Below are 938,333 nucleotides of genomic sequence, written 5' to 3'. Positions count from 1 at the left end.
ACGACTACCCTGTCGACAAGCACCCCATCAACAGTCTAGAACAAGTCTTTCTTCAGCGGCAACAAGTTCGTCAACGACCGTCAATTTTACCTCGTTATTGGTCACCACACCCAGGGTCTCTCTGCCACTTAGACCACTGCTAACGGTCCCAACAATGATCCCTTTGATGACTGCTCCTATTCTGGATCCGCAGGCTCCTGTCGTAGCCTCTTTTCCAAAGGGCTCTGACCTGGTGAGAGATATGGCTCTGGCTCTGGATTAACTGGACAGGCCCAGAAGCCCCAAACCCTCCACACCATTTCGGAGGAGGATCAGCCAGAAGATATTTATTCAGATGAGGAAGAGGAACATGAGGAACTTGACCCCATTCTGCCTATGCCTCACCGGATGCCACTGACCCATAGGCTTTCCCGGCTGTTTAGCCCTCCAAGGGGCTCAAGCCCGGTTCCTACTCCTCCTGCACCGGTTACACCAGCTCCTGCACCTAGCAACATGTCACTGGACATCCTAACCACTCTGCACACATTGGTGGCAGAGATACAGCAGCGGCTGACCGCTCCCCCTGTGCCAAACTCATCCACCTGGTGCCAGAAGAGGCGAAGAAGGGGGGAATCCTGTTTCAGCACTGAGAATCCACTAAGAAGACCATTCTATCAGTTCCTTTGTTGGGCGACATATGGGAGCATGGCTTGCCAGTTATGAAGGCTCCAAATACCATACCTGCCAAGCGTGAGCAGCTGGAGAAGAAATACTGGGTTCCAGACTTGGCTCCCAGGTGCCTTAGGTCTCAGCCTTCACCGGACTCTGTGGTGTCAGCTGCCGCCAGGAACAGGTCATCCAACCCCTCTTCATCATCCATGGTGCCTCCAGGCCAGGAAGATAAGAAGTTGATGCTGCTAGCAAGCGCATCACTACCACAGCATCATCCACCATCAAGGCCGCCCTCGCCATCCTGTCAAGGTACGACAGGGAGCTGTGGTACAAGCTGGGGCCCATCCTTGACCTCCTCCCTCATGACAAAAAGTTGGAAGCCTTGGCCCTATTCCAGGAAGGAGAAGTAGCTTCAGACCACGCCATCACTGTCGCGGTTGACATAGCGGACTCAGGCTTCTGCCAAATGGGGAATGGTGTGGCCCTCTGATGCCAAGACTGGCTAAAGGCCACTAATTTCCATGCAGACATACAGACAAACAAGCTCATCAACATGCCATTCAATGGGGACAACCTGTTTGGGAAGGCGGTAGATGGCACCCTCTAGGCCGGCACGGTGACTGCACTCTCTCTGGGGACCCTGTAGCAAAGAAGATCATCCTTTCATTCCCCAAAGGAGAGAGTCTCCAGATCGTACAAGAGGTACACCACCCCTTATCGTCCACCCTCCTGCTTCACCACCCAGGAGGCTTACAGGGGTAGCTCCCAGGCCTACGGCAGTGGCACCCAGCATCGTCACCACCCCCCCCCATCCAGGATGCAGAGACCAAAGCAAGCCTGAACCGGCCTGGGAGCCACGCCCCCACTTTCGCACCCCAATGGGAGGCTGACTATCGAACAGTGGCGGAAGATCTCCACAGACAAATGGGTGCCGGATGTTCTTCAGCAAGGGCACACTCTAGAATTTCAAGACGTGTGCCACCCACATTTCTCCTGTCACAACAAGAACTACATATGGCCCAGCTGCTGCAAGAGGCTCAGGCCAGGCTACGCAAAGGGGCAATGAACCTGTCCCCTTACACCTTTGGGGCCCCAAAGTATACTCCAAATACTTTCTGGTGAGAAGAAAGTCAGGAGGGTGGCGACCAATCCTAGACTTGCGACGCCTCAACAAGTTCCTAAAATCCAAAAAGTTCAGGATGGTCACGTTGCAGCACGTGCTCGACCAGCTGGAGGAAGGGGATTTTCTGGCAACTCTCGACCTGGAGGACGCATTCTTCCACATCCCGATTCATCACAAACACTGCGTTTTTGTCGTCCAGGGCCAGCATGACCAATTCAAGGCCCTTCCGTAGAGCCTGAAATTGGCTCTGTCGGTATTCACCAAATGCGTGGTCCCGTTAGTAGCGCATCTACACCGCAAGGGAATCTACATCTATCCTTACCTGGATGATTGGCTCATCCGGGCCCACTCCCATGCACTGGCTACCCAGCGCACAGCAGAGACCATCCAAGTTCTGACTTGGCTAGGATTCTAGATCAATAATCCAAAGTCCTGCATTTTCCATCTCAGAACGCCCTGGAGCCCGGCTCAACACTATTGTGTCTGGTGACTCCCTCAGAAGAGAGGGTGAAGGCCATCCTGGGAAAGGTCCGGTGGCTGTCCACAGCGTCCGTTGCAATAGTCCGGTCCATCAAATCCCTGCTGGGGATGATGTCTTTCTGCATCCATCTGGTTCCCTTTTTCCAAATGCAACTCCTCCAAGAATTTCTGGATGCCAGCTGGCACAGATCATTGGCACATGTACAGACAAGATCGCCCTCAATCGTGCATTCCGTCAAGCTCTCCAATGGTGGTCAGTTTGATCACACCTCCCTTCCAGATCACTGCGTGCCAGGCTACAGTCATGACCGACGCCTCTCTGGAGGGTTAGGGAGCCCACACAGGACATTCTCAAGCCAGAGGACTCTGGCTCCTGCAGGAAAAGGTGTTAAACAGAACACCCTCGAACTGTGGGCAGTCCTCTGGGCCCTGAGGTCGTTCCAGCTTCATCTGCAGGGAAAGGTGGTGCAGATCTTCATGGGCAACACTAACACCATGTTTTACACCAGGAAACAGGGCGGGGTCGCGCTCCCCCACTCTCTTCCTGGAAGCTCAGTCTCTATGCACTGGGCTATTCCTCCAACGCATGTTTCTCATTCCATTTCACCTGGTAGGCCTCAACAACACCATTGCAGACTCTCTCAGCAGGGAGTTAATGTCCTGCCACGAATGGGCGCTTCAGCAAGCACAAGTTTCATGCATCGTCATTCCTCAGATCGACCTCTTCTGACGGCTGCCAACTCCAAGTGTCAGAAGTCTGCCAGCAGATATCCTCAACTGAGAAGTCTGGGGGGGTGCCTTCTTGTTCCCCTGGGAGGATCTCTTCTTGCATACCTTCTCGCCACTTCTGCTACGTGTGATCAACACACTCAGACATTGCCACTGCAGGATGATCCGCATTGTGCCATCATGGCCAAGGCACATCTTGTATTTGGACCTTCTCCCTCTGTTGGTAGTCCGTCCATCCAACTGCCTCCACTTCCTGACCTCATCTCCAGAGAAGGATGATCAATCCTACACCACAACACAGTGTCACTGAGCCTCAAAGCCTGGCTTCCTGCAGCCATAGAATGTGCACACTATTCTCTGCCCTTGGAATACAAGAAGATTCTGGCCAGGGCCCCTTCTACATTGACTTGCTACAGCCACAAGGGGAAGCGCTTAACAGTGTAGTGCCGGGTGCAGAAAATTGCACTGCTGCATGTCACTGTTCTGCAGCTCCTTCCGTACCTGCTCTCGCTGGCCAAGGCTGGTTCTGCCATGCATCTATAAGGTCCACCACCACCATATCCTGGCACAAACAAGCTCCGGGCAAACTCTCCATGTGGTTGCACAGGCTTGTTAAGGAGTTAATCAGGGGTCTCTTCAGGACTTTCCCACCAGTGAAAGCTCCCGCCCCAACTTGGGAACTGAATGTAGTCCTGTCTAAGCTCAGGGGACCCCCGTTTGAACCAATACATTGTACCCCTTTAAAGTTTCTGTCATGGAAGACCGCCTTCCTGGTGGCTATCACTTCATTCAGGTGGGTCGGAGAGATAGAAGCCCTCTCCTGTAAGCAGCCGCAGTTGTCGTTCCACGCCACTAAAGTGGTTCTGCGAACTCATCCTACCTTCATGCCGAAGGTTACGTCAGACTTTCATCTCAAGGAGCCTTTGGTTCTACCAGTTTTCTTCACAACCCATCTTCACCTGCAGAAAGAGTGCTGCATTTGCTGGATGTTGCTCATGCCCTGAAGTTGTATGTGGCACATACGAAAGACTTTCAGAAGACATCTCAGCTTTTCATCAATTGTGGACCTGTGGGACACAGGAAGGCACTAAGTATTCCATCTCCAGGTGGCTTTCTGGCTGTATCATGCATTTCCATCGTCTGACCAACAGACCGCTTCCAGGCCGGACGAGAGCCCACTCCACTAGAGCTATCGCAGGAAAGATAGTGCTTCTATCTGGTGTTCTCATGATCGACATCTGCAGGGCTGCTATGTGGAGGTCAACCCACACCTTTACGAAATTCTATTGTGTCGACTGGAATTCGAGGGAGGGGTCCCGAGTTGGCCAAGTGGAGATATGCAACTAGTTCCTTTGAGGTGAGTCTGTTCCAGGGGTAAGTGTATTTCTTCTGTGAGTCTTACCACTTCCTGTGGTTGTGTATATGTGCTGCTGTGTAATCGTATTCATGTGCATGTGGATCAATGCAAGACACCATGAGGGAGAATGTACAAGTTACTTAGCTGTAATTCTTGTTTTCCAGCATGCGTCTTGCATGGGTTCACAAAAAAAACGCCCCTCCTTCCCCTCTTTGGCTCTTCTTGGTTCATACTGCCACTTTACGTGCGCTACCAAATGTGAAGATGGCCACCTGGGGTGGAGCTTAAGAGGACGAGTGTCATTGGCTGGGGGCAGTATGACCCAAAGGTTGGCTCTTCTTGGTTCATACTGCCACTTTACATGCGCTACCAAATCTAAAGATTGCCACCAGGGGTGGAGTTTAGGAGGACGAGTGTCATTGGCTCGGGGCAGTATGACACAAAGGACACTGGTGGGCTTTAGAGGAGAAGAGCAGTTTAATGTTTAAAGCTAAACTGCTTTCTTTTTACTGAGGATTCCCAGCCTGACGACGGGGACTATTCATGAGCATGTGAATCCATGCCAGACCCATGCTGGAGTGGAGAACAAAAACTACAGTTAAGTAACTTGTACCATATGCACAACTGGACTCCTTGCATTATGCAGCTTTGACCCGAACGTGACATCACTGTTTTTCACTAATTCATTTATATTATTACATTCTTCAGTTTGTGCTGGAATTGCAAAACCACTTGATTCTCAACGAGGTCCTTTTTAAATACATGTTAGTTGATCTCTACTAGTTTTGGAGTGAAAACCTGGAATCTATTGCCCATGCATGTACTTGTGATCCAGATCGTGTATGTTTTCAGAAGTTCTAAAAACATGGCTGATTGACTCAGCCTATTATCAGCTCAGACTTGCCCCACCTGACTAGCATCCCAGTGGCTGAATATGCTTCCTGAAGCTTTTGCATAATTATACATTTGCCTCAATGTATTTTCATTGGCTTTGTTCATTTTAAATGAAACGAGCAAAACAGATGTAAACAATGGTAAATGGGGCAGTAAAATAAAAGGGGAAGGAGGGTATGGCGGTTGCCCCCCATTAAAAAAAGTTAGGGCAGATATGCATCTGTTTGCTTAATTTTCAGGAAGCAAGCAAAACGGATGTAAAAAGAAAAGTTGTACGGGGTATAGTGAAGAAAAAGGTGTGAGGGATTAGTGTGTACTAAAGGTGGAATTGAGGGGGCTTTCCCCTGACTAACAAAGAATGCACGAATGCTAGTGCTTGATGCAAAAGCTTTGAAGTAAAGACACGGAAGCGGGTTCATGTAGGGTCAATGCATATTGAGAAAAGACTAGACACCTGTCAACAGTTTGAAGCCAACTATTAGTGCAGGTGCTGAGCAGCCCTACAATTCATGTCATGTGCAGTAACTATTAAGTTTAGCACCACCTATAAGCCGAATCTATTGCATTCGAGTACAGCTAGGGAGAAATGGCAAATGAGGAGGGATACCAAAGGTGTAGATGTTGTTGGTTATTTGCCCACCCAATGACTGCCCATAGCCATGCTAATCCCTATAGCCAATCCCACCAGTGCCTGCACCCTCCCAACCCAAAATGCCTCCTCATGGGAACTCTTTGAGCTTGTTTTATCAAGCCTTACCATCAAACTTTGAGCGGTGCCTGCAGAGGTTTTAAAGCAGTCTTCTGAGAGTTATTGACTTAATTGGAGCTGCAAAGGTGCTACTGGCATAATAAAAAAATGTCTTAACCAGGTCTGCCTTTTATGAGCACTATGCATGTCCTTCACTGAAGTCCTGTTAAAAACAATCATTGGCAAAGCCAACAGTTTTGGCTTGTGTATAAGTATTAGGCATTTGCCAGGCACATCTAGTATATTTCCATGCAAAATCAGAAGAAAAATCTCCCTAAAGTTCACACTGATCCTGTTTCACACCCGGGAGCTAGAAAACAGAGGAAAGGCGAAGTGATAAGTACTAGATGCCGGTTCTGCCACAAAGAAGAGGAGACGTTAAAGCACTTAGTGATTTTCTGCCCTAGGTTCAGAGAGTTAAGAACAAAAATGATGGGAGAAGAGCTGAAAAAGTATGCAGTGCTGAGTGGGGACGAGTGGTGGAAAAAGATGTTCGAAGGCGAAGTGAAGGAGTTGACCTTTGCTTTGACACTCTTTTTAGAAGAACTGAGCCCCCTATTGAGTGAGAACATGGACTGAAGGCACAAGAATGATAAACTTGCTAAAGCCCCACCGATTTCAGTGTTCACTGTCTCCTCTATGATTGATTTAGGAGACAGTTGTATGTGACAGTGTGGAATGTAAACCCTAAAAGCTTCTTTTTTGTTTTTTTAAAGTTTGTAACAAACTGAATTTAAAAAAAGGACCCTGCAGCACTGGTTCCCCATCACAGTAAGGGAACAGGCATTGCAGGGACACAAGCTAAGTAGGGAGTTGCGGGTGTGGTGAGAGTGACCCCTGCTAAGCACATGTCAGGAACCAGGAAGCAAAGCCTGAAGCAAAGAAGTCAGAGGCCTACGGAGCAGCTGAGGAGGCGACATCCTCTCTAATATGGAGGGAAACCGATAAGGTAAAAAAAATGTTTAGGCCAAAATGACCGATAAAAAATGTCTGAATGCGTGATTTGGCTGTTTTTTGGCTGTTCGAAAATTCCGAATGGCTGAAAAGTTCGACCAGATCACGCATTCGGTGCTAGGGACTGTGGGGTGTCCCGCACACCCTTGCTCACTATTGTGAGCTGAGGTTGCGGGGGTGTCCCCTGCACCCATCCCCCCAAAAAAAAAGGGCTGCAGGGGTGATCCCAGCACCCTCGCTCACAATATTGTGAGCAGGGGTTGCGGGGTGTCCCCACAACCGTCCTGAAGAAAAGGACCCTGCAGCGCCGGTTCCCGGTCACAATAGTGAAAGGGACCAGGCGTCGCAGGGACACAAAGTAAGTAGGAGTTTGGGGGTGTGGGTGTGAGAGGGGTGCGAGCGGGGGCCAAGTTCTAATTGTTCAGGGGAGAAAAGACCGAAGATTATTTCAGAAAAATAATCTTCAGTCTTTTCTCCCTCGAACATTTGGATCGCGGGCCTTCAACCCCGATCCAAAAAAAAGGATTTGTATGTGTGTGTGCGCAAGGATTTTATGTATGAATGTGTGCATGCTTGCATGCAAGAGTGTGTGTAACGGGGGTGTAAGCATGTGCATTTATGTATGTGAGGGGTGTCTAATTGCACATATGAATGCAGTGTGATTGGTGTACATGGGTGCGAGTGAACGTGTGAATGAGAATACAGTGTGAATGTCCTGGGTATTCGTGTGAATGACAGAAGCTGTATGCGTGCATGACTGGTGGATGAATGTATATGAATGTGTGTGTGTATCTTTCGTCTGTATATTTGTTTCTCTGGGTGTGTGTCTTTGTGTGTGTGTGTGTGTTTCTGTGTATGTAAGGTTGTGGCTCGGGGAGGGACATTGGAGCATGAACATTTTTTGACTGGGGCATGGCATCTTTTACTGGCATTTCTAGGCAAATCAACGCCAACTTGAATGCTATTATGTGACGGAGGGGTAAGGGTGGAGGGGTGTACTACGAGACTGGGCAGGTTCTACTGTGGCATGGAATTTTGTACTTGCATTAAGGACAAAGCCAACATGATGAGTGTTCGTACATGGGGGAGGGGAAGGCACGTTTCCTTACTGTGGAACGTCATTTTTTGTATTTGTGTTAAGGTCAAAGGGAACACCTGTTCTTACATTGGGAGGCATTTGTGCAGCCTGCAAGGAAATGTTTTCTTACTGTGGCATGGCTTTCTTACTGGAAGAGCCAGTTTAGGCATGTTTTGTTATAGTTTTATTACTGCCATTATGGGCAAAGCAAACATGAGTTTTCTTTCGTGGGAATACTGGCATATGTAGGTGCAACAAAACGAACACGTTCGGGCACAATCAGTATGAAAATGTATTTTACACTAGCAATGGCTATAGTGGGCAAAGGCATTATGAAAATGCTTTGGAAAATGCTCCTGTGGATTGTTGGTGACTTGTCATCTAATGGATTGTTATCATGTCCTACCCTACAAAGCCGACTGTAAACTGTGTGGCTGTTTACCTAATTTATCATAGACAGAAAGTGTCCTGTATATTGCACCATTTTAAGCCATTATTTAAAAGGAATTATCAGGGGAGTGCCTCCACCAGCCTCCCTGTATTGGTTTATGCGCCCTTGCTTCGCTGGATCGCTCTTGCAAATTCGGCCAGGGGGAGATCAAACCCCCTTCCCTCTGTGGGCTCCCCTTAGGGTGGGCCCTGCTAGATTAGCTCCAGGCCCCACTTGTTACACAATCCTGGCTACTCCTCTGTATGTTAGTGGCTTGTATAAAGCATATGCTGCCCTAAGGCTGCTTTGAAGCACTCACGAAAAACAGGAGGGAGAAGGGGAGAAGGTGTGCCGGGCTATCTGCTAAAGGCCACATGGGTCATCAGTGTGAGAGTCTGTTGATGGGTTACTGTAGTGAAGTGAGGGTCTGTTTGGGCTTCGTGGCTGTGTGTTGAGAGCAACGTGAGGATTGTTGTAGGCTCTAATGTGTTAGTTACTTCTTGCATACACACTATCATGTCCCCTCAAGCGCTGGGTCACAGTAGCAGGCAGCAAATACAGTTCTCTCGGGCCCTCTCTGCAATGGGGTCATAGCAGTGGGCAGAAAGCAGCAGAATCCTTTAAAGGAAGCCAAACAAGCCAACTCAAGAGAGCGCCACTTTCTAGGAGGCAAAGGCGATAACCTTGTTAGTACCCAGGGAGCCCACCTTTCCAACGGGCAGTGATCTGATAGTCCTGGTGGCTATTAAGGAGGGTTCTTTAAAGTATTTTTGGTGGGCGATTATGATATGCATGCTGCTGCTGTTGAGTTCCGTGTTTCACTTATTTTAAATCTCTAAGGCGGGTTTTGATGTTTGGGTTTGTCTTGATTTTAGGGCTCTGTCTTCATGTTGTGTTGCCTGTCTGGAAGGAGCAACTCCAGCTATGTTTGTTTTCTGCTGCATACAAATAAAAAAATGTCACATGTTCCTATGTGGATGAGCCTGTCCTGATTTGTGGGGACCTGTTCCCTTTCCTGTACCAGTTGGGAGCTCCAATATTTATCTCAACAGTACAGTTAGGAAGGTTAGGCCTTGTGAAAGCCACAGGAATATAGCCTCGGTGGGAGCTCGGCTGCAGACCCACCAACAAAGTAATGAAAACCTTGTCTGCCTTCCCCTCCCTCATCTGTGCACCCAGCCTGTAGACACTCTACTCTGTCCATGTCCTTCCAAGTGTACTATTAAAAGGCAGTTCCAATAAACATGATGATCCTTGTACAGTTTCACAGCTAGGTTTGAGCTATGGACAAACCCAGCACATACTCCTCAGAACCAGGGCAGATAACGACAGAAGGGAGTGGTGTGTGCGGATTATTGTATGCAAATATTGCAGTACTGAACAGTGCCACCCATCTATCCTGGTAACGATTCACAAAACAATGTCATTATTTCTCCAATGTGTATTGTACCCCTTTGGTCTGCCAATCAGTCTAAGATGGATGGTTGATGGAATAGGCATATGGCACAATTGGCAGAGGGCTTCTCAGAACATGGAATTGAACCATGTGCCCATCTATAATTATCCTTATAAGCATGCAAAGTAGAAACAAGGAGACTAATTAAACAGTTTTGGCCAGTTACAGCCAAAGGATGAAGAGGATATGTTTGGGAAGTTGATCAATAACTAGAGGATGTCCAACTTTCCCTCTGAGTGGGGTACTCTGTACTTTGTAATTATTATAATTATAATTGGTTATTTATAACGCAGTTAATGCCCAGAGATTTCTAAGATCGAACCTGTGTTGCTCCGTGTCGTCTTGCTTCCGTGGCGAGCACGTTGTCCCTGATCTATCCGCCCGAGACTTGGATTCATTGTTATGTTGAGCCAAGATTGTGTCAGTGTGGTTATTTAGAGGGCTTAAAAAATCATCTTTTCTTTTTGTATTCGTCTTTCATCTGATCACAAATTGCTCATTCCTGATTTGTCAGCTCCGAATTCCATTTGGGTATGGAGGGTCTTCACTTGCTGGGCTAGTTGTGCATTTTCCTTATTTACTGTTAGTAACAGTACTCCAGAGCCTATAATTTCTTCTTTGTCAGGGTGTTTATGTATTATAGAGCACACATCTGCCAGATTTCCTCCTGAGCTGGATCCCTTCAGCAGGCAGCCGTCCTTCAGCAGTAGCCAACCAAGCTAGAAGAGAGTTTGTAGGGGGGTGGGCAGGCGGGGTCCGGGTGTATCGTTGTTCTGGGGCAGGGGTCATGAGTTGCGACCAGATGCGGGATAAAGGGGGGGGTCATGAAATTGGGCGCTAGAGCGCATGGTATGTGCCAGGAGGGGTGAGCTATGGGGGGAGGGTATGGTGCATGGATGCGGGAATGAGGAGGGGTCGGAGAGGAGGTCTTTGTTGATGTGGGATCTCCATCCCGTGGAGAGGTTTAGGGGCAGCACCTAGAAATTGTTGTACCTGTGACAGTAGATGCAGTGACCTTAGATGTAAAACCAGTCTCTAGCTTCTGGACAGTAGAAGCGGGCCACACAGGGGGCAGTAGTTAAATGCAATGCAATAGCAGCGCCTAGATTAGGGACACCTGGACAGAGGGTGAAAGGCCTAGCACGGGGACACCAGCGAATGCAGCAACAGAGAATGCAATAACCCTAGATGAAACAGCAGCGTCCAGTCACGGGACACTTGGATAGAGGGAGAAAGGCCTTACACAGGGGGCAGCAGTAAAAGTAACAGTAAATGTAAAACTAGCTGTAATAGCAGCGCCCAGAATATGGACACCTGGACAGAGGGAGCAACGTCCCAACACAGGGGGAAACTCTATAGATGTGACTATTAAGGTAGGGGTGGATAGGGTGGGGGTAGAGCAATCACTCTACCATGGGAGCCCTACCAATTTCCTAACTATCCAAACGCTGTAAATGTTAGCCTATGTCACACCTTAGGGAACTGTTCAGACTGACTTCTATCAAATCCTCTTTCGCTTCATTGATTCATATCAGGAAAGTGCCTACTATGGTAGTACTATAAGTTATTTGCCTATGCCGCTCACTTAGAAACTGTTTTTCAACACTTTCACCGCTGGAAAGTACACACTGTGATATTACTGTGAGTTACTTTAAGTGATTTCCCTGCCTAGCCTACTCACAGAGAATTTGTTCCCGCTACATCAATTCTCGTGTAGAAAGAGCGCCCACGATGATAGTACAAAATTCTGCCCGTGTCACACACTAAGACCTCTGTCCTTCTTTGATTGACTTGCTCCTTGAAAGTTACTCTGATTCACATCTAAATAGTGCCCTCTGACAAAGTACTCTGATTTACTCCCTTAGAATTGCTCCTGTTAGCTTAACCCGCAGCTAGAAAATCCCCCAAGACATTACTGTGTTTTATTCTGCCTGTCCCACACACTTAGAAATTGATCCCATTAGCCTGATTCGCATCTAGAAAGTGTCCCCAAGATATTACTGTGTTATATTCTGCCTGTCCCACACACTTAGAAATTTGCTCTTGCTCCATTGTTCCTCATCTAGAAAGTGCCCTCTGTGACTTAGAATTGTCCATGTTAGCCTGATTCACATGTAAAAAGTGCCCCCCGAGTTATTACTGTTTTATTCTGCCTGTCCCACACACTTAGAATTGCTCCTGTTAGCCTGATTTCACATCTGAAGTGCTCTCCGAGATATTACTCTCATTTATTTGTTCCACACACAGAGATTTACTCTTGCTGCATTGATTCTCATCTAGAAGGTGCCATCTAGGTCTTAGAATTATCCCTGTTGGCCTGATTCGCATCTAGAAAGTTCCCTCCGAGGTATTACTGTATTTTATTCTGCCTGTCCCACTCACTAAGAAATTGTTCCCGTTAACCTGATTCGCATATAAAAGTGCTTCTTGAGATATGACTGTTTTATTCTGCCTGTCCCACACACTTAGAATTGTTCCTTTAAGCTTGATTCACATCTAAAGTGCCCTCCAAGACATTACTGTGATTTATTTGTTCCACACACTTAGACATTTGCTCTTGCTGCATTGATCCGCATCTAGAAAGTAGCTCTGTGACTTAGAAATTGTTCCTGGTAGCTTGACTCACATCTTGAATAATACTGTGATCTATTTACCTGCAGTGCTCACTTAGAATTGCTCCGGTTAGCTTAATCCGCACCTAGAAAGTTCCCACTGCGATTGATGCACTTTCAGAAAGTGCACACTGTGATATTTCTGTGATTTAGTTGCCTCTGCCGCTCACTTACAACTCCCTACTGCTACCCTCTTTGGCCCTCTACCACTGCCCCGGTGACCAGAATCTAGACGCAGATTCTACATATTGGGCCTATAGATCTTCTGTTACTAGTTCATCAACCTCTAGGTGCTGCATGGACCTCTCCCAGGATGGAGATCCCAACTCTTGATATACCCACTCTCCGACCCGTCCCGATCCCTAGCCTCCCGGCACCATACCCTCCCCCCCCTTCCCCCCTTGCAGCACATCGGCCAGCGCACTAGCACCCAACTTCACGATCCCCCCCTCTATTCCCCACCTGATCGCAAACCATGTCCACTCCACCCGTACATCAATACACCCAGACGCCAGACGCCCTCTGTCCTACCATCATCCCTCGCCCAACTCTAAAATCAGAGGAGCACTCTGGCGCGCCAAACAACTGCCCCCTCAAGCGCTTAACCCCCTTTTCCATCCCAGCCTAGCACATCGACTCCCACTCTCCCTCTGATATCTATTGAGAAGACCCTAATACCCCTCGCCCATATACCTCACCCTCAAACTCGCCATCAAACTCCCAAGCCAGGGGAGCCTCTGGCGCTCCAAATAGCGCAAACACACCTCCACTTCCACTCCATCCTTATGCACTCTGAGGAACTCCCCTCCCTCTCTACCAACCTCCCATGCCGCCCACTCCCTCCCCCTTAGCCCACTCAGGAACACACCACCCCCTCCAACCCCCATAACCCCTACTCGACCCCGCCAACAAACCACCCCCTTTATCTCCCTTCCCGTCTCTGAAAGTAGCGTGTCTCACCCTTGCTAGAATGATAGCCTCATCTCCCCCCCACCCCTCTGACCACCGCCCACCCTCTCTCACACCCCTATGGTACCTAACCCCCTGAAATCCAGAAACACGACTGGTCCTCTCCCTGGACCCTCTTCTCCTCACTACTTCTGCCTCAGCCCTACCCCCTGCACTCCCCTCTCCCCCAGTTTCCACCCCCTTTCAATTGACTTCTCACCCCTTTGCCCCAGACGCATTCCAAAATCTACCCACCTAAACCCCCCCCCTCACACCATCCGACCCATCCACTACCCACCCCAACCCCCCTTGACCCACCCATCATCTCTCACATTCCTACATTTGGCCGCATACTCTTCCCGCCCCCCATCGACATAACCCTCTAAGCACTCGGGCACAACAGGCACCCAGCCCCTCCCGCATCCCTCCTCAAACTGTCTCAACACTCCTGATTGTTGCTACCGCTCCCACCACCCCACCAGACAGCCATGTTCCTCAAGCTCTCACTCCGATGAGCACCACAAAACCCACATCCCCTCACAAAGTCACTTGCATCCTCTTTAACGCCCACTCGATAGCAAGAAGCAGACACAGCATTTTTGACCTCCTATCCTCTGACAAGTAAGACCTCATTTTTATCACTGAAACCTGGTTCTCTGAAAACTTTGCCCCTGTAGCACACAAAGCCTCCCCCAACCCCCTGGCTACTCGCTCATCGCCCACAATAGACCCTCCAAAGGTGGCAGAGTGGCAGTCCCCTTCAATCATCATTTCTCCATCTCACTCGTGGAATCCCAGACATCCACTGCCTCCTGTGAATCCCTTCTAGTAAAACTATCTCTACCACCGACCTTCACCCACAGCTTCCTCCTCATCTACAGAGCCCCTGGATACGACAGACATATTGCCAACAACCTCTGTGATTCAATAGCTACCATTCAAGTAAATCACCCATCTCTTACACTCCTAGGAGACTCTGGTTCAATATCCCATCTAACCCCATGACTCATCCGCTGGTTGATAGTCTTGCTTCGCTCAACCTCTCCCATCATTCGACTGGTCCAACCCACCCATGTGGGCACACCTTTGATGCAATTTTCAGCTCCCATGACCTGGTTTACTTATCCCATCCCAAACCACTCATCTGGACAGACCATTATGCCATCCAGTGGCGTAACACAAAATGTGGGGGCCCCCTGTGAGCCATAGTGATTTGTTGCCCCCCCAACTCGGCAACAAATCACTGGTCGTGCCTCACTCTGGGCCGGCATAGATTATCATGCTTGCGCAATACGCGCAAGCGTGCTGCTGCAGGGATATGCTGCACACTGCACTAGGAGAAAGATATAAATGTGTTTTACTGCGATATGCTGCACACTTTCTGAGAAAAATTGGCTAAAAAGCCAGAGTGTTTGCAATTGTTTTGTAGGGTAACACCAATCCAATAGATGCAAGTCACCAACAGTGCACAGGAACATTAATGCTTTGCTATTAAAAATGCCATGCCACAATGAAAACATGTCCAACTGGCTGCACAATGTAGTCCAGTGTAGACATGTAATAACGTTACAGTAAAGCATGCCAGGCCACATTTAGACATACCTAGACTGGTTGCACCAAAATGCCAATCGAAGCAATTACACTCATCAAGAAGGGAACACACATTCAAGCCCATGGCCTCTAACAGCACGGCCAAACTCTTTAAACTCTGCAAGGAACTGGTCAATCCTGTTGCAGTTTTCACCTCTCCTGTTCCCTCCCAGGCCCTCTGTATGGCTCTGTCATCTCACTTCTCCGCTTAAACTCAGGACATCCTGTCCTCCATCTCCTCTTCCTCTCCCTCTCTCGGACCCCCTTAGGCCATCTCTACCTCTCTTCCTCCTTTCTCCTCTGACAACACCTAACAAGGTTTCTAGACAAGTCTGATCTATGAAAGTGTCATTCAAACAGGTGCTCCACTGCTCCTCCAGAACCATCAAGGACCATATTGACACCCTCGCTCCAGCCTTGGCCGATTTCTGTAATCACTCTTTCGCCACTGAAATGTTCCCCTCTCCCCTTAAGCACTCCCTTATGCACCCACTCCTCAAGAAGCCGTCTGCTGATCCTGCCTGCCCGGCAAACTATCGCCCAATCTCCATCACCCCTTTCCTGGGCAAACTGTTGGAAAAGCTGGCCATCTCCCAGCTTACTCTCCACACGGAATCTGTTGGTTGTCTCCATGACCTTCAGTCTGGCTTTAGAGCTGACAGAGTCATGGAAACTGCTCTGCTGAACACCTGTGAAGATTTGCTCTCTAACCTTGATTCCAGCATTCCTTCTGTCCTCATCCTCCTTGATCTTTCCTCTGCTTTCGATACAGTCAACCACGCCATCCTGATCCATCCTGATCAATCGACTCCATGAGAACCTGGGCATCACGGATCAGTCCCTTGAGTGGCTGACCTCCTTCCCCTTGGACAGCCCCTCCCAGGTCCAATTTGATCCCTTTCTCTCCGCTCCATCCTCTCACCCTGGTTTTTCAACCTCTACTTGGCCCCCTTGTCCCACCTGATCTCTACCTTCTCCTCTAACTTTCAGTTTTATGCGGATGACACTCCTCTTTCCTTCAGGCTCCACTCAGACTCCTCTCCTCTCTCGCTCATTGTTGTGCCTCCAACGATCTCTGCCTTAATGTCAGTAAGATGGAGATCCTTCTCATTTGGACTCCCGCACCTGCTTTCCCTCTCTCACTCTAGCCACCAGCTTTGGGCCCTCTTCCTTCGCCTTCCTGTGAGGCAAACAACCTTGGTGTCATCTTTGACTCCACTCTCTCTTTCTCTCCTCACATCTCTGACATCGCCAAGAAGTCCCACTAGCAGCTGCACCTCCTCAAAGGGACTCTTCCCTTTCTCACTTTCCCCCAGAAGCTCAATGTCGCCAGAGCCCTGGTTCTCTCTAGGCTGGACTACAGCAACAGCCACTTCAATCTGCCTTCCTCTACTGTCCATCCTCTGCAACTAATCCAGAACAGGACTGCGAGACTTATCCTTGGCCTCAAGCCCAGGGATCGTATCTCTCCAGCCCTGAAATCTCTCCACTGGCTCCCACTTGCTGCAAGGATCAAGTTCAAGACCCTTTGCATTGTCCACAAGGCTTCCTGGGCCTGGGGCCCGCACTACATCCAACACTCTTTTCCAAAATATCTTTCTTCTCGAGCCCTTCGCTCAGCTACCTACAACTCTCTAAGGTTTAGATGCTTCTCCAGGCAGAGGGTGGGGCTAGATCTCTCTCCTCTGCAGGTGCCTCCCTCTGAAATAGCCTCCCTGCCCTTCTCAAACTTGAGCCGGACCACCTGATGGTCTGGAAGCAGCTCAAAACTTTCCTCTTCTCTGCTTTCTCTCTCTCCCTCCCGTGCTGGCCTACCTGTCTGCTGTACCGACTGGTTGCTTGGCTACCCTCAGAGTCTCACTGAGTCCAGACTCTTTCTTGATCAGTCACCCTTGCACTGCCCTCTGGGCCTACCACACACTTAGGGACTGTAACTATAACCCTACAGTCCCTTGTTCTCCTTGAACTACCCAGAGCCCCGCTGCCCTGGCTGCACTTACTCAGAGCATTGCTGCCCTGTTTTTCCCTCCCCTCTCCCTTGCACTTCCCCCCTCCCTTTCCCCCTGCACTTCTCGTTCTCGCACTTGCACAATCTGAATGACACAAGGCCTAGTAAGATCGTTTGTCTTGTCCTCCCTCTATCTTACCACACTTGTCTTATCACGCCTAGAAACACCTGTGTACAGGTGCGTTATTAATGACATATCATATAATTTGTTCACAGATGCCCAGAAAAATATACAATGCTGTAGTAAGAAATGGCTAGACTGGCAGCACACAAATGGCAGTCTAACCAGGTAATTCACTTAACAGGACTGCTTTATCAGAAATGCCCAGTTAAAAAAAAGTCATACCAAACTGAGGAATGACTAGACTGTATGCACCGAAATGCCTCTCAAACCACTAGTACCAAATATCATGCCTGCTTAGTCTGGACATGGACAGCCATTATGATTTGTTGCACAATCCTGCCCCCCACACATCCCCTCTCCTTCCCAGCCATACCCCATCCTCCAAAATCCACTCCTGGGCCTAGAATTACCTTCACAACCCTTTTCCTTGTCCCAGAGCTTACGTATGAGGCTCTTTGCCTCACAGGTAAGTACTGGGATGAGGAAGAGTGGGACTAGGGGTAAAGAAGATTACAGGCAGCTAAGTCAGGCATTACCTCCATGTACCTCTACCTCACCCAAGTACTTGTGTATGAGGCAGCATGCCTTATACACAATACACACTTGGACGAGGAAGAATAGGGCTAGGAGTAATGAGTTATCAAGGCATTAAACACACGTATTGGTGCAACACCATTGAGTTGACTGGGATTCAGCACTCCTCCCTCCCCCCTGAAATTTTGGGCTATGTTGACTCGACCTGACTGACCTTCAGAGCAGTTGCCAGACAGAACAGGACACAGATGTTAAATGGCACCTGGGTTTCGCTGTTAACAAGAGCCCAGCAATTCCTAACATAAAGCATCTCACTATTAGTACCTGCATTGAAATGTCACATTTTTTAGGCAATTGAAATCGTGATGTGGGTTTAATACTTGCATGCCAGGGAAGTGATTGGAAGGGTAGAGGGGGAACAGGAGACCACTCATTTTCACAGCAGTCCATAAGTGGGTGCTTTGAACCTTAAAGGAGAGAGTTAACTGCTTGTAACATTGAAGCTGCACAAGAATAGTCTCATTAAAATGCATAAAGAAATGAGATGCCCCCAAACAAATAAGTTTGTCCCTCCTCCACCGCAAATGACGTTAGCTCCTCTCCCAACATTTGAAGGGTTAGCCCCTGAAATGTAGTTTTGTTGCACCCCTGAACGCAAGCACACACACCATTCACCATATACACACACACACGCAGACCCAGCCATCCATACATTTAAGTGTGCATTCTTTCACCATACAGGCACACCTAGGCAGCCATCCATACATTTAAGTGTGCACCCTTTCACCATACAGGCACACCCAGGTAGCCACCCGTACATTTAAGTGTGCACCCTTTCACCATACAGGCACACACACCCAGGGCACCCACCCATACCTTTAAGTGTGCACCCTTTCACCATGCACTCACACAGTCAGCCACCTATACATTTAAGTGTGCACCATTTCCCCATACAGGCTCGCTCAGGCAGCCACCCGTACATTAAAGTGTGCACCCTTTCACCACACACTCACACATGCACATGTCATGGGGTTGAGGGAAGCCCTAATACTTCAAAAAGAAATTGGGCCTCATTACAACTATGCCGGTCTGGAAACAACGGTGCCGGTAAGTTTACCAAAACCGTTGTTTCCGGACCAGCATATTTCAGCTCTGCGGGCGGTTGCTGTCGCGCCCGGTAGGTCAGACCTGCCGGGCAGAAAGGCACCCACCCACAGAGTTTTCACAGAAGCATCAGCACCATTATTAACGTGCCGGTGCTTCTGTGGTCCCCATTCCCATAGAGTCCGTTGGAAATGGGGACTTACCATTTGCCGGCGTCTGACTTCCCGGATGCTGGGGTTGTAATCACCCGGTGTTACCGGGATGTCGGGCACCAGTAAATTATTACGGGTCCGGCGGCAACCTGCGAGTAGCACCGGCACGGTTACCGCCAAACCCGTAATGAGGCCCATTGTTTCTTTTTGAAGTCACTCTGACTTCATAAAGAAATTATTTCCGTTAAGGAGCGAACCATAACGGAAATAATTTCTTTGTGAAGGCAGAGTGACTTCAAAAATAAACTATTCTTTTTGAAGTCATAGGGCTCCCCTCACCCCATGACATGGAGACCTCCAGCCTAGGGACTTCCATGCCATGGGGATGGGTTGTGCCCTCAGGCTTCAAAAAGAACGTTTCTTTTTGTAGTCTCTTTGCCTTCATAAAGAAGTGATTTCTGTTACCGAAATCATTTATTTGTGAATGCAGAGTAAATTCAAAAAGAAATAAAACATTTTTTGAAAAAAAAAAATATTGTTTTTTTCCTCCAGTGGGGCCTCCTCCCAGGACATGTGCGGGCGGGGCCCACCGCACCGCGGGGGCTGCTGGGGCCCCTGTTATGCCAGTGATGCCATCCCTTTTTCTATCCACACCCCTACCCCTCCTCCTCCTCCTCCTACACCCTCCTCCCCCTGGGATCTCAAATGCTGGAACAAAGTCAAGATCCTTCCCGACCTAGCCGAAGTCCTGCTTCTTCACCCCTCTGCAAAGCCCCCCCCCCCCCGCCCCCGATAGAGCCTTAACCATCGACTCCTTCGACTCCTGGCTTAATGACTCACTAATACCTCTCACCCCTTTGCTCCCTGCGTCCTCACGCAATGGACCATCCCCTAAATGGTTCACGCCCCTCCTGAGGAATGCCAAAAAACAAAATAACTCTTGAACGGAAATGGCAAGCATCCAAAACCGATCTCAGCAGATACATGTTCGCCCTGCACCATCATAACTACCAAAGCTGAAATCCGAAAGGCCAAAAAATCCTATTACAATAAATGAATTCTCAACAGTGGCAACCGCATCAAACAACTGCACATGAGCATATCAGAATTTGTCAAACCCACTTGCTCCTCTACCCAATCCACCCCCAACACAATCACTCTGCAACTCCCTCTCCCTACACTTCTACAACACCGCTCTTGACAGGACGACATTGCTTAACACCAAACTTCCCTCCTCCCCCCACCACCACCACCGTGTCACAACCCACTTCCTGAAAACCCTCCTGACAGACCCATGGGCCAGGAGGGGTCTCAGTTCGGGTCTCCAACAAGCTTAGGCATCCTTTGCCTAGGCCCTCTTGGGGCCAGTCCTGGCGCCTTTGGCGCCAGGCTCATACTTAATGAGGACTTGTGCTTGGGAACTACTTTATTTCAGTACCAGTCAACATGGAGGCATCCACATAGCTTGGCTCCTGGGAACCAAACTATGCGGTATAGTGTTTTGGGTGTGTTAGCCTAGGGACTATTTTACCAGGACTACTTTCTTGATGATATTTAAACCACACCCGACTTGGAGAACACGCTTTGCGTTACTTTGCAATCCTGCAAGGTGATGCTCATCGTGTTCAGCTGCATCTGCGAACCTCGGAGGAACAGCATCTGAAAAAACAAAAGGACATCGTTAATAGCGGCAGCTAACCTGTGATTCCACAGCTAGCTGCCATCCACTCCTGCAATCAGCATCCAAGGAACAGCGAGCCTCCCGGACCGTCGGATCTGTAAAAGGAAAGAAACAGGACATTAGACATTTCACAATTGTGCCGGCACCTTACCTCACGGGTCGCCCATCGACCAGCATCGCCTTGGGACTTCTTGCTCTGGGAGAGCACCTCAATCTACGAGAACAAAAGACAACAGGTTAGCAAAGGCAAGGCATTATAGCGCTGCACATAGCGCCTACTTACCGCATCAAGGCGCTTTCGAAGCACCATCACCTGCCGGTGAGTCCCAATTCAGCCAACGTTCCACAGCGAACTCCCGCACACCTAAGGGAAGAGAAAATACATTATTTAAATCCAAGAAAGGCAAATAGTATAACAGTAATAAGACCTACGTGAAAGACTCTAAAGGGCCTGCATCAGTGAAGTAACTGGATCGCACTCGCCCACAAAGGACAACTCGCCCCTGCCAAGAAGGCAGGACGGAGAGCACGCCAAAACCCATTAGATGAGGAAAGGTCCGGGGAGGGGCTGCGGGCATATGGGGTGTTGGGAGGCTCTTACCCCAGTTGCCCAGTCTTGAACATTGCCCACCTGTTTTCCAGGCAGAACTTCCCCGCTGATTATACCTGTGAGCAGCTGAGAAGGGCGCCAGAGTCCCCACAGCTGGGTGGCATCCCCGTGGATACCAGGTGAGCGTAACACACCGACCCCTCATGATCCCATTGCCCGGATGCCCAATTTCCCTACCTTCGACTCCTTCAAACCCATCTCCAGAGACGAGTTCCTTGACATACTATCAGCCAGCAAACACTCTGGGTCACCCCTCGACCCCTGCCCAGCCTCTGTCCTGAAATAAATATTCTGGTCTACCTGCGCAGGAGAACATGCAAGAGCCATTCTAAATTAATCCCTCACCTCTGGCATCTTCCCTGATGCCTTCAAAATAGCGCATGTCAAGCCTCTTTTAAAAAAGGCATCCCTTGACCCCAAGAATTACAGACCGATCTCCAACACCAGATTTCTTGTCAAACTCATTGACTGGACTGCATACTCCCAGCTCAACTCCTTTGTAGAATCCAACTGCCTCCTCGACCCCGCACAATCAGGCTTCAGACCGCGACTGAAACCACTCTGATATCGATCTGGAATGATCTCAAGGTCACTGCAGACTCTGCCTCACCCAAGTACTTGTGTATGAGGCAGCATGCCTTATACACAATACACACTTGGACGAGGACGAATAGGGCTAGGAGTAATGAGTAATCAAGGCATTAAACACACGTATTGGTGCAACACCATTGAGTTGACTGGGATTCAGCACTCCTCCCCCTCCCCCCTGAAATTTTGGGCTATGTTGACTCGACCGGACTGACCTTCAGAGCAGTTGCCAGACAGAACAGGACACAGATGTTAAATGGCACCTGGGTTTCGCTGTTAACAAGAGCCCAGCAATTCCTAACATAAAGCATCTCACTATTAGTACCTGCATTGAAATGTCACATTTTTTAGGCAATTGAAATCGTGATGTGGGTTTAATACTTGCATGCCAGGGGAGTGATTGGAAGGGTAGAGGGGGAACAGGAGACCACTCATTTTCACAGCAGTCCATAAGTGGGTGCTTTGAACCTTAAAGGAGAGAGTTAACTGCTTGTAACATTGAAGCTGCACAAGAATAGTCTCATTAAAATGCATAAAGAAATGAGATGCCCCCAAACAAATAAGTTTGTCCCTCCTCCACCGCAAATGACGTTAGCTCCTCTCCCAACATTTGAAGGGTTAGCCCCTGAAATGTAGTTTTGTTGCGCCCCTGAACGCAAGCACACACGCCATTCACCATATACACACACACACACACACGCAGACCCAGCCATCCATACATTTAAGTGTGCATTCTTTCACCATACAGGCACACCCAGGCAGCCATCCATACATTTAAGTGTGCACCCTTTCACCATACAGGCACACCCAGGTAGCCACCCGTACATTTAAGTGTGCACCCTTTCACCATACAGGCACACACACCCAGGGCACCCACCCATACCTTTAAGTGTGCACCCTTTCACCATGCACTCACACAGTCAGCCACCTATACATTTAAGTGTGCACCATTTCCCCATACAGGCTCGCTCAGGCAGCCACCCGTACATTAAAGTGTGCACCCTTTCACCACACACTCACACATGCACATGGCATGGGGTTGAGGGAAGCCCTAATACTCTGAAGGCTCTGCAGCTTTGATTCTCCTCGATCTCTCTGCAGCCTTTGACATGGTTAACCACTCAATCCTCCTTGACCGCCTTCACTCCCTAGGAATCTGTGGCACTGCTCTCTACTGGATCGCTTCCTTCCTAAGCAACAGGAAACAAATAACTCTCCTCTCCCCTTAGGTCTCACCTGCTCGCTCAGTGAACACTGGAGTACCCAAGGCGCATGCCTGTCTGCTCTCCTGTTCAACCTCTATATGACCACTCTACCAGGAATCATCCGCATGCACAACATCTCCTGTTAAAACTACGCTGACGATACCCAAATTATCCTAAGAATTCCCAAGTCAGGCACCAACCCCCTTCCTGACCTTGAAGCCTGTCTCCGCGATATTGATCGATGGATGACAATAAACCACCTCCTTTTGAGCCTTGCCAAAACTGAATTCATGGTGTGCGGAAATACTGCCCTGATACTCCCATGACCACATCTCTCGGCCAACCCCCCACACCCACCTCCGATACATTAAAAATCTAGGCTGCTCTATGGACTCGGGCCTGACCCTTTCCCATCAGATCAACAACGTGTCAGAATGCTGTTACTACCACCTCAAACTTCTCAGAGGCATTTTTCCCTACTGTTCATACACGCACAGACTTTCCACAGTTATGTCTATTGTGATGACGAGACTGGACTATGCCAACTCCCTGTACCTAGGAACCCCAGCATACCAACTCAACAAACTTCAAAGAGCCCAAAACGCTGCTGCAAAATTGTCCTTGCCCTGGGTCAAAGAGACCACATCTCACCAGCTCTCCGAACTCTCCACTGGCTCCTAGTCGGACAAAGGGCCACTTTCAAGACCCTATGTATCACTCACAGAGCAGTGCACAAGACAGGCCCATTATACCTACAAGAAATGATAAAGCCATACCTCCCATCCCGCACCCTAAGATCAAGCACTGTCCTCCTCCTAGTGATTCTAACCTCTGTCAGGATCGGAGGATCCACCTTCTCAACCTTGGCCCCAACTCTGTGGAACTCGCTTCCCCCACATATTAGACACAACCAAGACTATAACTTTCCGCAAAGCTCTAAAAATGTGGCTCTTTCCGTAATACCAACCACGACCTTCTGAAGCGATTGAACCCTAGCAACCCGATGAATAATGCTCAATGAGATCCTGAACAATGTCAACACTGAATACGCTTATTAAATCGCTGTTAAGCAACTGCATGCCTGAAATGCTGAATTTGATATCCTTAGATCGTAACTCTATGCAAACACTCTCCTCCCATTACACTATGCTTACTCTCTACTACACCATCACACAATTAGAGTGCAGCTACACCCCTCGATCGATTCGGCATAGCTGCTCACATACAAACATTACCCCATGAACACCTCATCATTCGAATAAAACGCAGCTATATCCCATGAGACACCGGCCTAGCTGCGCACATAAGTGTCCCACAGGCCTAACGCAGCCAGAACCCAGTCTTGGTGACCACCCGACAGACTGCACACATTCAACCGATATCAATACCACCACACCTAATGCTAGGATGCAGCTACCATCAAGCAAATACATCAGCTGCACACATAACTGGTGCAGCGAAGCACCCTTCAACACCCTACTCTCTCAACTGACCTGGACTACGGTCCCAGAGGGCGTTCAACCTACCAGCGCTTTGAGGTCATACCAATGATATATAGAGCGCTATATAAATGCCAAAATAATATAACACCATGCGGTATTAACAATATTCAAGGCATGCGACACAGATCGATATTCACAGTTCACCAAGAGGGTGATGCAGGATAGAATTGGCAGAAATATCTGGAAGTGGTTTTTTTAGGTGGCAATCAGTGTAACATTAACAATTTTCAAAGGGTGTGACGCACGCTAATAATTCACAGTACTATCTTAGTGCGGTACTTTCTAGGTGTGAATCAATGCAATACTAACAATTATTCAAGAGTGCCACACAGGCTAATGATTCACAATACTATTTTAGTGAGCACTTTCTAGGTGAGAATGAATGTAACATTAACAACTTGGGCACTTACTAGATGTGAATCAATGAGACATTTACAATTTTCTAAGTATATGAGACAGGCTATAAATTCACAGTACTATCTCAGTGGGCACTTTCTAGATGAGAATCAATGCAATACTAACAATTATTCAAGAGTGCCATGCAGGCTGATAATTCACAGTACTCTCTCAGTGGACAATTTCTAGGTGTGAATCAATGCAATACTAACAATTATTCAAGGGTGAGACACAGGCCCGTTCAGAGGGTAGGTAGAGTGGCAGGGTTTCCAGAGTACAGTGATTGCTCTACTCCATAAGGAGATGGGGGTGGGAGGCACTACTGAATTAGGCAAATATAAGTTCAATAAGAAGATAATCCTCATAAGTAGGGTAGTGTATTAGTATGTCTCATCAGGTAGGAGTAAGATAAATTTCAGGTGCGGCTGGGAAAATCTCGAGGCCACTCGAGATCAAAATACATAGGTACAAAAAACACACCCTGGACGTTGCCGACCAGGAGCCCAAAGCTGCACTCCTTGCGGGATAATATCCCAGGTCAAATATCTCAACTAGAACAGACGTTAGATGGCTCCAATGAGTCACATATCCATAACAGTTGAGGCTGGATATTTGTAATTTAGATGGCGAGCAGCATACAAATGTGCTCAATAGTTTAACACAATCCGTAATCATTAAAGTGTGTATTTCAATATTTCTGTCCGCCTGCTGGAGTAAGAAAAGGAAAAGGACCAAACTGACTCAAAAACAGGTTAAAACAGAAAGTAAACAGGTTTTATATAAACAAAAGTCTCTGTCTGTTGCACTGTTAGTTTCCACAGTGCACCGTGAAGGGTGTCGTAAAACACAGTAATTCAAAATACAACAATGGTATGGTTTGAGCTATAAAAAATTTGGGTAAACCAAAAAGAAGGTGAATCGAATGAGTATGACAAGTTGTGTCCCAATTACATCATTGTTGATAACATGTACAGTTTCCAACATAAATCCTTTTGAAATTTTCAACATAAAAAAGCACTCCTAGTTGGTATGAGGTGCCAACGCGTTTCGGATTCCATTAATCCATCTTCAGGGCCGGATGTGCTCATATTTCATAATGAATTCAAGTAGAATCTCTTTAGTTGAGTCCTAAGAATAATTCAAATGAAGTCGTCAAGGGGTATAGTGTATTGTGTTTCAAAGTAACTAATAGGCTTAGTCAATACACTAACCTAGTGAGTCGAGGGAACTGGACTCAAAAAGGTGCTGTCGGGTCTGGAGAGAGTCGCCTCCCATCTAGGATGTTGGTAAATGGTCGCGGAATTCAGGTCTCATGCAGGTATCTGCAGGTAAAAGGGAAAAGCCCCCATCAGAGCTGATGGCAGATTCATACTAAAGCAATTTAGAAGTCGCACTGACAGACTGTTCTGCCGCGCGAAAACATCGCCCCCGTGTACTAGTGTGATGAGCTAGTTCGAGCGCGTATAGTAATATGAGTGAGAATCTCTCCGTAGGGAGTATCGTATTGGTTTGAAATTCAATTTTACTTACTGGATCTCTGCCAGGAGGATAACCAGAGCCGCCCGTCGCCAAGACGAGTCGCTCGTAAGTGAACCTAGATAAAGTGGTTGTCACGGACGCCACGCATGCGCGTTGGCGCTTAAGCCGCCATGTTGGTGTGGGCAGTAAGCCGTACAGAGCCATATTGCGAGCGGCGCTGCAATAGTGTCAATCAGGAGAAGAATCAAATTGTACTCGCGCATCTGTATGTGTAAATAAAAACGTCTGCAAGGGCAGAAAATAGGGTCATCATTAATCTGAGTAGTGGAGCGCAGGAGGGGGGGCTGCGCGGAGACGTGAGGACATTTTCGGATTCCAAATAATACATATAAGTGTTGGCGTAAGCTGGAGCCATAGCGGCACCCATGCTGGTCCCTGAAAGTTGGAGGTAAAAATCATCTTGAAATTTGAAGAAATTGTTCATCAGTACTCGTCTCGGAGGTGGGCACGCCATCTTACCCTCTTTGTCAGATACATTGACGATATTTTCGGAATTTGGTCTGGCCCAGAGGATGAACTGAATAATTTCTTCTCAATGATGAACGCCATGCACCCTCGAATTAAGTTTACTACCTGAACGAGTAAATTGAAGATCAATTTCCTTGATGTGGAGGTCTATGTTAAAGATGAGAACCTTGAGACCAGAATTTTCACAAAAGCCACAGACAAACAGTCTACTATTAGCTACAAGCTTTCATCCACATCGAACAATGGACAGTGTTCCACTTAGCCAATTTATGCGTTATCGCAGAAACATCTCTGAAGACACGGAATGCATAAGACAATCTGTCACATTACGACAAAAATTCAAAAACAGGGGATACAATCCGGCCACAATCACTGGCATTGAGGAAAAAGTTTCTATCATGAAGCGGGACACTCCTAACCTCGAAAAACCAACCAAAGGATGAACATTTGGTCTATGTAACAACATATTCAAACCCAAAGCAAGAAAATTAGGGACATTATCCAAAAAAACTGGCCGATGCTCCAGATGGACCCTCAAACTCAGTCTCTGTTTCAACAACTACCTACCTTCGCGTATAGGAATAGCAAAGCACTTAGAAACAGTTTGATCAGAGCTGAAACACCCAAAGATCTACCCATGGCAAAGACATTTAAGGGGGCACAACCTTGCTTTAATTGCCAACATTGCAGCAACATCTTACCTGGCAATACCATCTCACATCCACACACTGGGAAGCCAATCACACTAAAACATTCCTGTACTTGCGACTCCACAAATGTGGTCTATGACTTAAATTGCCCTTGCGGTTTTTACTATGTAGGCATCACTATGAGAAAGGCTAAGCTAAGATGACAGAGCATAAGTCAAATATAAGGACTAAGAGCCTTAAATCCCCAGTATCGGTGCATTTTCTGGAGTCTAGGCACTCGATAGCTCAACTGAAATGTCTAATCCTTGAACAGGTGAAGGCTGGCCCCAGAGGAGGTGATATCCATAAAAAACTGCTACAGAGAGAAATCATATGAATAGATCTGTTAGACTGTCTCACCCCTCGCAGTATGAACTGTGAATTTGATCTTATGTGTTTTCTTTGATGTTACAGATGTGAATTTAGAAGTTGAGGCTGTGTTCCTCCTTTACTGTTATAAATGTGGAATCGGGACTTTACATACATAAGCTTGAATGTACATGGCACACTGAGATGCCATATAAACCGAATGTGCCAATATGTGTATATGCCAATCTGCCAGACATATGTGAATATGTATGCCTCTAGAGAATGTGAACGGCTTAGGGACCGTCAACATGCCAATCTGCCAGATGTATGTGAACATGTATGCCTCTATAGAATGTGAACGGCTTAGGGACCGTCAGCATGACAAACTCTTTAGGGGTATTCCATGCAGAGAAAAGGTCCAAGTACCCATGTAGATTGACCATTGATCACCTCTCTTCAGTTCGACCCATTTTTTGATAGGAGCCGGTATGCTTGCTAGCTCCTCCCTCTGGGTTCCAGCTAACCGGCAGGAGGGAGGGCGCCCCACAGTCCGACTGGAACTGTGACGCCCACCTCCTGTGCCCCACTACTCAGATTAATGATGACCCTATTTTCTGCCCTTGCAGATGTTTTTACTTACGCATACAGATGCGCGAGTACAATTTGATTCTTCTCCTGATTGACACTATTGCAGCGCTGCTCGCAATACGGCTCTGTACGGCTTACTGCCCACAGCAACATGGCGGCTTAAGCGCCAACGCGCATGCGTGGCGTCCGTGACAACCACTTCATCTAGGTCCACTTACGAGCAACTCGCTCGGGTTATCCTCCCTGCAGAGATCCAGTAAGTACAATTGAATTTCAAACCAATACGATACTCCCTACGGAGAGATTCTCACTCCTATTACTATACGCGCTCGAACTAGCTCATCACGCTAGTACACAGGGGCGATGTTTTCACGCGGCAGAACAGTCTGTCAGTGCGACTTCTAAATTGCTTTAGTATGAATCGGCCATCAGCTCTGATGGGGGCTTTTCCCTTTTACCTGCAGATACCGGCATGAGACCTGAATCCCGCCACCATTTACCAACGATCTAGATGGGAGGCGACTCTCTCCAGACCCGACAACACCTTTTTGAGTCCAGTTCCCTCGACTCACTAGGTTAGTGTATTGACTAAGCCTATTAGTTACTTTGAAACACAATACACTATACCCCTTGACGAGTTCATTTGAATTATTCTTAGGACCCAACGAAAGAGATTCTACTTGAATACATTATGAAATATGAGCAAATCCGGCCCTGAAGATGGGTTAATGGAATCCGAAACGCGTTGGCACCTCATACCAACTAGGAGTGCTTTTTCATGTTGAAAATTTCAAAAGGATTTTGAAACTGTACATGTTATCACCAATGATGTAATTGGGACACAACTTGTCATACTCATTCGATTCACCTTCTTTTTGGTTTACCCGAATTTTTTATAGCTCAAACCGTACCATTGTTGTATTTTGAATTACTGTGTTTTACGACACCCTTCACGGTGCACTGTGGAAACTAAGAGTGCAAAAGACAGACTTGTGTTTATACAAAACCTGTTTACTTTCTGTTTTAACCTGGTTTTGAGTCAGTTTGGTCCTTTTCCTTGTCTTACTCCAGCAGGCGGACAGAAATATTGAAATACACACTTTAATGATTACGTATTGTGTTAAACTATTGAGCACATTTGTATGCTGCTCGCCATCTAAATTACAAATTTCCAGCCTCAACTGTTATGGATATGAGACTCATTGGAGCCATCCAACTTCTGTTCTAGTTGAGATATTTGACCTGGGATATTATCCCGCAAGGAGTGCAGCTTTGGGCTCCTGGTCGGCAACGTCCAGGGTGTGCTCTACTCCATACCCAGGCCACACTTACCTTGACAGTCGTCGCTGCTTGACGGCTGGCCACAGACTTCCCCTGCTGACACAACCTGGAGCCGCCTCAGTTGGAGCCGCAGGGACAGCACAGGCAGAGGGCTGCCCTGGGAAGGTGAGTTATGAGCACCGATCTGACCTATCAGGGTAGGGGGGCGGGAGGGATGGAGGGAGTGAGGGAGGGAAAGGGGAAATGGGGCTGGGGGAGGGCCGGGGATCGAGTGTGCAAACCGTGGCTGGGGGCTCAAACAAGATTTAAAATTAGCAAAAACCCAAGGCCCAGGAGGGTCCTCGGGGAGCTACACTGACCTGCAGCACCAGATGGGAAGAGGTGAGCAGGGAGCAGAGCTGGCAACTAGGCCAGGCAAGGTTGGTCCACTATGACCATTAAATCCTTGCCTACTTTGCCAAGAGTGCCAAAATGTGCCAGTCCTGTATTATTAGAAGTATTGCATATTATAATTGTGCTCTGAATTAGTGTTTAGGCTAGAAAGGCACTCTACATACCTTTAGAACCTCAAAAAGCCTCGAATAGGTCCGGATCTATAGACCTTCCCACTCAAGCATGTGTAGATGATCTCTGAGAGGTTGTGACCCTTATTATTTGTAATCAATGTAGACTAGGGGCTGAACCCTGCTGCTCTCCAGATGTTCTTCACTACAACTACCATAATCCTCACCAAGGACTATGCGGGCTTAGGCCAACTGGATTTGTCCAAAACAACTGGAGAGCCAAAGGTTGAGGACCCATTTAGCCTGACCATCTTTTGGTATTTCAATACCTGAAGTGACAAACACGGCTAATTTCCACAATAGACCTTATTTGCAACATGAACCTACCACTCTATCAATTGCTAAAATGCCCATCCAATCGGCTGCACAGATATCAGACACAATCGTTTTGCCACTCAGACTACTGGAAGTCCCAGCGACCTCTCCTGATCCAATGGAGCGACCACCGCTGTATCGCCTTTAACATCCACATCTTTCACAGTGCAAGCCTCCTACTTGCTACTACCATCCATGCACTCACTGGCTTCAGAAAGCATCAATGATACCGTTTAAACTGTTATTCAAAAATCCAGAGGAATGGATACTTTTCAACTCATCCCATTGATTGTCATATCTATTCTCAATCACTGGCTAACCAATGCTTTCAACAAACTGCCCGCATCCACATTACTGCAATCAAGTCAGGAAACAAAAAAGTACGGCAGGTGGTTTAACTAAGAGCACATTCCACTCGGTTTCCAACTGGTTCATGAACAAGATCAAGGCCAAGAATCAGCTGATAAGTACCAACATTATTGCAGACACATCTGCAAAGTCAAGTAAGTGCACTACACCAACCATCTACCTTTGGCACAATACCAAACTAACATTTCTTCAAGCTCTTCTCAAAGGTTAGGAACACAACAGCATGCAGCAAAAATATCTCACCTTAATCTCCCTGGGATACCTTTTGTTTCGCTTCCAGGAGAAAACCTAAGAATGGATGCTGATTTAAGGCAAAACTACTATGTATTCCCACCCACTTATGCTCTCAATCGTCTGATCTGTTGTCGTCCAAACCACCTTCTCGCCCATTATTTTTCAGGACTAACTCATCATAAGTAGTAATTCAAGCTTCCCAGGGTAGTCAAGAAAATCTTTCAACCCACTTTGGCTACATGTCTGGCCCGTAATGTCCTCATTTGTTTGTTTGTTTATTAATTTCTAATGCGCACCAGACCCAGAGGTAACAGGGCGCAGCAATAGGAAAATGCAAAGCTTACAATGTTACATATTATACAAATTACAAAAGGTACAAGGAATCACAAGATAGCAGAGTAAATTACACATAACAGTAAGGATAGTAAGACATAGTTCAGCTATGAGTATGTGAATGGAGGCGTAGTATCATAGCCTAACGGTAGGGAGGACAAAGGGCAAGTGCGGCTAGGGAGATAGGGTGACTAATGGTCATTGGAAATGATATGTTGGATGGGGTTCCTTCTGAAGAGTGATTAGGGTTGGACTGCTCTCAGGTTATTTGGTAGTGAGTTCCGAATTTTGGCAGCCTTCACAGGGAAACTGTTGCCACCAATCGTAGTTAACTTGAATCTCGGTACTTCTAGGCAATTGGCATTAGCAGCTCTGGTTGGTCTAATAGATGTTCGTTTATGTAGTTTATTTGTGAGGTAACTGGGGGTAGCATTATTTAAAGCTTTGTGTGTCAGCGAGATCATTTTTAGCTTTATTTTATTATCTGTGGATAACCATTTGTGTTGGCGTCTGATGGCTGAGATGTGTACTCTTTTGTTTAAGCTAAGCGCTGCTCGCAGGGCGTTGTTTTGTAATGTTTGTAGTCTTTGAATGGTGGTTTTGTTAGCGCCAGTGTAGAGGGCATTGCAGTAGTCGATTCTAGAGAGTATTAATGCTCTGGCCAAGATCATACAACTGTCATTAGAAAGGAATGGCTCGCCAGCTCTTATCAACTTGCAAGTATGAGCAGTGGCAGAGGCCAGAGATTTTACTTGTTTGTCGAATGACAGAGTGGAATCAAGGTGAATGCAGAGAATTCCTGGCCTAGTTTATTGATGTTTGCGTGTGTGCCCAAGATAATGAGCTCTGTCTTATCGTCATTCAAGCATAGGCCATGGGTGGCCATCCATGCTTGAATGATAAGATACACCTTGTTCACCAACTCCAAGTCCTTACAGTGATCCCCAGAAAGTGGGAGAGGAATCTGTGTGTCATCTGCATAGTTAGTGTAGGTGACACCCAGAAGATCCAGATCGTGAACAGGGGTTTGGTGAAGATGTTATATAGGGTTGGCGAGACACAAGAGCCCTGGGGAGCGCCACACAAAATGTGGGTGGGGTCCGCTGCTGCCGATGAGGAGAATACTCTCATAGTTCTCTCACTCAAAAATGATTCTAACCATCTAATGGCCTCGGGAGAAAAGTGAGCAACAGAGTCCAAATGTCTGAAGAGGACCTTGTGGTCGACCAGGTCAAATGCAGCTGAGAGATCAAGTAGGAGCAGGAGTGCTGTCCTCTCTTTGTCTCTCAGCTCATCAATGTGGGTCTTTAAATCGATTAAGGCAGTTTCCGTTCCGTGTAATGGACGGAAGCCAGATTGTCGGGCTCCTAGGAGCTTGTGCAGATCAAGGTGTTTTTGTATCTGAATGTAGGCAGCTTTATCCAGTACTTTGAGGAGGAATGTTACTGTGGTAATAGGGTGGTAATTGGCCGGGATGAGAGGGTCTACTGTCTGCTTTTTAAGGAGTGGGGGCACCCAGGAATGTTTTAAGTTGGCTGGGATGGTGTCTGATGCAAAGGAGGCGTTAATCAGTTTGGTTTGGAAATGAATGGTGATAAGTCTCTAGCAGCGTCTTTTATTAACGGTGCTGGGCAAATATCGCCTTTGCAGTTAGACGGTTTGAGCGAGAGACTGATTTTTTTCTACCTCTAAGGGAGAGGTACTAGGCAGCTGGATATTGGCCATGTGCTGTAGATTCAGCATGTCTTTTGTTTGCTGTATTTTGTTTTGGAGTGTATTTATTTTGTTTGCTAGTGCATGTTTGATGTCTGCACACCAAGGCTTATCCTTGGTAACTAGATCAGGTGTGGCTATTCTTGACTCTAGTTCTTTCAGTATGGAGAAAAGTTCCCTCATGCTGGAGTTAGAGTTGGCGGTGCGTTCATCGTAAGAGTTTCTTTTGGCAAGGCAAACATCATTTTTGTAACGCAAGGAGATGTAAGTTAGTTTTTCTTTGTTTTCGTTAGAGGGGCATAGTCTCCAAGTGTTTTCGCTTTTTCTTTTTAGAAGGAGTAGGTCTCTTAATTGTGGCCTAAATAAATGGTTTATATGAGCTTTGGGTTTACTTGTTCCAAGTTTGAGTGGGGCGATTTTATCCAAGGTATTGAGCATGATATTATTATATTCCTGGACTAGGATGCTAGGGTGTAAGTTGTCCGGTAGTGCATTTAATCTTGGTAGAATGGCAGGGATAACTTTGTCTGTTGTAATACTTTTTTTATTTCTTGTTAAACAAGGTGGCGCTAACAACGAGGCCATGGGAGATGGTCTGGATGTTGATAGGTTGAAAGACACAAGTGAGTGGTCTGTCCATGGTTGAGGAGAGATAGAAGAGATAGTAACTGTACAGTTGCAGTCCGCTATCCAGTCCAATGTTCTCCCCTTTGAGTGGGTCGGTTTATTAACTTTCTGAGACAAACCTGAGGCGTTGATGATACTAGCTATATCTGAGGCTCGTTTATCCGTCGTATCATTAAAGCCTAGGTTGAAATCCCCTAGTAAGAGAAGTTGAGAGGTCGGTTTGATGTTGTTAGTAATTATGCTGTGCTGATCCTCCTCAAAGGTGCCGAGAGGACCTGGGGGTCTCTATATTAAATGGATGGTGAGAGATTGTATGTTGTTTATCTGGAATTTAGCAGAGAGGTTTTCACAGGATTGCAAAATTTGCGTGGGGGCTATTCTGAGAGAGAGGCTCAATTTTGAAATAATGGCAATTCCGCCACCTCGAGAGCCATCTCGATCTTGTCTGGTTATGGTGTAGCCTTCTGGGATAGCTAACATGAGTGATGGGCCTGCTGCATTGTGTAACCAAGACTCGGTTACTGCTAGGAAATCCAGATTATTTTCTGTGATTAAATCAGCTATGTCAAGGGCATGGGCAACAAGTGATCTCGCGTTGAGAAGTGCTCCTTTAATTGGTGATGCCTCCTCTGCGGCTTTGACCTGGCTAAGAGTGGATGAATTTGTATCCGTAGGCTTGACATTATCTCTCTTAGTTTTTGTGGCATTTATATTAGAGGCAGACGGTGGGTGTGGCAAATTGGTATGATTCTGCTTCATATTGTGCAGGTAGTTTGTCTTCAAATTTAGTGGTGGTAGGGCTCTTCTCAGAGGTTCATGTAGTTTAGTGAGTCTTGCGCAGAGTTTACGATTTCTATCAGGTATGGTACATGGGAGGGAGGAATAGACTTCTGTCCCTGGGGCACCATAGTGTTTGGGTTGGGAGGTGGTGGGATTATAGAGAACTATCTTTGGCAGAGCAGGTGAGATAGGGTCTGATTCGGAGAAAGTAGGCTCAGTATGGCATTCTTGACTCGTGGTAGCAGAGTATGTAGTGGCAGCCATTATGCCGTAGTACATCATTAATTCAGCATCTTCCACCTAGTCAGGATATGGACAAGTAGGTGTGTAAGGCCAAGACTATGCTACGAATGGTGAAAATACCATACAATTAGTGCCTAGGTCCAGCCACGGCTAGCAATATTGGCTTATGCCATATAAATAGGTCAGGGCACGATCAGTCACTATGCAGTGTAGTTTGGGCATCTGGACAAGGTTGTGTCTAGAGTAGTAATTCTACAATGCAAATGAAGGCGAGGGGCTCGTGAGGCAGGCACAATCAGTAGCTATACCGTGCAATTTGGGGCATGGGGACTAGGTCAAGACTAACACAATGGCTATACAATGCAATTTGAAGCACGAGGGTGCGTAGGTCAAGGCGCTTCAATGGCTATGCAGTACAATTTAAGACACAGGACCAGATCAGAAGCTAAGAGCGTGGCTGAGCAATACTAGATCAAAAGATAAAACACAATGGATGTGCAATATAGGTGCGTTTGAACATCATACCCAAATGGCTATGCAGTACAGTTTGGTCAAAGCTGGTACAGTGCAATTAAGGCATGAAAGGTGCGTAGGTAAAGCTCAACAATGGCTATGCAGCACAATTAAGACACAGGACCACATCAAAAAGCTAAGAGCAATGGCTGTGCAATACCAGATCAAAAGTTAAAAAAACAATGGCTATGCAGTACAATTTAAAGGCGCAAGGACCAGTTTAAAGCTAAGGACAGTGGATGTGCAGTACAGGTATATCTGGGCATCATACACAGGTAGTCTGTGCCATGTACAAATTATGGATGCAGGGATACTTAGGTAGTGGGCAAATGGTGATCATAAAAGCATAAGGTGCAGATGGTACAGATGTATACAAGTACACGCGGTCATGCAAATTATGGTACAGAAATGTGCACACGAAATATGTAATTGTTAGATAGTTGTTAAATTGCATGTAGGTAGTGGCGTAAGAATACAGAAGTCGCGAGTATTCTAGATCACTGAATCATAATTTCCAGTTAAAAACGACCAGTGTCAAAGAACATCAGCTAGCGTAGGCTTAGAGTACGGATGCTGTGTGAGAGGCACTTGATCTGGATCATCCGGATCGTGCAGGGGTCCTGGCAGACGGCATGAAGGCTAGTGACAGGCTGTGGACAGGTGCTAGCCTTGTCTTCCTAGGCCTTGCTGACGTGGGCTGGCTTCCGCTTGCCGGCTCACGGGATAGGCTCCTTAAATTGGCCTGGAAGCCAATTGGAGCCGTGTAGGGAGGCCTGAGGCTGGGCTTAGGTTGATGACTGCTGTGCAGCCCGGCGGGCGGCCACCATGGAAGGTGCTTCTTCCTTGTGTCGAACAATGGAGTGCTGTGAGCATACACTAGGAATGTGCACCGATACAGGGCTTCTAAGCCTGGGCCAGTGTGACATGGTGAAATAAGGCGCAGTTGGGCAATTATAGTGGCAGAACGTAGCAATTCCGGCGCATGTTGCAGTAAATGCCATTTTAGAAATTGCATCCACATTCTTTGGGGCGCTTACCGCAGCGTTTGGAAGACAACAGCTGGGTCACAGATGCCCACTGCTCCTGCAGTGGAGCGGGGAGCTCCCACTCCATAGAAGGCTGCTACGAGGGAGACGTGGATGACACCACATACCAAACAAACACTCTCCCAGTGGAACACAAAATCTCTCTCATTAAATTACAAACTACTAAAGAAAACCGGTCTCAATCCAGATTACCTTAACAACTACAGGCCTATTGCCAATGGCAAATTCTTAGCCAACCCCATTGGGAAAGGAGCCTACCTACAACTACTGGCAATTTGATGATACTTAAGAGGATTCCCACTCACACCAGGGCAGGAAAGTGACACTTCAACATATGGCACATTATTAGGCGGTCATAGAATAGATTCTCTCATGCTCCTGGACCTCTCAGACCCCTTTGACAAAGTAGACCATTAAACCATTAGCAGTCTGTCACAGAAAAGCATCCAAGATAGGGATTGGAGATTGTTGGTCCTCCTCTAGGACAGAGTTCAAAACATCTCTCTTCCTCCTTGAACACGTCTAAACCCAACACCCTTTGGGGTTCCTCTGGTCTTGTTAGATCTCTACTTAAACCCTTGTCGCCCCTTGTTTCAATCTTTCCGTCTCACCCACTACAAACATGCAGGCAGCCCTCAGCTCACCCTTAAACACCATAACTCAAACTTAGTCCACATTATAAAATGGCGATTGGCCCCTCACTAGCCACGCCCCCTGTTGTCAGCTGAGCTGGGAAGCCGCTCCAAGCCAACCAAATCCTAAATTAACATAGGTGACTTGTTACCCTGGACTCCAACCTCGCGTTAGCACCACCACCAATTCAGTGGTAAAATCCTACTTTCCCTTTCTGAAAGTCTAGAGAAGCATTAAGGGCTTTCTTCACCGAGATTGATGGAGGAGCACAAGGACAATTGAAGATAGACTGAATAAAACAAACAAGAAACAATTACTAACCTGTGAGGGGAGTTCTCCAAAATGGGTGCATGTCTCGGATGCCAATTTTCTCCAGTTTCAAACCATGGAGCGTGCAATAACCAGGACATAAAACTCAAGCCTTTTTTTTACAATCACCTCTAAGTTTTAAGTTAGGTCTGACTCTCCACCAATGACAGTGAGGACAGCAGGGTCTTCTGGGTAAGGAGCCACCAACTGTCAGATGTAATTAGCACACTAGTAAAGAACATAAAACACACTACTAAATCGTCCTCGACACGGGATGACCAGTGTGTTTCATGTGAATTTGTGAAAATACATCAACGATGAATTAGTTCCCAACAATTAAGTATTTCTTCTCAAATATAGAATTATTTCAGAGTCACATGCTTCGAATGTAGCATACGCAGCAGTACCCATCTACCTTGGTGCAGGGTCGAGGTCCACCTTCCTAACGTGAGCAGAAGCTGTAACTCCATCTGGCAAACGCGTGTGGCAGCTCTGGTGTAGCCATCAAATCCCATCTGAAAGCGTGGAAGGATCTCCACCCAGCTGCTCTGCAGGTCCCCTCTAATGGGGTACTTCCTACAGGGCTACCAGCATCGCCATCCTCTAGTACAAAGTAGCAATACTTAATGAGGTTCACCAGTCATCTGGCAATGCCTTGCTTGGAAATGAAAAGATCTTTCTTAGTTGGACCAAATGACCTGCTCCATCTGCTTGAAATCTTTAGTTCTTTATCTATAAAATATAAGTGCTTGTTTAACAACCAATATATACAACGTTTTCTCTGTTGGAGATGATGGATTATTAAAGAACACTAGTAAATTCAAACGTCCATTGACATGAAACAACTATTTTAGGACTAAGCATGGGATCGATTCAGATAATCACTTTGTCTTTATAGAACAGCATATTGTTTGTTCACCAATAAAGCCTGAAGAACACGTATCCATCTAGCAAAAATAATGGCTAATAGGAAAGCCACATTCCACAAGATCAATTTTAACGGGCAACTGGATAGTGGTTCAAAATGTTCTGGCATTACCTTTGTTAAAATAACATTCTGCTCCCAAGTAAGAGCTGGTCTTTGGACAGTAAGGTATCTTATCAATAATACTTTCAGAAATGCTTGAATAATCTTCACTGTGAACAGAGAGCTTTGTTCGGATATGTATTAGTACTTTGAAATGTCCGCCACATGAACTAACTGAAAAGTGTTGAGGACCAAGCTTTGCCATTTGTAATAAATACCAAGGTTCAAGAGAGGGACAATGTAGAAGGTCTAGGTGTTTGCACCTACATCAAATCACAAATCTGGTCTACATTCTCATGTAGGTCAAATTGGTGGATAGGTTCTCTGGCTAAGGCCAACAATCTCCATACACATTTTGTGATAACAGATGACCATACTCTTGTTACGGAGCCATTCAGTGACATACAATGATGCAGAGTCGTGTTGAAGCGTCAACGCTGATCCGAGGTCAACAACCTGGGTTGACATTTATGGAAAAGTCCAGTAAGGTAACTCAGCAAGTTGGGCGCTTGCTGCTGAGATCTGTGTGTAATCTGCCAGTCGTAGGTTCGAATCACAGCAAGGCCATCTCAGCTCGTCATCCTTCTGAGATTGACAAATGAGTACCAACTTTGGTTGGGTGAATATTGTATGTCAATGTTCAATGTACAGTGCTTTGGAGACAAAAGCGCTGTATAAAAACACATAATTATCATGACAAATCATTTACGCAAAATGTGAGGCTGAACAGATAAATGATGCAGGTTTTGGAACCATGGGCTCCTATCGCTTTTGGGGGCTATTCACAGGTCACTCATGTGTGGTCTCAGATCAGAGGAACTGGAGGAACGGTGCACAAAATTCTGCTCTAACATCAGGCTAAAAGTACTTCAACAAAAATCAGAGTCTAGATTTCTGGTCGTATAAGATAGGCATTTGGTGATTCAAAAAGGTCAATCTCCAGAGGATCTCTGATGATTCATCATCTTCTGGTCCAGTTCACATTCATGCAGTCCCATGTGATCCCTTTTAAACGTATCTGCCACCAGGTAAACGTCCTGGCCTATTACCCGTCTCCACAGCTCTCAAACATGTTTCGATTGCTCCCTGAACTTGCTCCTCCCTATTAGCATATGTAGAACACTGTCTTAGTGCTATAGCATAGAGCTTTCAGTACCATAACCCGGAGAAGTGGCAGAAAATACCACCATGCCAGCAGAACATGCTCCATTCAGTTACACTGATGTGGGGGCACTTTTCCTTGGTTGATTAGCTACCCTTTGCTTTTTATTTATTTATTACATTTATATAGCACACCTAGCCCTTGGGCATCTGGGCGCTTGAGCTTAAGAATATGGTTACATCCAGTTACATTTCAGGTATAGTCCATGTCATGGCTAGTGCTTAAGAAAGTCGTTAGATCCAGTTACTTTTCAGGCTTTGTCCAGGTCATATCATTTAACTTAAGCGCTGATACATGCAAATACAGTTACATTGTACTACAGTTACGTTTCAAGCGTAGTCCATATCATTGCAGTTGTACATGTTACAAAATACTTTTCCTAGTTCCCCTGGATGTACCTTGTCGGCAGGGGCTAGTAGGGTGTTTAGTACTCGGGGTGGACTATGGGGGATTCTGGATATCTTGGTTAAAGAGCCAGATTTTTAGTTTTCTACTGGACTTGGCTCCGGAGGCATGGAATTCCAATAGTTAGCTGCGCTAACAGGGAAGCTGGAGCCTTTTGATATTTTAAATGCGGTCCCCACGCTCTACTCTGTCAAAGAAGCCTCTGAAGACTGACACATGAAGATCTGGAGCTGCAACACAATGTAAGATTTGTCCTCGATGATCACCAAAGGTTGACAGATTTGAAATGAATAGTATCAATAGTCCCATTCTCCAGAGAGTTGGTGGCAATGATTAACAGCGTTTTCTGAACGGTCTCCATTAGGAGTCTGCAATGAGGATGTGGCACACACACGACTATGTTCCTAACAGCCTAGTGACTTCTCTTGCTGCAACGGTTGATTTTATGTCAAAATCTTGCGCCAGCAGTGTTAGGTCTTTGACCTTTTCCTCTGTTGGGATGACCAGTTGGGTTTCTATGTTGAATCCATTTCCCAGTAACTGTGCGCTGTCCCTGAATATAATGGAGAGTTTTCTATTTATTTTGAAGACCAATTCCAACATCGGAAAAACACACTTGCAGGTCTTGTACAGCCTTTATCAGCTTCTGCTTTTTTTAAAATTTTTATAAACTAACCAATCATCCAGTGATAGATATGCAATTGGTAAAAAACAAAGAAGAAATCCACTATGGATAGCCACGTCCCCTGCACACTTTCTAGACGGCCAAGATAGGCCTTTTGAAAAAAAATTGTAAATTTTTTTTAAATGCAATATTGATAACTTTCAATCAATTCTGTAGAAAATGTCCATAAATGATTCAGTTGAAACTTTCTGTTTTATAAAAAACAATTTTTGCTTTTTATTTGTCTTTTGGTGAGCCCAACGCGTTTCGAGTATAAAAAACTCTTCATCAGGGGCGGCATTTTTCAACAAATTAAAGTCTACAAAAGAAAATACATATATACTTCAATTAGTTAGAACTTAAAGCAGTTTTTACACAATTTTGAAAAATATATCAAACTTTTAGATCAATTTTAACAGATAAATTGTTTACAAGGCAGTCAGCCTAGTCTATAGGGCAACATCCCATTTTTCAGTACTCATTTTAAATCCATCTCCCACAGGGCTACAAGCTATAGGATTTCGTCAAAAATCAACAATTAAGGTTGATATGTAAATGACCTAAGTCTAGTATGGGCATATAGTTTCTTATTAAATTTAGAATGAGGGGTAATGTGCCTTATGTATCCATAGTTGTGGTACACAGAATTGGAGAACGTGGTATAATATTTTAAGCAACTGTGAGTATACGGAGGAAGTGATGAGAGAAACAGGCTAGGAGAGGTGGGTCAAATAGTAGCATTCGGAATGTAGAAAATGGGCAACCAACTTACCCAGGAACATATAATAGGCTCATGGAGCGGTCCAAGATTAGCAAAGCTGATCCAGGTGTCAAGCGGACACTATGTAGTGCATCTCATGGAAAGAAGACTTTGGTGAAGCCTTGATGGGTATGGATATCTAAATGGGATAATGGTATGACCAAGCGGTTATTAAATTAGCTGAGCGGAATAATAAGTGCAAACGAGAGGGTCCAGCCTCTAACTCAAAAGGAACTTACAAGTTCAGTATTCATCTGCGTCCAGGAGTAGTCCGAGTACGATCGGGAACCGCACCAGAGTGATGTATTCACTCAGCGTCCCTGTTTATATACTGAAAAGAGGCTGTGAGGTCATCGTGCGCAAGGGCGTGCAACGTCACGAAAAGCGTGACGTCACCCGCGCACGCGCGCCAAGACGTAAACAAACCAAGTAAATACGTTTTAGGGGACCGGGTTGGATTTGAGCCATAAAAGAATTATGAGTGCTAGGGATGGTCATGAAGTTGAACAGTATTTGTAAAGACTAGGTGATGTAAATCACGATCAGAGGTATGTAAAAAAAAAAAAAAGTTAGCCACATAACGAACAATTAAAAACAATGTTATTAGTCCCATGGATTATTGGGTGTGCTTTCTGGTGTTCGTCTAAATGGCAAAAAAAATTGTCTGGCAAGGGAATTATCAGAATGCAGACAGTTTAGATAAATCTAGAGAATGTCATTTACATGTCAATTTGAAAACAGAATATGTACACAAATCTCGAGATGCCAACAGTATAGATATCCTAGACAGGCCTATTATGATAGTTATTTTCACATTCTGTATTGTTTCAAGGATTTTTGCTGAATGTAACTGTATTTTTCCTATGTCCCCTCCCTCCTTGAAGCGCTTTGAAACACATTGTGTATAGGCGCTATACAAATAAACTATCATATCATATCTAGGTATACAGACTAGTACCTGTAGGTATAATTTTTGTTTAGAAAATGGGGTAGCATACAATACACAATATCAGTCACAAATTTCACAATATTAGTCCCAAATTACAATTGTTGTGAGTTTACATGACATGAGTAAACTGTACATTTATATTACAAAAACCGGGTACAGGTGATCCCTTGTCTAGACAAACAGGTGCTAAAAGAGAATAAAGTTTTAAGAAGTGTCAGGCCAAATCTTGAAATTTGATATTTGAGCTCCTATCATGGAATGAGATGTTTGGGCTCAAAGTATTACAGGGATAATTTACAAAAACGGTCCTAACTAGTAATCTTCATTGATTCCAAGTGGAGTCATGGAATCAAGTTTGTTTATTCAAAAAAGTTCTCTTTGGGCCAGAAGTTTTGGAAGGTCCCCACCTCTACTTAGGGGTCGTAGGACTTCGAGTACCACAAATCTCATCTGTGATACATTGTGTTTTTCGTCTCGAAAGTGTCTGTACACGGGGGATTTGCAATTTTTCGTCCTCACACAGGATTTGTGCTCTGTCCACCTGTCCTTAACCTTTCTGTTTGTTTTGCCTACGTAGTACATACCACATGGGCAGCGGATTGCATAGATTACATTCTTTGTATCACATGTAGCAAAGTTCCTTAGCATTATTTTTTTGCCATTGAGTGGGTGTCTAATATTGTCATCTTTGATCACGTTGTTACAATGTTGGCAATGTAGACAGACGAAAGTGCCTGTTTTTTGTTTGCTGAGGGTCATCTGAGTTGTCTGTTTGGGTTTCTCTGCTTTTATCAAATGGTCTCTCAAGTTTCTGCCTCTGCAATTGGTGCCAGGCTCTTTGTAAACACTATTGTGGCCGATGGGAGATCAAACATCAGTAATGCCAAATTAGTAATGCTCTTCCATGAGAATGAAACCCAGGAACCGCTTTTCTTTGGATGTGTGGGTAGATGTAGGTATAAATCGTAGAAATTTCAGGTTGTCCATTAATTAACCACATTTTTTACAACAGAGAAATTACCGAATTCTTTTGGTCGAAAAACCAAAATTCCTAGTTGCTTTTTGCACTTTTTTTTAAAAAAAATAATGCGGGGTGAGACACACCCCCCCACCTTAACTAATACCTTAAACCTACCCCACACCTATATTTCAATAGAAATGTCCCAACATTTTGAAATATATCGGCCAAAGTGAATCAGTAATTTCTTCCTCGTTTTCTCGGAATTCGGTCAGGTCTACAGATACGGAAATTTCATGGCACAAAAATTGCTCCTTTTTTTAAAAGAAGAAGGGTACCAAATGTATTTTCTGAGGTTTAGGATAGGGATGCCATCTAACCGTTTACATTTCGGGACCAGAACGTAAGTCAAATATACTCACTAGATTTGCTGCAGGGGAGGGAGGCCCTAACTTTATCTAGGGAAAGTGGGATGTGGAATATGATGTCTCTATCCGAAGATTGGCAGTTGTCTGTGAATAAATCCTTAAGTATAGCTTGACTGAAGGGTATTCAAAGAACATATATCTGATAGAATTTCCTTCCATATGTTTATTGATATTGGCGTTTTGCCAACTACTGTGTACCTGGAATCCTGAATCGAGGGTGGGGAGAACTTCTTGAGTAAAGCCTCTTTATTTCCTTTAGATTTAGGTTGCCCAGCCTGCCTTCTCGATCAGTTTCCTCCCCTTTCAGGGGCCCCTCTGGGGTTTGGGAGACAGAGGTCGGGAATCCAGATAGTGTTGGTATATATACTCTTCCAAAGGATCCTGGTTAGGAAAGAGGATGTCTTCTCTGAGACAATAGGCCCATGGTTCAAGCTGCAGTCATGTTCGTTTTGATGTTTTGCAGCAATTCATCAACAGTCTGATTCACCAAAAGCCCTAGTCAAATCATTTGCCATGACAGCAATCCATAATTCACCAATGAAAGCCTGCTAAGGACAGTACCATTATTCAATGATGAGAAAAACAGGTTTGCAAGATCATTTGTTACTTTCATGGTTCTATTGGAAGCTCCTCTCCCTTGTTCCACAAATTCAAGCATTTCAACCCCTTCGTAGCTCTTGCTCAGTAGTATTGTGTCAGAACTGATGCTGTATTTGCAGCTTTGATCATTGTGGGTGATAATTAAATCCTTCTACCTACCAAATCCAGTGTTATATTCCTGTTATCAAGAGGAATCAAACTAAAGGTCACTAGGTGCACCACTTTTATTGCTGAGGTTGCAAGAAGATTTAGCTGGAGGCTCTACTTCGGGCAAAGATCATTGTTAATGAAGACACTGGATTTCTTCTCCATTCTTGCTAAGATCGTTAGGTTAGACAAGGGCATGTAAACATTTTCTGTACCTCGTTTCCAGATTAGTGGCACAATGGGAAGAGGCCAGGAACACCATTTAGGACCCTTTCAGATTGACTGTGATAATAAAATACTCCACAGACAACTATTTGTATGAAATGGGAGGTCATCTGGAGACCAGGTTCTTGGATTAAATTATTGTATGTCTTTCAGGGTCACATAAATAAGAGGCAGTCAAAGTCTACAGAACAATTTGTGAAAATATGCTAAAGTGGTCACAGAGGAGAAATCTGGTCGAACTGACCAAACATTTACAAATCTCCAGTCGATTTCTAAACTCTGGAGAATATTGAAAGACTGTGCTCATATAACATATGTATTTTCTGCAGATTTGGACTGCCTACACATGATTTTGCTAAATATTAAAATGCATGGACCCATTCTATCGTAGTGACATCATCCCCCCTCTTGTTCCCCTGCTCCATGAAGGACATCATCTATCGTTGTAGGATGGTACCAACATATCCTATTTTTCCTCTTCATAATAAACACTGTTAGGATCATCCACTGGGATTAACCTTGCTTCCAAATGGGACTGCATTGATTTGAGAACGGCAGACATGGTATGTTCCTCATCTGCATATGTTCCCTTAGATAAAGTAAGAGGATGATCTGGTGAAAACGTGAATGCGCCTCCAGACTCATGTTTCAGTGTGGAATCTTCCCAAATTCATTCCACCCATAGAACAGCTGAACATGGACGAGGGCCGGCCTTACAAGAAAGAATAGTGGAAGAATCTCCATACTAATCCAGTACAACCACCAGAATTCAAAGGCGGTACATACAGAAATTGGTCCACGACACATCTGTCACCGCCAAGTTTCCCAGGACACTCACAAGGTTAGTGCCACTCTCTCAGGAAAAAAGAGACAATTTTTAAAGTCTATTTTTAAAAATTGCACCCATTCCCCCTAGTTGGTTCTTCTCCTAGGAATCTGTTTTTAATCATTTCTAAAACACTACGTATATGTGTTCCCCCATCAGAGAGACACAATCCAAGGCCCAGAAGATGGCACACTCACCAAGGGCCGATACACCACTGGACCAAGCACCTATGATGCTGAAGAGTCCACAACAGACATAGGGCGCACCACCCTGGCGTAGACCTAAGGATTGGTCATTTTATTTGTTATTCAACCTAGGTTGGGTTTTAAACAAGGACACATGCGTAGCCCCTGATCCTTTGTGGCAAAGAATTACAAATTAGAGCATGTCAATAGGTAGATGCCTAACCATTCTGTTAATACGTTTTGGTGTACTATGTTTACAAATGTGAATGATGCACAATTTGACCAGCTTCAATTTGAATTGACGGTCCCCACATTCTACACGGTTTTGTCTATTTTGCTGTATTATGTGTGGACTACTGTTTATGTATGTATCTTATGAACAAAGAACACAACTTTTGGTACATTTATTGTACTGCTTATGTGAGAAACAGAAAGAAAAAGTAAAATAACCGCCAATTAAAGAAAGCTGCTTAGATGACAAAGTGTATTTGCATATGTTTGTAGACTGATCCTGCAAACTTAAAAACAGCCTTGAGACTGGGTGCCAAGAGCAGAATACTTCAAGCTACTATACTCTTTATATAGCTTTTAGCATCCATGAATGATGTGATGTTGTAAACGTTAAGTGGCAGGACGCCCTCTCGTTTCATATATTTAGAGCCCTTAGTCCTTGCACTAGCAGGGCAGTCCATCCAGTTACCTCGGTGTGGAGTACAAACAGCAGGGATTTTCTAAATATCATAGGTAGACTTAGATGAACGAAATAAGGCCATAGATACCTTGTGCAGCATTTACGGTTGGACTACTGCCACCTACGCAAACACTTGAGTGATCAGTGTCAAGGTATCTCGTGCCCTATGGGCCTTCAGTGTCAGTTTGCTCATCTTGTTTGATATAAGGCCAGCCGTTGGGAGATTTATGTATGCATGCATGGTATTTATAAAGCATCTCCCTCATGGCCTAATCCAAACTCCCCAAACAACTGATTTTAGGTAAATACACAAAGTGTAAACAAAATAATGTACGAGAAGAGATTGTGAGAGACACACACATAACTTTGATGCATTTGAACTCCAAAAGTACCTTTTGTTCGAAAAGCTACTTCTTTGCCTTCGAAAAGATGAAAAGGCCCTGCCCCCTTTAATCCAGTGAAATCACTGAGGACACTAATGGGAGGGTACAGTAAAGAATGGCTACAATGGGACGTGCTCAAAGTGAGTCTGCATTTAAAGGTCAAGAAGTGTTCAACTGAGTAAAACGATAACGTTAAACAATGATGCTTGTTGCACTCAATATGTAAAAATGCAAAGTATAAGAACAAAAAAGTACAGGAGAAACAGAATCCATGGCCTATGCATATCATATCTCGGGGATCCTTCGTCGGGGCCTCTCCGATTCCTGCATCTGATGGGTGCCACGTATACGCTACATTAGTTGGTTGGATAATTTCCTTGTGTTCCATTATCATATCACTTGTTGGTAGAGGTTTGAGTCTTAATTCTATATTCTTGTTTGCTTAGCAGCGTGTAGTTTTGATTTTAGCTTTTCATTCCATAGTTTGTAGTGCTTCTGCGTTTTACTGTGTTTGCCAAGCTCTGGCCGGTTGTATTTTGTTTCTGTTCGAGCTGCTTGACATTTGGCTTGCAGTGTTGCAATCTGTATCTCAGGGAGCATAATAGCTTGTTGGAATTCCCACTTCCCAACGATCAGGCAGCCACAGGTCATCCAGGCCAGTAAACATGAGAGGTCTCAGGTGAGTAGGTAAACAAGGGCAGGGGGTAGCAAGTGGCTTCTCTCTAGAGGACTGGGTGTCCTGGAGACTAGCAATGGCATAAGTCCAGTATTTCTTTTTCCACAGGGGACTGTGTTGCCGCCACCACGTTTGAATACAATGTATTACATTTTTACTGCAATAACGAGATGGTACAGACAAGAGGACTGGTGCAGTGGTAACTAGGTCTTATCGGACAACTGTGCATGTAATGAGCATGTGGACTGCATGATAGCCATTGATGTATGTGTTCTGCATGTAATGTATAGCAGAGCCCTCAACTGTAGGCAGTTGCCCTAGGGATTGATGGAGCACTCACAATACCCTTGAGCACTCTCGCGCGGCAACCCATAAAATACAGCAGAGTGCCACAAAAAAATGTGTTCCAGCTGTCTGTCACCGACATAGCAGTATTCCTTTTGCCTTGCAATAGGCGCTGCATGATGTAAAATACTTTAACCTAATCATCTTTGCTTACCACCGAATGGCAATTACTGTTCCCACACATTGTACTGCTCTTTTTACATGTTTGCACAGACTACGGTCTTCCGAAGGGCGTTCGTCCACTGCAGAGCTTCAAAGCCATAACAATGACAGTAGGCGCTATACAAATATCAAATAACATAACAAATGAAAAGGAAACAGACGGTGAATTATAATGAACACATTATCAGCGGTGAATTATAATGAGCACATTATTATCAGTGCACAATTTTGTGAGACATATTGAAGACTGTAGAGAAGCAGATGCACCTACAAAGAAATGACGGGAGTAATTCTACCTCAACAAACGCCAACATGCCCAGAACTCTGCGCGCAGATTCCGTCACATCATCTTGGGTAAGATCTCTCCGCCTCTAAATGTGCTTCGCTTGCTACCAGTAGCTTGCTGCATGGGCTTCAAGCATCAGGCACTCCAGAGAATTGGTTGAAAGTCCCCACAGTCCAAACTATGCAGCTACTGACCAAGACGAAGCCTCTGCCTGAAATTCCAACTTTGGGCCAAATGCCAAGATTCCTTACGATGTCATTCTGCCAAATGACCGTCTTATTTTATTAGCAACAGACATTGTAGGGTAAAAAGTGGCCATTATCAATCCCGGGTTGACCTTGTGGAATGTGGTGTCTGGCAGGGTACACGTTTATCCTTCTTATTCTTTAACATCTATTTAAAACCTCTCCATGACATCATGGTCGATTATGACATCACATTTAAAATGTTTGAAGAGGATACCCAGCTCGTGTTTAGGCTTGGCAAAGATCTGCAGGCTAATATAGCTACAATTCAAACTATCTTCCACGAAATCGAACAACGGATGGCAGAAAACTCACAGAAAAGAGCTTTTACTGGTATCATCCAAACTTCCCCCACAATTGAACACCTTAGACTATCAGGGATATCACTACCACTGCAAAGAAAAACATGATATCCCTAGGTGCTCTTTTTGATTATAGTCTTTCAATGATACCGCATATTAATTCAGTAATCGGCTCTGCCCATTACCATTATTGTAGTATTTGCGCCAACTCAGACCATTGCTGGAGGAATCGCATTCTACCACAAATCGTAAGAGCCTTTATTGGGTCAAAATTGGACCATTGCAATGCGCTGTATGCAGGCTCCCCAAATATGCGATTAATACTCTACAGGTACTGGAAAACACAGCTGTAGATATAGTCACCAACACCCCCCACCATCATAACATTTTTCATGTCCGTAGAAGGGTTCATTGGTTGCCAGTCTAGGCTAAGACAGATTTTAAATGACTAACCATAGCCCAAGAAGCTTTTTACGGCATACTCCAGCATTACATCAGGAATCGAATGTTCAAGTACCATCCCTCATGTAACCCAAGACATTGTGCCCTTCCATATGCCACGTTTTAAACGTTGGTACAGGGAGAGCTTAGACTTAAAATGCAATCAAATTATGGAATCTACTGGCCCCACATGTTCAGGGCATTCTTGATCTACTGTCCTTTTGTTAAAAGAGCCTCTCTAAAGACAATACATTCTTATTGGACTAAAAGAGAGTTTGGATAACTACGGGTCGGAGCGCCATTACGACAACAAATTAGAAAATAGTCTCTGGTGCTTTGGATATGCCCTTTATGGGACCACCATACTTACTTGTAATGTCATTGCCCCCGTCCGCCAAACGAAACTTAAAGGTTACCATAGGCCAAACAATGGTAAATGTCAATCACAGATTTCTTTAGCCTAACTAGCCAATGACATTCAAATATTAAAGTGAACACACAAAGTAACTGGTAAGCAAAATTGATCAGCTTCCTAAACACTTTTGCAGAAACATTGGCATGCCTAAGAAGCAGTGATAACAGTGCATCTTACATGTCTCGATTAGGACACGCGCACCTACGGTCAGGCGTAGAAAATTTGTGAACAAGACCACACTAGTGGCAGATGGTACAATATACAATCGACAATTAATAGAACATAAAATAACATTACATACTATGTACCATACCATTGCAAGGTTAAAAGCCCTGCTGACAGTCACTAAGAGTATGGCAGCCCTACTGGAAGCGATGGTAGCTTTTCACACTTCCATTCAATGTGCCTCAAACTTGCTCTCAAGCACAGGAAGGGAGACCAGATCCAATGCTCATTCAGTCACCTCATTGCAGAGAATGCCGAAAAGTGCTAAGACTCTTTATAAACACAATCTCCCAAAAAATGTTCATGCAGGACACACAAAAACATTTAAGCATAAAAGGGATCATACTATGGACTGCGTCGCTGTTTATTTTGTAGCCTTTGCTCCAATCAGGTCTCTGTCATTTTGTTTATGCAATGCACACTATGGTGCTACTGTCTGGATTATGATGCAAGGGATGTACGTGATTATTTAAAATATGAACATTTCGAAGACAAAAAGCTTGCATTCTAAATGTTCGTATTCGAAATAATAACCCCACTACTAATGGCCTTTCTACACCCCACTCCCCCACCCTCTTCCTTAACCTTTAGCAGCACACCTCGCTGTGTGCCACCATGTCCCTGCTGCGCCAGTTCCCTTCACTTCCGTGGATGTGAACCGGCGCTGCAGGGTCCTTTTCTTTTTTACCCCAAAACATTGTTGTGGATGCAGGGGACACCCCCACCACCCACGATTCCATTATAGCGAACAGGGGTGCGGGGGACAACCCCACAACCCTAGCTGCCCTTGTTCGCTATAATGGAACCGAATGGTTGAAATGTTCAGCATTTTCGGCTGTACGTAATTTTGGTACAGCCGAAATCCGAATATTCAACCATTCGATTTTTTATATTTACGATATTTTCGGTCATTACCAATAGAAGGATTCCAAACACTCAATTGCTTACACAAAATTTCCCATAAAACTTTGTGTAACAAAAATAAATCCAATGGGTCCACTTTAAGAAAAAATAATAACTTTTAATACGGTGATAAATTAGCAGCAAAACAAAGCCCAAATTCACGTATTCTTCAGATTGGAAAATGTGGAGGTTGACATGTGACTCCTTTGCACACAAGTCCGAAAGAGACATACCGCTTTATTCTCACAAGAGATACAAAGGTACTCGCATCCGGCTGCTTTGGGATTATGATCCCATACAATGATTCAGAGATTTCCTTCCAGAGCTGAAATGTCATTGGGCTCACAAAATGTTTGTGGGATACATTAAACTCTGCCTAACATTCGAACACAAGCGATTGGACACCAATCCCTCCAGGGAGAGGACATGGCTCAATTAATAGTTAGCACATCATTCTGGATCTCATGGCTCAGCTGTGTCTGCAGGTCACTCAGCTTCTTTTTGAGGCCAGATAATCCAGAGAGGACAATAGTTTCCGGTTTCAGCGATCCACAGGATTCCACGTTATAGAAAAATCTACAGAAACAGAGGCGAAGACTCATTAGTTAAAGGAAATGCACACCGCTGCTTGATTGAATATAGAGAGCCAACTAAGAGAACACCATAAACCCCTCTTCTCAGAATAGCAAAGGTTATTTTGGGCATCGATGGATAGTCTACATCAGAGGATTCACCTGCATAAAAATTTAGCGCCATCGCACTTTACAAAATCTAAACAAGATGCACAAAAACAAGCTGAACTCATTATCCCCAACAGTACACATTATGTTTCCCACTGGTATTTATTGATTGCCAAACCATCCGATGGAGAAACCTAAACTCACTGCAGCATTCCAAGAAAATTCGGATTCCTCCAACAATGCCAACTACAGTTTGAACTAGAGATTTGTATAGGAACATAGCACAAAGATCCGTCAATTAGCTAAAACCATGCAATCTGAAGCAGGGCAGTGATGCCCGTGCCAGAAATCCACTGAAAGTAACTGCAGCATTCAAACAATCAGTTCTACAACTCTCTCTTGTTTCCAACTTGCCCTGCCCGGCAGGGTTCCTGTAGAAATTCAGTGAGTACATTGCAATTAATTTCAAGATGTAAAGCACATACACAAGACCCAGGCTGAATCAGACACCCTGCCTATGACTGCTCGACTATTTAGTCTTGACTGGATAATTGAATCACAGGTCTCTGCTCCTTACCGCTCTGGTTTCCCATTGGGATCATATGGGGCTTCAGCTTCATCTTCTTCTATCTCAGAGTACTCACTCTTTGGCCTAAAAGAAAACAATTGGGTACAGTTAATAAAATGAATGGTCTTACTCTTGCAGGAGTGACAGACTGATAGTACATGGGAACCCTAAATAGCCGAACCAGGACATTCATTCAGCGGATAGAATACTTGCTTGAAAGACAGTAAAAATCCAAAGAATCAAATTAAATGGACTACACAATTCTCCTAGCATTCCCCAGTGAATTAAAAAAATAAATAAATAAATCACCCTCATGTTTCGCTTTAGCCCAACTCTAGTATGTATTACCGTTTGTAACTTTACTTTTCTAATGGTTAGAAACATTAAGAGCTCCTTGTGGGCAGCGTTGCTGGGGACCCTTAGGGTGCTCCTTTAAGATTATTTTTCTGTATCCTTGTGTAACTACAGTTCTTAAGGATACTTACCATCTCTCCCAAAACTCGATAGCCTGAGAGATTGGCACACACCACCTTCAGTGGCGTGCCAAAGGGTAACCTAGTATGCACCCTTCTCTCTGCTCCTGTGACTTTTTAGTCACATAGACAATCACCTAGTTATGGCTGGTGGCAGTGGACATGTTTTCTACCAACTATTGTGTATTTATTTTACTGCAGGCTATGTTCGTAGCCTCAGTAGTGCACAATAGGGGTACTCAAGTACCAACTTGGGGCCTCCCTTCTTTTTTCGCCATTACTAGCGTGGTTGTTCTTAGCCTTTATTCTCGCATTCGGGGAGGGGGAGGCCAGAGTGTGCGTTTTGCCTTTGGCAGGAACCAGTAGGTATCCGTGCCTAGGCTCCAGAGTGTCTGGGCAGGCAGGAAGCAGGGGAGGAGTTTTCCACACCCTATCCTTGGTCTGCCAGAGTGCCTGAATAGGTTCAGCTCCCACAGTGGGTCTGGCTGTCCTGATTGGACGGCCAAACGCCCCTTTCTGTAAAATGTTGAGAGATTGCAGAGGAGTGTGTGCTGGAACTGTATAAAACGTGAGGCTTCTGGAGTGAAAAGCAAGTCGACCATTGGAAACAGAAGTAACCGAAGAAGACGTCCAGAGACACCTGCAGACCCTTTGCAACAGTGAAGCAACCACTGCTGTCCTGGCCCAGTTTTCTGTGTGACAGAGGAGCTCTGAAGAAGACGACTCCTTCTCTTTGGCTGGTGGGAACAACCAGTCCCAAGACAAACTTTAAAACAAGCCATCTCCTGAGGTCCAAGGAGCTTCCAGGGCTGTGGAACCCCAATACCAGGAGACCTGCTGCCCATTCCGAGTACATTGCGGTGGAAAGGCCGAATCTGTCCAAATCTTTGCTGAACCCATAAGGACACTCCAGAGATCTGACCCAACTCGGCCAGACCCCCTCACCAGAGTGTGGGACTGCAGGAAGCGAAGAAGATTGACCGGGTGATCTGTGTCCTTCGTTGGTGCTGCAGAAAAGGCACCAAAACCGCAGAGTGAACCAAGAAGTTGCTGCAAGTCGTGCCAGAGGTCCTCCCACAAGACTGCTGTTGAGAGATCCCATCCATTGTCAGGAGGGTCTAAAACCATGTGTTTGCTCACTGCACCCTCCACAGAGGAGAAATACCCATTTGCAAACCAGTCGGGTCCCACAGACAAGAGCAGTCCAACAGGAAATGCTAGGTCAGGTTGGGCCTCCTCAATGAGGTGAAGCTCAGCCTCTCCAAGAACCAGGGCTGAAGACAGGATCTGGTACTCACTCAAAGCAATAACCCAGCTAGATGAAATGAGGAACAATCGGTGGACCCAAGATGCCAACATCACAGCTAGAAGGAGCAAAGGAAAAGGCACCAGGTTGGTGCAGGAACCTTACCAAGTAGATATGGGCAGCACAAGAGGCATATCAGGGTAGCAGGATAGTTAAGAAATTCCCCAGCGTGGGAACAAAGGGGCATTGCATCACAGTTCTAGTTGCTGGCTCTCACGCATTTGGTCCATGGAGGGCGAAAATAAATAGCCCAAGGACGTACAGCAGCGATATGAATAAACCTGGCCCAGACAAAAGAACCAGGGCCCAGCCAATGTGGCCACTGTGGGTGCTTGAATATCCACTGGCCATCCCGGTAGAAATCCTCCAGCAAATCAGGTAAGAATGGGAAACGGGCAGGAACACATTGACGGCTGGCCTGAAAAACTGAGAAACACTCCAGCAAGTTGACAATTTAATGAGAACAAAGGCTTGCAGGTGTATAACCATAATGTTAGGAGCCACCATGTCAACCAAAAATCTTTAGAAGTTGGATATTAACCTACCAACAGGCACCCATGACACGGTTATTACTTTAAGAAACGGGTGCCTATTATTACAAAGGTCGCCATGGCCTGCTGGAACATTGGGCTCCACAGGGGCTGCATTCAGAAATGTATGCAACCTTTGGCCTGCCCTATTATCTATTTTCTGTAGTAAATGTGAGAACATCTGGAAAGCATGCAACTCGGATGTCTGGATTTAAGGCTGACTGCATTAGCTGCATGTTTGCTGGAGAGTTCCAGGTCAACCAACAACATCTGGACACCAAAATGAGTCAAGTTGGGTTAGTGTGTCCTAAAATTATTATTTATTCTAAAGGGAATAACCTTTAATATAGGAATACATGCTTGCAGTGCAAAGATAGTAAGGACTAACAGTTATGGCAGGGGTCTGCAACCTTTGCTTCTCCAGGTATTATGGACTACAACTTTTAACAACCCTAGCCAGTACAGTTAATGTTTTGGGGTCATGGGAGTCATAGCCTCAAACACCAGAAAAGCCACTGGTTGCAGACCCCGGAGTTACAGGAATGGAACGATTTACAATAGCCAATGCTCACCAGCAGCTGAGACAGTCTCTGGTTTATTGGGAAGAATTCTGTTAGTAAACAAAAAAGAAAATTAGCAAAAAGGTGGACACCCATGCAAGAAACCTTTAACGTTACCAGATACAATACTGGGGCAGAGAAAGGACACAGATGGTGGGGTATGGTGCCGCTGCCAAATATCTGACGGCACAGTTCTAGAAGCCAGGTGGTGTAGGCCATAACCCAATGAAGCAAATCAGGTAGGCCTGTGTTACCTCCAACCGCCAGAAGTCTTTCATTAATGTTTTTGATTGTAAATAATATTTAGTCCTCGTTTTTTAGTGCTCGTGCCTCTTTGTGTCAGGGCAAACCTGACAAGCAGAACGGAACATAGGATACTTAACACAGCTGGTCGAGCCACGTCAAGAGAAGGGAACACTGATTATGGCTCACTCTGATTGTTTGAGAAGACTGGAATGCACAGATGCCTACAGGACTTGATACCAGAGAGTGATCTTGGACAGGTTGCCACAGCAGAGCATCCAACAAGGTCCTCTTTGGTTTCTGGTTGCTTCCGTACAGGTATTGGTTCAGATTCCCCCGTTACAAAACAGTTGGAAGCAGAACGTGCCTCCAATTACAATCTGCTTTCCTTTCAAACATGCGGCAGCCGCATCACTGGGAGGAGCCACATTCCAACTTTTTCGGCATTCTTCCTGGGCAAACACAGTTGATGAGGAGTCCACCTTGAAACCAGGGACCCAAGTCCCATTCTTGTCGGATCTGATGTTGGTTAATCTTGCCCCAGGCATCCTGGCCACAGAGTAGTCAAGGCTACATATGGATACATCTATATCCATTTAGACAAACAGCCGTTCCAACACAGGTACCCACTTCATCAGCTGTAGGTGTAAGACACTACCTATTGCTGCTTTGTTGCAGGAGAGTAGGGTTCCCTGATACAAAGGAAGCAGGTAAGCACTATTCTGAGGAGTCTGCAGGTAAGTAACTCGACTGTGCCTGCTGAGGCAAAGGAAGGGAGCTCTGCTCTAGTTTCTTCTGGTCCTGGAAAGGCTTCTGAAGGGTCCAGGTTTTACTAGTACTTTGCGCCGGATTGCAGAAAGCAGGTGCAGAGCCTTGCTCTTCCTTTGGCAAATCCTTCCCAGCATTTGAAAAAAGACACATTGTAGATACACCTAATCTTACACGCATCAAGGAGGTTGGATGTACATCCAGACGTAGGCCCCGTGCCTGCTGAGCAGAGTGACCCAAGCTACTCTTCACTGATGAGGCCCAACAAGGCCGAAACAAGTCTGGGGATGCTTGTGGACTCGTGCAGAAGGGCTGTGATCTAGCAGTTCGGGCTGGAGTGCCCCTTTTGGTGTGGGACCAAGCCTGATTTGCATATGGTCTTTCCCCTTCTGTAATGGCTTGGCAGGCGAAGAACAATGGTCTGGAGGGTTGCCCAGAGCAATGCCAGAGGTTAAGATTCATTCTAAACCTTCCAGCCATCACTTCTTTGTTTTTGCTTTGTCACCACATTCAAACCTTTCCAGGGTTCCTCCCAGGAAAACAGAAATTATGTGGATTCTGGAGTAAATCCCAGATACTCCTTCATACAGCCAGCCAGTTATGGGCATGGCTACCTCATGCTCCTAACATGAAGTCCATGCCTATTGTCACAAATCTAGTGATACCGTCACTGACTCTCTGGAGGGAAGCTTCTCTTACGTGGCCAGGGAAAGGCAGAAGCTGCCAGACTCTGACCCTGTGGTTGGTAATCTGAGGGAGGGCCATGTAGGCAAAGACCAACTCCAAAAGGGGAGGAAAACATTGTATCAAAATAACCTTGCCAGTACGCCTAGGGAGAATGTATGGGTTATTGGGGCGCATGAAGGCAAAAGCTGTATATCCGTGATAATGCGGGAGAGCCCAATTAAAGACAGTAAAGAAACGGACACGGATGAAAACATTGTTGGAAAAGGGGCGCTGACCTAACACTTAAGAGGATTTGATATACTTAATACATATACGAACAGTGTGAAAGGTTGAGGAGATTTGATATACATACAAATAGTATTGAGAGAGGGTTGGAAACCCAGCGCTTGAAAAGAGGAATTAACACAGTTGCGAACTTTGTCATGAAGGATCAGAGACCCAACGTTGGAAACATACTGTCACATGGATGAAAGAAAAGAGTGAACAAAGAAAAAATAAAATAAAAGCCCTGACAGGTTAGTGTACCAGGCAAGCAGTAGAGCAGGGACTCGCACTGAGGAAAGGAGTGAGAAGAGAAGAGAAGCGAAGCAATATCCTGGTAGCAGAGTAAACCAGGAGTAAGAAGTGAAGTGATATCCTGGCAGGAGAGTAGACCAGTGAACCTGAAATTGTGAATACAGAAGGGAGGATTTATACCCCTTTTAAGGATGAAAAGGAATGTTGAAAATTCTCTGGCAGGAGAGTATACAAGGGGTCAATATATGCCACAGGATATGTCAGGGGAGTTCTGACGTTGAAGTCTTACGGTTACCCAGGAGCACATACAATGATTCATAAAATCGCCAGTGAGGCCCTGTGTAGGAAAACACTGAGTAAAAGATTGGTGAACAGTGAGAGAAACACAACAAAACGGCACAGTGCTCACAGCGAGTTATAGTTTAAGACTTTCACTTTCATCCCAACACTCCTTAACAGCTTTGTGCAATGAAACAGAATGCTGCTCAAAAATGATTATATTGCAAGTCAATGAATAAATCTCCTGCCTTTACCATCACCCGAAATTGATGTATGGCCTGGTTTCTCGGAAAGGGCTTTGAGAGAAACCCGGGAGTATTCTCCCAGGTAGATCTCACAAATCCCACATCCAGGTGCACCAGGTGGCCAAGGAAGGGCTGACACTCTCCTGCCCTAACCCTAGGTGTGGACGAGGGGACGGGATCATCTGGGTTGGGGATCCCGGCGTTATGCTTTGGGGAATACCCCAGATGAGATGCAGCATTACACCACGGAAGAACATGAGGAGGACAAGTCCCTTTTGCTTTTATAGGCTGTTCCCGATCAACCTCCCTTCCACCCAATGAATCTCCCTTGCTAAAAGGAAAATCTAACAACCCCTTGGCATCTGCTAAACCTATTAGGAAGCCAAGCCCAGTTGCATTGGAAAGCTACATCTCCCAGGCTCCCTATGTTCCTGTTGACCACCTGAGTACTCCCAGTCATTCTCCTCCCTGTTCCTCAGATATTTTTCCGAACTCTCAGTCTTCTTTTATAAAACACTATAGTTCCCCATAATTCCCATATTCATTTCATGACAATACCCCTGGTTATTACCGACAGACCTGCAAACTATTATTTTACAGATTTTTCCAATTCATTCTACAAACACTACAATTCCCCAGATTCTCATCCTTCCGAATTTATAAGCCCTCCTAAAATGAGGGTTAATGGACTAGGAGACAGAGTCCCAATTTTGAGGCCAGGCAAGATCAGGCAATGAACTTTGAATACACACACCTGACGAAAGCAGGCGGTACACAAGAAGGAAGACCTCAGAGAATCAAGAACCCCGCTGCGAAATACAGAAAGCTAAGAGGCTGCTCAAATACGAAGTAGGACACAAGAAAGCCAGGCAGAGGAACCATGGTTTCGACCGACTGAACAAATTGGTAACATTCGGACGAAACAGCTGGAGGGATAATTCCTGGCAAGTGTGTAAAGACGACCCATTCCCCTATGCCAGAATAGCAAGAGTGCCGGGGGGAACCACAAGGCTAAAGCTGAAAGCCTTGACGGAGAAAACAAAAGCCGGAGAAAAATGCATGCACACAACCAGCGAGTGATGCAAATGAAAGGGCAGCCGGGTTTGCGAAAGAGATAAAAAGTAGCCAACATAGTTATGCGGATAACGGCTACCGAGTGAAGAGAGATTCGATTGTTCTAAAAGCTGATAAAGAATTACAGAGTGGACCTGCACATAAAATGCATTGTCAAATGTCTTCTGTACTGAATGTTTAAAGTGAAAATCTCCCGGTGGTGAGGAGCAAGAAAAGTAAAGGTAAAACAAATATGAAACATGCCAAGGCAAGTAGGCCTGAATCCCGCAAGGGCTGCAATGGTATGAAAAGGAATACAAGTCTTCAAAAGGCATGTATGAGGCGAGAACTATAAAGATCAGAATGCCACGGTGCTAGAAAGGCGCCAAAGAGGTGAAAGAATCTGTAGAAGTGGTCAGGCATAGTTATAAGTAAAAGATGTGCTATTTCGAAAGTCTTCGACACGAGAAACAAAGTTATGGGGAAAGGAACCCTGAATAGTGAACTAAGGAAGGGGGCTTAATCCCGGAAGAGGGAAATCCGCCGAGAGAACTGCGTTTTGTTGTGGCAAGTGTGAACTGAGCCTGGAAGAGGGGGACTAATTGTTTAAAAGGGGATCTGAGCCCAGAAGAGGGGGATCCGGGGTGAACAGTAAAGCTCAGCCGTGAAGATATTGTTGTGGCAAATGTGAACCCGACTGAGGGATGCATGTAAATTAAAGTTGGGCGGAATCCGACGGAGGGAGGCTAATTGTGAAACAAGGATCCGAGCATGGCCGAGGGGGATCCAGGGCGAAGAGTAAATCGCCATACTTGAATATTTGGAAAGGAACTTTCCTTTGTTGTTTCTGGTACATCAGGCCTTCTGAAGCAAGAGCCTTTGAACGAAAGAGACTTGGGCACAGAAGGCCCTGGTGTTGGTAAAAGGAACTGTGACCTCGTGCCGAAGAAGCCCAAGAGTGTGCTGTGCTCGAGTGACCCACCTTGTCCCGTGCTTAAAAAGTGGGGGTGGGAGGCCAACAGCCTAAACACCCCGACGTATAATTTTGTGAACACTTCTTTCTTTTTGTGAACATTATCCCACACTATTTTTAGCATAGGCCCTTTTTTATTTGACTAGACTTCACTAGGACTGTAGTATTATTATTTGATGGTCGTAGCTTGCTCCCATCTTAGATAGCCATTTTTCACACCCCTGATAATGTTCAATAAACACCATTGAACTGTGATCACTTGTGCCCGTCTTACTTTGATACCATGCCTTCCTTACAGCTTTGACCTAAAGCCCAGTATACGTCTGTGAAACAACCCAAATTAGTTACAAACATCATGGCATGCAAACTGCCACTTGTGATGAATCGAGGATTAACAATCCCTCTGTGAGGCCAGGGAGCCAACCCTGCTCCGCAATACCCTTCCTAGGGGTAGTGGCAAGTGGGACCTCATTGGCAGAGACTCCCCCTTAGGGGACATGGACTCTTTCCTGTTCCAGTGTCGAACTCCATAAACCATGTCACATGATGGCCTACATGGGACTAATATCCAAAGTAGTGTCAAGTCCTAGACTTGGCTGAATAGAAAGCCATTTTATGCCATCACCAGGAAGAAAACGAAAATGTCTCTTTAAATAAAAATCTCATATCAACTGGGGTGAGAAGGTTGAAGAGAAAGTGCAGACCGAACGAAGCTGAAACAGAGGAACACCTTCGCAGACAGGGAAGGCCCCCTGGGAGTGTCAGAGCTGGGGGTGGTGGTGGGGGTGTGGGAGTTGGAGAGAGTTCCGGAGCCCGCCATATTCAGAAATGCTCTGAACATGGGAAACAAGTGCTGGAAGCCCAGCATGTGCAGAAAGCAAGAAGCAGAAGCGAGCGGAGCCAAAGTGGGACGGTGCCGTGACCACGAGGACGTTGTGGTGGGCAGGCTGCCAATCTAACAACGCTGACACTGTACCGATCAGGAATTGAAAAATGCTCTAGTCTCCCGTCGGGATACAGAGATGCCAAGAGTGAGCGAGAGAACCACAAGGAGACGACGCCGGCAGAAGAGAACCAACAGAGAAACCGAGCAAAGTAGAAGGTGCCATGCCCCAGTGACGTTCCCCCACAACCCCCCCTGCCGCCTCCCCCACCACCCCCCGACAGACTAAAGCTAACTGGGAGAACTGGGAGGCCGAGCACGGCTCATTATGAACGCGCAGGAATTGTCTCAGTACAAATGACAGAGTCGTATAACTAAATCTGATGAATTTGTACAGTGTGGCTAAAAGAAGAAAGATCATACAAATCCTGAGAGAGGGATCCATGGAAAGTGGGTTACACTATCCTATGAAGAGGGGAAAACACCCAGTTACTCAAGGAATGTTGAGGGGAACATAAGAGAGAAAAAATACTCTAAAGTGAAAGGCAGAGAAGCTTCACGAATAAATATATAAGACAGACTACGCAAAGAAAGGTTGAAGCCTAATTGTAAACACCACCTAAGAAAAGACACTTTCCACGGTTACACAGAGTAGAGTAGTACAAATTAAAGGATTTGCCAAAGACCAAATAAAGTAATCATTAAAGAGGAAAGGAAAGCCGAAAGTCTGCAAAGAGAACTACAGGAACTGGTTCAGAAAGTAACAAGAGAATATTTGAAATTTGAACATTAACAGGAAACAAGAAAGATTAAAGAGGAGAAGTGTAAGAAGCATCCCTCTGGAGAAGGGAGTCATTCTCCTGGCCTTAGTTTGTTAGAATAGTGGCACGGTCAGTTAGCATTAGTTTTGGACAGCAGCCATATTCCTTTGAACTTTTACAGACAACTGATGAGCACCTTACTTAGTAAAATAGGCAATACCCCCCTAGCGACAGTGAAAGTTAAGCCTAATTCTTTAATAAATACATTTTGAAAATTTCCTCCAGAGTGTCCGCGTCCTCATTCTGACTCACCACACACTGTAGAAACCCTACTCAAGGTTTCCGAACTGATCAAGAGACAAAACACATTTGTCCTCACCGTACATAATGGCGGCATGTGTTATGCTGATGGTTCAGTAATCCATCACACGGACACGTGGTTTCCCACTTTCCCGAGACAGTGGGGAGCATTTGATGAAGTGTGATAGAAAAATGAAAAGTAATAGAAAGAGAAGTGAAGAAAGTTGACTTGTGAAACCATTGGAGAGTGATGGAAAAATATCACAAACAATGTTATAGTGTCATGAGGCCATAGCATAGTTACGTATAAGAGTTACAATGTCAGGGCAATGGTAAATGAATATGTAGTAGGTGCTAAAGGAATAAAGCAGTTGATGATTTCTAGTAAGATGTGAAGTAATACAAGATGCTGAATGTTAATTAGCATCATCCTCGGAGGGGGGTGGAGCAGAGTCCAAGGTGAGCACAACAATCAATATGCTACGTACCTGTATCCCCATGTTATCTGTATCACATGTTACCCTACCCATCCTGTAGCTTTATATACGTATGCCGCTATGTACGCCCCTCTGTCCTGCTCTCGTACCTGGTTGCAGGCGCTTTACTGATAACCACCTTATCACAATACTACGCTTACTCTCTCTTATACACCATCACTCAACTAGAACACAGCTAAACCATGATAAATTCGGGCTAGCTGTTCTCATACTAAGATGACCCCACGAACACCTCATCATCCTAATAAAACACAGCTAGCTGAGCACATTCCGGCTAGCTTAGGCGTCTCCTCAAGCCTAACGCAGCCAGAACTCAGTCTGGGTGTCCACCCTCCAGACTGAACACATCCAACTGATTTCCTCAGCACCACACCTACCGCTAAGAAGCAGCTATCATGCAACAACCACAGCAGCTGCACACATCTGGTGCGCCCACGCTCTATACAACACTCTCTCTCTACGGACTTGAACTACGGTTCCCGAGGGCGTTCAACCTACCAGCGCTTTGAAGTCATACCAATGATATATAAGGTGCTATATAAATGCCAAGTAACATAACAAACATAACATAACAATGCAGGAAAGCAAATCGGACATTGTTGTTTTTCCTCCTTTCTTGAACACTGAAGCTCCTTCTACCATTCCCCCATACACACAGTTTCTTCTAACCGGAAAAAGATACCTGCCAGAGGCTGCAGCTTCATCAGTGTCTTTTAGAAGTAAGAAAACATTGCAGTATTTTCAATGTCCGAAAGGGGGCATCTAAAAAAATATTTGACACCACAGTAGATCCCCACACAGAAGAAGCATACACTTTTCAGAGCTCATCACATTCTGTGCAAGGGTTGTGGTCAAACCTGGAAAGCTTTTCTCTTCTCCTACAACTCTTGCAAGGGGTGTAAGAAAATTGTACATGAAAGGGGCAAAAAAGGAAGCATTCACCAGAGATGAAGGGACATAATTTTGCACACATTTAAATGCCTTTTTATTTCCTCCTGCCATTTGGTTTTCCTGTCCTTCACAGAAAAAAAAACAATCCTACAATGTTCACGAAGCACATACCATTCCTCAGGTTTAGGGTAGACAGTGTGCCGTAGGGCATTATCTGGATCATATTCAAAAGCAACTCCTGCAGTTGGATTCCACTTGGCATGCTCCTTTCCAAACCCCTTCTTGGCGTATGCTCGGAGACGGAGCTCCTGTCCCTTGCGGAGTTTTACCAGCAGAATATCTGTAAAGTGGGTGGCATCAATTTAGAGTAACAATGAGCTTTAGCGAAAAGGGCCTAGCGAGTTCTTACTTTGCCCAACTATTACCTCCTTGCTGCTTAAGCCCTTTCACTGTCTCGCATGCCAAAATAAGCACCACAGAACTTAAAATACCAAGCAATCAATGTCCTCACCTTCCTGTTCTACATAGTCATTGGGGTCACCATCTCGACTCCTTGATGTGACCTGCATGGAAATAATAGGTAAAAAAAATAACAATTGGGTGCGGCACAAACAAAGAAACATACACTTGCTCCAAAGGAACAAAACAGCTCAACGCAGCACACGTAAAACCAACTGCATAACCCTAGGAATACTTGCAAAACCATGGTATCACTGCCTGTGTAAATACTAGAAATTAATCAAAATGACAACAGGGTGGGATTAAAAGATAACACTGACCGGTATAACTCTAGGATTGTTGGAAATGAGGTCACGGGAAGTTACATTGCGTGTCTGGTCATCGGTACACCGCACATCCATTGTAAACTCCACAGAGCACTCTGGACAAAACTCGTCACAAGTGCAGTCCTGCAAAGAAAGTGTAAATACAGCAGCAGATTAGTAAGGGATCATACTGGATCTTTTAAACACAATACTTACACACAAGGTTGTCTGCACCCGATCTAAAGAGTTGCCGTTCCCACTAAGAAAATGGCCAAGTCGTCTAGTGCTCCCCCCTTAAAGATAAAGGCCAACTGACCACAATTCATCCATCATAACATATCTGATCAGCGTCTATCCGGGCTTCCTAGGACCACAGCACGCACTGAACTGCAGAAGAGTAGGGATCAGAATAACAGATTATATGCAAGTCATCTACACATTCCCATCTTCAACCGCCCAGTACCTAAAAAAGATACTTAAAGAAAACACTGCTTTTTTTGTTTCCATCTTTATTTATTTTTTTATTAAATATTTGCATTGGAGAGGTTACAAATCATGATAATCTATAATTAACCGTTTATAACCTGGTACTGTGCGTTTTGCGTTCATCTCTGCATTGTATCTTCTTATGCTATTTAACATGGAATGCGAAGAAAGACACAGTAACTGCAGACAGGCAGATGCATTAGCACTGCATCTGGAAGTCTGGCTACAGCAGTCACTGGGATTACCCTTCATTATGGCAAGATCATCCTTAATCCAATGGGTACGTACCCCATTTTCCCGAAATGCAATCTGTTCTGCCAGTTATCTGCCAAAGAAGCATCAAGTAATGTTTCCTCAGCCAACATGGAACAACCAGATAAACTATATGCTGAGCTTTACTCGGACCTACTGATTAGTAGAACATGAGCAAACACCAACAACACAATCTCTAGCAGCATGAAGGACAAGCACATCAACCACCCACCCACTCAAACCTTGAACTCTTGTGCAATATTTCGGATTGGCAATTCTCTGGAGGCAATGAGATCCAAATAGCTATGAATACCCAATCATTCTGGGTGCCTTGTGAAACACTGCTGTCAGGAAATAATACTCTTGAGATGATCAGTAAACCCCCCAAAATGCACTGCCTTTATTATCAAGAGATTACTTTCGATCAATTTGGGCTTCCATAGCTACCAGAAATTGACATCTGGTTCACTCTGCTTGTTTATTAAGGTCATTGTAACGGGGTTGTATGCTCACTCTAGCACTGGACAATATACATCTCTAAAAACATGCAGGGTACAAAATAGAACAGCAAACTCGTTGCTGTTTCAACACCCGAGGTGCTGGCGCTTGGATAACCTCCACTCTTCCTAGTGGGATGCAGCCTTCAACGGAGTGCTCACTCTGGTCACTACAAGAAGTCCTTTTAAATGTTAATCATGGGAGGTGAACATTATCATGAAAGCAAGAGTGGCTATTTTTAAGGTGATGTGTACTTCAAGGGGAGCCAGCGCATTTCTCTTGGGACTAGGGGATTAGATCCTACTTCTATGTATGGCAGACTATTTTAAGGGGAGTTAGAGTGCGTGTTAAGATGTCTGTCAGATGGAGCAAAGAGGCTCCATGAAAAGGGATGCTGTGCTGTAGGAGACCCGTTTGTGGGCGGGACTCTGATGACATTCTTGGAGTGGTGTGCAAAGTATGAGCTACCCAAGAGATTATTCCTGGCATACGGGCGGTAGTTAAAAGACTAGCAGAGATATGGGAGGGAATACCAAAGGAACCGACTGTCGGTCGGTTAATGCAACCGCTATTAGATCAGGCAGGGGAGGCGAAAAATGTCCCGCATTTAACAGGCACTATAGGAGGAGGCACCCCACAAGGAGTTGAAAGTGAAAGGTAAATGCAAGGCGGACGGAGGGTTTCAGATATAGGAAAAAGAATGCGCCAAAATCTGGGAATAGGTCTGGAAGGTGTCACGGAACGCTAGATTCCAACGGATTCAGTTTAACCTGCTACACAGAGTGTATGTGACCCCACCCCCCCCAACCAGGCTTTGTGCAATTAATGGTACCCTCAGTGATGAATGCCCGAGGTGTGGGATAGGCCTGGCAGGACACTGGCATATGTTCTGGGATTGCAGAATTATAGCTAGGTACTGGGAAGCAGTTATTAAGGAGATCAACTAAGTACTGGGTATGAGGCTGGAGTGCGACCCAAGGGTATGTCTGTGGGGAATACTCTTGGAAGGGAAGAGACAGGTTAGATTCCTATTGATCTTGGCTAAACGTCGAATAGCTAGAAAAATCCACAGGGCCCCGTCAGTGATGTTATGGCAAGTAGTTGTCAGAAGATGGGGTATGGCGGAATTTGAGATATTGCGGACTAATGAGGACTTGATGGACGAGGACGGTGTAACAGCCGACGGTGTCAATTGTTGAACGACCTATGCATTTCAAAAGATTTGAGACCACCATGAGATAGGACGAAGGGGTGCAAGACGTGGAGGGACGAGAAGGGGTGAGAAATGTTAACAGGGAGAGCTCCAGATGGACGCGGATGACCGGTCTATATACTATGTCACGAGGAAGATGTAAATGGGAAAAGGAGGAGGTGCAAGGGGGCGGAGGGGAGAGACACTTGGTCCACCACAATGGGAAATATTAGAAAAGCAGGGACGGGGGTCTGGAAAGGGTAGGGGCTGTTATTGTTTGACATTTTATTTATTGAAATGCCAATAAAGTGTGTTTAAAAAAATAGATGTCTGTCAGATGGGAGTTGATGATATCAAGGGGTTTGTCCTGGCTGTTGGTTCTCAAGTTACTGCTCAGAGAATCGACTAGATTTGCTGGAGGAGTTAAAGCTGATACCAGGAAAGAGTTAACAATTCAACGAATATATTCCACTGAATGAGCAAAAGTCTGTACTCTCTTTGTCAAGAGGTGCTCTAGATGTAGATGCTGGCATTAGGGGTAATACTAGAACGTGGCGAAGGATGTTCTGGAATAACCATTGGACCTCGAGGTACAGGCTTACACTTTTTTTCACGAGGGGATTTAACGACAGTGGTTTGTAGCTGCATATATGCAGAAATCAAATAATGGGAGATATCAATCTGTAAAACTCAAGTGTTTTTTTTTTTCATTGTTAATGCACCATTAGACCATGCTTCTAGCCACCAAACGTTGTACACACTTTCGGTATAGGGCAGACAAATCTTTGGAAAAGTGATCCGTTGCACGGGACAAAGTTCGTAGCAAGTTGCACACAAAAAAAAAATAAACATTTAAAAAATTATCGGTCGAGATCTGCAGTGCAACCTTACGGAGAAGCCCCATTTTTTTTTTTTTTTAAAATGTATAGTCAGGTCGCCAGTACCCACTCAAAGATATTGCAGTACCACAATACGTGGGAACTTACTGTGTAATAGTATTTGTAAGAGCTGGATAGAGAAAAGGTATTCATACAAAAAAAAAAAATCAAAAAAAAAAATCAACCAATTGAACTCCTAGTTAGGCATTTGAAATGTTTTATTTTAAAGTTTTCATTGACAAAAAGATGGTTTTATCAAATCAAATGTCCCCATTTACTCTCCTTCAAGTGGAGACCATTTATCTTTGGTGTGTTCCCATCTAGACTGTGTAAACAATGTCGGCTAGGACCTTCTTTAATGCCAGTTACAGACTACAGAATGTCTCAGTACAACCATTTTTACCTGTGAAAAGTCGAGAACCCACATTCTCAGCCCTGGCCTCCCTCTACTAACTACCCAAGGTAAGAAGGACAGAGTTTAAGGTCCTCTGCATGAACCATAGCCAATCCATAGTCCAGGGCCTGTCTGTACCCCACAGAAAGACTGCAAACCAACATCCCTTGCACAGTTTTATATCCTCAGAGCACTCTCTCTTATGGATCAAGGGATTCAAGAACGAACGAGATATCAGAACTTTCCCCACACAAATCTCTAACCTTGCAGAGTGCACTGCTCTGCACCTCAGGCAAAGAAACGGCCGACTTCGAAGAGACTTGGTAAAACAATGCCCTTCACAAAAAGGGCCTGTAATACACCTCTACCCCATCATTGTCGTCAGAGCAAAGATACTGCTTGCACGCAGAACCAACATATTAACTGTTAAGAAATTGAAGTGGACATTTACTCAAAGGCTTGAACGATTAAAATGTATTCCAGCTAAAACCTCCTGTGATTTAAAGAGAAACAGACTCTAGCACAAAAACGTTAATGCCACACACTTACCCTAGAATACTGCATTTTGTCCACAATGTCATCACTGGTGAGAGGGACTAGGCCTGTAAACAAATGAGAGGAAGAAATAGCTGACATAAACAGCAGGCATAAACTGAATCAGGTAGAAAAGAGGTCAATGGAAATGCCATCGGATAATACAGCATCCATGAAAATCCAAGCTGCTGACAGCACACAGAATTTTTATGAATCCGAAGAAGGGTATAGCACCCTCTTTTCAGGGAAATCCCACAGCCAGCAGGTTTTAGTATGGAGGGGAATGGTTGGAGCCATGTATTAACTAACCATTCAAAAACAGGCCTTCTTGCTTTGTGCATGGTCACGACACCTCCAGCCTGTCCCTACCAACTTCCCCCCGCATTAGAGGTTTTCTGAAAACCCTGGAGGTAAGACTTCGGACACGTCTTCACTCTGTATTGATAGAGATGACATTTCCCACAAAAGTATCTTTCTAAAATGTGAGTTATGGCCATTCACAAACCGGAGCCCTATAGTTTTGCACTCGCATAGAAGATGTTTTTACTCTAGCAAGAGTAATACTGCTTTCCCCAACATATGAATATAAAGCATAGACTCCGACCCCCACAGAGGTAACAACCCTCGAAATGTCTTTGCTGCATCAATAATAGTGCACACAAATAAGTCTCACACAAGCAGTGTTCCCATACATTGCCTACTCCAACCTTCTCTAAGTCCTTACCAACTCTGTGTGCAATGAACTCATCGTGAAGTACTGAAGAGTTAGCATCAATCTGGACCCAATCAATTGCTGCAAAATAAAAGCAAGGGTAAACGTTGAGTGAAAAGCATGTGGGGCACATAGGCTAAGGGAGAGGAAAGAATGTCGGTTCACAACAAAGAGGGTACCATAGTGTGGTGGTTCTGCCCACAACAGAAGCAGCAGAGGGTACATTGGAGACAGCAAGCTAATGCAAGTTGCACAAAGAATGTGTGGAGAAGTGCCTAGAACAACTAGAATAAGGAGATCCTGGGAACTAAAAGAAATAATGAGGGTCAAAAAAGGATATCAGGTACAGCGTGGAGTATTGATACCTCACCATGACATACCTATAGTTGCAACTTCAGCAATGAATACTCTACGAATGGAATTAGCAATCCTACAATAGAAGAAACACATCAGTCAGGGAAAATAATGAATGCAATAACAATACCACCCAGCAGAAGACCTTCACAATTAGAAAATATACACATTATAATACATGTTTTTAGTTTTCAAGATGGTTGTCAATAGGCACAGGCGGAAGCATGTAGGCATGTAACTTAGGCCCCGCATCAGAATAGGAACGTTTCCCTTTCACCTTTCCACTTTCTTTTTGGGTGCAGAAAGGAGTTCTGATACGGGATTAAAAAAGAAAAGTGGGTACAATATGGAAATAAAGTTTTACAAGGAAAGTATGCGGTTGGTGGAAAATTTGAAGATTTTAAGTGATACTGTGGTGGAATCTTGTCTTGCAAACCGTCTAATGAAAAGATGTTAAGAGAAAGAAGAAAAGGAAAAGGTACTGCTTCTCGGCCATCTTGCAAAGCTAAGAGTAGCTAATAAGTGAGATAGTGGGAGACCGTTTCCCTGCACCAGACTTTGCAGTCGCTCTGAGGCATGAAAGTGTTGGGCTGTGCATTACTATATGCAAAAAGGTGAGAGGAAACTACCCTCGCATTTGACACCCTTGCACAAACCTGGGGCAACGACGGCCAAAGAAACTATCTCCCTATGGGGTTGGAAGAGGGACAGTGACCAGTTTTTGCTTGAACAGGGTTTCTGGGTGAAAAACGAAATACCTGTGCACTCTGGCCCAAGGGGACCCATAAATAGACCCTAGACAGGCGCCTGTTGGGAGGGGAGGCGGGTGGGGTGACTGTAGCAGACCTAAAGGAAAATAATGTTGAGGCTTTTGGGACAAACTGAATGTGTGTCATACCCACAATTTGTCAACGGGATTCCTCCTACCCCTAAAGACAAACAGGCTAGGTAACAGCTGCTAGGCTTCTTTGAATCAGTAGAGTACTCGGTCAAAAATCAGTACAAATTAACTAACTACCAGGAAGAGAGTATACACACTTGGCCAATGCAAGTATAGTAAGTAGAAGAGAAAACAGCTTTCTAGAAAAAAACTGTCCATTTAACTTTAAAATGTACATTGGTAGTGTATGGGAGGAAAGGTCGTTTAGGCTCCCTCCACTCCATTCTGACCCTCTTGCACATTATGTTCGTCCAACGGCTACCCATGTGCCTGTGGCCAGAGGTGCTGGATAGCCGTGGGACGACCCATATGGATGCAAAGCTCAACCAGAAGGCCGATTACCGACTCCATTTTGTACATGTTAAAGCAGGTCTCATGGCAAACCATCTTGCATGGCTGCAGCTCTCCCTTTGAGATCGCACACAGTGAACCAGTAATTTCCCTCACCCTCCTCCACACTGTGTCCCTGCAGCAGTCCTGTTATCACGGGACACTAGGCGCGAACAAGCTACAAGACAAACACTATCTTTCGCCTTCCTCCGTCCATCACTGACCTGCGATTGACCGGGCGAGAGCTTGGGTCTGGGAGAAACAATTCATCTCCACAAACATGTCCCATCACTTGCAGACACTACATTCAAGATATATGCTGTGGATAACCTCCCAAGCACAGGTCTACACACAGAGACCAGGATTAAGGTAATCAGGCATCACTAGCTCGATACTCCAAATTCACTACCCTTGTCTAAACTAGGTTTCTGATAAGAGATGACCCCCCCCTTCTCCTTTCTCTACTTTTTGTCCCCTTCTTCCACATCGTATCTCCAGAGGTACTGAGGACTATACTAAAAAGCTCTCTACAGTCTGCACCAGCAGCCGTCTGCCACGGGTCCTTCGCGAGTGCCCCACCCTCCCCGGATTTCCCAGGAGACTTGGGATTTTGATACCGACGACGCCACGAGCACAGCCGGTACCTAGAGCTTTTAAATCACTAAATACAAGCTGCACTATCAGCTCTATAAACCTGAGGTAATCCCACACTTTTCTTCTCCCCCCCCTTGTTTTTCTGATCTTGACACAGGGTCTACCAATTGGACGCCCTGAAGAAGGTGCCGTGTACTTTGCAAGTACTTTAAAGCACTGAAACGTGCACACACTAATCAGCGCATAGATGAAGACCATGGACAGAATATTTACCTTTTCTTCACCCATTAGTGTGTTAAACAAATGTTTTTTGAACACGTTGGCTAAATCTAGAGATATCCCCAAGGTCCAAAGACCTAGACTTTAAAAAGTCAACCTTGAGCACTGAAGTTGAGCGAACTGTTAATAATACTTTGCTCAAATAACCAACCCTCGAGCAAACCGCACCTCAGAACTTATGCGACACTCCATACATGTTCTATAATTGTTCTGTTTGATTGTGTGTCACGAAAAATATGTTGTAGGAAATATTTAGGCTGAATTTATGCTTATTCCTTCTTTGTACATTGATTGTTGGGCACTAAGAATTTAAAGTGCAACACGGTTATATTTTGTTTTGGTTACACAGTGTCTATATGAGTCACTGTAAATTGGTCGCTACACACTTGTACCATATAAATTGTTCTTTTACTATATAAATTGTTTTCTCAATACACTTGGTTGCATACGGTCATTCTTCTTTAGTTTGGCAGCCACAGGGCCCAAATTAATAGAGGCATTTGTACAAACTATAGAAACAGACATAGACCGCGACCAATGCAGAGAAATGTTAAGAGCTCCTCAGTAGTCCCCTTGTCTAACATTCAGTGATGATTCAGACAAAGACAAGGCAGGAACAAGTTTATGCCCCCAATCTAAGGAGGGCCACATAGAATTTATAAACTGGGAAAGGGGACAACTTTTTCTTTGTTGGCATGTGGATAACCCCCCAAACTCACTCCTCTTTTGAAGTGGCAGACATATACCCCATGCCTGTGTGCCACCCTGTTTCACCCACAATGCTAATACCCTCTGTAAAGGCTGTAAATTCCCTTCTGTGGTTGTGCACAAAGGGGCTGACTATGAGATGCAACAAAATGATATTTTATTAACATGTCCAAATCCATTGCAATGAACAAAGTTATGATCTATATGTCCGGGTCCTATATTGATGGTTACACATCGTTCCCTACCAAAGACCTATGCTAATGTATGATATGCTACGTAACTCGTTCGATATGATGTAAAATGCATAATCTTCATGCTCACTGGTTTTTCAATATTATGTACATCCGCAAATGGGTTCAAATGTTATAAGAGGCTAATATAAATAGAGTCATCTTTGCAGCACAATGATCATGGTAAATACGAAGGCATAGCCTATAATGTAATCAGAGCTTGCTTATTATTTGTTGTAAATGATGTGGCAATAACTTGGCTTTAAGTCATCCTAATGATTCAAGTATAATCCCACTAATCGAGCGTGACCGCGCTTAACCAGCATCAGGGCCTTCTCTCCCCTCTCTGGCAGTGCCATGCACTTAGCCCCCATCATTCTCCCCCTCATGCTGGGCTGATGGCTAAAGGCCCTTGTCTTACTGATGCCCTAATGCTACAAATGCATCCTTTCACCCTTCCGCTGAGCCAGCACCAAGTATCCACCCCCGGCCCCCTGACACACGATGTCTCCATAAACCCGCCTCACACCTATAGATTCTATTTAAATGAAATATAGGCAGCAAGCCTCTCGCCACAAAAGTCTTTTGATGTACCAGTTGCATGCCCCTCATCAGTGTTCCACCCCAGATCACCCCGGACCACTAATCCCATGTGTGGCAATATATTCCCCTCACGATAACAAACAATAAACCATTCTTTCATGAGATCTAAGGGAATGTTTGATTAATGCGAAAACATAATATTGTTAATAGGTTAAGCACCTGGACCCACGTAGTCTCATCTTGATCGTCCATGTCAAATGTATAGTAATAATTAAGTGTCCAGTAGTAATTATTTTGTCAAAGTTGGACTATTGTAAGGTGTTGTACCATAGGGGCGAACAAACAACCCATTCAGAAAATCCAAATTTTGCAAATTAACACCCTTAGAGCAGCACTAGGAATTGCCAGGAGAGTACATATCTCCGATACCAGAAAATCTAACAATTGGCTTTCAACATACGATAAAATAAAACTAAAAGTTGCAACACTTACATACAAATATTTGAACAATGCAACACCTTGTTACTTGACAGAAAGACTCATTAAGAAATCCTCGACAAGAACCACTAGACTATCCAACACAAACTACCTTGCTGTCCCTAGATTCAAGCTATCTAGAATCGGGGATTGTAGTTCCCCAGTCAAGGCAGCCCAACTGTGGCATTCCCTACCTTCCACACTAAGAGCAGATCAATCTTTCAAAAACTTCCGCCAGAAAACAATAAAATGGTTCAAAGACTCTGACAATTAGACACAACGAAACAACACTGTCCTTTGTAAATATCTTAGTTATTGGACTTTCTACTGTATTTGTTTTTGCCTTTCATGTTACCTGTCTCTGTGACTGCATGACTTTTCTTTGTACTGTGTTAGATGTTTTGAATAACCTTGTCGTATAACTAAGCTGTGAATTATCTTGATGTGTAACTAAGCTGTGAATTATCTTATGCTATGCACCCTGATACCTACGGGTCCGGTGCGCAATACAAATAATAAAACAAACAATATAACTCTTATATGTCAAAATGTATAACTAATGTTCAAGGTATGTGTGGCCACAAGGGCAAATGTTAAGCAGCTTATATTTTCACGATTTGGACATCACCCGACCCTGCACCCCAGCCAGATGAGCCCAGCTGACCCACGTGCTCCACAAAGCAACCAGTTCTATGCCAGCCAATCCGGGAGCACCACCCCTACAGCATGGATACAGTTCTGCCCCCTTTGTTCAATGACTTCAATTTAATGTATCCCCTATAGCACACGTCATAGATGACATGATTTTGTAATATAAAGTGCATTTTCTGATGTTTGGGCAGAGTGCAGAGTTCTCTACTTGCCCTATTTGGTTTTGGATAAACTTTACTTTTTATCTTCACCCGCACTTGGTCCTGGTCTCATTCCATCCTGGGGTGTGTCCATTACGGACTCTCATTGGGGAGTTATCACTGCATTTTTGGGGGACTCTCACTTTCAGTAGTCATGGCCGAATTTATCTTGAATAAAGGAAATAGACTCAATTAAAAAATGATTTTTTAATTGAAAGCATTTTTCACTTTAAATTTCAATAAACTGCCTAAATGAGGAATATAATTCAACTAGAACACAATATGCGTTTTTGATGGCATAATCACACATGAAACCATCCAATTATATGTCAAGATCGGAGGCTCGGATTATGCTTTCTTTAAACTTTACTTCTCGAGCAACAAAATAACTGAAAAATATACACACACAACAAAGCATTAAACTACAAATCCCAATAAAGTTTTTGGTAGTCCATATGTGATTGGTGTTTCACAAAATAAGTGACTTCGTTAATCAATCCAATGCAGTTCAAGTCCAATAAACACTGTATGATCAGTGTTCTCATCCTCTTTCTTTGCTGCTCGAGCAGCGAGATAAGTACAATTTTATTTCCTATTACTACATGTGATGTGCATTTACTGAGCAGTGCCGCACTCACGTGAGGGGTCTATTTCAGCACAGAGCGTAGCAGAAGTCAGGTGAACGGCAGAACATTTTCGCATCAGATACGGGACGCGACAGGGCTTCTGCTCCGGCGCCCGTGCTTTTAAAGGCCACCTGGCAGGGGACACTTTAGTCACAGAAGAGTGTGTCAGTGTGACGGACCTTGCAGTTCCGGCGATTGACATTCACGCTTCTGTGGCAGTTTACAGCACACGCTTCTCTGGGAAGGATCTGCGCACGCTTCTCTGGGAAGGATCCGCGGACAGCGAATAGTCAATTGATTTATTAGAGTTTGAAAGGATTTTGCGCACAAGACCACTTATTAATTGGGCATCTACTTGTGAGGATTAAAACACTAAGTGCACAGAACACCAGCGAAGTCACAGATCAACTGCCAAAAAGAAGTGCACAACCAGCATACAGCAACACCTGCTGGCAGTAAGTGATATATGTATATATATTATATACTGCTTAATAATTTGATGGGAACCGGTTAAGAATCCTGTAATTAAACACCTTTGTCATCACAGAGTGTGGAAATATGAGCAGCTCTAGTGAAGACGGAAGACCACACAAGCCAGAAAAGGCTTCAGCCCAGTATGTGGCAGGGGCAGACTATCCCAAACCACATCTGCCTGAGGGGATTGTCGAAACACTGGAGATGGAGAAGAGAATGCTCACCTTCATGGACAGGTATTCTAAAGACGTAAAGAAAGGACTTCATAGATCTTGGAGATATGCCAAGATAAAATGATTGATGTAGTAGGGCCAATTAAGAAAATACCCCAGATGGCAGAGAAGGATAAGGAGAAAGGGGAGAGCATAGATCCTGCTGTGCTGACTGGGTGGGCCCAGAGGGCCACATGCCTGTTGGGTAACGCGAACAGTGCAATCACCGCAGAAAGAAGACGGTCCATCCTGGTGAAAATAAAGAATTAAGTGAACTGGCGACATCTGAAACAGCCGCGGCCAAAGGCAAACAGGTGAGAACAGCACAGTGTAGCGCTTGTAACCGACAGGCGAGGCCATACATGCAGTAGGCGAGAGATTAGCACAGTGCATAGAATGCTTGAGAGTGATATCTCGAGACACTTGGGTACTGGATACAGCCCAAGCGTTTCATTAAGATTTCTATCACCAGTCACTTCAAACAAAATTACAGGTGCACAGCGATGGAGACCAGCATTTGCTGGATGTGGTTTGCTGGATGCAGAGATTAGTGAACTAGAGCAAAAAGCAGCCATTGTTCAAGCACCAAACACCGACTACCAGTTCATAAGCAATATGTCACTGGTGCAAGGCAAGGACAAGCTGGGGCCGGTGATCAACCTCAGAGAATTGAACGGCTTCATAGTGTACAGACACTTCAAAATGGACTTCTAACCACCTCCCAAGGGAGATATTGCAGCAAGGGGATTGGCTTGCCAGGCTAGATCTCAGGGACGCCCAGTGGCGTAACACAAAATGTGGGGGCCCCCCCAACTCGGCAACAAATCACTGGTCGTGCCTCACTCTGGGCCGGCATAGATTATCATGCTTGCGCAATACGCGCAAACGTGCTGCTGCAGGGATATGCTGCACACTGCATTAGGAGAAAGATATAAATATGTGTTTTATTGCGATATACAGCACACTTTCTGAGAAAAATGGGCTAAAAAGCCAGAGTGTTTGCAATTTTTTTGTAGGGTAACACCAATCCAATAGATGCAAGTTGCCAACAGTGCACAGGAACATTAATAATTTGCTATTAAAAATGCCATGCCACAATGAAAACATGTCCAACTGGCTGCACAATCTAGACGAGTATAGACATGTAATAACGTTACAGTAAAGCATGCCAGGCCACATTTAGACATCCCTAGACTGGTTGCACCAAAATGCCAATCGAAGCAATTACACTCATCAAGAAGAGAACACACATTCAAGCCCATGGCCTCTAACAGCACGGCCAATCTCTTTAAAATCTGCAAGGAACTGGTCAATCCTGTTGCAGTTTTTACCTCTCCTATTCCCTCCCAGGCCCTCTGTATGGCTCTGTCATCTCACTTCTCCGCTTAAACTTGGGACATCCTGTCCTCCATCTCCTCTTCCTCTCCCTCTCTCGGACCCCCTTAGGCCATCTCTACCTCTCTTCCTCCTCTGACAACACATAACAAGGTTTCTAGACAAGTATGATCTATGAAAGTGTAATTCAAACAGGTGCTCCACTGCTCCTCCAGAACCATATTGACACCCTCGCTCCAGCCTTGGCCGATTTCTGTAATCACTCTTTCGCCACTGAAATGTTCGCCTCTCCCCTTAAGCACTCCCTTATGCACCCACTCCTCAAGAATCCGTCTGCTGATCCTGCCTGCCCGGCAAACTATCGCCCAATCTCCATCACCCCTTTCCTGGGCAAACTGTTGGAAAAGCTGGCCATCTCCCAGCTTACTCTCCACACGGAATCTGTTGGTTGTCTCCATGAACTTCAGTCTGGCTTCAGAGCTGACAAAGTCATGGAAACTGCTCTACTGAACACCTGTGAAGATTTGCTCTCTAACCTTGATTCTAGCATTCCTTCTGTCCTCATCCTCCTTGATCTTTCCTCTGCTTTCGACACGGTCAACCACGCCATCCTGATCCATCCTGATCAATCGACTCCATGAAGTCCCTTGAGTGGCTGACCTCCTTCCCCTTGGACAGCCCCTCCCAGGTCCAATTTGGTCCCTTTCTCTCCGCGCCATCCTCTCACCCTGGTTTTTCAACCTCTACTTGGCCCCTTTGTCCCACCTGATCTCTACCTTATCCTCTAACTTTCAGTGTTATGCGGATGACACTCCTCTTTCCTTCAGGCTCCACTCAGACTCCTCTCTCGCTCATCGTTGTGCCTCAAACAATCTCTGCCTTAATGTCAGTAAGATGGAGATCCTTCTCATTTGGACTCCTGCACCTGCTTTCCCTCCCTCACTCTAGCCACCCGCTTTGGGCCCTCTTCCTACGTCTTCCTGTGAGGCAAACAACCTTGGTGTCATCTTTGACTCCACTCTCCCTTTCTCTCCTCACATCTCCGACGTCGCCAAGAAGTCCCACTAGCAGCTGCACCTCCCCTTTCTCACTTTCCCCCAGAAGCTCAATGTCGCAAGAGCCCTGGTTCTCTCTAGGCTGGACTACAGCAACAGCCAATTCATCAATCTGCCTTCCTCTACTGTCCATCCTCTGCAACTAATCCAGAACAGAACTGTGAGACTTATCCTTGGCCTCAAGCCCAGGGATTGTATCTCTCCAGCCCTGAAATCTCTCCACCGGCTCCCACTTGCTGCAAGGATCAAGTTCAAGACCCTTTGCATTGTCCACAAGGCTTCCTGGGCCTGGGGCCTGCACTACATCCAACACTCTTTTCCAAAATATCTTTCTTCTCAAGCGCTTCGCTCAGCTACCTACAACTCTCTGAGGTTCAGATGCTTCTCCAGGCAGAGGGTGGGGGGTAGAACCCTCTCCTCTGCAGGTGCCTCCCTCTGGAATAGCCTCTGAATGGAAGCGCCCCCAAGTTAGCACGATCCTCCCCGCAATGGGAGACAATAATGGACACTCCCGCAATGGGAATAAGGCCAAGACAGAGTGCGGGTGAGCGTAAGTGGGAGTTGATCAAAAGAATATGGCATGCAAAGAACTCTGCAACCTCCGAGAGCGCTCTGCCTGACAATCGCAAAGGCAGGCGTATTTCTAATACAAAAAGCGTCATCAGAACCTACACACTATAGGGGGCACAAGTTAATTGGGATTGGGTGTCGTCGACTAACTATAGGTGTTGCTGCAGCGTGGTTGGTCCGGGCGGGAGGACGTCACTGGTCAGCCTCGTGGGTTGGGTTGGGCCTGGCAGGCCGGCTTGAGGTCATCCGGGCGGTGTTGGTACGCTGGGGCAGCCTGTGACAAAGATGAATACCTTCCCTGACTTGGGTGCCCTAGATCATGCACATTGCAGTTACTTAAAACCCAATATCTAACTTCTACAGTAAATCTTTCAATCAATGAAATACAACACAGGAGGAATGCACCTTGTGAGGGGTCTGGTGGTCATCTTATTAGATTTACCGGTGTTCTGACGTCTGGTATTTCAGGTCGAGGGGCTGGGCTCTGGGGCTTGGGCCGGGTGATACATGTTTTACTACTACGTTCGAGGTTACTATGAAGGGGGCTCTGTGTCTTGTCCCATTGTCGGGGGTAGTCTTTGTGCGGGGTCAGACATCTTGGGGTGGTCTGGGGGGATTGTGGGATTTACGAGAGGGTGCTGGTAGATCAGTGGATTCAAACGTAAGTTTATCACCGTGCTGTAAATAACACAGGTGGCGGCCGGTGGCCTTGGATGCTGTGTTGGGGCCTCTGACTCTCTGAAGCGGTTCCAGCTTGGTCGGGGGAGGTGGGGGAGCACGGCACAGGCCTTAGCTTTTTTCTATTTGGCAGGCTTCGTAGGGTAGCAGGGAGAATGGCCTTGCATATATTCACAAAAGGTATTTTCCTCGTGTGTTGCCTAATTTTGAATACAAAACTTTTATATCATTTGTCGTATTTTAATCTACTGTACCATACATATATACTTCAAGTTCATTAAACATTTCGTTAATATATTCAGTCTGAGTACTTTTTCGTTACCTAACATTATATTCACTACAGGGTCTGATTATTTTATGTACATTAGACGTTACATGAGGTAGTTCTAGGTTATGGACTACAGAGATTGATACTCGCCGCTACGGGTGACTAAGAAAACATATACGAGCTCAGGTTTCTACATAAAACTGAAAGAACACTTATACTGATAAAGGTTATACGTTTCGTCGACATCTTTCTCTGTGGTTATAGCAGCATCAGTCCAGACATGGGGTGACATCATATAAACGTTACATCTTTATGGTTAATTCACAGTTTACAGAATCTGTTTAAAAAGAGGTAGTTCATTAATACCAATACTTGAATTATTTTCTACTTTCTGCAGATAGTAATGCTACAGTTTCTTCCCCGTCGCCCCGGCCTCGCGGACCAGGTCATGCGGGGTGCAGTATTACATTGTGAACGATGAAATGTTACAGTGTTAGCATCTCGGGTTAGCTCATACCCGGCTTTCTCATGGGAACGCGCTCGCAGCGGATCTACCATGGTGCTACGGCGGCAGGGATGCTTGGAAAACCCTCCAAAGGTGGGGGCCGCGCTACAGTGCGCTGAACTCACGCCATCTTTGCTGGGCAAGATGGCTTCTAGGCCTGTCTAAACTTTAGTGTGTGTGGATGATGGATACGTGGGGGCAATGTCATCGGCGGGCGAGCCCTCCTCCACCTGGGCCCGGGTGGCATGAGGGGACGCTCAGCGAGCCATGGTCCTCACCTGGGGAGAATAATGCAGGAGAGGGGGGCCTTCAAGGCCTGTCCTCCCCTACATTTCCCCCCTTTCGTTACTAAAGTAACGAATTCTTCAGGTCTTCTAACCTTCTGCACTCTTGTTCCTCTATTACCGCGTCATCCCATGCAGGTGTTCCCTTGATGGGCATCCATGCCCTGCACACCCCCCTTAAGCTCTCCCCTCTTCTAGCATATTCGTCTGGTGTGCACGTTAAATATATACAGTCACCACTTTCCTCCAAATCTACCCAGACCTCTGTGTACCATTCTAATTCCACGTCCCGGGGTTCCTGGATAGTGGTATGCCATATTTTGTCTACTATATACTTGTCACGGTACATAGGCACTAACCGGTACTGGGGGGTGTTGTCTGTTCCTGTCTGTACATGTACTTCTTGTGTTGCCCTGATTGTACCACCAGAGTTGCCCATTGTCACCATCATCATTGCGCCGTTAGGGACCGCATTTGCACAACATCGGAGGCCCACCTGGCACAGGCAGAACGCCACGAGGAGGAACACCACAGCTGGTACCAGAAATTTCATCGTCATTCCAAGCCATGAGGGAACCCAGGAGAAGATATTGTCGAACCACGTGCTGGCTTCTGCTCCACCTTCCATCTTCATCTTCTCTCCCAGATTGTGTACTGCTTCGATCACGTGGGATAGGGAACCATTTTCCGCGTCTTCAGAAGGTACGAAAGTGCAGCAGGCACTTCCTATTTTTCGGCAAACACCTCCGTCCATCGCTGTTAGCAGGTCCAGAACATACCTGTTCTGCATGGTCATCAGGCGTAGAGCTCGCAGTTCTACTTTTATTATGTTGAACCCTTCTTCAGTGTCATTGGCTAACTGAATCAGTTCCCACCGTGTTATCTGGAGCCATTTTGCATTTGCCCTTGCTTGGACGCTTGAAATCAGCGAGGCAAAGAATGTTTCTACAGAGCTGAACAGTCGGTACTTGTCTGGGATCTGTGCCAATAAATCGGACGAAGCTTGAGATATGTAATTTGATGCCCGTCTGTTCCGTGATAGCTCTTCTCCCTTCCCTCCGGAGGACAGGACATAGAGGTGTGATTTTGCAGTGGGAGGAACCGCACCCTGGTGCATGTTCCCTGGTGTCCTTTTATTTTCGTCAACGTGGCTCTCTGGAATCACCATTAGGGCCGAGTGCAGAGTGGCCATCGAGCAGCTGCCGCTCCATGCCTGGGGAAGGTGCAAGTAGGCCTGGTTCCCACATACCCAGTATGTGTCCATTAATGCGGCTGTTCCTTTTCTCATGTCTGGGATGGTGAGAGTTTTGTTGCAGTTTTTATTCGTCCCTATTGCCACTTTTCCTTCTCCCTTAAAACATAGTTCGTTCTTGGTCTCACTTTGTAGCTTAAAGGGTTTCTCCATTGCTGTTACCCATGTTAGTTTGGAAATGTGTTCCTTCCATACTGATGTGCACGTTTCTTCTATCCATCGCAGCCTGGCTGGTTGGACACCTCTCAGTGCTTCCGCTTTGCACAGTACTTCTTCATCTTTCCATTTGTTTTCAGAGAATAGTGTCCCTTGTATCGCAAAAAATGGTTCTTTGAGACATACCACTCCAGCTGCTTTTGGGTAGCACGTTTTTTCAGTCTGTATAATCTTGAAAGTGATGTCGTGTGCCTGGAAGGTGTTTTTTATTCGGCATAGCGTGAGATGAAGGAGACACTGGGCATCTACAATGGGCAATTCTCTGGGCAACAACACTTTAGGTGTGCCTGATGCATGGGGGATGAGCGAGCAGACATAACAGCTCTCATTTGTCGTTTGTTTGGCTGTGGCACTCATATCAGCATACCATTTATTTGCTTGATGGGGGTGCCGAGGGTCTTCCATTTTGTCTAAGCCTAACCCATAGTACTCATCATACCCCCTCCTACTTGTCTCTCTTCTCCGCCTACTATCCTTGCTTCTCCTACGTCTGCTGCTTTTGATAGATGAAAAAATGGGCCCCCCTTCCTCCTTCCCACCCCCCCTTGTCAAATTTCTGATATGTTTCCTTATGTTCTGTCATAGTTATAACATTTCCATCTTCCTCAATAAACAACAAATCACTTTCTTCTAATGGGGTGGGGAGGGTATTGGGGCTGCTATATATTTCAGGTATGGACATTGTGTTGTTTTCCATTTCTGTTTGTATACCTCTTGAATCTGACAGGGCGACAGTGGGAGGTTCAGTGTAGTAACCCCATACGAAGTGTGATCCATCCCATACTAAAAAATCACCTTCTTTAATATTTACACTTGTGGTTGCATTGTTCCCAGGGGCTCGGGTGATGTTACTCCCCCCCCCCCCTCGGTCATCTCGATAGAGATGAACGCTATAAACCAATATGTCACCAGGCAAAATATTGATAGGAAGAACACAATAACACACATTGACAATCCGCATTCGTATGAATATGTAAGTCTATCTATCAAGATCTCTTTAATTCTAACCAATCTATTAGTTGCAGGCTGCCCATTAGATGCCATGGTAATTCCTGTTTGAGATACAAAAGTGCATTAAGTACAGGCATGTAAACATTTCCAACGTTGTTAACTTTTTTTTTTTTTTTTTTTGTTCACAAAGCATGGAAGTGGGTAGGGGAAGGGTTTGTTTCCACAGACAAGGGTATTTACAATCAGTACTTTTAGACCATTGCACAATATATAAAAAAGAACCTTCTTCCAAAGAAAGAAAAAAGTTTTAAAACAAATGAGAGAACAAAACATTCACAAAAAAAATTTTTTTTTTCTTTTTTCGTACGAATGCCATGTCATCAGTTGCATTCAATGTCAAACGCTGCACATACACAAAATCACCTTCACTCATTCTGCACAAGTCCACTGTCCGCTGTTGCCTGTGCCTCGTCCTGCACCTCACCTTCCACGGCGCTATAAGCTCTGCGTACGTCTGTCAAATGCACCCAGTATCTCAGGCCCTTCACCTTTACTGCCGTGGGCGTGCAAAACACTACCTCATAAGGGCCATGGAAACGGGGCGCATTCCACCTTCGCACAAAACTTCTGACATAGATAAAATCACCTGGCATTAGCTGTAATTGTTTGTCAGGCAGTGTTACTGTTTCTGTTGTATTCCCCCTTCTCTCTTGTAGAGGGGGGGCAAGTTGTTTCGCTATCATGCGCGCTGCGCGTGTCAGTTTTTTCAAGTACTCTGTGAACTCCTCTCCCAATACCGCTGCGCTTCTGTGTGCATCAGAACGTTCACGGAGAGGTGAATGTGCTGTGTGCATTCTCCTTCCCGTGACGATCTCATGCGGGGACAAATGGTGGTCTTTACTTGGCTGATTGCGTAATTCGAACAGGGCCAGAGGTAGGCAGTACATCCAGGTCTTTTTAAGGGAAAAACATAATTTTGACAATCTGCTCTTTAACAGGCCGTTCATCTTCTCCACTACGCCATTACTTTGAGGATGATAAATCGAGCATAACTTGTGTTTTATTCCCAATAACGTAGTCACTTCTTTGAATAGTTCATTAACAAAGTGTGTACCGTTGTCTGAGCGAATGACCTCGCAAATTCCCCAGCGCGGGAATACTTCCCTTACTAGGAACTTTGCGGCGCTCTTCGCATCAGGACGCGCACAGGGACCTGCCTCCACCCACCTCGAAAAGGGACATACAACCACAATCATGTAGCGAGCCCCATTGCATCTTTCTCCCATGTCTACATAATCTATGTGGAGCTCTCTGAATGGGCCATTTGGTTTTGGTATCGTACCCCTTAATGTGCGCAATGTCATACCTGAGTTGTAAATTTGACATGTCGTGCATTCCAATGTCAGCCTTGTGATGTGTTCCTGGAGGCAAGGTGCAAACCAATCTTCTTGTATCTCCGCCGTTATGTGTTGTTTTGCATTATGTGCAGGGAAGTGTAGTTGTTGAAATGCTATTTCTACCAATGTAACTGGCATCACGGCTTTTCCTGGACTTTCTTGTCGCCACAATAAATCTGTCGGCGATTTGCTGCATCCCCTCTTAGTCCACAGCAATTTTTCTTCTGCACTAGCTCCCTCTTGCAGCTCTATTATTTCTTGTGTAGGCATCATCTTGTATCCTGTGGGGACCTCTTGGCTTGTTTTGTGGTGCAACATGTATTCTCCTACCTCACCTTTCTGAAAATACGAAGCTTCTTTGGCGGCGGCGTCTGCTGCCGCGTTTCCCAAAGATATAAGATCTGTGTTTGTAGTGTGGGCTTGGCATTTTACGATGGCCACTGCCGTGGGGTCCTGCAGGGCCTCAATCAGTTCTTTCAATAATTCTGCATGCTGAACCGGTGTTCCATCTGCTCGTCGAAACCCTCTCCGCCCCCACCGTGCCAGCCCTCCGTGTACTGTTGTTGTCATGTATGCTGAATCTGTATATATTGTTACTGCGCACCCCTTAGCTGCATGCAATGCTTCTATTAGTGCTATTAGTTCTGCTGCTTGGGCTGAATAGTGTGATGGGAGGCGGTATTGCACTAGTGTCTCGTATTCACCTTCCTCTAATCGTACCACTGCCATACCCACATGTTTCTCTCCTGTCTCCATGTCTATTGAGGCTGACCCGTCCACGAAATACACCTCTCCCTCGTTCAGGGCATTCTCAAAAACCACCTGATCCTGACCTTCGTCACCTGTGTACGTTGCACAGTTGTGGTTCTGCATGTCTTCTATGGTGCACGCCTCTGTGATGAATGTGGCTGGGTTCACTGTTTTACATCTTACTATATGGATGTTTGCACTGGACAATATTATTTCATATGCTGTGGCGCGTTGTGTTGTCAATGTGCTCTTTGATCGCTCTAATATTGCAAAGAGTGAATGTTCCACAAACAGTGTCACTGGACAGCCCATTACTATCGTGGCACTTTTTTCAATAGCGAACGCGGCTGCAGCTAGTGATTGCTCGCACGCGAAGTGTCCTTGCATTACTGCGTCCAAAGTGCCACTATAGTAAGCCAGTGGCTTGTGCCCTAACGATGTCTTTTGTGTCAGTACTGCTGTCATCAGTGTTCCTTTGCAGTGTGAAAATAAGAAGAATTTGCGCCCGTAATCTGGATTTGCCAGTACTGGAGCGCTTGATATCAGCTCTTTCAGTGAGTTAAATGATGTGTTCATTTCTTCTGTCCATTCTATGTGTTTGTTTTCCTGCTGGGCTTCTTTTAGTGCCTGTAATAGGGGCCTTGTGTATGCTGCATAGTCTAATATCCATGCTCGGCAGTAGTTGCACATACCCAGGAATTTCTGCATTTCTTTTACTGTTTTGGGCTCCCCAACTGCTCTAATTGCCTCTGCCCTGTCTGGTATGATCCGCTTGCCATCCTTTGATATCAGCTGTCCCAAGTATAGGACCTCTGTTAGGCAGTATTGTAACTTACCCTTGTCCACCTTGTACCCTTTATTGGCCAATAATGTCAGGAGTGTTATTGAATCCTTTCTACACTCTTCCTCAGTTTGTGCACAAACCAATAAATCGTCAACGTACTGAATCACCGTACTTTCTACAGACAAGTTCCCCAGATCTTCATGTAGTATCCTGTTGAATATGCTTGGGCTTTCGCAATATCCTTGTGGTAACCTGCAATGTTCGAACCTCCTCCCCCCTAGTGTAAACGCTGTTAAGTACCTGCTCTCTTCTGCTAAGGGAATTGAGAAAAATGCATTTTTCAAGTCAATAACTGTGAAGTGCGATGCCGTTTTTGGAATGTTGCATAGTATTGTCGCCGGGTTCGGCACTAGAGGGAACTCCTTCTGAATCACATCATTGAGTGGGCGTAAATCTTGTATCATCCTCCAGGAACCTCCCTTCGCTTTTTTAATCGGGTAAATGCATGTGTTGCATGGGGAGTTTGAAGGCACTATTATCCCTTGCACTAGCAGTGCATCTATTGTCTCTCTGATACCTTCTTCTGCTTCGCGTGACAATGGATATTGTTTTACCCGTGGTAGAATTGCTCCCTGTTTCAGTTTTATTACCACAGGCTGAACCCCATGTAGTAACCCCACATCGTGGGGGCCATTTGTCCATATGTTAGTTGGTACTACCCTCATGTCGTCATCAAGAAATGTATGTGGTGCTCCTACTACTGCCATTAATTCAACTTGAGTTTCTCTGGCTGTAACTACAATGTCGCACGGCATTGCTAGTTCCATCACTATTTCGCCATCTGTCTCAGTGTCGGAAAATAGCTCCTCGTCCGATAGCTCCCGCAGTGGGATATTTGCATTTGTACACAGTACTGTCCGCCACTCACATCCTTCCATGTCAATGCCAATCACACATATTCTGTTTGCTGATACGTGTACTGCGTGTAAATCCAACGATAGCACTGTCCCGGGAGCTGTGTCGGGGCTCACTATGGGGCGGAAGAGGAATTCGGCTGGGATCCTCCAATCCATCCTTTTTAGTTCTGGTACTATGAGAGCCAATGTTCTCATGCCCTCAATAAACATCTCCTCGTTTCTTGGTAACCCTCTAATCTCTTGCATGATTGTGTGGCCCTGTATCACTGCCATTATGCGGAGAGGACATATGCCAGGTGTTGAGCATACTATACCACTTTCTGTGAATGATATTGTCATATTTAGTTTGCTTAAGAGATCCCTCCCCAGCAAATTAATGGGAGAGCGTTCATAGTACAGTAAGGGTGCTTTCACTGTTTTACCCCCCACTGTTACATCTAATGCTTCTGTGTAAGGAACTTCAATTACAGCCCCAGAGAACCCCTGCGTCTCTAACGTTTTATTAGATAACGGGAACCGGCCCTCTTTAATACATGATTTTTCCGCTCCCGAATCCACCATGAATATGAATTGCTTGTCTCCTATCTGCGCTCCTATCAATGGTTCCTCTGATGCATTGTGGGTTGTAGATAGTACTGGACACGCAAGTGTTCTCTGTGGGCTGTCCTATGCGGGGTGTCTCATTGCCCCCCCTTGATCAAAAATATTCCCCGAAACTACCGACACGCCGCTATAGGGTGCGGGGGCAGGCGCTCCATTAGCTACTGTGGCGAAAGTGTTACCTGGCGTGTATTGTATATTGTCATTATTCTGTGGGTGGTTCTGTGTTCTGTACTGATGTCCGTGTAGTTGTGTGTTACCTCTTTGCCCTGCATTTTCTGGTTGTTGGTGCTGTCCCATGGGGAGGCCGTATGGGCTCCCTGGGTGGGGGTGACCGTACTGCTCTGTCTCCTGAAACCCGTTGTTTTGTCTGTTTCTGCACTCCCTTGAGTAATGTCCCCACCTCCCACAATTCCAGCAGCTCCCCTGTGGACCTCTGGGACCCTGCCACCCATTACCTCCCATTCCTCCATACCCTTGTCCGCCTCTTCGGCCCCTGTACCCACCTCTTCCCCCTCGTGGGGCCCACTCTTGCCACATTGGACCTCCGTTCTGCTCTTGTTCATTCCACTGTCGCTGTCCTTGTCCTGCCCAATTAGCTGCTATTCTCCCTTGTATTGCTATTTGCCCCTCCTCCCCTTCGTCTCCCTCCCTCATGAGTGGGAGCCCGGCTACCGCTGCTGCAACCTTCACTAGCTTTGATTGTACCAACTTCGCTTCGTCTGCCAACCTTTTCTGTGCTACTTCCCTCTCTCTTTCTTTTATTCTTTTGCAATGGTGCACTATTATGCTTTGGATCTCTGGCCACCCCTTCGCCTCAACACCTGCTATTTTGTCGAGTGCCTTCTGCACCTCTTTTGGGAGCCCTCTCTTGATGATAAAATAAAACTGAGACGTTGACTGATGCCAGGGCGTGCCCGTTTCCGCTCTCCACATCTCCTGCACCCGGAGAATGTAATCCATAGCATCCTCCCCGTCATTCATTGTACATTGCATTACCGACTGTAAATCTGGAGTGTCGGGGAACGTCTCCCGCAGTGCGTCCCACACCCTTGCTCGCACTGTATTAAAGGAAGCCCCATCATGGCGGTCACAATCTAACGTCACGCCCGGGAAACCAGCCTTAGCCCATACTCGGTCTGCTTGGTCTCCTACTGCTGATACTAGCAGGCTTTTCACATCGCCCACTGCCAACGGTATGCCGGCGGTATGTTTCTCAAATGCATATATCCACTTGCTCGCCCCTCCTGACAACGGGGGCAATAACTTAATTAAATTAGCCTTGTCCATCTGGGCCCAGGGTATATAGTTTGGTCTCCCTCCCCCTCTGTGCATCAGCGGAAGTTGTAGCTTCCCTTTTGGAGTTGCACCCTCTCCCACTTTAGTCGTTGCTGACTCCAATGACGCCATCTTCCCCACTCTATTTCTTAGTCGTCCCATCCATTCATCATCTATAGTCCCTAGCGAGCATGCACCGTCCACCTCCTCGCTTTCCCCTCCTACTGCCATACTCAACCTATCACTCTCATCCATCTCTCCTCTAACATCACATAGCAAGTCCTCTCTGATCCCTCTCTGCCGCGATACGTCACCAATGCTCCCCTCGGCTGCTCCCACCTCGATTATTCGTGTCGGCTCTTCCTCAATTCTGAACAGTATTTCCCCCTTTTTCCATCCTTCCTCAATTTCTCTACTTTCGCTTGACGCTCTAGACGTGCGTCCTGATCGTGTAGGAGCGCATGCTGTGCGGTCACATATGTCCTTTATTCTCGAAAGTTCATCCCTGGCTACAGAAAGCCTCGATTCTAAGTCACTCGTTAGCTTTTCTATATCCACTCTCTGTGTGCTTGTCTGGGCACGCTCTCTAGTGCTTTCATATGGTGGGGGGGCTGTTGGTCTTTGGGGTGTAATAGTTGTGGGGGGAGGCACATAAGCAGGATCACTATACCCTGCTGCGGGGGCTGGTTTGTTCAATATTGGGTACAAACTAATCACCTCCGTAGGTTGTTCTGTATTTAACTGTTCCTTTTCCTCTCTTGGAATCATGAGTGGGTTGTCTGTTGTGGACGGTAGATAGACATTTGGTGCCGGGTCTTTGGGTGGGGGTACTTCCTCAAACAGCCTCCAGAGATCTAATATCTCTTTCCTGTTTTGCCACTGTTTTCCCTTATACTTGATGCTAATGCATGTTCGTACCATATCTAGAACGCTTTTGTCAAAAGACCCTCCCTCGGGCCAAATCTGGGGCAATCCCTCCCCTTTTAATTCTGTTACCCATTGATCGTGATATTTATTGATTCGTTCAGCGTACCCCGGTAGGCTCTTACAAATATGTGACAAGGGAGTTTCTGCCCCCATATTCTAGATCACTAGCAACGACCGTGTCCAACTCCTTTACTTTTAGTTAGGTGTAGATATATGTATGTATACCTTTATGGCACAGACAAGAGCGGACGTCTCAGCGATATCACCCAAATTTATCCACTACACAAATTCTTTCTTACTCACCACAACTCATCTCCTTCCCATTCCCATACAATCTCATGTGATTTCACTCACAATCAATTAACTACTAGTTATGGCCAACACTCTCTGGCACCCCCTCGCGGTCAACCGTTCATCTCCAATACTCACACGATGTGCACACCCCTCGCAATGCTTTCCCACTCACACCTCGCTTTTTTCCTCCCTGGCCAGCTGTCCCTGTTTTTCTGCTAAAGTTACTGTGTTCACGTCTGTACGTGCCACTACTTAATCCCCACTCCTACAAATGTGCTCCCTATTTTATAGTTCTTCTACAAGTATATTTATCTTATACCCCTTTCGCTTTCGACCCTTGCCCCGTGAAATGAAAAAAAGAAATAGAAAGAGTAGCAATCACTAAAAATATTTTCCGTGTCTCCCTTTGCCAGACACCAATAACTTATTTTTTACTTCTTCATATATTCCCAGTACTAGTTTAGATAGCACTATGCGGCGCCGCCTTCCACCCCCTTTCGGAGCTAGGTTCCCGTCACTTCTACTTCTTCATTTACTTCTTACTCCTAATGGCCATATGCAAGGAAAAGATAAAGAAAGTTTTAAGACCTGTCTTTAGTAGACCCCCGTAATTCCCTCCTCTATCTGTCCACGTTCTCCTGTTCACAAGTTCCCCTCCCTCTCCCTTTATGATCGCTCGCACTCGGTACTCACGTGCCCGTCTTGAACCGATAGTCTCCGAAACTGGGTCCGTCCAGGCGGTGTTGCCTTTCTGCTCAACAGTCAGCCCCGGCTCCGGCGAGCGGTACTCAAAGGGGATTTTGCAACCGGGATCCCGTACCCCTTCTAGTTTGAGTGCGCACTTCTAAGCGTACCGGTCGCCGTTGGCGGGTGGCTTCCCGGAGCCGGCTCACCGTGCGTTTCCCTTTTTGACCGGAGATTCTCGTGCCAAAAGGGGGTCGTTAAAAGGAGTTTAGGAAAAATAATTTGGAAAAATCACGCTATCGGGGTCACCACTGAATGGAAGCGCCCCCAAGTTAGCACGATCCTCCCCGCAATGGGAGACAATAATGGACACTCCCGCAATGGGAATAAGGCCAAGACAGAGTGCGGGTGAGCGTAAGTGGGAGTTTATCAAAAGAATATGGCATGCAAAGAACTCTGCAACCTCCGAGAGCGCTCTGCCTGACAATCGCAAAGGCAGGCGTATTTCTAATACAAAAAGCGTCATCAGAACCTACACACTATAGGGGGCACAAGTTAATTGGGATTGGGTGTCGTCGACTAACTATAGGTGTTGCTGCAGCGTGGTTGGTCCGGGCGGGAGGACGTCACTGGTCAGCCTCGTGGGTTGGGTTGGGCCTGGCAGGCCGGCTTGAGGTCATCCGGGCGGTGTTGGTACGCTGGGGCAGCCTGTGACAAAGATGAATACCTTCCCTGACTTGGGTGCCCTAGATCATGCACATTGCAGTTACTTAAAACCCAATATCTAACTTCTACAGTAAATCTTTCAATCAATGAAATACAACACAGGAGGAATGCACCTTGTGAGGGGTCTGGTGGTCATCTTATTAGATTTACCGGTGTTCTGACGTCTGGTATTTCAGGTCGAGGGGCTGGGCTCTGGGGCTTGGGCCGGGTGATACATGTTTTACTACTACGTTCGAGGTTACTATGAAGGGGGCTCTGTGTCTTGTCCCATTGTCGGGGGTAGTCTTTGTGCGGGGTCAGACATCTTGGGGTGGTCTGGGGGGATTGTGGGATTTACGAGAGGGTGCTGGTAGATCAGTGGATTCAAACGTAAGTTTATCACCGTGCTGTAAATAACACAGGTGGCGGCCGGTGGCCTTGGATGCTGTGTTGGGGCCTCTGACTCTCTGAAGCGGTTCCAGCTTGGTCGGGGGAGGTGGGGGAGCACGGCACAGGCCTTAGCTTTTTTCTATTTGGCAGGCTTCGTAGGGTAGGAGGGAGAATGGCCTTGCATATATTCACAAAAGGTATTTTCCTCGTGTGTTGCCTAATTTTGAATACAAAACTTTTATATCATTTGTCGTATTTTAATCTACTGTACCATACATATATACTTCAAGTTCATTAAACATTTCGTTAATATATTCAGTCTGAGTACTTTTTCGTTACCTAACATTATATTCACTACAGGGTCTGATTATTTTATGTACATTAGACGTTACATGAGGTAGTTCTAGGTTATGGACTACAGAGATTGATACTCGCCGCTACGGGTGACTAAGAAAACACATACGAGCTCAGGTTTCTACATAAAACTGAAAGAACACTTATACAGATAAAGGTTATACGTTTCGTCGACATCTTTCTCTGTGGTTATAGCAGCATCAGTCCAGACATGGGGTGACATCATATAAACGTTACATCTTTATGGTTAATTCACAGTTTACAGAATCTGTTTAAAAAGAAGAGGTAGTTCATTAATACCAATACTTGAATTATTTTCTACTTTCTGCAGATAGTGATGCTACAGTTTCTTCCCCGTCGCCCCGGCCTCGCGGACCAGGTCATGCGGGGTGCAGTATTACATTGTGAACGATGAAATGTTACAGTGTTAGCATCTCGGGTTAGCTCATACCCGGCTTTCTCATGGGAACGCGCTCGCAGCGGATCTACCATGGTGCTACGGCGGCAGGGATGCTTGGAAAACCCTCCAAAAGGTGGGGGCCGCGCTACAGTGCGCTGAACTCACGCCATCTTTGCTGGGCAAGATGGCTTCTAGGCCTGTCTAAACTTTAGTGTGTGTGGATGATGGATACGTGGGGGCAATGTCATCGGCGGGCGAGCCCTCCTCCACCTGGGCCCGGGTGGCATGAGGGGACGCTCAGCGAGCCATGGTCCTCACCTGGGGAGAATAATGCAGGAGAGGGGGGCCTTCAAGGCCTGTCCTCCCCTACACCTCCCTGCCCCTCTCAAACTTGAGCCGGACCACCTGATGGTCTGGAAGCAGCTCAAAACTTTACTCTTCTCTGCTTTCTCTCTCTCCCTCCCGTGCTGGCCTACCTGTCTGCTGTAGCGACTGGTTGCTTGGCTACCCTCAGAGTCTCACTGAGTCCAGACTCTTTCTTGATCAGTCACCCTTGCACTGCCTTTGGGCCTACCACACAATTGGAGGCTGTAACTGTAACCCTACAGTCCCTTGTTCTCCTTGAACTACCCAGAGCCCTGCTGCCCTGGCTGCGGAGCATTGCTGCCCTGTTTTTCCCTCCCCTCTCCCTTGCACTCCCTCTCCCTTTCCCCCTGCACTTCTCATTCTCGCACTTGCACAATCTGAATGACACTAGGCCTGGTAGCATCGTTTGTCTTGTCCTCCCTCTATCTTCCCATACTTGTCTTATCACGCCTAGAAACACCTGTGTACAGGTGCGTTATTAATGACTTATATCATATAATTAGATCACAGATGCCCAGAAAAATATACAATGCTGCAGTAAGAAATGGCTAAACTGGCAGCACACACATGGCAGTCTAGCCAGGTAATTCACTTAGCAGGACTGCTTTATCAGAAATGCCCAGTTAAAAAAAAGTCATACCAAACTGAGGAATGACTAGACTGTATGCACCGAAATGCCTCTCAAACCACTAATACCAAATATGCTGCCTGCTTAGTCTGGACATGGACAGCCATTATGATTTGTTGCACAATCCTGCCCCCGACAAATCCCCTCTCCTTCCCAACCATACCCCATCCTCCAAAATCTGCTCCTGAGCCTAGAATTACCTTCACGAACCTCTTCCTTGTCCCAGAGCTTACATATGAGGCTCTTTGCCTCATAGGTAAGTACTGGTATGAGGAAGAGTGGGACTAGGAGTAAAGAAGATTACAGGCAGCTAAGTCAGGCATTACCTCAATGTACCTCTACCTCACCCAAGTACTTGTGTATGAGGCAAGTACTGTCTCATACACACTGGGACGAGGAAGAATAGGGCTAGGAGTAATGAGTAATCAAGGCATTGATACACACATATTGGTGCAACACCATTGAGTTGACTGGGAATTTTGGGCTATGTTGACTCGACCTGGCTGACCTTCAGAGCAGTTGCCAGACAGAACAGGACACAGATGTTAAATGGCACCTCGGTTTCGCTGTTAACAAGAGCCCAGCAATTCCTAACATAAAGCATTTCACTATTAGTACCTTCATTGAAATGTCACATTTTTTAGACAATTGAAATCGTGATGTGGGTTTAATACTTGCATGCCAGGGGAGTGATTGGAAGGGTAGAGGGGGAACAGGAGACCACTCATTTTCACAGCAGTCCATAAGTGAGTGCTTTCAACCTTAAAGGACAGAGTTAACTGCTTGTAACATTGAAGCTGCACAAGAATAGTCTCATTAAAATGCATAAAGAAATGAGATGCCCCCAAACAAATAAGTTTGTCCCTCCCCCACCGCAAATGACGTTAGCGCCTCTCCCAACATTTGAAGGGTTAGCCCCTGAAATGTAGTTTTGTTGCACCCCTGAACGCAAGCACACACACGCACACCCAGCCATCCATACATTTAAGTGTGCATTCTTTCACCATACAGGCACACCCAGGCAGCCATCCATACATTTAAGTGTGCACCCTTTCAACATACAGGCACACCCAGATAGCCACCCGTGCATTTAAGTGTGCACCCTTTCACCCTACAAGCGCACACACCCAGGCACCCACCCATATCTTTCACCATACACTCACACAGTCAGCCGCCTATACATTTAAGTGTGCACCCTTTCCCCATACAGGCTCACTCAGGCAGCCACTCGTACATTAAAGTGTGCACCCTTTCACCACACCCACCACCCACCCCCACCCACCCACCCACACGTACATGGCATGGGGTTGAGGGATGCCCTAATACTTCAAAAAGAAATTGGGCCTCATTACAACTATGCCAGTCCGGAAACAACGGTGCCGGTAAGTTTACCGGCACCGTTGTTTCCGGACCGGCATAATTCAGCTATGCGGGCGGTTGCAGTCCCGCCCGGTAGGTCAGACCTGCCGGGCAGAACGGCACCCATCCACATAGTTTTCACAGAAGCACCAGCACCATTATTAACGTGCCGGTGCTTCTGTGGTCCCCATTCCCATAGAGTCCGTTGGGGTGTTACCGGGATGTCAGGCACCAGTAAATTATTTCGAGTCCGGCGGCAACCTGCCAGTAGCACCGGCACGGTTACCGCCAAACCCGTAATGAGGCCCATTGTTTCTTTTTGAAGTCACTCTGACTTCATAAAGAAATTATTTCTGTTAAGGAGCGAACCATAACGGAAATAATTTCTTTGTGAAGGCAGAGTGAATTCAAAAAGAAACTTTCTTTTTGAAGTCATACGGCTCCCTTCACCCCATGACATGGAGACCTCCAGCCTAGGGTCTTCCATGCCATGGGGAGGGCTGTGCCCTCAGGCTTCAAAAAGAACGTTTCTTTTTGTAGTCTCTTTGCTTTCAGAAAGCAGTGATTTCTGTTACAGAAATCATTTCTTAATGAATGCAGAGTAAATTCAAAAAGAAAAAAAAATTATATTTTTTTCCTCCAGTGGGGCCCCCTCCCAAGACATGTGCTGGCGGGGCCCCCCGCACCGCGGGGGCCCCTGTTACACCAGTGGGGACGCCCATCTAATGGTATCCATTGCAGCGGATCAACGAAGTTCCTGCGGTTTCTCTGGTGAGGTCAGACATGGGAGTTCAAGTGTCTGCCATTTGGTCTGGCGTTGGCGCCCTGGTTCTTCACCAAGCTGATGAAGCCTGTAGTAAGCCGACTAAGAGCGCAGGGCATCTGTTATGTACCTGGACGGCATATGTATCATGTGCCAGGACAAGGAGCTTCTTCGAGATCAGGTGACAATTTACGGTCAACATGCTGCAGCAACTCGGATTCCTAGTGAATGGGGAGAAATGTCAGCTGCAGCCGGAACAAGTCATGGAGTTTCTGGGTTTTGTGGTAGGCACGAAGCAAGGGACTCTCAGTTTACCATTGGGCAAGGTGAACACTATCAAAAAATAAAAAAAAGAGATAAAACCACACTGGTGAAAGAAATGATAGCCCTACGCAAATTAGTCAGACTGGCGGGGCAACTGGCGTCATCTATTTGGGCTATTTTCCCAGGGCCACTCCATTACAGAGCTCTGTAGAGGCTGAAGTTTCAGCATCTCCGAAAGGGCCCGTCATATGACAAAAGGTTCCGATATCGCAGGAAGCAAGAGTGAAATTGGAGTGGTTGTTTCAGCATGTGGCGGCCTGGAACGGGAGAGCTAGATTTGGCTCATCCCCGGACCTATTAATAGAGTCCGATGCCAGCCGATGGGGCTGGGGAGCCTGTTGCGGAGCTATGACGACGGGAGGCAGATGGTCGGGCACTCTATCTACACATCAACTGCCTAGAGTTGCTAGCAGGGTCATTTGCAGTGAGATGTTGGACCCAAGAGAGAGTACAATGTTGCATACTGCTGAAAATGGACGTTCCGCAGTCAGATATATCAACTGGCCGAGTGGAAGGAGATCCAAAATGCTGGCAGAATTAAGGAAGGACTTTTGGCATTTATGCCTACAGAAAAACTTTTCTGTGACAGCATTATATCTACTGGGACTGCAGAACCAAGTTGCAGACTGGAACTCCAGATACCTCAGGGATGCCAGCGACTGGAAGCTGGATGTGTAGGTATTTCTGGAAACTAATGGCACAATGGAACAGATCGGTTTGCTTTGAGGTTAAATAACCAGTTGCCTTAATTCTTCAGTTGGAGACTGGATCCGGAAGCAGCGACGACAGATGCATTTCTCCAGTCCTGGGGTCCGGACAGGGAGTATGCTTTCCCACCATTCTCAATGATATCAAGAACGTTGGCACAAGCAAAGAGATAGAAGGCCTCGCTGGTGTTAGTGATACGAGATTGGAAGGGGCAAACGTGGTTCCCCAGTCTGTTAGAGATGGCTTGCGGCAATCCAATAATTCAAGACAATTGTGCGAAGACCCATGGGGAGCAGTCACCCATTGGTCCAGGTGGGCAGCCTCAACCTGATTGCGAAGCGCAATTTCTGGGGATCCTGGGCTAGGCCGGGACTATCGGGAGAGGCTGAACGCATCATCGAGGAGTCATGGGCTCCCGGGATGAGGGAGGCATATAGATCAGCATGGACACAGTGGCATAGCTGGTGTATGGAGAGGAAGATGCATTCCACTAGAACAGATGTGGTGCACGTAGACACCTTCCTAGCGCAATTGGCTGTGCAAGAGAAGGCATATAGGACAATCAATACAGCGCGTTCAATACCCGCGTGTCGAAGGGATAGCTATAGGGGAACACCCATTGATATGTAGATTACTGAAGGGCATAAAACTGTTAAAGCCTCCTATGGCAAAGTACTATCAGCTATGGGATGTCAATAGGATGTTGAGGTTGTTTAGAATGGCTGGACAACACCAAACTATCCAGATAGGCACTTGAAGGCAAAATGTCAACTCTCCTATGCTTCATATCGTGCAAGAAAGCATCTGATGTGAGAGCATTGGAGATTACCAGGAAGACGGCATCAACAATGGGGGTGATGTTCACTATCATGAAAAGAACAAAGACGGGCATGAGGACAGGGTCTTATGAAACGTTTCCCAGATCAGCCTAAGCGTTGTCCATTCCAATGTCTGACGGACTATGAGAACATGACAAGAAACCTACGGCCCACAGGAGTGACAGTTGCTCGCAGCGTTGCGTAACCCTGGCGAGATGGGTGATGCAACAGGCTGGTATTGACGTGGAGGGGGGCAAAGGCCTCGAAAGTGCACAACCCAGGGGCACAGCTGGAGGATATTATGAAAGCAGCGGATTGGTTGATTGAATCAACCTTCAAGAATTTTTACTTCATACTAATTGAGAGGATTGCAACGTTGGTGGCAGGTAAGCTTTGAACAAGCATAATCCAAGCCTCTGGTCTTAACATAGAATTCAGATTTTCAATACTAACGTTATAGAAAGTCATAATTCTATTAATGACATGCAGGCAAAGGATTATCCCAGCCTAGCAATCGTGGATGTGCATAATTCTGTATGTAATGATGATTTATGATATTGTATGTAATGATGTATCACAATTACCCACCCCAAGTGAATAAAGGCTTTGAGACATGTTTTGTAGGTTCCAATGCAGATAGCAAGACGGTAAAGGCCCTGAAGTGGTGGTCAGAAGATGATCTTCAGTTGGCGTCAACCAGTTGGGGTGCAAAAGTTAAGTTATGACCAGCGAAAGAAAGAGGATGCGATCAAGGAGCATACAGTGTTTATTGGACTTGAAGTGTATGGAATTGGTTAATTAAGTCACGTGTTTTGTGAAGCACCAATAATACGTGGACTACCAAAGAATCAAACTTTATTGGGATTTGTAATTTAATGCGGATATAAAATTTGTTGTTATTTTGCTGCTCGAGAAGTAAAGTTTAGACAAAGCACATAATCCTTCGCCTCCGTGTCTTTAATAGAATTCGGACTTTCTATAACGTTAGTTTTGAAAATCTGAACTCTATCTTCACTGTCCTTACATCTTAGATATTATCAATGCCCCCTGACAGACACTTGCTGCCTCACTTTTTATTTTTGGACAAACTGACCCTTCACCCCGACAGCCAGCCTATCTTTCTCTTCGGAGTACAAAAGGCAGCGACCCCTCTCTGGACATGCTGTTTCTTGTTAAATCTAGGGCAGGCAGTTCAGTGTATATGGAGTCTGTAAGGTGAAGATTTTGATGAAAGCTCACTAGCTGTGTGCACTGCATTGCCTTTCTTTCTACATATTTTGATAGAAAACAGTCCACTGCATCCATGTTTTGGATAGAACTCATTTTGTTAGCTGCATATGTGAAGTGCAGACTGTTGGACGTGTGGCCCCGCCTTACTAGCCCACACTGTCACCATATGAAATCCCTCCTTCCACAACACCACTGTACCCTATGCTGCCCACGTCCCTCAACGCCTTTGCATTTTACCCCCCGTTATTCCCCAGGCTGTGAGCAGAAAGCAGCATGTGTACAAAAACAAATATATACCAAACAATTACCGCCACTGCACCAAGCATAAATCATGCCATGCAGGAAGCAAATACGGCTGACACTAGTAACCCTAAAAGATGTCTTACTTGCGTCAGATATTGGCCGTGTTTTTTTTCCAATAGATTATTCTCTCAAGGAGAATAGAGCTACAGAAATGGTCCCTTCAAGTTAAAAGGGGAATTTACCGACTCTGCTGACCTTGTTTAGGGGGAAAAGAGTGTGTGGCAAGAACTGATTTCTAGGAGTGACAGTTTGTATCCTCAATGGAGTACTGCATCTCTGGTGAAAGTGATGACTCCTCATTTAGTAGCAATGACCAGCTCGATGGACTCAATCAAAGAGCTCTTTAATATCATAGGAAGGAAATGTAATAAGAGTCCTGGCAAGTCCACTCCTCTTCTGGAATTTCCTAACAATTGGGAGATGTGGCGATCCCGAACCTGCTTTGGTGAAAGTTAGCAGGTTTAAGGAGAAGCTTGTCCAATGAGAATTATTTTCTTTGCTTAAATGACAACAATAATTGGAATAAACCTGCATGCTTGAATCTTGTGGGATTCGGGGTTATATTTGTTTGAAAAGCTACCTCTTACTGGGAAAACCAGCAGGAATGTTAATGACCTAGAATAAACCGACAGATCTTTGGGCATGCTGAACAAATTCTCTTTAATACTGAAAATATGTTAGCTAGTGGGACCCCAGGCTTCCATAAATTAAAACAAACATTTTGGTCAGATTATAATGTTTTGCTCTTTACACCAAGATGAAACGGATTGCCTTGTAGCCAAGGGATCTACGTGATCACAAAAACAACTTAATTATCCACACATTATGATAATGGTTCTAGGCGGTGCTCCAGATAACATTTGGAAGTAGCAGTAGTTTACTCCTTACTTTTTAAAGTTGACAGTAAAATAGTAATTGCCATTGCAAATGCAGAAATTTGCTTACAGGGTTCGAAATTGAGGGGAACCGGGAGCTATTTAGTCTAGAAGAGCCCGGTCAGCTTGTCACCCAACAGCTACCAGGAGTTACTTTTGCTCCCCAGCCAAAGTGATGCAGAACAAACACACCTATGTGAATTTAACTCTGCGTATCGGACAACCTATACATAAACATTAAGGCACATCTATATATTTCATAAATAATAGACAAAAAGATGTGTTTGTACCTTATGTTGAAGTTTGATTTTGGGAACTTTGTGTGCTACGGCCTTGTTCCTGCGTGTTAGCTTATAGTCGCAGGATAATGACGGATACCCAGGAGCTGGTTTTAGCTCCTGCTTGTCCAATTATTTATTTTTTAAAATAAAAGATTAAATATTTTATTTAGTTAGTTGTTTGGTATTGGGTTAGAAGGTAGGTGGGGGAGCAGGTTAACATCATCCTTCTTACTGTGGCTCCCATCCTGAATCTCAAGTGACATTAATGGAACCCTGAGGGAGCCCAGGGTTCCACCACCACTATAGATTCCATAGCATTGCATTGCTATAGGCCCCCTTCCTTATAAGGTCACAGGAAGGGTTCAACACCAATCAACCTTCCCAGGAGGAATCTCATGCACACAAACTCACAGCCAAACTCTTCATCGCCATCATTGCAACCAAAACGTAAACAACAAATCGCGTAACTAATAAACACAACCGTCAAAGGGAAATATACAACCATATGTCCAGGAATGCCACTCCCCGAAACTCAAAGCTGCCACCTCCGAGCACCAACTACTCTTAACTGCAACCAAAACCCTCACAGCATATTCTCCTCTCTCCCAAGCCTGCCGGTTATGCTTGATTCATGCTTGATTCAAAATGGCACAATGCATTCTGGGAGCGCTCTGAGCCCTGTTGGATATTTACTTCACACCGCAGTGAAAGGCTGCACACAGTGTTAGATTCACAGTGCTGAGACAAACATGCTTTTCCAAACCTGGTATGCGGTCAAGGCCATTTCTGCTGGGAAAGCTAACATTGTTATGGCTTGCTACTGTTCTCCGTTGAGCGTGTTTTTAGAGCAGGGAGGCCCTGCGTTCCTTGAGGGGCGCTCTCGATTGACCCAGTTGGCAACCGACAGCTGTTCCTCAACTGCGCAGGTGCAATTTCCAGAAGGTTCGAGAATTAACTCCCCATTGTGGAGTGTGTATATATGCGGAAACCCGGAGGGGGTCAGGTGAGTCTTCAGCCAGAGCAGGACGCTCCGTCTGGCCTTCCTGTGAGCTGTGGTACTCTCTGCCTGGCTGTCCCCGGGGTTTTCCAGCCGCTTCTGGACGAGATGAGGAATTCTATTACGCTCACGGTGATGTATTTCTTTTTGACTTCTTTGCTGTTTCTGTGATCTATGTCCTTATTATTTTTATGAGTTATTTCTATGTACTTGTAATCTTTGAATAAATAGCCGTAAAGAGCTGATTATCTTCTAAAGAGTGCGTGGCTGTGAGTTATTGCGTCTGTCTGTTTATTTGCTCTAGAATTGCATTGGTGATTTATGGTTGTTCCGTGCACTTTTCGGGGGAGAGCAGTACATTTTTGGCGTCACGAACAGGATTACTCGTGATGAATTGTTCCGAGTGTCCAAGAATCTGTTGAAACGTAGATAGGATTTGGTTGTTGTGTAAGTGAAGTTTTTGAATAGTGAAGTTTTTTTTCCTCCTTGTTTAAGTGTTTGAGTGCCTGTGGGAGTGATTGTAGTGTGGAGAAGAAAATATATAGGTTCAACAAGGTTTTGTTTTGTTTGCGATAATGAATAGTTTGTTCAAGAAGAAAAACGTTACCGCTGGCGATTACTGTTCTGATGTTGTTATCCCAGGTTGGACTAAGAGTCCATATGATAAATTGGCTCAGGCATGGGCATGTGGTGCCACTTTAAGTGAGACTTGGGATCAGGGATTGGGAGATGCCGATCCGACTGATGTAATTGCATGCTTGCAACAAGTTCCAGTAGAACGTGGTAAAGAATGTGCGGCATTAGGTAGGCGAGGTTGGGTTCTTTTGCATGCTTATAGGAAAATACATCAGATGAAAGTGGACATAAAAAATGAGGTTTTGCGATTAGGGAGAGAGCTAGCTGCAGAACGGCAGACTGCGTTAATGCAGCAGATTCAAATGAAATTGTTTAAAGATAAGGCCGACACATATCAGGCGGTGGCGGAGAGGGCAGCAGTCAGAGTCGCTCGATATAAGTATAGGAAAAGACGGGGAGGGATCAACAAAAGAAAGGTGGCGACTGTAATCGCTACCCCTGGTGTAGACTGGGATGGTGATATTTTTGATTCAACCAGTCTAGAAAGTAGTTCTGCAGAAGAGTCTGACCCCAAACCAGAGGCGAAACAGAAAACAGTGGCGGCGAGCCGGACCACACCCGCAGAATCCTGGTGGTGGTATGGTGGATTTAAGCACTTTTGAAGATTACACACAACAGGAGGTTGGGGAAATTATTACCCGTTTGAGGCAAAAATCAGGGGAAGCTTTATTGACATGGATGGTGCGATTGCTAGACGGGGGTGCTGCAGGGTTGTTGGTAGATTCTACTGATTCACCGCGTTTTTTACCCGTCAATTGACACCAATGTACAGGAGTTCTTAAGAGCAGGACCACCCCCTGACGCAAATGGTCAAGATACGCAGGTGTCTTTGTTGCACCCGATAGCCCAAGCATGTAACCGTAAATACCCTATTACCACAGACTGGCCCAGTGAAGAAACGAAGTGGTATACGTTGAGAGAAGCAATTCAAAAAGTCAGAGAGCATGCTATGAAAGAGGCGATTCACATAGATGCTCCTGATCACATGGGAGCCGTGCCGCTCTCAGTTTCAACTCGAAACATGGTGATTAGAAATGAGCCACCCGCATACAAAAGTGTCATTATGAATTTGCTCGTAGGCATGACGGGCAAGGCTACTGATGAGGTAGCAGATGCCATTCGGCAACTTGCAGATTTGGGAGAGTGGGATAAGAGCGATAACAAGCCACGGGAGAGAGAGGGACGTAGTGAGAGAAGAACTGAAGGCAGGCGGCAAGATAGCAGAGACTCCCGAGTGTCCCGAAAATACATGTTTTTGGCTTTGTTAAAAGATGGTGTGCCACATGAAGAAATTGATGGCATCGAAACCAGAGTAATGTATGAATTATACAAAAAACGAGGACTTGCAGCAAAAGAGCGCTATAAACAGGTTAAGAAGCAAGTAGTCACCACGCCACAGGGGGACGCCTCACCTTCTGCTCCCCCTGCGGAACAAGACGAAGGGTCTATGGGGACACCTTCCCTGTCCCAGCTGACATACGCTGATTTGAGAAAGGTGGCGAGTGCGATGCTAGAGGCGGAGTCGAGTCACACTCATTCGAAGTTTGACTAGGGCTTCGGCCAAGCTCCGGCAGAGTCTGCCCGCATAAAAGTGGATAGGCGGCCTCATGTTGATGTTAAGATTTTTTGGGGGCCAGAAAATACACAAGGGGTGCGAGCATTGATAGACACCGGGGCGGAGGCCTCTTTGATTCATGGTAATCCGACACGATTTAAAGGCAAACAGTTTATGATTACAGGTTTAGGGGGAAAGGAGACCCCCGCAGTGCAAACGTGAGTGGAGATGAAAATAGGCAATTTAAAGAGGCAGAAATACCAAGTGTTGATTGTCCCGATACCCGAGTATATAATTGGCTTTGACATTTTGGAAGGGCTAACCTTGGGACTTGGCGGTAAAACGTACCAGTTTGGGGTGAGTGCATTGATTTGCACCCTCTTACGGTAGGCAAATTGAAGATGCCCCCAAGTGCCAGTGGCAACCAAGCGGGTAGCTATGAAACAATACCGCATTCCTGGGGGGCACAAGGAAATCTCAGACACTATTAAAGAGTACGTGGAGGTGGGCGTATTACGCCCTATTACCTCCTCATGGAACAATCTGCTCTGGCCTATTAAAAAGGGAGATGGGTCGTGGAGGATGACGGTGGATTACAGGGAATTGAATAAACATACTCCTCCCTTAGTGCGCGCAGTCCCAGATGCTATTACTTTGATTAAAAATGTCCAAAAGTTTGAGGGGACTTGGTATGCAGTGATCGATTTAGCTAATGCATTTTTCTCTGTGCCAATTGCTGATGAGTGTCAAGAACACTTTGCATTTACGTGGGTGGATGTCAGTACACTTTCACGAGACTACCCATGGAGTACATGCACAGTTCGACTATCTGTCACCGGCTGGTGGCAGAGCACTTAGACAAGATACCGTGCCAACCTGACATACAAATCTCTCATTACATTGTTCATCCTTGCCTTGGATCAAAATATCATCACGGTGTGCAAAGTCAGCTAGATGTCCTTATGGAAGGATTAAAAAAGGAAGGGTGGGAGATTAATCCGAGTAAAATTCAAGGTCCAGCTGAAACAGTAATATTTCTAGGGATTCAGTGGCATCATGGGCATCGAGAAATGGTGCCAAAAGCTCGACGGAAAATACTTGAATTCACTACTCCAACTAAAAAAAAGCAAGCGCAGCAGTTTACAGGACTGTTTGGGTTTTGGAGACAGCACATTCCACATTTAGGGCAGATATTGGCCCCCCTCTACAAGGTGACATGAAAGAAATATGAGTTTCAGTGGGGGGGGGGGGGGAGAGCAGCAGAGAGTCTTTGAGATGTCAAAAGACACCGTGCAGCAGGTGCTTGATTTATGGCCCTTGAAGGAAGGTGAAGTGGAATTAAATGTGTCTGTGCAAGACAATTATGTTAACCGGAGTGTGTGGCAGAAACAAGACAGGAAATGTGTGCCATTAGGGTTTTGGAGTCGTAAATTGCCCGATGCTGGTAACGCATATACTCAGTTTGAGAAGCAATTGCTGGCATGTTATTGGGCTCTTGTTGATACCGAGCAGATGACGGTGGGTCATGATGTATTTATGCAACCTGAAATACCAATCATGCAGTGGGTACTGAGCTTTCCTAAAACGCATCGTATAGGACATGCTCAAGAAGCCAGCATAATTAAGTGGAAATGGTATATTCAAGACAGAGCCAAATCAGGAAAGGGTGGAGTGGCAAAATTACATGAGCAAGTAGCCAACATACCGCCCTCAGATTATATACCACCGGAGGTGCCTGAAAAACGTGAGTCTCCCGTGAAATGGGGAGTCCCTTACAGTGATTTGACCATGGAGCAAACAGAGCATGCTTGGTTCACGGATGGTTTAGCTCGACACGTGGGAACCGAGCGGTACTGGAAAGCAGTGTCGTACAATCCCAAAACAAAAAAGATGTTGACAACGACAGGGAAAGGGAAGAGCAGTCAGTTCGCAGAACTTTACGCAGTTTACCAACCATTGAAACAAGAGACCCCTGGTCAATGTCATGTGTACACAGATTCATGGTCAGTGGCGAATGGATTGGCAGTGTGGTTGCCGACTTGGAAAAAGAATGGATGGAAGATTCATTCAAAAGAGTTGTGGGGAAAAGAACTGTGGCAAGATATTGCAGAAATGTTGTTACAAAGTGAAGTCACTGTATATCAAGTGGACGCGCATTGTGCCACAGATTCATTAGAACGTTGGTTTAATTCTGTTGCAGACGAACACACCATGATTGCGACAATGGATGCAGAGGCTCGGAAAGACGATATGAAGGGTTTGGCCAAATGGGCCCATCAGAAAAGTGGGCACTTTGGAGAAAAGGCTACTATCAGGTGGGCACAAGCTCGAGGCATCAGTCTTCCGTTAGAACTAGTGAAAACCATTATTTTGCAATGTCCCGTGTGCCAACACCAATTGCATAGACCTATACCTCAAACTGTTCGAGGCACATTGAGAAGAGGAAAATTACCAGGTCAAATTTGGCAGATTGATTATATCGGTCCTATGCCAAATAGCACAGGTTGTCAGTATGCATGCACTATTGTGGATACCTACTCGGGATATTTGATGGTTTTGCCATGCAAACGTGCAACCCAATTGAACACCATCAGGTTGTTAGATCAGATCATATTAGATTATGGAGTTCCTTTGCAGATTCAATGTGACAATGGGTCACATTTCAAAGGCAAATTAATACAGGAGTATTGTCAGGAAAAGAGCATTGAGTGGATTTACCATGTTCCCTACCATTCAGCTGCGGCAGGGCTAATTGAACTAATGAATGGGTAACGGAAAGAACAGTTGCGCAAATCTGGAGACGGCAGTTTGGCAGGCTGGCGTGATCGTGTTTTGATACGGTGTAAGTGTTAAACAATAGGCCTGTGTATGAACATGAAACTCCTTTGATGCGATTAATGACTCCTACTTTACAGGTTCACCCCAATTCAGTCAGAGAAACAGTGTTATACTGGGAAGTTACGCCAGGTTCTTTAGCTCTCTATCTAGCAACTCCAGAGTCAGCAGGGGTAGACTTGCATTCCAATGAAGAAATCAGATTAGATCCAAGAGGAATAGTTGTCATTGAAACCGGAATTGGAGTACAGATTCCCCCAGAGCATATGGGATGGATTGCCCCTAGATCTAGCCTAGCACTGAAGGGAGTTCAAGTACTGGGAGGGGTAATTGATGCTGATTACCAAGGCGAGATTAAAGTCATCCTAATGAATAGTGGGGATCAATTGTTATCAATCCACAAGGGTGATCGAGTGGCCCAATTGATAGTCATTCCCATTAAATGGTCCATGATTAAGAAAGTGGAGCCTCCTACAGTGTAAACTACCCGTGGGGATCGCGGTTTTGGCTCTTCAGACAGTATGGTACCGGGTGCAAAGGTGTGGGTGGAAAAGCAAAGTGGCCCACCAGTGCCAGCAGATGTCATTGCATCAGGCAAAGATCAAGTGGTTTTAGAAATGGAGCCTGGTAGAAAAATGGCAATATGTACCCGCAGACAAATGTTACTTGAGAGAGTGATGGGCAACACTGATCTCTCTTTTCTGGGTTTGCTTTGTAGATCCTGGGTCCGGTTGGTGTAACTGTGGCACTAAATGGACTCCATTTGGGCGAATTAAGCAATCTACTGTTACCATCGACAAATGTCACATCTGTGCCAGTGATCAAGGGGATACTGATAGTGATGAATAATGTTGTCCCCAAACAGCCCTATGCCAGTGCCGAAAAGCCCGCCAGACTGAAGACATGGATCCGTGAAATGCGACAAACACATCAGGAGCAAGTGAAAACAACCTTGATGCCAGCCGTGCAGGAGACCTTTGTAGGAAGGAGGAAGCACTCTCCTATGATCACCCAAGAAGAGAATATGTGGATATATCTGGCACAGCAAGTACTTAACATATCACACTTTTGTCTTACTGATGTGCCCAATGCTGAAGCTTTATTGACTACGTGTTTAGTAGCGGTGCCGACGCCTGTTCCGGTTTTAAAGCATATCTTCGGCGTCACACATAATGATTCTTTAGTTCAAGACTCAGACGTTAGACAATCTTTTTCAGTTTATGAATATTGTCGGTTCTGCCAAGAGACTGACAGAAAATGGAGAAATTTGACACGTGTGATTATGTACAATATAACCCAAGGTGATGTGTGTTACCTCATGACGTGCAAGGCACAAGAAATTGGTAAATGCAGACAAATGGAGTTGACCAATCAGTATAATCACACTACGTTCGAGAGGAGACTATGTTCACGAATGTCACGCAAATGCACCAGTGTAAAAAACACTATGTCTTGCAATCATACAGTGATAACTGCTAGTCATTTGAATCATGTGATACTTCCAACAGGATGGCTCTTTTCATGTGGTAACATTACATATACTTATATTCCAGCTAACATTTCTGGAGGTCCATGTGCTTTGACTCGATTAGGACTAATGATGTTTCCTTTACACTCAGCGATAACTCGAGGTAAAAGGTCAACCTTTGAATCTGTAGGGCTATCTCCTGACTGTGATTCACATGTACATTTGCTATCAGAAGCTGAGGTTCTAGCATTAACTCTTTAATTCGTGGGTGTTTGGGGTTTAGCTGCTGGAGGTTACAAATCTGATGACATTAGCGTGTTTAGTAGTTAAAAGTCTTAATCATGCTTCACAGGCTTTAGAAGAATTACTCCTTGATAGTCAAGTTATTAGAAAAGCAACTTTGCAGAACAGAACTGCTGTTGATTATATATTGCTGAAACATAATTTAGGGTGTAATGCCTTTGAAGGTATGTGTGGTTTCAATTTAAGTGACCACTCACGATCCATTGAAAGTCATATTCGAGGTTTGAGGGATCTCATTTCTCAAGTGTCTCAAGATCGTAACAGAAACTGGTGTGATTGGTTATTTTCATGAATACCTGATATAGGGGGTACACTACATTACATTTTTGCTTGCATTTATATTATAGTGTCTATTATAATTGCTTGTTGTTGTTGCATTCAATGTATTCCCAATTTGGTTTTAACATTTCGTAGGTTTCAGAGACCAGTTCCAGTGCCACCTGGCAACGGAAGATAAATATCCAAAGGGTGGAATTGTTATGCTTGATTCAAAATGGCGCGGGTGCGCAATGCATTCTGGGAGCGCTCTGAGCCATGTTGGATATTTACTTCACACTGCAGTGAAAGGCTGCACACATTTTGCTGAAGTGTTAGATTCACAGTGCTGAGACAAACATGCTTTTCCAAACCTGGTATGCGGTCAAGGCCATTTCTGCTGGGAAAGCTAACGTTGTTATGGCTTGCTACTGTTCTCCGTGGAGCGTGTTTTTAGAGCAGGGAGGCCCTGCGTTCCTTGAGGGGAGCTCTCGGTTGACCCAGCTGGCAACCGACGGCTGTTCCTCAACTGCACAGGTGAAATTTCCAGAATGTTCGAGAATTAACTCCCCATTCTGGAGTGTGCATATATGCGGAAACCCGGAGGGGGTCAGGTGAGACTTCCGCCAGAGAAGGACGCTCTGTCTGGCCTTCCTGTGAGCTGGGGTACTCTCGGCCTGGCTGTCCCCAGGGTCTTCCAGCCGCTTCTGGACGAGATGAGGAATTCTATTACGCTCACTGTGATGTATTTCTTTTTGACTTCTTTGCTGTTTCTGTGATCTATGTCCTTATTATTTTTATGAGTTATTTCTATGCACTTGTAATCTTTGAATAAATAGCCGTAAAGAGCTGATTATCTTCTAAAGAGTGCGTGGCTGTGAGTTATTGCATCTGTCTGTTTATGGGTTGAAGTATTTGCTCTATAATTGCATTGGTGATTTATGGTTGTTCCGTGCACTTTTCGGAGGAGAGCAGTACACTGCCATACCCAGGTCACTGCCTGCCATGCCTGAGCACACTCGCAACCACCTAATAAGAACCATCACTACACTCAAATCCAACATGAATGCCAAAACCTTACACACCACAACACTCTCACACTAGAATCCCGTCACATGCAAGAGACCACCACCTCCAAAATAGAGCCAACAACAGACCAATATCTCCAAAATAGAGCCAGCGATTCAGCACCTTCCGCCAACACACTGCAAATGAAAAACTGAGGGCGCAACACCACATCTCCCACAAAAACATAGAAAAGAAAGAAAAGCGACAGAACACTAAGAACACATGAAAACAAACGTGACTGCTAACAAAGCAGTACGCTATGGCATATACACAGACATGGGTCAATCACTCCTATACATATGTGTTAGAAAAAAAATTGCATGCATGCGATGGAAAACTTCTTTACATGCACAAATATTTGTAGGCCCAATTCGATTTTCCTGCACCTTTGTGCTAAAATACATTGAATACTTTGAATAGATAATTTCACAGACCACTCACGCCTGCTCATGGCAGACAAATGGCATTAGATGGCTCACAGACTAAAAATCTGCCAACAAACAGCTAAATACAGTGAATAGGTAAATGGCTCATCCAATCTTCGATACCTGTGCCAAGTCTGTAAAACACACATCTTTTTGAAATATCCATGCTTCATAGCACCTAGTAATTCATGCAAATTAAAAGATACAGTTTTACCTTAAAGTTCCTCTTAGGATCTGGCAAAAAAATAATAGTAGAGGTCCTTCCTGTGCCCCCACTGAGCTGGTACCACTGCTCTGAATTAGCACAGTGCAGTGCAGATAGAATGTTGCATGTAATGCATTTATTAAAAATCAGGGTTTTGTTTTGTACAACTGAAGGTTGATGGCTGGAAGGAGGTGAATTAATCATAGCCTCTGTCAATGCTCTGGGCAACCGTCCAGACCATTATTTGAAAGCCTCCCATACCAGTAAAGAAGAGGAAAGACAACATGCAAATCGGGCTTGGCCCCACCCTAGCAGAGGCAGCTCATCCTGAACTGCTAGGTGATATCCCTTCTGCAAGAGACCACAAGCAACTCTAGACATGTCACAACCTCATTGGACATCATCGGTTAGGTGTAGCGGGGTCTCTAGGCAAAGCAAGTCCATCCCACTTGGGTATGCCTCAGCCAAGTAAGATAATACATAGGGCCTAGGAATGAGAATAGGCAGAGAATGGCTAAACCAGACGTGCCTGGATATAACTGATGGCCATGCCCATCAAGAAAAATGTATGAGGAGAGATATATATTGGCAGTGGCAATGTGAACAAGTGGAAAGAGACGTACCTGCCATATGCCAGTGGTGGGAGTGCAGGGTTGCAGGTTGTTTCCTTGGATGACCACCCCCCCTTCCACGGACTAACTGCCTCCTCTATAAGATCTCCTACCACCATACACGACACACAAATACCCAGTCCCCCCACGACAACAGTTGGCTGCCACAAGCCTAGCCACTAGCACATCAAAACTCAGCAAACCATGACCAAGCTCTCCTCTTTAGCCCTATCCAACTGTCCCACATCAGCGGTTGACCTGACTCAAAGTGATGTCGTTATCAGATCTTGGGATCTTCCATATATACTCACAAAGTTCTCTGCCAAATCCATAGAAAACCGATTGGTACCAGAAACTGGGTACTTGTAACCTGCAACCACCAACTTTCCCCCCACCTTTTCTTACAGAGCCAAGCGCAGCAAGGCCACCAATAGTGGCAGAGGTGCCCTGTACAAGACCACTTACATTTAACCATGTGTGATTCTCTTCTCTATTACTGTAAAGATGTTAACTTACATTGGTGCTTGAGGCTGCTTGGATGTCAGTGCTAGTGTCAAATCACCAACATACTCTCAAACCTTTAAAGTCAGAATGGGCGGTCATCCTCTGTCATTCAAATGCTGGTCCAACCTGAACCTTTTGGGCGACTATTTTAGAGATTCACAGCAGATTAACCTATGTAGGAGAGAGAAGCGGTGGTCTTGAGGCATGGGGCGGCCCTGGGTACGTAGAACCAATTAACAGCTCGGGATCCTCCCCCTGCCATGTCAGCAAGCTCTGGGTAGTGATTAATTAGTGACAGTCCGAAAGTGGAAGTAGAGGCCAGGTATAGCACTTGTCTGCACAATGTTACAACAGATAACTTTTGTACGTGCAGGGTATATGCAGCAAGGGTTTTTTACATGCAGTGAGGAGTGTGTGGAGAGCTGTGTGTTCTGGCTGGGTGCAGCACATACGAGGATTTTATATTGAGCACTTTGTACCGGTTGTGGGGATTAAGTTTGAAGATCGTTGTGAGATATGCACGCAGAGCAGCAAAGTCTGCATTTAGAGCTGTGTGAGATAACGAACAATGTAAATGCACTGCAGAGACATCGTAACATGCCTGCTCAAATGTTCCAATCCTGAATGGACCGATTTTGCATTTCATAATCCAAGGACTAATAAAATGAGGAGCCTTTGGTGACATTTTAACAGCTACTATTAACTGCTTCAAGAGAATTCAAATTGATGCACTATGAACATTATGTCTAATTCTTCTTCAGTATGTGTACATAGCACTGCAAATAATGGAGGTAAAAAGAAGGCTCCTAATACTACCAAAAGATGGAGGGCTATGCATGCTGTAAGAAAAGGGCCTTATATAAGAGTGGTAATAACTTGGTGAGTTGTGCGTTTGATGCAGCGATACCTGCACATCATAGAGTTCAATGACAATAAGATAGCTCAGCCGGTTATAGAACTGTTGCAGAGATCGGTTTGTAGTCAGTAGGTCATATGTTCAATGACCATGAAATAACCTTGTTTATGGGCACCGGTTGCAGGGGTGTATGTATAACACGCCCAGGTTTACAGCTCACAAAGTAAAAGTACTGGCCTCTAACAAAGTGCCAGCCTGCACTTTACAGATTTGATTTCCACTAAAAGACCGAACCAGTCCTTCATCCTTCCGAAGTTGGTACAATGAACACTATAAATTGGGTAATAACAACATGGAAGATTTACAGAACTACGAAACTGCAGGAATGTGGTGGCTTATGCTATATAAAACCCAAATATTATACTACTTGTAGTTTGCAGAATCCAGTATGATTGATGATAGGTTATTTATAACGCCCTTAATACCCAGAGGTTTCTAACCGCGGACACGGGTATCGAACCTGTGATGCTCTGTGTCTTCTTCATTCCAAGTCCAGCACATTGCGTTGAGCTATCAGGGAGATGGTTAAGGGTTCTGCATGTGACAAGAATGTCAGAGGTTCCAATCCAAATGAGATAACATCTGTCGGGTGCAGTTATAATTTGCGTAGCAAGGGCCCCCCCTGGTGCGGGGGCCTAAAAGAGACCATAATAATAAACTGCTTGGCTCTACTAACTTTTACGTTCCCAAACTGCTCATTGATTTTATTCTAAGTAAATATTGTGCCATTTATCCCCCATAACCTAAATGATTTACAGAATGAGGGGGAATTACTCACTAATTTAATCATTTATAATCTATTTATATACAATGATTTATTTACAAACTGAGCCAGAGAAGCGTAATTACAATACCCAGACTTGATGCAAACAAGACCACCAGAGATCATGCTGAGTGACCCAAACTACATGTTTGCAGCGCGTCATGATTTTTTTCTTATTATTAGGGTTTTTATTGAGCATTAACCTAGCTTCAGGAAGCAACAGAGCGCGTTAAGAGTCATAGGGGGAAGAATGCAGTGACGGGATCAATACAAGGAAGCTGGGAGCCAACAGGGGGTGCAGAGGGTGGGTAATTTGGTACTCTGGGATCTACAAGTAACCAAGGGAAGAAACGGGATAAGGCACAGAACATCCCCCAGTCTCAAATTCGGTGGAAAATGGGTGGCATGTGGACCTAGCCAATAATGGGAAGCCATTTGTTGAAGATGAGGGTCTTGAGCTTCGTCCTGAAAGGGAAAAGGAAGGGGTTGTGTCTGGTGTTGATTGGGAGGAGTTCCAGAGTTTGCAGGTGTAAGACAGAGAAGGTCAGTCTTCTGGCCCTTTCCTTCCTGGACTAGCAGAGTTAAAGTCTGCATGTGTCCTTGCTTCTTTATTGCACAAGTAATGTTTGTGTGTGGGCGATGGGGCCAATGCATCCATGTGTTTGTTGGCAGGGGGCGTATCATGATAGTAATAATGCTTGCTTATAGTGTTTGTGAAACATCATCCAATTTACTATATTGAGGATTTCAGAATAGATTGTGGCTCCACCTTCATCAACATGATTTACAAGGATCATACAAGTCAGGGGTTGAGAGGGGGTGAGTGCGTAGAGGGGGTGAGTGCGTAGAGGGGGTGAGTGCGTAGAGGATAGAACGGACAAGTGGATAGAACGGATGAGAGAATGAGTGAATAGGGCAGATGAATGGATAGGGCGGATGAGTGAATAGAGTGGAGAGAATAGAACAGACATATGGATAGAACGGATGAGAGAATGAGTGGATAGGGCAGATGAGTGGATAAGTGTACAGAGTGGTTGAATGGATAAAGCGGATGAGTAGATAGAGTGTACAGAAAAATATGCTGTAAAATTCACTATTTCAACAGATTATTCAAAAACATTTCTCAGGAGAAGTGCAGTTTCCCCCACAGTACTTAGTGCCCTCTTGCTATGCTTGTTCACGTTAATTTGTGGAAAATGTTAACGGCCCTGCACTAAAGATATTGAAAGTGCCACCACCAACCTGGAACAGTTTGCAATGCTAGTACCCACTCAGGGGCCGCCTGATCCCATGGCACCAAAGTTGCCTCCGCTGATATGCAAACAATTATACTGGCCACGCAGTGTCAGCAGAACCTTTGGGTGTCAGACGCCAACAGCCATGGCTTCTATCTTAGGCGTAAGATTTAATTCAAAACCCTACATCTTTCACCTACAGGCTACAGTAGTTTGCATCAAGCCACTGCAGCAGCATGATCGTGAATTGGGGGGCTCTGCAAGGCACCCTCATTTTGTGTTACGACACTGGTAGGACTCCTTATGTATCCAGCAGAAAATGGGTTCCATTCATAGCAAAATATATTAGAGGGTAATATAACAGTGCTTCAGCAAGAGATACAGAATTGGGCCATCCAACAAACACAAATCTTCCCCTGCGGATGGCTGACTAATTATTCTAATCGCATATAACTCGGGGAATGTTTTAGATGGGAAAACGAAAAGCTGGGAACCATACAGAAGCCAGGGTGTGTCACAAAAAGAACACAGGAAGACACTCACGCAAGGTCCGTGTTCTCCACAATGAATTTGACGTTCTCGTCGTTCAGCTCAGTGATCCGCACAGTGGGCTGGTTGGCGTAAGGCATGGCTAATACTCAGAGCACAGGCAAAAAACAAAAACAACTATCACACAAACTAGGGCGCTCTACTAACTCCGTACTCAATGCGCGCCGGAAGACTAGACCACTGTAGGATGTGACGAGTGTACACAACATCCGTTCTACCAGCGCAATGCTATAGAAAGAGGACTGAGAAATTGTATGTTTAATATATAAAGTCCGAATGTAGTACTTTGCTGGGACAACCAGCCAAAATTAAAGGCCATTTATATTGGGTAATATACGAACATGCATCACCCCTCACATTCCTGATATGCCCCTGTATACACATTATTTGAAAATGTAGTGTCCCCAGAAGGGTATGTGAAGGAGCCGGGAACAAAAACAACATAGAAGCCCATCGTATGGTTTTCTTAGCTGGCCCTATGCAATCCCTCAAAAAGCAGCCATCATAAGACCAGCGAATGTCACTTATTTAGGGATACCGTCCGCCCGTTCAAATGATCATAGAGAAAGCAATGACATTTTGCCTGACCAGGAGATGGTGGTCGCAGTGACAGCCATTCGCTCTTTGCGCATGCGCCTATTTGCAACGGGAACACGTGTCCATGTTGCCATCTATCCTTCAACGTGACTAGAGCTCCTGTGCTGTGGCAGAGGCCCCGTATAGAAAACGGTGCCATGGCTCCTTTACGGACGGCTCGCAGACAGCGAGCTACAGGAACCCCGGTAAGCTCCAGAGCGTCCTGTGATGAGGAGCAGCCCGATGACGAGGACACAGCAGAGGGTGAGGAAGGCGTCCGTACTCAGGACTCGGAGGACGGCGTTGAAGCCGAGGATGGCTTTGCCCTGGAGGAGGTATTGCGTCTGGGCGGCACCAAACAAGACTTCATTATGTTGGCAGGTCTGGGCGATCCAGAGGAGATGATAGACGGGGGGAAGAAGGGCGCAATTGACGACCTGAAGCCCGGTGAATTAGAAGCCTTCGTCAAGGGGCTTGGTCTTGGCCGCTTCCCGGAGAGCTGCCGTCTGCAGATCGACGAGAGCCTAGAGGAAGAGAATAAAGACGGTGATGGGGACTCCACTAAAAAGAAAGCTAAAGAACTTCATACAATCCCTGGTAGCAAGGAGACGAGCACCCCTGTCCGAAAGGAAGGGGTACTGGCTAGCAAAAGAGAGAAGGGGGGGAAGAAAAAGGCTGAAGATCCCCCTTCCAGCCTTGATAAATTGACCCCTGGCACCAAGAATGATGATGTGATACCTGCTATAAAAGGGCAGGGCTCTAGTCAGAGGACAGAAACAGAAGAGAAGTCTGGGATCAAAGCCAAGAAGATAACGAAAAAGCAGCCACTTCAACTGAACGAAGTCTCGAGCACCAGTGGAGCTCTCAAAAAAGCTTCAAGTCCTGAAAACTTTCAGTTCCACCCTCGGCCCATCCTGCTAATCAAACCTGGGGGCAAGTGGTATGACATGGAGTACACAAAGGAGGCCACTTCTCAACCTCAGGACGCAGTCCAGGTGTCCAAATACAAGGTTCTGGCACAGAAGTTATACGAGCACGAATCAGACCTTTACAAGAGTAAGAAGGACCTGCAGAAGGGGGCTGGCTATGCCTGGATGAAGACTGTGGTGTCATCGGGCACACTGGCTGACAGAATGGCAGCTATGACACTCCTCATCCAAGATGCTGCTGTCCACACACTCCAGTTCATTGAGTCATTGGTGAACCTGATCAAGAAGAAAGCCAGCAGGCGGCAATGCCTTATGGCCTTGGACACTTTCAAAGAGCTGCTCCTATCAGACCTGCTTCCAGACCACCGTAAACTGGTGCCCTTCTCCCAACACCCCTTTGACAAGCTGGAGAAGATATCCAGTGGCAACAAAGATGCCAGAGACAGAAGACTGATCCTGTGGTATTTTGAGCATCAGTTGAAGCACCAAGTGGCAGAGTTTGTGCAGGTGTTGGAGGCCCTGAGTCATGATACTTTGCTAGCTACAAAGACCCGTGCCCTCACAGTGGCTCACGAACTGCTTTGTACCAAACCAGAAGAGGAGAAAGCGCTGCTGGTTCAACTTGTGAATAAACTGGGGGATCCCCAATACAGAGTAGCCACCAAAGCTACCTATCTCCTGGAGATTTTAGTTCAGAAGCATCCAAACATGAAGGGTGTTGTCTGTTATGAAGTTGAGAGACTTCTTTATCGTCCAAATATCAGCACAAAGGCCCAGTACTATGGCATTTGCTTTTTAAACCAAACTATCTTAAGCCATGACGAAAGTGATCTTGCCAATAATCTAATTACTGTGTATTTTTGCTTCTTTCGAAGTTGTATCAAGAAAAAAGACGTGGAGTCTAAAATGTTAAGGGCTCTTTTAAGCGGTGTCAACAGAGCTTTCCCTTATGCCAATATTGGAAGTGAAAAGGTGACTGAGCAACTGAATACCCTGTTCAAAATTGTGCATAGTGTCAACTTTAACACCAGTGTGCAGGTCTTCATGTTGCTTTTCCAGGTAATGGACTCTCAACAAACTGTGTCACATCGCTATTACGCTGCTCTATATAAAAAGCTCCTGGATCCAGGCTTGGTGCACTGCTCTAAGCAGTCCATGTTCCTCAACCTTGTTTATAAGTCTATGAAAGCGGATGTTGAGTTGAGGCGTGTGAAGGCCTTCATGAAGCGTTTGCTTCAAGTTACCTGTGGGAGCATGGCCCCCTTTATATGTGGAGCTCTATACCTTGTGTCTGAGATTCTAAGATTAAAACCAGCCTTGCGTGCTTTACTTCAGGAGCAGGGGGAATCTGATGATGAGGAACATTTTCATGACTGTGAAGATGATGATGATAATTTAACCGATCAAGAGAAGAAAACAAAAGAAATACATGAAACCAAAGAAGGCGTAGGAAACGCAGAAGTTTCCAATCCAGCACACTCATGGATACATCTCCAGACTCTAAAAGGTGGAATAAGTTCCAGCATTTATGACCCTTTGAACAGAAATCCCTTGTTTTGTGGCGCAGATTGCACTAGTCTTTGGGAGCTCAGAAAACTTTCAGAACACTTTCATCCATCTGTAGCCCACTTTGCAAAAACCGTTTTACAGGGAGATCGCATTCAGTATACAGGTGATCCATTGCAGGATTTTACATTAATGAGATTCTTGGATCGATTTGTGTACCGAAACCCTAAACTGCAAAAGGATAATGTGGACAGGCCTGGTGCTGCAATGCGCCCCAAAAAGAAAATCTACATGAACAATGTTCACACTCATGCAGTGAACAGTAAGGAGTTCCTTGAACGAGAAGAAAGTCAAATACCCGTGGAGGAAGTGTTCTTTCACAGATTTTATAGAAAAGTTGCAAAGGAGAAAAAGAGACCACGCTTTGAAGAAGAGAGTGTGGAAGATGTGGACGATGATGAGTTTGAGCGATTGCTGGATTCGTTTGAAGGAGATGCTTTAGGCATCCCCGAGAGTGATGACCTTGACTTTGCCAGTAATGTAAAAAAGAGTACCAAAGGAAGTAAGAAAAGTCATGGTGGGGATGCTAGTTCTAGTTCTGATTCAGAATTTGAGGATGATGAGGATGGCGATTTGGATGATGAAGTCATCTCTTTAGGCAGCATGGATGATGAGGATTTTGGTGAAGACATTGCAGAAGAGGGAGGTGCCTTTGTTGACATAACAGATGATGAAGACGAGCAGGTTGTAGATGATACACCGCCCCAAACTTCCAAGGTGGGGTCTAAGACTGGTAAGCGAAAGCGTTCTGAAAGTGCACCTCCAGGAATTTCAAAACACAGAAAGAAAGGCTTCAAAGTTGATTCTAAATTGTCTGCAGCTGCAGAAGAGTTTGGTTTTCTCTTGGATGAACATTCAGGAGCAAAGTTTGACAATATTGGCATGAATGCAATGGCTAACAAGGAAAACGCAAGTCTGAAGCAACTGAAATGGGAAGCTGAGCGGGACAACTGGCTCCACAAGAAGGACCGGCGAACAAAAAGAAAGTTCAATCCCAGGAAACCGGCTCGAAAACATCCAATGAAGAGGAAATAGGCGTATGATTCATGCTGCAGTAATGATGGCCTTTTTCTACCGTAGGAGTTAACATTTCTTCACCAAGTACTTTTATTTTTAAATTAACGGGCAGGGACTTAAACCAACTCTGTGTATGTTTTGGGGTCATCTTGGAGTAACAGTGGTGATACTGTAACCATTTTTAACTAGTGCTGTAAGACTTCCTTGCTGTTCTGCCTTATTGTCTTTATACCACTCGTCATTTTGAGGATCGTTCATTAGCAGACCGCACTTTCATTATCAGGTTTTTCAATAGCAGTATACTCCAAGAAAATAGTGTTTACCACACGCTTGGTGCTGCATTTGCATGTGGGTAAGGGCGAATGCGCACTGCTACTCAATAACAATAATTCTATATAAGCAGAATGTGCTTGGAGGAGTGTACAGACAGCCCCAGTCAAGCATCATTCTCTTCCCACGCAACCGTTGAATACCTGAAAATAACACTTTCCGCTTTCTTATATATTTGTTTTGCTCTATCCTGTAAATAACAGCAGCTTTTTTTTTTTTTAATAACCACAAAAATAACCACACATGAATGCTTATTCTTTGTAATGGCTATTTCTTTCCACTTGCGTTTTAAATTACAGTTAGTATAAAAGCACTGCAACTTGCTCCCAGGAGACAGGTATTTGTAATTAGGTAGGTAAGATTGAGAGGAGGGTGCTGCTTTATAGTTGGAGAAAGGTTTTTGAAGAATCGCAGCTTCCTGGGTCAGGGGCGTAAAGCTTACAGCAATAATAGAAATGTAAATCCAAAGTGCGGGGTTGCTTTTTAAATGTATAAATTAAATACCCCACCAATGTATCTTTTTACAATTAATTTTCCTCCTGGGTATTTGACTAATCTCGCAGTATTTATTTTGCAGCACCTATTAAAGTGCGGTAATTCACGAGCATATTTTCATAATTTTTCTTGTTTGATAAGATCTTTGCATATACTGTCTTGATACAAACTGTAGAAAATTAGATTAAAATCAAAAATGGATGACGCACATCATGATATAATAGGGCGATTATTTCTCATTGATCCATTTCTTTTGCCTGGCAGGTCACTGTTGGTTGTGATGCCCAAATGTGCTAAACTAGTTTAATGATTGGCTGAGGGAAACTATGGTATCCATTGTTCTTTTTAATATGATATTGGTATCAATAGATCCGTGCACACGTTAATCCGAGTTTTACAATGAGCAAATGGTAATGTACTGAATTATGAACATTAACCTATGTGTTTATCAGACACATTTGGTGGACGATTTTGTATTTCCCTAATTTCGTTTCTTAAAGAACATGAGTTTTCTTCCTCAGAATTGTATGTCCCGTTTACTATACTGGAACAACAGTACACCTTGCAGGGAACTGCAAGTAAATGCGTAATTCTCATTAAGGTTATCTGCATGATGGTGTTATTTCATCTGGTCTATGAGAGCTATTAAAAATAATAGCAACCAACTTTGCTGTCTGACCAGTCCGGTGGCCCTGCCTGTCTTTCATATCCTCTTTTCCCCATTTTACCATATTATCAATTCCACCAAATGCAAGTATGTCTCTACCCTAACATCTGGGATCCTGAGGATAGCAGTGGATGATTGTCATGTTACAACTGTAAGTCTTTAGCCGGTAGTTTAGTTTTCTCAGAGATGGTGCTTGATATGATATATTCTATTTGTATCGCGCTCGTACACAAGTGTTTCGTAGCGCGACTAGGCAAGGGAGGGGAACAAGGGAGAACACAGCACAACATAAAAACGATCTTACTAGGCCCAGTGACATTGAGAACGTGCAAGTGCATGGGGAAAAGGGAAAAAGTGTGTGGAAGGGGGAGAGTGGAAAGTGCAGAGCCGAGGAGCGCAGATAAATAAAAATAAATAGAAAATGGAGGAAAACTGGTAGTGCAGCCGGCAAGTGCTGTGTTTAAGGCAGCAGACTGGGTAAGTCTGAATAAGTGCAGAAAAAGAAGAAAAATGGGGGGAGGCTGTATGGGTACAGATACAGTCCCCAGTGCAAGGGGTGGCCAGGAGGCAGTGCAGGAAGGTGGCAGGGTGAGTAGGTACCTGGGCCCAGGGGACAGGGTTTCCAGGTGCACAGTGCCAAGAGAGCAGATCAGCAGGGGAGAAGGGGAGCGAAGGCAGAAACAAAGAGGAAGGTTTTGAGGTGCTTCTGGAGATGGTTCTCCTCAAGTTTTAGAGTGGCATGGAGGCTGTTCCAGAGGGAGGCCCCAGCCGAAAATAGAGATCTACCCCCAGCTCGTTTCTTTGAAAAACGATTGACCCAGAGGGAGTTAGAGGTAGAGGAGCGAAGAGCTCGAGAGGGGAGGTATTTGCGGAGGGATAGCTGAAGGTATTTTGGACCCAGGCCCGAGAAAGCCTTGTGGACAATGCAAAGAGTTTTGAAATTAATCCTTGCATCCACTGGGAGCCAATGGAGAGATTTCTGAGCTCGAGAGATACGATCCCAGGGCTTGAGGCCAAGGACAAGTCTCGCAGTCCTGTTCTGGATAAGTTGTAGAGGGCGGAGAGTAGAGGCAGGTAGATTTAGAAAGAGGCTGTTACAAAAGTCCAACCGAGAGAGAACCAGAGCTTGGGAGATGGTGAGCTTCTGAGGGAAGGAGAGGAAAGGAAGAATACCTCTGAGGAGGTGCAGTAGGAAGTTTGACTTTTTAGAGACCTCAGAGATCTGGGCCGAGACGGAAAGTATGTAGTCAAAGATGACCCCAAGGTTCTTAGCCTCGCAGGTAGGGGTGGGAGGATGCCATGGGAGGCCGGCCAGAGAGTGAGGGAAAAGGATGGAGATGGTGTGCCGATGAGGAGGATCTCCGTCTTGCTGGCATTCAGACAAAGATCATTGGCGGCACAGCAATCTTGAATGGCAGTTAGGCAGTCAGAGATGGGAGAGGAGGTGGCCGAGGGCAGCCAGAAAATGAGTTGTGTCATCAGCGTAGCACTGGAAATTTGAGCAGAAAATGGCAATGTAGTGAGCGAGAGTTGTCAGGTATTCGTTGGTTGCATCACTTTGCTGGTAAAAATAATGCTTTTGGTGTTGTGTGTGCATTATATAGGGATACATCACTTGTTGTCTAGTTGTATGCTCAACAGGAAGTAACTAAGCCGGTTTTGCTCGTCATAAAACCTTGTTGGATGAACGCTTCAAACAAAGGAGCAATGCCACTTTCATTACTGTTGCCAACAAGTCTTCCATCACCCATTTAAGGTATGCTGATAATATTGTTCATGGAAGAATTTTGGCTTTTAAATGGAAAATCATGTCCTTTTATAGTGCTGTGATAGTGATACAAGAAATCCCTTTCTTGTAATTTGTTGGGATCATGTAAAAAAGTACACCAAATTTGGTGAGCAAAAAATCTTTTTATTCACGATGGATTTTTCAAAATGGTTAGGTTTTGATTTTTCGAAGGCACATTGGACTTACTTCAAAGTGGTGCATGCCATACACATTTCCAAAATGGAGTAGGCCAAACCCCCTTTGAAAAAACAAAAATGTATCTGTGTTCATATGTTGTATGAACTAGTAGATGTGCTTGCATATGAAGAATACACGTCCCTGCCATGACCACCAACATCCTTCTCAAAATCCAATGCAGCACAATAGTCGCATGTGCAGAATATATGGAATGGTGCAATACAACTGAGCACAGTAGGCTCAGACAACTCGCATGACCAGTATACACAGACCACACACAAGTACACTACTTAATGAATGATCATGCATGGAATAACTGGCTGCATACCAGCAACCGCACGCCACACAAACACTCGCAACACACTACAATTGTCAAACACAAACTCCTTCCATTATATTCCCTGTGTACATATACCCATAGACAATACGCACAACTAGAGTCAACATGCAATACACCCATTCATTGTTTTTGGATTGCATGTAAGCATGTATCGTTTGCTTAAATGTGCAGAGCTATTCTTGGGACGCACAGAGGATCCCCCACCTATGCTCCGTTAACCTACATATACTAATACACGTATACATTATGTGTTTAGTGCATTTAAGTGGAGCCATGCAACTAAGATGCAATGCGCACGTAACATACGTATGCCGACATAATCTGGTTTATGCACATACTACGTGTGGAGTGCACATAAGCGTGGGCCACGTGTTCAGAATATGTATGTGCACATAAAATCCCATATGCTTATAAATCATGTCTGTATACAAGTGAGCAACACTTATCTGATGCTTTGTATGAAAGTAAGCACAAATTGCACACAGTGTGCATGGAATATCTATCCATGGGCTGCCTGCTTGTAATGTGCATTATGCATTTACACAAGATATGTCATACAATGTACACATAAGTAACATTAATAACATGCAGTAGGCATGCAGCTTATGCTTAAAACAAAAATAAGCATGGATTGCACATGGGGAGTGTGCAATACACATTTAACATTCATATGCAAATAGCCTGGATCACACATTTCCTGTAACCGCAATAATACAAAAAAGTAAATGGGTGGAAAAACACATTTACATTTTTTTAGGTTACAACCTATAAAAAGACGAGGTCCAAAACAAATGTAACAACTGTAAGGTACTACCAGGGATTTCAGCCAGAAAATGAAGTTTACAAATATTGGGACTACCAATGTCAATGTACCAGCTTTCAGTTCACATGTAGTTATAAATCCTTAACACAAAGGCCACTACAAATCTAACCAGAACACACTTTTCACCACTTCCTTATAACCTATAACTACTTCCTAACGTTTTTGCTCTAAACGTTAGGAAACTCAACCCATGGTTTAAAGTGACTTGCGAAGTCATAAGTATCTGGGTTACGTTTGTAGTGTGGTGTGATATGCTCGTATTTGGGAATGTATTCATTTGAACTAAGGGTTGGTACAATTTCCAGTGTTTGTAGACTTTACATTTTGTTACCTTTGGGCTGTGTTTGAACCTTAGCATTGTCATTTCCACATTTCAGTTTCATAGGTTGGAACGTCTTAAAAAAACGTATACACAGGGATCTTAATTGGGATTTGTCTACAGGAGCTAAAAGCAGCTCCTGGGTATCGTAAATAACCAGTTAGGCAGGCGCTACCTCTGGGGAACCAGGAGCTAGCCATTTGTGTCCTTTTTATATTATCCAATATGTTATAAATGTCCCTTAGGTGAGTTCTTTATATACATTCCCAAACATACACTGTTAATATCACGTAGCTAGGTTTGTATGGCATTACTTAGCACAGGAGTCAAAAGTATCTCCTGAGGGCTGTTGGTTTCAAGCTAACCAGGCTCCCCTTGGCTATAACCCGGAGCTAAATAGCTCTCAGGTCCTGGCAATTTTGAACCCTGTATACACAATTTGTGGTTACCATTCTGTGGTTAAGATCGCGCAGCACAACCTAGGAAAAAGAATACATGTTTCCTCTATAACTTTTGATCTTGTCCACGAATTTCACCAAGTGTGGCAAGCAAATGACCTGTCCAGATTCGAAAACACATGCCAAATGTACAGAAGTTTCATTCTTTTTTGTTTATAGTAAAAAAAAATGCATTGGGTTTTCATACTTGTTAGTTTTTTTCCTTCAAATCTACTACCTGGGGTAGGACTTGGAAAGCCATCTAAAGCTAGAAGGGCTATTCACAACCCCAGTTGAGCAATACTTATTTATTTTTATCTCCAGTGCACAAAGCCCTGAGGCATCTAGGCGCTAGTTACAGAAAGTGCGTGGTACAAGCTACAAGAATAAACATATGGTTACAGAGTGGTGTGTGTACAATGACTGGCATGGCCTCACCTCATGTTACAGGGGGCTACGCCCATCAGCATAAAGTTTGCATAGGTCCAATTACACAAACTGGCAAAGCCTTGTCTCATGTTGCAGTGGGGGCTATGTCGGGCAGCATATAAGTCACATAGGTATCATTACCCGGAGTGGCAGAGTTGCACCTTGGTGAGGGGCAGCATTCATTTTTAGACAGCCACACAGTAAGGACTGCTCAGGTGAGCGACTCATAATCGGAGAGCATACAGGCAAGGAGTCACTCACCTGTGGGGCCCTCTAAAGCACTGTAAGGCACAAAACGAGAATGGCTATACAGCTCTAAAAGTGGCTAGATCGATTATTTTTAAGCAGAGCAGGCACTTTAGGGAATGCATACGATGGTGGTGTGGTTGTTGGTGGTGGACAGTTAGCTGCTGACAGACAGAATGAAAAGTACACAGCTGGTCAAATCGGAAGTTACAGGAAAATAAAGTACACATGCAGCAAACTGCTGAGTGCAGGACTAAGTGAAGGGTCAGAGACGATGGGTTACGAAGCACAGGTGGATTCGTGTAGCAGGGATGAGCCTCGCATGGAGGCGGAGGAAGGGTTAAGTGGCAGTGGGAATATGAGAGCTTGGGGGTGTACTTGTTGTGGGCAAGTTCAAAACAAAGAATCGCGTTCCAAACAGTTCAACATCCTAGGGCATATGACTTCCTAAGGATTTCTTGTAATTTAACATACACTTTATTTGGCCTGGTATACTCCCCTGCCAGGACTTCATTAGTCTTTTACACATTTTAACTTAACCTGGTATTTTCTCCTACTTCATGTACTCTCCTGCCAGGACTTTACTTTCATATCTTTACTACAATTCTCTTTTACCCATGAAACCATACAAGATGGTTTCATGGTAAAAATATTGGCTTATCGTTTCTTGAATGGTTTTCTCTTTCACATATTGGGCGTTTGCCCCTCTCAAGTTCATTCACCTTTACTCGGTTTTCTCTTTCTGCCCTTTTAAGATGCAGGTTCAACCACCTGTTTGTGGAATAGCTTATGGGTCTTTTAGCTTCTTCACTTTGCTCACTTGTGGTATAGCTTTTAGATGTATTAGCTTCTTCAGATAATTACTTCACTTTGCTTACAGATGGCTACTTCAAAGCAGCGCACACTTTCAGGTAACCCTCTAAGCTTCCCTGGAGTTACTGGGTGCTCCAAATGTCTCTCACTCCTCTCTACTTGTATTCTCCTCGGAGTGTGGGCTTGGTGTGCGACTTGTCATTGTCCGCCCCTCTGCCGTGCCGGTCTTTGGTTTCTGATGCCTTTATCGGGCAGTGTTAAGATGGATTTCTAGACTCTGACCTGGTGAGGAGAGGTTTAGGAGGCCACCCTAATTTAGTGGAACTGGGGAACCTTCTGGACAAACCAGATCAATCTACAGTAGCGTGGCAAGCTGTCGAGAAGTAAGTCTCGGGAGGGGTGATCGGAAGCCCTCAATGAGCGCACACACAGTAAAACTTCACAGAATACTCTTAAATAAGTGTATATCAAAAATATAATGTATTATAGGCCTTATAACTAAACACAAATAAACCACAGGGATAGACTGTTAGCGCATACGCTTTACACTATTTACCATATACACAAATGTGTTCTGCCTAATGCAGTTAAGAGGGAGAACACAACCTGTAACAAGAGGTAAGTTAACACACATATCGCATTATGCAGTTCTTTGAAGTCGATCCCTAACTTATACAGTCCAGCCCTACAAAGTGGGGAGGCTTGTGCTCAAAAGGAAGGGGCTTGAGGTGATGAAGAATAATGCCCTATTATTCTAGGAGGGTCTACTCTTGCTGGTAGAGCGACTTTTGAGTTTTGGAATAGCTAGGGAGTGCATGCATGCCCAGCTAAGGCGAGTATCTTTTCAGGGATTCTCGTGCGTTAATGGCTGTGCCGGGGGGTCCACCGGTTAGTAATGCAAGTGCTCACTGACCCTCGACACAGTCCTGGCCAAACTTTGCCACTAGTCCCAAGTCGCTCGTAGGTTTAACCCTGTACAGTTACACGTCGCTCCGGCTCTTAGCGGCTGCGGAATGGGGCAATCCGTGGTGGAACAGAAGCCTTTTCTCAGCTCTCAATGAAGCAAGGAAGACCATTCCAGTGCAGCACGTCTTTGGGCACAGCGGGGGCAGGTATTCAAGGCTCCTAAGATGACCGACCCCACAGCAGGGCGACCCAGGGACCGCAAATGCTCATGGCATGGCACACTCTCATAAATCGCGACCCAGAGGAGCTAGGACAAGTTTTGGCGGGAGAGGGCCCAGGACTACAAGTTAGTGATTCCCAAAGTCTTGAGTCTCAACTCGGGACGGCGGCACTCCTAGACAGTACCCCGGGTCCGAGCCGGTCAGTTTGCTGGATGGCCCAGGAACACTTCTGAAGAGGCTCTTTGCGAGGGTAACCAGGAGGTGCAGAGAGTAGTTGGTCCCATTACTCCAAAGGGTCAAAGCACCCTTTCAGCTGTGTTTGAAACAAAAGCAGGGATCTGATGGGACAACAGTGGGGTCAAGGTGCCAAACCTTCCAACTCGTCTCTGGCGGTTCCACAGGTCTGCTCTTTTGTTTCAGGATACTTGGCTCCTTCTGTAGTTCAGTGTGAACTTCAGTTTATCGACTTAGAATGGATGCAGAGCCCATTCTCTTATCCAAGATTTATTTCACGCTAAAATCTGGGATAGCCAATGGAAGATCTGCACTCTGGCATTCACGCTAGGCGTGGCCCAATCACTGCCCATGGTGGTTCCAGTCAATCAGACATACTGGCACCAGTAGTGTGGATTGGGACCAGACAATCCCAGCCCTCTTTCTGGGCACTAGCACATGTGACATGCAGGAGCCTGCGAAAGATGCGGTTTTCGCGGGAGGCTGCATGCCCAAATAAGGACTACCCAGGTCTCTCGACCTGGGGGAAGGCAAAGGGACAAAATGGCCAAAGGACAGAACAAAATACTTCATGGCATGGCCACAGTCTTGAGCCAAACATGTTTGGTTCATTAAAACAAGTAAAAAATACTTTAAAAAGTAAACGGCTGCCATCAGTTCGTCCTAGGCACACTTGTACAATCACCAAAAAATCCTTAAAGGTGGCTAGGGCCATAAAACAAAAGGACCCCTATGCGTGGTACTTTAAGGTTTTGGCACATAGATAAAAAGTTACCAAAAAAATGGCAACATTGTCAAAGACTAAGGGAAACATAGTTTCCCAGTACTGACATCCTGAAGGACGTGTCAGTTTCCCCATAACAGATGAGTAAAAGCCCAGAGGAGTGCAGATGAAGGCTGTGCTCCACTGGACAAAGTCAGGTTAGGTAAGCCAAACAAAAGTAAAAAGTTTGTGGGGGTCGGGAGTCCATAAATGGAGGGAAAATTGCACCTAAGGGAAATCTTGCCTAACAGGCAACGCATACTCTGCACTCTTCCTCCTTCTGCTGGGCAGATTAGCTTCGGTAGTGTTTCCCACTGTGTCTTTTCCCCCCAATGTTCCTGTCCGTGCTTGTGCATGTAACCGCACAGCTCAGCAGCTCTCTCCCATTGCTGTTAGCTGCACAGGGTTTAAACTTCCCAGGCTAATTAAAGAGTTTCCAAGACTAGACCGCAGCGTAGGTTTCCTGGCCTTGGTGATCTTTACTGTTCTTGGTCTCTTGTCTCAGTAGTTGATGGATGAGTCTTTGTGTTGTTGCGGAAGCTGGTATGGGACTCTTTCAGGAGTAATCATTACTGCTCCCTGCCTCGTCTCAGTAAAGAACATATTACTCTGGTTATCATGCTGGGGAATACTAATACTGGATTCAGTACATGGATGAGGATGCGTGGTGCAATAGGCCATTAAGGCTTGAGGAATCATCCCCAAGAGGGAACGGGGGATATCTGACTTTCCCCAATGGCAGCCTCCCTTCTATACCCTTCCCCCCCCACGAGGGTCCCCTTCTGTTAGGGAGAATTCTCATTCTATGGCTAATTTCCCTTACTTAGTGAGTCCCTCAGCAGCTTTGTTGGATTTCTGGAGTTTATTTTTTCCACTTGGTAAGAGTGTGAGTTTTTCCCCCACTCTTACCTGTGTTTTGCCATGTGTATTTCATCTGTTTTTGTGATTGTGGACTCTGGAGTACACCACTTCAGTAGCCCCCCACTTTGTGTGTTACACGGGACCTTCAGTGCAGTGACACAGGGTTGTCGTTTCGACTTCCCACCGACTCCATTTCTGGGGCTGACTACTGTCCCCCAGAAAAGGGTAAAGTTGCCATTAACTTTACATAGTCATTTAACCACAGATCCAGTACATCCCATCTTATATGGAGTATTGGAAAGGGTTAATTCTTAGCCCTTTTTATCTGTACCTCTTGGAGCATTGTTTCGCTCCCTTAACATTAAGACTTGGCTGGTGGCAGTGGTATCTACCCTAATTTTCATACCGCGATTATATTACATAACGTGGTATTGTTTTAGGCTATTTTAGTAGCCTTGAACTTTAAACCCGCTAGCACAAATACTTTTTATTTTGGCTCCCGTTGGGTCTAATCGCCTTTTCTTTTTGTTTACATCCTTCCTGGCTCTTTCTTCGTGCGGCAAACCAGGTTTGCCTCCTTTGTTCGCTGACCTTTGGCGGGTTTCTGACCAGAAGCCCTCCTTTGGCACCTGGATGTCTGGGTGGGCTGAATGTGAGGGAGGGGCGTAGTCACCCCCTGCACAGGGTCTCCTTGGAGACCCAAGTCACACTTTGTATTGATTGTCTGAGGTGGTTGTCCGGGCTGAACAACCCCCCTGCTGAGTGATTGACAGCCAGGCTGTGTGAATGGGGGATTTTGGCATAAAAGGCAGGACTCTTGAGCTAGAAGGCAGAGTCGTCTCTGGAACTACAAGGAACCGAAGAGAAGCGGAGAAGAAGTCGGCTGCTGCAACCCCGAGTCCTGGTCAAGCCCTGCTGCAGTCCTGACCTATCTACCCCCTTCAACGACTAAGAGAAGATCCAGCCCAGAGTCTTCTTCCCTTGAGCCTGGTGGGATCAACCAGCTTGTCTTTTCTTCAGACAGAGAATCCTCTCCTGGGTCGAAATCGCTGCTGTGCTGTAGTGGTCCGGATAGCCATCAGAGGAGCCCTCTCCTGTTTTAAAGGAGCGCACCTTTTATTCATAGTTGTCTTTTCGCTGCTGCTGGCCTCATCCCTGGGTAGTGCAGATCGCTACAGACGTCCTCCTTGTCCCCACGACTGAAGCCGCAGGAACCATGAGTCTGCAGGAACTACCAGGAACAAATGCCGTGGCACCAGCTTTACTCCAACGGAATAAGGTACTGTGCACACTTGGTCTTTCTCTCTGTCTGACCAGCCGGAATCAGGGTGAACCCTTTTCCTCCACGAAGGTTTGTTCTTTCTTCCCTCCTCCTTAAAACTTTTCCTTCCATTTGACAATATTTACGAACTCTTGGCATCTCGAATCTCAAACTGTTCAACGCGTGATCCTCGGCAACTGAGCATCTGCTCTATTGTCACTGGCGCAGGCCTATTGACTGTAATCTGTATCCTTGGACTGGTCCTCGAGTCTCCTTGCCTTGAAAAAGTATTGCCTTTTGATTTTTATTAACTTTTCGCTTGTTTTAAATTCTTAAGAACAAAGTGTTTTAACTTCGTGAGCATTTCTATCCGCAGGTACGCGTTAGTATCTCAACACCGGTCTGTCAAATCCTAATATACTTATCCTGAATTTACTGGCACAAGTGGAATTGGTTGCGTGTGGTGTATTTTACGTGTGGTTTCCAATCTATAGAAATGAAGTGTTTTATAACAGATGGTTTAAAAATAAATGTACTTATATTTTTTACCTGAAACCTTGAGTCAGTGTTTGCTTGAGTCACAGTAATTGTGGTCCTTTGTGTAATCTCTGCTACTGCTCAAAGCCTGGCTGCTCCGCTACTGCTACCACTTTAACATAGTAGTACAGGCTTGTACCAAAGGTGAACTTGTATTACCACTTGTCTTAATTGTGTGTAGTGGTCCCTAAGGGCACTGCACAGGATTCTGCCTAACACCTTCCTCAGGTGGTTCTCTCATATAGCCACCCACCCTCCCCCCCAGGGTCAGGATCAGGCAGCGAAAGGAGTGAAGGCATCATCACACTAAGCAGCAAGGATGAACTAAGGAGGAAAGGGAGCGCGGTTGTGTAATATAGTTAACACGTAGCAGACTTGATAAGTAAAGGGCACACAAAGGTAAGTCATAAAAATAACACAAATATATTACAATATGACACTAAGGCACACTTTAAAGTGTCAGGGTAGGTAAAAATACTGTAGTACGTATATACAACTCGGACCCAGCGGGGTTACACACTATTTATTTGGATTTGTGTTAAGTTATTGCCCTACCTAGCGGGTCTCTGAGCGCCTTACATGGTTCAAATATTGAAAAGGTGGGAGTTGAACAAATAAATTATAACATGTTTAGTATAGGAAGATTAGGATAGACAAGTGATAGCAGTGGAGGAGGGCGGGGTTATGTGAGGGGAAACGGATATGTTTTAGGCTCTTTCTGAAAGTGGTGATGGCGGATGCAGTGTGTATGTCGGGAGGTAGGGTGTTCAATGCCCTGGGTCCCCAGGGATAAAGGTTTTTTGTGAATGTGTTTGCTGAGTGGAATGTGTAGAAGGTGTTGGCTGGCGTTTGTGTGGGTGATGGGTTTGAGTTTGCCATGAAGGTAAGATGGAGTTTTGAAGTAGATGGCATTGAATACAATGTAGAGTCCTTTAAAAGGCAATTCTCTGGGTTATGGGGAGCCAATGGAATTGGGTAAGAGTGGGGGTGATTGGTGAATGTTTGGGTTGGTGGAGGATGAGGCGGGCTGCTGCGTTTTGTATGACTTGCAGGGGGGCAAGAGTGCTGTTGGCAAGTCCAGTGAAAAGAGCATTTCCATACAGCTTAGAGAGGACTGTGCTTGGACTGTGGTGCAGAAGTGGTCAAGAGGAAGGATATGTCTGATTTTGTGTAGTAGGTGTAGTTGTAGATTGCATGTTTTGGCGACAGCGGCTATGTGGTGTGTGAAGGAAAGGTGGGGGTCGATGGTGAAGCCAAGGAATTTAACAGGCGTGCAGAGGGATATGTGTGGGTTGTCTGTGGAGATAGGGGGTGCAGTCAGGTTTGTGCCTTAGGAGACACAGATGAGGAGGTATTCTGTTTTGGAAGGGTTGAGGAAGTGTGTGGCCATCCATTCAGTGATGGAGGAGAGACCAGTTTTGAGGGTGTGGAGTTGTTAAAGGGATGGTCTAGTAAAAAGTTTTATTTAAAAAATAGATAGGCAACATAAAAAAAAATACTAGCATTCTCCGTTTTAAAACTTCCTATGTAAAATTTTGAGCTATTCAAGCTCAAAATTCGCAAAAGCAAGCACATGGGCGCATCCATTTTGTGAAATGGAGACCCTCCTGTGCTGGCTTTTGCGGCACTAATGAAGGAAAAGCCAGCCAGATGTAGTAAACAAAGGCTACCGCTGGGTGGCTTTCCCTTCATTAGTGCTGTAGGCGGAGGACGGGGACCGGAGACCAGAGCAGGAAAGCTGCAGCTGAAACTCGGTAAGTGCTATTTATTTACTTTTTAAAAATAAGCACTAGCTGGAGGAGCCCGGAAAACTTAGAAATAAAACCGCAGCTTTAAAAACGTTCTATTTATGTTTGCGGTCGCTTTTGAAGCGACCGCAAACATAAATACAACGTTATTGTGTTGGAAAACGCTGCGGGTTTTCTTTCCAAGTTTCTCAGGCTCCTCCAGCTCAGAGGAGCCTGAGAAACTCGGAAAGAAAAACCACAGCGTTTTCCAACACAACCGCGTTGTTTCTGCCTGAATCTGCTTTACCATTTGGGGCTCTCGGGGAGCCCGAGAGCCCCAAATGGTAAAGCAGATTCAGGCAGAAACAACGCAGCATTGCGGAAAACAACGAGTTGTTTCTGCCTGAATCTGCTTTCCCATTTGGGGGGTCTCGGGCGCCCCACGGGTAGCCCGAGAGCCCCAAATGGGAAAGCAGATTCAGGCAGAAACAACGCGGCATTGCGGAAAACAACCGCGTTGTTTCTGCCTGAATCTGCTTTCCCATTTGGGGCTCTCGGGCTCCCCACGGGGGAACATTTTTAGGCTCTTTCTGAAAGTGGTGATGGAGGATGCAGTGTGTATGTCGGGAGGTACGGGGAGCCCGAGAGCCCCAAATGGGAAATCAGCTGCAGGTAGAAACACTACGCGGCATGTAAACATAACCGCGTGTGTTTCTGCCTGCTGTGGCTTTCACTTTGGGTCTCCGGTGCTCCCCAGCACCGGAGACCCAAAGTGATAGCCACAGCAGGCAGAAACACACACGGTTGTGTTGGAAAACGCTGCGGTTTTTCTTTCCAAGTTTCTCAGGCTCCTCCGAGCCGGAGGAGCCTGAGAAACTTGGAAAGAAAAACTGCAGCGTTTTCCAACACAATAACGTCGTATTTATGTTTGCGGTCGCTTCAAAAGCGACCGCAAACATAAATACAACGTTTTTAAAGCTGCGATTTTATTTCTAAGTTTTCCGGGCTCCTCCAGCCCGGAAAACTTAGAAAACAAACCGCAGCTAGTGCTTATTTAAAAAAAAAAAAAATAGCACTTACCGAGATTCAGCTGCAGCTTTCATGCTCTGGTCTCCGGTCCCCGTCCTCCGCCTACAGCACTAATGAAGGGAAAGCCACCCAGCGGTAGCCTTTGTTTACTACAGCTGGCTGGCTTTTCCTTCATGAGTGCCGCAAAAGCCAGCACAGGAGGGCCCCCATTTCACAAAACGGATGCGCCCATGTGCTTGCTTTTGCGAATTTTGAGCTTGAATAGCTCAAAATTTTACATAGGAAGTTTTAAAACGGAGAATGTTAGTATTTTTTTTTTATGTTGCCTATCTATTTTTTAAATAACATTTTTTACTAGACCACCCCTTTAAAGTAAGAACGTGTTCCAGTCTCGGTGCGCCAAAAGAAAAACATTTTTGGAAACTGCTTCAGTTGCAGACTTATTTAATGAAACAATGTACAGCCTGACACATGTTTGAGCAGTCCTTGCTCTTCCTCTGAGGCTTAAGGTGAAAAAGATTCTGATGTAGTAGATCATAAGGTTGTGTGGTTTTACTTTAATTCTTCACAAATGCGGTAGTCTTATAATTAGAAACGGGACATGGTGGTCTGCTGATTGTGCAACTATTCCCCACAAGTATATTCGTGTGTCATCTGGGTATTGGTGGAATGTACATTGTGTTTGCTACGGGTCTGTCCAAGTACTTCAACATATTTTAGAATCAAAATCTGTTATCTAGACAATCCATTCACTAAAGTGTAGAGAACATACGTTAAGGATGTATCAATACATAGGCCTTATGATTATAAGGCACTCAGCACAATAGACTATCACTTTAGAAGTCCAGCCCTAGCCTGTAACAAGTCTCTGGTAGTCGTCTATGTGTCCCAAACGGTTCTTCCTGAGGGCAGAGATAAGTAGTCCAGAAGGGCACACTCGGCTAGTGCAGGTAAAATTCTGAAGTTAATTTGTGCAGGGAAAATGCAACAAGCAAAATAATGACATACAGGTCTTAACTATGAGTCCTAGTGAAAATATAAGCAACTACCACCCTTGGGTTTACAAGAATGGCCCGCAGAAGTACTGGCCTGAACACCACTGCGCTGGGTCAGCCCCAGATAGCACTACAGTAAGCAGAACTTTGTGTCCAATGCAAACCCAATGGGGAGGGGTGCGGTTCAAGAAATAAAAGTGTAGGAAGATTCCTAGGCGACAGTAAATCGCTGGGGAAGACCAGGCTCACTTTTGTGGTCACCATACAATGGCTTTGGGTCGTGGGATCAAGGGTGTTCTCCACCAGTCGTTTTAAGGCTCCCCCAGAGACCTCAGACTGTAGGGGTGGGGAGAGACCCAGATTCGGTTCCATGATGGAGAGGCCCACGATCTTCACTAGTGCAAGTCTTGAGTTGATCCTGGACAGAGATTCAGCAGGCACTCAGCTATTCGGCAATATAACTTCGGTTTTCTTGTAGCTAGTCTGCTGGTGCAAGGCAGCAAAGCGGATCTCCAGAGGTGCAGTTGAGCCTTGAGGACTGCCATGAAGAGTTTCAGCTGTTAAGCCTGCCACGAGTTCTTGCAACAATGAACAATGGTCCTGGCCCTTACAGAGGAAATGCAAAGGTTGTACATGCCTATGCAATAACAGGTGATCTACCTCAAGCAGTACAGGTGACTGATGGGCCCCACCAATCTTTGGGAGAAAGGCTCCTCGCAAAGGTGTTCCCTGTCAGTTTAGGAATGAAAGGTTTGTAACAGTGGTATTGGCCGAGCCAATGCTGGTTCTGCAGCAATCCTCTGGCGTACTTCTGTCGTCTTTGGATCTCTTCAGCTTCAGTGGTTGTATTGGTTCCAGAAAATGGACTTGGGGTGACCCCAGTCCTCCAATAAAGGCCCTTTGCAACATTCAAACCTGTAGTTACCAGAGAAGCCAAAAGGAGGACCGTAGGGGTCCCTAGAAGCACACCACTTAAGGTGGGGGTGCTGCCACGAGAAAGCATGAGAGCCAAAAACTAAGGGCAAAGGACTCCCAATACTGAAACCTTTATAGAAGTGTCCAGTGTTCACATAACGGAAGTAGAGGCAGGAGGCAAGCGAGAAAAAAAGGTCTTGCCTTCAAAGTCAGTGAAAAGATCCCAGTTAGTCCAGCAGTAGTGCTGGGAATCTCAGGACAGAGGGTAAGATGTACACAAAGAATATCTACTGCATGTCACAACATTGTCCCCTTGATTTTCAAGTTCTTTGGCACATATTAGGCCTCATTATGAGTTTGACGGAAAGGCAACTGGCGCCATTGTTACCTCTCCACCACACTACGAGTTCTGCTCGCCGGGTGCATACCGGCCCCCACGAGCCGCACTCATGATTGCACCAGCACTGTTATAAATGGTGCCGGTGCAACCATGCTCCCAACCCTCATTCTGCCCTATGGGGCAGAATGGGGATCGGGAGGCCGGCCATAACGGCACCCGCAAATGGGCAATTACCGGGTGTGCCAAACTCGCCATGACCCGGTTACTGCCCATTCGCGGGTGCCGGAAAAAAACAACTCCGGCGGCACGGCTAACGCCAGAGTTATAGTGAGGGCCATTGAGTCCTTACCTTCAACTGATGCAAACCTCAAACGTTTTTAAAGCTCAAATCAGCCCAACTAAAGATTGTCACTTTTCAAGGGGAATAAATACAATATATTTGTATATTTTCAGTCTGGGCCAATTGAACAAAAATAAAGTATGCAATAAACAGATCACATGTTTAGAGCCTGTGAAATAATGGCAATAATGACCAAAGGGAATTGTATGTGCTGAATACAACTCGGCACAATCAGCCTCATTACGAGTTAGGCGGTAAGTGGTAAAATTGGCGGCAACTAGGTTACCGCCAATTTTACCACTACGCAAAATTATGAGTTTGGCTTTGTGTGGAGGATTTACCTCCAGCAAAACCTTGGAGGTAAATCCTCCCACTCATCGCCAAAAAATCAACAGAATTGGTGGAATTACCGCAGCAGTAATTCAGTTGAGGTAATTCTGCAAAAAAAGCCCCATTGGGTTGATTGAACCCATAATGAATGGGGAATTAGGCCGCCGCCACCACTTGTGATCAGGCAGAAATTCCGCCTGACCAAGTGGCGGTCACAGTCATACTGCAGGGCTATTTTTTGGAGGATTTACCCCCTACAAATCACCATAATAGCCATAGACAAGACCACCCCATAAAACAACATGGCTTTCAGCAATACATGGAATAAGTGAAACACAAAACAACAAAAAAATAAGAGTAAACCAGTTTTAAAAAAACAAGAGTTCAAATTACTCACTATAACTTTGTAAACTCTACATATAGGAATGCAAACATAAAGAAGGAACAAACACTCGGCAAAAGCTTGAAAGTTTGGGAATGCCAAGTTAAGGTACAAGTACCCAATCCAAATGTAGCATTTCCCTAATAACAAGACCAGCACACTACAAATAAAATCTTAACTAGCACTGCACCGCTAATTCACTACACACCTGCTTTAAATAATAGGTAGCTCGCGTCCATGCTATAGTTGAAGGGACTGTTTTGAAGTAGCAGTGCGGAGCAAAGGTTCAATTTGTAATGGGATGTAGTTTATGTACCTTAACAATGACATTTCCCAAATCTGTGTACTTCAATGCTAGATATAAAGGAAAGTCTTTTGCACATTGTACAGAACGGTAAGGTCGAAACTCTGGATTTGTCCACAGCCTGCATCACCCAACCATGCTCTCACGATTGGGTGAAGTGGCTCAGCTGTCACACAAGGCAGCAGAATGGATTATAAAGCTTTGAGTGATAGTCTGCAAATTGCTCCTGGGTACCCACCAGTCCAGGATTTCCCAATTGGGGCTCCTCAAAGGCATGTTTATCCCCACTTTGTAATGTGTACTTGAAACGTCTCCATGACTTGCTGCTGAACCAATGTGTACTTTTTCAGCACTCTGGTGACACCCCGGTGGTCTTCCCAGACAGGCTGATTATGTCCTCGAGAAGATCCGCTATAACCTGGATCTCATTGAAAAATAGATGAGAGCAGACTGGTAATGTTTGAAGACCAAAACATTTATTATGTCAACGAGAACAACATTATAAACCACAAACGCCTCCTTCAAGTGCTTGAATATTCAAGACAATAGCATCGAGCTCAAAATAAAGTTAGCACTCCGGGAGGAGCATTTGACAATTTTCTAACCAGGCCGAAACATACTAACTGGATAGTAAGCAATACAGCTTAGAAAATTAAGCCTTTTCTATCACAGAAGCACTTTGTAGCCCGACCCATTACAGGTTCTAGAGTGTATTGTTGTAACTCATTATTAGGTGTGTCCCGTCGTTTTACCAATAGGAATAACGTTGACGTAATTTACTTAAAAAAAAACAGATTGGAATATATGGGGTTCAGGTACTAGCATAGGAAAAAGGCGGCTTGCGGGGTGGGGTGACCCAAAATAAAAAAATAAAATCAATGAGATTTTTGCAGGAATTACTTCGAAGTAATTCCTGTTAGTAAAACAACATAAAACAAGTAGCAGCCTCCAAATATCTAATTAATTGCCTACAGATTCTGATCAACTATGCTGCCAGAATTATCACCAACACCCATAGACACATCACTACTCTTATTTAGCAAAATCTTCATTGGCTGCTAGTCTGATCCAAAGTAAAGCTGTGACTCTGGTCCATAAAACCACCTGTGGGAATGTGCCAGGATACTTGACACATTGTTTTAGAATATTCACTCCAAATAGATCCCTCAGATTTCTGGGCAGATTCCTGATGGACGTACCCAGGGTTAAGCATGACAGCGCCCTGGCATGCTTCGCCACTGTTGCAGCGAATACTTTACGGAATTCCTGCCCGGAAGAGATGCATCTCATTCAAAGCCATCTAGCCTTCTGTCAGAAATTAAAGACCTGGCTGTTTTAATAACCGCCCCGATTCTCCAGGGTCAGTCGCTTTGTCTTCTGCCCCAACATATGTGGAAGTGCGCTTAGATACAAATTGGGTAGTTGGCGGTATGCAAGCAATCAAATCAAACCCGAATGTGGGTCCCCGGTAAAATATCTGCGGATCTGAAATCAAAGTAGTCAATTAGCCAAATGTGTATCCATGTACTGTTCCTGGGAAACCTAAATAAAGCTTATTGACTTTTTTGCCTACTTTTGAGCATTTTTAAAAGAAACTGCTGGACTGCTTTGCACCATACAATAAAACACATTGTGAGTCACCACAGATGCACGGTTCTCCCGAAGATTTGAAGCAAGTCCATCCAGCAATGCTGGCCCTCGACGTGACCACATGTTTGCCTTTGGAGAATGTATGGAAAATGTAAGTTATGTGCCCCTCCGTATAACTTTGTCCCCTACCTCTGTGATGAATCCCCCAAAAACCTTCCCCCAAAAATGCAGGTCTTTATTCATTATTGTAAAGTTTTGCAGACTTGTGTGCAGTTGAACACAGCTTTTTATTTCCCCCACATTTGCAGAATTATTTGCCAGAGCACTGGGGCTCCCTCATCCCAATGAAGCATGTTATAAACGGAAGAATGGCGTCTTCGCCGCCGTCTGAAACCTACTGTACTATTTAGGCTCAGCCCAAATGGGTAGCAACCATCTAACAGTGGTAGAAGATGTAAGCAAATTACATGGCTTACTGTGTTCTTCCGACTGCTTCAGAAAAACGTTTAGTATGAACAATACTGGTCCAAATGCTGTTTGCCAGTCTCAGACCTAAATACATACCATTGTCAAACTGGTCTGCCTCGCCAGTAATCACATTACTGGTGTTTGTGATTGACCCTCTTGTTTAGTGAACCTTCTACAGGTGGATCCAAGACTCAGGGAAAATAGTGTTCCAGAATAAAGTAGTTTCAGGCAGTGAAGCCGTATTGCTGCAAAGGAGCTCCAGAAATCCATAGGGAGCAGACGTCTTGCATCCACCTCAGTTTCTAGGCCATAATGGATGAGAAAAGCAAGCCATCTGTGCCTACCAACCTGAAAACATGGAAGGGCTACAGTTGCCAGTTAGCATGCACTGAGAATGTTTGATTTTTATATGGGGAAAATTTAACATATTTGGCAGATAAAGCGAACCTAGGTACCAGGTGATGAAAAGATTTGGACAAGATCAAACCACTTTGATCATGATAAGAAGACAAGATTAGGATCCAAATGTTTTGGTTCTGAGTGAAGCAGATGGTGGAAGATCATTTACTAAGGTAACACAACAGTAGGTAAAATGAGGAACTAGGATGGAAATGAGTGGCATTTTACTAAAATCTTAAGGATCGCAGAAGACGCACAAAGCAACCTTTACTGTCTCAATGACAGGTAAAGTCACATGGTGTGCAGCCAACTATCTCTGTCTTAATGCCAGTAAGACGGAGATCCTTCTCATTGGGACACCTGCGTCCACCTTTCCCCTACCTTCTAGGCCCTCTACCCCCACCATCTTTTCTCTCCTTGACCCCTCACATCATGGACCTTTCCAAGAAGCCCCACTTCATCTCCTCAAAGGCATTCTCCCTTTCCTCACCTTCCCCAAGAAGCTCAATGTCTCCAGAGCTCTGGTGCTCTCTAGGCAGGACTACTGCAACAGCCTCTTTCTCAATCTCCCTCTTCCCTCCCTACACCCAATCCAGCTAATCCAGAATAGGGCTGCAAGACTTATCCTTGGCCTCAAGCCCAGGGACCGTATCTCTCCAGCCCTAAAATCTCCCCAGTAGATGCAAGGATCAAATTCAAGATTCTCTGCATCATCCACAAGGCTTTCTATGGCCAGGAACCATGCTATCTCCAACTTTACCTCCCTAAATACTCCGCTGCGCGAGCCCTCCGCTCCTCTAACTCCTTGATTGTCAAACCCTTCTCCAAGCAGAGAGTGGGGGGGGTCAGGTCTCTCTCCTCGGCTAGTGCCTCCCTTCGGAACAGCCTCCCTGCCCCTCTCAGACTTGTGCTGGACCTCCTCCTCAAGTTTCGGAAACTACTCAAAACTCTGCTTTTCTCTACCCCTTTCCCTCCCCTAATAATTGCTCCACTGCCGCTGAGATCAGTGGCCTGGTCCTCATGATCCTCACAGGACCCCAGGCCCTTCTATCCAATCAATCCAGCACCCTGCACTGCACTGCCTCTGCTTGGCGGCTCCACATCCTACTCTTGGGAGTCGCCCGCAGTAGCACTTAGTCTGAGGCCTCCTCCTTTGGCTCCCCTTGGCATCCCCCACTCCGTGCCCCCACCCCTATCTGCTGCATTTCTATTGACTTGCACATCCGAATACCACAAGGCCTAGTAGCACCACGACTGTATATTTGCTGTTGCCAATGTTTTTTCTCTCAACTGTTCCCTTTCTATTTAGCCTTGTGGCGCTTTGAAACACAATTCTGTCATATAAAGTGCCTAACAAATGCTCAATAAAATCAAATCACCGGAAGGGCCATTAAATGCTGGGCCTAGATTCTGCTTTTTAAAAAATGTTCATTGGAAACCTATGAGGCATTTTATTGAACAGTGATTAATAAACGACACCAACTACCAGCTGGTAAAACTACCAAAAGCTAAAGGCTTCCAGATTTTTATTATATTGGTAATCATATTGTTAAATTAGGTGGGGAGATTACAAAGGGGTCCACGGTGGCACAAGCAGCATCATAGAGGTAGGAATTGTTATACTGAAACTATGTCCATGAGTATAATTCATACCTTCTGGTTCCATTGTCTGATTTAGCCACTAGACCATACCACTCTTCAACAGTCATTTTGAAGAAATATTGCTTGACCTGCCCATGGTCAAACCGTTTTAGTAAAATGGTGAAGCTTATAAAAGAACCCGAAGTTTCACTGTCTAAAGTCAGCAGCTTCACTGTTAGGCTGCAACTGCCATCTTATTAACCCCAATCTTTTTCATTTATTGTAAAACATTATACTTCTGTTCAGTTTATTTTCAAGCACTTTGTTAAAATGATAAAGGACCCATTGGAACTCATCTCTTCTGGTTCCAAAATCTGAAGGTGAGCCAATGAAAAATAAAACAACCCTCCTTTCTTGGCATGTCTTTTTGTTTAATAAAGCAAATTCTACTGGCAAATAACTTCTTTGTAATCACTCCTACGATTAGCAGTTAAGCCATAAGGACAGAAAGATAAAAGTATTTGAAAACTGGATTTAAACTCATCTTCTGGTTCCAAAATTTACTAGACCACTTCTTTTCTTTTTGACCCCCACTGCCCTCATGACTCCCTTTACCATCTGCCTCCCTCCCCTCTGCTGTGGTCGGCGGGCCTGTGTGAAGGGATGATCGACAAGTTCCTGTGAGACTCCTAAAGTTTCCTGGACTCTGAAACAATTCTACTCTAATCAAAGACCATTACCTCCTCAGCGTACTGATCAGCAACATAATCCAGACAAGGTTCTTCAGAATAGACTCACCTGTCGATGTAAAGATCTCAGGTTGACTTTATAAAGTTAATAATCAGAAGTGGAAATGCCATTGAATACCTGACAAGTGTATCAAGATAAAGCAGCTACCTTGACAGACATTATAAAAAACTTGACATTGAGAAAAAAAGCATAGCTTTATCTGAGGTGTGAGGGTGCTTCCACTCGCTCCAAAATTGATCAGTTGATAATTGACCAAACAGAGAAAATAAGTGAGTGATCTCTGATGGACAAGAGCCCCAAATGTGGAGGAGATGGCCCAATTTATTCTGGCCAGGGTATGGCCTTGCTGCCTCCTGGCCTGATTGTGAATTATACTTATGTCCCCTTGAAGGGCAGACCAGGTTACAATTAGCCCCTAAACTGCCCAAGTATTTCAAAAAGTCCTGTTACTAAAATAACTCCCCTTCTAGGAAGCATAGTACTCTCACGAAAAAGACAGGGCCTACTAACCTGTAACTCATACTCACCCATATTCCTAAAAATAAAAACCTAGCTACTTATTTAGCAATGGAAGATTCTTTGCCAATAATAGTACATCAAGACCAAACTGGTTTATTAAGAGGTGTCATTCAATGGATAATGTTCGGCCACTTATTCATATAATATCAGGGCATACAGGAGGGGGAGCATGTAATATGGTCAGTAGATGCCGAAAAGGCTTTAGATGGGGTCAGGTAGGACTTCCTTCTTGAAAACTGACTAGTGCTCCCAAAACAGATGAGCAAAACAAGGTAATTAAAACAAAAAGGCTTTCCGTACCTTCAGAAGCCAGGACAAGCATCAACCAATAGTAAAAGTTTGGGGCAGTCCATTGATGTTAATAGGAAAGCTGCAAAAGAAAATCTTTCCTAACAAAGAGGAAAGACCAGGCTCCAATGGCAGCAGGAGAAGAGCAGTCAGGCTTAACTTCAGGTTGGTGGAAGGCTAGCAGGGAGGTTCCATTCTAAGGTTGCATGTAAAATATGAATGATTTGAAGACTGTGTACTCAGGTTACATAGACTATACAGCAGAGGCTGGTGTAGGTAAAAACAGTAAATAGCCAACAAAGGCCTAACTCTCCATTTCCCCTAAAATGTGAGCCCCATACCTGGTGGTAGACACTATATATATATTTCGTAGGCTTGTGGATCTGCTTAGACCACATGCTGTGCATTGGCCTACATCTAGTGGTAACCGCAGAGTAGTACATTTTTTGTTTTAGAAACTCGAAAAGGGATGTCGACAGGCCATACCAGTAATACTATCCCTAGTGTGACGTCCACTGTACCCATGGTCCTTCATGCGTCAAGGTCCCTCAGATTGTTTTTTTCCGCCATCATTGTCAGACGCATGTCGCAGAGTTCCTTCTTCTGGCTGACGCCATTACTTATACAAAGTTTAAAGTTCAACTGTCTTTCTGTCCTTTCGACGACGGCAATATACACACACCTCAAGATTGACTAACCCCTCTCTTTGTCGCCAAGTGAACAGCAGGGCAGTGACACGTTTATCTACTTTCTTTTATCAGTAGATGGACAAAATCTCCACAAAACATTTTTTTCTACTATACAATATCTGCAATTTTATTAATACTCTTAAAACACATAAACATATGATCAATCATATTGTAAGCACATTAATCAAAACTGTAAAAAAAAAAACCTGAATCCAACAAAGAGATTCAATATACAAACTCCCTTCATAAGACAAACTTGTTCAAAAGCAGAAAATTAGGGTATATAAGTGACATAAATAAGGTTTTCCCATCCATGTTCGTTAGATGTTGATGGGGATGCAGTTAGGGTATGCTTCTTAACAATTCTCCTAATTACAATACACACTTTTTAGTTGTATCAATGTCACATACATTTCTTATGGAAACCAGTACTATGGTATTTCAGCAAAGATCTAGGAAGCTAGAGGTTAGTGTTTCCTCACAAATCGACATATGTTTCGGCCTTCATGGACCACATTGTACTATCTCTAGTGCTGTTGGTACAATGTTAGCTGAGGCCATCTTCAGGACAAATTATTTTCATTCAAGAATTCAATTCTACCCCAATGATTGTGTCTTCACTTGCGATCTACAACAAAATATATATAAACACACTGTCACCAAACCGATAAATGGCTGAACTAAATTGTTAAAAATACAGGACATAATGTCTGAAGGTCTCAGACATGTGACTCATACATTCACTGATCTGTTGCCCAAAAAAGCCAAATTGGGAGCTTGAGCTTGGAATTCCGCCGACTTATTATTTGAACTCTGTCGCTTCAGGGGCCTATGGCTACCTGTCAAAATAACAAATTCTATTTTATCCTATGTCTATTGATTGGTTAGTTCATTTTTATTAGCAGGGCATTTTTATGTCTTTTTTATTTCATTGCCTACACCGCAAGACCTCCGGCAATGGCTTTCGAGGACAAGACCATTCGTTGACAACGACTCCCGTATCGACAAACTTTGTCTGTGGCCTACCTAGGCCCCAACGGGCCTCAGCCCTGCAGAGTAGGGAGAGTGGGGGAGGTCATAATTCATCTCACTTAGAGAATGCCTATTCTCCTATACTTTGTTTATTTCGCCAGGCTGACACCTTTTCAGACTATGGAAAATACGCCATTTAAATTCTGTCTTTCCTGTAACAGGAAGTTTCCCTGGAAGGATTCACACCGATTGTGTAACCTTTGCCTCCCTAGGGATCATTTCGTAAAACAGTGCATGTCCTGTAGACTGTTTCGGCCAAAAGCTTTAAAGGACCAGAAAACTAAACACTGGGCCCACCACGCCATGCAGGCCGAGGCCGCCATGGACGTCAAGGAAACCTCCAGCGATGGCAGCATCCCCGCCCTAAGTGACGCAGAGCGCGATCGGGACCCGATGGTTTCCTGCGTGCAAGCCCCCGACTCCAACAGGCAGGCTGGCAGTTCTGCTACAGAGATGGCACCTGGCGGCTCAAGCACTCTCACTGCACGCCACACTAAAAACACACCCCCCCATGGCCGACAGTCGAAGGGATTGTCTGAAAAATACCTGTCCTCTTGGCCATCGCATTCACGATTACCACATGACAGGCCCCCGAAACAGACGCCAAAGTCAGTTTCCGACACCGCAAGCAAATCCGGAAAGTCCTTGGGTCCCGACGACCATATGTCAAAAGACGCGTCAAGGGCCCCTGCTAAAAATTAAAAGATGAGTGAACTTGTTAAAAAGCACGTCTCTGACGCCCTCCTCAAAGATAAAATGTCTTAAAACTCCAAATCTTTGATGCCCCTACACTCAAAATCACAGGGTTCAAAGAAGAATACTCTGCCACTAGGGACACCCTTCCAGGAGTAATGCACCACAAACATCCCCCTGCTCCCGAGTCATTGTCTGCACCTGTCCCCACAGTGTTACCATTCTCCTCCCAATAGACCCCGGAACAGTTATGAGGAGGATGTCTAGTTTTGTTGATTTCTTAGATCAACACCCAGAGCAACTTACCAACCTCCAGGGGTCCCCTCAGGACGAAGCGGCCAGATGCCAAAAGGCCCGCCTGGAACTAACACAACCAAGTACATCTACCTACCAGAACGTGTCTGATGACCTATACTTTCATGAAACTCAAGGTTGACTGGACCATGGGTCATTAACAGACCAAGGGGACCTGGAAGATACAGATCAATACTATGATGATGTAATCAGCATCCAGTCCCCAGACCAAACCGACCAACCAGTTGCAGTACAATGATCTGCTTTTAAAGGCTGCAGAGCACTTTAAAATCGATACCCAGGAGGCACAAGTCAATAAGATAAGAGATGCGATAGGAGATCTGCAGCACACTTCATTCCACTACTCCAATCTGTCCAAAGGCAAATTCAGCCTTCTCTACTTGCCCCCAATCTGGCAAGGGCAGTCACCCCTTGCACTGAGAACATGTTTAGACCAGCCCCATTGTACATTAGGGGGCAGCTGAAGCCTGACTCTCCTGTAGTGACCACCACAAGGAAGAGAGCGGGCAGACCTTTAGTCTCTGCCAAAGCCCCACCTGACCAGGAGAGCAAAAAGATGTACACCCTAGGCAGGAAAGTAGCTTCCTCAGCTGCTTACCAAGTGAGGATAGCATACAAAACTACGCTACTGTCAAGTTACAATTGCCACAAGTGGGACAAGATCTCACATCAAATAGACTTGGCTCCAGAGCCCCTAAGAACACAGCTCTTACAAAGAGTAGTTGAAGGTAGACGGGTAGCATGCTGCATCCTTAAAAATAATCTAGACACAGCAGACATTGCAGGGCGGATTGTTGCTGAGGGTACCTCACCAAAGGCCATGCATTTCTACGTCATTGGGTTTCAAGCTAGAAACCCAAGCCACCCTTCTGAATATGCCTATCGAGCCCAATGCATTATTTGGTAAAGCGGTTGAGGATGCACTGAAGAGTGCTAAAGAGGAATATGACACCCTCAAATCCCCAGGACAACTCACAAACCCTTTGTGCAGAGAGGAGTCTCTAATACACACCATTTTAGAGGACAGTTCTCCCAACGGTCCTCTAATTACGACCATGGCGGGCAAAATTCTGCCTGGGGTTCCTCACAAGGACAGTCTTCACAACAAAACTTTCAAAGGGGCCACAGAAGTTCCAGAAGTAGATCCTCCTCCTCAAGAGGAGGCTCCACCCCACCAAAGCAATGACCACCGGCCACAGGTCCCCTCCCAGGCCTGTCCAGTAGGAGGCTGTATTTCTCATTTTACCCACACATGGGAGGGGATCACATCAGACAAGTGGGTACTTTCCACCGTGGCCAGAGACTGTTGCATAGAGCTCATAAAAACACCAACCACCCGCCAAGACAAAGACAAATGACGCAGGAGGAACAGCACATCCTGCTGGAAGAGGTCAGGATGCCATCTAAATCGTCCTGGCAAACAAGAGTATTCAATGTACTTCCTTGTGCCAAATTAAGACCTGACCATGCGCCCTGCAAACACTTATGTCAAGCCTAAAAAATTCAGCATGACAACGCTACAAGAAGTAATCCCACTGCTGAAACAGGGGGACTAAATGGCAACCTTGGACATGAAAGATGCATACTTTCATATTTCAATGTTCCCAGTGCACAGAAAATTCCTGCGCTTCAAAATAGCGAATCAACGCTACCAGTTGAAGGTGCTACCATTCGACTTAGCCTCCGCTGCAAGGGTGTTCACCAAGGTACTAGCGGTAGTGGCAGCGCACCTACGCAGAGAATCAATTCCACTGTACCCTTATCTGGACGACTGGCTGATAACAGGGGAATCCCCTCAAATTTGCAAGCAAAATTCCCAAAGAAAAATCAATCTCCTGTTCCAACTGGGATTCTCAATCAACGAGAAGAAATCAAGTCTTGTTCATAGCAGAACCAACAGTTCTTAGGAGCCATCATAAAGATAGGAGAGGGGCTAGCCTTCCTGTCAAAACCAAAGAGTACACCACATACTGCTACAAATAGCTCAGTATGCAGCCGGTCGCCAAATAACCGTATGCAAAGCAATAAGCTTGCTCTGGATGATGGCTTCCTGCATTTACCTGGTCCCACACGCACGGTTGAGCATGCACCCAATGCAAGAATGGTTACCGAAACAGCGGTCTCAGGCAAGCGGTCAGCGGGACGATCTAGTGGTGCAAGTGATTGTTACAACAGGCGCATCACTCGCCGGATGGGCAGCCCATTACCTTCACCACACAGTGCATGGCCTGTGGACACAGATCACAGCCCAGAATCACATAAACCTTTTGGAGCTGCTAGCAGTGCTAAAAGCCCTGCAATCCTTTCAAGTGCATCTAAAAGGTCATACAGTACAAACCCTCACAGACGGCACCACTGCCATGTTTTACATAAACAAGCAGGGGGGGGGCACACACTCTCCAAGTCTGTCCAGGCCAGCCCAAATAATTTGGAAGTGGGCACTCAAGTGTTCCTAGTGTCTCAACACGTTCCAGGGGAACTCAATACTCTCGCAGACTCGCTAAGCAGAGACCCCCCCTACCCAAAGAGCATGAGTGGCAGCTCAGCAGAAACATTTTGGATGATATGTTTTCCCTTTGGGGCTGTCCTCCTTTAGACCTCTTTGCTACAAGCCTAAACACACAATGCCCAGACTTTGCAACCAGGTTTTCCCAACCCAGATTCAAGGAGAAGACCCTGTGGATGAGCTGGTCAGAGAAATTTGCTTACGCTTTCCCCCCCCCCCCAACACTGCTTCTGAGTAGGATAGTGCACAAGATGCAGCAGGAACAAGTAACCCTAACCCTGGTTGCTCCTATGTGGGAGAGACAACCTTGTTTCCTGCTTCTATGCAAACTGTCGATGTGCGAACCAATCAAACTCCTGTGCTCCTTCAACATGGGGGGACAAGGTTACACCCACATCCTCAATCTATGAACTTGGCAGCTTGGCTCCTGAAGTCATAGAATTTGGTCATTTAAAACTACCTCAAAGGTGTATGGAAATCCCCAAGGAGGCACGTAAACAAAACACCAGACACTGTTACTTTAACAAATGGAAAAGAGTCGTAATATGATGCCAGTCAAAAATGTAAATCTGATCAAATATACCCCATCACACATTCTTCATAACATGCTCCACTTACTAGACTCCGGCCTAGTATTCAACTCCATCAAGGTTCACCTAGCGGTTCTGTCTGTGTACACCACTTCTCAAAATAGGTTTCCTGGTGGAAAGTCCCTGTTAAGGCGTTCATGGAGGGAATAAAAATACTTTTCCACCCCATCCCCCATTTCAAACACACCCCCATGGTGGGATCTCAATGTGATACTCGGAAAGCTCATAGGCCCCCCCTTTCAGCCTATGCCCAAATCCAGCCTTAAAGGCATGGTCTAGTAAAAAATGTTATTTAAAAAATAGATAGGCAACATAAAAAAAAATACTAGCATTCTCTTTTTTAAAACTTCCTATGTAAAATTTTGAGCTATTCAAGCTCAAAATTCGCAAAAGCAAGCACATGGGCGCATCCATTTTGTGAAATGGATGCCCTCCTGTGCTGGCTTTTGCGGCACTAATGAAGGAAAAGCCAGCCAGCTGTAGTAAACAAAAGCTACCGCTGGGTGGCTTTCCCTTCATTAGTGCTGTACGCAGAGGACGGGGACCGGAGACCAGAGCAGGAAAGCTGCAGCTGAATCTCGGTAAGTGCTATTTATTTTTTAAAAAAATAAGCACTAGCCGGGGTTTTTTTTCTAAGTTTTCCGGGCTGGAGGAGCCCGGAAAACTTAGAAATAAAACCGCAGCTTTAAAAACGTTGTATTTATGTTTGCGGTCTCTTTTGAAGCGACCGCAAACATAAATACAACGTTATTGTGTTGGAAAACGCTGCGGTTTTTCTTTCCAAGTTTCTCCCCCCCCCCCCCGCCCCACCCGCCCCCCACCACCCACCCCCCACCCGCCTACAAGGCGCACATATTAAGTGGCCACACGGGGGCTGTTGGTGGGGGCCCACTTGACATGAAAAGTTTGAAAGGCCCTGAACTGTCCCTGTCACAGCTCAATGCATTTTATTTAGGAACTCCACTGTGCTACCACAAATATTTCCCTCCATTGAATTTTGTTTTTCTGCTTTTGTGGGGTTGGGTAGGACGCTGGTGAAATACCCACATAGCACTGCTTGCAAAGCTCGTCAACTTGAAAAGAAATACGTTTTTCGGTAACAAAAATAATACTGCTTTTGTATAGACTGTTCAAACCTAGTGTGTTTCCAGATCCTGCAGTAATGAATGACATTAATATTGCTGTATTCAAAAGTACTATTTTTTTTAACTTTAGAAGGATAAAAGTGTGTGCTGGTCATATTGGGAGGCTATGCTTTGATTACATAATATTCTCTGCAGTCCCCACATTACCCTCCTTTGACCTATGTATTAAGATTGCTTGCATCCCCCATCCATTACATTCTCTCCCAAAGGATCAACCCCAGAAACTCTCCCTTCTCCCAGCAATCCACTCTGGAGCAACACAAAGCATGTAGTGTGATACAAAAAACAAATAAATAAATGAAATAAGCATCAGCTGAAATCCCATATCTAACTTTTACACGTAAATTACTTTCGACTTTGCACGTCCCCAATAAAGTAACAAGAAGAGGGTGCCCAATAGCTTCCAGTTGGGGCCTAAGTAATGGGCTGCCCTGCTGCAATGGGGACCATGCAGTGTGTGTATTCCGCTTGCATGTTTATCAGACTGAGATCAGCACATCACGACATACATCAATTTTCAATGATGTGTTCTTTCATTATTTAGGCGCAAGTACTCAGTTTTGTAGGCTGTTGTCATTTTAGAACAAGTTGTGTGAGAGTGCTATAGGAGTGCAACTAGACTAAAATTTCAGGGCGGGGCTAACTCTTCAAATATTGGAAGAGGCACTAACTTCAGAGACGGTGAAGTAGTGGCAAACTTACTTGTGTAGGGCCATCTAACTTCATAACTAATTGTAATAACACTATTCTAGTGCAGCTTCAATGTTACAATCAGTTAACTCTCTCCCTTAAGTCTGACAACACCCATTTCTTGCACATCCTAGAAAGTGTGAGAATGGCAGATGGTGTGCAATGAAAGACTCAATATCATAGCATAGCAGGACATAGCAGAGTGTGGGGCAGTACTCTGGACGGACCAAGCAACTTCAGTGGCTGGGAGCAACAGGGGAGAAAATGTAATGTTGGTTCAACCACAGTTAGGCCGCTATACTAGAATCTCTGGTTCGCTGATTGGCTGGTGAGACTATGTCTAACTGTCAAATCAAGTGATACGAGACTGGGGCAGGGCCAGTGCAGCAATAATGCAATTCTATGTGACAGTATTGGAGCCACTAGCAGAGGAGCACTAGGGTACACCACCCTACACTTATTAAAACTGTTCTATTGTAAGGGTGTAAATGTAATCACTTATACGCACTGACATTTTTGCAGTTGATGTCAGGGTGAGATTACATTATATGCCCAGGATCACACACTTATGCTAAACAGTGAACAGGGATTTTAACCCACTCTGCAATTTGGGCACGGCCACCTTCTTCCATGCTTTACTTGGAACAAATATTTTGGGTGTCAATCAAGACCTACAATAATACTGTCCTACAGAGTTTACTTGCAAAATACACAAATTGCATAGTAAAGCATCATGACAACATGTAAATCTGTATAGCAGCATATTGGGTGAAAATAATATCAGTGTACCTTTTATTTTCAACATCCTGTATGGAAAACTATAAGATGCAAAAGGCAAAATATCTATTTACCCACTTTATTTTCAGCACTTTAATACACACTCACAATAAAATAAGTTGTGTCATAAACGCAATTAGGTTTGGAGATTCGTCACAAACCTCCAGCGTGTTGTTATGTATGGTTTTAGGAATATTCAAGTAAGGACATCAAAGCAAACTTTACTTTTTAGCATATCAAACTTTTAGACATTATGGGTGTGAACACATTATCAAAGGGTGATTTATTGTGTTGCTCACTTTAACTGTCTGTCAGTCACAGATTTGCAACTCGGGAGAGAGGGACGGCACGGTCCCTCTCTCCCAACCTACTAGTCACCTGGCCTGGCCCTGACCTACCGAGGGAAGCTTTACTGTCTGTGTGCATGCATGGTTCACTGTGAGGGAAGGGCTATGTCTACGAGTGTGCGGGTGGACGTGTTCCCATGTTAGTGCGTGTGTAAGCAGTGAAGGAGTGAAGTATTATAGTGTGAATGCTAACACATAACAGCTGTGATCATCTACGTTAGCTTCTTTCATGCAGGCAGAGGACTCTATGTGAACAACTGCAGCAATAGGGTGGCTGGCACTGAGCCTTCACCAAAGCACTGTATGTTTAGAATCTGTGCCTAATAGTGTGATGGGACGATGGGCCCTGTAGTAGGCAGTAACCAAGGAGCAGGCAGGCGCTGCAGACATTTACTGCAGGATCTGGAAACACCCTAGCTTTGAATCCGAGGGAAGCAGACGGTGTATACCTGCATTCTGGGAGATGGTGCAGTTCACGTTTACACCCAGTTTAACAGAATCCCGTGAAATTAGTTGGGCCCAAATAAAAAGAAATGCATGCAGGGGTTACATTCACAGACCCTGAGCCACCACTCTGAGTGGCTAATGCAAAAACCAGTGAACTCACAAATTGATTTTTGCACCCAATTCATGTTGCCATAGAAAGTGGTGCAGTGGTATAGATTGTGCTGTGATGTATGTGTGTAGCTTTGTGTGTGTGTGCTTGGCTTGTTTCATCACCATACAGTCACTGCACGCAGTGCCGGTCTTAGTGGCAGCAGCGCCCTGGGCAGAAAAAGAACAATTTTGTGCTCCCCCACTCACAGAGCCCTTCGCTGCAGCACCGCCATGCTGCATTTGCACTGCTTTTGTGATGATCTTGTGTATGTCTGGCACTAACAGTCCATTGTGCTTGCGGCACGTGTTCCAATGGAGTACCTTTTATAGGAGTGCGAGTAAGCCCTCCCGCACCTGGCTGCACTGCAGACTACACCAGCAAAAGTAAATCACAGCCAGATTTGTTAATGCTGCCTACAAAACATCAACATAATAACGCGGGAAAGGTTATCAGCAAAATCAGTGTGCAAACAAAGGCTTTAAGTTTCAGACCCGCAACATCGGCCTCATTAAAATATTGTGGTTACTGGGAGGAATACAAAAGGAGGGCACATTTGTATCTGGCAAAGTGTTCACAGAGGGAAGGCTAAGCGTGGAAGCAGTTTCCTCCTGCACCCCAAAGAGCTGAGAGAATTACTGGTGTACCAACATGGCAGACTTTTGTGGCCGAAGGTGCCTCCACATAGATTGTCTTTGTGTTACCCAGTTATGCCTTCCAGGTGATAGCTCAACTGCAAAATGAGTGGCACCAACAATTCATAAGAACCCTCTATCCACTCCAAACCAATAGTAAAAGTCCATTCCAGTGCTTCACGTGTCGCCTGCAGCAAAACATTAAGAACAATCCACCGAACTGTTGTGTTATAAATGAAACCTGCCCGATTACAGGGAAAATACTGTGCCTGCTACTGCACTAGTACAAATAAAATTAAAATATGCTAGTGTCGGGAGAGGGGGACGGCACTGAACCGTCCCTCTCTCCTGAAACACTAGTCACCTGGCCTGGCCCTGACCTCCCGCCCGTATCCTGCACTGCAGTACAAATAAAATATGCTCGTATCACACCCATGTCTGCAGCGGGCGTCACACCCACCGAGCTATGTAAACATCATTGTTCCGCACGTGAGCACAATATGTGCATACAGCTGAACCCAGCACTCTAATCACCAAATCATATTTAGAGATATGCTTCTTCACCAAGATTGTCAACTTGTCAGATAGTTAGTTACTCATGGTAAATGAGTACATGGAAAATTAGTCAAGCTCACTAATTTCAGCATGCGCACACCGTTGCTTCCCCAATATTTGTGATTGTATTGTGGAGAACAACACATTTTCATGCTTAGATCACAAACTTTGCTGGAGGGGCTTGTAGTTGTTTTGCAGCCGCGCTCTCTGTTCTGGTCTTTTTAAGCCTTTTTATTGGGAATGATACTTGCTTTGCCAACACTTTTCCATGAAGAATTATTTAAAATATTCTTGGGTTGTTTTAATTGAGCTTTGTGGCACACTGGACAGCTTTTTAGAGACAACTATGCAGCAATATGTGTTAATGCACAGCTAAAGATGGGTTGGGGTGAGGTATAGGGCCTGATTTACAAAGCGTTTTTGAATGGGAATTTTCCATTGAAAAATGCTATTGTAAATCAAGCACACAGTACTGCTTAAAAGGCAAAATGGGGATCCAATGAACATTGACTCAAATCCCAGCTCACCAATGTGATCAAAGTGTGTGATACTGGGCAGATCACTTTACAAACTGGGGTCACCGAGAAGTGATTTCCATACAAATAATATTGACTGTTTATATTGTGCATGCAACAGGCTGGACTGCCTCTTAGCTCCAGGTTCTCGCTCCACAACACTAAGTGAATTAAACCATACTACAATGTTCGGTGGGTGGGAGGGGCTTGAAGAATCTCATTCCGAATTCTGAGTAGGGGGCAGGAAAGGAGGGGATTATTGCTGCGGGTGCTAGAACCACCCCACAAGTGACCTGTGAACATTCACAGTTAACCATGTTCAGAATCTGGCAGCCCACGAGGCTTGCCTTCTGACCAGCCTTCCCTTCTCAGAATGGTCGGGAGAGAGGGACGGCACTGAACCGTCCCTCTCTCCCGACCCATAGTCACCTGGCCTGGCCCCGAGTGGCCTCCTGTCCGTACCCTGCAATTACAAACCCCCTCATTACCAACCTGGCAGCGGCAGCCTGCAGGAGGTAACAAAACTCTGACGAGAGGCTGTTGGCTGGGTCACTGGCCCACGCTTGCGCATACAGAGGGCACATGCAGAACTGAACACCACTGCACCTCAGTGCGCAGGCGTGGGCCAAGGCTCTGCCATTCATACTGTCTGAAGCTGCATCAGACAGTGCAGTGATGCGATGGTCCCTACCTATACTTTTACTTTGAAAAGGAGCGCTCCGGAGCGGTTTCTTTTTAAAATAAAAGTATAGGAATGGTAATGGAGGGGGGAAAAAAGTATAGGAGCACCGCTCCCATCCGATCCCCCTCACTTCGATCACTGGACTTAAACACCTAACATATAAAACGGCTTTTCTGGTGGCCATCACCTCCATAAGAAGAGTCAATGAACTACAAGCTTTGTCAGTGCAAGACCCTTTCTTTGTTATCCACAAAGACAAGTTGTTGGTACTAAGAACACACCCTACGTTTTCACCCAAGTTCATATCCAAGTTCCATGGCAACCAGCCCATTGAACTACCCGCTTTCTTTCAAAACCCTTCACACTTATACACTAGATGTAAGGAGAGCGGTTCTTTACTATGTAAACAAAACCACTACAAAAAACAGACCAACTGTTTGTCTCCATAGCACCTGTCAGGGAAGGTGATCACGTTTAAAAAAACGCCTTCACTAGATGGATAGTTAAATGCATACAGCTCTGCTACTCTCTAACAAACAAAACTCTGCCTTTCACACCAAGAGCTCACTCTACCAGGGGTACAGGAGCTACTTTGGCCTTTACTGCAACCGTCCCGATGGACGCATTTTGTAAAGCAGATACATGGAGTTCTATACATACTTTTACTCAGCATTACTGCATTGACACACATTCACAGGTGGGACAAGCAGTGCTAAATCATCTATTTGCCTCTGTTCCTACTCGTAATCCACCACCTTCTCCAGACACTGCTTGCTAACCTATGCAGAGCATGTGATCTAAGCAGATCCACAAGCCTCAGAAGGGATGTATTACTCATAGTAAGCATATTTCTGATGCTTGTATCTGTTTAGATTCACATGCACCCACCCCTCCTCCCCTGAGGAGTAGAAGGTGCTTAGGTGTTTTCTGGCTTTATCTACCCTTATCAGGTTTGTTACATCTGTACTTATGCTACAATTCATGCTACCTCATGTCAGAAACAAAACAATCTGAGGCACCTCGACGTGTGTAGGACCATGGATACAGTGGACGTCGCACTAGGGATAGTATTACTGGCACGCCCTGTCGATGTCCCTATTCAAGTTTTGAAAACAAAAAATGTAATACTCTGTGGCTACCAGTAGATGTTGGCCTATGCATATCATGTGAATCCAAGCAGATACAAGCATCAGAAATATGATTACGGTAAGTAATGTATCCCATATATATACATATGCATTTTAAACAAAGTATTATACATAATACATGTTCATATAACACAATTGTAGCATTTAGATGTAGTAAACAGGGGAGTAGAATGTCCAGCACAGCCAGGAGGGCTGCCAAAGTCCAGGATATATTTTAGTTAGACAGTCCCAAGGCCAAGAAAGGACTATTACACAACAAAGAGGGAAATTGTAGCACCACAGTGAAACAATGTATATCCTATGCTGGCGTGTAATATACAGTTTTAAAAATATCTAATAAATCAGGGAAAGTCTCTAAAAATCCAGGGCATGGAAAAAGTACTCCAAGGACCCTAGAAAAATATCACAGTTCAGATAATTACCTAACCATCGTCACTTGTAGTTTAAAGATGAAGAAAGTGTCCCATGATGAAGAAAGCCAGGTTTGTCTCAGTTCCTCCCCACAGGTACTTTCGACACCAGAGGAAATGAAGAAGAGATACAGTGGAGAGTTTGGGACCCAGCAGCCCCAGCCGATGAAGAAATACTGTAGAAGGGGACCTGAAGACCACAGGGACCCTTCAGGGTGAGTACCTTGAGTAATTCACTAATCCAAAGACAAGTACTTACAGTTCTGGTTCCTGAAAACAATGCCCCAGGTGTGAGGGTCAGAAATGTGAGATGAACACAAAGGTAAAGCTTTCCAAAGGTTTGCCATTTATTAAGGGAAAAGGGTTGGATAAACGCCCATCTTTCCCTATCCTAATAAGGAGGTCCATACATAGCAAACAAAAGAAAAATGACATTTCCAAAAAGGCTCTAACCCTCACACTAATACACACACCAAAATTATACAAGGGAAATATGGCTAACTTTAGTTCAACAAACAATTTCTCAATTCAAACTTAAAGATTCTTAAAACACTCCTTGTGACCAGAGTTGCGCTCCCTTCAACTGGATCAATTCAAGAGTACTTTAGTTCTGTTTTAAAGTTCTGTTTACGGTAACACAAAACGTCTCTTTCAACCACTGTATCCCTCCTTGGGGTACAGCAAATGTCTTTTCCACAAATGTTTGTTCAAAGTTCAAACCAACTGATGTTTTCCACAATTTTCATTCTTCAAAAGGCAAATGTCCTTCTGCCACAACACAAGATTAAAACCAAATCAATTTTTCTTTTCACAGTTTTCCACAATTATTAACTTAAATGAACCACTTTTTTCAGGATACTACAACAACCTTTCTTGGCACACCTTCTTCAAATAAACTACGGTTGTCACGATAGCACAGTTTATCAAACAAAATATAATATTTGTAGTTCTTTGTTTCACCAAGGTCTTTCCACCACACCTCTGTATCATAGACATACTTCATTAAACCATCTTAATTCCTGGTATAGTCACCTCCCAGGACTATTATTATCCCTTTCCTGGTGTACTCGCCTGCCAGGAAGAAAACTCCTACCACTACATTCAATTTTGATGGCAATATTGATTCCAAGAGTCTCCCCACCATACAAGTCTCTTGAAAAGGAAGCTATGCCTTTGTTTGTTGATTCTATTTTTCTCACAGTCTCTTGGCAATGCTGTTTGTATGCTTTTCCCACTTGTAATCCCTTTGAGGGAATTCAGGATCTTGATGCTTTTGCTTTAGGTCTTTAATCATTTGTATTTTACAACTAGAACATTTCTGCTTTCTTTCATTAAGTATTCAGTATTCAAAATTATGGGGTTTCAACTTGCTTTCATTAATTGTTTGGTATTCAAAATGTTCATTAATCTCTAATGATTTTTCTTTATGGAGTGCCATGGTCAGCATTGATATTTAGCCAACTCACCAGTTCTATTCTGCAGCTCTGTCCCGCGGTCTGATGCTGCAGCGGGTCTTCGGTGTCCCGCATGTCTTCTCTCCTGCAACTGCGTACCTTTGGTAAATTGTGTGTTGCTCTCAGGGAGCTCTGACAGCTCTGTTGATCTTCCACTGCCTTTTTCTCACTGGCAGCACATATCCTCTTCAGCTGGGCCTCTTCTTGACACGCTGCTTCTTGCTGCATGTACTCTGCAATTTTCTGGGTCTTCAACCTGCGTGACTAGTTCTCCTGGCGTTCTTCTTTCTGTGGCTGCTCCGGCACCACGGTTCACTTACGCTTCATCAGCTACGTCTCCTGCATGGCATTCAACTTTGCCTTTATCTCCTTCCTGCTCTCTCGTCACCTGTGGCTCATTTTGGGATTCAAATGTCCCACTCTGGTGCCCAGGACTATAACAACTAGACCGCACAACAGTATTTTGAATCTTCTTCCTCATCCCAGTACCATATGTATTATGGTTAATGAAGTCAATATTAGATAATGTAATATTAGCTTGTTCAGTTTTATAATATCCCATCAGCATACTAGGAAATATAGAGGAATCTGATATAAGGAGGTCACCAATTCTCCTTGGCATGAGTCCCCTCCCACATGATCCTCCCACTTGATACCACCCCCAGGGTCAAGATCAGGTAGCGGATGCCTTCCACTGACCATGTGAGAGGAGGCCCATACCGGGGTCCTGGTGATGATCCCACTAGATTCATCACACAGGAAAGCAGAACAACACAGTAAATAAAGGCTTCTTTTTTCAGGGTATATGATATGATATGGCATTTATAACGCGCCTATACACAAGTGTTTCAAGGCGCGACGAGGCAAGGGGGGGGAACAAAGGGGGACAGACAACGATCCTACTAGGCCAGGTGTCATTCAGATTGCGCACGTGCATGGGAAGGGGGGAAAGGAAAAGTGCCAGGGGGAAGGGAGAGGGAAAAGTGCAGTACATGGGAAAGTGGAATAAATAAGATGAATAACGGCCAGCTAGTGGCAAGTGCAAGGAAGTGCAGGCCTAAATGTTGGTAGGGGGACTGAAGGGGTACAGAAAACAGTCACCCGGTGCAGGGGTTGCCAGGGGGGCAGTTCAGGTGGGCAATGGACGTGGCCTGGGCCAGAGATCAGAAAGGATGGCCAGGTAACCAGTACAGTTACAGTAGGGAGTTCAGCAGGGGAGAGGGTGAAAGAAAGCAGAAGCAAAGAGGAAGGTTTTGAGGTGCTTCCAGAACCTGAGATGGTTCTCCTCGAGTTTCAGGGAGGCAGGAAGGCTGTTCCAGAGAGAGGCCCCTTGCCGAAGAGAGTGATCTGCCACCAACTCGTTGCTTGGAGAAGCGACTAACCCTGAGGGAGTTGGAGAGCTCGAGAAGCAAGATATTTAGGAAGAGAGAGTTGAAGGTATTGCGGAAGACTGAAATGAAGGATCTGGTTATTCAAGGATTTGACCCCTGAGCCAACAGTGACCCCAAAGTCCCAAAAGAAGAACAATATTCCTTCACAGGAGTGAAACCCACCATCCAGAAGTGGAATCGGCATTGTTGAGGACTCCAAACCCCAGCGGAATCCACACACAGCAGATTCTGACGGATCAGCAGACAAATGTACATGGCACACCAGAAAAAATGCCCCTGCAGCAGGACAACAGTGATGGTAGTGACGACTCAGACAAGCAGATCTGGTACAGTGTTGACGTCCCAACACTCTGGCAGCAGATTCTAATTCCAATATGGGAAACAGTGGTGAGAAGACCCATAAAAAGACCCAGAAAATGGTCAAAAGATGAAACTCCTGGCCCCAGTAGATGAAGAGGACAAGTAGCAGGATGAGGAAGTCTCGGGAGGGGGACACTGCAGCCAAACACCCAAACCTGAGATATTCTCAGACAACTGCATCAAGCCAGCATGGGCAGAATATGGCTTAACAATGCAGTAATGGGGGGGAATTCTGGGAAAGCCTCTCACAGGTAAGCTAACCTGCTGTCTTTCGAAACATCTAGGAGCATTGAGCTCAGGAACAGGGTTCCCCTGTATGTTCTCCACTTACAGGGGCTGGCTTCTGCCAGCCCACCAACCCCATAAGGGGTTTTGAAACACAAGATTTTGGCAGCCAGCCAATCAGGTTGGCCTCAAAAACCGCCAAATACTTAGTCCCACCCCCACAGGAGGCGTAGTGACCTGCCCAGGTCCAGGGACCAGTCTAAACCAGTTCAAATCACTTTGGTGGATGCCATCTTGGGCTCACTAAAAGTTTGTCTGGGCAAAAAGGGCAGTTTAGGACTGCCTTGAAGTTTCATGAATAAAGGAAGCCCCTAAAACAAAATGGCTAAGAGTAGGACTTAAACAAAAACAATTAGTACTCCAATAAAGGTGCATTTGGCTACTAATGTGAATTATCGGCTTGATTCCCTTTTGAAGTCAAAAGTAATTATTAGCTACACCTAAAAACAATGTAGGGTGATAAAATCACCCTTGTGCAAAAATATGAGGCCTGAGAGGCATTCTTTGGACTGTGTGCTTTAAGGACTACCCAATACCATATCCCTTAAGTAAAGTAAGGGATCTAGTGGCAAGGGGACTTCAGCAGAAGCCCCTCTGTCCACCAACATAAATGAGAACACCCACAAAATAAAGGGGGAGGGAGCAAAAAAGAGTAGGGTCTCCGTAAAATAAGAATGCAGAACCACCAAAGTTGAATTCTGCCCTAAAACATACACTCCAGAATTTAACCAGGGCTAACAAATCACTTTTGGGTAAGTCACATTGTTCTAGTTGGTTGAAGTGCTCAGGAAGTACAGAAGCAACTTTTGGATTGGAAATCAGACTCCTCATACCCAACACCCTAAAGGAGCGCCATCACGAAGCCCCACCTGAGCCCGAAGACACTGTTCTCCTCACAGAGTATTACCCCAATCTGTTTGAAGAGCCAGAGGAACCCCAGGATGATCAGCAGTTCCATATTCCCTTAAGGGTACAGGGGAAACCCGCAAATGCTTTATTGGATTCTGTGAGTCGGTGTACAGCCATCACGCTGATTTTATATCCCAGAAAGAACTAGCCAAGGGGCCCCTTACTCAAATAATTTGCGTCCATGGTGATATAGACCTTTATCGGCAGACCGAGTTAACAATTGAAATATTTGGGGACTGGGTTACGTTTGGTGATCATATTGCCCTGATTACCGAAAGAAGTACTGATCGGCACAGATTTTCCAAAATGTTCACACTATCTACACCACCATCAATCCCAGGAAGCCGATATACCAGAATGAGCCAAGACTAGGTTGACTGAGGAGAAAGGATGGAGGTAAGCAGCATGGTCAGGGGATTGATCTTTTCAGGGAGGTACAGGGGCGCCTTCCGACTTGGAGTAGGTGGCCTACCAGTGTATATGCTAGAGCGACCCTATCCCAAGGGACGTGTGAGGAGTTTGGAGAGCAACAGTCCTTGAAACCCCCATATGTGCCTTGAATGTCGATTATGGTCCCACTGTCATTCACCCAATGCCTATCACCTTGAATTTTTGCCTGAGTTTGCGCTGTTTTATTTCACAACGACAACGAACATCATGCCATGCCATACTGGGAAAGCTGAGCAGACCACGGGAGAAGGTGACGACATCCAGGCAAGCTCTGACTCTCCAGCGCCATTCAAAAGAGTGCAGCGTTATTTAATGCAGCTCAGGAAAAGTGGAACACTGAACTCCTATTGCATGGTGGAACTAAAGAGATTGTTTAAATCGCTGCACACAAGAAGGGGACAGGGCTAAGGGAGGCTTATTTAGCCTTGCTGTACGATACCCTAATCATGGGGGAAAAGATTGGGCCCTAGAGTCAGGTAGAATGCAGAACCAGTTGGAAGAGGAATGAAGAGCTGGAACACAAAGACACAGGTACAAAACACTGGGGAGAGCCCAACTCAGTGAAAGGTGTTCGGATTAGCTCAGGATGTGTGGAGGTGGACCACGAGACCAGGCAAAGGACAGATGTTGATCGGAGTGCCGAAGAGTCTGTGGATAAGGTGTATAGGAGTGCAGGTCTGGTATTGTTTGTGTGAGAGTGGTAACGCATGGAAAGAGGGTAGCTGTGAGTATATGTGAGAGTGAGTGTAAAAGGGTAGATGGAGGTAGTGTAGGGTGAGGGTGTAGAAGGTGAAGGCGGTAGAGTAGAGAGAGAAGAAGGGATTTTTTTAAGGGAAGGTCGGAAGAAGTAGTCAGTGGAGGAGGTAAATGATAGAGGAGTGTGACACCGGAGGGACAGAAGAGGCGTGAGAGGAGAGAGAGCAAGAGAGAGGAGGGACAAGAGTGAGGAGGAAGAGAGAGGCGAGGCAGTGAGAAGACTGGAGGGATGGGTGGCAGCTATAGAGGAGAAGGGAAAGCGAGAGTGGGGGGATGGGAGTATTAAGTATGACGGCAAGATCAGGGAAAGGAGAGAAAGGAACAGAGAGAAAGAACAAATGTCTGACAGGTACCATTCAGACCATAACTGAGACCATTCTTGGAGTATTCTTAGCACAGGACTCCCTTAGGAAAAATGAAGTTAGTTAGATAAGGCCTTGGCCCTTAGCCCTCCACCCCCTCCATTGTAGAGAGGATATACTAGACAGCAGGGGATCACTGATCTCTTACTCTTGGCTAAAAAAGGCAAGCCTGAGCTATGGTGGAGGGAGCTGTCAGGTGGTTAAGGGACCAGTTAGAAACATCCATAAGTCAAGTCTACCTCTAGTCTCAAGAACATTATGAGTGCCTAGGAGTTGTGGCTACTAACCAGATAATAGTATTGAACTCCCTCCTACTGATAGTCAGAGGGGTTCTGTTAAAGCCAGGTCTGCTGATGGAGGTGTCAGAGCCAAGAAGTGCAGACGGAGCCCTGGGGGACACACAAGTAGAGTATGGCAGGCAATCTTCCCCACCCAAACCATACTGGATTAGCCTTGAGTGGAAGATAAAGAGCCATTTATTTCCTTGTCTACAGTGAATTGGTAAATACACCTCTGGGATGCAGTATGAGAGAATTGAATTAGAAGTAAAGTTGTAAAATAATTGATGCAGTCTTGCTTTGTCAAAGGGGACATTCAAAATGAGGATAAGAGGAGCGCAACTATCCATTGTGAAGCCTGTATGGAGAGGCTGTCTGGCATGTTAGGTACAGGCTTTGAAGCATTCCTCCATGACCTACGTTTGTTCAAGCACTGCATAAGGGAACAGGAAAGCACACACACTTCTACTTACTCCCATGGCCCTGAACCTCAGATTCTACAGTCAGGAAAGTTGGTGGGAACTATGGACACTCTTAAATTACGGTGGGTTTTGATTTGTGGCTCCTCTGAGAGGAAGGGCCTGGACTGGGCTACCTCAAGTTCTAAAGGATTGTTAGGAGATTTATGGGGATGGCAATGTTTGTGAGGGAGGTTAGATTCCTCTTGGGTTGAGGCTGGGATCTCCTAAAAGTTAATTTGCATAATGCCACACTGCCTACCTTTCTCAACAATTGCATAGCATATTCAGAGTATATGGACAATTACATTGTTAATCTGTTTCATCCAACTGTAACAGGTGAAATCGTAAAGACAGAAACCTTCTAGCCAAGTAGTAACATCCAACTGTACTAGTCGATAAGACGAGTATAACATCTGTGGGAGTTGGAGGAACTATCCAACTTTTTTATGAGCATGCCGAGGCACTGTGCACTGGGTTGGTTTGGCTGCTACTCAATGTTCTACCCAGAGCGTGGATGGAGTGGGATTCCCTGCGCTCGACATCCCCTCAGAGATGCAATATGCCCATATCCCCTTTCAAGAAATTACTACCTCATCAGAGGCCAGAAGACTACAAGTCGCAAAATGCCTTGAGAGGTTTAGACTCAGACTATCAGGCAGTCGTGAATTATAACTGTTCAGTAAATCAATCCCAGGAAGGGTAATTAAAACCCAGCCATTCAAGTTATTTTAAACATGAATAACTCTCTTTCCTTTCCTGCATCACATAGATAATTATGATACATTTTTGGTTGTGATCTTAGAGGCCTATAATGTTGCCTTCTAGTGTTGGTATTTGTTAGAGTGTTGTATTCAGGGGTTTAGATTCTTTTTTTTAAATATTAATATTTTTATTTCCATGCAAAAACAGAGTCAAAACCGATCGACCATGGAATTCTGCTAACTTAATATAACAATGATATCTATATAGCAGTCTTAACATATTGTTCCATCAAAAACAAAAGACACGAAAAGAGGGGAAGAAAAGAAGAAAAAACACAAGAAAGCATGTGATATAACAATGTCCCATCAAATGACTTTCAAATGAGGTACATATGTGAAACAACAATGCAACACAATAATACTGTTAATGCAATGGGGCATCATATGAACAGGATATAGTTTACACAGCAAATAATTAAAGAGATAGTTAACCATAGGTGTCTAAGAACAGGCCCCAAAGGTCATTCAATCTATCTGATTCATCTCTACGCTTCAGAATAGCTTTTTCATACGTTGACATAGTAATTTCTCAACCCACTCATCAACATTGAAGCTGTTGGGGACTTACAAGCACACAAGATGATTCTTTTTGCAAGCATACAGCCTCTTAACACCCATATTTCCTTTGGAAATGATAGGTCACCCAAGGGAATGACATCACCCACAATCAGAAGCACAGTTTTTCTCTGGGATCAAACATTGGAGCACCAAGCCTATCCGCTCACATATCTCTTCCCAGAAAGTTTTAGACTTCACACAAAACAACAATGAGTGACCTAGAGTACCCACTGACTGGTTGCACTTCCAGCATCTGTCATTACTCAAGAGTGCTCTTTTTAATATTCTATCGGGTGACCAATATGTTCTGAAGAGCAGTTTTGATTGCGTAGCTCTAAGTCCCCAGTCCAACATATCTGCCAACATTCTGGACTAACTGGGTGATTTGCTTGGGCACAAAGTTCCATTGCAAGCCAGGCTGTACTTTGCCCAAATTCATCAGGCCTAAAGTCAAGTTTGGCAGATACTAAGCCTCTCAGTAGTCTGTATTCAGCATAGCTACAATCTAGAAGTCCGGAATTCCTCTTTAATTGAGTGAATGGGATTTATGATCCGTTTTCCAGGAGGTCTTTGATATATTGAATGCCACTCAAGTACCAGGATGCCCAGAATAATACTTTCCCTTGTTCGTTATGGATGGATTCAACCGGATTGATGCTTCTGGGTGGATGAAAGGAGGATAGCAGAGCATCAGTCTATATGGGAAAAGACAAGAGGGGTAATAAGAAGTTTGGTGGCGTGAAAAGAAAGATAGGGGCGTGCCCAGTGAATATTCGATAAAGCATAGCGGGACGATTGGGAATGTGACAATAAAAATGTAGAGGGCTAACAAATGACACCCAAGTTACGAACAGATGAAGAGAACAGAAGGGACAAGGGTGGAAAGGATGAGGGAGGGGTGACGGAATAGAAGTAGCAGAAAAGAAAAGGACCTCAGTTTTGGAAGGGTTGCAGTGGAGGAAATGAGAGGACATCCATAGTTGGATAGCAGAGAAACAGTTAGAAACCTTAGAATGAAGTGATTCAGCAAAAGAGAAGTAGAATAAGGTTTAAGTATCATTGGTGTAAAGATGGAATGAGAGATTGTAGAATGATATGTGAGTAGAAAGAGGAATTGTGTAGAAAGAGAGGAGAATGGTACTTGGAACAGAAACTTGTGGAATCCTGTAGAGAAGAGGAGTGGGAGAAGAAGTGTTCCCAGACCAGGTGACAGATTAGGAACAATTAGAGAGCTTGGAATGGAACCATTTACTGACCGAGCCAAAGAAACCGAAATAAGTGAGGGTAGAGAGACGAACCGAGCATTCGACAGTATCAAACACAGCTGAGATGTCAAGTCCAATAAGAACAGAGGAGAGCTTAAAATGATGGGCAGAAAGAAAGCTTTGGAGACATGCAGGAGGGCAATCTCAGTGGAGTGAGATGGGCGAAATCCAGAGTGGAGAGATGGAAGAAGAGAATGAAGATTAAGAGAGGAAGAGACGTGAAAGAGCAAGCAGTATGCACCAAATGCTTAAAATAAAAGGGAGAAGAAAGATGGGGTGGAAATTGGCAGGAAGGGAAGGGTAGAAGGAAGATTTCTTCAGGATGGGAAGGAAGGTACAATGTTTGAATGAAGAAGGAAAACCAGAACTGGTAAGAGAGGAATTAATAAGACAAATAAGGTAGGGGGTGAGGTGAGGGTAGATTTGTGGAATGAGGGAAGAAGGAAAGGAGTCGGATGGGGAGGCAGTGGGAAGGGCACAAGCAAGGAGGGCAGTGGATCGGTAAGTGGGGAGAAAGAAGATAGTGAGTATGGACAAGAACCCAGAGGGGGAGAAAGAGGACAGGGTGTAACAGGATGAAAAGAAGCGGGAAGAGAAGCTACCTTGGAAGTAAAGTAATTTGCAAAATCAGAGGAAGAAAGAGGTGCTAGAAGGGAGGGGTCGGGAGGACGAGGAGAGAGAATAGATTGGAGAAGCTGAAAGAGATGACGCAGTGAAGGGAGAGAGAGTGAGTTCAGAGAAATTACCTTTTTGGCTGAAAGTATGGCTTGATCTTGAGAAGAGTGCAGAGAGGATAAGATAGAGGGACCAGAAGGAGACTGGGACTTCTTCCACTGCTTTTCAGCTTTGCAGAGACTGGAGTGAAGAGACAAAAGAGCAGGGGTGAGCCAGGGCCAAAAGGGCTTACGAGTGGAGGTGAAAGACCAAGAAGGGTGGCTAGAATTAAGAGGAGACAGAAGAGATGAATGAAGTAAATTAGCTGATTTGTCAGGGGAGAGATGAGAAAAAGGGGTAAGGGGAAGATATGAATGAAGGGAAGAGAGAAAAGGAGAAGGACTAAAACAGCAGAGATTAAAATGACTGGAAGTAGGGGTTGAGGGCAGGGAGATAGAGGATGATGGAAGGTAAAAAGAGAGAGAAAGGAGAAAGTAGTCTGATGAATGAATATTATAGGCAGTAATGGTACCAGGAGAGAGAAGAAACGAAATGAGATCAAGACAAGAGCCGAATTGGTGGGAAGCGGGAGAGGGGTGTTACGCTCACCTGGCTCCCACAGAGGCGTCGATCTGAACTGGACAGCTGCGGTTTCCACCAGTGTGACGCGTAGGGCCGAGATGACGGACTGGACTGGCCAACCTAGCTTCGTTTGCTTGGCCCGTAGGAATATTCTTCTGTAAATGGAGAAAGGGAATTAACCACCCGTGGGGTTGAGCGTAAATCACCCCACCCCCGCTGTTCTCCCCACAGATCACCTTTGATGTCCCCTCTTATAGTCTCACCTGATGGTTTGAAAAGATGAGCTCTCCATCCTGCATTGAGCGCAGGGGCACGTTGATAACCAGTTGCTTCCTTGCAGTTTGCAGCTTGACCCCAGCGAAGAGTTCCTCGTGGTAGCTGACGAAGTTCAGGTAAGGATTTGGCTTATCCTACACAGTTCAATAAAATAAGGCCAGAATGTAACCTGTGGCTTGCTCCCTTATTCAGGTGTGGAGAGAAAATATGAAGTTCGGGGAATAATGCCTCCGGTGGTAAAATTAGGTAAGTCTATTGTGGTGAGAAGAGTTCCCCTTGTTTGTCTCTTCCTCTCACCTGGTTGTCCTTTTGTTCCCCTTAGGGGCCGGGGTACGGCAAGGATGCAATGGAGACTGCGCCGACCCGTGAAGACGAATAGTACCCCCGGCGGTAATCGGGTAAGTCTATGGGGGTAGTTACTATTGCCTCTGTTTATTCCCTTGGCTCACCTTTGCTGTTCTTGTGTTCCCCTTAGGTGACAGAGTGTGGCAGGAACGTGCAGAAGGATGCGGTGGATCATGAGGATGCTGCGAAGGCCGGTGAGTTCAGCGTGGCGCTGCAGCAGGCGAGGTGGCACGCGTAAAATGCTTCTTTCTTCCAGCTCAAAGGCACGATGGATCCGGAATTCAGGTAGGGATCGAAGGTTTTGCTCTTATTCTAACCTCTTCTCCTTCTGTTCCTCCCTTTTTCTAGGAGCTGCAGACTCGAGGCGGGCGTGGCAGAAGACTGGATGCAGGCTTGCAGACACAGTGAGCGTTACGCTGCTGGATGCAGAATAACGCGGAACGTGTGCTGCTCTTCGGGCGTGTTTCAAATAGCGTCCAAAGTAGTCCCAGGTAAGTATTCCTCCCCAGCCCCACCAGAGTAAAAAATAGTCCCTAGGTAAAATAGTCCCTTCCAAGCCTCATTTGGCTTGGAGCTCTGCAGCATGGTCTGCATCAGGTAAGCTTGCAGCATGGTCTGCATCAGGTAAGCTCTACTCTATGAGCCTGACGCCTATGGCGCCAGGACTGATTCTCCATATGAGCCTAGCGCCATAGGCTCCACGACCGCTCCCAAACAGCCCCTAGCAGGGGTTTTTGTGCTTGCTCAAAATAACTTGATGCCTGCTTCTGGGGTTGCTAGACCTGGTCTGGTTCCCCGGGGGTAGGCATCATGACAAGGGGAGAAGGTACAAAAGAAAGGAGTCAATGAGAAAGATAAATGAGGGATTTAGTAGAAGCAGTAAGAAGAGGAAGATTAAAGTCACAGAGAAGAAAAAAAGGGGATGAGGAGGGGAGAAGAAATGATAGTAGAGAGTCGAGATGGTCAACAAAATAAGGGTGTGTGCTGGGGGGCTCTGTAAATAGCCAGAAAAGAGACAGGACGGGGTTTAGCGAAAGAAGAAGGATGGTACTCAAAATATGAGAAAGAAGGGTGGCCAGAGGGAGGAGGGGCAGACATCCAAGAAGAATGAATCCCTGTACCACCACCACGACCTGAGGGATGGGGTATGTTATGCTGATTTGTACCATGCACCGATACCACCCAAGGGCAGTCTCCAGGCGTTGATGTGGCTGTGCAAGAAAGAGGACAGGGTTGGTCAGTGAGGGAAGAATGATAGGATAGGTCCAGAACCAGGAGAAACTGGCATCTGTGTGTGTTGGCTTGCAGATGGTAGGTCGTATGCTTTGGCTTGTTGTATCAGTACGGGTAAGGACCGGTGCCTGGGATATTTCTATTTGTTATGTTGGGGTCTGTATGTGTTTTATTTGTAGATTGTCAGGAGTTAAAGGTTGTGTGCACTGACTTGGTGTGTCCGTACGGTTAAGGTACAGTGTCCGGGTTTGTTTGTTGTGTGTGAGGCTTGTGTTGCGTGTGTTTGGGTATAGGTTGGCTAGCCCAGTGGACATGTATAGTGTTTGGGTTGTGTGTTTGAGGAAGTAGAGGCAGGGTGTTAGTGCTTTGGCTACTCGCTAAATTCTTCTATGTGGATAATCTACACTATCCCATCTGTTGTGACAAATGGCTAATCTCCATAATTCTATATAAGTGTGATGCATCTTTAATCTTCTCAATTCCATCTAAATCTGACCCATGGCTAAACTTCACAATTCTACCTAAGAATCATGGTCAATCTTCACAATTCTGTCTAATCCAAGTGTGACGCATGGTCCATCTTCACAATTCTATCTAAGTCAGATACATGGCTAAACTTCACAAATCTAAGTGTAGCGCATGGTTAAACTTCACCTGGCCAGGGGGTGAACTCCTAAATTGGGGGCACAACGGTAAATGCAAAACACCTAGATTTGAGATATCTGGATAGAGGGAGGACGCCTACATCTGGGACACAACAGTAAAATAAAACCACCTTAAGGTTGGTACACAGCAGTGATAGAAATAGTACTTACTAGCTGGCTAATTTTGGTACGCTATGTTATGTAGGTAAGAGGAGTGTCAGGGCTTTTGGAATACAGGGATTGCTGTACTCCCCACTTTGAGAAACCTGAAGGTGCCTCACCCGCCAGTGCCCGGGGATCTGTCATCCAGGTGACCAGGACACAGCCATCGCTTTTGGATCCAGTTCCTGGGGGTGGACCAGTGCGGGAGGATCACCTGGGTGAGGGGTCTTCGGGCAGTGGAAGTGGGAAACTAACACCTTTACCCCATCCTACCAAGTAGGATATTTAGGAACTTAACCCCCCCCCCTTCCAACACAAACGCTTTCCCATGGACAGTCCACTACAAGAGAAAACAAACTAACACCCAAACCGTATATCTGGTATGTCCCGATCCAATGGTCAGGCAGGGTCAGGCAATTACTGACCATTACACACACCTGACTTCCATTACGCTTCCCCATATGGATAAAAGGCAGAGCATGAAAGCACAAATGAGGAAGGCTAAGCACACGTGGAAGCAACAGTTCTAAGATGGCAGTTTAATACAAGGCAAAAGACGATAAAACTGAAGGGGATCACAAGGAGGGAAGTGCCCTTGACCTCTTCCACGAGGAATGGTTACTTTAAGGAACCTTTGAGATAAGAAACCTTAAGACCAGGAAACAAGGCTGAAGAATCCTGCATTGTGTGTCGGAGGTACCCGGGGCTCTCCCGCACCAATAGTCAAGGTGGAGGGAATTGCTTGCCAGCGCGGTCCTTGTCCTTGGCTCCCACAACAAAGCACCACCTGAGAAGACAGCACAGCCGACGAGTTGAGGAGACTGATAGCAAGCCGGTCTGTGTTGAAGCCAAGGTTGTAAGCGGCAACATTGTATAGTGAAAGCTGAATAGAACAGTGTATGAAGTGTATGTGATAATCAACGCAAGTAAAAATTGAAGAACAATTGAGTGATTGAACTTTGAAGCCAAGATACGATCCCTTAGACAGAGTGGTCTGGCACTGCGTGGCTGCTCATTCAAAAGTCTCTGTAAGGTATCCAACTGAAAGGTGGCAAAAGCGAAAGAGTGACAAAGGATTCTGAATCAAAGTGGTCCTGCAACGGGTTAAGCTAATCCAGTCACAATCGAAATTCTTCGATGTTAATAATGTAAAGAAAATTGATAACAATGAACTTGGTCCGAGCCCGACGGGGGAGATCAGCTGGGAGCTTTTGGTTAAAGCAAAGTTTGTGTTAAAAGATTAATTTGAAGCTGGTCTGAGCCCAGCAGAGGGAGATCAGCAGAGAGCTTTTGGTTAAAGCAAGTTTGTCAGAAAAGGTTAACTTGCAATTGGTCGAGCCTAGCTGAAGGAGACTAATTGAACAGTGTGTTACAGAGGATCTGAGCCTGGCTGATCACTGTGAACCACCCAAGAAATTGGATGCATGAATAATCTACGAACATTGTGTTAAGAGGATCTGAGCCCCACTGAGTGGTATCCTAGATGAATAGTGAATTGCCTAGGAAATTGAGTATTTGTGAAATCTAAAAGAGGAAAGGAACTTAGTGTTTGTTTGTCGCATCAGGCCCTCTGAAAAGAAGAGACTTTTGTAAGCCAAAGAGACTTGGGCACCGAAGGCCCTGATGCTCCTGATTGAACTTTATCCTCGTGCTAGAGAAGCCAGAGACTGTGCTAAATTCGAGTGTACCGCCTTGTCCTGTACTGAAAACATGGGGAAGAGAGGCCAACGGCCTGAACATCCTAACATATCATTTTGTGAACACTTCTTTCTTTTTCGTAACACTGTTTCCCACACTATTTGTATCTAGAACTAAGGATTGGCAATAGGTTTATTAGTATAGGTGCTTTTATTTTGACAAGACACCACTAGGACTGCGGTATTATTCGATGGTTGTAGCTTGCTCCCATCTGTAGATTTAGGATTAGATAGGCATTTTTCAAACCCTTATTGAAGCTCAATAAACACCCTTGAACTGTGGTCACTTGTGTCTGTCTTACTGTTGAGACCCTGACTTCCTTGCACCACCCACACCACACTTACCTTGTCAGTCGCTGTTGGTTGACGGCTGGCTACTGGCTTCCCAGGTGAACATGGGCAAACACGGACTGGAGATGCTGCTTCAGAAGCTTCCCTTTGCCTGAGGGCTCTTTACCTGAAGGGGCTGCACAGGTAGGGGCTGCCCTGGGGGACACTCTTAAGAAGCACCTCCGCCTGAGGAGGACCCAAATCAGGGGAAGGGGTGTTGCCAGGGGGTGGAAAAGAGGGCAGGGGGAGGTCGCCTAAGAGAGCCATGTACGGTAGAGACCTGGAAGGGGGAAAAAGGAGGAAGAAAGGGGCAGAAAGCAGTAAAAATGGAGGCAGAGGCATGGAAAGATGACAAAACGAGGAAGAAAGGCGAGAGAGGGGCAGAAAGTGGCGAAAATGGAGGCAGGGGCCTGGAAAGATGAAAAAAGGAGAAAGAAAGGGGCAGAAAAACAGCAGACAATGGCTGAAAATTGAGGCAGAGGCATGGAAAGATGACAAAAGGAGGAGGAAAGGAGAGAAAAGGGCTGACAAACGTCAGAAAGAAGCAACAATGAAGGCACAGGGCATAGAGAGCGAGAAGAGGGACACTCACCTCGGAGTGGCCAGGATGCAAGATGGACTGCAACGTCCTGGTCCCAGGAAGCAGCTTTAGGCACCCTCTGAGGAACACCCAATCAGGTGAGGGGGGGGGGGGCGGGAAAGAGTGCAGGGTAGAGGTTGCCTAAGGGAGCAAGGTACGGTAGAGGCCTGTATGGTGAAAATGGAGGAAGAAAACCAGCAGAAAGTGGCGAAAATTGAGGCAGAGGCATGGAAAGATAACAAAAGGAGGAAGAAAGGAGAAAAAGGGCAGAAAAGGTGCAGAAACACGGCCGAAAGTGGTGAAAATGGAGGTAGAGGCATGGGAAGATGAAAAAAGGAGGAAGAAAGGAAAGGAGCAGAAAGTGGTAAAAATGGAGGCAGAGGTCTGGAAAGATGAAAATAGGAGGAAGAAAGGGGGACACTCACTTTGCAGGGGCCAGGATGCAAGGATGCAGGATGTGGAAATTGGGTGATAGAAGGGACTTATAAAAGATAAAACTGGCATTTAGAAGGACATGATTTAATCAGGGGGAAGAGTTGGGGGGATGGGGGGAAATATGGGTAGGAGAGATTTGTAATATTGCGGGCACAGCAAGAAGTAGGGGGAGGAAAGAGTCTGGGAGAAGATTCTGGTTGGAATCACAATAAGTGCAGATGCTGCCATGATCAACTACATGGAAGGCCACAGGACACCCCAAGGAAAAGTTACAGAGGTCGGAATATGTACAAGGTAGATACATTGGTGGGTTTGGCAGAAACAGCTCCAGTGACCCGAAACAACCTAGTTTCCAGTGCTCTGCACTCTGAACCAAAGATGATCCCAGCTCCACAGTAGAAGAACAAAGCCTCTTTCGAGGACATTTACCTTCAATCCAGACACCATGAAAAAGATTTCAGGCTTGCAGGAGAACCCAAACAAATGGCTCCAAGCAACAGGTTTAACAACAAAAGGCAGCAGCATGGAGGCAAACGGTCCCAGGATGGAGACAATGGCTGGTGGCACCCTTGGATCTCCCAAACTTTAGACCTGGTGAGTGATGAGCTCTCAGCACCCGTATGGACTCCTGCAGCAGCCCACAGCCAATGGGAAGATCCTGGTGGTAAACTGCGGGATGTGATGGTAAAACAGCCCAGAAATGGTTCCAAAGTGCAAGGCTAAACCCAGCAGATGTGGGGAGTCACCTGGGGTCTTGAAGAAATCCAAACTGGACTTCTAGCAGCAAAAAACAGGGTATGCCCAAACCACTGTATCTAGCATGGCCAGATTGTTAAAAATGGCAAAATCAGCAGGAATTGTGGTATAAAATCTCTTCAGCAGACCCGCTACTTCCAAGTACAGGAACCAGCAAGAAAGCGAGCAAGTTAGGGTCAAGGAAGAAGTAAATCCCCCTGTGAAAGGGGCGTGCCCCTAGGCTTGCCAGCCAATCACAAAAAGGTGCTGGGGCTGAGGGTTAGATAACCAGCCATACTGGTTGGTTACTGGGACTGCCACTCAGCCAAAGCCACCCCCACAAGAAGTGAGGGGGCTAATTGAGGGACCTATAATATACTAAACCAGTTAGAACCAAAATGCAGGCTGCCATGATGGGCTCACAAAAAGGCCAAATGGCCAGAACTGCCATTTTTTCATGGTCGCCTAGACAAAGGGAAACCCTAAAGAACAAAATGGCCAGGTGCAGGATTTAAGAAAAAACACATTGGTACCCTAAAGGCTGTGATGAATCTGGAGGTTTCATCCCTTCTTCCCTGGGAAGAGCCTACCCCTTTGAGGCTAAGGAGGCGAGCCTGCTTAGGAAAACCCTCCCTAGGGGGTTTGAAAATGATATGATATGATATTTTATTTGTATCGTACACAAGTGTTTCAGAGCGTGACAAGGCAATGGAGGGAGACAGGGGAGAACAAAACAACTATCTTACTAGGCCCAATGACATTGAGATCGTGCAAGTGCAAGGGAAAGCGGGGAAAAGTGCATGGAAGGAGGAGAGTGGAAAATGCAGAGCAGAGGATAAACAGATAAATAATAATACATACAAATAAAATATATAATGGAGCAATAAACAGGGGTAGTGCAGCCAGCAAGTGTCAAGTGCTGTGTTACGGCAGCAGAACTGGTTAAGTCTGATAAGTGCATAAAAAGAAGAAAATGGGGGCATGGGGGACTGTATGGGTACAGATGCAGTCCCCAGTGCAAGGGGTGGCCGGGAGGCAGTGCAGAAGGGTGGCAGGGTGAGCAGGTAAATGGGCCAAGGGGATGGAGGATGGCCAGATGCACAGTGCCAAGAGAGAGCAGATCAGCGAGGGGGAGCAAAGGCAGATGCAAAGAGGAAGGTCTTGAGGTGCTTCCGGAACTGGAGATGGTTCTCCTCAAGTTTTAGAGTGGCAGGGAGGCAGTGCCAGAGGCAGGCCCCGGCATCTCGTTTTCTTGAGAAACAACTGACCCTGAGGGAGTTAGAAGTAGAGGAGCGAACAGCTCGAGAGGGGAGGTATTTGCGGAGGGATAGCTGAAGGTATATTGGGCCCAGGCCCCAGAAAGCCTTGTGGACAATGCAGAGGGTTTAAAATGTAATCCTTGCATCCACTGGGAGCCAATGGAGAGATTTCAGAGTTGGAGAGATATGATCCCAGGGATTGAGGCCAACGACAAGTCTCGCAGTCCTGTTCTGGATTAGTTGCCGAGGGCGAAGAGTAGAGGCAGGTAGATTTAGAACGAGGCTGTTACAATAGTCCAACCTAGAGAGAACCAGAGCTTGGGAGACAGTGAGCTTCTGGGGGAAGGAAAGGAAAGGAAGAGTGCCTCTGAGAAAGTGCAATAGGAAGTTTGACTTTTTAGAGACCTCAGAGATGTGGGCGGAGAAGGAAAGTGTGGAGTCAAAGATGACCCCGAGGTTCTTAGCCTCACAGGTGGGGATAGGAGGAGGGCCAAGCGAGGAGCGGGGAAAGGATGGAGAAGGGATCTCTGTCTTGCTGGCATTCAGACAAAGATCATTGGTGGCACACCAATCTTAAATCGCAGTTAGGCAATCAGCGATGAGGGAGGGAGAGGAGGTGGCCGAGGGCAGTCTGAAAATGAGTTGAGTGTCGTCAGCGTAGCACTGGAAATTTGAGCATAGAGTGGCAATGCAGTGGGCCAGAGTTGCCAGGTATTGGTTGAAAAGCCAGGGCGAGAGGTTAGACCCCTGGGGAACACCACAGGTAGAGAGGAAGTTAGAGGATAGGAAGGATTTCACTGGGAGTGACTCCCCTAAAGGGGGCAAGAACTCCCTATACCTAGGACATTATCCGAGAACCTGATGCCACATTCAGCTGTGAGACTCAAAATAATATTGAAAGTGCCTTTGGATGTTTGGCTCTCCATGGGCTTGAATATAAACAACACACCCCTTGTTGGTCACAGAGCGAGAATAAAGGCACAATCGCCCTTGAATGGAGGAGAAGGAATGCTACGCAGAGATGAGCCTCTGATGTGAACACATCACTGTGGGGTGGAGCCGCGCTGCACAGCGGAGCCGGCTGTGGCGCAGGGAGAAGGTAGAGAGAGAGAGAGTGATGCTGCCAACCCGGCAGATAGCCATGCAGAGTTGATGAGGAAAAGACAAAGTAACACAGGCCTTACCTGGAGGCGCAACCACGCAGCAGATGTGGTGGTCCTAGTACCAGGTAACCGCTGCCGCAACCAGGACGCAAGGGAGGAATGAATCCTCCGCTCTCAATGCAAGGGCCAAGGACACATGAAATGATGAATTGAGAGGAACACATAACTGGATTGTGTACAGACTGGAGGATCAAAAAAACGTGGAGAAAGCCACTACTACTGAGCAGACTCAAATTCACTGGAGCAAACCCTGTGACATAGAAGGTACCCAGGTTGCTTAGAGTGGAGGGGGACAGAGAGAAGAGAGAGAGAAAGTGGAGGAAGGAAGGATTACCCTCATTCCATACGAGGGGCATAAAGGCCCAAAGAGAGAGAAAGAACCAAGTAGCAATAAGGGTTAACCCAAATAATGTAATCAGCCAAAAAGCTCACAGAAACTCACAAGAAGCAACACATACATATGGAAAGAGGAGTTACCAGTACTCCAGTGAGATAAGCGAGACGTGAAGAAGTGAAGAACAGATTCGAGGGGAGCACAGGAGCACTCAAGATGTGAACCAAGTGAGGAGAAACAAACCCAAGTGGTGAAGAGGGATTAGGGAAAATTCCCTCCATCTAAGGCAACTTGGACATTTTGTCTTTTTAGGAACTTGAGACTTTGTTTAGTAAGCCTGAGGAACTTTTTTGGAACTTTGATAGACTGTCGAGGAATGCTAAACCAGGGAGAGTTGTTTTCTACAGATAACCATTGGATCTGGAACAAGGAGGGATTCCTGGAAAGCCTGAGAGAGATCAGTGTGAATAACACTGAGGGCAGGGCACACTGCCTAGTTTTACCTTTATATTTTTTCTAAGTGGTGGGGCCAGTTTAGAGGATAGGTTTGGACAGTGGACTATTTCTCTATTTTGACTATTGACGAGCAGCTTAGTATAGTTTGTTAGGAAGGGAACTCCACTGTTAGCAATAGAGCTAGAAAGGTGTTTTCTTTTAAGTTAAATAAAACTCTTTGACAACATGTTTTGATCAATCCTGCAGAATCATCACTGATCCCCAGCCTAAAGTCTCCTCCCATGTGGTCAGGGGAAGGCAGCTGCTTCCTGAACCTGACCCTTGGGGTTGTATTCTGAGGGTGGATCACCTGGGAGGAGATGGCTGTAAGGGGAAAGCGATGCACCTTCAGGGGAGACATGGTATTCTACCTTTGACAGTGAAGAAGAAACCCTAATCCCATCTAATGGCCTGCTTCCATTATTCAGAAACCTTTAAGTGTGAGGTCTTAAAACCTACTACTGTCAAACATCTCTTGAGCAGAAATGTATTCATCCTTCACATGAACCTAACCCCTTTAAAACTCTTTTGGCATCTAAGGTTGATAATAATTGTTATGCAGATACAAGTGTGCAACAATAAAACTTAAAACACTATGGTAATCCTTTGGACTTCAATTCCCCAAAAACTAAGTACTGGGACAAAGAAGATGGGTACAGAGTTAATGAAGAGCAGCATCAATGACAATAGAAGAAAAAGTTACTTACCAAATGGTAACGTCTTTCGACTAGATGTTCCTCCAACGTATTCCACATCTTTGACATGTAATGTCCACAGCTGTGCTGCTTCGGAAATTTTTCGGCAGAGGGCGTCCTGCGTCGGGTCGATGTCCCTCGAAGGACTCCGTCGAGGGTGACGTCATCGGATGTTAAAAGTAGCACGCACGGCGCCCATAGCCTCAGTTCATGTTTATTCCCCTCCACAACGTGTGACATACTCGTACACAATGCTTGCTTAACTGCACATAGCCATGAGGGAACGTAAGCTGCAATAGCATAGGACATTCTTCAGAAGGGCAGGCTGGGAGGGCGATGAGGAATACGTTGGAGGAACATCCAGTCGAAAGAACGTTACCAGTTGGTAAGTAACTTGTTCTTCAAATGGATTGTGTCCTCCAATGCATTCCACATCTTTGAGATACTCCCAAAGCAGTATCAGTGATTGGAGGAGGGAGAAGAGTTCAGAAGCGCCCAACCAGATGGCAGAATAAAGCACTGCTTTACCAAAGGCCATATCTTGACCATGGAAAGCATCCAAGGAGTAATGCTTGACAAAGGTGTGGATGGAAGACCACGTTGCAGCCTCACAAATGTTCTTAATAGGAACTCCCCTTTGCAGGGCTGGGGATGTAGCCACGCCCCTGGTGGAGTACGCTCACAAACCCTCAGGAGGGTCCTTGCCAGCCAATCTGTAACATTCAGTAATGGTGAGGATAATCCACCTGGACAAGGTCTGTTTGGTAACAACCTGGCCCAATCGGTGTCCAGTGTACCCCACAAAAAGCTGGTCGTCCACTCTGACCCTGGGCAACCTAGAAATATAAAAGCTCAAAGCTCTCGTAGGGTCCAATCTATGGATTCTCTCCTCTTCCTTACCAGGATGAGGAGGAGGATAGAAAGAAGGAAGTACCACTTTCTGGCTCAAGTGAAATTCAGACACTACCTTAGGTAGGAAGGACGGACGTACCCTCAGTACAACCCTATCCTTGTGGAACACAGTAAAGGGTGACTTAGATGAACGTGCCTGCAACTCGCTCACTCTGCGAGCAGATGTAACTGCAATGAAGGAAACCGTCTTGAAGGTCAACAGTCTCAAAGGACAAGAGTGCAAAGGTTCAAACGGAGCACCCATCAAGAATTTCAAGACTAAATTCAGATCCCAAACCGGCCCCTGAAACGGGGATGGCAGAAACACATTTGTGAACCCTTTTAGAAACTGGGAAATCAGAGGAATCTTAAAATACGAACATTCCTCAGACGAGTGCTTGAAAATAGACAGCACCGCCAGGTAACCTTTAATGGTACCCACTTGCAGACCCTAGTGGGCCAAAGAAAGAAAGAAAGAACCATCGGAATGGAACACTGAAAAGGATCGACATTGTGTCCTCTGCCCCAGTCGCAAAACTTACATCAATGGCAACGGTACAGGGATTTGGTTGCTGGATGTCAGGCCGAAAGCAACACCTCCATCACGTCATCCGGGAGGTCCCAATCCTTATATCTCAACCTTTCCGAAACCAAGTGTGAAGGTTGAGTGTCTTGACCTCTGGATAGAGAACCCAACCCCCCCTCACGCGAGAGACGATCCTCTCTGTGTGGAAGAAGGTGTGGAGGACAGATGGACATTTATAGGCGGTTTGGGTACCACGCTCTCCTGGCCCAATCTGGAGCAATTAGGATCATGTGAGTCCCGAACCTCGACAACCTCCTTAGAACCTGAGGAATGACGGGGACCGGAGGAAACACGTACAGAAGTAGGAATGACCAATCCACAATGAACGTGTCCCCTAAAGCTCCTCTCGGAGGAAAGTCCCTTGAGCAAAATTTCTCGCACATCCAGTTGGCACCGGTTGCAAACAGATCCACTTGAGGGGTTCGCCAAAGGGTGAAGATGTCCAGAAGGACTTACTGAGCTAACTCTCACTCATGGGAGACTGTGCTCTGCCTGCTCAGAGTGTCCGTCGTCGCATTCTCCTCTCCGGCCAGATGAAATGCCGAGAGTGAGATTCCTTGCTATATTGCCCAGAACCAGAGCTGCATCGCCTCTCTGCACAGCGGGAGTGACCCTACCTCCCCTTTTTTGTGGAGGTAATGCATGGCAACTGTATTGTCCGTCATGATCAGGACACTCTTCCCGCGCACAGACAGCAGAAAAGCTTGCAGTGCTAGCCTGATGGCCCACAGCTTCAAAAGATTTATGTGGAGTTTGTACTCTGATGGAGACCAACTACCGCTGTTGGACAGCTCGTTGGTGTGAGCTCCCCATCCTGTGAGGGAAGCGTCCGTCACCACCATCATCTCCGGCCACGGCTGCCAAAAATGCTCCCTCCTCATCAGATTCCCTTCACTGGCCCACCATAGAAGATCCTGTGAGAACGTGTGCGGAATCTGAAGAGGATCAGACATTTTGCCCGAGGATTGTGACCACTTCGTCTTGAGAGCCCATTGACGGGATCTCATCCTCAGTCTGGCCTCTGACACCAGGAAAATGCAGGATGCCATGAGGCTGAGCAACCTTAAGAATTCCAAAGCCTGAAGACTCTGGGCATGTTGAAATTTGTTGACCATCTGTACAATTTGATGAGCCCTCACCTTGGGTGGCGAGCACTTCCCAAAGATGTGTCCAACACAGCCCTGATGTAGTGGAGCTGTTGAGAAGGTGTCAAATGTGACTTCTTTAAATTGAGGGAGAAGCCCAGCTTGTGAAGGGTGTGACAGTTGAGACTGAGATGATCCAAAGCTTGTTCGGGAGAATGTGCTCAGACCAACCAGTCGTCCAGCTAGGGGTAGACATGACCACCCCCCCTATCCTGAGATACATTGCCATCACCAGCATGAGCTTGGTGAAGACCCTCAGGCAGAGGTCAATCTGAACGGCAGGACCCGAAACTGAAAGTGCGAGTTGCCAGCCGCAAACCTCAGATACTTTCTGTGCTTTGGAAGTATCGGGACATGAAAATAGGCATCCTGTAGCTCCAGAGACACCAACCAATCCTGAAGTCAAAAGGCCTGAAGGGCCTGAGCAAGAGTGACCATCTTGAACTTTTCAAGCACCGTAAATCCAAGATAGGCCTCAGTCCTCCATCTTTCTTTGGAATAAAAAATATGGGGAATACCAGCCCTTGTTCCTCTACGCCACATGCACTAGTTCTATAGCACCTTTCTCCAGCAGGGTCAAGATTTCCTGCACAAGGAGAGGGTCTGGAATCTTCAAAGAGACTTTCCCCAGTGGATTGTCGTGAGGCCGACATAGGAAGGGTAGGCAGTAGCCATGGGCTATTGTTTCCAGAACCCACGCATCTGAAGTAATGGCTTGCCACTCGAGATGCTGAGACAGTCTGCCCCCAACTGGCGAACAATGGGACCTGGCCTCATAGCTGTTTTGGAGCGGTAGCGCCTGAAGGTGAAGAGGCAGCTGCCTGAGCAGCTTTGGCACCTCTTCCCAGTCCACCACGGGTAGTTTTACAGTGTCCCCTTTGACTGGTTGCTCCTCCTGCTCTATCAAAAGAGGAGTAGTAACAAAAGGACCCCCCTTCACTGCTGTCCCCTAGGACAAAAAGGCAGAGGTTGATGCACAGCTGCACCCAAAGACTTAGCAGCGGCTTTGGAGGTCTGCAACCTCTCAAGGCTCTCGCCAGCCTTACTGCCAAACAAATGAGAACCGTCAAAGGGCATGTTGAGAAGATGGGCCTGCACATCCGGAGCAAAACCAGACTTCCGCAACCTTGCAAATCTGCGAATCACGGTGCTCGAAGCCATGGACCGGCTAACACGATCAGCTGTGTCCAGCCGAGACTGAAGGAATTCACACATGGCATCCTTGCCATCCTGCACGATAGCAAGAAACCCCTCCCTTTCTTCCCCTTCGGGAATATGCTCGGCCACTAGAGAGACAATTCCACAGTGTGTGAAAAGTTTGGCACGGCACAGGTAGAGTTGTCCGATTTCAGTGCCATACTCCCAGACGAAAATACCTTGGGTGCCCAACCATCGAAGCGCTTGTCGGCCCTATCATGAGGGATGGTAGGGTATGCAGCATGCTTCGAGGTGGCCGTGGCAGCCTGAACCACCAAACTCTCAGAAGTGGGGTGAGTGGAGAGGTAGCCGGGGTCGCTACTCGATGGGCAGTATTTCTTAGTCAACGACTTGTTGACCGGCGGAAGTGACTCCGGGATCTGCCAAGTAGCAGCCACCCTTTTCTGTAACGCCATGTGAAAAGGCAACACTGGGTCAGTGGATGGACCCTGATCTAAAATGTCAGTCAGGTCATCCTGATCGAATTCAACTGGGGGGCCTGACCATCCCAGGTACTCTAACTCTCGACATCAACCTCCTATAGGAGGATTCAGCATGAGCCCCAGGCTCTGACCTACCAAGCTCCATCTCAGGAGATGTGTCGAGGCCACTGGCATCAAGTAAAGACTGCTGCAGATCCTCCAGTTGACTGTCCTCAGAAAATACCATGTCAGGAGCAGGAGGTGTTTCATCAGGAGCATCAAAAAGGCTCCAAATCCACATCAGACCTCTCCTCATCCTCATAAATGTCCTGTAGAGAATGAAAGAACTCTCTCCTGGGCACAGGGGTAGACCTGGAGTCAAGAACAGGGGTCTCAGTCTTAGACAGAGCCTTTCTCATAGGATCCACAGCCACCAAGGGCTTCCAACGGGAATTTCCCACCATTTCGCCCCGATGGTGTTGAGGGCGCCAACGGCTTTGGCGTCAACAAGGGCGCTGAATGCTCCGGTCGGGTAGATGGCAAAGCACCAACAGCCGCACTTGATGGACACAGCGCTTACGCGTCAACGCCATCCTCGACACCTTTCCAGACTTCGACGGTTTTGTTGAGGAAGAAGACCGCGATCTGGATCTGGCACGTCTCTGGCGATCTACCGGAGCCTTGTCCTAATGGGACCTTGACGGTTCCCGATGTTTATCATATCATGCCCCGCGCCTGAGTGTGCGTGAGTGTCGGACCAAGACCGTTCCCTGCCGGCTTCAACCGAAGGCGTGGACGGAACAGTGCCCTGAGATTGAAATATCTTCAGCATTTTCTCCCTGAATGCCTCCCATTCCGCCGGAGTAGAGGACTTAGTGGGACAAGCCACTTTCCTTGCGGAGCCATCATCCGACAAGGATGGGGAAGGCGAACGGTGACGCCGCTTCCGGGAGTGCCTCGATGAGGCGGACGTGGCGGGAACCACTGTGGGACCAAGATCCCTGGGACTCCGTCCAATGGGGAGAGTCACCCCTCGAGTCGTCAGTAGAAAGACCTGCAGTGTTTTGGGATTTACAGGGTTTGGATACCCGACCTACCTGCAGTTTCCCCTTACTCCCGCAAGGCCTTGGCAGTCAACGACTGGCACTTCGAGCAGTCGTCTGTATCGTGGCTCATGCCCAGACACCACAAGTAGATAGGGTGCGGGTCCGTGGTACATTTTGGACTTACAGTCCCGGTATTTTTTAAAGCCAGACCGCAGGGTCGGTGGGGTAGGAGAAGAAGACATTATCGAGTAGATAACATGAGGCACGCCGAGTTCTCGAAGCAAACACGTTTGCGGACAAAACGGAACTGAGGTTATGGGCGCCATGCGTGCTACTTATCTGGTGAAGTCACCCTCGACGGAGGCCTTCGAGGGACATCAACCCGACGCCATTGACGCAGGACGCCCTCTGCCGAAAAATTTCCAAAGCAGCACAGCAGCTGTGGACATTATATGTCAAAGATGAATACGTTGGAGGACAAAATCCATTTGAAATGTACAGTCTAGTTGCTATCCATTCAACTGTGCAGGACATTTAAATCAGGGAAACACCTGCAGACAGGGTAATGAGAAGGAGAAGCCAAATCGTGCTGCAGAGTGCACAGAGCAATCAGCGGAGCTGCAGAGAGAGGCAGACGTGCTGGAGTGCACCAGGCTGAAGGAGAGAGGTGCTCCCGGACTACCATTTGTCACCCCAACGTACTGGAGTGGCGGGAGAACCGACGGAGGTTATCGAGTTCCAGAGAAGGACAGCAAAGGTGTTGGTTACCGCAGACAGGTTGTCCACGACGCTGCCAAGTTAGAAAGCAGCAACCGTAGCAGTGAGGGACAACGAAACCGGCAGAGGACCTGAAAGGGGGTCTGACAAGTTGCCAACATCATACCCCAAGTAAAACTCACTCTGCCACTACAGCGAACCACGAGTCAGACACCAAGAGAAGCCAGCGAATTGGCCCTTTGATAGTGGTGACCTCGGGGCGTTCCGACAGGTTCATGGACAATTAAGTAAAGGTTTTGAATACTGACCAAATGGGAGTTCTAGAGAGAACAAGAGGCCAAGTATGGGGCATTTCTCCTGGAACCTGTATTGCCATAAGCCAAAAGACATTGTAAAAGAAACTGAGAGGCAGAAATTGTACAATTCTCCTGACATGAGATGTCAGTTGGGGGAAACTTGGAACAAGCATTCCCAAAAGCCAAAAGATATTCTAAGAGAAACAAAGAGGCAGCAGTTGCACAATTCCCCAGACATGAGAAGTCAGATGGGTGAAATCTGAAACAGGTATTGTCAAGAGACATTGTAAAAGAGGTTGACAGAGGGAGCTTGAACAACCCCTCATATATGGAATGTCTGTATGGGGGAACATTTGTGAAAGAGCAAACTGAAGTCAACAAAGTTGTGCCACTGGTGGAAAAGTGCAATTGTGAGAACATTAAAGATAAATATGAATGTTGCGGAAAGGCCTGTTAAGAGCATCAGGTAGTGAAACCTTTTTGAGAGAGATACCTGGCAGGAGAGTACACCTGGGAATCTGTAGGAGTCAAAAAGGGGGATGTTCCTGGCAGGAGAGTAAACCAGGATATTTAGATTTTTCAGTTGAGCCTTCTTTGGGAAAAGATACCTGGCAGGATAGTACACAAGGGGATCTGTGTGAGCCGAAAGGAGGACATTACTGGCAAGTGAGTATAACAGGAAATTCAATATTGTGTTGAAAATAAGTTTTTATTCCATTAAGTTTTGGTTAAAATTGGACTTTTCAGTGAAGGAGTACCTGGTAGGAGAGTATACCAGGAAATCTAAGGTTTTATTGAAAAAAAACAGTTAAATCAAGCCTTTGCGAAAACTCAAAATGTTTGCTTTGGCCATCCTAACTACTATAAAAGACTGTCTTTCAATGTATTGCAACCCATATTATAAAAATAATATTTGTCTGGTCATCTTAAGGAAAATACCCAGGTAAGAGATATCGTCATTACTCTTAATGGTACTTTGGTGAAACAGAATCATTGTTACTATCCTTAAGGGAACTTTGTTGAAACAGTTCATTGTAATTACCCTTCATAGAACTGTGGTGAAATAGAGTATTTCAAACATCTTTAATCCTGGAGACAAGGGTTGTTTTGTTGAAAAAAAAAAAAATATATATATATATATATATATATATATATATTGGGTTGCACAACTTAATTGAAGTGACAAAAGAAATTGTGTACCTTTTGTTTTTGTATTTTAGTGTGAGGGCCAGATATATTTTGGACACAAGGTCAACATATTTGAATTTTGTTTTCATAGGTAGGGACATTCTCCTTTGGTTGCAGCAAGATATGCCTTTTTCCAAACCCATTTTATTTCAATAAAGATGGAGAATATTGAGAACACTACTACTTTGTGTCTGCCTCTCATTGCTGACCCCTCACATATGGTGTCAGGAGTGGCACAAGCTGGGGATCCCACATGAGTATGATATGGCATTTATAACGCGAAACAAGTGTTTCTAGGTGCAAATAGATGTATAACAGATGACAGTTGTACATAGCTTTTGTGTACTGAGGAAGATTAAAGGAACAGCGCTTCTACTAATAGGTCTTACTCTCAAGAGAATTAAATAGATTGCCTTTTCTTGACATGTATGCCTGGATAAAAATCCAACCCAGACACTTTCCCCATTAGGGGAATCTGATCTTTAAGAGAAGACTATGGGAAAAATAATTCTTCCAATTGTAGTGTAGGGATGATTTTTCAGTTATTGTCCAATCAGGCTATTCTACCTATTAGAAAAACTGTGGAAGTTAATGTTTACCATCTTTTCTGCACTCAAGACTACTTAATTACTGGAAAGATACAATAATAATGTATTTACAATTAAAGGTATAGTCCCCTGTCTATGTGTCCATATCATTCCCTGAAATTAAGGGAATGTGAAAATGTAAACACTCGAGAACCCTGGAAGGTAAGTACCCCACGCAGCTGAAGTTGGATCAAGGAACTGTGAAACACATAAGCCCTAGCAGGCGAGCATACCAGGCAGCTGAAAATTGTATAAAGATTTCTGGCTGTGGAGTATACCAGGTAATCTGAAAAGTTACAAGAACCTGTAGAGAAAAACGGTTACAGAACATTTTGCTTGAACAAGAACTTTGTGAGTCCAGTGAAGACACAAATGGCACTGTTAGCTAAAGAGACATTTTTGCTATCCTGTTTAAGAATCCAGGGGAAGGGAACCACCATCTGGATCCAAGGGTTTTTACCTTGGAGAACATTTCCATTGGCGTTATTGTTATACTTTTGGTTTTGAACACTTTCTCTAATATTAAGTTAAAGACATTTCCTTGCACCTTTTTTATTTTTTAATTTTATAAGTGTGAGGGTCAGGATAGGTTGTTTTGGATGCAAGGACGACTTTTGAGGGACTGACATCCTGACACAGACGGATATTTAGTTATAGTTTTTTAGGTGGCAAGTTCCTCTTTAGAATAGGGCTATAGAGGCGTTTTCCCAACCCATATTTAATAAATATGTCTTTATCCAAGAGTACAACAACCGTGTGCCCATCTCTCAGATCTGACCCCCTCAAACCTCATACCAGCAGTAAACCTGTGAGCACACACTCTTTCCTATGTGTTGCAACACAGAACATTAGGATATTACCCAAGCCTCTTTAATATTAAAACTTGAAATTCCAGGCTGGCAGGAACTCTAAAAACATTCCATAACAAGAAATCTAAGTTCGAACAAAAGCCTGTTGAAAGGGCATGTTGGTCTTGAGCCCTAGATATCAATTCCTTCAATTTACAATTCAGATCAACTCTTATCCATGCTACAAACCCATCCACAGGTCTGCCTTTAGGTTACTGTACTGCAGGAAAAACACATGCCTTTGGTAAAAAAAAAAAGAATTACACCATGTCTTGTTTCTCGAAAACAACTGATATGGGAAGATATTGTGAAATGATGCCAATTGCAGTCAGCATCTTGCTCGGGTGGGTTGCAACATTTCACAAAACAATCTTCAGATCACCAGAACCATTGCTATTCGGGAATATGATACCGTTACCATGAGCTTGCGGCATAGGAGTTTGCATGAGTAATGGAAAATCGCCTTCTCACACCCCCACTGATGGGTATAAATGAATGTTTTTCCATAGGGGTCAGAACAATTATAGCTATGTATTTTGCTTCCATTGTCTCCCAAGCACAGGGCACTCAGTAGACGATGATTTGAACAGGCGTTATGCTCCCTTTGTCCAACTGTCTTAGGGGTGCCGATCATAAAGATGGATAGAAAGAAACCCTCCTTTTCCTTCACTACCTAGCTCTCGGACCATGATGCCCATTTGGTGGGTCTCATAGGGACGTCAGTTAAGAGAGCCCAGGTATATACGGTTTATATAGTTGTTCCATCCAATAGCCCTGTCGCCGTGGAGCCTGGTCTGTTGTCACAGAGAACAGAGCTTATTGAGGATTGTCAGTTTCTCACAGACATTCCGTTTTGGTAAATCCTTTCATGTGAGCAGGGGTTGGAGCCTTAGTTATCTACACAGAAAACAAGAGGAGCCCTTTTACTGTGGGCCTCTTGTATCGATCAGAAAGGAATTTAGTTTCATGACTGCAACATCTCACTAGAAGCTGCTAAATCATCAACCTCATTTTAGAGGGCTGTCTAATCAAAGCAAGGTTAAGGATGAAAGATGGTGCATGGGTATTAGGTGTTGGGCTTAGGCTTTAGGCGGTTTTAATGACCAGTTTGGCAAAACTCTGTGTATTACTATGGTAGGCATATTTTTGTTTTTTGCACCCACCTCCTCACCACCTCAGTTTATTTTAACATTGGCAACATCTTACTCTTTTAAAAGGGCATCACCCCCTAACGTAGAGGGGGTGCAGACTTGGGTGGAATGGGTCAGTATATCTGTCAACTGATAGGATTGTTATACAGGGCCCTGAAGACGATGGTGAGAGTGAACGGGGGATTCCAGTATGTGCCTCACCGAGCAAAGGCATTCCCCAAGCTTCACTTCCTCAAAGTGTCGAATAAAACAAAATATAACAAGGTGCTTCATAGGCTTCTCAAGGTTCCCTTCCCTAAGCGTGCGCCTCTTTCGTTCTAAGTAAGTATTTGGCTTTGTTAGGCCTCTCATGGTTCCCTTCCGCAAGCGTAGGCCCCTTTGATGCAACACAAACAAAGGTTCTGCTTACAATACCTCTGTAGGGGTTCCCTTCCCAAAGCTTAGGACCCTTTTATGTAACGCAAAAGTTTGTTTCAAAGTAAGTATTTGGCTTTGTTAACCTTCTCAGGGTTCCCATCCCCAAGCTTAGCGCTACTTTGATGCAACACAAACAAAAGTTCAGCTTACAATAGCTCTGTAGGCCTCTCAGGGTTCCCTTCCCCAGGCTTAGGCCCCTTTTCCGTAACACGAAAGTTCAGATTGTCAGGATGCATCTCCTCTTAATCACAGTTCTTTTAGCGGCAGCATCAGAGGCTTTCAAGAACGCCAGGCTCTTTGCTCCTCCTTAGCGTGACCACTCTGATGAATAACTCCTCTCCTTTTCTCCTACCTTCACCATACTCTTGACATTCCTTTGTTGCAGATTTCCTGCACCCCTTTTCACACCTTGTGTCTCACACTTTCCCCTTGCTTTTTGAGCACTTTCACCTGTTTCTTGCTCGTTTCTCACTTTACTGTGCCTCTTGTGCACTGTTCCTTTTTCTCATGCTCAGTCTCACCCTTTTCCGCTTTTCCGGTCACTCGTACCCTTCTCCTCCATTTTGGGTTGCTCGCACCCTCTCTGTGCTTCTTTCACTTTAAAGTTCCCTTCTTTTCCGGTCTCTGCACCTCTAGCGCCTTTCACTTTTAACATTCATTTTCTCCTTGTAATTCCGCACCTCTAGCGCATTCAACTTTACTTTTTGTCCTCTTTCCTTTTGTATGCTTGCGATAAGCCTTTCGTTATACTTTCTTTCCTTTCTTGCCGCTTGCAACAATGTTTCCATTCCGCTCAAGCCACCCACACGCTACCGAGTTTCTCTCTTCCTTTTCGCATGAAACTCACTGATAAGAGCAGCGCTAACAAGCGGTCTTCCTTGTGTTGCTTGGGTCGAGGTCAGAGTCTCACCACCTGCCCCTCTGATACTCTTGGGATCGACACGCGTCCCAAGGGAACATGGCCTGCAGTCAAGTACCTCACTCCAGCTCCTTGGAGACACGACTCCCTAGCCATACTGCACCCCCTCTGGCATACCGGGTCAGCGACTTGGTACTACGTTCTTCTCCAGGTTCTCCCAGCATTCATTACTGCTTCCTTCAGCTGCTTGGCACCCATGCTCTACACCATCTCCAGCTCGCTTTCTGGTCTGTACAAAACCACACCTTTTATAGTTGAAAGAAGAGTCCAATGGAGTCAGGTGTAAGGGATCAGTGTTAAATGCCTGACCCTGCCTGCCTCCATTAGTGGGACAACCTAATGGTAGTTGGTAGCAATCTTCTCTGTTTTTCAAGTGTTTCTCATTGGTAATCCTCACTGCTCAGTCCTCGTCCCAGTATATATTGTAAACGGGGAGAGGGAGATAGGGTGAGATTGTAAATGCCCTAAACAGACTGGTCGTTTGAGCTTGTCTCATCCTCTTTTCAGTACTAGGTGTGGGGATTTGATGGGGCCTATTAAGGTGACTGCGTGATATCAGACCCCTTTGTTTATTGGAGGGGGATAAGTAGCAGGAAACGGTGGGTATCCCAGCGTATCCGCTGGGTTTTGAGGAAGGAGAGACAATGTTAGGGTCAAGAGTTGTACAAGGGTTTGTTCTCCCTAGCCATCCAGGATATTTTATCTTCCCTTTTCTGGAGGGAAGGTCAAGGAGTAGGAAGGGACTTGGGTAGCAACACCCCATGAACAACGAGGGTGGGTAGAATGGATTGGGGCAAGGAAAGGGGGGATACCATGTCTCACCTTCGGAAACCCTCCCTGGAGTCCCAGAGGGCCCCCCACCCAGGTGATTCTCCCTCGCTGGTCCGCCACCAGGGTTGGGATCCAAGAGCAATGGCCCTTCCCAGGCCACCTCAACAATGGATCCCCAGTGACTACTAGTGAGAACGCCCTCAGGTTTCTCACAGCAGCTTGATGGGGACAACAGTGAAATCCCACTTACCACTAAAGAAAAGGACGTTTAGAAAGTGGTGAAATGTTAAGAGACCTACTGCAAGACATCCGACCTGTAGTGTGCATTATGCCCAGAGACCATACACCACCTGTATGACGTAACAGAAACGTTACTCCCAGTAGCGACACCGGAAATCTTAGTCCATAGTCTCCTTTCCTCCATACTCTTCGGATGTCTCATGGAACGGGGGACAGGACTAGAGCGTGTTGCTAATCAGCATAATAGAATGTTCTTCTCCATGGGCATGCCCTGGCATGTTGAGCAAGGTTCCTCTTCTGCGCACCCTACCCAACCACCAGTCCCATTTCCAAGTTGGACAGCTTATTAGCGTGTATGCAGGGAGGGCATATGGAGGTGACTTGGACTAAGAGTACCAGTGTCACTACGGTGAGTAACTGTCCCCTTCCCCCTATACTCTTGGGGCATTCAAAAGCACACTAAGCAATGTGGATGGCTGGCTGGATTCAACGTTCAAACAGGTTCCTTAAGACTGCTTATCCGAAAGCTGCGTTCCTTCTCAACTTGTAGTCTAAAGAATGTCTACAGAATGAATATGGCGTCACCCAAGTTGAGCTTTACAAATGTCTTGTATCAGCACGTCTCTGGAAGTCCATGGACATGGCTTTTCTGTTTACCAGATGTGCATGAAACCCCTTAGATGGGGTCTTTCCTTGCATCTCGTATGCATCCAATATGGTAGAAACTAACCAAAGTGCTATTGACGCCTTCGAGTCTGCAGCCCCAGGTTTATTCCGCCAAATGTTACAAAGGTTTAAGTTACTTACCTGTAACTATTGTTCTCCAGCATGGTCTCGCATGGATTCACATGCTCATGAATTTTCCCCATCTCCAGGATGGGAAGCCTCGGTAAAAGAAAAAAACGTTCACTTAAAATTGTATTTCTCCTGCAAACCAATCACTGTCCTCTGGGTCATACTTCCCCCATCCAATGACAGTCCTCTCCCTAAGGCCCTCCTCTGGCAGCCTTTTTTGATTTGGTAAGCACGTAAAGTGGCAGTATGACCAAGAAGAGCCGCAGAGGGGATGGAGGGAGGGTTTGCATGTGAATCCAGGCCGAACCCATGGTGGAGAACAATAGTTACAGGTAAGTAACTTAAACCTTCTCCAGCATGGGGTCTGGCATGGATTCACATGCTCGTGAATAACGAATATACATAGTAGTACAACATTACACAACTACGGGAGGTGGCAAGGCTCATCTGAAGCAATACATTCTTACCTCCAGAACAGTCTCACCTCAAGCGAATAGGTTGCGTAGCACTGCTTGGCTGACACTGGGCTCCTCCCTGGAATCCCTGTCGACGTAGTAGAACTTCGTGAAGGTGTGTGTGGACCTCCACGTAGCAGCCCTGCAGATGTTCAGCAGCGGCACACCAGACAGGAACGCCGTTGTTGCAGCGATCGCTCTGGTGGAGTGGGCTCTTGGACAGCCGAGCAGCGGTCAGTTCGCCAACCAATGACAGTGTCTGATGCAGCTGGACAGCCACCTTGTGCGTGTCTCGTAGAACTTCAGGGGATGAGCAACGTCCAGCCAATTCAAGGCCCTTTCCGCCGCCGACAAAGGTTTTGGGGAAAAAAAACAGGTAACACCAAAGGCTTGTTGAGGTGGAATTCGGACTGAACCTTCTGCATGAAAGAGGGGTTTGTACGCAGCACCACCCTCGATAAATGGAAAGTCAGGTATGGTTGCTGGTAGGATAGGGCCTGGATCTCACCTACCTTTCTGGCAGAGCTGATGGCCACCAGGAAAGCCGTTTTCCACAAGAGGAACTTGAGAGGGGCCTGATGCACAGGCTCGAAGGGGGCCTTCATGAGCCTCGTCAGAGCCACGTTGAGTCCCCACGTCCAGGCAGGATCCTTCACTGGTGGGAAAGATCGAAAAGGTCCTTTGAGGAACTCCTTGATGAGTCGATGGGACCAAAGTGAAGATCTTCCTGGAGACCTGGCGTAGCAAGAGATAGCCACCAGATGTAACTTGATAGAGGCATGCGCCAGTCCTGCCTTGGCCAAGGATAGCAAGTATAGAAAGACCTGCGGGGCAGCGACCCTCAGAGGGGTAATCTTCTGAGACCGGCACCAGGTAGCGAAACGCTTCAACTTGTGACCGTAGCACTTCAAAGTCGACGAGGCCCTGGCCTTGGCGAGGACCTCTCTGCAGGCAACTCATATCCTCCAAACTCTAGGGCTGCAGGAGCCAAGCCCTCAGGTTCAGCGATCCTGGGTCGTGATGAAGAATTGCGCCTCCTTCTCTGTTAAGAAGATCCAGAACCACTGGCAGCTTGACCGGAGGCGACGCAGACAGGCTGAGAAGGTCCGGATACCAAATCTGCCTCGGCCACGCCGTGGCGATGAGTATCATCTTGCATGCACACTGAGTGTGTTGATGACTCGTTGCAGGAGAAGGAACGGGGGAACGCGTACAGGAACAGCCCTTCCCACAGGAAGGAGAACGCATCTCTCAGGCTCCTCGGCTGGTGGAACCTGCTGGCAAACGTCTAGCATTTGGAGTTTGGCGCCGTCGCAAACAGATCTATCTGGGGCCTACCCCACGTCGAACAGGCAGTCCACCTGATCATGACTAAGGTCCCACTCATGGCAGGAGCACAGCTCTCTGCTGAGGGAGTCTGCGATGGTGTTCTTGACTCCCGCCAAGTGGAGAGGGACGAGGAACATCCCCCCTGTCTGCCGGCCCAGCGCCACACGTCCTACGCTTCTTTCGAGAGCGCCAGGGATTGAGTGCCCCCCTGCTTCCTGATGTAGAACATGGTGGTGGTGTTGTCCGTAAAGATCCTCACCACTTTGCCTTTCAGAGATGGCAGGAACGACTTGGGGGTGCAGAACACTGCCCGTAGCTCCAGAATGTTGATATGAAGATCCTTCTCCTTCAGCCACAGGCTTCTGGCGTGCAGACGTCCAGTGTGTGCTCCCCATCTCTCTAGGGAGGTGTCCGTGGTGACCGTCTCCTGGTATGGCAGGCTTTGAATCCTGTGCCTTGAGCAATGTTGGAGCGGACGCCCCACCATACTATCGCCCGACGGAACTCGTTGAGAGATTTCTTGTTCGTGAAGCTTCCGGACACCTGTATCCAGCGGGCGTCCAGGAATTCCTGAAGGGGTCACATTTGCAACCTGCAGAGCTGGATGAGGTAAATGCTGGACGACATCATGCCCAGTAACGACTTGATGGCCCTCACCGTGGCCGTTTTCGTTGACGACAGCCATTGCACCTTTCCTAGAATGGCTGCTATCCTCTCCTCCGAAAGCGATGCCAGGAAAGACACGGTATTGTGTCTGGCACCTAGGAACAGCGCGTTGTGTGATGGCGTTAAACAGGACTTTGGATAGTTGATGGAGAATCCCAGATCCGTCAGTAGCCAGACGGTTGCGTCTGTGTGCCTAAAGGCCAGCTCCTGGGAGAGGATGCGAATCAGCCAGTCGTCCAGGTACGGGTATACGTGTATGCCCCCTAGACGTAAATGGTCCTCCACTGGTGCCAGGCATTTTGTGAACACTCTGGGGGCTGACTTCAAGCCGAAAGGTAGGGCCTTGAACTGGTAGTGCTGTCCCTGCACCACGAAACTTAGAAACCAGGTCCAACAATGTCAAGAAGTCTCCTCTTTCCAGTTGGCCAAGCACATGTTGCAACGTGACCATCCTGCATTTTTGGTACTTTAGGTATTTGTTCAGATGCATAGGTCTAGGATGGGCCTCCAGCCCCCTGTCTTCTTTCTGACCAGACGGTATATGAAATGGACACCGGAGCCTCAGAGACATTGGGGAACTAGCTCTTTTTCCTCTTTTTCGCAACATGGCCTGTACCTCTTCCAGGAGCTGATGGATGTGCTGCTCCTGACGTGTAACCGGATGGATCCGCAGACACCTGCATTGAAACTCCAGGGTGTGTCCTTGGGCGAGAGCGTCCAGCACCTATCTGTCGGTTGTGATCTTTCTCCACTCGCTGAAAAACCTCATCAGCCGGCCTCCCACCGGGGTGCACAAGTGGAGGCCTGACGTCCAGGTCGGTTCAGGCTTGCTTCTGCGCCGGCATCCTGTCCTGTGCGTGACGCCGTCCTCAGCTACCGCAGGCCTGGGAACGGCCTCTGTAGGCTTCCTGCATTGTGGATCTGGAAGGCTGTCGGAACGACGTTGAGAAACCTTTGGAAGACATGCTTGACTTTCCCCTGGAGTAGCGAATAGAAGAGCATTGCTGTAGAGTGCCCAGGGAACGGGACGTGTCAGTATCAGCTTTGATGTCCTGGAGGGACTTGTCGACGACCTTCCCAAACAGATTCTCTCCATCGACGGGCATGTCCAGCATCTTCGCCTGGACCTCCTGACAGAAATTTGTGGCTTTCATCCAACCTTGGCGACGAAGGCAGACACTGTTCCCCATTTGTCAGAACCCTATGTCGGCGATGTCCAATGGCACTGTGATCAGACGCCACTTCCCCTTCCTGGAAGACAGCGATTGCCTCCATCATCTTATCGTCGCGGAGGAACTCCAGAATCAGCCCCAGCTTGTACCACAAATCCATGTCATACATGACCAGTATCTCCAGGGCTTTGGCCGCCATGATAATGGATGCCATAGTGAAAATCACCTTCTTCACCCTGGCATCCATCCTTTTCCCCTCGCTGTCCGGAGGGACCGAAGACACAGAGGATGGGTTGGCCGACACCATTTCTTTGTAGCCCCCGATGCCGCCGAATCCTTCAATGGCTGCAGCCTCAGGCACTTGGGTGTGCAGTCCGGCACCCTACATTTCTTCTCCAGCCTATCCCGTTTGGCTGGAGCCATGCAAAGGTTCTTCATGAGGTCCAGGCTCTCATCCCAAATATTGTCCCGAAGGGGCACCGCCATGAGTTTTCCTCTTGGCAGCGCACCTCTGGTATAAAAAGCCCTCCTTCTTAGTTTCCTCAGGCACCAGCTGGAATACCTCGGAGGCTCTGGAGATCATGGAGTGGAATGATCCCACCTCATCCGGTGGGGACACCCTATGTGGAGCATCCAAATGTGGAGATTCATCGTCCGCTGCAAAGATATCCTCGTCATCATCCGTGGTCATGGCCGTATCCATCCCCATACCCGTGTCTGGGTCTTCTGGGGGAGAAGGGACCCGACGTGGTGGCAGAAGTTGAAATGGGGGTGTTGGATGACACTTCCTATTCTTCACTGGAGGCTGATCGGGGACCACATGTATCAGAGGCAGAGACATCCTCATCTGGATCTCTGACACCAAGGTGTGTAGAGTCGACAGAATATCCAAGGAAATGTCCCTCGGCTGAGAAGGCAGAACAGGAAAACTAGACCCTGCGCCGTCGTCCTCCTCCTCCTCCTCAACATCCTCGTGGACTGTATGTAGGGACTCCTGGTCTTCGCCAGCTGTAGACGAGACCTCCATATTTTGGGAGATGGCCTGTGAGGGCTGTTTCAGGGCCTCCTCACCCTCCCCTTTTTCTCCCCCTGAGGGTCTTGAACCGGGGCCTGAGCCGGTTTCATCCCTTCTGGCATGCATGCAGACTTTGCCAAAGTCACTGCGGCTGTATCGTGCCTTGGGGTTAGGGATACCTTCTGAGATGTGGGGCCTACCCTCGCACGATCAGGGGCCATAGCTGTCATGGCAGTAGCAGTCGTCGAGTCTGTGCCAGTTGAGACTGCTTAAGCTGTTCTGCCTTCTTCTCCTGCATCAGCGGCTTCTCTGATTTCTCACATAGTTTAACTGGGGTAGATGACTTCCTCTTCGAAGAGGAGCTCCATTGCTGGCTGGCAATGGAGGCGGAAGGAGATGTTGATCGCGTCCTATCCACTTTGGGACCCGCTTCCTCAGCAAACCCAGTGGACGCTGACCTACGGCTCTTGGCCTTATCTTGGGCTCTCATGGATGAGGCACCCTCAAAAGACTTAGAAGAAGGCTCCTCAGACCGGCCGCTCGTGGGTAAACCATTACCCTGCTCGGAGCAAGCCATGCCGCCAGCCTACTACGCATGTTCTTCGTTGTCTTCCAAGGCATATCTCGCACTCAACCTATTTGTGGTCCGGGTGAAGGCAGTAGAGGCATTGCAGGTGCTTGTCCTCCACAAACACGTTCCGCAGCCCGAATTTGATGCAGGGCCTTGTAGAGGGACCTTCCCTCCTCCTCCGTCATGGTCGGAGGGCACGAAGTAGGCTGAAGGCCTTGTAGAATCTTCGCCGATCTTCGCCCTTGAGGGGCACGGAACTTCACCGACAACGGATCCCCGCTGTCGGCAGATGAAGAAAAGAGCACACATACTTCTTTGAAACAAAAACAGAACTTTTTCAGACAAAAACACACAACGTACAAATAGCTCGGAGAGCAAACTCGAGGAATCCCAACACTGAAACGTGCAGCAAAAATCTGAACATGGCTGCCAGAGGAGGGGCTTAGGGAGAGGACGGTCTTTGGATGGGGCAGTATGACCCAGAGGACAGTGATTGATTTAGAAGAGAAATAAAGTTTTTAGTGAAAGTGAAACTGTTTTTTTTCTTTTACTGAGGATGCCCAGCCTGACGGGGAATATTCATGAGCATGTGAATCCATGCCAGACCCCATACTGGAGAAGAGTTGTTTTACTTTGCACATGTCCTTAGTTCTCCAAGTAGAATTGTAGCATTCTGGCCACATCCAGGGTGTCTAATGCCATTCAGTTTCTGTGCTGGGTGATGGAAAACACACCAGCAGCGAGAGCTCTTTATTTAGGTGAAAACTGCTAATGACTTGAGAAAGGATTGCTGCCTTTATTTTCAGTACTACCTTCTCCCTGTGAAACACTGTGTATTGGTCTGCCACACATAAGGCCTGCAGTTCGGAAATCCTCAGAGCAGATGTAATGGACACAAAAAAGGCTGTTTTCAGAGTGACCCATTTCAAGCCTATGTAGGACATTGGGGCTCCTAAATCTCCTGGTATCCCACCCGTTATTCCAAGAAAAAGACCTTTTTATTCCAGATAGTTTATATGCAGATTTCGGTCGTCTGGCTCCCATAGATCATCTATCTTCCAGGTTTCTAGTTCAGCCCCCATCCCGCAAGGGATGCATCCGCTTTTAGTTCTCTCGTAGGATGGGGCGGCATTAGGGGCACACTCATAGTAAGGTTCCCTTGTTCCATCTACTACCTGAGATCCGAATGCATGCCCACCAGAATCAGGATTGGTTGTTTTTGAGGTTGGGTTTCCCCGACACCAAGATGACCTCAGGTGTAATTTTAACTGTTGCATGTGTAAGATCAGAGGGATCACAAGAATGCATGATGGCATCAAGCCTACGAGTTGCTGAAATCGAATTGCCGGTACTTATGTGTTCCTCAGGCACTCCCTGTAAAGTCTGGTCAGCTTTTCCAACCTGTTGGAGGGCGGAAACAACTTTCCTTGAGCAGAGTCTCATACTATTCCAATAAAATTAAATCCATTTTTCTAAAGTTAGTGTCGGGCCCAGCGCAAAAGCCTTTTTCATAACCAGCGAAATGGAATCCGTCACGTGTGACAGTGTTGCACCTCATACCAACCAGTCGTCTAAATACAGGTCAATATGTACCCTTTGTAGGCAGAGATGCAACATGAAGGCATCCACCAACGTTGTAAAGACCTGCAGTGCCAAATTTAGGACAAAGGAAGAACCTTGTACTGGTAGTGAATTCCATGTATTGTAAAATGAAGAAACTTCCGGTGTGGAACTCAAATTGGTATGCGCATTCATGTGTCCTGGAGATGGAGGTTTCACAACCAGTGCCCTTCTATCAGAACTGTTAGGATCTGACCGGGAGTATTCATCTTGAACCTATCCGTATGGAGGAAGTAGTTGAATTTTGATAGGTCAGGATGGTTCTCAACCGAGCCTTGTCCTTCTTGGGGTAGGTGAAAAAGCATGAGAAATAACCCTGCACTGGAGTCTCCAACTGGACCTGTTCTATGGCATCTAGTTTCTTCAACTTTCGTAATCCTACACTATCTTTGATGAAAATAGTTGGGGGCTTGTGGCGTATGTGTGGGGTGGGGAAGGAAGGGGAAGATGGTAGCCAAACTCGCCACCGACAGGGTCCACAGGTCTGATGTTATGGCTCTCCAGGATGTTACGTGGAGAGCTATTCTTCTGCCTACAGGCGTCAAATACTGCTGGGCCAAGGCTGTGACATTGTCTGACTGAGCTGGCGCTGTGCTTAGCCAGACTTTCCCTGTCCTTGCTTTTTGTTTGGAAGTTGTCCTGCTATCTGCCCCCTTCGGTCTCTATCTTGTGTTCGAGCAAGGAAGCCTCTAAACTCGCTGGTGGTACATTGAGGTTTTTGCTCGTATGAGTATTGGGCCGATTTGCTGCCATGCCGCAATATTACTGATAGTTTTTTTGCTGTAAGGGTATATGTGCGTTTTCCTTCGCTAGCTTGCCTTCAGTGGATCGGTGAAACAGATGTATCCCATCAAAGGACAGAGCCCTTACCTTCTCCTGCAATTCAGGAAGACCTTTTGTACTCTTTAGCCATGCACCCCTTATTAAATCGATGCCCAGAAATGTTCCTCTGGCAGCCATCAAGGGCCACTACTTTGGCATCTCACAATCCGGCCAAGAATTCTCCCCTTTCAGCTTGTAAAACATGTGTGGAATCCTACATTTCACAGCATAGCTTGTTACGAGCTGCCAGGAGGGCGTTGGTATTGGCTTGTTTTAGGTGCACTATTTACGTATGATTGCTCGCCTAGAGCATCTTGTGATATGAAATGATAGTTTATTTACATCACTCCCATACACAAGTGATACATTGTGCCCTTTCTTCTCTCACTGAAGGTGCCAGAGTGGCCAAGCCCCAGTAGGTGCCTTTCCTTATGCCAAAACTACAGCAGAATGTGCTGGTGGGTTTGACGTGCACAACGGCTCAGAGGCATCTGGTTCGTAGCGGGAGTCCACTTTATTGCTTATGTGTCACATTATGCATTTTCCCCATACCTTCTTTGCTTCCTCAAAAATGTCCTGTTGCATGGGTAGGTTATAGGTCAAAGGTTCGAATCAAAAGGTTCGAAATACAAAAGGGTGGAATCAAAAGGACCGGAAACAAAAGGTTTGACATTTCTTTTGGGGGGTTAGCGGGGTGGGGGGACCCATCCCCTGTTTTTGTGGTAAAAAACACTTTTTTTTACCTATAAGGAACCCCCAAAAAAAAATATAAAAAAGAAATTCGAACCTTTTGTTTTCGGTCCTATTGACTCGACCCTATTGCATTCGAACCTTTTGTATTCAAACCTTTGACCGGACACCGCATGGGTATTCCACTACTCTCTGTTCATTTTGAAAGTATCTCTGAAACAAAACTCAATTCTACCGGTGGGGTGTCAGGCATTGGTAGCTGTAAAAATGTGACTATATCCCAGACTCGATCTCGGAACAGCCTGAAAGAAGAGGATGGTTCCCCTTTACTCCTCTTCATCATCATCACCAGTGCAGGAGTCCCGCACGTTTCTTTTCACTGTAAATTGAGGGTGATTATTGCTAGGGGTGAGCTGCTCCAAGACTGCAGCTGGGATTGGCGTTATTGACCTCACCTCGCTGGGCATAATCTCCCTTAAGGTGTCTTTAACAAAGCACATGTCTATCCTCTGTTGAAACTTAAATCTAGTCATTGGTGGCTTATCCCCATGTCTTGACAGGGTCCTGGGACCTACTTTAGTGGCAGAAAATGTTTGGTGTGTAAGAGCTTTTGTTATATGTGTCCCCCCACTTGCTAAGAGTGTGTACCCAAGTATGGGTTCCGTGACGCCACCATCCACGTTAAGTGGGGCTCAAAGGTATGCGTTTGCTGCAATGCTTGGGAACCTAGGTTTCCTTGGCCGTGTCATCTGAGGATTTCCCCAGTGATGCCCATCCTGGTGATCCTCAAGTGTAAACCAAAGCTTTTGTGGAGTTTTGTCGCATGCAATTTTTGATTCGTCCTGTGCTCAATGTTGGGCATTTTGGCTTTTTTGGGCCTCTTGTACCCCAGCCTTTGTTTGCACTAGTTCTAGGTGTTGGCTCACAGCGTGAATGGGAAATTTCCTCTTATTGAACTCGGGGATCAGGACTTCCGTTCCTCATGTAAGTCCTTGAACATGCACTGGGTTTCCCAGTTATAGTATGCTGGTCAGGTGTGTGTTCCCTCACAAGTTCAACCAATACCGGTAGAATGTTGGGTGCCGTGAATTCAGGTGTGCTACCCGAGGTAATCGCCCTTCCAGTCTACTGTGCTGTCAGCACGGAGCAGCGTTTCTCTCCAGTCCCTATGCAGTGGTTTTCAAACTGCGGGGCCTAAAGGAAGTTTGGGAGGAGAGAGGGTGTGTGCCTCTTTAAAAAGGGAGTAGGTTGACTGCTCTTAGTAGAAAATATAAGCAGGTGTGGAATCTGGGCAGGCGAAGAGGCTCAGTAATATTTTTACTCAAGGGGGCCTCGGCATAAACACTTTAACGAACACTAGACAGGGGCATCGGGCCTGTGCCCGGTTTCTCGGTGTGAGGGAGGAGAAGGTCACTTGGACCATCTCCCATGCTTGGTGAGACTCCATAGAGTTCCCCCCACACAGGATGCACCTCTAATAAAAGGAAGATCACTTACTTTTACTCTTGACGCGATTAGTTCTTTGTCCTCCTTTCGAAAGGCGCTCCCCAAAGCAGCATTCCAGCGTGTACACCTGTTAAGTAGGGACCGCAGAGAGAGATAGTGTGACCTCGCCAAATACAAAGTGTACTTGCCTGTAGAGGTAAAGCTCAGTAGGCATGTGCCGTTGCGTAGTTTTTCAATTTGGATGCGCAACAAGGTGCAGCTGCCACTTGACGCTCTGTCCTGTCCGATGCAGAGCCAGGGACTGTTGGTTGGCCAGGATGTGTGGAGAAGGTACCTCATGGGGCGTGCAAGCCCACTGTAAGGGTGGAGAAGTACGAGTCTGACACAATACTGGCATGGTGATTGGCAAATACTTTTATTCCCTGCCCCTAATAAAGAACTAATGAGTCGGTCAGAATGTCCAAGTAGATAAAAAGAGTCCACCCTCGTGTCAGAATGCCTACTTTTAGCCCTCACACTTCTAACTAACTGGCTGTCGCTCGCGTGGATTTGGGGATTTGGTACAATTGTTTTCAAAAGACACATGAGTTTTTACTTTACATTATAATTATAATTTACAGGTTGATGTCTGAACGTAAAAAGCAATGTTTATTGCAGTCGTTAGTCGGGCATATTGGCTACGAAATAAATATAGTTGTTCCATTGACGTGCGTCTAGAAATGCGTTAGAGTTGTAATGGCAAACGGACAATGAGACGGACAAAACAATTACAAATTACTTATTTGGCATCTGCAACCTACAAACAAAAAAAAACGATTTGAGTACTTCCTTGAAAACTACATTAATGCTAGCATTACCAGAGAGTTAGGTGAGCTCACTCTATAACGGACCACGTAAAACTGCCCATCCGAGAAGCTGTCTTCCCTTAGGTCAATCCCTGTTACCTTTAAAGTCTGAGATATGTTGATGGCCGTGGCTAAACAAACCTTGAAGGGGAACTGAAGTTTTGAAGGGATGACAATTCTGCTCTCAAATACGGGATTACTCTCCGTTACTAATCTTGAGAAACAGTTTGGAAACTTACTTTTGTAATGAGGACTTAAAATGTTAATTTGTACTATGATATGGGTATCCTTCAAAAACAAATCACCCCCTTTTTCCATCTTCCTTAAATGGATCTTTGGAAAATGGTAAAAAACATGTTTCTCTATTTTTGAAGAAGAATCTAAATACCAATTTTTACATCTGTAATATCTTCAGTTTTTGAGATATAGGTATCCTCATCAAAAAAATCCCCCCCCCCTTTTACCCTCTTAGGGATGGAATTTCCAAAACCCTTCCCTAGTGGGATCTTACGTCATGAAAACAATGTACCTTCCAAATTAACATTCCTAGGTTAAACGGTTTGAGCTGGGCTTTGATGAGTCAGTCAAAAATTCACCCCCCTTTTCACCACCTTAGGGATGTAATTTCCAAAAACCCTTCCTTAGACGGTGCCTAAGTCAGGAAACCAATGTACCTTCCAAATTTCACGTTCGTAGGTTAAATTTGAGTCAGGTCGACTTGTATATAAAAAAAGGGTAGTGGGTCTTCTTGGTCCAGAAGAATGACTCCCTTCTTCTGGACGATGAGCCACAGTTCAATCGTAGAGGGAATTTTGCCTGTGAGATGACACCCATCTCCAGGTCTCAGTTCCTTTCTGAGGAAACAAAGTTACAGCTTTTAGCGTCTTAAGGGTTCAGTTCCAATGCCAAATAAAAAGTTTGAATTGAAACATTATTCCATCTTGAACATTGTTGTACTTCACTATTGGGTTCCTTAAGAACTTCTCTAGGTATATGGCTCTCAATGGCCTCACAGAGCAGGTGGAATTACCCCCTTCCTTGGGCCTTCTTGTGACTGGTTTTAGGAGACCCAATCTTCTGGATAGACATCAGGGGGTATTGTCTCCTCCTGAGATCTCATTGCTTTCCAGTTTACAAGAGCTGGGTGGAATGATTCCCTCCCCCCAAGTTGTTCTCAGACTTTCACAATTCACGGTTCATACACAATCTCAGGGAGGAATACGTCCCTTCCCCTGGCTTGCTTTTCACTTCAAAAGTCCTTATTTCACAGGAGTTCTCAATTTTATGGATGCAGGTCCCAGACCTGTGTGTTCCTCCTGGGTTCAGCAGTCCTGGTTCACTATCCTGCCATGTACTGTGACTATGAAGATGACTGGCGTTGGTCTTCATGAAGGGATGTGGGTCCCAGACCCGTGGGATTCTTCCCTTTTGGTGCTGCAGACCTGGTTCACTATCCTGCCGGGTGCTGTGACTATGAAGATTACTATGCTTACTCTTCAAAGAATTATGCTCTCCCCTTGGTGTTGCAGTTCATTTTTGCTAGGGATCTTAGCTTGCACTTGAGGGACTTCCCTTGGGACCCAATATTGTAGCTCCAGCATTTCCCAGTGTCTTCTGGTACCCCTTCCAACTGCCCCTGTAGCCCTTGTACCTTTAGGGTCTCTACCACCTCGGCCTAATCGGTCTCGGGGTTCTCCGCCCCCTGTTTCAGGCTTCTATGCTCTTCCGGCATGCTGCAGCGTTTCTGGGGCACTGGCAGATTCTCTGCGGGTGCCGCTAAGCGTAAGTCCAGGTAAGTGCCTCTCTGCCTGCCCGGTAAACTCTCCTGCAACTGCTGGAGTCTTTGCTGAGCTGAGAGCTCCTCCACACTTGCAGTTCCTCTATGGAGGGCCTGCCTCTCCTTCCTGGTTTCCCGCTTGAGCTCTGAATGGGTCTTGCCCAATTAGCTTTCGGGAACAACTAGACTGTTCGTTCAGGTTCTCATGAGTGCTCTCTGCTTCTGCACTGCTTCTTCATCCCAGTACTGGTCTTTAGGTGTTCCAGTGAGCCAATTGGTCTGTCCCTCCTCTCAGTACTTAAGGGACACATGCTCCTTGAGGAGTCCACACTACTCCTCCTCCCAGTACTTCCTATATTGGTGGCATGACAGGGACATATAGGAACACTAGGGATAGCTTTGAACACTAGATTTAGGACAAACCATTATGGACTGCTAATTAAATCATACACGACCTGAGTCATTTAAAGAAGTTTCATCCAACTTGCAATACGCACTTGTCCAATGCCCAGATACTGTGTTCCTGCACTAAATCATAAATTATTACATTTTGACTGAAGGTGCAGCAGGAAAGAGCAGCAACACATAGATAAACTATTACATTGAATTAGAACCACATAATGTATTTGTCACAAGATTGATGGGGCTTGATGTTGTGACAAGTCGATTTTGCCACTTTGCTAGTGCCCTGGCAAAATGAAGGATGGAGGGGATGTGGTTGAGCCAGAGGGAGCCTGATATCATGTGGACTGTGATGAGACTTGACGTTGCATACATGGAAGTAATCAGATGGCCGTCCCACACACAACTGATGCCAGTGAACATATGGGCAGATTTCCACAAATGTTTGATATGGACGGAGTGAATAGATAAGGGCGATATGAACAGAGAAAGAACGGGGAGTGATATTGGACTATAACGACCTAGTGGATGGAGAAATAATACTGGCAATGCCCAGTGTGACAGAATTCATGCCTCTGGCTGAAGGATATACATACATGAGGGGAAGAATAGAGGCATTGCTGCATGTAGTAGAGGGTGGAGCTGTGCAGACCAAAATCTGAGGACACTGGGAGGATATAAAGATGAGTCTACTGTGACATGTGAAGACTGAATACACTATACACTTTTGCAAAGTGAAATAACTGTAAACCTGGAAATTATAAGATCAACAAAGATGAACATAAAAAATGGGTCTCACATCCCCCACCCCAAGTTAAGATGTAATAGCATCAGAGAAGGATTAAAGTCTATTTGAACATATGTTCTTGGCTTCAGAAATTAGCTACTGTTCTTTTTCTCTGATTCAGACTTCCCTCCCTTTCAAACGACATCTTGTGCCATATTGCAGTGGATTTGAGGGTTAGTCTGTGCCTCATTCCTTGTTTAACATTTGCGATTGAGAGTAAGGGTGTTCTATACTGGACCACTTTCCGTCCCCTATTTTTAGGGGGTGGAAAGTGGGCACTGTGTGTAAATGAATAAGATCTGCAGAGCCACCTCCCTTTTCTGTGGGTGACTGTGTAAGATTTGGGGATTCAAACAGTTATTCTGTTTTATTAATAAGATTATTGCCCATCTGAATCGGTGCACACACAATCTTAGCCACACTTTCTCACTTTCCACTGATATTGGAGAATTTTTGGACTTCCGTTTCACCATATTGAAGAGTAAAATATTGATGCTTCAAAAACAATCACATCACCACTGTATGTTCACAGCATTTAGCATCTAAAAGACACTTAATTAGTGTATGACACCAAAACGAGATTCCACAATTGGATATAGTGGAGTCTCTAATCAGGGCTCAGTCAATAATCTTTAACATAATACTCTAAGACTAGAGCAGAAAGTACCTTTTTACTGTTGCCTTGCACAGGACAGTTCTGCCTGGATGTTGACTTCCTCCATTTGCTAAACAGCCCCAGTACTTCCACAAAGTTACTGAGGACTAACCAGAAATTAGACCCTTCCGACTTGGGCTGGGTCGAAGCTTGGGATCTAGGTACAACCCCAAGTCTGAAGAGTGGCTTTTCTTCCTGATGCAAATGGAAGGGAAGGGTGATCCATGGGTCTTTCTCCTGGCTTCACCTCTGGTTATACTGCTTCTCAGCTCATAAACTGGTGAATAGCTTTTTTAAAAAAAAAATGTGAATGGGAGGGAAAGTACCTGCAGGGTCCTCGTGCCTTTTTCCTGGTTTCAACTCTGGTCACACTGCTTCCATGTACATATTTTCTCCATGATTCGAATTCAACAATGATTGAATCCCATAAACTGCCATGCTTCATTTCAGAACTGGCTCTTTTACCATAGTTGCAACACATTTATTAAATGTATATTCACTAAAACATTAAACCTTCGTAGTTGATGTATTTTCATGAAAGAATCAGCAAAACATTGTGCCAAGTAAACCCACTAACCACAGATTGAACATACTGTTTGAAGTCAAGCCCAATTAAAGGACGGCCTTAGAATACTAAGGCATGTCATTCAACACCACCTGTTTTTGTTTTGACTTTAAAATACACGAGAAGAGGGAGCTTTGAAAATAATTTAGACAATGTTTTTTCTTTAGCCTTTTGTGCATCCACAGATTTAGAAAGCTCAAACAACTCTGGATCGTAACCTGCAACTATTCCTGACGGGTACAGATGAACAAACGGCATCAGCCAAAAGAAACAAGATCATACATCATCACAAGGAACAATCATTAGACATGAAACTCATGATCACTGTGGGTATTTTTAATTTATTTTACAGAACTCAGCTTTTGTAAACTGCTGCATGTACACTAGAGTCTGTGACATCGCCAGGGACCATTGGAAGTAAGTGAGAACTTCAACTGAGCAGCCAACAAATAAATATAAAAGAGGGATTTACTGGCATAACCGACACCTGCTCGGAAATTCTGAGAGTGGGGTATTCGGGGGGGACACAAGTTTCCAGGTCCTGGCAGATGTACATTTTCAAAGGATGGCTAAAGAAGGCAAGCAGGAGCAACATCAGGGTGGTTGTGAAGGTATTGGTGGTCAGAGTAAAATCTGGGGTCCTATTGGCAATGAGCGCACATACTTCTCATACATTCTCTTCATCTGCGTTGGTTGATGCCGGTCAAGTTCTTAAGCTGTTGAAAAAACATGAAACTTCATTAACGACAATGCAGCCCTCCGAAGTTGGGGATCGTTCCTCTATAAGCTTGAAGAATGTTATATATTTGTGGCCAAGTTTGGATCAAAAGCACCGTTGTGTTGAGGTAATGGTGGACCGTTACAGGGCTGGAGTTTAAACGCCCATATTATGGTTCAACATGTCAATTTTTAGATCTGGATAAATTGGGCTGGGTGGAGATTGATCGAGTATGAAACAAAGAAGGGCCTGTTGGGGAAATAGTGGGGCTTGTCATTGAAGCACAGTTCTTGCTGTTTCATAGTTCAGAAAATAACAGGTCTTAATAGATGCCAATTTCATATTTGATTCATCGACACCCAAAGAAGCAGAGGTTGAGACAGCCCAGTCGGAATTTGAATTTGTGACAAGAGCTAGCAAAGTTGTGGATTAATCTTGAAATTTGGTGCAATGACAAAAATGGGGAGAAATAGATTAATGACTTTGATAAAGGGTGTTCTAGGATAAGATGGGAGACGTGAACATATTGTTAAATGAAAGGGGTGCGAGGGAAGATAATGGCAGGTGCACATCATCTGGAGTGTGTTGTAATCAATTGCTGTCGACCACACCAAATAAAAATTGAAGACTGGACCCAAAGTGATCTCACTAGTAGCTTCAATTATCACCTAGTTGGTGAAGACGCCTCATTCAGGACAGTCTACTTTCTAATTAATGGCTTCAATTATGATACCTTACTACCAACTAAAAATCTGCTGTGAGTATTAAAGGATGGATCCAATTAACCAGCAGTGGTCTTCTAAACTTTGTAAAGATTAAAATGCTGCCTACAAATACATAAGGCACACTTTAACTCACCGTAACTCCAGCTCCCATAAGACCCTGCACAAGGGCTTCACCTGTCGACTTGAACTTAAACAGAAAATGAAAAAAGGACAATTACTCATTGAAACCACTTGGTGGTTGCAGAAAAAAAATCCTACTTTACATTGGCAGTTTTATTAAAGCTATTGGGTAAGAGATATTTTTCTGACCACATTTTCAATGGAAATAAGTATTAGATCAAACCAGACACTAAGTTTTAGAGAAGGGAGGGAAGGGGATGGACTAGGTCTTTTGTGCCCACTTTGTAAACTGTTATAAATCCCAAAGCTCTGCAGGAAAACCATATTTATGCCATTAACAGTGTGAAAAATGTACATGGAGTGGAGCCAGAATTCGGGGCTGTGCTTCTTCAATGAGATGCAGCTGAAGGGCAGAGCCCACCAGTTTTAAAGTGTTGAGCAATCGATTTGCTTATTGCCAACGCTTTCCCAACTCACTTGAAACATATAGTAAACCATTTGAGTTATTAGGCTTCAAATGTGAGACTTTGTAAAATTGCTCCAACTTTGAGGGTGATTTAGGAGGAATACGATCTAGACAGTTCTGTGGCGTAGACATGACGACTTACATCTGGTGGAACTATTTTTGGCGGGACTTCTAAGCAGCTAAAAGTAGAGCCACACATTTGCCTTGAGTGGACTAGCTCACTATGTTATGTTAGCAGAGTTGTATATAATCATTGACACTGCAAAGGGGTTTCCTAGTGTTGGTGAAGCCAGGAGGTTGTGAACAGTGCAATATGTAAAGTCATTTAAAGAGGAGCAGGGTATTTAAAGCTATGATACCAGTCTGTGAGAGGGTTCAACTATCTCTTGCCCAGTGTAAAACTTGACAAACTTGTTATCCAGGTGGGTTTTCAGTCAGTTTTAGCATTTGCTTTGTTTTTCTTTAAATCTCTTCATCACCAACAGTTATCAGACCAAACATATAAAAGGCAACTGTGTATGCACTTCATGTATGAATCCCACTGTCACCTAATTCCTTCTCTAGACATTTGAACATTAACACCTGTGAAGGTGGTCAGCTGGGGGATAGTCGTTGCACGAAACCATGGCAGAAGAAGAAACATGTTGTATTTTCACCTGCCTGTTCCGGAAAAGTTAATGGGGGCTGTCCTGGTGCTCATTTCCCATTCAGGAGAGGGTAGCAGAAAGCCAGCTGCTGTTTTTGCAGTTCCTGATGCTCATTTTCTAAACATGATTCACAAAGATGGCACTATGGTCAATCAGATGATATCGGTCCTTGGTCAATATGTGGACCGTTATGTGCTCGATCAGGTGACCAGGAACGTGATTCGGGTCGGCAGAAGCTACGCGTCACTCGTGACTGCGTTCGAGGTGAAAGACTGCGGGTGAATCAACAACACCTACCACAGTTTCCAGTAGCAGGACACGTACGGCCTGCGAATTGGGACGCACCGCGCCGTCATAGCAGGAATGATTTTTTCATTATGATTGAGCGTAGGATGATGCTTGATGCAAAATAGAGGATCATCAGTCTACAGTGAAGACAAATCTACCTATTTGTTAAAGGCGTTAATTACAAAAGCCAATACGGGTTTATGAAGAACACCACCGAGAAGAATATTTATATATAGTGTGTTAAGAGTGTTGAGACCTGTTTTTCTGATAAATTGCTTTCTTTTTCCCTGAAGAGGTTCTTATACATCTAAAATTGTTGACAAAGAAGGAAACATGTCGGGTGTTTTAGGGTGTTGTACAGCTGCCAACATGTCAATGAATTATTGAGTTGAAAAGAAACACATGTTTGTACACATGAGGATTCATCTATCAAGGGTATAGGATGTTGTAAGATAGTATCCTATAAAAAAGTGACTGTCTTTTGTACTAAATAGAAGTGTTTATCATTATACAGGGTCATTTGTAGTTTTTAGATGAGTATTTGAACGTAGTGGTTTGTCGTATAGTTTTTACACCTGTATTTTGTAAGTTAGAGTCTTGGTTTATAGACTCAATAGCACTTTAAAAAAAAGAAAGAGAAACAATCTTGTTTTAACAGACAAGTGCTTAGCACTTAGTTTTACAATTGTATGTATTATGTGTATGTATTTTGATATAATAAAGTATTACAATTGATTGTCATGTTCTATGGTACATTTGTTTTAAGTGTCATGGTTGTCTAAAGAGTGGTGTGTTTCATTACAAAAGGGGTAACATGGAGGCAACGAGATTCTCTAGTTTTGAAGCTGCCGCAAGTCTAACTGTGGGGACGAATCTTGGGGCTACCTAAATTTTCCCCAGAGTCTTTCTGTTATTTGGTCGTTATGTGCAATGCCATTAAATAAAGATGGCTATCTAGCAACTCTCAGGTCCTACTAGAAGCATTTAGAGGAGGACTACAGTTTTGTGGGAACTTCACTGGGTCTCTTTGGTTTGTGCTAGCGTTCTTTGACGATCAAGCCTCTTCCATTTGACCATTTTTTGCAGGCATTGCTTTCCTCTGCTAAAAGAGGACCCAGAACACATAGGGAATTAAATCAGATGACCAAGACATCTGCTCTTTACATGAGCATATACATGCATGTTTGGATCTAGGAATACTATAAGATATTTGTGGACAGTTAAGGTAGAAATAATTGAGTTATCTCTCGATTGATGGAACAAGAATGGAGAGCGAGTGAAACCATGCTGGGCGAGGAGGTGTCAAGCTTTGAAAATATTTTAAGAAACAATTTGTGCAAACAAGAATGAAATGCTATAAAACTATGCAACATCAAGCAAAACATTTAATGGGAGAGGAATAGCATACAAGGGTGCCTACATACAAATCTGCTCTGCCTACCCACACCAATATTGTGACCGCTTCCAGAACATTTCTAAGGGCTAGGTTCACAGTGGGAAACACATGTGAAAATAGCTGGTGAACGCTCCTGCCAGAAGCTAGGTTTGCCTCCCTTCATCTTGCTGAAGCTCTATAAAACACCTGAAATAAATCATCTTTACGGACAGAGTACACATCTGGGTGATGTCATGGAAAGCCATTGCTGGGCAGTTTGCAGAATGGCTGGCCACGGCAAGTCTTACCAGTCATTCCTCTGTGTTCTCCTGTAAGTTTGATGCTACAAATGCTGGTGTAAGGAGTCAGCATGTCCAATATTACCCTTAATGGGCATATATGCTAGCATTCTTTTTAAACAAACTCTTTATTGGTTTTATAATAGCAGAGACAATCCCACCACATTGGTACAGGTGGTACAGACAAGTAGATTACATTTCATTACTCTGTGTTCTCCTTCTCTCGCCCCCTCTTTCTCCTCCCCTTCCCACCTTATTCCTCCCCCCCATATGGCATGTCTTCCCCCTCTCTGTACCTCCTTGCCTCCTAATACTCTCCCCGTCCTACCCCTCTTCTAAATTGCATCCCCTCCCATTCCTACCTCCCTTCCCTCTCTCGGTCCCATCTCCCCCCATATCTTCATATTTCTGTGGGCATCCCCTGCCATTGTATAACAGGCGGTCCCATTTGTTTATGGCATCCATACTCGTTCACCAGGCTTCTATCTTTGGGACCTCTGATGCCATTGATGTTTCTGCAATGACCCTTTTTGCCATTACACAAGCTATGTTTACAAATGCTTTCTTCTATCTGTCTGCGTGCATCACCGACCATATTACCAGCAGTGCCCCGACTGGTGTCATTAACACTGGCCTTTCCATGACCTTTTCCACCTCCCTTTGCACCTTCCACCCAATATTTCCTTAATGTCAGACATCCTTAAATCATGTGAAAGAAGGTACCCACCCCCCATTGTTTTTCACTTAGTGCATGTGCCATCCTCACTTCTTCCTATTCGCTTCAGTCGTTCCCTAAAGTAATACATTCTGGGTAGAGAGTCAAATTCTATCAGTTGCAGCCTGGCTGCTATCGACACTTTTCTAGGGCACTGGAGTGCGTCTCTCCTCTCCTCAATCTCAATTTCCCCAAGGTCCCCCGCCCATCTTTGTTTCAAGTCACCCAATATGCATGTTGTGTGGCATGCCAGAGTCTTATATAGGGTTTAAACCTGATTCCCTGTAATCTGCCAATCTAATAAATTCTGTTCCAATGAGGAGGCCTGTGCAATATCCTTCCCCACCTTGATTGTGGGTCCACTGTTATTCAGTCCCCATTCCTCATGTTCCCCAGAGTTTGAATCCCCTTACGCTTCCATTCTCTCTCTTCTCCCGTCTCAAGTGTTGTTTACCCTTTATTAGTCCATTATACCATAGCCTGGTTCTCCTAGTGAGCTGCTTGGCCCAGCCCAAGTGTCTGAGGGTTTGATTCCACGCTATACCCACCACTCTTGTAACCCCAGGTGCATCCATCCCCTGAGTTTTCTGGTATAGGGGCCTCTCCCAACCGTTCCTCCCCAGTAATGCCAGTTTCTTGTTGACCAACTTGCCATTTCCCCCTTGGTATACACATTCATTTGCTATAGCCAATTGTGATGCCCAGTAGTACAGTCTGACGTTCGGGAGCCCCAACCCCCCTTCCCACTGAGAATTATACAGGGTCATGTGTTTGATTCTCAGAGTCTTCCTATCCCAGAAAAATTCTCTAAGCTTTCTGTCAATCCTATCAAAGTCACCCTTATTCATCGCCCTGGGTAAGTGCTGGATTACGTACTGGAGCCTAGGGAGCAAAAGCATTTGATATATTGCCACTCTTTCCCATCAGGGAGGCATGGCCTGTTGAATAGTTAATATCCAGCTCAAGTCTTTATTGCAGGCTCGAGATTGAGCCCTCCAAAAGGGGGTGTCCTCCTTTTGGATGAACACCCACAGGTATTGGAAGCCCTTTTCCTCTGTCCTCAGAGGTGGTTAACCTCTCGGGTTTCCCTTTCCCCAATCCACAGGCTAGTGGATCGATTTGACCCAGTTTATCGTAGCCCCAAGTACTGTCCAAACTTCTTCAGTATTTCCATGACCCTTGGTATGGATCTCCCTGGGCTCGCCAGGTGAATTAGGATGTCATCCGCGTATAGCGATATACGTTCCTACCTCCCACCCCCTCTCAGCCAAGTGTACCCTGCCAAGTGTACCCTGCCAGCCGTGGTCTCCCCGGACCCATTCCACTAATGGCTCCAGGCCAGGGCAAAAAACATTGGGGACAGCGGGCAGCCTGTCTGGTACCCCGTTCCAGAGTGATTCTGTGGGACAGTATGTTTTTTATTTTGACTCGGGATCCCAGGTCTTTGTGTATTTTCTTCACCCATCCTATATAGCCCTCGTTGATTACCATTCCCCTCATCACTGTGAGCATGTACTCCCATTCCATAGAGTTCAGTCGAATGCTTTCAGGGCATTGTGCGCCTATGTACTGAAACTGCTGCTCGTCTTTAGCTGAAACCAGCACTAGGTTCAGGCATCAGATGTTCATCCTGGTCGACTTATGTGGTACAAAGCCACACTGGTCCTCCGTCACTAACTTCGTTATCACCTTCTGTAGTCTGATAACCAGCACGTTGGCCAATATTTTAGCCTTAATATTTATTAATGAGATCGGTCTATATGACCTACAACCCTCTCTTGGTTTCCCATCCTTTGGTATAACCACTGTGATTGCTTCCTTTAAGTCGGTGGTAAACTACCCTTCCTCTTACTTTCTAAGAACATTTCTCTCATCGGTCCCATTGTCTTTTCTTTCAGTTTTAATCATAGCTCTAGGGGAAGCCAGACTTCCCTTTCCTCAACTGCGCCATTGCTACAACTTCTAATTCTCCCTCAGGTTCTCTGCTTTGCTCTTCTGAAAGGCTTGATATCGGCAGTTGCTCAAGGAAGCCCTGAACTTGCACTTCTGATTTTCCCAGCTGTCTCACATACAGCTGTTGGCAAAACGCCGCAAAAGCCTGTCCCGTTTCCTGCGGGTCCCGCGTGATGGTCCCATCCTTCCCGTCCCTATTTCATGTTATCAACCAATTGTTCTACTTGTGTTAACCACGCCAACAGCTTCCCCGTTTTATCGCCCCACTCATATCCGCGCCTCCTTGTGCCACTATCCCTCTTTGGCCCTTTCCAATGCTCAAATTGTAACCTCCTCTTTTGCCCTATTGAGCTCTCGCTAGGGACTGTTTTTCTCTCCACTGTACTTCTAGATCGGTTACTTTCGACTCCGCATATTGTTTTTCCTCTCTCTTTCACCTTTGTCGATACCACTGCCATTGCTTTCCCCTCAGCACTGTTTTGTACGCTTCCTATAACGTTTGTTTTGATTCCTCCATATCTGTATTTGGCTGGAAGAATTGCTCTGTTTATTCCTCGAGGTGTGCAACAATTCCCTCGTCCAATAGGTGATATGTTCTCAACCTCAACATTCCTTCTGCAGTCCGAGCTGTAGATAAATGTTAGGGAGAATTCTCATTTCTGTGCTACTTCCCTTCAACCTTAGAGACCCCAAGCTCTTTTGCTGGACTTCGGACTTTTTTAATTTTAACCCTGGAGTGAGTGAGACCTTTTTCACACTCTCTCATGCGTTTTACCTGATTTGGATTTTATTATATCACTGTTTTTGAAGCCTGACAAACTCCATAGGCATCTGCTTTTTGTATGGCGACACATAGCACCTTCAGTGCAGTGTCTCTGAGAAATCCTTTAGATTTCTCATAAGGTTTAAATACCTTTTCTTGTGTGAACTACAGTTCCCAAGAACTCTTTCTCTTTGTAGGTCCAGCACACACCATCTTATGTGGAGTGCTGGGGGGTTACCTAGTAGCCCCTTATCCTATTCTCTCATGTAACATTTGTATGTTACCCTCACTACTTTAAATGGCTGTTGGCAGTGGTTTACTTTTTCCTACCATTGTGCTTTTCTACCTCACGATGAACTCTCAGCTGCAGTACAGCACCCATGGGTGACCATTTTGTCAAAATGGCCCATGTCTTCTTTTTTGCCATTTTCGGTTTGTGAGGTCTTTCTTGGGTTTTACTCTGTGCATTTATACGGGTTTGAGCCCTTTGCCTTGCCTTTGGCGACCTTCAGCCCTGAAGTCTGCCCCTGGCTCGAGTGTGTCTGGAAGGACAGGATGTGAGGGAGGGTCCCGAAACTCCCTTGTCCTTTGTCTCTAGGAATGCCTTAATACAACTAGTCCTGGCTGGCTGGCTGGCTGGCTGTCCTTGCAGGACAGCCACCCTGCAGTGAGATGGACAGCCTAGGCTGCGCATGAATGGGAGAAATCTGATTAAAAGGCAAGGTTTTTGGGACTACAGGCAGAGTCGACCACTGGGAGAAAAACTAGACAAAGAACCCGTGAACCAAGGTTGCTGCAACCTCCTGGACTTTGAATTAATTGCCCGGTGAAGCCCTGCTGCTGTGCTGAACTCTTTTCACCTCGACAGAGAAGCTCCGGACGGAACTTCTCCCCTTGGGTTAGTGGGACCAACTACCCAGAGACAAACTCCACTGGGCCACCATCCCCGAATGGCTGTGCTTCTTTGTTGCTGTAGGAACCCAATGCCAGGGGTCGAGTGCAACCTCTGCCGTGGAACGAATCCAGCTAGAAGCTCCTGGAGACTCCTAGGGACCACCCTGAAGCAGGACCTCCAGATCCAGAGTCCCCTCACCAGAGTGCAAGACCGAGGGAGCAAAGAGAATTTCAACCAGTATCCAAGATCCGCAACAGTGCTATTCGCGAACCGCTGAAACCACAAAGGGCAGCTGAACTGAAAAGAGCCCGTAGCTACCGACGACCTCCCAAGTACTGCCGCAGGAGGCCTCCAGATGTCTTCCCTGTTGTCCCCATGACTGAGGCTCAGGAACAAGGGGTCTGCACCGCTGTAGCAAGACAGAATCCAGCTGACCACTCTCCTTCAAACCAGAGGTACTGTTTAGTCTTGGGGTACTTACCTTATTGCATTGTAGCCGTGCTTTTCTCAGTTGGGGATTGCATTGGCTTACCTTTTAGAGTTGATTCTAACTCTTTCACAGGTTTAACAGCTTGTGACCCTACAAGTGATTTATTAACAAACTCTCTAACTTTGTGCAAGACTTTTTTGATCTAAGAACTGCAACAGATACATACACTGTGTCCCAATCGACTTTGGCTGCCCTGGCTCCCTGAAGACTCTTCTAGTCCATTGACTGATATCGTTTGTCCCTCATAGGTGGTAGCTTATTGTATACTGTTACTGCTGGGAAAATCTTATCTCATTGGAAGATTTAGTTGTCCTCACATCTAATGAGAAACGGACTAACCATTTTTCCTTCCCTATCCTTTCCTTTCTGCAACCTCAGAATCAAATGCCATTACTGTCCTTTTGATTGAAGTCACCTCAGTATGTAGGAATTGTATATGGAGCACATCCAAAGATTATCCACTAACTTGAGGTGATTATGAAAAGTGATTTTAAAGTATATTTACATTTTTACAACAAATTGCCTTTTTAAAGAATGCTTATGCTTATTTAAAATTGATGTTAAATAACTATTTATAACTGAAACCTTGAGTGTAAGTGTTCCTTGGTTACTTGTATTTACAGATTTCATTTGTACTGCTCACATTGACCCCTCTTGAGACAGGCCTGGCTGCTCAGTCACACTACCAACTTGTGTAGTATAGACCTATATCAAAAGGTAGGTTACCTAATAGCAAGTAGATAAGTGTTGTGTAGTCTCACACAGTGTGACTGCACCAATTTTTACCTAACAATATCCCACTCCCTCCACCTTCTCTGCCCGTGGTGAGAACACATGATCAATTCTGGAGAAGGACCTGTGTGCCACAGAGAAACACAATAACTCCCTCCTGTCTGGGTCCTCCTCCCTCCATAGATCCACCAGCCCCATCGTGTTCAAGAATTTACACAGCTTTGTGTCCCTACTGTCCTCTCCCAGGTTTGCTTCCATCTATCCAGACAGGGCTTTATAACTGCATTGAAATGCCCTGCATTTATCATTATTCCTGGTTGCCCTCTAAGATCGGTTAGAAGTGTAGGTGGGGTGCATAGATGTTTATGAGGTTCATGTAGTCCCCACCCTTGTTCCAAGTAATCTCCACCCCAGTCATGGAACGTGTTTGTGATTTGCAAGGCCAGGGACCTTTTAACTAGGATCCCGACCCCCTTTAGATCTCCTGGAGAACCCTGCATGCATCATGTTCCTATACGCTCGTAAGCCACATCTGTCTCCAAGTAGGTGTGTTTCCTGAAGGATCACCACATCCGGTTTATATATCCCTTCAAATACTGAAACGCTTCGCTTCTCTTGATCTGGTCATTCAACCCGTTTACATTCCACGACATACAGTGTATTGTGCCTGTATTAGCCATGCTGATAACTCCCTAATGTGTACCACAATTCTTGTCTGTATACATAGCTTCCATGTTCTTGTCTCCCCTATTGCCTGTGCCCTGTCTCTGCCAACCTAAACTCCCCATCACGCCATATTAACCTACACCCACCACAGTTATCCCATCTTCCTCCCCCACCCCATACTTACACCCCAACTTCAAGTATCTGTTGCCCCTTGTAACTAACCTCCCAATGATACCACCTACCCTCCCCCACTTCACCAGTCGCTTTTTATGACCATTTGTCAACCCTTTCCCTCCCTGCCCCACCCTCTTATTGTGACATCCTGCTCGCTCAAGTCCAGAATTTTTCATTCACTATACTTGTCCACCCTTTTGCATGGAATCTTTCAGGTATGTCTCTCAATTCTTCATCTTTGTTCCTCAAGTCCCACCTCGACTACCCCATCCTCCTGTGTGATCGGACTGCACACCTTCTGTCCCTCAGTCTGCTTTTCTGCTTCCCGGCCACCAGGTCTGGGTGTTCGCCTGGATCTCATTCTCCTCCGCCAGCTCTGCCTCAATCGTATTAATCGTGCCATCCGCTCCCACCTTACATATTTAGTCTTTGGGATCACCTCCCTTCGACTACTGTCGTGGCTCATTTCTTCTTCTCATGTCTTTGTTCCACCTTTTGTTGGCCCCTGCGATGCCCGTCCTTTTTGCTCTCCCAGAGGAACCTGTCATCTATATTCCTCTGTTCTCCGTCCACTCCCAAGTCTCGCCCGACTCTTGAAACGCCCATGATCTTTCCCCCGCCTTGATTTGGAGCTTCGCTCAAACACCAACATATATTTGATCTGGTTGTTTTACTGTCTTTAGCTGTCTTTTGACCACCTCAAATTAACTCCTCACCCTTTGCACTTACAGAGTGTAATCTGGAAATATCATGTCCTTGGCGTTGCCCATCTCTCGCCGCCTGTAGTATAATATCCACGTCACTGAAGTTCAAGAGTTTTGCAACCACCGGCCTTGGGGGGAGCATCCGTGGTGGCGGTCTGTCCGGTACTCTATGCTCTTCTTCAATTGAGAAAATGCTTGCAAACCCCTTTGGTCACAATTATTCTCCAACAGATTTCTCCAGAAAGAGATTCATGGCTGCCCCTCTGCCCTCTCGGGGAGCCCCACCCCTCTGATATTTTCCCTGCAGGATCTCCCTCTGCATATTCTGCTCTATCTTCCAGGGTACATGTCTTAACCTGAAGCACCTGCACCTGTGTCTTGAGGATCCTCACTGGGTCTTCCAGGGTGCTAATCCTCTCTTCAGCCTCTCCCACCTTTTCCGTCACTGCCTGCACATCTGCTCGGAGCAGCGAGACATCCACTACCACCTGTCTGATCCTGTCTTCCAACCTAGCCCCCGTGTCCGTCACCGCCTGTAGGACCTGCGCTAACGTTGGCTGCATCACTCTGCTGGCTACGGGAAGTCCCATGTCCTTCCCCAGGCTGGCTCAAGGCACCTGTGCATTCACCATCTGGCCCACTGTGAATCTGTCCATTTTACTCTGCGCCGCCTTCCCAGTCTTTTCCTTCTTCATTTCTGTAAGCAGTTTCTATTTCCTGTCCTTCTGGGAGCTTTCGCCTCCTTTCACATGTTGTCCCGCCGCCTGCTCCTTTCTCGCTCTCCTGCCACCACCCAAACTTTTCCTCATCCAGCCGGTATACCAGGCCTTAGGGTGGCTGATTAGAAGTCCCAGCCTCTCCTCCTCTCGGGGCTCAAGCAGAGTGCCCACTTCACAGGTACCAGAGTCCTGTTTCTGTCCCCTCTTGACTCAACCTTGGCTGGGCCCTCGTCAGGCCGTTTCTTCCCACCACTCCCCCCAAGTGTTCTGCTAATTTATTGTGGTGGGGTGGGGGGAGGGAAATCCTGATGGATGCTTCTCTCGTTCACTCCCTCTCACCATTTGCTGCCAAACCCAAGGTCCGATTCCTGCCTTCCACTTCTTTGCACCACAATCGGCTCCCTCCTCCTCCGGCCGGCCTGGCTTCTGTGCTTTGGTACCTCTCCTCATTCCTCATTCACCACCTCGTCCCCAGGCCCGCGCTGCTCCGATCATGCCCTCATAGTCACCATACCACACTGCTGTCTGCCCCATGGGGAGAGACCAGTCCTTTCCTCCTCCAGTCTGCGCCACTGCAGCACTCTACAGCATCTCCCCAGTCAACGCCGCCACTCTGGACCTGCTCCAGTGTCCTGTGGTCTGCGAGAGGGATCACTCCTGATCTTTTCTGGGGGGCTCTGTTGCGGTGCTTCTGCCCTGGGCCACACTCGATTGAGCGGAATGGCAGACGCTGTTTCTTTCTCTCCACGGGCAGAACTTGTCCGGTCTGTCAGGGCCCTTCTCCGTTCCTCGGTTTCTGTTCTTCCCTCCGTCTTCGGAGGGAATCTTCCTGTGCCTCTCTTTTTCTGCTGCTGTCTTTCTGGTTCGTTTCCTCTCTGTGTCGCCTCCGAACTGAAGATTTTACGGATTAATGGAGGGTCAGGTCAGGAACCTGCAGGCTAGGCGGCAATCTTTACTGCATCCCCTGCATCCCCTGGTGGTCTTGGGATTTCTGTTTCGCATAGGCGTTCCACTTTAGAAATCTCAGATAGTTTGCATTTAGGCACCTTATCTGTTGAAACACTTTTGTAAAAATCACCTTAAATGGCAACTGAACAATGGTGTCAGATGCAGAATATTACGTCAGAGATAAAAACACCAACATTCCACTTTTCCTGCCCTTTGTTGACATGGTAGTGCCCCCACCCACCTGCAGCCCTTTTAACCACTCCCTATCATCTATAAATCTTCCAGTATATTCTCGATTATCCCTATCCAGTGAATGGATGGGGGTAAACAACAATGTCCTGGGGAACATTTACTACCAGCAAGAAAAGTCATACACAGATAGAAATTGTCTGCAATGAATGCGAATAAGGATCTCTGAACATCTTTAGTTTTCAATGGTGGAACAAAAGTGAATTGGGATCTCCTATGACAAATCCTACTACCTTTTAAATGATGGGAAAGTAGGCACAGTGGCCATTCGATGTATTCACCTTATAGGCATCAGTTTCACATTATTGCAGTTTCTACATGGTCTTCCCAAACATTTAAAACAGCTGATTCTTCTGGTCAAGGACGATGGAAACATTTTTCTTAACCATGGAAGCAAAGTGGGAAAGTGTTGGCAAACACCCTCTTTAAGTCTGGGTTAAGCGGTATATATTAAATACAACCCAACACAGAAACCAAATCACCCCCTTCCACGGAGGAAACACTTAGCAGTGATCTGAAAATCAAGAACGAAATCTCTGTAGTTGCGTATGACCTTATGCAGCAAAATCTATACCGCTGTATGCCAAGACAAATGCATCCACTAGAGACAGGTATGCCAAACAATTTGCTATACAATACCAGCACCTGTCCTCGGTTCTTCACAGAAAGGCAAGCCCAAGACTACCACCCGAATTTCTGAAGCAACGCACTGCCCACGCCCCACTGTGTGAAGGTGGCGAGTCCCTACAAAGATGAATCTCATAGTTGCACTATGCCCAGTGGCTATCCACAACCTGAAACCTACTAAATCTCCTGCTCAACCACCCTCACTCACCACACACGGACCATAGAGGGCTAGAGAAAACCCTCTTGCAAAACCGCACACCTCTCAACCAACTTACAAACCCCATCCACCCCCCCTCACCCCACTATTAGCATCAAACACCCAACAAATCAAACATTGGATGTCTCCCATCTGGCAACAATACGCCTCCAGTGTGCACAACAAAACATACCTAAAAAACGTACTTGCACAGATGCCAGTTACTTCTGGTTCTACACACAACAGCTGATCACAAAGTCTGTCTTTTCCCCCTTTCTCCTCTAATTAACCCACCCCACTTTCCCTTTCTTAACCACAAATGCGCTTGAGACCACAAAAATTAAAGCTGTGTGCAGTTTAAATCAACATAATATATCAACTTTTACATCTAGCATTCTAGGGGCTTGCAGAAAAAGAACAGAATGAAAGGCAAAGTAGAGATGTAATCTGGAGATGATGTGCTGTGTACACGCAGATAACAAGATCGTGCTTTAAAACATATTAACCATAAGTGTGGGAGCCCCTCTAGTGAGTACGAACATGGGACAAATATCTTGTTCTGTGGAATTTCTTCCACTTTGAAGGGTGTAGTGAGCTAAAACGTGGTTGTTGACCCTCCTAAGTGGAGAAATATCCATTTGCATACCAGTCTGGTCCCACACACATGGCCAGTCGAGCACAAAATATTAGGCAATTCTCCTCTGAACAAGAGTACCATTAGCAACCCCAGACATGTGTTTCGCCCTTATTGGACGTCCTTAACGAGGAGTAACACAGTGAACAAGTGGTCCACGTCTGGATTACCCTTGGTTACTTAGAGTAAAACCCTTTTACAAATTAAACAAGATTGTTGGAGCCCCTCTACGGAGGACAAACATGGGACAAATACCCTGTTCTATTGAATTTCTTCCACACAGGAAGGTATACAACCACATACAGTAAGTGAGATAAAACCTGGTGGTAGACACTCCATAGTGAGCACCTTCCCATAGAACAGGTTATTTGGCTGTGTTCGTTCTCGGTAAAGGGGCTCTCAGACCTTTGTGTGTATGCTTTAAACATAGTTTCCAGTTTTCGTGCAGAGCCCAAGAATCACTAAGAGTTTGAAATGAGAATTAGCTAGAACATCTTATAAAAGTGACCCGAATGGTTAATGTTATACATGCCATCATGTACCAACACGTTCAGGCACTCTAGCATTTGCAACTTTACTATTTAGACTCATCAACACTCCCGACACACACTTTGCAGATACTACCATACACCACAGGGCATTAATACTTCCATGTTAGCAATTGTTTTTAGAGGGCCCCCCCCGATTTGGCATATATTGGTACATTTGTTACAGTAATGGTTTTAGATATCCACATGTGTCCATATACCTGTTTGGCACTGTGTCCAAGGTTCATGGCATCACTGATACGGTTCTCTAGAAAGCGCCACGTGTCCTCAAAGTCGGGCGAGGAGTCTTGGACCATCACCAACTCTGTTGTGTTGTAGATCCCAGCCAGCACTGCTCTGCGGGTGTACCAATTTATCTGCAGAGCCCAAGGAAGACCAAGTCAAAACTGCCCATGAGCCATGATAAATCACTGTTCCGCTGCATTGCGTGCCACATCCACAGATATGTCAGCACACTTACGTCGGTGGACTGGTCACCCGCGTAGTGCCACATGTCGTCCACCATAGATGTGAGGAGATTCAGACCCTGGGGTATATTCTGTGGGAGCAGGAGGATACTCAGCGCCTGGTGGAGAAAAACAAACATTGCAAAATCGGAGATTGGAATACAGTAGTACCTAAATCCCAGGGCATTCCTTTGAATCATGAAAACCTAAAAGGGTGATAATGTGTGCATGTTAAGTACAAATCAACACTTTGATGTGAGCTTTCTTATTTGTGGTGTTTTAGTGAAAGTCTCAGTGAGGCAGACCCTCAGGGAATCATTCTCTCACTTTGTCCATCTGCCATGAGGTAGTGGCTCAGCTGCTGGATGTGTGTACTTCCCCCCAGTGATGTAGCAAGTCACTGTATGTGTCAGGGTGCATTTCAATTGTTCACTTTACACGTATTTCAGTCATCCATTTCTTAATTTCTCCTCAATCTAGGTTCCTCAGAGAGGCAGTCCCTAAATTTGTTTCAATTTGTTTAAGTCTATTAACCCATCGCTAACCTTCTACCGGTCTGCATTTCTTCACAAGTAGCCACTCAGCTTGTGTCTTTATGCATCTCGCAGTGAGCCACTATCTCATCTTATGCACGTTTAAAATTTTGTGTGTTCAAATGTCAGTAAGTCAGTCATTGTCTTGCATCTGTCCTCCTTTATAAGACATTCCCTTAGATTCTGTCCAAGTGGCAGTGAGTCAGTCCCTCAGCTATGCCTATGCATGTTTTTCAGCGAGTCACTTACCTATCTAAACATAATTTTCAACTACCTAGTTCTTCGACTCGTGTATGTGTCTTAGTGACCTTGGTTTCAAAGTGTGGGTCTTTTTTCACGAGACAGTACCTTAGTTTCTATCTTTGTTTCTCAGAAAGCATTCCACCGGCTTGTTTCGGTGCATACGTATCAGTGAGTCAGTCCCTTAGTGTGTAAAGTATTTTAATAGCATTTGTGCAGATACATATGCTTTAATAATTAACAGATATTAATGTAACAAACAAACAGAAAACCAATGCAGTCTTCATGTTGCAGTGTCCAGCAAATCCGATGCCAGAAGGGGTTGGTTTCAAGGGGTTTCCATCTCTCGGGTGGTTCTTCGTCAACTTGCTGTTAGGGGTGCATTTTCAGGGGGGTTTATGGTCCGCAGCGTACTCTATGTCGCGCAGCAGAGCTTTCCATGATTCTAGGGCGTCATTAGCATTGTCGCCGCCTGCGTTGATTCCCTCCTGCCAGGCTCTGGTCTCAGCTTCCGTCCATCTTTCTAGGTCTTTAAGTCATCGTTCATGCCTCAGACCCCCCGGTGACTTCCAAGCCATTGCTATGGATCTCTTTGCGAGAATGCAGGCTAAGTCCATTAATTTGAATAGGTGTTTGTACTTGCTCAGTCTGGCATGGGCCCCTAATAAGCATTCTTTTGGGTTCCACTCGTATCTGGTTAGGCCAGCGTTCGTGCAGGTGTCTTTCACCATGGACCAGAATTTTGCTGTTTTGGTGCAAGTCCAGAACATGTGGATCATGTCAGCTTTGTTGTTTCCGCACCAGGGGCATTGTGGGGATACCCGTTTGTTGAAGGTAGCCACTCTCGATGGGGTTATGTACGTTCTATATAAGACGTTCAGCTGGATCTGTTTGAATCTGGTGTTTTTTGACACTTCTTTGGGGTATAGTAATATTCGCTCCCATTCGTTATCCGATAGTGTGATTTCCAGCTCGGTTTCCCATTTTTGTCTCAGTGGCGTACTTTTCGGGTTGGGGCTGTCGATCAGTTTGTTGTATAGGCGGGACACCGGTTTCCAGCCGTCAGCTAGGTCATACATTTCCTGGAGGAGGGGATCTGGGGCGGGTTCCTCTGGCCACATTGTCCATTGTTTTTTGGCAATTGTCTTAAGGCGATGGTACCACAGAAATTGGCCACTCGTGATTCCTTTGTTTGCTTGTAGCGATTCTAGTTCTCTGAACGTGCCCTCTTCATAAATTTTGCCCCATGTGTAAATTCTGGCTCTTTCCCAGTTTCTGGCCGTCGCGAGATCCGTCTGTGTTTTGCAGGCATCGGCCAGGATGGGATTGTTGGGAGTGTAGGGGGGTTTCAGTTGTCGGAGGATGCAGATTCTAGCCCATATCTGCCTGCCTAGGGTTACTATCATGGGGACATCAGATGGTTGTTTCATCGGGTTCCAAAGTATCTCCTTGGGGAATAGCTTGGAGGATGATTGCTGCAGCAACCACGATTCGGCAGACGGATCATCAGAGAGCCATTTAGTCACATGACTGAGTTGTGCAGCTAGATAGTATCTTTGGAGGTCTGGTAGTTGTATCCCTCCCTCTTTGTACAGGAGCGTGAGTGGCTAAGGAGATTTTATGTCTGGATGGCCCCCATATGAAGTCCTTGATTAAAGATTCCAGTTTTTTGAAGAAAGGAGGTCTGATGTAGTGGCAAACATTCACGAAGTAGTATAAGAGTCGGGGGAGGATTATCATTTTGACAATTGCTGCTCTGCCCATAATTGCGAGCGGAAGCTTCAACCAAAACTTCATGGATTTGCGGAGGCCTTTTATTGCTTTTTCCGTGTTATGTTTGTGTGTGAGCTCGGGGGTGTGGCTCACGTCGACACCTAGGTACCTAAATACCTCCGGTTGCCATTTCACCCCGACGTCTGGTAAGTCGGAATTGTCCAAGCTCCTGAGCCTTGCTAGTGGGAACGCATAGGATTTTGGCCTGCTAAATTCGATCCCGGAGTATCGGGCATAATTGTCTAGGATGTCTAGCGTGACTTTTGCATTGAGCCGTGGGTCCCTCAGGTATAGGAGAACGTGATCCGCGTACAAGGATATTATGGAGTGATCATTGCCCAGCCTGATACCCGCATCAAAGTGCTGTTTCCTGAAGTAAATGACTACTGGTTCCAGGCCTAGGATGTATAACATCGGAGATAGCGGGCATCCTTGTCTAGTGCCCCGCTGTATAGCCCAGGATTCAGAGACCGTTCCTCCAGTCTTTACTCTCGCTAGTTGTATAGTACCTCGACCCATCGCACAAAGCCTTTGCCAAAGCCAAACTCTCTAAACACCTCATCAGCCATTCCTATTAGATGGAATCGAAGGCTTTTATGGCATCGAGCGATAGCACCGCTAGGTCTTCGTCTCTGTCGTAGGTGTCTGCCGCAATGTGCTGAAGTCTCCTCAGGTTTGCTGTGCTATTGCGTCCTGGAACAAAGCCATTCTGGTCTTCATGGATCAAGGTTCCCACCACCCTTGCCAGCCTCTTGGCCAGGATTGTAGTCAGGATCTTACTATCGTAGTTTAGCATTGCAATTGGGCGGTATGAATCGCACTTGTTGATAGGTTTGTTGGGCTTCAGTATGGGAATGATCGTTTCTTTCATGGAGTTGGGTAAGATTCCATTTTCGTATGCCTCCATATACACCTCATGCAGGACCGGGGTGAGGGTAGCTTCATACGCTTTGTAGAATTCTGACAGAAGTCTGTCACTCCCTGGGGCCTTGCATGTAGCTAGCGATCTAATCGCCTCCGTCACGTCCTCCACGGTGATCTCCGCGTCTAATAGTTCTCTTTGGTCTTCCGACAATCTTGGGAGCTCTGTTTCCTCTAGGGTGGCTCTTATGTCCTCCACTGGTATTACTGTGTCATGTGCGTACAGTTTAGAGTAGAAATTGGCAAATGCACGATTGATATCTTGCTGGGTCCTATGGGTTGCCCCCTTTTCATCTGTAATCTCGGTTGGCAGGTGTCTTGGGAACTCGCGCTTGCAAAGCCAAGACATCATTCTGCCAGGCTTGTCCGCTTCTTTGTGTGCCTTGGCTGTGTAAGTTGTGTAGTCGAATTTAGACAATCCTTTCCAGGCGGAAAAGCATTCCTCCCGAGTTTCTCTTAGTTTTGTCTCAGTGTCTGGTGAGGCATCGATTTCGGATTCCAGATGCGTGATCTTAGTTTCCAGGTCTTCTAGTTCCATTTTCAAGTGTTTCAAGTGTTTGCGGATGCCTCCCGCTCCAGATATCACCTCTCCCCTTGTTACTACTACTTTCATGGCTTCCCATAGTGTGCCCAAACTTGTCAATGAGCCTTTATTAATGTCTAGGTAGTCTTCCAGTTTGGTTCCAAGTTCCTCCTTGAAAGACTGATCTGTGAGTGCTGCCGCTGGCATTCTCCATAATGGGATTGGTGGTCTGGGTCCTCTAAGTGTCCATTGCATGACCAGCGGGGAGTGATCCGAGATGGATCTGCCTAGGTACGTTGTGGATTCCACCTGTTGTGCCAGCTCTCGGTCTATTAGCAGGTAATCTATTCTTGTGTGGATCTTGTGTGGGGCCGAGTAGTAGGAGTAGCTCCTCTCAGTGTGGTGTTGTTCCCTCCAGATGTCCACTAGGTCGAGGTGTTCTATTGTGCTGTTTAGTGCGTTGGCTGCGGTGTTCTTTAGGTGGTGTGGGGGGGTCCGATCTGTCCATAGTTCTGTTCCTGATGCAATTGAAATCGCCTCCCCATATGAAAGCTCCCTCTCTGCGGAGTATCATTTTAGCGCTTAACATTTTGAGGTGTGAGGGTATTCCGTGTTGTGGTAGGTATGAGTTTACCAGGCATACGGTCGTGCATTCGATAGTTCCCCACATTATTAGGTATCTGCCCTCTTTATCGGCTTCGTAGTCCAGTAGTTGGAATGGCACTGTTGGGTTTATTCATGTGAATACTCCTCTGGCGAACTTGGAATAAGGTGCCCCTCTACCGGTCCCTCCCCATCGTTCGGACAGTTTGGATGTGGATTCATCCGTAAGATGGGTCTCTTGAAGCATTGCAATCGAGATCTTTTTCCTTTGCAGGTAGTAATGAATACGGTTCCTTCTCAAATATGTGCCCATTCCCCTAACATTCCACGTCATCACCCTGAGTTGAGATGCCATTGCATTGTTAATTTGGTCTCTACAATCCAGTCACCCCAGATTTCCCGGGGGAGCTGTTGCCCCTGGCTGTGAGGTTAGTTGCCCAGGTTTCGGTGTTCCCTTGTCTCTGGTCTCCGAGGTCGACTGGCCACATGCATTTTCCTCCTTGGTGTTTTGAAGACTGCATAACTAACAAAACAATTAACATAACTTGAACTGGTGCGCCCAGCAACTACAAGTTCTTTTCAGTGCTTAGGCGCCCCTTGTGTGGATTTACCTCCTTGGTTTTTGTTTGCCTTGTTCATGTGTTGGCCTTGTGAGCCAGGAGCCATTCCACGCTTCGGTCGATTGCGACGGGGGCTCGTTACTCTTCCGGAGGCTGTGTCTCTTTACCCTCTGCCAGGTTGTTGTCTTCCAGCCATATTTTGGCGGCTGCAGGGGTCTCTAGAAAAATCGCACAGCCCTTGTGAATCACCTTCAGTCTTGAGGGGTATAACAGCATGTATTTCAAATTCAGGTGTCTGAGCCGCGCTTTGATCGGGACGAATGAGTTTCTCTCCCTCTGGACTTTCTGGGTGTAGTCGGGGTAAATGGATATTTTAGAGTCTCGAAGGGTCCCTTTTCTCTGGAGTGCCGTAGGATGATTTCTCGGTCTTGAAAATTGAGTATTTTGGCGATTATGGGGCGAGGATGTGAGCCCAGTGGAGGTGTTTTTTGTAGGGATCTATGCGCCCTTTCGACCGAGAAACCTTGTGTTAGTTTTTCAGCGCCTATCTCTTGTTGCATCAGGGACTCTATGTAGGCCGTCGGGTTCGAGCCTTCGCTTCCTTCTGGGACCCCAAGTATTCTGACGTTACTACGCCTAGCCCGGCCCTCGGCCTCCTCAGCTTTGGCCACAAGCATGGCCACCTTCCTTTCCAGGTCGACAACCTTAGCTTTCAGTTCCGTTGCGTTGTCAGACGTTTCTTTTATGGTTGTCTCAGCGCTCGTCACTCTCTCGGTTAGGTTGGGGGCCTCCTTGCGCATAAGTTGTATTTCGGATTTGAACTCACCAATTCTGGAGCCTATGAATGTCCGTAAGGATGCAATGGCTTCCAACACCTGGGTTTGGTTTTCGGAGGACTCAGCTACTTTTTCTTGTACCTGTTCGGGGGTGGAGGGACGTGGTTGCGGGGGGGGGGGGGACTTCGTTTTGGTGGATATGTATGTGTCCATGGTGGCTATTTTCCCCTTGTTTCTGGCGGACATGATGAGGGGTGTGCAAGTACTCTGCCCCGTCTGTTCCAGGGGTGGGAGCGCCCGCACACTGCAACAACCTGGAGGGGCAGCCGTATGGTTGGGTGGGTGGGTGGACTTGGCTTGGTCCTACACACGGTGCTTTGCGCAGGTTGTTTCCAGGGTTCGGCTAGGTGACGAAGAGTAGCACGAAGACACTCCTGGAAAGGCCGTTCTGGCCTGGTGAAATCAGTTTCCCAGTCTGTTCTTAGGGGAGCGTTCATAATTATGCAAGTGGTGCGTATCTATGGTCCCCTATAGTGGAAGTGTTCGGCGACCTTGTTAATTACGAGCCCCCTCCCCCGGTTCTCCGCACCTCGAGTTCTTAGGGCTCTCTGCCGTGGAGGCGGGTGAGCGCCGGGGTTGTGTAAGGGATGGGGTCCGTGCGTCTCCTCGCGGCGACACTCCCTGGTGTTCCGGCTGTGCTGCTCTCCTGTAGGCCGTGGGCCAGCTACTTCTTGTCCCCTCGGCTGGTTGTAGTTCTCCATGCGCCAGGGCCGGAGCCCCGTTTTCGTCGGCGTCACTCTCCTGCAAGCCACGGGCCATGGGCCAGTGGGGCTACTCGGGTAATTTCAGAGGTCGGAGTCAGGGATCTGGATCCAGCTTCCGCGTGCGGGAGCTTCTACTTCTTGTCTCCCCCGGCTGGTTGTTTGTGTCCCCCCGCAAGGCAGGGCTACAGCGGCATGTTGTGGTCCGCCGGTGACGACCGTGGACTCGTGCTGGAATGAGCCCGGGCGGGGGGACGGGGTCCTCTTTAATCGTGGTCCGCCTCAGAAGCATTCACCAGTTGTGGATTGGGGCCGCTGTGGGGGCGGCCGCTGTTTCTGTCGGTGCCGTTTTCAGTGGGTGGCCGCCATCTTGGATCCCGCCAAAGGTGGGGGGGGGTCGTTATGATGGCGATTCTGCTGGTTTGGAGGCTTCGATCCCAACGAAAGTTGTGGGGTTGTGTCGGGAGCTGGTTCCGCTTCACTCGGCCCGCTTTTCTTCGTCGCAGGTGTGATTTGGGTCAGGCAAAAAGAATCAAGATGCGGCGTCTCGGCCAGAGCGCGGCACCTCAGCCTCTACTCGCCGTGAGCTCCAGGCCACGCCCCCCTCAGTCCCTTAGTGTGTTTATGTATTTCTATGTGAGTAGGCCCCTCAGTTTGTGCATGTGTGCATTTCTCAGGGAGTCAGTCCCCGTCAGCGCACACATACATATCAAAGTGCAAGCCAGCGTACAAGAGAGCGTTAGAGGAAAAAAAGCAAATGAGCAGGACATAGCAAGACATAGCAAGAATGAAATAAAAAGTAGGTTTGCTTTCTCAGTGCATCATTGTCAGTACCAGCGACACCTCTGTAGAAAACTGTGCACTGCTCCATTGCCAATTAAGTTAAGAACAGTTGGTGTAGATTTCTCATTTTTGGTCAGTGTTGGGTAAGATTTTGATAGCAATAATAAATCATCCTGATCTGTGTCAACCCCAGAACGTTTTGCTTTTTTACTGGTGGGTTTTGTTTCCTTATGTGAGTTTTCCTTTTCCACACACGCAGAATCTTTTACTCTTTTTATGGGGGTAATTTTTAAGACTCACCATAGTATCTTTTAAAAGTTATCCTCTTTAACAACTTTTTGGCAATAAGTGCCTATTGTTGCTGGGTTACGCTAGGGACTCCCCACCTTATGCGAACTACAGCCCCCAAGGGTAGAAAGGATCTTTGGATCCCTTTTACATTTTATTAGGTGAGACCAGCACCCCCACCCTATGTGGAGTGCTGGGGAGATACAATGTATCGTATCCCCATTCTCATTCTAAAGGTAGCATTTATGTTACCAGGACAAACTTACCTTAAATGGCTGGTGGCAGTGAACTTTTCTACCAATTTGGTGCACCTTTACCGCAGGCTGTTTCCACAGGCACCCATTTTACCAAAATGGCCCCTGTCTACTTTTGTCCATTTTAGCATTTCTTGTGCTTTCTTGTTCCTTCCCCTGACCTCCAGGGCGGGAAATTCCTTTGCATGCTTTTTATCTTCGGCAGGAGTCCTGTGGACACCTCGCTCAGGCTCCAGAGGGTCTGTGAAGACAGGTATCAAGGGAGGAGTCCACAACTCTGCAGCCCTTTGTCTTCCAGCCTGCCTGTGAGAATCCAGTTCAAACTGGGTGACTGGCTGTCCTGAAAGGACCGCCAACTCCCCCAAATTTGAATGTTGCACGGCTGTTTGATTGGCTGGGTTCCTGCATAAAAGTCAGATCCTGGAAGCTGAAGAGGTAGTCGACCACTGGAACGAAAACAGAAGAGGATGATGAAGGAAACGTGGCTGAGACAATTCCCAGTGACAAGAGAGCCTGCTTTCTAACTGGAGCCTGCTGTAACCCTCCCTTCCACTCGACCTGGGGATCCCATATCTGATGACCCAGAGCCTGGTGAGACCCACTAGACTCAAGAGGACCTGCATTTTTAGCCATCCCACGTTGTGCTGCAACCTTGCGGGGCTGCAATAGGCCAATGCCCTGGCACCTCAAGCCATTGTGTGGTGCACAGTCTTCCTAATCTTGCTGAAACTTTGTGGGCATGAGACATGAATCAAGTCCGAAAAGACCTCTCACCAGTGTGCTGTGCCTGGAAAATTATGAGAATTCGACCAGTGATGTTCTGTCTTCTTCTTTGCTCCTTAAAAGGTCCAAATCCACAGAGCAGAGAAAACCTTGCCTAGAGCCCTCCCTGTGATCCGTGTTGCAAAAGTCCTTCCGGTGTCCTGTCTTCTTGATGAAGGAATTCAATGACTGGGTTTTTGGCTGCAGATCCTGGAGTCATCCTGCTGCAAAATCTTCTTCTGTGCTGAGGTAATGTGCTGGCGTGGGCATTTACTTACTTTAAGTCTCTTGTGATTCCTGTGTAGTTTTGGGGTGTTTTCTGTGATTGGGAGGTCTCTCATCCAGTTTACCCAGGTCCACTGCTGAAATCCTCCTAGGGTGTCTTCTTTGACGCCCTGGACCCTAAACTAACTCTAAAGTAAAATGCTTACTTGTTTGAACAGTCTCCTCTGGAACTCTGAACGTTTCCTGCAACTGAGCCCTATCTCACCCTGACTACAGCTGGCTCTTAGACCAATACTAGAATTGAGAAGGGCTGGATATTTTAAGTGGTTTACCTTGAAAAGAAAACCAAGTGTTGAAAAGTTACTTACTTGTAAATGAACTACTTGGTAACTGTAGCTATGAGAGTGTATAGTTACAAACAAGTTATTACTTACCTTAGATATGTTTTGCCATCCTGAAAAGTATATATAGGATGTACTTATCTTGAATAAGCTGTGTGCCTTCTTAAATAAATATTCTTAAATTCTTACTGTCCTTAGAAACTGTCTCGCCACTCGAACAGAAAGTAGATAGAAGGTTAACTTACTCACATGTGAATTGGGCTCCCCTCTTCCCAAAAGTAATGCTGTTGGTTTCACTTCATTATTCCTGTTAGGATAATTGTATGAGTGTCCCAAATTGGGTCTTGCTTCCCCTGCACAGAATAAGACTGCTTAGGTCATTCTTACCTTTTAGGTTGCTGGCAGCTCCTTACAAAAGTATAGAGGTGTTATTTAACTTGTGTTAGTTGTGTGCCTTCCAAAAATGGGTTAAAAAGTTATTGCTTTCCTTAGTCTGTGCACTGAAAAGCAACTGTAATAGAAGATTGCACAAAAAGGTGTACTTACCTTGAGTAGAACTGTGTTAACCCAAAAGAATGTATAGGTTTTTACTATTCCTAGAATAAGGGTGTCACTATTCTGCAAAGTATATTGCCCAGTTGATATAACTATGTGATTCCTTGCTGAGCGTCAAGGTACAACTGCTAGGGTCTACTACCCTATATTACTGTAAGTACTCCAAAAGTAACTATTGGGTTTGACTTCCCTAGAACTACTGTTAGGTGTTCCAAATAAGGTTATATGCGTTGGTCTGTGCACCTACAAGTACAGTGTTGTATTTTTTTTACAATGTGTTTATACAATCTGTGATCGTAATTATTCCCCCCAAGATTTACCTGGGCCTACTTGTAGTGTGTCAGTGTTTCTTTGGACCATGTGTATTACAATTTCGTTGTACTGATTCTACAGCCCTCTCTCCCAAGATAAGCCTGGCTGCTCTGTCTAAGCTACACTAAACTCGGGTGGTACAGCCTTATACTAAAAGTGGAGTCTTGTACTGCCTCAGTTGAATGGTTTTGGTAAACCCTTAGTTGGACTTCAGAAAAACTGTCCTAACCGTCAGTGCAGTATGAGCTTCTTGAGAGTCCTCTTAATATGCATTTCCTATTACGAGTCCATCAGAATCTGTCATTACTGCGCCGCCTGTAACTGTGCCAATGAAAATGTCAACGCCAATTACAGTGCGGCGCAGTGATCAGATGGAAAACTTTCCCCCCGCAGTACTCCAACCTCCACCCCACTTACCTTTACCACAGAGCACTTCTGTGTGTGCTGCCGTCTCCCTTGTACCTCCGCAGTGTCGGTGGGCAGTGCCGGCACCGCAAGGTACATTAAAAAAAAAAAGATTTATTTTCCCTATTCCCTGCTTACCGTAATGGTAAGCAGGGGATACCCCTGCAACCACTCACTCCCATTACTGCGACCAAGGAGAGCGGGGACACCCCCCCAAAACCCCACTCCAGTTGGGCGCAGTAATGGGAGGAGGCATACTCTAACATGCCGACAGCACAGTAAAAGTGCAGTCTGCATTTTAGAGTTGTAGTTTTAGTACGATTCCATCCATTCATATGCAGGATTGTGTACCTGGGGCCAAGTCTCGATGTATGGGATAAGCATCCTCAGCCTCGTTTCCACTGCGTCCCTCAGAAACTGATCAGTCTTCTTTTTCCTAAAAATTGCAAAAGTAAATATTACTCACTTGTTCAACCTCTACTTCTAGAAGTCTATGCACTCTCGTAATACCTACGATTGGGGAGCCTATTTGGACCAGTAATTCAGATTTAACAGTATAGTTATTTTTGAGATAAGAGAAAATATACAGTTCTCCCCCATATAATTCACTGACCCTCATTGGTTCTGTATATGAAATAACTCGATGGGATGGGATGGAATATGGCAGACGAAGGACAGCAGAGGGGCATTGGCAATAGAAAAGCTATAAAACACAAACACTGAAGCTACTGCACACTTTTGAGTGTTCAGGAGGACAGCGTCTCTATTTGATACCAACTATCATAACTAGATCACAAAACAGAATGCTGAAAGAAGACAACATGAAAGACCACCTGATGCTCCCCCCTTAAACCGAGCGAAGTTTGCAGCTTGTTGGCAAATTATGTAGGTTGCTATTGAGAATGCAGGTAATTTTAAGACTAAGAGTTCCACTTGGTGTAACACAAAAGCTATTGGGCATGGTGTGGTTTAGAAGTTCAAGGGAGTTCAACTGCTGCCCAATTGCTGATGTGCAGTTAAATGGGTGCTGCTGATTTGTGGTGTGATATTGAGGGGTGGTAGCTTATTGGGGGACTTTAAGGCTGCATATTATAAAGGTGGGTGCTCAAGTGGGCCACCTTTTTTAACTGGGCAGTGTGGGAGATTTGGAGGGTTGCAGGAAGTAGGGAGTTTAAGATTTGCCAATAAGTGTCCTAGGAGGGGTTGAATTGTTGCAGGTTGCTGAATGCTCTAGGCTGCCACTACAAAGAGGTTGATGGGTTGTTTTCTTTTGTCAAGGAATGTTGAAAATTAAATGTTACAGGTTCTTATTGGGTTTTGGTAGGGGCTTGAAGTTTGCAGATTAATTGGACTTGATGAGAAGGAGCCTGCCAAACCTAATCAGTGAAAGCAGGAAGATAGGTGTAGATACTGTCAGCGAGGAGTAAACAGAGTTTCAATTTCAGATGTGGACCAACATGAATATTGTTGGCACCAATGATTTGATGGTAAAGGACCTAAAGTAAGAATGGGGAAATCCTAGGTCATGGAAGGGAGCAGAAAACGGCTGGGCAAATTGACATGACTAGCCAAATACAAAAAAAGATGGTTGTGAAGTATTGTTTTGCTAGGCTGGGTTGCAGTTTGTTGGGGGATGCAGGTTTGTAGAATAAAGAGTTGAGGATCCCACGTTGTTGTAGGCAGGATGGAGGGCTGTGTGATGAAGGGTTGCAAAGTTGAATGTTGTCATGAAATTATGTTAAAGGCTAAACGGTGGTGGGGTTCTGATGGTTGAATGTTTGCAAGCACGGGTGGAGGATGGCAGGTTTTTCAAAAGAGTTTGAACAATGTATGTTGTGGGGATTTCCAATGTTGCAGATTGGTTGAAAGGGATCTTCAATTGCTACGGTGGGAGAGTTCAAACAACCCAAGCTGGCAAGCTGGCTAAGGGGCGGTTTGTGGTGTTGAAAGGGTTCACAGGCCCAACCTGCATCCTCAAACACAAAAACGGTGTCTCTTTTGCCTCTAATTGTAAGAAAGAAGAAAAAAGGTATATTTGTCTTCAGTTTTAAAAAATAACTGTTAAACAGCACCCACTACACTCTGCCCAGGCTAAGCGAAAAACACTTCTGTGCCACCTACATTCCTCAAGGATAAAAACATTTAGAAAACACTAACTGATGCTCCCCATCGGTTGGGAAACCTAAAATAGAAGGATGTGCCCCACCCTAGTGCCACTGAGCAAAATGTTACTCACTCACTGAAAAGCCCATCATTCATTCTGCCATGGGCTCAAAGAACATTCAAGTCATAAAACTCTTAGGTAGCTTGAAAATCATACAGTGGTAAGGACTTCTCTAGGAGTATAACTAAATCTAATACCAGTGACTGAATTTTATTAGGATGTTCTTATTAGAAGTTTTAGACTGATTGAATTGTAAAGGTTTTAATTAACAGACTCGCTATTTTATTCTATCTAATAATGATGTATTAAAATGTGTTAAAGGTCATCTATAACAAGATAACAATAATAGAGAAAATATACTAATGACCGAGTCTTTCAAATATATTTACAAAAGTGCACGCCATGCTAGTTCTTTAACTAGTACGGTGGCGGCTAAAGAATATTGCTCTAGTTGTCAGCGATCTATGATTGAAGCTCCTAGGTTGTTGCCACGTAGATCTATGTCACATACAACAGAGCTCCAACATGTCCCTGGAATCCATGACAATTGCTATGACAGAAGTTGCCATGGGGAAGGAGACAAATTGGTTGAAGATGAAACGGGTAAGGCAGATAGTGGTTATGTGCTCTGTACCGCCTATAGATCTTAAATTAATGAATCAGCGCTTTTGTGTTAATGGATCTTTACTATGGGAATTTGCTGTATCCAAAGCTCCTACTGCGTGAACAAACGTTTGCAAAGTGTTTTGCAACCCAAGTATATTACTCCTACCTTGCACGATCTGCACAGGCTACCGCTTGCTTTCTATGTGAAATACAACCTGCCTGTTAGGCACTTCAGAGTTTTTAAGGTTGCAGCACCGTATTATTTGCAGTCTTTTGTGGCAAGTTGAAGCACAAGTTTGCAGACTTATGTCAGAATTGTACCTTGCAGTGCCAGTGGTGTGTCAACCTATATTTGAGGGGTGCACCTACTAGTTTGTGGCTTCAGAGGTATGAAATGCTTTGCCTTTGATGATGAAATGCATCACCAATGTTGTCCCTGGTGATCCAGGGCTGCTGTAAAACCCATGTTTCAATTTAGCTTTGCCATCTTGATGTTGATTTTGTAATTTCTGAATTTGTTATCATTGTGCATTGCTTCGTTGTGGTTGTAGTTACATTTTAATAACGTTACGAGTTACTAAGCAAGGCATAAAAAAGCTATTTGCTATGCAATTCTATAGGTTTGGTACTTAAATTGACACTTGTATAGCACAACCTGCTATTTAATTCACCTGTTCAAGGAAAGCAGTTTGCTGTGCATTCCTCTCTTGACCTCAAGGCTCTCTCCACCCTCTTTTCTCTGTTCAGTGAAACGTCAAAGGGGTTAATCGAGAGAGTGCAGCAGTAATCATCTCCTTCAATCCGAAAAAAGTGCCAAAGGCCTATGTGCGAGTTCTAGGCAAGACAAGTTCTTTCTTTTTTTAAATAATCCCAAACCAGATATAATCAGGATGATACTTTTAGTAAGTTAACTCTATCCTGTTTGGTAAAGACTGTATGTGTTAACTTCATTTCTTTAAAAGGCAGTTCTGCACCTCCATTTTTAAAAATGTAAGTTGTTACATAATCAATAATTATAGTAGTCCTACCGTAAAATGCTGCATTGTCTCCACGCCATGTTTGTCAGTAAAATTTAAGATGGTGTATTTAAATCTCATAGTGTCAATTAGATTTCATTTTTTTCAGGAAGATGCATCATATTGACAAGTAAAAACTTTTGGAAATGTACATGATCACACTGCCAAATGCCTCTGATGGCAAACTTAGTTCTGCCAATCGATTGTTGCATACATCTGTGCAACTGGTACTCAGCCCATGCGCTCATCCCAAACTCTGACATTCTATCTCATCAACCTGTTGCTTAATATTAGCTAACCAGAAAGTGAGATGGCCGCAAACTACAATATTCCACATAGTTTGGGATTTATCTGCCTACTACGCCATCCACTCTGATTAGTCTCCTTCTTTCTTCCCTCTTACATAATGACTGGATGTTTACACAATGTTGTGATCAATACTTCTTTCCACTCTGTACATCTACAGATATAGTGTAATACTATACATTGTAGTTAGACTCCAGAGCTCGCTTTGCTTTACCAGTGATTGCATTATTTATAAGCACCTGCAGGAGAGAACTAGCCAATCTGGAATCTGTAAGTAGCTAGCAGCCTTTCATGCAGGCCGGCTGGGCCTCTGCCAAACCTTCACCCTGTCCACAAAAGTGATGGGTGGAAGGTTTCGAATTAATCTAAACCACTGGCAATTGCTCTGGGCAACCTTCCACTCAGGTCAAGATTTATTCTAAACCTTCCAGCCATCAACTCTTTTGTTTTGAAACCTTCACCCTGTCCCTGAAGACGGTGCCCTTTGCTGAATTTCCACTGGAGTGCCACATCTTGACCCACCTAACACTCCGCACCACCGCCCACTCACCTGCACACCTCCAGGATCACCTTCAGTTCTTGGAAACCATTGTTTTCAATTATGGACATATGTGTAATTTCTTTTTAAGTGAAGCATTGTTAGACAAGATTGTATTCAGTACCCTTTGGGTGCACTATAACAACCCTGACCTCCTGGTAATAGGAACCCAACCTTTGGTATAAGTCTGTACTACACAGGTTGGTAGCATGTTGAACAGCCAGGCTTATCTCAAGAGGGGTCAATGTGAGCTGTAGGAGAGTTACACAGAGATTCACAGTGACAAGTATGCAAATAAACTCTTGCACACAAGGTTTGAGTAAGCCTTCTTCAGAAGGGGCAATATAATAGTAAGCTACACATACACTCCAAAATACACACTTTGAGTTTCCCTAAATCAGCAAATACCCATTTGGGATGGCACACAGACACTTCCTACACCCTCAGGTGACTTCAATAGTTAGGAAACTGTGGACATTAATGTATCACTGTTGCATTCAGGGCAATACTCAGGAGTATGTCAAAGAAAAAGATTATTAGAATAAAACAAGAGATCTCACAAATATTCTGAAGCAGGTAAGTACTTTTGGTAACCCCCAATGCAAAGTAAGTTAACCCCTTCCTGGAAGGAGGGTTAAACACAGAGTCAGAGGGAAGAAGAGTTTTTCAGGGAGCCAGGCCAGGCCAAGCCAAAGTCAATTGGACAAAAGTCAAGGTGAGCTGAAGCAATTCTTGCAGGTTAGTAAAAGTCTTGCACAATGTTTTTGAAGTCTTTGTAGAATAAGAAGAAAGCTCACTTTAATTGAAATTGTCTGGGGCTACCGTTTCACTCCTACGGCCCATAGTATGCATCGCAAATCGACCTAACTGTATCAATAGGCCCTGGTAGTTCTGCTAACTACCCTGCATTAGTACTCCAATGGCTGCTGCATAATACTGCCTAACTCATGTTCATTCTGTCATCTACGAGCACTAATGATTACACACTGTAAAACAAATCAAAGCTGCCTGGCACATTATAGGTATCATCAGCTAGGGTGATTACCCATAACTCTTCCATGCCGGACTAACACTCATGTGGCTTAATCACTACTTAAATGCATAACTAGCCTAATTGTGTGCACCCTGTTCACTGGCCTATTGCTTAGATCTTGAACTAGCCTAATTGTGTGCCCCCTGTTCTCTAGCCTAGTGCTTAGATTTTGAACTAGCCTAAATTGTGGGCGCCCTGTTCACCGGCCTACTGCCTAGATATTGAACTAGCATAACTGTGTGCAACTTGTTCACTGGCCTATTGCTTACATCTTGAACTTGCCTAATTGTTTGCGCCCTGTACACCGGCCTACTGCTTAGACTTTGAACTAGTCCACTTGTGTGCACCATGCTCACTGGCCTATTGCTTAAATTTTGAACTTGTCCACCTGTGGGCGCCGTGTTCACCGTCCTACTGCTTAAATTTTGAACTAGTCTACTTGTGTGCACCATGGTCAATGGCCTATTGCTTAAATGTTGAACATGCCCACCTGTGTGCCCCATGTTGACTGGCCTACTGCTTAAACTCTGCATTCATCGCCGAGACCGACCCGTCCTCATGGCCGCCCTCACCATGGCAACCATCCTACCTTTGTTCCACTCAATTGCCCTAACCTACTTTCTACCTCCTTTGAAATCACCCTCCTCACACTCAGGGTCCTCTGATCTCAGCAACCACAAAATGGGCACCCCTCTCAACCCAATCAGCCCTACAGAATGGATCCAACTCTTTGCCGCGCCTCCTACACCATGAATTCCCTGTCCAGTGAATGTCAGAAACCCAAGACTAGGTTCTCGTATCCCATACCGTGAGACTCCTACCAGGCCGGACTCAACTCCTGCCACCCAAACTCACACCTGCCCGGTCAACCACCTGCCTAGCTAAGACTATGGAAGCCTCTGTAATACCTAGCCTGTCGCCACCCCCCTCTCAGTTCCAGGTGTATTATCACCTGTCTTACCCTACCATCAGAGGAGCACTCATTAATGCTCGGGCTATGGTAGCCTACGTGCTGGACATTTCTGACCTTATCACTACCAACAGCTTGGACTTCCTTGCCATTACTGAAACCTGGTTATAACAGGCCCACCACTATCATTAGCCATCCCAGATGGCTACTCCGTAATAAGGACAGATAGAGACACCGGCAAAGGAGGCAGAGTAGCATTCATAGCTAAAACTCTCCTGGGCCTTAGAGCCACCTCCCATGCCAGCCTCCCCTCGGCGGAACTTTTGTCAGTTAAGCTCCCCCTCTCAGCTACCCAAACGATCCTCTTACATATTATTTACCGGCCACCAGGTCACATCTCCTCCTTTGAGGAGGACATCACTGATCTACTAACAAATAATACCAAACCAGGATCGCAAATTATCCTGCTGGGAGATTTCAATATAGGTCTCCACAATCTAAATGACCCTAACGCTACAGCTCTGGAAAATTCAATTTCCCAGCTTGGCTTTAACCACCGTATCACGGCACCCATGCATAATAAAGGTCGAACATTGGACTGGTTGGCAGATCTTAACTGCTCTACCACCATCCTCCAGAACGAGACTATTGCTTGGTCAGACCACCATTGCAGCTCCTTTGCCATCCAGGGGAATGCACGCCCTAACCTAAATCCAATCATCGCCCCGCAAATCTTCTCCAGAAATAATCGAAACATACCCATCTAACTACAAAGACGTAGACTCAAACAAGCTAGTTGACCTCTACAATAACACACTTGACTCAGCCATCAATATCATTGCCCCTATTAAACTAAATAAAGCCAAACCAATAGCCCATCTTAACAAAGGGTTCACCCCTGAACTAAAGATCCTCCGGAATGCCAAAAGAGAGGCTGAATCGACATGGAGAAAACTGCCTACCACTATTAACAAGGAGCTTTTCACCTCTGCTGCCTCCACTTATAAATCTGCTATCCATAACACTAAGAAGATGTCCTATAACAAAAGAATCCTAAACGCCAAATCTAGGACCAAGGAGCTCTTAAGCATCCTTAGGGAACTTGAATCTCCAGCCCCAACCTCTGAAGCTTGTGTGAAAGACACAGACTGGTGCGCCAAAATACAGAAAGCTCTCTCTGATAAAATCACACTGCTTCAATCTAAAATTGAATTAAAAAAAGAACAGCCTGGCCAAGGATGCCAACACTACCCGCTCACCTAACCACATCACCCCCCCCCCCTTGCCCACCTTTATCCTCCTCACCTGTCTCACATAAACAAGTTGAAAACATCTTCAAAGGCCTCAAATCTTCAAGATGCCAAGGAGATCTCTGCCCTGCCACAATCATTCAGGAAGGCGCAAAGGACTTGGCCCCCTTCATTACTTCCCTGATCAACTCCTCTTTCGAGACCAGCACTTTCCCGAGCAACCTCAAGGAGGCCTGGGTTATGCCTCTATTAAAAAACCTAACCTTGACCCGAATATACCTATCAACTATATGCCCATCACCACTGTCCCCTAGCTCTTAAAGATATTAGCTAGAGTGGCCTATTGTTAGGCAAAGTTTGTATGCAGTGCCCTTTGGGTACACTACAAGAACTCTGACTACAGGTATAGGAAACCCAACCTTTGGTATAAGCTTGTACTACACAGTTTTGGTAGCACGTTGAGCAACCAGGCTTATCACAAGAGGGGTCAATGTGAACTGTAGGGGAGTTACACAGAGATTCTCAGTGACAAGTATTGAAATAAACTCTTACACACAAGGTTTCTTGAATAAACAATTATTAATTGATTTACCAGTCAGTTAGAGTAAGCCTTCTTCAGAAGGGAGCAATATAAAAACTAACACACAAACACACTCCAATACTATTCACTCTTAGTGTCCAAATCAGTAAAGACCCTTTCGGGATGGCCAACAGACACAACCTACTCCCTCAGTCGACTTTAATAGTAGGGTGAGGGATACATTAATATCTTACTGTTTGCATTTAGAATACCGTTAGAAGTTGGTAAAAGGAAAAGGTGATTAGAACACCCTGGAGCCAGAGGCTGGCTTCACTCGTGAATCCCGCCAAAGGCAAAGCGAACAATGGGACCAAACCTGGTTTGCCGTGCAGAGTAAATCTCAAGAAGGACCTTTCCACAAAGAAATGGCGAAAAAAGAAGACTGGGCCATTTTGACAAAAATGGCACCCTTGGGTGCTTCACTGTAGCTGCGAACGCAGCCCTCCGTAAATGCACACCACGGTAGTTAAAACTAAACCACTGCCACCAGCCATTCAGTGAGAAAAGGGTAACATAAAAATGTTACATCAGAGGCTAGACAAAGGGGATACTAGGTAACCCCTCCAGCACCCTGTTGTAAGATAGTGTGCGCTGGGTCTAGAAAGTTTCAAATGTAAGTAAAGTCAATTTCACTTTACTACTCTGGGAAACAGTAGTTTATCCCAGAGAAGGTATTTAAACCTTTGGGAAATCTGAAAGACTTCCCTGTGCCACTGCACTGAAGGTGCTGTGTGCCACAATGTAAAAGATGATGCCTATGGAGCTTGTCAGACTCCACAACTAAAAGAAACACAGAGTTCAAAATCACATTAAAACACATATGAGAGTGGGAAAAAAAGAGAGTCTCACTCCTTCCAGGTTAAAAAAATCAAGTCCTCAAAATCCAGCAAAGTTGCTGGGGGTCTCTAAAATGGAAGGAATTAGCACATTTCTGAGAATTCTCCCTAGCACCTATCTACAAATCCAGAAACATCTGGAGGACAATAACTTACTTGGCCTTAGACAATCGGGCTTTAGGCAAAGAAATGGCAGAGAAAAGCCCTTTCGGACCTAAATATCCAAATGGATGAGGCTAAGGACAATGGTAAGCTGGCTATGCTCCTGCTGTTAGACCTATCGGCAGCATTTGATATTGTCGATCACCAGATCCCTCACTGATCACCTGTCCACAGCAGCTGCCTTCTCTAGCAATGCCTCTACCTGGATTCAATCATTCCTGTCTAATCGAACAACCAGGGTCTTGCACCCTCTGCCTCAGCTGACCCAATTCTGCATCTATTGCTGTGTTCCGCAAAGGCTCTTGTGTCTCGCCGACGCTTTGACCATCTTGACAACCTGGGTGTCACATATACGAACTACGCTGATGACACCTAGGTTCTCATTACGCTGTCAGGGTGCTATGAAGATGATTCCAAACTAATTAATGACATATATTTGGAGATCCAGGCATGGATGGCAGACCATAGCCTGTGTCTTAGAGAAGACTGAGCTCCTGATTGTCGATCCCAAATACGCTTAAACAAACTAGACCCACGTTACACATCCATCAACATAGATGGAAATTTGATTAAAGTCAGCAAGGAAATCAAAACTCTGGGGGTCTACATAGACTCCACCCACTCACTTAAGAAGCAAGTGAATGCCACCGTCTCCACTACTGCCTATACCAACAAGCTGATTAACGCGTGCAAATCATTTTGGTCACCTAACAGCTGCATTGCATTAGCGAGGGCCCTATTACTGTCCAAAATCGACTATTGCAAAACCCTCTTTTTGGGCACCTCTGAACGGAACCTCAACAGACTCCAGGTCTTACAAAATAACGCCCAGAGATCTGTATTGAACATCCCCAGATCCAACCATATCACCAACCACTGACGGGATGTCCACTGGCTCCCGGTACGTGATAGAATATCCCTCCGTATACTAGTCATAACCCACAAATGTCTGACAAACGCTGCCCCGAGTACCTATTAGATAAATTCAACAAACACCAATCAGCTAGACCCACTAGAGCCCTGTATACGCACTGCCTTACTATCCCGAGGTTCAATCTAAAAACAGCTGGAGAAGCTAGCCTCCCTGTACTAGCTGCCAAACATTGGAACGCCCTCCCCCTCACCATCAGAACGGAACCTTCGTTCTGGACCTTCAGAGCCAAAGTAAAAATTTGGCTCTTCTATATGAAAGACTAACCGTCGGCTATACAGCTCTTCAAAACTTATGTGCCTGCTTAATCCTTCTGTACGTCTATTTTTAAAACTGTCTGCCTGGTACCATCGCCTCAACTGTAACCCCCGGCAAATCGTCCTTTGGCATACTTGTATTCTTTCCCGTATTGTATCAACCTTTTTGACCAGCCTGTAACCACTGGTCGACCTGCACTTATTGTTTGTTGTAAATCTTTTATCTGCCTGTAACAATTGCCTAAGTTCTGGTGCCCAGTTACTTCAAGGTTCGGTGCGCGGTACAAATAAATAAACTAAACTAAACTAAAGTAAGGCCACAAGCTGATTAGGCTTGTGAGGTAAAGAAGCTGATAGCAACTCTGCAGGAGCAACCAAGACAAGTCGCAACTGAGAACAAGTGAGGTTACACAACAAGAGGCAAGTTCTCTTAGACTTTACAGTAGCTTTAGTTAGAAGAAAACGGTTCCTGTGGCTTCTGTTCCTGTGCAGCTCTGAAAATCCTGTGTTCCTGGGCCTCAGTCGTGGGGACAAGAGGGAGGACGTCTGGAGGACTCCTGCACTGTAACTTGCAGGTCGGTGACAGAAAATGACCCACTTCTATTCAATGGCACTTCGCAGTTTCAGCTCCTCGCGTCTAAGCAAATAGCACCACCGCAGACTCGTGGCCGTCGAGATGGGCTTTCCTTGCATCTGGGGTCCAGCACTCTGTTGAGGTGGCTCAGGCTCAGTCAGTCCTGATTCCTGGGAGTCTGGAGGATCTTCCTGGAGCTCTTGGCAAACTTAAAAGCACCTGGCTCTTCGGTTTCCAGCAGCAACTGCAGTGCAATTACAACCAGCTTTGAGAGGATGTCCAGGTGGCTTACTTTGGAGTTGATCGGGAGAAGTCGTCCTTGCAGGGCTTCTCTAGTAGAGGCATATTCGGAGCTTCAGCACAGCAGCATGGCTTCACCGGGCAAACCAACCGTCCAGGAGTTGCAGCAGGCGTCTATTCCAAGTTCTTCAGATTCCTTCGTCCAGTGGTCGACTCTGCCTTCTAAGCCAAAAAAGCCTCACCTTTTATGTAGGGTTCCCCCATTCATTACAGCCTAGCTGTCAGTCACCCAGCAGGGTGGCTGTCCTTGCCGGAAAGCCAGCCGGCCAATCACCTAAAAGTGCATTCCTGTCTCCTAGGAAACTAATCACAAAGGCAAATGAACAAAGAGACCAGACCTGGTTTGGCGTGCAGAGAAAAACTCGAGAAGGACCTTTCCACAAAGAAATGGCAAAAAAAGAAGACCGGGAACCATTTTAACAAAGGAGGCTCAGTGCCATTTTGAAAAACAAGGCTCCCGCGATTTAACGTTACCGGAGCTGCGAACCGTTCACGGTCGGGGAAAATCATGGTAGTTCTTTGCAAAACCACTGCCACCAGCCATTCTGAGAGTTAAAGGGTAACATATGAATGCTACACGAGTAACTAGACATAGTGGATACTTAGTAACCGCTCCAGCACTCTATTGTAAGATAGGGTGTGCTGGGTCTAGAATTTTATAGGACTAAGTGAAGTCAATTTCACTCCACTGCTCTGGGAAACAGTAGTTGATCCCAGAGAAGGTATTTAAACCTTGGGAAATCTGAAAGACTTCATGTGGCACTACACTGAAGGTGCTGTGTGATACAATTGTAAAAGATGATGCCAATGGAGTTGGTTAGACTCCATAACCAAAAAGAAACACAGTGTATAAAATCACAGTAAAAAACATGAGAGAGCGGGAAAAGGGCTCTCACTCTCCAGGTTAAAAAAATCAAGTCCTCAAAATCCAGCAAAGTTGCTGGGTGTCTCTAATGTAGAGGGAATTAGCACATTTTTGAGAATTCTCCTTAACAGTAAGTAAAGTCAATTTCACTTGACTACTCTTGGAAACAGTAGTTTATCCAAGAAAAGGTATTGTGCCACTGCACTGAAGGTGCTGTGTGACACAATGTAAAGATGATACCTATGGAACTTGTCAGACCCCATACTTAACAAAGAAACACAGAGCTCAAATCACATTAAAAATACACGAGAGAGTAGGAAAAAGGGTCTCACTCTCTCCAGGTAAAACATGAAAAGTCCTAAAATCCAGCAAAGTTTCTGGGGGTCTCTAAGGTAGGGAGGAATTAGCACATTTCTGAGAATTCTCCCTAACGAGCATGAATTGCGCAAAGCCTGGTTCCCTCACAAACAAAACAAATATTCTGCACTACAGATGGTGGCTCTGAGTGGTAAATAGCGATAAATACTGCTTTCAAGGTCATGCAGGTCTGGAAGGCTGCGCTGGGGCCTACCTGACTTGAGGGTCATTGGTGGCCATGAGGTCCACTGAAAATGGTATTTAACGCTATAGTGAAAACAGTGGATATCAATGACAGGCAGAGCCTGCCGCAACATCATACTACGTACTTGGTCTCAGGCTACGACTTTCCTTTAACATTTTAGTTTTGTTTCATGAAACTTCTGAACAGCTCCTTAAACAGCAAATGATGGGTCAAGCATACAGTTAACGGGACAGTGCACTGCGCAACACCAACTGCACACAGCTGTATAGAACCTTGCATTGAAAACTGCTTTCAGAGGCTTTTTATCACATCTATGTGTGTCCTTTCCTGCAGCTAACCTTTACATTTTACTTACAGACCCCCATCTCATAATTCTTCAGCGGTACACAAAAATGCTGTATTGTTGCTCATTTTATGTCTTGGGTACAAATACCATCTGGTGGCATTAAACCTAGTAGTACAACATTGCCAATCAAGTATGTTTGTTTGCTAATCAAGAAAAAGTTTATTAGCAAACTCTGCTAATCTAGAATACATGAATAAACTGCTATGAAAGAACGCTAGACTGGTGTATGCTCTATGGTCGAGTTTGCTAAAATTGACTGCAGATCTAGAATTATCTTCATGGCGCAAGTCTCTCAGTAAGCTTTCTGACTATTTTTATAGATATGGACTCCTCTGGATATTTCCACACCACTTTAATAACAATGTACCACTTTAATAACAATGTGTGTAAGAGCTACCTTTCAATCCCTTTCATTTCTATGGTTCAAAGCTACAAATATGGAAAGGTTATTTGCCTGTACGTACACATCACATTTCTGTGTACCACCCGACCTTAAACATTTCTGCCAGAAAATGCAAATTAAGATGAATTTACTGTGACAAATAGACGGAATGTGTCCCTTCTGCCTAAGGAGAGCCCTCCCGCCCAACCACCCTGTGAGGCCGCTCTGCAACACCCTCCCTAGGAGTCAAGGCAAGTGGGAGTTCACTAGGAGAGACTTTCCACTTAGGGGACAAGGACTCCCGTTCCTGTGAGGAACTCCCTAAAGCTGTGCACACTGTGCCCTACATGGGATGCTCTAAAATAACAACAACTTTCCAATACCACGACTGGAACGAAGAAACTCCTGATAGATGCCATTATCTTACAGAAAAAGAAAATATCCCTTAAATTCAAATATCCAATCCACTGGGAGGAGTATGTTGAATAACATGCACTCGATGAACCACAGAGAAAGAGAGAGAGAGAGGAATGCATACAAAGGCAAGGGGAGGCCCTGCACTGTGTAACACCTGGAGGAGGCGGTGTACAAGCCAGGAATCCCATGAGCTTGGAACTCGCCTGATACTGCAGACTGGGATGCCATGGCGCAACTCCAGCACGGGAAACCAGCAGGGCAGGAGCCTGGAGGAACAAACTGGTACGCCAGAGCCACAGCGCAGCCCAGCACGAGAAACCAGCAGAGCAGGACCCCAGAGCAAGGTTGTGACAAGACCACGGAGGGCCCGTGGTGGGCAGCTAGTTCTAAAACCATTGCCGATACCACTGCACAGAGAGCTGCAGGGTGTGCGGTCCCTCGTCGAAAGACTGGGACACTGTGGAGACCGTATGGACGAATGCGCTGACGAAGACAAGGCGACGACAGTCCGAGACCTGAGCGAAGGTCACAGAGGGACAAGGCTCCCGAAAACATTCTCCTTCACAATAGAAGGTAACAGGGAGAACACGAATAACGGGAGGCCGAGAGGAGATTATTATATTGTGCAAACAACTTGTCTGAGTAGAAGTCATGAAACAAAGTTACCCTTGAAGCAGCTGAACTTCAACTGTTGGGATACACAAGAAATAATGAATATTGAGAGAAAGATCAGTGGATAACAATATCCCGGAAAAGAGAGAAAGAGGCAAAGTCAAACCTGAAACCGATGAGCGTAAAATGTTGTTTGTTGTGACACCAGAGAAAGAAATACTGAGAATCGGAATACTAAGAGAAAAGAACAGTGAATAACAATACCATGGTAAAAGGGAAAAGCAAAGGTTTTTGTATAAGGACAGAATATCAAAAGGAGAGAATACTTTGAGCCAGGGTTGAGAGGAACTAGACAAATGAACCAAGTACAAAATCAAGTAGGTCAAAGCAAAATGACCTAGACTTGGCCAGGAGAGAGAGACTATCTGCAAAATAGTGTCTTCCAAGGATATGCTAGAAACAGCAACCAGGAAGCTGTAGCTTGTAAAAGAGCTCCAAAAGGGACTTCCAATGAGAATGGAAAACTCAAAAGCCCATTTGAAGAGTTACAGAGACTGATCCAAGAAATCGCGAGAGACTATTTAAGGATTACATATTGATAAAGGATCCTACAGACTGGTACTAAAAGTACCCTCAGGAGAAGGGAGTCATTCTTCGGATAGAAGTTCGGTTTCATAGTGGTAGGATTACATTTAGGGTCGTTTTGGACAGCAGACATATTCATTTGGACATTCACAATTGAATTGACGAGCACCTCAGTTAGAAACATAGGCAGGGACCACCCATAGAGATGAACCAATTACTTACCCCTAGCAATGTTTTTTCGACTGGATGTTCCTCATCTTTGATACTCGTAAGCCTGCCTGTAGCTTACTTCAGGAATTTCTTTTTCATTGTATCAGGTGCTGTGCTGCGTCGAGTCGTGGTCCTCGACGGCCTCGGTCCTGTCCTAGTCTGTGACGTCGACGCTGGTATAAGTAGCACGCGCGGCGACCATTGCCTCAGTTCGAATGTATCCTTACCATGCTCTGCCGACTTTAATCAGATAGTAAAAAAGAGGAAGGTGTAAAATCATAGAAATTCTCGGCAAGCAAGAGGGGGGGGGAAGGACGAGAGAGTGATGAGGAATACGTGGGAGGAATATCCAGTCGAAAGAACCTTACCAGGGCTAAGTAATTTGTTCTTCAAATGGATTGTGTCCTCCCACATATTCCTCCTCTTTGATACAATTCCAAAGCAGTCAGTATAAGGAGGTGGGTGCTGAGAATGATTACTGATTGATGCTGTGGAGTACAGCTTTGCCAAATCTGGCCTCCTGACCTGACACAGAGTTCAGACAATAGTATTTACTGAAGGTGTGTGAAGATGACCAAGTACCTGCTTTACAGATATCTTGCAAGGGCATCCCTTTTCAAGTGCCGAAGAAGTAGCCATCTCTCGGGTGGAATGTGCCCGTAAGCCACCAGGCAGGCCTTTGCCGACTAGTGAAAAGCCTTTTGAAATGCACAAGATTATCCAGCGTGAAATAGTCTGCTTAGTGACAGCTAGCCCCAATTTATGGCCTGAGCAGTCTATAAAGAGTTGGTCATGCTTGTAAAAGGTTAAGAGCCTGCAGCTCACTCACCCTGCAGGAAGATGTCATTGCTGTCAAAAAGACAGTTTTAAGTGTTAGCATTCTGAAAGTGCAAGAGCGCAAAGGTTCAAAAGGTTTTCCCATTAGACGTCTTCATATTAGATTCAGATCCCAAACAGTACAATAAATGGGACATGGTTAAAAAGGTTTGTCAATCTCTTCAAGAATTGAATTACAATGGGGACCTTGAAATAAAAACCCTCATCCGGCAAATACTTGAAAATAGAAAGTACCGCCAGGTATCCTTTTACTGTGGAGACTTGGAGCCCTAGATGGGCTGGATGGAGCAAAAAAGATAATACAGTAATGGTATTACATGTGAAAGGGTACAAATTATTTTCCCTGCACAGGCTGTATGTGTTCCAACGGCAGCAGTAGAGAGTTTTCCTTTCTGGTCTTCTGGCCGAAAGCAACACCTCAATCACGTCTTTTGGAAGGTCCCAATCTTTGTATCCTACTCTTTCAGAAACCAGGCATGAAGATTCAGAGTTCTGATTTCTGGATGAAGGAGACCCCCTCTCGCAAGAGCAAGCCATCTCTTTGGGGAAGACAAATTAGAGGTCAGATAGCCATCTCTAGAAGATCGGGGTACCATGTTCTCCTGTGCCAATCCGGGGCAATCAGGATAATTGATTTCCCAAACTTCCTCAACCTCCTGATGACTTGAGGAATGACGGGGACTGGCGGGAACGCATACAGAAGTGGAAATTCCCAGTCCACCACAAACACATCCCCCAGAGCTCCCCTTTGAGGAAGTTCCTTGGAGCTGAATAGGTTGGAATTCCTGTTGACAGTGGTTGTGAACAGATCCACTTGAGGGATTCCCCAAAGAGTCTAGAAGGATTTTGTAGAGAATTGTATGTGTTTTAGGTCCCGTGCTGTGACGCGTGACCCAAGCTTGTTGATGTTCGGGTGTCGCGCATGACAAAGAGAGACCGTTGGGAGGCTGAAGCAGGCGAGTGTGTCTCCGGGCGGGCTCGCAATTAAAGGATCTTAAAAAACACTTACCATGTCACTGTGAATCCTTTTATTGGCGACGAGGTGAGCCTGCCGCGGAGGAGGTACGCGGATACAGCAACAGCCCCTGCTGTGAGGGCGGCCCCTGCGGGGAGCGCAGGAGGACTGGGCCTTTGGTATGGGCCCAGCGTCGTTGCTGCAGCCGAGGCGAGAGCAGCCCCTGCAGCGAGCACAGACGCATCGTGCTCTGAGGTGGAGAAATCCCTCCCTCCAGTGCGGACCAGCATCAAGGCCGCAGCGAAGCGACTCGGCTACCTGGACTCTTCTTCCTGGTGCCGGCGGCGGCCTCGGTGGCATTTTGCCAGCCTCTGTGCCCTAAACCCCATCCTCCACGCATTGGACTGAAACATAATAAGGTGAGGAGGAAGGGGGGGACGGGTCGGCAAACAGTAAATAACGAATAGTAACGCAACGGGCAAATTATTGACATTGAGGGGGCGTATCCACCGACAGTGCACCAGGGACTGAAGTTGAATGCTATTGGCTTATAGGGGATCAGCCTACAAGTCTTGGAGAACAAGCCCAACTGACCCTGAACTGTGCATCAAAACAAAAGCAAAGTGGATCAACAAGCGATCCCTGTAATAGTGCAACTGACCCATTTAAAAGTGTGAGAGACACACAGGATGAAGCACAAACCTCAAGTTCTTCCAAAACAGACGAGTGAGCTGGCACTCATAGTGGATTAATTCCAAATAATCCATTGGAAAACTGTTTACAGAGCAAAGGTATTCTTGACACTTTTCTGCAAGGATGGCAGCAGCAAGCATGTCACCACCTCCACCTTTCTTATCCCAACCCGGGACACCATAAAATGGGACAGGTGGAAAAAGTTGTTTGATACCTATCTAGTGGCAATAGGTGGGGAAAAGGACAGGAAGCAATTTTGCTACATAATCTTGGCACAGAGGATCGTAGCATTTATGATGGTTTGCCAGAACCTCTGCAAGAAGGTCAAGGAGAAATGGACCAGTACAGTGTAGCAGAGAAGAAATTAGAGATTCATTTTGAGGCAAGGAAAAATATTACATTTGAAAGGCATCCATTTTTTCAAAGATCACAAGAACTGCATGAGCCAGTGGAGAATTTCATCGCAGCACTAAGAACTCCAAGTCATCCGTGTGAGTTTGGTGTACTCACAGACTCTCTCATTCGCGACCAGCTAGTTCGTTGCACAAATAATATGAAAATACAGGAAAGACTGTTATCCAAGGATGCCCCACTAGAAGCAGCAGTGGAAACAGCTAGAAGCACGGAACAAACCCACAAATATATGTCTTCCATGAAAGGCGATAAACAAGAAGGAGAAGTGGCTGCGCTGAAGGGAATGAGAAAAATGAATAATCCCATGGAGATTAAGTGTTACAAATACAGAAGCAATCGTCATTTATCTACGAGTCTATTTTGTCATGCAAGGAATATTTCATGTTTGAAGTGCAAGAAGAGGGGTCACTTCGCGAGTTTTGCCTGGTGCAAAATATAGAGTCTGGGAGGAGAGTTCCAGAACAAGAGGAAAATTCCAACTCTTTACAAGGAAGTTAGGCCAAACATGTGTTAGACGTGTCGGAACTTTCATACAAAGCAAAAGCACCAACAGATGTGTTTGTGATAAATGGACATGTTGTTACAATGAAAGTAGACAGCTATTCTCCTTGGACTTTAGCGTCTAAAAAACCTATGAAGATTGTGTGCAAGGAGATATCAAACAACTAAGAGAACACCATATTGAACCATATGCCTATGGGAATGTGAAGATAGAAATTCTGGGAAAGTTTCATGCTTCAATAAAGTACAAGGGCAGAAGTTGTGAATCCGATGTGCATGTCGCGAGAGAAGGTTCGCCCCTTCTAGGATGGGGTGAACAGCACAAGTTGGGGATTAGAATCCAGGCGCACGCTGAGGAACCAGTTACGGTAGCTGAAGTAAAAGACAGATGGGAACAAGAGTTTCCAATGGTGTTCCAAGGGGGTTTGGGAATGATAAAAGGATTTGAACATGAGATATGTCTAAAAGTGGGAGCAGTTCCAAAAGTACACAAAGTGAGACCAGTACCGCATAACCTCAGTGACAAACTAAAAATGGAAATTGACACTCTTTTGCAGAAAGGGATCATAGAGAAAACAGAGTTCAGAGTGGGTGTCACCCGTGGTGGTTGCTGCAAAGCCAAATGGAGAAATAAGACTTTGTGTAGACCTACGAGATTTGAACAGGAATATATTAATAGACAGACATCCACTACCGAATATTGGTGACGAACTGTCGATGTTGAACAATGCGAAAATATTCTAGGTAATAGACCTTTCGCAAGCCTATCACCAGGTTCCTTTAAAGGAAGAATGTCAACATCTTACTACGTTCATAACCACATTCGGAGTCTTCAAGTACTGCAGGATGCTGTTTGGCCTTGCTTCGGCGGCAGCTGTATGTCAAAGAGTTATGGAAAGAGTTATGGATGGAGTGGAAAATGTTGTCCTGTTTCAAGATGATATGCTAATTTATGCCAACTCGAAAGATAATCATGATAGAGCATTGAGACAAGTTTTGATAAAGAGGGGGTAAAACCAAAAAAGTCCTTGGTGTATGCTGTGATGAATGCGCCAATACCGAATGACAAAGATCAAGTAAGGTCTTTTTTGGGGCTTGCCGAATATTATCATAAATTTGTGAGAGAGTTTGCAAAGGTATCTACACCGTTAAGATTGCTACTTAAAAAGGGGTCGAAGTTTGTGTGGTCCCCAGAATGTGGTCAAGCGTTTAACAAAATTAAGGAGGAAATAAGTAAAGCGCCCGCTATTGGAAAGTGTAATCCTAGAGACAAAACTGTTCTTATGGTGGATGCAAGTGTCTTGGGTTTGGGGGCGACATTGGTACAATATGATAAGGAAAACTCAGAGTCATAGCGTTTGCCTCGAGGGTACTAAGAGATACAGTATCTAGATACTCAATAATAGAACGTGAGACGCTAGCTATGTTTTGGGCAATTAACCACTAAGTATTTTTTGTGGGGGAGGAAGTTTATAGTTCGATCCAACCATAAGCCTATGGTGCAAATATTTGAAAGTGGAAGATGGGCATTGGGGTCTCCCAGAATAAGTAGGTGGGGTTTGGGTCTCCAAGGTTTTTGTTTTGAGGTGAGTTACCTACTTGGAAAAAGAAATCTGGTAGCTGATTGCTTGTCAAGACTCCCGGTAGGCAGGGAAGCAGAGGTCAAATGTGAGGATCAGGAAGAAGTAGTAGTGGCAGAAGTAGAAGATGCCATAGGACAGGAAAAGTGGGTGCAGGAAGAAACTTTGGATACTGACATTAATTTGATAAAAAAATGGACAATCCAAGGATGGCCAGAAAAAAAAAACGTGGATAGGAAGTTTGATGTATGGTGGGAGGTCAGAATGAATTGAATATCTATGGTGACTGATTGAGGAAAGGATGTTGTGTAGTCCCTCCCGAAACACTCAGGAACGCTTTGATGGAACTGGCACAACAAGGGCATCCGGGAGAAGGGGCCATATAGAGAAAGTTGAGGCAACATCTCTGGTGGCCTGGTATTGACAAAATGGCAGATAAATATGTTAAGGATTGTATGGCATGTCAGACAAGTGATAAAAGCAAAGTAACTAGAGAGACTCGATTGGTTCCCAATGCAGTACCCTATCAGCCCTGGACTAAATTAGCAGTGGACATTATGGGTCCCATTGCAGGTTTAGGAGAAGGTATGAAATTTTTATTTGTTTTGGTGGATTTCCACTCTAAATGGATAGAATGGGAGGCAGTTAAGGAGGTCACAGCTGAAAACCTGATTTTGTTTCTTGAAAATGTTTTCCTCAAGGAGGGAGTCCCCACAGAGTTGGTATCCGAAAATGGGGTACAATTAGTTTCAGAAGCAATGAAGACATTTTTGAAGAGTTATGGTATAAAGCATACAAGATCTGCTTTATATCATCCCAGAGCTAATGGCCTTGTAGGAAGGGTCAACAGGTATCTGAAAGGAGAGTTGCAAATGGCAATGCAATTGAAACAGCCGTGGAGAGAAGTGTTGAAAATGCTAACATGGAATTATGTGACCACACCACATTCTATAACTGGTGTTTCTCCTTTTGTTTCAATTAAAGGGAGAGAGCCTGGTACGAGGTTTTGTCCAGGTTGGTTAGGCATGGCAAAGGTGGTTCAGGTGGATAGAGACCAAATCATGAGACTTATTGCGGTAGGACAAGAAAGAAACAAAGAACAATTTGATAGAAGAGAGAGTGAAGGATAGAGATTGGAATGTGGGGGATCTAGTCTATGTTAAAAATCCCAGGTTAAGAAATAAGTGTGTTGAGAGCAAATTTGTGGGCCCGAAAAAGATTTGTGCGGAGAGAAAAAGTGTTGTTATTTTGAAGGGAGGGGAGGTATGGTCTAAAGGAAGAATTGCAAAGGCAACTGAAGTGAGTGATGGTGGTAATTGGGAAGGAGACCTGCATGCAGAAAACAGCAGTGGAAATGACTTCACAAGAGAGAGTGTTGAGGACACTCCAAGGTTGAGGTCGAAGCCAGCATGGCTGAGTGATTTTGTGTATTAGGTAGATTTAAGGGTGTGTGAATTTCCAAGTTAATGTGTAAGAGTTCCTAAGAAATGTCCAACTATATGTGAGCTTTCTAATTTAGGAACCTCTGTTGTAAACATAGTTATTATATTTGTTTTAGGTTGTATACCTTAATGTTATTTTTTTTGGTCGGGTTTCAGAATTTACATTTTAACAATTTTTATGAAATGCTTCAATGTGTGGTTCTGTGGAGGGGGAGATATGTAGAGAATTGTATGTCGTTTAGGTCTCGTGCTGTGACGCGCGACCCAAGCTTGTTGATGTTCGGGTGTCATGCTTGACAAAGAGAGACCGTTGGGAGGCTGAAGCAGGCGAGTATGTCTCGGGGCGGGCTCGCAATTAAAGGATCTTAAAAAACACTTACCGTGTCACTGTGAATCCTTTTAGATTTCCTGAGCCAACACTCGCTCGTGGAATATCGTGCTCTGCCTGCTCAAAGCATTCCCCACTGTGTTTTCTCTCTGGCCAGGTGAACTGACAGTAGAGAGATCCCTTCTCTTAGTGCCCAAAATCATGCATAGGGGTAGTGACCCTGCACCCCCTCCCTTGTTGAGGTAGTTCGTGCCCACCATATTGTCCGCCATTATCAGGACATTCTTCCCCCTTAACAAGGGTGGAAATGCCATCAGCGCTAGTCCGATTGCCCTCAGCTCTAAAAGGTTGATGTGAAGTTTTGACTCAGACGTAGACCAGTGATCGCTGATTGACAGGTCTTTCATGTGGGCTCCCCATCCTGTAAGGTAGGCGTATGTCACAACTGTCATCTCCGGCCACGGTTGTCAAAAAGGATCCCCTTTCATTATATTCTCCCGGCAGGCATACCACAGGAGATCCTGGCTGACCTTGTTTGGGACATGAAGTAGGCCCGTCATTCTGCTGGAGAATTGAGACCACTGGGATCTGAGAGTCCATCTGTGTTTTTACAACTGTATCACACAGCTCCTTATGGGCATTGTTGCTGGGTACCCTTAGGACACCCTTTTAAGATTTGTTTTCTATATCCTCAAGTAACTACAGTTCTTAGTATCTCTCCCAAAACTATAGTCTGAGAGAATGGCACATGCCATCTTCAGTGGCGTGCCAAAGGGATACCTAGTATCCCCCTTCTCCCTACTCCTGTGATTTATCAGTCACATAGATAATCAGTTATGGCTAGTGGCAGTGGACGTGTTGTACCAACTATTGCGTATTTTTTATACCGCAGGCTATGTCCATAGCCTAGGTGGTGCACAATAGGGGCACCCAAGTACCAACTTGGGGCCTCCCTTCTTTTTTCACCATTGCTTGAATGGTTGTTCTTTGCTAGCCCTTCTTCCACCATCTGGGAGTGGGAGGTCAATATGTGTTTTGCCTTTGGCGGGAATCCATAGGTAGCCCCGCCTAGGCTCCAGCATGTCTGGGTACACAGGCCGGAAGTGGGGGAGGAGTTTTCCACCCCCCTGGCCTTTGTCTGCCAGACTGACTCAATAGGCCCAGCTACCACAGGGGGCCTGGCTGTCCTGATTGGACTCATAGGTCCTGATTGGACAGCCAAATCCCCCTTTCTGTAAAATGCTGAGAGAGATTGCAGAGGAGTGTGTGCTGGAACTGTATAAAAGGTGAAGCTTCTGGAGTGAAAAGAAAGTCGACTACTGGAAGCTGAAGTAACCTAAGAAGACAACGACCAGAGATGCCTGCCTGCAGACCCTTTGCAACACTGTGAAGTTACCACTGCTGCCATGACCCCGTTATCTGTGTGACAGAGGAGCTCCGAAGAGGATGACTCTTTGCCTTTGGCTGGTGGGAACAACCAGTCCCAAGATGAATGTTAGGCAAGACTGTATGCAGTACCCTTTGGGTGCACTACACTAACCTTGACGCCTGGCAATAGGAATCCAAGCTTTGGTATATGTCTGTACTACACAGGTTGGTAGTGTGGCTGAGCAGCCAGGCTCATCTGAACAGGGGTCAATGTGAGCACTAGGGGAGCTACACAGAGATTCACAGTGACAAGTATCCAAATAAACACTCAAGGTTTCTTGATTAAACAATTATTAATTTAGTTAACAGTCAGTTTGAATAAGCCTTCTTCAGAAGGGAGCAATATAATTATAACACACAAATACACACCCTTTAGTTACTCTAAATCAGCAAGTACCCCTTTGGGTTGGCACACAGACACTTCCTACACCCTCAGGTGACTTAAATATTTAGGACACTGTGGACATTAATTTAGCACTGGTACATTTAGAGCAATACTGAAGTTGGTGTCTGTGAACATGTGGAGACTGATGGCTGCACTGGCGAAGCTGAAAGGACTGACAGCCGCGAGGTCGGCCGCGAGGGTGAATTAAGGACTGGCCGCACTCGCGAGGCTGATGGCTGCACTCGCGAAACTGAAAGGACTGTCAGTTGCGAGGCCGGGACCGTGTTAACCGGCCGCGAGGCGGAGGCTGCAATTAACACCAGCCGCGAGGCAGGGCGGTGGTTAATTGGGAAATACAGCGGCCGTAAAATGGGACAGAGCCCAGCCGCAACTAACTGGGGAGGAAAGCGGGACTCCGAGGGAGTCGACTGGAGTCTCTGGCATCCTTTTGGTTACAGCAATGAAGTCATGGAACCAGAGGCTGAGCAAGACCAACAAAACACAACTTTAACAATGCCCGCCTCCCGATCATGTATTCTAGCAAACTTACCTGTCACTCAGGTTAACAGCAGAGCGTGGAGGGGGAAAGTCGCTGGTACAGGGAGGGAGACATCTTGGCAACCTTCGGTCAGAGAGGAAGGGGGCGGGGCTTATAGGGATATTTATAGACTTAACCACCAGGTGTTTCCTGATTGGTCAAGGACCCTCTGTCCCCTATTTAAGGATGAAACTGACAAAGGACTGAGTGTGTTTCATCTGATTTCTTTCAGAACATCCAAGCTGACGGAGAGAGCGCCACACCGGAGACGCTCTGGGCCTATGAGGACTAACCTAAGAAGGCTACAAGTACATCCATACCAAGGAAGGAGCAGAAAATTGAACTAAGGATTTTTTTTCTTCCTGAATAAAGGCTGTTTAATTTCGAATTTCCTGTCCTCCTGCCTCATCCTTACAAATTTGGTGGCAGCGGTGAGATCGGGCAGCACGCAAATGGAGGCCATCATAAAAGCCCTGGCCGAAGGACAACAACAAGCCATTCAAGTGCAGTCTCACCAGGCCCAGACGGATCGCCAAACACTGCAGCAGGCCTTACAATTACAGGCCACCGTTCAAGATGCTTTGAAGAAGGTGACTGAGGCTGTAGTAAACTGAGGCAACCCTATGGCACCAACTGCAGTCCTACAGAAGTTCCAACCCGGGGAAGATCCATGCTAATTTTTTTTACCAATTTTGAAAGAGTAGCCCGAAACGCCCAGTGGCCATTGGAGAAATGGGGCCACTTCATAGCCCCTTTGCTAACAGGAACCATGCAAGGGGCTTACCAGGCGGCTAACCCAGCTGGAGATACAGCGTATGCAGATATTAAAAGGACCATACTAGAACGTATGGGAATGGATGAGGAGGCTTACCGAATAATACTCTTGAGAGACCAAATTAAAGCCAGGGGAAACACCCCGACAGTTGTATTACTGAATCCAGGATATAATGGACAAATGGCTAAAACCAGCTAACAGTACTGTTCAAGATGTAGTGGACAAAATAAAACTGGACCAGTTTACTGAGGCTCTACCCCGCCCATGCAAAGATGGGCGAGACAGCACTATCGACCCACGTTGGCAGAAGCCATAGACATTGCTTCGGCCTACCAAATGGCGAGTTCAGTCCGGGGATCGAACACTGAGTTGCCAAGGACCACTGTCCTGAAGGGACCGGGAGCAATGGAACCCAAAAGCACCCGGGTGGAACCAAAGATTACAACCTGGCCAAGCATAAACAGACAACCACAGTGTTTCGAGTGTGTGGACTGGGGGCATATTGCAAGGTTTTGCCCGAAAAAACCTAAACCCGCGGAACCCATGGAAATTGGACACATTCAAGGAAAAGAATTCAGGCGAAGCAGAGACCCCTACTTCCTGAATGTGAGAGTGAACGGAACACCCAGCCAAGCCCTGCTTGATAGCGGAAGTGAACAGACAGCAGTCAGACCGGAAGTGGAAAAGGGGGTGGGACGATGGCTCCAATACCTATTAAATGTGTACATGGTGATACCAAGATATATCCCTCCAAGGAGGTAGCCATAGAGGTTAAGGGGGTTGAATCCCTAATGAAGGTAGCCATTATGCCTCACCTACCAACCCCAGTTTTATTAGGGACAGACTTGCCATCATTCCAAGAATGTGTAAAAGAGCCTGAGTGGTTGCAAACCGCCCCGTTTTCCCAAATAGACATAGCAGGTACAGCCATGAAAACACAGAAGAAAAGCAGGAGCAAAATCAGAAAAGTAAAGAGGGAGTGTGCAGAAGGAAACAAATTCACAGGCCTGATAGATTGGTTAACCGGTGTCAAACATCCTTCGTTTCGCAGTGAACTAAGGACGGACCCTACCCTGAAAACCACATGGGAACAGTCCATTGGTTCACCTGAGACAGGATCTACGTATCCATGGTTCAAATCATCAAAGGGACTTCTATATCGAGTGACAAAGGGGCAAGCAACAGATGAAATTGACCAATTGTTAGTACCCTTGAATTTCAGAACAACCGTGATAAAACTAGCCCACGACGATACCACTGGGGGACACCTGGCCAAGGAAAAAACCCAGGAGAAGGTGCTTAAAAGGTTTTATTGGCCCGGGGTGTATCGAGATGTAGGTAGATACTGCGAAGAATGTGTGGTATGCCAGAAGACAAATCCCCGATACCTCCGAGGGCTCCTTTACAGCCAATGCCTTTAATAAAAGAACCATTTTTTAGGGTGGGGATGGATATCGTGGGTCCCCTGGAACCTAACAGTCACGGCCACCGGTATATCCTGGTCATCGTGGACTATGCCACCAGATACCCGGAAGCCTTTCCTATGCGTGGTATCAGTGCGACTAATGTATGTAACCACTTGGTTCCTTTCTTCGCCCGGGTGGGTCTACCGGCAGAAATAATCACAGACCAGGGGAGAAATTTCATCTCAGGGGTCATGCAAAAGGTATGCCAACAACTAAAGATTAAGCAACTTAGAACAACGGTTTATCATCCGCAGACGGATGGCTTTGTAGAAAGGTATAACAAGACCATCAAGCAGATGTTAAAAAAAAATCACTGAGCCATCAGGAGCAAATTGGGACAGAGCATTACCTTGGGTCCTTATGACACTGCGTGATACCCCGCAATCCTCTACGGGGTTTTCACCGTTCGAGCTGTTATTCGGACACAAACCAAGAACAATCCTAGACATTGCTAAAAGTGAATGGGAAGAACAGGATGAGGAAACCAATCTGACTGACTATGTTATAGAGTTAAGAGAAAACTTAACAAAATTGAGAGAAATGGCTGAAGAGAACCTGGGCAGAGCCCAGACAACCCAAGAAAAATATTACAACCGCAACTCTCGGGTACGGTCTTGTTACCTAGCTCTTATAACAAGATGTTGGCACAATGGAGAGGCCCCTATAAGGTTTTGGATGTACTAGGACCCGTCAACTACCTAACAGAACAACCGGATAGAAAAGAAAAGACCAAGAACTATCATATAAATCTGTTAAAGAAGTGGAAGGAACCCTTGGTAGTCCAGACTGAGTATACATCTGCCATCAAGGGAGAAACAGAGCCCATTGCACTTCAGTCTATTCAATGGGGAACTGAGTTAACACAAGAGAAAAAGACAGAATTGTTGAAATTTCTTACCCCTTTGTAACATGTGTTTTCATACTTACCTGGCAGAACCAACCTTGTGGAACACAAAATAGAGACCCTTCCAAATCAATACGTTAGAACAAGACCATATAGGTTACCTGAAAGTAAAAGGGCGGCAGTCCAGCATGAGGTCGAAGAAATGCTGAAACTAGGAGTCATCGAACACTCTACCAGCCATTGGTCATCTCCGATTGTACTAGTACCAAAACCGGACGGTTCCACAAGGTTTTGTATGGATTATAGGAAGGTTAATGACATTTCAATTTATCAGGCTTATCCTATGCCTCGGATAGACGAATTATTGGAGAAACTGGGGGCGGCCCAATATTTGACAACAATAGACCTTACTAAAGGTTACTGGCAAATCCCTTTAAGAAACGAAGACAAGATCAAGACAGCCTTTGTGACCCCGTCTGGATTATATCAATTCACGGTATTACCGTTCGGCTTACATGGAGCCCCTGCTACTTTTCAGTCGCAACCAGATCTTATCATCTCATGGAGACTACTGTTCAGCATATTTGGACGACATTATCGTGTTTAGCAATTGTTGGAGCGACCATCTCAACCATCTACAAAAAGTCTGCATACTCCGACCCAGAGGCTCTTCAAGCTTTCGACCAGTTAAAAATGGCCATCTCCGCACTACCGGTTCTACGATGTCCCAATTTCGAAAAATAGTCTTTTTACAAACGATGCATCCGGTTCCGGACTAGGGGCCGTGCTTTCGCAAAGGGTAGAGGAGGACTTGTACCCTGTTTTTATCAGTCGAAAACCACAGACATGAAAAGGCTTATTCGACTATTGAAAAGGCTTATTCGACTATTGAAAAGGAGTGCCTTGCTATCAAGTGGGCAGTGGAGACACTGAGGTATTACCTCTTAGGGTGGTCATTTACCGTTTTTACAGACCACGCCCTTTTACAGTGGCTGGCCGTTCAAAAAGATTCCAATCAAAGAATATTTCATTGGTTTCTTACCCTACAGGCTTTTTGTTTCAAGACCCTGCACAAACCAGCAGCCTTCCAGGTGGTGCCGGACTATTTATCCAGAAGTGTTGATCGACCCGAACGGCTCGATCCTTCGGGGAGGGTTTGAACATGTGGAGACTGATGGCCACACTGGCGAAGCTGAAAGGACCGTCAGCCGCGAGGCGGGCCGCGAGGCAGGCCGCGAGGGTGAATTAAGGACTGGCCGCACTCGCGAGGCTGATGGTCGCACTCGCGAAACTGAAAGGACTGTCAGTTGCGAGGCCGGGACCGTGTTAACCGGCCACGAGGCGGAGGCTGCAATTAACGCCAGCCGCGAAGCAGGGCGGTGGTTAACTGGGAAATACAGCGGCCGCAAAACGGAACAGAGCCCAGCCGCAACTAACCGGGGAGGAAAGCGGGACTCCGAGGGAGTCGACCAGAGTCTCTGGCGTCCTTTTGGTTACAGCAATGAAGACATGGAACCAGAGGCTGAGCAAAACCAACAAAACACAACTTTAACAATGCCAAACTTACCTGTCACTCAGGTTAACAGCAGAGCGTGGAAGGGGAAAGTGGCTGGTACAGGGAGGGAGACATCTTGGCAACCTTCGGTCAGAGAGGAAGGGGGCGGGGCTTATAGGGATATTTATAGACTTAACCACCAGGTGTTTCCTGATTGGTCAAGGACCCTCTGTCCCCTATTTAAGGATGAAACTGACAAAGGACAGTGTGTTTCATCTGATTTCTTTCAGAACATCCGAGCTGAGGGAGAGAGAGCCACACCGGAGATGCTCTGGGCCTATGAGGACTAACCTAAGAAGGCCACAAGTACATCCATACCAAGGAAGGAGCAGAAAATTGAACAATTTTTTACTTTTTTTTTTCTTCCTGAATAAAGGCTGTTTAATTTCGAATTTCTTGTCCTCCTGCTTCATCCCTACAGTGTCAAAGAAAAGAGGTTTCAGAATAAGACAAGAGATCATACAAATATTCTGAAGCAGCTAAGTACTTCTGAACCCCCCCAATGCAAAGTAAGTTAACCCTATCCTGGAAAAAAGGTAAAAATACACAAACAGAGGAGAGAAGAGTCATTCAGGGAGCCAGGCCAGCCAATGTCAACTGGGCAAATGTCTAGGTAAACCTTTAGCACTTCTTGCAGGTAAGTAAAAGTCTTGCACAATGTTTTAGAAGTCTTTGTAGAAAAAGTATAATCAAGTAGGGCCACAAGCTGGGAGGCTTGTGAGTTGTAGAGGATGCAAGCAACTCTACAGAAGCAACCAAGACAAGTCTCAACTGAGAACAAGAAAGGCTACAAGACAAGAGGTAAGTTCTCTTAGACTGTACAGTACCTTTGGTTAGAAGAAACCTTTGGTCAGAAGAAATGGTTCCAGCTGGCTTCTGTTCCTGCGTGGCTCTGCAGATCCTTTTGTTCCTGGGCCTCAGTTGTGGGGACAAGAGGGAGGACGTCTGGGGACTCCAGCAACACAACGGGACGGTCGGCAGCAGCAAAGGGCAGACTTCAATTCAGTGGCACTTCAGCGTTTCAGCTCCTCGCGTCTGAGAGCAAATAGCAACACTGCAGTTCTTGGATACTACTTCAGTCTTTCCTTGCTTCTGGGGTCCAGCACTCTTTTGCAGTGGCTCAGGCCTGGTCAGTCATGCATCAGAGAAGTCCAGAGGATCTTCCTAGCGCTCGGGTCTGACTTAAAAGCGATCCACTCGATTTAGTGTTCCTCTCCCTGGCACTTCGGTCCCAGCAGCAGTGGAAGTACAGCCAGCTTCCAGAGAACGTCCAAAAAAGTTCACTTTGGAGTCGATTGGTCCCACCAACTCAAGGGGAGAATTCGTCATTGCAGGGCTTCTCTAGTCGAGGTGAATTCGGAGTTTCAGCACAGCAGCAGGGCTTCGCCGGGCAGACCAACGGTCCAGGAGTTGCAACAGGCGTCTCGTCCATGTTCTTCTTCGGATTCCTTCATCTAGTGGTCGACTCCGCCTTTCAAGCCAAAAAGCCTGGCCTTTTATGCAAGTTTCTCCCATTCATTCCAGCCTAGCTGTCAATCACACAGCAGGGTGGCTGTCCTTGGCAAACAGCCCGTTAGGCAAAGTTTGTATGCAGTACCCTTTGGGGACACTACACACAACTATGACTACAGGTGTAAGCAAACCAACCTTTGGTAGAAGTCTGTACTACACAGTTCTGGTAGCGGGGCTAAGCAGCCAGGCTCATCTCAAGAGGGGAATGTGAGCAGTAATGATGTTACACATAGGTCTACAATCACAGGTGTTCAAATAAACTCTTACACTAAAGGTTTCTTTGATAAATAAATATTAATGTATTTATCTGTCAGTTATAAAACATTCATTATAAGGAGGCAATTATATAATAACACACAAATATACTTCAATACTATTTCAGAATACTTTTCAAGAGGAGTAAAAGGCAAAGATTATCAGAACATAAAAAGACTACAATTATTCTTAGGCAGTCCAAATACTTTGAGTTCACCAGAAGAGTCAATTCAAATCAATAGGCTAGGCCAAAGTCGATGGGCTAAAGTCTTGGATAGGATAAAGCGGTTCTGGTAAGTCTCTGCACAAGTTCACAGAAGTAGTTTGTAAAAAGAAGAATCATATGTTGGGTCACAAGCTGATTAGGCCTGCGAGTTGCAAAAGTTTCAAGCACTTTCACTGCGAGAGGTAAGTTCTCTCAGTCTGGTTTTAGAGTACCTTAGAATGAAGAAAAAGAGGTAGCTGATGACTTTATTCCTGGCAGTTCATGCAGATCTCGCTGTTCCTGGGCATCAGTCGTGGGGACAAAAGGGAGAACGTAGGGGAACTCCTTCACTGCACTGGGACTAGTCAAAAAGCTTGAAAATGGCAAACTTCAATTCCGGTAGCTGTAAGCAATGCACACAATCTGGTGTCCCTCTCCCTGGTCCTACGGTTTCCTGCAGCAACTCTGAGGAAATTCAACCAGCTCCGAGATGGGTCTCCAAGTGGCTTACTTTGGAGTTGATTGGTCCCACCAACACAAAGGGAGAAGTCGTCCTTGCAGGGCTTCTCTGTCGATTAGAACTTGGCGATTTGGACCAGCAGCAGGGCTTCACCGGGCAAGCCAACGGGCCAGGAGTTGCAGCAGTCGTCCTCTTGAAGCTCTTCTTTGATTCCTTCATCTAGTGGTCGACTCTGCCTTCCAAGCCAAGAGACTCACCTTTTATTCAGTTCTCTCCCATTCATTCCAGCCTAGCTGTCACACACCCAGCAGGGTGGCTGTTCTTGCCGGACAGTTAGCCAGCCAATCACCACAGAGTGCATTTGGGTCTCCTAGGAGACTAAGCACAGGGAGTTTCGGGGCACCTCCCTCACTTCCTGCCCACCCCAGACACTCGGGCGCCAGAGGCGGTCTTCACTCCTGAAGCCCGCCAAAGGCGAATGAACAAAGAGACCAAACCTGGTTTGACGCGCAGAGAAAAACTCTAGAAGGCGAAAAAAGAAGACCGGGACCTGTTTTAAAAAAGGGGGCTCAGACGACATCTTGAAAAACATGGCTCCCGTGATTTAATGTTACCGGAGCTACGAATAGTTTGCGGTTGGGAAAAATCATGGTAGTTCGTTGTAAAACCACTGCCACCAGCCATTCTGAGAGGAAAGGGTGGCATTTGACTGCTACATGAATATCTAGACACAGGGGATACCAAGTAACCCCTCCAGCACTCTATTGTAAGATAGGGTGTGCTGGGTCTAGGAATTTAAAAGACTAGTAAAGTCAATTTCACTTTACTTACTCTGGGAAACAGTAGTTTATCCCAGGGAAGGTAGTTACACCTTGGGAAAGCCTGAAAGGCTTCCCTGTGTCACTGCACTGGGGGTGCTGTGTGACACAATTGCAAAAGATGATGCCTATGGAGTTGGTTAGACTCCATAACCAATAAAACAAACACAGAAAACACATTGAATTGAAAAATTCAAAGTCCCAAAGTTTAGCAAAAGAGCTGGAGGGCTCTAAGGTGGGACGAATTAGCACATTTATGAGAATTCTCCCTAACACAGCCAGCCCGCCAATCACCTTTGGGTGCATTCCTGTAACCAACGGGATTAAGCAAAGAGAGTTTCGTGCACCTCCCTCACTTATTGCCCCTGCCAGACATACTGGAGCCAGTACTCGTGGATCCCGCCAAAGACAAAACGATCAAAGGGACCAAACCTGGTTTGGCAAGCAGAGTAAATCTCAAGAAATGGCGAAAAAAGAAGACTGGGGCCATTTTGACCGAATGGGCACCCATGGGTGCTTTACTGCAGCTGCGAACGCAGCTCGCAGTAAAAACTCCCAATGTAGTTAAAAGTAAACCACTGCCACCAGCCATTAATTGTAGAAAGGGTAACAAGAAAAGGTTACATGAGAAACTAGAGAAAAGGGATATTGAGTAACCCCTCCAGCACCCTATTGTAAGATAGTGTGTGCTGGGTCTAGAAAGTTACAAATGTAAGTAAAGTCAATTTCACTTCACTACTCTTGGAAAAAGTAGTTTATCCAAGAGAAGGTATTCAAACCTTTGGGAAATCTGAAAGACTTCCCTGTGGCACTCACTGAAGGTGCTACGTGTCACAATGTAAAAAGATGATGCCTATGGAGTTTGTCAGAATACATAACCAAAGGACACCCAGTTTAAATCACAGACAAATACATGAGAGTGAGAAAAAAGTCTCACTCTCTCCAGGTTAAAAATTAAAAAGTCCTGGGGGGGCCGTGGCTTGGAGCGCCACTGATGCAGTCGCTCCATTTAAGCCTCCCGTGGATGACCCGCCGCCGCGAATATTATGCGGTTCCACTCTAGCCCCGAGACCACCAATTCCATTTGGGGTGATCGGAACCACTCGGGCACAACACGGCCCAAGCTCACTGTATAATGCGTGCGCATTATGCCGGAATTCGACTCTCAAACCCTGCACCCGAGGCCGGCCGCGAAATCCAAGATGGCGGACGCCCGCGAAGCTCAGCGTAGAGAACAGCCCAAGCTGGGAGGAGCTGCCGGAATGCCGAGAGGTTGGATACACTGACTCTTGAGAACGCGAGCAGACGCGGATCCGCTGCCAGCAACCGGCCTGGGACCGGGAGAAGGCGGCACCTCCCGCGAGAGAGAGAACCACAGCCTCCGGGAGCCCTCCCACACCCGGAGTTCCGACGAGGGTGCCTGCCGATGAGAAGCGCCGGCGCTTAACAGAGGGGGCCCTGGAGCCACAGCACACTAGAGCGCCCTCGGCTAAGCCCTAATCTAACACAAACTCCTACCCCCCAAAACCTTCCTGGGGCGCCCCGGCCCACGCTTTTGACCAGCTCACTGACCCAACCTGTAACAGAGCTACGAACCTCGGGCTCCTCACGGCAGCCACGACGGGACATACGCAGTCACTCAATCAGTCAACCCACAAGCATTCGCAGAACTCGATCTCCGGAGAGGCCCGCCAAGAGGGTCCCCCGACAAGGCTGCCTTCATGCTTTTGGGCCCCTCCAGGCTGCCACCAGGATCGCCTCGACGCAATCCCTCCGATACAGCTACCATGTCCAGGCAAACAAAGGGCGGTAAAGCCACAGACATTCCCACTATGTTCGCAGGGGCGGACAAAGGTAAGAAACTGGACCCTCTCAAACTGACCCCACAGAAACAGACAGAGGAAAAAGACGCCATGGCTACCAGAGGGGACCTGGTGGCCTTCATGGCGGACATTAAATCTGAATTCCGCTCCTGCTTAGCCGAACTCACATCCAAAGTAGAGCAGACTGACCAGAGGGTAAAAGAGGTTGAGCAGAGGCTGGGGGAGATCGAGGACCGCTCACAAGCCCACACCGCCTCCCTCTGAGAAATGCAGCAATCCATCAATGTCCTACAGGGCAAATATGAGATCCTAGAGTTCAAACAAGAGGACCTCGAAAACAGGGTGCGTCGCAATAATCTTCGAATCCGAGGGGTCCCATCCTTGGTCCCCGACAACAAGCTAGCGGAATACGTGGGGGATTTCTTTCAAGTCCTGCTCCCGGATTTAGACAAATCCCAACTGCTGTTAGATCGAACCCAGCGACTGCGCCCACGTCGGGGAGTGGACTCCGACCCTCCCCCAGATGTGATCACGAGGGTTCACTTCTTCACAACTAAGGAGGCTATTTCAGCGATTAGCCGTACGGGAGATGACCTCTCGTTCCAAGGCAACTCGCTGCAGATCTACCAAGTCCTTTCATTGCTCACTCTACAGAAACGGAGGGCGCTCCGCCCCCTAGCACTCTTTCTCCAAGACCAAAAGATACGGTACAGATGGTTATTCCCAACGGTGCTACAGTTCTCTTACCAAGGCTCGGTTCGACGCATCAGCCATTTGGAAGATGCAAATAGAATCATGCACCCAACCTCACCTAGGGATACCCCCTCGCCGAATCATGAAAAACCTGGGGACGCTGAACCTCCCCCCTCCCCAAAGCCCAGGCGATCTTCTTGGTCAAAGATCCAGCGAAACAACAGGAGGAGATAACTGGGGAGGGAGCCCTCTTCAGAGATCTAAGCTACATTGCCCACAACTTGATTGCCTACACCCACTCTGGAACCACCAGCTCACTTTCGGATGAATAGAGCTCCTCGACGGTGGCGGCGGGCCACAACCACGGCTCATACCCACTCCGAGGATAGAACCAACACTGAATCTTTGGAAACCAACTTTATTTCCTTTATTGGCCCAGTTGGCCGAGGGTGCGCCCACACACACAATGTCGGCCCACCTGCTTGTTATGATTATGCCCCCCAGTTGGGGGCGCATGTTAAAACCCCAAGTGCAGGATAACACACTTCTAACTCACATTAGGAATGGCAGTTGACCCATCCCCGCTCGGCTTCCCCCCCTGCTCGATTCACGCCGCCTGACCCGCCGGCAGACCACCAAACCCTGACATTTCTCTCCGTAAAATGTCAATGGGCTGAACTCTCCGGCTAAAATGAAGTCAATCCTACGAAAACTTCAAGATGAAGAGGCGGCGGTAGCCATGCTCCAAGAGACGCACCTGCTGCCTTCAGACATTGCTCGGCTCCGCTCCCGTGGCTACCCCCTCCAGTTCGTCGCCTCCGGAGGAACTAAAAAAGGGGGCACTGCAATCCTATTTCGGAAGGACCTACACCCACAGATCATGGAGACTAAAACTTGTTCGGAAGGCCGTTATATAGCAGTCAAATGTCTTTTGCTGGGAGACCTATATACTTTTTATTTCGGTGTACGCCCCCAACACTGGGCAATCACACTTCTATGACTCACTGGGGTCCTCCCTCTCACCCTTCATAGCAGGCCAAACGATAATCGGAGGAGACTTTAACGGCGTTCCGGACCCCACAAAGGATAGATTGCACCCCTCGACCCCGAGCGACTTTTACCAGGCACTGAGCCTCCTGATGTTTCGGTCATTAGAGGTGGTTGACGCCTGGCGGGTACTTCTCCCCACCGAAAGGGACTTCTCCTTTTATTCAGGCGTCCACCGATCCTTCTCAAGGATTGACCTCCTCCTAACTTCCCCTCAGACTCTAGCGTTTGTCAAGGAGGTAACCATCGGGACGAAGGCCATATCAGACCATGCCCCAGTAAGCTTGGAAATCCGGGTCCAGAACCCAAAAGCTGACTGCCCACGCAGATGGACTTTATACGACCCGATCCTCAATGAGATGGCAACCAGAGACAAGATCGCGAAAACCATCAAGACTTTCTTTGAAGAGAACCCTGCCTCTGACACCTCGGTAGCGAACACTTGGGATGCCATGAAAGTGGCGATCAGAGGCACCCTGATCGCCCAAGGTGCGGCCTACCACCGGAATAGGCGACAAACCCGGACAGCCGTGGAAGAAGATCTAAGGGCCGCAGAACAAGTCCTCAAAAGGAAGGGCTGGTCCCCTAGGGCACAGAAAGTCTTGCGGATCGCCAGAAAGAAATTGCAAGCCCATTACGCAGAACAGACCGCCAAGCAATCATATTACACGTCGAATAACAAGGCAAATAAATTCCTAGTGGCCAAATTAGCCAAACTAAGGCGAACGAACACTATTGCGGGCCTACGTGACCACAACGGAGTCATCCATTTCTCGGAAGCCAAAAAGCAACAATTGGCGGTGGACTACCTCACCAAGATCATGACAGCCACCCCACGAAACCAACCACAACTGTAACGCTCACCTGATTCCTGTAGAGGCGCCGGTCTTGACTGGGCGTATACCGTATCTTCAAAGGTGATGTGTAACACACGGCTGGCTCTTTGGGCTGGACCTCTGTGCACTGTATGTCTGGCTCGAAGGGTAAGATGTCTTAGGTAAGTGAACGCCGTGCTCTCCATCTGCCTCGAGGCAGGGTGCTGTAAACCAGTTTCTTCACTGGATAAGGGGAGCAGGCCTCTTGACTTCAGAGGACTGCTGTCCGTCGTTTACTGCACGAACGGTAAGTTTCGAGTAATTCTAATGTCTTTAAAGTCTTTAGTAATGATGTCTCTTGTTTTGCAGGGTTCCGGCGATGGCGGATGGCGGGCTGAAGTGAGTTGAAGATGGAGCCCGTGTGATGAATAGAAGCGCCTGGAAGCACGTAAGTAAGCGCTTGTTGCCTGCTTCACGATGCGCTCTAACTGTCTTTTTATTTTGCAGGTACAAGTTCGGGGCGGCTGCAGGGTGCCGGAATACCCACTGGGTTAGATGTGGAAAGGAGTAATGGCACGTGAGTATTAAAGTTCCCCAATGTCTTTAAACGCACCTTGTTTTGTCTTTCAGATGCGGGATGCAGCGCCGAAGGCCTCCGGAGCGTGCGAAGAGTTGGTAAGCTTTTGTCTTTCAGATGCCGGAATGCAGTGTGAAGACCTCCGGAGCGCACGAAGAGTAGGTAAGCCTTTGTCTTTCAGATGCCGGAATGCAGCGCGAGGCGTTGGTGACAGCCGATGGACCAGGTAAGTGAAGAGCTGTCACTGAAGACCGTAATGCTAACCTGTTCTTTCTTGTCTTTATAGGTGTTGCTGAAGACTGGATTCAGAATGGTAAGCCTTTTTCCTTAGGCCCAGGATCAGATGCAGAAGACACGATGAGCGTTCTTCTGCTGAGAATGCAGAATAACGCAAAGCAAGATTCATCCATCGGGTGTGGTTTAAATAGCTTCCTGTAGTGCTTAGGTGTCTCCTTCCACAGCCACGCTAGGTAAGAAAAGAGTTCCTGCTTTCCAGAAGAGTTCCAGTGTTCTGAATCTAGGGAGTGGCTCCTGCCCCACCCAACAGGAAAAGTAGTTCCAAACAGAAGAGGATCAGAGACTCAACTGGCAGGCAAGTAAGCAGCATGGTCTGCTGCAGGTAAGTCCACCCAAGCATTATGAGCCCGGCGCTTCCAGTGCTGGGACTGGGCATATTTATGAGCCTGGTGCCACTGGCGCCAGGACTGGGTCCAAAAGGTCCCAATTGGGACTGGTTGGCACTCGGAACCTGGGTTATGGATCTGCTTCCAAGGGAGTTGGGAAAACCCTGACCTTTTGGAAGCAGAGATCATGACAACAACATATGGAATACCTAGATAAAGCTGTGCTACTCTCTGAAACGATAAGAAAGAAGCTGGAGGGATTGGGGAGGCCATCAAGACTCTCAAATCACGAGCCCCATGCCCAGATGGTTTCACAGCTAGGTTCTATAAACTATTTAGGCCCCAACTGGTTCCCCCTCTGGCCACGCTCTTCAACTCCTTCAGAGATACTGGATCTGTGACACCCTTGATGCAGGAATCGACCACCATCCTCCTACCTAAACCGGGGAAAGACCCAAGGGACTTAGCCTCATACAGGCCAGTTGCACTACTGAACATTGATGCAAACCTCTACTCTAAAATCCTGGCGAACCGCCTGGGTCCCATCCTACCTGAGATCATTCAGCCAGACCAGGCTGGTTTCATCCTACACCGGGCAGCCGGGGATAATATTCGGAGAACTCTTAACCTGGTGGACCTTGCCACCCGAAACTCCCAGGAATTGGTCCTAATGGCTCTGGATGCAACCAAGGCCTTCGACAGAGTGGACTGGACATTCATGAAAAACACCTTGGGGGCCTTCACCTTTGGCTCAATATTTCAATCAATGGTACTAGCTAACTATGCAGGCCCGAAGACACCTCTAAGAATCAATGGACACACCTCGGCCCCGATCCCCCTGACCTGCGGGACTAGGCAGGGCTGCCCATTGTCCCCACTGCTTTTTGCCCTGACCATGGAGTCCTTTGCCCAAAGAATCAGGCTGAATAATCTGATCAAAGGCCCGATGGGCGGCTCTCTGCAACATAAAATAGCTCTGTACGCTGATGACGTCTTGCTCATGCTTTCGGAACCCAGCTCATCCCTACGACACGTACTGGAAGAAATAACTAACTATGGAGAGGTCTCCGGCTTCTCAGTGAACTTCACTAAATCTACGGCTCTAAGCATTGGCCTCACCCCAGGAGAACGGGAACCATTAGCTACAATGTGCCCAATCACATGGGAAAGAAGAGCGAGCCCTTATCTAGGGGTCTATATCCCATCAGACCCGAAAGACACTTACAAGGCACACTTCCCCCGGCTATTCGGGGAATTGGAAGGGGACCTGAAACGTTGGACAACACAAGAGATCTCGCTACTAGCGCGCATCACAGCGTGCAAGATGAACCTCCTTCCGAGGTTCCTTTATGCCTGTGCCTCCCTCCCAGTGACAATCCCCGCCCCAGCCCTCCGGAACCTACAGAGGAAGATGTTGAAATTCATCTGGAGAGGTAAGAAGGCGAGAATTTTTCTGAAAACGCTTTTAGGGGGCTCAAAATTGGGAGGCCTGGGAGTCCCGGACCTGCAGGCCTACAGGGTGGCAGCCCAATTAGCACAGATCCACACATGGCAGATAATTACAAACCGTCCCAGATGGGTGGAGCTGGAGCAATCACGAACACCACTACCACTGCGCTTCCTGCCACACCTCCCACCCCCTCTCCGCGCACATTGGGGAGCCTTCCTCCTGGCAACTAAGCACACTCTGAGGTCCTAGGACTGGGCGCTGAAGCGGAAAGGGAATCCAAGGGGCCTGAGCCCTCAATCCCCGATCTTCTTTACCCCGGCCTTCTCGCCTGGCGCGAGCCCCCAGAACTTCCAAAATTGGATAAATGGCTGCCTTGAAACTTTAGACCAGCTATACGGAGAGGGGACACCCCTAACATTCGAACAATGAAGACCAGACCTGGGTGGACATCTGGACTCGGACACACACCTCTTCTATCTGCATCACTAACAGGGAAAGCGCCTACAAAGTCTTGCTACGGTGGTATTATCCACCCCTCTGACTGCATCATATGAACCCCCAAGTGGATTACCATTGCTGGAGGGGGTGCGGCCACCCGGGCTCCTTTTTCCACATGTGGTGGACTTGTCCACGGATTCAACAATTTTAGAAGACATGCCTAGAGACCATTGCACGAATCACTGGGTCAGCGATCCCGTTAGAACCGGAGCCCGTCCTGTTGGGTGCCCCGATCCCCACGACCTACCCACGGGCCGGCAACAGAGCAAAACTGCTGACTCAATGCTTACTAGCCGCGAAAACGACCCTGGCCCTCGCCTGGAAGGCCCCGGAGGGCCCCTCCTTGGCCCTGTGGTGGACGAAGCTCTGGGACATTCTGGTAGCGGAAAAGATCACAGCGGCAAAGGCAGGTACCCTCCACAGATTTCAGAATGTCTGGGCCCCGGTCCTAGAATACGACCAGCAATTCCCAGCCCTAACCTATAAACCCATTAACGCCCGTTGGACCCTGAGGGATCGGGGAAACCCCGAAAGAGACACATAAAGACGGGGGTGCAGGACAGACAGCTGAGCTAGACGGAACCCTGGTCGAAGGTTGGGGGTGGAAGGGCGCATGGGAGCGCATGGGGGTTAACATGCTCAAAATGCTGCAACAATGTTATAAACTGTTGTACAATTGTCATCCTGCCTTGATTTAAAATAAACAATGTTTAAAAAAAAAAAATTAAAAAGTCCTGAGTCCAGCCAAAGTGCTGGGGGTCTCTAAATTAGAGAGGAATTAGCAAATTTCTGAGAATTCTCCCCAACAATGAACTTTGAAACAAGCTATATCCTGAGGCCCTGGGAGTTTCCAGAGCTGTGGAACCCCAATAGCAGGAGACCTGCTGCCCACTTCGAGTGCATCGTCGTGGAAAGGCCAATCCGTCCAAATCTTTGCTGAACCCATGAGGACACTCCAGAGATCCGATCCAACACGCCCAGACCCCATCACCAGAGTGTGGGACTGCAGGAAGCGACTAAAATTGACTGGGCAATCTGTGTCCTTTGTTGGTGCTGCAGAAAAGGTGCCAAAACCGCAGAGAGAACAAAGAAGTTGCTGAAAGTCGTGCCACAGGTGCTCGCTCGAGACTGCGCAGAGAGATCCCGTCATTGTCCTGCCTTCAGTCACCAGACCAAGGAATCCAGAGGTCGGGTCCAGAGCTGCAACATCGCAGAGCATCCAGCACAAATATATTCTTCTAACCTAAGGTACTGTGTGGAAAAAGTTATTGCTTACCGGATTCCAAGATGTCGCTCCAGAGCGTTGGAGTGCATGTAAAGGTGTCCAGGGCCACCCTCTCTTACCCCTGGACCCAAACTTCTGCTTGTGTCCCCTTCTCAAATCCATTTTAAGGTCTCCTTTGTTAGTTGTTAACTTGCTGCTTTAATAACTCCAGACACTGTAACTCTTTGTAATTTGTTGATTGTCAAGACTTCAAGCCCTCCCCGAACTGCCTTTAGCTAGGGTTGCGTTTTTGCACTTAAGACTTACTAGGCGAAGAAACCGTCTCTAGAACCTTGAACTAAGCTCATGCTACACTAACCATTTTCCTCCCTTTAAGTGACTTTACTATATGTGTTTGCAGAGTAAATGTATTACTGTATAAATTGTAGAAAACTGCATTAGAGTGCGCAATAACCGCTAATACGATAACATTGTCTTTTCCCTTTCTAACGTTGCTACAAATGTAACCGCAAACAAACACAAAAGTGAAAGTGCCCTTTGAAGTGTATTAGCAAGTATTCCTAAGGGTTCTACATAAACGTCTGAAGTATTTAAAGTGATTCTGGTGTAAATATAATAAATATATACTTTTTATATAAGTGTAAGTGCTTCTTTGGTGTGCCTGTCTAGCTAAGCTTCTGTGTACTTACCCACAGCTCAGATCTTCCTCTTAAAATAAGCATGACTGCTCTGCCCCTCTACCAAGGTCCTGAGCTAGTACAGACTGATATGAAGAGTTGGGGATCTACAAACCACTGTGATAGCTTACTAAAGTCTTACTACCAGTCGGACATTCGGAAAACTCCCCCAACACTGGTGTTACAGCTGGTGGGATTTGTGTAGGTTGGATTACACTGATTTCTGGTTGTACTGCACACAAATAATCCATCCTCCAGGTCACTATACTGTAAAGCAATAAACTCTATCCACTATGGAAAACTATAAGGCAGACACTTTTATTTCTCTTACTGTTGAAAAACTGAAATAAATGTGTACAGATAAATGTCTTAGCACAAAAGGAAAACAAGGTGAGTTAATCCAAAACTTGTTGGATTACCAAACTGTAAGTAAGCCTATAACCCCTACTTCCAGAATAGATCTAGATCTAGACGATGAGGGCCAAAGTTTAACTCTTAGCCATCAACTTCCAGATAATGAAGTAGAAGATGATGTGGATAAAAATGTGAATACTATTCCACCTGCCAATCCTCTGACCTCACCCTTACCTGTATCTAACATGTCAGCTGAGCTAGTTCTACAACTAGAAAAAATGAAAATGCAGCTTGAATTCAGAAAACTGGAAATTCAGTATGAAATGAGAGACAAGGAGATGAGGAAGGAACTGCAACTCTGGGATAAAGAGATGCAGCATGAACTAGAGATTAATAAGTTGCGCCTTGATTCTACTTCTGTTTCAGAGTCCTCTTTGCCAGACTACTGCAGAAGCAGAAAGCCTCGTCTCCCCAAAGATTTGCTGAGGTTTTATGATATGAAAACTGATATTCTTGATTGGCTGAGTACATTTGAATTTACATGTAAAGTACAAGGTATTTGTGAAAGTGAGTTTGTTTCATGTGTAATCTCTAGGCTCCCCCAGAACGGCTGTGATGCTACAATGGAGTTGAATGATGTTGATAGGCAAGATTATCAGTTGGTAAAAAAACTGTTCTCATAGCCAGGTTTGGTAAGACCCCTTCCCAATAGCTAAAAAGGCTTAGGGAGCACAAGAAGAGAGATGGTAACTTGTGGGCCACTTTGGTGCGTGAAAGCCATAAAAACCTAGATCGGTGGATTAAGGGCTACAAGGTGAGCTCTTATGAAGGCATGAGGTGTCTTCATGCTGGAAAGTATTTTTGATGCCTGTTCCCCAGAGCTAAGACAGCACCTGGCTGACTCCAAAGAACTGGACCCCAAGAAGCTAGCAATGGCTGTTGATTTATGGGCTGCCAATAGGGCTACTCACACAGATTCTGGGGCTCCTCATAAAAAAGAAAAAGGGAAAAAGCTTAAAAAGGATTAGAAGGATCATTCCAACCCCCCCCCCCCACCCCACCAAAAGAGTGCCACAAACATAACAAGGGTAGATTCCCCCATAAAAACCTTATAGAGCTAGGGAAACCTCTGGGCCCAAACCAGAGGGAGGTTATCAGAAACCCCCATATCAAAAGACATTTGGGAAATTTGTGGTTTGTGGGTCTGGTGACTATGTGAAAGGAGATCCCAGGTGTATGGGTAAACCTTCAGGGATCCCCTCGGTCAGCTTGGTATTCACACATGATGTGGGTGTACCCATGACGGGCTAGCTTTCACCCTCAAGCTGAAAAACCCATTGGTGTTCAGGCTAGAGTTTCTTTAGTATCTCTGGGACCTATCTCTTCCTCCCTGGAGCCTGCAAGGTCGACTCCCTGCCTGCACCCCGACAAGATGCCTGATGTTTGCCATAATGCCCATGGATCGTCCCCTCTTCACTGGGCACATGAGGTAGGAGGATCTCGTTATATTACAGAAGCAAGAAAAGTTTAAGAATAAAGAAAAAGTTTATTTTGGAGAAAAAAAAAGAAAACTGAAATCCAGATCGAATCTCTTTCCACGCCATCCGTGTTCTGTGCATCCCTCTCTCCTGCTGTTGCCCACTGTCACTTGGGCAACAACACCCTGCCCGTGGTGAGACCAGCAGCAGTAGGCACCTTCTCTGCGGCCTCACAGCAATTCTAAGATGGCCACCGCCTTCGCTTATCACTAAGAGGTCACTGTGGACCTCATCATCTTCCTTCCACCTGTAGCCGATCGGCTACTTGTAAAATAAAACTGGCCTATTGTGGACCTCTCAACGGCCCACTTTCTAAGGCCCTGTCTGTTCCCCTGTTCGTTGCCTGGCTTGTGGGTCCTTGCCTACACCCACCTAACCCCGCCACGTACACATGGAGGCTGATGAGAACTCCACTCTTTTTGGACACACTGTAACAATGGAGCTTCTAACAATTCTCTGAAGGTCAGTTCCCTCAACTAACTGCATCGATCCTCTTGCTTCGCACCGGGCTGTCCCACGTTCCACTCCCACTAATCGAGCTGTGCCCAGTTGTTGCATGTTTTCACCTTGTCCGGGTGAAATCTAATTTGGCTGTGCCCAGTTGCTGCATTGTGTTTTTCACCTTGTCCTGCTGTTACTGAATTTAGCTTTGCCTTGTGGCTGCTTGCTGTCTTCATTAGCTGGTGCGCTCCCCCCTCCCTTGTGCCCCTGACCCCACACCCTTCATCCGAGTGTATCAGTGCTTCAGACTGGTAAGTGTCTGCCCCCCCTTCACTGAAGCCTAATATGTCGCTATCTATCTCTCCTATCCTCTCCAACTACTTCACTATCTCATATCCTCTTATCACTTAATCTGGCCAGAAGAAACTTAAGAAGGACATACTCTGCTCCAACCCAGGCCTTCCTATTGCAGGTAAACCTATGTCTCAGCTTCCAACAGAGAGACTCTCACTGACATCCTCTCCTTTGTTAACGCACCTGACCTATGGACTTGCTACATGGTCGGCGCTTTCTCCTATCGCCTCTTCTCCCATTAATGGTGGCACTCGCTCAGAGGTTCTCCTTGACGTCTGCCATTTCCAGAGTCATCATTAATGTTTATCTTAATGGAACCATCATGGTTCAGGGTCTTCAATCCAACCTTCTTCTCTTCGACAGGCTCCTCTCTAACCTCACCTCTCCCTCCGGCCAGGCTCCCTTGCCTGTTGTGCCTTCCTCCTCCTCTGGAAAGGCACCCCTGCCTTGCTGTACTGTCCCGACTCCCTTGTCGGCCCTGGCCCTCTTGCCAACCTCGGGGGAAGGGACTACTGTCCCCTGTGCCCCCCGAGGAAGACCTACAAAGATGGCAAACTGCTCCCCATTGCCACTCTCAACACTCGCTCTGCCGTCAACCACTCGTCTGACATCTACAGCCTCCTCGAACTCATGGATCTTGATGTGCTCGCCATCACAGAGACATGGTTCAAGGATAGCTCCGTCAAAAGCTTTGACACACTCCTCCCTGAAGGCTACAAAATCCTCTCTGCGCCCAGGTCTAAGAAGACAGGTGGGGGAGTGGCGCTCATCTTCCCAGAATGGATACCTGTGTCCATCATCCCTACTCAGGCCTACTCCTCCTTCGAGTGCCTAGTTGGCAGACTCTCACTCTCCCCTCATTCTTCTCTCACTATGGCCACCTTCTATCGGCCACCAGGTCCGTCCACTCTCTCCCTCTCAGAATAGGCTGACCTGGCCTGCTCCCTACTCTCCTCCTCCTCCTCCTCCTCCTCCTCCTATCTCCTCCTATCTCCTCCTATCTCCTCCTGATGGGTGATGTGAACATCCATCTGGACTCTCCCGACTCCTCAGGTCCTTTCCGCAACCTCTGCAACTCTATCTCTCTCTGGCTCCACGCACACTGCGGGCCACACCTTGGATGCCCTCATCTCTACTGACATCCCTCTCATTACCTCACTCTTTTGGACTAACCACTCTTCTCTCAACACACCTGAAGCTCTCCTCTCTTCTTGCAGCAACACACCCAGCACAGCCACTCGGTTTCAGAGTCACCAGACCCATGAAAAAAGTGACAGTAGCTGCCTTTGCCTACCTACTCTCCTCCACCCATTCCTTCGGCTGACTCGCACCCTGAAACAGCCCTGGCTAACCTCAATCTATCCATCTCCACCACTCTTGACACTCTTGCCACTGTCATGAGGGTCCGTTTGACTGAAGCCTTCCAAAAAGTGCAACTCTTGGTACGACTCTGACCTGGCTGCCCTAACGCAAGTGTAGGGCAGCTGAGCAGACATGGAACATGTCGGGCGAACCATCTGACAAACTGGCCTGCCGCCTCCTTCAAAGGCAATATCGATTCTGCATCTGCTCCAAGAAAAGAGTCTTTATTCAAGCCCACATCTGTGCAGCATCAAACAACACGACCAACACAGCCAAACCTTTCAGGGACAGTCCTGCAGCAGCCTCATCTTCCTTCACACCCAACCAGGACCTTTGCACGGCCCAGGCTGCACACTTCACCACAAAAACCCAAGACATCCTTGCCACCCTCTCTTCCACACCACAGCATACACCAACAAAGGAGCCTCCCTTGCCCCCCCCTCCACTTACCCTCTCTTCTCTCTCGCCAGTCGCACCTGATGAGGTCACCAGACAAATCCGATCTATGAAGACTTCATCCAAACAGGTGGACCCCTGCCCCTCTAAAACCATTAAAGACAATTCCCTCCCCCCAGCCTTGGCTGATCTTGGAAATCTATCCTTTTCCACTGGAGTTTCCCCAACTGCCCTTAAGCACTCCCTTGTGCACCCTCTGCTCAAAAAACCCTCTGCTGACCCCTCAATTCCGCAAACTACTGCCCTATCTCCATCACTCCTTTCCTGGGCAAACTCATGCAGAAGCTGACTATCTCTCAGCTGACCCTCCACACTGAATCTATTGGTTGTTTCCATGACCATCGGTCTGGCTTTAGAGCATCCAGAGGCATGGAAACTGCTCTTCTGAACACCTGTGAAGACCTGCTCTCAAATCTTGACACCAACACACCCTTTGTCCTCATTCTCCTTGACCTCTCCTCTGACTTTGACACGGTTAACCACAACATCCTGGTTGCACGTCTCTGTGACAACCTAGGAATCACAGGTCAGGCTCTGGCATGGTTAACATCCTTTCTCTCTCGCCCATCCCAGGTGAAAATCGGATCCTTTCTCTCGACTATAGCTCTCTCAACCTTTGGCGTTCCCCAGGGATCTAACTTATCACCCTGGTTCTTCAACGTCTATATGGCTGCTCTAGCATGTGTGATTGCCACTTTTACATCCAACTTCCAGTGTTACGCGGACGACACTCAACTATCATTCAGGCTACCCTCAGCAGCTTCTCTCCTCCTTGCTCATAGCTAATCGTCTGTCTGCAATTCAGTCATGGTGTGCAGCAAATGACCTCTGCTTCAATGCCAGTAAGACAGATTGTTCGCACTGGGACCCCTGCTCCCACTTTCCCACTTTCACTCTGGCCGGCATCCCTTGGCCCTGCGCCTGCACCCACCTTGGGGTCATTTTTGACTCCTCTCGCCCCTTTTCCTCTCACATTTCAGACATCTCTAAAAAGTCTAAATATCAGCTTCACCTCATCAGAGGTACTTCAACTTTTCTCACTTCCCCCATTGGCTCACTGTCTTCAGAGCCTTGGTTCTCTCTAGGCTGGACTATTGCAACAGCCTTTTTCTCAACCTCCCTTCTTCTGCCCTGCTCCCTCTGCAACTCATCAAGAACAGAACCGCAAGACTTATCCTTGGCCTCTAGCCCAGGGACCACATCTCTCTGGCACTGAAATCCTTTCACTGGCTCCCTGTGGCTGCAAGGATAAAGTTCAAGACCATCTGCATTGCTCACAAGGCTTTCTGGTGCCTGGACCTACTTACCTGCAACGCTGCCTACCTAAACAATGTCCCTCACAAGCCCTCCGCTCATCTACCTCCAATCTTCTGCGAGTGAACCGGTTCTCCAAGCAGAGATTTGGAGGTAGATCTTTATCCTCAGCAGGTGCCTCCCTCTCGAACAGCCTCCCTGCCGCCCTCCATCTTGAGCCTGATCTTCTTAAGTTCCGGAAACTTCTCAAGACCTTCCTCTTCTCCTCATCCTTCTCCATCCCTCTACCCTGCTAATCTAGCCCTCTGCTCTTTCCCTCTCTCCCACCTTTCCTTACAGCTTGCTTACTGGCCGCCTGGTATACCTCAGAGTCTCACAGTCCTCTTTTCACTTGCCTCAGGGTCCTACACCCCCAACAACACCCACTGCACTTGAGAAATAACCCAAGAGAGTGGCTCTCTCTGCACTTACCGGGTGCACTTAGATCCCTCCCATCCCCATTACTGTCTGTGCACTTGAACTATATGTACACACCATGCCTGAAGATCGTCTGTCTTTCCTCCCTTGTCTTCACCCCTTAATTCATTGGTCAAACTGCAGAATTGCTGACAGTCCTATTTGCTGTATCTCACACCATTAACGGACATGCATTACTCACCGTAATAGCATTTGTGATTGTATCTGCTTAGATTCTCATGCTGTGCATATGGTCCGACATCCAGTGGTAACCGCAGAGAATTGCACCTCGTCTTTCGGAGACGGAACGTCGGCATAGGCGTATCTGTAACACTATCCCTATCGTGACGTGTAGTGTACCCAAAATCCCTCACACGCCGAGGTCCGATTATATTTTTTCTGCCATGAGGGAGCCCAAGGCTATTGTGGGTGAGTACATAAAGAGAGAAAGTAGTAAGACGTCTATGTTCCTTCCACCCGAGTGGGGATGCAGGGTGAGCGCATGTGAATCTAAGCAGATACAATCATCAGAAGAACAAGTTACTCTCTTACCTGGCAACGTTCTTTCGATGGGATGGTCCGACGACATATTCCATATCTATGACAGTAATCATCACAGCTGTGCTGCTTCGGAAAATCTTTCGGCGTCTGCGTCCTGCGTCGATGACGTCGATACGCTGTCCTTGAGGGCCTCCGTCGAGCCAACGTCACCGGATGTTATAAGTAGGACGCACGACGCCCGTAGCCTCAGTTGTAGTTTTTTTCCAGAACGTGGGGCACCAATTCTCTGCCAGTATGACCACAGAAAGCCTTGCAGAAACGTAAGCTGCAATCGCATAAGAAATTCTGTAGCGGGGTAGGCAGGGAGGGAGCGATATGGAAAACGTCGTCGGACCACCCCATCGAAAGAACGTTACCAGGTAAGAGAGTAACTTGTTCTTCGAGGGGGATTGGGTCCTCCGACGTATTCCATATCTATGACAGACCCAAAGCAGTAGCAACGTCAGGAGGAGGGAAAATAATTTAGAATATACAAATTTAGAATGCCCAATTAAATTGCAGAATAAAGGACCGCCTTGCCAAAGGCCAGATCCTGCCCATGGATAGAATCTAGGGAGTAGTGACGTACAAAAGTATGGACCGAAGCCCATGTGGCTGCATCACAGATGTTACGATTAGGAACACCCCTCTGCAGGGTGGTAGAGGCAGCCATACCCCTAGTAGAATGGGCCCGCAAGCCCACCGGAGGGTCCTTACCCACCAGGCGGTAACATTCAGAAATTGCCAAGATAATCCATCTAGACAAAGTGTGCTTAGTCACAACTTGTCCCAAACGCCTTCCAGCGTAACCAATAAAGAGCTGATCATCCACTCTGACCCGGGACATGCATGAAATGTAGAAACTCAAAGCTCTCCAAGGATCCAGCCTATGGAGCCTCTCCTCTTCCTTACCAGGATGCGGAGGAGGATAAAATGCCAGAAGAATAACCTTCTGGCATAAATGAAATTCCGACACCACCTTCGGAAGAAAAGAAGGACAAACTCGAAGGACAACCCTGTCCTTATGAAACACAGTGAAGGGTGGCTTAACTGAAAGTGCCTGTAACTCACTCACTCTGCGAGCGGAAGTGACTGCAACTACAAATACAGTTTTCAGGGTCAACAGTCTCAAAGGACAAGAATGCAATGGCTCAAACGGAGCACCCATAAGGAATTTCAGAACAAGGTTCAAATCCCAACCGGGCACCTGGAAAGGTGGCGGAGGGAACACATTAGTGAGCCCTTTCAGAAACTGAGAAATTAAAGGAATTTTAAAATAAGAACACTCCTCAGACGAGCGCTTAAATATGGACAGCGCCGCCAGGTAACCTTTAACGGTACCCAATTGCAAGCCCTGTGGGCTAAGGAAATCAAAAAAGACAGAACCACAGGAATGTCACATGAAAAAGGATCCACATTCTTAACCCTGCACCAGTCGTAGAACTTTCTCCAATGGCAACGGTACAGGGACTTAGTTGCCGGCCGTCTGGCCGAAAGCAACACTTCCATCACGTCTTCAGGGAGGTCCCAATCCTTATAGCTCAACCTTTCAGAAGCCAAGCGTGAAGGTTGAGGGATCTGACCTCTGGATGGAGAACCTGACCCCTCCCCCCCTCCCGTGAGAGCAGATCGTCTCGGTAGGGAAGACGACGTGGAGGGCAGATGGACAAGTCGAGAAGGTCCGGGATCCACGTCCCCCGGGCCCATGCCGGAGCAATGAGGATCATCTGGGAACCGAACCTCCGTAGCCCCCGCAGCACTTGCGGGATGACGGGGACTGGAGGAAACGCGTACAGCAGTGAGAAGGACCAATCCACTACGAACGCGTCTCCTAAGGCTCCTCTTGGAGGAAATTCCCGCGAGCAGAATCTTTCGCACTTCCGGATGACACTGGAGGCGAAGAGATCCACTTGGGGGGGTCTCCCAAAGGGCGAAGATCTCTAGGAGAATCTCCTGAGCCAACTCCCACGTGTGAGAGATCGCGCTCTGCCTGCTCAGAGCATCCACCATCTTGTTTTCATCTCTGGGCAGATGAACTGCCGAGATCGAAATTTCCTGCTCGGTGGCCCAGAACCAGAGCTGCATTGCCTCCCTGCACAGAGAAAGAGACCCTGCCCCCCCCTTTTGTTGAGGTAGTGCATGGCCATTGTGTTGTCCGTTAGAATCAGGACATTCTTCCCTCACACAGTCGGCAGAAAAGCCTTCAGGGCAAGCTTGACGGACCTCAGCTCCAACAGATTGATATGGAGTCTGGATTCCGACAGAGACCAACGACCGCTATCAGCTCGTTGGCATGAGCTCCCCATCCCGTGAGGGATGCGTCCGTCACGATCGTCACCTCCGGCCAGGGCAGCCAAAATGGAGCCCCCCCATCAGATTGCCTTCGAAGGCCCACCACACAAGGTCCTGGGCGACAAGGGCGGCACCTGAACGGGGTCCGACAACCTGCCGGAGGAAAGGGACCACTGAGGCTTGAGGGCCCATTGCAGAGATCTCATCCGCAACCTGGCCTCTGGCACCAGAAGAATGCAGAACGCCATGAGGCCGAGCAACCGCAAGAACTCGAACGTCGGGAGCGTCTGGGAAAGTTGAAACTTGTGCACCATCTGCTGAATGTGAAGAGCCCTTACCTGGGGAGGGTAACACTGCCCCCGGGATGTGTCGAGCACCGCTCCGATGTACTGGAGCCGCTGTGTTGGCGTTAAGTGGGACTTCTTTAAGTTGAGGGAGAAGCCCAGCTTGTGAAGGGAGTGGCAGATGACGGACAGATGATCCAGGTCTTGCTCGGGAGAGCGCACCCTGATCAACCAATCGTCCAGGTAGGGGTAGACGCGAATCCCCCCTTTCCTGAAATGCGCTGCCACCACCACCATGAGCTTGGTGAAGACCCTCGGGGCAGAGGTCAATCCGAACGGCAGGACCCGAAACTGAAAGTGCAAGTCGCCAACTGCGAACCTCAGGTACTTCTTGTGCTTTGGATGGATCGGCACATGAAAATAAGCGTCCTTGAGGTCGAGAGACACCAACCAGTCCTAAAGTTGAAGGGCCTGGAGGACTTGAGAAAGAGTAACCATCTTGAACTTGTCCTTCCTGAGGAGCTTGTTCAAACCGCGCACGTCCATGATGGGTCTCAATCCCCCGTCTTTCTTCGAAATCAAAAAATAAGGGGAATACAATCCCTTGTTCCTCTCCACTACAGCACCAGTTCTATGGCGCCTTTCTCCAGCAGGGATTGAATTTCCTGCGCAAGGAGCGGATCCGGACTCTTCAAAGAGAGATTCCCTGGTGGATTGTCGTGAGGCCTCTGCCGGAAAGGAAGACAGTAGCCGTGGGCTAAGATCTCCAGAACCCACACATCTGAAGTAATGGCACACCATTCCACAAGATGCTGCGCCAGCCTTCCCCCAACCGGAGAAGCATGGGCCTCATGACTGAGCTGAAGTGGCTGCGGCAGTGCCTGAGGGCAAAGAGGCAACTGCTCACGCGGCCTTGGCACCTCGAGTACCTCTGGCACTCCTACGGTTGCCCCTTTCACTTGCAGCTCCTCTCGATTTACTGAAGGACGAGTAATATCGAAAGGAACCTCCCCTCCATTGCTGTGCCCTAGGTAGAAAAGGCGGAGGTTGGCGAACTGAAGCGCCCAACGACTTCGCTGCAGCTTTGGAGGTCTGCAACCTCTCAAGGCTCTCGTCAGCCTTGCTGTCAAAAAGATGGTCACCATCAAAGGGCATGTTGAGGAGCCAGGCTTGCACATCAGGAGCAAACCCCGATTTCCGCAACCACGCAAACCTGCGTATTACGGTGCTCGCTGCCATGGACCAGCTGACGCAATCAACCATGTCCAGACCCGACTGAACGGACTCACACATGGCATCCTTGCCATCCTGCACAATAGCAAGGAAACCATCCCGTTCCTCCCCTACGGGAATATGATCAGCCACCAGGGAAATACAGTTCCACAGAGTGTGCGTGAAACGAGACAAGGCACAAACTGAGTTGGCAGCCTGAAGCGCCATACCCCCAGAAGAAAATACCTTCTTCGCCCAGCCGTCAAAACGTTTGTCGTCCCCATCAGGAGGGATGGTAGGGTATGACGCCTGCTTAGCTGGGGCCGTAGCCATCTGCACCACCAAACTCTCCGGAGTAGGGTGCGTGGTCAAGTAGCAGGGGCCGCCAATGGCTGGGCGATATTTCTTTGGCAAGGACTTGCTCACTGCCGGGAGACTCTCCGGAGAAGACCAAGCCGCAGCCACCCTTCGCTGCAAGGCAATATGGAATGGCAGCAGTGGGTAAGTTGGAGGACCTTGGTCCAAAATATCAGTCAGGTCATCCTGCTGAAAATCCCTAGGGGGGGGGGGCAGACCACCCCAGGTAATCCGTGACCCTCGACATGAGGTGCCGGTATGAGGATTCGGCATGCGTGCCAGGCTGCGGTCGCCCAAACTCCACCTCCGGAGAGGTGTCTAGACCACCGACGTTGTGCAGCGACTGACGCAGGTCCTCAAATTGACTATGACACGACACAATGTCATCAGGAACCCCTGCAGGAACCTCACCTTCCTCAGACCCCTCATCCACCTCAGAAATATAATCCAGAGGCTGGAAAGAGGGGACTGAAAAAGGAACAAAGACATGTTTTGCCTTAGCCGGAGCCTTTCTGGGGGGTTCCCCCGTACCACGAGGCATCCCCGACAAAGCCATCTCGAAAGGCGTCGATGGAATCAGCGTCGACGGAGAGTGCGGCGCCGACAGCTTCGACACAGGCCTTGAGGGCAGAGCTCCGAGCATGTGTTTCTAAACAGCCTGGGCGCTGATGGCGTCGATGACTTCCTCGGAGGTGGGGCCTCGAGAGAGTCCGTCGAGGACCTCGGCGCCGCCGGCTTCGATGTCTTCCTCGAAGACTTCACAGGTTCTCGCGGTATCGAGGGCATCGAGGACCGGGACCTGGAACGGGCATGTCTAGAGTGACCATCCTTGTCCGACCGGGACCTCGAGGGTGCCCGGTGGTCGCGATGACTGCTCGAGCGCGAAGGCGGATGAGCTGTGTCTCTAGCACGGCCTCGACCGGCGTCCTCAGACAGCGCAGACGGACCGGAGCCCTGCGACTGAAAAATCACCAACATCTCCTTTCCGAATGAATCCCATTCCTCAGGAGTGGAATGCTTGTTGGGACAAGCAATCCGCCGACGGGCGGAATCCTCGGAAGAGGACAGGGAAGGCGACCTGTGACGGCACCTGGAGTGCATCGAAGAGGCAGAGGAATGGCGGGACCGTCTCCCAGACCGAGAACCCCGGACTCACAACGACAATGCGAAGAGTCGCCCCTCGAATCGTCCTTCGAAAGACCAGTGGAACGCGACTTCTGGGGCTTGGCCACCTTACCGACTGACAGCTTCTTCTTACGCTCCCGCAAAGCCTTCGATGTGAGCGATTGGTAGTCGACACAGTCGTCCGTATCATGGTCCTCCCCGAAGCACCAGAGGCAAGCGTTGTGCGTATCCGTCAGCGACATCTTGGACACGCACACCCAACACTTCTTAAACCGGACCGCGGGGTGGAAGAAGCCGAAGACATCATGCTTACAAGTAGCAACAAAGAAACAGGTTTGAAGAACCGAAAGAACAGGATTCAGTAGAATCGAGGCACGCCGAGATCTCCGAAGTGAACACGTTCGTGGAAAAAACGGAACTGAGGCTACGGGCGTCGTGCGTCCTACTAATAACATCCGGTGACGTCGGCTGGACGGAGGCCCTCGAGGACAGCGTATCGACGTCATCGATGCAGGACACAGACGGCGAAAGATTTTCCGAAGCAGCACAGCTGTGGCGATTACTGTCATAGATATGGAATACGTTGGAGGACCTAATCCCCTCGAAATGCTATTACGGTGAGTAATGCATGTCTTCTGATGCTTGTTAATCTGCTTACAATCACATGCTGTGCATAGACTAGCGAGCAGTACCCGGAGTTGGAGGTGGGTTGTGAGAAGGAACAGTAGTGAAAAGATGTCTTAATACTGCTTGTCCCACCTGAGAATCAGATCTAGAATGAGTGTCTAGGCAATAGTGTTTTGTAAAGGTGTGCACAGAACTCCAGGTTACCGCTTTGCAAATGGACTCAAGGGGAACACGTGCAATTAATGCTATGGATGCCCCAGTGCCCCGAGTAGAATGTAATCTAGGCTTGAAGGGCAGTTCTCTCTTAGCAAGAGTATAACATAGTGTGATGCATTTGACAATCCACCTTGAGATAGCTGATTTAGAGACAGGATCCCTTCTCTACCAGCGGCGCCTGAAACGAAAAACTGGTTTGTCTTCCTCAGTGGTTTTGTTCTTTCCAGGTAAAACATGACTGCGCTGGGCACATCTAGTGTGTGTAGGCTTCTTTCGGCCATGGCAGTGGGATTCTGGAAGAAAGTGGGTAGTTCAATTGATTGCTTCACATGGAACTTCGAAATAAATTTAGGTGCAAATCGGGGATCAGTGTGCAGAACCACCTTATCCTTGTGTACTGTAACAAAAGGTTCTAGAACTGAAGTTCTAGAAGGGCCTGAAGTTCACTAACCCTTCTAATAGAAGTGATAGCCACTAGGAAGGCGTCTGATAAGTAAGGTCCTTTAGACTTGCTTTATGCATTGGTTCAAAGGGAGACCCCATGAGTCTGGTCAATACCACATTTAGATCCCATCCGGGAGCTGGGTTAGAAACCGGGGGATGAATTCTCTTAACCCCTTCCACAAAGGCCTTAATAACAGGTATTTTCCACCACAACACCTTCTGTTGTCAAGTAGTGTAGGCTGAGAGAGCAGCTAGGTGAACCTTTTTTGTGTGCTTTTTTCCACTTAGACAAACAAACCTAACAGTTAATAACCAGAAGAAAGTTGCAGTTGCTGAAAGAAACGATGCAGTAGTAGCAGTGGTATATTCATAAATAGATACAATAATTTTGGAAGAATCACCATCTTGACGATGGAGACGCGCCCCCAGAGTGTTAAAGGTAAGTGTTTCCATCGAGTTATCTTCTCCGAAATCGATGCAACAACCCAGGATCTCATCGTGATCGCTGGACATCATGATTCCTAGGTACCCGATGTCGGATTTTTCCCATTGAAACTGGAAGTCGTCGGCGAATTCTACTGTGTTGGGAGTTAGTGGGAATATCACCGATTTGCAGTTGTTGATTCTGAGTCCCGAAAATGCGCCGAATTTGAGGACATTACTGGATTGAGATTGGTCTCCGGGTCGCCGAGTAGTAGAGCCACATCGACCGCATAGAGGGATAGTATCAGTTTATGTGGGCCGATGGAAATCCCTCCATCCATGAATTTGCTCCTAAGGTTGGCTGGGAGGGGTTCCATGGCCAAGGCGAACAATAGGGCCGACAAGGGGCATCCTTGCCTGGTGCCTCTTCTCAGTTCTATGGGGTCGGATGTTGTGGTCCCTAGTGTGATGTAGGTCTGGGGGTTCTTGTATAGGAGTGCTACCAGCTTTATAAAGGAAGAGCTGAGGCCCATTTTACGAAGGACGGCAAAAAGGAAAGGCCATTCAAAGGAGTCGAATGCCTTTTCTGCATCCAGGAGAACTGCGATGGCTTGTCTCGATGGGTCCAGTGCTTCCATAATGCCGAAGAGGCGCCGAATGCCAAAGGTTGTACTCCGACCTGGAATAAAGCCAGCCTGGTCAGCTAGCACCAATCCCGGCATTAAAGGAAGGAGTCTGTTGGTGAGAAGTTTGGCCAGGATTTTGTTGTCCATGTTTATCAGCGAGATTGGCCTGTAGGAGGCGCAGTCCTCCGGGGCTTTCCTGGTCTATGCAGAAGAATGAGATTGGCTTCAATCAGTGTGGGGGGCAAGTGCCCGACTACAGCTGCCTCATCAAAAATCGACAGGAGAAGAGGAGTGAGCAAGGATCCCATTGCCTTGTAGAACTCTCCCATTAGGCCGTCAGTGCCCGGTGCCTTTGATCCTGGTAGTTCTTTTATGACTGTTTGGATTTCTTCAGCCGTAATTTCTTTGTTATGGTGATCTCTCATATCGTCCAATATCCAAAACAACTCGGTGTCGTCTAGGTACTTTTGGATTGCTGTGGTGGTGCCCGTGGATCTAGAGTTATACAGTTCCTGATAGAAGCCTCTGAAGGCCTCAACTATCTCTCTTTCCGTGTGGACCAGTATGCCTTGCTGGTTGCGGACGCAATCGATAGTCGGCGGCTTTCTGTCCGCAGCTAACCTTCTAGCCAGGAGTGCCCCAGGTTTTTACCCTTACCCGTACTGGCGTATTAGATGGGTTTCTTGATAGGTAGCGGCTCTCACATTCTGCATTGTTTCTGAATTAGTTCAATTTTGATTTAATGAGGGCCAGGGTAGCTTGGTCTCCTGTGAGGTCAAATGTTTGTTCTAGGTCTTTCAGGTGAAATTCATTTTTTGGAGGTCTCTCCCGATTGTCTTTAGGACAGCGAGTTCCTTGGCGATACAGACTCCTTGCGTGTAGAACTTCAGGGTTTCCCAGAGGGTACTGTGTGTTGGGGCTGATTCCTGGTTTGCTGCTTGGAAATACACGATTTCTTCCGTCAGTTCTTGAGCGAACACTGTGTCTTGAAGGGCCCCTGACTTGAATCTCCAAGAGTGGGTCTGCATGTAACCACTTACTGGATTGGCGTCTAGGATGACGGGGGAGTGGTCGGATAGCTTCCAGGGTAGGATTTGACACTCGTCCCACTGTAGCTGTCCAGATCTTGACACTAGCAGGTAGTCGAGCCGGGAACTCGTCCCGTGTACCCAGGAGAGGAACGTGTATTCAAGATGGTTTGGTGCGATTGCCTCCAGACATCCACCAGGTCGTAGGTGTTGCTTATTTCTTTGGTTTGGGAGGAAGCTTTGGACCATTTGCCATTGTTTGCATTGGATTTGTCTGATGCAGGATCTAGTACAGTATTGAGGTCCTCACCCCATATGATCGTGGCGTGTCCCGAGTCTGCAAGGTGCTGCATCACCCAGTCAAAAGAATTGGTGCCGTCCACATTAGGGCCGTAGGAATGGACCATGACTTTGTTGGTCCCTGCTAGGATTCCATGTACTAGCAGGGCCCTTCCTTCTGCGTCATGGAAGACTTTGATCAGTTTAAAGGAGGTGTTCTTGCTGATCAGGATAGCAACCCCTCTAGCATATGATGAATAGGAGTAGTAGCAGTGGCACCCGCCTATTGGGGCCCACTGATTTTCGGAGGAGTGAGTTAAGTGGGTTTCCTGGATGAGGGCGATCTCTACTTTGTGCCGTCTCAGGTAGAGGAAGATCTTCCTGGTTTTTGCAGGGGCATTAGCTCCTCTAATGTTCCAGGTGATTACCCTGAATGGGTTGCAGATTGAGATATTTTACTGAGATATTGCTGAACTGGTGACCAGGTGTTGACGAGGGGGTCGGTTCCAGAGTGTCTGCTATGGATAGTCTGAGGGCGGGCGGACGGTGGCGGCCAGGCTCGAGAACGTTGCAACCTTCTAAACTTGTTTCCCTACTTCTCTGATTCCCTCCCTTACCCCGGCAGAGGCTCTCTTTGAGGACTGCACTGCTGGTGAGAAGTCTGGGAAAAATTGGACCTTGTCACCATCGTATTGTAGGTCGCCCTTTTCTCCTGCAAGTTTGAGAATGGTGTCCCGATCTCTGAAATTCAGGAGCTTTGCTATAATGGGGCGGGGCAGCGCTACCGGGACTGGATGGCTGGAAGGGACCCTATGCGTTCGTTCCACCACAAATAATTGTGAGAACGCCGCTTCTCCAAAGATGTCCTTGCAGAATGTCTTCACAAAGCCCTCGGTCCGTGTTGTAGTTTGTTCTCTTATGCCCACCAACCTAATGCTGTTACGGCGGGCGTGCCCTTCTAGGTCTTAATTCTTGTCGACGACTCCTTTCATTTGCTTCTCAAGTGTTGTGACTCTCGACAATAGGGATTAGGTGTTGTCGTCGAGGTCTGAGACCCTCTGTTTTACTGTGTTGAGCCTTTCGCCCTGTTTGTCCATGCAGTGTTGCAGAAGGTCTACATTAAATGACAGAGCGTCCATTTTGGAATCAAGGTTACCAATGCCAGCATTAAGTTCAAGAAGGATTTCCCAGATGTCAAACGCTGGTGGCTGCAGGGATTCGTCGACTTGCTCCATGTCTGGGGGTTGAGTCGTCACTTAGTTCAGTTGTTTTGGATTTTTAATTACGGTGCTGGTTTCAAATGTCAATCTCCCTTGTGATTTGTCTGTTTTGCCCATTTTGGGCTTTGGCTAAATAGGTATATCTGTTAGGCTGTGGGGAGAACGGATTGCTGGAGCAAGTCGACAGTAGACGTCCTTATGGGATTGTTACCTGTTGGTCAGGTAGGGCCGGTGGCCTCCCACCTTGTCTGCAGCCTGGGATTTGCGTGCCTTCGAAGAGAACTCTTATGGCTGAGCCAGGCGTTCGGGGCTTGAGGATCTGCTGGGGTCGACGTCTGCTGGAGACGTTGGTTAAATTAATTAATGCGCTGCAGCTCGATAATAGGGGATGGTGTGGGAATTGCTGGCGGTCTTGCCCTATTCTGGGTGTTGGTTGTGGGTAAGTCTCCCTGGGACCCAGACCTTCTCGGGGCCGGTGAGGCCGACCGTTGGTACCATGGTCTGGGGGCAAGTGCAGCGGCCACCCGCCACCGGGGGAGGGTCCCAGACCCTGCGCGTTGCTGACGACAGTGGCTGTGGCGAGTTAGCCTCGGCTCCTCGGTGACCACTAGAGTTTGCTTGGAGTGCACAACTCTGCTGGCAGGTAGTGGGTTCCGGCTTCTATTATGGTAGTGTTTGTCAGCGTGCGGAAGGCAGACTGTTGCGAGGCTCTGCTTAATTTTTTATTTCTTTCAGACAGATGAGCTGGTTTGAGGTCCCCAGGCTTGCGCGGGGTACGTTGCGGAGCGCTTCCCATATTCTTTTTGGCTTTGCGGGTCTGTGGTCTCATTGGTTTGGGGAGAGCGTATGGAGTACTGCTGTGGCTGACTTTGTAAACAGAGTTGTAGCGGTCAGCAACTGGATGGGACCCGGCTCCACTCCGTGCGCTTGACTCTTCAATATGGGGCTTCGTGGGGTCTGGAAAAGGATACAGGGAGTGCAAGCTTTGCTCTCACCTGATGGGCAGCAGGGCGTCTCACGCTCGGCTGCAACGTTGTTTTGTCCTGCTCTGGTCTTCTGCTGCAGCCGTCCCATTCCCAGTCTTGTGCAGCACTCCCAGCGAGCCGCCGGGTGACGTGGGCGCGCACCTCAACTAAGGCGTCCACTTCATGGCTCGCCTGTGGTCCGCCTGCGCCTCCGGCTGATCCACCTTGTCTCGGTCGGGTGTCCGAGACACCTACCAGCACGGGTGGGCTCCTTACTGCCTCGGCCTTGCGTGCGCCCTGGCTTCAGTAGGCCGTCACTGTGCTCCCTCATGATTGTGCAACTATCAGACCAGGGGCACCTCCTCGCTGCCGCGACCCGGCGACCGCACGCCCCACTCCAGATTCACCTGTTTGCCTCTGCCCCAGGTGCAATCCTGCCAGGTTGTGCTGTAGTAGAGGTGACCGAGGAAGCCGGCGTCAGCACAGCCGCTGCTCTGGACCGCCCCAGGGCTGCCGCTTTCTTTCCTGCCAAGGCCACTTCCCAAGGTCGCCTGGCGGGGCTATCGGGCTCGCTGTCTGTTGTGACCTGGCGTCGGGGGCTTCTTGGGAGCTCAGTACACACTCCCCACCAGTTCAGAATGGGCGATTGCGCTGAGAGCACGGATATTTCAGGATTTTTCAGGGGGTCCAGGACGGAGCTCTCTAGTGAGCTGCCATCTTGGATGGCTCTCTAGCACCCTCCAGCTAGGTGAACCTTTAGGGAATTAAAAACCAGTCCTGAGTCTAACAAGTGTGTTAGGTACAACACAATGTGGGTAGGAGAGCAGTCAATCGGGTTGATGCCGTTGGTACTGCACCAGATGACAAAGCGTTTCCGCTTACTGGAATAGCAATACCGGGTGTTAGGTTTCCGAGCTTCCCCAAGTATGTCCATGCATCTCTGAGGGAGTTGAAGGTGTCCGAACTCTTTGACCTCAGGAGCAGGCCGGCAAGTTCAGGGTTTGTGGGCATGGGTGTAGTGTTTCCCCTCTGTCCTGAAACAACATGTTGTACGGGAAGGGGAGAAGAGAGGGACATCTCCATCAGATGAGAGAACCAGGGTTGGCGGGCCCACATGGGGGCCGCCAAAATATCATGGTGACTGGTTCCTGGTGCATCTTGTGCACAACTGTGTTGAGTAGGGGAGTCGAGGGAAAAGCATAAACAAATTTCCCTGACCATGTTATCCAGAGTCAGTAAGGCGCCGTTTGTGTGGTGAGAAACACTGCAGCAAATTGTGTTTTGTATGCTATAAAATGACACCCTGAGACATTTATTGAATGTTGTTTGGAAAAGCGGGCTATGGCAATGGACACGCGGCTAAAGCAAATGGTCGGTCTTCCCGACCCCAGGGCTGGTTTTGACAGCTTTTTACAATATGCATGGCATTTAAGATACAAGTTTTTTGGTTTGGTTGAGCAGTTATGTGAATTGTATGCTTTGTTGTGTCTTTTATCCTCCATGTTATGTCTTTTAACTTCTGGAGTGTTAATAATTGATGGCAAGAGATTCTGATTGACTGGACTTTGTTTCTCTTTTTTATGCACGTTTCTTTATACACTGTCTTGGCTCTACTTGTGTATCATGATGTATTTGTGTTTACTACTGTGTCTTGGGGATTCATTTAATCTGAATTAAACAGATTTCATTTGACTGCTGAGGCTTCTACCTGGTGGGTCATTCTCCTTGGTATATGGATTATTCCTTTTTTCATCTGTCTGGATCATCGCTGGCCGAGGGTTCAAGTCCCCAGGTAACAGATCCCTTCTCTAAAACTGTAAAGAAAGCCTTGTGCTCACCAGGTTCTATAGCTGTTTCAGAGCCTACTTCATAGTGACTGGTACCGTCTCAGGGTCCCAATATATTTCTTACAATCTTGAACCTGGACTTCTTCTTGGGGTTTCCCGTCTCGTGTTCCCTCTGGCTGGTGACTGCTTCTTTGGCCAGACAGAATTTTTGGTACTTACCTGCCTTTATCTCAGAACCACAGCTGACCTATGGACTTTGTCCCATTGTTTTCTATAGGCAAAACCTGCAAAATGTTTAATTCCTCAAAATGGGTACAGACTTGAACTTGGAGTTCTCCTACAAAAAAAACTGGACACGGTTACCATTTTTGTTACTGTGTTCCAGAGTACTGTGACTATTCAAGGGATTGTGTCACTTCTTCCCAGAAGGGAGCCCTTCCCTATGCGGCTGCTACCCAATAGTCCCCCTAGGGGTGGTAAAACGCAAAAGACCTCATAGGGAGAGACACCACTCATGGGGATAAGGACCTCCGTCCCAAACCCTTGTTCTCAGAAGGGTCCCAAACCCTCATCCCAGATCCCCACTGGCAAGTCTATTGGCCAGGGGGAATCAGGACTCGGATCTCAAATAAGACCTGGAATCCACTTCCCAGGCCCTCTTGGGGCCAGTCCTGGCGCCTTTGGCACCAGGCTCATACATCGTGAGAGACATATGTTCAGGAACTACTTTTTTAGGCTATCAGCCAACATGGAGGCATCCACATAGCTTGGTTCAAGGAACCAAGCTATGCGGTATAGTGTTTTGGGTGTGGTGGCCTAGGGACTACTTTACCTGGACTACTTTGTTGGGACTATTTAAACCACACCCGGACAAGACCACACGCTTTGCGTTACTTTGCAGTCTGCAACGTGACGCTCACCGTGTCCAGCTTGCTTCCGAGCCTGGGAAAACCAGAACCTGCAGAAAGACAAAAGAACATTGTTAGCAGCAGCATCTTACCTGCATTCTCCATCTTCATTCGCTCTCAGCTCCTGAACAGCTCAGTTGGATCAGCGCGCCTCCCTTACCGAAGGACCTGAAAGAAGAGGAAAGACAGCATTAAAGGAGCATTAGAGACATCGCAAGGTACGAACTATTCGAAAGGCTTACCTGGTTGGTCGCCTTCAGGCTGGCATCGCTTTGAGAATCCGCACACGCTGAGAGCACACAGCGACCTACAAAAAGAAGGAAAAAACAGGTCAGCAAATAACCACATCGCAGCGCAAAGCGCTTATTTACCGCATCTTAGCGCTCGTTGGGCATCATCATTACCAGCGAGATCCAATTTAGCCAATTCGCCTCGCTCCGCACATCTAAGGGAGAAGAAACAGACATTACCACACAGAGAAAGGCATGCAGCAACTCAAAACAGCAATAAGACCTACCTGAAAGACATTAAGCAGGTTGCTGTCAGTGAAGTAACTAGACCGCACTCGTCCACAAAAGACAACACACCCCTGCCAAGAAAGCCGGACGGAGAGCTCGCCCACTTCTACAACAAGGTGAGGAGAGGGCCCAGAGGGGCTGCGGTCACGCAGGAGTTGGGGGGGGGGGGGGGAAATATTACCTCGGTCAACCCGCCCTAAACACAGGCCGCCTGTATTTCCAGATGGAACTTACATCGCGGACCACACCTGGGGACCATAGAGCAGGATACCAGCGACCAACTGGCTGGGTGGTGTCCCTGTGGATTCCAGGTGAGCGTAACAGAACGCGATGCCTACCATAACTAATCCACCTGGGTGCCATGGAGATATCGGAAATTGACCAATTGGCACAATTGCTAAGTGATCTTCGTGCCGAGGTTCATTCCACCCGATAAGAGGCTAATGCACTCCGAAGAGACCTAATAGTGACCAAAGATCGCACCGAGGAGATCGGCAGACAATTCTTGCAATTGCAGGCAGACCAGACTCCTCTGCCTGGGGGAAATCCACCGATGCAAAATCCTACCCTACCATCTTATACCCCCACACCAGTACAGATCACGCTACCTGGAACAGTTCCCCTGGCACCACCAGAAAGGTTTTCAGGCGACCCACGGAAGTACGCATCATTCATAAATCAGTGTCGCCTTCATTTCCTTTGTCGACCTGGAGCATTCCCAAACGACCAAGCTCGAGTAGCTTTTGTCTTATCATACTTGAGTGGAAGCGCAGCGGATTGGTCGGTGCCGTTAGTAACCCAGGATGATCCTCTTTACGCGACTATGGGGGATTCCAGAGAGAAATGGAAAAACTGTTTGCTCGCCATACTCAAGAGCAAGCAGTAGACAACAAACTTTTATCCCTTCGGCAGGGGAACCAGGACTTGTTAACGTACATTGCTACCTTCAATAGACTGGTTGACGAAGCCAGGTTGCCAGAAAACAAAAGAATCACGTTAATTCATCGAGGCTTGCGAGGCGAATTAAAGGACGTCTTAGCCCAAGTGGTTGATCCCCCCCAGAGACTGTATCGAATTTATAAATCTGGTCGTGCAGCTAGACCACCGGTTGCAGGACCGAAAAGCTGATCGGTCCAAAACAGACTCTCGAGTAGTGTATGTTCGGCCAAGACACAACACATCACGGGTGCCAGAAAATGCTGTAGAACCCATTAACAAAACAAGAGTGGGATAAAAGAAGACAACAACTACTTTGTTTATATTGTGGAAAGCCAGGACACTTCCTGAAGGACTGCCCAGTAAAACCCCCAAGGAGAATAGTCGGGCCACAGAAAAAGATGAAGTTAAGGAATCGGAAAACTACCAAGCTCGGCAAACAGAGGTCGGGTTGTCGAGTGAGAAGAGTTGCTGACCTCGCACTTTGCAATACCATTGATCTTAATAAACCACCAACGGTCGTCAAAGATGCATGCCGTGGAAGTATACATCGATAGCGGAGCAGTTGGAAATTATATTGATCAAGAGCTGGCAGCAGAGATGGGGCTTCCTTTATGTTCCAAGCCAACCAGGGATAAGGTAACCACCGTGGATGGAACAGAAATTGCTTCTGGACCAGTAACCCAGTGCACAGCCGGACTAACCTTGCTGTGCCAGAATGGACATCGGGAGTGTATCTCGTTCGATCTCATTAAGGCACCTCAGTTCCGGCTAAAACTAGAGATGCCATGGTTAGTTGCTCACAACCCTTTGATAGAATGGCGGGCACGGAAATTAACCTTCCTCGGCGACTGCTCCCCCGCCTGCTATTATCCAGAGCAGAAACCCGACTTCTGTATCTCCATGACTCCCGGAGTGGCAGTATCAACCCTAGGAGTAACTAATACCTTGCCAGCTGAATACCACGATTTCCAGGATGTATTCCAAAAAGACCAAGCTAACACATTTCCGCCGCACAGGCACTATGACTGTCAGATTGACCTTTTTTCCAGGTGCGCAAATCCCTTGTGGCAGGATCTACGCACTCACAGAACCAGAAAACCTTCATTTGAAGTCCTATTTAGACCAGTACCTTGCAAACGGATTTATCCGCCCATCGAAATCCCCGGCTGCCAGTCCTTTGTTCTTCGTACAGAAGAAAGAAGGAGACTTGAGGACCTGTATTGATTATTGCGCGATAAACCAGATTACCGTGAAGAACTACCCCTTGCAACTTATCCCTGAAATGCTAGACCAAGTTAAAGATGCCCAGATTTATACTAAATTGGATCTTCAAGGAGCGTACCACCTGGTCCGAGTCAGAAGCAATGACAAGTGGAAAACCGCTTTCCGTACCAAATACGGCTTGTATGAATATCAAGTCATGCCCTTCGGGTTGTGCAACGCTCCCGCAGCGTTTCAATATTTCATGAATGACGTCTTGAGAGAATTAATTGACGTTTGTGCCTAAGTGTACATAGACGACATCCTTGTGTACTAAGCCTCGAAACAAGATCATATCAGGCATGTTCGTTCAGTCCTCACCAAGCTCTGCCAACATTGTTTATATGGAAAGCTTGAGAAATGCTTTTATCACGTCACTGAAGTAGAGTTTCTTGGTTTCATTTTAACGCCAGGAGGCATCAGAATGGATGTACATAAAGTACATAAAGTAGACGCCATTTTGAAATGGCCATCACCGACGTCTCTGAAAGGAATACAGAGCATGCGCAGAGCTGAGGCTGAAAGGAAGCACTCGAAACTGGAAGTGCTCCTCTCCCAAAGAGAAACGGAGATATCTCCTGTGTGGATTCCAAATCAGAATATGCATGTACGCATCCTGAAAATCCACCATGCTGAGCCAATCGCCCATCTGCAAGGAGGACCGTATCTGGCTGGGCGTGATCATCTTGAATTTCTATTGGGTAGGAAAAGATTGAACTGGGAAAGGTCTAGGATGGTGCGCAGGCCAGCCTGGTTGGGTTTGGGCACCGTAAACAGCCGGGAGTAGAAGCCCTTCCCTCACTCCCCAAGGGGAACGGGTTCTACAGCTCTGAGGTCCAGAAGTTTCTGAACCTCGGCTTTGAGGGAGGGTCGAGGCCGACAGTTGAAAAGGAGGGTTGATGGGTGGGCTAGGGGTAAGCGGAAGCCCGTCCGAGCGACTGACAAGACCCATCTGTCTTCGGTGATGGTCTGCCACGCCTCCCAATGAGACGCAATGCGTCCTCCCACCGGGGTCTCGTGCGAGCGCGGAGAACTGTCGATTTGTACGTTTATCGGTGGTGTTGCCACCTGAACCTGAGGAAGAGGCTGAGGAGCAGGAGAAAAACTGAGTCCGTTGTTGCCTCAGGTGGTTATTCCCCAAAGGGGTATCCACTCAGCGAGATTTCCGGTTTAGGAAGCCCCTAAAGCCAGAGGAGGGTCGACTTTGCGACAACGGTCTCTGGGTTTTGAAAGGGGTCTTAACAAGGGCTGACAAGGACTTAGCTGTCTGAGTGCTATCCTTCGTCTTGGTCAGCTCTACATTTGTTGTAGAATGAAAGAGCTCCTTCCCATCAAACGGAAGGTCCAAAACCTTGTCCTGCACTTCTTTTGAGAATTTGGTGGCATGCAGCCACGCCTGTCGTGAGGTATCAACCCCCAGCATAAGGCCCCGGGCCGAGGTGTCTACGTGATGAGCCGCAGCCTCCCGGAGATCCTTGGCCAAGACCCTGGCGTCGGATAATCCCGCTTTAAAGTCTTCCAGCTTCTCGACCGGGATGAACTCCACAAACTCTGACAGACCTTTCCACATCCACATCCACATATTAGCCCCCGCTAACACCAGTTCGGCATTGGCCTGCCTGAGCTGCAAGCCCGAGTTGGCGAAAATCTTTCTCCCAAGGGAGGCAAGTAGCTTATCCTCCTTTCCCAGAACCTGAGTAGCCATCGTGGAAGAGGATGCTGCAGGCCTGGACTGCAAAGTGGCCGCAGCCACCACTGTGGAGGAGGGAGGCGGGAGGCGGGCAAGACGACAGGGCCACCTCTTCCGAAGAATGCAGCCTGTATCGCACGTCAATTTTCTTAATGGCGAAAAGTCCAGAGTGTGGCTTTTCCCAGACACTGCAGACCTCGGCCAGAACGTCCTTCTGCAAGAACAGGCCGCTACGCTCCAAAGGAGACAGGGTGAACGTCCCAGAAAACACGCCCTCCTGCGGAGCGGGTGCCTCAGGCACCGGAACATCCAAGAAGCTCATCATGTCCAGTACCCGGTCATGAAAAGCTCTAATAGAGCGGGGCAGGTCCTCGTTGTCCTGATCGCCTTGTGTGTCATCCGACAGTTCAGGATCCTGTTGAACCGTGTCGGGCGCTGCCTTGTCCATGGGGGACAACGGGGGCAAAGGCAGAAGAGTCGGGGAAGGCACCGTAGGCAAGGGAGGCGGCGGCGGAACCACCGGAGGAACGGGTGGAGCCGAAGGCGCAGGCGGACATATCTCCCTAAAAAGCCCTTTGAAATATTCACTAATGGGGTCGGTACGCATGAGAGTCTGAAATTTGCCAAAAAAGGCGTCCTCCGGGGACTGTTTTGGAACCAAAGGAGGCCTCTCATGAGGGGGGGACAATTCCAGGGATGTAACGGGGAAGGGTGCCACACTGGCCCATCCACCAATGTATCCACATAAATCAAAGGTGCCGACACCGCAGGAAACGAAACATTGTGCGGAAGGGGCATCCAAGCGTTCCGGTCATAAAGTGGCCGATAAGGATGCACACAAGGAACTCTATGTTCACCCACGGAACCAAGCCCTACACCTGAGGCCAATGGCGTAGTTGTAGGGGTAGCACCCAAAATGGCCGCTGCGGTCATGGCGGGAACGGGCGCCATTTTGTCATCACCTGAGAGGAACTGCGGCACGTGAGGAAGTGAGGCAGGGGTCCCCGTCGATGGATCAGGGGTCTTAACTTTAGCCTTAACATGAGGAACCTCGGCAGAGCCTGTACTATGAGGTCTGGAATATTTCTGCGAAATGCCAAATTAGCCTTCACAGAAGGACCTTGGCCTGCCAGTAAAAGAAGAATTTTCCTTCTTTGCCCCCTCAACAGATCTGGTGTCGCCGCAAGAGCGGAAACGGTGACAAACAACCTTCACCGATAAGGCCTTGCCAGGCCCCTCAGAAATGTTGGTAGCTTTTGCCTCTGTACGAGGGACCTCGGACCCAGGTCCGGTAACAGCCTTATTCGCGCGGGCCTCGAACATCCGTTCGGTAACATCAAGCCCCACCAAGGCCTCGGGGCGCACCCCGGTCTTATTTTTGAGGGAAGCCGATAGAGAGGCCTCAGAGCAAGCTCCGGTACCCCACGACTCAGTAGAACTGGGCCTACAAGCAGCCCCCACAGGAGGGGCCTCGGAGCGTGCTCCGGTATCCACAGGCCCCTTACGGAGACCCTCAGAGAAAACTCTGAGTAATCCCCGGTGACAGAGCGATCAATGCCCCTCACGGCCCGGGAGGAACCCGGAAAGGTATCCCCCGGCCGGGGTGCTCTGAAAAGTAAAGAATTTACCGGGCGTTTCTTCTTTTCGTCGATGAACGCCTGAAAATGCGAAGGAGGAGTTCGTCGGAACACCTCCTCCCACCGCTCCAACCGACGTTGAAGTGCCCGGACTGAAAGGGAGTCGCAGTAAAAACAGGAGTCCCAACGGTGATCCGGACCCAAACACTCTAAACAAAGACGATGGGGATCCGCCCTCGCAAAGCGTCGGAGACACGATGAACAATCTGGAAAGTCTAGTTTGAACGACAGACAGACTAGTACACGATCTCTAGCGAGAGCCAGAAAGGAAAAAAGGGAAGAAACTCTTCCACGGATGTAAGTGCGTCCAGTCCCGAACGAGCAGAGAAAAGGACTGATGGCCGATGCGCAGGGCAGAGCCAAGGTGGGCGGGGATACGGCCGCGTGCCGGGCCCCGCGCAAGAAAGAGAGGAAGCACACATTTTTGAAAAACATTTGTTGGATGCTTTTTACAAAGTGTTCCGGTCCCGTCCCACAGGACGGAGAGATGTCCCCCATAAGTATGGAGGGAAGGGGACGGGACGTAGGAGTATTCCCTTCACCTTAGAGACCCCCAGCAACTTTGCTGGATTTTGGGAACTTGATATTTTTTACCTAGAAAAAATGTGTGAGCCTTTTTTCTCACCCTCATGTATTCTGATGTGTGTTTTACTCTTGTGTTCTTTGATTATGGAGTTTTAAGATAACTCCATAGGCATCATCTTTTCATGTGTGTTACACAGCACCTTCATTGCAGTAACACAGGGATGTCTTTTAGACTTCCAAAAGGTTTAAATACCTTCTCTGGGATAAACTACTGTTTCCCAGAGAATGTAAGGTCAAATTGACTTTACTAGTCTTTTTAAATTCCTAGACCCAGCATACACTATCTTCCTATATAGTGCTGGAGGGGTGACCTAGTATCCCCTGTGTCTAGAAACTCATGTAGCATTGAAATGCTACACATTCCTATTGAAATAGCTGGTGGCAGTGGTTTTACAACGAACTACCATGATTTTTCCCAACCGTGAACACCAGTAGCTAAAAATTGCGGGAACCATGTTTTTCAAGATGGCGCCTTAAACCCCTTTGTTTAAACAGGTCCTGATCTTCTTTTTCCGCCATTTGTTTTTGGAAAGGTCTTTCTAGAGTTTGTCTCTGCGTGCCAAACCAGGTTTGGTCCCTTTGTGCCTACGCCTTTGGCGGGCTTCAGGATGAAGACCGCCTCTGGTGCCTGAGTGTCTGGGGTGTGCAGGAAGTGAGGGAGGTGCCCGAAACTCCCTGTGCATAGTTTCGTAGGAGGCCCAAATGCAGTCTGGCTTGATTGGCTGGCTGACTGTCCGGCAAGGACGGCCACCCTGCTGGGTGAGTGACAGCTAGGCTGGAATTAAAGGGCGAAAACTTTAAAAGGCGAGTCTCTTGGACTGGAAAGCAGAGTCGACCACTGGAATAAAAGAACTGAAGACGAGCTGGAAGATGACGGCTGATGCAACTCTTGGACCATTGGTTTGCCCGGTGAAGCCCTGCTGCAGGTCCGAATTGCCAAGTTCATCTCGACAGAGAAGCCCCTTCAAGGACGACTTCTTCCTTGTGTTGGTGGGACCAATTAAGAAGCCCCTTCAAGGACGACTTCTTCCTTGAGTTGGTGGGACCAATCAACTCATAAGCCACCTGGATACCATTCTTGGAGCTGGTTAGGTTTAACCCGGGGGAAGGACACCAGCTTGTGTGCTTGAAGACAGCGACTCGAACCGAAGATCTTCCAATTCCCAGCTTGTTTGACCAGTCCCCGTGCAGTGCAGGAGTCCCCCGATGTCCTCCCTCTTGTCCCCATGACTGAGGCTCAGGAACAGCAAGATCTGCAGGAACTGCCAGCAGCCAATGTCTTCAGCTGCATCTTTTTTGAGAATGTACCTCTTGGGGTGGAAGTTCATGGAACTTTCCCCAACTTGCAGGCCTAATCAGCTTGTGACCCAACATATGATTCTTTTTCGTTCAAACTACTTCTGAGAACATTGGCAAAGACTTTACCGTTTACTACAAAAACTGCTCTTTCCTATCCAAGACACTAGCCCATTGACTTTGGCCTAGCCCTATTGAACTGAATCAAGTCCTCTAGTGAACTGAAACTATTTGCTCTGCCTAAGAAAGTATTTGTGATCTATTCTATTAACTTGTGCCTTTTCTCCCATTCAAAGTAACTGAAATGCCATTTTGCCCCTATTTCAGGGGTGCCCAATTTACTCAGAAACTTATTGGTTTGGTATTGAAGTGTGTTTGTGTATAATATTAAGTTGCCTCCTTCTAGTGAATGTTTTCTAAATGAATGTGTAATAAATTAATACGTGTTTTTACCAAGAAACCTTGACTTAAGTGTCTACTTGAACTACTGTGATTGTAAGACCTTATAAGCCTGGCGTCTCAGCTCGCTACCAAAAACTGTGTAGTACAGACTTATACCAAAGGTTGGTTTTGCTTACACCTGTAGTCCTAATTGTATGTGGTGGTCCCAGAGGGTACTGCATGCAATTCTGCCTAACACCTTTGGCATGGATTTGCAAAAAAGGGGGATCTGGTTAGTAGATTAACCCTTCGGAGAAGGAACCACCTGCATCATTTCAGGTACTAAAAATCAAAAGGCCAGGGTTTTGCACCCTTGTCAGATGGCAATTCCTCACAGGGCGTATAAGCAGAGGTTTTTTCTGTTCTCACCAGTGCACGGAAAGCATATTTCACTGCTGGGTTGATGTCAAACGCGGTCTTTTTCTTTTACTTTGCTTTACTGGGTAGAACAGCTGCCGGTCTTTCCTTTGCTTCCTGCGTGCGCATGTAGCACCAACCAGGAGTGGCACCTCTTCTTTTGAGGGCATGTAAGCGTTGAACTTCTCTGTACCTGGGACACAGCAGCCACAGTTAGGTGGCAAGTTTGGAGCAGATCACAGATTCGTAAGGAGAGCACATGACATACTGGGCCTCCAACTTAACCCTGCAGCACTCCCATTGGGAATCGAAGCAGCAACAATGTATTGTGTTGCAGAGCTCCATGCTTACAGCACAAGGAAACTGGCAGAAACAAGAGCTCTTGTCATCCTTTTTTCTGTTGCATGGTGTTCCCCTTGCCTATGGGGCACAACATATGAAGCAGCAGTTTTTGTTTTTTTCTTGTTTAAGATAAATTAGCGCAGGTGGCAGCGGACACTTGTGTTTGTCTTCCTTCACCTGTGATGGCAGTGGCCAAAAGAGGGCCATAGCCGAGGCAGCCTTTTTCTTCTGATTGATTCTGCACCGACCTGGAACCGATTGGACCATAGTTCTTCAATAGATATAATGGCAGAATGTTGGTCAGTATAACAGGGCTCTGTTACTGAAGGGGACTTTGATGAGGGATATTGTTAGGCAAGATTGTGTGCAGTACCCTTTGGGAGACTACAGCAACCTTGACCTCCTGGCAATAGGAACCCAACCTTTGGTATAAGTCTGTACTACACAGGTTGGTAGTGTGGCTGAGCAGCCAGGCTTATCTCAGGAGAGGTCAATGTGAGCAGTAGGGTTTTTACACAGAGATTCACAGTGACAAATATTCAAAAAAACTCTTACACTCAAGGTTTCTTGATTAAACAATTATTCATTTACTTAGCAGTCAGTTGATAAGCCCTCTTCAGAAGGGAGCAATATATAAGTAACACAAAAATACACTTAAAAAACACACTCTTAGTTTCTCTAAATCAGCAAGGACCCATTTGGGATGGCACACAGATTGTTCCTACATTGAGTTGACTTAAATAACTAGGGCACTGTGGACATTTATATATCACTGGTACATCTAGAGCAGGATTGTCCAACATGCAGCCCGAGGGCCGCAATGCGGCCTTCCAAGCCATTTTATGTGACCCTCGAAGCCCAAGAGAACAGACGAAGCATTAGGGTTACTTTTGTATGTTTAGCATTTATTTTATATGCAGTGAGTGTTGTGGCTGCAGTTTCAGGGTAGGAATCGTAGTCCACACACATTACGATTTCCATTGGCTGAGAAACAGCCAATGGAAATACTGTTAACATGCAAGGCAGGTTGTAGCGGAAATAAATACAATAAACACATGCCTTGCACGGTAACACTATTTCCATTGGGCTATTTCCATTGGCTGTTTCTCAGCCAATGGAAATCATAATCACGTAATGTGTGTGGGTGGAGTGACGGGCACACAGCGCCACCTTCACACATCTGCGTTGCTGAGCCCAGGGCAGAGCCTGCGTGAGCCAGCAGCTCAGCCCAGGTTCACAGTGCCACCTGCGGTGCACACCAAGGCCTAGATCTCCTTGCCTCCAGCAGTGGGAAGTACGGCCTGCTATATTTTCCGACGTATGTTTGCAGCATGCAGTGCTTTTGAGCCTCTGAGATACTGCTGGCCAGATACACTGAAACACAAGTATCTGGCCAAAAGTATCTCGGAGGCTCAAAAGCCGCCTTAATGTTTGAACATTCTGCCTGGGGAGGGAGGGTACAATTTGCATCAAGTTTTGACAAAAACCTCCCCCTTGGCTACTGTTCAAATTGCGTCACAAAAGGAATGATTTTACCGCATGTGGGAGTTAATTCTTTGCCAAAATGGCTAGGCAACACAATCACGCCAGCCATCCATACTCGGAAAAGCAGCACAGCAGGTAAAATGCATGGGGCTCCATCTAGTTTTTGTTTTTGCAACTGACAAGTGCTAATCTGGATGAGGCAAAACAGCCCTTAGGGAGGTGTCCGTGCCCCTGTTGGAGGAAGGCCAGCTGGGGAGTGCTTTTTCCGAGCGCATAACACTGTAGCCCACTAGATCCAAGACACTGTGGGCTTTACAGCAGACACCATGAGGTCAATTCCCTCCCCGGTTCCTACAACATGGCCCTCAGCTCGGCTGGAGTGATCCGAGTACCGGCGCACTGGCCGCTCCTGGGCCCTGGGAGAGGAGGGCACCCGGCCATGTCTAGTTCTTCATACAAGATTGTGCTCACATTGCGTTTCTTCAATTAGGTTCACCTTTGGGTGATCGCTTTTCCACATTTTATCTGTTGAATTGGATTATGCTTCTTTCATTAACACAGAAGTAATGAATGTATTACAGTAGATAAGCTGCCATATGTATTAGGCACACTGCACAGGCAGCATCGATAATTAACACAGAAGTAATGAATGTGTATTACAGGGATACGCTGCCATATGTATTGGGCACACTGCACAGGCAGCATCAATCATTAACACAGAAGTAATGAATGTGTATTACAGGGATATGCTGCCATATGTATTGGGCACACTGCACAGGCAGCATCAATCATTAACACAGAAGTAATGAATGTGTATTACAGAGATAAGCTGGCATATTTATTGGGCACACTGCACATGCTCAGGCAGCATCAATCATGCTCTGTACAGGACAATACTGGCCTAAATTGGGAACAGCCGGGATAGACATGTTGCTACAGTGGCATATTTTGAGCAAAACCAGCATGACAATGTGTTACATCAGTGACAGTGCGGTCTTACACTGTGGACACATAGATCATTAAAATGTGTTGTGTTGTAAAATGTTCTTGTCTGCTGTTGGTGACATGGAATTTTCATGTTCCCCTTTCAAACCGATTGTAAATTTACGGCTTTTTAGTCACCTTTTCTGCTGTAAAATGCACCATTTCGACTCCATATCTGAAAAAATATTCTTGGAGGGGGAACCTCCCCGACCCCCAACCCTCCCTAGATCCTTATAGCTCCCTCGCTACGCTTGGTCGCCCCCACTATTTCAGGAAAATATTAACACATATACACTGAAAGAAATCACAAGCAACTGACCTCGGATCATTTGATGGAGGGGCTTCCATAGATACTCACTGCCACTGACACCAAAAGATATCTTTGGGACTGCATGGCACATCATTGCCTGTGATGCTATTGTGTCAAAGGTCACACAATATCGCTTTTTAATATGTTGCTTTGGGTGAGGGTGTTGACTTTTGGCTCGCCGGCCCACTGGGTGACAAAAAGCAAATGCTTCGGCCCCACATTCAAAAAGGTTGGAGAAGCCTAATCTAGAGCAATACAGAGTTTGGTATCACAGAAAAGGGGGTTGGGAATAAAACAAAGGTTACACACATATTCTGAAGCAGGTAAGTACTCTTGAACCCCCCAATGCAAAGTAAATTAACCTTTTCCTGGAGGAAAAGTAAAGCACAAAGTCAGATGTCAGAAGAGTCTTTCAAGGGAGCCAGGCCAGCCAATGTTAATTGAGCAAAAGTCTAGGTGAGCTGAAGCACTTCTTGCAGGTAAGTAAAAGTCTTGCACAATGTTTTAGAGGTCTTTGTAGAAAAAATAGAACCACTGTAGGGCCACAAGATGGGAGGCTTGTGAGGGGCAAAGCTGCAAGCAACTCTGCAAATGAAACCAAGACAAGTCTCAACTGAGAACAAGCAAGGCTCCCCTTAGTTTTACAGTACCTTTGGTTAGAAGAAATTGGGCCCAACTGGCTTCTGTTCTGGTGTAAGTCTGCAGATCCTGTTGTTCCTGGGTCTCAGTCGTGGGGACAAGAGGGAGGACGTCTGGGGACTCCTGCACTACAAATTGAAGGTCAGCGGCAGCAATGGGAAAACTTCAAATTAGCGGCATGTCACGGTTTCAGCTCCTCGCGTCTACAGTAAATAGCAACACTGCGGTTCTTCTATACCACTTTGGACTTTCCTCGCATCTGGGGTCCAGCAATCTGTCGAGGTGGCTCAGGCTTGGTCAGTCCTGCTTCCTGGGAGTACGAAGGATCTTCCTGGAGCTCAGGTCCAATTTAAAGACACTCACTCAATTCTGGTGTTCCTCTCCTGGCACTTCGTTTCCTGCAGCAGCAATGCAAGTACAGCCAGCTTCGAGAGGATTTCCAGATGTCTTGGGGTCGATTGGTCCCACCAACCCAAGTGTAGGGGTCGTCCTTTGCAGGTCTTCTCTAGTCGAGGTGAATTTGGAGCTTCAGCAGTGCAACAGGGCTTCACTGGGCAAACCAACGGTACAGGAGTTGCAGCAGGCATCTCTTCCAAGTTCTTCTTCCGATTCCTTCGTCCAGTGGTCGACTCTGCCTTCCAAGCAAAAAGCCTTGCCTTTTATGCAAGTTTCTCCCATTCATTCGTAGCCTAGCTGTCACTCACACAGCAGGGTGGCTGTCCTCCGAGGGCAGCCCTCTTGGGTGCATTCCTGTATAACCAGGAGACTAACCACAGGGAGTTTCGGGCACCTCCCTCGCTTACTGCCCTGCTAGACACGTTGGAACCAGAGGCAGGCTTCACTTGTGAATCCCGCCAAAGACCAAACTAACAAAGGGATCAAAACTGGTTTGACATGCAGAGTAAATCTCAAGAAGGACCTTTCCAACAAGAAATGGCGAAAAAAGAAGACCGGGGCATTTAGATAAAATGGGCACCTATGGGTGTCTTACTGCAGTTGCAATTGCAGCCTGCGGTAAAAACACACAATGGTAGTAAAAAGTAAACCACTGCCACCAGCCATTAATTGTAGAAAGGGTAACAAAAGAGTTACATGAGAGACTAGACAAAGATACTAAGTAACCCCTCCAGCGCCCTATTGTAAGATAGTGTGTGCTGGGTCTAGAAAGTTACAAAATGTAAGTGAAGTCAATTTCACTTCACTGCTCTTGGAAACAGTAGTTTCACCAAGAGAAGGTATTTAAACCTTTGGGAAATCTAAGAGACTTCCCTGTGCCAATGCACTGAAGGTGCTTTGTGTCACAATGTAAAGATGATGCCGATGGAGTTTGTCAGACTCCAAAGTCAAAACAAACACAAGAGTACAAATCACAGAAAAATACATAGAGTGGGAAAAAGGTCACACTCTATCCAGGTTAGAAATTAAAAGTCCTTAAGTCCAGCAAAAAGAGCTGGGGTTTTCTAAGGTGTAAGGGAATTAGCACATTTCTGAGAATTCTGTCTAACAGATATCACAGGCGTAGAGCAGGGCTCATCCATGACTCACTGGACTGTTTTGCACAGAAGTTCTCCTCAGATCACTTTCCCCTCAGCTCTGTCCTTGCAGATTTTGTGGGAATCAGAAGATTTGGTGGGATTTCACATGTATAAGTACACACACATTTAGTAAGGATACGGCACAATTGTACCTTTCCTCATAAGGGTGGCAGTTCATTTTTTACATTTTACAAATTACAGCAGGTGTTCCCAAGCTGGGACAAAACTAAGGGTTGCCAGTGATGAAGTGTCCAATTAGGTAAGTATGGCATTTTAAAATGGTGTCTGCGTTTTCTTTTTCTTCCAGAGGTTGCAGGGTTAACAATGGAACAAAGGTGAAGTATTACAGTTAAAACACCTTTAGGGTACATTTTACATAGCAAACAACAAAAGGTACATTCAGGTGAAACACCTTTCGATTTCACATTTCCATTTGACATGATAAAAATGTTTTTAAAATGTGCACAACTGTCTGCCATTATTTTGCACTACAGAGCCAAGGTGCTGGACAGGATTTTATTTTACATCCATAATGGGTCATTGGTTACACCAGCCTGGGGTTACATACACATCTTTTCTGAGTTAACTTTAGGTCGGTGCTCTATTAAGTAGGTACTGCAACAACTACAACATTCCACCTGGCCAGCTAAGCCAATGTTCCATTTTTGGTGCCCATCTTTTGTATACAATCTCTTCCAGGCTCAGCTACCTCAGCAAATGCAGGACTAAAACATATCGAAATCAAAGCTGCCTTTACCAACTGAATAAGTGTTCTAGGGACTTTTCACACAGACGCTCTGCGGTTAAGTGCTCAATCCGCCTCACCTTGCCAGCCAAGGGTGCATGTTCGCAAGAGAATTCCCTACAATCTGCTTTGTCTGGCTACTGCAATGTCTGACTACATAAGGAATTGTCCACACTGCCTAAAAGCTGCGAGATACTATGCGTGTAAAAGAGGCCCAGATGAGAAGGTGTTGTAGACTGTTCATCCTAAGATGAATGATACTCACTCTGCCTGGCCCAACTGCACCAGCTTGTGCTCATCCTCTAGCAGCTGAGTCAGACGAGCATTGCTCTGGGACACAAAATGTAGGATCAGCTCACTTCCATCATTGGTAAACATCCCAGCAGCAGCAGGGGAGAGATCCAGGGACTGCAAGAGAAAGAAGACACTCATGTCAGAGAGGGAGCAAGAGGGATAAGGAACTGAGAGAAATGGTTAAAACAAAGTGGGAGTGAGAGAATGCTATGCTGGAGCAACGTCGGAAAAAAGCAGACAAGTGAGACAAGAAACAATGAAATACATTGAGTACAAAAGGAGCTTCTGAAATCCATCAGTGCCTCTCCCCACACAAAACAAAAGTCCATTTCAATCAGAATAAGTCTCACCCTCTAGTGCCTTCTAAACACTGTGACCGTTTGTTCTTTGCTTACCTTGGCAGCTTCAGCGATGGCATCAGATGACCAGCCATGCTCTGGCACAAAGTCTAGGGCAGCAGTAAGGAGCCTCTGCTGCAACTCTTCCTCGCTCTCATAGTCCTCTGATTGCTCCCCACCCTGATCAGTGTAACTGAAAGAGAGAACATTATTGGAAGTGCCTGCTTTTGAAAGTCATATCTGGACCGCTTGAGCAGGTAATGGCGAAAGTGCTTGGAAAACCGTAAGGCCTAAAAAAAGGCAAGCATTGACTGCACACACATTAAGTCAATAGAGTAGAGGCAACATTACAACACGAATACTTTGACTAGACATTTATGTGTAAACACATTCCATTCTCCACATTCACTGAGTTATGACGGTGCAGTTGAGCTGGGTGGATAGTAATAACACTTCTGCAGCCTAGGACCGTGAGGGACAGTGTAGAAGGGGGATCAAATCTGACCCTCGTGCCCCCCACACAACTCTCAACAGGAAGGCAGCGAAACGACAGAGGTGCCTCACTCTTAGGCCCATCACTACAGTCTTCTATGTATTGCAGGTGTGAGAAGCGCTATTCTCTCAGACAACCTTTCAGACCGTACCCAATCAATGAGTTGGACTATATGGAAATGACATCGCTCCTGCAAGTCGACTGACTGCAAAACCAGAAAGCAATGACTTCACCACTGACATCACTACATAGCCGCGTTTATACATGAAGTACATATTCATCCATTCATGAAGTTACATGAACGTGCACTAGTTTATTTCCTATAGGAATGAAGCACATGCTCATGACCCACCTAGGCAGAGGACGTGCACACATACATATTCCTATGTTCATATCTTTCGCTGAAGCTGAAACCGCAAGAGGCAAAGAATGTGTACACTTAGCTTGCACATGCTTGACTGCTACTAACATGGAGAAGCCATAAGGAATGATATAGGAGCTATAGGTCTCTGATAATGGATGGCAAAGGAGAGACAGGTATCGAGCGCAAGGACAAGCTCACTCGATCGATACAGCCAGAGGCATGCAGAAACAGGGCGCTCAGCCAAGGCGAAGCAGGGACAGAAAGTTCCAGTTACCAAGACAATAAGCCACCTGCAGAAATTCGGGCTACAATCCTCATAATTACAGACGAGAGGGCTTCACTTCGTGGTCCCAATACACGTGACCCAGCTGACCAGGACAATGTACATTCAGCCAAGGTAGACGGAGGGGGCCGTTCCCATCGGACCAGGGAGAAGAAGTTACAAGTGTTGCAGCTGGACTGACAGGCTTGGGTGATCAGACAATGTCAATATGAGAGCTCACGTGAGCAGCGTTGTCGCTGCCTCCTTCTACTACGTGAAACTATTAGCCCATCTCAGACCCTTCATCTCTCAAGCAAACGCTGAAACCATCGCCAGAGCCATAGTTGGTGCAAAGATCGATTATTGTAGCAGCCTCCTTGTCTGTCTGGGAAAAATGTATCCCAACAGACTTCAAGTAGTCCAGAACGGTGCAGTCCAAGTAACAATGGGTTTAGCTTGTCATGACCATGTCTCAGCTGCCCGACACGCCTTACATTGGCTGCCTGTCGAGGCACGCTCTAAATTTTGACTACTGTCGATAGTCTTTAAATGTAGACTTGGCATAATGCCCAAATACCTGAAAAATCACATCCTAGACAAAGTCAATTGTAGGGCTTCAAGGTCAAGCAACCATAATTTGTTAGCACTCCAGCGCTGCAAACTCAAGAAGGTCGAGAACGGGGCTTTCTACATCACGGCACCCAAACTTTGGAACTCTCTTCCATACACTCTCAGACAGCATCCCTCTATCACTTTGTTCAAGAAGGCCCTTAAAACATGGCGCTTTTACTGACCACGGACCTTCACATTTACCATTTTCTCGCCCCCTCGTTTTACTTGCTGATGACCTTGATCTTTTTCTGTTTACCATGTGTGTCTGTTTTGTATGCGCCCTCACGCCTCAGGGTGCATGGCAGCGCGTTATAAATTGACTAAAGTAAAAGTAAACATTAGGGGATGCTTCGAACCTCCATGCTCTTACTCATTGCCTTGAAAAGGTACACACAGTCTGAGAACTGTCTAAGGTCCCAGGGATCGGAGGACACATCCAGACCAATCCAAATCCACCTTTCACATGGGGATATCGTTTGTTGCAAGGGCCAAATCTGCAACCCTGCAACAGTGTAGACTAATGCTAGTAGAAGTGGTCCTAGGAGGAGTCACTACATATGGCTATCCAAATGTCAAACTAACCCATATATTGTCTTTATGTAGTCCACCCAAATTGACCAATGGATCCGCCCAATCGTGTTTGGGCTGGAACTTGAATTTGTGATATCACAATGGTATAAAACCGGATGACACATGCTGAGACGATGAGTGCTCCAAGAAGATACATGTATTTCTGGTGTGATCCCTGTCACTTTTGTTTGTTAATAAAAGACAGTAAAGTTTGCCCCATGGCTGAGTCTCCAGTTCTTGTGGCTGGGAGTCATTAATGGGCCTGAGGGTTCTCGAGTGAGTGGAATGACTGCTAGAGCGTCCCGGCCACGCTATACAAAGTGGTAGCAGAGGACAGACAACAGGCTTTTTCGGTGGCAAAACCGTATCGTCTTGCTGCATGCCTGAGGGGCTGTGTGGTGACCCGGACACCAAACAACACGTGTGTACAAGGAGAAGGTCGAAAGGAGCTGCATTTGGAGGAAAACTCCTGCCCGCTTCCCCTGGGGCACCCATCGGACCGGACGGCAGAACGGCAGGTTGTGGAAGAGTCGGTGTCCGAAAGACCTCAGCGGATTGTGGAGTGTAAGTAAAGCCTGAGCTATATGGGAAAGTATGGGGGAGGAAGGTTCGCTTGATGGTTTTGTTGAAGTCTTTGTGTTGTGTAAGAATGCCTGTGTTTTAGGTGGTCAGTTTGGGCAATCAGCTTAGATGGTCAGGTTAGTTGCAAACAGAAAGAAAAAAGAATAATAATAATAAATATGTAATGTTTTTCCTGTGAAGTTAGGCAAGTGTAACTTGGTTCGTGGATGAGTATATAATGGTTTACCCTGGGTATATTGGTTAGCGGAATGTGGGTTCCCGATTTACCTAGCAGAGGTATATTTCTATAAGGCGACGCTATAGAAAAGGGACCACAAGAGGTATTTGATTTCCCTGCTAGGGGACAGAAGACGGTCGTATACACGTTATGTTGTGTTTGTCGTTGCGTTTGGGGCAGTTCATAAGCAGACAGACGTATTGAAAAATCGAGTATCGAAATAATAATCTGCTACGGTAGTGGTGACATCACCTGTGAGGTAGTTTAATAGGACTTGAACTAAATAGAACACGGTAAAACGTATTGGGTAGTTTGACGACTGATTGAGAACCAGTGTTGGGCCCCGTGGGCTGATCTGAGATGCTCACGGGTAGTATTGTGATTGGAGCCTTCTGAGCACAAAGAGGCGGAGCGGGGAGCATGCCTGTGTTTATGGTAGTGAACCGGAGAGGCAAAGAAAGGATGTTGTATTGTATTGCTCAGAATTTGGATGCGTCGAAATTCCCAATTTGTGGTCAAGTAAGTATTAATAAAGCGGTATATAAAAAGGTAACAAAATGAGGGACACACCCCTTCAGCATTTCTGCAAGTCCCTCCCACAATCTCATGAGAAAATATGCAAGTATAGCGTGGAATGGATCCGTGACAGAGAAAGCACGTTAGCAAGGCCATGGTCCAAAGAGAGAGGTTTTTCCAAATGTGTGCAGCAACAAATCACCACTTACTTGCAGGTAGCATACAGGGGGTGTAAACTAAGCAAACGATTGGCCATATTAGAAATGTGGAAAATGCTTCGGGACGAGGAAGGGGACCCGACTCAGCGTCATTGAATGCTGAGCCAACAGGACCCAGGGGACAAACAACCTTCGGCTCCCCCACCCCCTCCTCAAACAGCGGACACAGACACAGCCACAGAAAGCAAGGGATTTTACCCCATGAATGAATTAAAAGCAGCAGCGGGATACACCAATCCCACTTTCGCACCTCCAGTGTTTAACAGCGAAAGCACACCTGGCAGCGCTGGGCAAGCAAGTAAAGCAGCGCGAGACCTTAGCAGCAAACTTAGTGAGTGCAGCGAGATGCAAGCGAAGCTCACACAGGAGGACCTGGGGAAAATAGGGCTTAATGAACGACAAGAATCAGTAGTACCAAACAAATGGATAGGCGGAGAGATATTGCTCAAATTGGATGGGAAAACGACAAGTGAGACAGCACAAGCAGGCAAAGAATCATCAAGTAAGAAAGCCGCTAAGGAAATGAAAAGATTGCGAAGGGAAAAAGAGCAAACGGAAACGTGGGAAAGGGAGAAAGAATTGGACGACATAGCAAGGAGAAAAGCAGAAGAAGAGTAGGAAAGGCAACTGCGAATAAGGAAGGAGGTTAGAAATCAAGCAGCTCGTTAAGGGGCACTGAAGTAGAGAAAGAGGAACACAGAAGTGACGAAATAAAGATGAGAGAAAAGAAAGGCGTACAATAAAAGCGGGAGAGATTAAGATGAACTTGGCACGTTTAAATGACAAGGAAAGGGAAGGTATACAAAAAAGGTTAGGAGAAAAGTACAGGAGCAGGAGAAACAGCAGGGTTGCACCACAGACAGATATGCATGCTGAACCCTTGGTGAGCGGGAAAAGCGGGGTTACAGATCGAGCAAAGGGAAAACAGCGGGAAGACACGATATTAAGGAGACTCAGTTTTGGGGATAACAGAGAAGAGGATAGTGACAGTAGTGTTGGGACCATGGGGTCAGACGGAGATTTACAAGGAAGTGAAGACTATGAAGAGAGAATATATTCTTCCCACTCCAGGGAGGCAAGCCCAGGCAGAAGATACAATATGGGGAGGCGAAGACAGTATGCGTAGAGAAGAGGATATCCAAGGGTGACGGAAGTGTCCCGAAGATGGATCGCGGAGCACAGACAATATCACTGTGTATAGGCAGACGCTCAGGGCCCTGCCAGGACGGAACACGACAGATGACAAAGGCATTCACCTTTACTGGAGTCATGGGGAGACAGGACGGAGGGACGACATTGGCACAATTCCAATTATTGGAGAAGGGCGGTGGGCGACCCCAGTACATACCATGGCAGCAAATGGACAAAAAGAACATAAGATGCAAGCTACCATCGTTAACCACAGGGGCTAGCAAATGGATTTATGAAATCGAAAGATTGACGGCAGGGACGACATTAGCAGTGGGAGACATAAAATGTCTACTCTCAACTATACTTGGGGACGTAGCTGACAATGTATGGAAAAGAGCAGAGTAGCCAGGAGTGACAGCACGCACAGAACACAGCAAATGATGACACGGTCTTTAACAACTGCTGAGCGGCCGTATGGCAGGCTCTAAGGGTACAATAACCAGGAACCTCAGACATAAGCGCGATCATGGCACGCAAAATGAGTGAGGACAAAGATCCAGTTCAATACATTCAACAGATTCAAGAGAGATGGTGTTTTGAGACAAGAGAACCGTGGGGCAAAACAGTGGGGTTATTTTACAACTTATTATGTCAAGGGTTACCAGACCAAGTGCAAAAACAACAGAAGAAGCTAGTAGGGATGGAGGCTAAGCCATGGTCAGAAATTCAACTAACCATAGTGCACTATTGCAGGCTAACACAAGAGAATGTGAAAAAGAAGCACAAGGAAAGAAAACAGGAAGAAGCTAAGTTTGTGCAAAAGAGGTTATCTAAGTATACAATGGAAGGGGCGATGTTCACCAGCGGAGAAGGAGTAATAGCATGGCATGCACAGAACAGACCGCAGATGAAGGGGGAAGGATTTGCAGGGTGAGGGGATATGAATCAATGCCCAAGAGGACGAGGGGGGGTTCCTCGAGGATGAGGGTTTGGACACCCCATGCAGCAGAACATAGGAGGATTTCATGGGGGACAGCAACAACCAATGGGGGGTCCTCCACAATGTATGGTGTGCATAGAAATTGGTCACTTATCACAAGTGTATAAACATAGGGGCGGGATGCCTCAGAACAGGGAATGCAGCCACAACCCACTGTAAGGAAGCATGCTTTCAGCAGTAAGATAGACACAAGTGACCAGAGTTGTTTTTAGTGACCTTTCGGTGGGATAAACACCTATCTAAACATAAATCTACAGATGGGAGCAAGCTACGACCATCAAATAATAATAATGAAGACCTAGTGGAGTCCTGTCAAAATAAAAGATCCTGTACTATAAAAACCTATTGCCAGTCCTTACCGCTAATTTATAAAAGGTGTGGGGTAGTGTTCATGAAAAGAAGTGATCACAAAATGATGTCAGGATGTTCGGCCCGTTGGCCTTCCTTGCCCACGTTTTCAGCACGGGGCAAGGCGGTTCACCCGAGCAAAGCACACACTACGGCTTCTGCGGCACAAGGATACAGTTCCATTACCAGCATCAGGACCTTCTGTATCCAAGTCTCTCTACTTCTTAAAAAGTCTCTTGATTCAGAGGGCCTGATGTACAAACAAACAAGATGCTAAAGTGTTTTCCTTTTTACAAGTATTCAATTTGGGTGCTGACCCTGGATCCCCCTCAGCCGGGCTCAGATCCCTTTCAAAAACCAAAGTTCAAAGTTGGATTCCCCTCTTCCGGGATCAGATCCTCTTATTCCAATGTTCAGAGAATATTCTCTCTCAGGTGACTCACGGTTCACCCCGGATGCCTCTCAGTCAGGCTCAGATCCCTTTCAATTACCCAATTAGTCTCCCTAAACCGGGCTCGGACCTATCACAGTATACATTAAACCATCAAATACTTTCGAATGGTCACAGGGTTCAGCTTGACCCATTGAAGGACCACTTCGATCCCAAGATTCCACTTTTCTCACAGCATCAGTTGGATACTTAACAGAGACATGCACCCACGGGTGCCAGACCACTCTGTCTACGGTATCTTTTCTTGGCCTCCCAAAGTTCAGTCACTCCTTTGGTTTCCAATTATATTCGCTTCACTCGTCACATGCGTCTAACACAGTGTTCTCTTTAGATATCTTCATATAATGTTGCCGCTTGCAATCTCGGTTCAAAACACAGGCTGGTTTGGTATCAGTCTCTCTGCCTCACAGGCTGCGCTGTCTTTACTGATGCTGCTTTTTTGTAGGACAGTACTACAGCGGCAATTGCTCCTCCCTGCCTTGGTTATCAACACAGGAGATCCCTGGGTACCTCCGACACAATGTGCTGGCTTGATCAGCTTTAGTTCCCGGTCTTAGGTTTCTTACTTTCCAAGGATCACGAAAGTAACAGTCTTTTAAAGGTCAAGGGCACTTCCCTCCTTGCAACCCTCTCTGTTCTCGCCATCTTTCTCCTCGTATTACGCTGCCATCTTGGAACTGCCGTTTTCTTGTGTGTTTTGCCTCACTCAGAGTGTGCTTTCATGCTCTGCCTTTTATCCGTGTTGGGGAAGTGTGATTGAAGTCAAGTATGTGTAATGATCAGTAATTGCGTGACCATTGTATTGGGACATGTCAGTTCATTGGCTCTGGTGTTAGTCCATTGTCGCGCACAGTGAGCCGTCAGTGAGAAAGTGTTCGTGTCGGGAAAGGTGGTTAAGTTCCTAGGTATCCTACCTGGTAGGACGGGGAAAAGGTGTTACAGGGAAGGGGATACAGCGTCTCATCATCCGGTATCCCCTTTGCACTCCCCAAGACCCCTCATCCAGGTGATCCTCCCGCACTGGTCCACCCCCAGAAACTGGATCCAAAAGTGATGGCCGCGTCCTGGCCACCTGGATGACAGATCTCTGGGGACTAGCAGGAGAGACACCTTCAGGTTTCTCACACCACATAACAGACAGAGCAGACTGACTATTATGCACAAGATGACACGCAAGCGCAGATGTACGCACCACAACAGGCGCATACTCATGACATGCAAACGCACCAGTACCAACCCAAGATACATGAATTAGACACGTAGGGGCACATGCAACAATCGCAACCCGCGCAGCAAACACTGGTTCAACAGAATATCATAACCACGACACATGTGGGCTCGACAATGTCGGCTCCCATGCGAAAGTTGTCAGAGGCAATCCATTCACGGCGAGGGGATTGTCATTATATCCCCAACAGGACACCCCGCAGACAGACCTGATGTGTTCAATCCTATGAGTTGCACCTTATTCGGCTGAGGAACCACGTATAGGGGTGACTATAGGTGACAATACTTATTGGGGGAGACTAGATCCTGTATTAGAGAGGGGACATTCCCAAAGGTCGGGCATTGCCATGAATGAGCAGGAATTTTCTAGGGCCACGGATTTGGTTCCTTTCAGTGACGAACTACCACTTTCTGTAGGGAAACATTACCTCACCATGCCACTCTTATATTCCCAAAGGACACCAATGAAGTTAATGGGTAGAGACATGATGAGCTGACTGAACACTAATTGCGTGGCTTCCAGAAAAACGGGGTAGGCTGTTACACATACCCACCAAACTCTTATTTAGACCAGAGATTCCCATAGATGAGAAAAAAGGAAAAGTGAGAGTAGTATTGCACGGAACAGGCGATACAGGACGATCATGGAGGACTGTAATTGCAGTAGGGGAAGGGTAAAGGTTGACTGACGTGACAGATGAAGAGTTATTCCAGGACCATCAATCAGATGGCGAGGTGGTGTTTGACATGAGCATTACACATTGGGTAGAAATACATTACAGGGAGTTGCCACATAAAATGGCTGTTTTGCAAAAACCACCACCACCATTTGTCAAGGAAGAGCTAGGGCGGGTACCCAGTGTCCTATCGGCTAATAGTTCCTATGACGTGGCTTTGTTAAAAGGGATATGGGCGGTCAAGATAAAGCTTTAACAAGAGGCTATTTTACCGAGGACGAGACAATATCTCCTATCGAGGGAAGCAGACGAGGGCTTTTACGAGACAATTGCGGCACTGGTGAAGCAAGTCATCCTAGTGCCTTCAGAATCGCAGTGTAATACAGCAGTGTGTCCTGTGAAAAAAGTGTCAGGGGGATCGTGACATTTTTTTCAGGTCTTGACATCATTCCTATATAGAAACTGGAAGTGGAAACAAACAAGATTACCACAAGGGTACTAGGAGAAACCTGAAGGTGTCCCACTCAGTAGTCCCCGGGTATCTATCTTCCAGGTGGCCAGGAGATGGCCATCGCTATTTGAACCAGTTTGTGGGGGTGGACGAGTGCGGCAGGATCACATAGATAGGGGGTCTTCGGGGAGTGGAAGTAGGACACACGAAGGTCGAGATGCTGTATCCCCTTCCTTATGACACCCTTTCCCCATCGTATGGGGTAGGATATCTAGACACTCAACACCCCCCCCTTTTGCAACACGTACACTTTCTCACAGGCAGCTTATCGTGAGCAACAACGGACTAACACTAGAGCCGTATAACTAACATTTCCCAACACAAGGGTCAGGCAGAGTCAGGCAATTACTGCTAATTATACACACCTGACTTCCATCACACTTCTCCACATGGATAAAAGGCGGAGCGTGAAATAACACTCTGAGCGAGGACAAACGCATGAGGAAGCAGTTTTTCCAGGATGGCAGTTTAAATCGAGGAAAAAGGCGGCAAAACCAGAAAGGACGGCAAGAAGGCCCTTGCCCTTTTCAAGAAAGGATCACGACTTTCAGGAAACCTCAAGGAAAAGAAACATAAGACCAGGAATACCAACTGACGAACAATGCAGCATTTGTTGAGGGTACATGGGGCCGTCCCGCATTGATGGCCAAGGCAGGGAGACGATATTGCCCCTGTGGTACCATCCTTGACTCCGACAACAAAGTGACAACAACAAGCTCAGCACAGCCGGTGAGTCGGGAGAAGAGTAAACCGATCTGGGCTGCGTGATGCTCAAGGTTGCAAGGGGCAACATTGTATGAACAAAGAACTTGTGCATGATTTGAACTTTAAGAAAACAAGAACGGTATCAGAAACAGAGTGGTCGTCCACCATGTGTGTGCTGACTCGAAGGCCTCTGTGGGAATTGGTCTGAGCCCGACAGAGGGGGACTAATTGTAATGCAACTAGCGGATAGGTTTTTGAGTTGGAACTTGAATTTGTGATCTCACAACGGGATAAAACTGGGTGACACATGCTGAGAAGACGAGAGCTCAAAGAAGATAATTGTATTTCTGGTGTGATCGCTGTCACTTTTGTTTGTTAATAAAAGACCGTAAACTTTGCTCCATGGCTGAGTCTCCCGTTCTTGTGGCTGGGAGCCAGTGATGGGCCTGAGGGTTCTCTGCTATTAATTGGGATGACTGCTAGAGAGTCCCGGCCATGATATACAACAGTTTGCACATTAAGACAGTTTTCCATACACGCGACTTCAGGACTAAAATTCTACCGTGTCTAGGCAGGATTGGATAATGTCTGCACTGAAAGTAGCTGAAAATAGGTTCCTTTCACACTCAGCAGAGCAGGCTGCTGTTGTGATTTTGGATGTCTATGTCTGTTGTGTGATAATTAAAATTGTTTACATTGGACTAACAAAAAAGCAGTGATGCCAATGAAATTTGAAAGATGGTAAGCGCAAAGTTGTTAACCAGCATTTTTCGTTTGAAGAGGAGTTTGGCTTTTTAATGCTGAAATCCTTGAATTAATGTGATAAAATAAGAACAGGATCATTCAATGCCAACTTAATTCGATATTTCAGCCGATTTCACATGTGTGGCTCTGCTAGAAAAGAAAGAATCATGGCTTAGTATGCAGGATTTAAAATAAAAAAGTAATATGTAAAATGAGTGCATCTAGAAGCTGCAGGGGTTGTTTATTTGGTTACATGTCATTTCATCACAGGATGTTTTTTCGCAGGTTTTTTCCAGAGGGTTTTTCCTGTGGTTTTCTTAACGAAAAAAACCATCAAATTGTTAAAAAATTATTTTTGGGGGGTGTTCCACCCCAACCCCCCATTCGCTTTCATTTTGTATGTATTCCCAAAACCCACACCCCGTATATATAATTTTCCAACCCCCCCTAAAAAGTTTGATGGGTTTTTTCATTAAAAAATGTATGATAAAAAACCCTGTGAAAATAAATCCCACGATGAAGGGACGTTGTGCCATTTATTTACATGTTTTATTAATGATGGTGCATTTACAATGAAGTAGGGCATGTATATGTAGTGAAATTTAGCTAAGTGCACATTGACGGACGATGAGAACGACTCAAAAAGATCCTCCCTTTTTTGGAACAATAGCACAAAACAGGAATATTGACAGCACTGGGATTATTGCAAAGGTCCATACGCGAGCCTCAACAAGAAATGACTTGGGGCTTAGACTGATGGACTACATAATGCCAGTTGGCAAGTCCCTACACGGACTCCCAGTGCATCATGGAAATACATTCCAAACATTATGCCTGAACCACAGAGCTTACTGTCCATAAGCCAGAAAAACTGTTCCAATGACTCCATCAGTACCCTGCTGCCAGGAAGACGAGATCCTCAGGAGCCATTTTCTGCTAACAAAACTTGCATAAGTTCAAGAAAGCTCTCATCCCAGGTCCCCACATCAAAAACAAACTGCTTCTTCTCTAAAGAGCATAGGAAAGCCATACCAATGTCAAAAAGGACTTCAAGCAAGTCTTCCCTAACAAAACAAACCAGACTATTGTATTATGAGAGGATGGGGACTGCTCTCAGCATTGGGTGCAAGGACTAACAGGGTGGAAGCCAGAGGCAATCTTACCCCAGAGAGGGAAGGCATGATATGGGAGGGCCCAAGTTCCTGTCCCCTCTTTAAGTGCTTATATGGGTGAAGGCAGTACCACTGTTGATCACCCCATACCGGCCACGCATGATGCTGGACAAGTCTCTCCGTTTCTTGTAGAGAGGTATGGCTAGCAAGATGCACAATGTTCAAAAAGCAGACATGCTATGGATCTGAGAGAGACAGCTGCAAGCTCAAGTGTCATCCAACAGCAAACCGTCAGATTACCCACACCTATCGGCCTCACCTGCACAAGTCTGTGGAGCAATCCGTAAAACATTTGGATCTTCACAGCACTCCCATACAAACCGAGCCAGAGACATTCAATGTGCGGACCAAACAGCACTTTCACTCATGCAGCTTTTTTTTTTTTTTTTTTTTTGGTGCGTTTCAGCTTCTTTTATTCGAAGAACCTGTGATGTCATTAGAAATGAAACCGTCAAGACTTACAAAACATGGCCCAAGTTTCTTTTATTTTTAAAACATTTTTATTGATTCTCCACACATTTTCTTAACACATTATAAAACGGTCTTAAACTCCACCTCCCCTCCCACTCCTTGATGTAGAATTGCATACACTGCAGTGAGTCTATTTTTCAGTGTATAATGTCCATTATTTTAATGTTGTATGGGTACCATTGCTGCATATAGTCACTTTGGAGGTGTGCCAGCAGCTATCCCCAGTCTTTCATGAATGTATCTTGGGCCTCTTGTAGTTTATGTGTCACCCATTCTAGGGAGACAAAGTTCCGCACCTTTCGTAGCCATTCGTGGGTTGAAGGTGATGTGCTTCCCTTCCAGTACTGAGCTATCACGAGCCAAGCTGCTATAATAAGCATCATGAAGCCCCTTTTCTGTGGCCTAGTGAGGTTTCTCGGGCCTGGTTCCCTCATCCCCGCCATCCAGACCCTGGCCTTCAGTTTTTCTGAATCTCTCACCATCTTGCCTGCCTGCTCTTATACCCCTTCCCAAAACTGCTGCATTACCGGGCAGCTCCACCAAATGTCTTCCCAGTCTCCCTTAGCTGCACAACCCCTCCAGCATTTAGCGGATATCGTCGGGAACATTGCATGGAGCCTTTCCGGCATGTAGTGCCATTGGAGCAGTACTTTTTGCCACATCTCTCGGAGCTGTATGGATCGCGTTAGCTTAGGGACAATTCCCCATATGTACTCCCATTGCTTCCTGGTAATTACTTCACCCAGAGTCTTGTCCCATTTCATCATGTAATTCCACCTAATCTCTTCCTCCTGGATGTTAACGAGTCTATAAAAGGCTCAAGACTAGCTTACTTGAACCCGTGTTTGTCGTTAGGTACTGCTCAAATGGTGTCAAGTGTCTTGTAGTGGCCTGTCTTATGCGTGGGGCGGACAGCCAATGCTTGAGTTGTGTATACTTAAATATATCTTTACTTGTTAGTCCCAGGATCAGTTTGCAATATTGGACAGTCAATATGTCTTGACTCTGGTACATATCCCTTATCATCTTGCTTTTGTCCACTTTTGAAATGTTGTCGTGGCCATCCCTGGTTGGAATTCTGGGTTCTCAAATATCGGAAGGTTAGGGGAGGGCTGAATCGACAGGGCTCCTCTCTTTATTGCCGTGTCCCATACCTCCACGCTCGCCCCCATCACCTCACTGATCTTAATATTCGGGTGTCTATGTAGTTCCTTTATCCATAGTAGGCCCTGAAGTGGGGACCCCACCACCGCCCTGTCTTGTTTTGCCCATATGCGAGTTGGGATTTTTGATACCCATTCTTTCACTACCCTTAATTAAGCTACTTTGTAATATCTGCAGAAGTGGGGGAGTGATAAGCCTCCTTGATTTATGGGCACCGTCAGGGTTGTCATTGCGCTTTTGTTGGTTTGTGTTTCCATATATAGGCTTTGATAACTTTGTTAAAAGATTTGAAGAACGTTGTTGGAATTCGAACAGGTAGCCCATGGAAGTGGTACAACAGTTTTGTCAGGATCACCATTTTAGTTGCTACCATGCGCCCCCACCAGGATGTCATTAGTGGATTCCATTTCCTAATGTCTGCTTTGATTTTTCCTAGCAGGGTTGGGAAATTGGCTTTATACATCATGTTCAGTGAGGTTATTCCCTGTGTTGCCACCTGCAGATGCACATTTTGAGTTAATGTCTCTATTATGTCGTGCTTTGCTGATAGGTTTAGCACCTCCTACTTCTGTCTATTGATTTTAAGAACGGAAATTTCCCCAAACCGTTCCAGTTCTTTCATAAGTGCTTGTAGGGAGTTTTCTGGGGTTGTCAGTGCCACCAACATGTCGTCCGGAAAAGCCATGATTTTATGCTCCTGTCCCGCCATCTCTATACCCTTTATTCCCTATGCCGCTCTTATTTTGGCCAGTAGTAGCTCCAAAACAAGTTGGGTACAGCAGTGGCGAGAGTGGGCATCCCAGTTTCGTCCCCTTTGCCAAGGTTACCTAACCCGATACTATCCCGACTCTTTTTCCTCTCTGAAATCCGGGGGAGGGTGAGATTCTCAAGGTATTCTTCCAGGCTGTCCTTTTTAGGATTGTCAGAAGTGTACAGTGTTTGGTAGTACTCCCTTAAAATCTCCCCCATGTCTTCGTCCTTCTTCTTAAGCTGTCCGGCTTTGTCCCGGAGTTTCATTATAGTTCTATTCCTCTCGCTAGATTTGAGCTGTCGAGCCAGGAGTTTATCTGCCCTACTTGCCCTTATGTAATACCAATGTTTCAGGTGTAGGAGTGATTTTTCTGCCGTCTTAGTGCAGAGGACACTCAGTGCCAGCCGTAGTTTTTTGCTCGGTTTCCTGGGGAGTTCTCCTTGGATCTATTTCAGCTTCCCTTCCAATTCCTCCTCCCACCTGCATTTCCGTTTATCCTTACCCGCTTTTTTTATTAAGTCTCCCCTTATCACTGCTTTGAATGAGTCCCAGACCGTGCCCAACAGTGTTTGCCCTGTCTCATTGACTGTAAAGTATTGGTCTATCTTTTCCCTAATGGAACCCACCATCACGTGATCGTGTAACAGTTCTGGGGGGGAAGTTCCACTTCAATAGGGCCCCCCTTGCTGTGCCTCCGGTGGAACACTGCTATAATTGGGACATGATCCGATAGGGAGTTGGACCCTAGATCTATGTCTGTAATTTTCCCCAACAACCCTGTGGCGGCCCAGATGTAAGCTATTCTCGATTGGGAGGTGTGAACGTGGGAGTAGTGTGTGAATCCTTGTGCTTGTCCCTTGATCTCCCGCCATGTGCCATGCAGTGCTAACATTTCTATTTTCTGTTTCAATGCTTTTGATGGTCCCAGTGTGCCCGAGCGAGTGGTGTTGCTTCTGTCCTGTAGTGGTTCCAAAGCTAGGTTGAAATCCCCTGTTAGGACCACCTCACTTGTGGCAAATCCTTCTAATCTTGAGAGAGTCCCCCTTAGAAACACATCTTGCTTGCCCCGTGTTTGGGCATATATTGTGGCTAGCGTTATTTTCCGGTTATCATATGTAGCGTTCAAGAAGAGGTAGCGACCTTCCCCATCGACTAGGGTCTCCTGCACCTGTATTCCCAGTCCGTCCTGGAGTGTATCAGCACACCCGCCCATTTGTCCCTTGCATTCGCTTGGTAAGTCTGAGAAAACCCTTTTATCTTCAGGAGCCTTTTGTCTACCTCCCGGATGTGAGTTTTCTAATACGTTATAATGTTCGCCTTCAATCTCCTAGTCAACTGTTGACCTTTTTCCTCTTTATTGGGGTATTTAGCCCCTCACTTTGTATGTCAGTATTTTTAGTGGTGCCATCCTATCCACTTGGAGATAATGTCTCTATTGGTTCCTGTGTCCAGATTCTACATCCCCCCTCACTCCGCTTGGTAGATTCCCAACTCCCCCCCACCATAGCCCCTAATTCCCCTGCTTCACCCAACTTTTAAGCCCTCCCCCTCCCAACTCCCTGAAGCTCGGGCGTAGTGTCTGTCGCGCCTGGCCCTCTGTCCTCCCAGAGATTTTGTTGTGGGGACTCCTAAACCCCACTGTATGTTCTATCAACTGTCTCCCATCCCACCCCCCTGGGGCCTCCTTCCGTTGCCCCGGTTACTGTCTGTTTCCTCAATGGGGTGCCTTATGTTATCATACCCCTTCTTACTTGATCACCTTGCGTTCTAGTGTTCTCAGAATCGGGCATCCTTGTCCTTTCATTTCTTGTTGGGCGTCTTGCCGCTACGTGTGACCTTCTTCCATTCCCACGGTTTCCTGTGGGGTCTTTCTCCTCTCTGTCTGCCCTCACTTGTCCCCTAGGCGTCTCGCTGCAGGCTTAGAACGTGTTCTCCCTCCTCACAAGTGGTGATTCTGTGCTGAGATCCTTCCCACGTGAAGAGCAGCCCAAAGCCATGTGTAACTTACTTGTTTTGATGCTAAAAAGCGAACTATAGGACCTGGCCTTGGTATGTAGTGCTTTCAGTGTCCTAGTTGTTCTCTAGTTGCTAGCACGTCCTCTCTCGTAGCTTGTTTCCGTGTGGGCCGTCATGCACCTGGGGCCGAGTTCCTTGAGGGAACCGTAGTGCCCTTCCGAATCTCCGTACCTACTGCAGTGGGGGGTTGGGGGGGGGTGCTCCTCCTCCTGGAACTGTTGTCTTTTTGTTAGTACGCCTTGTTGCCAGTGCCCATTATTGGATCTCCATATTATATGGTCTGCCGGGCAGCTGTTCACTCTTCTGGGTTTGTTCTCACCTGTGTCTCCCGATTGTTTTCCTCTCTTGGCGGTCCCTCACTTCTGTTTGGGAGCCCGCGTCTCCGGTGTTGCTAAAATGTTCTCCCCCAGATTCTGTCTGGGGTTCTTGCTCCTCCAGGCCTTGGTTGGTTTAGGTCTGGGCTGTCCTCTTTGAAGTCCTCTCTGTGTAGGCTGTCTGTGGTCTGGGAGCCATGCCTACCCTGCTGGTGAGTGACTCCCCGTCTCAATCGAGCTGGTCATCTCATTTATGGCTACTCCTGCTGTGTTCCAGTTGGCCTTGTCCTCGTGCCAGGCCATCCCCCTTCCTTACCATTGTCCCATTGTCTGTGTCGCCCCGCCAAGGCAGATCCCACCCCTGCCCAGCGCAGAACCCCTCCACATACCTCCCAGTGCTCGCCCACTCCATTGCACAGACAGTTAGGACACCTGGCCCACAATATGCGGCCACTGCCATCTGATAGCCACCCTATTCTTGCCACCATCGTAGGGTTCATCATTGCCACATTGCTCTGCCCCACCATCCCTAGCACTGTTAAATCCAACCCCCATTACGCCACCCCATTCTCTCTCACTATGCCCCTTAGCAACCCATACCTTAATGACCCTGCCCTATGGCTCCAACACTATGCCACCAAACCTACACCCAATCAACCGTGCACGCTCCAAATTAGGATTCTTAGATTGGGATCCAGATTGCCTCGTGCCCCTCGTGCCGCTGGCACTCGGCACACTCATAACACCTCCACTACACAGAAGTCACCACCGTCCCTTAGCACCTTTTCTGCCAAAGAACTCAAGGGTGCCCTCATCAACGCTAGATCTATCACGACCCATGCGTTGGACATCTCCGACCTTATTACCACTCAAAACCTCGATTTCATAGCCATTACGGAAACTTGGTTACACGCAGCCTCTGGCCCACTCCTTGCCCTCGCCATCCCCAACGGTTACTCTATCACTAGAGCGGATCGTCAAACAACATCCAAAGGAGGTGGAGTCGCATTTATACACAGAAATAACATTACACTCAGAATCATCCCCAACATTGAGCTCAGTTCCAGAGAGTCCCTCTCTGTGAAACTCACCCTATCTCCAACTAACACTGCTACCATCCACCTTATCTATAGACCCACAGGACCACTTGGCTCCTTCATAGACGAGATCACGGCCATTCTGACCGTCAATACCAAACCTAACTCTAAGGTATTGCTTCTAGGTGACCTTATCTTGGGCCTTCTCGACACCAAGGATCACTTGGCCTCTGAAGTAGCTAACACATTAGCTAATTTAGGCTTCCAACAACGCATTGACGAACCTACCCATATTAAGGGCAGGACGCTCGATTGGATTACTGACCATAACTGCAACACATCCATAAGTTCCAACCACGCTTGCGCCTGGTCCGACTACCACATTATCATCTTCCACTTACCAGCGACAAACCCCCACACAACTCCTACGATAGCTCCAGCCATTCCCACAAGGAACAAAAAAGACATCACCAAGGATAAACTCCTCCCCCCTTATCCTTCCTATCCTGAACAAATGCGTGCCCCAACATAATGACCCCACAGTCCTAGTAGATATCTTTAATCAAACACTGCTCAAAGCCATTGACAATATAGCACCGCTCAAACTACGGAAAGCCAAACAACAGGCCCACCTGAACTCCTGGTTCACCCCGCAGCTAAGAACTTTACACAAAGAAAAACGTAAGGCTGAATCACTTTGGAAGAGCCACCCATGTGACCCTAACAAAGATCGCCTCATCATTACTACCCACAACTACAAGGAAGCGATTTTACAAGCCAAAAAGGAGACCTATAACCAACGCATCGTTCAAGCGGAATCTAACACTAAGGAGCTATTTAAAATCCTTAAAGAATTGGAATCTCTATCCCCTGCACCTGACACCTGCACTAAAGACAGTAAATGGTGCAACAACATCCAAAATGCTCTCCTCAACAAAATCACCACTTTACAATCTAAAATTAACACCAAACAAACTACCCTACTCACCAACCCCCCCCCACTAAACCCTCCTACACTCCGACGGCTTCATTTACTCACACCCCTTTTAGTTTCACCCCACTCACCATCCCTGAGGTCGAAAACATCATTCACAATCTAAAACCCTCCAATTTCCAAGGTGACTCCTGCCCAGCACCCATCATCAAGGAAGCAGCACATGACCTCGCTCCTTTTATAACCGCCTTCATCAACTCCTCATTCCTAACGGGCACGGTACCTAACAACTTAAAGGGCGCATGGGTTATCCCCCTCCGACAAAAACGACTCTAGACCCTGAAATACCAACTAACTATAGACCAATTACCACCGTACCGTTCCTACTTAAAATACTTGACAGAGCAGCTTACCTGCAGATTCAGAACTACTTAGAAACCAATAACCTCCTTGGCTCAAGACGATCTGGCTTCAGACCTAAGCACGGGACTGAAACAGCTTTACTTGATCTCAAAACTCAAATTGAGGACCTTAAAGACAACGGTAAATTGGCCCTTCTACTATTACTGGATCTATCAGCTGCCTTTGATTTGGTCAATCACCAAATACTATGCAGGCACCTGAAGTCAGCGGCCTACTTCTCTGACAATGCATCCAACTGGATCAGGTCATTCCTTGACAACAGGCACATGCAAGTTTTCTCCCCTACTGCATCGGCCGATCCCTCACCAGTCCCTTGTGGAGTCCCGCAGGGATCCTGCGTTTCCCCAACTCTCTACGATGTCTTCACCAAACATCTTTTTGACGTGCTTGACTATCTGGGTGTCACCTACACTAACTACGCTGATGACACCCAGATACTCATACCCATCACTGGTGACTACATTGCTGACTCTAAAGCCCTTAATGACATTTACCTTGTCATATAAGCCTGGATGGCCCAGCATGAACTATGCCTCAACGATGACAGGACTGAGATTCTCATTTTAGGCACACAACAGAGACTTAACAAACTAAGTCACTTGTTTGGCTCCTTTAACATTGACGGTAATCTGATTAAAGTATCCAAAGACACCAAAACTTTGGGTATATACTTGGACGCCTCCTTGACACTCACTAGACAAACCAATGCAGTGGCCTCTGCGTCCGCTTACACCTGCAAATTGATCTCAGCCTGCCGCCCTTTCCTCACTGCCCAGAACTGCATCACCCTGGCCAGGACCTTGGTAATGTCCAAACTGGACTACTGCAATGCATTGTACCAGGGCACCAACCAGGGTAATCTTAAACTCTAAACGACCCAAAACAATGCCATTAGAGCAGCCCTCAACATTCCCCGATCTGCCCACATTTCAGAAACAAGGAAGAACCTCAACTGGCTCTCAGTCGCCCAAAGGATCTCCCTGAAAGCTTTGGCCCTCACTTACAAATGCATTAACCACCAGGCTCCCTCATACCTAGCCTTGCGCTTCACTCAATATACACCAGCACGAGCACTCAGATCTACACAAAACCAAGGCCTTGCGATCCCTAGATTCAAGCTCCACTCTGCTGGAGGCGCTAGCTTCCCTGTCCTGGCAGCCAAGCTCTGGAACACTGTACCACTCCTGATCAGAACGCTACCTTCATTCAACCAATTCAAACACAAAGCCAAGCTCTGGTTAGCTACATCCTACTAATAACTGCTCCTCTGTATTGGACGGGCCATCCGGGACCCTGCTTTGTTCTGATGATCGATGCCTGATTTGTAACGTCTATTGTTTACTTTGTTGCAATCTGCTGGGACCTTTGTGATGACATGCCCCACATGTAATGTACTGCTCCTTTACTTGTAATGTAATGTAATGTTCCACTAAGATATGCGCCCGGTTGCCCTTGGGCCTGGCCTGCGCTATTCAAATAAAACAAATACAAGGGTCTGCTCAAACAAATGAGCACAGTCTGTTGTTGCCCCTTGTGTTCTGTTGCTAGTGTGCCTGCTATGTTAATGGGAGCCTGCACCTTCTCCGTGAGGGAGGAGTGTCTCACCCCCCTGTTTGCATATGTTTCCCCCGTGGTGGGCTTCCGCTATCCAAGGTATTGCACGGCTCGGGCCGGCAATACTTCAGAGCATTAGGAGGGGGTACTACTCTCCGCGGGCCCCTGCTCCCGATTGTATGGTGGCTTTCACCTTTCAGGTCTTGTCCCTCGTCGGATCTCTTAGCGCGTCAGCCGGTGCTTAACTGTTGTCCAGCAGTTACTTTCCCCCCTATGTTCCTTCCGTGGTGGGCGGCCGCAGTCTTTGCAATATGCCCAGCTCGGGCATTGAGTGCTGCCGGAGCGTTGGGTCGGGGGCACTGCTCACCTCGGCCCCCGGACTCGTTGGTGTGGTCTGCACACTTTGCTGATCCTGTCCCTCCTTGGGCGCTGCCGCTTGCTGAGCCGGCCGTCCCTCACCTCAGGGCATCACAGGGCATGCTGCTTCTTTTGTCTTCTTACTTCTGTGATGGCGTGGCTGCCGGTTCGCTGGTGCAGTGCTACTGCCTGGGTTTCTCTTACTTTTCAGGCTGGTTGCTGGAAGAAACTGGTGCTTATTTGAAGACTACGTTTGCAGCCCTGTGGGGAGAGGCTTTCCGTTGCGTCCTCTACCCACTGCGGCCATCTTGGGAATTCTCATGCAGCTTTCTAAATTGAGCCAAACTAAATATATTGAATACTTAGGGCAGGGCCATGGAGCTGGCCGCATGTTATGCCGGCATTCATAATCCCCCTACAGATGCGAACTGTTGTAATGGCAGGCACGCAAGAGAGCAAGGGGTATGGCTTAGACCCCCCTTTCATGAATTGCATTGTTTGTAACACTTGCCGGCTGGGAAGAGCAGGCAGGTTTGTCCAGGGGAACCAGAAGGGGAGAACTAATAGGGACAGAAGATGGATGATATACAGATGTGGATTGTTTCGGTGAGGTCGGAGGTGGCGGCAGACCAAGAAACCAGAAGGAGGAAGGATGGTGGAAAGGTGTGTGGAGGCAATTTGCAGAGACCAGTTATTGGTTGGTGGGAGAAAGTGGTAACCTATTGTGCTTGTGCGTGTAAGGTGTGTGAGAGTGGTAGTGGAAGAGCAGGGAATGAGTAAGGGGCGACTGAAGGGCTGAAAGGAGGGTGATTGTAGAGAAGGTGGGGTTGAGTAGTGGTAGTGTGGAAAGGGGAGAGTAGTGTTGGGGACAGGGGGAGTTTTAGAAGGGACAGTAGGACACAGTGAGATCAGAGGGTTGATGTAGGCGAGTGAGAGATACATCGGAAAGACAGATGAGGAAGTAGCAGGGAGAAGAGTAGGTGGGTGTAGTCAGAGGGAGGAGAGTACAAGAGGAACAAAAGAGGGACAGAAGGAGAGAAATATCAGGGTTTGGGAGAGAAAAGACTGAGTGGGGCTTGAGTGTTTGGAAGGCACAGCCCTGAATCTCTAGAATTGACCCAGGGAGTAGAGTAGGCCATACATAGAAAGACTCTGAGGGAAGCAAATAGTTAATGCATTACATTTAGGCCATCACATTGAGACACAAAGAATTTAGACAGTATGGGCTAATAATCAGTAGATACTAACCTGGGGAGCAAGGGCGCTCGAGTAGGGAGGGATTTGCCAACTCTAGACGAGAGACAAAGAGATGGGGACAGCACTTACCACCCATGTCATCATATCAATAAAAACCGTTGAACTGCCTTTGGGAATTGGTGTGTTATTGAGGAAATCTGTGGCACTATCGACGCTAAGGCCAGTGAGTGGGCACACCTGACTAGATCTGAAACCACAAGGATGCCTAGCCTCCACCAGCAAAACAACTAAAGAGGAGACTCAAATGGGAGCGCTCCCAAGGGCACTTAAATGTTCATGTCCTCATGCCTTGCACTCTTGGTGTGCATTTACGTCATCTATGCACTCCATAGCAATGTATGATTATATATAATAGCCCTGCGATTAATGGAATATGACATTCAGTCGCTTCATCCCACACATTTTCAGATCCACCAGTGTTTCCAGAGGCCATGCAAATGGAAGGTGGGTGCCGTATAAATCCCAATAAAAGAACATTCCCAACCTTCCCTCATATATACCACCCTTAAGACTGAGGGACTCCTTCCCTCTACCTCCTACCCCCTATACCCTGCAGTGCCCCAAGGAAAGTATTGCACGTGGGGCACTTTAAATCACATTTAAATTAACATGTCTGCGCATTTCTCTGCCTGTTCCAACAAGTGACCTCTAGTAAGCTTCTAGCTCTACCATTGCTCTTCCTATATATATGCCGATTGTATTGATATATTTTTTACAACACGGTCAGTATTTTAAATATAAAATATCTATCTCCTAGCACAACTATAACCAAGACACAAAATAGCCCTTGCATTTCATAAATTCTATGGCGGTTTGTACTCCTCTCATTCGCAGGCCACTCAGGCTGAGATAGAAGCTTACTTGGACGACGTGGGCTTATACTGGTGCTACGATGAGCAAAGGGAATGGTTGAATAGGCCACTGACTTTGGAAGAGGTAACTGGGGCCATTATATCGCTGAAAGAGGGGAAGTCCCCGGGCCGGACGGCTTTATTGCCGAATTTTATAAATGCTTTGCTGATAAACTGGCACCGCACCTATTGAGGGTCTACCAGCAGGCAGTGTCTGAGGGGCGTCTCTCCGAGTCCCTACGGGAGGCGGTGGTGGTTGTGTTGTTGAAACCTGGGAAACCCGCCGACGATTGTTCCTCATATCGCCTGATTTCGTTGCTCAATCTTGATAATAAGACACTAGCCACAGTGCTGGCTGATAGGTTGGCGCCGTTGATGTCTGTGATGGTTAGGGCCGATCAAGCAGGATTTATCCCGGGTCGTTCAGGTTGCGAAGAATGTTCGGTCTGATGGCGGCGCTACCCGCGGAAGAGCCAGTGATAGCGGCCCTTTTGGATGCTAATAAAGCATTCGATTCTGTAGAGTGGCCATATCTCTTTTCGGTTCTAAGGAGGTTAGGGTTGGGGAACATGTTTATTTCCTTTATATCCTTGCTATATAAGGATTCAGTTGCTAGGCTTAGGGTGAATGGGCTTACTACTGAATCCATCTCACTGGCGCGTGGGACACGCCAGGGGTGCCCGCTGTCCCCATTGTTGTTCGCCCTGGCAATCAAGCCTTGGGCGGAGCGGGTGAGAGACCAACATATACGCCAAGGTGTTCAGCTGTATACTCACCGGGTGGTAATTTCATTGTACGCGGACGATATGATTATGTTCATTCGTCAACCGGAGACCAACTTCGACCCGATTATGAGGGATGTTTTGCTGTTCGGGGAGGTATCAGGGCTTACAGTTAACACTAGTAAATCGGTTATTTTCCCGTTGACGGCGGCGGCGACGATCCAATTTTCTGATAATTGGGGGTTTCAGTGGGAGCTGGTTAGTACCGGATATCTAGGGATTGTAATAGCAAGGGAGGAAGGGGTGGTTTACCGTAGGAATTATCTGGAGGCACTGGAGTCGGCTAAGACGGCACTGCTCAGGTGGGGTTCGCTTCCGCTTAACCTATATGGTAGGATTTCAGTGATTAAGATGGCCATCCTCCCTAGGTTTCTCTAGGTATTCCTTAATGCTCCGATTCCAGTGCCTAGGAAATTCTTCCGGGATGTTCGGGCGGCAGTACTAAATTTTATATGGGCGGATAAACAGGCCAGGGTCTCCTGGAGACAGTTGGTGGCGCCGGTCCGGGAAGGTGGACTTGCTCTGTCGGATTTTGAATTATATTATACGGTGGCGCAGGGTAGTTATCTGCGCTATTGGTTCGGAATGGCGGCTGAGCAACGACATGTGGAAGTGGAGATGGCGCTTGCGTCCCCCGCCTTACTGCGGGCTGTTATCCTTTTGGCACCAAGCCGGCCGGGCACACCCCGGGACATGGTCGCTCTGATGTGCAGGTCCTGGTCCCACCTGGAGCGGAAAACAAAAGGGGAGGTAATATACTCTCTGGAGCTACCGGTCATATTTATCCCGGGTATCCCCTTGACTAGTGAGAGGAGGTATGTTACTTTGATGAAGAGGCTGGGAGTGCACAAATTTGGGGACCTGTTTCCGGGCGGCCGGTTTATAACTCTTGATCAGCTGAAAGAGAGGGGGGTGCTCTCTGTACTGGACATCTTTCTACATTTTAGGTTACGGGTGGTATTGAAGCAACTATTTCCGTCGTTCCCTGCACAACCTTGCATAACTGATACGTTGGATAAGCTGATACGAGGGTAGGTGGGACGCCGGGTGATATCTGAATTGTATGTGGCGGCCATCCAGGGTGACCTGAGGGCTGTGACCACATCACGGGAGCGGGAGCTGGGCAGGGAGACACCAGGGGCCGTATGGAGCTACTGCTGTGAAATGACTAGAAAGGGGGCGGTCTGCACTAGGTTTAAACTGATTCATTTTAAGTTTTTAATCAGTACTTTTACTCTCCTGTTCAACTGAAAAAATATTTTCCCCAGCAGTCTGATGCCTGTCTCAGGTGTGAGTCGTCCACTGCAGGGTTTTTCCATGTGGCATGGGAATGCGAAAGGCTACAGCAGTACTGGACTCATGTCTTTGGTGTGCTCGGGGGCAAAGTGGGGAGACAGGTTGACCTGGATCCTGTGATGGCCCTACTGGGGTATACCAAGTTGCTACCTGCTGGGACCAGGAAGCTGGTGGGCCTTCTCCTGATACTGGCGAAGCGTAGAGTGGCTATGGAATGGGCCGGGGAGAACAGTCCTAAGGTGGTCCAGTGGGAAAAAGACATTTTGTACTGTTATGATATGGACTCTAGGTGGGGTGCGATGCAACCTCAGCGGGGAAGGGACCGCAAGATGTGGGACACTTATACTTCATATCTTCTTCGACAATCGACAGCGTTAACTGCCGGACTTCCTCGCATTAGACCGCTGGCATAGCGCTCTTCATGGGGGTGGGGGTGGTCTGACTGCACCGGGGGGAGAGCGGGAGAACCTGAGTGAGAGGGGAGACACACCAAGTCGGATGTTCTGCTGAGATGCGGGTGGTCGGGGTGTTCTCCGTGCACTTGGGGACCTGCAATTTAAACTGTATTGCTGCCATGTTCTTTAATCTGCTGCTTGTCAACCTCCTTCCATTGCTGTACCTTCAAGCAGTTACGGGAGGGTGGGGGGTGCGGAGCGTTGGACTGTTATTTGAAATTTTAATAAAGAAAGTGTTAAAAAAAAAAAACTATAACCAAGACACATGCTCCTATTCCTCCTATTTGCATATTCAATATATTAAACATTACTGTTCATTGCAATTACTTACCTATTGGAATTTCTACTGTTTGTTTATACTATAAGTAGTGTATCAGCATCACACCCTGCCGAAGGTTGGTAATAAGACCTTCACAAAGAGCCATATCATAAGGTGGGGCATTATTTCTCTCTTTCCAGTTGTGCTTCTTTCATGATCAGTGTGTGTGACGGGAAACCAGACATAATATTGATTAGTTCCAGAAGTGTCTTGGTGCCTGGAACAACAATCAGAAGATGTGTTCCAAGCCACATTAACCAACAGTTTGTGCAGCATGGAAATGAAGGATGGGCAATCTTGCCAACATTTACCAGTAGAGTCCAAGCACAGGAAAGGGGTGCCTCTCACCTGTGGCGGGGATGATGCAGTGGCTCCTCTTGCTCCTCAGTGGTTGCATTGTTCTGTTGAGAAGAAGTTGGAGGTGGTTTCTGTTCATCATAAACCCTCCACCTCACTGCCGAATTATGCAGGGTGCGTGGTGTCACATTATATTGATATCTTACCACTGAAATTGAAACCAGTCCATCAATCAAATAGCAGAGGTTGGTGCCAAACATCTCATCACCCATTAAGACATCACATCCACACTGCTTTTTTTTAAACTCCATACCACAAACACCATTAGCACCCTGATGGGGGGAGCCAGCCAATCAGGTGGCTAGAAAAGCGGGCTGAAACCGGCGATCTCAGCCCGCGTTCCATGCTGCCCGACGGCTGGCTCGGACGCCGCCATTTTACCCGGTCCCCCCGCCTTACTTAATTTCGGCTGTGGCGAGTGGCGCCGCCGCTCCTTACTTTTGGCTCCGGAAGACTGCCATGGAAAGGGAAGAGGAGCTCCGTACGGACATCCTGTTCCCTTTCCACGGCAGCCATCTTGGAATAGTATTTTCCTCTCCCGATCAGGACGCTGCGAGGCCTCCCGTTCGCAGAAGGAAAATACTTTTAATTGGCCCTGTCCCAGCCCTTGGGATGGGTGCCCATTCCCTTAACCCCCCGTTCCAAGTGCTGGAAGGGGCGGGGGGTGGGGTTAAACGGCCCGGTGACCTCGATGACTTGGGCTGCCAGGCCGCTACCCCCCCGCCTTTGGAACAGGGGGGGGGGAGGGTGTTAACATATATTCTGCTTGAATCTCATAAACCCCTTTTCAGATTTGTGCGATCCAGTCTACCTCAAATCGGCGTTCTCAGAAACGGCATATCTCACACCTTGCAATATCTATCTGAGATACGGCCGGCAATTACCACATGGACTACCCTTATTACACAGGACCTGCCATGGACACTACAAACTCCTGGTCTGACCTGCCAGTGTCATCACAGGCTACCTGTCGAAAAACATGGTTACCTCAGATTTGTGTTTTGGGATATAATTTGCAACAGTTGCCTCATCCTCGTGCTTCCTCAGTTATGACCCATCAGTCACTCCCATACTCCCATCTTAAGATCTAACTGATCCAGAGCCCCTTAGGCCTGCTACCTCAGAAAATACCTACCTATACATCACATCAGAATCGGTTGCTCGGATAGGGCTACATTTCACCGCACAATCTTCCTGGGTACGAAGGGACTAAGGCTCCCTTCCATAACCATTACACTGTCCTTAGGATAAATACCTATATACGCCCTAAAACAAAGAGTTCTGTTTTGCCACTATGACTTGTATATAAACACAACCTAAATGAGACACCTGTGCGCCACGTGCTCTGCAAGTCTCAGGGTCTGCATCCAAAATATATTTGGCCCACAAAGGGAGTGAGCAGTGAAAAGGTTAAATAACACTAGATATTATCACCCAAAGTATCTTCCTAAGGTACACTCCTACCATTATTACTGAGTTGTTGGGTAATTATTCTGCATAGCAGTTATTAAGCAAGAAAAGTTTATTTAAAGTTAAAACTTGTAACCACCACCTGGCACATGCCTTCGACGCCTCTCAGTCTTAACCGTCCTCTTGGTGCCATGCCAAAGTTCCAGAACTGATAGGTGATGGCCTGTAACCTCAGAGGCATAGAAAGCAAAGACAAACCAAAAGGTAGCACATAGCACCACCCCTTCCTGTGGAGAAATAGAGGGAAGCTAAGAAAGGGAGGAAGGGAGAAAAAGGACAGAAAAGGGAAATAATTTCCTTTTCCAATGGAATTTCTTTTATGCCTTCAATTACAGTATCAAGTACCATCCGAATGCTAGACAAGGGAAGGCGGACACATTTTAGGGTTTCTGGTTTTGAACTCATTTTGCCACTTCTAAATAATGTTCTCAACACAGTCTGTGTAGATGCATTCTTTCGTTACGAGTCCTAGAAGCTGTTCATCAATGGGCCAGAGTTCATCTTGATAAGATAGAGGAGCACTATGCTGGCATCTAAGAAGAACTTCCGATTATACAGGGTCGGATTTATTTACCTAATGGGGAGGCCCGAAAGCAAGCCTTGGCATGGTGCTATGATACCGACTGGCAGGCCATCCTAGGGAAAGGGAGACCCAGATATCCTGCTGTTGGCGTTGATGGCCATTCGTGAAGCAAGATGTGATAGATTACATACTGAACTTCAGAGTGTTCGCTCAAGGGAAGCATCTAAAAAGGTAACTCTGCTGAAAAAGAAAAAAAATCAATGACAGGTACTTACAGCACACATTTTGATGTTAAAGCTTGATAAAGCTGGCTCAAAAAGATCCCAGGAGTATGTGCTTTGGGGGAGGAGGAGAAGAAGAAGTGGGTGGGAATAACCATAGGGATTAGCACAGCCATGGGCAGTCAAAGGGTGGTTAAATAACCAAACAACACTGGGTCCTTAGCTGTACTTTAATGCAATCGATTTGGCATATTGGGGCGCGTTAGAGCCATCTAATAGCCAAAACAAAAAATTGCTCCCTGTGTAAGACTGCTGGCGACAGTGGCAAAATTAAAGTTCTGGATACATATTTGCCGATAACATGGCCTTCCTACCTTGATTGTGTTGGACAGAGGGTCCCATGTCACCACCTAATTCTGGAGAGAGTTCATACATAGGTGCGAATCGAGGTTGCCTGCCATCTTCATACCACCCCCAGATAGATGGGCAAACCGGACGAGTGAATCAGACCCTAGAACAGCATCTACGCTTTCTATGCCTTCATCACCAAGAAACTCAGCTTTCATTGCGCTGTATGGTGAACTTCACTTATAACAATTCCTTACATAGCACTAGAGGGTTTTAACTGTTTCTTAGAGCATTCGGTCAAAATCACAGAATGTTGCCACTGGACATTCCTTGTTCTACTACAGTATCTGCAGATGATAACCAATTGAAGCAATAAGACAGGGCTTATGAATCTTTGAGGGAACACCTAGTAGAGGCCCAAGAGCGGTCTCAACTTCTCTTCTTTCATTTGATCTCCATCTTCTGTGCTTTGTCTTCAAATCTCTCCATGGTCTTGCCTTCACCATCCCCACCTCTGTTCTTTGGTCTCTTTATATGTTGCTGCATGGTCTCTCCGCTCTCAAGTCTCTCTTTCTACCTTCTGTCCCTAAACTACCCTGCGCCGCCACTCGCTTCCTTTCATTCGAGCTCCTTGCTCCCAAACATTAGAACTCCCTTCCACCCCCTATCCGTTCCTTTGCGCTGCCTCCATGCCTTTAGGACCCAGCTCAAAACCCATCTGCTTCAGTAATTACCCCGAACTTGATTTGGTTTTCCTGCTTTCGTGACTTTCTTTACTATTTGAACCATTGTCACCTTTCATGATTGTTAATGCGCATTGGTGAAAATGCTGTATAAATAAAATAAAAAACAAATAAAAAATGCACAGATCGGCTTAGGCCAGATTCCCATGAATCCAAAGTGGCCAATGGGGTTTGGCTATCAACTGACAACCACAAATTCTTGGTTACTTAAAATTCACTCATTGGTTTGTAGGGCTATAGAAGATCCACCAGATAGTGAACCCAGTGGCTCTCCAATTTGTGCTCCCCAAGTTGTGGCAGACTCATCCGGTGTTCTGTTTCCCAACTCAAGACATGGTAAACTGACACTTGGCTTCCTGTCTGGCCTAGACCTGTGTGTTGTTGAGGAGGTAGTAACATGAAGTCCATGGCATATTAGATTTCTGTATCAGGAAGAGATAGTTGCATTATCTAACCGAATGGAAGGACTATGGCCCTGAAGAACGAACTTGGGAACCTGCCTGAAACATCCATGCTCCTTGCCTTGTGGCCCATTTCCACAGACCCCATCCATTGTGCTTTCGTCCTTGGTTGCTCTTTGGCTGTGGGACTGCCAGAACCCCAACTTTCAACAGAACAATGCACCTCCAGAACAGTGGGGCTGGCAATTAAGTTGGCTTTTAACAAATCGTGGAAAATTCAAAATGTCACTTCCCAGCGGGCACCGAGCAGCGTCCTGTTGGGGAATCTCTGACATAAATGGGTGTCGTCTGCCTCTGTGCAAAATTCTGGCTCATAACACTCTCCACGCTCCTCAATAGCTTTGGAGTGGAGTGTGAGCAGTGTTATTGTTTGTTCTGGATTTTCTGTGCTTCAACCTGGATGTGCCCGACCTGCATTTGTCATCTGTAGGCCATGAAACTCCAGTGACTTCTCCCTACATTCTTATGAACTTGGAAAGGTTACTGGCATGATTTTGGTTGTTTGACAAGGTGAACAATCTTGAACTGTTTACCTTGATTATGAACCGATTCGTCTGCTTGTAATGATTTTGCCTTTTGTCCTGGATTTGTCCAGGCCAGTTACATAGTTATCTTGCTTTGCCTGGATTTTTGCTTTTGTCTCAGGCCAGCCATCGCACTCTTCTGGCATGTCCTCACTCCCTCAATTCCTTTTCATGTAGTCACAGGGATCTACTTATGATCCTGTGACAAGACATTAGTTCTGACCTGGTACATCCTACATCGGACACGCTTTGTGAACAATATTTCCCATCCAACATTATTACCTTACAAACTGTCTGCAGCTTGTTCACCCATATCCAGGTAAAATGTAGGAAAAAAACAATCCATGGTATACCTCTAAATTAATAACTACAAAACCTGAATACAGCAATAAAGAAAGAATTGGAGAAATCATATGGATACACAATACATTGTTCCTGCTAAAATGGACCTAAATTATTGAAAAGGCCATCTTGACGTCAAAATCTAGTTTTCTGCTAAATCCCATCAACAAAGACATGATCAAACCTAAGGAATTATTTGCCACTAAAATAGTTTTTGTCATCTCTCTGATATGGCCCAAAAGCCTCTGCCAATGACAAAAAATGGCAATTGAATTTAATCATTTGTTTGTGGCCAAGATTAAAATAATTCAGTACAATCTCAGCAAAGTGAGTCAGTCTGTGATGTTAAACTCCCTTAAGGTTGACACGATACCGAAAGCTATATTTGATTTCTCTCCAATTTCTTTAGAGTTGATTTTTATCACACCTTTGCACGCTAAAAGCTACCAATCTTAACCAGGACTCTATACCAGCATGTGTTGCTCAGAAACAAGCTCAATACCTAAATGGCTTCATAATGATATTTGTCAATCTTTCAACCAAACAAGGTTGAAGTACTCTATAGTAGCTCCCCTTTTAAAGAAACCTTCCCTTGTTCCAGGCTTATCACACATTTTTCACAAGATAGCGGGTTTACACTGTCCAGCGAATAATCCTAGATTATTTTCTTTTTATTTTTTTTAATACTTTATTTTTATTTTGCATCAACAGCATAAACACACAAGGAGTCCGAACCATCCCGCGACCCGCACAAAACAAAATATGATACCTACGGGCAATGCATTTTACATAGAGTTTGCTTTCACCATTACATACCAGATTCTTATTCAGCTGCTGTGGTCAGGTATTGTACATGCCAAGACCTCAGGCAATTAGTCGTGAAGCAGTAAAGTTTGAATAAAAGCAGTTTCTACATTATGACAATATGCAACATCTTCCCAACAACCCTGTCCCCATTGGGGGTGGGGAGGTGACTCATCCCCAGGCCATGGCCACCCTCGAGCGAGCCACCACCAATGGCAGCCCCACCAGACTCCACATCCCCCGCGGGCATGGTCCACATATAGCCCAGCAGAGTGAGCACAGGGTCCGGCCCCAGCTGTTCCCCAATGATCAAAGAGACATTTCCTTGAGACCCAGCTCAGAAGCGGGAAACGTGTCAGCATTCCCAGGCCAAGTGAAGAAACCCTGCGGAGCAACCCCACACCGGGCACAGGAGTCCGGATGGCAGAGAAATGCCTGTGCAGTCTGGCCGGCATGTGATAGACCGGGTGCAGGAAATTAAAATGCATCAACTTAAATTTGGAATTGAATCACACACTCTGGGTTTGACCTAGCACATATGTCCAATCTTCGTCTGATATATCCCTGTCTAGGTCCCTTTCCCGCTGCTGTCTTGGCGCCTCCCACTCCCACGGTATATCTGCCTTAAGGCTACTGTATATTCGCAAGACCAGGCGTCCCTCTCAAGATTGAATCACCCGCTGCAATAGCGCCCTTGTGGTAGGCTGTTTGGGGAATGAGGGGAATAAGGCCTTGAGTGGGTGGCGCACCCGAAAGTACAGAAATATATCTAGAGCAGAGTCCCCTCCTCTCTCCTATAGCTGCTGTCGGGAAAGAAACTCATCCGCTATGAAAAAATCCCCAGTTTTTCCACCCACCGAAGATAGGCTGGCTCCTCCGATGTAGTCAGCCCTGCTACATACCGTAAAAGGAGGAGGGGGGAATATAACGTACCAACACCCATCTTACCCGCAATTTTCTTCCAGATCGCACAGGTGATTTGAACAATAACCGGGTGATAACTTCGAGACCCTGAGGACCACATAGTGCAACAGATCCGGGGCGGCCAGCGCCCTCTCCACCTGTACATGAGGTTGAATGAATTGGGTGGCATGCCAATGTGCCAGAGCTGCCCAATATTAGCATTCCAAGTTCGTCAGGGCGAGACCCGCCCTCCCAAGCGGCTGCTTCAGGGTAGAATACGCCACACTCACCGGCCTCCCGGCCCAAAGCAGTTAAAGTATGAGCCCCAGTAATCTTAGGAAAAAGCCACAAGACAGAAACAAAGGGATACGGAGGAAAAGGTATAAGAGTTTGGGAAGTACAATCATTTTTACAATCGAGATTCGGCCCCATAGCGTGAGCGTCTGCCATCTCACCACCGCCTCCTGGAGAGACCCAACTGTTCGCCCATAATTATCTCGAAACAACTCTTTGTGACTATGCGACACCTCCACCCCAAGGTACTGGACCCCGGAAGACTCCCACTTGAGGCCGTACTCATCCCCGAAAACTCTCGTCCCCACCGTAAGAGGAAAGACTACTGATTTGCATGTTTAATCCTCAAACCGGAGAATTATCTGAATTTGAGCACCTCTCGCATCACTACATTCAGGTTGCGTGCTGGGTTGCCGATGAAGAGGGCCACGTCATGCGCATATAAGGAGATAATCAGCCTATGTTGCCCCAGCCTCAGCCCCCGCTGAATGTGCCTCTCTCTCAGAATCGCTGTCAGAGGCTCCATCACTAGACCTACGAGAAGAGGGGAAAGAGGACAGCCTTGCCGCATCCTCCTTCTCATATTGAGGCTTTCAGGACTCGCCTGCCCAACCACGATCTGCGCCGTTGGGTTGACATATAGAAGAGATACCAGCGATATGAAGTGGGCGCCAAGTCCAAGCTTCTGGAGGACTGCGAATAAATAGTGCCCGTCGACAGAGTCAAATGTCTTTTCAGCATCTAAGAAAACAGCGGCTACCTGCGATTCCTGCTCAAGTGCCGCCAGGACCCCAAAAAGACGGCGCAACCCATATGTCGTGAACTTCCGTGGACAAACCCGGCCTGATCAACCAGCTCATGCCTTGCATCAAGGGAGGCAGCCTATTAGTGAGAACTTTAGCAAATATCTTGTTGTGCACATTAAGGAATTTGGCCGATAAGATGAGCAGTCTGATTTCCCTTTCTTTTTTTATTTTTTTTTTAAAACCTTTATTTATATTTGCACACAGTTAAGACTCATTCACATTTTACAGTAATTATGAGACATGCACACTACAATCATTTACATTTCGTATCACTTTGAATTGTCGGTTTCAGCTTTGTCAGCTAGGTATTGTCTATATCTGGCCCATATGTTTCTGTGTCTCGAGGTGGGTTGTACTGAGTCTATGTATAGTTCTTCGGTGTCACTTGTACACATCATATCTTTATCCCAGTCTTACTTATTTGGGTGGGGTATTATGTTTCCATTTTAGCAGTATGGCCCTCTTTGCTATCAATAAACTTAAGTTCAGTAGTTTTTTTCAGTAGATTTATTTTCCCTGTGGCACCCAGTAAGCATAGCATTGGTGTCCATTCGATAGGGTAGTCCGCCATTTCGTCTAAAGCTGCGCATACCTCCGCCCAGTATTCCTTCAGGTTAATGCATGCCCACAGCATATGGAAGATGTTTGCCTCCTCAGAGTGACATCTTGGGCCTGTACCTGCAAGTGTTGGATATATACGTTTCAGTTTGTCAGGGGTATAATGTGTTCTTTGTACAATTTTGTAATGAATTAGCTTATATCTGGCATTGCATGATACGTTTTTGGTTAAGGTGCATATCTGTTGCCATTGGTGGATCTCTATCTGTTGGCCCAGATCGTGTTCGCATTTAGTTTTAGCATTCCGTGTTTGTGGTGGGCGAGATTGGATAATAGTCTTGTACAGTGTGGACGCCGAAACCCTCCCACTGTCCGCAGTGAACGTATATCCCAGACCCAGGTTTATCGCTGGTTCCGATAGGAAATCTGGCCATAGGATAGCATAGGAATGATTTCATGCGCATATAGTATAATCTATGTTTGGCCACGTCACCCACTATATCCTTACGGTTGTTGCAGGTCGCAAATAGTTTGTCCGGGAATAATTGTCCCCATTGAACAATACTTTTGGTGGCCCAATGTGTAGCAGCTTCTGTGTCTAGGGTGGGTGGCATTTGAGGGTCCCCCCAGATTGGCATGCTCGGGTGGCACAGATTGTCTGTGTTGTGTATCTCAGTGATTCTGGCCCAGGCTGTGGTTGTTACCTGTGTTAGGGCAATAAAGTTGTATCATTTGGGGCGAGATTTCGTCATGTTATGAAGCTGTGAGGTTGGTTTTGTTGGGTATTGCTCATTTAGTGTGGCCTTGGGGTTGAGGAAGTATGTAGCCAATTGGGCGGCATAGTGTGCTTGTGTGGCTAAATAATAGAGCTCGATGTCTGGTGCTGCTAGGCCTCCTTGTGGGTATGAGTCAGTTAACACCCTCCAACTCAGTCTGGAATGCCCCCCCCATGTAAATGTGGCGCAGGCACTCTTTATTCTGGTGAATAGTGTGCGGCCGGACCACACCGGGACGGTGGTGAACAGATAAAACAGTTTGGGAAGGATTATCATTTTGATAAGGGCGATTCTTCCCATCATTGAGATAGGGAGGGCGTGCCAACGTTTTTTATTTTAGTGCATAGTGCGTCTAGCAGGGTGTTGTAGTTCAGAGCGTGAGTCAGTTGAGCAGTCCTAGCTACATGTGCCCCTAAATATTGAATATGTATCGGGGTCCAGATGAGTCTGTGTAGTTCCTGCGGTGCAACCGTTGTTTCTGTGAGCGGGAACATTTTGGATTTGTTGGTGTTGAGTCTTAGGCCAGAGTACTCGCCGAAGGTCTTAACCTCTGCCAGGACCTTCCTGAGTGTACGATCTGGGTTCTTAAGATATAATAAGATGTCATCAGCGTATAGTGTCATAATTTCCAATTTACCTTCAAGCCACAGCCCGTAAGCGCTGTACCGGGCCCTGAGTATGCCCGCCAAGGGTTCTATCACTAGCACGAATAGTAGGGGCAATAATGGGCATCCCTGCCTGGTGCCCCCTCAGAGCTCCAGAACATCCAAAAGGGTGCCATTGGTGCTTATCCTGGCATAGGGGTGTGTGTACAATATTTAAATCCACTTAATAAAATTGGGGCCAAATCCATAATTTTGTAATACCCTGAACAAAAAGGGCCAGTATACTGTGTCAAATGCCTTTTGCATGTCAAGGGAGACTGCCACCCCCTGCGTCTCTTCCGGTATTGCCACTAGAATCTTGTAACAGCATCTGATATCTGTAGCAGTGGACCTACCAGTAACAAATCCCGCTTGGTCCTTGTGAACCATATAGGGCATTAGCGGAGTGAAGCGGGTAGCCAGTATTTTTTTAAAGATTTTTGCATTGGTGTTAATTAATGATAATGGCCTGTAAGAGCCATAATCTTCTGGTGGTTTCCCCGGTTTAAGCCGCAAGGTAATAACTGCTTCTCTGGTGATTTCAGACAATTCCCCTTTTTCTAGAGCCTCCGACCATACTGCATGTAGCTTGGGTACAAGGAGCTGGCTGAATTCTTTGTAAAATTCTGCCCCGAGGCCGTCGGTACCAGGTGCTTTCCCGTTGGGTAACATTTTTATTTCTTCAGTTATCTCGGCCTCTGTGATTGGACTTTCAAAGGACTCTCTGGTGGCATCTGCCAGTAATGTTGTGGGTATACGAGAAATACTGGTCTATGTCCACATCAGTAGCGTTGCTCTGAGGAGAATATAAATGTTTATAGAAATCATAGAACGCCTCCATCACTTTTTGTTTGTCTGTGGTCACAGTCCCGTCTATCTGTTTTATGCAGGGGATGGTAGTCGGACCCCGCTCTCCTCGCACCATTCTGACCAATAGTCTCCCTGGGCGCTCTCTCCCCCCGTAGCGACGTGCTGCTGTAGGCCTGTCAAAGTAGCGAATCTTGCGGTCAGCCGCCTCTTCAAATTCGTCTAGCTTTAGTTTTAATCTCTAGTCCTAGTTGTGAGGACGGGGACTATATGTACTGGGTTTGTTTATTAGTGATGTCTGCCTCTCGGCGGGTCAGGTCTCTGCGTATATCTTTAAGGACTCCAAATTCAGTGGAGATTGCAGTGCCTCTACTATAGCCATAGTATCGCTTGACTAGACACAGAGCCCTTGTTTATTTCAAAGTATTCCTTTATATGTTGGGCTAATGATGTTTTATAGACCATATCTTGGAGGGCAGCTGCTTTAAACCTCCAGGGGAGGCCTGGCTATGTGTAGGTCGGGGATGCGGACTGTCGGTTGTATAGGTGAATGGCCGGAGAATGTCCTGGGGTATACATGAGCATCAGTGACCCAGCTTAATACGTCATTGGCGAATAGCCACACGTCTATTCTGGAGTGCATGTCGTGCACGGATGAGTAAAACGTGTAGGCCCTTTTGGTGGTGTTCAAGGAGCGCCATGCGTCTCTTAAGTTTAAATCAGGGGATTTAGACAGTGCCCTTGGTTGATATGACGTGCGGTCCAGGTGTACGTCCAAAATGGTGTTGATATCGCCACCGCATATCAGATATGCCGTTGGAAACTTGGCCAGAGGAATAGAAGTCAGGGTCGTCTATGTTAAGGCCATATATATTAAGTAACAGCACCTCTCTATTATGAGGGGTGCCATGGAGCAGGACATTTCTGCCTTGTGTGTCACATTCAGAGTGGAGATATGTGAATGGCAAGGTTTTGTGTATGAGGGTTGCGACACCTCTCGCCCGACTGGAGTACGATGTGTAGTATTGATGTGTTCCCCAATTGGGGGCAGGTTTTCCAGCCTGTTGGTGTAGTAGATGTGTTTCTTGCAGGAAGACTATTTTAGGGCCCAATCTGTTAATGTATGCTAGTATCTTCCTCCTCTTAATCTGGAAGCCTAGTCCCCTAACATTCCAGCTTAACATTTTAATATCTTCTTTTCTTGGTTCAGCCATTCTCTCGGATATTCGTGTGGTCATGTTCAGTGTGTTCCATTAACAGCGTGGTCATGTCCGTGCATGTGCAAGTTATCTGTGTGCTTTTTCTTGTAACCTCGTCTTCCTTTAAACTGTGCCCGAACTCCCTCTCCCAACTCCCCTCCCCCACCCTCATAGTTCCCCGAACTTTAACTATGCCCGCATGTCCCTCCCCTTCCCTTCCCATAAACTCGTAGTGCACTTGCTACAGGGGGGCTGTAACGACATCCTAGGCCGCTAGTTCTTATGTTTTCTTATGTCTCGGCCAGTTCTGCGTGTTGTTACTCTAACTCATCAATAGTATAGAAGGGTGCTCATTCCTCTCTCTTAGATGAACTGAAGTGGCTTTACCCTTTTCCTTTATGGGGCTCCCCTGGGAGGGGGAGCCTCAGTTATCACATCATCCTTCCTCATGTTTGTTCCTCGTTTTAGGGACACTCAACTTTAAAGGAATGGATTTCTTGTAACCTCGTCTTCCTTTAAACTGTGCCCCAACTCCCTCTCCCAACTCCCCTCCCCCTCCCCAAATGGGAAAGCCAAGGCAGGCAGAAACAACGCGGTTGTTTTCAGAAATGCTGCAGTGTTTCTGCCTGCCTTGGCTTTCCCATTTGGGGCTCGGGCTCCCCGGGAGCCCGGCTCCAAATGGGAAAGTCAAGGCAGGCAGAAACACAATGTTATTGCGTTTGAAAACGCTGCGGTTTTTCTTTCTAAGTTTCTCAGGCTCCTCCGGCTCGGCTTGTATTTATGTTTGCGGCAGCTTCAAAAGCTACCGCAAACATAAATACGTTTTTAAAGCTGCAGTTTTATTTCTAAGTTTGCCGGGCTCCTCCAGCCTGGAAAACTTAGAAAAAAAAAACACAGCTAGTGTTTATTTTTATTTAAAAAAATAGCACTTACTGAGATGCAGCTGCAGCTTTTCTGCCTGTAGTCTCCGGTCTCTGTCCTCCGAGCCCCAGCACCAATGAAGGAAAAGCCACCCAGTGATAGCTTTTGTTTACTACAGCTGGCTGGCTTTTCCTTCATTAGTGCCGCAAAAGCAAAAGCAAGCACAGGCAGGCATTTATTTCACAAAATGGATGCCCCCATGTGCTTCCCTTTGAGCTTCATTTTCTCAAACTTTTACATAGGGACTTCAACAAAAAAAAAGTGGCAATATATTTTTTTATTATTGCCCATCTTTTAGGCCAATAACATTTTTTGGGCGAACCATTCCTTTAAGAGTCATCTTAATTTCTCGGTTGGTATGGGGATGTGCGTCTCCACAAAGTTTGCAGCTTCCTCTGGAAAAGTGAAGAAGTGGGTTTTGTTCTGGTGTTGTATTTTTAGCCTGGCTGGGTATAGCATGGCATAGGGAACTTGTCGTTCGCGTAGAAGTTTCGTGACCCCTGTGAACAGACTTCTTTCTTGCTGTACTGCTAGGGTATAGTTTGGGAAGATGCGGATAGTATTGGACTCCCACCTCAGTTCTTGGTTGTCCCTGGCAGTTCTCAACGCCAAGTCTCTATCACTGTAATTCATAAAGCACGCTATAATGGGCCTCGGGTATGCTCCAGGTTTGGGTTGTGGCGCCAAGGATCTGTGCGCACACTCCACAATGAACATGGGTGACCATCCAGGATCCCCCAGTAGTTAACGTAAGAGTTTTTCCACTGCTTGTTCCATAGGCCCCTTCAAGGCTTCCTCTGGCATACCAATTATCTGGATGTTGTTCCGTCGGGACCTGGCTTCTGTCTTCACACTTGATTTTGACCATTCCTAGTTGCTTTGCCATACTTGTCACTGTGTTTTTTAATGCCTCGAGGTCATCTTCTGTGTTGGATATTCGTGTCTCAGCCTCTGTGATTCGAGTTGAGGTTTGTCCAGTTGTGTCTTTATAGAAGCAACATTGGCAGTTATGCCATCCAATTTCTCGTTTAATGAGGTGAATCCCTGCTGCATGGCCAAGAAGACTGCTTGTGGGACAATCACCGGGGAGGGTATAGCTGGTTGTGTCTGCAGCTCTTGTTCCGTGGACATTGTGGCGTCCGCGTCCTTTCTTGTTGCTGTTGTGTATTTCTCTATGGCTCCCTTCCATTTCTTGGGGCCGAAGCCCTTGGGCATCGTACTTTGCTCCTTTACCATCTTCCGTGGTGCTTCTGTGCGGCCGGTGGTCTTGTGTTGATTTTGGAGCTTTCGTGTGTCCTGGGAGCTCCCCTTTTGCTAGGATCCGAGTTCTAATAGTCTGGGTGGTGGTGTGGGTCTATTAGGGTTCTGCGGATATAGGTAGATGTGGGGTGTTCTCTGCGCATTCCCTTTTTCCCTCCGTGATCTGTCTTGAAGATGTAACTATTCACACTAGGGTGCGGTCGTTCAGGTTAGGAGAGCCCAACAGGGCCCTTATGTCCACATTTCTGTGGTCTCTGCCCTGTGTACACTTTGCTTAGCGTATCTTCGAAGTGGCTATGGGTGAGCCCTCTTCTGTAATGTGTTGAGACCCCTCCTTTATAGTCGAGGTAAGGTGTGCCTTAGTTTGCCAACCTTTCCTTTAGCTGCGATTTACCCTGGGGTTATAATCACCCGGGCTTGGGGGCCGGTATGTTATATCTTGCCAGTTGTGGGGGTCTTCCCGTTGTTTTAGCTGTAGCCGCTGCTTTGCCAGTAGCTGGGTGGGCTTGTTCCTGCGGTAATGCTGGGTGAGCTCCTCTGTGTATTGCCCGCTATACTCGGAGATACCTGTGTGGAGGTGGATGTGACTACTCCTTCTCCTTTTGACGTCACTCGCTGTGATTGCCGCCGTCGAGCTTAGGGTAACAGGCCAGGGGATTGATGTGTCTCAATGCCTGTGGGCTTTTGTCATTATTAATTATGTCATTGGTGCAGCCTGAGGCCTGTTAATGCTCGTGGTAGCCTTGCCTGCTGTTTGGGCTTGGTGGAGCTTGGTCCCCCAATACAGTGGGGGGGATGCATGTGGGAGGCGGTCGTTCCTTCGGTACTCCAAGCTGGTCCCCGTTGTGTCACACCTTCGTGGTACGTTTTCTGGCGCGGGCTCAAACGGAGCTGCGTGCTTATGTTGGCGTGGGGATAATTCCTGGTGGGTCCCCCTCCTGCGCGCTGTGCCCTAATCAACGAGGTTGTAGGCGAGGCACGGCGGAGAGGGTGTGGGGGGGTGGGCTGGTGTCAGGCAGGGATCAGTTCGCGAGGGCCCTTGGTGATATGCGGGCCGGTTGATACTCTGGGTCCCCCCGCCGTTCCCCTCCTACCGTTCGTTCGAGTGTCCCTTAGGTTCTTCCACCTTGCTGCGGCATCTGATAGTCATTGTGAGTTGACGGTCAGCAGGCGCTCGACGAAGTTCGGAGCGCCCGCAACCCTTACAGCTGCATAACAGGCTGCCTTGTCGAGTCTCCGATCCTCAAGTCATCCCCTGCCGGGCTCCTCCCCTCGCACTGTGGGTCGTTTGTGCTGGCTTCCCTCACTGGCAAAGTGGTGTTTTCGACACAGTGTATCTCGTAAACCATGGTACCGAATCAGCTGAGACTTTGTGGAGATGTTCTATTGCCCTGGCGGAACGTTCATGTAGATTTATGTGCAGCTTCAACCTTTATTGGCAAAGTTAGTCGAATTACGGCCCAGGATGCCTGCAGAGCACACACAGGAGCGTCCATTTCTCCTTGTGCGCAACAGCGCCCCCCTGATTTCCCCTTCTTGTGTAGAAGTATGATATTCGCCTCACTAGCGAGGGAGGAAGTGTCCCAAGGGCAAGCGACTCTGCGTACACCTGTAACAGAACAGGGGCGAGTAGGGGGGCATACGCCTTACATAATTCCCTGGATGCCATTGGGCCGGTGAGAAACCGGAAGGTGTCTCACCCGCAGGTCCCCGGGGATCTGGCATCCAGGTGGCCTGAACACGACCATCGCTTTTGGATCCAGTTCCTGGGGGTCGACCAATGCGGGAAGATCTCCTGGATGAGCGGTCTTAGGGAAGTGAGACACCAGATGGTGAGACACGGTATCCCCTTCCCTGTAACACCGTTTCCACCATCCTACCACGTAGGATACTTAGGAGCTCAACCCCCTAACCCCCTTTCCCGACACAAATATTTTCTCACGGATAGCCCAATGTGAGCGAAAATTGACTAATACCTGACATGTCCCAATACACTGGTCAGGCAACTACTGACACCTGACTTGCATCACACTGCCCCACGCGGATAAAAGGCAAAGCACGAAAGCACACTCCGAGAGAGGCAAAGCACACAAGGAAGCAGCAGTTCCAAGATGGCAGTTTAATACGAGGAGAAAGACGGCAAGACCAGAAAGGGTTGCAAGGAGGGAAGTGCCCTTGACCTTTTCAGACTGTTACTTTTGTGAACCTTGGAAAAAAAGAAGCCTGGGATCTGGGACTAAAGCTGGGGAAACCTGCATTGTGTGTCAGATGTACCCGGGGCTCTCCCACGTCGATAGCCAAGGCGGGGTGGAGCGTTTGCAGCAGTGGTACTGGCCTTGTCTCCTACAAAAAAGCAGCACCAGTAAAGACAGCACAGCCGGTGAGTCAGGGAGGATGATACCAGGCCAGCCTGTGTCAGAACCAAGGTTGCAAGCAGCAACATTGTATGACGAAATCTAAAGAGAACAGTGTGTGAAACGTATGTGATAAGCGACGCAAATATAATTGAGAACCAGAGGAGTGACTGACCTTTGGAGGCCAAGAAACTTACCCTAGACAGAGTGGTCAGGCACCACATGGGTGTTCATTCGTAGGTCTCTATTAGGTATCCAACTGGGAAAAGTGAATTTTGAGATCGAAGTGGTCCTGCAACGGCTCAAGCAAAACCCTGTGCACATTTGAAAGTCTTCAATAGTTTAATGCAAACAGAAATTGGTCAAAGCCTGGCTTAGGGAAACTAATTGTGTAATAAAGGGGATCGGAGCTCGGCTTAGGGTGGTCCAGAGTGAATCACCAGAATGATATACTTATAAGAGGAAAATAACTGAATCAAGAGACTTTTGATAAGTAAAAAGACTTGGGCACAGAAGGCCCTGATTCTGGTAATGGAATTGTGTGCTCGTGCCGAAGAAGCCAGAGTGTGCGCTTTGCTCGAGTGAACCCTTTTTCCGTGATGAAAACATGGGGAAGGGAGGCCAATGGCTCGAACCGCCTGACATATCATTTTGTGAACACTTCTTTCTTTTCCATGATCACTATCCCACACTATTTGTATTTAGCTGTAAGGATTGGCAATCTTTATATAGGCCCTTTTATTTTGACCAGACTACACTAGGACTGGATTATTATTATTTGATGGTATTAGCTTGCTCCCATCTGTAGATTAAGGATTTGTTAGGCATTTATCACACCCATGTTGAAGTTCAATAAACACCCTTGAACTATGGTTACTTGTGTCTATCTTACTGTTGATACCATGCCTTCCTTACATATGGTGTCAGGTGTGGGATGTGACTCAATTGAAACAAATTGGGGAACCCTACAATGCTAGAAGCTTAGTCATAGAGCCTCCAACCCCTCTATTGAAACAAAGGAATCAATAGGCTTTGATAGCTGTAGCAGTAGAGAGGCAACTATCCCTCCTCGGAAAAGAGGAATGATTCCCACAGACTTCGTTTTGATACTCCCTCCTGGGTGTTATATAAGATTGACCCCCAAAATCTTGCCTGGCATGGAAGTTCGATATAGATGTGCTAGCAGGCGTCATCGTTCCCGACTTCCGGGGGGACACAAAGGTTCTCTTACAGAACCATGGTGAAATCCCATTTGAAGTACATTGTGGGGACAAAATTGCCCAAGGGATTCTTGAAAAGGCTCGATTTCCTCTTAGGTACCTTAGGCTTTGGGGAAGCTGATGAACCATCTACCACTGAAGAAAAAAAGGGAGAAGAGCTTACCATCTATCCTGATCTGGCCTTCGCCCAGCAAAATAACCCAGCCCTTGCTGGGGCCTTCTTACAAGCAATTCCTGATGGGGAGGGTGTAGATAAGTCCTTTTTTCTTCTTAAAGCAAGGATTGCTATATGGAAAAGAAACTCCCACAGAAGGCTTCAGTAAAACTCAGTTAGTAATCCCCAAAGACCACTGCAAGATCTTATTAGAGATTGCGGATTGCCATCTGACAGAGAGACACATAGGACAATCCAAAACCCAGGTGCACATCAGTGGGAGGTTTTACTCGCCCAGTATCCATGCTGATATAAAACCTTTATTCAGACATGTGAAATATGTCAGAAAACCAGTACTCTCATTCCATTGCCTGCCCCTCTGAATCCTTTACCAATAATAGAAATACCTTTCTCAAGAATTGGGACATTATTGGACCTTTAGAAACGTCTAGACTGGGTAACAAATATGTCCTTGTGATTGTGGACTACGGGAGAAGATACCCAGAGGCATTCCCTATGTGGAACAACATTACTCAGCAAATCCTGAAGCACCTCTTACCATATTTCTCTAGGGTTGGCTTTCCTAAGGAAATCCTGATGGATTAAGAATCACGTTTTATGAGCAAGCTCATGTGTGAAGTCAAAGAGCTGCTCCATATTATCACCTTACGAACTTCAGTTTACCATCCCAAAACAGATGGTTTGGTAGAAAGATTCAATAAAACACTTAAATGATCCTAAGAGAGTTGGTAGATAAGGATGGGAAGGTCTGGAACTGTATGATTCCCTGGGCAATATTTGCAGTAAGAAAAACTCCTTAGGCATGCACTGGATTCTCTCCTTTTGAACTACTTTATGGTAGAGAACCTAGAGATGTCCTGGACATGCTCCGGGAGACCTGGGAAGAAAGAAGAGGCACCCATTCCCCTTTCGCAAACTGCTACCAAATCGTGAGAGCATATGAGAGCATATGTTCGAAATCTAGTCTGTACTCATATGGAAAAGGCCCAAATCCAGCAATAATCCAGCTATGACAAAAAGGTAAACTTTAGATTGTTGTTTGTAGGACAAAATGTATTGGTCTTCTTGCCTACCTCGGAAAACAAGCTTGTCTCAAAGTGGCATGGGCCCTTTGAAATACTCGAACGAACAGGAACCTGTACTCATAAGGTAGCACAATATGAGTGGAAACAGAAGGTCCATCTATATCACGTATATCTCTTAAAAGAGTGGAAGGCAAACCCGTCTGCCACCAATGCCACGATATTATACTGTTTGGTGCCAGAAGAAATAGACTAATTTGAATTAATTCCTCAAGAGCTATCTAATCAACTACAAGAAGATTTAAAGGATTTAATTGTATCGTTTCCTGATGTATTATCGGAGAAACCAGGAAGAGGGAAAGGCACCTTTCACTACATTAGAATGCCCAAGGGAACGGTGGTTCATCTGAAGCCATATAGACTCCCAGAAGCCCGTAAACAGACAGTGGTTGAGGAAGTGAATAAAATGTTAAGAGCGAATATTAATGAACCCTCTTCAAGCCCAGGGTCCTCCCCTGTCGTATTGTGTTAAGAATAATGAGGCTGAGAAGACAATTTGGCTCACATCAGGCGAATTTGCACTTTGCAGGCAAAACATTCAATACCAGGGTGCTACACATGTTCCTTGGTAAGAACGCACACTGTCCAACAAGGCAGGGACTTTTTGACAAGGGACAAATGCAGACACTTGGTTCAGATAATATAGTTAAGTGACTAAATAATGCATGCGCTTGTAAACTAGAAACACACACATACACTTACCGTTTGGCTTCAGCGAAAGGCAACGAGCAGGAAATTGTAGCTACCCCTTTCCAGCAGAGAAACCTAACCACAAGTGGCCACTTCTGTCTTAAACGACTTGTACCAAATTCAAGAGATGCTTTTTTGCACCATTCAGATTTCATAAGCAGCCAAGGACAGAAAGCATGACACCAAAATACAAGCGCACAGTTAAAAGTGCTTGGAGGCGAGTGATGTGCTTTATCTCTTCAGAAGCCCACTTAATATAATGGAGTTGAAGCGGTGTGGAAGCAATTGACATGCTTTGCCTGGTCAATAAATGGAAGCCCAATTACTATGGTAGAGAAAGCCAGGGGAGAGAGTCAACGCCTGTCTCTCGAGTTTGCACATAGGAATATAGCATGTTCAAGCAAAAGCAAAGGAACACTCTTAAGCGCTGTGCTTTAGGCTCCCACATGGCAGGATATGACGGTGAAGTCTGATCCCTTTATTACATATAAAGGGCGAGCTAAAAGGCAAGAGGTGGGGAAACGCAATCAGCAGAACTCGAGCACTGGGGGCTGGGAAAATCATCACGGATACCAGAGCAGAGGCGAGAGAGAGAGATACGCAGGCTCAGCTGATAGGAAGCCGTGGTCGGGTCGTGTACTGCACATCTTGCCCCAAAGTGTGAGTTGAATGTAAAGTCAAACTGTGTGCATTTTGAGACTTAAGGCATTTGGTATGGTATAACACTCCATACCAGACCATAGCATAGATCAACATATTATAAGTCCCATGTCACTCAAGCTGCTAAACTAAAATGGTTACTTGTTCTTTTCTCTATGAATGTAAACCATGCTCTTAGCTTACACAACTGTCGTTTTCATAGGTATGGTAATGTGTTATGTCATAGTGGCTTTTGTTATAGCGTGTGCAATGCAAAGTAGAGCTTGTTGGAGATAGCTGTGATATTAAAAATATATCCACTTACTATCCTCAATGTCAATTGCATATAGGTGAGTAATGCTTCAGAATGGTGCCTCGTTGATTCCAAACAACTTCACAAAATTCCCTGGCTGCATTTTTGTTAATTATGCTAAGGGGTGCGAACACTCAGCAAGCGCTAGGACAAACTCCTGGGGCATCCATTATCATAAATATGACTTCTGATTTCATGTCCACTTTCCACATCCAACTAAGGTGGAGGGAAGGGGGCAGAAATCAAGCTTGACCACAGGCAATTAAGTCAGGTGGCCCCCGTAACAGATGAGACATCTTAGAGATGACCATAGCATTACTAATAGGTAAATAACCTCACATCCCAGTCACGATAAAAGGACAGGGCAAACAATGTTTTAGCTAAAAAAGCGTTTTTTTAAATAAAAGGTTAGAGTGAGTACACGAGATGGCTCACCATGAAATCAATATTCCCATCCATTGTAGAATGGCGCTATATGAATGGCTTCGATCAGTACACTGTCAGGCAGTGAATACCACTTTAACAGTAGCAGTGGCACAACTTGGTGTATTGCCAGCAGAATCACTGTTTACTTACTTAAAGACCCCAGCCAAAAAGACAAATAATGTATATGCAACTCTCCTGGTGAGGGGAGACTTAGACACCATCCAGTATCGGCTATACCAGTTTCCTGAATTGGCGTTAACACATAGAAATCATGTCAACTGTTTTGGAGGTAATCTAGGAGATCCACAAACAAGTGCAAGGCACCGCCCGTTAGCCACACCCAATCTGTCACTAGAATTCTTGGCCCGGTTTCATCTAAACCGTGGAGGCCCATATCTGCAGACTGGCTACCAATTGCTAGCCACACAGTTTGATACAGTGCACAACATTGCGCTACAATATGCAGCTCAGCAGGGTATAGCACCTGCTCAACAACCTCAAGGACAGCTGGATGCAGGTGGGGTACAACTATAGACATTGAGAATAATATTAGGATCGTATCCCTTCATAAATAAAGACATACCCAAGTTGTATTCAGAGAGACTAGGGCAATTGCAAGCAGCCTACCCCCAAGTTACCCCCAGCAAAGACATAGGGCATTAGCCATGTTCCTTCCATCTGGCTGCACACTGCCTTTAGCGAGCTGTGACAGGGGGATCTCAATCTATAGCTGGCTTTATTTACAGCTGATAGGCACGCCATCCATCACATCACTAATACTAGCAGACATCATGGGAACGCAAGGTGCGGTCGCAGCCATGAATTCAGGCCTGTCCATAGCATCTAATAATTATCAAATGGTTGAGAGCATAATTCTACCCTTATTGTAAGGAGAGCCTGCGAGGTCCATAGGAAATTGTCCCAATTGAATGAGCAAGGAAAGAGGGAGCAATTTGGGGACATAGTGACATCCACTTATCAATCGCTAGGCAGGCATCACCTAGGCAGGAGACCTGCAGAGACACAGAAAAAGGCTAACAGAGAGGGTAAGCCAGATAAGGAAACACACCACGAAGGGAGGCCCTCGAAAAGATGAGGATCATTCCATGGTAAAAAGGGCAAGAAACCACAGAGGCAGCAATTATCACCAATAGAGGAAGAAAAATATCCCGAGCACGGGCCTAAAGATGAGAAAACTGCAGGAGATAGGCAGGCCCTGCAGTGGCAAGGCAATCACAGGGGTAGACTATCATGAGGTAAGCCTGGGGGACAGTCCCATTTCAGACCAACTGACTTTAATTTTAGAGATAGGAGACACATGAAAATTCCACAGAAGTATGGCACTGATGAGTCTGTGTCCTTCCCCAACAGGCAAGGATGCCAGATCGTTCTAAGGCTGAGGGGAAGGAAGTAAAGGTTGAGAAAAAACACACAGCAGCCCTACAGGTTTCACAGAATGCAGAGTCCATGCACTCATCGCATCGTTCCCAAGACTAAGCGACACAGGGATTGGATCGAGGTCCTATTGGACTCCGGGTCTGACATTTACATATTTGAATGTAGCCACAAGGCACTACTGGAGCACACAAGGCAACACAGGAATGCACTGATCACTACTCCCACTGGGCAGACATTAGCACATACTGAAGTGTATTTCGTTACTATTCAGCTGGAAGGTTAAGCACCCAAAAAAGATGGATGCACTATTTTGGCCACAGTTACACATTCAATATAAAGGACTGTTAGCATTTCAAGATTGACCACCATTATACGTGCGACAAGCTTCAAGAGGAGACGAGGTGGTAAGGCCTGCTTTTTCAAACGAAGTGAGTGGGGAACTAATGAAAAAATATGCAAGGAACCAGTCAGCACTGGCAGCATTGCAGCCGTTTAAAAAACATGTAGGGCATGATAAAGAATATCCAGCGCACGTGATTCCAGTACTGAAACCACCCCCGCCACAGAGGCAGTATCCAGTTAAACCACAGGGAGTTGCCCACATACAACCCATAGTAGACCAACTAATGGACCAGTGGATAATTATAAAGCAAGCTAGCCCACATAATAGTCATGTGCTCCCAGTTTTAAAACATGATGGTACTTACCGTTTTATTGTGAATTTTCTAATTTTAAATGAACATTGTAAGACAGAGGCATTCCAGAACCAGCACTGTTCCGGATTGCTAGCCAACTTACACAGATGTAAATATAAAAACAAACCTTGATCTAGGCAATGGGTACTTCACACAAAAGTGTAGAGAGCCAGAAATACACTGCATTCAAGTTTAAGGGAACACATTTACAATTCACTAGAATAATGCAGGGATATAAGAATTCACCTAGCACATTCTCAAGTAGAATACAGAGCTTGCTCGCAGACATTCATAACTGTTGGCAATATGTAGATGATCTTTACATCACCCATGAGAATCTCAGTGAACACTTGCAACAAGTAGACACAGACGTTCAGACGTTGGCTGCAAAAGGCTACCAGATTAACTTTAAAAAAATCAAAATTAGCTCATTGTGAGGTTAACTTTCTAGGATTCACTCTTTCAGGTGAGGGCAGAGGTTTGTCAGCAGATTTTCTTGAAAAGCGTGCCAGGATACGATCACCTACCACGCTTAGGCAGTTACAGGCTATTCTAGGACTGTTGAATTTTGGCAGATCATATGTTTCTAATTTTGCTGAGCTAGTGAAACCATTGTATGCTTAGATAAAACCGAATTTCAAAGCAGCTCACTCGGATGATTAGTCAAATAGAGTGGCCATTGGCAGCAAATAGAACTATACACATAAACACACCATTAGCTTAACCTGAAACTGCCACAAAGGCTAGCATGCCCAATGCAAAGGCATTAAATAACAGATGGATTCAATGGTCAGCATCTCAACATGCTCCAGTTGTTAGGTACCATTATAAAGCAGAATTTCGTGGATTGAGTTGGACAATGGACACAGAGCCCGACGACTCACGGCCTGACATACCATGGTTTGATTTTTTCCAGGTAATTTACTGCAATGGGTCCGCGATACCAGCGGTAGGGACACGGTCCAAATACGCTGCTGCCTGCGCAGCAGTCGTAGGACAATTCTCACATGAAGTATTTTTATACATTGATATTGCAACAAAGCAGCTGGGAGACATGTCTGCCCAGACTGCTAAATTGCATGGATTACTGCTTGCATTGAGTCAAGCAGATTCAGGGAAGCCCACACTAGTAGTCTCAGATTCAGATTACATCGTCAGGATTTATAACACTGATTTGCATTGGTGGATTCAAAATGACTTACATTAGGCATAAAACTATTGCTTCCAGGTAACTCTGGAAGCAGGTTTGGGATCTTAAACAGACTTGCCCTTTGCTATGGGTAATGCACACAAGAGAATTTCTTTGGAATGATGAACAACATGCATCCACGCATCAAGTTCACGAACATCACCAGTAAAGCAAGGATCAACTTTCTGGACGTGGAGATTTACAATATAAACAATACCCTGGCAACTAGAATCTACACGAAAACTACTGACCGGAATAGCTTGTTACTAGCAACCAGTTTCCACCCAAAACGTACAATTGAAAGTGCTCCCCTCAGCCAATTCCTCCGATACCAAAGGAACATCTCGGTGGCGGACGAATATAGAACACAATCCAATGCATTACGGAAAAAAATTCCACAAGAGAGTTATAATCCTACACTTACCTCTGATATCGCCGCTAAGGTCGACACCATTGAAATGGACACTCTTCCGACACCAAAACCTTCTAAACAGGGACCGTCATTGGTCTATGTAACAACGCACTCTCTCCAGAGCCAGCAGATTAAAGGGATCATCAAAAGAAACTGGCCCTTGCTTCAGATGGACCTGACACTTCAAACCCTCTTTAGGGAACCACCAACATTTGTTTACCGGAACAGTAGAGCTCTGCAGATCTGTCTGGTAAGAGCAGAGATGGGCAAATCCAGAACAAGTGACAACAGACACAAAAGGGACACAACCGTGTCACAATTGTCAGCATTGCAGCAACGTGATAACAGGGAATACCATCATGCACCCTCATTCAGGCAAAGCCATCTCACTGATACACTCTTGTACATGCAATTCTAAAAATGTAGTTTATGCACTGAAATGCCCCTGTGGATATTATGATGGCAGGATCACTACAATGAAAGCCAAAATCCGCTGGACGGAGCATAAATCCAGTATACGGACTAAGAACCCCAAATCCCCAGTTGCACTACACTTCAGCGAAGCAAGACAAACAGTAGCCCAACTTAAATGCGTTATCCTTGAGAAGGATGCATTAGGTAGTCGGGGTGGGTACCTAAACAGAAGACTACTGCAAAGAGAGGTTCTCTGGATCGACCTCTTGGACTGCATTTATCCCAGGGGGATGAATTGTGAACCGGATTTCATGTGTTTTGTCTGAATTTCATCATAGATACACTTCCTGACAAGGATCACTCCATATGAATAAATGTCTGTACCAAAGAAGCAAGAGCTATGAGTTACACTGACACATTAAGCCACTTAGATGGCAATGAGTTATCAAATGTGCACTGCTTCGATATGAGAACTATGTAACATCAATAATGCAATGGTCTTGTTTGAACATCACTTCTTGTGTAGTCTAACTGTGCAAAAGGTGGAATGTTGGACACTATGTGCGTGAAATCAAATTTGTACTAATATGCATATCCTGTTGATGAAAATGTATCTATGATTATGTGGATTTTTCCTTGGTAATGTGCATTATTCCGACTGCAGCTATTGCGACTACATAACTGACTTGGTCCAGCCTAGTTAAGCATGGCCAGGAGCCATAGTCGTGGGCTCATCACAGTTTGCAGATTATGTATAACATCAACAAGACAGGGATGGGTCACCCAACAAATTTTTTCGGTTTGGCTGCCCCTCCCCCTGTCATTCCAATATGATTAGATGTTTTTCTACCCACCCATATGATGAACGCAGATACCCACGTTCAGGAATACCCGAGAGCTATTTGGGTCTTTGTAATACCCATATTATGTAAACCACACGTAGTGAAGGACCTGCATTTACATTTACCTTTAGAAGCCAATTTGGTCATATACACACTCCCATACCAAGATGGGCACCAACGTTGCCATAACAACGTATAAACATTCACTCTAAGACGGACATGTCTGCGACCTAACACGGCAACCGCAGCAACATTCGGCAAGGCAGAAGGACGCTTCCAGTGAGCACCGGCGGTCCTCCGTATTCTCGGTAACAAAGGTGAGCTTTACACTCGATCCACGTAAGATAATTTTCATACGCCACAAGGCTTTGCTGTATGGTATATACAGCCCCGTTTTGTTTCCGCGTAAATCGGGAGATTACTATTTGTAAATATTGGGAATTACGTGTGGTATCCCGCAACGCTGTTTCACCCGTTTCTTGGCATGTAGGGTGCAATTGGCCCTTATCCCAGCACTCAACATCGAGTTAATCATCCCCTCTATTCTCTCTGCCCAGATCACGGAGTTTAAGTTTTCCTTATCTCCCATTCGACATATGCATGCAGCCCAACGTGACTGTTCACCGCCGGAATCTAAGCGGGCTTTGAACAAAGGCACTCTTATCGTCTTAACTGACGGCCCCACAGCAGTACAAGCGGGCATACATCCCAACCTGTATGATGACCAAATACAGACAACTCGGACTATATTTTCAATAAAGAAGACTTTTTAAGGTCAGTTCTTCATGTTTAAAACACATATTTAATTATTTATTGCCCATTACTTACGCACATTGAAACTATGTATTACTTTGCAGGTACACATACAGAAAAGCAAGGAGACGCACCTTTCGGAATAGTAGGCACTGAAGCTTTGAAAAAGGATTCATGTGAAATCCGAAACGCGTCGGCAACTGACACATCATCAGAGCAGCCTATTAGATGCAAATAAAAAGTGCACATATAATGAAATTGTGTTGATGTTTACTAGATAGTTGTGTGGGACTTACAACACAACTTATGATTTTGATGTGACCAACTCATGTAAACACCTCCTTGTACATGCCTAATTGTTGTTGTCACGACTCGCTCCCTTCGCTCCCGTTCCCGCCACTTGGGGGCATGTTTTGGGGCTTATTCCTTGCTGGACATTTCCTCCGAACCTAATGCCACAGTGCTGTAATGAATTGGGAGCGCTAAATCCCTATTTTCCAAACTACTTCCCTTCCGGATCCATTCCAGGTTTTTGGCAGCCAGCATGCTTCTTTAACCAAATGACTGTGCTTCCCAGAATGCCTGGCCCACTGCTCCACCTCCACCCTTGCAGGACAAGGTTGGGTGGAGGATAGGCAACACCTGTGGCTGCAGGTGCAGCAGTCAGCACACCTGAGGCGTGTGCTCGTTAAACAGCTTTAAAAGGCTCAGTCTCACTTCAGTCCAGCGCTGGTCATCGATTGCAGTGTTCCTGTTTTTGACTAGTCCCTGGTTCCTGGTTCCTTGCCTTTGTACCTACTTCCTTGTTCCTGTTTTCTTGTTTCCTCCGCCCTGAATTTCGGATTCATGCGCTAATTGATTTCTGCTCCCTTGATTTCCCTTTTTGTCTTCCTCTGTTTGCAGGCAGCAATTCTCAGTGCTTTCCCCTTTTAGATGCAGCCCAGTTTGTCTGTGTTGACTCTGTCCTTTGCTGCTGTTACCCATTTGCCTTAGCCTTCCTCTTAGTTAGTTTCCTGTCTTTTCCTTGGAGGGGTAGGGAGAAGTTTGCATAGGTTATTTCGTTTTTCCCTGCTCCTGATCCTTACTTTCTAGAGGATCCATTCCATGTTTTCCACTGCACTTCTGCATTTATTTTCCCTTTGATTATTAGGTGTGGTGTGCGGTAGCAGCTAGCCCTGTGTGAATGCTTATGTTTTCCTCACTATTTTGTAAACACTATTCCCACTTAGGTATTTAGTTTTCCTTCCATTGCTGTTCTAGCCTTTCGGGGTCCCAGTTTCTTCAACAGGATTCGTGGGCTAGCTGACATTCAAGAGGTTTATCTCGTCCTCGTGAGTACCGTTCTTAAGTTCCCTTATGTAATACCATCAAGAGTGTTAGTACACAGATCCTGTCATTGCTTGCCCTCCACGTGGGTTTAGCGCTGTCAGTACCTGTAACAGCAATTGGGGGTAAGGCGCTTGCCGACTTTCCTCGCGGTCAGGTGCTTACCCCACATCCCTTTTCATATATTGGTTTTGATGTCACACTCTATTTGCACTCCTGGGTTCTAGCATACCTGAGTCGTAGTTCCTGGGTGCACATTTCCCTTGCCATATTCGCTGCCTTTGTACTCGCCTGACTAATCCTGATAGTTGTACACACAAACATATGGAATCTTGCACCATTGTACTTGATGAATTATGTTTTTTCTTTGTGAAATTATGTCTTCCTAATTATAATTACAAAAGAAACACATTGTAGCATGAATTATTATTTAATGGAATATTTAGAGAACTGAATACTTGGATACCAACTGAGTGGTTATTTTATTAATGTTACACTGACTATTAGCTTTTGATTCTATTTACGTTTAGAAACACCAGAACTACCAAGTGACATAAGATAGCCCAAATTCTCGTGCCCATTCCATTTCACGTGCCGTTGAAATTTGGGATTCTCTCAACCCCTAGGGAGTGCATCATTGGGCCACTTGTTAGCATTTAACAAGTTATATTTGATGCACACAAGAGCACATACCAAAGGGCACATTCATAGCACTGGCAATGCATTGGCAGATAAGTATGCCAAAGAGCAGACAGTGAGAAAAAACGATAGCAGCCATAACTCGCTCAGCGACTGCAATGGATGAGGAAATAAAAGAGGCTTGTTTAGGTCTTGTACCTAGGCCAAAAGGTTTCCTTAGTAATTATGTTTATGACATTGAAAGTAACAAAGCAATAGTCAACATTCCTACGATAAAAGGGGATCCTATTCAAAGATTAATCCCCAACAGAGCAGACAGGGAAAAGCTGATGCAGCCACACACGCGGGACTTGCATCTGCCCATTGTGGGGTGACTGCAGCTGCACAGCTGCTCCTTGACCGTTTCTGGTGGCCAGGGCTACGCCAGCAGGTGAAAAAATATATAGCAAACTGTGACACATGTTTAAAGACAACTGTGGACCACAGCAAAAAACCTAAGGAGGTTCCTTTGAGAAAGGCAGCCTCGCCGTTTGAGATCCAATATATGGATCATATATGCCCACTACCAGCAGTAAATAAGTAAATTCTAGTAATAGTGGATTCTTGCACTAGGTTCACCTGGTTGATTCCTCAAAAAAGAGCAGACTGCAAATCAGTAATACGGGCACTTAGAGGTGTAGTAGCTGTGACGGCAACTCAAACGCTCCATGCTGCTAATGGTCCAGCATTTTCAGGGCGGGTCTTGAAAAAAGCATTGGAAGCATGGGGAACAGAGCTGCAATTATCCCTTCCTTTCCGGCCCCAAACAAACGGAATTGTGGAAAGAGCCAATCAGTCCATAAAAGTGAGCCTGACTAAATGCATTCTGTCACTTGGAGGTAACTGGTTAGACCATGTGCTCTTAGTGGTCAGTAGTTTAAATAATTTACCACCCCAGTCTATATGCAACTGTAAGACTCCATTTGAACTCTTGTTTGAGAGAAAACATTGTATGCCCGATCTGCATACTCTTCCCAGCCCCCTCTCCAGGCACGAGCAACTGCTGGAGACAACGCTGCTGAGGGGATTCCTCCAGGTGGATGCTGCTGAGGCCAGTCCTGAGAACACTCTCAAAGCAGTAGATTGGGTCCTAGAAAAGATCCATGATAAGACTCCTTTTGGCTCGTCTTACAGACCAGCAGTGCAAATAATCAGAATGAAAGGTTACAGAACTGCTGTCCTACCCGCATTACCACCTAAGAGAGGTACCTGGCAAGTTTCTGTGGACCACCTAAAACCTGTGCCGGATGGTTACTGCAATGTTTCCACGCAATCTTCCTCTTCCAAGTGAGGAGCCCACCGAAGATGAAGAGATGGAGATTCGTCAAATGATGCCGATAGGCGTTCAAGATGAAGAAGAATATGCCACCCTTGACTATAGGTCTACAATTCAGGGAAGCACTGCAGGTCTGCCAATCTGGAAACAGAAAGCCTTCTAGTTGCTAAAGTAATGAAAGAATTCTTTTGGACAGACTTTCTGAAATAGTGTTATACACTGTTGCCAGTGTATTTTCTCCTACTATGGATCAGTCTCACTTCATTCTTCATCTCACTGACTTCCCGGCACTTTCTGAGCAAGGTTTCCACTCCACCTGTAAGCAAAGAAGTTGTTCTAAAGCCTTTAAGTTCTTCACACATGTTAGAGAAAAGAGATCTCCAAGAGCAAGGAACTCCAGCCTCAATACAAATGTTTCCTCTGACTATGGGTCATGTGTGGATGCCATTGTTTAAGACATTTAATGGCCCAGCTACACAGCTACAGGTTCACACCTTTTCTGTGACTGATGAATCCAGACTGTTTGCATCCAGTAATCCTATGTCTAAAACATACAGAGAACTGTTAAGAACTAGGCTCCAGACATTTGCGCAAAATGCAATGTTTGATGCGTTTGATGATGTGGAGGATCTCCATGAAATGGGGCCCCATGTGTGTTATGTGCGATATTACAATGCCTTTTTATTTGTCAAATGTGAACCCATTCTGTGGACCAAATTGACATTCTGGGAACACTGTGCAGTGCCCTTTCAAACCGACAGTCCTGAATTCAAAGCACAGTTCCCATATATTTCATTGAGACCATACCAAGCAGGGGATTACATGTATGAAAATCAGTATAAATTCCCTCCAGAGCCACATAATGCACAACACATGTATGTTGCAGATTCAGTCATTTTTGACAGAGATACTTTGGAAACATGACTGAACAAACATGGCGGGGGACTGTCCCTCTTTGGTCTACTTGGGGTCAACAGGTATAGCAAATCAAAGGTGTTCACAAGTTAGACATGGTTTGTAGATTCCCACATTTGATGCATTTCTTAAATTATACGCAGTTCCAGACCACTTGCAGTAATAGGAACCAGAGTTTCTACCCTGAGTGGAAGAGGGCAGACGGTGGGTTCTGGGATGTGTCTTATAGAGAAGCAAAAGAATGCAAGGGCACCAAGCATATTGTGCTAAGGGTGGTTCAAGCAAATTAATGCAATAAAAGGGCTTGGAACTCCCATAACACCTCCCTGACACAAACTATATACATAGGTAAGCTGTGCCAATGAATGCTTTCACAATATCACCCGAGTGAGGTGATACAATCTCTAGATAACTTCATAAAAGAAGAGAATTGGACAGCTATCGTGCAGTTAGCTGCTGGTCTGAGGCGCACCCAAAGTGGGCATGTCAGGAGAGCAGCTACTTGCACCACCTCTGACCCTAGTGTACTTTTTGAGGTGGGACAAGCATCCATAACAGGTAGAACTTACACTTGGTCACAAGCAATAATGCAAATCCTGCAAACTGAAAGTGAGGCAGTACAGCTGGGATGTCATGCTGCAGATTCTAATGATCAAGCACTACAACAGGGTTTCTATGCGCTACAAGATGTCATTACAGATGTAGTGGGGTTGATTCAAAATGACTTATCTATGATTAGAAGCAACCAAGAAGCCGCAGTAGGTCTTTCTGTGGTAACTGATTTTCTGGACACTCTCAGCAGAGGGTTCCCAGATTAGAATGTAATTTCATGGCCAGAACAAATACATGCACTTAACTTGTCCAGGGTTGCAACACGTCAGGTGATGTCTGGTTCCACTTTCTTATTGCTTAGTGTACTGGCAAAGAGTGTAGTAGCAGCATCTGCTTGGTCGCCAGGCTCAACTAATTGGATTGTGCACAAGGTGCTAACATTCCCATTCAAACAACACCTTCGATACGTCATGTCAAGAACTACATTCATGGGGTACTGTGCATAGGGTAAATGACACATGGGTCGGAGAAGATTATGTGGTATTGTATACACATGCATGCGTTTGACCATCTAGTCCTGAAATAACACTGTACTAATTACGTGAATGCAAATTCTCTACTCGAATGATGTCTACAAGTGCTGAGCCAGTGAGTTCCTGTGGCAGTAACTCTAAATGCACCCTTCATGTTGCACCAATTGTGTATTTTTACAGTAAAGAGCATAGCTGACAAAATGGTTCATATCTGGTACATTTCAATCAATCTTGTTGCCATGTCACAGTGAAAATGCCAACTCTGATCACTGTAACTGCACACATTAAATGTTATGGTTTCATTTTGAAGCCGCCTAAATTGGTTCAACTGAAATCATTACATTGGCCCAGCTTCATGTTACAACAATTAGAGTACCCGCAAATGAGCTTATACATAGCAAGGCTGTTAAAAATGCGTTTGGAGGTGTGAAGCACTGAAGATATATATCTCGCAACACCAGAGGAAATTACTTCCTTCCCCTGGTCCTTCTCAGGCTTCTCACGATGCCAGAGGAAATTACTCCCTTTCCCCTGTCATTTCTCCAGCTTCTTGCAACAGCAGGGGAATGACTCCCTTCTCCTGGTCTTTCTCAGGCATCTCTGCTGATCCCATGGCAGACCGGATTCACTATCCTGTCGGGTACTGCTATTGTGCATGCAACCGTTATATCTTCTTTTCTGTATTTGGGGGGTCCCAGAACCTGACTTCGAGTGCAATTACTCATTCAAAGCCTCTTTCCCAGGATCTCTTCTCAGTTCTGTTCTGTAGGCTACCTTCCACCGTTTTTTACAGGGCCTCTGGCCCTTTCTTTTGTCCCCACAAGCTAGTCCCTACCTTCAGGGAGCTTCCGTTCTGACTTTGGCCGTTCCCAAGGTTCGATCTCTTCCGTCCCTTGCTCTCCACGTGGTCCGCTATGGCATTTCTGTAGCTGCTGCTCCACACTGGCCTGCCTTTCCGGTGTGGACCACACGGTCCCTTCTTTTCCTTCGGTATTGGCAGCCTACTTGTAGTCGGGAGAAGGGTCCTTTCTCTTGCAACCCTTTTTCGGGGGCTTCACACTTACTAGCGTCTCAGTTCTCCGGGGTTACCCTTCACCTCACCGCCGACCTGCTTGAGCCCTTCGAGGTAGGGCTGAAAGCCATTTTCAGTCCTTATTCCCTTTTTATATTCCAGTTACTCACAGATTATCCATATTAACTATAATGCCATTTATGGTTCTGTGAAGCGTTCATTACTCTGCGCCTCTTCTTTGTCTTGGTACTGATGTTATCACTCTCAACTGGGTTACTTGGGTTCTTCTTTGTCCCAGCCTTCCTACATGACTCATATAGGTAGTCCTTACTCTTCCTCGTCTCAGTATTTTTAAAGGTGGTTGGGTTACCTACCTTACATAAGTAAATAGCAGTATGGGTAATTGTGGCACCCTGCACAGGTAAGAGGATGAGGGAGGTTGTGATATAGTCTGGGTATAAACCATTCTCCCTGGATAGTCATCCCTACTCCCATAGTGGGGATTCCTCTCCATGAGATCCACCCGCTGAGTACCACCCCCAGGGAGAGTATCGGGTAGTGGCCTCACCTACCTGGCTTTAGGAGAAGGTGCTCCCCCTAGGGGAGAAGGGACGACATCCGAGGATTCGTCAATGTTGTCTCTTTTTTTGTATTGTTCCTTTTTGGACATTTTAAACCTGCGCCCAGATGCAGTTTACTCTGCGCAGCCTTGTGAGACATAAGTAAATCAATTTTTTGTCGAACGGACTGCATCCGTGATGCCTGGCACCTTACCGGATTGGGATTCCTGGATCTTGGATGGACTGTCCTGGGTTATAATTTCCTTGATTGGATCTTCCTAAAACAATCCTTGTGCCGTTAATCTGCTCTCTTGGCACTGTGCACCTGCTCACCCTGACACCCTTCTGCACTGCCTCCCGGCCACCCCTCGCACTGGGGACTGTATCTGTACCCCTACAGTCCCCCACCCCCCATTTTCTTCTTGTTATGCAGTTACCAGACTTACCCAGTTCTGCTGCCGTAAACACAGCACTTGCCACTTGCTGACTGCACAACCCCTGTTTATTGCTTCATTATCTATTTATTTGTATTTATTATTATTTATCTGTTCTCCTCTGCTCTGCACTTTCCACTCTCCCCCTTCCCCATGCACTTGCACGTTCTCAATGTCACTGGGCCTAGTAAGATCGCTGTTTTGTTCTCCCCTGTACCCCTCCCTTGCCTTGTCACGCTCTGAAACACTTGTGTACAAGCGTGATACAAATAAAATATAATATGTTGCAGGTCATTAAAAAACTACAGGCAGTGCAGTTTAGGACGCTGTGTGTGGCCTTGCATAAGAATGGCAACCAGCCTCAGTTTTGAAACTGCATGGACCGGGATTGGGACGCTTCTCGGCCTGTTATGGCCTCTTTCACAATGCAAACACAAATGAGAACAAAAGTTCTGCCCACTTTTGATGTGCATTTACATTGTGAAAGAAGCAGACCTGTTCGAGAAGGGCCCTGCACCATAGCAAAAATTGGTGAAGACCCTCACGCACGGCATCAAGGATGCTCCGCGGCTGTGCAGTGCAACAAAGCAACCCCCCGCCCCCGCCGAGTGGAGGAGCATGGCCTAGCCCATGTAGGAGCAGGTGACCTACCGGTGTCCTTGCTCTGCAGAGGAAGATACTTCATTGGCACGCTCGCTTTGTGTTGTTCCTGGCCGCCGCCCTGCAAGGGAAGGTGCTTGAGTGGCTGGGCCCCGTCCATACATGGTGATGGAAGGAAGATGCTTCCCATGCAACATTGGCAACAATCGCTGTGTGTTTTGGCTGGCCGAGGCCCTTTCAAGAGGCGAGTGCTTGTGCCCGGCCGACACACAGGTAGCGTCTGTGGTGAAGGCATCATGGCTTTCAGAGTGAGGTGCCTGTCGCGGCCTGAATGGAGTCATTTCTTAGCAACTGGCACCTACCATCACATTGTGGGCGTGCTGCACAGCATGTCCCAGCTGACTTTGTAAAATGTGCTCGTGCAGGTACTAGAAGCACTTCTGCACCATTTCTCCTGGCACATCTTAGGTGAATGCCATGAATGCACTTTTTTGGTGCAGTACAGCAACCGACATAAATTAACTGCTCCTCTGGACTGCACCCATGTGGTGCTGGTGGCCCCAGCAGCATCACTCCCTGAATGCCCAGGTCACCTTTGATGCCAGCCTTGTCTTCACACACTGCTGTGCCCGCTTCCCTGGTTCGACCGACAAAGCCATGGTCCTGCAGAACAGCACACTGCCTACATACATGGAGAGGCACAGAGGGCAACGACCATGGATATAGGGGAATGGGGGGGGGTACAAATGCCAAACAAACAAACTGACCTCACAGCAACAGTGAAAGGTCATGTGAAGGGGATTGAGGGGGGACCAATACCACGATATGATAGGTTATTTATAATGTTCTTAATACCCAGAGGTTTCTAAGTGCGTACCCGGGGATCGAACCTGTGTTGCTCTGTGTCGTCTTGCTTCCAAGGCGAGCATGTTGCCGCTGAACTATCCTCCCACGACTGAACAATGGACACCCTGTCAAGACCCTGTACATGAAGGACCTGCCCCGACCCCAGCCAACAACTCATAGAACTAGGACATGCCTGGCAATGCAGTAGTACGCACAGGACTACTTGAACCACAATCCAGTAGGATACACCTTTACACATGCAATGACACAGTTCAACACTGCACAGGGTGAAGGCAACACTGTAAGGAAGTAATTACATATACTCTGGTAAGCATGTATCTGAAGCCATAATGGAATAGACGCACACCACAAACCTGCACAAGTACAAAGAATCACCCATCGGGGCACATGCATGAGAGGAACGCACAGGCAACATGCAGTCTGCAATGTGAATCACAGACCCTGAAAGCGGCGAGTGCTGTCCGTGAGCTGTGTGCAAGACTCCACATTCAAGTACTGTGATGGTAAATCATGATGAACGACAATTCTTGTAAAATGCATGCACAGTGTGTCCATCAACATGCCGATGGAAAAGGCAACACATCCACAATGCACTATGACTGATCCCTATGACCTTTACCCTTGCAGAGGATTCTGGATATCCCAGCTACCATGGCTGAGGACACCTCTGCAAAACACACGCACGCCACAGGAGGTGGCCTACCATGACACACACGTCAGGACCATGCTGTGCATTGAGCGGAACAGTCATTTCCATTGTCTACACCCAACTAGGAGGGGCCGTGATGTACAGGCGAGAGATGACTGGACACATTGTACTTTCCTGTGCCATGCTGCACAACCTTTGCCTCAGGCGAAAATAAATGTCCCCCTGCACCTTGATGAGGACATGCCACCCCAGAAGTCTAGGACTCACCAACTGCGAGTGTTGTGCTGCTACACAGTGAGCAGGAAGGTACAGATGATCATCTGGTTCAGCAACAATTAATGGACATTTTTTATCACACCGATAAGCACATGCTACACACCTCTGTATACAGACCATCCAGATTATAGCGATTTTGCGATCACGTAAAATGCTGCCAAAATGGCTGCTTTTGCAAAAACAGTTTTTGCAGTTTTCGTCTACAAAAAAGATACAGAGAGCCATGTCCTCAAAACCTTTTAACTTAAGTAATGGGATGCATAAGCACACCTCATTTGCGGTAAAAAAACATAGCCCAATCCATAAAGGATATCAGAATGGGTGCATTTTATAAACATCCATTCAAATGGCCTGTTTCACCTCTTTGCGGATTTGCACCAATTAAGAAGGTGGGGGTTCTGCGCATTTAAATGCACATCCCAAATTTACTAACCGGATGAGCTTTTAAGTGTGCACAAAACTGAGGCAACCCCATGCACCTGCTTTGAATAGGCACAGGGTAGGGGGTGCACACTGCATGACCGGGTCCTTCCTGACTCAGTCATTTTCGTTTTTAAGTGTGACAGCAGCGGTTCACCTCTGCTATGTGATGAAGCTGGTGATGTCATCACTATCTCCCCAAGTGTAGCATCTCCTCGTGGCCAGGGGAGGGCAGCCCATACCTGAGCCTGACCCTGGGGGCGCTATGTGAGGGAGGACCACATGGGGGAGGAGACCCACAGGGGGGTAAGACGACATCATCGGAGGAGACATGGTATCCCCCTTTTCCTTTTAGGGGTATCCCCCTCCATTGCCCAAGCCCTAATGGCATATTGTAATAGCTCCCCTCAATCATCCATCGTACCCTTCAACCATCCATTGGACCTACTGATAATACCTTCCAATGTTCTGTACATAAGTTACCCAAAACAGACTACCATTTCCATGCACGTGAAAGTACTGTGACGAGAAAGCTGAATGGAGCAATCAGGGTCAGTAAAGGCGACAAGCACAAGACGCGCTCTAGTGGTTGTGAGCGCATGATAGGTGCCAGGACATTGAACAACCCTAACCAGATAGCAGGACTGAGACGCTGCCTGGTAAAGCCTCGTCCTCTCAATAGTGATCGAAGGACTACTGTGCTTCTGAGAATAAAGACTGTGGAGGCAGCCGGCTCAGGGAGAAGGCCAGAGGAAAAAGAGTGCCGGAGCCGGTCTGCTGCGTATAGGCCGCGAGAGGGAGAGAGGACACTTTCTGGCAATCGCAGGAACCAAAGAGCAGTATCCACACCGTCCGAACACGGAGAAGCAAACAGCAGGCAAGCAGAAGCTGTAGAGGACGTTGAATTCGGTGAGCCCGGGAAGTGGGAACGGGATGCCAAAGCACTCTTTGCCTTTACCGCAGGAGGACCGAAGAACGCCACAGAAAGCTGGCGTGTCCTCAGGAAGGTGACTGCGACACTGGGCCGATTCGGCAACCTTACCAAGGACAAATAAGAGTAAATGAAGCACATAGATGGGAACGTGAAACACAATATTTCCAAAGGGGGAATAACAGAATGAATCCAAGATATATACAAGTTTGTAAGTGTGTCAAATGAAAAATCCCTGACATGTGAGTGTACCCGGCAAAGTCAAGTGTGTCAAGTAAGGCACATGAGAAAGTCCTGGCAGGAGAGTATACCAAGCAAAGTCAGGTTGGCAGGTTGTGTAAAGTGAATCACAAGGAAGTCCAGGTAGGAGAAAACACCAGACAAAGCCAAGACTGCGAGTAAAAAGTTACATTAAAGTGGAGAAGAAACCTGGCAGGGGAGTACACCAGCTGCCCAACGAAGTTGGGACTAACGGCCAAGTTGTTTTATATGCAAGTTGTTTTTTGTTGTTGATCAGAGAATCCCAAGGAAGACTCATACCCATAGGAGTTTAGAGAAAACCTGGGGAAGGGAGCAATCACCTAAAACTGTGAACTTTATCCACTGGGAACTTTTGTGTTGGAGTTATGCCTTTCCTTTTGAACATTTGTGCACTTTCAAGGCCAAAGACATTACCCTTTTCACCTTTAGAGTTAATTTGAAAATGTGAGGGCCAGAAAAGTACTGCGGACACAGAACATTTTTGCTTTGGACATCTTGACATTTGACAGACCCTTCCTTTTTGGTTGGGGTAGGAAAATACCTCTTCGAGTAGGGACGGTGAGGCATTTTCCAACCCCTTTTTGTTTTGCATAAAAGTCTATAGCCACAAACATAAGCTCTCTGTGTCCACGCCTTATTCCCTGGCTCTTCACATATGGTGTCAGCGATGGGATACTGACTCAGCTGATACAAACTGATGAAGCCATCAGAATCCATATTAGTTTTACCAACTAGTATCTCCTATGATACTAGTCATTAAACAACTACAGGGAGAGGAATTCATAATTGAAGTAGCCACAGATGAAACGATCTTTAATGTTAAACAACTTATAGGTACAAATAAAAAAAGCATCTCTCCATTGGGTGTCTTTTTCAAGAGCGTCCTTTGACAAATGCTTTAAGGTTATCTGATTGCAATATAAAACTCAATAGCAAAATAAATGTTGTGGTTAAGACCAGTATAGACCTTCCACCTGTAGCTTCTTTGGGAGTAACCAACCCTTAGGAGACCCATTAAAATATCTGCAGAAAAGGAAAATCTTGAGAAGCTTCCAGAAACCAGTGTTGCACCGAAACCACTGGCCCAGGTACCCCTCAGGAGCCAGAACAGATTTCTTTTTCTTTCATCAGGTAGAAGATCCCATTGAAAAACTGATCTTCTTGTCTTTGAAAGGGAAATTAACATCTCCAGAGAATCTATTAAAACCCCAACTGTAACTGAAGATTATTTTATTTAAACTTTCTTGGACCCAGACATGGCCACCATAGAAAATCTAGTGACCCAACTGCCAATTCACCAGATCCCAGACGAGATTAGTTTTCAGGCTGGCTTGGATCAAATTATTTCTGCCCAACAAATACCACTCCCCCGCCCGCAGTTTATTGCAACCTTATAAAGATAAGATGAGGACGACTTGGGCATTTTTTTTTCTCCATTTTGAAACGTTGGCACATCAATTTTGTTGGGGGACGATTTAAAAACCTGTTATTTGAGTCTCCTATCATGAGGAGAATTACAAAATTCATATCAACTTTTCAAACCTCTAGGAACATTTAATTAAATCAAACAAGGGTTATTACAAAGGGTTGCCCAAACGGACAACTTTTATAAGCAGAAGTTAAAAGAAATTAAATAGGTCCCAGTGAAACCTCATTCAAATTGGGTGCCAGAGTACAAAACACCATCTCTCTATGGCTAGTGAAGAAAACTCCACCAGAAAATATAGAAAACCTAACCTTGGAACAATATATTAATTCCTTGCCTGCAAAAAGCCATCCTTCCGTTAAACAACCCGAGTATAGCAATAGTTGTAGAAACAGCTTATTACTATGCTGAATTCTATAGGCAATTAAGATCGTTCCACCCGCGTGAAGAGATCAAGAAAGATTTCAAAGGTTTCTCCCGGGACCCCGGGAAGGGAGGCAAAAGTATTACAGTTGGCAAAGAAATAAAATCAGAAGAAGGGTGAATATTTAAACCTCCTCCAAACGTGTGCTCATCCAGCGGACAATCTGGGCCTTTGGCCAGACAATGGCCATTAAATAAAAAGGAAGAGCCCATGGAAATTGGCTATATATGACCGGCACAGAATGGGAGGAAGCCAATTTGCCTGAAGAGGAATTCCTAGAAACCAGAAGTAACTATTACTTTGGAGTCACCGCTTTTAAAACTCATGAGTCCACTATTGTGAATAAAGTACCAGTAAAGACTCGGCAGCACACAAACAGCAGTAAGAGCAGACTTAATTCCAGTTAGCAACTAAGGAAAAGTGAATATAACCTGTGTACATGATGACGAGGAAGTATATCATGAGGTGCCAATAACAATCCGGGTTCGGGGTGAAACAACTCAAATTAACTCTGCTATTATTCCAGGGCTACCAGACGAAACTATAATAGATACCGATTTTCCACAATTCGAAATTCATTTGGAAAAAGTGAATTCCTATTCTATTGCTTACAAACCCCTTTTGACTCCTGGGTTGACAAGGGGTTTGTACTGAGAGTCCTTTCTGCAGTGAAAAACTAAATGTGAAGAAAACCTTTTTTTCGGGAGAATTCCCCAAGAAATAATCTAAAAAAAGAACCCTTGGGCGGGAAGCCAAAGCCTTAGGGGAAGGGTATGTGATGAATCTGGTGATGTCATCACCATCTCCCCAGAGGTAGTTCTCCTTATGTGGTCAGGGGATGGCATCCACTACCTGATCCTGATGGCAGATGAGGGCGGAGCACATGGGTGGGAGAAGACCCTCTAGAGGTGTGGGGGGGGTGACATGACATCATAGGATGAGACATGATATCCCCCTTTTCCTTGTAGGGATATCAAATCCATTCTCCATGCTCTAATGGCATATTGCAATAGCTCCCTTCAACCATCCATGGGACCTACTGATAATACCTTCCAATGTTCTTTACATAAGTTCCCCGAAACGGACTACCATTTCCATGTATGTGAAAGTACTGTGACGAGAAAGCTGAATGGAGCAATGAGGATCAGTAAAGGTGAGAAGCACAAGATGTGCTCTAGTGGTTGCAAGTACATCATAGGTGCCGGGACATTTAAAAACCCTAACGAGCTGTCAGGAAAGAGGCGCTGCCTGGGAAAGTCTCATTCTCTCGGTATCGACAGAGGGACTACTGTGCTGCTGAGAAGACCATGGAGCCAGCCGGCTCAGGGAGAAGGCCAGAGGAAGATGGCGGCCAAAGCCATTCTGCCGCGTATCGCCCGGGAGAGGAAGAGAGAAGACTTCCTGGCAATCGCGGGAACTGGAGAGCAGTATCCACGCTGTTCGAACATGGAGTAGCAAACAGCAGGCAAGCAGGAGTTGCAGAGGACGCGGAAGCCACCAGGAGTAGCTGGTGAGCCTGCGATGTGGCAACGGGACACCGAAGCACTGCTTTGCGTTTACCGCAGGAAGACCGAACAACACCACAGAAAGCCGGTGAGTCCACCGGGGCGCTTCGGCAACCTTACCAAGGATGAATAAGAGTAAATGAAGCAGAAAAAAGGGAATGTGAAACAGTATTTCCAAAGAGTGAATAACAGAATTAATGCAACATATATACAAGTTTGCAAGTTAACCAAATAAAACACATGAAAAAGCCCCGGAAGGAGAGCATACAAGGCAAAGTCAAGTTGGCAAGTGTGTAAAGTGAATCAAATGAGGAGGTCCTGTTAGGAGAGTACACCAGGCAAAGCCAAGAATGTGAGTAAAGAGTTACATTAAAGTGTAGAGGAAACCTAGCAAGGGAGTACATCAGGTGTCCTACTAAGTTGGGACTAAAAGCTAAGTTGTTTTATATACAAGTTGTTTTTTTGTTGTCGATCAAAGAATTCCAAGGAAAACTAATATCCATAGGAGTTTAAAGTACCTTGAAGAGAAAACCAAGGGGAAGGGAGCAATCAACAGGAACTGTGAACTTTATCGATTGGCAATTTTTGTGTTGGAGTTAAGTCTTTCCTTTTGAACTTGAACATTTGTGTACTTTCAAGGCCAAATACATTACCCTTTTCACCTTTAGAGTTAGTTTCAGAATGTGAGGGCCACAATAGCATTTCAGACACAGGGAACTTTTCATTTGGACATCTTGACATTTGACAGACCCTTAGTTTTTGGTTGAGGTAGGGAAATACCTTAGAGTAAGGACCGCAAGGCATTTTCAAACCCCTTTTTATTTTGAATAAATATCTATAACCACAACCATGAGCTTTCTGTCCCCATGTCTCATTCCTGGTTCCTCACAGTTGTCACACTTGCATTTCTTTTCCTCAAACGGGATAGAAATGCTTTTTTGGATTGCATTTTACAGTGGCAGGCCCCTTAAGAATAAGGTCTTATCTAAAAATAGCATATTGTCTGCTTTATTTTTAGATGCCCCACTTGGGCCAAAATGTACATTAAAAAAAATAGTCACAATATGAGAGGGAAAGGAGAGGTAGGGGGAGTGATGGGTCAGATGGCGAGTGATGGGCACGAAAGCAGAGGGAGAGCAGTTGGTCAGAGGGGGAAGTGGTGGGCAAGAGATCAGAAGGGAAGCAGTGGGGCGGTGGGCCAGAAATCAGAGCGGGAGCAGTGGTCCAGAAAGCAGAGGGGGAGCTGTGGGCCAGAGGGAAGAGTGCGATAGAATGGAAGAAGCATTCAAGAGGCAGAAGTAGCAAGAAAGAATGAAGGGCTGTAGACTCTGGGAGTAATTGGGGAGCGTAAGGTGTGAGTATGATCTGGTATGTGGAAGGGACTGGGGAGTGCAAATTGTGACTTGGCAGTGTGACAGCACTTGAGTATGTGCATGACAGAGTGAGAAGTTCGGAAGAGTAGGTTGTGATTGGAAATTGGTGAGAGTGAGGGGTGTAGGTGAGAGAGTTATGTGGGTGTTTGGGGGATATAGAAGGGGAATATTGCCACCATTATAACTGATGATCACTACAGTTAATAATATAAATAGACATGCTCATTAAACGCAAAACAAACACTATCAAGCCAGGGACATCTGGGTCCCTGCCTATTAAATGGATTAAAAAAGGTACAAATAATGACAACCTGGCTCTCTTGTAGTGCAACACACTGCCTCTTTCGTGCAGTTTGCCATCTTACAGCCTCCAATCAATAAAAAATGTGCTGCAAAAATGTTGCAATGAATAAAAGTCTGTGCCGCAAAATTTCCTTCTTTATGCTGCTAAATGTACCATTTCATGCTGCAATATCCTGGACAATAAGGAATGTCGTAGCACTGCTTCAAGTGAACTAGAATTTAATAACAGAAGGTGAAAACACCCTCCCCACCCATCTCCCCCCCAATGCCCCACTCCACCCTCCTCGCCCCCCAACGCACCATCTAGGTTTGGCCGATATGGACCAAAAGTCATCTCAATATTTTTCGGCCCGAATGGCGATCTCCGAAATCTATCTCGATATTTTTATGTGGGTTAAATGCTCAATTGTAAGCCATCAACTACATGTCAGATGTCACAAACACTTTTATTTAAAAGACATTGATCAAAATAAAGTGCAAATACCGGGTTCCTCTTCGAGAATACACACAGCTGTGTAAATATCAAAATGTACATAAAGAATTATACTACATGTAATAATGTGTATATATCAATGTTAATGAATTGTAGTGAAGATGCAGAAGATGGTAGGTACGTTCCAAGGCTTTATTTTTCCATACAAAAGGACCCTGTGCTGGAGGCCCCACACATCGCTCCTTGACCTCTATGCCCTCCACCAACAGCATCCCTTCCATTCCCTGAAACCTGTCTTCATAAGCATAGAATGGTGGCAAGAGTCCACACTCCAGCTTAACACATGCCTTTCCTTGAATAATAAATAACAACTTCATCAACAATTATAATGTGGGAATGGGGAGAGGTAAAGGAAACAGAGGGGGAAGGAATTTAATGGAGAAAGAACAATAAATGGACTAATACTTTCTTTTTAAACACTCTTTATTGGCATTTTTAAACAACAGCTCCAAAACTCGCCCCCCTGACCTCCACCCACGCACCCCTCACCCCTCCCCACCCTTCCCCGCTCCCCTCTCAACACTTTATTCCCAGCAACAACAATTTCTACTCCTGACCCCCCCCACCTCCCTCCCCTCCCCTGTCCAATGTCCAAAATCGCCTTCCCAGCTTCCATTCAGTCCGTTGGTCACAGCATACAGTCCTACTCCAACCACCATTCCTTTGTAGGTTAAACCAGCCTCCCATCCATCCCAAAGTTCATATCTTCCCCATTCCTCCCGATCTTCCAGTCCCTTCTCCTCTGCCCACCCCCCTTCACGGCGGCCGTAGATCATTGTCCTTCGATAGATCATTTAACAATTGGGACCAGTGAATCGTCACATCCTCCCTGTCCGTCTCAGGCTCCATGTTTTGCAGAACCGTTAATTCCACCAACCCCGCCTCCGCACATCCTTCCGCCATAGATGAATCGCCAGACCTTGTGGGGCTTTCCATGCTATCGCCATTCGGCGTTTAGCCAGTACAAGCAAGAACCGGCCCATCCTATTCAGTACTTGGACCTCTTCCCCTCTGGAAGCTTGCCCCACAAGCAGATTTCCGGATGGCGTTCCAAATGAATCCCCAACAACTCATTTACTCCCTTGATAACCTAATTCCAGTACTCCACCATCACCCCACACTCCCATACCATATTCCAAAACCCTGCCTGCGCCGCGCCACATCTGGGACACTCATCCGATAGGTCCCAGTTCATTGCCCGAAGTACAACCGGGGTCACATATGACCTATGTAAAATATTAAATTGAACCAGTTGGAAACGGGCATTCCTTGGTGTCTTCCGGACCAATTCCCAGACCTGCACCCATTCTTCCTCTGGTATTTGGCACCCCATGTCCCTTTGTCATTTCTCCTTAACCTTCAACTCACCCCCTGAGTTTCCCACCCGCAGGGCCCTATAAATCCGCGAAATACGTGCTCTACCCCCTCCCGATCCAGCAATACTCGAAGCACTGGACACGAGTCCGGCTCCTCCAGAACTCCCGCCCATACTTCTGCTAACCTACAAACCACTGCCCTATTTGCTAGGAAAAATCCCTGTGGTAATGCAAACTTACGGCACTATTCCTTACAGGTAAGCAGCTTCCCATCTTCAAAAAGGTCCACCACCTTCTCACATCTCTTCCCCCGAAGCCTCTGTATTCCAATCCTCCCAATGGCCTGGCAAAGCTTCTGATCCACACCCCATGGGAGCCCAGCTTCGTAACGCCCTCCAATCCCCTTTCCACCCATATATTTCTTCCACGTCTCCCTCACCGCCTCAAACACTACTTTTCTATCCCTATCACCCAGTGGGTGCCAGAGCAGTTCCACCGGTCTGCAGTGCAATGGCAGATCTCCTATTAATCCCCCCGAGGTTCTCCCCCCCCCCTTGCTGGTCCCATGTCAGGACCGACTGCAATTGTGCCTGCACCCATTCTTCCTCTGGTATTTGGCACCCCATGTCCCTTTGTCATTTCTCCTTAACCTTCAACTCACCCCCTGAGTTTCCCACCCGCAGGGCCCTATAAATCCGCGAAATACGTGCTCTACCCCCCTCCCGATCCAGCAATACTCGAAGCACTGGACACGAGTCCGGCTCCTCCAGAACTCCCGCCCATACTTCTGCTAACCTACGAACCACTGCCCTATTTGCTAGGAAAAATCCCTGTGGCAATGCAAACTTACGGCACTATTCCTTACAGGTAAGCAGCTTCCCATCTTCAAAAAGGTCCACCACCTTCTCACATCTCTTCCCCCGAAGCCTCTGTATTCCAATCCTCCCAATGGCCTGGCAAAGCTTCTGATCCACACCCCATGGGAGCCCAGCTTTGTAACGCCCTCCAATCCCCTTTCCACCCATATATTTCTTCCACGTCTCCCTCACCGCCTCAAACACTACTTTTCTATCCCTATCACCCAGTGGGTGCCAGAGCAGTTCCACCGGTCTGCAGTGCAATGGCAGATCTCCTATTAATCCCCCGAGGTTCTCCCCCCCCCTGCTGGTCCCATGTCAGGACCGACTGCAATTGTGCCGCCACAAAGTATTTCTCACAGTCCTGGCGGCCCAGCCCACCTTCCTTTCTAGGTCTCTGCAATATATCTAGGGACACCCTCCGTCTCCCCGTATCCAAGAGTAGCTCCCTAATCTTGACGTCCAACATCTTAAAGAAAACACTTTTGGCCACATACGTTATATTGACAAAAAATACAACAACCGTGGTAAAATCACCATTTTGCATAGTGCCACCCTACCCATCAAAGAGAGGGGAAGAACCTTCTAAAACTGAACAGAATCTTCTTTCCTAGCCAGAGCCCTCCCGTGTGTTGTACAAACGTGTCCTCCATCTCATGAAATACCCGGATCCCGAGATAATGAAATGACTCAATATCCCATCTTATGCCCAGCCCCGGTAACTTCCCCAGCGGGCGGAATTAATACGGAAACCCGACATAGAGCGGAAGTTTCGCAATATCTCCAGAAACTCTGGGAGGTACACCTCGGGATCCACCATATATAACAACAAGTCATCCGCATAAAGGGACACTGTGTATCCGATCCCCCACCTCGATACCAGCCTGCGCAATTTTGTGCATTAGGAACACCACCAGCGGCTCTAGGGCCAGGGCGAATAATATCGGGGAAGCCGCACACCCTTGCCGCGTCCCCCTACCCAACTTATTGCCGACACCTAGTCGTTCGTCCTCCGCATTGCCAATGGTTTCTTATAGGAGCGCCAACCACCTACATATGTTCTCCCCCAACCCAAACTCCTGCAACACCTGGAACAGCCACCTCCACTCCAGGGTGTCGAAAGCCTTCATAGCGTCAAACGAGGCTATTGCCATGTCGCACTTCTGTGACTTCACTAGGTCCATAATATGGTGTACACGGGGAAGATTGCCCGATGTGTTCCTTCTCCCAACAAACCCGCACTGATCCGGATGGATCAAGCTCGGCACCACCCCAGACAGTCTGAACACTAGGATCTTTCCCAAGATTTTCCCATCAACATTCAGCAGGGAAATGGGGCGGTACGCCGCGCACTCCCTCGGGTCCTTCCCCTCCTTCAGGATCACCGTAATGACTGCCTCCCTCATTGACTCCGGGAGACAGCCATTCTGAAATACCTCCTCATATACCCTCTGGAGCTGCGGCACCAGTAGGTCCGCAAACATTGAATAAAACTCTACCGGAAGCCCGTCACTACCCGGCGCAGTCCCTCTCTTCATTATACGGATCGCCCATCTAATATCCCCCTCCCCCATCGGAGCCTCCAATCCCTCCCTCATGTCCTCCCCCAGTTTCGGAAGCCTCAACAATTCCATGAGGTCCTCAACTTCAACCTCCACATACCCTTCCTCGCTCGTATATAGCTTCCTGTAGAATGCCACGAAAGTGTTGTTAATCTCTTTCTGGGTCCCGACTACCTCCCCCGCACTTGTCTTAAGCTGAGTTATAACCCGGTTCAGGTGTTCCCTACCAATCAACCAAGCCAACAGCTTACCCGCCTTATCCCCTTCCCCATGCAATCTAACATCCCGCCGACTATTATCTCGACAATTCTACCGGGGTTCTCTGATAATGCTCCAGCTTCCGTGCCAGTACTTCCCCCACCTCCGCCCCTCCACCCCTGCTGCTTCCCCCTCTAATTCCGCCACTTGGGCCTCTAAACGTTGTAGCGTATCTTGGAGGCGCTTACGCATCCCTACCATCATAGACAGGCACTTCCCTCTTACAGTCGCCTTAAAGGCTTCCCACAACACCCCCTTAGAATCCACCGAACCCTCATTCAATTCGAAGTACCCCCTAATCCCTTCCCTAAATTCGCCAACAAAGGCCCCATCCCGAAGTGCCTCCCGATGAAGGCGCCATAGCCGCCGCTGGGGCCTCTCATGAGCCCCAAATAACGTAGCCACCAATGCGGAGTGGTCCGACAAGACTCGGCCCAAGTACGTCACCTCCCCAAAATGTTGGCAATACTCCCTTCCGGTTACAATGTAATCCAGACGCGAATATGAGCCATGTACCACGGAATAATAAGAATAGCCCTGCTCCTCCCCGTGCTTCTCTCTCCAGACCTCCACCAGATCCTTCTCCTGCATTATCCTGTGAAGCGACCACACCATATGCTTCTTAGGCACCCCCTGCCCCCAGACCCATCTAGCCGTTCATCCAGATGACAATTAAAGTCTCCGCCCCATATTATCATTTCTCCCCTATATGCCCCCATCATGCGAAGCACAGAGGGGAAATAGTCCTTATCATCCACGTTGGGCGCGTATGAATTAACCAAACAAATGATCTTGCCCTCCCAGGAAGCCTGCACTAGCACCGTTCTGCCTACCTCATCTTTTAGTACAGCGTCCACCTTCAAAGGTGTCCTCCTCGTCACCCAAATGAGCACTCCCCTGGCTTGGTTCGAATACGTTGTACCGATTACTTGCCCTCCCCACATTTTCCCCAGCTTCCCCAGCACTTTGGCACTCGCATGTGTCTCCTGTATCCGCCCCACTTGTATTCTCTGCCTCTTTAAGAACTCACCCACTCTCCGCCTCTTCTGGTAGCTCCCTAGACCCCGAACATTCCACGTCCCAGTTTTCAGACTTCCCAGCCTACCCATCTAGGCATTTGGCCTCTTCCTCAGGTTATCCCTTCTCCTCTTCCAGCACCTCCAATACCCATACCCCGTTCCGGCTCCCTCCATCTTCTGTATCTTATTGCTGCTGTGCCATACCTTTCTTCCACTCCCCCTGCCCTACCCCTCCCCTCTCGCGCCTGTCCCCAACCTGGCGCTCTACCCCACAACCCTCCCCCTCCCGGCTCCCCTTCTTCCCCCACCCCTCCTCTAGTCCCCCTCCTCCCCCCTTCCCACCCCACCTCTCCTTTCCCCCCACCCTCCCTCCCTTCCCCCAACTCCCGGTCATAAACCAACCCTCCTGAACTCCAATCCTCCACTCCTTCTCTCTCCTGAACTGTAGACCCATTGGCACACCTAACCCCCGTGCTCCTCTCCCCCGGGGTTAGTAGCCAATAGCATTGGTTGTGTAAGCAGAGGGGGGGGGTTCCATCAACCCTCCCGTGCCACCCCACCAGCACCATAGCCCCTCATCTCACTCCCCCTACACTCCCAAATAGATAGCTTCTGCAATGCCAGCTTATGTGCTCCCCCATTTCAACTTATTTGCGGTCCACTGTGACTGGGTGCACCGCCTGTCCAGAACCCTCCACCTGGGGGTCTGTCTTTTGAGGGCCCGCGTCCAGCCAGTCCCAAACCTCCTTTGGGAATGTAAAGTAAAGAACCACGCCTTCCCTCCGGACAGCACCTTCAATTTCTCCGGGAAGAACATCATATACTTAAAGTTGAGTTCCCGCAGGCGGCCCCTCACCGCGTCAAATGACCTCCTTTGACGTTGCACCTCCAAAGTAAAGTCCAGAAAAATCTGCAACCTTGCACTCCCTATTTCGTAGACCCCCACTCTACGGGCCTCCTGGAGGATGGCATCCCAATCCCAGAAATTCATAATCTTGGCCACCATCACCTTCGGTGGGGCCCCCGGCGGGGAAGGGGGTCGTCCAGGGACCCTATGGGCCCTCTCCACCATGAAGAGATTGGATAGTGCTATGATCCCCAACACTTTCAAGATCAGGTTCTCCTCAAACAACTCGCTAGGGCCCTCCTCTCTCTCCGGTATTCCGACAAAGCGGATGTTACAACGCCTGGAGCGACCCTCCGCATCCTCTGCCCTGGCCTCCAACACTCGAGTCGCCCCCACCAGGCCCGCCACTCGATCCTTAAGCGTCTGAATGTCGTCCTCCACCGTGCTGACCCTTTGCTCCACTTCTGTAACCCTCTCACATACTTTGCGGAGGTCCGCCCTCATCAAGGAGTCATCCACCCCCACCTCCTTGATGCTTTCCTGGAGAGAAGATCTAGAGGCCTGTATCGCCTCCATAAGGGAGTCCAGCGTCACTGTACTCTCCATCCCGCCCGAGGGTCTCTCCCCCGTTTGCCGGTCCGGGCCACCCTGTCCATGCACCCCATCCTTCAGATTCGTGTATTTGTCCATCCGCTGCTGACTTTTGCCCATGTCAGACGGGGCTTATAGGGCCCACTCCTCGGAAACAAACTCACCACTTGTGCTTCAGGTGTCCATACGATTAGCTTTCTCAATTTCAGTTCCGCCCGCTTCCTGCCTAGCCCTGTGTCCGCTGGCAGGAAACTACCCCGAGCCGGGTCAATCACTCCAGGTCCCCTTAGTCCTATAAGGGGGGGGGGGCCACTCCTTCCCCCAGGTTCCCGGGCCACTACTTAAGGCCACTTAACGCTCCAGGCAATTCCTGACCTCGGCCCACCACACTGAAGGGATCCCACAGTCCCCTTTCTCCTCCTCCTGTCTTCCGAGCCTCTCCAGACTCCGGAGCATCAGCAGCCCCCACCCCCGCCCCCCTTCACAGCCTTCTGCCGCCCGTTACCTCTCTACTCAGGGGGGGGGGCTGCTCTCCCGGGCCTTCAATTGGGTTCTCCTTGCAAAGTCCGGACCCAACGACCACTTTCCACCACTCTGCGCACCGGGATTCTCCCTTACCTAGCCCATCCAGAAGCAGCTCCTCTCACCGGCCTCCAAGCCCCAGGCTGCGATCAATGTCCCAGCGGGAGAGGGAGAGAAGGGCGCACCTCAATGCCGCTTCAGCTCCAAAGCCCAGCGGCAGCTCCCACTGCACGCGGCGTCCTCCAGGCACAGCCCTGACCCGTCCCTGCACCGAGGCTCTGCCGCACGCCTCCCTGCCCAGCTCCACTCCCTGCTCTGCCACTGGCACACCTGCGGCACTCGCGCTCCTCCGTCAGACCCGGACACCAGTCTCTACCCCCGGGCCAGGGGGGAGCCCGTCCGCCTCTCCGCTCCCAGCGGCCCTCCTCGCTGCTGCCTCTCTCCTCCACCTGGGAGCGCGACAGGTCCCCAGGCAAGTAGGCTCCGCTGTGCTTGCTGCCGCACTCCTGTACTCCAAAACCGTGGCAGCCCCCGCTCAAGAAAGAACCCTCCACATCTAGCCATTGAACGCGCCCAAAACCTGAATATCCCTTTGGGAGTACTCGCAATAGACTTCAAAAAGGCATTTGATTCAATCCACTGGGAGGCGCACTGAGGGATCATGCGTAAAATGGGGTTCGGTCAGCGATTTCTATCCTGGGTTCAACTGCTGTACAACGCACCAATGGCCGAAGTCAGAGTAAATGGCTGGACATCATGATCCTTCGTCCTGGGAAAAGGGACGCGGCAAGGCTGCCCCCTATCGGCCCTCCTCTTTGCACTGGCCATGGAGCCATTGGCTCAGTTGCTGAGGGATACATGTACATGGAAGGGCATCCCGGGCGGGCCAGAGTGGGAGGACAGAGTCTCACTGTATGCAGATGATCTATTAATATACCTGCAAGACCCCAAGATGACATGCCCAGTGGTGACACAGCTACTCCAAGAATATGGAACCTTTAGTGGCCTAAAGGTGAATTGGTCCAAATTTACACTATTTGCATTAAATCAATTAGGTATGGAGGCTCCCGAGCACTGCCCATATAGAGTCGCCTCCGACCACTTTCAATATCTGGGCATCCGGATCACAAGAAATCTCAAGGACTACATACTTAATAACCTGCAACCCATCATAGAACGATTCACAGGGGATGTGCAGCACTGGATGTCTCTACCCTTGAGCCTGTTGGGTCGCGCTGCACCGTTTAAAATGCTAACACTTCCCCGCTATCTGAACATACTCCAGAATGCCCCACTACAGATACCTACGAAGACGTTCCAAAAAATAGACTGCATACTTAGGAAACTCCTATGGGGCAGTGGGCATCCGAGAATAGCTCTCCAAACATTGCAAAGGTCGATATGGGAGGGTGGTATTGGCCTGCCAAGGCTACAGACTTCTTACTGGGCCAGCCAGGTGTTGGTAATAAATGATGCATTACACGCTGAAGCCACAATACCACACGTGCGAGCATCACCTCCCATAGAGCTATATGCCGCAACACCCAGATCAACCCCTCGAGATATGCTATCACAGACGTCTCGTTTCTGGGCAGAGTCACACACTTTCATAGGCTGGGGGGACAAAGTCACGCCAATACAACCACTATGGAACAATAGGAAACTCCCTGAAGTAGCTAAATTTCCGAAATGGCCAGTGTGGGTGAGATATGGCATAGAAAAAGTGGGAGACATTATAGTAGAAGGAGCTATTAGACCCTACGATGAGCTCACTTCGTCCTTTAACCTCCCAGAAGCAGAACAATACCACTACACACAGCTCCGGCATGCACTACAACAACACCTCCCTACCCTTTCTGACATGTCAGATTGTACCCCATTGGAAAGAAACATAGTCACAGATCCGATTCAGGCAAATGTCGCCACAGTCATGTACAATGTCATCACCTCCTTTGCCACACCAGAACTGGTACGTTTAAAGACAAAATGGGAAACTGAAGTCGGGGAGAACATGTCAGAGGACTGGGTTCAGATCCTAATGTACCCCCATGAAGTTGCCATATCGACCAGGCTACGAGTAGTGCAACTGAATATATTACACAGAATCTATTATCCAAGGTTAGCCCAGTACCGCTGGGGTAAAATAGCAGAACCCAATTCTCTACGCTGCCGAGAAGAGGGAATGCCCAAATATTAGCCATTATTGGCAGCAATGTTGCGATATGCTTACAAAGGTCCCGAGACAGACGATCCCCAGAGACCCTAAACTACTGTTACTGGGAGTAGACAGTGAGATAGACCTGTCAAGATATGAAAAGCTCTGCTTCATGACTGCAACAGGAATAATCAAAAGAAACATAGCGCAGCTATGGGGAGCAGCGGAGTCGCCGCAAGTAGGCCAGTGGATTACAGATGTAAACATTTGCATCGCCATGGAAAGGAGAGTGTATAGAGCCAGAGGATGCCCTGATAAACGGACAAGATTTGGCAACGATGGGAAGACACGATGTGAACCTTTTGAACTTTTGATAATGTAACACCATTGAATGTAGGATGCGGACATTGCAGTAAAGAACCTACTAAAAGATATATATTGTATGTGATCTATTTGAGTGCGTACTCCATCGAATGTTATGGTTGTTGTTATTGAGATCTGGCCCGGTAAGGACCAGTGGTTGTATGTTATAAAATCAATAAAATATGATATTAAAAAAAAGAAAGAACCCTCCAGCATCCTCATTCACCTCCAGAGGTTACTATGAGACCTCTCTGCATCCAAGCATCCAGCAGTCCGCCCTCTCGCCTGTTAGTGCACCACGGGGGCCATCTTGGGCACACTTCTTCCCACCTGAACTTTTCGATCGTACTCAAAGCTGTTCCTCTTTCAATTTAGCTTCGTAAAATGAACCATTCAGTTCCCAGGAGCCTCAACTGCATTTGCGATCCGAAGTACTCTCGCCTCCGGGGGTAACACAGCAGGATTTTGTCAGGATTCACAAAGTGGCACAGGAGCTCGCAGGACCTACATGCTCCTCATTCGGCTGTTGGCCACAGAGGGCAAATGGACTAATACTTAATGCAAAGTGGAGCACAATGAATACGTCCATGACTAGACCCATGACATCGTTATCCATCCCATGACAAATCATCAAATCCACAGTGTGGCGCTCTGATTCTAGTTCAGAGACGTACAATAGTTTACTGGGATGGCACAAACTAGGAAATTTGCAGGTGGGGCTCAACCGGGAAGCAAGTACAAATAGTTTCTCATGCAAGTACAAATAGTTTCCCAAGTACAGGGCGTATCAGAGAAAGTTGTAAAGATGGTTCCCAAGGACTTTAGCGGTTGCATCGGAAGGTTGATAGGTATGTAACAATTTGAAGCATTGTTCCACGTCTGTGTTTCATAAGGTGTGGCAGGTCCCCATAAGCGTAAGGGATAAACTGAAATCTGAAGTAGAGAAACTGTGCTTAGAAGGAATCATAGAACCCATCAAGTCTAATGAATGGCTGTCTCCCATTCTAATAACTCAAAAGTCAGACTGTAGGATTCATGTGTGTGTGGACCTCATAGATGAGAGCTGGGCATATGGGTAGACAGATATTCCTTCCCCAACATTAGTACCATGTTGTCCACCATAAGGAGGGCGAGATGGTTCTCTGTCATTGACTTGTCATCACCCTACCACCAGATCACTTGCACTCCGATTCACGACACAACACATCATGTATAATTTCCATGGGAACGTTCCAATATTAACACATTTATTAAATTGGCATATATAACTGCTTCTGAATTAAATATGAATGATTGCTGGGTATGCAGCCACCTGCCACACCATTCTGAGGGCACTTATCCTCTTGTTGCCGTCCCCAACCTAGACTATAGAATAAACCGATTTAGTGCTAGCACACACAAATTTAAGGCCACAATAGACTGTCCAGAACACTTAAGAGTACACCCTGCGTGCCGCTTCCATGTTTGCGTGGAGATGCAAGAAGGAAGAATGTTTACTTGCGAATGGTACTGCCTTGCTGACAGGACGTTTGGGGAAACAGACAATCTAAAAGACAGATGGGCCAATTGCCCCTGGTCCTGTCCTATGCTTGCTGAAAAGCCAACGCTGGTTTAGGAATCTGAAAGCCTCTAATGTCATTAAACAGTATTCCCATAATGAGAACAACAATACTGTAGACATTGTGCAGGGGGGCAATGTTCCTCTCAACAGGCTGGTGTGGCAATATCATTGCAGCAGGAACAAAACACAGTCATACTGTAACCTGTGAGCCATAAATACCACTAGCCTCCCCCTTCCACGGGGGATGTTCTATCTCTGCAGAACAAGAGTGTATAAAGCACTACCTTTCCCATGGGGGGGCGGTGTAACCTAACATATGTACTTTCTGGACTGCCGGTGTTCAAGGACCTTCCTTCAGGGAAAATAAAGAACATGCGCTCACTGCATAAAAGGAGTGAAGATAAACAAGCAATTGTAGATACAGACGATTAACATGTTTTGCTCCCCCCCCCCCCCCGATTTCCTCAACATCCACCTTGGGGGCAATGAGTTGCCCCACCCGGGCAGGAAACGCCTCCTGGCGGAAATCTGCACTTCCCTCAGATCCCTTGCTCCCATGTTGAGACTACAAACAGAAGTGATGAGGTCCGAAATCATCCCGTGCCAGCATCGGCAGGGCGTAGAGTCAAATAAAGCCATGGAAATATCAAGGCACAAATTGAATAAGGCAGTGGCCAATTTTTTGCCTATTTTCAGGCCTCAAATTCATAAAGCATGGGATCTCGGTGCACAACCAGGCCATGTTCTGCTGTGACGGGGTCCACTTGTCCATTGAAGGCATGGGCATCTTCACCACAAATATCTTCTGGACCCTGGCTGCCAGGTGTCGTGCCTAAGTTAGGTCATCTATTTTGGTAGGACCTGGGGGCCACCGGTCAGCACCCCCTCAAGGTGGCGGCGGGGATCAGCCTCAAGTGGGCCCTACATGGGAGTAGGGCCCCCCGCTCACCTGATCCCTCTGTCGCCAAAATATATTCTTGTTATTCTCTATATGATGTTGTTATGGTTGGTTTTCTTTCGCACCATGGCTTGTACTAAAATAAAGCTTGTGGCCAAACTTTTTCCACCTCACATCCTGTTTGGCCTCCTCATTCCTGACACTGTCATTACTGTCATGTCATACGTCACCTCCATGCCACCCCCGCACAAAAACACTTCCAGGCTTATAAACATGGGCCTTCCCGGATGGGAGGCCCGAGGGCGTATGCTGGGAGGTGGGGGGTTTATTGTGGGTCCGGTGGGGCAGCACCTTTCAGGTGCTGCCTCTACTTGGCATGCAGGTGCAAGGGCGGGCAGCTGAGTCCCCAGAACAATGGGGACCCAGACTTCCGGGCGCCCTCCAGGAAAGAGAGGTGGCAGGGGCAGGTGACAACAGGTAGTCCCTCCCCCTGTCACCTCACATCATAGGTTCCCCTCTCCCATCCGGACGGACTTAGAGCAGGGGGCCTTTGATGATCAAAGAGGGGCTGCCTTGCCCTCAGGCAAAACTAGGCCTATAACAAGAGAGGACAAGGCAGCCCATCTCCTTTATTGCCTCTCTCCTGGCAGGCTCCAACAGGCTCCCAGACCACCTGCCAGGAGCAAAAATACCTCCCTCCCACCCTGCAAATACCACTAAGAGGAGCCAGATAGATCCTCAATAATAGCGAAAAGTTAAACAAACAATTGTTAAATAATCTTAAACCTAAATAAGTATTAAGAATGGCTAAAACACCTGCTTAAAAACAAACACAGAGGCCAGGAAGGGCGTTAAATCCGTCAAGGGGGGGTAGGTGGGGGGGAAATACTCAGCATTTAAGACCAAGGATCATAGAACCCCCGCAAGAAAGCAATGCAATAAAAACCCAGAGGGGGTCCAAACACAGTGGATCATGAGCGGAGAGAAATCCAATTAGGCTCAAAGAACCCAACCCAGTTGAAAAGCAATCCAATAAAAGCGCTTATGGGTTTGCAAAACACAAGTGGAACATGAGCAGGGAAGAATCCTGGTAAGGCTCCAAGAACCCACCCCTGTTTAAAAACAATTCAATATAAGCATTTAGGGGGTTTTCAAAACACAAGTGGATCATGAACAGAGTATAGTCCTAGTAAGGCTCTAAGAACCCACCCCCATTGAAAAATAATCCAACTAAAGCGTATAGGGGGTTTCAAAACACGAGTGGATCACGAGCAGGGAAAACTAGTAAGGCTCAAGGAATCCACCCCGTTAAAAAACAATTCAACATATGCGCGTAGGGGTTTTTTCAAAAGACAAGTGGTTCATGAGCAGAGAAAATTCCTAGTAAGGCTCTAGAACCCACCTCCATTTATAAACAATCCAATAAAAACGCACAGGGAGGTCTAAACGCAAGTGGATCATGAGCAGGGTAAGTTCCTAGTAAGGCTCGAAGAACCCACGTCCCTTGAAAATAATCCCATATAAACTCTAGGGGGTTTCATAAAACACAAGTAGATCAGGAGCAGGGTTAAATCCTAGTAAGGCTCCAAGAACCCACCCCCGCTGGAAAATAAGCAAACAAAAGCACATGGGGGGTCTCATAACACAAGTGGATCAGGAGCAGGTGAAAATCCTAGTAAGGCTCCAAGAACCCACCCCGAAGAAATAACAATCCAACAAAAGAGCTTGTAGATTCGGATCATGAGAGAAGAAAAAGCCAATTTTAACACCAAAGTGTTACACAAAAAGGCTAAAACGCCTCAAAAAAACTGTAAAACACAGGATCATACAAACGCAATGGCTCAGAGAACCCACTCCAAGGAGTATCAAATGCAAGAATATCGCAGAAGGGGTTTCAAACATAAGTGGATCACGAGCCGAGAGAACAAAAAGAAGTCACCTGATGAGCATGGAAGGGCACAAGTCCCAAACCCGGATTAGGTGGGACACAAGTGGAAGGTCTATAAACCACCTCGGCGGATGGCAAATAATAACACTGCAACAAGCACATACCTCTCCACCACACACGGAAAAGACAAGTGAAAGCAGGGAAGACCTACTGCAAAGCCAAGCATGTAAGAAACAAGACAAAGCTCACAAGCTGGGTCCACCAGATACACTGACACAGCTCACACGTTGGGTCCACTAAATGTCACAAGCTTGAGTATGAAGGGCGGCAGGGATCAGCCTCGAGCATGCCTTACATGGGAGTAGACCCCCACCTGATCCCTCTGTCCCCAAAATATATTCTTGTTATTCTCTATATGATGTTTTTATGGTTGGTTCTATTCTCTATATGATGTTTTTATGGTTGGTTCTATTTCGCACCATAGCTTGTACTGAAATAAATCTTGTGGCCAAAGTTTTTCCACCTCACATCCTGTTTGGCCTCCTCATTCCTGACACTGTCATTACTGTCATGTCATACTTGTGACCTGCATGCCAACCCCCTCACCTCCTCCCCGCCCTCGTACAAAAACACTTCCAGGCATATACTCAGCCCCCCATTATGTACTCCATGGTTTACTCGACCAATGAACTCTCCCTCGTTTGGAAGGCGCCAGCCTTGAACTAATGTTCACCTGCCTTAAAAAGCCCATGCATTCCCCATTCATACACCCTATCATTCTAACTACAGCAGTGGGGGGGGGGGTACAAGGACCATACATTTTGCCCTTCACGCTTCACCTCACCTTGTCAGCTACACTGTAGTTTTGTTAAACCAATCTCCCCTCTATCGTTTCTCCCTGCACCCAACTACGCCCCTCCCCTGACCAACTCACCGGGGAATCCCTCACATAAGAACTTCCAGCCTGCTCGACGAAGGGTGAACAGGGTTAACGCCGCCATTTTGGATTTGGACCGAACCACTCTGGAGAGCCTCAGCTTTCGTACCACGCATGTGCGGTTGGAAACTTTACACTAACAGAGACTGCACCAACGTCGCCGCGTTACACAGTAGCATATGTTGATCTCAGTGACTAGCACGTGAAGTGTTACAGTAAGGACGCGGCTTTTTTGTGAATATGCTTATTTACGCTCGTGGAGTGGACAGAACATTGTTCTCTTCGGAATCCACCGTGGGAGGCTTTGGAATACCCAATAAAGGTTGTAAGCTGGAGAGGGGATCATGCTTTGGGGGAAAAGCGCCGCATTCAAAGAGAGTCAGTCGAGAGTATATAAAACCGACTCAACCACTAATACAAACGAGAGTGCGGCATCTCGCTCCCGCCAATGTACTGCGTGCATTAGGTGGAGTTTGAGAAGTTAGGCAGCGCTGATGTCTCCAGCGCACCAGGAGGCACTGCCAGAATAAAACCGCGAATGTTTGACAACGTGATAAAGAACGCAATTTTATTCATTTGATACAATTCATGTAACTATACCGTTAATGCATTATTTTGCTACACAGAAAGGTGTATGGTGTTACGGGGGGAGCTGGTAATGAACAAAAAGCAGTGTCTCGTTCGGTTCCACAACAAGCGGCTCATACGATTCAATGTCGCCACCGTTGTCCGCTTGCATAGCTCACAGGACTCTTATGCACGTGTCCGTTTTCTATGTCACTTGGCTCTGAAATCACCATGGAGAAGGTGCAGGGGTGGGGCTTACAAAGGGTCGACGCGAAGTCACTAGCCAGTAAGGATTTGGCTGCTGCGACCGCAGCGAGATAAAGTGGATGTGAGTTTCGTTTGGGGGAGGCAACTGCTGCTCAGAGGGTGTCAGGGTGAAAGGAAGAAAGCAGCCATTGTAGGTGAGCATGTTGACGCTCATACCCGGAGTGAAGATAGCATGGGGATTAGTAAACTCCAAAAAAGTATTAACCCTGAACAAATTGCGTGGAAAGGTTGAATTGTTTAGCCCAGTCATTTCCCATCCTTAATCGTTTCATTTATGTACCGATTTGAGTTCCTGCACGTTCTCCTTCAGTAAGATGATTTATTTATTACATTTATGAAACGCCCAGACGTGAGGGTATCACGGAGTTGTATATTACATAGGTAAGGGAGCTGACAGTACAAAGATTAGGCACGTCCAGCAGACAGAAGTGCAATGTTATTCATATTTCTCAAACAGCCAGGTCTTGACTAATTTGTTTAATGTAGCAAAGGATTGTTCGTTTCTAATATGTGTAGGTAGTGTCTTCCATAGTATGGGTGCCGAGACGCAGAAGCTAGACCCACCTACTCTTTTACTCTTCTATCACGGTGTGCACTGTGAGGTGTTTGAGTTGGATCTCCGTGCCCTAGCTGTGACGATTTGGGTGGTGCAGTATATAGGATAGAGCAAGGCCTCCTTGTGAATGCAGCGATGTGCAATCGTTAGGATTTTGAATGCCGCTCGGGCTTTGATGGGGAGCCAGTGTGATTCCCACCTAGTGTCTGAGAGGTGTGTTGTGGACTATGTAATGAATAGGCGCAGACTAATTTTGGATGGAGCCTTTAATGGAAACAGATTAATGCAAACAGGATTTATGGCTTAATGTTCATTAGCTGTTCGTAATGTCTTTATGTGAGGCCAAGCGCAGTGGCAGTTCATTAGTAGTGGACAACCTGAGTAAGCGCAGTGGCAGTTCATTAGTAGTGGACAACCTGCGATGGCCCTCCTTAAGGAGAGCACTGGCGCTGCTGTGGCTTCCTCCGGCTTGCTCTTCTTCTTTTTCTTTTTCTTCTTCGGACCCATGCAGGCGCTTCCCCTTCCTATAGGATGATGTGCACCGTACCCACTAATTATTATTTAGCTCCATTTAAACTCACAACTCCTCTCACCTCCCTGTCTGCCTCACAAAATCCAACATCACACTACTCCTCCTGCCTCTCTACCCATCACCTCCCAGCAAAGCCCTCCCACTCAGCTCAGCCACTCCCAACGCAGTCAACCGAACCCTCATCAATTCTCTCTCTGCAACATGTCTCTCACACCTAATCAAAAAATGTCCCACCGTTTCAGGTACCCCACACACCGCACAGTCCCTTGATTCACGCTTCCTTATTTGAAATAGTCATTCAGCCCCACATGACCTATCCTCAACCGATTCAGCATCACCTCCTCCCCCCTCTTCCATCCTGAACTCCCTGCATCCACCTTCACCGACACTTTCCCACGAACACCGAACATCCACCTGCCCTTCAGTCCACTCACCCACCTCTCCTGCCACTCATCCAGGACCCGTCTCACCATCACAGCCTTCACCTCATCCACACTCAAAGGCAACCTCACATCAACCGCTCCCCTCCTCATACCCTCACCCGCCGCCAGATCCACCAACTCATTTCCCAAAATGCCACTGTGACTGGGAACCCACGCCAACTCCAAATCCATACCCCGCGCACACACCGATCAATCTTCATCCTAATGTCCAAAATTACATCCTTCCTATCACCTGCAACCCACTCAATGAATCCGAGAACACCACCACTTTCTCATACCCCAACTCACACACCCTATCAATCGCCAAAGCAATCGCCACCAACTCAGCCGTACAAATACACATCATTCGTCAGTCGTCCTACTTTATACTCCCCAATGCTTTCTAGATAATACGCCATTCCCACTCTCCCAGACACAGGATCCTTTGAACCATCCGTAAACACCTTGTATCCTTCCTTTCCTGCCACATACTCCTGACCCAAAGCTTTGATCTCACCCCGCATACCTCTCTTCTTCAACACCACATTCGCCAACTCCAAACACATCTTTTGGAGATCTCATCATCCACCTCGGCCTTCTCTCCAAATCTGTATCTGTCACAATCATCAAATCACCCACACCCCACTGCACTCCCTTCTCCCACATGTGAAACCCAAAAGTGCCCCCCCCTTCCTCCTCCACCGATCCCTGTAATAGTCAAACCTCCAATTATACTTTAAACATTCACGCACCGGATGAGCCACACTCTTCGTACTGCACTTCACCCACCATCTCATATTTAACGCATCCCTCCTCAACCCCAATGGCATCTCTCCCACAAGCACCTGAACCGCATTCACTGGAGAGGACCTCATCACACCCGAACACACCCTCAATGCCCTCGCCTGTACCCTATCCAACCGCAACTTCTGACTCGACGTATAACCCACTGACACCCAAAATCCATCACACTCAAAATCAACCCCTTAACTGTGCTCATCCTGACCCCTGGCGGGAAGTCACTGTCTCTCGCGTGCCTCCCATTCTCTCGCGAGAGGTCGGTGCAACTTCCTGTAGGCTTCTTTACTCTACATACCTCCCTTTGTTGAGTGAAGATGAGTTATTCCATTATATAGTCTGTAAACCTTCCTGGTCTTTTTCTTTCCCTTTATGGTCGATTACTTCCTGCTTCTTCATGTAGCAACCTGTTCATCTCCGGTGTTCTCTCCTGACATACGTTGCTCTTCCTTGGGATGGCCCTCCTTTACACTGCTCTGTCTCAGGTTCAGGTTGCTCTCCAGCTGATGACTTAACACTGCCTGAACTCCTCTCATCGGTGTTCCGTTCCAGGATTGTGGGGCCGTGCGCTTCTGTTGTTCTTTTTTCATATAGAGCTACCTGTTCGTGGTTCCATATCCTCCCGTCTTGGGTGTGCACATGATTGGTCCCTCGTTGAAGCACTCTCACAGGTCCAACTGAACTTAGATCCCGTTACAGAGTCTGTTTGTGGCATTTTGATTTTGATCAGGTCTCCTTCTTGGACCGTACTTTGTGAAGATCTTCTCTTGTCATTCCATGTTTTCATGCTCTTTACTTTTCTTCAACCACCATACCAGCTCCTCCATATCCACCGTGTCATCTTCCCTTACTTTTGACAACCATGGCGGTACTAACATGGATGCTGCTCTGCTGCCTCTGCTGAGATGGAACAGTGATATGTTAGTGATCCCCGTTGGGGGTAAGATGATGGGCCGCCACCGCCTCTTTGACTGTGCTATGAGGGTGTAGTCCTGCTGCAGTGGCTAGGTGGCGCCTTTAATAAACCTGTTTCGGCAAGGGCTGTTCGTGAAGGGCTGTCTGAGGCTGTCAGAAGTGCTGCTCCTTTTCGCCTGGATTTGCTGCAGCGATTGAACATTTCTATTCCAGTGCCATGGTGCATTTTCTTTTTCTCACGGACTGTTTCCCAAGTCCTTCAAGCACCGCCCACCCTATCCACCAGCCCATATACATCAAAGCCACGTGCTTTTGCGCGCATGCTTTTTTGGCAAGGGCTGTTCGTGAAGGGCTGTCTGAGGCTGTCTTGGGCTGGGTTGGCTGGTAGCTGCGAATACTTTAGGCTGCTTTTACGGGCAAGTTGTTTTTTTTTGTATAGGAGCACACCTTTTTGTAGTCAAGGAATTTGTTTATTTTTTCAAATTTTTTTTTGTTTGCCCCTTTAGTAAAGCTATTTATCTTTCATATAATTGCTGGCGCGCATTGGTGCTGTCTCGCTGCCTTGCGAACTAGCGTGCAGCATGGGCGGCGCCCGCTCTCAGGTAGGCTTTCATTCCTCTTAGTGTGTTAAACAAACAAGTGTCACCTTATTCCCAGTGAATATCATGGTCCTTCGTAAATACACCCTGAAAACAGGTATGCCGGGAGTTATTGCGGGACAGCCTGCTGCTGTGGCCCGTTCTTCCCTAAAGCAATCTGTTTTACCCTTTGCTATCCCGGTTGGCCCAAAAATACAACAATCCCAGTCCCTTACTTCTGATGTCCTATTTCACTCTAATACAAATGCCCCTAAAAGAGTAACGGACCTGCTGACGGCCACGCAGACAATGGCGCCGGCACTAGATGGCGCCTTGGTCTCAAAGGCTACGGTCACCGCTGAGGGACCGCAACTGCCGTTGATAATGCAGGACATTACTTCTAGATCGGCTATCCCTAATACAGCCATCCAGGCCGAGATCCATAATTCCCCCCCCCCCCACTACAGTCGGAAACAACTGCTCGAACACTGAAAGCGTAGTGAGTAATGGCTGTATTAGGGAGGTCACAGATGCAACAATGGAATCGGCATGTCTTGTAATAGAAACACAAGCTATTATGTCTACAAAACTAGTCGTGCAAACCCCTTGCTCCTCTGATCAAGATACCAATATAGCCAATGATATACACCCTAGCGCCACTTTACAACTGAAAGAAAGTTCAGCTTCAATCATGGAACCCGTATGGTGCTCGGTGGCAGCACAGGTAAACCTGTGCCAAGCCTACGAGCGATTGCGTATAACGGGCGAAGTGGACGAGGACGATATGGAATTCTTGAATTCATCAAATAATTCATCCTGTCCCACTTCGGATGTGTTATATATTTGCTCGAATACCGGCGACTTGATACAACTGCAAGAAGATACTGTACATAACGCCACCATTATTCCTGCCAAAAATACTCCCTATCCCCAACCCATTCACCTTAATCCTGCACTATCCCCACTGCTGGATAAATACCAGAATCAAACTGTAAATGAATCGTTCTCATTTATAGCGCCTAATCCCCGGCGCACAAGATTTCTAGAAGCTGATCAAACCTCAGAATTTTTTATACACAAAACCCTAGACAAGTGACTTTCATTTCCGGGAGCACCAGCACTGAACAATACGTTGAGTGCAATGAATACAGCTCTGCTAACTATAGCAACATTATATGAGGTATTAGATAGTAAGGTGTCCTACCAAACACAGATTTTAGAACATTGTTTTGGTAAGGACTTAACAACTGTAACTAAGAGCCAGACTCTTCCCAACGGTACCCAGCATGTAATCCATATACCCAGAGATTCTAACAGTCTCACATTTAAGACCGGGCCACACCAAACTTCAAACTGTAAACCTATAGAAGTGTCTCAGTCTATCACACTGAAAGAAACAGTAGATTCTCTACTATCAGTGCAGGTCATTACTGATGATGCCATGCAACCATCGGTTGATTCTGGCCTGGCACAAAATCCAGTTATCATTTTTGACATGTTTACATCATCTTCATCTGTGCTGACAAATAAAGTGATAACCATCCAACACTCGAGAAAAGAGTGGAAAAAAATGACTGAAAAAAAAGGAATCATTGTCCCAAGTCTAGAGGTAAAGCACTAAAATTTAGCAAAATTTCCTCTTGATTAGAGGATCTCTCTGAGCCTTCAGTCCCTGGAAAAACCACTAGCCAGATTCCATCAGTACCATCATATAAACCGCTTAATGATTTAGTGACCCTAACAGAACAGACCCCCATAGGGCAAACACTTCATCCTTATCCATGATTCCACCCAAAACTGCACCGGTGCCAGCTATGAGGGCGAATACTGATGTCGGGGAGCACAGTGACAACGTACCTCCGATTTCTCTGACATCTCATTTAAGCTCGAAGAAGGAAGTTGAGACAACAATCACTCAGCTTCGAGAGGAAATAAGAGCCTCTATTAACTCATACACAATTCATTCTCCACCAACATCACAACTAGTATCCCTACCTCATGCAGAGATTGCCCAGACGGGAATGACCATGATCACGAGATCTCTTAGAAATATAGTGGATAAATCTGGTGTTGAAAAGCTCAACCATCCTGTAAATGCTCAAATTCTTAATGACAATAATAGGAGTCACGAGAGAATCCTTGAGAACAAGCTATCGATACAGCTGCTGAATCAATCGACCTCTTTATTGAAATCAGCCCCTGATCATAACGTTCATCTAGAGCCACTATTCCAATTTACAACTCCAGCACAAGAGCTCAGAGAATACATAAAGTCTTCTATTGACTCCTACCTGCTTGAATTTAATTCAACTAACGGGGATAGTAAACCGGCAACAGCATGCACGCCTCCTGAGCGAAGTGTAGTGTTACAAGGTTCCAGTTTGGCAAGTGATCAACAGAATCAAAGATAGAACACACTAATGACCAGCAATGCACATACACGCTAACTAATTGCTACACCTCAGAATCCACAGAAAACTAGCAAAATGTCGCTTTACTCTCTTAATCTGAATTGTCGCCCCTCACCATTCTTGACATATGTTCTTAATAGAACAAGCATATTGAACATATGTAATGACATTTCATTTTTGAAAGTTAACCACTACCGATATTGAGTTGGTGGAGTTTGTAAATTAGGATGAATTATCTGAAGTCAAAATACATGTGCGTTCAGCTATTGTGTTAAATCTACTTTGGCAGGCACGAATGTCCCTTTTTGACTTGGGCTTCATTCTAACCCAAGATACCAACCCGAACACTCACAAAATCGACAAAGCGCAAATTATGATATATCATTCCCAGCAAAATGATATATCTAAAAATACCAATCCCCAGACAAACATCTCTAACTTCAGGGTTACAGGAGTATAATGCTAACTCGTAACAAGCATGCAGCAAAGATATACTAACCCTTCTCTGCTGGAATACCAGGGGCTATACTCACTTCATAAACTCAGTCTCAAGTGATCTAGGGTGCTTTGATTTGGTTGCATTACAGGAGGCATGGCTTATGGTCGCTCCTACTTTTGCCTCGCACACAATTGTTTCATCTTATGCCGTTAAAAACTTGATAGGGCGTCCCTCTGGCGGCCTTCTGATAGCTGTTAAGCATGATGGTGGTTTTAGCATTGCACAATTTCCATCTCCATCGCCTTACCTGCAAGCTGTGAAATTAACTCGTGGTAACACGAGCTTGGCCATTATTAACATATACTGGAGTAGACCGAACCTATCAAATGAAATGTTTTTTATGTATTTGTCTTGTCATCTGGATAACATTATTGCAGATCCTAGTATAGTGTGTACCATCATTCTTGGCGATTTAAACCTCCACCTTTTACCAAACGATAATGATAAATATACGCCTGATGAACGACTATGGTGTAAAATTATGCGAGAAAGGGGGTTTGTGATGGCGAATAGCACTGTCTCTGGAAATGTGCCTGCCCGCTACACCAGGTCATCTGGCATGTGCAAGGCTATCATAGATTACATATATATAAGCAAGAAGTGCTTACCACACGTCCAGACCATGACTGTAACATCCTCCACCCTGAGTGATCACAACAAACTCATTATGCATTTTCTATTCCCTTCTGGTCAGCAATCTTGTGAAAATGCTCATCTTCAAACTCTTTGAGTGAATAACAGTGGAACCCGTTTAAATTGGAACTCCAAGAAATTAGAACATTACAAACAGATTCTAACTGAATCCTTCAGTTCCTTGGCATCCAACATTCGCAAGTGTTATATTAGCATGATGCAAATTTTTAAACAAATACAAATGCCTGATTCCAGCTACAGGCATAAGCACCAGCATATTTATGATCCCGAACTTCAACGCAAAAAAGCGAAACTCAGACAAGCCATACGCAATTTTAAACATGAACCAGTACTATCTAGACCAGAGTTAAAAAGGAACTTGAAAACCACTTATAGACACTGGTTAAAAAGTCAAAGGCACCTCCAATATCAAAAAGATGGTGAAGGAATGTTGAGACAAATAATCACTAAATCAACTGGTGGTATATGGAATTGCTTAAACATAGCTACTTCAAGAACACAAGCGGCTGTACTTGGCTCTGCCGTTTCAAATGAGAAATGGCATGAGTATTTTAAAGATCTTTACGACTCGCCATTTCCGAACTTTCATTGGGCTTCCTTGAATTTAGTTTCAACCCATGTCTATCCGTTGACTTACGCAGACATACTAGATTGTATTAAAAATCTTAGCCGATCTAGAGCGAGCGGCCCAGATGGCCTACACAACGGGATGTCAAAAGATCATCCCCAGGAATGGACATCTATTCTCTTTCGAATTTTCAAGCACATTTTTGTTGAAGGCGAAATACCTAACTCATGGAGACGTTCTATCATCGTCCCAATCTTAAAGGAGGGCGACAGGGCTGACCCTGCACCTTACCTTCCAATCGCTCTTCTCGACAGTCCGGGAAAAATATTCGCCCGGCTTGTTTTTAAACAATTCAATTCATGGCTTGATTTGAACGAATTGCGCGATACATTTCAAATGGGATTCTTGCCTGGCCTAGGTACTACAATAAATGTTATTACTTTGAACTCAATCATTCATCACGCTCGTCAGCGAAAACAAGGCTTTCATCGATTTCTGCATGGCATTCGATGCGGTTCCCTGTGAGTTAATTATATAAAACTCATGGATAAAGGCTGCCCCTGGTTTATTCTGAAGTGGATCATCCAATTGCATCCAAACACGTCTATACAGATTAGGTTAAATCATGAAGGCTTACTATCACAACCAATTAAAACTGCACGTGGCCTAAAACAGGGCTGCTTATTAGCATCAGCAATATTTAATTTTTTCACTTCGGATATAGGCCAAGAATTTGCATCCACCATCAGACTCCCCAAAGATTAATGATGTCCAAATAAAACATCTACTCTATGCAGATAACATGGTTTAGTTATCTAAAACCGCAAATGGGTCTTCGTGCTTTGCTAAAAATCCTAGCCAGGTATTCAGTGTCAAACTGTTAATATATCTAAAACCAAAGTAATTCAATTTGGTACAATAAAACGGCGTTCCACTGCCCATCGGTGGCCACTACAAAAGACCATTTTAGACCCAGTATCATCATACATATGTCTAGGAACTTTTGTCACACATAAGCCGAACACCAATGATCACTGTGTTAAACAAAAATTATTAACAGCAGTGTCTCAAGCCCGTTTAATTAAAATCAAGTACTGCAAGTTCTCTGTGATTCCAATAATAACTTATTACAAACAAAAGTTTGTTCCAGTCATAACGTATGGTACGGAGGCAACCTTGAAAAAAATCATAATTACTGGACAGTTATCGAAGGTTATTATTGGAAATGAGTCTTAAATCTGCCATTGTCACAGCCGATATGTATCGTGAGACATGAACTGGGTCTGTTATCTCTATATGCCATTTGTAAATGGAAAATCTGCTCACTATATAGGAAATGTGTACTATTACACGGCAAGTTTGGTTTAATCAACATCATTGCGAACTACCTTTTATTCTCAACGGATGTATTTCCTCTGACTTGGAGAACGAAAGCGCAGGAAATCATGAGTGAAACAGGTATATCGATATCATTATTATTAGAGAATCCAAACAAAGCCAAAACGCGCCTATGGGAGTATGATTGGATACAAACGCGTAGTGCTTGCACACGGTATTGCACATTTAACAATACTCCCTTTGACATGAAACAATATGGCACAATCGAAAATTATTTGATTTTTCCCTAGTTCACGATCACGTGATGACTTCCTGCGCTATTGGTTGAACATTTGGCCAACTCATGAAGTCTTGCATAAACGTCAATTAATACCGGCGAGTGAATTACCCTGTCGATTTTGTAAATCTGCTATAGAAACGTTGAAACATCTTTGCACAACATGCCCATCGTTACTTAATCAAAGAATTATATATTTTAAACATCTATTAAAGGATCATGTCATCACTAGCAGTGATAGACTGTGGGAATTACTGTTTCACACCAACAGGCAGTCAGTAAAATATGCTATTCTGAATTACTTGTATAGTTTGAAAATCATGGACAAGAGAACAATCTAGAGTAAATTATAACCAGTTAATGTATTAAATTTATGTTTTCTTTTAACCCTTTCTTCTTTTTACTAGAATATGTTTAGTGTTGCCCTTTTATCTTGCTTTGAATTTTGAGGCTGTAGATGTTGTTGTTTTTAGAACAGTTATGTATATTTTCCACTCTGTTGCCCCCATGCTTACCGTCTCTTTGGCCGGGGACGGTTGACAACCTACGGTGAGCGGGGATCTGCTCCAAATAAGAGAGGGGGTATCCAGGTAATAGAATTGGAACCCCAGGTGAAGTCTTGCTGAGAGGGAGGACGCTCCCCGTTTGAACGTGTAATCTCTCTGCCTACCTGCCTTGGGACTGGGTAGTGACGTGGTGGACTTGATGAGGTTTTCTTCTTCAACTACACTAACGGTGATGTAACACATATCTATCTTCACTTATCTTATGTGTATATTTATGTATTAACCCAATTCATTTACAGTGTGGTGCATGTATTTATATTTTATGTGAATAAAGGGCATGTAAAGAGCCAATTATATTCTAACTATTGGTCTAATTGTGGGTTATTGCCTCCCTGAGTCCCAGAACATTTGGTCTGTGTGGTCTGGTAAGTGGTTTCTAGGGTTTCTGCACATGACACAAACATGGGCCAACAATCGGGATTTCTGTTGTGTTGCTGTTGAGACAAAGATGACTGGCAGCCATCCACGTCTGAATTGTGGAATAGGTTGAGTTCAAGGTGTTAGTTAACTGATCGTGGGATCAAGATTTTTCATTGTCATCGGCATAGTATATGCTATGCCGAGAGAGTCTGGTATGTATAAAAGGGGCCGGGTGAAGCTATTGTAGAGCGTAGGGGTGATGCAGGAACCTTGTGGTACCCCCACAAGTGATGGGAGAGGCGTTGGCGATTTCAGAGAAAACCCTCATGACTCTTCAATTCAGAAAGGATGCTATCCAGGCAGTGGCTAATGGTGAGAAATGAGCGTGAGTGGTCAGGTTTTGGCAGAGGATCTGTTGGTTGACCAGCTCAAATGCTGCTAAGTCTAGGAGGAGGAGCAGCAGGGCTGACTTACCTTCATCCCTGATCTCATCTAATCGATTTTAAATCGAGCAGGGCATATTCCGTGCCGTGCCTAGGGTGGAAACTGGATTGAGCATCCCTAGGATGTGATTGTCCTCCAATAACTGCTGAACTTGCAGGTAGACAGCTCGGTCCTGAAGTTTTTTAGGAGAAATGGGACCGTGGTGATTGGCCTGTAATTTGAGGCGACAGCTGCATCCAGGGAGATTTTTTTTTTTCAGAAGAGGGAGTACCCAAGCTTACTCAAGGCTCACTGGAACAGTACTTTGAGCGAAGGAAGGGTTTATGATGGTGGTAATGATGTGGGGGGTTAGAATGTTGGTACGTTCTTTGACAAGGGGTGCACGGCACGTGTCGCCTTTGAATTATGAAGGTTTTAGGCCATTAATGAGTTTGGTGACATCGGTTTCAGATAAGTCTCTAAAGACAAACTGAGTGGTTGTGGGTGTGGGGGGCGGCAGGTGTTGCTAGCGGTCATGGATACAATGTTGAATGTTGCTTGTTGAGATAGGATTTTCTTATTCAGGGTGTCCATTTTGCCTAGGAGTACCTCTTATATAGTAGAGCACCAGAGTTTGTCTTTAGTGATGGTTGAGGGGGGAGCTGCAGGGGATTCAAGTTCGCTATATAGGGAGAAGATTTCTTTTGCATCCGACTTGGCATTGCTGATTCTAGTGTTGAAGGAGTTGCTCTTGTTTGTGATTATGGCTAGTTTGTATTCTCTGGAGGATTTGCCGACGTTCTGTTTTGAAGAGATGGTGGGTTCTTTTAGCCAAGTTAACTGTGCTTGTCTTTTCTGGGTGCAAAGATATAACAGCTCAGAGGTTAACCAAGAATTTGAATGTCTGACCAGCTTCCTTTGTTAGGTACTAGAGGGGCTAGTGTGTTAACTGCTTTAGATAGGATGGAAGTGTAGGGTTCCACTAGTGCAATAGTATCGGAGGTGAAGGGGGCCTGAAGGCAGAGAGTATTGATCAGGGGTAGGATGTTGTCTCTGGTGAGCCTCCGCAAGCTTCTTGTGAGAGCCGGGGAAAAAGTGGGTTATGAGGTGCTGTACACTTGTTTGGCTGTGTGATAGAGAAATAAATGATATGGTGGTCGGACCATGGACAGGAGTATTAGCGCTTGTGGATATATGTCAGTTGTCTGCGATCCAGTCCAGTGTTCAGCCTTTGTTGTGTGTGGGATTGGTGATGGGTTGGGGTGAAGCCCAGTGTGGTGTTTGTTTTATTGATTTTATATAGCGCTTTACAGAATAACAACAATACATGAGAAGAAGCAAATTTACAAAATTGAAACAAACCAGTGGTACAGTATATGGAACAATTAACTCAGTAGGTCACAAACTCAGTTGTGTGTCCAATAAGATTTTGAGGGTAGATCATAAGGGTCGTGGAGGCCCAGGAAGAGGTCTCCCAGTAGGATGATTTTTTTAATGAGGGTTTGAGGTTATCTTGGAGAATATGCAGTATGTTTTGCTCAAAGCTGGGGGACAGGCCATGAGGGTGATAAATGAGGTGCATGGTGATCGTGCATGTAGGGGATGGTAAGAATTTGAGAGGGAGATCAGTATTGCCATCAATGGGCGTGAGCGCTTGTCTGAGGGGAATGGATTCTCGTGAGATCTCGTGATCTTTGGCATATATCAGGATATCATCCTGAAAGTAGGACACGTTCCCCATGTCCTTCAACAAAGAGTCCATCATGCGCTGGAATGGCAACGCTGCTGAGGAAAGACCGAAAGGCATTCTTGTGAATTGGTATGTCCCGAAAGGAGTTAGGAAGGCAGTAAGAAGTCTTGACTCCCTATGCAGATTGATCTGGTGATAGGCATCTCTCATGTCCAACTTGGAAAAGACTTTGGCCTCTTTCATCAACAGAATTAATTTGTTTATACTTGGTAAGGGGTAACTGTCCAACACAACCTCGAGGTTGAGACTACAAAGGTCCGTGCAAATTCGTAGACCCCCTCCCACCCCCCCCCAGTTGTTTTGTTTCTTTAATTGAACCACTGGGCTGAGCCATTCAGACGACTCTGCTGTTTCAATCGTTCCTTCTTTCAGCATCTTAATGAGTTTCACCTGCAGTGCGACTCTCACCATTGCTGGTACTGGTCTCACCTTGTGCTTCACTGGCACTGCTCCTTGTTTCAATTTGCTTTTATGTACATATTTCCTGATTCTGCCAGGCTGGTCAGAAAATGATTCTGGGAATTCTTCCTTGTGATCGATGCTCTTTATCTATGGACAATACCTGTCCCTCCACACTGGGGTCCAACCTGACTTGCAGTTTGGCTTGGTCATCCCAACCCAGTACAGGTGGACCATTCTCTGCAAAGTACACTTGGGTCCTCGTGACTCTTCCTTTGAACTGCACAGTTGCCAGGATGTATCCTAAGAGGTCCACCTTGGCCCCTCCAAAGACTGTGAGATTGAGCTTGGCCTTGTATGCTTCCACTTTCTCTTTCGCAACCATGCGTTTATGCATGTCAAACGGCAATATTGTGAGATCTGAACTGGAATCCGCCCTTTCACCCTTGTCTCGTGTCCGTCCACTTTGATGGTGCAGTGGGGCTTTTCTCTACGAGCTGTGAGACTGTTGACCATGATAACTGTGGCACTCGCATCTTTATCTAAGGCGGCCTCATCTCTGCCCTTCTCGCGCTGCACTGCTGACACTGCTTTCTTGTATTTCCAGGTGCAAACTGAAGCAAAATGTCCAACTCTCCTGCATTTGAAACATTCTTTGTTCCTTGACGGGCACGCTCTACTGTTTGCTAAGTGTGTAATGCTGGCAAACCTGTGGCATTTTAGTGCTTCTCGTCTCGCCGAGGTATCAGCTCTGGTCTTGCGGTGCCCTCTGTCTCTCCTTCATTTGAATTGCACAAACTGAACTTCTGGTACTGACGCACTGGCTGCCCACTCTGTGTCTGTAGGATGTCTCCTCAACTGCTCTCGCTATCTGGGTGGCTTTGTCCAGTTCCTTTTCCAGAATTAATTTGTCTTGGACTTTGGGGTTGTTGGTTGGCGGTTGTTGGTGTGCACTATCACAAATATCTTCCGACGTGTCGCCAAATGCACACATTGCCGCCAACTCTCTTAACTTTACTATATAGTCTTGAACAGGTTCGGCTGGCTCTTGTCTCCTGCTATAGAACCGGATCCTGTGTAGAACCACATTCCTTTGGAGGAAAACCTCTTTGCTATCCTCGTCCCAGCTTCTTGGTAGGCATTGCCATCCTGCCCTTCCTGAGCTTCTGGATTGAGGACTGCAAAAGTACTTTGGCCCTCCACCCCTAGTGCATTCAAAAGCATGGCCTTTCTTTCGTGCCGCAGAGCAGTCTGTCCCACCCACCGTCTCCAAATACGTCAAACAGGTTCCCATTGGAGCCATGGAATGACTGGCTTGTCTGGGACTTGCAGGAATGGCATAGTGGTGTTTCTCCCTGCATCTTGATGGTTGTGGTTTGCGCGTGGATCCTTTTTGCCAATTATTTTGTGGCATATGTAATGTATATGCAAAGACATTTTTGGATGGAGCGTTTAATGGCAACAGATTAATGCAAACGGGATTTATAACTTATTGTTCATTAGCAGCTTGTAATGGCTTTGTGAGTTTATTAGTAGTGGGCAACCTTAGTTGGCCCTCTTTAAGGAGAGCTCTGGTGCTGCTGTGGCTTCCTCCGGCTTGCTGCACTCATCCTGACCCCCATTGGGAAGTCACAGCCTCTCGCGTGCCTCCCGTTCTCTCGTGAAAGGTCAGCGTGACCTCCCATAAGGGGTCTTTACTTTACAACGTGGCCATTGTGTTTGATACACATGTCCTTCAGTGCAGATTTTCCATACTAACCTAACAAAGTCAGGATTTTATTTTTCTCAACTCTTCCCTTTACTTCCAGTGTTGCAAAAGGGGGAAAATGTACTGGGCAACCCTGTCCTTGGAGGGGTGGGGTTGTGGGGAAGGAGGTGGGACCAAGGGGCGTGTCCCCTAGCCAAATCGCATCACTGTATTTCTTCATATACCCCAATCCTGGTGATTTGCAGGAAAGGAAAGCGTATTATGCCAGCATATGAATGTTACAAAACCAAACATGTATCGCTACACAGTAGGCCCAAATGCACTCGTAGGGGGACAAAAGTCCCAATGCAGTTCACTCGATCATAAAATTGGTTGCCTCATCTACAGTGAGGGTAATTCGTAGCTTCAATTTCAACACAAAATTTTGGCATTCAAAAGTTAAATCGGTAACATATTTCATTAAGGAATTCTATTGACCTATTATAAAAAGCAATAACAATTGCATTTATTGTTCAAACAGAAACTTTAACGTCAATATCCTTCATATGTTATATACAGAGTCAAAGACCATAGCAGTAGTCATACATATTATGGACAGACGGCATAAATGTCTACAAACATATAAGAATATCCTAACTGGCTTGGTTAGGTTTGAGCAAACTCAAATCGACTGGTTATTTGAATGTGTGAATCTATTCCAGTGTTTACAAATATTCACACAAGGATCTAATACATTTTATCCTATAATCTTTAACATTCAAACAGCTCATTATCGGTGTTCCTATGACCAACGCGTTTTGGATCAAAGATCCATCTTCAGGGTATGAGCTATATGTTCCCAGTCGGTTGAACTTCTTTGAAGAGGCCCTACACGGTAATAAGAATGAACATTTAATCACGGGAAGTGTAGGATTCTAATTAAGATGTTTTCTGTAGTAAGGGCCAAATTCAAACCTGTAGGGGTTAACAAATGCGGTGAAGACAAGGAAGTACTACAAAGCGTACTAGTGTATAGTTAAAGCCAAGGGCAGAGAAAAACTCACCCATTCTTCAGAGAGAGGTCCTGAGACGCTGGGCATCAAGGTAATGTGGTCAATGGTACTCTAAAGTGGCGACAGGAATAAGTTAGCCACACTCGGTGTAAGTAGTAAGGCAAGTAAAATACACCATACTCCGGTGCTAGTATCTCATAGCAGCATGTGAATGTACACAATTGTGTAACCCTTTCATGCGAATAATGGAAGTTACTCTTCTGTTTTGCTTAATCACAATACTCTCCCTAACAAAGAGATGTCTATACATTTCAGGACATAAATACCAGTTTGGACAGGTGGTACACTATGTATTCAGCCTCCTGTGTGGCATCTTCTGAAATGATCGGGATACTCCTGCATGCAGTAATACTGCTTCAAAACATATCTGGCTGGTAGTGTTCTGGCTATCCCATAGTGCTCGGGATAGGGCAGTGCTCAACAGTTATCGTACTCGTGAGCCACTCGCGCTTCATTGAGCAGACTGGTTTCAGAAGACAAGGCAGTGCTTTGTGCCAAGTCTTCTCAAAGCGGGTCTGCGCGTTGAAGCGCAGGATCTGTGAGTTTCCTTTGTTAGCCCGTGGGCCTGTGGGACACTTCAGCGCTCCAGGAGGATGTCTTTTGACAGAGCGCCGCTCCATCTTCTTCAGGCCTGTGTCCTGCACTGTTTTACTTCTCGAGCAGCCCATGTCAACAGACACAATTCAAGTACAAACGGCAAGAAAAAACATCATCCATGAAATCGTCTTTTTCATAGCTTGAATTTGATACGTTACTTCTCCATGTGATCCCATTCCAGCCAATCAAGCTGCTTGAATCCCTTAACCTCTCCTGCATAACTGTCTTCCTCCTCTTTCTTTTGCTGCTTTGACGCAGAAACTGAACTGCATGCCCCAACCGGTAGATGCTGAATTTCTAACTGCTATCCGCCCTGACTGTTCAAGAGCCTGCCGGATTAGCTTACGTACATGCAGGGGAACATGAGGCATTGAGTGCAAACCGGCCACTGGGCAGACAATTGCAATCCTTGGCTTGCCCCAGCACTCCTTCCTAGTTGCAGGTCATCCATCCTCGCATACGCTCGTTCACCATTTTGCTGCAATTGTGCAGGTGGAATAATCCTTGCCTCTGTGTCTTTAATAGAATCATGACTTAGTTAGGTTATCTGCATTCTATGTCAAGTCCAGGGGCTCAGATTATACTCGTTTTAAGCTTACTCACCACTGAAGAGAAGACCTGGTCGAACGGCCTAAAATAAAACCTCTTAAAGATCGACTTGTTTGACCTGTCTGCGGCTGTCGGAATGTCCTCCAGGTGTGCTCCGACGCTAAAAGCCTTACATGCCATTACACCTCTTACTAAATGTGCACCATACGCTCTGACGTCGATGTCTGCTTGCTGAATGCACCAGCGGACCCATCTGGCAAGGATAGCGGGAGAGACGTCAGTGAATGGCTTCCGTAATGCATTATGAAAATGTGAATTCCCCAGGTGGTCGAAGTTGCTCCGTCATGGCCTCGTAAGCCACCAGGCACCTGACGGGGCAAAGCTCTGGCTGCTTTGGAAATGGTGGGTATGGCACTGACCCAATACCCATCTTGGCTCTCTTGCTGATGTAAAAGGTAACTTCTGCCATAGAAAAGGATCTCCTATTTACTTCTGAGGCTCTGAGGTCAGATAACTGTTTGCAGGAAATTACGCAGAGCAAGGTCACAACTTTCGCTCACTGGCCTTTAATTGACAAGGCCTCATTGTTGGGCCAACCTTGATACAGCTTAAGGACTTTATTAATGTTCCATAACTGAGTATTTCGCCATAGGAGCCTGACTCCTCTGAGCAAGCTGCACACTAGAGAGCAGTGCTCCAGGTAGGATTTTGGAGTTAGAGTATTTTATTCCCAATTTTTAGAATTGGAGAGTAAATCCAATTTCATGAGAGTAAAAAGTATTTTTCTCCTTCGCCAGAGAGTAAAAAGTGTCTGACAGCTATCCAACTAGTGCGTAAAATTAAAACTTTGTTCAAATAAGTGACAAAACAGCTGTATAATGTATTGCACCTGTGGCAAACATTTTCCCCACACAAGAATCTTTTAGATGCATACTACCCAGCTTCATCTTCATGCTACTTGGGCACAAACTCTGTTTAAGAGTTACTAGAGACGCCAGCTAGTTACATCAGGTGATTCATAAATCAAGTCCCTCACTCTACCAGCATCACTTCTTTGTCTTTGTCTCTTGGGCCTACTGTTGCTGTCTGGCACTACTTGCATGATATCCACTCCCATGTTTTTGCTCAATCTCTCTTTGCTACTTTGTTTCCCCTAACGCTCTGCCTTTCACGTGTTGCGATGTCACGTTTTGCGGTCTGTTTCTCTGTCACTCTGCCTCTCCCATCTCTACATTCTATTGTTGCTTTTTTGCTCCTATATCTCGCTCTATCGGTTGATATAACTTCTCTTCCTCTCTCATATCATTACTGTTTTTTCATTTTCCCAGTTGTGGTTGCTACTTCTTTTGATGATCTTTCTTGCACCATTTCTTATGCTATTTGCCTGCCCTTCTCTAATCGTGATTTTCAATTACCATCAATACCCACCTGCTGTTGATCTGTATTTTATTTTACTGTCTTCAAATGTCTTGTTTGTTCTGCTTCTATCTCTCGCTCCTATTATTAACTTGGTTTCCCTTCTCACTTTCTTTGTTGCCCTATCATGTAGCTCATGCTCGGAATTCCTGTTTCAAATTGTCTAGTATGTTCTCTGTCCCTTCCTCCCCGCCATACCTTTGTTCTTCTGTATTGCTTGTTCAGAGTTGCTCTTCTCCTGTTTTTCTGTTTCTTTTAACATAGCACCAATAAATATTCAAAAAGATGAAATTGCTGTTTCTATTTAAAAAAAACTATTGCAGCTTTACCATTCATTAGGTGCTCCTTTTTAGATGTGTGCAAACCTTCTTTTGGCCATTAGGCTCTGAATTATAGAGTTGGGTTTGTCTGACTAGATGCAGCACTTGCTTGAATCACAGCGCCACCCATAATATTGACAATTACATTTTTGACGCCCATTATGGCACGGTGATCACATAGATCACTGTGCCTGCATCCTCTGCTACCGCCTCCCCCACTACCCACTTACCTTTTCGATGGCACACCGCGAAGTGTGCCACCGTCTCTCCCCCGACCCTGCACCGTCAGTTCCCGCCCGCTAACATGGGTTTAAACTGGCCTTGCAGGGTCCCTTTTCTTCTATCCCGCTCCTATCTAATGGAAGCGGGGAACCTGCCCATGACCCCTCCCCCCGAACCACCACAGCCACTACACCAACAAAAGGGAGCGGGCGACACCCCTGCAATCCCCGCTCCCATTATTCGGTGTAGTGGGGGACAGCATTTCATTACAGCGCAAATTTAGAGGTGAAAATTATTTGGTACTGTTCCCAAGAGCCCATATGAGATGTCTGTTATGAGCCATTACAAGTAAAGGGGTCCTCATGGGATGTGCTGGTTCTACCTCTGAGCAATCACAGGTATAGCAGCCCTGAAGAGTTGTGTGTTCTGAATCACTGAACATTTATTAGTCCATTTGATAATTCGAAAAGTAAATCAACTGTGTTAAAATTGAATGTTACCTGCATCTTAAATGCATATCTCTGATGCTGACTCCTTAACTCACCTATTAACAGGATTTGAACTAACAGCTTACACAATAATCTCTGCAGCAGGGTTATTGACGCAATGAGCTGCCATTCCTAACGGGCTGTTGACACTGAAATGCACATAGGTTTAGGGCACTGGCAGTCCCATGTGAGGCTTGCCTGACATACATGGCTTGTCAAAAGCTCCAAGCCTGTTTGTATTATCCTACATTAGTTGGGAGATTCATGATGCTTTGAAATGTGCTCTATTTTTGGCAGTGGGACTCTGGGATCTGGGTGAAGCAGTGGTTTTGAAAAGCGCAAGACCGAGTAGAAGGGATTGAAGGATATGACAGCAATGTCTTCTTCTCACTCTGTCGGAGGTTGGTGAGAAGAGCTCAGATACCATTCTTGTTCTGTAGTTTAGCCCGCTGCAGAAAATGACAACACATGTTCCTGCTTTCTTAACAGCAGCTCTGTTAAGAAATTCAGGTACTGTCCCAAAACATAGTAGTCCTGCTAATAAATGTGGGCATGATGCAATCAGCCCTGCTGTGAATATTTGGCATTGTGCCATGACATGCGTAGGGCATAACAGCTCTGCTGATAAATTAGGCTCCCTTGCCTGAATATATAGCAGGCTTGTTGAGAGGTACAGGTATAATCTGTGCTACTGAAAATATATACAGCATTGCTTCTACCTGTATCCATTATACCTGCTTGTGGTGGGTGGTTCGAAAGGGAGTTAAAGTTCAGACCGCATGGCTAGCTATGCAATTGGTGTGCTTCTTTGATGGAAAGAAAACAAAGTATGCAATGCCCATTCTGCTGCAACTGCGCTGCCTCTATTAAAGCCAATTAAGCAGAAATATAGCCCTTGTTTAAGACCATTTTCATTTTACACAATACTACCTGTGTCCTAAAGCAAAGTGAAAAGCATGTTCATGATGCTTTAATAACACTGCAACCTACAAAATGCAGGAAGCTGAACAAAGTGAACAAAACACAAATTCCCTTTTACATTACCCAAAGTATTATCTTGGAGAGTGTTAAAAAAATTAAACAGATCAGGACTCCTCCCAGTTGCTTCTTTCAAGGAACTGTGTCGATTACTAAAGTAAAGAGTGGATTTGGAAGCTGCTGCTAGCCAGGCTGTCACCAGTGAGCTCCATGGTTTGTGGGGTTAATGCCATAAATAGCCTATGTAAGCGATACGCAAGGAAGAATTAAAAGGGCTGTATTGACAAGATTTCGGTGCGTAAAAAGGCCTGATACGCACCTTATCTGGAGGGCTGCTAGGGAGTGCTCCTCGACTGCAGACCCTCCACGTGGTTGTGCCCTGCTGAAATCGCCGAGCAAAAGGTATTAACCGTACTGCACGCCTTGCGCTGCACCGCCAAAGCACCCAGAAAGTGAACCACATTGGTTGTAGCAGGGATGGACGTCCCTAGCCAGGAACCAGCTAGGCCATTTAGACCAAGCGCCTTTATATGACTTCTTAGTCCCTGGTGCCGAGGACTCTGCGATGAAGAGCTCAGCTTCGCCCAAAAGGCCTGACTTGCGTCAGGCTCCCTGGAAATCCCCCAAAGTTAACTGGCTCAGATTCCCTAGCTGAACTAAGAGGTGCAGCTCCAGTGTTGGACCACAAATTATTGCCTCGTCTTTGGGAAGCATGATGGGGTTCTCACAGGACATCTCAAAGAAGCCCAGGAACCAAGCATATCCTCTCCAGTCCAGCATCACTATTACCAGTCTCACTTTCTGCCCACTTGCCTGTGCCTAGGGCTGGACGATATGGACCAAAAGTCATATCTTAATATTTTGGGCTGAATGGCGATATACAATATATATATCTCAATATTAATTGTGGGCTAAAGGCTCAGTTGTAAGTCAACTACATGTGAGATGCCAACAGTACTAATACCGAACATTAAATGCAAAACACAACTCTTACCATTAATTGTCAGTTAACCTCATCCTAAAATTGCAATTGATTCAAAAGGACATCATCTCAACAATAATGGCGATACTAACAAAAACATCCAAGTAGGATACACATCCCTTAATGCAGTGAAGTAGGCATTGTGATAATTTGTCCTATTGATTTGTCACCCTAATTTACTGAGTGGAAAATATGTGACGGCCGTGTTAAGCTTTGCAGCACTAACCCTGATTCTTTTTAGTGATCATGTATAATGTAAGTCTCTATTGGCGAGTACCATCTTCAACTGGTGGGAGAAGGAATGAAGAAAGCAAGTATGTTCCCCCCCCCCCACACTGTGCGGTAATATGAATTTATCAAAAAAATACCGCAAACTCTATAGTTGACCATACAATTATGGTTTCATGCTTGATTATACTCCTGGTATGCTGTATCCTGTTCCAACATAACAGCAGTACATAGATGGATTGCGAATAGCCAATAATAACCAACTAGCGCACATGCGTATTGTTTTGCCAATCCTCTTGGCTTTCTCTAGGCTATATCCAGACATGTTTTTACTAAACATGTAAATAACATTTTATTTTTTAGTATGCAATTAGAAATTCCATCTGTGGAAGAGAATGGAGAAATACATAAGTGAGTGGATTAAAAGTAAGTGCAAAATTCTGCACATTTTATGTTCCTCATAGTTCTATTCTTATGCTTCTTGAGCATCTGAATCTGTCATTTTTGACTGTGGTAATATATGCCCGATTGTAAACGGAGGTCAGCTATGTTAATACTGACTATAAGACAGTCTTCGTTTACACAAATTAAGCTCTTTTTTTTATAACCTGCCGGATTTGTGATCTATGTAATATATCTCCTGTTGTTAATCAGAACATAATTATTCATCAGCTTGGTAAAGCACCACAGTGCTGATGCTAGCCTCAACGGGAGACAAAACTCCCATCGCTGTCCCTGCCACAGAAACTGCAGGAAATAACTGTGGCTCTGAGCCATCAGCAACACCAGAAAGGTGTCCTTGAGGTTTCTGGTCCAGCCAGTCTTCCTTCTGAAAGATGCCCCTTAGCAGGTGGATCCCTTCCATTTTGAAATGGTGGTACAACAAGAACACGTTCAACGCTCAGAGATTAATAACTGGCCTCAGCTTGGCTTTCCTTTTCACTAAAAACCTATTGTTTACAAAGCTTCCTGGCCCTTCTCCTGCAGGCACAATTGCTTGCTTTCTCTGTAGCTTGGCTATCTCTAGTCCTAGCAGTCGCTCATCTTCTGTTGAAAGAACTAGCGTCTTTGGCAGCTGTGTTTGCATCGGTTCTAGATAAACCCCTAAGCGAAAGCCTTGTACTGTCCCTAGCACCCATGCATCCCTGGCGAGCTCTTCCAAACTTTTTCATGCATTGTGCCAGCTGCCACCCCCTGCCCAACTGCTAGAACTGCTGGGTCTTTTCGCCTGCTTAGCATTGCTGGTATTGCTCTTACCTGAGGTTCTGTTCTGTTTCTTTCCACTGTACCGCAGCCTCTCCCTCGCGATGGGAACAAGGGATTGGACTTGCGGTCCTCCTGTTCTCTCTTGGCGCAGTGGGCGGGATCTGTTGGGAGCTGTGCTCTTTTACTTTTTTTAAATTACGTTTCACTGTTCCTATGTTAAAAAGAAACAATTGCAGAATGATTTGGTGCAAAATAAGTGTATTTTTGCTTCCCATGTGACTGTCACTAAGGCAAATACTTAACACTTTGTACTGCAGTTTTGGACAGTCGCATTTACTGCCACAAATACACGACAAAGAGCCATATAAAAGGGGAATCCATTGTAAGGACAGAGCACAGCCCATATACAAATATAATCTTATGCAGTAATGGAAAAGAAAACATTTTGCTGAGATATATTTGCTCTGGGAACTAATCCCCTGTGGTTGTTGGCGGGGGGGTGGAGGGTTTAGGGGGTTATGGGGTGGAAGTGATGGGGGGGCAAGTTTAGGTATGAAGTAATGGCAAGGAAGTGGTAGGCTTGAAAAAAAGGCAAACCGGCATTGGCAAAAATAATGTATTTTGCTTTTGGGGGGGCACTGGCTATTAAATGGCCTTAATATTGCAACAGCTGGGAAACGGTGTGAAGACCTGGGCATATAAAGTAGGTGCCTGGCAAATGCCTCTCTAATATAGAAACACAAGGAAAAATCTGTGGTATTTGCTAATGCTTAGATTACTTCCTACTTGTCCTCATTATTCATAGTCCTACTCTTCCTTGTCACCGTCCTTACTTTTGAGGTCCCAGCCTCCATGACAGGAACCTCCCTTCCCAATTAGTCTTCTGCCTTTCCCTCCTAGAGGTATAACGCTGTCCCCAGTTACCTTTTTTCCCACAGAGGATTATGGGCCCTTCCATTCCCCCACGGAAGGTAGAGGCTGGCTGCAAGTAATGTGATAAGGATGAGTAAGACTCAGATTAATGAGAATTTATTTATTCACATTTGTTAAATGCACAGCAGCCCGTAGGCATCGTGGCGCCAGTTACAGTGGTTACTCATAGCTTAGTTACATATAAAATACAGAAAGGCGCAATGGCAATGATGCGCTCCTTACAGGGGATGGACATAGCCTAGGTGCATACAAAAAACATACACTAAAAACTAGCATACTGGCAATCCAAGATATAGGACGTGAATAAGTGTAGTGGATGGTGGTACAGATAGTGGGTGTGCTGTAGTGGGTACTAGTTGAAGAGGCCAGTTTTAAGGTTTTTATGAAAGGCATGGAGCGACGTTTCGGCTCTGAGGGTGGTAGGGAGCGCGTTCCATAGTTTAGAGGCAAGATGAAGGAAGCCTATTCCTCCTGCCTTGGTCCTGATTTGTGGCACTATAATTTGGTTGGTTTATCTTAGTCTGATAGGTATGAGGGTGCAGAAGTTGATGCATTTGTGGGTGGTAGAGAGTATTTTGAAAGTGATAGTCTTTGACTGGGAGCTAATGAGCCGTTTCTTTTGCTTATGTAATGTGTTCTCTTTTGGGTATACTAAGAGCTGCTCTAAGAGCGTTGTTTTGGGTGATTTGAAGTCTAACTAGGGTTCTTTTGGAGGTGCTGTCTAGGAGGGCATTGCAGTAATCCAGTTTGGCTCCTATAGTGGCTCTGGCAATAGAGAGGCAGTTGTCCTTAGTTAGAAAAGGCTTTATAGCATTGATGAGTTTAGTACTCCATGCAGAGGCCGAGACAATAGCGCTGACTTGTCTGTCCATGGATAGTGTAGCATCAATGTGGACTCCGAGCGTTTTGACAGAGGAAAAAACTGGGATGACAAAGTTGTCAATATGGAAGTTGTAATAGGTAGAACCTAGTTTGGCTAAAGTAGCCTTTTGACCAAGAATGAGGATTTCAGTTTTGTCCTCATTAAGGCAAAGCACATTTGTGGCCATCCAGGCTTGGATTGTAGAGTAAATTTGCTGAAGGGTTGTAGCATCTTGGTGATAGATCCTAGTAAGGGGAAGGAGCACCTGGGTATCATCAGCATAGTTTGTGTATGTGCATTCAGTTTATCAAAAAGAGGCTTTGTAAATAGATTATACAGAGTAGGGGCTGTACAGGAACCCTGGGGGACACCTCAATGTATGATAGTGGGTTCTGCATTGGCTATGTTGAACACTTTCATAGCTCTGCCTTCTAAGAAGGAGGTGACCCAGGTTGCTGCGTGATTGGAAAAGTGTGCAGCATGCGTAAGATGATTGGTGAGGGTGTTGTGGTCAACCAGATCAAACGCTGTTGAGAGGTCAAGGAGCAGGAGAAGGGCAGGCTTGCCCTTCTCATGGATATTAATAATTTGTTTTTTTAAGTCTAGTAGGGCGGTTTCAGTTCCGTGTCCTTTGCGGAACCCCGACTGTCTCTTTCCTAGGATAGTTAGTTTCGAGGTACAGTTGGATTTGTCTGTGAGCGGCCTTATTAAGTATTTTAAGAACAAACGGGACGGTTGTTATGGGTCGATGGTTATTAGGTTGAGAGGGGTCTATCGTTGTTTTTTTAGGAGTGGGCGCACCCAGGCCTCTTTGAGGCTGTCTGGGACCGTCTGTTTTGAATGAGGCGGTGATGAAGGAGGTAAGCAGAGGCACGAGTTGCTCAGCGCATTTTTTGATGATTTTGGGTGGGCATACATCGCCCTTGCATTGTGAGGGTTTGAGATGTTTGAGGATGTCTATAACATCTACTTCAGAGATTTCAGTAAATGAGAATTTAGGAAAATTGCTATTTATGGGTTTGGGCTGGTTCTGATTCTGGTGGTTCTGCTTAGGCAATGCTTTGTAATGGTCTGAGATTTTGTGTTGGAGGAGCTCTAATTTATTTAGCCAAGCGGATTGTATGCTGGTGCACCAAGCCTCATCTTTAACAATCTTGTCAGTGCATATGGCAGGTACTGTTAATTCTTTAAAGATAGTAAAGAGTTCTTTAGTTTGGGGGTTAGCAGAGGCGATTTGATTGTTGTCAGCTTCCGATTTAGCATTGAATATGGAGTCTTTGTACTTTTAGTAATGAATTGGAAGTTCGCTTTGGTGATGTCACAAGGGTTGGTCTGCCATGTTTTAAGCGCCTGGCGTTTGGAGTTGCGCATGTTTTGGAGTTCTTCTGTCAACCAGGAGTTTGAATGGAAGGATTTTTTGCTCTTTTTTTTTATTTTCTAATGGTGCGACAGTATTGATAGCACTGATGAGTGGACTTTTGAATAACTCTGCTAGGACGTTGGGGTCTAGTGAGAATGGTGGTGCCAGGCATGGAAGGTTAAGACAAGCACTAATGTTCTGAGCAGTGAGATTTCTAGCGCTTCTAGCTAAGGTAGAAGGTGCTGGTATTGTAGATCTGGCGCATGGTGTAGATGGGATGGTGAATTGTAGGCATTTGTGGTCTGTCCATGGGAGGCAAGTATTTGATACAAGGGCTGTGTCACAATTATGGTCTATGACCCAGTCTAGGATTCGACCTTTCGCGTGAGTGGGAGAAGTGAATTTCTGTGAGAAGCCCAGGTTGACTAGGTCCGTAGTGAGGGAAGTGGCCGTTTTTGTCATTCGGGTCACTGAAGCCTAAATTGAGGTCGCCTAGGACTAGTGTTTTAGTAGATTATTTTAATATTATCCCCTAGGATGTGGGTGACTTGACACTCGAAGTCAGTAGTGGCTCCTGGTGGATGGTAGATACCATGGATATTTATGGTATTTTTTTCGAGAGAGAGCTAATTTAGCTGATATGATGTCTACATTTCCTTCTCTTTGGTGGGGTATAGATTTTGTGGAGATGTCCTCCTTGAAGATTAGGGCTACTCCCCCCTCCTGTTTTGTCAGGCCTGTCCTTCTGAGGATAGAGTAGCCTTCAGGAAGTGTTAGCGTGATGGCTGGGCCGGAGACTTCGTGAAGCCATGTTTCCGTGATGGGTATTATGTCTAGGTCTTTGGCGAGTGATTAAATCATTCACTTCTAACGCATGGGCATTGAGAGAGCGTACATTAAGTAGGGCACATTTGTATGGCAAAGGCTGGTTATTTTTAGTTGGATGTGAGGTGCCTGGTTTCAATGATGAGTGTTGTTTAGTGGTGTTGTGGGCGGGTATTTGGTGATGTACTTTGATAATAGTAAGGTTACTGACTGTGGGGCAGTGGTGTTTGCCGTTTGCTCTGTAGGAGGTCTGTGATCCTAGGCGGGAGTTTCTGAGTGCTACAAGATTAGGTACGGCAGCGACTTTCATCGGGTGGGTGCGTGTCCTAAGTCTGTTGTCTGGAATGATGTGAGGGTGTGTGCATGGCTGTATGCGAAGTGTGTTGGATGGGACTGGGCAGATAGTTCATGGTGTCAGTGTTCCGGCTGCTGGTGTAGATGTGGTTGGCTAGCTCTAGTCTGCGCATGTTCTGTGTGCTTTGAGGAGGGTGAGCACGGTGCCTAGCATGCAGATGAGGAGGGGCAAGGTGTACATGCTGAAATAGATGTTACAATCTTATACGAGATGTGCTGAAAAGGCGCACGTTCGTCTAATAAATGCAGTCTATTCCAGGTATGGGTAACATGTAGCGCTCTAACAGTTAGAGGTAGGGGAAGTCTGTCCCTGGTGGAGATGGCACTGATCCCTAGAGTATGCAGATATTTGCTGTGTGCAATGTTCAAGCAATAGGTCTAGACAGTATATGCTTAGTCAGGTGTACCTAAGCGACAATGTTAAACTAGTCAAGCATTTACTGAATGTATTTGGTAGATGGCACAGTTAATGCAACATTTGTTCAAGTGCACAATTTGTGGTGCGTGACTCTGCCGCACACCGCTTTTAGCGAGACATTTAGGGCGGCAAAGTATAATTAACAAGGGCTTGCTTTCCCCCGATAGTTCAGCAGGCAGATTATAGCAAGATATGCAGATTAGGAGATAGCGTTACATTGCATGGAAAAACAACAATAGTTCTGAGTGTATAACTTTGCTGTGAGGAGTGTGCCGGCGTGTAGATACCACAATGGCAGCGTCCTGTTATCAGAGTCATTCAATTCTCATAGGAAGGCTGATGGGCCCTTGTCTTATTGTGGGCGCCATTGGTATGTGGACAGGTGTGTCAGTGATCTTTGCTTACCTCGAGCAGAGGGAAGGGCAGCATTCAGGGCCCCAGGCAGGCTGTTCAGAATGACTACTAAATAAAAATCTAAGCATTATCTCCATGCCCCACTATTTTTGAGGAATGTCAAATGCAGTGAGGATGGGACCCTATGAAACATCACACATATCCAATGTATATTTAAACACGCCCCATCATCAACTTTGACAGACAAGCCACACCCATTTCTCCCAGTGCATGCCAGAATTCAGAACACTCGTACCAAAATCATAGGCTACCTGATAGGCCACATTCCCCCTTGAATCTTCTGCAGCAGTGAAACCCCTGCTGGCTAGTATTAATGTACAAACGACATCCCTTCAGTTATCCTGGGTATGCAACTCTTCTCGGGAGGAAGATTTGGATGGAAGTACAATATCCTGAGACCTGTGGATTTTTGAAGCTACTTTCAGGAGAAAATACAGGATCGCAGTGAAGCACCAATGCTGCTTATGAGATTCTCAGAAAATACTTTTTACATAACGGAGAGCCAATTCTTCTCAACATGCGGGCCAACATAGTAGCAACCAAAAGGCATGTCCTTTGAGTCCACAATCTCAATTCAATCTCTTCCATTGGCTCAAAACAAGGCCCCTGGAGAAACCTCAATACCAGTGAAAGATACCAAGGTGGAGCAATAGCCCACAGATGTATAAAGGAAGACCACTCCAATACACCCATCCAGATTTCCCACTTAACTGCCCTCCCAGGGGTCTCGAAACACCTTGCGCTCTCAAAGTAGACAGTCAGACCTGTCTCAAATCCATCTAATAGAAATCGCAGCACATCTGAAATGCCACAAGGAAGAGCCTGAAACTCATTCCGCACTCACCGGGCCCCAAAATTGTTCACGTGCCCATTATAGCACTTTGAAGTTGCCAGCCTTCTGTACCACTGAAGGGAGATGAGTAAAGCCTAACTGTTGCCACCCTAGCCTCCCAACCTCCAACTACCCATCTCATCAGATGCCCGGAGTGGTGACTGGTATTTCTGCAAGACCCATACTGGAGCCACTGCCGGATTCACCAGAAGGAAAAACCAAGATCTTGGAGTCCAATAGGACATCACCAAAATCAACACTGTCCTGCTCTCCAAAGGTTGCCCCATACAACTGGAACAAGGGCTTGGAGTAAAGGGATCTAGAATGCTCCTTGCCGACTCCACCCTCCCCCAAACTTCTCTACTCTGGAATCTGGAGTGTTCTCATGGGTGACAGAGACTGAGAACCAGTGTCTCTCCCGCCCGATTCCATGATGGCGGGCACATCGCGGCACCAGAGCGAGGCTCCGGCCGCCTGGCTTTGTTGCTAAGCAACTGAAGCTTTTTACCCCTCTACATCCGCCGGAAGGCGGAAACCCCGGCCACCGACGAAGGCCCACACAAAGGCCCCTGTTTGCTCCCTGTTCGCTCCATGGCGCTACAAGTAGCATAATAGGAGCCACCCTCGCCTGCCACGGCCGTTCTGCTCTCCAACCTGCGAATACACCAGTGCCATGCTCTACAACTCATAAGGTAACTCTGTGTACGATGGTTACTCTCTAACTCCTGGCGACCATCGTTGTCAACGATCACTAAGACATTGCCCACTCTCGATCTAATCACTGTATAATATCTACTGATTCTACCTCACGCGTCTGACATGCGTTAGATCTGACTTGCCTGTTAATGTGTATCTTTTCCTGACCACTAAATCTGATTCAGAGATGCACTATGCTCTCTTGCTATCCGGCCACATTTACACCTTTTGTCATACTGCACATTCAGCCTCTGACACGCTCAAATCTATATGTATTTAGCACGGCTGCTTGATCGTGAATTTAGATGTATCTAGCCATGTTGCCTGTTCTCGAATCTAGACCTATTTAGCCCTACTGTTTAAACTCAAATCTAGACATATTTAGTCCTACTGTTTAAATTTGAATCTAGATGTATTCAGCCATCTTGCTTTATCTCAAATTCTGATATATTTATACTATTGCCTCGCTCAAACTGAGACACATTTAGCCTTGCTGCCATGTCTCAAACTTAGATAGCAACCTAGTGACCCTACCTCATTGTGTAGCCTCCCCCCCCAGGCTCAGAGGTCAAGCATACACCGGTATACTAGCGCCTATTCAGTCAAGACCTACCTAGACCTAGCCCATACCTTCAACACTATTTAGAAAATCTACCTACTACAAGCGTATGCGCCTCTGTCCTCATCCTCCTGAACCTCGCTACACATTTTAAGATGGCACCACAATTGTCCAAAATGCCTCTAGGTATTCTCACCGACCAGATTCCACCTCACACAGACTTAGCCAACCTTCAGCTACTACCCAGTCTCTCTCGTACTACCATAGATAGGAACCTAGGACTTAGAGCTAGACTAGCTAAAATCTACGAGCCGCTCGCTGCCTACCTCACAAAAGTCCACAAAGCAGTTGCCTCAACTTAGCCCCAACATTAAAACCTCTAATCCACACTACAACCTCACCTCTAGTCCCATACTCATCCACCCTAGCCAGAGTACTCCTGGACTTACTCAAGATAAACGCCACACAAGCTCTATTGGAAACACCACTACCTCCATAGAGACAGTTAGCCCTAAAATCAAGGGAGCCCTGATCAATGCTAGATCCTTAGTAGCACATGCTATAGAAATCGTAGATTTGATCCTCAAAGACGACCTTGACTTCCTCTCTATTACTGAGACCTGGTTACACCGTGCAGCAGGCCCGATGATCATGCTAGCAGTCCCAGACAAGTACACCATCCTGAGGCAAGATCGCCCAATTCCCAGAGGAGGGGGTGTTGCCATTATACATAAACTTAGTCTACCCATGAGACTAGCAACTCCCACCAATGTCCAATCCTGCGAAATCTTATCAGTCAAAGTCCCACTCACTAATACCCAAACCCTTACCATCCATCTGATTTACCGCCCGCCAGGACCCATCGGCACCTTCGATGAAGACCTTAACGCCATTCTAACTAGTAATCTCAAAACCTCATCTCCAGTCCTCACCTTGGGGGACTTTAACCTAGGCTATAACGATCCAGCAGACCTAATATCTAATTCCATAGTCGCCATCCTTGCTGAACTAGGATTCGCACAAAGAAGCATGGCCCCCCACTCTTTCGAAAGGTAGAATACTTGATTGGGTGGCCGATCACAATTGTGTAGCAAATATTGCCAATATCTCACCTCTGATCTGGACTGACCATCACCTAGTTTTGTTCTGGTTAACCACCGACAGACCTACACCTCCGCCCATCATAACGGCCCCCCCTACTCTCACCAGAAATAAGGAAAACATCACCTTAGAAAGACTTATCCCGAACCTACTCCCTAAACCTGATACACTTTCGGATAACTTGGACCCAGAGATCCTAGTCGAGGAATATAACATAGCCATGGCCACAGCACTGGACCTCATCGCCCCACTCAAACTCAGACCGAGCAAGCCGAAATCGCACCTTAACAAATGGTACAAACCATTCCTTAAAAATCAAAGGCAACAAAAGAGAAATTGCAAAGCTACATGGAAAAAATGTCCTTCAGTTGCTAACAAACTCAACTATCCAAAATAACTGCACTCTACAAAAAAGAAATATATATGGCCAAACGAACTTCCTTTGACTCTTGCATATAGTCAGCCAAATCCAACATGAAAGAACTCTTTTCCATTCTCAAAGAAGTTGAAACCCCTTGATACCTGCACCAAAGATAAAAATTGGTGCTCAGAAATTCAGAATGCCCTGGCCAATAAGATCAAGACCCTTCAAACCAAAATCTCTAGCAAAAAAGCGGCCTTAAAAGACATGCCCCCTTCCAAAAACCCGGACAAGTGTACAACTACAGACCCTACCCGTTTCAAGTTTTCTAAAGTCATTACTCTCGACGTAGAAAAAATCATCTTGTCCATGAAACCCTCCAACTGCCAGGGAGACCTATGCCCAGCACAGCTCATCAAAGATGCGCCCGTGACCTTTCACCCTTCATCACTAAACTGATCAATGCCTCTTTCACTACTGGCTCCATCCCCACCAATCTAAAACAATCCTGGGTACTTCCTTTACTAAAGAATCCCACTCTTGACCCAGCTATACCTACCAATTACCGACCCATAACGACTGTTCCCTTCCTACTAAAAATCCTAGACGAGGTCGCCTACGTACAAATATGCACCTGGAAGAACACCACCTCTTAGGATCCAGACAATCGGGGTTCCGCCCTCAACATGGGACTGAGACTGCACTCATCGACCTGAAAGCTCAGATTGATGCACTCATGGACAAAGGACAAGTTGCCTTGCTCCTCCTCCTTGACCTATCTGCAGCTTTCGATTTGGTCGACCATTCTGTCCTATGCTCACATCTCCACACAGCAGCACACTTCTCTCCCGAGGCCATTTCATGGATCACCTCATTCCTTAACGGAAGAACCATGAGGGTCTTTTCTCCCACAGCTGCAGCAGACCCCATACCCATCACCTGTGGTGTACCACAGGGCTCCTGCGTCTCCCCCACACTGTACAACATATTTACCAAGCCCCTTTTCGATGATTTGGATCATCTCGGTATTACCTACACTAATTATGCAGATGATACTCCGATCCTCCTTCCGCTTTCTGGAGATTATGGAAAGGATTTGGCCTTGCTAAATAGGGTGTACATCATCATCCAGGCATGGATGGCCACTCATGGACAATGCCTGAATGATGAGAAAACGGAGCTTATCATGGGAACTACGCACAGTTTAAAGAAACTTAGCCCGGCCTACAACTCATTCATGATAGACGGGAACAACATCAAAGTTGGACAGGAGGTCAAAACATTGGGACTCTAACCTTTCCTTCAGAAGACAACTGAGTTCACTGGCATCCTCATCTGCATACACGTGCAAATGAATCCGCTCAACTAAACCATTTCTGTCAGACACTAGCTGCCTTATACTCGCTAGAGCCCTTATACTATCCCGCCTTGACTACTGTAACACCCTTTACCTGGGAACCTCCAAGGCTACCACCAGCAAGTTACAAACTCTCCAGAATAACGCCCTGAGAGCAGCCCTAGGCATCCCCAGAAGAGAGCATATCTCAGGACTCAACCAACAGAACAACTGGCTCTCCACTAGAGATAAAATTCTCCTAAAAACGGCTCCACTTACCTACAAATCCCTTAACAATGCCGCCCCAATCTACCTGATTAACAGATTCCATAGACAAGCCTCTGCGAGACCCCTCAGAACTGCTTACAAAGACTGCCTCTCTGTCCCAAACTTTAAACTTGCCACGAAAGGAGGTAACAGTTTCCCGGTAAAAGCAACCAAACTATGGAATTCTTTGCCTCCCAACCTCAGAGTAGACATGCCTTACCTGAACTTCCGCTCTAAGGTAATCTCATGGCTGAAACTGAAGGACTTCCAAGATAGTTAAGTGCCAAGGCTTTCTTTCATGCGATCCGCACGCTGTGTAACTTCGTGTGCCCACTTTTTACTTTGTATATACTGTATATATTGCCTGCTTTCCTCTTCTGCTTTGTACATTCTCCCTTTGCCAACTTGTACATTTTATACTTTGTAACTAAGCTTCGCATATTCTTGTAAATGCTGCGCCCTGATACCCCTAGGTATAACTGCGCATTATAAATAATAAAACAAACAAACTAACCTCCTCACAATCCTCCAGAAATCGTCTGGATGCAGCAACATTTCCTGGGAGGATGGAAAGGCACAATTGAGTCAAGAAGTCCCAATATTCTACTTGCTTCCCCAGATTCACGAGAGTCTCATCAACCACCCCTCCCACGCCCTCTCAGGAAGGCCTTTTCAGAGCAGCTACAGGAGGGTTGCTACAACCATTGGGCACCTATTTTGATTACTCCGTTTAACCATTGATTCAAAGTACCACCAGCACCACCACCTATGTGAAAGACACCACACACTTTTTAGAAACTGTAAGCTTGACGGACCAGGACATACTATTCACAGTCGACATTACAAGCTTATACACTAGTATTCCACACAAATTGGGTCCAGAGGCTGTGGAATGGATATTGCTACAGGCCAAGACGATCGGAGCTGCCAAAGAATTCATTATGGTCTTCTTAGATGTAATCGCACAAAAGTCATTCTTTGAATCAACATTATTTACAGATATCCGGTCCCTCCATGGGTGCCACTATGTATGGCACCTGCATATGCCAATTGCTTCTTGCACAGGTTTGAAGCATCACACATCTTGCATCATCCAGTTTGGCACAAGTACTTGAAATTATGGGTGCAATACATCTTCACCTTTTGGCACGACACAAGAGGTAGACTACATGATTTCCTCTCCTTTATCAATGCCATTGACCCGCACGTAGAATTAACTGCAGAAGTTGGTACTTCCCATGTCCATTTTTTGGATGTTCAGATTAACATTATGCACAACTTACTCTCCACCACATTGCACTCAAAGAAAACCGATGGGAACAACTTGCTGCACTGAATGAGTTGCCAACCACCCAACACATTAAAGAACCTATGGAATGGCCAACTTTTGAGGATAAAATGGATTGTAAGTGATCCCGAGCAGTACAGAGAGGAATTTGCTAAACTTTTTTTTTTTATTATTCAGAGGGAGAGGATATCCTACTTCAGATTTGGAAGGTGCTGCAGATAAAGTATACATTACCAGCAGGCAGAGACTGTTACAGACTGAACCTGAAACCCACACCACCGCTAGTTTTTGTATCTTAAAGTCTCTCTACAAAGTCAGAGGTATATTGCAACATTGGGACATATTGATGAAAAAACAGGTATTGAAATTGATCAGCAGGAGCTTTAAGCAGCTCCTGAGCATCCAACATTAATTAGCCTGTGATGCTGGGGAATGAGCAGCTAGTACATAGTGTTAAACAAATCTAACGTCCACATAAGATGCACACAGTTAATTTTGTCCGTTATTAATGACCCCTTATGCTCTAAATATTGTATAGATGTACCCTAATGTTTGTTTATATTTTGGCCCAAACACACACAGTTCAATTCACATAGGTGTGTTTGTTCGGCATCGGTTCACCCGAGGAGCCGAAAGTAGCTCCTGGTATCAAGCCATCCAAGCCCTTCTATGCTAGTAGCAGGAGCTAAATAGCTCCCAGCTCCCCTCCATTTTGAAACCTGAAGGAACGAAAAATGTATTTCCAGAACCTCCAGTGTTTGCTTCCCAGAGGCGTGAGAACTTGAGACATGTTAGTATGGACAAGGGAAACAAACACAAGCCACAACACCAACAGGAAGTAGGGGGTACATACCCTTGTCTGAACTGTGGCAATTGCAACAGCATCACTAAAGGTCCATTTGTATTCCATCCACAAACCGGAGAAAAAATTGTGTTTTAAAAGGTTTTGCTACGTGTGTTTCAGAAAAAGTTAACTACTGTATTGGATGTCCCTGTGGCATCTATTACGAAGGATAAATTTGAAGGAAAGCGAGAATTAATTGGAACAAACACAAGTAATGTCTCCGCACAAGGAACATGAATTCATCAGCGGTAAGGCACTTTAATGAACATGGATATTCTGTCGCACAGATGAGATTCTAGGTCCTGGAATTCATCAACTAAAAGGGATTCTGTGGAGACATCGGACGGAGGAGAGAACAAAGAGGCATTTTGGGTCGACATACTGGACTAGTCCAAAATGAGATGAGCGAAGAGTTTGATCTACTTTGTTTCCTGTAAACCTCAAAACAGTGATCATGCAACCTCATGATAGACAGCACTTTTGCTCAGAATATGTAACAGATGGCATTATCCAACAGTAAAATATTAAGCAGGGTCTTAGCCACTGCCTGAGCAGTACCAGTTCTCGCTGGTATGGCTTCAGGGTATCTAGTGGCATGATCCACTACAACCAATATAAATCGGTTGCCTGGAGAAGATGGAGGGTCTAGGGCACCAACATTGATACCCTGCTGTGTTTTGCATTTTACCTACCTGCAACCACTGATTGACTTGCAACCTTGCTGTGTTTTGCATCTGACTTACCTGAAACCACTGGGTGACTTTGGAACCTTGCTCTGTTTTGCATTTGACCTACCTGCAACCACTGCATGTCTTTATTTTGTGATGTAGCCCCCCCCCCACCATAGGGCGTTTTTTCCCATGTTGCATGTGACCTAACGTGTACCAGCATTGTAATTTAGCCCCACCTCCTCTCCATGGGTGAAGCTTTTCCATGTTGCTTGTGACCTACCTGGACCTGCAGTTGTCTTACTTTGTTTTGCATTTATGTACCTCTCTCCTCCTTCCCCTCCTGCACTTCCCTTCCTCCCCTCTCCCTCTTTTTTTTCATGTTTCAGCATTTACATGATCCAAATCGTCTCACGGCCTAGTAGGAACACTTTCTATTGTTTTTCATCCCTTCCTCCCTTTCCCCCCTGCTCTCATACTGTGGCACTTGCATGTTCCGAATGTTTCAAGACTGTTTAAGAACGTTCTGGTTTTTTTTATACCTTTTCCTCATCCCCTATCCCCCCCTTGTCTTGATGTGCATTGAAACACAATTTCTGCTGTATAGTGTGCATTACAAATAACCTATAAATTAATAGGTATGCATTAACTGAGTTTTTGTCCATAAATGGTGATCTAGTGAACTCATTAGAAGCATGACCTTCATAATGCTATGCAACAAGGTTTGTTTTTTTCCACATCAACTTTCATCAATGGGGAGTGTAATTTACATTGACACATGGCATGTATAGTCAGAGCAATAGTATGCCTGTGGGGAGGGAGGGTGGTTAACCGCCATGTGAAGCAAACGCGTCTCTATGTGGATCTAATAAAAATAAGCTAATTACGGCAAGCTCAATCCTCAATTTGAAGCATATTGAGAGGGAATAGCTCCTATATAAGAAGTGTGCAATTGACTGAGCTCTGGAAAGCACAAGCTACAAGAAACGCCGATCTAATACACTGCAAGGTTGAATCGGCCTGGCGGAAAATGGAGGCGAGTAGCAGTGCTGTAATTTATACAGCAGAGACACCAGTGCCGTCGCTAGACCTGAGCGGAGAGCAGCATGGAGGAGCGCCACCTGGACCGTGAAGGAGGCAAGAGAAACCCTTGCATACTCTGGGTGAACGGCTTCAGCACAAGAAGTGCACGCTTGATCGAGACTTGGAAGGCATATTGCGTAATCGGAATACCACGCACTGCTGGGATCGAAAGGCGCGGCGACCAGGGATTAGAGGAGCTGAGAATACTCCCCAGAGATGGCACAGCCGGTGGTAGGACCCAGCCAGGTAACTGCAAAGAGTGGAGCCATCGGGACTGCACAGAGGACTAGGAGGACACCACAAGGTTTCCCACGGCGGTGGACAGCAATACACAGCACCAGTGTAAAGGACGGCCCGGAGGAGGAAGAGGCGCAAAGAGACCAGGAGACCAACGTGGAACGCAGCAAGCCGGGAGCACGTCCTTATCTCTGGTACTCCGGTGACAGCAGGAAGGAGTGAGGGAGGAAAGGGAGACATGGTTCAATTGACCCACCGGGCAGCAACCCGACTGCTGCATGACCAGCGGTTGAACTCCCAGACCCTACTAAACACGGGTAGAAGTCCTGAGATACCCGGAGGAACAATGCAAACAAGGGGAGGCACGCAATGGAATGAGGGTGCATAAAGCAATACTAAGGCGCACTGAGGGACAGTCACATCACGGGGGTAAAGACAGTAAGCCAAGAGAGGACTAATACTAGAAGAAGCAGCCCCTACAGAAACAGGTTAGCAGAAGGGGCATGTGAAATAAGGAGCAAAAGCCAGGGGTAAGAAGGACACTCTTCCGGCTAAAAAGAGACCAGGAAAGAGCAGTAGCTTGGGATCCCGTGGCCAAGAAATGCACGTGATTGACACGGGCAGGGTCACATGACCTAGAAGATTAGAGAGGAAGTGACCAGGCAAACAATTAAGAGCCACAAAGTGAGAAGAAAGGCAAGGTAAATGGAAAGCGAGCCTGCCAGGTCAAACAAGAGACCAATATGCTGAAGCAGGAATCCCGCAGAACGGATGGCGACTAAAGGCAATAAAACCAAAGTTGGGTAAACTACAATGGAAGCATTTACAAAAGGCCAACATAACCCCAAAGTAGATGGAGATGCTGGGTCAGCTATGGATACAAAGGACAAACTTGACAATGGGAACCAACAAATACTGGACGCAATAGCAGCACTACAAATAACCTTGCAAACAAGAATTGACGCAGTACGGATTGATGTGGGTTTATTGAGGTAAGATGTGAGGGCGCTAGCGGAGCACACTGGGAAGCTGGAAGTGCAAGTGAACACCAAAGAAGCGGCGCAAACGGCGATAGATGTCCACATACTGAAACAGAGTGAAACTGCTGGAGGAAAGAGCAGAAGATGCAGAAGGACGCGCGCGCCATGACATTAGGATCTTGGGATTACCAGAGGGAATGGAGGGATCCGACCCCACTAACTACGTAGAAAATTTATTGCTACAAGAAATCGGACCAGAAATCTCACCCAAGAGTTTGGTATTGAGCGCGCACATTGATCCTTAGTCAGGAAACCACCACCTGGGGCTCCACCCAGGCCGATCATCGCCAAAGCTGTAAATTATAAAGATAGAGAGAAGATCCTAGCATGTTCCAGGACAGGGGGCAATATACAAAGAGCCTCAGCTAAACTGTCAATATACCCGACTATACCTTCCAGGTGCAGAAAAGAAGAGCCCAATTTATAGCCACAAAGGAAAGACTGAAAAAAGCGGGACTGAAATACATGCTAATCTATCCGGCTAAATTGAAGATAATACATAATGGCAGGGCCCTGTTTTTCGACGGAGGTGCATTGGATGGACAGTGCGAAAATACCAACAATGGAAAAAGACTGACTACGGTAGGTGCAGAAAACAAGAACGAGCCCCCAGAATGCTAAATGGCAAAACTAATGGCATTAAGCTGAAACAAGACAAACCTCACTCACTTGAGAACAAATAAGTTGGATCAAATGTGAAACTGTACTCTGGATTAGATACCATGGATGCAGTTCAAGGACAGGACAATAAGCAGGAAAACAACAGAAGAGGCATGCTGCTTGGTAGGAAGGACATGGGACAGAGGAGAGCTCCTACTACCCCACACATTTTTGTTAGGGTACGATACCAGGTACCCACCTGTTGGGCACCGAGCGCCTAGTCCAGCGACTAGGCAGACAAGGAGCGGAAGTGGGGAAGTCTAAGCATGCTCTGCATGACTGGACAGGTTGGGGAAAGGTTTGTTGAGTAAGAGGGAGATGGGTGTTTAAGGGGAAGGGGGGGGAAGCCTGATAGAGAATTACGCAGTCCTCGCACACAAAACAGCCACAACCCTCGGAACAGTGAGTGGCACACTAGAAGCATTTGAAAAGCCCACACAAACAATGATCCGATAGCTGGGAACATAAGAGTTCAGACCTCAGATCAACTACGGAAAAAGGCAGAAGGTGATCACATACTTGCGCAGACATAAAATGGGAATCGCCCTATTACAAGAGACACATCTGACTAAACCCAGACAGGATAGAATTGCTCAAAAATGGGGCGCAGTGGGTGTAGTGGTGGGATCCACATACTCTGCGTAGGCCAGGGGAGTCCTCATCTGGGTGGCCCCGACAATCCCTCTAAAAATCCTACACACTAAAGCTGATGATGAAGGCAGAATGGTAATCATGCACGGTGTGCTTGGAAACAGAGAAATAATAGTGAACACATACGCACCAAACAATGATGTCACGACATTCTTCAGGTCCTTCTATGCCAGGTTGGGACCGTGCAGGATTGAGGTCACAATATGGAGCGAAGACATCAATTGTATAGTAAATCCCACAATGGACAGCTCGGACGACAGGTTCAAAAGTCCGTCTCCACCGGCTAACGTTCTGGGCTCCCTCCTACACCACTTCCACCTAGTCGACTATCTATGGAGGACCATTCATACAGAAGAGACTACTCTCACTATTCCGCCCCACACAAGACTAGACTACTTGTTCACTGGGGTGGAACATATGAGGGAATTCGAAGAGGCAGAATTCAAAGCAAGAGTATTGTCAGATCATGCCCTGCTAATTGCTTGAATAGTAACAGCCCCTAGACCGCTAATACCAACCTGGAGACTCAGAAGCAAGGCACTCCTAGATACAGCATTCAAAGAACATGTAAGAGAACACACGCTAGAGTTCCTCAAGGTTAACAAAGGTAGTATCAAACGAGTGGGTACGTTATGGGAAACATATAAAGTTGTGATCAGGGGAGAGATGCTAGCCAAAGCAGCGAGAGTGCAGTGTGCAAAGCCATGACCTCCAGAAATACATGAAGCAAAACATAAACTTGTTGAGATTCAGAGGAAGAACAGTGCAGGAGAAGACCATTTGGAAGAAGAAATTAAATTAGGACGAAAGTGTCTGACCCAATGGGACAAGCTGGACAAATTCAGCTTTACACAATACCTAGACAAAATCCACACGCAAGGGGATAAACCTAGCAAACTGATGGCTTGGTTACATAAGAGTAACAACAGGAAAACACCAATATACTCGACCCAAAATGCAGAGGGAAACATAAGGAACACTCGGGTAGGAGTGAAGGCATTTTACAAATACTATCAAGAGCTATACAAGGACTCTCACACAGAAAGAAATGGGGAACTGCAGGAAGTGCTGGATATCATTACCTTACCACACCTAGATGACCAACTCATACACACATTTAAAAGAGGTGTTAGCTTAGTTATAATAAGAACACTGCCCTTGGGTAAGGCACTGGGTATGGATGGATTACCAGGCAAATATTCTAAAGAGCATGTGGATAGTCTAGCACCGATCCTAATGAGGGTATACATCGAAGCCTTCAAAACGGGGTCACTTCCAGAAGCATGAGGGAGGCTGTAATTATCCCTCTCCTGAAACCCAATAAAAATGTGGATCTTACAGACCCCTGTCCCTACTGAATGAAGACTGCAAAATTCTTACTGCAGTGCTGACAAACAGGCTCAGGAGAGTAATAACGGAAATTATACACCCTGACCAAACTGGATATGCACCAGGTAGGAACATTTCCTGGAACCTAAGGAGGCTACATCACATTATCAATAGTACGGAGGGTAGAAAAGAGCATTGTGCAGTGGCCTCCTTGGATGTGACAAACATTTGATTCGGTGCATTGGTACTGGCTTTACGCCACAATGGCTAGACTAGGATATGGACCAAATTACATGAGATGGGTGAAATTGATCTATATTAAAGCTATGGCGAGAGTTACAACTGAAAACAATTTTACGGACAGATGAGTTAAAGAAAGGCACCAGACAAGGCTGCCCACTGTCTCTGATGCTGTACACACTTGGAGTGGAGCCAATAGCTGCATTTCTGAGACTGGGAATATGAGAGGCTGGAATAGCGATAGATTAGTTATGGCATATTCTGTCGATGTATGCAGATGATATGCTATTATATCTGCAGAAACCTGAGGAGAACTTACAACACGCATTAGACGTACTAGACCATTTTAGCAAATTGTCAGGGATCGCAATAAACTGGAATAAATCCTGTTTATTCCCACTGTCCAAATTAGCTGCGAGCAACAGTGCAGAGTTGCCTGCCGTACCACTACCATGGAGGAAGAACTCCTTCATATACCCAGGATTAGACATCTATCATGATCCAGAACAAGAGCACATGCACAACACTATAAACATAATGGAAGGACTAGTGAGATCAATGCTATTCTGGGGAATTTGCCACTGTCAGTAATGGGGAGGGCGGCTCTATTAAAACTGGTTGCACTACTGAGACTGTTACACTGCTTTGGGAACATACCATACAACATACAGAGGCAATTCTTCATAAAACTGGACAAAGAGTGTAGAAGCTTTTCATGGCAGGGGGTAGACTTAGAGTGGCACTCAATACTCTACAAAGTCCTTATGAACAAGGGGGTGCTATGGATTCCGAACTTCGAACTGTATTACCTAGCATGCCAGATGCAATACGAAGTGAGCTGGCTGGCAGACCCAGGATTAGACATCTATCATGATCCAGAACAAGAGCACATGCACAACTGTAGATACGACACTCTTACAACCAGCAATAAAACACTTAACACTTGAAAGATCTCATATGGGTTGCCCCACCAGAACCATAAGGATATCCACAACTAGTGACACTAGGCATGCAAATCTTGCAGAGAACTTGCAAAACACTAGGAATTATAGACCCGATATTGCCACAGATACCCCTAGCAGCAGTGATGACAGACAGTAGGGGACTAAGAGCTAGTGTGCGTACACACTGGGAGACTTGTGGGATCATCACGATAGGGGGCCTGAGGGGAGAAAATAAATGACTGGAATTCCAAGAATTACAGTATGCGTCAGGCGTACACGGTGGACAATTCCTATTACACAGCTCGATCGTAAGCATGATAATATGCTGCAGATGGCCATCTATTGGGGAAGATACAATAGGTAGAGAAGAAATCGAAACAATAATAGATATTTCAGAGGGAGGGCATGCCGTATCAAGACTATATGATGTGCTGATAGAGCACCACTCCAGGGAGGAGTTGAAATGCAGGGTGGGATGGGAGGCAGGACTGGAGAAGCCCTTTGCAGACAAAGATTGGCAGAGGGTAGCCAAATACCGTTAGTGTCTCCAGGAATGCAAGATTACAACTAATACAATTATTTGTCACACAAAGAGCTATATACAGAAATTCTGCAGGAAAATTGCAAATAAGGTGGCCCAAGGAGGCATAAACTTGGAGACCCAATCCCCGGAGGCATGCATGCTAGGTCTCTTCCAGAGGGGCACAGAAGAGAAAGCAATCGGAAAGATTAAAGTTCTAATATGTGTTCGTTAAACATAGCATAGCCATGAACTGGAAAGCAGAAAGCGGGCCGAGTGTGGAGAAATGGTGGGGAGACTTATGGAAATGGTCAGCAGAAACGGGAGTGTGGAAACGGGCGATAAAGGAACAAAAGCAAGATCCAGGCGTAGACCTGCTTCAGTGGACTGCCCTCACTCAAGTCAACCAGAGGGGTCTACGTGATCCGACCGTGGCTGATTTGCCCGCGGCCGGAAAGTTCGCATGGGAAAGGTGCGAACCACCAACAGTTTACACCTTTCTCATGCGAACACACGTACATATCCATACCCCCACCACACCCATGACAACACCCCCAACATAAACAAACCCCACTCTTTTCTTCACGCTGAGTCCCTGCAGTGCCAGTTCCCTTTCACTTCCGTGATCGGGAACCAGCGCCGCAGGGTCCTTTTTTTTTTTTTACAGTGTCCCCCGCAACACACCCCGCTCACTATACCACACAGTATAGTGAGCGGGATTTTGCCTGCAGTTTTTTTTTTTACTTACCTGCAATGCTACCACCAAAGGTTGGAACCTTTGGTGTTCCAACCTTTGGTGGTATCATTTTTAGACCTTTTTGTACGTGCGACCGTTTAGATACGGTCAAAACGTACAATACCAAGCAAAGCAGGAGAGAAAGCGATGGCGAAAAGGAGTGTAGGACCAGTAGAGATAACAAATGAGATTTTATCATGGCTAGTCAAAGGGTGAGGGAGGGGGGAGCAGAGTTGGGTTAACAATTTGAATGAGATGCAAGATAGTACGACATTACATGTATGTACTGTTTAACCTGTGAACTGCTTCAAAAAGTTAATGAAGTTTAAAAAAAAAAAAATAGTATGCCTACGTTTGGGATGGCAATGTTTGATATGCAGCAACCTAGAGTTCTTCTCAGAAATGGCGATCTAGTGAACTAAGAATCGCTGCTTTCAAACCACTATACAACAGGATTTGCCTGATGTCTTTACACAACAGTATTCACTGATCTAGAGATGCCAATTCTGGTTTCTTCGAATTTTGACTATATTGTGTTCTGTTATGGACAGAGGTTGGCATTTCAGTAAATGGCTCTGACTAGGTGTACCTTTTCTTTATCTTCAATTCTGCATCACGTTTCCTTAATGGAACCAATTCTTGTCTCTATAAGGTTAATATATCACCAGCACAGGGGTCATTGTGCCGGTCTACATGACCCACACAGATTTGTTGTTTCTGATAAGATAGCGTCCCCATTTTCTTTTCCGGTCTTTTCTTTATTTTCTACTGGGCGCATCTAGATACTACAGTATTAGATTAACTGCAGTGTTGTAGTGGCTACTAGATAGGAGTTAGCGACTTGGGCACCACCTAGGTTGCACAGTTTTGCATCAATGTAGTTGTTTCCCTTACACACCTACAAGGACAGTCAGCATTTCACTTTGAATTGGCATTGATTTCATGTTATGAATTACATGTGACAGCCCATGCTATGGCAGACTGGTCTCGTTACTCGCTGGCAGTTAGGACGGACCCAACTCCTGCGAGCATCTGGTAATGACGTTTCTGGATCGTGGGGGTGATTTCTGTAGTTTGGATCATATGGAATTTCTTATGAAGTGGGCCCTTCTCTCTTCTAGCGTTTTGAGTTTCTAACTCTGGGGTCGGGAGGGGGTGTTCATGGAAAGGCTGCGCAATATTGAATATTTTCTCTTGGAGGTTTATGTGTCCAGCTCCAACCACAAGGTACAGGGTTTTGAACTGGTTTTTGCAGATCCTCTCCGATTATGGCTCTATTTATTTTATAGTTGATGACTCCCAACCATGTGAACCGGATACTGATTGTATGTATCTTTCGCAGCATAGGTTGCTTTGCTTAAACCTCATGAGCAATTTTATTTTACATCAATGAGGATTTCGGGAGTGAGGAGGCAGTTGGCCTGGTTGGTCTTTTTGTACCCTTACTTAATTGCACTGTTAGCTAATTCTAGTAGACAAGATCCGGGAATTAGCCTGTTGTGCGATTTCAGTCCTTGGATTTTCGAATTTGATTTTGACACAACCTTAGCCACATTGAATACCTCAGTTTAGTTAATATTAGATGGTAGCTATGTTACGTATGGTCAGACAGGAACTGCCCTATGATATTTTGGTGGTTTCGTTTTTAACTGTAATAGACAGCATTATTAGATGAAGTGGGATTGATTCATTTTCTGTTCTTTCTCATCCTTTTTAATGCATTAATTGTTCTATGCCTCTTCTCATCGTGTGATGTTTTTTCCGTAGTGTTCCTCTATATTGGCTTTGTGGTTAAACATTAACCATTTCACATGCAATTGTTTAACTATGCTACATATGCACTTATTGAATAGGCTAATTACAATATGTTGCCATGCTGTCATCATTGTGTCCACACAACTGGCGCTATACCAGACGTTCACATTTTTCATGGATCATTGTCACTTAATGCATATCAGTGGTTTGGCCAAGGGTGTTGAGTGGCTGGTGCACTGTTGTTTTTATGAATTATCATTTGGTTAATTAAGAAATTGCCCTGATGAATTACTTTTGACGTCCGAAATGCATTGGCATTCTGGCCAAATTGATTCAAATATTAGTTGATTAAAAATGACGACGTTCTTCTTGATCCCCAAAGAATCATGTCTGTCTTAGCGAATTATGAACAATAAAACACTATACCTATGTGACACACTAAGTATTGTTCTCTAGTCATTTGACTAGATAAAGGGAGTTGTGGAGAATCCTGTGGATCCCCCGCTAGGACCCAGCCTAAAGTCTCCTCCCAGGTGGCCAGGAGAGGGCAGACTTCCAAACTACCCATCTCATCAAAGATGCTCCCAACCGCCCCCTCGATGCCCTGAGTGGTGATTGGTATTTTTGCAAGACCATACTGGAGCCACTGCCAGATTCACCAGAAGGGAAAACCAAGATCTTGGAGTCCAATGGGACACAACCAGAATCAACAATGACCTGCCTTCCTGAGTGTTGCCCCATACAATTGGAACGCGGGATGGGAGGAAAGTGATATAGAAGGCTCCCTACTCAGGCCAGAGACACAACATCCACTCCCTCTTTCCCCAAGCTTCTCTACTCTGGGATCTGGAGCAGAACAAAGGAAGTTAAGCGTTCTCATGGGTGACGGAGACTGCGAACCAAACCTCCCCACAATCCTTTGGAAATCTTCTTGGTGCAGCAACATTTCTTGGGAGGATGGAAAAACCCAACTGAGTCTGCCTGCTGTACCATTCTCCAACAGTTGTCCCTGCACCCAGTCTGAAAAAAGTACAAGAGTCCTATAGTTTGCTTCCAACCCTTTCCAATTGGAGAAACACTTCCTCTCCTGCTGGGTCCACACCTTGGTGGCCTGTTCCAGCCGATCTACTCAGCCATCCAAATTTGACCCTTTTGTAGACACTCCATGTTGCAAGTGCAGTATATGCCCTGTTCCATTTCACTTTTCTGTTTATTTACTTATTGCAACAGTTACATGAGAAAGCTGGACATTACGTAACATTTTGATTAAGGCAATAAGTGCCTCTGTGCGCCATGTGTAGTCCCAACTCTTCTTAACCAAAAATCCCTACAAACCGTGCCTTTCTGTATCTTCCAAACCTAAAAGCCTCATACATATACATTATGTGCTACTTCTACGTGATGTATCATATTCACAGTTCCAACCCTGTGTAGACAGTGCTATTACGTTAATTCCCTTACGGCTGTCAGCGCAGTGTGGCCCTAGTATACGGGGGTGCAAAAATGTCCAGCGTTCGATACGTTCCATGATGTTACATCATCACTAACCTCCCTCAAACCCCAGTACACTGCCATGTGCCAGACCACAGTCTATGCCAATGCCCATCACTGTAAGTCGCCCCCTCTCCACCTCCGACATCGCAATGCTGCACTTAGCCAGCACGCAAATTACATCTTTCATTTTCGTGAGGTGTGATGCTTCTCACCTGCGCGCAGCAACCTCAGCAAACATGCCTCTGAAGGCCAAGCATGCATGTCTATTCCATCTCTGAGCGCTTTATCTGCAATCCCCTCCCAATATTTCCGACCAGAACATGTGAAGAATGATGGCATTTACTGCTGCACATTTGGGGCAGCACTGTCTACCTGCTCCCTTAAACTGGGAAATCTTATGAGGGGTCATGTATGCTCTGTGTTATCATAATTGTGTGAGATTGAATCTGCCTTTTTTCTTGGGACCATTTGTGCGTATAACAAAACCCGTGCCCATTCTGTGTCTGAGAGCGTCCTTTCCAAGTCTGTTTCCCACTTGGTCCTCACCCCTAGATCATCTAAAGAATGTTCGTTTAGGAATGGCTCATAAAGTCTAGAAACCACATGGCAGCTGTCTGACGTGTCATACATTGTCTCTAGCCTCATATCGCCACTCCAGGGTTTCTCGGCATCCTCACCATGTGCGCTCAATTTCTTGTGTCAAGCTCAAGTGCAGTAGACATAGTCCCTTGTGTATACCGGGCTGTTGGGCTAGTGCAGTGAAGTCTGTCGGATTCCCTTCTTGGAATGGAACAAGTCACCCAGTGTAACCACCCTGTTACTTTCCCAGCACCTCCAGACACCCAGCACACTTTGTGGCTGTCTAGACAATGCAGTTACCAGAGGTATCTGTGGGGAGAATGGATCCTCCCCCCTCCAAGAGTTGCCAAGCCCTACGCCAGTCTTTTGCCTTGTATCGGAAGGTGCGGTGCCCCAGCAAGCTAAGTCTCCTCTACGCACAAGACTTCTTTCAGGTAGTATTGTGCCACAGAAGGTTGCAAAAGCATACTGTCCAATGATGGTTAATGTGCTAACCACCACATCACAAACTGCAGCTGCCCAGCAAGAAAATAGAGTTCAAAATGAGGTACTCTAATCCCACCAGCTTCATAGGGTCTTTGACACGCATGCCCAGTGCCAGCCTATTTCTACCCACTTTCCATATAAATCCCCAAAGTATGGAATCTAGTCAAGAGCCTCCTAGGTATATTATAGGGGACATTTACAAAGTGGTACAACAAGTGAGGTGGAACCACCATTTTAAGGAGAGCTGCCCTACCGATCATTGATTTTTAAGGTACTCTACCTCAAATGTCCATTGATTTCATCACTTCATCCTGTGTGTTGTGCTCCTGTATAGTCTTTTGCCAGATGTTAACACATAAATATCTAAAAGTGTCAAGGGACAATTTAGATCCCCTTAGGCCTGCCAACAGGAACAGGCTTGTGTCTCAGCTAATGGTAATGCTTGAGCTTTCGGCAAAGTGGTCCAAGACATCCAACATATACTGGTAGCACATATAAAGCAGCATATCATTAGTGTACACGGAGACCACTTGTTCCACTCCATCTACATGAATGCAGCATGCCCGTATTCTTCTCTGAGAAGCACTCCAATGCGAGTATAAATACATTGGAGACATCAGGCATCCCTGTCTGGTGCCATTTGTAAATCCATCCTATAGAGATATGTCGGCCAGTTTTCAGTCTGGCCCTTGTTTCAGTATAGACCAGCTTAACCATTCTCAGGAAACCCCTCCCAAGCCCGTACTGCTGTAATGTTGCTACATTCCCAACCAGTCCCACCTGACGGAATCTAATGCTTTGATGGCGTTTAGTGAGGCCACTGCATAATGCTCTTCAAGGGGCATAGTCCTATCCCTTATGTGGTGTAGTCGCCTCAAGTTCCACGAGGCATTCCTACGTGGGATGTAGCCAGTCTGTTACAGGTGTATTAGGGTGCCTATTACACTTTTCAGCCTATTTGCCACGAGGGCAGTGAGAATTTTACTGCTGCGGTTCATCATTGACAAAGGGCTATAGGAGCCACATTCAAGTAAGGTTTTATTGGGTTTAGGCAGTGCTCCAGATGAGATTTTGAGGTGTGAGTATTTTACTGCCTATTTTTAAACTTTGAGAGTAAATATGATTTCAGAGTAAAAATTACTTTTGTCCTTTGCAAGAGAATAAAATGTATGTGACATCCAGCCGATGTGTGCAAAAACTGTATGAACATCGTTATCATGCAGCGGCTTCCTGCATTGTGACAGAATACACCTGTCATTATTTCTCTAAGGTCTGGCCATTTGATCTCTTCTGTATATGTTTACATGTTGAAAACACAAAAAAACCCAAGCCAGTTAGATAGTAAAGCAAACATTAATTGTATTGTGTGTTTTTGAGGTTATGATACAACAGTGCAGAGAGGCAAGGATGCTATATTCTATACCGAACGTCATGTTCAAATGGTTATTTATATAGCGCTGTACATAGAACATATTTATCACAATTGTCACCAAACCTAAGTCGGTACTCCTTTATCGACCTCGAAAGGATGAAAGGCTGAGTTGACCTTGTCGGGATTCGAACCTGCAACCTACAGATCATGCACAGATCGCAGCAACAAGCGCTCAATTGGCTGAGCTATCTTATTGGCTAACATCCTTCGGAGGTCAGGTATAACAATCGCAGTGCCTAGATGTTGGACGAACCATGTATGAAGCGCAACATAAAGTTAAACACCTATCTGAATTATCACAGGGACAGGTTTTGCTGAGGTTCTATTTCAATTACAAATGTAACTTTAATTTGTTTGTTTTTGAACAGCGCTTGCACTTCCTGGAAAGTCAGGTTTTGAAGATTTGAGAGGCTATAACACCTGTGATTGGTGTAATGACAATCACCCTTGAGCAAAGACTCTGCTGCCACTGACCATTTATAGTAATCTACCCCATTGAATACAAGGTTGAATGGATGTAAACTAGACCGTGCATAGTCCTCATTTTACACACTTTTTGTGATTAGAGTGTAAATTAAATTGTAAGTGTGAAAATGATCTGCCTCTGCATGATTATGCACACAGCACAGGTATTCTGAAAAATACAATTGTGCAATACTGGTTTGCTTTCACTGGGGAAAAAAGCATAATTTGTTACAAACAATTCTCAATTGCAATTTAGTTTCCCATTAATTATACAATCCTAAAATGCTAGGAAAATAAACATGCACAGTGCTTCTGTTTGCTCCATGAGCACCTACACACAACACAGCATAAGCTGAATGGATGAAACCATTCCTTTATCACAGTGCAGTTTCTTTTTTTTAAAAGGCTTCAGAGAAATGCATTCTGTTTCAGAGGCTTGTTTTTTCATGCGTAAAATGGCTTGGTACAAACCTTATTTGGGGGCCTGCGTGAGAGGACACAATCCATTTCGAAGAACAAGTTACTTGCGCCTGGTAACATTCTTTTGACTGGATGTTCACTCCCACGTATTCCTCGTCGCTCCTCCCAACCATCCCCTCTGTCAAGAAGGAGCTTCCGTGATTTACACCTTCCTCCGTTAAAGCTCAAGTATTTCTCATTTTTGAGACTGCTGTGCGGTGAGAGGAAAAGCACAAACTGAGGCAACGTGGTGCGTGCCTCATAGAACAGTGTCAGCATTGTACTGGAGGACGACTGAGGCCCTCGAAGGACACGGTCATTGATGACGCACAGCACCCACTGCTGAGAAGTTTCTGAGCTGCAAGCAAGCTATCAGAGTATATCAAAGATGATGAATATGTGGGAGGAACATCCAGTCGAAATAAAGTTACCAGAGGTGAGTAACTTGTTGTTTTCACTACTGTGTAGTGCAGCAATATGCAGCCTTCCATTTACTGAAGATTGTATATCTCCTCAGCTGAACAATACCAGACTGAGTCATCCATCTATTATTGTTACTTTGTAACATAGCATTTAACACTGCATTAACTTCATTCTGAAAGGGCCGCCCACGGTATTCCATTTCAGGGCTTATTTTGGGGTCTGTTTTACAGAATTACAAATCGTCTCTTGCTGCTTTTGAAGCTAGATCCATGGTCAAATATTCTAACAATGTTAATTCTCCACGATACAAAAGAGGACTACGTAAATGTTTTAGAAAATATATGAATGCTGCCACTTTTTCTTTAAGAAGCACTAATGTATATTTTATACGTTGGGTGTTCTCTCTGGACCACACTGTTTTCTCAAGGGTACGTTTATGCTTGCGTGTGCAGAAGGAGGATGTGTGGGGTGCTCTTTATTACTTGGCAGTAAAACTGTGGTGACATTACTATCATTTCTGCCTTTTGCTAGCCTTGATTTCATTCCCTTTTGTCTTTTTTAGGCTACCACAGACATGGCAGAGTATGGCGTTGCAGAGGGCCAGCATGTAGCTGTGGTGTGGGACCGGCACTCAAAGGTTGACGCCCTGAAAGATCTTGTGCAAATTATTCAGGGTGTGGTTGGGCAGCAGGGAGGTGTTTCTGTGGAAAACCTTGACCAGTTGATAAAATGTAAGTACAGTGTAAACCCTCTAACCGCTCACTCCATAAAGAGACATTTTCTAGGGAAAATCGATTGCACAGCCCTCCACCTGTCAATTGCACTTCCAGACTAGGCAGAATAAACCACATGCAAGATTACCAGCTTTTAGGTTCATATCCTAGTACCATCCAACTAGGAAGTTTGTGGCTTTCTTGGACGGTGTACAGTTGTGATGAATGGTCTTCTTATCCAGATACGCATGTCCTTTTCATGTGTAATCCTTTGTGCTCAACACAGAACTATTGCATTTATGGATCACAGTACAGAACTCCTACTGTTTGCACTTTGCTATAACCCCACCATACTATAGCCAGTATTGGCCATTCGGGTCTGTGCAACCTGTGGCGCAAGTTTGTAGGGTTGTGTTGCCATTTTGTCTCCTGGTAAACCTTCAAACACCTCACCTTCTATAGGGACCTCTAATTTCATGGTCTGAATCTCCCCTACCACACCACCAAACAATCCATTTAAACCTTGAAATCCAATTCAGTCTCCTCATGTTTTCATTGTTGGGAGCCAGTTCTGGGATGAAGAAAATCCTGGGGTTATTTCATGTTTCCACTGTGAAAAATATCTGATCTTTGGATATGTGGACATGGGATCCAAAGTACCAGTGCCACCATCTTTATACCTTCCAAAAAATGGACACTGATGATTGGCCAGCTCTGCAAGGAGCTGGCCAATCTTGCTGCAGTTTCTACCTCTCCTGTCCCCTCCCAGGCCCTCTGCACAGCCCTGGCCTCTCATTTCATCTCTAAAACTCGGGACATCCTGTCCTCTCTCTCTCTCTCTCTTGTCCTGCTTTCTTCTGGCCCTTATTTGGCCACCTTTCCTCCCTCTTCTGTCGGTCCCCGGTTCTCCGCAGACGAGGTTTCTAGACAAGTCCGATCTATGAAAGTCTTGTCAAAACAGGTTCACCCCTGTTTGTCCAAAACAATCAAGGACCACATTTGACACCCTGGCTCCTGCTCTGGCTGATTTCTGCAACCACTCCTTCACCACTGGAGTCTTCCCCATCCCCCTCAAGCATTCCCTTGTGCACCCTCTTCTTAAGAAACCAACCAACCCTTCCTACTCGGCTATCGCCCAATCTCCATCACTCCTTTCCTGGGCAAACTCCTGGAAAAGCTGGCCATCTCTCAGCTTAATCTTCACACTAAATCTGTTGGTTGTCTCCATGACCATCAGTCTGGCTTCAGAGCTGCCATCCCACACCGGGGAACAAAGGACAGCTACCAAAGGTCTGGTTATGCTCCACTTCTTCAATTCTCTCTTCCATCTTGTCAATCCTCTGCATGATTTTATCCACTTTCGCACCTAGATCGGCCCTCATGCCCTTTATTTCGATAGCAGGTCCGCTATATCGGCTTTGGTTGCGGCCGTCTGCGTCCACGAGGTAGCCATCGTGCGATCTAAAGGGGGAGCAACGTGAGGGCGACACAGGGAGAATTCGGATGGTGCGAGTTTCTCTTTGACGTTCATATGTATGCAGCACAGGATCGTTCTAAAGGGTGCATTCGACACAACTTGGTCCTCTCTAAGCTCACGTGCAGGACAGAAAACGATACCCAGCTGCAATAGATGGAGAAGAGGACACACGCCCCTCCAGTGGGGGCCCAACCTTCTCAGCTGTCAATGATGGATCAGTCCTGGCGGTGGGACTCTGTGGCCTAGGTGGGTCACCTATGAAGAGGTGGCCAGGGCCATCCAGCAGTCACGTTATTCCACTGTATCGACCACCTTCAGTTATGAGGAACATTAAAACATTGCGCCTTGCTGGGAGTAGTGTAGCCCCAGAATGTCCACACTCCCTTGCCTTTTCAGGGAATTTGATGTTGAGGAGGGCACACGCCATGGTATGCAGGGGCCCAACCCTCTAAGGTCCCCTTTCAGCTGTCAGTCCTTTGTGCTAGCGCTGGTGCATGGAGTTCGTTCACTATCCCCGGGACTCAATTCACACCCCCTATAGTGGTTTATCACACGTGGTTCTCAGTATGGCGGCACGGGCCCTCCTACCCTCTCAAGGGGAAGAGGCTTCAGAAATCAGTGTATGGATTCCCTCAGTTGGTATCGACCACCAATATACGAGGATGTGCAGGCAGACGTTGGGTTGAGAGGCAGGTCCTTCATGATGGGCACTGCGTTGGACTACCACGTCCGTGAGCGCCCCCATTTGATAATACTTTCCTTACAGTACAGCGTGCTGGTCGATCCAGCATCACTATGCTTCTACCATAGGGTCAGCCCTCAATGCGGGCGATTGATCACTATATCCTCATTGTCCGCGCTTCCTAAAGGAGTCAAGTTGCAATCAACATCGATAATGAAAAACAAGGATAGCCACTTGTAGTATGAAATGCTGGTTTTAGCCAGCCTTTTCTCACTTCAAAGTTAAATCAGAACATATACATTCTCAAGTGCTAATTTCAACGCGGTCCAGTAGTTGTTCATAGACCTAGGTCTCTAGTAATTTTGCCGGCTAACGGATGGTTGAATATGTTCACCAGTGGTTACATTATTAACTACTGACGCTAGGGTATTGTGCTGCTGCGCTCTTCACCGCTAGTCTGGTTCAGATACCAGGAAGATGCATTTTATGCCCAATGGTTGTAGTTCACACAAGATTTGAATTCCTCAGAGTCCCAACAAAGCTCTTGTTTGTTCTCTGGCTCTGTAATGACTGAGTCCGAGGCCTTTCAGTTGCTGGTGGTCAGGGATTGCCTGGTGTGTAATATGTGACCTGTTGGTGGCCACTTTCCCATGAGTTGCCCTTATTGTTTCACAGGAGGGCATACATCTTGCCCTATGGTTATCAATTGCCTCTGGACCAACATAAATGCCTATCACACCAGATGAGTGGAAAAAACAGAAAAGAGTAGCATGCATTTTCTGTTAACCAAAACCACTCCCTAGCACAAATTACTGAAGGTGCTGTGTAGTTTACAGGACTTGCTGTTCCAACAGTCGACCCACATTGATGGTATTCCCTCGGCTGCCCCATTCACTATTGATAAATGCTCTGGGTGCAGCATGCTCATGGGAAACACAGCGAGACAGATATACACTGATCAAATTCTAGCCCCCCCCCCCCCCACCTCCGTGGTCTGCTCATTAGCGTATATCCTAACCCTGAGAGATGTGGGGCCTCCGACGGGGCACATCATTGGCATCATGGATCAGGCCAAAGGTGTGGGGGGGAGGTCAGTAAGCTTGTCAGAAAAAATAGAAAAGGTTCATCCTCGCACTACATGTATGATTTGTCTTAGAACCGTGAGATGTTGGCTTCTGTGAATCAGAGTGGGCGGGCGGGGAGGTTCTTGCGGATTTTGTTTTGACAGTGTCTGGGCTTTGTGGACGCATTTGAAGAGAAGACTGAGGACTTTCACTGCAATACAATATTACCCAGAAAGCCAATGGAGACCTCTTGGTATGGGCTAGGCTTGTATAGTTTGAAGAGGTGGCGACGGCAGAATTTTGTACATTTTTGAGGCCTCAGGATTAGGAAGGGCCAAGTAGGTGTTGGCATTGGACAAGCGCAAGTTGAACTACCGCCTCATTTCCTGCCTTCTTCCCCCCCCCCCCCTCCCATTGCCCCCCCTTCCTCTCCACCATCTCCTTTTTCCCCTTCTCTCTGCTCTCTGGAACAACAGTACGTCCACCCACAAAACGGCAAACCAGGTGAGAAAAGAAAAACCTTATCTACCAAAGAGTGCACTTACCAACAACGGGTGGGTTAACACTTCCCGTTAATAATAAGGTCAGACTTTTGTAATACCTTTTTGAATAGGGAATGTACATTACATTAGTAGTGTGTTGCAGTGTGTTTGGAGTGCAGAGGGTGAGGGCAGCTGCAGACCTTTTGCAAAGCCTGTGTATACAAGGTAAGGGCATACTACACAGTCAATGATTGAACATTGTTTCCCGAGCACTTCCCTTTGCTCCCCCACCCGTCGGCACAGCTGCGCTGTTCTCCCATCTTTGAAGCTTACTATGTGAGGCGGCGCTTGCCATAGAGCTTGTCAGAGAAACTGCTGGAAGTTACAGCTATTTTGAAAAGGCTGCCGGTACACCCTAACCACTGACCCCCCTTAGCACAGGATTGAAATACTGTCTATTTTCTAAGGGCGTGTATTACAAATATCAAAAAACGAGCGGCAACTGCGGGCTGGACAAGACCTTTGAACCGCTCAGTGCATCTATTATACAGAGTGAAAAACATCGAAATAAAATCCTGTAAACACTGCTCGTTCCAAGGGTGAGTAAATCTTTCTTTTGCCACAGAGCTGTTGTCAAAGAAATCCGCCGGCAGTGCCTGTGGACTTGGGTGGCCTTTGAACTGCATGCTGAGTTTTCTACCGATCTCTAGATTTGTGTGGTGTGCATCGCTGCTTTGGACCACTGAAAATCCAAGAAAAGTTAACTCCCTGTTTTGGGTTAAAATGAAAATGCTTTCTAATCAGAAATCGACCATGCGCAGTGCTAGAGTCAAAAACATACAAATTGGCAAGCAACGCAGGGTTACCTAAAGAACAAAGGATAAAGCAACTAAAATTGATGCTGCTGTGACACAGAATCAGCTACAACCATAAATCGTAAGTTATTTCAAATAAAAATCTAAATGAGGAACAGATCCCCGATATCCTCTGTTCCATCCACTGATCCCCATCACATACAATAGATAATAACTCCCTATTAAACATGGTGGTAAACCTAAAGAGGGCATCTCTTGGAAGGGAAAAAGATTAAAGTAATAATTTCTGTGAGGAGGATATTATTGATAACAATTTATCAAATGCACCAGGTTTGGCTGCCCTTGTACCATCTTCAGATATATCTGAGGTCTTTGAAACTTGCTGCGAAAGTGTTATTTCCAACTTAAGCGATAAAGAAAATCTGGGAAAACCTGCTACCAGTGCTAAACGGAATTAACACAATTTTATCTGAAGTGGATACACTACCAACTGTTTTGGAGTCTAGAGCCAAAAAAAACAGCGAGAGGCTGATTTAACCTTAATAAAAGCAATGTTAAAAATATCCTGCCTGGAAAGAGAAATAAAATGGACCAACTCTGGACAAAATGGCACACATGTACAAAAAGTCAATCTATTGCCTTGGAAATGCCCATTAGAGATGCACATAGGGCATTTGTTCACTCGACTGAGGCTCCATATAACAACTGGGATTATGAGGAGATTCATATACCACCACCACCTACTGAGGTGAAACTGGCCATGTCACCTGTGAAACAAACTAGAAAGGTACAATTTAAAAATGTAGTACATTCTGCCAAAGGTTGGGAAGGGAGATCTAATACGCCACTATCGGGGACAAGGATATTAACTCCGACCATTAGTGAGAAATTGTTATGATTACAAATAAACACTGTGATGGAACATTTCGGCAAGCAAAGCTCCATGGCCCGTTTATAAATGCACGAAATGGCCAGGCTGAAATTTTGAAACCCACTCCTGAGAAGGAAAAAGACAAATCCTCAAATACCTGCTTGTGTTGCGATTTAGTACTAGTAAACACAAAAACACACCTATGGAAAAAAATTATACTGCTATTACTGAAAATAGAGCTTGGTCTGATTTGAGGCAAAGTGGGGATGCCGGCCCAAAACCCAAAGCTGCAGAGATACCAATTCTCTCTGCAAATGCTTTGGAAGATCTGGGGAAATGGATCATGCTTGAAGAAATAAATCCTACAAACCAAAGTCCTTTTCTAAATGGGTCGTGCCTTTTGGCGATCTTTAAGCAACTACCATACTGTTTGACCTAATCACATCAGCAGATTTTGTAAAAATGGAACTCCCTTGGTTTAGAAGTCCCACAAATTGGGCACTGGTGGAATTTGCATCTCTGCTGACGGTAGCATTATTAAAGTCACATGCCGATCTTTTCACTAGACTGGGATTGTTTTTGATAACATGTAGGAAAGGGAAAGAACAATGTGAGCCCTAGCGACAGATTCATCAAAGACTCACAGGAAAATTACTCTTTTCGTAGAGGGAGGCATTGCGAGCAGTTCAAATACAAACAGATACTGCTAGGTCCATATCTACTGAAATGGAGTATTGGAAGCCTCAACGACCTAGAAATGGTGCAAACTGACCTGGCTCAATTTCAACCAAATAAAAATGGATGTGCTAGAATACACAAGGTTTTTGCTCTTTCTTAACCCATCATAAAGGCTGTGAATCCCTGGAATCCCGCAATGTATTTTTCTTATAAGAAACTTGGTTTCCAAAGAACATTGCCATTGATGGCTTTCAGATAATTACAAGTAACGCTGCCCCCTCTAAACGGGGACGGGCTAGTGGTGGACTGGCAATTGGAGTAAAGTCAGAACACACTTTGACTCAATTTACTAAAGCGAACTATTCCCCCCCCCCCCCGATCTTTTGGCAGGTATCCTGCAGCTACCGAAAGATAATTCTGCTAGGATTCTGCTTATTAATATATATGATCCTCCGGGGGGCACTTATACCAGCCACATTCACAGGTCCATGGACAACATTGCCCGTTCCTGGCTCGAGAGTTCCTTTGGTCAAATCATTGTTACTGGTGATCTTAATAGAAGAAATCTCAATTTATCCACTACACCCAGTTTTTTTCTCCCAATTGTAAGTGAAAAGACTTTGCCTGTTAGTATGATTTGTCATTTTTGGCTTTTTGTGTTAATGCTATATCCTCCGAGACCTATACCTGGTCAAATGGAACTGTAAAGTCACATATTGATTACGTACTTGTCGATCTGTTACCAGAAGTAGATCTAGTCCCATAGAAATTATTCACAATGGCCTTAGTGATCATGTGAGGTTGATTTGGTATACCGATATAATGGACGACTCTCTGAACTTATTCAGAAAGTTACATATCACCTCTCATATACAGGGCACTCGCCTACAATGGTCGGAAGAAAAATATAAATAAAATTATGTATTATGATATGACCAAAAAACCCTGGAAAAAGCTTATAGAATAGCCGAATGGGATCTGGGAAAAATGGTCCGCGTAATAATCCAGACCAGTGGTATGGCAAAACATGGGCCTAGGAAAAAAAACATAATTGAAGCAAAAGCCCCTTATGATCCTGTAATAAATTAAAGGAAAATGTTGCATAGAAAGAGACCAGTGCAAGTAAGAGCTTGCTCTGCCTTGGACCCATTGGAGAAACAAATTAGAATCAGTAATCTGAAGACCAAGTACAGAAACTGGTTAAAACTACACAAATGTTCTCTGAATAAATTTCAATTGGATATGATTGGATCGTTGGCTGAAAACATACGATACTCGGGTTTTGATGTAGTTATTGTTTCCGTAAGGCTATTCTTCCTACCGGTCTGAACCCTATATCTGAAAAGTATGGCATGGATACATTCAGGGCATGTATACATCATAGGCCCTGTAAACATCAACACTGGCCTTTCCGGGGGGGAGGAGGCGTAGGGTGGTGGGTTTGGAAATACGGGGCAGCCTTTGTTTCTTGACATAAGTGAGGAAAATGTATTAAGAATCATCATAAAAATCAAGTCCTCACGTCCCCCCGGACCGGACGATATACCCAATATCATGCTAAAAGATAGACCTGATCTTTGGGCAAAAATGTTAAATGTAGTCTATGCACATGTAGTAAAAACAGGTTCCATCCCAGAAAGATGGCGAAATCTGTACTTGTCCCTGTCTTTAAAAGTGGCGATAGATTGGTCCCCTCCAAATATCGTCTCTTGGCAATGATGGACTCGAGCCAAAATATTTTTACAACTATATTGTTGGGTGAACTTACATCTTGGTTGGAAATAAATAAAATACTTAGTCCCTTTCAACCGGGTTTCAGGAAATCTTATAATACTTTGTGATTGGTATCTGTACATTGCAATACTTAATAGCGGAATACGAGCAAAAGAAGGGCCCCAACTTATATTGCTGTTATGTGGAATTCACAAAGGCCTTTGATTTCCAGACCAATGTTATGGGAAAAACTTGAAAAACGAATTATAGATCCTATCTTACTATACCATATACAACAGTTGTATACAAATACATCCATAACTATTCATTTACATTTGGAATGTACTCGTACAAAATATTATTCCATTAATGGGGGCTAAAACAAGGTTGTGTACTTGGTCCCGTACTGTATAACTTTTACATCAATGATATTGAAGGCGAATTACAACCTGCCCGAAATCTTCCACCGGAATTAAATGGAACCCATTTAACTTGTCCGTCTTACATGGACGATTTTAATATTGTTTGATTGTACCCCAATTGGCCTACAGTGCGCAATACTGCGCTTCAAAAATATGCAAAGTTAAGCCACATGTCAATAAACACTGTGAAAACCAAGACAATGTGCCTAAGTAAGTCCAGCCATGCAAAAGATCCTTTTGTCTGTCATCTAGATGGAATAGTTTGGGAAAGGACGAGAACATTTGTATATTTATTTGGGTTTCCCTGTCAACATTAGATCATCGCCATCTTACTACGAAGCATTGATTAGGGAGAAAATATGGAAAAAATGGCTTGTCCTAAAAAATGATAGTGGAGGAGGCCATAACATCCAAGGCTTCCTTGAAATTTATCGCATAAGCATTGTTCCAACTATTCTTTACTCACTTGATGCACTACCTAGCACACACATACAGTGGCTAGATAAGATCGAGGGCAAATTGCTTCTTACCGTTATTAATTTGCCTAAATCTGCCCCGGTCGAAGGATTAAGATTGGAGTATGGTCTGTGCTCATTAAAATCATTGTGGTACATAAGACGTACACTGCTATATGCAACATTGTTTAAATCAAATCCCAATTAAAATGCACTATTAAAATTACTGAGCTAAGACATGGTTAATAATCAGAAGAGCATTTGTATTGAGGATATAAAAACAACGGCTAAAAGTCATCTTGCAGTATTAGATATACGGTCAAATATTTTTGAAACCTCACCAAATTTCGAGGCAATAATAAAAACAAAGACTAGACTATGGGATAGGGCTCTGAATATAGATACCCTACATAAAAAGAAACGTTATAAGGAATATCAGAGTTTTGCTTATTACAAACCCTGTAGTTATTTGACCAAGATCTGTTCCATTGAATTAAAACTATTCAAGACTTAATCTCCTCCCTACAAATGAATATATAGGATTTTGGCAGAGCAAAAAATCCCCATGGGAATATGATAATCTCTGTAGACTGCCATTGCGAAATGGAAACCTCTTGCCACGTACTAACTGCTTGTTCAAAATTGCTGGATTATTATGTTAAAGGTTTATTCACATTATGTAAGTATTATGGGCAACACACGGTATGATCAGTTGTGGTCAACAATATATGGAGCTCGGTCAATAGCTGTTACCAATGGATATGGAAAGAAATGGAAAAGGAATTGGGGACGAGCTAACTGTTGATAGAAAATTTGATGAATTTTGATGAATGTAGAAAGAATGATTGTTGTGTTGTATATATGTTGACATTAAGTGAACGCTTGCACATATGCAATTTTTTATTTTTAGTAGTTATGAATTTTCTTTTTTACATGTGCTTAAAGTTTTGTAAATCAAACTAAAAAACACAATAAAAAAATGAAAAATTACATTAGATTTCAAGACGAGCGATTCATTAACATGCAAGGTATATATGCATTTGCGCCTTTCAGTGAATGAGTGTTCAAAGTAGGCTCATCAATGGCCACAAAGAGACTTGAACTTCCTTGTCACCTAGCGACATTGAGGCATGAGGCTTCCTGATTGAAATGGGTGGGCTTTCTCTTTTTGATTTACACTTTCTGGGAAACTGTCTTAAACCTCCTTACCATACCAAGTTAGTAATGCACAGCAAATAATGGGAAACTCGCTGTCCAAATCCTTCCATTTATTTGAAGTGTTATCCCATCCTTCCTGGGAAAATGCTGTATCGGCTAAATCCAGTAACCTTCTATCAAAATGCTGGTAACATCCTTTTTAACTGCCAAAGCATTAAATGATAAATTGCCATTATTCTGGCTCCTTTTCTATCACACATGTGCACTCTTCTCCCTTTCAGTTCCTACGTGCCCATTTGATGTCTCTCAATGCTTCTAAGCCTTGCCTGCATCTTTTTGATATCACTTTTCCCTAGTACTACTGCTCTTTCCACCACACCAAAAGTCCCTCCTCCACCCTAAAAATACTACTCCTTCACATTTCTGCTCAAAATCCTCTGTTCACTCACCCAATGACTTAATTCACTGCCGGTCTCCTAACCCCACTTGCCACTCTCTCATGCACAACACAGTACTATTTGAACTTACTAGCCAATGTATTTATTTTATTTTATTGGTGTTTTTTATAACGCTCCTAATACAGTACCTGAGTTTGGTTTCTAAGCGCTGATCTGGGATTCAAACCTCTGTTGCTCTGCGTGGTCTTGCTTCCAAGACCAGCGCATTGCCATTGTGCTATCTTCCATACACCTGCCTCGCCTGCTCCAGAAATCGCCTCTACAATTCATGCCCACGTCCTTCCTTCTGCTGGTCTGCCACCTCCTCTGACCTTACCTGAACAAGCCACAATTTCTTGCTCCCTGGTGTTTCTTTTCACCCCCTCCTTATTATGTGTTAGTCCTCTGACCCTGTCATATCAGGCCCCGTCTTCCCTGTCAAGCAGGGAGTGGCATTGTAGAATGGTTTAAATGGTTTGTTTTTAGTTCTGAAATTTTCTCCGCACAGGAGGGCCATGGTGCTGTTGGAATGGCAGTCTGCGCTGTATAGTGTTCAAGTCGGGGGAACCTAGGAGCGGTTCCCTGTGAGTTAAGTATAGTCTGCTTGAGCAGTCTCCACTCTGTTTCTACTCCCTGATGGTCCAGGGGCCTGGCCCAGGAAACCTCTCTGCTCTGGCGTTTCTCTCTCTCTCACACCCCCCCCCCCCACCCTCAATCCCCCCCACCTCCGCTGGGTGGTCCAGACCTGACTTTTCTTGTCAGTGGGAGCTGCTCAACCTCACAGATCCCTCAAGACTGTCTGATCAATAACTGTGTAAATTACCAGCTGAAGAGCTAACCGTCCCAAGGAGAAGTGGAGAAAATAAAAAACAGACTCCACTTCTGAATGGCTGCGAATCTGCAGAAGGGAAGGGAAGGGACAAGGTCAATCAGAAAACAGCATAACCTTCAAAGTCTATTATCCAAAACTACTTCATAGGATCAGTACCTGTTAACCCTCCATTAGCAACTTGGAGGATGTTATTTGGACTTTTAAGTAACTTTGGTTATTAGACTTGGATTCTTTTGAAGGGAAGTTAAGTTCCAAATTGCAGAAAAACACCTTATTCTCTCAAAAGGTGACTACATGACAGTCCAACTCCATCATGTTCCTGTCTTGCGTGTAAGTGAAAGCGCAGCCAGCAAAACCCAGATTTCAACACCTGGAATCAACCCTGGACATAGCGTCTTTCACTTCTCTTTGAAAGTATTGCAGCAGAGTTCTTAAAGTATCAATTAAACCTGTTGCTCTTGCACTGACTTTCTTTCTTTTCAAAACATGCAGGTAAGAATGTGTTCTTTCATTCAGTTTTTTAACCACACATTTCCACACTGTTGTAAGCCAGCATGACTTCTACTTGCAAGGATTCTTTGCATGCAGCTCAAAATGTCAGTATTAGTTCAACGTGTATTTTACAGAATGTCTTTCTTAGTAAATGGAATTGATTTCCAGCAAACTAACACTTGACAATGTCTTTAAGAAGTAAACTCTCTGCAGCAACCTAAATACCGAACTCACTAGATACCTAATGAAGATAAGGAACTTTATGGAAAGGTAATCCTCTTTCCACTCGAAACAAACGCTGCCCTCCCACCAGATTAACAGCATTGCCTGTCCCACGTAGTCCTTGATCAACTGTAAAGCAGATTTCAAGGATGTCCCTGCCAAATCTTCTCTTAAAAACTTCAAATTGGGCCAAAAACCAGACACTTAACAAAAGCAGGACCTTCCTGCTAGGGAATGAACAATGAAAGACAGTTTAGAATGTTAGTGCCGCCCTGAAGCCCTTCACGCCACCAATCAGTGAGCAACTTCCCTTCCTCGATGATGACTTGGGGGAACTCTCACTCTGTAAAAGGGAGGTTAAGTACAACAACCAATTATGAATTCCCTTCCCACAATTAACCAATACTACCTAATCCAGACAAACTCCCTCTCGGGCCACAGGCATGAAGTAATGCAATACACATAGAGGTTGGTACATAAGGCGAGTGAGGGCAGGCATTCCGTCCATCCCAATCGCCACCTTCCTCCTCTGTGGGAAATGGCTTTCTCCAGGGTAGGCCTCCCATCCCCTCTTTGAAAAAGTCTGGGTTCTGACCTTGTCATACTCTGACACGCTTAACACTACACTCTCTCGCACGCAATACCTTACCTGCACTCTCTCCCCACCGTCCATCTCTTCAGCACTCTTCTCCACCTTCTGCTCTTCACCGCCTGGTTTCTTAGTCCACAAACCCCACTCCCACCCTCACCAAAACACCTTTCATTTAGGTCTGCCCTTGACTGGCTGGCTTTTACCTACCTACTCTGCTCTGTGCCTCCCTAGTTCTTATTGGCCTTTTTTTTCCTCCTATTCTGGCTGGCCAGTCTCTTCCTGCATTCCCCACCCCCCCCTCCCCTCCCCTCAGGGCACACTGTTTGCTCCTGGAAGACGTTAAATAGTATGGTTGGCCTCGGCCCCCTTTCACGACTCTGGCGTTTGTCCCACCGAAGCCCTCAAACATTTCATTGGTGCCTCCCAAATCCGGTAAGGTTGTTCTTTCTCTGGTGTCATTTTGTATGCTGGTGATGAGGTGGAGTCTATGTATCTTGCACTCTGCTGGTGTTCTGTGGTGGTTAATTCACTCAGGCCAGCCATTTCTATGTCATTGCGTCAGAGCTTCTAGGAGAAGCAGTCCTGTAGAAGAAACGCAAGCCAAATGGCCAGGACCGAGGCTGATGGTCATTGCAGAAGAGATAGTGGTTCCAGGATTCCCATACAGCTGTGAATACTGTGGGGAGTCTGGACTTGGATCCTCATCCATTCCCACTCACTGCCTCTGATGTAGCACAGGGTCTGGCAATTCCCTGGTAGACTGCCTACTTGAGGCCAGAGGGGTCACTGCTCCCTTGAGACAGGGTCATGACCCTGCCACATTTGCTAAACCAGCTGAATACAAAATGTGTCCGTAAACTCATCATTAGTTGACAAGTTTAATCTCTCCATCCTGACTGCACGCATATAATTCAAGATAGTTTTTCTCTAAGCTACATGAGGCCAAGTCCTGAATTTCAGGCCTAGACTCTCTATCAATTCCGTATACTTCTTCCTCTTACATTTTAGTGTCACTTCAATAGGATTCTGGAGAGCAGATTTGATCTTGCCAGGAATACACTGCAATTTGGCACCACCCCCATTTTGGCACTTTTCCATGCCTTAAGTGTTCAACCTGACCAGGAATGGGCCTGGGACTAGTCCCGGTCCACATACTTGGTGCCAGAGAGTCTGCTACTGGAGCAGATATGAAATCAGTAGTTGTCCCTGATTGGACAACTACTGGTTGTTTGAATGGTGCAGATCCTTACCATTGCTGGGCTTGAACTTGCTTCCAGCTCGAATCCTGGTCAAAAGGAGGAACTCTGCAGCTATTCTTCAGATCTACGTTGGAGCCAAGAATCGGCGAAGAAGAGCAGCCTGCTGAAGATCCAAAGACAACCCCTGAAGTTGCCCAGCATCCCTTCCTGTGTTGATCTTGCTGAAGCCCTGCTCCTTTGCCTGGTCTCCGAAGACCATGAGCTATGCTTCAGCCCCTGGACTAGTGGGGCCAACTAGTCTCAATGCCTTCTCGAGGATCCAGCCCTTCAGGACCTTTCGGAGTGACCCTGGACTGCCCGGTGAACTGATCAGCTCTCCCATGGGCTACCATGCCAGTCCAAAATTGAAGTCCAGAACTTTGGTAGTTGACAGCTTGTGCCACAATTCCCCTTCTCTTCGAATGTCCTCTTCCCACCTTCAAGGAAAACTGTCCTGCAGTAGCTGCTGTGACTGTGACTCGAAGGACGCCTGTCTGCAAACGGTGATCATTGCTGGAACTCATTTCCCTCTATCCAGTTAAGTGTCCGATTGAGACCTGCATTGTTCGATTCTGCATTCCTTCACCGACTGGGGTTGCATTACCAGCCGACCGGAAGAATCCTTAAAGGGATAGTCTAGTAAAAATTTTTATTTAAAAAATAGATGGGCAACATAAAATAAAAATACTAGCATTCTCCGTTTTAAAACTTCCTATGTAAAATTTTGAGCTATTCAAGCTCAAAATTCGCAAAAGCAAGGACATGGGTGCATCCATTTTGTGAAATGGAGGCCCTCCTGTGCTGGCTTTTGCGGCACTAATGAAGGAAAAGCCAGCCAGCTGTAGTAAACAAAGGCTACCGCTGGGTGGCTTTCCCTTCATTAGTGCTGTAGGTGGAGGATGGGGACCGGAGACCAGAGCAGGAAAGCTGCAGCTGAATCTCGGTAAGTGCTATTTATTTTTTTTTTTTTTTAAAAATAAGCACTAGCTGCGGTTTCTTTTCTAAGTTTTCCGGGCTGGAGGAGCCCGGAAAACTTAGAAATAAAACCGCAGCTTTAAAAACGTTGTATTTATGTTTGCGGTCGCTTTTGAAGCGACCGCAAGCATAAATACAACATTATTGTGTTGGAAAGAAAAACCGCAGCGTTTTCCAAGTTTCTCAGGCTCCTCCGGCTCGGAGGAGCCTGAGAAACTCGGAAAGAAAAACCGCAGCGTTTTCCAACACAATCGTGTTGTTTCTGCCTGAATCTGCTTTCCCATTTGGGGCTTTCGGGCTCCCCACGGGGAGCCCGAGAGCCCCAAATGGGAAAGCAGATTTAGGCAGACAACGCAGCATTTAGCATTTCCCATTTGGGTCTCTCGGGCTCCCCACAGAATAGCTCAAAATTTTACATAGGAAGTTTTAAAACGGAGAATGCTAGTATTTTTTTTTTTTTATGTTGCCTATCTATTTTTTTTAATTTTTTTACTAGACCACCCCTTTAACAGTGACTCCTGGGCACCTCATTGGAACCAACGGTGGAAGATTGAGGCCCTGGCGTCCACCCCCTCCCCCACCCTGAAGATGATCCACAAAGACATCTGGGAAAATCGGATTCAGGGGGGTGGGTAAGTAAGCATCAGTGTGCCATAGGATAACATTTGGACCAAGTCACTTTGCCTCCTATCTCCATTCCACTCACCTTTGATCGTTGAACCTGGGTCGGGTCATGCCTCTGGGCTAGCCTTGGGTCTGGGAAATAAAGGAGAACACTGATCGAATTGTTGAATAACTTTGAAACAGTTTGAAATGATTACCCCCATGAGAGAACCCTGTGACATTTGGGAACAAGGCCTACTTACCTGCTTTGCTTGAAAAAGTTTTTGATATTCATTAAGTGAACCTACTGGTGATTGTATATATTTGTATTATAGAGTGGTGTGCGACAATACTACGTCTTAGATTCATTTTCCAGTGTCTTCATAAGGCCTAGAATATAGAACTGGCTGTCTGAATTGAATTAATGTGTGCAATAGTGTGTGGACTCATTGATACCCCCTGGCCGTACTTAGACTCTCCTGAGACTGAGCCTTGGCCTCTTCACAATACCTTGATTAGGTTGTGGCTAACCTCTGAGAGCTCCCTGTTCGTCATAACTAGTTTGGCCTCCTAAAATCTGTCCTCCAGGTCAGATTCTAGAAATCCATTTTAACACTGATATTATGGGGAAATCATCCCAGCTCTTCTCCTTTCATGTTGGGTGGTATACCAGTGATCCTAAAACTCTTACACTCTGCTCTTCCCCAAAATCCAGTGTTCTCTTACATGTGCTAATTGGTGGAAGCTGAACAGTGCTAAAAGTTTTGGACATCAATAACTTTAGATTAGTTGTTTAAGATTGACAACTCTTCCAGATCTGCAACTTCATTTTCAGTTCCTGATATATTAGGGAGCCTCCATTTTTACTTCCCTGAACTCTTATCCTTGTGTTAATAACCACATTGGTAGTCTTATGGATCTTGTCCAGAATTATTCTTCTGTCCGTCCATCTGCGTCTCTAGACTTGACAGTTGCAACAGCCTTTACTTGACCATCTTCCTCCCCGCAGGTTCCAAACTATTCCGAACCTTTCTCTCGCTCCATCTACAAAGACCCCAAAGCCACACCCATATCTCCAATTCACTCTCCCCTTGGCAATGAGAGCTGTTTTGTCTCTCCATGTTTTTCAACAAGCCTTCTTTAAATGCGACCTCCCTGCTGTGCATTCAGATATTCTAGCCTCTCGGGTCAGAAGAGAACTTTGTTCTTCCCCTACCATACTCCTATAGATTCCATACCATAGTAAGGTTCAAACTGATGGGAATACCTGTTCCATCCTCATTTGTCATCTTTTGAACTTCCAGGACCCACATCACCTTGCCAATGCCATAGAGACAAGGTTTTTCACTTGGAAATATTTTCTGACACTTCACAACCATGTGTGCAACTCAAGCAAACGCCAACCTTGGTGACAACATTTACACTTTATAAATGCACTCATTTAAATAAAGGTTATTTGTAGTTTTGGAAGGCATTTTTTTGTCATTTAGTAGATCTGGCTTTTTGCAGATCTGTCCTTTTTGGTCTGGCTGATTTATTTAACCAGTTCCTTTGTAAGTGTGTCATGGGTACAGTTTACTAAACAACTACTGCCCTGCTGGTGTACAGGGAAGAGTAGTTGCTAACGCGCCTACGTACACCCACACTACTTCTAAACCAGCAGTACTCCAAATCCTAAAATTGAAAATGGTACAGCCTGGCAGGCATACCTCCTTTGCTGCTCTCTGTAATGTGGGCTGAAGACAAGCTATACTCTTCAGGTGTGTGAGCTGGTACAGAAGCAATCCAAACAATAGGACAGTGATCTCAAAATGTAAAAAATGTTCAACCACTGTCTAATAAAAATAGGATCTTTAAACTAACAGAAAATGCACACAACTAATAAACACTACTGGCCCACCCTTGTCAGTAAACCACAGAAAAATGAGATAGCATAAAGTGGTGCTCTCGGTTGGTTTACCCCTGTGCTCATGCAAGGATTTCAGAATCAAAATGTCAGTTAATGAATGCCTTTTCAAACGGTAGAGAACGGGGCATACAATTCACTATGGTCCTGGCCAGGGGGCCAGGACTTCTTCAAATGCCTTTTAGTTCTTGTATTTGTTTTTCGCTGTCGAACCAGGCATTCAAGCACTTGAATTGCCGAGCCAGGGTTGCGGCTGGGAGCAGCATCAACTGGATCCAATGACGTGGTGTGTTTCGACAGAAGTGACGGCTTGCATGTCGGAAATGCTGGAAATGGCAGGTGATGAAACGGCGGCGGTGGAAGATTCTGCAGCTTTGGGGACAGAGGAGCAGCTGGCGAGCAGCTGGCTCAACCCACCATTATAGTAACACAGCGGTGATGGCTTGGAGCTCGAAGAAGCTGGTAACAAGGCAGGCAGTGTCAAGTTGGGGATGCTAGAAGACTAGGCAGATCTCTGATGCGTAGACAGTAGATCTCTGAGATTATTCACATGGATCCCTTGCAGCATCTTGTATGGTGTCTAAGGTGCCCTTAGGTGTCAACGTTTTGAGATGCATTGAGAGCTGGGGGGATCACTTCCTTGGTTCTTTTGTTTCTGAGAAACAGTCCAGAGTCTCCAGGGCAAGGCAAGTCTTTTCTTCTGCCCTTCCTAACTAGGAGGTTTTGTAGAGTACGCTTCTGTCATCTCTAGTGAGCAGGAAACTGGGTACCTGTGTCTCAGTTGCAGTAGACCTTGTCCGGCCAGCTAATCATCCCAAATAGGCCCTTGGGATGGTTAGGGAGAAGAGTTGGTCTTGCCTAAGGCTCCTGTCTTCACCTCCCTGGCAGAGGACTTTGGAGTAGACTGTACTCCTACTCCGGTTTTGGTGAATGCTCCTTTTGAAGTTTTCCAAAATGAATCAATTAGAGGGCGGTTCTCCCTCGCCTCCCATAATGATGCAGAGGATTCGCCCAGGGCAAGCCTGTTAATGATCCTATCCATGCTTCTGCAACAAGTGTCCTTTCCCTGCTGATGTTATACCCAGAGTGCCTTGTCTGCATTAAACAGGGACAGGAGATGTGGGAGCCCTAGTCAAATCCAAGACGGTGAGACCTGTATGTGATTTGACAATCTCTCTGAGTTGCTCTTATTGCACCCTTTAATGTGCCTACTTCAAAAAGGACTCTTTAATCAGAGTTCTTTCAGGAGATGGCCATTTTCATGAGAGGGCAGTCTTTGAAGCACCTAAGTGACCGCCCAGGTAGCGTTCCCATTCCTTGGAGGTGGAGGAAAATTTCGACCCTTCTCAGGGTGTACTGAGGGGGGTGGGCAATCGAGGGTGGTTTTGGGTACTTTGGTAGGTCAGAAGAAGGACCGACCCATTTCTTAATGGGTGTTTATTAAAGACAAAAAGTAAACTCCTATCTTTCCCCATTTCTATGGGGTATTTCCTACCTAACAAATTTAAGGTGCTAGTCGGTCGTCAGTGAAATATCTTAATATTGTATCAGTCCACTCTCCAAAGCTAATCAATTCTGACCTTACCACTATTATAACAACTAAGGAACAGGAGAATGACTCCCTTCTCCTGTTGTATGGCTTTTCCCCAAATTCAGTTCAATATGGAATCCGTAAATGTCTTCGCCACCACTCTCATTAAACTATACAGTTCAGATACTGAAGACTCTTCCAGGTCTCGATGTGTTCCTTTACTTGTTTTCTCTTCTTTCTCTTTTGTTCTCGTCTGTTATCCTTTTTTTGTCATAGAAAATCTCAACATGTTTCTCCATACTCTCACAAAAGTTCTTCCAATCTTTTGACTTTTTATCCTGATCAACACAAGCTGTAAAGTCTTAACATTTTCTCACTTTCTTTTTTTATTTCTTCTAGACTGGGATGAGTGAGTGTTCCAGTAATTATAATCACTCTCTCTGTAAATGTAATGCTTCCTTTTGTAATTCTTCCTTTTTGACTGTGACGGGTCTGAGCATTCCAGTAACGATTATCTCCATCTTTTGTCCCTCTCCTGGGTCTCCCGATTCCCCGTTATCTGCATTTTGTAGGGTTAACGTCACTGGAGTCTTATGTGGACTTGGACCTTATTCAACAGCTTCCTTTGTCAGCAACGTATGAGCTTGCTGCTTTGTTACTCTTTCATTAGTTTCCTTCTCCGTCAGCTCTTCACTCGTGGTGGTATTGGCATTGTTTATGGAGCAATAGGCCACCACGCCTTACCTGCATTCACTCCACTGCTTTTCCTCCCTTTGTGGTCAGAACGTGTCTTGGTACATCCTCTTTAGCGTTCTGTCTTTTTCCAAGTTGGTGCGTTGGTTTTCTGCTTCTGTTCGTTTTCCACTCGGTACACTCTCTCCTCACTTCAGCTTTCAGAGTGTCTTCCCCTTTCCAAAGCAAAGCCTTGGTATTTTCACTGAATTCTCTTCCTGACATCGAATGCTGTGCGTCCAAGACTCTCTCAGCTGGTCAGCGTCAGCTGATTTGAAACCTGCGTTCTCTCTCCTGTTAACAGTCAGAAATGAGTCAGACACGAGGTATTCATGTTCTCAAGTAAAGACATTTATTGAAACAAAAACTAGTTTGGAAACTGCCTAACTGGACCCATTCTAAGAGAAATTTCCGTACCTAAAAATCAAAACTAAAGATCAGTCTATGTCAGGAAGTTAGTTACTGAAAAGTCGTCCTTGTGTCCAAAATGTCCTATCCTGACTGTCACACTAAAAGTTTTGCAACAGTCTTTCTGTAAGATTTCCTTTAACTTTGCATATTGCCTGGTGTATACTACCCTGCCAGGAATCTTCCCTTAATCTCATCCACATGGTATTCTCGCCTGCCAGAAATTATTTTATAGTTCCATTCATATTCCCTGGTATACTCTACTGCCATGAATCTTTATATAACTTCAATTGCCTGGTGTACTTGCCTGCCAGGACTTCTCTTAATGGATTCACAGTTCCTTGATTATACAAAAATGGCCTACACCGTGAGGTAGTTGGTACACTGGATTATGGTAGCACTTGCTCAAACTTCTCCCTGACACTGGTACCTCATGCAACTGTATTGGGGTTTCTGTTGGTACTGTGTCTTGTCTGCATACACACATTCTTATTGGGTGTCTTGTTAATACTTTGTCTTGACTGCATTCAAATATCCTTCTTATACTCTTTAACAATCTCATATTTAGCAACTGTATGCTGGTGCACTTGTCGGTATGCCCTGGGGTCCCCAGCTGCTTTTGGGTAGACTTGACAGTCTCCTCCAGCATCTCTGACTCTAACCACGTTTTGTGGAACAGCTGCTTCATTTGCTTTTCACCCTGGAGTCGCAAGAGATCTTCCCAGCGTTCTGTGTGGCTCTGCGGTCACACGCTGGCTTCCTCGCGTCGTCTGTACTGACGAACAGTGCTCCCCGAGCGGTCCGACATCCAGGAGCTTCGGCGCAACTCCTCGTGTCTCCATGGCTTTTCCTGCTAGTCTATGGGATCCCTCCTTCTGTCCCGGTAACCTTCTCTGTCAGTCTCGCATTCATGAGCCTTTGCCCGGATTTTACCGTCTTCTCCTGCACTGCTCAAGTTCTTGGTGTGGTCACCATCTTTAAATGTCCCACTGTGAAGGCATGAAGCAAGACGCAGACAACAGATTCAAAGTTCAAATAAAAGATAATTATTAACTCAAATGTCTGAATGGTGTAAGGCCTAACTTGCCCTATACTAAGGTGGGATTTCCCAACTTAAATAAACTAAGGATAGTCTGAGTCAGTAAGTTCAACTAGTCCGTGTCCAGAAACTATACTTGGGGCCTCATCACGAGTTTGGCGGTAACCCTTAAATGCAGCGGTAACGCTATTACCGCCGCATTTAAGGGTCCGCAATTTTGTCAATTTTCGGCACTATTATCGCCGGTGGTGATACTGCCGGCGGTAATCGGTGGTAATAGCGCCGAACATTCCTCATTGGGCCCAATGGGGAATGGAAAATTCCTGAATGGGCCCAATGGGGACTTGCCGTTCTGCCAAACCTGTGATCCGGCGCTAACCGCGCCGGGGGGGGGGTATGGCGGTAGGGCTAATAGCCCCGGCAGTAATATCACCGGGGTTAGTGCCCAACTCGTGATAAGGCCTTTGGCCTCAAAACTAAAGCTAAATAATGTGCAGGGATGTCGGCAACCAAAGAACCAGTGTTCAAACTAAAGTTCTGAGCTTCTTCTAGCTCCTGACTTGCTCGTGGCCCCTTTCCCCAAGTTCAAGACCGTTCCAACAAAATGGTCTTGGGGTTCTCTTCCCCCAAGTTCAACATGGGGGGGGGGGGGGGGAGGGGGAAGATTCCTTTCCCCAAGTAGGGTGCTTTTCTGGCTTCAAATTCAGTCCAATCGACTCGCTTAGTTTACCTTTTCTTTTTGTCACTTAAACAATCTTAGGCTGACCAGCTTCAGCCTCTTTGACTTCCCTTGGCTTATTCCAAGGAAGGCTCCCTCGGTCTAGGCGCAGTTGTCAGACCACAAGGTCCGCCCATCGGAGGTTGCGCAACCGATAACCCATGGCACTTTACAACAGGTCATCATTTCTCATAGGACTTCCTTGACATAGATGCAGAAAGAAAACCTGTGTTGTCATCAGTCCACACATGCTTCTGGTTCACTTTAATGGTTTCTTGCCTTTACCAACATGTGACTTTCACACACTTCCCTTTGTGGTATTTCTCCTGGTTACCACCTTGATTTCACACTGTCAAATAGTTTTTTGCTTTTTATTCATTTCACTTTGTTCTTAAATGCTGACTCTTTAAATTCATCTTATCACTTTAGAATATATTGTCTTCCCACGTATTCCTCATCTTTGATATCTCCCAATATCCAGCTTCAACTGCTTTGAATTTCGGCAGAGGGCGCTGTGCGTCGATGCGGTCGACTCAATGTCCCTTGTTAGGGAGAATTCTCAAATGTGCTAATTCCTCTCTACTTTAGAGACCCACAGCACTTTTGCTGGACTCTAGGACTTTTTAATATTTAACCTGGAGACAGTAAGACCTTTTTTCCACTCTCTCATGTATTCTACTGTGATTTAAACTCTGCGTTTCTTTTGGTTATGGAGTCTGACAAACTCCATAGGTATCGTCGTTTTTACATTGTGACACATAGCACCTTCAGAGCAGCAGCAGGTGAATCCCTGCTGCTGTGCTGAAGCTCCAAATTTGCCTCAACTAAAGAAGCCCTGCAAGCACAACTTCTCCCCTTGAGTTGGTGGGACCAATCCACTCCAGTGAACTCGTTTGGACATCCTCTCGGAGCTGGCAGTACTTCTGCTGCTTCTGGAACCGAAGTGCCAGTGAGCGGTACACCAAATCGAGTGGATCGCTTTTAAGTCTGACCCGAGTGCTAGGAAGATCATCCGGACTTCCCTGATGCAGGACTGACCAAGCCTGAGCCACCTCAACAGCGTGCTGGACCTCAGAAGCAAGGAAAGTCTGAAGTCGTATCCTAGAACCGCAGTGTTGCGATTTGCTGTCAGACGCGAGGAGTTGAAACGCCGAGTGACACTAAATTGAAGTTTGCCCTTTGCTGTCACTGACCGTCCCGTTGTGTTGCAGGAGTCCCCAGATATCCTCCCTCTTGTCCCCACGACTGAGGCACAGGAACAAAAGGATCAGCAGAGTCAGACACAAACAGAAGCCGCTGGAACCATTTCTTCTAACCAAGATACTTTACAGTTTAAGAGAACTTGCTTCTTGTCTTGTAGCCTTACTTGTTCTCAGTTGAGACTGGTCTTGGTTGCTCCTGTAGAGTTGCTAGCATCTTCTACACCTCACAAGCCTCCCATCTTGTGGCCTTACTTTTATTTCTTCTTATTCTACAAAGACTTCTGAAACATTGTGCAAGACTTTTACTTACCTGCAAGAAGTGCTTCAGCTCACTTAGACTTTTGCCCAATTGACATTGGCTGGCCTGGCTCCCTGAATAACTCTTCTCTCCTCTGATTGTATGTTTCTACCTTCCTTCCAGGAAAGGGTTAACTTAGGAAGGGTTCAAAAGTGCTTACCTGCTTCAGAATATTTGTGTGATCTCTTTTCTTACTCTGAAACCTCTTTTCTTTGACACCCACTTCAGTATTGCTCTAAATGTACCAGTGATATATTAATGTCCAGTGTCCTAACTAGTTAAGTCACCTGAGGGTGTAGGAATTGTCTGTGTGCCAAGTGGGTACTTGCTGATTTAGAGAAACTAAGAGTGTGTATTTTGGAGTGTTTTTGTGTTAGTATTACACTGTTCCTTCTGAAGAAGGCTTACTCAAACTGACTGTTAAATAAATTAATAATTGTTGAATCAAGAAACCTTGAGTGTAAGTGTTTATTTGGATACTTGTCATTGTGAATCTCTGTGTAGCTCCCCTCACATTGACCCCTCTTGAGATAAGCCTGGCTGCTCAGCCACACTACAAACCTATGTAGTACAGACTTATACCAAAGGTTGGGTTTCTATTGCCAGGAGGTCATTGTTGTTGTAGTGCACTCAAAGGGTACTGCACCAAATCTTGCTTAACATCCCTTCAGGGCCTCGATCTCGAGGATGATGTCACTGAAGATATATATATTGTGCGCAGCACCCCTTGGGTTCAGTTCTGGGTTTCCCAGTAAGCTTTTGCTTCGTAAACTACAGCACGCTGCATATATTTCTTTGAAAATTATCAACAATGTCTTTGTCTTCGGCTCCGACAATCACGAAGGCTGGGTTTAACAAATGGCAAGACTGCAATGCAAAAGTGTCACTGATGGACCCACATCGGGTGTGCTTGTGGTGTCTCCATGTGGAACACAAGACCTTGACCTGTCAGAAGTGTCAGCTGATGAACAGAATAGTTCTAAAGGAGCTTAAAGGGAAATTGGCGGTAGGTAAAATCCCCTTTGACTACCATGTAGAACAAAAAACATTCTTCTGACAAAGCGAGAGATGACTCTCCTCGACGGAAGAAGACTAAAAAGTCCAGGTCACGGAGTGGCTCCCACCACTCGTCGTCCTCGTGGAAATCGAAGAAAAGGCATCACAAATCGCCTTTTTCATCTACCTCGTCCGACTCCTCCCAGAGAGGACTATAACTTGCCCCACTAAGGCTTCTACTCCGGCAGAATGGGAATTATTCAGGCAGGAGATGCTAAAAAACCTGAGAGCCAGAAACCCTCAAAGCAAGAAGCCGATGCTTCTACCGCGCCTTCTGAAGGCGGTTAGGAAAGGGCTTGAGCCAAATCCTGCGTGCCCTCAAGCCGGGGACGAAGGCCAGATTCTCATCGAGAGCCGTCGAGGCCTCGACACGATGAAAAGTAATTGAAGAATTTCGTCATGGGCAAAGTCCCCGGACAAGTCGACGTCAAAGTCATCGACGCCCAACTCCATCAGCATCTGGCTCGAAGCCATCAATGCCTTTTACCAGTAATTAAACAAACCTTCACACCTTTGCCAAGAAATCACATCCATTTATGAAGACAATGAGCCTTCAGATGACCATGACCCACCTTTTGGTTTTCAATATGGCACCCCTAATGTCCCCAATAGCTTTATATCGGAGGAATCGAGGTTGCAAGACCTGTGTGAAAATGTACAGTCAGCCAGTGAGTGGGGTGGACACTTCACCAGACTTCTATTTTGGTAAGCCAGAACCAGATGATCACGCAGATGCATCTTACAGACAGTTAATGACCAGGTTCACTGATTTAATGGGATGGAGTAGGCCTGCCCTCCCGTTCGAACAGGGTGACCTCAAGGATATCCTGGACAAAGGTCCTCGAAGGAATCCAATCCTTCCTTTTCATGTCTCTCTACAAAAGAGAGTAAGTGCAAATTGGGGAAGCGCTGGAATCAAGTACGGCAATCAAAATTTGACCAAAATATATAGGCTGTTAAGTAGTGACCCCAGCTACTTGTCTAAACATCCTACCCAAGAAAGCCTGGTGGTGCAAACAGTAACCGCTACCTCCAAGCAGGCTGCCTAGCCAACCATCTCACCAGATCGGGAAGATGGATCTGTGTGATTTGGCCGTGGCAGAATTGCTTGTGGCGGAACTGACCCTAGACTCTGCAAATCTATGCCCCCCACATCCGCAGTATATCTCCCACACTACCCCCTCCCCTCATCCCCCCACTTACTTTTGCACTCCCGCTTCCTTCTCCTGACCCTGCAGCGTCAGTTCCATCACTCTTAAGCGGGTCGGATCCGACGCTGCAGGGTCCCCTTTTCTTTTCTTTTTTTTTTCTTTCTTTCATCCCCACCTCCAATCCTCCAAAGCAGGGTACACACCTGCACCCCTCCAAGGTAATCAATACTGAACATGAGGAGCAGGGGGGCAACCCCAGATCTCCATGTTCGGTATTGATTACACAATTTGATCTATTTTAATTGATGGAATGGTACTGGCCGATTGGGTATCAAATTGGGTAATACCCAGGATGATGAGCTTTATAGACGCCTGGTCAAGGAAAGTCTTTTCTGCAGGGAGCATGGCTCTCAAATCGGCCAACTCTACATGTGAAATTCACCTACACCCTATGGGACTGCATCTATGGCGGCTGAATATATTCCCAAAGGGGAAGAAAGACGGCTTCTTGGCCATTGTAAAAAATGGCAAAGAGGCCATGTGTAAGTCTCTGCAGTCAGGTTTGGGTTCTGCTGACAGTGTCAGCAGAGCCATGGCAGCAAGCACAGTGATACGCAGGTTTGCGTGGTTAAGGAAGTCTGGATTTGCACCGGACTTACAATCTAGACTCCTTTAATATGCTGACGAAAGCTTTGAGAAGCTGCAGACCTCGAAGGCGGCAGCCAAGTCTTTAGGTGCTGCTATTAGGCAGCCTCAGCTCTTTCACCCCAGTGGACCGTCTTGGAGGGGTAGATCCTTTTGCTACTTATTTTAATTATTTTAGCATTTTTAAAGCGGTCACACAGCCCACGGGTATCGAGGCGCAGTTACAGGAATATTTTTTTAGTTGCGTAATTTGTTTTTTTTTTTTTTCCCTTAGTTTCGTATTTATAACGCGCTTAAATACCCAGAGGTTTCTAAGCGCGGACCCGAGGATCAAACCTGTGTTGCTTTGTGTCGTCTTGCTTCCAAGGCGACCGCGTTGCCGCTGAGCTTTCCTCCCGGGACTACTCCTCAGTTGAAAGAGTGAGAGGAATGGCTGGTCAAAGAGGACTAAGAAGATTCCCTCATGGTGGACAAGGGAGAGGTGCAAAGCCGCCCAAGCAGCAGCATCTTTACCATCAGCCACTGCTTCAGCCGCCTCAAAACCTCTGAGTTCTTGACTCGTAAAACCCCAGTTGGAGGTAGACTGTCTCAGCATCTAAAAGAATGGCTGGGTATTACTTCAGATGCTTGGGCATTACAAGCCCATAGCACAAGGTTACTGCCTCCCCTTCATTCAGAGACCTCGGAATTATCCACCGGGAAGCCATTCATTAAAGGTCTAAGATCCGTTCCTTGTGCAGGAAATGTTGACCCTGCTAGAGAAAGGTGCTATAGAGCCAGTACCTGTAACTGAGAGGAACAAAGTATGGTATTCTCCATCTTTCCTGATTGCCCCTCCCCCCCACCCCTCCACCCACAAGAAGAACGGAGGACTGAGACCCATCTTGGACTTGAGATACCTGAACAAGTTCCTCAGGAAGGACAAGTTCAAGATGGTCACGCTTTCTCAGATCCTTCAGGCCCACTAGCTGCAGGATTTGATGGTGTCATTGGGCCTTCAGGATGCTTATTTTCATGTGCCAATCCATCTCGAGCACAGAAAATACCAGAGGCTCACTGTTGGCAGTTCTCATGATCAGTTTTAAGTTCTGCCATTCGGGCTGACCACCGCCTGAAGGTTTACACCAAACTGATGGTGGTGGCAGCGAGTCTCAGGAGAGGGGAGTTCACGTCTACCCCCTACCTGGACGATTGGCTGATCAGGGCGCGTTCTACCAAACAAATCCAAGGTCATCTCAGCGTGACCTGCCACTCTCTCCACAGACTGGGCTTCTCCCTCAATTACGAGAAGTCCCACAGGATACCATCTCAAAAGCTCCAGTACATCAGGGCTGTACTGGATGCATTCTTGGCAAAAACCTTGCCACCCGAGGTGAGTGCTCAAGACATTTTGCAGATGGTCGCCACATTTCAGAGTGCCCAGCGTCTCCCGACCTTTGACTTCTTGAGGTTGCTCGGCCTCATGGCAACCGGCATTTTCCTGGTGCCAGAGGCTCGTCTGAGAATGAGATCCCTTCAGTGGGCTCTCAGGACACAATGGTCTCAATTCTCGGGCAACATGTCAGACCTACTTCAGGTTCCAAACAGGGTTGCACATGATCTCCTGTGGTGGGCCTGCAAGGACAACATTCTGAATGGAGAACCTTTTTGGCAACCATGGCCAGAGAAAACAGTAGTTACGGACGCCTCACTCACGGGGTTGCGAGCCCATGCCAACGAACTGACAATTCTCCAGCATGGGGTCTGGCATGGAGTCACATGCTCATGAATATTCCCTGTCAGGCTGGGAATCCTTGGTAAAGAAAACATCAGTATCTGTTTCGTTTCTGATCTTTCTTAGTAGTAACCAATCACTGTTCTCTGGGTCATACTGCCCCCAGCCAATGACTGCCCTCTCCCTAAGCCCCTCCCCTAGCAGCCATCCTCAGATTTTTACCGCACGTTCAAGTGTTGGGAGTCCTCGTGCTATAGCTCTCGAGCTTTTACTGCGTTTTGCGTTTCTTCTAAGAGTTTAATCTCATTTGTTTGGGTCAATCGAGCCTCAAGCTCCACCGTTTCTACTTCCGATCAACGGGGACCCGTTTCGGAATTTTCTACGCCCCTTAAGGGCAAGGTTTTGTCGAGTTACGCTTCTTGGAGGATTCCAGAAGATCTGAGGCCTACCTCGTGGACATGGCCCAGGACAACGGAAGCTTGACGCGCGGATCCAAGCTGTTCAGGAACTGCCCTGGATACGGATTACAGAATGTTTTAAAGGAGGATGAGCATTCGAGATGTCTCTACTGCCTTCACGAAGACAAAACACACGTGGAGAAGGACTGTGCATTTTGCAAGAACTTGTCGGAACGGACTATGAGGGATCGTCGGATCCGCCTCGCCAGCTGGCTGGAGAAGGGCCCAGCAGGTGAGAAGAAGTCTGAGCGGTCTTCTAAGTCCTGTGAGGGTGCCCCGGCTACGGGGGCCCAACAGAAGGCAAAGCACTGCGGGTACCCAAGGAGGTGGCCATCACAGACACAGATTAAGCCTCTGAAGAGGAGCTAGTTGGAGTCGTGAAGGTCCTCAGCAAGAGGTTCGAGGAGGTCCGTTCCCACAGGAGGAATACCGACTAGACGGACGAAGAGAGCAACGGTGGCGCCGACGAACCCGTGGAGGAGGAGGACTCCACCCCCCCAACCTTCGCAGCCGGTGCCCGAGCCTCAGGACAACTCGGGGGCCATCTTGATGGCAATCCAAGCCTTATGTACGAAGATAAGGACGAGGTTACCCTTACCCCCATCGGACAACCCAGCAGAACCGGGACCGTCGGGAAGCCCTCCAGGCAAACGTAGGTGAGTTCATTCACCCCCGCCTTTCCAGCCTTCGCGGCCCTCTCAGCCTTCATCGCCTTCCCCTGATCCTAGGGAGGAAACGGGAATGGATACGGCCACGACGGGGACGGATGACGACGGTGGTGATGACGGGATGGGCCTGCCATCACCACCCCCTTGGGCCTCCTCGCCCGACGAAATTGGCTTTTTCCACGCCATGATTGCCAGGGCATCCAAGCTTTTCCAGCCCTGCCCCGAAGGACAGAAGAAGATAGGCTTCCTCTATCAATGGCGTGAGGCCAAGAGGAAGACGGTCCTCTCGGTCCCGTTACTTGACGACATCTGGGACGAAGGGCTGTCTGTCCTGAAGAACCCGTTTACGACGCCCGCCAAGAGGGACCGGTACAAGAAGTACCGGGTCCCGGATTCCGCCCTTTTGTGCCTTAGGGCGCAGCCGACCCCGGATTCGGTCGTCTCGGCGGCGGCGGGGAAGACGTCTTCAACTTCGACCTCCCCACCGGACAGTGAGGGGAAGAAACTGGACGCCATGGGCCGACGAGTCATCTCGTCGGCCATGACAATTAAGGCGGCGTTGTGGTTTAAGATCGCTCCCTTGCTGGACTTCCTCCAAGATGACAAGAGGGCTGAGGCCCTGGAGATATTGCAGGAAGGTGAGGTGGCGTCGGACCATGCCATAACGGTGGCCACAGACATTGCTGACACTAGTTTCCGCCAGTTGGGCAACGGCGTTCGCCTTCGGCGAGGGGGGTGGCTCAAAGCGACTGATTTCCGTCAGGTGATGCAAACCAAAGTTTTGGACATGCCCTTCGACGGGAACAACCTGTTTGTAAAGACAGTAGACAAATCTCGGCAGGCCAACAAGACCGGCTCGGGCCTTGGGAGTTTTGCAGCAACGACAGCCGCCCTTTCGGAACTCCGGAGGCAAGTAAGGTGCCTCCAAAGGATTCGGCGGTGGCTCCTCGACGTACCGCCAGGCGGCTCGCTCCTCGTCGCAAGAGGCCTATAGAGGACGAGGCAAGTCGGTAGGATCTCATCATCGCCAAGGAGGTCAAGGCGGCAAGTCCGCTGCCAAGCAGGACTGAACTGGCCGTAGCGTCGGGCCCCCACCTGAGCACCCCGGTGGGAGGCCGGCTGGCGAAGTTCGTCAGCGTGTGGCAGTCCTTCTCAACCGACCGGTGGGTGCTGGATGCCCTGGCCTGCGGGCACACTCTTGAGTTTCTAAAGAAGTGCCCCCGCATTCCACCCGTGGCCAGGAAGGAAAACCATGTCCCTCTACTGCTGCTGGAAGTTAGGGCGATGTTGAAGAAAGGAGCCATGGAGCTTGTCCCAAAGAGGCTCTGGGGCTCCGTAGTGTACTCGCAATACTTCCTCGTAAGAAAGAAGGCCGGCGGCTGGTGACCCATCCTGGACCTTCATCGTTTAAAAAAGTACATCACGTCCCAGTAGTTCCGGGTGGTCACCCTCCAGCACGTGCTGGGACAGCTGGAGGAAGGCGACTTCCCATTGTCGCTGGACTTGGAGGATACCTTCTTTCACATCCCATTCTAAAAGGACAACAAAAGTTCCTCAGATTCGTAGTCCAAGGGCGACACTACCAGTTCAAGGCCCTTCCCTTCGTATTGAAGTCAGTGCCCAGGGTATTCACCAAGTGCCTAGCACCAGTGGCGGTGCAGCTGCGCCTGCAGGGGATCCACGTCTACCCCTACCTGGACGACTGGCTCATCCGAGCAAAGTCAAGAGAACTTGCAGTCGGGCACACAGCGAAGACAACCCAGCTGCTCACGGATCTGGGATTTTCGATCAACTTCGCGAAATCCCACTTGGTGCCGTCGCAAGTCGCCCTGTTCCTGGGAGCCAGGCTCGACACAGTGGCGCGATTGGCCTCTCCGTCGGAGGAAAGGACAAAGGCCATCCTGGGCAAGGTACAACTGCTGTTGACCATGGACGTGGCCAGGGTGAGGTCCATCAAGTCCCTTCTCGGCATAATGTCCTCGTGCATCTACCTCGTGTGCCTTTGCAGGCTGCGGATGCGCCCACTGCAAGAGTTCCTCGACGCCCGTTGGATGCAGGCGGCGGGCAGCTTCGAAGGCAGGATCCCGCTCAACGAGACCTTCCGCCAAGCGATCCGGTGGTGGGGCACCCACGCGCATCTGGCGGTGGGTTTGGACTTCCAGATCCTGGCACATCAGGAGACAGTGACGACTAATCCCTCCCTGGAGGGATGGGAAGTGCACACCGGAGATCTCCACGCAAGAGGTGTTTTGGCTCCCGGAGGAGAGGTCACTACACATCAATGTCCTGGAGCGCCGAGCTGTTTTCTGGGCCCTCAGGTCGTTCCTCCCGTCGCTCAAGGGCAAGGTGGTAAGAATTTTCACCGACCACAACACCACCACAATGTTCTACATCCGGAAGCAGAGAGGCACCAGATCCCCAGCCCTATCCAAGGAAGCCCAGGATCTGTGCCACTGGGCTGTACCCTTCCATCTGGCAGGAATAAAGAACACCATCGCCGACTCACTCAGCAGGGAGCTGGGCTCGTACCACGAGTGGGAACTGCATCAGGATCAAGTGGCTCTGCTATTCCGATGGGGCAATCCCCAGATCGACCTATTCGCGACGAACACCAAGTGCCGGAGGTTCGCCAGCAGGTTTCCCCAGCCGGGGAGCATGGGCGATGCCTTCTCATTCCCCTGGGATGGTCTATTCCTGTATGCGTTCTCGCCGTTGCTGCTGCGACTCCTCAACCAACTCAGACGGTCCCGGTGCAGGATGAGCCTCGTCACACCGGCGTGGCCGAGACAGATCTGGTTCCCGGACCTTCTGGACATGTCGGCGTTCTCCCCCCCCCAGTCAAACTGCTGACAATGCGGATCTCCTCGCCAGAGAAGGAGGTGCCATCCTCCACCACGACCCGGGGTCGCTAAACTTGCAGGCCTGGCTCCTGCAGCACTAGAGTTTGGAGGGTACAATATCCCGGTGGACTGCAAGAGGGTGCTTGCAAAAGCCAGGGCGTCCTCAACTCTCAAGTGCTATGGACACAAATGGAAGAGGTTTTCTGTCTGGTGCCGGGCACAGAAGATTAACCCTCTGCGGATTACGGCCCATCAAGTGCTGCTGTACTTGCTATCGCTGGCCAAGGCGGGGCTGGCCTATGCCTCTTCAAGATCCATCTGGCGGCTATCTCCCGCTACACCAGAACTCTGTGGCACTCATCCCTGTGGTCCCCTCGCCTGGTGAAGGAGTTCATGAAGGGACTGCTCCGATCGTTCCCGCCGGTGAAGGCTCCGGCCCCGGCGTGGGAGCTCAACGTGGTGCAGACCAGGCTCATGGGGCTACCATTCGAGCCTCCGTTGAAGTTCCTGTCGTGGAAAACAGTGTTTCCTGTGGCCATCACCTCCGCACGACGAGTAGGAGAGATCCAGGCCCTCTCCTGCAAGCCTCCACACCTGACTTTCCACGAGACGAGGGTGGTGCTCAGGAAGCACCCCTCCTTCATGCCCAAGGTGCTGTCGGACTTCCATCTCAACGAGCCCTCGGTATTACCTGTTTTCTTCCCGTCGCCTTGGTCACCGGCCGAGAGGACTTTGCACTCGCTGGATGTAGCTAGAGCATTGAAGTTCTACGTGGACCGCACGAAGAGTTTTCGGAAGACATCACAGCTGTTTGTGAACTTTGGACCTGTGAACCAAGGGAAGGCCCTTTCGAAGGCTTCCATTTCCAGATCGCTCTCCGGCTGCATCATGCACTGTCACCGGTTGGCAAACCGACCGTTGCCCGGCCGTCCGAGAGCCCATTCGACCAGAGCGATCGCTGCTACCACGGCGTTCCTATCTGGTTTGCCCCTGCTGGACATCGGCAGGGCTGCTACGTGGAGGTCGACGCACACCTTCACGAGATTCTACTGCGTCGACCGGGATTCCAGGGAGGAGTCCAGAGTTGGCCAGGAAGTTCTGCGCAACCTGTTCGCCTGAAGGTGGGCCTGGTGAAGGGGTAAGAGATGCTGAGTTGATGTAATTGCTTAATGTTGAGCCTTGCCATCTCCCGTGGTTGTGCATTTGTGTACTGCTATGTATTCTTGTATTCATGAGCATGTGAATCCATGCCAGACCCCATGCTGGAGAAGGAACAAGTGACTTACCTGTAACTGTTGTTCTCCGGCATGGGTCTGGCATGGATTCACATGCGAACCCTCCCTCCTACCCCTTTGCGGCTCTTCTCTTGATCCTACTGCCACTTTACGTGCTACCAAATCTGAAGATGGCTGCCAGAGGAGGGGCTTGGGTAGAGGGCAGTCATTGGCTGGGGGCAGTATGACCCAGAGACCAGTGATTGGTTATTAGGAGAAAGACAGTTCAGAAACGAAACAGAAACTGATTTTTTTCTTTACCGAGGATTCCCAGCCTGACGACGGGGAATATTCATGAGCATGTGAATCCATGCCAGACCCATGCTGGAGAACAAGTGACGGGTAAGTAACTTGTTCCATCTGCAATATTGGGGTCACATTAAAGTTTTCTGCAAAGCATCTTTTTCTTTGCTCACTTTTAATACTGCTATTAGAGGTATTTTATTCTTCTGTCATGGAACAGCACATATGACTCCTGGTGTATATGCTGCTCCTTTTGCTGCTTTGGCTGCTTTTTCATTTCCTAGTGAGCTACAGTCTTGCCCTCCTGTATGTGCTTTGCACTTTATTAATGTTAACTCTACTGGGACCAGTAACATTTCTAGTAGTTTACTCAGTAATGCTGCATTCTGGACGGGAGTGCCATCATTTCTTTTAAACTCTCTCCTTTCCCATCTTGCTAACCCTGAGTGCATTGTAGAAGCGACACAGGCCAAATCAGAGAAGATATTCACTGCTTGGCCTTCTGACATGTTAAGTGGTTCAATCGAGGCCACCAGGTCTGCTTCTTGTGCAGAGTAATGGTTTGGTAATTGCGTCTGTGAGTACACTATCAACTCTTCCCCTTTTTGTACTCCTTCTCTATGCCCCACCACTGCGCAACCTGAATGCCTTTGCCCCGTGGTGTGGGTCAATGCTGGAACTTCCATCAATTAAAATCATGTCACTCCACCTTCAATTACTTCTTCCTTAACCAGGGGGTTACCTACCGTCTTGTCTATACATGCTATGCAGTCATGTACATAATCCCCGTCCTCTATTCTTTCTGCAATGAACTCTGCTTGGTTTATTGTCCTACACCTCACCACTTCTATTGCTGGGTTGGTTAGTATTACCTCATACCCTGAAGATCTGAGTTGTCAGTGTTGATTTGTTTTTTCCAGTATTGTAAATAATGCATTTTCCACATACAAAAACAGTCGGCACCCCATAGTTTATTGTGGAAGCTTTCTCAATAACAAATGCAGCAGCAAGTGCCTGCTCACACAGGAAATTTCCCTGCATCACTGTTTCCAGTGACCCACTGTAATATGCAAGTAGCTTGTGTCCCTGTCTCTTTCTGTGTCAGTACTGCTGTCATTACGTTTCCATGTGAATGTGAGAACAGGTGAAACAGTTCTTTGTAATTGGGTGTTGCTAACACTTGTGCATATGCTAACTCATGTTTTAGCACATTAAAAGCTTTTGCCCATTTTCAGCTGCCCACCTTGTGTGTTTTTGTTTTTCTGTTCTTCTTTCAGTGCTTGCAATAATGGCCTGGTGTACGTGGAATAATTAAAAACCCATGCTCTGCAGTAATTGCACAAGCCCAAAGACAGCTGCGTCTCCTTCACTGTTTTTGGTTGTGGAGTTTTGTGTATTGCCTCTACTCTTTCTGGTGTTATTTTTCTCCCATCTGCTGACACAATCTGACCCAAGTACACCACCTCTTTTTGACAATATTGTCATCTCTCTCTGTCCACTTTGTATCCTTTATCAGCTAGCAATGTCAGTCATGTCACTGAGTACCTTCTACACTCCTCTTCCGTTTGGCTGCACACCAATAAGTCGTCAAGGTACTGTATTACTGTGGTTGCAACCTACAAATTGCTCAAGTCTATTTGTATTACTCTGTTGAGGATGCTAGGCCATTTGTAGCACCCCTGAGGCCTTCTAGTATGCTCAAACTGGGTCCCACGATACGTTAAGGCGGTGAGATACCTGGGTGTAGTGCAATGGAGAAAAAGGAATTTTCTGTGAAATAGTGCTGAGGACCAACAGATACTCTGCCTCAAAATGTCGTTCAGAGGGCGTAAATCCTCTATAAAACAATCTGATAGTTGTGTTGCAGGATGATGTGCTCACCTGTATTATGCCTTGCTGCCATAGGGGATGCAGTGTCTCGTATATGGCCTCATCTGCTTCTCGAGAAAGTGGGTACTGCTTTACTCGTGGCAATAGTGCCCCCTCTTTTAACTTGATGTGTACTGCCCCTGCCCCTTTAAGTATTCCTACATCATGGGGTCCTGTTGTCCACAAACATCTGGGCACTTTTTCCAAATCTTCCTGCAAATATTGGGTTTTCTTTTCTGTTATCCGAGTTATCTGGGGCACTGCCCTCTTTTATGTGTACTGGGCAAGTCCTGTTCAGCTCAAACACTACCTCTCCTTCATTGTCTTTTGTTGCAAACAACTGTGTTGCTTACTCCTGTCAATGTCAGTGTAGCATCAATGCATAACATTGAACGCCATTCCATGTTCTCATCAGTGGCAACCAGTATAATCCTATATTTTCGTACCACTATTTGCTCCAGGTATGTGTGCCTCAGATAACTGAGAAGGGACAGTGAGGGCTGAACAAAAATGTGTTGGACAGCCGGAACACCTTCCGCTCAATCCCTTGCAATCATCCCGACAACATGTGTACCCCATACACAAACACCTCCATGGGTGTGGGTATCCCTCTCATTTTGTTGTGTGCATATTATACCTGGATCTGTACTGCCACCCGAGCCAGATACATTCTGGACGTGGTGCACACCATCCCTTTCTCTGAAAATGAAATTGTGGAATTCAATTTGCTAAGTAGGTCCCTCCCCTGAATGTTGATGGGAGTGTCTTTTGAATACATACGGCAAATGTGCTACAATAATCTGTGTCCCTATTATCAGGTGTAAATCTCTTGTCAGGGAACTTTCAAAATTGTCCCCGAAAAGCCTTGTGTGTTCAAACCTTTATTAGATCATGGAAATCCTTCTTCCTTGATGCATGATCTAGTTGCTCCAATATCTAGAAGGAAGGAAAGGGTCTTCAGTTACTGCTAGAACAGGACACACTTACACTCCCTGTGGGCCCCCCCCCTCCCCTATTCTGAAAATGTGTTTGCAGATGACGTAATTGGGTTACTGCCCACCACTGTCACTCCTGTGTATTGGGACGCGGTATTCTGTCCCAGTATTGTTACCCCTTTGGTATTTGTGTCTGTACTGGTGCCTGGAGTACGCCCACTGTTCCTGGAGTTCCTGCCATTTCCCCACTATGTACCTGCGCTTGTCCCTTGGCAGAGATGCCTTGTGTTTGTGTGGAGTCTGCTGCATTTATGTCTGCTGTTGGTGCCCGGCCTGCGCAGTAAGTGGGCATGTTCGTGCAAAAAGGTCAAAAATTCCCACATGCAAAGTCCTGTAGTCCGAAACGTGGTGTAATTCCCCTGTATCCCATTCCTCTTCCGAGTGCATAATATCCTCTCCCAGTCTGACACAGTCCCATGTACCCATTTCCTCTGCCCGCCTGCATAACCCCTTGCTGCTCCACATTTGTGAATGCAGGATGTTGCTGCATCTGAACCGTTCCACGCTGTTGGTTGGGTGGCACCTGAGTGTAACCTCCTGACTGCATTACTGTGGCCACTGGAAGCCCTCCTTGCTGAGCTTGTGGAACGACAACCGGCCCTGTGAGTACTGCTCCCTCCATATGTATTTTTGCCAGTTTTTTCTGAAGTCATTTGTTTTCGCTTTTGTTGCATTATCGACTGTCTCCTTATCCTTCTCCTGCTTCTTTTTGCAATAGAGCACAATTGTTGCCCGTATCTCAGGCCACCCTTTTGCCTCAAATCCCATTTTGTTTTGTAACCAAGTCTGCACATCTGTGGGGAACTCCCTCACTAAGATGTGGTAAAACAAGGATATTTTTTGTCCCATGACTGTTTATTTTCCTGTGTTTATATTTCTTGTATGGATCGGATGTATTCTGCAGGGTCCTCATCAGGCTTAATTTTACGAGCCAATATAGAACTCGTGTGACGTATCTGGATACAGCTCCATTAGAGCCTTCCAAACATGTGCTGGATAATTGTTAAAGGGTGCTCCATCGTGTATATTAGAGCTTTCAATTTTTACTCTACGCATCCAGCGCATTGCCATATTTTGTCACTTCTCTCCATGACCAATACTTCCAATAAACCTTTTTATATTTCCAATGACCAATGGGATTCCCATTGTCTCCTTTTCAAAAACATAAATCCACTTGCTCGCCCCTACCATTAATGAACGTAAACTAAATTGTCTGTGTACATTGTCTGCCATGGTATGTAATGAACCTCGCTTTCTGCAACGGGGGCATTTGTGTGCGTGCTCTACGTTTTGCTACTGCTATTCTGATTTTCCTACTCTGAAGCCTATTTCTCCAGTCTCCTAGTGACCCTTCTCCTTCCTCCTCTTCTCATTCCTTCTCCTTTTTCTTCTCCTGTCTAATTGTGTGTCTGTCGTCATCCCCATGATCGCTGTCGCCACTGTTTTCCCAGTCTGATATGGTGTGCCCTTCTTCTAACATATCAGTTTCACTATTGTCCGTGTCCTGTCCCCAGTTGTCTATTTTATACTTTATGCATCCTGCTGTCTACCCCTGTCCATTGGCTCCCTTCTGGTGTTCCTTTCCTTTCTCCTCTATTCCCCTTTCCATTGCTTTTTCTGCTTCCTTGAACGCTGTCAAGTTGCTGTTTTTTTTATGTCACTTAAATATTTCCTTCTCCCTTTCTCGTCCTTGCTAATAATGCTTGTGTCTCCCTCCTCTTTCTTTTTGTGTGTTCCTAACTTGTCTTGAGGTACTCGTTTGGGATTCGTATAACCTGCAGCTGGTTTTAACAATGGGTATATCGTATAGGGAGGGGGCGGTGCACTTCCCTGCTCCTCCTCCTCTTTACCTTTTCTCTTTTTCATTTTCTTCGTACAGTTTCCAAAGCCCTTGTCTATTTTTAAGCTTTGCTGCTTTGTATGTAGCTGCCAGATACAAATATATATTTTCTATACTATCTTTATAACACTTTCCCACGATATTGGGGCAATTTTCTGCACATGGGATTAAATGGAGCATCCATCCAATAGGACATCATTGTCTCCGCCTTACTCCTAAGCCCCGACATGGAACGAATGGCCTTGGAACCTGGAAAGCCGGTCGACCACTGGCGGAGAAAACCCGGATTGACGCTGCCCTATGCCGCATCATTTCTAGAAGTAGACCGCAGCGCTCGAGATACTGTGTGGGGTGGGTGGGAGTGGGTGGGGGGGGAACAAACGCAGGGAATAATGGCTTATAGTTTGATTTGTTGAGGGCGATTGCCCAAATCTTGTAATTTGCGTGCCTATGCTGTTGTTTTCCAAAAATCAATAAAAATTGAATTTAAAAAAAAAATATTCTTCTCTCCTTTTTCCTTCCTTCACCCTTATTATTTTAATCCTTTAAACTCACTCCCTCTTCAAACAGTCCACTCGCTCAATTTTATACTTACCACTTCACTCGATCGCCCTAGTTTCATTCACTCTGGCCTTCTCCACGTGACCGCCTTGTTATATCGTATTAGTACAGAATTGGCCTTCTCCCCAGTCCCACCACCTTAACAACTCTACAATATTTTCTCTCCCACTCTACAACATTTTCACTAAGCCTCTATTTGACATCCTAGACTCCATTGGCATAGCTTACACTAACTGTGCTGATGACACCCACGTTCTACTCCCACTCTCTGGTAACTACGATATTGACGCCAAGGCCCTTAGCTCAGCCTATTCCACTATTCAAGCCTGGATGTCAGCCACCCGTCTCTGCCTCAATGGCGATAAAACTGAAATCCTCTTAGTAGGTTCCCAGGAAACCCTCAACAAACTTACTAGCCAATACACCACATTCACAATTAACATACAGATCCCGGTCTCCCGCACGGTCAAAACCCTAGGAGTCTACCTTGATGCCACCATCTCCATGTCACGTCAAGTCAGCGCCATCGCCTCCTCAGCGGCCTATTACACTAAATTGATCAACGCAGCCAAACCATTTTTGTCCACTAAGAACTGCCTCTCAAACCCCAGAGCCATAATAGGCTCAAAGCTCAATTACTGCAACGTCCTCTTTGCTGGCACTACATCCAAAAACCTAAAGAAACTACAAATAATCCAAAACAACGCTGCTCTCAAAATTTCCAAAAGGGAACCCGTATCTGCCGCCAGATGCGAAGCCCACTAGCTCCCCATCAAATAACGCTTCCTATTTAAAACTCTCGGATCAGTCACAAGTGCATCACTCGCACAGCACCCCCTACCTTTTATCAAATGTAGTGAGAACGGCCTCTTCCAGACCCACTAGAACACCATACTCAAAACTGACTCCTAATCCCCAGAGTCAAAACGAGCCAAAGCAGGGGGTGCTAGCTTCCCTTTCATTGCTGCCAGACAATGGAATTCCCCACCACTCAACCTCAAACGATCCCTCACACCCTGCATTCCGCAAAGCACTCAACCTAGCTGTTTATCCTCTGTGCCCTGCTTTTTTGCCTCACGTCTGCGTACTCATGTTCCCTGTAACCAAATGAACTGTGTACACTTCATATGTAACGTCATGCACCACTGTAATTCCTGTGTACCACTGTAACCAATTCCCGAACCGTTGTATCTTAATTTCTGATGTTTGTTAATCTGCTTAGAATCACATGCTGTGCATAGGTCCGACATCCAGTGGTCACTGCGGAGTATTGCATTTTGTTTTTCGTAGTCGAAAAGGGGACGTCGACAAGGCGTGTCTGTAACACTATCCCTATAGTGACGTGTGTTGTACCCACAATCCCTCACGCGTCGAGGTCCCTCAGATTGTTTTTTTCCGCCCAGATACTGGTCGCCTTTACGCGGAGCTCCTCGAGAGACATTGCAGATTTCATCTCCTCGACCTTTGGTCGTTTTTCCTATATTAATATAGAACATATCGATCCTCCCCTCGACGCTGTTGTGAAGCTTCTCCGCCGAGCAAGATATTCGACGGAGGGGACGAGCGGAGGAGATCCTTCGGCGTTGCCGAACACGTGGCCTGGCCTCGCAGGCCAAATACAGTAGGGAGAGTGGGGGTCGTGGGACATCTCTAATTCTTTTCTGAGAATGCCTTTCCTTTTCCCCTTCCTTTCCCTTGGGGTGGTTATCACATTTTATTGCCTCAGCTATGGAGAGGACACCCTTTAGGTTTTGCCCGCTTTGCAAGGGCAAGTTTACTTGGAAGGACAAGCATTCACGGTGTAACCGCTGCTTGCCCCTCGATCACAAGGAGGAAGGTTGCACGGCTTGTCGGCTTCTTAAGCCGAAGACTCTAAAAGACCGTAGGGTCAAAAGGTGGGCGGCCTACGCTATGTCGAAGGCCGACGCTCCACCCACCGTCGCTACCTCCGACAGTGACGAGGAACGTGATACCGCGACCTCCGCTACGGAAGTCGTAAACCCCCATAGAGAGCGCACACGCGCTTCGTCGTCTGTCCCCGGCCCCGACGGGCTCGGCTCACGCCCTGCTTATGGGGATGAACAACCCGGCGACACTGACGCACACAAGACCACACATAAGCACACAACCCATGGCTCTTCTTTGCGGAAGGCAAAGAGAGCATCAGCGCCCAAGGAGACGCAGGTTTCACCGGCGGCCTCCTCGGACCGTTCGGGTTCGAAGCCCCTCTCGCAACCGCAGCCGCGACCAGCGACTGGGCTTTCGGCAAATAAGGGCGCCGCCCCCAAATCATCGGCCGGAGCGCATCAGCAGAAAGCGCATGCCGCCGTAGAGCGTTCGACACCCATAACGTCGAAACCACAGCTCCCCGCTGACAAACGAGTCGCTGAGAGCTTGGCGAGGATCGTGGTAGCCGACGCCCACAAGCGTACGCCGAAAGACACGTCGAGCGCTACGCAAAGGTCGAAAGACACACCTGAAGGCTTTTCGGAAGGCGACGGGACACTTTCCTCGACGTTATGGGAGAGGTCGAGCCGTGTTCAGCTACAAGACACCAATTTTCCCCCGCTAGACCGCTCAGGGGTACCCCATGAAACCATGGAAAGGCTCCATCTCTGCATGGAAAGGATGGAGCGGTTTATGAATGCCCAAAACCCTCCCACTCCAAAGAGAATAAGAGAAGGGCCTCAAGAGGACCACAGGGCCGAAATTCCAAGATTAGTCAATCCCCACCATGACACAGCCTCAGACTTCCACAGTGTGTATGACCTCACTGGGGAAGAACATTATTTTGAGGAAGAGGATGATTTTATGGACGAGGAAGACGGACGGAACCAGGAGGAAGGTCTGGAGGACAGCCCAGACTCGGTAGGAGAAGGCTTCGGAGAAAATCCAGAAGAAGGACCTTCTCACCCCTGGCAATCACCATCAATATATTCCGACACTGATGTCCTGAACCTAAATCCTCCTGACATTTCACCGGTTAGAAACACGTCTCCCATTGACGATCAACCCACATTTAATGCCCTGTTGCGCAGAGCAGCAGCACACTTCGAACTAGACACTGGGGAGCTCTCTCCTGAATTAGACTTTGTAGAAAGGGTAATTAAGGAGAAACCCCTGGTCAGTCAGACAATTCCCCTCCTCGCTTCGGTGAGGAGAAGAATCATCCCTTCGCTGTCCACACCCGCACTAATCAGAGGGGTCAATCCTAGAATTGAAAAACTTCACCTCAGACCCGCTGTACATCAGGGGACATTCCATTCCGGATTCCCTGGTAGTAACCAACACAAGAAAGAGGGCAGGGGTACCACTTTCCACCAGTGAGGCACCACCTGACAAGGAGGGCAAGTGGTTATATGCCCTTGCTAAAAGAATTACATCCTCGGCCGCCTTTTCGGCAAGAATTGCCAACAACAATTCTTTGCTCGCTAGCTATGCGGACGCGCAGTGGGCCAAACTGCGCAAAGACGCCGAAGAAGCGCCGGAACCATTACGTACACGCCTGCTTTCAACTATTGGCGAAGGAACCCAGGTCAACCAGAGTATTGTGAAGAGCTCTCTGGATGCGGCAGAAACTGCGGGACGTTCCCTAGTTCAGGGAATAGTCCTAAAACGACACGTATGGCTGCGCAACTCAGGGTTCAAACCGGAGACACAGGCGTCTTTAATAAATAAACCTGTTGAAGACTCCAACCTCTTCGGGAAGGCGGTGGATGAGGCTCTGGAGATGGCTAAAAAAGAGTTCGATACAATCAAAACTCTTGACCAAATCTCTAAGCCCGCTACCAGGCGCGGATATGGCAATAAACGCTTTTTTCGTCGCCAGCGCCAACAACAAAACCAGCAGCAACAGTACCCTGCCACCAATTTCCAGACCAGTAGTGGCCAGTACAGTCAAAGAGGACAGCGTCGGGGCAAAGGAAGAGGGCGAGGGTCCACCCCCAGAGGTTCCCAAGCCCCTAACAACACCAAGTGACGCGAAGATTCGCGTCCCCTCCCATGCAACACCGGTCGGGGGCCGGATAACATCCTTTCTTCCAGCATGGGAGGGTATAACGTCAGACCGCTGGGTACTTTCCACCGTAGCCCACGGATACTGCATCGAATTCAACAGTTCCCCAACATACAAACCCCCGAGGGGACGACGCATGTCACCGGAACATCTTGCCATCCTTCTACAAGAAGTACAGCAACTGCTGGAAAAGGGAGCCATAGAGATCGTGCCTCTATCTCAGGTAACGGAAGGTATTTATTCAGTGTACTTCCTTGTACCCAAAAAGGATCTAACCATGCGGCCTGTATTAGATCTGCGCCCAGCGAACAAGTTTATCAAACCCCAAAAGTTTTGTATGGTGACCCTACAGGAAGTGATCCCACTGCTATCACAGGGAGATTACATGACAACATTGGACATGAAAGATGCATACTTTCATATTTTAATGTTGCCAGCGCACAGAAAATACCTCCGGTTCATGATAGAGGGCAAACACTACCAGTTCAGAGTGCTACCCTTCGGCATAGCATCAGCACCGAGGGTATTCACGAAGGTACTGGCAGTGGCAGCGGCCCACCTGCGCAGGTTGTCCATCCCAGTTTACCCTTACCTCGACGACTGGCTCATAACAGGGGATTCTTACGAAACATGCTTCTCCAATACCCAAAAGACTGTAGACCTTTTGTTCCAGTTGGGCTTCTCCATCAACGAAAAGAAGTCCAGCCTAGACCCCAGCCAAATCAAACAATTCCTAGGGGCTCTAATTCAAACAAAGGACGGCCTCGTCTTCCCCTCCAAAGAGAGGGTTCAAAACATGTTGTTTCAGATCCCTCAATATGTGTCCGGTCGAGAGGTGACGGGACGCAAAGCAATGCGCTTGCTAGGCATGATGGCGTTGTGTATTTATTTGGTACCTCACGCGCGCCTGCGCATGCGCCCTATGCAAGAGTGGCTCAACAGCCAGTGGTGTCAGGCCAGCGGACTATGGGACGATCTAGTAGTGGTCTCGCAGGCCTTAGTTCTCTCGCTACAGTGGTGGACAAAAGAGAACCTAGAAAAAGGGAAACCCTTTGCCACACCCGCGGCGGAAGCCACTCTAACCACAGACGCATCCCTCACAGGATGGGGGGGCTCACCTATCCCATCAGACTGCTCACGGAGAGTGGACTCCGAGCGTAGCATCCAAACACATCAATCTTCTGGAGCTACTAGCGGTGTTCAAGGCGCTAAAAGCCTTCCAGGAACACCTACAAGGCAGGACAGTGATGGTCCTTACAGACAGCACCACAGCCATGTATTACATCAACAAGCAGGGGGGAACCCACTCTCCAGGTCTGTCCAAACTGGCCCAAAACATATGGAAGTGGGCTCTCAAACAGAATATGTTCCTCCTGTCACAACATGTACCAGGGGAACTCAATCTGCTGGCAGACAAACTCGGCAGAGATTTCCCCCTGCCTGAAGAGTACGAATGGCGACTGCACGAAGACATCGTTTTCGACATCTTCACGCAATGGGGATTCCCAGAAATAGACCTGTTCGCAACCCTGGAGAACTCACAATGCCAAAGCTACGCCTCCAGGTACCCCCAAAACCAATCCAAGGGGAACGGTCTGTCGATTCGATGGTCAGGGAAATTTGTTTACGCTTTTCCCCCGACTCCCCTTCTCAACAAGGTGGTGCACAAGATGCACCAGGAACAAGTAACCATGATACTGGTGGCCCCAATGTGGGCCCGACAGCCATGGTTCGCTCACTTGATGGAGATGTCTCTATCTCCCCCAGTGAAACTCCCCTGCCCGTACAACATGCTGTCACAAGACAGGGGCAGGACGCTGCATCCATGCCCCCAGAACATGAACTTGGCAGCCTGGCTCCTGAGGTCGTAGAATTTGGACACCTACAGCTCCCGCAGAGATGCATGGACATCCTCAGGGAAGCCAGAAAACCTAACACTCGCCACTGCTATTCTAGCAAATGGAAGAGATTTGTCATCTGGTGCAGAGGAAAGAGCATCAACCCAATTGACTGCTCTCCCACACATATTGTTCTATACCTGACCCATTTATTGGATTCAGGTCTAGTGTTCAATTCCATTAAAGTCCACCTAGCGGCACTTTCTGCATACACCACTTCCCAACTCAGTGTCGTGGTGGAAGATCCCTGTTATAAAGGCCTTCATGGAGGGAGTAAAGAGAATACACCCCCCGATAGCTGACCCAGCTCCCGGATGGGACCTTAACGTGGTACTTACAAAACACATGGGATCACCTTTTGAACCCATGCACAAAGCAACTCTTAAAGACCTCACTCTTAAGACTGCTTTCCTAATAGCTATCACCTCCATCAGGAGAGTAAGTGAACTACAGGCTCTTTCTGTTCTAGACCCCTTTGTTACAGTTCACAAAGATAAAGTGGTTCTACGCACTCACCCAAGGTTTGCTCCAAAATTCATCTCAAAATTCCATGTAAACCAGTCTATAGAACTACCAGCGTTCTTTCAAAATCCTTCCAACTTGGGAGAAAGGACTCTGCACACACTAGATGTGCGCAGAGTGGTCATGTTCTACATGGAAAGAACCAGATCACTGAGGAAGACTAATCAGTTCTTCGTCTCGGTGGCAGCAGGAAGAGAAGGGGATGCAGTTTCAAAGTCCACTATTTCTAGATGGATTGTCCAATGCATTACTCTCTGCTATACTCTTGCTAAGAGAGAACTGCCCTTTAGGCCAAGAGCACATTCTACTCGAGGCACGGGGGCGTCCATAGCATTCATTGCAAATGTTCCCCTTGAGTCCATCTGCAAAGCGGCTACCTGGAGTTCTGTGCACACCTTTACAAAACACTACTGTCTAGATGCACACTCTAGATCTGACTCCCAGGTGGGACAGGCAGTATTAAGACATCTTTTCTCTACTGTTCCTTCTCATAACCCACCGCCAACTCCGGGTACTGCTCGCTAGTCTATGCACAGCATGTGATTCTAAGCAGATTAACAAACATCAGAAGACAATGCATTACTTACTGTAAAAGCATTTCTGATGGTTGTATCTGCTTAGATTCACATGCGCCCACCCTTCCTCCCCGCTCGGATGGAAGGAACATAGACATCTTTCTATATTTCTCTCTTTTCTGTACTCACTCACGTCTAGAAGGCTCCCTCAGGGCAGAAAAATACAAACAGAGGGACCTCGACACGCGAGGGATTGTGGGTACAACACACGTCACTATAGGGATAGTGTTACAGACACGCAGTGACCACTGGATGTCGGACCTATGCACAGCATGTGAATCTAAGCAGATACAACCATCAGAAATGCTTTTACGGTAAGTAATGCATTGTCATTCTTTGCATGCACCATACTTTATATGTACTGTAACTAAAGGAGCCTACTTACAGTTGTAACAGCATCACGATGCCTGAGGGTGGTTTGTGTGCTATATAAAAATATGAAAAATAAACAATGAAGCCCTATGTTAGTACATTAGAAAAAGCGGTTACTCCTCCTTTCAATCAACTGCATAAGTTAATCGCGCTACGCAGCTCTGCGCTATTTATAAGTTATTTCGGCTATGGCTCTTCTGTTTTTTCCACAGCCACATTATACGAATACTACAACCACTTTTCCACAACACCAAAAATGAACTGCTGCTACTCACAAAACACGTGGACGCATGTACCTTCCCCAAAGAAAAGAAAATGTCGCAACTATACCAATTGCCTGGACTACACGCAACTCTTGTCTTAACAACATCCACCATTTACTATGCAACCCTGTGCGCTAATGTAGATGTGCCACCTTCTACCCGCTTCATATCAAAATGTCCGACCTAACATCTAGGACTACTACGGTCAACCGCCCTCCTCCACTAATGAGGGTGCGTCCTATACACCATGAAAATAATCCCTCCCACCCCTTGCGCTTTCGTGCACGAGTACGCTCCGGTATCCTTTTTAGGAGATTCTTCACTTCTCTCGACCTCGTAGTCTCCCTTTTTAAAGGCCTGCACTTGTCCGAGTAAAGGCAGCGCCGGAACAGGTGGACTTTCGGGTGGTCTCGTCCACGGACCTCTTTTTGCTAGAGCTCTTTGTACTGGCCAACGGAGGCTGTCCGGCACTCCTCCAGGAGCACAACTAGAATACCTATGCCATGGTCGAAAGGCTGAGCTATATATTGGTGGGGCCTCCAAAAATTATCGGGAGTCGCCTCAGAAAACTTGACAAAGTATTACAAACGAAGTCAAAAAGGAGTGCACGCCGGTGCAAGAAGTTTTATTCAGGACGCAACTAGAACAGCAAATTCAAACCGACAGAACTGCGTGAAAAGGCATCGTCAAAGAAACACCGCTAGATATACAACTTTTATACAATGCAAGTAATTGGTATTCGTGATCATGCAACATGAAAAAATCTCCCCAAACAAAGCTTATTGGATTTCACTCGCTAGACCCTTATAGAAAAGCATACATTGTGTTCAACAATTGGGTCCACGAACCTTCCCAAACCGCCCTCCATTACGACATGTGTTGTCACAATCCGCCCCCAATTCCCACAGCACAAAGTTAATTCATTGAAACATTTGAGACGACCAGCAGAACTTTAATGAACTGTCTGCAGGGACACTCTAACCCTTTTCCCAGGGAAAATATACTACGGGGAAATTTTAAAACGCTGTGGTTCTTTTCGGCTCCATTAGAAAATCATATTTCATGAATGATTTTGAATTTTAAAATGGTCATGCATTAATTATTCCTTTGTGGAACCTGAGAGTTCTAATCTGTGACCTCGCAAAAAATAACCATTGCATACTTCCTTCAGCACTGGCCTGGGATCGCAGACTCTGCACTAAATCACCAGCCACTGCAGCTTTTTTGGCACACAAAAGGCTAATGCACGTTTTCTGCAAAAGCAAGCTTTTAAGGCCTATTTACAGTGTGTCATCCTACCACTAAGTTTGATTATACTTGCATGTGCCCTTGTATTTAGTAATTATTATGGGTTCTATTTCACCAATATCAGAAAGAGCACTCTCTCCTTTTACAGCACTACTCTCGCAGCGAAGTTCGTTTCTTTATATCGCTTTGAACTTACATCTTTATTGCATCAGAAACAAAAAAACAATCTGAGGGACCACGACTCGTGAAGGACCATGGGTAAAGTAGACATCACACTAGGGGATAGTATTACATACACACCCAGTCGACATTCCTTTTTGCGTTTCGAAAACAAGTAATGTAATTCTCTGCGACTGCCAATAGATGTTGACCTATGCATAGCATGTGAATCTAAGCAAATACACGCATCACAAATATGAATATAGTGAGTAATATATGCCATATAAAACTCGGGACCGGTTTAACTCTGCGTGTTCCTGTTGATCTCCTCCATAATGCCATTTTGAATGGCATTAAGAATTCCCTTTCTTGTATATGTGCTCTTGGCCTTTGCAATAGGAACTTGCTGAGTTTCCCAATGCACTGAATTTCAGGTGTTTTGTTGCATTAGTTTACTCACCTTAATTAACTACACTTAAAAAAAAAATATTAAATAAAAGAAAAAATGTTCCTTGGTTGTGTTATAACATGGTTTTTTGCCCATTGTAAAATGTTCAGTAGCCACAGCTTTCGGCCATGCCTACTGTATACTTTTCAGCGCTTCTGTCCATGGTCTTCGTGTATTTTTGTTAAATCATTCCTTGCGCACTAACCATGGCATCTGCTTAATTGCCTTTTCTATGTATCTTGAAACACTAAAATCTTTAACTTGGCTTTTGAAATCTTCTTTTACTTTTACCCACTTAAGAAGTTAACCAGCCTAGAACGCCCTCCGTCAACTTTCAAACCGCTGCTGAAGAGTGTTCTTTGCTCAATACAAAAACTAAATGTTGAATTCAATACCCCACCACTGAGTGACTTGCACATGAGCCCTCCACCTATTAACTGGTCAATTGCTGTAGAACACGCACTAAACACATTTTGCGTGAAGAACAAAAACTCCTCTGGTGCGCAACGTTGCCTTCATACGGAGCCCATTCCGACTCACCGCAATTCCCTTTAAGCTTCTGCATTGAGCGCATGACGCCCGCGAAGGTTGGAAGGTCCATTTCTCTAAGCACTTTGAAATACAAACACCGTAAGAACGGTGAATCAAAACAATGCGCTTCGGGCTTCATGAGTGCATGTTAGTTCAGTTCCTCATGCGCGCCTGTTAGTATTGTTAACTTGACTGATGCCTCGCGCGCTTCAGTTTAATATATATTTCTCGCGGGCATACTTTAAACTACCTTTTCCTCATGAAAAAAGGTCAGCAAACAGTTTGTCATTGCGATCCTTCTAAATAAAAACAGAATTTCCAACAATATTTACAAGGCTAACTATAGTTCATGTCTTCCAACTTGTTAGGGTTTTACACATTCTCTTTCAATTTACTTTGAAGGATCACTTAACTCAGTTCCACTGTTGTCTCTGACTTCCTGCTTGCTCTCTGCTTACTCCGCTATCAGCCTTTTGGTCTTCCTTGGGTGGTCTTCTGTAAGTTTTCTGGAGCTCTGATTGCGGTGACCTGCTCTGGGTGAAGTCTGAATGAAAGGCAGTTTAGAATCTTTTTCAAGATTCTAAACTCCATCACAACAATCTCCCAGCCAATCAGTACGACATGCCACTAGCTCATGTTGGACTGGGATGACACCAGGTTCCTAGAATTGGGTTAAGGAACAAGACCAACCTTGGAACCTCTCACTATCAACGCAAACTCAATAAGCAACACGACCCCTGTGGCTCATGCCTGCCTTGAACACCCTGACCCTTCTTCTACTTAGAAAGGACTGGGGAACCCTGTCCAGTTTTACCCTAGGGTATGTGAGAACATTTTGAGCCTCACAAACCTGGTCCCTAGCCCCCCTTCAATCCCCAAATTTCACTTGGTGTCCTCTTGCCTCGCCCCCCCACCTTTAGTCCGATGGCATTTGCAAATTGCCCTTTTCTGCATTTTATTTTGTGATAACCTGGGGTATAACCGCGGCTATCGCTCATCGATGGGAAAAATAAAGTCGGCTGTATAAACACCTGGATGTAGCCATTTATTTTTGAGAAGGGGGCACCCCTTTCTCTGTCAAATATTTAAAAAAAAGTCATGGATGGAATAACCCCAAACCACAAAAAGATCGCATGTCAACGCTTTGTGCCCAGGTTGTTTCAAACCTGGTCCAAATCTCTGCGATCGCGCAAAATGTTACCTTTTTTGTCTATGGGAAAATGAATGGGGATTAGGCCAAAAGTGCCTTATTTATTTTCTTAATAACATTTTTATTTTTTTACGTAATCTTCCACAAACATTTCAGTCTGGGAGGCACAGACATAAAAAATAGTCTTAAATTTCATCCAAATCCATCAAACAAGTCAATATTAGCGAATTTTAATATTTCTTTTTTCCTTCATTTTTTAAATTTTCTATGTAATTCCGACTCACCAACTATAGGGTAGCAACCGTCATCCTATTATATATAATCTCTTAATATAGTGTTTTCAAACAAAAACGTACATTAGTAGAGAGCAGAGTCCATCTCAATCCGACTGTTTGGTGCTTTATAGCCGAGTAGTCCTAATATGGAGTGAACAGAGGAGAGCAAATAACATAATCTGGCATGATGTGAGCACAATACTGATAATGAAATAAATGTTAATTTTCATTTAATGTTTCTGCCTCCTGGTTGCACTGCTTTTCTTCACTTTTCCCTTACCTTTTTGTATTTGTTTCTCGCTTCGTATTTCAGCTGCACACAAGGAGTCGAGTTTTGATGTGATCTTATCGGGCCTGGTATTGAACAGTGCAGCAGTGCACAGCTCTGAGGTATTGGCAGAGATGGCACGAATCCTCCGCCCTGGGGGTAGAATCCTTCTCAGAGAGCCAGTGTCACCGTCTGTCACACCAGGCGGAGGAGGTAAGGGAGGAGACATAAGACTTGCTAGGTAGTCTTCACATAGCAAACTTTGACAACTTTCCTCTATTTTTCTTAGTTTTTATCATGATTATGTTATAAAACAAATAAATGTATTCCTTGAGTCGTGTTTATATTGTAAAGGTTTTCTGGTTTTGTTTTAAATGTGTTTTTGGGTCTGCCCACTTGTTAAAAAAAAACAGACATACACGGTGGTAGGGAAAAAAGTGTATGTGCACTGTAAATGCCCAATAAATATAAAAGGGAACATGCAACCTTGACCCATATTAAAGTAAAAATGAAAAAACTTGGAATGCTTCCACAACTCCCTAAATCACAGTCACTAGGATTCAACACCATATTGCCTTTTGGTGTCAGGGGTATGTTGGTAAATATTATGGTAAATGGGAGAAGTGTTATATTCAGGTTAGTTTGTGCGTAGCAGTGATACATTTGTAGACTTGCACGTGCGCAGAAACAGAACGATAAAACATTGTTGCACAGAGGGCCCCTCCCCACTAAGGTAAAGCAGGCGATCAATATGTGCACATGGAGTTTAGCTGTATGAATGGCGATCATAATAGGTATAAAATGCACACATCATGGTATACATGTATAGGAAGTGTTTTTCGAATTTAGTAATAGACATGAAGTATATGAGGTGTAATTGTTCTGTGTATCATGGGTCTCCGCATTGTGGATGGATCAGAAGGGTGTTTTCGCCATCCTGGCAAAGGTTTGCAAAGGCTTCATAAGCAGTTGGGGAACAGGATTTTCAAGTTGATCAATGGGGTAGCTGCGGTCAGTTTGCAGAAGGCTCAAGTGCTGGAGGGCAAGGGAAGATTTGATCTCTAGTGAACTGGAGAGCTCATGTTGTAAGAGATAGGCATCTTGTGAATTCATGTGGTTGTTTGAAGCAAGTGGCTTCTCCTAGGGCACTTGCGGAGACCAGTAGTAATCCATTTTAGGAGAACGATTGTGTTGTCGGAGAGTGGGTGGAACTCCTGTGAATAGAAAAAGGTCAGCCATGTAGAAGTCATAAAAACCAGACACCGGACAGGTCTGGGCAATGCGATTAGCAAACATGAGTAGGCGGAAAGGTAATCTACGTGTCTTTCTCTCGTCTTCATGTGCTGAGGTATTTTTGGGGTAGGTCTGTGTGCGTCATTGATTGGAATTCTGTTGTTGTGTAACTAAGAGGCAAGGCTGCCACCAAATATGCAGAGGCTTTTGGGAACGGGTGTTTTTTTATTGGATTGTGTTATAAGGACTATGTCCAATGAACTGTGTGGGTTTTAGACTTCTCTGTACAGGACAACCAATCATGTTTGGGGGTAAGACTTTGTAACCCTATCTGGGGGAGTGTATTAGCTGTTGCAAATTGTATTTGATGTGTGTTCTTTGTGTGGTTCAGAGAGAGCCGAATTAGTTTGACTCTTAGATGTCATCTAAACCCACTCCCGGCCGTTGTTCAATAAGACATGCATTACTTACCTTAGTAGCATTTCTGATGATTGTATCTGCTTAGATTCACATGCTGTGCATATGGTCCGACATCCAGTGGACCGCAGAGTATTGCATCTTGTCTTTCGGGGACGAAAGGGGACGTCAGCATAGGCGTGTCTGTAACACTATCCCTATTGTGACATGTAGTGTACCCAAAATCCCTCCGATTGTATTTGTTCTGCCATGAGGTAGCCCAAGGCTATAGTGAGTGAGTACATAAAGAAAGTAGTAAGACGTCTGTTTCTTCCACCCCGAGCGGGGAGGTAGGGAGGGCGCATGTGAATCTAAGCAGATAGTCATCAGAAATGCTATTACAGTAAGTAATGCATGTCTTCTGATGCTTGTTAATCTGCTTAGAATCACATGCTGTGCATAGACTAGGGAGCAGTACCTGGAGTTGGAGTTGGAGGTGGAAACAGGTAGAGAAAAGATGTCTTAGTACTGCTTGTGCCATCTGAGAATCAGACCTACAATGAGTGTCTAGGCAATAGTGTTTTGTAAAGGTGTGTACAGAACTCCAGGTTGCCGCTTTGCAGATGGACTCAAAGGGAACATTTGCAATGAATGCTATGGATGCCCCAGTGCCCCGAGTAGAATGTACTATAGGCTTGAAGGGCAGTTCTCTCTTAGCCAGAGTGGAACATATCGGGATGCGTTTAACAATCCACCTTGCGATAGCTGATTTAGAGACCGGATCCCCTTCTCTACCAGCTGGCACTGAAACGAAAAATTGGTTTGTTTTCCTCTGGTTTAGTTCTTTCCAGGTAGAACATGACTGCCCTGTGCACATCTGGTGTGTCTAGGCTTCTTTCGGCCATGCTAGTGGGATTCTGGAAAAAGGTAGGTAGTTCAATCGATTGGTTCACATGGAACTTCGAGATGAATTTGGGCGCAAATCTGCGGTGAGTGCGCAGAACTACCTTATCCCTGTGGACTATAACAAAAGGGTCCAGAACAGAAACTGCCTGTAGTTCGCTAACCCTTCTAATAGAAGTGATAGCCACTAGGAAGCCAGTTTTAGAAGTTAGGTCTTTTAGACTTGCTTTATGCATTGGCTCAAAGGGAGATCCTATGAGCCTGGTCAAAACCACATTTAGATCCCATCCAGGAGCTTGGTGACAAATGGGATGATAAATCCTCTTAACCCCTTCCATAAAAGCCTTAATAACCAGTATCTTCCACCACGACACCTTTTGTTGTGATGTGATGTGATGTGGTGTAGGCTGAAAGAGCAGCCAGATGAACCTTTAGGGAATTGAAGACCAACCCAGTGTCTAACAGATGGGTTAGGTACAGCACAATGTGTGTGGGTGAGCAATCGATGGGATTGACGCCCTTGGAATTACACCAGATGACAAAACGTTTCCATTTCCTGGCACAGCAATAATGTGTTTTAGGTTTTCTAGCTTCCCTGAGTACCTGAGTATGTCCATGCACCTCCTGAGGGAGCTGTAGGTGTCCAAACTCTATTACCGCAGGAGCCAGGCTGCTAAGCTCAGAGTTTGTGGGCATGGGTGTAGGGTCTCTTTCCCCCCCCTCTTCTGAGACAACCTGTTGTATGGGCAGGATAGTTTTACTGGTGGGAGAGGGACATTTCCATTAGATGAGTGAACCAGGGTTGGCGGGCCCACATGTGGGCCACCAGTATCATGGTAATTGGTTCCTGGAGCATCTTGAGCACTATCTTGTTGAGAAGGGGAGACGGGGGGGAGGGAGATTGGGGCATAGACACATTTTCCTAACCATGTTATCCAGAGACTGTTCCTCATGGAGCGGTTCTTGGAGTACCTGGAGGCGTAGTCTTGGCATTGGGCGTTCTCCTGAGTTGTGAACAGGTCGATCTCTGGGAAGCCCCATTCTCCGAAGACGTCGGACACAATGCCTTCCTGCAGACACCATTTGTATTCTACGGGCAGCGGAAAATCTCTGCTGAGCACGTCTGCCAGAAGATTGAGTTCCCCTGGAACATGTTGGGACAACAGAAACAGCTTGTGTCTGAGAGCCCATATCCAAATGTTTTGGGACAGCTTGGATAGCCCTGGAGAGTGAGTGCCCCCCTGTTTGTTCAGGTAATACATGGCTGTAGTGCTGTCTGTTAGAATCGGCACAGTCTTCCCTTGTAGTTGCATCTGAAAGGTCTTTAATGCCTTGAACACCGCTAATGGCTCCAGTAAAATTATATGGTTGAACGCTACTTGTGGGGACCACACTCCGTGCGCTGTCTGCTGAAGCAGGTGAGCTCCTCACCCGTGAGAGATGCGTCTGTCGTGAGAGTGGCTTCCACTGCAGGGGTGGTGAAGGTTTTCCCCTTCAAGAGGTTTTCTCTTGACCACCACTGCAGAGAGAGAACGAGGGCTGGCGAGACGACTACCAGATCTTCCCATTGTCCGCTGGCCTGACACCACTGGCTGTTGAGCCCCTCTTGCATGGGGAACCAAGTATATGCATGACGCCATCATTCCTAGCAAACGCATGGCGTAGCACACCATCACCTCCTGACTAGCTACATATTGAGGGATCTGCGTTGGAGGGGAAGACCAGGCCATCTTTCATCCGGATTAGAGCTCAGAGAAATTGTTTTATTTGATTGGGGACTAGACTGGATTTCTTCTCCATGATGGAGAACCCCAGATTGAACAGAAGGTCTACGGTCTTTTGGGTGTTCAAAAAACATTTCGAAAGAGTCCCCTGTTATGAGCCAGTCTTCGAGGTAAGGGTAAACCGGGACGGATAACCTGCGCAGGTGTGCTGCAGCTACTGCCAGGACCTTTGTAAACACCCTTGGCGCCAAGGCGATGCCGAAAGGGAGTACCTTGAATTGGTAATGCCTGTCCTCTATCATGACCCTTAGATATTTCCTGTGTGCTGGCAACATTGAAATATGAAAGTATGCATCTTTCATGTCCAATGTTGCCATGTAGTCCCCCTGTTTAAACAGTGGATCACCTCCTGTAGCGTTACCATGCAAACCTTTTGAGGTTTTATGAACTTGTTCGCTGGGCGCAGGTCCTTTTTGGGTACAAGGAAGTACACTGAAAAAATACCCTTGTTTACCTGAAGAATAGGGACGGCTTCTATGGCGTCCTTTGCCAGCAGTTCTTCCACCTCTTGATTCAGGATCTCCAGATGGTCCGGTGAAAGGCGCCGTGAGCGCGGTGGTCTGAATTGTGGAGGGAGGTCGGGCGAATTCCATGCAGTGCCAGTGGGCGACCGTCTTTATGACACACTGGTCGGAAGTTATCCCTTCCCATCCCATGAGGAAAGATGTTAAGCGCCCCCCGCCCTCGACCGGGGTGACGTGGGAGGGGACCTGGATCTGATGGTCATTTCTGACCGGAGGCTGCAGCTCCTCTAGGATTTGGGCCTCTACCTCTGGTTTTGCCACGTCGCGGACTCCTTGGTGGGTAGTATGCAGGGCTTCCTGATGTTTGTCCAGCATTAAGGTTTCATGTGCCACTTGCACAGGACTACCCTCAAAAGGGCCGCTGAGAATTACTTCCTCTCTGGGGGAAGGTCTTTAGGTAATTTGTTGCAGGGACTTAAGTGAGACTTTTTTGGCTGTTTCAACGGCCCCATCGACCACCTTTCCGAAGAGGTTAGCTTCTTCAATTGGTTTATTGATGAGAGAGGCTGGTGTTTCAGGCTTAAACCCTGAGGTACAATGCCAAGCGTGCCTTTTAAGTAAGGTTCCTTGGGCCAGAGACCTGCCTGCTGTTTCAGCCGTATCCAGAGTGTTCTTGATTACATTCTGGTTCACTTGCTTGCCTTCGGCCACAATAGTGAGAAGCTTGGACCTGATGGGCTCTGGGTCCTCTTGGAGACCTTTCTGTACTAGGTTCCATTGAGCGTCAGCATAACTCGCCAGTAGCTTAGTGCTATTCGCTATGCGAGTGGTATATGCAGCAGCCGAGGTAACCCGTTTACCTAGGGCATATAACCTCTTGGATTCTCTATCTGGAGGCGCCTCCCCCGTAGCAAGGGGTACTCCTGCCTGTTTCCGGGTGATAGTTAGTACCAGGGAATTGGGGGTGGTGTCCCCTTTAATGTATTGAGGGTCTGAAGGATCTGGCCGAAATAACCTTTCTACTCTTGGGTTCACTGCCCGGGTTTGAACTGGTGACACCAGGGAGGGAGCCAATCTTCTCTTAATAGAATTAAGCAGGGGAATGGCCTGGCTAGAGGGTGGTTTCTCCTTAGGAATATCTTCTACCAAGTCCTGCACAGGCACTGCCTCTTGAGTAGAGATTTGAAAATGCTCAGCTTCCTTCTTTAACATGGTATGGAAGGCCATTTGGTCGTCTACAGGCGAGACCTGGCGAGCCGGGTGGACGGAGGGGAATTCAGGCACAATACATCAGTGTCCTGATCTTGTTGGGGGAGTGTCCATGGGTCTGTCCCCACTTGCTGGGTTTCTTCCCAATTGTCCGTGGAATCCGCCTGGTCCTAATTGTAATTCTGTAGGAAGGAAGGTTCTTTATCTTCACTGTAAATGTCCTGATAATTATCCATCTGGACAATGTCTTTATGATGGACGGGGACAGAGGGCTGATCTTCTTGGCAATGTGAAGCAGATTGTAAGATTAGGTTCTCCACAACATCTTTTCGGGGAAGAATGTTCAGAAAAATTGATAATTCTTTTCAAGACGGTCCATACACCCTTCAAATTTCTCCCTTGTCCATTTAGGGGCCCCAGAAGGGCTTATGGGTGGAAAAGCGTTGTTTTCCGCACTTTGGCACTGAAAATTGTCTCTCAGGGTGTTGGAAAGAGGCTCTTGACTGTCCTCATGGGTATCGTGAGAATTAGGGCACCATGGCGTATCTAAAGGTTTGTCTGCGGCCTGCCCCATGTTTTTCGGCAAACAGGAATAAGCCCAACCGCCGAAGTAATTCTTGCGATACTATGTTCGATTACCGCCCAATCGGCGTGAGTTAGTGGGTCCGAAGGTCTATCGGTCCATTTTTCGCCTTGAGGCCTAGTCGTGATTTTTGGGCCTACTGAGGCCTTCCGGACCGTCGTAGCGTCGGATTTCTGCACTTCAACGTGTAAACCTGATTTAGGGGTAGTGCCCTTCTTTGTTTTGGAATGCCCAGTCGCAAGACGCTGCTGCGGACGCGGGGAAGGCGGTTGTTCTGAACGATCAGAGGAATCCGCCCAAGTTTTCGACGGCCCTGCTGGCGCTTTCACCTTTTTCAACATACCCGTTGAAATAGGTGTAGGGGTGGTGTGTTTAATGTAATGCGCTTGTACGCCCTGTCGCTGGGTGTTATCCCTGAAGTGAGATCAGAGTCAGGCCTTAAAAGGGCCGGGGATGGGCGTGGCGGACCTAGAAGTGTCCGCTTCGAGGTCTGTCACATCCGCAACGGATGTCTGGTCATCAGAGGTGCCCCCGTCACTTTCGGCGGGTGTGGCGGTGGGGGAAGGGGGTTTCACCCATGACCTACCGTATGCGGCCCACCGCTTTACAGGGCGCTCCTTAAGGCTCTTAGGCCGAAGAGTTTACAAGCCGCACACCGCTTCTTGTCGTAATCTAAGGGGAGACAGGAGTTGCACGTCCTGTGTTCGTCCTTCCACGGGTATCTGACCCTACACTTAGGGCCGAACCTAAAAGGAGTCCTTTCCATAGCAAAAGGGAAAGATGACCAGACCTAGTCGGTAAAGAGGGGGAAAGAGGAAAGACCTAACAGAAATATGGCCACCCCGACCCCACTCTCCCTACTGTAAAGGCCGGCCAGAAGGCCCGTTCACGTGGATGCTTCAGCTGCCGGATCTTAGGTGCCGAAATCCACCGCCATAGACCGGTCCCCCACAGTCTTCGTCGAAGTTGTTCTTGCCGTCGAAATGACTTAAGGGGGAATAACCGACAAGTCGGTTTAGGATAAACAATGTCTCTTATGTAAGAGCTCTGCTATAGGGCGACCGGTTATCTGGGCGGAAAAAAACAATCTGAGGGATCTCGGCGCGTGAGGGATTTTGGGTACACTACACGTCGCGATAGGGATAGTGTTACAGACACGCCTATGCCAACGTCCCCTTTCGGTCCCCGAAAGACAAGGTGCAATACTCCGCGGTTACCACTGGATGTCGGACCATATGCACAGCATGTGATTCTAAGCAGATTAACAAGCATCAGAAGCTTTCTTTATGGGTAAAAGGCGCACTTACATATTTTCGAGGTGGGCCTAATTTGGGTAAAGGGACAGAGCTGAAGGTCACCGCCTACAGGTACTAAGCGAAAGCACTGTGTGACGTCTCGCAGTGGTAAGCAAGTCTCTGGTTTCCATCACCCCCTTCCTCGGTCCAGGATGTGCCAACCACTGTGATGTTGGAACTCAATAACAGGTTATCTGCGCCATGGGGTTCAATAGCATGATCTCTGATATTAACAAAGAAACCCTCTGGCTTCTATGTAGTCTCAAACTAAAAGAACGTTTGGTATCTGGGATCCTCCGTTTAGTGTCCTGTCCATTGTACAATATTTCCGCATTAAGTTAGTCTTGGGCTCTTAAATTGTCGAGACACATTTCTTGGGTTTTGTCTCTGTAGTTTCAGCTCCTCTTCTCGTCATCCCCGCGCCTTGATCTCCCTATGTGCACCTGCATACTAGGTCTGGATCACAGAAGATGCTAGGGCTGGGTCTGACCAGGATAAACTACATAACATCCTCCATTTCATTAGGGGCATGTTTTATCCATTGTGACAAGAACGGCTTTATCCTTTACTTCATCGGTAATTGCCAGGAAAGCAAAAGAGAAAAGCTACAAGACGAAGAGGGCCATGAATTATTTGAATTACAAATTGGTTTTGCATTGTTAACGTATAAGCTCCAACATAACCCCAGTATGAAGGATAGTCTCGAGGGGAGGGAATGACAGAACGAAATAACCAGTCAAATAGTTAAGGGCACTAAGGTAACGCTGGATCTTGGAGCTCTACAGACTGTGGATTTGACCACATTCTGAGATCATATGCTCACGTTGATGCATTTGTTGCTATGTCGCTAACTATTGTCTGGTCAGAATGGGATAAAAGCCAGCAATAAACACTGAACAGCTGGATATTTTCGTTCAAAAACAAGCTCAAATGCACTAATTTGTTCACGATTCCAATTGTAGTTGCTTAGAAAGTGTTTCTTGTTTTAATTGGACTATTGCCAAGGTTATGAACCAGAACCACTGATAAGTTTTACCGAACAATCGTTGTTCTTACCTTGCCCAACTTTATTTTAAATGTACAGCTCCTCTCATACTTTCTTTCCGACTGCATCTGTGTTTTTGTAAGTCCATTCACCATTTGTGTGTGCTTGTTTCAGGGAATGAAGGTGGCATTAGAAACCCAGCTCAGCTGTCCTCTACACTGACTCTCTCTGGGCTTACAGAAGTAAAAGAGGTACGTTTACCTTTATAAAGTATTTGCTCCTTAGGCTTGCTACATAAAGCAAGAATCCAGACTCCAAAAATGCTTCTTCACACCACAACTCTAAAATGTTATCCAATTGTTGTAAGTCGTTGTCTCCCACGGCTATGAAAACGATTAGTACTTATCATGCTGTCTTCAGAGATGGATCTGAATACTTGTACAATGTAGAAAACTATTCAAGGCCACATAAGTGCAAGCCTGCTTATTTTTCAAAGTCAAAGCTCATGAACCTAACAATATAATCACATGCCTGTGCCTTCCCCTGTCTGTACCACCCCTCCACTTTGGTTAATCAAGCTTGCTTCTGAAGGGGCTGCAAGCCGAATCTCTTCCTAAAAAGCAGTGTGATGCAAAACAACTTGAAATGGCCTAATAGGACTGTTATTGTTATGGCCGCCCTTTCCTCAAAGACTTTTGGCCAAGATAGCAGAGTTCACTTTTTTAGATGGGTATAGTTGTAAACAATCATGAAAGTACACATAATTGCTCTGCTGTACCATGACCCAACAAAATGCACTTGCATAATCTCAGTGAACTGCACTTTCATAATAGTTTATAAAATGTGCTCTTGTCCATGTGCATTTTATTTGTGTAGTTTTTTCTGCTTGAAATTATTCACAAATTGATCCATCGTATCCTAAATTTGCTTGGTTGTTGGTGTCCGAATTCTACCCACCTGGCAACATTCAGACTCCTTTTACAGCAGGACTACTGTTTTACAATCCAAAATAAAACATGGTTTCCTGCTGCAAAGGGAGGCTAAACACATTCCATTTTCCATTCTGGGTTTTGGGTTTATCCATATACCTGTTTTCCAAGGGGCAAAGGACTGAAGGGAGGAACCTTAATTATATTCATTTAGAGCAGGCTGCCTAGAGATGGGGGGACATTCATTACAAACAGCCTATGCAGGCTACCAAAGTGTAAAGTCAGCTTGATTGTGCAAAGCTGCCTCTGGCTGCAATCTGCTCCAGCTTGTGTGGGTGTTTTCTGCAAGAGCTCTCATAAGCTCACTTTCCACAGTAGTGGTTGCCTATCAACTGCCTTCATAGCACCTGTAACCAGGTTTTGGCACCTTCTTGAGGTTCTACTTTTGCTTTTGAACCTTGCTTGCGCAGTCACCCGTTCTATTTGCTGGTACAGCCTCCCAGTTTTAAACTTTCCTTGAGAGCTAGTTGTGCCCCCGATATCCTGTCGTTTGAGGCTGCTTTGTGCAGCATCATGAATTCTGTTTGCTGTTACAGGCTTCCGATTTTGGAAACCTGAATTTGAGATCCTGCTTTTGCTGAGGCATCTCCTTGTGTTGCAGCTGCATTTGCAGCATTTTCTCCACCTGTGCCAGCTGCTTGTCCACAGTTGTGGCTCCCTACCTCGACCATAGCGTCTGCAGGTGATTGTATCGCTTTCCTGTCTTTAGACAAAAAACCCTATTTGTTAGTTTCTCCCTCAGATGCCTTCATATAGTGCTGCTGCAAACACTGCGTTTGGCTCTGAGCTTCCCCCCACATAGACCCCTTTTTGTCTTGATATTAACACCACCCTCTTTGAGCTTTTGTCTTTGGACTTTTCCTGGTTCTGTGAGTTCTGTTTTCTGTTTGTCCTTGTATTTCCAGTTTCTTGCCTTACGGTCTTTTTTTTTTCCACTGGTCCTCTAAATTCAGATTTACTGAGTTTGCAGCTAACATTATGTACTACATTTTCCTATTTGTCTCTTTCTTACGTTACTCCTAGACTTCGGTCCACACTGTAGTGTGCAGCTTTTCTTATTCCAAGTATTAGCTGAGTCGGCAGTGTCCTCTGATCTTTTCTGTGGCTTGTGCTTTGAGTTTTCTAGTATTCCTTGAATGTGAGGATTCAGAGTTCCTGTTTCTTTTCTTGACTGCTTCCTTACTAGTCCCTAATAATCTGATTCTTGGCCCGTAGTTTTCCGCTATATCAGCCTTTCTATGTGCCCTATAATTTAGTCCTTGTAGCTCCCGTTTGCACTTGCCTTCAGTTTGTGCATGTTGCATTGTTTATTCTACCTCTCCTGCACCTGGTTATGTCTACTCACTCTGTATTGTCCACCTTTATTGCAGCTTGCTCCACTGTTATGCCTCAGCTGCCTATCCATTTAGAGGGTGACCCCTGGGTTGATCTCAGTTAAGATCAGTTGACGTAAAGACTTCTACTACCTCAGTATAGTTTTTGGGAATGTTACCTGTCTCCGTATATAGCCTCCAGTGTTACCCCATACACTGAGTACAACTGTCTCTTGAACACTTCCAAGCCATGGTGCTGCTGTTCATAGTTGAGCGCAATCCTCTATCGATTGATAGGGCTTTTACCAAACCACCTTGGCGATTCATCATTGTATTCCAGCACTCCCCTTACACAGATCAATCCTGGTTACCCAGTATATTTGCTTGCCTTCCCTTTTCCTCTGCCTCACTTTGCTTTCAGCCAGCTCCTTCCCCTGCAGTTTCTGTGGCTACCTCTCTCAACTTAAATCCACCTGTTATGTGCCCTGTTTCTACTGTTGCTGATTACTACCTTCCAAATCTCCCCGGTGTTCACCTAGGTTGCTGTTAATATATTGCGTTTAAAAACAAAGGCTGTACCCATTCCTTGTAGTCCTCCACAGATGAGCCTTTTACACTTTTTTTTTTTTTTTTTTTTTTTTTTTACTTAATCATTTTAAAGATTTTCCAGTGCTTGCAAACATTTCTTTTTTGGCCCTTGATTCCAGGTAGCAAAATGGTGTCTGAGCAAAATTCCTGCTAGTTGAGAAAGACCAGACTATCGGGATACTGCTAGAAAGCGTTAATGAAATGGTGAAGGCTGTCCATGACCTCCATCTCCATGAAAAGCATCTAAATTGAGAGTCCAGAACTTATAAGGCTGCCACGAAATACAGTACAGAAAGGCCCTTCCATGTATTTATGTATGATTTGTACAGCGCAGCCACTGACCCAGAGGCTTATGGGCGCTGACCAGACAGCACGTGGACATAAGACACATGATACATAACAGGAAACAAAATTCACAGGCAACCGAGGCCTAAACTGAGGGATTTAGTTAAAACAGAAGTGTTTTCAGGCCCTTTCTGAATACTCTGATTGAGGTTACTTCTCTTAATGTGATGGACAGTACATTCCAGGAGATAGGTGCCACCAAGGTGCCTTCTGTGATGAATCCGATAGTGTCCTCACTTCTTTCTCCACAGTAACCTCACCCCATGTGGCCAGGGAACGGCAGCCACTACCTTATCCTGGGCCTGAGGGAGGCTATATGAGGAAGGATCACATGGTGGGTAGACAGCCTCCGTGGGAGTGTCATGGAATCATCGAATGAGACCTGGTAACCCACTTTTTCTTCAGAGGATACCCCATCCATGTCCAATGCCTTAATGGGATATTGTTATACCTCCCCTCATCCACCTAGGAAGAGTATTAAAAATCTTTTCACTAGATCTGTATATAAACAATCAAAATCCGACTGGCCTTGAAAACAATTAAGAACGTTTGCCCAGACTTCATATGCAAGTTGTCAAGAATGTACTTCATTCCCATAAGCACGACTAGACTAGGCATAGGAATTGAGTAGAACTGATCACCCAAAGCAAGAGCACAAGCCATGTTCTAGTTTTTGCGAGTGCTTACCTACACAGCAGGGAAATTTAAACCGCAGAGGCAGCTGACTGAAGAGAGCTGCTGGCGGGAGAAGACTGCATCTCTCCATCAACTGAGGGGCTAGAAGGTGTTCTGTGAAGCCAACCGGCTCATCAAGAAGAAGGGTAGCTGACTGCGAGAAAAAACAGGCTGCAGGAATGCAAGAAGCCGAGAGAAGACTTCTGGGCATTTGCAGGTGTTAGGAGGCAGCCTCCACCTTACCGGAGCTCGGGAAGACGTCCGACCCCAGCAGGAACCACGAAAAGCAGAGAAGCTGAGAAACGGAAGCGGCTAGCAGGGTGCCAACGGTTGCCACTGGCTTATCGTCGGAGAGACTAAATACACCAGCAAGAACCAGTGACTCCATGAAGGAGAGCAGGGACACGGGGGGTGTATTGGCAAACATGCCAAACACCATTAATGAATAAGACAGCCCTTGAAAGAAAATGTGCAAACGAGCATTGCTTCAAAAGGATGAAACAAAAACAGTATAGGAGATTTCCATCTGTGTGAGTGTATGCAATACACATGTGAAAGGTCCTGGAAGAATAGTATACCATGCCCATACAATACCAGAAAAAGCTAATGTAAGAAACTATCAATATTGGAAGGGTGTGTAGAGCCCCCATAAGGAAGCCCTGGCAGTAGAGAATACCAGACAGTTAAAGGAAGCTGTGGCAGCAGCAAATACCAGGCAGTTACAAGTTTGTTTAGGAAAGTCCTGGCAGGAGAACATACCATTCTGTTATAAGTGTTTTTAAGAAAACCCTGGCAGCAGAGTATACCAGGCAGATGCAAGTTGCAAGAGTGTTCATACAAGTAAGTCCCTTGCAGGAGTGTATACCAGGAGGATACGCATTATGAACATGTCTTTTTTTTTTAAGAGAGCCCTAACGGGAAATCATATTGGGCATGAAGTTGAACAATGTGTAAAAGGGAATTGACTCAGTAAGTCCTAATTGGGGCACATCAGGAAAAGGCAGTGCACATATATTAACTGAGAAAAAGAAACCTGGCAGGAGAGTAATGCACCAAGTGTCTTAACACAACATAGCCCAAGAATTTTTTTTTCTGTGCCAGTCGTGTTGATGTTTAAGAGACTGATCATCCTGAACGGAAACCAGAATGAAGAGAAATCGAGGGGAAAGTGAACTACCCTCGGGATTAAGCAACTCTATCCTTTTGAAACTTTTTGTTTTGGAGTTGCACATTTTCTTGTTGAACATTTATACATCAAGGACAAAGACATTTTCCCTTTTTCACTTTAGAATTGTTTTACAAAAGAACTTTGGACAGCAGATGTTTTGTTTTGGACATTGACCGCTGAGAGATCCTTCGTTTTGGTTTCAGGTAGGGAAACTACTCTAGAGCATGGACAGAGAGGCATTTCCCAACCCCCTTTTTACTTCAATAAAATTATTTGACCAAAACTATGAACATGTTGTGTGCGAGTTTCATTCCTGGCTCCTCACACTTCCTGTGGGCCAGGCACAGAATTCAGCATGTTTATTGCTGCAAAGTGATTTACTCCCAAACCACCTGTGCTGGTATAAGGATAGTTTGTGGCAACTGCTGTCAATATGTACATCTGCATCACATGTGCACAGTCAGTTCATTTTGATAAATTATTCACAACGCATTCTCTTACTGATGATTGTAATGCCTTCAAACATGCATTTGTTGCTGTACAACTGAAGAGAGCAGAACATTGGATGATTTTCAAAATTCAGAAAGGGATTATGTTGATGTTACAATGGAGGTGGGCATTTTATCTGCTTTTTTATGGCACGTCTGCTGCCTAGTACAAATGTAAGGCGTGTGAAAGTTGTCAAAGCCCACAAAAAAAATAATACAGAAAACCCATGTATGGGAGGTAAATCTCTGTTGGCGACCATACTCTTAACATTGAGCCTATCCTCTCCCAAAACAGACAGAAAAACAAAACTCAACCAACAATTCCATTGCCTTCATGAAAGGATGTCTCAAACTCTGAAGTTAGTGGCACAAAAGAATACCTTAAAACATTTCCAAAAAACAAGCCACCAGATGCTTCACCACCAACCTCAACTATTTCAAGCAATAACAGGTGACTAGAGCAAATGTGAAAGACCTGGTTTCAGATAGTGTTACTGGCGGCTATGGATTCATCAAGCAGAAGCGACAAAGCCAGAAAAGCCCATTATGCACACTGAAGTCTGCATAATGCACCCAGATGGAAGAGTGCAAAATGATCAAAGAATTTAAAAAAAGAAAAAATCTTCAGCCTGTAACACCACACAAAGGTGGGATGTGGAATGGTTTTGACTTGAGATTCCAACATGCTGCGCTACTCCTTTCCTTTTTGCACAGCATTTGGTTTTCCCCCTAGTTCCATCATATACTTTGACTCCCTTTCTTAATGTTCGTTGGTTATTTTGCCTGAGTGTTCCAACATGCATTATTTCTCTTGGTCACGTACATTATTGGCTCAAGGCGCTTTCCTTTTATGCAAACATCCTCCTTCCAGTCACTTTCTCATTTGTCTTTAGGAAATGCCCTTAAGTTCTAGGCTGCAGCGTTTCTCCTTCCAATACCCTTTCCAGTGGACTCTTTGGAAACTTTGTCTAATGTACTTTTTAAAGTGTTTTGTTGGGGGCAAAATTCAATTTTGGTGTTTTTGTGTGGCTTTTCTGTAACTGCAACTCCACTTTGATATGCTGCCCTTTTAGTAACTCATGTGGCTATCACGACAGGGTTACATTTTGAAGTACACCATTTGTCCCGCAGTGTATTTTCTTACACAGAAAGCGTGTTGGGGTCTAGGCTGGGGGCAGCTTTAAGTGTATTCACAGCTACAGTGCTGTATCCTTTCGTACATGGTGGCCATTTGGGAACTAAGGCAGTCCTGCACCCCTTCCATCTTGTTTGCGTGCTTTCTTTGTTTGTGTGCTAAGCAACAGCCAAAATGGATATTCAGCCAACTTGGGTCTGTAGACTGGAGTGGTGTCTCCCAGAAATCTTAGTATACAGCTGCCTTGGTGTGCCAGTGTGTGTGGATGTTTGGAGACCAGCTCCGGTAGGCTGGGCAACACAATTTTGAAAATTGGGTAATTGTGGATTGGTGAGCAGGGTTTCCCCTGCCCCTGTGTGTCCATAACCAGGCAAACTGTGATCGGTTTCTCAGATCCATCCTAAAAACTATCTGGAAGACTGCTGGTGAGATGGGCTGAACCCAGTCAATTACATAAGAAAGGGAAGCAAAGTAGGATCTGACTAGGCCGCAAGGGACACTACTGTCCTACCTTACTTTTGTGAGAGACTGTGGAACTTGTCACGACAAAGTCTAGAACTTATAGTTTTTGTATTAGCTGAGGTGCCAGGTCTGGCAGTGAGAAAACCCACCTGGGATCGCGAGGAGATCCTACAGAGCAGAGTTGGGCCTACAGACACTAGGGGGAGACCCAGAATGAGTTCTATTAGATACTATTCATTGTGAACCCAGAGCAAGAATAAGACATGTAGACCTACTTGTACCCTTGAAGTCAATGTCTGCCAAACTGAACAGACTGAAGGAAACGCTGACCCAGGACCCACCTTGCCAGAAGATAACTTTAGTGGGCCCAGCGGAACCTTCCAAGTACTTGGCACCCAAGTTGGCTTTACCCAAGAAAGGGAACCTGAGAGACTTTCTTTTCAAAAGGCATCCTGGCCAGGGACTCAACCACACTTCATTGAAGAGGGCTGCTAAGGATACCTGTCGAGATGGATTTCCAAAATCAGCTAGAGTATTTTGGGAGGCCACCCTATTATGGTGAACAGGGAAGACAGGTTAGCCAAACTCGATCAAGTTAAGGTACTCGAGCGGCAAGGCTTAGTCTCTGGAAGGTTGTGGCCTAGTGCTATGAGTCCACACAGACCAACACCAATAATTCTAGTTAGGTAGACAAGTATACAAATGTACACTAGTTTATTAGTCCTTCAAAAAACATTAAGCAAGTAAAACTTCTAGACAAATATTGTCACTTTAACACTTATAAAACAGATGTATTTATTCGTTTTTAGGAGAAATAGAACAGCATTTGATTTAATGACCACTGTAATACAGGGAAGCACGCAGATGTTTTAGAAATAGAAAATAACTAATTAGAATAATCACACACCAACCTCTTATAAAGTGCAACCCTAAAATGCTTTGGGGCCTTGTGCCCAAATGTCACCAGTTCCAAAGTAGATACATTTCAGGTAGGGTTATAAAGAGATTTGTAGTGCCAGTGTTTGATTAATAAGCAAAGTGGGCTATAGGTGGGTGGATAACCTGTACCAACACCCTAACATCGTCTCACAAAAGGTATACAGGTATAGTAAATTAATAGTTTAGTCAATTATGTCATTAAGTACAACCTAAATTGCCCTCCAACTGTATTGACTGTGACCTAGTGTGTTGTGACCTGTCCCTACATGCCAGTAATGTGAAGCGTATTTATGGTGCAGGGGCAGTTAATCTTACCCTACTGCTACTGGTGACGATAAACCCAATTAGAGCAAAAATACACCCCAAAGTGAGGCAAAAAGCACTATTGGGACACTTTTCCCTGTGTTCAAAAGTGTTAACGATCTAGCAGGAGTTTGTTACTTTAATAACCCTGCTTTTTGAACTCCAAAATGACTTAAAATAAAAAAAAAAACTCAGAATTCTTAAGAGCTGTATGCAAATTCTAAAGTACATGAGTACTCCTTTTGAGGATCCCCAGTTACTGGGAACCGCTCAAAGGAGATGGCTGACCGGTTTCAGTGTTGTATATGAGTGTAACCACTTTCTTCGGGGGCCTATGGTGCCAAAATGTGCACCACGTTGAGCAGATGGGTGGGGGCTGTTGACTGCACCCTAGTGTGCAGTCCCAAGCTGTCCCTCAGCCCCTTGGGGTTTTTTCACTTCAGAGATATGGACTCTTGAGTAATCCAAAAGACCTCACAAGGTGATGTACATCTCGCGGCACGCAGTTCCAAAAAATGTACCTTGTACTTAATGACATAATTGACTAAACTATTAATTTACTATAGCTATGATTAATAAGCTTAAAAGAAGTTCAGTATATTAGAATCACTCAATCCCAGTTCTTGGAGGGGATCCTTGACCAGGCCTCTATTGACCAAAGCCAGGAAAGCTTTATTTAGGGACAGGACTTTACACCCATGTAACCCTAAGGAGGACGGTGGAGGGCCAGTAACAGGTAGGTTAGCTTGCCCACACTGATTCTGATTCTTCCAGAGACTGCTGCTAGACTGATGGTGTTCCAGAATCTCTTGTGGACGCAATCATTTCTGCTTGGTCCCGTCGAAGAAGGCCCAGGGGTAGCAGATGCTGAGGTCACTTTTGGACACAGGATTTGGTTTTGGTTGGTCGCTGTGCATGGAATCTGTTCCAGACAGCTTGCATTAGAATCCCCAAATGAGGACAGATGAAGACTTCTGCGGGCAGGTTACCTCGGGACACCTCTAGAGATAGTGTTGCAACGAGAGTCACATGTCTGGCGGCAACAGACGATCTTCAGATCCTAGGAACAGGCCCAGCACCCCCTTCCATTTATGCAAGAAGGCTAATAATGTAGGAGCAGACTTCTTGTTCCATAAGCTGAAGATCCTTCAGGTTCCTAGAATGCATTTGGTGCGGCAACGGCTGCAGCGTGGTAGCCCAGGAGGGCGCTGGTCAGTCTACTGGTTGGTCCAGGGACACCTCCAAAGGCCCCGAAGGCATGGATCCCGAGCAGAGGTCGAGACTGGTTGTTCCCACCGGTCCAAGTACTGACAAGGCGAGAGTCTTAATTTATTTTTAAATTTGTTTATTGGCATTTCAATACACAGTGAATCACAGTAAATTATCCAATGATTTGAAGAACACAAAATAACAAACTTAAAACAAACTACTAGGCTTGCATGTATGGTACAATCTACCAGTGATCATTGTATCGCGGGGGATCCCAGTGAATGCAGCAGTACAATGGAGTACATCATTGAATCATGCTGACGGACAGGACTTGGGCATGCCACATTCGTGTGTGTTTTGAGCACTGATGCAGGGCAACAATGACAATACAATTCGGGTGGCTTATCATCTGAAGGGTGGAACATTGTCAGAGTAAGCCATTTCCAGGCCTCAAAAGCATCAGTTGAATTGCTAACATGCATTCGGAAAGCCCCCCCCACCACGCTTTTATCTCAGATTCACACCAGGTTTGAAAGTCATTGCGCCACAATACATATTCCGGACACTTTTTATGTTTCCAAGCCATGACCAGGTGCCTCATGGCCAACATGCATGCCAGATGCATACATTTGATGGCATGCTTATATTTGCTAGGCCTAGGATATATACCCAACAAACATTTAAGTGGGCTCCAGTGGTACCTGGTAATTCCAGCTGCTGTGCAAGCCAATTTGAGCCCAAAATCCCTGTGCCTTCATACTTTTCCAAAACACCTGTATTAAATCCACACCTTTTCATTCACACCAGGGAAAGGCATACAAATTGTTCGGATTGAATTTAGCCACCTTGCTGGGGGTCATATAGGTATGATGGCGTATATTGATTTGGAGCAATCAGGATCTCGCAATTCGGGAGATGTTCTTTGTAAAGATCAATGCTTGATCCCACAGAGTTAATCTGTCTTCCAGCGCACCTTCAGTGCCACATATTTAGTGGTAGTCCCCTTTAGTAAACATGCGTACAGTCTAGAAACTGGTCTCCAAACATCCTCTAAATTGTACATTGGAGTCAGAAGCATGTTTTCCTCCAGCTCAGCAGGCCATACATCCCATTGGCATCTAGCTGTCTTCACCACCCTCATATACCTCAAAAACTGGCCTTTAGGGAGACTCTCCCGCAGCAACAGACATTCCAAGTCCCTAAACCTCCCGTTGTCATACATGTCCCACCAGGTGGATATGCCCAAGGCTTCCCAGCGTCTTACAGCGTTCAGCTCACTCATGTTTGTGCATTCACCTGTGACAATCTGGGCATTTGGTGAATAAGGGTGACTCGCTCCAAGCAATTTCAATGCCCTATTCAAATCTGATTGCCCAATTTCACAAACCAAGGTTGGGGATTGATGACATCATTCTCTCGGGAGCCAAATAATCTCCTTAAGTCAGGCAGGTCTCACCAGTGTCTGGTCATTTTACGACTGAATCGGAATTACTCCGGACAGCCATTTTGCAACAAAACTCAGCTCAGCTGCCAAATAATAACGTTCCAGTTTTGGTAATTGCACCCCACCATCTCGTAGGACAGGCACAACACATTCATTGTCAGTTTGTTATCCGGCGCCCCATAGGAAATCTTTGAGCAGGACATCAAAAGAGCGGGGAAAAAGCTGCCTCTATATAATAGTGGACATTAGCGAAAAAGTACAGCAGCCCAGGGAGAACGATCATCTTGATTATGGCAACCCTGAACATAAAGGAAAGTAGTAGCGTAGACCAAAATGCCATAGAATTCTTAATACCATCTACTGCTTTAAGCCTATTAAACACGTTTTCCGTGGTGTGTGCGCAATATGAATACCCAAGTATCGAAAGAAATGCAACTCCCATTATGCAGATCAGAGAGAGTATCACTACCCCTCCCACGTAGCCCTGCCAGGGGGAAAAGACATGACGTTTGTTTGTTAAAGGTGATCCCAGATAACCCAGCGAACTCATCTAAGGCCTGTAAGACAATGGGCAAGTTATGTTGGGCCTGACCCAGATAAAGAAGTACATCATCTGCATACAACGAGATAAGATGCGCAAGTTTGCCTATCTTCATGCCAGCTTCCAATTGTTCCTTTCGTAGATGCACAGCTATAGGTTCCAGAGCAAGTATGTACAACTTTGGGGAAAGTGGGCATCCCTGGTGAGTACCCCTCTGTATGTTCCAAGAGGACGATTCCCATCTACCTGATTTCACTCTGGATGTTGGGGAATAGTGAAGTAATGTTACCCAACAAATGAAGCCATCTGCAAACCCAAACCCTCTCAAAGCAGCCACCATCCACTCCCAGTAGACTGAATCGAAGGCATTGACAGCGTCAAGAAATGCAATTACACAGCTGTCGTCCCGGAGATCAGTTTGATCAATAACATGTTGTAAACAGCAAAGGTTCAGAATAGTATTATGACCTGGCACAAACAGAGTTGGATCTGTATGTATGATGGAGTTGATATTCCTTCGCAACCGGGCAGCTAGCACTGTTGTGAGTAGTTTCGCATCACCATTCAACATATCCAGGGGGCAATAAGAGTCGCACCTCTGCCAGGCTTCCCAGGTTTAATAATGGGTATCACCAATGTCTCCCTCATGCTAGCTGGAAGGATGCTGCTTTCATTTGCCTCCTCGACTTTTAACAACGCTAAGGTCAGGTTGGAGCTATATTCTTTATAAAATTCTGCCAGGAGACCATCACTTCCTGGCGTTTTACTAGTAGAAAGAGAGGTGATTGCCTCATTGATTTCTTTGACCGTGATGGGTTGATCTAGGGAGGCACTCTGGTCAGTAGTGAGTTTCGGGAGTTAAGTTAATGAAAGTGCTTCAGCTATTCTGTCAGGGGGAACTAAAGTATTCAGACTATATAAAGTGTGTAAAAGGTTGTGAAGATGTCATTAATTGCAGCCTGGGAGCGCCACAGTTCACCACATTCATCTTGTAATATTGTAGTCGAGGGTCTAGGACGCTCAGGTTTGCACAACCAGGCTAGATTTTCCCCAGATTTGTCTCCCTCCAAATGGGCGCGGGCTACCTTAGTAGCGTAGTCACATTTTAGATCTCTCCCATGCTTGTAAGCATTGAGTGTTTTAGAGCTAGTTCCCTTTCAACAAAACCTAATCCGGGGTGTGCGGCCTCCAATGTGTTTATACTGTTCTCCATGACTTCCAAGTCTTCATGCAGTCGCCTGCAGATGCCTCATGCACTAGCTATGATTTCTCCCCTAACTGCCACATTCATGGCTTCCCAGACAATACCCCAGCTATTCACACTGCCAATATTATCTTCCAGAAAGTTGTTCAAGGTATCCCGCATATGTTACGAAAAATAGCATCACCCAGAGCCACTGTGGGCATGCGCCACATAGGGATAGGGAGCCTGGGAGCTTTGGCCTCCCATGTAATCACCAGGGGGTGGGGAGGGGGATGATCTTATAGTGTGGCCCATATATTCTGCACTTACAAATTTGATCAAATGCTCAGCACCAACAACGAGGTAATCGACCCTGGTGTGCACCTTGTGTGGGGATGAGTAAAATGAATGGGCCCTAGTGTCTGGGTGCAGTTTCCTCCACACATCTGCTAAATCCTGTTCAGGCAACACTTCATTCAGGTTGTTGGCGGCGGGGGAAGGGCCACATCAGGGAAAAAAGGTTCCATCAAGCCCAACATCTTTCACAGAGTTGAAATCCCTTCTCCATATAAAGAAAACATCACGTCTGGAGGCAATATGACCAGAGCATGCACAGATGATCTGGTATCTTCTGATTCGGAAAGTAAGAGTTCACAATACATATTTCTCTGTGATCTACATGGCACAGCAGATTCAAACACCCCCCTTCCTTGTCTCTCACCACCTCCAGCTCTTGAAATTGTATTTTCCTGTCTATCCATATACATGCCCCTCATGCAAATTTGTAGTACGGAGAACCATAGCCCAACCCCCCCCCCCCCCCCACCTCCCCTAGCGATTTATAGGTGCAGCTTGGTCTTCAGCCAGGAGATGGGTCTCCTGAAGTAAGGCTATAGAAAACCTCCTCCGGGGCAGGTAAGATTTTACCCTGTTCCTACGCTTGACCCCAACCCCCTCACATTCCAAGTCAGCACCTTAGCTTGTGGCATAGCTTGGTTGTCACCACTCCTGCCACCCCAGTTCCCATGCGACCTTCCCCCATTCAATCATGCTAGCCCAAGGGGGTGCCATTTTTGTCTCAGTCAAAAGCCGCCCACCAGCCCAGCCAGTGAAGACAATGCGAGCATCATCATTACATAGCCACATCCCCAGTGCATCAACCCCTTCTCCCCGAACTTGGGGATTGAACATGGTCTAACAAAGCTGTTTTTTTCAGACGGACCCATACTTCGATGGCCACCATAGCCAACGGGTACTAGGTAAAGCACCAACATGCAGGTGCCAAGTAACAAATCGAGGTTGGCTGAGTCCACCCAGTGGACAACAGATCTTCATCCCCACTGAATGTAAAAAAAGTTGATGCAACATTGAGTAATGTAATACAACATCAACCAGGAAATCTCCAATCTCTGGACTCGTCAGCAAATGGCAACATAGCCTGCTTAATATAGAGTTCAATGAACAAGCCAACATCCAGGCGTCTTAGCATCCACAGATTTCAAAGTAGTAGCAAGACTATAAATCCTACATCTACGTAGGAGTTGAAGGGACAGCACTGTTATTTTCCGGAGTCCACTGCCCCTGCACTGGTTAAGTTATTGTGTTCGATCCACATATTCGTCACTTCCGGACTATCAAAAAAATGTGATCTGCCGTTGTACAAAGGCTTCAACCTAGCTGGATAAATAAGCATGTACCTGAGTCCCAACTGTCTGAGTCTTGCTTTAGTAGGCACAAATGTATTTCTCGCCCTCTGGACAGCAGGTGTATAAACCGAATATACAGCAATCTTCAATTTACCCCTCTGTTCCGCCATTTCTAGAGAATTGCAGGATTAGCTCCCTAGCCCTGAAATTGAGGATTCTGGCTTTGACTGATATGGGGTGTGACCCCAATGGGTTGGGGGGGGGACTTTTGAAGTGTCAGTGAGCCCTCTCCACCACAAATCCCTGCAATAGTTTCCCAGGGCCAATTTCCTGGAGTAACACATTTTCAATATAGGCAGTCGGGTCAGAGCCCTCCGTGCCCTCTGGGAGTCCAAGTACCCAGACATTGTTCCTGCGAGATCTACCTTCAGCCTCCTCAGCCCGCAGTTCCAAGGTTGCACTCTTTGCCTCCAGAGCCTTCAATTGCATCATGAGGTCCCCAGTCATGGTTGTAGTCTCTTTCAGCAGTGATTCTGCAGTGGTGACTCTCTCTGCCTGCGATCAGACGTCCTGCCGCCTTGACCTCATCGATCCTGTTTTCCAGTGAGGATCTAAGAGCAGAAATGGCATTGAGGACCTTATTCTCCTGCATGTTCGATTGTGGTGTCAGAGTGTCCGTTCGTTCAGTAGCCGACCTCTGGGAAGGATCCTGATGCTTGGCTTGGCTCGCAAAGGAATTAATTATCGAGCCCTTGTTCTTATTTTTGGTGAGTGACATGTCGGGTAGTGTAGTCGGATGAGGGAACAGGAAGTATGCTGTGGTATCCTGAGGGTCTAGTCGGAGCAACTCCAAACAAGAAGTACCAAAAGTTCCAATGTTCCCGATCCAGACTCACCAAGAACTGGCTAGTGCCTGCTGGTGGCCCTAAGACAGCCAGCATGTATGGGGCACCTCTTAGAAAGCAAGTGTTGACATTGGCTTCAAAGGTATTAGCACTGTGTCACGCAGGAATCCAGCAGGTATCCTCTGCCAGCCACAGTGTGCACAGCAATGGTCGTGCTTTAATGCAACAGTAGAAATATTGGCTGAAGCGTCTGAAAAGCAGCCATGCCAAGAGAGCAACCTGGAAATGTAGACCATTAGCCGTGGGCCAGGGGGGATCAATAGTTGGGAGCCCCAATAAGCGTAGGTGGTATAATGCAAACCGGGGCAAAAGGAGAGTTTTGCTATTGTCACAGAGTCCTTGGGCATCGGGAACCAGTGAAGCAGATTCAGTGCAGGGCACGAGAAAGCCTCTCAGATGTTGCCTGGGGCAAAGAGGTAAAATCCAGTCACGAAATTCCCTGCACCCACGGTCGTTGTACCCCCCTGCATGACCACCAACCGCAACCAAAGCCCCAAAATGGGCCGAGATTCACTGCCCGCAATCCAGAGCACCAATGCAGGCATCCATCGGAATTCAGTATTCAGCAAGGCATAGCGCATTCCGGAGAGAGGGAAGCTTAGGCAGCAAATTAAATTCTCATCCAGATGCCCTCAGTTCATCACAAATGTCACCTGCCACCAGCACCACCCACCCCAATGTGCGCAATCTGCATTTGCTCCAGCAGATCGGGAATAGAGTCACTGCTGCTGTTCTCCGCGTTGCCTGAGCAGCTAGCAACATGGACACAGCACTTGAGCACCATGCAGACAGCAGGGGGAGCCGGGTGATCCGAATTCAACGTGTCTGCCTTACCCGCACCGTAGTCAGAGAGTGGAGTCCTACGGAGTCGGGACGGCCACTGTTAAGATGGTTTTCTAAACTATGACCCGGTAGGCATAAGTTTAGGAGGCCACCCTAAGTTTAGTGAAACGGGGGAACCTTCTGGACAAGCTAGACCAATCTAGGTAGCTTGGCAGTCGGTCAAGACTATGTCTCAGGAGGGGTTAGAGTGATTGGAAGCCCACAATGAGCACACACAGTAACGAACCACAAATTACTCTTAGACAAGTGTATATGTAAAATATATATACATTTATTGTCGGCCGGACCAATAGACACAAGAAAACCTTAGTTTTATCAAAAACAGGTTGCCACACAAAATCCTTCTACTAAATAACATATATACATTAAGTTTCCTAATGCGACACAGCAGTAAAACACATCCACAACCTGTGACGAGAGGGTTGAGTTACCACACTAGGAGCATTAGACAATTCTCTGGAGTCGTTCCCTAATTTTCGAGTCCAGCCCTAAGAAGAGGGATCCTTGTCCTCAACAGTACAGTTGTGCGTAAAAACGCGCGAATGCGCAGACAAAGCAAAAATCGGGTCTTCTTGGGAGGGCTATAGCAAGTCAGGAAGGGGCTTGAGGCGATGAAGAATTGGTTCGCACTATTAGAGTAGGATCTGCCCTTGGCGGCAGAGCAGTTTTCAAAAGGTGAGAATAGCTAGGGCGCGCAGGCTAACTTAGCCACGATTGAATACCTTTTAAGGGATATTCGTGCGTGAAAGTGATCGGTTGTGCCAGGGGGCCACCGGTAAGTGATGCAAGTACTCACCGACCCTCGGCACAGTCCGGACCAAACTTGCAGATTAGTCAAAGCCTGTAGTAGGTACGAGTCCTGCAGTTTCGTGGCGCTCCGGCTTTCAGCAGCTGTGGGATAGAACGATCGTCCGTAATGGGACAGTTTTCTCAGCTTCCGAAGGAGGTATGAAGACCATTCCGGTGCAGCAGACTTCAGGGCACAGGAGAGCAGAACAGTAAGGCACCTACAGCGACTTTCACGAACAGGTAGTGATGCAGGAATCAGAAATGCGTGTCCCAAATCTCGGCCTTCCACTCGACCGGTGGCGATTCTGCAGAATACTCTCCGGTAGAGCTGGACAGTTCACTGGATGGTCCAGGAACACTTTCGAAGGGGCTCGTTCGGTGGGTAAGCAGCGGGCGCCGAGAGTAGTTGGTTCCACTACTTCAAAGGAGCGAAGCGCCTTTGGTAGACCACCTTGATGGAAGAAGAAAGCAGGGGTCTGACAGGACAGCAGAGGGCGAAGAGTGCCAAACCCTTCCAAAGCATCTCCGCCGGTTTTACAAGTCTGTTTCTTCGTGGCCGAGCCTTGGCTCCTTCTGTAGTTCAGTGAGAACTCGGGTGATCGATCTGAATGGATGCAGAGCCCCTTCTATTATCCAAGATTACCTTGTCGCCAAAATCAAGGGCTTCCAATCGAAGATGTGCTCTCATGCAGGCATCCCAGTCATGGTCGACAGTGGTCTGTCATTCAGGCACTCCAGACATCCTGGCACCAGTAGTGTGTATTGGGACCAGACAGTCCCAACCCACTTCCTGGGCACACACACGTGACCGACCGAAGCCTGCGAAAGAGATCGATTTTCACGGGAGGCTGCATGCCCAAATAAGGAAAACACAGGTTACTCGACCTTGGCGAAGGCAAGGGACAAAATGGCCACTGGACAGAACAAAAGACTTTGTGGCTCGGCCATTTTGGAACATGGCCACAGTCTTAAACCAAACCTTGTAAGCAACTGTGCCACTGGTTCGTCCAAGGCACACTCGTACAATCACCAAAAAATCCTTTGAGGGTGTCTAGGGCCATAAAACAAAAAGGACTGCACGGTACTGCAAGGTACATTGTGCACTGTTAAAAAGTCACCAAAAAATGGCAACATAGTGCAAAACTAAGGGAAACCTAGTTTCCCAGTACTGACAGTCTGAAGGACATGTGAGTTTACCCATAACACGTGAGCAAAAGCCCAGGGGGGAGTTCAGCTGTAGTCTGGGCTTCACTGGAAAAAGTCAGGATAGGAAAGCCAAGCAAAAGGTTTGGGGGTTCACAAATGGAGGGAAAATTGCACCTAAATGAAATCTTTACTAACAGCTGCCATTTTGGAATCGCAAGCTCAAATTTTTGGGGCCTTCCCAGGTCCGATTCTCACCAGTATTGCACCGTATGTGCAGGCGTCTGCTTCTCTCGTCATGAGATGTCCTTAGAATGAAGAGTTTATACCCAATGCTGCGGGTAGGATCTCAGTAGGAGCTCTGAGCCGCTGCGTCCTCGCCGCATGAGCCCAGGCCACGCCCCCTGTGGGGAGAGTCTTAAGATCAGGACCGAGGAGCAGGTCTTCATCGGGACAGCACTGGAGTCGGTGCTGGTCCGCTTCAGGAGTCGTCTTTGGGTCTTTCGCAGGCTGCACTTCTTCGTTGAGGTCTTGCTTCAAACCATGTTCTGTTGAATGTCTGCTGGAGCCCTCCTTTTATCAAAGATTTCGGCTGGGAGCATGCCCAAACCCACCAATGGTAAGGATCTACACCATTCAAACTGGCATTGGCCATCTCATTGTCCATTTTTTATTTTTGTACATGTACTGTCTGTTTACTTACCTATGGTGCTTATTAGAACTTTGTTGCCTAATGCAATACTTACTATTAATAGTGTATACATTTTTGGTATGTGCAGTGTATTTGTTGGTGTTTGTGCTAGCCTAGTTTCACCTTGATTCCAGTTGACTCCTGCTCTGCTGTGTTACCATTGACAGCGTTTTGGGCTGACTTGGTGGGCACCCTAGGCCTGCACTACTGTTGTGGTCATCTGAAACGCTCACCAGAGGAATTCTAAACGTTCTTCATAACATGGCTCTAGGAACTATACCTCCCAGCTTCAACCTGCTTTTTTCTGGTTAGTCACCTTTTCAGCAGCTGTAGAAACTTTTTCTCCAAGTTCCTGCATTAATCGTTTTCTCCTTTCCCAACTTTCACAATCCTTTTACACTTGGGTCTGTCAGTTTTTGCCTACAACCTCTCTCTTCTCTTCAGTGTCCTTCTTGTCCAATTTATTCCATCTGCTTGTTGCCGGTCTCTTGGTTTGGTGGCTCACATACTCCTCCTTGGACCGTGCAACCTCAGACTGCTCAACATGGTCACACTGGCTGGTGTAATTTGTCTGCCTCTTGCTCTGGACACCGTAATGATGTCCTGTTCTCCTAGTGTTTGGGCATGTTACTCCTCTCACCATTCTCTTTGCGTGGGGAGTTGGGGTTCTGTTTTGGCAGTTGCTGAATATCCACTGCTTGGGTTGTCTTCTCAGGCTCCTCTCTGTTCCCCTGCTTAAATTTGCACTGCAGCTGGTTCAGGACGCCTCGTCTCCGACTTCTTGTTTTTCTCTGTACTGTGTTAGGTGGTCATGGTCTCCGAATTAATACTCCAAATTCCCCGTTTGGTAGTTACAGCGGACACTTCTGCACATCTGCTTTCCCTTCATTTCACCTTTGGTTTTGGCAGGTTTTATTGCTTGCTATTCTGCTTTAAGTTCATGAAATATAATTGATGCTGCTGGTTTTTTGTGGGTGGACCTTTGTATTCAGATTTCTTTATTTTTGGCCGTATTCGAAAATGTATTCACAACTAGTATTTTTCTAGTGTGTGTTTGGAGACTACAATTTAAAAAACCACCACATGATCAGTAACCGCACTTATGCTCCCCTGTGAGCTTGTTTCCCATTGCCTTACATTAATGCAGGGCATGATGAAGCCTGCAGGGCGATCGCCTTCAGTACCTTATCATGCCTAGCAGTGACATAAGGACCCATCCACCATTCCTCACTTCCAATGGGGCCTCCAAATAAACATGGGCAAGATGGCAAATCAAACAGTGTCTGATTTCCCCATAAAGGACATATAACATTTAAAGAGCAGTACAGAGTTACTTTGAGATGGAAGCGTAAAAGTGAAACTATTGGCTTAATGGGTTTGAATACTTGAAATCTAAACCCCAAGTGCATAGACCAAAGCCTTTAACGCTTTGAAAGTCCAAGCCATAATGTAGTATTATCGTTCTTTACCACATAGCCGTTGCTTCACAAAATTAGTCATGTGCTGTACAGCCCTTCTGCCCAAAGAACACCTTCATGTATGTGCATGTTCTGACACTGCCCCCAAAAACACATTCACATGCCTTTTCCCAACTGCATGCCTTTGAAAAAGCAGGGTATGCTCTTTCACACGCTGATGTCCCACCCACCCCTGTCTTTGCATTAGCAATTATTCTCATGTCTCCTCCATTTCTCCAAAGTAGAGGCTTTGTTGTTGTACACGCACACCCACCCCCAACCCACACACACTGCTCATGTTTTCCCTACCTTAACAAATGTCTACGCTGCAAAGAAAAATGTAAAAAAACAATAAGGACTCAGTCTGTCAGGCAGCTCCTTTCACACAGTCTCAGCCTATGTATTGTGCCTTCTTTCACACATTTTAGGGCTGCAACAACATATTCTTGAAAGTAACCACCACTGTATCCTTCAGGCATTGATCTTCTGGAAGAGATTCCCAGAGGCCACAGCGCCATGCAGTTTACCCCATTGCTGCTTGTGGTCACTGTCCTCATTTGTATTCTTAATATTTCGTTTGTTATTAGGCTGTTGTACGGTGCCACATCACCACCGTGCTTGTTTCAAAGTGTTGATCCGTGTCTGTGGCATATTGTACCCCTAGATGGGGAAACAAGGCTTTACTTCTACAAGGAAGAAGATCATGAGCAAGAATGAAATAAAAGGGTGTGAAAGTGGGAACGTTTGCAGATACAGGTAGGGAATTTGGCTGTGGTAAATGCTTTGAATTAGTATTGGTGCTTGTTAGTCCACTATACATGGAGAATCCTTTAAAAAGTGGCAACCCAGATAAGACTATTGATTAAATCTACACATTGGGATTGCAAGGTCGTTTTGGAGTATTGTTTGGTAGAGATTGAGTAGTTTTGGGGGGGGGGGGGTGTCGGGCCCTGGAGCGTGCTCAGGCAGTGCTGTCTGTCAGGGGTGTTGCTAGGTCTGGAAAAAATCCGTGGCTACACTAATGTCAGGACTGTCGGGACTCTAGGCTAGCTAGCCTTTTGGTTGTAGACCCTGAGATTCTATCCGGGGCAGGGCTACAACCAAAAGACCCGGGCCTATAGCCCCCGAATCCCCCACCCTAGCAACGCCTCTGCTGTCAGATGTGTATAAAATAACTGCAGTATATGTTACCTGCGGTAAGCTTCTAAGCAATTCTAGGACCACCAAGTCAACTCCACAAGATGGCATAATCGAAGAGTAGGGCATGGGCGAATGTGAATGTTGTTGGATAACCAAAGGCAGCGACGTGGGCTAGACCAAAGAAAGTAAATGTGCATTGCTTTTCCCTTAGATGTGAAGTTAATTTATTCTTCGAAGGTTGAATTATCTGTTTTTCAGAATATTGTGGGATATGGAAAGGGTGTGCGGTCTAGGGCTTGCATGCTGTCTGCGATCTAATGAGATTGTTATATAGCGTGATGTAAGCGAACATAGAAAAGGCACCAAAAGATCTGTCCACAAATGTGGATAGAATTGATATTAATGTGTGGCGCAGGATATAGCGCAAGCTCGGTGGCGGTGATCTCAGTAAGTGGTATTCCAGGGTGAGTGAAGCTATTACGACTGATAGGAAGAGTTGACAGTGACCATATACCTCCTTATACTTCGTGGCACAAGGCAAAGAACATTATTCATCATTATTCATAGTGGCATATTGCAAAGACCCCATTGTCTGAACTACCCTCTATATCAACTAAGTAGGATGGTAAAGGAATATGACTTAATTAGATGTTGTGCCTTTAAAGTCCCAAGTAAGGGCACATCATTGATCTATAAAGCTGATCATTAAATAAAACCCTACATGTTTCCTGTCTATCATTGCCAATTTTTACTAATATGCCATTTAAAAGGAGGCCTTTGATCTCACTGAATATTTATTGTGGCTTTTGAACTGGAACACTCTTGACCCTTAAAACTACTAACATGTCTCGATTTAAAACAACTACACTAGAGTGTAAATGCATTCAAGATTGGCACCATCACAGATGAAAGTGGCTGGGAATGTGCGAGCAACAAATTAATTTGAAAATTATCTACACAAATATTGCCAGGTTAATCTATCATCGGGAAGCTCCAAGTCCGAGAGGTTTGCAGGGGGGTGCTGCTGCATTAACATCTCTCACCTTTGCAGGGTCTGCTGATAATTCCAAAGCTTGAAAAAACATTAGACAAGAGTTATATGTGGGTGCATAAAAACTGAAAGCCCTTTTAATAAAATCTGCAAATCCCAATGGCAAAACATTTGATGTGTTCTGCTTCACTGGACGCGTGAATTAGAATGCCATCACAGACGTTGGGTGTGCCAGGTAATCCAGCCAGAACACTATGGAATGTGTGCTGAATCGCTTGTCCTGTTACCAACCATGATGTATGGAAAAAGTGGTCTCTAACTAGAAATGAGGTTGGCGGGTGGGGGAGTTGGCATTGATTGAAGGTACCCTGCGCTGAGGCCCAGTTTGGAGAAGAGCATGACCCCTTTAAGCCAGCCACTATGTCTTCTATAGTGGAAGCTAGATGGCTCTCTGGTTTTACAGTTGCACATGGGTCATTTTGGTTTCATTGCGACATCTGTTCAGGGTACCCATAGAGTGGGTCCTGGTAACCTTTCACTAATGTCTTTTTTCCAATGTGCCCAGTTCGTGTCCATTTTTTGTTGGAGATTCCACCATACTTGAGAGCCATAGGCTGAATACTGTCCTCAATATATAATCTGATAGGTCGCATTTTAGACGTCCTGCTGCTTGAAAACATGTGCTGTACCGCTTGAGGGTGGCCACATTATCCTGGTACAACCCATAGGCAAAATGAAACTTCCACTGCATCAGGAGTGTTGCGTCCCAGCAATCCGTCTTTGTGTTTTTGGTGACCTACAAACGAGAGCTTCTAGTTATTTGACCATGACTGATTTTGCTCCAATGACCCCTTTGAATAGTATTGGTTTGGAGACCTCCAAATGTGAAAATGAACACTTTGGTAGTTGACAGCTGCTCAAACGTTTGTATAGCTTTGAAGTAGAAGTGTGCCATCATGTTCACAAATGCTCTCATGTATTTTCAGTACTAACTTCATCCCCATGATGTTAACTGTGCACTTCGGTTGACCGTGTCGATGATTTTTACTGTTGAGATGAAGAAAACCTCCTCCTCTCCTTTTGGGATCCACACTTTCAGCCTCTTGGCGCACATCAACTTGAGAAACCTGAGGTTTGAATCTAGGAGGAACTTGTCGCCCTGTGGAATTTGATAGGGATGCCTGCGACCTGCACTCTGTCACATAGTGAATCAGTTTACTTCCGTCCACATGCCCGTCACCTAGCAGCACAATGGCCCATATGTTCCACCAACCCACCACAGAAGTCACAGGAGTCAGGTTGTTGCATTGTGATTGAGCAATTGAGCATGGTGTGCTGCCTGTTTTTGGTATGAAACTGACGTCTTCAGCTTTTATCTACTTGGGGGGTTCTGTCCGCGTGGGACATCTTCTTCGATACCATGAACTGGTATTGGCTCAGTTCTCATACGTTGGCGCACTATGCCAGGTGTCTAGATTTTTTACTAAAAAATAACCTTTAATCAGTGGAGCTCCAACTACGAGAGGGTACAAGTAACACCAATTGCCTCAGACCTGCATGCAAGCATCAAGAGATTCCTGTTTGATCTGTTTAGCATCCCTAATAATAAAATGGTCATAGTCAGCGTTAACTAATGGGCTAAAGTGACCAGTGCCACTTTGGCCTCTGAGTCATTTTCCGCCTCGAGCATGCAGTGTTGAACGCTTTGCTGTATACCGCTAGCAAGACTGCTCAGAGTTGACTTCCTAGTGGCATAGCTTTCCTTTGCAGCCGTGATCTCATTTCCAATGTTTTGACCTAAAGGGACCATCATGGCCCTTGAGTGGTCACTCTCCAGAGTTGCCAAATTCTTCCATAGGCTATATGTGGCTGCTCTGTTAAAGAGGCTCCACTCTCCCTCCATGCCCCGTTTCTTCATTGCTCATGGTGATGTCTGCTTAGCTCGTACAGTGCGGCTTGATGTAAAAGAAAAAGCAAATATCCGCACTATGTTTGTGGATAGGAAGGTGTCCACTAGGGCCAAATGTCATCTGCGTCTTCAATAGTCTGTGTCGAGCAGAATGTTTGTGTGCAAATGGTGGGATAGAGCTTTGTTATTGGGCTACACATATATTGAACCAGTCTCAGTAGGGAAAGCATAGGTTGGGGACCAAAAGCACTCTGCACTGTTCATACCCACACACATCAATTATAGCAGCGATCTAAGAACCTGACAAAGTAAGTAGTATGAATTTTGTTTAGGGTACTGCAGCCAACGTATGCAGGTTGATTTGGTAGACCTAATGGTCTAGGCCATGTTTCACGAAACTTACTTCTACTAAGACAAACTATCTACTGTAGTTCAGGAAATAGCAACCTTAAAAATACCTTACAAGAGCATAGAATTAAAGCATATCTTTTATGGTGTACTCGGCAGCAGAATTACACTTCTAGGCCTATTGCAACTCCGAGTAAGGTTAAACCCGTAGTTAAGAGCTAAATCTACATCAGCCATGAGGTACGTTTCTTGGTATAGAGTGTGTACTTGGATTATTGGTGCATCCAAAACTGAGGCACAGCCTAACATCTGGAACAGGGAAAATGAATACAATGACCGTTATAAGGCATTGTGTGGGCTGAATTTATTGTGTTACCGGTTTGCAAGTTTTTGAAGCGTTACCAATAAATATGTCTGTCATATGTAATGTGTGTTGATGCGAGTAGTTCATGGTTGGAGTGAGAGTTATGATTTCAGCAAATTTCTATGGTTTTCAGATTTTGTCCTGAAACCCTAATGTCCCTTTAATGTGAGTTTTTCTTTTTAACTGCATTTCGCCGTTTTTTATTAGGGCAACTTAACCACAGTGTTACCTCAACAAGGTTCTTTTTATGGGGGTCAACAGAATGTATGAGTGAAGATGTTTCACAGTCTTCCAGCACTGTATGTTAGTTATTGAAAGCTCACAATGTACAATGAAGAACGGACATTCCTTTAACAAATATATTTTGAGCAGTGCTTGCTGAGGATGCCAAGTTATGTCTCTATAGCCACTGGGCCTGGTCTGCACCCTGGCTCAGGGGGCCACTATACCCCACATTGCCCAAGACATGGGTTTAAGCCATGTTTTTCTGCTAAGCAACCCACAGGGAGTGGGATTGGCCTGCGTCTTGTGCTTATTGGCCACTTCAACCCCATGGCAAGTCCATGGCAGAGATGGCCAGAGGCTAGATTGCTCTGGACATGGCGGATATCTGTGACCAAAGCTATCACTATTTACATTTTTTGCAATTTTTAAAGAAACCAATGGGTGGATTAGCACCATATTTGCAAAAGAAGGCAGTGTGAGGGGTCAGAAATGTGAGGGGGTCAATTCGATCGTTTTCTCACATTTTATTGAACAGTAAGGTGGAATAAACGCCTAATTCTTGCTAATCTGACGAAAACTGACCTAATGTCTAGAAATCTTTATACCTCACACTCGTACATAAAACAAAATCATAAAAGGGTTATCTGGTTGTTCATACTTCACAAAATAACATTTAGATATGCATAGAGCATTTATAAACATAGATCTTTGTATCCAGGGTTGAATTCCTTCCCTTTAGATCAAATCAAATCAGAAAGTCAAACGTAAGTTATTTCTTCCAATAGTCAAGTTCAACTCAAGGTGTAAAACAAAGCTCTCTTCAATCCATAGGTTCTTCACTTGGCAACACAATTATCACATAGGATTTCTCACTCTTCGAGGTAATAGACAAAATGTCCACAAACTGCTTGTTTGATTAACCAAAAAGCCTTCTTATACAACACAGTTTTGTCAGAATGATTTCACAATAATTCAACAAGCACACCAACAGATGCACTATTTTTGTTTTGCCACAACCTTCTACCTCCTTACAATACTTAAACTTCTTCCTGGTCCACTCGCCTGCCAGGACAAAACTCCTACAACTACTATCAGTATCATTGTTTCATGAATTGACAATTTACTTCACACTGATTAACTTGCCTCTGCCATGCAGAATATACTTCTCTCCTTCTTGATATCTCAAAGAGGGCTTCTGTTCTGCCAACATTGGTTTCCTTTATTTGCCTTAGGGAATTCTTAATAAAATCTCATTCAATAATGAATCTTTTCTCTGCATCACATTACTCTGTTTGAATATTGTTCTCTTTTGGCGTTGGTAATAGTGATTACAGAATTCTGTTTCACTTTGTTTAAATAGTGTCCCCTCTTGGCTTGGACAATGGTGGTTACAACATTTCTTTTCACTCTTGTTAAATATTGTTCCCCCTTTGCTTGCACAATACTGTTTCTTTTCACCTTCTTAAAGTTAAAATTGCACCCACATTATTTTAACCCATTAGTTCGATATTCGAAACCTTTCTTTTCATAGTTTGGTATTCAAAATCATTCTCCTGAGCTAGTGGTCAGGTTAGGAGAACCCTAGGGTCAACTAGGCAATTCCAACTTGCCGGTTTTCTCACACTTCTCCCCTGGGCCTGTTGCTCGTATTCCTGCTCTCGGCAGGGAAACCCAGGCATTCGCGTCTCTTGCAATTGGAGACACCTTCGCTCCACTCTGGTGCTTGCCGCACACCGGAGCAGTACGCAGAATTGGAAGATCCTCTCTCTCCATCCGGGCAGCCGGTTTCAGTATTGCTTCTCGCTGCACACTGTCTGCATTTCACAGGATTGCCAACTTCTGCCTCAGCTTTCACACAGCGTCCTGCTTTCACACCAGCTGCAGCACCATCTCCTGCACCTTCTACAAACTGCTGCTCCGCCCTTCTGCTTCTCCTGATGGCCGGCACATGAAGACGCTTTATATATTTAAAAGTCCCGCTCAGGTGTGGACCATCGGAACCACTAGACTGCACACTGCAGTTCTGCACCTCTGAGACCCTCTTCCTTGTCCTAGGACCTAGGGCATTATGGGACTTAAAGTGCCCAATGTTCCCATTCCAATTTGTTCTGCTTTAATGATTTTTCAAATTTTTAAAGAAACTAATAGTCGCTTCTTAACCTCACAATTCGAATACAGTGTAGAATTTTGATAATCCGAAGTAGTATTCATTCCTTTATTCTTACTGCCAGGTTTACCAAAAGGGTTTTACCTCCTTTTTATATTTAGGGAAGGTTAGGGAGGGAACCTTGTATGATGACAAGCCATTAGATAATCGGGTATTAGGGAATCCTCACCTTCAGAAGATGAATATCGTGCTTCCCTTGACAGTCTTCACATTCCCTTGATGACCTTCTCCTCCATGTGATCCGCATGGCTAAGACCACCCACAAGGTCAGGATGAGGTAGAGGCTGCCTTCACCTGACTACATGGGGTGAGACTTTAGGCTGGCATTCTGTGAGGAGTCTGCAGGATTCATTGCAGCAGGTTGTGGCTCCTCGTGTCAGTTTGGTCAAATCTTGTTTTCAATTTAAGTCAATCGGAGTTCCAAAAGTTTTGACCTTTTTTATAAATTTGCCCCATCCCCCCCCTTGACGAAACCTTGCATAACTTAACAAAACGCTCACTCCAGTGTCGCCCGCAGAAATGGTTTGTTTTGACAAAACATTCAGTTAGCAATGTTTCTTCCTTCTTAAAGCAAGGTACAAGGCCCTGCTGGGCCAAATCCCTTCACACAATCGGTCTTCAGATAAGTCAGAAAGGCAATGCGTCTTCTCAGCATGATGGCATTGTGTAGTTTCTTCTTTCCGCGTGCAAGACTGCACATGCACCCATTGCAGCAATGGATGGCAAATCAATGGTCACCGGCAGAAGAGAATGTGACGATATAGTGGAGGTCTCTCGCACACTGGTCTTAGCATTCAAATGGCAGACAAATGGGAAACATTGTGTCAATGTGCAAAAACACCTAAATATTACGACAAAAGCATCACTAATAGGTTAGGGGCTCATAGCCTAAGCTTCACTGCAGAAGGGATAATCAATTGCTGTGGAGAAACATTCTCACTGCAACAAACACAACACGCATGTTTTACATCAACAAATGAAGCGGCACGCACTCTCAGGAGTTGCCCAAACGTGCACAAAATATTTGGAAGTGGTGTAAGGAACTCATGGTGGCAACAGTAATAAAATGGACACAAGTAGCAGGTTGGAAAAACGGCTAGGCTAAACCTAAATCTAAGTTGGGAGCAAGCGTCGACCATCAAATGAATAATAAGGCAGTCCTTATGACGTCTTGTCAAAATAAAAAGCCTATACTAAGAAAAACCTATTGCCAATTCCTTACAACTAAATACAGAAAGAGTGAGGGGTAAGGTTCTTAGCCAGGGGTCTCCCTTCCCCGTGTTTTGAGCATGATATATTATATGATATTTTATTTGTATCGCGCTCGTACACAAGTGTTTCATGGGGTACGGTAGTAGTCATGTGCAGAGCAGACGCTTGACCTTTCTCAGCACAAGCTGACAGTTCCTGGGCAAGTATCAGGTTCTTCCTTGGTTAAGTCTCTTTTAACAAAAGTCTCCTGCCTCCCGGAACCTGATGTGTTTCAAAAATGCAAAAGAAAAGTTCCTCTCAAATGTTCGGTGGGTTATGCCTTCGCCCCTGCGTCCTCCTCTTCCGGGCGCAACCCCCCCACAAGGTCCTATCCGTATTAGTACCTTCGAGGACCTGGTGTATTCCAGAAACAGTTCTGTTCCACATATACGTTGAGTGGGCGATGGCTTCACCCTTGGGTCCCCCTCTTCTGGGTGTAAACCGCTTACGAATCAAACTCAATGAAGCAAGTACCAAGTTCCTTTCCAATGAACTTTGGGTGATGACTTTTTACCCATGGATCTCCCTCGGCTGGGCTTGGATCCTCATTGACAAGGGGGACACTTCATTCCCCCTTGTCTTGCAGTCCTTCATGTTTCACAAATTTGAATATCCTTTTAAACAGTATCACAGGCTTCAGCCCTGTATGTCGGCCTCCCTCTGCTGGGCTCGCTCTGGCCACCTTTTCAAAACACTTTACTGCAAACAGTAGGGTTCCCTTCTTCCGAAACACTGTTCATGGGGCCTTCAGGCTTCGCCCCTTTCCGTCGCATGCTGGGTTCTGTCCTTTCAACTTTTATGAAAAAGTTCACATTCACTATGTGGGGCTTTAGACTCTGCCCCTTCTTGTTAGCATTCCTCTACCAGGTTCACTGTTGCCAACTTTATCAATCCTACCTTTCTCAATCCGGTGTCGGTCAAAGACTTTCAACGGTACAGAGGATTTTGCAAGACCCCTGTATCACCACTTTGACAGTTCCTTTGCGGCCTTCCCCAAAGCCTTCTGGGTTTAGTAGTTTTCAACAAACGCGGGTTTGACCAGAGTGTCTTGAGTAAGCACCCACGTGGTGCCGGATCCCTCGACAGCTGGTCTCTCCTTTAGCTCTCGCACAGGCTTCTGGTCCATGTAGTTTCTACACAAAACAAACTGGGATCAGTCATAGTCTTTCACACTAGCACCCACGTGGCGCTGGATCACTATGCAGCTTGTGTCTTCTAGTTTCACCACTGGGCCTCCCTCTGGCAGGCTTGGAACCTTCTTGTAGTTCAAGGTTCTCCCTCTGCCGGGCTCTAACCCCTTTTCAAAAAGTCACAATTTTGAACACAAACAAGGTTTTGGGACTTCTAGTCCCAGAATGCATTTGGGTCGTTTTTGCTCCTACTTCGTTGCTCCCCGAAATGGCACTTTCTGTTTTTGGGGGCTGCAGGAGCCAAAATGGGGGGTCTGCCCCCCCTGTCCCTCCGAGACCTGGGTTTGCCTGCCAGGCCCAGGGGAGGAGTTTTTGGTACCTCCAGCTGCCCCTGGTCTTGCCTTCTCGAGGGACGGTTTCCTCCTCCACACTGCAATCTCCTCTCTGGTAGCAGGGGCAGTGTTTGGGCGGTTTTCTCCTTCTTCTCCAGGTCTCTTAGGGACTCTCCAGCTCACTAGAGAGCTCTCCTGCTCTCTGGTACCTCCCGGACTTGCTCACAATGCTGTTCCTCGCTGCTGCATTTATGCTCCCAGCCAGAGTTAATTGAAGTCAGGTGTGAATAGTTGTCCCTCCTTGCCTGACCTTTTTATCGGGACAACAGGAGACAGCCCATAGGAATCCATTGCCCATTGATTCCTATGGGTACTCCTCATGACTCCAAGAGCGAGGTCTCTCCCCTGGCCACCTGAACAAAGGATCCCCAGGAATAACCTGGGAGGAATGCCTCTGGTTTCTCAGTGGTGTCTCGAGTGAAATACACTTTCAAGCTCAACACACAGCTGTCCAGTCGCTATTCTAAGTAGATTTCAAACACAAGAACACAAATGGGTGTTGAAAACAAGTGTACTCACAAATCTTTGCACAGTGGGAAGGCATCCAGCAAATCAGCCTTTTTTGCAACTACAGAAAACTCAAAATGCCAAAATTATGCATCCAGGTATACCCACAGAAGGGATCCCTAGGGAATGCACTATGGGTCAGTTGGTCAGGGATATTTGTTTAATTCATTCCCCCTGCGCCCCCCCCTACTCCTCTGTTACAAAGGAGAGCACACAAAATACACAAGTAACACAGGACTATGATCCTCATCGCACCAATTTGGGCACATCAATCAGAGTACTTGCATCTATTGAGTATGTCGCTATACCCACCCATAAGGAGAACTCCATCACACAATATATTGACACAATGTCAAACTCTGGTTACTCGCCCAAATCCTCACACAACCAACTTGGCAGCTTGGCTCCTGAGGTCATAGTTTGGATATCTTAACTTGCCCCCAAGATGTATGGCAATCTTAAGAGGCCCGAAAACCAAATACTAGATTTTGCTATATTTTTTTTTTTTGTTTTTTTTTTTTTATAAATGGAAAAGGTTTGTAATCTGTTAGACAAGACCAGTGCTATTAACTTCTCCCCATCAGACATTCTTACGTACCTTCATTTACTAGATTCCGGTCTAGTATTTAACTCATTGAAAGTGCATTTGGCTGCATTATCAGCATTCACACCAGGTTGGGATCTTGATGGGGTCTTAAGCAAGCTCATTGGCCTGCCTTTTGAGCCAATGTATATTATTTTATTTTTATTTATTGGGTATTTATAATGCGCCTATACAGCAAAATGTGTTTCAAAGCCCCACTGAAGGCTCTCGCATACAAGGTGGCTTTCCTGGTAGCAATCACTTCAATTCACAGAACTGCTGGGGGGCGTGGCTTGGCGCCGAGGCAAGATGGCAGCCTAAAACAGTAGCTCCACATCACATTTAATATATAACAGCATTAGGTTAAATTCTACGTCGATAAACTTACCTTATTCTCCTTCCTGTGCTCTGCCGACATCCCGCTTCCATCTGTTGGACTTCTTTCGCGGCTCCGGCGTGTTGAACGGCTTCACACGCGACAGGCTCCACTCTCCAACTTCCGCATCGGACGCATCCAGGAACGCGATCCGCCTCACATGAGGAGAGACGCAGCGTGTCAAATCAGCTGACTCCCCGGTCTGGGCCCTAAAGCACAGCGCTTCCTCACAAGTGCGCCACCCACTGGACTCCAAGGTTACTGGAAAAGAAAAACAGTAAGAAATAAATATAAAAGCAAACTGTCTACATTAATTTAACTTATACTGAAGAAAAAAAGATATATTTAAAAAAAAAAAAGGGAGATTGAAGTGATAAAAGAGAGAATATGTCGGATTAATAAGAAAGGACATTTTAGTCTTACACCTCAGAAAGGAATCTGCAAGAACAGTGAACGGGCTTTTAAGCCACATTTCAAAGGCAAACCAAGCTTTAAGACCATAATACTGAATAAGTTATTAAGTCTCCCTTCTGCAAATACTAAGTGCTGCTTTTAAATTTCACACCCCTACCATGCCTCATTGCTGCAACCTTCCAATACTGTATTAATTGAGTGGTTTATAATCATCCACTGCTGTACTTATACACCTCCACAGATTTAAACCTCTATTTTTGGGCAATAGCCCTACACAATATATCCAACTTAATCTCCAGTAGTATATGCCTTATTATTCTGGGTCTTTCCAGTTTTTGGTCTCTCTAACAGAGTAAAGCCTAAGAATAATATGGAAGTAATAATTATATACTACTAGTCAGCATATAGATCTTCTTCAAAGAATTAGACGCCATAACAATTTATATTTGTCAACTTCGGCACAAATATGGCAACCAACAAAACCAACCAAAAAAATGGCTCCTCTATCAAAGACGCTACCGCTTCCTCAACCACTCTGAAAAGACCCAAAAGTGACTCACAACCTCCAAGTGGAATCTCAGACCCAGCTATTGAAACCATTCTTGCTGAAATCAGGGCACTTAAACCCTTCATGGAAACCACAAATATTAAGTTACAGCAACTAGATGAAAGGTGGATGGGAGTTAACAACAGAGTAGATGAAGCAGAGAAAAGAATTGCCGCGCTTGAAGATCTATCGCCTAAGGTAGCACAAATGTAGAAATCCATTAAAGAACTTCAAAAGCATAATGAAGATTTGGAAAATCGAAGTAGGCGCAATAACCTACGCATCTCTGGCCTTCCTGAAGGAGCTGAGGGCACAGACCCCGTTGTCTTCCTACAAAAATTCTTACCGGCCATACTACATTTGCCTTTGGAAACTACTTTTAATATACAACGAGCCCATAGGATTGGCCAACCCTCAGTCTCTCCCTCATCTCGTCAGCCACCAAGAACGCTAATATTTTACCTTTTGGAATACTCTCAACTGCAACTTATCATCTCCACAGTTAAAGAAAGTAAATCTCTAATCTGGCATGGCAGTAAATTATATATCTCACAGGATGTTGCTAGAAGTACAGCACAAAGAAGAAAAGTCTTTCTGGCATTCCAGCCTGCTCTTAAACAAATAAATGTCCGGTAAGGCTTATTCCATCCTTGCTCCTTTAAAGTTACATACGAAGGACGCTCTGCAGTCTTTGATGATCCCGCTGACTTAAGGCTCTTCATACAATCCATCAAAAATGAAAATATGGATACCTCTTCTCCTGCGGCGGCCTCAACTTCATCTACTACTTGAAACTGGATCTCCATCAATTGACTTTTATACTCATAAGTATCTAATTACCTAATGCTATGATTTTACTTTGATATTTACTATGTGGGGTGGGCGCTCTTTTGGGTCCATCTTCCACAGTTAGTCGCTTTTTCCTAGTTAGCGACCCGGTAGGCGTTTCCTATCCCCTATATATATCTCCCTTTTACTCCTTATCCCATGTCCTGTTTGATCTCTAAAATTATTCATTCGTCATGGTATACAACCCGTCAAGGTGTGATCAAACCCCTCTCTCCCCTCCCTGCCCCCCAATGTTCCTTCCTTCTGAACAAATATTGGCGTAAACATAATTTCAATCGTATGACAATGGTATATGCTTATTTCTGTACGATAGCTATAGGGTTTATGAATATCCAATCTCCAACTAAATGATCTTTAAATGTATAACATGGAATATTAAGGGTTGCAAGAATCCAATGAAAAGATGTTAAGTATTATCTCACTTGAATAAATTTAAACCAACAGTAGCTTGTCTACAAGAGACACACTTATCCCTCAAAGAAACAATGAAACTCAAGTCTCTTTGGGTGAAGGAGGTTGTTGCTAACCCAGCTTTATCCAAGAAAAATGGTGTTGCTATACTTATTATTAAAAAACAACCCTACAAAATCCTAGCCCAAGATGCAGATACTAATGGCAGATGGGTTTGGGTAAAACTGCAAATTGACACGACACAAGTATCAATTCTCAATATTTATGGACCTACACTACCAGATCCCTCCTTTTGAAATAATATCAAACAAATGATTTTGAAAAATGACTTCACCAACTTGATAATGTGTGGTGATGTCAATCAGGTTCTTGACCCTTTTTTGGATCGAAAATCCAGCTGCATATTTAAACCCAACAAAACTCACAAATCCTTTATAAATTGTCTAGGAGAAACAGGACTAATTGATTTGTGGAGAATATCTCATCCTTCACATTTGGATTATACCTTCCATTCTCCCCCACACAACACATTCACGTATTGATTATATTTTTGCTACAAAGACTCTATCTGGATCCATTATAGACTCCAAGATAGCCAATATCATTATTTCTGACCACGCTCCAGTCATCAATTCCTTCTCCCTTACAGATATGAACAAAGGTTCTCCCAGATGGAAACTTAACAATTTTCTTTTAACTGATCCTAAATCTATTCAATCCATCAATAATTTCATTCAACAATACTTTAGCGAAAACCAAGATCAAGATACCTCCACTGTCAATAATTGGGATGCTTTCAAAGCGGCCCTTCGTGGTCACATAATGGCCCTATCAGGCAAGAATAAAAAAATCAGGAAAAAATATCTTGATGATCTTTATTCTAAACTCACTATTGTCGAACAACACTATTATACTGACACTAACTCAGCTAATCTACGACAAGTCATTAAGATACGCTTTGAAATCAATAAAGAAATCACTGAGTTAGCTGCAGGTACCATTCTTAAATATAAAACTAAGATTTATCAAACTTCTAATAAAGCAAGTCAAATGCTAGCTTCTTACTTAAAAACCAAAAAAGAAAAAGTTCAAGTCTCTCACATTCAAGATAAGTTGGGCAAGATGCATCATAGGTCTGATGAAATATTGGAATGCTTTAGAAAATTTTATTCGGATCTATATACTCCAGAAAGTGCTATTCCCAGAGAAAACATTGATTGATTCCTTTTTGAACAACATCAGTAGAACAACCTATCCGGAAATTGATCTATCTCATCTAGAAAAGGACATCACTTGTATCGAGATTACCAAAGCCATCCATGGCCTCGGTAAAGGTAAAGCACACGGCCCCGATGGACTATCCACAGAATTCTACAACACATTTTCTCAATCCTTAACACCTAAACTCAAAAAACTGTTTTCATATTTAATTTCACAAAAATGTTCCTCCGGATCCTTTTCTGAAGCTTTGCTTATCATTTTTCCAAAACCTGACAAGGACCCTACTCTTCCTAGCAACTATCGACCCGTTTCCCTTATCAATATTGAAAGCAACATTTTTGCCAAAATACTTGCCAATAGAATCAAATCCTCACTTCCAAGTCTAGTTAAACCAGACCAAACAGGTTATGTAAAAGGACGTAATATATCCTCTAATGCAAGACTCCTACTAAACGCCATCAACCTTGCAGCCAATGACAAAAAAGACACTCGAGGCTATGCGGCCATTGCATTCGATGCGGAAAAAGCTTTCGATCGTGTTGACTGGAATTTTATGTTTCAAACTCTACGCTGGCATGGGTGCGGTGAAAAATTTATTTCACTGGTCAAACTGCTTTATTCTGCCCCCAAATCCGCTATTTACTTAAATGGTCAAACTTCCTCCTCTTTTTCCTTACTAAGAGGAACGCGTCAAGGTTGCCCCTTCTCACCATTACTATATATCCTCTCTCTTGAACCACTTCTAGAATTAATAAGATCTAACAAAAACATCCCGGGAATTCAAGTCGGTGCTTCAATAAATAAAATAGCTGCATATGCGGATGATATTCTTATATTAATTAAAATCCCCAAACTTCACATTCCCAACCTCTTGAGTGTTTTATCGCAATTTGGTCAGATCTCAGGAAATAAATTAAATACGCAGAAATCAGAAATGATGCCCCTAAATCCATACTGCCTTAAACATGATATTGTCACTTTTGGCCTCAAATGGTGCAGTAGCTCTGTCAAATATTTAGGTCTTCGTTTTGCCTCAACTAACCCAAATTCGATCAAACTCAATACTGAAACACTACTGGGCACCCTCAAGGATCTAACATCCAAATGGTCTCCACTATACCTTTCCTGGTGGGGGCGCTTAGATACTATCAAGATGATGCTTACTCCCATAATACTATACTATTTGCAACTTCTCTCCGTCCCATTATCCCTTTCCTTTTTCAAATCCATTTACTCTATACTACTTAATTTTCTTTGGGGAAAAGGAAAAAGTAGAAGAATTGCTCTGACGAAACTGAAAGCCCCCTATGATATGGGGGGAGTTAGATTCCCTGACTTTAAGTCATATCACTATGCATTTCTTATAAAACAATCTCGTCAATGGTTCATGGATCCTATATCTGCTGATATCCCGACCTGGTGTACATTAGAAAAACAAGTAGTTCTACCACACGACATCACAGACTATATATACATTTTTAAACATTCGTCTAAAAAAGATTTTGGACCCTATTAAAGCTTCAATCTCAGCTCTACAAACCTTTCTTTTTCCTCACACTATAACTCCTAGTAAGCATCTTTCCCCACTACTATGGCATAATAAGAACATAGTTATTAATAATAAGATCCTCAACCGCAAAACATGGATTCAAAAAGGTATCGGATTCATCCAACACATTATAGATGACCCGTATGTCCTTTCCTTCCAGCAATTCTCTATCACTTTTAACATTCCTAAGAAGGACTTTCAATTTTATAACAACTTAATTAATTCCTGCCTTGATGCACTTGCCCAATTTTCCAATGAAATTCTTACTCCAGATGCTCTTAGACTAATGCACCTTACCATAGTTGGTGAAGTTCGAGCCTCTAAAATTTACAATATGCTCACCTCAACTTTTAAGATTTGCCCTATACGTCTGAAATGGGAACTTGATTTGGGCTTCAGGTTTGAAGATGAAATATGGCATTGTCTGTTTGCTAAAATCAAACAAATATCGGTATCAGCAAATATTTCATAACACTATTATTTCTATTGGCTAAGTCTAATCCGAATTATAATGCTAAATGTTGGTCATGTGGCATATCTCCCGCCACGTTTATGCATATGTTTTTTTGAATGTTCATTTACTGTTAAATTTTAGCAGGAAATTTGGAAGCTTCTTAAGTGTATCTTCTGTGTTGATGTGCCCTTTTCATTCGTTAGCATATTTTTAGGAAGTATAGCCACTACAACTTATTTCCCATCTGATTCTGCTAGACTTTATGATCTATTCCTCTGTATAGCTTTAAAATGCATTACTGCTAACTGGAAAGACTCTAGTCTTCTTTCTACCAAAATCTGGTGGAATACCATTTGTAACACTCATAAACTGGAAATGTGCATGGCCAATATTCATAACACAATTCCTAAATATAATGCTAAATGGTATTATTTCACCAGGTATCTTAAATGTTTTAATGCAACTGCTCATGGTACATGAATCTACACCTTTATATTTGCATCATTATCCATATTTCCATACTCATTTTGAAATACTAGAACTTAATAATGTTTGAAATGATTAGTTTATTTTGATGAAATAATCCAATATACCCATTCTCCTCCCCTATCCTCTACCCTCCTGATTCTTATATGTCTCTTGTCTGTCCCCCTGTACGTCTCCCCCTAATCTCTATATTCACTACATATGTCACTCTTTGCAGACTTGTGCTACTATTAATTTAATACTACTTGTTTATATCTACTATAGTTCATATTATATTCATAAGTGATTTTAACAAATGATTCAGTTATATAGAAATACTATTACAAGTGACCAGAATCATTTACTATGTCATTTCTTTGTGGTTCTTGTTTTCTTCAAAGTCTGTAACTTGTCTATCTGTATCAAAATCAATATTTTAACAATAAAAATCATTAAAATAAAAAAATTCACAGAACTGCTGAGCTGCTGGCATGTTTCAGAATCTGAACCCTGTGTCTCAATACATGAAAAGAATAAGGTTGTTTTATGAACACATCCTCCTTTCTGGCCAAAGTACTTATCTAAAAATAAATGTATTATTTTTTTTTAAATTTGTTTTAATCAATAAGATTTTTAAAAAGGGTGCACTGACGTTAATTTATATCGCGGTTTCAAACAAACTAATTTATTAAAACTTGCAGTTTCAAAGTTTCGCTACGGAAATTCTATTTTCTTAATAAAATCTCCTAAATGGTCTCACGAAGGTCTTCTTGGTGCTGAGGAGAAGTGTTTCTCGACATGTTTCAGAATGTTAGTAGCAGCTTGTAGCCACAAGGTTCTGTCCCCAACTATCAGTTTGTGCCAACATGCCTCTTCATCCATGAGTAAAAAGTTAAAGTATGGTGTAGGTATTGAAGCCTTATTTGAATCCTAAAGCATAAAAGAAGGTGGAGGCATATTGTTTCTTTATCGGTGGACAAGTCACAAAATCGACAGGTATTTGACGTTGAGAGACCGGATTGCTAGAATTTCATTTCTTTCTAACACATTTAGTTGTACTCTCACAAGAAAAATACGGGCTGCTCTACTAGGAAATAACTTGATGTAGCTTTGTAGTTCATCTAGTTTTCTTGTGTTAGGCGGCAAGTGGGTCGTCAATTTGTTTTTGTCAGCAATTTCTAGAGTCCTCAACAGTCTAGTTCTCTAATCTTCTTCTTTAGGACTTTTACTGGGTTGTTTTTAAGAGTTCCTCTTCACCACTCAACAGAGTGTAGTTGGACGATGTTGTCATTGCTCCATTTAGTTAGCATTTTACAAGTGGAAGCGGATATTTCTTGGTTTATCAGATGAAGAGATTGTTAGACATCCGGCATTTCCTATATAGCATCAAGGAATTCGTTTATCGTGCCCTGTAGATATAGGAGGCTACGATCCCGTCTTATAGACGCTACTGGGTCCATTTCGGAGGGCCCAATACAGATCTCCAAAAGAAGGTTTCTCATTTTGGCCATACTTCAGTGGGAAAGTTAGGCATTGCGTCAACGCCATATGTTAGTGATGGCACCACTTTCTTTTTGTAGAAGTCACGGACCGGAATTATTGAATATCAGCCAAATTTGATGTCTTTAGCTTTAGCCTACGAAGCCAATTTATTTGCTTTATCACCAAGATCATTCTGCATTGCTTTTTTGTGTCATGATGCCTACCCCCGGGGACCCAGACCAAGTCCAGCAACCCCGGAAGCAGGCATAAAGTTATTCCAAGCAAGCCCAACAACCCCTGCTAGGGGCTATTTGGGTGCACTCCTGGTGTCTAAGGCGCCAGGCTCCTATGGAGAGTCAGTCCTGGCGCCATAGGCGCCAGGATCATAAATTAAAACTTACCTGATGCAGACCATGCTGCAAGAGCTCCAAGCCAAAAGAGGCTTGGAAGGGACTACTTTACCTAGGGACTATTTTTTACTCGAGTGGGGCTGGGGAGGAATACTTACCTGGGACTACTTTGGAGGCTATTTAAACCACACCCGAAGAGCAGCACACGCTTCGCGTTATTCTGCATCCAGCAGCGTAACGCTCACCGTGCCTCCAAGTCTGCATCCCGTCTTCTGCCACGCCCGCCTCAAGTCTCGAGCTCCTAGAAAAAGGGATAAAGGAGAAAAGGTTAGAACAAGAGCAATACCTTTGATCCTTACCTGAATTCCCGATCCATCGTGCCTTCAAGCTGGAAGAAAGAAGTTATTTTATGCGCGTCTCCTCGCCTGCTGCAGCGCCGCCCTGAACTCACCGGCCTTCGCAGCATCTTCACATTCCACTGCATCCTTCTGCATGTTCCCGGCACCTAAGGGGAAGACAACAGCAAGGTGAGCCAAGGCAATATTAGTTGCCCCCCATAGACTTACCTGATTTTACCACCGGGGGTACTATTCCTCTTCAAGGGTCGGCGCAGCTTCCACTGCATCCTCGCCGAACCCCGGCCCCTACGGGGAAACAAAAGGACAGCAAAGTGAAACAAAGGGACAAACAAGGGGAAACCTCCTCACCACAATAGACTTACCTGATTTTACCGCCAGAGGCATTATTCCCCGAGACTTCATACTTTCTCTCAGCGCCTGAATAAAGGAGAAAGCAACAGGTTACATATTGACATTTTATCGAACTGTGTTGGATAATACAAATCCTTACCTGAATATTACCGGTTGCCACGAGGAACTCTTCGCTAGGGTCAAGCTGCAACCTGCAAGGAATCGGACAGAGTGAAAGTCAGACATTTGAACTCTAACGAACTACATACTTACGGCGTCTTGCCGGGAATCTGAGTCAATATTGTTCTGGAACTCACCAATTCCTTGGAGCCAGTGAAGCAACTGGTTATCTATGCGCCCCTGCGCTCAATGCAGGTTGGAGAGCTCATCTTTCCAAACCATCAGGTGAGACTATAAGAGGGGACATCAAAGGTGATCAGTGGGAGTGGGGGGGGGGGGTTAACGCTCAACTCCACAGGTGGTTAATTCCCTTTCTCCATTTGCAGAAGAATATTCCTACGGGCCAAGCAAACAAAGCTAGGTGGGCCTGTCCAGTCCGTCATCTCGGCACTACGCGTCACATTGGTGGAGACCGCAGCTGTCCAGTTCAGATCGATGCCCCTGTGGGAGCCAGGTGAATGTAACATTTTGTCCCTTGAACAATCCAGCATCACTCCCAGGTACTTGAAGTTTCTTACCTGTTCTATTGGACAGTCACCAAGACGGAGCTGAATTTTATTTATTCAATGTTTCCATGATCATTATTTTAGTTGTTTTTCTCATTGATCTATAAATTGTTTCTCACAATATATTGTTGCAGGTTATTTGACGCTGCAAGCCAATAGGAGTGTAGTCCAGCAAAATCAAATCGTCAGCATACAGCAAACAAAATACCATGTAATACTCTGCACCAACCACTAGATGTTTGCTGATGCAAAGCATGTGATTCTAAGCAGTTAACAAGCATATAAAGACAATTACTGGATAAGTCATGTTTGTGATGCATCTTTATACATACAGGGTCCAAAACTGAGGGGCACTGGACGCTATTTGGCTCCTTACAGAGAACAGAATATTTCCGGTAGTCGCTTTGAAAGTCCATGGCAGACACTGGTTTCCGCTCCTGCTGAATTAGCCTCCTGGGATCATACATAAATCACCCCTGTTAGCCTCATGCAAAGCTCTGCTTCAGTTAGAAATAAATAAGTGTGCTACCAGAACCCTTTCTTTAAAAGCATCGCACACCAAGAAAATTTTGTAGAAACAGGTTGTGTGCAATTGTCACTTGCTTTTCTAGCCTTTTTAAAACGTTTTTCTTTCAGCCCTGCTTTTGAAAGCAGAGTCCATTTCACTCATTTTCCTACAGGAATGCAGAGCAGGAAATGATCTTTCTCGTAAAGCTTTTCTATTAGAAGGCCTAACTACACCTTTTCTTGCAACCCTTTAAGGTTGTAAAATTAGATCATGAACAACTGTTACAGAAGGCCATCCAAGTACGTACTGTACGTACTGCATTGCGTTTCTTGGTTAAAGTTTGAGCGGACTTCTGCTGTAAATGAAAAGCACCAATGTAGCTTTGCTTGCAAATCTCTCCCCTTAAACGTTGAGTTTTTACATTATTTTAACGCACTGTGAGTTACAGATAATGGCAGTTACAAACTATGCCTGCAGTTTCAGCTGGACAGTTGCCTTGATCCCTGTAACATTAGACAGTTTAGTGATGAAGTCATCTAACCTTGGTGATTTTAAGAGGAGTGTCCTATTCTGAAAAACATTCCAGCAGCTGTAAAACACACTTAGGCAGAGATTGCCTATTTCTTTCTGTGGCTCTCCAACATATGCACGCAGTCTGAAACATGTCTATAGAAATGTCAAGTTAGGACCAGGATCTAAATGTTGGGGCAAAAAAACCTCTCCCATACAAGTATGCTCTGTCTGGCCCCACATAATAAATTGTCTGAGTTACCTTTTCTAAATAACTGTTACCAAAGGTTTTAAAATGGTTTGCTATATAACAATTTTGCAATTTTTCCACAGCTACACACTGAGATTTCAGCCAATTAGTAAATATTTTGTTAGTAAAATTACTGGGTGGGTTAATGCACCCGACGCAGAGGTCTGAAGTCTGTATGATCCATGTGTCTCAGGTTGGAATGATAGCAAGTATAACTCAACCATTCATCCTCCTGAGATCCTTTAAAATATGAACACTTATTTAGTTTCTGAATAAGCCCTACGATAGGCTTTGACTTGAGTCATGTAGCTCCTGCAGCAAAAATCTTAGCATCTTGTATATTCAACCATAAGCCCATTAACTTGCACCATAAACCCATTATCCAGTCTTAAGCAAAAGCGCAACCAGAGTTACTTTTAAAACCTTGCCCTAAATCTTCCCCCCTGACAGAAGAACATATAGGGTCGGGTAGATCTAGGGTGCTGCTGCAGGAGAGGGAAGAAAGTGGTAGCAGAGAAAGGCAACAAGGCAACCGCAGAAAGAAACATGTCCGTCAATGATGGGATAGCAAAAGCAGTAGATGTAGCAAAATAAACGAACAGTGATCTACTGACAGTCATGGGTGTGCTGATCAATAATGACCATGTGAGAGGTAGCAACAAAGAGAAAAAGGGGGAGGCTGGCATAAGAGTCAATAAAAGGAGAAGAAATATGAAGCAACAAGATCCTAATAAAAGATCCAGTCGGGAACATAGTGCAAGACAGAAACATGGCAACAAAAAGCGGGTGAGTGGGGTCGTGCATTTTTCGGGTGCTTATCAAAGATTGTAAATACAAGCAAGTTGCACTATTTTTCTGGCATTCCAAAATTCCATTAAGTTTGACGTCCTTTATAAAGCTTTTTTTCTGAGAATGTTTTGATCTTCTGCATATTTTTGTTTTTTTGTTAATCTAATTTTTTTAAGTGTACACTATCCTAAGAAAACATTTGAGACTTCTGGTGAATAACTCCTGGCTAGACGTAAATCCTTGATACCCAGGAGCTACAGCTTCTTGAATCTGGATTTCTACCCCTGTATGTGTATCCTATAAGACATGGACATTTTCTGGAGAAAAAGGCTTGCATTTGGCCTAATTCGCATACCCACAGTACGCTGCTCATGTGACTCAGAATTTTAGGTGAGTTGCCAGTGAGGGCTATTATGTGGCATGTTTGACGTAGCAGAAATAGCTTATTCTACTTTTTACAAGCCTTTATACACCCACCGTATCTTTGCTGGTGTTTGCTAAATATATAGCCTTATTTGACCCAAAATGCAAGCAGTCCTACCACGAACTTTGCACAAATTAAATCCCTGCTGTAACAGCGTGCATTAAATCTTTGTAAATGTGTAACTTTTCAATCTGACATTTTTGCAGCTGCTCATTTAACCAGCATGTAATTCTTGCTCGACGACACTCTCCCTTAATTAAAACTCCTGTTTAAACACAGACTGTTTTCATTTACTAACTTATCAGTGATATTCAGGGCAAACCTATGTAATACGAACTAATGTGATCAACATCCATTCTATTTGTCTTTCTTTATAGACCCTCACCCTCTCCTCTGTGGTATAAAGCACCTGGCTTGTCACATCCTTCTGTTTGGTTTTTTGTCCTTCTGGACAGTGAGCCCCAAGGATCCCTGCTAGGCCTCTTTCCTAAATGTCCACCCTGCTGCTGGGGTTCTGTGGTTTTCTTGGTCTGCTTGGTTTCCCCCCTCAATCTCTCCAAGGCATAGACATGGGAAGGGGATGGGGTTCCTGGGCCTGCTAAGCATAAGGGTGCCACTGGGGATTTAGCGGAGCGAAGCAGCTAGGTGCCTGAGGCATGCTGGGAACTTCAGATGGCTCTCTGGACCTGCATCTGGCGAGACGCAGGGATTGAGCAATGTGGGAGGTCGGCACAGCTGGAGTTGCTGGATACCGCATTGGGAGTGGAAGGAGCACTGCAATGTCTTTTGAATCCGACTTGTACTTTCTACAGTGCAGTGAAGCCTTAAGCTTCACTACTAAACACGGGCCGTGTCCAGTCAGCAGGAATGCTATGGGAAGCATTTAAAGTGGTAATGAGGGGGAAGGCGATTTCGAAGTCAAAAAGGGTACAAGGGGGTATTTTTAACAGTTGCATGACACAGAAAGGGAGATTGAGGATATAATGAAAGAGGGGATGGTGGGGTTTCCCAGGAGAGGACAACGTCCATACAACAATTACAAGAAAAGTGCAGAACCCACTGGGAAAGGCTGAGTAACCTGAACTGTAGAATATACGTAGAAAGACAGCATCCAGAAGGAGACAAACCAGGCAGACTGCTTGCCTGGCTGTACAAAAACGAAACACCTAAGCAGGCAATACGAGAGATACGAAAGCGGATGGCACAGTTAAGGACACCCAAGATGGGGTGAATGAGGATTTCCACGAATACTATCAGAATCTGTATTCGGACAAGACGGGGGAAGAAGAAATGGGTATAAGAGAAACATTAGAGGAGATTATTTTACCTAGACTAGAGGAACAAGACAGGGAAAGGTTAGAAACACCACTTAAGTTAGAAAAATTAGAAAATGTAATCCGAACCCTACCCACAAATAAAGCTCCAGGAGCAGACGGGCTCCCAAGCGAATTCTACAAGACATATATGTCAGAACTGCTCCCCCCGTTGCTGGCCATGTTTAATGAAGCATTCGACAGAGGCAGACTGCGAGAGTCCCTCCCGGAAGCAATCATAATCCTGCTTCTTAAGCCTGGTAAACCGGATACGGATTGCGGATCCTACAGACCGCTTTCGATGTTGAACCAGGATAGTAAGATCCTCACCGCGGTGATGGCAAACAGACTGAAGCCAATAATGAATACCCTGGATACATCATGACCAAACAGGATACGTCCCCCGGAGGGGCATCTGACAACCTCCGTAGGGTACACCACATTATTGATCAGACGGCTGAGAGCACCCAAGAATCAGCAATAATATCGCTTGACACAGTTAAGGCATTTGACTCTGTCAGGTGGCCAACGCTATTGGGAGTCCTGGCAAACTATGGGATGGGCCCGGCGTATCTGCGGTGGATCACGCTACTATATAGTGAAGGCGAGCGTCCCCCAGATAGCACGATCCTCCCCTGTATGAAAGACAGTAATGGACTCTCTCAAGATGGGAATAAGACTAGGACAAAGTGCGGGTGAGCTTAAATGGGAGTTTATCAATCAGAATAGGGCATGCAAAGGACTCTGCAAACTCCGAGAGCGCTCTGCCCGACAATAGCAAAGACAGGCGTATATATTTACAAAAAGTGTCACAAGAACCTACATGCTATAGGGGACACAAGTTTGTGGGGATTGGGTGGCGACGACTAACTATAGGTGTTGCTGTGATGTGGTTTGCCGTGTTTGGAGGACGTCACTGGTTACCCTTGTGGGTTGGGCTGGGCCTGGCCGGTCAGCTGGGCTCATCCGGACAGTGTTGTTGTGTCAGCCGTGACCAGTATCAGTGATGAACGTCTTTCCTGGCTTTCTGCCCCAAGGCCACGCACACCGCAGTCATTCAACATTGCAATATTATCTTCTCCGGTAAATCTTCCAATAGGTTATTCTACAGGTTAATGCAACAGAGGAGGAATGCACCTAGAGTGGGGTCTTTTGGTGATACATCAATACATGGTTACCATCGTCCTGTTGACCGGGTATCACAGGTCGCGAGGTTGGGTCTCAGGGCATGGGACGGTCTGTCCGTGTTATCATGTCTCGTTAGAAGTCATTATGAATGTGTTCCTGTAGTGTTGCCATAATATTGGGTGCCCTACTTTTACAGGGGCCATTAACCTAGGGTGAGCCGGTGGGTCATGGAGCCCAAGAAAGGGCGCCTTTGGATCTGTGTTTTAAGGCCGGGGTTTACTGCTGGGTTGTAAATAATTCAGGTGGCAGGCCGTGGCCTTGGGTGCTGTGGGGGGAATGTGAATGTTTGAAGCGGCTCCAGCCAAATTGGGGGAGGTGGAGCAGAGCAGCACAGGCCTCTGCTTTTTGTCTGGCAGGCTTCACTGGGAGGAAGGGGGAATGGCCTTGCATGTGCTCACAAAGGTATTTTCCTCGTGTGTTGCAGTTTTAAGTGGAAGAGACATAATCATTCACATACTATACAATACTCATTGAGTTTTTTCAAAGCTTATGTTTTTTGATATTGTTAGTGTCTTTCGCATGGCCATTTCAAACACGTTACCTATACGTTAAGTATTCAACAACCACAACATTTTGTTACATTTCTATACATGTGCGGTAAGTGAGGTAGTAGTGAGGTTGGTGGAGCACGCAGAAGCAACCCGCCAGTAAGACTGACGCCAGTGACACATAGTGAGCTTGGACATACATATGGTGCATTTTTGTGCACCCCTTGCGTGAGCTCCCAATAGGGTTGCATTTGTCTTCCTTTGTTCTCTAGCAGCATTAGTTCAGTTATGACATGAGACCTGGGGGTGCAGTCTTCTTGGCGAAACATACAATATGAAAAAAAACCCAGGACACTTTTACTATTTGCGCATAGCTACGGGGATGTGGGTACTTCATCCCGAATGTCATATAAGCACACATTCTGCCATCTTCATGGTGGTTAGAGGTTTTTAGTCAGAAAGGTTGTGGAGAGAAGGGTTTCATCACAGGTGGTTTGCTCATTAGTATTTGGGGACTCTGTTTTTGTCCGGGGACCTTTTTACAGTTCTTTTCCACCCCGGCCCTGCTGGCCGGGTCATACTGGAAACAGCGATACACTGCGGAAGGTGAAATGTTAGTGTTGGTATCTAACACTAGCTCATGTCCGTCTGTTCGTGGGAATGGGCTCTCAGCGGATCTGCCAGAGAGCTGCGGCCACAGGAATAAGTGAAACTCTCCGAGGGTGGGGGCCGCGCTGCGGTGCACAGGGCTCAAACCATCTTTATTTCACAAAAAGGTTTCCAGGGCCTAGCTAAATTCAGCATGTTTGGTCAATGTCTTCAGCCAGTGACCTACCCACCACCTGGGCCCTGGTGGCAGGGGGAACCCCTGACGAGCCATGGACTTCACAACGGGGAGAGGATGCAGGGGAGGGGGGTCTCTTGGACCAATCCTCCCATACATTTCCCCCCTTTCGTTACTTAAGTAACAAATACTTTAAATCCTCCAACCTCTTGCATTCTTCCTCTTCAGCTATAGCGTCATCCCATGCAGGAGTGCCTTTTATGGGCATCCATGCCCTGCACACTCCCCGCAGGCTTTCTCCTCTCCTAGCATATTCGTCCGGGGTGCAGGTCAAATATATACAACCACTGTCCCCTTCTAAGTCCAACCACACCTCCTCATACCATTCAAGTATACAGGGCTCTTTAATTGTAGTGTGCCATAGCTTATCTACTATATCCTTGTCGTGGTATATGGGCACCATCTGGAATCTTGACGTGTAATCTGCTCCTGTTTGTACCTGTACTTCCTGCATGGTTTGTATCGTACCGCGGGCGTTGCCCATTGTCACCATCATCATTGCACCATTTGGTACTGCGTTAGCACAACATCGAAGACCCACCTGGAACATGCAAAAAATAAAAAGGAGGAACACTACTGCCGGCATCAAACATTTGACAGTCATTCCCAGCCACGATGGGACCCAGGAGAAGATGTTGTTGAACCATGTGCTTTCTTCTGCCCCACCTTCCATTTTCATTCTTTCTCCTAGGTTATGTACTGCTTCGATCACATGGGACAAGGAACCATTATCCGCGTCTTCGGAAGGTACGAAAGTGCAGCAGGCACTTGCAATTTTTCGGCAAACACCTCCATCCATCGCTTGTCAATAGGTCCAAGACATACCTATTTTGCATGGTCATCAGCCGCAGTGCTCGCAGTTCCACCTTTATTACGTTAAACCCTTCTTCAGTGTCATTCGCCAGCTGGATCAGCTCCCAGCGTGTGATTTGGAGCCACTTTGCATTTGCTCGTGCCTGGATGCTGGGGATGAGTGAGGCAAAGAAAGTTTCTGCAGAACTGAATAATCGATATCTATCCGGGATGTGTGCCAGCAGTTCTGATGATGCTTTTGATATGTAGTTCGATGATTGTTTGTTTCTTGACAGCACCTCCTCCTTGTTACCGGAAGACAGGACATATACTTGTGACTCTGCAGTTGGCTGGGCCTCATTCTGCTGAGGTCTTTCTCGCATTCTCTTGCTCCCATCAATGTGGCTTTCTGGTATCACCATTAGTGCGGAGTGTAGGGTGGCCAATGAGCAGCTGCCACCCCAGGATTGTGGGAGGTGCAGGTATGCCTGGTTGCCACATACCGAATAAGTGTCCATGAGGGCCGCTGTCCCCTTCCTCATGTCTGGGATGGTGAGGGTCTTGTTGCAATTTTTGTTTACCGCCGTGATATTTTTCCCGTCTCCCTTGAAACAGTTCATAGTTTCTTTCTGTAGCTTGAAGGGTTTTTCAATGGCCGTCACCCAAGTCAATTTTGAGATGTGCTCCTTCCACACTGGTGTGCAAGTTTCTTCTATCCATTGCAGTTTCTCTGGTGCCACGCCTCGCAGCGCTTCTGCTTTGCACATTATCTCTTCATCTTTCCACTTATTTTCTGAAAACCGTGTCCCTTGTATTATGAAAAATGGTTCCTCCAAACATATCACTCCTACCGCCTTTGGATAACATGTCTTCTCAGTCTGCAGCATTTTAAAAGTTACCTCATGTGCCTGGAAGGTGTTCTTAATTCTGCACAACGTGAGATGAAGGAGACACTGGGCATCAACAATAGGTAACTCTTTGGGTAGCAATACCTTGGGTGTACCTGAAGCATGGGGAATGAGGGAGCAGACATAACAGCTCTCATTTGTTGTTTGCTTAGCCGTTGCACTCATGTCCGCATACCATTTATTTGTCTGGTGGGGGTGTCGTGGGTCTTCCATTTTGTCCAATCCCAACCCATAATATTCGTCATATTTCCTCCTCCCCACCTCCCTTTTCCGTCTGTTATTTCTAAGATATTTCCCAGCTTCATGGGCGTGGAGCAGTGTGGGCCCCCCTTTCTCCCTCTCGCCCCCCTTTGCCCAGTCATCATATAATGCTTCATATCTCACTGTCGTTTTTTCATTCTCTTTCTTCATGCTATCTAGCAGTGTGTTTTCTGTTGCGGGAGTGGGCACGTGTTGTATAACCATGATATAACAGAGGGGTTACGATCATTTAAACTATGGGCATTGTAATTAGATACTTTTGGCGGGGAGGTTGTACTGTTTCACATCTTTTCCTGCAAGCTTTCATTTGGCGAGATAGCAACATAGGGTAGTGTCGTGTAATACCCCTATACCAGTTTAGATCCGTCCCATACCAAAAAATCACCTTCTTTAATATTTACAATTGTTGTTTCATTTGTCACATTAATCCCGTTATTCCCTCCCCCCTCGTTCATCTCGATGGAGATGAACGCTATAAACCAATACGTAACCAGGCCAAACAGTATTGTAAAAAATGTTATGCATACAGACAATCCACACTCGTACGAATATCTACATCTTTCAGTTAAAACTTCTCTATATCTAACAAATCTATCCGTTACAGGCTGCCCGGTTGTTGCCATGGTAGTTCCTGTTTGAGATATAAAAGTGCATTAAGTGCATGCATGTAAAACATTTTTGGTGGCACTGTTTGTGCCAGGAGGTCTTGACGGGAGATGGGTTGGGTAGGGGAGGGGGAAGGTAGGAAATATACAGAGAGGGGAGCAGACAATATACATATTTTTCACATTGTTATTTACACTTGAACTTTTTTTTTAATCATTTTGTCTCGATCGATAACCTGTAATATGTCTTTCGTTAACGTTATTTTCTGTCAGTTACATTCCTCCATTCACTTGTTCACGTTCACTCATCATTCTCATTATTTTTGTTTGCTGTTGTCTGTGCCTCCTCATCCACCTCTTCTTGTACACTATTATACGCCTTTCGCACATCTGTCAAATGTATCCAGTTTTGAGCCCCTTTACTTTTACAGCTATAGGGGTACAAAATACCACTTCGTACGGTCCATGGAACCATGGGGCACTCCACCAGCGCACAAAACTCCGGACAAAAACAAACTCTCCTGGCATTAATTGTCCCTGTACTTCGTGTTCTGCATGGGACACTGTCGTGCTTCCCTCTTCCCTTGTGAATGGTGGTGAGAGCTGCTTTGAAATTGCGCGCGCTGCCCTAGTTAGCTTCTTCAGGTATTCTGTGAACTCGTCTCCCAATATCGTGGCGTCTGAGTGTTGGCGTAGTGGGGAATGTGCAGTGTGCATCCGTCTCCCTGTCACAATTTCGTGCGGGGACAGATGGTGGTCCTTGCTCGGCTGATTCCTCGGCTCAAACAGCGCAAGGGGCAAACAGTAGATCCAGTTTTTCTTTAACGAAAAACACAATTTGGACAATCTCCCTTTTAACAGTCCGTTCATCTTTTCGACAATCCCATTACTTTGAGGATGATAAATCGAGCACAGTTTGTTTTATCCCCAATAATGTGGTCACTTCTTTGAAGAGCTTGTTCACAAAGTGAGTGCCGTTGTCTGAGCGAATTACGACACAAATTCCCCAACGCGGGAACACTTCTCTTACTAGGAACTTTGCAGCGCTTTTAGCATCAGGTCGTGCACATGGGCCTGCTTCCACCCACCTTGAAAATGGGCATACAACCACTATCATGTAGCGTGCCCCATTACACCTTTCCCCCATATCTGCGTAGTCAATGTGCAGTTCTCTGAAGGGCCCTATGGGTTTTGGAATTGTTCCCCTGAGGGTTCGTAGCGTCATTCCAGAGTTATATATCTGGCACGTTGTGCACTCCATTATCAATCTGGATATGTGCTCCTGGAGACAGGGCACGAACCAGTCTTCTTGTATCTCTGCTGCAATGTGTTGTTTGGTGTTGTGTGCTGGAAAGTGTAATTGCTGAAATGCTATCTCCAACAGTTTGATGGGCATTACTACTTTTCCTGAGTTATTTTGGTGCCATAATAGGTCTGTTGCCGATTGGCTGCACCCTCTTTTTTTCCTACACCATCTTTTCTTCATCACTTGCCCCTTCCTGCAGCTCTAGTATTTGTGATATGGGCATGGCGTTGTATCCTTCTGGGAGCTCTTCGCTCGTTTTGTGCTGTAATAGGTACTCACCTGTTTCATGTTTTTCGAAATATGAAGCTTCCTTGGCAGCAGCGTCTGCTGCCGCGTTCCCCAAAGAGACAACGTCTGTGTTGGACGTATGTGCTTGGCACTTCACTATTGCTACCACTGTTGGATCTTTTAGGGCCTCAATCAATTCCTTCAGTAGTTCTGCATGCTGCACTGGGGTCCCATCTGCCCTTCGGAACCCTCTCCGCCCCCGCCTTGCTAGACCTCCATGTACTGTTGTCGTCATGTAAACTGAATCTGTATATATTGTTACCGCACAACCTTTAGCTGCATGTAATACTTCTATTAGGGCAATAAGTTCTGCTGTTTGTGCTGAGAAATGTGATGGAAGGCGATACTGTACTAGTACCTTATACTCACCTTCTTCTAACCTCACTACTGCCAGTCCCACATGTTTCTCTCCTGTGTCCATGTCAATCGATGCTGACCCATCCACAAAGTACACCTCCCCCTCACTCGGGGCATTTTCGCACACCACCGTGTCCTCCCCTGTTTCCCCTGTGTAAGTTGCACAATTGTGTTCTTGCAGGTCCTCTAGTGTGCACGGTTATGTGATGAATGCTGCCGGGTTTACTGTCCTGCACCGTACCACGTGGATATTGGCGCTGGACAATATTATTTCATAGGCAGTTGCTCGCTGTGTGGTCAGTGTACTTTTTGATCTTTCAAGTATTGCAAATAATGAGTGTTCCACGAACAACGTGACGGGGCACCCCATTACTATTGTGGCACTTTTCTCAAAGTCAACGGTTTGTGTCCAAGGGAAGTCTTTTGTGTCAGTACAGCTGCCATAAGGGTTCCCTTACAATGTGAGAACAGGTAAAATTTGCGCTCATAATCAGGATTGGCGAGTACTGGAGCACTCGAAATCAGCTCTTTTAGTAACTTAAATGAGTCACTCATCTCTTCTGACCACTCTATTTTCCTATTCTTTTGTTGGGCCTCCTTGAGTGCTTGCAGTAATGGTCTGGTGTAGACTGCATAATCCAATATCCATGCTCTACAATAGTTGCACATTCCCAAGAATTTCTGCATCTCCTTCACTGTTGTGGGTTCTCTTACTGACCTTATTGCTTCCACTCTGTCAGGGATTATTCTTTTCCTGTCTCTTGATATCAGCTGCCCCAGGTACAGCACCTCTGTCTGACAGTATTGTAGCTTTTCCTTGTCCACCTTGTACCCTTTGTTCGCCAGCAGCGTCCGGAGTGTTACTGAGCCTTTTCTGCACGTCTCTTCATTCTGTGCACAGTCGAGCAAATCGTCTACGTACTGAATGATCGTGCTTTCAACTGATAAATTACCCAGGTCTTCGTGTAGTATACGGTTGAATATGCTTGGGCTTTCACAGTATCCCTGAGGAAATCTGCAATGTTCGTATCTCTTTCCCCCCAATGTAAATGCTGTCAGGTATCTGCTCTCTTCCGCCAAGGGGATGGAGAAGAATGCATTTTTCAAATCAACCACTGTAAAATGTGATGCCGTTTTTGGGATGCTGCATAATATTGAAGCAGGGTTCGGGACTAGAGGGAACTTTTTCTGTATGACGTCATTTAGGGGGCGTAAATCCTGGATCATCCTCCAGGCCCCTCCCTTTGCTTTTTTGATCGGGTAGATACAGGCGTTACATGGGGAGTTTGAAGGTACTATTATCCCCTGTGCTAGCAATGCATTTATTGTCTCTTTTATCCCTTCCTCAGCTTCACGGGACAATGGATATTGTTTCACTCGGGGCAGAATTGCCCCTTGTTTGAGCTTTATTACCACTGGTGTCACTCCATGCAACAATCCCACATCATGGGGACCCGTTGTCCACAAATTGTTTGGCACCAGTCGCATGTCATTGTCAAGAAAGGACGGTGGCATTCCCACCACTGCCATCAACTGGACGGGGATGTGTCTAGTCTGAATCAAAATGTCACAGGGCATTGCTATTTCTATTATTTCGCCATCATTTTCTGCATCAGAAAAGAGATCCTCATCAGACTAGTCTCGTAGGGCAATGTTGGCATTGATGCACAGTACAGTGCGCCATTCGCACCCATCTATGTCCATCCCAATCACTGCAATCCTTTTTGCTGATAACTGTATAGCATGCAAGTCTAAGGATACCACTGACCCTGGTGCTATGTCTGGGCGCACTATTGGGCGGAAGACAAACTCTGCGGGTATTCTCCACTCTAACTTTTTTAACTCAGGAACTACTTGGGCCAGCGTTTTTAAACCTTCGATGAACATTCTCTCGTCCACTGGCATGCCACGTATTTCCGGTGCCGTTGTCCGAGCCTGTACTAGCAGCATTACGCGTAATGGGCATATTCCTGGTGTTGAACACACTATCCCTCTTTCTGTAAATGATATTGTCATGTTAAGCTTGCTAAGAAGGTCCCTTCCGAGCAGGTTTATTGGCGATTGTTCATAATATAGTAAGGGTGTCTTTAACGTTTTACCCCCCCACCGTCACATCCAAAGCTTCTGTGTAAGGAACTTCAATTACAGCCCCAGAGAGCCCCTGCATCTCTAACTTCCGGTTAGATAACGGAAACCGGCCCTCCCGAATACATGATTACTCCGCTCCCGAATCCACCATGAATATGAACTGCTTGTCTCCTATCTGTGCCCCTACCAATGGTTCCTCCGCTGCATCGTAGGTTGTAGATAGTACAGGACACGCAAGTGTTCTCTGTGGGCTGTCCTATGCTGGGTGTCTCATCGTCCCCCCCTGGTTGAACACACTCCCTGAAACTACTGACAGACCACTATAGGGGGCTGGTGCTGGTGCTCCATTTGCAGTCGTTGTGAAAGGGTTGCCTGGGGTGTAGTGCATAGTGTTGTTTTGTGGGTGATTCTGTGTTCTGTAGTGATGCACCTGCCTTTGCTCTGGGTACCCCTGCTCTGGTTCCCTTTGTTGTTGCCCCATTGGGAGACCATATGGGCTTCCTGGGTGGGGGTTGCCATAGTGTTCTGTCTTTGGAAATCCGTTGTTTGTTCTACTCCTACACTCTCTGGAAAAGTGCCTCCACCTCCCGCAGTTCCAACAGCTTCCCTGCGCGCCTCTGGGACCTTGCCATCCATTTCCTCCCGTTCCCCCGTACCCTTGTCCACCCCCTCTTCGACCCCTGTACCCACCTCGTCCCCCTCGAGGGGCCCACTCTTGCCACTGCGGACCTCCTCTCTGCTCCTGCTCGTTCCACTGCCGTTGCCCCGCTCCTGCCCAATTCGTTACCATCCTCCCCTGTATTGCTACCAGCCCCTCCTCCGTCTCCCTCCCTGCTGTGTGGGAGCACGGCTACCGCTGCAGCGACCTTCACCAGCTTCGTTTGTACTAATTTTGCCTCGTCTGCCAATCTTTTCTGCACTATCTCCTTTTCCCTCTCTTTTATTAGTTTACAGTGGTGAACTATTATGCTCTGCATTTCGGGCCATCCTTTTGCTTCAATACCTGCTATTTTGTCAAGCGCTTTTTGTACCTCTTTAGGGAGCCCCCTCTTTATTATGAAGTAGAATAATGATGTTGATTGATACCAGGGCGTGCCCGTTTCTGCTCTCCACATCTCTTGGACCCGAAAAATGTAATCCATAGCATCTTCCCCGTCATTCATTGTGCATTGCATTACTGACTGTAAATCTGGGGTGTCTGGAAACATCTCTCTTAGGGCGTCCCACACCCTGGCACGTACTGTCTTTAAAAGAGGCTCCATCATGGCGATCGCAGTCTAAAGTTACTCCCGGGAAGCCAGCCTTTACCCATACTCTGTCAGCTTGATCCCCGACTGCTGATACTAGTAAACTCTTCACATCACCTATTGCTAGAGGTACCCCGGCTGTGTTTTTCTCAAATGCATATATCCACTTGCTTGCCCCTCCTGATAGCGGGGGCAATGATTTTAACAAATTGGCCTTATCCATCTGAGCCCAAGGTATGTAATTTGGCCTCCCTCCTCCCCTGTGTATTAGTGGGAGTTGTAACCTCCCCTTTGTTGTTGTATCTGCACTCACTTTCGTTCCATTTTTTCCTAGCGGTGCCATTTTCCCCAACCTATTCCTTAGTCGTCCTGCCCACTCTTCTTCCATGGTTCGCCCTGAACATGCGCCATCCAACCCCTCACTTCCTCCTCCCATTGCCATACTTAGCCTTTCACTTTCCTCTAAATCTTCTCCTATATCACACAGTTGCTCCTCTCTACCTCCTGTAGTCCTCATCATCAGTGCGCTCCTCCCTGCCCTCTAGTTCAATTATTCGGGTCGGTTTTTATTCTCATCTTTTGCTATAGAGAGTCTGGACTCTAGGTCTTCTGTTAGTTTCTCTATGTTCACTATTGGTGTACTTACCTGCTCTCTGACTCTCATACGGTGGGGGTGCTGTTGGCCCTTGGGTAGTAGTAGTAGTAGTAGTAGTAGTAGTGGTTGTTGTTGGGGGTACATATGTTGGGTCACTGTATCCTTCTGCGGGCACTGGCTTATTTAGTATTGGATACAACCTAGTTATCTCTACCGGTGGCTCCCCTCCTGGCAACACCTTGTCATCTTTTGGTATCAGTAATGGATTGTCAGTGGTAGATGGCAGATCAGTACCTGATTCCCTTTTCTTAGGCAGGGGTATTTCTTCAAACAATCTCCATAGGTCTAATATTTCCCTCCTATTATGTAGCTGCTTCCCCTTGTATTTCCAACAAATGCATGTAGCTACCATATCTAGGACACTCTTGTCAAATGATCCCCCTTCGGGCCATATCTGGGGTAATCCTTCCCCCTTCAGCTCTTAATGCGTTCAGCGTACCCAGGTAGATTCTTACAAATATGGGATAAGGGTGTTTCTGCCCCCATAGTTCGTGGTTACTTGATACTGATAGACTTATGTAAAGATAGATATATATATATATATATACATCACCAGATTTATCTAACTATTTGTGTATTACTGTGCTTGGGGACCTGTGTGTGTTTCTGCCACCTGTACAATACGAAAATGGCAGCGCATAGCCTTTATTCTGTACACTTTAGGGGGCACATACAAAAGCAAACCACCATTCGTACACCATCAATATCTTCAACAATGTTACCCAACAAATCCAAAATAAACAATCATTTTACCACATTACACTCTTCTTTGTAAGATTTCTTCTGATCACACTTACCATAACCACACCATAATTATGCATTGATGACCACCTTTACACATTCATCGTAACAAATATGTTCCGACACATACGATGCTTACACACCTATAGACAACTCTATTCATAGCCCAGTTTGTACTCCCTTTCCTCCCTTGCCAGCTGTCCCTTTCCGTCTTTCTCTGATATTAACTCGTTTTCTAGTTTTGATATAACCTTGTCTTTCTACTTAGATTATCTTTGTTTGTACTAACCCTGTTTTTTCCACATAAACCCAAAGAGAAGAATAGAAAAAATAGCAGTCACTAATGTATTCACCGTGTCTTCCTTTACCAGACACCTTTATCTCATTTTCCACTTCTTCATATATTCCCAGTACTAGTCAAGATAGCACTATGCGGCGCCGCCTTCTACCCCCTCGCGGAGTTAAGTTCCCGTCTCTTTATCTCTTTTCACCTCTTAATCCTAATGGCCATATGCAAAGAAAAAGCAAAGAAAGTCTAGAGTGGTCCTTCGTAGACCCAAAGTGTCCCCTTTTAACCAACCTCGTTCCCTGTCCTATATTTCCTCCCCTACTCCCTTTATGGTCGCTCGCACTTAATACTCACGTGCCCGTCTTGAACCGAGTCTCCGAAACTGGGTCCGTCCAGGCAGTGTTGCCATACGCTCAACGGTCGGCCCCGGCTCCGGCAAGCGGTACTCAAAGGCGATTTTTCAACCGGGATCCTGTACCCTCTCTCTGTTAAGTGCACACTTTTGAGCGTACCGGTTGCCGTTGGCGGGCAGCCTTCCGGAGCCGGCGCACCGTGCGTATCCCTTTTTGACCGGAGATTTTCGTGCCAAAGGGGACGGTAGGGGTATATATATGTTAGCAGAAAATAATAATCACGCTTTCGGGGTCACCACTGAAGGCGAGCGTCCCCCAGATAGCACGATCCTCCCCTGTATGAGAGACAGTAATGGACTCTCCCAAGATGGGAATAAGACTAGGACAAAGTGCGGGTGAGCTTAAATGGGAGTTTATCAATCAGAATAGGGCCTGCAAAGGACTCTGCAAACTCCGAGAGCGCTCTGCCCGACAATAGCAAAGACAGGCGTATATATTTACAAAAAGCGTCACAGGAACCTACATGCTATAGGGGGCACAAGTTTGTGGGGTGTGGGGGGCGACGACTAACTATAGGTGTTGCTGCGATATGGTTTGCCGTGGTTGGAGGACGTCACTGGTTACCCTCGTGGGTTGGGCTGGGCCTGGCAGGTCAGCTGGGCTCATCCGGACGGTGTTGTTGTGTCAGCCGTGACCAGTGTCGGTGATGAACGTCTTTCCTGGCTTTCTGCCCTAAGGCCACGCACACCGCAGTCATTCAACATTGCAATATTATCTTCTCCGGTAAATCTTCCAATAGGTTATTCTACAGGTTAATGCAACACAGGAGGAATGCACCTAGAGTGGGGACTTTTGGTGATACATCAATACATGGTTACCATCGACCTGTTGCCCGAGTATCACAGGTCGCGAGATTGGGTCTCAGGGCATGGGACGCCTGTCCGTGGTATGTCTCGTTATAAGTCATTATGAATGTGTTCCTGTAGTGTTGCCATAATATTGGGTGTCCTACTTTTACAGGGGCCATTAACCTAGGGTGAGCCGGTGGGTCGTGGAGCCCAAGAAAGGGCGTCTTTGGATCTGTGTTTTAAGGCCGGGGTTTACTGCTGGGTTGTAAATAATTCAGGTGGCAGGCCGCGGCCTTGGGTGCTGCGGGGGGAATGTGAATGTTTGAAGCGGCTCCAGCCAAATTGGGGGAGGTGGAGCAGAGCAGCACAGGGCTCTGCTTTTTGTCTGGCAGGCTTCACTGGGAGGAAGGGGGAATGGCCTTGCATGTGCTCACAAAGGTATTTTCCTTGTGTGTTGTAGTTTTAAGTGGAAGAGACCTAATCATTCACATACTATACAATACTCATTGAGTCTTTTCAAAGCTTATGTTTTTTGATATTGTTAGTGTCTTTCGCATGGCCATTTCAAACACGTTACCTATACGTTAAGTATTCAACAACCACAACATTTTGTTACATTTCTATACATGTGAGGTAGTAGTGAGGTTGGTGGAGCACGCAGGAGCAACCCGCCAGTAAGACTGACGCCAGTGACATAGTGAGCTTGGACATACATATGGTACATTTTCGTGCACCCCTTGCATGAGCTCCCAATGGGTTGCATTTGTCTTCCTTTGTGCTCTAGCAGCATTAGTTCAGTTATGGCATGGGACCTGGGGGTGCAGTCTTCTCGGCGAAACATACAATATGAAAAAGACCCCGGGACACTTTTACTATTTGCGCATAGTTACGGGGATGTGGGTACTTCATCCCGAATGTCATATAAGCACACATTCTGCCATCTTCATGGTGGTTACAGGTTTTTAGTCAGGTCGTGGAGAGAAAGGTTTCATCACAGGTGGTTTGCTCATTAGTATTTGGGGACTCTGTTTTTGTCCGGGGACCATTTTACAGTTCTTTTCCACCCCGGCCCTGCTGGCTGGGTCATACTGGAAACCGCGATACACTGCGGAAGGTGAAATGTTAGTGTTGGTATCTAACACTAGCTCATGTCCGTCTGTTCGTGGGAACGGGCTCTCAGCGGATCTGTCAGAGAGCTGCGGCCACAGGGATAAGTGAAACTCTCCGAGGGTGGGGGCCGCGCTGCGGTGCACAGGGCTCAAACCATCTTTATTTCACAAAATGGTTTCCAGGGCCTAGCTAAATTCAGCATGTTTGGTCAATGTTTTCAGCCAGTGGCCCACCCATCACCTGGTGGCAGGGGGAACCCCTGACGAGCCATGGACTTCACATGGTGGAGAGGATGCAGGGGAGGGGGGGGTCTCTTGGACCAATCCTCCCATACAATAGTGAACCTATCGACAGGTTCCTGACAGGATCGGTTATCTCAGACAGATGGACGTTGGGAAGAGGCACCAGACAAGGATGCCCCTGGTCCCCAATGCTATTCATTCTAGCACTAGAACCGTTATCGGCATATTGCAGATACCAGTATGGGGAAGTGGGCATTAAAACTAAAGGAGGACAGCATTTGATTTTGCTATATGCGGATGACATGCTGCTGTACCTGCAATACCCGGAAGAGAACCTGCAGTACATCTTAGAGGTTCTGGAGCGGTACGCACTTCTCTCGGGCATAACGGTTAACCCTAAGAAATCCACCATATTCCCCCTAGGCAGACATAGGGGGCTGCCCCAGGAGGCTTTACCAGAGCTGCAGATTGGATGGGCGCTGGACACCTTCCGATATCTGGGAGTGAATGTATACCATTAGGTAGAAGATGAACCTAAGAAAAATACAGAGGCAGTTCGAGGGATAGAACGGAGCATTACATTCTGGACACTGTTGCCCCTGACCATGATGGGGAGGGCGGCACTACTCAAGATGGTTGTACTACTGAGGCTGTTGCATAACTTTGCAAACGTCCCATATAAGATACCAAAAAGATTCTTCTCCAAGCTACACAGCATATGCAGGGGGTTTATTTGGCATAATTCCAGAAACAGGGTAGCCCTATGGAAATTGCAAAATCAATATGGTTGCGCAGGGATCAGGCTACCTAACTTTGAAGTATACTACCTAGCAGGCCAACTTCAGTATGTGGTAAAATGGCTATCCGAGGATATCACGCCGGAGTCCAGATTATTGAGGGTGGAATGTGAACCTTACTTTCTAAACAAATGGTTGTGGGTGTCTGATCCCCCCCGAAGGGGAAGAGATCGGCGCTGCTAACCTTGGGCAGGGAGATCTGGCACAAAGCTTGCAGAATGACGGGGTGCCCGCTACCATGCTCCCAGCAAGTCCCCTTGGTGACCCTTGGAGGTGTGGATGGACAGCTGAGGAAGATAATCAGGGAACATTGGGAACCCGTGGAGGTGACAACCGTAGGAGACATGTGGAGGGAGGAGGGAAGGATAGAATTTGAAACGTTAATGGAAGATACGGGTTTACATATTGGTCAGTTTATCACATACGCTAAACTGCGGAAACTAGTAGAGAAGACATGGTTGGAGATAGACTTTGCCGAGCAACCAGATGATGCTATAGAAACGCTTCAAACCGTGTCTGAAGGAGGCCATGAAGTCTCCAGAGTTTACAAAATATTGATGTCTAAGGTGGGAAGGGAGGTGGTCCAACTAAAGCGGGATTGGGAAGAGGACAGTGGGGAGACCATAGGAGATGGATAATGGGAAAATGCAGGAATACCAAATATTTCGAGGAATGTCAGATTACAGCAGGTCCAGTTATATATTACTCATAGGGTGTATATGACCCCCATGAAAATTAACAAGTTTGCGAATGCAGCCACACAGTATTGACCAAAATGTGGGGAGGAAAATGTCTGGTTGGTACACATGTTCTGGGCCTGCCCTAAAATAGCTATATACTGGGGAGAAATAGTGGACTGGTTGAACGATAGATTAAAAGTGGATTCCCTGTGGGCATGCATGGTGGGGGGGGGGGGGCTTTCCTAGACCATGCAAACATAAGCATGTCTCCAAGTTAAAAGACCTAGCGTGCATTTTAGCAAAACGCAGGATAGCCATGGGCTGGAAAGTGCAAGCGAGACCAAGGGTAGAAGTATGGTGGAAGGACTTTCTGAAATGAGCAGACGCTGAAACGGTGGCCTGGAGGGAAGCAGCGAGCAGAGGCGGGGAGGAGGAGGCGGGAACGCTGACGGCTTGGTTACAATTGTTCGCCTCTATCGAGCCTGGAGAATCGGAATCGGAAAACTCCCAGGATGGAGATGGAGATGTGGCGACTAGGAACTATTGAGACTATGGTTGTAGATGGCGAGACCCTTGAGGGGAGAGGGGAGAGGGGAAGTTGGGAGCGGGTTGTTTAATGCACCATGTTGGGTGCACTGTGTGTGTTTGTGGAAATTAATAAAGTATTTAAAAAAAGAAAAAGGATTAAGCTTCACTACACTGCCTTTGCTCATATGTTATGGAGAAACTGATATGTCCTTCAGGCTGTCAGTACTGGGAAACTTTGCTTCCCTTATTAGGGCTACTGTGTTACTACTTTTTGTATCAGTTGTAACTTTAATCATTGTGTGCAGCAGTTCACACTGGGTGCATTTTTGTTTTGCCCTAGACTTGCACTCGGAGGATTTTTGGTTACTGTGTGTGCTAAAAGTATAGCCTGGTGGCAGCAGTGACTTTTTCCCACTTTTTGGGGATTTTCATTTTAGCCTTACCATGTTTTGTGTGTGTGTGTGGGCTAGTCCTGCTTTTGGCTAATGAGGGCAGCAGCTCTTACCTGGCTTTTAGGATAAGAAGATGGCCCCACGCACCCATTCTTCAGAGATTCTGGAGAAACCTGAAGGAGCCAACTATCTTGTCCAGCTCTGAGACCCGAGAAGAAACCTGAGAACTGACCGACTGAGGCCTGGCAACCAACTTCTACTGCTGTCTTGGAGGAGCCTTGTCTTGCTCGTGATTTTTAGTAGTCCTGCGAAGGAGCTACGACCTTTGGAGTGGAGGGACCAGCCAATCCCGACGTCTGGTCGGTGCCTTGCCAAAGGAAGCCTTCTGAAGTGCCCTTGAACCATCCTGTGTCTGACCTGCTCTGTTTTTGGACTACTGTGCTGCCTGCGTCACCATACTGAAACTTGGGGGAGCCTCAGCTGGCCCTCCGAGACTACCTGCTGCGAAATATCGACGTACCAGCATGGAGGGGACCCAAGATGGGAGGGAAAGTCTGGCCGCAGCTGCTAAGTCCTTTTGTGTCACCCTGCTGTGGTGACCGCCGTCCACAATAGCGTACCTGCCCCAGTCCTGAGAGGGGTGCTGCATCGAGTTTGGCTGCATTCTTCAATCAAGAGTACTTGCAACAGTGAAAGACACCAACTAGAGATCAGCCCGAACCTGCAACCCCTGTGAAACGAGGTCTGACTTTCAGCAGGAAAAGCAACGACAGACCATCTTCCTTTCTTCTACCAAGTCTGGGGAAGAATTGGAGTACGGGGGGTAAGTTACAGAGTTTCTAACCTACCCCTATACTCCCATTATAATTCAATGGGCTTATAATAAACCTTATTTATAACAATATTGGCTTTGCCAGTGCTTGCTTGCACAAGACATCTGACTGTTGGGGCTACTTTTGGGTATTAGTCAAACTTGAACCTTAGGAACTCTTCACTGGACCCCAGAGACCCTACCTGCATTTCTTCGGGCCTCCTAACTTCTGGGGAACTTTACCCTGAACTAAGGCCCCAGACAACTTGGGGCTGGACAATTTTAGTTGGGGATCATCTCTGTGGACCTTTTTTGTGCATAATACTATTCTAACCTTTCCTTCGCAGGAGTTTGATGTGTATTATGCCCTATACCAAAGTGAATGTATATATGTATATATGTATTTAGTTTGATAGTCTTGTGTGATCATTCTACCTACTAGTAGTCTTTTTTCTATAGTGTATTTTGGCCATAAATAACTATTTTTCTCCAGCATGGGGTCTGGCATGGATTCACATGCTCATGAATATTCCCCGTCGTCAGGCTGGGAATCCTCGGTAAAGAAAAAATCAGTATCAGTTTAGTTTCTGATCTGCCTTTCTTAGTAGTAACCAATCACTGATCTCTGGGCCATACTGCCCCTAGCCAATGACTGCCCTCTCCCTAAGTCCCGCCCCTGGCAGCCATCCTCAGATTTGTACTGCACGCTCAAGTGTTGGGAGTCCTCGTGTTTAGCTCTCAAGTTGTTTACTGCGTTTTCAGGTTTTTTTCAGGAGAATTTCTCATTTTTCCGGTTTAGTCGAGCCTCAAGCTCCACCGTTTCTACTTCCGATAACGGGGACCCGTTTCGGAATTCTTCTACGCCCCTCAAGGGTGAAGTTTTCGTCGAGTTTACACTTCTTGGAGGATTCCGGAAGATCTGCAGCCTACCTCAAGACATGGCCCAGGACAAAGGGAGCTTGACACCCGGATCCAATCTGTTCAGGAACTGCCCTGGATGCGGATTATATAACGTTTACAAGGAGGACGAGCATTTGTGATGGCTCTACTGCCTCCATGGGGACAAGACGCACGTGGAGGACTGTGCGTGCTGCAAGAACCTTTCAGAACAGACCAAACAAGATTGTCGTTCCCGCCTCGCCACCTGGCTGGGCACAGCAAGTGAGAAGGCGAAGAAGTCTGAGCGGGCTCCTTAGTCCTTTGAGGGCACCCCGGCAACGGGGGCCCAACAATAGGCCAAGCACCGCGAGTCCGCGGGCTCCGGGAGCGCCGAAAGGTCGGGCTCTTCGGTTGCCAAGCAGGGCGCTACTTCCCCGGCACGTTCGACCACGAGCCAGCGCTCTGGGTCGGTGTAACGCTCACCTGATTCCCACGGAGGCGCGGGTCTTGGCAGGAAGCTGTCTGTGACTCAAAGTGATGTGCAGGACTCGATTGGCTTCTGGGGTCGAACCTCTTCGCACTGTGTCGGACTCGAAGAGTGAGGTTTCTGCAGGTGAAAGAATATGGGGGTTAATGGTCTGGGTAGTTGAATGTCCCTCTCTCCCTCTCTCCCTCTCTCCCTCTCTCTTCCCAGCTTTTTCGTAGAGCCCCCAGGTCAACGTGCTCACCTTATACAGGTGAATGCTGGGCTCTCCATCTGCGTCTGGTGCAGGGTGCCGTTGCCAGTTCCTTCACTGGTGAAACATAGGCCTCTTGAATTCAGAGGATGGTTACCGTCGTTGTCTGCACGAGCGATGAGTTTCTGGACACCTTTTGTCTTTATAGTCTTTAAATGCGTGGCACGTTTATATGCAGACTCTATATAATGCTTTTCCCTTATGTATTGCAGGGCTCTCGAGATGGAAGATGAAGTAAAGCGCCTGGAAGTTTGTAAGTATGGCAAGCGCTCTAATTGTCTCTTTCCTTGCAGCTTAGTTCGTGTTAAAGAGACGCCGGAGTATTTGCAGGCGTTTTATTGCGACGAGCGGGATGGACGTAAGTAAATACCTGCTTAATGTCTTTTCTTTTGCCTTTCAGATGTTGGTTTGCAGCGCCGGAGTCCGCGGAATGCCAGTAAGTTGTTAACGATGCTTTGTCTTTACAGGCGGCGATGCAGAACAAAGAAATCCGGAATCCACAGCGTGCCGGTAAGTATGGCAATACTTTTGCCTTTGCAGGTGAAGATGCGGCGTGACGAAGTGGCCGCAGCCGATGGATCAGGTGAGTAAGTGCTGCGTGTAAAGTTCGCCTTGCTAACCTGTTGTTTCTGTTCTTTGCAGGTGCTGATGATGTCTGGATACTGAAATGGTAAGTAGGATTCTTGCAGGTCCAGGATCAGAAGAAGAAAAGCCGGAGCAGACTCGGTGAGCGTTCTGCTGCAGATGCAGAATAACGCGAAGCACGCTTCATCTATCGGGTGTGGTTTAAATAGCCTTGGAGTGATGAGGCGTCTTCTTCCACGGCCCCGCCTAGGTAAGAAAAGAGTTCCAGTTTCCAGAAGAGTTCCAGTGCTGTATCCAGGGAGTGGAGCTGCCCCACCCAGGTAAGAAAGTAGTCCCTGTTCTTAGATAGCTTCTAAGTGACTGGTAAGTAAGCAGCATGGTCTGCTGCAGGTAAGTCCACCCAAGCATCCTTACACCTATTATGAGCCCGGCGCTTCCAGTGCCGGGACCAATGGTTTTGATGAGCCTGGTGCCACCGGCGCCAGGACAAGGTCCAAAAGGTCACAGTGGGGACCGGCTGGTGCCTAGGATTAGGGTTAGGGGCCTGCTTCCAAGGACGTTGGGCTGGTCCTGGCTCCTTGGAAGCAGTGATCATGACAGTCGGGGAAGAGGAAGTCTGAGAACCTGGTCGATCTCGAAGGGGGAGGGAGGCATTGACCCCCTCCCCCCCCCCCCCCCAAGGCGAAGGCCCAGGACGCACCTAAGGTGGTGAGGGCCTTGATCCACCCGGCTAAGGCCTCTACCGAAGTGGTCTCTGCGACCCCAGCGGAGCCGGCTGAGACTACGCCAATGGAAACAGCCTCTGGGCCCAGAGTATCCCTGCTGCCGCGGAGGGAATCCTCTTTCCAGCCCATCGCTAAGACCCCTGTGAAGCCCCCGGGTGAAAAGGGGGGGGGGGGGCGGTGGCCGTTACAGACTCGGAATCAGCTTCTGAGGAGGAACTGTTGGAGACCGAGAGGGGCCTTAACAAAAGGTGCATAGGCCTCAACGAGAGGTTCATAAATCTCAACGAGAGGTTCGAAGGTTCGATCCCAGGGGACGGTCCCTACTGACATGATCGATGATGGCGACGAGGACGACGAACAGGGCCCACGGGAGCGGCCATCCCGTCCGTCGCAGCCATTGCCCGAGCCCCAGGATAGCTCGCCGGCCATTTTGTTGGCAATCCAATCCTTATGTACCGAGATAAGGACGAGATTATCACGTACCCCGACGGAGGAGCCAGAACCAGGCCCGTCGGGAAGCCCTCCGAACAAGCGGAGGAGAGTCCACCCTGCTCCGCCCTTCATGCCTGCGAGACCGGCGGACCCCTCATCCCCCTCGCCGGGAGAGGCGACGGGGAAGGACGACGACGATGACGGCGGCGATGACACAGCGGACATCCCGTCGTCGCCTCCCCCGCGGGGTGTCCCCAGCCTGCGAGGTTGGCTCTTTCCACGCCATGATAACCAGGGCATCCGAGCTCTTCCAGCTCTGCCCTGAAGAACAGAAAAAGGAGGGGTTTCTGTACCAGTGACGAGAGGCTAAGAGGAAGACTGTCCTCGCGGTGCCTTTACTCGACGACATCTGGGACTAGGGGCTTGCTGTCCTCAAGAACCCTGCCACGACACCCGCCAAGAGGGACAGGTACGAGAAGAAGTACTGAGTCCCTGATGCCACCCCCTTGTGCCTCAGGGCCCAGCCCACGCCGGACTCGGTCGTCTCGGCAGCGGCTAAGAAGGCGGCAGCGGGCGCGGCGGCTTCAACTTCCACCTCCCCGCCGGACAGCAAGGGTAAGAAGTTGGACTCTATGGCACTATGAGTCATCTCGTCGGCGACGACGACGATTAAGGCGGCCAATGCCTTAGCGATCGTAGCCCGCTACGACAGGGAGCTCTGGTTCAAGATAGCTCCCCTGCTAGATTTCCTGCCGGATGACAAAATGGCGGAGGCCCTAGAGATTCTGCAGGAGGGCGAGGTGGCAACGGACATTGCCGATGCCGGATTTCGCCAACTGGGCAACGGAGTTTGCCGACGAGGATGGCTCAAGGCGACAGACTTTCGCCAGGATGTCCAGACCAGAGTGTTGGACATGCCGTTCGACGGCAACAACCTCTTTGGTAAGGCAGTGGATGAGTCTCTACAGGCCATCAAGACCGACACGGAGACGGCCCGGGCCATTGGGGTGCTTCAGCAGCGACGGCCCTTTCGGAGCTCTGGAAGCAGACAGGGTGCCTCCAAAGGATCCAGCGGTGTCTCCTCCACCTACCGCCAGGCGTCCCGCTCCTCTTCCCAGGAGGCCTACAGAGGTCGCGGCAAACAAGGGGGTTCCCGCCGTCGTCGGCAAGGCCGCCTCCAAGCAAGAATGACGCGGCCGTGTTGTTGGGCCCCCACCAAAGCACCCCGGTGGGAGGCCGGCTGACGAAGTTCGTCGGCGTGTGGGAGTCCATTTCCACCGACCGTTTGGTGTTGGACACCCTGGCCAACGGGCACTCACTGGAATTCCAAAAGAAGTGCCCTCACATTCCTCCCGTGACCAGGAAGGAAAATCACATCCCTCAACTGCTGTTGGAGGTAAGGGCGATGCTCAAGAAAGGTGCCATCGAGCTCGTCCCCAGAAGGCTCCGGGGCTCCGGAGTCTACTCAAGGTACTTCCTCGTCAGGAAGAAGACGGGCGGTTGGCGCCCCATCCTGGACCTGCGCCGCTTAAACAAGTACATCAAGGCACAGAAATTCAGGATGGTCACCCTCCAGCACGTGCTGGGACAGCTGGAGGAAAGCGACTTCCTATCGTCGCTGGACCTGGAGGATGCTTACTTCCACATCCTCATTCTAAGAAGGCACAGGAAGTTCCTCAGGTTCGTGGTTCAAGGACGCCACTACCAATTCAGAGCCCTACCGTTCGGTTTAAAGTCGGCACCCAGAGTTTTCACCAAGTGCCTGGCACCAGTGGCGGCGCGGCTGCGCCTGCAGGGGATCCACGTCTACCCGTACCTGGACGACTGGCTAATCCGGGCAAGGTCAAGGGAACTCGCCGTCGATCATACGGCAAGGACCGTCCGGTTGCTCACGGAGCTGGGTCAACTACCCCAAATCCCACCTGGTTCCGTCGCAAGTAGCACTGTTTTTGGGGGCGAAGCTCGATACAGTGGAGCAATTGGCCTCCCCTTCAGAGAAGAGGACCAATACCATCCTGGGCAAGGTACGGCGACTGTTAGCCACGGACTTGGCCAGGGTGAGGTCCATTAAGTCCCTTCTCGGGATGATGTCCTCCTGCATCTACCTTGTACCCCTTTGCAGACTTCGGATGCGTCCGCTGCAGGAGTTCCTCGATGCCTGCTGGTTTCAGGCGGGGGGCTGCTTCGAGGACAGGATTCCCCTCGACGAGGAGTTCCGTCGGGCGATCCTATGGTGGGTCACCCGGGCACACCTCACGACGGGCACAGACTTTCAAACCCCGGCGTTTCAGGAGACAGTGACTACGGAAGCCTCTCTGGAGGGTTGGGGGTGCCCACACCGGAGCTCACCATGCAAGAGGCTTTTGGCTCCCGGAGGAGAGGTTTCTTCGCATCAACATCTTGGAGCTCCGTGCATTGTTCTGGACGCTCAAGTCGTTTTTCCCGTCCCTAAAGGACAAAGTGGTGAGGATCTTCACCGACAACACCACCACGATGTTCCACCACGATGTTCTACATACGGAAGCAGGGGGGCACCAGATCCCCAGCCCTATCCAAGGAGGCCCAGGATCTGTGGCACTGGGCCGTCGGCCAGGGGATGTTTCTGGTTCCCTTCCACCTGGCAGGAATAAAAAACACCATTGCCCACTCACTCAGCAGGGAGCTACGCTCGTGCCACGAGTGGGAACTGCACCAGGATCAAGTGGATCAACTCTTCCGACGATGGGGCAAACCCCAGATCGACTTGTTCGCGACGGCGACAAACTCAAAGTGCCAGAGGTTCGCCAGCAGGTTCCCCCAGCCGAGGAGCATGGGCGATGCTTTCTCGTTCCCTTGGGACGGCCTGTTTCTATACACGTCCCCTTCATTGCCGTTGCTGCTCCGCCTCATCAACCAGCTCAAGAGGTCCAGGTGCAGGATGATCCTCGTCACACCGGCGTGGCCGAGGCAGATCTGGTTCCCGGACCTTCCGGACTTGTCAACGTCCCCGCCAGTCAGGCTGCCGGCGGACGCGGATCTTCTCTCCAGAGAAGGAGGCGCCATTCTACACCACGACCCACAGTCACTGAACTTGCAGGCCTGGCTCCTGCAGCACTAGAGTTTGGAGGGTACGATATTACGGCTGATTGCAGAGAGGTTCTTGCAAAGGCCAGGGCGTCCTCCACTCTCGTGTTACATCATAAATGGAAGAGGTTCTCTGTCTGGTGCCGTGCACAGAAGATTAACCCTCTGCGGATTACGGCCCCTCAAGTGCTGCCGTACTTACTGTCGCTGGCCAAAGCTGGACTGGCTCACGCCTCCATAAAAATACATCTGGCTGCCATCTCCTGATATACCAGGACTACGGGACGGGCGTCCTTGTGGTCTCATCGCCTAGTAAAGGAATTTATGAAGGGACTATTCTGATCATTCCCGCCGGTGAAGGCCCCTGCCCCGGCGTGGGAACTTAATGTGGTGCTGACCAGGCTCATGGGAGCCCCATTCGAGCCTATGTATTCGGCGCCTTTGAAGTTCCTGTCATGGAAGACAGCGTTCCTCGTGGCTATCACCTCTGCACGACGAGTGGGAGAGATTCAGGCCCTACCTTGCAAGCCTCCATACTTGACTTTTCATGACACAAGGGTGGTGCTGAGGACGCACCCCTCCTTCATGCCCAAGGTGCCGTCGGACTTCCACCTCAACGAGCCCTTGCTGTTAACAGTTTTCTTTCCGTCGCCTTCGACGCCGGCCGAGAGGACTTTGCACTCGCTGGATGTAGCTGGAGCGCTGAGGTTCTACGTGGACCGCACGAAGAGTTTTCGGAAGACGTCATAACTGTTTGTGAACTTTGGGTCTGTGAATCAAGGGAAGGCTCTCTCGAAGACTTCCATTTCCAGATGGCTCTCCGGCTGCATTATGCATTGTCACTGGTTGGCAAACCGACTGCTGCCCGCCGTCCGAGAGTCCATTCGACCAGAGCGATCGCTGCTACCACGGCGTTCCTGTCTGGTGTGCCCCTGCTGGACATCTGCAGGGCTGCTAAGTGGAGGTCGACGCACACCTTCACAAGATTCTACTGCATCGATTGGGACTCCAGGGTCGGCCAAGCAGTGCTGCGCAACCTGTTTGCCTAAGGTGAGCCTGGTGAGGAGGTAAGAGATGCTTAATGTTGAGTTGTTGTATTGCTTAATGTTGAGCCTGTTGCCAACTCCCGTGGTTGTGAATGTGTATATTGCTATGTATTCTTTTATTCATGAGCATGTGAATCCATGCCAGACCCCATGCTGGAGAAGGAACAAGTTACTTAACTGTAACTGTTGTTCTCCAACATGGGTCTGGCATGGATTAACATGCGAAACCTCCCACCTACCCCTCTGCGGCTCTTCACTTGGTCATACTCCCTCTTGGCGTGCTACCAAATCTGAGGATGGCTGCCAGGGGCGGGGCTTAGGGAGCGGGCAGTCATTGGCTGGGGGCAGTATGACCCAGAGATCAGTGATTGGTTACTACTAAGAAAGACAGATCAGAAACGAAACTGATACTGATTTTTTTCTTTACCGAGGATTCCCAGCCTGACGACGGGGAATATTCATGACCATGTGAATCCATGCCAGACCCATGCTGGAGAACAACAGTTACAGGTAAGTAACTTGTTCCGTATACATCCTGTCTAAGTGTAATCTGTGATTCCCATTGTGTGACCTCATTGTGGACCCCTTACAAGCTCACCACCTCTGAAGAATTTAGCCAAGACCACCTGTCACTGCTACCTAAACTGGTTTGGTTACAGCTTTCCAGAGTTGTTCCCGTCATAATATAGGTTGGCCTTCTATACATCTGTCCACCAGGCCAGAGTATACAAAATCAGTCCTACTGACCTTCTTCCATGGGACACTGGAGACACGGTGATTAGGATGTGATTGGCATATCTTGGACACTGATGCCAACGGCATACCCCATGATCGGAGAAGAGCTTAACATCTGGAGGTTTGCTAGGTCCATGTGCTCTAGCTCTCCCTACAGGGTATTGCACATCTCCTAGTACAGACAGCAGCTCCATGATCTGATGCATTTGTGATAGTACAAGATTGGTCCACAGCATACTTGTGATTTCAGCCACAACGTGCTGCTCGTTCCCCCAGGCCTCCATTTCGTGGGCCCCTGTCCCAGGTGAGTGTGCTCCCCAGAGACCCCAGGAGCACCCAAAATACTAAAATGTGCCCCCTCCCTCGCCCATTCCCGTCCCCCTGCTTCCTGGATGCACTGTAATCCCGTCTCCCGATCCCGCCCCGCGATCCTATTGGTCCTCCCGACTGGTCTTTAACTGGCCCTCCCAGGGCAGCCCTCTGCCCGGCAGCCCCGCGGCTAAGGACCCAGAGGCAAAGGGCGGCTCCAGATCGTATCTGCAGTTATCAGCAGGAGAAGCAAGAAGCCAGCAATAAGTAAGTGTGGCAAGGGCGGGGACAGAAACAATTACTTCACGCCATACTACCCTACCACTCAACCCTAGAAACCAAACTGTTATAAAAATCTGCATAACGTGGTGCACTTACACTTAAAAGCCCGCCTAATAGCATTGCTGTGATACTGTTGCATCGAGAAAGTGTGCCTAAAAGCGTATCCGTGGTATAGTTGCATCTTGAAAGGGAAATTCACTGTGATTTTAGATTATGTGCCTAATATCCTCTCTGTGCAAAGTGGAATTTAGAAGTGTGCCTATTAACATGCCCTGGTTGACTTTAGAAACGTGCCTATTAACATGCCCTGGTTGACTTTAGAAGTGTGCCTAATAGCGTGCCCCTGTTGACTTTAGAATGTGTGCCTAATACCCTCTCTGTGCAAAGTTGAATCTAGAAGTGTGCCTATTAGCGTGCCTTGGTTGAATTGAAAAGTGTGCCTGATAGCGGGCCCTGGTTTACCTTAGAAGTGTGCCCATTAGTGCGCCTTAGTTGAATATCCTCATTGTGCAAATTTAAATTTGGTTGCCTAATATCCCCATTGCAAAGTTGTTTTGTTTGCCTACTATCCTCTTTCTGTAAAGCTGAATATAGAAGTGTGCCTATTATCCTCTTTGTGCAAAGTTAGTTAGAAGTGTGCCTAATAGCGTGCCTTGGTTGAATTGAGAAGTGTGCCTCATAGCGTGCCCTGGTTGTACTTAGAAGTGTGCCTATTAGCGTGCCTGGCTGATTTTAGAAGTGTGCCTAACATCCTCTCGGTACAAAGTTGATTCTAGAAGTGTATATAACACCACCACTCTGGCATAGCGGAATTTGACAGTGTCCCTAATAACGTCACTGTGCCAAAGTCTAGAAAGTCTTCCCTATATCGGGTGAACGGGTGAAGTGGATGCCCTATATCGGGGGAAGTGTGTGGATGGCACGGGTGAAGTGGATGGAACAGGTGAAATGGTAGAACGTATGAAGTAGGTGCATGAACAGGTGATGTGCTTGGAACCGGCGAAGTGGGCGGAACTAGTGAAGTGGATGGAACGAGTGAAGATGATGTATGTGGATGGATGATGCATGGAGTAAGGATAACATGGGTAGAACGAATGAAAGGAGCAGTGTGAAGATGACGTATGTGTATGGATGATGCATGGAGTAAGGATAACGTGGGTAGAACGAATGAAAGGAGTAGTGCATAAAATGGTTGAAGTACAGGGAACGGATGGGAGCTCATGGAACGGCGTGACGTACATGGAATAGTTTGGAGGGCATGGAACGTCTGAAAGAGCATTGAAAGGAACGGTCTGAGTGCTTGAAACGGTCGTAATGCACGGAACAGTCGGAGTACATGGAACGGATGAAGTTCATGGAACTATTGGAGTGGGCGCAATCTCAAGCACCTAAAGTAAACCACCATATTCACATCTCCACGCTTACTCTCTTCTTTACACCACCACTCAAATGGAACACAGCGATATTATGACACCATTCGGTATAGCTGTTCTCATACCAACATCTGCCTCATACTCACCATCACTCTAACTAAACACTGCTGGTTACACCCCCCCCCCCCCTCCCCCAGCCAGGCGTTCTCCTCAGGCCTAACGCAGACACAATCGATCTGGATAAATCCTGCCAGAACGAACACATACTCTTGACCTCTCAACCACCACACCTACCGCTAAGAAGCAGCTATTACATGAATGCCACACCAGCTGCACACACATCCGGTGCTCACACGCACCTTTGACTCTCTCTCTACTGACTTGAACTTCGGTTCCCAAGGGCATTCAACCTACCAGCGCCTTCAGACCATACCAATGGTACATAAGGCGCTATATAAATGCAAAGTAACATAACATAACTGGAAACTCATGCTCAAACTGTGAGGCAGTGGAGAGTATTGCTGCATAATGTGCAGCTAGCGGGTGTTCCATCCAGGAACTCACAATGCTGGTTTTAGGTAAGAGTGCTCCCTCTTATGGGCATTTCTTTTTAAGCCGAGTTGTTAGGGGCTGCACGCACGTGTAGGTCCAGGCACCTGGCCGGATTTCCTGTGACTATGAGTATACTCGTATATATGCCTCTTTGTGAAGCTGAACGTGCTCCCATGGTTGAATGGCTAATGGGGTATCATATCAAAACTTCGATTCCCCATTATTGCGAGGCCAAAAATGTTGTTTTGTTTAACGAATGTGCACGCCTTTAGTCTCAGATATAGCTGGGTTGTGGTGTGAGGCATGTTAATTAGAAATGGGGTTAGAGGAGGGGGATGCGGGGGTCTTGGAAAAGTGTACAAAATCGAAGAAAATAAAATCTTCATTTTTGGCATTGGTAGGGTTTTTTTTTTGTTGCAGTAATCGCATAGCTCCAGCTAATGGCATGGCCCTGTTTGGCAGTGACCCTTTGGTACTCTGCTATGTGGTTCGCTTCTCCTGCCCGGCCATAGCTGACAGTTCTGATAAACTGGCATCCATCTGGGCTAGGAAGTTGATTGCATGTTTCTGGGAACTTGTTGGGTAACCGAATGACCCTGACTGGAGAATGATCTGCCTTTTTCGGGCCTGACTTCGGGAGCGAGTTGCGGGGGTGGAGGGGTGGGGGGGGAGGAACTCCACTGAATACAAACTCACAAAGGTGCCAAAAATACTCAGCTCGCCACTCCTGTTCCGAAGTTCCATCCCAGCCAGAGGGCGGAGGGGCACTGCAGAATCCACTTCATAAAGTTGATGTGATTTGGTATTTGTATTGCATCCCTACACAAGTGTTGATAGGCGCCACAAGACAGGAGGGGAACAGAGGAATGAAAAGATAAACTATCTTACTAGGCCTTGTGACATTCAGATCGTGCAAGTGCAAATGAGAAGTGCGGGGTGGGGAGTGCAGGGAAGGGGAGTGCAGGGAAGGAGTAAAGGGGAAGTGCAGTAGTGCTGCAAGTAAGTGCAAGGTCGGCAAAGGACTACACGGGTGCAGTCTCAGACCGGGAGTGGTGGGTAGGCCAGGAGGCAGTGCAGGGTGACAAGTCGAGGGAGGTGGGGGGTGTGGGCATGGTACTGTGTGTGATTCTGAGGGCAACTACGACACCGAGCAAAAAGAACAAATAGAATAGCAGGGGAGAGGGGGAGAGAAGAAAGAGGAGAAAGGGAAGGTCTTGACGAGCTTCCGGAACTTCAGGTGGTCCGGCTCAAGTCTGAAAGGGGCAGGGAGGCCATTCCAGAGGGAGGCACCTGCAGAGGAGACAGATTTGCCCCCTCACTCTCTGCTTGGAGAAGCGTCTAACCCTCAGAGAGTTGGAGGTAGCTAAGCAGAGGCCTCTAGAAGGAAGGTATTTAGGAAGAGCTAGTTGGATATAGCAAGGACCACAGCTCCAGAAAGTCTTGTGGATGATGCAGAGGGTCTTTAACTTTATCCTCGTGGCCACCGGGAGCCAGTGGAGAGATTTCAGAGCTAGAGAGATATGGTCCCTGGGCTTGAGCTCAAGGAGAAGTCTTGCAGTCCGGTTCTGGATTAGTTGAAGGCAAATCATGGAGTTTGAAAGATTGAGAAAGAGGCTGTTGCAATAGTTCAGCCTGGAGGGAACCAGAGCGCTGGAGACGGTGGGTTTCGTCATCTGCATAACACTGAAAGCTAGAGGAGAAAGTAGAGATCAGATGGCCAAGGGGGCCGGATAGACATTGGGGAACACCGTTTATGGAAAGGGAGATGGTGGAGAGAAAGGACCCTAACTGAACCTCGGAGGGTCGGCCCAAGAGGAAGGAGGTCCGCCACGCCAGAGCCTGACCAGCAATACCAAGGTTCACGCTAAGACGATTGATCAGGGTAGTGTGATTGACCATGTCAAAGGCAGATAAAAGGTCAAAGAGGATGAGGACTGTGTGAGAGCTGGAGTCAAAGTTAGAGAGCAGATCTTCACGGGTGTTGAGGAGAGCAGTTTCCGTGCCTCTGGCTGCTTTGAAGGCAGACTGGTGGTCATGGAGATAACCAGCAGTCAGTGCTGATGTATTGGTGCGAGATCTAGGGAAGATCACCACAGCTCCTGGTCTATCCCTGACACACTCTGCTTTTCTCTTCTTATCTGTTTGTCTTGTTGCAGTGTTCTTATGCCTCAGGACCTTTGTCTCCAGCGCTTTAGAAAAATAAAAAAATAACAAGTGACACTTGCTCATTCTGTGTGTATTCTTTTGCTAAGTGTCTTTGCCTAGTCTGTTGCTCGGGGTCCAGACATAACTATTGGAATGCTACCCCAAGTTCCCTACTGGGCTTGGACCAGGGAACAGCTGGCCTTCCCTAGCATTCCTTCCTTCCACTGGGCTACCTTATGGGGTTGAATTAGAACCCATCCCCTCCCCCCTCTGCTTGCAGCTAGATTATGTGAGGGGTTGGAATACCAGCAGCAGTACATCATTGCATATGGTCCCACAAGGCAGCCCGAAGATGCACTTTCCTTAACCCCCTCTTTGGTCTGTTTAGCAGGAGAGGATTGGCTCTCTTTGATCATATGTTAACAAGATTCTGGTAACTGCCAGCCTCAGATACGACTTTGTGTAGAGGGTGCCACAGTAGCCATCCCCTCACCCTTTGTCATGTGTGCCAGACCCTAGGGTAAGGCATAGGTCTGCAGTGAATATGTTCTGCAGCACCAAGGGGCAGCCTCAAGAAGGATTCCTTCAGCACATGGGCTTACTCAGTGACTAATTCCTTGGTGTGGGCACCAGGAGCTGTGCTCGTTTGTACTCTAAGGACATTCCCTGGTCCACACCTGTGGTTTTTTAGTAGACCTTCTAGCAACTGGCCATTCTTGGTAAACTCTCCTTGGTCTCTTGTCAGTGCTCCAGCTTCCGAGGCTACCAAGAGAAGGCACTGTACCTTACTGTTCTGATGTGGAGGAACTCTTGGGGCAAGCGCCCTGTTGGAGTCTGTGACAGCTGAGTTTCACCTGCCTTGTAATTTTGTTTTGGCTTAACAGTACAGAGAGTTTGTGCCTGTTATGAAAGGTAATTTGCAGGGCCCTGGGGCAGTCTTGCAGCAAGAGGGCAACAATTAAGAGTTCTCCGGTTGGGTTGATCTGCTTTGGGTTTGCAGCAACTTAGTGCACAGGTTCCAGAGCATGTTTCTGGATCTTGGGATGCCGGGTTCCTATGTAGTGTTCTCCTTACTCCATTTTCCCAGATTGAGTATGTATTCGTGGGTTTGGATTGTTCATGGTCTGTGTGCAGGCTCCAGCAGAGGCTCTTATAGTGGAGCTGGCGTACCAGGAGGCACGTGGCATGTGGCGCAGGTACTCCCAAAACCCTGAGGCTGCACTATAAACAAAGTAAAGCCACAGCATAGCATTTTACAAGCCTCAAACACCAAACAGGGTTACAAGAATGATGCTTTTAATCGCTTTATATTATCCGTTCGTCAGTGTATGTTGTAGCAATTGTCCAAGAAACTATTAAATGGCCTGATTGTTTTTGGATGTCGAAAGAGGTCTAAGTTAGAGTCCTTGTTGGTGGTCCTATGCCTGCTCTTGTCATCCACTCACTAGAACGTAGTTGCTATGCTCCTGCGCCCATTCATTACTGCAGGAGATGGAACAAAGGCTTAGCTTGTTAGTGAACCCATTTCCTGTGCTCTTGTTTAGCCTTACTCCCTACATGAACTTTGTCAGGGAAACTGCTCAAGGGTAATATGCATTTTGGGTGGCACGCTGGATTAGGATGCTGCGGTCATATTTTTGCATTTGCTGAATAGTAAATGTATCAGGCAACACTTCTGGTGCTTTCCGGTGACTATCCCATGTTATGACTTTTTGGTGTGAATGACTCCTTGGAGTTTGTTTTGCCCGCTTTGATTGGCATTCATGGGGGCCTTGTTGGAGCTTAAGACTTGCCTCGGCAGGTTCATGTGGTTAGCGATTACGCTTTGTGTTGTCGGAGTCAACGCTGTAATGTCTGGGTCACGTTTCCTCATGAATCCCTCTTTTCTTTTTCTTTTTTTAAAAAAATTGTTTGGTTTATTTCAAACTTTTCATACATAATTCATATCCATAAAACCATTTTCATTACCTTTGCAACCAAGAGTTTCAATTTGACCATTCTTAAACCACAATTCAAATAATACATCTTTTTTACAAACGACCCATAAAAAGACAAAATGACATTACAAAACGGGAGTGTTTCCAAAATCTGCTTACAATTGCCCAAAGCAAGTGCTGCAGATCTTTCAGCCAATCCCTTTCAGTTCAAAAGCTGCAGCACTTCTTCCTGAATTTTATCACCTCCATAATGGTTGGTTTATTCTCCCCTATTAAAAACATAATCCACCATTCCTTAGGTGATAATGACTTGCATCCTTTAGTGATATCACACATATGTTTCATCCTCAACATATTTAGATAATTCAATTCTATGACCATGTGCTCTAGAGATTCAATCATAGTCCTCTGCCCAGATAATCTACATTCGGGCCTCTGGTCGCCCAACAACTTTCTAAAGCCCAGAACTTCTCTTTTTGGTAGAATATTCAATCTGAATCTTAGGAAGAGATTACAATACCATGGGCAGGGGAATTTGGTCAAGTACATAGGTAACTGATTGATGCCTCTTCCTTCCAACCCTAAATTCAGAGCTAGCTTATATGTTGACCTTTGTGTTTGTGTATAAATCCAATCTCGATACATCATTTGCATTTTCAATTTGCCTGGGGTTCTCAACAAAACCTCTTCAGAACGATCTAGTTTTGAATGACCCTGTTTCCAAGGGTCCAAATAACCATCTATACCTCGGTTTGGGTAATTTTTTAGTATTTCAAAGGGGGTGTGGGGGCTCTGTGTCAATGTATTTCCCATAAAATGCCAGAATCTTCAATTTTATTGCGGAGTGCATCGACTGCAACCCCAACTCAAGTCTGATCATAACATTCAGAAGGAATTGTATGATTCTAAGCACTGTTTTTCAATAAAAACCTTCCAAAATCTCCCAGAAATCATTGTGCCAAATCCGCATGGTCTCCGCACCATACATCAAAGTAGGAACCACCTTCTGTTTAAAGAAGGTTCTTACGGGCACCAGGGAAAATTTTCCAAACTTTCTTTATGCAATATCACCCCCTGAGTTGTTAATCTTACATTTCAATCTTATATTCTCCATCCATTGCTTTTCACTTGTACTACGATTCAGGCAAACACCCAAATAAGTTATTGACTCCACGGTTTCGAGGGTTCCTTCGCCCACCCTCCATCTGAATCGTGTACCCCTTTTCCCCATTTTTGGTTCCAAGACCATTATTTTTGTCATTCAGCTCGAAATATTTTACCGGTTAATTCAATCTCCTTTGGCAACCTATTTGCCTCTGGTCTAAAATGACAATATGTATGCATAGAAGATCCAAGGGACTGGTTGATTGTATAGTCTGGGGTTAAAGGTCTGCACATTCTCCTGCTCCTCCTCGATATCTGCCAAGTATAGATTAAATAATGCTTGGGCCATGGAGCATCCCTGTTTCAATCCTTTGAATGCTTTGTTTGATTTTATCAGAGAGTAGTCAATCTGACCCGCACACTTGTCTTCGAGTACAGAGCCATGAGTGCCTCTACCAGGTCCATGGGGCAGCCCCAGGATAGTCATTTACGCCACAACCTCTCCCTGCTTACACTGTCGAAGGCCTGCTCTTGGTCGATAAATGCCAGATACAGCCTAGATCTTTCTTTGAATGTTCTTGCCTTTAGTGCATTCAGTAGGAAGACGTTGAGGCTAGTCCCTATCCCCTGACAAAACCAGTCTGCCTCGGATGGTGGCACCCGGCTACTCTCGCCCATCTAAGTGGGTGCCGTAACAGGATAGAGGCAAAGATGTTTCCCAGGTTGTCCAGAAGGGTGATCGGTCTATAGTTTTTCAGGTATCCTCTGTCGCCCTTCTTGAACACCAGGCTAATCAAGGCAGATTTCCAAGACTCTGGGACATCCCTGCACTCTAGAATTTGATTAAACAGGAGACAAAGTTCTGCCCACATTGTTGGATTCTGCTTCAGTATATTCTAGCTTTATAGACCTGCAGCCTGGGCCGTACTGGGTGTTATGGGCCCTGAAGGCCGAGTTTGCGAGGGCCTTTAACGAGGTATGAGGACCCATAACGACAGTACGGCCTGAGGGCGTGGTCTATAAAGCTATTAGTACCCATGGGCAAACTAACAGTTTATGTTAAAAATATATATTTTTATATTTGTTTTTTGGGGGGGGGGGAATATCCAAGTGGAATATTTAAGTTTATAAAGGGGCACAGTAGGGGGGTTGGAAACATGCCCTCTTGGGGAGGACTTAGCAGGTGTGAGTGTGCGACAGAGCACAGAGTGGAGACCGAAAGAGTGAAGGACAGCAGAGAAAGGATAGTTGAAGGGGATGAGTGAGTGCACACTGAGGAGGGAAGGGGCACAGGGAAGGTAAGTGAGGGAGCATAGCCTGCGGTGCATGCTTGGGCTCACTGAATGGGGGGGTGACTAGGGCCGGGCGACCACCCGGGGCGCCATGCCCCCCAAGGTGCCATTACCCCCTTGCCACGCCAGGTCACGGGAGTGTTTCAAGGGCTCCCCCAAGCCGGCATAGTGGGAGAAGGTGTGGCAAGCGCCCTTTTCCTATTAAATGCAATGTAATTAACAATGGCGTGCTGATGCTCTGCATCAGCACCCTATTCACATGATTACCTCCTCTCTCCGACGCGGGATTGAGGTGGTTTGCATTGGAATAGGGCACTCCTGCATTAGCATGAACGCCCTACTCCCTTGATTAGCTCCCTGCGAGGCGCCGGAGCGGGGAGGTAGAAAAAAAAGTTGCACATCCTGCACCCCGCCCCCCGCCCTACCCAGGGGCACATGGGGAGCGGGGGTGACAAGTTGCGCTGCTGCTGCTAAGGCCAGCCCTGCGAGTGAGGGACAAGTAGAGGGGTCTCTCTCTGACTTCACTGCGACCCCATAACTCATGCATTTAAAGAAAACGAAAACATCATGGTATTTGTAGGCAAATGTTATTTAAAAGAAGGCAACTAGGGGGGGTGAAGCACTTGGTGCTCCCCTTTCCGAGCTACAAAACTAGCAAAGGCCAGATCTGCAGGCTGTAATGAAACTGCAGGCTATACAGTTTCTTATAGCCCACAAATTGCCCAATAGGAAATGTGTATTCACCGGCTCAGGGTTCTAATATTATTTAGGCCATCTGGGCCATCAGCCTGCGAGGTATTCCATTTTGTTTAATCAAATCAATGACATCTTCCTTATTAAATTCAATGGCCCATTTTGAACCTTCCTCATCCGTTTTAGGAGATTCTTTATCGTCCTCATTTACTGCTAACTGTACAGAGTGCTTGCGCCAATTGGAATCCGTTCTTGCCGCCGTTCTACTTGCAAAGAGCTGGGAAAAGTGCTTAACCCAATTCGTTTGTTACTGCCGGTATCATACTTGCCATTTGGTATACATCATTATAGTTTAATAAGGCCCAAAAGGTCTTGTGTTTATTTTATTTATTTATTGTTTTTTTGGGGCTATCACTTTCATTATTTCTTCAGCATCATATTTCTCTCGTTGGGCCTTAAGTAGACAACCAGTTTCGATATTGCCGTTTCCTTTTTTTTACCAGGTCATATCTATCATTTGTCTCTGGTAGATTGAGCCTTCTCAGGTCAGAACAGAAACGTTTCTTTTCTTCTATCAGGTCTTTATTATAATGACAGAGTCTCTTTACCCCATGACGGGGGCCCAGACTAGGCTTTGTTTAGAACTGCAGCAATATTCCATCATAATTCAATGTGGCCCTCTTAGCCAATACCAGTTGCCTCAGATGCTCCACAACAACGGGCAAATCCCCAGATCGAATTCTAAGCCTATTGCTACCTTGGTTTACCTGAATAGTCTCAGCTTTAATTTTTACCTCAAAATCTCTACCCTGGTTCCATTTTAGCTCCAAGAGCTGATGGGCACTCTTTCCCATTGGTTGTACAACTAATCTAGTAATCAATTTGTTTAGACTACGGGATACAAAGTAGTAATCTAGGCAGGAATGCTGATTGACTCTAGACCATGTATTCTGAGCCGGGATATCCCCCCTAGTTTGGCCATTCAGCATACAAATGTCACACACTTTCAGTTTGTTTGTCCATAACGAGGCCTTTTTCTCCAAACTCACAGGGTAGTATCACACCCTCAGCATCAAAGCATGTTAGGTTAAGGTCACCACAAATTACAATATGGGGATTAGGGTCTTTCATATACACCTTATCTATCGAAGACATTATCATGTTAACAAGAGGCGTCACTCATAGACACTGGATTCCCGGTATAGGTTAAATATCACCAAAGCCACTTTTGGTACAACCCCAGGTCTTTCCCAGATCATAGTAACTACTTGGACATATTGATTTGGGCATAGGGTTTCCAGTATTTGTATGCCTCTATCCAACTTTACCAGGGTAAGTAGCTCCCGAAAGACGCATCCCACTGCATTCTTTTTAGCCGGATTGCAACTGACCTCAAAACCTTCAGACATGGGGAGCACAAAGCCAAGTCTCCTCCATACAAAGAGTCATATTTTTAAAGATCCACACCCTCCTTGTGAAAAAGTTGCTTGTTGCCCCTTGTGTTACAGCAGTCCCAAAGAAGGGGCATGAGAGCCTCTATTTTTTGGATATTAATTCTCAGTCCTTTGGGCCAAGGCCGCAGCCATCCATGACCAATAGTCTCCACACTTCTCTTGCAGTTTCCGATCATGATCAATCTTGATTTTCCTTTTTCCTTGTATAGAACAATATGCGGTGATTTTTATCAATGGAAGATCTTAACTCCTGAGGATGACAATGAGTCTTTTCGTGTGGATCTCTGCATAGTCGAGGTGACTCGGAGTGGTTCTTTCCTTTGCACAACATCATTTGCACTCCCAATAAAGGCTTTCCAGAACGAGGGACCCTTGTCACTTCTTCCCCCAGGTGACCCGAGAAAGGGATTTTCCGATATCTCAAATCCCATGGGGAGCAAATTTCCCACTGCTTCCAGCAAAATATTTAGCTCCAAACGAGAATTTATGAGCAGGGTGACCCAGTCCATATGCTTTTCATTAACAAATTGGACTATCTTTAGGTCCTCAGATTTAATGTTCCTTAACTTCGGGGCACAATGTAGAACTCTCAAAACATTTTCCCGATTTAGGAGGGCTTAACCTTTCAATTGTCACTGCTAAGAGTAAGAGTTTCATTGTTACCCCAAGTTTTCATAGATTTTTGTCCCCCCCTCCACCCCCCGAGGTAGTGAAAACTTCTTTCCCCAATCGGACCGCTTTTCAGATTTTGTATTCATAATTGTCCTATTTCTTCTTTCCTTTCTTCTTTCCTCCAGAGTACAAAAGTCTCAGGGATCCAATTCACTATCTGTTTGTTTTTTGGGGCAGATATAGGAGGTCCTACTAGGAGCTAGAATATTTTCTATAGTAGGTGAGGATATTAGATTCTGCGGCTCTTCACAATAGGTCATTTCATCAAGCGCCTTTATCTCATCTGAATAAGTCGATAAATCCAGACAGCGCAGCAGCTCCTCATCCATCGCCACCTCTTCTTTATCCAGATCAATAGTTTTATCCGTGGTTGGCTCCCCTCTTTGGATGGTCGACTGGTTAGTCCCTCACCTGCCTTGTCTGTTTTAGTTTCACTTGTGGAAGGGTTGTAAAATTACGCATAACCGTCCTCGAACCATTGGATTTGGTTTTATTGGCGCTTTGCTGATTTTTTGCCTTTTTCTGTGGGCTGCATTCTCCCTTTTTCATGATCTTTCATCTTTGATTTCTCAAAGATCACAAAGGGTTTTGAACCGGTAACTGTGCGATTTACCCCATTTGCTGGTTCACTTGCATTCATCGCTTCCACCATTATTTCATCTTCTCCAGTTTGTGTGTTCTTGGCTATCACTATATTCTGTAGATTTGATGGGATGTCATTGCACACTGGGTAAGGATTTGCCTCCGCCTGACAAACTTATAGGGGGATCTCTTGCAGTCATAACCCTCTTTTCAGCAATAATATATCTTTGTAATTGGTCATCTCTAACCACAATAATCTCACCGGAGGTCTAGGTGGCATCTGCCGAGGCTGCATAAAATCAATCCAGGTATAGTTTGATGTTGACCGTTCTTTGTTTGTTCGAGTATTTTCGTGGGTCACTTTTGCCCAGTTCAGGTCTCAAGAATAGCTGTCAGCATGTTTTTCTCATTTGCCTCCTCTCTTGTGAGATCAAACAGCCTCCGCTGCCATTGAGATGATAGTTGGGCTTCTTTGTCCAGGTTGACATCGGACAGCTTCCTAGGAGGACTCTTAAGAATATCAACTTGGTATGAGCCATGGCCAGTAGGGTCGCTTGTACTTTGATTGTATCATTCATTGACTCAATCATTCATTGACTCATATCATTTAATTAAAGGGTTTCATGCCACTGTCAAACTCGAAATTATAATATTCTGTATATTTTCCAACAGTGGGATCATCTGTTGATAAATCCTACACTCTCTATTATGGGAGTGTACTGACACATAGGGATTTGGAACCCGAGGAGGACGAGGAAACATAGGTCTGTGGACTTGCCTCTCTACCCTCCAATGTCTCTTGGGGAGTAGGAGTATCATCTCCAAATCTGTCTCAATTTCTTCTGTATTATTTTAGAGGGGTAATGTTTGGTTCCACCCATTTGTAAAGCGACTTGTCTTTGAACCAGGGCGCTTTCATCCAATTTTCAGTTAAACTTCCATTCTCTGGATTTTTGTTCCTTGATACAGGCGTCGGAGGAAGCTTTCTGTTGACATAAGTGAGTCTTCTCTTGCCTTCCATTGTGAATTTTATGTCTGTAATATCACGCAAGAGTCATGCCGCTATAGCGGAGTGTTGGCTCTCGAGGCTATTGCAAATTCTATTTATAGGAATGTCCACTCCTTGTGCTGCTAAATCTTCACGGATGTTCGTAATTTGGGGAGTCGTGATGAGTACACACATCCTCCAGAAAAGCAGTCCTTGTCATAGCCAGAGGCATCCTGCGATAGTGTGAGGGCTTGTACATTCACCACTCCCTAAATATTATTAGAGCCCTCGTCCGAGCTCTCATTATTGCATACCTTCATCTGCACTGAGCTCGATGGAAGTGGCAGAGGGTTTCTTGACTTTTCCTTAGGTGTTTCTCCAATAGCCATCATGCTGTGACAGACCCTTCTACACCCACCTAAATCTTTTTTCTCCTGTTTGAGTCCCTCACCACTGGGCGGGTTCAGGTCAGGATATTGAATTGTGTCCATAGTACCAATTATTAAATCAGGCACCCCGAAGGGCTCAGACTCTGGGGTGCTAAGACTCCCTCGAGTCACTGGGCATGTTGACTGCTACCCTGGAAACAAACAAATCACCTGAATCAGATTCATAAAGCTGGCAGAGCCGGCGGGGGGGGGGGGGCGTGTGTGTGTGTGTGTGTGTGTGTTTTACATGACTTTGAGGCGGACGATGGCGCTTCCTCGTGCTTTTTGCCCTGCCTAAGAGTACATGGGCGTTTCAGTGACACTTGGCACTGTTTCGCTCGCCCCACCGCCTCAAAAGTGGCAAACATCTATTGGAGTATACAATAGGTGGGGGAAAGTCTACCCAGGTCGCACCAAGCAGGCATTGACACTGCTGCCGCTGAAGTGCGTCCCACTCGCCTAGTTGGATAGTAGAGCTAGTCCCAACAGTTCATCCGTTCCACAAACATAGACAGTACTAGCCCTACCAGTGATTGACAGCAATTAATGCTTTTATCATCTGCGGGTACACAAAGCATGAAACGAAGCCTTGAGCTTCTCTTCCAGGTTTCCAAGCTGCCCAGACGGCTCCCCTCAGCACCGCTCTGTGACTCTCTGCGTTGGACAATGGTGTTTTTGAGTAGTTGCTCCGCCTTTATCAGAGAATAGTGCAAACAAACTCTCAGTATTGCCACTGCCAGACTGCTCCACTCGGCACCACTCAGCGACTCCTCTTTTCTGATAACATTCTACTACTTCTAGGAGCGTGTGATCTGAGTGATATGTCTTGATTGATGTAATGTGTTGGAATTGGAAAGCGTCTCCCCGAGTACTGCAGATGATGATCTCATGTGATGGTGTCCCTGGGGAATGGCTCGTTGAGAGCTTTGATGGTTGAGCTGCATTTGATGTTTTTCTGGAAGACCTAGTTCGTAGTTCCAGGCAGGGAACGTTCTATACAGATATATGCTGAAATGTCTTGGGAGAGACAGTTCATGCTCTCTAATATGATGCACACCACGCCTGAGCTGGTGGGCCAAGGGGGGCTCCACATCAACTCTGCGATAATGGTTTGGAGCCAGGGTCGGACCGGGACAAGAAATATGCCGGGCACCAAAAAAAAAAAGTGGCAGGCGCCTTACCTCAAAGTGGCCCTCAAACCATCATTGGTGAATCGCGTCAATTCACGACTTTACAGAAAACGCTGCTTATGGAGGGTTAATGGTGTTGCGTTTGTAAGAGGCCATCAATGGTAGCAGCTATAAAATGGTTTAAGTACCTGTGGATAGAATAACAGAGCCTGGCAAATGCCTAATACTTCTACACAAGCCAAAACCGTTGGCTTTGCCAATGCATGTTTTTAACAGGACTCATAGTGCATATAAATAGAGTGGCTGAAGGGAGGCCTGGTTAAGACATTTATTATTACACCAGTTAATTCATTAACTCTCAGAATACTTTGAAAAAACTGGCAGGCACTTTGAGCATAAACTTGAATTGTAAGGCTTGATAACGCTGGCTCACTGAGATCCCAGGAGGATGTATTTTGGGCCGGGACCGTCAGGAAGTGGGTGGGATTGAATGTAAGGATTATCATGGCGAGGGGCAGTCTGTTTAAAATACCAAACATCATCTACAAGGTTTGTGTCCCTCCTCACACAACCAACGTCTCTCCTTTCCATATCAGACCAGGATAGTAAGGGGCACGTCCTGAAGGAGAGAAATAATAGAAGACAGTGCTAAGTGGGGAGTGCAACGGAATGGCGCGTTGTATGGTAGGCTGGGAGGAGGGGGGGGGTTACGGGTTGGGGAGGGAGAAAACGAAACATGAGACTGTATAAGTTACTGTGTACACTGATTTATTGCACTGTATGGTCATATGTTGGAAAACTAATAAATTGTTTTAAAAAAAAGTCTTCCCTTCGTCATTCCATGTGATATACACACCTTCATTATCCTCTATCTATTACGGTGCTATTTTTCTACCCCTTGTCCTGTCGTCTTGTCTTCCATTATGGGTTCCTCGGCCTCGGGTACTCGTGCGGTTTCCCAAATCTGTGTCCTCTGTGCACAGAAGTGCATCCTAATGGTTATTTAGATCCACGTTATCAGTGTTCCATCTCATGAGATTCTCCCCTTGTATATATTCATTTATTTTACAACTTGTTTTTATAAAACCTTTTAAGGCGAATTTCATTTTCATAGTGCTTAAGGTGGCACAGTCGATAGCAGTACGCTCTGGGACAGTGGCACTGACTTTCCTGGTTTCCGGGGGGGGGGGTGCCGGCACCCGTAAAAACGAACAAAAAAAAGTCCCATTTAAAGTATGGGGACTTTTACGTAGATGGCCTTTTCCTGGGGAGGGTGTAGGGGGGTGCCTGAGCACTGGCGTACTCTGCGCCCCTTCTGAGCTTTTTCGTGGCGGTCCATGTCTACAGTTAGAAGGCCTGCCTTATTTAACGTAAGAGTTGCTGCAGTTAACCGGACAGGACAGCCCCATTTACGTGGTTGTCCTGAACTTTACAATTTCACTCTGCACAGATTAGCACATTGAGCAGGGAATTGTTATCCACTGCTGACAACAGTGAGATATTATTCGCACGGTTGTGCTCCTTATAATATTGTTTCTTTCATCATGCGTCTTTAAAGTATTATTTTATTAGTTGCACGTATTAGTGATGCTATTTCTTTCATCATGTGTGGGCTTATCAAGTCTTTGTGATTTGGCTGCAGCATCCGGGATGAAAACCCCTGTTCTTTTTGCTATAGTCTCCGCTGCACCACGCGGCTTTTCCTGCTCATACTGAACCGGCATTCTCCACCTCAGCGGCTGTTACAACCTGCAGACTGTGGGCCGTCCGAGCACCTAGCTAGACATCCCTTCGCAGGCAGCCTCTATGAATGCAAATTGGAACTTCCTTTTAACAACTTTTGTTTACCTGCCATGGTGTGTATCAATATACAAAGAAGGGTCGCACCGCCGGTGCTCCCACAATGTACACAGTCTCGGTTTCCACTCACCGAAAGGCCCCCTTCCTCTCCCTCAGAACCACTGAACTGCACAATGCGCTTGCACTGTAACGCGCAGTGGGACTCAGACGAGGTATGGCTTCAACCTGTCAGACTTTAATGTCCCAAATGTTCAGTGTGCACCCCACCCGTCCTGACCAGTCCTCTCAGAGCCTGGCGAGCAACCGCAGTACAGACAGACAGACAGAACAGCAGGCAGGGCCAAGCCCCAAAATCAGCAGCTGTCTGGCCTCAGCCCCACTAAGAGCAGTATGTGGTGGCCCTGGGTGTACATAGATTATGATGGGCGCATTGACCCACTGCGCTACCCATACCACATGATCCTTTCACAATGCTATAACCCACTGAGCTCCCATACCGCTCATTCCTTTCTCAATGCATTAACATACTGAGTAGCTTGTTTCTTTCACAATGCATTAAATAACCGAACTATCACAAGTCCTCTTCCTTTCACAATGCCTTACAATGGTTTACTGGCCTACAGGCAGAGGTGTACTGGGCTGGCAGACAGGCAAGTGTGTGGCCCGGCCCAACGTAGAGCAGAGGCATCCGGCAGTAAAGAGTCCATGACTGCTGCTAGATTAGTGCTCGTCTTAAGTCTGTACCAACAGATCGGAGATAGCGAACACATTGACTTGCGTCTAATATTTGCATAGGGCTGCTTCTTCATTTAATTTGTAATGGTGTTTTTACAAGATGGGTGGTGGCTACATTTATTCTGACCTTTTCATCTCACATGGCTTGCCACTGGCAGCTCTGTACAGCGCACCACTGCCCGGCAGCAGCTAGCCAGCCCCCGAGACTCAGTCTCTGGCTCACCTCGCATTTGCTCTCACGCAAGATGCCGGGGTGTGCCCTGCTCCACTCCACTCCTACCTAACGCACAAACATAGTCCAACTTCTTACAGACCATGCAGTGCGGGCCGCGTCCCATGGGCCTGACCAATGATACAATCATGATCTCTATTCAGCAGCTGAGCTCGGCCCCTAGGTATGCTGGAGTGGCGCCACCTGGGCGGCGGGCCTACTAAATACCATCCACCATGCCAGCACCATGTCCATTGACCTTACCTTAATGGCTGGCGTCTCTGGCGCTGCTGCTGGCCTCCTGACGGCCTGGCTGGCTATCTGCTCATAGTCTGGCTGGAGCAGACGGCGGGCCTCGGTTTGGCAACGCTGCACCTGTGCTGAATCTGCCTGAGCCGCCTCCTCCCCTGACGCCAGTCCTTTTTGCTGCCAGTCTGTGCACTCTGCAGGCTGCAGCCAGATTACTAGGCAGGGTGCATGCACGTAACATGCACCATCCGTTTCCGGTCGTCAGCCAGGTGGTGGCCCTGATGCCTCCTCATGCCTGCCTGGCTGCCACACCTTAGTGCCTTTGATCCAGGCACTGAGAGCACTTTAGTGCTCGGCAGGCGGCACTCGCTTCCTTTTGAATGCAAATGGACCATATGGGCGCCATGGTGGCAGCAAGGGCAGGCCAGGACTACTAGTTACTGTTACAATACTGTCTGAGCTGAGCTTGACTCTGAGAGCAGATCACTTCACTGCTGGGCAGGGCACAGTGTGGGGGGGGGGGGGGGGGGGGTGTAGTAACAGCCGGAAGCCACAGGGCTTCCCTGTTGTTCAACAACTTGTTGTTACTTTAGCGAACAAAACTAAATAAGGCAAAGCAAAGGCAGGCCCGCGGCCACCACCACGTGAGGTGAGCCTGGATGCGCGATGGAATGGAACTGCAAAATAATATATATAACAGTTTGAATATTTCGGCCCCCAGATAAAAACCGGCCCACACACTGAGTTCTCGTTTCGGCCCTGGGCCTAATGACCGACTGCTCAGTCCGACGCTGTGTGGAGCTTGTTGTAATTGGTTGGGATGGTGCCCCTCTTCGGGTTGTTGATTTTGCAACGAGACGTTTTAGCTTCCTCGTATTATCCCATGGTATTGTTACAGGGTGTATGGTCTGCTCTTTTGATCAGCCCTGGATTGCTTTCATCTTCACTCTTATGTAGTTTCCAGGCTCTGGGAGTTTCATCTGTCTCTAGGAATTATTTGTTTCTCCTAGGGACTCGCTGACAGTCTGGATCATTGGGTTTATTAATGGAGGGTTGATCCAGGTACTGTCCTGCCCTGACTGTCACCTACGTTCCTGCATGGACCTTGAGCTGGTAGCAGTATTATTTGTTCTGCTACAATCTTTAGTGTTCTGCATGAGTACATTCTGGGATGAGGAAGGACATGGAGGTACTGCTGATTATGCACCAGTAATATTTCATTACTCCTACTCCTTCTCTTCCTCTTCATGGGTCGGACAGCCGCCTCTCCCTGCCTGGTGGTTAGATCGTCCTTGTCCTTTGGTATGGGCAGGTTTATAGGCTAGTCCAGGGCTTTTACCACGAATGGAATGGGGGAGGGGCTAAGAGAAACATTTTGGGGAAGGGGTCTGTCGGAAGGCAGATGGCCTTCTTACACAATGACTACGACATAGAGAAAGACTAGGAGTAATGAAGAAGCTGTGTGTGTGTGTGTGTGTGTGTGTGTGTGTGTGTGTGTGTGTGTGTGTGTACATGTATGTACATAAAAGGAGGACCTCCAAAGTTATTCGTCAGATTTACATTGGAGCCAAGAATACCGCGAAGAGCAGCCCACCGAAGATCCAAAGTCTACTTCAGAAGTGGCCTAGCATCCCTTGCTGTGTTCAGCCCTTGGACTAGTAGGACCATTTATTCTTGATGCCTTCTCGAGGATCCAGTCCTTTAGAGCCTTTGTAGTGTCCCTGAAATGCCTTGTGGACTGGCCAGCTCGCTTGTGGGCTAGCTCACCAGTACAGTCACCATTCTGAATTGAAGTCTGGAACTTTGGTGGTCGCTAGCTTGTCCAACAAGTCGCTTTCTTCCCGAATTTGAGCTTACCTTCAAGGGAACCTGTCCTGGATCAGCTGCTGTGACCACGACTGGAAGGATGGCTATCGTCTGCAAACAATGCTAGTCGCTGGTGCTTGTTTTCCTCCATCCATTGAATGTCAGAAGGAGGCCTGCATCATTGCATTCTGTATCCTTCACAGACCGGGACTGCATCTTGTGTTACCAGCCGACTAGAAGAATCCTCAAACCCACAACTCCTAGGCACTTCTCGCTGGAGCAAACTGCGGAAGACAGATCCCCCAGCGTCCCACAGTCAATCCACAAAGACATCTTTGAAAATCTGAGTCGGAGGTAAGTATCAGTGGGCCTAACATTGGGAACAAGTCCCTTTGTCTTCTAGCTCCATTTCACTCACCTTTGGTCATCGAACCATGAGTTGGTACCCTGGCCCTGCGTTAGCTTTGGATCTGGAAGAAAGGAAAACTTTCCTTTAGGTAAATTGTTGAATACAGTTTTATTAGTTTGAAACTAATCACCACCACAAGTCCATTTCGTGCTTACTGAAGAGAGCTCGTACTTCAGAAACATTGTATTGGACTTTGTGACTTTTGGGCAAAAGGCCGGATTCATCTTAAGGTTTGGACTATTGTTCTTGTGACTAGTTCCCATCATTTACTGCACCCAACGTACCTGCTTTGCTCGATTAAGTTATCTGAAGTTATTTAAGTGAACCTATGCTGATTGTATATATTTGTATTGTACCTGCTAGATTAATTTTCCAGTGGGTTCAATAGCCCTGTTCAATAGCCCTAAAAAAAATTCTTTTTTTATAAAAGACTGTTTAAATTTAATTATTGTGTGACCTAATGTGCTGACTCGTTGAGGGAACCTGACCCCACTCATGCTCTCCTGAGACAAAGCCTTGACTGCTCTCCATTGCTACCTTGATTGGGTTATGGATAAACTCTGAGCTCCCGGTTCACAGTAACTAGGATGGTCACCTAAAATCTGTCGACCAGGCCAGATTCTAGAAATCCATCTTATCGGCGTAAGCACACTTTGTATTTGGTGCAGTGCTGACACCCAAAGGCCAGCTATGGGCAGTGAAACACATTTATTTGCCACTGCAACCCAAATTTGTCTGCAGTAAATTTCAAATAATTTTCAAACATCTGTATACTCACCAGCAAGGTAGAGAACCATGCAAATGATGCTCGCCCTGCATAAAATCTACTAGTCAAAGCATGTTGGTTAGAAGATTTTGCAAGCCCTGCTTAAATGTAATTTATTCCATGTGTCAGATTAAGCTGTATAAACAGCAGGATTAAATGCCAAGTCTAACACAAAGGAAAGCCAAGACAGAACCAGAAGAAACATTTAAGGAATCATGTACACTTCTCCCATTGCGACCATCCAGATATGTTGGTTCCACCATTTAATTCTTACCTCAATGTGTGTAATGACTTCTTGGGGGGTGGGGTCTGCAGGCATACTGCCAAGCAGAAGGGGCGCCATCCAAATATTTATCTCACTGTGTTAGCATGCCCAAAGTGTTCAGAACTGCACAACAATATCCCTATCTATGCCAACTCCCTTTCTAGGTGTACATTGTACAAACTGGACAGTTACCGAGTGAGGTCAGAAGGTATTTATAAATCCTGATCGCCCCACCAAAGGGGGTGCACTGTCAAGTGATGACAAAGCAACATAGTTCGGAAATGTTGATGCTATGAATGTGCCTATTAATTTTCCCTGACCTGATTTGCAGCATAAGTGTACAGTCGACGAAACCACTTGCATTAACTATAAAGCTATTTCATTTCAGGTGCAGAAAGAGCCTCTGACCCCACAGGAGGCTCAGGCAGTAGGACGGTTACTCGGCTACCAAGGTGATGACCTGCGATTTCTTCAAATGACTGGCAGGAAACCAAACTTTGAAGTGGGCTCAGCCTCTCAGCTGAAGCTGTCCTTTGCCAAGAAGAATGTCCCTCTGGGTAAGGAACATCCATGCAGGGGATGGTGCACTGCTGTCCTCTTAAAACCAGACACCCTCCTTTTCAACTATCACTAGAGTGTTTAGAACACTCCTGTTTTCTGATTGGTATGGTGCTGCAGGACCCTTGAACAGAGGACAGTGTGACGTCCAGACTGTGTGAATTTGCGGTAAATTCAAAACTAGTCAGCAAAAAATAAAGGTTTGCCAACATTCACATAAGCTTTTTGGAATTAATTGAGGCCTCCATGTGGAAATGGTTAGTTAGCAACATGGTGAGTCGCATGCTAAATATTGTTTGGGTATATAATCAATCTGGTAATTATACAAGTGTGAAAAACGTATATTTATATCACTATTGGTCAAAGTGTTTAAAGTGGAGCTAGTAAGACGATCCTAACACTGACCTTGCCTGGTGGACTCTTACTTTCACTTTATACATTTGTATGTAAACTCAAATCCAACATCTCTCATCCAAACCGCACACCTTAACTAATATAATCGTAGGCTGTTGCCCCAACAGAGACAACAAACGACACCAGAGGAATGGGCTTACTTCAGGAAGCAGATGTTAGCGATTCTTGAATCGCAGGGCACCGGTCAGTCGGCACCGGTCGACAGACACCGCTCGTATGCCTTCGGGCTCAGGTGGTCGGCACGGTTCACGGGAAAGGTCCCGCTCGGACAAGGGTAGCCGTTCTCGCCATGCCCGTTTCAGGTCCCGGTCCTCTACGCGCTCGAGACCGCGTGAGCCTGTGCCGTCTTCGAAGAAGACGTCGACGCCTGTGGCGCCGAGGTCGTCGACTATTTCTCTCGAGGCTCTGCCTCCGAGGGGGTCGTCGGCGCCTAGGTCGTCGAGACACGCTCGGAGCTCCGGCTTCGAGGCCTGTGTCGACGCCGCCGATGCCGGCGGCGCTGCAGCTGATGTCGACGCCGAGTTCGACGCCGACTCGTTCGGCGCCCTCAACGCCTTTCGAGGCGGTGGTGCCGCAGGGGCCCCGTGGCACAGGGTTAGCCCCTAGAAAGGCTCTGGCTAAGGTCAGGCACAGCTTTGGTCCCCAGATGTCTTCCTCTCACCGCCTGGAGTACATTTCGGAGGGTGATGAAGGCTTGGTTCCGGTTACGGTACCAGAGGAGCTTATCTCGGGCCATAGCCGGTTTGATGACCTGAGGCAGTCACTGCATGATGCCAGTGGACTGGACACCTCTCCGGAGGTGGAGTTTTGTAGGCCGGAGTCTGGCACTCATGCCGATTCTTCATACCTGCGCCTTATGTCTCGGGTCACCGAGTACTTGGGTTGGTCGGCTCCCCCAGGGGAGTTCGTTCAGGATGATCTCGTGGACATCCTTGATCTTGGTCCCCCCACTGACCCGGTATTGCCGTTTCATATGGCTCTGCAGAGAAGGGTGGCAGCGGCTTGGACTGCTCTGGAGAGTCTCCCCGCAGTGGACAAGTCTTTGTCACAAAAATACCGTCCAGCCAGTAGCAACCCCTGCTACTTGTCCAGGCACCCCACTCCGGAGAGTTTGGTGGTGCAGGCGGCTACGGCCCCGGCAAAGCAGGCGTCGTAGCCTACCATCCCTCCGGATAGGGACGAAAAACGTTTTGACGGCTGGGCGAAGAAAGTGTTTTCTTCAGGGGGTATGGCGCTTCAGGCCGCCAACTCCATATGTGCCTTGTCTCGTTTCACACACACTCTGTGGAACTGTGTTGCATTAGCGGCTGAACATCGTCCTGAAGGGGGCGAACGGGATGGTTTCCTTGCTATGGTTCAGGGTGGCAAGGATGCCATGTGCGAGGCCATTCAGTCGGGTTTGGACATGGCAGATTGTGTCAGCCGGTCCATGGCGGCGAGCACCGTAATACGCAGGTTTGTGTGGTAGCAGAAGTCTAGGTTCGCTCCCGATGTGCAGTCCCGGCTCCTCAACATGCCCTTTGACGGTGAACATCTTTTTGGCAGCAAGGCTGACGAGAGCCTTGAGAGGTTGCAGATCTCCAAAGCTGCAGCAAAGTCGTTGGGTGCTGCAGTTCGACAACCTCCGCCTTTTCCTCCTAGAGGACAACAATGGAGGGGGGGGGTTCCTTTCGCTATTACTCGTCCTTCAGTAAAGCGAGAGGAGCTAGCAGTCACAGAGGCCACCGTAAGAGTGCCAGAGGTGGAAAACGGGGTACTCGAGGTGCCAAGGCCGCTCGGGCAGTTGCCTCTTCGCCCTCAGGCAACGCCGCAGCCGCTACCACTCAGTCATGAGGCCAGGTCCCATGGTTCGCCGGTTGGGGGAAGGCTGGCGCAGCATCTTGTAGAGTGGCGTGCCATTACTTCAGATGTGTGGGTTCTGGAGATCATAACCCACGGCTACTGTCTTCCCTTTCGGCAGAGGCCTCATGACAATCCACCTGGGAACCTCTCTTTGAAGAGTCTGGATCCGCTCCTTGCGCAGGAAATTCAAGCCCTGCTGGAGAAAGGCGCCATAGAACTGGTGCCTGTAGCGGAGAGGAACAAGGGATGGTATTCCCCTTATTTTTTGATTTCGAAGAAAGACGGGGGATTGAGACCCATCATGGACTTGCGCGGTTTGAACAAACTCCTCAGGAAGGACAAGTTCAAGATGGTTACTCTCTCTCAAGTCCTCCAGGCCCTTCAATTTCAGGACTGGTTGGTGTCTCTCGACCTCAAGGACGCTTACTTCCATGTGCCGATCCATCCCAAGCACAAGAAGTACCGGAGGTTCGCGGTTGGCGACTCGCACTTTCAGTTTCAGGTCCTGCCGTTGGGATTGACCTCCGCCCCGAGGGTTTTCACCAAACTCATGGTGGTGGTGGCAGCGCATCTCAGGAAAGGGGGATTCACGTCTACCCCTACCTGGAGGATTGGTTGATCAGGGGGAGCTCTCCCGAGCAAGTCCTGGATCATCTGTCCGTCACCTGCCACTCCCTTCACAAGCTGGGCTTCTCCCTCAATTTAAAGAAGTCCCATTTGACGCCAACACAGCGGCCCCAGTACATCGGAGCAGTGCTCGACACATCCCTGGGGCAGTATTTTCCTCCCCAGGTGAGGGCTCGTCACATTCAGCAGATGGTGCGCAAGTTTCAACTTGCCCAGAATCTCCCAGCGTCCGAGTTCTTGAGATTGCTCGGCCTCATGGCATCCTGCATTCTTCTGGTGCCAGAGGCTCGTCTGCGGATGAGATCTTTGCAGTGGGCACTCAAGCTCCAGTGGTCTCAGTCCTCTGGCAGGCTGTCGGACCCTGTTCAGGTGCCGCCCTCGGTCGCCCAGGACCTTCTGTCGTGGGCCGTCAAAGGCAATCTGATGAAGGGGGCCCCATTTTGGCTGCCCTGACCAGAGGTGACGATCGTGACGGACGCATCCCTCACGGGATGGGGAGCTCATGCCAATGAGTTGACAGTCAGCGGTCGTTGGTCTCCGTCGGAGTCCAGACTCCATATCAATCTGTTGGAGCTGAGGGCCGTCGGGCTAGCCCTGAAGGCTTTTCTGCCGACTGTGCGAGGAAAGAGTGTCCTGATTCTAACGGACAACACGGTGGCCATGCACTACCTCAACAAAAAAGGGGGGGGGGGCAGGGTCACTTCCTCTGTGCAGGGAGGCGATGCAGCTCGAGTTCTGGGCCATCCAACAGGAAGTTTCGATCTCTGCTGTTCATCTGGCCGGAGACGACGAGACGGCGGACGCTCTGAGCAGACAGAGCACGATCTCTCACGAGTGGGAGCTGGCTCAGGAGATTCTCCTGGAGATCTTCACCCTTTGGGGGACCCCTCAAGTGGATCTCTTCGCCTCCAGTGTTAACCGGAAGTGCGAAAGGTTCTGCTCGCGGGAATTTCCTCCAAAAGGAGCCTTAGGAGACGCGTTTGTGGGGGAGTGGTCATTCCCACTGCTGTACGCGTTTCCTCCAGTGCCCGTCATCCCGCAAGTACTGCGGAGGTTACGGAGTTCGGTTCCCGGATGATCCTCATTGCTCCGGCGTGGGCCCAGAGGACGTTGTACCCGGACTTTCTCGACTTGTCCATCTGCCCTACCGAGACGATCTGCTCTCACGGGAGGGGCGGGGGGTCAGGTTCTCCATCCAGAGGTCCTATCCCTCAACCTTCACGCTTGGCTTCTGAAAGGTTGAGGTATAAGGATTGGGACCTCCCTGAAGACGTAATGGAGGTGTTGCTCTCGGCCAGGCGGCCGGCAACAAAGTCTGTGTGCCGTTGGAGAAAGTTCTGCGACTGGTGCAGAGTTAAGAATGTGGATCCTTTTGAATGTGACATTCGCATGGTTGTCTTTTTTTGCTTTCCTTGGCCCACAGGGGCTTGCAAGTGGGGACCATTTAAAGGTTACCTGGCGGCGCTGTCCATATTTAAGCGCTCGTCTGAAGAATGTTCCTATTTTAAGATTCCTTTAATTTCTCCGTTTTTGAAAGGGCTCACTAATGTGTTCCCTCCGTCACCTTTTCTGGTGCCCGGTTGGGATTTGAACCTTGTTCTTAAGTTTGTTATGGGTTCTCCGTTTGAGCCTTTGCATTCTTGCCCTTTGAGACTGTTAACTCTGAAAACTGTGTTTTTGGTTGCGGTTACTTCCGCTCGCAGAGTGAGTGAGTTACAGGCACTTTCAGTTAAGCCATCCTTCACTGTGTTTCATAAGGACAGGGATGTCCTTAGAGTTCGTCCTTCTTTTCTTCCGAAGGTGGTTTCGGAATTTCATTTGAGCCAGAAGGTTGTTCTTCCGGCGTTCTGTCCTCCTCCACATCCTGGTAAGGAAGAGGAGAGGCTCCATAGGCTTGATCCTAGGAGAGCGTTGAGCTTTTATGTTTCACGCATGTCCCGGGTCAGAGTGGACGATCAACTTTTCATTGGTTACGCTGGAAAGCATTTGGGACAAGCTGTGACGAAACAGACTTTGTCTCGTTGGATTATTTTAGCTATCTCTGAGTGTTACCGCTTGGCGGGTAAGGACCCTCCGGCTGGCTTGCGGGCCCATTCTACCAGGGGAGTGGCTGCGTCTACTGCCCTGCATAGGGGTGTTCCTATTCGTCACATCTGTGATGCAGCCACCTGGGCTTCAGTACATACTTTTGTACGGCACTACTCCCTCGATTCCATCCGAGGGCAGGATCTGGCCTTTGGCAAGGCAGTCCTTTATTCCGCAGTTTGATTGGGCATGCTAAATTTGTGTTCTAAATTCTTTTCCCACCTCCTTGCTTGGTACTGCTTTGGGAGTCTGTCATAGATATGGAATACGTCGGAGGACCCAATCCCCTCGAAGAACAAGTTACTTTCTTACCTGGTAACCTTCTTTCGATGGGATGGTCAAACGACGTATTCCATATCGCTCCCTCCCTACCTTCCCCGCTGCAGAATTTCTTTTGCGATTGCAGCTTGCGTTCCGCAAGGCCTTGTGTCTGACTGGCAGAAAACTGGTGGCACACGTTCTGGGGGAAAAAACTACAACTGAGGCTATGGGCGTCGTGCGTCCTACTTATCACATCGGGTGATGTCGGGCGTCGGAGGAGGTCCTCGGGGACGGCACATCGACGTCATTGACGCAGGACGCAGACGCCGAAGATTTTCCGAAGCAGCACAGCTGTGGACATTACCTGTCATAGATATGGAATACGTCGTCAGACCATCCCATCGAAAGAACGTTACCAGGTAAGAAAGTAACTTGTTCGTCTTATCGGCTGTTTTTCAAATGTAAATCAAATTACAAGGGCATTTAATGCCGTAAATTACTCATTTGCTCTTTGTGAACTCCCTGCTTTCCCATCGCAGGCCTTATGAATCCAGTGCCATGACATTTTGTGGAATGGAGCATACTGAGCACTTTCTGCATTTAAAATGCCCTCCGATGGGTTCCAGTACCCACAAATTATTAAGTGTGGTCTCTTCTTTCTCACCCTTTCATAGGTTTTCACTAGAGTTTGTTTTAGATATTTTAAAAGCAAACCGAGGTTTCCCTATATTAAAGTGTGGTGTTTGGAGAATGTGCCAGCTTTTAACATCACTCTCAGTGAGTCACTGATGGGGCTGTATGTAGTCACACAGGTAGGTTTGTCCACTGTGGAACGTTCCTTCTTTGTCAGACATGCCCCTCTACTGGCGTTTTTTTACCTTTATTTTTTGCATCCTTTATCACCTTTGTGGGAGGGGTATTGAAAAAGTTACTTACATGTAACTCCTGTTCTCCAGCATCGGTTTGGCATAGATTCACATGCTCCTATTCTCGGTCATTAGGCTGAGAATCCTCAGTAAAAAAGAAAGCCGTTTTGCTCAAGCCACAAAACTGCAAGTCTCCTTTATAACCAATCATTGTCATTTGGGTCATACTGCCCCCATCCAATGACAGTAGTCTCCCTAAGGTCCAACCCTGCTAGCCATCTTCAGATTTAATAGATCACGTAAAGTGGCAGTACGAACCAAGAAGAGCCACAGAGGGGGTAGGAGGGGAGGTTAGCATATGAATCCATGCAGACCCATGCCGGAGAACAGGAGTTACAAGTAAGTAACTTGTTTCTTCTCCAGCATGGGGGTCTGGCATATTCACATGTTCACAAATTCATGAATACTATCAAACAGCAGCACAGAAACACAACAGCGGGAGGTGGCAAGGCTCAACAGAAGTAATACACTTATCCCTGGAACATACTTGTCGGGATTGGAACCCTGCAGCACGTTGGCGCTGGATCAGGATTTGGCCTGTTGTCCTGTGCTGCTTTTTTAGGTCATTTTTCAAAAATCTTTGACACTTTTTTTGGCTTTTAGAAAAGTGTTTTGTTTTTATTGTCACTGGGTCGTTGAGGCTTTTCGGTTAACATTGGTTGTCACTTGTGTGACATACATCATGGTGTATTTTTCTGTTCCAAATGCAATCACAAGCTACATGCTTTGTATTTGAGTGCCATCGCACTGCTTTTGTTCTGGCGGTAGTATCTCTCCAAATAGGAAGACCGTTTTGTTCAGGGAGAATTCCAAAAATTCTTTGGTTAATTCCACATGTGAGTAGTGAGATGCCGATGTCTTCAAGAAGGTGAAGTCCAGTGCATTTAGTGCAAGCGTGTGTTCAATAGATGTGTAGACAAAGAAGCCACCACTCTCTCCAGAAACCTCACAGATCTAGGATTCACACAGATAGTTACTGCCCCTACCTATAATAAAGGCCGTATCTTAGACTGGGTGGCTGATCACAACTGTGGCTCCACCCTCAACTCCAACAGAGCCCTTCCCTGGTCTGATCACAATTGCCTTCAATTCTGCATCCCCATATCCTCCTACTCCAAACCTCTTATACCAGCACCGGCCATGCTAGCCAGAAGTGCCAAAAAACTTACAGCAGACAATATACGTCCCTTTCTCAACATCCCTTGCCTAGCACCCCCTTCTCCTCCGACCCCAGCATTCTAGCAGAGATCTTCAAAGACACCCTCACCCATGCCATCAACGCCGCAGCCCCTCTTGAAAACAAAAAAGAAAAAAAAACGTTTCACTCCAACTCATGGTTCACGGAGGACTTACTAAATCTTCGCCAGTGCAAGCGCCAAGCCCTCAAAACATGGCAGGCCAATCCCTGTGATGCCACCAAAGTAGACTTTCTCAGTATCTCTCAAAAATACAAAAATGCCATATTCAAGGCGAAATCAGAAACCTACAATAAACGTATCATGGAAGCCAACGCCCACTCAAAAGAGCTATTCACCATCTTTAAAGAGCTCACTATCCCCCCAATCTGCACAGATGAGATTGTTAAGGATGAGGCCTGGTGCAATAACATTCAAAAAGCAATGTTAAATAAAATAGACCTTCTTCAAAATAAAATAGCAGAACACGTTAAGGCTCTGCACCCCCAACAGACCCTCACCATCAATACCGCCAAAGATGAGCACACCTCCAAATTTGATTTCTCCCCAATCACCGAGTCGGATACTCTCCACATCCTCAAACAGCTCAAACCTTCTCAATGCAAAGGAGATATATGCCCCCCCAAATCATTAAAGAGTGTGCGGCACCCCTCGCACCAATCATCACAGCATTCATTAACGCCTCATTCAAGACGGGCAAAGTCCCCGACAGCCTTAAAGAGGCGTGGGTACGCCCACTCTTAAAGAAACCAACCCTGGACCCTGCCCAACCTAATAATTATCGGCCCATTACTACGGTTCCATTTCTACTAAAAATCCTAGATAAAGCTGCACACATGCAGATACAGGCCTACCTGGAAAACAACTCTGCCCTAGGTATAAGGCAGTCCGGATTCTGCAAAGGTCATGGCACTGAAACCGCCTTACTAGATCTGAAGAATCAAATTACCCTGATTTTAGACAAAGGCAAGCCGGCCCTTCTGCTCCTCCTAGACCTCTCGGCGGCATTTGATTTAGTCGATCATGCCATCCTCACGAACCATCTCACTCAGGCCGCACGTTTCTCCAAACAAGCCACAAATTGGATCACCTCCTTCCTCAAAGGTAGAGTGATGAAAGTGTTTTCCAACACAGCCAACGCAGAGCATTCAACCATCAGGTATGGAGTCCCGCAGGGCTCATGTACGGCTCCCACCCTCTATAATCTTTTTACCAAACCTCTTTGATAAACTGGACGCACTTGGGATCACATACACCAACTACACAGACGATACCCAAGTGCTCCTTCTGCTCACAGGACTCTACCACCAGGACGCAGCCACCCTCCAGAACATATACGCCACCATCCAAGCATGGATGGCCACAAACGGTCTATGTCTTAACGGAGACAAGACCGAAATCCTCATCCTTAGCCAAAAATCCACTCTCACGAACCTCGACCCACTCTTCACCAACTTCTGCATAGACAATTGTCATCCCAGTTCTACCTTCTGTTAAAACACTAGGAGTCCACATTGACGCATCTCTCCATGGACAAGCAAGTCAACTCCATTGTCACTGCCTCCGCCCTGAGCACTAAGCTCATTAATGCAATCAAACCTTTCCTAACTAAAGATAATTGCCTATCCATTGCCAGAGCCACCATTGGAGCCAAACTAGATTATTGTAATGCGCTATTGGCTGGCACCTCCAACTCCAATTTCAATAAACTCCAAACAACACAAAACAATGCACTAAGAGCAGCCCTCAGTATACCTAAAAGGGACCACATCGCGCAAGCTAGAAGGGAAGCACACTGGCTACCTGTTAAAGAGCGCATTACATTCAAAATACTCACCACCGCGCACATGTATTAACCTGTCTGCACCTTCATACCTGTCTGACACGCTAGTCAGATCTCACTCCACTAGACCAACGAGACAATGCCACACCAAACAACTTAGGGTTCCACGCATCAAACGAGCTAGAGCATGTGGAATAAGCTTCCCCTACATCGTCCCTAAGCTATGGAACGCACTACCTTGCACGCTCAGAGCAGAAACCTCTCTCACTGCCTTCCTAAAAAAAAATGAAAACTACCTTGTTCAACTAACTCCTCCAACGTCATGCCTTCTGTCCCTCTCCTCCTCCTCTCCTCTCTTCTCCTCCCCTCCTGTAGCTACTACTTTTATTTTGCAACTAAGTAATGACTTTTTCTGTATGTATAACAAGTCATGTTCATTTCTGTAACAAGCGCCACGATGCCCTCCGGGCTGCCTGTGTGCTTAACAAATGCGAATAAATAAATAAAGAGGGCTTTCACATCTAGTGTCACCAGTAAGTATTCTTGTTTTCATTCCATTTCTTATAAAATCAGCAGGGTGTGCATGCTGTCACGTATGTAGGTGGGTATTTTTATTACTTCTGGTACAAGCACATTGTTCTGGATTTGATTACTTTATTCACCTCATATGATTTGGAATTGTGCATTTGAATCCCTGTGAAAATTACATAATTTCTGCTGTTTCTAACATGTCTAATATGGAACTATAACGATTTCGACCTTTTTATATTGCCTTGTTTTGGTACCTTGTACTTTGATGTGCCTTCGCCATGATTGTAACAACCTTGCTGTCCGAAATGCATAGCCCTAAGTGAATGCATCTGCTCATCAAATTCATATATAATAATATATGAAGAATAAATTACCTTCCTGGAGTGAATACACCTAACTTGATGCAGCGTTATTGAACTTGATTGAAGTTAAGAAAGCCATTTTTTGGCGATTGGGAGTGCAGCCCACACCGCTGGCTCATGGCCAAGGTCCTTTTTTGCAACTATTGTCTGGCTGCTCAGGCGAGAACAGAAGCAGGTGTGCGATGAGCGGTCCTGCAATGCCTTTTTCAAAGGGTGAGCCATTACTGCGTGCAGCCTCATCTGCACTCATTTGACTAGTGATGAGGGACTTTTTGGTTGACCCCTTTTGGTGGTAATACCTTGCGACCCGTTATGTGTTTAGTACTTAGAATTTGAGAGATCTTGGTTATAGTAGCTGCGTAGTTAAGTCATTGGTCGCATCCATGTAAGCATCTACGGAGACAGAGACCCTCAACTCCGTTGTTCAAATATGACAATGATGAGGTGAGTTTACACTTGTTAATGCGCCGCAGGATTCTCATAAAAAGAGAGAGAAGTCTTGAAAAGTATTTCAAATTGCTTTAATTGAAAATTGCTGTAGCCTTTAGTGGATGACACGTGTATTCTGCACTCATGTCTGTGCACTGCTTTTGACTCTATTCAAAGCATGTGAATCTATGAAAGATGCAGTTCTCCAGCATTGGTATCTTTCATAGTCTCATGCAACTACCTCCTACCCCACTAAAAGCTCTTCCAGGTTACGATTCTCTTATTGCACTTGACATGGTTAAAATCTGAACATGGCCTATAGGGGTGGAAATGAGCACTTTTGCCGTCCCATTGGCTGAGGGTAAAATGAACCAAAACAAGGTGGATGGTCTGCAAAATGCACTTGGTTTTTTCTTTAATATAAAGTAGGAAATCTGTAACAAAGGATTCCAGGCCTGACCATGGGGAATATTCAAAGCATGTGACTCTATGAAAAAAGCCAATGATGACGAACTGAAGTTACAAGTAACTATCGTACTCCTTCATATTACATTCATATTAAATACGCACATTCATATGCCATTTAAAATTTTGCAGAACCAAAATATAAAAATGAATTAATGCAATTAATTGTGCTTTTATCATTCACATGAATTGCATAGCTCCTGATTAGTAATTCAAGAAAAGCTAATATTTCATGTGGTCACGCCAGAACAGCTTCTTAGTAGCAATTTAAGTCCAACACAGCTCCTGCACTAAAGTTTTGTGAAGAAAGCAAGTATCCCAGCCCCATGACTTTTTTTGCCAGCTGCTGACCCCCGATAGGTTTAAGTAGACCACTGCTTTAATTTAATTTAACTTTAATGTGATATAGATTTGAAAATGAATTCAAAACTTTACACATAATGTGAATTACATACATTAACAAAAATAAAGACCAAGTCATAAAATAAGAAATCAAATCATACAATACAATATACCATATAACATATGGAATATCAACCTAACAACAGATATATGTGAATCTATATATATTAAAACATCAGACATAATTTCTTTAAAATGAGAATGAGATAAAATATTAGGACTTCATTATAACAGGTCTTTAACCGTCATGTTTCCCAAGTCAGTACCGTAAATACGGACATTACATCTCTCACCCACAGCTATCCTAACGAAAAGATGCCATAGATATAGGGTTCCATCAAGTAAGGGTGCTTTACAAAATAGCATGCTTATCCAGCACATACAACATCGGCAATCTTTTAGCCCACCATGATCAGACATTTCAGATCAGAGTAAAGGACCCAGATGTTTTTCGATCTGTTGCCACACATTATACAATGCAATAAACAGGTGCATATTGCTGGTATTTGTGCAATAGCGCCAGAAGGAGGTTCTACGTATGTTAAGTGGGTCGTGTACGAATTCCCTAAGATATTTAAGTATTGGCTGTTCCAACATTAAGCACTCCGTTAACAGATGCTTAGCTGTTTCCACACATCCAGGAGATTTGCATATACGGCAAACTCTGTCACAAGCTGCAATTTTTTCTCTGACTCCTATGTTATAAAAGGTAGGTAGTTGCTCCATTCGGAACAAAATAATGAACCGTCTAAGCCTTTTGGTGGGGCAGAGATATAAATATGCTTGTGGTTGCATTAAAGTATATAATCTATATTTAATGAAGTGGTAGGAGTTTAGGCTACTTAAATGTGAGAAATTCTCTAGCCAATCCCACATATCCACCTTTTTGCCAAGTGCTATTAGCACCTCCTTAGAGACTGTTTCCTCTCTTTGCATCCAGCCTATGTTCGCAAGAAATTTGGTCATTTCTTTCAGGAGGGGGGGAGGAGGAATGTTTTTTACTCACTTCTTGATGTATCACCACCAATAATTGGTTGGAAGTGTCACCCTTCATTTTCAAATAGAATCCTGCTCTCCTCTTAAGTACTAATGCTTTAAGAGAGGGCAGGCCGAGTTCGAGCCTAATCAAGGCCATAGGGACACTGGGGGGTAAGCCGAGTATCCGGCGCCAAAATTTGCCCTCTATTACTTGCAGCCAGGTGAGGTCAGTAGAGAGAAGAGTCTCCAGGCCATAAATGATCATGGGCGCAAACACTTGAATATATAGCTGTCTTGTCCCCCATAAGGTAAAGCCACCCTGCTTATTTGTAAAAGATGATATTAATGCTATTACTTGCATAGCCCTGGTTATGCGCACTTGCCTGCACAGGGTATAATCACCCAGTGGCTCAATATCTACTCCAAGGTATCTATAGGATGGAGCATAGAGTATATTATTGTTGTATACCCATAGGTTCACTCTGGAGACTCTTCTCCTGGTGAATCTAAGTACCTTTGTTTTGTCTAGGTTTATAGTCAAGCCATTAGTCTTAGCATAATCCCACAGAGTAACCGCTGAACGCCTCAGACCGGCTATGGTGTTATCAAATATGACCAGGTCATCAGCATATGCTAAGACACTACAGGGAGCCTCACCAATTTTTGGGGGGCAATTGTTTGTCTCCGCCAATGCTGCAGGGATGTCGTATACATATAAATTGTAAATAAGGGGAGCAGTTACGCATCCCTGCTTTACCCCCCTATTCTGGATCACCTGTTTAGTCATACTGCCTTCCTGATTTAGTCTGAGGCAGGCGGAAGTATTATGATGTAATTGTCTAAGGTAATATAATAGGCCCGGCGGACAACCCATTTTTTCCAACTTCATCCATAACCTTGCTCTAGGTATAGTGTCGAACGCAGCCCTGAAATCTATATATAACGCATATAGCGGGGGCTGTCCCTTACTGAGTGCACGTGTGCGTAGCATATCCATCACACAAAGGTTATGGGAGGTGGAATAGTCACGCCGGAAGCCACATTGGAACCTACTGAGGATGTTAGTGTGTTCCACCCATTTCTCTAGCTCATTGAGCAGTAATGCTGCAAAAAGTTTACCAGTGATGTCCAGCATAGAAAGGAGCCTATAGTTGTTAGGGTCTGTGCGGCTACCTTTTTTAAACACAGGTATCAGAATAGCCGTTTGCCAAGAGCTGGGAATAGTCCCCTGGACTAGGATCTTCTTGAAGAGAATAGAGAAGAGGTAAGCCCAGAATGCAGGGTAGTTCTTTATAACTACATTTGCCAACCCGTTAGGGCCAGGGGCTCTGGAGGCCTTAAGAGCAACCATTTTCTTATAGATGGCCTCAGTAGAGACATCGAAAGGCTGGGGAAAGGGAACCTTCTCTAGTGTTATCTTAGTGGTCTCATCCTCTTCTAAATTTCGCCCTAAAAGGAATGTTATCCATGTTTCTTCGCCTATTGGATTAGCTAATGGTCCCTTAACCTCCTCTCTGTTCTCGTTTAGGAGTGACCATATATTACGAGAGTTTCTGGTACAGATAGTTTGTATGAGCCTTTGATGCCTGTTGTTCCTTTCTGACATTTTTATGCTCTTAACACAGGCTCTATATCTGGATTTCGCTTTTCTAACTTTCTCATAATAGTCCTCTCCCACCAAGTTCATGCTCCTAAGCCCCCTTATCTCCGCTCTGTATGCTCTCTTAGCATCCCGGATACCCTTATTATAGTAGGGAGTTCTGCCCTTGGGCTTTAACATGCACCTAGTTTTTGTTGTAGCATGTAGGCCAGTAAAACCCCGAATCCAATCCTCTGTCATTCGATGTCATATGCTCGAAGTGAGGAAGGACCCGTGCGTCAGCTGATTTGAGAGCATCAGAGGCCTTCGTTATATTCTTCTCTGACCAAATTATTCTGGTACCAGAGCAGTTGGTTTGTATGTTTCCGATATTAGAATGAGAGATAGAGGAAGTGGGGAGACGAAGAGAGCAAAGGAGCAGCGCATGGTCGCTCCATGTGTTATGAGTTACAGTCATGTCCATTACTCTAGACTGCAACTCGGGACACATAAAGATGTAGTCCAATGTGCTGCACGATTTGCCATTAGTCCAAGTATGTTTCCCGGGCCGGTCTCCCAGTGTGCGACCATTGATCATACTAAGGTCCCAGGAGTCGAACAGTTGTAACCAACCTAAACCTTCCCCCTCCCTTCTACCATGCATCATCACACATCTTTCACTAAGATCAGGATTAGGGGATATTAGGAGGTCGCCTTTCATATGGCAATTAAAATCCCCCATCACCACTACTGCACCATTTCCGGGCCTAAGTGCCCAATAAGACAGTATGTCCTGAATTGCTTCTTGTAAGGATTCACTTATCACGGCACCTGGTGGATTATAGAGATTTAACAGTAAGAATCTACACAGATCACCTTCTTTTACATAATCGATCTCTACCGCTAATAGGTAGTCCTCAGCTTTGCACTTTATCTTTCGTGATGTCACTGTATTCACAACCCCTGTAAGTAATCCCCCAAATGGGCGGCCCTTGTCACCCCTTTTTGCAAATGACTGGTATGTGACAAAACCGTCGAGGAATAGAGGATCAGAGGAGCAAGTTTCCTGGAGGCAGATGCAGCTGTGTTTAGACAGTAAAGCAACTGAACCCTCGGGCCTCAAGAGATGCGTAAAACCTCGACAGTTCCAAGAAATTAAAGAGAAACATCAGTGGTTCTGAAGTACTCGGGGGAAGGATGCCAGGAGTTGTTGAAGTGCAAGCTGTATTTCGGCCAAGGCAGAATGTTCAGCTGCTACGGGCTTGGCTTTGATGGTGACTGGTGCCGGTATAGCCGTGACCTCAGAATCGTCATGAGGGTCCCTCTCCTGCGGATCTACATCTATGTCAATGTCTACAGCCCTCAATTCTTCCTTAAAGTTTCTGATTAGATTCGCAGAGGCCAGGAAGGTACAGTGTATGGCCGAGACATGTGAATTAGGTACCTGTAAAGGTTCAATAAACAAGAAGTCGTCAGACTTCAAAACTCTGAGTTGAGGTATGTGATGGAGTCTAGTTAGGAACTCTGAGCGTGACAGCCAGGGGTTTTTGCCACTAGGATACAAATTCTTAATGAAGCAGATGCGGTTCTTGTTGCTCTCCTCCACTGTATTTTTTGGGGCATTCCGTATAGGCTCAGATGGTTCTAGTACTGCTCCTATTTCTGACAATTCTTCTTGACCTGCGTGGAAGCTGGAGTCAGGATACAACTCAGGGTCCCCCAGAAAGGTATCTTCAGGCTCCTCCACTATAGATTTTTCTCCCGGCACTAACCATCCTGAGAGCGGACCCTTAGTTTCCGCCGCTCGGGCTGCTGCCCGTGCTTGTCTTTTCCTCGCTTTTTTGGAGCGAGTTTCCGGGGCCTTCAATGGCTCAACAGTGGAAGTAATGTCACTCTTAATTGCTTTCTTGTTTTTAAGTGCCTTCTTGGCCAATCTGCGTTGTTTCCGAGTAAGAGATGAGAGATCCCCGGGACTTAGTGTGGGCTCCGGGTCCTTAGCGGCTACTGAGGGTGTTTCCCCCTCCGGGGAGTTCCCATAAGGCGTAGCGGCTTCCCCCACTACCTCAAGCGGGACTTCAAGCTCTTCAGATTCTTCTACAAAGTGTACAGCGTCAGATAGATTTTTCTCTGCATCTTCATGGAGAGGATCCTTGTGTTCTAACGCCCAGGTGATTGTATTAGTGTTTGTCAGGATACGTCCTGACATTTGCAGAAGTATTTTAAGTGCGAATTGGAGGGAGGCCACCGAGGATTGTAACTCGGCTATCGCAGTTGTACTTGGATGTAGATTTTTATCATCTTCAACCTCGTTTTCAGGTTCGTCCTCCATAGATGCCATCGCTAGATTTGGAGAAGCGGACAGACGACTGATATTACCTTCAGATGTTTGCTTCTCTGTGAGTGTGTTGGGATTAACCTTGGGTGATATTGTACTGCTAGATACCTTCTGGGGGATCTGAGATAGCATACCTCTCTGTATGTCTAAACAGAGGTCAAGCAGCGAGTTGTTATCTATATCGTCAAAGTTAGTGGAGTTTAGGATGATATTACTGATTGACACAGGTACCACCGTTTCCTCGTTGATAATTGAGTTTATTTCAAGGGGAGGATTTGCTGTAAAGAAATCGGTGATCGCTCCTTGGGCCCCATTATTCTTCTTGGTCTTGTCTTCTTTCTTTTTGGTCACTTTATTTTCCTTCATAGGTTTAGCCTTAGATTTCCGTAGATTGTAGATAGAATGGGGAGCTCTTTTCCCTTGTTGCATTGTTACGGCTAAGCCCCAGTTCAGTTATCTGGGTCCTAGCTCCAAGCACACCTCGCTGTTTAAATAAAAGCGAGATGCCTGCAGCAGCCTCTTCCAGTAAACTCCAGTAAACTCACACTGGGCCGAAAGGGGGTAGTGTTTACTAGGCACCCCCCAGCTGTGTGCACCGAGGTGTCTATAGGGTCAAATGGGTTCCAAGGGGGTTTGCCCCCCCGCTGTCTCCCCCGCCGGTGCCTCTCGTTGTCTCTGAGCACTCCCACCTGTGCACCAGTACTGTGCAGTATTCAGGGAAGAAAAAAGCACTAATGTCAAAGCCTATATGTTATGTTATTTGGCATTTATATAGTGCTCTATATATCATTAGTATGACCTCAAAACGCTTGTGGGTTGAACGCCCTCTGGGACCATAATCCAGGTCAGTCGAGAGAAAAGGGAATCATAGCGTGCTTGGGTGCATCAATATGTGAGCAGCTCATGCAATTGCCTGATGGTAATTGCATCCTAACATTAGGTGTGGTGGTATTGAGAGATCAATTGAAAGTGTATAGTCTAGAGGTTAGGCCTATGTAGGACACTAGTGTGTAGTGTGTAGCTAGGCCGATTTTTTTTTTTTTTTTTTTTTTTTTTTTTTTTATGGGGTATATCTGCGTTCTAGCAGGAGGTTGAGGTGTTCATGGAGTATTGTTCGTATGTGAACAGCTAGGCCGAAATTGATTGAGGGTTGTAGCTGCGCTCTGTTGTGTGTTGGTGTAGAGTAGAGAGGGAGCATAGTGCTATGAGAGTTGAGTGTCTGGAGTGGATGTTTTATACTTACGAGCCCACTGTTCCAGATTACAGTTACGCATTTCACAATAGCTGCGCTCGGAGGACATGGCACAGGAGGAAGCTAGGCATGTGCAGTAGACTCAGGAAGCTGATAGTCAGCAGTCCTGTATCTAGCGCTTGGAGGACACTAAGGTCTATGGCAACCAGTTCCTGATTCTGTCTTGGTGACTTTTTAGTCGCTTTCAGTGGTGTAATTGGCATCTCCTCAAACATTTGTCGGCAGGTTGCAGGGTGTCAGCGACCGTAGGTGGTCTTAATCAGGTTTTTAGAGCTTTGCAAAAGGCCATGTAGTCTTGGGTGTGTCGAATGTGTGGGGGGAGTGAGTTCCACAGAGTTCGAGCCAAGATTGAGAAGGTGGATCCTCCCATCCTGGCTGAATTGGAGGTTGGAATCACTAGTAAGAGGGCAGTGCTTGATCTTATGGTCCATGATAGGAGGTAGGGTTTTATCTTCTCTTGTAGGTTCGTTTGGCTGGTCTCCTGAACTGCTCGGTGGGTAATGCATAGGGTTTTGAAGGAGGCCCTTAGTCCGACAGGGAGCCAGTGGAGGGTGCGGGGAGCGGGAAGAGGAGGAGTTTGGCAGCAGCATTTTGGGCTCTTTGGAGTTTAAGTTGGTATGCCGATGCTCCCAAGTATAAGGAGTTGGCATAGTCCAGTCTTGACATAGCAATAGACATAACAGCGACAAGACTGTTGGGATAGGTTAGGTAATGGAAAATGCGTCTAAGGAGTTTGAGGTGGTAGTGGCAGGATTCTGATACATTATTGATCTTAGAGGGAGAGGGTTTGGTCCGAGTCCATAGTGCAGCCAAGGTTTTTGACTATTTTTGAGCGAGGGGGAGGGGTACCAAGGGAAGGGGTCATGGGAGTGGTTGCTGTAGATGGGCAGTATTGCCACACACCATGATTTTAGTTTTGTCTCGGTTCAGAAGGTGGTTTTTTTTTTTTTTTTTTTTGTACTCCATCGGTCAATATCATTGAGGCAAGCTTCAAGGTCGGGACGTTGGTTGATGCTTGTTTTGGACATTTGTAGGATAATTTGGGCATCGTCTGCATAGTTGTAATAGGAGAGGTTGCAAGCACAGATGATTCCTGGTAGAGAGGTCAGATAGGGGTTGAAAAGGAGAGCAGAGAGGCAGGCACCTTGGGGTACTCCAGTGTTCACAGCGCAAGCAGTTGAGGCAAAAGGGGAGAGGAAGGCGATTTGTTTTGTGTTGCTGAGGAAGGATGCAATCCATTTGAGGACCGAGCCACAGATTCATAGGGAGTTGAGGCGTTCAAGGAGGATTGAGTGGTTAACAGTGTCAAAGGCTGCTGACAGAACAAGGAGAATCAGCGCTGTGCAACCCTCAGAGTCTGCTGTGACCTTGAGATCATCCCAGATCGAGATCAGAGTGGTTTTCTGTTGCATGGCGTGGTCTGAAGCCTGACTGTGCGGGGTCAAGTAGTTTGTTGGATTCTATGAAGCAGTTGAGCTGGGAGTATGCAGCCCGGTCAATGAGTTTCGCGAGAAATCTGGTGTTGGGAGATCAGCCTGTAAATCTTAGGGTCAAGGGGGTTGAGGGATGCCTTTATTCGAAGCGGTTTGACATTTGCTATTTTAAAGGCTTCTGGAAAGGTGCCAGAGGTGAGGGAGTCGTTTAGTAGTGACCTTGCATGTTCTCCTGCGCAAGTAGAAGAAAATATTTCTTTCAGAAGAGAGGCGGGGCAGGGGTTGAAGGGGGATCCAGAGGGTCTGCTGCCTGATAGCAGACCTAGGAACTCAGAACCTGTCTCTCGAGATGGGTTGGAAAGAGTCGAAGGGTGGCATTGTGGTCGTCGGCAACAGGATCGGCTGGGGTAGTTGTAGGGCAGGGGGGTGCGGGTGAGTTGAGGGTTGCCATCCTGTCAAGTGCAGTGTCTTAGAAATGTCGCGAGAGGGAGTCGCAGATCGTTTGCATGGGGGTTGTTGGGCAGAGGTGCAAGTAGGTTTCACAAATTTGGGATGGCACACACACTTCCTACACCCTCAGGTGACTTAAATAGCTAGGACACTGTGGACATTAATATATCACGGGTACGTGTAGAGCAATACTGAGATGAGTGTTAAAGAGGTTTCAGAATAAAACCGAGATCACACAAATATTCTGAAGTAGGCAAGTACTTTTGAACCCCCCAATGCAAAGTAAATTAACCCTTTCCTGGAGGGAAGTTAAGACGCAAGCAGAGGGAGAGCCAGGACAGCCAATGCCAATTGGGCAAAAGTCAAGGTGAGCTGAAGCACTTCATGCAGGTAAGTAAAAGTCTTGCACAATGTTTTAGAAGTCTTTGTAGAAAAAGTAGCATCAAAGTAGGGTCACAATCTGGGAGGCTTGTGAGAGGTAGAAGAACAACAAGAAATAAGTTCTCTTAAACTCTACAGTACCTTTGGTTAGACGAAATGGTTCCAGCTGGATTCTGTTCCTGTGTAGCTCTGCAGATCATTTTGTTCCTGTGCCTCAGTTGTGGGGACAAGAGGTAGGACCTCTGGGTACTCCAGGGACGGTCAGTGGCAGAAAAGGACCAACTTCTATTCAGTGGCACTTCACGGTTTCAGCTCCTCGCGTCTCAGAAAATGGCACCACTGCTTTCTCACGGATACCACTCTGGATGTTCCTCGCTTCTGAGGTCCAGCACTCTGTTTAGGTGGCTTAGGCTTGCTCATTCCTGCTTACTGGGAGTCCGGGGGATCTTCCAGCAGCTCAGGTCCATCTTAAAAGTGATGTACTCCGTTTGGTGTTCCTCTCCCTGGCACTTCGGTTCCAGCAGCAGTGGAAGTACAGCCAGCTCCGAGAGGATGTCCAAACGAGTACACTTTGGAGTTGATGGGTCACAACAAACTCAAGGGTGAAGTCCCTTGTAGGGCTTCTCTAGTCGAGGCGAATTCGGAGCTTCAGCACAGCAGCAGGGCTTCACCGGGAAAACAGATGGTCCAGGAGTTGCAGTAGGTGTCTCTTCCAAGTTCTTCTTCGGATTCCTTCGTCTAGTGGTCGACTCTGCCTTCCACGCCAAAAAGCCTTGCCTTTTATTCAGGTTTCTCCCATTTATTCCAGCCTAGCTGTCAATCACACAGCACGGTGGCTGTCCTTGCCGGACAGCCAGCCGGCCAATCACCTTTGGGTGCATTCCTGTAACCAAGGGGATGAAGCAAAGGGAGTTTCGGGCACCTCCCTCACTTCCTGCCCCTGCCAAATGGAATAGGACGAAATGTCAGAATAAAAATTACAGCCCCCACCAAAAGACCTAAAAAAACACAACACGAAAAGTTCTAACTAGCAAAAGTTCGAACTTTTCGTGGTATGTGTTTAGGTGTTTTGGTGGGGTCGGTATGAAAAGATATATTTTTCTTAAAGGCTGGGGGGGTGTACCCCCCAAACCCGCAACACCTCGACTAAAGAGAGCGGGGGTTGCCGGGGACACCACCCCGGCCCCCTCCAGAAAAAAAAGCCTGCAGGTGTCCCCAGCAACACCCCTCTCGCTATATTCTACATTATAGTGAGCAGGGTGTTGCGGGGGACACCCTGCAGCTCACCTGGGCAAAAAAAAGGCAGGGGCTGCGGGGGTGTCTCCCTCAACACTCCGCTCACTATACTATACAGTATACTGGGAGGGGTTGCGGGCGACATCCCCCGCAGCTCACCTGAGAAAAAGTTAAAAAAAAAACAAAAAAATTGAATTGGTGATTTTTTTTAAGCCAGGAGTCAAATGATTCAATGGTTAAGGGTCTACCAGAGTTCAGCATCGCTAGGGGAGAGAGTAGCAGGGCTTCGGCTAGGTTGGGGAGTAGCTTTAAAATTGTTCCAGCATTTTTGATCAAAAGTGGGGGAAGGGGGTGCTGTGGGAGGAGGGGCTGGTGTGTGGATAGAGAAAGGGATGGCAGAGTGGTCTGTCCAGATAAGCGGTTTGGAACTGGATGTAGAGACAAGGTCATGGGAGCTGAAGATCGCATCAAGGGTGTGACCACCTGAATGAGTTGGACCAGGGACCATTGGTATGTCGTGAGAGGTTAAGTGCATCAAGACTGTCGACCAGAGGTTGGGGCATGGGGTTGTTGGGCATATCGAACCAGATATTGAAATCTCCCAATAGTGTGAGAGTAGGGCGATTTACCTGAATGGTGGCTATTGAGTCAGAGATTGTTGGCAAAATGTCTGTCATAGCCAGGGGTTCTGTATATGAGGAGGAAGCTGAGAGTGAGTGTTGATGGTAGCGAGAGTTTTACTAGAAGGGATTTGCAGGTAGCATTGCAAGTCTTGGTTTCGACCAGTGAGACAGAGAAATTAGGTTTGTAGAGTATTGCACTTCGCCTCCTCTGGGAGGTCTGTTTTGGGCGATAAGCGAGTAGCCAGGTGGGAACGCCTTGTGCGCGACTTGTACAAAGTCGTCGAAGAGCCAGGTTTCAGTGATAAAAATGAGGTTGGGATTGTCAGAGGATAGGAGTCAAAGATGCTGCGTCTGTTTCTTTTTACGGAGTGGGCATTATTACCCACTGGAGAGCTCAAATGAGTGAGGCATATGCCACAAAATACTTCAGTTATAAATTTAAATGAAAACACCACCATGTCAAGGGAGTCCAGCCATCCGTTAGTGCTCAGCGATTCATCTCGTTTATTTAGTGCTGAGTTGGTCAATTCTGGGTTACCCACCATTCCTGTTTCTAGATCCTACACATTTGTAAAAAAAAGTTATTTAATATCGTACATCTAAATGGTTTTATGGATAATAAGGACCAAAATTGAGATGATGGGGGAAATGCTCAAATGCATGAGGGTAAAGCTGCACTTTTCGATATGTCTGAACTACAATTTCAAAAAAATATTCACTCACTTCACTATATAGAGAAATACATTGGGGAAATTATTGAAAAATGAAGCGACCGCATCATCTTGTGGTCGCACAGGGAACTGAAGTTACAAGCTGGAAAAAGCACAATTCACGGTTCATCTGCAAGACAAACTTACCAAGTGTAGCTCAAAGAAAATAGTCGAGTGAGCCATCAAATGTGTACATTTCATCATCTAGGTTCAACGACGCAGGGTCATTACGCTAAAGTGACAAATTAATTTACTAAAATCTTCGCAGCGTGAGGTCCCTGTTGCCTTGTCTTTGGAACATATGCCTTGGAATCGTGAGCTTTGACAAATCACAATACGATTAGGAGAAAAAGTCCTTTTTTTTACTTTATTAGTGTTTTATTGCCCTATGATTCGCAGCTTTGAAGCTGTAATTGTGCTGCCAACAGACTGATTGGACCAAGGTCATAAGATAATGTACACTATATGTTGGCTCAGTTTAGGAAATCTGATCGAGATCTTCTTTTCCCAAGTTCCATCATTATCAAAGGAGACCGTTTTATTTACTACATGTGAGCGCAGCTAAAACAAAAATCCATGAGCTAACCAGGTTATTTATGCACTGGTGGCGCTCAGCAATTTAAAACGGTGCAACACCAAATTTGGAGCATATCCTGCTACCCTTTGGGGCCGTGCTGGGGGTGGAGATAAAGTTCTCCCCAGGGGAGTTGCTAGGTCTGGAAAAGACCCGGGGCTACGCTGATGTCAGAACTGTTGGGACTGGGGGCTAGCTAGTCTTTTGGCTGTAGCTCCTGAGATTCTATCCAGGGCTACAACCAAAAGATCAGGGGCTATAGCCCCCTTAGCCCCCCCCTAGCAACGCCCCTGGTTCTCCCCACACATGATTTTAAGCCATTCCCAAAACTGTCTTGATTTACATTGAGTGCATTGAGTTCTGGTTGTTCGAGCCACACGTATCATCTAGTAGTCTGTGTCGTAGAAAGTTGCAACATGTGGGAAGCACCTTTAACAATATTTGGCACGCGGTTCCCTTTTTAAGGCGGCTGTGTCCAAAGAACATTCCAACTCCTGTCCAACGAATGTATTAGCATTGCCACTGTAACGCATGTTCATACTGCTAAGAGTGTTAGATGCACATCGAAGGGAAAGTGATAGAGATGGCTGGAGAGTGAGTGTTGGAACGGGAAAACACATCCTGCGTTTGCTACAGTTGGAGAAACGTCAGTGCCTGAATGTGCGTTTTATTATCTAACCTTTGTAAAACCCAATTCCCGCACCTTACTTGTGCATTCCCTGGGAAATGTTTTCAGAGGCCCTGAAAAGGAGGTATAGTCGATGTTTTTTATTTACATTTATTTTAAAAGCTGCATAGCTGCCTATTCGGACTCTCCTTCAGACAGTTCTGGTTTTGCATTATGCACACTGGCCAATGGCGACTCTGGGAGACTCCTCAATATTTCTGATTGAGAAGCCACGGTTATCTGTGGTTCCTCTCTGGTCACTGTTGTAAAGTTTGGGTGTGATTGGTAGCATGGTTTTGTGGAAACACCCCAATGAAAAATAAAACTCCTGTATTTAATAATGTGGAGGTTGTCTTTAAAAGCAAACGTGGGCACACTAAACTGTAATGAAACACAAGAAAAAAGGAGATAAAGAAAGTGTGGCTTTCAAAGTTATACTGCTACTTTTGTTTTTAATTTAGGGCCATATTTTTCAGGGTTTGAACCCATTGTTTGGGTTTCCCCTGTGGGCTGGATTTCTCAAAATGAACAAATGCAGCGGCAGTCATTACCCCCACGTTCATTGAGCCTTGTCCCAGTCTTCTTTTGGTGACAAGTGCTGCTCCTCCTTTATAGTGAGGCAGCTTTTGGTGCAGCACCACTGGGGATCCTGATGACACTTCCATTAGAAATTATACCAGGTTAGTTGCAGCTGTAGATCTTTTCATTGGAGGAGCGTAAATATTTTCCCTGAACGTGTGTGAGCAACCAAGAGTAACAAGGAAGCACAAGCCAATGTCAGAGGATAGGGGAAGGTCTCTCCCCTCTAGCCCCCCTAGAAGTGTTTTTAAATACGGAGTTGAACTGGTGGATTTTTCAGCATCACTTCTTTGTTAAAACCTGTGTGTGTAAAAAATAAAATAAATAAATAAATATAAAAAAACACTATTTACAATTGGTTGTGTGAAAAAATCCAACAAATGAATGCCAGGTCGCAAACAGTATATGGGAGCATTGCACAACATTTCTTGATGCCTGTGCCTACAATATATGGCAGCATTGCCACTGCCTAGTTCAGTGGCAACATTGCCTTTTTAAATCCTTACCCATGCTGCATGTGGCCAAATATATGCCAATATGGCCACTGTAAAACACTTTCCTGATGCCAATCAACCTGCAACATAGGCTAGCACTGCCACTGTAAAGCACTGTTCATGATGCCTGAGATAAATGCCAGAACAGCCATGTAAAACAATTTCATTCAGCCTGCACCAAAACATGTTTCAGGATTACCACTGTAAAATGCTTTAATGACGGTGACTAGAGTTATACTCTAGTATGCCACTGTAGATCCTATTCATGGTGTGGGCCCTCCCATACATGGTGCTAGCCCACCATCCCCTCAAAACACTTATGCAAACACACACATGCAATCATTAAAACTCTGTTGCGCACACGCATATTACAATCACATGCAAACACACAAGTGCATTTCCCCCCTTTTTATTTTATATCTCTTTTCAATTTGGTGAGCCAGTGTCTTCGTTACCTTTGCTCTAAGCATCAGGCAAGGCAGGCAGCCTAGGCTGCGATATGAGAGTATAGAGAGGGAATCATGAGGGGGGGTCTTAAAAAATAACAGCATCTATGTCATGCTAAGGAAGGAAGGGGTACAGATGCTATTGGGCATTTTCAGAAAGTAAATGGATGAAAAATTATAGAGAATTGGCAGTTTTGCACCAATGCCCTGAGACGCTGTCAACAAACACTGCTTGCATCTAGGCTCCCCCCACAATGAAAGTAAAGGACCTGGAAATTGGCAAAGTCCATGTGCATATCACAAAGCTCCACTGACCATGCTTGGTTTCCATGGATTGTACTTTGCAAAAGCCCTTGGGACCTTACCGCATGTAATTGCAAACTTCAAAGTCAAGCAAGCCTATAGCTAAGCAGGTGGTGTGGGCTGGTGGTGGGTGCACACCGGGACAGGTGGCAGGAGCTTGAGTGGGTGATCACTCTTTCCCCTGGTCTCCAGCCCACACCCTCTGACAGACCCTATACGTCCTCTTTAAGAAGACAAAAACAACAACCCTCCCATCAAGGCAATGCCTAAGGACTTTGTTGCCAGTTCATGGTGCATGTCTTCCATTGTACCATAATCCCATAGAAGTCTGAATGGCGCTATTGCTGACGTGTATTTGAGGCATCAGTGGGCCATCTGAAGTGTTTTGGGCAACTGAATGCAAATTGCAGGCCCTGAATTTCTGCGCTGGCATAAAATAACTTGAAAAGGCATGATTTTACCTAACATTGTATTATATTGCATAATAAGGCATTAACGCTGGAGAACATTGATTTGCATGGATTTAAACAACTAAATGGAACCTCCATTTGATGTTTACAAAGTCAAAATGATTTCCCTGCAATTGTTATTGGGTGTCTGCTGAGCAAGGTATGGCACAACCACCTTATATTCATGTTGCCTTTCACTCTAACCGACTACACATTGACACATAAATCCAATCCTAAAATACATGTTAAGACAATGGAATGTACACCACCATACCACACGTTTCTACACTAAATGTCTTTAACCAACATACTAACCTACCCAGATACACCAACCCAGCTCTCCACGCTCTTCTTAAACACCCCTTTTGTTAGGCATCACAGACCACCACATAAACATTTTGCATAACTTGCAGTGTTTGTTTTATTTATTTCTATAGCGCACCTTAACCCGTAGGTGTCTGGGCGCTTACGACAGTTGCAAGTGTTACAGGTATACAGATGACATGTAGTACAGAATTGCAGAGGTATAACAATCGTAGAATAAAGCATTACAGAAATATATAGTAATAAGACATTAAGTTACAAAGATGTACAGACCTATGTTCCAGATAAGTGGTTCTGTCATAGTGGTATAGGGAGTATTATAGATGTTAATACTTCTCTGTTAGCCATTTGATGGAGTTACTTCTGAAATGAGTGTGATTTCGAGGTTTTCAATGAAAGAGGGAGCGATTTCCAGAGCTGAGCAGCCATGACTGGGAAACTTCTCCCCCAGATTTTTGTAATTCATATCTGGGGACTATCAAGCCTAGTGTGTTGGATGACCTGGGGACTCAAGTGGATGGTTTGAAGTTGAACTTTTCTGTTAAGTATAGTGGGGTCGCATGGTTCAGTGCTTTATATGTGAGGCACATGGTTTTAAGTTGGATCTTGTCCATGATAGACAGCCATTTATATTGTCTACTTGTTTCAGATATGTGAGCTCTCCTTGATATGCTCAGAGTGGATCTAAGAGCATTGTTTTGCAAGGTTTGTAGTTTGAGAGCATATTTACTGGCCCCCAAGTAAAGCCTGTTGCAATAGTTCAGCTTGGACAATATTAATGCTCTGGCAAGGGTTATGCAACTCTCCTTAGAGAGCAGAGCTTTGCATGCCCTAATCAGTTTAGGCAGTAGCCGACGCCGTAGCGTTCACTTGTTTATGTAGATTCAATGTAGCGTTGAGATAAAAACCTAAGGTTTTTACCTCTTTGGCCACAGGGATCTTGTTTCCATCAAAATTGAAGGTGTATTCTAGGTTCAGTTTTTTCAGGTTAGTTGTGGATCTCACAATCGGCAGTTCCGTTTTATCATCATTCAGGCAGAAGTCATGTGTGGCCATCCATGCCTGAATGATGAGATACGTTTTGTTAACTAGTGCTACATCATCCTTATAAATACCAGTCAGAGGGAGGAGGATCTGGGTGTCATCTGCATAATTAGTGTAGGTGACACCCAGACGGTCCAACTTATCAAACAAAAGCTTTGTGAAGACGTTGTGCATTGTAGGCGATATACAAGAGCCTTGGGGGACTTCACATGTGATGGGGATAGGGTCAGCTGCTGCTGATAGAGAAAAGACTCTCATAGTCCTGTTATTTAGGAAAGATTGTATCCTGGTAATGGCGTTCTGGGAGAAATAGGCTTCTGATTTGAGGTGATTGCGTAGTACTTTATGGTCAACCAGATCGAACGCCGCTGATGGGTCCAAGAATAGTATTAGGGCAATTTTCCCATTGTCCTTAAGTTCATCTATCTGTGCTTTTAAGTCAATCAATGCCGTTTTGGTCCCATGTTGAGGTCTGAATCCGGATTGGCGGGTGTTCCTGGATCTGTAGATAAGCTACCCTGTCCAGTAGCTTTAATAAGAATGGGACTGCCGTGATTGGCCCATAATTTGTAGGGATAGTCAGATCCAAAGATCATTTTATAAGAAGGGGTAGAACCCACGATTCCTTTAGGTTGCTTGGTACTATGCCCGATGTAATGAAGCGTTGATTAGTTTAGATATGAAGGGTGCTAGGTCTCTGGCAGCATCTTTAATAATTTGCGCCGGGCAGCTATCACCTTGGCACCTAGACGGTTTAAGGGAGGCAATGATTTTCTGTACCTCAAGGGCAGTGACTTTAGAGAATTGAGTCGTGGGAAGGTTTAGTGTTAAGATTTATGTTGTGGTGGAGGTTGCCTGTGTTTTGAAAGTTTAGCCGTTTTTCAGCAATTTTAGATTGCAGTGTGGCTATTTTGTTGGTGAGAGCTTTGTGAATGTTCGTGCACCAGAGTTGGTCTTTTACGCACAGATCCACCGGGGTAATGGGCGTCTCATCTCTCAGGATCACAAATAACTTTTTAGTACTGTAGCTAGCTTGATTGATTCTATTGTTGTATGACTCACGTTTAGTGTGAAGTATTTCTTCCTTGTATTTTACAGATCTGTTCATTAGGTTTGTTTTGTTCTCAGCGGATGGGAGGAGCTTCTATATAGCTTCCAGTTTTCTTTTTTCAACACGTAAAGTTTTTAATTCAGGAGTTCAAATGCGCTTTTGGTTTACCTTTACGCTGTTTAAGGGGGGGTGGGGTGGTGATGATATCCAAGGCTTTGGTGAGAGAGGAGTTGTAGATCTCTACTAGCTTGTTAGGTCTGTGATACCCTCTGATGAATTCAGCATAGGGAGTACAAGTGGCAGGATGGCATCCACCGTGATGTTACGTTTGTTCCTTGTCTGGCATGGAGGTGCTATCGGGTTGAGTTTCATTTTATGCATGTTTACTGGAAGGGTAAATGATAGAAGGTGATAATCTGTCCAAGATTGGGGACTGATGGCAGTAATTATAGTGTCACAGTTAAGGTCGGCTACCCAGTCAAGGGTCCTGCCTTTGTTGTGAGTAGGTTGGGTGACTTTTAGGTTAAGGCCTTGTTCTGTAATAGTATTGGCGATTGCTAGTGCTCGGTGATCTTTCGGATCGTTCAGACCTTGATTAAAATCACCCAGTACTAGGATTTGGGAAGATGCTTTAATATTATCCGTCAGTAGTAGCATCAAATCTTCCTCGACGGTACCAATGGGCCTGAGGGGGTATGTATACTAAGTGTATGGATTTCGTGTGAAAATTGTCAGTTGGTATTTTGGCAGTAAATAGTTCACAAGATGAGTTTAGGTGAAGTGGCTAACCTACTACTTTGTTGAGCTACTGCTCAACAAAATAATGGCCAACTATAAAAAAGAAAATATAGCGGCCAAACAAGAATCCTATAACCAGAGAATCTCACAATCCAATTCCAGCACCAAAGAATTATTTACTATCCTGAAAGAATTGGAAACACCGGTGATAATTCCAGATACCTGCATTAAGAACAAACAATGGTGCACCAGTGTCCAAAATGCACTAAACAACAAAGTCACCGGCCTTCAAACTAAAATTAAAAACAAGAAAGACTCCCTCACCAACCCCATCAACGCCCACTCGAGCCCTCCACCCTCACACCACACACCCAACACTGCTCGCTTCAGCTTTTCCGAAGTCTCTACTCTCGAAGTAGAATAAATAATTCTTGGCCTTAAACCCTCCAACTGCAAAGGCGACCTCTGCCCCACACAAATCATTAAAGATGCGGCAAGAGACCTCTCGCCATTCATCATCAGACTTATCAATGCCTCATTTTCCTCAGGAACAGTCCCCAGTAACCTCAAAGAGTCTTGGGTCCTCCCTCTCCTCAAAAAACCTTCCCTCGACCCGTTCATCCCGACCAACTACAGACCGATTACCACCGTCCCATTCCTGCTCAAAATTCTAGACAAGACAGCATACCAACAAATCCAAATATATCTTGACAGTAACCTCCTCCTAGGCATAAGACAATCGGGCTTCAGACCCCAACATGGGACTGAAACTGCCCTGATAGATCTGAAAGCCCAAATAGACGCCCTTAGAGACAACGGGAAAACTTCATTACTACTGTTGCTAGACCTCTCCGCGGCGTTTGATCTAGTTGACCATAAAATCCTATGCAATCATTTAGACTCAGCTGCCCACTTCTCCCAAGAAGCCATCAGCTGGATTGAGTCATTCCTCAACAACAGATCCATGCATGTCTTCTCCTCCTCTGCCGAGCCCATCCCAATCACGTGTGGAGTCTCACAGGGCTCTTGCGTCTCCCCCACTCTGTACAACGTGTTCACAAAGCCCCTGTTTGACGATCTAGATGGCCTGGGTATCACCTACACCAACTACGCCGATGATACACAGATCCTCATCCCGTTGACTGGAGATTACAATCAGGATTTGGCCTTGGTGAACAAGGTGCATCTCATCATCCAGGCATGGATGGCTTTGCACAGTCTATGCCTGAATGATGACAAAACTGAACTCATCATCCTTGGTTCCACCTCCAACCTAACCAAACTAGACCACAACTACACCAACTTCATCATAGACGGAAACCTAATCAAGGTTTCCAAAGAAGTGAAAACTTTAGGAATATACCTAGACTCCTCCCTAACCTTCCACTAACAGGTTAGCTCGATGGCATCCTCCACGGCCTACACATGTAAGCTTATAAGAGCAGCCAAACCCTTCTTATCCACCCAGAGTTGCATTACAGTAGCCAGAGCCCTGGTATTATCCAAACTGGACTATTGTAATGCCCTTTACATAGGAGCCAGCAAGCAAATCACCAACAAAATTCAGACGCTACAAAACAACGCTCTTAGGGCAGCGCTCAACATTCCCAGGAGCGAACACATTTCCAACATCAGGAAATCCCATAACTGGCTCAGCACATCAGACAAAATCCTGCTTAAAGTAGCATCACTCACCCACAAATGCCTGAACAACGCTGCTCCACACTACCTGGCACACAGAATATGCAAACAAACCCCCAACAGACCCACCAGAACCTCCAACGCTAACCTGCTCATTGTCCCCAGGTTTAAACGCACCAAAATGGGCGGCAACAGCTTCCAGGTGAAAGCACCTCAACACTGGAACTCCTTACCACCATCTCTCAGAACACCCCAATCTTACTCACACTTTAGACGCAACTACATCCATTGCATAAAGAACACAAACCATTAACACCACACTGCTGCTTTCCGCAATGTATGTTTATATGTAAATTTATAAAATATATGTAAATCTTTAAACATATGTACTGCATTATCTCCTTCCTGCCAAACTGTACACATGTCCTTCATTGTCACACTGTAATTATGTAATGCAATGTATAAGCAACCTGTAACCAAGGTTTGAATAACCATGCTGCTCATGCGCCCTCATACCCTCGGGTCTGGTGCGCAATACAAATGAATAAACTAAACTACGGTCTAGGTTTGATTTGGCTATGATGCCGATTCCGCCGCTTCTGGCATCTATTCTGTCCACTCTAACAATTGTGTAATTATCTGGTACAGCGAGTAGGATTGACGGTCCTGCTGCAGCATGCAGCCCAGATTCCGTAATGACCAAGAAGTCTAAGTTATCGGCAGTGATTGGATCAACAATGTCCGTCGCGTGCGCTACCAGCGATCTGGCATTGATTAATGCACCCTTAATAGTCTGTGTGATGACTTTAGTTGGAACGGTCCTTTGTTTATGCTGTTTATGTAACTTAATATGGTTGGTTGTCTTTTTAGTAGAAGGTTTCCTAGGTACAGTGGTACCGTTTATAGGGGTTTTTGGCATCAAGTTGGCGTGTGGCCTGTTTGGCGATGTTTGGAGTCTAGCCCTGAGTCTGAGATTTCTGTCTAGGGACAGGAAAGAATGACTTGAGGACGCAGATTTAATATCGACTATGCTGTCCTGATACAAATTAGGTGATGACTGGAGTCTATCGCCAAGTCTAAAGTTTCTGTCTAAAGTTAGACGAGGGTGACTTGAGGATATGGGCTTGATATGGGATCCATTTGAGTACCGCATAGGTGAAGGTTGAAGCTCGCCACACCAAGGGATCTAGATTTTGATAGTTAATGTCTAAGCTTAATTTGGGTGAAAAGTACGTTGGCCTAATAGATGAATCCCAAGAGTTATGGTTTAAGGCAGGTAAGAATGGTGTAGCCTTGATTTCCTTAGAGTCACAGGACATACGTGGTACATAGACTGAGCAGCGTGTGTAGTAGTGAGGAGCTGGTAAAGCGCAATGCATACGCTTACTAGTGATAGAAGCAAGGCGTGCATGTTGTTTAAGGATCGCTAAAACCCGTTGTGAGCGTGGCTCTGTTAATTAGGATAGGGTCAGGAGTCTTGAGGTAGGAAGTCAGACAAGCAAGTACTGTGTAGCGCTCAGTAAAGTGATGGCTAGTGCCTAGGTTTATTACAACATAGTGGCACTTGATCCAATTTTAACAATTATTCGCAACAGCGTCTAGTGAGCAGTTGCGCTAAGTATGTAGGCAGTACGTAGCGTAGGAAGATATTTCAGCATTGCATAGGTAAAAAGCGTCAGGCGCCAATAACATGACCTTACTTGAACTGTGCATTTGTTTCAATTCATATATGCAAACAAGACACAACATTTAAGGCTACGTGAGAATTGGTATATTGAGACATAAGGTAACATCCTACAGATACTCAGCATTATATACACAGTATAATTGTAACAATTAGTTATGTCATAAGTATGGAGGTGCTTCTTGGAAGTTATTAATGATAATACACGGGGACCCGACTTCACCTTAAAAGTAAACTAACATTAGCATTGTTGTATTACGATGATGGTCGCCAATAAATGACTGTAACTGAGTTGTAAATCCAACTAGCGATAGCGTCGCAGGTGGTCATTACAGACAAAAAAATGCCAGCGTGGAAGTTGACAGATGACTTGTCAATGATTTGTCAGAGCAGTCGGGCAAGGGCTAGTGGCTTGCCAGGCCGTCTAATAGTAGGCACTGTGCATAGTAATAAACCTTTGGCTTGGATTATAAAAAGCGGTCATGCACAGATGGATTATTTGGCAGGTACCTTACTGCAATGAGTATATGTGGGCACAATACGTGGTTGTGCAGATTGGCATGGTTTATAAATCAAAAAACATTCAAACCAGTATGGGCATAAACAGATTAGACACCGGTTATGAGAAACATTCCTACAGAGGAGTGAGGTCAGAAAAATTGTGACAATTGCTGGTGCCGGGCAAGAATGGAAGTCATTCGTGTTGGGCTAATGCTGGAGAGGCCGTTGGCATCGTATGTAGGATGATGGAAGATGTGGGCCAGGCCCGGGCAGCAGGTGTAAACTTATATCGAGCCTGCAGTGGGGCAGCCGCCCTCCGGTGGGGTGCTGGATGTGCAGGGTGACGACCAGGTGGTAAGTTGCGGACACACAGGTGCATACAAATGTTATGGATAAAGCGGGAGAATTGAGGTCAGGGACCGATGAAATGTGGATATAGCACGTAGTATCATCCACTGTGGTTTGGAGGTGACACGATCTCGGTCGATGGTATATCCGTATGGATAACGAGGGTAATGAATGAAAGGACACAATTCACTTGAGTACTTTGTAAGAGTAGATGGCAAAATGCGGATTGTACTTACGGAGCTAGAAGAGTTACTGGCCGATGGCATGACCTGTTTCACACAGGCACAGACAAGCCTGCCCTTTTAAGGGGTGCCTTTGATGGGATGCCGGCTCATGCCTTCCGATGGAGGTAGGCCGATGAAATACCGGGCAGCGACCCTTTAGGGGCATCGGCTTGTTTCATGGCAACAGCTAAACAATTTCACGGCGGCCATTTTCTGTGGTGCCGTGTGCAGACATTTTTCAAAAAGCTGCGATCCGCTGAAATGAGCAGAGGGATCAGCTGGGCAGCAAGTGCAAATGTAGCACAAAGGTTCTCAGGCTATTGATGCCTTGACCGTCGCAGGCAAAGGCACGAGGAGGGTGAACCAGTAGACCTCACTCCCTCAGACAACTTGGAAACATCTAACACAATCCACACGTAGGCCTACTTTTTCAGATTTTCACACATCAACATTGCAACATTACCCTGCTCCTCCTTGTACGTTTGATTTTCCACCCCACCCCCCGCAGATCCTGAAGCAGCAAAAGACCTTAGAATTGGAGAAAGTTTGTTATACAAGACACAATAACCTAACATAATAACAGGGCACTGCACAGCTTTTTCCTCATTATACTTGCTGTGGGGAAGAGCTCTGCCTGGCCCTAAATATTCTTGTGACTGACAGTAGCAGCAGAGGTAATGATTGTTGGTTCTCCTGCAGTCCATCTGATTTACTAGAATATTCAAGGACCTGACGTGCTGATGAGAGATATAAGTACAAGTATGCAGATTCCACAAATAAATATATATATATTTCTGAGGCTTGTGGAATCTGCTTAGATCACATGCTGTGCATAGGCCGACATCTAGTGGAAGCTGCGGAGTATTACAGTTTGTTTTTCGAAACTCGAAAATGGGCGTCGACACAGGGCGTGCCAGTAATACTATCCCTAGTGTGACGTCCACTGTACCCAAGATCCCTCACGCGTCTAGGATCCTCAAATTATTTATTGACATCCTTCCCCACCCCAACGTCGACCTCGACACTCGACGACGGCTGGAGAAGACATCGACCGTCGGCTGCTGCACGACGGATCTGGGCCTCGGAAGGCCGCTGGCCTCGGCCCGGGCCTAGTAGGCCGCTGGCCTCGGCCCTGCAAGTAGGGAGAGTGGGGGGTGGTACATACTCTTCACTCTTGGTATATAGGTACACCTTATATATTTCCTACACTTACCAGCCCGCTGCCTCAAGGTGCGTATGGAGGGTACCCCTTTCCAATTCTGCCCCAAGTGCAACCGCAAATACCCTTGGGTCGACAGGCACGCCACGTGCAACCTCTGCTTGCCGAGGGACCACCCCGAAACGAACTGCAGAGCGTGTAGTAGGTTTAAACCTAAAACACTTAAGGACCGTTCGACGAAGCGGTGGGCCCACCACGCCAGGCAGGCAGCCATGGCAGCGGAGGGCGCCTTCAGCGATGGCAGAGACGCCGTACTTTCGGACGGCGAGGGCATTACGGTGTCGAAAGACTGCCGAGCGCAGGTCCCCGACCTCGGAAGGTTGTCCGGCAGGGCGGCTATGGGGGAAGACCCCCGGCGACGCAAGCGCTACACACCCTACACACACTAAGCACACTAAGTCCAACCGAACCTCGACGATGTCGACTTCTCGGAAAGAGGCACGGATAGAACGGTCCGACTCGGTGTCCTCTGGGCGCTCTCGATCGAGATCGCCTCATGACGCAAGGCAATCATCCACTCTTGCCAAGAGTGCCTCGCTCCCTAGATTAACGGAAGTTCGATCGTCGGAAGACGAAGACGACTTCCACCCCCAGGCCGCGCTCCAAGAGACCGAGAGCGCAGTTAACACCAGCGAGGCCCCACGCTCGAAACAAGATACCTCTCCCGACCCTCGGCGCCAGGCGTCGAAAGTCTCTGGGGCCTCCAAGGGACAGGGAAAACATTTTTCCACGCACGGGGAGGGGGGGAAACAGCGGAAAGCACAGCCTTCCACTCCTGTAAGACCATCCTTCCACCCTAAGCAGACGGATAAACACAAATCTACTGGGACATCAACATCCAGCAAGGGGACCCTTGATAAGTCCTCTAAGTTGCCTACTAAAGTCATACCCTGTTCCAAAGAATGGTCCAGTGAAGACATAGACAGGGTCATGTCAAGGATGTCTTCCTTAGCTGATTTTTATGACAAAAACCCAGAACATTTCCTTTCGTATGACCCTCAAGGGGCCACACCCTCAGGCTCCTCTGATCCCATCCCCCTAAGTAAAAAGGCCCGGTTCGAAAGACCTGAACCCTTCGAGGTGCAGCCTTACTCTACTCCATACTCTACTCCACGCCCCAGATACCAAGGACAGCCTTTCCCTGAAGGGGACCAGGAGTTTAACATTATGGAGGAACAAACCGGGACTGAATACTATGCGGATGATGAGGACCTGGAGGAGGTAGAAGATGAGCAGGAAATTTACAGAGTAGATTCCCCGGTAGAGAGCGAAGCCCCAGTTACCGACTCGCCAGTTGATAACCAGCCCCTCCTTAATGAAGTTCTCGCTCGCGCAGCAGAACATTTTCACATCGACACCCACGGTGTACAGGAGGAAAGGGACTTCGCAGAAGAGTTGGTGGGAGAGAGGAGGCCGGTCGCTCAGACCATCCCTATCCTTAAATCCATCCAACGTAGAATAGATCCATCCCTGGTGAATCCTAACCTCACCAGAGCCGTCAACCCCAGAGTCGAAAAACTTTTTCGGGCAGCCCAGTCTGACCCTCTTTATATAAGAGGACATCTTAAACCAGACTCCCTAGTGGTTACCAACACTCGGAAGAGGGCTGGGACACCCTTATCGTCGTCAGAAGCTCCTCCCGACAAGGAGAGCAAAAAACTGTACGGGTTTGGCAGGAAGGTAGCCTCAACGTCCGCCTACCAAGCAAGGATTGCAAACTCCACCACCCTGTTGGCAAGTTACAACTGCCATCAATGGGAAGAGGTCGCGGCGCTCATAGCCTCTGCTCCTGAACCGTTAAAGGGCCAGTTGGCTCGGATCTCGGCAGAAGGGAGAGCCGTGTCTGGTTGCATATTAAAAGCAACTTTCGACGCCGCGGACAACGCAGGAAGATTGATAGCGGAAGGTACTGTTATCAAGAGACATGCGTGGTTACGGCAGTCGGGGTTTAAAACAGAAACCCAGGCTTCATTAATAGACAAGCCGGTGGAACCCGATCTATTGTTTGGGAAAGCGGTCGAAGACGCACTTAAGAATGCCAAGGACGAATACGAGACTCTCAAATCCCTTGGCCAGCTTACCAACAAACCCCCTAACCAGAGGGGGAACAGTAATTTTCGTCGCCCACGCGGCCAAAATTCACAAAGAGGCAACTATGCCCAAGGACAGGGTACACAATGGAACAACAACCAGCAGTCTACCCAAAGTTACGGCAGGGGTAACAAGAGAGGTCGTGGAAGAGGCAGAGGCAGCCCCAACAAGGGAGGTGGCACGCCTCCACCAAAGCAGTGACGCTCAGTTCAGGGTCCCTTCTCACGCAACCCCAGTAGGGGGACACATTTCCAACTTCACCCAGGCTTGGGAAGGGATCACCTCAGACAGATGGGTGCTGTCAACAGTGTCCACAGGATATTGTATAGAATTACTGCAGCGTCCCCAGAACCACCCTCCACGACAAAGAATACACTCCTTAGAACATCAGAAGATCCTTCTCGAGGAGATCGCCATTCTGCTAGAAAAGGACGCGATAGAACTCGTCCCAGGACACCAGGTAAACAAGGGTATCTATTCAACTTACTTCCTTGTGCCAAAGAAAGATTTGAAAATGCGCCCAGTATTGGACTTACGGCCTGCCAACAAGTATGTCAAGCCCCAAAAATTCTGTATGACCACGCTACAAGAGGTAATCCCCCTCCTAAAAAAGGGGGATTACATGGCAACCTTGGATATGAAAGATGCTTATTTTCATATTTCCAGGCTCCCAGCGCACAGAAAATACTTGCGCTTCAAGGTGGACAGTCGCCACTACCAATTCAAGGTACTGCCCTTCGGGATAGCTTCAGCACCAAGGGTATTCACCAAGGTACTAGCGGTGGCAGCTGCACACCTACGCAGGGAGGCAATCCCAGTGTACCCTTATCTGGACGACTGGCTCATAACGGGGGAAACCCCAGGAATTTGCAGGTCAAACATTCAGAGGACTATCGACCTCCTCCACGAATTAGGCTTCTCTATCAACGAAAAGAAGTCAAGTCTGGGGCCAAGCACCTCAAAACAGTTCCTAGGAGCAATCCTAGATACTCAGAAAGGGTTGACCTTCCCTTCGGAAGAGAGAATTCGGAATATACTACTGCAAATTCCACATTATCAGTCAGGTCAACAAATAACGGTACGCAAAGCAATGCGGTTACTGGGCATGATGGCGTCATGCATTTACCTGGTCCCCCACGCGCGTCTGCGCATGCGTCCCATGCAGGAATGGTTGGCGAAACAGTGGTCTCAGGCAAGTGGTCAGTGGGACGATCTAGTGGTCGTTTCGCCAACACTCGTACAGAGCTTACACTGGTGGACAAGAGAGAATCTCGCAAGGGGAAAACCCTTTTACGATCCCGAAGTACAGGCAGTGGTGACTACAGATGCATGCCTGACTGGGTGGGGAGCTCACCATCTCCACCACACAGCTCAGGGTCTCTGGTCTCACTCAGTAGCCAAGAACCACATCAACCTACTAGAGCTTCTGGCAGTATTCCGAGCGCTTCGGGCGTTCGAGCCCCATCTGCTAAACTTGTCGGTGCAAATCCGGACGGACAGCACGACAGCCATGTTCTATCTGAACAAACAAGGAGGGACTCGTTCGCCAAATCTGTCCAAGCTTGCCCAGAAAATCTGGATATGGGCACTCAGACGGAACATCTTCCTGTCATCACAACATGTTCCAGGGGAGCTCAATTCCCTAGCGGATGCCCTAAGCAGAGACTCCCTCCCAGAAGAACACGAATGGGTCCTTCACAGAGATATCGTAGAAGATCTCTTCTCTCAGTGGGGTTTCCCCACTATAGACCTATTCGCCACAAGCGAAAACAAACAATGCCCAGGATTTGCATCCAGGTTCCCCCAGCCAGACTCCCAAGGGAACGCCCTGTGGATGAACTGGTCAGGGATGTTTGCGTACGCTTTTCCACCAACTCCTCATCAGGAAGGTGGTGTACAAGATGAACAAGGAATCGATGACGCTCATCCTAGTTGCTCCCATGTGGGCGAGACAACCATGGTTTCCACACCTACGCAGGATGGCGGTGTGCGAGCCCATCAAACTCCCAGCCTGGTACAACCTACTGTCCCAGCAACAAGGTCAAACAGTGCACCAGGAACCCAACTCAATGAACCTGGCAGCATGGCTCCTGAGGTCATAGAATTTGGGCATCTCAATTTACCACAGAGGTGTATGGACATCCTAAAAGAATCCAGGAAACCAAACACAAGGCACTGTTACTTTGACAAGTGGAAGAGATTCGTTATTTGGTGCCAGAATAAACAAACCAACCCAGTTGATTGCACTCCTTCCAACGTGGTAACATACATGCTCCACCTGCTGGACGCAGGGTTGGTTTTTAACTCTCTGAAGGTACACCTGGCAGCCCTCTCGGCTTACACCACATCCCATAACAAAGTATCGTGGTGGAAAGTACCAGTAGTTAAAGCCTTCATGGAAGGAGTAAAGAGACTTCACCCTCCTATTTCGAACCCACCGCCAGGATGGGACCTCAATGTGGTGCTAGCTAAGCTCATGGGCCCCCCTTTCGAACCCATGCATAAAAGTAGTCTCAAACACCTGACTTATAAAACGGCCTTCTTAGTAGCCATTACCTCTATAAGAAGGGTCAGTGAAATTCAGGCTCTGTCAGTGCAGGATCCTTTCTTTACTATCCACAAAGACAAACTGGTTTTACGCACACACCCTAGGTTCTCACCTAAATTTATATCTAAGTTCCATGTAAACCAGTCCATCGAGCTTCCGGCTTTCTTCCAGAACCCGCAAAGCTCAGCTGAGGTGAAACTACACACCCTTGATGTGCGTAGGGCGGTCCTCTACTATGTAAATAAAACCAGACCGCTAAGGAAAACAGATCAACTGTTTGTCTCCGTAGCTACAGGCAGAGAGGGGGATCGCGTCTCTAAAGGCGCTATCTCGAAGTGGATTATCAACTGTATACAGCTGTGTTACTCTCTTTCTGAAAAGACTCTGCCTTTTACGCCAAGGGCCCATTCTACTAGAGGCATTGGGGCCACTCTGGCTTTCATTGCAAATGTTCCCCTCGACACCATTTGCAAAGCAGCTACTTGGAGCTCTATTCACACTTTTACTCAGCATTACTGCATTGACACTCATTCCAAGACAGATACACAAGTGGGACAAGCGGTTCTAAGACACCTGTTTGCTCATGACCCTTCTCACATCCCACCTCCTTCTTCTGGTACTGCTCGCTAATCTATGCACAGCATGTGATCTAAGCAGATTCCACAAGCCTCAGAAGGGATACATTACTCACCGTAATCGTATTTCTGATGCTTGTATCTGCTTAGATTCACATGCGACCCACCCTTCCTCCCCTCCGAGAGAAGGCGCATGATTGCTTGTAGTCTTACCTTTCTGTCTATCTGCTTGGATTATCTGTACTCACGCTACTCCTCATGCTACCTCATGTCAGAAAAAATACAATCTGAGGATCCTAGACGCGTGAGGGATCTTGGGTACAGTGGACGTCACACTAGGGATAGTATTACTGGCACGCCCTGTGTCGACGCCCATTTTCGAGTTTCGAAAAACAAACTGTAATACTCCGCAGCTTCCACTAGATGTCGGCCTATGCACAGCATGTGAATCTAAGCAGATACAAGCATCAGAAATACGATTACGGTGAGTAATGTATCATATATATATATATATATTTTTTTTATATTTCTGATGTTTGTTAATCTGCTTAGAATCACATGCTGTGCATAGGTCCGACATCCAGTGGTCACTGCGGAGTATTGCATTTTGTTTTTCGCAGTCGAAAAGGGACGTCCACAAGGCGTGTCTGAAATACTATCCCTATATTGACGTGCGTTGTACCCACAATCCCTCACGCGTCTAGGTCCCTCAGATTGTTTTTTTCCGCCCAGCTACTGGTCGCCTTTACGCGGAGCTCCTCGAGAGACATTGCAGATTTCATCTCCTCGACCTTTGGTCGTTTTCCTATTTAATATATAACACATCGATCCCTCCCTCGACGCAGTTGTGAAGCTGTCTTCCCCCGAGCAAGATCTTCGACGGAGGGGACGAGCGGAGGAGATCCTTCGGCGTTGCCGAACACGTGGCCTGGCCTCGCAGGCCAAATACAGTAGGGAGAGTGGGGTCGTGGGACATCTCTGGTTCTTTTCTGAGAATGCCTTTCCTTTTCCCCTTCCTTTCCCTTGGGGTCGTTCTCACGATTTATTGCCTCGGCTATGGAGAGGACACCCTTTAGGTTTTGCCCGCTTTGCAAGGGCAAGTTTACTTGGAAGGACAAGCATTCACGGTGTAACCGCTGCGTGCCCCTCGATCACAAAGAGGAGGGTTGCACGGCTTGTCGGCTTCTTAAGCCAAAGGCTCTAAAAGACCGTAGGGTCAAGAGGTGGGCGGCCTACGCTATGTCGAAGGCCGATTCTTCACCCACCGCTGCTACCACCGACAGTGACGAGGAACGTGATAACACGACCTCCGCTACGGAAGTCATAGACCGCTCTAAAGAGCGCTCGCGCTCTTCGTCGTCTGTCCCCGGCCCCGACGGGCTCGGCTCACGCCCTGCTTATGGGGATGAACACCCCGGCGACACCGACGCACACGATACCACACATAAGCACACAACCCATGGCTCTTCTTCGTCAAAGACGAAGAAAGCATCAGCGCCCAAGGAGACGCAGGCTCCACCGGCGGCCTCCTCGGACCGTTCAGGTTCGAAGCCCCTCTCGCAACCGCAGCCGCGACCAGCGACTGGGCTTCCGGCAAATAAGGGCGCCGCTCCCAAACCATCGGCCGGCGCGCACCAGCAGAGAGCGCACGCCGCCGTAGAACGATCGACACCCGTAACGTTGAAACCACAGCCCTCCGCTGACAAACGAGTCGCAGAGAGCTTGGCGAGGATCGTTGTAGCCGACGCCCAGAAGCGTATGCCGAAAGACACGTCGAGAACTACGCAAAGGTCGAAAGACACGCCGAAAAAGCCTGAAGAAAGACAGGGACTACCCCCTTCAGTCGGGGGGGACCCCCTGCATACCGGAAGGCTTTTCGGAAGGCGACGGGACACTTTCCTCGACGTTATGGGAGAGGTCGAGCCGTTTTCAGCTAGATGACACTAATTTTCCCCCGCTAGACCGCTCAGGGGTACCCCATGAAACCATGGAAAGGCTCCATCTCTGCATGGAGAGGTTTATGAAGACCCAGAACCCTCCTACTCCCAAGAGAACAAGAGAAGGGCCTCAGCAGGGCCCCAGGGCCAAATATCCGAGACTATTCAATCCCCAGCAGGACACAGCCTCAGATTTCCATAATGTGTATGACCTCACTGGTGAGGAACAATACTTGGAGGAGGAGGATGAATTTGTGGACGATGAAGAGGGACAGAACCAGGAGGAAGGTCTGGAAGACAGCCCAGACATGGTAGGAAAAGGCTTCGGAGAAAATCCAGAAGAAGGACCTTCTCATCCCTGGCAATCCCCATCAGTATATTCGGACACTGATGTCCTGAACCTAAATCCTCCTGACAATTCACCTGTTAGAAACATGTCTCCCATTGACTATCAGCCCACATTCAGTGCCCTGTTGCGCAGAGCAGCAGCACATTTCGAACTGGACACTGGGGAGATCTCTCCTGAAATAGACTTTGTGGAAAGAGTAATTAAGGAGAAACCCCCGGTCAGCCAGACCATTCCCCTCCTCGCTTAAGTGAAGAGAAGAATCATCCCTTCGCTATCCACACCCGCACTAATCAGTGGAGTTAATCCAAGAATTGAAAAACTTTTCACTCGTTCACCCTCAGACCCGCTGTACATCAGGGGACATTCCATTCCGGATTCCCTTGTAGTAACTAATACAAGGAAGAGGGCAGGGGTGCCGCTGTCCACCAGCGAGGCACCACCTGACAAGGAGGGCAAGAGGTTTTATGCCCTTGCAAAGAGAGTCACATCCTCGGCTGCCTTTTCGGCAAGAATTGCGAACAACAATTCTTTGCTAGCTAGCTACGCGGACGCGCAGAGGGCCAAACTGCGCAAAGACGCCGAAGAAGCGCTGGAACCACTACATACACGCCTGCTATCAACTATTGGCGAAGGAACCCAGGTCAACCAGAGTATTGTAAAGAACTCTCTGGATGCTGCAGAGACAGCGGGATGTTTCCTGGTTCAGGGAATACTCCTAAAACGCCATGTATGGCTGCGCAACTCAGGGTTCAAACCGGAGACACAGGCGTCTTTAATAAATAAACCTGTTGAAGACTCAAACCTCTTAGGGAAAGCGGTGGATGAGGCTCTGGAGATGGCTAAAAAAGAGTTTGATACTATCAAAACTCTTGACCAGATCTCTAAGCCCACTACCAGACGCGGCTATGGCAACAAACGCTTTTTTCGTGGCCAACGCCAACAGCAGAATCAGCAGCAACAGTACCCTGCCACCAATTACCAGACCAATAGTGGGCAGTACAGCCAAAGAGGCCAGTGCCGTGGCAAAGGGAGAGGTCGGGGGTCCACCCCCAGAGGCTCCCAAGCCCCCAACAACACCAAGTGACGCGAAGATTTGCGTCCCCTTCCATGCAACACCGGTCGGGGGCCGGATAACATCCTTTCTTCCAGCATGGGAGGGAATAACGTCGGACCGCTGGGTACTTTCCACCGTAGCCAACGGATACTGCATCGAATTCAACGGTTCCCCAACATACAGACCCCTGAGGGGACGACGCATGACACCGGAACACCTTGCCATCCTTCTCCAAGAAGTACAACTACTGCTGGAAAAAGGAGCCATAGAGGTCGTGCCTCTATCTCAGGTAACGGAAGGTATTTATTCAGTGTACTTCCTTTTACCCAAAAAGGATCTAACCATGCGCCCTGTATTAGATCTGCGCCCAGCGAACAAGTTTATCAAACCCCAGACGTTTCGTATGGTGACCTTACAGGAAGTGATCCCACTGCTATCACAGGGAGATTACATGACAACATTGGACATGAAAGATAGCATACTTTCATATTTTAATGTTGCCAGCGCACAGAAGATACCTCAGGTTCATGATAGAGGGCAAACACTACCAGTTCAGAGTGCTACCCTTCGGCATAGCATCGGCACCAAGGGTATTCACGAAGGTACTGGCAGTGGCAGCGGCCCACCTGCGCAGGTTGTCCATCCCAGTTTACCCTTACCTCGACGACTGGCTCATAACAGGGGATTCTTACGAAACATGCTTCTCCAATACCCAAAAGACTGTAGACCTTTTGTTCCAGTTGGGCTTCTCCATCAACGAAAAGAAGTCCAGCCTAGACCCCAGCCAAATCAAACAATTCCTAGGGGCTCTAATTCAAATAAAGGACGGCCTCGTCTTCCCCTCCGAGAGGGTCCAAAACATGCTGTTTCAGATCCCTCATTATGTGACCGGTCCAGAGGTGACGGTACGCAAAGCAATGCGCTTGCTAGGCATGATGGCGTCGTGTATTTATTTAGTACCTCACGCGCGCCTGCGCATGCGCCCTATGCAAGAGTGGCTCAACAGCCAGTGGTGTCAGGCCAGCGGACTATGGGACGATCTAGTGGTGGTCTCGCAGGCCTTGGTTCTCTCGCTACGGTGGTGGACAAAGGAAAACCTGGAAAGAGGGAAACCCTTTGCCACACCCGCGGCGGAAGCCACTCTAACCACAGACGCATCCCTCACAGGATGGGGGGCTCACCTATCCCATCGGACTGCTCACGGAGTGTGGACTCCGAACGTAGCATCCAAACACATAAATCTACTGGAGCTACTAGCTGTGTTAAAGGCGCTAAAAGCCTTCCATGAACACCTACAAGGCAAGACTGTGTTGGTCCTTACAGACAGCACCACAGCCATGTACTACATCAACAAGCAGGGGGGCACCCACTCTCCAGGACTGTCCAAACTGGCCCAAAATATATGGAAGTGGGCTCTCAAACAAAACATGTTCCTACTGTCACAACATGTACCAGGGGAACTCAATCTGCTGGCAGACAAACTCAGCAGAGATTTCCCCCTGCCCGTAGAGTACGAATGGCGACTGCACGAAGACATCGTCTTCGACGTCTTCACACAATGGGGATTCCCAGAAATAGACCTGTTCGCAACCCTGGAGAACTTACAATGCCAAAGTTACGCCTCCAGGTACCCCCAGAACCAATCCAAGGGGAACGGTCTGTCGATGCAATGGTCAGGGAAATTTGTTTACGCTTTTCCCCCGACTCCCCTTCTCAACAAGGTGGTGCACAGGATGCACCAGGAACAAGTGACCATGATACTGGTGGCCCCAATGTGGGCCCGACAGCCATGGTTCGCTCACTTGATGGAGATGTCTCTATCTCCCCCAGTGAAACTCCCCTGCCCTTACAACATGCTGTCACAAGACAAGGGCAGGACTCTGCATCCATGCCCCCAGAACATGAATTTAGCAGCTTGGCTCCTGAGATCATAGAATTCGGACATCTACAGCTCCCGCAGAGATGCATGGACATCCTCAGGGAAGCCAGAAAACCTAACACTCGCCACTGCTATTCTAGCAAGTGGAAGAGATTTGTCATCTGGTGCAGAGGAAAAAGCATCAACCCAATTGACTGCTCTCCCACACATATTGTTCTATACCTGACCCACTTATTGGATTCAGGTCTAGTGTTCAATTCCATTAAAGTCCACCTAGCGGTACTTTCTGCATACACCACTTCCCAACTCAGTGTCGTGGTGGAAGATCCCTGTTATAAAGGCCTTCATGGAGGGAGTAAAGAGAATACACCCCCCGATAGCTGACCCAGCTCCCGGATGGGACCTTAACGTGGTACTTACCAGACTCATGGGCTCACCATTCGAACCCATGCACAAAGCATCTCTTAAACACCTCACTCTTAAGACTGCTTTTCTAATAGCTATCGCCTCCATCAGGCGAGTAAGTGAACTACAGGCTCTTTCTGTTCTAGACCCCTTCGTTACAGTTCACAGAGATAAGGTGGTTCTACGCACGCACCCAAGGTTTGCTCCGAAATTCATCTTGAAATTCCACGTAAACCAGTCTATAGAACTGCCAACCTTCTTTCAAAATCCTTCCAACTTGGGAGAAAAAACTCTGCACACACTAGATGTGCGCAGAGCGGTCATGTTCTACATGAAAAGAACCAGACCACTGAGGAAGACTAATCAGTTCTTCGTCTCGGTGGCAGCAGGAAGAGAAGGGGATGCAGTTTCAAAGTCCACTATTTCTAGATGGATTGTTCAATGCATCACTCTCTGCTATACTCTTGCTAAGAGAGAACTGCCCTTTAAACCAAGAGCACACTCTACTCGAGGCACGGGGGCGTCCATAGCATTCATTGCAAATGTTCCCCTTGAGTCCATCTGCAAAGCTGCTACCTGGAGTTCTGTGCACACCTTTACAAAACACTGTCTAGATGCACACTCGAGATCTGACTCCCAGGTGGGAAGGCAGTATTAAGACATCTTTTCTCTACTGTTCCTTCTCATAACCCACCGCCAACTCCGGGTACTGCTCGCTAGTCTATGCACAGCATGCGATTCTAAGCAGATTAACAAACATCAGAAGACAATGCATTGCTTACCGTAAAAGCATTTCTGATGGTTGTATCTGCTTAGATACACATGCGCCCACCCTTCCTCCCCGCTCGGATGGAAGGAACATAGACTTCCTTTTTATATCTCTCTTTTCTGTACTCACTCACGTCTAGAAGGCTCCCTCAGGGCAGAAAAATACAAACAGAGGGACCTCGACGCGTGAGGGATTGTGGCTACAACGCACGTCACTATAGGGATAGTATTTCAGACACGCCTTGTCGACGTCCCTTTTCGACTACGAAAAACAAAATGCAATACTCCGCAGTGACCACTGGATGTCGGACCTATGCACAGCATGTGAATCTAAGCAGATACAACCATCAGAAATGCTTTTACGGTAAGTAATGCATTGTCATATATGCAATCTACTTGGATCACATGCTGTGCATAGGCCGACATCTAGTGGAAGCTGCGGAGTATTAGTTTGTTTTTTGAAACCCTAAAATGGGTGTCGACCTAGGGCGTGACAGTAATACTATCCCTAGTGTGACGTCCACTGTACCCATGATCCCTCACGCGTGTAGGACCCTCAGATTGTATTTTTCCGCCATGCTTGTCGGAAGCATAGTTGCGGAGTTCCCTGGCTTTCAGCCATTTTGTCATAATTCATCTAAAATTCCTCATTCTTTAAATCCCACGTTGAGATTCCGAAGATCGACGCCGGTCCGAAGAACGAACAGCCGTCGAGACTGCACGACAAACTTTGGGCCTCGGAAGGCCTCTGGCCTCAGCCCTGCAAGTAGGGAGAGTGGGGGGTGGACATACTCACACTCGTTTATTTCCTACACATACTCGCCCGCTGCCATAAGGTAACATATGGAGAGTACTCCATTTAAATTCTGCCCCAAGTGCAACCGTAGGTTTCCTTGGGTAGGTGAGCATAACACCTGTAACGCCTGTCTGCCTAGGGATCACCCCGAAGCTAATTACAGAGTGTGTAAACTCTTTAAAGCTAAAACACTAAAGGATCGCGCCACTAAATGTTGGGCCCATTACGCCAGGCCGTTCGAGGCTATGGAGGCGGTGGGTTCCATCAGTGATGGCAGCAAAACCGCCATTTCGGACGGCGAGGACACAGATACGCGTGTCGAGTGATTGGAAGAAAGAGGCACAAAGAGAGCTGTCCACAGAATTGGTGTCCTCTGCGCGTTCCAGGTCGAGATCGCCTCACGACACACGGCAACCGTCCACGATTGCCAAAGGTGCCTCGCTCCCCAAAGTTGAAGGTATGGTCGTCGGAAGAAGAATCTGACCTCTAGCCCCAAGCAGCACGCTAAAAGTCGGCTCCGGCAGTCCTTTCCACATCTGCCTCCGAGTCTTGATGCACACCCTCTAAAGCTACAGAACCTAGCCAAACCAACCCCGAATCTCGGCGCCAGGCGTCGAAAGATTCAGAGACGGCCAAAGACTCAGGGAAACATGCCTCTACTCATGGTAAAGGGGAGAAACAGCAGAAGAAGTCAGAGAAAACATCTGTACCCCTGGTCCAGAAGGACAAACATAAATCTTCGGATAAAGAGAAAACTAAGACCCCTGAACCTATCACTAGGCCCAAAGCTGCCCCCCCCCCACTCCACAGGATATGGGAATAGAAGAGGAACCTCAGCAAGAGGTGTTCATTCCCAGTTCCAGGGAATGGAGCTCTGATGACATCGACAAGGTGATGAGAAGAATGTCTTTTATGGCTAATTTCTATAAGAAGAACCCTGACTATTTTCTTAGCTATCAGAATACCCCTGACACCTCTACTCCTTCAGGATCCAAAGACCCTCAACCTCCTAGGAAGAGCCCTCGGAATGTGACTACAGCTCATGGTCTGATTTCAGACCCACTCTCTATTCAACCTTACCATCAGTATGCTGAAGATCCAGACATACAAATACTGGATGACCAAGTACGGGTCGATTATAACGGAGAAGACTAGGACCAGGATTAGGAGGAGGGAGATGAGGTAGAGGCCTATAGTCTAAAGATCCACAGGTCAATGACTCACCTGTGGATAATCAGTCACTAATGAATGAAGTCTTAGCTAAAGCTGCAGAGCACTTTCAGATAGACACTCGAGGGGCTCAAAAAGAGAGGGACTTTGCAGAGGAAATCATGGGGGACAAGCAGTCCATTGCCCAAGCCATACCAATTCTGAAGTCTATCCAACGCAGAATTGAACCCTCCCTCCTCACCCCCTAATCTCACCCGGGCAGTCAACCCCAGAATTGAAAAATTATTCAGGGCCGCCCCTTCCGACCCACTTTACATAAGGGGTCAGCTTAAGCCCGACTCATTGGTAGTTACTACCACCAGGAAAAGAGTGGGGGCACCTCTAGCATCATCTGAAGCTCCCCCAGACAAGGAGAGCAAGAAGATTTATGGTCTAGGAAGGAAAGTGGCTTCCACTTCTGCTTACTAGGCAAGGATCGCGAATACCACCACTCTGCTGGCAAGTTATAATTGTCACCAATGGGAGCAAGTAGCTGCCTTCATTGCCTCCGCACCAGAACCACTAAAGGACCAGTTAGCCCAGATTGCGTCAGAGGGCAGATCGGTGTCCGGGTGCATTCTGAAAGCGACTTTTGACGCAGCAGACAATGCAGGCCGGCTCATTGCAGAGAGCACTGTCATCAAGAGACACGCTTGGCTGAGACGGTCAGGGTTCAAACCTGAGACCCAGGCTACTCTTATCGACATGCCGTTGGAACCGAATGTCTTGTTTTGGAAAGCGGTAGAGGAGGCACTCAAAACTGCCAAAGAAGAATACGATACCCTAAGGTCCCTGGGACAATTAACTAACAAACCCACGAACCAAAGAGGGAAGCCAAAATTCCCAGAGGGGTTCTAATTACTCACAGGGGCAGGGTACATTGTGGGGTGGCAACCAACAGACTACACAAAGTTACGCCAGAGGTAACAAGAGGGGCCGTGGTAGAGGGAGAGGCAGCCCAGGTAGAGGCGGTACGCCTCCCAGCAAACAATGACGCTCCGCTCAGGGTCCCTTCCCATGCATCCCTAGTAGGGGGGGCGCATTTCCACCTTCACCCAGGCATGGGAAGGGGATCACCTCGAACAGATGGGTGCTGTCCACAGTGTCCGCGGGATACTGCATCGAACTGTTGGAGCATCCCCGCAGCCACCCTCCGAGACAAAAAATATACTCCCTGGACCACCAAAAGATCCTCCTCGACGAAATCGTCCATCTTCTCGCAAAGGACGCGATAGAACTCATCCCGGGCAACCAGGTAAACAAGGGTATTTATTCAACTTCTCCAGCATTGGATCTTTCATGGATTCACATGCTTAGAATATTCCCTGTCATCAGGCTGGGTACCCAACCTCACGACGGGGAATAATCTAAGCATGTGAATCCATGAAAGATACCAACGCTGGAGAAATGGAGTTACAGGTAAGAAACGACTCCCTTACTTCCTTGTGCCAAAAAAAGATCTGACAATGCGGCCAGTATTAGACTTACACCCTGCAAACAAGAATGTCAAGCCCCAAAGATTTCGCATGACTACACTCCAAGAAGTAATCCCCCCTCCTAAAAAGAGATTACACGGCAACATTGGACATGAAAAATGCCTATTTTCATATTTCCATGTTCCCAGCGCACAGAAAAGATTCTTGCGCTTCAAGGTGGACAGTCAGCACTACCAGTTCAAGGTGCTGCCTTTTGGTATAGCCTCGGCTCCAAGAGTATTCACCAAGGTACTGGCGGTGGTGGCAGCGCAACTACGCAGGGAGGCAATCCCAGTGCACCCTTACCTGGACGACTGGCTCATCATGGGGGAGACTCCAGTAATTTGCAGATCCAACATCCAAAGAACGATCGACCTCCTCTTCGAATTGGGTTACTCAATCAACGAGAAAAAATCAAGCCTGGTACCAAGCACCTCCAAACAGTTCCTAGGAGCTGTCCTAAACACTAAAGACGGGTTGGCCTTTCCATCAGAGGAAAGAATTCAGAATCTACTACTGCAAATTGCGCAATATCAGTCCGGTCGCCAGATATGGGTACGCAAAGCGATGTGTTTGCTAGGCATGATGCCGTCATGTATTTACCTGGTTCCCCACACACGCCTGCGCATGCGACCCATGCAGGAATGGTTGGCGAGTGGCCTCAGGCAAGTGGTCAGTGGGGACGATCTAGCGGTCGTTTCGCCAACACTGGTACAAAGTCTTTGCTGGTGGACAAGAGAGAACCTGTCAAAGGGGAAACCCTTTTATGATCCAGAGATAGAGGCGGTAGTCACTACGGACGTGTCCCTGTCGGGGTGAGGAGCACACCTCCTTCACCACACAGCTCAGGGTCTCTGGTCTCACACAGTGGCCAAGAATCACATCAATCTGCTAGAACCTCTGGCAGTCTTCAGAGCGCTTCGAGCGTTCAAACCCCCCCCTGTTGAACCTGTCAGTGCAGATTTTAATAGACCACACGACCGCAATGTTTTACATAAACAAACAAGGGGACACTCGTTCGCCAAATCTGTCCAGGCTTGTCCAGAGAATTTGGACTTGGGCACTCAGACAGAACATTTACCTGTCAACTCAACATGTTCCAGGGGATCTCAATTCACTAGCAGACGCTTTGAGCAGAGATCTCCTCCCGGAAGAACACGAATGGTGTCTACAAGAAGAAGTCGTAGGAGACCTCTTTCCGTAGTGGGGTTTCCCCACTATAGACCTATTTGCCACAAGCGAAAGCGGACAATGCCCAGGATTCGCATCCAGGTTCCCCCAGCCAGGCTCCATGGGGAACGCTCTAAGGATTAACTGGTCGGGGATGTTTGCCTATGCTTTTCCACCAACCCCTCTGTTGAGTAAGGTGGTCAACAAGATGCACAGGGAATTGATGACGCTCATCCTAGTTGCTCCCATGTGGGCGAGACAACAGTGGTTCCCCCCACGTGTGCAAACTGTCAGTGTGCGAACCCATCAGACTCCTGTGCTGGCACAACCTACTACCCCAGCACGAACGACAAACCGTGCATCCTCAACCCAGCTCGATGAACTTGGCAGCATGGCTCCTGAAGTCAGAGTTTTGCCATCTCAATCTACCTCAGAGATGCATGGATATCCTAAAAGAATCGAGGAAACCAAACACAAGACACTGTTCATTTGATAAATGGAAGAGATTTGTTATTTGGTGCCAGAATAAACAAATCAACCCAGTTGATTGTACTCCTTCCAATATTGTCACCTACATGCTCCACCTGCTGGACACAGGGTTGGTGTTTAATTCACTCAAGGTACACCTGGCGGCGCTGTCTGCCTACACCACCTCCCATAACAAGGTGTTGTGGTGGAAAGTACCAGTGGTTAAAGCCTTTATGGAAGGGGTAAAGAGACTCAACCCTCCAATTTCGAACCCACCACCAGGATGGGACCTTAATGTGGTGCTTGCTAAACTCATGCCCTCCTCCCCCTTTGAACCCATGCATAAAGCTAGTCTCAAACAGCTGACCTATTAAACTGCCTTCTTAGTAGCCATTACTTCCATATGAAGGGTCAGCGAGATTCAGTCTCTGTCAGTGCAGGATCCTTTCTTTACTGTTCATAAGGATAAACTGGTTCTATGAACTCGCCCTAGGTTCTCACCTAAGTTCATTTCAAAATTCCATTTTAACCAGTCCATTGAGCTACCGGCCTTCTTCCAAGAACCCAAGAGCTCTGCTGAGGTGAAACTACAGACACTAGATGTGCGAAGAGTGGTCCTCTACTACATAGACCAGACCGCACCGCTAAGAAAGACAGATCAACTCTTTGTCTCCGTAGCTACAGGCAGAGAAGGAGATCTCGTCTCTAAAGGTGCCATCTCAAAATGGATAGTCCAATGTATCCAGCTGTGTTACTCCCTTTCAGATAAAACTCTGCCTTTTACGCCAGGGGCCCACTCTACAAGAGGCACTGGGGCCACTCTGGCTTTCATTGCAAATGTATCCCTTCCCACCATTTGCAATGCAGCATACTTGGAGCTCTATTCACACCTTTACTCAGCACTACTGCATTGACACTCATTCCAAGACAGATACTCAAGTGGGACAAGCGGTTCTAAGACATTTTTATGCTCATGTCCCTTCTCACATCCCACCTCCTTCTAACACTGCTCGCTAATCTATGCACAGCATGTGATCTAAGCAGGTTCCACAAGCCTCAGAAGGGATACATTACTCACCGTAATCATATTTCTGATGCTTGTATCTGCTTAGATTCACATGCGCCCGCCCTTCCTCCCCTCTGAGAGAAGGCGCATGGATGCTTGTAGTCTTATCTATCTGCTTGGATAATCTGTACTCGCGCTACTCCTCATGCTACCTCATGTCAGAAAAAATACAATCTGAGGGTCCTACACGCGTGAGGGATCATGGGTACAGTGGACGTCACACTAGGGATAGTATTACTGGCACGCCCTAGGTCGACGTCCATTTTCGTGTTTCGAGTAACAAACTGTAATACTCCGCAGCTTCCACTAGATGTCGGCCTATGCACAGCATGTGAATCTAAGCAGATACAAGCATCAGAAATACATTTACGGTGAGTAATGTATTATATATTATCTCTTGTGGATCTGCTTAGAATCACATGCTTTATATAGGCCGACATCTAGTGGTAGTTGCAGAGTATTGCATCACTTGTTTTGGAAGTTTGAAAATGGACCTTGACTGGGCGTATTTGTAATACTATCCCTAGTGTGACACAAACTGTACCAATGGTCTTTCACTCGTCAATATTCTTCAGATTGTTTTTCCTGCCATAGTTGTCTGACGCATGTTATGGAGTTTGTGGCTTATGGCCTGTAGTCACTTATTGTGATATTATTGTTATTATTTGCTATCGTCTATTAACATCTTCGATGACCAACACTTCGGTACACTTCTCAACAGCATTTTCAGGAAAAAGAAGCCCTTAAACACCTGACGACTGTCGCTGCTTTGGCCTGCACCAGGCTGCGGCCTGTACAGTAGGGAGAAAGGGGGGTGGTTCATTCTATGTTTTCTTCTTAGAGAATGCATACATTCAGTCAGTCCCTTCATTCTCTCAATGTCTTCTCCATGCTCTTTTGGCATGGAAAACACTCTATTTTAAATGTTGTCCTTCCTGCCAGTAAAATATCCCTTGAAGGACAATCAGTGGGTGTGGAATCACTGCCTCCCGAGAGATCATTGTGAAAAATGCTGTGCAGCCTGCCAGCTTTTTTTGCCAAAAACAAGTATCAACGCACTAAGCGTTGGGTGGCACACGCCATGCAGGCGGGGGCCAGTATAGACATTCCCAACGGGGGCCGTAGTGTCCGAAGAGAAACAGGGAGATTTCAGTGCACACAATGATGCCGAAGATGATACAAGATTAGCAGTATCCAGAGTACCAGTCCCTCGCCCCGTTAGGAATGCAGGCCGCCGTCCCGCTATGGAGATCATACACAACACAAACATGGAGATGCTCACACATGGTAAGTTGTCGAAATATGGCCCTGTGGTAGACCACGCACTTCTGGTGCTTATGGCTTGACGCAGTCCTCTGTGCCCAATCCACATGTGCAGTACAACATCCCTTCTATAATAGCGTTGAGCGACACTTCTACCGTGCACAAAAAATCCACAGGCACATTAAAGGCATACGCCGTTGAATGTACGCCGAAACAGATGCCCGTTTCATCCGTTGTTTCAGCGAACGTTCCTTTATGTTCGCCAAAACCTATTACTCATTTGACTGGTCTAAACAGCCGCCAGAATGCTCTCGCTCACAAAGACTTTGGCACATGTACAGTCTTCACCAGTGCACACTCACTACACTGAGGCCGTATCGGCTTGATCAGAAGTTTTGCTTTCAGAACTTACATGACTCTTAAAAGTGTGTATTCCCTTTACAAGACACACCTAAAACAGCCTCATGGACAAAAGAGACTCAAACAGACAATAGATAAGGTCTCTTCTTTTGTCAGCTTAATGGAGAAATATCTTGTTAGGCAGAAACACATTGATTTAGAAGAGGGCTGGCCTTCTCAGAAATCATCTAGGTTTTAAGATGTAAGCCATTCACATTCCCACACTGAATGGTTTGCAAATTAAGTTACTAAAATTAATAACTTAATTTGCTAACCCTACTAAAATTAATAATATGCGGCCATAAATGCAGCAGCTGCACCAGGCAGGCAATTGTGGTTACATTCTGGATAGTATGCAATGAGCATGAGTTTTGATTGCAGAATGACAGATGCCGCAAGTGGGCTGAAGTGTACCCTCGTATGACTAGCCTGGAAAATCTTTGGTCCCGGTGGGTGAATGACATTGCAATACTAATGTTCCGAGGCTACACCGTGATGCAGACCTGATACGGCTCCCCGGAATTATTGTTCTGAAGTGCCCACCAGGACCCCATATTTTCGAGGCGAAACGGCCTTTCACCGCAGCCTTTTGCCAGCGACTTGTTGTAATGACTGTCTTTTTGTTGGGAATTTTTTCACTGGATATGATTCTGGTTATGTACATGCATGTGGAAAGAGACAACCCTATTCCCTTCTTGATGGACTTGTAGGAAGGCATGGCATTAACAGTAAGACGGACACGAGTGACCACAGTTCAAGGGTGTTGATTGAACTTAAAAAAGGGTTTGAAAAACGCCTGTCTAATACTATATCTATAGATGGGAGCAAGCTACGACCATCAAATACACTGTCCTAGTCGAGTCTCTCAAAATAAAAGGGCCTATACTAACAAACCTATTGCCAATCCTTACCTCCAAATCCAAATAGTGTGGGGAAACAATGTTACAAAAAAGAAAGAAGTGGTCACAAAATAATATGTCGGGATGTTCCTGACGTTGGCCTCCCTTCCTCACGTTTTCAGCATGGGACAAGGCGGTACACTTAGGCGATTCCCTATTCACCTCATATCCCCCTCAGCTGGGCTCAGATCCCCTCGACACAATGTTGGTAAATGATTTATGCATCCAATTTCCCGTAGGATATTCTTTCTCGGGTGACTCACTGTTCACCCCGGATGCCACTCAGTCGGGCTCAGATCCCCCTCAGATCTCTTTTAACACAATCTTTAATTAGTCTCCCTCTGCCAGGCTCGGACTTGCTCCAATTTCTAATATAACTTTATATTCAACTATCGAAGACTTTCGAATGTGCACAGGGTTTTGCTTCACCTGTTGCAGAACCACTTCGATTTCACAGATCACTCTTCACATTTGCCGCCTTTCAGCTGGATACCTAACAGACTTTCGAATGAGCACCCATGTGGTGCCAGACCACTCTGTCTGTATTATCGTATCTTGGCTTCCATGTCCAATCACTCATCTGCTGTTCAATTATGTTTAGTGTCGCTTCACACATACACTTCATACACTGTTTCAGTATACAATGTTGCTGCTTACAACCTTGGCTTCAACACAGACCGGTCTGGTATCAGTCTCCCCAACTCATCGGCTGTGCTGACTTCACTGGCGCTGCTTAGTTGTAGGAGCCAAGAACAGTACCACGGCGGCCAACGATTCTCCCTGCCTTGACTATTGACGCAGGGTAGCCCCGGGTATCTCTGACACGCAATGCAGGATTCTTCAGCCTTGATTCTTGATCTTGCGTTTCCTATTGTCGAAGGTTCATGAATGTAACGGTCTTTCATTGAAAAGGTCCAGAGCACCTCCCTTCTTCTTGCAATCCTTTTCTTTTGCCGTCTTTCGCCTTGTGTTAAACTGCCATCTCGGAACTGCTGCTTCCTTGTGTGCTTTCATACTCAGTCTTTTATCTGTGTGGGGAAGTATAATGGAAGTCAGGTGTGTGTAATGGTCAGCAGGAATTGAGACCCAGCCACCCTATCTTACAATGGAGTGCTGGAGGGGTTATTTTGTATCCCCTGTGTCTATAAACTCATGTAGCAGTCAAATGCTACCCTTTCCTATCGAAATGTCTGGTGGCAGTGGTTTTACAACGAACTACCATGATTTATCCCGACCGCGAACACCGGTAGCGTTAAATCATGGGAGCCATGTTTTTCAAGATGGCGTCTGAGCCTTCTTTGTTTCAACGGGTCCCGGTCTTCTTTTGCCATTTCTTTTTGGAAAAGGTCCTTCTAGAGTTTGTCTCTGCGCGCGAATCTGTTTGGTCCCTTTGTTTCTATGCCTTTGGCGGGCTTCAGGACTGAAGACCGCCTTTGGCGCATGAGTGTCTGGGGTGGGCAGGAAGTGAGGGATGTGTCCGAAACTCCCTGTGCTTAGTATCCTAGGAGACCCAAATGCACTCTGGTGTGATTGGCTGGCTGACTGTCTGGCAAGAACTGCCACCCTGTTGGGTGAGTGGCAGCTAGGCTGGAATTAATGGGAGAAAACTGTTTAAAAGGCAAGTCTCTTGGACTGGAAAGCAGACTCGACCACTGGAATTAAAGAACCAAAGACGAGCTGGAAGAGGACGGCTGCTGCAACTACTGGACCATTGGTTTGCCCGGTGGATCCCTGCTGCAGGTCCGAATCACCAACTTCATCTCGACAGAGATGCCCTTCAAGGATCTTCCTTTGAGTTGGTAGGACCAATCAACTCGTAAGCCACCTGGATACCATTCTCGGATCTGGTTAGGATTAACCAGTGGGGAAGGACACCAGCTTGTGTGCTTGAACAGCAACCGGAATCGGAGATTTACCAATTTGCCAGCTTTGCGACCAGTCCCCGTGCACTGCAGGAGTCCCCCGATGTCCTCCCTCTTGTCCCCACGACTGAGGGTCAGAAACAACGACATCTGCAGGAACTGCCAGGAACAGAAGCCTTCAGCTGCATCTTTTTCTTCAAAATAAGGTACTGTGAAACCCTGACCAAGTGAACTTACCGCTCACCACGAAAGTTTGTGGATCTTTGGCAACTTGCAGGCCTAGTCAGCTTGTGACCCGACATATGAACCTTTCTTCCGTGAACTACTTCTAAGGACTGTGGCAAAGACTTTTCCGTTTAAATACCAGAACCGTTTTAACCTATAGAAGACACTAGCCCATCGACTTTGGCCTACCTATTGCATTGAATCAACTCCTCTGGTGAACTCAAACTATTTGCACTGTTTTAGAGTAACTGTACAATTAGTTTTATTATCTTCGACCTTTTTGCTCCTACTTCAATGCTATTTTGCTCCGACTTCCAAGGGAGCTCAACTACTTAGTAATCGCTATTATAGTATACTTTTTGTGTGATATTGGTTGCCTCATTTAGTGAATGCTTTATAAATGATTGTGTAATAAATTAATAAGTATTTCTACCAAGAAACCTGGAGTATAAGTGTCTATCTGAATACTTGTCATTGAAGACCTTTGTGTAACACCCTTACAAGCTCACATTCCCTCTTGAGATAAGCCGGCTGCTCAGCTCGCTACCAAAAACTCTGTGGTAAGACTTATACCAATTTCTATTTCTATTAATTTCTATTGCACTGATAACTCGCGAGTCTCGGGGCGTAGATACATGAACACATAGTACAAACATAAGTCACGGGACAGGCACAGATAGAGCAACTAGGTGGTTTTTGAGAAGCCAGTTAACTAAAGCTATGAGTCTTCACCTGTTTACGAAAACGTATGTAGTTTGCTTCTTTTCTTATGATGATGGGCAAATTATGCCATAAACCTGCCGTAACTGTCGGAAATGATTTGCCTAGGCTTAATTTACATTTATGCTTTGCTACCACAACCTTGTTTTGATCAGCTGATCTTAGAGAGCGGGTAGGTATGTATGTATTTTTGATTTCAAGTACCCTTGAGCTTTCCCATGAATACAGCGATGTACAATGGTGAGGGGCTTGAATTGGATTCTATTCTCTACTTTAAGCCAGTGCAACTCTTTCCTAGAGTTGCTGATGTGGTCACATTTGGGTATGCGCTTAATAATTCTGACTGCATTGTTCTGTATGATCTGGTAGACTTTTGAGACATTTGTTGTTTGGCCCTACCATCAGGGCGTTGCCATAATCCAACTGAGATAAAATGGTTGCCCTAGCCACTGTGGCACAGTTGTCCTCTGATAGGTAAGGTCTAATGATTTTAAGGAGTCTAAGATAATAACTACATGTTTTTTTTATGTATTGTGACTATTCTTCGGCTCCAAGTGATGCTTCCATCATTATGCCCAATGTTTTAACTTTGTCAAGGACCTTAATCTGTGTATTTTCGATCTGGAAAGAGTTGTATTCTGGGGATAGTGACTTTCTGACCTGCTGGGAGATGAAGATCATCAGCTCTGGGTTTTTCTGTTAAAGCACATCCAATTCGTGTCCCTCCACTGCTCAATACTGGAATAGATGTCAAGTAAGTTATTGTCTATCTTGTGATCTCCGCAGAGTTCAATCACTAGCTGTGTATCATCTGCGTAGAAAAAAAAAATTAAAAAAAGAAATTTAGCGGGTCCAATACGTGACCGAGGAATCTAATTGAACAACAGAGGGGACATGCTGGCTCCCTGAGGAACCCCGCAGAGGATTTCTCTTTCCGATGAAAATGTGACACCCCAGTGAACCCGTGATGTCCTATTTTTTAGGAATGACATTATCTACCCTTTGGGTGCAGGAGAGCAATTAGCCGTTTTACTTAGAGCAGCTTGGAGGAGATCGTGGTCAAGAAGGTCGAAAGCAGCACTAAGATCCAATAGGACAAGGAGGCCTGCTTTCACTTTGTCCGTAATACTGAGCATCGTTGTCTGAAGGTCTAACATAGCCGTCTTAGTACTGTCAGCAGGCCTAAAGCCCGATTGTTGGGGATGAAGAGATTCCGACACTTCTACATGTGCTTGTAGTTGTGATGTAGCTATCCTATCCATGATTTTTAGAAGGAAGTTAGTGATGGGCCTGGGATTGCTGGGGTTTCTGGGATCCAAGCCTGGTTTCTTAACCAGTGGAGTGACAGTGACCCTTTTTATGTCCTGAGAGACTATTTGATCCCTAAAGGAAGAATTCACGATTTTAGATAATATAGGTGAAAAGAGATGGGAATGATCTAGAATCATTTTTGCCTGACAGGATATTCTCAGCGCAGATGGCTTCATAGAGGCAAGTGTTTTTTCCAACTCCTCTGTGTGATGTTGGAAAAATTAAGTTTTGACATTTCCAATAGCCTCTTCAGTGGGTAGGTTTACGTTTTTTGGTTTAATTGGGATTTGGTAATTAGTCTCTAGCTTTTTCAGGATCTTCAGGAAAAAGGCTTGTTGGGTGTTCTCACAATCCTGTTGAAACAGAATGAAGGTGGGTGAAATGGCCTTGGGTTTTTCGATAGACTTCAGGATGCTAAATAGTTTACCTCTAGCATTATCCGCTGATGTGATTTATTTGTCATAGTACTGTTTTTTTTTGCCTTTTATCTTTCTTGTATCTTAACTCTATGATCTTCCATTTTTCCTTATTCTTTATTGTAGGTTTTTTTCCATGCATTTTCTAGTTTTCTCTTTTCCCCTTTTAGTACTGACAGATATTTTGAGAACCAGGTGCAACGTTTAACAATGGATCTGCATGTTTTAAACTGAAGGGGAGCATTCTGGTCAGCCAATTGTTTAAGATGTTCAAGTAAATTGCTCATCATGACTTCACAAGAGTCGTCTTCTTTGATATCATTAATATCCTTTATGCAGGATTTTAGCGGTTCCCTATTGATGTTTTTAAAGTTCCTTTGGGCTATTTTCAATGGTGGATTCTCTGTTTTATCAGGGGATGGAGGGATGATTTGAAAAGTCAAGCTAAAATGGTCGGACCAAATACATGGTTCTGTCTTGTAGTCGTGTGTTATTAAGTTGTTTGTCACTACCCAGTCTAATTGATGTCCGTTTTTCATTGTGTGTTCGCTGTTGGTAACATAGAAATCTAGATTATTCAGTAGTCTCCCTAGATTGATAGCGTATTTATCTGCTGGGTCACCATACTACCTGTTAAGGTCTCCCACTACCAACGTGGTACAGTTTGGACCTTTTAAGAAGGTTGAGAAGGTGGGAGAACTCTTCATTGAAATCAGGGGTGGTAGAGGGTGGCCTGTATACAACTACCAAGTTAAGGCAGCTATTTCCAGTCGACAAGTATTTAAGGTGAAGAATTTCACTGCCCTTATATGTATATTTACCTGGAAACAGGGAGATGGAAATCCTTGCAAATAACTGCCACTCCTTCTCTTTGACCGGATTCAATGATGGAGTGTTAAGTATACTGATTTTAAGCTCCGAGATGGATTTTATTTTGCAGGCTGGATTAGAGGACACCGTCTCTGTCCGCCGGCCTTTTTTTTTAGGTGTCTTTTAGTGGCTAGTCCCTCTTCTTACATATGTTGTGGACTTTTTTTTATCTATCGTGTTGTGTGCTGCATTGATAGCTTTATTAAGGCACTGTTGTTTGTGATTGTCCAGAAGCAGTTTAGCCATTACAGGATTAGACGTACCTTTTTGGGGAAGGGTGTCCTGTAATAAAGGCTGTACTAGTGGTGTAAGAGGGGTGTCCTGTGTGTACAAGGAGTTAGGCTCCAAGTTCTTGGTTAATATGGGGGTACTTACCGGCTTGCCCCCTTTGCACCGGCGTGAAGGTTGGTTTTGCTTACACCTGTAGTCCTAGTTGTGTGTAGTGGTCCCAGAAGGTACTGCCTAACAGTTTGTGAGACTCCGCAACCAAAAGAAACGTGTTCAAAATCACATTAAAATACATGCGAGAGTGGGGAAAAAGGGTTTCACTCTCTCCAGGTTAAAAATTCAAGTCTTCAAAATCCAGCAAAGTTGCTGGGGGGGGTAGAGAGGCATTAGCACAATTCTGAGAATTCTCCCCAACAGCCACGAATCAATAATTTGCTGCATTTGGCAAAATACTGTCTAATAATATGTGTAAGTTATTCGGTGTTATGGGCAGCATACAGTTTATTCAACATGGGCATGATATGAATACTTAGGTGCTCCATACTCGGTCACAATTTGAATTGGGGATAATTCACGTAAGGCCTGTAGCTGAGCTGGAGTTGGTTACATTTAAAATTTCTGATTTATGCGTATTAATTTTAAAATCTGCCACTGAATCAAATGGCTCCAGTTCTACCAATAAGGGTAGCTTGGAGCTAAGTGGATCAGTTGCTAATCAAAATCAAGTTATCATTAAAGAGGTGGAACGTATCGGCAAATTGAACCCCCCCTTAACATTTGGCAACTGTTGAATCGTATTTTCCAGGGTTTCTTTGAAAGTACACACCGGGAAGAAAGGGGGCACCCCCAGTTCTGTGCCCCACCTCACATCGAAAGGCGCCCAAAGCTGTTAAGGGAGATTCTGGTACTACTTTGCTGGTAGCATGCTTTTGTCATACTTAAATAGATGCGGGCACCTGGGAGGACTGATTTTCTATACTCTGGCCTGGCGGACAGCTGTATAGAAGACCAACCTAGTATTGTGAGAGGGACAACTCTGAGAGCTGTAGCCAAACCAGTTCAAGGTAGCAAGATGAGTGATCTAGGCTAAGTCTCACGTGATGGTGAACATATAAGGGGTCTACAATGAGCGTACACAGTGACAGTCAATGTACACACTTAGACAAACGGGTATACAAATACTTCTTTACTTATGGCCAAATAACACAATGAAAAATGTCTACTCCCGAACAGGCCCTGGAACATTTCAGCATAGCCTGCCACTCTTTCCACAGACTAGGTTCCTCCCTCCATTTCAAGAAGTCCCATATGATACTGCCTCAAAAGCTCCAATTCATCGGAGCGGTCCTGGATGTATCCTCATGGAAAGCCTTGCCACCCTAGGTGAGGGCTCAACACATTCTGCAGATGGTCACCAAATTCCAGAATGCCCAGTGTCTTCCGGCCTTTGACCTTTTTGAGGTTGCTCGGCCTCCTGGCATCCTGCATTTTCCTGTTACCAGAGGCTTGCCTGAGGATGAGATCCTTCCAGTGGGCCCTCAGGTCCTAGTGGTGTCAGTTTTCGGGCAAGATGTCTGACCTAATTCTGGTTCTGAGCAGGGTTGCATAGGATCTCCTGTGGCGGGCCTGCAAGGACAACATTCTGAAGGGGGAACCTTTTTGGCAGCCATGGCCGGAGTAAACAGTTGTTATGAACGCCGCCCACAGAGTGGGGAGCGCATGCCAATGATCTGACTGTCAGCAGTCGTTGGTCTCCATCAGAGTCAAACTACACATCAATCTTTTGGAGCTGTGGGCAATCGGACTAGCGCTGAAGGTCTTTCTGCCCTCTGTATGGGCAAAGAACGTTGTGATAATGATGGACAACACAGTGGCCGTGTACTACCTTAACAAAAGAGGATGTGTTGGGTCACTACTGCTGTGCAGAGAGGCAATGCAGCGCTAGTTTCTGGTCAATTAAAGATGGGCTCTCCTTATCGGCAGTTCACCTACCGGGGAGCAGAACATGCCGGTGGATGCTCTAAGCAGGCAGAGCAGTCTCCACGAGATGGAACTAGCTTAGGAAGTCCTTCAAGAAATCTTCATGCTTTGGGGAACCCCTCGGGTAGATCTGTTTGCATCCGGTGTCAACCGGTAGTGCCGGCTAGTCTGCTCCAGGGAATTTCCCCTGAGAGCTCCTCTACGGGATGCATTGGTAGTGGATTGGTAGTTTCCCCTCCTGTACGCGTTTCCTCCAGTCCCGTCATTCCTCAAGTTATCAGGAGGTTAAGAAAGTTCAAGAAATCCATGATCCTAATTGTTCTGGTTTGGGCCAGGAGGACGTGATGCCCAGACCTTCTAGACATGTCCATCTGCTCTCCAATTCGTATTCCACAAAGAGAGGATCTTCTCTCGCAAGAGGAGGGCTGGCTTCTCCACCCAAAGGTCAAAACACTCAACTTTCAGGCATGGTTTCTAAGAGGTTGAGATACAAGGATTGGTTCCTCCCGGAAGACGTAATTGAGATTTTGCTTTCAGCCAGAAGGCCAGCAACAAGTCTCTGCATCTCTGCCATCGGAACAAGTTCTGCAGCTGGTGCATGGATGGGGGGGGGTCCTTTTCAATGCAACACAACTATGGTGTCATTCCTACTGCATCTAGCTAATCTGGGGTTCCAGATTGGTACTGTCAAGGGCTATTTGGTGGCGCTTTCGATCTTTAAGCGCATGTCTGAAGAAACTTCACACTTTAAGATGCTGCTAGTTATTCAATTTTTTGAAGGGCCTCAATGTGTTCCCTCCGATCCGTTTCTAGTTCTTGTTTAGGATTTAAATCTAGTATTAAAGATCCTTATGTGTGCTCCTTTTGAGCCTCTTCACTCTTGTCAGTTGAGGCTACCTGCGTTTATGGAACTGCGGAAACTAAATACTAATTTAGGCCGCATGATCCTCCTTTTCTTCTTCCCTTTCCTTTGCTCATCTTCTTTGCATTTATTCGCGCCAAAGATTTGGTGTTCTTTCAAAAAATGTTTTTCTTTGTTTTCAAATCTTCCTTGCATTTATGTGTTTCAAAGACCTTTTGATTTCACCGAACTCTGCCAAATCTCCCTCTTCAGCATTTTTGGCATTTGTGTTTAAAATCTGACATATGTTCTTTTATGTGATTTGAGTCAAAGTTTTTTTAATACATTTCAATAATTGTGTACAATCTATGGTTGTATCTTTTCAACTTTAAATATGCCCTTTTTCTTTTTTAAGTGCAAAATAATTCATTTAAAATTTGCTTAAACAAGGACTGTTCAGTATTTATAGTGGTGCAAAATAATTGTGATATCCGCTGCTAGGATACACACAATTAAATCGATTTAACTCATTTTAGATTTCTCTACAACAGCATAGTGGATACTATTGGTATAACAATATATATTTTTCGCATGTCCCAATCCACACAATGCTTTAAGGGACTATCCCTACCTCATTTTTTATGTATGAAGTTGAGGCTACTGACACTGAAAACAATCCTATTTACTGATTTTAAATTCACCTACAGAGTGAGCGAATTAAAAACTCCATCATCTAAACCACTATTTACAAGGACAAAGTCGTCTTGCGAGTTAGACCTACCTTCCTACTGAAGTAGTTTTTGATTTTCATGTTTCACAGAAAATTGTTTCCCCAACCTTTCTATCCTACTCCACACCTTAATAAGGAGGAAGAAAGACTGCACAGATGAGACCTGAAAGGGTGGGCTCTGAGCTTCTATCACATCTCGCTAAACTAAGGCAAGATGACCTACTTTTGTCAGTTGCACCAGACATAAATTGGGTCCGGCGGTTACTAAACAGACGTTATCCAGGTGGATGTCATAGACTAGCTGGAAAGGATCCCCCAGAAGGTATAAGTGCTCACTCCACAAGGGGCTTGGCTACCTATTCTCCCTTACTGAGAGGGGTGCCGATTCAGGACATCTGTGCAGCAGCCACTTGGTTGTCTGTTCATACCAAAGTATTATTGCCTACACTCTGCATCAGGCCAGGGGACGGTATTAGGAAAGGCTGCCCTACACCCCCTCATGACAAACACTAAAATGTGTTCTTCTTTCCTGAAAATTCGTACTCCCGCCTCCACTTTCATACTGCTTTGGAAGTCTATCTAAAGATGAGAAATACGTGGTACAAAATCCATTCGAAAAACAAGTTACCTACCCCTGGTAACTTTCTTTCGACTGAATGTTCCTTCCATGTATTCCCCATGACCCCTCCCAGCCCACCCGGCAGTAGTACCCCGTAGCTTCCTGTGGGTAGAAGGTGAAAAAAGTGAACTGAAGTAATGGGCACGGTGCGTGCAATTTATACTATCAATGACTTCTACCTTGAAGGGAGATGGAAGCCTTCGAGGGACATCAAATCGACGATAATGCGCAGCACCCTCTGTCGAGAAATACATTCCGAAGCAGCTGACGCTTAAAGGGATATATCTAAAGATGAGTATGTGGGAAGAACATCCACTCGAACGTTAACAGCGTTAAGTAACTTGTTCTTTGCTTTATTAACATATGAGTCAAACTGGAATGACTGCAGTCTGGGGTAGAATGGTTGTGTGGCAGACTGAATGGTGTCATGCAACTATTCCCATGCATATTCATGATGCGCCCAGTTAACATGCAACCCTTGTTCCCTACTCATTCCTCTCACATTTCACCTCCTCTCATAGTTTTCGCTTTCCTCAATGGTATCTTCTGCCATAGCTTCCTTAGTGTTTGTTCCTCTCTTTGGGTGCGGTATTTTTGCAATGTTTTACTCCTATTTTCTCATTGGTCTTTGTGACTGATCCACTTCCGAAGAGATGGGAAAGGGTTTGTGCGTCCATGTTCCTTAAGGTGTGCTGAACTGTAACGCCTGCGCCTCTTCCTCTCTGCCCCCTCTCTGTAGTGAAGCCTGTTGTGGATGCTGCTGCTGCAAAGCTCTGGACGTTGTCTGCCAATGACATGAATGATGAAGAAGTGGTGAGTTGCCCTAATTCTCTTCCTTCAGGACTGTGTGTTGCAAAAGGTACCCTTCCCTTTGCAGAATTCTAAACTTGTAAAGAAAGAATAGGTTTGATAACTTTTGTGCACATTGTGACTCATTGAAAGTTGGGAATGTCAGAATGTCCCTTAATTGGTTTTCTTTGGAAATGTCTGTTCGTGTTTCCGATTTACATTGTTATAGAAGGTCCTATATGCATTGTTTATTTCTGTTGGTCGAGAAATAACTGGACTACTGTCTGTGGTTAGGTATGGGACTGCTGATGTAGACTGTTATTTGCTTATTTGCAGAGCTAATCATTTTCTTGATTTCATTTTAAATAATCTATATCCTGCTTTTTAAGTTGTCTTAATTACAATTTGTCATATGCTTTTGAAAAATGAGTTAGTATATAAAGTATAGTCCTTTTACGTCTCCAAGTTCGTAAAAGTAGGGATTATTTTTTCTTATTGATGCATTCTTCATTATTCCTCCAACATAGGCTTCTATGTCCATAACATTCCCTGTGAATGTACAGATGCCTAGTTAAGCTTAAAATAGTCTCTTACAGCTTGATTAAACCTATCCTTATCTGTTGGATGTCTATATTGTCCCACGTTCATATGCAATCTAGCAAATGTGGGCCCTACCATAAATCCTCAATTGGATTAGCATAAGGTCCGATAGCCCCTCAGGCAGGATGCCACTGTCCTTTGTGCTGTTAAGTAATGCTGCAGATATAATCAAGTTAATTCTTGCACTGGTTCCGTGTTCACACAAATTGTGATCATAATATTGGTCAATGTACCATGACCTCTACAACGTTACAGTATACTGAGATATCCATACTATACATCTGTCCAGTTCGCTGTGAAGTCCACCCTTCTAGAGAGCTCAATAATTGGATCATGCGCAATATTACTAGCACCACCCAATATGACTGCGAGGTTTCGAATGCATGCGAGTAACTTATCATATATGTTAAGAACCCTGACATAGGACCATTGGGGGCATATATGGAATTTACAGCTAGTTTAAGTGTTTTTTAAAAGTTTTTTTTTATCCATACTATACATCTGTCCAGTTCGCTGTGAAGTCCACCCTTCTAGAGAGCTCAATAATTGGATCATGCGCAATATTACTAGCACCACCCAATATGACTGCGAGGTTTCGAATGCATGCGAGTAACTTATCATATATGTTAAGAACCCTGACATAGGACCATTGGGGGCATATATGGAATTTACAGCTAGTTTAAGTGTTTTTTAAAAGTTTTTTTTTTAAATTTGTTTTATGAATTTGTACCGGAACACAAATAGAAACTTAACACAACATAATCAAATGCAATATCAACAGTAGTCACCTTATGGCATGTCATAACTTTGCCCCAACGTTCCCCGCCCACCCCCTCAGCTTGCCTGCATCCCACTTATTCTGTAAACACACTACATTTCCAACAGTTAGGAGCCACATGTGCTCTTGCTAGGGACAATCCGTCTCTGCTTCTTCCGTGGCTACCTTAGCAAATGGAGTTTGTAGTAAGACTTCCCATTCCCCGATTTCCCGCCCGCCACGCCCCCCCTCCCAGGGCTGCCTCATGGTGCTGCAGTTTCCACCACTCCCCACCTATACAGATCGCTCCACCATTCCTCTACGCCAGGGCCTTTGAACGATTTCTATGCCATAGCAATTCTACGTTTGGCTAGGATACACGCTAGATCCTTCAGTTTAGTAACATGTTTCCGGCCTTTGGGGTGTGAGAAGCAGCCCAGCAGACATGCACCCGGGGAAAGCACGTCCAATTCCACCCCCTCCCCTTTTTTATAGTATATTCGCCACCTCCTGTCAATATAACGCTGTCACTGGATATGCCCAGACCATATGAAGCATTTCCGCATCAGTCGCATTGCACCTGGGGCTTCCTTGTGCTGTTACCCCTGTAAACCTAGAGATCCGCTAAGGCGTCATGTACGCCCTCTACATCACTAGCAGTTGTATAAACTGCAGTCTCGCATTTTGTGACGCCTTCTTGTGGTATCCAGGGCTCAAGTCGAGGGGACTCAGTCTCCCCTAGCTAAAAGAGAAACATTGTATGTCCTCTTTGAATTTATGAATTAAAGCCGACCTCAGCGATCAAAATGCAGTCATCAGGTTTGTAGGCCGGACACTTCACCGCTGCACTATATAACCTGATGAAAAATAACAAACAACTAAAGGTGAAATATCCCATTTCGATATTGCAAGTCCCAGGGAAAACATCTGTATTGGTTCTTGCAGTGAAAACATGCACACATTTTAACGTTTTCAAAAACACTATTAGAAGAAAATATCCTGTTTTGGTTTTGTGTGTTGATTTTATGAAAGGCAAATGCCATTAATCCTGTGCAATGTGGGTGGTTATGCAAAGCCAATTTAATGAAATGCACATCTTTCACCTTGATATGCAAATGTCTGGCGACGTCACATCCCATTGCGTTTGTTGATGAGTCCCCCCACTAACATTTTTCGGACTTGACCCCTGGTGGTATCCCAGTATCCTCGCGCATTGCGCTTCTGTGAAGGTTATCCCTAGACCCTCTTCCCATTTGCCCCTTATCACCAGAGGGGAGACAGGCCCATTAGACAGTAGGAAGTCATATATTTGCGATCTAGTATGCCCACTCGCAGCTATCTCATATAGGATATCCACTATCAAATGTTTCTCCATTATTTTGCTGTATGCGGGTCACCTACGTGTAATCTCTTAATAGCACTATGTAGCATATATTGGCCTGTGGAAATGTCTGCCTGTCTTGCCAACTGTAAGAAGTGTACGAAAACAGTATCTTGCAACAAATCCCCTATGTTGGCCACCCCACAGGCTTCCCAATACCTGCATATACCCATTCTCACCTGAGACGAAGATGACACTAAGGAGACCAAAGGAATCTGTGCCGACAATGGGGTCTGTTAGCCCCATCACTTCCAGGGCTCTGTCCCAAACTTTCACCCGTAGGGAGACTAGCTGTGACCATAGGCCATCGCAAGGCTTCCTGAACCACAATATAACCTTTAGATAATAACGCAGCACAGTAGTTTGCAACATCAGTGTATCTGGAGTATGGTCTTCAGCAAGCAAATCTATTAAAAAGTGTGGCTGCCCTTCTATGTATTATAATTCGAAGTGCAGGACCCTGATGCCAGCCTCTGCGTGCGACTTGTATAGTGCTGATCACGCTATTCTATTCCACCCATTTTGCCACAGGAGCTTCTACTGATACCCTCCAAGATCTTAAAGGTCCTAGATATGTAAAGCGGGACATTCACGAAAAAGTGTAGCAGTCTGGGCAATACCACCATTTTCAGCAAAGCCGCCCTCCCCATCATTGAAAGAGGCAATTTAGTCCAGAACTTCATGGAGCCACTGATGCCCTCCAGGGCGTGTAGCGTGTTTGTGTTCCTCCACTGGGTTGTGGTACACATTAACCCCCAAATTCGTAAACATGCGCAATTTCCACTGCAAGGCAAGCACAGGCAGCGCACTACACTCTATCTTGTGCAATCCAGCTATCAGAAATAATCCCGATTTATCCATACTAATTGTAATCCCTGACAGTTTGGCAAAAAGCGCCATGGCTTCTAGTAGCAGCTCCAGATTATCCTCAGGGTTCTGACTATATAATAGTGTCTCATCAGCGTATAGGGATATAAAGTGTCTGGCCTCATCTATTTCAACACCTGCATCCCTGTATTCCGTCCTGAGGTACTGGGCAATTGGCTCCATAGCGAGGACATAGAGCAGCACTGATGAGGGCCAGCCTTGCCTCGTGCCTTTTTCCCATGCCTCCAAAATGCATCTGCCCGTTTTAACCCTAGCCATCGGTCTAGTGTAAACCAGTTGGATCCACTTGATGTGAGTCTGCCCAAATCTGTGCAGAGTTGCATAAAGCCAGTCCCATCTCACTAAATCAAACGCTTTCACTGCGTCCAGTGCAGCTATGGCACACAGGGTTTCCCAGGATGCTGTCCTATCATCACAGCCTCAAGTTCCAGACTGCTACTTCGGCTTGGAACATAGCCCGTCTGATCCGGCTGCACTAACTTGTGTATCACTCTTCATTCTAGTCGATAATATGGACGTCGGTATCTTATTATCCTGATTAAGCATTGAAAGGGGCCTGGAAGAATTACATTCCGTCTGGGTTTTATGGGGTTTGAGGAGAGGTATAATAGATTCTCTCATGCTAAGTAGAAGAACCCCCGCCTCATAAGAAGCATTGAAGGTACTAAGCAAATGGAGGGGCGGGGGGCAATACTTGTGCGTTGTCTTTTATAAGAATTCACTAGGTAGCCCATCCGAACCTGGTGTCGTCGTTGTCGGCAAACCCACAATAGTATTTTGTATTTCTCCAGCATGGGGGTCTGGCATGGATTTACATGCTCATGAATATTCCCTGTCGTCAGGCTGGGAATCCTCGGTAAAGAAAAAATCAGTTTGTTTCGTTTCTGAACTGTCTTTCTCCTAATAACCAATCACTGGTCTCTGGGTCATACTGCCCCCAGGCAATGACTGCCCTCTACCTAAGCCCCTCCTCTGGCAGCCATCTTCAGATTTTTAGCGCACGTTCAAGTGTTGAGTCCTCGTGCTATAGCTCTCAAGCTTTTACTGCGTTTTGCAATTTTTCAAAGAGTTTATCATTTTTTCGGTCAATCGAGCCTCAAGCTCCACCGTTCCTACTTCCGATCAACGGGGCCCCGTTTTGGAATTTTCTACGCCCCTCGAAGTTTCGTCGAGTTGCACTTCTTGGAGGATTCCGGAAGATCTGAGACCTACTCCGCGTGTACATGGCCCAGGACAAAGGAAGCACGACGCCCAGATCCAAGATGTTCAGGAACTGCCCTGGATGTGGATTGCAGAATGTCTTCGAGGACGAGCATTCTAGATGCCTTTACTGCCTTCATGAAGACAAAACGCACATGGAGAAGGACTGCATTTTGCAAGAACATGTCGGAGCGGACCATGAAGGATCGGCGTATCTGCCTCACCAACTGGCTGGAGGGGAAGAGCCCAGCAGCAGGTGAGAAGAAGAGTTTCGAGCGGTCTTCTAAGTCCTTTGAGGGCGCTTCAGCGACGGGGGCCCAACAAAAGGCAAAGCACCGCGAGTCCGCGGGCACCGGGAGCGCCGAACGGTTGGGCTCCTCGGCTGCCAGGCAGGGCGCACTTTCACCAACGCCATCAACCACGAGCCAACGCTCTGGCTTGGGGAAGAGGAAATCGGAGAACCCGACGAAACTTCGGTAGAAGTCCCGGTCGATCCCGACACGACAGCCGAGGGGGAGCGAGGCAGTGACCCTCCCCCCAAGGTGAAGGCCTCAAGCACGCCCAAGATCGTGAAGGCCTTAATTCACCCGGCTAAGGCCTCTATCGAGGGAGTCTTGGCGGCCCTGGCGAAGCCTATGGAGGCTACCCCAGTGGAGGCGACCATGGGGGGCCCAGAGTTTCCCTTCCACCGCAGAGGGAATCCTCTTGTCAACCCATCGATAAGACCCCGTGAGAACCCCGGCGGAAAAAGGAGGGGGGGTTGTGGCCATCACGGACACGGATAAAGCCTCTGAAGAGGAGCTGGCTGGAGTCGTGAAGCTCCTGAACAAAAGGTTTCGAGGAGGTCTGGTCCCACGGGAGGGATTCCGACGAGGCGGACGAAGAGAGCGACGGTGGTGCCAATGAGGTTCCCGTGGAGGCGGAGGATTCCACTCCCCAACCGTCGTAGCCGGTGCCTGGGCCACAGGACAACTCGGGAGCGATCTTAATGGCGATCCAGGCCTTAAGTACGGAGACGACGATTAAAGCGGCCAACGCCCTTGTGATTGTGGCCCGCTACGACAGGTAACTGTTTAAGATTGCTCCTCTGCTGCACTTTCTCCTGGACGGCAAGAGGGCTGAAGCCCTGGAGATACTGCAGGAAGGTGAGGTGGCATCGGACTATGCCATAACGGTGGCCACGGACATTGCTGACACCGGTTTCCGACAGTTGGGCAACGGTGTTTGCCTTCGACGGCGCAGTTGGCTCAAGGCAACCGATTTCCGCCAGGACGTGCAAACCAGAGTTTTGGACATGCCCTTCGATGGGAACAACCGGTTTGGCAAGACGGTGGACGGGTCACTGCAGGCCATCAAGGCCGAGATGGCTCGGGCCTTGGGAGTTTTGCAGCAACGACGGCCACTCTTTCAGAACTCCGGAGGCAAGCAAGGTGCCGCCAAGGGTTTCGGCGGCGGCTCCTCGACATACCGTCAGGCGCCCTGCTCCTCGTCGCAGGAGGCCTACAGAGGACGCGGCAAGTCAGGAGGACCTCGTCAACGTCACCAAGGCAGCAAGGCTGCTGCCAAGCAGGACTGAATCGGCCGTAGCGTCGGGCCCCCCTGAGCACCCCGGTGGGAGGCCAGCTGGCGAAGTTCGTCAGCGCGTGGGAGTCCATCTCCACCGACCGATGGGTGCTGGATGCCCTGGCTTGCGGACACACGCTCAAGTTTCTAAAAAAAGTGTCCCCGCACTCCTCCCGTGGCTAGGAAGGAAAACCACATCCCTCAACTGCTGCTTGGAAGTAAGGGTGATGCTAAAGAAAGGAGCCATCAAGCTCGTCCCAAAGAGGCTCCGGGGCTCCGAAGTGTACTCGCGATACTTCCTCGTAAGAAAGAAGACCGGCGGTTGGCGATCCATCCTGGACCTTCGTCGTCTAAACAAGTACATCAAGGCCCAGAAATTCCGGATGATCACCCTCCCAGCATGTGCTGGGGCAGCTGGAGGAGGGCGACTTCCTATCGTCACTGGACTTGGAGGATGCCTACTTTCACATCCCCATTCTAAAAGGACATCGAAAGTTTCTAAGATTCATAGTCCAAGGGCGGCACTACCAGTTCAAGGCCCTTCCTTTCAGATTGATGTCGGCGCCCAGGGTATTCACCAAGTGCCTAGCACCAGTGGCGGTGCGGCTGCACCTGCAGGGGATCCATGTCTACCCCTAACTGGACGATTGGCTCATCCGAGCAAGGACAGAAGAACTCGCCGTCGTACACACGGCAAAGACCGTCCAACTGCTCAATGATCTGGGATTTTTCATCAACTTCGCGAAATCCCACTTGGTTCCATCACAAGTCGCACTGTTTCTGGGAGCCAGGCTTGACACAGTAGCGCGATTGGCCTCCCCATCAGAGAGGACGAAGACCATGCTGGGCAAGGTGCAACGGCTGTCAACCATGGACGAGGCCAGGGTAAGGTCCATCAAGTCCTTCATCGGCATGATGTCCTCATGCATCTACCTCGTGTGCCTGTGCAGGCTGCGGATGCGTCCACTACAAGAGTTCCTCGATGCCCGTTGGATGCAAGTGGCGGGCAGCTTCGAAGACGGAATCTCGCTCAACGAGAACTTTCGCCAAGTGATGCGCGCGTGTGCTCCACCACCGGATCTCGCGGCAGGTATGGACTTCCAGACCCCCGGCACATCAGGAGGCGGTGACGACGGATGCCTCCCTGGAGGGATGAGGAGTGCACCCTGGAGATCTCCACGCAAGAGGCCTTTGGCTCCCGGAGGAGAGGTCACTTCACATCAACGTCCTGGAGCTCCGAACCGTGTTCTGGTCCCTCGGGTCCTTCCTTCCGGCCCTCAAGGGCAAGGTGGTGAGGATCTTCACCGACAACACCACCACGATGTTCTACATCCGGAAGCAGGGAGGCACCAGATCCCCAGCCCTATCCAAGGAGGCCCAGGATCTGTGGCACTGGGCCGTCGCCCAAGGGATGTTTCTGGTACCCTTCCACCTTGCAGGAATAAAGAACACCATTGTCGACTCACTCAGCAGGGAGCTGCGCTCGTGCCACGAGTGGGAACTGCTGCAGGATCAAGTGGATCTGCTATTTCAACGATGGGGCAATCCCCAGATCGACTTATTCGTGATGGCGATGAACACCAAGTGCCGGAGGTTCGCCAGCAGGTTTCCCCGGCCGGGGAGCATGGGCGATGCCTTCTCATTCCCCTGGGATGGCCTGTTCCTCTTTGCGTTCCTGCCGTTACCTTTCCTGCTGTGACTCATCAACCAACTCAGTAGGTCCCGGTGCAGGATGATCCTCGTCGCACCGGTGTGGCCAAGACAGATCTGGTTCCCGGACCTTCTGGACATGTCGCCGTCCCCCTCAGTCAAACTGCCGACGGACACGGATCTCCTCTCCAGAGAAGGAGGCGCCATCCTCCACCACGAGCCGGGGTCTGTGAACTTGCAGGCCTGGCTCCTGCAGCACTAGAGTTTGGAGGGTACAATATCCCTGCGGACTGCAAGGAGGTGCTTGCAAAGGCCAGGGCGTCCTCCACTCTCAAGTGCTATGACATAAATGGAAGAGGCTTTCTGTCTGGTGCCGGGCACAGAAGATTAACCCTCTGCGGATTACGGCCCCTCAAGTGCTGCTGTACTTGCTATCGCTGGCCAAGACGGGGCTGGCCCATGCCTCCATCAAGATCCATCTGGCAGCTATCTCCCGCTACACCAGAACCCCGGCGCTCATCCCTGTGGTCCCATCGCCTGGTGAAGGAGTTCATGAAGGGTCTGTTCCAATCGTTCCCGCCGGGGAAGGCTTCGGCCCCAGCGTGAGAGCTCAACGTGGTGCTGACCAGGCTCATGGGGCCGCCATTCGAGCCTCTGCATTCGGCACCGTTGAAGTTCCTGTCGTGGAAAAGTGCGTTTCTTGTGGCCATCACCTCCGCACGACGAGTGGGAGAGATCCAGGCCCTTTCCTGCAAGCCCCCATACCTGACTTTCCACGAGACGAGGGTGGTGCTGTGGACGCACCCCTCCTTCATGCTCAAGGTGCCATACGGCGCAAGCGCGCATGCGCACCCATACTTACACTGTGCATGCGCGCTTGCGCCGTATTATACACCACGAACAGCTCCACTTTATTCGAATTCGGGACCTCGCCAGATTGACCACGCACAGCGCAGCCACCCCAGCCTCACCCGCATGAAGCTACACACAGGTGAGCAAGCTCCAGCCCCCCCTGCCTCTCCTCTCTAGGAAACCGACACTTTTTCCTTCCTTTGAGGCCATTTCACTAGCGCTACCGCCACACATAGTAGTGCCTTTTACTGACACAGCTCCACCTTGCTGTTCTTGTGTCTCCTTCTCCATAGGGCCGCATAATCAAAATCGACCTACACACTTAGGCTACCACATGGATATTTGTAGCAGCCTGCACAGACTGTGACCTCTCCGCACAGCCTATGCCTAATCACCCCTACAGTTCTCTGGAAGCACAGGAGTTTCCACCCAGCTTCCAGGACAGGTCAGTCACTGGACCATGAGGGCCCTCAGCCCTTCACTTATTAATTCTACCAGCACCATTATGATGCTTTTTATCCTTCCACTCATTGTTTATTAAAGAAACACTTGGTACTTGGCACTTTTCTGAGTGGACACTCTTGTTTTTGTTTATCTTTAGGGAGACCTGAATATATAAGGCCCCAGAAGAAGATTGTGAATTAGAACAATCGAAACATCAGTGATCCTCGTGGGAAAATGACTTACTACCACATCTAAGGACCACACTGAATCTTCCTCACAGTTTAACAGATGTCGGACCAGTCTCTCTTGGTTGGGGATCAGCCACAGCTGACCACTCCTTCAAACCTTTACTACATAGACCAATATAATTGCCCCTAACCACAGCAACCTAGTTAGGGCTTAATATCTGTGCCTCACAAATAAAAGGACTTTGTGTTTTTCTAACTCTACTGGTCTGTTTGAATGTATTAGAAAGAAAAACAGTATTTTAAGACAATGCTTCACAGTATTGAAACTGAGATTGTGACCTTTATGAAGGAATATTGTGTACACCTCTTGTTCAATTATAACAATTACAAGAAGCCATTGCATATATGTACAGACCGGAGAAGAATTGCACCTCTTTTTTTTGCATTGTTCACATTTACCTTTGCCTATACACACAGTTGTTGTCTTTGACCTAGCTATGTTAAGTTAATAGCACGGTGCTCCTCTGTGTTCTTGTTTTATCTGAACACCTAATATTTTTTAAAGAAAAGAAGAAAAAAACTCACAAGACTAGCCACTAAAATAATAAAGAGGCTACCATATAACCAGTCATAGTCAATGGTTGTTTCTTCACCTCTTGATTAGGATTCATTTCCGATGCATGGGGACCTTGGGTAGGTAGAAATCGCAAACTGCTTAAAAGTGATTGCAGTACGAAATTAGAGAGGACCGGAACATTCAATGTACACATCTCGTTCCCTCAGCCCACTAGATCCTGTCCGATTTTAGGGCTGTCCCTCCAGTTACAACCAAATCCGAAGATGGCTGTCAGAGGAGGGGCTTAGGTAGAGGGCAGTCATTGGCTGGGTGCAGTATGACCCAGAGACCAGTGATTGGTTATTAGGAGAAAGACCGTTCAGAAACAAAACTGAAACTGATTTTTTCTTTACCGAGGATGCCCCGCCTGACGACGGGGAATATTCATGAGCATGTGAATCCATGCCAGACCCATGCTGGAGAAAAACAGTTACAGGTAAGTAACTTGTTCCATCTTCCAAGGTGACGGGCGCTTCTAGGCTATCGCTTTGCTCTTGGGTCTGTCTTTGGAGCTCAATCTCGTCTAACACATCCACTAGGTGGGTGTCTGGCACCAGGGTCCCTCTTGGTACACTTGTTGGTAAAATTCTCGGAATGCATCATTAACCCAGTTTTGGGGGTAGCATACGTTCCCCTGTCCTGTGTTTATAGAGTGTATGGGGCTTTGTTGCACCTCCTTCTTGTATAACCATACCAGCAATTGGCCAGGCTTGTCCTCATCTATGTGCTGCTTCTCTGTGTATTTAGCAAAACTGTTTTTGCCCAGCCTCTCCCAGCAATCCATGCATTTCTGTTTAGTTCCCTAGCCTTTGCATTGCTGTCTGGATGTTGCTCTCAAGACTTCTCTAATTTCCTCAATCGTTCCTCAGCAGAAGATAGTTCCCTATTGATGTTTGCTTGGACACTGCTAGTCCCTGCTATAGCGACCCCTCTAACCACCACCTTCAATGCCTCCCAGAAGGTACTTGCCCAGATTGTGCGAGACATATTCAGTGATGCAGTCCCAAAATGGGGGAATCTCTCAGCGATTCACCCCTAAGCCTCCATGTGGGTATTGGGGCTCTAGGGGGCACATATTGCCACTGTAGGTTAAGTGGGGCATGATCCGACAAGACCCTACCTTTATACTCGGCATGCGTGATATGATATACCAATTCTCTTTCCACAAGAAAGTAACCTATCCTTGTATGTACTGCATGTGGTGCTGAAAAGTGTGAATAATGTCTGGCGTCTGGCTGGAGAACTCTCCAGGCGTCTTCCAAAGCAAGAGTCTAGGAGCGGCTGTAATGTTCTGGCAGGCGGAGCTAGTTTAGTGTATTTGGTGTCTGACCTGTCCAGGATTGGGTTTAGCGTGCAATTACAGTCTCCTCCCCATATCATATTACTATCCCGATAGGGGCCTAGTCGTGAATATAGAGTCTGAAAAAACTTGGCGGCGCTGTGATTGGGGGGGTTGGGGGGGATACGTGTTGACCAGACATGTCTCTACTTGTTACAGAAGGCCTTGCACTAGCACCATCTTGCCCTGTTTGTCCGTTTTAATGTGAGTAACCTTGAAGGGTAGGAAGGGCGCTGCTATCCATATCAAGACCCCATCAGCATAGGCGGAATACGGGAACCAAATACCTGCCCCCTCCATTTACCCGCTAATGGTGCTTGTTTTTCAGCCGCTAGATGTTTCCTGCAGCAAGGCAATGTCCACTTTACATCTCTTGAGATATAAAAATACCCTATTTCGCTTTACATAAGTATTCAAACCCCTTATATTCCAGGAAAGTGCGTTTATAGTCCCCGTCAATTGCTTCTATCCCCTTCTTATTGGCTGACCGTCTCTGACATCGCAATAGGCTTCCCCCTCCTGGTCTTGTTGTGCCCCAACCCAGAATGCTGTACTGCTTATCCCTTTCAACATACATGCAGGCAACCCTTTCCCCCTTTCAACTTCCCCAACAAGAAACCACTGCCCAGCTTTGTTACCCTTGCTCAGGCATGTCCGCTTCCCCGCATTCGCCCCACGCTGTCCTGACTGGGGCAGTGCACAACGGATGGGCACAAAAACAATTGCCCTCACACTAGAACTTGAAGGGTGTGGCAGGCACAGCCGTAGGCACGGTTACCTCTTCCTTGTTGTAAAGCATTGACTACTAATAGACACCGCCATATGCAAAGAAAAGCCAGTTGCAAGCATCTAGGACCTGTTCCGTGGGGAAATTGTCCCTTAACAAAAGGCTCCTTGGTCTCAGAATGTTTGTTCAATTACAGTTCCTTCTGAGTACCCAGCAGTGCAGATCATGCAGTCAAAAGTACCTTAATTATCTCTAGCCTTGGGTTGGGTAGGGCTTCCTTTGCGTCTTCCTCGGTTGTAGTCTTCATCCTTTTCACAGGGTCCTAGCCCCTCCCTGTCCATCTATGCCCGCGCATCCTAAAAAACAGGTTGTGTTTTTATATATGATCTTAAGTCGTGCTGGGTAGGTCAACATGTATTTCAGTCCAGCCATACAGAGTCTAGCCTTAGCTACTGAAAATTGCCCCCTGTTCTTCTGCACTTGGAACGTGTAATCGGGGTAGACCGCCAGATCTGCAGGGGCTCTCTTCCATTCTCTGCCTTGTCTGGAATAAGCCAATCTTTTTTTCCCTGTCCTTACTTCAGCAATAATCAGTCTCCCGGGTGCTCCTGAGGGGTGGGGGGGCCAGGTGGGGTGCCTAGTGAGCACCCTATGCGCTCTCTCAATTGTAAAGCCCTGTGTGAGGTTACCCTGCCCAATCGCCTGGAGCAGCATGTTCTCTATATACGTTGTCCGGTCTGTGCCTTCTTCCCCCTCAGACAAGCGTACTATGGGAATATTATTTCTCTGGGCCCGTCCCTCTGCCTCTTCCACTCTGTCCCCCAGAAGACTGACCTTTTGCTGCAGAACATGAGCATCCGCATGTGTGTTTTTGAGCTCGCCAGAATTCTCCTTCGCCTGTGTCTCCAGCGTGCTAGTGCGCTCTGCCAAGCTCTGCATGTCCTGGCGCAACAGTCCAACATCTAATTGCAATGTTTCGATCTGTGTCCCTGATGAGGCCCTTAAATCTGCTATGGCTAGCATCACCTAGTTGTGCAACTCCATGGCGCCCCCTTCTTTCCCCTGCACCGAGTCCATGCTTCCTCCAGGTGCCTGCTGCTTGGTCTTGGCAAAGCTGTCCAAGGTTGGTTGATTCGCTTTGGCTTTAGTCGACTTGGGAGGCATTTAGCCAGCCTACCTTCTGCCCAGTTGGCCACAGTTACTTCCTGCTAGGATGACGGTACTACGAGAGCCCTTGGGTGTATATTGCTTAGGACGCTGTACCTATGAGCCCGCACAATGTTATGAGGAACCCTGGCACAGCTGTGAAAATGTCCCCAGGATAATGTCATGTGAAACTGTAGCCAGCAAAAAGGCATTTTAAATAATGTAGTCCTGCAATACAATCATTGCAAAGTTTTAACATGTTGCCAATAATGTCGCCAAAAGGCTATTTTTCAATGCACAAAAGTACAAGCCTGTAACCCTTAAAAATGACCCAACCTTTCATAAAACCTCCACAATCGCCCTACCTCTTTTCCTAAACCTTCCCCTAACTCTAATTAGTACACTAACCGTTTACAGAATACTAACCCTTCAGCGTGCTAAAGCATTTTATTTGCATGTTATTCAATACAAAGTCAATGGAAAATGAACAGTAAACCAAACTCCAACCTCATTACCAGCTTGCTACATGTAACATAGCCCTTACCCTAACCCAAACCCTTGCTCTAATCCTAACCTTAGCCTTACCCCAACTTACTTTGCTCCAAACACTAGGTTTATCCTAACCCCCATCCGACGCCAACATCACCAACACTCCCAAACTTCCCTATCCCTTTCTTTAACACTTTCCCAAACCATTACTCTACTAGCCTTACCATAACACCTATCCTAACACTTACACTGAAACTTTATCTACCCTAGCGCCTAACAAAACCCCAACATCACCAGCCCTGCAGCAAACACGCTGACCCTAACTCTTACCCTGATGCTAACCAAAATCTTTTTCCTTACCCTATCTCCTTTCCTAACAGTAAACCACACAATCGCAAGCCCACAAAACCCTCCTTAACCCGAACAATGACCCTAGCAGTACTACATTTTTGGCTACTTTCAGCTGCTTTTTTTTACTTTGTTTGGCTAAATGTTCACTGCATAGGTATTTTAACCACAAGATTATCACTGAGTATGTTTTTGCTGGCAACATTTTCAACAGATACCGCAAACTGCATAGAACTAAGCAATAAACAGTACACACCTAGCCGTCATCTGGTCTGCTTGTCCCTACCCCCTGTGTACCACCCCATCTCACACTTATTTGAAGTCCTTGCATAGGCACATGTGCAAAACAGAAAAGGATTCCAATGTTCGCATTCTTTTTAAGATTGATGGTAATTGTAGGTCTTCAATACCTAGCATATGCTCAGGTTGCCTCGGTAAATGGGATTAGTGTCATCAATCGGTCCTATTGACACTTTTTTAATTTAGTGTTTTGCAGTTTATTTCAGTAGATTTTGTCTCTAAGATCTTCTGGAGTATTTTTTGTTTGCTTTAGAAGATGGTGATTTCGGCAAGGTGAGCACTGTTCTTTATGTTGCTGTTTATCTAAACTAGCTATGACCTTTGAATTTCCAGTGGAGGGACAAATGTCATCAAATTATTTTCGAAGACATTTTTTCACAAAGGTTGCCTGGTCTTTGCCCTCCTCTGTTTACGTATTTTTGCATTGTCTGAAGAGTGGCATGTGTTGCTACATTATTAACTGCTTCCTGTTAATAATGCTCACTGTCGGCCTAAGGGCTTCCACTTGCTTTAGGAGCTTTTTTTTCAAAGACTGGGTGTTTTCTTAATCCTTGAAAGTTAAGCGCTCCACACTTCATGAGCAATCAATTGTTTAACTCCTTTGTTCACCAATACAGTAGCCTTGGATTCCATGTTGTGGGGTTTTGAGTGAAAAGATCTACTTTCCTGCCGGTTCCTCTAACAGCCAAGGTTAAGTAAAACCTATAGACTTGTTCCCAGAATTGCCCTCTTTCTGTGATTTTTATATATTACTAACCATTGACAGTCATTTATGGAACTCCCTGTCACAGTTAAATCTGAGAAATAAGCTTGATCTCTTTATAACATGTATTTAGAAAATTCTACACAACTGACATTCGCTGCTTGTTTTTTGTCCGCTTCTGGCACTGTATTCCATTGAGGACTAGTTTGTTCTGCAAATCAGTGTTAGTGGCTGCTATCCTTTTAGGCCATGTTTCTGTACTCGGGGGGGGTTCTCCGATCCCACCATAAAAATTGTGATAAAAAGGAGGAAACACTGGGCAAGAAGTATCAGTGTTTGTTACAACTGGGCGAGCATAAATCAAACAGAACAGTGGAATGGAACTGATTGAGTGCTGGCATCTGAGTATACATCGAACATTGGTTTTATTCGACGAATACAATAGAGAAGAAACTAGACACAATTGTAACTAAAATTTTCACATATCTCTGTGGCTCCCAAGTTTCTCATTGGTTGGGGTGCATCATATCCTTAGGGCTGATGTATATTAGTTGAGGCTAATTGGTGCTAGGAAATAAACAGTGTCCCAACTCATCGCCTCCCCTTGTGGCACCACATCGATTCTCACCCCTCCCAGGAACTATTTGCAAATGGTAAAATAACATTTGTACTGACGCTGGCTCTTTATTATTCTGCCATTGGTCAGCACCATTGCGAAAAGAACACGAGACCCCCTGCTTCTGGTGGGAAGGGAGACATTCACATGTTACCTGCCAGATATCGACCTTCGCAGCCCATGTGTTGGATACTCGGAAGGCTGGCCACCTCCCAGGGATGGGGAAACTTAACGTTTGATTGGTCCTCCCAAGAACGCCACTCATATCCCATAACAACCTGCCGATAGGCACTTGTGGCCATGCGAACAGTTCTCTGGCTTAGGTCCACTTCTCCTCTACCCCAAGTGCCCCCAGGATTGGCCTGCTGCCCTGTTATTACATCATCCAGTGTTGTTTTAGCTGCTAGCATCTGCCTGTGATGCGCAACCTTGGCTCCATCTCCCTCCTCCCTGGTCTGTGATTTGTTGATCATGTGCTCAGATCATGTTTCCCGGCCAAGGCCCAACCTGGGGCCATCCCTGCTAAATGTTTTTTTTCTATTTGTTGCCCTGACTCACTAAGGGTCCCTGGGCCAATGGTAGACCTAGTGCATCCCTAACCTCACATTTCCCCGCAAGGCCTTCTTTCAGTTTGTGTGTGTGTACCTGTGTTTTTCCCCTCTGGAAGGTGCCCGTCCCTCCTTGTTTACTCCCGTAGGTGCGCCCCTGTATCTGGCGCTGCATCAGTTCCTTTAATACATTTCCATGTCAGTTGTCTTCCAAATATGTAGCACAATCGTATGCTACAGGCTCTGGTTCTCCAAATACCTTCTGCCGCTCCCACTCTCCAGGCTAACCACCTCTAGCCTTTAACTTCACCGACATGCGCTCTGGCATGGCACTTCCTCTTCACATGCTCTCTGCTGCCACCAGTATCCTCTCCCATCAATGTAAGGTTTTCTTTTTACTCCATGGTACATCAGAGAAGGTTTCCTGCACATTGCTCATCCCCCAGGAAAGTTGAAACATGGCCCCTCGATAGGAGTCGGAGCTCAGGAGCAAGATGGCCATTTTCAGCAGCCACTCACCATGCCCACCCAAACGCTTTTTTCAGTAGCCTACATTGCCTCAACTTCATCTCATAATATCATTTACTGTTTTGGGGGCTTCTGTTTTTAGACTCACCAATTTGGATGGGGAGCGTGTCATTTAAATTATCTTCTATTGCTTCTCGAAGCAACCCTGGTCTCCTTTCTGCTTTCCAGGATCTCTTGGATTCGGATGAGCTGTTGGACCCAGAGGATTTGAAAAAGCCTGATCCATCCTCTCTCCGTGCGACTTCTTGTGGAGAAGGAAGCAGTACAAAGAAAAAAGCCTGCAAGAACTGGTGAGTCTTTTTGCTACCTACAGCTATGTCCATTTAGGCCCCCCACCTTCAAAGCACTATTTCTGATTTTGCCATCATGTTAAACCCACAGTCATTGGAGATCCGGAGCACTTTCTCTCCCTGCCCCTGCACAGATACTTGCTCATGTCCTAATGGCACTTCTCTTCCGGCCATCTGCATCATGTTTATGCCTCTTAATTGGGAGGCAAGAGTAAACGCTGCAGAAGCATTGCGTTGCTTTAGAATGAAAAAGGTATTAAGGGCCTATGGAATTGCCTGGCTACGTATCTGGGAGGTGGCAGGGTGTGGTGGAGTTTTGGGAAGAAAGACGATCACTGCAAGACATTGTATTGTCTGTCACTCCCTGGATATAACCCTCGGAGTTGGTATGTACCCATTACAATGAATACAAATCATGTGACATCTCCATGCAGCACGTGTGGCCTGGCTGAAGAGCTTGAAGCTGAGAAGGACAAGAATGCACCAAAACCTAGTGCGCAGTCCAAATCTGCATGTGGAAACGTGAGTACCCTGTGTCTCCTTAAAATACAAATAGTTGCCCTGTGTATTGTGGAGAGGCATACCATTGCCTATAAACCTAGTAAAAGCAACATGCCCCTGCACCTTTTTCACTTCTCGTCAATGGATATAGGCTGAGGGCCTTCTTCTCTTCAAGGTTTATTCCTGTACTAGAATGTCTTAAAATCCCCTACAGCAGAGACTACCTTTGAAATTTGATATTTTCATTTTTATCTTTATCACTATCCACATTTCTCCACATAATACATTAGCCTTCATATACTCTCCCCAGTAGTCCTCTGGACATGCCCCTGATAGTTAGCTTTTTTCACACCAACACAGATGGAGAGAGAATGCCTTCTTCTATTTTTATTTACTTTTGTGGCATATTGTTTGGACTAGTTTCTCTCTGAGCTATATCTAGGATCATAACCACAGGGCCAGAAATTCCTATTCCGAGAAGCCCCTTTTATTTTCCTGACTAATTTATCAACTTTATTTCCTGGTAGAGCCCTACAATATTAGGCCACACCAGGCACCTGAATTATGTGCCTCTGAGAGTGTGCATTGCTCTTTAAATGGATAGCTGTATGTTTACCTGGCTGCTGGTAGTAGATGCCTTAATTTAATGGCATGGAAGATTACTTATTTTAATCCTCACCTCGAGTCTTGGGCACTTTTCCATGTTAATATCTGACCATACACCAATGAATGCTTGACGAGGGTTGGAATTGATGCAAGCCAGGTTTCCAATAATCCTAAAACACTAGAAGATGATAGTGTTGGGTAGATTTTCATTTTTATGCACAATCTCTTCCACATGTGAGTCCCCCAGCACTTTTTGCTGGACTTCCTCCCTTTTTTATTTTGTATCCTTACTATCTTTTATATATTGTGAGATCAGCACGCCCCACCCTATGTGGAATGCGGAGGGGTTACACTGTATGCTCTTTCTCACTGCTCCTGTAACCTTGTGGTCAAAGTGACCAGCTAATCTGAATGGATGGTGGCAGTGGTTTTATCCTACCTATATTTCTGCAATTTTTGCTCCCGTCCCTGTACGTCTGTCCTCGGTAGTGCACATAGGGTCACCATTGACCCAAGCTGGTAACTGCTTTGTTTTGCCAATTCAAGATGGCTTGTCCCTTCTTGGTCCTCCTTCTGCTGTGCTGGGTGGGGGGGGGGTCTTGGTTTGACTTTTGTCTACGGTGGGATCCCTTTGTGAAGCCTGCCAAGGCTCCAATGTGTCTCAGAACAGAAAATGGGGGAGGACTATGAAACGCAGCTTTTCTTGGTCTTCTGCTCTGCCTTCCTGGAACCAGTTTCAACTGGGAGGCTGGCTGTCCTGAAAGGACAGCCACCACCCAGAGTTTGAGTGGTGCATGGGTGCTGACATGCTGGGTTCCTCCATAAGAGGCATGGATCCTGAGGCTGAAGACAAGCCGACTTCTGGAACAGATGAATCGGTGAGGAGGAAGAGGAGAGATGTCTGCAGCCACTTCCAGATGACCAGAGCTGCCCTCTGAGTAATTACTGCTGTCTGACTACTTCGAAGCATCAGGTGAGCCCCGAAAAGGACGCCATTCTCCCTTATATTGGTGGGTCCCATCAGTCAGAAGCCTAGGTGGATTTCAAGCCATCCCGCAATGATCTGTGACCTTCACAGGCTGCAAACCACCAATACTCTGGGACCACTTCTCAGTGCATAGACTTCCAAATATCAAATCGTCCTGAAACTTTGGTGGACTCCTTCCGAAACTCCAGAGGTAAATTTCCAGTCCTTGCAGTTCCCTCACCAGAGTAAGAATGGTTTTGAAGGTCAACAACCTTAAAGGACAAGAATGAATTGGTTCAAAGTCAGTACACATGAGAAATGTTAGTACCAGATTAACGTCCCAAATTGGAACCTGAAAATGAATCGGAGGCAACACATTTGTCAGTCCTTTCAGAAATGTTATCATTAGTGGCATTGTGAAGAAAGATACCTCTTCAGACAAGCACTTAAAAATTGACAGCGCTGCCAGATATCCTTTTATTGTGCCAACCTGGAGCCCCAGATTAGCCAGATAACACCATTGGTGTGCTGCACATAAAAGGGTCCACATTCTTGTCCCTGCACCAGCTGCAGAACTTGTTCCAACAGCAGTGGTACAAGGATTTTGTTGCTGGCCGCCTGGCCGAAAAAGCAAATTCTCCATTATGTCATCTGGGAGGTCACAATCCTTATATCTTAACCTCTGGAGTGATAGTGTCTTGACGTCTGGATGGAAAACCCGACCTTCCTCGTGAGAAGATCCTCCCTTTTGGGGAAGACGTATTGGAGGGCAGATGGGCATGTCCAAAAGGTCCGGGTACCACGTCCTCCTGGCCCAATCCGGAGCAATTAGGATCAAGGATTTTCCCAACTTTCTCAACCTCCTGATCAAATGAGGAATGATACGGACTGGAGGAAACGTGTGCAGGAGTGGAAACTTCCAGTCAACTATGAACGCATCCCCTAGTGTTCCTCTTGTAGGGAACTTCCCAGGCGCAATACAGTTCGAACTTCCAGTTAGCACTGGTCGTGAACAGATCCACTTGAGGGGGTTCCCCAAAGGGCGAAGATCTCTTGAAGGACTCCCTGAGCTAGTACCCACTCGTGGGAGACCATGCTCTGGCTGTTCAGAGCATCCACCGCCATGTTCTCCTCTTCGGGTAGGTGAACTGTCGATGAGCTATTTCCTCTTGAATTGCCCAGAACCAGAGCTGCATTGCTTCTCTGCACAGTGGTAGTGACCCTATACCTCCTCTCTTGTTGAGGTAGTACATGGCTACTGTGGTGTGTCATTATCAGGACATTTTTTCCACGTACAGAGGGAAGAAAGTCCTTCAGCGCTAGTCTGATTGTACTCGGCTCCAAAAGATTAATGTGTAGGTTGGGGACTCTGATGGAGACCAACAAAAGCTGATTATCAGATCGCTGATATGTGCTCCCTAAGCCGTGAGTGAGGCGTCCGTAACTACGGTACTCTCCGGCCAAGGTTGCCAAAAAGGTTCTACCTTCAGAATGTTGTCCTCACAGGCCCAACACATAAGATCCTGTGCTACTCTACTTGGAACCTGAAGAAGGTCTGACATTCTGAGGAGTGAATCTGGCACCAGAAAAAAATGCTGGATGCCACAAGGCCGAGCAACTTTAAAAAATAAATCGAATGCCAGGAGATACTGAGCACCATATCTGCAGAATGTGTTGAGCTCTCACCTCGGGTGGTAAATCTTTACCCAAGGATGCATCCAGGACTGCTCCGAGGAATTAGAGCCTTTGGGATGGTATCATGTGGAACTGTAATTTTGGGAGAAGTCCAGTCCGTGGAGAGAGTGGCAGGTTATGCTGAGATGTTGCAGGGCCTGACCGGGAGACCAAACCCTGATCAGCCAATCGTCCGTGTAGGGGTAGACGTGAATCCCCCCCTCTCCTTAGACTCGCTGCCACAATCGCCATCAACTCGGGGAAAACCTTGAGGGCAGAGGTCAGCCCAAAAGGGAGAACTCAAAACTGATAATGAGAACTGCCAACAGCGAACCTCAGGTACCTTCTGTGCTTGTGATGGATTGGCACATGAAACTAATCGTTCGGAAGGTCCAATGATACCATCCAGTCCTGAAGCTGGAGGGCCTGAAGGTTCTGAGAAAGAGTAGCCATCTTAAAATTGTCCTTCCTGAGGAACTTTTTCAAGTCTCTTAAGGCCAAGATGGTTCCCAACGCACTGTCTCTCTTGGGGATTAGGAACTAGGGGAGTACCAACCCTTGTTCGTCTCCGCTGCATGAACTGGTTTTATAGCACCTTTCTCCAGCAGGTTCAATATTTCCTGCACAAGGAGCGGATCTGGAACTTTGAAAGAGTTGCTCCTCGGTGGATGATCCTGAGGCCATTTTAGAAAGGGAAGGCAGTAACCCTGGACTAACTTTTCCAATGCCCTTGCATCTGAAGTAATACCCTGCCATTCTTGCAGATGCTGCGAGAGTCTGCCTACCACTGAGGTTGTGTGGACTAAGGCCTCAGAGATTTTGAGGCCGCTGATGCAGCGGCTGTGGGAAAAGTAGCAGTTGCCTGGGCGGTCGCCCCACGGGGGAATCTTCTGTGACCTCTTTGACTCGCCTGTCCTCTTGCTCTTCCAGCTGAGGAATAAAAACAAAAGGACCTGCCCCTCCAAGCTGTTCCACTGGGGCGAGTATGCGGTTGTCCGATTGCGGCACCAAGGTATTTGGCTGCCGCTTTGGAGGTCTGCAGCTTCTCCAGGTTCTTGTCAGCCTTGCTGCCAAATAAGTGTGTGCCGTCAAAGGCCATGTTAAGAAGTCTTGATTGCACATCCAAAGCAAATCCAGACTTTAACCACGCAAATCTGCTCATCGCCATGCTAGCCGCCATTGCTCTGCTGATACTGTCCGCAGAGTCGAGATCAGTTTGAAGGGACTCGCACATAGCCTCCTTCCCATCTTTAATAATGTCAAGTTCTTCCCCTTCGGGAATATGATCAGCCACCATTGCTATACAATCCCACCGGGAAAATGTGAGCTTAGCAAGTACGCATGTAGAGACTTAAGGGCCATACTCCCAGCCGAGAAAACTTTTCTTGCCACAGCATAACGTTTGTCATCCCTGTCTGAAGGAATCGTTGGGTAGGCAGTATGTTTTGAAGTCAATGTGGCGGTCTGTACCACCAGGCTTTCTGGAGTTCGATGTTTCAACAGATAAAAAATTGACAAGTAAATACAGGACCTCTAGTAGCAATCCTTATTATTTACTGCCGGAATTAACTCTGCCATATCCCAATTTGCACTGACCCGCCTTTGCAAGGCTATATGGAAGGGAAGAATAGGATCCTCTTGGGGTCCCTTGCCCAAATGTCGATCAGGTCATTCTGCCCATAAGGTGGTGCAGGCCTGCCCCACCCAAAGAATTCAATGACTTCAGCCATTAGTTGTCTATATGACCCCACTGCGTGATTGGAGGGGTCTGGTCTGCCAAATTCAATTTAGATCCCTGATGCAGGTGAGTGTCATGCCCATACTGTTCCACCCTCTCCCCCATTTTGGGCTTTTTAAAAGGAAATTTGCTCCCCCAGGCCCCACATGCTCACCGGGTCGTAGCCCGTGTGTTTCCTCCTTCATATCCTGCCTCCTGTCCCTCCCTCCCTTGCTCGCTCCATCCTCCCCTCATTGGCCAAGCTCTGTGTTAGGCACAGCATAGTGTTTTCTATCCATGTGCGACACCCACCGCCACCATTTAGGTCCCTGGTGCAGGTGAGTGCTGTGCCCATACTGTTCTACCCATTTTGGGCTTTTTAGAAGTGAATCTGCTCCCCCAGCCCCTGCGCTCTCACCGGTTCGCACCTGGCCATAATCTGTGTTTTTCCTTTCAATCCCACCTCTCGTCCCTCCCTCCTCCCCCGATTGGTCAACGGTTCACATGAGTATCATAGTGCCAGGGCAGCCCTCTGCCCGTTGCAGCCCCTGCAGCTAAGGGTCACAAGGCAAAGGGCAGCCCCTACAGGCAGCCCCAGGAGGTGTCTGCAGGTGTCAGCAGGGTAAGCAGGCTGCCAACCATTAAAAGTATAATTGCCAATCACTGCCCACGAAAAACCTAATCCCAACCCACATATTTTGTACCAGAGAACCCACTTTACCTCTTGCCCATTTGCCCGGACGCCACACCATGCAGAGATCAAGCAACAGGTAAAGCAGTGCCCGCCACCCTACACCCGACTGCAGTGGCAAACCCTGCCTATTCCCAAAGCAGCTGCCTACAAGTTCCCGGCTCACACCTCGACTCTCCCGCAAACATAAGCACCATTGGACAGTATCCACACATGCCAAAAGAGGAACAGACCGCTGTCAACCTGCGTCAACAGACAAGATGGGGAGAACTACTGGTAGTAACTGCTACCACTTCTTACAATGAGTAATCTAACCACTAAACATACTCACCGAGGACATCCTTTGGGGAATCTAGTGTGAACACAACTTGCATGCTTACATGGAAATATCTATTGTATGGTGAAAACTAGGCGTTTTTCTCCCACTTTCCAGGAATCTCAAATCTAGGTGTATTTGTTATCACTGCCTGCCATTTTGTGAAACCTAAGCCTTTCTCCCACTATCTGGACATCTCAAATCTAGGTGTATTTTTATCATTGGCTGCCATCATTGAATCTGAGGCCCTCCTGTTACCCAGGAACATCCAGCAATCACCAAAAACTACCAACTATAACCTGATCACTGCCCAAGTTGACCAGTTAACCGAACCATCCTTCTACCAAGGACACAAAATGCCCTGACACAGAATTGGACGCCGCAAGAGAGAATCGGAACAAGGATCAATCCAAACTGATTGACACCCTCACCCTTCTCCAGGAGAAACCGTTACGAATACAGAATGCACCCCAACAAACAATACAACCAACAGAACAAACATAAGAGAAAAATCCCAAAACCTTACACCGTACATCACAATACAACTGCAAAACCTTGACACTTCGCCACCGACATGTCCAGACAAGCAGAGACCTATTACATCAGCCCATAGGGTGAGTTAACTGCAAGCCTTGTCTTGCAAGCCTCCCTATGCCATTAAAGAAAATTGTATAGTCCTTAAAGTTAAACCCACATTTTTGGTCAAAATTGTGTCTAATTGTCATTTAACACAGAAAATTGTACTACCTTCTTTTTATCCACCTCCTCGTACTGGAAAGGAGGAGGAGAGATTACACAGGCTTGACCCTAGGCAAGCACTTATTTTTTAGATTTCTAAAATGTCGAAATTGTGATTGCAACAGGATGATCAACTGTTTGTTGGTTATACAGGCCATGAATTCGGGGTGGCAGTGACAAAACGAACCTTATTTAGGTGGATTATTTTAGGCATTTCTGAGTGCTACAGACTATCTGGAAAGACCCTCCCGAGAGTCTGAGGGCTCATTCAACCAGGGGCATGGCTACATCCTCTGCTTTACAAAGAGGAGTCCCAATCCAAAATATTTATGTGGCGGTCACGTGGTCCTTCATTCATACTTTTACAAAGCATTATTGTCTGGACCCTTCCTCAGGCCAGGAAGGAGGATTTGGGAAGGCAGTGTTACATTCTGTTCATACACACCCATAAGGAACTCCTAAATTTGTACCCCCTCCTCCGATACATAACACTGCCTTGGGAGTCTATCAAAAGATGAGGAATACGCGAGAGGGCACAATCCATTCAAAGAACAAGTTACTTACCCATGGTAACAGTCTTTCGATTGGATGATCCTCCCACGTATTGCTCATCGCCCGATATACCCCGCAGTCGAATTTCCATATTGTCAAACTTTACATTCTTTCAAGGCAGAATACTGTCTTACGCAAAGTAACACCATAAAGTATGGAGGGAACGCATCAAAACGGAACTGAAGCGAACGATCGATGCACGCTCTATATGTACCAATGGTGACGGCGTCTAAGGACATTGAGTCGACTGGCATCGACAACGCTAAAGCCGAATATGGATATATCAAAAGATGAGAAATATGTGGGAGGAACATCCAAATAAGAAAATGTTACCTTGGTTAAGTAACTTGTTCTACTGTGCTTGCTATCTTCATTCTTCAATGGAGCCCTATACAAAAAACCTCCCCTTCATAGCCCACTTTCCACTGAACCTTATAGTCAAAATAGTGTTTTGTAATAGTGGGGCCCATGCTTGGAGCCTTCTCGGGTCCCAGGATACCATAATGTCTTTTCGGGTGACATGATGCAGCTGATGCTTAGGTTGCACGTGCTGTATACATTTCCTGAAAACATTTAAAATATTAAGGAATCCTTTTTTGCAAATTTAAATCTAAAACATGTAACTTAATAGTATTTCTTTTCATCCCCCTGCTATGGCTGATAGACCTTGCGTTAATGTAAGTGACTGACCGATCGTTCCATAGTGAATTTGTTTGACTCCAGTCTTAATGACGACTTTTCACCTTTGTGGCACAGTGGCTAGAGTACACTGTGTTGGCTTTTTTTCCAATGAAGGTTCAGGAATTTCCGCGACCTCTGTTCCAATGTTGCTCATTCTGGTTCTCAATTTCCGTGGTCATAGTAGCCCCAACACTGATGCATTTGTAGTGGTGGGCTGGAAATGTGCTCTCAGATTTGGTGCAAGTGAGACCGATCCCACTCAGTTTACAGAAAGGGGCTTACTTCCATCCTGCTGGATTTTTTTCAAAATTCTCTACTCTACAGCTTCCTTTTAAGGTGAAATTAGACTTTAAAATCCCTATGAATCCTATGGATATTTTAAGTGCGTATTTTGGAGCAATGCTGTTTTAAATTTTTGATGATCTGTAATGATGGTTGTTTTTACATAAATTGAAACTAATTTAATACATTTAATTATTGAAGCGTTTTGTGAATAATTTGTGCAAAAGGAACAACCGAGTTCATTCTTTAATGCATATTTTTTGTTTTCAACTTCTTGTAGGGTTATTTACATTAAAACAGAGCTATTCGATCATGGTCGCTTAAAAAAAAAATGCAACCCTGTTTTGTAGATCACAAAATCACGGTATTATGAACACAAATTAACACATGGCATGAAAAGTAACAGACCCAATTTAAATGCTTTCCGTCAGTATGTGTTGCAATTCAGTGCTTACGTTCCTGGTCAATGTCAATGAGATTAAACCACTAACCAAATTTCAGGCAAGGTGCACGTTTCAGCACGTGGGAATTAAGTTAGAACTTCTTCAGGCCCAAATAAATGCTTTTGTACACTCCTACAATCGATCAACTGTGGCCGTTTTAATGTCCAACTCAATCCATTGTATCTTTAAATGCCAAATCAGAGTATATCTGCTAAAAGACTTGTTGTCAACCATTGGGTCTCTGCATCATGTGGAAAGTGTTGCGCCTGAGGGCGGTCCCTGGCTAAGTAATCCACGCGTTATTGATTGTAAACTCCTTGTAATATCTTTAAGATGCAATGTCTGTCATATATTCATAGTATGGCTTGGATGCTGTTTGCCTACGTTTGAGAGGAAAAATATGGGAGTATAGAATATTTGACCTCACATTTTTTGTAGTTAACTCTCATGCGGCTAGTGTTTCAGTCGGTGTCTGCTGTTACTACTGGGCTGCCGATTGTAAAAAGTTTTCATCAGGGTAAAAATAATCTCAATAGGGAGCAAGGGTTTCTCAAGATGGCAGGGTAGTCAACATGTTAGAAAGGGCTTATGTAGTGATTACGTGTTTTAGAACGCAGTGTTGCGCGAGCCATGCTCTTTGTTTACTTTCCTGAGAGCTTGATTCACGTGACAGTGTCCGTTAGTAGTGTGGCTGTGGGAGGACTTGCCTGCGGGCCCGCATGAATAAACTTAAAGTTTAACTTGAACTCCCCGCGTTGGCTCATCTTTACATTGGCGACGAGATTGCTCTTGGTGGGCCCGCACGGCTGGAGGCTGCGCGGCGGGGCGCCTCGCAGTAGCAAGCAGAAGTATTGGGAAATCCTGTGTCCCAGGGCTTGAAGGTGGAGAAGCGCGTCGCAGAGGAACGCTCCAAATGGACTGCTGATCGCTCTGGGCAGGCCCAGCAAGGAGAGCGGCAAAGTCTCCCCGCTGCCTTACCTCATCACAAGCATACGAGGTGAGGAGGGGCAGTGGGAGGCAGTGAGGAGAGGACGCGCGACGTGGAGGCAGGGCGGTCTGCTCATTTTGGGCGTGGCTACAGCCCCGTTCCCTGGACCGCCCACAAGCCAGCTTTCGTCTGAACAAGCCCAGCCTACCTAGAGATTAAAAGTACTGCTAGGGTGCAGTTGAACTGAAGGCTCAGCCCCCACTAGAGGGTCAAGGAGATGTGGACCAATACACTATAGCTGAGCGAAAACTAGAAATTCACTTTGAGGCGAAGAAGAACACAACATTTGAAAGACACAAATTCTTCCAAAGAGTACAAGACCCTCAGGAGCCAGTGGAAAATTTTGTGGCAGCGTTGAGATCCTTAAGTCACACTTGTGAATTTGGAGTGCTGACCGACTCACTAATACGGTATCATTTAGTACGTTGTACTAACAACATGAAGATACAGGAGAGGTTGTTGACTAAGGCTGTGTCGCTGGAAGTAGCAATTGAGATTGCCCGAGGCAGGGAACAGACCCACAAATGCATGTTCACAATGAAGGGTGATAAACCGGAAGGTGAGGTGGTGGTGGCAGTGAGAGCGTTCAAGAAAATGAATGGAAGGAAGTAAAATGCTACAAATGTGGCAGCAACCGCCATATCTCTACAAGCTTGTTTTGTCCCGCAAGGAACATTTTCTGCTTGAAGTGCAAGAAGAAAGGACATTTCGCCAGAGTGTGTAGAGAATCGGGGCAAGTGCAATACATTGGGTCAAGTGCAAGGATCTCGGAGCAAGAAGAGAATGCAGAAATTGTTCAACTACCTCAACCCAAACATGTACTGGAGGTTTCGGAAGTGTCCAGCAAGCGTAATGCACCGACTGATGTATTTCTGATGAATTGAAGGGTGGTGGCTTTAAAAGTGGATAGTTGCTCTCCGTGGACTCTGATATCAAGGAAGACATATGAAGTTTGCTTACAAGGAAGTGTGAGTGAACTGAAGGAGCACAGCATAGAGCCTTATGCATATGGTAATGTCAAAATACACTTATTAGGCAAATTTCAAGCTGTTATTAAGTATAAAGGCAGGAGTTGTGATTCATAGGTATATGTCACACAGGAAGGCTCATCTTTGTTAGGCTGCGAGGAACAGCGCAAACTTGGGATCAGAATACAAGCAAGTGTCGGGGAACCAGTTTCAGTAGCTGAGATTCGTGACAAGTGGGAAGAAGAGTTCCCGACAGTTTTTAAGGGAGAATTGGGGATGGTTAGAGGTTTTGAACATGAGATTCGCTTGAAGGCAGAAGCAGTCCCTAAAGTGCATAAAGTGAGGCCGATACCTCATGACCTGAGAGAGAGACTAAAGACTGAGATTGAGTCGTTATTGCAGAAAGGGATTATTGAAGAAAGTGAGAGTTCAGAATGGCTATCGCCTGTCGTTGTAGCAGCAAAAGCAAATGGTGATATAAGACTTTGTGTAGATATGAGAGACATCAACAGGAACATTCTTGTGGACAGGCACCCTTTGCCAATAATCAGTGACAAGTTATCGACTCTCGATAAGGCCAGGGTATTCACTGTGATTGACCTTTCTCAGGCTTATCAGATTCCTTTGAAGGTGGAGTGCCAGCATCTGATGGCGTTTATTACAATTTTTGGAACTTTTAAGTATCGGAGAATGCCATTTGGCCTTGCCTCGGCAGCGGCCGTATTTCAAAGGGTGATGGACAAAGTTTTGGAGGGTGTGAAGAACATTGTGGTGTTCCAGGATGATATGCTTGTGTTTGCGAGTTCAAAGTCTGAACATGTTGAGGTTTTGAGGCAAGAGTTGGGTAGATTGTCAAAGGCTGGTATGACTGTCAGGAGGGGCAAGTGTAAGATTGCGGTAGAGAAAGTGGAGTATCTTGGACATGAGATCGGGGAGTTGGGTGTGAGACCGAAAAGGTGTTTGGTGGAGGCAGTGAAAAAGGCTCCTGTGCCGACTGACAAAGACCAGGTGAGGTCTTTTTCTAGGCCTTGCGGAATATTACCATAGATTTGTTAAAGATTTGCCATAGTGTCGGCTCCCCTAAGAATGATACTCAAAAAAGGGGCGAGGTTTGAGTGGTCTCCAGAGTGTGGTACGGCTTTTGAAAGTATCAAGGAAGCAATCGATAAAGCACCGTCCATCGGGAGGTTTAATCCCATGGACAAAACAGTTCTGATTGTAGATGCTAGTCCAATGGGAATGGGAGCTACGTTGGTACAATTGGATAAGGAAAATAAAGAGTTATTGCCTTTGCTTCAAGAGCATTGAGAGGGGCAGAGTCCAAATATTCAGTGATCGAGAGAGAGACACTAGCCATGTTCTGGGCTGTTATGCACTTTAAATTTTTCTTGTGGGGCAGAGGATTTGTAGTTCGCTCGGATCATAAGCCATTAGTGCAGTTGTTTGAGAGTGGGAGGTGGGCTCTGGGTTCACCCAGGATAAGCAGGTGGGGGTTTGGGTCTTCAAGGGTATAATTTTGACCTGAGTTTTTTACCTGGGAAGAAAAATGTTGTAGCAGATTGCCTTTCTAGGATGTCCTTAAGTGAAGCTGAGTTTGCGGAGAGTGAGACAGTGGAGGAATCGGTGGTAGCTGAAGTGAATGAGGCAGTTGCTCAAGAGAAGTGGTTGCAGGGGGAGGATTCTGATGAAGAGCTCAAATTGATTAAAGAATGGACTGTGAAGGGATGGCCTCATAAGAATAGTTTGGATAGGAGATTTGACATATGGTGGGAAGTCAAGGAGGAGTTGAACATACATGAGAACAGACTGAGGAGAGGACGATGTGTGGTTCCTCAAGAGTCAATCAGGCAGACTCTTTTGGAGCTGGCTCATGACGGTCACCTAGGGGAGAGGGCGAGGAAGAGGAAACTCCGCCAAAATTTCTGGTGGCCGCGCATTGACAAGATGGCAGAAAGGTGGGTGAAGGACTGTATGGGGTGTCTATTGAGTGACAAAACTAAAGTGACAAGGGAAACTCCTTTAGTTCCAAATACTGTGCCAGAGCAGCCATGGTCTAAAGTTGCTGTGGATATTATGGGACCCATTATGGGTTTGGGAGATGGATTGAGGTTTTTGTTTGTGCTGGTTGACTTTCACACGAAATAGATTGAATGGGAAGCGGTAAGGGAGGTCAGGGCTTTGGGAACTCATTGCATTTTTAGAGAAGATTTTCTTTAGAGAGGGGGTGCCCACTGAACTTGTTTCGGATAATGGGGTTCAGTTTGTCTCCTTGGCAATGAAGAAATTTCTCAGCAGCTATGGTATTAAACATGTCAAGACGGCATTGTAGCACCCCACGGCCAATGTCCTGGTGGAGAGAGTTAATTGTTTTCTTAAAGTGGGTTTGCAGTTGGCTATCAGGGTGAAACAGCCTTGGAGGGAGATGTTGAAATTCATGACGTGGAATTATGTGACCACGTCGCACTCAGTGACTAGAATTTCACCTTTTGTATCCCTCAAAGGTATGGAGCCAGGAACAAAATTGTGTCTGGGATGGTTGGGAATGGCCAAAGTGGTTCAAGTGGACAGAGAGCAAATTATGAAATATATCAAGAAGAGCCAGGACAAGAATAAGTTTAGTTTTGATTCTCGTGAGAAGGTAAAAGATTGTGAGTGGCAAGTGGGAGAGTTGGTGTATGTGAGGAATCCTAGATTGGTCAACAAATGTTTGGACAGCAAGTACATAGGTCCTTGCAGAATTTCTGCGGTTAGGAAAGGGGTGGTCATCCTGGAGGGAGGAGAAGTCTGGTCGAAAGGGAAGATTGCTAACTGGTATGGCCGCAGGAGGCCAGGACAATGAAGGTGTGGTAAGGAGGGAGGAGGATGATGACGAAGGTGTGGTAAGGAGAATGAGTGTGTTCAAAAAAGTTTGCGTTGTTTTCAGAGGTCCAGATTCAAGCCTGTCTGAATGAAAGACTGTGTCTTAAATTTTTATTGGAAGTTAGTTGTATCTCTGCGTATCACATATCCTCAAGTGTTTATTGTAGGATTATGTGGTTGTGTCTCTTATATGTTAAATGGATTGGTTTGTTTTAACCTCTTTTATGATCTATGATTATATATATTTTTTCTGTTTCCATAAGGAGAGAGATATGTAGTGATTACGTGTTTTAGAACGCAATGTCGTGCGAGCCATGCTCTTTGTTTACTTTCTTGAGAGCTTGATTCGCGTGACACAGCGTCTGTTAGCAGTGTGGCTGTGGGAGGACTTGCTGCGGGCCCGCATGAATAAACTTAAAGTTTAACTTGAACTCACCGCATTGGCTCATCTTTACAGCTTACCTCATAGTGCTTTCTCAGGCATCCAATGTGTTTGGTGTCTGTCCGCTAAGCAAACCATTGATTGTGAGTTTAAATCATATGCACAGTGTTGGAAATGTCATGGACTTGAACTTCATATTTGAAGTCTTATGCTGCTGTTAGGCTGGTCCATTGGCGTTCTTATGGTGGGAAGGTAAAGAGCTGCCACCTTGAGTATACGTGATCTACATTGGTTACTCATTTCAACGGTGGCTCTAGGTATCCGCTGGACCAAGGTGCAAAATGTGTACTGTATGTGTAGAATTGAGGTGGCACGTGACTTTCTACAACTGGCTAGTAGTTTCACTTGAAGTTTTGTATTATGCAGCACACGATTAATCCTAATTTGTTATTTTTTTCAAGCAATTGGTAGACGTTTGTATGCAAGCAAGCTATTCTGGATGACTGTTTCAAATGCCCACCACGAGAGATCGATCCTTATGTTCCACATTTATGTAGTGGGCCACCCAAGGGGCATTTTCCTGTTTGTGATGAATTCTTGAATGAAAGATTTTAGCAGAATATGTAGTAAGTCTATTTGTTTTTGGCTATGCAAGTCCGTGGATATAAATAAAGATGGGATAAGCAAGGAGCTGAAAGCAGCTCTTGTGTCCAGCATTAGCCAGGGACCAGCAGCTAGCAAATCTAACTTCCACAGATGCAAACATATCATTGTGTTCATTATTTATGATCCCTTATGCTTAAAATGTGGTATAGATGTATTGAAATGTTTATAGATTGTCCCAAATGCACAGAGTTACGTTTACATAGGTGTGTTTGTTCATCATTATTTGGCTTGGGGAGCCAAAAGTAGATCCTGGTAGCTGTTCGTGTCAGGCTACCCATGCGTTTCTTGGTTCTAAGCAGGAGCTAAATAGCTCCCAGTTCCCCCTAATTTCGAACCCTGAGGTCTTCACTCCTGGGCATTTAATGCAGTAAATAACCTTTTTTTTATTTTTGCAGTTGTATGTTTTTGGGAGATATATAATCTCCCTGTACACAAGTGCAGGGAAGGCACTCCAGGAAGCAGCTTTGCATGCGAGAATCTCGGCAAAACATTGAGCCAGGAAACCATTAAATGTCAGCCAAAAGGTTATACTTTAATAAATCAAATGTCCAGGACAGAAAAAAACATGAAAAACGACGCGTTTCTCTGTAACAAACCGCTTGTTCACGTTAGGGGTGAAGAACACAGATCAAGGACTATTTATTCTATCATAGGCTCTATGGTTGTGATATAGAGAGTCGCGCACACTTCCTTTGAGTCTAATACTCGTGTCTGCCATCTTTGATTGGGTTCAACGGCTTAGCCAATCATTATGGCAAAACAAAACATGCTTGTGAATCGAGCATTATAAAAGGTAGGAAAAAAGATATTACAAAATTAAGATCACTTCATGTAGGTTATCTATTAAAACAAAACCAATGCATTATTTGGAATTCAGTGCATAGTGCACATAATTTTTTGTTCTGAGATTCCTGTGTATTGAAATTATCTATTCAAGTAATACCTGGCTTCGCTAGCTGTGCAAAGTATGCAATATACAACAAAATATTGTTAAAGCGCTACGTGCAATTAGCAGCCACAAAGTACAACTCACAGTTGATAAAGTGCAACGTGCATTTAGCAGCCTCGCAACATTATTCTCTATATTAGAATAAAATAAAGTGCTTAGTGCATAAAAATACTGTACTTTGAAAATACACACGAATTATTGGTTACTACATGAGTTATAAATACTGAACAACCATTAAATCAATTGCATACGCATAGTAAAAACCTCAGTCACAAAACGGACCACAAATAATATTGCTGACCTAAGAAGTGTTACAACCAAAGATGGAGACAAACAAAAAGGAAAAAATGTGCATGCAACTATTAGTTCACCTATGTTCATTAATATTTCAACAAAAAATACGTTGCTCACCCTGACAGGGGGAAGAAGTGAAAGAATTAATAGAAAAAAGCAAAAAGGAAAAGGAAGGTCTAAAGTGCATTCAATGCTCCATTTAGAAAGAAAATATATTGATTTTAAAGGACCTTCTAACCTTAATGCGTGTGAGAAACCCATCTCCTGAGAATGCTGCAAACAAACTACTAATAACAAAAAGCATTTGCATTTACGTAGGCACGAGGCTGGTAATACAATTCATAGTGAAAACAAGTCTTAAAAGCACATGTTATTGAAAGTGCAGGAACTTAAAAGGTCACGCTGGAAACTAGGATCTTCTTAAAAAGTCCATGCATTAAATTGCTTAAGGTGCTGCTTGGAGAAGTTAAGTACCTAGGAATGTGTATTGTTCTTCATCTAGGTTGTGGCCCTGTGGTTTCTTGGTCTCTTAGTCTAAAAATGTATCTAGTTTCAAGAGGAGTTCCCGATTGCCACCCCTTGCTGTCTTTTGGATGGTATGTATACCAAAGTACCCTAAACCTTAAAGTTTCCCTCCATGCTTTTCTTGGAAATGTAGGGCCATAGGGTATGTTGGATCGACATTTTTGATTGCTCTTATAAAATTCTGAGTTTTAGCTTGCCGATCGTACTCCCGACATACCACTTGTTGCACAGGCAGGTAAGGACATACACAACATACTCTGTTTCACATGTAATCGTAGATTTTATGATCACATTGTTATTTAATACTGGATGTTGGTAGTTTTTGATATTTTTTGCAAACCTGCAAGCCTTACACTTTGAACACTTATGAAAGCCTTCTGGATTAGCACTTAGCCAGCTTGGGACCACTGATGTAGTTCTGGGAATCATGTAGCTTGACACTAGGCTATCTCTCAAAGAGGTGGAATGTCTATAAGTGATGTTAATGTTGGCCCCCAAGGTCCGCCCCAGATGCTCATCTTGCTTAAGTACATGCCAATGTTTGTGTATTATATGGCGAATGTGCTTAGAGGCTTTACTGAATGTCAAGATGAGTCGTGTCTTTTTCTTCCATTTCCTTTTCAATTTGGACCTTGGGCATCAATAGAATAGAACAATCCTTTTGTCGTGCTTTGAGATAAGCTCTCTCCGACACCTTTTTTGGGTAACCTCTTTGTTGAAACCTCAGGGCCATAATTCTACATTCCTTGTCATAGGTTTCCAGTTGGGAACAGTTCCGTCTAATGCGGATAAATTCACCATAGGGAATGCTCCACTTTAATGATGTGGGGTGGTTGCTTTTGGCATGCAGTGGTGTGTTGGAGCTATTGAGTTTTCGGTACAGTTCAGTCACTAGACTATCTTCAGACACAGTTACGAATATGTCTAAGTAGACAATAGTGGTCTTACTGTGGCACTCAGTAAACTGAAGATTATATTCATTTATGTTTAGTGACTTGACAAACTCTAACCATTCGTCAATGGGTCCATCCCAAATTACAAATAGATCGTCTATGTAACAGCCACAGGACCACTTTGTCCGTTTGGTGACTGTTAGAGTGGACCCACACTGCAAACTTCTCCCACCATCCCATCGTTAAGTTTGCGTATGGGGGAGCAAGTGTTGTCCCCATGGCTGTTCCCTGCAACTGGGTGTAAAAATAATCAAATAAAAACCTGTTTGTTAAGCAGAGGTTGATCATCTCTAGAATCACCTTTCCATGCTCCAGGTAGTTCAATGATCTGGTTTTCAGGAAGTACTCACAAGACTTCAGTCTATCTTTATGTTTAATTGAAGTGTATAAAGAGACCACATCTAATGTGGCTAGTAAGTATGTCTTTTCCCAGGGTATGCCGTCTATTTTATTTAGGAAATCCTTTGGGTCTTGTAAATATGAAGGCAGGCTGGTGACCAATTTTATCAATGTTTCATCTACTAGTTTTGACACATTTTCAAGTAGTGCCCCCACATAAAGTTACTATGGGTCTCCCTGGTGGTCTTGTTTTATTTTTGTGGACTTTTGGCAAGAAGTAAATTGTGGGCATCGTTGGAAACTTGAGATGCAGATATTTACACATGTCTTCTTCCAATAGGCCTTTCTCCTTCCATTTAATTAGTAACTCAAAAAGTCTGTTCATTTCTACTGTAGGGTCCATATCCAGCAGCTTGGAACATTTGTGATCCCTTAATTGTCTGTTAGCTTCAATGATATAATCAGACCTGTTCATTATGACAATGTTGGTACCTTTGTCAGAAGGTTTAATGATGTAATCTTCCAATGTTCTGATGCTGGATAGGATCTCCTGCTCTCGTAGAGTAAAATTATTAGAAATGTCGATTTTGGTTTTCCTTAACTTTTTTGAGATCATTTATGACAGATCTTGAAAGGCCTCTGTTACCGCCAGGGTTGAACATGGGGTTAAAGCGTGATTTAAGTTTGAGATTACTCTTATAAGGCCAATCGGTGCAAATATTCATAGGTTCCCATTGGTGATCGCTTACGTCTTCATTTTCTTGCCATTCGGTTTCTAGATGTATGAAATCTCGTAATACATGCATGTCTTCTATGACCAAAGGAGTGTATCCCAGTCGTGGTTCATCATCTTTGGTCTTGGGGTGATTGACTGCAAAGAATTCTTTCAGGCGGATCTTACGCATATACCTACCAAAGTCTATTCTTGTTTCAGCGTAGTTGTACGAGGTGGAGGGGCAAAAATTAAGGCCAAGTTAAAGCACCTCTTGTTCTTCCATTGAGAAAACATGTGATGTTAGATTGACAATGGACATGTCTGGTTGTTGGCTTTGTATTCCTATCAATTTTTTGTTCCAGAGTGTGTGTGTGTGTGTGTGTCCGTCTTGTCCGCTGCTGCGGTGTCTGAGGTGGTCGCCCCTCCTTGTTTTCTTGTGCCTCGAGACTTGGTCGATTTTCCCCTTCCTCTTGTTTTTTTATTTTTTCCGCTTCTGCCCTCCATCCCTAAGAGTCTCATCTCTTCTAAAAAATTAAATTTTCTTTGGGGCTGCTCACTTTCGCTTTCCGTAGAGTCTACATCAGAGGATGATGGTATACTAAATGCTGCGTCCTCAACAATAGGTGGTGTTGTTGGGAATGTTTTCCTCAAATAATCGAACCTTTTTGCAAATGTGAGGACCCAAATACCAAAATGATGTCTGAATCTTTGCTGTTAGCTGGCACACTGAGCTGGAGTGGCACGGACAATGGCCTTTCACTGGGGTTAATCCCCATAGCCTAGTAGCTGTATTTATTTGGTTTTATCTTGAGTTGACAAATTGCCCCTGCCACAGCCGAGTGGGTTAACGGAAGACTTAAAACCAATGAATGGTTCACTGTAGGTTTTTCGGATTAGAAAAGAATCTGCATCAGATTCTTCTACCTTCTTTTTAGGGCCACAATCTAGTCTGTAGTATTTCCCTCTGTCACCAGGAAGGTGAAGCCCTATGGAAGGGAAACACTCACTCCGTCTTTGGGTTTTCTAGAGCCCTGCGTTTCTTTCTTGGCTTGTTGTAGGGACTTTTTTGGCTAGTTGGTCCTTCAGGATTTGTTGAATATCTGGCACCCCCAACCCTGGTGCTATGAGCTGTCTTTATGAAGCTCAGTCATTAGACTCTCAATTAGACTCTCAATTGTTTGAACCTGAGGTTATCTGGCTTCACCGCCCAGCACTTTGATTTCTTTGCCCCTGGCCTCTCTTTCCACCACCGCGTGTGCTTCCACAAGTTCCAATGTCTTGGCCTAGTGTATTTTTCTATCCCTTCACTTGGGCAACTACTTTGCCTCTTCAGTCGTTCTCTCCTTTTGCACCTCCACCTCCCTGCAGTTTTTCTATTAGTCTTCGCCCTCTAGTTTGTTTGCCTCGTTTATTGCAAATTTTTGCATTCTCCACTACAGTATTTTCTCTCCACCTCTGCCTTCTCTTCATCCTCTTCTGCTCCTATTTTTTTACCTCCTCCAACTTTCATCCAACTCACCTATGTGCTCCTTCTTCCTCCTTCTCTATTCTTCAGACTATTCTTTTCTCTCACCCATCGACCTCCCCCCCACTTCTCTCTCCCTTCTTCATCACCACACGACCATGCTTTACTCTGTAACACCACACCTGAACTCCTAATAACCCCTTGAGACCTATGTGCATATTTGCCAGAGTGTGAACATTTCTGTGACTAGAGCAAGTGCTTATTGTGATTAGGTGCACTGCCATGGACTACGTATTGCCCAGCTGTGATGTATCGACCTGTGAACCACCATGTGATCGGCTAACTAATGACTCAAAGGTTGTATCCACCATCTTGGAATCTTTACTTTGTTTACTTACATCACAGAAATGTTATGTGGGTTGTCGCCTAATCTAACCAGTGTCTTTGTTGGTCAGTTTTTCTGACTTCAAATGGGTATTCTCGAGTCCCTGCAATGTGGTCCGGACCATCACACCTTAAGTACCTACGAACTTTTGGATTCTTGCTAACTTGTTTTGACTGTTTGGCGCTTGGGAGCGGGCTTGCGGGCAACTTATTTCTTTTTCATAGCATCAGATTTTCCTCCAGCAAATCCATATTTACCAGGCAATAGTGTTGGTCTGTGGATAGGGGTGAAACTACATACAAGTCTGCGGATCTAGTGGGGAGTGTGGAGTGCCTTCTCTATATTGCCTCATGGGCTTACATCACAGAGCGAGTGGTGGTCCCAGGCGACCCAGGTCTCCCCTCTCCCAGCCTCCACCTTGTAACTCCACTCCACCACTCAGATGTTTCTTGTTTTTGAGAGCAAACAAGGTTCCCTCTAACTTATGTTCTGCCTCAGCAGATACTAGTGCTTTTTAATTGGTCTTATTTTTTGGTTGTATGTGTTTCATGTTTTGACACATACAATGTTGTCTTTGTAATGTCTGTATTGATCTCTCTGGTTAAGTATTTGTATTTTATTTGTTTTTCGTAGAGCGCTTAAGCCAAAGCGCTTAAGTAGGTTTGTACATTGGGTGTGTTTAGGGCCCTTTTGTGTTCCGGTTTTATTAATTTACTAGGTACCCTCTTTCCAGCAATAGTTGTGAGAATTCCTGCATTTCTATTGTGAACTCGTTCCTAGGCTACAGTTTCAGTGTATGTTGTTACTTTACATTTATATATTATGCTTAGAAACTGTCCAAACAGTAAGTTATCTTGCAGGGTTCTTGGATGAAATATTGAGTAATGTAAAGTTATTCCTGTTAGGTCTGCAGAAATGGGAACATAGCAGTTGCCCATGCTGGTGGTGGCTGGTAAGACCCAGGAAATGCATGCCATTATGTTTAAGTTTCTGCTTCTGTGATTGAGCCACTTAGAAAACATTTTGAGTTTCTCAGAGCTCCGCTCCATATTAAAAGCTCACTCCAAATCTTAATGTTTGGAGCATACAGATAACTTTCTGTAAAGAAAGAAACTGACCGTAATTCCACCATTTAAAGGTTGACCAGACGTGGGGCAAGTTATCTCCCATGGCGATACACTGGAAGAGTTTGTAATAGGTTTCTTTTTAGTCTGCAGGACTTGTCTGTGAATGTTACGGCCTCAGTCTCTACTATAAATTCATAAGGCACTTTGAATGGACAAGGTCTGTTATTGAGTCCTTCATTAGCACATGCAGTTGCTTCGATTTTTGTGGTATGTTTGTATGCAAAGGGTCGATGTCTAAAGTCACCAGTATTTCTAAATTTCGAATCAAATAGTAGATGGGCTGCTAAATTGATAGCGTGGATGTGTGTGGAGGTGTTGTGTGTGGGGGTAGGGGTATGTAAAATGTCGACCTTCTTCCCTAAAGGTTCAAGAATGAAGCCACACCTTGAAACGAACCATAGCATGCTGATTCAATCATAATAATTATTCAGTCTTACCAATTCCTAAAGTTGTGCAAAGTTCAAACTGAAATGTTCACTTCTGAGAAGTGGATTTTTCTTGGTCTAATATAAGTTTCATAATTCCATAAGTTTGTCTATTTCTGCAGACAAAAATAGATGGATATACATGAAAATGCTATTCATTCATATAGGATTATACTCGAAGGTTTAAATTACCTGAATCGCCATCTCTGGTCTTTTTTATATTCTTCAGTAGAAATTGTGCATTTTATCATTATATTAACCGCATTGATTTATAAATCCCTGATAAAGGATTTCAATAAAAAAGGTGCTTGAGTGCACTTACTTCAAAATAAAATATTTATGTTTGACTGGGTCACAAACATGGCCTTGGCAGTATATTCATGCTTGCTGTGATATTTACTAACCTTTCAAAAGCTCAAGTCAGTTGCAACAAGTCTTTCAATGTTGCAGCGTTCCACGTGAGTAAGAGGGAAGCACACCAGAAGGTATCTGACCACGCACCGTGGAGAGGACGTGCAGCCAGAAGTGCAGTAGATGTTGTGGAGACGCCACAGCACCTGCAGAAAGGAAAGGAGAAAGAGTGCATAACGGGACGCGCAAGTCGCCAAATGGGCATCCCTTTTCAGCCTGCAATCGGCAGACAGGCCAGAGAACTGGAGAAACGGGAATCCAGTGGAAGTAATTCACCAAACCGCCTGAATGTAGAGAGCCTTCAGCCTGCCAGCTTTCATCGATGCGGAGCCGCCGCAGCCAGTGAGGAACCTGTGAGAGAGAGAGAGAAAACACTGGAGACTGAACGGAGCCGCAGGAGCGCTACGGGTGGACTGAGAAAACTCAGCAATGAGCCCAGAGGTACCAGGGTTGTTGGGGGAAGCCAGAAGGGCATGCGAAGCTCAAGAACCAGGGTCTGGGACCCGTTTAGTGATACAGAGACCGCCTTAAGTAAATGTGGCAAAGAGAATACATGGCGGGATAGTGAACCAGGTACATTAGCAGCTACCTGGGAGCAATCCGGAAGGGTCTGGGACCCACCACCAAGGGAGAAGGAGAGCACTAACCCTCTCCCTTGTGGCAGTTCCTGGCAGGCGAGTAAACCAGGTCTGCCTCAGCAAAAGAAGAGAAACATTTGGATCTCGGACCCTCAACCGCAGAACTGTATAAACCAAAGGGAGAAGGCAGGGTAAGGGAGGCATTGCCCCTGGTATTGGTGAATTGTGCAAATATGAGAGGCCAGGGGAAGGGAGTAATCCCCCTTGGCATTGTGGACTACATTGAAAAGTTTGGGAAAGGCCAGGGTAAGGGAGGGATGGCCCTGGTGTTATGAACTGCACTGAAAATCTAGTCAAAGTGCCTGGGCAAAAGAGTAGACCCCCCCCCCCCCCCGCCTTTGTGCGTTCCGGCAAAAAGTCTAAAAGAAACCACGAGAAGGTGCCCATACCCTTTGATATTGTGTACTGGAAAGCCAAAGGGGGGTCCAGGTAAGGAAGCTATATGACTTGACCTTGTTTCTTGTGCATCAAAGCCAAAAAAGGTCGAGGGAAGAGAGTCATTCTCTAGGCAATGCAGAACCAACGAGGCCAAGACACCTGGAGAAGACCTTCTCCAGAAACGCAATAGTGAAATTATCTATGGACAATAAGGAATGATGATCGAGTTGAAACTTTTACCTCTTATGACTTAAAGTAAGAACTTTACAACACAGCAAGCTGGACATTAGTTTTGCATCCTTGAGAGGAACTGAGACCTGGAGAAAGGAGTAATTCTCGCAGGCGAGGTTCCCACCTGCAGTTGAAACTATAGAACATTGTCCAGAGAAAGGGAGTCATTCCTCTAGACCAAGAAGCCCCTTTCCTCTTTATTTTTAGTAACAAGTGTGAGGGATAGAAGTAGGCATTTGACACACAACCATGGGACTCATTTACTTGGACATTCTGACAGTATCCTTAGTACCTTAGTTTGAGGCAGGGAAACCCCTCTTAGATTTAGGGGGGGTATAGGTTTCCTCTTTATTTTACTAAATACTTCTATGCCAACAAGTATGCCACCTGTGTTTGTCTCTTCCTCCTGCACCCTTATAGTATGTAGTGTGTCACATAAAATATTTTTTTATTGTATCCCAACGTTGGCCTCTTCTACAAAATCTCAATTTTGTACCAACTTTTTATTTTCCGGGGCAATATTCATTGGTCAATTAGTGAGTAATTCGAAAAAACAATCCACGTTGATAAAAATAAGTTAAATGTGCTGCAACCATGAAATATAATGTTCAATGAGTTCTTTCTTGAAGATCATAAGTATACATTTTTTCCCCCGAAAAACAATTAGCAGGTCACTGTTGCTAAAGTCTAGTGCCTTAGATCAACAAACTGATCAGTTAATCGAGGCCGATTGAAAAGATCCTTTGTACAGGATACACATATCAATAACCGTTGGAACGTTGTATACATTTTACAACTTCTATTGTGATGGTACAGAAATTGCCCCATCCAATCCATTTGATAGCAAAGTACATTAATATGAATGCCCTCCAATAGAACCATGATCTTTTATAAGAAATATGTGCAGTTCATGATCGGTGTTTAGTCAATGAAAAGTAGTTTCGAAGTCCACAAATATTACTGTCTTCCTATTGACAGTCTGGTTTCACCATCACCTAAATGTGGATACAACAGTATTTGTCTGATGCAAAAGAATTTGATTTGGTCCTTGTTATTCATCTGACGTTCCTTTAATCAATGTTCAGCCAACGGTAACTTCCGATCTGATGTTAACATGTTGAGATGTTCTCCGATTCTTATTCTCGGGTCTCTAATGGTACTACCTACATACAATTCATTGAATACGCAAACATTAATATAAATGGCACATGTTTTTGGACAATTAAAGAACTCTTTGATGTGAATCTCTTGTTTATCCTTAGTTGTGTATATTTGGACATTGTTTGGTGCATGTTTGCACATATTGCACCGTGAGCATTTGAAAAAGCCTTGCATCGGATGACCTGTGAAGACATGTTTGTAATTCTCTTTTCCTATTGGTCATAAAACCTGGACTTCATCTGGATTTAAGTGTGGGCACTTTCATGTAAACAAAGATTGGGTTTTCAGAGAGATCGTTTCAAATTCTCATCCAATGTTGAAAGATGCCAATGTTTTTTTAAAATCCTCTACATCATCTAATTCTCTTTAGTATATTGGGTAATCATTCTTACTTGATCTGTGTTCTTATTGGCTGTGTTCACTTTAGGGATGAGTAATTCTGTACATGTCTTATTGCTAATCTTATTCTTTGCACTGAAAATGGAAGTAACAGGAGATCCCTTCTTTATGAACCTATTTTCAATCACCTTGTTTGCCAGTAAAAGATGTACCTTCTCGCTGCCGTTTCGTTTGGCCCTAATAAATTCCTATATTGCAATATTAATAGTACTCCTGCCGTGGCAACTTGTAGCATGTAATATTGCATTGACTTCTGTCTTCTTTTTTTTTTTGATACTTCCTAGTATGAATTTCCTTGTCTTTAATATAAATGCACAGATCTGAAAATGTAATACTTTCTCTACTCTTTGCTAAAGTAAATTCGAATCAAAACTGATTTTCATTTAGGCAAGTGTTATAGCATTCTAATTCATTCTCCGTTCCATTCCAGATGATTAGAATGTCATCAATGTAGCAGGACGTAGCACTCTTTTGGAAAGAACTGGGTGGATTTCTGCATATTTATTCTCAAATTCCCCATAAATAAGTTGGCCATAGATGGTGCAAAACATGCTCCCGTGGCTGTGTCTTGTCTGTGGGTAAAGAACATCGTTAAATGTAAACGCATTATGTTTCAATGTGAAGTCTAGAATTATTTTAAAATATTTCCACCTGCAGGCACTAGGTAGCAGATTTATCTTGATAAAAGTAGTCAATTGTGGCTAGTGCTAGATCATGATCAATGGATGTATATAGTGCTTTTACACACATGGTCGCCAAAAGTTCTCAAGTATATGCATGGTGTCCCATAAATGAGTCCAGCTTGTTAAACATATGTTCTTAGCATGGCAGCAATATATTTGGACAGATTTTCAGTCGGCCACTCAATACTGCTGACTATCGGTCTGACCACTGGTAAATCCTGGAACTCTTTATGTACCTTCGGAAGAAAGAATATGGTAGGTATCTTAGGTTATATCTTAATAAGAAATGTTCTCTCATTATCTGTAAGTAATCCATTTTTGCGCCATTTGAAAACTAAATTGGTGGTATTCGTGTATTGTACTTGTCATTTATATAGCACCTTCTACCATTATTGTAGTCTCAATGCGCTTGTGGTGGGAATGCCCTCAGAGACCGAAATCCAGCATGTTTGAGGTCACAGTGTAAGATTACAATGTGTGTGTACATTTGGCCGAAAAAGGCTTATCGAGGCTGGCAGGCTCTGGTAAAGAGAAACCCATGAGGTTTGGGCATCTGGACGGGTGCTGAATTTGTCATAGGCCCGCACTGCATGCTGATGTCAGAAGTGTTGAGGCATAGTCTGGTTTAAGTAGGCAGAAGAATGTGACCAGCATGGCTGAATGTTGTCATAGTCCTTGCTGTATTCTGATGTGTTTGGGGTAGCCATGCCTGCAGCTAGGGTCACTGAAGTGGTGCGTTATACGTGCATAGCAGCTTTGGTGGTGAATGCATTCATTCATCTGTCATTTTTATAGCACTTCTCATCATAATTATGGTCCCAACAAGCTGTTGGTTGAACCCCCTACGAGGGACCATAGTCCAAGTTTGGGAAAATTGGAGGTGCTATTATGCCTGTATGCATTTCAGCCATTAAAGTTATGTGAGGATGGCTAGGACCCTACTAGTCACCCATGTCTGAATGGTGTGTGAGTGGGTGTGATGGGGGTATGCTATGAACTAATCGGGGGTGGATTGTGTTTAAGGAGACAGAATTATGTGAGAAGCTACAATTAGAGTTTGTTGTTAAAGGTGGTGGTCAGTCAAAAGGCCGAATACATAATACCGAATGCCAAAAATCTCGAAAAAAAAATATTGAATTATTTATTAATTTATTTATGTGTTTTTGGGGTCAGGTAAGTAAAAAAAATGGTTAAAATAAAAAAAAACAAAAAAAGGGGGATTGGGGGGGAACCCCCCCATTTCGAAAAAAAACGTCAAAAAAAATTCGATATTTTTTTTTTCGGCCTTTTGTCTTCGAGATTTTGGTTTTCGAGATTTTGGTTTTCGGTATTATCACTATGAACCGTTAAAGGTAGCTTTGTTCTTATGGCAGAGATGGTGTGCGATAGTGTTTGGGTTGTATGTGAGTTCAGGGTTTGTGGGATGAGCCTGTGCCTTCCACTAAGTTTACAAAGGTGTGGTGTGACAGAGGAGAAAATGTCATTTTGCATTTATATAGCGCCTTATATACCATTGGTATGGTCTGAAGGCGCTGGTAGGTTGAACACCCTTGGGAACCTACGTTCAGGTCAGTAGAGAGCGTCAAGGTGCCTGTGAGCACCAGGTATGTGTGCAGCTGGTGCAGTATTCATGTAATAGCTGCTTTTTAGCGGTAGGTGTGGTGGTTGAGAGATCAGTAGTATGTGTTCGTTCTGGCAGGATTTATCCAGACCGAATGTGGCTGCGTCAGGCCTGAGGAGAACGCCTGGCTGGGGGGGTGGGGGGGGGTGTGTAACCAGCAGTTTTTACTTAGAATGATGTGGAGTGAGCGGCGGATGTTGGTATGAGAACAGTTATACCGAATGGTGTCATAGTATCTCTGTGTTCTAGTTGAGTGGTGGTGTAGAGAAGAGAGTAAGCGTGGTGGTGAGATATGATGGGTTATATGCTCTTTCAAACGTTCCTTGCATTCCAAACCATACTATGTACGTCACGCCTCATGCATTCATCTGTTTTGCTTACTCACCCGCTCTACGCACTCGTCCGTTTTGTCCTCACACGCACTATGCACTCACCCCCTCTGCACACTCACCCCTTCCACGCAGAGAGGCTATTGGGCACACTTCTAAATGGAGTTTTCACAGAGAGGCTATTGGGCACACTTCTAAATGGAGTTTTCACAGAGAGGCTATTGGGCACACTTCTAAATGGAGTTTTCACACAGAGGCTATTGGGCACACTTCTAAATGGAGTTTTCACACAGAGGCTATTGGGCACACTTCTCTGCATATTAGGCAGTAAGATTGGTGGGGTTTAACTGGGGTACAGTAATGGCTGTACTTCCCGCCCAGACTGCTGCAGACTTCCCAGGCAAACGCAGGTAAACGTGGAGAGAAGCTGCTTAGTAGGGAGCTGCTCTTTGTCTCTGGCCCTTAGGCGGATGGTTGCCCGGGCCATGCTGTTCTAGCTCAACCGTAGATTAATCGCTTCCTGTTCTCTAAGGCCAATCACAGAGGGGGAGGGCGGGATAAGTGCGGATTTGGGAGGGGGGCGACAATGGCAAGTAGCAGGGGCCGCAAGGAGGTATTGGAGGGGCGAACTAAGTTAAATATGGGGTTGCAGGGCCTCGCCTGTTCTGACTGAAGCAGGGGCTGCACTCTCGGTGGTCACAGAAACAAAAAAACAAATTTAAGTCCTCATGGAGAGCACTCAGCCAGCCAACTCACCAGCTGTGGGATGCAGGACTAAGGCTCTCCCGGTCCTTCTCGTCGGGACCAATCCATTGCAGGGGGTTGGAACGGGTGGCAGGAGCCAGGTGAGAGGAGGGCTTGGGAGCTGCAGAGAAGGAAGGGGTCGGAGTGGTAATGTGATGCTGCTACATTGATGACATTCTAATCTGGAATTGAACGGAGGATGAAGTAGAATGCCATAACACCTAAATGACAATCAGTTTGGCTCACAATTTACTTTAGATAAGTGCAGAGAAAGCTTACACTTTTTGTATTTATACATTTATATTAAAGACGAGGAAATTCATACTAGGGCATATCGAAAAAAAAGATCGAAGTCAATGCAACATTACACGCTACAAATTGCCATCGCAGGAGTACTATTAATAATATTCCAATAAGCGATTTTATCAGGGCCAAACAAAACTGCAGTGAGATGTTACCTCTTTTACAGAAGAACAAGGGGATTGAAAATAGGTTCCTAGAGAGGGTATATCCGGTCACTTCCATTTTCAGTGCACAGAATAAGATTAGTAAGAAGGCAAGACACGTACAGAATTACTCCTCCCTAAAGTAAACCCAGCAAATAAGAACACCGATCAAGGTAAGAATGTTTACCCAATATACTAAAGAGAATTGGGTGATTGATTTTTAATAAACATTGGCATCTTTTGACGTTGGATGAGGATTTGAAACAATACATTTGAGAACCCAACATTTGTTTACAAGAAAGCACCCACATTTAAATCCAGACTAAGTTAAAGTTTAATGCCCAATACGAAAGGAGAATTGCAAACCCATCTATTGACAGATTATCCAATTCAAGACTTTTTCAAATACTCACGGTGCAATATGTGCAAACATGCACAAAACAATGTCCACATGTATACAACCAAGGATAAACAAAATATTCACATTAAAGTGTTCATTAATTGTTGAATAAAACTTGTAATTTATATTGTTTGCGCATGCAATAAATTGTATGTATTGAGCACCATTGGGGAGGAGAGGGACAATCGGAGAACATCTCAGATGGGTAACAAGAACCAAATCAAAATTCTTTGGTATCGGACATCTACATTTAGGTGATCGGGAAACCAGAGTACATCAACGGGAAGCAAGGACTATTTGTGCATGTCAAACCACTTTTCATGGACTGAACACTGATCATGAAATGCACACAGTTTGTATAAAAGGTCATGGTTTCATTGGAGGACATTCATAGTAAGTTACTATGCTATCAAATGGATTGGATGGGACAATTTCTGAACCATCACAATAGAAGTAGGAAAATGTATACAACGTTCCAACAGATGTGTATACTGTAAAATGTTTCATTTCAATCTACCTCAATTAACTGATCAGTTTTTTGATGTAAAGTACTGGACTTTAGGATGGTAAACGGAGACCTGCTAATTGTTTGTTTTTAATTGTTTTGGTAAACTGTGTATACTCCTGATCTTCAAGAGAGCACTTAACAATCATATTTCATGGTTGCAGTCTGTAACCATGAAATAGCAGCACATTATTTTGTCAACTCAGATCCTTTTTTAGAATTGCTCACTAATTAACCAATGAATATTGCATTTGAAAATCAAGAGTTCGTACAAAATTGAGATTCAAAGAGGCCACTTTTGGGATTCAATTAAAAAACGAATTTAATGTGAAACTACATATGTCCATTCTTTAACTAGTCAAAACATTACACTTAAAGCAATTGTATCCATTATTTGGTTATATTATAGGTTGATTATACCTTATTCAATTTGCTTGCCCCCAGTCCATGTGTGAAATAGGTCTTCTGAGGACACCAGGTGTTCCCGAATAACTTTTTGAAAGCAATACTGATGATACTTCAATCTGTTTAGAGTGCTATTATGGATTGTTTTCTGTAAATAAATGTAATTGCGTCTGTTATGCATAATGTCATCTTGGTGAACCATTACGTCACCAATATAAATATAGAGTATAAATGGTGATGGCTCTTACTCACCCGGAACACTGCAATATTGAAGGACGTGTTGCAACTTACTTGAGATCATTTGAAAGGTTGGTGAATATCACGGGAGGCACGAATATACTTACAATATAATTTTTTGGCCCCAGTAAAAAAATACAAATATTTATTTTTGTAATTAGTGCACTCCAATACCCTTTTCTCTTGAAATCCTTCTTCATGGATTTATAAATCAAGTCTGTCAATATAATGATAAAATACAGAGCTTTCTACTGAAGAATATGACATAAAGACCAGAGATCAGAGATTCCGGTGAATTAGAGTATCCAACTAGAATACTATATGGATCAATACAATGTTGCTGTATATGCATCTATTTTGATCTGCAGAAATAGGCAAACTTATGCAATTGTGAAACTTATATTAGACCAAGAAAAATCCACCTCTCTACAGTTTGAACTTTGTACAACACTAGGAATCGGTAAAACAGAAGAATTATTATTAATGTATCGGCATGTTATGAGACATTACGTATGGCTATGGCTAACCTTTACCCTCATTTCTGTTCCTCACCTCCCTCCCTCCCTTTTTTACCATCATTGGAAATCACTGTGACATTGGGGATAACATTGTAATGTAAAATGCAATACTGAGAATAGGATTAGATCAGGTTGTGTTTGAAATACATTTTGACCGATAATTTCACTTGCAGAAACACAATTGAATGCGTTTCCATTACAGCCTTGAACAAACCACTTTGGGGGGAAACACATTCACATGCACCATTTGGTTTGTGTCGGCAGAGTACTGTTTGAACTCACATAACAGATTTGTAATAGATGCAATTAATTATTTAATCATATTTCTATTTGTTCTGAAGTTTTACAAGTATTCGGACTAAGCGCACAAGACCCAGAAGAACAACACGTATTTGAATTTACTGGTGAACGTTTACGGAAGAACAGCCTTCTCTGAGGCGTTTGCAGCACAGTCACATTGTGATAGATTTTTTGAATTCCATGAACAATTTACTAATTATATTCAGGGTAGGCGTACTGCTAACATTTCACCCCTTGTCTACATATCAACACCTTGAAATGATCAATCTGCCTGCTGTATTAATTTGGCTTTTATTAAGTTTAAGTAATGTATAAACTGATGGTGTTGTGGTTTGCTGTGCCGTTCAAACAGTCCTATTCATTAATACTAATGTATCACTGGCCTAATAATTGTAGTATAAGATGTTGAATTAATATAATACATTCAGGCAATGGATCTTTTGGTAGCTACTGATAGCAGGTTTTGTTATCAAGTGGAATTGGCACAGATTTTTCATATTGCTCTATGTTCATAATAGTGATGTCGCACATGGCCCTAATATGTCAGAGTCACACTGAAATGTTAGGTTTTTTACTACACAAAAGTAAAGCAACATAGGGTATGTCAACTGTTATGGAATTTCATGATGACAGGCAGTTTAATTGTCAGACAGCTGGGCCTGTTCAGTAGAGTGCATAGGGCTTGAAAAGGGGTTTTGGTGTGGCACTATGGCTGTCTCTCTCCTCATCTCCTGTGGGATCAATAGCCCAGGCATCTGTAACACCCAGATAGTGATACCGCCTGGTAACTCCTACTGTCTGATCCTTGCCTTTTCCTAATGGTGGTTTCCCTATATGTAGGCTACCGGATTCCCTCAAGGATGTCCTACCTATCCCTGTACTACCAATGGTTTGTTCTAAAAGGGTGGTATATGGTTGTGCCTTTAGATCTTCAAGACCCACTCTATCCCCTGATTACTCTCCTGCATCCAACCCTGCTCTCCTCCCAAGAGTGTCTCCCCTTTCTCTCCTATGGTGTTTGCTCTCCTTCCACCCTCCAATGTTGCTTTCTTCTCCCTGATCTTACTACTCACTCCTACTCCCCCCTCCCCTGTACTACTACTCTCCCCTTCTTCTGCACTACTGCATTCTCTGCACTAGTACTTTCTCTCTGCCCTACTGCTGGTCTCCTCCCTCTACGCTACTGCTGGTCTCCTCCCTCTACCCTACTGCTGGTCTCCTCCCTCTACCCTACTGCTGGTCTCCTCCCTCTACCCTACTGCTGGTCTCCTCCCTCTACCCTACTGCTGGTCTCCTCCCTCTACCCTACTGCTGGTATCCCCGTTCTGCCCTACTGCTGGTCCCCCTGCCCTACTACTGGTCCCCCCCGCACTGCTGCTGGTCTCCCCACCCCCCTTCCCTGCTGCTGGTCTCCCCCAAACCTCCCCACCCTGCTGCTGGTCTCATGCTCCTGGTCCCTCCCCCGCCCTGCTGCTGGTCCCTCCCCCGCCCTGCTGCTGGTCCCTCCCCCGCCCTGCTGCTGGTCCCTCCCCCGCCCTGCTGCTGGTCCCTCCCCCGCCCTGCTGCTGCTGGTCCCTCCCCCGCCCTGCTGCTGCTGGTCCCTCCCCCGCCCTGCTGCTGCTGGTCCCTCCCCCGCCTTGCTGCTGCTGGTCCCTCCCCCGCCTTGCTGCTGCTGGTCCCTCCCCCGCCTTGCTGCTGCTGGTCCCTCCCCCGCTCTGCTGCTGCTGGTCCCTCCCCCGCCCTGCTGCTGCTGGTCCCTCCCCCGCCCTGCTGCTGCTGGTCCCTCCCCCGCCCTGCTGCTGCTGGTCCCTCCCCCGCCCTGCTGCTGCTGGTCCCTCCCCCCTCTGCCCTGCTGCTGCTCTTCCCCTCTCTGCCCCGCTGCCGCTCTTCCCCTCTCTGCCCCGCTGCCGCTCTTCCCCTCTCTGCCCCGCTGCCGCTCTTCCCCTCTCTGCCCCGCTGCCGCTCTTCCCCTCTCTGCCCCGCTGCCGCTCTTCCCCTCTCTGCCCCGCTGCCGCTCTTCCCCTCTCTGCCCCGCTGCCGCTCTTCCCCTCTCTGCCCCGCTGCCGCTCTTCCCCTCTCTGCCCCGCTGCCGCTCTTCCCCTCTCTGCCCCGCTGCCGCTCTTCCCCTCTCTGCCCCGCTGCCGCTCTTCCCCTCTCTGCCCTTGTGCCACTCTTCCCCTCTCTGCCTTTCTGCCACTCTTCCCCTCTCTGCACTGCTGCTATTTTTCCTTCTCCATATTACAACTACTTCACTACTTACACACGTATGCACGTCAATGTTTGACAAAATAGTAAAATACAATACCATGAATAAAAAAAACATAGACATAAGAAACAAGTATCACATTATACATATTGATCCATTAAAAAAACTTATTAAAACAGATTTCATAGCGAGTCTCTAAAAATAAAAACAAATTCGCAATGATTAACAATCTGCCACGAGGAGTCAGTAAGATTTGCCACCAAAGAGTCTCCCAGTTCAACAAAGGGCGAGTGCAGAAATAATGTTTAAAAGTTTAATCTCGATAACAGATAAAACCGGGCATTCAACAGCGAGCTGTTTTAGGGACTCCCACTCAACTTTACAGCATCGACACATTCGTTAAGACGATGGAGCCGATGGCTGCACGCCCAGTACATTATGGGTTGTGAGTAGATTTAATTTTAAACGTAGCCAGAAACTTCTGGTAGCTCTTGATGCGTGTTTTATCAAGTATTTTTGGGGACAATTTAATGGTTTGGTGTCCATACAGAAGTGATCAGAGCTTGTCAATTTCTCCCTATTAATGATCCAGTCATTTTCAAAAAGTAATTTCTTAATTTTGCCTGGATTATACTCTAATTCATCCAGTAATGTTATTCGATTCGAAGCAGCAATCACTACATCGTTCACCCAGACCTTTAGCACAGCGCATTTATTCTGGGTATGTGCTGCATTCAAATAGACAACTAAGGTTGACACCGGAGGGAACAAGATGGATCTTAAAAGAATTATTATTTTCCAAAATATCCTGGCAGCCAAAGATGTAATGCCCAAGTTATGTCTAACTGGTGGAAAAGGGGTGCCAACTGGGATACAATAAAAATAAATGGTTCCAAATATTGGCATCGATCTTGTCCCAATCCAGGCCCTCCTCCCGTACCTCTGCTCCATAGGATAGTTTTGTGGCCAGGACTTGATTATATATTTTAATCGCTGAAGAAGTGAAAATTGACCATATTTTCTTTCAAGCACTCGTAATGGAGCTAGCGCAGAAACTGTGTCTAGCTTCAGTGCCTGATTAGCAAACCCAACTGAATGATTTGTTTTAACTTGTACCCCAAGGTTCCTGAATTCTATGACCACTTTCAACTTTTTATTGTCGATGTACCAGCCAAAATGTGGACTACCTGATTGGATTGTTCTCCGATTTATAACCAGAACCTTTGATTTTGGCACATTAATCTTCAATCCAAGATCCCCAAAGAAACCCTTCGTCCTATTAAGTGATTTCTGTAGGCCTATCGGAGTGTGATCGATCAATACAAGGTCATTGGCATGTAGGAGATATTGAATTTTTGTAAGTCACAACCTCAGAGGGTTGACACTGATACCCTCCAGGTCTGCCCTAATACCAAGAATATAAAGGTTAAACAGGAAGGGCACTAATACACAGCCTTGACACAGCCCTCGGTCCACCTTAATCCATCCAGAGAACGTGACGTTCCTGTCTAACCTGATTTTAATTCTTATATCCTTATGCATCAATTCAAGCAACTGATCCAAAGCCTCAGGGCAACCCCTGAGTCGAAGCATGCCCCTAAGCCTGCTTCAATACATGCATTCGATTTGCCTTGGTTATATCCAAAAAAGGAAAGGTATAGGGTATGTTTTGCTTTGAAGGCCCGACTCTTCAAGAGCTGCAAAACAGTTCAAATCTGTACTAGTTCCTTTACGGAATCCAGATTGATAGTCAAACTTGTTTGCCTGAACGGCCTGTCTTTCTAAAGCTCAGAGCACAAAGGTAGAAATAGTCTTGTAAGAGGCGTCCAAAAGGGAGATAGGGTGAATCCAGGGAATGATCGTTCCATCTACTTTTTTAAAGATAACCACCACAATATTTTTTTTTATTTGTAAAGGTTTGAATAAACCAAAACAAATAAAGAGAAATATATACAAAAAACAGATTTCATTAAACACAGATATCACAATGTACAGAAAACAAATTTCATTAAAAAAAAAATTCACAATACATTATTTATATATTTCAATTTCATTAAAATACAACCTACATAAATAACCTACTCCAATCCAAAATATATAACCACCTTGCAAGCTCATTGACCTTTTTAAACTATAACACATTCTGCATCATCCATTTAGGCACCAAAGGTTTGTCAACATACAAATGTTTTTAAAAAATTCGTTGACTTTTATTTTCAAGGCGATAGAAGAACCATGAAGCATTTCATACCACAGTTTATTTCTATCCACCCCGGCTGTATTATAGACAAAATGTGCAAAGATTTCCAATCTCTTCTCACGAAGATTTGGACATTCCAGTAGTAAATGTTTTAGGGATTCACCTACGTCTTTTGATTTACAGAACCGACAAACTTCTGTCCCACAGGAGCTCAACCCCCGAATAAAGAGAATCTAATTTGTGCTTAAAACGTTAAATCTGAATCGCATGTAATAGTTTCGAAATTCTCTTGAAGGATATTTTTTCAGATATGTTTCCGGGTAAGGACAGAATTTCCAATATGACACACTTTCAGTGTATAGCTTCGAGTTTAGCAGAACTACATTGTTCTCCCACCAATCAAATGCATTAACAACCTCCTTCACTTTGTGTGGAAACTTGATAAGTGTATTTACTGATAGACCCAAATCAAGAAGTTTCTTCTGACAGTCCTCTTTTAGATTAAGCATAAAATTTCCATTTGACGCATGTTTCAGATGAGCAAAAATTGTGCCATTTTCAGCTACCAAACATTTTCTTAATAGAGCCAATTTTCTATTAAACATGATACTATTGAGTGATCGTAGACCAAGTTCGTATCTTATTAGCTCTAAAGGAATACAATTTGGAACATAGTATAGAACTTTTCACCATATCATAGATTCCAGTTGGCGTAAAAAGGACCACATGTTTTTAGAGAGAAATTCGCACCCATAGGACAATCTTGGCAACACCTTAAGCCTATAAAACAAGATGCAAGGTTTGAGAGTAAATTTGCCATATGTTCTTTCAATGCCTTTTATTTGGTTGAAAGCTACTTTTGCTTTTTGTATCAGTCTGGTCTTTATTACTTTACTGGAGTTATTGGAAAAAACATACCCCAACCAGATTAGGACAGATTGGCTTTTGATTTTAGCACCATTACAGGTCCAATACGAAAAAAATGTAGTTGGACTTTTGCAGCCCACGTGAAAGATTATGGTTTTGCTCGGGTTAATTTTCAGTTTTCTTTCTTCAATAAACAAACCAAAATCATTTATAAGCTTTTGCAGGCCGATTTTTGTGCAGTACATTAATAAAAAATCATCAGCATATGACACCCACCTAACAATTGAGCCTCCAATTTTGGGTCCAATTAGACCACTAGAATCCAAGGACCTGCCTGCATTAGACACATACAGATTAAAGAGTGTTGCAGCTAATCTGCAGCCCTGTTTAAGCCCATTCTCAGTGCGAATGATATCAGACATGTTTCCTTTGTTATTTAGTCTGACTCTAATTCATGTTTCTGTATAAAGATGATTAATTATGTCTAACAGGTCTTTATCTATGCCTAACATTGACATGGTTTTCCATAAAGTGGGCCTGTCAACGAGATCAAATGCGGAACTTAGGTCCATGGATGCAATATATAAACGCTCCATAGCTTTTTGTTTGACCGCACTCATTAACTCAACCATCAGCAGACCTCCAGCATCAGTACCCATGGCTTTACGAAAACCAATCTGCCTATAGTGAAGGATATTGTTATCAATCCACATTTTCAGTTTTTCAAGTACCATACCAGCAAACATTTTTGACTCCACATTCATAAGTGAAATAGGGCGGTAATTTTTGGGACACAGACGATCACCTTTCTTAAATAGAAGCAAAACATATGACACTTTCCAGTTATTTGGGATCTTTTTTTAAGGCAAATGTCCACAAATAAAAAATGTAGGATCTTAGACCACAGGTCAATATTGTTTTTTAGGTTGGCAAAAGATAAAAGATTGGGACCCGGGGTGGAGGTAGGCTTTGCTTTTTTAATTAGGCTTCTGATATTCAGAATGGATGTGTCCAATTGCCATACAGCATCTATGAAAACCTCAGACCACAAGCAATATTCCGGAGACTTACATAAAGAACCAAAGTACTTGGACCATGCCCCAGCATCAGTGGGGTTCAGTTGTAAACACTGTTGATTACTGTGGTCTTTATTTATTAAAGACCAAAAGCTGGTATTATTATTCCCATGCATGGTCTTTAACATTGCCTCTCCATCTTTTTGAGCCAGCCCGCCTTTGATACTCTTGATCCAGTTCTTATATTTTTGTTTACATTGCCTAATTTTTAGACTCCTCTCTGATTCCCCCATATCTTTTCTCTTTATATTTCTGATATGTTTTCTCAAAGTGATCTTTGCTTTTTTTACAGTCTCAGCAAATGTATGTGTGTGCACTTTAATTGATTCTGTCTTCTCACTTCTGAGCACCTTGCTACAATGTAGGGTATCTTCAATATAATCACCAAAATTATCGACCGAGTAGCAGATCCACTTTTTCCTCATAGTGCGAATATGCAAAGTCCTGTGAAAAAATGTAGTTAACCTTTTCCATTTTGCCACGATTCCATTTTACATGTTTGCCATCATTAAATGCTTCAATTTGAATAGGAAAGGACATGGTTTCATTATTACCCTTACTCCAAGGGAGTTCCAGCTTTAGCATTGCATGATCACTATTACAATTTTCTATAACTTCCAGCTTTTTACAGTACAGTTTCTCATGAGTGGTCACAAATAAATATATAATCTAGTATGGAACATGACCCACGGGCAGCCCAAGTAGGCATGATATTGTAGACTGGTTCCATGCCCCAACTCTTTCCAAAATCCAACCATTGACAACCTCTAGTTTTTTTACTATCCAGATTGGATGAAAAGGCACGTATCTGGTACTGTTCAGCTTTTGTAGGTGAACTATCCGCATTCAGATCCCCCGCAAGCAAAATAAAACCTTGCGGGTATGAATCAAGCCAGTTACATATCTCTTCATTTAGATAGACAAAAAACTCCTGTAGTTCACATCTATTCTCATTACATGTATTCCAATATATGTTGAACATCAACAAATGAGCAATTCCAACCTCTGTTATCAATTCGAAACTAGCTCTTATGGCACAATCCAGTACAAAAGAACTATCCAGAAGTTTAATACACGTATCAATTATATAAGCCAGCAGCAAACCACCACTTGGTCTACCTCTATCATTTTTTTTTTTTTTTTTTTTTTGCAGCTAATCCTAGGGTATTAAAACCATCAATGTACAAGCCAGAGGTGACCCAGGTTTCTTGCAACAACACAGTCATATTCATTAAATTTCACACATTGCACAGTGTCTAACAAAAGATGTTTATATCCCCTTGTATTCCATGATACAACTTGGAAATAAAACCTTGTGCTAAAGTGGTTTAGGGACCGATTTCAGTTGTGCAATGGATTCTCGTAAGGACAGTGCAAGCCAACGCCACTCTTGCATGTCCTTTAAACAGGACTTAGCTTCATTGATAGCCACCATCCCTTCATTTTGTATTAGAGGTAATTCAGATGTTCTAATCTCGGGAGTTCCATTGTACATTGGCAGCTTAGAGTTGACAGAATTATTGTAAGATATAACATCGAAGCCTCTCCTCTGTAAGGAGCCTACCTCCTTTAAGAGAAGCGCTCTAATCAGGGGAGATTTGATGGTCAACCTTACATAATCATATCTCAGATTATGAATGAAGTCCACAAGTTGTATATCCGCCGATGTTATCAGGCAAAGTTCAGGGATTTCATTAAATAAATTCAATATATATGGTCTATTCAAAGAACTAGGACCACCTTCTTCAAGTACATAATACATAATTAAACTATGCTCCTCTGGAAAAGCCGGTGCCCTTAAATGTCCAAATGGCGGATCGTTCTGCACACTATGTCTTGTAGGCGCGGGCCCATTGTCAACGATAGGCATTCTGCATAGGGGTTCATATAACCTATCCGTCATACGAGTAGTGTCTACAAAATCCCCTGAAGAAGAATTTTCGTTAGGTTCATTCAAAGCATAACCATTATAACTTGTGGTATATTTCTTTTTTAAGATGTCATCAACGATAATTCCCAGATTATGTTCCGAGACCCCTTCCAGACCATGACTTGCATCTTTTATAGCTGCCTCTGGTTCTGGGTTACTTGTCTGCCCACGTTCTTCATTTATATGTCGAGAGTCTACATTTCGGTCCTCACATAATGTTTGAGCCACGGTATCGGTCAGATTATCATCATGCAGGATGTTTTTAGTAACCTTCGACAAGGCACCCACATTACCACTCAAGTTCTGGTTTTTTAGTATATTTTCAACCAAATGGCAAAACTCTTGTTCAGTGAGACCCTTCTGGGTGTGCACACATTCTTCATGTTTAGGTCGAAGGTCTATATTCAAAGGCCCACTTGAAGATTGAGCCAAGATGTCATTCAGTTTATCATACAGAGTATTTTTAGTGACTTTCGGCAAAACTACCGTACTTTCACTCAGCCTCTGTTTTTTTAAGATGTTTTCAACCATACAGCAAACATCTTGCTCTGTAAGACCATTCAGGGGGGGGCACGCGTCCAACCACCTTGGATACATTCATCGTGTCTTGCTCGACCATAGGAATCTGAGTAACAGTTCTTACTTGTGTATTCGGAATTTCGCTGACTACGGGCCCAGATACAGCGTGTATTTGCAGATCCTCAACACTAACCACGTTATCATTCATCAAGTGAGGAGGTACACAAGAAGACATGATGCCTGTTGAGGATGGTGTATTGGGGCGTGACTGCATTTCTGGATTTTTAAAAATATCAAATATGTCAGCCACACCTCTTTCCATACGCCCAAGATTTTTATCAATCCTATCTGTCACCTGTTTGTGTTTTAAAGCATCTGTTAGTCTATTAGCACACTCAGTATAATCTTTCTCAGGTTTATTTCCTATTTCTGTTATACCTGCATATGATATATGCTTCCTTCTTACAGTACTGGGCATAGAATTTGTTCATGGTGCCTTGTTGTTACAAAGGTCATTACCATCAAATCGCATGTCCAGATTTCTCATAAACTTAAGAGAGCTGTTGTTTAAACCCTTAGATTGAAAAAGATTTTTCTTTTTTGCTTTTTTCGCTTGTTTTTTTAGAAATTTTTGTTATCACAGGGTCATTCACCATATTCAGTCCTTTCTCACTATCTTCCGTGCCATCTGAGAACGCATTTACTTTGGACTGTTGTGCAAGTACTTCTTCCTGGTCCAGGATTGTATTATCAGATATAAGTATAGGTACATTTCGGACATCCTGGCCCAAAATTGTGTTAACAGAAATAAGTATCGGTGCACTACTAGCGTCCTGATTACATGTTGGTAAGCTACCTGTACAAATATTTTGATACACCACTTCCTGATTTAGGGTTTTTTTGTTGCCTTTTTCTTGTCCGCTCATTCATTATATTAGAGCACAATTCGGGTAAGGGTCTTAGTGCAAGTACAATTTCATTCAGTAGTCTAGACTGCTTCTTGAGCTCAACAAACATGAACCCATTCACACTAGCATGCTCATTGTTTGTATTTCCTTGAACATTGCTAGAGTATTGGTTAACCTCATCCTCTGTGATAGTTTCAAGATGTTGTGTTATTCCCCTTAGGGATTGATCTGCTGTACTAAAAATAGGGGGTGTGTTATCAAACAGCAGACTTGAGTTTAAATCACATGGTAATGTATTATCGAGAGCCAAGGTACTATCCCCTTCATACAGACTTTGGGAGGAGACAGGAAAAACCGTATTGCTCATGTCTGAAGCACTCCCACAGACATTTTTACATGACTGTGCACTTTCAATTAGATCATCATCTGTGTCTGACACGTCAGGCAGGGCTGTCGCTACAGCCAATGCCATGCTTGCACGACGCGTCAGAATATTAGGCACAAACGTTGCTTTCTGAATTATTTTCCCATTGTGGACAGACATTTGGACTATTGGTAGGTACCTAAGTACATCAGTGTTCTTACCGCTCTCTGAATCATCCGCCCACAGCGCAAGCCATTCACCATTTCAATTATCTTGCATAAGCTGTTTCACAAGCCAAATAAGTTGGAATCCATAAAAGTGGAGACCACACACTTACCCCACAGCCTACACAGTAAACAGTACTTCCCACGGTGCGCGCGCGAGTGCGCAGGCTGAAGGGTTTAAGTAGGCGGTGATAGGAAGGAGGGGGCGTCGCAATCCACAGGAGGTGGAAGCAACACCAAGTCCTTAAACAGAAAGGGAGACAGAATATAATGTTGAAGCAATTGTACTTGGGCAAACGTGTCACCGCCTACAGGTAAATGCGCATAGAACTCATAGAATACACGTACACGTAGAATACACGTATATGTTAAATCCTCACGAGGCACTCGTGTAAAGAACAGTCACCTTTTTTAGTGCCTATGGGACAGGCAAGCCGCGGTGTTCGCGGAAAAGACGTCCTCCAGGCGAAAATCCTCAGTTTCCTGCAGAGCAAAGGAAAAGCACTTCAAAAGGCCATCAAGGTCCAAACTGCAACAGACGGCACAACAGGTAAACAGTACTTCCCATACTTCCCACGGTGCGCACGCGAGTGCCCAGGCTGAAGGATTTAAGTAGGCGGTGATAGGAAGGAGGGGGCGTCGCAATCCACAGGAGGCGGAAGCAACACCAAGTCCTTTTTTAGTGCCTATGGGACAGGCAAGCCGCCACAATATCTTCTCTCCAGGATACGGACACCTAGCCTGACAAACAACATTTAACAACTGTAGCAGGACATCCGCCCATAATTCCGGAGCAGACTTTAAAGTCATAGTAGAGAACCCATCTGGTCCCGGGACACCCGAGGACATGGCCCTCCATATAGCACTCCGGATACCCTGCTTGTCAACATCCAACAATGGCCAGGCCTCCCTAATAGTACATGGGTCCATTTTCACAAAAGTGTCAACGGTGTCAATAGCCAACACTGGGTAAAGGTTCCGAAAATAATGTTCCCAGACCTTGCCCGCAATGGGTTGGTGTTGCAAAATGGCTTGAGTGTCCCCTCCAACCCCACATATTAGTCTCCAAAAATTGGAGGTGTTGCGGGATACCAATGTCGTTCACATGCCCTCTGCATCTTTTTGTAGCAATAGGGCATCATGGCCCTTATCTGGCAATTGTTGTGGGCACATCGAAAGCTGACTTAATGGTTACCTTAATGTCCCTCTTCAACCTTAGCTTCATGGCATGTACTTGACCATTGAAGTTATGAGTCACCTTTAAACGATTTTCACCCATTGTAAGGCACATATCTTTAAAAAGTCCCTCAGCAAATCTTCATCAATTTTTGTATTAAATCTTTCTGCATGTTTAGGACACCAGATTATTGCCTTATTTCACAGATTCATCTCTATAGAATCAGGGGTTAACTCGGTAATCTCCATCATACAAGTATCACCAGAAGATACCCTAAGGAGTCAGTGATCACTACAAGTGTTTGATATAACTCTGAAGTTTTGGATAATTGGCAGCATATGAGTAGAAACAAACATATAATCCAAAGTGGCTCTGTGGACATCTGTCCAAGTATAACTAGGTGATATGTCAGTCACTGTATTCCCATTAAGCAAATCGAAATCTAAACTCTCAAAACAAGATCGAAAGATTGTTCTTCGATCTCGGGCAGAGGGGGAAAAATGCCTACCAATCTCAGGACAGTACCACCGAAAATCCAAACACTCAGAATTGAAATCCCCCATTACCACAAATCCCCCCAGCCCCCTGTTCATCAATAAACAATTAGAATCAAATACATTAGTAATAAATGACATAAAATCAATTGGAGCATTTGAGACTGGGATAAAATAAAAATTCTAAATGATTAAAACACGTAAATGTTCGTTAAACTGATCATACCGAGATATTTAGCATCCTAAAATATCAGGGTGGCCCAGGCCCAAATTTTCAATAGTGGAACCAGCAGATATGTGCCATGCACACAGCAGGCCACCATACAGCCTGCCCTTTAGACCTTTTCTCGCAGGCTTAAAAATCACAGTAAAATCCTTCACCAAAGGAGTACTAATAAGATTCCTGGATACAAATTAGGTCTGCTTCGTTCCAGAGGTCACCATTCAGGCGTAGATGGGCAAATCCTTGTGAATTCCAGGACACCATTCTAACCGGTAAAATTCCTTCAGGGCCCTTTTGTGAGGGGTTATGCTGATGTAGGGAATTTATAATATGCGACCAATCATAGGACACGTGACGAGAAATTTGATTAGGTGCACTTTTTGCTGCCAACGGCACCTGTATTTTTGAAGGTTCACGAGGATTGTACATCTGTTTGCCATCTCCTCCCCTAATGGGTCCCCCGAATTAGCCTGAGGCCAATCATCAGACACAGCATACCCCAAATTAAGCAAACATTTGGTCTCCGCAACAACTAAATTGTAAACAAGTTTGGAATAAATGCCGATTTTTAACCGAATCAACCCGCCTGAAGTCCATAAAAAAGATTCTTGCAAATATCTTTCGAGCAGAGTAGTTTTTGGCTTGCTATTGGACCACACTGAGCCAAGATATATTGCTGGTTCAAAGGAAACAACTCTGACCTTAAAATTATGGGTCAAACATAAGTAACTCAAGTGTTCTCCCTCGGCTGGCACCAAGGCCATCGTCACAGGAACGTGGGTATCTTCGAGAGCCTCACCCTTCATAGGTAAGCTGAAATTAGAACCCCCCAATGGTCCACTAGGAAACCTATTTGAGTCCCCAGGAAGACCACCCAACCCCATGGGACATAAAACAGATTTCCCCTTTTCCTCCATGGTTGGGAAACCAGGGGAGCCCATGGTCACCTTTTTGAGCATATTTGTCTGGTGGCTGAAGGACCAACTTAATAGCTTCTACTATCCCCCCACCATACAATACCCCACTTCTTCCCAAACATCGGGTTATGGCCCTGCTCCCCCTTCCGCTAGACTCACTCTCACTTTTCACCCCTCCCCACTTCTCTCAAACATGCCTTTCCTCGTACCCGACTCCTACACTCTTGCTCTCTCCTAATGCCCACATCCTTTAACACAAACTACTAGTCTCACTGCCCTACTCCCACTCAATATCTAGCTTTACTTCTCCCTCTACCACCTTCTCCTTGCCTCTCCCCACTTTCCCACACTACACATAACTGGTACCACTCTCTCGGATAATTACCTCCCCTGTACTAAGCTCTGCCACCCTCTCTCCAACACTCTGCTTTTTGATCCGTCTTCCCCCTGGTCTTTTGGTTCACCTTCAGCTCCTTCTGTGACCTTACCTGAATGAAACACCATTTGCTGTACAGGCGCATTATAAATACACAATAAATAAAAAATAAAATATCCCACACTCTGCTTTTCCTTCTGTCTGCTTTTATAGTGTGGGGCTGGTGGTTCTCTCCCCCCCCCCCGCCCGCCATTCCCATTAGCTGCAGTACTCGCCTAACACTCTGTGCCTATCTTTTCCCCGGTCCCAGGTGAGAGGCTTGAAACAAACCTCGCAGATCTTAACCCTTTTCCAGCACGGTTTTTCTGACAGTCTGGAAGGGTTTCCATGTTATATTTCTAGAGTGCTGTGGGTCTGCAGTTTGTTTTTCTTCTGTTATGGTGACTTCTGCGCTTTCCTGAGGTGTTGGACGCTGCTGTGTTGCCAGTTCACAATTCATATGAATTGCTGCATTCTGGGTTTTCTTTTGGTTTTGTTCTGGTCCGTTTTTTCTTGGTTGCTCACCTTTTATATTGTAGGAGATGGGAGTCATGAAAGAGAGTACCATGGCCAGCTATTGTTTTGGAAGGAATTGACAGACTGGTACCAGGGATGACATCTGAGGCATGGGTATTGGGGGAGGGGGGGGGGATTATTTTCCCACTTCCAATGCGTGGGGTGGCTGGGCAGGTTCTGAGGCGAGCTGATTGTAGCCCTCTGCACTTCTCATTCCCGCCCTTCCATATGAGGTGCTTGAGCACTCTCCAATTTCCCATTATGGAGTATCCGCCACTGATCATGATCCATGTGGTTTCCTCCAGCTGTAGCATTTTGCAAGCAGGGGATGGCTGAAGCCAGCTAACCTTGGCTACTATTCACATGGGTTAATGTATCCATCAGTCTCTAGTTGGTTGGTATATAGTATTGCTATGGCTTCAGAACATGTATGTTCATGATGGAAATGTATTTACACTGAGGGTGAAGTGACCTTGCTGTTCAGTGCTTAACATTGAGGTTTGGAAATAGGTTCATTAAAATGGTAACGCCACATTTATCCTTTTGCCAGGAGGTGTATTAGTCAAGTGGCATTGTGCTAAAGATTCGGTATACCTGCAACAAGTGGGGCGTAAATGGGCCGTAAATGTGTTCCCCAAACTTCCCCAGGTGCAGCAAGTGAACATAAAACAACGGAGGTGATGATGGAGTTATTCCCCGGTTTACATTTATTTAAAATAATGGGTAGAAATGGTGTATTCCATAGCATAAATTTCAACAAAATTGGTTGTCCTACAATTTACAATCTGTTCTGTAGGGCAACACTTGAAATAATACAATGGATGCCAGTTTGCACATGAGCATTGCTCAATACATTTCCATTCTGACTGTGCACAAGTAAAAACATTCAATAATATATACCACTTATACATCTCCATAAACTCTATTGACCCTTTTGAAACCTGGGCAAATACTAAATGTCAAGTATTTGCATGTGTATATTGTATGCATTTCTGACTGCCTTTAAGTTGTGCATCTTTTTGCTTTTTCATTGGACACTTTGTAATGTATAAGCCAATTTTTATGACCGTTCAAACCAACTGTTGCAATTACATTAGTCATGTTTCATCAAAAGATTCTTCTCGATACATGGCAGATGCTCTGTCATAAAGCCATATTCTATAGACTGATTTCTCGATTTATAGATATACCTACTGTAGTTTATTCTAAATGAATTGCATATGTTGCATAAAAAACATGTTTGCACCTCGCCCTCCTCCGGGATTGTTCAGAGCATTGTATTCTTAAAAGTAAAGCGCAGATTGGAGATCATTTGTTAAACAATGGCTTGCACCCCCAGTAAGAACTAAAGTCCACGTTATTTGAGCATTGTTAGTGTAAAACCTATTCATGCTACTTGGGCCTTTGTCTCGTAGGGTCCTGTCTGGAACCCGCTCTTATGGTTAAGAGCCTTGGTATAAAAATTCTCTCGTCCGGCTCCAGGTCAGCCCAAGTGTCCGCCATTTGCCAAACTTAAAGTGTTAAGAAAGGTTCTCCCATTTCTTCCTAACAACGCTCAAGCCAAAGTGGTCATGGCCTCTATTATGGGCCCGATTGACTCCTGCATCGGGATCTATTTAGACCAGCCTGAATTTCTCTTATATCACCTTCAGATCCTCAAACTCGGCAGCCCGCTTGGCTCTAAATGCTCACATATTGGCAAATTCCCGGGAACTTCTTCTCCAGCTTCACTGGCTTCCGGTAAAAAAACGTATTGAGTTTAAGGTCCTTTGCCTCGTTAACTCTGCCATCCATGGTACTGGAGCAGAATATCTGCAATCGAAGTTTGTTCAGTACATACCCTGCAGAGACCTCAACTAGCAAATCTCTCACTTCTGTGCATCCCTCGCTATCTACGCTCTCGGGCTGGAGGAAGATCATTCTCGGTTCTAGGCTCTACTCTCTGGAATGCACTCCCAGTTGAATTACGGAATACTGCCCAATTTCTGCCTTTCCTTAAATGGCTAAAAACCTTCTTGTTTTAACCTTTTCCCTCTGACATTTAACTCCCTCTATAACCTAGCGCCTTGATGCCTTTACTGGTCTTGTTTGAACTCTATCAAATAACTGTACAATACAAGTATAATACTTGAGCCCAAAGAATATCAAGGCCCATTTCAGCAATATGCCAGTGTTGCCCCTTTCATGCTGATTGTGCCCAATGAATATCATGAGGCATAATCTCAATATATGCCAGCATTGTCGATGATGTCAAACACATGTTCATGCTGCCTGCTGCCCACGTTGCACTCCCTGCCCCCCTTCTGGCCCCACTGACCCCTCAGTACTCATTTATACTTCCCATTTGCCACTGCGTGCCTGCTGTACAGGGTCCTGTCGAGTTTGTTCTTCTCTGCCTACTTATGCCCAGCTTGCCCATTTATGCCTCTATTTACCATTTAATAGCGCTTTCCTTCCCCTTTGCCCTTCTTTGCTTTTTCCTTGTATCGCTGCCTGCCCCAATAATGCTGCATGTTCCCATCCACTCACCCCTGTGCCCGTCTCTCCACTGTATACAAGCTTACACACACCAGACTTGCACATGTATGTGAGAGCACTCATTTGCACTCGCACACATACATTCACACAGATGTGCACAAACATACTCGCATACTCTTGCGTCCCTTCCCCTTTCCTCCATACTGTATGGGAGTCCCTTTAAGGGACGGGAAACGGAACCCTTTTCACCAGAAAAAAACCTTCTTCCCCTTTAAATTTAGAGGCACGCAGGGGTGTGACCCATGGAGCATGTGCTTCCCTGACCCTGCCCTCCGGGGCCACATCTCAGTCCCCTTTTCCATGTCGATGGGAACGGGCCGAATTCACCAACGCTGTCATGATGCCTACCTCCAAGGAGCCAGACGGGGCCCGGCACCCTCAGAGGCAGGCAACATGTATACTAGGGAAGTCCCAGCCACCCCAGATAGGGGCTCTTTGGACTCAGTCCTGGTGCCGTTGGCATCAGGCTCATACAAAATATGGAAGGAAATGTGTTTGGTGCAAACTTACCTGGCAGACCATGCTGCAATTTCCGTACCTGGCAGATCATTCTACAACTTCCAGATGAAAAAGGAACTACTTAACCACACGGGTGTGGCTGGTGGCAGGATACATACCTTCAGTGGAAGGATACATACCTGGGACTACTTGAAAGGCTATTTAAGCCACGCCCAGACAGCAAACCACGCATCGCGTTGTTCTGTTCATAGCAGCTGGACGCTCACCGTGCCTGCTCCTGCTCCAGTCCTCGACCACGCCTGCCAGCATCCTGGAAACACCTAAGGATAGAAAAGGGAAGAAGAAACAGGTGAAAACAAACCTTACCTGTTAAAGCTGCATTCCGGATTCAGCGCGCCAACGTTCCTGCAAAAGACATCATTTTAAATACTCACTGCGTCGCATACATCTCGGCGCACTTCTCTTACCTGCACGTGGTGCCTTCGGCTCTGCGACGCCCATCCGGATCTCCTGCAGCATTCCAGCACCTACGGGGAGACGAAGAGAAGAAAGCAAGGTGAAAAGGGGAAAATAACCAAGAAGCACTTACCCGCCAAGCTAATTCTTCTTACCTTCGGGTCGATGCCATTCCTTGGGCATTTCAGCACCCCGGCCCCTATGGGGAAAAAACAAACATCACATTAGTGAATGCAAGAACCGTAGCAAACAAACTATTTTAAACTTACCTGCTTACAGGTCGGACTCAGCTTCTGCTTCGTACCGGCTCCATTTCTTCGGCAATCTCGAACTCCGGCCCCTAAGGAAAAAGACAGGAAAAGACAGTAGTGGGCCTACACCAAAACTCACCTGAAATCAGGTTTTCGACGGAAACCGCCCTCAGCCCGGAGTCTTCCATTACCTGCAAAAAAGAAGAGGAACAGTTTAGACTCAAGCTTGCCATAAACATTTACGGTACTTACCGGAACAGACAAGCGAACTCGAACTTACTATCCAGTGACGTAACTGGATCCCAACGCACCCCTGCATCAGAAGCAGGATGGAGAGCTCACCTTTTCAATCCCCAAAGGTGAGTCTCCACAGGGAATTACAGAAGGGTTGCAAGGAGGGTGAGAAGGGGAACGGGTGATCAACACAAAACCCGCAGAGTATTAACCCTTCCTTTTCGCTCACAGAAGGGTATTCAACCGAGCCAGACAAGCCGGATTTGGGAACCCAGCCCACTCCATCTTCAGGGTGCTGAACATCTCCTTCGAAGAGGCCACTGCCGTCCAGACCACGCCCGCGCCTCCCTGGGAACCAGGTGAGCGTTACAAACGCTCCTGGGTTTGGCTTCAGCCATGTAATTCCACACGCGGATACTTCTTTGTCTTTTTTTTGTCTTATCTATCATTCAGGTACTCGCTCCTCAGGCGTCACGCTCCTCCCCAGCGCATGTCGACTTCTACAGGGTTCAGCAGGTGTCCATCCTGCAACGGGATCTTGCCAACTTCAGACCCCCACGCCCTCTGCCTAGGTTGCCTTGGCCCAGACCACGGTTGGCAATCATGTTCGGCGTGAGACTTGCTGTCCTATAAGGCACTGAAGAACAGACTCGCCAGGTGGGGGGAGCTCTTCCAGAGGTCACCTCCAGAGGATCTCAAGAACTTCGTGAAGCATCGAACCAGGCCCAAGGTAGGGCCGATATTTTCCATTGCACCCCACAAGGGAGACTCCTTCCCAGAGACTCTCCCGCGCGGGAGGGACCGGGCAGGTCCTTCTACCGACATGTGCACTGAGGCTGCTTCAGCTACCACCCTTCAGGTTGAGGGATCCTCGGATCCTCCCGGGCGCAGTATTGAGGGATGAGCAGGTTCTGTTATCCGGTCTACACCCGAGGGGTCCGCCCTTTTACCGGCACCATGGCGGAGGGGCTTTGCCCTAATACCGGCATTACATCTGAGGGGGTGCCCCGGGTCGAGGGTGTCACATCTATCGGGCCTAGGAGCCCGAGGAGCAGGGTAGGCCCCGTGATCCAGACGCAAGAGTCTTGGACGAAGCCGGGCCCAGCGGGCTGAGCACCAGGTCGCAGGCACGTGGCAGGCAGCTCGAGAAAATGGCTGCCGTGCCAGAAAGAGGCACCCGTTCGATGCCATTCCAGGAATTCGACAAAGAATGAGTGTCAATGTGGGACTTGCCACCAACCAGGTACATGGCCTACAGTCTACCCATCAGTTGTGCAGGGCAGCTTTCCTTGGTGTCCATATGGACAGTGTACTTAGCGTCTCCAGCAGCTCCCCGCTACCCCGTCGGCACCCCCTTCCACCTCTTTGGCCAGTGAGGAGGTGCTCTTTGAGAAGTTCCTTGGCCTCATGAAGTCACCTCAGATGTGGGTTATCAAAGAAACCGTCAGGGAAGTCATTCCCGCCATGCTAGCGGCACCACAGACGCCTCCATCGGGCCCCCAGTGCAGCTGCCTACTCTGGCTCCAGAGCCAACTCTGCAACCTCTGCTGCCTCCTTAGCCTCCGGGAGCGGTCTCTATACCCCAGCCTCCTGTGCCAAGTACTCCTCCTCCAAAAGATCCTCCAGATACGCAGGCTACAGATGAGGAGGAGGATCCAGACACGGCATCCTCAGCCAGGGTCTTCGACGAAGGTCTTGCTGGTTTGGCAGAGTACCTGGGCCTCCCCCAACCAGAGGTCGAGCAGCCGGCAGAGGGGGTTCTGGCTGAAGTCCTCACGCGATGCCCCTCTGCCAAATCATGGATTCCTATGCAGACCGATGTAGTCTCCCTGGCCAACAAGGGCTGGCTCAAACCCCACTCGGCCCAGCCGGTCAATCGACGCCTGGATGCCAAGTACAGGCAGGTGGAGGGGGATACACTCTTGCTTTCGGCCCATCCACCGCCACACTCTTTGGTGATCGCTGCGGCATCACTATACTCCAAGCCTCGGTCATCCTCAGCCTCTTCTGCGATGCTAGGCAAGGAGGAGATGATCTTGGAGGCATATGGCAAGAAACTCTATTCCAACGCCTCTTTATATCTACGTCAGGCCAATGCCCCAGGGATTATGGCGGGAAATTGCAGACTTCCTCCCGGAACTCCCCACCCAGAGCCAATCACGCTTTAAGGAGGGGCTAGCTGAAGCGAAGCTGGTGGCGCATGACCTCATGGAATCGACAGTGGCTCATATCGATACCTCAGGTCGTGCCATCTGTATTGCCACGGACATGAGAAGAACAGCCTGGCTTCAGGCAATGAAATTCAACCCGGATGTCCAGGAGCGCATTCTAGATCTACAGTTCAGGGTGAGGGGGGATGGTGGGGGAAGGGGGGTGGGACCTCTTCCACTCTTCTACGGACGAGAAGCTGGACAAAAGGAAAAGCAGCTCACAAATGGCATATCCATCCTTACAAAGACCATGCCCAAATTGTGCGCCCACTCTCAGCAGCGCTCTGAAAGGAGTGGTAGATATGGAGGGTTCTGCGGCTTCCAAGAACGCAGATCGAGGCAGCCGGAACGCTTGCAGTCTAGGAGCCTGTGCAAGCAACAAAATGTGGGGAGGATGGGAGTAAGCGCTTTTTCCAGTCGCCCTCCTCAGTGACAGCCTCCGAGGGAAAGAAAGCATGACACGCCCCTTCGGGTACACGTGTCTCCGGTGGGGGCCAGGCTTGCTCTCTATGCACATTTCTGATGCCGGAATTTTGTGGTCCCTGGATCCTATCCATAGTATCCACGGGGTAGCGCCTTCCTATCCCAGCATCTCCTCCCTCCTCCCCTCTGCTCCCACAGGTGGGACAGCAACTCTTTTGGTGGAGATCCAGACGCTCGTAGAGAGCCAAGCAGTGGTGGAAGTCCCAGCCTTCCAGCGAGGCTTTGGCTTTTACTCCAGGATTTTCGCCATTCAGAAGAACCATGCGGGCCTGAGAGTTTTGCTGGACCTTTCCACCCTCAACCGCTCCTTACCCTTGCAAAAATTCAAGATGGTTACGCCACCTTTTTATAGCGGAGACATTGGACAAGGGAGACTGGGTGTGCTCCCTGAATCTGAAGGACACATACTACACATCCTGATTTGGCAGCCCCATCGTTCTTTCCTACGGTTCAGGATCATAGGCTACCATTTTCAATACAAGGTCCTTCCTTTTGGCCTCAACCCGGCCCCCAGGGTCTTTACCAGGCTCATGAATGCTGTGAGAGCCCTCCTCAGAGCGCAGGGTCTCCACATCTACCCATACCTCAACGACTGGCTCGTCAGGGCTACATCTCCAGAAGCGGTTCCCCACTCTTCCCAGGCCCTTATGAACACCCTGCACAATCTAGGCCTCTCGCTCAATCTCAAGAAGTCACAGCTGCAGCCTACGCAGACTGACGTTCCTGGGCCTCATCTGGGACACGTGCTCCGAGAAAGTCTTCCCGTCGAAGGACAAAATCTCAGCCATCAGGAGGGTCTCCGCCAACTTCCTCAGCAGAAAAGTGACCTTGGCATGGTGGTACCAACATCTCCTGGGTCTACTTGCAGTGGTCCTATTAGCCCTGCTGCACACGAGACTAATGAGGAGGAGAATTCAGCTGCACTTCGCGGCCTCATGGAACCAGGAGCGGGGCTCTCAATCCGAGATGATCAACGTCCCTCCATCTCTCCACCCGGACCCAACATGGTGGTCCAAGGACTGCAACCTACGGACGGGAAAGCCCTTTTGGCAGCCCTCCCCACAGGCCACCATCACCACAGACTCTTCACTCGAGGGCTAGGCCGCCACCCTGGAGGGCCTCTCGGTCCACAGCACCTGGACTCAACAGGAGCAGGATTATCACATCAACTGGTTGGAGCTGAACGCGATCTGGCAAGCGCTCGGAGCATTCCTGCCACTCCTTAGGGGCAAGGTTGTCCTCATCCAGACGGACAACTCGACTAGCATGTACCAAGTCAACAAGCGGGGAGGCACCAGGTCCCCTCCTCTGTGCAGACTAGCGATCAGCATGTGGGAGTGGGCCCTAGAAAACATTTACCTCACAGCAGTCCACCTTCCTGGGGAATCCAACCTGGAAGCGGACAGGCTCAGCAGGCTGGAAGCAGACAATTACGAGTGGCAGCTAAACAACCTCCTTATTCAGGAGATCTTCAACAGCTTGGGTCACCCCCACGTGGATCTCTTTGCCACCTGGCACAATAAGAAGTGTCCCCAGGCAAGGTCAGGGCCTGGGCTCTCTGGGCGACGCATTTCACCTCCAGTGGACTGGCATGAAAGCCTACGCCTTTCCGCCCACTCCCCTGATCCACAGAGTAATTTGCAAAATCAAGGAGTCTCGCCAACTCCTCATTATTCTAATAGCTCCACAGACCTTGGTTTTCGGAGCTAATCAGCTTCTCGGAGGTGCCCCCAATTCACCTTCTGATGGGCCCAGCACATCTTCTGTCACAGCAGGGGCCACAGTCATCCACCCTGCCCCAGGGAAGCTGGCCCTCACAGTGCAGTAACTGAGCAGGTATCACTTCGGTAGCCTCTTGCAGGCCAATCTGAAGATCATATAGGGCACCAGAAGCAAAGCCACCAGGGCCCAGTACAAAAGCAAATGGTCCAAATTCTGCCACTGCGCAGACTCCAAGGGTATCGACCTCTTGGCTTGCACTTTGGACAACGTGCTCTCCTTTTCGGCGCACCTCGCTCATTCAGGCGTGCAGGTGGACACCTGCCGCACAAATCTTGCAGCCATTGGGCCTTACAGGAACTCTGAGGAGGGCATTTTCTCCTCCTCCAACCCTATCGTCAAACCTCTAACTGGTCTCGCTTGGCTCTACCCGCCCGTCAAGAGACTGCACCCTGTGTGGGACCTTAACATAGTCTTGGGCGCTCTGGCGCACAAAACGTTCGAGCTAATGGCGTCGGTGGACCTCAGGCTGGTCATCAAGACTGCCTTACTAGTCTGCCTTACCTCGGCTCGTAGAGTTAGCGAGATCCAGGCTCTGGTCACCTCAGAACCATATACCACCTTTGACAAGGACAGGTTAGTCATAAGGACATACCTGGCATTTCTGCCCAAGGTTCCGTCCACGTTCCACTTGAACGAGGAAATAGTCCTTCTGATGTTTTTCCCGATCCCAAAGACGCGTGCCCTGAAATTCTACTTGGATAGGACCAAGGGCTTCCGCAAATCGGATGCGCTGTTCGTCACTTTTGGATGCGCAAGACCGGGCTATCAGGCCTTTAAGGCTTCCATATCCTGCTGGATGGTCTCTGCTATCAAGAAGGCGTACGAGGGCCAGCACATGCCACTTGCGGCCAACATGCATGCCCACGCAGTCGGGGCCAAGGCAACGGCCATCGCATTCCAGCGCCATGTCCCTTGGCAAGTCATAAGCAGGGCGGCCAGTTGGGCCTCTCCCTCGGCTTTCTGTATGCATTTACTGTTTGGATGCCGGCTCTAGATCTGATGCGGTCTTCGGACAGGACAGGCGGTTCTCATGAACCTATTTGCTTAAGGAGGGTCTTCTCTCAAACCTGGGGCTACATTCAGTTGTAATCGCACATACAGTATGGAGGAAAGGGGACGGTCCATAGTCCCCTTTCCTCCATACGTCCCACCAACCCCCCCCCCCCAATAGTACTGATGTCATTAGGCAATGTTAAATCTATTGTTGATGCGTCAATGGGGACTAAGTTGTGGCACCGGAGGGCAGACTTAGGGCAGTGCATGCTCCCTGGGCCGCACCCCCACGCACCTCTAAATTTAAAGGTGAAGGTTTTTCCTGGTGAAAAAGGTTCCGTCTCCCGTCCCTTGGAAGGGACGCCCATACAGTATGGTGGAAAGGGGACTATGGACTAAGAGTACGTTAGTCACTACAGTGAGTAACTTATAATTTCTTTGCAGACTTTTTCTGTACAGTTGCAACAATGTTCTGTTTCCCACTGCTATGATCCTTTTTTCCTATATCACCATCACAAAGTGCAAAAGGGTCACCAATGCTGGGTGATGCCCCCTACTCCCGTGTTCCCCGATCCGAAATGGAACATTCTGCACCCCCACCCTCGATCTGAGTCTTGTGTGGGGGTCAGTGTTCTGGCTCCTCCACCATCCTGAGCATTGGCAGTGACGCAGTAGGGTGATGGTGTAGCCACGGCTACGGATGGCCTGCACAGTGGTGCACATGTATCGAGAGTGGGGCTGCTTTGAAATGTGCCGCAGCCTCTAGGCCATGCACGGCAGCGAGCATGGCGATAGTGGGCCACGAGTCTTTGCTCTTGCAAAGAATCTATATATTTGTACATTAAGACTGCACTGCAACGGTTTGCGTTTTGGCCTGAGTCAGCCGTGGGCAGTGGCAGCTCCCGGCCACTTTAATGAAGAAGTTGCCACTGTATACAAAGTATTGTGACTGATGAACATTTTTGTGCTGTGCCTTGGCCACTAATTTCCTTTTTCCTCCCCTCTCATTTTAGTGTTACCTGGGTGATGCCTTCCGCTGTGCCAGCTGCCCATATTTAGGGATGCCAGCCTTCAGACCTGGAGAAAAAATTCTCTTGAATCCCACTCAACTGCAGGATACATAGACCTGCCAGGACCCAACAAGGAATGTAGCAAAACTGGAAGACGCTTTCAATGACCATTGCTCTGTTCTGCGGCATTAAAAGATGCCCATCAGTGTTAAACTTTGTTCCCGTAGTATGTACTTGCTCGTGTCGGACACTGCGCCCTCTAGAAAGCTAGAGAGCACTGTGGAGACACTCATTAATGTTGGACTGTTGTGAACTGTGCTCATTTAAACCACTTCTAAATATATACCTTCTCAGGTGAGCCACGCCGCCAGGACTGGCTCAGAGCACCAAGTTTATATTAATGAGCACTTGTACTCTTGCTGTCATGTCAAAATTACAATTACTGGGCATAAAGTAGGTGCCAGTTAATCCCTCATTGGTTGCTTACATTTTCCACATATAACCTCTTTCTTTCTAGCTCTCCGTTAGGCCTTGATCTGGGTTCGTCTTTGAGTTGCGAAGAGTGGGAGTCTGGTTTAAAAATGGGCCCACTGTATGTGTGGAAATGTCCCATAGTAAGCTGTTCTTACTGGCTGAAATAATGTTAATAAACCTCTGGTTTCAAGACTTCCTATGTGTGTCTCGTGTTTTTCTCTGCTTCTGATAGTTCTGTTAAATGTCATTTATACTGTGCACATCACCACGGTAGTGATCTTAAAGCACCAAAACCGTGTTCGTGTGTGATCCTGTCCTGTGTCTAAACCTAGCTATCTTCTGCAGGCAGCCTGTCATGTCTGGTTCCATTTTTGACAGAGCCACTCTTAAATTGTCCTCCACTTGTAGTCTTGAACAATATTTAGTATTAATGACAGCTAGCACAGAGAAACCAATATCATACAGGTACGAGGAGTGGAATGGGAAGCGTGTGCGCTTCACTCTGATAAAGCTGGAGACAGATGACCAACACCCTTCCCCCAGCGACAGTCTGCTGAACTGGCATTCTGTATGCAGTCACTCGGAAGCACCATTAGTTGTGCCTTTTGGGGGCTTGGCCCATAACTGTGCAAAGCAAGTTTCACCACCCAGTCGTTACAATTGTCCTCTGGAAAGTATTTCTCTACATTGGCTCTCAAAGAAGTCAATCACTTGCTTTGAAACAGCTGAGTCATATTCTGCCTCCATGCGAGAATCCCCCACTAATGGGAATGCATCAGAAATGCCTTCTACAAGTCTCCTTTTCCAAAGGTCCAGTTTCTTTTTGAAAGCGGAGATCACTGCATTCATTGCAAAGCAAGTACTTGGAGAGATGTTAAGGAGATTTAGTTTTGTCCAACATTTCAGCTAGATAAACCAAAAGCACAAGCCAGGGTGGGTCACATAATTGCTCTGCTTTGGCCCCGTCAATATGGCACACTTACTTTCTCTGTTTTTTTTTTTCGATTGTGTATAGGCGCTATATAAATAATCAATGTGAGTGAGGGGAAAATAGGAAAATACGGTTACATTCAGTTAAAGTCCTTGAAACAATACAGAATGTGAAAAATAACTATCGTACTAGGCCTGTCGACATTTCGGATAGTGCAAGTGCATAGAACAAATAAGGCAAATAGGGAGGGGAAAAAGGAGAACAGAACAAGCAGTAACATTACTATGCCGGATGACAATTGATGTAGTGCAAGAGGTATACAAGAGGCGGGGTGGAGGAGGGGCAGGGGGGATAAGAGTGGGAGAAGGAGATGAACAAGACACGCTACTGTGCAAATTTGTCGGCGACAAATTAATAGAGCAGGGTCGGGGGAGGAAGGAGAAGACAAGGAGGGGAGGAGGAGAGACAGACAAGCTGCTATCAAGAGTCACGAGAACAAATGATAAGAGTAAGTTCTAAGTGGAGGGAAGTAAGAGAGGGGGGAGCAATATAGTGAGGTGAGTAGAAAGGTGGCAAAAGAAGAGGGATTTAAGGAGGGGGGAGAGGGCAGAAGGCAGTACAATCATTTCCCATTATATTGTGGACGATTCATTCTTATCTATATAAATAAAAATAAATAAGTTCATGCACACGTTGTATCACCCTGCCCCTGGATAACCATCTCACTTCTGTGTGGAGCAGTAAAGCATCATGCTCTCCTTCCATGTCCAAACACAACTTTGCAAATAGGCAGCAGACTCGTATGGGAGAAGACTTGATGAAATGAACCATTTGCACAACAGACTTCACCTCTGAATGTTCACTGTTGGTGTTCTTAACAGGAAGAGCTTGACCGTGTATCCTACAGTGACTCCACACGATATGTGGAGCCACTGCTCATAATTTGGCTTTCAAGCCTGCCCTGGTACCACACATGTTAGGAGCACCATCCGTACACATGGCAACACAGGATTCCCACACCAAGCCGTTTGGCATTGTGAACAACGTTCTATGTCCAAACAGTTCAATCGCAGTTGCTATGCCCTGGCTTGCCTTGCAAAACAAAACATCTTCCAATAGTTCTGCCTCATGAGAATATCTGACATAAGCGGTTAAGTGGCCTTCCTTCGCTAGATAAGTGGAATCGTCCTACAGGATGGCAAATGGACTTGATTTCAAGCATGAAACCAATAGTGAAGTTATATCCAGTGCCGTGTCGGCAATGCAGCAGCAGATAGTGGTTTCAGTTCATTATTTGGTTATGCCTTGCAATAGCCGTGCAAAATATTCTCTATCCTTCCTTGTTTGCCATTGGCTCAAGCTTTGTTTCCAAGTGAGTGGCGCCTTAGTTCAGTCAGCTTCAGACTGTCCTTCGCTAACATCACTCTGCAAACACACTGGAGACTAACCGCTCCATTCAGTGACGGACGTGAAGCCAAAGTCCAGATAGGAGGCATCAAACTACCGGGTTTTCACTGTTTTTTATCTGCATCCATTTCTGCATCTGCCTTTCGTTTCAAAACTCTACCATCTATAGGCACTAGGCAACGGCCCTTCTAAAAATGTACTTCTGGCCTGTCAGAAACATTTTAAATCCCCAAATTAATGGATAACACTGGATTGCTGTTTGTATGCATACAAATGTTACAGAAACACGTTTAAAAAAAAAAAGAGAACATTTCAACAGCACCACATGTTTTACGCAGAAAAGTTTCAATAGCGCCACGTGTTCCCTAGGAAATGCAATGTGGATTTGTAGAGGAGCAGTTGCATGCCTCTGCAGGAAATCCCATCCCCCTACCGCCTATATGTTGGAAGCCTGAGAATTTGCCATGCTTAACACCAGCTGTTGTGGCCATACCATAGTGAGTATTCGAAAGAAGATACCCACTGAGAAAACTCTATCAAATGTATCCCCGAAGAAACAACAATCTGAGGGAGGAACTCCCTAAAGGAATATGAAAAAGAGTGAACGAGAAGCTGGTGAAGTCACAAGAGAGGAGCGTGACGCTCTGAGAATACTGGCTGAAGAGACTGTATGGCTCTTACAGAAACTGATGACGAAGTTAAGAATCCAGTAAACTTTAATATGCGAAAAGAAGATTGCACGTGTACGAAGCACTACAGAAAATGCGAGCCGTTCAATAATTGTACAGGTGCTGTAACGCAAGTGATCATAGAAGCTGGCTATATGTAGTGAATAAACTACAGGCAAAGCCACCATTGTATAGAAGCTGGACATCGGTGGCATGAATTTAGTAAGCCAGGACTCATGGAGAGAAGAGGCGAGAGCTGTCGCAGCAAGAATAAGCTGAGGTCTTAGATGAGCACGGCGAGGCTGTCTGGCCTGATGTCAAAGCTGAAGCAGCCAAGATCGGCTATCTATTCTTGAAGGCGGTGAACGTGAGAAGCTGAATCATCCCTTGTTAAGGTGCAAAGAAAGAACACCAAGCGTGCCAAATTTGATTCATTTAAGACATTGAAATGCTGCAAAATGGACCAAATTGTGGTTTCCTGTCATGTGAGCCAAGGATGAAATAATAGAGTTGAGCGTGGAGTCCTAGAACAACGATGGTGCATGCTCGCACTCCCATATATTCCCAGAAACCAGAATACTTTGCAAGGCCAAGTTCAAAGACCTTCTGCATGGCAGAAGGCGTGGGTGATGAGAGATGATGGGGTAATTGGGTGGGGAGGTAAATTGAAGTCCACCTCTCGGCACCTGGGTCTGAGCTTACATGCTGCTAAGTGAGCCGAATGTTTCAGACATGGCACAAGTGTGCCAACCAATCATAGAGGGCGGTATAACGAAGGGCCTTATAGTTTGAAGACCAATGATAAACTGTGCACTTGATAGTGTTGAAGATGACATGGTTTAGAGGTAGGTGTCCTAATCTGTGCTGTGATTGATTATGGCTATGAGTGTTGTGATGGTGGTGATGTCACTAACATTCTAGGTGGAGTGTTGGTATGATGAGGTCACTGGGACTCTGGTGGAATGTTGATGTATGTTTTGGGTTCTACTGTGGTCAGTTGGACCTAAGCTGCTGGGCTAGATGGATGTCCCAGTGCTTTATCTACTTAATAACTAAGAGAATAAACCTACATGTAAACTACTTACCTTCTGGTGTTCTTGATTGGCGAAGGAGGCCTAGTTTATATCACTGGCGACGAGGATGACCTGACAGCACCTCCCATTCCCTGAAAAACGACAGGCAGCACCACACTGCCCTTTTAAAATGACCAGCACCTAACCACCCTTTAAATTAACCAAGCAGCACCTCACTACCACTTTAAATTCCCAGGCAGCACCTCACTAGGCATGAGTTATCAACCTGTCAGTAGATAACCGATCACAATCCCAGCCCGAATAGAAAGTATACTTAGATGTTCCCCTTGAGCCCATCACAATACCCCATAGGTTTTTCTTATTTTCCACGTAGTGTGCCGTCACGTCTGATTTGTTTTTTAATATAAGGATGTTTTATGAGAAATGCATTGAGAGCTCGAGCGAGCGTCCATTTATGACTGTTGTAACTCCCTGATTTAGGTAATTGTTAATAAAACAGCACCTTTGCCATCTTCCTGAGTTGGTTTGATTATTTGGTGTCAGTCATTCTGCATCCCCATCCATTGCATGCACGATACCCAAAGGGCCATTTGCTCAGATTCCATGGACAGATATTTGCCCATGCATTTCCATTGACACAGTTAATATATAACGTGGTCCACAAGATGTTAATGGGGCATGCAACAGTAAAACTGATTGCTTCAACTTGGCCACGGCAGGCATGTTACCCTCATCATGATCAAATGGTGATGGACCCGCACTCAAATTGCTTCCATTGCACAACCCACTGCCTCAACGATAACAGCAAATTACACACTTGAAACCATGAGCTTGGCAGCCTGGCTCCCGAAGTCATAGTTTGGTCACTTGCATTTATCGCCTACATGTACAGACCTATTAAAGGAAGCTACACACCAAATGTACAAACTTGCTACTTCAATAATGGAAGCACCAAACACTCAGCCAGCCCAATTAACTACACACTGAACAATGTGGTTACATATTCTTTTAGATTCAGGTCTACTGTACATTCCTTACTAGTACACTTGGCAGCACTAGCATCGTACACCATCTCACAGCACAAAATGGGTTCCATGTGATAACTAATGAAATAATAACACATTTTTGTTATCCAATTATAAATAACTAAAACATATTGAATGCATTTCTTTACATTTGGTGGCCCCCCTCTAAGCCCTCTATTCCGTAGCTTTATTACCCCACTTCAACCCCCACCCGTTTTAATCCCTTGCCCCACCCTCATATATATTTTTAACAAAAATGTTTTTGTTTGTTATTTATTCGTTATAAAAGTTATTTGTTATTTCATTTCGTTATAATCACTGTATACCACAAAATGTCATGGTGGAAGACACCAGTGGTCAAAGCATTCATGGAAGACAGAAATAGAATGGTCCCAAAGGGTTAAAGGTTTGGGTTTCAAGATTTCAGCTTCCCCATCTGCTGAAGCCGAGGTGAGTGCTGTGTGCAAATCTGTTCACTATCAACTTAAGGTGTTCAGAAAAGTTCTTCCTTTTCTATGACCCCATCTATGGGCCCCAGTTTTGGCTTCATTGGTTTTTGGGATTCTGGACTATTGTAATTCTCTTAATTTGTTTTTTTTTTTTGGGTGCAACCTGTTTAGCTCCTTCACCTCTTGCAGAATCTGGCTGCTAGAGTAGTTACTCAATCTCCTTTCGGAGTTCATGTCTCCCCTATTCTCATTTCACTTCACTGCCCCCTGGTATCTAAACAGGATACTTTAAAATCGTTGTATAGTATATTGTGCTCTTTATGGCCTGGGTACGGAATACCTTTAGACGAAATTCCGCCCTTATGTTCCTCCTCGAGCTCATCACTCGCAAGAGGCGTGTCTCATCCGGATTCCACGCTTTAAATACTCTCGGATTCGGGGGTTGTGCTTCCTCTGTGGCTGCGGCATTAACCTCTGCACCCATTTCGGACTACAGCGAATCAACTTGTTTTCAGACGCTCCCCGAAAACCTACATTTTCTAGATGAGTTGGGATATTCTGTTCCGGTAGCACTTCTGTTTGAGTTTTTAGCGCCAAGATGCCTTTTTGGTGTTTGTTGCGCTTTAGAAGTAACTGTAACATAACAAATTCCTAAGTAGGACCGGTGGTTCTGTGAAACTTATTTATGACTGTGCCAACCCCACACCCTCCATCAGGAGCAAGTTCTTCTAGGTAATTATGCACAGCATGCGACTCTAAATGGATTTGCAACCCCCAGAAGGCCGGCATGATTTACCCAGTAATGGGCTTTCTGGTTTTTGTATCTGTTTAGAGTCACATGAATCTACCCAATGTTGATTGTACACAAGGGTCTTTTAAAAAAAGAAAAACAAAAAAAGGGAAAATCTGGATGTCTGCTTACACATGCAACGCTCACACTACACCTCACAGAAAACAATCTGAGGACATAGGTGGAGAGGGTCTCTATGGCTCCTAGCACATGTAGAGTAGGGAGCTTTTTCAAATCTGTTACTGAATATAAGCTTTAAGTTGAAAAGTTATTACTAGGTGCATAATTAAGGGGTTTGCCAGTGTGTAAATTGTGTTTGCAAGTAGCTTCTTCCTTATTTAAAATGCTGGTGCAAAAAAGTAAATGGACAAAAAGTGGAATTGATGAATGTACTAGAAAGTGTTGCATGTGAGGTAAAAACAATATTAATGCTTTATTCAAGCTTGATGTTCGATGGAGCTTGTGAAAGGGTACCGAAATATTGTCCGTTATACTGCTAGTATTTCCCCCGTGCATGTGTGCAGTATAGCAGTAATGCTCCTCACTACAAGAATACGATCATGAATAGAAAGCTCTCTTGAAAGGTCGCCCCTTTGCCTCTGTCAGTATAGTTCATATGATCACATATGGTGAGTGATGAGCACACATTTCCAACACAGATGCATGCCCTTTGCTTAATAAAACTAAATTGCATGTTCTCCATAAGTGGAAACTGGTCACTTCCTGAAATCTTCCTTTTTAGAAGACACTTATGTGGAATGCGCTTCGGGTAAAAACAATATACGTCACATCAACAGGATTGCTTCTTTAGTGATATTTTATTTTTTACATGTAATTTCCTTTTTCATTCATTAATTCACATACTGATTTTATTTCCTCTCAACACGTGTTTCCCCACGTTTTGTGCACGTGGTTCATCAGGAGAGATACTGAATAGAAAGACAATATGAAAGACAATAAGAACAAAAATGTATGTAAATTTTAGTTGTGTTATGTATATTTAAATCATGAGTAGTGGTGGTGAAATGCCGAGAGCAATTATGATTACATTGCTTGTTAGTTATACTCACCTAGATTGACGAGCCCTGCGAAGAGTGGAGCCTTGTGCTCAAAAGTACCTGCACGCGCTGGTGCCAACGGGCAAAAGGAGAAGCTCTTCGAGGTAAATCAGGCAGTTCAGTTTAGTGCACAAAAGAAGAACAACAAGTTCCGTGACTCAAGCGCAGCCTCCACAGTGGGCAGAAGCAGAGCACGAGTACGGAAAAGGGTGCTGTTTGACACAGCGGGGAAAAACAATGGGCTCCTGCAGGAGGGCGACCAGATCCTAGCTATGCTACTCACCGGTCCCCGATGCAAGCAGACCAGGCTTCTCCGCGTCAGTTTCAGCAGCTGGCAGGTTCAGAAGAGCAGGGAACGCCTCGTCGTCGTGTTGAGTAAAAAGACGTCCCAATCGAAGAAACCCGCACAGTTTGTTACCACAGCAGGGCAATGGAGCGGCCGTGTGTATCTGAGCCAAATGTACAATACTCACTTCAGACCTGGGAACGCCAAGTGTACGAAGCGTGTGAGAGTGACAAGGACTCGAAATACTACACAACCTGGCGGCGGTTACAGAGCAAGACTCCCGTGTAAGCTGGTCAGTCAGCTGGATGGCCCAGAGATGCTTCCGAAGCCTTACTGGCAGGAGATGGTGAAGATGCCGAGAATAGCTGTTCCCGCTATTCCAAGGGTCAAAGTACCAGTACAGGCCTTCTGTTTCGATCAAAGGTGAAAAGGGTTTCACAAGGCGACAGCAGTGCAGAGGAGAAGTCCTTCAGCGGGTCACCAGCGATTCCTCGGTCCAGCCTCTTGGTTGCAGGATACTTGGCTCCTGTATTCCTTCGTTCGTGAGAACTCAGGAGATCGACATGGTAGTGGTGTTTCCAGCCCCCTCTTATCCACGGTTCCCTTTGCGCCAAAACGGAGGGGACCCAATGGGAGATCCGCTCATCAACACTCACACCATTCGTGGACCAATCACGGACCATGGGGGTCCCAGGCATTCACACCACCCTAGACTCTCTGGCACCCAGGATGTGTATTGGGACCTGACATCCCAGCCCACATCCTGGAGGCGCACACAAGACATTTAGAAGCCCGCGAAAGCATCCGTGTTTCGCGGGAAAGTACATGCCCAAATAAGGAAGGCCCCGGGTCGGCTCGACCTGGGGAAGGTGAAGGGAGCAAGACGGTCAGCGGACAGGACAAAGGAGCCTCGTGGTCTGGCCATTTTGAGAGCCAGGCCACCATTTTGGGTTAAGCGCGAGAAACGTGCTTAGAACGCCAAAAGGAGCTCAAAACACAAGAAACGATCGCTGCCACCATTCCCGTCCCTGAATCACTTGCACCGATCAGATACAATCCTAAACGAGTATCTAGGGCCTGTAGAAGGCTAGAGACCCAAGAGAGCTGTAACTTAGCTTACAGTGCCCTCTTGTGTCATGTTGCACGAAAGCCGCAACATGATAAAAGAAACTACGGGAAACAGCGTTCCCCGGTACTGACTGTCTTAAGGGCATGTCAGTTTCCCCGTAAGAAAGGAGCGAAAGCCCAGAGGAGTGCGGCAGAAGGCTGCACTTCTCTGGCAAAGTCAAGAACAAGGTGAAAAAGAACAGCAAAAAGTTTAGGGGTTGCCACATGGAAGGAAAATTACCTACAATTACGAAATCTTTCCTAACACTCGCCCCTCCCAGACTATGGACAGGGGGAACTAATCCACCCCTGGATGAGTCTCTTGTTCAGGTCGGTTAAACATTCTGGACAACCCATCAGCATTGCTATGTTGGACACCTGGCCTATGCTCAATAGTGAAGTCGAAGCCTTGTAGACTTATGGACCACCTAAGCAACTTTGGATTCTCCCCCTTCATGTTCATTAGCCACTTTAAAGTCTTATGGTCAGTTTGCACAGTGAAGTGGGTCCCATAGAGGTAGGGACTCAGCTTCCTTAGGGCCCACACAACAGAGAAACATTCTTTCTCTACTGTGGACCATCTGAGCTCTCTGTCCTTAAGCTGGCGGCTAATAAAACCAATAGGGTGTTCCTTACCCTTCTCATCTACTTGTGATAGTACAGCTCCTATCCCAGTGTCAGAGGCGTCGGTTTGCACGATAAAAGGTCTTTGATAATCAGGGGCCCTGAGGACAGGGGCCTGGCACAAGGAGTCTTTTAAGCCATTGAAGGCCTTCTCACACTCGTCGGTCCGAGTTACCTTCTTGGGTTTCTTCGGAGTTGTGAGGGCAGTCAGAGGGGCAGCTATGGTGCCATAGTCTGCCACAAAATTGCGGTAATACCCCGTGAGTCCTAAGAAGGCTCTCACTTGGGTTTGCGTAGTGGGGGTAGGCCAGTCTTGTACTGCTTGTACTTTACTGGGAAGAGGCTGTATCCTCCCTCCACCTACTTCATGTCCAAGGTAAACCACTGAGCCTTGTCCAATCTGGCATTTATTGTCATGATCTCTGCTTCCAAAAGGTCAGGGTTTTCCCAACTCCCTTGGAAGCCGATCCATAACCCAGGTTCCGAGTGCCAACCAGTTCCAATTGGGACCTTTTGGACCCAGTCCTGGCGCCAGTGGCACCAGGCTCATAAATATGCCCAGTCCCAGCGCTGGAAGCGCCGGGCTCATAATGCTTGGGTGGACTTACCTGCAGCAGACCATGCTGCTTACTTGCCTGCCAGTTGAGCCTCTGATCCTCTTCTGTTTGGAACTACTTTTCCTGTTGGGTGGGGCAGGAGCCACTCCCTAGGTTCAGAACACTGGAACTCTTCTGGAAAGCAGGAACTCTTTTCTTACCTAGGCGTGGCTGTGGAAGGAGACACCTAAGCACTACAGGAGGCTATTTAAACCACACCCGATGGATGAATCTTGCTTTGTGTTATTCTGCATCCTCTGCAGCAGAACGCTCATCGTGTCTTCTGCATCTGATCCTGGGCCTAAGGAAAAAGGCTTACCATCCTGAATCCAGTCTTCAGCAACACCTATAAAGACAAGAAAGAACAGGTTAGCATTACGGTCTTCAGTGACAGCTCTTCACTTACCTGGTCCATGGGCTGTCACCAACGCCTCGCGCTGCATTCCGACATCTGAAAGACAAAGGCTTACCTACTCTTCGTGCGCTCCGGAGGTCTTCACACTGCATTCCGGCATCTGAAAGACAAAACAAGGTGCGTTTAAAGACATTGGGGAACTTTAATACTCACGTGCCATTACTCCTTTCCACATCTAACCCAGTGGGTATTCCGGCACCCTGCAGCCGCTCCGAACTTGTACCTGCAAAATAAAAAGACAGAGCGCATCGTGAAGCAGGCAACAAGCGCTTACTTACGTGCTTCCAGGCGCTTCTATTCATCACACGGGCTCCATCTTCAACTCACTTCAGCCCGTCATCCACCATCGCCGGAACCCTGCAAAACAAGAGACATCATTACTAAAGACTTTAAAGACATTAGAATTACTCGAAACTTACCGTTCGTGCAATAAACGACGGACAGCAGTCCCCTGAAGTCAAGAGGCCTGCTCCCCTTATCCAGTGAAGAAACTGGTTACAGCACCCTCCCCCGAGGCAGATGGAGAGCACGGCGTTCACTTACCTAAGGTGAGAGCGTTAACCTTCGGGGTTCTACAGGAGAAGAGAAAGGGAAGAAGAGAGACATTCAATAACCCAGTTCATTAATCCCATATTTTCTATCTGCAGACATCTTACCCTTCGAGTCAGACATACAGTGCCCAGAGGTCCAGCCCAAAGAGCCAGCCGTGTGTTACACATCACCTTTGAAGATACGGTATATGCCCAGTCAAGACCGGCGCCTCTACGGGAATCAGGGGAGCGTTACATTTACTAGCCTTTATGGTCAGGTGTGCTTTCTGAAGAGCCTGGAGCACAATCCTGAGGTGTTTCACATGGTCTTCCCAGGTGGCACTGAAAACTGCTATATCGTCCAGATATGCAAAACAGAATTCGTCCAACCCATTCAACACATGATTCACAAGCCTCTGGAAAGTGGCAGGTGCATTCTTCAACCCGAACGGCATTACCCGGAATTGGTAAAGGCCGTCTGGAGTAGAAAATGCTGTCTTCTCCTTGGCATGTTCTGCTAAAGCTATTTGCCAATAGCCAGCAGTGAGGTCAAACGTGCTGAGGTACTTGGAGGCACCCAAAGTATCCACCAGCTCATCTGTTCGAGGCAAGGGGTGTGTATCTGTCTTGGTGACAGCATTCAGAGCCCTGTAATCCATGCAGAACCTCAATTCAGAAGTGCCTGCCTTTGGAACCAAAACCACAGGGCTGGACCAAGGACTACTAGAGGGTTCAATCACCCCAAGGTCTAACATCTTGTTGACCTCGGTCTTAATATAAGACCGTACTTTGTCTGACATCCTGTATCCCCTACTTTTGGTAGGTACACTGTCTCCTGTGTCAATGTTATGTTTGCACCAAGGTGTCAAACCAGGCGACTGTGAAAACAGGGGGGAAAACTGCCTAAGCAAACTTTTCACCTCAGCCTGCTGATCAGAAGTCAGGTGAGGGGCCACTCGGACACCCTCAAAGGAGCTATCTGAAGGACCGCTTTGGAACAGGTCAGGGAGAGGTTCAGACTCCTCTTCCTCAACATCTAAAGCCAGTAGCAGTGCTGCGATTTCGACTCTTGGGACGAAAGCCTTCAGCCTATTCACGTGAAACACTTTTGGAGCCTGTCCAGGCCTTCCAAGGTCCACTAAATAGTTAACCTCACCCAGGGGCTCCACCACTGTGTAAGGGCCTGACCATTTGTCCTGTAAAGCTTGAGGCCTTATGGGATTCATGATCAGGACTTGCTGACCAGGTGTAAAGTTGATGAGGGAAGCTTTCTGGTCGTACCAATGTTTCACCAGCGCTTGTCCTGCCTTCAATTTATCACTAGCCAAGCCCATCAGAAGTACCATCCGTTTTCTGAGCCCTAGCACATAATCAACTACGTTGGTAGTAACGGGGAGTGGGCATCTCCCATCCCTCTTTGACGATGGCTAAGGGTCCCCATACGGGATGACCGAACAGAAGTTCGAAGGGGCTGAAGCCAACACCCTCCTGTGGTACCTCTCGGTAGGCAAACAGTAAGCATGGTAAAAGATCCCATTTTCTTCTCTGAGGTTCCTCCAGAGCCCCAATCATGCTCTTTAACGTTCTGTTGAAACGTTCCACCAGACCATTGGTCTGGGGGTGGTATGCAGAAGAGAATTTGTAGGTGACCCCACATTCTTTCCACATAGCCTGCATATACTTCGACATAAAGTTGCTGCCACGATCCGACACAACTTCTTTAGGGAAGCCAACCCTAGTAAATATGCCAAGTAAAGCTTTTGCAACTGACTTGGCAGTTACAGTTTTCAATGGGATGGCCTCAGGATATCTGGTTGCATGGTCGACCAGCACCAGGATAAACCTATTGCCCGAGGATGTTTGCGGGTCAAGGGGACCAACGATGTCGATCCCTACCCTTTCAAATGGTACCCCCACAACTGGGAGCGGTACCAACGGAGCTTGGATTGTCGCGCCAACCTTACCAGACAACTGGCAGGAGGCACAACTCCTGCAGTGACTTTCTACTTGCACCCCCATCTTGGGCCAGTAGAAGTGCATGGATGACCTTTGCTTGGTCCTCTTCATACCAAGGTGACCAGCAAGGGGAACTTCATGCGCCAACTGCAGGAGGAAGGGCCTAACAGCAAGGGGAACCACCAACCTCCTATGGTCTCCTTCTGTAGACTCTGTGGGCTCACTATACAGGAGTCCACCTTCCCAATAAATCCTATGCGTCCCAGGAGGTTCACCCTCAAGCTGGGAGCAGGCCTGTCTCCTTAGGCCTTCCAGAGATGGGCGCTCACGTTGGCCTTTACTGAATTTGTCCCTATCAGGACCTCCTTCAACTAACAAGTCTTTTAGTTCAGGATGATCGTTGGGGTCAAATACTTCAGGCATCGCCACCTCCTCGTCAGGCCCGGGCGATTGACCAACTTCCTCCACCGCAGTGGTAGGGAGCTCGGGGGAATATTCTCTTTCCCTCGTCTTGACTTGTCGCCTCCTTTCGCCTTGGGTTTCCCCTTCGGCTGGGGCAGCGTATTGGTCTTGGCCAATGCTGCCTGTGCTTGAGACCGTGTGTAGGGTCTTTCGGCAGTGTCTCCTACAAGCCCTAAAGCTCTGAGATCATTACCTAACAAGACCTTTCCCGGGACGTTTCTCTGAATGCTCACTGGAATCCTGACTGCTGTACCATTTAAAGTAAGATTTACAGGTATTACTGGAACATACGGAGTGGGCCGTCAGCCAACTTAGTGGGCATCAGAGTAGCTCTGGCAACTTCCTCTGAGTCTACCAACGTAGAATCCACTACAGTGCGACTGCACCCACTATCCCTAAGAGCTGGAGTATCTACACCATTGATCAGCACACTGTCTTTAAAGTAGAGCTTGGTATTATCCGGAATCCTAGCATAAGCCTCTGCAACTTTAGGCTCCCAGGAACCCAGGGAAACTAAAACTACCTCAGCCTCTATCCCGCTGGGAAATGAGTCTGAGGAGAAGGATGCTCCTGTAATCTCTTCTTCCTCGTAGGAGGAGAAGGCCAGATTAGCGGAGTGGAACCCCAAAGGTCTAACCTTACACCGGGGATCCCCCTTCACGTGGTCAGTTGCTCCACAAGCAAAACAGGATCCATTGGGTCTGTTTACATAGGGAGGCTTATTGTAACCAGAGTTCTGTTTCGGAGGCTGCCCTCCACTACCCTGTGAGTTATCTTGTGTCTTACCCTTATTTTTCTTTTTGTGGCCCTTATGAGAAGATTATTTATCAGATTCTCCACCCTCCTTATCTTTGGACTTTTTCCCTTCCTCCTGCTTACCAGGATGAGTTTTGTCCTTATGGGACACTCGATGTGACACCCATAAGTCGGCTGCAATGGCCAGCTTCTTAGGATCAATCTCCTTCGAATCGGCCAAATGCTGCTTAAGCTCCAGGGAAGAAGATGCAAAAATGTGTTCCCGCATGACAAGATTTATCATGCCTTCGAAGGTAGAAACCTTATAACCTTCGACCCAGCCAGTTAAGTTTTTCAAGGACTCAGTGACATAAGATACCCAAGTACCACCTTCCTTTTTCTTATACTCTCTGAAACGTTTCAAATATTGGGCCGGAGTCTTCCCAAACTTTAAAATGAGAGTTTGCTTTAACATTGCGAAATCAGCTCGCTCAGCCTTCGACATTTTCATAATGGCACTACAGCCAGAATGGGGCAGTCTGCTGAGTAACCAGGCAATCTTATCAGCATTGTCAACTTGTTGAACTTCACATGCATACTCAAACGCATTCAGTCAGTCCATAATGTCATTCCTTTCCTCATACACACTGAGCAGATCTTTCGGAAACCGTGGATGAGAGGAAGCCCCAGACCCATGTCCAGGACCCTTGGACCCATTTGCAACCTGAAGCGTGGCCAGTTCCAACTGGTGATCCCTGTCTTTTTGTTTTTCTGCCTGTTCGATTTTTAGTTTGGCTATGCTGAATTCAAGCTCCTGCTGCCTAAACCGCAGCTCTTGCTTCTTGAATTCAAGCATAGCCTCCCCATCAGCACTGGCAGAGGAAACATTAGACATCTCGTCCTCCCTGTACTTGTGGTCGCGATGGATCAGTGCAGCGGCAGAACCGTCGGTTCTACCAGTGAGAGCAGCCCCACCTCCTTCCGCACTGTCCTCAGAAGTTATAGCGTCAAGCTGCGCTTCTTGCCACGCCACGATTCTTTGGATCATTTCCAATTTCGTGCCTTGAGAGGAAACGCCTCTCTCCGCACACATCTTTTTCAATGTTTCTGATTTGGAAGCATTTAAAGTTAACAAGGTATTAGTTTCCATACTGTTAGATGGGACTATGGCCTTTTTAAAGTTATACTACAACAATTCAGTACGTGTCCTGGTTGGAATAACCTGAAATGCCCTAGTTCGTGCGCAACACTGGATACCTTCAGTCGTATCCCACCGCTGTACACCAATTTGTTAAAACGGATTTCTGAACTCTGTCCTGGTGGCGCAGAAGTTCAGAAGGCCAACCTAATTACTTGGAACAGGGTAACCTCTGGGCGAGCCAGACCAATCAAGGTAGCGATCGCGGCGGTCAAGGCTAGGTCTCAAGAGGGGTGAGGGTGACTGAAAGCCCGCAATGAGCACACAAAGCAAGATCACTTACAAACTACTCCAAACAGTTGTTATATTAAAAATATATACACATTTATTTCAAGGCCTTTAAAACAATGACCGTAGCGAGAAAATCACAATATAACGATAGTAAACCAACACAATATACATACAAATACGACAGCCTCAAGCGTTAGATGCACGAAATGGGTAGCCCACCTAAAAGGGAAGGAAGACAGGCAGTGCGAAATAATGCTTAGACCCAGTTCGCCTTCAGAGGCACCTAACTAGATGGAAGTCCGAGCCCTGCGAAGAGTGGAGCCTTGTGCTCAAAAGTACCTGCACGCGCTGGTGCCAACGGGCAAAAGGAGAAGCTCTTCGAGGGAAATCAGGCAGTTCAGTTTAGTGCACAAAAGAAGAACAACAAGTTCCGTGACTCAAGCGCAGCCTCCACCGTGGGCAGAAGCAGAGCGCGAGTACGGAAAAGGGTGCTGTTTGACACAGCGGGGAAAAGCAATGGGCTCCTGCAGGAGGGCGACCAGATCCTAGCTATGCTACTCACCGGTCCCCGATGCAAGCAGACCCAGGCTTCTCCGCGTCAGTTTCAGCAGCTGGCAGGTTCAGAAGAGCAGGGAATGCCTCGTCGTCGTGTTGAGTAAAAAGACGTCCCAATCGAAGAAACCCGCACAGTTTGTTACCACAGCAGGGCAACGGAGCGGCCGTGTGTATCTGAGCCAAATGTACACTACTCACTTCAGACCTGGGAACGCCAAGTGTACGAAGCGTGTGAGAGTGACATGGACTCGAAATACTACACAACCTGGCGGCGGTTACAGAGCAAGACTCCCGTGTAAGCTGGTCAGTCAGCTGGATGGCCCAGAGACGCTTCCGAAGGCTTACTGGCAGGAGATGGTGAAGATGCCGAGAATAGCTGTTCCCGCTATTCCAAGGGTCGAAGTACCAGTACAGGCCTTCTGGTTCGATCAAAGGTGAAAAGGGTTTCACAAGGCGACAGCAGTGCAGAGGAGAAGTCCTTCAGCGGGTCACCAGCGATTCCTCGGTCCAGCCTCTTGGTTGCAGGATACTTGGCTCCTGTATTCCTTCGTTCGTGAGAACTCAGGAGATCGACATGGTAGTGGTGTTTCCAGCCCCCTCTTATCCACGGTTCCCTTCGTGCCAAAACGGAGGGGACCCAATGGGAGATCCGCTCATCAACACTCACACCATTCGTGGACCAATCACGGACCACGGTGGTCCCAGGCATTCACACCACCCTAGACTCTCTGGCACCCAGGATGTGTATTGGGACCAGACATCCCAGCCCACATCCTGGAGGCACACACAAGACATTTAGAAGCCCGCGAAAGCATCCGTGTTTCGTGGGAAAGTACATGCCCAAATAAGGAAGGCCCTGGGTCGGCTCGACCTGGGGAAGGTGAAGGGAGCAAGACGGTCAGCGGACAGGACAAAGGAGCCTTGTGGTCTGGCCATTTTGGGAGCCAGGCCACCATTTTGGGTTAAGCGCGAGAAACTCGCTTAGAACACCAAAAGGAGCTCAGAACACAAGAAACGATCGCTGCCACCATTCCCGTCCCTGAATCACTTGCACCGATCAGATACAATCCTAAACGAGTATCTCGGGCCTGTAGAAGGCTAGAGACCCAAGAGAGCTGTAATTTAGCTTACAGTGCCCTCTTGTGTCATGTTGCACGAAAGCCGCAACATGATAAAAGAAACTACGGGAAACAGCGTTCCCCGGTACTGACTGTCTTAAGGGCATGTCAGTTCCCCGTAAGAAAGGAGCGAAAGCCCTGAGGAGTGCGGCAGAAGGCTGCACTTCTCTGGCAAAGTCAAGAACAAGGTGAAAAACAACAGCAAAAAGTTTAGGGGTTGCCACATGGAAGGAAAATTACCTACAATTACGCAATCTTTCCTAACAGTCCCCATTAAAAAAATCTAAAATGTCCATTACAAACTATAATACATTGAATTAGTCGGCCCAATGAACAATGTGCAGGTTGAATATAGAAGACATTGTGGTAGTCTTTAATAAGCGTTTTGAAGGAATCCGTACCATCCGCTGTGTGATATGCTGCCAAGTCCACGGTTGGCAAGAACATTCAACCTGGCAGTCTGGGGAGGTTTTATCAACTTCAAGGAAAAATGTTGTGAGCAATATTTCTAAAAGTAGAAAAATGACAGGGACTTCTAGCAACAATAAGCATGTCTAAAACATGGTCTGAATATTGAATATCTCATGTCTGTCGCAGCAGTGCTTTCCTTTGGTCCCTTCGCCAGAAAGTAGCGAAGAGGTCCCAGGCACATAATGCAAACCAGCAATGGACCCGGAGAGGGCACCTTACCACTCACTGGGTATACCACTAGAGCACATATGGAGTGGCACTTTATGTCTCCAGCTTTCCCTGGTGTGGCAGCAAAAACAAACCCTAACCAGAACATGGGCACTATAGAATGGAGAGCATGAATGACATACGAATGTGCTCAATGGCTAAAGTAAAAGCGCAACTATGAAATACACGCAAGTTATGATAAATACAAGTCACTGGGTGTGGGTTACTAAACGAACTGTAATTCAAACCATGGATCGTCACTCGACACACCTCACTCCACCCAGGGGTTCTCCCCCCCCCCCCCCCCCTTCTGCTCCCTCTCTTCCCCTGCACCCAGTATCAACTAGTTATCTCAATAAAAGCCTTGCGTGATTTGGGGCACAGGAAATGGATGTTAGTGACTGGAAATGCACGCGTTGCTCTAAACGGGCAACAGATAGTCTTAGAACTCACAGGATATGCGGATGGAGTCTGCCCCCAAAAGGGAAGAAAAGGCAAACCAAGAAATGCCAGCAACCAAACAAGATGGGGATACGTGTGTCTGCAAAAATGGTCTCTGAAATATCTCAACTGGGAATAGCTGCTCTCTGGTTCGAGATTGGGATAACGTGGCAGAATCTCAAAGTGATTAGTCTATTAAATGTCTCTGTTCTCTGTCCTCGTAGTGGCTGCTCTCTTGTCACTCCTCTGCAGGTTGGCTGCCTTCGCGCCTTCATAGTGTAGTACCTCCTGCCTGGATGGAAAGAACTAGGACTGTGCCTTTGCCAAAGGTTCACATTGTGCACTCACCATTGCTTCACAGGTGGCAGAGCCAATCTTGCTCAAGATGGCTTCTGTGTACTTTCGGCTGTGCTTGCTGAAGTGTCCGTGATCCTCTGGTCTTTGGGGCGCATTGTTGGTTCCCCCAAGACATGAATTCACCAGTGCATGTGATTTGCTACTCAATCCCGATTGTCTTGGCCATTGGTACCTGTCCAGAACCAATATGACAAAGTAAGATACCATTTGGTGAAATGTCTCTAATTTCCAGTGTCCTGCTCTCCATGAACACACTGCACCTGCCAAGACGCCCTGACTTTTATTTTATACAGCATCATAAGTATTACTAATCTCAGTCATGGATTTATTTAGAGTTTACCCTGCCACCAGCATAGAGGGGCATATCTTAAAAGCCACCTGTGGCAGAAACTTGGCTGTCGATGTGGCTGTCAAGTGGACATCTTGTGTCCTTTGAACCTGCTCTAAGCCATGATCAGAGCAGGCGCTGCGGATCAGACTACTGATGCAGCAGGGCACAAGTACACTATGCTTTTGGCATGGCGTTGACGAAAAGGGGAATCTAGTTGGCAGATTACCCTTTTATAGATGGAATTACCTGCATCCTTTTATCTATTAACAAAAATCAAAAAAGCCAGGGCTTTGCACCATTGCCAGATGGCAATTGTTCACACTGTAAATTCTAAAATGTGACCTATGTCATGCACAGGAATTGACATTGATCAAAGGGGATCCATAATATGAGAGATATGTCTCAAAGAAAGCACAAATTAAAGAAGAGTAAAGAAGAGATGAAGAGAGCAATTATAAAGGGAGCTTTGAGAAACGCCAACATCACTTCCCATTGCACATTTTGCATAAACCAGTAAATGGGTGACACTGAGAAAAGTAGCAGCTATCATTTATCTTGTAATGCTGTTCTTTCTATAAAAAATGTTGGTGTGAGGAAAGATATGCACCACCACAGCAAGTTGCCCCTAGAAACACTTGTGTAGAGGTGCGATATAAATATCATATATATATATATATATATATATTTCTGAGGCTTGTGGAATCTGCTTAGATCACATGCTGTGCATAGGCCGACATCTAGTGGAAGCTGCGGAGTATTACAGTTTGTTTTTCGAAAGTCGAAAATGGGCGTCGACACAGGCGTGCCAGTAATACTATCCCTAGTGTGACGTCCACTGTACCCAAGATCCCTCACGCGTGTAGGATCCTCAGATTGTTTTTTTCCGCCATACTGGTCGGAAGCATCTTGCGGAGTTCCCTGGCCTTAGCCATACTTTTGCTGTTATTATAATTTTAATTCTTATTCATTCCCTTCCCCACCCCAACGTCGACCCTCAACCTCGACGACGGCTGGAGAAGTCATCGACCGTCGACTGCTGCACGACGGATCTGGGCCTCGGTAGGCCGCTGGCCTCGGCCCGGGCCTAGTAGGCCGCTGGCCTCGGCCCTTACAAGTAGGGAGAGTGGGGGGTGGTACATACTCTTCACTCTTGATATATAGTTACATTTATATATATTCCTACACTTAGCAGCCCGCTGCCTTAAGGTGCGTATGGAGGGTACCCCTTTTCAATTCTGCCCCAAGTGCAATCGCAAATACCCTTGGGTCGACAGGCACGCCACGTGCAATCTCTGCTTGCCGAGGGATCACCCCGAAGCGAACTGCAGAGCGTGTAGTAGGTTTAAACCTAAGACACTTAAGGACCGTTCGACAAAGCGTTGGGCCCACCACGCCAGGCAGGAGGCCATGGCAGCGGAGGGCGCCTTCAGCGATGGCAGCGACGCCGTACTTTCGGACGGCGAGGGCATTACGGCGTCGAAAGACAGCCGACGAGCGCAGGTCCCCGACCTCGGAAGGTCGTCCGGCAAGGCGGCTATGGGGAAGACCCCCGGCGACGCAAGCGCTACACACCTAACACACACTAAACACACTAAGACCAACCGGACCTCGACGACGTCGACTTCCCGGAAAGAGGCACAAAAAGAACGGTCCGACTCGGTGTCCTCTGGGCGCTCTCGATCGAGATCGCCTCACGACGCAAGGCAATCATCCACTCTTGCCAAGAGTGCCTCGCTACACACACTAACGGAAGTTCGATCGTCGGGAGACGAAGACGACTTCCACCCCCAGGCCGCGCTCCAAGATACCGAGACCGCGGTTAACATCAGTGAGGCCCCACGCCCGAAGCACACAGATACCTCTCCAGACCCTCGACGCCAGGCGTCGAAAGTCTCTGGGGCCCCCAAGGGACAGGGAAAACATTTTTCCACGCACGGAGAAGGGGGGAAACAGCGGAAAGCACAGCCTTCCACCCCTGTAAAGCCTAAGCAGACAAGCAAACACAAGTCTACCCTTGAAAATAAATCACCTGCTAAAGTAATACCCTGTTCCAGGGAATGGTCCAGTGAAGACATAGACAGGGTTATGTCTAGGATGTCTTCCTTGGCTGATTTTTATGATAAGAACCCAAAACACTTTCTTTCATATAACCCTCAAGGGGCCACACCCTCAGGCTCCTCCGATCCTATCCCGCTAAGTAAAGAGCCCCGGGTCGAAAGACCTGAACCCCTCAAGGTTCAGCCTTACTCCACTCCATATTCTACTCCACTCCCCAGTTATCAGGGACAAGTTTTCCCTGAAGAGGACCAGGAGTTTGCATTTATGGAAGAACAAACCGGGACAGATTACTATGCAGAGGATGAGGACCTGGAGGAGGGAGAAGATGAGCAGGAAATTTACAGAGTAGATTCCCCAGTACAAAGCGAAGCCCCAGTTACTGACTCTCCAGTTGATAACCAGCCCCTCCTTAACGAGGTTCTCGCTCGAGCAGCGGAACACTTCCACATCGACACCCACGGTGTACAGGAGGAAAGGGACTTCGCGGAGGAGTTTGTAGGAGAGAGAAGACCGGTCGCTCAGACCATCCCTATCCTCAAATCCATCCAACGAAGAATAGATCCTTCCCTGGTGAATCCTAACCTCACCAGAGCTGTCAACCCCAGAATTGAAAAGATTTTCCGGGCAGCCCAGTCTGACCCTCTGTATATAAAGGGACATCTTAAACCAGATTCCCTAGTGGTGACCAACACTAGAAAGAGGGCTGGCACGCCCTTATCTTCATCAGAAGCTCCTCCCGACAAGGAGAGCAAAAAACTTTACGGGTTTGGCAGAAAGGTAGCCTCAACGTCCGCCTACCAAGCAAGGATTGCGAATTCCACCACCCTGTTGGCTAGTTACAATTGCCATCAATGGGAAGAAGTCGCGGCGCTCATTGCCTCTGCTCCAGAACCGTTAAAGGGCCAGCTGGCTCGGATCTCGGCAGAGGGGAGAGCCGTGTCTGGTTGCATTTTAAAAGCAACTTTCGACGCCGCTGACAACGCAGGGAGATTGATAGCAGAAGGTACTGTTATCAAGAGACATGCGTGGTTACGGCAGTCGGGATTCAAGACAGAAACCCAGGCTTCTTTAATAGACAAGCCAGTGGAACCCGACCTATTGTTTGGGAAAGCGGTCGAAGACGCACTTAAAAATGCCAAAGATGAATATGAGACTCTCAAATCCCTTGGCCAGCTTACCAACAAACCCCCTAACCAGAGGGGGAACAATAATTTTCGTCGCCCACGCGGCCAAAATTCACAAAGAGGCAACTATGCCCAGGGACAAGGTACACAATGGAATAACAACCAGCAGTCTACCCAGAGTTACGGCAGGGGTAACAAGAGAGGTCGTGGAAGAGGCAGAGGCAGCCCCAACAAGGGCGGGGGCACGCCTCCACCAAAACAGTGACGCTCAGTTCAGGGTCCCTTGCCACGCAACCCCAGTAGGGGGACGCATTTCCACCTTCACCCAGGCTTGGGAAGGGATCACCTCAAACAGATGGGTGCTGTCAACAGTATCCGCAGGATATTGTATAGAACTACTGCAGCGTCCCCGGAATCATCCTCCACGACAAAGAGTGCACTCCCTAGAGCATCAAAGGATCCTTCTCGAGGAGATCGCCATTCTGCTAGAAAAGGACGCGATAGAACTCGTCCCAGGACACCAGGTAAACAAGGGTATCTATTCAACTTACTTCCTTGTGCCAAAGAAAGATTTGACAATGCGCCCAGTATTGGACTTACGGCCTGCCAACAAATATGTCAAGCCCCAAAAATTCCGTATGACCACGCTACAAGAGGTAATCCCCCTCCTAAAAAAGGGGGATTACATGGCAACCTTGGATATGAAAGATGCTTATTTTCATATTTCCATGCTCCCAGCGCACAAAAAGTACTTGCGCTTCAAGGTGGACAGTCGCCACTACCAATTCAAGGTACTGCCCTTCGGGATAGCTTCAGCACCAAGGGTATTCACCAAGGTACTGGCGGTGGCGGCTGCACACCTACGCAGGGAAGCAATCCCGGTGTACCCTTATCTGGACGACTGGCTCATAACGGGGGAAACCCCAGGAATTTGCAGGTCAAACATTCAGAGGACTATCGACCTCCTCCACGAATTAGGCTTCTCCATCAACGAGAAAAAGTCAAGTCTGGTGCCAAGCACCTCAAAACAGTTTCTAGGAGCTATCCTAGATACTCAGAAAGGATTGACCTTCCCTTCGGAAGAGAGAATTCGGAATATACTTCTGCAAATTCCGCATTATCAGTCAGGTCAACAGATAACAGTACGCAAAGCTATGCGGTTACTGGGCATGATGGCGTCATGCATTTACCTGGTCCCCCACGCGCGTCTGCGCATGCGTCCCATGCAGGAATGGTTGGCGAAACAGTGGTCTCAGGCAAGTGGTCATTGGGACGATCTAGTGGTCGTTTCGCCAACACTCGTACAGAGCCTACACTGGTGGACAAGAGAGAATCTCGCAAAGGGGAAACCCTTTTACGATCCCGAAGTACAAGCCGTGGTGACTACAGATGCATGCCTGACTGGGTGGGGAGCTCACCATCTCCACCACACAGCTCAGGGTCTCTGGTCTCACTCAGTAGCCAAGAACCACATCAATCTGCTAGAGCTTCTGGCAGTATTCCGAGCGCTAAGGGCGTTCGAGCCCCATCTACTGAACTTGTCGGTGCAGATCAGGACGGACAGCACGACAGCCATGTTCTATCTGAACAAGCAAGGGGGGACTCGTTCGCCAAATCTGTCCAAGCTTGCCCAGAAAATATGGATATGGGCACTCAGACGGAACATCTTCCTGTCATCGCAACATGTTCCAGGGGAGCTCAATTCCCTAGCGGATGCTCTAAGCAGAAACTCCCTCCCAGAAGAACACGAATGGGTCCTTCACAGAGACGTAGTAGAAGATCTCTTCTCTCAGTGGGGTTTCCCCACTATAGACCTATTCGCCACAAGCGAAAACAAACAATGCCCAGGATTTGCATCCAGGTTCCCCCAGCCGGACTCCCAAGGGAATGCCCTGTGGATGAACTGGTCAGGGATGTTTGCGTACGCTTTTCCACCAACTCCTCTCATCAGGAAGGTGGTGTACAAGATGAACAAGGAATCTATGACGCTCATCCTAGTTGCTCCCATGTGGGCGAGACAACCATGGTTTCCACACCTACGCAGGATGGCGGTGTGCGAACCCATCAGACTCCCAGCCTGGTACAACCTACTGTCCCAGCAACAGGGTCAAACAGTGCATCAGGAACCCAACTCTATGAACCTAGCAGCATGGCTCCTGAAGTCATAGAGTTTGGACATCTCAAATTACCACAGAGGTGTATGGACATTCTAAAGGAGTCCAGGAAACCAAATACAAGGCACTGTTACTTTGATAAGTGGAAAAGATTCGTTATCTGGTGCCAGAATAAACAAATCAACCCGGTTGATTGCACTCCTTCCAACGTTGTGACATACATGCTCCACCTGCTGGATGCAGGGTTGGTTTTTAACTCGCTGAAAGTACACCTGGCAGCCCTCTCGGCTTACACCACATCCCATAACAAGGTCTCGTGGTGGAAAGTACCAGTGGTTAAAGCCTTCATGGAAGGAGTAAAGAGACTTCACCCTCCTATTTCGAACCCACCGCCAGGATGGGACCTCAACGTGGTGCTAGCTAAGCTCATGGGACCCCCATTCGAACCCATGCATAAAAGTAGTCTCAAACACCTGACTTATAAAACGGCCTTCTTAGTAGCCATTACCTCCATAAGAAGGGTCAGTGAAATTCAGGCTCTGTCAGTGCAGGATCCTTTCTTTACTATCCACAAGGACAAACTGGTTTTACGCACACACCCTAGGTTCTCACCTAAATTCATATCCAAGTTCCATGTAAACCAGTCCATCGAGCTTCCGGCTTTCTTCCAGAACCCGCAAAGCTCGGCTGAGGTGAAACTACACACCCTAGATGTGCGTAGGGCGGTCCTATACTATGTAAATAAAACCAGACCGCTAAGGAAAACAGATCAACTGTTTGTCTCCGTAGCTACAGGCAGAGAGGGGGATCGCGTCTCTAAGGGCGCTATCTCGAAGTGGATTATCAACTGTATACAGCTGTGTTACTCTCTTTCTGACAAGACTCTGCCTTTTACGCCAAGGGCCCACTCTACTAGAGGCATTGGTGCCACTCTGGCTTTCATTGCAAATGTTCCCCTCGACACCATTTGCAAAGCGGCTACTTGGAGCTCTATTCACACTTTTACTCAGCATTACTGCATTGACACTCATTCCAAGACAGATACACAGGTGGGACAAGCGGTTCTAAGACACCTGTTTGCTCATGACCCTTCTCACATCCCACCTCCTTCTTCTGGTACTGCTCGCTAATCTATGCACAGCATGTGATCTAAGCAGATTCCACAAGCCTCAGAAGGGATACATTACTCACCGTAATCGTATTTCTGATGCTTGTATCTGCTTAGATTCACATGCGACCCACCCTTCCTCCCCTCCGAGAGAAGGCGCATGATTGCTTGTAGTCTTACCTTTTCTGTCTATCTGCTTGGATTATCTGTACTCACGCTACTCCTCATGCTTCCTCATGTCAGAAAAAATACAATCTGAGGATCCTACACGCGTGAGGGATCTTGGGTACAGTGGACGTCACACTAGGGATAGTATTACTGGCACGCCTGTGTCGACGCCCATTTTCGACTTTCGAAAAACAAACTGTAATACTCCGCAGCTTCCACTAGATGTCGGCCTATGCACAGCATGTGAATCTAAGCAGATACAAGCATCAGAAATACGATTACGGTGAGTAATGTATCCCATATATATATATCACTAACTAGATCAGCACCATAATGATGCTATTTTAGTTTCGATAATTAGTTTTTTATTGCAGGTATGGTGTTTAGTAGCACAGTAACTGCTGCTATCAACCGCATGTGTATACACAAATATGAACCCCAGCACACAAACACAGATCTCTGCAACAAGTGCATAACTCCCTGACCAATCTTCTTCACCATGGTGAAACTCAAACATATCCATATTAATTTCAACTATGATTATTGCATTTTATTAATATATTCCCCCAAAGAAATATGGAATTGCCACAAAGGTTGTGCTATAGTGAATGCACAAACTGCCCATTTAGAAGTTCAGTTGATCTGTTCTGAACTTGGTTGCAATACCTCTTCAGCACACTATGCATCATCATGATGTGTTTAAGTATTTTAAAGAGTTTAACAACTTCTTTGCAGGGTAGCCAGATGGAGGCCCCTCCCACAGTGCAACTTCTCAGTGTATAAAGACAAATGGATCACACTTGTCCTGCTTGTTATCCCTCTCCTTTTGTTGTCAGCCATCACCTTAGCTAGGCACTGATTGAGATATACAACATGCTAATGGCTAGGGTGTGGACGCTAGTCCTGCACCAAAGATGAACTGTAACAGGCATCCTCCAAAGCGCACACGCGCACAGAAGCAAGCATGTCGGTGTTTTTTTGTTTTTCAAAATGATTGCCAACATTGAGTGGCAGGGACTAAGGCGTGGTTGCAACATATGTCTGTTTACACTGACATAATTGCCAGAGCCTTCCCGCACTTAACATATATATTGTGCATTGGGTCAACATAATTTCCATTACTATTACTTTCCTGCTACATCTGGGGACGTGGCCTATGTGTTACCTGCTTTTGTTTCTTCTTGGAGTCACAGGCTCCAAGGAGGTTACCCAGGCCAATAACAACTGAGAATCAAATGTACCATGGCTTAGAAGGGACCCAGTATCTGACTGAGATAGCATGTTCCTGTCCTATGTGCTGTACAAGCCCCTATACAAACTATTGGAAGATTAAGACATGAGTTTGCTCTTACAGCATGCTGTGCAAAAACGATACTCGGTCTCTTTAAGAATTGTTGCCCTCTCGGATTGTACATCCATGCTTTCTGAAACCATACATTTATTTATGGATCCTGTGGATGGAGGAGCCTCCTCACTGGGTGCCTTGAAAAATCAAGGGCTCAGAGGGGCTGTCACAGCAGATAAACCTTTCCACTAAAGTGAGGACCTGCCAATGCCCTCCTCATTCTCCCTCCCCCAACGTGACTGCATTTCTTCCTCAGACAAGCATTTTTTAAAAAAATCTGAGTCATGTTGTTTTGGGCACTTTAAACTAACCTGGCGCTTAAGTAATCGGGGGTTTCAAAGCTCAGCTAAACGGCACTCATTCTCATTTTATCCACCTCTGAAAGGATGAAAGACTGAGTTGGCCCTGATAAGGTTCATAAATGGTGTCCAAAGGTCATAGAGCTCGGTGCCCCATTTCCTTTTCCTTTAACTTTGTGTATATTTTTTGTACTTTGAGCAGGTTATTACAAATCCAGCGCAATGAAAAAAGTGAACTGTTACTGCCCGTCTTTTATATCCTGCTAGATAAAAGCTGATATTTGAGATGGATGTCAGCAGGGCCCCCTCAAACATGCGCCACTGAACACTTTGCATTCTGGTCTTGAGGCTGTGGAAGTCAAATTGTAGAATGCTAGAAGTGATGGGATATTAGCACACGGCAGCACAGCAGCTGGCGGCTACACGTTCACATAACATTCCACATAAATGCAGTTTTAGACACTGGGAGATGCAGGGATTGGTCCAGAATAACACTGCGGATCAGGTACTGAACCTAAGATTTAAATCCCAGAGTATGCGTGCTAAGCTCAGTAATGTGGAAACTAGGCCACGCATCCCAGTTCTGTGTCACTAGGACTTGGCCGCACATGCCAAAAGTGCTATGCAATTAATAACCTACAACACATGAGGAACCCCCACCCTGTGATGCCGCCATGCCCAGTGAGGTCTGTGCCAGTTTGACCCTCTGACTGGAACCCCACTTGTGACGGCCCTGCATGGATGATGAATGTATATAACTTCCCTAATTTGATGACCATTCATCTCCCTTGCCTCAAGGTGCGACTCGAAAGGCTCCTGGCTGGCTGTCCTTCTGTGACAGGCAGGCTGTAGGCAGCAAAGTGAAAGTGCTGATTGTGGGGGGCAGACAAACAGTAACAGTGGTGGCGACCTGCTACACCATACACCGAGGGAGAGGAGCGGCAAAGCAGCCGCCTCAGGCAAGCTGCTGCAGTGTGCCACCCCCACAGGAGGCGGGATAGCATCCGATCCAAGGCAGACAGGAATCTGGATAGAAGCATGGGCCTGCTGCCCCCTAAAGCATGGGCCCTCATGCTGCTTGGCTCTGAGGCTCGCTCAGTTGCGCTCACTCGCTTTCTCACCCACGGCCACACCCAGTAGTCACGGAAGGCAGGGAGAACAGTAACAAATGATTGGCTCACTGCAAGGAGGGGTGGAGCCAGCGGACAACACGAGCACCTCCATGTCAATCATCATTATGCTTTTTTTAGTTTGTGCTATTAGGTGGTGATTTAGCGCCACCTATAAGCTGAAACTATTGCATTAGAATACAGATGGGGATAAATAGCACATGAGGACGGACACAAAGCTTGAAGGTGTTTGGTTATTAACCCACCAATTGACTGCCCATGGCCATGCTAATCCCTATGTCAATTCCCACCCAGTTCCTGCCACTGCCTGACCAAATCATCTCCTCATGGGAACTCTGAGCTCGCTTTTTTCAAGCCTTACCATCAAACTTTGCATCTGACGCACCTGCTAGTGTTTTATCAAATCATAATGTTATGACCAGGTCTGTCTCCAGCCACTCGATTTATAAGCACTATGCATGGATTTCACTGAAGGCCAGTTAAAAACGTGCATTGTTTTTTCTTGTGTAGAAGTATTAGGCATTTGCAGGCACTGCTATTAGCCATATGTACTCACAGGGGGTGTGTATGGCCCTCTTTTTTTAGTCAGGGGGGGCCTATGTCATGAGGGTATATAACAATATTTTGTAACACAAGGACATAGGCTACCCCACCTGTATGGCACTTGCCGGTAGTGTGATATCGCTATATAGACTATAGCATTGGTCTTTGCATAAAACAGAGTACACCAATATGCATTCTTATATGTGACAATTTATTTTTCAATTAATTATTTTTTTAAAACCAGCCTATCCGGGCTGCTGTATCTATGTCACCAATATTCAGCTCCTTTTTCAAGGAGAATTGCATACAAAAGTCATCATATTGTATCTTCATACGACTAACAATGTGTAGTGCTAATAGCTTGTGAGGGTTAGTATCCAAAGTGACTTATGATGTGGTTAAGCTACATAACACATCTATCTAGTCTGCTATTAGACATCCAGGTACTCGCACCATTTTGCACCTGCTACAATCAATAGCCAGTTCATACCTCAGCGGCAGTGCCTGGCAAGTGCCTTTCCTATGGCTACACAAACGCCCAAACTGTTGGCATTGCCAATGTATGTTTGTATATCTGCCTAGTTCCTGGCTGTTGTCCCCTTTCTAGTGCCAGCAGTGAGCAGAATGTGTCTAATCAGCAAACTGATTGGTTGCCATGTGGTGGGGGCTGTGCAGTCCTGTGAGGGGTGGAGGGGGCAATGAGTCATCTCATTAGTTTGGGCTATTAGGTGGCAAAGCCACCTATCAGCCAAACCTATTGCACTAGTGTACAGGGAGAAATGGCATCTATGGGGGGGGACACAAAGGTTGAAGGTGTTTTGCTATTTGCCAACCCATTCACTGCCCATGGATATGCTAATCACTATGGCCACTTACTCCCAGTCCCTGCCCCTCCCCACCGAAAACCCCTTTTCATGGGAACTCTTTCAGATCGCTTTATTCAAGCCTTACCATCAAACATTGCTCTCAAAGTGCTTGCCACTGTTTTTTCAAAGCAGTCTTCTGAGAGTTAATGACTTAATTTGAGTTGTAAACAAGCTACTGGTGCTATAAAAATGTCAGCCAGGTCTGCCTTGATCCACTCGATTTATAAGCACTATGTGATAAGCACTATGTGTGTCTTTCACTGAAGTCCTGTTAAAAACAAGCATTGGCAAAGCCAACAGCTTTGGCTTGTGTATAAGTATTAGGCATTTGCCAGGCGCTGCTATTAGATGCCCAGGTACTCGCTGGCCAGTTAATACCACTATGCAGTGCAAGTGCCTTTCCCATCCCCAGGCATGCACGCACAAAGCATATGTTCTTTTCAGTGTCTAAATGATTATGTAAATGGGAGAAATGAATAACGTAAAATGTTTTCTGGCCTTGTGACTCAGCCACACACCATGAAGTTCTGCCCTCGCACCCGAAGATGGGCAGCAGGTTGACCCACCACTCAGTTGTGGGGGCACGTGCCCAGTTTTCTCACCCATAAAAACATCTCTGCACACTTGTGCCACAGACAGCTATTATGTGGTGCACTAACTACCAAAACTTGAGCATAAGAGTTTCATTCCATGAAGCACTGGTGTAAAGAGGGTGTGGCATGAATGGCAAGGCCCGCCTTCATTGCACCACTTCCAACAAAACTGCCATTCTGGCCACATCTCAGCTGTGCTAAAGCATTTGACTTTATTGAGCAGGCTCTTCTGTGATGTGCCGAAGTCTTAAATATGTTAAATGTTAAAGGTATTTGTACCGCACACCGTCACCAACGGAATTGGCCCCCAGGCGGATCTGTAAACGATAAAGGTGGGATGGGTTAGTAAGGTGAAGAAGGGAGTAGGATAGTGAGAGGAGTGGTGTTATGTTGGCAGCTTCAACTCTGTATACACCGGGTGCTGAGCTTTGGTGCGGGTATCAGATCGGGGTCAGTCCGCGTGTGCTGTTGTTCCGGTTTATGTGTTGTTGCAGTGTTCTGAAGTGCGTGCGGCTTGTTGTGCGAGAGATGGTTGTGTGAGTTTTATGAGTGGGATAGGTATGCAGAGTTAGAGCTTATATTGGTTAATGGGTTACCTGACCTTTGCCATGCTAACATTCATAGTTCTGTCTGAGTGTGACACCTGTTGGCCCTCACATTCCCATCTAGACGCGGCGCAGGTCAATGTTTGGGACTCCATCCAGGTGTGGTCATGCCAACCCTCACACCCTCATCCAGATGCGGCGCAGGCTACTGTCTAGACACCCATCCAGGTGTGGGCAGGCTAACATTCACAACTCTATCTGAGCGCCACGCAGGCCGGTGTTCACAATTCTAGGTGCGGCACATGATGGCATTCACGTTTTTTCTGGGCGCACGCATGTTATCCTTCAATCAATCCTATCCAGATGCGACACAGGCCAATGTCTATCTAGATAAGTCTGCCGGTCTGGATATGTTAGTCCGGTACGTACGAGTGGGAGAGTCGATTGGGGCTTTCGTCTGGGTCTCGGTATGTGGTCAGTCTCTGCAGCCTTCCTTTGTGGCTATTCTCCATGATGTCTTATGCTCTGTCGGATGGTTGGTTATTTGGTTCAAGTGTTTGGCCGATATGAGAGTGGTTGAGGTTGGATTTATTTTCGTCATTGTTTTAATGTCTGGGCATTCTAGTGCGTCTCCGTTGTGGTTACGCGTTGAAGAGCCATGATTTGAGGAGTTTCCTGAATGCTAGGTGGTTTGTTGTATTCCGTATATTCTTAGGTAGGTCATTCCAGGTTTTGGGTGCCTGGTGAGAGAAGGACGATCCTCCGAGTTTTTTTCTGTTGTAGGGTTTTAGTTCCAGGCGTATGTCGGTGCTTGATCATAGTGTTCTTGTCGGTTGGTGTAGGTGTAGTTTGTCACTTAGGAATTCTGCGCCTTGTTTGTGTATTGCTCTGTGCGTGATGCACATGGCCTTGAACTTTATTCGTTGTTTCAGTGGTAGACCGTGTAGTGATTTTGGCGCAGGTGTGATGTGTTCTCTTCTGGGTAGCTTGAGGAGGAGTCTGGCTGCTGCATTTTGTATGCGTTGTAGTTTTTTTTAGAAGTCGTTCGGGCATGCCCAGGTATAGGCTATTGGCATAGTCTACTCTGGACATGATCAGAGCGATGATGGTAAGTGTTTTGTTGGCGAATGACAGGAACGGTAGGATCCTTTTTGCTGCTCACAGGAGGAAGAAACATTTCTTGATTACAGAGTTTACTTGTGGCTCCAGAGTGAGGTTGTTATCCATCAGGACCCCTAGGTTTTTTACAGTTGATGATGGTTCTGGTGTGGTGCCAAGCTCTCTTGGCCAGGGGATGTAGTTGATGTCTCCTCCCTTTTTTGAAAGTCATTCTCTGTTTTGCCTGGGTTGATTTTGAGATGGTTGAGGTTCATCCAGTTGAATGTCGCGAAGGCAATTTTCTAGTGTGGTGTTTCCTTCCCGGGTGTCTTGTATGTTGAAGATTATTTGAGTATTGTCGGCGTTGTTGTAGCATGTGAGGCCGTGTTTTTTGATGAGTTTGATAAATAGGTACATGTAGATGTTGAATAGAAGCAGGGAGAAGGATGATCCTTGTGGTACTCCGCACGTGGCGACTCTGGGTTTGGATTTACAAGGTTTCATCCATATTGTTTCTGTTCTTTGTTAGGAAGGATTTGATCCATAGTAGGGCAGTGTCTGTTATCCCTAGTCCTTCTAATCTCTTTATGAGGCTGGCGTGGTTGACCGTGTCGAAGGCTGCAGACAGATCAAGGAGAATCAGGGTGGTGGTGTTGTCTGTCTGCGTTTGTTTTTAGGCCGTCCCATATTGAGAGGAGAGCCGATTCTGTTCCTCTCATGGGTCTGAAGCAAACTTGTGCCTGGTCTAGTATGCAGTGCTCTTCTATAAATTCTTGGGTTATTAGGTAGACGTACGTTTCTAGTAGTTTGGCTATGTAGGGTATGTTGGAGATGGGTCTGTAGTTGGATAAGTCCTCTGATTCCTGTTGTGTCTTTGAGTAGCGGCTTGATGTAAGCCGATTTGAAGGCCTGTGGTACTTTACCTGTTGAGATTGAGAGGTTTCTGTGGGTTCCTTGTTTGAGAATTGTTTTGTGTATGTCCGAGGGGCAAGGGTCTTTGGGAGAGCCCGACTTGTTGGTTTGGTTTACCAGTTTGACGAAAGCCTCAACTAATATTTCTGGGAAGTTTCGTAGCTTGTTTGCATGTTCCTCGTCTGTGTCGGTGTGGTTTGAGCTGTGAATGCTTGGTCTGTTTTGTATGGTGTGTTGGATGGGAGTTATTTTGTTTTTGAAGTGGTCTCTGAGGTCCTCGCAAAGTTTTGTCAATGGTATTGGCCTGTTGGAGGCAGGTGGGTTTTTTATTTCGTTTATGATTTTTAATAGTTCTTTTTGGGCGTTTGGTGCTCTGAAGATTCGGTTGTCGTAATGTTTCCTCTTCGCTTTTTGTATTTCCTTTTTATATGCGCGGATCTGTTGTAGGAATTTCAGTTTGTTTGCGGTAGTGGTGGTGTTCCTCCATTCAGATTCTAGTTTTTGTTTTTTTCTTTTCATGGTTTTGAGTAGTGGGGTGAACCATTTTGCTGTGGTTTTCTTGCGTGATGGGGTGAAGGGCTTTTCTTTGGCGATGTCGTCAAGGGTTGTTGCGATCCAGGTATGAAGTAGGGCAACTTTTTTTGTCTAGGTCTGCTTCTTCCACTGTTGATGCTTGTGGTTTGCTGAGTTCTAGGAGCTCGGTTAGGTTGGAGTTTTTTATGGTTCTCCAATTTCTTTTCATCATGATGGGTTGCTTTTCTTGTTGCTTTTTTGTCGGAGTGGTTGTGATTATGAACGGGATAATGAGGTGGTCGCTCCAAAGTATTTGAATTGGGGGTGCCGTGGTGATGAGATCCTTGTTGGCGAAGATTGCTTCAAGTATATGCCCTGCTGAGTGGGTTGCTCCTTGCCTAGTTGTTGTAGGTTCATGGCTGCTAGTTGGGCGGTTAAGGATTTTTGTGTGGTTGTGGTTTCTTCGTCGTACCAGATGTTGAAATCTCTGATGATGATCAGATGATTGTACTTGATGGCTAGGGTGGTGATTGCTTCCGTGAAAGCGTCTACGAAAGTCGCATCGTGGGTTGGTGGTCTGTATATCAGTATGAATTTCAGGTGGGTTTTGGGGTTTACTGAAAGTCGTATTAAGGATTCGCATTTATTGATGTTCAGTGGATCTTCCATTTTGATGGCCAGTTGTTCCTTGTGGATGATCGCTAGCCCCCCCCTCCCCTCTTTTGGATTTTCTGTTTGTTTAACGCAATATAACGCAACCCATTGGTCAGGGTCTCAGATTAGCCTGTGGGCAGTTTGAAATAATCAACATGTTTTGGCATTTAGGCATTATATTACATTATACATTATATTACATTCTGGTACTTGTAGTTCAATAGTAAAATGTACATGAAGGCAGAATGACACACTCCAACAATGCCATGGACTAAAGAACATGATTTCAGATCTTTCTGCATGTTTTTATGAAACAAGAGTATGAATGAAGTAGTTGGATGAGGAAAGCAGTCAGGAGTTTGTCTGAATTACTAGCTTTGGAGTTTTCACACTAGGCAGTTATTTTACATGCAGAAGAAAATACATTTTTCTACACAGATATGGGATTCATATAGTACAAATCTAACTGGCAAGCAACAGAGTGCTGTACACAAAAGGGGAGAATATACAGAGAGAGTTCCAATTAAGAGGCTTTTTGGGGAACCTGTATGCATATGTTCGATTTCTGGTACTGTTCTTTCAGCCTGAGACTTCGCTCCGGGGATCTGGGTCGGCTATAGCTCGGGGCTTTTGGTTGTAGCCCCAGATAGAAGCTCTGGGGCTACAATCAAAAGGCTAGCTATCCCCGAGTCCCAACAGCATAGCCCCAGATCTTTTCCAGACCTAGCAACACCCTTGCTTCCAGCCTTTCTTCCTAATGCAGTTGATACAATGAGAACCAGTCAGTTGGATAATAGTAACATGTACAATACAGTGAACGTTTATTAAACCTCAAACTTCAGCCTGGTCCCACAGGGTGAGTGAAAGAAAACACTCATCAATTTCAAAGCTTTATTCAGAATAGTCCTTTAGCACAACGCAACAATATCGATTGATACATTTGAAATATGCAAAAAATAGAAAAATATCAGTCCATCTAGTGCAAGTACCTTTCTTTCCAAGCATAACGAAAGTACAGTATAAATCCATGGTGCATTAATACAAAAGGAGTAAAAACCATACAATACAAAAGAGCAAGAGAAAGCAAGATGAGCCTCAAGAGGAGAGAGTGCTCGCAGTTTCAAGGGGATTCTACAATTGCGCTAACCCATTGCCCATAAACTTGCTTCTTAAAAGCCATACTCGATGGACATACCTGGCCGAAGCAAACCCCACTTTCCACTCTAGTGTGCTTGAAAGAAGCTGCATTGCATCCCATAAGTTTCTTCTCCCCATATCAAGTAGAAAGGGTCTTAGATACCGTCGCCTGAGTTTGAGTGAGAATGGGCATATCAGCATAAAGTGCTTTAGAGTTTCATCAGCTTGTTTTCAAAGTGGGCAAACCCCCGACCAAAGTAATGACCAGTTGCGGGAGTACCAGGCAGTGCGCAGGAATCCCAATCTGAAGCGAACAAATTAGGAGCGCTTGTACGTGGTTGAATTCCAACTAAAAAAGGTTTGCAATTCCCCAGGGAATTCAGGGCCAGTCTTCAAAGAATGCCTATGGGCCTCCAGGTTCTGCAACACATTACGCTTGGCATTTGCCTTGAGATCAACCTTTAGCGAAGGGCAACACTTGCTAGGGTTGTCCCAACAATATCTTGCCTCCAGCCCACAGAATATTGTTTTTACGTGAAGAACCCAGAATTTTGTTTTGCCACATCTAATTGCAAAAACTCCCTCAGGGTGTCTCTATATGTGGGCAGGCTCGGAGAAGACCAAAGTCGCACCCAATATAAGACAGATTTTAGGGCAATCTAGTCAGCTAAAGGCCACATTTGGAGGTCCAATGAATCAGTGAGGTTGGGGCATTCTTAGTCTGGGGCAATAGCTTCCTTAAAATGTTATTCTCAACAGGAGATGGCATTTTCACATTTGCAAAGCCCCAGATCTTAGCACCATAAAGCGATGATGGCAATGCTTGTTGATTATAGAGCACAATAGTCGGTGAAATTGCCCGGCTACTGTGGCTTGTGAAAAAGGAGTGAATGCCCCCACTATATTTGTTTAGGTTTGCCTTAGTTTTAACAAGTTGGTCAGTCCACCCCCCACCTCGTTGAACCTAATTCCGAGATAATCGTAATGCCTGACTTGCTCCAGTACCAAGCCATGAACCTCAAATGCTAACTCGCAAGACTTGGAGAATGGGGGTTTGAAAATCATGGCCTTGGTTTTAGTGACATTAAGCATAAGGCTGAGCATTTTGCCATGAAGATGTTAAAGTCCGATCTTGTCCCAGATAGAGTAGTTGCAAGAATCACTGCATCGTCAGCAAAGAATAGAGTAGGCCATTTCCTTGATCCAATTTTCGGGGCATATAAGGCACCCACCTCCAATGCATCCACAATTTCCTGAATATATAACAGAAAAAGGAGCCGAGCCAGGACGCATCCCTGGCGGACCCCCTTCATCACATTAAATGGATCAGCCAGTTCCCCTTCAAGACCATAAACTGGGGGATATATTTACCCACTCAGCAGTACTTCCCCACATCACTAAGTTGCACTTCAGCAGAACCAGCAAAATGGCTGTGCTGGCTCCTGGGAGCACCATTGCATCCAAACTGCATTTTGCAGCAACAAAAGGAGGGGTGCACTGTTTTGCCAAGCGCCATTGGGCAAGATGGGACAGGAAGCACCCCGAGAAAGGCTACCACGGTGTACTCTTGTTTGTCTTAAAGAAATGGAGTAAAAAAGCAGCACTGCTTTGCTGCAAGCCCAAAGTTCCTATTGAAAAGGGGAATATTTCACCTTTAAAATAATGCCACTCTGATGCTATTTTTCCCTGTTCTTCATCACACTATATTTATCAAAAAGACCCTGTCATGCCCAGCCATATTCACATTGTGCTCCATCAGAAAAGAGCATTATTCCTGAATGGCAGGCTGTGCCAGCCAAATCTGAGAAAATCAACAAAAGCTTTACTTCAGCTGCACAAAAAAATGCTTAAACTTTTGCAACAAAATGTCAAAAATCACTGCTTGAAAAGAAATTCTAGCTTTCTGTGCACACGTCAATTTCAGGAGACCCTTGCCTTGTACAGACTGTGGTGTACAAGAAGCTAACTATGGCTACAAAACAATGTGGAAAAGCAGAGGGAAGGGACAAACAGAATTTGCAAGAAAAATGCCAGCTGGCTTTACACATGGAAAAATTGGCTTTTGCAAACCAGAAAAAAAATGCTTGTTTTCCAAGTACCATGTTTAACAAAAACGTGTCTGTGCCTAGCAATGTAAAGGGGGTTGTTGCTGGGAAACATATAGGGGATGTTTTTGCAACAGGTTTTTGATCCAGAACAAAATAAAATAAAAGGAATGAAACTGAATTGGCTGAATTTTGCAAGCTCCAGAACAGGTTTTTCCCTGCTGGCTAAGCTAAGGCTTCCCCTAAAAGGAACCACCATAAACTTCCAGGCCACGAAAGTGATAATTGCTAGCTTGAAAAACTTTGAATGGACCAAGACAAAGAAAGTTCACATGCTCGTCAGACATTCGTCTGTGCTCCAGGCTGGGAACGATGGAAGTTCTGGGACACTAACCTGCAAAGTGTAGGAAGCCATAAAACCTTCAAACTGGGAACCCCCATCTCACACAGGACTGAAGTGACAGTTGGTGGTAGCTGAAGAGAAAAAAATAGACCAGTAAAGGACAAAAGACAGCCCATTTGTTTCAAAAGACTATTTTATTAAGAACATTTGAAGATGGTTATTTTTGCAGCAGAAATTCGCAAAAATGTAAACAGTTTTAATGTAATTTTGTGGGGTGTTATTTAAGATATTGTAGCCTTCACGGCCACCTTGGGAACAGAAATGGCAGAGAATTGGGTATTCCATGGAAAGTATACCTGATGCCACTGTGGATTTCAATGTTGACATGTCTAATGATAATCCATACACATGTATAAAGTTATAGAATTTTAGGCCGAATATTTCACACTGAAAATTACCAAAAATTATTAGAAGGGCGTAACAGTGTCTTACAGACTGCAGAGTTGGACTGGCATGGGCTGCATAAAATATGTAACTTGCTTATGTAATTTGTTCAAATGCTACCACTGTACAAATGTGCCATTGATGGCAAAACTGGAGTTTAGCTAAAGTAACTGTGTGAAGGCTTTTCACCTCATAAAATACAACCTCATAAACTGAGACTCCTCCTGGAGGAGGCGATTAACTTAGGCTGACCTATCTGAGTCTTGGAGGTAGGCCTAGCTCAGTTCTGCCCACCAATAATTCTGTGATGTCACCATGATTTATATAAAGGGTGGCTGACCGGACTCTGCACACACTCTTTCCTTAATTCCTACGCCTGCGTTCCTTATTTTTCACATTCATCTTGCCAGATTCCATTGAAAGGCCTAAGCATTGCTGACCATCCCAGCAAGGCCTCCATTCAGAGACCCCAAACCTGAAAATCCCAATAGCCAAAGGGAAAGCTGTGGTGTTCTTTTAGGAAGCCTCCTGAAACCAGACCGACTTTTTGCCCACTAACTGCTTGCCCTGCTTACCCACTCCATCCCGTTGAGGCGTCGCTGTGCTGTGACCAGACCTTTGCCAGGAGAGTCCGCTGTCCGGTGACCCGAGCCCTGGAGTCCAAAACCCGGTTGACTGTGCCTAATCCCAAATTTAAGAGCGGACTGTGAGTATCCACATCCCATCACACATAGTCTACCCCATCTTGATTTTTGTCTTTGTCCCACTCTCTAAGCAACCTTGTCCATATCCTAATAACTTGGCCAACTGTCAGAATTCTCTGTGCATCTTGGCCTTGATATCTAAGCATTAGCGCCTCTTTTCTTTTCATTCCTGTCTTGCATAGCTCATAAGTCATTAGCGATATTTTGATAAATTAATTTTCCCTAAAGAAAAGAGGTACACTGCGTGAAGGGTTACAACTGCAGCATAACCTTGATATTCACGGATGGCGTTCCTCTTTTCTTAGCCATTAAATCTAGTTTAAGTAAAATTTGCCTGTCATTTTAAAACCGACTTTCTCTTTGTCACTGCTCTATTTCCCTAAAAACAAACCTCATTCTACCATCCAAATATCTCTCAATTCTTCAACTATAGCCCTACTTGCACCTCTATATTATCCCTGTGATATACGTCTGCCCAGCCCAAAAACCGCATTGAAAATCCAAGTATTTCACCAGTTTTTCATAAAATTAGTTTGTATCATTTTAAATGGGAATTGAAAACAAATGCAATTTTCTAACGTGTGAATTCAGCTGCAGCATGTTCTAACTTTCCCCTTGCTTTAGAATTGTATGCCTTTTGTTGATCCATTTCCTTGTGATTGCTAGTGTTTATGCATTACTGCCTTTGTGAGAAATCATATTTGCCACAAAGATTTAACCGCAGATTAATTATTTGTCAATTTCCGAGTGTCATTTTTGCCATTGCAAAGGGTTTAAACTCGGTTTTCCCCTCTTATTTTGTGAGGGAAGGTCGGATTTTGATTCTGTTTGCTGCCTCTTATCCCTGACTATGATACATTTTTTGTCTCTACCATTCGTTTAGTCTTCGCGTTTGCTAAAGTCACAAAAGGTGTTTGATTTTTACCCAAGGTCTCGAATTCTGCGATTATAGTATTTACTAGTGCTCTTGTATTGGAGATAGTGTCCATGGTATCTGCTATTGCTGCATAAGCCTCTGGCTTTACACCCCTCGTGATCTTGATCCAATCTGCCCATTTTAGTGGTTTCCTGGCATGCCCCTCAGCCACTATATATATATATATATATATATATATATATATATATCTGGAGCCCACACGCACTGTCCCCCAAGTTCTACCAGATCCAATACAACAAGTAAGTGACAATGGTTTGTGGTTGCTCTCGGTCCGGTCGATAATAGATAAGTCCCTAATTTTAGTCCAACAGCTGGCTGTGATGAAGATATAATCAATGCGGGAAGACCCATTTGGGCACCTAAAAGTGTTTGCCGCTGGTTGGTCGCCTACCAATCTATCATTGCAGGCCCTGAGATCCAAGTCAGCAATGATGCACGCTGACTCCACTGCTACTTTGTGGGCTCTTTTAGGAGGAACAGACAATAATGGGGGGATAGACCATGCAACATCCTGGTCTTCCCAAAGGTCTTCAGTGGCTGCTAAGGGTTCGATCTGGAGGTTCATATCCACTATCACCAGAGTGAACTTGCTTCATAGAACTTGGGGGGATTAGAATTGCATACATTTTGCAATTTCAGTAAAGTCTCCAGCCCAGTGTTTGCATTTGGCCAATTTTATGAATTGAAAAGTAAGAACCGCTCACCCACCTCCGTGGTCACGGCTAAGAATTTCAACTGTATGCATTACTGAGTTGGTTGACTACCTATCATTGTTATTCCGCACTTAATAAGAACCAGATTTTTATTGTCTGTTGCTTCATGTTATTGTATGATGCTTTCTCTGTGATGACTTGAGGGAAGCTCTTGGCATTTACAAATTGCCTTTGTTACTTTGGGACCAACATTGTTTTTATGCATTGATTTGCACATGTATGAAGTTTGTTGTTTTGGAGGAATTGTCAATAATTTTGGCTTGGGATATAAAAGATATGCTTTTTTCTACAAATTGTTGTTACTTTTTGTCAACCTTCGATACACCCTTGTTTTGCCTAGGGTCACCATGCTTTATAGATGATCGGTGCTGTTAGTTATTGTTATTTTGCATTTATATAGCACCTTATATACCATTGGTGTGGTCTGAAGGCGCTGGTAGGTTGAACGCCCTTGGGAACCGAAGTTCAGATCAGTAGAGAGAGTCAAAAAGGTGCATGTGGGCACCGGGTATGTGTGCAGCTTGTGCGGTATCAGTGTAATAGCTGCTTCCTAGCGGTAGGTGTGGTGGCTGAGAGATCAGGAGTATGTGTTCGTTCTGGCAGGATTTATCCAGAGCGGAGGTGGCTGCATTGGGCCTGAGGAGAACGCCTGGCTGGGGGGTGAGTAACCAGCAGTGTTTACTTAGAATGATGTGGCGTGAGCGGCGGATGTTGGTATGAGAACAGTTATACCGAATGGTGTCATAGTATCTCTGTGTTCTGGTTGAGTGGTGATGTAAAGGAGAGAGTAAGCGTGGTGATGTGATATGGTGTGTTCTATGGTCTTTCAAGCGTTCTCTGTATTCAACCATACTATATACATCATGCAGTTCTATGCGCTCCAGTCCGTCCATGCACTCCTATCACTCATGCGTCCCAGTCTGCTCGATACACTGTGGTCTGTTCCATGCACTCATGCATTCCGGCTCGTCCCTCGCGCTCTGCACGCTCCAGTCGGCCCCATGGATGTACTCTTGTCTGCCCTTCACATGTACTATACATTCATCTGTTTTATGCACTCGTCCCCTCTGCGCACTCGTCCCCTCTGCGCGCTCGTCCGCACTCGTCCCCTCTGCGCATTCGTCCCCTCTGCGCGCTCATCCCCTCTGCGCGCTCGTCCACACTCGTCCCCTCTGCGCACGCATCCCCTTTTGGCACTCATGCCCTTTACGCACTGAACAGCAATATGCTGTTTCATATATTCATCTCTACACTCCCTTTTCTATATCTTCAGTCGTTCTGTACACTCATCCTCATTGTACACTTATCGACTCGTCCGCTCTGTCTACTCATCCACTCTATCCACTCATCCGCTCTGTCCACTCATCCGCTTTATCCTGTCATCCGCTTTATCCTGTCATCCGCTGTATCCTGTCATCCGCTGTATCTACTCATCCGCTGTATCTACTCCTCTGTTCTATCCACTCGTCTACTCTATCTACTGGTCCGCTCTATACATTTGTTCGCTCTATACACTCATCTGCTCGATACGCTAGTGGGTGCTGAGCCATTGAGCACTCAGGGTCACTGTGACAGGTACAATAATTTATGCTGCCCTGGTAATTATTCCTAATTGACTGTTTGTAGGGCAAATATTCTCACCCCTGCTTGTGGCATCCTGGCATTTGCCTAGTATTGCCTTGCCCTGGCAGAAGCTCTCTGGGTCATCTGAGACAAAGGAGATGCATGATATTCACTGAGGCAGCTCTCGCAACCAGAAAGAGGGCTGTAGTCTCTCATTTTAGCTTGGGTGTGCAGAGGAAGGCCTGGAAATGCTGTAACAAAACCATGCATAAAAATGTGTACTCTGTCCTGGTCAGCTTGAGTAGCTTGGTAAGCATCCATCGTAGATTCTGGGAAATTAGACATGTGTACATAATGTCGACGTTGAGGAGGGAGTTGGATGTGTGGCCACGAGAACGCTCTGCCGCTGAGCATGAATAGTGCAATGGGCTCCTAGGAGTTTCTAGGGCTCCTAACTAATAACCCACTCAAGGTCAAATCGGCAGGGCCATTTCTAGGGGCAGGCAAACTGGGCCACTGCACAGGGCACAAATGAGGGAGGGACGCAGCAGGGTCAACCTGTTAAATCTCCCACCTAAGAGAGAAGCAAGCCTTTCTGGAACAGGCAGCAGCACTCCACAGACAAAGACATGGAACAATCGCCAGCCCTACCCAGATCAATCTACCCCACATGGTGCAGTCAATGGCTTTACATTGCTCAGTTTTTTTTAAGTAGGTTCCCATCTCACACATGTGCATCTCTTTCTGAAACTAAGCATCCTTAAACTGCCCCACAACGTTGTGCAGTGTGGTAATTGCTCCACAGGATAACACTGGCATGCCAGACTGGAGTGTAAGGGGCTTATGGTGGTCTAAACAGGCTTTTATTTTTTCTGGCTTTCTTGAAAGGGCCAGAGATTTCCTGAAGCGGTAGGAGTTTGTGGAGGCAATGGTGGAAGACCAAGTAAATGGCCAATGGAAGGCTTAATATATGAGGAATTGGGGTTCATGTATGGACGTGTAGAAGGTGACTAGGCTCCTTTACTTGTTTGTGGGATATTCTAGGGCGATCAAATGAGTGACCCAATGTCATCTGAATACCAGTGGGGTTTCTTTTGAAAATCACTGTTTTCTAATCCGTTGAAATGAAAAAGACTACACCTCCCAGAATCCATTGATCTGTTATATGAAAGCCAAGAACACGTGTTCTGATGACATGGAGTCACCTTGCCAAACTGTTTTTTACTGGAAGTTTGACTGCGTAGGGTGGGGGATAAAATATTGCGACCCATTATATTTTTTTGCTGCACTCTAAGTGTTTGAAAAGGGGCCAAGACAGGGATGACATTTTACCAAAATGCCAGGGGTGGCGGAATGGACATCACACGACCATTGACTTCTGACATCACAGGAAGTGATGTCATTTGACCCCACCCCAAAGTGATACCGCGGAAAGTGATGGAACACGACCTTTCACCCCTTGACACAACAGGAAGTGGCATCCCATAGCATTGTTCCGAATTACACTACAAAATATGGTTACGATATCACTATAATGTGATGTATATTTCATACAAGAATGGATCGCCATATGTACCGTTAAGATCAATGTGTATAGGCCCATATTACCAAATTACTGTGAATGCAAGTAGACGTCTATGGCCAAATGATAATGATGTGTTATTATATTGCACTTACGCACACGCGCTTTATGTAGAAAAAATATACATACAATATCGCCCAGCCTGTGTTCGTACTCATGTATCGACTTCAGAAGGATGAAAGGCTGAGTTCAGGTGTTTAAGAAAAGACAAAATCAGTGACTCATCCAGTGAAGTGTGCCTGAAATAAACCTTTAATGAGTCTAGCAATTATTGTATAGAATTCCTGAAAGACACATTTTGGGTATTCCTATTCTTTCTTATATAGGGGCCCTGCTGAAAGTGTTGGACTTGTGGAACCCCTGTTCTTCTCCTTTTTTTTTTTTTTAAGCCAGCCACTCCATGGCTCTGGTCACAGGCCAGGAGTTTGCATAAAAAATGGGTTGCAAGGGAGACCACAGTTAGCAAGGTAAACCCCAGGGGGTCGCAATTGCGTCTCCTGGCAATCCCTAAATGACGTCCCTGGGCATAGAGTTGGAGAAATGAAAGGTTTGAAGGCTGAGGGGAATGCGCATAACAGGATTGCATCCTTTGGTTGGTGGTGTATGTGCACAGAAGCAATTTTGCAGGTGTGTGCGTTTCATTTATTGTGAAAAAATTGCATGTGCAAAGTTAGAAAACCTGCATTAAGAAAGCCAACAGTTTTGGCCTGTGTACATATTGAAAATGTATTCCTTGTTGCTACTGTAGGTTTTGAAATGAAATGCTCATGTATCCTCGCGTTTTGTCTAGTGCTACAAGCGCATGTCCAAGATACCGTCATTTCTTAGGTTTTGCCAGGATATGGTAACCACAACCTACACTTTCAATTGAGAGCACCATTTTTAAAAAATAGATTATGCAGCAGCAATAGGTGCGTTTGTGGCAGCGCCATCTAGGAGAGTGCCCTTAATTTAGACAATGAACATAAACATGTGATAGTGAACATTAATGTCTGTTTGTAACATTGTTGTATACTTATTCATTTTAAGTACAAGTCAATAAAATGTTAAATTGCAATAATCCAATGATTTTTAAGAGGGATTTCAGCGTGGGATAGCATTAGAGCAACGTGGGGACGCATTCTTGCGTTTTGCCCTGGGTGCAATATTGCCTAGAAAGTGCCCTGCTTGTATGTAGGTGGATTTATCCAAAGCTGTTTGGGCACCGCGGTGGTGTTTATTTAAATGTATATTCAGTCATGGAAAATCATTCCTATTGCACCTACTTTGGTAATGCTAAATTTCCCAGGGAAAATAATTACAGGGCTTAATTAAAAAGAAATCTAGATTTACCTGAAAGGACGTTACACAAAATAACTGGGTTTGAACTGGTCCCAAGACCTTTTAATTAGTTTCCTCAATCCCCATTTTAATTCGGTCTCACCATTTCGTTTCCCTATCCACTTTTCTTCTCTTCCTTTCTCCCCTTTTCCCTCCATAACAATAAACTCCTGCCTGTAACGTGTCACATGGTAGTGTGCAAAGGAGTGATGGAACTCTGCCGCATGATTATAAAAGGGGTGTTCCTGCACGAACAAGTTAGTGTGTGCCCGGAGCCCAAAAGGTGAACAGTGTGTGTGTTGAGAGAAACCAAAGGTTGTCTCTCGCGCTAGTCCTCAGGGACTTGTTATCCAGGTGGACAGGACAAGGCCATCGCTTTTGGATCCAGTTCCTGGGGGTGGACCAGTGAGGGAGCCCGTTAGGGGCTGGGGGTGAGATAGCCAATAGAGAGACACGGGATTCCCCCCTTTTTTGTTCATCTACCCCATCCTATTTTGTAGGATTTTCCGAAGTCCCAGCCCGCCCCCTTTTTATACAAACACTGTGAAGAGGAAGAGGGTGACTGAGAGTAACCAGGCTAACTCTCTCATCATACTGGGCATGTCCCGTTAATTGGGTCAGGTAAAGTCAGGCACTTAACACTGAGTGTATACACCTGATACTAGTTGGCTCTCCTCACACAAATAAAAGGCAACACTTACAGACACACTCTGAGCAAGGCGGAACACGAGTACGAGCAGAAATTCTGGGACGAGGGCACACCTATTGGAGCAGAGCAACAGACCAAGGGACGAGAGCAGTGGGCCGAAAACCCCAAGGATTTTCTACTGGAGCTAGTTGCCCATGACAGACCGCGAAAGACATGTAGAGAAGGCCAGATACCACAAGTGAAGATTGCATTGTGTTCCAAGGATGCCAGCAACCGTGCCGGGTTAACAGAAGAGTTGGGGAGGTGAGGCCAAGCCTGTGCTACTAACATTCTGGAAATAGCAAAACAAGAAGCGCATACAGCTGGGGAGTTGGCAAGCGACCTGGTGTGGTGTGTGTTAAAGCGAATGTAGTAGCAACATTCTCCAGCATGGGGTCTGGCATGGATTCACATGCTCATGAATATTCCCCGTCGTCAGGCTGGGAATCCTCGGTAAAGAAAAAATCAGTTTCAGTTTCGTTTCTGAACTGTCTTTCTCCTAATAACCAATCACTGGTCTCTGGGTCATACTACCCCAGCCAATGACTGTCCTCTACCTAAGCCCCTCCTCTGGCAGCCATCTTCAGATTTTTACCACACATTTAAGTGTTGAAAGTCCTCGTGCTATAGTTCTCGAGCTTTTACTGCGTTTTGCGATTTATTTTTTTTCAGAGAGTTTAATCTCATTTTTTTGGTCAATAGAGCCTCAAGCTCCACCGTTTCTACTTCCGATCAATGGGGACCCGTTTTGGCATTTTCTACGCCCCTCAAGGGTGAAGTTTTTGTCGAGTTCTGCTTCTTGGAGGATTCCAGAAGATCCTTGAGGCCTACCCCACGTGGACATGGCCCAGGACAAAGGGAGCACGACGCCCGGATCCAAGCTGTTCAGGAGCTGCCCTGGATGCGGATTGCATAATGTCTTCAAGGACGAGCATGCTAGATGCCTCTACTGCCTTCACGAAGACAAAACGCACATGCAAAAGGACTGTGCATTTTGCCAGAACATGTCGGAGCGGACCATGAAGGATCTGCGTATCCTCCTCACCAACTGGCTGGAGGGGAAGAGCCTAGCATCAGGTGAGAAGAAGAGGAGGTCCGAGGGGTCTTCTAAGACCTTTCATGGTGCTCCAGCGACGGGGGCCCAAAAAAAGGCAAAGCACTGTGAGTACGCGGGCATCGGGAGCGCCGAATGGTCAGGCTCCTCGGCTGCCAGGCAGGGCGCACTTTCACCAACGCCATCAACCACGAGCCAACGCTCTGGCTTGGGGAAAAGGAAGTTGCAGAAACCGGGTAAGCTTTGGGATAAGTCCCGGTCGATCCCGATGGAGACAGCCGAGGGGGAACGAGGCGGCGTCCCCCCCCCCCAACCCAAGGTGAAGGCCTCAAGCGAGTCCAAAGTCGTGAAGGCCTTGATTCACCCAGCTAAGGCCTCTATCGAGGGAGTCGTGGAGGCTACCCCAGTGGAGGCGACCTCGGGGCCCAGAGTTTCCCTGCCACCGCGGAGGAATCCTCTTTTCAGCCCATCGATAAGACCCCATGAAAACCCTGGTGGAAAAAGAGGGGGGGCCGTGGCCATCACGGACATGGATACAGCCTCTGAAGAGGAGCTGGCTGAAGTCGTGAAGATCTTGGACAAGAGGTCCGAGGAAGTCTGGTCCCACGGGAGGGATCCCGATGAGGTGGACGAAGAAAGTGACGGGTGCGCCGATGAGGTTCACGTGGAGGCAGAGGATTTCACTCCCCAACTGTCGTGCCCGTCGCAGCCGGTACCTGGGCCACAGGACAACTCAGGAGCAATCTTGATGGCGATCCAGGCCTGTTGTACTGAGATGAGGACAAGGCTGCCCTTACCCCCAACGGATGACCCAGCGGAGCCTGGACCGTCGGGAAGCCCTCCTAGTAAGCGGAAGAGAACTCATCCCCCACCGCCCTTCCAGCCTGCACGGCCTTCACGGCTTCATCTTCTTCCCCCGGATCCGAGGGATTACACGGAAAGAGACGGCAAAGACTGGGACGGGCCTTCCATCACCACCTACTCGGGCCTCCCCGCCCGACGGAATCGGCTCCTTCCACGCCATGATCTCCAGGGCATCCGAGCTCTTCCAGTTCTGCCCTGTTCAACGGTGCGAGGCCAAGAGGAAGACGGTCCTCTCGGTCCCGTTACTTGATGACATCTGGGACGAGAGGCTGGAGCTCCTGAAGAACCCATCCAAGACCCCTGCCAAGAGTGACCGGTACAGAAAGAAGTACCGGGTCCCGGATTCCGCTCCCATGTGCCTTAGGATGCAGCCGACCCCGGATTCGTCGTCTCAGCGGTGCCCAAGAAGAAAGCGGCGGGGGTGACGGCCTCCACTTAGATCTCCCCGCCGGACAGCGAGGGGAAGAAATTGGACGCCATGGGACTACGGGTCATCTCGTCCGCGGTGACGACGTTTAAAGCAGCCAACGCCTTCGCGATTGTGGCCCGCTACGACAGGGACCTATGGTTTAAGATCGCTCCTCTGCTGGACTTCCTCCCGGACGACAAGAGGGCTGAAGCCCTGGAGATTCGGCAGGAAGGCGAGGTGGTGTCGGACCACAACATAAGTGGCCACAGACATTGCCGACACCGGCTTCCGCCAGATGGGCAGCGGGGTTTGCCTTCGCCAGCGTGGTTGGCTCAAGGCAACCGATTTTCACCAGGACATAAAAACCAGAGTTTTGGACATGGCTTTCGATGGAAACAACCTGTTTGGCAAGACAGTGGACGAGTCACTGCAGGCCATTAAGGCCGACACGGAAACGGCACGGGCCTTGGGAGTTTTGCAGCAACGACGGCGGCCCTTTTGGAACTCCAGAGGCAAGCAAGGTGCCTCCAAGGGATTCGGCGGCGGCTCCTCGACATACCGTCAAGCAGCCCGCTCCTCGTCGCAGGAGGCCTACAGAGGATGGGGTAAGTCAGGAGGATCTTGTCTTCATGAAGGAGGCCAAGGCGGCAAGGCCACCACCAAGCACGATTGAACCGGCCGTAGCGTCGGGCCCCCACCTGAGCACCCCGGTGGGAGGCCGGCTGGCGAAGTTCATCAGCGTGTGGGAGTCCATCTCCACCGACCAATGGGTGCTGGATGCCCTGGTTGGTGGGCACACTCTCGAGTTTCTAAAGATGTGCCCCCGCATTCCACCCGTAGCCAGGAAGGAAAACCACATCCCTCAACTGCTGCTGGAAGTAAAGGCGATGCTGAAGAAAGGTGCCATCGAGCTCATCTCAAGGAGGCACCGGGGCTCCGGAGTATACTCGCGTTACTTCGTCGTAAGAAAGAAGACCGGCGGCTGGTGACCCATCCTGGACCTTCATCGTTTAAACAAGTACATCAAGTCCCGAAAGTTCCGGATGGTCACTCTCCAGCACGTGCTGGGGCAACTGGAGGATGGTGACTTCCTATCGTCGCTGGACTTGGAGGATGCCTACTTCCACATCCCCATTCTAAACGGACACCAAAAGTTTCTCAGATTCGTAGTCCAAGGATGGCACTACCAGTTCAAGGCCCTTCCCTTCGGATTGAAGTCGGTCGCCCAGGGTATTCACCAAGTGACTAGCACCAGTGGTGGCGCGGCTGCGCCTGCAGGGGATCCACGTCTACCCCTACCTGGACGACGGGCACATCCGAGCAAGGACAAGGGAACTCGCCGTCGAGCACACAGCGAAGACCGTTCAGCTGCTCACGGATCTGGGATTTTCCATCAACCTCACGAAATCCCACTTGGTTCCGTCGCAAGTCGCACTGTTCCTGGAAGCCAGACTCGACACAGTGGCGCGATTGGCCTCTCCATTGGAGGAAAGGACGAAGGCCATCCTGGGCAAGGTGCAACGGCTGTCAACCATGGACGTGGTCAAGGTGAGGTCCATCAAGTCCCTTCTCGGCATGATGTCCTCGTGCATCTACCTCATGCACCTGTGCAGGCTGCGGATGCGTCCACTGCAAGAGTTCCTCGACGCCTGGTCGATGCAATCGGCGGGCGGCTTCGAAGACGAGATCTCGCTCATCGTGATCTTCCACCAAGCGAACCGGTGGTGGGGCACCCGCGCGCATCTAGTGGCGGGTATGGACTTTCAGACCCCGGCACATCAGGAGACAGTGACAACGGATGCCTCCATGGAGGGATGGCGAGCGCACACCGGAGATCTCCACGCAAAAGGCCTTTGGCTCCCAGAGGAGAGGTTACTACACATCAACGTCCTGGTGCTCCGAGCCGTCTTTTGGTCCCTGAGGTTGTTCCTCCCGTCCCTCAAGGGCAAGGTGGTGAGGATCTTCACTGACAACCCCACCACAATGTTCTACATCCGGAAGCAGGGAGGCACCAGATCTCCAGCCCTATTTAAGGAGGCCCAGGATCTGTGGCACTGGGCCGTCGCCCAAGGGATGTTTCTGGTACCCTTCCACCTGGCAGGAATAAAGAACACCATCGCCGACTCAATCAGCAGGGAGCTATGCTTGTGCCACGAGTGGGAAATGCGACAGGATCAAGTGGATCTGCTATTCCAACGATGGGGCAATCCCCAGATCGACTTATTTGTGACGGCGGCGAACACCAAGTGCAAGAGGTTCGCCAGCAGGTTTCCCCAGCTGGGGAGCATGGGCGATGCCTTCTCATTCCCCTTAGACGGCCTGTTCCTCTATGGGTTCCCGCCGTTGCTACTGAGACTCATCAACCAACTCAGACGGTACCGGTGCAGGATGATCCTCGTCGCACCAGCGTGGCTGAGACAGATCTGGTTCCCGGACCTTCTGGACATGTCGGCGCCCCCTCCCCCCCCCCAGTCGAACTGCCGACGGACGCGGATCTCCTCTCCAGAGAAGGAGGTGCCATCCTCCACCACGACCCTGGGTCGCTGAACTTGCAGGCCTGGCTCCTGCAGCACTAGTTTGGAGGGTACGATATCCTGGCGGACTGCAAGGAGGTGCTTGCAAAGGCCAGGGCGTCCTCAACTCTCAAGTGCTATGGACAAAAATGGAAGAGGTTTTCTGTCTGGTGCCGGGCACAGAAGATCAACCCTCTGCAGATTACAGCCCCTCAGGTGCTGCCGTACTTGCTATCGCTGGCCAAGGCATGGCTGGCCCATGCCTCCATCAAGATCCACCTGGCGGCTATCTCCCGCTACACCAGAACTCGGGGCGCTCATTCCTGTGGTCCCATCGCCTGGTGAAGGAGTTCATGAAGGGACTGTTCCGATCGTTCCCGCCGGTGAAGGCTCTGGCCCCGGCGTGGGAGCTCAACGTTGTGCTGACCAGGCTCATGGGGATGCCATTCGAGCCTCTGCATTCGGCACCGCTGAAGTTCCTGTCGTGGAAAACAGCATTTCTTGTGGCCATCACCTCTGCACAACGAGTGGGAGAGATCCAGGCCCTCTCCTGCAAGCCTCCATACCTGACTTTCCATGAGACGAGGGTGGTGCTGAGGACGCACCCCTCCTTCATGCCCAAGGTGCCGTCGGACTTCCATCTCAATGAGCCCTTGGTGTTGCCTGTTTTCTTCCCGTCGCCTTCATCGCCGGCTGAGAGGACTTTGCACTCGCTGGATGTAGCTAGAGTGCTGAAGTTCTATGTGGACCGCACAAAGAGTTTTCGGAAGACATCACAGCTGTTTGTGAACTTTGGACCTGTGAACCAAGGGAAGGCCTGCCCGAAGGCTTCCATTTCCAGATGGCTCTCCGGCTGCCTCATGCACTGTCACCGGTTGGCAAACCGACCGTTGCCCGGCTGTTCGAGAGCCCATTCGACCAGAGTGATCGTTGCTACCACGGCGTTCCTGTCTGGTGTGCCCCTGCTGGACATCTGCAGGGAGGCTACATGGAGGTCGACGCAGACCTTCACGAGATTCTACTGCGTCGACCGGGATTCCAGGGAGGAGGCCAGAGTCGGCCAGGCAGTGCTGCACAACCCGTTCGCCTGAAGGTTGGCCTGGTGAGGAGGTAAGAGATGCTTAATGTTGAGCCTTTCCACCTCCCTTGGTTGTGCATGTGTGTACTGCTATGTATTCTTGTATTCATGAGCATGTGAATCCATGCGAGACCCCATGCTGGAGAAGGAACAAGTTACTTACCTGTAACTGTTGTTCTCCAGCATGGGTCTGGCATGGATTCACATGCGAACCCTCCGTCCTACCCCTCTGCGGCTCTTCACTTGGTCCTACTGCCACTTTACGTGCTACCAAATCTGAAGATGGCTGCCAGAGGAGGGCTTAGGTAGAGGGCAGTCATTGGCTGGGGGCAGTATGACCCAGAGACCAGTGATTGGTTATTAGGAGAAAGACAGTTCAGAAACGAAACTGAAACTGATTTTTTCTTTACCGAGGATTCCCAGCCTGACGACAGGGAATATTCATGAGCATGCGAATCCATGCCAGACCCATGCTGGAGAACAAGTTACAGGTAAGTAACTTGTTCCTTATATCACAAGTGAAGGCTGCACGCGTGTGGATGAGTTGCGAAGAAGGGCAGACCTATGAATGAACTTTGAAGTAAAAGGCAGGTGTGAGATCAGTGATACTAAGTAAGGGAGTGGTCCGGTGAAAGGAAGTAGCCCATTTGAAAGTCTCTGTGAAAGGTACATTATTTGAAGTTATAAACCGAACAAACAGCAGGAGTGAATGATGCGAGAGTAAACGTTGATGTCGAAGTGGTCCTCTGGTGGTCCATAGAGAGAGCCATGCACATTTGAAAGTCTTTGACATCCGAAAAGGGGTCTGAGCCCGACAGAGGGAGACCCGAAGTACAATATGCTTGGGGAAGGGAACCCGGTAGGTTTGTGTTAAACAGTGACATGAGAGGTCTGAGCCCGACAGAGGGGACCTATGTAATCTGTGTGCTGTAAGTTCTGAGCCCGACAGAGGGGAACTTTGTGAACTTTACGTTGGAATACAATTTTGAAAGTCAAGAAAGAGACTTTAACGTGAACGGCCAGGTGTGCCACAATCCACGATTTGGATCTGCTTAGAGTTCTAGAACCCGAGCCAGAGTGTTCCTTCCTGCTTGCAAGTATATCCCTACTCCGTGAGGTTTAACGTGAGGAGGAGAGCTGGTTCAACTGCCTTCCTTCTTTTGAGCACTGATTTTTCCTTTGCATACTTTTCTCTTTTTTACACTTTTTGCACAAGAGATAGGGCGGGCATTAGGTTTGTGTTAGCATAGGCCATTTTGTTTTGACGGACTTTACTAGCACTGTTTTGTTTATCGTTTGATGGTCGAGACTACTCTCACCTTAGTTATAGGGCAAAATAGGAGTTTCTCTCACCCCAACATTTTTCAATAAAGGTTTTACAAATTGTATCTGTGTCATACTTGTGATACTATGCCTTCCCTACAGTGTCCAGTGTTTGGGGAGGTGTTAGCGGGCCACAGCGGGCGGTCGGCCACATATTAACAATGGCGACGAGGAAGTCAGCCTGAACTGAGGCGCTCGGGCAGGGGAAGGTATACTAGCACTTCCCGGTATCAGGTAATAATGTCCCCAACAAAAATATTGCCGTAAATATAGCTGTTTGGTTTGCCATAGGTGATATTTTTATTGGGGATATTATGTGGGAGAGGGGGTTGCGGGTGTGTCCCCCGCAGGGTCCATTATGAATTTCGCCACAAATATGGCGATATTTTTGTATGGCGATATTTTTGCGGCAGAATTATCACATGGAACCCACTTCCCACAGGTGGATGACCTGTTTAGACTAGACATTCCTTCACACGCTTGCCGAGCACCAGCCTCATGGTAAGGCATAACCTGGACAGCCTACCATCCTGGAGGTTGCGGCTCTTACATAGTGCTTGTGCGCCTCCAGGGACAATTTTTGGAAGCGCCGACTGGGTGCATGGTAAATGAAACTGAGAGAATAGATAGCCTATCTTGTGACTGCCATACTGTTACCTTCACTTAGGAAGGGGTGGTCCCAATCCCATTTTCAGCATCCATTAAGGGCAAGACTGTGTGGGGACCCCATATTATGCACGTTGTGAAGATAAGGGAAGAGTGAACTCACCCCTGCCCATATATTTTTTATATATCTGGGCTGCGGCCTCCAACAACGTGGAGGTGCCTGTGCGCTCAGGTGGGGATAACGTACATTGTGGCACTAGTGTGACAGCATGGATGCGGGCCAAGACATCACCCCGGCAGCGGCGGCAAGAAATGCGCCAGCAGCAGTTGGAGCCATTGGGGACGGACAAGGGCCCAGACAACAAGGATCCCTAGCACCAATGCCAGAATTTGACACATCAGGAGCACCATCTAGCCTGGGACCCAGATGGAACCTATATATTGAGCATTTGGAAATGTATATCAAGGCCACAGGGGAGGTTAATGATGAAGCAAGGATGTCGACCCTAAACTACGCAGCCGGCCTGGCAGTACACAACATTTTCAAGACTGAGGCCTGTCGATGACTCCTATCAAGCAGTGGAAACATGTCTAACAGAGCACTTCATGCCATTAGCAAACCTGGACTATGAGAGGTTTGTGATGTGTGGCGAAATAAAAGGCTGACGAAACGCTGGAACACTTCTATGGACGCCTTAGGCACCTGGCATCTATGTGCACCTGGAACAATGAAGAGAGTATATGGTCCACCAGCAATTGATCCAGGAATGAGACGATGAGTATTAAGAGACCCTGGACTAACTCTAGCCCATATTCTTGAAAAGGGATGATCATATGAATAGGCCAACGCGTGGGCCTCAAAAATGGGCGCAGCAATATGCACACTTAAAATGGATTAAGTGTGTGCAGTGGGACGCCAACAAGGAATTAAAACAGTGAGAAAGAGTCTGCATTGGAGATGGACCCCACTTGAACAAGAAGTGTTCGGGGGAATCTAAAAAGCACTCACAGAGAAGTGCACAATGACATTTTTTAACCCCTGTCCGGACTCTGAAATTGTGAAGGACGCTAGCCCTTTCGGTCTTCGGCCAGTTCTAACCCAGTGTGACCCCAGTGGACACCTCAAGCCAGTGGAATTTGCATGAAAGGCACTCTGAGACAGAGCAGTTATACTCCCAAATTGAACGGAGGGCTTTGGCTGTTCTGTGGTGGTGTCAGCATTTTTTGGCTGTACATCCTAGGGAGACCGATCATGGTAATAACGGACCACAAACTGTTGCTGTCGTTCATGACAGGGTCATCCTCAAAGTTGGAACCCCGCATCAAACGATGGATGCTGGCACTGTTGGAGTATGAGCCTGGTATACCGCTCGGGGTCTCATAACGCTGCAGACTATCTGTCAAGACACCCCAAGTGCAGAGTTGAGCATGGAAGCAAGAGAGGTGGAAGAGCATGTAAACCTCGTGGTGGATGCAGCAACGCCCATCTCGTTGTCAATACAAGACCTAACTGAAGCCTCGAAGAAGGACACATTTTTCTGCCTCATCAGTGAGGCAAGGCAGAATGGAGAGTGGAAAGATGTCCTGATGGGGTTGAACTAAAGAATCCAAGAAGCCAGAATAGAACTCGAGCAACTGTGGAGAGTCCGACATCAATTGTCATTCATTCAAGGAGGACTATTTCTGAGGGGAGAGAGGATGGTAGTCCCACTGGTGTTGATTGCCTGATGGTGGAGCTAGCTCACCAAGGGAACCAGAGATCTGCGAAAACAAATGCCCGGCTGAGACAAAGTGTGGTTCCAGAATCTCAAAAAATGATGTAGATGAGTATGTGCAGGGGTGCGTGTGGTGTCGGGTAGCTACGCCAGTGCACCGTGAGACATGAATAAAATGCATGCCAAGGAGTGATGAGCCATGGGACAGAGTACATGTAGACTTTGGGTCTACAGGGAGGGGCTCCCATTTTATGGTATTCATCGAGCCATAGTTGCAAAATCCTGAAGTAGAGCTGATGGAGTCTACTTCATTTGACCACATACTGGCAGTAATGATAAAAGTATTTGCAGCCCATGGATTTCCAAAAGAAATATGTTCAGACAATGGCCCTCCATTCCAAGAAGAGAGTTTTGCACAGTTTCTGCGAGACTGTGAAGTGAGACACCGGAAAATATCCACTGTGTGGCCGAGAGCTAACAGGGAAGCGGAGCGCTTCATGCGGACACTTAAGGTATTTAGGATTGCCCATTGCCAGGGCCAGTGTCTGAAGCAAGCGCTCTATCAATTCCTAAGGGAATACTAATCAACTCTGCACTGCTCGACCCGGGGTAGCGCTGGCCGAGGCACTGTTCTGAAGGTGTCCCAGAGGAATCATCCCTGATGGAGATGGAAGAGCCCCAGTGACATTGATGACCTGAGGGTGTTCGAGGAGACTCAGGAATTAATGAGAAAATGTTAGGAGAAACCCCCGGCCACACGACATAGCTCTGGTTGACTAAGTGCTTGTGAGAAACTGGCACCCGGAAGGAAAACTATCTCTAACCTATGAACCTCACCCCATGGACGTGATCAAGGTAAAGGGATCCATGGTCACGGCTGCAGAGGGACAGTGACCCGAAATTCAAGTTTCTTCCAGAGCTTGGGAGAGGGTAAACTGTCCGAGATAAGCCTGGGCGCTGACATTGGGAACAATGAGGAAGAAGATGATCAATGGTATCCCCAAGACCCGGTTGATCCAGGAGCGGTAAGTGAGGGAGCAAACAGGAGAGGGAGGGACAAGATACCCTCAACAAGATGGGAGGAGGAGGACCTCTCTGTTTGATGACTATGTCGTTGATTGGTGAATTCTGGATGTGCCGCAGAAGCCTGCAGATTTTGGAGTGGGTGAAAACCCTGTGGACTAATGTTGATTGTGATTAACTGTTGTGATCATTTGTTTAGGTTATCGTTATGAAAAAAAGAGGAATGCAATGTGTCACGTGATAGTGCACGACGGGGGGATGTAACTGCCATGTGATAATAAAAGGTGCGTTCCCATTCGAACAAGTTAGGTGTGCCCGGAGCCTGAAAAAGGTGAACAGTGTGTGTGTGTGTGTGTGTGTGTGTGTGTGTCCTCTGTGGGGGAGGTGTTAACGGGCCACAGTGGGCAGTCAGCCATCCTATTAACCATGTATAGAATCTTCAAATCTGATTGTCAATGCCCTGCCCCATCGCTCTATCTAGTGCACAGCACAAGGCTCCACTGCCTGCGTTGCAGTCTCTGTGTATGGTTGAACGTTGCTGTGTGTGAGGCTCTTCTGATCGTTTCAGCCGAGATATTGTGGCTGTCCGTCCATGCCACAGCTGTTTTCTCTTCATGTTCATGCCCGGGAACTCGCGTTGGTCATAAATGGCAAGGGACAGAAGAGCGCATAACGTGCATCACCTGTGACATGGACGCAGAGCATTGCTAGGTGCTGTTTCTCCGATAACTAGACACCACTCTCTATGAAGTGTCGGTGCCCAGCTGTGCCTGCAAAACGTGTTGAGGCTGGGCCCCGGAAAGCTCTGGCACAAATCAAGCACTGACAGTTTCCTGTTCCCTACTTATGTATCTGTTTCTTGTTGAGTGTTTGCCAACTGTTACTACCCAATCCGCTTGCTTCCTTTCCCTTCCTTGGCGTGCCCCTATAAGAAAAGTCTTAAGAAGGTCTTAGTCCTGCACATTTTCTTCAGCAGGCTTACTGGTGATGCTGAAAGATGGAGTTCAAAGTTTGTTTTGAGGGTCGCACTCTCTGCGACTCTGCTGGTAAGTCTGGGGATATTTACCCTTTCAATTCCATGGCAGTCTAGTCGACCAGAGCTACTGACAGCTTGGCTGGTCCTTTTTGTTTCCCAGCCACACTGAACTGCTGCTTGACTGCACTATGTCTCTGCATGGTTGGAGGTGGCGTCTCTCACTCTTCTCCGCCGCAGTGATCAGGTCTCTGTGGCGCTGGAGTTTTGGTATTGCAGGTAGCCGCTTCTGATCTTCTTGGCTTTTCTCTTCATCTCTCGGGGTTTGCCAGCTGCTCTTCTCTTTCTGTGCCCTCTGCCTCTCGAACGGAAAGAGAAGACTGTTGAGCATCACATTCATCCTGGTGTACAGACCTCTGACATACGATGCAACCTTCGTCGTCAACTTCATAGAAGCCATCACCAACATAGCCATCAACCACAAACATCTAATCATCCTTGGGGACTTCAGCATCTGGTTTGAAGACACACGCCAACTCCCTAAACTCATTGATTGGACAACTCGCTACCATGAAACTACGACAAGTAGTCAAAGGGGCAACACAGACCCTCAACACAATCTTCAGCAAGGAAGATCTCATAACCATGGCGCCGCCAATACAAATACTGTGGAGCGACCATCTCATCATCCCATTCGTAATCACTCTGCCAACTCATGTCTACATCCAACCCCCTAAACTCACAACCATCACAAAAAGAAACTGGAAACACGTCAAAGAAAGCAACCTATTCAAACAACTGGAGATGACCAAACCCTCAACTACAGAACTAGAGCCATCTGACCTAGACTGGAAAGCAGAGATACTACACAATTGGATTGCAGACACAATTGACAAGATCGCCCCAGAGAAACCATTCATCCCATCAAAAAAAAGAGCAATGGCAAAATGTTTCACCCCACTACTAAGCTCCATGAAAAAAGAAAACCAGAAAATGGAACTGGAATGGAGGAAAGAATACCACCCAAAAAGAAAACTCTTCCAGAGACAAATCTGCGCATACAAGAAGGACATTCTAAAGGCGAAGAGAAGGCATTATGATGACAGAATCACCAATGCCACCAACACACAAAAAGAAATGTTGAACATCATTAAAGAGATGGGAACCCCATCAGGCTGCGACAACACCCCAACTCCCTCAGAGAAACTATGCAATGACCTGACAGCCGACAAACCATACAAAACAGACCAACCAACCACAACACAGAACCACAGCACAAACTCCAAAACTTTCCCAAAATATCAGCAGAGGCATTCACCTTGTTGGTAAAACACAGCAAGAAAGCAGGATCACCCATGGATCCCTGTCCCCCGGACATCTACAAATCAATCCTCGCACAAGGAACACCAGCAGAATATTACAGAAACCTTCTAAACCTATCACTAGCAACGGGAACTGTACCAATGACCTTCAAATCAGCACCCATCAAACCACTTTTAAAAAACACAAGTGGCGATGTTGAAGACCTCCAACTACAGGCCGATTTCAAACATTCCCTACCTAGCAAAACTCCTAGAAACCTACGTATAAAATCAATCCAAGAACATGTAGAAAAATACCACTTGCTAGACCAAGCTCAAGTCAGCTTCAGACACGCAAGAGGAACAGAAACAGCACCACTCTCCATCTGGGACGACCTAAAAACTAACGCAGACTCAAACACAACCTCAGCCCTCATCCTGCTCTACCTCTCTGCAGCCTTCGACACAGTTAGCCATGACCCCCTAACCAAAAGACTAGAAGACATAGGCATAACGGACATAGCACTACTATGGACTAAATCATTCCTAGCAGACATAACAGAAACCATATTGAATAAACCCTTCAAATCCACCCCACGAGTTAACGACTGTGGAGTGCCACAAGGACCCTCACTATCACCACTGTACTTCAACATCTACCAGACTCCAGTCATCAAAATCTTCAAAAAATACAACATTACATGCTACATCAAATCATCTGCAAAATCAACCCTAATCGAGTGTCTAAAAGGGGTCTTCAACTGGATGAATGCCAACAACCTGAAATCAACCCAGGAAAGACAGAAATCATGATCATATCCAAAGACAAAGAGAACGAAACCGCCATCCCATGGCCAACGGAAATGGGAACTGCACCATCACCATCTAAGGTAGTAAAAAACCTAGGAGTCCTGATGGACAACACCCTAACCTTAGAACCACAAATAAATGCAACAGTCAAGAAATGATTTTTCCTCCTCCACACGGCAAGAAGAATCCTACCTTTTCTCTCCTTCATGCACAAAACGCTCACAATCGTCACCCTCATCATGTCAAGAATAGACTATGCAAACAGCCTCTACCTCAGAATACCAGAATACCTCCTGAAGAAACTACAACGGATCCAAAATTCAGCAGCCAGACTACTCCTCAAGCTATCCAGAAGAGACCCCATCTCTCCGGCCCTAAAAACATTACACTGGCTCACAGTAAAACATTGCATCACCTTCAAAACAATGTGCATAACGCACAGGGCAATTAGTGGACCAGGAGCAGAATTCCTATAAAAACAAATAACAATATACAAACCAACGAGACTCCTCAGGTCAAGCAATGAAACCCGCCTGGAACTAAAACCATACCTTAAGAAAAAACTTTGAGACACCTCCTTCTACCACTTAGCCGCAAAAACCAAAGATACATTTTGGTGCTCTGAAATCCAAAATGCCTTAGCTAACAAGATTGCTACTCTACAAAACAAAATCTCCTGCAAAAAAGCTTCCCGGAAGGACCCTCTCCCTTCCAAACTGCCTGAGAAGCTTACTTTAAGGGAAACTACCTGTTTCCATTTCTCTAAAGTCACCACACTTGAAGTAGAAAAAATGATCTTGTCTTTGAAAACATCCAACTGTCAGGGCGATCTGTGCCCTGCACAGCTCATTAAAGATGCTGCCCGTGACCTCTCCCCTTTCATCACGAAATGAATCAATGCCTCCTCCACTGGTTCTATCCCCACCAACTTAAAACAATCCTGGGTACTCCCACTACTAAAAAAAAAACCACACTCGACCCAGCCACACCTACAAACTATAGACCCATAACAACCGTACCTTTTCTTCTAAAATATTGGATAAGGTTGCTTATGTACAAATACAGAAGTATTTGGAAGGACATCACCTACTAGGAGCTAAACAGTCAGGCTTCCGTCCGCAACATGGGACTGAGACTGCTCTCATTGACCTTAAAGCACAGATCGACAAGCTTAGAGACAACGGCCACGCTGCCTTACTCCTCCTCCTAGACCTCTCTGCAGCACTCGACCTGGTCGATCAATCTGTCCTATGCACGCACCTACACAAATCAGCTCACTTTTCTGTTGAGGCTATTACATGGATTAGATCATTCCTCAACGGCAGAACCATGAGGGTCTTTTCACCCACAGCTGCAGCAGACCCCATACCTATCACCTGTGGTGTGCCACGGGGCTCTTTTGTCTCCCCCACATTGTACAACATATTTACCAAGCCCCTTTTCGATGATTTGGATGGATGGATAATCTCGGTATCACCTACACGGACTACGCAGATGATACCCAGATCCTCCTTCCGCTTTCTGGAGATTATGGGAAGGATTTGGCGTTGGTGAATAGAGTGTACATAATCATCCAGGCATGGATGGCCACACATGGACTATACCTGAATGATGATAAAACTGAACTCATTATCCTAGGTACTACCACCAGTTTAAAGAAATTAGGCCCTGCCTATTGTTCTTTCATGATCGATGGCAATAGCATCAAAGTAGGACAAGAGGTTAAAACACTAGGCTTTTACTTGGACTCTATCTTCTCCTTCCACAAACAGGTGAACTCCTTAGCCTCCTCCACGGCTTACATGTGCAAACTGATCCACGCAGCCAAACCCTTCCTGTCCGACACCAGTTGCTTGACCCTCGCTAGAGCCCTCTCCCGCCTGGACTCCTGTAACGCTCTCTATCTTGGGTCCTCTAAAGCCACCACCAGCAAACTTCAAACTCTCCAGAATAACGCTCTTAGAGCAGCACTGGGCATCTCCAGAAGAGAGCATATTACAGTATACTCCCAAAAGAATAATTAGCTCTCTATCAAAGACAAAATTCTCCTACAAACTGCCTCAATCACTCACAAATCCCTCAATAACGCTGCCCCTATCTATTTGATCGACAGATTTCATAGACAGACCTCCCTGAGACCCACAAGAACAGCCTACAAAGACTGCCTTTCTGTCCCCAACTTCAAACTTTCCATTATAGGAGGTAACAGCTTCCCAGTGAAAGCAGCTAAACTGTGGAACTCTCTACCGCCAACTCTCAGAATGGACTTGTCCTATCTGTATATATTTATATAATCCTGATATCACTCTTACTATGTGTATGTGTATATATATATTTTTTGTTGTAACTAAGCTTCGCAATTTTATGTAAATTTTGTGCACTGTTACCTGAGGGTATGCACGCACATTACAACTAATAAAAAAAACTAACAATTCCTCTTTTCTGCCACAGATCTACTCCCTGAGGTCTGATAGGGGTCCAGGTCGGGGTTGTGGGTCTATTGTTCAAATAAAAACTGCTCATAGTAAAGAGGCTGCGATAGGTCTCTCCACCCCCCTACATTCTGAGGTAAAACTAATTAGAGCAAAAAATAAGCAAAACTAATTTGAATTGTGCAATAGACCTACATCCATGGTTGGAGAACTCTTGCTTCGTTCTCCTTTATGATGCAAGCGCTGCCTCTCCAGTTCTTCATTGGCAAGACATCCGCATGTTGTGGTAGTTTGACCACAGTTTCTGAGTATATTGTGGCAGGCTCCAAAAAAAGTATCCCAGCCGGCAAAGTTCATCAGTTCTCATGAATACTACAGTCCCCATGCAAGCAGCCTCCAACCTGCAGCAGTGGGCAAAGTCGCTCTAGGCAGTTCTACTGTTGGGGTAGGAGGACTACATTCTTTTACCTGATGGACATTCTTTAAGAAGGACTCTTTGCATTAAGAGGGCCAAGGACATTCACTGTGCTAATGAAATCCCTAGGCGAGGAATTACTAATTTCTTTGGAAGGCAATAAACATGAGTTCTTAAAAAATGATCAGCCCCTGATTTCTTTCTGACATCTGGGGATTTGGTGGCCCCTTTAGAAAGGAAGATGACCTTGTAGACCTGCAGATTCAAAATGTTCAGTTTAGGGCCCGCCCACGTAAGGCCTATGGCAATATGGCTCATTACATAAGGGTGAGCAGAGAGTTGGAGGGAGATTAACTGCTTTTGGAGCGAGAACTCATCCAACCATTCCTGGGTCTTCCATGTAAGGGCCCATGCACAATCACTGTTGGAGTCTATTCTGTGTGAAGGCATGCCCTGCCCCCCCCCCCCCCCCGGCCAGAGAGGGATCCCCACACTATGCCCTCGCCTTCGCCCATGGACAGTACTGGTCCACCTGTTTGTAGAGCCACTCCAGAGAGACTGTCTGGAGCTTATCCTAGCAGAGCCCCTCAAGGGCATTTAGTGGAAAGGGAACGCAGCGGTCAATGGCTGAGGTAGACTATTTGATGTAATTACTGGAGCCCCGTTAGGCTCACAGCTTAGTGGTACAAGCAATCCCAGAGAGAGAGAGAGAGAGATAAATAGAGAAAAGTAAAAAAAGGAGAATGGAGGGAATGAAAGAGTGATGTGTAATACCAATATCTTGTGTGCTAGTAGGCCAGGTAGTTACAGATCACCAACAGAACTTCAAATGTTCACTATTCCTAATCATTCATGCTGGTTCCCCTTTGCCTCCCACAGAGGTCTGCTGCAACGGGTTCCATTTCCTGACTTGGGAGCACATCGGCACATGAGATTCAGGCTAAACAAACGTGCTTCATAAGGTGTTCATTTGAAGCAATGACGATCTCTACATGACGTCCAGACTACCACTTAAGCAATATGACCCGAGCAGCGGGGACATTACCGACTCGGGTAATGCCCCGGGGCCCATAGGTATAGGCCCCGAGCAAAGCGAGAGCCTTACCGAAGGCCCCGGGGCATTACCTGAGTCAGTAATGCCCCCGCCGCGAGGGTCGTATTGTTATTAGTACTCCGGCCCGCATTATGTGCATGACCGGGGCACTGAAAGCTTTTTTTTTTCCCGAAACGCTGCAGCGTTTCGGGAGAAAAAAAAAAAAAGATGAGAGAAAATGGCCGCTGCCATGCAAAGGGAAAACTGAGTCCGTTTTCCCTTTCCATGGCGGCCATCGGGAGCGGATGCGCTGGGAAAACAAGTGTTCCCAGCGCGTCCGCTCCCGAAAAAGGATCAAAAAGAAGGTAAGTGGGGTTGGGAGGGTGGGAGTGGGATGGGGGAAGAAAAAACCCCCCCATAAAACAACGTACCTGCTGGCCCCGCTCCGAGTCTCCAGACGGCTGGAGGCTTCCCTCGTCCCTCGCTGGGGACGCAGGAACAAGAAGGTAAGTTGGGGGGGGGGGCCATTGGGAGGGAAGGGAATAAAAAAAAAAACTTAACTGAGTCCCCGCCAGGGGGCGAAGGCAGCCTCTCAGCCGGGGAGGATCGGAGCGGGGATGGCCCCGCTTCGAGCCTCCTCATTGGCTGAGGGGCTGCCACGCCCCCCGCCGGGGACAAAGGCCGTGGAATCCCGACGGAGGGATTCCCGGCCTGTTAACGACTCGGCGAGGGCCAATCAGAATGGCTCTTTCATTCTGATTGCGCCCTCGCCGGGTACTAATAATATGTAAGGAGGGCTATGTGCGTAGAAAGAATTGCCATTAGCCGAAGGAAACAGTCCACTCAATAAGGCCTTGTGTTGTGGCCTCTAAGGACGACAGGACGCTTAGGTGGGTCTTAAATGTCTTTATTAATAAGACAAACTGGTGGGCATAACTTGTACTTGAGTAGAGCAGGGGAGTTACTCACAGTTCCAGTCTGGGCCTTCCAGTTGCCTAACTGCGGGCCAGGTGTGCTCATGGATGGCACTCTGTGAGCTTCCAGGGCCCCCAGGTGGCCTCCTGTGTCCCTGGACTTATGCCCTGGAAGCTGGCACTCAGGGGGTTATTTGTGCCTCCTTTATAGTGGCTCCTTACTAGGAGCAGCGCTGTGAGCCGAACTCTTGATCTGGCGCTCTGCCAGGATCTGGCGGCAACGCTCTCTGACGTTTTCTTGGGAGCACGGGGCTCGCAAGATCTCATTGCATCGAGATCTCGCGAGATCACGCTCCCGCAATCACGTGACGTCCCCACACACCTCCTTTGCTGGGAAAAGGATAGGATGTCATTCCATGACAAAGTCTGCAAACTTGCTGGGTTTGCTTTTCTCTCTTTGAGGTCTGCCTTGATCTGGAAACCGGCAGGGCTGCGAGAGCACTCTTGGAGAGGTGCGGGTGATTCAGGTTCTCCTTGTCTTGCCCTTCGCTGTGGCTCCCTGAGTGGAGTTGAGGAGTGTACACTTGAGAACTCATCGCCGTAGGGTGACTCCAAGGCATCTCTTCCTGACTGGTAAGGGTTTTCGGATGGCTCGTGTTGGTCTGGGTCTTCTCTGGTTTCCCAGTTTGGCTGCTCAACGGATTCTAGATTCCATTTCCTTCCGTCGCTGGTGCAGATGTGGTTTGACCCTTTCTCGATGACTTCTATGGGACTGCTGTATCTGGAGCCGGTCGAAGTGTCTTTGTGAGGGAGACGTATCTTTACCAGGTCGTCTTTGTTGACTGCTGTCTGGCGAGCGGCTTGACGCATGTCCCCTTGGGCCTTCATGGCTTCTTTGTTACGCTGCATGCGGAAAACCGCATCTTCCATGTCCACATCTTCGTCAGCCCTCACTTGATGGAGCCAAGGTGGTACCAGTGTGGATGCTGCCCTTCTCCCCCTTAGCAGATGGAAAGGTGAAACGCTGGTGACGGCGTTGGGGGTGATGCGGTGGGCTGCAACAGCCTCCTTGACCGTCATGTACGGGTTTAGGCCCGAGGCATGCACTAGTTGCAGCGCCCCTTTGATGAAACGGTTCACCCGCTCAACCAGATGGCCTGTGGGTGGTAGAGACTTGCTCTCCGCTGCCGAATGTTGTTGAGGTTGAGTAATTTCTCCATCTCTCGAGAGACCAACTGGACTCCATTGTCCGTCGCAATTTTCTCGGGGAGGCCTTCGCGCTGGAATATGGTGGTGAGTGCTTCAATGACTGTGCTTGTGATGTCCGAGGTGAAGTTGACTTCGACCCATTTGGAGAAATAGTCGACCGTGACTGTCCCATATTTATGTTCTGGGGGCATGCTGTCCAGGGGCCCAATGAAATCCAACCCTAGTTTGCTCCACACTCCTTTGGGGACTTCGGTGGGCAGCATAGGGGCTTGTCTCACAGCCAGACGCCTGTCACTGTTGGTGCACTCATGGCACCTTTCGACCTTTTGTCATATGTCCTGATCCATGCCTGGCCACCAATAGATGTTGCGTATCCTGCGTCGGGTCATGTTGCATCCCAGATGGCCTAAGTGTGCTCTGCACAGGATCACTTTGCGAATTCCGCTGGGCGGGATCACTTGGTCACCTCTCAGAATGAGACCGTTCATGGTGGTGATTTCGTCGTTCACCTTCCAGTATGGACGTCGGCCTTCAGGGATTGCTCTTTAGTCAGGCCAACCTTTGCGGGCCCAGGCTGCTACGCGCCTTAGAGCATCGTCCTGCTCGAACTCTTCCTGCCAATGGCGCTCACTTAGGTCCATGTACTCGCCATTCCTCAAGTCACCTATGAAGGCTACGACACATTCATCTTCCAAGAATGTGGTCCCAGGGGCGTTTTGGTTGAGGAGCCTGGACATGCAGTCCGCTTGCGCATTTCTCCAACCAGCAATGTGGGCTATCTCGTATGTGTACTCTTGCAGTTCTTCAGCAATCCTGGCCAGTCTCGGGGTGGCAGTCCTGGTTCCGCCCAGGCTCAACATGTGGATGAGAGGTTTGTGGTCGGTGACCAGTCTAAATTTCGTGCCCCAAACATAAGATCTGAAGTAATCGACGGCCCAGGCACATGCCAACATTTCTTTCTCAACGGTGGAGTAATTCTTCTCCGCTGATGATGGGGCTTTTGATGCAAACGCCACAATGTTTTCAGTGTCGCCCTTCTAGGTCAGGGTGGTCCCCAGCCCGTACACGCTGGCGTCTGTTGTGATACAGGTGTCCCATTCAGGGTTGAACGGTTTCAGGCATGGTGCATGTAGAATTCTCCTTTTGATTTCAGGAAGGCTTCATTTTGTTCTGGCCCACAGGAGTAGGCTGCCCCCTTCTTCAGAAGTTCCCTCATGGGGGATGTGGTTTCAGAGAACCTTGGGACGAATTTTGCATAGTACTCGGCTAGGCCCAGGAACGAGCATAGTTCTTCTCTGGACATTGGGGCAAGGGGCGTCTGTAATGGCCTCCATCAGATTTTTGTTGGGGCTCACCCCTTCGCTTGAGATGCAGTACCCAAGGTATTCTACCTTGCTCACTCCAAAAATGCATTTCTTGTGGCGTAGATGGACGCCTGCCTCTTGAAGCTTGCTCAGGACTGCCTTGAGTGCTTTGTCATGGGTTTCCCTGTCCTTGGCGTACACGAGGATGTTGTCCTGAAAGAATGAAACATTTGTGAGTCCTTTAAGTAGAGAATTCATCATCCTCTGGAATGTGGGCGCTGCTGAAGACAACCCAAAAGGCATGCAGGTATATTGAAAGGTGCCGAACGGAGTGATGAACGCTGTCAGGGGGCATGAAGACTTGTGTAGATGAATCTGGTGATAGGCGTCATGCATGTCCAGCTTCGAAAAGATTGCCGCCTCTTTGCTCATGAGGACAATTTCGCTGATGCTGGGGAGCGGAAAGCTATCGGTGACCACCTCTAGATTCAGGCTTCTCAAGTCGATGCATATTCTGAGGTTGTTGCTGGATTTCTTTTTAACTAGAACCACAGACTCAACCATTCGGAGGATTCCACGGTCTCGATGGTTCCTTCTTCGACCATTTTCCAAAGGTGGGCCTCTAATGCAGGTCTCGCCATGGCAGGTACTGCTCTAACTTTGTGTTTCACCGGGACTGCATTGGGTTTCAAACGTATCTTGTGGACAAAGTCTCTCACTTTCCCCGGGTTCTCGGAAAACGGGCTAGGAAACATCTGCTTGAAATTTTGTGCTGCTCCTGAGGAGGCCATGAGTACCTGTTCCGGAGTGCTCGGATCCAGTTTAATGCTGAGTCTGTGTTGATCGTCCCATCCAAGCACGGCTGGGCCGTTGGGCGAGAAGTACACTTTGGTTGTGGTAGTCCTCCCTTTGAAATCAATCCGGGCTCGGATGTAGCCCAACAGGTTGACAGTTGCACCTCCGAAGACTGTCGGTTTTTGCATGATCGTTCTGATTTCCACTTGTGCTTGGCCCATCATTTCCTTATAAGTGTCGATGGGGAGGATAGTGAGGTCTGATCTCAAATCTGCCATGACACGTGTTTCCATTCCTTCCACTTTAATGTTGCAGTGGGGCTTTTCTCTCCTGGCGTGGAGGGCGTTGACCGTGATGACCATGGGTCTGTCCTGTAGCTCGTCATCATCGCTTAAGGCGCGGTCGCCATCAACGCAGGAAACTATTTTCTCCCGCCAAGTACATGCCGGAGCCACGTGACCAATGCGTCCGCACTTGAAGCACTCCTTATTCCTGGCGAGGCAGTCACGATCATTCGCCATGTGCTTGGTACTCGCGCAACTATAACATTTCGGCAGATCCTTTTGTCTGGTGCCTTTGTCTCTGCGGCTGTCGCGGGATTGCTTGTCTCTGCGCCCTCTCAATTGCAGCGCCGCAAGTTCTGGTGCGGGCAGGTGGCTTCCCGCCTCTTTGCACCTACTGGAGGTTTCTTCCTCTGCCCTGGCAATTTGAATGGCCTTGTCGAGGGCCACTTCTTTTTCTTGGATGAACTTTTCCTGCACTTTCCTGGAGTTAGTGTGAACGACCAGCATGTCGCAGATAACTTGTTCTTCGTTTTCCCCAAATGCGCAAAGAGAAGCCAGCTCCCTCATCCTGGTGATCTAGTTGTCCACGGGTTAGCTCCCTTCCTGTTTATGGGTGTGGAACCTCAGCCTGTGTAGCACCACGTTCTCCTTATTGGTGAACCTTTTCACAATGCGAGGGGCCGCCTCCTTGTAGACGTCGTCGTCATTTTTTTTTTTTTTGGTTTTATATGTCTTTATTAATAAGACAAACTGGTGGGCATCACTTGTACTTGAGTAGAGCAGGGGAGTTACTCACGGTTCCAGTCTGGGCCTTCCAGTTGCTTAACTGGAGGCAAGGTGTGCTCATGGATGGCACGCTGTGAGCTTCTAGGGCCCCCGGGTGGCCTCCTGAGGCCTTGGACTTGTGCCCTGGAAGCTGGCACTCAGGGGGTTATTTGTGCCTCCTTTATAGTGGCTCCTTACTAGGAGCAGTACTGTGAGCTGAACTCTTGGTCTGGCGCTCTGCCAGGATCTGGCGGCAATGCTCTCCGAAGTTTTCTTGGGAGCGTGGGCTCGCGAGATCTCGTTGCATTGAGATCTCGCAAGATCGCGCTCCCGCGATCACGTGACGTCCACACACCTTGCGCAACATAGCTGCTGAGTGCGAGTCTCCTTGATTTATTTGGGTTATTCAACATGCCCCCATATTCACTGCTTGCATTTACTTCAATGTGTCCCTGTCCACACTACTGGGACAGGTGGAGGCGATTTGCTGCTTAATAAAGATCATGCAAGGCACTGGAAGAAGGAAATAGGTGAACAACAAGGGCTGTTCTGCGGTTAGAGCTGGGCCACCATTCAATAGTGACAGATAGAAGCTGCAGGGATGGAGACTGTGAGTGACTTTGACCCAACGTCCCCAAGCAGTAACAAAAATAGTTCATAACCCCCTATGCCTGCGCTCAATCTAATTTGTGCTCCTTGCACTGGTTTTGTATAATATGTATCCAATGTTGTGGTTATAGATGAGCAAAACATAATCTTCAAATGTGGCAATGTGTATTTATTCAATAAAGTCCCAACGACAGCCTGCACGTTTTTCAGCCTATGAAGGGCCTCATCAGGTCAATGTAACTGATAGAGACGACCCCTTGTGCGGGTATAAACTTCATATGTTAGTGTTGTCTCTATCAGTAACCTTGCCCTGATGAGGACCTTTGTAGGTCGAAACACGTCTACACCGTCTCTGGAACTTTAATTGAAACATATTATACACAAACAGTGCATGGACCACAAATTAGATTGAGCGCAGACATAGGGTGTCTGAACTTTGTTTTTGTTACCCCTGGAAGAAGGAAACCCACACTGGGAATGGATTCGGGAACGGATTCGGGAACAGATTGGGGCAGTAGATAAACACAGAAACTCGGGAAAGCATTCATTCATGCTGCACCCAACCCCCTTCTGTGCCTCACAAACAAGGGCCTAGAATCATAAAAAAGAAAAATATGCAAAGCGGGTTGTATTAATCTGCTCCCCTCCTTTGCTGCTACAGTTCTAATCCAACATCCATCTATTGCAGCTTTCCTGCTTTCCTGGGTGTTGATTCTCGGATTCATTGCAAACCCAGTCTAGGAAGTCTTTCCAGCCTAAAGCTGCTGACTGGTTTACACCTGAATCTTTTGTCTTGAAAACAATTGCACACTTGAAAGGAAATGGTTGATGGTTTTTGAAACCGCCAGGGCTGCTTTTAAAAAGCATTTGAGGCAATAAAAGCAAGTTGACTTAGCTGCTAATAAAGAAATACTACTCTGACCACATTGGTAGCGATTCCATGTGATAATGTCGCTGTGGAAAAGTTGCCAAGTAGGCCACTTTTTTTTCTGCCCCCTAAAATTCTTTCCCCAAATATTCTAGGAGGGGTGTAATTATATATTATTACCTCTTATGCAGGAATATGTAGGGAAAGTGTTTGATTGTCTGGAGGGTGCATTTTTAGGCAAATGTCGCTACCTGGCGGCCATTTTCACAGCAGCTTTATATCTGGATACCATTGGTAACTCCACCAACATGCAGAAAGAAACCTTTTTTTATTGTCCGAGAATTAGCACGAACTGATGCACTTTTTCTCACCATTTTTCCCCTCTCTCTTTCCCCAGGAAACGTCACTTGCTTTACTGATCAAATCGGTCCAATCTTTTCCCTTGAGATCCTGGTCAGTGGCGTAGACCGATGTGCCCTGAGGGGCAAGACCTACCATCATTTCCTCAAAGCCAAATCTGCCATTCTGACCACAGCTCTGGTGAGGTCAGACCTGTTCTTGACAGTTGATGAGGGTCCATGTTTGCTTGTTTGATGTGCAAAAAATGGGTTAAAACTTTTTGTAGAGCTGCAACAGGTATGTACATTAGGCTTAATAGTAAGCTGAATGACTGCGTAAGGCAGTGATTGCAAGCATGTCACTCTATCACACATGCTCTGCAGGAATGTCTTGAATTTAGTACAACCCAGAGGTCAGAATCCTTTTTTTTTTTTAAATCTATGTATTCGTTCAATGGTGATATATTTAAAACCTTTCATACATTATAAATTGAAACATCAATAAAAATGTGAATCTCACGATACAGTAAATTACACCTTCCAATTCATTATATAGTAATAAAAAACATAATCGACCTGCATGCAATGCAATGTCATTGCTACATGTGCATAGAAGAAGTAAAGGGCCTCTCCATTCCCCTTCATGTTGGAGGAGTAAGAGATCGCATCTCCAATTTCACGCCAATTCCAAAATGCATTGGTGCCAGATCTAAACTAGACCGAACAAGTAGGATACTATGTTAATACATTGAACATGTATTCACGGCCCTAATTGCATAGATTTATCAGGTTTTGAATTGCCCACCAAATGATAAATCATAGTTTGATCTTCAACAGACCTGTATCTATTCCAAATACACATTGGTTCAAGCTCAGTTGCAATAACGCCTCCATTTTCGAATAAGCGCCCTCTTTGTTTTGTATTAAGTGTAGTACACTCTGTCTCTATTTTAGTAGGTGTCTAGTACTTTGTCGGAGCAGTGTCGCATACGCAGCGTGTTCTTCTATTTCTATCTGTCCATTCCTAGCCTATTAATCTCACCTGAGCAAATCATGTTAAATTGTATCCAAAGGTAATCCCTTCGTACATTTGGGTTAGGAAACTCTAATATATAACGAGGCTGGGCCCCATGGTCGGCAATTTGCCTATAGTATTCTTGGGCCAGAGCGTAGTTTGCTAAATTCACCTTATTTTACTCATACTCAAGTAACTTGGTATTTCTTTTGGTACTTAGGGCCTCATTATGAGTTTGGCGGTATCTCTGCAGTAAATCTGCCAAGATACCACCAAATGGATTTACTGTTACCGCCACTTGTTCTGGCGGATTTACCACCAGCTTACACGTGGCGTATGGCAGTGTTAGTCCTCATTTATGCACTCCATAGGACTCCATGGGGATTTCGGCGGAATTACCACTGATGGTTATTCCATCAGTGGGAAATAGCAGTTTTTTGGCAGTAAGGTAATGGAATTACCTGTAGCGTTTTGCTGGAAGTTTTTCTTCCACCTTATCTCCAAACACATAGTGTGGCTGTGTGGTAATGCAGTGCTAACTTAGTTATCAATGCATTACCACAATTTTTGCCACACAGCTGAACTCGTAATGAGGCCCTTAGTTTGCTAAATCTACTATCTCTGATTCAGGGTCTAAAGGTTCCCAATACTGTTTCCAATATAGAGCTTCACTAATTGTTTTTCGGTGGGTGTTCGAGTTCTTGGTGTCCTACATAATTGATAAATGCTTATGTGCCAGGTTCTTCCATTCATATTTTTTTTATTAGCATATATTGGTCCTGTTAGGCCAAAGTATTAATGGATGTCAGCAATAACCCCACCCTCAGGTATTGCACTGGGAGACCATTTGTGAAGCAGAGGATAGATCGTAAACAATTGCTTTCCATTTTGTGTAGTACACTCGCCTTGCCAGTAGAGGACAGAATCTCAAAATTTCCCATGGCAGGTTCATTAAAGATCAACCACTCTTAGCTTTAACCGAAATATAAATCTGCAAAGGTGACTCGCCCTCTGGGCAATGCATATCTGTGTAGATTGAACATGAATTATTCTAGTTAAGATGAGTCATTCAAATTATCACAAAATATATCCCAAAAAAATCAAATGTATTCTTGATGTAGACAGCCAACACGTGTTTTGACCTCGTGGTCATTCTCAAGGCTGTTAAATTCACAGAACATATGATGCATGGCCATGATAAATGATGATAAATCCAATTCAAAAGTCCATTGAAATCATAAGAGCAATTGCGTCATTGTGAAATGAAAGAAAATTAGAAACAATAAAATGACAGAAATGCGAAAATGAAATAACATACCACACATTAGTTCGGGATGGCGGGGTATTGCGGTAGAGATACAGAGAAAGCAAAAATGAAGCACATTCAAATGTTAGTAAGGGTACATGTCACACCATGTTAATAATTAAATATTAAATGTTCATCTTAAACACCCACCGATTGGCATCCAATCATTGCGGTGGTTCATTCTGGGTATTAACTAAAAGGGCCCTTACATGCCTTAAGTGCAGTCATGATTTCTCCCAAGGATAATGGTTTATATATATATATATATATATATATATGTGGGGTATTGTAAATGTAGGTGCTTCCAAGAATCCAAAGGTTTTAAGCCCTACTGGCTTCTGGTGAAGAGTGCGTATGAATTGTTACAATATGTGTCACCACTGTGTGAATATGCACAAGATTAAACAATCTTACCCTTCCTTTTTTAAAAGACGGTATATCGACCTTAAGTACGAAATGAATGAAAATGGCAATCATGTTCAATGAGGTGCACTGCGCACCCGAAACCATTAGTTTTGCTAATCCGAATCTGTGATGGAATGTCCTACTACCGTAGCAGTCACTTGTCTCTCCTAGGGTATTGGAAATATGGAACATTCAGCCGTAAATGACGAACACAAAATGATGAAAAATAAGCCCATATTGATCCGACGAGTGATGGTCATAACTTCTATAGCGAGAATGATTGGCATAGGAAAAAGCTAAAGATTACCAAGAGTTTCAAATGGGCAGGCGCCTGTCTCACCTGGAACAATATATGTCTCTAACAGCTTGCATCTTGTATCAGATTATCCCACTCACAGAATGAGATGAATTAATTGCGGACATGTGCAGGCGGTCTGTTGGTAGTAAACAGAATTAATTTTCAAAGCGTGAGTTATAAATACATGGTAAAATGATCAAACAACCACTGATACTTGAAGGTCATATTGTGACATCCCCCCTCGGTCATATTAGCCGTGAGAGGTGAAGGAATAACCACGAAGTATGAATTGATACAACAATGGTATTGATTACTAAGCAAAAAAGAGATGTCACTAGTGAAATGAATTCTAATGGATTACACATTGTGAGGTACCTGAAATAACCATAAAATGCATTACCTGATTAGTAAATGAACAAATCCTTTGGTCAAATCCAGCTTCAATGGTTAACGGTACTTCTGGGGCAAGTGCCTAAAGTCTATTGCACTGCTCCTGTCCGGGGCTTATTGCGTATCGCAATGTCACGCTGTGATGACGTCATACGTATGTGACACATGCTGTCATCTGTAAACAAAGGACGTTCCGTTGGGTGAGCTGTTAATGTAACATAATTGATATGAGATACGGTCAAGCAAAGGACTTATCATTCATCTTAAGCTATTATCACATACTGAAGGGATATGTTATGATTCTGATTGCACACGTTTCTGGCAATGATTATTTAAAGTATGACAGTATGGTGACCTCGTGTACATTAATGCATGACGTCTACTGTACCCAGGGCGTCTCGTTGTGCGTATTAAGCTCTTAACACAACAAATAAAACCATATTAAGGAATAGGATTTCTAGTTCAATCTATCAATCGGCACACATATTAGCATTGAGTAAAACCATTTTTATTCCTTTTATAAAATTCCAAAGCGTAGGCGATTAATTCCTATCTTAATTAACCCGGATCATCATCTGAAATAGATGGCCCAAATGTTTCTATCAATTTATAGAAAGACCTACATTTCATGGTCTGTATCGAGACCATTGATGGTACTACGTAAAATTCAAATAAGTTTACTCTCCATTTGCCTCAATTTGAGTTGGGTACTCCCACCTCTTTTTCCCCTTCTTAGCTTTCATCAGTCCAACAAACCTTAAATCAGAATTATTCGATAACTGGTGCTCTTGCTGCCAGTGCATAGCAAGAGGAAGTTTAGGATCAGTGCTATTCAAACTGATAAGATGTTCCCTAATTCACACTCTCATCTGCCTAATGGTGCTCCCAATTTATAGTTTGCCGCAGAGACATATCAGAACTTACACCACAAAACAACTTTTACAATTGATAAAATTCTAAATCTTGACAGAAATGCCTGATACATCAGTCAAGGTTTCACAGTCATTGTAAGCATATCTGCACAAGTTACAAATGCCACATTTGTGGAAACCCATAACAGGTTTGAGCCAATTATCTTTATTGGATTGCTCACTGGTGTTGAGAATAGATGCACTAAATTTGTGCTTAATGGTGCGCGCTCTAGTATATGTAAATTTAGGTTTCTCCGAAAGGAGAGGCAACAGATCATTGTCGAGACGGAGTGTGTGCCAATGTTTGATAACCAGTTTATACAAAATGGAGGAGTCGTTGGGGGATTGGGTGATTATTGCTATATTCTGTACCGAGTTCGCATTTTTATCCTTTAGAGTCAGTAGCTCTGATTGTTTAGTGGTGGCATATTTATTAGACGCTTTCTTGATGGTATCGGGTTGTATCCCCTATCGAAGAAGCATTGTGTGAGAATGTCACATTCCTCATTGTAATCCGCATCAATACTGCAATTACGTCTAGCCCAGTAGAATTCCCCTCCAGGTATATTTTTAACAGTGGCCTGTTGATGACTGCTGTGAGCATGTAAAACTGAGTTTACCTCTGTAGGTTTACGATAGGTTCTAGTCTCAATCCTAATGGAGTATAGGTGGGCACTACGGAAATGTGTACTGAAGTAGGGTTCAATTTCTGTAGATGTGAATGTCAAAATAAACGTAAAGTTGCTTTATCCTGAAGCTACCAGTTTGAAAAAGGTCATTTGGCATCCGGACCTCACGATATAGAAACAAAGAAGAAAACAAGGTATCTGCACCTTATTTAAAACTGGTGCTCACAGTTGACCCTTGTCAGGGTTGCACGAATAGTTCAGTTTCCTAATAAACTGTTTTTAAATTTTCAAGCAAACAGTCATAGTTTCTCTAGATAAATGTTTAATTCACATTTCAATTCCCATATCGAGTTTTTACTCTTTTTTAGTGAGGCATCCCATGAATACGTGGGTCTTATTAGTGAGTTAGTACATATGCCTATGCATTTTGGTCTATGACCATCTTCAGGGCTGTACTAATATCTGATTTCATAACACTGTACAATAATGCCAAGTAGGACAACACAACACATTTCAAGTAGATCCGGAATAATTGATAATAAAGAAAAGAAAGAAAAACAGGAGCAAATATTATGATACTGTTGTTCAAAATGGTCAATCAATGATTCTGTCCTATTATCATTGACATTCTGTACCTTGTGTGTTGCTGTATTTCTCATGAAATCTTGTGTATAGTTCTCATGTCGTCCAACGCTGCTGTTAAGTGTGAGAGAGAGAGACTATCAGCGTGCTGCTGTGCATCGGGGGAGTGATACACATACGTTGTGTCAGGATCGCTTACCTCTGTGTCTGTAGACAGCCGTCTGGACCCGGGCGCATTCGCGTGTGAAAGCGAAATGCGCGCAGGCTCCAACGCTTAGCTAAATGTCCATGTCCAGCGCTCACAGCACCACCTAATAGCCCCAACGAATGATACACCGCCATTTGAGCGATACTTTGACAAGAGGCTGCAGCACTTTTAGCAGACAGTACAGCCTGCAGGAAATAGCGTTAGTACTATTCGTACCCGGCCTATTGTCTGGTTGTGTCAATATTTCATATTTGTAAACTTGTTTGTATATTTTGCGCTGTGCTTTTTGTGTAAGACTTTTTGAGAATAATTCTACTAGTAACAATCATGTTTGCATAGCTACGCTGCATGACCCCGACTGAAAAAGCGCGCGCGTTGGCGGTTAGTCGGAACTCAATTTCCACAGCTGCGTTATGTCTATGTGGGCGGGCCAGGAATGAACTCTGATTGCACTGGGGGTGCTGCAGCCAGTATAACACTGCGGTTGACCTCACTCCACATGTAAGTCAGCAGGATTGCAGCAACCTTTGTGTGTTTGGAGCCTGTATCAACCTTGGGCCTCCGTGTGTTACCATCTAATTTACCATCTAAGTGTGTAACCGGGCCCTCTGTTCCAAATGAGAAAAGTAAATCAGCTCCTCAAAGGCCCTGGGGGTCATTCATATGTGTTTATAAAGAACATGGCAGCGTTTGTCCTTCCAGATTTATGAATTTCATTGCTCAGTTATGTTTGGCATGACCTTTGAGCCCATTTAGCAAGCCACAATACATTGACTAACATAAATGCATGCATGCATGCATGCCTACCAACATGCACACACCAAGTGGAATGTTCATATTTCTGTGTGAAGTTATCTTGCAATATTTTGCTGTCGCCGAAGTAGACAATAGGACTCCATTTGTTAACTTGCGCCAACTTCATTATGCCAAATCTGACCCGTTCTGCTTACAAGCCACAAAATGTCCATGCCAGGGGAAGACTAAACCATGATTTTCCTTTTCCTTTAAAACAAAAGCACTTTTTTTAACCGCCCCCTCTTTAATTGGGTGCATTTATGCCCAACCTCGAACTGGCCCATAGGACAATAGGGCAATGCCCGAACCAAAAATGCAAAATGCTGGTGTGGGACCGTTTTTTTTTTTTTTTGTCAAAGTGGCCCACTTTTTGGACAATGTGGGCCAGTTTGAGTTACTTCGCTGTGCGGCTAGTAGTTTTGACCATTGTTGCTGAGTAAATACTCTTTAAATTGCACAATTTGCATAACATTTAATCAAAAAACTCCCCCTTGGGTTCTGTTTAAACAGTGTCGCAAAAGGAATTAATTGCCTTTTCCAGCTGTGGGCACCTTTTTCATTGGTGCCGGAGACAATGTTATGCCCCCTTCCGACCCTGCCAACCTCACACCTGGTCGGACATAGCTGCATTGCTGAAAGACAAAAGCCAATCGGGAGGTTGTGTCGGAGGAAGGGCAAGGCTCTGATAAACGATGATTGAGTATTGGAGATAGCCAATAAGAAATCAATACGTAAGCACCATTTCGGCACTAAGAAAAAAAACGAATACATTCAAAGTCTTCAAACAAAGACCACTCACTATCTGCTCACAACACACGCAACCGGCACAACAGTCTTATAGTTCCCCAAAGCAACAGCTAGACCAAAAAAGGCATTCCAAACCAACCGTTTTGGCTTTTATGTTGGCACAGGAAAGCCATTTGCCAAGCACTGTCATACTGGTACTATCTGGCCATAAAATGCGGGTGGCGCAGGCGGTAGGGCCAATGGGTGACACAAGACACAGGTCTGCTTTGGAAGCCATTCGGCCGCATTTATTACATCACCAAATGTGACAAGAAGCCATGCATGAATGACATAATGGAACCCGTTAAGTCATAAATTACATACTTGCGCTGTGGTAGTGGCCATCACTTCCCCCGCCCCAACGCCTTGAGGAAAATAGGTGACCCCGTAAACGGACCAGACCCCCAGTTCTGTTCTCCCCTGCACGTATCGGTGAGGACCGCTCAGACACCTCACCATGCTGCACCGAACCTTGGACCATAACATACACCAGCAAGAAAACTCCCTTACAGTAACCCCACTTGCTGAGCCCATAGATCAATTTAATACAATCTGCCCCAACCTACTGCCCACTCTCTTCTGAAAATCAAACACCCTCTCAGCCACCAATGGTACAGGGTGGGAGGGCAGGAAAAGTAGTAAACAGTGTTACCTCTACAGCTCCACTAGTCTCTGGCCAGGGTAAAAGAGAGGGGGGGCACCTCTTGCTCCCTCTCCTTATACCCCGCCCAAGACTCCCTGGTTGTTTGCTTCTGGCGCTGGGTGTCCGAGCACATGTATAACGTCATCACACTGCTTGGCGCACAGTTAACCCTCCCCTTACTTATGCAACTCATTCGTTGGCCTGCCCCACGCCTCCCAAGCTGCTGCCCCGGCAAGGTGCCAGGGCTGCTATTGATGTCAGTGCTTGGCAAATTACTATGTAATACCCTGGCATAAATCAAAGATATTGGCTTTGCCAATGCTGGTTTCTATCAAGATTTTAGTTTAAGGACAAGGGACTGATGGCTCACTTGATTAAGGAATTTGTATTATACCAGTAGAACACAAAGCTACAAATAAGCCATCAACTCTCAGAAGAATGCTTTGAAATAACACTGGCAGGCGCTTACAGCACAAGGTTTGATGTTACTACTTAATAGAGCTAGCTCAGAGACCCCCAAGAAGGGTGTGTTTTGGATGGGGAGGGACAGCCATAAGGATTAGCATGGCCACAATCATTCAATGGGTGGGTAAATAACCAAAAAACACCCACATGCTGTGCGCCTCCTTACAAGCCTTTTCCCTCCGAACTGTACTCTAATTCAATAGTTTTGGCAAATAGGTGCCGAAACTAAACCAGGGAGATGAGAGTGAGAGAGCAACAGCAAGAACCAGGGAAGGAGAGGCCAACGGAAGGGTCTTTCCACTGGGCCAGGTCCACACATGTGTAGATCTCTGGAGAGCATTGTGTAACATGTATGCACATCATGAAATTCTGACAGGTTCTTTTATGCCTTTTTATCCACATCCAATTAGAGGAGTACCATTTAGTTGGGAAATGTTATTTATTTATTCATTTTTGCCTTATAAAGCGCACACAAGCCTTCGGGCATCAGGGTGCTACAATTTGATAATTTAATACCCTGAGCGTGTAGAAGGTCGAAGAGAGGCTTAGTAAAGATATTAGCGTGGGAGAGACACAAGAGCCATGCAGTACTCCACAGATGATGGGAGCAGGTGTTGCACAGGCTTGGTCGGAGAATACCTTCATAACTCGACCTTCTAGGAAGGAGGTGATTCAAGCTTGTGCTTTGTGAGAGGAGGCGCCTGTAGAGGTGAGATGGTGACATAAGATACTGTGATCTACCAGGCCGAAGGCTGCGTTAAGAGGAGCAGCAGGGCCGGCTTGCCCTTGTCTCTAGTTTGGCCCATTTAATTTTTCAGATCAAGTAGTGCCGACTCAGTACCATGGCCAGGGTGGAACCCTGTTTGTCGGACACCTCCGATTTGATTTGATTCTAGATGGCGTTGAATCTGGATGTAGGCAGCTCTGTCCAGGATTTTGAGAAGGGACGGGACGTTTTTTTTCAGCAGCAGGGATTGGACTATTCCTGTCGTGAATGATGCATTGATGAATGTTGTGATGAAAGGGGCCAGTACTTCTGCGCAGTCTTTGATGAGTGGGGCTGGACGGGTGTCTCCTTTGCATCTCGAGGGCTTAAGCTTTTCAAGCTATGTAATGTGTCTACGGTGGTTATATTGTTCAATTTAAACTGGGGAGTGTCAGATGTACCGCAATTGATGCTTTGATTGGTAGGGGTGTTTTGAGGCATAAGTTTCGTGATGGCTTGTTTGACAGCTATTTTTTTCTGTAGCATGTCACTTTTTTGCAACATGGCATTTTGTATGCTGGTACACCAGACAAGGTCTTTGTTCTTGGATGAGGTTTGAGGCATGGGTGATTGCAGTTCAGTGAGGATGGTGAATAGCTCACGCGTGCTAGAGTTGGCATTAGTTATTCTAGAGTTATACGCGGAGGCTTTGGCTGCAGTGATGGCCTGTTTGTACTGTTTGGCCAGGGTGGTGAATTCCTGTTTAAGGGTGTCCGTAGGGGAGTGTTTCCAAGATGTTTCTGCCATTCTTATCTTAGACGTAAGGTCGGCATGCTCTTGGGAGTACCATGCATTAACGTGCGCAGAGGATTTGGCTCTCGCGTGGGTTAACGGGGCAATGGCGTTAACAGCATTGGTTAGTGTGCTGGTGTAGAGTTCAGCTAAGACTTGAGGGTCTGAGGTGCAGGTGGATTCCAATTTGAGTGAGTCCAGGAAAGGTAGTTTTCTCAAGTAAGTTTTCTTGAGTTACGGGCCAGGGAAGGTGGAAATCGCTTGTCGAGAGGTTTTGAATGTTTCGTTACCAGGATGGTAAAAGTGATTATATGGTGGTCTGACCATGGGGATGGAGTGTTATTTTGTATGGTGATGTTGCAGTTGAGGTCGACTATCCTGTCGAGCGTTCGTCCTTTAATGTGCATGGGGTTGTTGATTCGTTGACAGAAGCCTAGGGGGAGAAGTGAATTGGCGAGAGAGGATGCTGATCGGTCGGTGTGGTAAATTGTAACATCTCTGATATTCAATGCTATGCAGATAGACTATAAAGGCTCATACCTCGGCCTGTTCTTGCAAAATAGCACACTTCTATTAAATAAATATATAAATCTTAGTTTTTGGGGAACCCACTCCTAGGCCCACCCTGTATGTAGAGAATTGTTGGCTCCACCACTGACCTCGCTGGACCCCTGGCCAGTAAACATCTCCAACAAACAGCAGCAGCCCCGCTTCCTGCACTCTCCTCCATTGCAACCAGCGATTTAACTCTGAACTGGTCACCCAGCTGGGTGAACTACCTTTGTTTCCTACCTAAGATGAGCCCCAAACGGCAGGCAATATGTATGCAAAATAAGTTATTCCAGAAACATTTTGGTTTAAAGTTCGGCAAACTTATCTTGCTCAGTTTATCGCTGTGCTCTTTTCAAAATGTAAATAACATTTAAAAAATAAAACACAGTAAAAACTCTGCAGATCCCAGTTGTCCCTATAACATTCAATGGCACTTTTGCCTTTCCTGCGATCTGGATTACGGGATGGTTAACTTGGCCACACACGCTCTCTTCCTGGACCCACAACGGGCAGGAGGAGTCTATCCAGCCATAGGCCAAAGCCTGAGCTGCTCTTCATATTGGCTGGTCTGCAGATGGCTACCAGTGGTGACTGTGTCATGGCACTAATCCTCTGGGATTAGGTTGACCGACTGTCCCATATTTTGCAGGACTGTCCCGTTATGGAGGACTCTGTCTCGTGCTGGATGGGTAAAAGTCCCGCCTCCGTTCAATGAGCAGTCTCGACCCAGTCTCCTATGTGAGCCTGCAGATAAAGCTTCTGCTCTTTCAGTCTTGGTGCTAATGAGAGCGGGTCCCCTCTCCCAGTGGAGGGGCCACAGGGTGGGCAGGGCAGGAGGTGCCAGGGAAACGGGAGAGGAGGAGCTGGTGCAGGTGTGGCTGCCGGAAGTTGGCCGAGGGCGCGGGACACCCTCAGCTAGAACTATAGCGAAAGCCACAGGGGCTCCAGGAGAAACGGCACCAAATGGCACCGTTATTAGGGGTCGAGCGAGGTGAGGGACAGCAGTAGCTCTTCTACTTCGCCAATCAGACCCTGCCAGATGCCGCCTCCTGGCTTCGCCATATTCATCTGCCATGCCTGCCTCCCTCTGCCAACTGAACAGGACATAGATTCATTCGGTCCTTCTGCCAAGTTTGTCCACGCATGGAGTCACTGGACTGCTGCTGCGCTGACTGGAGAGGGCCGACCTTGCTGTGCGGTGGACCTCCGGCGAGCCCTTGGTATCTCTTTCACCGGCCTTGCCACGGGACACTCTTCATTACTGGGCCCGGGTTTGTGGGACTTGCTTCCGTACAGGTAAGGAGTTGCAAGATAAGGGGGTGGGGTCTCTCTGGGTGGCATGGTCTGGTGGGTGTTGTTGGGTCTGAGTGGGCGGCTTGGGGGAGTGGGTGTGTTATTTAGGGGAGTGGGTGTGTTATTTAGGGGACTGGTGGTGCGTGGTTGGCGGGAGGCGTGTCGGGCAGGAAGAGCGGGGAGAGCGGGTTGTTTGGAAAGATTTCATTCATGTGAAATTTTCCCTTTGACTTTTTTTGGACTTTTTCCATTGGAGCCCAGCCTTCAGCTGCACTCCCCTGGGCTTTTGCTAATTTGTTATGGGGAAACTGACACGTCCTTCACACTGTCAGTACAGGGAAACATTGTTTCCCATAGTCTTTGACTACGTTGTCATTTCTTGGCAACTTTTTAACAGTGCACAATGTACCTTCCAGTACCGTGCACTGGGGTCCCTTTTTGTTTTATGGCCCTAGACACCCTCAAAGGATTTTTTGGTGATTGTACAAGTGTGCCTGGGACGAGCAGGTGGCAACAGTTACTTTTCATAATATTTTATTTCTTTTATCGAGTTAAACCGCGTTTACTGCGTTTGGCTCAAGACTGTGGACAGGTCCGAAAATGGCCAAGCCACAAAATCTTTTGTTCTGTGCCATGGCTATTTTGTCCCTTGCCTTCACCCAGGTCGAGTAACCTGGGTTTTCCTTATTTGGGCATGCAGCCTCCTTCAAAAACCGATCTCTTTCAGAGGCTTCTGCCTGTCACGTATGTGTGCCCAGGAAGAGGGCTGGCACTGTCTAGTCCCAATCCACTCTGCTGGTGCCAGAATGTCTGGAATGCCTGAATGATTGAGACCACTGTGGGCCGTGATTGGTCCACGTCTGGAATGCCTGGAAGAGAGCAGATCTTCTATTGAAAGTCCTCGATTTTGGCACAAAGCTAATCTTGATTAATAGAAGGTGCTCTGCAGCCATACCAGTCGATCACCTGTGTTCTCACCAAACTACAGAAGGAGATAAGTCTCCTACATGAAGAAACACTCGTAATACCGCTGGAGATGCTGTGGAAGGTTTTGGCACCCTTCACCCTCTGCTGTCCAGCATCGGACCCCTGCTTTCTTCTTCGATCAAGAAGGCCTGCCAAGGCGCTTTGCCTCTTTGGAGTAGTGGGAACACCTACTCTCGGCACCCCCTGTTTACCCACCGAACGAGCCCCTTTGGAAGAGTTCCTGGGCCATCCAGTGAACTGTCCAGCTCTACATCAGTGAATACGGCATTTCCGCCGCCATCTTGAGTGCAGACCCGAGACGTGGGACATCACTTGCTTGTGGTCCTGTGCATTCTCCCACCAGATTTCACAGGCCTAGCTCCTCTTGGTCCCGAATTAGGACCGTGCGTAATGTTGCCTGCATCCACGATTCCCGCGTCACTACCTGTTGGTGACAGTCGCTATAGTTTGCCTGCTGTTCTGCTCTCATGTGCCCTGAAGCTAGATGCACCAGAATTTTCTTCATACCTCTTTCGGAAGCTGAGAAAAGACCCCTGTCCCGTCACAGACAATCGTTCTCCAATGCAGCCGCTGAGAGCTGGAGCGCTGCGAAACTGCAGGACTCAAACCTACTACCGACCTCAACTAACCTGGCGAAGTTTGGTCCGGAATGGGAACAGAATAATTTGCCCAGTGGCTGCCCTGGAAGACTTTCACACCTCCGGGGGACTGTGGGGACCCCTGTTCAGGCACCAGGTTAGGTCGTATACCTCCAAATTTCAATTCAGATCGATTTTTCAGAAATGCATTAGAACAGCAGGACTGGGAGGGCTGGGGTTCTATCGCAGCAGGGCGTGGAATGAGCGAGGGCATCATGAGACTGGGGATATGGAAATCCAGGGCCTACAGGGGTTACATAAGGCACCTCTTGGCATACTAGGTGAAACAGACTGGGAGATTCAGGAAACAAGGCAGGAGGGGGGAATGAGGGCAAATTACGAGCATTTGTCGGTTGTGCATAACATGTTTTCTCTTCTGCTATCCATAGAGGTGTCTGTTGTCTGCACTTAAACCTTGCAATGCCACCTGTTGGCAGCACTACTTGTTTTTGATCCTGTGTCCTGTACTTGCCCTTCCTCCCCTTCCCTGGCATTTTCCCCCTCCTCTCGCCCCTGCTCTTGCATGATCTCAATTTCATTAGGCCTAGTAAGATCGCTGTCTTTGTCCTCCCTTTGTTTCCCCTCCCTTGCCCAGTGGTCGAAGTGTACGAAAAGAAGTAGTGGAACTATGTTCCCTGCTGGTCTGCCCCGTTCCCCACAAATCCCATCCCTGAGCCTCCTCCCACACACAATCCAAACACCCAAACAAACACACCTGCTATTTATGGGAATGTGCAGTGCAGTGCACTGAAGTGCAAGTTCAACTTCTTCCTACACTTTTATTTTAAAACGAAACCATTTCAGAATGGTTTCTTTTTTTAAAAAAAAGTATAGGAACTGTGAAACTTAAAAATAAAAAGTATGGGAGCACTTCTGCCGCCCACTTCGACCTCTGCCCTTGCCTTTTTGTTCCTTAAAACACTTGTGTATCGGCGCGTTATAAATATCATATCACATCATATCATACAGGATGGCACCGACGCTGGTGGTCTGGGTAAGAGGGCACTCGTTCTTAAGTTGAATGGAGAAAAGAGTGAGTGAGAGAGAGAAACTCCCGCGGGGGGAGTCGGGGCACAAAGGCAGCAATACACTGGATATGCAACAGTTGCCTAAGAATAGGACAGGTGCTCAGTGCCATGACGGAATACAAGGAAAAACGGCGCTTGCCCGAACCGGATCTGGTGATGCTGCATGTAGGATGGAATGACTTGGTTCCAATGGGACGGAAGGAGCTGAGATTGGCACTGGTGTCACTGTTTGGTTGGCGGGGCAACTTCTACCCAAAAGCGGAGATCGCTTGGTCACAAATTATCCCGAGAACAAGGTGAAGGGTGGCAGGGTCAGCTAGGCCACTGAGCACCTCTGCTAGGAAGTTGAATAATAAACTGGCATGTTTAGCCAGAGGCAGGCTACGTGTGGTGGCCAACGACTTGGTGCGGGGAACCGACAATATGCACCACGATGGAGTCCATTTATCAGATGAATTAATTAACTTATTATTTGAGAACTTTTTGGCAAGAATGAACAATGTGCATGCAGGGGGGAGTAACCCCAACCAGGTGGTCGAAGGTCCTGTGGCAGTTGGGGGACCATGTGGTCAGTGATTTGACCCTCCCGTAGGGGACCTTGAGGCAGGTCAGGTGCAGTAGCAAGGGCACGGTCTGCCTCCCACTGGGTTGGCTTTGGCCTGGCAAGGTGGGGGTTCGATGGGAAGGTGAACGAAAAAAGGGAGAAGGAGTCCAGGTCGGGCCTATTTAAACAATATTGTAATACACAGTAAAACCTGGGAAGATCACATCTATGATCTCTCAACAGTCATGAGAACATTGAAAAAGGCAGGCTTAACAGCGAATCCAAAGAAATGTAATTTGGCTCAGTCAGCCGTCAGATATTTAGGGTTCTTTGTTGCTAATGGCTCTGTACAATCCCAACAGAAAAAATATTAAAGCTGTACTTGACACCTCCACACCACGAACAAAGAAAGACCTTAGAGCCTTTTTAGGTTTAATCAGTTACTATCGCTGATTTATTCCGAATTTCTCAAGTAAGACTGAAAAACCTACGGATAAATTGCAGAATGCTGAGTCGAAAAAGATCAAGTGTGATGAGGAAGACCAACACTTTTATACCACACTAAAAGAAACTGTTTGTCAGAGCCCCATTTTAAAGGTATATTGAGCAAATGTGTGGTTGTGAAGATGCACACTTCTTCTTAGGGTTTGAGTATATAACTCCGTTCTGTCGTTACAGTAAGGCACTCTCAGGTGCTCCCTGTTAGGTCTGTGCTACCAGGCCAAAAACTGTAGGTATGGAGGGCCTCCCGTAATGAACGGGAGGCAAACAGGGGAACACTTCAACCAATGATAATTGGGCAAAATTCAATTATGCGTCTGCATATGATTCAAAGATATTTTTATATATAAACCTAAAATAATTTGAATACATCGTAATTATTGTAATGTCTAATGAGCAATACATTCAACAAGTTTGACATAGTAATTGGTCTTCATTACAATGCGTGTTTCCAACATCAATTTTCAATTTCAGCAATAAAAAAGAGAGATAGTATAAATTTCAGTTCATGATTCTTCTATTCTTCAAAATAATGACAGTGTGTTCCCAAGTTCTTTATTGATCCAAGTATCTTGATAGGGTTTTATCTAGATGCTCTAATTAGATTGGTGCTTATCATTAGGACACCTCCTATCTTTCACTATGCTTTTCGGGCTTCGCTGTGCCCTTCTTCAGGTGTGGATATAAATTAAACTATTTGTAGATATGTATTTGAGCTTAATCATTTTGATTTAAATTTACCATACAATGTTTATAATTTATTTAGGTTCTTGGCAACTTAGTCACTAACCTTGGAATCTGCCGTGTGCAACACCGAAGTGCTTTGTTTTAGATAAGAGATGTTGTTACACTTTAGTTCCACGTGTAGAGATACTCAAATGTGTCACGTGTCTGTTCTGCAAGGAAAAGACACTCCATTTGAAACTCACTGGGCCACTTGACCGGCTAAAGAAGACTCCAACAAGAACAGAGTGTTAACTGAAGTATGGACAGCCCCCCCAGGGGCGTTGCTAGGGGGGGGCTAAGAGGGCTATAGCCCCTGATCTTTTGGTTGTAGCCCCGGATAGAATCTCAGGAGCTACAGCCAAAAGACTTGCTAGCCCCAGTCCCAACAGTTCCGACATCAGCGTAGCCCCATGTCTTTTCCAGACCTAGCAACTCCCCTGCAGCCCCCTAATACATTCAAGAAATATGCATAGTCGAATGAACACAGTGCACAGTATAAGTGTTACAAGATATGTATAATTATTTCCAGCTAATGAAGATTAAAGGTACAGACCTACGGACCGGACAAATAGACTGAAAAACATCAGCATCTGATTATTCACAAACGGATACTCAGTGAGTTCACCAGTCTTGAGTATGTTGATTCAGAGTGAATTTTAAACCACTTGTGATCTCCTAGTGGGACAAAGCGCCTGATCAGCGACTTGTCCCACAGGAGAACACTTGATATCATATCCAGAGTTAGACAATGGACAATCCGTTTCTAATGGAGTGTCTTTTCCTTGCAGAACAGACACGTGACACATTTGAGTATCTCTACACGTGGAACTAACGTGTAACAAAATCTTTTAACTAAAAAAAGCACTTCGGTGGTGCACACAGCAGATTCCAAGGTTAGTGACTAAGTTGCTAAGAACCTAAATAAATTATAAACATTTTATGGTAAATTTAAATCAAAATGATTAAGCTGGAATACATAACTAAAAATAGTTTAATTTATTATTTTTTATAGAAAAAGATTCTGATATCCTCACCTGAAGAAGGGCTCAGTGAAGCCCGAAATGCGTAGTGAAAGATAGGAGGTGTCCTAATGCTAAGCACCAATCTAATTCGAGCATCTAGATAAAACCCTATCAAAATACTTGGATCAATACAGAACTTGGAAACACACTGTCATTATTTTGAAGAATAGAAGAATCATGAACTGAAATGTATACCATCTCCCTTTTTTATTGCTGAAATTGAAAAGTGATGTTGGGAACAAGCATTGTAATGAAGACTAATTAGTGTGCCGAATTTGTTAAATGTATTGCTCATCAGACATTATAATAATTACAATGTATTCAAATTATTTTATGTTTATATGTAAAAATGTCTTTGAATTATATGCAGACGCATAATTGAATTTTTACTAATTATCATTGGTTGAAGTGTGCCCCTGTTTGCCTCCCGTACATTACGGGAGACCCTCCATACCCCCATTTTAAAGGTAACTGATTTCTCGAAAAAGTTCATCCTGCAAACGGATGCCTTTTTGATGGGATTATGAGCCGTCCTCTCTCAAGATCATGATGGACTTGAACACCCCATACTCTACATTATTCAGAAGTTGTTTCCCCGAGAAAAGAACCATTATTGAGTTGGAGGCACTGGCAAGAAAGTGGGCCATACTCCATCTGAAATATTATGTGTTGGGATGAAAGTTTAGATTAGTCACTTATCATTCCCCTTTAGTGTGGATTAGCCAAAGGAAGGAAACAAACCCAAGGGTTATGCAATCATTTTTAGACCTGCAACCATACTGTTTCACTGAGCACCAGAAGGGTTGAGATCAGGGAAACGCAGACTTCCTCTCCCAGTTTCCTTGTGAAACAATGAGGTCCAACCCACATAAGGGAAGGGTATGTGAGGAACCTGAGGGTGTCTTCACTTCTTTTCCCACGGTATCCTCTAATCAGGTGGCCAGGAAAAGGCCATCGCTTTTGGATCCGACCCTGGGGGTGGACATGCGAGGAAGGATCACCTGGGTCCGGGAGGAGTTGGGGAGTGGGGAGAGGATGTCCTTAGGTGAGACATGGTATCCCTCATTTCCCTTTCACCACAAATCCTCAATCCCTCAAGCCTTTATGGGCATTTGTCAGCCGTTTTTTGTGTGACTCCCCTAAAGTATTCCCCAAATGGCACCAGTATAGTAGAGGGACGAAGAAGAGGACCTCCAGAACAGCACATCTTCACTTTGTGAAAATGAAGATTTATCAAACCCAGCCAAGTACTGGGACGAGGAGGAGGACAAGAGCAAAGCAGTACTACCATTTTGATGGTGTCGGTCAAGTTTTTTGGAACAAAAATAGAGACTGGAGCTTTAAAAGCTGGAATCCCGACAGAAATGGAGTTAACTCTGGCAGAATGCTCACAAACTACTGGGTGCAGGCAGACTTCTGCAGGTAGCGTGGCAGAAGGAGTGCTCGAGACCGGTGGGGAAGTGTAGAGCATATGCAGCGGGAAGCAAAGGCACTGGACGCTGGAGGCCGGTCGTAAGAAGGAGGCCGGCGAGACACAGGGATACGGTTGTGTTTATCCTGCTGCACCGAGGAAGCACTATTGGCTGTGCGCAAGCCACAGAAGACCGCTGAGAGGAGACGCAAGGGACTGCACAGACAGAACAGGAACCTGTGGCAGCAGAGAACCTCACAAGGAACCGTAAGTCTGGCCGGTGAGTGTGTTTGGCAAAGTTTGTATGCAGTACCCTTTGGGACCACTACACACAAACCGGACTACAGATGTAAGCAAAACCAACCTTTCATATAAGTCTGTACTACACAGTTTTGTGGTAGCACTGCTGAGCAGTCAGGCTTATCTCATGAGGGAATGCGAGCTGCAAGGATGTTACACAGCGGTCTATTATTACAAGTATTCAAATAGACTCTTATACTCAAGGTTTCTTGGTAAAACACTTATTAATTTATTTCACAGTCAGTTATAAAACATTCACTAGAAGGAGGAAATCTATATCACACAAATATACTTCAGTACTTCACAATATCAGGTTCTGAAGCATTTGAACTACTTTGAAGGAGGGGCAAAATGGCATTCAGAGCATTTGAAGCAGGAGCAAAAAGGCATAAGTTAATAAAACGGATATTACAGTTACTTTTAAACAGTGCAAATAGTTTGAGTTCGCCCAAGGAGTTGATTCAATGCAATAGGTTAGGCCAAAGTCAATGGGCTAAAGTCTTGTATAGGATAAAGCAGTTCTGGAAGTTAAACGGAAAAGTCTTTGCCAAAGTTCTTAGAAGTAGTTTGTAAAAGAAAAATTCATATGTTGGGTCACAAGTTGACTAGGTGACTAGGCCTGCAAGTTGCCAAAGTTTCAAGCACTTTCGCAGTGAGAGTTAAGTTCTCTCGGTCGGGTTTTCACAGTACCTTACAATGAAGAAAACGATGTAGCTGAAGACGTCTGTTCCTGGCAGTTCTTGCAGATCTCGCTGTTCCTGAGCCTTAGTCGTGCGGACATAAAGGACGACGTCGGGGGACTCCTGCACTGGCACTGGTCAAAAAGCTGGCAAAGGCCAAACTTCGATTCCGGTAGCTGTAGTCAAGCACACAAACTGGTGTCCTTCTCCCTGGCTATTCGGTTTCCTGCAGCACTGTGAGGAAAATACAACCAGCTCTGAGAATGGTATCCAGGTGGCTTACGAGTTGATTAGTCCCACCAACTCAAAGGGAGAAGTCGTCCTTGAAGGGATTCTCTGTCGAGATGAACTTGGCGATTCAGACCTGCAACAGGGCTTCACCAGGCAAACCAATGGTCCAGGAGTTGCAGCAGCCGTCCTCTGCCAGCTCGTCTTCGTTTCTTTCGTTCCAGTGGTTGACTCTGCCTTCCAAACCAAGAGACACGCCTTTTAACAAGTTTCCTCCCATTCATTCCAGCCTAGCTGCCTCTCACCCAGCAGGATGGCTCTCCTTGCCGGACAGTCAGCCAGCCAATCACGCCAGAGTGCATAAGGGTCTCCTAGGAGACTAAGCACAGGGAGTTTCAGGAACCTCCTACCCACCCCAGACACTCGGGCGCCAGAGGTGGTCTTCAGTCCTGAAGACCGCCAAAGGCGTAGGAACAAAGTGACCAAACCTGCATGGGCGCGCAGAGACCAACTCTAGAAGGACTTTTCCAAAAAAGAAATGTCAAAAAAAGAAGTCCGGAACCTGTTTAAACAAAGGGGGCTCAGACGCCATCTTGAAAAGCATGGCTCCCGCGATTTAACGCTACCAGTGTTTGCGGTCGGGAAAAATCATGGTAGTTCATTTTAAAACCACTGCCACCAGCTATTTCAAGAGGAAAGGGTAGCATTTGACTGCTACATGAGTTTCTAGACATAGGGGATACTAGATAACCCCTCCAGCACTCTATGGTAAGATAGTGTGTACTGGGTCTAGGAATTTGGAAAGACTAGTAAAGTCAATTTCACTTTACTTTCTCTGGGAAACAGTAGTTTATCCCAGAGAAGGTATGTAACCCTTGGGAAAGTCTAAAAGGCTTCCCTGTGTCACTGCACTGAGGGTGCTGTGTGACACATATGAAAAGATGATGCCTATGGAGTTGTCTAAAACCCCACAATCAAAGAACACAAGAGTAAAACGCACATCAAAATACACGAGAGAGTGGGATAAAAAAGGCTCACGCTCTCTCCAGGTAAAAAAAAATCAACTCTTCAAAATCCAGCAAAGTTGCTGGGGCTCTCTAAGGTGAAGGGAATTAGCACATTTATGAGAATTCTCCCTAACATAGCGCGACCAGGATGGGGGAACACTGGGCTGGCAAGCGGTCATAGAAATAAAGCTATGGACATTAATATAAATGGAAACCCTCATTGCTGTGCAAATAAAGGGCATTTCGAATACCAAATGAGATGAAAACAAGGCATATCGCATATCGAACAAAATGAAAGCAAGTTCGTAACACTCTTGCATATTAGTCGCGCTAGACATCCTAGACAATTATGCCCGATACTCCGGGATTGAATTTAGCAGGCCAAAATCCTGTGCGTTCCCACTAGCAAGGCTCAGGAGCTTGGACAATTGTGACTTACCAGACGTCGGGGTGAAATGGCAACCCCCCGAGCTCACACACAAATATAACACGGAAAAAGCGATAAAAGGCCTCTGCAATTCCATGAAGTTTTGGTTGAAGCTTCCGCTCGCAATGATGGGCAGAGCAGCAATTGTCAAAATGATAATCCTCACCCGACTCTTATACTACTTCGTAAATGTTTGCCACTACATCAGACCTCCTTTCTTCAAAAAACTGGAATCTTTAATCAAGGACTTCATATGGGGGCCATCCAGACATAAACTCTCCTTAGCCATACTCACGCTCCTGTACAAAGAGGAAGGGATACAACTACCAGACCTCCAAAGATACTATCTAGCTGCAAAACTCAGTCATGTGACTAAATGGCTCTCCGATGATCCGTCTGCTGAATCGGGGCTGCTGCGGCAATCATCCTTCAAGTTATTCCCCAAGGAGATACTTTGGAACCTGATGAAACAACCATCTGACGTCCCCATTATAGTAACCCTGGGCAGCAGGTATGGGCTAGAACCTGCTTCTTCCGACAACTGAAACACCCCTACACTCCCAACAACCCCATCCTGGCCGATGCCTGCAAAACACAGATGGATCTCGCGACAGCCAGAAACTGGGAAAGAGCCGGAATCTACACATGGGGTGATATGTATGAAGAGGGCACATTCAGAGATCTAGAATCGCTACAAGCAAACGAAGGAATCACGAGTGGCCAATTTCTGTGGTACCATTGCCTTAAAACAACTGCCAAAAAACAATGGACAATGTGGCCAGAGGAACCCGCCCCAGATCCCCTCCTCCAGGAAATGTATGACCTAGCTGACGGCTGGAAACCGGTGTCCCGGCTATACAACAAACTGATCGACAGACCCAACCCGAAAATCACGCCACTGAGACAAAAATGGGAAACCAAGCTGGAAATCACATGATAACGAATGGGAGCGAATATTACTATACCCCAAAGAAGTGTCAAACACCAGATTCAAACAGATCCAGCTGAACGTCTTATATAGAACGTACATGAACCCATCGAGAGTGGCTACCTTCAACAAACAGGTATCCCCACAATGCCCCTGGTGCGGAAACGACAAAGCTGACATGATCCACATGTTCTGGACTTGCACCAAAACGGTCCATGGTGAAAAACACCTGTACGAACGCTGGCCTAACCAGATACGAGTGGAACCCAAAAGAATGCTTATTGGGGGCCCATCCCAGACTGAGCAAGTACAAACACCTATTCAAACTAATGGACTTAGCCTGCATTCTCGCAAAAGAGATCCATCGCAATGGCTTGGAAGTCACCGGGGGGGTCCGAGGCATGAACGATGGCTTAAAGACCTAGAAAGATGGACGGAAGCTGAGATCAGAGCCTGGCAGGAGGGAATCCACGCAGGCGGCGACAATGCCAATGACATCCTAGAATCATGGAAAGCTCTGCTGCGCGACATACAGTATGCCGCGGACCATAAACCCCCCTGAAAATTCACCCCTAACAGCAAGTTGACGAAGAACCACCCGAGAGATGGAAACCCCTTGAAACCAACCCCTTCTGGCGTCGGATTCGCTGGACACCTGCCCCCTCCTCACTCGAATCGACAAGAACTTCACACTGCAACATGAAGACTGCATTGGTTATCTGTTTGTTTGTTACGTTGATATCTGTTAATTATTAAAGCATATGTATTTGCACAAATGCTAATAAAATACTTTACAAAAAAAAACACTCTTGCATATTAAAAGGCGTGACAGAAAGAGTGTGCATTTTACTGAAAAGAAATTTTGGAACTGTATTGAAACAATGAACTGCATTAACTGAAAACAAGTGCAGGCAAAGCCAAAAGAGCACACAGAGTGGAATGCACGATATGAGAAATGCAGCATTTGCCAAAGCCAAGAAAGTACCAGGAACTGTATATTATAAAGAAACCAGCATTGGTGAGAGCCAAGGGAACACAAAAAAGTGTAACAAGTGAATGGTGGCCAAACAAGCCACAATACAGTGTCAGAAGTGTGTGACACACCGCGTGACTGGTGCTAGCCTCACTACTGAGCAGAACCGGTGTTAATGAAAAACCAAACTTTTTTTGAAAATAGTGAACCCCACCTTTGGGCAGCTTTTTCTACTCTTAGTTCACATTCAATTATTAACATAAACATTGCTCTCTCAATCAGAATGAAATCCTCCCTTATATGAGTTAATTCTTATAACTGTGTCCTTACAATAGTGTGAGCTTAACTAAGTCGTCCACGTATGTCCTCAGTAAATGGATACCTGGGTTGTGAAGACGCTGGGTTGTGTAACATGGCCACTATTTAAATGCAGCATCATTGCGTTATGGTGATGTCATCACATTTTACGTGAATGACATCACCTTTGTAAAAAATGTCTCGTCATAGCGTTAATTACCAAAAAAACACTAGTGCATACATTTGCCACCTTAGCCAGAAGCTCCAAAAAATGAACTGCAGACAACTTATGCTCCCTTCTCAACACCCCATGCCTCGCCCCACCTTTCCCACAAGATCCTAACATTCTAGCAGACATCCTCAAGGATACGCTCACTAATGCTATAAATTCCATTGCTCCTATAGAAGAAAAGAAGAAAAAAAAGAAAAAAAAATCTTTCCATTCCAACGCATGGTTCACAGAGGACCTCCAAGCTCTGCGTAACAACAAGCGCCAAGCACTTAAAAATTGGCAGGGCAACCCATGCGACATCACCAAAGACTTATTCAAAGACATCGCAAAAAAATACAAAACTGCCATCTTCAATGCCAAATCTGAGTCATACAACCGTCGAATATCAGACTCGAAGTCCCACTGAAGAGAACTCTTCTCCATCTTTAAAGAGCTCACAGTGCCTCCCACTTCCACTGATGAGATCATTAAGGATGAAGGCTGGTGCAACAGTATACAAGCCGCCATGCTCAACAAAATAGACCTCCAAAGAAAACAAAATCCGTGACCACTACAATACCCTGCCGAAACAGAGTCGGCACTCACATTCTTAATCCTCTAGCAAAACCATTAACATCCCCAAATTTGCCTTTAAAGAAGTTTCAGAACTAGAAGTGCCTGGACATTCTGAAACATTTGAAAACATTGTCCTGCAAAGGCGATACATGCCCACCAAAGTTAATCAAGGACTGCGCTGAACCACTTGCCCCACTCATTACCGCATTCATTAATGCTTCATTCAAGACCTGCTCCATCCCAGACAGTCTTAAAGAAGCTTGGGTGCGCCCACTTCTAAAAAAGCCCACTCTCGACCCCACAGTGTCCAACAACTACAGACCTATAATGACAGTCCCTTTCCTTCTCAAGATTTTAGATAAAGTGGCACATAGCCAAATCCAACTATACCTTGAAACTAACTCCATCCTAGGTACCAGACAGTCAGGCTTCCACAAAGGTCATGGAACAGAGACTGCTCTGCTGGACCTTAAAAACCAAATAACTAAGATACTGGACACAGGTAAAACCGCCCTTCTACTTCTCCTTGACCTCTCAGCGGCGTTCAACCTAGTGGACCACAAGACCCTCACTTCACACCTCTCCCACTCTGCACACTTCTCTGACCAAGCCACCTCCTGGATAACATCATTTCTTGAAGGGAGGGCCATGATAGTCTTTTCTAACACTTCTAACGCAACACCATCCATAATACACTGCGGTGTCCCACAAGGCTCTTGTACAGCACCTACGCTATACAACCTATTCACTAAGCCCCTTTTCGATAAACTGGATGCACTTGGGATTGCCTACACCAACTACACAGACGACACCCAAGTGCTCCTCCCACTAACTGGCTCATACCACACAGACGCTCTGGCTCTAAAACATATATACGCCACCATTCAAGCCTGGATGGCCACTAACGGCCTATGTCTTAACAGGGATAAGACTGAAATCCTTATCCTCTGCCACAAATCCACACTGGCCAGGCTAAATAGTCGCTATGCCAATTTCAACATTGACAACTGCACTATCCCAGTCCTATCTTCTGTGAAAACGCTAGGGGTCTACATTGAAGCAACCTTGTCTATGGACAAACAAGTTAGTGCCATTGTCTCCGCATCGGCACTAAGCACCAAATTCATCAACGCCATCAAACCATTCCTCTCCAAAGAAAACTGTCTATCAATAGCAAGAGCTACCATAGACGCTAAACTTGACTATTGTAACGCACTCCTAGCTGGCACCTCTGACAAAAACCTAAACAAACTTCAGGTCACTCAAAATAACGCTCTAAGAGCAGCGTAAAGCATCTCCAAAAGGGACCATATCTCACTTGCAAGACAATCTGTTCACTGGCTCCCTGTCAAAGAACGCATCACCTTCAAGGTACTGATTACCACCCACAAATGTATCCACCACACTGCACTATCATATCTCTCAGACACTATTCTCAGACCGACCTCATCCAGACCTACCAGACTTTGCTACACTAACCAACTCACGGTACCACACATCAATAAGACTACAGCAGGAGGGCGGGGGTTCCCCTACATACCACCCAGACTCTCGAACAATCTCCCCCACGCTCTAAGAGCAGAAGGCTCCCTCACAGCGTTTAGAAAAAAACTCAAAACCTCTCTCTTTAACTAAACTTCCTCTACCTACAGCCAAACAGGCACACATTACTAATATTGTTATTGTCTAAACCTGTATGCCTCTATGTTGTAACTAAGTCGCGCTATTTCTGTAACCAGCGCTATTTCTGTAACCAGCGCCACGATGCCTCAGGGCTGACTCTGTGCGCTTAACAAATACGAATAAATAAATAAATTAAGTGTTTCGAAGCTGATAGTTGGTTTTACCGTCATTCCAACTCTTGCCATTGCTAAAACACTTGCTTAATCATGTATTGTCATTTCAAAATGCATGTAAGAGTATGTTTTATTAAAAAAATGTCCACAGTTACTCTCTTATTCATAATTCCAGGCAATTCTGTCTATAGTGGTGTCTGTATAGATCTGGCGTGAGCTTTTGTGTCACTTATATGGGGAATCAATGATCAAGTTGGGGATCAAATTAATAATATCTGTAGCGATGTAGGTCTAATTATGAATATGATTACATCCATAATTACAGGTCAGCCCTATGGTTAAATTCTATTTAGTCCCTTGCTGTCTGGACCAATGAGTGTCTTTCCATATGTTTTGTGTAATAACTGGTTCTAGGAATTAGTTATTTACTTTGGTAAAAGTCATAGTTAGATTTGACATTTTTCTCAGAATTTAGGCAAACAAAACTGTCTCTTTCAAATTCACATTCTTAAAAATTCCGTAGTTTAGAAATAGTGTAAAATAACGTGTGACAAGACAATCTTCCTGCCTTCATTGTAATATATTGGAGATTGCTCAAACCAACTGTCTCTTTGAAATTCACCATCTTAACTATTAGACAGTTTAGAAACGGTGTAACATGACCTATGTCCATCAGAATTACATAGATAAGTCTTGTCTTTCTGTATTTGCATCAATATCTGTCTGCTTTGGTCAAACTCGTCAGTGGTTTTGTAATTTGGTGCAGTTCTTGAACCATTCTAAAGTATACAAACAATCAATTTCTGCCTCCAATGAGTTCACAAACTGAGAAATTCGTTTTTTACTCAAAATTGTGAGAGGTAGATATGTTCCTTTTCCGGAGACTACATACTAAAGGAATCTGTAATGTAAGATATTGTTAGTATTCTTGAAAGTAATATTAATATTCTTAAACATGCAATAGGATTCCTAGTGTGTCATGATTCCTCCCCTTTGCCCCTACACATGCCCCTTCTACCACCTTGTCCCCAATCAGATGCAGTCAGTGGGCAGAGTCTAGACCAGGATCATGGCTGATTGGCGGAGGCAACAGTACTTGGGCACTATTGCCCCCATCAATGTGGCCTCCAAGTCAGGACACGACCTGGTAACCAAGATGGTCTCCAAATAATTCAGTTTTAAGATCTGTGGTGGTCTAGAGGTGCTGTGTGAGCCCAGGGCTATTTAAACCCTGCCCTGGACCACACCCAGCACTTTGAGTTTTCTTCAGCTGCAAGTGAAGGCAGTGTAGCGCTAACCAGCCAGTTCCAGGATCCACGTGCGGTTTGACCCGCACCTTCTGGGAACGTCATACTTACCTGTTCCCAGTCTATGGATGCAGCCGTGATACGCGTTTACCCGATCCAGCAGTAGCAGATCTCTTTGTAACGCTGGAAGCACCAGTACACTTCCAGGACTCCAGATGGCAGCACCTGCTCCTCGCGGCATCCGGAACACGCCGTCCCTGCAACAAACAGCACAGTGAGCAAGCTGTCAACAGGCATAATACCTGACCTTGCTCCCCCCCACCTACGGCTTACTTACCTTTTTCGCTCTCCATTCTGAGGTCGCACTGAGCTGCCCGTGTTTCCATGCGTCACGTAAGACCACCGTACACCTACGTTAAAGACTCATAACAGAGCAGGAACATTACCTTAAACACAGCAACACAGCACAGCCCGAAGTTGCATCCCGAGTGCTGCAGCAGGCCTGGGTCACAGCCAGTGAAGTAATTGGAGCCTGATGCAGACTTTCAGGCCTCACAGCAAATCCACAAGGTGAGCCTGTGCCACAGTTCAACCAGCCAAACCTGGGAATCACAGGGAGGTGGGGGGTCTAGGATGCACAGGGCATACTCATGTCCTTCCTTTATATTGCAGATCCATTCAAGTAGCAGCTCACCACCATATCAAGGTTACTACCAAACCACTCGCAACCACGCTGCATGCTGGGCAGGCGCCATTCAGCGATGCAGAGGGGAAAGTGTGTTTTGGACTCAGCATCCTACCAGAGAAGTAGCACCCCACCCACTAAAAGTTACAGTATGTGTCATAGCTGCTTCGAAAGTGAGTTCACACTCTTGGAGAATGGTTGTAGGTTATGCCACCTTTGAAAAAACTGGTCAATTTGTGTATGGGCAAAGTCTTGAATTAGAGGAATGGGCCTAGATAGTATTTCTCATTGAGTCCCAATGGGGCCATTGAGTCTAATTTATGAATCCAGTAAAGCTCTCTTTGTGATAGCTTCTTGGATACATTTCCACCTCTTGGTATAGGATGTATTACTTCTAAAATAATGCATCTTAGCTGTGCTATTGTATGATTTTTGTCCCTGAAATGTCTGAAGATGGGTGACTTGATGTTGGTCCTAATATTTGACGTGTGCTCTGTCCAGTGTTCTTTGGCTTTTTGAGTGGATTTCCCTACATAGTATTTCCCACAGGGACATTTTAGAGCATATATTATGTTTTTACTGTCACAGGTTGTGTAGTCCTTCAAAGGTATTTTCGTCTCCGTATATGGGTGTCTGATATAGTCTCCTTTTATTAGATTAGAGCAGTGCTGGCAGTTTAGACAGGCAAACGTGCCACTTTAGTGTTTTCTCAGCAATGTTTTCTTGGGGCTTCTAATCTTCTCTGCTTTGATCAGAGTATCTATTAGGTTTTTGCCTCTCTTATAGGATAACATTGGTGGCTCAGGAAACAGTTGATGTAAAATAAGGTCCAACTTAATTAGATCCCAGTTTTTCTGTATGATCTTTTTTATCTGGAAACTTTGAGATGAAAATTTCAATGAATTAATTATCCTGGTATTGTCTTTCTTTTTGTGGCTTTTCAGGGGACCTGCTCTCTTCGGCGGCTCTGTCATGATGCCTACCTCCAAGGAGCCAGACAGGGCCCGGCACCCTCAGAGGCAGGCAACATGTATACTAGGGAAGTCCCAGCCACCCCAGATAGGGGCTCTTTGGACTCAGTCCTTGCGCCGTTGGCGTCAGGCTCATAAGGGATAACAGTCCTGGCACCATTGGCGCCAGGCTCATTCAAGATATGGAAGGAATAGTGTTTGGTGCAAACTTACCTGGCAGACCATGCTGCAATTTCCTTACCTGGCAGATCGTTCTACAACTTACAGGTGAAAAAGGAACTACTTAACCACACGGGTGTGGCTGGTGGCAGGATACATACCTTCAGTGGAAGGATACATACCTGGGACTACTTGAAAGTCTATTTAAGCCACGCCCAGACAGCAAACCACGCTTCGCGTTGTTCTGCTCATAGCAGCTGGACGCTCACCATGCCTGCTCCTGCTCCAGTCCTCGTCCACGCCTGCCAGCATCCTGGAAACACCTAAGGATAGAAAAGGGAAGAAGAAACAGGTGAAAACAAACCTTACCTGTTAAAGCTGCATTCCGGATTCAGCGCGCCAACGTTCCTGCAAAAAGACATCATTTTAAATACTCACCGCGTCGCATACATCTCGGCGCACTTCTCTTACCTGCATGTGGCGCCTTCGGCTCTGCGACGCCCATCCGGATCTCCTGCAGCATTCCAGCACCTACGGGGAGACGAAGAGAAGAAAGCAAGGTGAGAAGGGGAAGATAACCAAGAAGCACTTACCCACCAAGCTAATTCTTCTTACCTTCGGGTCGATGCCATTCCTTGGGCATTTCAGCACCCCAGCCCCCATGGGGAAAAAGCAAACAACACATTAGTGAATGCAAGAACCGTAGCAAACAAACTATTTTAAACTTACCTGCTTACAGGTCAGACTCAGCTTCTGCTTCGTACCGGCTCCATTTCTTCGGCATTCTCGGACTCCGGCCCCTAAGGAAAAAGAGACAGGAAAAGACAGTAGTGGGCCTACACCAAAACTCACCTGAAATCAGGTTTTCGACGGAAACCGCCCTCAGCCCGGAGTCTTCCATTACCTGCAAAAGAGAAGAGGAACAGTTTAGACTCAAGCTTGCCATAAACATTTACGGTACTTACCGGAACAGACAAGCAAACTCAAACTTACTATCCAGTGACGCAACTGGATCCCAACGCGCCCCTGCATCAGAAGCAGGATGGAGAGCTCGCCTTTTCAATCCCTAAGGTGAGTCTCCACAGGGAATTACAGAAGGGTTGCAAGGAGGGTGAGAAGGGGAACGGGAGATCAACACAAAACCCGCAGAGTTTTAACCCTTCCTTTTCGCTCACAGAAGGGTATTCATCCGAGCCAGACAAGCCGGATTTGGGAACCCAGCCCACTCCATCTTCAGGGTGCTGAACATCTCCTTCGAAGAGGCCACTGCCGTCCAGACCACGCCCGTGCCTCCGTGGGAACCAGGTGAGCATTACACTCTACTCTAGATATAGCTTTGTCTTGAATCTCTTCCGGAAAGCCCCTATCTCTGAATCTGGTCTTCATGTTTTCATATTCTGATGTACATTTTTTGTGTCTGATATTCTTTTAAGTTGTAAAAATTGACTGAAAGGTAGATTTTCCTTAAGGTGTTTTGGATGGTAACTATTGTAGTGTAAAATGTTGTTTACGTCCATAGGTTTTCTGTAGATTGTCATCAGGTCTGTGCCTGTGTAGTGAATGAATACATCCAGAAAATGGATGTGTGGTGAGCCCACCTCTAACGTAAATTGAATCCGATCATGGCATGTGTTCAGGTATGCAAATCATTGTGCAAGTTCTTCCCTAGTTCCTTCCCAGATGCTGAAGACATCATCAATGTATCTTCTCCAGAATTTGATCTTGGATGTCCATTGCTGATTGTTCAGTATGTGATGTTTTTCTAAGTGATACATGAAAATATTAGCATATGGTGGTGCTAAAGAAGAGCCCATTGAGGTGCCTGCTCTTTGTAGGTAAAATTCTCATTGTACCTAAAGTAGTTGTTGTATAGGATTAGGTGTAGTAATTCAATGGCAAACACTTTCTGGATCTTGATGTTCTCCTGTTGTAAGAGGAACCACTCCATTGCATCTATGCCTTCACCATGGGGAATGGAGGTGTATAGACTAGTAACATCTAAGGTAAAAAGTATTAGTGATGGATTGTTGAATTTTAATTCACTCAACAGTTGCAGGAAATGTGCTGTGTCCTTAGGATACGTACTTGTGGTCTGTACAAGAGGTTGTAAGGCTGTATCTAAGTAGATTGCAGGTGCTTGGAATACACTCTCTGTTCCTCCGACTATCAGTCTAAAAGGTAGGTCAGTCATATTCTTGTGAATCTTAGGCAAAGCATAGAAGACCGGTGTGATGGGAGATAAATTCCGGAGAAATTCACTTGTGCGTTCTGTTATCCAGTCCGAATCTAAAGCTTTCTTCACTGTATTTGTCACTACTTCTTTGATTGCTAGTAGAGAATCGCGGTCTAACTTCAAGTATGTCCATCATCTAGTAATAGTTTCAAACAGCCCTGATTATAAAAGGTTGTATCCATAATCACCAGTGCTCCTCCTTTATCTGCCGGTTTCATAATTGTACTATCTTCTGCCAGTTCCTTTATTAGTTTGAGTTGATGGTTCCTTATGTTGCCCTTTGATTGCGTGTATTAATTTTGGCACATTTGTTCTTTGGTTGTTTTCAGCTTGGACATATCTATGATAGGATGATTTACTTGTGAATTAAACCTACTTTTCCCTTTTGATCCCTAAAAATTCTGGTTCTGTAGGTTCATTTTGTGTCTCTGGTAAGTTTTCAAAGAATACTTTTAGTTCCATTTTGCATATCAGTTTGAAGAGGTTAACCTCTTCCTCAAAACACGTTATGTTGTTAGTTGGGATAAAGAACAAACATACGTTTAATGTGTCCATTTGTGATCTAGACAATGGTTTGCTAGGGATATTAATAATTAGGGAACTCTTCATTTGTTTCTGGGTCTTTTTCCCCTCTTCAGGTTTTCCTCCTTCTAAAAAAGGCTGTTGATCTATCAATGTGGTTGTTGACGTACTTGTTTGTGTGGCTGTTTCTTTCCTTGGTAGAATCCCTACGGTCTGAGAGTTGATATTGTTTATATTCTCTCCTTCTCCTCTTGTCCTCTGTGATGTCACTGCTATCCATACTCACCTAATTCGGGGGTTGGCAGGCTGGTCTATAAGGAGTTTGTCTAGAGTGGTAAAATTCTTACCAGGTATACACAATGTCCCCTGTGTAATCTAGCGTATCTCTTCAGAATGTTCTTATTTTCCGCTGCTCGATTTCCTTTTTGTAAGAATCAAATTATTGATTAGTAATCTCTAGGATCTTTTTTTAGTTCATCTCCTTATTTTTACTGATAGTTTTTCCTTAATTTCTTATATTTATTGGTTAATGGAGGAAAGGGATTTTGCTAACTCTTCTATTGTCAACAATATAAGGTCAAGAGAACATTTGTTTAGTATCTGCTTCCAGCGTTTAACAAATTCCTGGTTCTCTTTGCACAATGTCAGGTGCAAGGATACTTGGAGCCCAGAGGGGATCCTTTTTGATTTATGATATTGTGCCAATGTTGATGCATGTACTTATTGCAAAATTTCTCTGCGTATACATTTTTCCAATTTGTACACTAATCTTTCTGGGTTATCCCTAAAATGCATTATTTTAGAAGTAATGCATCTCTCAATTTTGAGTAAAAAATTAATCTCTTAGCTGGAGAACTCATTGGAGGCAGAAATTAATTGTTTGTATACGCTAGAATATTTCCATAACTGTACCAAATTACAATTTTACTGATGAGTTTGACCAAAGCAGACAGATATTGATGCAACTACAGAAATACCTGACTTATCTATGTAATTCTGATGGACATAGGTCATGTTACACTGTTTCCAAACCGTCGAATAGTTAAGATTTTGAATTTGAAAAAGACAGTTGGTTTGCGCAATCTCCAATATATTACAATGAAGGCAGGAAGATTGTCTTGTCACAGGTTATTTGACACTATTTCTAAAGTACAACATTTTTAAGAATGTGAATTTGAAAGAGACAGTTTTGTTTGCCTAAATTCTGAGAAAAATGTAAAATCTAACTATGACTTTTATCAAAGTAAATAACCAATTCCTAGAACCAGTTATTCCACAAAACAAAACGGAAAGAGACTCATTGGTCCAGGCAGCAAGGGACTAAATAGAATTTAACCATGGGGATGACCTGTAATTATTTATGTAATCATTTACATAATTAGACATACATTGCTACAGATATTATTAATTTGATCCCGAACTTGAACTATTGATTCCCCATATAAGTGAAACGAAAGCTCACGCCAGAGCTATACATACACCACTATAGACAGAATTGCGTGGAATTATTAATAAGAGAGTAACTGTGGACTCTTTTAATAAAACATACTTTTACATGCTTTTTGAAATGACAATACACAATTAAGGAAGTGTTTCAGCAATGGGAAGAGTTGTAATAACGGTAAAACCAACTATCAGCTTCGAAACACTATTAATTAACACTATGATGAGACATTGTTTACAAAGGTGACTTTATCACTTCATTATGAAATGTATCTCTTTTGGTGTAACATGTTTTTCCAAAATATCATTTGTATCTAATGTAAATTATTAGAGAGGTGGTCTGATGTACTTAACGGTTATAAGATTTATACCAGTGAACAAATAGTCGTTATATGCACAAGCAGAATGGTCTTGAATTAGCTTCGCCAAACAGAAATGATGGCAGTTGAAAGACAGTTTCTTATCTAAAACTGTACTGGGTACAGTCAGCACTTAAAAGCAAGATGAATACATTGTTTTAGTAGACATGATATAAAAGAACAATAGTTTGAAGTGATGCAGTTAAACTAAAATATGTTTATTTGGATTTTATTGTAGAAATATCTTACATAGATTGCCCCTGAAGAAGAGAATATGAATCTCGAAACACGTTGGGCAATAGGAATAAAAAGCATTAAATGAAGAAATGAAGTTGTCATTATTTTGTGAAAAAAGATTTTTTTGTAAAAAAAACGTTTTTGAAACAATAATTGAGAGAGTAATGTTTATATTAATCATTCAATGTGAACAAAGAGTACAAAAAGCTGCCCACAGGTGGGGTTAGCTATTTAAATAAAAAGTGACTTATTATTGAGTCATAGATAGTGTGCAGGGGATGCAAGTTCCCCAAAGTGGGAACTTTCTTTTTGCTTCTCCATGTTACAACTCATATGTGAGGGCTGTTATTTTCTCCTCTGCACCTAAAATACTATTTAGACTTTGAATTATTCTACATTGAAACATCACATAAAATCTTTAAAGCAATTGCAGATGTACAAGGTGTGCAGGTTTTCCAGACAAATCCATGTTAATGAAAAACCAGTCAAGGAGGGGTACCGGTTGTGTGACCTGTAATGGGTGTACCATGTGGTCCGACAACTGAACCTAGACCGGGTGCCCCTGAATGGAAAAGCCATGGAAAACACCAATAAAGAAACCTGTGTTAAGCAAAGACCTTTTTGTAACTTTGAAGTCAAGTGTTGGTTTGACAGCTGCAAGATGTTAACTCTTGAGGAAGGGAACACCTGTGCATGATTAACTACTTTGAACTACTTTGAACTTGGGGAAGGGGAGGTGATTATAAGACCCAGAGCTAGAAGCAGTTCTGAACTTTACCTTGAACACTATTCACTTTGATGCTGACATCCCTACACATTGTATGCAGTTAGTTGTGATGGCAAGTATAGGTTTTTGAACACAGACAGATGATTTACTTTGGACTTCCTGATGCAGATTACCCTTAGTTTTCTTTAGGTAGGGAAACCCCACCTTAGCATAGGTCAAGTTAGGCATTACTCCACGCTGCCTCTTTAAGTTAATAAAACTTCCTTGAGAGAACTTGAACCTGTTGTCTGTGTCTCACTCATGATGCTGTCACACAACAAAGATGAAATATTATTTCGCCAGTTCAGTGTGGACAATCCAATTATTCAAAGTAAAGTGCTCTACTGTATGCACATGTCCCACATCCCTTCCTGGGAATTGTGCCTAGCAAGTTCGACCACAGCTACCTAAGAAGAGTGGTAGTCATTAAAGGGTAGGTTCTCTCAGGAATTGTATTGGCCCAATGGATCAGGGATGTATTTATGAGCATTGTGACGAATCTGAGGATGTTGTCCCTTCTCCCTTAAGGGGAGATCTTTACCATGGGGCCAGGTGCGTCCACAGTACAGTACTCCCCCTGGAGGTGGTGTACCAAGGGAAGATCACATGGGAAGGGAAGCCCCCTTTGGGATTGGGGATAACTATTCCCAGAAGATGCAGTATGCCCCCACTTTAGCACCACCATCCCATTCTCAAGTAGTCAGTTCTCCTCTCCCCTCTTTATCCAGAGATGATGTTTTATTGATCAAGAAGTCAGAAAAATCTACTTGACAGGACTGAAATACCAACAGAGTACCTTCTATCAGGTTTTGAAAGAAGTATTATGAAGAAGAAGATGATGATGACCAAGAGTCTGAGGATCCCTTTTGAGGATCAACATGAGCGTTCTAAATTCTCACGGCTTGTTGTTGGCTTGAATGAAACCGATAGACCAGCGCAGGAGTTCAAAACAAACTCAGCTGGGACGCAGAGAGAAAAGTATCCTCTGAGGAGAAACTGTGGGAGCTGTACACTGGGCGAGCAGACGAGAGCCGAAAGGGAAGCCGTGAAAAGAGGAAGGGGAGAACACAAACCTGGTCCAAGCTGGAAGGACCCCTCGCGCTCCTTCTGTGACAAGCCTCTAAGCACCTCAGGCCCTGGCAAAGCACGAGCGAGGAAGGATGTGCAGCCAGGCAGAGTCAGATGTCTGCAGGGTCACTTCAGAGCCCGCTGCACACCAGAATGCTACCGGAGCCTCTGGGAACAACACAGCTGCTCAGTAAACACTGGTACATTCAACAACGAAGCTAACGGGTACACAGGCTACACAAGAGTCGTTGGAGGTCCGGGGAAGAGAAGGGGTGAAGCGAGAAGTTGAAGCAAGAGGGCCTGGGACATTGAGAAGAGACTGCGATTCTGGGACCTGCAGTCAAATTCCTTTGAAAGTCAGAGGGAGACAGAAGGGTCTGGAAACCCGTAACCAAATCCCTTTTGAAAGTCAGAGGGAGAGAAAAGGGTCTGGAACCCAGAGGAATAAGAGGGTCTGGGACTGTGAAGGGACATTGCCAGTTTGGGACCTGCAAAAGCATCTGAGAACCTGAGAAGAAGCAAGAGAGAGGAATCGTATGTTTGGTAGGAAGGTGAACCAAACAGATACGACAATGAAATGTAAGTCGGGGGTACACACCCATATGAGAAGCCAAAAATAAAAGAGCCTGGGACCCTGAGTGAAAAAGGAGCAAACAAGGGAAAGATGTACGCTTGGCAGGAGAGTAAACCAAGCAAAGATAATCATATATTGCGAGTCTCCATGTGAAAGTCAGAGGCCTGAAGCAACAAGGAACAAGAGGGTATGGGACCCTGTAACAGAAAGAGAGACACTACATGAGAGTACAACGGCTTGGCAGGAGAGTAAACCAAGCCGTTCAGATCCTTGCAAGTCTGGTACCCGCACCATACAAGACGGAGAGAATAAAAGGGTCAGGGACCCTGAAAGTGAAAAGAACAGAATCCTATGCTTGATAAGGAAATATGCCATGTTGCTAGGATAAAAGAACAGTAAATTGAAGTATAACCTTGTGAATTATCTAATGACATTTTACCTAAAAGGATATGGGGCTCAGAGGCCCAAAAGTAATGAAAGGAGAGGAGGTTTAGGGGAAAGGAGCCCAGCCCTAGCCTTGGAGACCTATATTTTTTAACATTGTTTATTTCATCACTTTTGATTGGCCGAAAGACTGGGAACTTTTCTGTTAATTGGAACTACTAGGAACACTTTATTTTGTTAAGAGATCATCCTTGCACAGTTGGTTTAAGTTGTTAGTGATAAAAATAGGCTTTCAAGACACGGCAGTGACAGACTTTTTAGTTTTGGACAGCCTGACAATTTCACATGTTTTCTTTGACACTTTTTCCAACCCTTTCATGATTAATAAAGGTTTCTACGTAAAAATATGCCACCATTGTGTCCAAGCCTTACTTCGTCACCCTTACAGCATATATCGATCGATCAGAATTTTTGTCGCAATGCATCTTACTTTCGGTTTTCTCACATTTACACATGCGAAACCCATGGGTCGAAAACCGCCATCTTGTGCTAATCATATTCATTGAGCCATCGCCCTAAGTTCAAGTGCCCTTGCGGCAGTAAATCAGATCACCTGCTCCTCAAGTGGACATCATAAGACATTAACGTCCCTTGTCCCAACACAAGTGCACACCTCATTTGAATGTTCTCTCTGCGCGATCTATTGACAGGTCTCCATGGAAATGTGAAGACGCTGCTTTCCTCAATAAGTGTCAACAAACCCTTTCTGATCAGACGACATTGGAATTTCTTCTTCCTTCAGGTCAGTCTGTTTCATTCAGAGCCTCCACAACTTCTTTTTGCTCTGTTCAGCTATCTACCAAGTGTCGCATAATGAGACCAGGTACTTGCATTACCTTAAATGAATTAACTGTGTAAGCGCTTTCTATTTAAAGCATGTTTATATCATTTACAAATGTCTTTCCCAAACTATGTTAAAATTATACATTTACATGACTTCATTTTTACATGTGCCAATGCGAAATGTAAAGGTTTGGGCCTATTCCTCTTGTCTTTGCACTATTGGTTTTTGTAACATGTCTGTTTATTCTCATGCATTTATTTTACATTGCACTTTAAACTAAAACTTCATTTTGTTACTTTAATCCCAAATTACTAATTTTTTATTTGTCTCCCACAGTTGATTTTATACTTCTTCAATACTCAAGAATGATGGCAACAAATCAGCCCTAACTTTACGAGCGGGAGTATACAGAAGAGGCAATGATTTTGAGAGAAATTAGCCGAAAAGAGGGGGAATCTACTGAAAGTCATGATGATCAATCACAGGATCCTGGTTGCATGGAAGACGCTTCCACTTGGTGTACCTGCCATTGATGTGAGGAAATGCCAACTTTGGTGGAAAACTGTTGTTGTAGAGTAAACTCTGGCTGCTTGGCCTACATAGCTAAGGAAGAGCCTCCACCACAATGCGTTACCCAGCTGCATGACTTCGGTGCAGCATGCCGCCCAAGATCCGTGTTGAGAATGAGGATAGTCCTGATGCCCGAATTTAGCAACAGTTTGCCCTTGTTCTCCAAGTAATGAGAACATGTTGTGTTTATACATTTTATCTGTGACAACCTTCAACTGTAGCTGTTTATGTTGTTCTCCTACTAAATTGTGAGTTTGATGGTTCACTGATGATATATATTTTCTTATATTTGAAAAAAGATATAGCTCTTACTTCAAGACAAACTATTCAACTTAATGATTTACCATTAAGATTTCATTGAAGAAGATTCAATTTTCAATAAAAAATATATGCATGTAATAATTTTGCACTGCATTTTTTCTCATTATTTTCATTTACTATGTATTTCATTTTAAGTTTTCAGTTTTCCTTTCAAATCTCAAGTTTTTAACAACATACAAGGCACAAACAATACAGTGAAAATAAAAAATCTGTACTTCCATTAAAAGGGTGATTGCAAATCATATTCTTTTCTTTTATTCATATGTTACTTTTTGCTTTCATGTACCCTATATTACATTAGATTCCATTTCCGAATAAACAACTCTTTCAATAAAAGTTAACAATGATCACACTTTTAATGTCATAGTAAATATAATCAATGATGTAATATGACAAGTAAATAAAAGTAATTTGTAAGTCACCAACACCTCCAAGTACACTATTCAAAAACATATGCTATACCATCAAGATCAAGAAAGATTAATGTTACTGTCATCAATACATTTTAAATATCATTCTTATTATATCATAATCTAACCCAGTGGTATTCAAACTTTTTGTTGCTGTGCCCCCCTTGAGTAAAAATATTGTTGCCAAGCCTCTCCCAGATGCCATATTTGCTTATATTTTCTATTAAAAGCAGACACCATACTCACTTTTTGGAGAGCCTTGCACCGCCCCTGGAAATCCTTTGGGCCACCCTATGGGGGCCAGCCCCACAGTTTGAAGACCAGTGATCTAACCAAAGAGTGACACCTTATCAATGCACTCATTTATTCAATACATTTTAGTTTTTGTTTTTGGCCTGCAGGTTCAACACAGGAACTGTTGTCTCCATACTTCTTTTAGAAGTCCATGTCCCTGCATTGAACATATCTCGGTGTCCTTTGACAAGGTCCCTGGCCTACTGCGCTAGTTTCATCCTTATCCATCCACCTTCCCTTATCAAGGGCAGTTTTAACCTGGACCCATGCACTCACAAGGGGAGTGTGTGGGTGGAAACGCACAAGGTGCCGAATACCATATACACCTGAAAGGGGTCTTTCACATGGGGACCATTGGTCACATGGCCACCCCAGATCCGGTGTCTCCAGACTCCCCTTTGAAGACCCTGTGAGGATCCAGAAATGAGACTCAGACACAGAGGACTCATGATTGTAGTTATCGACTTTTAATAAATGATAAAGGGGTTGGAAAAAGCCTCACTGTCCCTAATCTAGGAGGTATTTCCCCTACCTCAACCAAAACTAAGGGTATGTCCTGTATCAAGATGTTCAAAGCAAAAATGTCCTGTCCTAAATCCTATCCTGGCCCTCACATTCTAAAAGTAACTCTAAGGTGTATAGGGTACTGTCTTTGGCTTGAAAAGTGCACAAATATTCAAGTTCAACAAAGGTTGCAAAAGGACCACAGTGTTCCCCATGGCTCTGTTCTAGGACCTTTTCTATTCTCTCTCTATACATCTCCTCTTGCTATTATTTCATCTTTTAGGATATCACATCACTTCTAGGCAGGTGATACCCAATGTTTTCTGTCTTTTTCTTCCTTTTTATCTTCTATTCATGACAAAATTGCTTATCGTCTCCTGGATATGAAATCCTGGGTGTCGGATCACTTTCTTGTATTAAATGCCACTAAACCTGAAGTTCTTTTCTTTCCCGCTAATACTATCCCTCCTTCTTCCTTTGATTCATTTCCCCCCTCACAACTACATATTTAATTCTCTGCTTGCAATCTTGGTCTTTATCTGGACACTGACTTGTCTTTCATCATATTTGTATTACTTTGCATGCTTGTCGCTATCATCTTGAGACACAGGGACCCCTTCCTAACAGGGAACCCTGCACCATCAGCACTGGAAAAAGCATTGGGTCTGGAGGCCTACTCTACCCTCCCAAAATGTGCACCACCATGCCTTTGTCCCCACTAGGCACCCAGGCTGCCCTGAGCCTGCAACACCTTGATTGGGTGCTGTCCGAATGTGGAGTCCCCATCCCCCTGAGCCGGGAGGCGAAGCCAGCCCCCCAGAAGGACAACACACAAGGCTGAGTTCTGTGGTCTCTGTCGGTCTCAGCCACGCTGCACAAGATGTTACACATACTGTGCGGATCACCATTCCTCCATCATCTCCACAAGGTAAGGCAAACAATCAAGGCACCTTTGGCTATCACAGCATCTATGCCACCCCACTGCACACCAATAATTGGCCCCTCAACTTATTGTCTGCATCGCACATCCCAATGCTGTGCCCCACACCTTTCCTCATGCTTGCATGCTTAAAACCCATAGGATACACTGGTCCTGCGCTCTCTGGCATGAAGGAGCTGCACAGCAACCCAGCCCACCCTCCTCATGAGCCCGCTACATATATTGTGCTGCTCGATCACCTGCCATAATCCTTATGGCTGCTATTGGCACCGAAATCGGCCCTTTCAGTGCATTTACTGCCTCTCAGAACCCTGCGCGACATTCTCCGGCCTCTCGTCGCAGCCGATGCAAGTTCCTTCTACACCTAACTGAGATGCACCTGAAATGGCTGCGTTTTCACTGTGACTGTGCTGCTGCCTATAAGGTACAGCTGAAAAACCGAATCCACTGTCCGCGCTCCATTCCATGCTACACAGACCAAAGAAACCTGACTGTCTGGTGCAGAACTTCTGCAGAACTGCACTGCTCACACCCACGCCCGCTCACACACAGGAATGCACGTCTCAGTATGCGCACCTCATATTTCTCAGATGCCTCCCTCACTAACGTGTCCCTTACACAGGCTATCACCACAAACTGTCACATTCTACATGAAGCACACACTACTTCCAGCCTCAAGTGAAAGACTCTTATTCCTGCAATTGCATGCACTTCTTTGCCTACTCGCAACCCGTTACTAGCAGTAAACTGCCATGTTAAAGATGCATCTCGTACCACACTCCTGGCAACTAGCCTGAAGAGAGTAGCATCCAGTGCCACTAACACTTTATCTGTCACTGCAGCATACCCAGTTGACTTTGCTGAACATGTTATCGCATGTACCACACCAATGCCAAACAGCCCTGCCTCTAATGTTGCTAACCATGTTTTTCTTGCATCTAACCCTGTGATGTTGCCAAATCGCGTTGATATAAACGCACTATGTCCTATAGATGTTACTGCTTGCACAGTACCAATGGTAGACAGCCCTGTATCCAAGATGAGCAACCCTGATAAGCAGGTTTCACGCCCTGTATTGCTATCAATCTGGAACAGTGCAGCCTGCACTGCTCTACTAGCAGACAGCCCAGTGCACAAGGCAACACACACACACACACACCTCCACACACCTCCACACACACACACCTCCACGCCTGCATGCAATCAACATGTCCCTCCCACTAGGAGATCCCTAGCACCTGATACCATCAGCTCCAGTGACCTCCATAACAACCCTACTGTCAAGGCTTCTGCATTGAACTGCGCACTAGTCAATGCACGTTGCCTAACTGCCCACGCTCTAGACATCTACGACTTCAAGTCTTGTAACCTAGACGCCCTGGCCATCTCAGAAACATGGCTTCATGAAGCTTCTGGCCCAGCCCTATGCCTAGCTGTCCCCCCAGGTTACACTACGTACTGGAAAGATAGACTTAATGCTAGAGTAGGAGGGGTTGCTCTATTAGCAAATAGCTACCTTTCCATTAGGTCATTTGATACCTTCTTAGAGGGGATTGGGGGCATCCTCTCACTTAAACTGACCACCTCACCCATCAGCACTCTCTCAATCCACATTATCTACCGCCCACCAATGCTAAGGGCTGTACGCTGGACTTGAATGCAGACCTTAATTGCCAGACGACCATTAACTCCAATGCCCCTTGCCCATGGTCAGACCACCACATCATTGCCTTCACCATTCAACACCCTAAGAAGACTAAAACCACTGCCCTAACACTACCTCCATCATTAACCCACAGCTCACACACGCTCACTAAAGACAGTATCCTGCCCCTGTTGCTTATGCCAAAACTAGAGCCTCCATACTTAAGCAATCCAAACCTTTTGGCAGATCTCTAGACCACAATGTTAGCATCCGCAGTAGACACTGTTGCCTCCCGTAGCCCAACAAAGAGCCAAACTTGTCAGACACCTGAACTCCTGGTACACCCCGGTCCTACGAGAACGCCAAGATAAAAAATGACTAGCAGAATCTTGTTGGAAAAAAAAACCTTCAGACTGCTCTAAACTGGAGTTCTCCAAAGCATCGAAAACATACAAACGAGCTATCATCTCTGATAAATCTACCACCTTTAACTCCAGAATAGCCAATGCAAAATCAGACATGAGAGGAATCTTCACTATTCTCGCAGAGCTTGAATCCTCCACCACCCCTCCATCATCCATTACCAAGAACGAAGATTGGTGCACCAATATCCAAAGTGCCATGCGCTACAAAAATAACACACTACACAAAGAAATCCACTCCAAACTAGCCACTCTGCAACCCCAGCCATGCGCCGCTGCTGCCACCTCTACTCGTTTCCATGCGGTCTTAGAGCCTGAAGTACAATCTATCCTAAAAAGCCTAAAACCCTCCAGGTGCAATGGCAATGTATGCCCAGCCTTCATCATCAAGGACTGTTCCAAAGCCCTTGCTCCCCTCATCACCACCTTCATCAATGCCTCCTTTGCCACGGGGACAGTGCCTGCCAGCCTCAAGGCAGCCTGGGTTCTCCCGCTTCTAAAGAAAACCCTCTCTAGACCCAGCAGCTCCCAATAGCCTGTCATGATGCCTACCCCCGGGGACCCAGACCAAGTCCAGCAACCCCAGAAGCAGGCATCAAGTTATCCCAAGCAAGCCCAACAACCCCTGCTAGGGGCTATTTGGGTGCAGTCCTGGCGCCTATTGCGCCAGGCTCATATGGAGAGTCAGTCCTGGCGCCATAGGCGCCAGGCTCATAGATTAAAACTTACCTGATGCAGACCATGCCACAAGAGCTCCAAGCCAAAAGAGGCTTGGAAGGGACTACTTTACCTAGGGACTATTTTTTTACTCGGGTGGGGCTGGGGAGGAATACTTACCTGGGACTACTTTGGGGCTATTTAAACCACGTCCGAAGAGCGGCACACGCTTCGCGTTATTCTGCATCCAGCAGCGTAACGCTCACCGTGCCTGCAAGTCTGCATCCAGCCTTCTGCCGCGCCCGCCTCGAGTTTGGAGCTCCTAGAAAAAGGGAGAAAGAAGGAGAAAAGGTTAGAACAAGAGCAATACCTTTGATCCTTACCTGAATTCCCGATCCATCGCACCTTCGAGCTGTCAGAAAGAAGTTATTTTATGCACGTTGCCTCGCCTGCTGCAGCGCTGCGCTGAACTCACCGGCCTTCGCAGCATCTTCACATTCCACTGCATCCTCCTGCATGTTCCACCGCACTCCGGCACCTAAGGAGAAGACAAGAACAGCAAGGTGAGCCAAGGGAATACACAGAGGAATATTAGTTACCCCCATAGACTTACCTGATTTTACCACCGGGGGTACTATTCCTCTTCACGGGTCGGCGCAGCTTCCCACTGCATCTTCCCCGAACCCCGACCCCTAAGGGGAAACAAAAGGACAGCAAGGTGAAACAAAGCGACTAACAAGGGGAACCCTCCCCACCACAATAGACTTACCCGATTTTACCGCCGGAGGTATTCCCCGAGACTTCATACTTTCTCTCAGCGCCTGAATAGGGGAGAAAGCAACAGGTTACATATTGACATTATTTTATCGAACTGTGTTGGATAATACAAATCCTTACCAGAATATTACCGGTTGCCACGAGGAACTCTTCGCTAGGGTCAAGCTGCAACCTGCAAGGAATCGGACAAGAGTGAAAGTCAGGCATTTGAACTCTTACGAACTACATACTTACGGCGTCTTGCCGGGAATCTCGGAGGCAATATTGTTCTGGAACTCACCAATTCCTTCGAGCCAGTGAAGCAACTGGTTATCTACGCGCCCCTGCGCTCAATGCAGGATGGAGAGCTCATCTTTTCAAACCATCAGGTGAGACTATAAGAGGGGACATCAAAGGTGATCAGTGGGGAGAACAGCAGGGGTGGGGGGATTTACGCTCAACTCCACGGGTGGTTAATTTCCTTTCTCCATTTGCAGAAGAATATTCCTACGGGCCAAGCAAACGAAGTTAGGTGGGCCAGTCCAGTCTGTCATCTCGGCCCTACGCGTCACATTGGTGGAGACCGCAGCTGTCCAGTTCAGATCGACGCCTCTGTGGGAGCCAGGTGAGCGTAACAGAACGCAAAGCCAACCTACAAATTCCCACCCGGGCGTTATGGATACCTCAGAAACTGACCAATTGGCCCAATTACTAGGGGAACTGAGGGCTGAACCAATGCTCTTAGGAGAGAACTGATGACCTTGCTAGGCAACTATTGCAAAGCCAGGCTGGACAAGCACCCCTACCTGGTTCCGGGGGAAATCCAGCTCCTGTGTTATCAAGTAACCCTGTGCAAATAAACCTACCAGGAAATATTCCATTAGCTCCACCCGAACGCTTTGCCGGAGATCCCAAAAGGTTTGCCGTGTTTATGAACCAATGCCGCTTGCACTTTTTATGCAGACCTGGAGCCTTCCCAAACGATCAAGCCAAGGTAGCCTTTGCATTGTCATATCTCAGCGGCAGTGCAGCTGATTGGTCAATTCCACTTGTTACTCAGGATGACCCAATTCTTCGGGATTTTCAGGGCTTTCAAACTAGCATGGAAAGACTATTTGCCAGGCACTCCCAAGGACAGGCCCTGTATAACGAACTTTTGTCCCCACGACAGGGTAACCAGGACCTTCTATCCTACATCGCGACCTTCAATAGGTTGATAGTGGAAACTGGATGGCCTGAGGTAAAACGAATCACGTTATTTCATCGAGGGCTTTGAGGAGAACTCAAGGATGTCTTGACTCAAGTCGTGAACCCACCTCAAGACTGCGCTGAATATATAGACTTAGTGGTCCAGTTAGATCACAGACTTCAGAACAGAAAGGCTGATCGAGCCAAGTTTGAGAATGGGGTGTTGGTCAAAACCCACGCTAACCCCAAAGGAGCAGATGCTTCAGAACCCATGCAAATTGGAGGGGTTAAAGGACCCTTTACCCAGAAGGAAAGAGAAAGAAGACGGCAAATGCAATTGTGTCTATATTGTGGAACTTCTGGGCATTTTCTATGGGATTGCCCCGTAAAACCACCCAAGAAGGTGGTAGGAGCTGCTGATAAAAGCCATATAGAGTCAGACTCGGGAAACGACCACGCCCGACAAGCATAGAGGTCCGCTTGCCGAGCTTGAAGAAAAATACTCAGACCTCGCATTTCATCATACCAATGGTCCTCATAGATCCAGGGCAGCCATCGCGTATGCATGCAGTAAGGGCATACATTGATAGCGGGGCCATAGGAAACTATGTGGACTACGAATTGCCTTCCAGGATGAATCGACCTCTCTGCCGAAAAACCACCTCGGATGTCATCACCACAGTCGATGGAACTGAAATTGCCTCTGGGCCTGTAACTCATTCTACCAGAGAGATGACACTATTGGGTCAGGATGGGCATCGAGAGACTATTGTGTTTGATCTAATCAAAGCCCCACAGTTCCAAATAATACTGGGGATACCTTGGTTGGAAACACATAATCCTTGTATTGATTGGCGAGAGAAGAGAATAACCTTCCCGGATTGTGCACAAACCTATTACCCAAAGAAAAATCTGAACGCAGGCCTGGCCACAGTAACCACAGCAGTCATGCAACTACCTCCTGAATACCAAGAATTCCAGGTTGTCTTCCAAAAAGAACAGGCAAACACCTTACGTCCTCACAGATCGTACAATTGTCAAATCGATCTCCTACCCGGTGCATAACCCCGTTGTAGCAGGATCTATGCCCTTACGGAACCAGAGAACCTTCACCTATGACAATACTTAGACCAGTACGTCAACTCCGATGGGCATTGTTCTTTGCCGAGTTCGATTTCGTGATAACCTATCGACCAGGTTGTAAGAATGGTAAGGCAGACGCCTTATCCCGAATAGGGATGGTCGAGGCAGAAGTGAACCCAGAACCAGTACCTATAATTTCCAAACAAAGGATTCTTGGCATGACTACTCTACAGACACTAGAGGACATTCAGGTAAAGATCCAGCAACTCTTTGATCCTACAGCCCTGCAGGACTGGGTAAAAAAAGGCCCGGACTACTCTGTCACCAATTATCTGCCTTATTACCAAGGGCGGCTATTTCTGCCACACAAGGAACTACAAGAGCTAGTCATTTCCCGTTATCATGATACCCTAATGGAGGGGCACCCAGGTATTGCAAAAACCGAAGCTAAAATTAAAAGACAATTCTGGTGGCCCACCTGGCGAAAGGATATTAAATCATTTGTGATGTCTTGTGGCATTTGCGCCCAAAACAAAAGTCAAAAGAAAAAACCAGCTGGACTCTTACAACCTTTAGACATTCCGAAACACCATGGCGCACCTTATCGTTAGACTTTATTACTGATCTACCCCCATGCAATGGATTTAACACCATCCTAGTTATTGTGGATCTTTTTTCCAAGATGGCCCACTTTATTCCTTTAAAGGGATTACCTTCAGCTTCAATCCTGGCCAAGGAGTTCTTCGAAAACATTGTTCGCATACACGGATTTCCGTCCGTATTGATCTCTGACAGGGGCAGTCAATTTATTTCACATTTTTGGAAAACATGCTGTCAATTGGCGCAAATCGATGTGAGGTTATCGACCAGTCACCACCCCCAGACCGATGGTCAAACGGAGAGGACCAAACAGACTCTCGAACAATACCTGCATTGAATGTTACATCAGACTGAGAGTAATTGGAAAGACATTGTTTGGATCGCCGAATATGCATACAATAATTCAGTACACTCTGGAACTGGACAAAGCCCCTTTTTATACCTTATATGGGCACCATCCTCGAACCTCAGACCTTGACTCACCCCAACACTTAGAAATGCCCGCAGTGGACCATCTGCACGCTACAATTACACAAGCCTTTAAGGAAACAACTACACATTTAAAACAGGCGAAAGAAAAATACAAGAAAGATGCTGATCAGCATAGAAGTGATACTCTACCAGATAGGGGATCAAGTATGGTTAGCCACAAAACATATACCTCTAAAGGGAACACGGACCTTTAACCCCAGATATTTGGGACCTTACTCTATTAAGGCCATTATCAACCCGGTGGCTGTCAAGTTGGACTTACCTGCTAATATGCAAATTCACCTCGTCTTTCATGTGTCACTTTTGAAGCCAGTGCAACCAGGGACAAGACTAACCAAGCCACCAGACCCCATCCTTGTAGACAGAGAACCCGAATTTGAAGTTAAGAACATCCTGGACTCCAAGCTAATAAAGTCAAAACTTTTTTATTTAATCGACTGGAAAGGTTGCAGACCACAGGAAAGGTCATGGGAACCTAGTGACCATGTTCATGCACCCCAATTGGTGAAAAGATTCCACCGAAATTTCCCAGACAAACCGAAACCACAGGGAAGAACGACTTTAGGAGGGGCCTTGGGGGGGAGTGCTGTCATGATGCCTACCCCCGGGACCCAGACCAAGTCCAGCAACCCCGGAAGCAGGCATCAAGTTATCCCAAGCAAGCCCAACAACCCCTGCTAGGGGCTATTTGGGTGGAGTCCTGGCGCCGCTAATATGGAGAGTCAGGCGCCAGGCTCATAGATTAAAACTTACCTGATGCAGACCATGCTGCAAGAGCTCCAAGCCAAAAGAGGCTTGGAAGGGACTACTTTACCTAGGGACTATTTTTTTACTCGGGTGGGGCTGGGGAGGAATACTTACCTGGGACTACTTTGGGCGCTATTTAAACAACGCCCGAAGAGCAGCACACGCTTCGCGTTATTCTGCATCCAGCAGCGTAACGGTCACCGTGCCTGCAAGTCTGCATCCAGCTTTCTGCCACGCCCCCCTCGAGTATGGAGCTCCTAGGAAAAGGGAGAAAGAAGGAGAAAAGGTTAGAACAAGAGCAATACCTTTGATCCTTACCTGATTTCCGATCCATCGCGCCTTCGAGCTGGAAGAAAGAAGTTATTTTATGCGCGTCGCCTCGCCTGCTGCAGCGCCGCGCTGAACTCACCGGCCTTTGCAGCATCTTCACATTCCACCGCATCCTCCTGCATGTTCCGCCGTACTCCGGCACCTAAGGAGAAGACAAGAACAGCAAGGTGAGCCAAGGGAATACACAGAGGAATATTAGTTGCCCCCCATAGACTTACCTGATTTTACCGCCAGGGGTACTATTCCTCTTCACGGGTCGGCGCAGCTTCCACTGCATCTTTGCCGAACCCCAGCCCCTAAGGGGAAACAAAAGGACAGCAAGGTGAAACAAAGGGACTAACAAGGGGAACCCTCCTCACCATAATAGACTTACCTGATTTTACCGCCGGAGGTATTATTCCCCGAGATTTCATACTTTCTCTCAGCACCTGAATAGGGGAGAAAGCAACAGGTTACATATTGACATTATTTTATCGAACTGTGTTGGATAATACAAATCCTTACCAGAATATTACCGGTTGCCACGAGGAACTCTTCACTAGGGTCAAGCTGCAACCTGCAAGGAATCGGAACTACATACTTACGGCGTCTTGCCGGGAATCTCGGAGTCAATATTGTTCTGGAACTCACCAATTCCTTCGAGCCAGTGAAGCAACTGTTTATCTACGCGCCCCTGCACTCAATGCAGGATGGAGAGCTCATCTTTTCAAACCATCAGGTGGGACTATAAGAGGGGACATCAAAGGTGATCAGTGGGGAGAACAGCGGGGGTGGGGGGATTTACGCTCAACTCCACAGGTGATTAATTCCCTTTCTCCATTTGCAGAAGAATATTCCTACGGGCCAAGCAAACGAAGTTAGGTGGGCCAGTCCAGTCTGTCATCTCGGCCCTACGCCTCACATTGTTGGAGACTGCAGCGCTCCAGTTCAGATCGACGCCTCTGTGGGAGCCAGGTGAGCGTAACATATCCCATCACAACTGTCCCATTCCTACTTACAATCGTAGACAGATCAGCATACTTACAATCCAGTACTACCTGTAAACAAACCATATCCTAGGAATGCGCCAGTCTTGCTTCTGCCCAGGCCATGGTACAGAATTAGCATTTATTTTTGGACCTTAAAAAACAGATGGATGAGTTCAGAGAGCAGGGGAAGCCTGTCTGTCTCCTCCTTCTTGATCTGTCTGCAGTGTTCAACTTGGTAGACCACAGAATCCTCTGCCACCACCTCACCACCTCAGCTAGGAGGGGAGCTAGGAGGGGAGAGTCATGAGAGTGTTTACTGACAAAACCAGTGCCCCACCAGCACTGATCCCTTGCGGGGTACCACAAGGTTCCTGCATATCCCCCACGTTTTACATCATCTTCCCCAGACCCCTCTCAATCTTGACTCCCTTGGCATAGCCTACACTAACTATGCCGACGACACACATTCTCCTCCCCCTCTCTGGTAACTACACCGAAGACTCAAATACCTTTGATGCCGCCTATAGAAACATCCACGCCTGGATGGCAGCTAACCACCTCTGCCTTATGTGAGATATTTTGACCCATCCCAATATGCCCCACTGATCACTTTACAAAGGATGAAAGAAACAGCCCAAAATGGATGTACTGACTCCTATGCACGCCAAAATCTTCAAAAATGTGTTTGGGTCACAACCAGGAAAAAGCTGCACACCCTGCACAGTCAAGGGGGCGGGTGAAAACGGAGTTCTCACTGCAGGAGCATGCCAGTGGGTTCTGTTACATTCAACGTGGAGCAAAGCAGCAGAATTGTGCTGAAAACCGAAAATGCCTTTAAAATGTTAGCTTTGCAACCTTCAAAAGTGCTGTTTTTGGCACTAGGCCCCTTTATGTCCATTGAATCATTGAGATTAAAAAGGGTACTAAAATGTCAGGATCATCCAGTGTGGCTCAGAGGAACCGGGCCTCATTGACTGACAGCAGTTCTCAAATGTATCTAAGGAAAAGGCAGTCCAGGAACATTTGTTTTCAGTTCCACAGGAAAAACGCAGCTAAAATTGCAACATTTAACAAAATCAGCTGTGCAGACAGAAACTTTAAACAAAGGCAGGATACATGTATCCAAACTGCAAACAATCCTGGCACTTAAGGGAAGAAATAATGCTGAATCAAATGTGTATCTACTGCATAGGGAAATTGGATTTTATAAAACTCAGTTTAATGTGTTTTTCCATGAAGAAAGTGCAAAATCGCCTGTTTTGAAAGCATGTTTTTGTTGAAAGGCCTAATTCTTTAAGAAATGTCAAAGGATTGCTAATGTAAGACTCCCCATATAAACTGTTCATTTTATATGTTTTAATAAAATATTTAGGTGAACTTAAAGTAACCCAGTTTGGAGTTAAGTAACTATTTTTAAAAAAAAAACAATTCTGCTCGACAGTCCTCAGTCTGGGAAAGATTTACACTTCACTGCTGGCAGGAAAGGACTAATTGCTGCTGGGAGGCTTCGCATACTCATGTCAAAGGACTCATCAGACATTTGTCTGTGGCCCAGGCAAAGACAATGGCAGGCTTGAACACTCATCCCTACAGGGGAAGGGCAGGATGTCCCATTCTCTGGGAGGAGCCTTCTCATTGAACTTCAAAGGACTGACCATTTGCTCACACTTGTGAAGGAAGAAAAAAAAACTGACTTGTGAATTTTGGATTTAAAATGCTTATTTGCCAATGAACTTCAAGACATTTAACTTGGCAGCCAAAATAAGTAAACGAGTGAAAAATACATTCATATAAATCTGAACTTAAGCTAGCCATTTAAAGACTTGGTAGGATTTCTTAATGCGTAAGCAACTGAACTTATGAAAAAGGACTAATTGCGCAAAAACTATGAATGCTGCAAATCTAATATTATGTACCCATGTTCTAGAGGTGATTGCACACATGTACCGAATTAGGAATTGTTAGGCCAAACCTTTGTTTAAAATTGATAAAATTCCACAGAAGACAATAGCCAGGTCCCACGAACTTGGGAGTTGGATGTAAATGTAACTCACAAAATATGTAATCTATGTGTCTGATTTTATTAGAGGGCATAATTATATGAATGTGTATTGGTGGGAAAGTTAAACTTTGGTCCTAATAACTGTGGGAGGTTCCCAAGTCACATCATAAAATATAACAACCCTTTCTGTCATCCTACCAGCAAAAAGAAAGACAGGAACTGTGTCTTTGACCAATCATAGCCTTGTGAGTTGTATGTCTGCCCCTACCATAAACTGAGTGATGCCATTTGGCAGGATAAATAAGGGAGCCTCACAACACACAAACACACACTGACTCTTGACTCCATCCTGATTTCCGTGGGGGGCTCTGTTCCTGAATTCTTCACCTTTTCCTGATTCCAGATTTCTTTACCAAGCCAAGGCCTTAGCATTGCTGAACTCTTCTTCAGCTAGGTCCAAATCCTGAAACCATCCCAAAACTTAAGGGAAATAATTCTGATGCAGTCTGGCTTGCTACCATTCATGCTTGCCTGCTGAAACTCGCCATCCCGCTAATCTACAGTGTCCAGTAACCAGAAGGGCCAATCCAATCCTATCCAGTCCAGTCAGAGGTGCCCGTCCAGTTCACCAGAACCACCCAGCTGACATATCCCGCCAGAAGTGCCCTGCTGTCTGTAGACCCGATCCGGATGATCAGAACCCTGACGGTCCAAATCTTAAATTAAAGTGGACTGTATCAATAGGAATCATAGTGAACCATATCATATATTGCCTTGTCCTATCCCAACCTACAACCTATCCCATCTTTAACTTAAGAACCTATAATATTGTCAGAACCATTCTTGCAACCCTATTTGTAACTCTTAGTGTTAGCACAGACCTTATCTAATTTTTGCTTTTCTTGAACCTAAGCCATTAGTAATTTGGAGTAACTAAAGTAATTCCCATAAAGGAAAACAGGGTATCCACCACATGAAGGGTTACAGTGGCCAACTAACTGTGGAGATTCACGGGTAGCATTCTCTTTTTCTTAGCCACTAACCTAGTTTAAGTAAGATCAACCTGTCATTTTAAAACCGATTTTCTGTTTTTCTCTGTTCTATTTTTCTAAAAATGCCTCTCATTCAAACTTGCATAACTTCCTCAATTTTATAGCTAGAGACTTAATTTCAACTCAGACTTAAACCTAAGACCTTTAGCTACATCCACACCTAAAAACTGCATCGAGAACCCGTTTTTCTTAAAAATCACATCCTGACATTTAGGCAGGAATTTGCAATTTTGCAAAAGGTTTACACGTATGTTTTCCCATTCAAAATATTTCCAAACTCCCATTCTGATTTAAAGTGTGTAATGTTGCTCATGTTATAGCTTATGTTTGTTAGGATCTTTTCAGTGTTGCTCAAGATCTTTGCACATTTTTCATTGTTTTTCTAAGCCATTTTCGAATGTCATTTTAAAAAAGTGTAAAATTTCCAAAACTTTGTTCTCTCTTGTTTGAGGAGGGAAGATTGTATTCAAACCCTGTACACTGTTCTATATTCCTGAATACCTGCTGCTTACTTACATCTGTGTAGAATTGCTTCTGTGTGAGTTGAGAGATTTGTAAGGGGGAAATCTTAACTAAGCGCTATCTTTTCAACAAGCCAAAACTGTTCTTTTCTCCGATATTCTATATTCTGTGTTGCAAAAAGTGATCTCAACTGCCTTATCTACTTTCTTATTTGTATTGTCACCACATTGGTGATTGCTGCCCCATATATTAAAACTTGTTTGATTTTAATTTTAAATAAATAAATAAATATTACCTTTACCAACCAACCTGATTCCTGGTCCATTGTGACCTGGGTGTATTTTGAGAAGGGGTGTGCTAGGAGTGGTATATGACTCAGACTATTGAACTTATAGACACAATAAATAAGTATTTCATTTGTGCATTGCATGCTAGGCTGAGACCCGGGTGTATTGCCTGATTGAAATCCTTAACACTTAATGGGGATAAGACAGAGATCTTGTGTAACGCTCACCTGGTTCCCACGGAGGCGCGGCGTCGAAAGCGCAGAACTCTGAAGATGGACAGGAAGGGCCCCTCTATTCTGGCTTCCCTGGCTCGTTGGATACCCTCCTGTGCGTGAAAAGGGAGTATTACCAACTGTGGAACAATGCTCAAGCCTCCCACTCCCTTCCAACCCTCCACGATACCTCCTCCACGATTCCCCGTGAAGCCTCACCTTAGGGTTTGGAAGGATGAGCTCTCCATCCTGCTTCTGATGCAGGGGCGTGTTGAAACCCAGTTACTTCACTGGATTGAGGATTGATGGGAGTTCAGGTAAGCTTGACTGTTCAGGTAAGGCGCTGTAAAAGTTCTGTTCAAAAGTTCAAGCTTAATAATAATGTTCGTTGTCTAATTGCAGCAAGCGCTAATGCTTATGTCTTTTTCCCCTTAGGGGCCGGGGTTCGGAGTGCCGGAGATATGGCGCCGACCTGAAGTGAAACAGTTCTGGATGAGCGCTCAGGTAATGTCTTTGCATTCGCTCATTCAATGTCTTTGTCTTTTTTCCCCATAGGGGCCGAGGTCCGGAGATGCCAGGAAGCGGCAGGACCCGAAATGCAGTGGGAATAAGCCAACAGGTAAGACTTAAAAGGAGACTGAGCTTTCCTTATTCCTTTTCTCCCTCTCACCTTTGTTCTTGTCTTTTTTCCTCTAGGCGCCGGGGCGTAGCTGAATCCGGAAGATCGCTGCTGAAGATGGAAGCGCCTTGCAAAGGTGAGTAAAATGCAGCGCTGCAGCGATCGAAACGAAATGCCTTTAAAATGATGTCTTCCTTTTCAGGGCCGTTGGAGAAATGACTCCGGGATGCAGATTTAGCAGGTAAGGGCTTTTCTTCTCCTATTCTCTTCCTTTCTCCCCTTGCAGGTGTTCCAGGGTGCTGGCAGGCGTGGCTGAAGTCAGGATGCAGGAGCTGACACGGTGAGCGTCCAGCTGCTAGGTGCAGAACAACGCGAAGCATGTGTGGCTGTTCGGGTGGGGTTTAAATAGCCTTGGAAGAAGTTCCTGGTATGTATCCTTCCACCAATCAGGTATGTATCCTTCCCCGACCACACCCGGGTGGTGAAGTAGTCCTACAGGTTAAGTAGTCCCATTCAGGCCTCAAGAGGGCCTGGATGAAGCAGCAAGGTCTGCATCAGGTAAGTGTGCACCCAAGCACTTAAACACATATCCTCTTCTATGAGCCTGGCGCCCGCTATGAGCCTGGCGCCTAAGGCGCCAGGACTCAGTCCAAAGGGCCCCGACTTGGGCCCGCTGAGACTTCCCTGGGGAAAATGATGTCTGCCTCTGGGGTTGCTGGGCCTGGCCTGGCTCCTTAGTGGTAGGCATCATGACATCTTGCTGGTAGGGCCTCCTGTGGTGCTCAATACGTTCAATCCCCAATACAGAGCCTTCAAAATGGACAGTATCATGATCCCCCATCTCTACGTCAGTAAAGATACCAGGTGTCCACCTAGGTGCTGCCCTCTCAATGACCAGCCAAGTCAACGCAATCACCTTATCTGCTGCCTACACAACTAAATTGATAAATACTTCTAGACCCTTTCTATCCCCACACAGCTGTTTAACCATTGCACAGGCAGTCATTGGCTCCAGGCTTGAATACTGTAATGCTCTATTTGCCGGCGCCTGGTCCCTAAACATACAAAAGCTTCAAATTATTCATAATAATGCGCTCTGAGCAGCCCTTAACATTCCCAAATGGGAACACATCTCTGCCACCAGGAGAGCGGTACATTGACTGCCAATCAGCAAACAGAGCATCTTCAAAACCCTGTCCATTACTCACAGGTGCCTGTCCAACACTGCGGCCCCTTAACTAACCCCGAAAATCATAAAAGTTCACTCATCAAGGCCAACCAAGACCCCTCTGCATAATTCCTCCGCCAGCCCAAAGTCAGACGCACTAAAGCGGTAGGCTAAAGCTTCCCATCCATTGCAGCCAAACAGTGGAACTCTCTTCCTCCCACTCTGAGAGCTGAACCTTCATACTGGGTATTCCACAGGGCCCTCAAAACTTAGTTGTTTGCCCAATCCAGACTTCCCACCTAATGTTATTCTATGCTGTGTTTTCTCAAACTGTCGTTTGAATTACCCTTGTGTTTTTGGTCACTTCTGCAAGTAACTGGTCACTGTAATAGTGCCTCGATGCCTCACAGGTTGCTGTGTGCTTTATAAATTAAATCAATAAAAAGAAATACATCTTTTCAACCTTCGTAAATCCTGATCTTGTCTTGCGTTTGATGTTACTAAACTTTTGATTTCTTCACTCATTTTGTTCTCATCTATTCTGTTGTTCTGCTACACTCTTTGGTCTTCCTGTCTCTCGCTTGGCTCCTCTAAAGTCTGTGTGTAATGCTTTTGGTCATCTTTTATATCTTCTCTCTTCTCTGATTCGATATATAGGTCTATAGCCACTTTTGGCTTTCGTTTCACACTTGCATCAAATTACATTTTCTCTCTCTTGTTTTCAAGTCTCTTTATGGCCTTGCGCCTTCTTCACTATATTCTCCTGTCTCTTTGTATCCTCCTACTCGTGTGATTCGCTCTGTCTCAATTTCTATTATCAGTTCCTCACCCCACTTGCACCCACTCACTGTTTTGTTCTTTCACTCTGCTCACTCCATCTCACTGGAATGCTCTTCCGCTATACCTCTGCTCTATTACTTCCTATTCCCTATTGTGTACTACTCTTTAGAATCATCTCCTTCATCGAGTAGAATTACTTTGATTACTTTTTCTCAGTTTTTAATATTGCATTTTATTGTACTGAAAAGTGTGTCCTTTTTGTTCAGCGCTTTGGCGTAAACCGCTATATAAGTCACAAATTAAATAATGTTCACAGTTCCAGGGAATGGCTTCCTTCCCCAAGTTTCTCTCCAAAAACAAAAGTTCAAAAGAAGAACCAAGTTCCTTATAGCCCAAGAGGATAACCCCTCCTCTTGATGATGTAATCCATTCCAGGGGAAATTACCCTTCCTTAGGATTCTCTTTTTCAAGGTATCACAAGATGGGTGTGGGTCCTAGACTCGCAAAAATGCCCGCTATACTCTCCTGCCAGATTTTCTCATATAGTTCCTTTACACAAACACCTGATATACTCTCCTGCCAGGTTCTTTCTATAGTGTCTTATGATCCCAGATCTGCAGTTTGCCTGGTATACTCTCCTGCCAGGACATCTACATAAAGCGTCTTCACTTTGGGTGCGGGTCCCAGACTCACACAGTTTGTTAGGCCTCAGCCTTTTCCATATTCTTTCGATGTATTGGGTCCACAACCCTCTGTGAGTTTGCGGCTTTCTTCCCACTCATGAAAGCTTTTCACCCTCTCAATCAACTCTTTTATTGCTTCCCCATGTGTGCAGCATTCGCTGTGAAGCCCCCCCGGCGGCCCACATCCTTCTTCTGGGCACACCGGTCTGCTGTGGTTACTTCGGCATGCTTCATGCTGCTGCTCGCTGACAGCTGGGTGGGGTGTCCTGCTCCCTCTCCACCACTCATCTCGCTCCCGGTGTCTTCTGACAACCTTGTGCTACCTCCGGCCTAAGGTTGCCAGACCTCCAGTTCTCTGGTGTACAGGGAACAAAAGTTCCTGCAGTCCTCCTCATTTGGGTAGCACTTCCCTGGCTTCCATCTGGTCTCGCCTGCAGCAGAGATCTTCCCGGGCCTACGCTCTACCTGAAGGGAGGTGGCTGCCCCTTTCAGCATCTCTCTTCCTTCCATCAGCTGCTGTTTTTTTTTAATATCCTGGCACTGCGCTCTTCTCTCCAATGACTAGAGCACAGCGTTGGCTTCTGTGTTGTAGGGATACTCACAACTTCATTCCTCTTCCTCGTCCCAGTATTTTCCAAGGATTCATATACAGGGGATTGATAGTCAGATCTTGTTATTCTATCTGTTACAGAGTTTTGAAGGAACCCGTCAGCAAGTTTTGCGGGTTGTTGAAGGGGCTCATCACAATATGCCATTAAGGCATGAGGAATGGAGGGGATATCCCTAAAAGGAAAAAGGAGATGCCATTGGCCTCCGAACAAGTCTGGCAGTAATCGGGTGCAATTTCATCAGGAGGGAAACAGTGCTATTGCTGGGTTGTGCGGCACATCACAACCTGGCGGGAACGAGTGTCCAACTCCGGCCGTAACGTTATTCTAGTACGCTGAAATAAGGGTTAATGCTGGAATGTCGGTGCTAATAGCGCTACCGTCGCCGGTGCTATTAGTGCCAATGGAAATTGTCATCGCTAGAATGGGAAGCACTGCGGCAGTCATTTTGAAAAAACACAATACATCAAATATCTCCACTTACTGCAACCATCCGGTCCTGTAAAGAAGCCAGAATGTCTGCAGAGAGGGTCAGAGGCAAGGTGGCAGAAAATCGCCTGCGAAAACCAAAATTTAGTGAGGGGGAGCTTGTGATTCTCACAGATAAGTTAATTGCCCACTGCGACAAACTATATGGCAGTCAGCAGCGTAAGACCACAGGGCAGCGCAGGACATCCTTCTGGCATACCATCAGCTAGAAGGTAACTGTAGTGTCAAGTGTATTCCGTGGCGGAGGGAACTGCCGCAGTGATGGAAGGATCTGAGGGCCAGGGTGCCGGGACTGCTGTCGCAACACCAGTAAGAGTCCCTTGAGACTGGATGAGGCATTGTGGAGCCACTGGTCCTCATTGTCTGGGAGGAAAAGTGCAGCATAGTGCTGCACGTGGAAGGAATAGAGGGGGAGTCTCCAGTGTGGAAGCAGGTATCAGCAGTCAGGAGGTAGGAGGTGAGTCAACCCCACCCCCACACAAGTGCATGCACAAATGACAGCCCAGGAAGAGATACCCCAGTGGACAGGGAGACATGTCATCAGACCCAGAAGCCGGGCCTGGCAACAGGTTGAAGTGATGGGTTGGCAAATCAGCCATCCTCCACAGTAGCCATGGGGCAGGGCACCAAGGGCACCCCTGAGCGTCATAGCAATGGGAAGGGTTGGCAAGTGGCCTCTCCAAATGCCATGCACACCACACCCCTGCTGGTGCACCCTGTGCCAGTGAGATTGGGTGTGTGAGCGACCACGACACCATGCAGCAGTCACACCAGCATGTTGCAGACCCAGTTGGCCTGCCCCATGTTGGCATGGCAGACAAGCCATAGGGAAGTACACATCCCCCTGCAAGACATGGGCTCATCTAGCCAATCACTGTACACCACAGTACAACCCTGCTGGCTGTACAGCAGTGCCCCATAGAGCCATGTCAGTGCCATGGAGTGAGTATCCACCCTCAACCCCACCATGTGAGTGCCACCCGGGGAGGAGATGTGGGGGTATTAAGGACCAGAAGCATGCATGGCATACATCGGCTGCCCCATCATGGACACCCTGCTCCCCCCACGCACAGGCCAAGGACCAACTGACCATGTGCCACACACTCATAACTGCAAGCATCCCCATGATGCTGGGCTCACATGCAATCTCCCCTGACCGACCATGCCCATTGGCCAAATGTGTGGGGTCCCACTCTATACCATAGCAAATGTGTCTGCATGCCAACAAGCATGGGGGAACCATACTTCACAACATTTCCTATTTTCCCTACAGGCACACACATATCACCAGAGGTATCGGAGGAGGATGAGGATGCAGGCCCATCTGCGAGTGGCGCATCCAGGCCCTCAAGGTCTGCCACCACCACCACCCCGCAAAGGGCCAGTCCTGCTACGCCGACGTGGACTTCCCGCTGTGAGACACCGCAACAGAGCAGGGCCAAGCCAACATCCACTCCATGGCCCACCAGAACCAGCGCAAGTCACACTGCACCCACTTCTGCAGCTGGAGAGTCAAACACTGAGTCCACACCTGCTGGCAGGGTGACTGTGGCCGAGGGGCACTACAGCCTGGTGTCACAGCCTACAGAAGGGCCACAAACCCTGGAGATCCCACGCCACTGCCAGTGTCCATGGACTCCAGTGAGCCCTCCCGCTGCTGGCGTGCTTGGACACCTGAGTCGGATGTTGACACGCCCTCTCATGGCTCCCCTGAATACAGCTGATGGACAATGCACAGCCTCTCTCCCATACGCCACACGGTAATGAACAAAAAGTTTGAATCTAAAATGCTGAATGCATGTTTAGTGTGCATTTGGCATAGCAGATTGGATCTTTTGCCCATAATACTGAACAGGGAACCGAGTTTGCAGGGGTGTCCCCCGCTCTCCCGGTTCGGTATTATGGGCTACGGAGGTTGCACGGGTGTCCCACGCATACAGTAAAGGCAGTGCAGGGGACAAACGGGCGAAATACCAAAAGATCAAATTACAAAATACGGGCAAGTGGGCTCTGTGATTTTGTAATTCGATCTTTGGGATATGTTTTTTTAATGCACATCTATGCCACACACCACCAAGCAGCACCATGCTGCAGAGGCTTGATTAGATGGAGTGGAGAGAGAGGGAGATGGAGGCGATAGGGCACATACACTCCGAACACTTGCAGGCCATACGGGATAGCATCCAAGGGGCCACCCGCAGGATTGTGCGGGCCATTGCAAAGAATCGGGCTGAGACAGCTGCCAGTATGGCCGCCCTGACCCTATACGCCCAGAGGGTCAGGGAGATGACCAAAGGTGTCTCAGCACTAGCAGAGGCCATCAGCCAGAGCACAGAGGTGCAACATCAACAGTTCCAGGGGCCAGGCGCCATCCCTTCAACTTCTACCACTCCCACAGAGGAGTCACAGCAGGGCATACCAAGGCGCCAGTCACAGCGCCTTCTGCCCCCAAGATCACTGGGGTCTGATGGGGGGCTGAAGAGGCCACGGTTGTAATGAACTCTGAGATACTAATTACCATGAATGGCCATTCTGGGGAGTTGGTGGTGGGAGGGGCAAGGGGGATAGTGTGCTAGGGAGTTGGTGGTGGGAAGAGGAAGGGGGGATAGTGTGCTGGGGAGTTGGTGGTGGGAGGAGGGGGATAGTGTGCTGGGAGGAAGGAGGGGGATAGTGTGCTGGAGAGTTGGTGGTGGAGGCGGGAGGGGGTTAGTTGGAGCACTTCATTACATTAAAACCACTAAACCTCATCAATGCCAGGACATTCCTGATTGTGTCATTGTCACATTTATTGATAGAGGTGAGTGTCACACGGTCCTGCATGGCTTGTGCCATGTGAAAGTGTCAGATGCAATTGTCTATTAGTCCCTAGTGGGCCAATAACCCATCCCTCACATAATCTCTGGCAATGCGGGCATTTGCCTCTGCCACAGGCTTTACTACTCATCCTCTGGGGTGGCATGTCCACGTCGGGGGTAGCAGAACATTTCTCTTCAGGCAGATATTGTGCAGAATGGTACACACAAGCACAATTTTACCCACTTCCTCTGGAGCATACATCAGGGCTCCACCGGTACGGTTGAGGCAGCGGAAATGTGCCTTCTGGAGGCCAAAGGTATGCTCGATTGACACACAGAGGTCCTGCTGTGAGTATGGTTGTAGGCATTGTTCTCCGCTGTTTATGGATAACGTACAGGGGTCATTGGCCAGGGCAGCTGTGGGTATCTGGAGTCACCTGCATAGGGGAGGCACAGGCATTAGTCATGGTTTAAGGTACGGGGGTGGCCTTGCTTTATATCAGGGCAATGGACATCTTGTGCATGCAAATGGGCCTGAATTTCATGTCATGTGTCTATTCAATGTCTGTGCATGCTCTGTCACTTGTGCCATGCAATGATTCAGCTTTGCATGTACCCTGTTCCCTTGCAGCATGTGTTTTGTAAGGTGTCTGTCAGTGACATGTGCAGTTGACATGGTGGCTGTCATGTGGCAGTGTATTACCAGCGTGCATGTGACATGCTGGGTTTCCAATGGGCCCTCCCTGAGCATCTGGTGCCACCGGATTGCCATTGTGGGCTGGGCGCACATGGCTGTTGCACTGGCAGGGTTATTGTTGTGTGAGGTGATGTGGCCATTTGTCAGCATGCCTTTGGTTAGTGCATGTTGCATTGTGGTACCTGTAGTCATGTTCGTGTTTATAGTTGTTACTGTATATGTACATCAGCTTCTCCATCCAGGTAGGTCCGACATGTGCATGCCTCCTGGGCTGTACTGTGACGTTGGTGCAGTAGGTGGTCAAGTACTGATTTAGCATTTGCTTGTCATCCCATGCTTTGTGTAGTTACTCGCATTTCACCCTCTACCCCCTTTGGACATGTACTTCTCAGTGCATGTGTGCAGGTATTTCTCCTCACCCACTAACTAGGTCTGTAGTCCTCTGTGCCTCTCCATGTATCCTGGCGGTGTGCTGGTCCATTGGAGCATGGAATCGTGGGTGGAACCAGCGTAGCGGGCGCAGCAGTGGGTGAAGTACAGGTTGGGGTCGCAGGTCACCTGCACATTCATGGAGTAGTAGTTCTTGCTGTTATGGTACACTGCTTCATGGGCCTGGGGGCCTCCAACGCAACATGGGTGCAGTCCAGGGCAGCGATCACATTTGACTTTTGGGCTACGGCATAGAACTGTGCCTTCATGGCATTGACCTGGGCTGGGTTGGTAGGCAATGAATGTGGCATTGCACTTGCCAGAGGAGAGTTTCGAGCACCTGGGCCAACACTGCGCAGGATGTGGGCTGTGCCATGCCATGCATTATGGCCACAGAGTGCTGGAAGGTGCCAGTTCCAGGGAATTGTGGGACAGCCACTACCTTTAGCAGTGGGGGCACAGCTGTCAGATGTTGATCCTGCCCCCTTCGTCAACCTGTATTGTGGTGGGCAGCTCAGTTATGGTCTCCATGTGGAGGTGGTACAAGGTGACCAACTGGCTGTCAGTGAGGGTTCAGGGTGAGGGCCTGACCCTGGGGATTGGTGCACACCTTGCTTGGGCTCTCCTCATCCTCCTCTCACTCCCACCTGTACTCCCTGTGCCCTGATCTAGTTGCCCTGCCTCTCGACTTCCAGGCGCAGAATGAGCAGCTGCCTGTCCCAGCTCACAGTGGCTAGTGGTAACATGGTGTTGGAAACAGTGTTTGGGGTAGGGGTGTGCCTTATGTAGCCCTCTGGAGTGGATTGGGCTCACCTGTGGCTTTATTTACGACTCATGTGTTCATTTACCTCCAGCCAGAATCTGGAGGTAACTGTGCCATGTTTTTGGCTGTATTAGCGCCGTTTTTGGGCTTATACCACCGTACATGATGTATTAGCAACGGCTGTAATAGCGCTGGCTGATTTTACAGTCAGCTGTATTTGCGCTGGCTCGTGAACCGGTGGAGCGCTATTTGTGGCGCTAATTCCATTACCGCCACTTCTAAGGGTTACCGCCAGACTTGTGATGAGGCTTCATATCACATCTGATGATGCCTGTCCTTCCCGCTTAGGATCGCCTCTCCTCTCCTCATGTGATACTCCCTCAAATAGCCACCCACAGAGTCAGGATCTGGTAGCGGCTGCCGTCCCCTGGCCATATCGGGAGAGGCTATCCCCAGGAAAGGAGAGATGAAATCAGATTCATCACAACCCCGTCCCTGCAATCAATATATCTCTGTGTCCTTTGACTAGGTTCCAGCCCTTTTGCGCTCGCCTAATCCATATCCATCCCCCCTCCAGTATCAATGGTAGTTCACACCTGTGAGTGTGCGCGCGCAAAGGGGGCTGGGTGGATGGGAACGCACAAGGTGCAGAACACTATGTATAACTGAAAGGGGTCTTTCACATGGGGATCATTGGCCACATGGCCACCACAGATCTGGTGTCTCCAGACTCCCCTCTGATGACCCTGTGAGGAACCAGGAATGAGACGCAGACACAGAGGACCCATGATTGTGGTTATCAAATTTTAATAAATGATAAAGGGGTTGGAAAATGCCTCACTGTCCCTAATCTAGGAGGTATTTCCCCTACCTCAACCAAAACTAATGGTATGTCCTGTATCAAGATGTTCAAAGCATAAATGTCCTGTGTCCAAAGTCCTATCCTAGACCCGAACCCCATGTACCACTCAAAAGGTGTCTTTCAAATGGGGACCATTGGCCACATGACCAATCCAGACCTTGTGTCTTGAAGACCCTGTCCCTACAAACAACATATTTCTGTGTCCTTTGACTAGGTTCCGGGCCTTTTGCACTTGCCCCATCCACATGCATCCCCCCTCCCGTATCAATGGCAGTTCGCACCTGTGACCGTGCACTCGCAAGGCGGCTGGGTGGATGGAAATGCACAAGGTGCTGAATATCATGGACAACTGAAAGAGGTCTTTCAAATGGGGACAATTGCCCACATGGCCACCTCACACCCGGTGTCTCCAAACTCCCCTTTGAAGACCCCTTCCCTGCAATCATCATATTATCTGACCATTCAGGAGGCCCTGGGCTCTTCTACTTTCATCCTTATACACCCATGCCCTTATCAAAGGCAGTTTTCACATGAGAGCATGCGCTCGCAATAGTTGGTTGTAGGTGGCCACATTCTTCTTTGAAATGTGATGTCATCAAATGCTCACCTCCATCAATATAGCTACGTAACAATACTACATCACGCCCCTGGAACTGGGATCTTTGCCAATCTTGTTCTGAAAAGGAAAACACCCTTTTCCTAAACATTATGCTCAGAGTAATCTTGTATCGGCCCTTTCCTATGACTGGCAGCAAACAATTTGCAGTCTTCCAACCTGGCATCAGATGACGGCTGCAAGTACATCATATGAAGGGAGCCTAGTAGATAGTTCAATGGTTCACACTGTAACAGAACCCGTTCCTTTTAGTTCCTATACCTCTTTTCACCCAGCCTCAGTAGATCAACATAGGTTATCTCGTTTTGGTGTCAGGTTGTTTCTAAACTAGCCAATACTATCAGCTCTGCCTACTGAAACCAAGTTTGGAAACATCACAATGGGAAGTTTGGGGAAAGAAAATCCCTTCCATGTGTTTCTTCAATCACATATATATATATATATATATATATATATATATATATATATATATATATATAACAAGGCCACAGTAGTGGCCATGTAGTTATGGTTAAGTTGGCGTTTCCATAGGAAGAGCACTTTTTGGGCGGCTTATAACTTTGCTCTCCCTGGACGAATCCTCACCAAAGAAGTATTTGGGTCACTCTGAATCTTTTTACAAAGTTTGGTGAGGATTCATCCAGGGGGGGCAAAGTTATAGGGGGGGGGTCCCAAAACTTTTTTTTTCCCCATAGACTGAATGGTAAAACATTTTTGCTCGCGTCTACAGCCCAAACCGCTGGACAGATTTTCACCAAATTTGGACCAGGAGCAGCGGCTTGGTCCCAAAAGCGTGCTTTTGTAAATTTGGTGAAAATCCGTCCAGTAGTTTTTTTAAAAATGACCAAAAGTAGGTAAAAAAAAAATGAGTGATATCTGTGTTCGGTCCGTGGACACACTTCCCTGTTCGTTCTGCGGACAGTGTCCTGATTGGCCAATTGGCTTGCGTGATGTCCGCGGACATGCGATGTGTTCACTGATTGGACGGCGTGGGGCGTGAAGCGCGTCAGATTTTCGGTAGCGCCCGCCATCTTGGGTCCGCGGACAGCGCAGTGAAACTTTGTTCAAAATTTGTATTTAGTAGAGTGTGTTGGTGTGTAGGAGTGTTTGGGGAGGGTGGGAGTGTATGAGATAGGATGAAAGTTGTGTTTTTATATGTGTTAGACGTTCTTTTTGTGTTCGATTTGTCTGCGGACATCACAGGTGTTCTGAAATGTTCTAAATAAACTGAATGGGGGGTGTTCTGAGGACTCAATATGTGTCCGTTTTGTTCGCAAGCAAGCTGAAACTGTTCTAAGAACACTCGCGGTGTCCTGAAATGTTCGCAAATAAACAAAATGGGGGTGTCCTGAGGACGCTGTCCGTATTGTTCGTTGTCAAGTTGAATGTGTTCTAAGAACACTTGCGGTGTCCTGAAATGTTTGCAAATAAACAAAATGGGGGTGTCCTGAGGACGCTGTCCGTATTGTTCTCTGTCAAGTTGAATGTGTTCTAAGAACACTCGCGGTGTCCTGAAATGTTCGCAAATAAACAAAATGGGGGTGTTCTGAAGACGTTGTCGAACACTCGCTGTGTCCTGAAATGTTTGCAAATATGAATGGGGGGTTGTGGCTGGCAAGTTGAATGTGTTCTAAGAACACTCGCGGTGTCCTGAAATGTTCGCAAATAAACAAGATGGTGCTGTTCTGAAGACGCTTCTAAGAACACTTGCGGTTTCCTGAAATGTTCGCAAATAAACAAAATGGGGGTGTCCTGAGGACGCTGTCCATATTGTTCTCTGTCAAGTTGAATGTGTTCTAAGAACACTCGCGGTGTCCTGAAATGTTCGCAAATAAACAAGATGGTGCTGTTCTGAAGACGCTTCTAAGAACACTTGCGGTGTCCTGAAATGTTCGCAAATAAACAAAATGGGGGTGTTCTGAAGACGTTTCTAAGAACATTCGCGGTGTCCTGGAATGTTCGTAGGGGGTGTCCTGAAGGCGTAGTCTGTATTGTTCGCTGGCAAGTTGAATGTGTTCTAAGAACACTCGCGGTGTCCTGAAATGTTCGCAAATAAACGAAATGGGGGTGTTCTAAGGACACTGTTCGTATTGTTCATTGTCAAGTTGAAAGTGTTCTAAGAACTATCGCGTTGTTCTGAAATGCGCCGTTAAACCCTTAACGCCTGACTTGTAATGAGGGCCATGGTGTTTTCTGCTTCTATCATGGCTAATTCTGCCCCATTTATTATTAGTGGTTCTCCCAGTGGTTCTTGGCTTCCTGTTACAGAAGATTGACTACTGTCAGGAGTGTCCTTATCTAGTTGGGCTTGGAGTTCTTCTTCGTGTTGCTGTTCATTGTGCAACATTGTTTTGTACTGTGTAAACTTTACATCACTTATAGTGCTTTCATTTGCTTTGAAAGCATCCTCATATGAATCATAGTTATCTAGTATTTGTTCTTCTTTTCTCCATGGTTTGAAGAGTTGTAGCAGGGACATGTAATATACTTCTTTATGTTGAGGAGTCTTTAATGACAATTTTATATGATTAATTAAATTTGGTTTAGTGAGTTTAACTAAGCTGCCTTCACAGTTTGTCACTCTATATTTACCTTTTTTTTCCATCAGGTTTCATATTATTTTTGTATGTGTAGTTTTGGGCTATGTGGTATAGACAAATGTTTTCCAAAGTATTACTTCTGTTTGGGTAGTATGTGTCCAATAAATTGTTTTTTAAAATGTCTTGGCTGTTGGGATCACGTTTGGCTATTGTTTCTATATCTTCATATCATTTTAGAACTCTTTTTCTAGATTTAGCTGGACCAAGACTTAGCTATACTATATTTTCAGATTTACCATACAATGCAGTACCAGTTAAACGATCAGCTGCTTCATATGATCCACGTTCTCTATGGGTGAGCATTTTTATGCCCAAGCTGTATAATTTCTGAGACACTGTTTTATCTGATGACAGGTCATTACAGAGGTCTTGGAGCTCTGTCTTTTCTGCTTTAGTTAAGTATGCTGTGACATATCGTGCAACTGCAGTAGAATTGTCTGCAATGTACTGCACAGCAATGTTTGCATTCCATAAGTGGGCAATGATTGCATTATAATCATTGATATATTTTTCTCCTTCTTTTCTTTTTATGTAATATGTATTTTTAGGTGACTTACCTTTAACACTATGTCTAACTGAAGACATGAGGTTGTTCACTTGACCTGTATTTGTAACTGGTCTAGGGAAACCAAATCGGCATTTGGTGTAGTATTTCATTTTGTTTTTGTATTTGCAACGACAATATTTTCCACATTTGTGTCTTTGAAATTGTAAAATTTGTGCATGAAGATCACTATTTGTGGCTTCTGATGGAATTTCACAAGTGACATATTTTTCAATAAACTTAATTAATTAAATTACAAAAAAGACTTCTCAAAAAGCGAAATGTCAACAGAAAGAACTTCTTAAGTATCTGCAGAGGTGAATGGAATCACACTATGAGCACAGAACCATATATTAATGAAGAAGCATACAAACAAAAGCAAACAAATACAATTGCCATACATAGCAGTGGTCGAGGTTATGAAAAAGTGAGTAATACCATAATGGAACAAGAAGTACTCCTTACAAAAATATGCCCTGAAAACTTAGAATTACCCCTCCATTCAACTGAATCAGAACGTCTAGTGTACAAATGGCCATGCTCGTCAATGTGTAACATTCCCAAACAATGTTTCAAATCTTTACGCCAATTCCTCAATAAATATGTAAAAAGCAAAGACAAAATCAAAATTAAATTACTGCAAAATATGGATACCTGTCCAGTGCGCAAGTACACAGGACTACAAGGACATTCATTGGCCTGCATTACAGGACCTACTTGTAAAACCACTTTCCATGATATCAAAAGGATATCAACACATCATTCAACTATAGGAAATCTAGTCTATAAACTGTACTATGCTAAAAGTCCTGCTTTAGCACTAGCAAATTTAAATAACATCCTTCTACATGGTACAGCAAAAGACCTACTTGAAGAAATTGACTATATCCAGAAAAAATATTTTGGAAGTGAAAGCCATTTACAGAATGAAATAGCTTTAAACCAATTAAGCAACAATTCTACACATGGAAACCTTTTGTTAAACACATACAAAAAAATACTAAAATTTAAAAGTACATCAGCTGAAGTACCAAACCATGTATGTGTATGTTGCCGTAGAACTTTTTATAAAAGTAACACAAAAACTCTAGACCTATCATACAAAATAGAAGACAATGAAGATTCTAAATGGTTTGAATTAGCTCTCTACCTTGTAGCAGAAAACAAATATGAAATAACTGACCCCTTAATACTTTGCAGTTACTGCACTACAAAACTTGACAACAACCAAACTCCTTCACGTGCTATCACAAATAATTTGGAATTATACGCAGTACCAAAACCCCTACAACAACTTAATTTATATGAGAGCATCATTATTCAAACAGTACACCCATTTCAAGCAATAATATGCCTTCAACCAAAAACAGCAAAATTACCTCCCTCTGAATTGGTAAAAGACATTCGTGGAAAAGTAGTTTATTTACCCTGATGACCCTTACCTTTCGAGGGTCACAGTTGTATGTATGTACTGTGACACAGTACTCTGCAGGGGGGAGCGACTTTGTAGTGCTTTTGAGACTATCGTCTCAGAGCACAAGAAGATCTGCTCACTACCCAAATAAAACCCACTCTACATCTTCCTCTCTCAGCTCGCCCTTTCTTATCCCTTTGGTTGGTGTCCCCCCCCTTTATCCTCCTTTCCCCTCCTTTCCTAGTGTGTCGTGTATAAAAAAAACAAAAAAATACAAAATATCAAAAATCCCCAAAAAAATAAGGCTCTTTTCAGAGCCGCCTTTCACAGTTAAAAAATAGAAGTGAAAATAAATGAAGCAGGGCCCTTTGTATTTTTTAGAAGTCCGCGGACAGTTTGCGAACATTTAAAAAAGTGGGTTGCTACCCTATCACAAACATTGCAAATTTCTCTGGGAGGAAGTGGTGGCTCTGAAAACAGCCTTTGGGAGGTGTTTGTAAGTCAAAAATTATAAATGCTTAACACCTACTTCAAAATGGATGTTGTAATTCCAAAAAAGGTCGCAATGCATTTTGTACATTTCTCAGAAAAATCTGATTGCCACCATTAGTAAGATGGACTCCATCTCTGCGAAAAATGTTTGTACTACAAAACAGAATATTTTCATTGTGAAAAGAAGACATGCCAAAATCTTTTAGAAAGGCACAAACAGCTTTATTAACATTGCGCCTTGCTTTTTCCATTTGTGGACCAAATGAAGAAGAACGAAGCCACATTTGTCTCTGCGCAATCCGTGAAAATATCACTTGAGAATTAGGAAACATGTCCATAACCTTCCCAAGTCCTTCTTTCATAGCAAATTGCAAAAAAATTCCAGTCACATATCCTAAACTGTTCCCTCCACAATGAATTACAATTATGTCTGGATGTTGCTCTGTCTCCAATGTAGCACAGAGAGGTAGCAAGTCCAACCACTTCATTCCACGTACTCCATGCCAGTGTACTTCCACATGTGGGAATCCAAGATCTACAGCTACTCCACAGCTTTCTGCATGCACCTTCAACCAATATATCCATGAATCTCCCAAAATCCATACAATCTTTTTCCTAAAACACACAGACATAGCTATCTGTTGTTCTCTCAGCAAAAACACTATATGAGAAACTCTCTTCTGGCACAACACACCCGCTAAACTTTCCTGACCAATCCCTTTCAGTACTCAGTCTCATTTGCATGAATTCTGAACCCAAAAATCCCCAGATGTAACTCCCGATGTCCGCGAACTACCGCCATGTCCGCGGACATATCGTAACATGAACAGCCCTTCTACCATTTCCACTTCACTCTCTCTGCCATTCCCTCATTGGATGTAGCTAAGAAGTCACATGACCATGCACCAATCACATTCAAGACCTCTACATCTAACTGCATCATCATAGATCAGCACTGCAAATTTACTGTGAATCTCTCTGAGTACAAGTGTCATACATTGGCAATCACCATCTACCAGAAATACTGCACAAGTGTCCAAGATTTCTACTTGCAGCTCCATGCATATCCATATGCATGAACACAAACTTCAGGTAAGCATATTTTCTGTACAGTAGATGAGCACATTTTCAAACAGACCTTTAGCTTGTGTAATCTGTAAAATGAATTTACTGTATTTTTTTCAATTTCCTAAAATCAACTATCACTTATAAACCTTTATACTATTTACTTTCTTTATACACACACACTCAAATCATGTTAAACTAACATTTTTTAAATGAAATATATAGACTACATATATTCAAACAAAATTGCATGCAAGCACAATCTATGTTTAAATCTTTAAAAAAAATACTTATACAATTTCATATTTTTTTGTTTTTATTTATTTATATACTTAATTACTTTAATTTAGATTATTCAGGATTACCATCTACACAGGCTGCACTTGATAACTATACAGAAACCACTGGATGTGGTAAATTTGCACAAAAAAGGATGGGGAAGTGGTCACAAATATGTTCAGTTGGTTATTTATTCAGAGGAAAACTTGTACATTCACAGAAAAAGTGACACACATCCAATGTGTTGGTTCTATCAAAATTTGGACACAGTATACAGCTGTGTATACACCGTTGAGTTTAAACAATTGTAAGAGAAAGGGTTTGTACTTGAGACATAGTATATTGCCATGTAATGTCTAAACACATTGTTGAAGCAGGCTGTATGCCAGGTAGCGATATACAACCTGAATTGCTACAATTGCGAAAAAATGCTTTATGCAAACGAAGTGCCCTTAATACTAAAGAAATGCCAACACGTGTTTCAACCAAAAAGGCCGTCCTCAGGACATACCACATATGCAATTTGATAATTAGTCCAAAGACAACTAAAGTAAGGGGTAGTGGGTCAAAGCAAAAAAGAGAAAGAAGAAACAGGAGAGAAGAAAAAAAGAAAACATAACGTTAGGATAATGCGTGCAGTTAGTTCCTCTATTTATTAGTATAGTAGTCAAATCAAGTCATACCTTGTTGTGATTGTGTCATGCTTGCGCCATGGGCGCATCCATTTATGCTCAATATGGACTATTTGCTTATCATTTATTAACAGACTCCAACAAACTACGTATACCACAATGCACCTGGCTACAAACATCGATTCCTGGCTGTTCCTATTTGTCATCAAAGGAACTACACCCCCCAGAAACCCTAGGGACTTGCCCTGCTTCCACCAGCCTAGGAACAGAAAGGGAGGTGGCCGATTGCCTGCAGGTGCGCTTAGCCAGGTGCTACCAATTAGCCTGCCTCTGTGCTGGGCTAGGCAGTATATAAGGCTGCTGTCTGCAGTGGCTCAGCCTCTTGCATTGAGAGTCCTTCCTCCACCTTTCGCGTCTGTCTTCGGATCCTTGTATGCTGTTTACCCTCACTCCTGCTTGGACCCTGCCTTGCAGCTTGTTACACCCTGCTGCCTACAGCCCTAGCCTTTTCGGCTCCCTGCCTTGCAGCTTGCCACACCCTGCTGCCTACAGCCCTAGCCTTTTGGGCTCCCTGCCTTGTTGCTTGCTCCACCCTGCTGCCTCCAGCCATAGCCTTCCAGGCTCCCTGCCTCACAGCCCTGCTCCTCTGGGCTCTCCACACTGCAGCTGATCACGCTCTGCTGCCTTCCAGCCTCCGCCCTTGCCCTGCCGGGCTCTCCACATTGCAGCTGATCACGCTCTGCTGCCTTCCAGCCTCCGCCCTTGCCCTGCGGGCTCTCTACATTGCAGCTGATCACGCTCTGCTGCTTTCCAGCCTCAGCCCTTGTCTTCTGGGCTCCCTGCTCTGCAGCCTACCTCACTCCGGCTGCCTTAGCCCTTGTCCTCTGGGTTCCTGCTCTACAGCCTGCCTCACTCCGGCTGCCTTAGCCCTTGTCCTCTGGGCTCCCTGCTCTACAGCCTGCCTCACTCCGGCTGCCTTAGCCCTTGTCCTCTGGGCTCCCTGCTCTACAGCCTACCTTTCTCCGGCTGCCTACAGCCCTTGTCCTCTGGGCTTCCTACTTGCAGCTTATCATGCTCCGCTGCCTACCCCCTACCTTTTTCCCGCTGGGTCCTCGGCCTAGCAGCCCTCTACAGTCCTCTGCAACCTTCTACGTTCAGCGGCCCTGCCCCTCAGGGTTCACTCCTTACTGCCCGGCCCTTCTGGGATCCTTGCCGTGCAGTCTGCTTTACTCTGTTGCCCTAAGCCCTTTTCCTCTGGGATTTCTACCTTACAGTCCCACTCCTGTGGGCTTACTCATTGCCTTCCTGCTCCTCTGAGCTCTCTACCTACCCTTCTGTCCTCTGCCATCCTATCCTGTTACTCGACTTTCCCTTCATATCCTTCTGCTAGTTTGCTATCATCTCCTTTCCTGGATTTGTCTCTTGTATCTTCTCTTGTAATGTTTGTAGACCCTTTTGTACAGAGCTTGTCTGCTGGTTCCCATCAGTCAACCTCTGCCCCTTCCCTTGTCTCGTTTCTACATCACAGACACCCATAGCTGCTGTTCCAAGTCATGAGCAAATAGCGTGGGCCTCTGTTATAGCAAACTGTGCAGAAGGCTAGAGTATTTCCAAGGTTCGTGGAATACTCTTTTCCTATATCTGTATACACCCCAAGAGGGTATTCATTCTGTATCCTTTCCCTTGCTACTCTTGCCTACTCTTCGCTCCCTTTCCTTTCCGCTGTGTGTGTTCCTATCTGTCCACTTTATTTGGCACAACCACCCAAACCCTTTCTGGGTGTCCTGTGCCGCTCTTAATAGAGTGCCATCCTTGACAGAATGCAAGAGCCAAAAATTTCTTATTCCATTGGCCGGAAAGGCACACACAGACCAAAGATGCTTTCCTTTCGAGTTAAGAAACCTTTGCATAAACCTATGGTTTCCCTAAGGACAGCAAACAAGAAACTTAGTCTAAAGGACAGTCTCGCCTTAGTAAACAAAGATTTACAAGCACGGTACTATACTCACTGGCTAGCTGACCCTTCTTCCATGTACAATTATTATGACATTTGCGACTATGATCCGCAGTCCTTATCTGTTGCAGAGCTACAGCAAGATAATGAATTCTTACAGATCTTGTTAGACCAAACAGTGGAAAACTCTCCTGCGTCTTCTGACAAGCCTTCTAACACCGCAACAGCTAAGGACATATCACTCATTGTGAGAGAATCTAAACCAGAATACGCTGTTGCCAGTGTGATATGCGCAAGATCAGCTTGGCAAGCTCCCCAGAATGCTGGAAACCCTTATTTGACAGGACAAGGCAGTCATTATCCTGAGGTTTGTGCATCTGGTTCTGGGTACAAAAGACCTATACTAACCATCGGTTGTCTTAATGCTTCCACAGTATCTACTAACCACAATAACCCTAAGGTCAGTCTTCCCATTGCTACAACCAAATTTTCTGCCACACCAGCTTCTGAAGCTTTAGATCAAACTAATGATACTTACCTGGTACACAAACAACTCCTACGCCTTAAAAGAAAGACCGAAGACCTCTATGATGACTTTGTTTATTTGTATCATAAGAATCTTATGAAGGGACACAAGTCACCAGACCATCTGACACTATGTCCAACACCTGACATCTTATCTTTTGAGATCGACATGATAAGGCCTGGAATTGCCATACAGAAAAGTATACAGACTTTTACCAAGCAGATGGAAGACCTACATATAGCATATGTATCCCTTCTAGAGATTGACACAGCTCTTTCACCTTCCAGTCGCAGAAACTCAGGTTGTTGTACTGACAGAAAAGAATTAACTCCTCCGGTGGGTCAAATCACGCACACAGCCATTACACCACAAAACAAGGATGGTTCCGCCCTCACCCTTGCCTTTCGTCCAGTACTCACACTTACAACTTCTTCTGAAATGACAATGGCAGCTGAAGAGACTGGCGCAGTTCACACCGAGCATACTAAAGTGGCAAGCGGGGCTTGCCAAAGTGTGGCTGTGCTATCAGACAACACTCTCGAGCAATTAACATCTTCCGTTTCTTTGATACCCCTTGAATCGCCAGTGGTTGTGGTACCCGATCTACCAGTAGTTGCAACACCTGAACTGTCTGTAGCTGCTACAGCACCCGAACCTCCAACTGCAATTCATGATCTTCCTGCTGCGGTGGTTCTTAAACTCCCTGTCACATTTGAGACTCCTGAAGTCCCTGCTGCAAATCTTGAGGTTGCTATAGCTACTGTGATTCCTGAAGCTACTGCTAATTCTGATGCTTCCGATGCCCAGATTTCTACTTCCTTCGCAGCTGTGCTCGCTGCAGCAGAATCCTCTGCTACACAACCTGATCCCGCAGCACCTTCTCTTCCTGATCCTACACCCGCCATGCTAACTGTTGCAAAGTCAGCGAAGGGTTTTCCTGTTAAGACTATTGCTCCAGTTGTTCCTGCTGGTGTATCTATAGCACTAAGACTGTCAGACTCTACACTACCAGTCTCAGGTGCGTTCCAGCCCGCTGACTCTCTCATGGCACCCACAGACCCAGTCGCTATAGCATCGATACTCTCTACAGCCATTCAAGATCTCACCGCTGCTGTAACCTCTGAACTGTCTACTTATCCTGGGGAAACCGCCACTGTGACTCCTGAACTCTCTGCGGCTAACCCTAACGTTGTCATTGCTGCTCCGGATGTCTTGGAAACCCTTCCTAAAGCTACCAACTCTGCTGTACCTATGGCTCCACTTTCTAGCATCATACTGTTGCCCGTCAAAGCAAAATCTATCATGGAGCCTGCAGCAGTTTTTCGCAGTTCCTCTCTTCATGCACACACAGTTGGCGTTTGTGATCCAAAGACTTCGTCTTTTCTGATTTCTACATCTAAAGTTCAGAACATTGCTACTGTCTCCGTCATTCAAGACTCTCACCTTGTAACCCGTTTCTGGTGCTTGATGATATGCTTTTTCGGATTAAGACTCTGGTACGATGTGACAGACATTCTTCCTCTAGGTCGGTCTTCAGGGAGCCTGGAGAGGGGCCTGGAGAGGGGCATACTGTCATGCTTGCGCCATGGGCGCATCCATTTACGCTCAATATGGACTATTTGATTATCATTTATTAACAACAGACTCCAACAAACTACATATACCACAATGCACCTGGCTACAAACATCGATTCCTGGCTGTTCCTATTTGTCATCAAAGGAACTACACCCCCCAGAAGCCCTAGGGACTTGCCCTGCTTCCACCAGCCTAGGAACAGAAAGGGAGGTGGCCGATTGCCTGCAGGTGCGCTTAGCCAGGTGCTACCAATTAGCCTGCCTCTGTGCTGGGCTAGGCAGTATATAAGGCTGCTGTCTGCAGTGGCTCAGCCTCTTGCATTGAGAGTCCTTCCTCCACCTTTCGCGTCTGTCTTCGGATCCTTGTATGCTGTTTACCCTCACTCCTGCTTGGACCCTGCCTTGCAGCTTGTTACACCCTGCTGCCTACAGCCCTAGCCTTTTGGGCTCCCTGCCTTGCAGCTTGCTACACCCTGCTGCCTACAGCCCTAGCCTTTTGGGCTCCCTGCCTTGTTGCTTGCTCCACCCTGCTGCCTCCAGCCATAGCCTTCCAGGCTCCCTGCCTCACAGCCCTGCTCCTCTGGGCTCTCCACACTGCAGCTGATCACGCTCTGCTGCCTTCCAGCCTACGCCCTTGCCCTGCCGGGCTCTCCACATTGCAGCTGATCACGCTCTGCTGCCTTCCAGCCTCCGCCCTTGCCCTGCGGGCTCTCTACATTGCAGCTGATCACGCTCTGCTGCTTTCCAGCCTCAGCCCTTGTCTTCTGGGCTCCCTGCTCTGCAGCCTACCTCACTCCGGCTGCCTTAGCCCTTGTCCTCTGGGCTCCCTGCTCTACAGCCTGCCTCACTCCGGCTGCCTTAGCCCTTGTCCTCTGGGCTCCCTGCTCTACAGCCTGCCTCACTCCGGCTGCCTTAGCCCTTGTCCTCTGGGCTCCCTGCTCTACAGCCTACCTTTCTCCGGCTGCCTACAGCCCTTGTCCTCTGGGCTTCCTACTTGCAGCTTATCACGCTCCGCTGCCTACCCCCTACCTTTTTCCCGCTGGGTCCTCGGCCTAGCAGCCCTCTACAGTCCTCTGCAACCTTCTACGTTCAGCGGCCCTGCCCCTCAGGGTTCACTCCTTACTGCCCGGCCCTTCTGGGATCCTTGCCGTGCAGTCTGCTTTACTCTGTTGCCCTAAGCCCTTTTCCTCTGGGATTTCTACCTTACAGTCCCACTCCTGTGGGCTTACTCATTGCCTTCCTGCTCCTCTGAGCTCTCTACCTACCCTTCTGTCCTCTGCCATCCTATCCTGTTACTCGACTTTCCCTTCATATCCTTCTGCTAGTTTGCTATCATCTCCTTTCCTGGATTTGTCTCTTGTATCTTCTCTTGTACTGTTTGTAGACCCTTTTGTACAGAGCTTGTCTGCTGGTTCCCATCAGTCAACCTCTGCCCCTTCCCTTGTCTCGTTTCTACATCACAGACACCCATAGCTGCTGTTCCAAGTCATGAGCAAATAGCGTGGGCCTCTGTTATAGCAAACTGTGCAGAAGGCTAGAGTATTTCCAAGGTTCGTGGAATACTCTTTTCCTATATCTGTATACACCCCAAGAGGGTATTCATTCTGTATCCTTTCCCTTGCTACTCTTGCCTACTCTTCGCTCCCTTTCCTTTCCGCTGTGTGTGTTCATATCTGTCCACTTTATTTGGCACAACCACCCAAACCCTTTCTGGGTGTCCTGTGCCGCTCTTAATAGAGTGTCATCCTTGACAGATTGTGCTTAGTTAATTCTTGGTTATGCTTGTGATAGTTGAGGAATTAGTCATTCTCAAAAGCATAGCTGGCCAGGTCTGTAAACTGTAAAGCCATAAAGCAAAATTGTGCACATATAGCCTAAAAATCCTGCACGAGCGGTTTATTATATAGTAATCACGTATAATTTGTAAAAAGTATAAAGGTTATATTTACCGATCTTACAGTCAAGCCGTAATTGTTGCTCGACTGGTGTGCCGCTGATGCAGCAGAAATGAAGTATAGCGCACGTGTTAAACGTGCTTTCCCTTTAATAACGGCCGTAATCTACAAGATAATCATAACAGAGTGTTTACGTGATTTGAAAATATAGACATGCTGAATCAACTTCGCACGAAAGAAAAGTAAGGGGCAGCCCTGGTTTACCGGCATAGGCTCCTGATGTATGTGTGCACAATGGCGGGTTGTTTCTCCAATGCTAAAGGCATCGGCAGTGACCGGGGGTTACTATAGTAACCTCTACAGGATAGGTCAGGTGACATAGTCACGTGACCCAGTTGCTTGGAAACAGCTTCCAAGCCGGAAATAGTGGAAATGCTCATTTGTTGTGCGTTAACTTTGCAGAGATGCACTAATTTGGTGGAACCGCATTCGCCAATAGTGATATGGATGCTTGATAAGATCTGATATTTAATTCTCAACATGAGAAATGGAAACAAACATTGTCTGCACAGTATGTGTGCAAGAAATGCGATAAGGAGGCTTGATATATGCATGTATTTGGAACCTGGGCGGTTCACTGTAAGGATATATATTAACAATTTTGCATACCGCAATTAGTTGATGTGATACCAGAAAGATCATGATTTATAGGCCAATAGTAATTAGAAGTGTCGATAGGCATTTAATTACCAGTTAAGAAATGACGATAAATGGAATCTGAAGTTGGTTCATTAGGCTATGTATAGGCGCCTCGGGCATAGCCGGTAAGCCCTCTTAAAGATCATGGGCTAGATAGCATGTGTTTAACATTAGCTTAAAAATTCTCGAAATTACCTCTGGGTTCCCATGGTAACATGACCCATTCTGGCTGGACGGGTGATGCACGACCACTGTAGCTGAATAGTTAAATCATGAGCAAGTGCAAAGGTCAGAATTCATCTGGCTGAATCTAAGTATGAAAATATCATGTGCGATAGAATTAATGGAACTGATATAAAATATGAGCCTGTTGGAAGTATTGAGTAAAGGTCAGAACATTCAATATTATACAATCTAAAAGAACACCAACATTGGTACGAAATGGCAAAAATACCCTTGCAATTGGTAAATGATACTTGGCGTACAACTAGTAGCAACATCATATACTGAGCAAACAGTTTCTGTCTCAAAATCTATTAAAAATAGTCACATTGCTGAGTACACCAAATGTGGTGGATTGGTCAAATCTGTAAGTACTATCAATATTAGCTAAACTTGTAATGGATAGGTTCAAAGTTGTCATTTAAGGTAAGTTCTGAAAACTCCTGACATTGGTAAATTATGCATATATGATCCTTGATGTCTGTTACCTAGAGGAACCCAAGGTATCGGAAGAGTATGCAACCAATTGGATTTTCACAATTTAAAGAAACGCATTGAGTTCATGGTCTTGGTTCAAGCCAAGTGACAGGCAGCGTAGTTTGCAAATCATTCTTGCTTCCTGCTGTCGTAGGGTCAATTCTCTGTTGCCACCTCTCTGCTGTTGTTTGATGTGTTTAAGTCCAATAAATTTAATATCCTTGGTGTTGTCCAGTTGATGATGCTTCTGCCAGTGGGAAGCCAATGGGAGTCTGATATCCTGACTGCTAAGGTTATTAAGATGTTCTCGAATCCTAAAGCGAACTTCTCTAATCGTGCTGCCAATATAGATTTTCTGACATACACATTGAATACCATAAATTACATATTTTGTACGGCAATTGATAAAGTCAAGTATTTTGGTTTGAAGTCCATTATGACAGCTGAAGGTTTTTGTGGGTGCTAAGGCATGATGGCAAAAGTTACATGACCCACACTTATAGACGCCTGCAGGTTTGGAGCTTGCAGTAAGCCAATTATCCTGTCCAATTGGGTCAGGTTTAAGGAAAGAGGGACTGAGAATATTCCTCAACGTAGTTGCCTTTGTGAAGATAATGTTTGGTCGATCAGTAATGTACGATGTCAACTCAGGATCTAAATGTAAGATATGCCAATGTTTTAGTAATATATACTGTATAAATTTATGATCACTGGAATATTTGGTAATAAAGTTAACGTGCTTGGGATATTGTTCACTGGGCAATTTTGTCTTCTCTGTTAGTAACTGCGATCTCAGTATTTTCTTGACAGCATCAGTGGTTTTCCTGATTAGTTGGATTGGGTACCCTCTTTCCCGAAATCTGTGTCCAATAGACTTACATTCTGATTGGAACATTTCATCTTGGCTGCAATTTCTCTTGGCTCTTAACATTTCACCTCTAGGTATGTTTTGAATAACACTGTGTCTGTGGCTACTGCTGGCATGCAATATAGAGTTCACTGCAGTGGCTTTCCTAAACGTGCAGGTTTCGATGTTATCAGATACAATATTGATTTTAAGATCTAGAAACGTGATTTCTGCTGCGTCCATGTATCCTGTGAACTTGATGTCAAAAGTGTTATCATTAAGATATAGCATAAATGCTTCAAAAACTTCTTTGCTACCTTCCCAAATGGCCAGGACATCATCAATGTACCTTTTCCAACTGATAATGTGGTGCTTGAAGGGGTTATTCTGGTGCTTGAAGGAAGCTGTTTCCAAGCAACTGGGTCACATGACTATGTCACCTGACCTATCCTGTAGAGGTTACTATAGTAACCCCCGGTCACTGCCGATGCCTTTAGCATTGGAGAAACAACCCGCCATTGTGCACACATACATCAGGAGCCTATGCCGGTAAGCCAGGGCTGCCCCTTACTTTTCTTTCGTGCAAAGTTGATTCAGCATGTCTATATTTTCAAATCACGTAAACACGCTGTTATGATTATCTTGTAGATTATGGCCGGTATTAAAGGGAAAGCACGTTTAACACGTGCGCTATACTTCATTTCTGCTGCATCAGCGGCACACCAGTCGAGCAACAATTACTGCTTGACTGTAAGATCGGTAAATATAACCTTTATACTTTTTACAAATTATACGTGATTACTATATAATAAACCGCTAGTGCAGGATTTTTAGGCTAAATATGCACTATTTTGCTTTATGGCTTTACAGTTTACAGACCTGGCCAGCTATGCTTTTGAGAATTACTCATTCCTCAACTATCACAAGCATAACCAAGAATTAACTAAGCACAATCACAACAAGGTATGACTTGATTTGACTACTATACTAATAAATAGAGGAACTAACTGCACACATTATCCTAACGTTATGTTTTCGTTTTTTCTTCTCTCCTGTTTCTTCTTTCTCATTTTTACTTTGACCCACTACCCCTTACCTTAGTTGTCTTTGGACTAATTATCAAACTGCATATGTATTTGTATGCCCTGAGGACGGCCTTTTTGGTTGAAACACGTGTTGGCATTTCTTTAGTATTAAGGGCACTTCGTTTGCATAAAGCATTTTTTCGCAATTGTAGCAATTCAGGTTGTATATCGCTACCTGGCATATAGCCTGCTTCAACAATGTGTTTAGACATTACATGGCAATATACTATGTCTCTAGTACAAACCCTTTCTCTTACAATTGTTTAAACTCAACGGTGTATACACAGCTGTATACTGTGTTCAAATTTTGATAGAACCAACACATTGGATGTGTGTCACTTTTTCTGTGAATGTACAAGTTTTCCACTGAATAAATGACCAACTGAACATATTTGTGACCACTTCCCCATCCTTTTTTGTGCAAATTTACCACATCCAGTGGTTTCTGTATAGTTATCAAGTGCAGCCTGTGTAGATGGTTATCCTCAATAATCTAACTTACTTTAAGGTGATAGTGGTAGATCACCTCACCACCTACACGACAGCAGCTCAAACACTACTTAACTTTCATTCGAATATCTCCAGTTGTGCGCATTCCTGTTTAGGGCCCTACTCCCACAACCTCCTTTCTTCACTACTTTAATTTAGACATGACATTGAGGCGCTATTACCTAGAACAGCTTAGTTACAGAAATAGTGGTATTCACTGGTATATTATAAATTTCACAAGACATAGTAAATATATTTTTTTTGCTACAGTCATTCAATACAATTTGTTCATTAAGAACATATCATATGTACTGAACTGATGCAATGTGTCCTATATAAATAAATTAGTTTAATGGTTTTGAAGAAGGCGCTGAGGATTTCAAATAAAAAATCAATATCTAAATTAAAAACAGCGCTATATACAAACAAAATTACTAATTTGAATCTTTTACAATTGCAGTGAAGACCAGTCTCCTGAAAAGAAGCAACCGAATTTGAAGAACAAAGAAGAACTAAGAAGTTACCTGTTAATTTAAGAAAAAAAGTAAGTAGAATATCAACATAATATTTGTAGTATTACTCAAACATACTGTAAAGTTAATACAAGCTATTTCTGTGCCTAAAAATAGAGATTGTGTACCATTTTGTCCAAAAATCTCCATGTCTTAAACAGCGATTTACAACCAGAATGGCCCACAAATTCCTATTTTTGGACACACAAATGACCCAACTGAACCGCTACAATTTTCATATTATAGAACAAACAACTGTTTTAATTGTATACATTAGATTTACTATTTGTACTTTTCCACACCATCTGAACCCCAGTTTAGTAACACACAAATTCAAGAATGCCTATCCCTACTAGTTGTAGTTCCCAATGCACAATCACACACCATTACATACATCTTTATCATCTTACTCAAAAACTCATGCACACAGCACACATACATTGCAGAACACCCCAACCCATACCTTCTTTATTTTTTTCAACAGACCCTAAAGAATGCCTACCAAAAGTCAAGTCTGTAGAAAGCAACGCAGAAGTAGAGCAAATGAAAATAAAAGTGTCCAACATAAGCATCCATCTCTAGCAGAATTTGTAAAAAAAAGTTGAAACAAACAGCTAATACAGTAATTTAGTGAAACACAAGAAGTTTCAAGTACAAAAACTTTGCCTCCTCTATCAAAATGTAAAGCAAACCAAAAAACAATTAACAGAAAATCAGCTATCACTACAGATAAAACTACTTCTTTACATTTTAACACCGCGTGTGTTCTTAGAATAGTTTCATCTTGCTAGCGAACACTACGAACAGGTATAGTGTTCTTCAGGACACCTCCATTTTCGTTTACGTACGAACATTTCAGGACAGCAATTGTGTTCTTAGAACAGTTTAAACTTGATAGCGAACACTACGGACAGATATACAGGGTAATTCATAGAATTTCGCAGAAAAGTGTCGCAAGCGGCTGGCGCAGAGTGTCCGCGTGCGATTGACTGCGCCAGGCACGTGCGCTAAAACCGATTTCCGCGCACAGCGTATTCATGGATTTCATGCTCCCAAACCAGCCGTGGCGCAGAGTATCGCAGCGACCCTGCAGCAGCGCCAGTAACGCCCCCAAGAACGCCCTCGCGCAAGGAAAAGCCAGCAAAATCGCTAAATCATCGCAAAGGGCTGCGCTAACCCTGGACCAGTTTACAGGGCAGCCAAACAAGGAACGCAAAGCGGGTAACGTGCATATCAGGGGTACACGTGAAGTCATACACGCGATTAGCCAGGGTAAGTGTATTACAGGGGTACACGTGAAGTCATACACGCGATTAGCCAGGGTACGTGTATTACAGGGGTACGCGGGAAGTTTAACACGCGATTGGCCAGGGTATGTGTATTACAGGGGTACGCGGGAAGTTTAACACGCGATTGGCCAGGGTACGTGTATTACAGGGGTACGCGGGAAGTTTAACACGCGATTAGCCAGGGTAAGTGTATTACAGGGGTACACGTGAAGTCATACACGCGATTAGCCAGGGTACGTGTATTACAGGGGTACGCGGGAAGTTTAACACGCGATTGGCCAGGGTACGTGTATTCCAGGGGTACGCGGGAAGTTTAACACGCGATTGGCCAGGGTACGTGTATCACAGGGGTACGCGGGAAGTTTAACACGCGATTAGCCAGTGTAAGTGTATTACAGGGGTACACGTGAAGTCATACACGCGATTAGCCAGGGTACGTGTATTACAGGGGTACGCGGGAAGTTTAACACGCGATTGGCCAGGGTACGTGTATTACAGGGGTACGCGGGAAGTTTAACACGCGATTAGCCAGGGTAAGTGTATTACAGGGGTACGCGGGAAGTTTAACACGCGATTAGCCAGGGTACGTGTATTACAGGGGTACGCGGGAAGTTTAACACGCGATTGGCCAGGGTACGTGTATTACAGGGGTACGCGTGAAGTTATACACGCGATTAGCCAGGGTACGTGTATTACAGGGGTACGCGGGAAGTTTAACACGCGATTGGCCAGGGTACGTGTATTACAGGGATACGCGGGAAGTTCAACACGCGATTGGCCAGGGTACGTGTATTACAGGGGTACGCGGGAAGTTTCACATGCAATTTGGCCAGGTACGTGTATTACAGGGGTGCGTGGGAATTATCACACGCGATTTGGCTTGGTACGTGTATTACAGGGGTGTGCGGGAATTATCACACGCAATTAGGCTGGGTGGGTCCTCACAGGTGTTCCCTGTACACCCTCCACAGCCCCTGCAGGCAGCCCACAAAACAGGGGACTACCCTGCACACCTGCTCATGTCCCCCTGCACCCCCACCCCCCAGCAGTGCAGGGGCACCCTCCACCAGGCCCCCACTCATGTCTCCCACCACCCCCACCCCCCAGCCACCAGGGTCACCCTCCACCAGGCCCCCACTCATGTCTCCCACCACCCCCACCCCCCAGCAGTGCAGGGGCAGCCTCCACCAGGCCCCCACTCATGTCCCCTATCACCCCCACCCCCCCGCCACCAGGGTCACCCTCCACCAGGCCCCCACTCATGTCTCCCACCACCCCCACCCCCCAGCAGTGCAGGGGCAGCCTCCACCAGGCCCCCACTCATGTCTCCCACCACCCCCACCCCCCAGCAGTGCAGGGGCAGCCTCCACCAGGCCCCCACTCATGTCCCCTCTCACCCCCACCCCCCCGCCACCAGGGGCACCCTCCACCAGGCCCCCACTCATGTCTCCCACCACCCCCACCCCCCAGCAGTGCAGGGGCAGCCTCCACCAGGCCCCCACTCATGTCTCCCACCACCCCCACCCCCCAGCAGTGCAGGGGCAGCCTCCACCAGGCCCCCACTCATGTCTCCCACCACCCCCACCCCCCAGCAGTGCAGGGGCAGCCTCCACCAGGCCCCCACTCATGTCTCCCACCACCCCCACCCCCCAGCAGTGCAGGGGCAGCCTCCACCAGGCCCCCACTCATGTCCCCTATCACCCCCACCCCCCGCCACCAGGGGCACCCTCCACCAGGCCCCCACTCATGTCTCCCACCACCCCCACCCCCCAGCAGTGCAGGGGCACCCTCCACCAGGCCCCCACTCATGTCTCCCACCACCCCCACCCCCCAGCCACCAGGGGCACCCTCCACCAGGCCCCCACTCATGTCTCCCACCACCCCCACCCCCCAGCAGTGCAGGGGCACCCTCCACCAGGCCCCCACTCATGTCTCCCACCACCCCCACCCCCCAGCAGTGCAGGGGCAGCCTCCACCAGGCCCCCACTCATGTCCCCTATCACCCCCACCCCCCCGCCACCAGGGGCACCCTCCACCAGGCCCCCACTCATGTCTCCCACCACCCCCACCCCCCAGCAGTGCAGGGGCAGCCTCCACCAGGCCCCCACTCATGTCTCCCACCACCCCCACCCCCCAGCAGTGCAGGGGCAGCCTCCACCAGGCCCCCACTCATGTCCCCTATCACCCCCACCCCCCCGCCACCAGGGGCACCCTCCACCAGGCCCCCACTCATGTCTCCCACCACCCCCACCCCCCAGCAGTGCAGGGTCACCCTCCACCAGGGCCCCACTCATGTCTCCCACCACCCCCACCCCCCAGCACTGTGGGGCACCTGCCAGCAGGCCCCCACCCATGTCCAACTCATGTCTCCCACCACCCCCAACCCCCAGCACTGTGGGGCACCTGCCAGTAGGCCCCCACTCATGTCTCCCACCACCCCCACCCCCCAGCCACCAGGGTCACCCTCCACCAGGCCCCCACTCATGTCTCCCACCACCCCCACCCCCCTGCCACCATGTGCAGCCCCCACCAGGTCCTCACAATGTGCGTAATGGTCAGCCTCCACAGCCAAAAAGCCCTACCAAGTAACCCATTCACCCACATGGAAATGGAAATCACATGTTACACCCCCAATGTTCATGAAGCAAATGAACCCATGTCCGTCACACACATATTTTCCAATTGAATGGGAAAACACACAACATGACATGCATGAAACCAATGAGATGAAACCACACAGTGAACAATGTAAAAAAAAATGTATTAGAAAAAAATACGAATGCTAAAGAAAGAAAACTAACTACAGTGTAAATGTGAAAAAAGAAGCTGCATGTCCGCATAAAAACACAAAACTAGAAAATCTAATCCAAAAAATTTTGTCCAAAGTGAAATGTCAAAACTCTCCGTGCAACAAAGAACTATGTACAAAAATAACAAGGCTCCATCATCACAACAGAACTAAGGAAACCTCCTAAAAAACCTACCTAAATATCAACTATATACAAAAAGTGGAGCAGTGTCCGTCGACTCCAAATCATAAGAAAAAAAAAAGGAAACCTAAAACTAAAGAACTATATACAAAGGCGGCGGGCAAGTCCAGCGGCTCACTCTGTGGTGTTCCGGGCCAGGGCATCATCGAACTCCTGTTCGATGTCCCGGAGGCGGTCCAGTTCCATGGCCCCGAGGGTCCGCAGGGACGACGCCGTGTCCTCCTCCAACCCCCTGCGGATTGCCTCGAGGCACTCGGCCCGCCTCAGGGCCCTCCGCATGGAGTTCTCCGCCCTGACCATTGTGAGCCGCGCCTCTTCCGCCCGCCGCCGCTCCGCACCTATGGCGTGGCCCAACCGCTGCCACACGGAAGACACTCTCTGTCCTGGGTCCTCCTGCCCTCCGGCCGATGCCTGCCCCTCCGATGTCGAAGGCCCCGAGCCTTCATGGCTCCCACCATCTTGCTGCTGCTGCTGCTCTGCCTCTGCCCGTGCACTGCCTCCTGCTGCCTGCACATCCTCCGCCGGCTGGGGTGCAGTTGTTGATGTGGCCACCCCTGCTGGACGTCCGACTCCCGACTGTGGCAGGGATGCCTCCTCCACCAGCCTGGCCGCACTGTCAGAGGCAGCTCCACAGGGCACCCAGGTGACTGATGGGTGGGAAGATGGCACAGAGGACGACTGGCGCGTAGGGGGTCCAGTTGAGGAGGGGGTCGGAACAAGCCCCATCAGACGGAGGAATCCGGTCTGGGTGACCTGTCCCAGCAGGCTGACGTGGTCAACGAGCCATTCGAGATGACGTGCAGTCTCTCCATGAAAAGACTGCAGGTCACCTCGCATGGCCCGTTGACGCAACGCCACACCAGCCAGGACAGGCTCAACCCGGACCTGGATAGCCACGTCCGCAGGCAGAGGAAGGCCAGTTGACGTCAGCTCATCCCCTGCCTGAAAACGGGTCTGGACGTAGGCATCCCTGCTGGTGCAAGATGATGCAGGGACAGGATCGGGGACAGGATTGCACACAGGCACCTCCGCGGCCGCCTGTGCTGCCTCCTGTCCCTGGTCCTGGACTGCACCACTAGCACCAGTGGGATCCCCACCTCCAGACCCCGTCTCTGGTGCTTGCGCGGCCCCCTCCTCCACCAAACCCCCCACCAACCTGGATGACTCTGTGCCATCTTCCCCTGTTGGGCCCTGTGGGGTCCCAGCTGCCCCTTCTGCTGCCGAGGAGTCCAACTGCAACCTCCGCCTCTTGGACCTCCCCCCGGCAGCTGCGGCCTGGGACGCGGCACCGGACTCCTCACTCCCCGACGAGATGACAACACGGGAGGGGAGCCGGGCCTTGCGTCTCCGGCTGGCGGTCGGATCCCCGCCGCTGTGCTCCACAGCACCTTCTCCGCCCTCTTCATCAGTTGACGCTGCAGACAGGGAGAAACAAAACACAGGCATCAGGGCACTGTACAATGGACACATACACGCATGACAGTTGCACATGAGTGGCATTGGCAAACCTCAGACATGTCATCACAATCCCCAACACACATGTCATTGCAACTGGCACACATGAGCCATACCACAGCCATATCGCAACTGCCACCACCATCCCTACACATACAACAGCATCAGCAGCCAAAGGGGAGCCATACATCACATGCAACACAGGAAGTGCACCACACATGTACACACACCACCACACTTGCATGCATGTCTACACCTCTGCCAAGTGTCGCACTGTTCAGACGGGCATCCATGTCACATCTGCCAATCAGGCTTCCACATACCGCTGTCACATGCATCCATGTAGCATCACTGTTGCACCTTTGACAAATACACACACATGCACATGTACACAGTGCTCATACATGCAGCCGAAAACAACATACATGCCTGACATCACGGACATGTCTACTTACATACACATTCATCCAAACATGTGTGCACGCACAACTGCATTTGCCATGCAAGCCCCCACACACAAGCACCATCCATGTCTCACACATTACAGCCCTCGCATGTGTCAGCCCCACGGCCCTGTACACCCCCACCCATACTCCACCCCATACAAACAGATGTGCAACCGGCACAATGGGGAATGATCACCACACGCCCTGCTCACAACCAGGATGCATGTACACTCACCGCTCGACTCCAGACGGCTCTGCTTCTCTAGGACCTGGACGTGGAGCGCTGGGGATATGCGTTCCAGGACCCCCATCTGTTCTTCCGACAAGTGGCCCCGGCGCCCCTTGGCATCCGCTGCCTTCAAGAGGCGCCGGGCCTTGTTCAGGGTCCTGGACCTGAAGTCCTCCCAGCGCTTCCTGACATGTTGTAAGTCCCGGACTGCCACCCCCTCCGCGTTGATGGCAGTCACGATGTCTGTCCAGATCCGAGTCCGTCCTTCCTTGTCGGCGCGGGAACTTCCAAAGAGGGCATCATACTGCCCCAGGACTTGCTCCACCAGGACACCAACTTCGGTGGCACTGAAGCTGGTGCCCCTCTGCCTCTCTGGCCGGGGGTTGTCAGTGGTCACAGATGGTGTTAGCCCCGACATGACAACCCCAGAGGCAGGAGTGGGTGGGCAACTGGGTCCTGGGGCTGGGCTGTGGAGCGATGGAATTCCAGTCGGGAGTCTTCTGTTCCAGCAGGGGTGGTCACAGCAACAGCACCCCTGGCTGATGTGCAGGCAGCAAATGGCAGTGCACGTGGGCAGCAGGCAGTCAGGCAGCAGCAGATAGCAGGTGGGAGCGTGCTCGGGGCTCTGGGGGGCAGTAATTCGGCCTTCTGGGCAGGAGCGTGGTCTCCCGTGTGCTCACGCGTGGCCAGCTTGGTACGGAGTGAATTGGCACGTGAAAATCCTGCACGTCAGCGTGAAAACCGAGGAAAGGCCCTTAGCGCGTAAGCACGCATACGCGATTCCATTGGACCAAAGGCCCTCAGCGCGTAAGCGCGTCTGTGACGTGACCCGCACGGGTGTTTCCCACACAGCACGTGATGACAGAGCACACGTGGAAAGACTGCACGTCAGAGTCTCATCGCGTGTAATTGGACAAAAGTGCGTGTACACGCGATTGGCCTATGTACGTGTATATGAGGTGTGCGCGGACACTTACACACGCAAGTACGTCAGCGCACCTGTATCCCGGTGTACGGCCATTTCCACCAATCACACGCAATGAGACTCTGACGTGCAGTCTTTCCACGTGTGCTCTGTCATCACGTGCTGTGTGGGAAACACCCGTGCGGGTCACGTCACAGACGCGCTTACGCGCTGAGGGCCTTTGGTCCAATGGAATCGCGTATGCGTGCTGACGCGCTTACGCGCTAAGGGCCTTTCCTCGGTTTTCACGCTGACGTGCAGGATTTTCACGTGCCAATTCACTCCGTACCAAGCTGGCCACGCGTGAGCACACGGGAGACCACGCTCCTGCCCAGAAGGCCGAATTACTGCCCCCCAGAGCCCCGAGCACGCTCCCACCTGCTATCTGCTGCTGCCTGACTGCCTGCTGCCCACGTGCACTGCCATTTGCTGCCTGCACATCAGCCAGGGGTGCTGTTGCTGTGACCACCCCTGCTGGAACAGAAGACTCCCGACTGGAATTCCATCGCTCCACAGCCCAGCCCCAGGACCCAGTTGCCCACCCACTCCTGCCTCTGGGGTTGTCATGTCGGGGCTAACACCATCTGTGACCACTGACAACCCCCGGCCAGAGAGGCAGAGGGGCACCAGCTTCAGTGCCACCGAAGTTGGTGTCCTGGTGGAGCAAGTCCTGGGGCAGTATGATGCCCTCTTTGGAAGTTCCCGCGCCGACAAGGAAGGACGGACTCGGATCTGGACAGACATCGTGACTGCCATCAACGCGGAGGGGGTGGCAGTCCGGGACTTACAACATGTCAGGAAGCGCTGGGAGGACTTCAGGTCCAGGACCCTGAACAAGGCCCGGCGCCTCTTTAAGGCAGCGGATGCCAAGGGGCGCCGGGGCCACTTGTCGGAAGAACAGATGGGGGTCCTGGAACGCATATCCCCAGCGCTCCACGTCCAGGTCCTAGAGAAGCAGAGCCGTCTGGAGTCGAGCGGTGAGTGTACATGCATCCTGGTTGTGAGCAGGGCGTGTGGTGATCATTCCCCATTGTGCCGGTTGCACATCTGTTTGTATGGGGTGGAGTATGGGTGGGGGTGTACAGGGCCGTGGGGCTGACACATGCGAGGGCTGTAATGTGTGAGACATGGATGGTGCTTGTGTGTGTGGGCTTGCATGGCAAATGCAGTTGTGCGTGCACACATGTTTGGATGAATGTGTATGTAAGTAGACATGTCCGTGATGTCAGGCATGTATGTTGTTTTCGGCTGCATGTATGAGCACTGTGTACATGTGCATGTGTGTGTATTTGTCAAAGGTGCAACAGTGATGCTACATGGATGCATGTGACAGCGGTATGTGGAAGCCTGATTGGCAGATGTGACATGGATGCCCGTCTGAACAGTGCGACACTTGGCAGAGGTGTAGACATGCATGCAAGTGTGGTGGTGTGTGTACATGTGTGGTGCACTTCCTGTGTTGCATGTGATGTATGGCTCCCCTTTGGCTGCTGATGCTGTTGTATGTGTAGGGATGGTGGTGGCAGTTGCGATATGGCTGTGGTATGGCTCATGTGTGCCAGTTGCAATGACATGTGTGTTGGGGATTGTGATGACATGTCTGAGGTTTGCCAATGCCACTCATGTGCAACTGTCATGCGTGTATGTGTCCATTGTACAGTGCCCTGATGCCTGTGTTTTGTTTCTCCCTGTCTGCAGCGTCAACTGATGAAGAGGGCGGAGAAGGTGCTGTGGAGCACAGCGGCGGGGATCCGACCGCCAGCCGGAGACGCAAGGCCCGGCTCCCCTCCCGTGTTGTCATCTCGTCGGGGAGTGAGGAGTCCGGTGCCGCGTCCCAGGCCGCAGCTGCTGGGGGGAGGTCCAAGAGGCGGAGGTTGCAGTTGGACTCCTCGGCAGCAGAAGGGGCAGCTGGGACCCCACAGGGCCCAACAGGGGAAGATGGCACAGAGTCATCCAGGTTGGTGGGGGGTTTGGTGGAGGAGGGGGCCGCGCAAGCACCAGAGACGGGGTCTGGAGGTGGGGATCCCACTGGTGCTAGTGGTGCAGTGCAGGACCAGGGACAGGAGGCAGCACAGGCGGCCGCGGAGGTGCCTGTGTGCAATCCTGTCCCCGATCCTGTCCCTGCATCATCTTGCACCAGCAGGGATGCCTACGTCCAGACCCGTTTTCAGGCAGGGGATGAGCTGACGTCAACTGGCCTTCCTCTGCCTGCGGACGTGGCCATCCAGGACCGGGTTGAGCCTGTCCTGGCTGGCGTGGCGTTGCGTCAACGGGCCATGCGAGGTGACCTGCAGTCTTTTCATGGAGAGACTGCACGTCATCTCGAATGGCTCGTTGACCACGTCAGCCTGCTGGGACAGGTCACCCAGGCCGGATTCCGCTGTCTGATGGGGCTTGCTCCGACCCCCTCCTCAACTGGACCCCCTACGCGCCAGTCGTCCTCTGTGCCATCTTCCCACCCATCAGTCACCTGGGTGCCCTGTGGAGCTGCCTCTGACAGTGCGGCCAGGCTGGTGGAGGAGGCATCCCTGCCACAGTCGGGAGTCGGACGTCCAGCAGGGGTGGCCACATCAACAGGTGCACCCCAGCCGGCGGAGGATGGGCAGGCAGCAGGAGGCAGTGCACGGGCAGAGGCAGAGCAGCAGCAGCAGCAAGATGGTGGGAGCCATGAAGGCTCGGGGCCTTCGACATCGGAGGGGCAGGCATCGGCCGGAGGGCAGGAGGACCCAGGACAGAGAGTGTCTTCCGTGTGGCAGCGGTTGGGCCACGCCATAGGTGCGGAGCGGCGGCGGGCGGAAGAGGCGCGGCTCACAATGGTCAGGGCGGAGAACTCCATGCGGAGGGCCCTGAGGCGGGCCGAGTGCCTCGAGGCAATCCGCAGGGGGTTGGAGGAGGACACGGCGTCGTCCCTGCGGACCCTCGGGGCCATGGAACTGGACCGCCTCCGGGACATCGAACAGGAGTTCGATGATGCCCTGGCCCGGAACACCACAGAGTGAGCCGCTGGACTTGCCCGCCGCCTTTGTATATAGTTCTTTAGTTTTAGGTTTCCTTTCGTTCTTATTATTATTTGGAGTCGACGGACACTGCTCCACTTTTTGTATATAGTTGATATTTAGGTAGGTTTTTTAGGAGGTTTCCTTAGTTCAGTTGTGATGATGGACCCTTGTTATTTTTGTACATAGTTCTTTGTTGCATGGAGAGTTTTTACATTTCACTTTGGACATAATTTTTTTGATTTGATTTTCTAGTTTTGTGTTTTTATGCGGACATGCAGCTTATTTTTTCACATTTACATTGTAGTTAGTTTTCTTTCTTTGGCATTTGTATTTTTTTCAATACATTTTTTTTTCCATTGTTCACTGTGTGGTTTCATCTCATTGGTTTCATGCATGTCATGTTGTGTGTTTTCCCATTCAATTTGAAAATATGTGTGTGACGGACATGGGTTCATTTGCTTCATGTACATTGGGGGTGTAACATGTGATTTCCATTTCCATGTGGGTGAATGGGTTACTTGGTAGGTCTTTTTGGCTGTGGAGGATGACCATTACGCACATGATTGGGGATTGTGAGGACCTGGTGGGGGCTGCACATGGTGGCAGGGGGGTGGGGGTGCAGGGGGACATGAGTGGGGGCCTGGTGGAGGTTGAGCCTGCACTGCTGGGGGGTGGGGGTGGTGGGAGACATGAGTGGGGGCCTGGTGGAGGGTGACCCTGCACTGCTGGGGTGTGGGGGTGATGGGAGACATGAGTGGGGGCCTGGTGGAGGGTGACCCTGGTGGCTGGGGGGTGGGGGTGATAGGGGACATGAGTGGGGGCCTGGTGGAGGGTGACCCTGGTGGCTGGGGGGTGGGGGTGGTGACAGACATGAGTGGGGGCCTGGTGGAGGGTGACCCTGCACTGCTGGGGTGTGGGGGTGGTGGGAGACATGAGTTGGACATGGGTGGGGGCCTGCTGGCAGGTGCCCCACAGTGCTGGGGGGTGGGGGTGGTGGGAGACATGAGTTGGACATGGGTGGGGGACTGCTGGCAGGTGCCCCACAGTGCTGGGGGGTGGGGGTGGTGGGAGACATGAGTTGGACATGGGTGGGGGCCTGCTGGCAGGTGCCCCACAGTGCTGGGGGGTGGGGGTGGTGGGAGACATGAGTGGGGCCCTGGTGGAGGGTGACCCTGGTGGCTGGGGGGTGGGGGTGGTGGGAGACATGAGTGGGGCCCTGGTGGAGGGTGACCCTGGTGGCTGGGGGGTGGGGGTGGTGGGAGACATGAGTTGGACATGGGTGGGGGCCTGCTGGCAGGTGCCCCACAGTGCTGGGGTGTGGGGGTGGTGGGAGACATGAGTTGGACATGGGTGGGGGCCTGCTGGCAGGTGCCCCACAGTGCTGGGGGGTGGGGGTGGTGGGAGACATGAGTTGGACATGGGTGGGGGCCTACTGGCAGGTGCCCCACAGTGCTGGGGGTTGGGGGTGGTGGGAGACATGAGTTGGACATGGGTGGGGGCCTGCTGGCAGGTGCCCCACAGTGCTGGGGGGTGGGGGTGGTGGGGGTGGTGGGAGACATGAGTGGGGCCCTGGTGGAGGGTGACCCTGCACTGCTGGGGGGTGGGGGTGGTGGGAGACATGAGTGGGGGCCTGGTGTAGGCTGCCCCTGCACTGCTGGGGGGTGGGGGTGGTGGGAGACATGAGTGGGGGCCTGCTGGCAGGTGCCCCACAGTGCTGCGGGGTGGGGGTGGTGGGAGACATGAGTGGGGCCCTGGTGGAGGGTGACCCTGCACTGCTGGGGGGTGGGGGTGGTGGGAGACATGAGTGGGGCCCTGGTGGAGGGTGACCCTGGTGGCTGGGGGGTGGGGGTGGTGGGAGACATGAGTTGGACATGGGTGGGGGCCTGCTGGCAGGTGCCCCACAGTGCTGGGGTGTGGGGGTGGTGGGAGACATGAGTTGGACATGGGTGGGGGCCTGCTGGCAGGTGCCCCACAGTGCTGGGGGGTGGGGGTGGTGGGAGACATGAGTGGGGCCCTGGTGGAGGGTGACCCTGGTGGCTGGGGTGTGGGGGTGGTGGGAGACATGAGTTGGACATGGGTGGGGGCCTGCTGGCAGGTGCCCCACAGTGCTGGGGGTGGGGGTGGTGGGAGACATGAGTGGGGCCCTGGTGGAGGGTGACCCTGGTGGCTGGGGGGTGGGGGTGGTGGGAGACATGAGTGGGGCCCTGGTGGAGGGTGACCCTGGTGGCTGGGGGGTGGGGGTGGTGGGAGACATGAGTTGGACATGGGTGGGGGCCTGCTGGCAGGTGCCCCACAGTGCTGGGGTGTGGGGGTGGTGGGAGACATGAGTTGGACATGGGTGGGGGCCTGCTGGCAGGTGCCCCACAGTGCTGGGGGGTGGGGGTGGTGGGAGACATGAGTTGGACATGGGTGGGGGCCTACTGGCAGGTGCCCCACAGTGCTGGGGGTTGGGGGTGGTGGGAGACATGAGTTGGACATGGGTGGGGGCCTGCTGGCAGGTGCCCCACAGTGCTGGGGGGTGGGGGTGGTGGGAGACATGAGTGGGGCCCTGGTGGAGGGTGACCCTGCACTGCTGGGGGGTGGGGGTGGTGGGAGACATGAGTGGGGGCCTGGTGGAGGCTGCCCCTGCACTGCTGGGGGGTGGGGGTGGTGGGAGACATGAGTGGGGGCCTGCTGGCAGGTGCCCCACAGTGCTGCGGGGTGGGGGTGGTGGGAGACATGAGTGGGGCCCTGGTGGAGGGTGACCCTGCACTGCTGGGGGGTGGGGGTGGTGGGAGACATGAGTGGGGCCCTGGTGGAGGGTGACCCTGGTGGCTGGGGGGTGGGGGTGGTGGGAGACATGAGTTGGACATGGGTGGGGGCCTGCTGGCAGGTGCCCCACAGTGCTGGGGTGTGGGGGTGGTGGGAGACATGAGTTGGACATGGGTGGGGGCCTGCTGGCAGGTGCCCCACAGTGCTGGGGGGTGGGGGTGGTGGGAGACATGAGTTGGACATGGGTGGGGGCCTACTGGCAGGTGCCCCACAGTGCTGGGGGGTGGGGGTGGTGGGAGACATGAGTGGGGGCCTGGTGGAGGGTGACCCTGGTGGCTGGGGGGTGGGGGTGGTGGGAGACATGAGTTGGACATGGGTGGGGGCCTGCTGGCAGGTGCCCCACAGTGCTGGGGGGTGGGGGTGGTGGGAGACATGAGTTGGACATGGGTGGGGGCCTACTGGCAGGTGCCCCACAGTGCTGGGGGGTGGGGGTGGTGGGAGACATGAGTTGGACATGGGTGGGGGCCTACTGGCAGGTGCCCCACAGTGCTGGGGGGTGGGGGTGCAAGGGGACATGTGTTGGTGTTCAAGGAGACATGTGCCTTTGCTGGGGGGCATGCCCATGTTGGGTGGGCTGCCTGCGGGACATGACCAGGGATGCAGGGTAGTCCCCTGTGGTGTGGGCTGCCTGCAGGGGCCGTGGAGGGTGTACAGGGTACACCTGGGAGGACCCACACTGTCAAATCACATGTGGGACTCCCCGGCACCCCTGAAATACACGTACCGTGCAGAAATCGCGTGTAAAACTTCCCGCGCACCCCTGAAATACACGCGCCCAGGCTATTCGCGTGTAAAACTTCCCGCGCACCCCTGAAATACACGCGCCCAGGCTATTCGCGTGTAAAACTTCCCGCGCACCCCTGAAATACACGCGCCCAGGCTATTCGCGTGTAAAACTTCCCGCGCACCCCTGAAATACACGCGCCCAGGCTATTCGCGTGTGGAACTTCCCGCGCACCCCTGAAATACACGGGCCCAGGCTATTCGCGTGTGGAACTCCCCGCGCACCCCTGAAATACACGCGCCCAGGCTATTCGCGTGTGGAACTTCCCGCCCACCCCTCAAATTCACGCGCCCAGGCTATTCGCGTGTGGAACTTCCCGCGAACCCCTGAAATACACGCGCCCAGCCTATTCGCGTGTGGAACTTCCCGCGCACCCCTGAAATACACGCGCCCAGCCTATTCGCGTGTGGAACTTCCCGCGCACCCCTGAAATACACGCGCCCAGGCTATTCGCGTGTGGAACTTCCCGCGAACCCCTGAAATACACGCGCCCAGGCTATTCGCGTGTGGAACTTCCCGCGAACCCCTGTAATACACGTAGCCCGCTCCCCCAGGCCCGATCGCGTGAGGAACTTCCCGCGCACCCCTCAAATTCACGCGCCCAGGCTATTCGCGTGTGAAACTTCACGCGAACCCCTGAAATACACGTAGCCCGCTCCCCCAGGCCCGATCGCGTGAGGAACTTCACGCGAACCCCTGTAATACACGTAGCCCGCTCCCCCAGGCCCGATCGCGTGTGGAACTTCCCGCGCACCCCTCAAATTCACGCGCCCAGGCTATTCGCGTGTGAAACTTCACGCGAACCCCTGAAATACACGTAGCACGCTCCCCCAGGCCCGATCGCGTGAGGAACTTCACGCGAACCCCTGTAATACACGTAGCCCACTCCCCCAGGCCCGATCGCGTGTGGAACTTCACGCGAACCCCTGTAATACACGTAGCCCGCTCCCCCAGGCCCGATCGCGTGTGGAACTTCACGCGAACCCCTGAAATACACGTAGCCCGCTCCCCCAGGCCCGATCGCGTGAGGAACTTCACGCGAACCCCTGTAATACACGTAGCCCGCTCCCCCAGGCCCGATCGCGTGAGGAACTTCACGCGAACCCCTGTAATACACGTAGCCCGCTCCCCCAGGCCCGATCGCGTGAGGAACTTCACGCGAACCCCTGTAATACACGTAGCCCGCTCCCCCAGGCCCGATCGTGTGAATAACTTCACGCGAACCCCTGTGATGCACGTACCCTGCAAATCGCGTGTGACACTTCCCGCGCACCCCGGTATACATGCACACGTATTTTTTGTCAGCGGGTGTCCGTGTTTGTGGGTACCCCTTTGCACGTCATTTTTCCTGGAGGGCCACAGTATGGGACATTCATCATGGCAGTATATAGGTGCTATTTGTTGGCGCACCTTTTGGCGCACATTTCTTACAGCCGCAGAGACGCTACCGCCTCCTTTCTTGTGGCGGTCGTGTTTGTGCCTGTGCGCTGGTTTGAGCGTGCGCTTTTTTCCCCTATTCTATTCCATGAATACGTGTTGTAGGCGAGCGTGTGGGCGTTCCGCGCACTTGTGCCCTGTACTTCCCCCGTGACGCCCACGTTTTGGCAAGTTGTTCCCCATTCCGAGTGTTACGCCCGTGTTCCGCCTACTTTTATTGCGTGCGCCGCGCTATGTGCGAATTTCGCTGTGGCCTGTGCGATTTTCGCTGTGACCTGGCGCACGCTGTTAGATGGCCTGTGCGCCAACGTGCGCCAACGTGCGCCGCGCACTTTTTTTTCGCACATCCGCTGGTTTTCTCGCGCACGGCCTTCCATGAATCGACGTGCGCTGCTTTTCGTGCGATTTTCGCACGTTCACTGCGATTTTCGCTATTCCACTGCGATTCGCACGTTTTTGCCCACTTGCGCCGCGCTAATTATTCCATGAATCGGCCTCATAGTGTTCTTTAGGACACTCATTTTTTTTTTTACGAACATTTCAGGACACCGAGTGTGTTCTTAGAACAGTTTGAACTTGCTAGCGAACAGTACGAACAGGTATAGTGTTCTTCAGGACACCTCCATTTTCGTTTCTTTACGAACATTTCAGAACACCTGCACTGTCCGCGGACACCTACATTGTTTTTTTTTAAAAAAAAATGAAACTGTTTACAACACAATATAAAAATTAAACTTTATTTAACATATATTAATAATTTATGACAGAGAAGGTGAGGCAGAAACAGAAACAAAAACAGGAGAAATAGGGGTTTCAACATGATTGTTATTAGGTGAAGAAGGGATGGAAGTCTCCTCAAAACATTTTGGGTTATGGATAGGGTTTGGGGATAATTGACTGCGATATGGTGAGGAGGGACAAGTACATGTGGGGTAATGGTACGAGGTTTTTGGTTTAAAATGATCTTCCACAAAAGTTTTCAATTTATTAAAATTAGTCAACAATAAATCAATTTTTTCTTCTATACTGTGAAAAGTGTTATCCATAACAGGTTTTTCTGAAGTATTTTCTATTTTGGTATGGTCTGTACAAAAAAATATATATATATATGTTAAATGTATACAAAATAATAATAATTAAATGGTTTATATTATAAAGTGTTTACCATTAGTTTCACTATCTTGTGACATTTCTTCATGTGGGAAATGCTCCTCTAGCCATTCCAGAGTACTAGACATTTCTGTGAGAAAAAAAAAGATAATATATTTTTTTATCTAATACAGAAAGTTTATAAATATATGAATAAAATTAAGTACACTTACTATTTCAGGTAAGCTATGTCCTATGTTCAGTGGGTCTGCTCTTGTTCTCAGTTCTGTCGTGTTTGTGAGGTAATTATGTTGGAAGCCAATTTATCTTCTTGTGGTATATTCCATTTTAGAACATAGTGCATTTAGATGAATGGTTAGTGTGTTGTATATATGGGTTACATTTCTTATCTATTAGTACATATAATGTGTTTGTGTGCTCCTTTTTGAATTTGTTAAATGTTCCTATGTTATGATATAACAATCAAACATGACCCCCCAGAGTTTTTAGGTAGTGGCACTCTTCTTCTAACATGTCCGCGAACATTAAATTAGTTCGCGGACATCAAGTACAGTAGAAGAGATTCAGTCAGTCCCATATGACATGTATATAAAGTCAGTCATTTTTGTTAAGTTGCACTACTAAAAACCTATGAAATTCAGTGAAAAACTTTGTTAAATGGACGTTATGGTTAAGTTGCACTACTAAACACCTAAGAAATTCAGTGAAAAAACTTTGTTAAAGGGACGTTATGGTTAAGTTGCGCTGCTAAAAACCTATGAAATTCAGTGAAAAAACTTTGTTAAAGGGACGTTATGGTTAAGTTGCGCTGCTAAAAACCAATGAAATTCAGTGAAAAAACGTTGTTAAAGGGATGTTATGGTTAAGTTGTGCTGCTGAAAACCTTTCAAATTCAGTGAAAAAACTTTGTTAAAGGGACATTATGGTTAAGTTGCGCTGCTAAAAACCTTTCAAATTCAGTGAAAAAACATTGTTAAAGGGACGTTATGGTTCCAAGTAAAACCGAAAAACCCTTGAAATTCACCAGTTATGGTAAGCTAAGCAACCATAACTCGCGCCACCACCGTGCACTGCTAAGCCTAACACCCAGGACATCAAAGATGACATCACAAATGTCATTGATGACATCACTGATGACATCACATATGCATTTACCTTTCATGAAAAGTCTGTTCAAGGGATTATTATTGTAATGTAAATAAAAAAAAAGTGTCAAAGATTATTGGAATAAATACCAAGTGCTAATCAGTGTATTAAGCAATGCATTGATATAAATAGCATTCTATTATGAAGTTCCATCCAGTATACTAAGGTACTCATGTAGAAACATAGGCATTGTGTGCAGCATACACGATGGAGGTGCAATATTCATAAGCTTGCCATGTTGAATAGTGAAATGATAACTGTTTTCATATTACAATTTTGCGTACAGTGAAACTTGTGATAAGTAGGTAATAAAACCCACTTACTACATAATTGCATTATTATAGACAAATCACAAAGAGACAACACCACATACAAATATGAATATATACGAGGGAATTGTAGTAAGAAAAAAAACAGCAATAGTAGCAGAAAGTGTTCATAACCTAACTGATTACCTTTATGCAGAGAAATGATTGCTCTGTTTCAAAGCTGTTTCTTACCCTATCTATATATATCACATGATGTGTCTGGACCCTAAGGAAAATAGTGTGAGTACAACATATAAGAATATGAGTGTATACAGGGAAAGTACAGTAATAAAAAAACATCAAAACTAACAGAAAGTGCTGATAAATCTACTGATAGTTTTAATGCACAAAAAGGATTGCTGTCTTTCAAGGTTGTGTCTTCCCCTATGTATATGTTTCATATTATATGACTGGACCATAAGGGAATTATTGTAAGAACATACTTGAAGGATAAGTCTACGAATATAGTACATTTACAATTTTTAGTTCCTGACTGTTACTGAAGAAAATCATGTGGCCTAGATATGTCAGGAAAGGAAAAAAGGGGGAGTCAGACATATGATGTCATCAGTGATGTCATCAATGACATTTGTGATGTCATATTTGATGTCCTGGGTGTTAGGCTTAGCAGTGCACGGTGGTGGCGCGAGTTATGGTTGCTTAGCTTACCATAACTGGCGAATTTCAAGGGTTTTTTGGTTTTACTTGGAACCATAACATCCCTTTAACAAAGTTTTTTCACTGATATATATATATATATATATATTTGGAAGGATCTCATACATTAATACATTTGCCTTCTCAGCTATAGCTGTTCCCGATATGCAGAAGCTTCTCTCCCCCTTGCATCCCACCTCATGTTCGGAAAACATTTCTGACTAGATTTGCCAATGCCTCGTTTAGAGATGGCAGAATCCCCAAGTCACTCAAAACCGTTGTGGTAACACTGCTGCTAAAAAAAAAAATAATAACTTGGACCCAAAGGACCCACCATAATAAATTGCCAGTTTCTACTTAAGATCTTAGATAAACTTGTCTGTGTGCAATTCCAAGCTTTCGTGGAGAATAGCAACATTCTCCATGATAGACATCTGACTTTTTCGAGCTCAGTATAGTACTGAGACAGCCCAACTAGATCTGCAATTGCACATGATAGGACTAACCGATAAGGGCAAATCGGGTCTGCTGGTCCTTTTGGTTCTTGCCGCGGCATTCTATCTGGTGGACCACCAACGCCTCTTACACTCCTTAAGTCATCAGGGACTATGTTCCAAGGGGGCGGTTGACTGGTTCCACTCTTTTCTATATGGACGTGAATCCAAAATCCAGTGAGGTCCAGCAGTTTCACCATTGGCCCGATCTGGTGCAGAGTCCCCCAAGGGGCTAGTCTATCTGCCATCTTGTTTAACTTTTACACAAGGTCACTTTATTCTCTTCTGGATGACTTGGGTGTATTTTTCACCAATTATGCTGATGACACCCTGCTGGTTTTAAAGTCCCCCGGGGATCATTTGATTGACAACAAAGCCCTCACTAACATTAACCAGCAGATAGAACTCTGGATGTCGACAAATCGGCCTTGTCTAAATGGCAATAAAACAGAGATTCTTATTTTTGGATCCAGACAGGCTCGGGTGAAACTGAGCCCATCATCTAAGAGCTTTTCAATTGGTGATAACATCATACTGGTTCAAACCAAGGAAAAAACTCTCGGTGTCCAGGTAGAGGCCAGCTTGAACTCTGAGCACATGTGAATCTGTTAAGTCAAAGATATAATTACTATCTCCATCTCCTGAGAAATATTCACCCCTACATCTCTGAAGGGAACAGTGCTACGATAGCTCGAACAACTATCATCTCCAGCCAAGATGCCCTGTTGACTAGAGCTTCAAGCTCTAGCCTTAAATGTCAAGTTTTACAAAACGATGTAGTACGCATTGCTATAAAAGTCTCTAAACGTGCACACATCTCAGAGTATCAAAAAAGTCTTCATTGGCTCCTATTAAGGAAAGGATCTTGGTCAAGACAGGAACCTTGGTGCACAAGTCTATTTTTGGACAAGCACCTAACTACTTAAAAACGTCTATATCACAGTACAGCCCGACCAGAACCCTTTGTTCCTCTAATAAAATGCAGATTATCTACCCTGAGTTTAAGCGCACCAATGGACGGGGAAGATCCTTCCCAGTCAGAGCAGCAATCTTCTGGTACTCCCTTCCCTCTACACTGAGATCTGAGACAGCCCTGAGAGTTTTCAGAAAAACTTTGAAAACATATCTCTTCGAGAGACTTCCCTGCCGTCCCACTGTCGTGTCTTTGATGGTTGTTCTTTTGTGTGAATGTCACAGTGGCCAGATGCATGCAGGCTTTCGGCGCCTAACAAATAAATAAATTCCAGAGCCCTTAAAGCCCCACCCCATCACATCACAATTGAAGAATCGCGTAAATACCAATTCAAATCTCAACATCATGCACAGAAACTGATGTAATGGTCACTATTTGCATAACACACGTCACAAATCAAATCTTCTTTTATGTGTAAATAAAAAGGGGTGGGGGGTAATAACTAATAAGAGTTTGGTACAGTGCGAAATGTTGCTCTATAAACCAAACAACTTTCAGAGGGGAAACCTCCAGCCATTATGATATTCCAGGTCCGAGGTGTTCAAAGTCTTTGCTGCCAATCATAAAAAGGCTGATGCCTTATTGCTCTAACCATGAAATTTGCTAATAGGAAGTGAGAGTGGCTAGTGTTTATTGAATGAAACATTTGCAAAGATTTCACTTCACTTTGTCAGAACTTTTAAGGCATCGTCAACTAGAACATTGCACATATGACAACAACTGGGAGACACCTACATATGGTGGCACATGTGTTGTTAATCAATTGAATAAGAAAGAAAAATGGGAATGAGAGAAAGAGGAAAGATGTAATAAAGAAAGAACTATGCATGCGATTAAGGCATGAACGACAGAAATAAAGAACACTAGAAAGAAAACAAAATAAATAAAGCAACAAGAATGGGCGGATGAAGGAGAGAAGGAAACCAGGGAAAATACATAAAGAAAGAAAGCAAGGAAGAGAAAAAGAGCCAGAGAAAGAAAATGAAAGGGCAAGGGAAGAAAACAGAAAGAAAGGAAAGAGAAGGAGAGAATGAAAGAAAGGAACACACGAAGAAGGAGCAAGACAAGTGGAAAAAATGATGAAAAAGAAAGCATTAAAGAGAAATAAAAAGATTTAAAAAATAAAGGAAAACTAAATAATGATCGATGGAAAGAAGAGCGCAAAGAGGGTAAACGTATAATTGCAAAATAGTGGGCACTAGTACATTTCAGAATAGCATCACTGCACGTCAGAGTTGAAATATGTTTCCAAGAGACAAGTCAATGACTGAATCTTAATAACCCAGTCCCTGCGGCCCCCATCCAGCCCTCGGCTGAAGTTGACTTTTTATTTCACTTTAAAGGGAAAATTGCTGGCTCAGTGACCATCTTGTCCGCTCCCCTGCCTCCCCAGATCTTCTTCGTGACCCCTCCCTCTCCCACCACCCATGCTGTCTGCGAACACTGTTTGGGCCTTAGGCCCTGCAGGTAAACCCACGAGGGGCTGGTTAGCTCGTTGTGGAGCTCTACAGGTTTTTCATCTGCCTGCAGCACATTGGTAAGTGCTTTTTCCCAGCCCCTGTGGCCCCCATCCAGCCCTCTGCTGTCTTTGACGTTTTTCAGATTAAAGTGAGAATTGCCAGCTCTGCACTCATTTTGTCCAAACCCCTGCCCTCGGACCCTCTTTGTTACCCCATCCCGCCCCTGAATGCTGATTGGGTTTCAGGCCCCACTTAAGGGACTCTATCAAGGCAGCCCCTCTGCCCGGGCTACCGTAGACGCAGGGCCCACAGGCAAAGGGCAGCTTTGGCAGAAATAGAACAGTTCCAGACCGTGATGGACCATGTTAGCCTGGGAAGCCTGCAGCCGTCAACCAGCAGTGACTGATAGGGTAAGTGTGGAACAGACAGGAGGTACAGCCATTACTGTACTCCACTAAACTGCCCCCCTCCCTTTATTACGTTTTAACAGTTATCATGTACCTACATGCTTTTAGCCTATATCGTGGGTTGTCCTATTCGGTGTCAGCCATTTGCGCAGGGTGTCTGCACTCTACTTTTGACCTGATGGTGCAAGCCATGACCTCATTTTATCCCCACTGCATGAGTTGGCCACATCTTGCATTCTGCATTTAACCTAACTGTACAAGATAGTAAACTCAATATCCAGGGATTGCCTAGACTAGCCACACGCCACTTTTGGACAGATTTGCGAAGACTACCTATGCATCAGTTTGCACTCAGTTGGATTTGGGGGTTGAAATGTGATACACTTAGATGTCTCACATGGGGAGGAAATGGTGGGCTAGATGTTTTGCCCTTAACGCTGTGTCTCAAATCTAGGTGTCTCGCCCACTTGTGGTGTAGGTGGGGGGTACAACCACTACTTTACTCCACTAACTACCCCACCTGTCTCATTAAATAATATCCTACTCCCCCAGGCACTCAGCCCACCTATGCGTATCAGGCATAGTCAGCATTTGCCACACTTATATAAGGCAGCCATTTTGAAACCAGCCTCAATGTATAAGGTAACCATACTTTGTCTCAAGCCAATCGTGTTAGTCGGCCATAGTCAGCATTCTTTGGGCAGTTATGGATGGGGTAGAATTGTTAAGATTAACATTCGTCACATCTAGATAGAATTGTGAAGATTAGCCATGCATCACATCTGGATACAATTGTGAAGAATGTCATGCATCACATCTAGATAGAATTGTGAAGATTGACATGTGTCATATCTAGACAGAATTGTGAAGATTAACATGTGTTACATCTAGATAGAATTGTGAAGATTAGCATCCGTCACATCTAGATAGAATTGTGAAGAATGACATGTCATATCTAGACAGAATTGTGAAGATTAACATGTGTTACGTCTAGATAGAATTGTGAAGATTAGCATCCGTCACATCTAGATAGAATTGTGAAGATTGACATGTGTCATATCTAGACAGAATTGTGAAGATTAGCATGTGTCATGTCTAGATAGAATTGTGAAGATTAGCATCCGTCACATCTAGATAGAATTGTGAAGATTAGCCGTGCATCACATCTGGATACAATTGTGAAGAATTTCATGGTTCACATCTGGATACAATTGTGAAGATTAGCATGTGTCACGTCTAGATAGAATTGTGAAGATTAGCATCCGTCACATCTAGATAGAATTGTGAAGATTAGCCATGCATCACATCTGGATACAATTGTGAAGAATTTCATGGTTCACATCTCAATAGAATTGTGAAGATTAGCATGTGTGACATGAAGATAGAATTGTGATGATTAGCCTTCTGTCACATCTAGACAAAATTGTGACAATTAACATGCATCACATCTAGATCGTGATGCCACTAACCAATCGTACAAAAAAAACTCACCCCTCTGCATCCACCTCTCAAACTCTAACTAAACACAACATACCACTAAAGCACAAGAAACCACACACACTTCATTAAACCACAACATCCAAACAAACCACAAATGACGGCTACCAAGCGTGAAACACAATCTAAGCTCAGCGAACAGTGTAAATCAAACTTAAGCTGCCAAAAGCACATCACAGCTCTCTTGTGCTTTTTTACCGCTCAGTAATTCTAACTTACCCTACCCTCTTGCTTTTCAGATCCGCCACAGCGCCAGTGGACCACTCAGGTGGTAATAGTGCACGGGATAAATATCCTTTAAAATAACATAACATAACTGTAAAACCTATCACTGATACTCTGCAAGAGGAGCCGTGGCAGCATCCCATGCAGTGGGAAAGATGGCTGCCCCATCAGCCAACTGAAGGGCTAATCTTTGGAGCTATTTAACTTTTTCTTTTTAAATAATGTGTTGGTTTTCTCCCAGCTTCCATTGTTTATTACTTTATTTTAAAATAATGATTCATGATATCTTCCCTTCACGCTCCTCTACCGACTGACCCTGTTTCATTAATGTCATTCGTTTTGCCGTCAGTCCTCTCTTTCATGCTGGCTCTCCTCACGCACAGTCTTTCACTTAAGTAGAATTGCTCTGCATATTGTGTTTTTTCTTGGGCATGGTTCTACGTGCCTTAGCTCACTGTGACAGTGTAGAAGGCTGGAAAGTCTGTACATAGACAGCTTTGTGTCCTTAAGCACTTCACACAAAAGCCCAAGGTTTTGGTAACCATGACATGAACGTGGAAACCAAACAAGGTGAGATGTATTGCTTGCATTTGCAAACTTGGCAAATTCGGATTTCTGACATGCAATCCCTCCCAAGTGTTGTTGGGTGCCTAAGGAAGTGAGCAGTAGGGCTTTGCCATCTGTGTTTTCTTGGGCATGGCTTTAACATCACCAAGCAGCATGTAAATTCCAGACATAACTACCTGGCGCGGTGAACGCCTCCGCTCCAGCTATCTCTCCTCTTGGCACTGCGCCCCGTAGTATACAGTTGAGTCCCAGGATACATTTGGTCCAATTGTACACATAGCTCCTCCACTTTTTCCTACTCATGCCTTCGTGCGCATCTTATCTATCCCTTGATCTCATCCCGACTTTGCTCCTCCCTACCACTACTGAATTTTCTATCATACTCCTTCTTTGCCTCTCTGAAAGGAAAAAGCGCTTCAACGCAATTAACTATGGGGGTGCTATACAAATGCAAGATAGCATAACTTGCCTCCTTTTCTTTCTCTTGCTTTGTTTTCACCTTCTTTCTAGTTGTACTTAACCTATGTTTTAACTACCTCCAATTCCCACCATCAACCTCTCACGTTCTGCAAACCTTAAACAAGTGCACAGTACCACATCTGAGGACACACAGAGATACTAAGACATTTTAGTTCCATTCAAGAGTCCGTCTTGATGTGAGGGTTGCGAGGGTGCGAGGGGCGGCCCCATTCAGTATTCTCCAGATATAAGTAAACACAGGGAGCAATCGATCACAAGCAGCACCAGGAGCCTTTAGTAAGTACTGAGGAATAAAAGAGCGTGTTTGCACATTTTTATGAAGAAAATAAAATATTGTATTGCTCATAACACCAGAAGTGACCCGTCTAATGGTGAAAACATGAAAGTGGAGGAGACGATGGCAGGGACCTCAAGAAGGCACCCCGATAACGTGGCCGCGTCCTCCATTTCCCACCGTGATGGGGGGGGTGGGCGAAAGCCAGCAAAATAGGGCCACCAGCCCACGAAAAAGGATGGGCCGGGATGCCCGTGAAAATGAGCTGCAAGCCCGCAAAGGGAGAACAAAGGGGAGGGGGGTGGGCAGGAGGTATAAGGCGCCACACCTTCAAGCAGCACCATCTTTTGCTGCGACAGCGCTGGAAGGAATAGTGAACAATGGCATCACGGAGGAAAGTTGTAGGGTGAACTACGCCTCCTTTGAGGAAGCTGTGTAACTGGTGGAGGCAATGGGGAAAGGGGCATTGATGGGTAAGGCAGACATAGAATCCGCCTTCAGGCCATTGCCAATCGACAACGAAAGCTATAAATTGCTTGGTTTCAAGGTCGATGGGCAGTATTATTATGACAAATGCCTCCCCATGGGCTGCTCAATTTCGTGTGCATACTTCGAGAAATTCAGCACGTTTGTGGAATACGCACTGAAAGAGAGGTTGGGCGGGAAAGTGATGCACTATTTGGATGACTTTTTGTTAATTGTTAGGCAAGGTACAGATGAATGTGGCGCCTTAATGGGCAAGTTCAGGGCATTGACTCAGGAGCTGGGGGTTCCCTTAGTGAAAGGAAAGACAGTTGGCCCCCCTCTCGAGGTTAACATTCTTAGGTATTGAGATTGACTCAGAGGATGGGAAGACTAGGCTGCCAAGAGACAAGGTGGAGAACCTGAAGGACACCATCAAGTGATTGAGAGGCACGAACAAGACGACCATGAGAGAGCTACAGTCATTGGCAGGGGAACTGAATTTCGTCGGTACAGTTTTCCCAGCAAGCAGGGTGTTTGTCAGGACTATCCAATTGAAGACATTGAGGTTGCAACATGCATCTCAACACATCGGTCTGAAAATGTGGGAGGGTTTCCTGAACAGATTTAATGGGGTACTTCTCTGGAGGGAGCAGTGGGCAAGTAGCGACAGTATGAGGCTTTATACAGACACATCAAGCGTTCACGGGTTTGGGGCAGTACTGGGTGAGAATTGGTGTGCGCAGGCATGGCCAGCGTTATGGCATGAAGAGGGTGTGGACCGGGACATCATACATCTGGAGTTGTTTCCTATTGTAGTGGCGTTTTGGTTATGGGCGACATCACTGGCCAATAAAAGGGTGATTCTGTGGTTAGACAACCTGGCAGTGGTATAGATCATAAATCAAGGGACATCTAGCAACTTGAGGTTTTTGCAGTTGCTCAGGGAGCTGAAGACGAGCTTGCTCACTTTGAACACGGAAGTGAGAGCAAGGCACATACTGGGTGTAAAGAACGTGGAAGCTGACTCTCTCTTGTTTGCAGTTTACAAGGTTTTGGGAAGACAGACCAGATGCAAACAAGAGGATGATCCCATTCATGAGCCAGTGGTGGGGCATGATTGAGAAAAAAAAGAGCACACTGATCAGTACAGCACTGGTGCCGGGCACAGGGAGGTGATACAAGGCGTGGCGGTGTGTTCGCAACCAGTGACACTGTAGGTACTACAAATGAGCTTGGGAAAGCGGGAGGAGTTTTCACTCCTCCTGCGATCAGCGCTCCTCTAAGGTCTAGCGGAAAGGGCCCAGGGGGTACCCAAGAGGGCTCAGCTTCCCCCGGCAAGAACGGCACTCCTCCAGCCCAGCATCACCTGCCAGGACAGGTGGAGCGCAGGCAAGGACTGGGGGAGCTGGGCCCTTCTCCTTGCGTTGTTCTTGCTCATATTATGGAGATAGACACAGTGATGCCCAGTAATCACTGGGCTGTTCGATCATCACCAGACCCTTCTAGGTTTCATCACAGTCGTTGCATCACAATGGCGTACGCAATAACTTATTTCTAGATAATGGGGCGTCAGCCTGCCATGTTCTCAAAACACACTTTTGGCCACAAACACTACCATGGACATCAGTTTATGTTGCTTTAAAAAAAACATGCAATTGTTGAAATGTCATGTACACCCTGTATTTGACATGTGGGGTTTCACAGCAATTTTCATTATTCATGGCAATTTTTATTATTTACAGCATTTTCATAATTCATTGCTACTTTCGTTATTCGCAGCATTTTTATGATTCACTGAAATGTTATAATTCACAGCAATGTTCGTAATTAACTGCTATTTTTACTATTCACAGGAATTTTCATGAACCACTTTGATAGCTTCAGATTCATGCAGTTGCTCTTTTCATAGTCTTTTGAAAACCCTACTCTTCTACACTCTGCTTCCGTGCCTCTCCTCGTGCCAAGATGACATTGGCGAAGCTGCACACTACAAGTGATCATAACATAACACGGTTCCTCAACACTGCCCCAGCCCATCTGCTGTAGGTGCCCTGCACATTTACCTGCCTGGGACGCCAGTGCCGTTGTACTAGAGGTTATGGGTGTGCGCAGTAGTGGGGGTCCCCTTCATGTAGGATTCTGGGGGCTGCATGCACAGAGAAAATGAATAGGTCTGCCCAAATGACCCTAGGTCTACTGCATGGTGGTAGCAGTTCTCCATAGCCAGATAGCCTTCATGTGTAAGGGCCGTTGGACCACCATCCGGCTATTCTACCAATGAATTCCGAGGTCAGTGTTGAAGTGGACGAGATCCCTCCACCATATGCAGCTGGAGGCCAATACTCCACTTTACCATCCATAAAATGGAGGAGATATTTATCTCGGGCGGATTGCTCCAAATACACAAGGGAGTCTTATACGCGTACAAGGATGGGGCTTAAAACTAACATTCCGCCTCTCGCAGTCGGGTGCATTTAGCCCCATTACGAGTGGTGGAATCAATGAAGGAGTTTGGTGGGATTTCCTCAGGAAATGCTCCCAAGCTTATAATGAGGACCAATGTCTGTGATAAGAGTCAATGTTTCTGTGACCTGTACGCAAAATGTAGACTTCTGGGGGTGGCATTGCCAGGACAGGTGTACATCTGCTGCACATGTTGGGGGAGGGGACGACGCATGGTCATGCTGGGGAATGTGATGGATCTGCTGGAGATGTATGAGGTGTGCAAACTGATGCTTGTAATTCCTGAAGACGGCTTTTGTGTGATTACAGGCAATGTCTTGGCCTTCACCAGATATTGAGCGTCCAAGCGGGTTCCCCCGCCATGTACATGCTTTATCATGTGGGCCGCTTTATTATCTATTACAAGTTTAACATTTGATGGCTCTATGTGTTTGTATCCTTGTGGGTCTAGCACATACTATGGCAGTGGCGCCGTGCAGGTCTTCTGCGGGGAAATTGGACATACATGACCGAGAGTACGTAGCAATCTGATCTGTAGCAAAGCACAATCATCGAAGCGTTAACCTCTCCCTTCGATCATAGCGGATTACTCATAGAAACCACTTGTCCACATAAAAGTCCCCATGGGGGGCCATGCCCAGCCTAGAAAAGCCATCTTGAAATTGTTTGTCAAATGTGTATTCTATCCCGTCTGGCAAATAGCAGAAAGGACATGGGCATAAAGAAGGGGTTGCCCCCCCCCCCGCCCCTGTAACCTGCCAAGGCCTACTAGGATTTCCAGGCTGTATTTACCGTTTGTATGCCTATCCTGGGACATTTGCTCGTCCCCCGCAATAGTGACTTTAATGCCAACAGGTGGACACCCCTTTGTACACCTCATTGGGCAGAGCCTAAAATCCTACTAGCAATCACGCTAGGAGAGGTCAGAGGAAAGAGACACCCCAGTTATGGCTGACAGTTTTTTGAAGGATTTGGGTTGGGACCACACTCTCACAACAGTTGTACATTGCCAAAACAAGTAGACAAAAATGCTGCCAGCACACCTCGCGCAGCCTCAAAGCAATTACATCTGTCATGGGTCGTGTATGACCTCTCTATCACTTTGCCTTGGAATCGTTTATACAGTGATTCAATGACACCTTGAGGGCACAATGAAGCCTCCCCGTTAATTTGTTAAGGTGGTCTCGGGTATCCCAGTGTTGTACAAAGCAGGTCCTCCTAGCAGTAAGACAAGAGGCAAAGGGTATTCGAATTCCAGAGGCCACGATGTGTATACTGGCTGGCACAATGCATAATTACTAGATGACTGCGTGATCGGGGGCAGGCTCAGTGGGTTGCCCAGGCACAGAGGGGCAATTTAATCTTCATCCCTCTCATCCTAGACATAACACCTTCAAATGGAGAAGTACTGTTGCATTGAAGAAGTTGACCTTTATGAGCAGGGGTGAACCCCCATAGAAGGTATTAAGGGTCCTCTGAGGGCTATTGACATGGATGGTCTTCAGAGCCCAAAACGAAGGGTTACCAGAGGTATTAGAACAGGTGGCCATGTGGCAGTCAAAGTTTACACGCATCTCCAGAGTGCCCTCAGTTATCAAAATCAAAGTCTGGCTGTCTTCTCTGGTAAAACCTAAAGGACAAAGTTTATTCTCTGCTCCTATTCCAGAGCCTGTTGAACAGCATGATCAAAGTCCCAGCATAGTGTGTCCATTGCAACGTATCCCAAAGCCATCTAGCCGGTCAAGATGGCAGCCAGGCTGCAGCTGCCTGATCAGGCCGTGCAGGCTCCCTGGAATCTCACTTGAACAAGAGAAAATCCCCAGATGTTCCAGGGACCTAAGGTTGTCTGTAGAGTTAAGTGGATGACAGAACAGACAGGCACTGAAGAGCTCTCCTAAAAGTTGGCCATGCTGGGAGATGGCTCTCTAGCACCCGCCATCTCTGTATGTATAGCAAGCATGCACAGCCAGGGTGAAGAGTCGTATGAGTAGCCCTTGGAGAAATGCATTCGTAACCAAAAAATGATCAGGCTCCTTGCGGTTTCTTTTGCAGATGCTGCATTGCTCTTCGGACCCAACTTTTATTAGGGTCTGCACAGATCATCTTCTCTGATTTAGTCACCAATCTGAAAGAGAAACGTGTACAGCATTAAGTAGCGTGTGGGGAATATTAAAATGGCAACACAATAAATACATCTCATCCATTTACAGCTCTGCAAAGGGAGAAAGCAATTGCATCGGCTGTGGTGGTAAAAAGGTCCCGCCCCCAAATCACTGCACGTTGGGCTATTGTATACTACCATTGCTGCCTGTAGCCTTCAACACAACTGAGATTTATCAAAGTAACAAGCCCATGATGGCGAATGTAGCTTTCAGCCATGGTTCATAATGTTTCTTGTAATGATCACTGACAAATAGAATTAAATATTCAACAATCATACAAACAAACTCCATACTTGATCAAAATACCGGTTCTAACCAATAACCCTGCCTAGCATCACAACTGCTGATCAAAGTGTATAGCACAACCACCCATGATCCACACTTCACTAATCATGCCAAACAACTCTTTCAGCTAAGGTAAACAATCTTACTCATCATGGACAACAGCACTGCGATCCACATCAACAATATCAGCCAGAGTTATAATTATAATTAGTACCCGGCACAGATTATTGTTAATCTAACAAACGCACCGATTGGTGCATTTTTTAGAGTTACCAGACTATAAGTTCGCACACGCTGTTGCCACACGCTGTTGCACATCCCTCGTGCTGGTGTTTGCACCTTGTTTTTTTTGTTTTCAGGCCACCATGGAAAGGGAGGAGGGACTATCAGTAGTCCCTTCTCCCTTTCTATGGTGACCATTTTCTTTTATACGGTCGGGGCATTAGCTTATGCAGTAGTGGCCTGCCGGCACGGGGCTTATTGCCTGATTATAATAATGGTTCTTTTATAACATGTTTAATACCAGAGATTGGCTTCTAAGCACAGGATCGGGATTTGAAATTGTGTTGCGCTGCGTTTTCTTGCTTCCCAGAGGAATGCATTCCCCTGTGCTATCCCCCTACTAGCCGTCATCGCAGCCACAGTCAACAAAGACACTGGGCCTCATTACGAGTCCGGTGGTAGCGGTGCAGCAAAAACCGGTAGGCTGCCGCCAGACCCGGGGGCCTCATTACGACCCAGACGGTAAGGGGTTAATGGTGCCGTAAAAGGTGGCAGCGTCGTTAACCCCTTACCGCCTAATTATGAGGTCCCTTTGTGGGTCCCTACCTTAATGGCTGGTTTTACCAGCTCTTAAGGACTGGACCCGCAAAGGGACCTTGGAGGTAATTACGGTACCGCAATTTGCGGGACCGTAACTACCGCCTTCCCCATTTCCATTGAGCCCTATAGGGGCAAAAATGGGAATGGGGAAGGGTCAATGGTGAATGGGGAATTACCTACCCGCCAACCTTGGAATGGGGCGGTAATTCCGCCATTCATCATGGCGGAATCGGTAAAATACCGGCGGCAACCATGGCGCTGCTAGCGCCATGGTTACCGCATGGGTCGTAATGAGGCCCCCGAAATACCATTCCACCTCTGTGATTGCCGGAATCACCGGGGCATTACAACCCTGGTGACCCGATAATTCCGGAGGCAGAATTCCATAAATCCCCATTCCCATGGAGTCCCATAGCACTCCATGGGGATGGGGACAATGGAAACACTGGTTCTGTCTATGATGGAGCCGGTGTTCCCATTTCCGTCTGCAGGTGGAGTGGCGTTACTCCCGCCAGGTCAGACCTGGCGGGAGTGAAACCACCCGCCTGCAGAACTGGGAATCAGCCGGTACAGAAACAACGGTGGCAGTGGGTTTACCGCCACTGTTGTTTCCGGACTGGCTGACTTATAATGAGGCCCACTGTCACCAAAACCGATCATCATCAATGGCAAACTCTGCTAAAAACAATCCGAAATAGTTAATAGCAATGCTCACCATGCTTTTCAAGGCTGCCAGATGTGTGTGCCCATATTATAAATGACTGGGCAAGAACACGTTCAGCCCATGTGTTTATGATGGTCCACAACACAAGCAGTGCCACAAAGTCGTGTACATGGCAGAGGTATGCTTTACAAATCCCATGTAGTTATCAATTAGTACCCGGTGGGGAGGGGCGTGCTGGATGAGGGGGGTTCCTCCCAGCCTATCAGGAGACTCAGAACGGGGCGTTACCACATGGTAAAAACCCCGCTCCGAGCCACCTCAGATGCAGGAGGCTGCCATTTTACACGCCGGGAATCAGGTAAGTGCACCCCCACTCCTTTTCCCTTCCTTCCCCCACCCCCAATTTCCACATCCCCCACCTGCCCCCTTCCCCTCCCTGATCCATGGTGGTCAACTTGGTTTGTAGTTTTTCCCAAGTTGAGAAACTGCAAACACGCCATTTCTCAACTTGAAAAAATACTAGCAGTATCCCAGTACAACATGCCGGGATACTAATAGCAATATACTCCTTACTGGCGGGGCTTAACTGGGTCAGGTAATACCCCAGGGCTAATTTTAAAGCCCTCGCTTCACTCAGGCTTCTAACTTATGCCTTTTTTTGCAGTCGGGCACTAATACTAAGAGGGCACTGGAATGTGGAAGCCTGTTTCAGCGTTGCTGCCAAATCTGCAATGTGGCCCTAAAAAAATATCTGCAGAAACATGTGGTTGTGAGAAAGCATAAAAACGTACTGACCAAGGTCTGAATAATGGAATGAGGAAGAGTTCCCCTGTTGCTCACTTTCTAATCAAGGACACCCATACGGAAACCCCCCACACAAAAACCTCTTCGAATCCTAGAAGAAAGCAAAGTATCCAGGTGACAAGGCCATCCACAGGAAGGTCTATGTCATGACTAGCTCATCTCACCAGCAAGCCAGACTCCAGCCTCTAGAGCCGGGGTCTCCAAGTCAGTCCCGCATAGTCTAATCCACTGCCTGTTTCCACGCAAGATATCCACACAAGATACTTTTGAATACAAAAGGGGAGTCATTACATAGTTGGAGATTATCCTGAAAATTTAGTGTGGTGTGGCGCCGAGGGACCAAACTTGGAGATGCCTCCACCCCGAGCAAGAAGCTCAGGGGAAGCCCATTTACCATTCCTTCGCCGGCCAGGGAGCAAGATGGAGAAAGGATGGTGGAACAGGCATGAGTCCATGGGGCAAGAAAGTTGTGAATGGCCGAATGGATGGCGGATTTGGAGGGGTGATGGAGAGAGGCAATAGGAGAAGACCGAGTGTAAGCAGGTCAGGGTTCAAGCAGCCAATCAGGCTGACTGTAATGCAGCAATGTACTGGCAGGAAATGCCTGCAATCCAAGCATCCTTATTGGCTGAAAGCATACTGCCAGGTGGTAATATTGTGTTATCTGACGAGGACCTAGACTATAAAAGCAAACATATTTCCTTTATGGTAATCACTGGGTACAGAGAAAGTGTGTGCCACACAATACCTGTTTTCAAAATGTACTTTGACTTGCTTAAACATTCACTAAGAGGCACCAAGACCTTACTGTTTTATTCCTGAAAAATACTGTTACTCCAAACATCCATCCACATCCACAGAGCCCAGTGTGTGCTTAGTTATTTACCTCTACCTCCAAATAAAAGATGTACGGATCCAGTTGTTTTATCTGTTAGGTAAATAGCATTTAGTATCTTTGACAGCATTTGTGTAACTTGTCATGCCAAGCGATTTGATATGAATTTCAGAATACTTACACCACAGCCTGCAGTTTGCAGTCAGTCGGGGTATGATAGAATCGCTTAAGTAAAATCAGTCGAATGCTATCGTGTTGAAATCTCTTGCAGCAGCTTGAGTCACCGACATGCAGGCTTCCAGGCCCTATCAGACAGCAACAAAGAGAGATCAGGATCCAATCAGTTAAGAGCTGAACCACATCAACAAAGAGAACAGGAGTCAATCAATTAAGAGCTGCGCAACATCAACAAAGAGGGAGCCAATCAATTGAGAGCTGAGCGACATAACTGAGAGGGACCAGGATGCAATCAACTGAGAGCTGAGCGACATCAACAAAGAGGGACCAGGATCCAATCAATTCAGAGCTGAGCAACAACAACAAAGAGAGAACAAGAGCCAATCAATTGAGAGCTGAGCCACATCAACAAAGAGATACCAGGATCCAATTAAATGAGAGCTAAGTGCCCTCAACAAAGACAGAACAGGAGCCAATCAATTGAGAGCCGAGCGACATCAACAAAGAGAGACCAGGAGCCAATCAATTGAGAGCTGAGCAACATCAATCGATAGCTCTCAACTGATTGGCTCCTATTCTCTGTTTGTTGATATCGCTCAGCTCTCAATTGATTGGCTCTGTTATCTGAGCGACATCAACAAAGAGAGAACAGGAGCCAATAAATTGAGAGCTGAACACCACTAACAAAGAAAGAACAGCAGTCAATCAGTTGAGAGCTGAGCCACATTAACAAATAGCTCTCAAATGATTGGCTTCTATTCGGGCTCCTATTCTCTGTTTATTGATGTAGCTCAACTCTCAATTGATTGGCTCCTGTTCCCTGAGCGACAGCAATAGAGAACAGGAGCCAATCAGTTAATTGAGCCACACAAACAAAGAGAGAAATTGAGTCAATCAGTTGAGAGCTGAGCAACGGTTCGGCACATTCAAGCTGCGGCTGGTTTTTATAAACTGCACTGGGTGGAGCAAAGTAGGGCTGCTGCCTGAAACTGGATTTCTGTTTGACTTTCTTCAGGGGTGCTAACTTGAACAGGGGACTTTTGCACAGATTAGAGGTGGTAAATTATGCTTTGTGGCTTGGTGCTCTCGTCATGTGTGCTTTTCTTTAATGTGTAAGCGGTGTGCCCTCACTAAAAAGTAACACACATTTCTACTGTGTCTATTTAGCACCTCTAAAATAATGAACACGTAAATGCAGTTTAGCACAGCACTCTTAATTTGCACCACCATGTGCATTGTGGGTAATCCGGTTTCTTGTGTTTTGCAGGAAGGCTCATTTCCCATTAATCCCAAAGTAATTTCCCATTAGTTACATTGTAATGTGTAATCCTCCTTGGGTTTTAAAGCCATAGCCCTTATTTCATAAAGCACGCAACATTATGCACCCTTCTCACTTCTGATCACTCCCTCCCATTCTCATTTCTAAAGGGACAAAAGTCCCCGTTAATAGTCCGCCCTACCCCCTCCTATCAGTGCCTAATGGCTCACATTTAAATGGTCTGTTGACACACAGCAACGTGAGAGCCCCTCTGCGGCCCGGAGCTCCTTTGGACATTGTCTTGGCAGTGGGACATCTCTCCTGTTTGGAAAGGTTAAGGTGTCCTGCTGCCAGGACAATGAGCGTGCTGAGCAGGAATTGCTCGGCACACATTGTTCTGCCAGCAGGACACCTTCCAAGTTGGGCGCCCTCATTGAGGTGCCGAACGGTAGAGGTGTCCAACTGACAAATATCCTGGTCTGACTCTCAAAAGAGCCCTGCTCCGTACGCCACTGAGGATGAGCAATTGAGAGTGTGAATTATGCCTTGCAGGCCAAAGGCTGTGCAATGTAACGCAATGGAGAGGCTACAAAACGGTATTTATTTTTCTTTCAAGTTGTTTGAAGGGCTACAGTCAGTGAACCAGATAAGATTTGGAAGTGGGAGTATTTTATTCCCTATTTTAATGTAGGGAATACAATGTTTTTTGTGTGAAAAAAAATGTAAGTCTAATTCCCAATGAAAGTATTTTATCAGCTAGTAAAAATAGGGTTTTACTGAAAAGCGTCAATGTTTTTTTATTTTGTAATATTTATTTCTTTGCACCTAGTTATTCATCCACATTAAAAGATACATGTTTACTTCTTCCAATCAGGCAGTTACAATAGCTGTTTCTTCCTGAACCAAATATATCCATGGAGCTGTGCGGGTGGAAGCAGGGGTGCCAGATTCAAGATGTCGTTTTCCTATTTTTGTTGGGAGTATTTTTACTCCCTATTTTAATTGTTTGGGAGTATTTGCCAATTTTTAGAGAGTAAAAGTGGCTGATTCACCCCTTATCTGTAGGGCTGGCTATAGTGATGTTTAACACTAGCAGCTGTTTGTCGTTTAGGTGAAATTGGATCTCGGATATTGAAGTGCAAGAACCCAGGTCGCTGAGCTTCCAATTATATCAAAGCGCTACATTATTTATTTGAATAAATATGGAAAAGCACTAGTTGCAACTTATTTTTTTTAGCGGAAATCTATATGTGGATAAATACAGATAGCATGACTAAAACATAAATATGGATAAATACAGACAGAAATATCAACCAGGCAGCCTTAATTATAGATAAGGCTTCCGGTTCTATGGTATTTATTTTTTTGCCATTTCCATCTGTATTTATCCATATCTAGTTTTTGCCCTTTTTTCTGTATTTATCCACATTTATTTTTTGTCATATGAAAAGATAATTTGCAACCAGTATTTTTCTGCATTTATTCTAATGAAAAAATGCATTTATAAAAGCACACATGCAGCCATACAGGAAAGAAATGCTAGCTCAATTTTGTCCATAACAACAAACGGTTGCTCCTGTTTTAAGATATTTGCTGTCAGCAATTTAAAGAACTGTAATGCTATTTGTATACAACTTTTACACTCACCCATGCTGCCAATCGGTAATCTGATTGCCCTGCGGTGTATGAGTGACATCGCAGAGAAGCAGACAGACCTGTTTTTCTGTTTTTTTAAATTTTTATAAATAAATACAGACAGAAAGCAGATTGATTTCCCTCTGTATTTATGTGTAAAAATAAGTAAAAACGGGAAACTGGAAGCCTTAATTATAATTATAGACAATCCCCTCATTACAAGTTTGCCGGTCTGGGAACTAAGGTACCGGCAAGCATGCGTTCTGCTCGCGGGTGCCTTTGCAGCCGCCAGGTCTGACCTGGCGGTTGCAAAGGCACCCGCGAGCAGAGCATGTCCAATGCACCGGCACCATTCACGAATGGTGCCGGTGCATCCTGCTTCCCAATTTCCATTGAGTCCAATGGGACTCAAATGGAAATGGGGAAGAATATTTTCCGGCACCCTGGAATGGGCAATTACCGGATCAGCCGGGGTTGTAATACCACAGTAATTGCCCATTCCAAGGTGCCGGAAAAATGACGACTCCAGTGGCAGCCGTGCATGTCTTATAGTCATGGCTACCGTCAGAGTCGTAATGAGGCCCAATGCCTTTGTTGTCGCTTACAAACTGCTATGATGGTGCTTTAGTGCAGTACAAAAGCATCCTTCCATTGTATAACATGATACGAGGGTGAACATCCTCACTGATTGCCCATCTCCTTTTAACCCTTAGCTGGGAGTTATTTGGTTGATGGCTGAGAGATCTGGGTGGGGGGAGGGACAGGGAGGGGAGGAGGGGTCTTCTGTTGCAAATGCAATGGGAGTTAGACAGTTAAACGTTGCTCCTTTTGTGTGAAAGGCAATGGATGAAGGCATGCATGGTGGTCATGCACTTTACTTGGAAAAGCGAGTGGAGGTGAAGCCAAGGCCAGATCTGGCTGCATACTATATTATGTTATGAAAAGGTGTATAGCGCGACTTACACCCTAGAGCAGCGGTATTCAAACTGTGGGGCGCGGTCGCACTTCTGGGGGGCCGTGAGAGGCCACCATGAGATCAAAACAACCAAAAATGAAGAACTGGCAGGGGCGGCTCACATGGTCGGGCAGAAGCATAAAACTGTCTCGGACACCAATGAAAAAGTGGCCCGCAGTTGCAAATGGATATGCATTCCTTTAGTCACACACTGTATGAATAGTACCCAAGGGGGTGGTTTGTGTTAAAATGTAAATAAATAGTGATATTTAAAGAATATTTATTCGGCAACAATGGGCAAAATTATTAACTGCTCAATGGTCAAAATCTAACTGCATAGTGAAGTAACTCATCAAACTAGCCCACATTGGCCAAAAAGGTGGCCCATTTTAAATGGCCCACTCTAGCATTTTGCATTTTTGATACATGCATTGCCCTATTGCCCTATAGGCCAGTCCGAGCCTGGCGGCTCATCCTTAATGGCCAGGGGCTGCCCACACAGTGGCCCCCTCACCCATTATGAAGGATCTAAGGAGCCAGCCCAGTGAAACAATGAGCACTCCCTCAGCTGCTTTTTCCAGAGGGAGTGCTCCTGGGCTGTCTGTACAGCGTTTCCCTTTGACAGTTCAGTTCCTCAGCCGCACATGCTCACTGAGCCATGCAACTCTGGGAGCGTTTTGCTTCGCCAGCTTTGCATAGAAATGCTGGCTGGGGCACTGCACGTGTGTATGTGCGTGGGGGAGCTCCTGCGCCTCCTCGCACATACGGACAGAGCAGCCACGAGCGGGGCGTTTCAGCACCCACTTGCAGGCCCCTGCAGAAGGTACGTTTATGTTCATTTTTTTTTTTATTTAAACGTGTATGGATGCATGTATGCTTGTGGTATGAGTGAGTGTAGGATGATGGATGCTTGTGTGAATGATAGTGATTGCTGTATGAATCTGTGTGTGTTAGTTTGTTTTGGTGCGTTGAGCTGATTTTGGCAAGTGGTGGATAGAGTGGGAAGGAGGGTTGTACAACAAAAGCATTTTAAAAATGCCTAAATGCCTTTGTTGCACAATCCCCCTACACACCTGCCAAAATCAGCTCTCCTTCTGAGGCACTGTGGAGCCCAGGGAACAGGGATGGTATTTTTATACTGGATTTCTATCATAGATGTCCAGTCAAAAATACCATGCTTTCCCCCTTGGCACCCCAATACCTTGCATAAACACATAATCATGTTGATTGTGTAAGGCCCAGTGGGGCCCAGGGATGGTATTTTTTTACTGGACATCTATTATAGATGTCCAGTAAAAAATGTCATGCCGGCTCCCCAGCACCAATTGCAAACTGCTTGGCTATTTACCCATTTCTTTTTTTTAAAGTATGCTCTACAACACAACATGTTAACGCATTATTTTTTTTAAATCACGGGGGAAAACCCCCTGATGCCCCCTTGATTGGTTCAGGCTCCCCCACTGAGCTTGGTCGCTTAGGCATTTTTGGGGGAAATAGTTATGCCCCTCCAATTCAAAAATTCACCAGCCGCCACTGGCCCCCAGACTGTGTTGGGAATGGGATGGGGGGAGTCCAGGGACTGTGGTGGGAGCAGGATGGGCGGGAACCAGGGGATAGTGGTGGGAGCAGGGTGGGGAAAGCCCATGGGGTGGGGAGAGCCCAGGGACTGGGTAGGAGTGGGATGAGGGAACCCAGCGACTGTGATGGGAGCAGGTGGGGGAGCCCAGGGACTATACTGGGAGTAGGGTGTGGTGACAGCACTCAATAGTGGTGACAGCCCGGGAGGATAGCTCAGCTGCAACGTGCTCGCCTTGGAAGCAAGACAACATGAAGCAACAGAGGTTCGGTCCGTGCTTAGAAACCTCTGGGTATTAAGAGCATTATAAATAAACTATCATATCATACATACTGGACATTTGGCATTTTTGGGGGGTCCCGGGCCTGCCCAAATTTTGCTCCGGGGGGCCCGGCCAAAAAAGTTTGATGACCACTGCCCTAGAGCAACATGGCACTGCGGACAATCAAAAAGCGGAACAACAGTCATGACTGAAGGAGGAGACATGTAGTTAATACGAGAAGGGTGTCGGCCATTCCCGAGCGGAATCCGGATCCTGGGGATTGAATTGCTTGGGAAGTAGTCCTGGAATGCTGGAGTGTCAGGGCCACAGGGATTGGGTGACCTCCAGATATATGAATGAATGTGTGGGCTGGAACTTGAACCTCTGCTGAAATTTCTCCCCTCGCGGCTGACCATTTACACCATTGACGGATTTGGGGGCGTGCAACACTTTGCCAAAGTGTGTCTGTTCGCACTGCAGTGCCCTGAGCTCTTTCCAGGAAATCACCACTCTCTGGTCCACTGTCTCCTGGCCATTGACTGTTTCGATCAAATACATAGGCCCTCCCGTCTGGAGCAGGAGACGCGTTGCGGTTTCCAGTCACTGGCAGGCTGGGGGCTGCTTTCCCCGTCGCCGGGGAGGGGTAGATATGGCCGTGTGCCAGGAAAGGATCTGCACGCTGAATCTGCCGCCGCTGTGATGCTCCAGAGCTCCTGCGTTTGAACAAAATGCCATTGCGTCACTTATTTCAAGTCACTGCTGGGAAGTGATCTACAGCCCTAGAAATCAACACATTAACCTAATAATTGTGACTTGCGTGACCCCTTAGGCTTTGGAGATGTACGCAGAAGTAAATCACTGTTTACCTTTTTAAACTGCTGGCAAGGTAGCTCATTGGGTCAATGATACTGCTGCCGACATTGGTGTGTAGCATGCAGATCAGAGGTTCCAGTGACACTGATATAGTTCAGTTGTTTGATTGTCCTGCTGCAGACGTCATTGTGTAACATACAGTTCACCGTTTCAAAACTCGGGCAAAGAGCTCGGCGGTTGAATGCACGCGCTGCACAGAGGTGTGTCACTTGTCACACGTCTGAGACCTTGATTGTAGCGTTAGCAGCACGGTGGGTCCCGTGTAGGGGGAAGGTATTCCCGCAACCACGCGCCATAGGAACCACGCAGCCTGATAGTAACCTGGGCATTTGTCCATTAGCTATGCCACTTGTATCAAAACATTTCTCAATTTGCAAGCCCCTTTCCTTTCCCCTCCAGTAAGGTGCTGCATGAGACATTTACTTTAGTTTGGCATAACAAGGCCGCAGATTTATTTTTACATATACACAACCACTGCAAACAGGTATTGAAAATAGCTCAAAAAGTGTGGCGACTGCTCCTCGTCCTGCTTCCCCCTTTACCTCCATGTCCATTGCAGGCACAACTCCCCCAAGGCCTTCGAGTCTGAGAACCGCCTGCCCCTGCAGGTCTTTGCGGACTGGGGGAGCGCCGTTTGTTGGGGGGAAGTTGGGCCCCAATTGCTACCGCCAGACACCCCCGCCGTTTAGGCTCCCAGGAGGCGCTGTCTAGAATGGGCGAAGCCCCTTCCGGTTTAGCAATGGCTCAATCGGAGTCTTTGTCTTATCATAGGTTGCCACAACCCGCCTGGTCATCCTGCGACAACGACGTCCAGGTTCCGCCATAACTGTAGGGTGGGAGGGTGGGAAAACGAAATCCTCTGAATTTGGCGGGCGCCCGGCTGCTGGAAGAGCTGCGAGTGCTCCTGTGCCGGGCGCCCGCCGCTTATGTATCCCAAGCTCCTCCCCCTTCCTTTGTTGCCCTTCGCGGGCTTCCGAGGGCTTTTGGCGCCCTTTCTTTTGTTAGCCTTGCAGCCCTCTCCCCTGCCCCTGTGGGGAGAGGGACAAGAGGGCGGGAAGGAAGAAGGCCCCTGCCCCGGTTATCGGGGTGCCTCCTCCATTCTCTTCGCTCCCGTTCGTCACCTTCACACTCTGGGCTGCACCCGCTGCTGGCCCTAGGGTTCGCAGCTGCACTCTCTGATCAGTTACGTCATCCTAGTGCGCGAGTGAAGGTACTACCAAAGTTGTCCTTTCCTTACTAGGCTGAACGGGTTTATTATCAGGGAAACGTGCGGGTGTAAGTAACTAGCTACTAGCAAGATTGGTTTAAGTAAAGTTACTTGAAAATAAAGAACAAGCTTAAATCTGAGATTTCCCAATGCACCATGTTCCGTGAAAGCAGCTAATGCAGTCCTGTTTTCTGTTTCAATGCACCTACTTGTAGCTTTGTTATTAGAAATCTAGAATAACAAGTACCAGGATACATTAAAAGAAAACCTGACTACCTAGCTACATCTCAGCTGACCTGGGATAAGTCTGACGGCCTGATTCATGGAATGTTTATCGCGGAGCAAAGTGACTTTGTACTGCCAACAAACACCCTGATTCAAAGAGAGGTGCAAAATGTAATTTTGCATACATAGTGACTTTGCACTAGTGCCAAGCGACTTTGCACTGCAAAAATACCCTTTGCACCACTCTATGAATCAGGGTGTTTGTTGGCAGTGCAAAGTCACTTTGCACCACGCAAAAAAGTCCATGAATCAGGCCCTTAGTCTCTGCAAAGGCACACACCAGAAGTGAAATATTTGCACGACATCTAGATTGCGGTGTGCACATGCGAGAGCTGTGTTCTGCTGCACACTCGCTGAGAATTGAAGGCACTCACTGCTGTGTTAGAGGCATCATTTTCCAGCCTGTTCATGTGACTAGTCAACAGCCCTTTGCATTCTGGGACATGTTGAGTATTTCTCTTTCTACTAATGTAGAGCCTTCCAGCAGTAGCATCATGTCACGTGATTTGAGGTGAATTTCATGACATGTATGTATGTGAGAGATGTATAAAGCATGAACCTGGCTGGGAAGCACAGGCAGAGAGCACTGTACTTGAGGTGCCCCACCCAGGGGGCTACAGGTATGGTATGGTGTGGGATAGCAGATCAAAAGAGGGGGACGCTCCGGATGAGGAGAAGTGCAGTTGAGAGGAGCAATCAGCGACTGGTGAGATGTTCTCTGAAGGCCGGGGCCTTCAGGTCCCTGCTGCAGGTCTAGGATGGAGGGAGCCAGTCTTATCTGCATTGGTAGCGTGCTCCAGAGACAGGCTGCACACCAGGAACAGGCCTGTTCCCTAGGCATTCAATTTTCCGGTCCTTTCTGTCCAGCCTGGCGATGTGGTGACTTCTCATGGGTCAATGGCCTGGGAGATGGTGAGCTCCGCAGACAAGTAGAGTCGTGTTTCAGGTCTAACAGCTTTGTAGGTGGCGGAATTATCTTCCATGAGAAAATCTGCCCCATCTGCCAGTTTTGTTTGCCGAGCGAAATTTGATATTTCAGGCTTTTCCCGCCTTGAATTTCTTGTTTTTCTTAAATAGTTTATTTAATGAAAAACAATGATATTTCAGATACTTTCCCTCCTGACATTTGTTTTTTTTCCCTGAAACTTCATATTTTAGAGTGTTTCGGGTCCCGAAAAAAGACATTTTGGGGAAAAACTAAATTTCAGGAGGGGAAAGAAACCTGCAAAAAAACAAATATGGCGGAACAGGGGGAAAAAACGCAAAGTCAGCAAAATGGAATTGGTGGTGAATTTCACCAATATGTTTTCACCGGCGGTCATTTCGCCACCACCCCTAGTCTTGAACATGATGTGTACTTGAAGGAGTAGCCAATGCCTCTTCTTGAGGTTGGGGGAGACACGGGGCCACTTGGAAATTCTGGCACTAGTGTGCGCTATGAGGCATTTATCAGGCACTATGGAAGTTGCCAGGCTGTGTTTGCATTTTATGTCTTAAATTCATGGAAAGCTCCTGTGTTTTTGCACAAAGGCATTCACCTGTCTACTACACTCATGCTTGGAATTCGATGATGTATGGATTTTATTTCTAGCGAGGTGCTTATTTGGGAATTGAGAAATCGGCACTGCTGTGTTAACTGGGTATAATGGCTTCTGGCCCGAATGGAATCGGGCTCTGCTGTGTTAACTGGGTATAATGGCTTCTGGCCTGTTTACAGGGTATACAGGCTTCTGGCCCTAATGGAATCTGGCTCTGCTGTGTTAACTGGGTATAATGGCTCCTGGCCCTAATGGAATCTGGCTCTGCTGTGTAAACTGGGTATAATGGCTTCTGGCCCAAATGGAATCTGGTTCTGCTGTGTTAACTGGGTATAATGGCTCCTGGCCCAAATGGAATCTGGCTCTGCTGTGTTGACTGGGTATAATGGCTCCTGGCCCTAATGGAATATGGCTCTGCTATGTTAATGGGGTATAATGGCTTCTGGCCCAAATGGAATCTGGCTTGGTATGGTTTAAATTGACATGATGAAAGAACTTACGCAACTGTTACTCGCAAAAATTCTTAAAAAGGCACCATTGCCACTACCCATTCCAAAATGTCTGTTGGAATACCCCCAGTCCTCTTCTATAACACTGATTTGACTAATGTCACTGGCTAAATGTGCTTTTAAATGCACCGTTTTTCCAATATATAGATATGAGAACACACAATCCTATACCCACGCTGAAAAATGGTGCTCCAGTCCTATCAAGCCACCAGCTTCATATGCTTAGAAATGTATTGTTGACTACTAAGTGCCCCAGACATGCTTTGGTTGGGACAGCAAAGTCCTTGTCAGCAGCACCTCACGTACACTTGGGGTGGCTGCTGGACGCCTAGGGTTTGCATGTTGGGGACGGGGGATTTACACAATGGCATTTTGTTCCAGGACTTATTTTTAGCCCTATTGGCCGGTAGACCCGTCCTAGCCTGGGCAACAGGCCTTATAACCAAAGATCTCCACAGTAGGGTAAGAGGCTAACTCAGCAGCAGGAGACGATGCGGATCTCCCGACACAGTGAATCATTCCCCTATGCAGCCAATGCTAAGTGTTCCTTGGTTGCTGAAACGTGGCATGATGTAAAACATGTGACATAAAGGAATACACCTTGACCTCCGCTTCCCACTCTTCCAGAGCTCGGCTTCTGTAGCCCCACTTTTGTCCTGGCCTCCCACGCCTCCTGTGTTTAGTTTCACTCCCTGCCCCCCTGCCCCCTCCCACCCACTCTGCTTCTGACTCCCTCGCTTTGTGGAGATCGTAAGTGATCAAAAGCAGCAAAAACGCATACTGGGGACTATAAAAACACAAACCGTTAATATGGCGCCATAAGGGCCCAGCCCAGAGATGCTGTGAGTGCAGAGTCCAGGGCAAGTCTGCATGCCCCGTCCCGTGTCAGGCGATATACCACTTTGTACACCGGGACGGCACATGCCAATTGTTGGCAGTCAGCAGTCTTCTGACATAGATACACATGTGTGCTTTGCAACGCGCCTGTTACAAGTAACGTTCGCTGGAGCCCTTCCGGCTGTCTCCTCCCTCAGGGTATGTAAAAGTTGGGCATCACATCCTTGCCCTTTTACCCTGGTTTCTCTGTGTCTTTTGAGTGGAGGCTTAGTGGATACCCGCTGGGTAGCCACTAGAGCTACTCCGTCTCCATTATAAAGTAAACAATAGGTCTGTAAAAGATCTGGGGCTACGCTAATGTCGGGACTCGGGCTAGACAGCTTCTTGGTTGTTGCCCCCGAGCTTCAATCAGTGCTGGACTTGGACACCTGGACTTTCCCAGGTGGCCTCGGGAACGAGCATCCAGGCCAGCCTGGGTGGTTCGCTATCACTGTGGCTGCTGCATCTCTCTTTCCTGTGTGTGCGTGCACCTGCGCATTGTGAGGGGGCACCACCCAGGGAACCGCAAGTGCCCTGCAGCCCTACTGTGCTCACATCACATGGCAGGTGCAGCGCATGCGCAGCCCGGGTGACCTCACTGCTAGTCTGCTGAGTGCTCCGAATCCGACAACGAGGCGAGCAGCAGGTCAGTGCGCTCAGGCCGCGGCCCGTCACCGGTGCTACTTCTTCACTGATTTTAGGGGCGAATCGATTACTACTAAATATGTTTGGGTTTTTTGGGCTTTAAAGTCAGCTCGTGCCTGATTTCAGAATACTCAGCGTGAATGCACACTGGTAAGCAACAGAGAAGTCATCATTACAGTATTAAGTGGTGCGCTTTGGGTAGTGCATAATTTAACGGCTTTGTATGTAAAAGTCCTGTGCTCAAATCTCTGCATCCATGTGTGCTCCTGGGCACATTGCCTCATTCCCCTTCGTTTCAATGCTGAAATCTGCCCAAATTGGGTGCATTAGCTAATTACTGTGCCCCAGAATTAGTTGGAAGTTCACAGTTTCCTTGGCCTATGCATAGTCACATTGCAAATGTGTCATATGCAGTCCGCAGGACGCGCAGGTCCAGCAACGCGTTTCTGGTTATATACCATCAGATGTATTACACCAACACTGTTCTTCCTTTAAGCGCTTCACTGCACAGCGAATTTGCAAACTCGCTTGTCTTGTCTACTGTGTGAAGAAATTAATAGCATATACTTGCATCACAGAAAACAGCATTGTTTGGGTGTACTGAAGTTTTGCTTAGCCATAATTCCTTTCGGCTTTGGAAAGATAATTTTATGATTACCTAACATGCCAAGGCAGAAAGAAATTGTTTAAATGTAGAGATTGTAAAATTGAGCTGAAGCTATTTTATGACTGTGTTGCTTTATTTGCTTAAGTTTTGCTGAAAACCCAAATGCCACACAAGCCCTAAATCAGTTCGAGAAATGGGAGGAAGACCGGCAGAGTGGCGCTATCTAAAATGGCGCCCTCTCCGACTGCTGGCCATATTTCAGGGGGTCCCCACAATTGTAACAGTGACTTCCGATGCAGGTTATCATATGAGGAGCGGGGATTGGCGCTCCTGATTGTAGACGTCACTATTCGCCTGCGCTCCTGCAATATGTTGCGCTATGGATCTGGTAACGCCGCTTACTGGGGAAATACTCCTGCCTCAGAAACTATTGAATACCCCAATCTGAGCAAGTGCCACGGAAAGTACAAGCGATTTCTTAAGTCTGTAATAAAAGCGGCAGAATCAGGTGCCTGAATGGAGGGTGGGAGCTGTCCTGTGCCCTGCATGGGCAAGCCCAGTGGCAAGGGGAACAGAACAACGGGGACAGCTCAACGAGGAGGACAGGTCTATAAGTTCAAAAGGGCCCCTTTACCCTGGAATATCGGGAGAGCTAGTTTCCTGTATGCTAAAATAGCGCCAAGTAGCCAGAGGACACAGGGGTGTCTCCAATATTCTCCAAACACATAAGCCGTGAGAGGAGAGCTCTGGCACCGATACAGGGCATGTATTAGAAGACACAGAATGGAGCAGAGCTCAGCTGTGGCAATACGCGATATACTTTAAATGCGTGCAACGAGCGTACGCCTAGCACGCGGCAGAGGATGTACACTCGAGTGCTGACTGCCCTAACTGTGGCTGTCCAGGGTCCACATGTAAACACATGTGCTGGGAGTGTTATCAAGTGCAAGGCAAGGCTGGTCGCTGTCGGCCACAGTCACAATGTGTCTCTTGGGCTTTATCCCCAGTTATAACGCGCCTAATACCGTACCTGAGTTCGGTTTCTAAGCAGGGATCCAGGATTCGAACCTCTGTTGCTCTGGGTGGTCTTGTTTCCAAGCACGTTGACCTGTGCTATGCTAACTTCACAATTAAATGACATGTTTACACTGGCCAAGAGGCAGTCACCGGGCTGGTTGCTGGGCAGTAGGGCCAAAGACAGGATGAACAACCATTGATGCTGTTTATCGACATGTTATTTGTTAAGGATTGTATGTCTTTTCTTTTGCGATAAAGAAATATGAAACAAAAAAAACTTTTGCTGATAAACATAAGATGAAAAAAGATGGGGAAAATGCAGGAGTGATTTCCATTTCTTTCATGAAGTGTTTTTGATCAAGTTTTGAACCTCAGTAACAAAATGGAATTAGTCACTTGGCAGCGGAGCACAGGGGCACACATGTCCTTCTGTTTTGACCCTAAGAACTGGGACATCCCCACTCCACCCACAAAACAGGTGTGTACAAATCATCAAGCATAGAGAGCGGGAATGTGTGAGTGCCAGAGAGAAGAGGGACATTTTACGGGGGAACACATGGAGTGGTTCACGAAGGAGTGACACGCTCATTTTCAGACATGGTGTGGTGTTGGCAGCAATGTGTGTTTGGGGGGCGGCCAGTAGCCATGCTTCTGCTCAGGTAAGAATCAAATGTGGATTTCAGTTCAAAATCCGCAAATGAGCATTTAAAGTGTACTTTTAATGGTATTATGGCTGGGCATATGCCCTAGCGTCTGTTGTGCAGTAGTTTAGGATGCAAGATACTCTGTCATTCATTTACCTCCCCATCACCTACCCGCAGTGGCAACATTCTTGTTTTTTTCATTATTGCAGGATTAATATTGTCTTGGCTGTGATGTTAAGTCAAATGGTGGGAATTCCACTGATATTCTGTAGGATTAATCCCCACGAGGTCATTTGTAATCCAGATCAGCTGGGTAAGCCTTCCATCTGGGGCTACAACCAAAAGACCCAGGGCTATAGCCCCCAAGATCCCCCTAGCGACGCCGATCTGCACCCCACAGTGCTTTCAAACGTTTTTTTGTCTGCTCTAAGCATGGAGGGGCTCAAACATCCTGTTGAAATGGGCGCCCACGGCCGATAACATATAAACATCTTTAGCTGGTCCTGATCCCTGGTCTTGTGGGGAGGGGGAGGGAGCAAGGACAAGCACACCTTTGAAATAGGAGCCTGCTCATCCTCAGCCTGCCCTGATAGCCCTGCCCTGGAGCCAGGCGCTCTGCTTGTCCCTCCCTGACCAGACTGACTCTCACCTGCACTGATGGAGACGGCGCAGGCCGCCATGACGATGGCAGCAGCGAGGAAGGCGGCCTTCGGGGCAGTCATCTTGACGTCTGTGAGCTCGATTTGCTCCGTCTTCGGCCTGGGGGCGGCGTGTGGTGACATCTCTCGGCGGCTTCCAGGCATTTATAGAGTTCCGGCGGATGCAGCCCCCACCCTCGGGGCACACTTCTCCTTGGCCTGGTCCCCTGGCCCCGTGCCTCAGGAGCAGATTCGAGAAGTGCGGTTATTTATCGCTTTCGCGAGAAAAGTAGTTCCCAAGAAGAGAGAACACTCTGCGGTTCTAAGAAAGAAAACATGTCGTGTCCAGGAATTTTTCAATCTTTACTGCATCATGCCATCTCCCCGCCCCCTCCTAATCGTCCCCCCGCCACCTTTTAGCCCTCCATTCAGTGGGGTCGGACTGGGACATGCAACTGGCCTGTTCTCTAATGACGAGGTGGTCTCCAGTCGACAGTGGCAATTCGTTCCTTTTGTGACAGACTGTTTGAGTACTACCCACGAGGGAGTTGTTGTTGTCGCCAATTGTCACTTAAAAGAATATTTGTTCAGTACCACTGCTCAAAATCGGCGGTGTAACGCAACAAACCTGCCCATTTTGACAAAAAAAGGTCCCAAGTTGACAAAAAAAACCTGGCCCACCCTAGCTTGTTGGACCTGCACGTTGGTCGTTGCTCTGTTGCCCTATATGCCACGCCGAGCCTGCCTCTCACTCAGCCGTTGCTTCTCATGGCATCCCTTATCACTTGTTGCAGGCCGTGTGTGGCCAATTCCTGTTGTTCGATTTGGATGTGAATAACAAGGCACACGTGTTGAGCATTACACCTATCATGCACCCATGTTCTAATACATGTGTTATCAAAGTGCGTAATACTAGCACCAATATTTTGATCATGGCTGATACAGAGAAAATACATGGAACATGGTTGTGTGTCAGTGAGTCGCGCCGGCGTCGTCCAGGCAACCGTTACGCAGGAAACCCCCTCACAGCCCATTCTACAGCGAAACGCATAACGCGTGAGGCAATGCCAAAACACGCACAACATGAGCCTAGACGCAAATTGGTGCCACAATCAGGTCAGAGGCAGCCAACGCCTCTCACACACATCCCGGACCGCACTTTAAATGGGGAAGGGACATTGTACATGGTCCTGAGGGAAAAGCCCATCATAGTGGCCAATTCACTGGTCACAGCTGATGCAAGACACGAATCAGAGCATAGGCAAGCACAGCATTGCGGATAACCTGGGCATTTGTCCATTAGCTATACCATATGCATCACCCATTACTCATTCTTGCCAGCCCCTTTCCTTTCCCCTCCAGTAAAGTGCTGAATGAGGCATTTTCCTTTGGTTTGGCATAACAAGGCCGCAGATTTATTTTCACACATATATATAACCACAGCAAACAGATATTGAAAATAGCTCCAAAGATGCGGCGACTGCTCCTCGTCCTGCTTCCCCCTTTTTATCCATGTCCATTGCAGGCCCAACTCCCCCAAGACCTTCGAGTCTGAGAACCGCCTGCCCCTGCAGGTATTTGCGGACTGGGGGAGCGCCGTTTGTTGGGGGGAAGCTGAGCCCCAATTGCTACCGCCAGGCACCCCCGCCGTTTAGGCTCCCAGGAGGCGCGGTCCAGAATGGGCGAAGCCCCTTCCGGTTTAGCAATGGCTCATTCGGAGTCTTTCTGTTCTCATTGGTCGCCACAACACCGCCTGGTCCTCCTGCGACAACGACGTCCAGGCTCTGCCTCAGCTGTAGGGTGGGAGGGTGGGAAACGAAAATCCTCTCGTGCTTGGCGGGCGCCCGGCTGCTGGAAGAGCTGCAAGTGCTCCTGTGCCGGGCGCCTGCCGCTTATGAATCCCTAGCTCCTCCCCTTTCTTTTGTTGCCCTTCGCGGGCTTTTGCAGCGCTTGGCGCTCTTTTTCGGCCTCTTGCCGCCCTCTCCCCTGCCCCCGCGGGGGGAGGGACGAGAGAGCGGAAGGAGGAAGGCCCCTGCCCCGGTTATCGGGGTGCCTCCTCCATTTCCCTTCGGGTCTCCGTTCGTCACCTTCAGAAGGCGCCCATCCTTTCAGGCCCAGTTTGGACCTCGCTGCCTTTGCCTATACCACTTTGCCTTTGGCGCCCTCCAGAGTGCCACTGCCTTGGCCCATGGCATCACACATGGCACATTTTATATATTCCCAAAACAAGTCTGTGACGCGGTGCTTGCGCTCAGGACATAACTTACAGTTTTCAGCGGATGAACACATCATCAATAACATTAATTTCTACGCAATGGCAGCCTTCGCCAATGTCATGTGTGTGCAGGACTGCACCTATGTGGCCCTAGTCCCCCAAAAGGGGAGACAGCATATTATTAAAGAAAAAGTAGCGTGCACTACAATAGATGGTGTGCAAAGCAGATCAGCACTTCATATATGCTTGCCGCATGACAGAGCTGGGCCGAATCCAAGGGGTTGCCTAGGGTACCACAGACTAGCTAATGCCTTCCGCTGATAGATTTAGGAGGGCACGTTCTGTTTTTTCATAGTGCCGGCTGTTTGAGTTTAATGTGCAGAATTCCCGACCCGGAATTTTATTTATTTATTTACTTGTACCCTGCCGACAGCCCGCAGGCATCAGGGTGCCACAAAAACACTCCTGGACGGACAAGTAAGACAGGACAAGAGAATTAAATTACGTGAGTCCACGGAGTAACTTTGGGTGGGAGAACCAAGAAGGAAAAAGTTATTCAAAGATATGCGTTTTCAGTGGTTTCTTGAATGACCATATGTTTTCCATGGCTCGGATAGTCACCGTTAGTGTGTTCCAGAAAGAGAAAGAGATAACTGGAAATAATCTGCCCAGACCTCTAAATCTTGAGTACTTCACTCTTTGCAGCTGTGCACGGGAGGAGGAACGCAAGGTCCTCTTGGGTTGGTAGAGGGGGATAAGGGCTTTGATGTATTCTGGGGCTTTGCCAAAGAGAGAGCATGTATTGGCATACCAATTTTGAAATGGATGCGTTCCTGCACCGGAAGCCAGTGAAGGTTTCTCCTGAAGTTGGAAATATGGGATTTCCTAGGAATTTTCAATGCAATGCGAACCGCATCATTTTGGATAACCTGAATGGTAGTGAATGTTGCATTTTGAGGCTCCGCCAAGTAGTGAGTTATAGTAATCCAACCTGGATAATATCGTAGCCCGTGCTACGGTAACAGAGTTCTTTTAATTGAGAAAATGCCAAATGGATCTAAGAAGTCTAAGGTGGAAATTACACGTCCCACGGAGGTATTGCACCTGGGTGTCAGAGTTTAACGATGCCTCCAGAAAAATCCAGAGGGTTTTAATGCTGTTACCTTGAATCACAAAGTGATCATATGAAGGATCAAGTTTGGAAAAGGCCTGGGGCGACCCGAAGACCAGAAGCTCTGTTTTATTTCTCTTGAGACATAGCCAGTTTGTAGACATCCATCTCTCAATGGCATTATAGATGTTGTCTAGGATCCCGGAATCGATAGGGCACGGTCTCTGGACAGTTCAATGACCAGCTGCATGTCATCGGCATAGTTTGTAAAAAATACACCCAGTTCTTCTAGAAGAGGACAGCAGGATCTGATGTCCAGGTTGAAGAGAAGGGGGAAATAGAAGCACCTTGTGGAACGCCACACTCTATGGTGGAGGTGGAGGAAAAGGCTGAGCCCCAGTGGATCTTAAATTCATGATTGGA

At 46.4% G+C, this 938,333-nt stretch overlaps 5 protein-coding genes across 8 annotated transcripts; 2 read left to right on the top strand and 3 right to left on the bottom strand.

The window, feature by feature from the left end:
- Positions 1-51,013: 51,013 nt before the first annotated feature.
- Positions 51,014-114,212, bottom strand: POLR2C (RNA polymerase II subunit C). The gene is made up of 9 exons (XM_069654117.1): positions 114,026-114,212; positions 69,220-69,269; positions 68,852-68,920; positions 68,143-68,195; positions 63,909-64,037; positions 63,641-63,692; positions 63,301-63,469; positions 52,174-52,248; positions 51,014-51,492 (listed from the first exon to the last, which is right to left on the bottom strand). Exons 1-9 carry the CDS (start codon positions 114,109-114,111, stop codon positions 51,348-51,350), a joined length of 828 nt encoding a protein of 275 aa, XP_069510218.1. The 5' UTR covers positions 114,112-114,212; the 3' UTR covers positions 51,014-51,347.
- A 456-nt stretch (positions 114,213-114,668) lies between these two features.
- Positions 114,669-119,053, top strand: CEBPZ (CCAAT enhancer binding protein zeta). Its single transcript, XM_069654107.1, has one exon. It carries the CDS (start codon positions 114,766-114,768, stop codon positions 118,135-118,137), a length of 3,372 nt encoding a protein of 1,123 aa, XP_069510208.1. The 5' UTR covers positions 114,669-114,765; the 3' UTR covers positions 118,138-119,053.
- Positions 119,054-204,311: 85,258 nt separating this feature from the next.
- On the bottom strand, positions 204,312-392,555 carry COQ9 (coenzyme Q9). Its single transcript, XM_069654096.1, has 9 exons — positions 392,436-392,555; positions 334,636-334,792; positions 308,564-308,699; positions 308,140-308,282; positions 231,054-231,138; positions 220,102-220,206; positions 219,842-219,997; positions 205,567-205,620; positions 204,312-204,706 (listed from the first exon to the last, which is right to left on the bottom strand). The coding sequence occupies exons 1-9, from the start codon at positions 392,500-392,502 to the stop codon at positions 204,671-204,673; spliced, it is 939 nt and encodes a 312-aa protein (XP_069510197.1). The 5' UTR covers positions 392,503-392,555; the 3' UTR covers positions 204,312-204,670.
- CIAPIN1 (cytokine induced apoptosis inhibitor 1) lies at positions 392,534-735,106 on the top strand. 4 transcript variants are annotated; one of them, XM_069654074.1, is made up of 9 exons: positions 392,534-392,653; positions 444,278-444,446; positions 494,554-494,721; positions 503,535-503,611; positions 595,501-595,669; positions 661,149-661,222; positions 678,250-678,371; positions 678,806-678,893; positions 734,441-735,106. In XM_069654074.1, the coding sequence occupies exons 2-9, from the start codon at positions 444,290-444,292 to the stop codon at positions 734,549-734,551; spliced, it is 966 nt and encodes a 321-aa protein (XP_069510175.1). In that variant the 5' UTR covers positions 392,534-392,653; positions 444,278-444,289; the 3' UTR covers positions 734,552-735,106. The 4 variants fall into 4 exon arrangements, with proteins under 4 accessions (XP_069510175.1, XP_069510184.1, XP_069510167.1 ...); XM_069654083.1 differs by having other exon boundaries at positions 392,606-392,760; XM_069654066.1 differs by lacking the exon at positions 392,534-392,653 and adding an exon at positions 393,232-393,333.
- Positions 735,107-913,523: 178,417 nt separating this feature from the next.
- LOC138582610 (C-C motif chemokine 22-like) lies at positions 913,524-934,774 on the bottom strand. Its single transcript, XM_069654043.1, has 3 exons — positions 934,596-934,774; positions 920,064-920,187; positions 913,524-916,435 (listed from the first exon to the last, which is right to left on the bottom strand). The coding sequence occupies exons 1-3, from the start codon at positions 934,747-934,749 to the stop codon at positions 916,336-916,338; spliced, it is 378 nt and encodes a 125-aa protein (XP_069510144.1). The 5' UTR covers positions 934,750-934,774; the 3' UTR covers positions 913,524-916,335.
- Between the last annotated feature and the right edge of the window lie 3,559 nt (positions 934,775-938,333).

This window comes from Ambystoma mexicanum, chromosome 1p, assembly GCF_040938575.1.
Source record: "Ambystoma mexicanum isolate Mex_15411 chromosome 1p, UKY_AmexF1_1, whole genome shotgun sequence".
Classification (NCBI taxonomy): domain Eukaryota; kingdom Metazoa; phylum Chordata; class Amphibia; order Caudata; family Ambystomatidae; genus Ambystoma; species Ambystoma mexicanum.
Note: the sequence above shows the minus strand (reverse complement) of the source record. Positions and strands in the feature narration are given on the sequence as shown.

Coding starts and splice junctions, on each gene's coding strand:
- POLR2C (XM_069654117.1), bottom strand. CDS start 114,111: ATGCCTTACGCCAACCAGCCCACTGTGCGGATCACTGAGCTGAACGAC. Junction 63,693..63,908: donor ACAATCCTAGAGTTATACCG/GTCAGTGTTATC, acceptor ATTTCCATGCAG/GTCACATCAAGGAGTCGAGA. Junction 52,249..63,300: donor TACCCTAAACCTGAGGAATG/GTATGTGCTTCG, acceptor GTTTTCTTTTAG/GCCAAAGAGTGAGTACTCTG.
- CEBPZ (XM_069654107.1), top strand. CDS start 114,766: ATGGCTCCTTTACGGACGGCTCGCAGACAGCGAGCTACAGGAACCCCG.
- COQ9 (XM_069654096.1), bottom strand. CDS start 392,502: ATGGCGGCGTTAACCCTGTTCACCCTTCGTCGAGCAGGCTGGAAGTTC. Junction 308,283..308,563: donor CCATCGCTGAAGCTGCCAAG/GTAAGCAAAGAA, acceptor TTTCTCTTGCAG/TCCCTGGATCTCTCCCCTGC. Junction 231,139..308,139: donor GTGCAGTTGGGCCAGGCAGA/GTGAGTATCATT, acceptor TGCAATTTTTAG/GAAAAAGAAGACTGATCAGT.
- CIAPIN1 (XM_069654074.1), top strand. CDS start 444,290: ATGGCAGAGTATGGCGTTGCAGAGGGCCAGCATGTAGCTGTGGTGTGG. Junction 503,612..595,500: donor GGCTTACAGAAGTAAAAGAG/GTACGTTTACCT, acceptor ATTTCATTTCAG/GTGCAGAAAGAGCCTCTGAC. Junction 595,670..661,148: donor CAAGAAGAATGTCCCTCTGG/GTAAGGAACATC, acceptor CCCTCTCTGTAG/TGAAGCCTGTTGTGGATGCT.
- LOC138582610 (XM_069654043.1), bottom strand. CDS start 934,749: ATGCCTGGAAGCCGCCGAGAGATGTCACCACACGCCGCCCCCAGGCCG. Junction 920,188..934,595: donor CGCCGTCTCCATCAGTGCAG/GTGAGAGTCAGT, acceptor GCTGTCTGATAG/GGCCTGGAAGCCTGCATGTC. Junction 916,436..920,063: donor TGCAAACTGCAGGCTGTGGT/GTAAGTATTCTG, acceptor TTTCTCTTTCAG/ATTGGTGACTAAATCAGAGA.